Source organism: Cnephaeus nilssonii (genome assembly GCF_951640355.1).
Source record: "Cnephaeus nilssonii genome assembly, chromosome: 4".
Taxonomy (NCBI): Eukaryota; Metazoa; Chordata; class Mammalia; order Chiroptera; family Vespertilionidae; genus Cnephaeus; species Cnephaeus nilssonii.
The window spans coordinates 54,829,579-55,983,011 of record NC_137075.1 but is presented as its reverse complement, the minus strand read 5'-3'; the positions used below and the strand labels follow the sequence as shown (position 1 = coordinate 55,983,011).

At 38.8% G+C, this 1,153,433-nt stretch overlaps 2 protein-coding genes across 3 annotated transcripts; one reads left to right on the top strand and one right to left on the bottom strand.

Annotated features, from left to right (window-relative positions):
* Positions 1-239,158: 239,158 nt before the first annotated feature.
* On the bottom strand, positions 239,159-757,486 carry UNC13C (unc-13 homolog C; the record flags this gene model as incomplete). The annotated part of the gene is made up of 31 exons (XM_079768690.1): positions 239,159-239,444; positions 241,904-242,063; positions 243,403-243,495; positions 290,741-290,888; positions 303,294-303,374; positions 309,693-309,749; positions 312,462-312,585; positions 318,790-318,939; positions 323,322-323,410; positions 336,433-336,510; positions 339,613-339,690; positions 353,548-353,691; positions 354,379-354,475; positions 356,619-356,745; positions 413,309-413,394; positions 435,151-435,284; positions 468,313-468,441; positions 472,342-472,431; positions 473,773-473,841; positions 484,332-484,488; positions 493,486-493,649; positions 495,682-495,797; positions 498,535-498,704; positions 527,059-527,200; positions 528,830-529,057; positions 542,097-542,316; positions 564,423-564,494; positions 568,431-568,509; positions 647,347-647,411; positions 648,008-648,030; positions 754,510-757,486. The coding sequence occupies 31 exons, from the start codon at positions 757,484-757,486 to the stop codon at positions 239,159-239,161; spliced, it is 6,633 nt and encodes a 2,210-aa protein (XP_079624816.1).
* A 183,415-nt stretch (positions 757,487-940,901) lies between these two features.
* Positions 940,902-1,153,108, top strand: WDR72 (WD repeat domain 72). Of its 2 annotated transcripts, none has more exons than XM_079769751.1 (20): positions 940,902-941,037; positions 963,917-964,081; positions 969,848-969,954; positions 975,993-976,071; positions 977,176-977,350; positions 978,027-978,100; positions 979,031-979,150; positions 980,392-980,537; positions 980,926-981,022; positions 985,650-985,791; positions 987,387-987,632; positions 990,164-990,384; positions 992,717-992,912; positions 1,017,597-1,017,796; positions 1,053,622-1,054,439; positions 1,057,246-1,057,337; positions 1,061,538-1,061,617; positions 1,068,463-1,068,658; positions 1,145,969-1,146,073; positions 1,151,587-1,153,108. In XM_079769751.1, exons 2-20 carry the CDS (start codon positions 963,929-963,931, stop codon positions 1,151,640-1,151,642), a joined length of 3,303 nt encoding a protein of 1,100 aa, XP_079625877.1. In that variant the 5' UTR covers positions 940,902-941,037; positions 963,917-963,928; the 3' UTR covers positions 1,151,643-1,153,108. The 2 variants fall into 2 exon arrangements, with proteins under 2 accessions (XP_079625877.1, XP_079625876.1); XM_079769750.1 differs by having other exon boundaries at positions 978,024-978,100.
* Positions 1,153,109-1,153,433: the final 325 nt, after the last annotated feature.

The window sequence follows — 1,153,433 nt, the reverse complement described above, 5'->3', positions numbered from 1 at the left end:
TTTGTCTCCCCTTTTGGCTACCTCTTTTTGTTTGCTTCTATGTATTAGATAAACCTGCTATGATTGACAGTGGTGGTTGGGTGGCTTTGTGCAGTGACCTTTGGGGTCCATTGGTTCAGTCTCGATCAACTGAGCTGAGTGCTCCAGAAATGTCCCTTGTAGAATCAATCTTGCCTTTCTTTTAATATCTTGGAATCTGGTTTTCCCCAAATTGTATATTCTTGAATTGGCCAATTCCCACTTTTACCAGCTATTGCAAAGCCCAAAGTTATATGGTTACTTTTCATCAAGGTTTTGACATTTTTATTTAACTGACTCTTTAGTCCCTATTAGAGAAGCAGTTTCCACAAGTTACTTTATACACTTTCAGAGAGAAACACATTTTGGAAGCAAAGTCCTGAATTTCTCAAATAGGATTTGACCAAATGAGATGTCTTGATTGTTGATCTCTTACTACATTTAGCTTATATATCATGCCCATATAGCTTATAATTTATATCAAGTTTAATTCATCATATATTTTCTCAGTCTGGTATGTACTCTGTTGTATAATTTTGCAATAATTCACTCCTCCCTTCAGCCCTGTTTTTCCTAAAACCAAATGCTCTGAAGGTTCTTTCCACTCATGTTCCTTGTAGGTACTATTATATATTTTCTTTTTTTTTAAAAAAAATATATATATTATTGATTTTTTTACAGAGAGGAAGAGAGAGGGATAGAGAGTTAGAAACATCGATCAGCTGCCTCTTGCACACCCCCTACTGGGGATGTGCCCGCAACCAAGGTACATGCCCTTGACCGGAATCGAACCTGGGACCCTTGAGTCTGCAGGCCGACGCTCTATCCACTGAGCCAAACCGGTTTCGGCATATATTTTCTTGATGAAACTACATCATCTTTCCTAATGAACTATTTATCTTTGTTCTTGTATCTATTTCCTCTGTTGGTTTCTAGCTATGGCCCCCAACCAAATCTTAGTAAAATCTATGGTCTAGATTTATCACTTTCTACCTCATATAACACTTGTTTTAATAAATTTTCTATCATGCTGCAACTGACATAATGAGTAAAATCTTCATTTAAGTTTTTCTTTATGGTGCCTAACATAAGGTTTGACACATGGGTAGTTGATAACTATAAGTAAACAAGTGAAGGCACAGCTTGTTAGTTTTAATTACAAATTAACATAAGACTAATATTTGAAAATATTTTTTCTCTCATTAAACCTTAATAGAGTAATCAGGCAGATAAGGAAACAGAATAATTAATCTAGTAGCAAAAACATGGCAGGCAGCCCAAAATCATTTGACAAGTCAGAGACAAAGACCAAATAGGACTAATGTAGGTATATTTATAGGAATGAGGAGCAAATGAAAAATGGAAGTCAGTTCAGAGGAGAGTCATTTATAAACCAAACTTTTTATAATTGGTTATTTTGTCTATGAATCCATGCTTGAGTAATATATACAGCGAGTAGAGTTTTTACCTTCCACACTCATAATTCTGAACAGAATAATGTCTGATAGCCTGATGCTCTGGACTCTCTAGCTTAGTGGTTGGCAAACTCATTAGTCAACAGAGCCAAATATCAACAGTACAATGATTGAAATTTCTTTTGAGAGCCAAATTTTTTAAACTTAAACTTCTTCTAACGCCACTTCTTCAAAATAGACTCGCCCAGGCCGTGGTATTTTGTGGAAGAGCCACACTCAAGGGGCCAAAGAGCTGCATGTGGCTCGTGAGCCGCAATTTGCTGACCACTGCTCTAGCTTATCATACTTCAAATACATACTGTGGCCTATTTGGATGGTACCTGGGAAAAAATAAAAGGTGCTTTTTTTTCCATCCTAGAGAAGGAGAAAGGTAAGATATTCCCTGGACATAAAAAGTAATTTTTAGGAACAATACCACTAAACAAAATTCTTTCTCTGGCCCAGCTGGCATGGGTCAGTGGTTGAGCATCAATGTATGAACTATGAGGTCATGGTTTGATTCTGGTCAGGGTACATGCCTGGGTTGCGGGCTTCTCTCTCTCTCTCTCTCTCTCTCTCTCTCTCTCTCTCTCTCTCTCTCCCTCCCTCCCTCCCTCCCTCCCTCCCTCCCTCCCTCCCTTCCTTCCTCTTTGAAATCAATAAGAGTATATTTAAAACAAAATTCTCTGAATATTTATTTAGTTTAAGACCTTAGATAGTAGACCATGTTTAGTTTAGTTTAAACTTCTTGTGAGCATGTAAGATTACTTGAATAGCAAAGACCTGATATTGTATCTTCCAGTAATGGATATGTTCCTCCAGGAACTTATAGAGAGCTATAGTACATACCATGGAAAATAATAATTGGTCACTTTTAAAAAATTTTATCCCTGTTACGTGAAGTCAATCATGGGCAGTGACTGAGGAAGTATTTTGGGAGTAGAAGGAATTATCTCTCAACTATAAATCCTACCTCCTTAGTAGCTGCTGATTCTGCTCACAATCAGGCCATCCTGGCCATGATAAAGACACTTTTCCAATTGAAAAGGTAGGATAAAGCAGAATATGCAGAGAATCAACTTGTTTGTCCTGTATGATGATGTCCCAGAGGGAGGCAGGGATGGCACTTCCTATAAATTGGTTCAGAGTAGACAATTAATCCAGAGAACAGGGAACTTGCTGGTGTTGATGAAGAAATGAATTATCCCACTACCCTGCTGCAGATGCTCCTGAGGGTGCCTTTTGGAAGCAGCTTCTTTCTGAAGAATAGCAAGAAACAAGCTTTTCAATTCAACTGGCCCATGTTCTTTTTGTTTATCTCTGATCTCCTTTTCCCAGAAACTGACCTGACTTGCTGGGCTAGGTTAAGTGAGTGCTAGTAATTCCACCGCTCCTCACAGTGAAACATACACCACTATTAAAAAAAATACAAACATGAAATAATTCCTTTTCTTGTTAATTGCAGGAAGCTCTTTGGGTTAGACATGGGGTTATTTTCTCTGCCCTTGGTGAAAAATTTCCACCCTTTCTTTTGTTGGCATTGCTGAAGTCTGTTGTATGAATTTATTGACATCTGCATATACCAATAGCTTTGGTAACAATGACACTGAACTATTATTGAGAAGCTAGGTGCACTATGTGTAGATACAATACATGGTTCTCTTCATAGAGTTCTTTTCCTTTTTTTTTAAAAAAAAGTACAGTTGATGTTCAATATTATATTAGTTTTAGTTGTACAGCCCCATGATTAGACACTTATATAACTTATGAAGTGATCACTCTGATAAATCTAGTACCCATCTGACACCATACATGGTTATTGTAATATTGAATATATCCCCTAAGCTATACTTTACATCCGTGTGTCTATTCTGTAACTACCAATTTGTACTTCTAAATCCCTTCACATTATTCGCCCATCACCCAGCCCTTCTCCCATCTGGTAACTATCAAAATGTTCTCAGTATCCATGAGTCTATTTCTATTCTGATTGTTTGTTTGCTTTAGATTCTACAAATAAGTGAAATCATTTGACATTTGTCTTTCTCTGTCTGACTTATTTCACTTAACATAATACTCTCTAGGTCCACCCATGTCTCTGTGGGTGGCAAGATTGCATTATTTTTATGATTGTGTCATATTACATTATGTATATGCACCACTTCTTTATGCATTCATCTATTGATGGAAAATTACCATATCTTGGCTAATGTAAATAATGCTTCCATAAACATGGATGTATACATCTTTTCAATTTAGTGTTTTCAGTTTCTTTGGATATATACCCAGACATAAAATTGCTGGGTCCTTCTTTGCCTCTTGTTACAGCCTTTGTCTTAAAGTCCATTTTGTCTGGTATAGTATTGCTACCCCAGCTTTTTGTTTTGTTTCATCCCATTTTCATGAAATACTTTTTCCATCCTTTTGCTTTTAGTCTGTGTGCATTTCTTATAGAAATGAAGTGAGTTTCTTGTAGACAATTTATGTAAGTAAACATCTTATTTTGTTATCCATCTGGTCATCATATATCTTTTGATTGTAGCATTTAATCCATTTGCATTTAAAGTAATTGTTGCTTGACATGTATTTATTGCCATTTTATTACTCATGTTTTTTATCTTTAAAAAAATTTTTATTTTATTTTTTCCTTTATTGATAAAGGTATTACATATGTGTCCTTATCCCCCCATTGCCCCACCCCCACTCATGCCCTCACTCCCCTGGTGTCTGTGTCCATTGGTTAGGCTTATATGCATGATCTCTGCCCTTACCCCCAACCTCCCCTACCTTCCCTCTGAGGTTTGATGGTCTGATCAATGCTCCTCTGTCTCTGGATCTATTTTTGTTAATCAGTTTATGTTCATTATATTCCATAAATGAGTGAGATCATGTGATATTTATCTTTCTCTGACTGGCTTATTTCACTTAGCATAATGCTCTCTAGTTCCATCCATGCTGTTGCAAATGGTAAGAACTCCTTTTTTACCGCAGTGTAGTATTCCATTGTGTAGATGTACCACAGTTTTCTAATTCAGTCATCTGCTGATGGGCACTTAGGCTGTTTCCAAATCTTAGCTATTGTAAATTGTGCTGCTATGAACATAGGGGTGCATATGTCCTTTCTAATTGGTGTTTCTAGTTTCTTGGGATATATTCCTAGAAGTGGGATTGCTAGGTCAAATGGGAGTTCCATTTTTAGTTTTTTTGAGGAAACTCCATTCTCTTGTTATTTTTAAGATTCTCCCTTTGTCTTCAACCTTTGGCATTTTAATTATGATGTGTCTTGGTGTGGGCCTCTTTGGGATTATCTTGTTTGGGACTCTCTGTGCTTCCTGAATTTGTAGGTCTTTTTCTTTCCACCAGGTTATGGGAGTTTTCTGGCATTAGTTTTTCAAATAAGTTTTCAATTTCTTGCGCTCTCTCTTCTCCTTCTGGCACTCTCATGATGGGACTGTTGGTACACTTCAAGTTTGCCCAGAGACTCCTTACACTATCTTTATTTTTAAAAAATTCTTTTTTTGTTTTAGCTGTTCTGATTGGGTGTTTTCTGCTTCCTTATATTCCAAATTGATGATTTGATTCTCTACTTCAAATACTCTACTGCTGATTCCTGTAATTTATTCTTCATTTCAGTTAGTGTAGCCTTATTTCTGACTGGTTCTTTTTCATAGTTTCCATGTACTTTTTAATGCTAAGTTCCTTGAGCATTCATATAACTATTATTTTGAACTCTGTATATGGTAGCTTGCCTCCATTTTATTTAGTTCTTTTTCTGTAGATGTCTACTGTTCTTTCATTTGGGACATGTTTATTTCTCTACTCATTTTTTTTCTTCCCTGTGTTTATTTCTATATATTAGGTAGAGCTGCTATGTCTCCTGGACTTGGTAGAGTGGGCTTATATATTATGTGTCCTATAGTAGGGCCCAGTGGTGCAGCATCCCTTGTCATCCAACCTGGATGCTCTATGTGTGCCCCCTGTGTGGGCTGTAATTTAGTTATAATTTTGATGTGATTGTGGGAGTACTATTTCAAGTAATGTTTTTACCTACACTACCATCTTGACCAGAACCCTGGAGTAATTTCTATTTGAAGGAAATCTTCAAAACCCTTTTTTTAAGTTAATCCAGTCATTAAACAAATATTTGTTAATTACCTGCTGCATTCCTAGGCATTCTTACAGACTCTGGAGATATGGAGATGAACAAGACAGAGATGGTCACAGTTCTCATGGATCTTACACTGTAGAAAGAAATGGGGGTAGAGGAGGCCAAAAATGAACAAAGAAGTAAGCGCATGTACATACCTATGATATGATTTAGGATGGTATAACTGGTCTGAAGAAAGTAAAATGGGATAATAGGAGAAAGAATATTGGGGGTGGGGTGGAAAACACCACTTCTTATTTTATGGTCTAGACAGATATCTTTGAAAAAGTGATAATTGAGCTAAGACTCCAATGATAAGAAAGAGCCAGCCATGGGCAGCTCTGAAGGCAGAGTGTCCAGGTAGAGGAACTATCATTGGCAGATCCTGATGTAGAGTCAAGAAACTGTGGGTCAGTGTGCCTGGAGCTGGTAAATGAAGAGGAAATTGGGGAAGGATGGGATCTGAGAAGTAGTGTCTCAGGATGACCTTAACTATATGAAACTGATAACCATGACTCAAATTTGCTTAGACAATAAAGAAATAATTTATTTCACATGGGATATTTGCAGATAGGGTGGGCTCCAGGGTTAGTTGATTCAAATAGGTCAATGACATCATCGAAGATTTAGGTGGTGTCTTTTAAAACATCTCTTTGCTATGCCATCTTTTGGCATCTTCCCTCGTGATCTCAAGCTGATTGCAATTGACTTAGTCAGAGGTAGAGCCCAAAGTATTAGTCATTATATTCAAGTACAATACATGTGGGAGAAGAAAAGGGCCTTCTATTTAGAATGAGGAAGGCTTTCCCTGAAGCAACACACCTAAGTTCCGTTCATGTAATATTTGGCTGCGTTTGAATCTATTGCTCATTTATAAGATAACAATGGTCAGAATGGAGTTACTATGTTTGGTGTTGTTAAGTGGCTCTCAAAGTGTAATACCTGGATTAGCAGCATCAGTATTATCTGCAAACTCATTAAGAAATGCAGGACTTAAGGATTCAGAAACTCTGGAACTGGCATCTAGTCACAGCCATCAATGTTTTTACAAGACCTCCAGGTAATTCTAAAGATTGTTTTGTTTTTTAGCTTTTAAGTATATATTCAAACTAGAACAAGGTATAAACTTGTGAGATCTTTTGGCAACTGTGACATAGCCTTATGTTTGATAAAGTCAAAGAGAAGTGATTATCAGGACATCTTCAGATTAAGGAACCTCAGACCTATTTTATTATACCTTTGTGGGGAAGGAGAGAGGAAAAGTAGATTTTTATTTACATTTGGAGCATTAATGCAGTGCCTCGTTTTAGTAATTTTGTGGTGTAAGTCAGAAGTCAGCTGGGATTTGAATATGGGGGACATCTGTAATAGTGTCAACAATAAAAAGAAAGATTTATTCAGATCACCATTTGAAAATCTGGAGCGATCCACTCTCTTCTCAGAAAGTTTGTAATATCCCCATAATGTTTGTCTTAAAAAAACAGACATTTCTTAGAACAGTTTTAAATTTACAGAAAAATTGAAGAGATAGGACAGATAGTTCCCATATGCACTCACTCTCTTGGATGTGAGAGTTCCTCAAATTTTCTTGTTTTTGTTTACCGACAGTTTTGAGGAGTATTTTATTTTCTTCAGACCAGTTATACAATCCTTAATCATACCATAGTTTTGTATATGTGCTTACTTCTTTGCTTATTTTTGGCCTCCTTTACCCTCATTTCTTTCTAGAGTGTAAGATCCATGAGAACTGTGACCATCTCTGTCTTGTTCATCTTCATATCTCCAATGCCTGGAAGAGTTCCCAGGAATTTAGCAGGTAGTTAACAAATATTTGTTTAATGACTGGATTAACTTAAAAAGGATTTTTGAAGATTTCCTTCAAAAGGAAGTTACTCCAGGGTTCCAGTCAAGATGGCAGTGTAAGTAAACATAGTACTTGGAACCTCCCACAATCACATCAAAATTATAACTAAATTACAGCCCACACAGGGGTGCACATAGAGTGCCCAGGTTGGGTGACCAGGGATGCTGCACCACTGGGCCCTACAGGACATGTACTGCACAAACCCACGCTACCAAGTCCAGGAGACATAGCAGCTCTATCTAATATATAGAAACAAACACAGGGAAGAAAACAGAAATGAGTAGACAAATAAACATGTTCCAAATGAAAGAACAGTAGACATCTATAGAAAAAGAACTAAATGAAATGGAGGTAAGCTATCATATACAAAGTTCAAAACAATGGTTATGCAAATGCTCAAGGAATTTAGAAAGCAGAATAAAGGACATGGAAACTATGAAAAAGAACTAGTCAGAAATGAAGGCTATACTAACTGAAATGAAGAATAAAAAATAGTAAGCAATAAAGCTGAGATTCAAACACAGGTTATCTAATCCCAAAGCCCAAATTATCAGCCACCCCACTCTACCCCTCTCTAAAATAGCTACCTTCTTAATTGTCATGAAAAACAAATATTGGTGTGCATACAGAGGGGAACTGCGGTATTGGAAAGGGGGAGTGCAATATCTTCAGAAATTGTCCTGCTCTTTTTCTTCCTTCAGTCCAAGTTGTCGATCATAGACCTCTCAGTCCTGTCCTAGAAGGTCACAGTGCAATTCTTCAAAGGTGGTCCTGTTGGTGTATTTCTGAAAAAACACAAGAATGTGTTTATTTTGTTCATACGCAATTCTTGCCTAATAAGCATAACATAGTTTTTATTTTCATAGACTAAGGAATGTTAGAGATACAAACCTATAAATAAGCATTTTCAATTAACCTTCTACTCTCTATGTCTTTCAATTTGATCCAAGTGATCTCTATTTCAGAAGCCATTTACAACTGTCACTTGATTTTTTCGAATATATCTCTTTTCTTGTTCTGCTATTTTCTCTTTTCATTGCTTCTGCTATCCTGTCTTTTATGACCTATTGAAGTCATACGCCATCACTTCCACTTTATGATATCTGTTAGAAGTTAAGTCTAAGTCAGGGGAAGGGGGCTTAGATCCACCTTTTGAAAGAAGTGTCAGAGAATGTGTGGACCTATTTGAATGACCACGGGTACTTACCCGTTCCCATAGCCATGTGTTTTAGAGAAGACAGCTTACATTCTCAGCAGGTTGTTCTCAAAGTGTTTCAAAATCATCATCACTTGGCAACAGAGTATACAAATACTTAGGCCCTACCTTAGAAGTACTGAACAAGAAACAGGGGTTAGGGCTCAGTGATCTGTGGTTTAACAAACACTGCAGGTGATTCTAATGCACAGTCAAGTTAAGAACCATCAGCCTCTTCTGGGCCTGGTAATTCAATGACCATTGACAGCTTGGAACCCAGCTCTGGCCAATTAGCTGTGAGTGATTCTATCCTGGGGCTTCTGGGAAAGCTTTCATTTCTCGGAGAAGCAGCTATGGGTGTATTTGGATCTTGTGGTGTTGAAGCGGTTGCAAACCACCTTGTTACCAGCCTAAGGTGGAAGGCCTCGGTTAGAGCAGAAGTGGCAGAGCTTTGCAGATGCTGGGCTGCGACCCGGGTGCACCTTTGCAGAAGTCTGACTGCGTTATGGACTTGGGACTGGGTGAGCAGATAAGTTCCCTTATTGTCTTTGCCAATTTGAGACAATGTTTTCTGTTACTTGCCTTTAATATCCTGATTGACATTCCAGGTGAGTACTTGTAACTTAAAGTGGCCAGCTGAGAGAATTCTCTCAATACTCTCTGCACAATTGGATTATATGAGAATTTTTTAAAAAATACCACCCCTGGGCTCACTTCTAGAGAATCTGAGTCAAGTAGCCTGGCATGGAGACCTGACACTGGAGTTTTTTGATAGGTGATTCCGAAATGCAGGCAGCTTTGAGCACCATTGGTGACAACAGCTACTGAGGGCTGTTTGTCTGGGTTTTGAAAACAAGTCCTCTAACATTCCCAAACTGTCCTAGAATGAGAACTATATAAACTCAGAAGCAGGTGCACAGTTCTTTTAAAAGTGGGATACAGCTTCCTTTTTCTTACACAGTTGCTACTAAAATAACATTTACTAGGTTAACATGACCACTTTTCTAAACGTACAAAGTAATTCCTTCTAATTGAGTGGCTTGTCCTGAACTCTGATGCTTCTAGTTTCTTTCAGCCCACGGTGCTGGGTGGCTATAGGAGCACACCTGTCATTGTTGTTGCTTTTATTTTGCTCACCATAAAAAGGCGACTCCAGCAATACTTCCTCTAACGTTATTGAGAAATTATTTTCTGTGTGAGTTTTGAATTTTTCTGTTTTATCTACCTACTTCCTGTTCTCGCTTTAAAAATATATATATATATATTATTTCAGAGAGGGAGAGAGAGATAGAAACATCAATGATAAGAGAGAATCATTGATCAGCTGCCCCCTGCACATTGACCTCAAAATAGCACGAATACATTACCTTTACAGGACTATATGTGTATATTTTGTATATTTCTATAACATGCACACATTTGAAAAAAATATATGGTTAGCACTTAAAACAGTATGCTTCCTATAAGGAAGGGGAAAGGAGAAAAATTAGTAGTGAAGAGGGGAAAATAAGCATCTTGCCGTGAACAACAGTGAGAGTATCAACCGCCAGAGGAATATGATTATTCAATCTTTGTATCTGAGATTTCCCACTGAACCGTGTAGAGGCCTCTAAAACCTCGAAATACACTGTGGGAGTTGAAAATCCGTAATTGAGCTTGACAATTGCTTATTAATTGGAATTATAGGAATAAACAAGACAAAGTTTAAGCCTAAGGGCTTTGTTTAAACAAGAGGCTCAGAGTGAGGGGCTGCTTGTGCGGATTGTGCACTGTACAGGGGCCAGCCCGGGGTAAAGGAGGGCTACAACGTAGCCAGGCTCCACTTGCAGTCCAGGGACTTTCCCTAGTCACAGGAAGAGCTACACGGACTAGTGGAGCCCTGGTGCGACTTTTATTTTGGGAGTTTACTGCAAATTCCAGGAAAGTAAAGGCCATCTGTTCCCTTCGTATTGTATGCCAGTGCTTAGCATAGTGCTGGGTCACATGGTTAGTCCCTGATTAAATATTTGTTGAAAGAATGAACTATATTAGTAAGTGCTGGCACAATATTGGGGCAGGCTGAAGTTTCTAGAAGTCCAGCTTCTCTCTCTCTCTCTCTCTTTCTTTCTTTCTTTCTTTCTTTCTTTCTTTCTTTCTTTCTTTCTTTCTTTCTTTCTTTCTAGTGAACATATCCTCAAGATTTTATGCTCACATAATAAAACAAAATATGAAGCTTAGAACGGGGTCACTTGGCCTGGCTTCTCTCCTCCTAATTCAACATTCTTGCATCTTATAATAGCCAGCGTCCTCTGAGATCTGCAGTTGGGCTCAATGCATTCAAGCTTCAGCACAATCTTTGTAATTTTAACCTTTTTTTTTTTGCAGAAAATTGGCTTAGTCGGCCCACCTTAGCTACTCTGCTTCCTGTCTTAATGCCGCTTTCCCTGTGATACAGAGAATCCTTGCCCTTCTTGTGCTGTGTTACTTTGTGGGGTTGATGCTTGCCACATTTACAGGAAGTCCGGCAGGTTTTAGGGACCTTCACCATGTTTGGGAGAGCGCGATTAGCATGGAAAGCTAGAAGTCCAGTGTCTTTAAGTGGAGTATTATCTTGATGAATCCCGTTTAAGAATTTCTCATAGATATGCATATACATTAAACACATTTTTGATAGTTAAGCAAAACAACTTCATTTTAGTATGGTAGAGGCAGCATGCTCTAGCAATCAAGGATTTGGACCCTGGACCAGGGCAGGGACAATTTGAGTCTTAGTCCTGGGCCGCCACCGTTATCACCAGCACCTGGGAACTTGCTAGAACAGCGTTTCTCGGGGTTGTACCCAGGCATATTGAATCAGAGCTCTGGAGGCAGGCCCCCAGCAACGATTTAACAGGCTCTCCAGGAGATTCTCATACAGGCTAACACCTGAGAGCCACTAGCTTGAACCATTTATTATACATTTTGTTCCCTCCACCTTTTTCACTCCTTTGGTCCCCCTGCTTTTATTTTAACATTTGCTTGGGGACTAAAAATAATTGCTGTATTCTGACTGCATCTATTTTTTCCATTTGCAGTTAATAGGTAAAAAAAGTCTCCCCCTGGCACACCATATTGAGGTTGGTTTTGGATTCAATGGGGCCTCTTTATATGCATTGTTCAATTTACTTCTCAGAGTAGCACATATATGGCCTCAAGACTAAGACATATTAGAAGAAAGCGAAATAAAAATATTCAACTTTTCATTGTAATGACTAGTTTTTCTACTCCTATATTCTAGTATTGCTCTTCAGGTTGTCTATGTGTGTTGTTTTAAAATATGTGAAAGCTGAGTTAGAAAGAGGGCAAATATTTAACATTAGGGTCTGAAAATCATGATGCGAGAAAAATAAATCAGTTACTAGGATATAAGTGAATATTAAATAGTAATAGTCAATCAATAGTGAAATGTGTGCCAAAGGAATCACTTGGAAAATAGTCTTGTTAAAGGAGGGTCATGGCATTGAATTGAATTTTGAGTTAAGAACATTGTTTTATCTGAGTTTGCTTTGACAAATGAAAGCAATGATTACCAATTAATAGGACACACAACAATTGTCATTTACTCACACAGACCTAGAAATTTCTCTGAAGTGAAAAATTAATGGTAACACACCAGTTAGCAAGAAATATCATATATGTATTATCATCATTGGCCCATATAAGGCCTCTCTTATTTTTTCCTTTTATTTTTTCCCTTACTCCTCCTTTTCACTTCTCAGGTAACCATTCTGGTGCATTTTATGTATATTCTCTATTTTTTGGATAAAATTTGTATTTTGTATACATGCATTTAAAATTATTATAGAAAAATTTAAGTACACAGAAGTAGAGAGAAATTATAATAAGCTTTCTGTACTCATTATCAACTTCAATAATTATAAACTCATGGCCTAGATTATTTTCTTTTCCCAACTCTCTACTCCACTCCTACCCTATCTGAATTATTTTGAAACAAATTTCAGATTTTTATTGTTTATATTATATATATACATGTATGTATATATGTATATATATATAGCAAACTTATGTAAATGATATTTTTACAGTATATTTATTTATTAACACTGTTTTTTTGGTGACCTAGCTTTGTTTTTGTGGGTACATCTAGTCTATTACTTCTAACCGTTCATGGTACCCTGTGGGGCTTCATATATTTTGTATCCCTTTCCCCAGGGTAGGAACGGGAGATTACTGGATTGCCTTCATCTTCATCCTATCACAAATAGAACTGCAGTGAGCAACTTCATACATGCCTCCTAATGGACCTGTGTGAGAATTTCTGTGTGATAAATGCTCACAGGTAGAATTTTGAGGTCAAAGAGTATATAATTACTTCATTGGATTAAGTACTGCTAGATTGATGTAGACATCCTGTACATGTACCAGGAACATTGGCATTATTTAGCACTCCAGTTTATTAGGTATAAAATTATATTACATTATTGTCTTACCTTGCATTTTTCTGATTACTAATAGTTTTGACTATTCTTTAATATTCTTTTAAAAAATAGATTTTATTGATTTTAGAGAGGAAGGGAGAGGGAGAGAGAGACAGAAACATCAATGATGAGAGAGAACCATTGATTGACTGCCTCCTGCACGCCCCCCACTGGGGATCGATCCCGCAACCCAGGATTGTGCCTTTGGCCGGAATCGAAACTGGGACCCTTCAGTCCGCAGGCCGACGCTCTATCCATTGAGCCAAACCAACTAGGGATCCTTTAATATTCTTATAAGCTTTTTGGGTTCCCTCTTCTATAAATTGATTTTGACCATTTTCCCACTGGAGTTTTTATCTTAGTGATTTATAGGAATTCCTTTGTTTTTAAAAAATATGTTGGACCTTTGTTAAGTTTGAACATTGGTAGTATCTTCTTCAAACCTGTCATATGTTTAACTCTCTACATGATGTCTTTGTATAGAAATTCTTCTGTCAAAATCAGTTTTTCTGCCTTGTGGTTTGTGTTTCTGTCATTCTAAGAAAATTTTTCCTTCCATGTTTTCTTTTACTGAATTTCTAGTTTAGCTTTCATGTTTAGGTCTTTATTCCATTTGGAGCCCACAAGCTTTCCCTCTGTTTTCTTCTAGGGTTTTTGTAGATTTAAGCATAATACCTGAATCTTAAATACATTTTGAGTTGGTTTTTGTATGTGGTGTAAGACAGAGGTTCAATTTTACTGTTTGCATGTAGAAATTTAGCTTTCCCAGCACCATTTGTGGGTTTGTTTTTGAAATCCCTATTCTGTTCCACAGGTTTATATGTCTGTCTTTTTGCTGGTACCATCCTGCTTTGTAATACTGTTTGATATTAGAAAGTATGATGCCTCCAGCTTTGTTCTTGTTTCTCAAGATTGCTTTAGCTATTCAGGGTCTTCTGTGGTTCTATGTGAATTTTGGGCTTGTTTTTTTTCTATTGCTGTACAAAAAATGCCACTGGGATTTCGATAAGAACTGCATTGGATCTGTAGAGACATCTCTTTGGGTAGTATAAATGTTTTAACAATCTTGCTTCATGCAATATATTTTCTTGTTACCATAAGCATATTTATAAGGCCTATTTTAAATAATCTATAAGATTCAATAATTCTGTTTCAGTTGGCATATATTGGTGTCTTAAAGCTGTTTTTTTCAAACTTGTTTAGTTGTATATATAGAGGGGTGGGTGAAAGTAGGTTTACAGTTGTGAATATGTGAAACAATTTATTCTTGTGTTATTTATTTGTTTATTGTATTATTTAGTTGTATTATTTGTCTTCTTTTTCTTCTTCTTCTTGTTATTATTTTGTATCCTTACTTATGATTTATCTTTTAGGTAATGATGGCTGGTAATTTAACCGACTTTTGCCTATCTCTGCCTATATATATTTATTCTTGTGTTATATATATACTAGAGGCCCAGTGCATGATTAAATCATGCACGTGTAGGGTCCCCTAGGCCTAACCTGCCATCCAGGCCATATCCACTGCCCCGCAAAGCCTAGCACACTCCACGGACACTGCTAGCAGCCTGCTCCCCGCTTTTGATGGCAGGGGGTCCACTGGTGCTGGAGCGGACACACAGCTCCCCGCTTTTGATCGCGAGGGAGCTGGCTGGCTGTCCGCTGGTGCACCAGGCCTTTCGAAAGCCTCCGGCGCAGCGGAGGCTTTCAAAAGGCCTGGTGCCAGAGCGGACAGACAGCCAGCTCCCCCGCTTTCGCTCCCTGCTTTTGATGGTCCGCAGCAGGATGTGGGCTCGCTGCCCCAGAGGCCCCTTCTGTGCCGCAGCACAGCCATGGCGCAGACGCTGAGCTCGCGCCGCATCTGGCGACGCGAGCTCAGCGTCCCGCCGGTCCAATTGGCCACCCCGGCCACCCCGAGTCCCGCCCCCTGCGCTTCCCGCTGGCCCAATCGTGGGCGTTGTGGAGTGATGGTAATTTACATATTACCCTTTTATTATGTAGGATGTATATTTAAGTTCTCATGCCCTCCTATGAGTATTAGCTATTGTGTGTAACCATGTATATATACTGGAGTAGAACCAAAGGCCAACTTCTAGTCTGTATCTCTCCCTGAGAATTTCAAGGAGAGAAGAAGGGAAAGGAAAGGGGTGAGAATCTAGACATGAGTCCCAAGCCTCACAAAACCACTGTTTGTTACCACTCCTCCAAGCACAGCTCTGGCCAGGATTTTGTCTTTGAACTCCAGAAATGTTGAAATTAGGATAAGAGTCATTGGGATGTGACATATCCCTCTTTAATTTTAGGAAAGTACTAAGTGATAAATGAATGCTCAGGGATGGCTGGCCTAGCTGCTCTTTTCATTAATTCCTCACCTCAGGAGGGCTTCCTGCTGCTCTAATTTTATTCCGTCCATGCTGGCAATGTAACCTAATGCCTTTTATGATGAAGAGGCTTACCTAATAATATTTGGGGAGAGAAATGAGAAGCATTTAATTCCAATCCATCCTTTCACTGTCACCTCACCCATGACACTCATTCTATAGAGAATTTGATACCCCAGTGCACAGTCATGGAGAGAAAGAAGGAAAAGATAAGTGCATGATAGTCCAAAGGTAGCAACCTTTCACTTGAGGCCAATAGTGAAAGTTCAATGTGGCTATAGGTTACCTTTAACCTTTTGCACTCGGATGTCGAGTGTGACTCGACACGGTTAGCATTAGAATAAAGGAATCGAGAAAAAAGCAAGCGAGTGCAAAGGGTTAAAGAGGAAAGTGTACTTGTTTTTCTCAGAAAATTGTATTTCTATAATTAATAAAGCTTGTGCATAATTATGGCTTATTTTGGGGGCTAAAAAGGCAGGAGTAATACATTCAGAAAACTCTACATAATCTGTCAATAATGTTGTGACTGCAAACAAATTTTAGGGTGACTTGAGATTTGGTGGAATTAATTTGAAGACTGTGATTATGGAGGAGAAAGAGAATTGGCAGGAAGTCTAAATCTTGGAATAAGGAGTTAGCCCAGGGAAACTGCTGGCTAGGAGGAGCCGTGTGTGGCCTATCTTCTAGGAAGCCACATGTAACCTAAGAAAAGAATGTAACTGGGTGAGACATAATATTGGAGAATGAAGCCAGGGTCAAATCAGAATAGATGTTGTATAACATGCTAAGGATCAGAGCTTTATTTTAAAGACAATAAAGAATTTTGGTAGTATTGGTTAAAAGTAAAATATACCACAATAGACAGGGGACATATATTTGGTTAAGTAATATATATGTGTAATGTACCTTGTAGGTAGTTTAGACTTACAAAAAGACACAATAATTTGTATTGTTTTTCCCCAAAGTGGGCTTTTTAAAAAGTAGGTAGGTATGTTTTAACTATTACATGAGATATACTTATATTGAAATATTATTCATTGTTTATCAGAAATGCATATTTAATCTGGCACTCTCTTTTTATTTGATCTGGAAACCTTATAAATAGGATATATTAAATCTATAGTATCAGCTGAATATGACTCAGTCAATAAGAAAACATCTTAATCAGGAAGATAAGAGAGAGCCTTGTTAAAGAAATGTGATCTTTTAGACCACAGCAGAGAGAGGGGCTGGCTTGGAGTTTGGGAATGAATTTGTGCAGAAGACAGTGACCAAGTACCTATGATGAGGGGCTTCAATGGTGGCTGAACTTTTGGCTGTGAGTAAATGGAATAACTGCTTTCCCTTTTCTTCCACTGGACATATGGCTTGACATTTATCCTGTGAGGGTCTCACATGATAAAGCAGCCAGTTCCTTGGTGGCAGCCAGTTCTACAGATCTTTGTCTTGGTTCTCCATTCTTCTATTTCTGCTTTTACTGTTTGTTCCCTGGGGTCATATTACTAAAATAAAGTACTCTTACATAAGGAAAATTGGAACAAGGAAAAAACTCCACCAAAATCAGGCGGAAAGTAATATGTTAGGAGTAAATTCAAATATTTAATCAATTGTTTTAATAAACAGAGTAAAATCATTAATAAAGAGACTTAGATTAGGTCAAAACAAATATCTATCTTGTACAGAAAGGATAATATATGTCATATGTATACTAAACAAAAATAAAGCTATGGTTGCTAAATATCAAGCAAGAAGAAGTTTTAAGACTATAGAAGATGCCTACAAATTTAAACTTAAGAGAACCCAATAGCCCTGTATACCTACTAAAACAAAGATGGATAAAACCAACAGTGACCACCATCAGAATTGAATTGGGATAATAGCAAAATGGACATCATTCATTGTTCTAAGTAAATCCCATTTCTTATTCCTTAAGGCCGGCAAGGAAGAGTGAGACCACCTGGAGTTGTAGGTTGAGAGGGTCATTTTTCATAGTCAAATGTTGAAAGGCTGTCAAATAGAATGAAACATTGAAAAATCTAGAGTTAAGGAAAAAGTCACTGCAGACTTTTGTAAAAATTATTTTAGAAAAGAGCCAAAGTCAGATTTCAGGTCTAAGACTAAATGTGAAGTGACAGTATCGCCCCAGAAAACTCTTGCATCTCTTTTCGTGCCATTGGCAGCCACAGAAATCTGGTCGTGGTAATGAGCCTTATTGGGCCTGGATGTACCATTTTGCTATTTCTGTTGCCCTTACGATGCTTAGATCGGGGCTTCTCTCTCAGGCAATAGCTCTTGAAAACTGAGCCATAAATGAGGCACAAGTCAACTCAATTCTGGTTTCCAAATTTAAAGGGGACTGTTTTATCTATATTTATCTATTTTCCTCCTTTAGTTAATCACTTGGCTAAGTGACAATAGTAGGGTAGGATGGTACCTGTCAGGGTCTATCAACAGAAACAATTTAATATGGGCAATTGATCACATAGGTGGTAAAAGAACTAAAGGAGGGATTAGGGGATTGTGCAGAAACTCAGGGCCATCTTGGGCTGGAGGGAAGCAGGGCGGAAGGTTGTGGTGCCACCAGGGCCAAGAAGTTGGAGTTATCTAAAACCATGGAGAGGGCTGCCTTATGGAAGTTAGGACTGCAGAGGGAAGCACTGTCCAGTGGTAGCTGGACCCATGGAGTAGGCAAAAATCATTGCAGAAGGCATGGCTTGAGTTAGAAGAAGAGGCAAAAATACTCTAGTTCTCCTTCCTCCCTTCCTCTAGTCTTTTATCAGTGCCTTCCATTAACTAACGGTACCTGGAAGGCAAATGGCAAGGGGGCGAGGCAGAAGAATGGGAAATAGATCTGAGAACAAACAGGCAAATGACCACCCCAGTTGGACATGAGTAGAGCATATGGCTCCTGCCCCTCTCTCTTATTTCTGCTCTAGGATAAGTCTCTATCTCCACAGCTAATCAGGACAGAAGACATTCCTGATCTCCTTATGTGTAAGTGGTGCCTATTGTTTCTATCTCCTACAGCCTTTCAAATCTTGGAGCTAAGAACATGTAATCTTTCTCTCTGCAGTCTATCCCACAGCACTAAACTGTTGCATTACCTATGTAGAATAAATGGAGGGCTACCTAGTAGGTTGTTTTGGTCCCAGAGTCTGGACAGGGCTTGAATTTCCAGGTAGGATTTAGATGATACAAACCTCAGCTCTAGCACACAAAACTGTACACAAGGCTCCAGATGTGGCTCACCTGCTTATGAATACATTATACCTTTATTAAAGTATTCATCAAGACAATATAGCTCCATTAGAAAATTATGCCATTGCTAAGTCCGGGTTTGTGTTAGCCTTTTTAAGCATTTCAGCACAGAGTTATTTGCCAACTACTATCAAGCTTGGCTTCACAAAACATTTCTGGGATATTTTATTCTTTTGGTCATAAAATCAAGGTTCTGTTATCTCTTAACCATCTTTGGGAGATTATTAGATCTTTTTTAAAATTTTATTTTTATTTTTATTGATTTAAGAGAGGAAGGGAGAGGGAGAGAAAGATAGAAACATCAATGATTGAGAGAATCATTGACCGGCTGCCTCCTGCATGCCCCACACTGGGGATTGAGCCTGCAACCCAGGAATGTGCCCTGACTGAGAATCGAACTGTGACCTCCTGATTCACAGGTCAATGCTCAACCCCTGAGCATCCCTGGCCGGCCGAGAGATTATTAGATCTTGATTCATTTCTATAACAAAGTAACTATTCCTTTACCTTAGCTATAGAGTTGTTAAGCATACCTTTCATCATACCTTTTATACCTTTTTCCAGAATGTTGATAAAATTCCAATGCTATTGAATTTCCTTACCATCTGTTCATTAATTGGCCCTCATTGGGCATAGTTGTTCAATCAGAAACCTGCTTAGCCTCATTTTCTGTCAATCCGCATTTCTCCATTGTACCCAGGGATGATGTCTGTAACATATCCACTATTGGTCAATGTCACTAACCTATTTTTAAAGTAAAGTTGTTAATTTGACAGGGTTTGTTCTCAATGAATTCATACTGCTTTATCATGATGACTGCTTTCTGTAAGTACTCACAAATCATTAGTTTGATAACCTATTAATAGAATTTCATGGAAAAATGTAGTAATCATACTGACCTATTACTCTAAGAAAACATACTAAGCATTTTTCTTTAACCTTTTAAAACTCTTCTCATTTTCTATGATTCACAAAGAACAAAATTAGTACTGGGAACCCATAGACAAGGTCTTGTAATATTATGAATTAATAATAAAGATTTTCTGGGGTTGGACACAAATGAGATATTCTTTTCATGTACAGCTTTTTTTAAGTTTGGAACAATATAAGGCTTATATAAAGAACAAATAAAATCACGTATAACTCTATTGTATTAGATAAGAATTACTGTCAGTGGGGATTAACAGTAACCTGAAAACCTACGGCTGAAATTTGGAGTTTTATATACTTGGTAAAACCTTAAGATGTAGGCAGTCCAGAGCTGGCATGACAGGCCATGATGCTGTCAGACTTCTATTTTTCTGCTTATTTCATAGGGCAAGATGGCTGCTCCACATTCAGCCTTGTGTGATATGGTGGGAATAAATATACATGATCTCAGCTTGCCCCGGGACTGTATACAGTAGCACCTGTGGTTTACAAATGAGAAGAGGGAGGCACAATTTCTCAAGGTGCACAACTAGATAAGCAGGAAGTCTTGGGTACCCACTTCTCTATCTGTCAAGCTCATACTCCTTCTCATATACGTATTTTATTACTATTTTAGTAGCAATGGTTTGACTTGTTTTTTTACTTTTAAAAGATACCAAAGTTCTTCTTTGTCTTATTTTATCGAAAAACCAATGTAACCCCAACTCATAACTAGAATTGTCTTATGTAATCCCCTTCCCCCCCCCCCCCCATTCATAACTAGAACTGTCTCCTACTGGGACATAGTGTGGTCTGGGAGCCTTCTCCATTGGGTTTCCCTGGGGCTGGTGGTGAAGGTTTTTAACAGCACAGATTACTGGACTCGATCCCAGATCCAGTGAGTCAGACTCTGGGAGCTAGTTCCTCTGAAAATGCATTTTTAATAAGCTGGACAAGTGAATGTCATGACCATTAAACTTTCGGAACCACTGTACTAGAGGATAATTTTTGCTGAGAACAATTTTATTCTCTGGGTTGCCGCTGCTTCCAGGTCATATAGTACTTTGGAGTGAAATTAAGCAAGAGTATAATCCTGTTTTAACAACAACAATCCTGTTTTATAGTAAAGGGTTTCTTACCTTTGTTCTCGGAAGTGGTCCTTACCTGCTGGTGTTTATGAGAAAATGATTTGTGCTAGAAAAATATAGTTGGTGAGACTGTGTGTGTGTGTGTGTGTGTGTGTGTGTGTGTGTGTGTGTTGTAGGTGACACAGGTGACACAGCATCCTGGCTAATATGGTAGACTTTGGAGTCAGAATGACTAGGTTCAAATCCTGACTCTCTTACTGACCTAGCTATAAAACATTGGGCAAATTATTTACCTCTGTGTGTCTGTCTTTTCTTACCTGTAAGGTGGCAATAATAGTCAGACCTACCTCATGATTGTTGCAAGGCTTATGAGAATCAATATATGCAAAGCACTTAGAGCAGCATCTTATAGAAATTCTCAGTAGGTGTTAGTTGTTAATGGTGCTTTTAGGTCATGGTCAGAGTTTCAATACCTGTGTGGATGGCATGTCTTTGTCTTATTGTAAGGTGTTTTTAATCATCCTTTACCTGATAATTTATTTTTTTCTGAAAAGTGTGTGTGCACAGATGCACGTGCTGTTAGAAGAGATAGGGTGGGTCTACATGACTACATTTATTACCGGCAAACAGCTTATGGCATAGAAACTGTTAATGGTGAAGAAAGAGCTCACGGAGCTGTTCATGCAGAGCTTCTTTGCAGCACAGTTCCCTTGAGATCAGTTGGCTGATTTTTTAGCCACCTCCTCAGAGCAAGCAGGGTTTTGGGAGGTAGGTCACGATTTATCTGAACCTCAACAATTAATTGAGGAATAGTTATAGCAGCCCTCAGACCTCAGAAGAAAGCTAAGACTAATTAAGCTATTTCTGTGCTCAGCATTTTAGGAGACTAAACTATGGTAAGACATTACCATTGCAGTCTGTGATTTATGTAACGCTGATCTTTGAAACTCCTACTCTTCCAGTTTGGAACGTGTACAGTTTTCCAAAATACATGAAAATGGGTTAATCATTAGAGAGTATGTCACTTTTGTGCACAGGCAGAAACATGCACTCTAAAATTATGGTCCAGTGAATTGTTTGAGCAGAGGACAGAATCAGAGGGCTTAGCTCAAATATTTATTGAGATTTGTTAAAAGGAGAAATTTTGTTCTTGGTGTGATTTATTTTTATTTTAAAAATTATTTTATTTTTTCCATCACCATTTATCCTCTCTAGATCCTCTTCCACTTCCATCCCCCATCCCCCCATACTGCTCACAATCGCCACACTGTTGTCTATGTCCATGAGTTCTCTCTCTTTTTTCTTCTTATTTTTGCTCAATCTTTCCATCCCCCGCCCCCCAATCAGAATCTGTCTCTATTTAGCTTGTTAGTTCAGTTTGTTCAATAGATTCCACATATGAGTGAAATCCTATGGTACTTGTCTTTCTCTGACTGGCTTATTTCATTTAGCATAATGTTCTAAAGACAGATGAAGACAAAATGAATCTGTCATGGTCATGAATAGGAATTATAGTATAGTCAGTCACCTTGTGTGAGGTGGAAAGCAGCTTTTCAGGTATTTCTCCCACCTACCTATCTATTCTGTGCATTAATTCTGTAACACCTTCATTCAGCATATAATAGCTGAATAATCCTTCTTGGAATGCCCCTTAATGATTGGTTATATATAAACCTCTGTGCTGCTAGGAAGGTTGGTTGCAGAAGCATCATATGATGATGACTTCTGCATTGCCCTCAGTAGTGGCTTTCTTTTTATTTTCTATCACACCTCTCATATTCCTGGACTTGGAGGTAGAATCAGTATTTTGCTTGTTCATCATTGTTGTTTTCTATCCACAGTTCATCTATCTCCTTACCGCCCTTCTCAGGGCTTTTGAAGCATACTATTACCTACCACTCCTTGTAGTAATTTATGACTGTAGTTTTCCCTTATATTTTAATGACTTCTGCACCTGATTTGCTGTCTTTTATTTGCCACTACTTCTGTCATCACTTAATATTAATATCCAGGGATGATCCTCTTACTCCTGACCTCTCAGTTCTTTGAAGTCCTCACCTTGATTGCTTTTGTCTTCCACCCCATCTCAACCACTGCTCTCATTGTCATTCAGTTTACAGCATCCCACTCTAACATCACTCCCTTTCTTCCCAACATACTCTATAGGTGATCCTTCCAATAACTTCACTACCCAGAATATCTGACAATTGACCTTGCTGCTTTTTAAGTCTTTATCAACTCCCTCAAAGGGACTTGCTTTCCTTGTTTTCTGTTTAGATTCCACCCTCTATTATTACTATCATTCCTTTGAATCTGTACTCAACTTCCTTGAAAGCTTCTTTACCTTTGCCTCATTTCACCCAAACACCTAAACAAGGCTAAAAGAACAATCCACAATCATGCTGATTGGTCTCACATTAAATCCATTTGTATCAGATATGCAAGTTGGCTTTCAGTGTGCCCAACTATCCTATTGCATTTTCTTTGTGAATTTACCTTTCTGCTCTTATCCTCAGACTCAGACCTCTTCTTTCTCAGTCTCTAAACTTCTTTTCTTTCTTTACTTTCAGTTGATGACCTGTTCCACTGTGAAAATAGAAATACCAGAAGAAAAAAACACATATTCCCAAGCACAAAATCTATCAACATGTATACATTGTGCCCTTATAATCTGTTTTCAACCAGTGTTGATAGCTAAGGCTAACCCCTCAACTTGTGCACTGGATCTCATTTCATCTTACCTGCTTAAGGACTTCATTTGTCCATGTACTATTCTTTCTCTCTTGCATCACTTCTCTCTAATGTACCATTTCCACCAGCATACACACCTATTATAATATTAGAGGCCCGGTGCATGAAATTTGTGCACGGGGGAGTGGGGGTCCCCTCAGCCTGGCCTGCACCCTCTCCAATCCAGGACATCCCTCTCGCAATCTGGGACCACTGACTCATAACTGCTCACCTGCCTGCCTGCCTGATCCCCCCTAACCACTCTGCCTGCCTGCCTGATCACCCCTAACTGCTCTCCCCTGCCAGCCTGATCGCCCCTAACCACTCTGCCTGCCTGCCTGATCACCCCTAACTGCTCTCCCCTGCTGGCCTGATCACCCCTAACCACCTCTGCCTTGGCCCCCGCCACTGTGGCTTTGTCCGGAAAGATGTCCAGAAGGATGACTAGAAGACATCCAGTCTAATTAGCATATTACCCTTTTATTAGTATAGATTTCTCATCTTAAAAATCTTTTCTATTTGACCTATACACACTATTCCAGTAACCACCCCATTTTTTTCTGCTCCCTTTATTATGAACATTCCAAAGAGTTGTTTATAAAAGTAATTTTACCTCCTATCCTCTTTTGAATACATCTATTGGATCTTTACTAAAACTGTTCTTTTAAAGTTATTGTTTCTTCAAATCAAATAATTAATTCCAAATTCTTATTTTTAATCTTTCTGTATTATTTCACACTGCTTATCCTGCCTCCCACCCCAATTTTTTTCTCCTATTGGCTTCAGGTATCCTACCCTCTCTTGGAAGTCTACCCTCATATTGGCCACTTCTCAGGGTCCTTGGCTGAATCCTCCTCATTTTCCCAACCTCTAAATTGTGGAGTGTCCTCAGATCTTTTCTCTTCTCTATTTACATATCCTGAGTGACCTCATATAGTCTTAAAGATTCACATATCATCTGTAAGCTGATAACTTCAAAATTTTTATCTTAGTCTCAACCATGCCCCTAAACTCTAAATTTGCATATACAACTTCCTACCAGACATAGTTGGATGGCTAAAGGCACCTCACCATGGCTAAAACTGATTCCCATTACCCATAACCCATTCTTCCTTCTGTTGTCCTGCCTGCATGAATGAAAACTCCATTTACCCTATTGTTCAGGTAAAATAAACATTGAAGTTATTTGGGGGCCTTTTATTCTTTCATATACCACTTCCAATTCATCAGCAAGTCCTATAGCTTAACATTCAAAATATGTCAAAGACATACTAGTAAAGGGTAAAGGTGGTGAAATATATGGTGATGGAAGGATATTTGACTTTGGGTGGTAAATGCATTATTGAATACTCAGATGATATATTATAGAACTAGAGGCCCAATGCATGGGTTCGTGCACCGGTGGGGTCCCTCGGCCTGGCTTGCGCCCTCTCACAATCTGGGACCCCTCAGGGGATGTCGGAGAGCCAGTTTTGACCCAATCCCTGCAGGCCAGGCCAAGGGACCCCATTGGTGCATGAATCTGTGCACCCAGCCTCTAGTATGCATACAAGATATTTTGTTAATCTCTTCCTGCCCTCACCCCTCACCCTTCCCTCTGAGATTCATCAGTCTGTTCCATGTTTCCATGCCTGTGCATTGAGTGTCTGCCCCCTGGTTGTCAGTGCATGTCATGGCTACTGGTTGAATGGTCTAATGGTCAAACGGTAGCTTAGGCTTTTCTATATATTGATTGTATACTTGAAATCTGTATAATTTTATTAATCAGTGTCACCCTAATAAATTTAAATTAAGTCAAATGAAAAAAAAATAAAACTTAGAAAAATACCTGTCAAAGACAACCACTTCTACCATTTCTCTTGATACTACCCTAGTAACAAGTCACTTACATCCCTGTGTGGATGATGGTAAAAACTTTTTAACTGTTTTTTTTTTAATCATTCTTGCTCCTATGATATATTTCCCCCATAGAAACCAGCGTGAACTTTTAAAAATTATTTTGAAATAATTATAGATTCACAGAAAGTTGCAAAGTTAGTAGCGAGAAGTCCCATGTACACTTCTATATCCATTCCTCTGTTGATAAAATAACTTAGGTTATTTTTATATTTTGGCTATTGTGAATAGTGCTGCAGTTGACATGGTAATGCAGATGTCTTTTAATATCCTATTCTAATTTCCTTTGGATATATACCCAGGTATGGGATTGCTAAATCATATGGTAGTTCTATTTAGAATTTCTTGAGGAACCTCCATACTGTTTTCCATAGAGGCTGCACCAATTTACATTCCCACCAACAGTACCACAAGAGCGCCCTTTTCTCCACATTCTTGTCAGTATTTGTTATCTCTTTGTGATATTAACCATTCTAACAGGTATGAGGTGAGTTCATCCTGGAGCTTTCCTTATTAAGTGCCCTGCCAAGCTTGGCAGTTTTTCTTTCAGGTCACCCCATTTGACATTTGCTGTTAGAGAAGTTATAAAAGGGCTCTCAGATCTGCAGGAGTGTCTTTGTGTTAGTGATAGCTGAGACACCAATTTAGAACTTGCTCTGTCCATGTGAAATTATCGTACAGTGCCGTCTCATTCTTTCTGGGCTAGTATATGGGGAATAGCTTGATATGTAATTTTTGTTCCTAACTGCTGCTGTCATGTGGTTTTCCACTGGCTTGTAGTGTTGTAGACAATAGATGAAATGAGGGAATAAAAATCCATCTCATCCAGTCCATGAGTATATCTGTAATCCTGACTGTCTTGTCCTAGGGAGAAGCACTATGGGTAGAGACTTTATTTCTACATCTGACACAAGGACTTGACTGGGAGGTCCCATACATATCCTTGGTGGCTGTGGGCATTAACTATCCATGGTGACTGTGGGAGTAAAGTACACATGCAAAACTAGAGAAGGCTTCTGGAGGAGGAAAGCATTGGGCACCAAAGACTCTGTGTAGCAAGATGATAGCAATGTGGTCCAGTTGTCTTTGGCAATAGAGCCTGGAATAAATACTTTCAGAATGTGCAGAGATATCTGTTTAGTCTACATAACAGCTCAGTGCTGGCCTTGAGATTTTTGACTTTTAGAGATGTGCTGGGCTCTACAATACATGAAAAATGGGCATCAGTATGGCTATGCATGCTCTTTTACAAAGAACATGTCTGCCTTTTCCTTTCAACTCCTTGTTATTACTTGCCATTTATTTATGAAATCGAGGCCTTAGTACTATTAGCACTTTTTTCCTTTCCTGCCAGTAGAATATCTCGTATGGTCCTGGTTTTGAGAGCACCTGTTCTAGGTCCCTTCCTCTTCCTTTCTCTATTCATCTTCATTCCATTTGAAAACGTGGCCCTCACAGGTTTTTAAACTAGTCTGACATATTTATTCTTCAGGGTAAGGGATGTATTTTTTACTGGTGGTGTAGAATTGAGATTGAGATCCCCTACATGGGTTACACAATGTCAGAAAAAAAGGGGCAGAAAAGGGAACCTAGAAAAAGAATGAGAAATGTGGCCAATTTTACAGCTTTGCCAAGAGCTGGTTATATTGCCTGCTTTGTAGATTCTGCCTACTTTGTAGATTCTGACTCCAAGCCCCTGAAGGCTCATTTTATTTTATTTATTTTAGAAAGTTAGGCCATTTGGAGACATAAAGGAAGTGGGAACGGAGGATATAGGTAGGACAGGGAAGGAAGTTTTCCATCATGACAAATTTGGCCTTTTTTCTTGGGAGTCAATTAGGGAAGAAAACTAGCATTGGGCTAATAATAACAAATAACATGAATAGTAATTACTGTAACTTATGAGTATTTCTGTGCCAGGCACTGTGCTTCCTGCCACAACAGTAAATTTCAGTTGTTTAAAATTAATGTGTTTCTCTGAAGTGTTTCTCTGGAGAATCTGAGTTAAAGCAGTATGCCCCCTACTTTTACATTTCCTCTGCCTGACTGTTTTTTTCTCTTAAAAGTTTACTTAAACTGCTATATTGTATGAGTCTCTGTAAACTGCTTTAAACCCTTTCTTTTTGGGGAATAAGACAAGAGGTAAAGAAATAACCTGTATATACACTAGTAAAGCTACAGTTGCATGGATATTTCAGCCACTTGCTATTTTTTCTAGTTCTTTTTACTGGGTCTGACCAGAGCCTGCCATTAGAGTTCTTCTGGCCGCTTAGGAAGTGGTCCTTTGGTGTGGCCTCCAGGCTGCAATGCTCACTTTCACCCGTATCCTGAATCACCAACCGCTGTCTTCCTGTGAAGTGTTCCTTTGGTTATTATTCACAATTTCTTAGTCTCTAAGCCCTCTTTGACTTAAACATCCTATATTTGATCCTCTGAGGCTTTGGTACTATAACTGTTGATCCTTGGTAGGTATCTTCTAAATACTCTTAGGTATTCACTGACCCTAGGATACCTAGGAAGATGGGGATCAAGGGTCAAATAAAAACAGAGTCAGGAATATCTTCTTTTAAATTCTCTATTCTTTCTTTTGCAAGAATTCTTCTAAATAGTGTCATCTCCCTGGCTTCATCTTCATCTTCATCAGTTTTTATAAATTTCCATTTGCTTGCCTTTTCAAAATTAGTCAGTGGAAGAAGGCAGTGAGTTACCAGGGAGCAAGAAAATCCCCCATGGGACATGAGATGTTAGATATAGTGTAAAATATAGAAGCATAGAAGTGAGCAAGCTAAATATCTGTGATTTTTAGATCAGTAAACTGGTCCCTTTGACAGGTGATGGGTCTCAAAGTTGAGTGAAGGGTGGGAAATCTGGGATGGGCCTTTACTCTGAGTCTTTGCCTATGTGCCGAGTCCTCACAGTGTGTGGTCTTAGGTGAGCCATCTCCCCTGATAGTGAGATCACCAAAGGTAGCCTTTTGGAGTGGTTCAGGAGTCATAAAATTGGTGAGAAAGTTTATAATATGTTTGCTAGTGACGATAACTTCTGTACAAGTACAATGCATTATTATTGTGTCTTGAGGTACTTGATAGCACATATGACTGCTCACGAATGAAACCTAAAAATACCCCAGTATGTGGGATGTAATTTTGTAGGTGTCTGTGACAATAAATGCAGAACCAGAAATAAAACTGGGGGGTATAGGGTGTTGCTTAGCAATACAAATGAAAATGGGATGAAAATAGAGTACTTCAGCGGAGAAAGAGTTGTTTACTAGAAATAAAGACACAATGGGGGCTGATTTCTGAACTTTATCTGCAGTGAGGTGTATGATCTTGGTTTTCTGATGTCTTGGGTTTATCATTGGCACTAGCAAAACCAGAAGAAATCTTTCAACCTTTAATTTACCTTTAGTTTTTTTCTGAGACGTGTGTGTGTGTGTGTGTGTGTGTGTGTGTGTGTGTGTAGATTTTAAGAGATTGTTTCCTTTTTTTTTTTAATGGATGCAGTATCTAGTGAAGAACAGAACCAAAATAAGTAGCACAAATACTAAGATGCAGACTCTCCAGTGATGTGAGTGAACACATAAAGAAAACTGAATAGTTATAAAAATCTTTGTGCTGGTTATATGAAAATGTTAGTTTATTTGTCTCATCATAATTTCACATGGTAAACATTATCCTGCCAGTTTTACGGATGAGGAAGTTAGGGCTGAGAAAAATTGACTTATCAAAGTTACAGACTTAGTGGGGGCAGAACTAGGATTCTGATTTGTTTGTACAAAGCTTTGGCTCTTTTCACTCAACTAAATCACCTCCAGGGGAGTGCATTCTGGGGTGTGGTGACAGATGAGTCTGTGCACTGGGAAAGATTCCTGTAGAAAGTTGTTCTCAAATTAGTTTAAAGGATTTCAGGGAAGAGGGGAGGAGACAAAGTTTTTAGATGAAAATTATATTTAATATTCAATTAAAATTTCTATTGTCATTTAGGTTTTCAAATCAGAATGGCTATTATTAACAAATCAACAAATGACAAGTGCTGGTGAGGATGCAGAGAAAAAGGAACCCTCATGCACTGCTGGTGGGAATGCAGACTGGTGCAGCCACTGTGGAGAACAGTATGGAGTTTCCTCAAAAAACTAAAAATGGAACTCCCATTTGACCCAGTGATCCCATTTCTAGGAATATATCCCAAGAAACTAGAAACACGAATCAGAAAGAATATATGCACCCCTATGTTCATAGTGGCACAATTCACCATAGCTAAGATTTGGAAATAGCCTAAGTGCCCATCAGCAGATGAGTGGATTAAAAAACTGTGGTACATCTACACAATGGAATTCTACGCTGCTGTAAAAAAGAAAGAATTCTTTCCATTTGCAACAGCATGGATTGAACTGGAGAGCATTATGCTAAGAGAAATAAGCCAGTCAGAGAAAGATAAATATCACACAATCTCACTCATTTTTGGAATATAATGAACAACATAAACTGATGAACAAAAACAGATCCAGAGACAGAGAAGCATCGAGCAGACCATCTAACCTCAGAGGGAAGGTAGGGGAGGGTGGGGGGAAGGGGGAGAGATCAACCAAAGGACTTGTATGCATGCATATAAGCCTAACCAATGGACACAGACACCAGGGGGGTGAAGGCATGAGTGGGGGGGGGGTTGGGGGGCAATGGGGCGATAAGGACACATATGTAATACCTTAATCAATAAAGAAAAAAGATTAAAAAAGAAGAAAATGACCAGAAATAGGTAAACCAGTAAAAAAAAAAAAGTTGGCTAAATTATAAGCACCTTAGATGCAATGATCTCATCTTAAAGTTTTCACGGTGTTTATAAAGTGTTCTCCTAGTGGATGCTTGATTTATATTTGTTGCTGTAACTTGAGCTGCCATCCAGGATTTTAGGGAAAGGCTGAATATGAGAGTTTGCAGTGATCAATCTTATAGTCAAGCAATGAGTTTGACATCAAGTGAAAGTGACAGGGATGGCCTTCCATGACCTAGTTTGATTTGATGTGTCAGTGGTAAAAAGGCCCAGTTCAAAAGAGAGAACAAGAGATTCCACTGTGAAAGAGCATCCATTTGACACTGAAGTCAATACCATCCACAGGTCATGAATAAAGTTGGTATCCACTGGAAACTTGCTCAGGACTATAACTCTATGTGATTTAAAGATGGGTTTGTTAGAAAATTTGTTCCGTCATTCAATTTATAAGTGACACCTGAGTGTCAGCCACTACAGCTATAGAAAAAAGACACACACCTCCCTCAACATACATGTTTTATAAACAAGCAGATATTAACAGTGTCAGGTGTTCAGTGCAGTATTGGAAGTTTATAGGACATAAAGTCCGTTCAGATATTTCCAGAAGATCCTTAGTCTTGTTGTTGGGCTGAGAGTCTTTGGGGTTTTGCCATAGATAATTTTTCCTTCTCTTTGGAAAACTGAAACTACTGTTCCTGAAGTGTGGATGACAATGTTCTAAATATTCATGTCAAGAGAAAATGTATATTTGTTACTCTAAGTGAAAGGAGTTAAAGGATGTTGTGTTCTGACATATGTTTAAATGATTATCTCTCTGCTTAGAAATTATGCATACTTGCTATATTAATGCTTCTTAGTACAAAATAGAGGGAAAATACTTCTTAATGCATTGTATGTGAAAATAAATCTTACAATTAGATGTCATCTCTGTAGATAATTTCTACTCAGATAAATAATGAATGCCTATTCCCTTTGCAATAGACTTTAAGTTGAATCCTTAAATGTTGGCCTCATGGAAATTTTTCTTCTTTCTGTTCTTATCAGGTATCCAAAACAGCTTGGACTTTTGAAAAAGGAAGTAAATATTACCAGTACAGAGCTGAGGAATAATTTGGTTAATTGTCACACATTATTTTGGATAGAGAATAAAGGGACTTTGTTTTTATTATTTTAAATATGTTTTTATTGATTTTAGAGAGAGCAGAAGGAGGGAGAGTGAGAGAGAGCAAGAGCGACAGCGAGGGAGAGAGGGAGAGAGGGAGAGAAGGAGAGAGGGAGAGGGGGAAAGAGAGAGAGAAAGAAAAAAAGATCAATGTGAGAGAGAAACATATTGGCTGCCTCCCACATGCACCCCAACCGGGATGGAGCCTGTAACCTAGACATGTGCCCTTACTGGGAATCAGACCAGTGACCTTTCAGTGCATAGGACAATGTTCAACCAACTGAGCCATACTGGCTAGGGTAAGAGAAAAGGGACTTTAGAAAAACTCCTTTGACTCATCTGTCTCATATATATTGGCCAGATTATTGTGACCAACCCATCAGTACTTCATTGGACCACCTTTAGCCTTCAATACTGTGGCGATTCTTCTTGACATTGACTCCACCAGATGTTGAAAGGTGATGCGAGGAATCTGACACCAGGCCTGATGAATAGCACTGTCCAGTTCTGTGAGACTTGATGGTTGTGGAACCAGCTGCCTGGTGGCTCTTTTAACTTCGTCCCACAAATGCTCAATTGGATTGAGATCTGGTGATTGTGGGGGCCACCTAAGCAAGGTAAAGTTTCCCTCATGTTCTTGAAACCACTCCTGCACAATACGAGCACCGTGGCATGGCACATTGTCTTGTTGGAAGAAGCCATGTCCATTGGGATATGGCATCAACATGATAGGATGAACTTGATCAGCAAAGATACTTAGGTATGTTGTGCTATTCTGACGTTGTTCCACACGAATTAAAGGGCCCAAATCGTGCTAGGAAAACATGCCCCAAACCATAACATTGCCCCCACCAGCTTGAAGGGTTGTACTCATGCATGTGGAGTGCATGCTTTCATGCTATTTCCGCAAAATTATCATTCTGCCATCTGCATGATATAACTGGAAACGTGAGTCATCGGATCACATGACTTTTTTCCAATGCTCGATTGTCCAATCCTTGTGTTCCTGTGCGAATTGGAGACATTTTATCTTGGTAACTGTAGACAGCAAAGGTGTTCGAACAGGCCTTCAGCTTCCATATCCCATACAATACAGTATATGGCTAATTTGCCTATAAACCTCAGGTGGTCATAATAATCTGGCCCCCCCCCTCTCTCTTTCTACACACACACACACACACACACACACACACACATATATAAAATCTTACCTAATAATAGAGAAACATGTAAATTGACCGTACCTTTGCTACACCCACCGCCAATCAGAGTGAGTATGCAAATTAACCCAACAAATTAACCCGACCAAATGCAGACCATCCAGAAGTCAGAGCTGGATTGCCCAGCTGCAGCCTGGTGACCCAGCACTGACTGCCCAGGTGGCTGAGACCCAGAAAGTGAGTCAGGGTCTGATCTGCAGCCTCAGTGGAAGCTGTTGATCAGTGTACTTACCTCTCTCTTTCTCTCCCTCTTTCTGTCTGATCTTCGCCAGCAGCCAGGCTTTTCTTTCTCTCCTGGCCTCTGAAGGAGCTGCTGTTAAGCCCCGCCTCTTTGATCAGGCCCAGAGATAGGCCTGGAGATGCTGACTGGCATAAGAACCGACCAATCAGAACCAAAGGTGGGTGCTGTGGGGAACCAATGGCTGCCTAGGAGACAGAGCTTTTGACACTGACTGGCATAGGAACTGAACAATGAGAACCAAATCTGGGTGATGTGGGGAGTGAATGGTTGCCTAGGAGGCGGAGCTTTGAATGCTGACTAGCATAGGAATTGACCAATGAGAACCAAATGTGGGTGCTGTGGGGAGCCAATGGCTGCCTAGGAGGCGGAGCTTTTGATGCTGACTGGCATAGGAACCGAACAATGAGAACCAAATCTGGTGCTGTGGGGAGCCAATGGCTGCTTAGGAGGTGAAGCTTTTGACATTGGCATAGGAACTGACCAATCAGAACCAAATTGTCCAGCAGAGGAGGGCAGTTGGGGGAGACATCAGGCCTGCAGGAGAGTGCAGTTAGGGCTGAACACGCTGGCAGGCAGAGGCAGTTAGGGGCAATCAGGCAGGCAGGCAGGCAGGTGAGCAGATAGGAGCCAGTGGTCCCAGATTGTGAGAGGGATGTATGACTGCCAGTTTAGGCTCGATCCCTGGGATCGGGCCTAAAATGGTAGTCGGACTTCCTGCAAGGGGTCCCCAATTGGAGAGGGTGCAGGCTGAGTTGAGGGAATCCCCCTCCATGCACAAATTTCATGCACTGGGCCTCTAGAGTGTGTGTGTGTGTGTATGTGTGTGTGTGTGTGTGTGTGTGTGTGTGTGTGTGTGTGTATAATTTTTATTTTGTGCCAAATAATAGTCATAAGAAAGTAGAAAGTCACCTATACTCTTACCAAGAGCCCAAAATAACAGAGAAAGAATGGTTTAAAGAATTAGGATAAGGAATGTAGCTTTGAGAGAATCTCTTTGGAAGGAGGTATATTAAAGATCAGTTAACTATTCCTTCCAAGCATCATTAGAAAGGAACCCGTTTATATATATAATAACTAAGTGACAAAATAAATAATCATTTTCTATAATGAATGTATAGTAAAACAAGGAAGGGTATGTAGTGTTAAGTACAGATATTTTAGATTCCTAGGACTGCCTTCACAAAGTACCAAAAACTGGGAGGCTTAAAACAAAGGAAATTTATTCTCTCACAGTTCTGAAAGCTACAAGTTTTAAACCAAGGTGACTTCAGGACCATGTTCCCTCTGAAGACTCTAGGGGAGAATTTTCCTTGGCTTCTTCCAGCTGCTGATGCTTGTCAGCCACCCTTGATAGTCCTTGGCTCATAGATGCATCACTCCCGTCACCTGTTTATTTTCTTGTACCTTAATATCTTCTTACCTCTCTGTGTGTTCGGTTTTTGTGTTCAAATTTCTCCTTTATATAAGGGCACCAATTGTGCTCAATTAGGGTCCAAGCCAGTCATCTCATTTAACTCAGTTATTTATGTAAAGACCCTATTTCTAAATAAGGTCACATTCCGAGGTACTGGAGCCTAAGACTTCGTCATATTTTGGGGAGGACACAACCAACCCATAATTGCAGGGAAAATTGAGTTGTTAAATAAGGTTTTACTGGTGTCTCTCACAGTATCTCAAAGAGAAAGTCCTTCCTTAGAGAATGAGAATATTCCAGCAGTTTGACAAGAATATCTCTACAAAGAGGAAGAGTGCCTCCCCAGCCTCCCCCTGCTTGATGGAAGGAAGAGCCTTTTAATTGTAGCCAATGCCTTTACCCTGTTGCTGTAGTTTCCAAGAAAATAAGGAATGACCTATTAGTTTTTTGTTGTGTTTCAAACCCAGGGAGAATATGTCCTGCCTAATGATCAAATCCTGCCAATTGCTGTGACAGGCCACACAAAGCCTTTTCTTAAATTGTGGTAAGAACCCTTAACATAAGATCTATGCTCTTAACTGATTTTTAAGTGTACAATATCATATTGTTAACTATAAGCACAATGTTGTATAGTAGATCTTTAAAATTTATTCATCTTGTATAACTGAGGCTTTATAGCCATTGAAGAGCAACTCTTCATTTCTCTCCAATCTTGGCAACCGTTATTCCTCTGTTTTTATGTGTTTGGTTATTTTAGATATATAAGTGGAGTCATATAATATTTATCTTCTGTGGCTAGCTAGTTGGACTTAGTGTAATGTCCCTAGGTTTATCCATGTTATCACATATGTCAGGATTTCATTTTTTAAGGCTGAATAATATTCCATTGTATTAATATACCACATTTTCTTTATCTATTCATCCATTGATTGATGGACATTTAGGTTGTTTCCACATCTTGATTATTGTAAATACTGCTGCAATGTATATGGGAGTGCTAATCTCAGAGATCCTGATTTTAATTATTTTGGATATATATCCAGCAGTGGCATTGCTGAATCACATGGTAGTTCTATTTTTAATTTGAGGAAACTTCATATTTTTTTCTATAGTAGATGCACAATTTTTTTTTAATATTCACACCAGCATTGTGTAACGATCCCAAATTTTCTACATCCTTTTCCACATGTGCGTGTGCGTGTGTGCGCACGTACGTGTGTACACACACACACACACACACACACACACACACACACACTGATAATAGCCATCCTACAAAGTATGAAGTGATGCCTCTTTTTGGTTTTGGTTTGCATCCCCTGGATGAGTGATGTTGACCATCTTTTTGTATACCTGTTTAGACCACACAGACTTTGAACATAGCAGTATTGTAAATGTATTGTAAAAATTGGTTTATATATTTTCCTTGAAAAATTGGAAGGTGGGACCAGATTGAATGGCCACTGAACTGGTAAACACTGGAAGATGTTTAGTTTGGAAAACAAAATAGTCCAAAGAAAATGGGCCTCATTTCTGGCAGCGGGTGAGAACATATGCTCCAAATTCATGTTTTCCTCAAAACCTTTCAATTGGTGAGATTTCACATTGCTCCCAGGAAAGTACTTTTCTCATTAGTTCATCATCTCTCTCCAGTATGCTCTGTCTCTAAATGTTTATTTCCATGTCTGTGAATTACAACAGAGTTTAAAATTTCAGTCACCTCTGTGTCTTCTAGATTTTGGACCAAGCTCTTTAGCTAGAACTCCATAGCCTCCTCTGCAGCTCACATGGGTCAGTGTGTCCTGATGGTTTTGGTGATGCGTGAATTCTGGCAACTCTAAGAATTGGTGTGAGAGAAATGTCAGTTTTCTTTTTAGTTCATTATTAGTGTGTGAGCTATTCCAACGAGTTAATTTCCTTTGGATAACCTTTTACTTTCTTAGAATCAGCATGTGCCTTATTAATGGAACTTGGAAAAAGATTAATCTGTTTTCTTGCCTGAGTCGAGATGCAGCCTGAGGAAGACTACAAGGGAAGTGCCAGGCTTCAGAGATGAACTTGATCCCTCACTATCCTGGGAGGTCTGAACCAGCAGCAGGGAATGTCTCTTCCAGGAGTGCTTTCATCTCTTCTCCGTTGCTGAGATCCGTTGACCCTTTGATATCTTGTTTCTGGAATCCCTTGCATCTCTCACAGTCCATTTTCCATCATCACTAGGTGTTATCCTGACAGCCACCTCACCCACAGTGAGAGAAGCAAAGGTCAAGGATTCGTCCAATTTCTCTATTTTGTTCGGGCTTTTCTCCTCGTGTTGCCGTGACAGATATGGAGCTAATGAAACTCTGAAACTTCATCATTTTTTGTTTGCTTTTTAAATTTTTAAAAATGTTCTCCAGTGATGGGTTAAGAGTGGCAGTAACAAATGATTCCCAGAGTTTCTGTGTAGAATCCAGACTCTCCTCGTCATTTGGCTTTTGATCGTTCCATAAGGCTACCAAAGATGCATCCTGTTATTTATATTTTCTTCCAGGGCATCAACAGAAATCTTTGTGGAAATTCAGACTTTAGAAATATACTGTAGTTTTGTGTTTTTTTTTTTTTTTTTTTAACTTGGAAGCATTGTGTTTATTTTCTAGCTCATGAGAAACAGGTGTTTCATTGTTTAGTCCTGATATAAGTGGCCACTCTTTGAGTCACCCCCTTTTATCAAGGAAGATGTTGGTACCCGCCCTGCTCATTGTAATGACAGCAGTGCCGACCATGTCCTTCTTGTTCGAGTGGCTTCTCAGAGTGGCAGGTTTCTCCAAGGGGTCAATAGCCGGGGGTTTATCCTGGATGGAAATGATTAATCTGTACCTAATTTGTGTCTTGTAACACTCTGATGACTAGTGTTCAGGGTAATTTACTCATTTTTCAAGTCAATCTTTACTAAAACCTTTGAAACAATGGAATTCAGTTTGGAGACACTGTTTGAAGTATTACTTTTGGAGGCTACAAAGGCAAACTTTTTCTTAAGGAAGGCTTTTCTGTGTCCTTGAGCACAGTGTTGCTTTTGTGAATTTTGCCTGCTTTGGCCTTAATCTTTGCCAATCCATGGTGATATTCCTTCAAAAATTAAAACACTTGTCTTTTTTTCATAAAGCCCACACTTCAGGGTGGCTATTTCACAAATATAGCAAACCAGGTCCCACATGTCAGACTTACGATTATAGACGATATTTGGGGGAGCTTCTAACATGATTTCTGCATAGATTTTCCATTTTGGAAGTTAACTTGGCACTGCAGCAGCCTCCTAGGCTGTTGAAGGGCCTCCAGGTCAGCCTGATGTCAACCTAAAACCCCCAGAACTGCAGGCCTGTCTGGGGATCCCGCACAAATTGGGGTCCTGGTCTGGCATCCACTCTTGTCAAGCTTCAGGCTGCGTAGGGACAATTGGCCTGAAGATGAGCAGGTCTTCCTAAGTAGCAACCTTTTAAAAAATTTATATTTATTATTGCAAGTATTACAAGTATTCTCTTCCCCCACCTCATTGACTCCCTTCACTCTCTCCCACCCCCTCCCCAGGCCTTCACTACACTATTGTCTGTGTCCATGGGCTATGCATATAGGCATATAAGTTTTTTGGTTAATCTCTTCTTCTCCCCCCGCCCCCTTTTGAGATTCATCAGTCTGTTTCTCTGGATCTATTTTGTTCGTCAGTTTATTTTGTTCACTAGATTTCACATATAAGTGAGATCATGTGATACTTGTCTTTCTCTGTCAGGCTTATTTCACTTAGCATAATACGCTCCAGGTTCCTCTATACTATCTCAAAGGGTAAGAGATTCTTCTTTTTTACGCTGAGTAGTATTCCATTATGTACGACATATTTTTTATGCACTCATCAACTAATGGGCATTTGGGCTGTAGCAACTTTTTACAAAAATCTTTCTTCTTGCTCATTAATACAGAATAGCAGGTAGGATAGTAGTTTGGATGTCAGCATTGTAGTCAAATGCTATGTGATCTGAGAGCTTCAATAAATTGTATAACCCTTTTGGGTCTTAACATATTTTCCTTTTCATGAAGGAGTTGTGCTCTATTATTGTTTCTGGCTGTGAAATTCTGTGAATCCAACATGCCTTTGAGATAACATGTAGCTGTAAGAATTTCAAGCTGCTTCTGCTCCTTTACTTGAATTTTGGAAAACATGTTCTCTCTATTAGCAAGTTACTGAAGGTGCATTATAGGTTTTCACACTGACTAGTTAGTTAAAACTGACCTAGAGAGAGCTTGCCTTCACCAAAGCATTTAAGGAGAGTCTGATGAGAAAGGCACATATAATATGCCATTTTAAAGTGTCAAGAGATAAGCGAGGTGAGTGATTAGTGAGAAAGAGAATGCATAAAACATAAGACAGAACAAAGGATTAGGCACCGGCTCTACTGAAATGGTCTTTTCAGAAATAATGTAAGAAACGATTTTAAAAGGAACTGAATCTTGCCTTTTGGGAACTAGAGGAATAGCTCTCTGGCATAAGTTGTCAAAATTTCAATTGTTTTATGAGACAATGATACCGAGGTTGCCAATTTCTAATGAAGGCAGAATCTTTACAGTCCCTGATCTATGCTCCAAAGGTGTCAAAACAATGCTGATTGTGGTCTCTGTCTCAAGGTGGGTTTTAGGTGCAGAGCACAGGCCTGTGAGAACACATGTTGACATAACCAGCAGAGGATTACCTGTGTGTGGAGAAGGGCTGATGTAGGGAGGAAGAGAATCATCTGTCAGTCCGGTTCCTCCTTCCATCATTCTACAACAAGACATCTGGTCTAATAGGACACTGAGCATGAAGCCAGAAAGCCTGGTTTATGAGTACTGGGTAGTGGCTCAAACAAATAAGGCCAGTTTTGTAGGGCCAGTCATCACGCTTAGGGATGAAAGATCTTGGCCATCTACTGAGGAGTGTGGTGTGTTGAGAAGGGCATAGTTTTGGAGCCAGATTCCTACTTCCGCCACTTCTGAGATGTGTGTCATTGAAGAAGCTTCTTCATCTGAAACTCTGGTTCTTCCTGTGTAAAATGGGCCAACAGTTGCTCTCTTACAGATTATTTGGAAGCTTAAATTAATGTAAGTGGAAGTACTTGCCACAAACAGACAGTTAAATGGTATTAGTTCCCTGATCTGGTACCCCTGCCACCTCTTTCCGTTGGATGACTTTGTGGTCTCCTTGGGAGGAGTGTTGCTGACAGTGAGGGTCTGGTCTTCCAGAGAGGATGTCAGAGTATTTTAGCAAAGTGTTTTCCTCGGTGTCCCAGGTTTCTTTTATGTCTGAGGGAGAGTTTCTAAAGCAGATCCATGGGAACTAAATATAATGGTCATGCTAGATTATTATTTATAGTACCTTCCATTTTGCTTCTAGAAACTGTAACAAAATACTCTTAGTTTCTCTTTAGTAAGTTGCCTGTCAGACACAGGAGTTATTTCCTACTTGCAGCTAATTTTTCTGTCCATTGGCATGCCTTTATCACTTAATAAGTTCATTTATAATCGGTTCACTTTTACGTGTTGTTTTGTTGGGGCTCAATTTTCTCAAGCTTTATGTGTGTTTCCTTTGTTATCACAAACAGAATTTTAATGCTGTTGAGGAAACAGAAGGTACCTTGTGTATTTTATTAGAAACCAGAGGCCCATTGCACGAAGATTCGTGCAATAGGCCTTCCTTCCCCTGGCTGCCGGCACTGGTTTTCCTCTGGCACCCACGACCCAGGCCTTCTCTCCGGCTGCAGTGGAGAAGCCAAGCCTCTTCAGTCTTCAGTCTTCAGTCATCTTCAGTATTCAGTCTTTAGTTTTCACTCAGGCAGAGACTTCAGTCTTTGCTCCATGCCTTCTTATGCAAATTAACCCGCCATCTTTGTTGAGTTAATTTGCCTACTGACTCCTGATTGGCTGGTGGGTGTTGTGGAGGTATGGTCAATTTGCATATTTCTCTTTTATTAGTGTAGATAGTCTCTACATAGCACCTCGTAGATACTGTGAGTGACTAAGATGCCAAGACAGTTCCTAGCAGTGCAGTTAAAGTCACCTTTGAACTTTGCTCTGAGCTAGGTTTTTCTAAGCACCGATACACACAGCGGAACTTTTCCTCATAGAAAATGGAAAGATGTTTGTTGTTCAATGATCAAGTCTACTTAGTTTCTGTGGCCACAGTGTGAAATCATATGCCCAATATGAGAAATAGCCATTCCCCCCCGATTCTTTCATTAATTCATTTTTTTTCTAGTTTGATGACTATTTAGTGTTTCAATATGAAAAACTCCATTGAGGAAGTATTGGAAAACAGATGAGTCAATTGTGATATCAAATGTGCTTACATAATGCCAACAGTCTGGTGAGCTCTACATTTTTGTTGTGTCAAAACTAACACAACAGCATATATAATTTCTCCAGAGTACTATTTCCATATAGTTGGGCTCATATGGGAAAAATAAGTTGACTTGCCAACATGTAGTCTTAGCCCACTAAGAAGTGAAACATTGTATATATGTAGGGTGTCCCCCTGAAATGTAATACACTTTAACAGCTGATAGTTCAATTTTGAAAATGAAAAGTATTTTAATAAACACTGCCTTTCTAATTATTCAAAGTGTATATATGCATTTCTTTGAGACGTGTGTGTGTATGTGTGTGTGTGTTCTCATACTAGTTATAGTTCTGTTGTTTAAAACGCAGGGAGATAACAGGCAGAGAGAAGGAAAGGGAGAGTATTTCTTACAATAGGAGTTTCAGCATCTCAGTTTTTGACAATAGCAATTTAATATTTATATTTTATAAAATATAATATAGTACACAAGACTATTTGGAAAAATTAAAAATAGACAAAATCTAAAATTAAACAAGATCACTTAGCTCCATAGCCCAGACATAAACAAACCTAGTATTGGTGTATTTTTTATACATTTGTTCATAAATATGCAGCATCATTTAAAAGGATTATAAAGACAATCTAAAATGAATACTAAAAAAGAACAGTATTGAATGGTATGAAATAAAAAATTAGTTTTGTGTCCAATTCTATTCTCTCATCTTTCTTTGTACATTACAGTAGATTTAGACCATTTCTACTTTTATTCTTTTTTAAAAAAATATATTTTATTGATTTTTTACAGAGAGGAAGAGAGGGATAGAGAGTTAGAAACATCGATGAGAGAGAAACATCGATCAGCTGCCTCTTGCACACCCCCTACTGGGGATGTGCCTGCAACCAAGGTACATGCCCTTGACTGGAATCAAACCTGGGACCCTAGAGTCCGCAGGCCGACGCTCTATCCACTGAGCCAAACCGATTTTGGCTACTTTTATTCTTTTGATACCTACTTTCATGACTTCAATAATAATTTCATAACTCGATTAGGGATTTATCAGAGGATACACACTATGAAAGAAACTTAGCTCACATATACTAATACCCACCTCTCCTCTAATTTACAAATTTTAGTAAAAAATATATTGGCTTTCATTTGCTTAATATTATAGTTTTTAGTAATAAATATGTTTTATTGATCCAATAACCTTAAATATGTATATTTTGACTCCCTATTAGGTAATACATATAAATGTGCATCTCTAGGAATCCTGCCTTTTTTTCCTCTACAAGTTGTGTTAATTTATCCAGGGCCACAGTTGATGGTTTTGCAGACAACTCCGGGAGGTTCCATGATTCATAGTCATCATACATTTGTATAGTTATTGCAGTAAAGTCTCTTGCAGATGGGGCTGCTATTTCATAATTCACACAAATATTCCATTTGGCTAAAAATAGATAAAACTGATAAATTATGTGCAGTGTATTCTGCAATTGTAATGAAGTGTTTTGTTCATATGTTTATTCTGGAATCTGAAAACCAATAAATATGATAACTTTGTATATTTATTGCCTAGAATTGGAAATGTGGACTCCTATGTGACTAAAGCTCTGTTGCTTCATGCTCTAAGCATGAAGATTTAATAATTTTTGTCTTATGTGCCTTCACTTGGTTCAAAATCATGTTACGTTTCCGTTTGCTTCAGATTTTGACCATAATTTTTTGTTTGGCTCTTTTTTCCCCTTGAGGCTTTAAGTTCAATTATTGTGGTTGTTAAAAGCTCATCACTAAATCTTAAATGAGATATTTGTTAAAGCTACTTTCTTACAGACTTCCTTCTAGGAATGCTTTGAATATATATATTTTTAAATCCTCACCTGAGGATATGTGTTGTTTAAATTGACTTTTTTAGAGAGAGGGCAGGGAGAGAGAGAAACATCAATGGGAAAGAGAAATATCAGTTGGTTGCCTTCCATACGTGCCCTGACCTGGGGTCGAACCTGAAACCTTTTGGGTGTACGGGACAATGCTCCAACCACCTGAGCCACCTGGTCAGGGCTAGGAATGCTTTAATTTTTTTGTTCTATTTTAGATCAACTAGATCTAAATTTCTAGGTCTACAGCTCAGTTTTTCCAAGCATTTGTGGTGTTTCCAACCTTTCCCTCTTGATAGTTATCTTTACTATTTTTTGGATCCCATGTTTTTCTTTAGTCTAAAAGTCTTACTGTGTTTGCTGAAAGACATCTTGAAACAATTTTATTAGAAGATGTGCCTGGGAGATAATTTGAATCTTTAAATGTCTGAATTTCTTCCACTTCTATTCCAATGCCCAAACAAGGAAAATTATGCTCTGTTAGTGTGACCACTCATGCTGAAAGTCTAACCTTTTCCAAATGGTCAGTATACTTTATTTTAAAAAGCACATCTTCCTTTTTAGCCTGGGTATGAACATCATGATGCCTTCCTTCCTTAAAGTGATATAGTTTAACATCATCATTTTTAAATGGCTTCTTAGTAGTTCCCCATTTATTTAACTAAGTGATAATCAATAGATGGCTAGGTTTTTGTTTTTTGTTTTTTTAAAAAATATATTTTATTGATTTTTTTACAGAGAGGAAGGGAGAGGGATAGAGAGTTAGAAACATCCATGAGAGAGAAACATCGATCAGCTGCCTCCGGCACACCCCCTACTGGGGATGCGCCTGCAACCAAGGTACATGCCCCTGACTGGAATTGAACCCGGGACCCTTCAGTCCGCAGGCTGACGCTCTATCCACTGAGCCAAACCGGTTTCAGCGGCTAGGTTGTTTTTAAAGAACTTTTGCTACCAGAAACATTTTGGTGATTATTTAATAACTAGGGGCCCAGTGCATGAAATTCGGCCCAGCCTGCCCCCTCTCATATACTGGGAGCCCTGAGGGGATGATCTACTGATGGCTTAGGCCCGGTCCCCATTGGGAGTGGACCTAAGCTGCAGTCTGGCCTCCCTTTGCGGGAGGCGACTGGGCTGATCAGGGAAAGGCGCCAGCCCCATCACCCCACTGCTGCAGCCACTGCCAGTCACCGCAGCTGCCAAGGTATTTTCATCAACACAGACTCCAGTCCCTTCTCCATGAAAAAATGGCAACTTTCTTTAAGCATTTTCAAGATGTGTCTTTCATAGGATATGACATTTCTTTCTTTTTCTTTTTATCCTCACCTGAGGATATGTTTCCATTGATTTTTTCCCTTCCCTCTGATCCCAGGCTCAGCCCCTGCCCAAGCCTAAAGACTCTGCCCCAGGTTTTAGGCTTGGGAAGGGGTGCCCCCCCTCCCTCTGCCACCTCTGATCACTGACTCGGCCCCTTCCCAAGCCTAAAGCCTCTTCCCCAGGTTTTAGGCTTGGGAAGGGGTTCCCCCCCCACCCCCCAGATTGCAGGCTCGGCCCCTTCCCAAGCCTAAAGCCTCCACCTCAGGCTTTAGGCTTGGGAAGGGAACTCCCCCGCCCCTCCGATTTCAGGCTCAGCCCCTTCCCAAGCCTAAAGCCTCCACCCTAGGCTTTAGGCTTGGGAAGGGGTTCCCTCTCGCCAACCTGACTGGCACCTCTGATCACAGGCTCGGCCCCTTCCCAAGCCTAAAGCCTCTCCCCAGGCTTTAGGCTTGGGAAGGGGACCTCTGCCCTTCCAATTGCAGGCTTGGCCCCTTCCCAAGCCTAAAACCTCCGCCCTATGCATGGCTAGGAGTGACCTGGGTGCCGAAGAGGTTCTTGGGACCCAGGTATGTATGCAAATTAACCACCATCTTTGTTGGGTTAATTTGCATACTAACTCTGATTGGCTGTGGGCTTAGCAGAGGTATGGTCAATTTACATGCTTCTCTATTATTAGGTAAGATGGCAAACTATGCTAGAATCAATATTAGTTAATTCCTACAATAATCCCTAGGAGGTTCTTCCTGTTATTATCCCCATTTTACAGATGAGGAAACTGATGCATAAAGAGGTTAAGTGACTTACACAAAGTCAAACAAACTTGTAAGTGTACAAGTTAGGATTTGAACTCCAGCAGTTTGGTTCCAGAGTCCCTGCTCTTAACCCCACTGTTGTAATTTCCTCAACGTAAGTCCCTGTGGGTGACATTGAGAGGTCACAAAGAGGGCCTCTTGTTTTATTAAAGAAGAAAGCACTCCTGATAACTATTTACTAGGCACATAAGCAGTGGAGTGTTAATGGTGATGTCATCGGAGGATTTGAGTTTCATAATGAGAATTTCAAAGACTGGCTCAAGCGTGGCTCAGAGGGATTCTTGGGGTAAAGAACCAAGTTGTTGAGAGTGGAAGGAATCCTACCCATTTACAATTCCGATGTGGAAAACTGCATGCTCAGCTAGTAAAAGTTGATTTTATCATCCCTGTCCTGTGGGGAGCTTTCCTGGTCCTGTTTGTTTCCTAGAGAGGGAGGGAGAAGATAAGCAGAATAGAAAACGAGGTTAGCCATTTGCAATTGCACCATGCTGAAGTGGCATTTGGAGCACTCATCCGAGCTCTTGCTTGTACACGCCACTTTAAAAGTATAATCTACAGTTTTTACGGCTTTATTTAAAAAGAGCTAATGTGTTTAGGGAAGTAGAATTCAAGGAAGGGGAAAGGATATTAATGTAAAAAAGCCAAAGAGCTGTTGAAAATAACCTCATAGCGACCTGATATTTGTACTGAGATTATATGGCTATTCAAAGAAAGTTTATTGCTGAGCAGCTGAATTTGCCTTTTCTAATTTTTTCCCCCAAAGAGAATGAAGGAGGGGTTTCAAATAGCTGTTATTTATTCATTAGTTCCTGCCGCCAGCCTTCTGCATGCCAAGAGATGAAACTTTCAGAGGCTACAGAGAATGTGGCAATTATTGAAATTTTTTTGCTGCATCTCTTTATTTGATATCATCCCATTGGTAGCAGTAAGAGATTACTAAGGCTGAAGGGTACAGGAGTAATCATTATATTTTAGATAATGAAATAGCCATTTGAAAGGGTTAGTGTTTAAAAAAATGATGCCAAAGAAAGTGAATTTCCACAGAGGCAATTATGACCTAGAATACCATTATCAACCCCAATCTTTTTTTTTTTTTAATTTCTTTATTGATTAAGGTGTCACATATTTGTCCTCATCCCCCCATTCCCATCCCACGGGTGCCCCAACCCCCTGTTGAACTTAACCATTGGTTAGGCTCATATGCATGCACACAAGACCTTTGGTTGATCTCTCCCCCCTCCCCCCACCCTCCCCTATCCTCCCTCTGAGGCCCGATAGTCCGATCGATGCCTCCTTGTTTTTGGTTCTGTTGTTGTTCATCAGTCTATGTTGTTCATCATTTCCCCTAGATGAGCGAAATCATGTGTCACTAGAGATATACTTATAAGAAGTGAATGTGAGACGAGCAATAATAGTTATGCTGACAGGCAAATGAATCAGTCTGTAGTGAGTTTCTTTCTGGACCAACAGTTCTTTTGAGACCCAATATCAATGTCCACCAGTTCCTTATGAGTACATGTCGGCACTGACCCCTCAGCTCTGGATGGTGGACAAATGGTGGTAATGCAGGTCTGACTCCCGCTGGTTTGGTCTCAGCCGGACCCAGGGGCACGGCTTCACCCGGACCCAGGGGCACGTGGCCTCACCCGGACCCAGGGGGTGCATGGCCTCACCCGGACCCAGGGGCGCGTGGCTTTACCTGGACCCAGGAATCAACCCCAATCTTTTCCTTAGTTGCTGAGTTTTGTGAGGGCAGAAAAATGGTTTTCTTCCCACCATTCTAAATTCTTCCAACTGGACTAATCAAATTAACATGAGACAAGTTAACAGGAGAAAATGATCAAATTCATTACATATTAGAGGCCTGGTGCACGAAATTCGTGCACGGGGTGGGGGGTGTCCCTCAGCCCAGCCTGCACCCTCTCCAATCTGGGACCTCTCGAGGGATGTCTGACTGCCCATTTAGACCCGATCCAAGTGAAATCGGGCCTAAACGGGCAGTCAGACATCCCTCTCACAATCCAGGACTGCTGGCTCCCAACTGACTGCCTGCCTACCTTCCTGATTGCCCCTAACCACTTCTGCCTGCCAGCCTGATCACCCCCTAACCACTCCCCTGCCAGCCTGATTGTTGCCTAACTGTTCCCCTGCCAGCCTGTTTGCCCCTAACTGCCATCACCTGTAGGCCTGGTTACCCCCAACTGCTCTCCACTGCAGGCCTGGTCCCCCCAACTGCCCTTCCCTGCAGGCCCCATCACCCCCAACTTCCCTCCTCTGCCAGCCTGGTCACCCCTAACTGCCCTCTCCTGCAGGCTTGATCACCCCCAACTGCCATCCCTTGCAGGTCTGGTCCCTCCTAACTGCCCTCCCCTTCTGGCCATCTTGTGGTGGCCATCTGTGTCCACATGGGGGCAGGATCTTTGACCACATGGGGGCAGCCATCTTGTGTGTTGGAGTGATGGTCAATCTGCATATTACTCTTTTATTAGATAGGATAGAGGCCTGGTGCATGGGTGGGGGCTGGCTGGTTTTCCCTGAAGGGTGTCCCAGATCAGGGTGGGGGTTCCCTTGGGGCATGGGGCAGCCTGAGCGAGGGGCCTGTGGTGGTTTACAGGCCAGCCACGCCCCCTGGCAACCCAAGCGGAGGGCCTGGTATCTGGGATTTATTTATCTTCTACAATTGAAACTTTGTAGCCTGGAGTGGAGCCAACCCTCCTGCTTGCTCCGTGGTGGCAGCCATTTCTGTTGGGATTTATGTATCTTCTATAATTGAAACTTTGTAGCCTGGAGTGGAGGCCTAGGCCTGTCAGGGCTTCAGAAACTTGGCTTCCTCCATCGCTGGGGGCAACCCTAGCCTCTTGCTCTCTCCAGCTCTGTGGCTGCCGCCATTTCTGTTTGGATTTATTTATCTTCTATCATTGAAACTTTGTAGCCTTGAGTGGAGGCCTAGGCCGGCAAGGGCAGGTGGAAAGCTTGGCTTCCTCCATTGCCAGGGAAACCCAAGCCTCCCTCCTGCTCTCTGTGGCTGCAGCCATCTTGGTTGGGTTTATTTGCATATTTGCTCCTGATTGGCTGGTGGGTGTAGCTTGTGGGTGCAGCGGAGGAACGGTCAATTTGCATATTACTCTTTTATTAGATAGGATACAGGGGTTCCATAGGCAGGGCATGTAAGACTCCAGGACATACTGGTATTGGGCAGTTGAGGTTATATGCCATTTTGGATAAAAGAATGGGAAGCAGGAGTCTAGGATTAAAGGGAAAGCAGGCATTTCACAAGCAGATGAGAAAGAGAAGGGAGTCCAACAAATAGTTTTGCTAGATTTAAATCTCCCTGTCTGCTACACTTAATTCATAGATGCTAAAGTAAGTATGCTAAGGTTTTGTTTTTAATCTGAATTCCTATAGACTGGTGGGGGGTGGGATTAAAAAGCTGTTCTTGAGTTTTTTGGGTTTTAATTGTTTTCATCTAGAAATGTCTGCATACCAGGGTGGCACATTCTGGGGAGACTCATTCTGGACCTCCACAGTTTCTTCTCAGGTGCAGTTACATACATTGAGCAATTTTTTTTTATGATAAAAATATTCCCAGAGATGTACATAGGGATAGGAGAAGAAAGAGTTAGGTGTTCCTAGAGAAAGGTAAAATAGGGATATGCTTAATTCTTCAGGGCCAGACTTATCCAAGTAATGATAAGGGGACATGGACCATGGACATTCTCAGTATTATTTTCCTTTTAGTGAACTCCTATCTCCATTTCCACTTGTACACATAGTTTATTGTTCTCTACCAAAATACTTTCTGATAGAAGCATGTTTCCCTAAGTGGTGACACAAACCTCAATGCATTCTTTCCTTGGGATACTTTAAACACAGTAACAAAGTATTAACCATAAAACAGTTGAAGGCAAGAACATTTGGGGCGGGGGGGGGGGGGGGGTGGAAATGGGAGATTTGGCCTACTAGATGTCAAGATTTTAAAGTCCATGTGTATTGGTATAGATATAGAAAAATAGATACATGGGATTGAATAAATCAATGAACAGACCTGCATACATGGAAATTTGATATATAACAAATGGTTTTCCAAAGGCATATATGCCAAACACAAGAATCAATAGATAATTTAAATTTTGAAAGCAGAATTTAGAATAAAATAGACCATATTTATGGCTTTAGGATAGGGAAGGGTTTCTTAACAAAAAAATTCCATTCAGAGAGAAAAACACTGGATAATTTTAGCTACATTAAAATGAAAAATTGCTTTTTATCAGATGATACTATAAAGAAAATCTAAAGACAGCCAGTAACTGAGACATATGTAATGCAAAGAACTAATAAAAGAATAGTATGCAGAGTATATAAAGAACTTTTACAAAGCATTAAGACTGGCAACTCAGTAGAAAAGTGGGCAAATGATATGAACAGGCAGTTCTTAGAATCAGAAAACTGAATGACCAATAACCTCTGATCAAGGGGGCTTTGACCTTCTCTTCAGCTTCACTAAACTTAAAGTAGGCCAGATCTCCCTTTTCTTACAGTGTTTACTTAAGAGAACTTCAAATCATAAATTCTTCCTCTGCTTTTTTTGTTTTATGATAAAATATTCCCAGAGACGTAAACCTTTTAAAAAGCCTCCGGCCAGTTGTATAAACTAACATGCTTTCTCCAGAACCGGGCAGCTATCTCCCAGGCTCGGTGGGAGGGAAAGCACAGGTTGTCTAGTCACAGGGGAGAAAAGGGCCAACGTGAGAGTAACTGAATGGGCCCGGCACATTCCTCTGATTGACTTCCCTCCTGACCTCCTGCAGTCTGCTTCCAGCAGCTCACCCAGCATCAAAAACTCCTCCTGACCTTTGTTTCAGCCTATTTTAAATCAGGCTGAAGTTTGGTCTCTCTCTCCCATCACATGACCTTGAGTGAAGTCTCCTTACCTGCTTAAGTTTGTTCATGAAACTTTTGCTTGAATACCTCTCATCAGGAAAATACAAGATTAACACCACACATACATACCGTTTACAGTCACCAGAATGGCAAATATTAGTGAGAATGGAAAGCAATCTGATGCAACTATAAATTGGCACAATCCTATTGAGCTACAGTCTGTAATCTCAAGAAAAGGTGAAGCTGTACCTATCCTCGGACCCAGCAATACCATGTCTAGAGATATACCCTAGAGAAACTCTCCCTCAGGTGTACAGGATGGCATACAGAACAGTACTCACAGCAGCTATGTCTGTAATAAAAACAAGCCTGGAAACAGCCTAATTATCTGTCAGTGAGAAAATGGATTAAAATTATGGTATAAACAAAAACAGAATACTGTATAGCAGTGCATAAAAGTAAAAAAATATAAAGTTGACCAAAGAAGTAAGTTGTAGGACATCATGTCTTGAATATAAGATTTAAAACCACATCTTACATTGCCCAGCAATCCAAACATATTACCATGCATTTTTCTTTTTCTTTTTTTCTATATATTAAACTTCAAATTCTGAGAGTGGTTACTTCTAAAGACAGGGGTGAGACCTGGCTGGTGTGGCTCAGTTGGCTGAGCATTGTTCCATGCACCCAAGGGTCACTGGTTTAATTTCTAGTCAGGGCACATGCCAAGGTTGTGGGCTTGATCTCCAGTAGGGGGAGGTTATAGGAGGCAGCCAATCAATGTTTCTCACTCTGCCTTCCTCTCCCTTCCTCCTCTGAAATCAATAAAATCATTTAAAAAATAGACAGGAGAGAGAAGGGAGAAGGTAAAGAATCATGAGGATTTCACATGGGTTGACAATGGTTTATTTATTTATTTTTAGCTGAGTGGTAGAAACACGCAAGATAAAATATTTGTATATTTAATATCTAACATTTTATAATAAATTACAAAAAATGATTTTGAGGAAAAGAGTTGGATGCTTCTACTTCATTATGTCAATATTCATATGTCACTTTTTTTCCCTTTGTCTTTGAGATAGAGCACTCTTTAACTTGTAAATGGGATTCAGCCTAGTTTGAGGTGGTGATTGGATGTAATTCCGATCCCAGCTCTGCCTCGTAACATGGTGTGATCTCTGAGTCATCAAAGTGCTTTCTGGACAAGCAAACTTTCTTCAGGAAGAGTTAGAAATGCTAATACTTGGCATGTATTGGGAATAATATTTGACTCTGTGAGCCCAGTAGGCTTATTGTACCTCCAAGGCAGGATAATCACACTGAAAGTCACTATGACTGAATAAGAAGGTAGACAGAGCCTGGAGTTGGAGATGGGGTCCTTCTAAGATTTCTTAACCTCCTGTTCCTCCTCCCCCAGTTCAGTTTTCATGATGAGGAACCACTTTTCATAGAAGTTGGGAAGTTCCTGGGATCATAGATGGGCTTTGGCAGCATTTCTATTGAAGTCTATGACTAGGAGAAAGGGATCAGGAGGAGGGGTAACTGTGTTAATGCCCCTGAGTGAAGGCAGGGGAAAATGCCACTGCTGTTTGTTTTATACTAATAGCTACAAAATGCAGGCAAACCGTGCAGAAGGATTTGGGATGGAGAGTGAAGCAAAGCATCATTACCTAGTTGGGAGACCTATCAGAAAATGCTTTCAGATATGTAAGGTGAACCTAATATAAGGATCCTCATTTCAGGTCAGCCATATAAGTTCCCAGGAAAAAGAAGCATTGTCTTCTGAGTGCTCTGTAGTTGGTGTTACCTTTTGTTTTCTTTTAAATTTGTGTTCAGAATGACTTTGGGTTATCACGAGAAATTCAGGAATGACTTTTCCACATCTTCCCTAGCTCACTCTTAACCTGAAACTGAATTGAGCAAAACAGCAAGCACTAAATGAGAGAAAAGAAGCTCATTAGGGAGTTTGGTGGATGCAGTAGGCAAATGTACAAGTGGCACTTTTACATTACCTGTCTTCCTTTAATTGGAGTCATGGTCCCAAGGCAGAAGATGGTTGTGTGTGGGAGTAATGGGTCTTCTTGCACTATACCTTGGATGATTTTTAGGGGATAAATTAAGGAAATAGGCTTGTTTTCAAAGGTCATCTGAGCAAGTTAAGATGTACCCTCCAGGAAACCCATCCTCTGGTTGGCTCACTAATAGAAGATAAAAATAAATTAAAAAAGAGTGACACCCAGGTTTTTCCCCCCATTTCCATTTGCATGAAATATTTTTTTCCATCTCTTTACTTTCAGTCTATGTGTGTCTTCAGATCTGATGTGGGTCTCTTGTAGACAGCATATATATGGGTTTTGTTTTTGTATCCATTTAGCTACTCAGTGTCTTTGGATTGGAGCATTTAATCCATTTACATTTAAAGTGATTATTGATAGGTATATATTTATTGCCATTTTGTAATTTATAACTATGTTCTTCTTTTTTTCCTTCTTCTTCCTAAAGAAGTCCCTTTAATAGTGGTTGGTGGTAATAAACTCCTTTAGCTTTTTGTCATCTGGGAAGCTCTTTATTTCTCCTTTAATTTTACATGATGGTCTTGCTGGGTAGAGTAGTCTTGGCTGTAGCTCCTTTACTTTTCATCATTTTGAATATTTCATGCCAATTCCTTCTGACCTATAAAGTTTCTGTTGAGAAATCAGTTGACAGTCTTATGGGAGCTCCCTTGTTGGTAACAAACTGTCTTTCTGTTGCTGCTTTTAAGATTCTCTCTTTGTTGTTAACCTTTGTCATTTTAATTATAACGTATTTTGATATGGGTTCTTTTTTGTTCATTTTGTTTGGGACTCTCTGTGCTTCTGGGACTTGTGTGTCCTTTTTCTTCACCAGGTTAGGGAAGTTTTCAGGAGAGAGAGAGAGAGAGAGAGGAAAAAATGTGACACAATGGTAACTTTTGAATCTAAGTAGTAGGTATTTGGGCATTCATCATATTATTACTTTTATTTGTATGTAAGTTTATAATTTTTCATATTAAAATAATAAAAATATTGAAAAAGAAAAAAGTGACAACACGGTGTTAGCAAGGATGTGGAACAATAGAAACTCTCATAGATTGGTTATGGGAGGGCAAAGTTGGTACAACCACTTTAGAAAAATTTGTGTAGTTTCTTATAAAATTAAATGTACTTTTACCAAATGGCCAACCAATTCCATCCCCAAAGGAATTGAAAACTTATGTGCATACAAAGAATTGTATGAAAATGTTCTTAGTAGCTTTATTTACAATTACTATTCTTCTCTATTTATCCAAGAGAAATGAAAATGAATATCCATACTAATGTGTAAGCAAATATTAATGGCAACTTTATTGAGGCTATTACCCCAAACTGGAAACAACAAAGTGACCATCAATTAATGAGTAATTATGTTGTAATGGATGGGGTAAAAATAGGTTTACAGTTGTACATATGGAAAATAATACAATAATTAATAAATAATAACACAAGCATAAATTCTGTGTTTCACATACAACTGTAAACCTACTTTTTTCACCACTCTGTATATTTATACCATGAAACATACTATCCTGCCTAATAATAGACAAATATGCAAATTGACCGCACCTTCGCTATGCCCAAGCCACGCCCACCAGCCAAGCCACGCCCACCAACCAATCAGGACGAGTATGAAAATTACCCCAACAAAGATGGTGGCTAATTTGCATATCAAGACAGCATAGAAAGAAGCCAAGAGCTGCAGAAGGGAGCAAAGCTGTGGAGAAGCAAGCAAGCCGGGGGGAGGAGAAGGCGGGGCGGGGGAGAAGGGAGGAGCGGAGGTGGGGCCGGGGGAGAAGGAAGGAGAGTGGGCGGGCTGGTGGAGAAGGGAGAAAAGCAGGGGGGCTGGCGGAGAAGGCAGGGTGGGGGACAAGGGAGGAGAGCAGGCGGGGCGGGGTAGAGTGCACAGGAAACCCTATTGCAGGATTTTTCCTGCAACGGGAACGCTAGTTCAGAAATAAAAAAATATATGGACATAAATGACTATTAGGGCATTATGCTAAGAATCAGTGAACATGTGAAGATTTGGGGAGAATAGTTTGTTTTCAGAGGGCATGGCAGCTCTGCCCATTCCTGCCTACCTTGTCCTATGCATCTCTTTAACTGGCTCTTTCTGAGTTATGTCCTATTATAATAAATTGGTGATCTAATAAAATCTCTGAGTTCTGTGAGCTGATCTAGCAAATCAATTAAACCAAAAAAGGGGTTCTGGGAGCCTCTGATTTATAACCAGTTGGTCTGAGTTCAGGTAACAACCTGGAGTATCAAGTATCTGAAGTCCAACAAGTGATTGTGCAAACCCCCCAATTTGTTGCTTGTAGAGCTTATTTATCTTGCATAACTGAAAATTTATATTCATTGATTAGTAACTTCCTGTTTCCCCACTCCTTCCAGCCCCCGGTAACCACCGTTCTACTCTATTTCTGTAAGTTTGATAGTTTAGATAACTCATGTCAGTGGGGTCATATAAAATATGCCTTTCAGTAACTGGCTTATTTCACTTAGTATAATGTCCTTTAGGGTCTTAACTGCTGAATTCCTAAAAAAAAATTGGGTGTTTTTCTATTATATGAGTATAGCCATAAATAAATTAATTAGAAAATGACAATACTCATGAAAAACTCTTAAAGAGGAAAAGATAAGTTACTGAACAATGTGGGAAGTCTGATTCTATTTTGATTATAAAAAGCAAAGAAGTATAATAAATTTTACAAATATGTAAATATTTGAGCAAGAAGAAAGTGTGCAGGGACACACTAGATTGTTACTGTTGGTTACCTCAGAATGTGGGATAGAATTGGGGGACAATAGGATTAGAATTTCCTTTACATGTTTTTCTGATGTTTCCCAGGTTAAAATACTGATCAGCTGAAAATTAAAGTGAAAAGCTTTAAAAATGTTAAATGATACTAATGAATGTAAAGTCATTGACACCCTGTTTCAAATATTATTTGCTTTCATTCTCTATTCTGTCTTCTGGTGAAATTTCCAACTCCTTTCTTGTACCTTTTTACTCAGTACCACCAGGACTCTGCAGACTGTGGAGGGATGTAAAGTACCTCTTTGCTCTAGGGGGATTAGGGATCCTTAACCCCAGCCTGAAGTTTGAGGTTTCATCCTTGTTTATAGTGTGTGTGTACACATTTTCCATTCCAGAATTTATTCCACAAATATCTGTGTGACTAATATGTCCTAGATACTCTGCTGGGCCCAGGTGATATAATAGGGGAATAAGCAAGGCCCAGTTTCTGCCCTTTAGGAGCTTACTTTCTGGTGGATATACCCAGGAGGGACAGGAATAGTTTCAAGCAGAGACGTTCAAGTTATTGTCTAACACCTTTGAAGTTCTGACAACATAACAAAATCAGTCATTTAACAGATGCCTTTATGCTAAGAAAGAGCAAGATTCAGTCTTATCAAGGAGCTTAGTGCTTGGGTTTAATTTGGTGAGAAAGGTTAATATGCTATCATTGGCAATAAATGGCAATCGTCATTAGTTAACTTGAGCGCTTAATTGCAGTTTGAAACACCCTGAGCTATGCATATGGGGTTTCTGCTCCAGCTGAGCAGTAGGCAATATAACATATGCAGTCTCTCTGGGACGCTGGGAACCTGCAAAGGAAGAGACACTTGCTGAAGGAAATCTCTCCCTTCTTGGCAAAAACTTCATCCGGCTTCATGTTAGACCTTCTGCTTCAGCAGAAGTAGTCCTAAAATTACTTCCCTGTTTAATTCTATTAAAAGTCCCTTGTGACCAAACACAGTAGTAATCTCCGGATTACTAGAAACACTTCAGGGGCATCTGGTACCATATGCAAATTTGGAACCTGTTGAGATGTAAATCTCAAATATCTGAAATCACCCTGCTATTTCAGAGGACTTGAGCAAATAGTCATTTGGGGAGAAAAGCAAAACTGTAGCTGAGAGAAAAAGAGACCTGAGGGTGAGTTGGTAGGTACTATGTGGTATTTTTAAGAAGGCAGGATGAGAGTCCCATCTGCTTTATCTAAGTAAGCTGTTCAGCAAGGATGGAAGCTGTCTGCTCAGACTGAACAATTCGAAGATGTTTAGGGCCCTCTGTTTAATCTTCCCTGCTGCCTATTTGTGATTTCTTCCCCCCCCTCCCCCCCCTAATTTCTGGAATTTCTGGATTGAAGAGAAAAACTGTGAAAGACATTGAACTGGGCAAAGAAAGATTAGTGGGTGTCCTGCCTAGTTCATCCATCTGGATTATTGCTGTCTTTCACTGTTTTGAGTTATTTTACAACTCTGAAAATTGTAGCAAACTGATAATATAAATGATTCTTGTTTATAGAATTGCAAATTGTGTTCAGTGAAATGCAGTTATTTTTTGCTTCATGAATTGCCCGCTTTGCATTATCTGTAAATTCATTTCAGAGTTCCTTATTCTCTGCCTGTGTGTCTGCTGTTCACAGTGCCCTTTAGAGTTGTTGTAATACCTTACTGGTTCCCTCATAATTAATGAGTTAAATGTAATCTATGATACATGTTTATTTGATATTTATATGGAAGTCATAATTTAATCTTAAAATTACCATTTAATATACTTCTGGGAAAGATAAGTCATTATGTGCAGAAACATGACCCAAAGAATGTTCCACAAAGTGCTAGTTTTACTAGATGCTGAGGGATTATGTGTGAGGATATATGGTGACTAGTTCTATAATCAACTATATTTGGGAAATGTAGGATTAGACAAATTCTTCATTGCAGCATTTCTCAGTCTTAAAGATGTCAGAGTTCATTTCCAGGAAGAGGATTGTAATTTTTTTGAGTTTTACCAAATTACTTGTTCAAGGAATGTTCTGGGAAAGGCACTTTGAGAACTCCTGCCTCAGGGTGCATTATTGGTAAGGGAGTGCTGAACCCAGCGTGGCTATGGTTGGAGACGGTAGAGAAAGTACACAATTGAAGAAGGTGGAAATGAGCCAAAATAAACCTTACAGTTGTAGAATTTTGTGTAGGTTTGGCTTCATCGATGATTAGCCCCAAATGATGTGCCCAACTCTCTGACACTTTTGTGTTGAGAGAAATGTGTGTGCCCTTTAGCACATATCTTAGTACAGGGACTATAGCCAGCTCAGTATCATGATAGGTTTTTCTACAGCTTTAACACCACTGAAATTATGCCCAAAGTTTGGATTGATTTAGGACAGACTTACAAAGCTTACAACCAACCAATTTGGGCAATTGTGGGTATTTGGAGGTCTGAGGAAGTCTTGGGGGGGCGGGGGGAGGTGGAGAGGAATATCTTTGTCTTTAGCTCTCCTGTGCTTGCCTGAATACCTGGAAGGTTTCCAGGTTCATCAGGTCATCATGCATCTTTGACTGGACTGGTATCTAGAATTGCTGGGGTGGTGGTTGGGGCTAGGGATAGGGGGCATGAGCTCAATGAGTGCTGTTTTTAAGAGCACCTGAAGGGGTTTCTCTAGGCTGTGCTTTCATGGGCATACCACGATTCTTTAGCATTGGTCTAGGCCTAGTGCAGATATTTTGGCCTGATACAGATTTGTACTCCTAAACACCTCTTAGTTTCCTGATACTGGCCTCTGGTCCTGCATTGGGCCAAGAACACATAAATCTAATTGGAGAGTTGTAGGGTAGTTTTTACTGGCAACTTTGGAGCCAGAAGTGTATCTTGTGATACTGGATGAATACTTATCTTCTCTACACTTCTTTTGACTATAGAAATGGAAGGTTTATGCATCACCACTGAATTTTGTTGCTATGTACAAATTTTGGATTATTCTACAAAAGATAATTGCATAGGGGTGCTTAATGCTGTGACCTTAGCAGAAGTCTCCTGGAGAATTCATGAATTCCATTAAGCTCTGGGTGCCCAGAGTAGAGAACTAATGCATTGAGGCTGGGGGTGGGAGGCCCCCGCTGGGAGGGGCTGGTGATATAAGCAGCAGCAGGACAGAGTTGGTGAAGCCTTGCTTGGGTAGTCCTTGAAGAACTACCTTCCCTTTGCCCCAGCTCTGGGTTTCCCCTTCTAAGTCAGGAGGCTATGCTATCTAGGCTCTCAATATACAAATCTTGCAGAGAAAGCATGCCATTCTGGACTCTGATTTTTTTAAGAGTAATTTTTTTTCCTGATTTTTATAATTATTTTCCTACTGAACAAATAATGAATATATATTGAAGATAAAAAAATTTTGTAACCAATATAAACATTTTTGTGTATGTTCTTCTAGCCTTTTCCTTATGCACACATGCATTTTATATACATATTTCTTAAAGAATTATAACTATACCATATATTGAATCTTTGCATGCTGATTTTTTTCACTTGAATTATCATGCATATTTTCCCCTGATATTAACTGTTGTTCAGAAGTATATTTTTGTGTGCTTAGTAATACTTAGTTTTGTTGATGTAGTACAATTTATTTAATCAAATCACTATTTTGTTTCCAAGTTTTTGCTCTCATAAATAATAATCCAATTATTACTCTTTTGCACAGGGCTTAGATCAAATCTCTGACGATTGCCTTAGGATACATTCCTTAATGTAGAATTACCAAGTTAAAGCTCATGCGTCTCTTTTATCCTCTTCAAAGACTGGGCCAAATTACACTCGCACCAGCACAGTATGAAAAAGGCTTATTCACTGTTACTAACATTTTTATGGCCTGTGTAAGAATATGAGACCTCAGAGGTGGGAAAACTGAGCAAGAAGGCAGAGAGGGCCTTGATGCGTTGACTGTCCTTTTTCTCCCAGGTGGGTCTCCAGCCTCTGAGAACCTGAGAAAGCCCCACTGTACCCTACTGTTCTCTATAGCCTGTCCCCTGGCTAACAGATAACTGATTCCAGAAGGCATCTGGCTAATGGAAGGCTGGGAGCTGAGGGACACTCTGCCTGTGGATACCTAAAGCTGGTTGCTTTCGGGCCAAACCTTGGGGATTCAGACCAGCACCAGTCTGTCCCTGCACCACTGCTGAAAGGGCTAAGGCCAGATTCCCATTGGTCTCGGGTATTCAGACTGCCTTCACATCACCACTGTGTTACTCCTTGAGGTGTGCTGAGCCTTCAGGAGGCAGGAAACAGTAAAATTAGCCAGTGGAGTGAAGAGGGCCCAGGGCCGATGGAACACGTGGCTTTCTGTGTCTGCTTGGTTTTAGTTTAGCTGTGCATTTGTCACATCTTCTTTGATTCTGATGTTTTTGAGAGCGAAATGTTGTAACTTTCCTCTGTGTATTTAAGTATTGGCATTGGTATTACTTCTACGTTATATTTATTTGGTGCAGATGCCTAAGTCAACATTAAACCTGGTACAGTATTAAGCAGTTAGTCAGCAGAAACCCATGAGATTCTTGTTTGGCAGATTTGATATAATATTTTTCTGCATTCGTTTATTAGGATTTTTTTTTTATAGGACACTGTTTTGACAAGCTACTGGTGCAACGGTAATTTGCCAGCAAAGTTCACCTCATAATTAAAATGTTCTACATGGGATATTTTTGTGTGCTGCTTTTAAATATAAACTTTTAGGCTCAATTTCTTAAAAATATTTTCTGAATCACAAGATTAATTTGATGTTAATTTAGGAAAATTACCTGATTATCATGTGCAAATACAGGTATAACTTACTAATTCAGTAATTTACCAAAGGGATCCACTAAAAATATGCTGTATGTTTTGTAAATTTGTCAAAATCAAATACATCTATTTCAAAATACAACAAGAGCTCTTATTTCTCTTTTTCCTCCTCTTCTACTTCCCTTCCCCATCTGCCTTCAAGTCATGATTCTGGGTCTGTTTGATATAAATAAACCAAAGAGAACAAAACTCATATCACTGTCACTTTTTTCTTTTTCAATAGACTTCAAAGGCATTTTCTAATAAAATTAGAAACAAAAAAACCCCTTGAATATTTAAGCATTATATTTTTTTTGTCTCTAACCATAATTGAATTTATTTCTAGTTTTAAATAACTTAAAAAAGTTAGAGATAAAGAGCAGTGTATAGAACCAAAAAATATTTGAGGGGCCTCAGAATGTGTCTAGTTTAAATGTTCTTGTTTTATAGATGTGGAAACCAAGTCCTATTTTTGGAACATTTCACATATAAGATCAAAGATTCTTTTTTTATTGCACAAAAAATATATCACAGATTTGATTGACTCTCATAAATTCTCTACAAAGCTCTTTCAGAATGTGTGTGATGAACTTCAAATGCTTTGTTTTTTCCATTAAGTGTCTTTGGGCTGTCATTAGCCAGCTCAGTTTTATGCACTTAAAACACTGGATATTTGTTCTGGTACTGAAATACAGTACACACAATCAAAGTGACTTTTTAAAAAAATCTATAATTTTATATATAAAAAAATCTATAGTTATAAAAATCTAGTTATATAATATATTATATTAAGTATAGTCATTTAGAGAAAGGTTTTAAAAGACACTTATTCCTCCCTTAACACACAGATCATACCAATTCCTCAAATTCTTGCAGCAGATTGTAGAGATTTGGCACTAATATCCCAAAGGACTCCTCTGAAAAAGAAGCTTTATAGGTGGACTTGCTGTGATAGATGTTAGAAATTGATTCTTTTCCTTTTTATTCCAGGCCTAGCAGAGAGAAAATCATGGGTCAATTTAGAAGTACTTTTACAGAATAGTTGGAGCTTTTATCAAAGAATTACTTGTACCTAAATCCCCTTTAGAGTCTCTTTTTCTGATAGAAACGTAAGTTTTGTACAGTAGGGAGTTGCATTTTTAAGAAACAGAGTAATGTATTTTATTCTCTACAATAGTGGTTTTAGAAAAATAATTATCACAGTTCATTATGTAGCTATTTTTTAAAGTTATGTTTTGTAAAAGGGGATTATAAGACTTTTCAATACATTACATATATACTTGTTGATGAATTAGGAATAGTGGCTAATGGAAGTCTGTGTTTTCAGATAACTGATCATTAAATAACCATGGAGAAGCAGTTCATTAAACATTAGAATTTGAGAGTGTGAAGTATTGGGAGCCACATTCTAATGCCGAGGGAGGTAGATGTTGGATTTATAAGTTCTCAAGGTGAATCTAATGCTTACCAAAATTTAAGAACTTCTGCCTTCCGTACCTGCCCCATCATATTCCTCTTTTCTGGCCAGGCAATGGAAGGAAAGATGCAGAACTTCTTAGGACTCAGGAAACTAAGAAACTGCCTCCCCCCCCCCCAAAAAAAAAAAAAACAACCCAAAAAAACAAATCCTCAAAATGTTTAGAATGTCAAACCCTGGCTTCCTCTAACAAAATCCAGAAAAAGCAGAGAAAAGCTACATGAGTCTAAATGCAAGATATCCATTAAAGAAGAACTAGGAAGAAATTCAATTTATAGTTGGACAAAGAACTAAGAAAACAGTGTTAAGTATGCAGTGATTGATGTGCTCATTAAGAAGAAGACAGGTATAAAATACATTCAGGTTTTCATATTTTAATTTTTTTCTACATATATATCAGCTTTGGCAGGATTGCAGCAAAATTCATGCTGATTGTTCAATTAATCACACCTGTTTTTTCAGACACAAGGCCATATCTGAGGTAATTGTGATGGCATTTTCCTTTGCCCAGCAAACTTTCTTCATCTTATCACCACCCCTCTGATAGCACCACCTCCCTTCCTTTGAGGAACTGGTCAGACCTGTTTCAATGGTTCCAATCACACTAAACCTGTGACACCCTCCTCCTCAGACTGTCAGCTCTTAGTATGTTTTCTGCTTGAGACCAGCACACAGCAAGAAGCTGAGTGGGAGAGAGGGAGCCCCAATGCTCTTTGAGTCCTTGGACACAACTGATCTTAAAGCCAATGTTACCCCAATGTTACTGTGTCCTTAGGAGTTGGTTGTGAGAACTATGGTGCTGAAGTTACTTTTATAACTTTTTGTCCACTGCAGAAAAAGAGTTCTAAAAAGAATTCTGATTAATACCCAGTGAAAGCTTACTCCATTAGCACAATTGACACTTTAGAAGAAATACCAACCTTTGGTTAGTAGAATAAGCTGATGGCAAAGTAGAGAGAAAATAGAATAAACCCTGCATAAAACTCCCAGTGTTGGGAGGTGGAACTGGTACTCAGGCCAACTCAGTTGCTTCTATATACACTTTGTTGTACACAGATGGGTTTTTGGAAATGTGATTTAACAAACTTACATTTGAATCAATGCAATAAAGGGGTCATATTTTAAGTAAGTTGCTGGACTAGCCAGGGAACAGAAGGTCAACAAGAGACAAACGTGCTTTCAAGTGTCGGAAGAACTATTTACTTGAGAAAATAGACCAGTTATTTCCAGTCTCTTGTTTTTCATTTGTTTTATTTGTCAGTGGCTTAAACAACTGGCTGGGCCAGCTCTGCCTCACCTCATGATATTATTTGTTTTTTGTCCTTAGAACAAAGAACTGTTTGTTTGTGTGACTAATATTGTTTAGGTAAAATTTTCGCCAAAGGAAAGGGGTACATTAGACCAATGTTAGAAATGAAGTCTGCGAAGATATTAATATCCAAGAGCTACTTTCTCTTAGATAATATATCATAAAATCAGTATGTTTGGCTGGAAAAAAAACCCTCTAGAACATGAGGGGAGATAGTAAAAGGGATTTGGTGGAAAGTTAAAAAATTATAACCAAATGACCTTCAATGATACATTCTTTCTCATTAAGCTGACTTAATAAAAGCCAGGAAATTTTCAGGCATTGGGAATAAAGGATGGCAGATAGAGAAAGAGACAGGGGAGAGATAATCTGGAAGGAACTTTTCCCTGTGAGGATGCTTTTTGTTAAATAAATATGGAAAGAAAATATGTAAAGTTTTTGAAAAAAGAAGAGTGTTTTTCTTGGCCCAAAGCATGCTTTCTCAATACTGATTTTCATAGGGTTAATGAAGTAGATTAAGGAGAAAAATAAAACATTTTATTAGTTAAATTTATCTTTGCATTTAAAACCACTCACCCATGCTTGCCCACTGATGGACTTCTGTTTGCACCTATGGGTTAATGATGGACAGAATTGTATTTGCTGACCCAGAATTACCAATTGTCCTGTATTCATTCTCCTCACACCAGCTTGGAGACTCCCCAGCCCCTTACACACACACCTGCTGCTCTGTACTTACATCCATTTAATAAACATTCTTTCTGCTTTCATGAGAAGGCCAACTTGATGTGTTCTTCCCCGAGGGTCTCTTATAAGGCTGATAGTCTGAGGATGCCAGTCTATGTGGATAGTAATGGCAGAAATGGGTTGGAGGGAATTGAATTTTCCACATGAGCAGAGAAATAGAGTAGGATTTAGAAATGCTGAGTAGACTTGGGAGCATGATAGGTTGGTTGGTAGGCATGGACTTGAGCAGCAAGAAAACTGTGGGTAGAGGGTGGGGATCTTAACTCACAGGGAAACTGATTTGGATGGTGAAGTTTGGTAAATGCAGAACAAGTTAGAGGGCCATTGAGCAGCTGGTTCAGAGAATGAAGGAAGACGAGCTAGTAGAGACAGGGAAAGTTAGGCAGAAGTAGGTTGTTTGTGTGGTTGGTGAGGGTCATTTATTAACTAACCTTATGAATATTTAAAGCAGTAGCTTGAGGTCGTGAGTGAAGACTTTTGCATTTTTTGGTAGTACATGAATGATTTGTTTGCTAGCCTCCCTTTGACATGATAGTGTTTGATTTTATGTTTGGATCATACATCTAGTAGGACCGATATTATTAAGCAAACCTTATAAGACTTTTAATTCTCAAATGAATTATTTTCAATTCCCATGGTCAATTACTGTTTTATTTGCTTCTCTAGTACAAGTTGTGACATTTTCTGGCCAATATGTGTTAGCAAGACACAACATTTTGGGAGCTGTAACAACTTTAATGGTGCTATGTAGAAGAAGCTGGTAGACCAGTTCCACTCAGGGATGTCAACGTGGCACAGGGAATACATAAAATGCAATGTTTTCAAAGTGGCCCTCCAACTGCCTGCATAAGAATCACCTGTATATGTTTCTAAAAGTGTATGTTTCTGGGCTTAAACCCACGTAAGGCCATATTTAGAGATATGAATTTTTTAACAGTATCTACAGATAAATCTGATTCATGCTATTGTTTGAAAATCTCCAATCTAAAAAATTAATGTATTCTCAATAAAAGAGAATTTTTTATTAAAATAATATATGTTACCATTCATATTGACTCTTTCTACTGTTAAAACCTTGAATAAGAATTGTGTAATAACCCCTATGTTCATTGCAGCATTATTTCCAATAGCAAGATATGGAAGTAACCTTGGTGTCCATTGATAGATGAATGAAAAAAGAATATGTGTGTACACACACACACCACACGTACACACAATGGCATATTACTGAGCCATAACAAAGAATGGAATTTTTCTTTTGTAACAACATGAATGGACCTAGAGGATATCATAAAAAGTGAAATAAGTCAGAGAAAGACAAATACTGTATGACATCACTTATATGTGGAATCTACGAAAACAAAACTAATGCAAAAGCAAAACATAAACAAACTTATAGATAACAGAAGACAAACTTGATAGTTGCCAGATGGGAGGAGTGTGAAGGGATGGGTGAAAAAGATGAAGGGGATTAAGAAGTACAAACTGCCAGTTATGAAATTAGTCCTAACTGGGGATGTAATTTATAGCATAGGGAATATAATCAATAATATTGAAATAACTATGTATGGTATCAGATGGTTACTAGATTTATCATACTGATCACTTTGTCAGTTATATAATGTCTAATCACTTTGTTGTACACCTGAAACTAATATAACATTGTATGTTAACAATACTTAAAAAAAAAAGAGAGAATGTTTATTGGCTAACTTTGGCATATGTAAAGCTGGAATGATTTTTACACTAAGTTGTGCTTACAATGCATCATTTATTTCATGATTTCTAGGCATAGGATTTTATTAGAATTCTAATTAGCTTGAAGCAATAATTCAAAGGCTGATATGTAAAGCTAGCTGATCCTATTTCTCTGTTGCTTAATTTTTGAGCTTTTAAGCATTCCTCATGGCATAGCTTGTGATACCATTAGTCTTTGCATTTGGGTTCTGTCTCTTGCAAAGAATATTCTTTTGACACAAATTCAAATGGTGGAGAGGGTGGAGAGGGTGGTGAGTACGTGACGATAAGGTCAGTATCTACAGGCAGCTGTATATTTATTTCCTCTCCTGAAATTGGTCACAAACTAATGGGTTAATCTTATCGCTAGACCAGTGGTCAGCAAACTCATTAGTCAACAGAGCCAAATATCAACAGTACAACGATTGAAATTTCTTTTGAGAGCCAAATTTTTTAAACTTAAACTTCTTCTAATGCCACTTCTTCAAAATAGACTCGCCCAGGCCGTGGTGTTTTGTGGAAGAGCCATACTCAAGGGGCCAAAGAGCCGCATATGGCTCGCGAGCCGCAGTTTGCTGACCATGGCGCTGGACCATTTTTATTTTGACATAAAGCCCATAGAATACAGAAAGTTCATGTATTGACTTTGCTTTTATCATATTCCCTCATTTGACTAAAGGATGTTCTTTCTTGAGTTGTCCCAGGAAGAAGGTCACTCTGCTGGCATATTTTATGGACCTTAATTTAGTAATCCAGAGAGGTGTCTCCAATGCAAAACCTCTCAGCACCTTTTCCTTTGACTTTCTGAGTCATGTTTCTTTACAGTACTTATCCTTACGTTATAAACACAATTTCAATATTTACATATTAATCCCAAGGGGAAATCCTTGGCCAGAATTGCAGGAACCGCCTGTCTGGTACCTGCCCTGGGTTTGCCTCAGATTGCCTGTTAGAGCAACTGAGCCTGGTGTGGTCTGACTACAGGCCATTCTCCATCTCAGATGTGTGTGAACATCTGGTCTGTGTTAGAAAGTTCTGGCTCCATTAAAAAGAAATAAACCGTAAGACTCACTTTCCCCAAGAGCCTAAGAAAGCTCTGTGCTCGACTTGTGATTTGGATGCTTTGATGTCCTTTCTTGTGAAGACTCAGCCTAACAGCCCCTCAGTTTCTCTGATATATTAGTCAGTAGCTCTTATATGCTTTGGTGTTTTTTGTTGTTTTTTCCCCCAAGGACTTTGCTTAACTTTAGTCACAACGTTAGTTTTAAAGGATTTTTCTTCTTTTGCACTGTGTTGTTCAATTTAACTTTGCAAAATTTATTTTTCTTCTGTTTTTATAGATAGAAGCTATGCTAGGGGCAAGCCATTGGAACAGAGCCGATGTAGACCTTGTTCTCTTTTCCATGAGGAATAATCTCATATGTTCTCACCTTAAAAAGGTTATTTTGTGAGGAAGGAGGATGCCCCATGCCTGCCCTTAAAAGCTCCAGGGACCTTCCCAGTAGTACATGCTAAAATCTCTCACACAGAGAGCCAGAAGGACAGCCTTAAATATAGTTCATTAAAGCGATAAAACAGATTTTTTTTTTTACATTATATGAATATATCATCAATTGCCTGGGGAAGAAGTAAGGAGGAAGTCATTGCAATAGAAGGCTCTCAGTGCACTTCTTTCACAAGTTCAATTTTAGAAAAGAATCAACTTGTGCTGAACCTTTCCATGAGACTTTGGGAAAGAGATGCAATAGAGAATCGTTAAAGAAGTAATTAGAACAGGTTGTACACTGGTCTGTCTCTAAAACAAACCTGACTTCTTGATCTGCTCTCTTATTACAGGACTTAAAGTGGATTATGTTATATTTGTTTGCTCAATTCTTTTCTCTCATCATAAAATGCAAGGAGATATTGAATAAGGTCATGTTCCCTGCCTATTTCCTCCTGCTCAAGAGCAGAGGCAGACATGGGTCTATGGAATTATGCCACATTCTAAACAAAGAGCCCTAAACATTATCTGATATGTCAAGAGCTGATTGACAAGGTAGGGTTTGTTTTTTCTTTTCTTTTTTCTTTTCCAAACAGATAACTATAGCAATTAAACTTCAATCCTTTAAAAAAATTGTTTGGGAAGAATTATCTTAATCATGATATATCTCCCCATTTATTTAGTCTTCATTAGCTTCCTTTAACAATATTTTGTAGTTTTCATTGTAGATGTCTTGCACATATTTTGCTTTTTTTGATAGGGTTATAACATTTTAAAAAATTGGTTCTTGACTCTTTATTGCTACCATACAGAAATACAATAGGTTTTTATTATTAATCTTGAATCCTGCCCTCTTACTAAATCCTTATGTCCTAGTTATTTTTTGCATAGATTTTTATTTATTTATAAAATTCTGCAAATTTTATTGAAATATTTTGGTGGTGAGGAAACACATTTACACAAGTTACCATGTTAACAGAGCAGCCTGACAGGGTTAAAAAAAAAAGTAAAAAATTATTAATGCGATCATAGCATCACCCTTGCATAGATTCTTTAGAATTTTCTATGTGTATGATTGTCATCTGTAAAATTTATACTTTTTTCTTCCTTTTCAATGTCCGTCTATCTATCTATCATTATCTGCATTATTATACTGTCTAGATCTCCAATACAATGTTAAAAGAAGTAGTGAGAGTGGATATCATTATTTCAATCTTAGAAGAAAGCATTCAATGTTTGGCAATTAAGTATGATGTTAGCTGTAAAATTTATTTTTAGATGCCCTTTATTAGAATGACAATTTATTCTTTGTTGTACTTTTTCTATCATAAATGAATATTAAATTTTGTCAGACTTTCTAATAATTGACATAAACCTTTTTCCACTTAAGCTATTGAAATGGTAAATTACATGAATAGATTTTCAAATGTTAAACTAATCTTACATTTTTTATATAAACTGTACTTGGCCATAAAGTACTATGTTGTAACATATTGTTTGATTTTATTTGCCAATTTGTTGAGGAATTTTGCATCTATATTCATAAGAGATATCCTATCTAATAAAGAGGGAATATGCTAATTGATCATCACACCCTCACAAAGATGGAGATGCCCACAGCCAATAAGAAGGGAATATGCTAATTGACCGCCACACCCTCAAAGATGGCGTCACCTTCCCCTGATCATCAGGTCGCCTCCTGCCCCTGAGGGCTTCCGGACAGTGAGAGGGGGCAGGCTGGGCTGAGGGACGCCCCCTCCCGTGCATGAATTTTCATGCACTGGGCCTCTAGTCCTATATAATAAAAGCCTAATATGCTAAGTGTCTGGTTGACCAGTCGGCCATTTAACCAACCAAAGTGTAATATGCCAATGACATGCTAAGGCTGCTCAACTGCTCGCTATGATGTGCACTGACCACCAGGAGGCAGACATTCAACACAGGAGCTGCTCCCTGGTGGTCAGTGCAGTCCCACAGTGGGAGCGCTGCTCAGCCAGATAGATGCTGGGCTCACAGCTGACAAGCACAGTGGCCGTGGTGGGAGCCTCTCCTGCCTCTGCTGCTGCAGGTGGGTGGTAAGGAGTGAGCAGTCCTGGACTGTGAGAGCCCCGGACTGTGAGAGGGATGTCTGACATCCCCTGAGTGGTCCAGAACTGCGAGAGGGCGCTCGCCTGGCTGAGGGACCCCACCTGTGCACGAATTTGTGCACTGGGCCTCTAGTTATATATATTTTTTCTTGATACTGTCTTTGACTAGTATTGTATTAATGTAATGCTGGCCTCATAAAATGAGTTGGCAGGTATTCCCTCATTCTCTGCCTCTTGTAAGATTTTATGGTTGGCAGAATTTACCAGGAAGCCACCTGGCCTGGTGTTAGACACTTTTTTTTTTTCCTGGAAGGGAAGACAGTTTTAAATTATGAACTCTATTTTTTCAGTAGATATAGAGCAATTCAAGGTTTCAATGTGTGTTTGAGTCAGTATTGGTAACTTGTGCCTTTCAAAATATTGCTCCATTTTATCTAAGTTAATGAATTTACTTGCATAAAATTTTTAATGATATACTCTTACTATCTTTTTAATATCTCAATAATCTGCAATAATGTTCTTTTTAATCCTGATATTGGTAATTTGTTCTCATTTGTTTTCTCAGTTTAGCTAAAGATTTATCATATTGTTTAATCTTTCTTAAAACTCAGTGAATACTCAGCATAATTTCATTCCCTTTAATTTTCTCAAGACTTATTTCATGTCCCAGAATATTTGATTTTATGGTGCTGTTTTATACATATTCCATTCTTGTTGGGTGGTGTATTCTATAACTGTCATTTAAGTCATGGCCCATATTATTGTCCATGTTTTATTTTTCTGTACTTCCTGTACATTTGTTCTATCAATTGCTAAGGGAAAATTGTTGAATCTAAAACTCTAATTATAGGTTGTCTATTAAGTTCTGTCCATTTATTTTGAAGTTCTCTTATTGAGTGCATGTGTTTTAGGGTTATTATATCTTTTTTGATGAAATGTCTCACTTTATCCCTTACAATTTTTCTTTATTTGAAGTTTTTTTTTTTTTGCTTTTTTTTTTTTTCTGATATAGCCATTCCAGCTTTCTTAGGGTTAATTCTTTCATAAACACATTTTCCCATTCTTTTATTTTTAAACTTTTTGTGTCATATTTAAAGTGGGTTTCTTATAGACAGTTAGTAATTGGATCTTGCTTTATCAACCAGTCTGGCAATCCCTGCTTTTCAAACAATATTCAGAATATTTCTATTTTATATATATTTATCTATATGGTTAGATTTCAATCTACTGTATTACAGTATTTGTTTTCTGCTTATTTACTTGTGTTTTTTTTTATCTTTCTTTCTCTCTTTTACTGTCAACTTTTGTATTAACTGAGTAGGTTTTAAAATTTTACTTTATTTCTACTATTGGGTTACTAGCCACATCTCTTTGTTTTAAATTATTTTTAGTGGTTGCTGTAGGTTTAGCATATTTAACTGTAACTTTCCACAGTCTACCCTAAAAATATTAAAATAATATTTTATCACTTCATGAATAAAAACCTTTAAGACTATACTTTCATTTTTCCTCTCTCATTTTTATCCTATTGCTGTCATAAATTTTACTTCTACATATTTTATAAACTCTCTGATACACTGTAATTTTTGCTTTAAACATGCAATTTTATCTTAAAGAAATTTAAAAATGAGAAATGGGTTATATTAAGTCAATCAACATAATTTTCACTCATCAGTTTTGTTTTGTTTTTAATATATTTTTATTGATTTCAGAGAGGAAGGGTGAGAGATAGAAACATCAATGATGAGAGAGAATCATTGGATCACCTGCCTCCTGCATGCCCCCTACTGGGAATCGAGCCCCCAACTCAGGCACGTGCCCTTGACTAGAATCGAACCCAGAACTTTTCAGTCTGCAGGCCGATGCTCTATCCACTGAGCCAAACTGGCAATGGTGGTTATCTTTTTTGTAGATCTAATTATCCATTTGTAATTTTGTTTTTCATGAAAAAATTCCTTTGCTATTTCTTGTACTATGTGTATGTTAATGAAAAAGTTTCTCAGGTTTTATTTGTCTAAAAAAGTCTTTCATTTAAGAAGAATATTTTTTGTTGTTGAATATAAAGGTATAGGTATTTAACTGTACTTTTTTCTTTTAGCACCTTAATGATGTTTCATTAACTTTTTGCTTGAATGTTTTTTGTTTTGAAATATGTAATACTTCTTTTACTTATCAAAATGGTTCCATCTCCATATGCTTTTATGTTTTTCTCTTTATCACTGGTTGTCATCAATTTGATTATGATATTCTTTGGTATTGTGTGTGTGTGTGTGTGTGTGCATGTGTGCATGTATGTATGTATGTGTTTGTCCTGCCTGAGTTTCAGTGAGCTTCTTGAATGTGTTGGTGTATCTACACTAATAAAAGAGAAACATGCAAATTGACCATCACTCTGCTACACCAATCAGGAGCGAGTATGCAAATTAACCCAACAAAGATGGCAGGGGCCATGGAGCTGGAGCAAGCAGGAGGCTTGGGTTGCCCCCGATGATGGAGGAAGCCAAGCTTCCTGCCCGCCCAAGCCGGCCCTGGCCTCCGCTGAAGTCTACAAAGTTTCAATTATAGAAGATAAATAAATCCCAGATACCTGCTTCCAGTCAGCCCTGGCCTCCACTCAAGGAGGCGCTGAAAAAAAAGAATAAAGAAAAAAGGAGGGGCTGGGAGCCTGGATTGCTGTGGTGTGTGGCCAGCCTGCAAACAGCCATCAGCCCCTCACCCAGGCTGGCCAGGCACGCCAGTGGGGACCCCCACCCTAAAGGGGGTGTGGCCAGCCTGAAAACAGCCCTCAGCCCCTTACCCAGGCTGACCATGCCCCCATGGAGTAAGAGTCCTTGCTGGGAGGCTTGGCCAGCCTGCACATAGCCATCAGCCCCTCACCCAGGTTGACCAGGCACCCCAGCGGGGATCCCCACCCTGAAGGGGCTGTGACCAGCTTGAAAACATCCCTCAGCCCCTCACCCAGGTTGGCCACACCCCCACAGCAGGGACCCTCACCCCATGGGGGTGTGGCCAGCCTGCAAACCACCACAGGCCCCTCTCCCAGGCTGCCCCATGCCCCAAGGAAACCCTCACCCTGATCCGGGACACCCTTCAGGGAAAACCAGCTGGCCCCCACCTGTGTACCAGGCCTCTATCTATACTAATAAAAGGGTAATATGCTAATTAGACTTGGAGACCTTCCAGGAGGTTAGAGGCCAAGAGGGGAGGGCAGTTGTGGGTGATCAGGCCAGGATGGGATGGCAGTTGTGGGTGATCAGGCTGGTGGGGGGCAGGGCTGTTGGGGTTAAGCAGACCAGCAGGGGGACCAGTTGGGGGTGAGCAGGCCATCAGTGGGCGTCAGTTGGAGGTGATCAGGACAGTGAGGGGGTGGGCAGTTTGGAGTGAGCAGGCCAGCAGGGGGGCAGTTGGGGATGAGCAGGTCAGTGGGGAGGGAAGGTGGAGGCAAGCAGGCCAGCAGGGGGGGCAGTTGGGGGCGAGCATACTGGCATGGGGGGCAGTTGGGGGTGATCAGTCTGGCGGGGGGTGCATTTTGGGGTGACCAGGCCAGCGGTGGGGGGCAGTTGGGGGCGAGCAGGCCGGCAGGCAGAGTGGTTAGGGGTAATCAGGTAGGCAGGCAGGCAGGTGAGTGGTTAGGAGCCAGCAGTCCCGGATTGCGAGAGGGATGTCTGACTGCCGGTTTAGGCCCAATCCCTGTAAACCGGCAGTAGAACATCCTCTGCGGGGTCCCCAGATTGGAGAGGGTGCAAGCCAGGCTGAGGGACACCCCCCCACCCCTGTCCCCATGCACGAATTTCATGCACTGGGCCTCTAGTAGTTTTTATAAAATTTGGGGGAAAATAGGCTATTGTAAACTTTTTGTTTCCCTTTCTTTCCTTCTGGGGATCCAATTATGTGTTGTATATTAGATTGCTTGAGATGACTCTATAGATCACTGAGGCTCCATTATTTTTTTCAGTCTTATTTTTCTCTGTGCCTCCTTTTTGGATAATTTCTATTGGTATAGTTTCAAGTTTACTAATATTTTCTCCTACAATTTTAATATGTTATTTCAATCTAACAAAAGTTCATTTCAAAATTGTAATTTTCCTCTCTAGAAATTCATTTCAGGTCTTTAATATATCTTCCATTTCTTTTCTTACCATGTTAATGTTTTCCTCTAAGTTCTTGATTATCTTTCTTTCACATAGACCCTTGGCACTTTATATTTCCCTTTCTATAAGGTACTGGATATTATAGAAAGGGAAGTATAGTTATTTAATTCAAACCTTATATTTATTGATTTTTCATCATGAGGACAGTGACCAAGTCTGTCTTGTTCCTCAAGATACCCTCAGAGTTTAGCACTGTCTGGCACAGAGTAAATTCAGAAAATATGAAGTCAAGGAAGTCTTATTTTCTATTTCTCAAATTCTAACCTCTCTCAATGGAAACTTTATGGCATAGGGCTGCCAGAAAGTCTGAGAAAAAAGGCCAAGGAAGGATAAATGATTCATCCTAATGATTAGAACGCAAAATTAATTTCTTAGCAGTTGGGGAGTGAATTGATAGTTTTGGGAAACAGGTTAGCAGGAAATAGGGCTACAGAGGAAAGACAGCTTTTCTCATGTAGAAATGAACTTCACCCAGTGAGAGCATAGGAGAAAGGAGAGAGATGGAACACCACCAAGCAACACTTCCGTAGTCTGGAGCTTGAACTGCAACACAGGCCAAGGGACTTTTTCACAACTTAAGATGTCTAGTACAGATTTTTAAGTTGTTCACTTTGCCACAATATAAATACTGTCTGTTACACAGAAAGGACTTGTCTAAGTGATGCATGCATACAGGCTATGTGTATATATGTGTGTGTGTGTGTGTGTGTGTGTGAGAGAGAGAGAGAGAGAGAGAGAGAGAGAGAGAGAGAGAGAGAGAGAGAGAGAATGAATGTAAATGAAAATACAACAAAGCAATTGAAGGAACTGAGTTCCATGTCTAGTAGGTACATTTGGGAGTAGGAATAGCATACTTGGGAGAGCAAGACAATTCATAAACTAAACCAGCTGAGTGATAACTTGGGGCCAAAGATAACAATAATAGAAGCTCTCCCTGGCTTCCTAGGAGTTCTCAGAAATATTGGGAAGTCATACGACTTTCTACTAATATAAAAGTGGGAGTTTGTGCCAATCTTACCTAGATCTTAAGAGACCTGGTAACTCCAGGGAACATCTGAGTCATACATAATAACAGCTATTAATTTGGAACTTACTACATGTTAGGTTAAATGCTTTATAAATGTTATTTTATCCTTTTTTAAACCCTGCCCCCAAGGAAAATGCTGTTAAAATCCAGTTTTAGTGATGAAGAGATACAACTTAGGGAGGCTGTCACTTATTTGAGATCACACAACTTGATAAAAGGATACTAGTAGGAAATATTCTGGCAGGTGAGTCAAGGTCAGGTGGTTGAAGCAGTAGGAAAAAGAGATTAAAATGAAAAATGATAATTCTTTCCTCAGGGGCAAGACCCACTAAAGGGGAATATTTGACCAGTCAATTTTTAAGCTTTTAAAATATATTCAGAGAAGAGTCCCAAGGTTGCCATTATTTCATTGCACGTGCCTTGCCCCAGATGCAGATATCTCAGTGAGGCAGATGGTATGGGGACTGATAGAACAGGTACTGGAGTTAGAGACTTACATTTGAATCTGGGCTCTGACACTTATGGGTGTGTAACCTTGTCCTGGCTACTTAACTTCTGAGCCTCAGTTTCATCATCTGCAAAGTAGAGGACACTAATACTAGCATTGACTCTTGTGAAGATTAAACAAAATAATGAGTATAGAGAGCTTAGCATTATGCTTAGAACATAGTAATATCTTAAAGTTATTATTTCCCCTGCTACATTCCTATTCGATTGAGGGATAAAAGGATTGGTAAGAGAATAATATTGAGGACCTGTATGAGTCAGGCAATCTTTTAGATAGTTTGTTACATTATTTTATTTGACTAGAGGCCTGGTGTACAAAATCACTCTTACATGCCAGTTACCCTAGGCTGTGTTCATATTTGAGTGCAGGTAAGTCTGAGCACTTTTGGAACATTAGTGGGAAGCTGGAAAATAGTCTGTTTGCATGGGATATTTTACATGAAGGCTTTGTGTCTGAAGGAGGGAGTTCAAACATGACTTCTTGGGAGACATACTTAAGGGGATAGTATGTTCTCTGTTCCCAAGTCTAGCCAAGGTTGAATCCCCAGGGAAAGACCACCTATAGGAATGAAGGTACTTCAGTTCCCAGTTGACAAAGCACAAGCCAGGGCTGAGGAGATGGACCTACTTGCTATAACTATGTATTGAGTACAGGGAAATTTAGATGTGAAGTTGACTAAAGAGAATACAGGCTTTATACTCACTTGAACAGAATTCTCATTCTTCTGCAGGATATTGGCAGCTGTGGCATTGGTGCTGTATTACCATCAGGGCTTTTGTGGGCAATAAGCTTTAAGAGGAGAGGAGCAAGAACCTGGTGAGATTGGAGGAAATCTTGTTTACTAGCTCCAGACCGAATGCCCAAGTGTGTGAGAGGTAGTTTGATTGGTGTAATGGCATTGTGGTTGAAGCCCTGATAGTATTTCTACCTCTTCCTAATGTGATTTGGAGATTTGTCCTCAGCTCTCATGGTGGGCTTGAGTGACCTAAAAGTATTTTCATCTGTCTTATCATTGATTGCTTCAGAAAAGGACATGCAAGTTAATGAGATGCAAGGACAAGTATACTGAGACTTCTCAGAAAGTTTTTTCTTCAGGGAGCTTCATGGGAAACTGCTCTTTCTTCCCCCAACATATAAATGAGAAACCTATAGCCCCAACTAGTTACTGACTTTTAACTGCAAGGAAAACAGAATTAAGATGAAGCTGTGTACAGAGTAGGGGTAATGTGGTTGAAATGCCAGGTCAACCAGTCTTGAATCTGTTCTACTTTTCCTTTTGTGAAAAAAAATTTTTTTATTGGGTAAACTGATTTGAGTTGACTCTTTATTTCAGCTGAAAGTATCCTGATTTGGATAATGACATCTGACAAAGATTTTTCCAGTTTTTTTTTTTTTTTTTGCAATTTAGGTATGAACAAGCTTATGGTTAACACATGGACATAAAAGTGGAATCGCTATAATATTTCTACTAAATCAGTAGAAGAGTTGAACTTGGAACAGATTAAAGGGACCTCATTTTGAGATGGAAGTAAAAGGGAAAATTATGCTTGGAATTAAAACTGGAAGCCAAGGGGATGACAAGATAATGTCTTGGTAAATATTGAGACTTGGTTATTCACTGAGAATGAGAGATGAGGTCTGGAGGAATTTAGGAGGATTATAAATGTTTTAATTGCATCTGTTTGGAATGAGAAAGGAATATATGAAAGATCAATCCTGAGAAGCACGAAGGGCCCAGCTGAGGTTGGAGATCATAAATTTATAATGGAGCTAATCAGTTTCTTTATGAAGTTCTCTCCAGCATGGCTATACAAGTGAGAAACAGAAGCTGAAGGAGACTAAAAGGACAGTGGGAGTACTTCATAGTTGGGGATTGGGAGAGCAGGTGCAGTGGAAGGATGGGGCCAGGAGAATTGAAGGTTGTAAAATAAAGCATTATCTTTTAAAAAATAACTTACATTCTTTGGAACTTACCTTTCAACAAAGTTTTGAAAAAAATGTAATCTTATTTGGTTGTTACAATGATATTGTGAAGCAGATTATTATTTTAATTAACTGATGAGAAATTGGAGACTTGGACATCAAATTCATTCATTCACCTTACTAAGTTTTTAAAACTCTTCTTAAAAGTATGCTTTATGCCAGGTTCTGCTATAGGCACTAAAAATTCAGAAATGCATGGTATGGAACATGCCCTCAAAGTGCTCACTTTTTTTGCTGGGAATGCAGACAATGTAGAAAAAAATAAAGTACAGAAGAAGCCATGACTAGATCTATGAAAACACAAAGAATGTTCCCTCACCCAGGTTATGGAGTGAGAAAAGTTTTACTGGATGGTAACATGTGAGTGAGTTTTGAATGAAGAGTGTGAGTTGGCTAAGAGAAGAATGGGGTGAAGAAAGAAGATTTAGTGAGAGGAAGTAGCAGGTATGAAGATATGGACTTATAAGAGAGAAGGATGCATTCCAGGAACCATAGCAGTTCTTTGTAACTGGAGAGTACACTGCAGAAGAGAAGGCATTGGGAGTTAAGTCAGGAAATGTAGGTAGAAACTAGATCACAGTCATATGTAGGGTTTGGATTTTATCTTAAAGAAACCTGGCATCTTCTGAAGGATTTTCAAAAGAATGTGCAATCATATTTGACAGCAGTGTAAAAGATGAAATGTAGGTATTATATATGAGTTAAATCAATTATGAGATCATTGTATCTGGTGAAAAATGGGGTTTAGAAGACTGGAAGACTTTGAGAGCCGTTAACTATGGTTAGATGTAGATAGTAAGAGAGTGAGGAGTCTAGTATGACTCTGGAGTTATTAGCTGAATTATTGTGCTTACAAGTCGGGCGGAATTTGGAGGCTGATAATTATTTTCATGCTCTCTTCATGATACCACACTTGAGACCTTAAAGGCATCCTTATAGTGTGGTTCTCCCCAAAGGAGCTACATCGATGTAATTTAAAATGAAGGAAAGAACCAACTTTTGTAAAGTCTGATATTATAAATGAATATACATTAGTGTCAACCCTAATGTAGAGTTAATGTCATTAACCCTCATGTAGGACCTCCAGTCCCTGAAAAGTCACCTTGAGATTTCTGGTAATTCCTCTCTGAGCAATAATACCGGAGACTTGTGTTCTTACCTCAGCATCCTTGTGCCTCCTACTCTCTCTAATCCATTTGAAGGACCTTCAGTATTGTTTGAGCTGGAACATAAGGATACCATTGTCCATCTTCAGGGTGCCTTCTCTTGGTGTCCTCAGAGCCACTGTCTTCTGTAGGTGGTGGGAGGCTGGGTCTCCATGAAGATAGCTATGATCTCTGCTCTGCCTCACGTTGTCATCTGGCTCCTGCGCACCAACACAACTAGAGCCAGTGGACTCACATAGGCCTTCAGCCTCAACCCCCAAGTCCTCCTTCTCTTCATGTTTAAAACCATCCCCAAGGGCTCAATGGGGGAGCATCTCCCTTTCCTAGTCTACCCTCATTTTCCAAAGTAGACAACAACCCCAAAGCATATCATCTATTTCACGCAAGGAGATCCCAGAGGAGTCTTCAGGTCTCCACTCGTTTTTAAAAAGCTATACAGGGGGTCTTTGGCTCTACTGAGACATCCTGGTATCTTTTGTTTTCCTTTTTAAATCTCCAACCATCACCCCTTCATGTTTCTACCCATTCACACTCTTCCACTTGTGTTTTCTCCTTTAAAATATACTTTTGTACTGACAGCTTTGTTCCCTGAGGGGACCTGCCTTCTCCACTGCAGATTTTAAGAGAGGGGAAGAGTGTCCTTTGTAGCAGTCTCTTCCAAAGCTTCTCACATTCTTCCCTAAAGATGTCTTTGCTATCTTTTGCCTCTTGGGCATCTGATAAGAAGCTGTAGCTATTTTTGGCATGCCCCTGTTTCTTCATTCTTCATTCTCCATAGCTTTGCTGTGTTATTATCAGTATGTCCAGCTCACTTGTAGTCTATAGACTATCCATGCTGTAAGGAACCCCAGCAAGAGCACCCTGTTCACCCCTCCTCTTTATCCTCTCTGTTTATAGGTAACAGAATCCCAGAGTGGGCTCCTTGGGATCAGAACCATGGTTGGTTTGGGCTCTTCTGACCCCCATACCCGTGTACTTTCAGTACATGGGACTAGGGTGATGTGAATCAAGTTGGATCCTTATAATAGCACTGTAAGTAAGGAACTTGTGAATTAATTTTGTAAGTGAGAAAATCATAACTCAGAAACTTTCCAAGTACATGAGCCATTTCAGATCCATCTTCTTTACAGTGGTTCCCTCTGATTTTATGAAAAATTGAGAAACTGTGATTTTAAATTAAATTTGTAACCCAAGGTTCATATTATCTAAGCGTGTTGTGACAGATACACACATATATAAAACCACACTTTTTTTTTGACTAATGTGCTTCCTGAAATCTGGAGCTTTTTTCTATGAATTTGCTGAAAAAGAAATGAACTGTTAATTTATCTTCAAATCTCAAAAATGCCATTGGAGAAAAACCTTAATAAAAATTCCATCAACTTGGCAGGAGGGTATTTTATTTCTGAAAGCTCACCTGTCAGTGCTGGATGAACTTTGAGGCTAGAGACAGAGAAAATATTTAAAGTTTATCATTTCCATCTTCTTTCCAAAGATGGCAAGTTTTGTCTGATTCGGTCTGGTTACATCTTTATGACAGGCTGATTGACATGCCTACCTATAAGTAAGGATTTTTATAGTTTCCATTTCTGAGGGAAATTAGGTCTGTTCCTCAGAGTGTGGGAATGTGCAAACATTTCCTTCCATCAGCCTCCCATACAGTTAGGAAATACAACCAGGAAAAGGATCCTGCAAAATTAATCCTCTCTAATGGGATGGAGAATCTTTGACCTTATGCAAGCACTAGTTTGCAGTAGAACTGACCTCTTCCCTACACCACTAGCTAGGTTTGTGACCTTGGGTAAACTTGAGACTCTTAGGGCATCCGTTTTCTGTTCTCAGAAACTAGATAATCTCTGAGGTCCCTTCCAGCTGTAGGGTATTAAGTTCCTTGCCTTTCTGTGGTGTTAGCAGACTCCAAACTCAGAGTAGAAGGTCTATCTTGCCCAGTTAAGGGCTGCATAGTTGTTATCAAGAATAAATAATATAGTGGATATGAAAGATCTTTGAAAAGCAAAAATCATGAAGCAAATGATAGGCATACTTATTATTTTAAGTAACCAGACTATTTCTCATTTTGTTTGTAAGTAGCTAGCTGCTTAAGTAACAGAATCTTCTAAGAAAACTTGATATGAGATGTAATTTTCTTCTCTTTTTGAAGAAAAGGATTTCAGGGGTTGTGTTCTAATTGGTGTATAAGACTCTGAATTTTTTTAAATGATTCCTTTTATATAATGAACATAAATGAATCCCACCTATAGGGGAAGTGTGTTTTGTGTGGCAGGACTCAGCTGCTGGGAGTATAGTCACACAGAACCAGGTATATTCTGGGCTTCTGGAAGGAACAACAACAGAAAATATTGCTTAGGGAGAGGCCCAGGGTGTGAGAAGACAAGGGTTAAAAAAAATTTACAGTAGAAGGAGCCATAGAGATAATCTGATCAAAAGTTCATAAAATCAAATGTCGTGGGTCCAGTGTGTTATGTCAGTGTGTGAAGTGGGACAGTGAGGAACTGTGTTGTACTAATGGCGACAGCTGCAACTTACCTCCAGTTAATTGATGCCATGCTGGGGATGTGGAACCAATGTTGATGATACTTGAAGAAAAGCTGAAAATCTGGATTTTTGGGGTGAACTCTTCTGATTTCCAAATGTTGGGGAATGTGCTTCAAATAAGGGCAAGATCTAGTCTATCAACTACTAATTTTAGGTCTTGATCTAAACCAGACTTTATTGCTTAAAATATTTTTTTTTCACTCTCTTATCCATCAAATATATAGTATATTGAGTGCTTAATATGTGTTTAGAAATTTTTCTAGCTCTAGGGTACAAAGAGGAGTAGAGTCCTGCTCTGGGGAAATCAGCCATACAAGAAAGGATAATCAGCCTGACTGGTGTGGCTCAGTGGTTGAGCATCAGCCTATGAACCAGGAGGTCACAGTTTGATTCCAGGTCAGAGCACATGCCCAGGTTGTGGGCTTGATCCCCATTGTGGGGTGTGTAGGAGGCAGCCAATCAATGATTCTCTCTCACCATTGATGTTCCTCTCACTCTCCTTTCCTCTTTGAAATCAATAAAAATATATTTATAAAAAGAGGGTAATCATATAATATAGGAGATGCAATAATAGGGTATGTCCAAAGTAAAAACATGAATATAGTCCACTGTATCAGGTGTGCTGTATCTCTCACCACAATTTGGGTTAATGTTGTTGTTTTTAAAATGTTATCTTTGCTAACTTCTGCCAGTGGTATGAAAATTTAACAACGCAACTTCAGAGACAAAAATTCCTATTTCATGAGGTATGACTATTATTAAAGATAACTTTCCTTCTGCTGGGAAAAAATATTTTACCTATTAAAAAATAATATAGGAGAGGAATACCAGGGCACCAATAATTATAAACTTTGGGAAAGAAATGATCAAATAATTAAATGCAGTTAATACTTGTGAAATGCTTCACATTTTAAAAGGTGCTCTTTTTTAAAAAAAAATAATAATGACAAATAGTTTGTAACTAGTCACAGTTGAAAAGTTTCTGAAAACCCGGTAGCTGAACTGGTGGGTGATCCCAGCTGAATTATGTAGGGATGAATATGTCTGATATTTCAAGGTACATGCAGGAAATATTTTTTTCTCTTTAGATTGGATGAGAAAGGGGAAACTATATATTTCAACTTCTGGGTAGGATGAGAATAGAGGGACTAAAATGATCAACCTCATATACTTTTTATTTCTTATATCTTTAGTTCATAAGGTAGAGCTATTCCAAGCAAATCCAGAGGGAGCGAAGCTATTTTATTTTTATTGAAAAATATTTCACATATAACATTGTGCATATTTAATTTGTACAACATGTAGATTTGATATATTTTTATATTTTAATATGATTGCCATTATAAAAATAATTAACACCTTTTTCATATTGCATAATTATTTCTTTTTAGTGGTTGGAATAATTAAGATCTAGTCTCTTATCAAGCTTGATGATTATAATACAACTGGAGGCCCGGTGCACAAAATTCCCTCAGCCTGGCCTGCGCCCTCTTGCAGTCTGGGAGCCCATAGGGGATGTCTGCCTGACAGCTTAGGCCCACTACCCATCAGTTGGACATCCTTAGCACTGCTGCGGAGGCGGGAGAAGCTCCCACCACTGCCACTGTTCTCGCCAGCTGTGAGCCCAGCTTCTGGCTGAGCAGTGCTCCCCCTGTGGGAGCGCACTGACCACCAGGGGGCAGCTCCTGCATTGAGTGTCTGCCCCCTGATGGTCAGTGCATGTCATAGCGACCAGTCCGCCATTTGGTCAATTTTCATATTAGCCTTTTAATATATAGGATATTGTCTATAATCATTATATGGTGCATTAGATCTTCGTGCTGTTTTCTTGAGTAGACATTAGCTTGCGGGGCCTGGGTAGACTGTATAGGTCTATCAGAAAACAAAGCGTGACAGTAAAGTAAAGCAGGGAACATTTTCCCTGTCTCTTCTAGGAACATAGCATTTTGTATTTGAGGAGTAATGGCTTCAGGGATGTGGAGTGCACAGCACCTTTGCAGTCAGTGGCACTATCTGGGGATAGGGACCACCAGACAGTGGAAGCCTGAGGTACTGTCATAAAGCTGACTGAGTGAAAGGCATCTGCTGTGGGAGAGTAGGAAAGAAATGTCATGGTAGCTGCTTGAGGGTAACTGCAGAATGTCAACACCCCTCGCCACTTCCAGAAATACTGGGAGTCAACAAGGGGGAAATATTTAGATCACACATCTATAATAATAAAAGCATAATATGCAAATTGACTGAATGGCTGAACAGCAGATCGACCTTCCAGATGAAGCCGGGGCTGCGAGGGCTGAGGCAGCTGGGGCTGCGAGGGCCTACTCTTGCACAAATTTCATTCATTGGGCCTCTAGTATCTTCATAAATGGATGAGGGCCAGGGTCAGAATTGGGCTTGTACTTAAATTAAATGTGAGGCATTTGGACTGCTAAATTTCCAGAGTATATTCACTTTTGCTCACAGCATTGGTATATCAACCAGAGTGCATGAAGCTTTTGTATATAAATGAAAGACTAGATAATTCCCTGGTATTATACTTCCCCTCCCTCTTGGTGCAGAGAGCAGAAAGTCCCTACTCCATATGGTTGTAAGACTCATCATTTGGAAAGTCAGTCTACCTGAATTGCATGGATGCACTAGGGTGCTACCTTCTTAGGTAAGATTTTGGTGTGCTCTTCAAAATCACTTGGGAAAGTGTCTCAGGGCTGTGGGCATCTGATAATGCCAAGTTTGCACAATCCTGACATCAAAAGATGCTGTGGGGTCAGTCCAGGATTTTGTAGTCCTGGTTGACATAGAAACTGTTGACAGGTGGTTGCTTGACAAAGATTTATGAAAGCTATTAAATGCTGGAACATTTACCTGGTAGGAATAGAAGTTATTTGGGGCTGATGTGAGTTTGTTTTCCCCATGGGATAATGGAGAAGTAAGCAATATATAGATACCCAGTCTATCCTCAAATGTGTTCCTGACTCAGAGGCATTGCATTTGGCCTTTCCCTTGACTACATTGCTACCTGTTGTTCCTATCATATTTTTCTTACTTACATACTTATTTGTTCCTTTTCTCTCTCTGATCCCCATAAGAACATGTGTCATAAAAGTGGACCTGAACCTTCCCTGACTTGCTCACTACTCTATCCCTGTCATAAGGTGATACTTGGCAAATAGTAGACACTCAAAAATAATTTTAATACCATTTGGAAGTATTTTAATAGAAAACTTGGTAAAACAAAGTTTCATGTTAGGTTGTGTGTTTTTTTTTTCCTTTTAAAAAACTATTTTGAACTAATTTTGGAAAGTTGCAAAATCCTTCTGTAGAGGATTTCCATAAAATTTTAGCCCATCTTTCTCTATTTTAACATCTTACATAAACATAGTATAATTATTGAAATCAGTAATATCAATTTAATACTTATACCAGTAGTAACAATGTAATACTATTAACTAATCTACATATCTTATTCTAATTTCATTAGTTTTCTTATAATGACCTAGATTGGTCTAGGACCCAATATCAAATTCCACATTGCTTTTAGTTATCGGGTTTCCTTAGTTTGCAATCTGTGACAGTTCCTCAGGCTTTTTTTTTTTTTTTTTTGTCTTTTCTCACCTCAATCCATTTAAGGAGATTGGTCAGTTTTTTGGAGAATGATCCCCAAATCAGGTTTCCTGATGTCTTTTCATATTAAATTTAGGTTATATATTTTGGCAAAAATAGCACAAAAGTGCTGTTGTAACCTTCTTATGCATCATTTCAAGGGTACAGGATATTGATTGCATCATCACATCATCTTGTTACTGTGATGTCAATTTTGACCACTTGATTAAGGAAGTGTCTACCAGGTTTCTTCACTGTAAAGTTAGTTTCTTTTCCTGTAGTGTTTGCTTAATGGTAATCTTCTGTTTCTATCATTGCTTACACTTATTGATCAGAACTCTTCTCTAAGTAATTGCTACATCTCTCCCCTACTTATCTTTTCAGTTATCTATCTATATATATAAAAGCCTAATATGCAAAATGTCCCCTCAGGAGTTCAACTGACTGGGAGTTTGATCACTGGCTATGACGTGCGCTGACCACCAGGGGGTAGTGCAGAATGAAGGAAGGCCCTAGCGGCAGCCAGCAGGCGGCAGCAAACTAGGGACCTTACCTGTGCATGAATGTCATGCACTGGGCCTCTAGTTATTTATATGTATAGCTGTGGATTCATGGATATTTATTTTATTCTATGGGATATAATCCAATATTCTCATCATTTATTTTATTGTTCTAGTTTATTGGTCTATTTCTCTTTTCTGTTATTTTGAGTATCAGCAATGTCTCTCTTTAAATTAATCTGAGTGTGTGGTCTTTGCAAGATATATTTTCCCCTTTTTGTTTTGTATTGTTTTAGGAGGAAATAATGAGAAACAGGTAGCTAGGTGGTTGCCATTGTCTTCAGCTACCTGGAAATCCTAGGATGAATTTTTGACTTTTGAAAAGTTTGAGTCTTACGCTTAGCAAAATTGTGGTTTATTGTAAGTTATGCTTGTACTTTTTCTAAGTTTTTTTTCTATCTTGATTTCTTTTCCTCCTGGATGTAGGCAGAATAAAATATAAATAAAATTTAGGTTGGGAATTAAGATTGAAAGTTTAGAGGCTGACAGGGGTAGAAAACAAGAAAAGGGACTGAATAGTTGTGGAAGAATAAGTTTGGAGAAAATTAAGGAGAGTCTGGAAAAAAGTTAAGGGCAGGAGAAGAAGGCTGAAGTAAGGCTGATAGGAAAGAGGGGTGAGCAAGGAGGAAAGAGAGCAAGCTGACTCACTGTGCCCCTTACCTGTCCTGATTGGTTCTCAGCATCCAGGGCTGTGACCCCATCTAGTCTGGAGTTGCCTGACTCATACTATCTTCACTCATATCCAGGCTCTACCTTCAAGCAGATGAAGTTCTTCTGGAGATTTGCCAAGACCATTTATCAATCTCCATGGAGAGAAAACCCTTTCCCTAACTGATCCTCTGAAAATCTCAAGAATCCACCTGTCTACAACTTTCCATGTGCCTGGGGCACCTTTCACATGGGAAGGGCCACCATCTTTATCCCTAGAGTCTCATCTTCCCCTTTGCTAATGAAGCTTTGCTTCAAAACCTATAGGTACTTTGACTACCCATTCTTATGCTGTGCACTTTCACTTTAGCATTAGTTCATTTGTATTAATTTGTTAATAAATAATGGGTTCTTGTAAGTAAGCCTATTAAATGTCAGGCTCTGTGCTAGCAGTCATAAAGAATATAGAAAAGCTTTATGTACAGTGTATACCCTCATATTTTGCATGAGGCATATAGTATAATCATAAAAAAAATATAGTACAAGGCAGAAAGCACAGAAAAAAGGCCTTGACATTCTCTCCTTTTCTATATTTGTTTTATGTTAAACTTGAGAAAAAAGAGAGTGGAGATGGTTTTGGGGAGGAGATGTCATCATTTCCACCTCCCCTCCCTCCACCTCCACTTAGTATTCTTGCTCTGGAGTCTTCTCTCCCCTGTCTCTAATTTGACCATTGCCTGGCTGTGTCTTTGTTCTTTAAGTAGCCCAGGTTTCCCTGATCACAGAAACATTGAGCTGGCCCATCGCCATTATTCAGGGCCCTCAATTCTCCATTGAACTCTTTTTTTTTCATCCGGCTGTCTGTAACTATTATTATTTTGTTTATGCTGGGGGAGGGGAGGATGTAAAGCTCTCAACCTTGAGTAGGATATTTAACAAACTCTTGGCTGAATTGTGAACCCATGGATTAGAGACTGAGTGAAGGAACCTCATGAGACAAAGGATATTATCCTTTGTGTCATTTCAAAATGACAGAATTTTTGGTAGATTCTCCTGGAGGCTGTGATTTGGGCCTGAGGTAAGGGGAGATTTTGTTCTACCTTTTTGACCCCTAACTTTAGACCTTGGGGGAAGTCTAAAAAACGTAAAAAGTATGCTCTAAACCTCATCTCCTTGCCATGTAAATAGAGGTTTGAAGTCTGCCTCATTAGACTTGAAGGATAAGGGAGAAAGTAGATGGACTATTATTTTTTTTCAAGGCAGTGGTACTTACTACCAAGATACTGAGGCCCAAAGCATCTAGTTACCATCCCCTCAGCCTGCATTGTTCTTTTCAATGCTGTCCTTTTTTTGGGGAGTGCGATATAGGAAGGGAGACCTACCCAGAAACACGAGGACAGTGGAATATGGCTCATAGCCCAGTGCAGCACGTCTAACCTATCTTCCATGCCTCTGCACAGAGCTGCTTCTGTGTGTATCTCCCAAACAAAAATGTGGCTGAAGCCATAACTGTTAACCTTTCAACCTGTGCCAATACACAGCTTTATTTTTACTTTTATTTCTTACTAGGGGCCCAGTGCACAAATTTGTGAACCTTGAAAGGAAATGTGGGCCATGAGGCTGTGGTGGGCACAGGGGTGGGTCTCGGCCCATCCTCTGCGCCCCTGCTCAGCCCCCCCTGCTGCTGCCCCCAGTCCCCTGTCTGCTGGCAGCCCCACTCCCACCACTGCCGCTCCCATGTGCTGATGGCACCGGCCCCGCTCACACCCACTAATGGCATGAAGTGATTGGGGCCAGTGCGAGTGGTGGGTGTGAACGGCGGCTGCTGCCCTGATTACCCCTCAGGAGCAGGGGGAGGTGGAAAAGCCCTCAGAGGTGATCAGGCTGACAGCTGCCACTCACACCCACTGACGGTGCCGAGCAATCGAAGCTGGTGGTGCCAGCAGCAGGTGTGAGCACTGGGCAGGACCACAGTGTGCAGGAGCAAAGAATTTTCAGTAACCACCAGAGGCTTGGCCTAATGACAGCGACCGGCACCCCACCTTGGTCTGGCGGCCCTGCTCACCTGCTCCACCATCCTGCTGCGGCCGCCACCCACCATGTTCTGTGCACACCCCTTGGTGGTCAGCACACATCATAGCGACAGGTTGTTTGGTTGTTCCATTGTTTGATCTATTTGCATATTAGCCTTTTATTATGTAGGACTAGAGGCCTAGTGCACAAAATTCGTGCACGGTGGGGGGGTTCCCTCAGCTCTGCCTTCACCCTCTGTAATTCGGGACCCCTACACCTTTTTCTTATTTAGCTAACCTCTTCACATTTTAAAAAATTAACTGAAATATCACCTACTCTAGGAAATCCTCTTTGAACAAATGTCTTTACAATCTGTATTAAGTATTTTCATAGTATACCATTCTTTTTCTTTAACAACTACTTAGAGTGGATGCAATGTGGTTTTCATTCTTGCATCTGAATTTTTTCTTCTTGCTCTTGTAATAGCAAAGCTTATCCAATTTACATTTGCCCTTCAAGGGCTTATATTTGGTTCAGTTTCTAGTTGGCTCCCTGCTTTTTTTTTAAGCAATAAATTTGGGTTGTGATAGTAAGCCTCACTTGTAATCAAGCCTGTAGGTCTCTCTATCTGAATATTTCTATAATACCTATCACTTTAGCATACCAGAGATTGTGTTCATTAATAGAAAATAATAATAAATGTCACCTGATCATTTGATCTTCTAGTAATATTTTATAGCAAGATATATTATTCTAGTAATTTAACTATTACAAAACTGAGGCGTACAGAAATAAATTACATTGAACAATAAAGAATGAGTCAAATATCAAAACATAGTACACTTAGGGCCTCCCTTGTCATAACATAGTTCACAGTTCACATGGAACTCAGCTTCCTTTAAAATAGGAAGGGATGCCATATTCATGAAGCAGCTACTTCCACACATATATTTTTTTATTTAATTCATAGCACATACTCTTTGTACTAATTATTGGAAAATCATCCTAGCAATTGCCTCTGTTCCTCTCTTATTGTTGCCTTACATTCTGATGTTATTACTACACTTTTATCATACACTCGCTCTAATAAGATTGTGAATTTTTTAAGGGCTTGAACTTGTATTTCTCTGTCATGGTGTCTAGATAAATACTCAAATGCCATCCAGTCCAAATGACTGTGATGAGAGAGGCCCACCATTGCTGGAGACCTCTGATTTTTATTTAAGGGCCTCACTTGTTCTGTGCCTTTACAGAGGGGTGAGTAGGGGCTGAGGGAATTTGAGGAAACCCAGACAGAATGCTCCTCCTAAAAGATTTTGCTAAGCTGGCGACTGGGACTACCAGGCATTTGTCCAATTAAAACCCAGACACACAGCAATAACAAAGGCACTGGTCTCCTACTGCTAATGCATAAGAATCAAACCCCAGCCTGCAGGAACTCACCCTGGCAGTCAGGACCAGGCCGCTGGGTAGACCTGGGCTGGTGCTCCTAACTCTGGGGAGAGGGAGACTTCCCACGGCTGCAGCCTAGAGGCCCCGGACTCCACACCACCCGCCCCAACAGGTCCCTAGTGCAGGTTGGTCAGCGGAGTGGCTTCTTTGCCTGGGATTGCAGGGCAGCTTGGCCAGGCTCTGCTGGCCTGTTCACCCCATGATCATGGGTCAGCTTGGCCTGGCCTGTTCTTCCCGTGATTGTGGCTCCGCCTGGCCTGTTCGCCCGGTGATCACGGGGCAGCTTGGACCCGGGCTCTTCGCCCTGTGATCGCAGGGCGGCTCAGCCTGGCCTGTTCTCCCCGTGATCTTAGGGCGGCTCGGCCTGGCCTGTACTCCCCGATTGCGGGGCGGCTCGGCCTGGCCTTTTTGCCCCATGATCGTAGGGCGGCTTGGACCCCGGGCAGGTGGCGGGGCGGCTTGGACCTGGGCAGGCGGCATTGGGCGCCACCTGCCCGGGTCCAAGCCGCCTGACACTGCCTGCTTGGGTCCCCATCTCATCTTGGATCTGCCGGCGGCTTCCAGTGCTGCCCCCGCTGCCTGCCCAGGTCCCTGACTGCAGCTTGGATCCCATCGGTCGCATAGGGCTTCTGCCTGCGCCACCTGCATATGCAAATTTACCCGCCATCTTTGCTGGGTTAATTTGCATATAACTCCTGATTGGCTGTGGGCGTAGCAGAGGTACAGTCAATTAGCATTTTTCTCTTTTATTAGTGTAGATAACTCAGATAATAATTCTTTCCAATGATTTACCTGGCAAATAATTATGGACTAGACCATTTCTAGCTCAATTAGGAAACTAACTTGTCTGTATGAATTTTTTCTCCAAACACTGGTTTGGAATGTTATGGAATTTGGGGGGGGGGGAAGCAGTAGGCACCATATCCACTTTTAAGATAGCATCATCTCTGAAGGTATTTCATGGAACTTGCTGACACTGTGTAAAGCCCCACCCACCTGGTTTTATTCTTTCATATCCTCTGGAGTCAGGGAAAGTGGTCTTAAGTTCTCATATTTATAGAGTAATTTCTAGACCATAGTCCTCTTTTTTTTTTTTTTTTTAGTCCCCAAGAGCCGAGGCTTTTAGGTGTCCCATATGGATGTTTACTTATTTTTTCTAACATTGTCTCAATTCTTTTCTACATTTAAATTATCGATATCCTTTTGATTCTCTGTTGTCTCTATCACCCCTTCAATGACATTAGTTTTCACTTTCTGACTTTATTTCCCCTCTTTTTTGTCCTGTAATCTTTTCTTCTCTACACATGAGGATGGAGTTCCAGTCTTCTGCACCTTCAGCTAAGTGTGAAAAGAGGGTTTCCTTCTTCCTTTCTTTTTTTCTTTACCTAATGTCTGTACACTTCGCTGTAATGAGCATTAATGTTTTCCAAAGGCCAGTTCATAAGAGCAATGAATGTTTCTTCAATTAACACACTCCCTACAAAATATTCACTCTGGTGTTAATATGCTAATGACAGTCACCTCCTTACCATACAGGCTTTTATTATTAAGTGTCCCTGTTTTAATGGAGAGTGCCTTTGTCCAACATTTTATATCTTCTAAGACAATTGGCACAACCTCCCAATAGATTTTAGTTCCTTAAATTTATTCCTTGTTCGAAGATATATGTGTGCTTAGACTTAGATAGTCATCCTATGCTGTAAACTACCATTACCAAGAATATATTACAAACTCGGTTTTAATTAAGAAGAAAAAGAGAGATTTTTCTCAATCTTATGGAAAATCCCTATAGTTTTGATAGGATGGATATAATCAACAAGCATCCAGGGAACTCCACTTGAATAATAATGAATCAAAAGAATTGAATTATTAATGCAAAATAAAGTAACTACAAACCATTTTATTTAAATTATCTAGGAAAGCAGTGTTGCTAGGCACTGAGTCTCATATCTGTATATCATTTTCCTGGAAAACCTATTATAATCTGTTGTTCAGAGGTATTTGTGCAGTGTGCAATTCTTTCACTGGAAATTTTGAAATATCTAAAACATGAAGTAATTGAAATTAATGAATTGACTGCCTAGCCTGGAAGAGCACAAATTTCTGGCTCATTTAGGAACAGGTTGAGTGATGGTAAAGCATTAAACAACTTTCAGTGTATGATTAATTCTATCCCACTATGCAAATAAAGATAATAGAAATGTTTCATAAGATAAATGTGAGGCAAAAGGAACTTGTTCTTACTTCTCATAGAAAAACTCATCAATGTTCCATGAATAGTAATGAAAATAGGAATCTTGAGTTCTAACTCTTAGTGCAAGAACTCTTCATATATTTCATACCAAACACAGTTTTATAATGTGTTGTGAAAGCTTAAAATGGCAGGATGTATTTTTCCCATTGAAAGTTTGAAAGGTTTATGGTTCCAACTCATTAGTCAAAATTAAGAAGGAAAAAAGTGTTCTGATGGTATTTTTCAGTAAGATTGGCAGTAAAACAATAGTGTGCACGAACAAGCAAACAAAAGCTTGTCAATATAAACTTACCATTTAGGTGAAGAACCAAAAACAAATAGAAGAACAAACAAAAAACATTCAGCCTTCATGAAAGGTCTTTAAAAAAAAAGTATCTTTATTGTTGAAAGTATTACAGATGTTACCCTCCCCCTGTCCCCTACCACTGACCCCTTCTAGCCCTTACCCCCTCCTCCCCAACCCCAGGCCTTCACCATACTATTGTCTATGTCCATGGATTATGCATATCCTACATAATAAAAGCGTAGTATGCAAATTGTCCCCTCTACCGGGAGTTCTTCCGGGAGTTTGACCAGGGGGCGGGGCCAGCCAGAAGGAAGGGAGTACCTGGCCGGCTGCTGCCAGTTGCTAGGGACCCTACCAGTGCACAATTTTCGTGCACTGGGCCTCTAGTATGTGTATAAGTTCTTTGGTCAATCACTTCCCACCCACCCACATGAAAGGTATTCACTGTCATAATTACAATATATAAATATCAGCACAATATAACAGAAAAAAAAAACTGGATTGCTCAAACTCTTATTTTTTTTAAATATATTTTTATTGACTTCAGAGAGGAAGGGAGAGGGAGATAGAAACATCTATGATGAGAGGAATCATTGATCAACTGCCTCTTGCATGACTACAACTGGGGATCAAGCCCGCAACCCCGGGCATGTGCCCTTGACCAAAATTAGACCTGGGATCCTTCAGTCTGCAGGGCGACACTCTATCCACTGAGCCAAACCAGCCAGGGCTGGACTGGTCAAGCTTTTAAATGAATTTGGATGAGTCACCTAAACCTTCTGGGTCACAGCTACCTCACTGAAGATAAGTCTGAAGTAATTCCAAGTGGTTCCAAAATGTAGTCCACAAGTAAGTGCTAATTGATGATACAATCTTCAAGGATAGAAGGTGAAAAATGAAGGGCAGTAGGAAAAAAAATAATTCTAAAGACTGTTCTCTAATTTGATATTTTATTCTTGATTTTTCAGGATTAATAATGCCAAAGGTTGTTCTTTTAAAAAAACCTCGTATTGCTTCAATAAATGAAAAAAAAATTGTAAAACTTTGGATTATGGGATTTCTGCAGGCTTTTCTTTGTACGTACTGTGAAATCCTATAAAGGCACTTGCTATGAGTAATATGTCTACAATTCAAGCAAAATTTTTGGTAATACATTGAAAGTTGAGGTATTGGTAGCTGTTGAAATACGAATCTCTCCAAACCTACCCTGCTTTTACTCTCCAAAATTATACAGATCAAGAAAGTAAAGTAAAACCACACAAAACTTATGCCTTTAAAATACGTAGAATGCAGAAGACACTAAAACTTCAAGCTAACCTACAAATAGAAAAATAAATACTAATTTTCAGTAGAACTGGGAGATCAGAGCCCCGATACAGAGAAGGGGTTTAACAAGTTTGTAGGGATTTAGGAAGAAGTCTTAGGGAAATACTTTAAGAGAAGAAGAGAATAGAAATGAAGGAGAAGTAATTATCTGCAAACTGAGTGACAAAGGGGAATAAAAGCATGAGATGAAAAATTAAAATCTTTCCAGACAAAACTGAAAAAGATAAGGACAAAAAATTACTTCTCATTGACCCCTCAAAAAAAATCGCACATTAAGGAAAGTGCTATACTGGTGGAGGAGAACATTCTCAAACCTATGTTATCTTGTAAACCACCCTAAATGTTAGCTCTGTTCATGCAATGTAAGGATGTCCACAATTTTATCTGTATAAAGCTATCTAAGACAAAACAGAACAAAACAAAAAAGTCAGAAAATGGGAATAAAAACTTTTGAGCTGATGATAAATTTCTCACAAAAGCAACCATGAAATATAAAGAAAAGCATCATAATATCCCAAACTGAATTAAATATCTTCAAATACACACATGTGAAGTAACACATCAAATCAGAAATTCCAAGATTAATAACATAAATAGATAATAAATAAAAAGAAATAAAATAATTGATTGGACTCACTGAAAAAGGTAATAAAGAACAAATATCATAAATGACTAAATTTGCCTAAGAGAGAATTGGTATAAGTGAAAATTGAGTAAGGGGTATTGAATGAAGCCAGCAAAACTAGCCAACAGAATAAAAATGAGAAAGATGTAAAAAGTATCAGAAAGAAAGTGATTGAATTAGAGTCAGACAAAAGAGATAAAACATATGTATAATTGGAATCCATAAAGCAGAAAGAAAAGCAAAACAATCAAACAATGAAAGTACAAATCAAAGAATCTTTCCAGAAATAATAGACCTGCATATACATACTGAAAGGATCTATAGGAAACCTTAGAAAAATCATTATGAACAACCAACTCTAAGGCATATCCTAGTAAAACCATTAGACTTTAAAGACTCAGAAAAATTTTCAGGACCTCCAAAAATATATTAAGTAACTTATAAGGCCAAGAGAATTATACTTGCATTAGACTTTCTAGAAATAGCAAATAAAACAAGGGAATATTGGAGCAGCATTTTTAAGAAATGACAAAACTATGAACAGATTTGTACATTTAGTCTGTCAAGTATCAAGACTATAGAAAAGATTTGAGAAAACAAGCACTCTGATACATTGCTAGGAACTACTGCTGTTACAACATTTCCAGAAAGCAATTTGGCAATCTGGATTAAGATCCGTTTGCCCAGAAATTTCACTTCTGGAAAAGCAAAGCTTAATGAAACAAAAACTCTTTAAAGCTTTGGCCCCAGAATGTTCATCTTCCCTTTGTGAAAAGTGGAAAGAACCTAAATACCCAATGACAGGAAAAGTTTAAGTTATGACAAAACAGAACTACAAGAAGGAAGTACCCCAATAATTGTGGAATAAGGATTGCTGCTTTTTTTTCCCTTTGTTTATTTCACCCCTAAATGTCTATCATGAGCAATGTTACTGCTATATAATCATATAAGAAATAAAAATTGATACTACTCTGGTAAGGGACAATTTGACAACAGTATGTATGTGTCATTTGATATAGCAATTCTGCTTATAGAAAACATTCCAAAGATATTTCTGTAGCAATATACATAAAATGCATATGCACAAGTACATTCATTACATCATTATGTGTAACTGAAAAATGTTAGGAACAACCTAAATACCCAACATAGAGTAGTTACATAATCTATGGTACATTAACAAGGGAGTGTCACAGGAGTTTAAAAAAATGAGGAAGATTGCTATGAACTCATATAGAGCATTTCCAAGATGTGCTGTTAGGTGAAAAAAGGTGAAAAAGAGTATTTCTATTATGCTAACTGTTGTGTAAGAGATAAGGGGAAATGGAAAATATATATGTATCTACTTATTTTTGCAAAAAGTGTCAAAGGAAGGAAAAATAAAAATGGGCAGATTAGATTCTTAGGAAATGCATTATGCTGCACTTATGGACAAGGACTTCATGTCTGTAATTTATTCTCATAGTTCAGGAAAAAATGTGGAGAGAGAGAGAGGTAAAAGAAGTAAACTGTCAACAATGGAGACTTTTGGTGAAGGTAAATGGAAATTCTTTGAAGTCTTGAAGCTTTTCTTCAAGCTTGAAATTATCCTATATAATAAAAGGGTAATATGCAAATTGACCGAACAGTGGGACGACTGGTTGCTATGATGTGCACTGACCACCAGGGGGCAGACGCTCAATGCAGGAGCTGCTCTCTGGTGGTCAGTGCACTCCCACAGGGGGAGAGCCACTCAGCCACAAGCCGGGCTGACGGGTGGCAAAGTGGCGGTGGCAGGAGCCTCTCCTGCCTCCGCAACAGCGTTAAGGATTTCCGACTGTGGCTTAGGCCCACTCCCCGCGGACCTAAGCTACAGTCGGACATTCACTGAGGGCTCCTGGACTGCTAAAGGGCACAGGCCGGGCTGAGGGACCCCACAACCCCCCCCCCCTCCAGTGCACAAATGTCGTGCACCGGGCCTCTAGTTTCAATATAAAAAAGTGAAAACCTAATGCAAAAAGTCAATGCATATATCTTTAGTATTTGTGCTTACAAATAGTGTCTGTTTACCATATTCAGTTATAATAGCCTTAAATAATTTAAATTCAGATGGTGTTTTCTATAGATATAATCTTATAAGCCTAGAATGTGCCAATGAATTAGATAAATATATAGCAGTATCTGCATTACGTATCTAGTTATAAATTATCAGTTGAATAACCTCTGTGTTATTCTTCTGCCTTATTTGATTATTGATCAATATTCAACAGTTAAAGTAAAAAAAAAAGCCAGCATTTCATCTATTTGCATATGTGCTTATCTAGGGAAAAACGATAACCCTGAAGTTTATACTTTTAAATGAGAGAAAGAAGGTTGGTGTGAATGCTATTTTGGCCAGTATTTGAATTGAGCTTGTTTTTCTTTATTCTTCAGATTTGTTTTTACTATGATTATTGTATACAGTCCATGTTTTTATTTACTGATATGTTTATGATATTTTTGCTCACCATTTCTTTTTCTATTTCAGTTCTTCTTTTGAAATTTAATAATTTTATTTTTTTCTAAAATCTATATGTAGTAATTTTTTTAAAGTAACAATCCATTGTTAAACTTTTCTTTAGCTTTTGTTTGTCTGAAAAATCTTAATTTTGTTACCATTTATTACCTGTCAAGTTAGTTATAGAATTTGTGCTTAATAATAATTTTCTGTCAACATTTTGAAAGTACCATTTTAAAAATCATTTTGAATATATTATCTAGCATCCTCCTATACTTTATTGCTATCAGTATAATTATGGCTTTCCTATAGGTCAACTGTCTTTACTCTGCCTGCTTTAATGCTATTCTCTGTATTTGGTGTTCTGTGTTTTCATTGTGATGTAACCAGACATAGATTTCTTGTTATTTACTTTGTTTTAGATTTGTAGCTTATATCAGAAGATTCACATGTTTCAACAAATATTGAAGATTTCTCAGAAAGCATCTCTTCAAATATTCTGTGTGACAGAATTCAGGATCTAACTGGTGGAAGTCTTTCGCATTCTGTCCATCACTGTCTCTGATGTTTTCTGTATCTTTCTGTGCCGCATTCTAGGCAATTTCTTCAGCTATGTGTAAACCAGATAATCAAAGTGTGGTCTGTGTTTGTTCATGAGATAAATACAGAAAACAGGAGTAAACAGAAAGTTTTGTACCCATTTGACATTGTGGGACTTTATTGTTGTTATCTATATATATAAAAAGCCAGTGACCAGAATGCCATAACCACCAGAACAACAGTTCGCTATGACACCCACTGAGGCCAGTGGACCGGCCCGATTGGGGGGCAGGGCCAGCGGCCAAACCCCCCGCAGCCCTTCCCTCTGGCCAGCCCCACCCCTGATCAGCCCACCCCACCCCGATTGGCCCGCAGCCCCCCCCCCCCCCCAGTCAGCTCTGCCCCAATCAGCTCCCCCACCCCATTTGGGGGTGGCGCCAGCTGGCCCACCACCCACAGCCCCTCCCCATTACCCCCCCACCCCAATCAGGGACGGGCCCGCCAGCCAATCACCCTTGGCCCCTCTCCCCAGCCAGCCTGGCCCTGATCTGGTCTGATCAGGGAGGGCCAGGCAGCCAACCTCCCACCATCTTCTCCTTCTGACAGGCCCGGCCCCGATCCGCCCCGATTGGGGCCGGGCTGGCTGGACCCCACCTGTGCACAAATTCGTGCACTGGGCCTCTAGGTTTAAATAAAAGTGTCAACCTGAAGTAGTTCGCTTTACCACATTTTGAAGTGCATAGCTGCTTACACATTTACACTTTTCCTGGACTATCATTGCAATTATCTTCTTTGGGGAAAATATTTAGGAATTGGATCTTCTTTGTGTTTATATCTGCTATATTCTCTGTTTTTAACTCTCCCTTGTCATTTATTTTGCTTATTTTTTTTCTCATTTCTCTTATCCTACTTTTAATAATGTCTGCTGGACCTTATATTGTTTGCATTGTGATATTCATCTCAAAAATGGTTTTTAGTTTTTCCTCCCACATTATTTCTGACCCCTCTCTTGTTGTTGCTGTGCTCACTTATTTCCATAGCTGTTAGGCATCTTTTGAGCTATTTTTAAGGAGGCAATTATTTTGATACTTCTAATTCAGTTGCTGTCTTTTACTTTCATTTTCTCTATGGATGTATTCTTTATCATAATTTTTCTTCTACTATTTACTACTTATTCTTTACCTCCAACATTAAAAAAAAATTGTGACCAGCTTCTACAACTCCAGTGCTGGTTCTTTTCACTCACTACTCATCTTTGAATGAGGTGAATTTTTTTCTATACTACCCATTTGAAGAAGGTTCAAGTTGGGAAAGAATCAAAGTTATGTTTTGGCTGGCCACCAGAAATATTCCTTGTTTACAAAGAAGTCAGTTCCTTTTTAATTAAAAAAAAAAATAGTTTATTGATTTTTCTTTTTTTTTTTGAGAGAGAGCAAGAAGGGAAGGGAGAAGAGAGAAACATCAATGTGAGACTGTAACATTGCCGCCTACATGCCCCTACTGGGGATTGAGCCCACAACCTGTATGATCCTTGACTGGGAATCAAACCAGCAACCTCTAGGTGAATAAGATGACACCCAACCACTGAGCACACTGGCCAGGGCTAGAAGTCAGTTCTTTTGGCCTTCTCCCTGGACATCAAGAATCAGAAGCTGTGGAACCTGGCAGACATAGTACAGATCAGATTCCTATGATTACACTCTAGATAGTTTTGCCTTTTGGGTGTGCCACCTATTTGGAGACTTCATTCCTGACTTCTGTTTCTGAGATTGCAGCCTTTGATGTCCTCACAGCATCTTTTTGCTTGCTTGTTTGACCATGGGACTTTTGGAAGCTCTTTCATATATTTTGTTGTTTGAGGTTGACTTATCTAGTTAGATTAAAGATTGTCTCCATTTGTGTTTCTTGTTATACTTATTTTGGGATGATTTTTAAAAGGAAATTGACACTATTTTATAATTAGAATCTGATAGTTTATTCTTTTCTAAATGTAATTTTTATGGTACCTCAGAAAAGTAACTGGAAAAAGATTCATTTTGTAAAAATTTAAAATACACCACATTTGTTAACATCTCAGTTAATACAACACACCTATTGATTTTTAAAATTTTTTATAACCACCTCTAGGTAGAAGTGATATCTTTATTACCTTTTCAGAGATGCTTCACTCCATAGCTATCCAGAAAAGTGTGCCATTTACATAACAACAAGAATTGCATTTGCCAGAGTGTTCATAACTAAGAAGCAAACAATTTGATTGGTTTGAATATCTCACCACTAAGATTGTTAGTTCAGTGTATTGAGTAGCAAAGTTCTGTCAGTTTCCCTTAAATACTTTTATATTTCTTTTCTGCAAGTATCTTAATCCTACTTGTGCTCCAGGCATTATGCTAATGCAGGCCTATAAAAAGTACAAAGGAATGAATACTCTGGTTATCAGCTAGTTGGCAACTGGTATAATTATGGCAAGACTGGTGAGATTTGTCAGGTTAGAAAATGTGAGTTGTATAAAGATTCTCTAGGAGGAATGACACTTTCTTGTGAAAATATTCTGGCACCAGAGTGGGATGACCAGGTATTTGACCCTTATACTAGTATGAATACTGGATCTCACCAAAAGGCTAGATTCAGATTCCCAGACAGTTATTGGGAATTTGTTACATACTTAGAGATGTCACATCAATAACCTCATTTAATTGACATAGTAACTCTCAAGGTAAATTCTGTTACTCTACACTTTTTAAATTACTGCACATGAAAGTCAGAGAAGTCATATGATCTTCACAAAGTCACACAGGCCAATTCTTGGCAGGACTGGGCCTGAACCTACATCCTGAGTCTGGGGGCCTGGTTTCCTGCTACATGATTCGTACACTAAATGTACTCTCTTGACTTAGTTCGGTTTCCATTATTTTCCATTAAACTTTAACTTTCTGACTCTCAGCTTTTGTCTGATCCCCAGTGATGGCAGAAACCTCAACACCACACTAAAGTTAAGTGACTGAATCTGTCCCCAAGAAGCTAGAGGGAGCTGGGAAATGACACTTTTTTTCTTTTCTGTTCAATCTTGATGTGCCTGAGGCTGCTTAGATTATTGTTCTTTTCTTAGATCCCTTAATATCTTGAAAACTGTGTGCATGAACAAAAAATCCTTTGAGGCACTGAGGGCATTTCAAAGAAATAAGTGTGAAGCTGTCACATTTTGAACAGGTAACACACAGGACCCAAAGAATGACAATTCAAGAGAGGTAGATGGGATGAGTGTATGATTCTCAATAGTAAAGCCCAGGGAAGAAGATCTTGTTGAAGAAAAAAAAAACACAAGTGATAGAGCTTTTGCTCTTTTCCCTTCTAGTTTTAGACTCTCGGGGGTGACTTTTAATTTTAATTGTGCGTACAAGGAAGATAATCTTTTATTACTTTCTATTTGTTTATTAGCCTATGTGACTTTTGATATAAAGGTTGGAAGAACAGTGTAGGGATGCTAAATGTATAGTGACAGAGCTCTGCTTTTCCTCCAAGTTTCTCTAGAGGGGTCACTGCCTCACCGTGTTTATCTTCTGTGAGTCATCAGTGTTTGAAGAGTATGTTTGTGAGTATGTGTGGCAGGTGTGGGAACAGAGAGGAAAAGCACATTGCTTTGGTGATTATATAGTAGTACACTCCCTTTATCCCAGATGCATCTTTCTGTGCAGAGGAAACCAAATTCTTCTCCCACTTCACTTTGAGTAAGCGCTCTAAGAGATTGGAGGTCTCTCATAAACTTTTTTTTTTTTTTTAGATTTAAGAGTTACCAATAAGGAGACATGTTTATAAACATAAGGCCATGACCTTCACGTAACTTCTCTAGGGCAAGGAGATGAAGATATGGGAGAAGACAGAGGGGACTTCAGAAGATGACCTGACTACAACAAAGTTTTCTAGGCACCATTGAAGCATGGGCCATCTTGTTCCAGTAACCTCTATGTTGTAAAAACTGCTGTTTAAAATTTTCCACTAAAAACAGATGGTCCCTTGTTCTGTTAATTAACTTTGCTATTTTAGCTTCTGCAAACATGCTTGCTCGAATCTCTGCTAACATAAGGGTCTGGTTCCTCCTATGCCAGGTATCTTCTGGTTATATCTGAGTTGTGCTGTGCTCAAGGCCATAAGCTGCCTGCAAGATAGTTACTGGGCGCACTGCCCCCCACCCCCACCCCAGCACACAGGGCTTCTTTTATTTTTTTAAAAGCCTATAAAAGGTCTAGAAGTCTCATTCCATATTTGGGAGACAAAGAGACCTAGAAAATATAAAAAGGGAAAGCTTCCTCCCTGTTTTTGCTCAGACTCTGGAAACAATATTCCTGTGAGCCCACCGGCGTAATAAAGACTCCTAATTAATTTGGCTTACTAAGGCATCTTATGTTTAGCTCACTGATTTACAATATAACACCATGAATGGCATTTATCACGTTCAGTTGTTGCATTTAACCAGACGCACTACATGTTTTGTTCTTTGCTTTCCTTCTTTCACAGTAAGCCCTTAACTGGATTTTTAAGGCCACTAAACTGCTTTTAGGATACTCCTTCTATGGGATGAGGATCACCTACAATTTTTAAAAATTAAACTTTGAGTTATTTGTTTATTTTCCACATCACCAATCATGGGTGATTATGAATGAATCGTCTTGATTATGAAGGGCTATGTCTCCTTAGGAACACACAGCACTATTGAGTGATTATGGCATCCTATGGAGAACTTTGGTCTTCGGCCATAGAGTTAAGAGCTCCTGGTTTTACAGTCCTGCAAGCCCTCTTAGAAATGACCTTCATTTATATTTAATTGACGTCTGTTTGTATAAGGCTATTGGTAAAAACCTTGAATTCTTGTGCCAGATGCTAATAAGGCACAGGTGACAAAGTGTCCATTTCCTGGCACCTTCAGACTATTGGGATCACTCTTTCCTGACATATTTGAGAAGAACAGCCCACGCCCCTATTCCACACTTTGTAGGCTATCCAGTTTCTTCCCCAATATCCCTAAAGCGCTTCAGGGTGTTTGTGTCTTCTGACCACATTTTGTTCCATCCAGGGAAATCTTGATCTTTATGTTTCTTGTTTTCTGTGACTGCTGTTCTCTTTCTGCACTATCTTGGTCATGTTGAGCACTGTGTCTATACCTCCATTTCTTTACAATACCACCTCTCCTAAGGCTAACCTTTAATGAAACTTTGGGGACTGAGATCACTGATTAATGCCAACACCAATTAATGCATAATCAGATAGTATGCTTATTGTTGGATTGATAGACAAGTTAAAATTGAGTATTAGAAAATGTCCTAAAATTTCATCCATCACTCCTCTGTCAGGAAGGGAGCCTTGCCCTTCTTAGCTCCTGGGGGGAGGGTACCCATTATCTTTTAGGTGCTTCTCTTTTTCTCTTGAGACCTTCTTCCTCACTTTGTAAGCTGCCAGCCCACCCCCCTGAAATGTTGTTCTCTTGTTTAGAGACATTTAGGTCTTTAACTGTTTCTTTCCAGACCATGTCCACAGTTTGCTTTTGTGACTCAAATATTACTTACATTGCTCTGTTTACCAAATGGAATTTTCTACTTTTACTAATATAAAACTTGGATATGAAAAGTTTTCTTTAATATATCCCAGAAAAATTCTCAGAGCTCACACACTCTCAATCAGGCAGAGTACATCTGAGGTCTTGGTATACATAACTGTCATTTATTGAATATCGATCGTGGCATTGTACATCTATTCCATTTAATCCTTTTAAGCCTTTCATTGTGAAGTAATACATATACTTAAAAGTGCATAAAACTTAAGTGCACAGTCTAATGAATTATGATAAAGTAAACACCTATATGATTACTTCTCTGGCCAAGAGAGAAAAGTATCAGCTCTCCTAGTCCTGAATCCTGCCATTTAACCATTTCTGATCACTTTCTAATTCACTTCTTCATGATACTGACAGATATGTACAACTTGAAATATTACATATTCATTTCAACTGTTTTTGAACTTTTAGAAATGGAATCATACAGTATGCATTCCCTTTGTGTAGTCTTATTTCCCTTAGCATTAATTTTTGTGAGATTTATCCATGTTGTTGCATGGAGGTCCATCTTATACCTTTCTGACTGTGGAATTACAATGTGTAAATATCCCACAATTTTTTATTCGATTATTAATGTGTGTGTCATAATTAATAAGGCTGAGGGAATTCTTAACATGTTTTCTGAAATACATATGCATTAAATTTTATTTTTGTGTATATTTAAGAGTAAAATTTCTGTTCATCCAATTTAGTCTTCTCAATATCTGTCAGGTGGGTGGGAAATAGGAAGATATTGTTAAAATATAGACTCTGACTCAGTAGGTCTGGGCTGGACCTGAGATTCTGCATTTGTATAGAGATCACAGGTGATGCTGATGCTGCCTGTTAACAGACTGCTCTTTGAGCAGGAAGGATGAACATTGTATCATTTACATAAATTAAAAAACACAAGACAACAGTGATGAATATTTTGGAACTCATATGTTCCAGTTAACTTCGTGTCAAATTGGCCATGGTACCAAGTTGTTTTTTCAAAAACTAGTCTAGATGTTTCTGTGAAGATATTTGTGGATGTAATAAACATAATTGGTTAACTGGAGGTAAAGCAGTTTATCCTCTATATATGGGTGGGCCTCACCCAATCAGTTGGACACCCAAGACTGAAGTTTTCTGAAGCAGCAGCAATTCCTCCTTAAGGCTGAAATATAAAAATCCTGCCTGAGTTCCACTATGTAGATTTTGGATTCAAGACTACATCCACTCTTACCTGAATTCCCAGCCTGCTGGCCTGCCTGATTTCAGTCTTGCCAGCTTCCATAATTGCTTGAGTCAATCCATACAATCAATCTTTATTTATTCTATCTATCTATCTATCTATCTATCTATCTATCTATCTATCTATCTATTGTTAACGAAAAAACCATTGAAACCTGTAAAGAATTTTAGTGAGTTTATTTGAGCCAAACTGTCGACATATGCCGGGAAGCAGAACCTCAACGAATTGAGATTATGCTCCGAAGAATGGTGGGTTACATCTGTATTTAAGCATTGCCATCAAAGGAGGGACATAGGTGGGCTACATGAAATTCATTGGATAAAGTCAAATGGTGGGAAACCCCTGGGATTGGACAAAAGTAAAATGATGGATACATACTTAGGTGGGTACAGGAACAATTAACAGGATAATGAAGGAATTTGAGGCATCTGTCCTGGCGCCTACCACATTTGGTTGTGCCCCAGGGGCTCCAGCAAAAGAAGGAAGTTACAAGTTACCCAGACATCTCACAGATATGTTATCTTAGAGGCAAAAAGGCAAATGGGCTCAGGAAAGAAGATCTAAGTTGATCTTTGTCAGGGAAGGTATCAGCTTAGGAATGACTGCCCACTATAACCTGTTTGTAGTTAAATATTTAATTTTCAAACCATCCTTTGTGGTTATTCCAGGTCTCCGAGTTTGCAAGTCTGCCACGCAGGCCTCCCCTGAGCTTGTCAGGTTAGCATGTGGCTCCTTTCTCCCACACATTCCCCTTTTGGTCATAAATCAATCCAAAGGATGCATTGATGACCAACCTTTTGGTTGGATAATGGAGTCCCACGGTGCTAGGAAGGCTCATTCCTAGGATGTCTCAGTGTCAGCATGTCTTGCTGAACAGGTGGACCACTGGGGATGGGGCAAGACCATAACCTTAGATGGCATTTAAGGTCGAATTATATATTTTAAAAAGGCAGGTAAATGGGAGGCAGTCAAATCCTATATGTCCTTGTTAAAAAGTATTCTGGATCATTTCTAATTTTGAGCCACCATGATCCGAGTCTTTTTGCTCTTTGTCTTACGCTTTGCTTTTCTGCATCTAATATAACATTTACATATCAAGAACAAAAGTAACAATAGTAAACCAATAACACTGATTAGGAACAGAAAATGTCTAATACTAGACAAGGAAAATTCTAAGGGGAACAAGCATCACAGCTAACCAAAAAACCCTTTACATGTATTATCATAATCTTTTATTAAGCTAATTATGCTTTCCTCCTTCATCCACTGTCATTTGTACCTTATGATATGTTTGGCCAAATGAATTAAGACTCTACTATTTCATTATCTAGAAGCTCTAATTTTCTTCTGGCCAATTAGTTCCCATAAAAATGGCTTCATGGGGAGGAGTTCAATTTCCCAATACATTGGTTTTTCAGTATCAATATTATCACAGATTTTATGAACATCAGGCAAAGTCATTCTGCCTATAATTTCAGTATTACACCATATTCTAGTATTATTTAATGTAAACTTGGTGATATTACAGTAAAGATTGCTTTTAACCCTTCCCAGCAAAAACGCCCCTTTCCTATATACTATATTGTTATTTGTTGGGGTAGATACAATAAGCCAGGACTGGGTGAATTCAGTATTCCATATGGATTGAGGGCATAACCATTCACTTTTCCAATTTTCACAGACAGTGAGATGGGTTCACATTGTTTATTATTTTTAAATATGGCCCATCTACTTCCCATTGGAAGTATTCTAGTATTATTGAGGATGGTCCCTATGCCGGCCAGTTGAACTACTGGGAATTTAAGCCTAGGATTTAACTCGCACCTGGGCTTTTAAAAACACAATATTGTAGATCACATTTCCCATTTAAAATATTCCAAATGCCTGGGGAACCATATGAGTCCCATAAGTGTCAGGCCTGGGCTTCTGCAGCCATCATAGTTGGCCATTGTTTCATAGCCACTTCAGATTCCTTGCATTAGCATAGACAACAGGCCCAGTTGAATTAGGGCACAAGCATGTTCTCATTGTTGGGTTTGGGCATGAGTTTTTAGTCTGTCGAGCCTGTTCTATCCATTAAACTAAGGCTTTATTATCTTTCCATGCTGCTTCCCACTGTTTTTCCTTCTTCCAGAAACAGCATTCCCTCTATGTGACCTATTTGAGATAAATCTTTTTCTAATGAATGACATTCTTCATTAGCTACATACAACTTCAGCTTGTCCCGGATACCAAGGCCAGCCCCTACTGCTCCAAGTATTCCCCTTTTGCTTCTTTTAGGGGGACCAATGTTGTTGGATCCACCAGGAATGTTGTTGCCATTGGGTAGCTATGGCTTGGGAGCAGTTAGGGTATACTGAGTGGAGCCCAAAATGTTGAGTTTCCCATGCCATAGTTAAATGGGTGAAGGTGACCCCCAAATGAGCTAGAGTTTGAGTATTCCATAGGGCTTCCCACAAGCATCCAGGATGCAAGGATGGAGGGGTAATTATAAACATCTCTACCCACCAAATGATGTCAATAATTTCTGAAATGGGATCCATTGATTTCTTTCTTGTTTCACAGACATCCAGCCACAAGAGCATGGCTGGTGAGTCCGAGGACATGGTATGCTATGACAGATAGGACAGGCTGCTGCAAGCCTTTGGCCATCATATCCAGGTGTTTTTCTTAGCTATTCATCACCCATATCTATAGCCATACAATATTCATCCAGATTACATCCATATACAATTCTACCAGTGGAATTATCAGGGAAATATTCTTGGAGGTATTTGCCTAAGGTGGGTCCTTTATAATAGATAGAGCCAGAAAACAACAACAACAACCAAAGCTTATATTGATAGGAGAAGACCAATGTGTGGCTAACAAGGCATTAATTTCACTATCATACCTGATAACCAGAACATCATTGTGTAGTAGGTAGGAAAGGTTAGCAAGTATCTAAGTTAAATTTTTCATATCTAATAAAGAAAGAGGTCTGGGGGGGTAGACATTGTTTCCACTAGGGAACCATAAGGATAATAATAATATGAAAATCATTTTATGTACATTCAATCAGTATCAATCAGATGATATAAAAACAAGCTATCAGTTTGTGAGTATACAGGCCTTGTTGACGTCATCTTGGGATAGCTGTCTGCCTCCGTGGTCAGCGACTTCTCGTCCTTGAAAAGTCTGTGATCTCCGCTGCAGACGGAGATGGTGTCAGAGATGGGAGTAGATGTCCATTCACAGTCAGATGCCTTTTTTAAATGAGAAATGTGAATCCATGAGCTAACTCCTTTAAGCTTAGCTGCACATGGGTTAGTTAGTAATACCTGGTAAGGTCCCCTCCAATGAGGTTGGAGAGTTTTTTATTTGGTGTCTTTTCCAAGACAGCAAATCTCCTGGTTGTAAGCCATGATCTTTGAACGCTTCGTCTCCCGGGAGCGCACTGTGAAATGAATCTGTTACCAATTTGTTAGTTCCTATAATGCAGAATGTCTGCTCTTTACTTTTCCCTATATTCAGGAAACAAGAGATTTAAGAGTCAACAATATTTTAAATAGAATCATAAGAATAATTATCTTCAATTCATTTAGTCCCATAGTTGTTTTGTTTATTTATTCCTTGAAGTTCTATAAATCTTCATCCAGTTCAAAATATGACCTGCTTAGAAGCCTGCAAGTTAGAGTAAATCTGAGTCCTTTTCATGGATTTTTCTAGACATATATACCTACAAATGCATCAGAATAAAGCTGTCCACAAATGACAAAAATTTAAAAGTGGCATGGTTATAGATTTGATAAAAACTTTGCTTTTCTATAAAATACAACATTCCAAGACAACAACTTCTTGGTAAGTAATAATCCCTGTAAAATGACATAGAGAATAATATAAAATTTGTATACCTTTAGATTCAATTATAATTTCAACATATAAAGAATAATATGTAAGAGTTTAAAATGAGGCACATGGCTTATTGCAAGCAGTGTATTGAGCATTGAAAATAATACATAAACTCCCAATATGTGAAACGCAAATACCCAGAGTATCACTGGCAGATGCCCCCACAGGGAATCATGACGCTTGGCTTGCCAGTGTCCCTGACTGGACACATGCTACCCTCCTAAAGTTTCCTGTTTGAACTTGGCTCTGAGAATCCTTGCAAGTTTCTTTCTGAAGCAGAGTGCCTTAACAATGCACGTGACCTGTCCTTGCTCTTGATTGGAGCTCAGGCACATGGTCTTTCCCGATTGGCTAATTCAAAGGGAGGGGTTGGCCCTTGCTCTTTCAAGGGGAGCAGCAAGCCATGTGGCCAACATGGCGGCTGCCAAGTCACAGTCCAAAATGGAGGCTGTCTAAACTATTCAGTCCAAAATGGAGGCTGTCTAAACTATTCTTTGACAGAGAAGATGACTTGTTTATTCTCACAACAAATAAGGAAAGAGCAAACCAAATCCCTAAAAGATAGACTGCCACAATTATATTTCAGACAAACAGACAGAAATCTCACTAGCTGTTTCTGGAGGCTGAACCCTGAGAGGGAGAGCAAGAAGAGCCCCCAAGATTAATAAGAATTCTTGGCAGCTGCTGGGACGTTCTTGCAATCTCTCTCACGCCTTCAACCCCACCACACACAACTAGGCTTCCCCAAAGCGGGACTTGCCTCTTCTTTCAACAAATTAAACAACAACAAAGAGACACAAAAACATCAACACTCTTATACAGGCGTGCAGAAAACACACTAAGAATTTACACCAGAGAATGTCTAGCATTAAAATTACCAAAGCAGTGTCTTTTGTCCCCGGTTCGGGAACTGCCTCTCTCTAGAATTTCAGTACATTCCCAAAGGACTATTCAAAAATGGCTGTAGACATTTGTTAACTTCAAAATAGTTCTGAAACAGTCTCTGAAAATCTTTTTTATTAATTTCCATCTTATTGGAAGAAAATTTTTTCTTAGAAGCTTCTAGTTTCCAAATCAAGATACGCTTCCCATATACTCATTCACTTTAATTTCAGAGCTGGCATTTTTTTTTCTGCATGCAAAATATTGACATAGGTACCCCAAACAAACTGCATTTTTTTTTCTTTTTTCTGGCCATTCCTCAGTTAATATTTTCTAGTTAAATTTTCTCATTTCTGTTAAGTACTTGCAAGTAAAGGCTTCTTATCAGGAGTGTTAAATGAGGGCTGGGGTCTTGGGAGCTTCTAGCCTTGGAGGCACAATTTCCCATGTTAAATTTTTTTATTTTTGGATATCTGTAGTCTGAGCAAACTTTAGATATGTTATGTAGTAGGTCAAACGTGGCCTTAGTTTCTCTCCCGGCTGTCTAAAACCACAAAAAGTTTTGGGGCCCGGGCAGACCAAGTCTTTATGGTGGCCCCCTAGAAAAGCCATTTAATTAATTACAGTTGTGTCGGAACTTCCAGATGGGGCTCCTGCATTTCTGACACCTCCACAAAATTCTTAGTCACCTAAGAACACCTCAGAATCGGACTATTCTTTAAAAATAAAGAAAATGTTGCCCCTTTATCTTCGGAGCTGAATGAGTTCAGCTCATTTATACGGCGAAAGTTACTTTTGCTCAGACTCTCAGCAATTCCAATTGAAAAGCCAAAATCAAAACCAGCCACCCATTTTTTTTTTCTCCAGTCCCGCCTTAGCCTGGGTTCTGCCAACCCTTAACCTGGGGTTCTGTCAACCCTGGTTCCACCTCGAGGATTTTAAAACAGCTCAAATAAAGTCAGACCCTCTACCAAAGCAAGGGAAGGTCCTGGATCCAAGAGACGACTCACCCACGTTCACCCAATGGGCGGAGAACCGGTGGGCTCAAGGGGCCCTTTGCTGGATCCTAGCTCCAAGTCCAAGTCCAACGGATGATCCCGGGTGAGTTTTCTTTGGAATCCTGCCACGACTACGCCAAGTAATGTTAACGAAAAAACCATTGAAACCTGTAAAGAATTTTAGTGAGTTTATTTGAGCCAAACTGTCGACATATGCCGGGAAGCAGAACCTCAACGAATTGAGATTATGCTCCGAAGAATGGTGGGTTACATCTGTATTTAAGCATTGCCATCAAAGGAGGGACATAGGTGGGCTACATGAAATTCATTGGATAAAGTCAAATGGTGGGAAACCCCTGGGATTGGACAAAAGTAAAATGATGGATACATACTTAGGTGGGTACAGGAACAATTAACAGGATAATGAAGGAATTTGAGGCATCTGTCCTGGCGCCTACCACATTTGGTTGTGCCCCAGGGGCTCCAGCAAAAGAAGGAAGTTACAAGTTACCCAGACATCTCACAGATATGTTATCTTAGAGGCAAAAAGGCAAATGGGCTCAGGAAAGAAGATCTAAGTTGATCTTTGTCAGGGAAGGTATCAGCTTAGGAATGACTGCCCACTATAACCTGTTTGTAGTTAAATATTTAATTTTCAAACCATCCTTTGTGGTTATTCCAGGTCTCCGAGTTTGCAAGTCTGCCACGCAGGCCTCCCCTGAGCTTGTCAGGTTAGCATGTGGCTCCTTTCTCCCACACTATCTATCTATCATCTATCTTCTATCTACCTACCTTCCTATCTATCATCACCTCCTATTTGTTCTGTTTTCCTGAAGAACCTTGACTAATACAGCATACAAACTCAAAGAAGAACATTGAAACAAAATGCAATGGTTGGCTTTGGGGTGAGGGGTGGGAAATTAAATGTGATAAGGAGACAGAAAAATAAGGATTTTTCATGGGTCAGTGATGAAAGTGTGCCATGAACTGGGAATCATTAAGACAACCACTAAACCTGGAGCTTTATAAAAAAAGAGAATCAACAGTAAACATGTCCTCAGAAGCCAAAGGAGATCGAACCTAAAGCATAGGCAGAAGATTGGCTTTAGGTAAAAGGGGCCATTCATCTGCTTTAATGGAAGGGAGAACAGGATGGATGATGTCCCACTTTACTCCCATGGATCCCATTGCTCCCATTTTCATAGTTTCTACGAGATGAAAGTTGGAAGCCCATTATTGTCTGGAGACCTGAATTGCATAAAGAGGGTGAAGCAAGCCTTTACTTGCTGCTGTGCAGTTCTAGATGGCATTAAAAGCAGGAAATAGGTAACAGAAGGAAAGGAGGCTGGATATAGAAGGCGGCTGTTGTTCTTTTATGCGCTGAGACAAAACACTTGTAAGGAAAATACAAGGTGATGGCAGGAGAAGAGGTTACACACCAGGTATTGAAGGAGGGGGGCGCTCAGGATGAATCCTTATTTACACAACTGGTATTTATGTGATGGTTCTAGAACCAAAATCAACAACCTTTCTTATTAGGACAAAGGGCATATGTCAAGTGTTTTCATCCAAAGGTCTAAGCAAAATGTCAGCGTTTCCCTAATTTAGCCAGACAGTTTTATCCAAATTTTATAGATGAAAAGATTTCCCAGTCTTAAATAATCAGTGACAAAATTAATATTTGACATTTAGTTTAGCTCATGCCAACACTTGTTCTTTTAAGAGTGTGAATGATGAAGTGAAGCAGGCCCAGGTTTAAACTCTTGGCTTTTCCACTTATTAGGAATGATATTGAACAAACTTTCTATGCTTTAGTCTCTTTATAGCATGGGCATAGAAATAGTTCCTCATAAAATTGTTGTTTAAGAAATAAATTAACCCATGCAAACTGCCTAGTTTTGCTTACAGAATGTCTAGTACACAGTAACTGCTTAATGCATACTACTTCTTAGTGTTAGCTGTTAGAAACAGTGATCCCAACATTAAGAAACATGGAAATTAGTTTTTTCAAGTGGGACCCTGTGTGTTCTTGTCTAGTCTGCTAGTGACCAATGGCAAGCTTTAGTTTACTGAGACAAGTAACCCACAGTAACAGTTAAATTAGGAAAAAGCTCTTGTCGTTCATAGACTAAATTTCAAAATCCTGAAATACTAGACCTCTTATCAAATAAAGAAGAAGATAAGAATCTGTTCCATGTTTTCTTTCCCTAAAGGTCTCAGTTAAAAGTACTTCCATCAAGCAAATCATTAGTACATTACGATGAATGCATTAAGCCTTTTCAGAGACAAAGATGCAAAGGACCAGGAAGTATACTTTTTGCTCCTCAAAATAGTTATTATTTATGCTGAAGGAATATCTACTTTTGAGCTCAATCTATATTTTTTCCTATGTTAAGTTAATGGATGTTTTTATGTGAACCAGGCTTTTAACGTTAATTCTCTATCAATTGGATAAATAGAAAGATGTCACCATTCTACCTTTTGTTTGTGCTCAGTATATATGTATTTAATCACTGAATTCTTGGTCTCCATTTAAAGTGGTTTTCACTTGTGTTGTGGGTTGAATTGTGTTTCTCCCATCCCCTGCCTTATTCTAACATCTAGCACCCCAGAATGAGGCCTTATTTGGAGATGCTTTCTTTTTTCAGAAGTGATGAGTATGTTCATTACTTTGACTGCAGTGATGGTATCACACGTGTATGCATATGTTAACTCATCACATTGTATACATTAAACACATATAGTTTTTATTACATATTAATTATATCTCAAAGCTGTTAAAATCAGTGTAAATATAAAATCATAACAAAAACATCAGGGCAGAACTTAAGCATCCTCTGGGAATTACAATGAAGTCTTCTATAGCTCAGTTGTTAACACGAAGGACTGGGGAGTGGGGGGGGTGTTTTAGTCATACTAATTCCATGGTTTGAATTTCATTTGAACAACTTTACCTTTGGAAAGACATTAAGTAGTGGCCAATGACAGATTTTGAAATTCCTCAACGATTTATGAACCAGATAAGATGTTAATAATCTTTTATGGTATAAAGAGCAGTGGGAAAGTTTAAATGCATTATCAACCTCCAGAATGATATATAGGCACCTGGTAACAACAGTTCCTCAGGGAATGGTGACCGGGGTGACTGAAAGTTATTTCATTTGTGACATTTACAGATGTTGGACGCAGGATATGGGGTTTTATAGAGACAATCAAGTTAAAGACTACATAATTGGGATGGACTTGCATCCAATATGACTGATGTCCTTGTATAAAGGGGAAATTTAGAGACAGACACACAAGTAGGGAGAGCACCATGCGAAGATGAAGCCAGAGCTAAGGGTGCTGTGTCTACGAGTCAAGGAATGCCAATGATTTCTAGCCAACCCCAGGAGCTAGGGGAGAAGCATGGAACAGATTTTTCCTCACAGCTCTCAGGAGGAGAAAACTCTACAGACACATTGACCTTGGACTTCTAGCATCTAAAACTATGAGACTATAAATTTCTGTGGCTTAAGCCCACCCCGTGTGTGGTAGTTGTTACAGTAGCACTAGCAAACAAGCTGTGTACAGTGATCTGGGAGGTGGCATCTTTAGCTGAAGGCCCAGACTTGTGTTCACGTTCCAGCTCTGCTGACTACTAGCTGTGCTACCTCAAGCAACTTAACTTTGAAAAGCATATTCCTTGCATTGTTAGTGGCCTGACCAGCAGTCATTCTTTACATCCTTCTGCTTTAAAAAAAAAAATTATATATATATATATATATATATATATATATATATATATATATATATATATATTATTGATTTCAGAGAGGAAGGGAAAGGGAGAGAGAGATAGAAATAACAATGATGAGAGAGAATCCTTTCATCAGCTGCCTCCTGAGGACTGAGCTCGCAACCTGGGCATGTGCCCTGACCAGGAATCGAACCATGACCTCCTGTTCCATAGGTTGACGCTCAACCACTGAGCCACACCAGCCAGGCCCTTCTGCTTCTTATTTGTTGGCAGAAATTATACCAGCATCTGAGGATCCTAATTCTTCCTTTCCCAGCTTCCCTTATGGTTTGAGGGACATGAGGACTAATTTGCTAGGGAAGACTTTCTTTCCTCTTAAAATGAGAAGCATGGAGAAAACAGTTTTCTTCTTCCTTTGTAAATTGTTTTGGGGATCAGATGTTATCGATACCTGTGATGCCTGACACTGTGGCTACCATATTGTCACAAGAGAGTAACAGTCAACACACTGAAGATGGCAGGACAGGAAGACGGGAAGCTGATGTCACAGAAACAGTGAGCCAGCCCTGGGCGTGCCTCCTGGCTTCCTGGACTTGCCAGGCTCTGTTCTAATTGCTTTGCATGCATTAACCTTCATCCTCCCAGAAATTCTAGTGTGGAGGTACCATTATTTTCCCGTTTTAAAACCGAGGACACCAAAGCGAAAAGTGCTTTTAGTAAATTGCCCAAAGTTCTGCACATAAGTACTTGACAGAGAACAAGGATTTGAAACCCATCGGTCTGTCTTCAGATCCTGTGCTCTTAATCACCACACCAAAAATGTATGAACACTCTCAGGTGGGAATTCTTTTATGCAGAGCGGAAGGCATCCTAATGGACAGCCTCCCCTCTAATATGAAAACAAGAGCCCCACTCACATTTGCTGTGAGGACTTAACGAGATAGTATTAAAACTGGCCCAATACCTGTGCGCAGTCAGTGCTCAATGAATATTCAATTTGTCTTCCATCCAGGAAGCAAGTTGCATAGATTGGAGGAACTCTCTTTGCTCCTGCCCTCCTCGAGAACACAGGGCCCAGCACGAGAGCCTGGCCCTGGGTGGGACTTCCACTTTCCGAATGCCTGCTGGAGGGTGGAACTGGGGCAGCGACCGCTGCTGCTCCTTTTCGGTGTGGCCTGTCAGAAAGCCTCAGGATACTTCATCCCCAGGAAAGTGTCTGGGCCACTGGAGTCTCACTGTCACTAATGGATGGTGGCATCCTGACTGCTGGGGGTAGAGATGCTCTGCCCATGATGACTCAGGAAATTGCCCTTTGATTTTCCCCGGCTGTGTGAGCCCCAGAGCAGGCTGGAAACAAAGTGGCCTGAAATGGCTCGCGAAGTTTGTTTATGGAGAGAAGGTATTAGAGGAGCCTGGAGGGGCAGAGGAACCCTGTCCTCATATCCTGGAATTCGTCACACATACTGTGAGACTCCACCTTCAGTACGAAAGAGAAAGCACAGAGAGGTTTTGCCCTTCACATAGCTCGGGAAACGTGAAACCTTCCCAGGTGCACAGCTCTGGTCCCGGTGTGATCAGGGATGTGGAACAAAGCCAGGGCTTTGAAGACTGGAAGGGACATTACATCCAGTGGCTGTCACTCCCCCACTGTGGGAACCTTGCTCAGAGGAAGGAATTAGTATCTTATTTATCATGTACTGGCACCATGGGGATTATTCCAATAAGCATAACTAGCTCTTATGTGCCAACGCTTCCTGAAAGGGATTTGGATTTTTTTAATAGAGATCTTTCACAACTGTATTACCCAGGGTATCTCGGATTACGTATTTGGGGAGTGATTTCTAATTGCTTGTGTTCTAGTGGAAATTTTAGTCCCCTTTCAAGTTGTATGGCTGGAAATGCTCTGGTCATGATTTTTGCAAATTCTAGTTCTTGCATCTTCCAGTTTCAGAACCTAAAGCTTTTATCGGTTTCCAGAAGACACTCCGCTAAACAACATGATTGGTTTTGGTTGACTTTACTAAATATTGGGAGACTCTCAGGAGGAGTTCTTCTCTGGTCCACCTTCTTGTTCACTTTTCTGTTTTCTCACTTCCTTCACTGCCTGTCATCCCACTTGCATCACTTCTTGGCCAGGAGCCACTTTCTCTTCATGTCACAGAGAATACGTTTTGTTTTGATTTTACTATTACTCCATATCCAAGGAACAAGCTGAAGCCCATGCCCTATCACAACTACTGTATTTTCCGGCGTATAAGACGACTGGGCATATAGAAGATTTTCCTGGGTTAAAACGTTGTCTTATACGCCGGAAAATACGGTAACTTACCCTTATTAGAATGGTTTAAACATTTCCTCAACAAACTTAAGTCTCTTCCTAATGGATATTATTACAATAGTCACTCAAATACATATCTAAAAATTGACTTTCACAATATGTTCCTGCTTTTTCAAATAGTATATGCAAAACCCTAGTTGTTTTGTCTTGGTCATTAACGTGGACAGCAGTACTATCCTGGTGGTAATTCTCTCAGCACTTCAGGGACTATTGATGTGTGTGGATTATACAAAAGGACCACAGATAAATAGGCTTTATGAACTCTAGCAAGTTTTCTACCCTTATAGTCCTTGATTTATCCTACATATTTAGTCTCCTTTTCTTCTAATGTTTGGCTTTTGTTCTGCTCTGAGGCAGAAAACCAGGAAACAATCCTATCTAATAAAGAGGGAATATGCTAATTGACCATCATACCCTCACAAAGATGGTGGCGCCCACAGCCAATAAGGAGGGAATATGCTAATTGACTGCCACACCCTCAAAGATGGCGGTACCCACAGCCACAAGATGGCGGCACCCAGTCCCCTCAGCCCCCAGCCACCCAGGGCCAGCCCGAGGTGCAGGCAAGCCCAGGGCCACCTGAGGCTCAGGTAACCAGGGCCGGCCAAGGCTTGTGCTGCTGGCAGTGGCAGCAGCAGAGGTGTGATGGGGGCGTTGCCTTCCCCTGATCGCTGGGTCGCCTCCCGCCCCTGAGGGCTCCCGGACTGTGAGAGGGGGCAGGCCGGGCTGAGGGACCCCCCCTCCAGTGCATGAATTTTCATGCACTGGGCCTCTAGTAAGAACAATAATAGCTGGTCTCAATCAAATAGGTGCCAGGTGTGCTAAGCGCTCTGTCTGCACTATTGCACAACAGCCTTGAGACAGATGTTCTCATTCTCATTCCCCACTCCCCCAACAGATGATCAAAAGAAGACATAGGGAGTAGCTCTTTCCAAACAAGCTGCCACAATTTGTAAATGGAGAAGCCAGGATTCAGACCCAGGTGCCTGACTCTGGAATTCATCATTTTAACTACCATACTGTGCTGTTTAAATTGTACATAAAGTGAAAGTAACTGTTTTTTCAGAGAAGGTCTAGGAGGTTTTCCTACAAAATAGATTTAGTTTAGTCCATGAAATTTGCAACATTTACATTATCCATTCAGAACAATTGTTAGCTCATTTATAGGATCTAAGGTTTGGGGTGTTGAGATGGTTGAAAATCAGGGAGGACTTTCTTGAGAATGTGGTATCTGTGGTGATTTTGGTGCTATGATTACTTGAGTTTTACAATGTCATTTATCATTTACTCATTCATTCATTCACTCACTAAGCACTTACTATGTAATAGAAACTATAATAGATGTGGGAGATTAAAAAATTCTTGATGACTTAGTTGTTGTCTTTCAAGACTTCCTCACTCTCCCTCTACCCTGTCATACAACATTATGTTTTCAGCAAGTAGGAAAGTGAAGATAGGATATGATGAAGAAGAGGTATAAGAATGGGAAATAGGGTCTACTCAAGACTATGGGTATAAAGAGAGTTTAGAAAGTTGAGTGAGTTTGACAAATAAGAGAAGTAAAACTTGAGTTGTCTTACTAAGTATACCTATTTTCTGCATTTAGCTTTTTAAAAACTCAATTTATGTCCTAAATCTAATTTCTTTTTAATAGCACATACTATGAGTACATATAATGTATGTATGATACTTTATGTAACCATTCCACTATTGATGATTTTTTTTAATTTAGTCATTGCAAAGAATACTGAAATGAAGTCTCTGTAAACATGTGTAGGTGTGTAGGTAACAAAGAGTTGACTTTCTGGGTCAAAATAATTATATATTAAAAATACAATAAATACTGGCAAATTGCTTTTCAAAATGTTACCTAAAAAAACTGAGAATATTTATTTCTCTACATCTTTTCAGGACTCCATATTATCAATCTGTATTATTAATTAACTAGAGGCCCGGTGCACGAAATTCGTGCACAGAGGGGGTTGTCCCTCAGCTCAGCCTGTACCCTCTCCAATCTGGGACCCCTTGAGCGATGTCCGACTGCCCGTTTAGGCCCGATCCCACCGGGATCGGGCCTAAACGGGCAGTCGGACATCCCTCTCACAATCCAGGACTGCTGGCTCCCAACTGCTTGCCTGCCTGACTTCCTGATTGCCCCTAACCGCTTCTGCCTGCCAGCCTGATCACCCCCTAACCACTCTGCTGCCAGCCTGTTTGCCCCCAACTTCCCTCCTCTGCCGGCCTGGTTACCCCTAACTGCCCTCTACTGCAGGGTTGATCACCTCCAACTGCCCTCCCTTGCAGGCCTGGTCCTTCTCAACTGCCCTCTCTTGCAGGCCGGGTGCCTCCCAACTGCCCTCTCATGCTGGCCATCTTGTGATGGCCATCTTGTGTCCACATGGGGGCAGGATCTTTGACCACATGGGGGCAGCTATATTGTGTGTTGCAGTGATGGTCAATCTGCATAGTACTCTTTTTTATTAGATAGAATAGATGCCTGGTACAGGGGTGGGGGCCAGCTGGTTTTCCCTGAAGGGTGTCCCAGATCAGGGTGGGGGTTCCCTTGGGGTGTGGGGCGGCCTGAGCGAGGGGCCTGTGGTGGTTTGCAGGCGGGCCACGCCCCCTGGCACCCAAGCGGAAGCCCTGGTATCTGGAATTTATTTTCCTTCTACAATTGAAACTTTGTAGCCTGGAGCGGAGCCAAGCCTGGGGCTCCCTCGGAGGCTGGCAGCCATTTGTGTTGGGGTTATAATTGAAACTTTGTTGCCTTAAGCGGGTGGGCCCGGCCAGGGTGTGCGGAAAGCTTTGCTTCCCCTGTTGCTGCTGGCAACCCTGGCCTGCTCTCTCAAGCTCCCTTCTGCCGCCCTTTGTTTGAATTTGTTTACCTTCTATAATTGAAACTTTGTAGCTTGAGTGGAGGCTTAGGCCTGGCAAGGGCAGGCAGAAAGCTTGGCTTCCTCTGTTACCTAGGAAACCTTGCTCTCTGTGGCTGTAGCCATCTTGGTCTGGGTTAATTTGCATACTCGCTCTGATTGGATGGTGGGCGTGGCTTGTGGGCGTGTTGGAGGTATGGTCAATTTGCATATTTGTCTATTATTACATAGGATTTTTGATAAAGTGATGAACAAAATAAATTTTTGTTAAGTTTGCCTACATATTATGATATTGAGCATATTTTCACATGTTTATTGGTCACTTGGGCTGTTCTGAGTTTCCTGTTCTCATTTTGTATACATTTTTAATATTTTGTTGTTACTAGTATCTTTTTAATTTGTAGTGTTTTAAATAATATTTAAACTCTTGGACAGAAATAGTTTATTTATGGTGAAAACATATTCTTTGACTCTATCACTTCTTTTTTTAACTTGCTTATAGTATATTTTGAAATTTTCTATTTTTAATTTTTATGTAGTATGGTGTATTGATATCTTCCATTTGGCTCTTATGTTCTGGTATGTGTTTGAGAAACCTTTCTCTTTTCTCACATGTGTTTATTGATGTGACCATATTCCTTATTCCAACAGTGAATTGGAAACTAATATGGATAGTTTAACCCATTTTCAAAGCTGTAGAATTCTGATGAACTCCTATTAGCAATTTTAAAAATAAAATAGAACATGAAGAAAGAGGACATAAGGAGATTTAACAACTATATACTATCCATCTGATTCTATGGACTAATTAAATGTTTTTATATTAGTGAGTTGAATTGATGAATTTCAATGTTGAGTTGACCTAGTTTTAAACAACTGTTGAATAAAAAAAAAATTCCAGAGAGTGGAACAAGAATTTCCTATTATTTTCAATATTAGTGACTGTCAACTCCCTTCTTTTTAATACTGATCTTTAACTGCTTGGCTTTCTGTTTGTATATTGATCAGTAAAGAGGATAAATCATTTCTAGATTTTTGAGGAGAGGTTTGGCTTCCAACTTCAGGTGTCAATGCTGAATTGACTCTCAGCCTTTCCTGAAAGCTACTTAACCACAGGATATATAGTAAATGACATTTTCCACCCCATTATCTTACTATGAATGGAAACAAAGCCTAATTAGACTCTAGCTAAAATATTTTAAACATGAATTCAAAGACTGGAGCAGGTAGGAAAAAGTTCTCATATAAAAAGTATATATATAAAATAAAAGCCTAAGCGACCGTTATGGCTGAACGACCAGTTGCTATGATGCACACTGACCACCAGGTGCAGACACTCAATGCAGGAGCTGCCCCTTGGTGGTCAGTGCATTCCCATAGGGGGAGCGGCCGCTGAGCCAGAAGCTGGGCTCATGGCTGGCTAGCGCAGCAACCATGGTGGGAGCCTCTCCCGCGTCCGTGGCAGCGCTAAGGAGCAGAGAGCTGAGCCGTAAGGAGTGAGGGATCCCGGATTGCAAGAGGGATGTCCAACTGCTGGCTTAGGCCTGATTCCTGTGAACATCCCCTGAGGGTTCCTGGACTGCGAGAGGGATGTCCAACTATCAGCAGGTGGCCATCCCCCAAGGGGTCCTGGACTGTGAGAGGGTGCAGGCCAGACTGAGGGAACCCCTTTCCCATCTCCCAGTGCACGAATTTCATGTACTGGGCCTCTAATATATATAGCTGAGAATGGGGACAGAGAATCAAGGTGCCAGCATTGCCAATTTAAGTAGAGTGTCTGGAGAGAGTCTTTCTGAGAAAGTAACACCTGAGGAAATACCTGAAGGAAGTGAGGGGGGAGTCATGAATTCAACTAGGGAAGAGGGTTTCAGACAGAGGAAAGTGTACTTCTAAGATGAGAGAGTGCTTGGTGTGTGTGTGTAAATGATGGTTCAACCAGAGAAACAGAACATGCAATAAACACACACATACACCTGCGTGTGTGTGCACATGCACACAATTTCTTATGACAAGGAATTGGCTTATGTGATTATGGGAGCTGGCTAAACAAGTTAGGAAGGAATGAATACAAACTTGATGGAAATCCATAGATGTTGGGCCAAAACTATTGTCTACAGGTAGAATTCCTTCTCACTCAGGAAAGCTACAGCCCTACTCTAAAGTCCAACTGATTAAATCAGGCCCACCAGACTATCCAGAATAATCTTCTTTACCTAAGGGCAAACAATTAAAAATTTAAATTGCATCTGCAAAAATCCCTTCACACGGCAGCACCTAAATTAGTGTTTAATTGAATAACTGGACACTATAGTCTCATCAAGTTGATACATCAAGAAAGCCATCACAGCATGTTCAAGGAAGAATGATTGGAGGGATGTGAGCATCTGGAAAGATAGAAAATGAGTCGGAGGTAATAAAGAAGCCATTGTAAGGACTTTGAAACTTGTTCTGAGAAGGCTGGGAACTGTTGGCGAGTTGTTAGCAGAGAGAGGATCTGACTAATATTTTATTTATTTATTTATTTATTTATTTATTTATTTATTTCCTTTTTATTGAATTTATTGGGGTGACACTGATTAACAAAAGTATACAGATTTCAGGTGCACAATTCTACAACATATCATCTGAAGACTATTGAATGTTTACCACCCCAAGTCAAGTCTCCCTCCATCACCCTTTAGCCCCTCCTATACCCTCATTTACCTCCTTCCACCCCCTCTTCCCCTGGCAATCAGCACACTGTTGTTCAGATTCATGAGTTCTGACTAATATTTTAAAAGGATTACTCTGACACTATGTAGGGGAATAGATATAGGTGGGCAACATAGTGTTGTAACTTGGAGGTTATGAGGTGCTGGGCATCTATAATAATAAAAGCATAATATGCTAATTAGGCCAGACGTCCTTATGGACGACCTTCCGGATGAAGCCAGGGCTGTGAGGGAAGCCTGTGTCCCGGGTGCCTGCAGGTGGTGAAAGGGAAGCTGGTGCCAGCAGCCAGGGGAAGGGAGGCCTACTCTTGCACCAATTTCGTGCATTGAGCCTCTAGTCTTTAATAAATGTTAGGCACTATATTCAATGACTTATTTCCAAAGTCCTACTGGACCACAGTTCAAGGCTTAATCAGGAAACTGTGCATTTACTAGGTTATAAGAACTGTGATAGGCTTTAGGGATCCAAAACTGACCAAGACAAAGCAGTATGTACCCTTTTGTTTTCTCACGAATGGTCCCATTTATAACAAGTTTTTTTATTAGCCAGGAACCAATGGACAAAACTGTTATATGATATTAAATTCTTAACCATGATGTGCGGCAGGGTCAAGGCCTTCCTGTCCACCAAGAGCAGGATCCTGAGATACATGGTACAGGGGTTACTCCAGCCAAGGCATAGATTTTGTTACTTACCTCAATTGCCTGACTTCTTTATTATCCTTTTGGGTTGAACTTAAAAAACAAAAACAAAAAACAAGCAACAACAAGAACAACAACAACAGAAACCGAATTAACTAGAATGACATAATGAAATGTGGGGATATGCCAGCTGTTGTTTCTCGGCCCTTAGCACCATGCCTGCTGCTTTCATTCTCTGCTCTCTAGGTGTTGCAAGCCTGAGAACTACCTTTGCCAGCATGGTGAAGAGAGTTACTTGTGTGATGTTTGGCAGACAGGAGGGAGGTGAGCATTCTTCCTTGGGCTGTGTTGGATGCAGCCAGCGAGGGTACCAGCCATGGCTTCCTTAGGCTCTGTGGCTCACTGTCCATCTCCAGTTTGGGGGCAGCAGACAATTGTGTTTTATTGAAGCTCTTTACAGTTTTCCTGATTTCTGGGTAGAATGACATTGACTCCTTAACTTATGTTCCTCCAGCACTACTAGAAACTTACCAATGATATATTTCATTGAGTTAGTTCCTATTCTGTTTGAAATATGACTGAGCCTTCTCTCGGTGTCTCAGAGTCTTCCCTGAGGCCTGGGAAAGGCTCCAATCTGAAGGATCCTTCCTCCCCTTTTCCCTTCCTCTGCTCCTAACCCTGAATCTTTTCTCCAAAGATAAATGGCCCCATCTGTCCAAAATGAAAGGAAGGATGGGATGCTAGGAAGCCTAGGTGGAGGCAGAGGATCATGGGAGAAAGGGGCAAGATCAAGAGTGGGAGGGGAGGGGAAAAACCCAACCCTTCTGAGCTGTCTACATTTCTTAAACCCCTTAAACACTTGCTATCCTAAAGCTCGTGATTTACAAGTGAATGGAAAGTAGGAGAGAGCGGTCTCCTTTATCATCGGCTACACTTTATTTCCTCCTGAATTCTCCCAGACTTGGTGTGTTTTTCATCGTGTATGGGGGAACAAACACTATTTCATTTATCCAACATCCTCAGTCATACTTATATACATCAATTCAAATAATTATCACATGTGCTAGGTTTAATGTTTTATATTTAATTGAAAGAAAATTCTATTACAGAAAAATAGAGTTGGGGAAACTTGAGAATTTGCACAGGTTCACACAGCTAACAAAGTAAATCTAAAGCCCAGCCAGTGTGGCTCAGTGGTTGAGCACTGACCCATGAACTATGATGTCATGGTTTGATTCCCAGTCAGGCCACATGCCTGAGTTGTGGGCTCGATCCCCAGTAGAGGGAATGCAGGAGGCATCTGATCTATGTTTCTCTCTCATGATTGATCACTATTTCTATCTCTATCCCCCATCTTTCCCCCTCTGACTTTCTAAAAAATAAAAAAAAGTAGATCTGAGTTTTGGGCCCAGATATCAGACCCCTAAACCCAGGCTTCTTTCCATTAAGACAGGGTTGCTTTTCTGGTGCAAAGAGCCCTGGATTTGGAATCCGGGCCAAGAATAAATTGGAAGGAGTTCTGGTATATTTTCTTACACTTTTGCCTCAAGAAGAGTAGCATAAATAGTGTTCCTGGGTTGCCCTGGTGAAAGTCCTTTGAATATAGAATTAAAAAAATTAAACTAAAAAATACAAGATTAAAAACTATCTTGCATTAGTTGTAATTCAGAAACTTTGGCTTCGAAATCTAAGTTTAGTCATGCCCTATCCTTGAGGGTTGTTTTAGAACTCTTTTTTGGTAGGACAAAATGTGGCTAGAAAAGCAGTAAGATATATGAGAAAAATAGGTTCAGACCGAAGTAAAAAATAAGCTCACAAAAACCCTTATCAATATGGTTTTATGTATTTACTAAATGAAATAGTTAGAACAGCAGAATAAAATTAATATTGCTTCACATGTCTTAATTAAGTGATAATGGTTAATGTGCAATTAAATTCCTCCTACTCTTCCTTGCCTGCTAGAATTCTTTTTGTATTTCAGTAAGTTGTTTTATAAATTAATTGGGCATTGCTGCAGATCATATGCAACTCAGGTGTTTACAGAATGGAGTGTATTTTGTCAACTGTGCAAAGACTTGTTTTTTTTTTTTTTATGGTAATTGTTGATCTGTATCCTAGGTCCCACCTGATCACAGAAACAAAAGCATTTTTGATGCCTGAGGTGAAAAAAATTTGAGAGACTCTTAGTTTACTTGTGACAGTTATTTCTCAATTTTATTTTTCTTTAAAATAAACCTAACATGCTTTGAGCATTTATTTTTACTGCACAGTGGGCACTATCCTAAGGATTTTACCTGGATAAACTTATTCTGTCATCTCAGCACCCCTTTGAGGTAGGTGTAGTCATTATCCCCCTTTTGCAGATGAGGAAAGAGGCGGAAAGAGGCCGAAAGAGATGAACTAACTTACCCAAGGTCACACACACAGTGAAGAGCAGACCCGGGATTCCCCATTTCGGCACTTAGACGTGAGAGCCTGTGCTTCTAACCATTGCTCACAGAGCCTCTGTGTGTTTAGCGCTGTGCTGTCCCAGCTCTGCCCAGGAGGACTTCATGCCCGGAGCCAGGCCTCCCACTTCTTACTTTTCTGACAGAAGAGGAGGGTCATCTAGATTGGACTTGATGGTTTCTGAGCTCTCTGTCCTTCTCTTAAAGTTTCCTTGCAAAAATTCTACTTCTGTCTTCTTTTCCATTCCTAAATCCTAGTTTATTCTCCCTGCCTTTCTTTCTAACAATCTCTTACAGAACTGATTCTTGGGTCCTATACACTATGAGTGAAATTGTATTTCATGAAAAGTCTTAGAGGTAAAACATCTGTATTGAAGAACTTAATATAAGAGATATTCAAAATTAGAGAGCTCTACTTTTTCTCTCACTGAGAACTAATGTCCAGAGAGCGCTTACTCATAATACTTAAATTTAAAAATCAATATAAACAGCTTTTTATCTAGTTGTGTGGTTGTGTGTTATTTTAAAATATCATAGGACTATGTTGTGGAAATTAAGGCAATGCATAAAAGTATAAGGAAGATTGTAAAAATCAGCCCACATTACTACCTCCCAAAGGTAACCACTGTTAGCATCTGCTGATGGATTCACAGGAAGTACTGACCCAGCAGCCTCCCTTGAATGCACACTTCCAGTGACAGGGAAACTTCATCCCAGGGTAACCCTTGCTCTATTTGAATAGCTTTAGTAGTTAGAACTTTCCCTTTGGAAGACAGATGGAAATACTTGATGGGCTTTCATCATTTTTATTCCCATACCTTGGCAGACATCACTAATTGATCATGATACTTTATCATGGGTCCTCTAGAGTGTCACTACCAAACCTTGGAGATGGCATTCAAGAAGAGCCCACATTGGCATTCTCGCTCTATGCTGACACTGGGCCACTAATCTGTTTTGAAGACTTTTATTGAATTTTCTGCTGGTATCTAAGAGTTCTGGGAAAGTACTCCAAAGTGAATGATGTGCTTTGTATCTTTTTATAGGAGCAGAGTGGTAACTTTAAGGTCTTTTTTTAATAGCAAGATCCATTACCTAGGTTTTTATCTTTCTTTGTCATTTGATAATATTGAAAGCCAACAAATAACACCTTTGTAAGATAAAGGGCTGCCTCACCCTAGCTATGACTTCTCCGATGCTTGCAGAGTTTGTGCCTCTGTTAGATGTACTTCCGATCTGTACAGTGGGGGGGGGGGGGGGGGGGGGGGGAAAGCTGGGTTCTGCTCTCAAAGCTGACAGTCAAGCCTTGTGAATACAGAGGTCTGCAATGATAGGTACCCGTGGCAATGAAACGGAGCCACTTGCTAAGGTGGGCAGCTGGACTGCTCTTTGCTACATGGCTAGTTTACTTGGAGAAGTTCTCACTTTTGTTCACAAAGAAAAGGTTAAAGAACTGACATCTCTAACATGGTAGATGTATGTCCTTGGGTCCTATCACCCCAAGATAGTATTCACAGAAGTAAGACCAGGATGGAGGGAGGAGTTGAAGTCACCTCTTGATCCTCTTTTTCTCACTCCCACATCCAACCCAATAGCAAGTTCTACCTGCAAATTTTACCCCGATTCTGAGCATTTCTCACCATCCTCACACCACCCCTGTTGATATCTTGGCTCTTTTACTGACCAGCTGTGTAACCTTGGGCAAGTTCCTTGACTCCGCTCTGCCTTGCTCATTTATAAAATGGAGGTAATAAAGTATCAACCTCATAGGGTTGTATGAGTATTACATGAGTTAAGACAAGTACTAAATAACATGTAGTGTTATTTCTATAACCATAGTTCAAACTATTGTTTCTTGTTTTTACCTGTAGCCTCCTAACTCATCAATTCCTTTCATTTTCCACCCCTTCCCCCTTATCTTCTCTGTGGCCCAGTCGCACCAGTCTCAAAAATTCCAAGTATTCTCTCAACTTCATGATCTTTGCTCATGTCATTCTCTCTTCTCAGAATTACCTTCCCCAGATCTTTTAAATAGCGTACTTCTTCATTTTATTCTCTCATCTGTTGAAATGTTATCTTTTCAAAATGGTCATCTCTGGTCATTGAAACTAACCACTGCCTTTTCCTGTTTTATTTTTCTTCATGGCATCTGTCACTATCTGGTGTTACATGGACCATGTACTTATTTGTTTTCTGCTTTTCCCATTGGAATAAGAGCTCCATGAGAACAAGGCCTTTGCCTTCTTTCCATGGCTGAATCCTCTGTGCCTCCATTCCCGGAGCAGACCCTTCAGGTGCATGACTGACATGACTTTTCATGCTCTTACAAATCAGGTATGGATCATAAAGCATCAATGTTAGAAAGGACCTCAGGGATGAACTAGCCTAATACCCTGGTTTTCAGAAAAGCAACCCAAGGTCCAGAGAGGTGAAATGTCTTTGAGTTAACAGAGTGACTTGGGGGAGTTTGGATTAGAATGAAGGTCTCCATGATGTATTGAGAAGGACACTGACTAAGGATCACAAATTGCCTGTCTGTCTAAAGGGCTCTGCTTCTGTAATCACCAGTCCAGGGTTTTGACTTGTCTAGTGAGTTTCCGGACCTTCAGTCATCAGTGAGGTATTTTGAGTATGGCGCAGCCCTGCACAACTTTGTAAGAGCCTGCTCCTGTCACCTTTCCTGTGAGATGCCTTGGGGCTCATTGCTACACATTTTCTGTTTACAGATAAACTCCTGATTAGATGGACCTGATTCATACTTTCCACCTCAGTTTCTCTATTGCTTTGGTGACAGAGCATATTCCCACTCCCCTATTATTCTGATTCCTGATGAGGCCCAGCACTTGGAGCCTCCACACAACTTCAGTCACCCAGGACTCTGTCCCTTAGTGTGGTGTTTCTAGCCAACTTATCCCCAAAATACAGGTGGAACTCAGGCAATCTCCTAAGTGTGCCTAGCACTGTGCTAGAAGCTGGTAGAGACAAAAGACTGAGTAAACTTTATCACAGCTTTTGATGAGTTGCCTCAGAAAAAAAAAAAAAGGCTAAGTTTTTAGCATGGCTTAGAAGACCCCCTTTCATGATCTGGGTCTGACATTGATAGGAACAAGTCACGGTGTTCCCCTAACAAATTATAGTCCCTCCCGTTCTAATACCACAGATTACATTCTAGTCTTTCCCCTTTCCATGCTTGTAACTTCCTCTTCCAACAATAAGAAACTTAACTCCCCTTAATAAATTTTTAAAAAGTTTTTATTTCAAAATAGTTTTCGATATTTTAGAAGTAATTTTTTAAAAAGTTGAAGATTGTATGGAGAGTTCCTATATACTTCTCACCCAGTTTCCCTTAACATTATCATCTTGAATAATCCTGATACATTTGTCATAATAATAAAAAAAATAACATTGGTATGCTACTTGTAGTTTAAGTCCAGATTTCTTTTATATTTTACTATTTTTCCACCGATGTCCTTTTTTCTGTTCCAAGATCTAATCCAGGATGCTGCCTGGCATTTAGCCCTCAATATTTTAAAGGTACTGTCCAAATAGTGCTGGTTCTGCAGCATATAAGTGAGGTATGGGACTATTTTGTGTGCCCTTTGACATAAAAAATTCAAATCTATGGCTTTTTTTTGAATAAAACTGAATTTTTATCTCAACTTGAAGTAGATATGTTTAGAGATGTCAAGGCATGGTAAAAGGAAAAGTAGGCACTTATTTTTCACCAGTAATAGGACATTAAGATCACAATATTATTTTCATTACTAGAACATGACCAATGTGAATGGTGGCTTTATTATCACTGAGTGTTTTCTGGGGCACACTTCTGAGTCAATTCATGTTTTAAAATTCTAGACACAGACAAAGTGGGGTTGTCTAAGATTGGCAAAGAGAACTCAGCTCCCAGTAGATTGTTACTGGCCCTTTTCCCTGAAGTGAGCCAGAAATGGTGCTGGAAAATTCTTTTTAAAGTTTATTTTTCAGTTACAGTTTACATTCAATATTATTCTGTATTGGAAAATTTTGTATGTAGCATTTTAATTGTGTAAAATATGGTATACTAGTAGTTAAAATACTTTCTTCATTTGTGGGATGAGAAATTTTAGCCATGAAGTATTTTAAGATTCTCCACATCAGGTAGCAGGCTGGCATCAGAGAGGAGAGACATCAAACCCAGATTTCCCTGATTCCTAAGCTGTGTCCTTCCCACTGTGTCACTTAGTCACTTCCCACCATGGGATCCATGAGAGCAGCATGTGTGTATGTGGAAGTACTTGGAACTTAAAAATTAGGGTTACAGTTATTGCAAGTGTTAATAATTTTTTAATCTATTCAAGAACCTTCTTAGATTCTTGCATTTGTGAACTTAGGCATCAGTAAACCATACTTAGATATCACACTTTGAAGAAGTTTTGAGCAAATACTTTGTCCTAAAATGTAAACTTCATTGTCTCATGTGTAAACACAACAGAGAGCCTCCATTTTTATGTGTTATAAAATTGTAGAAACTTCTGCTAAAAATTAAATAACAAACTTAATATAAGACAATTTCTGTTCCCAGAATGCTAAGAATATTAAAATCTCTATTAGTATCTTGACTTTTAGACACCATGTTAGAGAATGTGTTACCATAATGTTGTTTAATAGCTTTAATTTTGTTCTTTCCCTTACCAGTGGGTACATAGTTAATTGCTTAAATTTGATGAGGCTCCAGGTGAGGATAAAGACACTTGGCTTCCAGAATATCTAGAGACCTAGTTCTGTATTAAATTTATATACCACCTGTTACCTTCAGGAAGGTACCTAACCTCTCTGGTCCCATTCACTCATTAGAAAAATGGGATATAATAATCATACCTACTTGATCAGGTTGCTATGATGATTCAGTATGATAATATTTGTAAAGCTTCTTGAATAGTGCTTGGCAAATAGTGAGCACTACATAAATCACTTGTTAACTAATTCAGTGAGACTAAAGCTCCATTATAGTAACACCATTGGTGATAAACCATTGATTTTTCACTATATGCCATATTTTACCTGAGTACAGTAGAGGAAAGTAACTTATCTCAGTTGTGCAAATAGCGAAGGCTGGGATTCTCATCAAGACACTGAGTGTTAAACTTCCTCTCCCTCACTATACACCTTACACTTTCCTGAGATGATAAGACAATTGGACACGCTTCTTCAGCTTTTTCTTCTCTCTACCTCAAATGTTTCTGTCCTGACACTTTCCTTTCCACCTCTGCATTCCTTCTCTCTTATCTCAGAGGTGCTGTATCCCCTTTCCTTTCTAAAGGGAACTACTTTTCTTTGTGGGTGGTTCCCTTCTCTGAGACTCTGCCTGCCAATCTCTCCTTTGATCTCTGTCTGTCATTTCACCTGCATCTTCACCTCTTCCTTCCTGGTAGGCTCCCCATCTTCAACTTTCTGAGCTCATCATGGCATAGGAGTCGTGTTCTGAATCCAGGTCTGTCCTGGCTATGTTCGTTTAGACACAGAAGGTCAAAGGTTCTCAATACCTCACTTAAACAGAAAAAGATGACTCCAACTTTGTAATTCATTTATTGTTCAGAACAATTTAACTTATGGAAAACCTCTCACATCTGAGCTATGCCTGAAGGTGGTGGCCTCACCATTCGTAACCAAGCAGCTCTCTTACTGTAGTTACCTAGGAAAAGGACAGATTCTCTCCCTAAGAGTAGTGTGCCCTCCTTCTTTCCTTCCTAGCTGATTCAAACTGCAATCATCTGATCATTCATGACTTTTTCTTCCTATACAGTTTGGGGGCACGAAATTGCATGACTTGGTGCTTTAGAGTACACATCAGAATATTATTAGATTTAGAAGACAATGAAGAAATGTGCTCTTTCTTATTCAAACTAGCATTTCCTGAATGCATTTGTCCACTGAATCTTTTTTTTTGTGTGGCATTAAACTAATACAGGGGTGGATAAAAGTAGGTTTACAGTGGTGAGTATGTGAAACACAGAGTTTATACTTATAATATTATTTATTATTATTTTATTTATTTGCATTACAACTGTAAACCTACTTTTGCCCACTCCTGTATATTAATTAGGGTTCTCAAGAGAAAACACACACACACATACACAATTGGATATGGGAGAAAGTCAGAGAGCCAGAGAGAGAGCTTTTAAGGCATTGACTCTTACAATTAATTATAAATGCTGGCAAGTCCAAAATCTACAGGTTAGGGTGGGAGGGAAAGAGCTGGTGTGTAGTTTAAATCCAAAGGCAGTCTGCTGGAAAACTTCCTTGTTACTCAGAAGAGTTGGTGTTTTTTGTTTTTTCAGTAAGGCCTTCAATTGATCTGATGAGACCCACCCACATTATGGAGGATAATCTGCTTTACAAAGTCTACTGATTTAAATGTTAATCTCATCTTAAAAATACCTTTACAGAAACATCTGGAATAGTGTTTGACCAAATATCTGGCTACTGTGACCTAGCCAAATTGACACAAAAAATTAACCCCAAACTAATTAACTCAAAAATTGACCCAAAGTCAATGAACCCAAATTAGTATTTTAGGGATAACATATTTTAGAAATACCGAGCTAGGCTAAGGGGATTTGGACTTTATTCTGTAGGTAAAAAATAATTCTAAGTTTTCAGTAGAGCTGTGACATGTACTTTGGATGATTATTTCAAAGGTAGCTATATTTAGGATTGTTTGGAGAAAGAAGAGACTAAGCAGGGAAGAAAAATAGTCTGTTTTAATGAGGCAAGATGGTATTGTTGAGTAAGTAGGGGACAGATGCAGAAGTGGGGAAGGCAGAGTGACTTTCTAAAATGTTTTGGAGGTGCAGCTAAGAGATTGGGTCAACTAACTAACTAAATTTGGATGCTAGAGAAGGGAAAATTCAGCAATAATGCTAAGACTTGAAGCCTTGGTAATTGAGAGGATGCCAGTGATATTGGAAGAAGCAGGAACATTAGAGGAGGAGCAGACTTTGTAAATGTTGGTGGTACTGCATATCTGGATAGATAAAAAACATTCTCACTTCTTTAATAATTGAACATATATTTGGTAGTTTATAAAAGAGTTGAGAGCTGGGATTAGTAACTTCATGGGAACTCCATGAGATGAGTACAGCTATGCATATCACTTGATTATTGTGTCACGCCAAACCTTTTTTATTTATTCCTAGAGATAAGGAATAGAATAGAAATTGTCAAGAAAACCAAATGGTCCACTGCTATCAGATTTTTGTTCACAAGTTGAGAATACTGATGACCCAGGTCCTCAATTATCAGGTAGGGCTGTCTAATTCATCACAGTAAAAATTTTTGAGGTGGAGAACTGGGGTCAAGAGGCTTATCATCACTTGATAAGGAAAGCCACTGGCCCATGGTAATAACAGTCTGACTTTTCAATTCGTTTCACCTCCATTTGTTTTCATTCTTTGTTGCAATGAGCAATTCCCCAGTATTGACTTAATCCACTGGCAGCAACAAAGATACTCATTTTCTACACTGTTTTCAGTTATTTTACTTTTGTAAGGTAGATCTTTGACCAACTGAAAATCATACTAGCAGATTTGCACAAAGAAACGCTATCAACCCACATTCTAAGACGAGGCTTAGAATGTAATTTGCATAAGCCTATTACATCAATGAGCATGGGTTGAAGGAATTCAGGAGAGCACAAATTAGAATTGGGAGGGGGCATCTAGAACATTCCCTTCATGCCATAGATGAGCAAGCAGAGGCTAAGAGAAGTTAAAGGACGTCTTAAGGGTAAATGCAAACTTGGAGCAAGAAGTATGTTGTCTGACTCTAGTCTGAGAGTCTTTCGCTGTGCCATGATCTTAGCACCCAGAATTGTGCTAGACCCTATGGAGGATGAAATAGAAGTACAAGCATGTTCTGCCCTCTTGGAATTACATATCTGAACCCAAATTAACAACAAAATGTTCCTCTAATATAATAGAAGGCACTGGCTCTTGGTAATCCTTCAGAAGTTGGGAAAGCTTTAGGCTCATTTTTGCCAGATCATCTCAGTCTGAATTTTTCCACCATACTTACAAAACATTGTGACTATTTAAAAATCTTTTTCTTGTTAAATTCCTAGGTTAGGGCCAGGGATAGTGACTCCTATTACTTGTCTAGCAAAGAATGAATTGCTACATTGCCATGTGCTTTCCCCAGTTTACTACTTAAGATGCTAGCAGATCTTTTGACCTCTGTGCTGCCTGGGATGTATTAAATCAAAAATTATATTAATTAGGCAAAGTATATTGACCTCCCCTATGAATTGTGGCATAATTTTGACTCTAGAGGGTGTTTACAGTTATTGACTTCTATTGACACCTGCTATTGAGCTGGGAACTTCTCTATAAAATACAGGTGGTGAATGTGTTTTTGTGGGCTGTAGGGAGTCACTGTGACTGATTATATCTGTGTGATCTAGAAACAAGCAAAGTAACCCCATTTAGGTGTGGAGAATATATACCAAAAACATTTATTACTTTTAGTTGGCATTGAAAATGTGAATTATTTTCATAGGAAACTGTGTTGAAGGATTAAAATGTATGATAGAGGAGTTGTTTTATGTAAGAGCCCACTATGCACATATATGAATGAAAAGGTTGTATGGAATGTGAAAGTGAAAAGATGCTGAATTCTTTGCAAAGGATAGTGTTTGGGGCTTTAGGCCACCTGGGAAGCCACAGCCAGGAGTGAGAGCAGGAGTTAGAGGAGGGGGATCAGTTTTTATGTCTTCTAAGGAGGATGAAAAATGAGGGCCCTGGAACCAAGGAGAGCTTCTAAGATGTCAAAGCATGGATTGGATGAGCAGTGAAGGCTATGCAATTGGTGTTATCAAGACCAAAAGGAGCAAGTGCAGGCTGATGGACCAGCAGAAAGCATAGCTGGAGAGATTGATATGATACCTGTGGCTTTATCTGTGGTGGAGGAGGGTATAAGATGGAGTATAAAGGGTCCCAACCTGACTGTAATAGTGGGAGACAGGGTTTTGGGGTTGAGTTGAAGCTCTAGTATGTATAATTGTGTGACTCAAATTTATGATAAATACAATTCATAGAAAAAATTTCAATTTCTCTGAAACTCAGTATTCTCATTTTAAAAAATGTGCATGATGATGTTATTCTAAGTTGTTAATAGAATTAATGAGATTATGTATGTAAAAGCCCTTTGTGGCTAGTAACAGACTATATGAATGAAAGATATATTTTATTTATTATACAGTAAAGGTGAATGATATTCATAGGGTATATGTAGCTATTCCATTTCAATAGGACTATTAGAAAATAATTGTAAATTTGATGTATTTCCATTACATGATGATAAAGTGGAATGTGAGGTTGGTTACTTGTCCAAAGTCTTCTTACCTAATCAGAAAATAGCTTCTAAATTTTGAAGAGCTGCACCTCTCTTGTAATATATTCATTTTACTTCCTAAAGTAATAAGACATAGGTATACAATGGCAATTCAAGAGGCAGAATTTACGGATTTCTTTAGTGCAGAAATCATCATACCCCCAAAGCACCAGTAATATCTATCATCTATGTATTTTTTTATAGACTCATTGGGGAAATGTCATGATTTATCAGAGCCACATAAATCAAAGTTTGCTGGATTTAATTTAATCTTTAAATGTCACCTAGAGATGAGAGAATAATATTGAGTCAAATTTTTTGTGTGAGATTAAATAAAAGCAATAAAATCAAGTAAAGAAATCAACCAAATTTGAAGAAAGAAATTACTTGAGCTAGGAATAGATATCACTGGGTATAAGAACTTGCAATTTTTTTTTAAAAGTAGGCTTCACTTTCTTTTTATTCATCTTGAGCTAGCGATTTTCAACTGGTGTGCTGCAAGATTTTTAAAAACATGAAGTACCTGACTATTTAGTCAGGGAAACTGACCTCTTTTCCCTTAAATTGTCAAATTAAAAAAAATGACAACAACAAACACAATGATAGCCATCCTGTGCAAATGAAATTAAAAAATAAAATAAGGTCCCCGGAACCAAGGAGAGCTTCTAAGAGTGTGTTTGGTCAAATTGGCAAAAAATATATTTTGTGTATGTTTGGTCAGATTGGCAAAAAATATATTTTGTGTATGTTTGGTCAGATTGGCAAGAAATATTTTTTTTGGTGTGCTGCAGAATTTTAGTAATTAGTTTATGTATGCCATGAGATGAAAAAGGTTGAAAATCGCTGCCTTAAGCAATAACAGTTTTGAATGATTGCTCCTTTTCATAAATATTTCCGGAGTTCCAGAATTCTCTCCATTTATCTGCAGTGTCTCTTTTGCCACATATTGAAATCCTGCTGAATCAGGCAGGGTAAACTATGCTGCAGTCATCAACTGTCTCCAAGTCTCCAGCTGTGGTTCATAACAACAAAGATTTACTTCTCCACTGCTCTCACAGGTTCATCCATTGTTGTCCAGTGAGCAGGAGCCCCCTTGGCTGTAGATTAGGTTTGGGGTCTGCATAAGGCCTGAACTTGGCACACCCAGTCCTGACAGGAGAAGAATGTTGGCAAGTGAGGTTAGCAAACATGGGCTGCTAGTGAGGGCAGTGAAAACGAGGAGGAAAAATTGCTGTATGTGGCCTTGGGAAATACTCTCTTGGGCTGTGGGTAACGGGAGAAGCCAGAGGGGAAGAGGAGAGGCCTCAGTGGACATCACTGGTATGTGGTCGCTGATAGAGCAGCCTCCATTTGGACGTCTGGAGGTGTCCCGAGCACAATGGGGAAAGAGCCAAGACAAACAACACACACACTTCCATTAGCGGCAAAGCAAGCCACGTAGATATTTCTGAATTCCAAAGGGCAGGGATGTGCTAGTATAGTTCTCCTCCTGTGAGGGAAATTGAGAACAATTATAATAGTGAACAATACCCTGTTCCATCTTGCATGTATTTTTCTCAAGTGGCATTGAATCCATGAAGTAGTCCCTGGACCTCAACCAAAGTTTACCCTCCCTTCTCTAGACACCTGTACTATTTTCTCCCCCCTTTCATGGTAAATGTCATTTTCCATCTTGTGTTATGGTTATTTGTGAATGTCTTATGTTTCCCCTGATAGGTGCTGGATGAGCTATCAAGAGATTATAGATTATACCTTATTCATTGACCTATGGTTAGTAATAGACACTGTACTTAGGACAGAGCAGTGTTTAATCTTATTGATGAGTGAATGGGTCAAGATAAAAAATACTCTTTTGTGTCTCTATACATGTATAATTAAGGCATCTTAGGTTCATTGCACCCAGATATTTTGAATTGGGTAAGAGGGCCAGTGTTTTAAGAAAGATGGAACAAAATTGCCCCATTACCCCAAAAGCTTTATATCCTGATATATATATATATTTAAAATATGTCATATATTATAGCTATATAATCTCTCTATATAAAAGCCCAGCGACCCTTATGGCAGAATGACTGGAACGACCAGAACAACCAGTTGCTATGACATGCACTGACCACCAGGGGGCAGATGCTCAATGCAGGAGCTGCCCCCTGGTGGTCAGTGTGCTCCCACAGCGGGAGTGCCACTCAGCCAGAAGCCGGGCTCATGGCTGGTGAGCACAGCGGCGGTGGCAGGAGCCTCTCCCGCCTCTGCGGCAGTGCTAAGGAGCCGCAAGTCAAGTGGTAAGGAGCGAGCAGGCGGGTGGTTAGGAGCAAAGGGTTCCGGATTGTGAGATGGATGCCCGAATTGCAAGAGGGATGTCAGACATCACCTGAGGGGTCCCGGATTGCGAGAGGGTGCAGGCCGGGCTGAGGCACCCCCCACCCCCATGCATGAATTTTGTGCATCGGGCCTCTAATTGACAAATAAAATTATAATATGTTTAAGGTGTACAACACAACAATTTGATATATGTATACACTGTGAGGATTCCTACCATTCAGTTTATGAACACAAACATCATTTCATAAAGTTACTTTCTTTGTGTGAAAATGCTTAAGCTCTATTCTTTTATAAAATTATAATTATGCAGTTTTATCATCTGTAGTCACCATGCTATATATTACATCCTTAGAACTTATTCATTTATAACTGAGAGTTTGTACCCTTATAAACCTCTCCCATTTCTCCCACCTCCTACTCTCTAGCAACCACCATTCTATTCTGTTTCTGAGTTCAACTTTTTTTAAAGATTTCACATAAAAGTGATAACATGCAGTATTGGTCTTTTTCTGTCTTGTTTTATCATTCAGCATAATGCCCACCAAATTCATCTATGTTATTGCAAATGGCGGGCTCTCCTTTTCAAAGGCTGAATATTTCATTGTATATATGTACTACATTTTCTTTATCCATCTATCTATAGATACTTAGGTTGTTTATGTATCTTGGCTATTGTGAATAATACTGAAAAGAATATAGGAGAATGGAAATATCTTCGAGCTAGTGAATTTGTTTCCTTTGGCTGTATTTCTCAAGGTGGAATTACTGAATCATATTGTCCTTCCATTTTTAATTTCTTGAAGAAATTTTATACTTTTTTTTCATAGTGGCTGTACCTGTTTACATTCCAACCAATAGTGTAGAAGGGTTTCCTTTTCTCCGCATCATTGCCAGCATATATTATTTCTTGTCTTTTTTATAATAGACATCCAACAGATATGAGGTAAAATCTCATTGTGATTTTGATTAACATTTCCCTGAGTGATATCGTGCATCTTTTCCTATACCTAGTGATCATTTCTGTGTTTTCTTTTGAGAAATGTCTGTTCAGGACCTATGCCATTTTTAAATTGGACTTTTCTTTTCTTTTTTTTTGCCATTGCATTGTATGAGGTCTTTGTTTATTTTGATACTAACCCCCTTTTGGATATGTGGCTTAAAAATATTGTCTCCCATTTCATAGGTTGCAAGTTCACCCCCATTCCTAAAATCTCTCCCATCCTTTGCTTCAACAGAGTTGAATTCGGGCAACATTCTGATCTGTGTACCCAATTGCAATAATCTTGAATAAAGTCTTCTTTCTTTAACTTTGTGCAGTACATTTTTTGCTCTTGTGAGGTTTGCAGTTAATCTAATTGCAATTCCTGTAGGAATCTGACTTTTCTCTCCAACAGCTTCTAAGACCTTCTCAGGACCACTTTATGTTTTGACCAGACATTCCCTTCTATGCAGATAATGTAAATTTGGGTTGTATGTTCATTTGAGAGAAGGCGTATGTTTACAGTTCTCAGGGGAGACTATTATTATTGCTGTGACTTTCCATGCACAGAGATAAACAGGTTTCTTATTACTATAGGCAGGTGGACTTTTTCTACCCTCACATAGTGATGTGGCCCCTTTCAGGGCCTTGACTATAGGTGCTGATCTCATATTAAGTACCTTTCCCCCCACGTATGCAAACACTTTGGCAAACTCATATCTAGCTTTCTGTTACCTTATAAGCGACAAATCCCCACAGCTCTAGTTTCCAGCATCAGTGTTGTTCCAAGAGATCCCTAGTGTCTGAGACCACTTATTGTACTTATTTCAGCTTCCCGTTTTTTTGGTCTTTGCTATTTTTGCCTTTTGGAAAATTTTGTTTTCAGGACTTGCAATGCATTTAAAGTACCATTGATATAATCTATTTACAGGCATAACTCAGAGATATTGCAGGTTCGGTTCCAGACCACTGCAATAAAGCAAATATTGCAATAAAGTGAAATCGTAATCTTTTTGTTGGTGGAGGGTATTGCCTTCAATTTGTAAAAAAAAAAACACAAAAAACAACAACAACATCTGTGGAGCACAATAAAGCAAAGTGAGGTATGCTTGTATTACCTATATACTGAACACACATTTCCCAAGGTACAGAAATGGACATAATGAATTAAAGGTGTTGATTTGATCCAAAATATTTTAGGAATCTTGAGAATGATTTTCTATGGGGAATGCAGTATTTTGGATAAAACTGTGGTCTGGAAAGGGGTGTATGAGAATTTTGGGGTAATAAAAGTTGTAGTGACTAAACTTTCTCTGACTAGAAAAGAAAGCATACTGGGTGAAGGTGGCCTGAGGTACAGGTTCCTGTTTGCCAGGAGAAAGCATTGGTGACACGCTCCCAGGGACAACTGGGACAATTGGTTCCATTATAATTTGACATTTAGTAAGCAAGTATAATTTTTCTATTTACTTTTCATTATATTAGCATTAGAATCAAATGCAAAACTTCACCCTTCCCCCGCCCCCCCCCCCTCTTTTTTTTGGTGGTGGTTTAGATCCTGTCAAAACACAAAAGAGAACACTGGGCCCTCGGGGTGTTTTACCCCAATACAGGCACAAACTATTGCCCTGGCATGAAGTGGGTCACTTTATAACCACTCTTCTCCCGTGGGGGCATGTTAATGATCATGGTCTTGCAGTTCCCATGAACCATGACACTGAGACTCAGTTAATTGGTGACTGACTGTACTGAAGGGATGTGTCTTCTTCCATCTGAGTGCTGCCCCAGAAAATGGTTTATCAGTGAATAGAATTTTTATATATTTTTTTACAACCAGTCAAAGGTGAATGATAAAAAAATGAAACAGTCTAGAGTCTCAAGAATTACAAGGACAGAGGAATGAGGCATATTAATTATGAAAGTAGTTCAAAATTTTCTGATGTGTGTTCATGTGACAGGACCTTAGACATTTCGAGATTTGATTGGGTTGCTGTAGAGTGAAGATAACTGGTGAGTAGATAAAACAAGACTAAAATAAGTCCCATATGGGTTCACTTTTTGCAGGAGATTGGCAGCAGCATATAGAAAATATTAGCTCAAAGAGGCACTGCCTTATTCTTTTGGCTGATTGCTTTCTGTGGCTTCATAGAGATGCCCATATTGATGATTTTGACCAGTGTTTATATTTGGAGATAGTAAGAGTCCTCTCAATGTTGGATTGGCAACAGCTTGGAAGTGTCTATGAAAGGAATTTTAGGGATATAATAGGCAGGTTTACATAGTTTTAGGAATAAAGAGGGTCCATGGGGGAGGAATGCATAGGCGAGGGCTTGGAGCCACCAGAAGGCATACATTCACAGAGAATAAAAAAGTGCCCCAGGATAAGGGGAGAGGAAGGCATACAGTCACAGAAGATAAGGAAAAGTCACAGAGTATGGCAGAAAGAGGAAACACACTTTCGCAGAGGACAGAGAAATGTCCACAAGTGGCAGAAAGAGGCAAACAGATTTTCACAGGAGATAGAGAAATGTTACCAGATAAGGGGGAGATGAATAGGGGGGCACCATATGGGTTTTGGGCTTTGAAGCTGATATTCTGCAAAAAGAGTGACCAATTAGAAGAGCATAGGATAGTAAAGTGGGGAAGGGGTCCAATTAGAAGAGAGATGAAGAGACAAAGAACTACAGCATTTATAAGCCTTAGAAAAAGGGGCCTTGTGGGTTACCCCCTTGGGACCCCATCCCTGCGTGGGAGTTTGCATTAGCTTCCAATAAATTTCCACCCTTTTCATCTACCACCGTTGGTCTGTGGCTTCATCCTTTTAATCCATCTGGACAAGGACCTGGGAAAGAAATCATCCTTGCATCCTGCTCAGGAAAACACCCCGAATCAGTTATAGGTGACTATGATGAAAGCATTACTAAGAGCCTTAAATACATGACAGCTAAAAAAGTCTTTGTTGTGTAATGAATTAATGTGGGTAAAGCCTAGGAGTTTCTCACCCCTCAAGTCTATACCAGTGGTGTTTCCAGGATGTCTATGGGGAGAGGGCTTTTGGCCATCAAGAGTAGGGCAGTAGCAGTGGTGGGGTGGCAGGAACTCTGAGAGGCTTGTTCTAAAGCTACATTTGTTTCTTTAACAAGCAGACTATTTTAATGTGTTACAGATCAATAAACATAATAAATATCTAAAGTTATTTTTATTCATGTTTAGTACAGGATTGAGGAAACCTCCACAGTCTATATCAATAATATGTTATTTTAATTTGGGAGTCTTGGAGAAATAATGAGGATGTTTACCGGCAAAATATTCATTGCTATTAACACTGGCTTAGATATATCTTTAACATTACAAAATTGTCTTTAAAGGATTTTTAAAATATATGTACCGTATATTTTTCTAAAATACTGGTTTACCCTCAGTCATTTCCATATTTTCTTATTCCTTTGATGGTGTAATCCTTTGAAATATATTTTTTTGGCATTTAAATAATTACAAAGTGATAAGCTAAATATATTAAACTTTGGTTTTTAACCACCCAAAACTCTATTTATTTTCATGATAATAATTAAATAGGGAAGAATTGCAAGGGTACTTAGAGAACTCCTGGTCCTTGATGCTTCAATAAACTAAAAAGCAGAGAAGTGATCGAGTTGGTATCTGATTAGTTTTGGAGTTAGATTGCCAAATGTTCCTAATATGAATTCACTGATTTATCTTTGGTGACAGAACCCAGAGTGATAAACACCTTAGGATATGTGCTCATCTGACTAAGTTCTAAATAAGCTAAAGTGATATGTAGTATTTCCAAGATGTCATCTTCAGGGAGGTTCACTTTTCCTTCTCCTCATCCATTCTATTTCTGAAATATGCTAAAACATCAAAGTGATGGTTGGAGCATTAATTCCGTTTTAAACCATAAAGACAAGAGTCACATCGTAGGGATGATATAGCTGAGAGTCTGAAGAAGTTGAGAGCTTGAAGAAGCTGTAGTCCTAATGACAATGATGGTAGAACGGCTATATTGAGACTTGACTGCCTAACTCGGGACTTCTATTGTAAGAGAGAGAAACACTCCTAACTTGTTTAAACGACTGTTATTTAGTGGCGTGTTTTTTTTTCATATCCCGTAAAATTGAACCTATTCTTAAATGGTATATCTGCCTAATGATTTTTATCATAGTGCCATACAGCTTCCCAAAAATAGATTTAATCTGTGAAATGATGAGTCATTTTATAATGTACTATATTTTGCTCAGACATTAATTCAATATTTCCTTATTTCTTATTTGATGTCGGACTCTATGCTATGTATCAGCAGTGCAGAGATAAATAAGAATTAGTATCTACCTTCAAAAAGCTTGTGGCTTAACCAAGGAGAGTGACATGTGAACAAATAACTGTGAAATAGAGTTATAGTAATTCAAGTGTTTTGGTGGAATAAAAAAGTGAGCAGTTCTGCTTTTTAGGTGACAAGAGGGGGTTCACCGAGGAGGAAGTACCAGGGTTGGCTCTTGAAAGACTTGTAGGAGTTCTATAGGCAAGACAGGATGGGAGGTGAAGTTTTTATCAAAGAAATATTTTCTAAAGACTTGAAGGTATGACACATTAGGTTCTCTAAGTACTTTGGGATTGGTACAATTAGAACTACTGGGAAGTGACAGTAGATTACGTTGTAGTAGCCCAGACCATTTTATATCTGGTAAAAAAATTTGTCATATCTTACAGCACTTTACTTCAGTGGTCCATGGAAGAAAAGAGTATCATCTGTGTTCTAAGCAGCATACACTCTCATAAAGATTTGCATTTTGGAACATTTGATTAAATTAAGGAGTTAACATTTACTAAGCACTTACTATATGCCAGAATTATGTAGTTAATATAAGGAATTCAAGTATTTTAGAAGTAGATGATCATATGTATGTTGGTCATTGAGATAGTTTAAGAAATATTATTAAACCAAATTTGGTGATTTATGAAGACATATCTGTGTGTGTGTGTGTGTGTGTGTGTGTGTGTGTGTGTGTGTGTGTGTGTGTTTAATCACACAAACGTAGATCTGGAAGGAATCTTAGAAACCAATACAGTGAATCTCTCAAAGCTTTAGAAAAACAAGTGTTCCAAGATTACCTGAATTTTTGGCTCTTTGGCATATGGCTTACCATTAATAAACACCTGCAGAGAATTTCTGGGTACAGGCATGATTTATTGATGAAGGTAACTCAAAGCCATTTGGAATAGCAGGAAGCATTTATAAAGTCATAAATAATGCAATTTAATAAAGATGTCGACTGGATGATAATGATTATTCCAAGGAATGAAGAGTCACTGCCCATAAAATGACATTTTGGTTTCTTTAGGAGACTTAACTCTTAAACATTTTTTTTTTGGGGGGGGAAATTGCAATTGGACAAACCGATTCTGGAAAATGTTAGAACCATTTTGTAAAGGAGATGGGTCTATTATAAAGAGGCAGACAACTGAGACTCTGAATATTACAGAATCCTAGAGCTGACTGACCCCTGTACTTTTGCATTTATATTGTTTAAAAATATGTAACTTTTCATTAAATACTATTTTCTAGTCTTCTCCAGTTAGTATATTGTGACCCTTATGACTCCTAAAGAATCATAACTTCCTTGAGGGCATTGATTGTAATTTTGTTTGTTCTGTTTTATATATTTATTATTATTTTTTATATTCTCATGTTAGAACCAAGCTAAATATTTTTTAATTTAACTCCAAAAAACTTGAGACAGTTAAGCCTTTACACACCACAGAAAAAATATTTACATAACAAGGAGATTAAGAAAAATGATACTATTTGACTCCCTACTACTGTTTTCATTTATTCATTTCACAAATATGTATTGAGAATCTCATATATAAAAGGCACTGCATTAGATCCTGAAGGAGATGCGGATAGTCTCTTCTTAGGTAGACATAAACATAAAGAACTCTAGTACCAGGCAAAGAGAGAGGAAAGTGCCATGACAGCCCATGTAGAGTGCCTAGATTGGGTTGTAACAGTTTCAGAATAGTGGAATAAAGTAGCTTCTGTTTCTCTTTTCTTAGAAATCATCGCAAACAACAAGCAGATAAGAAACAGAGCAAAAAATCAATAAAAAAGGCTGATATCTACAGCCTTGCACTATAATATTTGAGGACATAGATGAGGAAAGTTAAGTGTAAGTTTCTGATCTCAATGAACATTCTGACCAGAAGTAAGACAGTTTACCCTCAGGAATATGGAGATATGAAAATATGTATGAGGAATCCTCCAACCCACAGAGTTATCTATCCCTCCTCCCACTGCCACAGTAATGCTGAGGTGATATCCAGCATCTAGAAGCGTTCAGGAATCTGGAGAAGGCACTGCATGTAAATTAATAAAGGACTAGAAATATAATATAAATTTTTAATCCATGGGGGAGCCAGAGGAAGCTTAGCTGTAGTAGCTAAATTCTCCTATCTCTGGACTCAGGGCTTTTTTTTTTTTTTTTATTCCCACATTTTGCCCTATAGCAAAGTAGATATCAAAGGTAAGGTTTAGTATACAGTAGGCATTGTCAGATTGGGGGAACTGCCTTCGGCTGTTCGGGTGTTTGGCCAGCAGGAGGCAATAACATGTAGATTAAAATGCCCTTAGCTGTCTGGCAGCAAGCAATCATTTATGTAAAATTCAGGTTTGGGGAAATGCCTTCGGCCATTCCAGTAGGCAATAATATGAATCTTCAGCCCTTGCTGAAGGCTCTAAGTCCACCAACCTTTTGATGAACTTCTTGCATTTATGACCTGCTGGAATTAGCCTCCAGCACCACAAGAGACCAGACATTTATTTCCTGAGGAACAGAGCTAGAAAGACTCCACATATTGGGGACAGAGGAGAGGCAGGTAGATGCCATGCTGAAAAAAGGGGGATTAGGTCTGTATACTGAATGGAAACTGTGGGGCATTTCTTGGACCCATCTCTAGAATTACAACAGTCATGTTTGTCAGAGTCTCTCCCCTGGTTATTCAGCTAATGTACACTGATAAGGCCTTACTTCTCCCACCTTGCTGACATGGCTCCTTTCCAGCCCAGACGACTGAAGTCTTAGTAGCTGGCATAGCAGGGGACTCTGCTCCAGCCCTCCTGCCTCGTGGCTGTTTTGATGGGTAGGTTCCTGGGCTACACCAGTTGTTACATGTTTTGAGTATCTCCCTTCCCTCTTTACCCCAACCTTGAACAGGATATATAACGCCGGTGGTCTTGATCCGGAATCTAGAAGGGTCCAGCAATCTTGAGAAGGGGCTGTGTGTAAATTAAATAAGAGTCCAGAGACGAAACATAATTTTGGAAGGCATTTAGGGAGTCAGAGAAGACTTAGCTAAAAGGAACTAAGTTCTCCTTGTCTCAGGATGCCTTGCTTTTTATTAACACAATTTGTCCTAAGGCAAGGTGGAGATATACACATCAAAGGGTAGGGTTAGGTACAGAATCCATTGTCAGGTTGGTGGGGTTACCTCCAGACTGTTCAGGTGTTTGGCCAGGAGGAGGCAATAACATGTAGATTACGATGCCCTCAGCTGTCTGGCAGCAAGCAATCATCCTTTTCAGGTTTGGGGAAATGCCTTTCAGCCCAGATGATTCACCCCTGCTGACATGCTGGAATTGGCTTCCAGCAGATACAGATGGGTTTCTTCTCTGGAGATGAATTTCTATAGAAAATATAATAATAGAAATTATTTGTGTGTGTATACCAGTATATATATATCCCATGTAACAAGATCAAATGGTTACACTGTCACCCTGTAATTAAGACTACTTTAAAAGCTCCACCCACCCCAACACAGAACTAAAACAGTTCAATTGGCTTTTTAGTTCATGGCATATTAGACAAGACTCTATTCTGAAAGCAAGACATCACATCAAATAAATGATAGAAGATAACAATGGGGGAAAAAGAAGAGCAAAAAAATTGTCATATAGTTAATAATAGAATTTATTTCTTTAATGAATTATTAAAAGTATTCTATATAAAAGCAATAATTAGAAAACCAGAAAGGGCCACTGAAAATTAAAAATATAAGCTCTAAATCATAAAAATTTGGAGAACATGTTAGAAAACATTTAGTATTTCTAGTAGCTAGCTGGACACAAAAAGATGTGGCTGATAGATTAAAACAATAAGAATTTTCTGTGTATGAATTTAGGCAGTCTAACATCCACCAAATGAGAGTTTCCGAAAGGGAGATCAGAGAAAATGTTGGGAAGGAAGTTATCAAAGAAATAATGGTAGACCTAACTGGTTTGGCTCAGTGGATAGAGCATTGGCCTGAGGACTGAAAGGTACCGGGTTAGATTCTGGCCAAGGACACATGCCCAGGTTGTGGGCTCAATCCCCCGTAGGGGGTGTGCAGGAGGCAGCCAATCAATGATTCTTTCTCATCATTGATGTTTCTCTCTCACCCCCCCCCCTCTCTTTCTCTCTCCTTCCCTTCTTCTCTAAAATCAATAAAAATACATTTAAGAAAACATTAAAAAGAAAGAAATAATGGTAGCAATTTTCCAGAACCAAGAGTCCATGAGTTTTCAGATTGCAAAGGCCAGCAAATTCCCAACCCACTGTCTGCTCTTATTTGTGAAATTTGAAATATCAGGGATAAAGAAACATTTTCCCAGCTTTATTGAGATATAATTGACAGATAGCGCTAAGTTTAGGTTGTAAAACATAATGATTTGTCTTATACATATTATGAAATAATGACCACAATAAGTTAACATCCTTCATCTCATGTAGATGCAAAATTTTTTTATGTATATGTATTTTTCCCTTGTGATTATAACTCTTAAGATTTACTTTTAAAAACTTTCATATATATCACACAGCAGTGTTAATTATAGATGATATGTTTTATATTATCAGGTATCTCCTTAATATAGTGTTTTGTTTCTTTGGATATATTCCCAGAAATGGAATTATTGGGCCCTATTGTATTTTTATTTTTAAGTTTTTGAGGAAACTTCATACTGATTTTCAGTAGTACTTATTTGTCTTATACCTGGAGATTTGTGCATTTTTGACCCCTTTCCTCCACTTCTCTGCCAGGAACCAAGATCAAGAGTAATTAATATAAATGTGAGAAGTCCGGTCAGAAGGCTGAATGGGGCTTTTTGATATTTTCAGGGCTGAATATCTGCATTTTATTACCTACTGTTGATGACTCAATGGCCTAAAGCAAATTCCCCCAACCAGATAATCTTACTGTTTACCAAACATCACCTTTGATATGTCTGTTTGCATTCTTAAAAGGCAATTGTATATTCTAGTAAATAAAAGCAGATGGGAAAGGAGACTCAGTGGAACTTAGTCCCTTGTACCAAGCTCACAACTGGCTTCCCCTATAATTTCCAAATTTATATTTCTTGTCTTGTGTATTAATTTGCGCATCAGCCCTTTCTCCAAGTCTTTGAACCCGAGGCCACGCAGGCCGTGGCTTCACACTCCACCCCCCCCCCCCCCCCCCGCGCACACCCCCCCCCCCCCCACTGGTAAGCACAAATCTAATCCTTTTCTATGCACTAGGTTGTTGACTTTCTTTTAAATTCCACATATAAATGCTTTGAATTTCCTGGCCAGGTGATGCTAGTTTGCTCTGCGGACACAGAAAACCACCTACTGTGCTTTCTGTTCAAGTCATTGAAGGCAGGACTGTTGTGCTGTGGACAGGCTCCCTGGTCAAATGGGCTGAAGTCTCTGTTCAGCAATGAATGGGGCTGTACATTAGTTTTCCTGTGTGGACACAGCGGGAGAACCAACTCCAAGGCCAGTGAAGCTCTTTGTGTGACTCAAACTGACCCATGTCCAAAGTTCCTTGCATGACCAGGGCTACTGGCTTTGCCCCACAGACCATCAGCTGTGCCTGCCAGCATCTGTGCTCAAGTGTTGTGGGGCTATCCAGCTAGCCACCCTTTCTGGTCAGAAGGGACCTGGAGCTTCACTCAGTAATGGGTGGGAGGTGAGAGCTTGCTTCAAGCACCTCCTCAATTTTTCTGCTTCTGCTTTCAGGTTGGGATGGGCCTGGAAGGACCCTCAGCAGTGGGTGTATAGACTCCCCACCTGAGGGCAGCAGGGGAGCCCTCTACACAGTACTGGCTTTGTTCTGTGTGTGATCTTCTTATTGGGCTATGTAGCTTCCAGGTGCTCTTGCCACCCTTTCTGATCAGATGGGACCAGGAGCTACAATCAGTAGTGGGCTGGACTTTAGTCCCCTGGTCAGAAACACTGACTTGGTTCTACAGATTAGCAAAACCTCTGGTTGGGACCAATACTTGGGCCCTGCATATAGGATCTTAGTCTGTCAAATCCAAGTGCTGGTTGTTGCAAGTCCTTCCCTCATATTCCTAATGTGTGAGCTCTGTAGATTTCCCTACAATCCCTCTGGGGCAAGTCCAGGGTAGGGGCTTCCAAAAGTGACCTACAATGCTGGGGGACCTCCATGTCTGCCTAGCCTCTCTTCCCCCCTGAAGGAATTATATGCTGCGGGAGACCTCTCTGTGCAGTGCTGTGCAGGTCTGGGGAAGAGGCAATGCAGTCCGCGTGTGGCCACTCCTCTTACCTTCTAATGAGGTCTGTCTTGGTCTCTGTAGTTAAGGTGGGTGCTTCAGCCTCATCCCATGTTCTAGAATTTTCTCAATGGTATCTTTTCCATGAATAGTTGTTGTTCTTCTTGTAAGGGGGAGTAAAATCAGAAATAACCTAGGTTGCCATCTTGGTGATGTCATTCCCTAGAGACAATTCTTAAAAATTTCAGAGGGATAACACTATGTTGACGGGATATCTGTACTTCCATGTTTATAGCAGCATTACGTGAAAATAAGAGTGGCATCAAATTTGGCTATAGCAACACTGGAATTAATGTCTTCAAAATTCTGAATGAAAACATTTCTAACATGTAATTTTTATCCAACTATCTTTCAAGTATGAGGATAGAATAAAGTTATTTTCAAACATGCAAATACTCACAAATATACTTCTTAAACACCTTTTTCAAGAAACTACTGGAAATGTGCCTTAGCATGTAGTTAAGCATTCAATAATTGTTGGTTACTAATTATCATTATTAATATTATTATTATCTAATAATTTGGATTAGGTGGAAAGTTATACCATGAGACATGTTTATAGAACTGTTGGTAGGCATGGAGAGACTCAGTCATGCATTTAATGAAAAAAATAATAAATGAAAAAGGAAAACAATTATTAATGTCAGGAAAAAATTATACAAAAATAGAAAATTTTTCATAGTATACTAATTGGGTCAGCAGTAAACAATATTTACATATTCATGGCAATAAATAATAAATTAAAAATGATACATGATTATAGTAGGAAGGTGAAAGGAAGAGATTTAAGTGAGATAAAATCTTTATATACTATAATAGGTAACCAACAATAATTCAAAGAGTAATTTATGAAATACAGAAGTACTATAGGAGTTTTATTTAAATATTAGAGGCCTGGTGCATGAAATTTGTGAAAGGGGGTGTGTGTCCCTCAGCCCAGCCTTCACCCTCTCCAATCTGGAACCCCTCGAGGGATGTCCAACTGCCAGTAGGATCGGGCCTAAATGGGCAGTTGGACATCCCTCTCACAATCCAGGACTGCTGGCTCCCAACTGCTCGCCTGCCTGCCTTCCTGATTGCCCCTAACTGCTTCTGCCTGCCAGCCTGATCACTCCCTAACCACTCCCCTGCCAGCCTGATTGATGCCTAACTGCTCCTCTGCCAGCCTGTTTGCCCCAAACTACCCTCCCCTGCAGGCCTGGGTCCCCCCCAACTGCCCTTCCCTGCAGGCCCGGTTGCTCCCAACTTCCCTCCTCTGCTGGCCTGGTCACCCCTAACTGCCCTCCCCTACAGGCTTGATCACCCACAACTGCCCTCCCTTGCAGACCTGGTCCCTCCCAACTGCCCTCCCCTGCTGACCATCTTGTGGAGGCCATCTTGTGTCCACATGGAGGCAGTCATCTTTGACCACATGGGGGCAGCCATCTTGTGTGTTGGAGTGATGGTCAATTTGCATATTATTCTTTTATTAGATAGGATTAGATAGGATAGAGACCTGGTGCACGGGTGGGGGCTGGCTGGTTTGCCCTGAAGGGTGTCCTGGATCAGGGTGGGGGTTCCCTTGGGGCATGGGGCAGCCTGGGCAAGGGGCCTGTGGTGGTTTGCAGGCTGGCCATGCCCCCTGGTGACCCAAGTGGAGACCCTGGTATCTGGGATTTATTTATCTTCTATAATTGAAACTTTGTAGCCTTGAGCAGAGCCAAACCTCCTGCTCGCTCCATGGCCACAGTCATTTTTGTTGGGATTTATTTATCTTCTATAGTTGAAACTTTGTAGCCTTAAGCGGAGGCCAAGACAGGCCAGGGCTGCTGAAACTTGGCTTCCTCCATTGCTGGGGGCAACTCAAGCCTCCTGCTCTCTGCAGCTCCATGGCTGCCGCCATTTTTGTTGGGATTTATTTATCTTCTATAATTGAAACTTTGTAGCTTTGAGTGGAGGACTGGGCTGGCCAGGGCAGGCGGAAAGCTTGGCTTCCTCCATTGCCGGGGAAACCAAAGCCTCCTGCTCTCTCTGTGGCTGCAGCCATCTTGGCTGGGTTAATTTGCATACTTGCTCCTGATTGGCTGGTGGGCGTGGCTTGTGGGTGTAGTGGAGGTACGGTCAATTTGCATGTTGCTCTTTTATTAGATAGGATTGGAAGAATAGTTGAAGGTGTTGCTCTGTTAGACAAGTTTGGTGGATTATTAATAAATGAAAAACAAAATTCTTCTCAAATTCTGTAAAATAATTTATTTTTAAAAGAAAAAGTCAGATTATTTAATTTTAAAACTCTTTAGAGCTACCTATCCAATACATAGTGATTTAAGTAGTATGGTCTCTCAGCTCATATTTAGAAAAAGATCCAAGATTACAAAAGGAGAGCACAGATTCTCTGCATGTATAGAGGAGATAAAAAGAGTTTGTTGGAAGAGCTCAGTTGCTATGGCTTTTTAAATTTTATTTTATTTTGTGTGGCAAATTCTTAGTGCCCTTCTGTGTGGTGGAGGAACAAATCTATTAAACAGCCAAAAGCTATGGACTTATTCTTCTCAGGTGTCAGACATAAATCTGGCTTAAGGGTGTAGATCAAGGTAAGTTGTAGCCTAGTGAAGAGGTGGCTTGAGAGTGTTGTATGTTTTATAAAACATGTTGAATATTTTTGTTGCTAAATATTACAGAAATGTGGTATCAGTTTTGAATAGAGTGCTCCTGTTTTCTTCACTTCCTTTTTATCCTATATAATAAAGACGTAATATGCAAATTGACCATCATTCCAACACATAAGATGGCCACCCCCATGTGGTCAAAGATGGCTGCCCCCATGTGGACACAAGATGGCCACCACAAGATGGCCAGCAGCAGAGGGCAGTTGGGAACAATCAGGCCAGCAGGGGAGGGCAGTTAGGAGGAACCAGGCCTGAAAGGGAGGGCAGTTGGGGGAACCATGCCTGCAGATGAGGAAAGTTGAGGGGGGGACCAGGCCTGCAGGGGAGGGCAGTTAGGGGCAATCGTGCTGGCAGGGGAGCAGTTAGGCATCAATCAGGCTGGCAGGGGAGTGGTTAGAGTGTGATCAGGCTGGCAGGCAGAAGTGGTTAGGGGCAATCAGGTAGGCAGGCAGGCGAGTGGTTGGGAAAATTTCATGCACCAGGCCTCTAGTTATATATATATATATGAATGCACTCACATTTTATGTAGAGTCAAGAGATAACCACCAGTATTAGAATACTTTTAACACACTATAATTTGAACTATGAAAGAGAAATTAAATTTGGAGTATAAGTTGGTATGCCTCAGTTGGTTGGGCATCATGTTGTGCACTGAAAGATTGCCCTGGGTTGTGTCTCGAACCCTGGTAGGGGGTGTGCAGGAGGCAGCTGATAAATGTTTTGCTCTCACATCAATGTTTCTCTCTCTCCCTCTCCATCTTTATCTCTAAATCAATTTAAAAAGTCTTTGAAAAAAACTGGAGTATAAGGGTTATGGCTGATCTTTCTCACCTGAAAGCAATTATAAAAATACCTCTATTCCCTCTCATCTCAGAAAGTTAGAATTCCACTATAAATACTGCTGATTTTCTTTCTAAAAATTAGAATTAATTCATGACAAAAAGTATTTATAGTATTCATGATATATCAAAAATTTAGCCATTATCACCCCTTGGTATAATGATTTTCATCATTACTACCTGTTGTGAACAATGGTAGTGGTGGCAGGCACTCTTGGTCAACCTACCATGTCATCTTTCAAGTTTCTTGAAATCACTAAAGCAAAGTATTTTAAGTTTTTGGTATTTACTTAATAGCCCTATGTTTACAGTATATATATTATGGTTTTATTTCTTTTTGTCACATTGTAGATTACAACCCTGTAGATTCAGGGGATCCAAGCACCTTCCCTTTGGTTGTCTAACAGGAAAGATTCAGTTGATTGATTTAAATCAACTCTTTTCCCCAATGAGCAACAGTAGCCTCTAAAAAGGGACTTGTTACACTGTGTGATGATTTCCTGTTCTTAGGGTTTCCCAAGACTGTCTGTCTTCTAAGAGCAAGACCATGCCATTATCTTCTTTGTGTTTCTAGTACAAATGAATTGTTGAGCATCTGAGAAACTATTGGTAGATTTCTGTTGATAGGATAAAAATTTGAATGAATAAATACATTTGTACACTTTAATTCACCCACAGAGCACTTGACCTATATTTGTGTTGATTAAGTATATATACCATGACTCCAGGGAGTCCAGATTCCAGGGATTCACAAATGACTAATTCTTGGTCCCTGGCTTCTAGATGCTCATAGCCCATGGTGGAAACATATAAACAGACTAGAGGCCTGGTGCACAAAATTCATGCATGGGTAGGGTCCCTAGGCCTGGCAGGCGATCAGGGCTGAGCAGGGCTTTCTGGTTGCTGGCTGAGGCCTTCCTTCCCTGGCTGCTGGCCAGGACCTTCCTTCATTCCGTGCCACCCCCTGGTGGTCAGCGCACATCATAGCAAGTGATCAGTCTCCTGATCAAACTCCTGCAGGGACAATTTGCATATTAGGCTTTCATATATATAGATAATTGTGGTAAGTGCCTGGACATCTTCACACAAACATGATCATTCATGTTTGATCAAAAACACTGAACAATAATTTGTCAAGTAGAGAAAAAGGGGGCAGTCAGGTTAGGCAAAGGAAATACAGAGAAAATGATAGGTGTGAAAAAGGAGAGTAGTTGACTGGAAGAGAGAATATTGGCAGAAAATATTTTAGGTGAAACACCCTTTGTTGATAGTTAATGTTGGCAACTCTAAATGTAGTGGGCAGATTTTTAGCCTGGTTATCTGTGTTTATGCATCTAGAAATGATCTGTCTCAAATTTTTGATGAAAGTTACTCCAAATTCATCAATAGTATTTTAGAAATACCAAAGTCAAATATCAGCAATATGAGAGTATTAAAAATAACTTATACAATTTGGTATAGTTTTAAATGCATAACAACAAAATTATGTATTCAATTCCTATTTTACTTATTTTCCATTGTAATATCTAAGTCCAAAGTAATAAAAATATTTTGCCTGAAAGAATTCTTGGCTATGCCAATTAGCACCTTAAATTGTGATTAAACGTTTACAAATTAAATATCTCTCCAGGGTGTCTTACATCTGGGGGACATTTCTTCCATAGGCATCTGTTGTCATTGAAACAAATTTTATTATTCAAATATACAATGTGGTTTTTTAAACCATAATCCTCAAAAAGAAAAACAGGATATGAAAAAGTTTATTAACTTTTTATTATGCATTTTAAGTCACTGAGTTGAGAAATATAATAACAATATAAATATTTGATAATTCTCCTGCCATAATTAATAACTTTGAAGGTTTAGCTTAACATACCTATATAAATCTAAAAAAAACCCTCAATCTTTCTTAAGCAACAAATAATAATGAGAAATTAATTGGAGTAATTGCCATCATATTGACATCTGGGCTAAATGAATTAACACAAATAATACATTTAGAATAGTATTAGTAACATAGTATATGTTTCATTAATTTTAGTTATTGTTACTTAAGCTATTTTTATCTTGCATCACTTATTATTTTTATAGAATACATTTTCCTTCATATTGCAAAGCTGAAAGATTTTAGATTTCCCGGAAGATGCATGAAGGAGATAATGTAGGTACAAAACAATTTGTAGCCCTAACTGGTTTGGCTCAGTGGATAGAGCATCAGCCTGCGGACTGAAAGGTCTCAGGTTCGATTCCAGTCAAGGACATGTACCTTGGTTGCGAGCACAGCCCCAGTAGGAGGTGTGCAGGAGGCAGCTGATCGATGTTTCTCTTTCATCGATGTTTCTAACTCTATTCCTCTCTGTAAAAAATCAATAAAATATATTTTAAAAAATGATTTGTAAATACAAGTTGTATATAAATAAAATTAGTACCTTTGGTTAATAGAGATACAGCGTGGTAGAGGACAAGTTCAGCTATGGAGTCAGATAAGTCAGGAAAAAATCTTGGCGACCTTTAACAAATTACTTTCAACCTTAGTTACCTATTCTCAAAAATGGAAAAATTAACATCAAATTCACACATTATCTGTGATAATTGGATGAAATAACATAAAATACTTTAAGTTTCCAGTATTCTAGCACAAGTAAGAATTGTTTCTTTTTCTTTGATTATCGAGTATCAATAATATGCCTATGTATTCGTTTCTATTGTTGTTTTAACAAATCACCACAGACTTGGTGGCTTCAGACAACAGAAACATGATCATGCAGTTCTGAAGGTCAGAAGACTGGAATGGTCTCTTGGGCTAAAATCAAGATGTCAGCAGGTTGCTTTCCTTCCTGGAGGTCCTAGGAGGGACTCCATTTCCTGTTCCTTTGGGTTGTTGGTGGAATCCTTGCCATCATAGGACTAAGATCCCATTTCCTTGCTGGGTACCATCTGGAGGCTGTCCCCACCTGCATTCCTTGGGTCATGGTCCCCTTCCTCCATCTTCAAAGCCAGAAATGGCAGATTGAGTCCCTTTTATGCTTTGAATCTCTCTCTTTCTTCCGTATGATTTCCTCCTCTGCTTTTAATGACTTGTGGTTAGGTTGGGCCCACCTATAATGCAACATAATCTCGCTAACTGAAAGTTCGCAACCTTGATCACATCTGCAAAGCCACTTCAGCCATGTAAAGTAACATATTCACAAGTTCCTGGGATGAGGGGCCACTATTCTGTCAAGCACTATGAGGTATGATGCTAAGCAATGTGAAAGATAGTAACAATGTAACAATACTGTTAATATTTAACAAGCCCTCTGCTAAACATTCCACCTATAAATTTAATAAACCAACCCAGTGAGGAAGGTACTAGCATGGGCCTTATTTAGCAACCAGGAAACTGAGGAATGGAAGGACAAAGCACTTGCCCAAAGTCACCAAACCAGTAAATTAGGGTTTGAACCCAGGCAATCTGGTCTTGAAAAGAGAAACTAATGTCCCCACTCCATTCATTGTCAGATGAGTGTTGGGGAGATGGGGAAACAGTAATGAAGTTTCACACGTAAATGCAATGTTGCAATTGTGGTAAGTTCTAGAAAGATGTGCAGGGTTCTAAAGAAAGCCTGAAGTTGAGAAATTTGGCCTAATTAGAGAAATGCTAGAATGTGGCAGTTGCCTGAATTCCTGTGAAGAAAGCATAGGAATTACCTAAATACAGTCAGCGTAGAGGAGCATTCCAGTTAGAGGATTTCACATCTGTAAATGGCCCGTGGCAGGAGAACCCTTACCTAGCATGGAAAGACTGAGAGGGCTGTTATGGGCAGATGAGAGGGAACAAAGAGGGGAGAGAGTGCAAGCATAACATAAGGCTGGGAGGGTGGGAACCAGACCACAAAGGGTGTGAGGCTGTGATAAATGTTTGTGTTTATTGTAAAAGCTCTGGGAAATATTTTAAGTTTTGAGTGACATGATCAGACTGATGTTCCAAATGGCTTTCATGCAGTGTTAGCCAAAAACCCCATGGAGCATATTGCAATAGTGCTGAGGCTTGATGTTAAGAGCTTAGACTAGATTGGCGATGAGGGGCCATGAGATTAGTAGAAGTATTTCAAAGAAATTTCAAAAAGTGTGTGATGTCATTAATGTATGTGGTCAGATGATGAGATGGGAGATTCAAAGACCCCAATGTGTGTTTATTTCCTTTTTCCTTTCTCATACACTTTGGGATTCATTGTAATGTTCTTGGAGTCCTGTGAGGCAGTTTCTCATTCCTCTTGATCCCTCTTTCTTTCCTGGAGCTCCTGACTCAGGAGGTCTGGCTTGAGACTCTGGAATTTGGGAATTGAATTTTTTTGTTTGTTTGTTTGTTTTTAAATAGACTATTTTTTTAGGGTAGTTTTAGATTTACAGCAAACTGTGTAGAGGGTACAAATTTCCCATATTCTCCCTGCCCTAACAAACACACAGCCTCCCCCATTGTCAACATCCCCTACTGGAATGCCAAATTTGTTACAACTGATGAACTTAACATTAATATTTCATAACTACCCAAAGTCCATAGTTTACATTAGAGTTTACTCTGGGTGTTGTACATCCTATGGGTTTTGACAAATGTATAATGACATGTATCTATTACTATAATTACTATAGTATCATACAGACTAGTTTCACTGCACTAAAATTCCTCTGTACTTCACCTATTTATCTGTCTCCATAGTTTTGCTTTTTCCAGAATGTTATATAGTTGTAATCAAATGATATGTAGCCCTTCAGATTGGTATCTTTAACTTAGCAATATGATTTTAAAGTTCCTCCATGTCTTTACATGGCTTGATAGCTAATTATTTTTTAGCCCTGAATAATATTGCATTGTACCACTGGCTGTACCACTGTTTATTTATCCATTCACCTACTGAAGGATATCTTGGTTGCTTCCAATTTTTGGCAATTATGGACAAAGCTGCTATAAACATTTGTGTGCAAGTTTTTATTGGATATAAGTTTCAGCTCCTTTGGGTAAAATACCACAGAGTGTAACTCCTGGATCATATGGTAAGAGTATATTTAGCTTTATAATAAACTTCCAAATGATCCTACAAAGTGGCTGTACCATTTTGCATTCCCACCAACAATGAATGAAAGTTCCTGTTGTTCCGCATTCTTACCAGCATTTGTTTTTTACAGAGTTCTGAATTTTGACCATTCTACGAGGTGTGTGGTGGTATCTTCTTGTTTTCGTTTGTATTGCCCCAATGACATATTACGGGGGACATCTTTTCATATGCTAACTTGCTATCTGTATATCTGCTTTGGTGAGGTGTCTGTTAAGGTCTTTGGCCCATTTAAATAGGGTTGTTTGTTTTCTTATTGTTCAGTTTTAAAGAGGCTTTTTTTGGGTATATTTTGGATAATAGTTGTTTATCAGATACTAGAGGCACATTGCACGAAGACTCGTGCAATAGGCCTTCCTTTCCCTGGCTGCTGGCACCGGTTTTCTTCCAGCACCCTGGACCCAGGCCTTTGCTCTGGCCACAGTGGAGAAGCCAAGCCTCTTTAGTCTTCAGTCTTCAGTTGTCTTCAGTCTTCAGTCTTTGCTCTGCACCTGTGTATGCAAATTAACCTGCCAGCTTTGTTGGGTTAATTTGCATACTCACTCCTGATTGGCTGCTGGGTGTTGTGGAGGTATGGTCAATTTGCATATTTCTCTTTTATTAGTATAGATGCCTTTTGCAAATTTTTCTCCCAGTTTGTGGCCTGTTTTTTATTTTCTTGACAGTGTCTTTTGTAGTGTTGTTTTTTAAAATAAATATCTTATTTATATCAAACAAGTTTGAGAGACACTGATATAGAAAGTGTCTTAACTCTGTAGTTGTTAGCATTTAACTGTATATTAGAATCACTTGAGGGTGTCTGTAAAAAATATTTATACCATGGCCTTGCCTGGATAATTAAATCAGAATCTATGTGAGTTGGGTCTGTTTCTATTTTGTTTTGTTTATTCGTTTTATTTTTTTTATTTTTTAGATTCCATATATAAGTGTAATCATACAGTATTTGTCATTCTCTGTCTGGCTTATTTCACTTAGCATAGTATCCGATAGATCCATCCAGGTTGTCACAAAGGGCAAGATTTTATTCCTTTTTTGTTACTGAATAATATTCTATTGTGTGTGTATTTTTATATACAGGGTGGCAAAAGTAGGTTTACAGTTGTGAGTTTGCGAAACACAGTTTCTTCCTGTATTATTATTTATTAATTGCATTATTTTCCATATAAACAACTGTAAACCTACTTTTGCCCAACCCTATATATCTATGCATATATTTATCTCTCTCTCTCTCTCTCTCTCACCTATATATCAATATTTATCTATCTCACATCTTCTTTATTAGCTAAAGTTTCTCAGAGCTCTAGACATAGTGCCACTGCAAAAGCATTCAGTGCCTGCCAAAGAGTATGGAGTCCACCAGTTACCCAGGCACTTGGCCATCTCTCCAATCACTTATTCACCAAACATACATCAAATTGCAGAGTATTTGCCACGGTTCTATGCCCCTGTGATGCAAATGTAAACAGAGCATGTTCTCTTCATTTTAACTGCATCAAAGATGTGATGTTATCAAAGCTGAAGATGGTGCTGCAAGTGCTCCAGCACGAAAGCTGTGTGACCTTGAGAAGTCCAAACCTCTCCAATATTAGTTTCTTCAACTATTAAATAGAGATAATAATACCTATCATAACTATTTTGTCTTCAAATGATCAGATAAGCTAATGCATGTGGAAATACTTTGCAATGGCAGTACAAATATAAGAGTAAAAGAAAAGTCACACAGCAGCCTAGTGGTCCATAAGACTTACAAGTGTTCCTCCTCAAATATCCAACTTGCTGAAGAACCAAGATAAATTTAATTATGTCATTGGATTGAATGTTTTGTGTCTTTTTTTCTCTCATATTATTATTATTTTTATTGTTGATACTATTACTGATATCACCCATTTTCTCACCCCACCCTGCACATATGGCCTGTGTCCATAGGCTATGCATATATGCATATATGTACTTTGTCTAATCTCTTTCCATTTCCTCCACCCCCTCCCTTCGGAGATCTGTCAGTTTGTTCCATGTATTCATACCTCTGCTCCTATTTTGTGGGTCAGTTTATTTTGTTCATTAGATTCCACATATAAGTGAGATCAGAGGGTGTTTGTCTTTCTCTGACTGGCTTATTACACTTAGCACAACACTCTCCAGGTCCCTTCATGCTGTCTCAAAGGTTAAGAGTTCCTTCTTCTTTACAGCTGCATAGTATTCCATGGTATAAATGTGCCAGAGTTTTTGTTATGTTTGATGGGCACTTGACTATTTCCAGTTCTTGACTATTGTAAATAATGCTGCTATGAAAATAGGGGTGCAAATATTCTTTCTGATTGGTGTTTCAGGATTCTTAAGATATATTCTCAGAATTTGGATTGCTGCGTCAAATGGCAGTTCCATTTTTAATTTTTTGAAGAAACTCCATACTGTTTTCCACAGTGAGTGCATGAGTCTGCATTTGCACCAGCAGTGTATGAGGGTTCCCTTTTCTCCACATCCTTGCTAACACTGTTGTTTGTTGATTTATTGATGGTAGCCATTCTGGCATGTGTGAGGTGATAACTCATTGTTGTTTTAATTTGCATCTCTCTGATGATTAGTTACACTGAGCATTTTTTTCATGTGTTTGCTGGCCACTTGTATGTACTCTTTGGTGAAGTGTCTATTCAGGTCCTTTGTCCATATTTTAATTGGATTGTTTATCTTCCTGGTGTTGAGTTGCATAAGTTCTTTATATATTTTGGAAATTAACCCCTTATCTGATCTATCATTGGAGAATATGTTCTCCCATACCGTGGGTTCCCTTTTCGTTTTGTTGATGGTTTCTTTTGCTGTGCAGAAGCTTTTTAGTTCGATGTAGTCCCATTTGTTTATTTCTTCCTTTGTTTTCCTTGCCCCAGGAGATATATTGGCAAAAATATTGCTACGCGAGATATCTGAGATTTTACTGCCTATGTTTTCATCTATGATTCTTATGGTTTTATAGCTTACGTTTAAGTCTTTGATTCATTTTGAATTTATTCTTTTGCTTAATGTCAGTTGGTGGTCTGGTTTTATTTTTATATTTTTGCATGTCTTGTGTCTTTTAAGCTAGATTTATCACTAGAACTGTTGTAAACAGAAGCACATGGACAACAGGGAATTTAGGCCTGTCAGAAAAAATAATGGAAAAATACTTCCTTTCAAATCTTTAATAGTATTAGGGACTTTAGTTTTATTTTATTTTTCACAAATGTAACATGTTTTTGCCTCTTAAGAACTGTATAACTACTAAAATCATCCAATATGCTTCTGAATTTTCAATCACATGCTTTGAATTTTCAAGCTATTTTCTGTCTCTCTATTTATCGCACTTTGGAGCAAACATGAAATTCATGAATTCAGAGTAATGCTTTCAGATATCCACTCATTTATTGAGTAACTTGTTCTCGCATTGGTAACATATTGAACTAATGTGACTTAAATACACTTACACAGCTTGGTAAATTTGAAGGTCATGAATAGATCTGACCCCCGGGATATTTTTACAAATGTCCAAGAAAATAGGAAAAATATATTACTGAGAGGAAAGGATGCTACTATCATGTATGTGATTACAATTTATTAAAATAATCTTGCCCAGATTAATTACTGAGTGGATGAATTTTAAAATATCACACAAGTAATATGTTAGAATGAACCCATATAATTAAAATGTGGTTTACCAATTCCATTCCTCACAACATAAATTATTGACATTGTGATTGCATTAGTGCAGCTGTGTTAATCTCTCTCATGTTTAAAGTCTGCCCACAGGGATAGATTTGCTTATACCATTAATGAACCAAGAGATGGATTTTGACACTTCACCGACAGGGCTGATCTGATTTATAAAAAGCTAATGTGTTTATGTAAATTCAGTGTTTATTTTTCTCTTCTGTATAACAATCCAATAGCTAAATGAATGAGCCCCTTTGGGGGTTGATACTCATACAGAATAGCAAATTTGATATTCTGGTCACAGGCAGAGATTAAATTGGAATGGGTAAAATTATGTACCATGGGTAAAAATTAGTGGGTGGGAATATGTAAATGGAAAGAATTTGGAAGAGTTGAATATGTAAATTGAAATCTGAAACAGGTAAAACGAGTTTGGGGACTGGGTGTCAGCAAGATGCTGCATTTACACAGGTGAGATCCTGACAGAGGCGAGGGTTATCTTTTGCATGTCCAATCCATTGGGTCACAGTGCATGAGTGCACTTAATTTACAAGCAATCAAATATTTATAATGATCAAAACAAATGAACCAACAAAGTAAAAACAAAAGGAAAAATAGTCATTTACCTCGTGCAGGTGAGCACACATACATTTTCCTTACGGCAGGAGTGGCCTTTCCCTCAGAGGGTGTGAAGTCTTATCCTTGTTGTAGTGTAAGCATCTTGCCAAGCTTAGCAGGGCTTTAGTATTTAAACACAGTACTGTTTATGTGTCCTCTTAAGTGAAAGCCAACCGTGTCAGAGATTTCAGAGAGATTGTGCAAATGCTGGAATTAAAGACAGCAGTGATGCATTTCTTAAGATATCTGTCTCTGTGTGTGTTCTGTTCTTATTGGGTTTTCAAGGGTACCATTGATGATATTTTTTTGCCGCATGGTTTTATGTCAGCACCTAATCTGGGAGTAAGCTGTGACTCCTCTGTATTATAATTAAGAAGAAATATAGTTGACCAGGAGTAGGTGTCTAGTTAAGGCAGATACTAGACACTGCTGGATATTGCAGGTCTAGGCAGTGGGCGCTTCAAGGCAGCAGATAGCTGTTGGAAGGAGAAGTTTGGCCTGTCAAGAGGGTTAAACAGGTTTCAGAGGTAAACAATGACAAGTTCCTGGGATTCAGGTTTGAAACAGATTCCAGAGATTGAAAGATGAGCTAACACCAGGAGGAGAAAACAAGAAAGAAGAGCTAGCAAGTGGTATTACAATCTGATACTGGTATAAAAGTACCCGATTTCTGATCAATTGGATCAATTTAAGTTTATGCGCCAATTATGTATATCAAATATATCAGCAATTTGTTTTGGCCACAAAGACCCAAATCTTTTATTCCATAGTTAGATTCTTTTATACTTAGATTCTTTGTCTTGATTCTTTATATTCCTTAACTATGTGACTATATTGGTAGAACCAAAAATTACTTTAAAAATCATCTTATGTAGTACAGCTCTTTGAAAGACCTTAAGAGGAGAAAGAAAAATTACTCAGGGATAAAGAAAAAATACAGCCTAAGCAAAATAGCGAGATTAAGTTTTTCTTCTCTTAATCTGGCAGAGGTACATAAGAGTTTCCTTAAAGGAAATTTATTGTTGCAGATTGTTTACCCAAGGAAGTAGACTCTAAGATGAAAAGGAGCATGCAGGATGTTTTTTAGGACATGGCTTTGGGATTAAACCCAAGGGAAGGTGGAGGGAAGGAAAGGAAGCAGGGTTAGGCATCGGAAGAATTTGGGCCGTAATGCTGTCACAAGAACTCAGCTCTGAAGTTGGGACAGCCTCTTCAGAGTAATTTCCTTTTAATTTTTAAAAAATATTTTTTAATTGATTTCAGAGAGGAAGGGAGAGGGAGCGAGAGATAGAAACATCAATGATGAGAGAGAATCATTGATTGGCTGCCTCCTGCACACCCTACACTGGGGATGGAGCTCGCAACCTGGGCATGTGCCCTGACCCAGAATGGTATAGTGACCTCCTGATTCATAGGTCGATGCTCAACCACTGAGCCACTCAGCTGGGCCAGAGTCATTTCTTTGGGGGATAGGGGGTCAGTGTTGGGCTTTAGTGTCTCTATGTCAACCAGTTTTTGGGTAGAGGCTAACTGAAAGAAGGGGAATCTCCTTCACTGGGGCCATACACATAAGGGGAAGTAAGTCCTGTGGTCCTGAAGGGGGTGGGGAAGGAGATCTGGGCAGTGCAGCTTCACACCTGCTTCTCTTGCCCTTGGGTCCACTTGTCTCATATAAATTCTGGGAGCATCTTCTTCAGGACTCTGGTGGGCCTCTTTTGGTGGTGGCTGCGGGAGACTTGTCAGAGAAAGGTTAATGGGGGAAATGAACCTCTGTTGCTATAGTTGGGCTAGAGGCAAAATTCCTTTATAACTCATTTTAGACCCATTACCCTTGGTTAGTTCCTCTGCTGGTTGATGAGCCTTTGTATTGTGGGTGACTCAGACCTTCATCCCTGAGGGGAGCCAGACCCTGTTTACCTTACCTTTCTCTGGCTGTGACTGTGGCAGTTGTAGATTTATCATCAAAACTAGGTGAGGGAGTACTAAGAGATGCCAATCAGCTTAATGCCAAACATGTTCCTCCCTACCCTAATATATAACAGCTCCTTTACCTCTTCCTGACCACTAGAACCATTAATTACCCTTGCCAACATGGCCTTCTTCCCTCCCTTCCTCCCTTCCTCCCTCCCTCCCTCCCTCCCATTCAACTCCAACAAGTCTGGTTCTGCATCTTGAGTTTCCTAAGGCCATTTAGTTTGGTCCTCCCTCCCTCCCTCCCTCCCTCCCTCCCTCCCTCCCTCCCTCCCTCCCTCCCTCCCTCCCTTCCTTCCTTCCTTCCTTCCTTCCTTCCTTCCTTCCTTCCTTCCTTCCTTCCTTCCTTCCTTCCTTCCTTTTTTCCTTCCTTCCTTCCTTTTTTCCTTCCTTCCTTCTTTTTTTCCTTCCTGTGGACACAAAGTACCCAAAGTGCCCATGGGCTAGTCCTAGCTTATGTCCAGTGAGACATTTGATATATATGCTGGTGGAAGGGTTCTCTTTAAATCTGCAGAGCCCAGAGTTTTGGTAATGGGAAGGACACATTCCCCATGTGAGTCCTGGTGGTGATGGTAAAGGGGGCCATTATTAATTTCATGCCTTGATTCTGAAACACATCCATTCTTTATTTGGGGAATAGTGCAGCATATAAGGGTCACTGATTTGGCACGCTGTAAGACGGTGTCCCATGCTGGTAGGATGTTGTCTCCCATCTGAGGCCTCAGCAGCACCTTTAACAATTCATTCTGGTATGCAGTTAGACCAGCAGCTTCTAGGTAGTGAAGTAAGAAAGGACCATTGGATTTCATGGCCTTGGCTTTATTTTCTTTGGTTTAAGGTGAGTTTCTTGGTCTGGTGTGAGAATGTGTTGGGTGTCCTGTCAGTGGATCAAATGCTCTGTAAACCTTTGGGTAGTGGTGCTTATTGAAGACCTATCTGGAATGTGTGGCAAATTTTTTTCAAAATTACTTGCTGTGCCTTTTGGGGTAAAAAGATTCCTGTGTGGCCAACTGACCACCAAGTGGAATTGGTCTCCATGAGACAGTGTGGTATCAGGGCTCATCATTGATCTTTGTCGCCTTTAACACTGGCAGTAGCTGGATGATCCTTGTTGAGTGATGTTTTATGCTTTTTGGTTCCTGTATACCCCCATTCCTGCCATCATACCAGAGTGCTTATCTTGAGCATATGGAAATTTTTTTAAAAAAGAGTTAATGGATTAAAATTCTATAAATTACATCAGGACATAACATTGACCTTTTTGAAACACTCTCCTGCTTTGAGAACTTCCTGCTAAATCACTATAGACAGTGCTTCTGTGAACCATCCCAGGGACACTAGTCTGTTCTGATCATATTGCCTGTGCATATACCATTTCCATTTTTTAAACAAAGAATTTGAATGTGTATGCATCTTACTTTGAAGAAAAGAGTAAAAATCAGATACTAATTTAGAGTCAAATTTATCCTCAGCCTGATAATGTTCAATTGTTTAGAGATTATTTTTTTACATTACTAGAAATAGATGTCAGTGTCATACAAAGTTTGTGGACACTGCTCTGTGTACACATAAACCAGTGGAGGAATGCTAGGAAGAGCTCCCAGGAGCAAACAATTTAAATAGAATTTGCCCTTGTTTATTAAAAACTATTGATGGATACCATTTCCCAGTGCAAATAATATACCGTACTTGTCTTAAAAATTTCAATCTATGCTTGCTCCACAATAGAATTAGAATTTAAAACACAGTGCCTGCCAATTCAAGGAAGTCAAATTGTGAGTGGAATTTCTGCTCCCAACCTCTTATAGTACTTCAAAAAAATGATTTGTCAGTTATAAGCTTCAGAAACGCCCTTGAAAATGTCTGGGCCAAGAAATATTGCTCTAATTGCTCTGTTGAAAGAGTGCAGACATTACAGGTGATATAGATGGATATTGAATCACTTTGATTTAAAGCAAAATACAGTAGAAGTTTGATGAAATAAACTCATGAACCCAAACTAATAAAAATTCTCAATAAGTTTTTTTTTGCCACATTCAAATTTCATGAGGAGGCAAAGAGTAAGAAATAGTTCATATTCAAGATTTATCTCCCTCCTAAACAGCTTCTTTCAGGGATGCAGGAACTCTGTATAGATTCAGTCCAATATTAGTTAGCACATCCCATCTCTTCAATCCCTGTGCAAAGGTATTGACATTTCAAATAACGACTTGGAGGTACCGCAGGACCTAAAATGATCAAAGGAAGATTCAATAATGTTCAGGAAACTGTTCTTATTTAGAAAAGAAAAGTTGTCTGTGTGTTTTTATTTTATTTTAAAATACACTTTGAATAGTGAAGAGCTGAGAGACGAAGTTTTCCAATCCATTTCTCAAGCATTCTACTTATGGTTTTACTGTGTTTGAATAAATCCATACTCACTTGGGGGCATTCACATCCTCAGAAGTTTAGGCAAATTGTTCTGAAAACTAAAATTTCACAGTATTTGGGCCATTCTGACTTGACTTCTTCAGGGTTTACTCTTCTCCCCTTTGTTGGGGGGTGGGGGTGGGGATCTTTTAAAATTCTGTTGCTACCTGGTTGCAAAATATTTTCAGAATGCATAATTAAAAAAAACCCAAAGATATGAGGATTTCTGTGGCTCTAGGTGAAGAGGTCATATCAGACAGCAGACAGTCAGTGGCCATCTTTCTGGGCCAGTCTAATTTCCACTCTTTCTCTTGGGCTCTCTCTCACCCTGAACTTTCATAGGCTGGCTCTTTGGCCAGGTGATCCTGGCCACAGAGCACAGTCCCTAGTCTAGAAGTGAGTGACTCCCTCAGGCTAATCCATTTTATGTACATCCTGGTCGCCTCCCCTCTCTGCGCCATTGGATTTTAATTAATAATATGTACATCAAGTTGAATTTTTATTTCTAGTAAAATAATTATTTTAGATTGCCTCCTCCTCTCCCATTACTTGAAAAAACAAACAAACAAACAAACAAACAAAAAAACAGCCATTGATTCTACAGTTCTAACAATCTTAAACCAAAGATCAGAGAAAAGTAAGTGATTTACCAAAAAATATTGAGCTATTTTAGAAGCAGAGCTAAAGCCAAAACCTGGGTCTTCTGCCTTTTAGGCTAGTGCCTCTTTCTACATGTGTCATTTTTTGCTCCATCTGGGATTGGGATGATTGTAATGAAGAGGGATTGTAGGATTGCTTATACACCTTGCATACCTGTCTATTAGAACTATAAACCTGAATGTATCTTTCCTGCAATACTTAACCATATAATGAAAGGAGATAATGTGATTTCCTGTCCTGTAAATCATAAAAAATATTCCTCCTGTATCTTCTTTTATTAATGTTCGACATATTGTTATTCTCAGAGTATAAAAATTTTGCCATGTGTAATTTGACACAAATTCTGCCTATTTCTCTCTTCCTGTTAGTAGATGCTGTCATAAAGCAATAATTGGCTACATTGCACTGGGAAAGTAACAATTTATAAGAACATCATTTGGACCCTGGCTGGTGTGGGTTAGTTGGTTGTGCACCAAGAGGTTGCCGGTTTGTTTCCTGGTCAGGGCACATACACAGGTTGTGGGTTTAGTGCCAGGTTGGGGTGCAGTCAGGGTATGTACAGGAGGCAATCCGTCAATGTTTCTCTCTCACATCAATGTTTTTCTTTCTCTTTATTCCTCTCCATTTATCTCTAAAAATCAATAAAAATATTTGTGAAAAACATTACTTGCCAATAAATTTAATGGTGTTTTTTTCTTTTCAGTGGAAAAAGTTGTTTGACATTTGTGTTGACACTGGTAGCTTGGTTTTCCTTTTGTGGCTGGGTTTATTTTAGTCATCAGGTAATGGCTAGACCAAAATAGCAGATAGCCAAAACCTAGCAGATAAATTGGAAACCAAAACCTAGCAGATAAATTGAACACCATGTTCACTCTGAATAAACAAATACCTTTAAAAATTTCCCAGCTTTTAGTAAAATTTTGGAGCCACAGAAAAGTTGAAATAGTACAATAAGGATGCATATACCCTTTACCTATGTTCACTAATTGCTAAATTATTCTGCCATTTATTTCTTCTCTCTCTCTCTACACACACACACACACACACACACACACACACACACACACACGTGCACATGCACACACCTGTGTATTAGGGGTCTGTACTACTTGAAAGTAACTTGCAGACATCAAGACATTTCACCCCGGGTATGTGAGCTATTTTTTTTAAAAGAACAAGACATTCTCCTATTTAACTACAAAATAATAACAGAAAAGACATTTGTCACTGATAATTAATATTGTGTAGTATACAGTTTAAATTTAAATGTCTCCATTTGTTCCCAAATATTATTTATGTTAGGAATCACACATTGAAGTTTCTTGTCATGTTTTTAATCCATTTGATCTAAAATGTAGCTCACCCCCTTCCTTTTTTTCCTTTTGTCTTCTAAACATTAACAGTTTGTGAGTCTGGACCAATTGCCTTGTGGGACTTTCCTCAAACTGGATTTGTCATTGTTTCCCCTGGATTAGATTATGGTTAAAATGTCTTGGCAAAATATTATGTATTTCCCATTGCATCACTTCAGGAAGTTTATAATGTCAGTTTGTTTCAATATTATTAAAGGTATGTGTGGTTTCTTAATTTTATTTTATTATCTTTTAAAACTGTGAAACCATGAAAATACATTTTTTAAACCAGTTTTCAGGTATAGTACAGAAAAGCAAACAAGTCTATCTTTAAAAATATCAAGTATCACATCCATACACTCTTCCTAATTATAATTACTTCTTAAAGCAACACTTGTCTTTGTTTACAAATATAGCAGCAGGTGTTAAAAACCCAATGTTTCAACAGTTTGCTTATTTATAAATATAGCTTTGCATCTTTGTAATTAATAAAAACTTCGATGAGTAGAAGTTGGAAGTATATGAATATCCTTTCTTTTTTCTTTTTTTTTAAGCAATCTTTTAGAATATGGCTTTAGGATTAATTTCTTGCCTGCATCTTGTATTGCATTGGTGGTTGCAAAATGGTGATTATTTAATACAGTCATTCTAGATCACAGGTCTGCAAATTTTTAAAGTAAAGAGCCAGATAATAAATGTTTTAGGCTTTGTGGCACATGCATGGTCTCTGTTGAATATTACTTTTAAAATTTTCTTTAAAAATTTTAAAAGTAATATTTTCCTTAGCCTCATCAGTAGAATGTTTACTAGACATATACATTTTTATTTTGCCAATCTGATGGATAAAATTTTATTTTGATGAAATTTTAATTTTTTCTTTTGTTAAGAGCAAAGTTGAACATTTTTCCGTTTTAAGAGGTGTTAATACATTTTTTCTGTGACTTGTCTATTTATAGCTCTTGTCCACTTTCTTTTTTGCTCAATTTTTAACCGGTCTTTACATATTCAAGAATTAGCCTTTTCTTGGATGCATAGTACAAATGCTTTCTCATAGTTTTTTATTTGTCTTTTTGTGGTCATGATTAAGATGGTCATATTTACAAATTGAAGTATAATTGACATAAACATTATATTATTTCAGGTGTGCAACATTCTATATTTGTATATTTTGTGAATTGATCACTATAATAAGTCTAGTCAATTACTGTCGTAGTTACAACATTTTTTTCTTGTTATGAGGACTTTTATGATCTACTCTCTTAACAACTTTCAAATATACAATACAGTATCATTATCTATAGTCACCATGTTATATCTTCCATCCCCATGACTTATTTTATGGCTGAAAGCTTGTACCTTTTATCTCCCTCAACTCCTTTTCCCACCCCAGTACCCACCTTAGGCAACCATTAATCTGTTCTCTGTATCTATTGCTTTAATTTTTTTTTCAAATTCCACATATAAGTGAGATAATATGATATTTTTATTTCTTTATCTATCTTAGTTCACTTAGCATAATGCCCTCAAGGCATTATGTTGTCACAAATGGGAAGATTTCATTATTTTCATGGCTGAATAGTATTTCATCATGCCATGATTTCTTCATCCATTCATTCCTCACGGACATTTAGGTTATTTCCATATCTTGGCTATTGTAACTAATGCTGCAATGAACATGGGTGCACATATCTTTTTGAATTTGTGTTTTCATTTTCTTTGCATAAATATCCAGAAGTGGAATTGCTGGATCATATGATAGTTCTATTTTTAATCTCTTGAGGAACATCCATACTGTTTTCCATAGTGGCTGCACAAAATTTATATTCTCATCAAGAGTGTATGAGGGTTCCCTTTTCTTCACATCTTCACCAACACTTACTTCTTGTCTTTCTGATGATAGCCATCCTAACAGGTGTGAGCTGATATCTCATTGTAGTTTAGATTTGCATTTCCCTGATTATTAGTGATATTGAGCATTTTTTCATGTACTTGTTGTCCATTTGTATGTCTTCTTTGGACAAATGTCTATTCAGATCTTCCATCTATCTTAAAATTATTTTTATTTATTTTCAATTTTTTTCTTTATTGATTAAGGTATTACATATGTGTCCTTATTGCCCCATTGCCTGCTTACCCCCCCCCCCCCCCCACTCATGGCATCACCCCCCTGTTGTCTGTATCCATTGGTTAGGCTTAATGCATGCATACAAGTCCTTTGGTTGATCTCTAGATTTTTTTGTTTGTTTTTGCTATTGAGTTTTATGAATTCTTTGTAATATTTGTATATTAATTGTTTATCAGATATATAATTTACAAATAGTTGCTCACATTTGGTAGGTTGGTTTTATTTATCAGTATCTATTTTTTTATTGCACCTTGATTCTTTATAACTCAAGATTTAAGGAACCTACCCACATTTTCTCCTAGTACTTGCATAATTTCAATTTTTTACATTTCGATCTCTGATCCATTTGAATTTACTATTATTTATGGTATGGAGTGACCTTAGTTTCTTTCTCTGTGAAATAGAGATGATTGTATGTCTCTAAATTCCTCTGTGCTAATGATACATGTGACATGGGAGATGTAAAGTGGCTGAAATAAAAGTTAGCGGAGACAGACAATGCAAGAGGTTGCTTGCTTCTCACCACCATCCCCTTTCACCAGCTGATCCTCACCACATGCACAATGGAGGCAGCACTTCCTCTTCATGTGACTCCTTCCCTGCTGCATTTAGTTTTTCAATGTGCCCTTGGGGCCTGAGGGAAAGTATTGGACTGAATAACGGTTTGTAAGTAATGGTCTCTGTTTTGATTGGGAAGTGGGGATATAAGTGAGAGAAATCCTATGATTTTTTGAAAATCTATTTTCCATGAAATTCAGTTATTTATGTAATGCAAAAACAGTCAGTTGCACTCTATTTCATATTGATTCTCTGTTCACTGAAGAAAAAAAAAAGATTAAGTGGCTGGTTCAGCAATTTAGCTGCCCCTAGCAACAGCGCTTGCCATCAGGAACGTCTTTTCTAACAAGGTGTTCCCTGTACAGAATCAGAAATGAATATCATGACAGTGTTCTTGTCTTACAGCCCCACAATGTGGCTATTCTGTTTTGCATAGTCTTGCTTCTGGTAAAATTGAGAGGCTTAAATATGCAACACATCTCCTATAAGTCGCTAGACTTTGTAGTACGAATGAGAACTTCAGCGTTTAAAAAGGTTAAGTGCCATTGCTTCTTTGCGTATTTAATAGACTAGAAAACAGGACAACAGTTGTGCTAATGTCCCAATGTTTACAACAGCCAGATTGTTAACTGGATTTGTTTCTGAATGTTGGACTCACAGCAGTTATCAATGAATTGTGAAGTTAATAATAATCCTGGAGGTATTTATGATGAGGGAAGGAGATTAGCTAGTCCTATACTTCTACACTAAGCATGTCAAACTCATGGCCTGTGGGCTGCTTGCGGCCCACAATGAATATTTTTGCAGCCCAGCCAATATAACGGTATGTAAGAAATGTTTTAATAAAAATTTTATAACTTAATTTTTACAATATCCTGTTACACATGATTATCAATAACAAACTAAAAAGTTTGCTAATTACTGATTACTATAATCATGTTGCATTCATTTCCCTTAAACACCTTACGCATGCATAGACACACCATTTCTCTCCACTAATACTAGCAGCGAATATTTTAGCAGCCGATTGCCATGTCATTAGTCTTGGACTGACTTGTTTGGTGTGTGCAACAGGAAATATTTTGCTTTTGGAGAACAAGAAAAATAGGTTTACTTGCGTTATGCTTATTAATTTATACAGTTATTCAGTGTCTGGTAAGTTAATGTTCAAGAAAAAAATATTAATTTTTATTAAAATGTTCTATTATTTTAACAGTTACTCATTTATTTCAGCCCTTTGTATTCAGCATGTCTCTATCGAAATAAACCTACATTTCTATGATAATTGAAGCTTTTGTTTTTTGCAGCCCACATAAACTTAAACCTTGTCTATTTGGTTGGCCCGTGTTAGCCTTTGAGTTTGACATGCTTGTTCTACACCCACATAATCATACCCACCTAGGAAACGCCCCCTCCCCCCGCCCCCGCAAACACACACACTCACACAACCATGTGAGAGAGAATTTAAAGAACCTAGATAAGAGGTATTTATCCTGCCCTTTCTCATGCTCTCAGTAATCGGATACTTCATCCTTACTTACTTTTAAATATGGGTTTTCAAATTTGAGTGTGCACCAGAATCACCTGCAGGGCTTGTTAAAACACAGATTGCTGGACATCACCCCAGCATTTCTGATTCAGTTGGTTAGGTGTGGGGTCCTAGAATTTGCATTCTTACAAATTCTCAGGCCCAGGACTGCACTTTGAGAAATGCTCACGACAGGAGCCTGATTGAGCTCATGCTTTCAGAGAGTGCTGTCCGCTCAGACACACTATACTTTACATACTCGCTATCTGACCTAAGGCAGCTTCATTTCTCTATGCCTCATTATTTTTCCCTCTGAAAAAGTGGGAACAACACATCACAAGGCTGTTGCAAGTGTCACATGGGATAAGGGTTTAAGCCTGGTGCCTGGACTGGTGAGTGTTCTATAGTTCTTATTGTTTTTAAGAATTCTCTTCAATTCAGAGTTGAATTCTCTGTGTGTTTGCAGTATGGACTTTTTATGTTGATGATGGAAAAAACATATAAGATTTGGATACACAACCAACAGGTGGAGAGACTGACAATGCAGTGATAATTGAGACTGGTTTATTTTTTCAGTGCCAGGGAGGGCAAACAACCTATTGCATCTTTGTATTTTTTTTCAACCTGAATTATAATGTTAGCTTTTCCACACACCCTACAATATTTTGGCTCAAAGTGAGCTGCCTAAGTGCCTTAGCAATTATTAGATAGATCAATTATTTTCTGTATATCTGTTTTAGATTATCGCATCAAATGTGGGCTCTTCTCTAGCCTCATGCATCATCAGGAGTGAAGAGGGAATCCAGGGTTTTAAATTCTTGCTAAAAACCTCTCGCCTCCCTTCTCATCAACATTCCCTGCCTCCCCACTGCATCCTGCTTAAAGATATGGGATTAATCAGATTGTGCCCTTCATTCTTGTTTCTATCAATACGCTGTCAGAACTCCAACATTTCCAATCCCCCCATCATCCATATTCATCCCTCATTCCAATAAATCTGTTTACTTTTTTGTAAAATCTTTCTTCCTTCTTAATTCCCCAAACTTTCCAATGAGTACTCTGGGACTGTGTCTATAATCAGCAAAACCCTCTGAATTCTTAACCTAAGTGCCCCAATTTTGTTATCTCCTTGCTCTCTGAAACTTGACTCTCTACACAGAAACAACTTCCCATGAGGCTTCTTAAGGAGGGATTTTTTTCCCTTCTGCATTCTTTTGCCACTCAGCCTGGAAATAGGTAAATATTCCCTGGGTACCTTTTGGACCATTCTCCTTACCCTCCTAAAAATACCCAGATATGAAGTTCAATCTATCAGATTATGCCATTCATTACTCTACCTTTTTGCAAGCATCTGTAGACCTTTGATCTCTCTCTCTCCCACATTTCTTCAAATTTTTAGTATCTAGCAAATTCATATTCATTCTCATTCTCTCTCTCTCTCTCTCTCTCTCTCTCTCTCTCTCTCTCTCTCTCTCTCATGCTTTCTCTGGATTGTAAACTGGGTGTGTGTAGAGATAGAGAATAAATTTGCTATGTGTATATAATATATATACATATAATTTTATACATGTAATTTATATTTATATGTATATGTCAAGAGATAATGAATTTGCAATATATATATAACTTGTAATATATATATGTATATATATATATATATATATATATATATATATATATATATATACATATATATATTTATTTAAAATTTTTTAGCAATTTCATTGTCTACACACCTGCCATCTCAGATCCTTGACCTCCTCTCCAGTGATCATGTCCTTTACACTGTTCCAGGCCTTCACATCTATGATTATAACCTAGACTTTGACATTACCAGTAATTGCACTCCTTCATAATTTTCATTTTAAGCATTATGCTCTTCAAACACCACTCCTCTTTTTCCAGCTCACTTCCTCTAATGCCCTGAGCCCAAGAATTTAAGCCCTTCTAAGATCTACAATTCATTAATTTTATTATTTTTACAATATTCCGACACACATGTTCTTCCACTTTCACACAGAGTTTACGGTCTATCATTATAATTACCCCTTTGCACATGACTTCACAGCCTCTTTGTAACTGCATTGTGTGTTTCCAGAAAATTCTCAAACCTGCCTAAACCCAATTCTCTTGCTGCTTGACAGAGCTAAAACAATGCTGACTGCTTTTGTGTCTATATTCACTGCTCTTGTTCTTGTTATTGGTGAGATGTCTGTGCCTTTAGTGAAGGCCAACCTCTTTTACCCTGGATCTCATTTCTCAAGGGCATGGCTTCCATAATTGTCCTGCCTCTCTCTCTTGCAGCATCCATTTCCCACTTTATTAGTTTATTCAAATGAGCAAAAATATTCTCAATTAAAAATAAAACTTGCTCAACCTTACATTCCTTCTCAGTTCTTATTATATTTATCTGAGCTTCTTTTAGCAAAACTTCTAAATAGAGTTGCCTCAATATGTATAGTCATCTTTTTCTCATTCTTTCTTGCTTAAATTCACATTAATTTTGCCTTATCTCTTCCACTCAATAGAAGTCTTAAGTTACTACGTATGTTGGTAAACCCACTGGTCAATTCCTAGTCTTTGTCTGACCTAATTTACCAGCATTATTAGATCATGTTGTTTTCCTTTAAAATATATTTTTAAGTAGGGTTTCTGGAGACCCACTTTTGTTTTTTCTACTTTACTGGCAGTTAATTTCCAGGTTTCTTTTTCATTTTTTTGGGTAACTTCCTAGACCTCTGAATATTGAAATATTCCCAGGTTCTATCATCACACCTCTACTATTCTGTTTCCATACTAGCTAACGAGGCAATCTTATCCAGTGTAAAGACTTTACATACTATCAAAAAGCTGATGACTTCCAAATTTATACTTCTACTTTTTGCAGAATATAGAATTACACATTTTATGATGTGCTCAACATCTCCTTGTAGATATCTAAAGCTATTAAAATTTATCATGTCTGTGAACCCAACCACATCATACCAAGTTTTATTCTGCCATCTTTCATATATTAGTTGATAACAATTTCATCCTTCCTAAGCCAAAACTATGAAGTCATCCATCATCCTCATGTTCCATTGCTCAGCAAAAGCTGTCAAAATATTTTCAGTTCAAAAAATATTTAGAATCTGACCACACCTTACCATTATTATGCTAACACTCCAATACAAGCACCATAATCTCTTAGCTGGGCTGTTGCAATAACTTCATACCTAGTCACCTGGTTTCTTTTCACACCACACCCTGCTATTTACTTTCAATGTGTAAATTTGAGTGGTCCTTTAACAACATATGTCAAATCACATCACTTCTCTGCTTAAAATATTTTTCAGTGTCTTCTTATATTTCAGGGTAAAATTCCAAGGCTTTATAATAACTCTCAAGGTCCTAAACAGTGTAGTTGCTTTCTTTCCTCTCTAACTCATTTAGAGCACATGTGTTATGGCTTCTCTGATGTTCTCTGAACATACAAGAATGCTTCTACCTCAGGACCTTTGCACTTACTTTTTCTCTGCTACCCAGATATCTGCATAGCTCACTTTTTCAACTCTTTCAGGTATTTTTAAAATGTCACTCTACCATCCTGACAATAAGATAGCATCTCTCCTTGCCCACTTCTATGAATTATTTTTACCTTATTTTTTTCTATAACCCTTGTCACCTTATGATAAAATGTGTTTTGTATTTACTTTTGTGTTTATTCACTGTCTGCCTCTTTTAATAAGAATGCAAAATCCATGAGGGCTGAAAATTTGAACTCACCACACTATCCTCAGTACATTGAGCTGTCCTTGGCACATACTAGTTGAGCCTAATATCTGTTGAGTTAATTGAATGAAATTGGCAGACATGAATAGACAATTCACAAAAGAGGAAAGTTGGCTCTTAAGCATATAAAAAGATGGTCAATTTTACTCCTAAGAGAAATGCTAATTTTAGGGAGAACTTTTGATGACAAGCATCGTATTTGTTTACTTTTAAAGTGTTTCCTCCAAAGAATGGTTATTGGTTCCAGGGGAAAAGGTGATTATTCAGTGATCAATTGGGCCAACACATTAACTAGGTGATAAAAAGTTAATATCACTAACATTAAAGGAAAATTGCATAGTGTGAGGCAAGCATTAAATGAATAATAATAGTAAGAACTGTATAGTACATCAAATGGGATAATGCTATAAAGAGCCAGTACAGGATGTTAGAAGGGATGCTTGAGTCACTCTTTAAGTGATTTAACCAATTGGCTGTAACTGATAAGGGGGATCCAAGGCAGGTAGGTCACTTAGAGTGCATGCTGGTCCTTTTTCTTTGGTCTCTCCTCCATTTCCTATCCCACCACCCTTCTTCATTCTCTGCCCTGTTCTGTGCCCATAGGGATGGCCCTTATAGACTGGATTGTGGGGGGTCCCTGGCCCTCTGGCTTTTAGTTCAGAATGGAGGACAGAGGTCTGGATATTTCATCCTTTCAGCCTCATCATTATTGTTCTTACAGTGGTTGTATCTGTCTTTAGTTATAGCTTTGTTGAGAAACCCCATATTCCTTTGTTGAGAAACCCCAAACCCTATATTTTGGGTGCTTCAATATCCCTGATGGGTTCTTTTCTTTTGTCCCCTATCACTGTGAATATACCCTTAATTAAATTCTTCTGGAAAATAACGGCTAACTCTTGGTTTTCTGTTGGTAACTTGATTGATACAGAGTGCTTCTCCATTGATTTGGAATTAGGAATAAGATTTAAGCAAATTTGCAGAGACAAGAGACAGAAGGTGAAGATCATCTGAGTTCTTATTACTTTCCAGGTGCTGATCCAGTCCTGAGAACCAGCTACATTCCTACACGGTGTCCAACGAGACATGCCAGTATTACTGTCATAAGTTACCCTCTTTGTTTCCCTAGGATAGCTCAAACTGGTTTTGTTTTTAGAGTTATGAAATTTTTCTTTTGTGCTTGAACTTTTGCTTTTTCTTCAAAAATTCTCAAAACTGTGATATAGTTCTCAACATCCTTCTATTAATAGTTTAATTTAGAATAAGAAAGTAAAATAACATAAAGCAATTTAAAAATAGTCTGGGAGGATATATAACAACTTTTAACAGTATTCTATCTCTGTAGATAGGACTAGAACAGAATTTTTATCCATATTGTCTTAATTTATTGATAAGAATCCATAATTTCAAAAATTAATATATTTTCATTTTAAAATTTATTCAGATGATAAGTCTATATTTATTTGTAAACATACTTTAAATTTTGTTCATGGATGATTATTATAAAAATAACATTAGACACAGCTTTATTTGATCTGTTCAATTTACAGGTGAGAAAAAGTAAGCAGATATGAGCAAAAATAAATAAAACATATATTATGTTACAAAATGGTATGTAAAATACATATATTTTCCACGTACTTGAAAATTTCCCTTAGCTTCAGTACTGATGGGAATTTATTATTGCTAATGATGTGTTTTAAAGCATTTTCTCCTTAAATGGTCAGCTCGCGACAAGCCTCATGAATCATAACTTAAACGAGCCTGGGAAGAAGTTTCATCTATTGTAATTATGGAAAAAGAAGCAAATGTGTTTTTAAACCTATGCACACTTATGGGTTATTATAAATCTGCAGATAACCTACTATAAACCATTGTGGATATTAATGTGCTGGTGGGAGCTATTGTATTAGGCAGAGAACTGGCTTCGTTGTGTGTCTGCCATCAGCTAATGGCTTCAGCTTCTCCACCAGTACATTTGGGAGGAGTAACTGCCTTACCTATCCCATCCAGTAATTTTAAAACTGTAGTTACTGGATGTGTAAGTAAATTATCATGTGTAAACTTCATTGTAACCAACTTATCTACACTAACAAAAGTGAAACATGCAAATTGACCATACCTCTGCTATGCCCACAAGCCACGCCCACCATCCAATCAGGAGCAAGTATGCAAATTAACCCAACCAAGATGGCAGCGGCTACGGAGCTGGAGCAAGCAGGAGGCTTGGGTTGCCCCGGCGATGGAGGAAGCCAAGCTTCCCGCCCACCCTGGCCGGCCCTGGCCTCCGCTCAAGGCTACAAAGTTTCAATTATAGAAGATAAATAAATCCCAGATACTTGCTTCCAGCCGACCCTGGCCTCTGCTCAAGGAGGCGCTGAAAAAAAATAAAAGAAAAAAAGGAGGGGCTGGGAGCTTGGGTTGCCGGGGGGTGGGGGGGGGTGGTGGTGATCAGTCCAGGATTGGACGTCAGTTGTGCGTGATCAGGCTGGTGGGGGGCGGGGCCGATGGGGGTAAGCAGACCAGACCAGCAGGGGTCCAGTTGGGGATGAGCAGGACAGCGGGGGGGGGGGGCAGTTTGGAGTGAGCAGGCCAGCAGGGGGGGCAGTTGGGGGCGAGCAGGCCAGTGAGGAGGGACAATCAACTAGGGACATTTAGTTTTATATAGTCTAGTAATATCTCATATTTATACTAGAGGCCCGGTGCATGAAAATTCATGCACTGGAAGGGGTGTCCCTCAGCCCAGCCTGCCCCCTCTCATAGTCCAGGAGCCCTCAGGGGCAGGAGGCGACCCAGTGATCAGGGGAAGGCGATGCCCCATCACACCTCTGCTGCTGCCACTGCTGGCAGTGCAAGCCTTGGCCGGCTCTGGTTACCTGAGCCTCAGGTGGGCCTGGGTGGCTGGGAGCCACCATCTGAGGCTTGCCTGCACCTCAGGCTGGCCCTGGGTGGCTGCGGGGCTGAGGGGACTGGGGGACTCTGGAGGTGGGCTAAGGGGACTGGACGCCGCCATCTTGTGGCTGTGGGTGCTGACATCTTTGAGGGAGTGGCAGTTAATTAGCATATTCCCTCCTTATTGGCTGTGGGCGCTGCCATCTTTGAGGGCGGGGCAGTCAATTAGCATATTTCCTCCTTATTGGCTGTGGGCATCACCATATGTGGGCAAGCAATTAGCATATTCTCTCCTTATTGGGTGTGGGCGCTGCATTCTTTGCGATGGTGTGAGGGTCAATTAGCATATTCCCTCTTTATTAGATAGGATAAGCTTAATCATGTTTAAAGTGCTTTCATATGCACAATTTTATTTGATCCTTGCAAAAGTTCTCAGAAGTGAGTGCAGCAAAAAATGTTCCCCCTCTTGTTTTCTACTATGATGAAACTGAGGTTCAGAATTTTTAATTACTATGGCAGTAATGCTGCTAAAAGGTAGTATATTTTGAGTATTTGCCAAGGTCTGGGCATTGTTGTATGGTTACATAATTTGATCACAATCATGCAGTCATCCAGTGGTGATACCTGGATCTGTAACAGGTTCTTATGACATATCTCCTGTGCTTTCCACTAAGCCATTGTGGATTTGGGGTTTATACTCTATATTTGATTATTTATTACATCTATTCATCCAAGTACATTTGGATTCATATTTAATGCAACAGGAGTTTTCTTTTTAAATCCCATTGGAGAAGCAAGAGTCACTTGTGTTAGATTGGTGAAGCACATGAAGGGAGAGCTGGAGTGCCGGGCCTGCCTGGCAGCCCCTGAGCGACAGATCAATGATGCTCTAACACACGTTTCTGTAAAAGAGAGGGCTAAGGCACTACTTGGCTATCGCCGCCAAGTAGCCCTGTTCGCCTGCCTCCTTTGGCTTTTATTGTCATGACAGCTGGAACTAAAATTAACCTTTAGATACAATCAGCAAGGTAAGCATCCTTGAGAAAGTATATGCTTCTACAAAGTTGGGTCTTTACTATGTGCATAGTCATTCATATTTATATTACTATTTGAGTCTTGCAAGAGTTTGAGATGTAAATATAGTGGAAATAATTCTGTGAATGGTGAAAATGAGGTGCAGATGTTGTCATTGCTCTATCAGTAGTAATACTAATAACTAATATAAATACTAATAACATTTAATGAAATGGAAGGACAAAGCAGGCAGGCAAAGTAAATGCAATGATGGTGACCCATCTTAAGGAAGGAAAATGTACGAAGAGATAATTTTCCATTTGTTCCTCTAGTTCAGCAGTCTTCAAAATTCTCATTGCACGCACAGATAGGAAAAACATTTTGAACGTGGACCTCCATATTTCAGTGCTAAGTACCAAGTATACTTTTTTTTTTTTCAATTTATATTATAAGTTTTCTTCTCCTATGTCAGTTACTTTTTCCTCACAAAGTAACCAGAAGGTGCTGGCTTTTTATATTTTTTCAACAAGTGAGCCCAGAATCCACTGAAGCATTTGAAAGATGTTGAAATCACAGTATTCTGTTTCTAAAAATTTAAAAAGTGAGTAGCTATGACACTTTAAAATACTCAGCACACTTACTAGTAGATTATGCTAGGCGTCAAAATGATATGAACCTAGAAAAATTTTCAAACATCAGTACTCAAAATATTTTTGCTGAAGTATGATTTAAAAAAACAGCAACACACTACTTTTTCTTACTTATTGTTAAAGCATTACCTTTATCTTGTCATAAAAAAAAGTGAAGGACTATTCTCTCTGATGAAGAATGTATAACTCATCTCCAAGTTTTATAGCTCTCTTCAGTGCTTTGCTAAGAGCAAAATTTCCTCTGTATAAAACTTTAATGCTATATCCCCGCATCATTATCAGATATTTTAAATATTTCACTGTATTTTAAAATTCTAATTTTTTTTTTTAATCCTCACCTGGAGATATTTTCCCATTGATTTTTAGACAGAGTGAAAGAGAGAGGGAAAGATAGAGAGAAATATTGATGTGAGAGAAACACATTGATTGGTTGCCTCCTGCATGAGCCCCTGACCAGGGCCAAGGCCAGGGAGGAGCCCTTGACTAGAATCGAACTTGGGATACTTTGGTCTGCAGGGTGATGCTCTATCCACTGAACAAAGCTGGCTAGGGCTAAAATTATATTTTTTTACACAATTAGCCACTGCATGACAGCCTTTAGTATTTAGTACTTTGTTCATTATTTGATTCTAACCTTTTTGCTGAAATTGCTCTCCTATGCAGTAAAATTAATATATTATTACCTTGGAATAAATGATTAGATGTATAATTGAATGGACCTTAGTTATCTGATGTTCTATTTCTATATTATTTAAAGATTCTAGTTAAAGTAGAATACTATCAGTGGTTTGACTTGTGGGGGTTTTCAAAAAGTTCTGTATCTTTTAAAATTATAGACTACTAGAAGTCCGGTGCACGAAATTCGTGCACGGAGGGGGGTTGTCCCTCAGCCTAGCCTGTACCCTCTCCAATCTGGGACCCCTGGAGGGATGTCCGACTGCCCGCTTAGGCCCGATCCCACCTGTGGGATCGGGCCTAAGCGGGCAGTCGGACATCCCTCTCACAATCCAGGACTGCTGGCTCCCAACTGCTTGCCTGCCTGCCTTCCTGATTGCCCCTAACCGCTTCTGCCTGCCAGCCTGATCACCCCCTAACCACTCTGCTGCCAGCCTGGTTGATGCTTAACTGCTCCCCTGCCAGTTTGTTTGCCCCCAACTTCTCTCCTCTGATGGCCTGGTCACCCCTAACTGCCCTCTCTTGCAGGGTTGATCACCTCCAACTGCCCTCCCTTGCAGGCCTGGTCCCTCTCAACTGCCCTCCCTTGCAGGCCCGGCGCCTCCCAACTGCCCTCTCCATCTTGTAGTTGCCATCTTGTGTCCACATGGGGGCAGGATCTTTGACCACATGGGGGCAGACATATTGTGTGTTGGTGTGATGGTCAATCTGCATATTACTCTTTTATTAGATAGGATAGAGGCCTGGTGCACGGGTGGGGGCCAGCTGGTTTGCCCTGAAGGGTGTCGTGGATCAGTTGGGGATTCCCTTGGGGCGTGGGGCGGCCTGAGCGAGGGGCCTGTGGTGGTTTGCAGGCTGGTCACGCCCCCTGGCAACCCAAGCGGAGGCCCTGGTATCTGGAATTTATTTTCCTTCTACAATTGAAACTTTGTAGCCTGGAGTGGAGCCAAGCCTGCTGCTCCCTCTGGCCGGCAGCCATTTCTGTGGCAGTTAATTCACCTTCTATAATTGAAACTTTGTAGCCTTAAGCAGATACCTTGGCCCGGCCAGGGTGTGCGGAAATCTTTGCTTCCCCTGTTGCCGCTGGCAACCCTGGCCTGCTCTCTCAAGCTCCGTTCTGCTGCCATTTCTGTTTGAATTTGTTTACCTTCTATAATTGAAACTTTGTAGCTTGAGTGGAGGCTTAGGCCTGCAACGGCTCACGGAAAGGTTGGCTTGCTCTGTTAGCTGGGAAACCTTGCTCTCTGTGGCTGTAGCCATCTTGGTTGGGTTAATTTGCATACTTGCTCTTATTGGCTGGTGGGCGTGGCTTATGGGCGTGTTGATGGTAGGTCAATTTGCATATTACCTTTTTATTAGGTAGGATATTTACTATTGAGAATGTGTGTGTGTGTGTGTGTGTGTGTGTGTGTGTGTGTACTCTTTCATTTGGTGTTTCACAAGAAACTTATTCATGTGTTCTTTTATCCAACTGCATAACAAGCCTTCCATACTTACATAATTTACTCCAGTGCTTGTTTCTTCAGAATTTCAGCAATGGATCTATGCGTTCTCTGAAAGCCTTATCAGCTAGAAATGCATTTTAGTCACTATATTGTGTTCAGTGTGTTGTTTCAGCCTTTTTTTTTTCTGCTTTATTCAGATAGACCAAGTGCTGCCCCCCAAAGCTATGCGCCCTTTTGGCTTGCACTGTGGAAATGAGAAATCTTGAAAAAGGCCTTTTATCTTTTTTATTACATTTTATAAAATATTGCTGTATCTTGGATTAAGTATCACATGTCTTGCTGTAACATTATAGAGATTTGTCTTCAGACTCTGTATAATTAAGTTTTCAGTGTGGTGATGGCTTCGTACATCATTAGCTGCTATCTCAAAGCACAACGGATACTTAGGACAAGGTTTGCTTGTAACAATAGTGGATGTAGATGTAAATCTATATTTAAAATAATCTTGATAAATTTAAGCTTTTGGAGCCTAGTTTTTGTCAGATGTGATTAGATTTGTCATATTTTTTTTACCTTTAAGCTTACAAAGAACTTGTACTTAGAGAAGGAAAAGTGTTGGCTCTGATTTTGTTGCTCATTTGTATTTTCATTACTTTTATATCCAAACTGTTTTTTATTTTTGCAGAAATTTTAAAAAAGTTGTTTTTCTCTTTGTAAGGGTTCATTTGGCCAAATCTATACAACAAACTAAAAATTCATTTACTGAGTACATAAAATGTAATATAGTGCAATATTCGTAAAGCAAGCATGTGAGTGGGGGTGCTACGCTCATCTACTCTGTGTGATCGAACTTCCCCTTCTACTTTAGGGAGGACAGTGCTGGCAATGTGGTATCTGACACACAGATGTGGTGTTGATTCACATCAAATGGAATTTAGTTGTGTCCATTTTATACAAAATAAAATAAATATGTATATATAAATAAAAATTATGATGTTTTATTATGTCCAATGAATCTTTTTGTTCATCCTGTAGGATATGAGATAACCCAATTTTGGACATGGCTGGTCAAGACAACTTCATATGGGAAAGACCAGCAGCAAATGCATTCAACTCCAACAAGTCTGGTTCTGAATCTTGAGTTTCCTAAGGCCATTTAGTTTGGTCCTTCCTTCCTTCTTTCCTTCCTTCCTTCCTTCCTTCCTTCCTTCCTTCCTTCCTTCCTTCCTTCCTTCCTTCCTTATAGGTAATAAACTTTTTTTTTCTAGTTTTATTGAGATATAATTGACATACACATAGTATGCAAGTTTAAGATGTACAATATAATGATTTGATATATGTATATATTGTGAAATTATTACCACAATAAGTTTAGTTAACATCCATCACCTTACATATTTATAATTTTTTTCTTGTTATGAGAACTTTTAAGATCTACTCTCTTATCAACCTTCAAATATATACAATACAGCATTGTTGTCTATACTAATAAAAGGTTAATATGCTAATTAGACTGGGCATCTTCTGGATGACCTTCCACATGTCCTTCCTGACAAAGCCAGGCTCGGGCGAAGCCACCTGCCCGTGGTCCCAGGCACCAGTGGCTGCAGCTGTGGCTGTGGCCCAGGAGAAGGAGAAGCCGCCTACCTGTTGTCCTGGGCACCAGTGGCTACAGCTGGCCTCAGCAAAGCCTGCCCAGGTCCTGGGTGCCTGCAGCCAGCCAGAGGGAGGGAAGTTGGGGTCCTGGGGTCCTGCAGCTGGCCAGAGGAGGGAATCTTGGGTCCTTGGTACAGGGCCAAGGCAAAGGTTGTTAGGGGTGATCAGGCCAGCAGGGAAGCAGTTAGGGGAGATCAGGCTGGCAGGGGAGCAGTTAGGGGCAATCAGTCAGGCAGGCAGAGGTGGTTAGGGGTGATCAGTCAGGCAGGCAGAGGTGGTTAGGGGCGATCAGGCAGGCAGGCGGGTGAGTGGTTAGGAGCCAGTGGTCCTGGATTGTGATAGGCATGTCGGACTGCCAATTTAGGCTCGATCCCACAGGCAGTCGGACATCCCCTCAGGGTCCCAGATTGGAGAGGGTGCAGGCCAGGCTGAGCCCCCGCCCCCCCATGCATGAATTTTGTGCACTGGGCCTCTAGTCTACTAAAATGCTGTATATTATATCCTCAGAACTTATTCATCTTATAACTAGAAATTTGTACCTTTTGACCACCTTCACTCATTACTACACCCCTTACCCTCTGCCTCTGGCAACTACAAATCTGTTCCCTGTATGAGTTTGGTGTTTTTTAAATTCCACATATGAGTGAAAGCATACAGTCTTTTAATGCACTATGTATTCCTCAAGCACTGAGTCCTCAGAAGACAAATAACTACACATTTGTTCTAGTTATGAGTATTCTTTGAAAGGAGGATGTGTGCTTGCAATTTGTAGGAAATCCTTGCCCCTAAACCTGTCATTCTGGTTTCAATTTTATAATAGATTCACTTCATTGCCACAGCAGGAGGCACGTGCCCCTTAGGAATCATCCCCTACACAAAACCAAACTTATTTTTAACTCTATTCTTTTATTGATTTTCATGCATAGGTATTTTTCTTTATCTTATGTTGTCTCTGTTAGACCAGGCAGAGTATAAAAATGAAGCTACCTATAACTAATATAAAACCACATATTTCCTGCCTGCATCTACCTACTCATCATGAGATTGAGTCTTCTCTCAAAAAATTCTGGCAGCCTCTAGAAATTGAAGCACCATAGCTACTTTGTAACCATAGCTCTTTTCATTATTTCCTGATTTCTTAGCTTTAATGATAACCACTCCTGCATAACGCTGATGCCCTCCAAAGGCACTGCCATCAAGGCCTGACATTGTTGCTTCCACTATCTGCCAACAAAGATGGTCTGGGCCCCATGTCCAGAGAGCTGGTATCTAAAAAGAGGGCACTAAAGCTGCATATTCTCACTGCAGAGCACTGCTTCTGTGGCTGTTTCCACTTACTGGTGTCTTTATTGAGGCTCTAGAAGACACGAGGAGAGGGTGGCGCCCTGTCCATGGGAAGAAGCTTTGTATTTCACTCTCCTGAGGACTGTAGCATCACAGTGCCTGAACCCAAGTAGGCAATCACAAAATATTTATTGAGGAAATGAATGAATCTGTGACAAAAATCCCATCATAGATTTTAACTGAACCCATGCTTCTATTTGTTGAATTTATCAGAATTATAAGTAATTGGATTTGTATGTAATTGTTTACCCCCCCCCCCCCCCCCCAGTTCTAAAACTACCCCCCTGCATCCCAAGTAAGCTTCATGAGCCTGGAGACCAAAGCCTATGGCACCAGTATAACCTTATTTCCTTTCACACAGGCATTTCCTTTAATAAAACCCTTACATGTTTAATCCCATCGCTGTATTTTCTTCTTGGGAGATCATGATTAAAACAGGAGAGTTATCAGAATCTTTCCTATTGGGCTGGTCCACTGAACTTGATCAAATGCGTGTGTCTCAGCTTTTGTTTCTCAGGATGGATTCCCCCCTCCCCGACCCCATGAGGCTGCTTGGTCCTTATGTACATAAACTCCAGAAGTGCTTGCTTCCAAATTTCTTCATACTTGCTTAGGCACCCACATCCATGGCCTGAACATGCACTAGGACTATGAATGTGAAAGCACAAACTTCTGTGATTACTAATGAGACAGTGAAAGAAGACAATTTGTCTTGTAGGGCTCTGAATATAGAGGTGCGAGTTATCAGAAGTCTTATGCTAAGTACTAGATAACATATTAGAACTGGAAGGTTGGAGAAATCACAGATATACACTTTTCCATAAATTATGACTAGTGAGGATGATGTGCTTTTTCTAATCATTTGTATTTTCACATTTATTGCTTTGAATAGACATAGGCAGTTTTGTAAGAAGAGAAGGGCAAGACAAAGGTGCTATGTGAGCAGCAAAGTGACAAAACATTAGTGTCCAAAATGAGAATATATGGGAGAGCCAAGGGCAAAGTTAATATGATGGAAAAATCCCAAGTTTTCAGTATTTGTGCTGATCATTTTGTTCTGAGAATTAGAACAGTGTGGGGTAGCTTTCTAATATATATTGATTACTGGATTGTACTGGTCTATTAGTAGTATCTGCTGATGTCATGTAAACTGAACTTTACCATTGGGAACTTATTTCAAGATAAAACTGTAGTCTAATAAATTCCAGTTGGATTGGGTGAGCGAGGAAGTTAGTCAAGGATCAACACAGAAAAACATGATCAACCGAAATTGGGAATTTTGACAAGGTGAACAACTAGCTTGCAAAAATGGCTATCACTGACTGCCTGGAAATTATGTTATCCTCCTTTAATGAGACTGAATGATCCAAGGTATAGTGCATTTCCAAAATGCCTCAGAATTGCCCAAGATAGGGCCGGTGGCTTTCAATGTAATTGTTATTTTGCATGGTTTGAATGAATATTCAACAGATGGAATATTGAACTTGGACTGTTTGGGAGAGATGGTTAATCTCAGTAGAGATATTGCGAGGGTATCCTCTTTAGGCCCAGGAGAAAAGGACTGAGCTATTTTCTGAGCAGGCATAAACCTATTTGGGAGTGATCTGAAGGAAGAGATATGTGTTGCCACAATATCACTAATCACTTCCCAGAGCTAGAAGGGAGCTCTAACTGGCAAATACTATGTAGTATCTTTGGGAAACCATAGCATCATGCCATGGTTGGTGCATTTTAATAAGTTCTAAGTAAAGTGAAATGTGGGCATATAATAGGGCATGTGGTGATGCCCACGACTTGATCTCAAAGAACCATGGTCAGGACCAGAAGCTAAGAATTGTGAGTTATGAAAGTATGTAATAATTTAGGGATACTAGTGTTTTGTTTTGTTTTTAATCCTCCCCTGAGGATATTTTTCCCCCCATTGATTTCTAAAGAGAGTGAAAGGGAGTGAGAGAGAGGGAGAGGGAGAGGGAAAGAGAGAGAGAAAAAGAAACATTGACATGAAAGAGACACATCAATTGGTTGCCTCCTGCATGCACCCCTGCTAGGCTGGGGAACCTGCAACTGAGCTACTTGCCCTTGGCTGGGAATCAAACCCATGACCCTTCGGTCTGCAGGCCGATGCTATAACCACTTAGCAAACCAGTCAGTGCAAGTTTTAATTTTTTTATTTTGTTTGTTTGTTTCTTTGTTTTCTGTTAGCCTCTTGAGTTATTCTATTTTTTATTTATTTATTTATTTTTTTTACGTAAGTCTAGGCCTTCATTCTTGCAAAGTCCAAGTGAATGATTTTCACTCAGGCTACCAGGCTGTCTAGAAAGTGGATCAAGCCAATAGATACATGACCTTTTTGAAAGACCTACTTGTTTCTTAAGGCCATAAAATCTCTAACAACAAGATTAACTTGTGAATGAAAGCACTTTTTCCCCCCTGCGTTGCATCTGATGTATCACTGTGGGCTGTAAGAAACAGAGCAATTGAATATTGGTACTAATACTTGGAGATTCAAGGGGATTGTTTTCATTCAGGGTCTGCCAGTAATCCAAAGGATGGTTGAGTTTTTAAGATAGTAAAAGTTAGAGAAAAAAAGAAATAGAGGAAAGAAGAAAGAAAAAAGGAAAAGAAAGGAAAGAAAAGAGAACACAGAGAAAATGAAAATTAAAAAGAAAGAGCGGGGAAGAAAAAAATAATGTATTCCCTTTGGCTCTCATTTTATTGCCTAAATATATTTCAGATTCTCAAAAAAATTTAATTTGTTTTTTACTACTAAGGATAATTTTTAGTCTTTCTCATTTAGGAATCTATCCTAAGAAGGTTTTTGTCTACTGAATACACATAATTTATGATATACTATTTCCATTGGATTTTTGATGCATCTATCATAATAAAAGCATAATATGTTAATTAGACCAGACGTCCTTCCAGACCACCTTTTGGACGAAGCTGTGGCAGTGGGGGCCCAAGCCCCTTGCACAAATTTTATGCATCAAGTCTCTAGTTGACTATAAACAGGGGACTATTATTTCCACTCTCAGAAATTTGATAGTCTAGCTTCTATCTTAATTTTGGGAAGTTAAACCTGTTAAGCCTGGTAGCAGTGTAGGATATAGCACTGCTAAGAGTTCTCTGGATTTGACAGAGTAGGTTGTTAGCCAATGGGCACTGCCTCATCCTATTGCTCATATGAATTTGCTGATTTGTCTTGTGCCAGGACCCTTCTGGTCCCCTTAAACAAGGAGGTCTGAGGCAGCAATTCTTTCATCTTCTCCCTCTTTGATTCCCTGAGAGGCTAATTATATATACTCTTACTCTTAGACATTTTCTCCTTAGCACTCAACATTGTGAAAGTAGGATTTGAAAATAGCTATACTATTGTATTATATTTTAAGTAATTATTTTTTTGTAAGCATGAAAGGAAAATGGATATTTGACTCTTAAAAACACATTTTAAAGTTATATGGCTTCTAAAAAACTTGATATATTCTAATTTATGTATTCTATCATGTGTCTGCATTAAATTATTCAGCATATTGATCAAAGGTCCTCTGTGAGGTGTAAATGGATGCTACTGCATTGTATCATAGTTATCTAACTAAGAGGAAAATGGCCTGAAATCACTTTCTCCCAGAAAATCATGAACCCTCTTCTCACTTTAAACTTATTTGATTTTGAAATGAATATTTCTTGACCTTTTTTCCCACAGTACAAAATATTTTTTTTGTATTTAAAAAATAATTAGTGCTTACAACTTTCTTAGAATAAGAGGGATTTTTACTAGCTTATTTTAATATCAATTTTTTTGGGTGAAATTGGGCTTATGTGACATTTAAATAAAATAGTAAAAGTTTTGGCTAAAATCCAGGTATTTCCAAATATTTTGATGTTTATATTTTAGGAAAAAGACTGATAAATATAATTTTAACCTTTTTTATAATGTTACTTTTCCTATAATTATCTTGAAATTCAAAGGAATGCTAGTCCAGAGTTTTTTTGAAGCTGTAATGATGAAGTTGCAAAAAAACACACACAAAAACAAAAACAAAAAAACACACACAAAAATAACAAAAATAAAACCTAAGTGGCCTTACATCAACTCTCTGGAATATTTTGCTTACAGTAATTTCCAGCTCAGTAAGCCTTCTTGATGGCAACACTAAATGTTTCATGTTAATTCAATGTGTAATTAATTTCATTTTCATTAATCTTGCCACATGTGGTTCAAGAATAAAGCCAGATGCTGCAAAAATATTGTTTAAAGTACAAAGAAATTTTTACAAATGAAAAAGATCAGTGGAGATTCAGGAGTATATTAGGTGGTGATTGGTTAATGCCATAGTTCTGCATACAATTTTAAAAAAAACAAAGTGGTGATTCACATCACAAAAATAACAGGAAATAAACAGAAATTGAACTTTGAACAGGAAAGATAGAAGAAAGAAAATATAGTTGCCTGCTATTAGACAAAATGAGTATACCTGAACTCCAGATCCTTGCGTATATTTATCATTACATGCCAGATATTATCCTATCTCCTGATTATACTATATGTTAATTCATGAAAGAAATAGCAAACATTTTATTTTATTTACAAATAAAAATAAATTTCCTTAATCTTATGCAAAGTCAAAATTTAAGGACTCCTGTTGGCTTAGAATTATAAAATTTTAGGATTTCAAAAGATCTTACAGTGAGCTGGCTTGGCCATTTTACATTTGAGGAAACCAGGGCCAGAACCTGATGTGACTCTTCTGATGATATTGGCTTGGATCAGGAACAATTTGGTTCTGACTGTCATGACAAGCCTTCTTTTTTAGTTGCAGATGTCAAAGTGCTCTATAGATCCTAGATCAAACATTCCCTTTCCGCCCCTTTAAGCGTATGAGAACTGTGAACACAAGCACTAAATTATAGATCAAAGCCACCATTTATTGGGTGTCTCATATATACTACCCACCTGAGGATATTATTTATAATTCTAACAACTTGTGAGCTGGTAACTATTGTTTCTCATTTTACTAATGAAAACATTAAAGATCAGAAAGGCAAATTACCTTGTTCAAGTTCACATGCACAGTACTAGTAAATAACAGTAAGTAGCTATGCTAAAGCTTGGTCTGACTATTCTCAACAGTCTCAGGAGGAAGAGTTTAGAGGAAGAGGAGATATGAGTCTTCTCACAAATGTATAAAATATCACCAGGGTGAGAATTCACCTAATGGAAGACTTCCTGTCACTGAGAAAAACACGAATATCAGACAAAATATATTGGTTTTTAAAAGTTGATTATGTTTAAATTTAGGACATGACACTTATTCTATATAATTAAATATATGTAAAAATCAATGTATACATATATAGTATTAGAATTTTCTGTTTGCCAAAGAACATTTAAAAGTGATATGCACTATAGATATGGAATCTATTCATATATATTTCCAGCATTTTATTTGACTATTTTTTAGGTTTTTATCTCTTTAATAAGTTTCTCATTTATTTATGCATACAGAGATCATTTAACTTATTAATCATAGATATTTTTAAGTCCTTGTCTGTAAGTTCCAACATCTAAGACATCTCTGGGTCTAGTTCGGTTGTTTGCTTTTCCCTTGACAATGTGTAGTTTGCATTTTAGCCTTTTTGTGTGTCTCATACTCTTTAGTTAAATGACAAACATTGTGTAAAAGAATGGTAGAGACTGAGATAAATATTTATGCCTGGATATTGGCCCACCTCTTCTTCTATCAAGTCATTAGTGTGGGAGTTGAGTGAAAACAGTGAGCTGCATTTGAGTTTTATTGTTACACTAGTAGTTATTTCAAATGCTGTGGGTTGCTGCTACCCTGAGCTTGGGCTTGGAGTGCCACATTTTCCTCATTGTGTTCATACTTCCCTTTCATGACCCACTTTGCATATCTGGGCCACAGTGGGGATTTCTCTCCACAGTCTGACCCCTCCACCAGCAGCAGACAACTTTTGTTACTATCTTTCTCCCAGGCTGCTAAAGACAGATAGTATGATTTCCTAGATCTTCTCCAGAGCTCAAGACTTTTGTTTCATGGAATGGTTCAGAAAATAGACATATTTTGTGCTTGTTTACCACCAAGGGGGCTCTTTTGAACCTCCTGCTCTGATCCCAATATCTTTTGTGAGTACCTTGTGGAGGCCTATGAAAAAGTTTATGAGATACCCCTTGCGTCCAGGGTTTATAAACTGTCTCACTAACCCACAGCCAACCTAAGTGTTAATTATTTCACTGATTTTTTTCTTATTCTCTTTCATGGTAGGTGCCCCTCTCTCCTGTGTTTTCTCGAAGGTGAAACAGTTCTGGTGCCCATTTCTCCTTAGGAACTCAGGTCACCAAATTGTTCTGAAGCCTCAGCTCTCTGACAGGCTCAAGAAAATTTACGATTTTGTAGATTTTCTAATTTTTTTCTTGTTGTTAGAGTGAGTTACATCTTTCCCAACTTTCTATTATTGGCAGTAGAATCCCCTGCCCCATTCATATTAAAAGAAGTATCTACCAATTTTGCTTATTCTTGGTTCTAGATATTTATGCAACAATAGCTGAATGAACAATCTAAATTTGAGTACTTTTTAGTCCTTAAGGATAGTCCCTTGTGATTTAAAAATATAAGTCTGGGAATGCAATGAAGTTGGGTGTTACAGTGAATCTACACACTTGTTTTTGTAGCAAGACAATACTAGCTGGAAATCACGGTTTTGCCACTGACTATCAGGGAGCATTGACAAACTTAACCATTTTGAGCAATAGTTTATTACTTTGTAATGTAATTTTTAAAATTGCATCATTTTCATACTGTTGTGAAGATTAGAATATACTTATTCATTCATACCTGAGAATCTACAGTGTGAATCAGACACCATTGAAGGTACTGGGGACTCAGGGGTTACATAATAGAAGTGATCCCTTGGCCTTACAAAGCTTGCATTCTATTGGGAAGAGAAAGACTCTAAACACATAAAATAAAATATGTCCAGATAGTAATAAGTGCCTTGAAGAAAAGTAAAGTAGGGATCAGCATCTCTGAGTAGGTGACTTTTGACTAGAAACTGAATGACAGAAAAGACAAAAACTCCTTCATACTGTCAGTATTTGATTGACCAAGTTTTTTTTTCTTTCTTTTTTTTTTTTTTTTTTTATAAAAGAAGTATTTGGCCCTTCTTTTCTTTTGAAATCTAGTATCTTTCTTTACCGAACAATCTTCATCTTCCTAGTGAAAATATGTCTTCCTTCTTATCCCAATCCCATAAACTCATCATCATTTTTAATTTCTCCCACTACTTTCTGAATTCCCCTCTTGAGATTTTCCTTTAGCATAGGAGACTATCTTGCATTTATTAGGAAAAAATTTACCTATTGGTTTTTTGTTTTTCTCCTCCTGAGTTCAGAGCCCTGAGCAAATATCTGTATCATTCCATAGTCTTTACAACATGAACAGTTTAGTACTTTCCTAAAACATAGGTTATACAAAATTTTGCCCCATATTTTCCAGCAGTAAGAACATTGGCAAAGTTGTTTTAAGAAGAGCTGGATGTTTTTATTTACTACATATTATGTTCATCGTATTTCTAGATCCATAAAACGTGGTGTTTTAAATCCTTACCTCAACCTAAGTGAAAAGTACCTGGCATTGGTTAATCTCTCTTGCCACATTTTTACTCTGTCTTTGTTTTCCTTATCCAAACCTGGCCATTTTTACAGCAATCATTTTATTCCAAAGAGAATGAAAAAAAACATCTCTTTGGCCCCTTTCTTCCTATTGCTATAGTTTCCAAAATTATGTATGTATTTACCAAATGCTGTGTCAAATGGTTTCATTCCTAAGCATTTTTTGGTGCTGTGGTAAGACATTAGACTTTAGAGGCAAATAGAATGCAATTCAAATAACTCATGGGTTCTGATCGATGGGGCCTGGATATCTAGCTTCCTCGGGCTTCAATTTCTTCTTTTGTAAAATACAAACAATACCATTCCAAACACTGAAATAATAAAAATTAGACACAGTATATATAAAGGGTGATTATAAACACATATACATTTTAGGGCAAATGTATGTAAAGCATCTAATACAACATCTGGCCCATAGAAAGTGTTCATTAAGTGATCAGTGTTATTTATTATTTCAGTAAATGAGAGCTCTAGATACATTCCAATTAAGAAGTGACAAAGATTACATAATGTCTTGTACCTGGTATCACAGCTTATTTTTATCCTGTCCCAGAAGTGTTATTGATTTTCTTCATCCTGTTTCTTGTTTTACCCTTTTCACTGGAAATTCTAGGATTCTAAAAAACAAAACAGGCAAACCAGATCTTTGCTTCAGATTTTTTCTTCTTTGACTCCCTTGACTTTTATTTTTCCTTTGTCATATTTCAGGTTTCTAGAGTTGAACTGTCTTTTCTCGTAGTCAGTTTCCATTTTTAAGTGACTCTGATCCTTTGCCTTTCATTAACTGGGGTCTGAGAGGATGCAAGGAAGGAACAGATAATATGAGGTCTCAGCACAAACCAAGCCTCACCAATTTATGTGCTTGTTTGTTTTCGTACTATTTTTCTGTCTCTTTTAGAAAGAAAATCCATAAGGCTCCCTTCCCGCACTGTGGCCTCCCAATCTTCCCTCTACCAGTGATCACATTGGCTTTTTTTTTTTTTTTTTTGCAGGTAAAACTTCTTAGTTTGGAAAACTTACACCCTATAAGTGTCAATGTTATTGTCTTAAATATAAGTATTTGCAACTGGCAAACATATCTGAGTCTCAAATGATTCCTATTATAGGACATTTCTACCTGACCAACAGATCTCTCTGAGTCAATGTTTCTGAAACCTGGCTAAACATGAGAATACCTGGAGAGGTTGTAAACATACTAAATGCCTAAGACTCACCACGATTAATTCCGAATCTCTGAGGATAGGACTCAGGCCTCTGTATTTTTTAAAACCTCCCACTTGATTCTGATGGACAGACAGTTGAGAAACATTGCTATAATTCATTTTCTAGTTTCCAAGCTCACTTTTATTTTTAATTCCCATTTCAAAGGTTCTAGAGACAAATAAATAATTTTCCAAATACTTTTTGGTGTTTTTTTTTTTTTTTTTTTTGTAGTGGAATTTTTTTCTTTAATAAAACAAGAAAAAGTGGAGCTGCTCTGGGATGAGTGTGTGGAGGTCTATCTAACCAGGATCCCTCAGTTCTATGTCAGAACCCAGGAGGCCACTCATAGAACTTTTTGAAACCCTTCAGCCTAGGATAGTGAGGAGTAGCACCAGGTGTATAGTGAATATATTATGAGGCATCTGGACAACAACACTTTCTGGCCAATTGGTGTAGAGCTGTATAAACACTTCTATTTTCTATTCTATTTATGTCATGGTGTGAAAAATATTGGTAAGCACTAGTCTACAAAATTGATTTTAAGTTAGTTTTGTCATCATAGATGTGACTACAGATTTACTGCACAAGCACCACAACAATTTATAGCTTAATGACAATTTGTAGTATCTTTAACAACTTTTACAAGTTTACATGTTTGCCGCTTCTGCATTCTTTTCTGTTGCTTTCTTTCCAGTGTTTATTGGTAGTAATTTCAGGAAAAGTATGTACTGTAATTAAAAATTAATCCACACCTAGTTATAATAGGTGACACTAAATCGAGGAATCATTTTCCATCACTGTTTCTCAGGATTTCTCAGTGGATACTAGCCTGTTTATGTGTGTGTGTGTGTGATTTCAATAGAAATCTTTCTACCCAGAGTGGAATAGATTTTTGCTTCTGGCTTGTTGCCTGATTTTTGCATGAGATTCCCAGCAGGCACGCACATGCTGGGCCATTGATTCTCATCTCATTTCATGCATATAATAAATTGCTGTTGGGTGTAGTTTGAGGGTCTGAGTGAATTTCAGCTGTCATCTCTAAGGCAGGCTACCTAGAATTAGATACTGACATTTCAAATGCTATTTGTCTTCATTAATCTTCACTCTTCTTCCATTTGTCCTATACAGGTAATGTGACTTGAATAGCTTAATGGTGTCTCTATGTTGGCAGGCTGGCTGGGACTGAAATACAGACATACCCTCCAGACACTGTTACCTGTAAATCGAAGTAATATGAAATCTATTCTTTTCGTGGACTTATTGTTAATTTAGCTTGGCTTTTGTTATTATCTTTTTGGCAATTTGATACCGAGATTGCTGCTGTCCTCCTATTTCATTTTTATAGCACAAGAAGCATGACAGGCTCTTGAAATCTAAACCAATCTAAAAATTTCCGTTTAATTCAACAAGTATTTAATAAGTCTCAACTATCTCCTGGGTAGTGGTTTTTCTAGATTAAAAGTGCTTTGAGGTCAGGGAGCAATGTCTTAATCTCCTTCATATTTCAACTCTAATAGTGAATGACACATAGTAGGCCCTGGAATAAAATTTAATGATACGCTAATGAAATGGGGAACACAAAAGAAGTGCATGTTAATTGTACTTGAGTATAGAAATCCCTTTGCAGAGGAGACAACCCCCTGATCTGGAAGCCTTACACATTGGTCTGTTTTCATGCTCTTAACATCAATATGTGGTAGGCATCATTATCGTCATTTAAGATGACTAGCAAGACTCAGAGAGGAAGAAACTTATGCAGGTCACATAATGTATTACTTGATATACTTGTTTAATTTGAAATATAATTAATACAGAAAGGCAGGATCAGTGTTTAGATTCTTTAGCTTTTCAGCTTTCAGATGAATATGTTGACATCCTGGCAACCTCCAAAGGGAACTAATAGTTTTAGTTTTAAAAACATTACTATTAATTAATAAGTTTTAACTAATACATTTGTTGCTTCAATCAATTGTAGCCATTATTCTTTTGATGCTTAATTTTTCTACTTTGAGCCATGGTGTTTCTTTGAAATTACTTTGGTGTCCTTTTGATACTAGCCCAGTAAGTACTCTGATATTTTTCTTTGTTTCTTGTACAAAAATATGCAGCAGGTTCATTTTGTATATTTCCTGACTGAGATCTGGCATTATATATTTCTCCAAGGAGTCCTGATTGTTTTTTGGTTTTTAGAGACCATAATTTGAATAGTTGTGATGTTTATCTGGGTTTTAATTACTTCTGGGTTATTTCAATGGGAAGAACTAGAAAATACTTTTTTTTTAAAAAAAGAAAGAAGGAAATTATGGGTTAATAATGATATTTATAATTCAGGATTTAAAATGCAGGTTTTTACTTAATAATATGTTTATTTTTTCTCTTTCAACTGAATGTCTTAGTTCTGAATAATATTAGTATAATTATTTTCATTAAATAAATTGTATGTATAATAATTGCAAAATAACAATATTACTAACAATAGGCACACCATCCCTACATTTTGTTTTCACTTAAATATATCCTGAAGATTACTCCATATCTGTGTATAGAGATATTCCTCATTACTTTTTTCATAATTTATTTTGAAATCTTTTCAAACTACATTAAATTAGCAATAATAGTAAAAAAAAAAATCCCACAAAACAAAACAACCTCTTATACTCCATTATTCCCTTCACATAAATGCCTTGATTATTGATATTTGACCAAATATGGTTTATCACTCAGATTCCATTTTTGTTTCCATATATTTGTACATGTATATACTATATATTTTATACTTATTATCATCATTATTTATTGAACCACTTGAGTGGAAATTGCAGACATAGTGCCTTATCACCCCAAAATATTCCACTCTCTATTCCCCCTACTTTCTCATAAGTATAATATAATTATCCAAAGAGGAAGTCAATATCCAACTCACAGACCCCATTTACATCATACCAACTATCCCAACAATGTATCTTTTTTTTTTGGTCTGTCCTTGCTCCAATCCAGTATTACATACAGATTTCAGTTGTGGTGTTTCTCAAATCTCTTTTGAATAGTTCCTTGGTCTTTATCACTTTCTCATGATTCATGAATTTTATTGATTATAGGCCTCTCAATCTGTAAGATGTTATTCAACCTAGATTTCTTCATTGTGTCCTCATTACCATTTTCAGGTCATACAGTCTTGGCAGGAATGTGATAAAGGTTATGCTGTGTTCTTCTCAAGTACATCAGGTACAAATAGCTACTCTCATCTCAACACTGGTGATGTTAACCTTGAACACCTAGCTATGGTGGTGTCTGTCAACTAGCTCCACAATGATGTCACTATTTTCCTTTTCTAATTAATAGGTATTCAGTGGAGAAGAACTCTATGTCAATATCTGGTTCCTTATCAAACATCCAACCACCAGCCTAGCCTTTGTTGATGATTCTGGACTCAATTAACTACCCTTATCTTGGTTTTAAATAGTGATTTTCTATTTCTATTATTCCTTTTTAAATTCTTTAATTGATATCCTGTAAGAAAAAGATCCTCCTTATTCCATTTATTAATTTATTCATTTATATAGTATGGACTTACAGATTCCTATCTTGTCAACCCATTATTATTAATAATTTTGGTGCTCAAATTATTGCAGATTTGGCCAGTGGGCATCCATTCAAGCTGATTCCAATATCCTTTTTATTTTTAAAATTATTATAATAGTGTGTATTTTGAGTATACATTAAAAAATATTGACAAATGTATACATCTATGTAACCATTGCTACCAACAAGATATGGAACAAATTCCATCACCCTCATGATGTACCCCTGTGCCCCATTCCTCTATCCCCAGCCTCAGGCAGCAATTTGAAATCTGAAGATATGTTTTAGAAGAAAAATGGCTTTCATTGAAACATGTATTCCATTTCCATTTACTATACTAATGGACATACAAAATTTTCTCTGCATTCTTGCCTCCTTTACAATTCATTTTGAAAAATGTATTTCCCCTTTTTCTCTTCTATTAGCTAGATAGTTACACTCTTTTTTTATTTTCTTTATTGATTAAGGTATTACATATGTGTCATTATCCCCCCCCACCCCCCTGCTCATGTCCTCACCCTCCTGGTGTCTGTGTCCATTGGTTATGCTTATATGTGTGCATGCAAGTCCTTTGGTTAATCTCTTCCCCTTACCCCCCCACCCTCCCCTACCTCCCTCTAAGGTTTGATGGTCTGATCGATGCTTCTCTGTCTCTGGATCTGTTTTTGTTCATCAGTTTATGTTGTTCATTATATTCCACAAATACACTCTTTTTAAATTTTTTTCAGTGATTACCATGCATCATTGTTTCATTAAAGTCTAATATAGATTAAAATGTAATTATTTTTGGACAATGAAAAGAATTGAGAATTCTTGACTCCATTTACATCTCTCAAGTTACATATTGAGAATGTTCATTTAATTCTCATTAACTATAATCCCCACAAGAAATCTTTATCATTATGATTGTTATTTCCTACAATCAATATTTATCCTTTTCATTATTTTTCCATCCTTCATCTCTGACCTTCCATTTGGCATGATATTTTAATACTCGGTATAATTTGGGTGTATTGGTAAGATTTCACTTAGTTCTATTTATCAGAAAATATCTTTAATTATCTTTTCATTCTCTTTTAAAATATATATTTTTATTGATTTCAGATAGGAAAGGGGAGGGAGAGAGATACAGAAACATCAGTGATGAGAGAGAACCAACGATTGTAGGGGATCCAGGCAGCAACCCAGGCATGTGCCCTGTCATAGGTTGACACTCAACCACTGAGCCATGCCGTTCAGGCTATCTTTCATTCTGGAATATTTTTACTGCATACAGAAATCTAGTTTGGTAGTTACTGTTTCTCAATACTAAATAAAATAAAATAAAATAAAATTACTGGATTGTTTTCCATTATCCATTGTTTCTGTTGAAAAAAAATCAATGTTACTTTTGTTGTTGTTTTGAAGATTATCTCTCATTTTATCTTGCTTCCTACAAATATTTGTCCTTGATTTTCTGAAGCTTACTATAATGTGGGTTTATTTCTATTTAACCTTATTGAGGTTCATAGTGCCTCTTGGATCTGTGGCTTGGTGCCATTCATCAATTTTGGAAAATTCTTAGCAAATTTCCCTCCACATATATACTTTCTTTATTTTCTCTCTTGTGATTCCAAGTTAAAATGCTGGAGTTTTTTGTTTTATCATATTTAATATGTATCATATTTTTTATATTCTTATTTTATTATATTTTTAATTTTAAATATTTTTCTAATAATTCAACATTTATCTCTTTAGCAATGTCCAATTAATTCAGTTTTTTATTTTTATTAGTTGTATAATTTACTCCAGAATTTCTATTTGACTCCTTTTTATACTTTCATTTCTATGAGAAATTGTTGTTTGACATATAATTTCTAAAACATATTATTCTTCATTATTTTAAAATTTGAATCTTAATAAAACCATTGCCTTGATCACCCTTTAGTCTGTTTATATTTTTCTATTTGTTTTACATTACCTCATACATTTCATAGGCCTAGTTATTTTCTATTGTGTACCGAACATTGTTTAGAAAAAATTATGAAACTAATTTGAAGCTCTGAATGATCTTGTAATATGGAGTCATTTTTATTTGTCTTGGAGGCAGCTAGGCATAGAGTATCATAATCCAATCAGGAAATGAGATGATTCTGTACTATGAGGCAGATATATTTCTACTTTACCCTTATTACACTAAGGTGAAGCACTGGATGGCTTACTCTTTTTATTGGACCCTGAACTCCAAAATTTTTCCAACAGTATAATGATTCCACATGCTCTGTCCTTAGCCTTTAAACTGGTGTTTCGAATCAACACAAAACTTGAGAATAAACATTGGTGCACATGCAGGGCTTACCTCTCTGTGATTACCTACTCTTCCATGTCTTGGCTCCACAATTCCTCAATGCCTTGGTAGCTTTCTTATGCCACTAAAAATGACTTTTAGAATACATAACTCCAGGTTTCTAATTATACTTTCAGCAGGATGTTTGGTCCAATAATACACTGCCATTTCCAGAATTAAAACTCAGAATCTTTCCTTAAAAATAATATTTTTTAAAAGATGCCCCTTGCTGGTATTTAGAAATACATTTTCTATGTTGATCTTATATCAATAAACTTGTTAAGCTTTCTTAATATTTTGAATTTTTATACATTCTGTTATCTTCCCTTTGTTGGTGATTATTGCTACCTGACTGGTATTCTGTAGAGCCAATGTAGTATATCTATTCCACACACACACACAGTACATAGATATTTAAAAAATAAAATTGATCATGTTACTCCTTTTCAATAATTTATCATCATAACAAAAATAAGACCTAATTTATTTATTTCCTATGTAGCCCTTTGATATCAGGCTCCTGTATTTTCTTGCAAACTAGGCTCCTTCTTCTACAAACTCCAACAAAACAGACTTTTCCCCAATACTGTCTTGAGTGCTTCCCATTAGGAAAAAAATAACCCAAACAGCTGTGCAAAGGAGACTATGTATTCTTTGTATTTCAGCTTAAATGCCATACCTATAAAGTTTTCTTCTCTGACCATCTTATCTAAATTATATCTAGGTCTCTCACACTGGTCTTACTGTTTATTCTTTTTCATTAAATCTTGTTTGTTTTCTTTGTAGCACTTACATTTTTAAAGTTATATGTTGCTTGGGGAGGTTTTTTTTGAATTTAAAAAATTATTTTAAGTGGTCTTCTTATTAGAGTGTTAAAACCATGAGGGCAAGGATTACTGTGTTTTGCTCATTCTTGTGTCCCCAGTATCTAGGAATGTGCCTTGCTCATAGTAGATACTCAATAAATATTCCTTAAATCCATTATTGTGGCTTCAGATTTCTCTAAATATTACTAGACCTCTTTTTAGAAAGATACAGCTTGTTCATTTAATTCAGGGTTCAAAGTTATGGATGAGTTCTCTTTCTGTCACTAGCAGCATATCACATTCTCAACTTAATCTGTAAATAACACGCTTGGTTTCTCCATGTATTGGGATCATTCTCCCATTAACCAACTGCCCTTATGGTTGTGGGGAACCATAAAGAGGGAGAAAAGTTCAAATATCTTTTTTTTTTCCTACCATGTAGTGGGAATCAGACTATGTTTTTCTTTTTTTAATCTTTGTTGTTGAGAATATTATAGATATTCCCTCTTATTTCCCCCCATTTTCCCCTTCCACCTGGTTCCTGCCCCACCCCAGGTCTTCACCACCCTATTGTCAATGTCCATGGGCAATGCATATTAACATATAAGTTCTTTGGTTAATCTCTCCTAGCCCCTGCCCCCGCCCCCATTCCCTCTGAGATTTGTTAGTCTGTTCCATGTTTCCATGTTTCTGGTTCTATTTTACTCATCAGTTTATTTTGTTCATTAGGTTCCATATATAAGTGAGATCACATGATATTTGTCTTTCTCTGACTGTCTTATTTAGCTTGGCATAATAATCTCCAGGTCCGTCCATACTGTCTCAAAGGGTAATAGATCCTTCTTTTTTTACAACTGCATAGTATTCCATGGTGTAAATGTACCACAGCTTTTTTACCCACTCATCTACTCTTTGTCCATCAGACTAAGTCTTGATCAATCTAATCCTGTCTTAGAAAGAAGAAATTCCATGACTGTTTTATAAGTTTAGTAATATGATGTTTTTTGTTTCCCTACTAGGTCCTTTTTCCATTTAAACCCATATAACAAAGGGTAGAGAAGAGGATCCTGATTTCTATTTTTCTCTAGAGCCTTGTCTTCTTTGATTTTCTGTGATTTATGACTAAATTAAACAGGTCATGAAGAGAGTATTCTATATTTATGCCAGGCATCAAAACTTACAACTTACTTATATTTTACATGTCATAGAGGACATTGCTCCATCGGTACCTCTGTTCACAGAGCACTGCAATTGGCTCCAGGAAACGCTGGTCACCATAATATTCTGTAGAATTAACAGGCACTACTGAAAACCTTTCAACAAATATATGCCCTTTCAACTCTATAATGCTCTGAAGATATAAAATCAAATACCAAGTAGAGAATGGGCCAAGGGTCAGTTTCTAAGTTTTTTTGTTTGAGTGCACTTCCGTTTTATTTTAATACTTGAATTCATAATTAATTTGTGAATTTTTCAGTAAGAAGCTTTTGAAATTTCTAATTGTTGCTACATCTCTAACTTTGAAAGATATTGCTTTTAGATCTAATATTCTTTTATCCTACTCTGAGATATACAGATCAATTTTTGCTAAAATGGATTTAGAATATAAGTTAGGTAATAAACAATTTGTGTATATGCTAACCTGCCAGTTAAACTTTTCAGAAACAAGTCAAATTAATGACTTATTAAAAATTAAAGTGCAGTGTAGGGTACTGTGTTCTAGATTAGAGTGTAGCAATACATGTTTATATTGTTGTGGTAACAAAACAGATTGAAATAAGAAAAACCTACACTTGAATTTCATTTCTAATACTTCATAGCTAAGTGACTTTTAGATCCCTATGTGATTCCCTGTTTCTCCTACCAGATTCTTAGAGACCTTCCTATTTCATTTTCTACTGAAAATGTTAGGTACTGCTTTTAGCCCAGGACCAACAACCATTATAGTCATACTAGAGGGCCGCTGCACGAATTCATGCACAAATGGGATTCCTTGGCTTGGCCGGCGATCGAGGCCTATGGGGATGTGTGTGTGTGGGGGGGAGGGGCTGCAGGAGGTTGGCCAGCCATGGGAAGTTGGCTGTGGGAGCACACTGACCACCCAGGCAGCTCCTGTGTTGAGCGTCTGCCCCCTGGTGGTCAGTGCACATCATAGCAGCTGGTCAACCGGTCGTTCCGCCATAATGGTCGCTTAGGCTTTTATATATATAGATGCATAGGGGTTAATGAACAGGCTTACGTCACTCCTTTCATTGTTTAAATGACTTCTGTTAAATACTGTTTAAATACTTCTGTTAATTTGAGGAATGGCTCCCAAATGTACATTGAATCTATTAGATTTCCATTCATTTCCATAAATTAACCTTTCTTAGGGGCATTATGAATGGAAATGGGTAGAACACTCCAATTTATACCAAACTCGTGCATTTTTAGTAAACTCAATAACTTGTTTTTACTTAGTGGAAGCAGCGGAGCATGCCGCTTGATAGCTAGGACTGTGGTGTGAATTCTAGCTCTGCCATTTGTTGTTTTACTTATTTGTTTAGGTGAGCGACTTGATCAAATGTGGGGGACGTGGACTGAGAGAGGTGAAGTTCTTGTCTGAAATAACAAAGTTGTTACTGACAGTGGGAAAGAGCATAAGCATTCTGCCCACTCCACTCCATGCTTTAGAGAAAAGTAACATATTTACCCGTAAGGAATCTCATATGTTGATCACAGACTCTCACTGAAGGCATTTCAGGCATTATAATAGTCTAACCCTGGTGACCCCCACACGGGTGCTGTGAGCCCTAGGTCCTGGGCCCTTCCTGGTCTCTGTGTTTTTTGGTTATCAGACACACAAACAGCACTGCAGGGTGTCAAGGCATGTATGAGGTGTATTTTGCTCAAATGTTTGCCTTGAAAGAGACTTTTACTATGATTGGCACCTCTTGTGGCATCTGAGAGCTGGCTGTGGGACATACTGTTTTGTGGGGAAGGGGACTTCTAACCTATTTAAGAAGTTTGTCAAAGGCGGGAAAACTATGCATGATATGAAGGATGTTTTCCTAATGCAGTTTCTGAGGCAATGAGTGAACTTTTGTCCATTTTTGCTGAAATGAGAGGTTTGTCCTTTTCTTCTCCATGCTCCTTCTTCATCTGGTCAGCACTGGGTCCGACCTGAACTCTAGAGCTTTCTTAACTCAGAGATTTCTGGAAAGCTATTTGTTGTGATGTACCCCGAATCTCATAAAGGACGCCTCAAAAAAAGGTCGAATTATGGCGTCATTTATTAAAGGCCAGCGGCATACGAGGGGCTAAAGCTCCAAATCTCGCAGCCCCAAACAGCTTGCCACATCTGGCTTATATTGGCAGAATATCACAAAGGTATCGATTACATCTTTGGGTCTGGAATGAGGAACCTGTTTTGTGCAAAGCTTTTACAGAAGCAAAACTGAGCAAGTTAGTTATCTAAAGTATCTACGAATCACTGAATCAACAGAAACACATTATCTGGGACCACCTGGGCAATTTAGAATAATTGTGCTGTCCAGATTCTGGGACCACTGAGTCAACCAGAATGCATTATCTGTAGCTACTGAGAAGAATGTGCTTCGATGACCAGTGAACATTCAAACCATCATCAATGGGACATTCAAACCATCATCAATGGACTATTGGGATAGCATACATAAGTTCAGAAAATCAAAATAACTTTCTATTGTTTTAGCAAACAAATAAGTACAGAACCCAAACAGCAGTTTCTACCTGAGATGATTGCTATCATACTTCATATTGACCTCTAGGAGATTTTCTTAACATTCAGATGTCACACAAAATGGCTTTTATTATTTGTAAAATATTCATAAATGTCCAATCATACATTCTTTTAGATATGTAGGATCATACCAGTATAGTCTATAAATTTATGAGACAATGGTGGTCAGTGACTGTTTTATTATTTTGCTCACACATTAGGTCCTGAGATCCCTGAGGGTCCCAGTGCTATTTAACAGCGTCTGAAACCAGCAGTTTCTTATTATCATTGTAAATAGCCCTTTTCTTAAATTATCATTTCAATTGAACTCCATTTGGAACTCTATGCTTGTTCTGCAAAGGTTTGGTCAAATACCCAGGAGCTGACTATTCTTGTACTTAACACATTGCTAGCTTTACCCAGTGGCCAGATAAGTTTCTATTGAACGAGTACAAAAAATGTTTTACATAAATGTTAAAGGCACGCTTTAAAGTTAAATACCCATTGCAGTTTGAAGTTATTTATTACATGTTCTTACAAGCTAATATAGTTTTAAAGTATGATACTTTGTAAAACACTGTATAATATGAAGTGGAACTAAACAAAGCTGGCAAATTCTCGTGATCCATCTGCAATGTGTCAAGTTTTTTTTAATTATTATATATATTTTTATTGTTTATAGTATTACAGATATCTCCCATCCCCCCTCTTCTTTACTATCCTTTTCCCAGCCTCTATTCTCTCCAGGTTTTCACTACCCTATTGCCCATGTCCATGGACTATGCATGTAAGTATACTAGAGGCCCAGTGCATGAATTCATGCACGGGTGGGGTCCCTCCAGCCTGGCTGGTGATTGAAGCCTATTGGGGGGCCAGCTGGCAGGAGGGAGGGACTGCGAGAGGTTGGCTGGCTGGGAGGGGGGGAGGGGCTGCGGGAGGTTGGCTGTGGGAGCACACTGACCACTGGGGGCAACTCCTGCATTGAGCAGCTGCCCCCTGGTGGTCATTGTGCATCATAGCAACTGGTCTATTGGTCATTCTGGTTGTTCGGTTGTAATGGTCACTTAGGCATATATATATATATATATATATATATATATATATATATATATATATATATATTCATTCTTTGGTTTATCTCTTCTCGTCCCCCCATCCCCACATTTATGTATGTCAGTCTGTTCCATGTTTGCATGCTTCAGGTCTTATTTTGTTGGTCAATTCATTTTGCTCATTAGATTCCACGAATAAGTGAGATCATGTAATATTTGTCTTTCTCAGATTGGCTTATTTCACTTAGCATAATATTTTCCATGTCTGTCTACTAAAAGGAAATGTATTGAGAGAAACATGCTTTGGCATCATCTCTCTGTACATTAACAACCTCTTGGCTGTCCTTTCTAGTTAAGTGGCTGCCAACTGTTTGGGACATCCCTGGTGAGAAAGCATTATATCCAAACTAGCCAAAGAAAACCCAGAAATTCCCGAAAGGAGACATGAAAAATTCAAATCTCACGTGTGAGCTCATGACTCTTATGGTGTCAGGAATCATGCGAAGTTAATTAAGGCTTTGACATAAATAGAGAATAACAATGCCTAATGTTTGGCTGACGTGTTACCACTTGTGTACATAGTTACATCCTCTATGCATGGCTAATCCAGTCCTGTGAGGTTAAGAGATTGGTGCTTTATCAGATGGTTTGTTGAGCAGACAAATACATACAGGGTGTCTAGGAATATGGGCATCAGAATCAGACTAACCTGCATTCTAATCCAGTAGAGCTTGACCACTTACTGGATGCTTGATTTTGGGCAAGTTATATCACCTTTCTAAATGTCAGAGTCTCAGCTGAGGAAGGATGATAATGCTGTTTGTTTCATGCATCTGTCATGAGAATTAACATAAAGCACTGAAAAGCTTAGCACAGTTTCTGGCATGCAGTAGGTGCTCTTTTAAAGAGGAATAATTATTATTAAGGAAAGAAAATAGCTCAGTCTTCCAAAATACTAGAATTTCTCAGGCTCTATGTTTATTGTAGTTTGCAAAGTGATCAGAGACAATCTTTCATCCCAACAAATTGTCAAACAACCTCAAAAAGAGTCTGGAAGTTTCCCTAGGAATAAATGAAAGATTTATTCAAGGGTTTTAGAGTTTGCAAACTGAAAACACTGCTATGCAAAAACTCAGAAGTGTTCTAAACATAAAAGAGAAGTTGGTAAAAAGTGCATTCCTGAGAATAGTCAGTTCTGCATTCTTAGCCCTTGGGTTGGTCCAGGGTGGTTATCAGCCAGATGTCAGGCAGGGATGATGATGGATATCAGTGGGTCTGGAAGGTGGGCTCTAGGAGATCTGGTCACTTCCAGGGGTTTGGATAATGGATGTCAGGTGAATGTATATCTGAATCCTTCAGGGACAATGAGTTGGCCTGGATACATGAATCTTTCATGGGGTAGAGGGTTACCTGGAGGTCCAGATATACATCCAGGCATTGATGCAGGAGTGAAAAGTTTTAAAAAATTTACATTCTGGGGCGAATTAAAATAAAAATGGAGTCTTTCCTCATGCCTCAAACTGTTATTGGAGAAATTGGGGTAAGTGACTTTTATTTAAGTAGAATTACATTCCAAAGTCCCATTTCCCTTAGTCCAGGCATAGAACAAGTGTAGCTAGGGTTTCAGTAAAGCTAGAAGCAAAGCCAATGTCCAGAGTTTCCATTCCAGGTTGCAGCGGGTTCAGTTCAGCATCAGGATAATAGCAGTCCATTAGTCATAGCTGTGAAGAAACTGTTTTCCAAATCCCAAATATTTTCCAAAATTGCGAAGGTCAATGGGAGCAGTAAAATATTTGAAAAGGGACTGCCCCAAGAGGTAGCTGGAGTTGATTCCTGGTGGCCAGTTACTACCCTCTCTTCTTAAAGAAAGAGAAGACAGGGTTGATTAACACCCATCACTGGAAAAAACTTAATTTACAGCAGCTACAAATAGACCTCTTCTAATTGCAATGTTGCCCAGTGGTTCCTATAAAGGAATGGACTTATCAGTAGTCGGAACAAATTAGACATAATACTAGACCAGTCCCTGGTTGAATGATCCTAAAGTAAGTGCTGAGACAGACCACAGTGCTGGATGTGTGTTGGCAGCTGCCTGAGAATTCTCCTCCATTTGAAACACACCTAGAGCTACAGTGAAGGCCAAATGCCCAGACATATTCAATCATAGTTTCCTGATGTCCCAAAAAGTACTTGGATAGAGTTATCCAACTATTTTTAGGAGTTCGGATTATCATTTCCTGGCATTTTTTTCTATAGTGAGTCAAGAGTGAACTAATAGCCCTACAAACTGGAGCTAAGCAGCTTTTAAAGGAAGAGTAAATGTCACTTAGGATTACATTTCAGATCCATGTGTCAATCAGCCTGGCTTAATAGGACCCTAGTAACAAAGTCAAGGAGGAAAAATAGATGTTGTTAGTGCTCATGGGAACAGAATATCTATTTTTTCAAGTATAGTTAACTTTCAATATTATTTTGTATTGGTTTCAAGTATACAGCATAGTGGTTAGACAATCATATGCTTTAGAAACAGAATACCTTTTATTTGTGGCTTGCATCTTAATGAAAAGGATGTATCCGTGGACAGGATCTCATTCTGTTCTTTCAAAGCTGGCGATTTCAATGATAAGGTTTGGAACTTGCATAGAAATTGATAATGTACTGTCTTTGCTGAACATTCTCAATCTGCCCTTTGGGCTTCCCTCTCCAGCTTTATTTTGCTATGTGTTTCAGGAGGTTGACCTCTATGCATTGTGTAAACCAAGCTCCATTGCCTTTCAACTTTGTTTTGGAATGGCCAACGGAAGGAACCAAAAGGAGCTTGAGAAGAAAAAGAGTTTGGAGTGTTTATTTCTTTGGTCCTTTCTCTCTGTGTCTCTCTGAGGCCACAGCTCCTGTTGAAGGACCCTTTCTTGTGACTTTCAGTTGTTTCCAGTAACCATTCTTTCTACTTGCTTCCTGTTGTTGCTTGCCCCAGGATGCCTCACCATCCTTTGTGATTTCCCTTAACTCTGCCTACCTTTTGTGAACAGTCCTTTATCCAACAATCTTCAATCATCCCTTTTGATTGAGATGCTCCCTGCGGTGCCATTGTTTCTGAAGGAGCTGAAGATGGAAGAAAGGAGGGCTCAGTGTAATCATGGATTTCTAGCAGCTTTCACTCAACTTCTGTTAGAAATAAGAGAGTTTACTAACCTCAGCCTCTATTTATTCCTGACTGTTGGCTCACAGCCTGAGAGGAATCAAGCACTAGAGTATTTGGCAGTGTGGTGCTGGGAGCAAAATGCAGATGAGGAAAACAACACATATTTGGAATTTAATACATTTCTAAATAAACCATGGGACAAAAAATTCATGAGGGAAAACTCAAAATGGAAACAACGCATAAACTTTATGAGGCTAATATTTTTTCAGAATGCAGATTTATTATATAAAAGATCAATTAAATAGTGTAGCAAAAAAACAAAAAACAACAAATGGAAAATAAAATTCCAAAAATTACCATTTAAAGTGGCATCAAAAATAAGAAGTAGGGAATTTTTAACAATATATATGCTTGACCTGTACACTGAAAACTACAAAACATTGTTGAGAGAAATGAAAGAGTTATATAAATGTTCATGGATCAGAAGATTCAATACTGTTAAGATGCCAGTTCTCCTGAAAATCCTCTACAGATTCATCAGAATGCCAGTTAGAACACTTGTAGTCTTTTCCTTCTTTTTTAAAATACAAATTTAGCTGCTTCTAAAATTTATATTGAAAATATAAGGAAAAATGAAAATATAAGAGAATTAGAATATCCTAAATCATTTCTAAAAGTAAAAACAATGTTGGAAAACATTTACTATCAAGGATTCCAATAATTTCTATAATCATACTAATCAAGACAGTGTATTATTGTATATGAGAATAAACATAAATCAAGGAAACAGAATACAAAGTCCAGAAAGACATTCATGGTGTGTGTATATAAGTTAATATATATATTCTAAATTTATTTTTTTAAAAATTTATCTTTATTGTTGAAAGTATTACAGATGTCCCCTTTGTTTTTGTTTTTATTTTCCCCCATTGACCACCCTTCTAAAAAAAATCAAACCTCCTTCCAGCCATAGTGGAATTTGCTAATTAAGTTTATCTTAAAATTTTGTTTTAGTGTAGTGTGATTATTTTTTTTTTTTTTTTTTTTGGAGTGGAGGGGGAAAGACAGCGACTGAATAGTAAAAAAAAAAAAAAAAAAAAAAAAGGCATATTTTCATGATGTGAAGATATACCAATAAGTTTAAATAACTTGTTTTCTCATGGCTTTCAAAAATCTCTGTGCATAAGGAAATAGAGGTTCTTTTTAAAAATGCAAATTTTTGGAATTTACCCACCTTCCATAATTATAAGTTGGAACCCAGTACTTTCTACTTTTAAACAAGCATCCTTAGTGGCTTTAAAACATATATTCCTGGAATCACACTTTAAGAAACACTATTCTTAATTATACTGGGCAAGTTGCATAGCATTTTTGAGCTTCAGTTTCCTCATTTTCCCACACAAGAATGCAAAATCCACCAGAGTGAATAATTTTTATCTATTTAGATTACTAATGTAGAACCTAGAACCATGACTGGCACATTACAATACACACATATTTAATAAGTAAATAATGGATAAATGAATGATTAACTCTGTGTAATGGAATTATACCTACTGGATAGGATTGCTTGTAGGTTTCCATGAAGCAATTCATCTAATGTTATTGTATGCTATAGCACATAGTAAATACGAGCTCTCTTTTTCCCCTTGAATTTTCAGTCATCACAATACCCAAAATGCCAGCTACAACTCAATGGATGGTGTTATTTAAAACAATAATAATTATAATAAAACAAGGAAAATGAGCTTGCCAGTTCAATGGCACAAGCATGATATGTTTTATTTTTTTTAATGCAAGGGTTATAAAGATCAATCCATACTGTGCCCTTTCTTTACCAAAGAATCTATCAAGATGGGAACATTAACTTACTTCAGTAGCTGTATGAAAATGTAAAAAATGAGTCACAGAGCACTACACTAATGTTGCTAGCTACTATAAATCATACTCTGAGTGTGTGCTTATAGAAGGCAAAGGGATGTTACTGAGGATGATGGAAGACCTATTTAGTTCTAGAAATTATTTTAACTAGTCAAAATTTAAGGACAAAACATATTCCATATAAACTAACATAAATTATTTATGCAGATCTTAATTACATTACTTTTTTCTAGGCTGTCAAGACTTCCCTTACCATTGTTTACTTTGAAAATGCTTTGGTATAAGAAGTAGACAATACTTTGCAAAATTTTAGGTCTCCTAGGTTATGACCCAGAACTTCTATTTCCCATTAATATCAACTTACTATTTAACTGGGCATTTAGCTTCACACTCTGGGAGCTTCTGTGAAATAGTCTCCTCATTCAAGAGGTTGCTGGAAAATTACTGGAATGCTAAGTTCCACAGAGAGAAAGTTAAGCTGTAGCCTTAAGAGCTTTGGAGGTAAACATAGAATTTCAGTGCACCAAATAGGTATTGTATTGAAAAGAGTAAAAGAAACTCATAAGGCTCTTTTGTGTGTGTGGGATTGGGGGAAGGTCATGGTAGTATGTTTTATCACAAAAATAAAAGATAGTACTTTCAACATGTCAACTATTTCTCATCAAATATTAGACACAGGTGACTTATTTTATACATATAAAGGTAATATGCAAATTAGCTGGGACACCTTAAGGCATCACGAGCGGCTCAGCAGGAGGCTGCATCACAACCAGCTCAGGAGGAGCTGAGGGCAGATGGGCCGGAGGGGACTGCATGCTGTCGCCAGCCCTGGCGGATGCGGGAAGGCTGGGGCTGAGGGCGGGCCAGAGTGGAGACTCAACACACAGGGGCACTTGCTCCGAGCCTCCGCAGCATGGCTCAGAGCACGTCCCCACCCCAGCAGACACACAACAGGGGTGGGGCATGCTCTGAGAAGCCAGCGGGTCTCTGCGTGTGAGCTGCAGAGGAAACACCTTTTCTGACCGCTCATTGGCTAAGCTCCCTGTATGCCTCCACTCATAGTGTTCTTGGTAACTTGGGTAATAAGAATACAAGAAGGTGATCTAGGGTTTTTCCACCTCACTCCTGAAGGGAAAAACGAAGGTCCGCTGCTGGAGGGGCTAAGAAATGTCATATTCTGCCCTAGCTGGTTTTGCTCAGTGGATAGAGCCTCGGCCTGCGGACTGCAGGGTCTGGGTTCGATTCTGATCAAGGGCATGTACCTAGGTTGCAGACTCCTCCCTGGCTGGGGCCCAGGTCAGGGCTCATGCAGGAGGCAACCGATCGAAGTGTCCCTCTCACATTGATGTTTCTCTCTGTCTTTCCCTCTCTCTTCCATGCTCTCTAAAAATCAATGGAAACATATCCTCAGGTGAGGTTAAGAAAGAAAGAAAGAAAGAAAGAAATGTCATATCCTATGAAAGATACATCTTGAAAATGCCTGAAGAAAGTTGTCATTTTTTCATGGTGAAGGGACTGGAGTTTGTGTTGATGAAAACACCTTGGTGGCTGCAGCTGCTGGGAGTGGCAGCAGCAGCAGGGTGATGGGGGTGGCGCCTTTCCCTCATCAGCCCAGTCACCTCCTGCAGAGGGAGGCCAGACTGCAGCTTAGCGGTCAGTAGGACATTCCCTGAGGGCTCCCAGACAGTGAGAGGGGGCAGGCTGCTCTGAGGGACACCCACCCCAATGCATGAATTTTGTGCACCAGGCCTCTACTATTATATAATATCTTGCCAGGCAGACTAGTTAACTTAGTCCAGGTAATTGAGGTAGTCTTTTGGGAAGATGAGATATAGGGAGCTTACATCATGACTTTTGAAGGATGTGATTTCATAGAGCTGATATTGGTTAATGTAACAATACACAAAAAGAAGGAATGAGCAGCATTTTTGCCCTCAACAGGACTGTACTCCATCACCACATTTTATTTCAGAGGTGAAAGTAAAATTAATGCAGAAAGAAGGTAAGCAACTTGTCCAAAGTATATAGCTCTTAAGAATCACAGCCAAGGGTTTAGAAGATGGTGACCGGCAGGAAGGTAGGGAGGGAGAGAGTGTGAGAGAGTGAGGGAACCATAGAGGAGAGTGTAGATGTGTGTGGTGTGTGTGTGTATGAGCTAGGGATAGTTAGATTATGCATGTCCTCCAAGGGGCTGCCAAACCGGGCGTTCTTAGACGGTGGGGCCCCGTGCACAAAGCAGACACTTCTGGGCAGCCAGTGCGGGCACAGAGACCACACCATCTTGAGAAACAGAGCTGCTTGAGACTAGGATACTGGCCTCAGCACCACCCAGTCGCGTCTCAGATGCAAACCAGGACCCTGCAGCCACTGGGGACAGAGAACTGCGACCACAGCTTCAGACCAACAGACAACAAGAATCCAGACTTCCCGGCCTCAGATTTCTGTCAGTCAAACAGCCTATACCCCTCCCTGCAGGATCGCCTAGAGCACCATAGTAACTGATAGACCCGCCCCTTGCTCGGCCGCGCCCCTACAGGAATTTGAGCTTGGGAGCTTGCACAGGGACCACAGCGCCCCTACGGGAATTTGAGTTTGGGAGTGCATGCACGGACCGCAGTGCTGCTATGGGAATTTGAGCCTGCGCATGCACAGAGACTGGAATCTGCTTCCTGCAACAAAATCGGGCGACCAAACCCGAAGCCCACGCAGGGCGGCAGTGCCACCTGACTTCGATTCTGGGCAAGCGCACATGGAAGTCTGTTTTCCGCAGCGCAGGCATGCCACAGTGCTACTGTGCAACCCAGTCCCCCATGGAGACCGGGACCCAGATTCTCCCGGCAAGAGGCAGCACTGAGCACCACTGACTTGACTCTGTTTCTTACCATGTGCGCCTGGGATCCCTGACTCACAGCGCATTCACACTAAGAGCCAGTGACTCCAATTCTTGGTGCATGCGCACACGGGGACCCTGATTCCCAGCAAGAAGCCGCACGAGGCAACAGAGACTCTGATTCTTGGTGCAGACACAGGGAAACTCTGACTCCTGGCACACGCTAGGGGACTCATTTTCGGCACACGCCAACAGTGCAGTGCAGGCGGGGTCCATGATTCTAGGTGCGCACATGAGACCACACTGAACGCTGGTAACACTGACCCTGGGCGAGCCTGGTTCCCACCAACCCATGGCAGCCACATGTCCTAGTGTCTGAGCACTTCAGTGAAACTCGGGTGGTGTGAAGTTCCCACGACACATGGCCCAGGTCCACGCAACTCGAAGTTTGAACCTTCTGGTGATAGTCAGAATGGGGAGACAACACAATCCCCAGAGGAAAGAATATGAGGAGTCGCCAAGAAAGGAAATTAGTGAAATTGAAGCATGCAACATGACCAAAAAGGAATTCAGAGTAATGGTCGTGGGATTCATACATCGGATGGATGAGAAAATCAACAACCTATGCAAGAATCAGGAAGAAATGAAAAGTGATATAGCTACAATAAAAAACAACATGGAGTTTCTAGCAGACTAGAAGAAGCAGAGGACTGAATTAGTGAGTTAGAAGATCAGGTACAGAAACAAGCCCAATCTGAACAGCAACTGGAGAAAAAAATTAAAAAGCAGGAGGAAAGCATAAGGGAGCTTTGGGACAACATGAAACGAAGTAACATAGGTATAATAGGGCTGCCAGAAGGACAAGAAGAACAGCAAGGATTAGAAAATCTATTTGAAGAAATAATGACAGAAAACTTCCCAGATATGGGGAAGAAAAAAGTTACACAAGTAAAGAGAGTCCCAAGCAGGATCAATCCCAAAAGACCCACACCAAAACACATCATAATTTCAATGGCAAATATTAACGACAAAGAGAGAATCTTAAAGGTGGCAAGAGAGAGACTGAGGGTTACCTACAAAGGATCCCCCATCAAATTATCAAATGATTTCTCAACAGAAACACATCAAGCTAGAAGGGAATGGAAGGAGGTATACAAAGTGTTGCAAAGCAAAGGAATGAATCCAAGAATACTCTATCCAGCAAGACTATCAATCAAAATTTAAGGGGAAATTAGGAGCTTCGCAGAAAATAAAAGGCTAAGGGAGTTTATCACCACCAAACCAGCAATGCAAGAAATGCTAAAGAGAATACTGTAAAAAGAAGAAATAAAAAGGTAAGAAGGAACACAGACACAAAAATAGATATGACTACAAACAAGTACCTTTCAGTAATAAGTTTAAACATAAACAGACTAAATGCTCCAATCAAAAGACATCTAGTGGCTGAATGGATAAAAAAAACACGACCCATATATATGCTGTCTACAAGACACCCACCTCAAAACAAGGGACTCACACAGATTGAAAGTGAAGGGATGGAAAAATATCTTTCAGGCAAATGTAAATGAAAAAAAAGCTGGGGTAGCAATACTTATATCTGACAAAATAGACCTCAAAGTGAAGGCCATAACAAGAGATAAGGAAGACCACTTCATAATACTAAAGGGATTGATACAACAACAGGATATAACCCTGATAAACATATATGCACCCAATGCAGGAGCACCCAAATACATAACAAAACTCCTGGAAGATATCAAGGGAGTGATCAACAGCAATACAATCATAGTAGGGGACTTTAATACACCACTGACATCACTGGATAAATCCTCTAGAGAAAAATCAGCAAAGACAAAGCAATCCTAAATGACTCACTAGATCAGATGGACTTAACTGACATCTTCAGAATATTGCATCCCAAAGCCACGGAATATACGTTCTTCTCAAGTGCACATGGGACATTTTCAAAAATAGACCACATATTTTGTCACAAGCAAAGTCTCCCCAAATTCAAGAAGATTGAAATCATACCAAGCATCTTCTCAGACCACAATGCCATAAAATTAGAAATAAACTACAATAAAAACAATCCAAAAATCTCAAACACTTGGAAGCTAAATAGTATGCTATTAAATAATGACTGGGTTACCAATGAGATCAAAGAAGAAATTAAAAGCATCCTGGAAACTAATGACAACAAAAACACAACAATCTAAAATCTATGGGACACAATGAAAGCAGTCCCGAGAGGGAAGTTCATAGCTCTATAGGCCTACCTCAAAAAGCAAGAAAAAAATGGTAGTAAATCATCTAACTCTACAACTCAAAGAATTAGAAAGAGAGCAACAAGAAAAGCCCAGAGTGAGCAGAAGGAAGGAGATAATAAAGATCAGAGCAGAAATAAATGACATAGAGACCAAAAAAACAATACAAATGATCAATGAAACCAAGAGCTGGTTCTTTGAAAGGATAAACAAGATTGATGAACCTCTAGCCAGGCTCACCAAGAAGCAAAGAGAGAGGACTCAAACAAAATCAGAAATGAGAGAGGCGAAATAACAACAGACCCCACAGAAATACAAAGGACCGTTAAAAAATACTATGAACAACTCTACTCCAACAAACTAGACAACCTGGAGGAAATGGACATATTCCTAGAAAAATACAACCTTCCAAAACTCAATCAGGAAGATTCTAAAAATCTCAATAGGCTGATAACTATGGATGAAATTGAAGCAGTCATCAAAAAGCTCCCAGCAAACAAAAGCCTGGGGCCCAATGGCTTCACAGGGGAGATTTACCAAACATTCAAGGAAGAACTAAAACCTATTCTCCTCAGACTATGCCAGATAATTCAAGAGGAAGGAACACTTCCAAACTCATTCTATGAAGCCAGCATCACCCTAATACCAAAACCAGATAAAGACAACACAATGAAAGAGAATTACAGGCCAATATCCCTTGTGAACATAGATGCCAAAATCCTCAACAAAATTCTAGCAAATTGGATCCAGAAATACATCAGAAAGATCATACACCATGACCAAATAGGATTTATCCTGGAGATGCAAGGATGGTACAATATCCGCAAATCAATAAACGTGATACATCACATAAACAAATTGAGAGATAAAAATCACATAATCATCTCAATTGACACAGAAAAAGCATTTGACAAAATCCAACACCCCTTCTTGATAAAAACTCTCAGCAAGGTGGGAATAGAAGGATCATACCTCAACATAATAAAAGTCATATATGAAAAACCCATAGCCAACATCATACTCAATGGACAAAAACTAAAACCATTTCCCCTAAGGAACAAGACAGGGATGCCCACTCTCACCACTCCTGTTCAACATAGTACTGGAAGTACTAGCCATTGCAATCAGACAAGAAGAAGAAATAAAAGGCATTCAAATTGGAAAAGAAGAAGTAAAACTGTCCTTATTCGCAGATGACATGATATTGTACATAGAAAACCCTAAAGACTCCATCAAAATATTATTAGATTTAATAAATGAATTTGGCAATGTAGCAGGATACAAAATTAATGCCAAGAAATCTATGGCATTTCTTTACACCAATAGTGAACTTATAGAAAGAATGACTAAAAAAGCAATCCCATTTACCATTGCACCATAAAAATTAAGATACCTAGGAATAAACTTAACTAAGGAGGTAAAAGACCTATATGCGAAAAACTACAGGACACTGAAAAAATAGATAGAGGAAGACATAAACAGATGGAAGAACATACTGTGTTCATGGATTGGTAGAATCAACATCATTAAAATGTCCATACTACCCAAATCAACCTACAGATTAAATGTAATCTCCATTAAAATACCAACGACATATTTCACAGACCTACAACAAACTTTCCAAAATTCATCTGGAATAAAAAAAGACCCCGAATAGCTGCAGCAATCCTGAGAAAGAAGAACAAAGTAGGTGCGATCTCAATACCAGATATTAAGCTGTATTACAAAGCCACTGTTCTTAAAACAGCCTGGTACTGGCACAAGAACAGACATATAGATCAATGGAATAGAATAGAGAACCCAGAAATCGACCCAAACCACTATGCCCAATTAATATTTGACAAAGGAGGCATGAACATAAAATGGAGTCAAGACAGTCTCTTCAACAAATGATGTTGGGAAAATTGGACAGATATATGCAAAAAAAAAAAAAAAAAGAAAAAAAAAAAAGAAACTAGACCACCAACTTACACCATACACAAAAATAAACTCAAAATGAATAAAGGACTTAAACATAAGATGGGAAACCATAAAAATACTAGAGGAATCCACAGGCAGAGAAATCTCAGACATATGCCAAAGAACTTCTTCACCGATACTGCTCCTAGGTCAATGGAAGCTAAAGAGAAAATAAACAAATGGGACTACATCAAAATAAAAAGCTTTTGCACAGCAAAAGAAACAATCAACAAAACAACAAGAAAGCCCACTGCATGGGAGAACATATTTGCCAATGTCATCACCGATAAGGGTTTAATCTCCAACATTTACAGGGAACTCATACAACTTAACAAAAGGAAGGTAAACAATCCAATCAAAAAATGGGCATAGGACCTAAATAGACACTTTTTGAAGAAGGACAGAAGGAAGGCCAAAAGACATATGAAAACATGCTCAAAGTCACTAATTATCTGAGAACAACAATGCAGTATCATCTCACACCTGCCAGAATGGCTATCATCAACAAATCAACAAATAACAAGTGTTGGCAAGGATGCGGAGAAAAAGGAACCCTCGGCAACTGCTGGTGGGAATGCAGACTGGTGTAGCCACTGTGGAGAACAGTATGGAGTTTCCTCAAAAAACTAAAAATGGAACTCCCATTTGACCCAGTGATCCCACTTCTAGGAATATATCCCAAGAAACTAGTAACACCTATCAGAAAAGATATATGCACCCCTATGTTCATAGCCGCACAATTTACAATAGGTAAGATTTGGAAACAGCCTAAATTCCCATCAGCAGATGAATGGATTAAAAAACTGTGGTATATCTATACAATGGAATACTACGCTGCAGTAAAAAAAGAAGGAGTTCTTACCATTTGCAACAGCATGGATGGAACTGGAGAGCATTATGCTGAGTGAAATAAGCCAGTCAGAGAAAGATAAATACCACATGATCTCACTCATTTGTGGAATATAATGAACAACATAAACTAATGAACAGGGATAGATCCAGAGACAGAGAAGCATCGATCAGACTGCCAAACCTCAGAGGGAAGATAGGGGAGGGTGGGGGAAAGGAGGCGAGATCAACCAAAGGACTTGTATGCATGAATATAAGCCTAACCAATGGACATGAACACCAGGGGGGTGAGGGCGTGAGTGGGATGGGGTTAGGGGTTAATGGAGGAATGAGGACACATATGTAATACCTTAATCAATAAAGAAATTAAAAAAAAATCACAGGCAGCACCAAAAAAATCCTTGAAACGTTTGACTCCTATTAGCTTTATAAATAAAAATGGCTGCCAAACAATCTTATATCATTTCTTGGGTAGAGAACGTTACTTCAGTCAGCTGGATATGTTCTCCTAGATACCTTTCCAGGGGAAAGGTAGGCTAATCTGGACTTGATCTGATTCCACAGATGGTGATTGCCAGTTCACACAAGTAGGGCTGCCTGGTACATTTGTGGGACCCAGCTGCCCTAATCACATCGCCTCATCTAAAACCCCTTTTTTTTTTTTAAATTTTTTTTTGTTTGTTTAGGCTAACTGTCTCAGTTTGCAAACTCTCTTCTGCATTTGTTTTAGACATTGAACATTTTGATGTTTGGAAGGAATTGTGAGTGTTAGATAAGAATGAAATGTATACTTTGAAACTTCTATGTGAGAAAGTAAGTTTGGTTTCTTCCTTTGAATACTGAAGTGAATTCCCATACTCATGACAGGCAAACCTATCAATGCTCTGTGCAGACAGAATGTCCAGTGGTCCCTGATACATATTGTCAGAATGTTCTCTCTCCTAGTTACCACCACTATGGAATCTGTACACTCATTTTAAACACAGCTGTAAAAGGTTGAGCCAAGAGAATGGGAACTTGATCCAGATAGACAGGATTATATGATGCTACCAGCTGAGATAGCACTTTGAACAGAGGCTCTGAGTTGGGACTAAGCATCATATGAGTTACAGGTAGTGAAGAGGAAGTGGGGAGTACAAGGAGACCAGCTTCGTTAAAACAAAAAATAAATGTATGGAAAGTGGGCTTATGACTAAGGTGGTGGCAAAATTCTGCCAGTATTAAATTTTAGGCAACGACTTTCAATATGGAGTTGTAAGTAATCCTTCAGAATGATCTATACTAATAAAAGAGTAATATGCTAATTATACCAGAAGACCTTCCGGGAGACCTTCCAGATATCCTTCTGGACAAAGCCATGGTGGCAGGGCCAAGGCAGAGGCAGTTAGGGGTGATCAGGCCAGCAGGGGAGGGCAGTTGGAGGTGAGCAGGCCAGGAGGGGGGCAGTTGGGGGCGAGCAGGCCGGCAGGGAGGGGAAGTTGGGGGTGAGCAGGCCAGCAGTGGGGGGCAGTTGGGGGTGATCAGGCTGGTGGGGGCAGGGGCAGTTAGAGATGATCAGGCCGGAAGGGAGGGCAGTTGGGGGCGATCAGACAGGCAGGCAGAGTGGTTAGGGGTGATCAGGCAGGCAGGCAGGTGAGTGGTTAGGAGCCAGAGGTCCCGGATTGCAAGAGGGATGTCCCAGATTGGAGGGGGTGCAGGCCAGGCTGAGGGACACCTCCCCCCCACCCCCCATGCACGAATTTTGTGCACTTGGCCACTAGTTTGTAAATAAAACAGAATATATGGAGACCAATGTAGTAGTAGTATCATATTCTAGGCTGGAAGCAATGGGAAGAAAAAGCAAATCTCAAAGCCTTTATTGATAAATAGAATAAGAATTAGTAGTTTATATATTATCAAACTCATAGTCAATATGTACCATGTACCTCATTGTATTCATTGGGTCAGATTTGTTCATCAGTAAGATAGTTATTATTGTGACTTGGAGATTAAAAACAATATGATAAATAAGCTGTTACTCGAGAAATGGCTAGCCCTAATGCAGACCACAGACAGGACTGCCTACAGGAACTTTGAAAAAAAAGGGGATCTCCCAATTCACTCCTTCCCCCCAGCTGGACTTCAGATGCCAGAAGCCTATTTAGCCATCAAGCCTCTCATCCTGATGAGAGAGAATCATCCTGAAGGTCACACACTTGGAATGAAATGTTACTACATTGGCAAATGAGGATTTAAAAGAACTTGACTTGGCTAAAGAACTATGAAAATAATAAGGAGATAGAACTCTTGAAACATATGACTCATATTAGAGCTTTATATAACTGGCTGCCAAATAGTGAGTCTTAGGATGTTTCTTGGGGAAAGGACATTTGTAGGTCACCTCTGGGTACTGTAACTTAGATAATGGAAAGTGCAAATATTTGGGGCTTCTTAGTCCTGTCCTCTGTGCAGATGTGCCTAAGGGGAGCTTCTCATTTGTTCATTTGATACTTATTTGCTGAAAAGAAGCTTTGAGGATGCAGAAGTGAAGTTTTAATGGTTGAAATGGATAAGTAAACAGGAACATAGGACAAGAAAGAGGTGTGTGTGTGTGTGTGTGTGTGTGTGTGTGTGTGTGTGTGTATACTAAGGTTTCCTACAAAAATGTGAGTTCTGGACTGAAGTTAAAGGAAGGTAAGTAGGAGCTGGCCAGGTCAGAAAGGATGAAGGCAAAGACATTCTAGACTGAGGACAGACCTGGAAGTCAATTCCTACTTGGACATTTTGTTTTATCAGTTCAGAGAGATGTTTGCAATATCATCAGTGCATTTGAAAGGCATTTTGTTCCCTGAAAGCTTTCTTTTCCTCCCATTCAAAAATAAGTGAGTTGTGGCTCCATATGGAGGCTGATGGTGGCAGAAACTGTCTGAAGGAGAAGAGCTCCTTGAAACACTAATGTAACAGGTCATAAGGTTATGCTCTCTAGGACATTTGAGGAGTTGGTGGATCTGAAGTTACAATGGGTTCCCTGATAAGGATTGAATACTTTTTTGAAGGGGGATGAAGGGCTTAACAAGTGCCTTCTTCATTAGAGTTCTTAAACCTACCTGTTTGTATCTGTTTCAAAGGAGACACTGTTTATTTGGTGAGAATATGTGGGATTTCTTACTCAGCAGGGAGGAACAAACACTGATTGGGAATTGGCTATCCAGTGGGAAATATATGCATGAGAATTTATCTTCTAAAGTGCCTTCACTGAACCTTTATAGAGTCCAGGAAAAATAATCTTTAATAAAGAAAGTTATCTGTCTCTTACACACTGTCAGGACTTTGGATTCTTTCCTTCCATAGTAACAGAATTCTGTGTTTCTTCTCCTCTAATCCTATATAATAAAAGACTAATATGCAAACTGTCCCCTCAGGAGTTCAACCGGGAGACCAGGAGTTCGATCTTTCACTATTACATGCACTGACAACCAGGGGGCGGCACAGAACATGGCAGGTGACCAGCGGTGGTGGGGTGCTGAGGGAGCGAGGGAAAGAGAAGGTGGGGAGGCAGGGAACCTGATTGGCCTTGATCACCGGCCAGACTTAGGGACCCTACCCATGCACAAATTTTGTGCACCAGGCCTCTAGTTAATAATAACTACATATGAAAGATTTTTTTTCAGACTCACACAAACTGGCTTTGGAGCCATTAAAAAAAAAGGACTTAATATTTACAATATGAGAAAACAGGTATGTTGTATTTGTTCAATAAATAATGTAATTAATTAGCTCATCAGATAATTAAGCTGTTAATAACTTGATTAGCTGTTAAAGTTTTGTTAGATTTGTTCATATTTGTTCAACAGTAAAAGGCAATAAAACTTTGATGGCAATTGTCTATATGATATTATACAAAAGGCCATCTTCAAAATGTTGTGTGATATTTTTTTCTGAGGTGACCTTTAGCAAGTATCATGCTCTGTTCTCTAGAAGTCGTAGCTCTCATTAAATACTTCACACATCCTCAACATCAAGCTTCCTATGTAATGTTATTTGTGACATGTTTCCAATCACAGAATGTTCTTTTAAAAATGCTCCTATTCTAACATTTCTATCTTGACATCTCCTATTACAGTTTAACCCAAACAAATATTTTTTTTTCATACAAAAACAACTAGAAACTTATATTTAAATCTCTATTTTGAGCACCTCATAAAATCCTTTACTTAAATGCTACTCAAAATTTAATGAATTTTCTGAAAAAGGAGGAAGGGAGCTAACATTTATTGAGTGCCTAGATGATTTATATGTTTCTAATCAATTTTCAAAACAAATTTATGAGGTGGGTATTATTATGCTGTCTTTTTATAAAAGTGGAATTTGAAACTCAGAGGTAAGACAGTTGGTCAAGGTCACACAGTTAGTTAATTCTGAGCAAGGATCTGAGCTGGAGTGTACATGATGCCGGAGAGGTCATCCTCATTCTCTTACACACTATCCACCAATAGGAAAAAATCCCAAAACTTCAGGGTGCCATGAGCTCTCAACTGCAAAGAAAAGTGTTAATGTATGTTACTGTTTCAGGAAACAACTTAGTACCTAGCATCTCAAAAGCCTAAAATCAAATAACACAAAGCAAACAACAATAACCCCCACCTAACATAAATCTTCATTCCTCCTGACAAAGTATGAAATTTGAGATGTTTTGTCTGTACAAAACTTTTGGTTGGTTTTAAAATCCTTAAATTGATCTATTTTCATTAACAACCAAAAATAAAATTATTAAAACAAATAAATAATACTTCCACACAATACCCAAAGAATGGAGAGATTTGTTTGAATTAATTAATTTTTTCCCCCACCAGGATTCATATAATTATTTGGCAATTTGATAACATTTTAGTAACTTATATTATGTTTAATAATAAGAATTGTAAATGTTAAAAATCCTCAATGTATGGGTACATAAGAAACCTAGGCACTCTTGTGGATGCTTTTTTTTTTTTTTAATGGATGATAATGAAATATTGTTCTATTCAGCACTTACAGAACATTTACTGAGTATCTAAGATAGATACTTTTTATGGCAAGACTGCACTGAAGTTAGAAAGAGGGAGAAGGATCAGAATACAAAAGCAAAGGTCAGAACCATCAACAAAATCTTAGCACAACAGCTGCTTCTATGGAAAAAAACCACAAGCTATTTGACTTTAATGGAAGCTCCTGGGGAAGGGTTAAGTAAAGGGGCATTTAAACTGTGTACATTCAGGCAGGATCTCGAAATCTCACTAAGCACTATGTTGAAGATTTACATGGTTCTTTTATTCCTGAGGAAGTCCTTTTATTCCCTTTTACAATGATGTTGGATAAAGAAGCACTTAGGCGACTTGTGTGGATACTGAAGGTCTTGTTTGAGAATAATTAAAGTTCTCTTATTTCTAGCTTAAGACTAAGCTAACACATGTTTATTATCTGTGGGAAAACATCTTTCTGTGGACTTTTTGGGTCATTCAGTTTTTCTGTGAATTCCTTAACCTTTGCAAAGGCTACTGCTATCAAGGAATAAGAGATAATATTGTTAGTTCAATTATGACTCCTTACCTACCTGATAGAATTCAATTGTCTGTGTCTTTCACAATTTAGAAAAGTAAACTATCTTTAAAAATTACTATTAATACTAATTGTGGGGGATGCAAAACACAGAAGAGTAAAAAATATAATTCATAACCTTATCACTCATTAATATTTTAGAATATTTATTCATTCATTTATTATATTTATTTAACTAATCTATATCTCCACATTTACTACATCTATATCAGTAACCTACTTTGTGCAAAAGAGTGCCATAATAAGGCAAAACATATTTAATCCATTCTCTCAGAACACCCACTGTGTGTTTTGGGAGAGAGCACAGATACATACTAACCAAATAATCACATATGTAGATAACTGCCACAGTGACTTAGTGCTATGGAGAAAAACATATGACATGAGATATCATAAGAGAAAATGATTTTAGTAGAATTAAGGTAAGATCTTAATGCTGAGTAGAAAAGAAGAAATAGAAAGTATGGAGTAAATAGAGAAAGGAGGAAAAGAAAATTCAGGGAATGGGGACATCCTATGCCAAGACTTTGAAGGGGAGTGCAGAAGGTACATTTGATGACTATAAAAAGGATTAGAGAATGTGGAGCATAGAATATGATGTTGAAGAGGTACCAGGGGCCAGATCATAGCTTTTTATTTTAGGTTGTGTTATTTATTTTGAACTTTATTGTAAAGCCAATGTGAAAACATTATGCTATTTTAATCAAAGGCCTTACATGAGGAGATTGATTTTTTAAAAAGTCACGCTGGTTGCTAAGCTGCAGAGGAGACAGGAGGAGAGGCCAAAATAGATTTAGGTAGAAAGGTTTGGAGTTTTTGATATCCTATATAATAAAAGTGTAGTATGCAAATTGTCTCCTTGACTGGGAGTTCTTCGGGGAGTTTGACCAGGGGCAGAGCCAGGTGGGGAAAGGGAGAGAGGCCCCAGCCAGCAGCCAACAGCTGCTAGGGCCCTACCAGTGCACGAATTTCATGCACTGGGCCTCTAGTCTCTCTCTCTCTCTCTATAAAAGTGTAATATGCAAATTGACCAGATGGCAGAATGACCGGTCAGCTATGACTCGCACTGACCACCAGGGGGCAGACGCTCAATGCAGGAGCTATCCCCAGGAGCAGGCCCCGATTGCCTGATGGGGAACAGAGAACTGGGGGTGAGTTGCGGTGGATGCGGGCGCAGGGGCCCCGCCAGTTGCCCCCACACAGAAGGCAACCGGTGGTGGTGGAGGAGGGTGGGACTAGCGAGCGGGCGGGAACGGCCAACCTCTTGGTCCCTCCCCCAGCCAGCAGGTTCCCAATCCCTGATGGGGAACCGGGAATCAGGGGTGGGTAGCGATGGATGCATGCAGTTCCAGGGCTACAATTGCCCCGCCAGTAGCCCTGCTGGTTGCCCCCCACACAGAGGGCAACTGGTGGCGGTGGGGCGGGGGGGGGCGGTTGCTAGCAGCTGGGGAAGATCGGCCCTGATCGCAGGCCGGGTCTAGGGACCCCACCTGTTCACAGATTTTGTGTGCTGGGCCTCTAGTTAGTACATAAGAGTCATGACAGTCATGTAGACCTGGGTGGTGGTGGGGAGAGAGAGAGAGAAAAAAAAAAAAGGTGGGCAGATTTAAGAGCTATCTGGGAGCTTGAAAGGGTAGTACTTAGTCATGGATTGGGTGTGGGAAGTTCCTTAAATTGACCTTTAAGTTACTGGTGGCTTAATTCAACAAAAGATAATTACTGTGATAGGAAAGAGTTAAGGTAGCCAGGTTTGAAGAGAAGTCTAGTGTTTCAGACTTTCATGCTGAAATGTCAGTAAGCAGTTGGGTATTGATGTTTAGGGTCCACAGAAGTCGTCTAAGATAGTAAAATATATTTCGGGGTCCTGGGGCCAGATGGTAATTGAAGTTATAGGTATGGTTGAATGTGCACTACTGGGATTTTTCTTTCTTTCTTACTCTTCTCCTTCACTCCTCCTCCTCCTCCTCTAAGTCAATTCCTCACTTAAAGTAATGGTGCTAAAAGAAGAATGTCTAATATGCTTCTGATCATATGCAATTTGTTTTAAATATTTTAAAATATTTTTGTCCTATGCTTACAATAAAATTTGATTACTTCACCTATGGTATAGAAGAAATAGCACATATCAGTTGGAATTTGATTCTGTTCTATATAACGGTGACTTTAACAAACAAGGGATTATTTTTCTTCATGTAAATGGAGTCTAGAGATTGTTTTTTGGGGCCAGTATACTGACTCCACAGTTATCAGGATTATAGACTTAGAACATAACCTAGGATCTTTAGGTTGCCTCATGATTTAAGATGACTGCTACACCTCCAGCCATTACAGCCAGACTCCTGGATGCAAATATAAAGCAGAAGAAAAGGACACTGTCCACCCACAGCTACAAGGGAAGCTGAGAAACACCATCTTTTAACAGGGCCCTTTGCTACCTGATACATGTCTATTCTCCTCTTCTCATAGTAAGAAAGAAAAGGAGAAGGAATAGGAGTAGGCAAATAGATCATTAGATCTCTTTGTCACAGAACACATTTAATTGTAAAACCTGCTTTAAATAGGCTTTGTTACCTTAAAAAAAAACCCTCTGAGAAGAATACATGGCATATTACCTGTGAAAATTGTGTTTTGTAAATGCTATACAATGTTAGCTTTTGGGGTTATTTTCAAAGTGATAGGCTGTGTGGATACTTGAAAAGTACCAAAGTTTTTATTATAAATACTAGTGGCCTGGTGCATGAAATTTGTCCACATTAAAAGGGAATTAATTAGAGGAAATATTTTAATATTGCTATTTTGTTTCCATCTCTCCATGCCAGTCTCTCCTAGTTTCTGTCTCTCTTTGTTTTTCTCAGCAGTCCTCCAGGCCTCCTGGCCTCCTCTCCCTCTTCCTCTTTCCCAGCTTAGAGGGGTTGGGGCCAGTGGGGGAAGCTCCACCCTCTGCCTGCCCTGGGGCCTCATTCTGAGAGAGGCTCCAAGAACAAGTTGGAAGGGAGGGAAAGAAAGGGAGAAAATGCTGTGAGCTTGTGGGAGCTGTGTGTGTCTATTCATGTGTGCAGTTGTGAGTGAATGTGAGTGCTGGCCCTGCCACCCTGTTCCTATCCTCGCTGCCACAAGTCCCCACCCACCAAAGCCTGCTGTGGGTGCAGCCTGGGCGTTAGGTCGAGCCTTCAGTCATTGTGGATGTTACAGACCCTGGCTCTTTACATATATAGACTAGGGGCCAGTGCACGAATTTGTGCACCTTGAAAGTAACAGTGGGCCACAAGGCTGCGGTGGCACAGGGGCAGGTCTTGGCCCATCCGCCATGCCCCACCTGGCCCCTCCCACTGCAGCCCCCAGTCCCCTGTCTGCCTGCAGCCCCGCTCCCGCCACTGCTCCCACATGCTGATGGTGCTGGCCCCACTGGCACCCACTGATGGCGTGGAGCAATTGGGGCCAGTGCCAGCACTGGGTGTGAGCGGTGACTGCTGCCCTGATTGCCCCTCAGGAACAGGGGGAGGTGGAGAAGCCTTCTGGGGCAATTGGGGCTGGCAGCCGCTCTTTGCACCTGCTGATGGCACTGAGTGATCAGGACCGGTGTTGGGCACTGGCAGCAGGTGCGAGTGGTGGCTCTGGCACTGGCTGCGGGTGTGAGTGCCTGGCGGGACCGTGGCATGCGGGAGCAAAGAATTTTCAGTAACCACCAGAGGCTTGCCCCAATAACAGTGACCGGCACCCCACCTTGGTCTGGTGCCCCCACTCACCTGCTCCACCATCTCGACGCTGCCAACGCCCACCATGTTCCGCACACGCCCCTTGGTGGTCAGCGCATGTCATAGTGACTGGTTGTTTGGTTGCTGTTGGTCCAGTTGTTCCGCTGTTCGGTCTACTTGCATATTAGCCTTCTATTATACAGGATTGAAAGTCCACTTGGATTTCAAAATTATTGCTCTAGAAATAAATTATTCTATTAAATATATGAGTATTACTTTTTCATAGCTATACTGAAATGTAATTTTGTATCTTGCTTTCCTATTTAAGATTACAGGCAGTCCTCGGGTTATGTCGGACTCGATGTACGTCGTTTCATGGTTACATCGCCATCTCCCGTCTATACTAATAATAGAGGTATATGCAAATTATCCAGGACGCCATCACAGTAATGACTGAACAGTAGGCTGTGTGGGGCAACCAGGCTGGCAGGGGGGTTAGTGAGGGATGACCAAATGACTGAACAGGAGGTTGCATGGGGTGACAAGGCAGCAGGGGGGTTAGTGAGGGGCGACCAAATGACTGAACAGCAGGCTTCGTGGGGCGACCAGTTCAGCAGGGGGGTTAGTGAGGGATGACCAAACGACTGAACAGCAGGCTGTGTGAGGTAACCAGGCTGGCAGGGGGAGGGTTAGTGAGGGATGATCAAACAACTGAGCAGCAGGCAGTTAGGGGCTACCAGGCTGGCAGAGGGGGGCAGTGAGGGGCAACCAGACCGGCAGGGGGGGCAGTTGGGGGCAACCAGGCTGGTGGGGGGGGCATCTGGCAGTGACCAGGCCAGTAGGGGGGGCAATTGGGAGTGACCCGGCCAGCAGGGGGACAGTTGGGAGTGACCAGGCCAGCAGGTGGGGCAGTTGGGGAAGACCAGGCTGGCGGGGGGGCAGTTGGGGGCAACCAGGCCAGTGGGGGGGGGGCAGTTAGGGGCGATCAGGCCAGCAAGCAGAGGCGGTTAGGGGTGATCAGGCTGACGGGGGGGGGGGGGGGCAGTTAGGAGTCAGTGGTCCTGGATTGTGAGAGGGATGTCCAACTGCTGGTTTAGGCCCTATCCCCGGGATCGGGCCTAAACTGGCAGTTGAACATCCCCTGAGGGGTCCCGAATTGGATAGTGTGCAGGTTGGGCTGAGGGGACCTTCCATACATGAATTTCAAGCACCAGGCCTCTAGTTTATTTATAAAAAAAAAGTTTCATCATTTTGACATATGTACATATGTGCTTTATGTTTTTTATTATTTATTTACCACAAATAAAGGTCAGGAATTGTTATCTTTCTTTTATTTTTTATTTTTTTTACTGTTTCACTTCATTACTGCTGTGTATGTGCTCCATGTGAGTGACGTAGGTGCCTATGTAGGTAGGTTATGACTTACGGTGAAAATCACGTTACATCGCGTGGTAGGAACGGATCTCCAACGTAACCCAAGGACCTACTGTACATTCTAGGCATGGTCCCATGCTTTCACATAATACTCATAGCCATCAATTTTATCAGTGGCTGTATAAAACAACAAAATAATTATTTTGTAAATCTGCTGCTATTTCAGTAATTTTTATGAGTTAAGCAGGGGGCATACTTTTTTACTTTGATTCATGCATTATTGCATTCTCTTAAAATAACAGAAAAGCCCAGGTGGCATGGTTCAGTGGTTGAGCCTCTACCTATGAACCAGGAGGTTACTGCACATTCCTGGGTTGTGGGCTTGATCCCCATTGGGGTTGGGGGAGGTGTTTGCAGGAGGCAGACAATCAATGATTATCTCTCATCATTGATGTTTCTATCTCTCTCTCCCTCTCCCTTTCTATCTGAAATAAATAAAATATATTAAAAAATAACAGAAAGGTATTAAATATTGCTAAAAGTAGGAAAATTTGTCTTTTTCCTCATTTAAAAGGAGAACTTTCTTATGATGGGATATGTTAATTTACTTACTTTCTGTAAACTTTTAACTAGTATTTGTTAAATCTCATAATTTGTAGCATTGAAAGAGATGATCCTTTTGTTTATCAATGTGATACATTTTATTAATGGGTTTTCTAATGTTTGATCTTTGTATTCCTAAAAGAAATTACTCTGCTAGATAATTTTCTTACAATGCTATTGAATACAGTTTGAAATAATTTTACTTACAATTAAAATTTATTTAAAATTGTGATTAGTCTATTATTTACTTATGGCATGATGATAATTTTAGAAATATATATATTACTTATCATGTTGCATTTATTATTTAAGCACTTTACAAAATTTATTTAATCCTCTCAGTAACTCCAACATTGGGAATATTGTTATCGCTACTTTAACAAGATAGTTGAAATAGTAGAGACACTATTTCTATAACAGTAGAAATAAGTGTTAAAGTAGCTTCATACAATAAATTGAGTATTTTTTTTTATATTGTGTAACTCTTCATAGGGTATGAAGATGAAATGCTTCTTGAATATTTGAATGAACTTAATAAATTAAACCAGTGATTTTCAACTGGTGTGCCATAAGAATTTTTAAAACATGCAATACCTGACTGTTTAGTCAGAGGCACTGACTTCTTTTCCCATAGAGTGACAATTTAAAAATGATAATAGCCAACAAACAATAGCTGTCCAGTGTGTATGCATCAAAATTATATATTTTTTTGGTGTGACTCAGAATTTTAGTATTTAGTTTACTTAGTTATTTTTCTGCAGTTGACATCTTTTAATCTTTGAATTTGTGTTTTTAACTTTATTTTTATTGTTTACACTATTACAGATGTCCCTGTTTCCACCCCCTTTGCCCACCTTCACCCAGCTTTCACCTCCTCTTTTTTCGGCCAATTCCACACTGTTAGTAACTAGTTTATGTGTGCCATTAGATGAAAAAGTTTGAAAATCACTGAATTAAATTGTATTCCCCCAGAACTTTTGGTGACAAGATTCTTTTATAAGAATTTCAATGTCATTCATAGTTATAGCTCAGCCATCTTTTCTGCTTTATCCAGTCAATGTTGATATGGCAGAAATTGGCTACATGCTCAGTGATGCTGGGTTCCTTTCAAGGAACACAGCATACCGACTTTGTCAGCCTTCTTTACAGTTAATTGGTCTTGCAATTAGACCAGATGAAAGTGGATGATAATGATATATGCTACTCTCATGACTACCTTGAAATGGTCCATATAACTTCCATTGCTGTCCTTTAACTTGTCTAGGTGGTTGTAAGTGGAGGAAGAACACTGAAGTTGTTGCTTCTAGGAAAACTGTCCAGGTGTCAACCAACCCACATTGGATTTCTGTGAGTAAGAAGTAAACCTTTAATAATTTTGAGCCACTGAGACTTTGCATTGCTTGCTACAGAAGTTACCATTATACTGAGTAATATATTTAGAAAATAAAAGTTTGCCAGAAAAGTAGATTTTTTTATCACCACTTTCTTATTACTTTTTAAAAACATTAAGTCTTTGTATTATTATAAAATCACAACTTTATCATTCCCAATTTTTCTTATTATTTTGCCTATATTTTCATCTTTTCACTTTGCTTAAGGTAAGTTAATTGTATTGTTTATTTCATTACCTTTAGTGTGGGTCCAGTATGGCCTGTATTCTTTCTCCTTTCCCCTCCCCTACCTCCCTTTCTTCCTACCTATTTAATGATATTTCCTTTGTGGCAAAATATTTGATTACTATTGCAAATGTTCTATATGGCCTAAGAAAATATGTGCACTATTTATAAAATTTGCAACACTTAAGTGCATTATTCAAATATCTTGTATTTTTCATTCTATTTTGGTGTGTCAATATCTTTGTAAATTGCAACCAGTGTTTGCTTTTAATCCTTACTTCTATGGCCTAGATTTGTTCTATTTATTTTTTAATTGAAATTTATTTGATTCATAACATTATATAATTTTAAGGGGTACAAATGTTGAATTGATATATTTTTATGTTGCAGTATGATTGTCATTGAAGGATTAGCTAGTACCTCTATCACATAATTATTTCTTTTTTTGTGGTGGGATTAATGAAGGTCTAGTCTCTTAACAAGTTTGATATTTATAACATAATATTGTTATCTATACTCACTATTCTGTGCATTGGGACTCCAGGACTTACTTACTAGTTGCAACTTTGTACCCTTAAACAATATCTCTCCAATCCCCCTTCCCCCCATCCCTAGTAATCACACCATTTTATTCTCTGTTTTTATGCGTTTATATATTCAATCTAAAAAAAAAGTAAATAATATTATACAGTATATTTGTCTTTCATTGTCTGGCGTATCTCATTTACCATATCCTGAAAGTCCATTCATATTGTCACAAGTGGCAGGATTTTCTTCTTTCTCATGGCTAAATAAATTTCCTGTGTGTGTGTGTGTAGCTTTCTCATGTATTTTTCTTTATTATTATCCACAGTTATTGACAGAAACTTAAGTTTCCTTCTGTATCTTAGGTGTTGTGAATAATGCTATAATAAATGTGGCAGTACATATCTCCCTTCAGTATTTCATTTTTGGGATATGTACTCAGAAGAGGAATTGTGGGATCATATAATTCTCTTTGTAATTTTTTGAGAAACCTCCATACTGTTTTCCATAGTGGCTGTACCAATTTACATTCCCACTGGTACCAATTTTTCACCAGTGAGTGTGACATTAGATGAAGGTTTGTCATATATGGCCTTCATTATGTTGAGGCACTTTCCTTCTATACACACTTTATTAAGTGTTTTAATCATAAATGGATGTTGTATTTTATCCAATGCTTTTCCTGTACCTATTGATATGATAGGATTTTTATCCTTTATTTTGTTAATGTCACACTGATCCATTTGTGCACGATGAACCTTGTGTCCCTGGGATGAACCCCACTTGATCATGACGTGTTGTTGATTTTGATTTGTAGTGTTTTGTTTAGGATTTTTGCCTTTATGTTCATCAGGGAAATTAGCCTGTAATTTCTTTTTTGTGTTGTCCCTGTCAGTTTTTGGTATCAGGGTAATGTTTACCTCACAAAATGGGATAAGACGTATTGCCTCTTCTTCAATTTTTTGGAGGTTTTGAGGATAGGTATTAAATCTTTGAAAGGTAGAATTCACTGATGAAGCCATCTGGTCCTGGACTTTTCTTTGTTGGGAGGTTTTTGATAACTGTTTCAATTTTCTTACTGTTGATCGGTCTATCTAGGTTTTCCAGCTCTTCATGGTTCAGTCTAGGAAGGTTATATATTTTTAATAATTTACCCATTTCTTCTAGGTTATTGAATTTAGTGGCATATGGCCTTTTATACTATTCTTGTATTATCCTTTGTATTTCTGTGGGGTGTGTTCCAACTTCTCTTTCATTTCTAATTTTGAGTATTTCTGGTGTGCTTTTTCCCGAGTCTACCCAGAGGTTTGCCAATTTTATTTATCTCTTCAACGGCCCAGCTCTTTGTTGTATTAATATTCCCTATTGTGTTTTGGTTCTCTATTTTGTTTAATTCTGCTCTAATTTCTATTATTTTATTTCTTCTACTGGCTCTGGGCTTCATTTGTTCTGTTTCTGGTGCTAAAGTAAAATGTTAAATTGTTTGAGATTTTTCTTGTTTCTTGAGGGTAGGCCTGTAATACTATAAACTTTTACTACCACTTTTGCTGAATCCTCAAAGTTTTGATATGTTGTATTGTCATTCACATTTGTCTCTGTATATTTTGAGCTCTTCTTTTATTTCTTTTTGACCCAATAGTTGTTCAGTAGCATGTTGTTTGAACTCCATATATTTGTGATTTTTCCAGCTTTTATTGCAGTTGATATCCAAACTATTGTGGTCTGAGAGTATGCTTCCTACGATTGCAACCTTCTTAAGTTTGCTAAGACTGGTTTTGTGGCCCAACATATCGTTTATTCTCCAGAATGTTTCATGTGCACTAGAAAACAATGTATATTCTGGTGTTCTGGGATAAAAACTCTGTAAATATCTATTATGCAATTTGGCTTAATGTGTCATTTAAGGCCAATATGTTCTTACTGATTTTCTGTTTGGATGAACTATTTATTTGCTGTCAATGAGGTATTTAGATCCCTTATATAATTGTATTTTTGTCAGTTTCTCTTTTTTGTTTTGTTAGTAATTGCTTTATATATTTTGGTGCTCCTAGATTGGGTGCATACGTATTGATAAATATTGTCTTATTAATGTATTGTCCCCTTTATCATTATAAAATGTCCATCTTTGTCTCTTGTTACCTTCTTTATCTTGAAATCTTTTTTTTTTCAGATATAAGTTCAGTTACACCACTTTCTCTGGATGCCATTAGCTTAGAGCAGTGGTCGGCAAACTCATTAGTCAACAGAGCCAAATATCAACAGTACAATGATTGAAATTTCTTTTGAGAGCTAAATTTTTTAAACTTAAACTTCTTCTAACGCCACTTCTTCAAAATAGACTCGCCCAGGCCGTGGTATTTTGTGGAAGAGCCACACTCAAGGGGCCAAAGAGCCACATGTGGCTCGCGAGCCGCGGTTTGCCGTAGCGTATCATCTTCCACTGGTTCACTTTGAGTGTACGTTTGTCTGTAGATGAGATGGGTGCCCTGAAGGCAGCATATAGTTTGGTCTTGTTTCCTAATTCATCCAGCTACTCTGTGCATTTTAATTGGTGAATTCAGTTTGTATACATTTAGGGTAATTATTGATCTATGAGGACTTTCTACAGACATTTTATCCTTTGTTTTCTTGCTCTTCTGTGTCTCCATTGCTTCTTTTCCTTTGTGTTTCTGTCTGCTATTTTAATTTGGTGGTATTCTATGAACTTTTATTTTCTTTTTTTTAATATTATAGATTTTTGTTTTGTGGTTACCATTATATTTATGAAAAATGTTTCATAAGTACAATAGACCTTTTTCTTCTCATTGCATCTTATCTCCATTCACCTGTTTACATTTAGTCCTTTTACCCCTCCCCTTTTATGCCTTTACTAGGGGGCCCAGTGCACGAATTTGTGCACCTTGAAAGGAACTGTGGGCTGCGAGGCTGCAGTGGGCACTGGGGCAGGTCTGGGCCCATCCTCTGTGCCTAGGCCCGGCCCCTCCCATAGCAGCCCCGGTCCCCTGTCTGCAGCAGTCCCGGTCCCGCTGCTGCCGCTCCCATGCGCTGATCGTGCCAGCCCCACTTGCACCCACTGACTGCGCAGAGCACTTGGGGTTGGCGCTGGGTGCCGGCAGCAGGTGTGAGCACCCGGTGGGACCACAGCATGCGGGAGCAAAGAATTTTCAGTAACCACCAGAGGCTTGCCCTATTGACAGCAACTGGTGCCCCGCCTTGGTCTGGTGTCCCCGCTCACCTGCTCCACCATCCCGCCATGGCCGATGCCTGCCATGTTCTGTGCTCTGCCACCTGCTGCTGATGCCCACCATGTTCCGTGCATGCCCTTTCATGGTCAGCGCACATCATAGCGACCAGTTTTTCGATTGTTCGGCCATTTGGTCTATTTGCATATTAGGGTTTTATATATATAGAAGATTGTCACAAATGATCTCTTTTTATGCTGTGAATTCATTTTACAAATTGCAGTAGCTATTATGTTTAAAAAAAGATGTTTACCTTCTTTAATCTTTATGCTATATTTAATACCCTATTCTGAACAAGAGTTGCAATTTCCTGCTTCTATCTGTCTGTCATCTTACAGTTTTGTGTCTTTTTTTTGTTTTGTTTTGTTTCAGGTACAAGAGCTCCTTTCAACATTTCTTGTAATGCTGGTCTTGTGGTAATTCACCTCAACTTTTATTTGTCTGGAAAAGCCTTTATTTTCCCTTCAAATCTATAGTATAACTTTGCTGGTTATATCATTCTTAGTTGGTAATTACCCTCTTTCAATATTTTAAATTTTTGCTCCCACTCTTTCCTAGCTTGTAAGGTTTCTGCTGAAAATGTTGATGCTAATCTAATGGAATTTTCTTTATAGGCTGCAGTTTTCTTTTCCGTTTGCCTTGAGAATTCTCTCTTTGTAAAACATTTGATAGTTTTAATATAATGTGCCTTGGAGAGGTTCTTTTTGCATTGAGGTAATTAGATGTTCTCTTAGCTTCTTGGTTTCCAAGGTCCTGATCTTTCCATATGTTTAGGACGTTCTCACCTATTATTTGTTTGAATAGCCTCTCTGTTTCCTTTCCTCTCTCTCCTTCTGGTATACCCATTATTATTTTTATATTGTTCTTTGTAATGGAGTTAGATCTCATAGAGTTCTTTCATCCCCCTCCCAATTCTCTCCTTCCACTTGAGCCATTTCTAGGTTTCTATCTTCAATATCACTAAATCTTTCTTTCATCTAGTCTGCTCTATTTCCTAAGGTCTTTCATTCATTTCATTTTATTTACTGTGTTCTTCAGCTCCAGCACTTCTATTTGTTTTTGATAGTTTCAATCTATTTAGTCAAGTACTTTTTTTGTTAATTGATTTTATTCCTGAGCTCACTGACGACTTTCTGAGTTTTCTTGTATCTCATTGAATTTTTTCAGAACTGCTTTCTTGAATTCGCTGTCATTGAAATCCCAATCTCCCATGTCTTTGAGTTTACTTTCTTGAAATTTTCATATACTTTCTGAACTGCCTTGGTACCTTGGTTGTTGGTAGTACTTTATATATATGTCTTTGTTTCGGCATTTGAGGGATGGGAATTTTCTTAAGTACCCGTTGCCTTTAACCATTTAGGGGGTTGATCTGTAGAGACCTTCTTTTGTTTTGCAGTAGATGGTGCTATAGTGCAAAATTTTTGTTTTCTCTTACATTGCTGGGACTTCTGGAATCTTGGTGGGGTGGTGTTGTCTTTAAAATGGAAAATACCTCATATTCCCCAAGGAAGTTGGTGTCCCCTATAAGACCTGGTCACCTAGGTCTTAGGGCACCACCTCCATGATGGGTGTGGTGGGCAAGAGTGATCATGGCATATGAGTTCCTGGCATTGTTTTTCTGGAGCCAGAATCCACTAGCTCGGCCATGCTATCTAGATGTCGCAGCTACCACTACTAGGCTCTTCTTTGATGGTGAAAAAGAGGTGGTTGGATGGAAGGAGGCTGGTTCACATGCCTGTCTTTGTTTTTTTCCACTGGGTTTAGCTGCAATGAGCACAGGCCACTTAGGCTGAAATGTTGCTTCTGCCCTTTGTGACCTCCCTCTGTTACTGCCACATCTGCTGAAGCCCAGCGGGCCATGGGAGGGTGAGGGGGGATGGATTCATGTGTCTGCAGGTTTCCCCCCCCCCCACCCCCTCCCTAACCCTTTCCCCTGGTGATGGCAGTTGCTTGATTACAGCCTCCACCCTTTGCATGGTTTCTCTGTCCTGGTCCCTGGGCTCAGCCTCAATGTGTACCAGTCACTCAGGCCAGAATGCCCCCTCTTCCCCTCTGGCCTTCCAGTGGGGATTGTAACCTGACCCTCCACTACTACCATGTCCACTGGGGCATGTCAAGTGCCAGACTGTGTCTGTGGCCCCTGCCTCTGTCCTTCCCCCATCCTGCCTGCCCTGTTACTCTGATATACCCATTTTCATATGTCCCAGTGCACCAGCCTTTCAGACTTGTTTGCGTGTTACACAGGGAATCCTTTGTTGAATTATAGTTGTCCAACTTGTAACTATAAGGGGAGAGAGCAAAAGGTTTTCTCATGCTACCATGATACTGATGTCCTGTTTCATCAGAGGTTTATTTCTAAACTCTTAGAAAGAATCAACACTAGAGGGACACAGACTCCTTGGGTTGTAATTTTTTTAGCCCTGAGTATTTAGAAGGGTGGGAGACATAGGAGGATTGTTATGCAGCCAACCTGTTTGCTCCTGGTTTACCAGTTCTTTGACTGTGCTGGGTGGTTTCTGCCAACTTCCAAGGTGAAGGCCATGGTTATTAGGACTCAGGGAAGAGACCAATGATGCTGCTAAACATCCTACGATCCACAGGTCAGATCCCTACAACACAGGAATATCCTGATACAAAGGTAATACTTTCATTATTTACTTCTCTTTGCTGTAACCATCATTACAATGTGTGCTACTTATTGCTTCTAAAATATATTTGCTTTAGCTCTTGTCTCTTATAGTTCATAGATGCAGTGTATACTTAGATCTTGTTAACAACATTGACGAGGCATTGTTCAAAATATTATGCTGATTCTTGAATCAACTTTTTAACATTTTTGCCAACTTGATGAGAGAAAACTTTTGAATTTTTATTATTTCCATGGAGAATATCTCTACAATATCTCTACATGTATTTACTGTCATTAGCTTTTCTCTTCTGTGAATTGCTTTTTCTGGTGTGTCCAATAATTCTGCCTAGTAGTAATGGGGAAATCAGATATCAACCAAGGGTATTTCTTGAATTCTGTATAAATACAATTATTTTTAATTATTTGGGTGCAAAAATTAAAGCTACTTACTATATTAGTCCATTAAAAAACCAGTATAGTCATATCTTTATATAATTTAGAGAAAAGAAGAAACTAACCCTCGCTTCAAACATTCTTTTAGAAGACTGTTGTAGTAAAATATAGAAATGTTTAAAAATGCTTAAAGAATGTGAGAAAAGTTGAAAATGTTTGAGTTAACTTCCCTTAAAACTTAAAGTCTGATATTAAAGATACATTCCCCACTGCCCTGAGGCGTGTGTACCCCAGAGATAAGGATTTTAATTGACGCATAGTGACTTGTGTCAAGATAAACACTTGCCTGAGTGACGTACTCTCCTTAGCCCCCTCGCCTTGTTTAAGATTAACATATGTGCATTGACGTAAATCAATGATAGCCACCTGGGCTGCTACGGGTACGAACAAGCTTTAAATATGGACCCCTGCCAGCCAACGATGCTCGTCTTGTCCAGACATTACAAAGGCCCATCCCTTTGTCAGTCTGACAAGCGATGCCGCTCCACGCTCCTCTTCCTGCCAGATGACAGAAGAACCAATTGAGACACGACCTAGCTCTTGGGAGAAGAATGCCAGCTCCCCCTGCACTCGGACCAGACCAGCCTAGTTGTTGGACCACAGAGGACAACACCACAGGGATCCCTAACTAAGTTTGTACTCGCAGCCGCTCAGGAATTTGTGTGAGTATGATTTGCAACTGCATATGTTTCATGTGGTGTAATTCCTCCCGCAGTTAATTGGATTATTTTGTGTAGGCTTAAAATTTAAATTAAAGCCTCTGGTCTTTTTTGGTCCTAAGCCTGCCACTCTGGTCCTGCTGATGCAGAGCAGTCTCTCCATCAGCAACTACTTGAATGTCTCACACCTGCACATTTAAAGTTTGTCTCAAGGGACGCCTTAGATGAATGCCCCACATCCTTTCCCGGGATCTCCTTGGGACAAAGACTAAATAAAAAACATTAAACTAGAATTGTCATTTATAAATGTGTCTCATTTAAGGGAAACTAAATATATAAGTTACCTTAGAATAGAGCAGATGTGATGGGACATCTGATTACTTATATTAAATAATCATTTATTAGAGTGCCTTCAAATAATAAATGCTCCACTATGGCTTTAAGGACTTTATTTTGGCCAAATTTGATTTTCACTTATTTCTTTAAGAGCTTCTAATGAGAGAGGTTCATCTGTATATGAATAACAGAGTGTTGTCTTTGTGCATTTTATCTAGAATAAGATAAATTGCCCAACACTTTAATGGAGCCCATCGTTGATGGAGATTGCTCTGAGCCTCAGAGTGTTTACTAATTTGAGTATGTAAACACAACAGCCTTTTTTCTGGAGACAAGAGAAATACTTGTTTTGGGAGAAACAACGAGGACTGTAGAATTTATAATTTTTTAAATATTAGTATCTGTACTTTAGGATATTATTAAACTTAGTTCATGCTGTCATTACATATATATTTTATACAAAAAAGAGAATGAATAGATATAATTAAACGATTGCTTGGATTATTTAAAATGTTAAGCTAAAAAATACTTAGCTTAACATTTTAAATAATCAATCATTGCAAACCCAAAATATAATTTATTCAAGTGTATCATGCCTTATGGCACTAATTTGCTCTTAAAGAGCTCAAGTCAATGTTCTGTAAAATCATTATAAGATAAATCTAGAGTGAATCCTTCACTAAAATAGTGAAACATTTTTTCATGTTGCTTGTTTATATGATGAATATTGACTTTCTTTTAGTGCTTAACAGTATTTAGATACATCAGTTCTATCTTGTTTTTAGGATCATTATTTTATAGTATGTAGCTGCTTCCATGAATACAAGTCCTGGAAAGTATTTTTCAAATTCTAATGCGATATTAGAACCAAACAATGTGAAGATTGTTCTAACTAGTAAAAAAACAAACAAAAAACCCTGGAGTTTTTATTCCTAAATAATGAAATGATGCTTCATAAATTAAATAAGAAGGCAGCAAATACAATAAAATGTTGCATGGTCTCAATATATATCCATTTATTAATGCATATGCCACAGGATCACATTGCACTATGCATTTGGAGAAGTCATTAACAAAGCAATTGCCTAACAATTTAACATGAATTAGTGGATTTCACTGGTCTGTGTTCTCACATCCAGTAGCAGAATGGTTCTGAGATTCATGATAATATTAATTTTGTTCTTAACATACCAGACCAGCTTGTTCACAAAACACAATCATTGTAATTGGTTCTTGTTTCTGCAGGTATATGTTGTCCACTAACAGTTATGAGCATGTTTCAAAGTACTGTTCTACAGCCAACTATTTAGATAGACTCTAAAAAAGTCAAACCATAAAAATACAGAAAATGCAAATATTCATGAAGTATTTCATATTCAAAATCCAGCCTAGTTATTGTTTTCCTATGTCATCTGATACATCTTGGTCTTATAAATAACATAAATTACAAGATGGTAAGCAATTTCTTTAGATTCTGTTTTACATTTTTCATTAAGTAGATGAAGACAAGGCTTTTTGTTCCAGTGCAATGTATAGTAATGCTGTATTTAGTACAAATCGTTGAATATTTTTAAAAGAAAAAAGCATTTAACTGATTACAGTGCTAAGTAATTAAGGAGTTAGTAATATCTGTCAGAGGGAAAACACTAATAGCAGTTATTTATCATAGATAATTTTTTAAAAAAAACCTTCCATCACATGATTTTGTAAAGAATGAAATTTGATAAAGCCAAGACATAATGCTAGGTGGCAAGTGCATCAACTTACCTTTTTAACAAATGTGATGTGACTGTGGCAGTTTTGAAGAACAAAGTTTTGTCAATGTATCAAACATTGTTAACAAACTATTTAGCATTGCTTTGTGTAAGTTTGCTTTAATAGCATTTCTTCACAGTGATATTTCAGAAAGGTTGGAAACTGGTCAGCATAAAATATTTCCCACCTTTTCTATTTTAATTTGTATGCAAAAATCATCACAATATATCTTCAACTATAAAATTACAAATGCTTTCTAGTGGTGACTGCATTTCTAGTTATAATAGAAAAGGGTATTTCTAAGACATCTACAATGAGGTAAGTCTAAATAAAACAGAATTTGAGTAACAAATCTTTCTGATCTATGGGCAGTTGAAACTAATTTAACAAAAACAACTAGTAGATGAACTGAAAAGACTTAATTGTTTTTCAGTATGCTTAATGGGTGGAGAATTGTTAATGAGATGAAATAAACATTTAAAAAGATCTGGATATTTCACTTTACATCATAGTTTTGGCACTTCATGGAACATTTATTTCCCAAAGACCAGTGATGGTATGTATACAAGTTCAGCAGGTTTTCCACATACCTTGTAGACATTGCACGTGATTACTGGCAAACACTGAAATGTAGTGAAATAAACATTCCCATGTATTTGCACATGCATGCAGTAGTCAAACAATTATAGTTTATGCATTCTCGAAGATGGTATCTTCAGTATTCCTTTCAAGCACTCTCTTCAACAGATCTTGTTTCAGATTTAAGTCTTACAAATTCTTTAGCCACATCATCGCTGGTCCTCTGAGAGAGTATTCTAAGAATAGTCAAACCGGTGTCATCCATAGAAACATTTTTCAAAAGGGGGTACCATGCCCCATAGCTTCCCTTTTCTGCTATGCTCTGTAGCTGAATTACTGTCATTCCGATAATCCGATCTTCTCGGGCAAAGCAGTAATCCTTAACTGAGAGATGAAGTTCATAGGCTCCTGGGTGGTTTTCATTACCCAGAATGCTGTATGGGTTAAAATTATGAATTTTATTTCAAAAATCTTATTTCACCTAGGGATCAACACAGTTCTAAAAATGTTATACATTTTTTATATTGGGAAATAGAGCATCACTGTATTTTAATTCTGATATATATATATATATATATTTAAAATTTTACTTAGACTGTCTTTACATAAATATTACTTGTAATATAACTTAAAAACTCCTGCTTTCCCTAGATATAAAAAAGGAAATCCATCTAAATATGCATTAGTGCCTTGCTGTTAAATATATCAATAGGAACTGGAATTAAAGCATTATGCTGTACTTAATCATTGAAGTCAGGGTCTCCCCTCTGATATAGGGGTAGGATAGGGTTGCTGGGGATCATGGGAGCTAGGCTTCGGTAAGGGGTATGTTGGAAGAATTCCGGTGTCATTTCAACATCATTTATTAAAGCCTCTTTTATTTACCTCAAGCTCCTGAATACGTTGCATCTAGGAGCCTTTTCTCAGGGGAATTCACTGCACAGGCTATCAAGCACTATTTACAAGATGCTAAATTGGATACAAATCTCCAGAGTACATTAGTTCCAGCAAAGGCTGATTCTTTAATGCCACTTCTTTCATATGGCAACAGTTAGGCTTGCCAAGTGTGGGGCTGAGGGTGGCCTCTACTGATAACAACTCAAGACAGCTTGTCGGTGCACAAGTGAGTATAATGTAGAGGGTTAGATCCTGATATGCTGAGAACAATTCTCTCCTGCACTTAACATCAATTCATTCTCAGATATTCTTGATTTTCTCATAAATGCACATCTATTGCTCAGCAGAACAAGCATCCACATTCCTTCCCTTTAAAGTGACTTTTTCTAATCAAGCATGTTGTAGACACAAACTTGCGTGAGCTTGATCCGATGTCTACCTCTCTTCTTTATCTGTCCCTAGTTCAGATTACCCAGATGTGTGGAATGAATTTCATCTGTATGCAGATCATTTTCAAGTCATATTCAACTATATACTTGGTATTTCCTCTTGGGTGTCCAATAGGCATTTCCAAATCCAACAAAAATCTCTGATCTCTATCTCTTGCCCCTATGCCCCCATCTCAGTAAACAACTACCCCAAAATCTAGGGGGTGCCTTTTGTTTTATTCAGTGTCAGGTAACTTCCATTTGCCCTAATTGGATGCACTCCCCATCTATCTTTTTGCACTTTGTAATAAATGGAATGCTGGCCTGTTAGGACTGAAATAGAGTTTCTCTGTGTTCTGGCTTCCAGTGGTTTTGGCTGAAAGGAAGCCCTATCATGAAATCAGAAGTAATGACGAGAGTAAGATCAGGGTCTTTGTTTCTGGCTCCTTGCCTGTGAGGCTGTTCCCCACAAGGAAGGCCACTGCTCTTTTAAGGTGGCCCACTGCACCGGAAGTTTTCACTTCCCCAATGTTAATAATATCTCATCCTCTCCTTCCTCAGGGGTCCTAGGGGCCACATCCTGGACACTACTTGCCCCAGGTTACATTTCTTGTAGTCCCTCTACTCTTACTTCTTTGTAAATTCCTCTGTACATAAGTCTGTCTTAAAATATTCTAAATTGAATGTTCTCAGGAACCTAATTATATTTTCTTTCTTTCTTGTTCTACCTCCAGTTCACTGCAAGTTCTATAGAACCTACTCCCAATACATATCCAGAATCTTTCTACTACTTACTTCCATTTCCCACTACCATCTCCCCAGTCACTGTTATCTCTTACCTGGACCATTGCAACAACCTTCTAACTTACCTTTACATATTTAGTCTTGAGTCCCTGTAACTTTTTCTCTATACAGCAAACAGAATCATCATTTAAAGATGTAAAGCAGATCGTTCCTCCCCTAATCTGATCATTTTTCAGGGTCTCCTGTTGAACTGAGAATGTAACCGAGTCCCCTTTACCCTGACCACAAAGCCTTGTACCCTGATACCCTCTTCAAATTCAGTTCACCTCACTCTCTTGTCCAGTATATACTGTTTCTTAAACTGGCCAGGCAGGCTTCTGCCTTAGGGTCCTTGCACTAACATTTTTTATTGGCCTGAAATGCTGTCAACACTCCTCTGCATGACTGATGTTTTACTTTTTTTAGGTTTCAATTTAAAACTCAGAGAGGCTCCCCTGAACACCCAATGTAAGGAACCAAGTAATCACTCTATTACACTGCCCTATTTTAATTCTTTGCATAATACTATCGTAATAGGTTTTTGTTTATCATGTGCTCCTCATCTCTAGAAAGTATATTCCATGAGAGTAGAGAAATCCTATTATGCATACTCAATGCTTATAGTATTGCCTGATACATGGTAGGCACTGAACAGATACTGACTCAATGAAGGAATGAAAAACATAGCCTTTTTCATCTGCCTGGGATCAGTGATGCTCAGTAAGTAAGGTTAGTTGCACAGTGACTATTGCCTGGTTGAATAAATGAGTTGGGTCATGACTTACAACTGAAATGTTTCATTGTACTTGGGTGACCAGGTGTTGCTTTTTGTCTTTGTGCCTTGTTTTCTCCTCTTGTCTCCAAGGTTGGGTCCCAGCATACAAACTTCCACAAAGGGGCGGAACATGGCGGTGGTCTGCCAGTTCAGGTTATTAATAGCCATCACTGTAAAACCAAAAAGGGGATGGGATGCAGAGTGTTAGCAAATGACTGTGTGGAATCTTTGCCTCTCCCTTTTGGTCCTTACAATGAATTTTTGTTTAAAAAATGATGTGTGAAGCCATAACTTTCATTTGATAGTGTCCTAACTCCAATGATAAGAAAATAGTCTTGAAGAAAAACATTTTACTCTCTGGAATGCACACTTGATGGGGCTTTCAGCTCTTAGCTGTGTGATACTGGAGTGGCAAAAAGTTATCATTCCTTTTGTGTAGGTAAAAACATGATGTTTTTCACATTAAAAATAGTGTTTATATCTGTCATTAAATATTTAGAAGATAGATTTAAAATCTATAATTTTTCAGAGGCAAACCCTTAATATTTTGTATATGGTTTCAATATTTGATTCATATATAGAATGGGATAATATATTGCAGTCTTATAAGTAGCTGTATTCTTTAAGTTAATCATGGATATCTTTCTAATTCAATGTATATTTTCCAACTGCAAATATTCCACTATATATATATTCCATCCTATATTTAACCAATCATCTATTGTTAAACACAGTTGTTTCTTAATTTCAAGCATCACACATAATTCTTGTGTACTTTCTTATATTTATACTTTAATGATGACATTCTTAAGGAAGTATCTTATAACTAAAATTGCTATTGCAAAAATTTCATAAAACGTTGAGCATTTGCTCTACAGTGACAAAATATTTTAGAATACTGGCATGTATAGTATGCACATTTATCTGTATGTTTCTCTACATTGCACATATTTGTTATAGACGATAGATAGCAGTGATATTTTTATTATACAAAGATACATTCAGTAATGCAATTTTGAATATATTAGAAGGGCATGGTTTTGATTGAAGTGGATATTATTTAGAAAATGGTTCTATTGAGCAAAATATTAACCACTTAATTTCATCTTTGAAATGACCCTTGCATTCAGGTGATATTTTTACAACATAAACCAATAGATTAAACCATCATTAAAAAATCAAATCAGTTGTTGAAAATAAATTAGAGAAATATGTGAATAGTAAGCCAACCATAACACTACTATATATATGTCATAGGATTAACCACAGAGAAAATATACAGTTTTGAAATGTAATCACCAATGTATTTAAATATTTCAAATTACATAGGTTAATTATCTGTGGTGTGTATTTGTTTTTAAATAAAAGTTCTGGTTCAGAAAGACATTCTAAACCCCTAAAATAATTTAATACACATATTCAAACACAGATAAAAATGACATTTTAACATTAATTTTGCAGAGATTAAAGTCTGATGAGCTGTTTGACCTATCTGGATCCAAAATGTACCTTTGACAGTGACTTTATGCTCTCCAGTGCCTGGGGTGGTGGTGATGTCCACATGGACAGATATCTGACCCACTGAATCTTTGGAGGAGCGACCTGCAAATAAGCAGAAGCTTAGGGCCTGACCTTTCAGACGACTTAATAACAGACATCTACATTATCTGCACAAGGGGCTTGAAAGTGTTCTTTCCTGGAAATGAATGGTTCTTTTTATTAATAGCATATAACGTTGATATATCTTCACTAAATTCAATTTACTGTGCAGGTTTGAGACTTGGATATAACCATATTTGCCCAAGGAGTTAAAATTTCATATGATCCTCAGATATTGTGTTACTATTACAGAAAGATGGCTCTAGAGCACCTGCCCTCATGAAGCCCACAGTACGCCAGGGGAGACCAACATACAGCTACAGTATAGTGTGATAAGGTCTACTGATGGCATAAAAGCTAGTCAAGTGTTAAGCATGTTGTATTGAAAAGTACCTGTGATTTGGGGTCAGAAAAACTTGAATTTAAATCATAGTTATGCTACTTCTGGTTCTGTGATAAAAATTTGCTGTATTCTCACATCTCAAATTGGCTCATTTGTAAAATAGGGATAATAACACCAACCTCTATATATATATATATATATATATATATATATATATATATATATATATATATATATATACACTTGTATATACCCTATCTTTTATCTTATATTTTTCAACCCCCCCCCCAAAAAAATACATATATGTAAATTTATCTCTCATTCTTTAATGTAGCCTGGAATATCACAGCGCTAACTACAAAGTAAAGGTTCCAAGAGTATTTGCTTAAAAATAAATTACTGAGCCCTGGTCAGTGTTGTTCAGTGGTTGGAGTGTCAGCCTGCACACTGAAGGTTCGTAGGGGTGCATTCATCAAGCGGCCAATCCAATTGATGTGTCTCTCTCATATCAATGTTGCTCTTACTCTTACTCTCTCTCTCTTTCTCCTCCTCCTTCCCTCCCACCCTCTCTAAAAATAAATGGGAAATAATATCCTCGGGTGGGGATTAAAAATAAATAAATTACTGAGCCATTGCTTATAATAATCAAAACAGTAAAATATTTAATGGTTGGCCATTGTTCCACTATATGAACATATCATAATTTAACCATATTGCAGTTGTTTCTAATCCTTTGTTATTACAAACTATAATAATTATTTTTATATTTACAAGTTTATCTATAGTGTAATTCTTAGAAATAAAATTTGTCAATTTTAATTTTGCCCCAGAGAGATTTTAACAATTTACACTTTTATATGTAATATAGAAGATCAACAAGAAACGTACTTTTCTAAAATAAATGGCTAATAATCGAATCTGAAAATAGACGATTCTAAGAAACCTTTGGTTTCTAATCTTAGATAATTGCTAGTTTGGGGCCTGTACCTCTCAATAGGACCTGCTGAGAAGAGTGAGTTCACCACAAGGACCCCTCTCCCTCGATAATAAAAGAATTAAAAGTGAACGTAATCACTCGGGCATTAGTAAAGGGACTATTCTTTGCTCCTGGGGAAAGGAAGAGGGGAAATGTTCCCTTTCCTGGAGGTGAGGAAAAGGAAATCCAAAAGAAATACTCCTAAACCCTGGAAGTGCCAGAAAGATGGGCATTCCACTTTTGAATTGGCTGCTTACTTAGCAGACAATATGACCCGAGCATGGCCAAGTGAGGGACAACTAGCCAGAGGCGGGCCAGGGACCACCTCCTTAAATTTATGGTTGCTAAGAAGTATGGGAGATGGTTCCTGGATGGGCTCGAAGTGCCAGAATTGGGGACAAGAGAGGGAAGATGCGATCATAGACTGTGGTCTTGTCATGGATTTCACAGATGGGGCAGAGGCAGGCACCTTGAGGCTTGTAGCATGCCAGTACCAGCTGAAGTGCAGTGGGAATGAGTAGCCCAGTCCTGAGTTTGGAAGAATCCATCAATGCTCCAGTTGCTATTTGGAAACGAGTCTCACACCACCGGCTTCACAAGCTTCTAGTTCCCCCAAAACAATAAACTGGAAGAGCTGTAACACTACTCAACGACCAGCAATGTTTACCACTGACATTGAAAGAAAGAGTCATTTGTCTTGTTCCTCTCTTTTCTTTCTTCCCAACATCAGGGAACCTACCACCAGGAGGGAGAGGACAGGTTCACAGGAGGGAAGCCCATGCCTTCCTTCTCCTCCTCCCATTTTTGTCTGCTTGCAGAGAGAGAAGGGACCGTGAATCCAGTAAGTGATTAAAGAAGTAATATGACCAGGATGAGGTCTTAAACACTGTAATGACTTTATAATAGTGCAAGTCACTGATATGGCATGGACCTGGACTGTAGTATCAGTAAGGGAGGTATCTGCAGTAGAAAATGGGTTCCTTGCTAAGAGACAGCCTCTTTCCTAGTTCTACTTCTTTTTCTTGCCTTGATGCTGTTGTTTAAGGGAGGTTAGTTTACTCTTCCTTCTGTCTTTTTTATATCCTATTCATACCTTCGTGTATATGTATTAAATCCTTATCAAAAATCTTAATTTGGATGTGCCATTTGTCTGCTGGGTCCTTAGTGTATAGAGTTGACATCTGTGATTTGTTCATAACTTGAATGAAAATGCTCCTAGTATTTTCTCAATACTCTTAGGTTTTGTGGAATAATGAGCCATTGTTTTGCAGGGAAGGGCAGCAACTTTTATCATTATAGGTTTCAGAAAGGAGAAAATGCTTAAGGAGGCTCTTTAAAATTGAGTTAGAATTCATCTTTGAAACAAAGGAAGCAGAAGAAATAGCACACGTGTGGATGCATAAAACAGAATGCTGTGTCCTGCAAACTGCAAGTAGTTCAGTGTGGATGGAGCATAATGGTGGTATCTTGAATACAATTTAAAAATCTTTAGACATTATTTTAGAGCTGCTGAGAAGTCTCTTAAATTTTTGGACATGGGTGGCATAGTCAGATTTATTTTTAGAAAAAAAATAATTTGTGTAAAGTATGGATTACTCTGATCATTCCATTCTCTCTGGAAAGCCTAATATTTGCACCTCATTATCCCATGAATCAAGTCCTGCAGTCCAGCCCTTCATTAGGAAGCTTTTGATTACTTTCTACTTCATCTGCACAGCTGGCCATGCTGCTATCTTCAGCCTGATTCTTCAAAACATACTTCATATTTTCATCAAGGCAAACCACAGGTTTGGAAAATCCTTTGTCCATTAGCCTAGGAAGCCCTGTCCAAATTCCTCTACTATAAAATAATTTTTAAAAATTCTGTAAATAATCTGAAGTATGTTCTTGATTTCCTCAATGCTATGACATAGTACAAAAACCCTGGGCAATGGAATTGACTGCTCTAATTATGAATATGGTCTCAGACACCTATTAAGGGGTAATTAAAACTCCAACAACCTTGATTTCCTTATTTTTGTAGCACCTACCTGGCAGCTTTGTAGTGAGAATAAAAATAGCTAATTTTGCCCAACTGGCGTGGCTCAGTGGCTGAGCATCAACCTATGAACCAGGAGGTCACTGTTTGATTCCCGGTCAGGGCACATGTCTGGGTGCAGGCTCGATCTCCTGTGTGGGGAGTGCAGGAGACAGCTGATCAATGATTCTCTCTCATCATTGATGTTTCTATCTCTCCTCCTCTCCCTTCTTCTCTGAAATCAATAAAAATATTTTAAAAAAATAAAAATAGCTAATTAAAAAAATGTACACTATTTCCTACCTTCCTATGTAACAGTTGTTATAAAGCCTATATAATAACTGCCCAGCAAATGAATCCAAATTTATTAGAGTTCAATAATTAATAACACAATGTTTCAAAGTTATGAAACCCCTTGAACATTCATGCATAATGCCCACATATAAAAATGGTTTAAAAATTCATGGATGTTGTGGTTACCCAGGTCAGAGTCTGCAAGAAGACCACTCTGGAGTGACTGGAGTTCTTCCTAACAAATTTAGAATTCCCAATACTTTTCTGGGTTCAGTAGAATAATGATGGCAGATTTTTAGATCCATCAAATATTTAAGAGGGAAAACTGCTCCCTTCTATTAAAAACGTTCATTAACCATGAATCTGATAAAAGGCCTCTCAGCATCTCTGAAAATGCATGCAGGTTGCATAATTGCCTCTGGTGTTATGCTAAGGTTCAGAGCCTGCTCAGTGCTTGGGTTTGTGGTTAAAATTTTTATGGGTGATCATCATGTATTACTACAAGCAGTAAGGTAGCAATGGCTGGTTTCTGCTAGTGTAGCCATAAAAAAAATGGTCAGGCCAGTTCTTGATATTATTTTTAAATGAGAAAGCCTTCCATCAAAGCACTCACCAGGTGTTATTTCTTCACCTGAGTTTCTAATCGCCAAGGTAATTTAAAGGCTTTAGTTGTGTTGTTATAGAATTGGAGAGATTTGTATGGTAGAAAATATAAAATTCTAATTAGGAAAATATGTGAGTTTCTGTTTGGTGTCTTTGGTTATGGATGAAAAATCTTGTGCTGTTTTAAAACAACTAACAGCTGAAGTAAAGTATCTAAAACCTTTTAAAAGGTTCTCTTTAAATGCACAGATGTAAGTGTTCCTCTTTCACAAATTGCTGTTCTGTAGTCTTCCACTTGTGCATCCTGTGTGTGTGCTTTCTAAAGAAATATGGACAGTTGCATTGGGAGGAAAAAAACATTAAAAATCCCACCTAGGCACTCAGCAGTGCCTGAACACCTTTGTGAAACCTCCTGGGTGGAAACATTTCCCAGACTCTCAACTGCAGTTTTCTTTCCTAACGAAAAATGTGAAACTTACTGCTCAATCAAGGCAAAGAGTCTTGAGAACTGACTGCTTAATGTGACACACCCTAAAATTGTGGAATTAGGAAAGTAATAGAGTAGAAACAACTGCTTTAAAAGAGTTTACTATTATTGAAATTATTGCCTAATAGTCATGCTATTCATAATTGTCACTTTAAAAAATGCCAGGTGTCTGCTTTCATGGCCTGGAGTTATACCACTCCGAGCACCATGGTATGCCTTATTTTGCAGTTAATTATGCAGATTTTTTTTCTTCATAACTACATTCTATAATCAGTAAACCTCTATTAATATTAATAATACATACTGCACACTGCTAATTAATGTAATAAACTTGTAATATTCTTTTGATATATATTAAATGACCAATTTGTATTTGTTTGTTGATTAGATATACAAGCCATCCTCACTTTGTCTGGTATGTGCAAAGTGATATGCCTGGATTCCAATTCCCACAGTTTAGTTCAATAATGCCTGCGTCCCAACCAGACATTCAAATTTCAGTCATCATGGTACATTAAATGTGTGCCATTGCATAAAATAAAAACTTTGCTACTAGTATGTTAGTCCACAAGTCACTATGTAAAGAACAGATATGTATCATCACTTACCAATCACATCACTTCTTTCAAGTCTGTTGGTGATTGGTCACTGCACATCTGTTCAGTTCACACACAACAGAGGATAAAAGGGCCACAGAGATGGGTAGGAAAGGCAGAGGCACATTTTTCCCAAAAATACCACCCCTGGCACAGCAACCCACAATGGGGAGGGATCCGAAAATCTCCACGAATACCACCAAACAGAAAAAAACCCACCACAGTTCCCTTCTTTCTGAGGAGCAAGGCGTCTCCCATATCGGGGGCCTGCACCGGAGAGACCAACTCCCAAAGCAAAACGCGTGACTCTGAAAGCCAACAGGCCAGCTGCGCTCACAACCTGGAGAACCACAGGGCTGCAGGGAACAGAGACCCTGCTCTCCAAGGGCTCACACACAGACTCACCCACCCTGGGACTCCCCACAAAAGCAGCAGTTGGAAGAGAGCCTAGATCATATGTGAAAGAGATTTATTTGCTAACTGTAAAGCTTCTTCCAGAGGGGCAGAAGTGTTTTGAGACTCTTTCTAGGGATGTAGGTGCTGGCAGGCGCCATTTCTGTGCTTTCCTTCTACATTGCTAGCACCAGCACCAGCGGGGGCCACTTTTGCAGTTTTCCTCTAATTTGCTAATGGGGGTGAGTAAGCAGCCCACTCCCATTCCTTTGCTCCCAGGAACAGCCCCTCCTGAGGCTGCAGGCAAGCAGCTGCAATCTGCCATGCTGCATTTGCCAGAGGCAGTGGGTGAGCAGCCGGCTCTACCCACCCTGACCCGCTCCTGCAGCCCCACCAAAACCAGCAGGTGTGGCCAGGCAGATTGCATTTCTAGGCCCTGTGCCTTCGAAACAGACTGTTCAAGAGACAACCAAGAACTAGGCCAAGATAAAGCATTGCGTTTTATCTCCTGTGCAGGGCTACTCCTTCAAAACTGAAAGGGAGAGCTAATACATAGAAACAACTATAGAAAGTTAAGCAAAATAAGGGAAAAAAGAAATATGTTCCAAATAAAAAAACGAGATACTAAAGCAATGATAAGTAATTTACACCCTCTTTCCCCCTGCAAAAAAGTTCAAAGTAATGGTGTTAAAGATGCTCACCAAGCTCAGGAGAAGAACAGATAGACACACTGAGAACTACAACTAAGTGAAGAGGAGGTCCAAGATGCTGGAGAAAAGGAAGATGGTGAACTTGCCTCCTCCCATGACTAAAATCAAATATACATGTATATAGGTAGCAATTACCCCCACACAACTGAGCATTGAATGAACAGCTTCTGACAACAAAAAAGAGATGGAATGGAAAGGCGGGGAAGCTCTCAGGGAGCTGTGCAAATTCCCCAGTGCCATTATGTCCCACTCCACTTTGAAAGGACAGGCAGGTCTAGCTGCTGATCACATTGCCTGGAGTCTTTGGCCACTGAAAAAGGGAGCAAGCAGGAACAATAGGGTGTCCCCACCCACCTGACCAAAGAAATACGAAGGCTCATAGACCACTATGAGCAATTATATGACAACAAGTTGGACAACTTAGAGGAAATGGATAAATTCATTGAAACATACAAACTTCCAAGACTGAATAATGAAGAAAAATAAAATCTGAAAAGACCAATTACTAGTAAAGATATTGCATCAGTAATCAACCCTCCCACCCTTGGGATCAAATGCCTTCACTGGTAAATTCTACCAGACATTTATAGAAGACTTAAAACCTATACTGCTCAAAGTCTTCCCAAAAAATTGAGGAGGAGGGAATGCTCTCAAACTTATTTTACAAGGCCAGCATTTTCCTGATACAAAAACCAGACCAAAAAAAAAAAGAATGTTACAGACCAATATCCCTAATAGACACAGATGCAAAAATATTCAACAAAATAGTAACAAATCAAATACAGCAATACAGTAAGAAGTTAATACACATACTTAAGTGGGATTTATTCTAGGAATGCAACAATGATTAAAGGATGCAAAGATGATTAAACATCTGCAAATCAATTAATGTGATATACCACATTAACATAATAAAAGATAAAAATTATATGATTATTTCAATAGATATAGAGACACCATTTGAAAAAATTCAATATCCATTTATGATAAAAACTCTCAAGAAAGTCCATATAGACAGAACATACCTCAACATAATAAAGGCTATATAAGGGACTAAGAAGCACAAATTGGTAGTTGCAAAATAGTTACAGGGAAGTAAGTAAATGATAGGGAATATGCTAACTGACTCTCATGCCATCGGAAAGATGGAGGCACCCACAGCCAATAAGGAGGGAATATGCTAACTGATTTCCCTGTCCTCAGAGATGGCGGTGTCCACAGCCAATAAGGAGGGAATATGCTAATTGACTGCCCCACCCACAGAGATGGTGGTGCCCACAGCCAATAGGAGGGAATATGCTAATTGACTGCCATGCCCTCAAAGATGGCAGCACCCACAGACACAAGATGGCGGTGCCCAGTGCCCTCAACCCCACCAGGGCAGCACCCGCACGCCTGCCTCCAGAGTCCCCCAGCGCCCAGCCCTCTCAGCCCCCCAGCCACCCAGGGCTGGCCCGAGGTGCAGGCAAGCCTCGACTGTCAGCTGCCCAGCCAACCAGGGCTGCCCAAGGCTCAGGTAACCAGGGCTGGCTGAGGCTTGTGCTGCCAGCAGTGGCAGCAGCAGAGGTGTGATGGGGGCATCGCCTTCCCCTGATCACTGGGTCGCCTCCTGCCCCTGAGGGCTCCCGGACTGTGAGAGGGGGCAGGCCGGGCTGAGGGACCCCCCTCCACTGCATGAATTTTCATGCACCGGGCCTCTAGTAGTCAATAATATTGTGATAACTATGTATGGTGCCAGTTGCGGTACTGGAAATATCAAGGGAAACACTATGTAAAATATATTACTGCCCAACCACTAAGCTGTATATCTGAAGCCAATACATAATTAAAAAAAATAATTTCTCTTAAATTTTTTAAAAAAGAGTCCTTATATTAAAAAAAAAGGGGCCATATATCATAAGCCCATTTCTAAGATCATACTCAATGGCGTAAAGCGCTAAGCTTGTTGCTTAAGATCAGGAATAGGATAAGGATGCCCACTTTTATTTAACACTAGAGGCCCAGTGCATGATTAAATCATGCACGTGTAGGGTCCCCTAGGCCTAACCTGCCATCCAGGCCATATCCACTGCCCCGCAAACCCTAGCACGCTCCGCGGACACTGCTGGCAGCCTGCTCCCCGCTTTTGATGGCAGGGGGTCCGCTGGTGCCGGAGTGGACACACAGCTCCCCGCTTTTGATCGTGGGGGAGCTGGGTGTCCGCTGGTGCACCAGGCCTTTCAAAAGCCTCCAGTGGAGGCTTTTGACCTGGTGCTGGAGCGGACAGACACCCAGCTCCCCCGCTTTCATTTCGATCGTGGGGGAGCTGGGTGTCTGTCTGCTGGTGCACCAGGCCTTTCAAAAGCGTCCGGTGGAGGCTTTTGGCCTGGTGCTGGAGCGGACAGACACCCAGCTCCCCTGCTTTCACTTTCGATCGTGGCGGAGCTGGGTGTCTGTCTGCTGGTGCCAGAGCGGACACCCAGTTCCCCGCTTTTGATGGTCGGTGGTGGGATGTGGGCTCGCTGCCCCAGAGGCCCCTCTGTGCTGCAGCACAGCCATGGCGCAGATGCTGAGCTCACGCTGCCGCTGGCAACGTGAGCTCAGTGTCCTGCCAGCCCAATCGGCCACCCCGGCCACCCCGAGTCCCGCCCCCCCTGCACCTCTTGGCCAATCGTGGGCATAGCGAAGGTATGGTCAATTTGCATATTACTCTATTATTAGGTAGGATAGCATTGGAAGTCCTAGTCACAGCAATTAAGCAGCAAAGAAGAAATAAAAGGCATACAAATTAGGAAGCAAGAAGTAAAACTGTTACTGTTTGTGGATGGTATCTATACAGAGAACTCCAAAGATTCTTTGTATAGATATCAAAAAACTATTTTAATTAATAAATGAACTCATCAAAGTAGGATACAAAATTAACATTTAGAAATTGATTGCATGTTTACATACCAATAACAAACTATCAGAAAGAGAAATTAAGAAAACATCCTACTCAATACTGAAAAGCTGAAATTTTTTTCCTTAAGATTAGGAATAAGACAAGGATGCCTACTCTTGCTACTTTTATTCAACATGATATTGGAAGTCATAGGAAGAACAATCAGGCAAGAAAAAGAAATAAAGGCTTACAAATTGGAAAGGACAAAGTAAAGCTGTCATGTTTGTGGATGGCATGATTTTACATATAGAAAAAAAAACTAAAAACGCCTTTAAAAAACTGTTAGAATGAATAGACAAAGTTAGTAAAGTTGTTGGGTACAAAGTCAATCTGTAAAAATTTGCTGTTTTTCTGCACTCTAACAACAAACTATTAGAAAGAGAAATTAAGAAACAATCCCATCTACAATAGCATCAAAGAGAATAAAATACTGCCGAGAAGGTGTGGCTCAGTAGCTTAGTGTTGACCCATGAACCAGAAGGTCTTGATTTGATTCCTGGCCAGGACACATGCCTGGGTTGCTGGCTCGATCCTGAGTGTGGAGCATGCAGGAGGCAGCCACCCAATAATCCTCTCTCATCATTGATGTTGCTATGTCTCTCTCCCTCTCCCTTCCTCTCTGAAATCAATAAAAATATATTTTAAAAAAGAAAAAATAGAGAATAAAATACTTAGCAATAAATTAACCAAGGAGGTTGAAGATGATACAATTAAATTGAAGAATACTAAGTGTTCATGAATTGGAAGAATTAACATTGTAAAAATGTTGATATTTACCCAATGCAATCCCTAAAAAAATGACAATGGCAATTTTCACAGAAATAGAACAATCAACTCTAAAATTTGTATGGAACAATAAAGATGCTGAATAGCCAAGCAAGCTGGCGGGGGCGGGGTGGGGGGGCAGAAGCTGAAGGCATCACTTTTCCTAATTTCAAACTGTATTACAAAGCTATATTAATCAAAGCATTTTGATTTGGCAAAACACACACACACACACACACACACACAGATCAATGGAAGAAATTAGCCATAAATAAACCCATGCATACATGTTCAATTAATTCATAACAAAGGAGACAAGACTATATAATGGGAAAGGACAGTCTCTACAATAAATTGTGTTGGAAAAACTGAACAGCCATATGGAAAAAAAATTTAATTAGTCACTGTACTATACCAAAACACAAAATTAACTCAAAGGACCTAAGTAGACACTTCTACAAAGAGGAAAAATAGATGGCCAAGAGACACATAAAAAAATGCTCAAAAGCCCTAACCGGTTTGGCTCAGTGGATAGAACATCGGCCTGCGGACTGAAAGGTCCCAGGTTTGATTCTGGTCAAGGGCATGTACCTTGGTTGCGGGCACATCCCCCGTAGGAGGTGTGCAGGAGGCAGCTGATCGATGTTTCTCTCTCATCAATGTTTCTAACTCTCTATCCCTCTCCCTTCCTCTCTGTAAAACATCAATAAAATATATTTTTAAAAAATGCTCCAAAGCACTGATCATCAGAGAAATGCAAATTAAAACGACAATGAGGTATCATCTCACACCTGCCAGAATGGCTACCATCAATCAACAAACAACAAATGCTGGTGAGGATGTGAAGAAAAGGGAACCCTCATACACTGCTGGTGGGAATGCAGACTGGTGCAGCCACTGTGGGAAACAGTATGGAGTTTCCTCAAAATGTTAAAAATTGAACATTTGACCCAGTAATCCTACTTCTAGGAATATATCCTAAGAATCTCAAAACACCAATCAGAAAGAATACATACAACCCTATGTTCATAGCAGCGCTATTTACAATAGATAAGATCTGGAAACAGCCCAAGGGCCCATCAGAAGATGAATGGATAAAAAAGCTATAGTACATTTATACCATGGAATACTATGCAGCTGTAAAAAAGTGGGACCTATTACCCTTTGAGACAGCTTGGAGGGATCTGGAGAATATTATGCTAAGGTAAATAAGACAGTCAGAGAAAGATAAATATCACATGATCTCACTTATCAGTGGAACCTAATGAAAAAAATCAATTGGTAAACAAAATAACTCCAGAGACATGGAAACATGGAACAGACTGTTGAATCTCAGAGGGAAGAGGGGAGGAGGCAAAAGAGTAACCAAAGAACTTATATGCATATATGCATAACCCATGGATACACACAATAGTGCAGTGAAGGCCTGGGGTAGGGTAGTATAATAGGGGGGAGTTAGGGGACATCTGTAATACTCTCAATAATAAAGATAAATTAAAAAAAACAAATTAAAAAACAACAACTCATGGACACAGACAACAATGTGGTCATTGCTGGGGTGGTGGTGGATGAAGGTATAGGGGTGATAAATGGTGATGGAGGGAGACTTGACTTGGGGTAGTGAACACACAATGCAGTGTACAGATGATGTGTTATAGAAATGTGCACCTGAAACCTGTATAATTTTGTTAACCAGTATCACTCCAATAAATTCAATAAAAAGGGAGAAATATCATATGCAAGTAATCAACAGAAAATGTTTGCAACAAATGTTAAAGAGGGCTACTGTCCTTAATGCATAAAGACATCAAACAAATTGATAAACTCTAAGCTGCTATACACAAATGAATAAAGGTAATAAACAGACAATTCACAAAAGGAGAAATATATATATATATATATATATATATATATATATATATATATATATATATGAATATATATATATATATATGCATGCCTAAGTGACTGGCCCTCTGTTTGACTGTCCGACTGGTAGCTATGACGTGCACTGACACTCAACGCAGAAGCTGCTGAGCTGCGGTGACATGGCAGCTGCAGTTCTCAGGTAATGCATCTGGAACCAGAGAGGAGGGAGCCTGATTCGGGGGGGGGGGGGGTGTCACCTGAGAACTGCCCTCTTGCAATCTGGGACCCCTCGGGGGATGTTGGAGAGCTAGTTTTGGCCTGATCCCTGCAGGCCAGGCTGAGGGACCCCACCGGTGCATGGGTCTGTGCACCGGGCCCCTAGCCCATTGGCTCCCCACTTTGGTTCTGACTCCTCACTGGGCCGCTAGCCCTTTGCAAAGGTCATGGGTCTGGCCCTTACATAAACTTTTTGACTCTATTAGCTAAATGATGAGACTTGCTGAGGCCCCTGACCTCTGGCACCTGCGCGGGCCCATCTGCTTAATATCGATTCCTGGTGGAGGCAGCGAATTTTCCTGCTACCACTCTTGGCTGGGAAACCGGCTACTGTCCTTCTGGGCAGACAGTAGCTCCAGTGGGCAACCTCCGGGGAGGAAAGGAGGCAAAGGAGCAGCTCAGGTGGGAAGAAGGAGGTTCCTGCCGCCACAGTACTCCACCTGGCCGGAATGGCCTGGGCCGAATGGCCTGGGCGGGAGCCTGATATTGAGCAGGGTACTGCCCTAAGCCAACTAGATTCTAGGCTAAGTAAATCCTGTTTGCTAACCAATTGCATTTTGCGCTAAATGCTTACAAGTCATCAGTTACCACCAAACTTAGGGTAAAGTGAGATGAAAGAAGTGAGACAGATACAGAGAGAAAGTGACATAATATTGGGGGAAGAGAGGAGGGATCTCGATTCCAGGGCGCATCACCCAAGAAACACCCTCTTGCAATCTGGGACCCATCAGGGTATGTCGAAGAGCCAGTTTCAGCCCGATTCCCACAGGTCAGGCTGAGAGACCCCATCAGTGCATGAATCCATGCACTGGGCCTCTAGTAGTTAATAAATATTGAAAATGTTTAAAGTTTTTATAATCAAATTAATGTATATTGAAATAAAATACCTAGCATTGTCTATTATATTAGCAAAAGTTTTAAATAAATGCAAACAACTCATGCTAGAGACTTTGTGGAAAATCTAATATTTAATCCACTTTTGATGAAAATGAAAATTAGAACTAAATTTCAGTGAGAAAACCACTTGAGTATTACATGCTTTCTAGAACTTGGGGTTTAGTAATTCCATTATGGACTTCTATTGAAAATTTAATTCTGAATACAGAAAGAGTTTACATGAAAAATGTTATTGAAAATATTGATTGAATATTATAAATAAAATTTAATGTTTTGCAATTGGGGAATCTATATATATAAAAGCCTAAGCGACCATTATGACAGGTTGACTGATTGACCGGTCGCTATGACAACTCACTGACCACTAGGGGGCAGACGTTCAATGCAGGAGCTGCCCCCTGGTGGTCAGTGCACTCCCACTGCCAATCTCCCACGGCCGGCCAACCTCCTTCAGTCTCACCCCCCGGCTGGCCAGCTTGATTGGCCCCTATTGGGACTGGGTGAGACAGCCCCAATTGCCCCAATGGCCAGCCAGGCCAAGGTACCTGACCTGTGCATGAATTTGTGCACCAGGCCTCTAGTAAATCAATAAAATATCTCTGTGATTGAATATAAGCATGACCTATTGACAAGAGTTGATATCAAATAAAGTACTTACATTGAAGTGCTATATGAAAGGAATACATAATTGCATATAAAGTTCTAAAGTATGAAAAACAAATAACAATGAATATCAAGTTTAATTTCTCTGAGTAATCTTTTTCTTTTTATATACTGTTCTGTATTTTCTATTGTTTTCCAATATGTATATGTTACACCTTTATTATAAAAATTAATAAACCTAGTTAAAACAATGTTGTAAAACTTGTATCAAGATTATTTGGTTTAATATTGGCCAACACAAAATTTAATAAATAAGAATTTAAAGCTTCTATTATAGAGGTTTGAAAAAATATATCTATATATATCTATATATATCTATATATATCAAGATTTTGATAAAGAGATTTTAAATAGCATAATCTTCCGGGATTCCTACAAGTTTCTCTAGAGATTAATTCAGAAATATTTTTTTAAAACTCAACTAGCCTTTGCATTGACCTTCTGATTTCTTTAGATGTTGTCTTATTTCTCATATTTAATCATTGGAATTCTTGAAAGTATTGTCCAAAATTACTCACTTATTTCTCATTTAGTTTTCTGTCATCTCATCTTGCAGCATAATTCTACTGAACATTTTGAGAGTCTCTAATGATATTTTTTTAACCAAATATATGTTTTTTCCAGTTCCATTGGCCTTGACATGGTTGGCTACTTCCTTGCATTCTTTTGACTCTTCACCTTTTCTCACTGTCTACTTTCTTGGTTCACTCTTTACTTCTTGGACTTGCTCTTCTTCTGTCTTCTTTGTAGCCTCCTCATTTCTTTCAGCTTTTTGTTATGTGACATCCCCCAATATTAATCCCTAGATTTCTCCTCAATACTCCTTTCCCAGGTTTTATAGTGACATCTCTCATCTCAATTCTATTAATTTTTAAATCTATGTTTCTAGTCCTTATTCTGATCTTTATATTGATTCCTATTTCTAATCGTCTAACAGATATTCTTGCTTAGTATTTTCATCTTAGCTTAACCACATCAAGTAAAAAAATTAACTTACGGTGTTCTCAAAACTCCAGTTTTCAACTTCCCCATTTCCAACCTTGTTCACACCATTCTGCTAGCCAAGCTCAAGTTGTTGAAAACCATACAGAGCTTGTCCTTTGCTTTATCTGTTAATCCCAACCAAAGAAAAAATCTTGTCCATTATTCTTTACATAGTTTGATTCACTCTCTACTTCAACATTCTACTCTTTTGTTTAAGACCTTCTCATTATGTGGATATCTGTTACATTCCAAGAGCTCACTTTGCTTTCATATACTTTCATTACCCTATCTAATAATAGACAAATATGCAAATTGACCATACCTCCGACACACCCACAAGCCACGCCCACCATCCAATCAGAGTGAGTATGCAAATTAACTCAAACCAAGATGGCTACAGCCACAGAGAGCAAGGTTTCCTAGGTAACAGAGGCAGCCAAGCTTTCCACCTGCCCTTGCCAGGCCTAAGCCTCCACTCAAGCTACAAAGTTTCAATTATAGAAGGTAAACAAATTCAAACAAATGGCGGCAGAATGGAGCTTGAGAGAGCAGGCCAGGGTTGCCGCCAGCAACAGGGGAAACAAAGCTTTCCGCACACCCTGGCCGGGCCCACCCGCTTAAGGCAACAAAGTTTCAATTATAACCCCAACACAAATGGCTGCAGGCCTCGGAGGGAGCCCCAGGCTTGGCTCTGCTCCAGGCTACAAAGTTTCAATTGTAGAAGGAAAATAAATCCCAGATACCAGGGCCTCGCTTGGGTTGCCAGGGGGCGTGGCCGGCCTGCTAACCACCACAGGCCCCTCACTCAGGCTACCCCACACCCCAAGGGAACCCCCACCTGATCCGGGATGCCCTTCAGGGCAAACCAGCTGGCCCCCACCCCTGTACCAGGCCTCTATCCTATCTAATAAAAGAGTAATATGCAGATTGATCATCACTGCAACACACAATATAGCTGCCCCCATGTGGTCAAAGATCCTGCGCCCATGTGGACACAAGATGGCCACCACAAGATGGCCAGCAGGAGAGGGCAGTTGGGAGGCACCCGGCCTGCAAGGGAGGGCAGTTGAGAGGGACCAAGCCTGCAAGGGAGGGCAGTTGGAGGTTATCAACCCTGCAGGAGAGGGCAGTTAGGGGTGACCAGGTTGGCAGAGGAGGGAAGTTGGGGGCAAACAGGCTGGCAGCAGAGTGGTTAGGGGGTGATAGGCTGGCAGGCAGAAGCGGTTAGGGGCAATCAGGAAGGCAGGCAGGCAAGCAGTTGGGAGCTAGCAGTCCTGGATTGTGAGAGGGATGTCCGACTGCCCGTTTAGGCCCGATCCCACCGGGATCGGGCCTAAACGGGCAGTCGGACATCCCTCAAGGGGTCCCATATTGGAGAGGGTACAGGCTGGGCTGAGGGATAACCCCCCTCCATGCACGAATTTCATGCACCGGGCCTCTAGTATTTTATATAACTTAGAAGGACTAAGCTTCCAAAGATAAAGATTCCATCCTGTTACTCTTCTCCTTTTAATGCCTGTTGCTATGAGGGGAAATTTCAAATTCCCTGAATAACTTTTGGCTTTAAAAATCTTCCTCCATTAAGGACAATCAAATGTCTCTCTCATGCACTCAACAATATCCCTTTCCACTAGCTTTCCTTTCATATACTGCCCTCTTCCAAGCTCTTGCATCTTTACATAGCTTTCTCAGGCACTCTAGTCCCCATTGTTCATAATCACTTGGAGCCACTTCTGTGTTCTTATTCGTAACACTCATTTTGGCATTTAATAATATTCTGCCTCATCATGTATTGCTGTGATTTTTTCATAGTGATCAAGCTTTATTGCATCACGAAGTTACACCAAGATTAAAACAGCTGCAATGTTAAATTTAAAAGACAATATCCACAACTGACAAAGCTGGTAGATAACTAATGTTAATTGGGAACTAAGTTTTGGAGATGCATCATAATCATGAGGCAGTGTGCACAGAAGGTAAGAGCTCAGTCTCTAAGCCATCTTGTCTAGATTTGAATTCAGGCTCCACCACATAGTAAGCCCAGTGACCTTGGGAAAGTTACTTAGTCTCTCTCTACTTAAATTGTAAAATAGGAATGATAGTAGTACTGGACTCATTCAAATATTATAAAGATTAAATTAGTTTTCACCTGCAAGGGACTTATTAAAAGTACCTGGCACAGAGACAAGCTTTCATATTATTGTTGTTGTTTATTAAAATATTAAACTCTTCATCTCCTAGCAATTTCCTTTTTATGAGTCTGCCATACAGAAATACTTGCAAAAATACACAAAGATGTATATAAAGAAAGATGTTAATGGCAATATTTTTAAAATAGTTAAACAATTACCTATAACCTATATATTTATAAGTAGTGAAATAGTGAGTATATCATCATGTTATTATGAAATATTATAAATCCCATACTAAAAAGGAAATCTGTATATAAGATATGAAATGGTGAGTGTGAAAGGTCAAATAGCCTAACAGTATGCATGTTATACAATTTTTTTTTTGGGGGGGAAGAATATAAGTTTTATATGTGTATAATTGAAGGTCTGGGAGAATAAACTTGAAAGTACACACAGTAGGGATGGAATCAGCTGAGTGTATTAGCTTTTTCATCATACACTTTCATGTTATCTGATTTGTTTTTAGTGAGCATCTACCACTTCTTAAATAAAATGTTTAAATATACAAAAAGAAACAGAAGATTAGAGTAGAAAAATATAGATGACACATTCCGTTCACTGATATAAAACCCTGTGCTTTCCCTCTCTGCCCTGATGTGGCTGTCATTTTGACCAGTATGTTATCTATCCTGCCAAGCAGATACCATGAAGAAATTGCTGAAAGCAGCATGTGATCAAGTAATTGAATGCATTGAGAGGAAATGTGTAATGTACACTGATGGGTAAATGGAGCAGTGTCCACGGTGATCCGGTAATAGATACCTGTCTGACAACAGAACTGACTTCCTTAAATAATCAGTCAAGAATGCTCACCCAGCAGAATATTCTCAAGGAGCAACATTCAAAGCCATTTAAAAAAATTAGCTGTGTTATGGACAACACAAACAGACCCGAGAGATAACTGCAGTTATCAACAGTTAGGTCCCAGGGTCAGAGCTTTGGCTAAGAGATCATTTAATACTAAAGATGTTATTGCAGGCCAAAAAATTGAAGAACCAGAGGCTAGTGTAGAAATAGTAAAATGTAATTCTCACCATCACTTTGAGGCAGCTACTCTGCAGGAGGCAGCGTACACAAATGAACTCCTCTGTAGAAAAGGCATCAGAGCTTGGTAATAATATATTGCTCTGACATTTTAATCAAGAACTGCTCTAATCTAATGTAATTTAGCAAGGACAATATATTGACATAGAAGGGACTGCTATGGACAGAATGGATAACATTTGTCAGAATAGAAATAGGGAACCAATAGCTTCCACTTCCCAGCAGATATGTGAACAGAGGAACTTATTGCAATAAACCCTCTGTGTTTCCTTTTCTTCTCTTTAGTCTCTTTTGCTTATTGATTATTAAACTGTACTGAACAACACTTTAAAATCTGTAATATGTAAATATTGAGTTACTGTACAGGCTTTAAAATAAATGAAATAAACATAAACATCGTCATTTGGTTAATATATTTAACTTGATATATTGCTAGCGAAGCACTGAAGCCATGGAGTTATATAGGTCTGACCAGTTCCTGCTCTGTTCTAGCTGAATCCTAGTTGACTGAAGCCATCTTGAGTCACTCATTCATTCATTCACTCAGGTATCCATCAACCACTTACTGGGCTCCTACTTCTCAGGCACTAAAGGTAGTTTAAGTCAATGATTTCCACTCTTCAGGTTGTACATTAGAAATACCTGAGAACTATTAAAAACATATAGATATGAGCTACATTCTGTGTCAATTAAATTAGAATCTCTGGGGTGGAGCGCCAGCGTGTGTACTTTTTTAAAAGTTCTGCAGGTGTTTGGATATGCTGCCAAGAACAGGAGCGACAGGTATAGTGGCTCCCAGGCAAGACACAAAATCCTTTGTAGACTCTCATAGGCTCATGGAGAGATAGAGAAGTAGACAGGTACTCACAGTCCAGTGGGATGTGTGCTATGATAGGAAGGGAGGGAGCTTGGGCAGCACACAAAGGAGAAAGGCATAACGGAGACTAGGCATGGACTTGCTCAGGGAAAGCTTCCTCTGGGAGCTGGGTCTGGAGCTGACCCTCAAAACCCAATTTGAGTGACCCCACTCTCAATCACTGAAACTGCCCTTTTTCTAACAGTGGTCCCTCTTGGCTCTCAGCCACCTGATCCAGACCAGTGCTGAGAATGCTGCCCTGCTTTCAGGCACTGGATGTAGATTATCTGACCCCTCCCTGGAGCCACTATTTACCTGTGTCTCCTTTCCCCTCTGATCACCTCTTCCTACCTAGTAGGTCCTGTGGCCCATGTCTAAGGCAGTGGCTCCTAACCCCCAGCTGGAAACAAATCCTGATAGGGTCCCCTGTTGATACAACATTCTTTGGAGATGAGATGAGAGAATTACTCATCTCAATATAGAGAACAAAGCTGTTTTAAGGTAGGCCTGGGTTCAGATCATTTATTAATGAAGCTTTAGCCTCTACTTTTTCTTAAAGCATAAGAAGGACTCCATTTTTTTTCTACTTTTCTCATGTCATCTATACTAATAAAAGGGTAATATTAAAATTGATCAGGACATCCTCACAGTAACAACTGAAGAGCAGGCTGAGTGGGGCGACCAGGCTGGCAGGGGGGTTAGTGAGGGATGACGAAACGACTAAACAGCAGGTTGCGTGGGATGACCAGGCCGGCAGGGGGGGCAGTGAGGGGTGACAAAATGACTGAACAGCAGGCTGCGTGGGGTGACCAGGCTGACAGGAGGGTTAGTGAGGGATGACCAAATGACTAAACAGCAGGCTGCATGGGGCAACCAGGCCAGCATGGGGGGACAGTGAGGGTAACCAGGCTGGCAGGGGGGGCCATTGGGATAACCAGGCTGGTTGGGAGGGGCATTGAGGGGTGACCAGACTGGCAGAGGGGGGCAGTGAGGGGTGACCAGACTGGTGGGGGGGAAGTTGGGGGTGACCAGGCCAGCAGTGGGGGCAGTTGGGGATGATCAGGGGGGCAGTTGGGGGTGACCAGGCCAGCATGTGGGGCAGTGAGAGGAGACCAGGCTGACAGGTGGGGGAAAGTTAGGGGCAACCAGGCCAGCAGGCAGAGGTGGTTAGGCCTGATCAGGCTGGCAGTGGGGGGGGGGGGGAGTTAGGGGTGATGAGGCAGGCAGGCAGGTGAGCAGTTAGGAGCCAGTGGTCCCAGATTGTGAGAGGAATGTCCGACTGCCGGTTTAGGCCCGATCTCGGATTGGGCCTAAACCGGCAGTCAGACATCCCCTGAGGGGTCCCAGATAGGAGAGGATGCAGACTGGGCTGAGGGGACCCCCCCCCCCATGCATGAATTTTATGCACTGGGCCTCTAATCTATTATAATGACATTTCTCTTCAATGACCTTTCAGAATACTAGCATCTGTGAGCAACTCAATGTCTTCCAGGACATTGCTGCCACAGGGTTGCCCTGTGCTGGCCCTGGAAGATGTTGAATGGAAATATTATCCCACCAGAAATAACATAGTCTTAAGAGGAATTGACTTTAGAAAGATGGGAGAGGAGTCTACCCTCACAGGAGTGGCTCTCTTAGTTTCTAGAACCAAGAATTAGAACTGGAGAATTAGAGAGTCAGAACCCCTTAAAGATAGAGATATCAGTGATCCAAAAAAACTTATACCATCCCAATCAAAATAAGGTGTTTACAAGAAAATATGTACCTGAACCTGGAGATGTTGCCACTGTGATTTTTTCTGGTTTAAGGATAAATGTATTTCTCTGACTGACTTATTTCACTTAGTATAATACTCTCCAGGTCACTCTATCACATGATCTCACTCATATGTGAAATCTAATGAACAAACTAAACTGATAAACAAAATAGATCCAGAGACATAGAAGCATGGAACAGACTGTCTAATCTCAGAGGGAAGGCGGGAGAGGGTGGGTGGGAATAGATCAACCAAAGAACTTGTATGCATATATGCATAACCCATGGTCACAGACAATAGGGTGGTGAAGGCTTGGGGTGGGGGTGGGGGTGGGGATGGGCTAGAAAGGGTCAATGTGGGGGAGGGGAAGGCCATATGTAATACTTACAAAAATGAAGATTAAAAAAAAAAGAATAAATGTAATTTCAAACTTTTAGTTTTGGTTTTTTAAAATTGAAAGTAACCTAGAAGTGTTAGACATATGGTTAAGTACAGTTTAGCCCATCTATATGACAGAAAAATTATACATTCTTTAAAACTCACACTTTCAGAGATTTTTAAATGACACATGAAGGTGTCATTTATATCATGTTATTGGAAAAAATCAGGCCACACGGGTTGTATGTATTTCTCTATATATCTATGATACACAGTATGGTATATACGATGCCAGGACATAGATGGCAATGGGTGCCAGCTGGTCCAGTGTAGGATGAAGAAAAGGCTGACTTTATAAAGAGATGGGCAGGGATCCAGGTCTTAGATCAATAAGCTAAGAGTGAAAGCATCAGAAGCAGATCAAAGGTCTGGACACCTGGGTATCAGGCATCTTTGGACAGAGGATATCTAAGACCTATGAGTAAAGTGGGCATTAACACTTAAAGATTTTGGTAATAAAGAGTGGAGGTGTTGTGTTCAGGAAGGCAGATAGAGAAAAGTCATGCTTAGGAGTGAGCTTTCCCCAAGGTCTATTTAAACAAAGACATTCTCTGTATCCTTTCCATCCATGTGTGAAGGGGGTTGGGGTGGAAATGGTAACAGATTTGAACTGGAATATTAGCAACTAAAATGATTTTTATATATGGCTAAGAATGACCCCTACAGACAGAATCCAAGCAGCAATTTATGGAATAATAAACAATCAGACAATCATCTCTCAATATACAGAATAAGCATATTCTCCCAGAGTTGCCAATAAAGTGATTTTTCTGAATATCACATAGTTTTCTCATTAAAAATTAAAGAATCTTGTGCTAGTACCAGGCAGTTTTGAGAACCGGGGCTTGGTAATATAGCTTGATATCTGGTATTGTGATCCCCCCAACCCCCCAACTTTGTTCTTCTTTCTCAGGATTGCTGTGGCTATTCGGGGTCCTTTCTTATTCCAGATGAATTTTTGGAGAGTTTGTTCTAGATCTTTGAAATATGCTGTTGGTATTTTAATGGGGATTGCATTGAATCTGTAGATTGCTTTGGGTAGTATGGACATTTTAATGATGTTGATTCTACCAATCCATGAACATGGTATGTTCTTCCATTTATTTATGTCTTCCTCTATCTCTTTTTTCAATGTCCTGAAGTTTTCTGAGTACAAGTCTTTTACCTCCTTAGTTAAGTTTATTCCTAGGTATCTTAATCTTTTTTTTTTTGTGCAATGGTAAATGGGATTGTTTTTTTGTTTGTTTGTTTGTCTTACTGTGAGTTCATTATTGGTGTATAAAAAGGCCATAGATTTCTGGGTGTTAATTTTGTATCCTGCTACATTGCCAAAATCATTTATTAGGTCTAGTGGTTTTTTGATGGAGCCTTTGGGGTTTTCTATGTATAGTATCATGTCATCTGTGAACAAGGAGAGTTTTACTTCTTCTTTTCCAATTTGGATGCCTTTTATATCTTCTTCTTGTCTGATTGCTATGGCTAGCACTTCCAGTACTATATCGAACAGGAGTGGTGAAAGTGGGCATCCTTATCTTGTTCCTGTTCTTAGGGGAAATGGGTTTAGTTTTTGCCCACTGAGTATGATGTTGACTGTAGGTTTGTCATATAAGGCTTTTATTATGTTGAGGTATGATCCCTCTATTCCCACTTTGCTGAGAGTTTTTATCAAGAAAGGGTGTTGGATTTTGTCAAATGCTTTTTCTGCATCAATTGATATGATTATGTGATTTTTGTCTCTCAGTTTGTTTATGTGATGTATCACATTTATTGATTTGTGGATATTGTATCATCCTTGCATCCCCAGAATAAATCCCACTTGGTCGTGGTGTATGATCTTTCTAATGTAATGCTGAATACAATTTTCTAGAATTTTGTTGCAGACATATAGACCAATGGAACAGAACAGAGAACCCAGAAATTGACTCAAGCCATTATGCTCAATTAATATTTGACAAAGGAGGCAAAATCATACAATGGAGTGAAAACAGTCTCTTTAATAAGTGGTGCTGGGAAATTTGGACAGATACATGCAAAAAAATGAAACTAGATCACCAACTTATACCATACACAAAAACAAACTCAAAATGGCTAAAGGACTTGAATGTAAAATGGGAAACCATAAAAATCCTACAAGACTCCATAGGCAGCAAAATAGCAGATGTATGTTGTAGCAATATCTTTACAGACACAGCTTCTAGGGCAATGGAGACTAAGGAAAAAATAAACAAATGGGACTACATCAAAATAAAAAGCTTCTGCACAGCAAAAGAAACCATCAACAAAACAGCAAGAAAGCCCACTGCATGGGAGAACATATTTGCCAATGATATTTCCGATAAGGGCTTACTCTCCAAAATTTACAGTGAACTCATACAACTCAACAAAACAAAGATAAATGATCCAATCAAAAAATGGGCAAAGGATCTAAATAGACACTTTTCGAAAGAGGACATACAGAAGGCTGAGAGACATATGAAAACATGCTCAAAGTCACTAATCACCTGAGAGATACAAATCAAAACAACAATGAGATACCATCTCACACCTGCCAGAATGGCTATCATCAACAAATCAACTAAGGACAAGTGCTGGAGAGGATGTGGAGAAAAAGGAACCCTCATGCACTGCTGGTGGGAATGCAGACTGGTGCAGCCACTGTGGAAGACAGTATGGAGTTTCCTCAAAAAATTAAAAATAGAACTCCCATTTTACCCAGTAATACCACTCCTAGGATTATATCCCAAGAAACCAGAAACACCAATCAGGAAGGATATATGCACCCCTATGTTCATAGCGGCACAAGTTACAATAGTTAAGATTTGAAAAGAGCCTAAGTGCCCATCAGCAGATGAGTGGATTAGAAAACTGTGGTACATCTACACGATGGAACACTATGCCGCTATAAAAAAGAAGGAACTTTTAACATTTGCAACAACATGGATGGAACTGGAGAACATTATGCTAAGCGAAATAAGCCAGTTGGAGAAAGATAAATATCACATGATCTCACTCACATGTGGGATATAATAATCAACATAATTTGATGAACAAGAATAGATTCATCTATAGACAAGTGTTAGGGGAGCGGGGGTTAGAGAGAAACTAAAGGACTAGTATACATACATATTAGCATAACCAATGGACACAGACACTGGGGCTGTGGGGGCTTGCCCGGGGTGGGAATGGCTGGGGTGGAGGGGTTAATTGGGGAAAAAGGAGACATATGTAAAACTTTAGATAAAAAAATAATAATAAAATACTAAAAAATAAAAATAAATCCGATACCTTTAACAACAACAACAAAAAAAAATTAGAGTCTATTTCTTCAACAATACATAAAGCATGATAAACTAAATCACACAGAATTCTCCAAAGATAGCTGAGATAGTGGCAGCCTAATTTTGGCTCTTTCTAAATTTACATCAAGACATGCAGAACAACTACTAAGTGAAATAAGAAAACTAGTTACAAGAAACAGGTGCCAAGATAGCCCCATAACCCCCTAAATATGAGACTACAAGAGGCACCACTAACAGCCACAAGGCTTCTGTGTAATTAGTGTCAGGGTGGAAGAAAGCATGGGGACATCTTACAGACTTGAGAACCAGAGAACCCTAGATTAGCCACTTGAAGTTACTGAGGACCAATCTGAGATAACAGCTGAGAATTGAGGGGATCTCCCCTACCAAGAATCGGTGAGTGTGCAGGGAACAGAGTAAGGACTGAAGGGGTAGGAGCAACCTAGCCCCTGTGAACTCTCCCTGCTAACCATACATATTGTTTTGCAAACGGATGGAACTTGAGTCCACTCAAACCGTGGGGCTGAGCAGCCAATTTGCAGAAACACAGAAGGACATGTTAAATCACACACACTCCCCATCTTCAATCAGAAAAATCTAGATTCTATAATAAGGCAACACTTGTTCTTCAAAAGATAAATTGTAAAGAAAAGAGATGGAGGAGGAACTTGTAAATAAAGAGACATTGAAAACATCAGATTGAAAAGAAAGAGCAAGATGAAACTCTACGGTATAACTCTAAGGTACAAGGGAGTGATTATTATCAAAGTCGGGACAGTGGTTATATTTGAAAGGAGAGTGGGGTATGACTGGGACAGGGCACATGGAGAAGCTTTTGAGGTGACTGACCAAGTTCTATTTGTTGACTTTTGTGGGCCTCATCTTTGTTGTATGTGTTTTTATATATCTATTTTCCTAAAGGAAAAAAATACTTCAAAAGATAAAATCTGTTGATATTATATTCTAAAAATAAAAAAATATTTAATATGTTCTACCTACATGATAATTAGGATGGTGGTAACCACTTAAAGGATATGCCTGTGTCTTATTTCTACAAAGTTGGCTGGGGATGGGAGGATTCTCTTCTTACTCTTAACTTGCTTTAACTCTGTCTCACTTTTAGCCCAGTGAAATTAATCTATTGTTCTCATTGAAAACTGGAAATAATTGTGTTTATTACTCCGGGTAGTGTGTTAAAGAGCTATTATGGTCATTAAGGTGTTTCAGAAATAAAGTTATCCCCTCTACCTCCAGTCTGCAGAGTTCCATCAAAACCACCTAGAACTTTGCCTCCTTTGGATGCTTTTTTGGTCCTCAGAGGCCAGGAACAAACGAATCCCTTCTCAATAGCTGTTAATTGATGGAGAAAGTGTTGCCTGTTGAGTGTAAGCCAGGCAGAAGCAGCCAAGTAAGGGGCTGGTGAGGAGGGCAGGAAGAGAAGACTGGAAGCCAGCTGGCTGTGGGATCACAGAAGGAGTGAAGCAGGAGAGAGTGCAAGTCAATCCTGTCATTCTTCCCAGGTGGGCAGTGGGTGGAGAAATCACTGCAACAAAACTGCAAAGACCAGGCAGTTCTCATCCTCACCATTGCCTTATCTTTGTCTGTGTCCACTTCTCTGTTTTGAGGGGGAGCAGGAGCTTAGATAAATGGTGGTAGCCCTAGGATTGCATCTGGATGATTTTACTTCTTTCTGCCAGTTGTTAAACTCAACAGTACTGGCAAAACTCCGTAAGGTTAAGGCAGTGGTCAGCAAACTCATTAGTGAACAGAGCCAAATATCAACAGTACAACAATTGAAATTTCTTTTGAGAGCCAAATTTTTTAAATTTAAACTTATTCTAACGCCACTTCTTCAAAATAGACTCGCCCAGGCTATGGTATTTTGTGGAAGAGCCACACGCAAGGGGCCAAAGAGCCACATGTGGCTCTTGAGTCGCAGTTTGCCGACCACGGGGTTAAGGTAAGGGGGAAGTGAGATAGACGTCTGGACTGTTCAACCATGCCCTAAAATGAAAGAGCATTCAGGTCATAGTCAGAGTAAGTCTTGTACTCTCTTGATCAGCAAAACTTTAATACATTTTTCTGCTGACAAAGTCAATGAAAGTCAAAGTTAATTTTTATTAGTTGCCTATAAAAGAAACTGATGCAAATAAGGCAACAGCTATACCACCTTTTATGTCTTTTCTACTCTTCTTATTGATGACTATTCAAATCCTACCCATCCTTCAACACCAAACTAGGTCTTGCCCCTCCTATTTCATCTCAGCCCATTCGCACCATCAAGTGCTCTCTCCCTCCTCTAAACCCTTAGCACTGCCCCATAATGCTCTTATAGGCCTGGCTTGGAATTTTGTTTATGGCCTATTGCCCCAGGAAGTTATCTTTTCCTTGATGTTACATACCCTATTATATAGCCCCCTAAATTCCGTGTTGTATCTAGCAGAGTTTCTGGCATGTAGATCATCAAAATATGTTTGTTCCTTGGTTTATTTTACTCATAGCCACTGCATGGCATGCCAAATACTCTTTGAAACTAAAGAATTAATTGCTAGGAATAATGAAGTAATTCACTCTAATATAACTTAATCCCTTAGATTGTAGATAACTTGAGAATAGGGGCTGAAGTACTCAATGCTTTGTCACCAACATCTAAAGTAGTGATCGGTTCACAATAAACATTCAGCTAACTTTAGTACCATGAATGAATAAATGATCAATCAATCTCTGTAGTTCTCCTAAAGTATAAAAGAACTGAGTTGTGTTTTTTTTTAGAGAAAATATATTCTTACATAAGAAAAAACCTGATATGATGAGAAGGATGTTCCGTAATTCAGAAATGTTGTTTATCAATAAACATTTGAAAAAATAGAACACCAAAAATGTAAATTGTAGTGAATATTCAGTTGTTATGATTATTATGCATTCAGCACACTGAAAGTACTAAATAGATAAAGAAATCTGATAGGTCTCCTATAATCTAATTTCATCTACCTGAGCTCATCTTGTTTCCAAAATAGACCTTCTGTTACAGCCAACCTGGCCTGCTATCCATGCCTTGAGCACAGCCTGCCTATTCCTACATCTTTGTCTTTGGTGATACCATTTGGTATCCATAGAAAATCCCTTCTTCTCTTAATTATAATTAAGATCCTTCCCTAGACTTCTCTTTTCCACCCAGTGTTCCTTGGATAACAATTTTATTCTTTGGGGATTTATGGAGGCTTCAATCTAATAAGATCAAAGAACAGTCCAGGATCTGCCATGTTCCCATACTAATGTGTGCCTTAAAATGACTCTCTTATGGTCCCATCCTTACCTATGCCCTGGTGAATTAGACCAAGACACACTAGAGTAGAAGTTCATTATTCTCTTTAGCCCAAAGCACAGTAGAATAAGGTGTTAATAAATATCATATGCCTGCTAAGTTACACCTATTAAATCTCTTCCTAAAAAACAAAACAAAGATAACCAAAACAACAAGTACTGTTTTGGTGAGAATGTGGAGAAAAGGGAACCCCCAGGAACCCTGTTGCTGGCAATATAAATTGGTGTAGCCACTGTGGAAAACAATATGGAGATGGTACCTCATTGTCATTTTGATTTGCATCTCTCCAATGACTAGTGACTTTGAGCATTTTTTTTTTTTATATGCTTCTTGGCCTTCTGTATGTCCACTTTCAAAAAGTGTCTATTTAGGTCCTTTTTGCATTTTTTGATAGGATTCTTTATCTTCCTTTTGTTAAGTTGTATGAGTTTCCTATAAATTTTGGAGATTAAACCCTTATCGAATGTAACACTGGCAAAGCTCTCCTTTTGCTTTGTTATTTCTTTTGCTGTGCAGGAGATTTTTATTTTGATGTAGTCCCATTTGTTTATTTTTTCTTTAATTTCCATTGTCCTAGGAAATGTATCAGTAAACATAATGCTATGAGATATGCCTGATATTTTGCTGCCTATAGATTCTTCTAAGATTTTTATGATTTCCCACCTTAAGTTTTTATCCATTTTGAGTTTGTTTTTGTGTATGGTGTAAGTTGGTGGTGTAGTTTCATTTTTTGCATGTATCTGTCCAATTTCCCCAACACCATTTATTGAAGAGGCTGTCTTGACTCCATTGTATGCTCTTGCCTCCTTTATCAAATATTAATTGAACATAATGGCTTGTACCATCTCACACCTGTCAGAATGGTTATCATCAACAAATAAGCAAACAACAAGTGCTGGTGAGGATGTGGAGAAAAAGGAACCCTCCTGCACTGCTGATGGGAATGCAGACTGGTGCAGCCACTGTAGAAAACAGTATGGAGTTTCCTCAAAAAAATTAAAAATGGAATTACCACTTGACCCAGTAATCCCATTTCTAGGAATATATCCCAAGAAATCAGAAACACCAATCAGAAAGGATATATGCACCTCTATGTTAATAGCAGCACAATTTACAATAGCTAAGATTTTGAAACAGCCTAAGTGCCCATCAACAGATGAGTGGATTAAAAAAGAGTGGTACATCTGCACAATGGAATACTATGCTGCTATAAAAAAGAAGGAACTATTACCATTTGCAACAGCATAGATGGGCCTGGAGAGCAATATGCTAAGCAAAACAAATCAGTTGGAGAGAGATAAATATTACATGATCTCACTCATTTGTGGAATATAATGAACAACATAAACTGATGAACAAAAATAGATCCAGAGACATAGAAGCATCGAACAGATCATCCAACCTCAGAGGGAAAGCGGGGTGGTGGGGTGGTGGGGGAGGTAAGAGATCTACCAAAGAACTTGTATGAATGTATATAAGCATAACCCATGGACTCAGACTGTAGGAGGGTGAGGGCATGTGCTGGGGAGTGAGAATGACCAGGGAGAGGTCAATGGGGGGAAAAAGAGACATATGTAATACTTGAAACAATCAAGAATTTAAATAAATAAATAAATAAATAAATAAATAAATAAATAAATAAAATACATCCTCTAAAAATAAATAAAACAAATATTATTGGGGAATCTTATTTTTCAAAACTAGGACAATCTTACCAGAGTTAGAGAAAAGGTTTTTACCTTTTATACAATTGTAGATTAAAATGGTAAGAATGATTGCAAGGAATTACTGAGGAAATATAAATTACATTGCAGGCTTATAAAAGATACAAAACCAAAGCAAAAGAAGGGAGAGTCAGATGTAGAGAAAATGGCTCAGGCTTTTAACATTTCCTGCTTGTACCTCTGAACCTGACATAAATATTCATGCTTAGTAGAGAATGTACTGGATGTGGAAACTTGAAACGGATTTGTGTCTATTGATAAGATAGGAATGACAATATTTCTCTACTTGTGTTTCCAAGAGGATCAAGTAAGATCATGAATACAGATATATGTGATAAACTCTAAAATGTACTACTCCTATAGGGTCTGATTATTATTTCAAGCAGGAAGAAGTCGGATGGTTTCTCTTTTTGCCGTAGCACATTGCTGATTTGCCATTCAATACGTATTTATTGAGTATCAGCCACCAGGAGTACAAAAAATGAACAAAACAGACAAATAACCCTGCTGGCAGTTTTTTTTTTTGAAGAAAAACAAACTCTTTGAAGTCATGAGCATGAGTATCTATGAGTGTGTTTTAGTTTAATCAATATTTATAAATGATATTATGAGTCACCTATAACAAATAGGATTTTAAATAAGAGATTTCCATAAACAAATATATATTTGAAAATATTGTACTATGTCCATTAACAAATTAAAAATTAGGGAAAATGTTTAACTTTTAATTTTAAGTCAGAGGTCCCAGAACAAATTTGACCACATAATCTATTTGTTGTTGTTGTTTCTCTATATTTTCCATTATATCCTCTAAAATCATTCTAAAGAACAAATGGGAAACACTGAGTTCCTCTTTATCTGGTAGCTCTTAAGTAGAGTAACTCAAGCATCCATTTGATTTAGCCTAACAGCCTAACAATCTGCATGTCCTCTCAGAGCCTGGCCTCAAAATACAGCAAACATCTTCTGAGCACCTGCTTGGTAACAAATGCTTTATGAATATTTTGACATAAACATTAGGAGCTGAATCTTTATGCTTAAAGTAGTGTCTGATATGGAAGCAGCTAAATTTTTCTGAAAATAGAAGGAAAGTTTAGGAAATTTAATAAAAATTATAATAACAAATCAACAGAAATGGACTTCATTTTTAGAACTTGAATTTTACAGTGCTTAAACTAAATCAGGATACATTCACTGAATTCACTTTTAGAAAATTTTTAATATGTTTTCCTTTTTAAACTGATTTTTATTTTTCAATTACAGTTGACATATATTAAGTGATTAGACATTACACACTGTACTAAGTGATTATCCCACTAAGTCTCGCACCCATCTGACACCATACATAGTTATTAGGATACTAGAGGCCTGGTACACAAAATTTGTGCACAGGGGTGTGTGTCCCTCAGCCCAGCCTGCACCTTCTCCAATCTGGGACCCCTCGAGGGACGTCCGACTGCCTGTTTAGGCCCAATCCAGGACTGCTGGCTCCCAACTGCTCAACTGCCTGCCTTCCTGATTGCCTCTAACTGCTTCTGCCTGCCAGCCTGATCACCCCCTAACCACTCCCCTGCCGGCCTGATTGATGCCTAACTGCTCCCCTGCCAGCCTGTTTGCCCCTAACTGCCTTCCCCTGCAGGCCTGGTCACCCCAAACTGCTCTCCTCTGCAGGCCCAGTCACCCCCAACTTCCCCCCTCTGCCAGCCTGGTCACCCCTAACTGCCCTCCCCTGGAGGCTTGATTGCCCCCAACTGCCCTCCCTAGCAGGCCTGGTCCCTCCCAACTGCCCTCCCCTGCTGGCCATCTTGTGGTGGCCATCTTGTGTCCACATGGGGGCAGCCATCTTGTGTGTTGGAGTGATGGTCAATTTGCATATCACTCTTTTATTAGATAGGATAGAGGCCTGGTGCACAGGTGGGGTCCGGCTGGATTGCCCTGAAGGGTGTCCCAGATCAGGGTGGGGGTTCCCTTGGGGCATGGGGCAGCCTGGGCGAGGGGCCTGTGGTGGTTTACAGGCTGGCCATGCCCCCCTGTGACCCAAGCAGAGGCCCTGGTATCTGGGATTTATTTATCTTCTATAATTGAAACTTTGTAACCTTGAGCAGAGCCAAGCCTCCTGCTTACTCTGTGGCTGCAGCCATTTTTGTTGGGATTTGTTTACCTTCTATAATTGAAACTTTGTAGCCTTGAGCGGAGGGTAGGGCAGGCCAGGGTGTGCAGGAAGCTTGGCTTCCTCCATCACCAGGGAAACCCAAGCCTCCTGCTCACTCTGTGGCCACAGCCATCTTGGTTGGGTTAATTTGCATACTCGCTGATTGGCTGGTGGGCTTGGCTTGTGAGTGTAGTGAAGTGATGGTTAATTTTCATATTACTCTTTTATAATATAGGATTATTGACTATGTTCCCTATGCTGCACTTTTCCTAGGGCTGCTTCCATCATCTTGACTCAATAGAATTTAAATCCACCTAAATCATACATCCTGTGTATGGGCATATCTCTGTAGAGGCTAAAACTGCAGGACTGTACTCAGGACCTGGACAGATATTTTACTCTGTAATTTTAAAATCCTAAAGCAATCTCATAGACTTAGGATTAAAAAGGACCTTAGAGGTTAAAATCTTCCACTCATTGCATGAGTCCTTTCTATAATATTCCTATAAAGTTGTGATCAGTTTTAGCTTAGCTATTTGCTGTAGATATCACTATCTAAAAAGGAATCTCATTTCTTGGATAGCTTCAATGGTTATATGATTTCACTCATATGTGGGATATAAAACTGAAACTCATAAGCACAGAAAACAGTATGGTGGTTACCAGAGTAAAGGCAGTGGGAGGCTAGTAAAGGGTAAAGAGGGTCAAATAGATGGTGATGGATGATTTGATTTTTGGGTGGTGAGCACACCAAGCAATAATAATAAAAGAAAATAAATGATAAAAAATTCTTCCTCAAACAAAACAAAACAAAATGACAAACAAAAAAAATAAATAACAGTAACACTTACTCGCTAACCTCCAAATTGGCTTACTCCAAAGGAAAAGAAACTTGATTTTCTTCCTTTCAATTTTCATTACATCTGTCTTTTCTTCCACTCTTTTGAATTTTTTCAGAGTGGCTTTGCTGCCTTTCATCACCATTTTCTTTCTTTTCTTTAATGATGCATGGCATGTTGCTATATCATAGTTTTACGCTGTTTAATTTGGTTCTACCTCGGGGATTATTATTGCTAAGGGGGATGCTCTATCAAGTTAACTTGCCTTTTCAGCTAAAGAGAATTCAAGGTGTTTATAAACCAAGAGAATTAAGTGACTTTAAGTAGAAAATAAAAAGAGGCATAACTGCATACTACAAGATAGCAATTCAATTTAGAGCTAGAAATGATCTAATGCATTCTAATCCCACCATAAAAATTTTACATTATAAGCACAGGTAAACAGCTAAGCTTTCCACAGAAACTGGATTTCAGGTCCTTCGCTGAACAAAATCTAAACGGAAAACAATTGAAAATAATTTCTTTTGTTTGAAATAACAGGTAAGGATCAAGTTTCTAGGTTCTTTTATTATATGTAAAAAGTAATGTCATTTTAATTGAAAGCTATAATATGAGGAAAATGTGTAAATCTGCATGTTAACTCTGGCAAGCATGAACGTGTTTTTGTTTTTCTTTCATAAAGGCCTTCCTTTCTTTTAGCTTTCAGATCCTTTTATTGTTTTGTTTTATTTTTGGTGTAGTGTACAGGAGGATCTTCCTTTGAGGCTGTAACACACAGGCTTTCATTTGGAAAAGGACATTTTTATTGACTCCATATGCTCTTTGAGTGCTCCTTTTATCTAGAGGTTTCAGCCTGGAAACACATTGCTAAAAAGAATTGCCTGCAGTTATAATTTGCAACCAATAAGTCAACCTGAAATAGCTACTAGAGTACCTCTGTGTGAGGGTTTACAATGGTCCTCAAAGTGTGGCCCCTGCCCCAGCAGCATCTGCAACTCCTGGGAACTTGTTATAAATGCAAATTTTGACTCCTCACCAGACCCAATAAATGTGAAACTAAGAGTGGGTTCCAGCAGTCTGTGTGTTAACAAACCCTCCAGGTGATTCTGGTGTACTAAAGTTTGAGAACCACAGGTTTACTGTTACAGAAACCCTACATGAGGTGACACTTTCCTTTAGTACGTATAAATGGCCAACATCCTTAGGTGCTTCAGATGGTGCTGAAGGTCATTATCCTGTTTAACAATGTGTCAGGCTAGTTGCAGTGATGGTCACATAACACCTCCCTCCCCTCCTCCCTAGTTGGCCCTATTCACAAGCACAATAATTTACTCAAGGACTCACAATGAGTTACAAACATGTCCCTTCTGAAAGTGCTCAGACACAAATTAGAGACCATTTGAGTTGCTAGCAGCAAAAGTGTTTAAATGGCGCTGATATTTACCCTGTGCTGATGTGATCTTCACCCTCTATTTCTGGCAACTCCTTCTGTGACTTTGTTTACCCTCCCTTCTCTGTGAGCCATTTCTCAGAGCTTGCACCCATTCACCTCCTGAATGTAGTTTAAGAACTAACTGCCTCTTAACTCCCTCTCCCATCTGCCCAGTGGGCAGATGTCTTGCTATTAACACTGACAGAAATAAGTTAAACTGAAATTATCATTTGCCTCAAAGACCTGGTAATTTGCATAGCTCTACGAGTTACCTAAGTTTATCACTCTTTCTCCTTTGCTTGCTTTCCTTGTAATGGCCTGGAGGTTTTTCCTTCATGATATTTCTCATATTCATCCTTTCTTGTCTATTCCTACTATTTCTGTATTTAGACTCTCAATAATTAAACTGAAAGTCTGTTTTCCAAAATGTTTTCCTCTTCTCTCCTTCCTATGCAAAAGTAGGTGGCATAGCATGAGTGTTTTGTATTAACCTGTTTGACCTCCTCTCCTTATGGGCCTCTAACTACAGATCAAGCTCCACACTCCTGGGCCTGACATTTAAAGCTCTCAAAGTTCTGATGACAGCCTACTTCTTTCCTCTTCCTTCCATTCACTCCTCCTTACAGGTTATTTACTCTCATGGTTCTCAAACTCAGAGTCACCATTAGGTCTGGTTAGAACACAGATTTTGGGGCCCTATTCCTGGAGTTTTAAACTCAGATGGTCCTGGGGTGAAACCAAAAATGTTGCATTCCTAACAAGTTCTCAGGTGTTAATGGACCAAATGCTTGTGTCCTCCTGAAAATCCCCTCCCCGCCCCCCAAATTCATATATTGAAGCTCTAACTTCCAATGTGACTGTATTTGGAGATGGGGCCTCTAAGGAAGTAATTGAGGTTAAATGAGGTCAAAAGAGTGGGGTTCTGACCCAATAGGAATAGTGTTCTTATAAGAAGAGATCTAGAGGGCTCACTGTCTCTCTCCACCATGTGAGGACACTGTGACATGGCAGCCATTTACAACCAGAAACAGGGCTCTCACTGGAAATCCAATCAGCCAGTATGTTCAGTCTCCAGAACCGTAATAAAATCAATGTCTGTAGTTTAAGCCACCCAGTCTGTGGTGTTCTGTCTAAATGACTGACACACCAGGAGACCCTGCTGCTGCTGCTCCCAGGACTACACTGAGCAGCACTTTTTTAGTTGTCCCTAATGGGTTTCTCTGTCAACTTGGCCTCCATGAATGCTGACATGCCTTTGTCTTCTCCCATTACTTGAATCTCATATATCCTTTTTAGCCCACCTTGAGCCACGCTTCTCCTCTGAAGCCTCCCAACTCTCCTGCTCACAGTAATTTCTCCCTCTTCTCAAAGCCCTAGTACCTGTCTTTAGATTCATCTGGTATTTAATGTAAGCTACCTTGTAAGATTCTTTTCCCTTCATACACTTGTTTTAGCTTCACTGTAAGCTCCTTGGGGGCAGGGGATTTTCTTGTGTTTCCTACCCAGCACAGTGCTTTGTGCATAGCAAGAGATCAATAAATATATGATTATTTGGCAACCATGGCATGCATGGAGAAGTTAATAATAATTGCAGGTGTGAGTTCTTCAGATGTCAGTGGTTTCCCAGTCAGTCTGAGAGCCTCTTGGTAGTGTGGCTTCCTTCCTTAGAGAGCTGCATACTGAAAGAGTTCCTCTTTTTTGTTATGTTTGGAGAAAAAAGAGGAAATTTTTAGATAGTACATCTAATAATGTTGATGATGATGATGATGTAATAAGAATTCATATTTATTGAGAGATTGCTGTGTGCTAGGTGTCTCACATCTATTATCACTTGTGATCTTCCAAGCAACCAGTGGGCTTAGGAATTATTATGCTACCCATTTTACAGATGAGAAAATTGAGGCTTAGAGAAGTGACTTATCTCAAGGTCATTATAGCCAGGCAAAGGTAGAGCAGGTGCTTGGGCCATGACTGCATGGTTTCCCACTCCCCTATCTTAATCAACACACTGATTTCTTGCCCCTTCTTCTCTTTAAATAAGCAGAGACCTTTAAGCCAGAGGTTTATACAAGCTTGGTTTCCAACTATTAAGATTTAGATTTACTATTCCCTTGCCACTTAATACAATACATTTTTCTTTTTAAAAGATAAATCAAACATTTAATAACAGGTCTTAACTTCCAGTGCTAAGGGATAATTAAAGGCGAAATCATCCCATATATTTTTTGGAAGTTTGTTATAAAGGGCATATGAAGGTTGTGTGGCAACAGTCTGCAATTTTCAATTAATGCCATTGACCCCATTGCTCACAAACCTGTTCTAACAGACGTTATGGCTCAGTGGGTCCAGCGAATTTGTATTGCATTTTGCTTGCTTGACTCAGTTATTTGCAGAATGTTTTTCTGACATCTCAGTTTGTCACCATTTCCATAAAATTCCCAAACAACTGATTTTAACCTGTTTTTACTTTCCAATCAAACCCAAGACAACAATAACCAAAACTTTGGAGAATATTACAGTTACCCATAATACGAAAATATTAGACAACTTTGGAAACACCTAGTTTATAATTGACTTAACTTTTGCTTAATTTCAATCAGTGCAGTATATAATCATTCTGTTGGCTGAATGTCTTCATAAAATATGATTTATAAATCATTACATTACATATATAATATATATGTGTGAAAATATAACATGTATGTAGATCCCACTCCAGATAATTCTCTTACCCACAGAGCAGTTTTGAGATCCTTTGAATCCTAAAGAGAGAATTTAATTGGGCTGTTTATTTAAATCCTCCAGATTTAAATCCAAGCCCTGGAAAGACTTCAAAATCTACCACTTTTAACTAGTTATACCTTTGTGTTCAATTAAACTAATTTACTTTGCATAGCAAAGTGTGCTATTCATATTTCTTTTTTAAACAAAAATTATGATTAAAAAAGAAATACCTGGACATTCTGAATAATTGGAAAGTGCAGCAAATTATGAGCAGGCAGAAAAAAACCACCCTAATATTAGCACACAGAAGTAAATGTTGCTTTATTTTGGAATCTAAAATAAATTTAGTATCCTAAATGTTGATTAAGTTAACAAGGTTTTTCACTAGTGCTCATCTATTCTACTGCTACATCTTGAATCTGCCCAATTTCTCCATCACTCTTCCCATCAGCCCAGCCTCTAATTTGTCTGCCCGCTTCTGTCTTGCCTCCCTTCAGACTTTTCCCACACTGCACCCTTGCTGAAATCACTTCAATGACATTTATTGCTTTTGGATGAAATGATCATCTCAAAAAAGCACCACGAAGCAGAGTGCAATATCAGTCCAATAATCCAAAGACCTCTGAATTACTTTGCAGGCTTGTTCTGAGACTCAGGTATTTGTGAGAAAAAGGTATTTGAAGAAGCCTATAAACTCGCAAGCTGCAAGTGTGAGTGGATATTGGTTAGGCCTTTGAATAGAATGCCAAATGTAAAGTGTTTTTCTTGTTTTGATTTCAATTTTAATTGTTTGGTTTTGTTAAATTTTAGAAAATTATATACATTATTTTCAGAATTATTTGAAACAATGTTAGCCTTTGAGTGGAAAGCAGCCAAGAACAGTGTAAGTCAGAAAACAGGGTTCTAATACCAGTGATATTCTGCATGGCCTTGGAATGAGATCTGGTTCTCAAACAACTGAGAAATGAAAAGATGCAAAACACATACACACACACACACACACACACACACACACACACACACACATGTGCACATTGATTTGACACGGGTAGTATTATAAAAAACTAACCTTTCAACTATTGATGGAAAAAGATAAAAATAAACAATAAAAGTACACCTGTTCTGACTTAGACACATACTGAGATTAGTGTACTAAGAATGACAATTTCCCCATTGCATGAGATACAGCAAACACCTGCTTATTCTGTGCTGTGAAGACTCTTAAATTCTGCAAATGATGTCACCAATGACTCCCAGTTGTCTCAACTTATTTGGTTTCCAGAGAAAATGAGATGCTGGGCAAGAAAACCTGCATCATGAGAAAGTGAGATCTGGTATTTTGATGACATGACCAGAGTATAATGGAAATATTCCTATCAGTGAATAGCTAACATACTCTTTTGTTCATTCTGGACAGCTTGGCCATCAAAATACAGTATTTTCCCTCACCCCAAATAGAATTATTCTGGAGCTTGACTTGATTATTTTAACATGTTAATCTTTGATGACCAAAATGAAAGAGTCATGGATGCAAAACAGAACAGAGCCATGAAGATTAGCCTTTGTATCAGTCAGGATATCAATAGCAAATAGATTGAAACTGAAGTAAGGGTAATTTGAGGAAGGCTTAAGAAAGAGACTATTTATGCAGGTTTAGGAAAATACAAGGAATAGTGGATCTAACACTCTCAGTCCATAAAACATAACGAGTGGAAGTACCACTGGGGTCTAGAAGGAGACAGTTTTCTAGGGAAGGTAACATTGAGAGAGTCAAAGTGCATAGCCAGCTTGAATAAACCATCCTAGAGGGAGCCTAGAGAATGAATACCTGAACTCACTCTTTCCTCCCACAGAGCTTTGGAGGGTCTCCCTACTGCTGAACCCGAATGGGAAACAGTAAGTAAGAGAGCCCATAGCTGTAATCAATACAACCCAGCAAGGTGAATTATAGGGGCAAATGGGAGGTATTCAGCTTAGCGATTCATTGCAGTTTATCTAGCATCTAGCACAAGGTTAGCCCATGGTAAATGCTCTTCAAAATTAGTCCAATGAAAGGCATATGGAATCTGTTAGTGATCTATACTGAACACAGTGATATACATTATTTTTTCCTAGTTCCCATTGAGTTTCATGTTTCAGATTGACTAAAATCCCATGATTTCAATAATTTTAAAAGAGTAATTTTATTCTCCCTAACTTTATATACCCCTTTGTATTTCTCCAATGGCACTTAAAGTTTTCTATCTTGTGTGAAAACTACTGAACAGAATCAGTGAGAAAGTGGTAAGTTTTTTCCTTAAGGGGTCTCTCTCTCTCTCTCTCTCTCTCTCTCTCTCTCTCGCTCACTCTCTCTCTGCTAAACATACACACACTTTGAGTGCTCTATAGTGTATAGCATAGGGCTGAAAGCATACTTTCAATAAAGGTTTGTAATCATATCAATTCAAATATGATGATTACATCAAATCACAATTTTCTGCATTTACTACTCTAGCATTTATTTGTTCTAAAATTTACTAAGTACCATCTTCCTATCTAGCATTGTACTAAGCACTTAGATTTCAAAGATGAGTAAGGTCCCTGTCCTTGTAGGGCTTACATTGGGAGAAGAGAGACATACAAACTAGCAATCCTGATATGACTCAATGTGCTAGGGGGGTGTTACAAAATGATCCTTTTGCTGGTAGGGAACAAGCAAGGAGAAGAGTGGGGTAGGGAGGGAAAACCAAAGCAGCAATGTTCTATACCCAAACACAGCAGGCTCTAGAAGAATGAAAGGCTATATCAGAAAGGGTTTTCTAAAAGTAGGATGCATTTTCTTACATTGCACTTGGATTCCTACAACTTAAATACTTCATTAATATTCAAAAGGTGCCCTGGCTACTGAGCATGTCCAATAACTGAGGCCAGAATAAGAAGAAACTACAAAGCAAAGGAAGGAGAAAGAAGTTGGGGATAGGATCAGAGTAGAAACTTCTCCAAAGAAGACATACAGATGGCCAGTAGACATAGGAAAATAAGCTCAGTGTCACTAATCGTCAGAGAAATGCAAATTAAAACCACAATGAGATATCGCCTCACACATGTCAGAATGGGTATCATCAATAAATCAACAAGCAACACGTGTTGGTGAGGATGTGGAGAAAAGGGAACCTTCGTACACTGCTGGTGGGAATGCAGACTGGTGCAGCCACTGTGGAAAGCGATATGGAGTTACCTCAGAAAATGAAAAATGGAACTGCCCAATGACCCAGAAATTCCACTTCTGGGAATATATCCAAAGAAACCAAAACACTAATTAGAAATAATATATGCACCCCTATGTTCATTGCAGAGTTATTACAATAGCCAAGATTTAGAAGCAGCCCAAATGTCCATCAGTGATTGAGAGGATAAAAAGGGTGTGGTACCTTTGCACAATGGAATACGACTTAGCCATAAAAAAATAAGGAAACCTTACCTTTTGCAATAGCATGGACAGACCTGAGATATTATGTTATGTGAAATAAAGCCAGTCAGAGAAAGACAAATATACAATTTTCACTCATATGTGGAATCTAATGAACAAAATAAACTAACAAACAAAATAGAAACACACTCATAGATGCAGAGAACAGACTGACAGCTGTCAGAGGGGAGGGGTGGTAGGGGAGGGTGAAAAAGGTGAAGGGATTAAGTAAAGAAAAACAACAACCTCATAGACATAGACAACAGTATGGATTACCAAGGGAAAGGGGGTTGGGGGAGGTATAAGTGAGTAAAGAAGGGATAAACAGTGATGGAAGGAGATTTGACTCGGGGTGGTGAACACACAATATAAAAATACAGAATTGTATTCCTGAAACCTATATGATTTTATTAACCAATGTCACCCCAACTAATTCAATTAAAAAGAAATAATTTGGGGGATAGAGTTTGTTGCAGACATAGAAAAAAAAGTATTAACTTAAAAGATGATCTCCTGAACAGAAGGGTTATTTAGTCACAGTAAAATGAAAAGTGAAGTAAAACCAATTATTCAGAATGAAGGAGAAGAAAATGTGGGCTGTAGAAAGTAATAATTTTACGTTCTGATTTCTTTGTTGATTAAAATAAGTGTGAGATTGTGGGAAGGGCACTGTCTCTGCCACTTATCTACACAACTCTAGCAAATCTCTCAATCTATTTGTGACTCAATTTCTTACCTTGAGAAATATGGATATGTTACTAGCCTCCCAGGATCATTTCGAAGAATAGCAAAGTGGTAGACAACATGCCTGGATCACAGTGTTGCTGAGCATTACTGTAACCTTATCTAATATTTGCCATTTTTACTTTGGGAAAGTATTCAGTGTACGCAGAACCATATCACATATCAAACAAATGCTCCGATTAAAGTTATTTGTGCACAGCTTTATGGCTGCACTGCAGAGCCTCATCACGCTTTGAACATCATCAGACTCACTGCAACAGTGCAAGAGCCAAACCTCATGAGTTCTCCTCTATTTTCCCACTTGTTACTCCGAGATGTGCTAACCTCTGGTCTTAGAAGGCAACACTAGCTAGTTGTATCCTATCGTCCCAGGGATACGACAGGGGTCGAGCGTTGCTGGATGGGATGCTAGATCTCTGGTTATTTCTGAAAGGCTTATCAGATAAAGTGAGAAACTACTTTAAACAATGCTTTCAAATCAGTATTAAATTGAAGTAGCTAAGTGGACTTTACTATTATTTCTCCACATAAGCTAAAGACATTCCTGAGCCTTTTCTTTCACAGGTGGCATCCAGCTGAAGTTTCAGTTGTAGACTTTGGCCCCAAAGCTCATTTCTTTATTTTGATGCCAGTTCTTCTACCACTTAATATTATTAATGTTAAGTTCTCCTACATTTCTGATAAGAAGAGACCACAGTGAACCACTTCCGAAAAGAGTTTCTTTTCTACTTGTGGACATATTTTTGATAAGTTTAAGGAACATGATTAGAATAATTAATACTTTATATATATAATTAGTGTATTGAAGCATATTCATAGATTCCAAAATGTGAATCTGTAGCTCTCTCATTTCCATTTCAAATTAAACTACATTATACTTCACTTTAGCAGAAAATGAGTTATTAAAATGACCAAAAGGATATAGTTTAAATTTTAAGAAACTTTAAATAAGCAGAGACTCAAAGTTGTTATAAAAAATTAAAAAGAGGACAGATCATAGAATTAAAAAATTAATCTCATATACTTTATTTTTTTAGTTGTTAAATATAAATTTTTTTTAAATTTGTGAGTCAGTTATAACTTAGAGATAAAATAACCCTTTTGTGTGTAAAGCTTTTGAGGCTTGGGATCCTCAAGCTGTAATAAAAGCTCAGATAAGGAAACAATATGACACAGATAGCTTAGCAATTAATCATTCTGAGCCTCATTCCAAATTGTGTTATCCATTGAGAAAAACTCTTCTTAACATGTTTTTGTTTTATACATTTTCACTGTCTACTACAGCACGAAATATTCAAGAAGCCCTTAGTATAATGAAATAAATGTTAGAAAAGCTTTTTTAAGATGAATATTATAATCAAGATGCAAGAAATGAGTTTTGTAACAGCTTCTAAAACTATAAGTAACACATTCTTGAGAAACAACAAGGAAGTATAACTTTTCAAGCTAACTATCCAATTTAAGCCATTGGGTCAACTTTAAGAGGAATAATATGTGATAATTACTATAAATATTAAAATAATTCCTACTCATGTTATACAAAGCTTACATATAGTATTCTGTATATTTCAATGGCATAGGGAAATCTAATGCACTTTTAACTAGTGATATGGTGAATTTTGTTCTAAAAGCAAAATAAAATTGTTTGTCTTAATAAATATATATTATGGATATGTTTGACATATAGGAATTTTAAAATTAAGAGTGCAAGCATATACTTTCCCGGAGTTTCTTCATTCAAAACACCTTTCTCTTTCTACTTCCTCATGACCCAGGTTACCCACTGACCTCTGTGTTCTCTTTCTTCTCAAATCTAATTTCCCCCTCTTCTAACATGACCTTCATTACATCTCTTCTCACTTGTTAGTCTATTTTTATAGAAGGATGTCCCAACCTCAGCACTATTGCCATTTGGAGCCACATACATTTCTGTCATAGGTAGCTGCCCTATACACTGTACAATGTTTAGGAGCTTCCCTGGTCTCCACCGGAGAGAAAACAGTGACACAGCTACCACTCCCTGATGTGACAACCAAAAAGCTCTTATGATATTGCCCAAAGCCCCTGGATGAACAAAATAACTCTGCTTGAGAACCACTGATTTAGAGCAACTTGTGCACATAACTTCATGTTCACCTTTGAATCTATACCTCATTGTATGGGACTTTGTTTAGAGGTGATGCTCAGTAAATACTTGTTAAAGAATGCAGAGTAAGATGGTGTTCTACTGCTGCAGTGCTTTTCGAGAATAATAAACATGCTACTCTTATAAAGTGAACTTCCAGTTTCATTTGAGGACTTAAGCTTCTACATCCATTTTGGATTTATTTTTCAATATTTGGAATAGAAAGAGGAGAGAAGACAGTGTTTGTCCATAATGATAGATCTCATTTGTCTCATAAATTTCTAATGTGACTTAATTCCTTGTAGTTTTTTTTTTACTTTCTTTTTTTAACTACTAGAAAAAGATGACATAGAAATCTATTTAAAAAGAGAAAAAAGCAAAAAGCAAGGTAAAGTGAAAAGGAGCTAAAAAATAAAGAGAGGAAGAAAAAATATTAACAAGATCAGTAGGTTTTTCTATGCTTATAAACCCATTTTAAAAAAGCTGAATTCAAATAAAAATATTTTTAAAGGAAAATATACCTTTTAATTTGAAGAGAAAACTTTTAATAGTAATTGGTTTTTAAAATTTTAATCTTATAGTTAATTTCCTAACACAGATATACAAGGAAAAAACATAACAGAGAAAAAAATGAGAAAGAAAATTTTAACAAAAAGTAGACAAGGAAGAAAATGAAATAAGGGAAGATTTTATGAGAAAAAAAAGTAAAATATGAATGTTTCAGAAAGCACACATATTTCTAATGGATCCCAAGTCCTTTCATATAACATGTAGATCTATTAAATAACACTTGAATAACTTAAAACAATTATTTCTTTGTAGAGTATGAGTTAGAGATTAAGGGAACAAAAATTACTTTGTTTTACTGATTATGAGGTAAATGAAAATGTACTTATCTATAGGTTGAATTTCATTTAGTTCTGTATTGTTGACTTGAAAAGTCATGAGAGGGAAAGTACAACTAATGTCATTCCGAGTATTTGGCCTTTACACTTATTATCAAGAAGATGAACACACAATGATTAAGAGCACCGAATCTTGAGTTTGAATCTGGCTCCCCGCTTTCTAGCTGTGTGACCTTGGATTTCTGTTCCCCCAGAAGCAGACTCTGACACAAGCACTCAAGGTAAATGGTCTACCTGGGAAGGAATCCCAGAAAACACTGATAGGGGAGTGAAGAGGTGAGAAAAGGAAAAAGCAATATGGTATCAAGCCAGCCTTCGGAGGGAGAATGGAGCTCTGTACTATAGGGGAACTCTGGAGTCTGTGCAAAACACAAGTGAGAATTGACCCAACTGAGGAAGCTGAATTTTGTATTTTTGTTTTTTTAATTTGCCAATTTCCTATCTTTCCTTGGTTGTGGGCTGGTTCCTGGGGCATTAACTCGTGGCACTGAGCATGCTCCTGTGGCTCCTCAGACAGAAAGTGGCAGGGTTTGCAATATGCAGTGCTAGCTTACACTTCAAATGGTGTATTTGAAAGTTATCATAATACCAGTGTGATCTTTCTAAATTGAATTAACAAAGTATAAGGTTTTGATTAACAAAACTTCAATATAATAAATATTAGGATAAATATTTAGATAACTGCAATCATATTTACATTGGAAACAGAGACTTCATTTGGTCATTTTGGACTCTTCATGCTACCAGGATATCCGGTGAATAAAGGGGATGATTGAACCTACCATTAACTGCAAATGCTCATCTGCTGAGCAAGTAGCAAAGTAATCCAAAGGATGGAACCCAAGTTCCTCTATCTCAGTGTCAAATGTTCACAGAATAGTATAGAAACCCATATAAATAAGACCCTCTAGAATTCAACTTTTTATGCTTCTCAGTTAACAACTCTAGAAGCTGAGTTTCCTTTGAAGCCAAGGGAACATAATATGAAAAGGGACATTTGGAAGTCATAAGTATAAACCATGACTTAAGGGCCAATTTTAGAAATGAAGATCGTATTCTCTACTATATTTTCTTTTAGGCTGTGCAATAAATAATTCAAATATTCAGCAAATTTTCATCTTATCTCCCCTTTACCTTATTATTTTATAAAGGATATGGTATTGTTGGCTAACTTGATTATTCAGTCTGTGCTAATGAATATTGAAAAGGGTCTGTGACAGAATTAGAAGAGAGGGCATGAATACTTTGAATACTCAGAAATACTTTGGCTTACCTCTGTTTTTGATTGAACAATGGTTATGTTATATTAGGCAGTAGTATTCCTCTCTCCAACCTCCCTCAGTTTGGAAATATACGTAAATCTCTATTTGAGCAGGTGGAGAAGAGACTGTAAAGAGATGGCAGGTGACAGTGGAGAATCCTCCAATATCACCAAAGATGTAGAAAGAATGTTTGCATTTCTTCTGGCTCAAGTGAACCCCACAGGAGGAAGCTGGGCTTCAGCCTTTTGCTGGAGCCCCATTCCAGAGGGCTGGCCACTAGGAGCAAATATTAAAGGAGCAAGAAGCTATGGCATATGCTGCAGGAGGCATCACCGAGGAGTCCCTGAAGGGAGCTGGAACAAGGTACACTCCTCAAGGAGCTGAAAATATACAATGGCCCCTAACACTGGGCACCTCAGAAAGCCAGCATTTAGATGCAACCATACAGAGAACGCTCAACACATTTCCCTCCTTCCCTTCCGTTTCCTCCCCCCAAACTGCTGTAGCAGAAAGGGATCTAGACGAGGGCAGAGAAGGGGAGCAAAGGGTACACACCAAGCTCCCTTTACCCCACAGGTTCTTGGATCTGATCATGCCTGTTTGGGGAAGATGAGGTTGGTAGGGATAGGTTTCCATAGAGCATGACTGAAGGTAGCTACTGGAGAAAATGCAAAGCTGTTTCATATCTATGTCTTGCGAATTTTAATTATGCCCCTCCCCACCAAAAGACATACTCAATAAAGCCAGAAAAGTAGAGTAAAAAAGAAAAAGGGAGACCAAGTCTGAAATAGTTATGTTAAATCTGGTGGTTACTGGGATTACAGATCCTCTTACCTACCACCATCCATTTTTAATGTTGCCATACAATACATGGTATAAAAATAAATACATGTGCCAAATTCCATATACCAAAATTGATATATTTGCAGGTTTTTTTTTTGGTGTGACTCTATGCTAAAACATAGGCTGTATACATGTGTGTGTGTTCTATAAATACATACCTATAAAAACAAAGCACAGTTTTATATTCTTAGATACTCTGGGAATAAAGCTATAACACTATTTGTATGATTTATTAGAATTGTATTGATATTTATAAAGTTCAGAAAACCTTGAAAGATCATGGATTCAGAGGTAATGTTCTGAATATTTCTGTATTTCTTGATAAGCTCTCATGAACTCAGCTTATTCTTCCTTTCTGGAACCATCCCAAGATGTAGGCTAGGTTTGCATGTCATATGAAAAAACAAAAGAGCATTTAAGTGGACACTATCAGAAAGCACCAAGTGTTAAAGACAGGCCAAACACCTACATGGCACTTACCTTGGCATTATCTTCGATGTAGTTAGATAAATTAAATATCTGTTGAAAAAATAAGCCTGGAGCATTTTCATCACAGGAAAAAAATCTATTCTTTCTTTTCTGAGGATCTCTCATGAATGAAAACCATATCCTTTTATTTATATTAATGATTTCTGTGGTGTGATCTATTATGTTCTAGAGTTTGAGTTTGCATTTGGGTCTTTTTGACTCATACTGACATTTTCAATAATCTCTCAGAAATGCCAGATCATAAATGCACATAATTACCAAAATATAATCAATCACAAAGCAACTTGAAATAAAGGTTAACAGTAATATCCTAGAAGCTATGAGGTGGGAACTTCGCCATGTGAAACAGATTTGAGTTTTAAATAAAATAATTACCTCTTGTCCCATTTCAAAGTAAAAGTTGAAAACTTTTCTCATATAAAATTAGGATAAGATTGGATTTCCCTTCTGGAAACGCTAAAGCAGGAGATTTTACATTTGAAATCAGGATTTGGGGAATTATCACTTTTGGGGAGTTGCCAAAACCAGCAAACACTGAATCTTCATACTAAATTGAAGAGACTATCACAGTTATGGATATTCAAAACTAGGCTTTGCTAAATTTTTTGAAGTTAAAATCACCAAGAAGAGTCAACCATTCAATACAGTTTTAGTATTAAGCATACACTACTAATATTAAAATTATTCATAAGATTGTAATTTATGAATGCTAAAAATTTGGTAATTTTCTGTTGACCATATCCTCCATTCTTATTGCTTTAATTTATCATAGTAAATTATTAATACTATTTATAATAATTCTTATGTTGAATTTTACCTAGGTGTTCAGTTTATTATCACATTCAATGTGTTACTTACTCTGTGAGGTTTGAGTGTCTATGAACTTCTTTATCAAGGCATCAGTTGTTTGGGTATAGAGACTTAGAGCATATCTCAGAGATTGAAGATCTGGGCTTTTCTCCAAGAAATTCTTTTTGAGACCATTTCCTCCCGCATGAAAGTATTGCTAAAAAGGAAAATAAGTAATGTAAGCAAAGGCATTTGGAAATAACACTGGAGGACAGGTTTTATTGCTATAATAATAAAGCTCAAATGGAATGATACAGTATGTCCAATGTAAGGTAGCTTCAAAGTGCTACCACATTCTCATTGCTAAGTCATCACCATCTAGTTCAGTTTCCCTCGATATCTCTGAAATGATGCTCTACATCATGGACCCCAGATCCTTGAGGCTTAAGGCTTTCCCTCTCACTCAAAACTTTAAGCATATGAGATCATGAAGATGCAGAGGTCAGCATCCTTTAGAATGACACATTTACATAATAATTGAGTTGGCTATAGGCTTCTGTTTCCAGAGGATGAGAAAACTATCCAGGGTTAGCGAAGTTTTACAAGGAAGGTAACTTAGTCACATAATTACAACACTAATTTGTGTTTCAAGGCCAGATACTTGCTAGTCCAACTTTCCCATCCTGTAATCATGCAATGGTGCAGATATAGGCCAATCTAAAGGGGCAGAGTGGACATCTCCTGAACCTTATACCTTATGTCTGATAAAATCAAATAGGGGTTTTTTTTTTTGTGTGTGTGTGTTTTTTTTTTTGTAATGCCATCCAACAAACTCAAAAACTATAACAGTATAGTTTAGGTAAGATAATATAGAAGCTGTAAGCTTTTTGACTATTAATATGGTCATTGAAGGATGTTAGCATTTGCCTGCTGCAAGTATTATGCATGACATCTTTTTGGAAAGCAGAATATGCAGAGATATGTAAAATAAATAAAAATGTTTTTCCCCAATCATTTACAGATGATAATACATACTATTTATAATATTCTGTAATTACTAGATAGTTTGCTTTCTCTCTCTGTACCAACAATGCTAAACTTCACACTCATTGCAACGTGGCTTACAATGGTCTGTGATCCCACAAAATGACATATTTTGAAGAAATTCAACAAATAATTTTGATACATGTTCTCAAATGAATGTGTGTCATCCCTCTATCCCATTCATAATTATCTCAATTTTATCCCCTATTCAAGGGGAGGTGTAGAAAAATATTCTGTGCATTTGTAGGCATCTGAGTGCACTTTTAAGTAGTATAATGTAGAGAAGATTCAGGGCATAGGTCAGAGAAAGTAGGAATTGGGGATATAATCTCAAGAAAGATTGCTCTAATTATAGATACCCTCCCCGAGGAGAAAAATTATGGTCACTTAAAATTCCAATAGAAAAATAGAAAAAGCCGTTTTCTTTTTTAAAAAGAACAAAAATATATTTAAAGTTGTTTTACACTTTGATCTTCTTATAAAAATGTTATTTTTTTTCACAAGTAGAAAATATTTATTGAGGAATATGAATCCAGAATTGTTTTAGGTTCCTTGGTGAATAAAAAACATATGATCATTCCTTTCTTCATGAAACATGATATGCTTTTGAGGTGAGAAAATATTAAATAGATGTATTGAAAAGGAAAGGTTGCCCTAGACCAGTGGTCAGCAAACTCATTAGTCAACAGAGCCAAATATCAACAGTACAACGATTGAAATTTCTTTTGAGAGCCAAATTTTTTAAACTTAAACTTCTTCTAACACCACTTCTTCAAAATAGATCGCCCAGGCAGTGGTATTTTGTGGAAGAGCCACACTCAAGGGGCCAAAGAGCCGCATGTGGCTCGCGAGCCGCAGTTTGCCGACCACTGCCCCAGACAGTTTGGCTCAGTGGATAGAGTGTCAGCCTGGAGACTGAAGGGTCCCAGGTTTGATTCAGATCAAGGGCACATGCCCAGGTTGTGGGCTCGATCCCCAGTAGGGGGCATGCAAGAGGCACCCAATCAATGATTCTAATCATTGATGTTTCTAGCCCTCTATCCCTCTCTCTTCCTCTTTGAAATCAACAAAAAAATATTTTTTTTTTTAAGGGAAAGGTTTAGTTTGGTTTTGACATTTCTGCTAGAGGAGTGATGGGGGTGGGGTGCTCTCTTGAGGTCTGTTTACATAACGAACCATGGAGCCATCAAATGCAATAACTCACCCTGACAGTAAAGAGCAGTGGGGTAAATTGAACCAAGAAAAGGCAGGATATTCTAAAGAAAACACATTCTCCCTCTCACCGTTTCTCAAATAAGCTCCGGTTTTATTAAACCTAAGCATAAATACTAGAAGATTATAATAAAAAGACATATAAGAAGAATAATAAGCAGCAGCTATAATGGTATTTTGACAACTCTCGGTACTAATGAGAGTTGTTAGGAAAGATTGTGAAAGATTTTGAAATAGAAAAAAAGGATTAGTGGGTGTTCTCCATAGTGTACCCATCTGGGTTATCTGCTTTTCGTTGTCTTTAAGCTATTTAAAACTCTGCAAGTTGTAGAAAATGGTTAATAATATAAATGGCTTTTGTTCATAGAAATGCAAATTAATTATTTCTGGTAGGGTGTAACTGATTATTGTTGTGTGGGTAGATCTGTTTTACCTCTATTTGTAAATTTCCTTCAGCTTTTCTTACTGCTTATCCTTATGTGTGGTTCTTGAAATTCTCCTTTGAGCCACTTGTAAGTGCTTACTGGCTTCCTCAATAATAGATGAGTTAAATAACATTTTTGCTTGTTTTATAATTCCCTGAATATAACAATTATGCCCCCTTTTAAAAACTGTTCTTTAATAGTGTATGTAAAGTAGTATGGGAGACAGCATTCATAAGGGTGACCATAATTTTTACTGTCTAATTTGTGAGAATAGGGCCATGGGCCCATGGCTCACCCTGATGACATCTGCCTTCCTGCCTGTTCTTTCTCCCTCTGTTCCTTAATAAATATTTATTAATCCTATACCATGAGCCACAACTTGGGCTGGTCATCAAGGATACGAAGCTAAAGAGGGCCAGAGGTTGCTCTCAAGGGGATTATAATCTAATAGAAAATATAACCAAAAGGCCAAAATGACTTCAATAACACATTGCAGGTGTAAGAGAAATGATTTGAAGTATAGATAATGGGGAGGCAAACAATTCTATGGGGAAGGAGTCAGTAGAGGTTTATAAAGTGGTGACATCTGTGATGTTTATAATTTTATCTGCACTGCCATTTTAAATTCCAGCAGTACCTTGGTAGGTCACTGAAGTGGACTAGAGAAAAAGGGCAATGCCCCTGGGTATCCAAGAGGAACCCTAGGAGTCCCAGAAACACTTAAGAAGGATTTAGGTACTTGTAGTTCTCAGAATAATGTGTTTTTTAAATTTTTTGTAAGAATTTATTTGGGCCAACTGATGGGAACAAGATAAGTACTCCCAGAATAATGTTTGTTTGGTATACTTGTTTGCTACTATTATTATATTCTCTACACTAAACTTGTGTTGTCTATAAGCTTCAAATTAAGAGATGACATTGTAGCCTTAAAGATTCACAATGCTCTACAGCAGCGGCTCTCAACTTGTGGGTTGCGACCCACAGGTTGAGAACCGCTAGCAGGGTCGCCTAAGACCATCGGAAAACACAGATATTTACATTATGATTCATAACAGTAGCAAAATTACAGTTATGAAGTAGCAACGAAAATAATTTTATGGTTGGGGGTCACCACAACATGAGGAACTGTATTAGAGGGTCGCGGCATTAGGAAGGTTGAGAACCACTGCTCTAGCAGGATAGTAAGTGAGCGGAAGATTTGTAAGGGCAGAAATGATGCCTTTGTATTTTGGGTGCATTATATAATAGGAGAAGTTGCAAGACACAACCAGGACAGAAGGTAGCAAAGTTAGGGGGGAAAACAAGAAAGTAAGGTGCTGTGAATGAAAGTCTCCATTCAGTGAACACAAACAAAGAACACATGCTGTAGGCTCCTTACTCAAAGAGCAAAGGTAGTAACTTCTAGGTTTACGCAAAAGAAACCTTGATGAAATGCCACTTTATGGGAAGCTTTTCACAGTGTTCAGAACCTGGGCCATGTCTCCTAAGAGCACAGGTCTTTTAATCTCACCAGCACAGATAATCAACAGAAAGGCGGATCAGGCACTGTGTACACCTTGTTATTCAGAGATTTCACATTCAGTTTTGACTCTTTGCAAGAGCCCTGAAGGAGCAGGAGAGTAGACCCTGTATTTTGCTGAGGCTTGGGTTTGAAGGATATAAATGTGAGGCTGATATGTGGGAGTGAATGTCTTAGCTCTTAAAATCCACTGTCCACAGCTCAGTGCAGCTGAGTTGCTCTCCATTCATTATAGTAAGTATTTTGGAGGGGAATTATGTCCTAGAGGGAATTTGTGAATGCAGGGTTTGGAAGCCTTCTCAATGTTTCCGTTATGCATATGGAAAGTGGATTATCTCCATTAGTTCTAAACAAGAAAACTATGACTCAGTTTCTTGTTGTTCCTCTGAAACCTGCAGAATCCCTGAACATTTCTGACGTGCTCAGCTGTTTTGCTTAGGCTGGTGCAAATAAGCAGAAAACAACTGGCAAAATAACACATTGGGACAACCAATTTCCTCCTCATTCAAGAAAGGAATTTTCAAGCAGTGAGAGGACCATGGAGAGGGTGGCTGTTCAGTGCTGTGAAGGAAAAGGATGTCAGCCGGGTGATCTTCTCCCTACCCTTGGCCCCGTCCTGGCTGGTATTTTCACCACAGACATAGACAGACAAAGACAGAAAGCATGTTTTTCAAGTGTGCACTTGAGCCAAAGCTCAAAGTTATTATGTTGGAGGACAGAATCTGGCTTTGGGAAGGTCTTGGCAGCCTGGAATGGTGGGTCAACATTTATAGGATCAGATGACAAAGAGGAATAAAAAAGGCCTTTATTTATGATACAATGTTTTCTGCAAAGTACAGGATAGGGATGACTTAGCTTAACATCAGTAAAATTTAAAAAGCCATAAAGCTTTATTTGCTTTCAACTTCAACATGATTTAGCAAGTGATAGGGCAGCTCTCAAAGCTTACGGAATCTTATGCATTCATATAGGTGATCAGGTCAAGACAAAGGGTGTGAGAGAGCAACAACATTCTCTTCTGGTTAGAACAAAACTGGGATATTAGAGTTATTCCTAATTCATTCCCAGGCTTCATTTTTTTAAATGAAAAATATAAAAACGTGAAGGGCACCCAAAGTAGATGAGCAGGGTTTTGTAAAGTGTAGGAACATGCTATTTAATATATGGCTGCAACAGCGTCAGGGAGCATGATAGTTTTCTTCTATGACTGAAGGGCTATCCTATACAAAAAGAAGTAGACTTTTTCAAAGGACTGGAGCAGGACCAATGCATAGCTACAAGTATCAGGGAAGCAGGTTTTTGGTTCAATATGACAACCTTTCTCACAATAAGTGCATCTTAAAATTGGAGCTATTGCTTAGGAGTTAGTGAGGTCCCGTGAGTTAGTGAGGCTTGTAAGTGGTGGCCAGTTGGCCACCGGGCCAACACTGCAGACGCATCTCTCTGTATGTTGGGTTATGAATCCAATTCTAAGAGTTTAGAATCCTCTTCATTTCTTTGACTCTCCGCCCTATATTTTAAGATGTAACTCTTCATCTTTCCTCTGCACAATGTGATTTTTGCATAATTATTTAACCTCACAGATTATCAGTCCATTTATTTTTAGACTGGGAATAAAAATAGCCTCCATTCCTGAGTGTAGTGTGGTAAAGAGGAAATTAATCACTGCAACCGCTTTGTGAACTGTAAAGATGTTTCTATTTGTAAGAAGATATACTTAATTGGTAGAACAACTCCCCAAACTGTAGCCCTGCTTTGTTTCCTGAGCACCAGTCCCTGCCTCTAGCAGGCCACTGGGCACTTATTTTAATGTTTCTGCCACCATATCTAACTCCAACGTGGGAAGAAGAAAACGACCCTCCTGCCTACGTTGCCATTTTCCTCAGTGGAGCCATGCTTCCCACTTGCCTGATACCTCGGAGTCACCCTGGGCTCCTCTCTTTCTCTTGCCCCAGTTTCAGATCCAAGTTCCAGGGACGTCCCTTTCTGGTGCCACTCGCGTTCATCTTTTGCTTTCCACCACCCTGGTGATAGCCCTTATCCCTCTTATGCACCAAATCAGTGTAACTGACCTCTGTGACCATAATCTTGAACCATTCAGTCCAGTTTGCACATTCCTGTAAAATTTCCATTGCTGAGATGGTCCTTCTGGCATGCCATATATTTTCAAAAACGCCAATGGCTCCTCATTTATAGAATCCACAGAGGCTGCAAAAGGACCTCTGTACTTTCAACCCAAACCTCATTTTACACTGTTTTTACTGTACAAACGTCCAGTTACATCCAGTCTGGTGAGTAGAATGGTCTGGTCACTGAATCCTAGCCCTCTGGCCCTGTGCTTGCTGTGGTGAAATCCTTTCTCCCTGATTATGTTCAAGTCATGAGTCTTTCTCCACCGTTCCCACTCTGATGTCTTTCCCATCTTGCCTGGGGCTCCCTTCCATCCATCAAGACCACTCCTTCAGCTTTTCCCAATCCCTTGAATTCATAGTAGTGGCTTATTCCTCTAAATCCTTACCACTTTTTCTTTTTAAACACACATATATTTTTATTGATTTCAGAGAGGAAGGGAGAAGAAGAGAGATAGAAACATCAATGATGAGAGAGAATCATGGATTGGTTGCCTCCTGCACGCCCCACACTGAGGATCAAGTCCGCAACCTGGCCATGTGCCCCGACCAGGAATCGAACGGTGACCTCCTGGCTCATAGATCGATGCTCAACCACTGCACCATGCCAGCTGGCCTCCTTACCACTTTTTAACCTGTGCCCCTCAGTTAGCATCTGTATCACCCTGTTCTACCTCTTATACTGTTGTCTCATAAATTAACACACATCATTATCTAATTCTTAATGTGCCTTTTCCATCTTTAAATCCAGAATAAAAACTCCTTGAGAGAAGGAACAGCCCTGCTTCCCAAAGGGAAGGCTCAGAAAATACTGAAGAATCTCGGGGCGGGGGGGGGGGGTGGGATGGGGGGGGAGTTGTGTTCTTTATAGTGAGAAGCTGCTGTGCACAGGAAGCCAAAGGCCAGAGCACAAGGCCTCGAGGACTTGAGCTATTGCTTGAGGCAAAGAATCAGATTTAATAGGCAGCTTCTCTGAGAGAGAATGAAAGGTTTATTAAGAAAGGGGGAAAAGTGGTACGTGGGCTCTATGAGGTTAGCAGCAGAGCGGGGCTCCTCCAAAATAACCCAGTTCCCAGGCAACATGGTAGTTACATTTAAAGAGCTTTCTATGACAGGAACTGTTTTTACTTACGTTATATGTGGTAACTCATTTAATTTTCTGACAATAACCTCTTCGATCCTCTTTCATTCCCATGGGTGAAAGAGGGCAGTAATTTGCACACTTGCGTTTCTCTCTCTTAATCACCCACATCCTGCTACTCTAATTGCCCACATAGTTTCAACTATTTTATTGACCTTTTTATTTATATTCATTTTCTGATAATTGTAAAGGCTTCCATCCTCCACAGTAATATGTTGACTTCACTGATGTAAGGGGGCCTGGTGAGGAGCACTGTTTGTTATTTATCCGAATGAAAAGAACTATGAATAAAGTATCATTTCCTTTTTCTTGATAAGTATCTAGAGATATTTTTCCTTTTTGTGTGTTCTGCATGAAACTGCAAAAACTAAAGCACTTCAGACCTGATTGTAATTTGTGAGGGTGAAAAATAGTACTGCTAAATAAAAAAAAAAATCGATAAATATTGCCTGCATGCTTAGCAAGACATTCCTTTTATAATCGCAATTAAAACCTTTCTAAATAATTCAACTCGTCATGTTTGTCACATATTTGAAGATCTCTCACAGTCTATTTTTACTGACTGAAGGGAACATGCTAATGTTTCTTCACGAATTTGCAGGAAGAATTTACTTTTTCGTTGCATATACTATTTTGGTAGTGATTTCCCATCATCATTTTTTTTTCTTTACAATATCTGAATCATGGTTTTGGTAAATTCTGGCAGACAGTTTATCTTGCAATCTTGTAAACTTAGATATAATAATAACCTGCCTTTAATAATTATTTCCTACTACAACTGGATTCCTTTTTTCCATATCAGATCAGAAGTTCAGATTCTTTACTTGGATGTTTAAGCCTTAGTATTTTGGCTCCAATCCAATGTTCTCCTTTCTTCTTCTTCTTCTTCTCCTCCTCCTCCTCCTCCTCCTCCTTCTTCTTTGGTGCGAAGCAAACCTGCAACCTAGGTATGTGCCCTTGACTTGGAGTCAAACCCACGACCCTTCAGTCCCCAGGCCAGTGCTCTAACCACTGAATAAAACCAGTCAGGGCCAATGTTCCTCTCTTATTCCCTATAATATGCAGCCAGTAATGACCTAGTCCTCTTCGCTAGACTAAGTGACGTTTTCAGGGTGTGGGTCAGCATTTCACTCATGCTTTTCTGCAACAACTTTCCCCTTGTTTTCCCCAGTTCATCTTCTAAACTCCAAATTTGTTTCTCTAGGAAGCTTTTCCTTAGGTACCCATGAAGAATTTATCATCCTTTCTGCATCCCCAACCACTTTTTCCACATCTCTTTTTATCAATTGTAGGTGTTTTTGTTCATAAGTCAAGAGCAAAGTCTTTTATCTTTTGCCACCTCTTCATTGCTCACCATACTTGCTATATGCAGTAAACTTTTAAATAATAATTTTTGAATTATAATGCTCCAAACTAGGTAAGACATGTATTCTTCCCATAAGCAGCTGGATTTTAAATAATGCAAAAACTATACTTATAATGATAAAAACGAAGATGCTGAGAAGTGGCCACCAAATTGCCATGTGAAAAACAGGTAACAGGATGGTGTAAGACATTAGTCAGGGTAACAGCTTCAGGCATAACATCGCATATCCCACGATTTGTCTGAAATCCTGAGTGGCAGAAATGGTGTTATCTAGTATTAAATGAGCAAGTAAGTTCCAAAGCTCTATTTGAATAGATATTCATAGTTAGTCTAAATTCTTTTCTTTATGCCAAGAAATGCAGATTTCTAGAGGGCCCTGATCCCCATGTTTATTAGTGTTAAACCCCCATATCGCCACTGCATGAAGTCAACCACACCTGCAACACACATTGCAGAGTCATGTCAGGTCCAAATGACAAGTATTCCAGGGGAATTGGAAGGGTAGGAAATACAAAAGCAGCCAGCTTTTATTTATTTTTTTTCTGAGTATTTAAAACTTCATAATACAATAACTTGAGGAATGTTCAAGATTTAAGAATTCCCTTAAGTCTGGAGATTCATGCTCAGGTCCAGTATCTGCTGTTGGAAAAATGTCTCCTGCTTATCTTTGAAAGAAACCCACATTTCAGGGAATCCTACAGCAGTCCTGAGTCTTCTGACATGTGGTCTGAGACACAAAAGCTCAACAAGGACCTTTTCAAACTAGGGTTTCCCAATTGGCCTATTAGCTTGCACATACTGATTAAGTTGTTGGCTGTCTGCCTCATAGCTGTCGTCTTGCTACTTTTATTTTCAAATGCTATTGATTTGGCTGTGTTGGCAGGTAATGGAATGTCTCAAAGCCCAACCATGCTACCTGCAGTATATCGTTATAACTTCTGTTACTTGTACCATATTCTAATCTTCTGGCTTATAATTAAAACTACATGGGACTGATATTAGAAAATTTCCAGCCCAGGCTCTGTGGCTTTGTGGTTGAGTGTCGACCCATGAACCAGATCGGGTTTCTCTGATTTCTGGTCAGAGCACATGCCTAGGTTATGGGCTCGATCCCCAGTAGGGGGTATGCAGGAGGCAGCCAATTGATGATTCTCACTTATCACTGATGTTTCTATCTCTCTCGCTCCTTCTCCCTTCCTCTCTGCAATCAATAAAAATATATTTAAAAAATAAAATTTTTATTACTTAAGAGAGTTAATATTTTGTATTAATACTTGCATAGAGTTTGAAATATTTTAAATTATTTTAGATAATTAGAAAATAATTTAATAATTGAAATATGATATTTTAATTTAGAAAGAATTAATCACTGAAAATATATCCATTTTGGCTTGCTACATTTTATCTATACTTCATTAACATTTAGGGAAATAGTATGACATAGAAGCAAAGACATTGACTATAGAGTTTGGAGATTTTTCTCTGCTCTGCCAATTATTAGCAGGTCAGTGTCCTTAGACAAATAATTTAAACCCTTTTAGTGTCTGTTTTCTCATCTATAAAATGCAAATCATTAATCTTGATCTATCTACCACCCAGGATGTTTATAAGGGCCAGGCAAGGTGAATCTAAAAGATATTTGAAAAAAACTAAAAACATGATTTCAATGTATATTCTACAAACTCCATAGCATTCTCCTCCTTCTTTTCTTATTCCCAGCTTATTTGCTTAAATTGAGCTAAAGAGAAATAAAGGTTCATTTCTTTGGCAGCCTTTGGGTGTTAGTCTGGTTAGCATCTGCTGCTTCTAAGAACATCTTCCTCCTGAGGTCCCTGCTTGCCTTACGGTATTCCTCTTGCTGGGCTCCAGGCAGACATTGGGGTTGCAATTATTTTAAGTAGTCTTCTTTTTTCTCCTGAGTTCCTTTGTAGTCAACATGAGAAGTAGTGCTTGCTATGGCAGCCGGCATGTGCAAATATCAGCTGCAGACAAGATAAAGGGAGTCCTAGCTTTGGCTAACAGCTGACAAGGCCATTGAAAGCAGGTATCAGGGGAATGACCTGGCAGATGGGCAGGCCACAGGGACAAGAGTCTAATAGCAAGCCTAGCATGGAGACCTCCGAGAAAGAGGTGGCATCAAAGAAGGGGAATAGGAGGACTGGAGATGTGACCTCAGACTCTGAGGCTCAGGAGTACCAGGGTCAGACTCCATCCAGTCCTAAAATAACAGATAATGACACAGACCTTTTATTCAATCTTGGATATCAGATAAGTCCAAAAGAGCAAGGCAAGTATTTGGTGGCTGAGGCTGTATTAAAGGATTATCACAGGTGACCCAGGCAGGAAAATGGGATAGTTGAGTTGTCAAGATGTAGATTTCTAGGGGTCAAAGTTGTCCCAGAGTTTGGGCAGAGTTTAGCCTACAGGTGTTGGTCAAGTGTCCTGACCACAAAGAATTAGAAAAATATTAGGGTTGTGGGCAGGAGCCAGGTCTGTTAATGAATGCCAATCTTTTTCACAGAACACATTTTCCTTTCTCTCTTAAAGTCATACATTGATCTAAAAAAATCCATAAAGGGCTGGATTTAGATTCTATAAATTTTACGTTTTTTTCCCTTCTTTATGGTGCACTGCAGAGTTCTTTTTTTTTTTTTTTTCTACTGGCATTTTCCTGTGTATAGCTCTTAGCACTGCTATCACTCTTATTCACAGTTTTCCATTTCTTACATTTCCAAAGGTTCTTATTCACATTTTTCCATTTCTTCTGAAAATTATTTTGTAATATTTCCATACTTCTAGACAATACTCTTGCTGTTTCTTTAGAAACTCTATTTCTGTAATATCACAGCTTAAATTCTACTCCCCAGCTTCCACTAGGTGTTACAAAGCTTTCACCTCACCAATTTCATTTTGCAGGTTTTGACATTAAAGAAGTAAAAGATGGCCTCTTATTGAATGCTGATCCTGCAAAACAAAAGCCATGAGGTGGTAGTTTTGTGAAGGTGTCCAATTGTTAGACAGCTAGAACTCTGTTCTAATGAATTATAAAGTCTGTTTGCATCCAGTGAGACTATTCTGTGCTCTGCAAACAGCTCCTGGTAGCTGACACTTTTTGCTGCACTGTTCACACATCCTGAATAATAGATGCTTCCTACAGTGAAGTGAGGGGACATTGGACACAGTTTAAATTTAGGAGATAAACTGATTTCTCACTTTAACAAACTTAAACATATATGTACAAAATTCATGTACATAAATATATAAGGGATCGATGAAAACAAAGAAATTCTAAGTTAAATTTTGAGATCTTCCCACATTTAGCCCACACTACCACTTTTGGTCAACCTTTGGCTATGAAAAATGGATGCACACAGCACAATGCCTTTGAGTTTTGAGCAGAAAATTAAATTATTGTGCTAAGAGAGAGGAGATTGATCTTTTAAAAACCATTTCAACAAGTATAGAACACATAAAAAGAAATTCTGTTAACATCAAATCCCACGAGGCATCTGTGTAACTGGGCTTTGGGGATAATCCATATCTTTCTTTGAAAACATGTTACAAGATAGGTTTCACACACATTTTTTAGGGATAGACAAAGGAGGCAAATTAAAGGACAATAATATGGATATAATAAGGTGATATGGGATAACCGGACACACTTCAGGAATGTATCTATACAACTGTCCATGGATGGCATAGCTCTACAGAGATGCATCTGGGGTACCTTTCACTGAGGGCACACGGGGGATTCTGGATGCATATCCAGAGGCACTCTAACCTTACCTTGATGGTAGCCAGGACCACCTCCATTATGGTGCACTGTCTTAGCGTCAGACCCTTGGCATCCTCTCGAATCATGTGCTCCTGTAAAACAGGTTAATAATTGCTTATAAAATAACCAGTTCATCAACTTAACAACTATTTTCAAACAAAATCTATATAATCCCCATATGAAAACATTTTTATTTGAAATATTTTCTTCTTATCAACACTTTTCAGATTATTATTTTGTCATATATTAAATACCCATTTTGCCAAAAGAAGAAATGCTAAGTATTTACTTAAAGAATAGTACTTTGATTCATTTGTGGTTTCCCCCCCCCCCCCCACTTACAAGTTAATGTTAAAACAAAAGAGAGAAACCTGAAAAATGTGATTCAAAGCTTTTTCACCTTAATTCCTTGCTTTATGTTCTTTAAGACTAAAGCAGGTCAATTATGGAAAAGACTTAGGAGTTGAATTTTAGACTCTCTCAATTACTACTGATAAAGACTACATATCACTCTTCCAATTTATTCTTGTTCTTAGAGCCCCTTATTGCTTAGTCATTACTAGGAAAAGGTTAACTGAATTTGGGGTTAGATATTTTCAATATTTCAAAATAATTTTTGAATACTTTAGAACTGATTTCCATATTTTACAATGGATTTTTCTCATTGTTCAATGTGGACTATCTCAACCAATTAGTCAAAGCTTCTGTAGGGAAATGATGGTAGAAAATTGAAGACAACAATAGAAATAGAAATTTGTCTAAGAGAAAAATGTTAAAACTACTGATTCCCAAATTAATACAATCTCCCTCAGGCTGCCACTATTCTAATCAATAAGATCCAACAAATATTTATTGAATGCTATGTGCCAGTACTGTTCCAGATGATTGAGACATACTGTTGAATAAAGAAAGACTTTTGCTCCCCTAGAACTTAAATTCTAGCTTCTACAGGTGCCTTTGTATGAATTAGAGGAAATGGCCTTATGGGTGTACACAGCTTCGGGAATGCATGGCTTGATTCATGGGTCAGTGCCTTTGGTCCGTAATAAAAGGTGTCTCTTTTTCTATGGGGCACAGCTCCACATCAGCACGTATTGCTTGGCAAATGGAGCCTGGGCTTTATTTAGACCATCATTTGCCACCTTAGCCAGGAATGGTTATAAAATAACCAGTTCATTAACTCTGTTCAATTCACAAATGTGCCATCACAACTAGTGGCTCATCACTCTGTTCTAGGCCTTATGCTGTTAGTAGATGCCATGACTTCCTGAAGGTGGTTTCTGTGTCTTACTTCTGCAGCCTTTCAGTCCTATCTTGGCAAACATCACCTGCTAGGCATTCGATATATTTTTGGAACTGAATTGCACTCCTCTCATCTTATCTTGTAAAGTTCAACATGCTTAAATAGAATCAAATTCCTTTGAATATTGAAGGTTGAATCCATGGTATAATGTTTCAAGGACCCATGGTATGCCTGTCTGCATCTCACTGCATCTTTCTGATGTAGGAATTTCAACTCAAACATGTGTGTCCATTTAATATTTTTAAGCATAAATATTAAATAACCATTGAGACTCAAAGAGTAATAAAAAATGTTTGCTGAATTATAGGGGGGAATTTTAGGATAAGCAAGTAAATACAAATGTTTTATATTAAATATCTGGCTTCATCAGTCATCACTAGCTTTACAATGTGTTCAAATTGTTTAATAGATGTTAATCAATAATATGTGTGGTGGTGTAGAAAACCATAATTCTTGCTAGAAAAGTTTTTCTGCGATTTAACAATACCTCATTCAAATAAGGGAGTATCTAAAAGAGGCTGGCAATGAGTTATTGTCCAATGAGTTATGCTTGCTTATGATAAACCCATAGTCTAAAATGCATTTTTCTTCATTGGTTTGATATTATATTACCACTTGTCTATATGATGTATTCATTCAAAAAATTATGGTAAATCTGATTCTGTTAAATAGTCAAAAGTTGGTTATACATAATATCCATACATGATGAAGTTCCAGAAACAGGAGGTAATAAATATATATCCAACTGCTGAATAAATATTTGTTTTATGAATCCATTCAAAATTTTAGTTCCCTCATTATTCTATTTTCTTTGATCCTGTGTTCTTTTAAGTAAACTTAATTTTTGTTAATATTTCTATACAGAATTTCTAAATTTATCCATCAGTACAATTATTTTAAACTAGAGGCCTGGTGCATGAAATTTGTGCACAGGGGTGGGGGGAGGGGGGAGCGAGTGTGTGTGTCCCTCAGCCCAGCCTGCACCCTCTCCAATCTGGGACCCCTCGAGGGATGTCCAACTGCCCGTTTAGGCCTGATGCTACCAGGATAGGGCCTAAATGGGCAGTCAGACATCCTTCTCACAATCCAGGACTGCTGGCTCCCAACTGCTCGCCTGCCTGCCTTCCTGATTGCCCCTAACTGCTTCTGCCTGCCAGCCTGATCACCCCCTAACCACTCCCCTGCCAGCCTGATTGATGCCTAACTGCTCCCTTGCCAGCCTGTTTGCCCCTAACTGCCCTCCCCTGCAGGCCTGGTCACCCCTAACGGCCCTCCCCTGCAGGCCTGGTCCCCCCCAACTGCTCTCCCCTGCAGGCCTGGGTCTCCCCAACTGCCCTTCCCTGTAGGCCCAGTTGCCCCCAACTTCCCTCCTCTGCCAGCCTGGTCCCCCCTAACTGCCCTCCCTTGCAGGCCTGGTCCCTCCCAACTGCCCTCCCCTGCTGGCCATCTTGTGGCAGCCATCTTGTGTCCACATGGGGGCAGGATCTTTGACCACATGGGGGCAGCCATCTTGTGTGTTGGAGTAATGGTCAATTTGCATATTACTCTTTTATTAGATAGGATAGAGGCCTGGTGCATGGGTGGGGGCTGGCTGGTTTGCCCTGAAGGGTGTCCCGGATCAGGGTGGGGGTTCCCTTGGGGCTTGGGGCAGCCTGGGCGAGGGGCCTGTGGTGGTTTGCAGGTCAGCCATGCCCCCCGGCGACCCAAGCAGAGGCCCTAGTATCTGGGGTTTATTTATCTTCTATAATTGAAACTTTGTAGCCTTGAGTGGAGCCAAGCCTCCTGCTTGCACCATAGCCACAGCCATTTTTGTTGGGATTTATTTATCTTCTATAATTGAAACTTTGTAGCCTTGAGTGGAGGCCTATGCCTGCCAGGGTGTGCGGAAAGCTTGGCTTCCTCCATTGCCCAGGAAACCCAAGCCTCCTACTCGCTCCATGGCTGCAGCCATCTTGGTTGGGTTAATTTGCATACTCGCTTCTGATTGGCTGGTGGGCGTGGATTGTGGGTGTAGAGAAGTGATGGTTAATTTGCACATTACTCTTTTATTAGATAGGATAGTACTTTTCCAGTAAATCAAATCTGCTCTCAAACTAATATATAAACAATGCAAAGGCCCAAAGGTTAAAAAAAAATTGGTAGTAATATTCAAGTGACATAAGGGAAAATAGCTTTGCAAATTTTCAAGTTCTTTTTTATGGCTAGCATTTTAAGTTTTTGCATGTGGTTATAGAGGATTTATTGCTTTGTAATTCAAGTAATAATTAAATGGACTAATCATTTAAAAATTAAAAAAAAGCAAGGATCAGCAAAAATATGATGCAGAACTAAGTTACTTTCCATCACCTATGTATACCAAGATTCTATTTTTCGTCCTTCAGATTATTACAATGTTGATTCACTAAACCTTTTTGGACATTTTATTCATAATTTGTTTTTAGTTTATTACATACAAAAGAGAATTAATTGAATTGATCAAATTTGGGGGCTCCAAAGGGACCTAACTTAGCATGGATTCTGATTTTTCTCACCTAGCATGCATGTACCCTCTGAGAGCCAGTCTCCATCTCACTCAGAGTTTATCTATACCCGAGGTCGGCAAACTGCGGCTTGCAAGCCACATGCGGCTCTTTGGCCCCTTGAGTGCGGCTCTTCCACAAAATACCACGGCCTGGGCAAGTCTATTTTGAAGAAGTGGCATTAGAAGAAGTTTAAGTTTAAAAAATTGGGCTCTCAAAAGAAATTTCAATTGTTGTATTGTTGATATTTGGCTCTGTTGACTAATGAGCTTGCCGACCACTGATCTATACTAATAAAAGGGTAATATGCTAATTAGACTGGACATCCTTCCAGACGTCCTTCCAGACAAAGCCACGGTGGTGGGGACAAAGGCAGAGGTAGTTAGGGGTGACCAGGCTGGCAGGGAAGGGCAGTTAGGGGCGACCAGGCCAGCAGGGGAGAGCCTGTGGGACCTTAATTGGCAGTCAGACATCCCCCGAGGGGTCCCGGAATGGAGAGGTTGAAGGCTGGGCTGAAGCCCCCCCTCCCATGCACAAATTTCGTACACCGGACCTCTAGTAAGATTTGAATAGGCCTGACTGCAGTCAGGGGTGCCTATGTGAGGTAAGGCAAATAGCATATGTCATTCCCCAGGCCAGACTTTTTGGCTTGGGAATGGTGATAACACTCCATCAGAGCTGATGATATGCCAGTGGACTTTGCTGGAATTCCTTGCATCAAGGTGGGTATTCTCTACAAGATTTCATGTTCAAAGACATTAGATACTGAGCAGAGATAGCTATTGTACAAACAGAAAGGGAGGTATGTTACAGCAACACATCACATAAGGAAAGAGCAGCTGAGAGGAAGTAACTGGGTTCTATAACATCATTTGAGTTCTTAATCAAGGAGTGATAGAAAACAGCCTTATCCCAGGACTATAAAGTTTCACGTAGAAATAAAATCCTTCTTTGCTTATGTTACTCTGGCTTTTCATCACCTGAAATTGAAACACTTCTAGCTGATATAATGATCCATTCAGGAAACTGAAACTTGAGGAGATGGAGTATGTTTCCTAATATCACACAGATGCTAGAAGCATGGCCAGGGCCATTTCTTTTGTAATGACACACTATGCTGTTTCACCTTCATGGTTTTATAGGAGCAACTTCAACACTGTAAAATTCATTTTTCAAAGTAGAAACTAGAAATCCCAGAAAGGTATATGAGGGATAAAGTAAGAGATCCAAGATACAATAGATGTCTGGCAGTGACATCTACCTTGCCTTTGAACTATGGACATCACTGAATACCTGTAAAAACAATTTTAGGTGATGGTTATGTCTTCTAAATGGATTATTGACTTTTTATTTTCCGAGGAAGGGGATAATGTAGGTAATAAAATAGAATTCTGAAATTACAGGGCAGCTATTTTTATCAGAATAAGTAATTACACAGTCAAATGGATTATCCGCCCCCCTGTGTTTTACACACAAAACAATTCTGTGATACCTAACTGGGAGCTACCAGCTGGGGGAGGAGACAAATAGCTGTTTCTAGGAGTAGGAGGTGGCATCCTCTTTGTAGTTACTATGCAAAGATAGTGTCGCCATTATCTCACTTAGCCTCACAACAGTCCTATGGAGCAAGTGTTAAACTGTTTTGCATTTTACAAATACCACATCTGAACATTAAAGAGGTTAAATACTTAGACTGGTGTCCCCATAGCTGGAAGCACCTGAGGTAGAACTGGAGCCAAGGTGATCTGTGTCTGTAACCCACCCCCCTGCTACACTATATTCTAATCCATAAAAATGAAACAAAATAGCATGTATTTTGACTATAGTCACAATGTTGGCCTATATGTGATCCACTGATGAATGAATGAATGGATGAAAGAAATGTGGCTTATACATACAATAAATATTATTTGGCCTTTAAAACGAAGTAAATCCTGCCATATGTGACAACATGGATGAAATTGGAGGATGTTATGATAAGTGAAATAAGCCAGTCACAGAACAATAATATGTATTTTAACCAGTCAAGTTCCTATCCTGACTAGTCAAGTTCCTATCACAGCTGCAAAGTGTTAGAGATCTCAAGCAATAATAAAGGGCAGGGTTATTTAGTCAGCAAATTCTCATTTATAATGGTGTTTAATATGTTGAAAATTTGATGTCCGCTTTGAGGAGTTTCAATTTCCCAATTAGGCCTTTTGCCTATAAGACCTCTAGACTTTATTGGATTTCTATGAAACATTGCAACTTGCCTTTATTCACATAAAGCCATTTTAATATATGAAAGGAAGTATGTTCTCTAATTTATTCCAAAAGCAGAAATGCTGCATGCTACAATACAAAGTCAATTAGTAGTTGCCCTACTAATTGGAAAATGTGAGCAACATGGCGGAAAGGGATAAAAAGCAAAATTCAGTCCCTAAATTTGACCTGATTCCTCCTTCAAGCAGACGGTGAGATCCCAGACACATATGTTCTTAGTCCTGCCATAGTAGGTACCATGACTAGTAGGAGGATGGTTTCTTGCAGAGCTGCAGTTAGCGCATAACTTTTCACAGACAACCAGTAATTTTATGAATTCTTATTACCTTCAGTTTTGATAATTGTCCAAGATCTTTAGCAGTGATGAAAATCATCTGTGGTCCCTAGAGATACACATTAAAAAAAGAGGGAGAGAGAGAAGATTTAGTCTTAAAAGCTTTAGTAATAGTTACATTAGAAATGTGGTCAATAGAGAATTTGCTTTATTTCCCTATAATATTGGTGACTTTTATGCAACATGCCCTTAGTAGGTCTATTTTACAGATTGGGTCAAAGATATCTAGTACTGCTAGCTTATAATTGTCCTCACAGGTACCCTACTTCTGCAGGCTTTAAGTCTCAGTGACTGAATGGATTGTTGCTTCCATAGTCAGCTTAGCATGTGGATTCAATCAGTGATCTTTATATTTCATTAATTTACTTTCAAATGAGGTGACTCCTTTACTCCATTCCTTCCCAAAATAAATCTGCAAAATTTTAAGATACAGAGCTGAAGAAGGTGAGCCTTATTCCTGAGATGCTGTGCCAATTCTCAGAGACTTGCCCTCCCAAACCCTCCCTCAGCTGTAGCCTCTTCCTAGAGCCCTAACATCCTGGAAATAAAACACTGGAATAAGCCATCCAACACACTACTACAATGACTAGCTAGAGGCATATCTGTGGGTAAATGTGACAAGAAAAGTAATAACTTTGACTAAGTTCATTGGTAGTCTGGAATATTTTCACAGTAAGAAAAACAATCATTCTGGAGTAACAAATCTCCATTGTTTTTTTAGTGGAACTTGTATATTCATTAGGAAATTAGTGACTACAAAGTTCATGAACACAGCAACCATGTATAATTTTGCTTTATTTTATCTCCAGCACCCATCACAGTACCTAGTACATAGTAGAACCTCAAAGAACATATATGGAATGAATCAATAAGTGATATAGCTTCATACTGAGAGATCTCAATGCTAGAGAAAACTGAGTTTATGGTCAGCTTTCATAGGAAAGGTCTATATCAAAACTAAAATGTCATCTATAGCATTTTTGCTATATCATGATTTATGTCTTCTCATACTCGACAAAATTGTGCACTAGAAACAGTAGGGCTCATGGGGGAAATAGCAGTGGGCAGCATCACTGAAGCTTATGTAATTTTGTAAACAAATAGCTGTCAAAAGCAATAAATGCTATTATAGCATGCAGTTTGCTCATTGAGGATAGTGCCTGCTTCAAGGAATATTAAAAATTCAAAAACATACCCCAAACAAAGAACAACAAAACAGTAGAGTACAGTTATGGGCTGAGAAAATACCCATACAAGCAGGGGGAGGGTAGCCTGCCGTGTGTGAGTCATGCAAAGTATGTCTTTCTGGATCGAAGGTTTATGGACAAGTGGATTCTCCCCCCACTTGAAATTAGAGAGGATGGGAGAGGGAGAAGGAGAGAGAGAGATAGAAACATCAATGATGAGAATCATTGATTGGCTGCCCACTGCATGCCATACACTGGGGATCGAGCCTGCAACCAAGGCATGTGCCCTGACTGGGAATCGAACCCTGATCTCCTGGTTCATAAGTCGATGCTGAACAACTGAGCCATGCCAGCCAGACAAAATCATTTTTAAAAAAATTGGGGATGAAAGGACTCTTGCCTATGTAATAACCAAGCTTAGTCCTTTTTCTTTTTCTTTTTTTCTGAAGTTTATAGTTCTTCTATTATATTCCAAAGTCTCTCACCTAGGAAAATTTTATATAAGTCAATTACATGATCACTAATTGATGTTTTAGAAATGCCTTACATATTGTAGCAGAGTAGGGTCTGTGTGGGGACGTGGTGTGTGTGTGTGTGTGTGTGTGTGTGTGTGTGTGTGTGTGTGTGTGTTGTGTGTGTGGGTGGGTGGGCGTTTACATGTGATTTGGCTACTCATATGTACAAATGATGATACCACACATTAATGGCATGAAGCAAGACGTAAATTAATTTATAGTTTATCACCCACTGTTGGCAGTAAATCAACAAAAACATATGTATCTTTGCATCTTGAAACACTTTACATGAAAATATTTTCTATATAATTTCATTGGATAAATATGGACTGAGTGTGCATAATTAAGGGCTCAACACAGATTTTAGTTTAAATTACTCATTATTTGCATCAACTTGTCTTCCTCACAGAAAAAAAGAAAAGAAAATTACTCTATAATGGGTGCTTGTTAGGATTATTTTTTTAACTTACTTGGCTCAGGATCTGGGAATTGAGAATCCTAGCACTGTGTATCCATTTGGCCATGGTCTAACTTTGCTGCCAATTGACCTTTCTGGTTCTTTTTCCATTTTACTGTGTATGATACAATTATGTGCTTCAAATCCTCTAAAAGATGTCTCCTCTATTAACCTCCACGGGGGAAGGTAATAGATGAAAGCAAAGTGTACAGATGAAAAAAAATCCCATATGGTAGTGCTGAATTTACCTCCTTAAAGAATGAGGTTTCAGAAAGAAACACAGTGGGGATGTTCTAGCCTAAATCAAATTCTTTGGAGGTTCACAGTGATATTTAAAAAATTATGTCTGTAGACCAGATAACCCTATAAGTTTAACTTTGCTACATTTTTTTCAAGAGATGAAGTGTGATTGCTACTCCCATGATGTAAAATTGATTTGTATAGAATAATGTTATTTGAATGATCATTATTAAGACCTTGTATACCAAACACTTTTTCTCAAAGTGGGTTTAATACTTCATTTGGATCAAATCCACTCACTAAAACAGAAATCAATTAGATGGGTTATTGAAAGTAAAACCAGACTTAGTTTAAACACTTACTGTTTGATCTGTCAGAGCAGGGAGAACGATCTGTTTCTCTATTTTGTTTAGAACTAGCTTCCACAGCTCTTTCAAAAGTCGCTTCAGAACTGTTTTCTCACAGATTTTTGCTGAGAGACTTAATCTGAAGTAAAATAAGACATATAATCACTTATGAACTTATTTTATTGATCAGAGATTTCCATTCCTCAATACTGTGGTTCAAATACCCGAATAGCCCTTTATAGTATTCAAGTGCTAAATTTCAAATAAGAAATACACATCAAAAATCTATTTCATCATATGATACATTAAGTAACTCACTAATTAGTAGAAAATGAATTCAGACTATGTATTTCCTTAAATTGTTTCCTAAATTGACACCAAGGCTTCCAAATACCAACCAAACACATCTGATCACTACCTGGCTCTGAGCCAACATAACAAGATGGCAAAGATGCATACAATTTCCCTCAAGAGCCGATATTTATCAACTTTATTAATTTTCCAGTTTTATTGCTATGCAATTGACATATAACATGGTGGTAAGTTTAAGGTGTACAACATAATGATTTGATATATGTATATATTTTGAAATGATCATACCACAATAAGTTTAGTTAGCATCCATTATCTCACATATTTATAATTTTTTCTTGTGATGAGAACTTTTAAGATCTACTCTCTTAGCAATGCTCACATATACAATACATTTTTGCTAACTGCAGTCAGCATGCTGTGTATTACACCCCCAGGACTTATTTCTCTTACAACTGGAAGTTTGTACTTTTTGACCACCTTCACTCTTTCCCCCACATCCCCATCCCCCACCTCTGGCAACCACCAAAGTTGTTCTGTTTCTCCGAGTTCAGTTTTGTTTTAAGATTCCAAATTTACCAACTTTAATAGGTTTAAGGCATCTGTTACAAATTGTTCCCGTGGTGAGATAATGATGGTGACATCGTCTAACATTTATATAACACCATTGTTTGGTAACCTCCGCTACAGATATTTCTCACCTATTACTGTATACATTTCAGAAGTCAGAAACAGACTCAGAGAGATTACGGAACTTGCCCAAAGAAGGGAAGCCGGTGAGGGCTAGATTCAAAGTCAGGCCCTTTCTCTAAATCCACATGTCCCACACTGTCCTTGATAAATGTGTTTGTGTATGAAGGACCAGCAGTACATGAAGACACACTGCTGCATAAATATTTACTCAATGTCCCAAAAGATGACAATGAACTCTGAGACTTTAAGAAGAGCTAATCAAACCCATTTCACAGAGTGCCAAAGGTGAGTCATTCATGTCATGAAAACTTCATTGTTGACAGTATTGCTAAATACTCTGTATACTTTTGGACTCAAGAATTATAGCCAAAACCGGTTTGGCTCAGTGGATAGAGCGTTGGCCTGCGGACTCAAGGGTCCCAGGTTCGATTCCGGTCAAGGGCATGTACCTTGGTTGCCGGCACATCCCCAGTAGGGGGTGTGCAAGAGGCAGCCGATCAATGTTTCTTTCTCATCGATGTTTCTAACTTTCTATCCCTCTCTCTTCCTCTCTGTAAAAAAATCAATAAAAAATATTTTTTTAAAAAAAGAATTATAACCTGGGCTCTGGTTCTGAGAGAGGTAGAATCGACTGCTTTAAGTATTTAAATATATAAGTAACATTTAGATAATCAAAGTAATAATTAATAATTACAGGCATGTGACATGTGAGAGGCAAAGAGAGAGATTTCCAAAATGCATTTTCATGTAGAAGTATTTCTCCTAACACTATAGAATGTGAATACTTAGTATATAAAAATGCATGAGCCCTAGTTGGATTCGCTCAGTGTTTATAGCATCGTCCCATGGACTGATGGGTCTTGGGTTCAATTCCGGTCAAGGGCATGTACCTCGGTTGCAGGCTCAATCCCTGCCCTGGTCAGGGCGCGTGCAGGAGGCAGCCAATCGATGTGTCTCTCTCAAAGAGATGTTTCTTTCTCTCTGTCTCTCTCCTTCCCTTCCACTATCTTCAAAAAATCAATGGAAAAAAGATCCTCAGATGGATTAACAACAACAAAAAAAAGCATGAAAACCTCCTCTGGATGAAGAGGAGAGTTGGGAACCCTGAGGCATATTCATGAAATCTGTAGCCCCAGTTATTTAGCAACAGTTGTTCAAGGGTAACGTTTCTAGCCTGCCAGTGGCTATTTATTATCTGGACATAGGGCAGAAGCCAGCAGATGTCTCACGGCAGAAGACCAGGATTTCTCTAGCCTCAGAGGAATCCCTAGGATAATGTAAGACACAAAAAATCTGCCACTTTTCCAGCAGATGTGTAATTTCCATTTTTAAAAGATCTGAGTTTAAGAATTGATCTTGTTTTTATGGGCAGCTTATGAACTTGGCGTGCTAACTACCTCTGCTTAGACTGGAACTGAATGAATGGGTATAGAATCATTGACATGTTTGCAGCTCTGCGTGAGATTTCTGCCAGCTGGAAGTTTACAGCTCGTTTTATAGAGTGTTGAGGTTGTGGTAGAGAAAATGAAACATAAACAAAATAAGATGTCTTATTTAGAGAGGCTGCACAAAGACAAAGAGAGCCTATGCAGTTTATAAGGAGACTTTCTCAGAGCTACCTGGAAGACTTTCAGCTCACTATTGCTAATCCTACCTAATAATAGAAAAATATGCAAATTGACCACACCTCTGCTACACCCAAGCCACGCCCACCAGCCCAAGCCATGCCCACCAGCCAATCAGGGCGAGTATGCAAATAAACCGAACCAAGATGGCTACAGCCACCGAGAGCAAGGTTTCCCAGGCAACAGAGGGAAACAAGCTTTCCGCCTGCCCTTGACAGGCCTAAGCCTCCACTCAAGCTACAAAGTTTCAATTATAGAAGGTAAACAAATTCAAACAGAATGGCGGCAGCCACGGAGCTGGAGAGACTAGGGGCCAGGGTTGCCCACGGTAACGGAGAAAGCAAAGCTTTCCGCACACCCTGGCCAGGCTCAGGCCTCTGCTTAAGGCTACAAAGTTTCAATTATAGAAGGTGAATTAACTCAAACAGAAATGGCTGCCGGTGGAGCATGCAGGAGGCTTGGCTCCACTCCAGGCTACAAAGTTTCAATTGTAGAAGGTAAATAAATTCCAGATACCAGTGCCTCTGCTTGGGTCGCCAGGGGGCGTGGCTGGCCTGCAAACCACCACAGGCCCCTTGCTCAGGCTGCCCCACACCCCAAGGGAACCCCCACCCTTATCTGGGAAACCCTTCAGGGCAAACCAGCTGGCTCCCACTCCTGTACCAGGCCTCTATCCTATCTAATAAAAGAGTAATATGCAGATTGACCACCACTCCAACACACAATATGTCTGCTCCCATATGGTCAAAGATCCTGCCCCCATGTGGACACAAGATGGCCACCACAAGATGGCCAGCAGGGGAGGGCAGTTGGGAGGCACCCAGCCTGCAAGGGAGGGAAGTTGGAGGCAATCAACCCTGCAGGGGAGGGCAGTTAGGGGTGACCGGGCCAGCAGAGGAGGGAAGTTGGGGGCAAACAGGCTGGCAGGGGAGCAATTAGGCATCAATCATCCTGGCAGCGGAGTGGTTAGGGGGTGATCAGGCTTGCAGGCAGAAGTGGTTAGGGGCAATCAGGAAGGCAGGCAGGCAAGATGGGCAGTCGGACATCACTCGAGGGGTCCCAGATTGGAGAGGGTACAGGCTGGGCTGAGGGACACCCCCCCCCCTCCGTGCACGAATTTCGTGCACCGGGCCTCTAGTTTTAAATAACAGGAAAGACAACAACATACCCTAAGATGGGGCATCTAGCAACTGCTTCCTTAATTTAGTCAGAGATAACCAACTTGATAACGCAAGCCGAAAAGTATGTATTTGGAACCAGAGCTGTCTAGATTCTCTGATCACAGAACCAATTAACCAGAAAATTGTCAAATGCCCTGTATATTAGTTGACCATAGAGATATCCTGTCATATTGTTGATAAGATTTTCATGATAACATATCCAACTTTCCTCCCAACCCCTGGAAATGTTCATCCCTCATTTCCATATATTCAAACCCAATCCATCTTTATAAACCCAACCCAAATCAGTTTTGGTTGGTGTGGCTCAGTTGGTTGGGCATTGTCCAGGGTACTATAGGGTTGCCGGTTTGAAGGCAGCTCTCTCTGACCTTCTCTCCTTTCCTTCTTTCTATAAAAATCATTAAAAAAAAAAAACAACAAAAAAACCCCAACCCAAATAAAATTTATACTGATTGTCTGACCAGGAGATTATTTTTTTTAGACCTTATTGTGTTTACTTGTATACCTTCCTTATTTTTTTGTCCTAACCTTGAGAATAGAATTAATATGATTTAAAAAAGAAAACTCCCCTAATAAGTGGCTTTAGGGTTATGCATTCTGAATTAGTCCCTAGAATTCTTTCAACTCTTTGACTCATATAATTCTTGCCAAAAATTTTAAATCTCTGACACAAATTTTTAAAGCTCATAGATGTTTTTCTCTCTTTAAACACTGTCTTTACTAATATTTATAATTATATGTATGATGGCATAATAAAGTATAATCACAAATAGAAAATTAAAACTGAGTAAAATAAGACTCTAAAATATACTAAAAAGAAGGGTTTACCCACTTTTATGTATTAGCCTCATTTTATAGACAGTAAAATGGATTGAAGGTCCCTCAGCTAGTAGCTAACAGTATCAGGATAACTTAAAACTTTCTGTATGTTCCACAACTTTTGGTTACAGTATATCCAAAAATACAAAGTTTTGCTAATGATAAATAACATATCTATAAACTGCTGTTAGAAATCTAAAAACATAAGGTATTCCAGTAGGAGTTTTCAGAGGATCAGAATTGCTTTGTTCTGCTTTTGATTCACCTTCACATGGGCATCCAAATGGTAGTGTGTTCATGTGGTTCAATCCTGTGTTGCCCATAGTAAAGATCCATACAATACAATAAACCTTTAGGGGTTATATAAGGTATTAAGTGATAAGCGTCAAAGTCTACATTAAGAAACAAAAGAAATGTGAAGTCTTTCTCCCTGCCTTTCTTTCTCTCTTTTCTTCCTGCCTTTATTTCCTTCTTTCCTTTCTTCTTTCTGCTACTTCTTTCTTCCACCCCACTTGTCTGACTTCCTCCTGCTAAGCTAATTACCTACTCACCTATCTTCTAGATATTTCCTCATAGAGGAAAGAAAAGAAGACGTAACATACCTACCAAATACTGAAATCAAAGTGATGAGAACATTAGTTTTCCTTCTGTGTAAGATTATAAGCAAAGGGAAATGAAATTAAAATAGAAGTTGTAAACATTACCCTAGGGTTTTCTTTGCTTTTCTTATCTTTAAAGAGAAGTATAGCATCCTTCTCATTTATCTTGGTGCCTTTGGCATTTATTAATTTGCCGCAACAATATTAAATGAAGTAACATATGTAACTACCAGGTATGACACTGGTCCCTTGGTCGGCATTCAAAATTATTTTTTGCCTTTCTCTTCTACCTTCAACTCTAGTTTGAAGTATCACTGTTTAAGAAGTCATGTCTCCGGTTGCTTTAGATGAAGAGTTCCCAATTTCGGACACATGTTAAAACATAGGAGCCTTGACTCTACTCCAGACTTATGAAATTAGAGCTTCTAAGACTAGGGACTGAGCAGAAACTTGAAGACAAAACAAATAAAACAAAACACACACACACAAGCCAGCAAACAAACAAAACTTTTTGGTTAAGACCTCTGTCTTAGTTGGTCATACAGGCCTCCATTTCTACCCGTTCCCACCAACTAACCTGTAATCTCCATGGAGTCAGGGACTCTGCTTCTCTTTTTCACTATCTAATACTTAGACTAAGGTTTGGTACAGATGGGCACTCCACAAATAGTTGCTGGAGGTTGAGTTGGGCAGCTATTTACTTGCCTCTGAGCTGAGTTAATTCTAGTACATTTGTGCAATTCTCTGCCTCAGTAGGTTTCTGACACAAAATCAGATATTCTGGACTTAACTCAGTCTTTTTTTTTAATGTCCAACAGGTTGTAAAACGATATGCTTTCTGAGGAGCATAATATCCTCAAGCTCTTCCCCCTCAGAATAGCAACCTCCTCAATTACCAATATTTGTTTCATTTCTATGATTCCTTTCCTGTTCAAAATCACTCCTGATTTTTGGTCACTAGTAATGGACTAAAAGTGTTTTGCTTTTTGATGAACTAATATTGTAGAAGCCTTTTTAAAACTGTCCTACACAGAGGAAAACAATTGTTCCCCTTAAAACCATATCAGTCAAATTTAGGGTAATTAATAAAGAGAATACTGGGTAGAAAACTTACGTTTTGTCCAAGAAGTCCATGAGAGGTCTTAATACAATCTCTGCATCCATTGCCGCACTGTTCTTATTAGATGCAGTATTTCCATTTGTTCTCATTTGATTTAGTTCAAATCCCATCTGTTTTATACACTCCTTAATGATAAGCTGAAAACTAAAAATAAGGAATATAAATACCTGAATAAAAGCATTTATGCCTTTCTTTGCTCATGTTTTTAAATTAAACCCACGGGAGTTTGATCTGTTTCAAGTAGTGTAAATTCCCTTGCTCATTAATTTTCAAATTTAATTGTTCAGCTGAAAAAAATTTTTGTTGTAATGAAAGCTTACTTGGAACTCACACATATAAAGCTCTTCACATTGAATGAATTTGAGTGGGGTTCATTTGGCCCTTATCTCTCACAGTAATAGCTGAGGTGTTCTTCTGAGAATTATTTGGGAAAATGACTATTCTTGAAAGATACTTGGTTTCTGGGTTCACGTTCTTCACTTGGCTTCTGAGATGCCACTCCTTCTAAGCTCTAACATCACTGGCTGCTCCTTCTCAATTATTACCTGACTGTTAGCCATTGGGGTAGGGTTGCCAAACTTAGCAAATAAAACACAGGATGCCCAGTAATGTGGATTTCAGATAGTGAATATTTTTTAGTATAAGTATGCCCCATATCCATACTAAAATTTATCCATTGTTTATCTGAAATTCAAATTTAGTTGGGCATAGTCTATATTTTATCTGGCAACCCTACACTGTAATCATCTAGGCTCAATCCTTGGATCACTCCATCTCGCCATAAAAATCACTTTCTTGGCAATCATATCTAATCCCAATGGCTTTCATGAAATCAATACACTGGTAATTCCCAAATATACATCTGGAGACATAATTTGTAATCTGAACTCCAGACTGTTTTATTAAACTGAGTAATGTGGGAAATCTATGATAAATTTTAAATGATCTCAACTTGGGTGTTTTTCTTGCTCCTGGACCTGTTATAGCAGGTTTATAAATATTGCTCCATAATTTTGAGTGCATAGTCAAGGCTTGATTCTACTTCTGCTGTCATGTTGGCCTGTTGCCATCTTTGCTTTGTGCCTTCTTTGTGACTTGCTTTACTGTTGACAACGTTCTTGCTCCTCTGGACTCGGCAGTTGTATCTGGTTCCTTGATCCTTGGATATCAGCATCTCCCTATGGATGTGGCCCATTTCTTGGCTCTCTGCATATTTATCTAATTCAATGGAACATGCTCTTTCAGGCTCAGGGCCAAGGGAATCCAAATGCATGACCATTCGCCTTTTCCTTGGCTAGACCTGCCTTTGGACTTTTGTTGGGGAGGGTGGATGGGCTGGTGAAGAAGGTGAGAAAGGGGGTGGTGGAGATGGTGCTATGCTTATTTAGTAAGAGTAGAGGTGGAGGATATTTGGGGCAATGGAAAAGGAAAGTAAATAATGTTGGGCATTTTGACCTGTTGATTTACCCCTGCGTCATCAGTGGTCCTGTTGAGTGTAGTGATAATCACTTTTGAGATAGCTACTTTCTTTTGCACAAATTTTCAAGTCAGTAGAGGACAGACTGAGCAGAAGGTATGATACTCACATTCCTAAAATGCATAAATAGATTTCTACAACAGACCCATATGGTAAAACCCCACCAGAAATGAGCTCTGTGTGTGGGAATAAGGAATATGAAGCAAGGGGATCAGTGCATGAGAGATAATGGCTTTCTATCTTGGCATCAGTCCAGGGTGAACTAACATATGCATTTCATCTAAAAATCTCATCTCTATCAATTTTTGGTAAATTCACCTAAGAAGATTTTTTTCTATCTATTTATTTGGTTGAAAAAAGTCTTTAGGAATCAGCTTGAGTTATTACCAGTTAAAAATGACAGACTCTGTGAGCATCTTAAAAGCCAAACACTCACTTTATAGAAGAATTCCTATAAAATGTTCCTGAATTATTTGTTTACTTAATCCAGCCAGCTGCTGGTACCAAATATTTCATTCAAATAAATATAGAAAATCCCAAAAATAAAACTGAAAAATATATGTGTAAGCAAAAACCCAAGTGGCACAAGCTGTGCCATTTTAAAAACATCTATATGATAGCATTGAAGTGGTATTGCTGAGTCTCATTTCCCAGGTGGGTGCTCTGTGACCATGTCAGGAACCCAGGAACCCAGGAACCCAGCCTTCGGATGTGTGGTTTGGCTTTCCTGCAAAATCATCCTACTAGGTACATATAGTAGAATTATTTTGTTGTGGGTTTTAATAACAACAGATAAAATGCAGTTTGGGCAATTAATTATGCACTTAATTTTGAAGCGCTAGACCACTAATTGAGACTCTTAAGATTCAGATAAAAGTATCCGGTTTAACTTCATAACATGATCTCACTGATCATTACGGGCTTCCCACCTACCCCATGTGTGTGATGTAGACCTGGTTAGTAGTGTGGGAAATCAAACCATAGCAACAAAGACGTAAGAATTATTCTTCTTATAAGGAAAGCACGACATGTGGGTTATTTATTCCAATAATTCTAGCCCTAAGTAAGCAAAGTATTAGATTTTTCCTATTTGCAACGACTACCGAAGAGATAGATATTGGGTAACCAGGAGTTTCACTATCTAGGTTAAAATAGCTGGCTTCGTATGAATAGAGTACTTCAAGAGCCCACCTAAGGACACCACTCCTTATTTCATAACTGAAGTTTGCTCCAATTTTTTCAAACAAAATAACACGGTCCAAAGTAAAAGGTACTTGCTCATAAAGATGACTTGGATATATTACAGAAAGTAATTTAAATATACTTTTTCTATTTATATTCTAGTTTCTATTCTGTTTAGTCATCTTATTTCAGAAAAAGTTCCAAACACCCCTAGCTATTCCTGACCACTTTTTTCTCCCCTTCACTTTGCTAAATAATCTCTATTTTTGTCTTCCTAGCTGAAGGTAACAGTCTTTCTGCTAACCACATATTAATTCACAACTGGAATAAAGAGGTAAGCCTAAAGTAGCTGACTGAAGGCACATTGCTAGGTGTCACCCCCAAGTCAGAGCCAATTAGTTTCCGAATGTCTGGGACAATGTCAGTCTCTCCAACTGCAGGTAAACAAAACCTTCAACTTCCTTATACACATCTAGGTCAAGTAAGCAGGATCACCCAGGTCAGCTAGCAACACAGACAGAAGGCAGAGTGACTGCCCTACGCTGGATACAGCAAGGCTTCATCCCTCTCAGCACCTGAACTGTGAGGATGGGCTCCACAAAGACAAAGAACACACCTCTAACCCTGAAGAGGAGGCCAATAGGGACTTTTCTTTACTTTGCCTCATTCCTGTATTTGAGTGAAAATATGATGCTTTCAAGTGTCATTTACTTTTTGGTCTCTGATTTCAACTGGCATAACTAATCCATAAAATGCCCATTAAAATGTACCTTTCCAAAACACAGTGAGTAATGAGTGGAGTTCAAAGAGTCCGTGCCATAAGAGTAATTTTTAAGCTTCATTTTATAACTGAATGCATAATTTGTAATTATAAGTCAATATTTATTGAGCTAACATTTAAACCAAGTTCTTGCCTTGGCCAGGTAGCTCGGTTGGTTAGAGCATTGTCCTGATAGGCCAAAGTTGTGGGCTTGATCCCTGGCCATGGAATCTATGAGAATCAATGAATGTATAAATAAATGGAACAACAAATTGATGTCTTTTTCTTTCTCTCTCTCTCTTCCTTACTCTCTCTCTTTCTCTTTCTCTAAATATCAATAATCAAAACTTTTAAAACAAATTATATATGAAATGAAAGAACCTCTTCAAAGATGTGTTTGCTTTCTTATCTATTTTAACATTTGAAGATGAGATGATAGTGTTTTTTTCTAGAGAACCAAGTGAATCTTATATAGAATAAACTTATCCCTCTTTAGAACAATGCCATGGGCAAGTAGGGCTAATTTTTTTAAAAAAAACATGGAGAAAATATGAATGTGTCAGTAATTTCCCACAGAGTAGTTTCATTAAGACTTCTAAGCCCTAAAACCTAGAATCTGGACTTAATTCAATTACGGGGAAGCAGTTCAGTTATTTGAAAGTACAACCACATTGATATGTATGACATGAATGCAACTCAGACTTATGTATGTAAAAGTTTTCTTTCTCCTTCCCTCCTTTCTTCCTTCCCTTTCTTCTTTCAATAACCAATTGGTAAGCTCTAAACAGAGTTGCAAATAGGAATGAGATATGGCTTCTGCCCTTATGAAGCATATAGTAAAGGGAGGGAATCAAGCAGTTAAGCCATAGCTTAGAGCACAGTGTTGTAAGTGCCACCCAACTGAAGGATGCACAGTGTCCTGAGGATCACATAGCGAGATAACACAGTCAGATTGCAGGGTCATGGAAACTTTCCAAAGGAGATGATGCTTAGATTAAGTCTTCAAGTTAAATGGATTTAGCCAGTCAGGGGAGAGAAACAGCACAGACAGCATAACTACTATGAACTGAAACTCAGTATAATAAAATAACTACTTAGGCCACTTACCTTTCCCCGTAAGTGATGCTGAGCTCATCTAGAACCCCACTGAGTTTAACTTGGAGTTCCTTCAGAATAGCACTAGCTTCAGGATCTAACTGCAGAGAGACCACAAACAATGTTACTTTGAAGTTCTGAGAAAACATGCTTTTCTCCGACAAGTATTCTGCTTGTTATAAAGTAATGTTAAACAATAAAACACTTGTGAATTCCCCCCACCCTGTTTTATCTTTGAAGCCAAATGCAAAATTTAGGAAATTCTACATAAATCAGAAGAGTTTTTATAAATGAAAAAATCGATCAAAATGCATCGCATGCATACAAATAACAGCTAGATAGCAAAGCCTTTGCTGCTTGCATCAATGGGATGCAAGGCATAACAACAACAGCATCAAGGGTATGATTGTCATAACTTTGAAACACTATCAATGCATTACTCAAATGTATGGGTTGCTTCAAAAGACATTTTCATCTTTATATCTCTGTAAATGAATAGGCCCATTAAAAAAAACTGGTGAAATTAATTTTTGAGTACTGCATTGCACCTCACTTAAAATATGTTTTCATATTTTTCTAAGTATGGAATTAAATGTAACAGGATATACAAATTATCCAAGCTCTTCAATGTTTCTCTGAAAATGACAGGCCTGATTTCTCTTTTTGGGTGTCAATTTGCAACTCAGAGTTCAAGATTCAAAGTTTTACACATTTATTTTTTAAAGTTTCTCTTTTAATATTTAAGTACTTATATCTTGGAACTAAGCTGTTCAGCAAATTTGGGGGCAAAATATACTAATTAAATCAAAATAGATTTTTTATGTTTGTTCTTACAGGACAAATTTTAAAAGCCAACTATTTTTTTAATTAGATTTTAGTTTAGTTTAGTTGTGTTTTGTTGTTGTTGTTTTTTGTTTTTATAAAGGAGTGATTTAAAAAGACAACTAGATAGTACCTGTGTTTTTTGTTGTTGTTTTTTTTTCAGAGAGAGGAAGGGGGAGGGAGAGATAGAAACATTAATGATGAGGTAGAATCATCCATCAGCCTCCTGCATGCCCCCCCCACTGGGGACTGAGTCTGCAACCCAGGCATGTGCCCTGACTGGGAATCAAACCATGATCTCCTGATTCATAGGTCAATGCTCAATTTCTGACCCACACTGGTCAGGCAGATTTAATATTACAAAATGTTACACTATAAAAATAAGCAAACAACAATCTACCATCTTGAAAGAATACTTTTGTAGTTTGTGTTTAAGATCAACACAAAATTTATCAGCGTTCAGAATATTTTATCCTGTTTTTAATTATGTTTTTGCAAATGAGTTGTAAATATGATGACTTTCCATAGATGTATTGTATCAAGCTGCTAGAAATTCATATAAAGGGAAATCTAGACTATTCTCTTTTAAGCCAATCTTCCTTTGAGTTTTGAGAAATATAGTTTCCTATTATTAGTACCTATAGTTCTTATAGAGGTGGGTCTACTATTGAAGACAAGAGAATGGGATAAAGCCAACTTTTGGGAACAGAACAAATTAAAGGAGGACTTACAGTAATAGAATCTAAGGATTATGATTCTACCAAATACATGCAGACCCAACATCAGTTTAAATACTTGGAGCCAGCCCAAGGACAAAACCAGTATACATTGATCCTGTAATCCTCCCAAGAGCATTTTTTATATTAAATAACTGTTAGGGAAAAGTATTATTTTTATACCTTAGCCACTGGGTAGTTTAGGTTGTATTGATGTGACTGAAAACATTGGAATAGAAATAAAAAATTGCATTTGACATCTAATGCTTTATTGGTTATTTCAAACTAATCCTAGATGTCAAATTTGACTCAAATCCAGGTGATTTCAGGATTGGTTAGTTTCTACTACTCTATTAGAGCCAATATGATTAGTTTCTACTTTTCTATTAGATTCTTTTGGACTCCATTTTTTTTTTCAGATTGGCTCACAGATCTTACCTACAGACACACAGGCCACCATAACAAATGCAGGCTTCTCTAGGCGTTGGAAAACCAGAATGTCCTTGAGAGTTGCACTCAGCTACAACTAGTTGCAAGGAGTGATTTATAAAAACAACTAGAGAGTACCTATGTAATAAGACCTCCACTAATATGCACTGAAGCATGATAAACCATAACTCCTCAACCTTTAAACAAAATAAGTATGTGGATTGTCCGACCCAGTCCTAGAGAACCATGCAAGCTGAATTTTTTGTTGTTATATTTTACTGATGATGTTGGCCTAAGACCAATTTTAATCTGATTTTATTTGGATAAAAATGTTGCAGAATAGGGAATATAAGAGAAGCCCTTCCACATGATTGTCTTCAGATTCCCCACACCTTGGAAAAAGTGGGTGTAGGTGATAGTTTCTTACATATCTGCCACCTTCAAGGAAATGGCTCAGATAGTAGGGTTCCCTTCAGGAAATGTGGTTGGTTCTTATTTAAAATCAGATTGTGTTTTCATACTAGTTTGATATCTACTCTGAGATAATTTGTTCATCTGTTAAGAAAATGATTTTTAAAATCATTTAGATAGATTAGTTGGGTAAAATTATGCTATTTCCCCATAAATTATTTTAGTCCACGTTAGGTATTTTGTGAATGGAGATTTCTTATCAAATAATTGGCTATTACTTGAACATCTGAAATAGTTGAACTATAGAAATTTAAATGTTGGTTGACAGTTTTCATTTCCTGAGAGAAGCATGGGTTTCTAAGTAGGTGCTGACAGAATGCTTATAACCAGGTCAAAGAGGAATAAAAGAAACCCAGAAAATGTTTAGTTTCAGTTAAGTATTCAATGTTTATCTGATCCAAATCATAGCATAAACCATTAAAATAGGAACAGTAATTTTGAGTCCAATATTCTAATTGTAGGTCTTTTGCAATAATAATGAGCATAAATACCATACTCTAATTATAAAACAATCTCTTCAGACTGCCTGAAGAGATTGTTTTATAATTAGAGTGTGTTATAATTATAATTAGTCTGGTAGGTTTCACACACTCCTCAAAATTTTTGCAGAAAGTCCTTTAATAAATGCTCACTATTTACCAATCCTTGAGTAATTTTCCATTTCTTTATATGGCCAAATTGAGGAAATTTTCCTTACTCCTATAAACTCCCTAGAGTTTGTAAGAAATAATAATCTGGGCTTTGAGAGCTTATTGCCTAAGTTAACAAAAGCATATATTATAAACTATTGGCTACTTTGGAAAGGTCAGAAGCTACCTAATTTTTTCACAAAGGTTTAAGTCTTAGCCTAGTTCATAAGTTATATGATGTCAAACATAAAAATGAACTTGCACCTTTTTTGTTTCATTATCAAATTATTAAAAGCCTAAAAAAAGAAAAAAATCAAGCATTCTCAAGTCACAGTTAATAAATTTATTTAAAATTAGAAACTGAAGTAGCACGTGTACCTGAAAAACTTAAATGGCTGACAAAAACTAAACAATAAATGGATCCATGTAAAGAGGAATATATTCAATGAAAATTTAAGAATACTAAATCAAATTCTGAGTTTATAATAAAGGTCACAAAACAGATTTTATAGACACTCTATGGAAAGTTTAAGAATTCCAAAATCTAGGCTAGTAAAGTATGGCTCTAGTGATCAGAATGAACTTTAGTCATATATAATGTCTGAATTTTACACCATTGAGATATTTTATACCATCCAGCCTTGGTAACATAAATAACTTGTTTGGAAAAGATAGCTAGCAGGAAAGGTATCTTTTAAATCTTTGTCCTTAAAGCTCTTCTACTTTTCCATTAAAAGAAAATTCACTTATCACCTCCTTTTGCAAATCTTCCTCCACATGTTCACCCTAGGCAGTTAGTAGCTTTAGCTTCTGCACTAGCTCTGCTTTTTCCTATTACTGCCCACACAACACTCTCTTCTCTCATAAATCTCTATCTTCCATGGTGGAACTCTATCTTATTTAGCTTTCTATCTAGGTGTCTGCCTCAGTGTCTTGCATGCCTAGGCATTTACCAAATATTTGAGGAGGGAGGCAAGGGCAGAAATAAGCATGCACAGACTCCCTCAAAGAAAATTCTGATGTCCAGAATGCTCCTTTTCCTTGAAACAATATTTTGCAGTGACTATTAATATAATCTTTCATTCCTTGGCAACCATATATTCTGGAGTTACAACTTAGTCAAATATTTTTCTGCTTGCCAGACCATGTCAGACTATGTCCTGATATTTCTTTGGCTCAAAAAATATGGTTACCATACCCACACTGCATGTTTGTTTTCCAGCACAAAATCCTTCCCTAAGAAATGTAAAGGGAGGCTATGTTATCTCAGCCTCTTACAACAGCAATTGTTAAACCAACCATTAAGGTCTTAGCTAGATTTATAACTCATTGGTTGGGAAGTGGCATTTAAACTCCTTTGAAAACTCAATACAAACTCTTGAAAAAATAAAGACTGTATGGAAGAAGTTAAGGATCTCTAGTGTGAATTTTATTCCTTTTCCAGTGTGCATTGCTATCTCATTTCTTTTCTCTGTTCTTCAGGCTACTGGACCACCTTTTAGCATGTTCATCTCTTCAGTGTTAGCTTTTCATTATTTGTTTATCTAAAGCAGTGCAGATTAGGGAGGCTGATTGCCCTCATCTTCACAGGGTCCAAAATTGAATCACTAGCCTGGTAGGTTTCACACACTTCTCAAGATTTTTGCAGAAAATCCTTTAATAAATGCTAACTGCTTCATTACTTCTATGAGAGAGTAAGCCTCATTTCCAAGAAAAAAATGTTGTTCAACTTGAGCTCTTGGTTCCTTCTTTTGGATTTTGTTTCATCAAATATCCCTTTTTCTATTTTCAATCTCTCAATCGTTATTTTTATTACCCTATTTTATAAATGTGCTCAAATAACATTTATGTTAGAATAAAAAGTAGAATAATAAAAGGGGGGAAAAAACAACCTATTTGAAACTATCTTCCTATTGACATCTTGCTAATATCTTTTCTACTCTTTGAATTGCTCACAACATAAGTGTAAATTCCACATCCTAATTTTAAATATGCATTAAGTCTTTGTAGTGTGGCTTCTGTTCTAGATACTCCACTGAAATGTTCACATATAGGTCACCAACAATCTCTTGGTTACTAAGTCCAATGACTATTTATCCTATCCAGCCTGCATTCATACTGTTGTTTCTCAAGTTCTTTATTTTCTTGCTTCTCTAGAGACTATCTTCTTCTACCACTTTTATTTTTCTGTCCATGATTTGTCTATCTCTTTTATTGACTTCTATTTTTCCTTAAATACAGATGTCCTTCAATTTTCTATTCACAGTCCTTTTATCACTATAGTTTCTCTTTTTGAAAAATCATACTCTTGCCTATGGCATTAATTATCACCTTTATGCTAATGACCCCCAAGTCTATTCTCTTATACTAGTAGCTTTAACATGATACCTACCTGCCACATCATGTTTATATTCCCTTGTATCTACTAGCCTTTTCTACTTTGATTACCGTATTTTCCGGCATATAAGACGACTTTTTAACCCAGGAAAATCTTCTATATGCCCAGTTGTCTTATACGCCGGAAAATACAGTACCTCAAGCTCAACATACTAAAGAGTCATCTTCTAACTTGCCCATTTTTAACGTTTATCTCTTATTATTGTCTCTAATTTGATTGATTAGCATATGATTGTTTAAGGCAAAATTGTGAAAGTCATCTTTGACCCTTTGTCTTCCTTTCACATTCACTTAGATACCCAATACAATTGATAGTATCTCTGAAGTGTTTTCTCCATCTTTCCTACCCTCTTTTTTTTCTGGTGCAAAATTTTTCTTATTCAGATTATATTGTAATCATCTCTGAGTTGTGTTCTTATCCTTGCTTTCCTTCTTCTACTTCATCTTCTTAACTGTTCCTGAAGTTGTTATGATAAAGCCCAAATCTGATCATAGTACCTACTGATCCTCCTAGTGGCTTTCAATCAGGGAATTACTTCAAGCAATTTCTTATAAACCGATCTTAGCTTTTGTTATTTCTTTGTTTTGAAAAGATTATCTCCAACCCTTCTATTTGACCAAAAATTTACTTATCCTAAAAATGCCTGGCTCAAATTAAAATATATGATTAAAAAGTAGTAAAAATTCCCTAGTGATTCCAGTAGGAAGTTACTTTCTTTGGAATGCCCTAACTCACTTTGTAGATCTACAGTGTTCAGCATGGATCACATGGTACATTATCCTACATAATAAAAGGCTAATATGCAAATCGATCGAATTGCAGAACAACTGGTCGCTATGATGCACAATGACCACCAGGGGGCAGACGCTCAATGCAGGAGCTGCCTCCTGGTGGTCAGCTGCCTCCTGGTGGTCAGTGAGAGACTCCCACCACCACCAGTGCGCTCCCACAGGGGGAGGGCCGCTCAACCAGAAGCTGTGCTGAGGGGTGGTGAGTGCAGTGGTGGTGGTGGGAGTCTCTCCCACCTCCGCGGAAGTGCTAAGGATGTCTGATTGGCAGGACTAAGCCATTAGTTGGACATCCCCCAAGGGCTCCCGGACTGCGAGAGGGTGCAGGCCAGGCTGAGGGATCTCCCGAGTGCACGGATTTTGTGCACTGGGCTTCTAGTCAGAAATAAAAGAATATATGTTCTTCTCTACTACAAACAAACATGCCCCAGATCTACCAAAGTTGCCCTGTGTGTTTTTTTTTTGTTTCTTTTTGTATTCTTCTGAGGAGATACTCTCCCAAAGAATTATAAGATCATTTGTAGATTTAGACTATGGCATTTTTCTTATGCTATTCATAATTGAATGAACTATTATAATAGAGGTATTTCTATAAATTTATGCTTCTAACTTCTTGGTTTCAAACCGTTGAAAACATCACTAGCTGTCTCTCATTCTAATTAAAGAGAGTATGCAGTGAATCCAACTGTCTCTGTGCTTCAAATCAACCAAATGCCTTGAGATGGTAAGTCCTATTTGTTAATCAATTGAAGAGATGGTTAGGAGAAATTAACCAGGCAGTATCTGCATACTGCTAAAATAAAAGGCCAGCAATGCAAAAATTTAGTTCTTGTTATCAGCTGCCATGAAACGAAAAATAACTGTCATTCAGCTAAAAGACATCTCACCTTTGAGCCTTATTTACATAATTAAAGGCTATGGGTTTTAAAGTGTTTTCTTTTGTTGTAGTATATCATATAACAACTACAACTTTCATTTGAAGTATATTTTCAAATTTAAAAAAATGTTGGGGGGGGTCCTTCCCCAATAAACCTTACCTCTTTAATAAACTTCGAGTTCTTTGAGGGTGAGGTCTATGTCTTAGTAATTATTGTATCTCTGGTGTCTAGTAAAACGTATAGTTCATAATAGGTGCTCAGGAAATAAATGTGTGTTGAATGAACTAATACATTCTGTCTTTATATTCAGTGTGCTATAACCTGTGTTTTTCATGAAGTGATCAACTCCAAGGGAAGAGATGTTTAAAGAGGTCCAGGAAGAACAGGGAGTCGGCTTTTAAATAACTCTTCCAATGGGTGCTAAAAGGAATATCTGCTCTAACTGTTATTTTACAAGGTCTTACTATTTGTAAGCTTCTTGAAGCCCAATGCATTTGGTTTGAAATCTTTTTATTTTTTATCTCAACTCTTACCCCTCTAGAGATAAAAGTAGGTAACAAGAGACCCTTCAGTTAAATAGGAAGAACTTTAGAAATAAAAGGAAGACATAATACAACTAGTTAAAATTGTTTATTCTATTATGTAGTGGCATCTAAGAAATACTTTTCTAATTTTATTTTGTAATTGCCATAAAAGAGATAAAAAAGCAGGTTGATTCTCCTTATGTATCAAGTAGATCTCTGTGTTAAGGAGTAAAGGTGAGACAGATCATTTAGACTAAACATTTAGCCTCTTTGACTACATCACCTCTTTCAATAAGATTAAATATAAAATGTAAGCTAAGTTCCAGATGCTTAAAAATATGCTGGCTATTTGTTTATGACTACAAATTGGCTACCTATATTTTGAGAATATTATATTCTTTAATCCAAATATTTGCCCGCACTATTGCACACTGTCTTAAGGTGCATCCAAACAGTTGAATCCCATATGTTCTCAAGATTCAAAATCCAGTAAGTAGGTCAGTTAGGATACGACAAAGGTATTTTGAGCCATTTCCTAAATACCTGATTGCTGCTCTAAAAGCAAAGAGCAGTAATTTTCAAGATGTGGTCTCCTGACCAGGACCATCAACATCATGGAAATTTATTACGAGTGCAGATCATCAGGCCCCTCTCCAGACCTACTGAATCAAATACTCTGAGGATGGAATTCCGCAATGTTTTCATAAGCTCTTCAAGTAGTTCTGATATATGCTAACGTTCAAGAGCTACTGGCATGGAGTAGTGTTCCCTACAAAGCAGTGATCTTCAATCGCCTATTGCCCAGCAAGTATAAAGTTGAGAGGATAGTGCTAAGTAAAATAGGACAGAAGATAATTTCTGTCCTCTCTGGTCTACGTAGCTGAAGACTGAGTCCATATGGCTAACATATTTTACAAGGGATTTCAATCAGCTACATGCATATGCTTTGGTACTCAGATGCAATTTCTAATTGATGCATCAAATTCATCATGAAAATGAAAAGTAAGCCCGGGCCTGTGTTGCTCAGTGGATTGAATTTTGTCCCATGCACCAAAGGTCACTGGTTTGATTCCCAGTCAGTGCACATGCCTGGGTTGCAGGCTTGATCCCCAGTAGGAGGCGAGAAAGAGGCAGCTTATTGATATTTCTCTCATTGATGTTTCTATCTCTCTCTCCCTCTGTCTCTCTAAAGTCAATAAAAACATATTTAAAAAGAAATAAAAATGAAAATTAATATAGATTTTCATCTCTGAAACAAAACAAGTATTAATTTGCTCAATAAAATATATACATTTTAAGGTAGATGGAGTTATGTTCCAGATTCCTTGGCCCTGTTCAGGAAAGATTACCACAATGAGATGAGTCAAAAAATTCAAATTTTTTGAAACACATTAATAAACATAACACTATTGTTGTACCTAATTGTTTTCCGCTGTGTTTAGCAGAATGAGAGAATTCAGGTAGGCAAACAAACTCCCTATTTCCTCTAAATGTCTTAATAATGGCTAACTTCCAGAATCTGAAGTGCTGTCAATAGGTTAATAGGCCTGGTGATAATTATGGATTCTACCATTCAAGAAGATTGCACCAGCACCGGTTTGTGAAGGAATGATGTGCCTTCTGCTTACACAATACAGTTATAATTCTTCTGAATCAATAAGTTCTGTAGAGTTTCATAATTACTATTATGACTTCCTGAAATTAAATTTTAGATTTTATTTTTCATGTACTTGTACAAATTATATTGCAGATCAAGAAAGTACAACTAAGTCCTGTCCATAGCATTATGCATTTATGAAAAATGAATACAGACTAGGTATTTATTTGCAATTGATATGTACTGAAGTTATACTCATGAAATAATGAAGCTATTAAAATAACATAAACCAAAACATATCTGTTTTGCTTTTGAGCTACTAGTGCTTTTGTCGGATAATAACACGATCATTCACCAATGAATGAAAATTATTACCTGGCATCCTGATAATCACTTTATTGTTATTGTGTGATAAAGGGACAGGTTATACAGTTTGGAGATCATGGTATAAAAAAATGAAAATTCTATCTTAAGTCAGCCCATATTATGGGTGGGCCATTTTATTTGTTTCAGTATAAGGATTCCCAAAACTATATGCACATAAAAAAAATCACCTGAGGTGCTTTTTAAGGAAAAGACTCTGGGCATCATTCCTAAAGGTTACTTTTGCTCCAGAGTTTGTGTGACATTAAAAACAAACAGACAAACAAACAAACAAACAAACAAACCCAAAAAACTTTTCCATAGTAATCAGAGAGTTGTTATGCCAAAGCATGCTCTTAAGTTGTATGCAGGGAAGCATGTTGGAAAATCACTTTATAGGAGAAGGAATTTCATGATTTTCTTTTTCCTTTAGATATTTTTTCTAAAGAGGGCATTGGAAAAGAATGTGCCAACATGGGGCACAGCACGCTGTGCAGGCAGACATTAACAGTGACTGCTCATGTGACTGCTTTGGGAGCCACTGTCAACACCAGCAGCACAAAATGGTCATTGTGTTAGGCAATGTTTTCATCTTGGACTCCGTACAGAGAGTGACCCTTTCCGCCCCCCAAAAGGTTTCAGGCCTTCTTCCCGTTTGCAGAGGGAAAAGACTCATCCTGCAAAGAAAGAACAGCTGCCCCCACCTTGGCTGGGTTAAAGCGGCTGAGAGCTGCAGCATCATGCAGCCAGGCCTGCAAGCGGCCAGCACTACGCAGACAGTAGGCGAGGCAAGCAACACTGCGGTTAGAAGCCAACTAATTAACACGTGGCATCAAAAGCTATTTTGAGCAAGTACACAAGCAATCATTTGCTAATTAGATTTTTGTGGCTAGAAGTGCACATCCTAGCACAGATGGTAGAGGATGAAAATAAGAAGAAACTCCTAAAAGAAGGGTAAGATCTTGGTTGGAAAGTTTCCCTTAGCAATGCCAGTCAAGATTTTATAACCAGTTCCACTGCGAGGAAAAACTGGAAATTGGCACTAGTGTAACTTTAAAGGCTTGGATAAGCCTTTTTTCAGTGCTACATATATTTTTCATATGAAAGGGTGAATTTTGTCATTCTTAATATAATCCTTTTCATCTTTGTAAAAGCCCCGAGTTAAGACACTGCCATTTATAGATAACTGCATTGGAAGGTCCCTGCCTGTTATTTGGAGATTCTGGTGCCTAGGGGAGGCCAAGTGTAGCAATGAGCAATCTTCACATACTTCTGTATTAATAATAAAGCTTATTTCTGTCTGGGGGGCTGCATGTTACACTCAGACTTGGGTTCAGGTTTTGTTTCCTCTCACATTTCATCAACCCATGTGCAATACTGAATGGGTCTGCCTAAAGCTCTTTCTTAGCAGCAAATTACAAGATATAAAAATGGAAAAGAATGAGAGAAAAGAAACTCTGCCCAGAAGGGGAGACGGGAGGATAGAAGAGGGCAAAGAAAAGGAGAGGACGAAGAAAAAATTTTTAAATGTTGGAAAGAAAGGAGCTAGGGTCCATGCTGTCCCTCTAACATATTATATTGTTAGAAGCTAGACATTCATTTACTTAATGGACTTTTCCCTTTAAATTATGTAAGAGGAATTTAGCAATTGACGTTGCGAATGTTATGAAGGGAGAAGGCCCCAAGCTCAGTATTTCCAGTTTCATTATCTTCTCTAGTAAAGAAGAGTCCTGCGAGGTAGCCATAAATTTGCAACTAAATTTATAATGTGAAACCTGCACAGTTCAAGCTGGGGAATTTATCTGAAATAAGGAACCCATTTTTGATTAGTGAACAAGCCACCTCACAACTTTTCTGGTTAGCAAGTGGTTTGGCCCACACAGTTTATTTAAGTATAGATATGATTCATCTGGTTAATATGCAGCTTAGCAATATATCCCTCACATTAGAGTTCAGCTACAAAGAGTAATAAAATAGTAGTAGGATTAGGAGAAATTTCTGGAAATGGGACATTTGGTATAACTTCATCCATAAATGGTTTGTGGTCTTTAACAGCCACTAAAAGGAGGTAGAATTTCCCACAAGAAATCAGTAATTTCTTCACTGCTTTTCAAAACAGCAAGTGAACTTAAAGTCCGAATATAATACGTAGCTAGAAATACCAAGGGAACCTTCACTTCTGATCCCTACTTGCTTGTGCTCTCCTAGTTCAGTGAAAGAATTCTAACAATGAGATTGATGCTCTCAAACCGTGCAAAACCAATAAATAGCATGCTTTGGGGAAGAGATTTTTATTTTAAACAAATTGGACCAAGTCTGCAGGGGCAGGAAGCACAGTGCATCCAAGTTCGTCCTTGAACTGTTGCACCTTCCCACATGTATCCCAGTGCTTCTTGCCTGTAGGATGCTAAATAGCAAGCTCGTTATTCAAAAGACAGGCTCACAGAGGACAAAAAGGACATGGGGGCGGGGGGAGGGGGACGTAGAAATGTCTCCTTGGAGTCAACCTCACATGTGAAGAGGCCCAATCTTTAAAGCAGCATTTGGGGCCTTATACATTTAGACATAAAAAGAGATCTTTGCTTTGAAATAAACCCACTTTTATGTATATCTCATACACTTACCTGAATAAGTGTATGAGATATACATAAGGAACCAATGTACATAAAATCTTGACCAGAAATATTCCCCCCTCTAGCTACCCTTGGGATATTTTTCTGGATGGTGAGAGGGGGTAGGGGATGGGGGGGTGGCGGGGAGAATGCCAGCTGCCTGCCTGCCCTCTTGGCACCGTCTCCGGTCCTCATTCCCCAGGTGCTCCTGTTGGTTTGTGGAAGGAACTGCAGCAGCAGGAAGAGGCAGGTACAGAGCTAGTACTTCACTGTCTGCCTGATCCAGACAAGCAGATGAGATTAAGGAGGAAGTGCACTGGGCGTTAGGTTTAGTGGGGGAATCAGCCAGGTAAAGGATACGATGCTTACTATCACAAACCTCATAAGAGAATCTTTCTCCTTCCTTCTTCTGCTCATGGGATTGCAAGTCATAAGATGTTGGACAAAGACACGACACATTACAGACACAGCACACAAGACGTTTTTCACAGATGTTTTTAGACGCGAATAAACCACCAATACCTCAAAACCACCAGCGCCACAAAACACATTTCAGAATGAACACTGATATCAAGTTGGCATTGCACAATATGGCAAAAAAAAATCTGCACTTGGTGAAACTTTAAAGATCATTAGCATATTTATTTAATTGTGCATATATATGACCATATATATACACTGCAAAAGGCTATTTACTGACCATCTTCCTCATCCCATTCACACTGCTAATATATTTACTATATTATATTTACATGATAATAACCTCAGCTATTATCATTTCCTGTTCTTAAGCTAAACCATGTAAAACTTGATTATGAACCTTTAAATGACAGAGATATGCTGCTAATGATCTCTAAGTAGGTATTTGGCAAATGTAGGCATGAAAACATACCCACCTCTTTTCCTCCCATGGATTCAAACATTTTTTCCAACTGGACCCGTAATTGCTGAATATTGTTCATCAGTATACAGGGCTTTAAGTAAAGCAAACACAAAACAAATAGTGTGAGAATCCTTTATACACTAAATTATGGAATGAGTTTACCTTAAATGTAAGAGTATACAACCTATCATTGAAGCCCTATTGTATTTGGCAAATGTAATAATTCTGTACTTTAAGATTAGCTTTTTAACAGTTAAATGGAAGGAGAAAATATAACAACCACTTTAAAGAAAGAAATTTAACAATATACTCAGACAATAAAGCATTGAAGAATTGCTACTAAGGTTTTTGTTTTTGTTTTAATTTCTTAACATCTTGGTATTTTATACTTAGAAATTAACCAAACTCTGTTTTTTAAAGATTTATTTCAAGGAAAACAGATTAGTTTAAAATTTCATTATTTCTCTCTTTTAAAAACCAAAACACTATCTGAAATTTAAAAATCAAAACAACAACAACAAAACAAAACAAACAAACAAACAAAAACACCAAGGAAACCTTAAGTGGATTCTCTTAGGCTAAAAACTCCACACGTTGGTATTCATGGCCCTTCATTATCTGGCTCCTAAGAGTGATTCCTTCTCATCTCCTTCTACTGCATTATGGTTATCTCCAACTCTCCGCAACTAATTCCCTCCAAAATACCTGCACTTTCCATTTGCTGTGACTTTGCTGAGTATGCGGCCTCTTCCCTTAGCCTCTTTGCCTACTTGAATCAAATCCATCATTCAGGTTTAAACCTTCTCTTTCCTACATTGTATCCTTTGGCCACTTACTTGACATTTGTTTTACTTTGCTATACATTTGAGTTGCTTTTCACTATCTCATGAGCTGGTCTTAAACCCACTGTATGTGCGGCTGTGCCTTTTAGCTTTTTTTTTTCCTCCCAGAGTATTGCATAGAGCCTTATATTTGCCTACAACATGTTTCTTTTCTTGTCCCCACCCCCTGCCCCCAAGAAGGCAGAAATATAACAATAAAAATTTAAAGCTTTGTGGCAGGACTAGACGTAACCTTTGAATAGTAAGAATTAATGTATAATTAGAAAAGAGAATTCAGGAACAGTTCTAGAGTAATTTACTATTTGCTGCATACTGATCCCAAAGAGCCACTACATCAAGGGAAAGAAAAACAGGAAAGAAAGGAGAATGGATGTATCTTCCAAGTTGCTGGGAAATAAGCCAATGAATCAGAGAGAGGCATGCAAAGGACTCATAGGACATCAGGAAGGCACTAGCTCTCATCAGTGGAAAGATTTTGTTTTTGCTTTAACTGCATTACTGACCTTTGAAAACGTTCTGCTTTACTCTTCAAGTGACCACATCCTAACTTGGATTTATGAAAACGGTTTTAAACTTCTTTTCTGTTCCCTTGATTACAGTCACATAAATATTTTATTGTTTAAACACAGATATCTATTTATCTCCTGTAGATGCTGTCCAGTAAGCTGAGCCACATATACCACAAATGAACCTGATTTCCTGCCATGATTGAGAGCCACTTGATCAGGTTTAGTCCTTTCCAAGGCACTCATGGTCACATTTTCAGGAACTCAGCATCAGATCCAAAGTCAGCAAACTGAGGTAATCCACTGTTTTTCCCCAAAAGGGAAGAAGGTTTTTGAGATTTTAATTTTCATTGCAGAGGGGGAAGATTGGCTGGGATTTGGGCAATCCCACCAGGGAGAAAATTAAGATCAAAGTAAAGTAAGACCATGGCTCTTGATGAGAAGCAAGATATCAGTAATTAGGGGGGAAAGCATTGAGGAAAAGAAAAAGTTAAGTTCCTGGGATATAATATTTGTAAGGTTGTTTTTTTTTTCTTTATAAAAATTTGATTTTGAAAATTATAAAATATACAGAAAAAGACAAAATAATACAATAAATACTGATTTATGATTTTTTTCTCAGTTTTTAAAAAATAAAATATACTCTGAAACATTAACATATAAAGTGGAAGGGGCCTTTAAAAAGAAATGTTCCTTTCTGAATGACAGGAATTAGCCTTGGTAATTCAGAGACCCCTTTCAAAATCTTCAATTTGACTATACTAATAAAATCAAAATCTTTTCTGAAATTTTCTGGTGCTGTTATGAATTTCAGTGTGCTACTTTTCAAATATATAAGCCTTTAATTAAAAATATGTGTTTTCAATAAATAAATGGTCTTTCTTGCCCATTAGGGTATTTATAATCTATGGCAATTAAAGATCTGCTGAGATATCAGAGTTTTAATAAAATTCCTAGGCAGCATATTAATTAAAAAGAAAGAAGAATCTTCTGGGACCTTCAAAAACAATTAGAACTGACCTAACTTAATGAGCTGTCAGAAGAGGTCAATGAGTTTTCAGGGGGAAGACTGGTGACTTTAGACTTGTCTGGTAATACTGATTTTTTAAAGGGGTGGGGGATGGTTTTCCTCTTTAAAACAATTGCACTGATTTTTAAATACTATTTTCGGTGCTTTTTAATAAATTCTATATTGTTACCAACATATTTCTTCTAAGAATACATATGGTGAATAAGAAAGATTTCATCTTCCACCATAAAAAACACATTATATTCCAAATCACTTTAGTTTATCTTGCTTCTCTTTATGCCTTTTATTGATTAAGTTGCAATACTGGCTCGGTTTTTACAAACATTCTCAATCATCCCCAAAATTAAAAGCTAAATTAATAATTTAGAGTGGAAATCAGCATCATGCCTTAAATTAACAATCCTCATTTTATTTGAAAACCAAAAGAATAAATTTTAGTTGAAAAAGACATGGGAAGTTTACTCATTTTAGTACTGGTACAAAACTAAACTAAACTACTTGGTGTCAACACTAAACAACTTTTTAATTCCCTAGTTCTCAGTTCCAATGCTTGACAATAATGTGAGTTTTCAATGAATTGTCTTGTTCGTTATCATCTTGGAACCTGGCATTGAGATGCTCTCAACCTTCCTCTGAATTCTGTGTTGTATCCAGTTCATGACTACTAGAGAAGTATTCAAACAACTTGTTGAAATACCTCTCAACTGTCATCCTGTATGAAAACAGAAAGAAAACAATGCCTCTTGCTTTTTTACTAGCTGGAAGAAGTGGATCTCAACTGAAGAATACTTGAAAGTAGAGACATTTTTACTTACCACATTTTCTTTATCACAGTAGGAACTAAAATCACTTGATACAATTGCAGCATACTGAAGCAGTACTTTATTGATAGTCTAGGAAAAACAACAACAAAAATACTGTCAAATGTATGCAGATAAGTACATAGTTTTATATATATACTATAGGGGTTAATGCTCATCAGGCAAACTTTCCATGTCTTTTTCAACTTTCATGAAGCAATGATTAAATTTATACTCTCACTAAAAATAAATAAGTAAATAAATAAAGGAACAACTAAACTGTTTAGGTAAAAATTTATTATATTTATGAGTATATTTAGAAGATATTCCATGTGGATTCATCCCATCCTATATAATAAAAGAGTAATATGCAAATTAACCATCACTTCAATACACCCACAAGCCACGCCCAGCAGCCAATCAGGAGCGAGTATGCAAATTAACCCAACCAAGATGGCTGCGGCCACAGCGAGAGCAGGAGGCTTGGGTTTCCCGGGCAATGGAGGAAGCTAAGCTTTCTGCACACCCTTGGGGGGCCCAGGCCTCCATGCAAGGCTACAAAGTTTCAATTATAAAAGATAAATAAATTCCAACAAAAATGGCAGCAGCCACAGAGCTGGAGAGAGCAGGAGGCTTGGGTTGCCCCGGCGATGGAGGAAGCCAAACTCCCGCAGACCTGGCCTGCCTTGGCCTCTGCTACAAAGTTTCAATTATAGAAGATAAATAAATCCCAAAAGAAATGGCTGCAGCCATGAAGCAAGCAGGAGGCTTGGCTCCGCTCAAGGCTACAAAGTTTCCATTATAGAAGATAAATAAATCCCAGATCCCAGGGCCTCCACTTGGGTCACCGGGGCGGGCATGGCCGGCCTGCAAACCAACACAGGCCCCTCGCCCAGGCCGCCCCATGCACCAAGGGAACCACCACCCTGATCCAAGACACCCTTCAGGGCAAACCACCTGGCCCCCACCCGTGCACCAGGCCTCTATCCTATCTAATAAAAGAGTAATATGCAAATTGACCATCACTCCAACACACAAGATGGCTGCCCCATGTGGGCACAAGATGGCCAGCAGGGGAGGGCAGTTGGGAGGGACCACGTCTGCAAGGGAGGGCAGTTGGGGGCGATCAAGCCTGCAGGGTAGGGCAGTTAGGGGTGACCAGGCCTGCAGAGGAGGGAAGTTGGGGGTGACTGGGCCTGCAGTGGAGGGCAGTTGGGGGTGACCAGGCCTGCAGGGGAGGGCAGTTAGGGGCAAACAGGCTGGCAGGGGAGCAGTTAGGCATCAATCTGGCTGGCAGGGGAATGGTTAGGGGGTGATGAGGCTGGCAGGCAGAAGCGGTTAGGGGCAATCAGGAAGGAAGGCAGGTGAGCAGTTGGGAGCCAGCAGTCCTGAATTGTGAGAGGGATGTCCGACTGCCCACTGCCCATTTAGGCCCTATCCTACCAGGATCGGGCCTAAACGGGCAGTTGGACATCCCTCGAGGGGTCCCAGATTGGAGAGGGTGCAGGCTGGGCTGAGGGCTACACCTCCCCGTGCACAAATTTCATGCACTGGGCCTCTAGTTTTAATATAATACGCAATATGCACAAGGTTCTTTATCTCTAACTTTAGTAAATATTCTGAAGATGCATCAACTATTCTTGTGGCAACCTCCTCCATGGTTGAATACTTATTAACTAACTAGTGTGCCAGTACAGGAAATTTGTGTATGGGGCGGGGGCTCCTTCAGCCTGGCCTGCACCCTCTCCAATCTGGAACCCCACAGTGATTGGGCCTAAACCAGCAGTCGGGACATCCCTCTCAAATCTGGGACCACTGGCTCCTAACCGCTCGCATGCCTGTCTGATTGCCCCTAACCACTCTGCATGCCGGCCTGCTCACCCCCAACTGCCTCCCTGCTGGCCTTCTCACCCCCACATGCCCTCCCTTGCCAGCCTGCTCGGCCCCAACTGCGCCCCCCTGCCAGCCTGCTTGCTCCCAACTGGCCCCCCCCCCCCCACCAGCCTGATCACCCCCAATTGGACTTCCCTCCTGGCCTGATTGCCCCTAACCACCTCTGCCTCAGCTCCACCACCATGGCTTTGTCTGGAAGGACATCCGGGAAGGTCTCCCAGTCTAATTAGCATATTACCCTTTTATTAGTATAGCTAGAGGCCTGGTGCATGGGTGGGGGCCAGCTGGTCTGCCCTGAAAGGGGTCCTGGATCAGGGAGGGGGTCCTCTTGGGGGGCGGGGCCAGCCTGGGTGAGGGGCCTGGGGTGGTTTTCAGGCTGGCCACGCCCCCATCAGGGTGGGGAGTCTCTGCTGTGGGGCATGGCCAGCCTGGGCAAGGGGCTAATGCCGTTTGCAGGCTGGCCACGCCCCCATCGGGGTGAGGGTCCCTGCTGGGGGGTGTTGCTGGCCTGAGTGAGGGGCTGAGGGCTGTTTGGGGGTGGTTTGCAGGCTGGCCAAGCCCCTGGCTTTGTCCAGAAGGATGTCCGGAAAGTCTCCGGAAGGTCTCCCGGTCTAATTAGCATATTACTCTTTTATTAGTATAGATGACCCACAATGCTCTCTCTCTTATTTTTTCTGAATAAATGACATCTTATGCATTGAACCATCTCTTATGGTTTCTAGTTACTACCCTTGCACACATACATATACTATGCAAAATTCTTTCTCATTTTCTCAACTTTCTCCTTGTTCCTAAATGCCCTGTTCTAAGTGGGGTCAGAATATTCTAATATATGTCATTTAGCAATAAATTTCCTATCTAATAAAGAGGTAATATGCAAATTGAATGTCACTCCAACACACAAGATGGCTGCTCCCATGTGATCAAAGATGGCCACCCCCATCTGGGCAAAGATGGCTGCCCCTATGTGGACACAAGATGGCTGCCACAAGATGGCCAGCAGGGGAGGGCAGTTGTGGGTGATCAGGCCAGCAGAGAAGGGCAGTTAGGGGTGACCAGGCTGGCAGGGGAGGGCAATTGGGGGAGACCAGACCAGCAGGGGAGGGCAGTTGGGGGAGACTAGACCAGCAGGGGAGGGCAGTTGGGGGCAAATGGGCTAGTTCCTGACTGGCAGGGGAGTGGTTAGGGGGTGATCAGGCTGGCAGGCAGGCAAGCGATTGGGAGCCAGCAGTTTTGGATTGTGAGAGGGCAGTCAGACATCCCTCAAGGAGTCCCAGATTGGAGAGGTTGCAGGCTGGGCTGAGGGACACCTCCCCCGTGCACAAATTTTGTGCACCGGGCCTCTAGTTTTCAATAATTTTCTATGATAAAGAGGCTTACTGATTATATCAAAGACTTCTTAAAATACAAAACTTCTGATTTTGTTCTATCAGAAAATCTCTATACATTTACCTTAATTTATTAAGTTATTTATTGATGCATTATTTGCTAAAATATTGCCTAATCTTTCCCCTCTTTCTGTCCTTTTTACCCTAATTTCAAACTTTCCTTCTCCATCTAATAACCATTTCTGAGCCTATAGATGTCTTCTGCTTCCATAATTATGCAAAACAAGAAAAAGAAACTTTGTTACATTTTATTTCAAGTACTTAAAAATGTATTTATGACTTTGAATCCTACTGCTTTTACTTAGATAGCTTGAGTGATCATAAGTCAAATATGGATATTATTTTCTTAGAAGAGAGGAAGCAATAATAACAGTATATATATGCCATTTCTTTTAATAGAAAAAACAAGAACACAAAAGCTCTTATCTTCTTTTTGTAAAGTATATCCATCTTAATTTTCTTTATGGCTTAAAATAAGCTCAGGGAGACACTCTAAGGAGTTAACTAAAGGAGACATGTTTAATCTACTAAATTGAATTTACCAACTGTGACTATGTACTTGTTTTATAGACTTTTAAGATCACAATGAAAACCTGAAATTAGGGACAACATGAAGATAATCAATATTCTGTGGAAGTACAAACTAAAATGACAATATGTGTCCACTTAAATAGAAAATCAGCAATGGAAAATATAAAATCTTATCAAGCAGCAGACCAATAAATCTAGGAAAACAGATGGCTGATCAGACTGCAGTATCTTGCAAGTGCAGCTGTTCAAATTTTGCTTTAGATATAATGCCGAAACTTGGGGACTTACCTATGGAGTACTAATTCACTCATACATATGAACACTACTCTCAATTTATAGGTTCTAATGACAATGTAAACTGTAGGAATCATTTCACTAAATTGCAAAAACAAAAACAAACATAAGCATGATTTTAGGAGCTTGTTGCAACACAAACATTATCACTTGTTCAAGATAAAGTTTGGGCATGGAACCCAGACATCTATTTCTGATCATCTTCAAGTACCCTCCAGGGTCTAACACTTGACTTTACTTCATAGGAAAACCTTAGGCCCTTGAATTTTTGCTGGGAGACAATTGAGCCTAGAATCTCACACCCACTTGCCTACAAATGCCAGTGGTTAGCAAGTCAGCATGGGTTGTAAGGAAAAGTGCTCAGCCATGTAGGATGTGCCATAAAAGTTGTGGGTGCACTGGCTGTAATAACATACATTTCTTTACTAAGATACAAAGTATACCTGAATGAAAAAAAAAAAAAATATATATATATATATATACACACACACACACACACACACACACACACACACTTTAGGAGCAACTTGATTTCACTGTAATTTATTCAACAAAATAAATCACTATATTGTTTCTTTAGTTAATACTAGTAGTAGTTACTTAAGACACATCTACCTAAGACATGTCTCTAGCATCAACAGGGTTACCTGGCAACTTGTTTGGAAATGCAAATTCTCTGATTTTGCCTCAGATTATAGAGTCAGCAATTCTGGGGTTTGGTCTCAGCAATTTGTTTTGAAAAGTCTGCAGGTGATACTGATGCAAGCTGAAGTTTAGGGACCATTGTGCTAACTAATCACAGCAGGGCAGAGGCAACTCTTCAGAGAGAAGACCTGATGGAAGGGGCACCTAGTAAAGCCTGGAAGGTAGGATTTCTGAGTGTGTCAACTTAGATCATTATTTTATCTTTGGGGGACTACTGGGGTTCAGAAGTGGTGACAGGATATATATAGAGGGAAAAGATAGCCTGGTAGGGGCTGTTTGCATCATCCTATATATAAAAAGCCAGGGGCCGTCATGACTGAAACAACTGGATAGATGACCGAACACAGGCTGTGTGGGGAGACAAGGCTTGCAGGGGGGGTTAGTGAGGGACAACCAAACTACTGAACAGCAGGCTGCGTGGGGTGACCAGGCTGGCAGGGGGAGCAGTTGGGGGTGACCAGGCTGGCGGGGGGGGGGGGGGTGGCAGTTAGGGGAAACCAGGCCAGAAGAGGGGGGCAGTAAGGGGTAACCAGGCTGGCAGGGGGGGCAGTTGGGGGTGACCAAGCCAGCAGAGGGGGGCAGTTGGGGGTGACAAGGCTGGCCAGAGGGGGCAATTGGGGGTGGCCAGGCTGGCAGGAGGCGCAATAAGGGGTGACCAGGCCAGCAGGGGGGGGCAGTTAGGGGCAACCAGGATGGCAGAGGGGGGCAGTTTGGGGCAACTAGGCTGGCAGGGGGAGCAGTTGGGGGCAACTAGGCTGGAGGAGGTTGGCAGTTGGGGGCGACCAGGCTGGAGGAGGTTGGCAGTTAGGGGCAACCAGGCCAGCAGGGGGGACAGTTGGGGGTGACCAGGCTGGTGGGAGGGGGCAGTTGGGGGCGACTAGGCTGGCAGGGGGGACAGACAGTAAGGGGTGACCAAGCCGGTGGGGTGGGGGCAGTTAGGGGCAACCAGGCTGGAAGAGGGGAGCAAGTTTGGGGTGACCAGGGTGGCAGGGGGGAAGTTGGGGGCGATCAGGCTGGTGCGGGGGCAGTTAGGGGTAATCAGGCAGGCAGGCAGGTGAGCAGTTAGGGAGCTAGCAATCCTGGATTGTGAGAGGGGTGTCCGACTGCCAGTTAGACATCCCCTGAGGGGTCCTGGATTGGAGAGGGTGCAGGCTGGGCTGGGCGGACCCCCCACCCCCACCACCGTGCACAAATTTTGTGCACTGGGCCACTTGTGTTCTATAATGAAACAGTATAAATGAAGAGATAGTCATGAGTTGGAGACAGTTCTTTTATGGATGCAGCAAAGAAACTTCCATTCAAAGAGCTTCAGATTCAATAAGATGAAATCCTAATAGGATTGTGGCAGTAAAGAGAGGGCTTCTGCTGTATTTAATGGATCAGAAAGAGTGACTCAAATATCCAAGCTTCAATATACTGTGATTTGACATGTAGCCTCTGGTACTATTGAGTGGGATGGCCATCAATTTCTCAAAGTCATTTATGGTCTCCTAAGCTAATGCCACACTAGTAGGAATAGGCTAAATAGCCTGTCAACACTACTGGCTGCTTCATCGAGAGATTTACTCTTATAATCAGTAAGATAAAAGCTTTGGTCCAAAATCCATTTCTGCAGTCACATTTTAGGCATGGAACATCACGGTATCAGAGCAACGCAGAGAAGACAGGAAGACTGTGTGGTATTGGTTAAGTGACATTAGAAATGTCACTTCAGGACCTCATAACAGTATATTTTAATGCATCCAACAAAGATAAAACCCCCCATAGCTGCCTAGGTTTGACCCAAAGGGTAAAAATAAATGGTGAGAATATGCTCTTCGACTTACCAATTGATTTCTGATGACACAGAATGGGAAGGTATAATAACTTAGTGGTCAAAAACATTTTAAAAGTGCATTTATAGATGGGTGCCTTGTTTGTGTTATTTAAACTTTCTGGGTTTTTGTCATTTACAAAAATAGGGAAAATAACAGTATCTATCCCATAGGGTTGTTGTAAAGAATAAGGGAAACAGAATAGGTAAAGTGATCAGTACATAGTGGTACTCAATTAATAATCATTATTATTTTTTTAAAATTAGAATTAGGTTACCAAAGAATAAGGAATATGTATGCATCATTCACCATAGCATCTCCAGCCCCTGGCAGCCAGCCAGACTTAGAGCAATGAGTCAACTAATAGTTGATTTGTTTTTAAGTAGTACTAAAGATATTATTTCCTCTCTCTCTCTCTCTCTCTCCCTCTCTCTCTCTCTCTCTCTCTCTCTCTCTCTCTCTCTCTCTCTCTCTCTCTCTCTCTCTCAACAATTAAACTACCCATACTTGTCCAGAGCAACAGTACTGCCATAGGAACATTCAGTACCCATATGTCATTTTACCACTTATCACAGCTTCTAGATGTAGCTGCTATAAAATTTAAAGCATTGGTTTGGCATCTTATTCAGTCTTATACACACTTTAGTAAGAACAAGCTATCCTTTTAAGTTCCAGTTTAGAGTGTGAAGTCTTCTATTAATATGTTTTCATTACAAGAGATGGTTTACATCAGTAACCTATATAAGTCCCAGAAAGAGAATATGATTTCAGTATATTTTGATACAAGGAACTCAATCCTTAGAAAGATAGGGTTGTTAAGACCAAAGATCACATCTGATAAAATAAACTCCAGTTGCCTGAAGTTATTGCAAAATAGCTAACTAGATTAATCACATCTCAATTTTATGATTTAAAAAAAATCATTCCAATAAAATAGAATCTATTTTTCAAAGAAAGTTGCCAATTTTTACTTTCCCAGAAAATGTTTACATGATTTCCTTGGATTAAAAATGTGTTATTTAATTGAAATTATTTTTTGTGCCAATAAAAGTTCACATTTCCTCAGTGACACATGCAGTCTATTTATTTTCTTTTTTCTTTGGAGAATGTGTTTACCTGAATGTAATTCTAATACATACAACCTTCTTTGTGACCTCCCACCCCTTTGTCTTACCTCCAGTCCATCTGATTATATCCCCAGTGGTGTCAACATGGTTAGGTTCAGCTTTACAGCTGGAGAAAGGTCAGAGCTACCAAGAGGTGGATGATGGGCTGGGGCCCAGGGCCTACCAGTCTCAGTTCAGCTTTCTTCTTTCTCTCTCTCACCTTACATAACCTGCTACCTCACTATTCTGAGGGTGAATTCTAGTTACTTTTCTAATATCATGTGCAATTATAATAGTATGTTACTAAATATATTAACTCTGAGGTTATTAAATTCTCGTATGATCCTGCTTCCACTACAAGCCCTGCAGTTCCAAGAATAGCACGTGACTACCTTTTTAAAGCAGTATCCCTGATGGCCCCATTTTATTCTTTTCTTGGCAGTCACCCAAAAGAAAAAAGTTACTTAGAGAATTTTTTGAGCATTCTCTTGCAGAATGACTGCAAATTTCAATATATTTGGAAATTGAAATCAGCTATTACCAAGAAAGTCCCCTCTTGGAATGATCCCAATCAATGCTTTTTAGCTATCATCTTTAAAAGTTAGAGGTTATTTTAGTCTTCATAATTAACAGTCATAAAAACTAGAAATATTTCATGGCAGATAAATAATGCAATACTGTTTGGACTGACAGATTATCTCCCAGAAAGCTTTCATTGGCTTTTCATTTTCTACTAAAGTTCAGCCACTTTGCCCATTCTTCAAGCCTCTTTACAAATATGGATCTAACTTTATAATCATAGTTCCACCTGCTCTCTCTGAATCCTATGCTCTGTCATCATTGGGACCTCTCAGGCTAGAACCCCTGAGTCACTGAATGGTGGGGGTGGGAGGTAATAAAGATTCTTTTCTTTGACAAAACTCTAGCCAGGTTTCTCCATGCCCCAACCTTGGCCTATACAGACTTGAACAAACACTAGAGCTCCTTAAAGTGCCTGCCTGCAAAAATACAAAGCTGCCAAAATAATTGACTGTTTGTTGCAGCCAAAATCTGAAGATGGGTCCTTGTCTCCGCACCTCTGTGGGAGGGTAGGAACCTAAATTAGATAACCACCAGGGAGCAAACCCAGATGGGTTTTATATGAACCAACACCCTGAGTCTAATGAGCACCCACTTGCCCCTACTCCCTGTTTCTCCCTTTAAAATACCCAGTGACCTCTGTATAAATCAAAATTGAGTCATCCATTCTGGACTCTTCTCTATTGTCATAGTATAGTATTGATTAAAATCTGTCCTTACCACTTTAGAGTCTGGCTTTGTTTATCTTTGATAAACACTCCTCTATAGGGTTATCCAATCCATATCTGATGCTGTATGAGCAGAAAGTAAATCTTTGTTTCAAATCTTAGAGGTTCTTAGTTTACTAGTTACTTCAGCATAAACTGTCCTACCATCTACACTAATAAAAGAAAAACATGCAAATTGACCATACCTCCTCTACACCCACCAGCCATGCCCACCAGCCAATCAGGAGCGAGTATGCAAATTAACCCAACCAAGATGGTGGTGGCCACAGAGCTGGAGCAAGCAGGAGGCTTGGGTTGCCCCCGGCAATGGAGGAAGCCAAGCTTCCCACCTGCTCTGGCTGGCCCTGGTCTCTGCTCAAGGCTACAAAGTTTCAATTATAGAAGATAAATAAATCCCAGATACCTGCTTCTAGCTGGCCCTGGCCTCCCCTCAAGGAGGGGCTGGGAGCCTGAGTTTCCAGGGGCAACCCAAGCTTTCAGCCGGCCCTAGCCTCTGCTCAAGGAGGCACTGAAAAAAAAGAAAAAGAAAAGAAAAAAAGGAGGGCTGGGATCCTGGATCGCTGGGGACCGTGGCCAGCCTGAAAACAGCCCTCAGCTCCTCACCCAGGCTGGCCACACTCCCATGGGGTGAGGGTCCCTGCTGGGGGGCTTGGCCAGCCTGCAAACAGCCATTAGCCCCTCACCCAGGCTGGCCAGGCACACTAGCAGGGACCCCCACCCTGAAGGGGGTGTGGCAAGCCTGAAAACAGCCCTCAGCCACTCACTCAGGCTGGCCAGGCACCCCAGCAGGGACCCCCACCCTGAAGGGGGTGTGGCAAGCCTGAAAACAGCCCTCAGCCCTTCACCCAGGCTGGCCACACCCTCCCAGCGGGGACCCTCACCCCATGGGGGCATGGCTGGCCTGCAAACCACCACAGGCCCCTTGCCCAGGCCGCCCCATGCCCCAGTGGAACACACACCCTGATCCAGGATACACTTCAGGGCAAACCAGCCGGCCCCCACCTGTGCACCAGGCCTCTATCTATACTAATAAAAGGGTAATATGCTAATTAGACTGGGAGACCTTCCAGGAGACCTTCTGGACAAAGCCATGATGGTGGGGCCTGGGTAGAGGTGGTTAGAGGCCAAGAGGGGAGGGCAGTTATAGGTGATCAGGCCAGGATGGGATGGCAGTTGTGGGTGGTCAGGCTGGTGGGGGGCGGGGCTGTTGGGGGTAAGCATACCAGCAGGGGGGCCAGTTGGGGGCAAGCAGGACATCAGTGGGGGTCAGTTGAAGGTGATCAGGACAGCGGGGGAGGCAGTTTGGAGTGAGCAGGCCAGCAGGGGTGCAGTTGGGGGCAAGCAGGCCAGTGGGGAGGTAGGTGGGGGCAAGCAGGCCAGCGGGGGGCAGTTGGGGGTGAACAGGCCAGCGGTGGGGGGGCAGTTGGGAGCGAGCACACTGGCACTGGGGGCAGTTGGGGGTGATCAGGCTGGCAGGAGGGCATTTGGGGGTGAGCAGGCTGGGGGTTGGGGGCAGTTGGAGGTGAGCAGGCTAGCAGGCAGAATGGTTAGGGGCAATCAGGCAGGTGAGCGGTTAGGAGCCAGCAGTCCCAGATTGCGAGAGGGATGTCCAACTGCTGGTTTAGGCCCGATCCCTGTATACAGGCAGTAGGACATCCTTTGAGGGGTCCCAGATTGGAGAGGGTGCAGGCTGGGCTGAGGGACACTCTACCCCCCCCTCCCATGCACAAATTTCATGCACCGGGCCACTAGTAATTAATAAACTGTTTCCTAAGAAAGCTTTCTTAATTCCTCTACTAGTGAACTAGGTTTATAGTTTTCTAAGAGCCTGGTTAGGATCAATTCTCCATTCATAAAGGATTTCAAAATTAGACTTTTTGTGATAATGCAAATGAAGTTATATACCCTTGTGTTTGTGTCTGTGGCATAAATATATGCATCTTTTATGGGTTGAATTGTGTCCCCTCCAAATTCATATGTCAAAATCCTAACCTCCAGAATCTCATAATGTGACTGTATTTGGAGATAGGGCCTTTTAAAGAGGTGGCTGTGAAAATAAAGTCATTAGTGTGGACTGCAATCCAATCTGACTGTTGTCTTTATAAGAAGAGAAAATTTGGACACACATAGAAAAGCCAGGGGTTCACATGCACAGAAAAAAGATCACGTGAAGACACAGTAAGAAGGCTGCATCTGTAAACCTAGAGAAGACTCAGAAGAAAAATATGACACATGAGATAAACATATAGATATTCTGGGCTCTTTTCAACCTCTCAGATACTCTGATTACATAGCATTTGACTTTGTCATAGTTGTTTACAGGTTTGGCATTCCATTATAAGTTTTCTGAGGTCAGAAATTATGTTTATTTCATGTATAATCTCTCAAAGGGGCTAGTCAAGTGTGCAGGTGAGGCAACAAATAAGCAAGCACTTGAATTAACAGCTGAGACCTCTGCTATCATCGGACCCACGTGGCCAGATTTATCCTTAGGGCAGTAAGACATAGGACTGCAGGTTGTTTCCCTAATATTCTACGAGAGGCCTAGCACACGAAATTCATGTGTGGGTATGGTCCCTAGGCTTGGCCTGTGATCAGGGCCATCTTCCCCGGCTGCTGGCAGCTGGCCTTGTCCCCTGCTGCCACACATCCCCTGGTTCTCCACTCGCCATCAGGCAATCAGAGCGTGCCGGCCATGGGGAGGGACCGAGAGGTGGTCAGTGTGCCTCATGGCGACTGGTTGAACGGTTTTTCTGGTTATTCCACTGTTCAGTCAACTTGCATATTACTCTTTTATATATATAGATTAGTCATATCACTACCCTACTTAAGTATCTATAACAATAAAAGCATAATATGCTAATTAGACTGGACAGCCGAACGACCTTCCGGACATCTTTCCAGATGTCCTTCCAGATGAAGCTGTGGTGGCAGGGGCTGAGGTAGAGGCATTTAAGGGTGATTGGGCAGGCAGGTGAGCAGTAAGGGGCAATCAGGCAGGCAGGCAGAGGGGTTAAGGGCGATCAGACAGGCAGGCAAGCGAGTGGTTAGGGCCAATCAGGCAGGCAGGCAAGTGGTTAGGGGAGATCAGGCAGGCAGATGAGCAATTAGGAGTGATCAGGCAAGCAGGCAGAGTGGTTAGGAGCCAGCGGTCCCGGATTGTGAGAGGGATGTCTGACTGCTGGTTTAGGCCCAATCCCAGAGGTCTAAGAGGGTGCAGGCCAGGCTGAAGTACCCCTCCTCCCTCTGTGCATGAATTTCATGCACCAGGCCTCTAATCTCCAAATGTTTAGTGTTTCTTTCTTTCTTTTTAAAAAAATATATATTTTATTGATTTTTTACAGAGAGGAAGGGAGAGGGATAAAGAGTTAAAAACATTGATGAGAGAGAAACATCAATCAGCTGCCTCCTGCACGCCTCCTACTGGGAATATGCCCGCAACCAAGGTACATGCCCTTGACTGGAATTGAACCTGGGACCTTTCAGTCTTCAGGCCGACGCTCTATCCACTGAGCCAAACCAGTTAGGACTAGTGTTTCTTAAATTGTTCAAAAGTCTAAATTTCTGAACCTGGAAAGAAAAACTCTTCAAGATCTGGACCCGTTTCACTCCCCCAACCTTTCCCACTGCTTTTCCCAGAACAGTTGTTTTTTCCTCTTTACATGGAAAGCTCAGCTTTACCTCTTCCTTCCTTCCTGCTATTTCCTTGGCTTAGAATACTTCTGTAACTTCTTATTTTTTTGGTTGAATAAGCCCCATTTTCCCATGAAACCTCTGGCTATTTCAGCTCTAATTATTTTTCATTACTCTCAACTTACTGTAGATCCCATTATACCAGTACTTGAAATCAAATTGTGTCCCTCTTCATGTAAACTTCCAATTAGTTCATGTCATGTGGTCTTCATTATCTACACTAATAAAAGAGAAAGATGATGCAAATTGACCATACCTTCGTGATGCCCACCAGCCAATCAGGAGTGAGTATGCAAATTAACCCAATAAAGATGGTGGGTTAATTTGCATATGCAGGCACCAAGCGGCTGAGGGCGTTCCACACTGCCCCAGCTGCCCCGGGCCTCTGGGCAGTGTGGGAAAGCAGAAGGGCTGCTCCAGGCCGGAGCAAAGGCAGAAATGCAGCTTCGGCCCGGAGTGAAGGCGGTGCCTGCAGCCAGGGAAAGGAAAGCCCATTCTTGCATGAATCTTCGTGCATCGGGCCTCTCTCTATATATATAAAATGTATGGGGGTCAATTCATATATGAAGATATATGATTGGAAAGATGGAGACCTCATATTTTATTCCTTATATTTCTACTGAAACTCTTGGCAAAGTAGTAAGCACTGTGTGAGCCTTCTTAAACTCTAGGAGGAAGAAGAGGTCTTAAGAGGAATCTGGTTGATCAAGATAAAATCTGTCAAGTAAGAAAACTAACTTCATAAAATTCAAAGGAACTGCTTAGACTCACACTACGGTTACTGGATGATATTAAATTAGAATGCAGTTGTCATGACTCCAAGTTCAATATACTTTTCAGTGTACTACAATGTCAGCTAAATAATAATTGCAGTTTGAATATGAAATGCCAAGGCTTATTTTCGGCCCTAAAAACATTTGAGATAGAAATAATTTGACCATCCATGGCAATGTCTTTAATTAAAAAGGACTGAGTCATTCATTTAAATAACACATAGATGTTTTTAAAGATGATAAATCCATATTCAAGAAACAAGAAGTGAAGGGAGATGGCAAACCTGAAACAACAGAATCTCTTAATACTTGAATTAGAAATTAAGTTGGGATAGTGGTGTCAGGGAAGAAAGACTACCAAACAACAGCATTATTCAGGTTCTGTGCAGGCAAGTAATGGCATGGCACAGTCCCAGCAAAGAAAGGATTCATTCCATTTAACCTACCTTTGCGAATCTTCTCATTAAGTGAGATAATGCTTCAGGGTTAGGGCATTCCAGTTTCTTAATAATCTCAAAGCTCTGATTAAGCTGAGCAAAGACATCAACCACGGAACAAGAGAAGAGGGCATGATCAGATGTCTGCTGAAACTGAGGGGAGAAGGTGAAACCACTCCATTAAACACATTAGCAGTACTGTGGAGACTGTCTTCATTGTTTCTCACAAACAATTGAATTTCCTGTATCATGGACCTTCATATCACGTACTTTCATTTTCTAGTAATAAAGTGCCTATCCATTTTAAAATTATTCATCTCCTTTTCTGGAAGATGTAGTGAAACTAATATCATGGGACAGGCTGCTATTAATTGGTCTATCCATTTCTAAATTGGGGAACTGCTTTTTGTTTGTTTGTTAGTTTGTTTGTTTCTCATTCCCCATAAGTATTAGGATGATTTAGCAAGCAGACTGTGGTTCAAGACTTTTGAATTGCTTCAGAGGCACAGGGAGTGTATCTGCTCATAATTTTGGCATCCTAGAAAAGGTTATAGGACCACAAGGGAGTTTTGTACACGTCTCTTAAACTTGTAGATTCTGACCAACTCAATAAGAATCTTGGGGCAAAAAGGTGATTGATTATTTTTAATTTAATTTTTATTTAAGCAATTTCCTAGGGTTCCAATCAGCCCTTTAAAATTGCTTTAAATTTATTTTGGTCACTAAAGGATTAAAATAAATGTTAATAAATAACAATAGCCTAACAATTCACATTAGCTTAAAGATGAATGATGTGACTGAATCTTGACAATAAATAATCTTAAAGTAATTGAAACTCACTCCATCTTTTTTGTCTCTTCCTAGTGCTCCATGAAGAAACTCCATTGACACATCTTCATTTTCATCTAGCCACTGCATGACAAAAGGTTCAAACCACCTAAAAAATTAAGAAAACAAACTATAAAAATGTCATTTACATTTAATCAGCAGTGAATGCTGCTCTTTTCTGACATGAGAGTAATTTAAGACCCCAAATCTCTTCTCATTTTCTTTTTCCACTTCAGCTTCCTTTAGCTTTACTTCATTAAATACATCCCCCTCTCTTTTACCTCCAATCTCTATCTCTTTCTATATCTCTTTTATTCTACAAAATAAATGCTTTTTATTCTTTGCTACATTGCTGTAATTTTATTTTGTGTCATTTTCCCTTCTATCTGAAGCATGGTTCCTAGTATACATTTTTAGTGAGAGCTGGTAATGGATTACTTCAGATTCTCAGTTAGGTCAGTGTCTTTATTTTGCTTTATTTTTGAAGGATATTTTTGATACGTATAGAATTCTAAGTTGACTTTCTCCCTCTGGCACTTAAAATATATCAGTGCATTATATTCTGGTTTTAGTCATTCTCACTGAACAGTCAGCCAAGAGTATAGTAGCTCTGATAAAGTGTTTTCCCTTTCTTGACCCCCAATACATTTAAAGATTTTCTTCTTGGTTTTATGCAGTTTTCTATGATGTACCTGTAGGTAGTTTCTTTTAATTTATCCTGCTTAGGATTTACAGGAATTTTTGAACTATGCTCTATGTTTTTAATTGGTTTTATAAATTTCATATCTAGTATCATTTAAAACATTGCTCTGGCATTATTTTTTCTCTCTTCTATTTTTTTTTTGGGGGGGTCCAATTTTTTGTGTGTTAGATCTCTATAATTTTACTCACATACGCCTTGTACTAAACCACTAACAGCAATCCATTTCTTTATTGACTTGTCCACTAAAATGACAAAGTTGGGCTAAATTCTTCCCCTCAAGGGACATATCAAATCATGTACATATCAAATCATGGCACATGCCATAGTGTTACATGTTACCCTTCCTCCTGAAGCTCTGCACACATTTTTATATCCCCAGTACCTCACACATGACCTCAAACATTTTTGGTATTCAATGGAACTAGGTTACCCTTCCCTTCAAGGTTCAGTTAATGTGCAAACACTCTTGGAAGAGTAACACATTAAATCAAGCTCACTCCTCACATTTGCAAAGGCAGTAGCACAAGTGGAGGCCCACATGCCATAGACCTAAATACTTATGATTTGTAAACTAAGCTCATAAACTGCTGTATAAATGTGTTGTGGCCCTGGCCTAGTGGCTCAGTTGGTCATAGCATTGTCCCTGTACACCAAAGGGTTGAGAGTTTGGCTCCCAGTCAGAGCACATAGCTAGGTTGTGGGTTCGACACCCCAGTCGGGGCACATATGGAACAGAACCAATCCATGTTTTTCTCCCACAATTATGTTTCTCACTCTCTCTCTCTCTCTTCCTCTCTCTCTAAAAATCAATAAAAAATGTATTCTTGGGTGAGGATTAAAAACAAAAATGTGTTCTATGTTCTAACTCAACAAATAAACTTACAGCACTTTGCACAGTGCCTGGCATATGGAAGACCTCCCTTGATGGAATAAAATAGAATTCTGATAAATATCAGTGCATAGTATTACAAGTCTGATTGTGTGATTACAAATGTATTTGATAGAGATATGTTTATGAAAATTTTACCTGTTTAATAATGACTTCAATTTTAACTTCTAACACATTTCTCAGGTTGAATTAAAGAAAAACATCTGATTGTATAGCTCAATATACAGGGTTGGGCAAAAGTAGTGAGGACAAGAAACACAGTTTATTCTTGTATTATTGTTTATTAATTATTGTATTATTTTTCAGATGAACAACTGTAAACCTACTTTTGCTCCACCCTGTACAAGCACCCTCATTTTCCCAAGAAAGTGAGTTCAAGCGCTTTCACAGAAATTAATCTCATCATGTGAGCCACATCCTGTCATGTATTTCTTTCTCTTTGAGTTTAATAGCCAAGTAAGATATTCTTTAAAAATTGCAACACAATTCAATTAAATATGGTTCCCAAAGACCTGCGAATCATTTAATGTTAATGTTATAATAGACATGTCTGTATTCAGAAGACAACTACATGAACAGATTTTAGGGCTGCATAATTCAGGTATAATTATGTGAGACTTTGAATTGAGAACAAACTTGGGGTTGAAAATCACTACTTACAAGGAATATTCAGGAATGGCATCCTTGAAGGCAGGAAGTTCTCGCACATATTCATTATAAAACCATTTCACTTTGAAATGCAAATTCATATAATCGGTGCTCTTACATAACCGCTGCTTTTCATGTTCTAGAACAGGTAAAATCAAACATTTAATAAAGTTTGGTTTGCCAACAATGCTGCTTTGTTCCAATTTACCTTTATTAATAGTATTTTCAAAAGGAAGAAAATCGAGTATTTGATATAAAGGCAAAGTGAATTGCTGAAGACAAACCTGAAATTTTACAAAATGTAAAAATCATTATAAATCCTATGCCAATAGGTCAAGAAGTAAAGAGAAATAATTCTAACCTGAAAAAGGTGAGAACTCTGACTTTTCTTTCTATTTATCTGCAAGCTCTCATATTTTTACTATTTTGGGCCTGATAAAAGTGCCAGAAAGCATTAAAACTCTAAGCATGAATAAAACATGAATTAAACTGGGAGACATAATCCCCGATTAATACTGGATATGTGAATGAGTAGCTCACATTTCTGGCCTGGATATTTCACACTTAAAACACTAAGATAGTTGAAAAGGAGAGGAAATATATCTAACTTTTAAGCCAGATTATTTCTTCTTCATCTTTTAAGTCCAGCTAACATTATTTTATACCCTGTGATCTTTTTGACATTTCTTGAGCAGATTTTCCTAATATGTGATGTTTTTTCTCTCTTGCTCAAAAAGTATGGCTTAAAACTGTATTTTGATCTGGACATACAGTACTGGGGAATAGAGACAAATAATATTACTGAACATGTTTATCTATTTTCCTCAGGCCCCCACTATTAATATCTTGGCCAATTGGGGCTTCAAGTGTAGATACAACCAAACCTAAAATATCCCTAACTATATTCAGGCTGAAAGTATCCTCTGAGAAGCTCTGGTCGAGGTCTGTAAATCTCTTTTAAGCTAAGGGCTTTGACTTACAGTAGAAACATCCTATACCAGTACTTTATATTCCAGGATAAAAATACTAATTGAAGAAATTATGTTGCTATAAACAAACTAGAGGCCTAGTGCACGAGATTCATGCACTTGAGGGAGGGGGGTCCCTCAGCCTGGCCTGCACCCTCTCACAGTCCAGGAGCCCTCAGGGGATGTGTGACTGATGGCTTAGGCCTGCTCCCTGTGTAGGCCCGCTCTCCACAGGGAGCGGGTCTAAGCCAGCACTCGGACATCCTTAGCGCTGCTGCAGAGGCTGGAGAGGCTCCCGCCATTGCTGTTGCACTTGTCAGCTGTCAGCCCGGCTTCTGGCTGAGCGGCACTCCTCCTGTGGGTGCACTCTGACCAGCAGGGGGCAGCTTCTGCATTAAGCGTCTGCCCCCTGCTGGTCAGTGTGTGCCATAGTGACCAGTTGTTCTGCCATGCAGTTGATTTGCACATTAGCCTTTTATTATATAAGATTGAGGACATTCTTGCCTCTCAAAACCTGACTATAGAGAGATTTAAATCCAAGTGATAAGCAAAAGAGGAAACAACCCCAAATAGAACATTTTCAAATTGTCTAAACAATAATTAAAGACAATCTGTAGAACTAAGAGAGAGAACACGCACAGAGAAATAAGAGTAATAAACTAATACTCTAGAACAAACTCTCCCAAAAAATTATGAACTGTTTGATATTTTGCTTCAACTCCCTTCAAATTAAATGCCACCTTTGCCCCTATCAGTGTTGGCTCGCCCCCATCTGATTTCTAGTGTCCTTTCACACCTTATGAGGAAACATTTATCTGATAAACTCATAGGTAAGAATTTAATGCAATACAACCCTGAAATCCAGGTGAGGGAAGTCTCTTGCCCTGGAGCCCACACATTAAGAGTGTTCTCTATTTATCACAAATACACACTCAAAAATTAAATAGTTTCTGGCATCCTCTGTCACTTGGGATCCCATACCTGGTGCTGGTACAGAGCAAGTCAGACTCTAAACTTCTGGCCTTCTAACTAACACCACCTGCTCTTATGATTAACGCCCTCTAAGCCCAAGAGAAACACTTTGGACTGTCTTTTGTTCTCTATCCTAAAAACAGAAAGTGACTGTGAACAAATGCAACCAGATCGCCATTGCTGACAACAGACACAGGTACTGCTTTGGAGCATGGGAAGGAATCGGAACCATGGGAGCATTTAAGTAAGAAAAGGCAAACTAACTCATCAGGCTCTTCCTCTGGATAGCATAAATACAATCAATTGTTGCATAACAAAGCATTATTTTCAAGTATTAACACCCATTTTCTTTGCTCTAATTCATGCATTCAAAGGCACTCATCCAGCAATGTGGCATGCTGCAAACAGGTATACATGCTGCCTGGAAACAGCTTTAAGTATTAAATGATTCATATTACTCTCAAAGTTTGTATGTATATGTATAGTTTCAGATATAACATACATGAAGCCTGGTATTAATTTTTGCCAACTAGATGACTATTGAAGTGTTTGCTTGTTTTTGAAATTAGGATTAAAGAAATTTAGCTCATTACATTTTAACTTTATTCAAATAATTTATATAAGCTTGTATATGAATAATTACTTGCATTTGTCCTCATTTTAATAACTAATTTTAATATTTTAGAGGGCAATAGCTCTCTAAAAACTATTTATGAACTATACCTAAAAACACATGGATGTAATTTAAATTTCTAATATTTGTATTTATAGTTTATTTTGAATTGCATCTTTTTATAAAATACATATTCAAATCATGTCCATTTTGAATACAATATCTTTTTTTTAATTCTTTAAATGTCAAGAATGTGCACAAATTGAGATTGGATGGAAAAAAATAAATGAACCTCAGGAAAAAGGCTGAAAATAGAAAAAAGTTCAATAATAGTGTTCTTACACTTTTTTTAAACAGAAAAAAAGAGAATAGAAAGGTTAAATTTCAACTGTTTTATTATAACAACATTAGTAATTTTGCTGAAATAAAGGTAAAATATATATTTTTTTGAATATCACATTGATATGAAAGTAAGTTTATGTGTTGAAGTAGAACATTGAACACACTTTATATAACAGTTTATTAGCTTGATTTAGAAATCATAAGCATTTAGGTCTACGGCATGTGGGCCTTCACTGTGCTACTGCCTTTGCAAATGTTAGGAGTGAGCCTGATTTAATGTGTTACTTCTTTCAAGACTGTTTGCACGTTAACTGAATCCTGAAGGGAAGGGAACCCAGTTCCATCGAATACCAAAAATGTTTACTGAGCATGTATCTTGTGCCAGGTAATGTGTGAGGTACAGGGGATATAAGAATGAAGGACTCATAGAGCTTCAGGAGAAAGGGTGACATGTGACAATATGGCATGTGCCATGTGCCACAATTTGATATGTACAGAAGACTAGTCTATTGAGGAGATGAATTGAGCCCAACTTTGTGCTTTTAATAAATGATTCAATAGAGAAATGATTTGATGTTAGTGGTTTAATGCACAAAGTAGAATTTGATTAAGAGGACAAATGTTACATAAAATAAGACTTCTAATTTATAAGAAATACTACTTAATATGTATGTGTTTCTTTGTGAAATGATATAACTGTGCTTTCAATTAAGACCTTGGGCTCTTTTCCCCTCTCTTCTTATGTTTTTACATGTTTTATTATTAGGTTTGATTGAAGCTTAAATTCACGCTGTGCCTTATAAGCAAAAGGTTCACCATCCTGGCCAGGTGGCTCAGTTGGTTGGAGCATTGCTCATACACCAAAAGCTTGCCGGTTTGATTCCCGGTCAGGGCACATCCCAGGTTTGGGCACATACAGGGGGCAACCAATCCATGTTTCTCTCTCTCTCTCTCTCTCTCTTTTTTTTCTCTTTCTCTCTCTCTCTTCCCCTTCTTCTCTCTCTAAAATCCTATATAATAAAAGGCTAATAGACCAACAGGCAGAACAACCAGTCTCTATGACGTGTACTGGCCACCAGAGGGCAGACGCTCAATGCAGGAGCTGCCCCCTGGTGGTCAGTGTGCTCCCACAGGGTCGAGTGCTGCTCAGCCAGAAGCCAGGCTGACGGCAGTGCTAAGGGTGTCCGACTGATGGCCTAGGCCCACTCCCTGTGGGAGGCCAGTGTCAGAAGGGGACAAATATTGCACATGTGCGAATCAACGTTTATTTTTAAATTGCCAGTGCATGTCATATGTATTGGCCAGTCTGTCATTCCATTGGTCACTTAGCCTTTTATATATATAGATCCTCAGGTGAGGGTAAAAAAAAAAAAAAAGAAGAAGAAAGAAAGAAAAGGCTCATCCATCTCTGCCCCTTGCAATGAAGTCACCTCTATACTTTAGAAAGCAGGTAAAAGGTAGCTCTGAGCAGTGTCCCAGTCAGTTTTACAGGCACAACCGTAAGTTTATTTGCTTAACCCACTTACAATTTACCTTTCCACGATTGCAGAATGTCTTTCCTTCCTCCTTATCTGGGCACTCTGCTTGGAACTTATAGACCTCCCCAAACCCATTCTCTAGGACTCTGCAAGCTCCCTACATTATCACAGTTCCAGAAAAGAAACACTGTATATGCCTAATGTTCTGTAGCCACACATTAGCCAGGCCACATCCCCTTTCCCCCCCAAATCCCGTCTATCCATTGTGGATTGATATGGGAAAGGAGAAAGGATACAGATTATTTTTTTTTTAAGAGAAAATATGGCCTGGCTGGCATGGCTCAGTGGTTGAATATTGACCTATGAACCAGGAGGTCACAGTTTGATTCCAGGTCAGGACACATGTCTGGGTTGTGGGCTTGATCCCCAGTGTGGGGCATGCAGGAGGCAGCTGATTAAGGATTCTCTCTCATCATTGATGTTTCTGTCTCTCCCTCTCCCTTCCTCTCTGATATCAATAAAAATATATTTAATAAAAAAGGAATTCTGGTTTTGCTATAATCTAGAGACCATCCATTCTAGTTATTAAGAATATACCTGATATAATTCAAACTAGCAGGGTTTTACCCAGTTCCTTTGCTGAAAGAATAACTTGGAAGGATTACTAGTAGTTTCCTCCTTACAGAATTGCTTTCACACCCATAGCAATTGTTTCCTACCCTTTAAGTCATGTATCTCTCCTGCATTGTCAACTGATATTTACTGCTCTCTGTAGGCAGAAACAGGAGACTAGTATCATCTGTTTTCATATTCTGTCAAGTAAACAGAAGAGTAATAGACATTTTTACATGCATTATGCACTTCAGCTGATACAGCCAGAGATGTTCAGTTTGTTTAGTTGGTGATGTAGGTTTGATCTTAGGGAAAATGAAAACAAAAATGGAAAGGGTATGCGATTATATAATAAGGCCTGCCTGTAACGCTTGTCCTTAAGTAGCAAATATTCACTATAATCTAAACATTTTTCAGTAGCGGTTTGTAATCATCATGAACCCCAGGATTTGCAGCAGGTTAAACTGATTACCAAATCATGTCCTTTTTCTCCTGGGCACACAACCAGACTGCATTTTCCAATCCTCCCTGCAATGGGTATATCCTATAACTGAATTTTGGGCCAAAGTAACATTGCCACTTCCAGTCATGCCCTAAAACAGCTCTTGTGAAATCCTCCCTATTTCCCCACATTTACTGGCCACATATAGAAGATCCAGCTGAGGATTGGAAGGAACAGAACTACAAAAGGGTACAAATCTGGGTCTTTGAGCCACTTCTCAGAGGAGCTCCCTAATCCGAAATGCAGTAACTCCCTTTTTCTCCACGATTTCACTTTGCATGATTTCACTTACCCGCGGTCTGAACATATTAAAAAGAAAATCTCAGACATAAACAATTCACAAATTTTAAATTGCATGCAGTTTTTCTTAGTGTGATGATGTCTCACACTGCCCTATCCCATTCACCCTGAACAGGAATCATCCCTTTTGTCTACCACATTCACATGGTCTATACTCCCTGCCCACTAGTCACTAGAAATCGTCTCTGTTATCAGATCACTATCAGCGCTATCACATGTTTGCATTCAAGTAACCATTATTTTCCATACTAATACCCCCAAAGTGCAAGAGTAGTGATACTGGCAATTCAAATATTCTAAAGAGAAACCATAAAATGCTTCATCTGAGTAAAAATATATGTATGCTTAAGAAAAAAAAGCATAGTATGTACAGGGTTTGGCATTATTTTTGGTTTCAGAAACCTATCCCTAGTGGATAAGGGGAGACCACTGTGCATACTTCACTTGTACAAGTAAGAAATAAACAAAATGGTACTGTGTTAAATTGTATGGAGTTAGGCTACATGGGGTTAATTGTCTATTGTATCACAAAGATATTTTCAATTTATTAATTAACCTCCAATTTCCTCTTTCTAATTTACATACACACACACACACACACACACACACACACACACAGGTATTCAGGCTGTCCTCTTGCTTTGTGGTACTATATTAGCATAAGAACCTCTAGCAGACCTCACTGTGAATTAATCCGTCATCACAAAGAAAATCAGTTAATCAAACCTGTTAAACTGATGTTAAGAAAATAGTATATAGGCTCTGAGAGAAGAAGAATCGTAAAAGTAAAATACGTAGACATTGTGGATAGAATAATATCACTATTTATCTTCCTGTCAGCCTCGTTTAATACTTGTGTGCTCCCAGCTATATTCTCAGTAGTTATTATTATCACTTAAATGATTCTATAAAAAGAGCTATTACTGTTCCAAATCCATGTCTGTTTTTTTCATGTCCTGCTATATTCCTCCCATAATGTATAATTATATATTATGAGATATTTTAAATAAACTAAAGTATACCCTAACTATTGCCTATCAAATATCAATGTAAGAGGTTGTAATACCACATTCAGAAACATACTTTAAATTATCTTTAATTCTACCTAAATTATGTTGTGCTTAGTGTTAGACCACATTGACAAAATTGTATCTACTGGTATCTCATATGATGAGAATGACTCCTAGAATTTATTTAGCCATCAATCCTCCTGAATTTTTAATATTGGCAACAAAGATTTAACTAGCTAATTACATTTACTAACTACAACATTTAACTAGTTTTCCAAACAGCAGTATGATAAATTTGTACAAAAATTAATTTTTGAATTTCAATGAGAATTATGAATATTTTACTATCAGAATAAAAATGCTTTATTAAAGTTGTACCAAAAAAAGCTTAGCAATTTAGAAATATTTGCCTCTTTTGCTATAGATGGTATTAACCAGTATTTATTGAAAAGAATATATTGTCTTCTGAAAGTTAGTGTTTATGCATGGAGTTTTGTGTAAAATACAGAAATGTACAATTATGTATCAGTAATGGAATAGGAGTGGTATACTCCTAATCCATTCTTGTATCAAAAGCAAATTGGCTCTGCATTAATGAGACTCTTTCTATTTTGTTCTTTAGTTTATTTTGTTCAGTAGATTCCATATATGAGTGAAATCATATGGTACTTGTCTTTCCCTGACTGGTTTATTTTACTTAGCATAGTACTCTCCAGGTCCATCCATGCTGTCTCTAAAGGTAAGATTTCCTTCATTTTATAGCTGAGTAGTATTCCATTGTGTAAATGTGCCACAGCTTTTTTATCTACTGATGGGCACTTGGATTTTAAACAGAGAACAGACTGACAGCTATCAGAGGGGAGGAGGTTTGGGTAGCTGGGTGAAAAAGGTGAAGGGATTAAGCAAAAAAAAAAAAAAAGCCCATTGACACAGACAATAGTATGGTGATTACCAGAGTAAAAGAAGGGTAGGGATAGGTACAAACGGGTAAAGGGGATATACATGGTAACGGGAGACTTGACTTGGGGTTTTGAACACACAATACAATGTACAGATGATGCATTATAGAGTTGTACTCTTGAAATCTATATAATTTTTTTAACCAATGTCACCCCATAAATTCAATAAATTTTTTTTTAAAAACAGTGCACATCTGGCAGGTAGTAAGTGCTCAGTAAATGTTGATGATTGGGATGTAGGTAATGATAATGTTGGTCTACTTAGTCAAAGACAGAGTGTGTCTTTGAGGGGACAGGAAACTTCAAAACACAGGACTTTCAGAAAACAGTTATTTAATTTCACTTTTAATTAATCAGTTCTATAAAATATATGGATTGTCTATTATATACAAGAGTCTTTCTAGGCACTATTCATGTCTCCAAGGTGTTTAGAAGGGGGATAAGACAACTTCATATATATTTCTAATACCATGTAGACATATTTTTTCTTTTCTTGACTAATTGCTCTGACTTGAACTTCTAATACTATGTTGATCCTGGAGAGCATTATGCTAACTGAAATAAGCCAGTTGGAGAAAGGTAAGTATCACATGATTTCACTCATTTGTGCAATATAATGAACAACATAAACTGATGAATAAAAATAGATACAGAGACATACTGGTAGAAGCATTAAACACACTATCAAACTTCAGAGGGAAGGCAAGGTGCGGGGGGGGGGAGGGTGGGCGGTAAGAGATCAACCAAAGGACTTGTATACATGCATATAAGCATAACCAATTGACACAGACAATATGGGGGTAAGGAACTGTGCTGAGAAGGGTGGGCTGGGAGAGATCAATGGAGAAAAATGGAGACATATGTAATACTTTCAACAATAAATAACTAAAAGAAAAAATACTATGCTGAATACAAATGGTGATAGTGAGCATCCTTATCTTGTTCCTGATCTTAAATGAAAATCTTTCAGCTTTTCAAAACTGAGTTTAACCTTTGCTACTGTATATGGATTTTATTATGTTTAGGTACATTCCTTTTATACCTAGTTTCTTGAGGGTTTTTATCATGAAAGAATGTTGATTTTTATCAAATGCTTTTTATGCATCTATTGAGATAATCATGTGACTTTTATTCTTTATTCTGTTAATTTTGGTGTATCTCATTAATTAATTTTTGTATGTTCAAACAATTTTGCATCCCTGGAATAAATCCCAGTTGATCATAGAAAAAAAGAAGCAAATTGGCTGCCAAAAATTATCAAAGTGTCCTTTTCTAGTTCTTAATTTGTGGCATCATTTTATTGCATAAACACTGTGCTGTCCTATAGTTAGTAGCATACAATTTTGTGTGACTATCTCAAACATCTGTCTAAATGTTTGACAGCTTGGAAGGTCTGGAAGAATCTATATATATAAAAGGCTAATATGCTAAGTGTCCTTCCCACTGTCCAACCAGTTGCTATGACACACACTGACCACCAAGGGGTAGACGCTCAACGCAGGAACTGCTGTGACTCACATTTGCCACTTACATAGAAACAGCAGCGTGGACCTGGCCGACAAAGCAACACTTGGCTTCCCCAAGTGAGACTCAGGCCTCACCACCACCCTGAAGCGACAGCCCACCAAGTCGCAGCAAATGCTGCCGTGACCCCATGGCCAGCCTGGAAATGGTCGCTGTGGGCTCTGGGTAATAACATCACGTAGCAACGCCCGGCTTCCTCTCCCTAGCCACTAGCCTCCTTGCAGTTTCTTCAGGCCAGGAACATGACTTGTTCCACAGCCAGGTAGAAACATTTATACTGTAACCAAATGTCTGTGAAGCATTTTCCTGTGCCTCATCTCATTTGATCCTCACAGAAGTCCTGGAGTAGGTAGATAGGAGACTCGGTGGAATCCCATTTTCTTTTCATTAGCTGGAAAACGGAGATTTAGAAAGCTTAGAAACTTGACCCAACTGAAAAGAAGTAAAATATGATGGACCTTGAAAATGACTTCATGTTTTCTCACTGTGCAGAATATAGTCAAACACTGCTGCAGTTAAATCTTTTACCCTTTGTTCTCCCTGTGTGATCTACAATAATAATCTGCTTTGTGTTGATATTTACTGCTGTGTTGCTGACAATTACCTGAAAGAGAAGTTGGGGTGCTTCACTGGGCTGGAAAAAGTTTAGCTAAATCAGAAAGCAGGTCTAATTAAGCAAGTTTATCTATAATAATTAAAGGGTGATATGCTAATTAGACCAGGAGACCTTCTGGGAGATCTTCCGAATGTCCTTCCGGACAAAGCCATGGCAGAGGTGGTTAGGGGTGATCAGGCCAGCGGGGAGGAGAGGGGCAGTTTGGTGAGATCAGGCTGGTGAGGGGACAGTTGGGGGTAATTAGGCTGGCAAGGGGGGGCAGTTGGGGGCGAGAAGGCTGGCAGGCAGAGTGGTTAGGAGCGATGAGGCAGGCAGGCAGGTGAGCGGTTAGGTGCCAGTGGTCACATATTGCGAGAGGGATGTCCAACTGCCAGTTTAGGCCCAATCCCAGATTGGAGAGGGTGCAGGCTGGGCTGAGGGACACCCCCTCCCCATGCAGGAATTTCATGCACCAGACCACTAGTTCTATATAAAAGGCTATGTTGACGCGTGCATGCACGATACATATAAAGCTCTTGCTGGCGCCAATCACACGTGTGTGTTTTGATCTGCCATTGTCGATCTTGAATTTGGTTGACACTTCTATTATAGAGAAAGGACAAATAGCAATATTAAAATATTTCTTCTAATTAATTTCCTTTCAATGTGTACAAATTTGTGCACTGGGCCACTAGTATAAAATAAAAAGCCAGTAGTAGGGGCCCAATTCATTGAGGCTTTGTGAGATATTATGTGCTCACAAACCTAAAACCTTATTACCCAGAAGTTTTGGTTCTAAAAACAAATATGGATCAGACTTTTACAGATAACATGCACATATAAACATCTATTAAAGATAATCATAAATTCATATTAATAGTATATTGATGAGATCATGGTCTCTTATACACTTAGAATGCTAAGCCATGTAACTAGAAGTAAAGAAAAAAGAATAACAGTTATCTTTTTCCATTTTAGAGTAGCTCTATAAAGGTCTTATAATATCAGCACATCTTTAGAGTGAGAAATTACCTAAACTTCTGGCTGCCAAAGTAAGCTATGGTATTAACAAGGTATGAAGCTTGGAGAAATAAACATCTACACTAATAAAAGAGGAACATGCAAATTACCATCACTCCACTACGCCCAACAGCCAATCAGATTAAGTATGCAAATTAACCAGAAAAGATGGAGGCAGCCCCGTCCCCAGCCTCTCCGGGCCTGTGGGAGTTGGAGAAGTCAGGCGCCAGCGCCTGAGGCTGGCTGCAGCCAGGGAGACCAAGAAACTGCCTGCCCCGTGATCCCAGGCCGCAGCCAGCCTCAGAAGCTGCCTGCCCAAGTCCGCCTGCCCCAAGTCCTGGGGGAGATGGAGAAACCAGGCCCCAGCGCCTGAGGCTGTCTGCAGCCGGGAGACGAAGAAGCCACCTGCCCTGTGATCCCAGGCCGCAGATAGCAGCAGAAGCCTCACGTCTGCCTGCCCCACATCCTGGAGGAGACAGAGGAACTGAGCCCCAGTGCCTGAGGCTGGCTACAGCCCTGGAGATGAAGAAGCCATCTGCCCCGTGATCCCAGGCTGCAGCCAACAGCAGAAGCCTCACGTCTGCCTGCCCCACATCCTGGGGAGACGGAGAAACTGGGCCCCAGCGCCTGAGGCTGGGTGCGGCCCGGGAGATGAAGAAGCCGCCTGCCCCATGATTCCAGGCCGCAGCCAGCTGGAGACGGAGAAGCTGCCCACTTTCAGTCCAGGCACCAGCATCTGCGGCTGGCTACAGCCTGGTAGACGGAGAAGCCGCCCACCCCATGGTACCAGGCGCCAGCACTTGCGGCTGCAGCCCTGGCGAAGCCACCTGCCCACCATCCCCTGCAGCTGCATCCAGCCTGGGCACCTATGGCTGACAAGAGGGAGGGAAGCCCGGATCCGGGTGCCTGTGGTTGGCTGGAGGAGGGAATCCTGGGTCCTGGATGTGGGGCCGAGGCAGAGGTGGTTAGGGGCAATCAAGCCAGCAGGGGAGCAGTGAGGGACAATCAGGCTGGCAGGCAGAAGCAGTTAGGGGCAATCAAGCAGGCAGGCGAGCAGTTAGGAGCCAGCAGTTCTGGATTGTAAGAGGGATGTCCGACTGCCAGTTATCCCCTGAGGGGTCCCAGATTGGAGAGGGTGCAGGCTGGGCTGAGGGACACCCTTCCTCCACCATCCCCTGTGCATGAATTTTGTGCACTGGGCCACTAGTTTTAAAAATAAATGACTATGCATAACATGTTTGCAAAAAGTAACTTAGACCAATGTGAAACTTCAAGAAAGAAAAATCAACAAACAAGAAAAAGCCACTATCCACAATAGTACATTATTGTACACATCTTAGGAATTAATGACTCTAAAGGAACAAATATCATTAATTTTTTATAGGGTAAGAAAGAAGATGCTGAAGTTTCTTTCATGACTCATTTCTGATAAGCAAGTCTTAGCAAATCACTATTAAAAAAGCCAAGCAAATTAATAAAATAATGCCTTATTCCATGACCACTGAAACTGATGCCAGAGAGTTTTACCCTGGAGAGGAGTAGCTGGGTAGTCCTACTCATTATTACAGCCAGTCTCTCAGCAGAATTCCAGGGTGAATTCAGGATCCCCGGATTCATTAAACCAGGGAGTATGGGGTCAGGCATACTTCATAGACACCATCTCTGATATATCTGCTTAGAATTCTGGTGGAGATCAATAACCCACAAATCTAGACACCAGTTTAGAGTAAGATCACTCTTTCTGTTGAAAACAAAACTTTTTGAACACTTTTCTATTTCTGAATAAAAATATTAATAAATGAGCTGTATAATGCAATCATGCTTTTTGACTTCAAACTTTTCTTTGCCAAAATTAAACAGTACAACATGAAAATTTTCCTATAATCTATGACACCAACTCCTACATCTGTGAAGTATTTTGCAGCCAAGCAAAAAACTGGATCTACTCTCCCATAACACAAGGAAGAAAGTATATACCATCTCATGGTATGACTTGGAAGAATGCTGCATGACTTGTCTGAGCCATAGACCTTGGAAAATCAGAAAGTAGTATGAAGGCAGACCCACATAATCTGGTGTTAGGAAACTAGAGATGGATAATTATAAGGTAAAAAATGGGATGAAATGGGAAAGAGTGTTCAAAAAGATAGAGACAGCCAACAGTGTGGAACACAATGGTAAAATAGAGGCATCCAAAGAAGCTATTGTCATTAACTGACAAGTATATAAAAAGGGTATAAAAAAAGCAACAAAAAACAAGCTTCTTACATTGTATTTTTACCTGAAGTCCGATAGATGTACTGTAGGGTATTTCTGTAAGAATTAGAACTAGGAACTAAAATGTGGATTTCCTTCATTTATACAACTTCTATTTATTGTTTATCTAACATGAACCAGCTACTATTCTATATACTAAGAGTACAGCAAAGATGAAAACAGTGTATCCATCATCTTGGAATTTTTTTTTTTTTACATATTTTTATTGATTTCAGAGAGGAAGGGAGAGGGAGAGAGAGATAGAAACATCAATGATGAGAGAGAACCATTGATTGGCTGCCTCCTGCACACCCCCTTCTGGGGATGAGTCCGCAACCCCGGCATTTCCCCTTGGCCGGAATCGAACCTGGGGCCCTTCAGTCCGGAGGCCCATGCTCTATCCACTGAGCCAAACCGGCTAGGGCAATCTTGGAATTTTTATTCAGTGAGAAGAGGCAAACAATACAAACAGTTTAATATAATGGGAGGCAGTGGTAAGTGTTAAAGTGGAAAGTAGGAAAATTACGCAGAATAAGGAAGTAAATTAGCTCAGAGTGCCTTTTACAATAATAGGGCATTCGGGAAAGATCTCTCATGAGGTGACACGGAAGCAGAACTGAGTGAGCATTCCAGGGAGAAAATGCAGCAAGTAAAGTGGCTCTCAAGCAACACAGTGTGCTTAAGTTCAAACAGATGCAAGGAGGCCAGTGGGGCTAAAGCAGAGTCAGGGAGTGAAAGTGGTGAGAACCAACTTCAGGTCACACAGGACTTTGTGGTCTCTGAGACAGACCACTCCCTGTAAGAGTTATAAATAACACTGGAGGATTTTGTAAAACATCACTTTGGTTGCTGTCTGGGAAAGCGATTATAAGGATGCAAAAGTGAAAGCAGGAGTTGTTTATAGGAGACTACTGAGAGGAACAAGCAATAGATGGAAGGGGCAGCTTGGACTTGAGCAGTAATAGTGATGACTGTGTTGGAAGTGAGGAGCCAGGGGGTCTAATCTTGGTTCTGTGTCTCAACATTACATAACCGTGCTTCTCATCTCTTCCCTTCCTTGGTAAACTCTCTAAGAACTGATATAACAATTTACTAAAATGTTTATTTCCCACACCACCTTGTCTGGTTAGAATCACAGATGGATAGAGGGAGGGATAGATAGACAGGCGAAAATGTAAACAGCTCTTTTGCCATATCTATTCCCTTATTTTCCTCACTCTTATTGAAAACAGAATGGTTCATCAATCATACTGGTAGATGACTTGTTCAACATTGGACTTGGTCTACACGTTTGCTGGTTTATAACTTCACGTGGGGAAAAGTCACTGCTGTGTCTTAAAAGATAAGTCTAATTTTCTGTATTAAAATAAAAGGTCCTATCTATGTCAATACAATTTTTATTAAGAATTGCCAATAAAATATAAACATAATTTTTCTTCCATATACACATAGCTCATATAAACTACTCTTAACCAGTTTCATGTATTTCTCAGAAGTACGTAGCTTTTATGGTAAAATCATTGTCTGTAACTTTTTCTTAAAAGACTCAGATCTTTATGGATTTCACATCTTATAGTTTCCTGTATATTTTCTCATTACTTATTTAAATGTAACCTGTAGTTTAGATTTCTTTTGTAAGATAAAATTGATTTCTATCAATTATTTACAGCATACAAAAATAAAAGGTAGGGATTTTTCTTTGTGGTGGATATTAATGAAGCTATTTTTTTCTTCAGCTTCCTGAGTTGGCATCATCTCTTTATTACTTACAGAGGAAATGGAAACAATTGATAAGTCATGAACAAAGGTGAAAAATGCTTTACTTAATTTATATTTTAGCTGGAAATGATTAAAAATCCTAAATACCTATTACTTTTAATTTTATTATTGGCAATATTTTTTTACTTTACTGATAATTTCTTTGGAATTATCCTTAAACATATGAAAAATGCATATTTTCATTCATATTTAAAGAAATAAAAATGTATTGAGATGGATTTTATCTATCAGATTAAAAAATAGAAACTATACCTTTTGCTTTTTAGGGAACAATTGGCAACATATGTCAAAATTTTAAATGCCAAAACTTTTGGCAATTTTACTTCTAAGAATTCCACTTCTAAATATATTTGCACATGCAAATAAAAAGTATATGTCCAAAGCTATTTATCTTAGTAAAATACTAAAAATAATCTATGTATTTATTGATATGGAAATAAATGTTTTATACATCCATTCTATTGAAAATAGAATTTACTCCAAAGAATGAGGTAGATTCTAAATGCGTTTATATAGTATGAGCTCCAAGTTATACTGTTAAGGATAATAGCAAGGTACATTGGAGTATAGATAATATATTACTATTTGTGTGAAAAAGACAAACACATGTACATACATACATGCATATGCTTGGAACATTTTTGAAAATACACAATAAACTTGAAATAGTGGTCATATTTGGGGACAATGACTGAACAGGTATCCAAGAAAAACTTTATACATAAACTAGAGGCCTGGTGCATGAAAATTTATGCACTGGAAGGGGCGGGGTCCCTTAGCCCGGCATGGCCCCTCTCACAGTCCAGGAGCCCTCAGGGGCAGGAGGCAACCTGGCGATCAGGGGAAGGCAATGCCTCCATCACACCTCTGCTGCTGCCACTGCTGGCAGTGCAAGCCTCAGCCGGCCCTGGTTACCTGAGCCTCGGGTGGCCCTGGGTGGCTGGGCAGCCGCCATACAAGGCTTGCCTGCACCTTGGGTTAGCCCTGGGTAGCTGCCCTCAGAGGCTTGCCTGTGCCTTGGGCCGGCCCTGGGCGGCTGAGGGGTTGAGGGGACTGGGGGACTCCGGAGGCAGGTGCCCTGGTGGGACTGAGGGGACTGGGCGCCACCATCTTGTGGCTGTGGTTGCTGCCATCTTTGAGGGCGTGGCATTCAATTAGCATACTCCCTCCTTATTGGCTGTGGGCCCACCATCTTTGTGTGGGTGTGACCATCAATTAGCATATCCCCTCTTTATTAGATAGGATTTCTGTCCTAATTGTACATCTATTACATTTTCAAAAATGAATACCTTGTTTTAAAATACCAGAAATAGTAAAGAAAAAATAGAAAATTTAAGAAAACAAACCAGTAATTTGAAGAATAGCTTAACATTTTTCAGAATGTAGGGATAATTCTTAGAAAATTAGACAATAAATGACTGACATGGAAATCAGAGAGACTTCTACTACTGGATAGTAGATCCAACATAAGAGAAAAGTTAAACAAATGGAGCAGAACAATAAAAGGCACAATTAAATTATTTTGCGGTAGGGGGAGAGCAAAATAAGTATGAAGTTAAGGAATTCTCCACTAGTAAAAATACTCACATCTAAATACTAATGAATAGACACATTTGGCAAACTGTTTGAAGGAATAAAATAAGCAATTCTTACAGGATTATAAACAGGAAAAAATCACAGATACAATTACAATAGGGTGGCCTATGACTCTTGTATTCACTAGAAGCTGTGGGATAATGAAACAACATATACAGAGTCATGAGAGGAAAATTTTCTGAACACTGAAGAATTGTATATTCAGTCATATTTTTGACAGGAAGACAAAGTACACACAGCTGAACTTGCTGGCTTCAATAATAAATATGCAAAGATATCGAGGTATTGGTTCATTATTTTGTAACAGCATGTAGATAAAGGTTAAAAGCCATACATTTCTATCATGAATCACTATTTTTCATTATAGGAATAAATCTGTTTTGGGACATAAGGAGTTCCTATGTTAAAGCCTCTTTCTCCTCAGATTCAGAAATCTAATTAAATAGGAATTACACTTATTATAAAAGAATGAAACAGCCACCTATCTTTACCAAGAAAAAGGGTGAAAAAGGTGAAGGGATTAAACAAACAAACAAAAACAAAACAAAACATAGACACAGACAACAGTATGGTGATTGCCAGAGGGTCTTGGGAGTGGTGAACACACGATCTATATATACATAAAAGCTTAAGCAACTGAATGACCAGAACAACTGGTTGCTATGATTCACACTGACTACCAGGGGACAGAAGCTCAATGCAGGAGCTACTCCCTGGTGGTCAGTGCACTCCCATAGCCAACCTCCCATGGCCAGCCAACCTTCCCCAGTTCCTCCCCGCAGTTGGCCAGCCCCGATTGGCCCCAATGGGGGGCCAGTTGCCAACCTCCCACGGTCCTCCCCCCCTGCTGGCCCGGCCCCGATGGGCCCCGATTGCTGGTCAGGCTGAGGGACCCCACCTGTGCATGAATTCATGCACTGGGCCTCCAGTACAATATACAGATGATGCAATATAGAGTTGTACATCAGAAACCTATATACTTTTATTAACCACTGTCATCCCAATAAGTTTAATTAAAAATAATATAATAAAACTAGAGGCCTGGTGCTCAAATTCGTGCATGGGTGGGGTCTGGACGGCCTTCCCAGAGCAGGGCCGATCAGGCCATGTTGGCCGGGAGGAGGGATTGCAGGCGATTGGCCGGTTGGCCCCGCCTCCTGGTGGAACTCCTGGTCGAGGGGACAATTTGCATATTAGCCTTTTATTATATAGGATAACATTTTAAAAGGATGAAAAGAAATAAACAAACAAAAATATTAAATGGAAAAATCCTAAAGGTTATGTGGTTATCCCTGGATAATTCTTTTCCTCTATTATATCTCTGAAATGGAAATTATAACTCTAAAATTGAAAAGTAAAACAATAAAGCTTTTGGAAGGAAACATGGGAGATTATTCCTCTATGTACTTGTATGTATTTTAGTAAGAGTGATTTTTAATTTTTATTTTGGAATATTCATTAAAAATATTAATTGAAAAAATCAAACAATAAAGTACAAAGAAGAAATAAAGATTATCAAAAATTCCATGATTCACAGATATGATGTTAAACTATGACTAAATACCCTTCAAATAATACTCTCTGAATTTATCTATTTATAAATATGTGTGAATACAATATGTGTAAATATTTTATGTTCTATAGCCCACTCTGTTTAATCAACATTTTTTATGTCAATAAATAAGAATTACCTCATCATTTTAAATTAGATTTAGATCATCATTGTTTCTAAGAAACAATATTTTTGGGCATGCAGTTTTACATATGTTATTTTTCCTTAGATCTGTCTGGCTTTAGGATCTAAGCTTTCTTTTTATATCATACAACTTCCTTAAACATGGTTTGGCACACAGAAAAATGAATTTTAGAGAAATTATATCTCTAAAATTGAAAAGTAAAGCAATAAATCTTTTTAAAAAAACAAGGGAGATTATTTTTATTGGGTATACAAGGATTATTTAAACAGGACAAAAACATCACTAATAATAAAGTAAGTTATTAATAAATTATACTGTTATAATTAAGAACTTCTATTTATAGAAAGACATAAAGAGTAAAAAGCAAGTGATAGACTGGAAAACTATTTGCAATACAAATATTCAACAAAATGCTACAATGCATATCTATGATATATAAAGAATTTTAAAATATTAAGAAGACATCAGACAACTCAATAAAAAAATGGGCAAAAGATAGAAAATGTAGTTCACAAAAGAAATCGAAATAGCCAGCAAGTGTATTTTAGTTAATTCATTACATAAGATGTGGAGTAATTGGAAATTTTATATACTGTTGGTGGGAAAGGAATTGTTGTAACTGCTTTGGAAAACTATTTTGCAATATGTTCTATACTGAATATATGCATCCCTAGTAAGTCCACTCATCGAGAATATCTATGACAGATATATCTATGTATATTGACTGCAAGATGTGTATAAGGACATTCACAGAAGCACTATTTATAATAGCCTAAAAGCAGAAACTACCCAAATAAACCTCAAAAGTAAAATGAATAAATGTGTCATATTTGTGCATTGGCATACAATACAATAATGAGAATGAGCAAACTATAATATGATGTAACAATATGCATCAAATATTTTTGTGTAAAATAACAAAAATAATGTTGAGTGCGCAAAATAGAATACATCTTATAATTTGATTTGTATGAAGTTTCAGAACAGGCAAAACTATTGCATGGTGTTAAAAGTCAAAGCAGTGAGTAACTTTATTAGAGGAATTTAGGTAATGACTGGAAAAAGAGCATGGTAGGGACTTCTACAATTCTGTTAACAGATAAGTTCAGCATGTGAAAATTTAGCCAGCTGGACACCTATGATATGTGTGCTTTATATATGCTATCCTATATAATAAAATCCCAGCAACCATAATGGCAGAATGACCAGAACAATCGCTTGACCAGTCACTATGAGGTGCACTGACCACCTCTGGGTCCCTTTCCCCAGCCGGCAGGCTCCCGTCGCCCAATGGTGAATGGGGACCCGGGGAGGGGGATGGAGGTGGCACTAGGCCAAGGCCCCCGCCCCACTGGTCACCCCACACACAAAGGGCGACCTGTGGTGGGGGTGGGGCCGGCAAGTGAGCAGAACAGCCAACCTCGGTCCCTCCCCCAGGCCTGCAGGCTCCAATCGCCCAATGGCAAACTGGGACCCTGGGTGGGTGGCCGCGAGGGGCAGGGCCAGCTGCCAACAGCTGGGGAAGATGGCCCTGATCACAGGCTAGGCCTAGGGACCATATCTGTGCACGAATTACGTGTGCCAGGCCTCTAGTTGTTCAATAAAATGTTGACTTAGTAAAAATTAACCTCGTCCCTTAAGCAATGGTCAGTGACTGACAGTCCTTCATGTACTTGAAGATTTATGACCATAAAATTACATGATGTTAACTACACTATGTCTAGACAAACACTTATCAAAACAGACTGTGTAAAAGACCTAACAAGCTCCTTGGCATATTTCCCCTATTTAGAATTTACTATCAATAGAAATCCCACGTGAAAGGTGAAAATACTAGTAAAATACTTTGCATCTTTTAATTACATTTTAAATACTACCTTTATATAATCAATCTTCTCATATTCATTTATCTAACTTTTTCTTTGTGTTAGCTAATAAATTTTTCTCTTTAGCCAAAAGTTCAGACAAATAAACACTACCTTTAAATAATCAATCTTCCACTCATATTCATTTATCTGACTTTTTCTTTGTATTAGCTAATAAATTTTACTCTTTAAGTGAAAGTTCAGATAAACAGAATCAATATATACAGAGAACTAATTCAGGGCAGACTTTTAATCTTTTCTTTTTCCCTTCCTATTTACTCACACTACATTGTAATATAATTCAATTGAACAGTATTATTTTTTTTTATATTTTATTGATTTTTCACAGAGAGGAAGAGAGAGGGATAGAGAGCTAGAAACATCGATGAGAGAGAAACATTGACCAGCTGCCTCCTGCACACCCCCTACTGGGGATGTGCCCGCAACCAAGGTACATGCCCTTGACCGGAATCAAACCTGGGACCTTTCAGTCTGCAGACCGACGCTCTATCCACTGAGCCAAACCGGTTTTGGCAACAGTATTATTGTTTATTATGTGCAAGCCATCATTCTATATACTATAGGGATGCAAAAGAAGCCTAGGGCATGGTCCCCACATTTAAATAAAAGTATATAGAAAGACTAATCTGTTATATGGGTTAAATGGTTACATTGGAGGAAAGACTGCAAAAAGCAAGGAAGCCAGAAGACATGGACTTCAGTCTAGGCTGTATCACTTACTGGCTTTGTCACTGTTGACAAGCCATTTTGTCCCTAGAAGGCTCAGTTTCCTCTTATATAAAACGAAACTGGAACTCCACCATCCTATCAGGTTTTTTTAGTATGTGTTTTTTTTTTTGTTTGTTTGTTTGTTTTTTTTTTGGGGGGGGGTGTAATCCAGTGATGTAACATTATATAAATGTCAACATTGAAATATAATTTATAAATGACAGTAATAGTGAGTGTGGGTGTAACAGGAACCATCAGCTGAGGAGACTATTATAATAACACTAGAGGCCCGATGCATGAAATTTGTGCATGGGTAGGATCCCGAGTCCTGGCCAGCAATCAGGTCCGATCTGTGGGGTGACTGGCGGGGTGATTGGGAGGCCCCTGCTGGCACCCACCTTGGCTGGCCAGAAGCCTGTGGGCTGGGGGCAGCTCCAGCATTGAGCAGCTGCACCCTAGTGGTCAGTGCACATCATAGCAACCAGTTGTTCCACTGGTCATTCTGCCTTTTGGTCCATTTGCATATAAGGGTTTTATTATATAGAATAGTTAAAAGGGTCAAAGGCAAGGACTAGATAATATCTCCAATATTCAGAAATAATGAATTTTGTAATATTTTACTGTGATGTAATATAAAAATTATAAAAACATTGTAAGAATAGTACAACAAATAGACAGACTTTACTCAGACTCAACAATGACTGAGATTTGCCAAATGTGTTATAAATCAAATTTAATATAAATAAAATTTCATATATATATACACTTATATATATAGACATATAATCATACATAGACATGTAAACATATATAATTCTTTTTATGAAATATGTTAAGGAAATATCTATCAATTTCTACTTTTCTTGAATATTTCTTCAGCAATGTGTATTGAATTTTGTCATGTGTTTTTTATACATCTATGGAGATTATCACATGCTTTTTCTTCTTATATCTACTAATATGTTATATGATATTACTGAATTTTCTAATATTAAACTAAACTAGCCATTTGTCTTAGTCTATTTGGCTTGCTATAACAAAATACCATAGACTGGTGGCTTGTAAACAACAACATTTATTTCTCTCAGTCTGGGAGCTAAAAAGTCCAAGATCCAGGCACCAACATGGTCATGTTCTGGTGAGGGCCCTTTCTTGTTTGCAGACTGCTGACTTCTTGTATCCTCGCAGGGTGGAAGGGGCAAAGGGTTTTCTAGGTTTTTTTTTTTATAAGGGCAATAACCCCATTCGTGTGGCTCTTCCCTTCTGACCTAATCACCTTCCAAAAGCCCCATTTCCCAACATCACATTGGACATTAGGTTTCAACATGTGAAATTTGAGGGGAAAAAATATTCTAACCATAGTACTTTTCAACCTTGAAGCAAATTCCATGTGAGCATGATGAATTATTTTTATAATATGTTTTGGAGTCTGTCTGCTAATATTTAATTTAATGCCTTTGCATCAATATGTCAAATTTGACAACTAAAGGGATGAAAAGTTTAAACACATAAATATCCACAAAAGAAATAGAGAAAGTTGACATACTGTATTTTCTAGGAAATTATCAATTTCATTTAGTTTTTTAAATTTATTTGCATATAGTTTTGCATAGTAGTCTCATAATTTTTTAAAAATTCTTTGTTTCAGTGATTATTTTTCACTTGACATTTCTTATTTAACATATTTTTGCTTTCTCCTTCTTTTGTTGATTAAATTAGTTGATGGCTTTTAATCTGTATTATCTTCTTCCTTTGCATGCTTTTGGTTTGCTTTGTTGTTTTTTTCTAGATATTTAATTTGATGATAAAATTTATTTATTTTCATTTATATACTTTTATTGATATAAATACTTAAAGCTATATACTTCCTTCTGGTCAGGACTTAATATATGACCTATAAATAATGTAGACATTTTTATTATATTTTTACAAAATTTTATATTTTGAGTTTTTATTTATTCTTTCATCCAAGAATACAGGTTTTTGTTTATGTATTTTAATTTTCATCAGGACATTTTTCATTGATTTCTATTTTAGTGCATTTTAATCAGAGTATTTTTTCACATTTTAACTCATGGAATTTACTAATGCTTTTTTTGTGATCTAATGAGTGATACATGTATAAGTTCTATATTTTTCTTTGTCAGAACGTTTTTCCTCTTGTTGCTATTTTTATTATCTTTCTTTTAGTCTTAGCTTTACAGTTACATTGATTAAGTGCACACCATAAATTATTTAGCTGGAGTTTCCTCACACATCTCTTAATGGATAAAGCTCTTTTACTAGTAGATTCCTCACAAAGGGCTCATGGACATAAAATCCTCGGTTCACACTTTCTTGAGTGTCTTTAAAATACTGCTTTACTGAGGGTGCCTTGATGTATTTCTTGAGACATCTCGGGCAACATCATTTGTGGTTTTTTTGTCCTTTGTTCTTTGTGACTAGAGACCCTTAAGATATGTTCTTTATCTTTAAAATCTAATAATTTTACTAGGATGTGTTTCAGAGTTAACAATTTCAGGTTGATTTTTTTACTATCAAGTGATCCTTGTCAATGTGTACCCTGAAGACTTTTTCTTTGTTTTTTTTATTAAGTTTTTCTTTATTACAGTTTTAAATATAAGTTTTATTTGTTTTATTTTCCTTCTTCAGTGACTCCAATAACACATTTTAGGTTTTCTCTCACTCCCTTCCATTTCAACAACTGCCTTTGACCCTCTGTACATCTTCAGAAACCCCAATTACACATACAGGGTGGATCAAAGGTAGGCTTACAGTTGTTCGTATGGAAAATAATACAATAATTCTATGTAATAAAAGCCTAATATGCTAAGTGTCTGGTTGCCTGGTCATCCGTTCAACCAATCAAAGTGTAATATACTAATGGTATGCTAAGGCCGCTCAACCGGTCTCTATGACGAGCACTGACTACCAGGGGGCAGACGCTCTGACCGGTAGGTTAGCTTGCTGTAAGGTCTGGCTGAGCAGGAAAAGCGAGATGGGCCAGACATGCCCTGGAGCCCTCCCATGGTCCCTCCCTGGCTGGCCAACCTCCCGTGTCCCTCCCCAGCTCTAATTGTGCCACCGGTGGGGTCCCTCAGCCTGGCCTGTACCCTCTCACAATCTGGGACCCCTTGGGGGATGTCGGAGAGCTGGTTTTGACCCAATCCCGCAGGCCAGGCCAAGGGACCCCACTGATGCATGAATCCTTGCCCCAGGCCTCTAGTTAATCTATACTAATAAAAGGGTAATATGATAATTAGACTGGATATATCGGGCATCTTCCTGATGTCATTTCGGATGTCCTTCCTGAAAAAGCTGGGGGCATGGCCAGCCTGCAAACTTCCTGTGGTCCCTCACCAAGGCCGGCCCCACCCCTCACCCCCCAGCAGGGTCCCCCAACCTGATCTGGGGCATGGCTGGCCTGCAAACTGCCCATAGCCCCTTGCCCAGGCTGGCCCTGCCCCCAGCAGGGACCCCCCCACCCTGATCTGGGGCCCCCTTCAGGGCAGGCCACCCAGCCCCCACCCATGCACCAGGCCTCTACCTATATAATAAAAGGGTAATATGCAAATTGACCGTAATGGTAAAACGACCAGAATGACTGCTGGACCAGTCAGTATGAGGCGCACTGACCACCTCTTTGTCTCTTTCCCTGGCTGGCAGGCTCTGATTGCCTGATGGCCACCTGTGGTGGGGGTGGGGCTGGTGAGTGGGCAGGAACAGCTGACCTCTTGGTCCCTTCCCTTGGCCATCAGGCACCAATCACCCGATGGCAAATGGGGAACTGGGGGTGGGTGGCAGTGGGGAGCAGGGCCAGCTGCAGGCAGCTGGGAAAGATGGCCCTGATTACAGGCCAGGCCTAGGAACCGTACCTGAGCACAAATTCCATGTGCCGGGCCTCTAGTAAATAATAATATAAGAATAAACAGTATTTCATGTACTCACAACTGTAAACCTACTTTGCCCCACTGTATTAGAAGTTTTATCACTTGCTAGTAGTATTTCATACTGACCTCTTACTCAGCTCGGAAGTCATGCTAATGAAGTCCTCCTGTTTCCTTATTAACTCTTATCCTAAACAAGCTATTATGCTGCGATCCCTATTTTTATTATGTCAATCTTAGTGTTTTCATCACTGTCAGAAACTTTGAATAAATGAGTTGGAATTCATCATTCAAAGGCCGAAATAGTTAGCTAAACAAACTATGAATACCACATTATATAATTAATTATCTTCTGATGTATTCTTGGTGATTGAATATAAACAGGTTAATTTTAAGATGAGTGGTGTCAGGAAATAGTTCATTTGAAAGCTGGCAATTTACCTTATTCTCTTCACTGAATCATTAGTTGTCTCCTTTTGGTTCATTTATGGCTTCTTTCAAGCTGAAGTACCAACAGACATTTTCCAAAAGCAGGTAACAATAGCATCAATACCCATTGAAAATGCATGATACTGAATGCTGGTTGGAGATATGTACTATCAATTTAATATTCAAAAATTATATTGTTTTATATAGAAAATAAGATTCCATTATCACTGGAGATGGGCAATAAATGAATATTTTAGTGAAGCATGCTATTATAGAAGTTGTAAGATTTAGAGAAAATCAATGTATGAATTCCTCTGAAATAATTCTTCCCTTAAGAGCATTTCATTTGTGAATCTAAATACCTTCTTGTCAGTCAAGGTAAAAGTCAATAAAGTTCCATTTCTCTTAGCCATTCATTAATTTACTCTCATTTTCTACTGAAAAAAAAAAATCTGAAGCAGTACTATCTATAATATGTAAATGGTTGCTATTGAGAACCTAAGCTATTCAAATGAAATTTTAATTAAAAGGCTTTCAGACTTAAAATACATTCTTATTCTTGAGCTAACTACAGCCACTATGGGATTTTAAAAAACATATTTAACTCATACAATAAGTTTGTATCCTTTAGAAAGAAAGATTTAATCTAAATAAACAAATACATCAATCTGATGCCTTATCTACAATTAGTTAATAAACTAGAGGCCCTGTGCATGAAATTTGTGGACTGGAGTGGGGGTCCTTCAGCCCAGCCTGCACCCTCTCGCAGTCCGGGACCCCTCGCCAGCAGTCGGACATCCCTCTCTCAATCTGGGACCCCTCACTTCTTACTGCCCACCTGCTCACTTCTTACCACTCGGCTCATTGCTCCTTAGCACTGCTGTGGAGGTGGGAGAGGATCCTGCTGCTGTGCTCACCAGCCTGGTTTCTGGCTGAGGGCACTGACCACCAGGGAGAAGCTCCTGCATAGAGCGTTCTGGTCATTCTGCCATAATGGTCACATAGGCTTTTATTATATAGACTAGAGCCCCGGTGCACAAAATTTGTGCATGGAGGGGGGGTGTCCCTCAGCCCAGCCTGCACCCTCTCCAATCTGGGACCCCTCGAAGGATGTCCAACTGCCCGTTTAAACAGGCAGTCGGACATCCCTCTCACAATCCAGGACTGCTGGCTCCCAACTGCTCGCCTGCCTGCCTTCCTGATTGCCCCTAACCGCTTCTGCCTGCCAGCCTGATCACCTCCTAACCACTCCCCTGCCAGCCTGATTAATGCCTAACTGCTCCCCTGCCAGCCTGTTTGCCCCTAACTGCTCTCCCCTGCAGGCCTGGTCCCCCCTAACTACTCTCCCCTGCAGGCCTGGGTCCCCCCCAACTGCCCTTCCCTGCAGGCCCGGTCACCCCCAACTTCCCTCCTCTGCCCGCCTGGTTACCCCTAATTGCCCTCCCCTGCAGGCTTGATTGCCCCCAACTGCCCTCCTTTGCAGGCCTGGTTCCTCCCAACTGCCCTCCCCTGCTGGCCTGATCGCCCACAACTGCCCTCCCCTGCTGGCCATCTTGTGGCAGCCATCTTGTATCCACATGTGGGCAGCCATCTTTGACCACATTGGGGCAGCCATCTTGTATGTTGGAGTGATGGTCAGTTTGCATATTACTTTTACTAGATAGGATAGAGGCCTGGTGCATGGGTGGGGGTCAGCTGGTTTGCCCTGAAGGGTGTCCCAGATCAGGGTGGGGGTTCCCTTAGGGCGTGGGGTGGCCTGGGCAAGGGGCCTGGGTGGTTTGCAGGCCGGCCACGCCCCCTGGCAACCCAAGCGGAGGCCCTGGTATCTGGGATTTATTTATCTTCTATAAATGAAACTTTGTAGCCTTGAGTGGAGGCCTGGGCCTGCCAGGGTGTGCGGAAAGCTTGGCTTCCTCCATTGCCAGGGGAAACCAAGCCTCCTGCTCTCTCCAGCTCAGTGGCTGCCACCATTTTTGTTGGGATTTATTTATCTTCTATAAATGAAACTATGTAGCCTTGAGTGGAGGCCTGGGCCCGCCAGAGTGTGCAGAAAGCTTGGCTTCCTCCATTGCCAGGGAAACCCAAGCCTCCTGCTCGCAGCCATCTTGGTTGGGGTTAATTTGCATACTCTCTCCTGTTTGGCTGGTGGGCGTGGCTTGTGGGTGTAGTGGAGTGATGGTTAATTGCATATTACTCTTTTATTAGATAGGATAACTACATTAATTGTAATGTTTATTTTCAAAAGTGGAAATATTTATTAATACTTTATTAAAATATCAATATAAAAATAATGGGAAAATACTTGTAAGATAGTTGATAGTTCAGAGGGAGTTTTTCTATTCTAGGAGGATTTCTTTCAAATGAAAGGTGAACACACCCACAGAAAAAAATGGGCAAAGGTACTGAACGGAAAAGGAAATACTATATGGGAAAAGATGATCAACTGTATTAATTCTTAGAAAAGGAAATTCAATTCCAAAATATTGTTTTTCACATAGGAGACTGATAAAAATTAAGCATATTGATAACACCTGCTATTGGCAAGATATGAAGAAGCAGGCACTTTTAAATACCCTCAATAGAAATCTTCAGTGAAACAAACTTACTGGAAATTACTATCAATATTGGATTCCATAGCACACTACTTCTTTTTCTGCTCCATCACTCCTGTCATCATGTTGTGTGTGTGTGATCTTAATAACTATGTAGAGGGCCAATTTAGTGTCCTGGGTCTCAGCCTCTGACCTGCACTTCTCATTTTGGCTTGTCCTCCATTCCATCACAGTAAAGACGCTAGATCATGTCTTTACCAACAAGGGCATTTCCTCCAAAAATCTCAGTTTCAAGAATTCTACTCTTTGAAAAGCATTCAGCTCTTTGACTATTACCTTATCTCACTCCCTCTTATATCCACTGAGACTCAAGATTTCTCTCTGAATGAAGTCCTTCATGGCTTTATTTACCCTTATCTTACTAAGAGTCTGTGCTCCATGATTGAAACCTGTCTTTTACACACAACTTCAACCACTTAGCCTCGCTTTGTCTTTGTCATACTCACCTGGGAAAGGCCAGATCAGGATAAATCCAATTCCTTATCTATTCTGTGCCTGTATCCCAGTGCCTCAGCATGACTGGGAAAAATACAAGCATGATGACTGTTATCTAAAGTGATGGTCACAGAGCTCAAAAAGGCTTCATTCAGTACTGACAGCAATGTCTACATTTAGCTAAGCACCTTGTCTCCTATGCCGAGTTATTATTTCATACTCATGTTATTTTTCTATAAATATTCAAGAACCCCTCTCCTCTTTTCAATCTCAGTTGATCACTTAGATTCCACATCTCTAACTACCACATTTGACAACCGGCCTTCTTATATAACCATATGCTTTGCCTCCTCTCCTGCTACTATGGCTGAAATATTCATACTACTTTCTAAAGCCACTTGTGTAATGAATGATACTGAATTTCTCCCACTCAAAGGCTTGGCTGTTGCAATGGTATACTGTCTCTTCTGACTCATCAATTTTCTTCTGCCCAACTGAATTATTTCCATTACTATAAAAACATATTAGTATGAGATTTTTCTATTACTAAATGAATTTTTAATCCTAAAATCTTACCCTAGGTCATGCAATCATGTTAAAAATTAAAAGCTATAATTTATAAAGAAAGCCATAGAGTTTAGAACAGTGTTTAGTACTCATTCATTTACTGTAGGAGTTTTTTTATTTCTGTTTTTAAGATCTCTTCTTATATACAAGACTTCATATTATTAGCCTACTCAATAATATTTATTGAATTGAAGAGCAATATTTAAAGGACAGGGGCATGGATGAAAAAATATAAGAGGAAATAAAATTAGTCAACAAACAAAAAAATTCAACTTTTTAGCTATGAAAGTCAAAATGTAAACAAACACTAGATACTACTTTATAACTATTACAGCAGCCAACTTAAAATCATTTCAGTATTCTATTCTGTCAAAGGTATGCTGAAACAGGAACACAGATCCATCTCTGGTGATATGCACAGTTGAACATTTCGGTGCATTAACAGCAATAGATTTGAAGAAATATACAGTGTTAATCATCTTTGACTCAGTAAATCTTGATAATTTGCCCCAAGGATACAAACAAAATGAAGAAAAAGCATACTATAAGAACATTTTCATTGTAGCATTATTCATATGTTAAAGAATCTTAACAGCCTGATTATCCAAAAATAGAGGATTGGTTAAAAATCTGAGGTTTATGGATTTGGTGGGACATTATGCAACCATTAAAATGATTCAATCTCTGTAGCAATATGCCAAAATCTGGAAAAAAAGGGGTGAAAAATGCAAAAGTGCATTTATGCTATTATTATAATTACTAGAGGCCCAGTGCATGAAATTTGTGCATGGGGAGGGGGGTTCCCCTCAGCCCAGCCTGCACCCTTTCCAATCTGGGACCCCTTGGGGGAAGTCCGACTGCCAGTTTAGGCCCAATCCCCGGCAGCCGGACATCCCTCTCATAATCCTGGACCGCTGGCTCCTAATTGCTCACCTGCCTGCCTGCCTGATCATCCCTAACTGTCCCCCCTGCTGGCCTGGTCACCCCCAACTGCCCCCCCTGCTGGCCTGGTTGCCCCCAGTTGCCCCCGTGCTGGCCTGGTCGCCCCTCACATCCTCCCCGCCAGCCTGGTTGCCCCACACAGCCTGCTGTTCAGTCATTTGGTCGTCCCTCACTAACCCCCCTGCCAGCCTGGTCATAGGCAGCCATCTTGTGAGGGTGTGAGGGTTAATTTGCATATTACCTCTTTATTATATAGGATATAAAATTTGCATGCATATGTAGCAGTAGAAAATGCAGTGGTATGATCATGGCTAATTTTTTGTTGTTGTTAATCCTCACCCGAGGATATTTATTTTTCCATTGATATTTTTTTAGAGAGAGTGGAAGGAATGGGGAGAGACAGAGAGAGAAAGAGAGACATCTATGTGAGAGAGAGACATCTATTGGTAGCCTCCTGCATATGCCCTGACCAGGGCTGGGGATTGAATCTATGTATATGCCCTTGACCAGAATGGAACCCGGGACCCCTCAGTCCATAGGCCAACACTCTATCCACTGAGCCAAATCAGCTAGGGTGATCATGGCTAATTTAAATTTTTATTTCTGTTATAATAATTAAATAAAAATAGGTTAAATAAATTAAAAATTATCAACAAAGGAACTAGTTTTCATGTACCCTGAAACAGAAATTCTGTTTCTATTTTATGTATTTTATTTTTTAAAGTTTACCTTTATTGTTCAAAGTAATACAGATGTACCTTTCCCCCCCCCCCCCATTGACTCCTTCCAGCCCGCCTCCCAACCCCTGCCCCAACCTTCTCCACAGTATTGTCTGTGTCTATGGGTTATGCATATATGCATTTAAATTCTTTTGTTGATCTCTTCCCAACCACCCACCCTTTCCTTCCCTCTGAGATTGATCAGTCTATTCCATATTTCTGTCTCTGGATCTTTTTGTTTATCAGTTTATTTTGTTCTTTAGATTCACATATGAGTGAAATCATACTTGTCTTTCTCTGACTGGTATTTTATGTATTTCAATTCAAACTTTAGATTACACAGGATAATGAAAAGTGGCAAAGGCACTTGGTTGTGACTGCTGTTTTAGGAGTAGTAATATACCTACTCATAAATGGCATTTTCATGAAGAGTTGGGTATCTATTAAATGCAAAATATAGACTTAATATGGTTATTAATGGAATCCCACCAAAGTGTTTTATATTTAGAACAACTGTTGGTAGGGGAGGCAGGGAGAGATGTTTGGAGTTTAGAGAGATTTCATGTAGTAGTAGAGAGGAATTTGAGAAGCCTGGCACCTAGGAAGGAATCCATGGGGAAATTATGGTGTCCTGAACTAGTGCAGTTGTGAGTGGGTGTGAGAAGAAGGGAAAAGAAGATACTCAAAAGTGAGAACTGATAGAGCTTTGACTTTGTAAGTGAAGAGTAAGGGAGAGGGGAGAAGTTATCTAATCCAAGGATATGACTGGGGTTGCTGGGCTCAGAGTGATTCTGTCAAGTACAATAAGAAATGTAGGAAGAATGAAGGGGACATATGTATTACTTTCAACAATAATAATTTTTTAAAAGTACAAATTAGCAAGTATAGAATAGTATGGGAATGTAAAGTACAGCATAGGAAACATAGTCAATAATATTATAATAACTATGTATGGTGTTAGATGGTACGAGATTTATCAGGATGATCACTTTATAAGTTATAGAAATGTCCAATCACTGGGTTATGCACCTAAAACTATACTGTACCTCAACTCTAATTGAAAAAAATATTATTAAAAAAAGAAATGTAGGAAGAAAAACAAGATAAATTCTTGATGTGCTTTTGGGATTCTAGAGATAACTCCCCACCATCAACCCTCAAGAGAGGCTAATTTCAACTCAGAGATATATAGATCAAAGCAGTTCAAAAGACTGAGAAATGATACCTAGATATCAAATCAGAGAACATGTGCTTGTATGGAAAGGGTATAAACATCAAGGTATATTCTATTTACCATTTTAGAGTTGAGAAGACAAATCTGATTATATGAACCCAGGAACTTAGAAAGAGGACTCCTCATGATGACCAGAGTAGAGGAGTCAACCACACTTATATCTACAATTAAAACAAAGAACTTGTATGCATATATGCATAACCCAGGAAAACAGACAATAGATAGGGTGCTGGAGGCCTGGGACAGGGGGCAGGGGCAGGCTATAAGGGGTCAATGGGAGAAAAAAGGGAAAGTATGTAATACTTTCACCAATAAAGATTTAAAAAATAAAATAAAAAATAAAACATGCTTACAATTGATGAGTTCAATGCCTTGGAAACAAGAGAACTGCATGTTTGAAATACAACTCTTTTGTAACATTCCATTTTATACTAGGAGAAAAGCAAAGAGATGGACATCTGTGTATCACTGATCCCCTTCTATCCCTTAATAGAAGAATCAGGGCCATCAGGAGACATACTTTGGGGAATTAATGGAGTTCATAAGGATTTAGTCACTAACTTTACATAGTTTAGAATTTACTGTGGGATCACAGCTGCTGGTTGGGTGACTGAAAAGCTGATCTGAGTTGGGTCAGTAATGTGGCCTTTTTTGGGGAGGGGGTGTCTATAGTCTTTAAGACTAAATTTTATTAAATGTTTTATTAAGGAACTAAACTGGTGATTACTTACAATTTTCTTTATCCTATTTCCATTTCTGAACTTACCCTGCTAACTAGAGAAATGTAAGGGTTTTCGACAGTCAAAGAATATAAGAGATCTAAGGGCATACTAGTAAGTGTAGTTACTTTCATCGTGTACCCACAATGTAGCAGGGCCTTGAGCTGCTTTGAACTATCTTAGTCAAAAACAGTTTTTAACTTCATGGGTTTTAAAGTTGATTTTAGCTTGGTCGAAGTGGCTCAGTGGTTGAGCATCAACCTATGAACCAGGAGGTCACAGTTAGATTCCTGGTAAGGGGACATGTCTGGGTTGTTGGCTCAATCCCTAGTGGGGGGGGGGGTTGTCCAGTAGGCAGCCAATCAATGATTCTCTCTCATTATTGATGTTTATATATCTCTCTCTCCCTCTTCCTTCCTCTCTGAAATCAATAACTATATATATGTGTGTGTGTGTGTGTGTGTGTGTGTGTGTGTGTGTGTGTGTGTGTGTTTATTTTCATCATTATCCTATGAAATATACAATATGATCTATACTAGACAGATTCTGGAAAAGGAGGTTCATATGCCACACTGTGTTCTGACCACCTGTGTGACCCTCAGAAGTCATTTAATGCTCCTTGTCACCAGTGTCCTTGTTTGCAATAAGACAGAGTTGGGCTAACTTGCTTCCCTCTGATGTGTCTTAAATTCAAACTGGCAATATTCTCCTCATAAAAGCTTCCCTATCACTAACTTCACCCATGGCCTGATTACTGGGAAAATGGCCCAACTCTCATGAAATAGAACATATGGGAACCTAGAAAATAAACAAACTATCCAGATCCAGGGAAGGGAAAGGAAGGGCTATAATGTGAACAATCAAATCAATCATAAATAGACTCAGATTTTATGATAAAAACACCAAATGTTTTGAGAATTACAAGTTTTATAAAATTTGGAGCATCTGTTGAGTGTGTTTCTTTGTAGCTTATGTAATAGATGCAACAACAATATTCAGATGCTGTTGAATATGTATGTCAAGCTGGAAATTAGTTCGTGACTAAAATATCATGAACATAACCAAACAGCTAAAGATGGACATGAATTTCCCCTTTTGGAATTTTCTGGAGACTTGCCAATACAAAAATATAGTTGAGGCTCAGTGGTAACCAATGAGAGCAATTATCCAGGGGAAGCTAATTTTGCAATGGGGGAAAAGCAGGTTTGCTACCAGACCTGCTAAATTGGTGGATGCATATGCACAACAACCAAATACTCTCATTGCAGGCAGCCAACAGACACATGTAAATTCTAAATTTCACAAGCTATTGACTTATAGTGTCTGTGTCTATATTTATAATTAGTAATTTTAAGGAAAATATTTTGCCATATATTTATTGGTTTTAAAGTTTTTCATTGAAACAGATTTTCCCATTCCTTTTCAATTGGTTAACTCCTGTTTGTTCTTGATAGCTCAGCTCAAAAATCACTTCCTTGGGGAACACTTTTCTAAATAGCCTGACAAAATCAAATGCCCCTCTCAAGTGTTCTTAAAATACAATATACTCATCTTTTATAGCAGATATCATAGTTACCTTTACCTAAATACATGTGAATATTTGATCTATACCTATCTCCTTGACAGGATTCTGAGCTCTACAAGGGCAGAGATTCCCTCTTTTTGGTCCCAAGTACCTACCACAATGCCTGACACAGAATAGACATCCTATATAATAAAAGGCTAATATGCAAATGGACCAAACCGTGGAATGACAGGTCACTATGACATGCACTGACCACCAGGGAGCAGATGCTCAACACAGGAGCTGCCCCCTGGTGGTCAGTACGCTCCCACAGGGCGAGTACTGCTCAGCCAGAAGCCAGGCTCACAGCTGGCGAGCTCAGCGGTGGTGGCGGGAGCCTCTCCCACCTCTGCTGCAGGCAGGCGGTAAGGAGAGAGGGGTACTGGACTGCAAGAGCCCTAGATTGCACGAGGGATGTCAGACTGCCGGCTTAGGCCTGATCCCCATGTGCCCTTGGCTGGAATAGAACCTGGGACTCTTTAGTCTGCATTCTGACGCTCTATCCACTGAGCCAAACTGGCTAGGGCTAGCATGTATTTTAAGTAGATGTTTTATGGAATGTGAATCTTATAAAAATGGTGAAACAACAAAAATTAATCAGCTTTAGAATTCAAAATAAATAAAACCAGATGGATGTATATTTTATAGTGCAATTATAACAAGATGAGATAGTGCATTAGACATTTTTCAATATTATAGACAGAGGAGATACATTCTGAGAATTACCATATAAAGACAAAGTATTGAATACCAGGTAGGAAAAAAATCTTGTGATTCAGAGAAGTAAAATTGGCAATGGTGGTCCATGGTAACACAGTTTTCAAGCAAATCAGAGTCTTAAAAAGTATAATTATTCCAGGAAATTTGCTCATGTTATAATGCTTTACGCATTACTTTTCTTAAGTATATAATTTAACAAAACCAAATATTCACCAAAATAAACCTCCAAATCTGGTACTCCATTTGCAATAATTTTGAATGTTCCTCCCTGAATAGTGAGTTAACAAATTACTTTCTTTGTAAGGATAGTGGAAAGCAAAAACATGCTAATGTTACTACTTGGGGTATTGTTATTTCCTGTGCCGGTTTTCTCTAAAGAGAATTTGCCACATGGTTCATGGTATCTGAAATTTCCCATGGGACGAATTGAATCACTAAGTAGGCAAAACCTGTCCCAACCCACGCTCCAAGTGTTCCCTTGGTTACATTAGCTATTGGACATAGTTGCCAAATTCCAAATCCTCTCGGTGGAATAAATGAATGAAAGACCTTCATTACCCAGCAGGCTCATTTCATTCTGTTTCTAAAGTTCCAGAGATAGTATTTAGTGTAGTTTATTAATCTCATGGACTTGCTCTTCCATGTAGTGGAAAGAAAATGTGATTTAAATTCCCATGCAAACAGTATTTATTCAGTTAGTGCAAACTTAAGCAAGATAACTCTTTTAAAAGCACTGACAGAGGAAATATGCTTTGACAAGTCATTTAACCTTTGTATATTTTAATCTCTATTAATTGTGGGGAAGCACGGGACTTGGTTGGAAAGTTTGTAAGGAGAAATCTCTGAAAGGTCAGGGCCCTCTGGGGGAGCTGGCTAAAGGCAGCCTTGACTTTTCCAAACAAGTCTGAGCCTCTGGGTGCTTTACTGGTATCTTTATGTTTAGTCTTTAGACATCCTTGGTTAAAGGACAGTGCAGACACATACGTCTTCTCAAGGATGCTTACCCTGCTGATAGTATCTAATAGTTAATTTTAGTTCAAGCTGTTGTTACAATAAAAGCCTAAGGAGGCAGGTTAATAGGGTTATTTGGTTTCTCAAGCCAAGCAGTCCCTTAGCCCTCTCTTTCACAGAAACATGTGTCAAGAGTAATCATCCATCTGTCGCTCAGGGTCTGCGGGTCAGCCCCAACAATTAATAACATTTAGTACTGATTTACTTCATAGTATATTGGAAAGCTTGATAGGCTAATGAGTATGAGCAAGTAGCACATTATAAAAAATGTCTAAACATCCATGAAAGGCAGAATTTAATAAGAAAGAAGCATGCAAAGACTATTAATAATATAATTTTAATATTTCTCTACATTTTATCACAAGTGATCTAAAAAATTTGGTAACTGATTCCAGTTGGGTTTGGTTATCAACTCCTAACCAAAATGTTGAAGAAATTATCATAACTTAAACAGTAACAAGTATGCCACTGTTATGGGGTTGATATGAGTCTGAGGTTTCACCACAAACCACTCACAGGTAGTTTCTTAATAGGGTAAAGCATATGTGCATGTTTTCTCACAGAGCTCTGGTCTAAAGCATAAAGCAGTGGTTCTCAACCTTTCTAATGCCACGACCCTTTAATACAGTTCCTCATGTTGTGGTGACCCCAACCATAAAATTATTTTCGTTGCTACTTCATAACTGTAATTTTGCTACTGTTATGAATTGTAATGTAAATATCTGTGTTTTCCAATGGTCTTAGGCGACCCTGCTAGCGGTACTCAACCTGTGGGCCACGATCCACAGGTTGAGAACGCTGCTGTAGAGCCTAAGACCATTGGAAAACACAGATATTTACATTACGATTCATTAACAGTAGCAAAATCACAGTTATGAAGTAGCAATGAAAATAATTTTATGGTTGGGGGTCACCACAACATGAGGAACTGTATTAAATGGTTGCGGCATTAAAAAGGTTGAGAACCACTGGTAAAAAGACTTTATGTAGTGTCTTTCACCTTCTCCTTAGGTCACATTTCTATATGTTAGTCATAGGCTATGTGATTGGCATTCATCCCAAAGGAACCAACAGGAGGTCATTCTTTCAATTCTTTCCTTGGAAGGTCTCAAACAAAACAAAACAAAACAAAATCCATGGCAAAAGTACGTTTTCCTAGACTTCTCATTAGAAAATTTTTTTTGAAATCTGATTTCACACCAATTGCATCTCCTTCCCAGAGTTCCTTTGTTGCCAAAACATTTTCACTGGTTGAGTATCAGCAATCTGATACTTAAAATATTCTTAACCAAAATAGTACAAAAAAAGTGATAGATAGTTCTATCTTTGGTTCCATCTATATATCTGCATGCATTGCTGCACTTGTGACTGATTTGATTCTATATAATAAAACTGAATTTACAAGTTCCACAAAGTAGTTTAGATAATGTTCATGTACTACATTAATTCATTTTGTCTTCTTTAATATCTACCAGGGGCAGTATAGCAATTAGCATCTAAGGCCATAATATATTAATATTTTAATTTCCTGTTTAAATTGAGTTTCTCTAAAGAGATTTTAGCACTTCCTTCCTTTTTTTAAATTAAATCTTATTGTTGAAAGCATTACATATGTCTCTCTTTTTCCCCCATTGACTCCTTCTAGCTCGCCCCCATCCCCTGCCCCACACCTTCACTGTGTCCATGGGTTATGCATATATGCATACAAGTTCTTTGGTTGATCTCTTCCCACCCACCCACGCCCCCCCCCAGCATTCCCTCTGAGATTCCAAAGTCTGTTCCAATTACTTTCAATTTGTTATTTCTCTAACTTTTTAAAAAGAAACTGCTGATAAGGAAGAAACATCTAAGCAAGTTTTTTTTTATCACTTCTTATTTATCTTTTAATTTCTTCCTTTATCTTTTCCCAGATGAGGCATGGCTGAAAAATTAATAGCAGTAAAACAAAAGAGGAAAAAATGAAGAGCTTTATACTTTTTATATAAGTGATAATTTACTGCTATAATATTGGTATATGCATACCCATTCCTTTGTTTGCAGAAAATGCCAACTTTATTTTTAATTGCATTCTTGCTACATTTTTCTCCTGGCAATTATGATATACTACAGATTTCCATTTAAAATTCTCTCTTTAAAAACCTTGCACAAGAGATGTGATAGTTGTCCAGGAATGTCTTAGTCTTAAGATAACAAATTTGAAGCTTAAATATAACATCCTATATAATAAAAGGGTAATATGCAAATTGGCCAGGAATGACTGGTCGCTATGATGCACACTGACCACCAGGGGGCAGATGCTCAATGCAGGAGCTGCCCCCTGGTGATCAGTGTGCTTCCATAGGGAGAGCACGGCTCAGTCAGAAGCTAGGCTCACAGATGGCCAGCACAGCTGCAGAGGCGGGAGCCTCTCCCACCTCCATGACAGTGTTAAGTATGTCCAACTAACAGCTTAGGCCTGCTCCCTGCAGGTGGACATCCCCCAAGGGCTCCCAGACTGTGAGAGGGATGTCTGACTGCCACCTTAAGCCCAATCCCCCAGGGAGCTGGCCTAAGCTGGCAGGTGGACATCCCCCGAGGGGTCCCAGACTGCGAGAGGGCGCAGGCCAGGCTGAGGGACTCCCTCCCCCCTAGTGTACAAATTTTCATGCACCAGGGCCTCTAGTTATCATTATAAATACTTTAAAATAAAGAGTTAGGTAACACAAACAGGCCCCAAATTGGCTCACAAGCCCAAATATTATTATAGAATGTATGTATATACTCTGTGAATATGCAATATGTCTAGATATTCTTTTGTGGTATTTAAGGCTTACTGCATAGTATATTTTTAAATTATTCAAAAATTATTGTTTGGATACCTACCATGTTTTTGGAGTGAGGATTCAATTGTAAATAGGATTAGAAGGCTCCAGAAGCCATTCAGTTTATTTTAAAATTTAAGAGTAGTGTTTTTAAACTGCTGGCCTCAACTCATCAGTAGATCATGAAATCAATTCAGTAGATTATAACCAGAATTTAAATATATAAATATAAAATTGAAAAAGTAAGATAAGAAATAAAGTTTCAGAATTTACCATCTCTATTCTTATAAAAAATCCACGTTTCATAAAAGTTTTGTTTTGGTTTTGTGTATACCTGTGTGTATGTGTATATTGCATTATCGTAACAATATACTTTTTACTTTGGATTGTGACCCAAACACTTTCACAAACAACATTATAAAAGAAAGAAAAAAACATTGGTAAACAAGTGAACAACTAACTAGCCTAAATAAAATGATTGTGATATAGCAAGAGTTTGTGGAGAAGGGGGTGTTGTGGAAGTGTAGTGAGGGAAGGGATGGTCAGGAGGGTTATGAAAAGAGGTGACATGTAACTGAGATCTGTAGGATGAGGAAGAAACTGCTACACAGCGTGTAGGATAGAACTTTATAGGTGGAAGGAAGAGCGAGCGTGAATGCCCTAGTGTGGAAACAAATTTGGTCCAGTTGAGAAACAAGGATGAGGGCAGTGTGCCTAGGGAGAAGGAAAGAGAAAGTGATGAAGTTGGAGGGAGGGGTAGAACCTATATATTGCAATATAAGCCATGGGTGAAAAATAAAAAGGATTTTGGTGTATGGAAAGGAAATGTTTTTTAAAACTTTTATAAGTCAAAGGATGTCTTGATCTAATTTATATTTGTACAGACAGTCTGGATGCTATGAGAACAGTGAATTATAGGAAAGCAAAGTAGAAATAGGCGAACTATTTGGGGCTATTACTGCTATCACAGAAAAGGATGTCTGTGGCTAGAACTAGTTGGAGGTAATAGAGCTGGAGAGAAAGATACAAAGCTAGACATGTTTTGGAGATGGAGCAGGTAGCATTTATTTATGAATTTGCATGTGTTGTATGACTGGAGATGGTGGTACAGTAAGAGAAATAAAGGATCAAAGATAATTTCTAAGCACTAAACAAATGGTAGCATCATTTTCTGGGATAGGAAAGGCCACGAGAGGAATAGGGTTTGGGTAAGGATGTTTTAATTCTAGAGGTTAATTTTCAACATGTTTTTCTAACATACACTTTTCACCCATAGCACTTATTAAATTTTATAATTACACACTTATTTGTGTAAGTATTTGCTTATTATACAGTAAAAGTAACCCTAAAGCAGAGTTCATGCCTGTTTTTGATAATTTTGTGTGTTGTATTGAGTCTTGCATGCCTGGCACATAGCAAGCATTCAGGGAGTAGCTATTGAATAGATGACATATATGTGCTGGTATTAATGAACTAGGGGCTCCATGCACAAAATTCGTGCAAGGGGTTTGGCCCCCACTGCCACGGCGGCTGCCTCTGCATTGGCCCCTGCCGCCACGGCAGCTGCCTCGGCCCTTGCAGCCCTGGCTTTGTCCAGAAGGTTGTCAGAAAGACGTCTGGAAGGTTGTTTGGCTGTCTGTTCTAATTAGCATATTACGCTTTTATTATTATAGATACTTAAATGAATACCAATAAATTACTTCCTTTTGGTCATCATCTTTTTTTCAAAGAAATCAAATTTTAGCAGAAGAAAATTTCTATTCACATGATGATGAGCCAAGAAAAATGAAATGTCTATACATAACCTATATGAAGCTAGGATTCACTCATTCACTTGCATCTACCCACCAGACCTTCTAGAGTAGTGGTTCTCAAACTTTAGCACATATGAGATTCATTTGGAGGTCTTGTTAATGCAGGGAGGGATTGTTGACCCTCATTCTCAGAGTTTCTGATTTCGTCTGGAGTGGGGCCTGAGAGTTTGCATTTCTAACATCTTCCCAGGTGATGCTGGTCCAGGAAAAACCAGTTCTCTAGCAAGCCAAGATTCGTAGTCTGGGATTCTTAGATCCCTGGGGAAAAAAAATCTACAACTGGGCTGCAGGGTGTTTATATGTGCATACCTAGATGGATATATGCAGATGTTTTATGTATATGCTTTGTGCATTTTTCTGGTAATAAAGCTTGCATATTTCAGCAGAATCTCAAAGAAGGCCTTCAAATTTTAATTAATGTTAAGATTAGTAGTTCTTAATTATCCTATATAATAAAAGGCCAGTGACTGTAATGGCATAATGACCAGAACGACTGATCGACCAGTCACTATGAGGTGCATTGACCACCCCTCGATCCCTCGCCCGGCCCACAGGCTCTGATCTCCTGGATGGCGAATGGGGAACTATGGGGAACTGGGGTGGGTGGTGGCAGGGTGGGAATGGGGACTGGCGAGAAGATGGAAGGCAGACCTCTTGATCCCTCCCCCCAGCTCGCAGGCTCCGATCGCCTGGATGGAGAACGGGGAAACACGGAGAACCGGGGTGGGTGGCGGCAGTGGGGCAGGACTGGGGACTGGCAAGCAGGCGGAAGATGGCCCTGATTGCAGGCTAGGCCTAGGGACCCTACCCATGCACGATTTCATGTGCTGGGCCTCTAGTGAATATATAATAGAACTCCCTGGGCATTTGCCTCTTCCATTTAATTGTTGTGTGACTTTGAGCAAAACACTTAACCTCTCTTTGCCTCTAGTTCATCTATAAAATGGGGATAATAGTGGTACCAGCCTCATACGCTTGTTTTGAGGTTCAAATAAGTTAATGTTTGCATATAATTTAGAGCAGTACTTAATAAGTGCTCATTAGGTGGTGGCTAAATAAGATTAAAAACCTGGGAGGTTTTTTTTCTTTTTTTTTTTTTCTTTTTTTAAGTCTAGGCTCTAACCCTGGTGATTCTAATGTACAGCCAGAACTGAACACCACTACACACAATAAAGAGAGGACAAGAAATAAATGCTCTTTGTGAGAGTGTGGGGCTACTTTCCTCTCAGGGAACCAGACTTTCTTTCCCAATGAATTTATCTTCATAAAATTTCAAGAGTTGGTTCATGCTGATCCCTTAGGGTTCAGCATCTGCAACCTCACAAGAGACCCCAACCCAGAACTTGCTGTCCATAGAAATATTATATATTTATGTTTTAATTCATGAAATTTTGGGATGATTTGTTACTCAGTGATAGATAACTAATGCGCTATAACCCTAAACCTTATATTTTTTAGACACATGAGCTGACAGTTTTACTTTTGGTATTTTGGTGCTACTACAAATGATCTGCTCATTTTATTCCTTTGTGACCCTTTAAGACTACCTAAGATATTATGAAATAATTAGCTGGTTAAGTGGGCATACCCTGTGAGGGAGAAAGAAAGAGAACCCAGTATCCTGCCTTATATTTTCCTGAGGCTTCAGTCAGAGAGAAAAAAAGTCACAAGACTCTTGAGCTGAACCAAGCTCAACAGTTAGAGGCCACCTATGCTCATGACAACAGGGACCCTGAATTGAGCCCACAAAGAATGTAAATTCTGATACCATCTTATAAAAATGGAGGAAAGCACGGTGTTTCTTTAGGGACACAGGTGGCCTGGTTGCTTATCTGAACCCTTGAATTGTCAGGGTCCATTGGTGTTCTTTATTTCAAAGACAAATAAACAACAGACTTCTGTGAGATAGAACTAGAATTTTTTGTTACAGCCTGAATTTGGGGAAAGAGAAAATGACCATGAAGACTTAATGTGCTACTTATATACTGGTCATGGCAACAATTTAAAATAATTGACTAGGTAATGCTCCATCTCTTGGTTCTAATTCATGTGGTCACTGGGCTTTTAAGAAAATCATTTCCATTTACCTGATATTTTGCTAAAGTTCATCACTGTGGGAAGGTAGCATTACAGACCATTGAACTTAATTTCAGGACACACATGAGGTGTGTTTGGCAAATAGATTCACTTATATTGCTAGCAAGACCACATCCATAGCCTAAGATAATTTAGGCCTGTTTTTGCCATGCGATAACTTTTGAATTGGAAATTTGGGAACCCACAGAAAGTGACTGACCAGTTAATGACATCCTAGTCAGATAACTCATTTCTATAAAAGAAACACAATATAACTCTGGTCAACGTATTTTAATTATATTTTACTGAAATAGATTACAAGGTGAGTTAGTAGATGGTAAAAGTTAAGATGAATAATAGCATTACAAACATTCCTGAATGCCTATTTTTCTTTTCTGTTATTTAGAAGCTGGATATTTAGTCAGCATGTTCTAGATTAATTACACACACAACGTACCCTCTCTGTCTACTCCAGAAATACAAAACAAGTAGTTTTGAGGACTAGGAGAGGGAACTGCCAGAGAGGAGGAAACTGAGAAATGCATTTATTGTTAAGTGTGAAAGGGCTCTAAGCCCCTCATTTAGGTCATTTGAATTAACACTGATGCTTTCCTTCAGAGTAAAGATGAAAGGAGGCAGGAATCCCTTAACATCTGAGAAACAGCATCTTTACAAGGTGAAAAGCAATGGGTAATAGCATTCATTTTTAGTTCCTTTTATGTTTGGCCGCTTTCAGCTCACCATTGTAAGCAGGATTTGTTTGCCATCCCCACTCCTCCAATTCTTAATTTTAATGCGTTTTCTTCCTTATTTTGATTTCATATATTTTGGAAGAGGATAACCAAGATGTCCCAAACATCTTAGTGTATTCAATCTGCTGGGAAGCCCTGAATGTACCAGGGGTTCAAGAGGAAGATAAAGAAGGGGGAAGGGCCTGGTTGGTGTTGCTCAATGGTTGAGTGTTGACCTATGAACCAGGAGGTCATGGTTTCATCCCCAGTCAGGGCACATGCATGGGTTGCGGGCTCTATTACCAGTTGGGGGTGTGCAGGAGGCAGCCAATCAATGATTCTCTCTTGTCATTGATGTTTCTCTCTCTCTCTCCCTCTCCCTTCCTCTCTGAAATCAATAAAATATATTTTTTTTTAAAAAGAAGAGGGGATGAAAGGCTAGAAAGTAGGAAGAAAAAAGCAAAACGAACAGAGGAAAGTGTGGCTGAAGCACTTCTGTAGACCTTGGTCTTGCCCTGGTTTTTGAGATTTAGTCTCACTGATCTCTATTTCCCCCATTAAATGCTGTGGGGATTTAACAGGATGTCTTTAGATGTCAGATTACACAGCTTGACAGCTGACTTTTATTAATCAGTTTTTGAAATTTATTTGATGGCTACAATTTAGCTCTATCTTTTAAAAGTAGAGTTTAACCATATGTTTTGTGTGCTATGCTTGCTATTGTAAAATAGATTATTAAATACTCAAAAGCTTTGGCTAAAGATTGAATCACAAAGGTTTATCTGAGGAAAGGTATCCTGATGAACTGAAGCTTTACTATGTTGTTGTCCACATATCAATGCAGACAATTAAATTGATGAATAATGTACTATAATACAGAATGTAGTGGAAAATCTAGAGGAAGTATTAACATTGTGCTATCCCTGTCTGTCATCAAGATAAAAATCATTCTGGATTATACTAGTACTAGGGGCCTGGTACACGAAATTCATGCACTGGGGGTCAGGGGTCCCTCTCACATACTGGGAGCCCTCAGGGGATGTCCTACTGATGGGGAGCGGGCCTAAGCTGTAGTCTGGCCTCCCTTTGTGGGAGGCAACCGGGCTGATCAGGGGAAGGCACCAGCCCCATCACCCCACTCCTGCATCCACTGCTAGTCACTGCAATCACCAAGGTGTTTTTATCAACATGGACTCCAGTCCCTTCACCAAGAAAAAAATGACAACTTTCTTTAGGCATTTTCAAGATGTGTCTTTCATAGGATATGCATTTCTTTATTTATTTTTTATCCTCACTGAGGATATGTTTCCGTTGACTTTTAGAGAATGTGGAAGAGAAAGGGAAAGACAGAGAGAAACATCAAAGTGAGAGGAACACTTTCATTGGTTGCCTCCTGCATGAGCCTTGATCTGGGCCCTGGCCAGGAAGGAGCCTGCAACCTAGGTACATGCCCTTGATCAGAATCGAACCCAGACCCTGCTGTCTGCAGGCTGAGGCATTATCCACTGAGTCAAACCGGCTAGGGCAGAATATGACATTTCTTAGCCCTCCAGCAACAGACCTTCATTTTTTTCTCCAGAAGTGTCGTGGAAAAACCCTAGATCACCTTTTTGGATTCTTATTACCCAAGTTACTAAGAATATTACCAGTGGCATACAGGAAGCTTAGCCAATGTGCAGTCAGAAAAGGTGTTTCCTCTATAGTTCACACCAATCATGGGCTGGGCCCTGGCCGAAGCTTTAGGCCTGGGCAGGGGCCCTCCAGCTCCCTCTGATCACCGGCTCAATCCTGCCCAGGCCTGCTTAGACTGAAAGCCTCTTGGGCAGGAGCGGAAACCCAGCTCCCTGTGATCAATCACAGGGGTTCCCCTCCTGCCCAGGCCGAAAGCAGACCCCCAGCTCCCTGCCCAAGCGATTGATCACAGGGCATCCACTGGTGCACCAGGCCGAAGCAACCCCCAGCTCCCTGCGATCAATTGCAGGGGGTCTGCTCCGGCACCAGGCTGGAGCAGACACCCAGCTCCCTGCGATTGATTGCAGGGGGCCTGGTGCCGCAGCGGACACCCAGCTCCCTACTATCGATTGCAGGGGGTCCACTCAGGGTGCCTATGTATGCAAATTAACCGCCATCATGGTTGGGTTTATTTGCATACTTGCTCTGATTGGCTGGTGGGCGTGGTTTGGTTTATGGGCATGGCTGGTGGGTGTGGCTTGTGTAGCGGAGTGATGGTTAATTTGCATATTACTCTTTTATTAGAGAGGATAGCTAACCTACACATGTGCATTTATATACACACTAGAGGCCCAGTGCACGAATTCGTGCACCAGTGGGGTCCCTTGGCCTGGCCTGTGGGATCAGGCCAAAACCAGCTCTCTGACATCCCCCAAGGGGTCCCGGATTGCGAGAGGGCACAGGCTAGGCCAAGGGACCCCACAGGTGCATAATCAGGGCTGGAGAGAAATGCAGGAGGTTGGCCAGCTGGAGAGGGACGGGGATAGGGCTCCAAGGCATGTCCGGCCTGTCTCTCTCAGTCCCAATCTGCTGGACCCCAGCAGCAAGCTAACCTACCTGTCCGAGTGTCTGCCTCTTTGTGGTCAGTGCACATCATAGAGAGTGGTTGAGTGGCCTTAGCATATCATTAGCATATTAAACTTTAATTGGTTGAATGACCGACAGGTCAACCAGACACTTAGTATATTAGGCTTTTATTATATAGGATTGTTTTTGTGCACCTTGGATTTTCATTCAATGATTCTTTATTAAGCAAGTACATGTGCCAGGCTTGTGTTAAGAAATGAACATGGTCAATGTGGTCCCTTTTGGCCAAAAAATTCATGTCATATAACTGGGAATGTCACTAGTATTACCACCCATCCCACTTAAAAACAATAAAAACATTTACTCTATAAAACACAGGGGTGGGAAAAAGTAGGTTTACAGTTGTTCCTATGGAAAATAATTCAACACAAAGCATGCTGAACGGTTAAATATGGAAAACATTGTTATGCAAAGTTTCCACAAAATCCTGTTAAAGTCTCACTGATAAGATCAGTAGAATATAAATAAATGGTAAAGCAAGTTATCCACATTGTATAATATTTGACTTTTGTAGTATTATGATACAAAAAAAAGCATTAACTGTTTTAAAATGCATTGAGTTTTGTTCTATTAAACAAATAATAAAGACAATAAAATATGTGGACATTAGCAGAAATTTATATGCTCTTGTTGGAATTTGACTTCGAGGCAAAAAATGAAAAATGACTTGACATAAATGCAATATGTGTTTCTATTTTTCTTTTAAATAGAAGATTAGGCAAAATAAACAATATTTCATACTTTTAAAATGGAGGTTCATTTTCCTCTACGTTACCGAGTACTCCATGGACTTTTCATAACATAAGACTTGTATGCCTGCTTGGCTGGGTCATCAGCACCTTTCCTGCCATTTTTCTCACATTGAGTTAATAAGCTTGGCCTAGTCTATTCCCCTTCTCCCTTTATCTCCTTGAGATTTTTTATTTATCTTCCTTTTCTTTATTACTATTTAATTCTTCTCTCTTTACTTAACTTTTTTAAAAACATTGATAGCCACAATTAATTTGCTCCTTTAACTGTTTTTCTTTTATGATTTTATTCTTTTCCTGGTTTGTTTTCACATGGTTAATGTATCCATAACAGCACCTCCATTTTTTACTTTCACTATAAGAGACATATTTCTGACAGTTAAATGTCTTAAAAAATCATTGCATGTTCCAAACAACAATGGAATATATGCGAATTATATATTCTCCAGATTAGTAGTACTCAAACTTGAGCATTCATCAGAATCATGTTAAAAAAAGATTGCTGGGCCCCAATCTGAACTGGCAGTTTTGGGGTGGGACCCAAGCATTTTCATTCTAACATCTTCCCAGGTGATGCTGCTGCTGCTGGTGGGAACCATATTCTGAGAACCACTGACCTGGTGAATCAGGAAAACTGAAGTACCAGTAAATACATTTTCTTCTTGCCTTTATTTGGGGTTGGGGAAGGCAACTATAAGTGATTTCTCAAATAAACAGTCTCATCTAAATTAATATATTAATCCATAAATCATATTTCAGTTCGTGGGTTGATTCATGTGATCTGCCACTGAAAATTTAAATGCATAGGACTGATCCTTTTTGCAGTAATGAGCATTGAGAATTACTAACCATTGGTATCTGTTTTGTTTTCTTTTTTTTTTAATCCATTAATCTAGACTTGGAATTCTGTATGAAGATATGTTAATAAAAATTAATGGGATGTTATATAAAAGAAGGTAGGGACTAATGAACAGAGTGTGACTGGAAGAGCTATCTCACAATTTCCCAAGGAAGCATAGCTTGTATACTTCATGTAAACTTGTCATCTTTTGTTATAACACCTGAGTAACACATACACATAGAGTCTTTGTGGGTAAATAAAAGGTATTTGGGGGTCCCCCTCTTCCCACATCTATGATTATTAAGCTCTTCTTAAAACTGCTACAACCACATGTGGTGAAAATAATTGTTGGGACTACATACTTAGAAATTTTTTCTCCTTTGCATGAATGATTGCTTCAGGTTTGTGTGATTCTGTTGAATTGCAACTGGAAATTAGAATTTGGGAATGGAACAGATTTGCCTTTTTGTAGACATGGGCTTATATTCATGCAGGCAATCACTGGTTTATAACATTTTCTCTTAAGTGTCAGAGAAAGGGGAAAGAGTAGGGACATTCATAAAAGATGAATAAGAGCTTAGGATATTGTGAGTGATGTATTTTATTTGTGAAGTATAATGCAAGGATAACTGTTATAATAGGATGAATTATGGGAAAATATGAAAGAAGTACTTATTTCTCTCTGAGAATCTCACAAAAAAATTAACACAATAAGTAACATTTGAATTGGACTTTTGAAGAATACATGTCTTTGCTAGGAATGGCAAGTAAGGAAAAGCTTAGGTGAGGTGAGGGGAATAATGCACAGTTTCTTAAGGCAGAAACTTATGTAAAGACTTCAGGGAAACTTTAAATAGTTGGATATAGCTAAAGCATATAGTATGTGTATGGGGAAAATATTAGCACTAGGTCTAAGATCAGGTACAGAAAGGAGAGTAGGTTACAAGTAAGTCCAGGCTATACTAAGAAATGGTCAGGGAGGCATCCACAAAGGAAGAACTTATCATTCAAGGTGGAAATAGGAAAGGTGATATGTCTGATGAAGGTCAGTTGTAAGAAGCTTAGGAAGAAAATTGTTGAGAAAAGTTTATATAGAGCTTATAGTATAGATTTGCTAAATGAATGCTGAAGAGAAAAATAAGTCAATGATGTCTTCCCAATTTTTAGCTCAGGCCATTGGATTAATTGTGATGCTCTATTATTATATCAGGAATGTGAATGTTTGCTAAAGTAGCATGTAACTATCTCTGTGGTATTCTGGTATTCAAAGTAGCTAAATCTTAGCAAATAACTTTAAGGACAGGAAAATGACTTGATTATTAATCATACAGTGTACTAGGGGCCCAGTGCACGAATTTGTGCACCTTGAAAGGAACTGTGGGCCACGAGGCTGAGGTAAGCCCATCCTCCATGCCCCCGCCCAGCCCCTCCTGCTACGGCCCCCGGTCCCCTGTCTGCCAGCAGCTCAGCTCCCTCTGCCACTGCTCCCACATGCTGACAGCGCAGGCCCCACTTGCACCCACTGATGGCATGAAGCCATGGGGCTGGTGACAGCAGGAGATGCGAGTGGTGGCAGCAGGAGCTGGGCTGCTGGCAGACAGGGGACCTAGCAGTGGCTGCTACCCCAATCGCCCCTTAGGAGCAGGGGGAGGTGGAGAAGCCCTCAGGGGTGATTGGGGCCAACAGCCACCACTCACACCCGCTGATGGTGCCGAGCAATCAGGACTGGTGCCGCATCGCAGCAGCAGATGCGAGAGGGGCCATCTCTGGTAGCGGCTGCTGGCCCAGATCACCTCTCAGGAGCAGGGGAAGGTGGAGAAACCCGGAGAGGTGATCAGGGCTGGCAACTGCTGCTCACACCTGCTGATGGCGCCAAGTGATAGGGGCCTGGAGGGACTGCCATGTGAGGGAGCAAAGAATTTTCAGTAACCACCAAAGGCTCGCCCCTATGACAGCGACCAGTGCCCTGCCTTGGACTGGAGTCCCCACTCATCTGCTCCACCATCCCGCCATGGCCGATGCCTGCCATGTTCCACGCACACCCTCTGGTGGTCAGCGCACATCATAGCAACCAGTTGTTTGGTTATTCTGCCATTCAGCCTATTTGCATATTAGCCTTTTATTATATAGTTTAGGATAGAATTTTCTCAGGTATAATACATTACGCCCATTAAAAGCTATTAATACATAAGTATTGTGTTATTTCTTTGAGTAATTCTCTGGATAAGAATAATACTGATTATTCTCAATAGGATGGGGGGGAAAGCCACCTTTCCTCTCTTCTTGGTTAAAAAACACCAGAATTCCTGTTACTCATGGAAGTTTCTGTACCTCTGAGGTATGTTGGAGTAGGGGAGAAAACACCACACAGGTTTAGAACTACTGCTGTAAGGAAAGAAGGCCATGTAGGTCCTTTACAAAGCACAATCAATCTCTGCTCCCTCCATCCACAGTCTTTGAAGTGAATAGACACGTAACTTTAATTAATGTCTGTCATTCTGGTCAAGTTAAGAAAAACTAAAAGTAGTAAACAGGAGAAGAAAGCAATTGGTTGTTTCCAGGGAGGTTTTATTCATTGTAGATATTAGTCAGAATCCAATCTTTTCCACCAAATAATGAGGCTCTACATAAATTGACAACCAGTGATTTATGAGGGTAGACTTGAAAGTCAGCAGAAAATTGCTGATAGGTAGACCAGAAAGATGAGAGGTGTGAGATAAACCAAGTATGAGGTAAACCAGAAAGATGCTAAGTATGAGAATACTCTAAGTGAGGTGAGATAAATTCATGACGCAACAGTCAATTATTTGAGCATAGCCAAGGTAGTCAGTAAGATCAGGAGAGATGTGACCATGCCTCTGTGTGCTCATTGTCTTTGTGGCTACAAGGTCAAGGGCAATGTTCTAAATGCACAGGGTGACCTGAGACCTGTATTTGGATAAAGGGTAATAAAATGAGAGCATCTTTCTTTGAGAGAAGAGCCAAAAAATAAATGTGAGGAGAGTAAAGAACTTTCTGAAAGTATTTAATATGCAAATATTCAAATTAGTAAACCAAAGGAGGATAGCTCATAAAAATTGTGAGGGCAAAGTTGTGCTTATTGGAATGATGAGACCAGAAAAACTTACAAAGGCAGTCTTAGAATCTTCACATACTAGTGAGATCCAACATAACTAAGCAGCGGACAACAGATTGGTGATAAAAAGATAGAATGCCCAGAACTAATACATTATTTTAATAACAGTGTTAAAGCCTCACTGCTACTTGGTGTGTGACACACCAACCAGATGTCTGGGCATCACCTCACATTTTGTTAGAAATGAAGAGAATCACCCCCTACACTCACACACACACACACACACACACACACAGATCTACTCATTCAGAATCTGCCTTCGAACACTAAAGTGCCATTAAAGTTTGAGGAGCACTGATCTGGGAGACTTTACTAATGCCAGTTTAAAGATGATTGTGTTTTACATATTATAATTAATTCTATCTCTGCCTAAGTTAATGAAATAAAACAATCATTTTCAATTAATTTATTTTCAGTGACGTTTGTTCATATATTTAAAATTCATCTGAGAATTTGGCAGATGCCTTTGACACCCCTTTTCCATCACACCTACCCCTAAATGTGGATGCAAATTCAGAATGCAATTTGAAGCTCAGCCACAAACCCCAACTTAAACACCAGTGTTTTAAGGCATCCCAAACACTCTTTTATGGAATTACTAGAGGCCTGGTGCACAACATTCATGCACTGGGGAAGGGGGTCCCTCAGCCCAGCCTGCACCCTCTTGCAGTCTGGGATCCCTCAGGGGATAGCCAGCAGTCGGACATCCCCCAAGGGGCCCTTAGTGCTGCTGTGGAGGCAGGAGAGTCTCCCACCACTACTGTTAGCCCAGCTCCTGGCTGAGCAGCACTCCCCCTGTGGGAGCGTACTGACCACCAGGGGGGCAGTTCCTGCATTGAGCGCCTGCCCCTTGGTGGTCAGTGCATGTCATAGTGACCTGTGGTTCCACTGTTCAGTCTATTTGCATATTAGCCTTTTATTATATAGGATTAATTGGAAACTACCTGAATCCTGTGGACCTAATCCATTGTCTAGTGGTTATCTTGAGGCCCTGCAATATTTGCTTTTAATAGAGACTTTGAAGACAATTATATGTTATACAATCAATGCCCTGGTCAGGAATGTCCTGATTTAAGAATTCCCAGGCAATGAAGTTCTGTGGATACCAAAATGATAAATGAAATACCTGCAGTCAATTGGAAGTGGCAAGTCAACATTTCAGTCACTTGGAGGCATCTAGACATTTTAATGGCATTATAAATTGCCTCCAAGTTCTTGTTTACTAAATTATAATCCTCAAAATTGTCATAATAAATATTCAATAAATACTAGGTTTTATATGAAAGGGAAGGAGGGAGAGGTAGTGAACAGATTCACAAGCATTTGTAAACACTCTCCTAGGAGTTTAAACCTTAAATGACCCCTAAAGGAGACTATTTTGGAACTCTGTCAGGACATTCTTCCCTTACTTAATAACTAGAGGCCCAATGCACAAAATTCGTGCAAGGGGCTCGGCCCTCGCAGCCGCAGCTGCTTGCCTCAGCCCTTGCAACCCTGGCTTCGTCCAGAAGGTCGTCCGGAAGGTCATTTGGCTGTTCAGTCTAATTAGCATATTACACTTTTATTATTATAGATAACAGCAATGGTCTCCTCCCACCAGCACAGTGCTTTAGAGTTTGCAAAGTACATTTAATGTGTCAGGTGATCCTCACATCAACCTGAAAACTCTTATCACCTTTTTATAGGAAAGAAAACTAAAGTTTGGAGAGATTATGCATTAACTGTCCAAGGTTGTGCAGCTCATACATGACGAAGCTTTCTGAAATTGGGTTTTCCAGACTCAGATCTCTGGCTGCCTTCCAACTTGCAATATTACAAATTGTAAGTTTGAACATGGCAAGTGTTCTGGCCTTGTTTCCAAGGTTCTTTGTGTAGAGTTGTCACATTTGCAATTCGAGTCAAATAAACAAGCGCCTATTGAATTTCTATTAAGATTCAATCAACACAAAGATGGCATATATAATCTTTGCACTCAAAAGCCCTCTCATCTGTGTGAGAAGATGCATAAACCATGAACTGCAATCCAAGTTACTCCCTTACATGCCTTCTTGAAAATGTATATAAATAAGCAAATGTAACAACTATTGACTGTATACTTTAAGTAGGTAAGTTATATGGTATATTATTTAAATATCAAATCTGCTATTAAAAAAGTCAAACTAATAATAAAATTGTCTCCAACAAGCTAAGATGATCACAAAATTATTAATTACCGCTGATCTTGGACCTGATTTTTGAAAATACAATCTCTGCATTTTGGGATACTGTTATTGCACAAAATTATTAACCTATAAGCCATAAGCATCTGTTCAAAGTTACAGATGCTTTACTTGTAGCATTTCTAATTTCATTGTTGTCTCAAATACTAAATTTTTGAGTTTTAAATTTCTTAACACAAATATTACACTTATATTTCTCAAATTAACACACAGTTTTATAAGTGAAGGGAACATAAAATACCCAATATTTGCACACTACTACTATATAAGCAAAGATATAAGCCTGCTCAAATGAAACGTGCCCTGGCAAACAGTGCCACCTTGGAATAGTTCCAAGCAATCAATTTTCTCATAAGTGTGGGCAGTAGCCTCCCTGCCCGTTGCCCAGCCCATTGATCCAATGTGAACCCTTCACTTTACAGGTGAGGACGATGAAACACAAAGGTGTTGATTTCTCAGAAGGTTCCCAAGATCACATAACAAAAGATCAAAGTGGAAGTCTCTACCACTGCCCTTTTCACTACTCCATTGAGTTGGAATTACCTGTGAACTTTTTATGCAACAAATAGTTACTGAGTAGCTTCTATTTTCTAGGCTTTGTTCTAGGCAATATAGCTATGTTGGTAAAAATCATAGACAAAATTATACATTGCAGTGAGGAATACTGTTAAGAAATATCAATTGAACAAGCATAAACACACAAACAAATAAATAAATGATAGTAATTCATTGCTATGCAAAGGACTCAACTAAGGTTCCTCCTGGGAATGACGTTTGATTCTGAGGAGGTGGCATGAAGCTGACCCCTACACAGCTGCTGTGAAGGTTGGTGGAAAGAGAAGTCCAGGCAGTAGATGACCTGGCATAAAGCCCAAAATTGGAATAAACTGAGTGTGCTGAGGAAAATAAAGGAAGCCATGGTAACCCTACATGTTTGACTTAAGTAACTGCATGAATGGTGGTGCCAATAATTGCAATAGGGAAGGGGGCCAGCCACAGGGAAGAAGCAGGTTTTGACAAGGGAGATTCAGACTTTTATATTGACCATATCCTATCAAATAAAGAGGGAATATGCAAATTGACCATCACAGTGTCACAAAGATGGCAGCGCCCATAGCCACAAGATGGCAGCACCCAGTGCCCTCAGCCCAGCTGCGGGGGACGGCAGGTGCACAGTGTGGCTGGACCAGCCCTCAGTCCCTCAGCCAGTCAGGGCCAGCCCGAGGCGCAGGCAAGCCTCGGATGTTGGCTGCCCAGCCACCCAGGAATGCCTGAGGCTCAGGTAACCAGGGCCGGCCGAGGCTTGCGCCGCCGGCAGTGGCAGCAGCAGAGGTGTGATGGGGGCGTCACCTTCCCCTGATCACTGGGTCACCTCCCGCCCCTGAGGGCTCCCGGACTGTGAGAGGGGGCAGGCCGGGCTGAGAGACCCCCCTCCAGTGCATGAATTTTCATGCACCAGGCCTCTAGCAAAGTGTAAGATGCCTGATAGACATTCAAGGATGGCAGAGGAGTGTAGGGGATAGGACTAGGGGAGAAAAATTGCTCTCTGAAGAAATTCACTGGCTAGTGGACTGGTGGTTCCCATTTGACTTAAGAGACTTGTTGGATTCCAAAGAGACAATAAGAGCAGAGAGGTATAAAAGGATGTGGTTGGCTGGAGGCAGAGAAAAAGCAGTACGGATAAAAACAACAGAGAAGGAACACTGCATTGCAGAATATAAACTTTGCCCCTCTGAGCAGTTCTGCTGTAATCTTAAGAATTAGATAAATCTCTGTATGTGTGAGGTGGTAGACCCAGACTTTACCAGAAAAGTTGATAAAATAATCTACTGTGTACCTTTTTTTTCCAAACATGGAAAAAATCTTTATGTTCATTCTGTGTCCCCTAGTAGCAAGCTTACATTTTAGCAATGCTAGGAAACGGCGGCATGAACTCTGAACCAGTCTTATCCTATTTATTAATCTATTTTCCACATTGCAGTCAAAATGTGGAAAAGACCTGTCCCTGATGAAGTCTCTTTATGGTCCCTTGATTCTCTAGGCAGAGAGTCACACACCTCACCATGGGCTACAAGGCCCTGCATGCTGGTCCCCATCAATTACCCCAGCCTCACTCCTTGCTCTTTCTGGCTCAGGGGCCTGCTGAGTTCTTGTGGCCAGGGACCATCGCTATCTTGTTCATTGTTGTATCCTCCACAGTGAGTGCAGTTATGTGAATTTAGCTTCTAGGGGCTCACTATATATTTGTTGAATACATGTAAAGACAATTACCTACTAGATGATAAGTTCCTAGAGGACAGAAACCATAGACTTGTTTGTGGTTCTATCTCTCACTCTAAACATGGGAGTGCTCAAATAATATTTACAGACTTTTTTAAACTCAAAGCTGCATTTCCTTGCTTTGCATTGTATGACTTAGATTTATTAAAAGTGAAGTTTCTGGTGAAGAGCCTTGCTATTGTCCTTGTGCAAGCTTCGACCAGATTTTAACCTGCCTAGCCTTGGCTACCATTTCCATGCCCATGCAGATGAATAGCCACACTCTCAACATGGCCTGCTTTAGTCAATAAACTACCATCAAGTAGTCCTGCATCTGAGCATTATCTTACAAGTAAGATATCACTATGATCCTGCACCTTAGACCATTTGATGAAAATGTATGCACTTCTTATTGCTTTTAAATACTTTGAGAAAATTATCTTCCTATTGTGGGAATACTTTTTAGAACTAAACTGTTCACAAGGTTTTGGGTTGTTTTTTTTGTTTTTTGTTTTTTTTTTGTAATGATATATTTGATAAGTGGTTAACACCCAAAATACCTAAGGAACTTACATATTTTATCACCAAGAAAACCAAACAATCAGATTAAATAAAATGGCCAGAGGACCTGAACAGACATCTTCAAAGAGGACATTCAAATGGTCAATAGACATGAAAAGATGCTCAACATCACTAATCATCAGGAAAACAAAAATTAAAACCATAATGAGATATTACCTCATACCTGTCAGAATGGCTATCATCAATAAAACAATAAACAACAAGTGTTGGAGAAGATGTGGAGAAAAGGGAACCCTCGTGCACTATTGCTGGGATTGTAAAAGGTGCAGCAACTATGGAAAACAGTATGGAGGTTTTTCACAAAATAAAAACTAGGAAAACATGCTCAAATTCACTAATCATCTGAGAGATGCAAATCAAAATGATAATGAGTTTCCATCTCACACCTGTCAGAATGGCTATCATCAACAAACAAAAAGTTCTGGCAAGGATGTGGAGAAAAAGGAACCCTCCTGCACTGCTGGTGGGAATGCAGACTGGTGCAGCCACTGTGGAAAACAGTATGGAGATTCCTCAAAAAATTAAACATGGAACTCCCATTCGATCCAGTAATCCCACTTCTGGAATATATCCCAAGAAACCAGAAACACCAACCAAAAAGGACATATGTGCCCCTATGTTCATAGCAGCACAATTTACAATAGCTAAGATTTGGAAACAGCCTAAGTGCCCGTTAGCAGACAAATAAATTAAAAAAACTGTGGTACATATACACAATGGAATACTACAGTGCTGAAAAAATAAAGAACTCTTACCATTCACAACAGTATGGATGAACCTAGAGAGCATTATGCTAAGTGAAATAAGCCAGTCAGAGAAAGATAAATATCACATGATCTCACTCATATATGGAATATAATGGACAACATAAACTGTTGAACAAAAATAGACCCAGAGACAGAGAAGCATCAAACAGACCATTAAACCTCAGAGGAAAAGCAGGGGGAGGAGTAAGAGATCAAACAAAGGACTTATATGCGTGCATATAAGCATAACCAATGGACACAGACACTAGGGGGGTGAGAGCATGTGCTGGGGGGAGGGGTGGCTGGGGAGAGGTCAATGGGGGAAAAAGGAGACATATGTAATACTCTAAACAATAAAGAATTTTTAAAAAATAGAACTGTCATATGAAGCAATCCATGTTTTAATTAATCAATTCTTGCATTTAAAAACAAGAACAAGAAATAATGATTTCACTAAAATGTGTGTTCTAATACAAATAGATATTTGGAATTACCTTCTAGTGCATATTTCATATCCAGAGCAAAAAGGGTCCACATAATTTCAGCACTTATTTTTCCCATGTTCAGTTCTTGAGGAAACCTAAAATCAAACACATATTAGTGTATAAAAAAGAAGAACGTGCCTAAAAAACCCACAAAAAGTACCTTATGTTACCTATATACCACATTAATTATTATATAGATCATAAATATTTTTATTTATGTGATATCTCTTTATGAACTTTCCTAGGTAGGAATAAAAGCTACACACTGGAATGTTTTGATAAAACAATGTTGGGTATCAGGGAAATAGACTCCATTTGATCAGTGACAATGTGATGGTGCTTGTAGCTCCTGATGGATGTCCTAGAATGTTTGTCTCTAAAGAGCCTCTTCAGTTGTATCATACACTCCATCTTCATATGTCTTAATTTTGAAGATACATCAGATGGATCGGAGTAGCAGATACCATGTAATACCAAAAACCACACCTCACATTCACCTGTTAGCAATTTTCTTGAAACAAGCTTAAATACTTTCATTTCCTGTTTGCTTACAATGAATTATAAAAGAAAGATTTCTCATTCCTCTGGTAAATGGCTCATGGTGGACCATTAGTCAGGACTACAGAGCTCCTTGGCAGGTCTGTGTTTTAGATTAAACAAGCTTAGGCTAAAGACAAGATTCCTACTGCTGCTGAACATGTACTCTGCATGTGTTTTCAATCTTGCAATAAGGCTCCTGGTAATACAAGCCCAAGCCCAGTGAATATACCAAGTCTTTTCATAACCTTGTAAACACTCACCCCAAGCCAATATGTAAGACTGATAGCATTTCTTTTTAACATATACATACTATATAAATATGTAATGCATGCATATATCAATATACTATATATAAATATATAATGTATGTATATATTTATATATATAAATATATACATATATACAAATGACAAATATTAAAAAACAAAAATAGGCTGGCTGGTGTGGCTCAGTGGTGGAGTGTTGACCTATGAATCTAGGAGGTCGAGGTTCAATGCCAATCAGGGTACCAGGTTGCAGGTTAAATCCCCAGTAGGGGCAATGCAGGAGACAGCCAATTAATGATTCTCTCATCATTGATTTTTTAAAATATATTTTTTATTGATTTCAGGAATGAAGAGGAAGAGAGAGATAGAAACATCAATGATGAGAGGGAATCATCAATTGGCTGCCTCCTACACAATAGACGGAGCCTGCAACCCAGGCATGTGACCAGAATTGAACCCGGGACTCTTGGGTCCGCAGGCTGATGCTCCATCCACTGAGCTAAATCAGCTAGGGCTCATCACTGATGTTTCTATCTCTCCCTTTCCCTTCCTCTCTGAAATCAATAAACAAATTTTTTTTTAAAAAAAGAAAAATAGCTCTCACATTAATTTATATTTTAGGGTCTAAATTAAAAAGAGTAATACAATTCTGAATGAGATAGAAAGTATTACCTGAGTAAATATGACCTCAAATAAGAAAAAAACACATTGATACTATATGAAATATTTTAGCCCAAATTTCCACCAAAAGCAAGGTATATTTCATCAAATATCCCTTACCAACCACCATCTCTCAATTTATCTAATGATGTTGATTGATATTTTAAAACTTAAATGCAGATGTACATTCATCAATTATTTACACTCAGGATTTCTTAAAAATCATAATCACAGTTACTATAACATCTGTCTCTAAATTCCACTATATTATTCTTTTATAATGCCTGCTTATTTTTTGATTGAATAAAGGACTTTTTGTGTGTGAAAAATGCTCATATAATTTGAGTGTTTGGATTAAGTTACTATTCTTTCAAAAAGAATTTATTTTCTTCTGGTAGTAGTGTTTTAAGGTTAAGAGAGATGACCTTCATCCAACTAGGGTCTAGGTTCATTCAACACAGGTCAATATTTATTCCTCCTCCTAGGATATACTTATGCTTGGGGTGTTCACCTAGATTCATTACTTTGTAGAGCCTGAATTTTAATTATTCTCCTATTCTTGTATTCAGCTCTCTCAATTTTTCAGCTGCTTTCTGTCTAGCTTCTCAAATTCTCAGACTTTGCCTCTAGGTAAATCAGTCAGTGCCTTTAGGGGATAGTTTGGCACATATCTGACATGTTTTTCTAATAAATACATGCACATATCATAAAGATATAAAGAAATTCAGGGGAATAAAAATATCAAATATATTATCATAGTAATGTTTGGGCAAGAAGTAAAGGGAATTGGACTCATAAGGCTTCAATCAAATTTATAATGCTTTATTTATTTTAGAAAAAAGTCTAAAAAACTATAAATTTGCGAGAAGTAAAATAAGAGGTAGTATAATACAAATGGCTGTAATGCATTTAGCATTTAATAAGTAACATCTATAATAATAAAAGCATAATATGCTAATTAGATGAGATGTCTTTCCAGACATCCTTCTGGATGACCGTCCAGACGAAGCCTGGGCTGCGAGGGAAGCACAGGTCCCGGGTGCCAGAGGGAAGCCAGTGCCAGTAGCTGGGGGAAGGAAGGCCTACTTTTACATGAATTTCATACATCAGGCCTCTAGTTCTCTAATAAGTAGCTATTAATTGAAGGCCTAAGATGTGTTGTGCACATACTACTAAACAAAACAGGCATGGTGCTTGCCTTTCTGAACTTTACAGTCTGGTATCTCACAAATATAAATATACATATATAAATTAAATATAAATAATATAGATATAGACATAAATATAGACATAGACATAGAAATAGACATAGACATAGACATAGACATAGATATAGATATAGATATAGATATAAATATCATGGTAAGTCTCATGAAGAAAACTACAAAGTGAAAAGGTAGAGATGGTTGTGTGGTTGTGGGAAACAGTGGTTTTGTTATATCAAGTGTTTGGAAAACAACAACTGCTCATCCTTGGTTCTCAGGAGCTGTGGCAGCTGCTTATTTACAATTGAGGATCACTCCTGTAATCTCTATGGATATGGGAAGCAGCAGCATTAAAAAGATTGGGGACTCAGAACTTTGCTATCACGCACCAGCAGTGATAGGAAACTGGGTGTATGCTGTAGGCAGTGATACCACAGGAGAACAGAAAAAGAGCAACATGGGTAACAGCTCCATGGAGAATACATAGGAAAGGAGAATGAAGAACATTAAACTATAGCTGAAAGGATAATGAGGAGCTAGATCAAAACAGGAGTGCAAAGAGCCAAAAATATTCTAAGGGGATGTTGTTTTTCTATTTGATTTTCTACCCTAAGGTTGATGTTACTTCAAGAAACATGGGTTATAATTTAAAAATATATATATTACAGCAATAAGTGCAAACTACTGAACAAAATGAGGCTAAGAGTATAAGGCACAGAAGAATATACTGGGGCAGTCATTCCCAGAAATTGCTTGAAAAAAGTAAGAGTTGCGTGTACTTTTTAAGGAGGATAAATATTAATTGGTGGAAGAGATGAGCTGTGCATCTCATATCTGAAAGTGACTTATAAAATATTTTTTATTTAATCTAGAAGCTGTAATTTAGATAACTTCAAAACAGGGATCTAAAAGTAAGCTGTTAGTCTCAAGATTTTCTCAGTTGCATAAGCAATGTCCAGTTTGATTTTCATTCTTGGAGAACTGTGGTTTAAGGGTTCTCATCAGTGCTATTAAACCCTCAACATGGCAAAACCATAACCAAAACCAAAATATCATTTAAAATAAAAATAACACACTAGAAAAAATAACAACATTCAATATAGAAGAGGCAATCCTAATATATAAAAACCCTGGGTCGTAATGACCGGTAAAGACCGAGGCTCGACCAACTGGAAGTCAGTCCTGCAGTCAGCTGGGTTGCTGTGGCAACCTGGCGCTGACTGCTTCTGCTGCAGGCGTGGTGCCTCAGCACTGACTGCTGAGGGGGCTGCAAATCAGGGCCAAAGAGAGGCCTGAAGAGAGAAGGAAGCAGGGACTGATCTGTTGCCTCTGTGGCAGCTTTTGATCAGCACTTGCCTCTCTCTTTCTCTCCCAGTCTGGCCAGCAGCCATGCCTCCATTTCTCTCCAGGCCTCCACCAGGGCTATTGATAGGCCAGAGACACTGACTGACATAGAAACTGACCAATCAGAACCAAATCTGGGTCAATTGTGAGGAGCCAATGGCTGCCTAGGAGGTGAAGTGTTTGACACTGACTGGCATAAAAACTGACCAATCAGAACCAAATTGGCCTGCAGAGGAGGGCAGTTGGGGGCGAGATCAGGCTTGAAGGGGAGGGCCATTGGGAGTGAGATCAGGCTGGCAGTGGAGGGCCATTAGGAGTGAGGTCAGGCTGGCAGGGGAGGGCCGTTGGGGGCAAGATCAGGCCTGCAGGGGAGGGCAGCCAGGGGCAATATCAGTCCAGCAGGGGAGGGCAGTTGAAGGCGAGATCAGGCCAGGAGGGAAGGGCAGTTGGGGGCGAGATCAGGCTGGCAGGGGAGGGCAGTTAGGGGCGATCAGGCAGGCAAGCAGAGGCAGTTAGGGGTGATCAGGAAGGCAGGCAGGTGAGCGGTTAGGAGCCAGCGGTCCCAGATTGTGAGAGGGATGTCCGACTGCCGGTTTAGGCCCGATCCCTGTGGGATGTGTAAGGAGTGAAGTGTAAGGAGCCAATGGCTGCCTAGGGATCGGGCCTAAACCGGCAGTCGGACATCCCCCAAGGGGCCCTTAATTGGAGAGGGTGCAGGCTGGGCTGAGGGACGCTCCCCTCCATGCCCAAATTTTGTGTACCAGGCCACTAGTAAGATAATAATATTCATAGGAAAAGAACTGTTACAAACCTATAGGAAAAATATGAAGTAGGAGAAATGGCTAATGAAATCAATGGGCAAGTTAGAAAGAAAAAAAAACATACAAAAGCAATAGGAGCGATATTCAATCTCTCTAATATTCAAAGAAATTTTGATTGCAATAACAGTGACTTTTTTTTTACTACAAAAATTTCAAACTAGTAAACATAAATTAAAAATTAGGGCTTGGTTGATCCTGATTCCCAAAAGTTATCTAATGACTATAGGCTTCCAGTTTTTATGCTATTCAAATACCTGTGATATCCCCACACCCTTCTCTCATGTACCCGAGAAGTCCCCTCTATGGTCTGTATCATCCCAATGTATGAATACACAGAATAACATACAACTATTAAAAAGAGCTAGGTATATCTGCTTGTATCGACATGAAATAATATCTATTAGACAGTGTTAAGTGAAAAAAGCAAATTACAGATTAATAGTGTGCATAATATATTCCAATATTTTGCAAAAAGAACAATATAAAATAAACATTATTGACTGCATATCTATGCTTGTATGCGTAGAAAATATTAGTTGAATTACTGAAAATTTATAAGGCTTGGGTGAGGGGAGTCTTAGTTTTATTTTTTACTTGTTTTCTTCACCAAAGTGATACATAAACACTGAAACTTTTACTTTTTACTTTATACAGTCCTATGAAACCGAATAAGATGAGTTTTGTGACCACAAGCTTTTTAAGCAATATCTCTTTTGATATAAAATCAATGGACTTTTACTATGCAAGTTTTTAAAAGATGAATTAACATTCATTTATTTCTCACAAAATTCCTATTTGTTGTTATTATTCTCATTTTACAAATGATAAATTGGTGGTCAAGATTTGAGACTTGAACTGCCTCTCCAAAGCTCATGATCTCTCCAATAAAGAATAAAATATTCAATTATATATCTGTCTATATCTATATATCTATATTGATATATCTATCTATATCTATATATTTGATACTTGGAGGAGAAATAAAGATAACTTTGTTTACATTCATTTTAGACTCAGGACATTAAATATTAAGAAATGCATCCTAAAACATGGAACAAATCAATGGCAGAATCTGAAATTGAGCTTATGTGTCTTGGCATTATTTCTTATTTATTCTTTTTTTAATGACAATAACAGTAATTCCCAAGCATTAAAAATATCTTCACAGCTTATATTTTCTTACTTTTTTTTGTATTTGCCTACTGATTTTGCCTTAAAATATTTAGAGTTCAAAATATTACCTTTATATTTATGCAAGAGTTCCTATTTAAATCTAAACCTCAATCTCTACCACTTGCTAAACTCTACTATGCAGAAGACAATCTTTGGGGTCTGAGATATTTTCTGATATCTGCTTTAGAAGAAGTGTTGCTTGTAGCTCATTATGATATGCTGATTTCAAATTGGGTTGTGCTTGCTGTTACCTATGAAGATAATGAATATTCTATGCTAGAAAAACAGAATTCAAAGCTAGTTTATTTACTTAATAGTTACACAGGTTCTTCTGAAGCCTATATGCTAGTTAAAAAAATCCCCCCACCCACACACACAAAACGTATTTAATCTGAAATCTAGGCAGCAAACCAAGTCATTAACTCTGCCACAATCCATAGCATCTTCCCTTTTCTACTCTCCTGTGGATTCCTCCTTTGACATACCTGTGGAATTGCCTGTCCCTTTCCTATTGCTACTGTCACATCCCTAATTCAAGTCTTCACTCTTACTTGCCTCAAGAATTGCATTAGCCTGTTAGTTTATGTGCCTCCATCCCTTCCTCTTCTATCACACCCTTGTATTACCACCTAATTTACCTCTTAAGAACACAGGCCATAATATTTGGAGCCACAGTTTAAAACCACCAATTGTTTGTGACACTTTCATTAACAGAGAAAAATTGCAACTCATCGTGACTTTCCTCGCCAGTGATGATTAGACCCTAGCTTAACTTCTGTCTCTACTCTCAAATACTGTCCATGCTCCAGCCACCCAGATTACTTATAATTTCTCAATATATCTGAGGCTGATGATCATTTTTCCCTGTCTGTTCTCTCTCCTCCTCAATTTTCATTTGATCATAAATACTCTCTTCCTTCAAAGTACAGATCAAGTATCATCTCCCTCTAAAGTCTTCTGTTGTACTTAAGGCAGAGTTAAAAGCGATTCATTATCTCTGAACCCCAAGAGCAAAAAATAATGTATACAATGGCTACAAACTGTACCATTGCTCACTTAATATTAAGAGCTAGTAATAGCATTGGAGAATAAATTTTATAATTTTACTGTTGACACAAGATTTAACTTACCTAGTATAATTTTATTGGCATTGGTTTTATAGTTGAAAAGTGAAGAAAATAATGGATTATTTTGCTTTAACCAATTTTGTACAACATTAGAAAACATTTTTTCTTCACTTAACATCTCTTCACTACCAAATAAGATGAATTATGCTTACACAGTCATTCCTATATCTATAAGATTTAAACAATTCCAGAATCCAGGCTATAATCTGGAGGCAACATCTGCAACGCTGACAATTTTTATAAAAATTTCTTTAGTCCTACCTACCTAGTGAAAAAGAGAGGAGAAAAAATTTACAACTATGAGCAAAATACTAGAGACGAAAGAAGCAAATCAGTACTTCGAGCAAGAGGAGAGACACCTAGTATTTTCCATAGCAGATTTTTACCAAGCTGGCTACATTTTGTTTCCAACTTTTAACAGGCCACAAATAACCATATTCCAGTAAGAGTGCTATTTGCACTGTGTCCAAATTCCCTCTGTAGATTGGAAATACACACTCTCACGTTGGCATCCAATTGTATAAGTTTTATCTGTACTATATACCCAGGACCAAATCATGATTCAAAGGCAGAGTTGTTTTGTTCCAACACACTCCACAGTTGGATATTTTTGCCTCTTCTTTGAATTGGCTAAGAAATCTACACCATCTGCATGTTTGCTAGAGGCTTATTTTCTGCAATTTAACACAGTTCTGGTGATTTCCCCTGCACAATCTACACTAGTATTATGTAGTGGTTAAACCTCCCATCCAATCCAAATGATATGGATTTGATTTCTCCTCTGCTATTTAGTTAATTTGCCCAGTGGAGCAGGGATTAGTCTCTTTAAAACTCAATTTCCTCATCTATCAACTGGAGGTGATAAAAATTGCATAATTTGGGATTATTTCTAGGGCTGTGGTGAGGATTAAATAGATTTTACATGTAAATACTTTGTACAGCCACTGGAACATAGTGAACACTCAGTAAATGTTTACTGAGAATAACATTTTAACTCTAAATGAGACATATAGGAAAATATTATTTAGATTCCATTGATTTCTAATGTGAAAATAATTATCACAGAAACTGAATGGAAATTTACATTTGTTAGTTTTAATTCCTAGGATAAAGAGGTTGCTAATAAAATTAATGGCAATAAATTGATTACAGAGGGAATTTTTATGTTCTCATAGGAGTAAACTGGTTTCACAAACTTCAGAAATCTCTAGCTACACACTAACAGTTTATATGCTAATTACAAATAAATTCCAAACTACCATACAGGCAGGACTGAAAGAAGTTTTAACTTCCCACAACTATTTACTAACCTTGTAGAAATTTATATATAAATTTGACACACACTTCAAAACAAGTACATATATACTATGTATACTAATTATTCACATTTAAAAAATAAAATTAACCCCTTCTCATGCTAGTCTGAATTTGTGAGGTTTTACTACACACAAGTTAAGTTTTCAAATGTATAGCTTCATGTGTTCATTTTCAATGCAGTTGTAACAATCTATCATTTATAAAAGGTTTAATGAAATAACCGACCCACACCAACATTATTTGAATGTCTCCTGGTTTTAATTTGCAGCAATTAATACAAAGCATAAACATTTTAAACCTTGAATCCTGTGAGACACAACAGTTTAATAACCCAATTAGTCTTGCAAATCTCTTAGTGAAATAAGGAAAACAATCTACCATTGTCAAAATTTGATAGTACTGATTCATTATTCACAACAGATAAAATCGGAATCCATTAAATGTGAAGTATTGTTTTGATATGCAAAGTCTGTCTTTGAAGAAAAGTGTGTTCATTGCCACAAATGAGTCACAGATGAGAAAGCAAAGGTGTTGTTATAGTGTTTTGAGTATGCAACTGAAGCTTCATTATCATAGCCAGAATTCAAGAGACATTTTTTTTGCTGTGCTTTTTTCATATTATTAAAATTTAAAAAATCAGCTTTTGTTACTATATTATTCTCCATTTAAGAATACTTGACATACAATTAACTACGAGTATCAGGAAGAGAACAGCCAAGGAGAATGAACTTGATTTAAGCAGGACTCTACTAGTAAATGATCAACTAGCCTTTCAAGTTAAAACCATAGCCAAGGGAAATTAAAACATATCATCACACTGCAGTTAAGGGTGAAAGCCAGCTTAAGCATTTGGAGTGTGAACTCATCTAATTGAACATTTCCCATGGTGATAATTTTTCCCTTTGTGTTTAAGTTCTCTTGTACCAAAAAACAAGTGGATCACAAATGCCATTTAAATACAATCACTCTTTCTTCCTTTTTTTTTCTTTAAATGTACATTTACAACCATGGCATTATTTTAATGAACTAGGATATTTAAAGACATATTTAATTTAAATGTGAAAAATAAAATTGTGGATGGATCCAGGTTAACTATTAAAATTAGCATTTGTAAGAAAATGAAAATGCCACCTGGCAGTGGCAAAGGAGGTGGAGAGGACCAGAAATAGACTATAAACCTTGGGTAATATGCCTATAGGGGGAATAAGTGGAATTTACTGGATTCAGATAATTATTTCTGAAGCTATCCCAGCACTTCCTGATTAAAGACCTGGGGAGAACAAGACTTCAGATGCACACTGCAAGGCAGGAAGCTTGAGGCAGTAAAAGAGAGATGAGAATTACCATCTGAGGAGCTTGGAGACAAAGCCAGGCACTGGGCTAGATGCTTAGCATGCATTATCTCTTCTAGTCCTGATAATGGTCCTACGGGTTACATTTTACCTCCCGATTTGATTTTGTATCGGTCTCACTCAAAAATGTTAGGTCACTAGCTAAGCCACTCAAGCTACCTTTATCTTTGCATAGTTAAAACACAGTCCTCTTTCTTTATTTTTACTTTTTCCTTATGTATAATAGTCTCCCATTATCCATGTGAGAAATGTTCCAAGACCCCCAGTGGATGCCTGAAACTGGATAGTACCTAGTCCTTTATACACTATATTTTTCCTATGCATATATACCTGTGATAAAGTTTACTATAAATTAAGCACAGTAAGAGCCTTACAACACTAACTAATAATAAAATAGAACAATTGTAACAATATACTATAATAAAAGTTATGTGAATGGTTTGGGGGCCATTATTAAGTAAAACAAGGGTTACTTGAACACAAGCACTGAGATACCACAACAGTTGAACTAATAACCCAGATGGTTACCAAGTAACTAATGGGCAGGTAGCTTATTCAGTGTGGATCCTCCGAACAAAGATAGGGTTCACGACTGGGGCAGAAGGGAGTGGGGCATGGTGAGATTTCATCATGCTACTCAAAATGGTGCACAGTTTAAAATTTATAAATTGTTTACTTCTGGACTTTTCTACTTATTTTAGTACCACAGCTTACTGAAAGTAACTGAAACTGTGAAAAGCAAAATTGCAGATAAGGGGGGACTACTGTATTAATCTCATACAAAAATATTAAGGTGTTTTTAAAAAATGACTATAATAAAATAAGATTTGTCTGAAAAGTAGAGAAATTAAAAAAATGAGGATATAAAATAAGTGAGGGTAGACATAGAAATGTATGCGGTTTGATTCCATAGAGTTACTAAATGGGGGCCTCAATTCTGACATCTCTGGCACCTAATCCACAAAGAAAAACTGGTAATTTTTATGTATCCCAATTTTTCAGCAAAGTACTTAAAAACAGTGAATTTTGAGAAAAAAATCTGTAAGGGTGCATACATATTTTTTTTCTATTGATTTATATGTCACTGCACATGGTACTGTATGGTATGTCTGGTATTTTTAACTTCTTGTGAGTAACCACTGTTAATTGTTTATCATGATCAAATCCAGATTAATCATCAAAGCATCAACAATGTTTCAGTTGGACTAAAGGGTTGATGGCCATCATCTTACATATGGGTTTTTTTTCTTACAATTAATCATTTTTGTTTATTCAAAGGGTTGCTTAGATTCTGATTTTGTCACTTACTAGATGTGTAATCTTGGGAAAGTTACTTAGCCCCACTGTGCTTCAGTTTCATCACCTGGTTTGGGGATAACAGTACTGGTGTTATTAGAATTGAATTTAGAATTAACTTAAACATTAAATTGTAAAAGTGCTTAGCACAGTGCCTGGTTCCAGTTAATTCCCTATAGTTCCCTATACAGTGATGATAATGATAACATATAGATGTCTAGTTTTGCCTAAATCATCTAGCTAGCATGATAAACATAAAAAATCCAAGATGAACCTTTTTTTCTTCCATGGTGTACAATTAGGGAGGTAGAACATTGAAATCTTCAGAAGTGGTTGAATTAGTACAATTCTTAGTAAGCATTCTTAGAACAGTGCTCTTGTGCTCTTAAAAATATTCTTATTATTTCCAGATAATGTATTGTTTGGGGCATTTGTAGAGAAAAATATGATCTATTTTAAAATTCAAAAATGGCTGTACTTAGCATGAAAAAAAAAAAACTTGATTTACAAAATGATTTACATTCTCTTTTTTTGTACCTTTATTCGAGTAGTTTTAGCCTAGATTTTAGATTTTAAAAGATTTTTTTTAAATTATCCATTCTCCCATTGTAAACCCTAGCTCTGCAGATTGCTTGTAAAAAATAGTTTGTTTATTCAAATTAAAGCATTCCTTTAAAATTCAATAGCAAACTGCTGCAACTGTAGTGGAAATACATATATTGTTCCATATATTATCATACTGGGTTAGTTATGCTACTTTGGTTATAAGGGACATAGACTAAAGTAACCTCAAATAATTAAAAGGTAATTTTTGTAAGCATGTTTAGCATAATAGAGAAACAAGACTACACTACATTTCCATATTGTTCTAGAACCTAAGGAAAGCTGAACTCAGTCTAGCAGATGGAGCAATGTCTAGTACAGTCAAGTCTCATGAAACCATGGACAAAAATCTCCTTCAGAGTTGAAGGCAGCCTGGTTAGTACAGTAATTGACCGCAGATGGGATCCTCACTCAAGATGTCTGGCCATACCAGGACTCAGCTCTTCTCATCATTTATCCTTTTCCTTTTATTCATCTTTTCTTTTTTTCCACTGACAACTGCCTTCTCTTTCAACACTGTTAATCTCCTGGCTTCTATTTATACATCATTTTGATTTACTGTTAATTTTGGATCACTTACTATAGCTGTTTTCAAACTGTAAACTTTCAATGTCTATTTGTCAACTATCTCATTCCCTAGATTTCTCAGTCTAGGTATAGAGAGCAAATCTAGCTTTTCTCACTAGGTTACCTCAACAAGGGACTGTGAGGGGAGGAATTAAATTCCAGAATGACTTGTGATTGTGGAAGGCACAATGACTAGCCAGCTTAAGACCCATATTTAATTTTGTACTTATCTCTTTCCCAATTAACTTTCGTGGCCACAACTTTGCATAGTGCCTGGCCTATATAGAATATTCAATATTATTTGTCAAATTTAAATGGTAATGTTGATGAAAAGTAACAAAAGTAAATAGAGCAGAAAAAGAACAGATGGAAAAATATGTAAGATAAAAGAAATAATTAAATATTTTCCCTATCTTTCCTGTACTTAATCTATTGTAGGGTAACCAACTAAGTATCCCGAATTAATGAAGGGAAGTTCTTTTCAGAAAAATTCTAATAAATGTGGAAGGAATAATATTACAGAACCACAATTTTGTAGTCCCTAATGGAATAACTGGTTCTGAAGTGATTATAAATAAATAAGTCCAATAGAAGAGAGATCAATAGAAAACTTGGGAATGGAGGGATCAAGCTGTCAGCACTGGTCATTCTTAGCCTCACAACAGGGGAATAGTCAGACTTAATGTGACCCCTGATGTGATAACATATGAAGTACAGAGCCACCTGTGATGTATTCTTGGAAAAAATAAAATAAAAGGAACCTGAAAGTTTAGCCTCTAGAGCTATTAATGCTAACTATGCAGATTAACAAATATAGAGGAACAACTTAATCATAAAGAGGCAAGCAGAATGATCTAGAATGTGGAACATTCTAAAGGACAATGAACATAGCTTCTTTAAGTCAGTAGCATTGATAAACAAAAAGGGATGGGAGCTGAAGCCCAATGAGAGAGACTTACGACACATAACAACCACATGTAGCATGTGGGCCTTATCTGAACCCTGATTAAAACAAACCAAATGTAAAAAGACAGTTTTAAAGAAAAGCAGTGGCATTTGATTATGGAACAGGGAGGACATGCTACCAAGGCATTACTATTAATGTTAATTGTAATTGTGACATTGTGATATGCAAGAGAATAGCCACCAATATTTTAGAGATGAATACTGAAGTACGTAGGGATGAAATGATATAATGTCCGAGATTTGCTTAAGATAACAGCAAAGCAAAGAAAAAGAAATCTCAAGAATATACATGAAAATATGACAAAATCTTGGTAATTGTTGAATTTGGGTAATGGATATATGACTTAATTGTATAGTCTATACTTTTTAGTATGATGAATACTTTTGCAACAATTTTTAAAATATAAAAATAATTTATGGAAGGCACAGTGCAAGCAAATAAATCAATATTTTGAATACATTGAATACCATTAGCTCCAAAACAGAAAGAATAAGATGTAAAATACTGGTCAAAGTAGCTTCAATCCACTCTCCTCACTGCAGAAAATGAAATATACTATCTTTTAAGATGTCGAATTGAAAAACTCATGTTCTGACTCATCCCATAGCCATGAGAAAATAAATGCATGATATATTATTTTGAAAATAAAATAGCATATTTTGGAAAATTGGAACCTTTTCTACTTAACATATTGGATCCTATAATATGTATTCTTACTGAAGAGAGAAACGAAATTGAGTCTTATTTGTATGTATAGCTTTAGAGGAAATGAAAAGAAATTACAGACAATAATAAAATACATGCAAACAAACAGGATCATAGAATTGATGAAACATATTTCTGCTAATATTTTTACCAGCATTAGAAAAACAAAGTAATGTAGAGTCACAATAATTTAAATGAACTGAGAGTAAAATTTTCTGAGTATTTAAAAAAATGAGATTTCATACTTCTAATCATATATAGTGAACCTCCTCTATATTATACATGTGGTTGATGTCAGTCCAAAGGACTTTTGAATATAAGTATAAAATTTCCTATTGCATAGAATTCATGGAAGTCACACAGGTAGTCAAATCTCTATATGTCAAAGTGTAACGCAATATGTACTTCCATTTTTTAAACTCTGTACTTTTCAATTGATATCTCCCCCTGAATTTACAATCTCAATTAATGATGCCTCCATAACTATAGCATCTTCATTGTGTCAACCTTCTCCCTAAACACTTCATTTAATGTAGTTAGCAAAAAAGTAAAATAAAATATAATTATAAATCTACATTTATCACCTTAATATTTCTCAAATGTGATCCTACTCCTCCATCATCGTATACAAAACCCTTAAATCTTTCACTGTATTACTGCTGTAGCCTTTTAATAGTTATTTCCACTTACATAATAATAATAATAATAATAATAATAATAATAAAGAAGAGAAAAGAGCATCTTCTCAGATCAAAATGGCATAAAATTAGAAATCAACTACAATAAAAATAATGGGGAAAAAAATCAAACACCTGGAGGCTAAATAGCATGCTATTAAACAATGACTGGGTTACCAAAGAGATCAAAGGAGAAATAAAAAGCATCATGGCAACAAATGGCAATGAAATCACAACAATCCAAAATCTATGGGACACAGTGAAAGCAGTCTTGAGAGGGAAGTTCATAGCTCTACAGGCCTATCTGTACTATATAAAAACAAGAAAAAATGGTAATAAATTATTTAACCCTGCAACTCAAAAGAGTTAAAAAGAGAGCAATAAGAAAAGCCCAGTGTAAGCAGAAGGAAAGAAATAATAAAGATCAGAGCATAAATAAACTACATAGAGACAAAAAAAAAAAAAAAAAAGATCAACAAAACCTAAAGCTGGTTCTTTGAAAGGATAAACAAGATTGATGAACCTCTAGCCAGGCTCACCAAGAAGCAAAGAGAGAGGAAACAAATAAACAAAATCAGAAATGAAAGAGGTGAGTAACAACCGATTCCACAGAAATACAAAGGATTATGAAAAAATACTATGAACAACAAAATGAACAACCTAGATGAAATGGACATATTCTTAGAAAAATACAAGCTCCAAAAACTCAATCAGGAATGCCAGAAGCCAAATCCAGCATGTCAGCAGGGCTGAATCATCTGGGAATGGCTAAAGGGCATTTCCCCAAACCTGAAAAGGATGCATAAAATGATTACTTGCTGCCAAACAGCTGAGGGCATCTTTTTTATTTATTTATTTTTAAATATATTTTACTGATTTTTTACAGAGAAGAAGGGAGAGGGATAGAGAGTTAGAAACATCGATGAGAGAGAAACATCGATCAGCTGCCTCCTGCACACCCCTCACTGGGGATGTGCCCGCAACCAAGGTACATGCCCTTGACCGGAATCGAACCTGGGACCCTTCAGTCTGCAGGCCGAGGCTCTATCCACTGAGCCAAACCTGTTAGGGAAGGGCATCTTACTCTACATGTTATTGTCTTCTACTGGCCAAACACCTGAACAGCCGAAGGCAATCCTCAATCTGACAATGGATTCTGTACCTAACCCTACCCTTTGATGTGTATATCTCCACCTTGCCTTAGGACAAATTGTGTTAATAAAAAGCAAGGGGTCCTGAGAGGAGAACTTAGTTCCTTTAGCTAAGCTCCTCTGGCTCCCATAATACGTTCCAAAATTATGTTTTGTCTCTGTACTCTTGATTAATTTACGCACAGCACCTTCTCCAGAACACTTCTAGATACTGGATCAAGACCACCGGCGTTAAAGAATAATAATAATAAAAAAAACCTGAATAGGCCAATAACTACCGAAGAAATTGAAGCAGTGATCAAAAATCTTCCAGCAAACAAAAGCCCTGGTCCGGATGGCTTTACAGGGGAGTTCTACCAAGCATTCAAAGAAAAATTGAAAGCTACCCTCTTTAGATTATTCAAAAAAAATTCAACAGGAAGGCACACTTCCAAGCTCTTTCTATGAAGCCAGCATTACCCTAATTCCAAAACCAGATAACGACACCACAGAAAAAGAGAACTATAGGCCAATATCCTTGATGAACATAGATGCTAAAATCCTCAACAAAATTCTATCAAATTGGGTCCAGCATTACATTAGAAAGATTATACACCATGACCAAGTGGGATTTATTCTGCAGATGCAAGGATGGTATAATAACTGCAAATCAATAAAAGTGATACATCACATAAACAAACTGAAAGACAAAAATCACATAATCATATCAATCACTGTAGAAAAAGCATTTGACAAAATCCAACACCCTTTCTTGATAAAAACTCTCAGCAAAGTGGGAATAGAGGGATCATACCTCAACATAATAAAAGCCCTATGTGAGAAAGCTACAGCCAAAATCATACTCAATGGGCAAAAACTAAACCCATTTCCCCTAAGAACAGGAACAAGACAAGGATGCCCACTTTCCCCACTCCTGTTCAATATAGTACTGGAACTGCTAGCCATAGTGATTAGACAAGAAGAAGAAATAAAAGGCATCCAAATTGGAAAAGAAGTAAGACTCTCATTCACAGATGACATGATACTCTACACGGAAAACCCCAAAGACTCCACCAAAAAACTATTAGACCTAATAACTGATTTTGACAATGTAGCAGGATACAAAATTAACACCCAGAAATCTATGGCCTTTTTATACACCAATAATGAACTCACAGAAAGAGAAACGAAAAAAACAATCCCACTTACCATTGCACCAAAAAAAAAAAAAAATTAAGATACCTAGGAATAAACTTAACTAAGGAGGTAAAAGACCTGTACTTGGAAAACTACAGGACATTTAATAAAGAGATAGAGGAAGACATAAACAAATGGAAGAACATACCATGTTCATAGATTGGTAGAATCAACATCATTAAAATGTCCATACTACCCAAAGCAATCTACAGATTCAATGCAATCCCTTAAAATACCAACAGCATATTTCAAAGATCTAGAACAAACTCTCCAAAAATTCATCTGGGATAAGAAAAGACCCTGAATAGCCACAGCAATCCCGAGAAAGAAGAACAAAGTTGGGGAGTAGGGGGGATCACAATACCAGATATCAAACTATATTACCAAGCTACAGTTCTCAAAACTGCCTGGTACTGGCACAAGAACAGACATATAGACCAATGGAACAGAACAGAGAACCCAGAAATCAACCCAAGACATTATGCTCAATTAATATTTGACAAAGGAGGCAAGAGCATACAATGGGGTCAAAACAGTCTCTTCAATAAATGGTGCTGGGAAATTTGGTCAGATACATGCAAAAAATGAAACTAGATCACCAACTTACACCATACACAAAAACAAACTCAAAATGTCTAAAGGACTTAAATGTAAGATGGGAAACCATAAAAATCCTATAAGACTGCATAGGCAGTAAAATAGCAGACATATGTTGTAGCAACATCTTTACCGACACAGCTCCTAGGGCAATGGAGACTAAGGAGAAAATAAACAAATGGGACTACATCAAAATAAAAAAGCTTTTGCACAGCAAAAGAAACCATCAACAAAACAACAAGAAAGCCCACTGCATGGGAGAACATATTTGCCAATGCTATTTCAGATAAGGGTACAGAGAACTCATACAACTTAACAAAAGGAAGATAAACGATCCAATAAAAAAATGGGCAAAGGACCTAAATAGACACTTTTCGAAAGAGGACATACAGAAGGCCAATAGATATATGAAAACATTCTCAAAGTCACTAATCATCTGAGAGATGCAAATCAAAACAACAATGAGATACCATCTCACACCTGTTAGAATGGCTATCATCAACAAATCAATAAACGACAAGTGCTGGTGAGGATGTGGAGAAAAAGGAACCCTCCTGCATGGCTGGTGGGAATGCAGACTGGTGCAGCCACTGTGGAAGACAGTATGAAGTTTCCTCAAAAAGTTAAAAATGGAACTCCCATTTGCGCCAGTAATTCCACTTCTAGGACTATATCCCAAGAAACTAGAAACACCAATCAGAAAGGATATATGCACCCCTATGTTCATAGCAGCACAATTTACAATAACTAAGATTTGGAAACAACCTAAGTGCCCATCAGCAGATGAGTGGATTAAAAAACTGTGGTACATCTATACAATGGAATACTACGTGCTATAAAAAAGAAGGAACTTTTACCATTTGCAACAGCATGGAGGGAACTGGAGAACATTATGCTAAGCGAAATAAGCCAATCAAAAGACAAATATTGCATGATCTCACTCCTATGTGGGATATAATGATCAACATAATTTGATGAACAAAAATAGAGCCAGAGACAAATGGCAGGAGTTGGGGGGTTAGAGAGCAACCAAAGAACTTGTATGCATGCATATTAGCATAACCAATGGACACAGACACTGGGGCTGTGGGGGCTTACCTGGGGTAGGAATGGCTGGGGGGTGAGTGTCAATGGGCGGGGGGAGGAAAGGAGATATATGTAAAACTTTAGACAATTAAAAAAAAAAGAAGAGAAAAGAAACCGGTTTACTTTAAAACAAACAAACAACAAAAAAAAACCAATAGTTTTAATTAACCAAAATGTTTCATTTTCAGAAGATTAATAAATGTCTAGCCAGTTGGACAGGAAAAAATGAGAGGCTATGTAAAATATCAATATTAAAGATGAGGAAGGAGAAATTATTCAGATTTATAGACGTTAAAAGAATAATACAAAATGTCCTGAGTAATCATATGATAACAAATTTGACCACTTAGATTAAATAAAATAAAATTTTTAAAAAGACACAAACTACAAAAACTCAAGAACAATAGGTTTGGGAAAACCAAAATGGTGACAAGGAAGCTCCTGAACTTCCCTCATCCAGGCATGTACTGAATGTATGACTACTAGAGTATACCTAGTATCTCAACTTTTAAGACTCCCATCTGAGGCATGGAATCCAGAAACAACTAGTTCTGAAAGCCAACAGTGCTTTTGTACATAAGACTCATAGGACCATAGCAAATAAAGAAGCTGTTACCAATGTGTGCATGAGCACTTCCTGCCGCTGTCCCCTGGAGGCTCAGTCCAGAAAGAAGAGGCAAAAATGTCCATCTCCTAGTCTTTCTCTGGAACGGGCTGGACTGCATACTTTGCAAGCTGATGCCCGGGGGCTTGGCTTCTAATTTAGCATGCATCTGGGGGATGGCTGAGACCCTCCCCAGAGCACAGGAACGCCAATGGGCACTTCTCCTGTGTTCTCCCCTTAGCTTGTTCCAACAACAAAATTACATTGCCAGTATCTCCTAAAAGGAGATTTCCACACCTTTTAGTGCCCCAACTTTTATGGCTATCACCAGAGAGACAGGTCATCAAATCACACAGCTCTGATACTAATAGGGCTTGCATTCACAAGTCCCACAGGGCTATGGCAAACAAATAAGCAGTGTTGCAATAGGTGCAGGTGTATCCTCTTCCCCACCTCCACCCCTGTGGCTCTATTCCTGGGCTCAGTGTAGAACAGAGCAGGAAAAAGTGCCCATCTTCCAGTTTCTCCCTGGAAGGAGCTTAATTACATTCTTTCCCCGCTGTTGCCCCAGGGTCTGGCTTCTAATTAGCCTGCATCCGGGCTGGCTGCATTCCTCCCCTTCGGGACACTGACAGGTCTTGGTACACCCTCAGCTGGGAGCCACTAAGAACAAAGACAGAAGCTTGGACTATCATAAAGGTTTGAGAGAAAACCCAGAGCTCGGGCTGCACTGAGTGAGAAGACCACTCTGTGAAGTCTGGGCAGTTTTATCTAAAGTACAGAAACGGACACAGAGTCAAGAAAAGTGAAGACGCAAGGGGATGTCTTAGACAAAAGAACAAGATAAATTACCAGAAACTGATCTTAATGAAATGGAGGTAAGTGATTTGCCTGATAGGAAGTTTGAAATAATGGGCATAAAAATGCCCACTGATGTCAGGAAATCAATGCATGAACACCGTGAGAATTTCAACAAAGAATATATAAAAGGCAAAGAGAGACTCTTACAAGCAGCAAGAGAAAAACAGCTTGTTACAAAAAAAGGAAATCCCTATAAGGCTATCAGTGGATTTTCAGCAAAAATTTTGCAGGCAAGAGGGGAGTGAGATGATATATTAAAAGTGCTGAAAGAAAAAACCTGTCAAACAAGAATATTCTATTTAGCAGAATTTTCTTTCATAATTGAGGGAGCGATAGTTTTCCAGACTAAAGCCGAAGACATTTATCACCGCTTTACCAATGTATGAATCAATAGATCAATGGAACAGAGTACAGAATTACGCACTTACACATATACTTAAATTGATTATTTTACAAAGTTGCCAAAGTAATTCAAAGGGGGAAGGATAATTTTTCTAACAAGCAGAGTTGAAAATATTAGATAAACATATGAAAAAATCCCAAAGAATCTTTAACTCTATATCATAGCATATACAAAAAACAAACAAATAAACAAAAACTTGAAATGAATCATAGACTTCAAAGTAAGATATCTAGAAGAAAACTGTGGTTGCAAGTTGACGGGGTGTTGCAAATATTTCTTAAATAGGGCACAAAAATCCAAAATTATAAAGGAAAACAAGTGATAAATTGGATTATTTTTTAAAAAGCTACTCAAAAGATACTAGTAAGAAAATGGAAAATAAAGTCACAAACTAAGAGAAATACTTTGAAATTTATATTTAACAACATACCTTTATTTAGAATATATAAAGAACTATTACAACTCAATAATTAGAAAATAAACATTCCAATTTGCAAATGGCAAAAAGATTTGAATAGACATTTCACCAAAAAGATATCTGGATGGCAAATAAGCACATAAAAAGATGGCTGATATTAGTATTTAGAAAAGCACAAATTAAAACCACAGTGAGCTACTAATGTACACTATTTGAATAACTACAATTAAAGTCCAATTATACCAAGGGTTGGCAATGTACAACCACTTTGTAAAGCATGTTGGCAGTTTAACGAAATATTAAAAATGTACCTACAACATGAAATGAAATAGTGTGTCTATGCAAAAACTTATAAACAAATATTCAAAGCAACCTAATCTGAAAAAAAAACCCAACACAAAACAATGGTGACACTAACACTAAACCTAACCCTATATTTGAATGGATACACATTTTTGTGGTATATCTACATAGTGGAATATTACTCAGAAATAAAACAAGATGAAGTATTGACAATATGATCTGGATGAATCTCAAAATATGGGTGAAAAAATCAGACCAAATAATATATGTCACTTATTATTCCTTTACTAAAAAGGATAAAATCTCTAAACTAGTTTACAGTATCAGAAAGCAGACCAGTGGTTATCTGGTATGGGTTACGCAAGACACATGGAAACTCAGTGGGTGATAGATATCTTCAGTATAAAACATAGATTCCAAATAGAGGAAAGACATTTGGTTTTTTAAGGACTAGGTTTCACAGAAAGAAATGTGACTTTAAACATGACATTAAAAACAATAATAGAAAATAAAACAAAGATTTTTCTTTCTGTGTACCACTATCATTGTCATGAGATTATAAACTGTACTTCAAATACTTATTTTAACTTCAGTTGAATAAAATCAATTCATTTGTAAAACAGTGTACTTACTGATTCAGGACAGGTGTGTAGGCAGTTTTATCCTCATCAATAATTGTGACCATCAGGGTAATAAGTTGCGGCCAAAAATCCAAATTTTTGGTGGTTGGTCCCTGTTCTTCCCGAGGAATGTCCTGTTTCTTATTCTGCTCACAGGTCATATAACATGCAAAAAACAAAACAAAATAAAACAAAAAACGGGTTAAATGGTGTGACTTTAGTTAGATGTCACTGTCAAACAAGAGGATCAGAGAAAAATGTGATGAAAAAATTCTTAGATCATGTGAGGCAAAACTACAAAATTCAGATTTCCTTTCTTCATTAAATAGGACCCCATAAGATAGTGGCCAGGCTTTATTTCTAAATGCTTTGGTTCTGGAGTAATTGTTTCTCTTCTTCTGACTATAGTCTTAAGAATTATTATTGCGGAAATTATCCTTTTTATGGGATTTCACCCAAGGAGAAAGGTTGAATTCTTTGTATACAAAGGTGTGTGTGTGTGTGTGTGTGTGTGTGTGTGTGTGTGTGTATGGCTGTGTGTGAAAATTTATCCAAATTTATCCTGCCAAAATATTTTGTTCCAGGTCAAGTTGGTAGCAAGTGGGCAGAATGCAAGGCTGCCTGGTAACAAAGTCAGTACTATTAGATTCTATAATATATACATATTACATGCATGGCCCATAACTCTCTTAATCCACTTGCAAATGTATCTAGTTAACTAAAACTTTGGAAGCCTATTTATGTGTGTGTGTGTGTGTGTGTGTGTGTGTGTGCACGCGATATTTGAATCCTTCTTGATTTATCATACTGAATGAATTCTCCAACTCTCACCTCTAGAAAGAAGAGTGTAACCAGGATGGTCTAAATTTACATTGAGATTAAGGAAGTACAATAATAATCCTGAAAGTTTCACATATAAACTTCATATTCTATGCGTATAATTCTTTCAGACATACTGATAAATTATGCTGGTTATTTTGTTTGGTGGATATTCTTCTTAGAGCACTTCTTTTACATTTACTTTTTTAAATTAGGCCAAAAAAATGATAAAGGCAAGATGGCTTCGTTTACTGTTTTTGCTAAATTATTTACAAGTTTCTAGGTCCAGAATATCTGAAAACTTCAATTTGTGGCTCAGAAACTTCATGGGATCCCTGATATAAAAGGTAGATTAGATTATATTTGGCCCAACCAATTGCCATATTTAACTACCAAGTCTTATCAGAAAATCAGCTACCCTCTGCTGAATGGTTGTATGCAGATCTTCTAATGCTGCCAAAGACATGTAACCAGATTTGGGTGAGTCATCACCCAATTATCATTCTCACTTAAGTTAAAATACAACCCTATGTGGAATCCACTAACTATTTCAGACCTCCACACACAGACTGTAATGTACCTTTAGGGACACATAATTTTCTAGGGTGCTTTCAAGTGCTGTTGATTAACCTTTATGCTCAAAATGCAACATATTAAAAGTTAGAAAACAGCCGAAACCGGTTTGGCTCAGTGGATAGAGCGTCGGCTTGCGGACTCAAGGGTCCCAGGTTCGATTCCGGTCAAGGGCATGTACCTTGGTTGCGGGCACATCCCCAGTAGGGGGTGTGCAAGAGGCAGCTGATTGATGATTCTCTCTCATCGATGTTTCTGACTCTCTATCCCTCTCTCTTCCTCTCTGTAAAAAATCAATAAAATATATTAAAAAAAAAAGTTGGAAAACAAAATTAAAATAGTCAAAAATTAGTGGCTGGCACAAATTACTTCAAATTTCCAGAGTGAACAATAAGCAGTGTTCAAAGGATCTTAAGAACCTTGTATGTCTGGTCCCTGAGAACCACTTGAAAGTCCTTGGCAGGCTTCCCTTTTCAATTCCTGAGGCACATCAAGGCACATCAGTAGATCTTTCAGAAGATAAAGGCAGCAATGCAGGCTTACAAATATTCAGCCTTGCCTACTTTAAATTTTTATGTTTCTTTTTTAATTGATTTCAGAGAGAAGAAGGGAGAAGGAGAGAGAGAAACATCAATGAGAGAGAATCATCAATCAGCTTCCTCTTGCACGCCCCCTACTGGGGATCAAGCCCATAACCCAGGCATGTGTCCTGACCTGGAATCAAACCTGGTGCACATGTCTACAGACAACCACTGAGCCACACCAGCTTGAGCAAGCCTTGTCTACTTTTAAATTACATTTTCTACTAAAATTTCTCTTTCTTTTGTGAACAGGGCTTTATTGTTGTCACAATAATGTAATTATTTACTCATTACATTAAGATCAATGGATTTCCCTCTCTATGATGTAGTTAGAAATCAGAGAGACTGGTGAGTTGTGAAGGTTATAAATAAAATTAGTTCTGATGGCCATGGTAGACTATATTAGAATACTATCATTCATCATCATGATGTGCACATAGCCAAACTGTATGTCTAACTTATGTCAAGTAATGTAATTAAATGAGAGGAAATGACTATAGATGATATATTTAACATCACAGTCACTTATCATCATTCTGCAAAGAGTGATATGGAAAGGAGGAGAGACTAAAGTACGTAGCTGAATATGCATTAATTCTAAAGTCACAAAATATACTTCCATTACTCTTTTTTTGTGACATTAGAAGATTATTGATAGTACAATGCTTTGCATCATATTCTGTATGTTGCACCAAAATAAACCAAATGGAATGCTGAGTCAGTAAGTTTTTACATATCACAGAGCAATATCATAAATCAGGTTTTCCCTATTTTATTAGTGCATTGTTTTTAAAGATCTTTAATTGAATTTTATATAGAGAGAGAGCAACATCTATGTGAGAGCAAAACATTGATTCGCTGCCTCCTGCATACCCCCTACCAGGAACCAAGCCCATAACCCCAGCATGTGCCCTGACTGAGAATTGAATAAGTAACATGTGGATGCATGGGGCGATACTCAACCAACTGAGCCCCACTGGTCAGAAGGACTAGTGCATCTTAATATAATATGTTTAAAATAATGGGGTACAGGCCTGGCCAGTGGGGCTTAGTTGGTTGAGCATCCTCCCATGCACTAAAAGGACTTTGGTTTGATTCCCAATCAGTGTACATACCTGAGTTGCTGTTCAATCACAGTCAGTGTGTGTAGGGGAGGCAAGTGATTAAAGTTTCTCTCTCACATTGATGTTGTTCTCTCTCTCTTCCTCTCTCTCTAAAATCAATAAAAACATATTTAAAAATAGTATTTAAAAAAGTAAATAAAAAATTAAATAATGGGATACAATGAGGTATATTAGAATATATACCTGATATATTAAGGATTACATTTTCTAAGTAAGACTTTATTTATCTCCTTGAGGTCTACTAGGGCATTTGACTTAGGGTTGGAAAATTAAAATAATGATAGTAAACATTTTGAAAAGCTAATAAGTACATTAATATTTATTGAAACTGCCAGGGTTCTTTTCCCAACCTTACAAAGGGTTCAGCATTCTAGAGAAAGGGGCTGCGTATAGATGATTAAAGAGTCCAGAGACGAAAGATAATTTTGAAAAGCATTGGGGGTCAGAGGAGCTTCAGCTGAAGGGAGCTAAAGACTCCTACCTTGACCAAGGACCTGTGCTTTAGTTCAACACAATTTGTCCTAAGGCAAGGTGGAAATAATATACTTCAAAGGGTAGGGTATCAAAGGATATTATCAGTTTGGGGAATAGCCCACAGCCGTTCAGGTGTTTGGCCAACAGGAGGCAATAAAATGCCCTGAGCTGTCTGGCAGTTAACAATCTTATTCAGGTTTGGGGGAAGTGCCCTTTAGCTGTTTCCAACAGGTAAATTACATATGTGGCTCACCCTTGTTGAGCCCACCAAGTCTCATCAACCTTTTGACAGAACTCTTGTAATTATTACATGCTGGAATTGGTTCCCGGCAGAAACTTTTAAAAATTAGTACTTATTATAATAATATAGTTTATAATATATTTGCATGATATTCAAGTATTATAATTATAAACTCAATAACAATGAACAAAGTACAATAAATATAAAACTATGAGTTAGTAGTTCAATTTTAATTTTGGTCATCATTATTACAACAACTAAAATATATTTTGCTAATAAGACTATTGAGGAAAGAAACTTGAAAGGAAATCTGTGACAGTAATGAGGAGAGGAATTTTTGAAAGTGCAAAGTTGCTAGGGTCAGCTGAATAAAGTATCCAAAAGTTATGTTTAAAAATGATAATTTAGTACCATAAAAAGCTGGTACAGACAAGCTGATAAGATTTATACTATACCTTCATAATTTCAAATAAGAAAATATGAAGATACTCCAAGAAAAGATCAACATATAGCAAGAACTGTTATGTGCAAAAAACAAAAGTGTTGAAATAATAGATGATATCTTCATGATAGTAAGACTTATGCAACACTTCTAAGATTGCTATATTTCTGTGGCATTCTATCTGTTTGTTCAATGGGCATATGTAATTTTTTAATCCTCACCCTAAGATATATTTTTATTGATTTCAGAGAGGAAGAGAGAAGGAGAAAGAGATAGAAACATCAATGATGAGAGAGCATCATTGGTTGCTGTTCCTGCACTCCCCACACTGGGGATTGAGACTGCAACCAGGGCATGTGCCCTGACTGGGAATCGAACAATGACCTCCTGGTTCACAGGTCCACGCTCAACCATTGAACCATGCAGCAGGGTTATTTTATCGATTTGAGAGAGAGAAAGGGGGGGGGGGAGAGAGAGAGAGAGAGAGAGAGAGAGAGAGAGAGAGAGAGAGAGAGAAAGAGAGAGAGAGAGAGAAATTGATCAGTTGCCTCCCAAATGTTTCCTGACCAGGGATCTAACTCAGAACCTTGGAATGTACCCTGACTGGGAATCAAACTCACAACCTTTTGGTGTATGGGATGACATTCCAACCAACTGATCCACCCTGTCATGGAGAGCATAGGTATCAGTATTGCTGAGAAGGATTGCTAAAATACAGATCGCTAGGCCCTTCCCACAGACTTCCTGATGCAGTAGGTCGAGGGTGATACTTGAGAATATGCATATATAATGGAGTCTCAAGTAATTCTGTTGCCGCTGATTCAGGGCCTAGATTGAGAACAACTGCTCTGAGAGCTAATACTAGAGCATAGTTTCTCAAATGTATTTAAACTTGATAAACCCTGCACTCCCTCCTATTTTCCACACCCCATGTTCCTCTGAAAATACTTAGGGGGAAAATGGCTCTAGCGATAGATGCCTTTAAATCCTGAAATACTTTGTGTGTCACATTAAGGAATCTGCATTTAAACCAAACTTCATTAAATGATTTTAAACATGGGAGTATTTAATTACATTTGTTTCTTTAAATGACTTGGAAGTAGCAGTAAATTTAATGAAATCAAATGTATAAAAGAGTCAAGTAAAATTGATACAACTCATTGCCTAGTTGGTGAGAAGGAAGAGAGAGAGAAACCAAGTGGAATATTCAGAAGGTAATTAGGTAGATTGGTCTGACATGAAAAAGTATTCTGGACTATTAAATATAGATAGAAGAATTCTAGGATACAAATGGTAGCTGAAATTATGGAGTAAATAAGATTACTCAAAGAGAGGGAAGAGAATTGATGGCTAGAAATAAAACCTTGGGGGGAAATTCTAAAAAACAGAAAGAATAAAAACTTTTTAAAGAGAAGCATAGATGGAGAAATGAGGCCCCTGTTGAAATGGAAGAGAATGGGATCTAGTGTGTATGTGGGAAGATTAGCCTCAAATATAAATGAAAAACATGCTATCCTTGGAGTCGATAAAGAGTCTTATAGATAAATCTTGTTGATGGAGAACAAGAAATGCTAGGAATTTCCATCCTGTGAGAAGAGGAGGAGTAGATAGTAAAGGTTTGAAATAGCTCCTTAAAGAATAGGAGAGAGCCTTGAGTTGAACCCAAGTGACACTGCCATGTAGCTTGGGGGCTCTGCTGAGAGTGGGTCGCTGAATGTAGGGTGACACGGCTCTACCTCATCATGAATTCTCTCCAGTACTAAATGTAGATGCCAAGGAAAGAGTGTTGGATTTGCTACTGGAGTGCAATGAAAGGAGGAAGGGAGAAACAAATTTGAGTGTTTGACAAGAATGGTTGAAATGCTGGAACAAACATTTATTTTGGTCCAGAGAAAGAAAGAAGGGAAATGGAAGGCAAGAGGGAAGGAGTAGGGAGTGTGAAAGGTAGAAAGACAGCAGATGGTGTTTAAGCATTTAGATGATGGGAATGGGAGGCAGGAATAGGGATTAGGTAAAGGGTCCTAGAGTTGAGGTCTAGAAGAGCCAAAGAAAATGAATCCTTAGGTAAGATAATGAAGCTGTGGTTATCCTATATAATAAAAGCCTAGGGGGTGTCACACCCTTGCACGATGCCCTCGCATGACATCATCACAAGATGGCTGCCCTCATGTTGTCACAAAATGGCTGCCACAAGATGGCCACCCTCATGTCATCACAAGATAGCCACCACAAGATGGCCACCATAAGATGGCTGGCAGGGGAGAGCAGTTGTGGGCAATCAGGCCAGCAGGGGAGGGCAGCTGTGGGCAATTGCACTGGCAGGGAAGGGCAGTTGGGGGCAACCAGGCCGGCAGGGGAGGGGAGTTGGTTGTGACCAAGCCTGCAGGGGAGGGCAGTTGGGGGCAACCAGGCCAGCAGAGGAGGGCATTTGGGGGGGGAACAGGTCTGCAGGAGAGGGCAGTTGGGGGCGATTGGACCAGCAGGGAGCAGTTAGGCATCAATCAGGCTGGCAGGGGAGCAGTTAGGGGGTGAACAGGCTGGCAGACAGAAGCAGTTAGGAACAATCAGGCAGGTAGGCAGGTGAGCAGTTAGGAGCCCACAGTCCCGGATTGTGAGAGGGATGTCCGACTGCCAGTTTAGGCCCGATCCCACAGGGACATCATCCCCTGAGGGGTCCCAGATTGGAGAGGGTGCAGGCTGGGCTGAGGGACACCCTCCCTCCCCATGCACGAATTTTGTGCACCAGGCCTCTCGTCTTTGATAAACAACTTACACAATTTATATGTATAAGTAGGTGATTGCTACAATGTGCACAGGGAGATAACTGGTTCAAGGCAGGTAAGTGGCAATTAAAGGTTTTGGCAATAAGGTTTACAGATGTTAGAAATTTGAAAAATCGGATAGTGTGGCTATAAAGACACACACACACACACACACACACACACACACACACACACACATTGAGGTGGCCTGAATATTTAAAAAGAAAGAAGCTTAAAATATGATTTTTAAAAAAAACAAAGGCTGGCAAGATGAATTCATATTAAACTGTTAATTAGATATCTCATATATGTTTGGAACTTGCTATGACTCTGAGTTGGCTGTATACCTCCTCTGAAACAAGGAAATCTTAGCCCTGGCAGTACACTGGTTAGGAAAATGGAAACTCTACCCATAGCTATTGAAGCAGATCAAAGTTTCAGGAGCTCAGAAGATCTGAGATTCTTGTGAAGAGCGAGGCGGACAGTTTATCAGCTAGGAGAAGGAAGGACATTTATACTGCCCTATATCTGGATAGGCTCGGACCAAATTTCTCTAGGTACCCTTCCTCTTGCCCAGGGTAACCAGTTGGAACTTTCTTTATGCCAGTGGAGTCACCCTCCTTGCTTCTTTCTCCCAGATACTTCTGCCTTCTCTTAACAATCTAATACTTCACCACCCCCAAAGCAGCAAAAGAGGCATCTTTTCAACTCATTTCTTATTCAATCCTCACAACAAAATCATTAGCCTTGAAGATATAATATTCAAATGAACAATGGCCAGACCATGATGACAGAAATCTGACCCACAATCTTTGTACCGACCCGCCTGGGAAGCCAAACCATAGCTTCTGCAGCAGTCGGCTGGGAATGGTCAGGACTTGGTGATGACCACTAGTTTCCTCATATTTTGACCCCCTTCCAACTTGATATCAACCAGAGGAAGCCAACTATGCTCCCAGAACCAAGCACACAGAATGCCCTTCTCATTAGCTGACTCCCAGTTTCCCCCCTCAAACAAGCTCCAATGCCTTCCCTACTCTTCACTATAAAGCTGTCCCACTTCCCTGTCTGCCTTTGAGTCTCTGCCAAATAAAAGTGATGTTGGCTGTCTTCCTTCTTATAGCAAGATCTGAATAAATAGCCTCTGTTTTTTCTCATTTGGATGGTCTTCATTCATGTCCAATATCAAAGGCAAATATTAAAACCCACATTTCAGAGATAAAGAAACAGAGTTAACTTAATTCCCAGCCATCTTCTTAACTGAAAACAAGCATATAGACCACACTCTAAAAACTTGTTGTTGTTTTTTGGTTCCTTTATAGCCTCAACTCAAAGACTTGTTATATAATTTATAGACACATGAGAATCATTACCTCCCACTAATAATATTGAGCTGATTGTTATTCTGAGTTATATCTTGAATGGGAAGGAAGCATTCAGAGAATAATGTTATTGTTGCTTATATGAAATCCCTACACACTTCCTAGGTTCCTGAGACTATCACAACTTCTCTGCACATATTTGCAGTTTGAGAGCTATAGGCACAAGCAGGGTATTCTCCCCCTGCCCCCACGCACACCCAGTTTTAGAGCTTTCTTAATTGACATTGTTTTACCATTAGCATCCTGTTGCCCCCAAAACTCCTATTAAAGTTATTAATTAATCCTTACTGTTCATATCATCATAGTCCCTTCATCTGCTTGTCCCAACTAGTATCTGTTAAATTTCATTCAATTTTAGGTAATATGGACAATAAAACATGGACATAATAGGAAGATCCAGAGAAAGCAGCTGTGAGCTCTTCACGGATTTGCTACTCTGCTTGCCCAAATAGAAAACTATCAGAATACGCTAGTGTCCATAATGACTTTACTGAAATTGCTTATCTTGGTAATTCTGGAAGGCTAACTTTGCACTTGACTAATTATACTTAAGCAAAATGACATGCATCTCTGATCAAAGTGTGAACATATACACTGGAAGTAAAAAAAAAAAGCAGGATGTGAAAATATTTCACAGAGGCTTACACATAGAAGAGGAAAAAATGACAAAGGAGAAATGTTGTTAAGATGTATTAACTTTATGTGAACAAACTGATCACTATACCAGAGAGTTCCACAGCTCAGACCAAGGCGGTCCTGAAGCAGGATAGAAAGAAGTTAGGGAAAACTCTCAATGGGTAGAATGTGGAAACAAGTAGATATCTCAGGCCAATAAGCCTCTAGGTCCTCTCACCAGAGCCCCCACCCCCAACAAGTAAACCCCATCTTCAGGATACCTGAAGATTGTATTTAAAAATGTTGGTTCAACATTGCTAATAAAATACATCTTTGTCTCCTAAAAATAAAATAAAATAAAATAAAATAAAATAAAATAAAATAAAATAAATACAATAAAATAAATATGCTAGAAATACATTGCGGCAGAAACTGAATAGCTCTTCACCAAATCTGTTTCCCTCTCCCTGGAGTACAGAGCTAGACTACTGTGGAGGACTAAATGTGACTGCAAATTCTGATAACCCTTCCAGTAAAAGGAATGCCTATATTTTCTTCCCTTGAATATGGGTGACTTTGACCAATAGAACATAGAAGTGACATGTGTCATTTTCTAGGCTAAGTTTTAAGAAACTGGTGACTCCCAATGTCTGTCTCTTGTACCATTTGCTCTTAAAATCCAGCCACTAAGCTGTGAGAACATCCAAGTGGCCCTGTGAAGAGGCCCATGTGGAGAAGGACAGACACATGTTCAGATTTCACTAACAATCAATCTCTTTGGAGGCCTTTCCTTCTGCCTGTCACCACTCAATCCCCGATCACTGTCACGTGTTTATCACACAGCAATGGATAACCAGGACAAGTATATTTCCTAGCATCCTTTGCAGTTGGAAACAGGACTGAGTTCTAGCCAATAGAATGCAATAAGTGCTATAGCCTAAAAACTTCCCATGCACAATCCTCTGTGTTCCTTTTCTTTCTCCCACTTTGCTACACACAAAAGCACAGCTATTTCAGTACCATGTTTAAGATGGTAGAGTCACAGGGTAGAAGAAATCCAGTTCTCTTAAATCACTGATTGGTGGAGTAAACAGTTGCTTGCTCATGGATAATCGTGCTGTATTGCATCAGCTCACCTGATTTCAATGTATCTATGGTGAGTGATTATATCTATGTTGCCAGGGTCCCACATTAAGCATCTGCGGCAACCTCTCTCTGCTTTGCTGCTTGGGGATTTTTATAAAGTCATAAAAGGCCATTCTGTCGCACTCCAATTGTGGCCGAGAGTATGGAGGAATCAAGGGCTCGGCCTCCCTGTATTAGATTCCGAGGGCTGTCATAACAAATTACCACACACTTGGTGGCTTAAAACAACAGAAATTTATTCTCTCAGTTTTAGAGCTGAGAAGTCAAAAATCAAGGTATTGGCTGGGTTTGTTCTTTCTGGAAACTCTGGGAGATTTTTCCTCCATGCCTCTTTCCCAGCATCCAATAACTAGGGGCAACCCTATGTCCTTTGCTTTGTGGATGCATAACTTCAATCCTTCTTTACTCTGTGTCTTTTCTTTTCTATTATAAGAATGCCTATCATTGGACTCATCTCTAGATACTTTAATTATATCTGCACAGGCCCTTATTTGATATGAAGTCACATTTTGAGGTTCTGGGTGAACCTATCTTTTGGAGAGGTACCTACTACACAGCTCATCTTCCTTTGGGACAATTCAGAGGTATATTCTGTATGTTTTCCCAGCAGGTTTCCCTAGGAACAGAATCTCAGATGGCCACAGAGACAACCAGCTCATTGTAGCACCCTGTATTATTTTTCTTTCTTATCTCATTTTCCCTATATATTCAACTTCTCTTTCCTGGGTTCATGTCTCAAATAAACTACCTATAAGCTCCTCTTTCGGGCTCTGCTTCCAGAGGACCAAATTATGACAGAAAGAGCCATTTAAATGTCAGGAACATCTAGTTGTATAGACTTGACATGGATGAGAGTAAAACTGATCACTACTATTTGAGCTGTTTGTTTTAGAAGCTGGTCTGAGCTGTAATAATATACACCTACTGCTCTTTATAAAATGTAAACTCTCCACAGGCTTTTTGTCTCTGTTTCAGGTGTCATCCACATTTTCTTTTCATTTCTGTTCCCATAGGTACATTCATCCATGGAAAACAAATATAATTTCTTTGAAAGGAAGCAGATATTAATGGATACGATGCTATAGTAATTTGAAGTATACTTAGTGTTTGTTTTCAATGGATTAAAAAATATTTTGTAAATAAAAATAATAAAGTTTTTCACTCTAATTAGAAAAAAACATGATAATGAAAGAGTTAGATGGAGGAAATAAAATGGTGTTATTTTTAAAAAGAGAAATTTGCGGCTAAGCAGGCGTATTTGTTTTCTATTGCTTTATAACAAACTAGAGACCCAGTGCATGAAATTCTGCATGGGTAGGGTCCCTAGTGGCTACCAGCCAGCCCCACCCCCTGGTCAAACTCCTGGTTGAGGGGACGATATGCATATTAGGCTTTTATTATACTAGAGGTCTGGTGCACGGCATTCATGCATGAAGTTGTGGGGGAGAAGGGGCTGTCCCTCAGCCCAGCCTTCACCCTCTAGCAGTCTGGGACCTTTTGGGGGATGCCACCACCGCTGAGCTCACCAGCTGTGAGCCCGGCTTCAGGCTGAGCTGTGCTCCCCCTGTGGGAGTGCACTGACCACCAGGGAGCAGCTCTGCGTTGAGCATCTGCCCCCTGTGGTCAGTGTGCATCATAGTGACTGGTCGATTTGCATATTTGGGTTTTATTATACAGGATAGGATAACCACAATTTTAGCAGCTTTAAACAGTTTCCATGGGTCTGGAGTCCAGGCATGGAATAACTGGGTAATCTGCTCAGTGTCTCTCCCGGCTGCAATCAGGTGTTGATCAGGGCTGCAATCTCACTTGAGGCTCAGGTTCTTCACACAAGCTCACGTGGTTGTTGGCCGAATTCATTTTCTTGTATCTGTATAACTCATGGAAGCTTGATTTTCAAGGCCAGCAGGACAATCTCTTTGACCTCAGAAAATTCCCAAGCTTCCTTTTAAAGTGCTCACTTGATTAGGTCTGGCCTACCCAGTTTAATCTCTTTTTGTTAATTCAAAGAAAAACTGATTAATGAATCTTAACTGCATCTGTAAAACCCCTTTGCCTTTAACATATACAAATCTATTAGAAGGTTTAGGTTTTGTTTTAGATTTATGGTATTTGCCATACTCTAATGGCTGGAAGCAAGTCACAGGTTTTGCCCTCACTTAAGGGGAAAAGATTATACTAGAACATGACTCATTGAGAGTCATGGTAGAATTCTGCTAATCACTGCAGGGTGAAAGTTATTTTAATACTTTCTTCAGGAGGGAAGTGATCACATATTTCTCACACAGCAATGGAAGTGCTATATAGCCTATAAACTTTCCATGTCTTCTGAATGGTAGAATAGATAATCTAAATAAACCTGTCAATTGACAGAACTGTGACACTGAATGAAAAGTTGTCATTTGTAAAATAGACTGTCATTTTGGAAAACATCTTGGCATTTTATAGTGAAGTCAAGTATGCACATATTTTAACTCTCTGTAATTATACTTATAGGCATGTGTCCTTGAGAAACTCTTACACTTAATCACCAGGACACATATACAGAAATGTTTAGAACAACATCTACACTAATAAAAGAGAAACATGCAAATTGACTGTACCTCTGCTATGCCCACAAGCCACGCCACCAGCCAATCAGGTGTGAGTATGCAAATTAACCCAACCAAGATGGCTGCGGCCACAGAGAGAGCAGGAGGCTTGAGTTGCCCCCAGCGATGGAGGAAGCCAAGCTTCCTGCAGCCCTGGCCTGCCCTGGCTTCCGCTCAAAGCTACAAAGTTTCAGTTATAGAAGATAAATAAATCCCAGATACCAGGGCCTCCGCTTGGGTTTCTGGGAGCATGGCCAGCCTGCAAACCACCACAGGCCCCTTACCCAGGCCTCCCCACACCCCAAGGGAACCCCCACCGTCATCCGGGACACCCTTCAGGGCAAACCAGCCGGCCCCTACCCATGCACCAGGCCTCTATCCTATCTAATAAAAGAGAAATATGCAATTTGACTATCACTCCAACACACAAGATGGCTGCCCCCATGTGGTCAAAGATCCTGCCCCCATGTGGACACAAGATGGCCACCACAAGATGGCCAGCAAGGGAGGGCAGTTGGGAGGGACCAGGCCTGCAAGGGAGGGCAGTTGTGGGTGATTAGGCTAGTAGGGGAGGGCAGTTGGGAGGGACCAGGCCTGCAAGGGAGGGCAGTTAGGGGAGACCAGGCTGGAGAGGAGGGAAGTTGGGGGCGACTGGGCCTGCAGGGAAAGGCAATTGCGGGGAGGACCCAGGCCTGCAGGGGAGGGCAGTTAGGGGTGACCAGGCCTGTAGGGGAGGGCAGTTAGGGGCAATCAGGCTGGCAGGGGAGCAGTTAGGCATCAATCAGGCTGGCAGGGGAGTCGTTAGGGGTGATCAGGCTGGCAGGCAGAAGCAGTTAGGGGCAATCAGGAAGGCAGACAGGTGAGCAGTTGGGAGCCAGCAGTCCTGGATTGTGAGAGGGATCCCAGATTGGAAAGGGTGCAGGCTGGGCTGAGGGACACCCCACCTCCTGTGCACGAATTTTGTGCACTGTGCCTCTAGTTGTTTATAATAGCCACACTTCCCTAAACTGGAAATAACCCAACTCTCTAGCATCTGTAGAATATACAAATAAATTGTGATTTATTTATGTAATGGAATTTTCATAGAGTACTGGAAACGAGTGGCCAACTGTGTAGTGTATACAGTGGTGCTCTGGTCACATTCCCTTCTTTAGGGCTTAGCGCCAATTCTCTTGCTTCTGGTGATATTGGCTGCTGAAGGCTGGTAGTTGTTGTGCTCTTCACTGGGAATTGCCTTAGAGGCAAGGATCTGACTCCCACAAGGTTACTCCTTCTTCCAGGAGGCAGCACCAGTGACTGGCTTATTCTGTGATACTAAAGCTCAGTTGTTTTGCCTCAATTGGGGACAGGTTTGAAGGTCCACCCAATCTCCAGACCTTTCCATAGGTGCCTGATTGTGCTTTTCTCACTTCCTTACAGGTATGTACATCTAGAGCTGTGCTGTTTAATACAGTACCCCACTAACTAGACATTAATATTTAAATTTATACTTAATTTAAGTCCTCAATACTCTTATGTATCTAGTGGCTATGACTATTATAGTAGGCAGTATAGGTATAGAATGCTTTCACCATTCCATAAAGTTCTATTGGACAGCACTGCTTTAGGATACTTAGGTGAAACTTCTGTGTGCAATTCACTTAGAATCCAGGGAAATCGAGCTAAAATTGAAGCAAAGTAACCTCCATCTTGTATAAAACTGCTGTTTGAATTCTCTGCTATTGTTAGACAGTCCCTTGTTCTGTAAACTCTGTCATTTTTAGACAGTCTCTTATTCTATAAAATAACTGTTTTAGTTTGAATAATAGAAAAAGATAAAAACTTTACTGTCTGACCTTGCAAGCTAGCCATCTAACATAATGGACTAATACTGATGATAATTCCCATATTCTCATGCCAAATGTTTGTTCTTTATGTATCCAAGATTACAAACTGTCTGTAACAATAACTCACACAGAGCTCTTTGTAATATCTGCAAACAAAGAAACTCAAAAAGTATAAATACAGGAAACTTCCTGTATGTGTTGCTCAGAGATTTGGAAGAAACACCTCCCTCTGGGCTGCGCGCAATAAATGACTCCTAATTAATTGGCTCATTAAGGCGTCTTGTATCTCATTCGCTGATTTACTACACAACAAAACCAACTGTTACATACAACATTACATATAATTCTCAAACGCATAATGCTGAGGAAAAAGATAATGACACTGAAGAATATATGCAGTATGCTTCCATTTGTCTCAATTTAAAAAGAAGTAAAATTATGTTAATTAATTTACAGACATACCTATAGGTGTACAATGAAAAGCAAAGGGATCATTAACATAAGCTTCATGAAAGTAGTTATTTCTGGGGTACAAGATGCTATCGGAGTAACCTCTTTCTAGATCTGGGTTGCAAGTACTTAGGTGTTTATCTTATTATTTTTTTAAAAACATAAATGTTAACTATTTTTTTATTTAGGACATTTTTCAAAATAAAAAGAATTTAAAAAATAATCTGGGCTCTTAAGGAAAAATAGGAAGTTGATTCTTTTTGTATTATTAATAGGGAACAGGTATAAATAAGAGAGAACTCACTGATATGACGTATTACCATTATTAAGGAGTTTTTCCACTTTCAATAAAGCTATAGTAAATCATAGACAAATCTTGAGAATCCAAAATTTACAAATGGAAATAATATTAAATATATCAAACAGAATTGTAAGACCTATAGTTTAATTATACCCCATTAAAATTTCTATAACATGTCTTCTTCAGAACAGAATAGTGAACTAAGAATTGCTGATAAGCCTCAGACCAGTCAAAAACCTTTTGAAATAACTTTGGTATGTTTATTTAACTTGGGAGCCTAATAGGGAGCCATGTTAATGGCAAGAATGGGAGATGAGTAGTGCATGTGTTTAATTGGACCTAAGAGCTTCTATTCTATGCATTTCTTTCACATGCTTGACATCCATTTCAAAAAAGAAAAATAATGATTGGTGAAATTTTGCATTTTTAATGAAGATTGATATTTTAATTTTTACGCTTATGTCAGTGTTGTTTTTTTTTCCTCCAAATTTTAGATTTCTTATAGCTATAAGACATTTAAATATTTATTTATTTTCAAATATATTTCTTTATTGATTTCAGAGAGGAAGGGAGAGGGGATAGAGAGATAGAAACATCAATGATGAGAGAGAATCATTGATCGAATGCCTCCTGCACTCCCCCTACTGGGGATCGAGCCCACAACCCAGGCATGTGCCCTTGGCCAGAATGGAACCTGGGACCCTTCAGTCTGTAGGCCGACGCTCTGTAGGCCGACGCTCTATCCACTGAGCCAAACTGGCTAGGGCAAGACATTTAGATGCTCATACCTTATCCAGATACTAAGTTGTGAGACTCTTACTATAAGCCAAAAGCCAGAAAGCTGTAAATAGTCTTTGGGATGCTGGCTTAGTTCTGAAATCTATAAATAAAAACATGATAAGATGTCAGCTTAGAAATCAGAATGATCAACTAGAAAACACCAAATTCCTATTTTGTCAAAAGTAGACTAAAAGTCAAGATGCAGTCAGGAGAAATTTGCAAAGAATTAGCATTGAGGTACATATAGATGCTGTCATGATGCCATATAACTGTCAGATAGTTCAGAGTCAAAGAGTTTAAAGTTGATAGAAGCCTTAAGGATTTCAGGTTCTACTTTTTCTCTAGGCTTAATAATAAGTAAGCAAACTTTATCTATATGCTTAAATGTCTATATTTCATTATAAGGAATTTATTGATTTCATGTAGTGAATTAAATTGCTTGAGAGACATTAAGGTTCCAAAATTTATGTCAGACTTAGCAAATATAGACAATCACTAGGGCCTTGCTTTTCTAAAATTAACTATTTCTCAGTGTTTAACAGCCATGCCAAATGTGGTCAGTAAACAGATTGGATCAGCTCACTTCCATCACTTACTGAATAGGTGCTGCAAGCTACCATACATTTTCTTTGTTTGTTTTGTTGTTTTAATCTGTGTTTAGAGAGAGATAGAACTAGTTAATGTGGCACTAAGCAAATACTAAGTGGCATAATACATCAGTGATAACAGCACAGAAAACCTCAACAACTGATAGTTTCTTATGAGCTCATATAAACAATGAGCTCATCAGAAACAAATGTTGCCTATTATTTCTGCTCACAAGGAAAAAACACTCTAACCCAAAAATTCCAATGGGAACTGAGACACTCTAACCCAAAAATTCCAATACAATCAACTTTCATTTCTCTTAAAAATGGTAGGAAATGGTAAGACACACAACTACAAGAGCACAAAACTGGTCCTCATATCCTTTTGTTCTCTTTAGCTCCTATTTGTTTATTTAATTGACTTCCGAGAGATTAAGGAAGAGGGAGTGAGTGATAGAAACATCAATGATCAGAGTGAAACATTGAATGGCTGCCTCCTACACATCTCTTACTGGGATTGAACCTGCAACCCTGGCATGTGCTCTGACTAGAATCAAACTTCGATCTTCTGTTACATGGGTCAATAACCACTGAGAAACACCAGCTGGGCCTTATCTCCTCTTTAGAATGAATTGTAAATGGACTAATCTAGTACCACTTCTTATCATTGTTTATATACCCATTAGTAAAATAACAAATCAGTAAAATTGTCATAAGCAAAGGGGAATCTAAGGATTTTTCAACTAGATAACTTATCTGCAAATAACCAAAAGTAGGCTGTGCTTTCTTCATATTCTATCTTAAATTTTACAGATGATAACACCCATCTAGAATTTCCTTCTGGATTTATCAATTCATTGGGTAAGCATAAAATTTGTGGTGCATTTAAAAATTGTATTGCTTCTTATTAATGTCTGAATCATTAGTTACGAGTTTAGTGTTGCTTAGGGAACAGTGATCTAAATAGTCAATTACCAATTTAGTTGTAAGTGTGTCTGTTACTGTAGATTGCAATTAGCAAGTAAAGAAAGAAAAAAGCTCTAGAAAAGGCAATATTTTGTTGAGGGAGGAAATTAATCCTACACCAAATAACTGCAGTCCAAAACTACCAACATTAAAATAAAAATGTAATACCCTACCATTTAAATGGTGGACACCAGTATTTAAAATTCAACCTTTTCCTGGTTTATTAACAATCCTTTAAAGCACAAAATCTATTTCTATAATTTACTTTTGGATATAAAAATACAATGATGTTCAATTGTATCAATTGTGGTGACTAGACAAAATTTATTATTTTTCTTCATTTTTAGTGCTGGGGTTTCTTATAAGGTATGTTTAAACAAATCATTCCTTCATGAAACATATGATTCTAATGGTTCTTCCTGTATTAACAAACAAACTGAAATAAACATATAGTTGTTTAACACAATAATGTTATACTGACTTATTCATTCTCTGGGTTTTATGAAATAGACTCTTCAGCTTTAATAATAATCAAAGGGATAATACTAAAACTCAATACTTAAAAGTGCCTGCTCTGCTTCAGTTACTGAAACAGAAGCTTTGCAGCATATCACAGACACATCACAATTGCTCATTAAATTATTGACCTAGATCTACTTTGTGCAACAAAAGGCCAAATATCCTTCGCTGAGTGAATTATTTGAATTTGGTGCAAATTCTAGGCCCATAGAAGGCACTCATTAAGTAGTTATTAAGAAAATAAACATGAATTGGGTATTATATCACCGTATTGTGGGGCAGGGAGAGAAACTGAAACTTAGAGAAGATAAATACTAACTGATTAGATCACCCTGCCTATTCACTTTCTAAATCCAATTTTGTCAGAAGTGCAAATACAAAGCACCAAGAGTCACTTTAGAAAGGTGAGATCATTAATTTGATTATAGAAAAGAGATGTGATATTTAAGAAGCCACCAAAAAAATGGATGGGGTAAGAAAACGTATTTTGATTCCCACAATAGCAGAAAGGCCATTTCTTAGATATGTGAGCAATCCATTCTATAGATGATGTTGTTCTTAACTGTAATGTAGTGGTGCCCCAGTGCCATCTGTGGCTTATGATGGGTCCACCATTATAAAGCAAAATGTCATGGTGAGAAGCTCTTGTTACTAGTCACTGAAATGCGGGGCTGGGACTAGGTTACGACAAGTGAGATGCCATGAGTGTAAAATTTAAGGGACAATTCTACACTTTTCACATTTGAAGGAGTCTTATCCTAGTGGATCCTGGTCCTTGCCCAGCTGTAGCATTGTAACACAGCATGGATTTCAACAGTTGCTTTGAGTTCCAGAGCTTTTTTTTTTCTTTTCTAATATATAGCCACCAGCTAAATGTGGCTAGTGAAATTTAAATAAAAATTGAATAAAATTGGTTCCTCAATCATTCTAGCCACAACAGCTATAATTTGTTGAATTGTTTGCATTTTTACTCTAGAAACTTTTAAATATTGTAGTTATTTTGAATTGATTTGCTGCATCAGTATTTGTTGAATAGATACCATATACAAGGCACTGTGTGTAGGTGAGGGGGAGGAAGAAAGAGATTCTCAGACATGTATGAGACTCAGTCTTTCTTTTAAAGGGCCTGTTGTGTAATAGGCTAGCTAAGACTTGCAAAAATAACAATAGGAAGTGGAAGAAATTAGGAGTTAAAAATAGAAGTTATTTACTATTAGATCTGTCAATAAATTTTTATTTAAAATATGGTATTTAAATTGAGCCATTAGGGATAGGTAGGGTTAGGAAATATGAATATAGTAGCTGGAGAGAAATATAAAAAAATCACAAGACAGAAGAAAAATGTGAGCCATATATGCGAGGAACTCTTTGGTTTGCTTGGAATATAAGGTGTGTGGGAATTGTTATACTTTTAATTTCTTGGTAACTTCTGTTCTGATAACTATTTTTAAAATATGTTTTTTATTGACTTTTAGAAAGAGGGGAAGGGAGAGGGATAGAGAGATAGAAACATTGATGAGAGAAGAACATCATTGATTGGCTGCCTCCTGCACACCCTCTACTGGGGATGGAGCCTGCAACCTGGGCATGTACCCTGACCATGAATCGAACCGATGACCTCTTGGTTCATGGGTCAACACTCAACCACTGAACAACAGTGGCCGGCTGTTCTGATAACTTTTAAGAAAAAGTTTTAATATAAATAGGCTTTTAATATAAATAGATTTAAATGAATAATTTTCATGTCATTAACAGCTGATCTTATGCATAATTAAATTCCATGAATTCTAAGGTCACTTTAAGCTCCTTGAGGGTTGATGGCATACAGCCAGTTTTCACATGAGAAGATAGCAGTGCTAGATCCCAATAATTCCTGATCTAACTGGGTTTTGAGAATAGCGACCTTTGTTTTACGGGGACATTAGTGCATTGCAGCCCTGAGATGACTGGATGTATCATACACATACAATCAAGAGCTGTCCAAATATGCTTTACAGAAAGATTAGACTTTTTTTTTTTTTTAAGAAAAATGAAGAACAACATCTTCTTTGGATTTTCTGTAAAGTATCTTTGAGAGCTCAAGCACATTGCCACAATGACACACCATCTGTTTTCAAGATGGTGTTTAATAGAACTATCACTGAGAGATTTCTTCTTCTCATCAATGTCAGACCTGTTCCTCCTAGCAAGCTGGAATTACAATTACTGCCAATATCTTGGCTCAGTTAGTCATTTTCAAAACAATCAAAAGATAATATTTGTAATGCTCGTACACACGCCTCTTAGAACCAAGAAATCAAAAACAACAAAAAGTACATTTACCAGTATGGATGTGTCTGTGTGCACATTAATAGAATATAATAAAATGTGTTCAGACAAGAATGCTTTTTATCCCACGGATCTGACTTTGGACTAGAAAATGAATCTCAGACAAAATACAAAGCAGGATTAAAACCCACACTGCAAAGCCATAGGGGAAATCTGGAAGAGCTACACATAAGTACTCTAAGCTGCCAGCTTCTTTATTATGTTTTGCCATGTTATAAAATAAAAACTGTTGTATAACATCTAGAAAACACATCAACAAAATTATATGTAGATGAAACATCAGTCATTAATTCTTACTAATAGATAATCATGGTCATAAGATGCTTTTAAAATAAAAGGTCTTTGCACCTGAACAAGAGATTCTTCATTTTAAAGAGAGCCGTTAATAAAATTAGAAAAATAAGTGAACACACGTAGGCATTGTCCCAAATTGCTTTTCCTCTATGGAACAACTAAACAAATTCTCCTAGAACACTTTTACTTAAAGTGCTGCAAAGATCAGAAATGTTAATATAATTCTAAATATCTTTTAAAATGTGGAATTGAAACAGATATATATTTTTATTTCCTTACTAGAGGCCCAGTGCACAAATTTGTGCGTGGGTGGGGTCCCTTGGGGTGGCCTGCGGGGATCGGGCTGAAACCCGGGGTCCATCACCACCTGGTACTTTTCGTGAGGAACAGGAATAATTTAGTTTAGTAATTTTTTTATGGGAACAAACTCATATGAATATAAATAAAAAGACAAAGAATTTTATGGCAAAGAGACTACCACTACCACTCATCCCAGTCCTGCTGCACCTGCCGCAGGCTCGAGCCCAGTCAGTTGATTGGGAGAGGCTGGCGCTGCCGCAGGAACACCAGCCAGCCTTGAGCCCTGTGTATGGCACCCATCCAGGGTGGGGGTGGGGGAGGATGCGATTGGCCATGGTGCCCGAGTCCGTGGTGCCCAAGGCCAACTTCCAGGAGGCCAGTGGAGCTGTCGGGATCATGCCAGCGGCACCTGTCCCTCAGTGCCCATTCTCCAGAGATTGGACCTGCAGGACTACTGAGGGAGGGAGTGGCTGCTGCCCGGCTGGTGGGCCACCAGAATGGGTCAGTCAGCTGAGCGGCGCTCCCACTGTGGGAGCGCACTGACCACCAGGGGGCAGCTCCTGCATTGAGAGTCTGCCCCCTGGTGGTCAATGCATGTCAATATGACTGGTCGTTTGGTCGCCTAGGCTTTTATATATATATAGATAAAAGCCTGTGAAATTTTTACAACTGAATAAGATGGGCAGATCAAGTACTGAACCTTCAGGAAGACAGAGTAACTGAAGAAGTTCTAAAGAATATTCCTACAATGTTCACAAAGACAGGGCTGCTTCTGGGAGTTCAAGGTGGTGGGGTACAGAACAGGTGGGGAACCTAAGAAATCTTTCACAAGAGAACTGACCAGAAAGACTCAGCCTCCTTTACTATTAAGCTTAAGTCTCCCAGGACACATAGATGATATGTGTAAAATTGTAAATCAACTGGACTTCCGTGCTATCCCAAATTCCTAAGGAGTCCAAAGGACATCTAGCAAATATAAATAAATAAAATTGCCAAGTTAAAAGAAAGACTACTTCAGTGTAGAGCCTGTGGACAGTAACAAGAGACTTGTTCTTCTCTAAGGAATTATGAAGATGATGGGAGACTTCCAGTAGATGTGGTGACTTGGCCCCTGTAGGTCAGCTGGCCAGAGGGGAAGGATGCGAAGGAAACAATCCCAGCGAAGTCACTGCATCCAGTGAAATCAAGATCAGTGTGGAGACAGGAAGGGACTGCGAGGACCATTAAAACAGCCCAGGTCCTGGCTGGCTCTGCAGCTCTGACAGGGACTAGTTTAACTCTCCAGATGAGGTCTCCTCTGCTGGGCAAGAGGAAAGGACTGCCACAATTAGGATGATTGTGGGGCTGCATCATCTCAGAAGCTAGAATTTTCTGTAATGCAATGAGAACTGTTCCAGACACAGTGCTAGAGTCAGCATCAAATATGGAAATGCAGTAGCCAGCCTAGAAGTTATGACCCACTTGGATTGTTCTTATGTCCCGCCCAAAGTCCTTCTAGCATGCTACAATTAGACTCCTTCGTGGTTTCCTAGTTCACACACTCATGATCAGTGAGAATCAATCACTAGATAAGTGTGTTGCCAGCCCTTTCTAGATGCAAATCACAGTGAATAAGGTCCATTAAGTCATTTAATGAGGAACACGATAAGTACAATTAGTGCCATATTACACTGCTGGTGCTCTGAGGTGAACCTGAGATAGGATACCTCTCTTTGCCATAAAGTTCTTTTTATTTATATTCATATGAGTTTGTTCCCATAAAAAAATTACTAAACTAAATTATTCCTGTTCCTCACGAAAAGTGCTGACTGTCATCAGCTCAATCAAACTGCAAAAGCATATGCCACTCAAAAAACAAACAAAAAACCCAAAAGGAATTGGATTTAAATATGAACAAAATGTCATTAAGCCCCAGCAGGCTTCCTACCTTTAAGAAAAATAAACATTGAACTGGGGCCCTGCTCAAATATCAAGAAGGCCAAGCTTTCATGGAAGCTGATGCTTTCCCATCTCACAGCAGCCCTGCGTGTAATTACTTACAAATACAATACCATTTTTTATCACAAAAACTGAACTGTTTTCATGCAATTTAATTTTTCTTTCTTTTTTTTTTTGCATTTCAAGTCAGAATTATGCATAATGCTTGAGTAGCCACCTAATTCACCTGGGTCCAAAGCATCACATAATAGAAACATGTCATGGTTTGTAATCTTTAAATATTAAGTACACGTATTTAGTTTTCTCTCATGGATCCCATTTCATTTTCTTTCATACTTCATCAGCTCAGCAAAAATACTGTTTTCTCATATTCTTGTTCTCCAGTGAGATGTAAAGGTCAAGCTGGAGTTCCTAATCAGCATTAAAGGACAAGGGTATCTATCTATACTGAATTGCCCTAACTTCAGCCCAAATGAAAGAAACATGAGTTTTTAATTTTGCTTTGACAGAGTGTATGCTTTTGTTGGACAATTGGATAAACTGAAAATATCGTGATTTTTCTTACTTTCTACACACACCTACAGTTGCCCAGAATCCCCCAAACTGAAAGCCATTATTGAAGAAATAAGACTTAAATCTTTCCATATGCATTTATTCTTACTCAACATACATTGATGACCCAGAGCACATTTTTGTAAATAAATTATTATAGCAAGAACATGTCAAGTCCTATTACAAAATATAGCTCAGCCAGATTACCCAAATAGCCTTTTAGAGGGTCTTCTTGCTTCTAGTCTTACCGCTCCAATTGATTCTCTGTTCTGCAGCCAGACCCATCTTTATAAAACACAAATCCGATCATGCCATGCTTTGACTTAAAATTCTCAGTGGATTTACGCTTCCTGCAGAATAAATTCAAACTCCTTAACTTGGTTTTCAAAGCATCTACTTTCCTCTTCAGCCTCATCTATCACCAGTGAAAGAAACTATCTGTGGTCCCTATAACTTTCACTATTACTAATATCACATAACTTGTGACATTCCTCACCCCTGATTAAGCCTCATGATCAGCTCAGCACTGTGGTTGGTCTGTCACAGTTGTTCCATCCTTCAGTTCTGAGAGGGATCAAACCCTCATTCACCTCTGAGGTTTTGCATATGTGGAACACTCCTTCATTTGTAAAACTCTTCTGCCTTTTGTCCCTCGCCATCCTTCTTTTTCCTAATATCCCCTGCGTGCTTAACTCTTACTTATCCTTTACATCGTCTTGGAAGTCACTTCTTCCTGAAAGCCTTCCCTGATTCCTCACCCCACAGGGCATTACATGGGCCTCCCAAGTGCTCATACAACACCCCATCTTTTCTCTCTCAGAGCACTTTCTACACTGTATTGTACTTGCCCCTTGTCTGAGTTATGCAGTAGATCAGTGATTTTCAGACATTGAGTGCACATCAGAATCTCCTGTAGGGCTTGCTAAAACATGGTTTGCTGGATCCTACCCTCAGAGTTTCTGATTCAGTAATCGAGGGGAGCCTCAGATGTGCATTTCTATCAAGTTCCCAGATGCTGCTGATGCTATAACCCATGACTACACATTGTGAACTCTTTAGTAGAAAATAATTTTTGAAAGCAAGGCTTTGAGTTATTTACTCTAGTTTACCTAGCATCCAGCTTAATGCCTTATCTGCAATAGGAAATACACAGAGAAAGACAATTCAGAGAAAGACAAATACCAACTTATTACACAGATTGGCAAATTTGGGGGGCTTAAAGTCACCCTACATGTAGAGATAATAGTGCAGCAAAGAAAATTTATCCTTGGTGCTTCCCCAGCTCAGTGTTGACTGTATTTTCTAGTCCACTACATTTTCACATGATTAAATGTTGAACATTTAAATTGATTAAGAAAAGAATCCAGATTGCATATTGATTAAATACAAAATCCTCTTAGGCCTTTTTAAACCACAAAAACAAATAGAGTCAGATATCTTTAGGAAACACTATAACTAGCATAGTAAGCCCTATATGGCTTTTGATAATAATCAAGGAAAGACAAACATTATTTTTTTTAAAAAAAGGAAGAATGAGTTTTGTAAGAAAATGCTATGCCAAGAACAAGGATAATTTATATGTTAACCACAGAATAGTCTACTAAAAGGATGAAAGCATTTGTATTCCTTTGTAGTCTGTTAGCTTGTATTCCCACCTCTACTTGTCATCTTAGTGATTATCTAAGTCACTCTCTCCTAAAAAGTTTACACCTGCAATTTATCTATTTTTATAGCTTGAGTATTTTTTAAATATAGGAGCTTGATAAAACCTCTTAATTTCTGCTTCATCTTTAAAAAAATTTATTAGTGTACAAAAGCTATGTGAAAATATATAGTAAAATATATAGTAATAAAAATTAACTTTTTTTTTTTTTTTTTTTTTTTTTAGGATTTCAGGTATGGAGGTTAAAATGGAAAAAATAATTTTATTTCTAAAGCTGACCTTGACAACTATTTTCAAATTTAACATTTCATCAAAACGATTTATAAACAGACCTGTTACATACTATAAGAAAACAAGAGTCTTTATACAGTTCTCCAGGCTGTATGTCAGAAAGGGAAAACAGCAAAAAAAATGTTATTGGTTGATTTAATTCTACACTATAATCCATCCTTAGCTTTTATTTCTAAACTTGCAGTAAAATATTCTTCAAGATAATACTTCCATCACATTTTACATCAAAATAAAAAATTACTTTTAGTGTATAAGTATTAATATTTATTTTCCTGGAGCTTTGGCCTGAGTGACAGGCTTTGAGTTTGTCACACTTGAAGAGACAACCAAGAGCTGTCTAGGTTTGAGAGACAACTTAGGTAGCAAAGTTGCACGATGAGGTTCATCTTGTAAATGAGGACACTCCTTCAAGACATTTGACCTGAACGGACATTTTCCAAAGAAGACATACGATGGCTAACAGGTACATGAAAATATGCTCAATATCATTAATCATCAGGAAAATGCAAATCAAAAGCACAATGCCATATCACTTCACACCTGTCAGGATGGCTATTGTAAAAGAGACAAGAATAAGTACTGGTGAGGATGTAGAGAAAGGGAAGTTTTGTGCACTATTGGTAGGAATGTAAATTGGTGCAGCCACTATTAAAAAAAAAACACATATGGAGGTTTCTAAAAAAAAGAAAAAATAGAACCACCATGTGATTTAGCAATTCTACTGGGTATTTATTTGAAAAAATCTAAAACACTAATTAGAAAAGATATATGCACCTCTATGTTCATTACAGCATTACTTACAATAGCCAAGATATGAAAGCAACCTAAGTATCTATCAAGAGATGAATAAAGAAGATGTGCTACATATATACAATGCAATGTTACTCAGTCATATAAAAGAATGAAATCTTGCTGCTTGAGATAAACTGGATCTGGAGGGTATTCTGTTAAGTGAAACAATTCAGAGAAAGACAAATACCATATGATTTCACTTATATTTAGAATAAGACAAAAACCTCACAAAATAAATGAACAAACAAAATAGAAACAAATTCATATATACAGAGAACAAACTGATGCTTGTTAGATGAGAGGGGCATTGGGGTGATGGGTATAAAAGGTGAAGGGACTAAGAAGTAAAAGTTGCCAGTTATAAAAATAGTCATGAAATATAAAGTATAGCATAGGGAATATAGTCAATAATCTTATATAATAAAAGGGTAATATGCAAATTTACCCTAACAGCAGAACGCCTGGGGACCAGTCGCTATGACATGCACTGACCACCAGGGGGCAGATGCTCAATGCAGGAGCTGCTCCCTGATGGTCAGTGCGCTTCCAAGGGGGAGCACCGCTCAGCCGGCTCATGGCTGGCCAGGGCAGCAGTGGTGGTGGGAGCCTCTCCCACCTCCATGGCAGTGCTAAGGTTGTCCAACTAATGGCTTAAGCCCACTGCCCTGAGGAATTGGGCCTACACCTTCAGTGGGACTCCCCCAAGGGGTCCTGGACTGCGAGAGAGCACAGGCCGGGCTGAGGGATCCCCCCAGTGCATGAAAATTCATGCACTGGGCCTCTAGTATTATAATAACTATGTATAGTGCCAGATGGACATTTACACTGATTGGGTGTTCACTTGATAAGGTCTATAAATATTTAATCACTATGTTGTACACCTGAAACTTACATAATGTTGTTTGTCAACTATAACTGAAAATAAATTTTAAAAAAGAGGTTTTTGTATCAAAGGTCCATTAAGTAAGCAAGCATTTATTGATCTCTGCTACTGTATAAGAAGCACACTGTTTTGTGCTATAAATTCAAGAGTAAGACAGATAGAGTTTCTGTTCTCATTAAACTCAGTGTTTATATAGGAATCACGCAAGTGAAAAGGCATTTAACACATGAAAAAATAGAGGGTGCTTTTGACCACATGACACAAGATGGCAAGTTTATACAATTTTAAACAGAAATGGGAGGGCAGGGAAAAGGAGGGCATGCTCCTGTTCTTTAAGGTTACAGACGGGAAGTTGCACACATCACTTCCACCACAAACCTATTCATTGCACTATTTTTAATAAAAATGAGACACTGGAGTTGATATGCAAATTGTGGTGTAATAATGTGATACAGAGCTGTAAAACTTCAGTAAAATGTACCAAACTGTATCAGCCTGTACAGTTGGTATAGTTTTGAGAACATTGGTTCTCAAAAAAGGAATATTGAGCTTTAAAAACTTCAGACCTACCAAATAACATTTAGGCAGTCTGGTTCTGGAGTTAGCACATGTACCCATACCACTGTACTACTTGTCTTTATGAGGTAGTATATGAGAAATTGATGAAGATACAGAAAGTACCACAAATGGATAATAGATATATAATAAATGTACATAGAGATGAACCAGAAAGCTAATATCAAATTCATAATAGAGATTGCCTCAGAGGTAAGAGACAGGGAAATTTGATTTGGGAGGGAAACAAAGAGACTTCAAGCAAAAATATGAATGTTTTCATGGATAGATGGATGGATAGGTAAGTAAAAAGATGGATGGATGATGGTCAGACAGACAGATAGATATTCAGTGCTATTAATGCTAGGTACTAGTGTAGGTTCTGAGGAGAGCTTAGGGAACAAATTAGTGGGTTGTTGTTTTTTTTTAAATAAAAAACAAACAAACAAATATACTTGAGACTTGTTTTGTTTTATTCTCCCCTGGAAGATTATCTATATAAAAAAGAAAATCTGTAGATTGCTTTAGGAACATGGAATAACACCCGGGAAATTAGCTGGGTGATCTTAATTAACAGTGATTATTACCAAGCTAGAACATATCCATTTTATTGTCTGTACAGAGACCTTCTATCTGTGGGATGGGTAGGAAAGACTTATTAAACTCCAAAAAACAACTTTTAAAAAGGAATATTGATCAATTTCATTATATAAATTTATGCTATGGCAGACAAAGATAAAGAAAAATACGGGTTGCGAGAAATCTCTGCCATGTCAAAAGTTGACAAAGAACTAACAAATGCCAAATGTCAACCAGAAAAAAACACACAGACAGAGATTCTAGTTTTTAAAAATTGGCATAAGATAAGAAAAGGCATTTTATAAAATGGTTACTCAAAAAGTTAATAAGCTTATGTGAAGATTCTTAGAACTCATTATTATTTAACAAAATATAATTGACAACATTGGTCTAATTTATAGTCTGATCTCTTAGGTATCTTTATGCAAGAGATCAGTCATGTATGTCCACATTTGAAGGTAAATGGTAAATGCTGCTCCATGAGTGAGCAGCCAGCCTCTAGAGACCACATTCCTATCCTGTTCTTCTAACTGTGATCATTTTGACTTTCTGTCAAAAAGTAATTTCAATTTTTATTCCAAACACTATTTTCATCTGGTTCTTCAAAACCCCTTTGGAGAAAGTATGCTTCTCCATTTAAATAATCAGAATTATACTGTGTCTAACAACCCTGAAATTCTTATTTTTGGGCTTCAGGCATTAAATCATCTAGAGAAAACTCAGATAAAACAGAAGTGGCATGAATATTAAAAATATGTCCTAATGAAGAAAGTGAGACGTGAAGAGGCTAAGTAGCTCATCCAATGCCCCAGAACTAATAAGGAGTAGAGTTGGAATTTGATATCAGAGATCAAGTTCTAAACCACAGGTTTGCAAGTGGAGTTGTTGAAGGAGACTAAATAACTAAGTAACATAAAGCTATTTTTATAAAATTTATTTTTATTAATTATTTTATCAACCCTATTCTGTGTCAGGCACAGAACTGAACATTGGGGCTACAAAGCTGAAACTCACAGCCTACTTGGAAAGATAGGCAAAACAGATATTACTTTATGCACCTAATAAATTCATCATGAGTGCATTGGTGTACTCATATCAGTGTATTATGGGCACTGAGAGCAGAAACACCTAATTCAGGTAGGAGAGGTCCTAAAGGCTTTCTGAAGAACAGTTCAGATGAGCTAGAGTTAGCTATGAGGAGGCTTGAGGAGGTGAAGCAACTTCAAAAGCATCCAAAGACAATGTAGACAAAGGCATCAGCAAGTTTAGTATGCTGAATCATAGAATATAAAGTGGAAATGAGGTTGAAATGAGGAAAGATAGTCAGAGCTCAGCTGTTGGAGGGCTTTTGGATATGGCAAAGAGTTTGGACTTAGTCCCATGAATGAATGGAGATTATAGAGTTATAGATAGGAGAGTCATATAAACATAAATGAACAGTAAATAGTTCATGTGGCAGGTTGGAAATGGATTTAAAGGTCTATTAGTCAAAATAAGCCAAGTTGTGCTGTGGTAATAAATCTCTATATTTCAGCGAGTTAATGTGATAATGGATTAGTTCTTAAATATCCGAAGACTAGAACTGGCTGGCTATCCCTCCTCCATCTGAGAGCTATACCATCTGGAATGTGTGTCCTTCCAGGTTACTGAAGCAGAAGAGACCTGAAGGATATTGCAGGATGTGTTTACAGGTTGGGACTAGATGAGGCTTTCATCCATTCCTCTCAGAGAGCACATTCTTGCTGCTCTGTTGAGAGTCTACCACAGAACAGAGTACTTCTTTCAGTCTTGTTTATAATAGGCCCAAGATACTTGTATATACTTATTGTTTGAGAAAAATTGTTTACTCCTTTATTCACTTCACTCAATAAATGCTTTTTAAAAAATATATGTTTTCATCAATTTTTAGAGAGAGAGAGGAGGGGAAGAAGGAGAGAGGGAGAAACATCAATGTGAGAAACATTGATGGGTTGCTTCTTGTACACACCTTGACTGGGGATTGAATCCACAACCTGGGCAGGTGCCCTGACCAGGGATCGATATGGTGACCTTTCGGTGCACTGGACGTCTCTCAATCAATTGATCAATTAAGCCACACTGGCCAGGGCTCAATAAATGCTTTTTTGAGCATCTGCTATAATCCAGGTACTGTCATAACACCAGGGGTACAGCATTATTCATGTTACTTTCTTGTGGGTAAACTCTTATTTGGCTGTCACTCACAGGATGATATGTGCAAAGGATAGAGTAATAGAGTAAGTGGGGTGGAAGGTGCAATATGGGCCAGATCCTGTGTCTCATAGGCCATTTTAAGGAATTTAAATTTGACTAAAATGAAGGGACTTTAGAATATTCTGTGCAAAAGTGTGGCATGGTCTGACTTAATTTTTTAAAAGGATCATTCTTGCTGCTCTGTTGAGAACAGACATAAGGTGGTAGGGTGGAAACATTGAGATCTATTGGGAAGTTATGTAGCAATCCAAGTGAGTGATGATGGTGGCTGAGACCAGGGTGGACACATGGAGCTTGTGAAAAGTGATCAGATTTTGGATGTATCATGAAGATGGTTAATTTTGTGAAGGTACTCAACTTTGAAGATACCATCATCAGAATTTGAGGGCAATTCCTGGTGTGACTTAAGATCCCAAGACAACAAAGCTACAGATCAACTGAGAAGAGATGAGCCTTAATTATTGAAATTGGCCTGAAATGGTTTCAGAAAGTATCTAGAAAGCATTCGTTTCTTAAACTACTCAGTCCTAATGGGCGTTCCTTTAGAATTTCAAATAATAACAAAGTTTACAAGAAAAGTCTTTTTATTAGAATTAAAGCTTAGCTGCAAACATTCCACACAACTGACAATACTTTATATAAAATCTATAGATCTTTCTACTTATAATGAAAACAAGTTGGCTGGTAAATTACGTATCTTTTTTGAAAATCAAGTCAGTAAATATTACGGTATATTAGATTCATTTTGATATAACAATTTATTGAATTTTTGTTAGGGGCATGTTTGCTTTATGGGATCTCCCCCATTTCTATATCTCTCCTATAAATAAAACTGTTTTTTATTATTAATTATTATTATATTAGAAAGACACTAAATAAGGTATGCCACTTTACCTTGATTTGATTCATTTGCTAGGTGCAGTTTAGCAGAATGAGGTCATATTTAAGTTTGATTATAATGAAGGCAGAGAACGGAAGAAGAACGTTTTAGGCATACAGAACAGGAAACATAAGTGCATGGATGTGAATTTATGGTCATAATAGAGGTTAGGGCCCATGAAAGGGATAAGTTTGGGTTTGAAGGTGTAAGGAGTGGGAAATTGGGACTAGTAAGGTTGCATATGGGTAACTTATAAGGTATAATAAAAGTTTCAATTTTATATTTTAGGTGAAATAAAGATAATGATGTGAAAATGTAAAAGAACAATTGAAAAATACTCCAATGGAAGATGGAGAGTAGAAAACAGATGAAGGAAAGACACTAGAAAGCCACCCCATGGGAGCGTATAAGTGAGAGACATTTAATCCCTATAAATCTCAGAGAACCAAGTTTCTAAACTAGAGCTCATCTAGCATGAATGACAAACTAAAGTTATAAGCAATTATGTGGTTATATATTGTTTTGCTTATACACTGACAAACATCAGCTTTATTTTTCTCTCCTATTAAGCTAAGGAATCAATGACCCCAGAAAGATTCAATGCCATGAGAAACTTACCACTTACCTTCATACAACATATGCTTTCTAGAATCTGCCCCATTCAATTAACCAGGAAGTTCACATATAATTGTACAACTATAAATACCTAGTGGAAAAACTGCTTTCTTCAGGGAAGTAGGCAATAGATATATGTTAAAAAGCCACTGCCTAACACTAGTTTTATAGAAACAATAGCAATGTATAAATCATAGCATGCATTAGAAAACTTCAATGCAATCAAAAGACATCACATCTAAAGAAGGAAATAATATATTAAATATCATAATCAACAAAAAATATTTAGAATATGTTTTAGAATTTTCTACAATAAGTAAAATATAAGCTAGCCAAAAGAAAAATAAGCAAAAGATTAATAGGTAATTCACAGAAAATAAAACTGAAGTGTTCATTGAGCATATATGGAAAGATGTTTAAAGACCAATATTAAAATAGTGTTCATCTCTTAAGGATGAGGAAGAGAGGGAAATGAAATTTGGAAGAACTGCAAAGTGAATTGCCATTTCATGTATAACATTTAATACCTTTAAACAATAAAAAGCAGAGTGAATACTGCTAAATATTAACATGTGGTTATCTAAGTGGTAAATATATGCATGTTTGACTTACTCTTTGTATTTCCTTTTATATTTTTAAAATATTTCTTAATAATAAATTTACATTATATGTATGACAATTTTACCATTGAATTCTATAAAACTTTCTCCATCCATCATTTTTATGAGAAAACGTAATAAGGGAGGCAGTATGAAATAAGGAAAAAACATAAGAGGAGGAGTTAGAATCCTAAATCTAGTCCCAAATCTGACACTTGTCCACTGTGTGACCCTGAGTAAATCACTTAATTCTTCTAAAACTGATTTCTCACCTGAAAACTTGAACAATAAATCCACTTTTACTATATACAGTTATTGTAAGAAGTGAATTATTTCATGTATATAAAAGTGATGTTCAAATATAAAGAAAAAATATATGAAAATTCTTAAAACATTTAGGTAATTGAAATTAAATGAACATAATTTCCCATTTATTGTCATTCTGAACTTATGGAAACAGATATTAAAACAGAAAGACACACATCTCTTCTTACCGGGTCTATTAGCTGGGAATAGAGTTCATGGCAATTATCAAAAATGTACTTGTACGTAGAATCCAGACAAGCTCTGACACAGTCCTTTACCACCATGCTGGCCTTTGGGGGGTTTTGCAGCTCCAGAACCTGACAGAAAAATTATTTTCTTAAATTGAAAAATGGAACATTGCAATCTAGTATAAACAACTCAAACCATTTTAATAAATGTTTTTAGTTGATTTTTCAAAGTTCAGGAAAAATGTGGTCATAGAATGTTATAAATGAGTAAATATTCATTTTAACTATCTAATGTGACAACTCATTGAAAATGTTCATAGTTGTAAATATTCAAATAGAAACACTAAACGTGAACAATCACATCAATTAATTAATTAATTAATTCAATCATTTGACAAATATTTATCAGTTATTATATGCCAGATAATGATTATATTGCAATGAACAACAGAAACAAAAATCCCTTTCAGCCCTAACCAGTTTTGCTCAGTGGATAGAGCATCGGCCTACAGACTACAGGGTCCCGGGTTCAATTCTGGTCAAGGGCACATGCCTGGGTTGCAGGCTCAATTCCCCCCAATCAGTGATTCTCTCTCATCATTGATATTTCGATCTCTCTTCCTTCCTCTCTTAAATCAATAAAAAATATTATTTTAACAAATCCCTTTCATTATGGAGCTAAATTTTAGTAGATTAAAAAAAATCAGTAAAATATATTACACTAGTGGCCTGGTGCATGAATTTGTGCACATTGAAAGAAAATTAATTAGAAGAAATATTTTAATATCACTATTCACCCTTTCTCTATAATACAAGTGTCAACCAAATTCACAATCAACAATGGCAGATAGAAACACACGTGTGCGATTGGCGCCAGCAAGGGCTTTATATGTATTGTGCATGCGAGAGCCAACTTAGCCTTTTATAGATATAGAATAAACCTGCTTAATTAGACCTGCTTTCTGATTTAGCTAAACTTTTTCCAGCCCAGTGAAGTACCCCAACTTCTCTTTCAGGTAATTGTCAACAACACAACAGTAAATATCAACACAAAGCAGATTATTATTGCGATCACGCAGGGAGAACAAAGGGTAAAATATTTAACTGCAGCAGTGTTTGAATATATTCTGTGCAGTGAGAAAACCTGAAGTCATTTTCAAGGTCCACCATTTCTTACTTATTTTCAGTCAGGTCAAGTTTCTAAGCTTTCTAAATCTCCGTTTTCTGGCTAATGGAAAGGAAATAGGATTCCACTGAGTCTCCTATCTACCTATTCTAGGACTTCTGTGAGGATCAAATGAGATAAGGCACAGAAAAATGCTTCACAGACATTTGGTTACAGTGTGAAATGTTTCCACCTGGCTATAAAGCAAGTCGTGTTCCTGGGCCGAAGAAACTGCAAGAAGGCTAGTAGCTAGGGAGAGGAAGCCAGGCGTTGCTATGTGAGGTCATTACCTGGATGGACACTTAGCATTTTAGTCTTTTATCTATATAGATGATGATGCATGTTGAAAAGAAAAAATAGAGAAGAGATGATAAGAGGTATCTCAATGGAGTAGAATAAATACAGCAATAGTATATGAACTCAGAGAAGTAAGAGGATGAGACTGGGAAAAAACCACATATATGCTATTGAAAGAACCTTAATTTTGCCGAAACCGGTTTGGCTCAGTGGATAGAGCGTCGGTCTGCGGACTGAAAGGTCCCAGGTTCGATTCCGGTCAAGGGCATGTACATTTGTTGCGGGCACATCCCCGGTAGGGGGTGTGCAGGAGGCAGCTGGTCGATGTTTCTCTCTCATCGATGTTTCTAGCTCTCTATTCCTCTCCCTTCCTCTCTGTAAAAAATCAATAATATATATATAGAACCTTAATTTTGATCAAGGTGGAAAGAAATTGGACTCTTTGAGTAGAAGAGCAAAATGACTTTATCCTTTAAGTGGTTCCCTTATGCTGTCTTAAGGTGGGCTATAGAATAAGAGAAAAGACCAGTGATGTGAATATTGTGGTAATCCAGTCAAGAGAAGACAGTGCTTGGACTATAGTGGTAAGCTAGGAGCTGGCTGTTATAAAAAAATCCTATTTGGGTTAATTTTGAAATGAAGAGCAGGATTTGCTGACATTGTATGATTGATGTGAGAGAAAGAGAGGAGTCAGGATCCCAAGGTTTTAGCCTGAGAAACTGGTACAATGGAGGTGGCCTCAACTTAGATGAGCAAGGCTTTGCTTGGGAGATCAGGAGCTCAGTTTCAGAGAGGTTAAGATTGAAAGCCTATCATGCATAAAAGTAGATTTCAAGTAGACATCTGGATAAATGAGTCTAGAGTTGTGGAGATTCCTTGGAGATATATATAATTATTAGCTTAGAAAAAAATTTAAAGAAATGACACTAATGGAACATGGTTAGAGAAGAGGTCCAAGAAATAAACTCTGGGAAATTCTATCCCTACGACATCAGGCAAATGAGGAAGAACAAAGCAGTGAATACTGGAAAACATGGTAAAGACTGGAAAAAAGCAGCCAAGGAGATAGGAGGAAAACTAAACAACAGAAAATAGAACTATCATGTGACCCACAAATACCACTTGTGAATATTTATATGAAGAAAAAAACTCACAATAATTTGATAAGTCATATGCACTTCTATGTTCATTACATCACTAGAGGCCCGGTGCATGAAATTCATGTACTCAGGGGGGTCTCTCAGCCTGGCCTGCACCCTCTCACAGTGTGGGAGCCTGACATCCTTAGCACTGTGGCAGAGGCAGGAGAGGCTCTTGCCACTGCAGCTGCACTTGCCAGTTGTGAGCCCAGCTTCTGGCTGAACTGCGCTCCCCCTGTGGGAGTACACTCACCACCAGGGGGCAGCTTCTGCGTTGATCGTCTTCCCCCTGGTGGTCAGTGCACGTCAATGCGACCAGTCATTTGTTCTGCCGTTTTGCATATTAGCCTTTTATTATATAGGATTTTTTACAATATCCAAGATATTGAAGCAACCTATGTGTTCACAGATAGATGAATGGATAAAGAAAATGTATCACACACACACATGCACACACACACACACATACACACACACACACACACACACACTAGAATATTAGCCATAAAAAGAATAAAATCCTGCCATTTTTAACAACATAGGTAAAACTGGAGGGTATTATGCTAAGCGAAATAAGACAGAAAAAGATAAATGCCATATGATTACACTTATGTGTGAAATCTTAAAAACAAAACAAATGAACAAACAAAACAAAACAGGAGCTGACTCATAGAATCAGAGAACCAACTAGTGGTAGACAGAGGGATGGCGTGGGGAAATGGGTAAAATGGGTATAGGGGATTAGGAGTACAAATGTCCAATTATAAAATAAATAAGTCACAGGGAAGTAATGAACAGTATAGAGAATCCTATATAATAAAGCGGTAATACGCAAACTGAACTTCAGGCCCTCTCACAAAATGGCTGCCCCATGTGGTCAAAGATGGCCGCCCCATGTAGTTAAAGGTGGCTGCCACAAGATGGCCGGCAAGGTAGGGCAGTTATGGGCGACCAGGCTGGCAGGGGAGAGCCGTTGGGGGTGACCGGGCTGGCAGGGGACCAGTTAGGTATTGGCTGGGGAGTGGTTAGGGGGTGATCAGGCTAGCAGGCAGGCGAGCGGTTGGGAGCCAGCAGTCCCGGATTGTAAGTGGGATGTCCGACTGCCAGTTTAGGCCCAATCCCTGTGGGGTCCCAGATTGGAGAGGGTGCAGGCTGGGCTGAAGGACACGTCCCCCCACGCCCCAGTGCATGGATTTCGTTCACCAGGCCTCTAGTATAATCAATAATACTGTAGTGACTGTATGGTGACGACATGGTGATCACTTTATATTGGATATAAATATCGAACCACTATGTTGTACACCAGAAACTATTATAAAATTGTATACAAATTATACTTCAATCAAAATGAAAGGTAAAACCAGACTTTAACCAGGAAATAAATGTGTTGTATCACACTAAGTCAGTGTCAGAAATAAAATAAGGTACCTTCATTCTAAAAAAGGTGATACTTGTGAGCAAGTCCACAGTTGATTTCAGGTCTTGCAGTCTTTCAGCATTGCCAGCAGGAAAGTTTTCCTGGTTAATTAGAAAACAGAAAATGGGTAAATTATCAGCATTAATGTAAAACATCACAGAAAGTATGGAAATATGCTCTTCTTAGTCTTACGAAGCTATATCCTTTTATTTATTCCCATAACCCAATAAAAACATACAAAACAATATTATGACCACAATATTATTCCTTGTTATTTAATAGTTTTGCTACTAAAAGAGAGGATGACAGCATATATTTGAAAATATTTATAATTTCCTCAATATAGGTAATTTTTTTCAAAAATACTTTGGGAATATTTACATGTGCTACATGACTTTTAATCACAAAGAAACTTTATTTAAAAAATAAGACTTTACTGCAAAGTCTCTCCCTGAAGTACTGTGGATTTTAACAAAAAGTTTCTATCACTGAGATTTGGTGAGATATGTCAACAAAAATGGAGATGTTTTCAGACTAGCTTCTTAAATTGCTATCTGGAAAAAGTCATAGGTAACTTTTAGCTATTTGTGAACTGGAGCAGAGTTGGGGTATCTAAATGATGGTGACTGAGTGAACTCAAGTCCCTGTTTATACCCAAATATCTTTTCATTGCCTGGCATGGCCGTTCTCTTCTCATAGTGCTGGCCCCATTTAAATATAAAGGGTGATTTTGACAAAATTTGGTATTATAATTTCTAGAAATGTGCAATTAAGATGTCCATCAACAAGAGGCTGAGAGTTGAATACAGGAGAAATACATGTGTGCAGATATAAAAAGATGTTTAGGGTAAACTGTTAAAGAATACAATTATTATTACTATAGTTTTTTTGTGAATAACAATTATAATTATTTTTTGTAACGAAAACTGTATGGGTGTATTTATATTCATGCATGAATATATATATTTGTGCTTGTGTGTGTTTCACCTAGAGAGGCAGTATAGAATTATTGACAATGAACTCTGCACAGCTTCAAAGATCTAGAAGGAATGCCTTAAGCAGCAAGTTCCCATAGGAATCTCAAAAGCTAGGGATACATCAGCAGGATATCTCAGTAACAAGGAATGAGTTTTAAAGATGAGGACTGGGCCATATATACACTCCATAAATTATCTGACGGCCACTCAATCTGATGGTTATTAAAGAATCATAAAATTAAGCCACACACACAGTATTGCTGTAGGCTTATGTGGGGCTAGGTACATGACCAAGGGACAAATGCTTGCTTATTTAGTAGACCCTTCTAGTGTGACAGGAAATGAGATCCCATAATCAGGATTTTTTGCTTTTCCATTACATAATGAATAGCTTTTTACAATATGACAAGAAATCATCTGAGCCAAGCACAATATTTACTTTTAGTCAAATCATTTTGTACATACCCTATACTTTGACAGGTCAATCCTTAAAGAGTTGTGCAACTGGTCTAGTAGTTTTATGAATCTTTCCCTCTGTCCAAAAAGAAACACAATATAGGAGAATGGAAATAAATGGTCACTATCAATTATTGTCCTCATTTTATAGAAATCAAGGTTCAAAAATATCAATGACTTGTCCAAGATTATAGAGCTGGTATGTGACATAGCAGTGTCTCAAAATAAGGTCTCTTTGATACCAAATTCACATTCCTTCAGTAAGTCACACTGGCTCTCTGTGATGAATGAGAAAGTATCCAGAGAATTATGTACTGTAGAAAGAGTGCAGGCAACTGAATTGTCACAGTACTGATTCATGACAATATGAGTCAGGAAGAGAAAATATAACCCATCTCTCTACCCACACACACCAGCCCACCTCCCCAGAAATAAATTATAGTGTTTTTTTTTTTTTAACACTTCTCCCACCTATGGAAGTGGGAACAGCTGCTGTTTTTTCAAAAACAATTTTAAAAAGCATTTTCCTTTTGGTAACATGTACAGACTTCACAATCTGAAAGGATCTATTGCTTTTAACTTATGTTTATGTTTTAGTGCTAAAAAAAAGTATAAAATATCAGGCAAAAACAACAACAACAATACACTAATGCTTCCCCTTGATTCTGTGTTGGTATTGGACCAACCTCTTCATAGAGGGATTTGAAGATGATAAGAATAAGAAGTTTTGCTAATAAACATAAGGATAAAGTTGTATGGATTAAAAACATTGAGTAAAAATATCAGTCTCATGCACGAACTTTATAGTTCCACCATTCTGAGTCTCAGATTTCTAACCAAAACTTGAAATAAAAAGTATATGGAGGTAAGAGTAAATGATAGTAAATGTGTCTGCCTACATTAATATCCTGTAAATACTAAAATGCATTTTGAAGATACTGGCAAAAGTGAAAACTTTTTCTAATATTTTCACATACAGGATGGATTCATGGGGTATAGAACTCTTATCCCTTGAAGTTACTGATCTTGATGAAGTGAGCTGAATATCAATTGAGTTGATGAATTGTTCCTAAGTTGAAATTTCAATTTTCTGAATAAAGTGAAAATTTATCAGGTTTATACATTCGTGAACATAATTTGAATATTGCCTCTGTGTTAACTCTTATGGAGGCAATAAAAGAATCTGATAAATGAACCTTGCTTTTCAGAAGTTTGCCACTTGTTCAGTGGATAAGACTCTCCTATAAAATTACTGAAAAATACTGTTGAGTTGACTGTATTAAATTTTTCTTTTCCATTTCCATCATACCTTCCCAGGAGAGGACCTGGCTTATACTGTTTTTTATTAACCTTTTATTCCCCCATACATGTGGATCAGTTGCTCTCAATCAAAATTAAAAAAAATAAGAAAGCTATTATAATCATCAGTTTAGTCCATAGTAAAGTTAATTATTCAATGACTAGAGGGGTGCACTGAGATCGGGCCTAAACGGGCAGTCAGACATCCCTTTCACAATCCAGGACTGCTGGCTCCCAACTGCTCACCTGCCTGCCTTCCTGCTTGCCCCTAAGTGCTTCTGCCTGCCAGCCTGATCAACCCCTAACCATTCCCCTGACAGCCTGATTGATGCCTAACTGCTCCCCTTCCAGCCTGTTTTCCCCTAACTGCCCTCCCCTGCAGGCCTGGTCACCCCGAACTGCCTTCCCCTGCAGGCCTGGGTCCCCCCGCAACTGCCCTTCCCTGCAGGCCCAGTCGCCCCCAACTTCCCTCCTCTGCTGACCTGGTCACCCCTAACTGCCCTCTTCTGCAGGCTTGATTGCCCCCAACTGCCCTCCCTTGCAGGCCTGGTCCCTCCCAATTGCCCTCCCCTGCTGGCCATCTTGTGGTGGCCATCTTGTGTCCACATGGGGGCAGCCATCTTTGACCACATCAGGGCAGCCATCTTGTATTGGAGTGATGGTCAATTTGCATATTACTCTTTTATTAAATAGGATTCTAAAAGAAAATATGTTCATGTCATATCTCTGACCTCTTCATCTGACCTCTGTGATTGATACAAATCATCAAGACATCTGACGTGACCCTAGTCAACCATGCTCTGGCCCAAATCATTGGCCCTATTATATACACTAGGACCAACCATTCTGGTTGTCTGCTCTATATCCATTCTTCCACTCTTCCTTACTAATGGAATTGCATGAGTCAAATGTGTCCATTATAAGATGCCCACTTTCCCAGACTTCTTTGCCTCTAGGAATGACCATGTAGTCTGGTTTAGGTCAGGGGGTGAACTTAGCCTATTATCAATGACTTACTATTTGGAAAGATTCAATAGAGTGCATGGCAGACAGTGTTTGCTGTATTACTATTTGACATGTAAGTCTTTGTTAGTTTTTTTCCCATTTGCTCTTTGTGTTTTCCTTTTTCCCACCTTAAACATAGACTAGATCCTAGAAGGTAAAGCAGTCATCCTGTGGCTATAAGATGAAAAGCTAAATAAATGGTAACAATAGTGTATGGAGCAAGAAGCTAGGAGTCCCCACACCTCACCCTTGCCATGTCTGCCCACCCTTTCAAAAAATTACAATTCTGACCAGTTACAGTAGCCCTGGGTTCCCATTACCTCTGTCGTTAGGTTACATGGGGACAAATCTTATTTAGTTAAGTTTGTTTGAGTTTCTGTTTCATGACACTGAACAAAACCCTGACTTTACAGATCACACATGCGGTTTCTACCTAGGTCTTCAGTAACCAGCTGGAAAGTTTACATTCAAGATAAATAGAAAACTGTGGAGAACACTGTGAGGCTTGTCACAAAACCTCAAACAATATCAGATAATGTGAAATTAAAAGTGCACTGCTGATTAAATTTCCATAGAGATCCTTTAAACAGCAGGACAGCTTAAAATTTAATTTTAACTTCCGCATTTCTATTCAACGTGAGTGCGATTGCCTTTGCAGGAGCAGCGGAGGCCTACTGTCTGTGTAGAGTGATTTGAAGAATAAAAGACTGGGTGATTAAAGACTGTTTCTACTAAGGCCATGGCCTGGGCGAGTCTATTTTGAAGAAGTGGCATTAGAAGAAGTTTAAGTTTAAAAAATTGGGCTCTCAAAAGAAATTTCAATCGCTGTACTGTTGATATTTGGCTCTGTTGACTAGTGAATTTGCCTACCACTGCCCTAAGGTGCATGCCACTGTGTCAGAAACTGCCGTATTATTCAGTTCTTTGCATTGGGTAAGGACTCCATGTCTGGCATTTGGTAGGAGCAAAATCAATAACAAGAATACTAAGTATTATCAGTTATCAAAAATGTAGATTTAACTAGTTGATAAGAAAAACTAGATACATATAGTAAATATTTTCAGCTTTGTAACCTTTGTCACAACTATCAAACTCTGTGTTGTAGCATAGTAGCTCCCATAGACAATATATAAACAAATGGGGCTGGGTTTTTCCCCTATAAAATTTTGTATATGGACACTGAAATTTGAATTTCATATCATTTTGATGTCCCACAAATAATAGTCTTCTTTTGCTTCTTTTAACAATTTAAAAAATCTAAAATCCAATCTTAGCTCATGAGGCATACAAAATCAGTAGTTTTGGCCCTTGGGCAGAGGGGAGCTTTTGAGTAGGGGGAAGCCATTGCTACCGCACAACTGCATTCTTAGTAAGTCTCATAGGATCCTGGAACTATGGAAGGAAAAGCTCTTATAAGAAAGGGGTATAAGAATCTCTGCAGCATCCTGTGCTTCTCTCTCTCTTCCATTCCTTTCTTCTCAGAGCCTTACCCCAATGGCAGGGATGATTAAACTTCAAGATAAGGATGCCTAAGCTTTGGGCACACTCACTGGCCTCAGCTTTCCTGGGAGGAGCCCTGGCCAACTGCCCCCCTGATCTTAGGTTTTTATAACATTTGCAAGAATAAAAGTAAAAATTATTATGACCTGGACTAACAAATTGTGAAAACTTTTTTTCTAGATCATACCAAAATTAATCATTGAATAAGAAGAACAGAAACATTTCAAATAGAAGTAATATAGAGGCTATTTCAATCATTTTTGATAATTTAATGAATGTTGAAATTAATTGATTTATAGAGAGCACCTGGGAAAGGCCCCTGAGCTGAATGCCCTTTGAATCCAGTGGAGCCTAGCAGAGCCATGCCCTGGAAACATACCTTGCCAGAGGCAGGTGTGTTGTCAATCTGACCTTTAGCTCAGGTGCCACGGGGTGGATTTCATTATCTAAATCCAGCCAGGCACCAGGAACAAGCATAATTATCCGGGCCCACCCAGAAGTGACAATTACAAAGAAGCCACAATAATGCACATAATCTTCTTTATCTTGGACTTTAGTAAAACTTCCTGGTATTTTGCTGTATAAAATAAATGTACTATATCAGCTCTGGGTCACTGTCTCTCCATCAGAGGACAGCTGTCCCACCAGCCCCAGCTTTTTCCTTCTATCTCTGTGTCTGTCTCTTTCATTTTCTCAATCCCCCGTTGCCCCTACTCAGGACTCTTGTCTGCTCTCTAGCCATGCTGGTCACGGAAAAGAGAGAAATATTTATATACCAACAGAGATTCTACAACATTATAAAATGCCACTACAATGATGCTATCAAGGATAAACATCTTAATACATTAATAAATGTCATCAATTCAAAGAGCATTTAAGAAGTCCCTCCACAGGTAAACTTGAAAAGCAGTGAGATATTATTATTCACTGACCAAGAGAGCTCAGATGCTTCCCTCAGTTTGACTAAGCTTTACACAGGCTTCTGTTCTTGACTCTAGGTCGTGACCTCCCTTTTTTATTTTTAGAGTATTTTCTTAGAAACTTTATAATTGCACATTTCTTCTCTACCCTTTTGAGATGTAAATCTTTTTAAATGATGCCTCTTACCAGTTTTATCAGCTTATAATGTCTTTCTCAAGTACTTGAGAGCCATCCCTTTGAAATGTAAGCATTAAAAAGATAGCACCCCTATCTCCCAGTCTTGGCAGGAGAGTAGGAGACTAATTTTGATGGATGTCAATTAGCAAACACAGATGGCCTAGCCACAGAAAGACTTTTACAAACTCAATATGCTGAACATGTCCTATTGATCAACCTTCCCCCTAATATCCTCATGTACTTTTTTTCTATCTTATTCTAGCCCTGTTTCAGGGGAGTTGAGCTTTGGCTTGTCTCTCTTCCCTATTGCAATAGCTTTAAATGAAGTCTTAACTATTTAACTTCACTGGGTGCAATTTTTGCTTTCACATCACACAAGAAAAAAAGTATAATAAATGTATTCTCAAGTTTGATAAATCATTGAAAGGTATGTGGCCATTATCAATGAATTATGAAAGTGAAAGAAACTTTACTAAAGTATTAATTTTTAAAGTTTGATCAACTGTGCTAGATAAGAGTGAATTATCTTTTTATCAATAAAAAGGATATTTCAGAATTTTTTTCATATGAAGAAGTGATCTAACATCTGCAGTCAAAAACTGTAAAAACAAACTTTTATAGACATGTGTCAGGAAGTTAATTAATAAAAATATTATGTTGTTTTTTTGGAATTTGTAATATTTGTGGAATTTGTCATAATAACTTCTACCTCATTGTGATTTATTTTTATTAGAAATAAATATTAATTGTATATCAAATTTTTTATTGACGATTTTATATTCTTCTTAATGAGAGTCTTACCAAATAGTCTAAGGTTTAGGCAGTACAAAAACTAGAACTAATAGCTTAAGCAAGTCATAAAGAAATAATTTCTTTCCAAATGTTTTCCACATTCATTCTCTCCTTTGCCACATCACTTCATTTTCTCTAAACCATTGTCTACATGCAGCATTACTTTGTCTTACCAGGGCTAGCGCATCAGCCTCCTCACTGATTTCCATTTAGTCCTTCTGTGTTCAATACCAGGAACTGGTTTACTCATTTCTCCTTTCTTCATTGTGATTCCCTGTAGTTTTGAGACTAGAAAACTAAATGCTGTACTTCTCAAACTCCTTTGCAGTTAGGTTTCTGCAATTGTCTTAGTTTCTGCCTATTAGATGCATGGAAGCTACTACCTTTGGGAAGCAGACATGAAGTGGAGGCCCACTTCCTGCTTCCTGGTTTACTTCTGCTGCTAAGTCAAGTCCTGGAGATATTTACTTCTCAGTCCCAGGTCTCTAGCTTTGTGGTTTTATAAAGACTGTTGCATTGTAAATAGAAGCAGCCTTCTGCTTTATCTTTCTGACTGGAGGAAAGCTCATAGCTTCTCTTGCAAATCAGTTTCACTGTGATATTTTAAGAATTATTACAGAAGGATCCTCCTCCAGTCCCTCAGATGATAATTGTAAGCATCTAATTCTCTGTGCCAAAACCCTTTCAATTTAAAGTTGCTTGGATGGTTTCTATTACTACAACTGAACTCTGTCTGTCTCATTTTATCTTCCCCCCCCCACGCCCCTGTAATATTTCCTCTAAAGAGTGATCTAAGTCAAAAATTCTATCAAAGTATACCCTTTGCCTCAAGATGAAGTCCAAACATTTCAGTGGGCAACTTAATATCAACCCAAGAACACGGCACTGTCTTATAGTTCCATCTTTTATTCTATCTGCTATACTCAGTAGGCAGGCTACCTTACACAAACTTCTTTCAACTTATTTTGCATCTTTACTTCTCCTTTCCTTTCCTCAAATGTCTCCCATGCCTGAGGTAGTTTTTCTACTACTTCTTGGACATCAAAAATATTACTCATCCCTAAAAGCCTTGCTCCATTTATACATTATTTTGTATAAATTTTATCATAAAAATGTGAAAACAAGGGTAAAAGTTGGTGAGGAAATAGAGGTTACTGTCTTATTTAGAGCTTTGTATCCTTTTCTTCATTTATCATTATAACATGGGCATTGCTCAATTATATGAACTTTTCTTTAAAACCTTGACTTTAATGATTACATTATATTTTAGTGAATAAATAAACCCTAGTTCACACAACTATTCATCTCCGTCCTTCACTGAGGAACGCTATGACATTAGACTTTAACCTCAACTGTTTCACTAAGCAATGATCTCCTAATTGCCAAATCCAGTAGGCTCATTTCTTTCCCTATATTATTTGAACTCTTTTTGCAACACCTGACAATGCTATATACTGAAGTCATAGTTTAGATGAACTTTTCTCAAAATAGTTACCTTGCCTTTCATAGTAAGCATAACATTTTTATTATCATATTTGTTCAATTTCTTTAACCATTTTCCTTAGCAAAATTTGCTTGCCCATCCTCTCCACCCCCAAAAGTTCTGTTTGTTTCACTTTATTCTTGAATATTTTCATCTAAACTATGACTTCAAATAATACCTGTACACAAAAATGGTTTTAAAATCCTCATCAGTAAAATAACTTTTCCCACTGGTTTAACTTTTGAAGACTCAAAATATCTGGGTTACACCTGTGTGAAGGATAAAGAAAGGCCAATATAATGGTGTTCCTAAGTTACAAGTGACAGTATCAGCTTCACAAGTCAGGTAAATAAGAATGCCAAGCTTTAAAGTGCACGTAGGAGACACTTTACTTACATATATTGTACAAATAACATTATTTTCAATAGGTAGAGAAAAATATGGTTACATTTGCATACCATCTCACGGATGTATCCAGACGTAGTTTGAGAAAGATTTTCTTTTTGAAACCTCCTCTACAATAAGTCATTTGGATTTACAAAATGACGTTTGTTATAACCATATTGCCACTAAAACACTGAAAAGAACTAAAATCAATTTGGTTTCTCTTCTTTGGGTCAGCGTGAAGTGAAAAAGCATGCTACTTATTTCCCTCCAGGTAGCATTTACGTTGGATAGTAATCATGTAAACACATCTTCTTTCTCAGTGGTAAAAGGTTCCATGTTCCACAAGGTTGGCTTATTCTGCACAATGTTCCCAGGCAGAATATTAAAAGCAAAACAATTTCATAACACTGAACGCTTTATGTTACAGGTAAAATCCTGGGACAATCAATGCTGTTACCAAGACGAGGTTTTTATAACAAAACTACTCTATGATCTGGTATGACTCATGATTGTATTTTCTTGGGCTGGTTAGGGAATGTTTTTTGGTCCCAGCTGTTGCAAGAGTCAAACTGTATAACAAAAGTACCTGGTGGTGTACTGTGTAGACCAAGCATATTAAATTTAAAGGCTAACACAGGCCAAATAAACCAGGTTTAAGTTTATGTGGGCTGCAAAAAAAAAACAAAAGCTTCAATTTTCATAGAAACGTAGGTTTATTTCAATAGAGACATGCTGAATATAAAGGGCTGAAATAAATGAGTAATCGTTAGCATAAAATAATATAACATTTTAATAAAAATTAATATTTTTTTCTTGAGCATTAACTTACCAGACACTGAATAACTGCACAAATTACTAAGTGTAGCCCAAATAAACTTATTTTTCTTTTCTCCAGAAGTGAAATATTTTCTGTTGTGCATACCAAATAAGTCAGTCCAAGAGTAATGACATGACCATCAGTTGCTAAAATATTCACTGCTAGTATTAGTGGAGAGAAATGGTACGCCTGCGCGCAAGGGGCATAAGGGAAATGAATGCAACACGATTATAGTAATGAGTCATTAGCGAACACTGTAGCTCGTTATAATTATGTATAACAGGATATTGTAAAAATTAAGTTATGAAATGTTTACTAAAATGTTTCTTACATACCGTTATATTGGCTGGGCCGCAAAAATATTTGTTGTGGGCCGCATGTGGCCTGCAGGCCGAGAGTTTGACATGCTTGGTTTAGACTATAGGTAAGGCAGGAGAAATGCAATCCTCATATCTTATTATATAGAGAACTTTCAATGTTTACAAACTGGCTTACCACCTCTTACCTCATTTTAATTTGAGAAACATGTTAAAGAAATAATTCTTGTCCACATAGAGCAGATTGAGAAATAGGTTTAAATGACTGAACTGACTAATTTTGAGTACAAACTCCAACCCCATGACTCCTCCATAGATAGAGTTTTCTTCTACTAGTGTTTATTTTGACTTGTCATTAAATAACAATCACTTTTTCCTTTGATTCATTCCACCTCATCTTATCTACCTCACATGCATTTTCTTTTAGATGAAAAAGATAAGAAACTAAACACAGCAGCACATTTTTTCCCCCCTACTGGCTTTACACCCTTTTATTTGCTGGGTTTCATTTTTTTACTCTATGACACATAATGTCCTCAATTTGATTTCTAACACCATGATCAATCACAAAATCTATTCAGTAAACCAATTTGGAGATTCAGTGGGAAATGTAACTGTAGTCTCATGGAAAAATACCTGTCTCTCAGGGATATTGAACAGAGCTACTGGACTACTCAGGTGCCCTGGCCAAAACCTTGGGAATCTTTCCAGGCATTTTTCCATTTCCCTCACTGTCCACATCCTTAAAGATACTTAGTGAAGTTGATTTTATACCCTGAAAAGCTCCGAAATTTGTTCTTACTTCTTGATCTCCACTAATTCTTAGTTTAGATCTTTCCCACTTTACTAAAATTACTGTTAATTTATATCCTATTTCCAGTTTTGTCAATTTCAATTTTTAAAAAATATGTTTTTATTGATTTGAGAGAGGGGGAGGGAGAAGTATAGGGAGCTAGAAACATCGATGACAGAGGGACATTGATTGGCTGCTGACCCGGAATCAAACGGGGGACCTCTTGGTTCTTGGGTCAATACTCAACCACTGAGCCACAATGGCCGGGCTCAATTTAATTTAATGCTTATAGAGAATGAGCTCCAGTGATAGGGGCAGTAGATAATGAGATTCCACAGGATCTCTGCATTTTTACTTTTCAATGTGTTTTTAATGCATTTGAATACTTCATGTGGACAATCTTAATTAGATACAGGTAGTTCTGTTAGACTCTTTATACATCTACTAGAGGGCCAGTGCATGAAATTCGTGCACTGATAGGGTCTCTAGCAGCTGCCAGCTGCCAGCCAGGGCCTCCCTCCCTTCCCCCAGCTAGCCTGCCCCCTTGTCAAACTCCCAGAACTCCAGTCGAGGGGACAATTTGCATACTATGCTTTTATTATATAGGATTATTTATTTATTTATTTATTTATTTATTTATTTTACTTAGAAGATATGCTGTTATCCATCAGTACCAGTAGAAACCAACAGAAAGTACAAATAAAGCCTAATAGAGAAGTCAACCAAGCTCATATTTACCAGGGAAAAGTGTCTGCAATGGTGAATCCCAAATTTGCATACATGGAGAATTTCTTACAAAATACCAATACTCTCACAAAATGTATGTTTTTCCCCCATTGAAAAAGCTCATTCCAGATATGGAGATTTCATCTAATGAAGATGCTTACTGACTGTCAAAATTATTTCACTGAATATGTTTCAAATGGACTTTAAGCTTTAGCCCAATTATAGTAATTAATATTCCCTAAGATATACCTTCTGCAATGAGATTCCAAGAATATCTGGAGTCCAGTGCCCCTTTAATATGTAACTCCCATAAGCTACTAGAAATTTTATAATTAACAAAACAATACTTACACCGAAGTTGGTAGCAGCAAATCGATCCGAGGCAGAAACCTGCACATTTGTTGAAACTGTCGTGTGAGCATAGAAAGCATTTATATTCGCCAGCAAGGTGCTCATGATGGCAGGGACGCCAGGGCACATGTATTTAGAAGACAGACATGAGAAGTGCCTGCAAGACAAGAACATCGAGCCCTTTAAACAGGAACCACATAATTCAAACAATAGCATAACCTCTAACACCAGCAATTAAATAATTCCTCAACTGCATCTGTGAAAAGGACCAAAAACTCCCATATCTCTAATTGAAATAGAAAGCAATTTCAGCCCTTTACAAAGTTCTCACTCACAGATGTGAAGTGGTTTAATTAGAATATGATTTGCCACAGGGATGGGTGCATAATCCCTTTCAACTGTGAGAGTGTTGTGTGTACACACAGAAAGTGCAATTTCCAGAGGACTCTAGCACCATGGGGAAGCAATAACACAGGCATCTCCTTTTCCCAGCAACTGTGTTCCCACTCATTTCACGGGTAAAGCAAGAGGCCCTCCTTATACTGCACAGTGACTGAACAAGTAAATGTAACATCTGCCTGGAGTCCAGCTTGTGAGCTTTTGTCATGAAGGATTATCTTTCATAAGCAGTTCTGTCTCCCATTTTGCTAAAGCCAGGATTTAATTAAGACAACAGATGAGTAGTGAGGGCAAGTTGGATTATGCCAGCTTTATACTTAAAGACCATTCCTTTTGAACCTTGAATGATAGTATCATATACACACATCAGAAGCAATAAGTGTTCAGTTCTGGTACTCCTCTCAAGAGAACCCGTTTCATCTGAACCATAATAAAATACCTGAGCATTGAAAGCACAGCTTAGGGATGAAAGTGAAAAGATAAGTTACGCATGGAGGAAGGAAATTTCAGTACATAATCTGAACCTATGTTGCCGTCCTACCTCAGTAATGTGTCCTCCTCCTAGACCTCAGTGGATTTTGTATTACTGAGTACAAGCGCAGAGTGCACATACATATGGAAATGGCCTGAGTTGCACCTCAAATGAAATGGCTGGTGGTCCTGCTAATGGTGGCTTCTCTTAGATCTCAGCCAGGCCACTCTCCTAGAGCTTGTTACAATACCAGCTAATAAAAGTAGGTTAAATTTTTAAACGTGGATCTCTGAGGATCATGAATAACAAACATAACTTGAGAGTTACATAACTTGTGCATTTTAACCCTGGAATTAGATTATCACTGATTGCTTCCTTTGGGTAAATAGTTTGACTTTATTATACACTAAATTAATTCTTATTAATATCTATTAAATACTACAAATTTACATAAATATATTAAAAAAAGAAATTTAAATTCTCTAGCACTATGATTTTGCATTTCTTTCTCCCCCCAACTCATAAGTAATCATGTTTGTTAGGCCCAAATTAGAGGTCAATCCATAATTGTGGATTATGCAATGCCTGAGGCATTTTGACTTTCTGAGTGTTCGGCTAACAGGCTTGTACATGGTCTTCACTTTGGCAATGTGTCTGCCTCAGAGCTTGTGCGCCCTTTCTTTATATGTGGTTACTGCCAAGGTCTGCTTTTTTGCTTCTAACCATCTCTTTGAAAATCATTTCCTTTTAAGGGCTGCAGTTCCAATACTACTTAAATTATCCTAAGGGGAAGAGATGAAACAGGATTAAAAGTACAATTAGCAATTTAAATGACAGAGTACATCCTTGCAGCAAACCACCCCTTCAAAAAGCATACCTTCAAATAAAATAGGTCAAACAATACTACTATAATTTCTGAAAATGTGTAACAATTCCCTACACAGACTTGATTAAAAACAATTAATTAATAATGTTAAAATCACTTGACTTCATTTTTGCAAGAAAGTAGGGTTAGTGTCAAATCAATTTAGCAAATGGAATTTCAGTTCCATGGGAAAAGTTGAAGTAACAAACTCCAAAAAGACAATGCTTGAATTGGCAATAATGAGATTGTTATTAGGCATCTTAGCTGAAGCAACTGCCAAAACATTGTCAACCATTAATTCTCAAAATATGACTGGGAAAATATTGGAAGTCATGTGTATGTACTTCAAATAACACATGTGGATTCAGCTTGCTATTGTTTTGCCGGTATCATAATGGAAAAAAAAAATTATCTAATTCCCCTGTCTTTTCATGGATAACTGTCCCTAATGACACCCATTTTGTGGTTTTCAAGGGATGAAAATGCCTTTGATTAAACATATTTTAAAATCTCTCAACTATTTTTAATGACCACAATAGCAGGGTGATTAGAAAGCAGCACCAAAAAGATAGTGATTCTTAAACCCTTATAAGGGTTTTCAGAGAAACAATACAAGATGAAAGGAAAGAATATCTGTATTCTTGATGTTAGAAATATACTGAAACAGTATTTATCACATTTGCTCCAGAGAATTCAGAGTAGCATGCATTTCAGTGATGAATAAATGTTTTATTCATCCTTGTCGCTAAAGAGGGGCTTGAACTTTTAAGGATCACGTCTCTTTTGGTCAAAAGCATCAGTGTTTCATAGGTGCTATTGATTGCTGGTGCTCAATTACAGAGGTTTTTGAGAAATAAAGTAATAAAATGCATAGGGTTTAGAGAAATGATCCAAGTTGGATAGTAAGTCAATGGGACATGCAAGTTGCCCATGAGCTCTGACACCTCTCTTCATATATGCCTTAATTTGCCCCCTGCCTATGTTCTTATAGCACACATGCATATCTCTATTATACTGTTTTGTTATTTTTTAATTTCTTCTTCCTGTTCCCCCTAGATTAGGAACTCAGTGGGAACAAGAGCCATCTTTTATTATTGAATCCCATTGCCCTGTATAAGTCCTCTTTCTTAGATACTTAGAAAGTGTCTATCAAATAAATACATTACTTCTTCTGAAATGTGGGCTCTATGAAGATCTGGACCTTGCCTTCTTGTTCCTGATGTATCCTCAGTGCCTAGAGAACTTCCTGGCACATGGTAGGCGCTCGATAAATATTTCTTAAAGGAATGAATGACTTAATTGAGCAGCAATCTCCTTAGAAAGCAGGATCCTGGCTCAAGCAGCTAAAATAGACTAGTGGCATTAAAGTAAACTATATCCCAACAGTTCTGGTTTAAATATGAATTAGAGTAAGATGATTAGTGCCAAAGTATAGGTTGTTAAGCTCATCAAAGAAAAAAAATTAACCTAATACTTTTCTCTTATTTGGTACTAGAGGCATGGCGCATGAATTTGTGCACAGGTGGGATCCAGCTTGTCCACCCCAATTGTGGCCAATTGGGCTGGGCCAGCCTGTGGGAGGGGATGCAGGTGGTTGGCTGGCAGGCCCCATTCCCCTGGTCAAACTCCTGGTTGAACTCCCTGTCAAGGGGACAATTTGCATATTAGCCTTTTATTATATAGGATTACAGAGGGATGACTATGTAGCCTAATGGAATCTCAGATTTTGTAAAAAACCTTGGGTTTATTTTACAATAAACGAAAGACTCATTAAGTACTCAGTTAAAATGTATTTGCTCAACAGAGATCATTTCCAGAGGACAATTTAAACCTTAATGCTTGACATGAAATTTCCTGCATGTGTTCCGGGGTGTACAGTTGGTCTGTCAGAATACTGTTAAAAACATACGTTTGCATAAATCAATAAAAAGCATCAAGGATTCCCTAATTCTCATCCTGGAAACAGGATCTATGCCCAACCTCATAGTGTGAGATACATGGAATAGCGTGCTCCTTTGAAAAATAGATCACATGCTCCTTATCACTGTCATAAACTGGAAAACTGCTCTCATTTTAGATGGATGGGTGCATTTACCATATGAAAACAAATCCTCCTGGTCTTGATCAAACACTTGACAAAGAGGAAAACTGCAATCCCTTTTCTCTTTCTTATGAATGCTCCAAAACAAAGGATGCATTGTTATGCAGCAAATAGGGCTAATAAATCGTGCCCTCATAGAAAATGTTCTGTGGTGAAAGGAGAGAGGATTTATAATAAGTAGGAGGAACCCTGAGGACTGGGCAGTTCCGAATTAACAGTCAGGTTACTTACTAGCAAAATCGACTCAGCCTCTTTCTTATGATAAGAAATACACAAGCGGAAAACTCAACAACCAGACGCTCTGAGTTAATACACACTTTCCTCTTATTTATTTGTGCTCCGAATTTATCTTAAAAAATATGGGAGAATGCCTAAAGAAACCAAGCAATCTTTAGTGTAAGAGGAAGGTTATGAAGTTACCTGGGGACTTGGCTAAGCATAAGACGACTTTAAATATTAAAAAAACAACACTAATTTGATTTATTTTTCTGATCGCATGGTGCATAGTAAAATCCAGAAGAATCAAGCAGTTTTGTTCCTTCCCAAACTTATAAGTATCTTTACTACACAGATAGGACACATGTTTCTTCCTTAAAGTTGAATTCCCCAATTTTTTGTGTTTAAAAATTAAGAGCAAATTCTTCTGAGATAAGCTGGCCATGTCTAGTTGAGTATTGTTATTGTTTGGTTTTCTGGTCCCCTGAAGCAAGGTTTTGAAAAACAGAAAAATATTGATTCAATAGGCACCCAGTTTAAATTCAAAGATATGGTTGGTTATTAATAAACTGTTGTTGTTGTTGAGTTATTCATTGGCCAACAATAGGTTAGGACTCAAGTTATACTTCAAATACAAGAGTATTATATGGAAAATATTGTCAAAAGCTGTTCTTCAAGTTATACTTTGCACCTAACAGAAAAATGTCAGTATTCTGAAACTTATCCAAATTATTAGGAATAATCAACATAATATTTTCTAAAACACTCAAATGCAACATAAATGGTTAAACAGATACCTAAATCAACATAAATATAATTTTCAGTTCCACTCTGCTTGCTTTTGACAACTGAAAATGTCTGACATGAAAAATAATGCCAGGAGAACGTGGGAATAAATACAATTCTTATAAACATGATTATACATAGAATTAACATCATCATAAAATGTGTATTTTTCTATAAAAATTAATTTTCAATTAATGATCATCAATGAATAATAAATGAAGACATCATATTTACATTGATAGTAATACTTTTTAAGTGTTATTAGATTGTCAAATTGCTCTTAGCAACATATTTTGGGATATGTGTCCTTGAGCAAGGCTAACAAAAGAAAAAATATATACAAGTTGGACTAAAACAAACTAAATTTTTTTTACACAGTAAGGAAAATCGTTAACAAGACCAAAAGATAACCTACTAAATGAGAAAAGATATTTGCCAATGATATATCTAATATCCAACATATATAAGGAACTAATGCAACTTAACACCAAACAACAACAACAACAACAACAAAAGCACCACAAAACAATTTGATTTAAAAATGGGCAGAGAACCTGAATAGACATTTCTCCAAAGAGGACATATAGATGGTCAATGGAAAACAAAAAGATACTCAAATCATCTAATCATCAGGGAAATAGAAATCAAAACCACAATGAGATATCACCTCACACCTGTCAGAATCGCTATCATCAAACAGACAACAAATAAGTGTTGGTGAGGATGTTGAGGGAAGGAAATCCTTGTGTACTGTGGGTGGGATAATAAATGTGTACAGCCATTATGAAAAGTAGTATGGAGGTTTCTTAAAAATTAAAAACAGAACTACCAAATGATCCAGCAATTCCACTTCTGGGTATTTATCTGAAGAAAGCCAAAACACTAATTTGACAACATATATGTATCCCTATGTTCATTGCAGCATTATTTACAATATCTAAGATATGGAAGCAATCTAACTGTCCATTGATAGATGAATGGATAAAGAAGATATGGTATAAATATACTATGGAATATTAGCCAGTCATAAAAATAATAAAATATCCATTTGCAACAAAATGAATGGACCTACAGAGTATTATGCTGAGTGAAATAAGTCAAACAGAGAAAGACAAATACCATCTGATTGCATTTATATGTGGAATCTAAAAAACAAAACAAACTAACAGAAACAAACTCATAGCTACGGAGAAAAAATTGATGGTTGCCAGATGGAGGTGGGTTAGGGTGATGGTTGAAAAAAGTGAGGGAATGAAGAAGTAAAAGTTTCTAGTTATAAAATTAATCATGGTGATGTACAGTAGAGCTAAGGGAATATAGCCAATGTTGTAATAAATATGTATGGTGTCAGATGGGTGCTGTCAAAGCAAAAATGACCGGGGGCAGAATTAGGAAAGTTTTCTTCCATGAAAGAAAATCCAGAATTCAGTCTGAACTCAACTTTACTGACATAAACGATGGAAAAGATTTCAAGACCTGAAGTGGGGAATGGAGGGTAGGGGTTCTGAGTTCGAGGAACCCTAGTCATCTGTATTTGCTAATTGGCCTTCCCCAAAGGAAAAATAAACTGTCTCTTATCCTCATGACAGGAGGAAGCATTACAACTTGGGGCAAGGCCCCAACCCAAGTTAGAAACCCTCCATGGAGACTGGGAAACAGGGGCCTATTTTCTTGGTGATTATATTCAAAAGCTCTGGCCCTCCCATATCCTTGAGAAAGCCAGCCCTGGGTTGTAAAACTGGCAAGTGTCTTTTTAACCCTTTGCACTCGCTTGCTTTTTTCTCGATTCCTTTATTCTACTCGGGGTTTAATTTTTTAAATACCCCAGATTTTACAAAGCATGGCAGTAGAATAAAAAATGAGTTTATTTTCATACAAACTTATTTATTTGGATTTTTTTATATTTCAAATTATTGATACATTCAATAACCGTCCGTCACACTCGACATCCGAGTGGAAAAGGTTAAAAGTTTCCATCTTAAAAGGTCAGAGAAAGAATTTACAATTCTAAGATTTCCAAAGTAAATGCTCTAAGAAAAGGGAGGTGAGAGCCTCTGGGGTTAGGTCTCTGGATTCTGCCAGGACAAAGGTGAGGGGGAGAGCAGGGACCGACAGGCAGAAGGAAGTATAGAGTTGTGCCCAGCTGAGGGAAATGTTAAGGCCATCTTGGTTCATATTTAACACTAAAAGAAACATTTAAAAAATAAAAATATCAATATCAAATCAAATGTATAACCACGAGTAGAGATAATCTACCACATTGTGTTATCCTCAAAGTGCAATGATCAATTTATCGCACAAAAACCAGGCGTTCTTTTTCCTCCTGCCTGTCTGCCTTGCTTTCCCTCTTTAGACCAGCAGTTGGCAATCAAGTGCCCACAGCCAAACCTAGTCCATGTTTTTGTTTTTAAAGTAAAGTTTTATCAGGATACAGCCATACCCATTTGTTTACTTAATGTCTTTGGCTGTTTTTGCACTAGGAGTGCTGAGTTGAGCAGTTATGACAGAGATTTCATGACTCACATAGCAGAAGATATTTATTATCTGGCCGTATATAGAAAAAAATTTGCCGACTCCTGCTTTAGACTAGTTCCTAGAGTGACAGGAGCTTTGTAAAAAGTGAGTTCTCAGATATATAATAGGTGACCCTAGTCACCTGCAGGTCACTTGATACCAATAAGTATCTAGAAATATCATCTGTTGTTGTTTACATATGTTAAAGGGTAAGAAAAATACAAGTGATAAAGGAGGAGTGATTCTCCTCTTTTAAACTATCATACATTCACCATTTTTTTCTGTATTAACATGATTGTGCTTCTCAGAATATAAGAAATATGAAACTAAAGAAATCTGAATCAGCTCAAAGAGATATTTTATAATAAATATAACTTTCTTTTACTCGGATTCTTTCCGAGTGTTTTTTTAAATTTATTTTTAATTATATTTTAAGCATAGCTCTCTTTTAGCAGACGACTTCACATACTTTAGAGTGCATTTTAATTGCACTCAAATTTTATAGAAGGTGTCCTGCTGAATTATTACAGCCACTGACATGGGACAGAGCAGATGGCAAATCACAGACTCCATTATGGCTACTCAGTTCCAAAGTAGGTTGCCTCCAAAGGAGTGAGAGCCCTGCCAGTGGACATGAGCAAGCAGAGGGACAATAACGACTAGTCAGGGATGCAGTAATAGAGATTTTGAGGGGGGTTCACCTGGGTAAATTCTAAGTTCTTTTTCATATTGCATCTAAGAATCTGTAAGTCATTATTATTTAACATTAGGACTTTCTGTAAACTGAAAAAGCACACATTTTATCAGAAATTTTAAAGAAATTTACATATGCTATTCTAGAATGACGACAGGTGATTGAAGGCTATGAATAGTAAACTTTGACGAAGAACACTGATTTTGGTTCAGTATACATCCATCAGTAAGGTGGTTGAAAATGACTGATTATCTGGGCCATCATCTACTCAGCTCATGTGAAATATAATCAGTTCATTAATATAAAAGAACAGCCCTCTAATATTTGTACATAAATAGTTTACATATTATATACAGTATATATCTGAACAAAATGCAGTTATGAACTTAGACCAGGTTTCAAAAGGTAAAGGATAGGCAAGTATTAACCCAATTCTAAATCCTTACTGAAATGCCTCAGTCAGGGTATGTGTCTGTATGGCTCACTTCGGTAGTGCCATATTTACTGTGGTGTTTGGGTTTCACGGGTGCTCAATAAATCTTGATTTTACTGAATTAGCATCAATGATATCAATGTCGGAAGGAATGATATAGTCTAATGTTAGGGTTAAGGCATTATAATGGCTCTAGATGTATCCCTGACATTAATAGGCTTTGTAACTTTGGATGATGCACTTCGATCATCATCAGGCTTTAACTTTCTCAGATATCAAACAAGGCACTGGTTCTCAAACTTCAGAGTGTATGAGAATTACTTGTAGGCTTGTTAAAGCAAAGATCATTGGGCCCCACGCTCAGGTTTCTGATTCACTAGGTCTTGGGTAGGGTGGTAAATTTGCATTTCTAAGTTCTGAGGTGCTGTGAATGCTGGTAGTTCAGGGGCCACACTTTGAGAACAAAATAACAGCCTGAGTAGATAGTGGTAGTGAATTACCACATCATTAATATTTTAAAGCTGTAAGAGAGAGGGTACACTAAAATGGCCCATGAAAATGTAATTGTCTTTTACATCAAAATTTCAATTAAATTAGAAGAAGAGATATGAATGTGTGTGTTTTTAAGATCTCAACAGAGATTTTTGAGAACATAAATGACCTATGGTACTTACGTCATAGCTTGATAAATGGATTCAATCCCATAGCGCATGGCAAACTCATCGACTATTTCTTGGGAAGCATCATCAAAGAAAACCTTCCAGGCTTCATCCCCTTTGACCTCTGGGATTTTCACTGCACCATTAGATTTCACTTCAGTCAAGTAATGGAACAGATTCTAAAAGTAAGTGGTTTTCAATTGTTCAGTAATTCATTAGAATAGGCCAAAAGTATTTAACTGTAACTTTCAGTAAATTATACTTGCATTGTGATTGCGTCTAATGTTTCATCAGTATCTGTACACAATAGGAATAGCTTGGGTCTTTATTCTAACATCAAATTTATGCAAATTCTGCTTATATTACTCCCTGGGTCTATACAGGATCAATAATTAAAATGTTTCATACGTACCCAATCATTTTAGGAGAAAGTAACAGTTTTTACATGCAAACATTTCTAAATGCTAGAACATATTTTGCATATGGGCTCTGAGTAAATTTTAGAGCCCTGATTGAATAATCTGATTTTGTCTGTGTTAATACAGAATCAAGGTATGTAAATGATACTAAAGGGCTTTTGCTGCAAAATGGTAAAGAATCAGGGCAAAGAACTGAGTTTGAAATGCATGTTTGAGAATTCTATAATAGAAAATCTCACTACATAGAATTCCTTCTATTTCTAACAAGTTTAGAAACTGCTGCATGGAGGTAGCCTGAAGGAGCCTTTCTTGAATTTCAGGCATTTGGTTTCGGTTTGTTTTGTTTTGTTCTTTGACCAGCAGGTAAATCTCCAAAAAGCAAAGCATAATGCTGTCCTGATCCAAATCTTCTCCGCCCACACCTTAAGGCTCCCATCTTGCCAGTTCCAGGATTTTTTTTTTATTGGTCTAAAAACTTAACCACTATGAATAGTAAACTTAAATATCATCTGTTGTTGTTTACATATGTTAAAGGGTAAGAAAAATACAAGTGATAAAAACGAAGGAGGGGTGATTCTCCTCTTTTAAACTATCATGCATTTACCATTTTTTTCTGTATTAACATGATTGTGCTTCTCAGAATTCCTTCTTGAAGGAACAATAACACTGGACAGATAGTAGTCAGAAAATTAAGCCTATGTCCTATATCTAATTACTATATAATATATATAAAAGATCTAAATACTGTTCCTCATTACTTCTTTAGTAAATGGAGGTGCAAATAATTAATTGCACATAAATATTTATAGATATTTAGAAAAAATAATATGTGAAGATTCTCTCAGCTTGTTTTTGGTCTTAGGGTACTTTCTCTTTACCTCTTTGGATACAGGGAAAGGTACATTCCTCAATTTCTCCTAGTGTATTTTTTTGATACATGGGACAAGTGTCATTTGTATCAGAGAACGGTTTTGGTAACACCTCTAACTAAGCTCTCCGATGCAAAGCATCCAATAGAAGCCCAAGATTATTTGTGTATCTACACCTAGACACAAAACGGAAATGGTGAGTCTGCCTGTTAGAATCACATAGGGTGGTCTTTACTTCTCTCTAACCCAGCCGGGCCCTACCTTTTGGGTGGTATATTGTCTACTACTATGAGTGAGTAACTACATTCTGACACTCTCATACCCAGATAGGCTTGTGGAAAGGGTAGATAAAATGCAGAGGGTCCAATATGTATGAAGCCCTTTGTTGTACTCAGAAAAAGGAAGAAAAAAATATTGCTTATTACACTGGCTCCCAACTCCTTTGGTACAACATCAGCATTTTATAGTTCTAGTTGTAAACAGTATTATTAATTAAACCTTCAATAAAACCTAAACACTAACAATGAGTTCTCAAAAAACATTCATTAGTTATATCCTCTTCTTCATTACTGGAGTACCACTATATCTTTTATGCTTCCAAAATATTCACCATGACTTATTTATGCAATAAATGCTTTTTAACATTCTTTGTTCTCCTTGCAAGAATGGTAATTTCATTTGGTCTATTAGTTTATTATCTCATTGCCTTGTTTATTCATACCCATCACATGTGCTTGTTCTAAACTCCCATTAGAGGACACCCACCTGTATCCTTACTGCTAGAGTGTAGAGTAAGAACTCCAGAAACAACTCCACAAAGCTAACTCAATTATATATTTTAGACCAAAAATTTTATTGTATGATTTACAATCCAGACCAATTTCTTTTCTAGGATTTTCAGTAATACAATTCCAGTGTCTTACCTCATGTAAACATGTATACTGTATATGATATGGAGCAACCTTCTCCTCTCCTTTTATTTCCACATTGATTTTCAATCTAATGGCCCCAGATACAGCTGACTTATCTGTCCGTTTCTCTGACAAAACAAAAAGGAATTGGTCAATCATTTGTGATAACCCCATATTTCGCATACAAGTTCTGAGAGGCTTACAAGGGGCTTGCATTGCTAAAAGCCATTCTTCTAGATCAGGCTTGATTATCCCACCATAATGATTCTGCTGAATACAACTTAAAATAATGTGCCTATTGTGTCACTGTGATTGTCAAACTACATTATAGATACTTCATATAGAAAAGCTTAATCAGAAGACCTTGCCATTCTGAGATAAATGTCTGGGTACTCGGTTAGAATATCCAATAAAATTAAATTATTTGGCCATTTAAAAGCAATATAACATAAACATAAAATTAACCAGGAAAGTAATTTATCTAAAAGCTTCTACTCTTTCTTCCTGTGCTTGAAAAGATGAGTCAAAGCTCTGGCTAACAAAAGAAGAATTATTGCTTTCTTTGTTAGTGATTCATCAAGACCTACAGTCTACTGCCTGTGCTTACTCATGAGTTTTGGATTAACTGTTTACTTGAATGGAATCAATATGTAGTTAATTCAGTCAAGTAATGTGTATGTACACACATGTACGTTCAATACTAATGAGTAGCTTTGAGAGACATAAAAGCAGTCACAAATTTCCTAGAGTGTGAATGTAGGTAGGGGACCTACGTTTGTCACCCACTTCACAGATGAAACATAGAGAGGCAAGCTGACCCATTTCATAAATGAAGTGTCAGGAGGGAGAGTGCCACAAAATAGTGGTATCTTTCTAAGTATAACTATTTTTAGCCATGAGATAAATTTAAATCATGAAATCTACTTCTTTTTCTTATGAAATATCTGCTGACTTTTTATTGTTAATATTTAATAGTCACTGTGTTGTGAAGATTCTTCCCTCAGGGGTGTCAGTATCATGAGAGTTTCTCTTGCTGGCTGAGAGATTGTTGATTCTCAACAAATATTAAAGTTCTCTGCTGGGGCCAAGAGAAATTCAACTCCCAGGGCTTTTTTTTTTCCCCCCACGGAGCTCTTTCCATAGTCCCAGGGGAACACTATTGGTTCCGTAACTGTCATCATCCCAATGCATTCAAGGGGCACAGGCTCTGCTTGGATGCCCAGAGTTTTTGGCCAGTTCTCCTCTGCCTGGTGGAATGAATGCTAAGTGATAAAGAAGGAAGAACGCTATACAAAGAATGGAAATATGGTGCTTATGTGGACTGAACCACTGAAGGATTTTACGCAAAGCTAAAACTTGTCCTCCATCCCTCCTCTTTTAGAAATTTATAAACCAGGAAAGAGGGCACAGAAGTGCAAACGGAGGATGAGCAGGCAAAGTCTTTCATGCTGTGTAATATCATGTTTTCCTCTCCATAGACGGAAGGGCCTTTTCCGCATGAGAGCTGGGTAGCTGACTTTACTAATAGCACATTCAAATTCCTTGGCAAATAATATACCCATGTGTCTTTTGTCAAAAGAACAATCTGAGAAATTTCTGTTCTGAATTCTAACTGCCTCAATTCAAGGATATGCTAACTTATTACAGGAAAATGTCCAAGTATAGGCAAACCTCTTTAATTGAAACACAATTTGTGAGTATTGCACAGAGTTAATGGCCTGAAGTTTACCCTGGCCTAACATCTCTATTTTCATATGTAAAGCTATTTTATAGTAAAAATAAGATGTGGGAAGATGATGATCATAACTGAGGTAAAATTTTATGCCAGTAATGTAGATGCACCAATTCTCTTTAAGGACAACTTCTTTGAAATAGTTTTTTTGATAATTAATTCTTAGTGTAGTTTGAATTTTGTGTGCAGATAAGTTACATATTGCTCCTTCTTTAAATTATTATATAATTTAGAGTTCTATTAATTCCATGACCTTATCTTTCTATTTGTCAAATATTATATTACTTGAAGTATGCACATCTTTAAAAACCCAGAAGCACTCTTTAATTTGCTAAAATATATTGCTATCCTAAAAGGAAACTCTTTGTAATCTTGGAACTGTGTAACCCCTTCTTTGATTCACCACCAGCCCTTAATAATTTAATTAAAACATTTCCGATGACATGATTAAGAAATTTTGGATCATATACTTTATAGAAACGGAGGTGATCCATATTTTTTACTACTATTAAATCAGCACTGAAGATTCTAGACTACTATTCAATTATAGTATAAGTCAAATTAAAAGTTATCTTTATTTAATTAGTGGTTGCATAATAAAATTTCATTTAACAGTCATGCCAATTAAACATATTCTCAATATTGTCATTATTAGAGTAAGCATAAGTTCACAGATGTACTTGGCTTTGCCAGCTAAAGATGACATTTATATCACCATTTGAAAAATATCTAAAATACACATTTCCCTTATTGCCAAAATTCATCAAGGGACCAAAAGGAAATAACTCAAACAGTATCAAGTCATAGGTTGATTATTAGTTTTTATTACATTTGGCAAAGGTTTCTGGAACTTCATTTTTCTGATTTAAAAATTAAGAATGGGCTAATATTTTTCTCCTGAAATACATCTAGTTGATTCTTTGACTTTCCTCTTTTCATCTCAAACTTACCAATGTCTTCCAATAATACTGAAGTTGAATAAAGAATTATCCAATTTTGTTTTTAATGAAACTAGACCACATAAAGTCCAACTGAATTTTCTAGAAAGGCATTGGTCATTTTTGTCTATATGGGAATAGAATATATGCCACAGATATTCTGGAAATTTATTTAACTTTTTATCAGATACTCACCTAAGTTGTACCAGACATCCATTTCTCCACTCAGGGTCCTCACTTCTACAATTGTTTGTCCCAGAAAATCATCTGATTCCTTTTTGAAATGTTGCTTAACTCTGGATTTGATATCATCATCTTCATCCCACACTCTGACTTTGATTCGATCTGTGGAGTTATGGCACTCACTAAAAATAAATGTGGGTAAGTTAACAACCACCGACAACTGCTCTAAATGGCATTTGATGTTAGCAACTTATTTTAAGCTGTATAATCCAGGAAGGCATAGTATACTACATAATAAATTATATTTCCCATTGACCCATTTAATACATGGTATGTTGTAGGTATCAGGGATATTGAAGAAAGTTGTATTAGTTAAATAATGTCAAGTAGAGAAAAATCCTATCCCATTCCATCTATTTCCTTTAACTAAACTAGATATAATTAAATTTGGGTCAGAAATATTTGTTTGGGGTATTTTGACTTATTTCTTATTCATAACAGTTGTCTATAACAACATATTTATGCTAAAAAATTCTGCATCATAAATATAAAACTAATTTTATTGCAATGGGTGTTGCAAAAGCAGACATCACACAATCCACTTGATAAACTAAAAATCCCAGTAGCATATAATATATTGTTAAATCAAGTAGACTTATAACATCCTTTTGTTTTTAACAATAAGCTGCACATTTTAGTCCATTCATCATTTCCAGGATTCTTCCTCTTTATCTTGCTGATGCAAACTACTTAATATTGGCCATACATAAAACAGTCTTTCTTAATACTACTAGAGGCCCGGTGCACGAAATTCATGCATGGGGGTGTGTCCCTCAGTCCAGCCTGTACCCTCTCCAATCTGGGACCCCTTGAGGGATGCCCAACTGCCCGTTTAGGCCCGATCCTGGTGGGATCGGGCCTAAACGGGCAGTTGGACATCCCTCTCACAATCCAGGACTGCTGACTCCCAACTGCTTGCCTTCCTGCCTTCCTGATTGCCCCTAACCACTTCTGCCTGCCAGCCTGATCACCCCCTAACCACTCCCCTGACAGCCTGATTGCCCCTAACTGCCCTCCTCTGCAGGCCTGGTCACCCCTAACTGCCTTCCCCTGAAGGCCTGGTCCCCCTAACTGCCCTTCCCTGCAGGTTTGATCGCCCCCAACTGCCCTCCCTTTCAGGCCTGGTCCCTTCCAACTGCCCTCTCCTGCTGGCCTGATTGCCCACAACTGCCCTACCTTGCAGGCCTGGTCCCTCCTAACAGCCCTCCCCTGCTGGCCATCTTGTGGCAGCCATCTTGTGTCCACATGGAAGCAGCCATCTTGTGTATTGGAGTGATGGTCAATTTGCATATTACTCTTTTATTAGATAGGATGGCTTTTATATATACTGTTCCTTAATGCTTTTCTGCCTGCTAACTAATCATTCTTTTAGTATCAACTGGTCACCTGCTCTTTATAACTTTTTCTATAGCTTTTGGAGCCAGTATGAATGATCAACCCTGAATCCCAATTTACTCTGTACATGCATTCACTTTAGCACAGGGGTCTTTAACTGGGGGTTATTGGCTGAGTTCTGAGCATCACTGAACTTGGATTTAAAAAAATTAATAAAACAACATCATCTTTCTTTTCCTTCAATTATTAATATAGGCACTAAACCACAGCAGTATTATCAGTATCTGTGAGATATTTCTCACCATTAAAGCCAGTTATTTACATATAACATTACATGTATTATGGAATTAAACTATTCTATTGTTTATAACCATTTTTACTATACTAAAGCTAAATCAACATAATTGGTTTGATTTTAATTCTATTTTATCCTATGCATCTAAAAATAAATTTTGAAAAACGTTTTTATAGTCTTCACCAGCTTGCCAATGGGCTCATGGTACATAAATTATTTAACAACTTCTGACATTATACTCTCTCTCCCATTAACCTATGAGGCAAAATAATATAGGATATACAATAATGAGACTTGAGGTATAACATGTCAATGTGCAAAACTGTAGCACCCTATTTTTGCTTAATGTAAGAGTTTCAACACAGAACATTCTGCTAATTTTTGGGACATTTTGGTCTCTTCAACAAACCTTGAAGGGCACTCTTGGCATTCAATGGACTAGATAAAGGATTAACATACTCTACCATCTAAAGAACAGTTCACATGATTTAAAATGACCCAAAGGCATTGATGAAGATGCAAAACCAAACCTCAGTTTGGAACTTAACTCTTTAAATAAAAACGCCAACTCTTTTGTATGTTTAACAAGATACTAAAATTTTCTGGCAAACAACTAGTACATAAAATCACTAGTAAATAATTGTTATTATTCAGAACTTTACCAAGAGTTGTTTTCTATTTTGAGAAATTACATTACCAATGTCAAAACCACAGATGAAAGTATGTTGTCTACTAACCTATGTATTATAGGTGAGTTGTGTCTACCTTTACATATTTAAATACATGTTAGGTCAATCGAACAGAATAGAGAGCCTGGAAATAAACACACATCTGTATAGTCAACTAATAGTTCATAAATGAGGCAAAAAACATACAATGGATAAAGATAGTCTATTCAATAAATGGTGTTGGGAATATTGAACAGATATATGCAAAAAATGAAATTAGACCTTCTTACACCAAATACAAGTATAAACTAAAAATAGATTAAAGACCTAAAAGTTAGACTTGAAACCCTAAAAATCCTTAAAGAAAACATATGCAGTGAAACCTCAAATATTTCTCGTAGCAATATTTTTTTCTGATATATCTCCTCAGGCAAGGGAAACTAAAAAAAATAAAATAAAATAAACCAATGGGACTACATCAAACTAAAAGGTTTTTGCACAGCAAAGAAAATCATCAACAAAATGAAAAGACAACCCACTGAATGGGAGAACTACTATTGCTATGACTTAACCTCTATGAATCTCATTTTCTTTATCTATAAGGGGTAATAATAAATATCTTACGTTTATGGAAAATAAGTGAAATAATGTCTTACAGCATTTAGCACATGATAGACACATAGTGTTTGATCTATACTGGTCATATTATTATGTAATTATTCCATAAGTTCTTTTTGAAGGTAGAGCCTATTTAATATCTCTATCCTTGACACAGTTTCTAATGTGCATCTTTCATTAAAAAAATTTGCAAAGATTTTCCAAAATAAAATCCCCTTTATTATATTTGAAGGAAAATAATTTTATAATTCTTAGAAATATAACAATTATCAAATTCTCCAAATTTGATAGCTATTTTATTGGTAAAATGTGGTGGAAATAGTGAGGAGGAAGAAAGAAAGAATTAATTCATGATACTATATCCCTAGAAGCTAACAAAGCCCACTTTCAACCAAGGAGAGCAGAGTAGATAACAGCACAGCTGTCTACCTTCTACTAAAAAGTCCAAGGATAACTATAAACAATACATGCCTGAAAATATGGTAGGAATCATATATAGACAGCAAAATATTTGGAAATTTACCCCAAATTAATATTATATGACTAAGGTTTTAATTCTTCTGCAATGAAAAGTATATGTAGAAACAAAAATTCCAACTACTATCTAATTTGCCTCATTGTTATTTTAGAAAAAATGAAATAAAATGTAGGGTATCAATAAAAATAGTCACCAATGCCATAAACTTAAAACTCAGAATTTGATAAAAGCAGAAAAAAGTCCCCTTTTGTTCCTTTGATAAATCACAGATAACTCATGTTGCTAGATTCCTTTGCAGCTATGGTCAACATATTTGACCTGCATTCAAGTAAGATCTGAACTCAAAATTTAGCAAAGTGAGGCAGTGTTCTGGGTTTTGCTCTTTTTGCAACAGCAGTAGTGGAGGGTTTAGTACTTTGATGTAGAGTGTCTGGTATTTAGTTGTCAGGGGCAAAAGTATTGATCAGTGGTGGCAATGGTGTTTTCTTCAAAGAAACCCTATGATATAATTGGACATTGTTTCTGCATAGTAGCTTCAGAGGCTGGTACTCTGACCTCTCCAAACATTCTCGAACAACCTAAAAGTCTATGAAATAATATTTTTCTACATAAGCTAACTAGAGTAAACTGTTATTTTCAACTAAGGATACAGACTAACAGTAATTTTAAAAGAATTAAGGGAGTTGCAATAACAGAACTTAAAATGAGGAACTGACTCTGTGAGAGGCTATGGGAATACAGTAAAGATTTAACTACCTCAGGCTGAAAAAAACAATGCACTTAAAAATTCAGTGGCAGAAAAGCTAGTCAAAATGTGCTCGTTATATCTTAGAATTCCAACAATATGCCAACTGAAGCTTTTTTTAGTATGAATGGTGGAAATAAAACTCAGAATTTTGGCGTATGCTTATTAAACCTCTCTGCTTTCAAAAATATACTACAGGAGTGGTGCACTCAAAGTACAGCTAGACAATCTGTACGTAGAGATACAAGGGAGCACAGCTATGCCAAGAGGGGATCACTCTACCTGTGTCCTGCCATGTAAATTGACTGAGAAGATCATAATTTGGAAGCCTGCAGGGTAGAGAAAAGCCAGTTGCTTCTGGATATAAAAATGCACCTATACAAGCAGAGGTTTCTAAGTGCAACTTCAAAAAGAGATACAATTATTGCCCCAGAGCTTTTCAAACATCTTCCTTTAGGAAGTCTCTCAGTGACAATGAAGGAGAAATTGGCGGCAAATATCCAATTAATGGTGTTGTAATTTCATGCTGACATACTATATTGTAGGGCCCGAGACAGAAGCCATTAGATTGAGAGGAATTAGTCAGAACAGAGGAGCCAGTAGCAAAGAGTTACAATTTCTCAGCTTATGTGATTACTCATAAAATTGGCTTGAAGCCCATCTCCTGGAAGCCTGGTAAATTTTTCAGGGAATAGTGTTCCCAAATGTGCCTCTAGTTTGACTGGCTATAACCATACTTAAAATAATGTCTAAGTTCTTGAGTCACAACAATAGAAAGTGGGGTCCAAGTACATTCTCTTCCCAATTAGGAAGACCATATGGCCCATATGCCTGGATTTCCTGGGATGGTGCCAATTTATAGTTATAGTTATTATATATATATATATATATATATATATATATACACATATATATATAGTTATGTGTATATATATAGTATATATAGTTATATGTGTATATATATAGTTATATGTGTGTGTATGTGTGTGTGTATGTGTATATATATATATATATATATATATATATATATATATATATGGCCTTTTAATCAATTTTAGAGCCCTCATTCATTTACTGTCACTTTACACAGTACCTGCTTAGAGTGTGTAAGCACTGACAAACTGCAAGGATGTTCTCCCAAGAGGTACAACCAGAGAATTGGAGGAAAATGGATAATAAAAAATTTACCCTCCCCAAAAGTACCTGGGCCTGCCATGTTGGCTAGCCAAGTAACTACTTCTACTGCTAGGATAGGAAGTCTTGAGTCCCGCAGGTATATCTATCCAGCAGGATAGATATACCAACAGTCATGAATTTCCCATTTTCCCTCTTACTGAATGAGACAATTTATAGGTCCAAGTATCACAAAGCGAAACCTGGAAGTGGTAGAGAGACTACCATAGATCCTGGACTTTAAAACTAAATGCAGTAACCGGATATAATTTTTGGATTACCTGCCATGAAAGGGAGGGGATGAATTAATTTGAATTAATTATAGAGATATAAAATTTGCATATACATTTAAGTTAGTCAAAGGTGGAATGTGGCAATACTGTATAAGTTTGTTCATGCAACAAACTTGCAACCCCTCTTTTCCCTTTCCTACTTTTATGCAATATCCCAGCCTTCCTTGCAACTACAGATGACCACTTGATATAGTTCTTCCAATGAGATCTAAGCAAAATTCTTCTGGTCCTATTTCTTCTATTTTATTTTCTATTACCCTGCAACATGGATATAGAGTAGCCTACATGGATGTTAAAACAGGAAGACAGAGTAAGCTTTGTTTTTTGATGAGATAATTGAGTTAATATATGGCCCTCAAATGCCTATACCTGGAATTCTTGTTGAATAAAATAAATCTCTTTTTGATTAAGCCACAATTGTGGCTTAATGGGAAACTGGGTGAAATTCTAATTCAATCACATGGGAAACTAATTTGAAGGATCTACTAAGTTAATTTCTAGTAGTACATAAAGTGATATAAAATGTGTTTAATTTATTAACTGTTACTATATTTTTCAGGTCTTAAAACCTTTTGCATATTAAAAATTGTACATTTCAATAATTAATATCATTGGCACAAGAACAACAAAAAAGGCACTCTGATCAGACTGTATTTTACAGCCTGCAGGACCCCTTGGACCAGCTTCTTTTTCACTCTAGATTTCACTGCCTCCCACCCAGCTTCTTCCTTCACCAGCACGCATGTTCTTTTCCTCCCCTGCCAGCCAGACGGGCAGATGGGAGAGGCAGGCGCGGCGGTCTTCATTGTCAGTTCTCTGATCTGAAAAAGGGCAGCAGCGTTATTTAAACTGATCCAACCTCCTTGCAACTTACAAAGTTAAATGGCTAAAAGAAAGAAAATGAGAAGGCAATGCTTGTGGGATGCAAGTGCACATTGCCAGTGTGTGCCTCATTACGATCCACCTCTTGCTTCTCTGATTCAATCTTTTCCTTTGAGGGCAGCGGATTTCTTTCTTGCATTCTGTCTTCTTCAGTTTTGACTTAGTGAATTTCCCATCTCAGTCATATCACGCTTGCAGACATGGTTGTACTATTTTTTATTCTTGCCATGTTTTGAATTATTCCTTAAATATTTAACATGAATTTCACAGATCTTGACTTTTATGAAAATATAAAGGTTTGCATTTCAATAGGCTCATGTACTAAACAAAATTTAACAAGAGAAATTTCTACACACACACGAGAAAAATCTATCACATACAATAGAGAGAAAAAGCACAGTCCCATTAAATTTTAATCTGCTAGACCATTTTCAAGCTGATTTATTAGCTAATCATGACTCCTGGTTTAATTTGCCAGTTAGTGAATTCACCCTTTTTATTATTAGAGAATGAGGTATTTTATTGTACAAACTCTTGATAAATAAAATAAGTACTGCTAGGACCATTTACTTTGTAGTTTTTCTTTAATTAAAAATAATTCCCTTTGAATAGAGTGGTTCATGACTAACTTTATGATTTTTCATTCTTAAAGAGAGGACTCATTTTATTTATTTATTTTATTGTTAAGGGAAAACATTTTGCCTTTGGGGACTCAGGATTATTGTGTGTATGTGTGTGTGTGTGTGTGTGTGTGTGCGCGCGCGCGTGCTGTTTTGTTTTTAATTCATAGGCACCATTATCTCTGTAGAGTCGATCACTATTTGTCCAATTTTCTTTGGGCAGCCATCCAAATAACTAATTTTTAAATATAATTATTCATTCCAACTTAACAAATGGTCTCACTGCAAATATTTTCATATTTAGAGTTTCCTGGATATGGCCCAAATGCATACCACTTCAATAAAAGGTGTTGGGAAAATTGCCCAGGTATGTGCAAAAAACTAGACCACCAATTTACACCATACACAAGATTAAACTCTAAATGCATAAAAGACTTAAATGTAAGTCACAAAACCATAAAAATCTTAGAAGAAAACAGGCAGTAAAATCTCAGACATCTCGAGTAGCAGTATTTTCACTGATATATCTCCTAGGGCAAGGACGAAAAAAGCAACTAGGACTACATCAAAATAAAAAGCTTCTGCACAGCAAAAGAGAACATCAACAAAATTAAAAGGGAACCTAGTGTATGGGAGAATATATTCGTCAATGATACATCTGATAAGGGGTTCATTTCCAAAATATACAAAGAACTCAAACAACTCAACGCCAGGAAGACAAACAATCCAATTGAAAAACAAGCAAAGGACCAGAATAGACACTTCTCCAAAGAGGACATAAAGATGACCAATAGAAAATGTAAAAATGTTCATGGTCCCTAATCATCAGAGAAATGCAAATTAAAGCTACAATAAGGTATCACCTCACATCTACCAGAATGGCTACCATCAATAAATCAACAAACCACAAGTGCTGGTTTGGAAAGTGAGGATATGGTAAAAAGAGAACCTTCCTTGCACTGTTGGTGGGAATGCAAACTGGTGCAACTGCTATGGAAAACAGTATGGAGGTTCCTCAAACAATAAAAAATAAAACTGCCTTTTGACCCAGTGATCCCACTTCTGGGAATATATCCTAAGAATCCCAAAATACTAATATACTAATATATTACAAAATACTAATACTCCTAGGTTCATAGTAGCATTATTATTAATAGCCAAGATCTGGAAACAGCTCTTGAGTAGAGGAGTGGATAAAAAAATCTGTGGTACATTTACACAATGGAATACTATGTGGCTATAAAAAGAAGGAGCTCTTAACCTTTGAGACAGCATGGATGAACTTGGAGAGTATTATGCTAAGCAAAATAAGCCAGTCAGAGAAATATAAATATTACATGATCTCACTTATATGTGGAATTTAATGAACAAATAAACTGATGAACAAAATAGGTCCAGAGGCATGGATACATAGAACAGAATAACAGATCTCAGTGGGGAGGGGTATGGAGGGGTGGGAAGAAATTAACTAAAGAACATATATGCATATATAAATAACCCATGGACACAGGCAATAGTGTGGGGAAGGCCTGAGGTGGGTAGGGGTTGAGTGGAAGGGGGCAAAAAGGGAAAAATGGGGGACATGTAACACTGTCAGCAATTTTAAAATTATATTTTTTGAGAATATGTAAAATTCTAGCTATATATTGTAAATATAGCAAATAAAATTCTGTAATATTTTAAATGACCAGGTTTTGTTAATAGGCAAATTAATAAGACAGATATTCAATATTTACATACACACACACACACATTGAAATAAGCTATGAGTGTATATATAAAAAAGTAGGTCGTATAATTAGTATAAATTTTGATTTTTAAATATTTTTCTTTTACAATCAATAAAGTTGTATTTTAAAATCCTACCTAATAAAAGGGTAATATGCTAATTGACCGTACCTTCGCTATGCCCACAGCCAATCAGGGCACTATGCAAATTATCCCATTAAAGATGGCGGCCCCCACGCACTGCCCCATCCCCCATCACTGAGCGGCTGACAGACCCGGGCCGGCGAGAGGAGCAGGGCCTCCCACCGCTCCGATCGCTGAGCGGCTGACCTGGGCCAGCCATGGGAGCCCAGATCGCTGCTGGCGGCACCACCCTGGGCCAAGCCCCGACCCTGAAAGAAGGCAGAAGGCGGTGGCCAGAGCCAAGGCTTGGGTCCCTGGTGCCGGCGGAAAACTGGTGCAGGCAGCCAGGTGAATGAAGGTCTATTGCACGAATCTTCGTGCAAACAGGCTTCTAGTATTTAATAATTGTAAATAATTCCATTTTAACTCAGGCTGGAAGGCAGGGCACTGATTAAGAGATCATCAGCCAGAAACCTGCAAGAGCCATCCTGAGGCAAAGCAGCAGCAGTCTTTCAAACAGTAATTTAATTCTCTAGTTACAGCTTAATTCCTTAAACTCTGACCCACCAAATGGAAATACTATTAGATACTCAACATTTACATTTCCTCTCAGTGATTTATTATAAATTATGTAAACCACTTCCATTGCAATAGTGGTGTCTGATTTGTTATTGAATCAAGATCCCCAACACTATTATCTTTGAATTCCACGACAGGAAATGGACAAACCCTAAGTTCGAAACCCAGTGACAATGCACAGCAACTTTCCCACCTGCATTTATCAAGGACCATTTAATTATGGAAGTTTGGATTTTTTTAAAAAGACAGTACCTAACATTTTACTTTTAAGTTTTCTTGAGATTTTTCTTTGTAGGATTTGGGCATTGTATATCCATTTTACCAATCAATGATATAAAAGACCATTAAAACAAGAACAAAAATAAACTTTATTAATAGCAGCACTTTTGAAAAAAGAAAGGAAGTGAAGGGGAATTTATGCATGAGCAGTTAGAGTTGGCTAAAGCAAGTTTTTGTAGTGTAATAGATCATAGAACCAAGGGGCAAGTATGATCTTATAAAGTACGATCCATTTCCCTGCCCCTGCCAGCTCCACAATTAGATCAGAATACCTGAAAGTTTTATATTCTGCTTTTATATCTAATATGTCCCCAGACATTAATGTTGCAAAATAAACTTATTTTAATAGCTGTTTTAGTTATTAAATATTAAAACAATTAGTATTAATAATTAATATTTATGAAATTAAGGTAAGAAACGTGTTTACAAAACACTTTAGTGTTTATTTTGATATGAAAGAAGAGAAAACTTAGGAAAAGGGAGATCAGAAAACAGGAATATCTATATGATATCACTCATATATAGAATTTAAAATTCAAACTCATAAAAATGAGTAAAATGGTTATCAGGGGCTGAGGGTGGGGGGATAAGAGATATGCTGTTTAAGGTACAAGCTTACAACTAGTAGATAAATAAGTACTGTTGTCTATTTTCACACAGTGTAGTGAAAATAGATAACAGCACTGCATTATAATGATCAAACCTACTAAGAGACTAGATATTACTTATTCCTACCACATAAAAATAAATAACTATGTGATGCAATAGAGGTGCTATCTATAGCTACAATGCCAATCATATTGCAATATATAAATGTAGCAAATCCATATGTTGTACACCTTAAATTTCCAGTGTTATATGTCAAATATGTTTCAATTATATTTATTTATTTATTTTTAATTTTTTTTATTGAGGTATTATATGTGTACATATCTTACCACTGCCCCGCCCACCCCACACCCATACATGCCTTCACCCCCCAGAGTTTTGCGTCCATTGTTTATGCTTATATGCATGCATACAAGTCCTTCGTTTGATTTCTTATCTCCCCCACCTCTCCCTAACTTTCCCCCTGTAATTTGAAAGTCTGTTTGTTGCTTTCAATTATATCTTCTCTAATAAAATGGTAATATGCAAATTAACCATCACTCCGCTACATAAAGCCACGCCCACCAGCCAAGTCACGCCCACCAGCCAATCAGGGTGAGTATGCAAATTAACCCAAACCAAGATGGCTACAGCCACAGAGAGCAAGGTTTCCCAGGTAACAGAGCAAGCCAAGCTTTCCATAGCCATTGCAGGCCTAAGCCTCCACTCAAGCTACAAAGTTTCAATTATAGAAGGTAAACAAATTCAAACAAATGGCAACAGAATGGAGCTTGAGAGAGCAGGCCAGGGTTGCCGGCGGCAACAGGGGAAGCAAAGCTTTAAAGCACACCCTGGCCGGGCTCACCCGCTTAAGGCAACAAAGTTTCAACTGTAGAAGGTGAATTAACTGCCACAGAGATGGCTGCCGCCCCACAGGGAGCAGCAGTCTTGGCTCTGCTCCAGGCTACAAAGTTTCAATTGTAGAAGGAAAATAAATCCCAGATACCAGGGCCTCCGCTTAGGTTGCCAGGGGGCGTGGCCCGCCTGCAAACCACCACAGGCCCCTTGCTCAGGCCACCCCACGCCCCAAGAGAACCCCACCCTGATCCGGGACACCCTTCAGGGCAAACCAGCTGGCCCCCACCCGTGCACCAGGCCTCTATCTTATCTAATAAAAGAGTAATATACAGATTGATCATCACTGCAACACACAATATAGCTGCCCCCATGTGGTCAAAGATCCTGGCCCCATGTGGACACAAGATGGCCACCACAAGATGGCCAGCAGGAGAGGGCAGTTGGGAGGGACCCGGCCTGCACGGGAGGGCAGTTGAGAGGGACCAGGCTTGCAAGGGAGGGCAATTGGAGGTGATCAACCCTGCAGGAGAGGGCAGTTAGGGGTGACCAGGCTGGCAGAGGAGGGAAGTTGGGGGCAAACAGGCTGGCAGGGGAGCAGTTAAGCATCAACCAGGCTGACAGCGGAGTGGTTAGGGGGTGATCAGGCTGGCAGGCAGAAGCGGTTAGGGGCAATCAGGAAGGCAGGCAGGCAAGCAGTTGGGAGCCAGCAGTCCTGGATTGTGAGAGGGATGTCCGACTGCCCGTTTAGGCCTGATCCCACCCAGGATCGGGCCTAAACGGGCAGTTGGACGTCCCTCCAGGAGTCCCAGATTGGAGAGGGTGCAGGCTGGGCTGAGGGACAACCCCCCCGCTGTGCACGAATTTCGTGCACTGGGCTTCTAGTGTGTATATATTTATGAACTTGTGAAAATATTTTAGTCTAGCTAATTATTAAAAGTGGGTTTTCTAGGCCAAAATAAATCTATATTGATTACATATACATCTGTATACAGATAGACATACATTCATATACATTACTAATGTATCCTGCAAAAAAATTGTTTATTCTTATACATATTTCTCTATACTCTCATTAATCCTGAGCATTATCACTTTTTAATCTTTGCTAATCAGGTAATGAAAACTACTTTTTCATATTATATTGATTTTTAGGGAGCATATATATTAAACAAAATATGTATATATACATTAAACAAAATATGTATATATAATATTTGTGCAATACTTCCTACTTTACCATACCAGTCCATTTTAAAAGGGAAAAAATGCACGAAAAGTATTCTTACCCCCTTCCTGCATATAGAAGAGACCTTTAAAGAACTTATGCCTATTTCATGGCAGAGAAAAGGGGTTAAACTAAATAGCCAGAATGTATCCCTGACAAGAAAACAGAATTGTCAGCATTCATTTCTATAGCCACCTAGATTGCCTTTCTCTTAGATTCTTCCCTCCACTCTCTGCTAGAAGAGCTGCTATTCTCCCAAGAACAATGAGCTGCTATTCTCCCAAGAAACTTTAAAGCAATGATGGAAATGTCAGCAGCAAGTGGCAGTTGCATCAGTTGTCTGACCAACTTCATCTGAACACCACGCTTGAATCAGAAGCAGCAATCATAGAGGCAAACACTACTTATCTAGCATTCCAAATATCAGCAACGCAGCCCGGGCTTATGGAAAACTGCACAAATCACCAAGGAATTGCTAAAGAACAGAAGAAATGTGAGGAAATCCTACATTTCAATGAATGTTTCCACTTAAATCAAGCTTCAACCAATTATCTGGAATGGAGCAACTGTACTTAAGAATTCACAAATAGAACACTGGTTATACTTCAGTCCTCTCTGGACTCTTTCGCTGGATGTTATAAAAATGCAAAGAGATGGAATTTAAAAGGGAAAAAATACCAAGCTGCTGCACAAACACAACAAACCACCTGACAGCACCTGTGGTATTTGAGTTCAATATTTGGTCACTCTGTATTGTTAAAATGCAAACTCAAGTGTCTTGAAAACTAAAGTTGAATCTATATCATTATAAATATTTATTAAAAAAATTTAGATGAAAAATATAGCCAAACATCTATTGCAATGTTTTCCAACTTCTAAAAGTTTGTGTAATGAAAATAGAGTAACCTAATCTGATCAATGAAAAACATGTTTTAAAAAGTACAAAAAACACTACACTCCAGAGGATGAAAAGTTAAGATTTTTTATTGTAATAGAAGACATTACTGTAAGAGGGTATAATTTTAAATAAGGGATGAAAAGAGTGTAGGGTGTCAGCATAAAGATAAAGGCACAGTAAAAGCTGGGCAAAATGGTCAGAGGTCTTAGGTCAGGGCCAGTTGGCCACAGATAGTCAGAAAGTTGGCCAGTTGAGTACATGGCATTCACAAAAGAGGTACTCTTAAGTTACATGCTGCACTGATCCCCTACCCAAAAACAGTCTCCTAAGGGGACTGACTCTAATTGTCAATTGGCTTCTACCTGTACTTAAAAGGCACCTCACTCTAGGGTAGGCCTCAACCTCTGAGAACTCCAGTGCACAAATATATCAGCAACTCAATTCTCTCCAACTTCCCATTATTGCCACAACTTTACTACTGCATGACAAAATAGTTTGGGTTTGGATCTTTTATTTTTCATTCCAATCAGTTGTATTTTTCACACAATTGAAAAATAAAACCGGATTGGTTGTTTTAATTCCTCCCTTGGAACAAAGAAAAGTATAAATAACAATTGACTGAAAATTAAATATTTAATTAAGGATGCTTTAAAACACTTTAAATGTGGCCCTTACGTTAGCAGTGTTAAAAACAACAGTGTTCCCCTTTTTGGATGGAATTTTCCCAACAAGTATACGTACTTACGTCTCTGTCAACAGTAAAGTTTCATAAACTAACAAACCTCTGATGCAGGAAAGAGCCCTATAGATCAGCTTGAGGTGCAAAGGCATGCTAAATGTCTCCTAGGTAGTTTTCCATCCTGTGTTTTCTTAACTTTCCCCTTAGTTCTGTGAGGACAGAGTGAGAGGATGGCAAGATCTAGTCATAATAATAGCTCAAGAGGTTGCTTCCTACAGCATATTTCAGTGCTTTACAACTAAGCCAAAATACATGTTGTTCCTTTTATTGTCCCTTCAAGTCCAATTCTAATCCAAAGCAGCACCCAAGTGTATTAGGTAGAAACATAACTGAAAGAAAACAACAAACAAATTGTGAAGTCTAAAGTCAAAATTTCATTAGGCAGAAAAAATTTCATTATACTAGAGATGCTAATTCAAAATTAAATATCTGAGTTCACCAAATAATGCTCAAGGAGCACACACAGAGAAGAAATATATACCTTTGGAATTTCTCTGAGAATTAAAAAGAATCTTTTTCAAGTACAAAGAAAGGAACATTAAGAAGGGAGAAATAAGGGTGAAGCAACAGTACAAAATAAAAAGAAAAAATAACAGTGAATGTTTATAAAAGGTAGTTTCATTGGTAAAAAATTGTCATTTGAAAAAAACTGACTAGATTTTTAGGTTTACTTTGTACCCAACAATATTTTAGGAGGTTCTCTTCCTGAGGGAGATCAAAATCATTAAGGAAAATGTATTTTTTTAAAAAGCTCTGAAATGTTGGATAACTAATGAAATGGCCAATGCACATACATGTGCCTAAGATAGCACATTCTTTTAATGTTGAGTAATGGTTTCCTACACACAAATCAATGAGTAAGCTGTGATAAATGTAGATTTTTACGTGCAAAGTAGCGCCTCCAGAAACCTTTAGGGAGAGTCTAGTGCTTAGGGGGAAAAGGCAGAGTCTGGGGCTCTGCTACCTATAATTTCAGGAAAGTCAGAGACTCGTTTTCCTCAGCCGTAAATGTGAGGATACAAATGCCGATGGCACTGCGTTTCTTCTAGGATTTAAATGATACTAGGTATGTAGGCCAACACTGTAAACTACAAACTGCCAGAACACAAGGGGCAGTGGTGATGGGGGCCACTGACACCATCATTGTGTGGTTGTCATCATCATTATGATCCCACCCAGAAGCAGCAGCTCTATATCATCTTGAATTTGTAGAGTATATATAGTTAATGAAGTACTGACTCTATTAACAGAGTGATAATTTTTAATTGAAGGTTGATTTAAGTTTATTGAGATATAATTGACATACAATAAACTGTACATATTTAAAATGCATAAGTTGATAGGTCTTGTCATATGTATTTACCCGTGTAACCACCACTATCACAGTCTGACCCATAACACAAAACTTGTACGGTCTGTCCTGTTACAATGAATTGGACTATTTGGCAAAAAAGGCAGACACTTCCTGGAAGCAAACTGTGAATACTAGACTTGAAAGACACATGGCCACAGGGCGTAGGCTATTATGAATCACACAGAAGCTCATGATACCAAAGCTATTGAATAGTGATTAGGAACGACACTGGAGTACAGAGGGAAAAGGGACGAAGGGAGAGAGGGGGGAGGAAGAAAGAGGGGCAGAGAGACAGATAAGAGAGATAGAGACAGAAAGAGAGAGAGAGAGAGAGAGAGAGAGAGAGAGAGAGAGAGAGAGAGAGAGAGAGAAAGGAAATATAATGGAAAGGCAGAGACAGAGCATAAGAAATGCATATGAACAAACAGAGAAAAATAAAAAGGTAAATAAAAGGGCATAATAATTGCTGCCCTTTGGAGTTCTTGTTGTTTGGATATTCCTGGCTTCCTACAAGAGTTTTCTGTGTCCACACAATAAAATGTGCTCCATGCTAATTCTTTTCCAAAGACCATTTTAAATGTGGGCCTTCTCTTTCTTCCCAGTAAGAAGGATTCCTACAGGATAGCCCTCATTGCCCTGCCCTCAGAGTTTGCTCCCTAACCATTTGGGGTTTTTTTTGGTTGAATTCTATTTGATCCTTTGTATAAAACTATGAGAATTACATGTCCCTTACATCTTGGCCAATAGACTCTCACAGTGCTGTTTCAAAGCATTTGTTCTGATCTAAAATTTGTTTGTTGACTGTGAATCAATTCTCTTTGGTAACCCTAAGTTCATACTTTACTGAATTCAGTCCAGGTCTCTTTTCACAGCCGCCTCCCTCTCATTATTACAAAGCCTTTAGGTTCTGGTATGAAGTAGTAATGAAGTAAATGATACCTGGCACTTCTATATGGATCAGTAATGACTCAATTCAATTTTCTAAGTGAACAGCAGTAATGGTTATGATATCTCCCTAGTACCTGGCATATTTACAACATAGACCATGATCAGTTAACAAATTTCTAATCCCATAAACTGTGACTAAACTTCGTCTTGCTTTAGACAATTGTGGTAACTTCTTGACAAATGACTTTCCAACGCTCAGACAACTAAGGAAATATTCCCTTCCCATGTAGCCCAGGAAAAGCCTGTGCTAGAGAGACAGGCAATAAATCAAACCCTTGATTACATTCAGGCTGTCATTTTAAAATATTAATCTGCTGTGCTATGAAGATATTTTAGTTCAATTGTAGTATTAAATAAGCTATCTCCTAGTAAGCTTATTTGAGGCTTTATAGCCAGCCTTGGGCCAAGCAGCACATGGCATGGTGGCGAGCCATGGGCCTGAGGCACTCTACATGCCACCACATCTGGGTAGCTGTGAATTGAACGCAGCTACCATATGCTCCAAAGGGCTGAGGCAATTAGAGCCCTCTGCACAACGGCGTTATGAATTCCTGAGCTTATGTGTTAAAAGAGCTTCCATGCACACTGCCTCTTCACAATGCCGTCGCTGAGTCAAATGGACAGTATTCTTTTTGCACATTGCCCACTGTAAAAATGAGATTCACATAACTAAGGGGTTTCCTGGAATCAAGAAACATGTTAGATCCTGAACAATCTGGAACTTGGGTTTATAAACTTGCAGGCCAGGTAGCTTTTTGGTGTAGCATGAAGTCACTCTTCAAGTCAATACTTTCCATGAACCTAGTACAGTGCTTTGCATATAATGGACACTCAGAAAGTGTGGGTGGAATTGAACTGATAGCCCACTAAGCAAGTGGAGCTGGCTGTCCAGTCAATTACATAAGTAGAATGTACATGTCTAAATAAATAAGGGCATGTTTGCACTCCTCCCGTAGGCACTGTATTAACTAGATTTTCTGTTTTTAAAATAATTCTTTACTTCAATGCGTAATACCAATTTTAAAAGAATAATAAACACGTCTGCTATTGCAGTTATGACCTACATCCCCTCTAGGTAAGAGTCAGCATGCACTTTTGTTTTTATTTCAGAAATTAGCAAAAATAAAGCACCAAGGATCAACTATCGAGTTCCCTACAAAACATACTATCAATCAATATATACATAAATCGTTAAGTCTCCTAACACAACATTTCTTATTAAAACGGGAAGACTACACTGCCATTTTCTCTCTAGAATCCACTGGGAGAAACTTACTTCCTTTCCTCCCAAGGGAATGAATGATATATGATAAGCATAAAATATTTCATTAACCGCAGCACAGAAACACAAAATCAAATGTTAAATTAATTATGGAATGATCAAATATACAACTTACCAAAGAGCAAGATAACAAACACCTTAGATTTATGTAATACTAAGCACCTTAATATACATTATCTTAATTAATCCTAGTGATACATTAAAAATTACATGAGTTTACAATGCCTCTTAACCCATATTTCTGCAAAGGCTTAGTTGGCCATGCCTCCATTCTCTGCAAATGCTCTGCAGAGTACCCCATTTTAGAATCACACAACATTCATAGTGTTTGAAGATTAAAATTTCAAGCTACTTTTTTTTAACCATTGCTGAGTGAGATCAAATTAAAATGGAAATTACTTAGCATTAACTCTTGAGGGCATCAAAGTCCAATTGTGTGTGTGTGGGGGGTGGGAGCGATTAAGCTTTCAAACAGAAAAAATTTTAAAAATTACTTCATTTTCATTACTAGCTTTGTGATTATGTGCCTTGTTCAAATCAAAGGCACTTTTTCTAATGGAAGAGTTTGGAAGCAGGAAAAAATATATACTTTTTTATTTCTACCTGTATCTTATTTGTGGCTTCACAACAGGCAGCTGCTTTCTATTCCTGAGTTTCTATTTCCTCATCATTAAAATGAGGGAGTTGGATAAAACAATCTCTCAGATCCTTTGCCTATGCTCAGTTATCTAAATCTTGTATCAGCAGCATTGTCATTTTACCGCATTTTGTTCACTGGTCTTCTCTCAGTCTCACTATTCAGGTTGGAACTTTTTTGAAATGAAAGTAATACTGCCAGGTTTGCTTTAAAGCATAGAATCTCACCATAAAGGATGGGATTGTGCCACTGATGCTAATAATGATAATAATACAACTACCACGTTTAATGCTTACCAAGTGCCATGAGATATATAGACATTATCTCAACAAACTCAACAATCTTGTATTATTGCCTCAATTTTTCATATTAGAAGAGCTAAAGTAAACTGCCCCAAAAGGAAACTAAAGCCATACTGTTAATAAGACACTCTATTTTCAGAATGTAGGGACATGCTTTTACACTCCAGTTCACAGGGCAGAACTGCCAAGGTAATGGGAGGCATGGATGAGTTCATCCAGGATATGTATGCATTTTTATAAATCTGCACATAAATTCACTATGAATTCACTTCCTCCTGCAAAAGAAAACTCTTTATAATGGAAGATGGGTTTGCAACTGTCATGCCATTTTCATTGTAAGATGAAAGCGTGCACAGGTAAACTCAAGATAGTATTACTAGAAGCACAGTGATATAAAAACTCAATACTAAAAATGGAATCTTATAGTTCAGAAAACTAGCAACAAAGAGAATTACTGTTGAAAATTTAGGCATTCATTTTAAAATTCTAAAAACAAACAGAAGATAATTGTGAGTGTAACTTCCCTTAAAGATAATAAATATTTTGTCAAGAAAGTGAAAAATATTGTAAAAATTATGCAAATCACATACATGTATATATATAACATTCACAGTACTGCAGTGGATTTATTTATTTATTTATTTAACTTATTGTTGACATTATTACAGATGTCCCCCATCCCCCCTCCTTTACCCACCTTCACCCATTTTTCATGTAATTTATTATACTGTATGCCTTCACCCCTCCCTCCCCGGCCATCACCACACTATTGTCTGTGTCCATGGGCTATATATATATGATATTTGGCTAAGAGAAATAAGCCAGAGAGAGATAAATACCATATAATCTAACTTATATATGGAATCTAATGAACAAAATTAATGACCAAAATAGAACCAGAGGCATGGATACATGGAACAGACTGACACCTGTCAGAGGAAAGGGGGATGGAGGGGGGACGGGATGAAAGAGTGCAATAGTTTAAAATTAGAATTATTTTTCTTTGGAAGTAATTCTGTTTAAAAATAGGTACATTGTTATTGACAATATAGATGATGCTTTCTAGCAAAAGGAAAACAGAGACATACAGTATAATAAATTATATGAAAACTGCCAATTAGAATATAGAATATAGAATATAGCCTGTCTAGTGGGAACAAACACTATTCTTGCCCTGAAATGAGCACTGGGTACTGTCATATCTAATTCTTTTGGGTAGTAGTTATCTTGGTCTTGCCTCACATGCACTTATTCAGCTGATTCCTCAAGAACCCTTTAAAGGATTAAAAAAAAATAGAATAGATATTTGTACTACTGCATTTTGGGGGGGTGGATGCTTTATTTCACAGTTTCAACCTTCAATCTATGGATCAAATATCTCCAGAAGTTGTATGTTGTTTTCATATACATGTTGGTTCTCATACTGTTTTGTTTTGCTTATCAATTAAATTCAGATTTCAATATTTTCTATTGTAGTTAAGATGGAATAATAGTGACTAGAGATTTCTCCCATATGAAAAAATCAAGAAGTGAACAGAATATATCAAACAATGGCTTTAAATATACCAGGGATCTGTCAATGAAGGGCAGTGATAATAAGGAGATAAAAACTAATAAGGTGAGTCTTACTATTCATTACTTCAGCTTACTGTCAAGAGAATTTCTAGGCACTGTGCGAGGAGAGGGAACCCAGATGGAACCCATTGAACTCTCTGAGTTAAAAAGACAGAGCTGAAAATCTGAGAAGACAAAGGCACCAGAGGTCATAGGGAATACTACCAAAAAAGAAGGGAGCTGAAGAGAAGAAAAACTCTAACAAGCTGCAGAAGGTTCATCTTTTTATTTAAGTTTTAATATGTTTGTATTTATTTTAGAGAGAGAAGAAGGGAGAGGGAGAGAGAGATAGAAACAGAGCCCAAAATTCGGGCACGTGTCCTGACCAAGAATTGAATCTCTTGGCGCATGAGATGATGTTCAACCAACTGAGGCACACCAGCCAGGCCAGAGGGTTCATCTTAAACAATCCTCTGAGCAATAATAAGTATATGTATGTGGTGAAACTGTCCAAGGCCAGGTTAAGAGTCATGGAAATTAATTGCATATAACAGTACTCAGCATTCCCAAAGGCCAGACACGGTGCTTGTTTCTATTTGGCAAACTAAAAAACCTTGTCATTCATGAGTTAGTAGACTCAGAAGAGTCTTGGTTCAGTACTGAGGTATAATTTTCCTTTTTTTAAAGCACTATTTCATTCCCACTTAACAAAATTCAAAAGCAAGTTTTAAAGAACCAAACTATTTCTATGTAGTCCCAGAACAAAGCTCAAAAATATGCATAGGATGCCAAAAATACCCAGAAACCATCAAGGTAATATTTGCAATGTCTGTCATTCAATATAAAATTACCAGGCATATAAAGTAGCTTAAGAATACAACACATAATGAGAAGAAAAAATATATCAATCAAAACTGACCAAGAATGGATAGAGACATTAGAATTGGCAGTCCAGGACAACAAAACAGTTATTAAAAGTTTTGCATGTTGAACCTCAGAGGGAAGGCAGGGGAGGGTGGGTGGGAAGAGATAAACCAATGAACTCGTATGCATATATGCATAGCCCATGGACACAGACAGTGGGGTGGTGAGGGTCTGCCAGGAGATAGGAGTGGGCTGGAGGAGGTTAATGGAGGGAAAAGGAAAATCTAAGTAATACTTTCAAAAATAAAGATTAAAAAACAAAGAGTTTTGCATGCATTCAAAGAATTAAGTAGAGAAAGAAAATGTCAAGGGAATGAGAAGATAAGCTACAGATGGGGAGTAAACAGTTTCAAAAGACACATGTAATAAAGGACTCTTATCCAAAACATTCAAAGAACTCGTAAAACTCAACAATGAGAAACAACCTGATTAAAAATGGGCCAAAATCCTTAAAAGACACTTCACCAAAGAAGATATACAGATAGCAAATAGCATATGAAAAGATGCTCCACAACATATGTCATCAGGAAAATGCAAATTAAAACAACAATGAGCTACCACTACACAGCTATTAGAATGCAAAATCCAGAACTGTCAACACTTAATGCTAGAGAAGATATGAAGCAACAGAAACTCTTATTCATTGCTGGTGACAAAGCAAAATGGTACAGCCACTCTGGAGGACAATTTGGCAGCTTCTATAAAACAAAACATACTCCAGTCATAAGATCCAACAATCATGCTTCTTGGTATTTATGCAAAGGAGTTGAAAACATGTCCACACAAAAACCTGCATGTGGATGCTTATAGAAGCTTTACTCATAATTGCCAAAACTTGGAAGCAACCAAGATACCCTTCAGTAGGAGAATGGACAAATAATCTACATAATGGAATATTAGCCTATATAATAAAAGGCTAATATGCAAATTGACCCAACAGCAGAACAACCCGTCTCTATGGTGTGCACTGACCACCAGGGGGCAAACGCTCAATGCAGGAGCTTCTCCCTGGTGGTCAGTGTGCTCCCACAGCCAACCTCCCGCGGTCCTTCCCCCAGCCTGCTGCCCTGAACTTCCCTGATCAGGATCCGGACTGGAAGAGATGGCTCTGATTGGCCCCCATTGCCGGCCAGGCTAGGGGCCCCACCTGTGCATGTATTCATTCACTGGGCCTCTAGTTTAGTGATAAAAAGAAATCAGATATCAAGCCACAAAAAGACATGGAGGAAGCTTAAATGTATATTACTGAGTGAAAGAAGCCAATCTGAAAAGGCTGTCTGAGTCCAACTGCAGTTGGACAACATAGGTTTGAAATACAAGCATTCACTTATATGCAGATATTTTTCCAATAAATACAATTGGCTCTTCTTATCAGTGGGTTTCACATCTGCTGATTGAACCAATCATGGATCAAAGCCAATATTTTTTCATTCCTAACTGTGGTTTCCCAATTGCAGATTCCTAACTGTGGACCCAAAATATTATTTTGGATCCTTAGTTGATTGAATCTGCTGATGCAGAGGGCTGATTGTAGAGTCAATAGTTATATTCAGATTTTCAATTGTGCAGGTTCAGTGCTCCTAAGCCCCCAGCTGCTTAAGGGTTAACTGCATATGACCTGGAAAAGGCAAAAATATGGGGACAGTAAAACAATCAATGGTTGCCATGGGATGGAGAAGGGGTGAATAGGTCAAGCACAGAGGACTTTTAAGGCAGTTAAAAAACCATAATGATGAATACATGTAATTATAAATTTGTCCAAACCCATAGAATGTACACCAAGAGTGAACCGTAATATAAACTATGGACGTTGAGCAATAATGATGTGCCAATGTAGGAGCATCAGTTGTAACAAATGCACCACTATGGTGGAGAAAGGCTATGCAGATGTGGGGTAGGAGATGTATTGGAAATAACTATACCTTCCCCCCAATTTATCTTTGAACTTAATACTTCTCTAAAAATAATAGTCTTAATAAAAAGAAGAATGCTATGTGGAGACACGGAAAATGCAAAAATCCAATTTGAATTACCCAAGATAGAAAATAAAATATATGAGGTGAAAGATACAGTGGCTTGAATCAATAGATTAGATATTACAAAATAAAAAAGTTACTAAATTTAAACACATAGCAATAAAAATAATCCAAAGTGAAGTACAGAGAGAGAGAAGGAAGGAGATGGAGAGAAAGGAAAACCAAAGCATCTTTGGGCTGTGGGGCAACCTTAAGAGATCTAATACATATATACATGTGGAATCTCCAAAAGGTAGGGGCAGAAAGAATATTTAAAGAAATAATGGCCAAAAGTTTTTCAAATTTGAAGAAAACAGCAGACCTACAGTTTCAAGTAGCTCAACAAAGCTTAAGCACAAAAACATAAAGAAAACTACACCATGGCACACCATAATTAAGTTGTACAAATGAATAAAGAAAACAAAATCATAAACTGAGGGTGGTAAAGGGCAAAGAAGGTCAAATATATGGTGATGGAAGAAGATTTGACTTTGGAGGATGGGCACACAATGCAATATACAGATGATATATTGTAGGATTATACACTTTAAATTTATATAATTTTATGAACTAATGTCACCCCAATAAATTTAATTTTTAAGAAGGCAAGTAGAGGAAAAAAAATGACATGTACAGAGGAACAAAAATGAGCACCACAGATTTTTTATCAAAAACAAGAAAACAATTCAAACATAAAAACATTGGAGCAATATCTTCAGAGTAAAGTTTTAAAATGGCATTCAGAATCATATGATCTTTTCAATATATGTAGTAAAAGCTTCAGATAAAATACAAAATCCATTTCTGAGCAAAACTCTTGGTGTATTTGGAATAGAAGATGGCTGTCTTGACTGGATAAATGGCATCTACAATAAACCTACAGCTAATATCAGAGTTAATCAATAATGTGTCCCATCTAAGGTTGGGAACAAGGCCAGGATGTCTGGTCTTATCACTTCCATTTAGCATCATGCTGAAAATCTTAGCCAGGGATATAGGGCAACAAAATTATATCAGGCTTTTTTGAATGCATGTGTGTGAAAAATGATAAAATTTATATGGAAAAAATTCAAAGGTTCTAAAATAGCTTAAATAACTTTGAAAAAGTTGGAGGAATAACACTACCTGATTTTGAGACATAAAGTAAAACTGTAGTAATCAAGACCTTGTGGTATTGGCATACAGATGGATAAATACATCAATGGATGAGAATAGGTAATTCACAAATAGATCCACACATATAGAGAGAGCTGAATTTCATTGAATGTACAAAAGCAATTTAGCAGAGAAAAAATAGTGCTGTTTAAATATCCATATATAAAATGATGAGATTGAGCCTACAACTTATAATATATTCATTAACTACATCAAAATGCATCATAGACCTAAATGTAAAACATGAAATTATAACATTTATACAAATGCAAAACCAAAAATTGGTATAATATTTGAACAGACACTTAACTAAAAAAGATAAAGGATAGCTCATAGAAAGGTGCTTAAAGTCATTAGCCATTAGAGTAATGTGAGATAAAATCACTGTAAGATACCGCTACACACGTATTAGAATGACAAAAATTTAAGACTGGTCTTATTAAGTGTTGGACATATTTTTATGAACTAGAATTCCCATATAGTGGTAGTGGAAATGTAAAATGGTGCAACCACTTGGGAAAGTGTCTTAAAAATTAAACATATTCCTATTATATATCCAGCTATTCTACTCTTAGGTATTTGTTCAAGAGAGGTGTAAACATGTGTCCATACACATATGTATGCACAAGTCTTTTTAACTGCTTTATTTTTAACTAGGGGCCCGGTGCACGAAATTCGTGCACTGGGGGTCAGGGGTCCCTCAGCCCAACCTGCCCCCTCTCACATACTGGGAGCCCTCAGGGGATGTCCTACTGACGACTTAGGCCCGCGCCCCACAGGGAGTGTACCTAAGCCGCAGTCTAGCCTCCCTTTGTGGGAGGCAACCAGGCTGGTCAGAGGAAGGCACCAGCCCCATCACCCCACTGCTGCAGCCACTGTCAGTTACCACAGCCACCAAGGTGTTTTCATCAACACGGACTCCAGTCCCCTCACCAAGAAAAAATGACAACTTTCTTTAGGCATTTTCAAGATGTGTCTTTCATAGGATATGCATTTCTTTATTTATTTTTTATCCTCACCTGAGGGTATGTTTCCATTGACTTTTAGAGAATGTGGGAGAGAAAGGGAAAGACAGAGAGAAACACTTTGATTGGTTGCCTCCTGCATGAGCCCTGATCTGGGCCCTGGCCAGGGAGGAGCCTGCAACCTAGGTACATGCCTTTGATCAGAATCAAACCCAGACCCTGCTGTCTGCAGGCTGAGGCATTATCCACTGATTAAAACTGGCTAGGGCAGGATATAACATTTCTTAGCTTTCCAGCAGTGGACCTTCATTTTATTCTCCAGAAGTGTGGTGGAAAAACCCTAGATCACCTTTTTGGATTCTTATTACCCAAGTTACTAAGAATATTACCAGTGGCATACAGGAAACTTAGCCAATGTGCAGTCAGAAAAGGTGTTTCCTCTATAGTTCACACCAATGGAGGGCTGGGCTCTGCCCAGGCCAAAAGCCACTGGCCGAAGCTTTAGGCCTAGGCAGGCCCCTCCAGCTCCCTCTGATCACCGGCTCAGCCCCTGCCCAGGCCTGCCCAGACCGAAAGCCTCTTGGGCAGGAGCGGACCCCCAGCTCCCTGCCCAGGTGATCAATCTCAGGGGGTCTGCTGGTGTACCAGGCTGAAGCAATGCCCAGCTCCCTGCATTCAATGGCAGGGGGTTCACTCGTGCACCAGGCCAAAAGCCTCCGGAGGCTTTTGGCCTGGTGCCTGAGCAGACACCCAGCTCCCCGCTTTCAATGGCAGGGGGTCCGCTTGTGCACCAGGCCAAAAGCCTCAAAAGCGGGGAGCTGGAGCGGACACCCAGCTCCCCGCTTTCGATGGCAGGGGAGCTGGGTGTCCGCTCGTGCACCAGGCCAAAAGCCTCCAGCTCCCCGCTTTCGATGGCAGGGGGTCTGCTTCCCATGCCCACCATCCAATCAGAATGAGGAGCTGGGTGTCCTCCATGCCCACCATCCATCTAAAGCGGGGAGATGGGTGTCTGCTCCGGCTCCAGGCCAAAAGCCTCTGGTGGAGGCTTTCGGTCTGGTGCCAGAGCGGACCCTAGCTCCCTGCAATTTGTCGCAGGGGGTAAGCTCAGGGCGCCTATGTATGCAAATTAACTGCCATCTTGGTCGGGTTTATTTGTATACCGATCTGATTGGCTGGTGGGCATGGCTTGGCTGGTGGGCGTGGCTTGGGCGTAGCGAAGGTGCGGTCAATTTGCATATTACTCTTTTATTAGGTAGGATAGCTAAAAATTAGAAGCAAACCAAATCTCCATCATAAGATGAATGCATAAACTCTGATATTTTGATATAATAATGCCTAGCAATAAAAAAACTGTTCCTAAACCCTACAACATGGATGGATCTCAAAATAACTGCTGAGTGGAACCACACCAAAGAAGTGTGCATACTGAATTACCTATTTGTATAAAATTCTAGAAAATGAAAAATTCCCGATAGCATGGGAAAGCAGCTCAGTGATTGCCTTGGCTTCGGGGGAGTTCAGTGATGGCTTGAGGGCATGAGAGGCTTTTTGAGGGGGTGGGTATGCTCACTATCTTGTCTGTGGTGATGACTTCATGGAGGTATACATATAACAAAATGTAAAATTGTACACTTTAAATATGTGGATTTTATGCTTTGTCAGTTATACCTTAATAAAGCTGTTTTTACACTTTAAAATTTCCAGCTTCTCCCGAGAAAGCTCTAGCTGCATTGCATCTGCACGACTGCATTGTGACGGAAGCTGTCCCTTTTCTATCAGTCACTTGCTGTCAGGCTTGCCACAGTCCCTGTCCCTCCCCTTTGTTGCTGGTATCTTGTTTTATTCATTTACTTGACTGCCTTAGGAATTTGAATTCATGTCTAGTGATTAATTTCTTGTCTTCTGTTAAAAAGCAAAGAAATACTATGCGAAGTGAAACAAGCCAGTCAGAGAAAGAGAAGTACCATATGATCTCACTTATATGTGGAATCTAATGAACAAAATAAACTAACAAACAAAATAGAAACAGACTCGAAGACAGAGAACAGACTGACAGCTGTCAGAGGGAGGTGGATTGCAAGGATGGGTGAAAAAGTTAAAGGGATTAAACAAAACAAACAAACCAACTAAAACCCCAAAAGTCTTTTAGACATAGACAACAAAATGGTGATTACCAGAGGGAAAGCGGGGTTGGGGGAGGTAGAAGAGAATAAAGGGGAGATCAATGGGTAAATGGTGATGAAAGGAGACTTGACTTGGGATGGTGAAAACACAATATGCAGAGGATGTACTATGGAATTGTACACATGAAACCAAAGTGATCCCAATAAATTCAATTAAAAAAATAGAATAGTTACTCCCATCAGTCTTTAAGGGAGAAACAATCCAATTCCCTTAAGTCAGTCTATGGTATCCTCTGTTTTGGTCTCAACTGATTTTCCAAACCCATTTCTTATCAGCCTCCATACACAAGACACTCCATATCTCTTACACACTATTGCCCATATTCCCAAACAAGCAGTTTGTGTTGGGATTGCTTACTTAGCATGCTAATGAGATCCATGTTGAAACTATTAGCAAAGAGAGTAGGGAAAAAAAAAAAAAGGACTGCCTTTATATTCATGGTTAGGGATTTTCGTTTCTACCAAATGATTATTGGAACTCATTTTATGTCTCTTCAAGAAGGAGTTGAAAAAAGAAAAGAATCCTTGAAAGAAAAAATGATTTCTTGCTGTTTGGTACAAGACATAAGAGATTTAAAAATAAATGACCTGGGAAAATGAGAGGTTGTAAAAGTTATGAGCAACCATTCCATCAGCACAGGCTGGTGATGGGCCAGGTGTTATCCAAAGTCTCTCATTGTCTTTAGCCATAAATCTTCAGATGTCAAAGTATTGTTGAATCAAGCCTGTAATTCCTAGCTATGTTAGGTCAACCTGTTACAGATAAGGTTGTAATCTTTTTTTTTGTCCTGCAAAGTCACCCAAATGCTGTCACATTTTATTTGAAATATTCTTATCACTTGCTTCCAAAGCTGAACAATAAATAATAAATATCATGAGAGTATTAAGCAAGTTCATAACATTAGTTTTATTCTTTTTGTAATTTGTATAAATACTATCAACATGAGATAACTGCTTGTATATCTTGCATGCCTATCGCAAATGTATACTCAAATATTGTATTATTTGTAATAGTCTCACATTATATACTCACAAATAAAACTTCTCATCCCATACTGGATTCAAATTTCCAAAAATGGTTTTAGTTCTTCTTTTGTTCTTCCCAACTTGAACTGTAACATATGGATCACTGGACCCCGTTTTGTCTTTTGCCTGCAACCCTTGTGCAGAAACCACTGAAATAACAAAAATAAACATTTGAATATAAAGGTTTCCCCAGAAACAAATAATAATGAAAGAAACTTTTCTATCACTTTGTCCCTGGTTTTGAAGATGTATCCCCATTGCTTTTATTTTCATGAGCAGCAGGACTTTTAAAAAAATGTTTAATAAAATTATGAATACCAGGGTACACTGTACATTAAAATCTTCCTTTGGACTAATATGCTTTTGCCTGTAGTGAATAGTGAATTGTATTTATTAGAGGCCCGGTGCACAGATTCATGCACTGGTGGGGTCCTTCAACCTGGCCTGCGCCCTCTCGCAATCCAGAACCCCTCACGGGGCAGGCCTGTGGGGATCAGGCCGAAACCAGCAGTCCGACATCCCCCGAGGGATGTAGTAGTGCACAAAGTGGCAGGCATCCAGGGAGGAGCCTGAGCCAGGGCCTGGTGCCACGCAGCTCCCGCTTATCTGGGCCCCACTGGGCCTGCCACTGCTGCCACTGGGTAGCACTGCCGCGGAGGCAGGAGAGGCTCGTGCCTGCAGCTGCACTCACAGCAGTGAGCCAGGCTTGTGGCTGAGTGGTGCTCCTGCTGTGGGATCACACTCACCACCAGGGGCAGCTCCTGCATTGAGCGTCTGCCCCCCGGTGGTCAGTGTGTATCATAGTGACCAGTTGAGCAGTCGCTTAGGCTTTTATATTCTATATAATAAAAGCCTAATATGCAAATCGACGACAGTGGACCAGAGGAAGGACTGGTCTCTATGGCACACACTAATCACCAGGGGGCAGACACTCAACGCAGGAGCTACTCCCAGCCCGCAGACCCCAGGCCAGCCAAGGTAGGTGCCAGTGGGGGTCCCCCAACCCCCGATCATCCCTCTGGTAGCCCTGCAGCTGGCAACCAGTGGCGGCAGTGGGGGTAGAGCCGGCTGGCAAGCAGGCAGGGCCAGGCCAGCCATGGTGGGTTCCAGCAGTGGCCCCCTCCCCCCCCGACTGCCCCACCAGTCGCCCCACAGGTTGGCCCTGATCACTGGCCAGGCCTAGGGACCCTACCCGTGCATGAATTTCATGCACCAGGACTCCAGTATGTGCATATATATAGAGCTTGGTAAATCTTAACATGATAAATAGCACACTTACTGTTAATGTTACAAGCAACCTCAGAAGTTCAAATTACTAGACATTACTAAACTAAAATTTTCTTGACTCAAAGATCAAATGGATGAGAGTTATTGATCCAGAAGTAAGTAAAATGTTATTTGTTTTCTTATTAAGAAAAACTGACTGAGGAGATTATTGGGTACTCTTGCAATTTATTTTTTGCAGGAAGCAACCAAGCTAATAATCTCTTGTAAAGTGCAGGATATTGATGGGTATATTGTAAAACAGAACCTTCTTCTGCTGGAAGAGCTTTCGATTAGATCAAGACATAGCTGTTGATTAAACAAAACAAAGATAGGACGAGACATTACTTCAGTTATCCATTATATATTTTAGAAATTTGAAGTACCAATTAGACTTCTTGTCAATATTGACAAGATTGAAAATTATATTTATTTTATCTGCAGTTATTTTAAGCAGTGATTTCTAAGACATAAAAACTCAATGCCGGATAAAAATTTTAAAGACTTATTTTTACCTGTAATGGTTATTTTTGCTGACCACTTAGATGTCCCATCCAATACACTCTGTTTGGCTGCCTTTGTGTACTGAACAAAATCCTCTTTAGAAATCTGAAACATTTCTTGAATTACTTCAAAAACCTCTGGCCTATTTTTTTCCCTGATCTTCATTCTTTCCTTCATAGCTGAAATAATAGTCTGAGTCTTGTCTTCCGCACCATGCTTAGAACTCTTCTCTGCTGCTCCTATAATGGAAAAATCAACAGTGGTGTAAATGTATGTCTGGCTACTTTTAGATGACCCAAGAAAGGGGGGCAAGGAGGAGGAACATGAGAATGAATGAATGCTTTTATTCTGAGGAGTCAGAGTAGCTTTTTTGGAAAATATGAGTACAAGTCACAATGCTGAGATTCAGGACAACTTGTGTTTTTGGCAAGTGAATGTACCTCATTGAGCCCTAGTTTTCTCACTTGTATTATTGGACTAAATCAGGGGTTGTGCAAATATTTGGTTTGAGTTTTCAAAAAAAAAATGTGAAACCCCCCCCCCCCCCAAAAAAGAATGAACACAATCAAATGTATTATATACTGCACACATCTACTAAATGGATAACCAAATCAAATCGGGAAATATATATGGCAAATATCACTCAAAATCAATATCTCAAATACTTGGGTCTATCCAAAGTGTCTAATATTTTTGTTGATGGAATTTATCATAATTAAGTGATTAATTTTTTTCTTATAAAATAAAAGCTACCACTATTTGCTGTATTTTGAAATACAGAGTAAGATTATACTTGAAATGAAAGTGATTCTGCTGTTTAAAAAAGATTTGAAAACCACTGAGCTAGAAAACCTCTAAAGTATCGAAGAAACCATAGACTTGACTCATTATTCTATAAGGCCATGGTTTTGAACAGACTGAATTCTCACTTTCCACTCAAAACTCTTTGTTTTTCTAGGACTTTTTTTTTTTTTTTTTATGATTGATCTCAAATTTCTGGGCTTTTTTTTGTTTTTAACACAAATCCTTCTGGCAGTGAAGTATTTCCAATAGTTCATTCTTGGATCCCTCACCTTTTCCAATTACCAGCCAGATATTCTCCGTGCTTTGTCTGGCCTCTGGGTTGCTCAGTATTACAGAACAAGTAACTAGTGAACCGTGATTTCAACTCTCATAGTTTTTTAGTGAGTTTGAAGTGAGAGAGCAAAAGCCCATCTATAGGAACTACCACTGCTGAAAGCAAATGTTTTTTTGGCACAGAAGCAATTAAGATGTGAAAAGATTAAGAAACTTGTGTTCATAATTAGAAATTGTTCCAATATTCCTCTACCTGTCTAAGGATTCCCAATGTGTATTAGATTTTTTGAAATATGATGTTTCTTAAAATAGGTATACTCATACAATATTTCATAAAACGTTAAGATTAAATGGGATAAATTATCTGCACAATTACTCCTAAAAGGATAGCCTCAGTAATGTTCTTTGAAATGAATTCAGTGAATCTTAAGCCAATTTAAGTATAGAAGCTAAAAGAGAAAAGGTCAACTACTAACTTTCCTTTTTATAAATTCATATACAATTTGACAGCAGTCATTTAGTGAAAATCTTTATTAATTTGAAAGTATAACATTTATTCACTAAAGTGGAAAAATTTATTAATAATAATCAAGGTATAATTAGAGACAGTTAAAAGAGAGGGCCATTCTGCTGGTAGAAAGAACAGATCCCCAGTCTTTATCTTACATAATAATAATATAAAAAACACACAAAGAACCTCTGAGGACAAGTCACATTTTTTTTTTAAAAAAAGTACTATAAATTAGTGCATTCCATTTTAAATAATTTGCCATTCTAAATGCCCTAGTCCTCTGTTAAAACATGCCCTAGAACAGCTACACATTCAAACATTATGTACCATTAAGCAATTAAGCATTTTTGTAATTTTTCAATAACTGTGCATTAAAAGGTGCCACATACTAAACCGGACAAGCCCAGGGAAGGCCTGCATGGCTGCTTTACAAACTCAGAGACCTAAAGTAACCACATAGGATGGTTTGAAGTTAACACTCCTTTAAAAGCAATTCATGGCAGTAGCATGACCTAGGGCAGTATTTTTCTCTAACAAAAGTCAATCTTAACTGATCCAGTCTGTCCTGTTATTGCATCTAGGATAACATACCTGATAAACATGTCTTTGTACCAACAAAGTAATTTCCCCTCAAAGCACAATCACTGCACCTGAGCAAAGAACACAAATCCCCTCATTGTTATTGTTATTGTGTTAATTGTTAACTGCTAACTTTCCTGTACTCTCCTGTGTAAAATAAATGTGTCTATCATTTTACTTTTTATCCAATCCCAGAGGTTTCCTCCTGTCCCTCACTTTACTTTCTCCTGCCTCCCCAATCTATCACCAATAGATTTCATGTCACCCTCTTATGCCTCCTCTTTTTATTTTAATGCATAAAATAAGATGCACAAGTGTCATTTTCTTAGTCCCTTGAGGCTTTGCTTCCTGGCAGTTGTCATGCGTTTGCCTCAAATAAACTCATAACATTTCTTACAGGTTTGGATGTTGCTTACGTTGGCATAACTTCACAGTATATAATTCTTACACAGCAGAATTAACTAAGGCCAGACTAGACACTGGTTGCAATGGTTACCACTGTAACTAGCTAGTTAATATTAATAATAGAAAGAGAGCAAAGGAAAGGGCAGACATTGTAAACATAGTCCTCTGGGCAGCTTCACCAGGAAGCTGTGGTTTTACACACCCCACGGAACCACAGGTCTATTCCCTGTAAACCACTGCGGCTAGGGGTCCAACAAAGGGGAAGATGGGCACATGTGCAGTGAAGCCAAGGTGACTTATGACAGGTGCATGTCAGTCAGTGAAACCTGGGAGAAGGACACCTGACTAGGGGAGTGGAGCCACTACAAGCACACAAAATCCTGAAGGGCTGTTTGGTTAGGCTCCCAGCTTTAATCCCAGACAGAGAATTGTGTTTCTCTTGTTTGTTTGCTCTTGCTCTTCTGCTTCTCACTTGCTCTGTAACCCGCACTTGCCCATGCACTCCCCAGCCATGTGGACCCCACATGCCATGGACTGCAGCTGGGAACAGGAGCTAAGCTAGCCGGATGCTGGCTGGACTGTGCTTTAACATGGAGCAGAAACTCTGGGCAGTGGCTTTAATCCTTGCCGAGCTGAAGACACCGCTGGACTTTTTCCACGGTGAGACAAAGGGAGATGGGACCTTGGAGGGGAACCCTCTTAATTTTACACCAATGAAGCTTTCCATGATACTTCCTTCTCCGATGGGGGCCTCAGGAAATTATTTTCCCGTGGCACCCCAAGAGCTCTACTTTCACCAGTAACAGGTGGGGACAGAGAGGGCACCCCACCAATAACAGAATTATTCAATGAGCAGATTTTACAAGTACTGGAATCGTTATTAAATAGAAAGAACAGTGATGGCTTGAAATGTTACCTACGAGATTAAAAGTGTCCCAAATGTTTGGTTTGCAAAGGCTAGTCTAAAAATGTTCAAAGAGTTAGAAGTATCATAAAAATGCTGGCTCCCTCCAATACTCTAAACAACTATTATCTTCGTGAAATTACTTTCCCAAATTCTCCAGGAAAGAGTATTAAAGTCCCCAAGAGTTAAATATATTTTGGATGATTTTTTTCTAAATTTAGGAAGAGCCAGCTGATCACCACCACATAATAAATGCTCATTCAAGTAAAAACTATTAAATTCAAGGTTGGAATGTCAAGAGATGTTTCATTTAAAGAAATCAAATCTCTGTACTTAACGATTGCTCCCTGAATTCTTTTAAAGAATTAATTAGGAAAGCATCACATTCACAAATACTCTTGATGTTGGAGTAGAAAATCTCTAACTTGTACAGACAACAGACCCACAACTTGTGAAATTGCCAGGCTAAGAGAATAAGTTAGCAGAGACCTATGTTTAAGCCTTTTAACTGTTATTTCTAGGAAATATACAAGGTGTCCCCCCAAAATGTATACACACTTTAACAGCCGATAGCTCCATTTTGAAAATAAAATGTATTTTAATAAAATCTCCCTTTATAATTACTCAAAGTGTATGTATACAGTTTTGGGGGACACTCCATATATATAACTTTTTAAAAGTTCTACTTTTATGTTTTTGATCTGAAAAAAGTAATTCAACTGTGATTTGTTTAGTTCAGAGATACAGCGACAATTCATAATTAGTTTTTGTCACTAATCTGTAAGTACTTTTTATTGCCCTATTGTGTAAACCCACATATATTGTCTTAAAAAACACACACACCATTTCTTAAATAGGTACAAATTGTCCTGAATATTCTGTTTATCTCAAAGTCATCAGAGATAAACTTACATTTGCATTTATATGAGTCTTCCTTCAAAGTGTCTAGTACCTAATTGAAATATAGTAATATGTCAACCAGAGATAAAAAAGAAATAAAATAAAAAGAGATAATTTATAGTAAAAGCACTTTGTAAAGTATAATACATTGTACAAATGAAATGCATCATTGTTATTTTTAAAAACAATTAATTGGCAGCTCAGTCAATACAATTATGCACAGCAAAACTACAAAAGAATTCAACCTTAAACAGAGACAAACTTATCCCACATGACTCTCTTCTACATGATTTAATGAGACAGCCAATTTTTATTTATTACCTAAAATATAAATCTCATGTGAAATTCACAATTTCAACACCTTTATATGGCAATTTACAATTTTAGTGCATCTTCCAAATAATTATCTATCTATACATACCAACTGCAATATTCTCCTTGGTCTCAGTCTCTTCTTGACTACTTTTCTCAACAGCTGTTCCAAACACTTCAACTCTCTTCACCTATCTCACCCCATTACCCTCAAATCCAGCAAATGATCTCTCTTAACAGATGAAGAGGTTTTCTAAACTCAGTGGTCATATCCATTCCTCCCGCACATACACACACACACACACACACAGAAAACACAAACAACAACAATAAAACAACAAACTTGATTTGTAGCATTAGCAGATTTTTATGGTGTAACTATGCTTAACATGGCGGATTTCAAGCAACTGCCTCACAAAATTATTGAATATTTATCAATCATCACTGTCACAGCTACCTGAATAATACATATATCCTATATGCTAGCCTGCAAGACCAACCTTAATTAACTTAAGTGTGCTTTCCAAGTATCTAGCACACTGCTTAGAAAATAGGATACACTCAATATACAAAGAAGACAAAATATTTCTTAGGGGAGCCTAAAATAAAATGATTACCATATTTAACTCATTTAGCTCTGGGTCTCATTTAATGTGTAGGCCATAATCCTGCAATAAACAAGAATAAATCTAGTGTAAAGTGATAAATGTGCCGTGGGAGCACCTTATGTAGATATAAACTATACCTCACCCCTGGCTTTGCATTTGGAATTTTCTGAAAACAAAAGCTGTGTGCCCATCGTTAGAAAGCAGAATTTGGTAGGCCTATATATCTCATGCACTTAGTCATCAGTGTAAAACAAGGGCATAAGTCCAAATATAAATGGAAGAAATATATCAAGAAACTCAATTTTAAATAAGGTAAAAGAACATAGTGGCTCATGACGCTTTTGTATAGAGCCGTGGTCGGCAAACTGCGGCTCGCGAGCCACATGCGGCTCTTTGACCCCTTGAGTGTGGCTTTTCCACAAAATACCACGGCCTGGGCGAGTCTATTTTGAAGAAGTGGCGTTGGAAGAAGTTTAAGTTTAAAAAAACTGGCTCTCAAAAGAAATTTCAATCGTTGTACTGTTGATATTTGGCTCTGTTGACTAATGAGTTTGCCAACCACTGGTCTAGAGGAAAGAGTCATGGGTGTGAATCCTGGTTTGTCATTTAATAACCATTTGAAATTGGGCTAGTTACTTTATCTTTGTAAGCTTTAATCTCTTCATCTGAAAAACAAAAGGAAAAAATAATAGTATCCTCCTTAATAGAGTCTTTGTAAAGATTAAATGAGAAAATGACTATAGTTTCAATACTAATAATTGGACATGTATAGGGATTTCAGAATGTCAAAAGGGTGAAGATACAAACGCTTACTAAGGAATTTCACATTGAGAAAGTTTATGGTTCTGTACTTGACCCATGAAGCAACTCCTTGAAAACTCTTCCAAGGACAGGGCCACACGCAATGTCTACCGAATGCTAAATGCTCCATAACTCTGCTCATTGGGAGCCAATGAAGTGCTTGAAGATAAAAGAAAATAGAGTTCAAGAATCTAGAACATATAATAATAAACAAATATTTATTATAATATTAAGTGTTATTTATATTATATATGGTATTTATGATATTTTAAATAAAATAATATATATATATATATATATATATATATATATATATATATATATATATAATGGCAATAATAAATATAACAATTATTATTTTACATTCATAAATCCTTACCTGCATTCGGGGCTGGTGAACCCAGAGGGGTTACCTGTTAGCACACATGAAAAGCTTGGAGGGCCCGGTACTGAGGCATTTCCCTCTCTAGGACCTTTATATGAAAAACTTGGTTGTTTTCCATTTCTTTGCCAGTAAAACCATGTAGGTGGGCTTGCTTCTGGTGCCTCTCTAGTTTTATTTCCCCTGAAATCATGTAGGTGGACATGTACTTAGTATTTCCTACCCTTTCTCTTTAGTTGCTTTGCACTCAAGATCATCTTAACCCTCCTCTTTTAACATGTCTTTATTCTTTTCAAGAACCAACCTGCAACTCCCCCAGTCTTCAAGTCAGCCACCTCCTTTTTCTTATATAATCAAAGCCACACACTCCACAGGATTTCTGGCAAACCAACAAAGGACTGATAGTTAGCAGAAAAATAATTGGAGGAACACAGATCTAGCATAGCATCATCCCCTACTCCCAAGGGTGGCCCCCTCACTGCCACCTTCTATGAAGTGACTTCACTGTCAATGAACTTGGGTCCAAAAACAAACAAAAATCAACATTTCTTCCCCCTCCACCTCACCATATTCAATTGTCCCATTAATTGTAAATACAAACATTTAGAACAAGTTTGGAAACATTTGCATATTAAAAGAAGACAAAATCAGGAATCCACTCACAGAATTGTGTGTCAAAGCTACTACATCTCCTAAGCATTATCTAGAATACTTTCTTTTTAAAAATTTCAGAATCATTTCAGAGTAAAAAAATATCTATATGAATTAGGGGAACAAATTAATTTTTTAAAAATGAACAATTTCCAAATTATTTTTACTATGTATGGAAAAAAGGAAGAAAGCAAGGGGGGAATGGAAGGAGAAAAGACCTTTTTTTCTCTTGCTATTTTTAGTTACATAGATTTCTTCATATTCTTTTCAAAAAAGAAGCGAAATAGGATAAAACAATGAGAAATTTAAGCACTAGGTTCTTTTTCCCCCATCTTTCCTTACGTAGACTCTGACAGCCAGGAACTTGACTGACACAAGTTCAGCGTCATTGGAAGCTGGCCTGGCACTCCCAGTTAGGCCATGCTGTTCTCCTGTCGGACATGAGCAAGCTCACAGGACAGCCACCTCACACACAGTCATTCTATGACAGTGCAAAGTGACACAAACAAGGGCACTTGATATTTTTTCTAAGTGTTATCATCATAACTGATTATTAATATTAATAATAGGAAGAGAGCAATGGGGAGGTTGGTCATCTGGGCAGCTTCACCAGGAACCTGTCTCATCACACTCCCCAGAATACCGCCAGTCCAACAAATCACGGGGGGGTGTGGGAGGAAATTGGAGTGGGGAAGAGATAGAACAAAGGGGAGATGGGTGCACACACAGTGAAGTTGGAGTGATGCAGGGAAGATGCTTGCCTGTCAGTGTAGCCTGGGCGACAATGGTTTGGTCAGGGGGTATACACTATCAGAAATGCAAAGTTAAAACGTCTCTCTCCCCCTCTCTCTCTTGCTTCTTGTTCCCTCTCCCAATTGCTCGCTTGCTCTGTGACCTGCACTCACCCATGCCATGTGGCCTTAAGCAGCCACATGGCCCATGGCAACGTAGACTCCACACTCAGGATGCTGGACTGGAGCTGGGAACACAAGCCAAGTTAACCAGATGCTGGACTGGACTGGACTATAATACGAAACAGAGATTCTAGGCAGTGGCCTTAATTCTGGCCCTTCTGAAGGTAAGATTAGACTTCTTCCATGGTGAGATGGACAAAGGTGGGACCTTGAAGGGGAACCTCCTTAATTTTACATCACCAATAGAGCTTTCCACAAAAACCCCATCCTCCCAGGGGGGCCTCAGGAACTTAATTTCCTTGCAGCACCCCAGCCCTCCACTTCTACCAATAACATAAAATCAAATAAATACAAGGTCACAAAATTCCCAATACCAAACATCCCCCGTTCTAACTAAGCAGCCACTGTTTCTTTACTAAGTACAGCTGTTAGCTTCACTCGAGTCCCCCCTCCTTGTAGGTAAGGTTTGTTAACCTGCAGACTCATAGAGCTGTTCTCACTTCCAGACAATACCCAATCCAGGCGAACATCTGCTGTCTAAAACCCTCTTACTGACACACTGTTCAGCTCACCCTGCTCTGCATGCTCCCTTCAGCAATGGGTAATAAACTAAACTTTTAAAGCTACAAGTGTGTTCCTGGTAGTCTTTAGCTGGAGGGCATTAACGGATATTACCACACATGTGGAACATGATGCTCAGAGAGGTTTAAAAAAAAATTCCAGTAGTAGCAGGATGAGAAACTAGATCTTTCTTATGTTTATGTTGATACCTGTATGACATAATATAAGGCATAGTTACCCTTCCATCCCCCTACAGAAGCCCCAGCAATTGAAAATACTCCATTATTAGTTTATTCTTTTGGGTTAAAGAATTGGTCATTGTATTAAAGTAACTTAACTCCTGATTCCACTTTTACCCAAATTAATGTATCAGATTATTTCCTCTTTAGTGTGGTTGAAGAGTCAATGCAATAGCATGTTGTGATAGCTTGGCGTGTTGGCCACCGACAGGCCTTGAGGCATCATCATGATGGGAAGTTCTGTGAAGCCAAGATTTATCTGGGCAGCACAGGATGTCTTACAGTCAGGGAAACTCTATGCGAGACTGGAAAAGCACTACAAATAAAATTCAACAACTTTCATTTTCTCTCCTTAGGGCCAACTTTGTATATTTCTTTACAAATTAGGAGAGAACACTGGGCTTGGAATGCACAGACCTGAGTTCTAACTCTAACTCTAATATTCACTTGATTCTTTTTTTGACAAGATACTAAACTGTGTGAACTCAGTGAAATCCAATCTACTGATCTTAAAGGCTCCTCTAAAAGTCTATGGTTCTATGAAAGAATGATCTTTAAATCATTACATGACATTTCTAACTATAGTTCTTAGGTTCTCATTAATAAACTGACACTTATTAAGCAGTTACCAGTGCTTAAATGTGTCTAAGTTCAGGGGAAATAAAGGCTATGGTCTCCCTGTATAGCAGTGAATACACAGAATCCTAGTTCTAAGCTTCCTGAGTACTCATTACATAAGCATATTTTGTACAATTGCTGTTGAAAGAGTAGATGTCAAAAGTTTCCAAGATATGTGTTCACATCTACTCATCTGAATTAAGTTTTAGAAAATAGGTTTGCATTGAGGGACAACATCAATTACTTCCTGTTGAGCTCTGAAAGCCCAGAATAGAGCTCTCCCCCACAGAAGCTGCTCCGTACAAATAACCATCTTAAGGTATCACCATTGCAAAATGTGGCAACACAAACACAAAGAAAGAGCATCAGTCTCTAGTTTGCAGACAGGGAGTACACTAGCCAGACTTCCTAATGTTATGAATTGGCAATGGGTAATAATTAGGACACATGAGCTTTATACAATGTCAGTGGGGAACACAGAGAACAACAAAAACAAACAAAATAACAAACAAACAAAAAACACACACGCCCATGAGATGCCGCTTTCTTTAACTTTTGGAGAAATACTTTCCATCCTTATTAGGCAGAATGTTTATTCAGTGGGACTCTGGGATTCCTTCCTTGGACATGTGTAAGGAAGTAAAGGCCCGTTGGGTTAGGTACCATGGTATTTGCATATTTTTCTAATTTTGAAGTTTCCTTTCCAATGTGAAAAGATAAAGAAAATATTTTACATATGATCTCTCCTCTACATATGCTTCATGCTGCACACATCCTTATCCCAGCCAACGTATGTTTTTTTTTTTTTTGCTTTTTTTCTAGATTAAAGTTGCTATCATAACTGTAATATCAAGTTCCTTATGGGTTATATTAACATCATTCAGGGTCACTAACATCTCAATACTTCAACCACCTAAGCTTTTACGAAAATTATAAAGAAAAAAAGATCTTAGATAGCAAGACCCAAATGAGTTAATTTAAAAAAAAAGGGGGGGGGGTGCGCAGTCAGACCCTGGCTACTGCCACTGGCCTGGAACTGAGACAGGAAGAAAAGCCAGTTCTCTTTCTCAGGGACTGATCTTTCTGTTTCCCGTTCGTCTCCTCTGTTCACAGCTATCACTATACAGCTAAGAGCCTTGGGCCAGGAAGACAGACAAGTATAAGAAGCACCTCCAAGTAAACTTAGTCAAAGAGGAGCTAAGATGAGACTGTTTGGGGAACTTATTTGAGGTATTTTCTATATCTCCGAACCTTCAAAGAAGTACTGAAGCAGTGAATGGGATTTTATAACAATCTGATTTAATCCCACTTGACTGCAAATGTGTAAGTCACAGACCCAACACTTGATGGAAATGAAATAACAAACTCAACTCAATTTGAAGTAAATTTAAATACTCTCTCTTTTGCATGGGTCATTGGTCAGACCATGTGTAAAGTATTTTTATTTTCTTTTGTGTATGTATGAGAGAGAATATGTGTGTAAATTGACAGACTGCAGAAAAAGGATTAGCAAAATAATGAGTCCTAGAAACCTGAAGAAAACTTATTTTCAAGTATGTGAAAACCATTATATGCAATGGAAATCAATGTATTAAATGTTTTCTCTAGAGGTAAGATTTGGCTTAAATAATAGAAGTTAGAGGAGGCAGGAAGGACTTAGTTCAAATTTTAATTCATAAACTAGATCTTTCCAATGATGAATTCAGCTGTCTATCAAGGTAATAAATTTTCCCCGGAGGTGTTCAGAGACTGAATGACCATTTTGAAAAGGAGGTTGCATTGCTACACCTTCCAATTCTGATTTCTCTTAACTTCTTAATTTTTTATTCTTTCCTTTTCAATGATGGCATACATGGAAATATCTCACGCAAGGGGTTCCCACGGTAAATATCTGGCTTAAAGCAATGATCAAGAGAAATTTCTTAAAAAAATGTCACTGATTCCATAGGAAGAATTTTAAATTTGATAGCTATTGTGGAAAGTGGTAAAGCTGGATTCATATACTTGAAAACCCATTTGTGTTCAATGTAGAAGTGAATTTTATTTTGCAAAAAAAGGAGGTGTTACTTAAAAAAAATACCCTCTTCCTGGAACATATATACCTACTCTCATTTTTCTGAACTATTGTTGATTCTTCCCATTTATAAGTACATTTTATGAATAACCTCACTGAAAAATTTGCCTAATTTATTGGCCAAAATCCAATAATATATGTTGTCTTAAGAAAAGGAAATGGATTATGAAAATGTTTCTAAAGCTTAATAAATGGGTGGCATTTCTGTTCTTTAAAAGATTGAAAGAAGGATAAGCTCATTTCTCAGCTATGATCTGTATCATTGTTTAAAGGGATTCAAGCCATTTGTTTCGAGATGGCAATACTTTTCCTATCTGTTTTTCAAACGTCCTTGACCTAATAAACTTATTTCTTAGATGCCTATTTTACAATTCATTTTCTAAACAAATGGATTGGATTTTAATTGAATTATGAGATTTTAAGTAAATTAACTGAGCAATATTGAGTTAATCCCCCTTCTTCTTCAGCAGTCAGTCATATGTATATGTGTGTGTGTGTGTGTGTGTGTGTGTATTACTTTTTTTTCCAGTAGTATCCCAGAGGAATACTACTACTTTATTTTTTGCTAAGAAAATACATTTATTACCATTAATAGACTCATTATGATCTGACTGTGTAGGAAGAATACTAATCAGGTAGAGAAAACTGTAGAATGTATGTTCCTGTTACTACAAATGCCAGCCATGAAAGCATTTCTTATTTAATCCTTACTTTGACATTTTCCTCTGTCCCTTCTCAATTTCAGCAACCCATGAACCTAACATTGACCACATTTATATAAACAATGAACAGAGGGGACAATGTTTAAATGTGAAAAAAAGCATTATTTGCAAATAAAAATCCATATTCAGATATATTTCTTGGGCAATGCTTTTTTAACTTGTTTAAGGTCAGCACACATGACCAAATAAATAAGGCAGTGAAAGACCGTAATATGTACTTTAGAGTGTGATATTTTGGCATTTCTGGACTGAATCTAAAGTATCAGTAAAAATAATTATTTTTTTGAAAATGGAAAATTTAAGGTAACACATGTCATAAAGGTTGACACAAGTACCTATTTGGAAGTGTGAAAGTGCGGAAGGGCCACTAAGATTCATTGAGCATCTACTGTGCCAGACAATTAGAAGAGACTATTTCCAATAACTCTCTGAGGTAAATTTGTGATTCCTATTCATTTGGTGGAGGAAAATAAAGCCCCGAAATTTAAAATTCTTGATTAAGGTCACGTATCTGGTAACGTAGGTTTGTCTTTGACATTCAAACACAAGATCTTCCAATCTAAGACCTGTGCATGGGACATAGAAGAAGATGGTTCCTTCAATCAGACACCAAATAGGCTTGGAAAAAATTCCAGTTGCTGGAATCACGGGGGATAGGGTGGGGGTGGGGTGGGGAGGGTGTTAGCTCCCATTTGAGGAACATGACTCTACATATTCCCACTTACCCCCCTGGAGCTATGATGAGGTAAAATGAGAAAATCAACTAGGAGTCCTGTAAAGTTTTCTACTGGATGTCAATGCAATTGTACTCTAGGTACTCACTCTGAGAAATCTAATTGCGCCGAGTGAGTTCAACACTGTAGGAATCGCACCAAGTTCAACTCCATGACCAAATGGGCAGTATGTGTTTCTTTGCATACATGGCAGGGAAACTAGCAAGAGCTGAGAGGACTGACCTGAGAATATATAGGATAAGGGAGGCTCTGCAAAACCACCTCTTCAGCCTAACCAAGTACTCACTCTGCAAACAGTCGGCATTCAGGAGGTCCTGGCACTTCTCATGGCACTTCACTCCGCACTCCAAGCACTTCATGCCTTGCCGGGCAATGCCCCACAGGAGCCCTTCGCACTCGTAGCAGTAGGTTGGTGTCGTAGCTGTCCAGACCTCAAAATTGTGGGGGGTGGTGGAAGACATGGGGTAGATCAATGCCTGCAAGGTCTTCTTGAAGACATGTATTTTCTGTCAAGAAGAGAGAAGTTCCCCAGGCAAGCCAAGTCAGTGGATATAGAGAATTTCAATATAAAACAAACAATTTGTATCACTTTTCCCTGAAAATGCTATTTTTGAGAGAGTCCCCTGATTACTGATTTAAATGAAGACAGTAAGCACAGTAATTCTACTCACTTACTCTTCTCTCAGTGTTCTAGGGCCCAATTCAATTTTATGAACTCAAAGAACTCCCTCATCTACGAGATTGGACTGGGCTCTACTATTGTACGTGCTTCTAGCATAGCACTAAAGAGCTCAAAGTACTTAACAATGTCTATGTCCCTGCTATACTCTAATCTCAATGAGGACAAGGATGAAACCAATCTGGTTCAAAGCTACATGGATCCTTAGAGCCTAACCTAGTCTCAGGCTTAAGTAGGTGCCCAGGAAATATTAGTTTAAAAAAAAAGAATTTCTATTACTATCCTTAGTCTAGGTTCATTCATGGTAATTTGTAAAGTGGATGAAATGAATTCTCAATGCTAACCCTAACCTTCTAGAATCATCCTCAGCACTCTTTTTGGATCCTACCTAAGCCTCTCTAAAATGACTTTGTACTCTCCCTGACACTTCACACCTCCCCATCCCTAAACTATGCTTCCATAGTTCTTTCTGCAAAGAACTGCTTTCATTGCCTATCCTGTAGGAAAGAGCAGAACAACTAATTCACAAGAAAGGAATTGCAGCAGATAAAGGTTAAATGTGGCACGCCCATGGTAATTTGTATTTTAAAAGGAGATAGATTTTAATAGCACATGAAATACTTTCTAATAACAAACCTTTGGTGGGTTGGGGAAATCTACGGGATGGGTAGCTAGGAGATGTGAGATCCCTAGCATAGGCCACATCACATGATATTTAAAATGGGCTGTGCTAGACCAAAACTGTCTTTCATATTTCTTTCCTTAGTGCCTAAATAGTGCCTGTCATTGTCCCTGGCACATAATAGGGGCACGGCATAGGTTTTTGTGAAATGAATGAATATTCTGCCAAGAGTCTTATAATCTACAGAACGATTTAAGGTCTCTAAGCTTCACTTTCCTCTCTACCCTGTCTATCTGGTATTATTTGGAGATCCAATTATATGATGATAACATCCACAGTCTTCAAAAACTGAGTAAATGCAAAGTAGTAGTATTGGTGATAGATTTTCAATCAACAAATGTCAATCAATAGAAAAAGAGGCTGTTTGGATGAGTCTTTCTCTAGACTTCTCATATCCCACTATGCAGGTGACTTCCTGAGAGAAAGACTAGCACTCCCTGAAGTTACATTTACAGGTAATTTCACACAACTGCCTGATGCATAACAAATGGATATTTACCTAAATCCTGTAAGAGCCTAGCTGATAAGTAATACTAGAAGGGAGGCATTTATATTTTACATTCATCATCCTAAAAACTCATTTTGGAATATCTTCTCACAGCATTAAAATGACCAACTTCCCATTATTTTCCAAATCCACAGTATGGTAACAGCATTTTCCCCTTTATTATTATACTAGAAGCCGATGCACAAAATTCGTGCAAGAGTAGGCCCTGCCTTCCCTCTGGCACCTGGGACCTGGGCTTTCCTCTGGCCGCTGGCAGGCACCCAGGACCCAGGCTTCCCTTGCAGCCCCGGCTTTGTTTGGAAGGTCATCCAGAAGGATGTCTGGAAGGACATCTGGTCTAATTAGCATATTACACCTTTATTATTATAGATTTTCCTCATTATGTGTTTTCCAAGAATATGTTTGGTAATGGCCCTGGGAGATTCTCTACTAGGGAGTTAAGCTTTACTAACAATTTTTCTAACTGTGAACAGCACAATCCAGGCTTGCTACCCATGAGGATCTAGTCAGAGCTTTTTATGCTTCTTGTCTACCGAGCAGCAGGATGGTCAATCAAGGGAATACCTCAAGTGGGAGACTCTGTATTAGGGTTTATATAGGCAGAACAACTAAATCTATCACTTTTCAAAGGTAGTTGTGCTAAGTAAATCTCTTAAGTTCATTTCATAATGAAGATGTATTACAAAGAACTGTTAAGAGTTCTTTCAGGTTCATGAAGATGGTGGCTAATGGCATGGCAGGCTGCAAGATAGTGTATGAATGAGAGAGCAAAAGGAGAGTGCGTGAATGTGTGGGGAGTGTGTGTATGTATGAGTGAGAGACAGCTATATTCCATAGGACTGTTGGGGACTGGCGGACCAGGCTACCCTAACTGGGCAGCCTCTACTGCTGCTGAAATCTCTCCCAGAGCAGCCGGCTCTGCCACAGAGACTGCACCATCTTGAAGGGGAGAGTAGCTATGATCGGAAGCCCAGTCTTACCTTCAATCGGGGAGACCTTGGATATCTCCCAGGACCCTACAACCACAATGCCCAGGGACCAGATGCCTCAGCTGTGAACCCACAAACACTGAAACTTCAGCTTCCCTGGCCATGGGTGCCTACAAAGTTTGTCCAAGGGGAGACAAAGCGGCGCTGGATATGGGGACGGGCCCGGCACCTTCTCACAGAGGAGCTAGAAGGAACAGCTGAATTGAATAACATCCACCCGGAATTGGCGAATTAAACATAACTGGTGAGGCAATCCATGAAGGAAAGTTCAGAGATCGCCTAGAGAGAGGTGAGATCTGGGATCCAGGCTGGAGGGAGAAACATGTGCATTGGGGACTAGAATCTCAGAGGGAGACTGAGCCCCACCAAATCCATGGCCTTTGGGGTCAGTGTAGCCCTTGAATGTGGAAGGGGGTCCACAGGGCTGCTGGCAGAAGGGGACTCTAGATATAAGCCCACGGCTGAGGGAAACTGTGCCCAGAAAGGCAGGCTGAAGTTCTATACTGACCACACAGTGCCAGGGGAAAAAGATGTGAGATGATGCTGTTCCTTTGTCTTTTTTTTTTTTTTTTTTTTTACCTCATTGCTTCTGCTTACTAAATCCTATACATAGGACCTTCCAATTAAAAACACTCACCAAGACTGCAGGGGAAAGTTGTTTTTGCGGAAACTGGGGGTCAGAATAAGAAGAGATGAGCAAAAAAACAGCTCTGGGTCAGTCCGTCCCACCAACCCAGTATTAAGTGCAGCAGGGAAAGAAGAATCTAAACACTGGGTAGAGGGGCCATTTGGTCCCGTAAATTAATACAGAAACACCGCCACCCAAAGATTGTATCAGAAATTGACTCTTGTGTAAATACAACTGAAGGCAGGCAGAGAAACAAAGTGAGCAGAGAAATCCAGCCTGCTTGAAAACAAGGTTGTGGCTTATGACACAGAGGAGTGGTGGATTGCAGGGAACTTTTACACTGTGCTGACTACCTAACAGGAGACAGAGGTGCCAGGCAGAACAGTAGAGGAAGTGAACAACCTTCACTACTTCACTTTTTTAATTTTTATCTTTTACTTGAGAAACTAAAATTTTTTTCTCACTTGATTTTACTTTTTTATTATTATATTTTTATTTTTAATTATTATTATTACTAATATTATTTTACCTTTTTACAAAAAGTTTTATTTTTTCTTTATTTAATTTTATTTTGGGATTAGTTTTCCACATTCTATTCTTATTTTTATTTTAGCATTATTTTACTCTATCTCAATTTTTCCTTTTTGCCAACACTCTCTTCCTCACTTTTCCCCTTTTTCATCCCATTTCTCCTACCCTATTCCTGCTTTAGTTTTTCTCTATCCTTTCTTTTCACTCCCTGTTAAAAATTGGTCTTACTCATATATCTAATTTCCTCTTCCCTGCTCCAAGTCCATGTATACTTCTCTCTTCTCTTTCTTCATTAGCAAAATTTTTAAATTTTTCTTTCTGTCTGTCTTCTTGTTGTTGTTAGCTAGTTTTTCATTTTTTTTCTTCTTTTTTGCTTCTGTTTTTCCTCTCATTGCCTGTTCTCTTCTTCTAATAATAGCTTAATTAATTCCAATCACCAACTCAGGCCTATATACTCTCTTTCCTCCTTTTCCAAAAATAGATAAATACATAGATAGGTTAAAGAAAGGGGAAAATATATATATATATATATATATATATATATATATATATATATATATGTATATTTTATATATTTCTTTACTATTTTTCTTTGTATTTTATTTTTTTACTTTTCTTCTTATAAACTCATTCTCTTTCTACCTCCTCTATACTGAATTGTGGCCATTTCCCCATTCATTCAATTCCTTGACCTTACCTTCTGGAAATAAGCTTTGCCTTCTCAGATTCAGCTTGGTGTTTGTTGATTGGGTGTTTGTTGTTTGCATTTTTTGGAATAGTTGTTTGTATTCATCTCTGGGTGTTTGTTGTTTGCATTTTTTGGATTAGTTGTTGGTTTTTTTGAGTTTTCTCCCCATATACATATACTTTTTCCCCTTCTATTTTCTTATCTTTCTTTTCTCTCTTACATTTTGTCCTTTTCTCAATATCATTTTCCACTCCTTTCTCTCCCAAATTCTCTTTTCTCTGGTGGTCATATTTGTTTGGGGTTATTGGTATCATGAATACATTTGTGTTTGGTGCCCTGTGTGTTGTGTCTTCTCATGTTGTGTTTTGTGCCTTTAAGACAATGCAGGAGAGACAGAGCTACATAAACAGATACCCTGAGAGGAGCGAACATGGGGAGACAAAGAAACAGCCCCCATTAAAAAGAAAAGGAAGAATCACCAGAAAAGGAAGTAAAAGAAATGGAGACAAGCCATATGTTAGAGAAAGAATTCAGTGCAATGGTCATAGGGACACCGAAAAGGTTGGAATACAAATTCCACAATATGTGTAAGAACCAAGAGGAAATGAAGAAGAACCAAGAAGAAATAAAAAATGACACCACTGCTATAAAGAACTCAATAGAAAGCATCAACAGTAGACTAGAAGAATCAGAGGACCGCTTTAGTGAGCTAGAAGACAAGGTTGGAAAAAATACCAAAGCGGAGTAGCAACTGGAAACAAAACTTAAAAAACAGGAGGAGAGCCTCAGGGAACTTTGGGACAACACGAAATGAAACAACATCCGCATAATAGGGGTCCAAGAAGGAGAGGAAACTGAGCAAGGAATAGAAAACCTATTTGAAGAAATAATGACAGAAAACTTCCCTGATATTGGGAAGAAGAAAAAACTCACACAAGTCCAAGAAGCTCACAGAGTCCCAAACAAAATGAAAACCAAAAGACCAACACCAAGACACATTATAATTAAATTGGCAAACACCAATGACAAAGTAAGAATCATAAAGGCTGCCAGAGAGAGACAGAAAGTTACCTACAAAGGATCTCCAATCAGACTATCGACTGATTTTTCAACCAGAACATATCAGGCCAGAAGGGAATGGAATGAAATAAACAAAGTCATGCAAAGGAAGGGTCTGAATCCAAGAATACTGTACTATCCAAGGCTATCAATCAAAGTTGAGGGTGAAATCAGGAGCTTCACAGACAAAAAAAGACTAAGGGAGTTTATTACCACCAAACCAGAAATGCAAGAAATGCTAAAGGGATTGCTGTATAAAGAAGAAATAGGAAGGGAAGAACACAGGCATAAAGAATAAAAATGGCAACAAACAAGTACTTATCAATAATAATCTTAAATGTAAATGGATTAAATACCCCAATCAAAAAACATAGGATAGCTGAGTGGATAAGAAAACATGACCCATATATCTGCTGTCTACTGGAGACTCACCTCAGAACAAAGGACTCACACAGACTGATTATGAAGGTATGGAAAAAGGTTTTTTAGGCAAATGGAAATGAAAATAAATCTGGACTAGCAATACTTATTTCTGACAATTTAGACCTCAAAGTGAAGGCCATAACAAGAGATAAGGAAGGCCACTTCATAATACTAAAGGGAGCAATTCAACAAGAAGATATAACTCTGGTAAACATATATGCACCCAAATACAGGAGCACCCGAATACATAAAAAATGTTCTGGAGGATATCAAGGGAGAGATTGACAGAAATACAGTCATAGTAGGGGACTTTAATACCCCACTAACACCACTGGATAAATCCTCTAAACAAAAAAATCAGCAAAATCAGCAAATTAACATCAATCCTAAATGACTCACTAGATCAGAGGGAATTAATTGACCTCTTCAAAACATTTCACCCCAAAGTCACAGAATATACATTCTCAAGTGCACATGGGTCATTTTCAAAGATAGACCACATATTGGGATACAGGAAAAGTCTCTTCAAATTCAAGAAGATAGAAATCAGAGTAAGCATCTGCTCAGATCACAATGGCATATTAGAAATCAACTACAATGAAAAAAATCAAACACCTAGAGACTAAATAGCATGCTATTAAACAATGATTGGGTTAACAAAGAGATCAAAGAAGAGATTAAAAGCATCATAGCAACAAACGACAATGAAAACACAACAATCCAAAATCTATGGGACACAGTGAAAGCAGTCTTGAGAGGGAAGTTCATAGTTCTACAGGCCTACCTCAAAAAACAAGAAAAAATGGTAATAAATTATCTAACCCTACAACTCAAAAGAGTTATAAAGAGAGCAACAAGAAAAGCCCAGTGTAAGCAGAAGGAAGGAAATAATAAAGATCAGAGCAGAAATAAATTACAAAGAGACCAAAAATTAATACAAAAGATCAACAAAACCAAGAGCTGGTTCTTTAAAAGGATAAATAAGATTGATGAACCTCTAGCCAGGCTCACCAAGAAGCAAACAGAGAGGACCCAAATAAACAAAATCAGAAATGTGAGAGGCAAAGTAACAACTGATCCCACAGAAATACAAAGGATTATGAAAAAATACTATGAACAACTCTACTCCAACAAAATAAACAGCCTAGACCAGTGGTCAGCAAACTCATTAGTCAACAGAGCCAAATATCAACAGTACAACGATTGAAATTTCTTTTGAGAGCCAAATTTTTTAAACTTAAACTTCTTCTAACGCCAATTCTTCAAAATAGACTTGCCCAGGCCATGGTATTTTGTGGAAGAGCCACACTCAAGGGGCCAAAGAGCCCCATGTGGCTTGTGAGCCGCAGTTTGCCAACCACAGGCCTAGACAAAATGGACATATTCTTAGAAAAATACAAGCTCTCAAAATTCAAATAGGATGAATAAAAAAACCTGAATAGGCTGATAACTACTGAAGAAATTGAAGCAGTGATCAAAAATCTTCCAGCAAACAAAAGCCCGGGTCCAGACAGCTTTACAGGGGCTTTCTACCAAGCAGTCAAAGAAGAACTAAAACCTATTCTCCTCAGACTATTCCAAAAAATTCAAGAGGAAGGCATGCTTCTAAGCTCTTTCTATGAAGCCAGAATTACCTTAATTCCAAAACCAGATAAATACACCACAAAAAGAGAACTAGAGGCCAATATCCTTGGTGAACATAGATGCTAAAATCCTCAACAAAATTCTAGCAAATTGGATTCAGCATTACATTAGAAAGCTCATACACCATGAACAAGTAGGGTTTATTCCAGGGATGCAAGGATGGTACAATATCCACAAATTAATAAATGTGATACCTCACATAAACAAATTGAGAGACAAAAATGACATAATCATATAAATTGATGCAGAAAAAGCATTTGACAAAATCCAACACCCTTTCTTGATAAAAACTCTCAGCAAAGTGGGAATAGAGGGATCATACCTAAACATAATAAAAGCCTTATATGACAAACCTACAGCCAAAATCATATTCAATGGGCAAAAAGTAAACTCATTTCCCCTGAGAATGGGAACAAGACAAGGATGCCCACTTTCACCACTCCTGTTCCATATAGTAGTACTGGAAGAGCTAGCCATAGCAATCAGACAAGAAGAAATAAAAGGCATCCAAATTGAAAAGAAGAAGTAAAACTGTCCTGGTTCTCAGATGACATGACACTATACATAGAAAACCCCAACGATTCCATCAAAAAACTATTAGACCTAATAAATGCATTTGGCAATGTAGCAGGATAAAAAATTAACACCCAGAAATCTATAGCCTTTTTATACAGCAATAATGAACTCACAGAAAGAAAAATGAAAAAAAATTTCCATTTAACATTGCACCAAAAAAATTAAGATACCTAGGAATAAACTTAACTAAGGAGGTAAAAGACCTGTACTTGGAAAAACTACAGGACATTGAAAGAAGAGATAAAGGAAGACATTAAAAAAATGGAAGAATATACCATGTTCATGGATTGGTAGAATCAACATCATTAAAATGTCCATACTACCCAAAGCAATCTACAGATTTAATGCAATCCCCATTAAAACACCAATGGCTTACTTCAAATATCTAGAACAAACTCTACAAAAATTTATCTGGAATAAAAAAAGACCCTGAATAGCCATAGCAATCCTGAGAAAGAAGAACTAAGTTGGAGGGATCACAATACCAGATATCAAGCTATATTACCAACCACGGTTCTCAAAACTGCCTAGTACTGCCACAAGAACAGACATATAGAACAATGGAACAGAACAGAGATCCCAGAAATCAACCCAAGCCATTATGCTCAATTAACATTTGACAAAGGAGGCAAGAGCATACAATGGAGTCAAGCCAGTCTCTTCAATAACTGGTGCTGGGAAATTTGGTCAGATACATGCAAAAATATGAAACTAGATCACCAACTTACACCATACACAAAAACAAACTCAAAATGTCTAAAGGACTTAAAGGTAAGATGGGAAACCATAAAAATCCTAAAAGACTCCATAGGCAGCAAAATAGCAGACATACATATGTCATAGCAATATCTTTACCGACCCAGATTCCAGGGCAATGGAGACTAAAGAGAAAATAAACAAATGGGACTACCTCAAAATAAAAAGTTTCTGCACAGCAAAAGAAACCATCAACAAAACAACAAGAAAGCCCACTGCAGGGGAGAACATATTTGCCAATGATATTTCAGATAAGGGTTTAATCTCCAAAATTTACAGATAACTAATATAACTTAACAAAAGGAAGATAAACAACCCAATCAAAAAAAAAATGGGCAAAAGACCTAAATAGACACTTTTCAAAAGAGGACATACAGAAGGCCACGAGACATATGAAAACATGCTCAAAGTCACTAATCATCCAAGAGGTGCAAATAAAAACGACAATGCTGTACCATCTCACACCTGTCAGTATGGTTATCATCAACAAATCAACAAACGACAAGTGCTGGTGAGGATGCAGAGAAAAAAGGAACTCTCATGCACTGCTGGTGGGAATGCAGATTGGTGCAGCTACTGTGGAAGACAGTATGGAGTTTCCTCAAAAAGTTAAAAATGGAACTCCCATTTGACCCAGTAATACCACTCCTAGGAATATATCCCAAGAAACTAGAAACACCAATCAGAAAGGATATATGCACCCCTATGTTTATAGCAGCACAATTTACAATAGCAAAGGTTTGGAAACAACCTAAGTGCCCATCAGCAGATAAGTGGATTAAAAAGCTGTGGTACACCTACACAATGGAATACTACGCTGCTATAAAAAAGAAGGGACTTTTATCATTTGCAACAGCATGGATGGAACTGGAGAGCATTATGCTAAGCGAAATAAGCCAGTCGGAAAAAGATAAATATCACATGATCTCACTCATATGTGGGATATAATGTTCAACACAATTTGATGAACAAGAATAGATCCAGAGACAAATGGCAGGGGAGGAGGGGTTAGAGATCAACCAAAGGACTTGTATGCATGCCTATTAGCATAACCAATGGACACAGACACTGGGGTGGTGGGGGCTTGCCCAAGGTGGGAATGGCTGGGTGCGGGGATCAAGCAGGGATAAAGTAGACATATGTAAAATGTTAGACAATAAAAAAAAGAGTTCTTTCAGAATTAGGAGAATGTATTATTTAGCTTTGCTCCCCCTTTACTACCTAGCAAGGTTGGTATCTTTAATATTATTAAACTGGATTGAATGATTCTTGACATTACAGATGCTCCATGAGCTATTCATACAGTTATAGTTTCCTGTTCTAGGTGAGTTGAGGGGCTGAAGAGAGGTGTGTGTGTGTGTGTGTGTGTGTGTGTGTGTGTGTGTGTGTGTGTGTGTGTGTGATGTAGCATTTTTGGTTTAGATAATAAAAGAAGGAAGGAATTTAGTTATATTTGCAATCATATCAGGTAATTTGTTGTTTCTTTTAGTAAAGGAAAAATAATTATAATTCTAACTCAAAGGAACACTGGGTGGAAATACAAGAGAGTGTGTTACTGGACATAGAAAAGTAAGAAATACATATGAACTTAGAATCCAGGGTTGAGCAAGAAGTTATTTTAAAAAATATATATTTTATTGATTTTTTACAGAGAGGAAGGGAGAGGGATAGAGAGTCAGAAACATCGATGAGAGAGAAACATCGACCAGCTGCCTCTTGCACACCCCCTACTGGGGATGTGCCCGCAACCAAGGTACATGCCCTTGACTGGAATCGAACCTGGGACCCTTGAGTCCGCAGGCTGACGCTCTATCCACTGAGCCAAACCAGTTTCGGCAAGAAGTTATTTTTGAAGAAGAATTTATATTTTAAGATTAAGTAAATGATTAATACATTTCATCTAATCCCCATGTCCATTTTCTTTTTATTGAATTCAAGTGATATATAGTCAGTGCTCTAAATCCATAGGCTATCATAAGAGTAATAAATATAAGAAACACTTGCTAAAAAATTACATAGGCTGACAGAAAACAGAGTTTTGGATAGACAGCTGAGATAATTTCATTGAAATGCTTTGTTTGGTTTGGTTTTGTTAAAGAGCCAGGATCCATTTTATGAAAAGAGAGTGAAGCTACTTTCAAAAAATAAAAACGTGAAACATTTATTAGACAGCACATTGAAAATCAATTGAATGGAGTATTAAAACAAATGCCAACATTTTAAAGCTGTAGATGTTGAAGGAAAACATTCAATAATTTACTAGAGCAGTGGTTGGCAAACTCATTAGTCAACAGAGCCAAATATCAACAGTACAATGATTGAAATTTCTTTTGAGAACCAAATTTTTTAAACTTAAACTTCTTCTAACGCCACTTCTTCAAAATAGACTCGCCCAGGCAGTGGTATTTTGTGGAAGAGCCACACTCAAGGGGCCAAAGGGCCGCATGTGGCTCGCGAGCCACAGTTTGCCGACCACAGTAATAGAGGGTATATCTCCATAGTCTCAGAAAATGATAACATGAATCTTTTTCATTCTTGATTTTTGGGATATTGACATATTGAAAATTACTCTGAAATAAATGACACATAAAACATTTCTTAATCAAAGCGTAAGATGTAATTATGGTCAGTTTAGAAACTCGTTCAGTGAATAGTCAAGGACAACATGTAAAAATACATCTCATAGGAGAGGATTCTTATATCTCAGAGGCATACCGCATCTTTGGGAAAAGAAGGTGCTTTCTTAGCAGCAAAATAAGACCAGATCAAGCAAGATTATAAGAACGGAGAGTGTGGGATTTTGTGGAATAAGGCAAAAAGATAGGTTAAGGGACACTGCATAAAAGCAAGTCAGAAGAAAACAAGGGGACACACTAAAACTAGCCCTGGGAAATGGAAGGCTGTAACTCACCATAGGAGCTCAATTAAAGAAAAGAGAAGATTATGTTTAATGCAGCAGTTTGAGCGGCAAAACAGTAGGTAGGTACAGCTAATAGGATCCTAGCTGAAGTGAAAGGATCGGACTGGCTATGTTATCAGGAGAGGGTCTCTGGCCCAGTGAACCAGGAACCAAACACATGGAGAGAGTGGCCCCAAGAACAAGCAGAGCTCTAGTTACTGGGACTAGGTCCTGAGGACAGAATGAATTCAGAAATTATGGAGACTCGATGCTAACCTATTTTAAAGGTTTCTAAAGTTTTCAAATCTTCTGCAGCAAGCATATGCATGTATTTTCTGATTATAATAAGATATATGCTCATTGTAAAAATTTATAAAGCACAAAAATTAAAAAAATAAAGTTTTCAATTTAATTTTTCAAAGTTAGGAATGGTCTGTATCTCTTTTTCCCCCTATTTATAGATAGGATGAGAGACTTGCAATTAGGAAAAAAGAACATTTTTACATTAATAAAGTGATTCAAGAAAAGGAGGCAATTTTTACTGTGTGCAGAAACTGTTTTAATCTGTAGAAATGACAGTAAGAGAAATGCTTTAATTCTGGTAAACCACTGTAGCCAAGTACAAACTATAGACTACAAAGTGGAGGATGTTCACATTCTAGACAAATATTTTGTTAAGGATTTCTGATCCAAGAAATTGGAATATAAGGTGAGTTGCCTTAATATGTCATTTTTTGAATAATTAGGACACTGGAAGGAAATGAATTGCCTTTTCTATACGAGGAAATTAAAATGAGTCTGAGCAATAAAGAAATCAGGCCTCCTGCCAAGAGCAGTGACTAGTGTTTTTAGACCATCAATATTCCAATCTACCAACTGTTAGTACTTAGGACAGGAATACTGCTTATCTACCTCTATCTGCCATGTGGCTTTTCTCTTTTCCTCCCTACGATGGCAACCAGTGACTTGGCTAATGAAGGCCTATTGTCCTCTTCATCCTGTGGGTTTCCCTCATGGAATTATGAAAACATCCCTAGCCTCAAAAAAATTTGCACTGTTTTGAAATAATTGATGGTGTGCTTGCTGCATGCTTTTTAGAAAAAAAATTATTTCTGTCCTACAGGTATCATGTTATTATTTCTGGACAAAGTCATCAGAAACATTTGCAGAGCAAAGATTAGGTGCATGCCCTTTAAAATTTCTTATAAGCATGAAGACAGAATAATGGTGGAATACAGGGTGGGGCAAAATACAGTGTAGGCTTACAGTTCTAAGTACACAAAACACATAATGTCTTCCTGTATTATTATTCATTAATTATTATATTACTTCCCAGATGAACAACTGTAAACCTACTTTTGCCCCACTCTGTAAGTTCCTGAGTGTAAAATCAGACATAATTTAGGGCTGATTTACTCATCAGAATCATCACACACAATTATAGAAGCTAAAATTACTCAGGTAAATTATTTTTTGTTGGATAAAATACAAATAGAGACTAAAAGTTACGTACTTATCCATGGAAAGACTGCTAAGTAATTTGTTTTTACTTAACAGATTATTTTATAACAGATGCTAATTATCACTGACCTAAGTAACTTGCAGGGTGAGTCCAAATAAAAAAGGCATATCAATGATAAAGTGGGTAATTAAATAGTTCAAGGAGAGTAGAAGATGGGATGTGCCCTGTATTATGACAGAACATGGTCTGAAAAGAAATTAGGGTAGATTTGTCATGTACTATAAGTATCAGTTTTTCTCCAATTTAAACTTTCAATAAAAATGTATATATATATATATATATATATATATATATATATATATATATATATATATATAATGGAGGTGATAAATGATGAGTAATTTATTAAAAATAAAGCCAAATATAATGTGAATTCCTCCACTGGGGACAACTTTAGTCATTTTAACATGGAAAGAAATTTGATTACTTGGGGTAGAGACTGAGTTCTTACAAATATTCTTTTTTTTTTTTTTTAAGCTTTAGGGCATATGACTTAGGGAGGTTTTTTTTTTCTTTTTCTTTATTGATTGAGGTATTACATATGTGTCCTTAGCCCCCCCATTGTCCCCTAACTCCCCCACTCATGCCCTTGCCCCCCTGTTGTCTGTGTCCATTGGTTAGGCTTATATGCATGCATACAAGTCCTTTGGTTGATCTCTCCCCCTTACCTGCACCCTCCCCTACCTTCCCTCCGAGGTTTGAATGTCTGATTGATGCTTCTCTTTCTCCGGATCTGTTTTTGTTCATCTGTTTATGTTGTTCATTATATTCCATCAATGAGTGAGATCATGTGATATTTATCTTTCTCTGACTTGTTTATTTCGCTTAGCATAATGCTCTCCAGTTCCATCCATGCTGCTGCAAATGGTAAGAATTCCTTCTTTTTTACTGCAGCATAGTATTCCATTGTGTAGATGTACCACATTTTTTTAATCCACTCATCTGCTGATGGGCACTTAGGCTGTTTCCAAATCTTAGCTATTGTAAATTGTGCTGCTATGAACATAGGGGTGCATATAACCTTTCTGATTGGTGTTTCTAATTTCTTGGGATATATTCCTAGAAGTGGGATCACTGGGTCAAATGGGAGTTCCATTTTTAGTTTTTTGAGGAAACTCCATACTGTTCTCCACAGTGGCTGCATCAGTCTGCATTCCTACCAGCAGTGCATGAGAGTTCCTTTTTCTCAGCATCCTCGCCAGCACGTTTCTTGATTTGTTGATGATAGCCATTCTGACTGGTGTGAGATGGTACTGCATTGTTGTTTTGATTTGCATCTCTTGGATAATTAGTGACTTTGAGCATGTTTTCATGTCTCTTGGCCTTCCTTCTGTCCTCTTCAAAAAGTATCTGTTTAGGTCCTTTTTCCATTTTTTGATTTGGTTGTTTATTTTCCTTTTGTTAAGTTGTATTAGTTCCCTGTAAATGTTGGAGTTTAAACCCTTATCGGTGATAACATTGGCAAATATGTTCTCCCATGCAGTGGGCTTTCTTTTTGTTTTGTTGATGGTTTCTTTTTTCTGTCAGAATATTTGTAAGAAGAGAGTTCTTACAATATTCTGACAGAGGCCATGGAAGAGCAGGAATAGGGGTTAGGATATTGTACAAGAAAGAGAGGGAAGGGGATAACTATCTGCTTTAGAGAGAACTCATTCTACTGTTCTTTTGTGTGACCAAGCAAAACCAGTCAGTTAGCCATGGAAATTTGTGTGGTGCAAACAGTTAATAATAACTAATATTTACTACATGTTTATGTATTAAAAATTGTTGAAGGGCATTCTATTTGTTATCTTATTTTATCCCCCCCCCAACAATGGCTCTAGAAATATAAGTACATTCATTTTACATATTGGAAAACTTATCTGGCAACATGGCAGACTAAGTTAATATAGCCTACTTGAGAAGTATTGGTAAAAAGATTTAATATGTAAAAGAGTCAAAAAGAAATAGATTCCCCAGATACCTGGAATAAAAAATAAAAAAAAAGGAACTTAATGTCAGAATTACAAAAGTTGTTTCTGTGGAAACCCAAGAGATGTGTTTGCAACTCAGTTAAAACACATGAGCTGGGAACTTGGGGTTTCCAGACCAATTCCAGACATGATATTTAGACTTGCCTTCCTCCTCATGTGGACAGAGAGGGTAGAAATGGGAGCCTAATCATTTTCAGGTCTTTATTTATGGTGTGTGTTTTTCAGAACAGAATTATTAACTATTTTATTTCTAAATCTTAATTGTTGAAAGTATTACAGATTTCCCCTTTTTCTCCCATTGACTCCTTATAGCCCACCCCCGCCCCCTTCCCCAGGCCTTCACCACCCTATTATCTGTGTCCATGGCTTATGCATGCAAGTTCTTTGGTTAATCTCTTCCCATCTACCCAACCACCCCGGCCTACCCTCTGAGATTCAACAGTCTTTTCCATGCTTCTATGTCTCTGGACCTATTTTGTTCAACAGTTTATTTTTTTCATTAGATTTTAAATTTTGAGAAGTAAAGTATGCTTATTAAACATTTAAGAAATATATTCACTATATTAAAAATAGTATAGATAATCCATTTGATGGAGAAGTGGGAAAATAAAGAAAACTCAATCTATACAAAGGAAGATTGGAAAAGAGATAAAGAAAAAAGAGACAGTAAATTTTTTAAAAGAAATAGCACAAAGCACAAATATAAGTATAAACTAACTGAATTTATCTGTAAAAAGATAACTTCTCAAATTGAATTTTAAAATTAAGCTGTGTGTTTATGAGATACACATATAGCATTAAGATATTTAAAAAGGGGCTAGAAAATGTATCAAGAAAATACTGACCTAATCAATCTAGTGTAGCTGTATTAATATCATATAGACTATAATTAAAGGAAAAAGCATCTAAAAGATAAGCTTGTTAGCAAAACTGAATGAAACAGTTTATTAGTAGTATAGAACTCCCAAAATTAATGTACCCAACAAGAAAGGCTCATATGGGATATCTACAAAATTGATTATGTAATAAGCCATAAAACAATTCTCAATTAAATACTAAAGACTGAGTATACAGTCCATGTCCTCTGAACACAATCCAGTAATGAAAATTAAACCCATATGACTTATCTTTGAAGGATAAAAAAATTTTCTACATAATTGATGAGCCAAAATACTAATCAGTGGATCATTTATGAAAATAATCATGTGACAATAGTAGAAGCATTATATATACAACTTGTATGATGTAACTAAAATGAACTGAAAGGAAAATGAATAACTTTAAATGCATATGTTCGTAAAGAAAAAAAGGAAATTATGTTAAAATAGACAAGTGTGGTAAGAAATAGACATAAAAGCCAAAATCAGTTTGGCTCAGTGGATAGAGCGTCGGTCTGCGGACTCAAGGGTCCCAGGTTCGATTCCGGTCAAGGGCATGTACCTTGGTTGCGGGCACATCCCCAGTGGGGGGTGTGCAGGAGGCAGCTGATCGATGTTTCTCTCTCATCGATGTTTCTAACTCTCTATCCCTCTATCTTCCTCTCTGTAAAAAATCAATAAAATATATTTTTTTTAAAAAAGAAATAGACATAAAATATTTAAGGCAGGAATAAGAAAGAAAATGAAGAAGAAACACACAGGATGAAAATATTCTCTTTCCAAAACTGAGCCATGGATGCCTAAGTGTATGTATTATTGTTACTTATTTCCTTCACTTAATTTGTGAATATTCTCTGTACGTATGCAATAGTTGATAATGAAAATTAATAAACTACATATCCAAGTTAATAAGTTACAAAAGTAGCATCAGAATGAATACAAAGAATATAGAGGATGATTCTAAACATTACAAGAACAGAAATAAACAAAATAGATAGCAAAGAAACACTTTGGAGTCAATAAAACAAATGCCAGATACATCTCTTACAGTACTGATTTTATAAAAGATAGAAAGTATAAAAATGAGAAGATAAAAACAGCACTAGCGTTTCTATATCATAATATGATTATTTGGATAATTTGGTGGTATTAAATTAGAACATTTAGGGAAAAAAGGACAACTTTCTGGGAAAAATTGACTCAAGAAGAAATGTTTTTTAAAAATGGATAGGATTATTATATTAAATAAATTGATTCGGTTGTCAAATAGCTATCCTAAGAAAATAAAGATGGTTTAAGTAGCAAGTTTTGCCAGTCTTTCAAGTTATAGCAGCATTTATTTCATGCAAACCATCGCAGAGAAGTGACAAAAAGGAAATTTCCCAACTTGCTTTATGAAGCTGATTTATTATTGATGCCCAAATACACAGTAATCAAAGGCCATTGGAACATAGATGCAAAAATCTTATATAATTCACAAACATATGAGAAAATCAAGGTCAAGAGAGTTTCTGTGACTTGCTCAAGTTTCCATAGCTAATGGTGTAGTGGCCCAACATCTATCTCAAGCCAATGCCTGCGCTCTTTGGAAGAAGGACAAAAGCAGAACCAATAGCAACACTTGCAGATGAGATGGTGTTTAAATTTGGTGTCATTACTGCTGGTTTCCAACTCAGTACTCCTTGGAATCGGACCCTCAGCTGCCAAGTGACAGGGAAACATTGAACTTAGCATATATCCTGGATACCTCAACACAAGTCCCTGCCCTGCTTCCCTGACTGCCACCTGCTCTGCCTGGCAAGGCATTTTTTAATTCTCATAAATTGTGAGATAAGTATTATCACCTTCATTTTAAGGATGAGGTGAACAAGTCTCAGGGAGACAAGGAGCACTGATAAGAAACAAGCTTTCAGAGGTATTAAGAGGTGGAGCTGAGGTTGTAATTCAGGCCCATTTCACTTCAACACTTGTCCATGTGGCTTGAAAGGGCCCCTGTTCCAGAGCACCCGTGTTTATGTGAGCCTACAACATCTGGATTGACCCCAGAGCAGACAGGTGTTCTCACCGGTTTCAACCCTCCATGTTATCTCTCTAGTATCATGCTAGGAATATGGCCCAGGTCTGATCTCCTGATTAGTCCCATACCTAGCTCTTCTAAGTCCTTTTACTGGCCCTGAATCCCGTTACTGGAAGAAGGACCCACAGTCTCCTAGACCAGTGGTCGGCAAACTGCGGCTCATGAGCCACATGCGGCTCTTTGGCCCCTTGAGTGTGGCTCTTCCACAAAATACCACGTGCGGGTGCACACGTACAGTGCGATTGAAACTTCGTGGCCCATGCGCAGAAGTCGGTTTTCGGATCTCAAAAGAAATTTCAGTCGTTGTACTGTTGATATTTGGCTCTGTTGACTAATGAATTTGCTGACCACTGTCCTAGACAAACCAACCCTTACTTAGAATGGAAAACCCTGGAAGCATGCCAATAGACCAGACTCCTAAACAGGGTCCTAAACCCAGATAGAAAAAACAGGGTTCTAGAATTCTTTTTAGGCTTGGTAAATTGTATTCCTCACTCTGCTTGAGTTTCTATAACTCCGGCCTGCTAGAAGCTTCCATCATGACTTGCAACAACAGTCTAAAACATAGTATCTCACCTCCCTTACCCCTATCCTATCTAATAAAGAGGGAATATGCTAATTGACCATCAAGCCCTCATAAAGATAGCGGTGCCAATAAGGAGGGAATATGCTAATTGACTGCCACACATCAAAGATGGTGGTGCCCACAGCCACAAGATGGCAGTGCCCAGTCCCCTCAGCCCCACCGGAGTCTCCTAGTCCTTTCAACCCCACCAGGGGGGGGTGGCAGGCGTGTGGTTCGGCCAGATCCGCTCCTCAGTCCCCCAGCCGCCAGGGCCGGCCCAAGGTGCAGGAAAGCCTCAGATGGCGGCTGCCCAACCACCCAGGGCCACCCGAGGGTCAGGTAACCAGGGCCGGCCGAGGCTTGCACTGCTGGCAGTGGCAGCAGCAGAGGTGTGATGGGGGTGTCGCCTTCCCCTGATCACCTGGTCAACTCCCGCCCCTGAGGACTCCTGGACTAAAGAGGGGGCAGGCTTGGCTTGGCTGAGGGATCCCCCCTCCAGTGCATGAATTTCCAAGCACTGGGCCTCTAGTGTGTGTGTGTGTGTGTGTGTGTGTGTGTGTATATATATATATATATATATATATATATATATATACACACAATTTTATTGTTCAATTACAGTTTGCATTGACTATTATTTTGTATTAGTTTCAAGTGTACAGCATAGTGGTTAGAAAATCATATACTTCACAAAGTGATTCCCCCAATAGTTCCAATACCCACTTGCACCACACATAGTTATTACAATATTATTGACGATATTCCCTAGCTGTACTTTACATCCCTGTGACTATTTTGTAACCACCAATCTGTACTTGTCAATCACATCACCTTTTTCATCCATTCCCCCAACCCCTGTCCCCTCTGGCAACCACCAGTCTGTTCTCTGCCAGCTCTCCTCCTCCTATATTAAAGCCTCATGATAGCAGGGATTTTAGCTGAGTTGTTCACTGCCTTATTTCCAGTATCTGAAACAATGCTTGACACATAGTAGTCAATTAGTATTTCTTTAATTTTGAATGGATCTACTTTGATTGTCCCACTGTTGAGCCCACACTGAGGAAACACGCTGAGAGCAAGGACAAAGCTAGGTAGCCTAGTACCAGGCAGATTACTGTTGCTGTATATGGATACTAGATTGCTATCCATTTTTGCATTATTAAGCCAGATGGACATGTTTAGAGACCTTACTCCATGTGCCCTGATCAGGAATCAAACTGTGACCTCCACTCTACCACTGTACCACACTGGCTGGGCTCTTCTTATGTTCTTATAGCAATGAGTATTTGTACTTCACACCAATTACCATATTTTAAAATATAAAAAAGGAATAGTGTAGGAATCTACACTAATAAAAGAGTAAGGTGCACATTGACCGTACCTTCACGATGCCCACCAGCCAATCAGGAGTAAGTATGAAAATTGACCCAACAAAGATGGAGGGCTAATTTGTATACTCAGGCACTCAGTGACCAGGAGTGGGGCATGACTCTTGCATCGTCGCCATGGTGACGATGCAGGCATTCCGCACCGCCCCAGCCACTCCGGGCCTCTGGCCAGCGTGGGAAGGCAGAAAGGCAGCTCCAGGCAGGAGCAAAAACGCAGCTCTGGCTGGAGCGAAGGCGGTGCCAGCAGCCAGGGGAAGGAAGGTCCATTCTTGCACAAATCTTCGTGCATCGGACCTCTAGTATATCAATAAAAATCCTTGACCTTGATTATTTCCTCAAAAGCAAAAAACTAGACACTCAGCAAGCAATATGGGGCTTTATCATACAGAGGATGTATACATTCTCTTAAATCCAAATTATATTCAAAATATTAGATGGTGTCCCAGGATCCTGGGAAAGCAGCCATCGTATTTCAATTCCCTGGCACATTAGAAAATGTTTGAACTTGCCATTACACTCAGATATTCAAATAAACATGTATTGTTTTGCTGATGTAATTGAGATTGGGGAGTTTGCTGATAAGACCTAGGAAATTTGGGCTTTTGAAAGATGACAATGACAAGAAGAGAATGAAAAACAAATAATAATGTTTACAGTAAATATCAAGGGTATAGAAATTTATAACAAGTAATGTTTTTGCCAACAAAATTCTATAAGAATGACAAAATCACTAACATTGAGAGAGGTAGAGTATATTAATTTCCATACGAAAGGGGCACAGATACATTGTCTTGAGTGAAAGCCTCAGCGGTGTCTGTGCAGGATGGAGCTACATTTCACAACATCCACTGCACGTGAGAATCACCTGAGAGTTTTCAAAACTATGCAGGCTACACCTGAAGCCAATTAAATCAGAATCACTGGGAATGAGACCCAGACAGTGGTAGGTGTGTTTTAAAGCTCCCCCCAGTGAATCTGAGGAGCCAAATTAAGAATCCCTGACCTAGATATTTGCAGCTTACTTGTATCTTCTTTCATTCAGCAAGAATTACAAAGCTTCTACCTCATGCCAGACTGTGTACTAAGCAACACAAATGAAAATATTTAACAACAAACAAAATATTATGTTACCCTCAGGGATATCAGTCTAAAAGTAAGGATTATGCAAGTTGATTATACAAATAATAAAATTAAGTGTAATAAGAAAAATAATAAAGAGAGCCACCTGTATTTATTGTTTACTATATCTTAGGCTACGCTGGGTGTTAAACGTAGATCCACTCGATTAATCCTCTTATTGTCACCTCACTATACAGATGAAAGAACTCAGGTTTACAGCAGTTACATAACTTGCCAGATACAAAAATGATCTCATTTTTGGTTCTTATAAGTGTATTTCTAATAGCACATGATCTCACTCATCTAGGGGAAATAATGAACAACATAGACTGATGAACAAGAACAGACCAAGAAACAAGGAGGCATGGATCAGACTGTCGGGCCTCAGAAGGAGGGTAGGGAAGGGTGGGGGTAAAGGGGAGAGATCAACCAAAGGACTTGTGTGCAAGCATATGAGCCTAACCAGCGGTTAAGGACAACAGGGGGGTGGGGGCATGTGTGGGGAGGAGTGTGGGATGGAAATGGGGGGATGAGGACAAATATGTGATAGCTTAATCAATAAAGAAATTTAAAAAAAATGATAATTTAATGGAAGATCTGGGAGTCACCCCAAATAGCCCCCACTCTTAAGTATACTACCTTATGGAGGTAGTAATTAAATGCTTTTTAGAAAAAAGGAAACTAATAGCTCATCCAGAAGGTGTTTTGAAAAGCCTCATAAATTGGGCAAAATTTGAACTATGTAAAATTTTAACAGGATTTTTTTCAGAAGGAGAATAAACACTAAATTGTGTTAGGATGGAATCACATATCTAAAGATGGGACATTTTATGCATAGTTGAGCAATAAAGGATAATTTGTAGGATAGTGAAGCTGAGGCCCAGGGGAAATTTGTTTTAGGGTCAGACTCTTCCCATACTACCAGTTATTCCTATTGTACTGGAACAAACACTACAAATGACTGCATCAAACAGGATGGTTTTCCCACCAGACTACGATGGATACATAGCAATGGACTTTGCACCTACCAGTTCCTCATTGTTTAGTGATGTCCTAATCACCATAGCCAGGGAGAGTCCAGATTTCCGGGCAGCCAATGTCTAAAACAGACACAATTATGAATTATTGGTACATGAGGTGACTGTTCAGCAGAATGTAAAAATGTAAGAATATAAACTACTAGAAGCCCGGTGCACGAAATTCGTGCACGGCGGGGGCTTGTCCCTCAGCCCAGCCTGTACCCTCTCCAATCTGGGACTCCTGGAGGGATGTCGGACTGCCCGTTTAGGCCCGATCCCGTTCGACTGCCCGTTTAGGCCCGATCCCAACAGGATCGGGCCTAAACGGGCAGTCGGACATCCCTCTCACAATCCAGGACTGCTGGCTCCCAACTGCTTGCCAGCCTGCCTTCCTGATTGCCCTTAACCGCTTCTGCCTGCCAGCCTGATCACCCCCTAACCACTCCGCTGCCAGCCTGGTTGATGCTTAACTGCTCCCCTGCCAGCCTGTTTGCCCCCAGCTTCTCTCCTCTGCTGGCCTGGTCACCCCTAACTGCCCTCCCCTGCAGGGTTGATCACCTCCAACTGCCCTCCCTTGCAGGCCGGGTGCCTCCTAACTGCCCTCTCCTGCTGGCCATCTTGTATCCACATGAGGGCAGGATCTTTTACCACATGGGAGCAGCTATATTGTGTGTTGCAGTGATGATCAATCTGCATAGTACTCTTTTATTAGATAGGATAGAGGCCTGGTGCACGGGTGGGGGCCAGCTGGTTTGCCCTGAAGGGTGTCCAGGATCAGGGTGGGGGTTCCCTTGTGGTGTGGGGCGGCCTGAGCGAGGGGCCTGTGGTGGTTTGCAGGCCGGCCATGCCCCCTGGCAACGCAAGCGGAGGCCCTGGTATCTGGAATTTATTTTCCTTCTACAATTGAAACTTTGTAGCCTGGAGCGGAGCCAAGCCTGCTGCTCCCTCCGGGGCGGCAGCCATTTTCTGTGGCAGTTAATTCACCTTCTACAATTGAAACTTTGTAGCCTTAAGCGGGTGAGCCCGGCCAGGGTGTGCGGAAAGCTTTGCTTCCCCTGTTGCCGCTGGCAACCCTGGCCTGCTCTCTCAAGCTCCATTCTGCCGCCATTTGTTTCAATTTGTTTACCTTCTATAACTGAAACTTTGTAGCTTGAGTGGAGGCTTAGGCCTGCAACGGCTATGGAAAGCTTGGCTTCCTCTGTTACCTGGGAAACCTTGCTCTCTGTGGCTGTAGCCATCTTGGATTGGGGTTAATTTGCATACTCGCCCTGATTGGCTGGTGGGCATGGCTTGGCTGGTGGGCGTGGCTTATGTAGCAGAGTGATGGTTAATTTGCATATTACCATTTTATTAGAGAGGATTGTTCATGTTTTGGTCAATAAGGACCTGCCATTTTCAGTAGCCAGCCAATTCATCTAGAATGAGGAATCATACAATATTAAAGCTGAAAGAGTCCCCTTAGATCATCAAACCCAACTCCTACATTTTATAGATGAGAACATTGAGGTCCAGTAAGGCAGGGTAATCAGCTATGGTTTCCAGGCTAGAAGAGACTTTTAGAATTTTTCTTCCCAAGGTGGTCATGAGCACATCCTATCTAATAAAAAGGGAATATGCTAATTGACTGCCACACCCTCACAAAGATGGCAGTGCCCACAGCCAATAAGGAGGGAATATGCTAATTGACTACCACACCCTCAAAGATGGTGGTACCCACAGCCACAAGATGGTGGCACCCAGTCCCCTCAGCCCTGCTGGGGCGGCAGGCGCGCGGCATAGCTGGGCCTGCCCCCAGGCAGGTCTGGCCACTCCATATGCCTTCCTCCGGAGTCCCCCAGTCCCCTCAGCCTCCCAGCAGACCAGGGCCAGCCCGAGGCACAGGCAAACCTCGGATTGTGGCTGCCCAGCCACCCAGGGCCACTCAAGGCTCAGATAACCAGGGCCGGCTGAGGCTTGCACTGCTGGCAGTGGCGGCAGCAGAGGTGTGATGGGGGTGTTGCCTTCCCCTGATAGGTCGGGTCACGTCCTGCAGAGGGAGGCCAGAAGCAGCAGCAGCAAGGGGGTGATTGGGGTGGTGCCTTCCCCTGATCGGCCGGTCGCCTCCCACAGAGGGAGGCCAGACTGCAGCTTCTTAAGCCATCAGTAGGACGTTTCCTGAGGGCTCCTGGACTGTGAGAGGAGGCAGGCCAGGCTGAGGGAGCCCTCCCCGCAGTGCACAAATTTTCATGCACCGGGCCTCTAGTATATAGATAATAAACTCAACAGTACTATAAGAAACTTTGGAAATCAGAAGTTCTATATGGGAATATTAGATCTGGTCTCCCATTAGAAGCTACAGGAAATCATAGTAGAATAATGCATCTGGTCATAAATACATCTCTTTGTAGCTACAAAGACAGACACCCAGATCAAGTTCAACACAACCCTAAGTGAGGGAAGAGTCACTCTCCTCCCATCTCCACTGCTACTGTGTAAACCTATTAGAGCCTACATCCAAGGGTTTATCCAAGATTATCATCCATTACTGACACCTACTGTCCCTAAAATAATGCTTTACCCTATTTTAGTCAGTACCTGTTTACATAAGTTGGTCTGTCTTTCACAATTGAACTAGATGTTAAATTCTTGGAGAACCCAAACATATTATTTTTGTATGTCTCTATTTTCCTAACTTGTCCACTTTTATTCCATGAATAAGTGTATTGTACATTTGAGAAAATTGGCAATTAGTAATTAAATAAATAAATAATCACTTACCATGGCCTAAAGATTCCACGTGTCAGAGAAAACAAAATATAAATAATTAGACATAAGAAAGGTGAGAAAAGAGTATAATGATGTTAAATAAACCTAAAACTTTAAAATAACATCCCCACTACAATGGCAGGATTCTGAGCTAATAGGACAGACATAGATAGCATGCTTTTCAGAAAAAGATCTTTCCAGTCATGATTGTATCTTTCTACTTTAAAACTAAAGTGATGGCTTTCAGATGAAGGTTTTCATAGTAAAATTAAAAATTACTGATATCACCATGGCTGGTGTGGCTCAGTTGGTTGAACATCATCCTGTACACTGAAAGGTCATTGGTTCATACCCAGGTTGTGGGTTTGATCCCCTGTTGGAGCACATGTGGGGAGGCAATGGATTGATGTTTTGCTCTCATATTGATCTTTCTCTTTCTCTCTCTTCCTTTACTTTCCTCTCTCTCTCTCAAATCAATAAAGCATGTCCTTGGGTGAAGATTAAAAATAAGTTACTGATACAAGGAAATTTTGGTTTCTCTGAGATAAAATATATTTTTATGTCAAAAACTATTAAGAACATGCCTCCAGAAAAAAATGTGAAGACATTGTGGATATCAGAAAACATTCTTTGTTATGCTGATGGGCTATTTGTTTTCATAATCTAATACAGAACATTATTAATTCTTTGCATCTCTAGATGTTCCCCAGTATATCTCATTATAGGAGAGCTTGAGTTACTCAGAGTTATATTCAGGGCTAATGAATGTTATAATGACTTGGGAGCCATGGTTTTCTTTAGGCAGTGGAATAGTTTATTAATTTGGATAGACTTGATATTAACAGAATATAATAAAAATGATTAATATTATCTGCTTGCTTTGTAAGTGTTAAAGTCTACTGAGTTAAGGTGAATAAATTCAAATCAAGCCTTGAACAGCAAATTAAACTTGTGGTCATTCATAACATGGAACACATCCAAGCCAGTTTCAGCAGCTTGCTTGACATGTTGTGTGACTTCTTTTTGCTCAGTTATAAGGTCATTTTAACTCCATTTGTAATTTCAACTAATATCTAGAGCTGTCAAAAGGTTAGAGTTATTTTCTTCACCTAATAGATTTTAAAGAAATAATAAATATAACACTTGCTAGAATTCAGCTTCTATTCTATGAAATATTCATAGGTCAGTTATTTAATGAGAAGGACAATGTGACATCTAATAAAGACAAAGAGAATACATGCAATCAAAGAGAATTCAACAGGAGTGACTTACCACATCTCGTACAATAGGCAAAGTTTTTTTCCTTCGGAGATCTGGCATACTGTCAATACCATAAAGTCCCCACCCAGCCCTGATGGAGGGAAAAAGAAATTATTTCAATGAGCAATTGACTTCCTAGAAGAAATATTTCAGTGTTCATAATAAAAAAACTGTGAAAAAGATTAATTAGAGCCCTGGTCGGTTAGTTGGAACATTGCTGTCTACACTGAAAGGTGGTGGATTCTATTTACGGTCAGGACACATACCAGGATGTGGGTTTGATCTCCAGTTGGGGCACATATAGGAGGCAACAGATTGATGTTTCTCTCTCTCCCTTCTTCTCTCTAAAATGAATAAACTACAACCTTTCCAAAGAGAGGAGAGACTCTAGCTACCACACATAGTGATTATTTCTCTTTTTGGATAGTTTCATACATTGAAACTTCAAAATATATACAGCCTGTTTTGATGCACTGTTTTATTTTCAGTATCACAGGTAGGATAATAAAAATTGTTAGGTGTATGGATCTTTGTACCAAACCATTTGGTGCAAGTTTGGTCTGCTTGCAATGGTAAACACACACACACACACACACACACACACACAAAATAAAATATATATTATATATATAATAAAAATACCATGGTATATATGTGTGTGCTTAATTTTCACAGATTAAACTGAAAAGTGGCACCTCAAGGATATACATTGAAAAAATTAGTGATTACGCTAATACAAGAATTTCTACTTATCATAATTTATCCACAGATAAAATGCACAGATTAAAATAATTTGTTATACAAGAATGTTCACTGCAATTTTTTGTAATAGCAACCATAGCTATACAACCTACATATTCAGCAATGGTATATTGATTAAATGAGTTATTGTATGTTATACAATGGGACGAGCCCAATAATTAAGGTGAATGAAATAAATCTTTGTGTTTATATAAAAAAATACTCATAGTATATTATGTAAAAAAAAAACACACTACAATTCTGCATGTTAGTAAACTTAGTATGATCCCATGCGTGTGTTTATATAGACATAGAAAATATGTAGAGCAATATTCATCAAATTGATAACTACAGTTACCTCTGTAGAGTGAAATCAATGAGAGAAAATGAGAAGACTCTTACTATGTTATAAATTTGGTTATGGTCAGTGTTTTTATAATAAGCATATGCAACTTTTGCAATTTAAAATATATTAATAGTTATGCTTATTAAAATGAGTTTAATACATTGAATTTAATTTTTATTCTATTAAAACTAGTTTTTTTATGCAACCAAAATGGTGCTAAAATACAGATGATAGCTTCTCTTTATGCTCACCTAACATATAAAATTTTGCTAACCTCCACTTTAGAGTCAGCCTTTTTTAAAATTGATTTCAGAGAAAGGAAGAAAGGAGAGAGAAATAGAAACATCAATGATGAGAGAGACTCATTTAGCTACTCCTGCACACACCCATTGGGGATTGAGCCCACAACCCGGGCATGTGCCCTGACCAGGAATCTAATGGTGACTTACTGGTTCATGGGTCGACATTCAACCAGAGAGCAACACTGGCCAGGCTAGAGTCAGCCTTTTCACTAGGAAAAACACAATTCATAACTCTGGTTGTTAGCTGGGCAGCTCTGCCATTGGAACAGGCTACCACAACATTTTACAGTCCAGTTTTCCACTGACACAGAGATGGCCTCTTTGCTCGTGCTGCTTGGCTTAATGAAGGGAGACCTTTGTCTCATTGGATTTTTCTTAGTAGCCATGGTCTTAACTTCAATATTCGAGTTGTATCAATCATTAGCTTGTTGATCTTAGACAATTTATTAAATCCATCATACAACCCTTGTAAAATATTAATAAAAGAAAAATATCAATAAAGATAAAAGGGTAATAAGTAGTAATAATGCCATAACATAAATGCTTGAAAACAAGGATCAAATGTGGTGATAAATATAAAATATTAAAACCACTTTCCATGAGTAAGATGGATGTCAATGATGAACAAATTATGCTTAAGGTCAGACACTCCAACTAAGAGTTCCCTTTAATTTAGATCATGGAGTACAGGAAAAGAATATTGTGTGGCAGAGATTATGGAAAAGGAAAGAAAAAAGAGAATGAAAGGAGAAAATGTAGACTGGAAAACAGTGTGCGTGGTTGGAGGAGGTGACATTTAAGATACTGCCCAACATGGATCCTATGAGAAAGGACTTAATATAGTTTCCATCATTGCCAGAATAATGCCAATTAACATTCTCTAGCACACATGCTATAATGGTCACGTGACAGCCAAAGGTCAAGAATTGGCGTAACAAAAGAGAATCATTGGCAGCATGCTCTTATGAACTGCAAGAAACTGCAGAGTGGAGCAGAGAAATAGTAGTGAATTTTTATTTTGTCTTCTCAACACCCATCCTCAGAAAATGAGCCAATCTCTCTATGAGCGTAACTTCTTGCTTCCCTCCTAACCTCTCTCCACATTCTTCCCCTCTCCTTGCCAGTTCAAGTTTGACCCTCCCACATTCCAAATATTAAATAAAAGGGGAAAGGATTATTGAGGGGGTTTTTGTTCACAGAAAGAAAGGATTTTTCCAGTATTATTTGCTCTAATTTAAGGCTCCGGTTCCAGTTTCTACTTTTTCCCCTCTGTGAACAGAAATAATAATGGCATAAAGTAGGCATTAATAAATGTATTTCTACAACATTACTTGGAAATCATACTAACTGCCCTCAAGTGTTTTGAAATGTTTTGACTCCTAAATAATGTGAATTTAATAACTATGTAAAGAAACAATGAATTGTGATAATGGTTGAGAAAGTGATTTATACACTGCAGAGTGTTATAAGGGTTGTGCATTTTCTTTCCATCAATAATGATTTATTTTCTTTATGTTTTCTTCTCATGGAACTTCATTCAAATTCACAAGTACACTAAGAATCTTGAGCAACTCTGTAGACTCACAAATTCAGGGATCAGTTGAACCTATACTTTGTAATTTGTAAAATTGCAATGCAGTAAAAGGAGTTCTCTTAACTTTCCAGTAACTATAAAAGTGTTCTCTATCAGGTTGTGTTTTCCTATAATTTTACATTTTCATCATTCCTATGAGAACTTAATATAAACATATACTTTCATGGGCTTATCCATCAAGTAATAAGCTTTTATTTCAACCTTGAGTCCTAAAAAAAAAAAAATAGCCTGCCCTTCTCATGAGTAGAGAGGAGCTTGGTAAATACTGCAAAGTTCCACAAAACGTAAAATATATGTGTAATATTTATCAAGAGACTCCATAACCAGGAGAGGTCTGGGACAGATTAAATAACAAAACATGGTGAAGACTGAAAATGTCAGTAGATAAATAAACCATTGACTTTCCAGGCAAGAGTTAAAGTTCAGGGATATATATCCCGGAACTTAAATCTAGAAGAAATTAGACAAACTGGTGAGAAGGTGAGGAATCATTCACACAGGCAATAGCAGACAAGTAACTCTGATGGTAAGATCTGATTCTCTGAAAGCTGTTTGATTTCATCCCTTTGTGGTAGAGCTGATTGGATTAGGCTGTTCCTAACTGTAGCCAGCAAACTAGCCAAGCCTAGCTAATATTTATGTGATGCTTACCAGGAACCACATATAATGTTAGCAATTATATAATCTTTACATGTATTACCTCATTTAATTCTCAAAAATCCAGTGAGATATAAATACAATTATTTCTCTCAAATTTTAAATGAGGAAATGGAAGCATAGAATAGTTTAGAATCATCCCCAAGGTAATTATATAACTGAGAGACCAGTGGCAGGATTTGAACCTAAGCTCTTTGGCTTACCATACCCTACTATTGACAGGATTGGATTAGTCCATATCTATAACAATAAAATGAGTTGAAGCTTGCAATTAATCCCATTTTACTTTTAATGAAAATAGAGTTAAGCAATTTACCCAGGCTTAAAACTACATGGCAAAGTTTAATTTCCATTGAACCCAGAGCTGGTTGCTCAAGAGTTAGATTCCAGCCAAACGCATGTACCTCTCTCTGTTGCAGGCTCAATCCCCGGCCCTGGTCAGTGTGTGTGGGAGGCAACCAATCGATGTGTCTCTCTCACATCCATGTTTATCTTTCCCTCTCTCCCTCCCTCCCTCCCTCCCTCCCTCCCTCCCTCCCTCCCTCCCTCTCTCTAAAAATCAATAGAAAAATATCCTCCAGTGAGGATTAATAAAAAGAAAAAGAAATTAATTTCCATTGCAAGACTGTCTTAACTCAAAACTCATGTGCTTTTTAAAAAAGTGATCTCATAGTGGTTTATCTTATTTATTTTTAAACTTTATCTGTATTGTTGAACATATTACAGATGTCCCTTCCTTCCCCTCCCATATCTTAATAACTATAACAAAACTGTTAGGAGGAAATAAGAAGACTGTTCCAATTCATCTATAAGTAATTATTTGAAAAATTTGCAACTTATTTCCAAAATAGTATTATCATTGGAAAATAGTCCCAATCCTTCCCAAATAGTTCTTCTCCAGCCATTAAGAGGTACTCCTTAAGAAAAAAAGAGTCTTTTAGACTACAGGGGTGCACATGGGATAAAAGAGACAAGAGATCTACATATCTAGAAAGTCAATGATCACATAAAATTGGTACTATGGCTAAATTAAGTGAGATGTATTCTAATTCAACATTTGTCCTATTACACAGTCTTAATATTTTTTATTGCTTATTTCTCAGTTCTTTGCATATTTATATTAAAAGATGTTTACTACTTTAATGAAATCTGAGATAAAAGTACATTGCTATATGTCTTGACTCAGGTTCGGTTATAGAACATACATAATACAAATGATCTAAAGGACATATATTCTGTACTTTTCAAGATATCTGCTATCTAGATAGAGGAGGTACAAGTTGATTTTACTAAGTATATTAATTATTATTTTCATCTAAAATTGATCTGGCAATATACTGAATGTACATAGATTGGAAGAGAATTCTCAGAAGGCAGCAGGAGAGTATTGTATGAAAGCTATCAAGCAGATTTTCCAAAGGTAGATCTTTCTGATTATGGGACAAAGGTGGGCTATTTCCACAAGTGGATGGTTGATGGTTAGTCATATTCTTAGACCAGCTAATTTTCATTAGAAATCAGAATTGGCAGACACTGTTTATATCCAAGGGAGTTTTTAAATTAATTGAAGACTATAGGCCTAAAAGAAAACAAATCACCAGTGCTTCTGTTTATTTCAGTGTCTCCAAGACAATTATTGGGCAGGACTATGTAACTAACCTTTTTTTTAAGCATTGTGGAACATTAAGGCAAAGAAAAAGATTAATAATAAATCCCTCTAAATCCCTCTCCTATAATCCTTCAGCTGTGTTCTCTTTCAGACTTTTAAAAATAACTCTGTATTTATTTAGTTACTTAACGGTAAACATAAAATACTCTATTTTGCTTTTTTTTTTTTTGCTTATCATTATATAATTTACATACATTTTTAAAACATTTTCATTGTTGAAAGTATTACTTATGTTCCTTTTTTACCCCCATTGAACTGCCCCTGCCCATCGCCCTGCCCCAGGCCTTCATCAACCTATTGTCCCTGTCCATGGTTATACATACAAGTCCTTTGATTGATCTCTGCCCACTCACCCATCTTCCCCTGCCTTCCCTCTGAGAACATTTTAATTTTCCTGATGCAAAACAGTAATAAAATTCAAAGCATAAAGCTCCTCCCCAGTACTAATCACTCCAAACTTCTCCATCTTTTATATACTTTACTTAATCGTTTTACTGCTGAACATTAAGTTATATTATTTAGGATATTTTCTTTTCCTCTTTTTTCACCTTTTTAATTTATATTATTGTCAACAATGAATACCTACATACCTAAATATTATTTAATTCCATATTTCATCACAATGAAGACATCATCTGTTGTAGCCTATAGCTATACCATTATGAAAAAACTCAAATTAAACTCTTGATACCATGCTTTCTTAGTACTTAGAATTTAATTCTTATGATTAAGTTCCCTCTTAAATTGACTTCATCTATGACACAAATTTCCGTTATATATCAATCATACTTTCTATATATAAAAAGGAAATATAAACAAAATAGTTATTTCTTAAACTTCTCATCCTGAGTCCAACTTTTTAGAATTTGCTCTTCAACCCAGAATGGTCAATGCTCAAAAGGAGAGGGTAGAATCATGGCTCCTACCTCAAAGGTGGACTTTTCAGCACTGCATGGGTTAAAAAGTAAATGTTTCTGGCAAGAGGATATCCTACTTTTTGGTTGAACTGGGGCAGAAAAGTCAGAGCAGCTCTTCTAAGTCTTTTGCCATCATCCCTGTGAAAGCGCATTCTGTTTGTTTACATGTTTGTCTCCACTAGAATATGTTTCAAAAAAAAGAAGAAATCTTACTTATCTCTACTTTCCTAGAGCCAACTCTAGCATGAAGCAGTGAAGAATGAAAAGTAGAGGTAAGATTAGACATTTAAAGAAGTCATGGTCTTGTTGTGTTTTTTTGTTTTGTTTTGTTTTTTGAAGATTGTAATCTTTAAAATAATAACGGGAAAGAGAAAGACAGAAGCCTGAAGACCAGGGAGAAAGTCAAGGACCTCCCACTAAAGTGGTTTTAATAGGCAAAGACTTAGTCACTGGAAGAAGATGAGTCCTAGTTACTAGTCAAAGTCAGTGTTTTATAACCCTTTTTAATCTCAGTTATCTCATACTAGGAGCCCGTTGCATGAAGTTTCGTGCAATAGACTTTTCCTTCACCTGGCTGCCGGCACCAGTTATCCGCCAGCAGCAGTTTTCCTCTGGCCACCCGCTGATCAGAGCGCTTCCTGCCAGCACGATCGGCCACCCTGAGAGGAACTCCGATCGGGAGGCGCTCCGATCGGGCGGGTGGCCAGAGGAAAACTGCTGCTGGCGGAAAACTGGTGCCAGCAGCCACGCAATCGGCCACCCCGAGTTCCGCCACCAGCGTCTTCCGCAGCGCCGGCCTAAGCAGCGCCGGCCGTTTAAGCCGGCGGGAGGAGCGGGGGTCAGGGACTCATGAGTCCCCGCTCCCCGCTCCTACTGCCAGCCAATCGGCCACCCTGAGTCCCGCCCCCCGCGCCTCCAGCCGGCCCAATCGTGGGCGTAGCGGAGTGATGGTAATTTGCATATTACCATTTTATTAGGTATGATGATAGAAATAGAAAAATTACCTTCCTTGCAGTATTGTTGGGAGCATTGAATGGGATAATATATGTAAGTAGATTATAAACGATTGGTAGCAATTATTTTGTAATAAACTTGTTTAGACAGGAACATTTTTGAAATTGACCCACTGCTGTCCCAGGGTTACTCACATTTCTCAATATAAAGAAAAGATTAGTAACAGAGTCACTGGCAGACATGAATATGTAGATAACTATCTACTTAAAGAATTAAAGAAAGAGAAGGGAAGAAAGCCAAAGTTGAGATTGCATCCTCTGTTGTATTCTGAGTTCTATTAACTGTTCTGACTCAGCTCTGGTCTAGACTCCTCTCTTCTGATCCCATTTGGTTAGCACTTCAGCCCTGATACTGTATCTTGGCTAAGCTTGTTATTACTTGCCTAATTCTTATCTACAGTCCTGGTCCCAGTTATTTCACTTAATGTCCAACAAGGGTCTCATAGATGCCCAATCCAGTTTATTTTTTTCTGTTAACTCTAATCTCTGAAAACCAGTACTTTTATACTCTCAAATAATTTCCAAGCCCTGTTGCAAAGAGTAATAAAATTCAAAGCATAAAATTCCTCCCAAGTACTAATCATTCCAGAATCTTCCATCTTTGCTTTATTACCTCCTGGATTCTCTTAACTGTGGCCATTAACTGGTAAGCTTGTTTTTATAAGAGACGGCATATAGTCCTCTAAACTACCCGTGGTAACCTCATTAGATGGACCTACATTAGAGATCAACACGCCACCCCCTGATAAAACCACTACAGCCATATTTTCTCTTGCCTTGGAGTGATCACTAGTTCCTTCATTGAACATGAGATGAAATAATTTGCTTGAGTTAGAGTACATGGTTGTATGAAAAATATGTAAAATTATGGAGAATGGGACAATACCATTCATGTCTGAGAGGCAAGAAGAAAATAACTCTTAAATAGAGTACAGCATATTCATATGTTCTGATTCTTGTGCATTCTGGGCATCTATACTAATAATAGACGAGGGCCGTCATGACCAGACGGATGACCGGTCCAGGCGGGAGCTCCATGCAGGCGCACTGGGCCCACTGCCAGGCATGGGAAAGTGGAGTCTGGGCTGGAGCTCCGTGCCGGCAAACTGGGCCTACTGCCACACGTGGGAAAGCAGAGTCTGAGCGGGCGCAGCCCGAGTGCATGTGGCCGGGCAGTCTCAGGTGCCATGAAGATGGACGGACCGCGCTGGAAGGCACTGGAGGGCTGCGTGGAGGGCCGCAGAGGTACAGAATTGTTAGGGCAGTGGCCCATGGGGTCAGCGAGGTTGAGGGTGCCAGGTAGGCCCCAGGTCCTCAGGTGCCACCAGGGCAGCATGGCCATCCAGAGTGGGAGAAAAAGCCCTTCTTTCCGTAAGAATGCGGATGGTTTAAACGTGCATAGAGAAACTGCAGTGGTACTGACATGGCTATGTCAGTTCCCTGAGCTGCCTGTCGGTGCCTGACTGCAGGCTTCACTGTGGGGTGTAGGCCTGGACATGGGCTAGGACGTGGCCTTGGCATCCAGACTCACCCCCGGCATCGTCTCAGTGTCACAAAGTCACAACTAAACCGGCAGTCGGACATCCCCTGAGGGGTCCCAGATTGGAGAGGGTGCAGGCTGGGCTGAGGGACACACACACACCCCGTGCACGAATTTCATGCACTGGGCCACTAGTGTATTAATAAAATAGTGAGCTGGCATATTGAATTGCCCATTATTTTGATATAATTTCCTTTCTCTTTCTCTGTCTTGCTTTCACTCTCTTACTCTTTCTCTAGTCCATGCAGTAAACCTGTACCTGAAGTGACTCCACTGAGGTAGGCAAAGAGCATGTTTGTTCTGCTGAGTGCCTGGAACACACTGGGGATCAAGAATAGTTTTGGTCCCCACTGTGTTTCAGGCAGAATCTAATGAACGAAAGAAACAAAAAAAAAATTGATCCAGAGACATGGAAGCATGCAACAGACTGAAGATTCTCAGAGGGAGAGGCGGGGAGGGGAGATATTAACCAAAGAATTTCTATGCATGTACATATAACCCAAGAATACAGACAATAGTGCAGTGAAGGCCCTAGAGGGCAAGGGAGGAGAGGAAGGAGTCAATGGAGGAAAAGGGAGCCATATGTAATACTTTCAACCATGAAGACAAATTTTTAAAAAATAATAGTTTTTAAATGTTCTTGACTATTTCCACAAACCTATTAGCACTTTTAAGACAAGAGATCCATTTTAGAACCAATTTTTAGAACTAAAATTTTGCCTGCAATTTTTTTGGCTGTTTCCTTTTAATTTATCTGTTTTTTATACTATCACCACTTTCCCAGTTGTAGGGGACTTAAAATCCTTAATAAGAATGAATCCTGGTTGTAAAACTCAAGCAACCTGAGAAATTACATATTCCAACATTCTTATATTTTAGGAATGTGGAAACTGAGCAGCAAATGCTTGTCCAAGATTATTGGCGGCAACCTAGAAATACTCAAGGCTCACTGCAGTCTTTTTCTTCTTTGCTTCTAATATCCAAGAGGTAACAGGCCTTTTCACATCCTAACTCATTTGCATATTTCTTTATATTTGGATCATCACAATTTTGTTGTGGGTTTTATTGTGTTATGCCTGAAATGCTTTTCATTGATTTTCTAATTACCAATTTCCCTCTCTCCAGTGTATGTCACCTTCCGTTAGCCTGAACAACACCGCTGCGTCCTTCTTTCTATAGGTATGTAGCCACGACACCAACATGATGAACGCGATGTTTTAAGAATACCAGTCTGGCAGTGCTACTCATGATGGATCAGAGGACAAATAAATGAGAAAAAGAGATGGTCTAAAAATTTGTTGAAATCATCCTGATTCTGTAATGGATTCCTTAATTCGGGTCTTGACTGAGGTGGTTTCACCACTTTCTTTTTCGACCCCTTCATTCTACTTTATGAACTCTGGTAGAATTCCCAATTCAAACCGCTATAATATTTTACAGAGTAAATGACCTCGTGTCAGAGAGAGCCTTTGTAGTCTACTAAATTACTTTCTCCTTTCCTAGGCATTTGACCTCCTAACACTCCACAACACTCCTGAACACTTTAAGCAGCTTTTTCTTTCAAACACTGGCTCCTTTGAAATGTGGTTTTGGAAATGCTGACTACTTCATTATCCATCTGTACATTATTATTATTTTAAAGCTAGTGCTATTTTTAAGTTCTTAAAGAGATAAAAGAGATGTGAAAGATTTACTGTGCTGGTGGTAAGGGGGATTTCAAGTTATATTTCCTGTGATTAAAAATAATTTTCAGTGAAGACTGTGATATTCTTTTCCTTTGTACTTCCCCAAGCATCTACCACTCTGTGCTGCATTTATCACAAGATCAAATAGTGCTCAAAATTATGGATGCAGAGTTATAACAACAAAAGAACTTAAGGACTAAAAAAATAATAATAATAATTTTCATAGGAAAAGAACCAAATGGTCCGAGGTGTTATTACAATGAGCTGCTCCAGTGAAAACCTAAGATGCAGCTGTTGAACACTCCCCTGAAGGTCTCCTCAATGTTAGGCTCGAAGGACAATGTCAGGTGTCAGGGACTGACTTCTAACCACTCAGTTACAGTATGTACTTTCTAGGGTTCATTCCCTTAGTAGATTGCTTATCAAAGAGGCAAAATAGCCTTTTCTAGGGCTTGCAATTCCCTATACCAAAAACCTTTCTTACCCCTTCCGGAACATTATCTATACTAAGTTAACCTCAGAGATGTTCACTTGCTACAGAACAGAAAGCAAATTAAAAATGCAGCCCCAAAACTTGCTCATAATTGAGCATCCAATATTGTTTGGAAAAAAGTGTCCCTTTAATTAAAATTCATGCTACATAGGATCGCAATTTAGAGTGTAGCTTAAAACTCCTAAACCATGCTTCTGTGGCCCAAAGCTGTAGTAAAGACGAAATTGTGCCTATTAATGTTCCTTGGTTTGAAGCTAATTTTCTTAGTAAACCCTCTCTGGAAAATCTCAACATCCACTTATACATAGTTTATAAAGTACAATTATTCGTAAGTTAATGAAAGGCCAGCTTCTTAATATGCTTTACTTAAATGCCATTAAACACAATCAAATATTCAATAGCAAAGAAACTACATTTCTCAAAGCTAAACCTCAGGTTCTTTTTAATTATACTGTTCTTTAAATGTATGCTGCATATTTAATCCCCTGAAATATTTTAACAATCCCTCTCCAATCATTAATGAACATTAGTAATAACTGGCGGCAAGGACTAAAGCCATTAGGTGGTCACCAGACTTTGACAGCCCAAGTCCCTCTTATTCTTAGACAATGTTTCTTGAATCCTTTTTACAGTTTGCCGGCTCCATGCTAACAGAAACACAAAGCAATATCGAGCATTCAGCTCAGAATAAAGGCACATCTCAGAACACCGGGGGTTCGAGTTTTGATAGGCAGTACCAAGAAACGCCTTGAGGTCCTGCTCACCACAAAGGAAAAGGATGAAGAGCAAACAAAACTCACACTTATGTGTATCTCAGGAAGCACCTCATTCATGGATAAGGAAACCTAGTCAAGCCCATGGTTGTCTCATTATTTTAAGGCTATTCCAGAATTCTTAGAGTAGAATTACAATCTAATTTTAGAAAAACAATGAATATATACCAAGTACTGTTTTAATAAATTGGTTACCAGGGGCTGGATGGTGGAAGGATTCCAACTGAAGCAAACATACTAGGATAGAAAATAATAATATTGTATCATCAATTATATTATTTAAAAAATGTTTTACTCACTACTGATTCCAAGTCTGTTACTTCTCTGCCTTATTAGCTATCTCTGAGTTCTGAGTCCCTGGATATATTATCTCAAGTCCTATGGCTAGCAGCCCCTTGGCAAAATCAAACTAGAGAACATCCTCATGCCTCAGAAAGTTTCAAGCATAGCTACCCATCATGCTTGGCAAGTTAAAAAGTGGCTTCTATAACCTATCCAGCTGCTGCAAAATCATTCCTCTGCAACCTATGAATGTATCCAAAGGAGTATTGCAAGAGTTATGCAGTTAATAAAAAACTTTGAAAATTGTACATTTACACAATGAAATACTACTCAGTATTACCCTTTATGACAGCATGGTTGGACCTGGAGAGTATGCTAAGTGAAATAAGCCAGTCAGAGAAAGACGAATACCATGTGACTTCACGTGTTTGTGGAATTTAATGAACACAATGAACTAATAACAATGTATATGTTAATTTGCCTTAGAACTGAGTGCCTAAAAAATAACTAAAAGGATTTTGGTATCTAAGAGTGTTAAAGAATAGACTGACAGCTTTCAGAGGTAGGGGTGTTGCGTGGCTGGGTGAAAAAGGTGAAGGAATTAAGGAAAAAAACCCTCATATACCCAGACAACAGTATGGTGGTTACTAGAGAGAAAAGAGTGTGTGGGAGGTAGAGGAGGGTAAAGGGGAGATAAATGGTGATGAAAGACTTGACCTGGGGTAGTGAACACACAATACAATATACAGATGATGTGTTATAGAATTGTACACATGAAAACTATATAATTTTGTTAACCAATGTCACTGCAATAAATTCAATAAAAGAAAAATATCAAAATAAAAAATATGGAAAGCTTATGAAATAAACAAAACTCAACTACATGCTCTTTAAATTAATGACCTAGACCAATTTGACCATGCTACCATTGCACTCAAATGATTCCTTTTATAATGCATTGTGCTACAATTATTTACAAAAATCTGACTTTCCCCAGATTTTGTACTCCTTGAAAAGAGAAAACATGTACAATTTGTCTTTTTATTTTTAGTGTTTATTATAGGATTTTACATGTATTGTTACTAGTTTGCATATTACTTAGTTAATAAGTAACTGTAAAAGCAATGATTGGAAGAATTCCTTTTAGTTATTTTTTAGGCACTCATTTCTAAGGCAAATTAACATATACATTTAGAATCTTGAGTAATTAAAATTTAAAAAATTGTCCCAGTTTTCGTACCCACCTCAGGATTTAGAACAAATATTATTGTTCTAACAGGTATGCTTCTCTGAAAATTGAAAAATAAATCTATTAGCATTTTTTAAAATCCAAAATGTTGTTCCTACTGTTCTTAGCATTGAAGCACTTTATCTACTCAATGCAATCAGGGGTTAAATAGAGAATTAGTGTTTTCTGTTCTTAATGGCTATGCCTTGCACTTTTAGGTACAGTTATTGGAACTGAAATGGAGCTTTAAAAACACACATCCTACCAAAAGTCAATTACAGTTATTTAAACAAAGGCATATTCATCTATGTTTAGCATAATGTGTAATCAACTCTGCTAGCAGACTGTCAAACTAGTATTCTAGAAACACTCTTTAATCCCAGTATTTGAGACAGAGAAACCAACAAACATAGATCTAATTAGAATGGAAAGAAGTGGGAGGGACCAAACTATATAGATGAAGGGCATTTGGCTGTGCTGACTGAAGAAGCAGAAAGCAGGAGGACCTTGCTTATTCTGCTCAGCCCCTATGAGGAGCTGCTTATCCTGTGCATGATGGGAAGTCTCCTTTCAATGTGCATTGCTATTGGAGCTGTTATTTTTTAAGAACTTATGAGTCTTTGGATTTGGGCAAGAACCATCTGGCTAGAAGTTTATAAGTAAAGTTACTTGAAAAATGGGCAAGTTTCTGAATATTGTAATTAATGCAAAAATGATACAAACATCTACCTGGCATTTGTCCATCACATGCATCTCTCTCAGCAGTTGGGCACAATGATAGCTTAGTTACTTATGTTTTTGTGATTTCTTTTTTTCTCCACGGGAGATGAGGAAAAGAGAATATGTGTCAAATTTGTTTATAAATTCCAAGCAATATGATAATGAAACAAAAGTGGCAAGTGTTGTTTTCTGTTCTCAATGTCAGAGAATACATTGGCTCCTGGAATCATAATGTATTCATTAGCCTCCCTATGCAAGCTAACACATCAGAGCCAATGACAATTGGGACACCTTATAAAATAAGTAAGTCCTAAGAGCAAATAAGCATTGAGAAGTAATCTACTGGCTCTTATCTTATGAACCTGGGGCAATACATCAGGGCAGGGCAGACATTTGCCACTGATCATAAGTGTTGTGGGGGAGCTAAGTTTGCATCTGACCTGAGTTCTACTCATAGGCAAGGGAGATGTCATGGAAGCACATTCTCTTTGATCTTTCTCAAAAACAACTAAGACTAGATCTGTCAAATACAGTATACTAGAGGCCCGTTGCACGATATTCGTGCAAGCATAGGCCTTCCTTCCCCTGGCTTCACTCCCAGCCACCCAGGAGCCGGCAAGTCCTTGCTTCTGTCTGGAGCACCACTCCTGTAGCTCCCTCTGCCACCCTCCCTCCCCCTCATAGCAGGCGTCCTGCCCCTCCCAACTGCTCTGCACCTGCATATGCAAATTAACCTGCCATCGTTGTTGGGTTAATTTGCATACCCACTCTGATTGGCTGTGGGCATAGCGGAGGTACAGTCAATTTACATGTTTGTCTATTATTAGGTAAGATTCCCCCAAATCCTACTGCCATTGCACTCATTACCCTTATAACATAGAGGGAGAATATTGGGATAACGAGTGAGAGTTGGGAAATGAGTATTGGGTACTATTACTTTCATTTTGTCCAATGCAATAAGTGGTACACTGAATCTGGACTCATACCTCTGGAGAACAAATTGTGAACATCATTCCCCAACTCCACATTCAGAGACATCACACTGATAGCTTAAAATTGTCCATGATAGAGTAAATTAGACCAGGAAAATAGGCAAACAGTAAAAATTAGGGTCTTTTCAACTGCAGGGCCAGCATACACTAATCACAAGTCTTGCTAATATTCTCAATAAGGAATTCTTATAATTTGTCATTTCTCTAACTGAACTAGCTTTGTTGTTCCTATTCATCTCTATCTTTGATTGATGTCAGCATTCAGTGTTTTCCTACATCATCTTTTGTACAAATATTTGAGTTCTTAATCAGTATCTTCCTCAGCAACTCAATTCAGTACACATAAATAGTCATGTAATTTACAGCAATGATTTTATTATTTTTTTGGTCAAATTAATTCACTTCAACTGAGTTCCTGCTACATGCTCTTGGGAGACAATTCTTCAGTTATGAAGTAGCAACGAAAATAATTTTATGGCTGGGGATCACCACAACATGAGGAACTGTATTAAAGGGTTGTGGCATTAGAAAGGTTGAGAACCACTGTTTTAAAAGATTAAGGATTCCTAAGCTTGAAAACTGACACAAATGCACTATGTACCTTGCATCCATCTAGGTTTACTTCCATGTTGCCCCAGTTGGGCTTAGGAGAGCAGAGAAGCTGATGCAAACATCAAGCTCATGCTAGCCTCCTGTTGTACCATGAGAAATAAGGGCCTTTGTCTCTGACCCAGAATTCTCATGTCTTCTTTTAGCATCTATGGAACTGTGGTAGGCTGGGTAATATCAGACCCTTCATAGTTCCTGACATGGAGGACATAAAATAAGCTTATTCTTGGCCTTAAAGAGACATATAAAATTGTTGAGAAGATGTGTGGTGATGTATGAATGTATATAATTACAAATCATAGAATTGCATGTAACCAAAATATATACTGTAAAGCAATATCAAATATTTCAAAAGGGGAAGATTTGTATCATAAATGATTGGAACTCTCATCATGAAGAAATGTATGGTACTGAATTGCATTTCATTACAAAAATAAATGTTTTATGCCACACAACGTTCTTCATGATAATGTTTGTAAGATAGGAGCATTGATTATCTAATTAGTGACAAAGCAACTTATTTAAAGAACCAAAATAGAAATGACTTTCAAAAAAATTACTGACTAGGAAAGTTAACACTTGTTTTGCCAGACCAAAAAAAAAATGTGTTTAGTAAGGTTTTCTTTCTTAATAAGTGATATTAAACATTTCTTTAATTTTTTGAATTTCAATATATGCGTGGTAATTTCATGAGGCTTTTTAAAAGTAAATTTGTAATACTCACAATAACATTTTCAAGTAACAATTATTATTTCTATTTTATAAAAGAGGAAACTGGTTTAGAGAACCTAAAGAATTTGTTCAAAATTAGTTCAGTTACTAAATAGCAGGAAATTGATTCAAGTAATATTATACAAGTAATTATAAAACAGTATCTTATATATATATTTTTAAATATATTTTTATTGATTTCAGAGAGGAAGGGAGAGGAAAAGAGCAATAGAAACATTAATGATGAGAGAGAATCATTGATTGGCTGCCTCCTGCACACCTCCTATTGGGAATCAAGCCCACAACCCAGCATGTGCCCTGACCAGGAATCAAACCCGTGACCTCTTAGTTCATAGGTCGACGCTCAACCACTGAGCCACACCGGCTGGGCTTATATAAACTTTTAATAAAATAAGCATATATTGAATAACATGTGCCGCTCTATCTCTGGATTATTTAGGATAGTTTATAATTGGAACATAAAATTGAGGCTCCAGGTTGCCCATAATCTCCACTCAGATATCAAATAAAGTTAAAAGGAACTTCATATGGGATAGCTAGCATGACCTTTTGTCCCTTCTTAAGGTTTTTAGGACATTTCCCCCACTATGCTTCTTCTTCTACCCTGAACCTCTTCCTCAGGCACTTAAATCTCCATACAGCTAAACATTCAGAGTGGAGTGAGACAGAGGCAAAGAGGGGTGAGAACAAGGGTTAAATACTGGCGTGCAATATCTCACTGACACCTGCTTTCAGTACAGGAGCCTGAGCCATGAGGAGGGCAAGGACAAGGTGCTCAAGGTCCAGGGACTTGCCTTGTTAATGGTCTTGGCAGACCTAATACCACAAAGTAAAAGCCATTGTTCCATTTTGGTTTGACTATGTAGATAAATGCTGACAAGCATGAATACAGGATATTCCCGCCGACCCCAAAAAAATGTATACACACTTTAACAGCTGAGAGCTCAATTTTGAAAATGAAATGTATTTTAATAACGATGCCTTTATAATTATTCAAAGTGTGTATACAATTTTTGAGAACACCCTATATATTTGGGCCAAAATAATATACTAGTATAACCCAAAAACAATTTTACTTTTTCCTTACAAATCAAACACAAGGACTCAAAAATACTATAGTTTAGGGCTATTTATTATACATAATATATATAATGTATATGCAAATTAACCATCACTCCGTGACAAAAATGGCAGCACCCATGGCCACAAGATGGTGGCACCCAGTCCTCTTAGCCCTGAGTCCCGGCGAAGTCCCCAAGTCTGCCCAGCAGTGGCAGTCCAGGGTGTCTAGCTGGGAGACGCCCGCCCCACACACAGCAATCCCAGCCCAGTGGCGGCAGTCCGGGGTGTCCGGCTGGTCGCCCCTGAGCCGCACGCGATCCGGGGCGAAGCGGGCCACAGGGCTTGCGGATGAGGTTTCAGGCCGGCAGCACCCTGCCCCCGAGCTGTGCACGATCAGGGGTGAAGTGGGCCATGGGGCATGGGGCCGACAGCGCAATGCACCCCCAATGCGCGATCTTCAGGCCAGGGAAGGCACCCACCGGGCTATCCGCAGCCAGGCTGAGATGGTAGCCTGGGCAGGGGTCTCAGCCTGGGTGGGCTGAGGCAGCAGCCTTGGGCTGGGGTCTCAGACTGGCCAGGGCCCGAACCCCTCCAGCGGTGGCAGCCTGGGGTCTCAACCATTGAGTCACACCAGCCAGGCAGATATGGAGGAATCTTAAATGTTTCTTTTTTATAATATATATTTTATTGATTTTTTACAGAGAGGAAGGGAAAGGGATAGAGATCTAGAAACATCTATGAGAAAGAAACATTGATCAACTGCCTCCTGCAAACTCCCAACTGGGTACGTGCCCCCAACCAAGGTACATGCCCTTGACCAGAATTGTACCTAGGACCCTTGATTCTGCAGGCCAATGCTCCATCCACTGAGCCAAACCAGTTAGGACTGTCCAATATGCTTAAGAAAAAACCCTATCTAATAAAGAGGGAATATGCAAGGGAGGGCATTTGGAGGTGAACAGGGTGTCAGGGGAGGGCAGTTAGGCATCGATCGGGCTGGCAGGGGAGTGGTTAGGGGGTAATCAGGCTGGCAGGCAGAGCAGTTAGGAGCACTCAGGAAGGCAGGCAGGTGAATAGTTGGGAACCAGCAGTCCTAGATTGTGAAAGGGATGTCTGACTGCCTGTTTAGGCCCGATCCCACGGGATCTGGCCTAAACAGGCAGTCAGACATCCCCCAAGGGGTCCCAGATTGGAGAGGGTGCAGGTTGGGCTGAGAGACACACACACCCCCACCCCCGTGCACGAATTTCGTGCACTGGACCTCTAGTGTGTGTGTGTGTGTGTGTGTGTGTGTGTGTGTGTGTGTGTGTGTGTGTATATTTGTTTAAATCTCATCTTTTCAATAAACTTACTTAACCTTGACACTTTATTTAATATTGCAACCTATGGACTGCTCCTTTTCCCTGTCCAAAATTCAATTCCATCTCCCCACTCCCAATTGCCTTTATCCTGATTTACTTTTTTTATTCCCACAGTTGTTTTGACCCTCTTACACATTCATTACATTACCTTATTTATTTATTTGTTTGTTTGTTTGTTTGTTTGTTTGTTTGTTTTGGTATGTTTTTACTGAGGAGAGAGGAAGGAAAGGGAGAGAGAGATTGAAACATCAATGATGAGAAAGAATCATCAACGCTACCTCCTGCACGCCCCCTATTGGGGATGGATCCTGCAACATGTGCCCTGACTGGAAATCAATAATGACTTTCTGGTTCATCAGTTGGTGCTCAACCACTGAGCCACACTGGTGTGGCTACTTGTTTATTTTTTGTCTGTTACCCCTACTAGAACTCAAGTTTGACACTTGTTTCCAAATGCCTTGAATAATGCCTGGCACAAAGTTGCTCAGTAAATATTATGGAATTGAATGAGTCAGTAAACAACCTTTATTGGTCAATAATAATAATTATTTATTAGCTCTTATTATGTGCCAGATACTGTCATAGCTGCTTTATAAGCATATTAATTTACTCACTATAATAAATCTATGAGATGGAACTACTATTACCCTCATTTTATAGGTTAGCATATTGAAGTGCAGAGATGTTAAGTATCTTACTCCAAAATTACACAACTAGCAAGTACAGAGCTGAGTTTTAAACCCAGGGATATATATGGCTGATTCTGAACTTATCCTTGTAACTACTACATCAGGGAGTTATCACAATGGTGACCTGATCCATTTCAAGAAAAGACAAATATAATGTTCTGAATATTTTAAGAAGTCAGAGATGTATATTTTACTTGTTAGAAAGATAGTTAATCAGTTATTATAATGAAATAGTAATTATTTAGGTATCTTTAATAGGTGCTTTAGTTACCTGGATACTTATACAGATTATCCCATTTTCTCAAATACTTGGTTAACTGCAGAATTATAGTAGGAATATTTCTGTTTCTATAATTTCTTCTCCTTCTTTTCCTCTTCTAATCATTCTTTATTGCTTCACACTTATCCTTTCTCTTCTCTAATTCTTTTTTAAAAATCTTTATTGTTAAGGGTTGAGAGTATTACAGATATCCCTCTTTCCCTCCTCTATTTCTCCCCTCCACTGATTCCCGCCCTGCCCCACATCTTCACCACCCTATTGTCTGTGTCCATAGGTAATGCATGTACACATATAAGTTGTTTTTTTTTATTATTAATTTCTTCCTTTCCTTGTCTCCCCTCCCCTCCCCCAAGTTCCCTCTGAGATTCATCAGTCTGTTCCAAAATTCCATGCCTCTGATTCTATTTTATTCATCAGTTTATTTTATTCATTAGATTCCTTGTTTGTTTACTTTGATTTTTAGATTCAATTATTGATATGTATTTAATGTCATTTTCTTGTTGGTTATTTTGATCTTTTTTTCTTCTTCTTTTTCTTCCTCTTCTTAAAGAATATTTCATGTAATACTTCTTTACTTTTTTCTTGTCTGTGAAGCTCTTTATCTGACCTTCAATTCTTAATTATAGCTTTGCTGGGTAGAGTAATCTTGGTTGTAGATCCTTGCTATTCATCACTTTGAGTATATCTTGCCACTCCATTCTGGCCTGTAAAGTTTCTGTTGATAAATCAGCTGACAGTCATATGGGCACTCTCTTGTAGGTAACTAACTGATTTTCTCTTGCTGCTTTTAAGATTCTCTCTTTATTTTTAGCCCATGGCATTTTAATTATGATGTATCTCGGTGTGGGCCTCTTTGGATTCCTCTGGTTTGGGACTCTCTGTACTTCATGGACTTGTAAATCTATTTCTTTCACCAGGTAAAGCTTTCTGTCATTACTTCTTCAAATAGGTTTTCAATATCTTGCTATCTCTCTTCTCCTTCTGGTATCCCCATAATGTGATTATTGGTTCTCTTAAATTTATACCAGATAATCCTTACTCTATCTTCATATTTTTTGGATTATTTTTTCTTTTTGTTCTTCTAATTGAGTGTGTTTTTCTTCCTTATATTCTAAATCATTATTTGATTCTCAGAATTCTCTACTCTACTGTTGAATTCCTGTAAATTATTCTTTATATCAATTAGTTTATGCTTAATTTCTGACTGGTCTTTTTTCATATCTTTGAAATTTTCACTAAGATCCTTGAAAGTTTCACTAAGTCCCTTGAAGCTCTTATTAAGAACCTTTATCAACCTTATAATCATTGTTTTTGAACTCTTTATCCAGTAGTTTGCTTGCTTCCATTTTATTTACTTATTTTTCTTGAGATTTTTTTTTCCTGTTCACTCATTTGTGACATGTTTCTTTGTCTCTGCATTTTGGCTGCTTTCCTGTATTTCTTTCTATGGATGGTAGAGATGCTATATCTCCTAGAATTGGTAGAGTGGTCTTGTGTAGTAGGTATCCTGGAAGGCCCAGTGGCTTAGCCTCCCAAGTCACCTGAGTTGAGCACTCTAGGTACACCGCTACGTGGGATGTGTGCACAGTCTTGGTGTAGTTGAGCTTTGATTGCTGTTGGCATTACTGAGAGGAATTGACCTCCAGGCCAACTGGCTGTGAGGACCAGCTGTGTCTACAATGGAAGAGCTTCTGTTCAGGAGACATCCCTATGGAGCAGAACTTGCTTCAGTGGTTCTTTGATGCTCACTGAGTCTACTCCCTGAGTGTGTCACTTGTGGATGTGTACAGTTGAAATCTGGTATAGTCTGAAGCTATCTACCATATGCACTAGCTCTGGGGCCTCCTTGGAGGTAAAGAGTCAGCCACTGCCTGGTGCCACCCAGCAGGAGCTAAAAAGAGATCTGCAGATGGCTGCTACTTGTATTGGGCTTGGAAGTGCCCAGGTGAGGTCAAGTTGTAAAGAAATGCAGGCTGGTGCTAGTGCTGGGTCTTGGAACTCTTATTGATAGGTATAGGGCATATCGACACCAGGAGCTGCTTGTTTGAGAGATTTTAGGAAAGTCTGAAGCCTGAGCCAGAATAGACCATTATATGGAAAAGCCACTATATACAGCTTTGGTAAGGCTGTAAATTGGATGGGGCAGGGTGTCAGGGAGTCACCAGGGTGGATCAAGCAGTATGAGCCATGCTGATGGAAACTCAGATATGGCTGTGAGCTCTGTGACAGGAACAATGACCCCTGCAAGCACCCCCATCTGAGAGAAAGCCAACCTGGAGTTCCTGCCCTGATGCCAAACAATCCAGTTTCTCCCTGTATGTCCCTGAATACCTCAATGCTGTCACCCAGCACTAGAGCTCAGAGGGAATGGGACGTGTAAGTTTGTGTGCTGGCCTTTTAAAAGGAACTGCCTGGGTCTCCAGTAGCCTCTATGTCACTCAGCCACAATCTATTCCCAGCTCTGGAACCCTGGGCTGGGACCCCTTGCTTCTGATGGGAGACTTCCACAGCAGAGATATTCTCCTAATTAAAAAAAAACCACCCCATGTGTGTGCTGGATCATCCTGTTCTGTGCCTCCACCCCTCCTAACAGTCTCAATGTACTTCTTTATTTCTCTAAGGGTAGGACTTATAGTTAGGCAATTCTGAATGATAGTTGTTCTGTATTTTAGTTGTAATTTTGATGTGGTTGCGAGTGGCGGTGAGTACCAGTGTTTACCAATGTCACCAAGTTGGTTCCTCCCTCTCTTCTCTAATTCTAAGTGGTCATCATCATCACTATACTAGTAACTATCATCAATATTAATAATGTGTCACTGCTATTTAAATTGGCTCATTGCATTGGATAAGAATGTTTCCTCTTTGTTATTGTGAGATTCAAAATTTTAGTTATAACTTTTACTTAGGGCCCCAATTATTCTTGCTACTTCAGATACCTCGGCTTTTACTAGAAGTAGGTTATATTTTAACAAACCCAGTACAAATAAACATAACCTAGGTCATCACATTATAGACTTATGATATTCATGAATTACATTCTTGCCAGAGCAATTTCATAAGCCAAGAGCCTTTTCCTTGTAGTTTCACTTTGTTGTAATTTTCCAGATCTTATTGTTTGACCATACCAAGGTCTGAGTCCTTAGAATCACTCTATTAGAAAGAAACACAATAAAACTCCCATTTTTACCTTACACTTGCTGCAAATACCTTTTTAACACAATTTACTGTCTGGTCTAAACAGAATCATATCTGACAGGCATTTCATTTACCTGATCCTGCTTTATTGCTGAACTGTGAGGATGACCTGCTTTGCTTTAGGAAGTAAAAACAAGGTGATAGAGCCCTTAAATACCATGAACACTGATTTATGGACCTGCTTTCATAACTAATCATCAACCATTTGAATGTCTGAAGAGACAATATAAAATTTCAATCACTATTTTCTTTTAGGGATGGTATGCTACATCAAACTGCTTCAAGAAGGTAGAACTGAGTTCAGAATAATTCCAATGGGAAAAAAAAATAACCAAGCCCTTGCTATTATAGACGATAACTTCTATTCCTGTAAATGGACACTTAATTTGATTGGAGAGTGAGGGAATAGAATTCTTAGGAAGATCAATTTAGGCTGAAGAAGTGAATGAGTAACACAAAGAGAAGAAGAAATACTATTAGAGGACTCCCCAAAAACACAGAAAAATAATATGTAAGTATTTTTATTATGGTAATTTTTTAGTTTTTGTAAAGAGCATAATAACATCATGAATATTGGTACCTTTAAGTTTTGACTTTACTATAAATCCAATCTCTAATGCGTTAATACTATGTCATTATTTCATTATATTCTGTCACCTCAGATGATAGTCAATGCAGTATACTGCACTATAGGGAATATAGTCAATAATATTGTAAAAACTGTGAATGGTGCCACCAGGTGGTTTTTTGAAATATCGGAGGGGGGCACTTTGTAAAGAATTATGATTATCTAACTACTATGCTGTACACCTGAAACTAATACAAAATAGTACTGAATCTCAATTGTAATTAAAAAATAAAAAGAATAATTAAATTATGCCCTGATCCCTCAAAGTAAGAACTTAATAGTTCAGCTAGAGAAATTTGACTTTAGATATGCCTAGTTTAATCCTATGTCAGTCATAAATTCTCAGAAGCACAGCTGTAATTTCAGCTGATTTAATTATTGCCTTGTCACCCACTGTTGCCCCAATTTTGGAGTGTTACTACAATACACTCCTTTCCTGTGCTATTGTGCCCTATAATACAGAGTGCTCAGAAAGGCGAGGGGCATGCATGCCAAATCATACTCTACATGGTTGTAAGTGAGGAGTCTGGCTCCTGGTTAAAAACCTATGAATGCTTTTCAGACCTGACCACAGGCATTCTGAAGGCTTTACATGGCAGTTCTCATGGGAGAAAGCTGCCCTCCCCGACCAGACTTGGTGCATAGCCACTGCATTGTACTCTCTGGAGGGAATGCAGTCCAGGACTCAGATCCCTGGTGGAACATGCTCTTTCACAAATTCACATTCCCAGCCCTGGTGCCTCCGTCCTAGGTCTCTCTATCTGAAGTGCCTTCAGGGTCTCCTTATACAGGGAGGAGCAGAAGACATTAAAGACACTTTGCCCCACTCTGACTCCGTACTTTTCCACTCCTGAGCCTCCCCACTTGCCTTCTCCCCACTCACTCACCGCAGGGTCAGTGCTGCTGAGGCCCTTTGGTCTGGACTCCCTCAATGTGAGGATGCCATGTTTACATCAAAACAGAGGCAGTCAGCACCTCCTCTGGTTTTAGACTCCTGCTTATATCATCACAGTAAGTGATGAAACTCTTAACGCTTTCATTTTTGGCTTGCTTCTTTAATCAGCTATTCTTAATACTTGGCAGTTGAGCTTCTCTCTTTCCCCCAGCTCAGCTGAGCTCCAGACAGTAAGAACTACTGATATTTTGCAACAAATAGAGGAAATTCAGAGATGACATGATAAGACTCTAAATGTTTAAAGAAAAGTCCCATAGCAGAGAAAAGGGACCTGTTCTCTGTTGCTCCAGAAAGTAGAACTAGGACCAATTGGTAAACAACAGGGAATTATAAACAAAATCATCACCAATAACTACAATTATAATAAACATAGAAATAGTAATATTTCTAGTCTTTACTGCATGCCAGGCATGAGGCACAATGCTAAGAACTATACAAAAAGTACCTCCCTTTTTCCTCATTGCTAACACTTTTGAAAAATGTGAACATAGTGTTAGTAGCATTGCTTAATGAGCTTCTTACCAATGAAATATACAGGCTGAGACAGATTGACTGCCTATTATGATAGTACAGAAAAAAAGTCTTATATTGCAGGAGAGGAAGAATTAGAAAACTGATTATCAGAATCAGAGATCATCAGATTTCAGAGAGGAAGGCAGAGGGAAAGAGAGAAACATTCAACATTGATTAGTTACCTCTTACATACCCCTACTTGGGATCTATCCAGCAACCTGACCCAGAATCAAACTGGCGACCTTTTGGCACATGGGACAAGGCTCAACCAACTGAGCCACACCAGCCAGCGCTGCATGTTTGTTTTTTAAAACAGAGTACTACGCTATCAATCATCACTCCCTTTATCCCTAGTCCCCTGACCCAAGATCTGGTTTAGCAGAATGCTGATTAAAAAGATCTCGAGAGCCATGCCATCTATACTTTTAAAAACCCCTTTGGTACTCTGGTTATGATTCATGATTAGGAAAAATTACCTCTAATATCTCTCCTAATTCTAAGATTCAAGGGTTCTGAGAGTCAATATTAAAATAATGTTATTAAAAGAATAAAGCATAATTTAATATTAATATTATTTTAACATGAAATTTAAGCAGTGTTATTATTAAATAATTCATGTTACATATTTAACATAAATAAAAATAAACACTCTTGTATTTACTATTCAGTTCAAATATTATTTCATTAATGACTGTCCTCCATCTTATTCCTCTTTCTCTTCTGCAAAATTATTATCATCCTAAATTTTATAAGTACTTTGATCTCCCACCATTACTCTATTTTAATTACTATAGTTTTAAAATAATTTAATTATCTGGTAGGGTAAATACCTCTATCTTGTTTGTTTTATTAAAGATTACTTAGCTATTTTCTCCTTTGTCTTCCATAAAAATTCTATAATGATAACCCTGGCCAGTGCGGCTCGGTTGATTGTACTTCCATGAACCAAGAGGTCACTGGTTGGATTCCCAGGCAGGACCCATGCCTGGGTTGTGGATTTGATCCCCAGTAGGGGCTATGCAGGAGGCATCTGATTGATGTTTCTCCTCATTGATGTTTCTCTCTCTCCCTTCCTCTCTCTCTAAAATCAATAAATAACTTATTTTAAAAATTCTATAATTATATTGAACCTAGAAATAAATTTAGAGAAAATTGATATATTTACATTTGGTCATCCTATCCATCAACATGGTACATAATTTCATTTATTTTTTCCTTAAATACTTTCAATTAATTTCTGTAATTTTAAAATAAATGACACAAATATAACCTAACAGATTATTCTTATACTCTAACTAACATTTTGGGTTCTTCATTTTTATTGAATTACATGTATAAATCATGTTGCTAACATATTGAAATGCAATAGAGTTTACATATTAAACTTAAACAGTATTTTTTCTAGATATACTTATTAAAATTAATAATTTGTTTGAAAATATTTTTGAGTTTTCTATGTAGACCTGTGTGTCATCTTCAAGCAATGAAAGTTTTATTTACTACTTTCCAAACATTAATTGCTTTTACTTTTATTTTCTTATCTTGTGGTGATGTTCAGAATCTTCAAAACAATGCTATATGTAACAGAGATATTTTATCATTCATGGCCTTAATGTGAAAGTTTTACCATTAAACATGACATTTTCTCTAGGTTTTTGTTATATAAATTTATGAAGTTAAGACATTTGTCTTTCTGATAAACTAGGATTTTTTCAAAAATGACTAATGAGTTTAAATCTTATTAATTGAATTTTATTGAAATGTTCATATAATTTTTCTTCTTTATTCAGCTACTATAATTAGATAATTTGCTATTAAACAAAACTTGAATTCCTGGGATAAACCTTACTTGGTCATAATATATTGTCTTCTTATGCATTGCTGTATACCATTTTATATTGTTTAGTAATTTTCTATCTACACACGAGTGAGCATGGCTGTAACTTTTCTTATTATATTCCTGGTCTGATTTGAATACCAAGGTTGTACCAGTTCCATAAAATGACTTGGAGAATATTCCCTCTTTTTTGTTACCTACAAAAATAAATGTAGCTTGCGTCTTTCTGGGGTTCTACTTTTTGCAAGAATCTCCACTACGAAGTCTTATTTTTGGAGGTGCCTGAGTCTTTTCTCCTGTGACCTGCCTACTGCTAAAGCTAAAAGTCTAGGCTTCTGAGATCAGCAGACGGCCCCCAGGCAGTGATTCTTGATGCTTGCTTCACTCTGTATTTGCAATCCCACATCCTGTGGAACATGAGGATTTTCCTTACTTTCTTGACAGCTCAGCTGTACATTTAAGATGATGATTTTTATATTTTACTTAGGAAATGAGAGCATGTCATAGTTTTAGTAAAGAGAAAAGTAAACCATATTCCTATTCATAAAAAAAGCTTTTCTACCATGGTGAAATATAATCTTGAATGAGTACAGGGAAATATTCTTAGAGTTGGTGAGTTGGGAATGAAACAAAGAAGATGGCCATGACTGTACAGTTTAATGAGAAAGGGGGAGAGCATGTGCATTTGCAAGATAGCAGTAATGACAAAATAAGATGCAGCTCTGATACTGCAAGCTGTGTAGCTCATGTTAAATTAACCCAACTGTAATGTATTATAAAACAAGTTAATTTGAACTGCAACAAGATGCTCCCTCTGCAGTCATCAGCACTATTTCCTTCGGTTTCACTTCCCTGAAACCTCATACTCTGCCACTTAAAACAAAACAATATTAGTAAGCATCCCTGAAAAGAAAGTACCAATAGGATGGTAATGAGGCTGAACCACTAAGATTATGGAGACTGAAGAGCAAGTTGCTCAGGATTTTGAATATTGAGAGAGGGAGTTTGGATTATACGACCTTTGACCAGCTTTGTACCTGTGGACCTTTATGATAATGCATGCCTGTATCTATTGATCCATCTGTGCTACACAAGAGGCTACTTCTCTCCTCCTCTCACAACTCTCCCTCTGTGCTCAAAAAGTGTAGAGTTGGCTACTTAACAATATTTACTGAATGAGTAAAGGAAAGATTGGCACATCCAGGACTCTCTTCAAAACCATTGTCAGTTATTTTATGTTGGCTCCATATCAAAGCTACAATGGAATGGTGTCTTGGAAAAGTTGTGATGTTATTTTAAAATTATCAAATAACTATTCTCCCACCTACATTTTTTTTTCTCCTAGCCAGGATTCTACTGATAAGGCGATATAGAACATAATCCTACCTCTTGGTGAGGGCATAGAATTTTTTTCTCTTCTAGCAGAATCACTTATGGAGCGGTTACCTACTGGAGACATCAGGATTGAAATATCACATTGCTTATATGTGTAATGAGAGATATTTTGAGGAAGAACAAAAAAATCATAAACACGTACACACAAAACTCTCTCTATGCTAAAAGGCTAACTAAACTCAATATTCTACTCATGAAACAATAAAGAAATATAATTTTTCATCAGTGATGACAAATGACATGAAGAGGAACTTAATGGATTCTATCATTTCCTATTTGTGTTTATTAAAGATTTTGAGTGGTTTCTTCTTTGATCCTTTTTTCTCAATAAACCTGCTTACTGTTTAATGTTATTTTAAAAAATATACTTATTTTTTATATTTTTGCACCTAATCTCAAGAGCAGAGCCCCACTCAGCTGTGCCTGTGGGGACAAGCAGGCAGCATGGCTGATTTAGGGCTCACTAAGCAGGAAAGGTTTCCTCTCTAGCATGTGGGAATGTATGAATGTCTTCTGTTCCTGGACAGTACTCCGCTCCATTTCACCTCTGCACCCCACACTGGACTCCCAAAGCAGTGGTAAGTGCACCCTGTGGCATTTACCCAGACTTCACATTTAAATTTCACAGACAAGTTCTGAAGCAGTTTGGATTAAAAAACGTCCTGCATCATTTTATTTTGATCCAAAGAATCAAGCAACATTATCAAATTCTTATATGTCAATGTAGAAAAGTACATTAAAGCATCAATCTTCATTACAAATGTTCATCTAAAAGCTTCGATTTTTAAATTTCTGTCTTTTATTTAACACTAAGAACACGGTTTAAGTAAATTATAGATTAATATTGTTCTTGGCACAAAATATGTCAAAGAACTTTGAAAAAAAATTTTCAGTTAGACAAATAGAAGATTTTATCATTATCATAAGCAAGAAATCATCCCTCCACATATGATGCTAATGAAGAATATGTGCCACAGAAAACAAGAAGTGAGTTTGATAAAATAGGATATGGCTAAAGACCTTAAAGAATTTAAAAATGTGATCAACTATATCCATCACTGCTCTAGTCTAAATGGTGCTTCTCTCTAGTCTGGATTTTTGCATAGTCTCCTAACTGGTTCAACAGAACTGCCAGAGTGATCTCTCCACATGTATGTCAGATTCCCTAATTAAAATTCCTAATTGCTTTCCACTAAATGAAGACTAAAGTCCATACCCTGTATGAAGGCTCCCCTGGCCCTCAGTGTTCTAGCCTTTGCCTTACGCCAAACTCATATTCAGCCACTCCTCTTGGTTCACTAAATTTGAACTATACTAGACTTCTTTCTGTTTCCCTGCTTGGCTAGGGTCATTCCACCCTTTGACCCTTTGCTAAATAAAGCCTTTTTGGCTCCAGATCTAATAATCAAGGTATCAATTCAAATATGTTATCTTGAAAAACTTTCCCAAAAGCTACCCTGGAACTCTCTAACACATTATCTTGTTTTATTTCCTTATGTTGCTTAATATTATCTGTTAATTCCTAGTTTGTTTGTTTATATTTATACTAGCTTTCCCATTGCAGGAAAAATCCTGCAATAGAGTTTCCTGCTGCACTCTACCCCACCCCTCCTGCTCTCCTCCCTTCTCCCCTGCCCCGCCTTCTCCACCAGCCTGCCTGCTCTCCTTCCTTCTCCCCCGCCCCGCCTCCACTCCTCCCTTCTCCTCTACCCACTCCCTCCCCGCTTGCTTGCTTCTCTGCAGATGTGCTCCCTTCTGCAGCTCTTGGCTTCTTTCTACGCTATCTTGATATGCAAATCAGCAGCCATCTTGGTTGGATAATTTGCATACTCATCCTGATTGGCTGGTGGGCGTGGCTTAGGCGTAGCAAAGGTGCGGTCAAATTGCATATTTGTCTATTATTAGGTAGGGTGTTAGAATTTAAGTTCCATAAAATATCTTGTTTATGACAGTTTCATGAGAGCCAAAAACATGGCAGGAAGTTAATAACCACTTGTTGAACAGGTGAATTAAAGAATATTCTCTATTAACCAACAGAGAACTACTGTAGCTTCCGAGCAAGGAGTTATTTGATAAATTGTTCAGAAACACATAGCAGTTGTGTGAAAATATGATTAGATTTGGAAGAGATTAAAAATAGAATGGCTAGCAGAAATCCATGATTAATTGCCTTATTAAACTAATTTAAATGAAGAGAGGCTGCTCAAAGAATTTATACTGTCAGGGAGAAAAGATGGAAGAGCTTAGTAGTACTAGCAGGGTTTTAACCCTTAGGATGCAGGCAGGTGGGGTTGCAACGGTTAGAGAAAAAGTATAATTGTAAAATACATTTTCTGAAGAAGATTTGACTTTTGGTGGTGGGCACACAATGCAATATACAGATGATGTATCATAGAATTGTACACTAGAAACCTATATAATTTTATTAACCAATGTCACCCTTAATTAAAAATAAAAATAAAAATAAAACATTATTTTCTGTGTATGAAAATAAAGTGGATAAAACATTTTAGTTAAATATTTAATTTTTGTTTGTAGAATAACTCAATTTTAATTAATTATAAACAAAGGAGACCTAAGTAGAAATGAGAAATCAAATCCAGAGATGTACATTAAGAAGCAGTGTATAGAGGTAACAGAGAAATCTTCACAGGAAAATGAATTTCCCTGAGGAGAAGGCCTTATATTAAAGTAAGGCCAGGTCATTTTACCTCTTACTGACTCAGTTCCCTTATCCGTAAAAGGAAGTTAATGATAGACACCAGTAGACTGCCTACATCAGCTGGTTAATTTGTAAAGGGTAAAATAGAAATGGCAGGGTAGATTGAAGAACCAGAGGATGTGAGTGTGAGGTTTTTGGTATTTAGGACAAGAGGAAATACTGAAAAGGAGTAAGGCTGATGGTGACAACACAGATAGAAGCTTCTAGAATAGAAGTGAAGAAGTGGGAGAGAGGAAAAGAACGTGGTGGGAAGTGATGGGCTTTGGGAAAAAGTAAAAAGTATTAGCTTTTGAAAGAAAGAAGTTATTTTTTTCAATGAGGACTTGTCAACATGTACTAGGTAATGACATGATACTGTGCTGTATACAGTCAGGATTCTTAGAGAAGGGATTCATGTGGTCATTAGTGACCAGTGGTTATTAAAAAAAAATTCCTGATTCTTAGGAGATATGTGATAACTCTGATCAGACCTTCAAAAACAACAATTGTTCTTAAAAAGTTCAAATCTTTAATTTCTTTCTTACTTGATACATATTAAATACCACCTCACTTAGTACTTTATAAAGCAAAAGAAAATAACAACTTTGTAAATACCTGGAGCCCCAGTTGGAATGACCATGAATCTAACATGATAGGTTATTTAGAAAAACAATAGAGGGGCTTTAATAATGTAGTGTAGTAGTGTAGCAGAGTAACTGAGAATATAAACTTTGAGTTACTTAGGTTGCTATGGTGAAAATGGAAAAAAATAGCACTTCCTACTTTCTCCTTTCATCTGAAATTAATGAAAGAAAAAGAGAGAATCAAATTTGATCTTAGATAAAACCTGGAGATACTGTAATTCAAATCACAGTATATGAGAAAAGGCTACCAAATATAGTGAAGGTGGAATAGGGTACAGGGAAAAGCTCAGAAAGTAGTCTATAGCTACATCTCTGAGTTGAAACCAACAGGACACAATGATCAGAATTAGATATCCCACTCTGAGCAATAAAATCAATAATCCTTTACAGTGGTGAAAAAAGATATGTCCCCAACACTGTATAATGATCAAGTAAATCAAGGAAGAACCAACAAAAAAGAAATTATCTAGACATAATAGCAAAATGTGATCAGTCTGGCAATTGTTAATCTCAGTTGTCTGGAGAGAGGTAAAAGCTAAAAGAATTTATGAATGCACAGCCCTGTGTCATCAGGTATGTTTGTGAATCATGGATAAGCTATTCTTGGCACAAAATATGTGCCAATAAATTTAATTTATTTTTAAAATTACTGAACAATAATCATAATAATAAAAATAGAAAACTAAGACAAGATCAACAGTAAAAAAAAAAAAGGTAGATAATGGAAGTCCAACAAAAAGAGATCCTATCTATGCATATTCAATGTTCCAAAGGTAAAGGACTAGAATAATAATGATAGCAATAATATCCTCTCTAATAAAATGGTAATATGCAAATTAACCATCACTCCGCTACATAAGCCACGCCCACCAGCCAATCAGGGCGAGTATGCAAATGAACCCAAACCAAGATGGCTACAGCCACAGAGAGCAAGGTTTCCCAGGTAACAGAGCAAGCCAAGCTTTCCATAGCCATTGCAGGCCTAAGCCTCCACTCAAGCTACAAAGTTTCAATTATAGAAGGTAAACAAATTCAAACAAATGGCGGCAGAATGGATCTTGAGAGAGCAGGCCAGGGTTGCCGGCGGCAACAGGGGAAGTAAAGCTTTCCGCACACCCTGGCCGGGCACACCTGCTTAAGGCTACAAAGTTTCAATTGTAGAAGGTGAATTAACTGCCACAGAAATGGCTGGGGCCCTCAGAGGGAGCAGCAGGCTTGGCTCCACTCCAGGCTACAAAGTTTCAATTGTAGAAGGAAAATAAATTCCAGATACCAGGGCCTCTGCTTGAGTTGCCAGGGGGTGTGGCCGGCCTGCAAACCACCACAGGCCCCTCACTCAGGCCGCCCCACACCCCAAGGGAACCCCACCCTGATCCGGGACACCCTTCAGGGCAAACCAGCTGGCCCCCACCCGTGCACCAGGCCTCTATCCTATCTAATAAGAGTAATATGCAGATTGATTATCACTGCAACACACAATATAGCTGCCCCCATGTGGTCAAAGATCCTGCCCCCATGTGGACACAAGATGGCCACTACAAGATGGCCAGCAAGGGAGGGCAGTTGGGAGGCACCCGGCCTGCAAGGGAGGGCAGTTGAGAGGGACCAGGCTTGCAAGGGAGGGCAGTTAGAGGTGATCAACCCTGCAGGAGAGGGCAGTTAGGGGTGACCAGGCTGGCAGAGGAGGGAAGTTGGGGGCAATCAGGCTGGCAGGGGAGCAGTTAAGCATCAACCAGGCTGGCAGTGGAGTGGTTAGGGGGTGATCAGGCTGGCAGGCAGAAGCAGTTAGGGGCAATCAGGAAGGCAGGCAGGCAAGCAGTTGGGAGCCAGCAGTCCTGGATTATGAGAGGGATGTCCCAGATTGGAGAGGGTACAGGCTGGGCTGAGGGACAACCCCCCGCCGTGCACGAATTTCGTGCACTGGGCTTCTAGTATTTAAGATAAATTATAATATCTCAGAAATAAAGTTTTAAAAACATGTTCCAGAATGAAAAAGGACTCAGAACAATCAATATCAAGGTCTATCTTATTGAAATTACTGAACTAGGAGTAAGTAGGCGAAGACATTAAATTACCAATAAAAGGGAAAAGGAGTTTCCTGCATTGAATTCTGATGAATAAACCAGTTAATATTCAATTATAAACATAATAAGCAAACATGTTTTTAAATGTTGAGAATTCAGAGAATACAGCTACATAAACCCTTCATGGAAATAGTAGTAAAGATAAATTTCAATTAACCAAGAAGTGAATGAAGAAATTATGGTAAAATGCATAGGATGAAACATTGACTAACTTTAACTGTCATACAAACACAGCAATGGGTATAAACATTAAAATTACAAAAAAAAAAAAAGAATGTAAATATAAGCTTTGATGAAACAAAATGATGCAATTGACAAAAATTGGGAGGGGAGCCTAGCTGGTGTGGCCCAGGGTTGAAACAGATCACGGTTGGATTCTTGGTCAGGGCACATGCCTGTGTTGTGGGCTCAATCCCCAGTAGGCAGCATGCAGGAGGCAGCTGATTGATGATTCTCTCTCATCATTGATGTTTCTATCTCATCTCCATCTCCCTTCTTTTCTCTGAATCAATAAAAAATATTTTTAAAAAATCAGGAGGGGAAGGAAAACAGAAGCTGAAAAGTGGTTTGTTTGCTGAACTCATCCTATATAATAAAAGGCTAATATGCAAATCGACCGAACGGCTGAACGACCAGTCGCTATGACATGCACTGACCACCAGGGGGCAGACGCTCAATGCAGGAGCTGCTTCCTGGTGATCAGTGCACTCCTATAGGGGGAGCACCACTCAGCCAGAAGCTGGGCTCACGGCTGGCGAGTGCAGCAGCGGTGGTGGGATCCTCTCTGCCTCTGTGGCAGTGCTAAGGGTGTCCGGCTGATGGCTTAGGCCTGCTTCCCATCAGTTGGACATCCCTCAAGGGCTCCAGGACTGCAAGAGGGCATAAGCCGGGCTAAGGGATCCCCCTCCCCAGTGCATGAATTTCGTGCACCGGGCCTCTAGTCTATAATAATAAAAGGGTAATATGCTAATTAGACTGGACATCATTCTGGACGTCCTTTCTGATGAAGCCGGGGCTGGAGGGAAGCCAGCCAGATCCTGGGTGCCTGCAGGCAGCCCAGGGGAAGCCAGCCCAGGTCCCAGGTGCCTGCTGGTGCCCGGAGGAGGGGAGGCCAGGTCCTGGGTGCCAGAGGGAAGCTGGTGCCAGCAGCCAGGGGAAGGAAGGACAATTCTTACACGGATTTTCATGCATCAGGCCTCTAGTTATTTTTATAATCATGGATAAGGCTGGTATTCAAAGCTATGTACAACTTCAGAAATATATTTAAAATAAATAAATGATAAATTTATATTTGGGTGGTAAAGTAGAGAAAATTGAAGGAATAAAATAATCTGGACTAAACTAATTATATATGATTTATTAGGGATGAATTTCAACTAAGAAGTGAATGAAGAAACTATGACAAATGAATTGGAAGAACATTAAATCATTTAAACTGTCATACAAACACAACAATACATACATACCACCCAAATACACATACTAAGAATGAAAGAAATTATAAGTTATAAAGAAAAATCATAAAATGTAAAAATGATAGACCTAAGCCTGTAATATCAATAGTGTAAATGTTTTAAATATTACAACATTAGGTCATAAAGCAAAATTCAACTTTATTATATGTAGAAAGATACATCTAGAATAAAAATTACTAAATGATATATATAAAAACTAGAGGCCCAGTGCACAAAATTCGTGCATGGTGGGCTGGGGGATCCCTCAGCCTGGCCTGCACTCTCTCTAATCCGGGACCCCTTGGGGGATGTCCAACTGCAGGTTTAGGCCCGATCTCGCGGTCGGACATCCCTCTCGCAATCCGGGACCACTGGCTCCTAACTACTCACTTGCCTACCTGATCACCCCTAACCACCTCTGCCTGCTGACCTGATCGCCCCCAACTGTCCCCTACTGCTGGCCTGATTGCCCCCAACTGCCCCCCCCACTGCCAACCTGATCGCCCCCAACTGCCCTCCCCCCTCCTGGCCTGATCACCCCCAACTGCCCTCACCTGCCGGCCTGATACCCCTAACTGCTCTCCCCTCTAGCCTGATTGCACCCAACTGCTCTCCCCTGCCAGCTTGATCACCCCTAACCACCTCTTCCTCGGCCCAACCACCATGGCTTTGTCTGGAAGGATATCTGGAAGGTCTCCTTGTCTAATTAACATATTTCTCTTCTATTAGTATAGATCATAGTCCTTGCAACATTGTTAGTAATAAAACAACACTGGAAGCAATGTTCCTCCTGGATACTATAATACATTATACTACGAAATACTGTATAGCTCCTAGAGATTGAAGCAGCTCTATACCTGTTAGCATGGAAGAACCTCTATGAAACATAAAGTTAAAAAAACATGCAGAATAGCATATATGGCATTCTACCATATACTTTTTCACACACATAAAAATGCTTACATAAAAGCATTTTTAAAATGCTTATAATATCACTACAAGGATACATAATTAAATTGGTAGCAGTGGTTGTCTGGAATATCACTACAAGGATACATAATTAAATTGGTAGCAGTGGTTGTTTCTAAGAAAAATGAACTAAAAGTAGAGGATTGTGAGAATTAGTTATCACTATGTTCTTGTGCTGCCTTTTAAGTTTTTGCATATGGATGGTAGGGCAAAAGTAGGTTTATAGTTGTTTGTATGGAAAATAATACAATAATTAATAAATAATACAAGAATAAACTTTGTTTTGCATACTCACAACTGTAAACATACTTTTGCTCCACCATGTATGTATTGCCCATTTTTAACATAAACAATCTTTTAAAGAAATAACTTTCAAGTTAGTAGTTCTTGGGTTAAACTCTTGATCCTGCCACTTACTCATGCAGCAGTTTACCATAAAAGAATGGAGGTGTCTTACTGAGATTGGGCTGCTATCACAAAATACCATAGACTAGGTGGCTTACAAAACAACAGAAATTTATTCTTCATAGTTCTGAAGGTTGGGAAGTCTAAAATCAAGGCACCAGCAGGTATTGGATTTGCAGACAATTATCATTTTCAATAACCTCACATGATGAATGTTCTCTTTGGGGTCTCTTTTATAATGACACTAATCCCATTCATAAGTGCCCATAGTAGAGAAATGTATCATATGGTTAAGTATCTCTCTGTCTTTCTTTATAGATACAGATTCATGTACAATTGTTTTAACCCTCACAAGTAAGGCATTGCCACACTGGACAAGTTCATAGAATTTTTCAGAATCAGTTCTGGCCTCAAAGCCTTCTTAGACATGCAAAACATTAACTAAAAAGTAGACCATTTACCTGAGTGTTACATCACATTTAGATAAATTTTTATTCTAAATTATCTAAGTCAATTCTATCTTTATAATATTACTAGAGGCTCAGTGCATGGATTTGTGCACTGGTGGGGGGGGTGTGGCCTGCGGGAATCGGCCCGCTGGGGGAGTGCTCCTCATCCCGGTCAGCTGAGTGGCTCGCCCACTGTGAGCGCACACTGACCACCAGGGGGCAGCTCCTGCATTGAGCGTCTGCCCCCTGGTGGTCAGTGCATGTCATAACGACTGGTCGACTGATCGTTCTGGTCATTCCGCTTTTCGGTCACTGGGCTTTTATATACATAGATTCCTTCCAACACGGGATTTTTTTTAACTGAAATGGGTATGTGGTGGCATCAAATGTCATAACAAAACAGCTGTGGATAGCATTGAAAACCTGACCTGCACAGGGTCTTATAAATGTTGATGTAACTAATATTGACTCATAATCAGAAAACTTCTTGAGTTACATAATTCAATTTTTCTCTTAATGATCTTGCTTCTATTTGCCCCAAATATCTAGAAAATTGCCTCTAATGCTCCTTCATTCTGTCTATGTTGACATATCTCCACAGCCTAATATACTCTTCAAATTTCCTAATAATTTCAATTGAAGTAGGTACTACTTAGGGAGCATATTTTCCTAATAGGCATCAAAGATTCAGTAGGCAACTGGTGCTAAGAAGGTATTGTTTTTCTTGAAAGTGCTATTAAAATAAATTGAAATTTAAAAAATGGTAACATCAAAGAGTTCACTTTTTAAGAAAAGAAATTATAAATAAAATATGAACAGCAAGCTGAACACCCACATCCTTCAACTCATTTTTCCCTTGCATACTGAGGGAATGTTGATTTTCTGGATGAGGAGAAGAGATCATCTCCTGCGTCATTTTTATACATTTTACCCTGATTCCAGACACTTACTTGTAGGATGAAGAAAATGAGTTTCTCATATCTAAAGAGCAGATGACCATATTATATCTCTATTTTGTTAATGCAGAAATCTCTAACTTCTAATAATTGATTTTTTTGGAATATCATTTAACCAAAAGCAACCCACAAATCACTAACAGTCCTGGTCATTAATGTAGTTTAATCAAAATAGTATTATATAAACATTTGTATTGCTGTTAGAGAATTTGTAAACTATAACAATGGAAGAATGAACTTGCATCGCTTCCTCAGAAAAGCCCCTATTTAGAAAAGATAATAAACATTTAAGCATTGCTCATTTCCACTATCTGTTATAACAACAATTTTAAATTTCTAATACATGCAAATACACAAAGATGATATCTAATAAAGAGGGATAACTTAGCAATAAGGTTCAAGTGAGATCAATTACATAAACCCTTAGCAGAGCGCCCAGCATATAACAGATGCTTAACAAATGATAGTTAATATTATATACATATAGTTATCATAGCAAAGCAGTCATATAATTAACAGCTTATCCCTCCAGAGTCAGGCAACCTGGTTTGAATCCAATTCACAGTTGCACATATGAGTATTAAACTAATATTTGCAAATTGCTTGGCAAATACCAATCACATAATGAATTAAAATATAGTTTGCTGTATTCTATCATCATTCTCATAAAATCTTTTTATCAAATTATCCTATTAAAATTACATATCTGATCAAATAATAAAAATCCCTTCTTATATAATTACAATTTGCCTGTTTCCAGTACATGAGTAAGATAAAAGCTCAACAAATATTTTACTTTCATATACATCAAAAATGGAAAATTAACAAATTTTTGTTTTATCTAAAACAAGGTCATTTTATGCCTTTTTATTCTATTGGAATTCACTTCAATTGCAATGCTTTTCTACTTAGTTTAAGTAATATAAGAAGATTAAATATTGTTTACTGAGTGCTATATAATGACTTCCTATTGAGTTGTAAGAAGATTAAACATATTTGTTAAGTGCTACTATGTACCAGGCACACTCAGATATTGGGGAGCTAATGGTAAGTAAAAACACAGTCTGCATCATTATGGCTTAGTGACATAAAAGACACACAGTGACATGAGGACATATAAAAGTTAATTATATTGTCACATATATCAAGAAAGGCTTTTATTGAGAACACACTGAGATTTGATGGATAAATAGGAGTTAACTATGCAAAGAAAATAGTAGGCAGACTCCTCTGGGCAGAAGGGTACTGGGGAAATGAGCACAGGTAGAGAGAGCTAGCCACATTTTAGAAACTGGAAATTCAGTGTAACTGAAATGCAAAGACAGGCCATTTTATGGATGGTTGTGATATTTATTTTAAGAGCCAGGAAAAGCCATTAAGAAATTTTAAACAGTAGGATAAGGTGCTCACAACTGCATTTTGAAATATCCCACTCTGGCTAAGGTAGGAAGAACAACTTGGTATGGGGCAAGAATGGACGTAGGCATGCCACTTAGGAGGTGGTGGAAATCCAGGTCAGAGCAGGGGAATAGTGATGGAGATACACAGAGAGATTTAGGAGATAGTTAGAATTTTGCTTTAATTTGAAAAATAACTCTCAGAAATAGATAGGTACCCATTTTCATAGATACTTTATATGTATAAATATATAAATACCAGATCAACTTTATATGTGTAAAAATGATACCAACTCTGTTTCTTGTGTATCGTAGAGCATAATATTTTGGTGATTAAGGGCAATGTATTTTTAAATCAAAGATCTCTTTTTTTTCTCAACCACCTAATAGAGATTTTCTCCAAAAGCCTAAAGGTATTTTTTTTAAATATGGAGATGGTATTGACTCATTCTTATTACTAATCTACAGTGGTGTGGATGTATTTTGTTATAAAATTATAACAAACTATTCACCTTGAGAAAAGTTACATTATGTGATATGAAGTTGAGACAAATTTGTTTTTAGAATCCCCAAATACGTTGTATAATTGAGGGGGAAATATTTTAATACAGTCACGTACCACTTAAGGACAGGGGTATGTTCTGAGAAATGCATTGTTAAATGATTCATCATTGTGGGAACATCACAGACTGCACTTACGCAAACCTAGATAGAACTGTCTTCTCCACACCTAGGTTATGCGGCATAACTATGGTTCCTAGGCTATAAGCCTGTATAGCATGTTGCTGTACAGAACAACATGAGATTAAATCAAACACAAAATAGAATATGCAATCGAAAGACATAAACATATATGAGGCTGCTGCTGGTATAACAGGGCATGCTGTTTTTAAAGTAAAAATTTTTTGTATGTAGAAAGAATGTACTCTAAAATAACAACTAAAGGTATACAAATACATAAAGTAGTAACAGTCATTATTTATCATTATCAATTATTATGTACTGAACACAACTGTATGTGCTGTGCTTTATATGCCTGGCAGTGCAGTAGGTTGTTTGCACCAACATCAACACACACACATGAGGAATGGATGCATTGCTCTACAGTGTTATGATGGTTATGACATCCATCACTAGGCAATAGCAATTTTTCAGCCCCATTATAATCTAATGGGACCACCATTATATATGTGGTCTGTCATTGGCCAAAACATTATTGCTGTAATTGATTGATTCCACACATTTTGTCTATAGCTTAAGATGTAACTTTTCAAGTGTCAATTATATACCAAAATTTATTTTCTCCATCCACTTTCAGCAAAATAAATTTAATCACAGAGCAAATGGATAACAAGTCAAATAGAGAAACATTAAAATATTCAACATAAGGAAACACCTTGACTTTGCTTTCTTGTTAACTTTCTTGTTAGCATCTAATACTTCAGAAACAAAACAAGACTAAGGAAACTAAATCTGTTTCTACTGTTAACACTTCTTGCAATGGCTGAAAATTTGTCATACATTTTAATATTATCTTTACACATTTTATTCAGAACTTTTTAAAGGTTATAAATCTATTTGCAATTTTTTTTCAAAACTGTTAAGTATTCCTTCTCCAACAAATTCATCTACTCAATATTTAAGACCCAGCTAAGGTGTCTAGTCCTTTGTAAAGACTTCCATGTCTCACTTTAACAAAATCAAATTTTCTTTTCTTTGTGCCCTGCTCAATCTGGGACGTACCTCTCCTGTACTACTTTCACAGTCTGCAATGATGCATCTCCAGGAATAAATTGAAATACTTTTATTGCCTCATTATGCCTGGTGCCTATCACAAAGACTGGTGTGTATGCATCAGGTGCTCAATAAATACTCATTGCACGAAGGCTGAATTTTATAACATGGTTCATTACTCTCCTTCTCCAGAATGTGATTTCAATAACTCATGTCAGTCAATTTTATAAATTCTGTATGTGGGTAAATTTCTTTTTTATTTTTAACACAAAAAAGCAATATATTGATCCTTAATAACCTCATCATTACATGTGTAAATATTTAGGCAAGGCAAATAATAGTACTCATTTTCTCAGAAAAACAATGGAAGAATTATATATGCATTAAAGAAAAACTTTAAAAATTACCTTTTGTTTTGTCAAGACAAGTTGCTATCCCTGGTTATACAGATAGTTGATAGCACAATGAGTATTGGATCCAGTTTGCCTAAATGCAGAAAGTATTTTCTCTACTCCCCTGGAATATTTAGTGCTAGTGTTTTCCAAATGTGTATGATATATGTACAATCAGTATCACTTTGTATTTAATATTTTTCTTTAAGTCAACTTACTTTGCATATTTAAGTAAGACATTTATAAATAAACTTTATTACTATAATAGATGAAAAACCAGTATATTTATAATAAGTATTAATATTTTATATTCATTGCCACATATTTTAGTTGCTTTGCTTTTTTTCCCACCGTTCTTACCTTCTTTTAATGAGGCAAATGTTTTTGTTATTCCCTCTTTCTCCATTTTCTCTTTTGCATTATGTTATTTTATTATAGTGGTTATTCTAGATATTAAAACTGCATCCTTGCTTATTAAAGTCCACCTCAAATTAGCACTTTTAACATTCCCTGAACAATGAATGGAACATAATATTTTAACTCCACTTACACCATATTGTGGGCCTTTATTTTATTGCTATATATGTTATAGATCACACATGACATTTTATTTATTTTATATAGCCAAAATTACTTTATAACAACATACATATTTCCTTTCTGGTGGTCTTCAGACTTTCCTAAAGTTTCGTGCTACTCTTGGAATTATTTCCTTCAATATAAAAAACATTTAGTATATCTTGCAGTAAGATTATGTTACTAAATTCAATTTTGTTAAAGAATATTTTCTCTGTCTATACTGTTATACAGAATAAAATTCTAGGTCAACTTTTTTTTAAAAATTTAGCAATTAAAGATGTCATTTTATTTTGTAACTTCCATAATTTGTTGAAAAACTGTAAATCTTATTGCTTCTCCTTTTAAGATAGTATATATAAAATATATATTTATTTTTAAAATATATAAAATCTGCATTTAAGATTTTATCTTTTCTTTTGAATTCAACAATTGGACTATAATGTACATTGGTGAAATTTTCTTTTTATTTATACTGCTTGGGATTTGTTGGGTTTTTAAATCTGTGATTTGATGCTGTTAATCACTTTTGAAAATTTTGTGGTTATTTTATTTTTAGATATTAATTTTTCATCTATTCAATGTCTCTCTCCTGAGATTGCAATTGCACATATATTTGAATTTCTCACTATAGCTCATATGTTTTATGGTTTTCCTTGTTTCTTTAATTATTCATATCTCCAAGAGTTTCATGTAGAAATTTTTATTTTTAGAAAGAGGGTGAGATAGAGAGTATAAGCATGATAGAGAACAATAGAGAACAATCTACTTATTGTTCCACTTATTTATGCATTCATTGGTTGATTCAATTTATTTGACAGTCTATAAATTTTTATTCATGACTAGTAGCCCATTTGCAGGAAAATCCTGCAAGCGGCTGTTGCGGCCGCATGTGCTGCCGCTGCCGCCGCCTTTGCTGCCGCCACACCTGCACCTGCTCGCCACTGCCGCTCCGCCCTGTTCCACCCCGCCCCGTCCCGCCCGGGCTTTCCCTCTGGCAGCCACCTTGCTTTCCGCTTTTCCTCCCTCTTCCTTCTAAGTTGTCTTCAGTCTTCCCTCCTCCCTCTCTCAGCATATGCAAATTAACCACCATCTTTGTTGGGTAATTTGCATACTCGCCCTGATTGACTGGTGGGTGTGGCTTGGGCTGGTGGGCGTGGCTTGGACGTAGGGAAGGTGCGGTCAATTTGCATATTACTATTTTATTAGGTAGGATACTAACCTGACTTTTACATTTTTTAACTTTACTTTTTATTGTTGACACTATTACAGATGTCCCCATCTCACCCCTTTTGCCTACCTCCACCCAGTCCCTGCGCCCCCTTCTCTCTGGCCATCCCTTGCACTGTTGTCTGTATCTGTGGGATATGTATATATGTTATTTGGCTAATTCTTTCAACTTCTTTCATTCAGTACCTCCCTTCCCCTTTAATAGCTGTCAATCTGTTTCTATTTTATTTGTCATTTTATTTTGTGAATTACATTGCTACATAAGTGAGATCATGTTGTATTTATCTTTCTCTGACTAGCTTATTTCACTTGGCATAAAATTTCCAGGTGCATCCATGCTGTCACAAAAGGTCAGGTTTTCTTCTTTTTGTTATTGTTTAAAGTATCACATGTCTCCTTTCCCCCCAATTAACAGCCCCTGGCCACTCCCACCCCTGAGGGCAAGCCCCCACTGCCCCAGTGTCTGTGTCCATTGGTCATGCTAATAAGCATGCATACAAGACCTTTGGCTGATCTCTAACAACCCCCCTCCCCTGCCTTCTCCCTGAGGTTAGACCGTCTGCTCAGTGCCATCTTGTCTCTGGATCCATTTTTGTTCATCAGTTTATGTTGATCATTATATCCCACAAATGAGTGAGATCATGTGATATTTATCTTTCTCTGACTGGCTTATTTCGCTTAGCATAATGCTCTCCAGTTCCGTCCATGCTGTTGCAAATAGTAAAAGTTCCTTCTTCTTTATTGCAGCATAGTATTCCATTGTGTATATGTACCACAGTTTTCTAATCCACTCATCTGCTGATGGGCACTTAGGCTGTTTCCAAATCTTTGATATTGTAAATTGTGCTGCTATGAACATAGAGGTGCATATATCCTTAGTGATTGATGTTTCTGGTTTCTTGGGATATATTTCTAGAAGTGGGATTACTGGGTCAAATGGGAGTTCCATTTTTAACTTTTTGAGGAAACTCCATACTGTCTTCCACAGTGGCTGCATCAGTCTGCATTCCCACCAGCAGTGCACGAGGGTTCCTTTTTCTCCACATCCTCACCAGTACTTGTCGTTTGTTGATTTGTTGATGATAGCCATTCTGGCAGGTGTGAGATAGTACCAGATTTCCTTCCTTTTTAGGGCCACATAGTATTCCATTATGTAAATATAGCACAGCTTTTTTACCCACTCATTTTCTGATGGGCACTTGGGCTGTTTACAGATCTTATCTACTGTAAATAACACTGCTATGAACATAGGGGGTGCATATGTTCTTTCGAATGGGTGTTTCGGGATTCTTAGAATATATTCCCAGAAGTGAGATCACTGGCTCAAAATGCAGTTCCATTTTTAATTTTTTGAGCAAACTCCATACTGTTTTCCACAGTGGCTTCATCAGTCTGCATTCCCACCAACAGTGTACTAGGGTTCCCTTTCCTCCACATCCCTGACAGCATTTGTTTGTTGATTTATTGATGGAAGCCATTTTGGCAGGTGTGAGGTGATATCTCATTGTGGTTTTAATTTGCATCTCTCTGATGCTTAGTGATGCTGAGCATTTTTTCACATGCCTATTGGCTATCTGTATGTCCTCTTTGGAGAAGTATTTGTTGAGGTTCTTTGCCTATTTTTTTAAAAATATATTTTATTGATTTTTTACAGAGAGGAAGGGAGAGGGATAGAGAGCTAGAAACATCGATGAGAGAGAAACATCGACAAGCTGCCTCTTGCACACCCCCTACCGGGGATGTGCCCGCAACCAATGTACATGCCCTTGACCGGAATCGAACCTGGGACCTTTCAGTCCGCAGACCGACGCTCTATCCACTGAGCCAAACCGGTTTCGGCTCTTTGCCTATTTTTTATTGGACTGTTTGTCTTCCTGGTGTTGAGTTGCATAAGTCCATTATGTATTTTGGAAATTAACCCTCATCAGATGTATCATTGGAAAATATGTTCTTCCAGACACTGGACTCCTTTTTCATTTGATTGGTTTCTTTTGCTGTACAGAAGCTTTTTATTTTGATGTAGTCCCATTTGTTCATTTTTTCCTGCTTCCCTTGCCCTAGAAGACATGTCAGCAAAAATATTGCTACATGAGGTGTTGGATATTTTACCGCCTATGATTTCTTCTAGGATTTTTATGGTTTTGTGACTTACATTTAAGTCTTTTGTCCATTTTTTTTATTCCTTTATATAATGTAAGTTGGTGGTCTACTTTCATTTTTTTTGCATGCACCTGCCCAATTTTCCCAGCACCATTTATTGAAGAGACTGTCTTTACTCCATTGCATGCTCTTGCCTCCTTTGTCAAATGTTAATTGACCATAAAGACATGGGTTAATTTCTGAGCTCTCTGTTCTGTTCCACTGATTTATATGCTTGTTCTTGTTTTGATTATAATGGCTTTGTAGTAGAGTTTGATATCTGGTATTGTTATATTTCCAACTTTATTCTTCTTTCTCAAGATTGCTGTGGCTATTAGGGGTCTTTTTTGGTCCTCTATATATTTTTGGAATGTTTGTTCTAGATCTGTGAACTATGCCACTGGTATTTTAATAGGAATTGCATTGGATTTATGGATTGCTTTGGGTAGTGCTGATATTTTAATAATGTTAATTCTTCTAATCCATGAACACGGTATATGCTTCCACTTGTTTGTGTCTTCCTCTATGTCTTTCTTCAATGCCCTATCGTTTTCCAAGTACAAGTCTTCTACCTCCTTGGTAGCTTTATTTTTTTTGTTGCAATAGTAAATGGGATTCTTTTCCTAGTTTCTCTTTCTGATAATGTATTATTGTTGAATAAAAATGCCATTGGCTTTTAAATATTAACTTTGCTAAATTCATTTATTAAATAGAGTAGGTTTTACTGTGTGAAGTCTTTAGGGTTTTCTATGTACAATATCATGTCATTGGTTGATTCTTGTATGTGCCCTGACTGGGGATTGAACCTGCAACTCTGGCATATTGGGATGACAACCTAACCATCTGAGCTACTCATCCATGGCTCATTTAGACATTTGGAATGTGCTTATCTTTTAAGTAAATTTATATATATTCCTCATGTCCCTCCACTTAAATCCATCCAATGAATTTTTAATATTATATGTTATGTTATTTAGCTCTAGATGTCAACTTATATGTTTCAATTCTCTGGTGAAATTTTGTATCTACTCACATACTTACTCTACCTTATATATTTTAATATATTAATATTAGTTATTTTAAAGTATGTCACTACTAAATCAAATATTAGATTGTTTGTCTGCTTATTTTGTTTGTTTCTTGTAATCATTGGTCATATTTTTCTGCCTATTCATGAGTCTAGTAATTTTTTATTACATGTACACATTGTGTACAAAGAAAACCTAAAAGTTCTAATTGATATTTTTTCCTAGATACAGTCTCCATTTTCTTCTATAAGGGATCTAGAGTGGGGGTGGTTAATCACTTCCACACAATAGTGGATTGAGATGGGTCATTGGTTGGGTAAATGTAAAAATTTATTTCTGATTTTTGTCCCTCAGGCTTTTGCCTCTAACCACCTTACCTTATGTCTAAATGAGTATGAAAGACTCAGTCAGCCTTTGTAGATTTGAGTTTTGCTATTCGACTTTCCCTTCCATGCTACTTCAAAATTTGGTGTATGTCTTGAGAAGACTAACTGTGTGTTTGAGGCAGACCTGTTCCTCAAATGGAATTTTATTTTGTTAATTCTGTAAAACTATAAAAAAAATGTCAGTCTTACCTATACAGTTTTGTAGCTTTCATCATGATGCCAAAATTCAGCCAATGAACCAGAGAAAAACAGGTAGACTTTTGGAGTTCCTAGTGTTTCTTAAATGCTGCATTTACAACCTGCACAGAATATTTGTTCATTTCACTTTGCCATTTGTGTAAGCAAAGTCTGATCCTTAACTCAAACAGAGAATTGGTAATTACTGCCAGGGAGGAAAATAACAGGTGCCCAACTTTGTACCTTGGAAAGGCTTGTCCCTCTAGGCATTTTTGTTCACTCTATCCTCTATGTCCCACACTCTCTTTTTAAAATAAACTATGTATTAAACACAGGTTATTTAAGGCTTCAAGTGTTACTCTTCTATGTATTAGTAGATGCCTTTTGTTTTGAAATCAGGGGATACCTCACATCTAACAATTTTTAAGCTGATATTCTTGAGAAAACCAAGACTGATTTAAAGGCTTATTAAGGCTATCCTGACTTACGTAGGGAAGAGAATGGGGAGAAAGGACCCCCTATTTCTTTAGAATTGATTTCTAAATTCCACTTCAAACAAAATATATCTACTTTAAGTGGTTTTACATATTCAACTTATATCCAATGACCCATTTAATACAGGATTTTATAGCTTGAAATACATGGTTTACTGTAGGTAAAAAACATACTATAATTTTCCTGCTTAAAAGTAAAATATGGCAGAAGCTAATGGGAAAGATGGAGGAAAGTACAACATTTTTATTTTATTTTAATCAAAACTGTGTTAAAAAATTGCATAGTCAGAAAAGGTTAGAGTAATAAATTCCTGTAGGACTACAGCCACAAACTATTAAAAGAGTCGAGGAGCAAAAAACAAAAGGAAGATAAAAGATGTTTAACAATACTACCTACACATGATGAATGAAACAGAATTTTACCTGTGATAAAAGAAAATAATTTTCTTGGGAATAAAATAACAGTTATACTTAACTAAGTCAAGAAGAAGACAAACACATAGGAATTGAATTTCCGAAGATGGACATTGTTTGCATAATCTTTCATGACAATACAATCAACTCTATAATATAAAGTTTAAAATATTAATTTATCTTAAATATAAAAAAATTTTCTGTATGTCTGAACTTTGGAAGCAGCAAAGGGAAGTTTTTTCAAGGAAATACTGCATTTTTAGCTGCATGGGCTCATGACTTGTGTTAATTATCTTTAGGATTTCCTACCTCTGCTGTTGCCACTTCCATGTTATCAAGAAACCTAAAAAACACAGGTATAAGACCCTCTAGGTTAACTCTCCCCAGGGTCTCTAATAGAATATTCAGAAACACCAGGTGGCTCTGGGGGTGGACGCACTATTTCCAAGATTTATATAACAATTTACTATGTCTGATTGTATATATGTGATGCTTTAACAGAAACTTACTTTTTAGTTATTAGAAAAAAGAACCACAGAAGCAAGTATACATTGGAACAAAAGTGAAGAAATAAGGTTCATTCCGCTTTTCCTCTGAATTGGTTTATGGCCTCTCTTTAACCAACTACACCATAGTTATATTTATTTGATTCTTTCATATATGTTTATATTAATATAGGTAGCTGCAGGTAGTCCTTTCCCAGAGTATGAGAAATTGCCTTAGCCCATTTGTGTGTGTGGGTGTTTATGAAATCCTGATTTGTAAAAGACCTCTTCTGGTATGGGAGAATCCAAAGGATTAATGTAGTCATCATCCCAGTCTATACACACAGTACTGGTACTTCTGGTGACTATTAGAATCACCATTATTTTTATTACTATTGGTGGTAGGGCCATTAGTAGTTGCATTTTATAGAATAGTACCTGTATAGAATAATTTTTCTTTAACTGTGTTAACCCTTACCCATTTGCTTGGTGTGATCCTAAAATGTATTATATTGTTAAGTGTAGATGATTTTTAAAGATCATTCTTCAGACTATCTTTGAAACATTTTGTTTTCAGATTTTTAGGTTATAACCAGAGAAATGTATTCACTTGGAAGGTCAGAGCTAGGCAACTCAATCACATATCCAGCCAGTCAATTTAAAGGTAGTTTAGTAATGTCAGTCTCAATGTTTTTCATTTGATAAAGAATATTACACGTTCTTCAGCTTAACTTGATAATTTCTTCCAACCATAGCATTTATGCTTCTTTTATAGCACTGTAAGGCTTGTTTAAAATAAGCCATTCTTTTTCTTTTTCTTTCTTTTGCTGCATAGAGCAAGGTGGAAATAATGCTTGCATGGTGAATCAAAAATTTAATTCTAGATCTAGTATCTTAGTTCAAGTATTAAACCCACATCATATTTGTGCTTTTAAAGTACTATTTGATAATATTAAATCTATTCTTCAATGTCAAACTTTTATGAAACATAGCTTTATAGGCTTTAATATTTTATTTTCACTCTCTTGATCTTACTGTGGATATAAATTATTAGAATTATCATTTTCTCCTTAAAAACTTTTTCATAAAGGGCTTAAGTCTTTCAACAATTGGTCCAACCTTAATATATATATATATATATATATATATATATATATATATATATATTTGTAGAAACATTATAATAAAAAGTAAATAGGGGTTAAAGGAGATATTAAAAAGGTGATGGTAGGTTATAGGGTCAAGGTAAGCCAGATCTCAAAACTCAAAAATACTCAGGCAGGAAGACAGAATAGATAACCAAAGTCAAAAGACATCGTTTTTTTTAATCAAAGATGATAATCCCAGAACTTTCACTGTACTTGGCTCTTATCTTCTCAAAGTCCCTGATTCATAGTGTGACTTAGTGATGCTACTATAAAGTGGGAAACACTTTCTTATACATTGTTGAGGATGTCCATTAAAAAATGTAATAGAACATTTTAAAATCTACAACTTTGAAGATTATGGGTAAAAAAGAATATTAGACTGCCTATCCCTTCTAAGATTTTTTTCAGGATGATTCAATCTATGATCTCACAAAGTTGAAATAAAGAAAGATAATATAAAAACACTAGAGGCCTGGTGCACGAAAATTCATGCACTTGGGGGGGTCCCTCAGCGAGGCCTGCACCCTCTTGCAGTCTGGGAGCCCTTGGGGGATGTCCACTTGCTGACTTAGGCCTGGTCCCCGGGGGATTGGGCCTAAACTGTCAGTCAGACATCCCTCTCGCAGTCTGAGAGCTCTCGTGGGATATCCACCTGCCGGCTTAGGCCTGGTCCCCGGGGGATTGGACCTAAGCTGTCAGTCAGACATCCCTCTGGCAGCCTTGGAGCCCTTGGAGATGTCCAACTAACAGGTTAGGCTCGCTCCCCAGGGACATCTGTTAGTCAGACATCCTTAGTGCTGCCACGGAGGCTGGAGAGGCTCCCGCCACCACCGCTGCGTTGGCCAGCGATGAGCTGGCTTCTGGCTGAGTGGTGCTCCCCTTGTGGAAGTGCACTGACCCCCAGGGGGCAGCTCCTGTGTTGAGTGTCTGCCCCCTGGTGGTCAGTGCTCGTCATAGAGACCGGTCGTTCCGCCATTAGGGTCAATTTGCATATTACCCTTTTATTATATAGGATAAGCAAAGAAAACAGTGGACATCTACATTGAGTCTATCGGGCAGTCTGTCTAAAGGGTGGGGTAAAAGAAACGCTGACAAGACATTCTTTTAGGCACTAACAATATATTTTATAGTAGTGCTTCTCAAACAAACTATGGTGATAGTCAAAATTTAGTTAATTTTTCATTTTTCTATTCATGATAGATCACACTGTGGTCTTACTGCTCATAACTAGTTTAGAGCTTACACCATATGATTCATACCCCTATTTAATAACATCAATCCACTGATCATGAATTTGAATGTTGGAACAATGTCAAATCACTGTAACATTGTCTAAACCCTTACTCTCAACTTCTGCATATATCCTTGTGAAATGGTAAGGATTCTTAGACCACAATAAGGTTTTTGAAGACCAAGTGCCTCTTTTCCTCTGGCCTCTTCTGTTTAACTGCATCCTCATTTCTTCACAAAAGTAAAGAATCTTATTTCATTTTGGTCAACTTCACAATGTTAGGTTGTATATATTTATAACAGTATAGGATCATTTTGCATTAAAATATGGCTTCCATGTAGTGGTTGTAAACTCAGGGAATTATTTTCTTCTCCCTTCCCTTCTCCTTCTCCACTTCTCTTCCATCCCCTTCCCAGTTTATACTCCATAAGTTGGTGATTTGGTGGATGCATGTCCAGGCCAGCTGGTGCTATTATCCTCTGTTCACTTAAAGGTCCAAGTTGACTGTCTGCTGAAGCCAACACATAATGGTATGATTCCAATATTTATATCCAGACTTTACAAAGAGGTTGAGATACACTTAGGTCTTCAGTTTAAGCTATGTGCTTTATATGAGTTTTGCAGAGAATCCCACTGGTCGATGTATTAAGAAAGTAATACTTGTTTATATTGGCAACTCGGAATTTCACATAAAGAAAAGCTGATGAAGTCTGACCGGTGTGGCGCAGGGGATTGAGTGTAATCCCATGCACCACGAGGTCACTTGGTTCAATTCTCTACTGAGGCACATGCCCGGGATATAGGCTCAGTCCCTGGTAGGGGGTGTGTAGGAGGCAGCTGATCGATGTTTCTCTCTCTCTCCCTTTCCCTTCCTCTCTATTTCTAAAATCAATAAAAGCATATTTTTTAAAAAAAGAAATAAAAGCTGATGGAGAGAAAGGGGGTTTAAGAATTTTAAAGATTACTAGCTATCATGCCATCAATATAATTTAAAATTAAATAACATAAAGGTGTCTGGACAGCTTAGTTGATGAACTAGCATTTGAGAGCAAATTGTCTCATTGAGAAACAAGTTAAGCAACTTACGACTACAGCTGATATTAGATACACATGAAGGAGAATTCTTTTGGCACCAGAGAAAACTCACTTTAAAATTACAGCTCTTTGGTCTACTTTTTTTTTTTTTTGGCGGCGGGGGGGGGGGGGTACTGCCATTGATGCTAATGTAGCCATCATGAATTCTGCTCCTCTTGCGTTTGTTTTGAACATCCCCTCCACCCACTTTAGTCTGTTTCTCAGCCAGGGCTGATGAATTGTTCGCTTTTCCATGGAAAGTTAGTTTCTGTTGCAACAAAAAAATAAGTGGTAGAAAAGAAATATTTTGGCTCCATTGAAGTAATGAAGGTTAGTTAGCCAGGGCCTGAGGAACTGAAGAGCTGAGCAAAGACAGACCACTTGGCTTCTCACTACCACTGCGAATCACAATATTGGGAAATTTAAGTAGAAGCAAGTGAGTAAGGTTAATAGACCTGAGGTTGGCAAAATGATTTAGCAGCAATTAGCAAAATCAAATTTAATCTTATGTGTGCTTTTCTCTAAATAAATTTAAATACAGAGTTTGTGAACTTTGGACAATTGCCATCTTTGTGAAATTGACACCAAGGATACTATCACTATTCTCACCTGCTCTATCTGTCTATACAGCCAAATTATTCATGACTAGAAAGGCGACATGAGAATATTATTTTGTTCATGGAATGCTGCACAATTTCTAATCTAACATCCTAAAATCTTAAGGTACAGGATGCATAACGGATAAAATCCTATAACTGTTCAAATGAAATGGCTGTCTCTTAGAAAAATAAACATACTTAGGAAGAGATTAGGTTCTGAAAAGATGTTCATAGCTCCATTAGCACACGATTTCAAAATGACTAGGAGACATTTAAGCTTATTAGATGCATTTCCACCAAATAGTCTTGTGAATTAATCCATCAAAGATGTTTAACCAGATATAGTCTGCTAAACATTTCCTCCGTCTTCCTTAAAAGGACCATTTTCATCTACATTGAAAAAAAAAAGTTAAGCAAATGCCTACTCCCTCTGATAATCTCTGACACTTTTACTTCTTCAATAGCTGGGTAACCCACAAAAGTTTCCTTGCCATTTGTTTTGATGTTATACCTGTTTGGATAGCCTTTAGCCTGTAATAGTTTCATCAGCAGGACTCAATCATGCTTACCCTTCTTCTGAATTAACATTGTTAACATGTGACCAAACTGATACAGATGTTCCAGCCACACCTTTAATATTTTTCCATTTCAATAATCCCTGTTACTGATGCTGATTCTTGCTGATCATTGTTGATTGCACAAACACATGCCTTGTGTGTTGCAAGATTCATTCATGTCTTTCCAAATGTTTAGCTTCTCAAAAAATGTATTCCATATGCATGCATAATAATTATATTTTTATTTTTTAAAATAAACTTATTGGGGTGACATTGGTCAGGATGATCATCCGTATTTCAGGTGTGGATTTCTATGTTACAAATCTGTGATATTACACCGTGTGCCCACCACCCAAAGTAAAATCTTCTCTTGTTATATTAGGACCCAGCTCTCTCCTCACCCCCTTCCCTCTGGCAACAACCACATTGTTGTTTATTTTTATGAGTTTCAGTTTTATATACCACAAATGAGTGAAGTCATATGATTCTTAGCTTTTTGTGACTGACTTATTTCACTTAGCATAATATTCTCAAGGTCCATCCATGTTGTGATCAATTTTTCTTTTGTTTTCTCTTTTCTTTCCAATTTAATGCTATAACTCTGCTTTCAAAAGCAATAAAAGTGCCAAAAAGTGCATTCCATTGATATACTTCCATTTTATGACAATTCCCACTGCTTGATTATTGCAGCTTTAGTTTTATATTATATCTTGAAGTCAGTGCATGTCCTCAAACTTGTTCTTTGTCTAAATTGCTTTGAATATTCAAGTCCTTTTCATTTGCACATAAATTTTAGAATCAATTTGTCACTTTCTAGTTAAAAAAAAAAAAGTGGGTAGTATTATGACTAAGTTTGTCTAGAAATCTGATTTGAGAAAATTGCCATTTAAAAATTTTGGCATTTTCCAAACCAGAAACATGACATAATCATATTTTAGGTCTTCTTTAACTTCATTCACCCATATATATATTTATTAGGATACAAATCTAGCACATCATTAAAAATTTTTCCTATTTATCATATGTGTTTTGATGCAATTTGATGAAATTTTAAACATTTCACTTTATAATTGTTTACCGATAGTGTATAAAAATAAATTTGAATTTGGTTATATTGACCTTCAATCCCTATTAACTTGCTAACTTTACTATTAGTTCTAGTAATTGTTTTGTAGATTCCTTAGACTTCTCTATAATCATTCAATTTACAAAGAAATAGCTCTCTTTCCAAAATTTATGACATTTCATTTTTACCTACATGTAATTTTTAAATAGCTCTGGAATTGATTTTAAAACTGATAGAAAAAGGAAAGTCCAGAAATAACCAAATATGATTTGGTTACAAATACATTATGATAAATACTCAAATTTAAAATATCTGGAGAATATATTCTTCATTAAATGTTATTAATTACACGAATAGTTGGAAAAGTAGTTTTTTCCATCTCTCATACCATAAATTTAAATAAGTTGATAGACTAAAGATACAAATGTTTGCCTTAAGAGGGCTGGAAGAAAATCATTTTATAATCTTGGTATGGAGAATAGTTTTATAATTATTATCCAAAGAAACTAAGGGAATATTGGTAGATTAAAATTTCTCCAAGGAGAATAAGACCATAAATAATATTAAAAATATGATAAACTGTAAATTATTATGATATGTAAGCCTTAAATCTATAAATGATTTTTACACAGAAAAAAAACTTGAATAAAAATTATAATTTACCAGAGATAAATAGGAAAAGCAATCACAAAATAAAAATTTTAAAAAATGCAAGTCACAATGATGATAAGAAATGTGACTTCACTAGTAATACAAATTCAAATGAAAGAAATTAGATGCATTTTTGACCTTTCAGATTGCCAAGAGATAAAATTATGATATAATATAAATAATCTATATATATAAAAGCCCAAGCAACCGAACAACCGGATGACCAGCCAGTAGTTATGATGCACACTGACCACCATGGGGCAGACACTCAATGCAGGAGCTGCCCCCTGGTGGTCAGTGTGCTCCCACAGCGGGAGCACAGTTCAGCTGACAGACGGGTGCCAGAGACAGAGCTGACTGCTGGTGAGCGCAGCTGTGGAGGTGTGAGCCTCTCCCACGGACACCCCCCATGCACGCCCCAGAGGTGAAGGCAGGTTCAGTGGGGCTGGGATGAGTGGGAGCTGTGGGCGGCACCCAGCCAGCGCTCCGGCTCCTCCCTGGCTGCCTGCAGCTTCGTGCACTACTTTGTGTTGTGCGGATTGACAGGGACAGCGGGCTGGAGCTGGATGAGCTGGCTGGTAACGCCAGGCCTGGAAGGTGCGGAAGTCCACTGATCCCCGCAGGCCAGGCCTCTAGTAATATATCTGTGCACTGGGCCTCTAGTAATATATAATAGTACAAGTAAATAAATGATAATAATAATTGTAAACATTTATTGGCATGAGAAGAAGTCTACAATACCTGAGTTCTGAAATAAGCCAGGGCTGGAATCAGAACACACTTCTTTTACTGGCTGTGTGACCTTGGACTTAATGTCTAACTCTGAATTTCCTCATTTGTAAAGTGGCAATAATGGGAACCACCTAATACAGTTGTGAGAATTAAGTGGCATAAGGTGAAATAAATACAAGTACCTGAACAGTTTTGTTTTGTTTTTGCATTCTTCCAGAAATTTTCTAAATATATGTTTATAATAACTATATATTATTAGTAGTAACACCTTTAAATGAAAATAGATTTTTAAATATAATACTAAATATAATTCCAATTTTGTTAAAAATTATATATATATATATATATATATATCCTATCTAATAATAGAGTAACATGTAAATTACCATCACTCCGCTACGCCCACAATTGGGCGGCAGGAGGCTGGGGGGCGGGACTCGGGGTGGCCTATCTGGCCATTGAGAGGCGCGGATCCGCTGCCACTGAGGGGGCTACCCTGCTGTTGAGAGGTGCAGGGGGCGGGACTTCCGCCTCCTGTGCCTCTCAAAGGCCAGATCCGTGGCTGCTGAGGGGACCTGCCGCGGACACCCAGCTGCGCCTCTCAACAGCAGGGTAGCCAGGTGTCCCTGGCAGCCCCACTCAGCGGCCGTTGAGAGGCGCAGGGGGCGGGAGTCCCGCCCCCTGCGCCCATGGACCATCAAAAGTGAGGGAGCTGGGTGCCTGTCTGCTCCGGCACCAGGCCTTTCAGAAGCCTCCGGCTCGGCGGAGGCTTCTGAAAGGCCTGGTGCACCAGCGGACAGGCACCCAGCTCCACCGCGAAAAGCGAAAGCATGTAGGGGACCCTACACATGCATGATTCAATCATGCACTGGGCCTCTAGTATATACATATATATATGTATACACACACAGAGTGAGAAAGAAAGGGGATTTCTGGAAGACTATGCAAGAAAATGTAAACACTGGTCAATTATGGGAAGTGGGAAAGAGAAATTGACTTGGGCTTTTTATTTATTTCACCTTTGGGCTCTTTGAAATTTTGAACTGAGAATGGATTATTTTAAAATACATACACACACATCCCAAAATGTCCACTCTAGTTATCTCTGGATGGTAGGATTCTGCAATTAATTTTGATTTATTCTTTTATATATTTTCCATTGTTTAATAAAAACATATTTAGTAATCATATGAGATGTACAAAAACCTAAAGGTAAACAAAGTATTATCTTATTGGTTAAAACATCAAATTATAAATTATCATGGTAAAACCATCCCAAACTAGAGCTATTGGTTATTTTTTTCTGCTTGAAAATCATAAAATTCTCATTGTGTTTAGTCCTTCAATGCCTACCAGATTGGTTGCTAAGAAAATCCGAAAGTTTGTAGCAATCTAGAGCACTTGCCACTGAACTTCAGATTTGGTAACACACATGCACAACACAGTCATTAGTGACAGGGGCCCCTCAAGAAGGCCCTTGATTCTGGAAACCCTGCTGAGTTGACAAAATAAAAGCTGCTTCCACTTGTCATACCTGTTCTCATTTAGCAGATGTGAGCCTCACGCTTCCTTCCTTTTCAGTTTAGCACTGTCCTCCTGACATTGCAGAGAAGCAAATAACTTTATGAGTAACAACTTCCAGAATGAAGTGGTCTTAGAATTTACAGTTGAGAACATAATTCTCCAGATAGGAAAAGAAATGTTTTTCTATGCCAGCTAATGGAAAAGATAACTGCTTTTTCAGGTTGCAAGTAATTTCACTCTCCAAGTTTATTTCTCAACTCATGATTGCAAAAGACATTATAACCTCTTAGAGAAGAAACATTAAAACAACACACAGCACAGCACTGAGTACCTAGCAGACACTGGATACATAGTTGGTTAGATTGCTGATAGATGCAATCCCAATTCTGATGAAGTGAAAGTAGTGAATTTGCACAAGAGGCTCTGCTATAACACAGATACACACACACACACACACACACACACACACACACACACACACACACATCCCAAAATGAGATAAAAGAGAGGAAACTAAAAGAACAGGTGTTCCAGATGTTGCACAGTGCTTTGGTGGCAAAGTTTAGAGATTGTTTTGTCCCACTGGAAAAAAAAATAGAGGGATAGTATACCAGTTTCCTATTGCTGCTATAAGAAAGTCCAAAAAGTGGCTTAAAATAATATAAATTTATTATCTTACAGTCTGATCAGATGTCCTAAAATCTTTTTTTTTTTTTTTGCCTTTTCCAGCTTCTAGAGGCAGAAGCTGCCTATAGTCCTGATAATTTCTCCATTTCAAGATCTAGAATTTAACCAAATCTGCAAAGTTCATTCTACCATGTAAGGTAAAATATTTACTGATTTCAAGGATTAGGATGTGGACATTTTTGCCAGGTTATTAGTCTGTTGAACATAGTGTAAAAAAGAGAAAAAGAATAAAATGCTAAAATATGGCATAGCTTTATCTAAAGATTTCTGACCTGTTCAAAGAACAAAGTTGAAAAGTTAAAACTGAACAGTGACCTTGGATCATTCAACATATATTTTCTCTAGATCTTTTCATCATGCTTACCCTAGCTGAGTTTGAATAAGGGATTATTTAGGTATTTAAACTAAGAGTAGAATTTTTAAACATACCGCTCTGTAAGAGATGAGAGAGCTAATGAATTAAATGAAAACCAAAGAGTATGTTAACCAGAATGTAAGTTAGTTTGCATTGGATGCAGAGAAGGGAGGTGAGGGAAGATTCCTGAGGGCAAAGACCCCAGAAGAACTTTCTCACTAAGAGCCAGAGAACTTTCTGTTTTCTGGAACTGGTATAAAAGGAGCGAAGATATAATAAGATAAATGGAATTAAAAGCATGACTCTGGTTTTGACATACAGAACCTTCATCAGATAGTGAAGGTGATAAAATATGAGAATTTATTTTAAAGGACGAGAGGCTTTGAAATCTCCTTTCCAGGGGACCTTCTGGCATGAGACCACAAGAGTCCATTGTTCTCCCTCTAATTGCAAGGCTGACCCATCCGGGTGCTCTGTCCTGAATGCCTTTTGGTTTGTCCATGATTTCATGAAGGCGCAAGCCAAGAGAGTTGGGTCTGTAGATTCTGTAATCACAGGAATGAACCCTACAGCGAACCAAACAGGGAAACAGATGAGTCCCTAACCTTTTAATGAAATTACCAAGGACTAGACTCTAGTCACTTGCCTGAACTCATCTTAGCCATTTTGAAATTACAGGTTGTTATTTGCCAAAAGGAGAAAAAAAAAAGTATTGAACGGTAGGCACTTGTCATATATACACGAGACTTACAAACAACAAGATAACTCTATCTTATGTAATTTCCAAGTGACTAGAGAGCAAGGCAGCATGAAAATGGGGATTTGGGAACACCAGCATAAAATTTGTGCCTCAGCGAAATCACACATCCCTCTATGACACAGACATGGAGTTGCTTGGAAGAAGCCAAACTTCAAATAACTGACCTACTATACACAATATAAAATAAAACACCAAATAAAAAAGAATAAAACTCTGAACTTATAAAATAATATTAATATGTTTATTCAAATCAAAAGAGAAATTGTGGCAGTGTTATTAATTCTCCCAATTCATTGAAATATTATTAAGTTAAATAATAGAATTGGCCAGCTCACTGGACAAGTGGTCTCAGGAAGTCTTACACCAATGTCAGGAAGTCTTACACCAATGTCAGGAAGTCTTACACCAATGTCAGGAAGTCTTACACCAATGTCAAACTAAGCACATATGCCTGGCAGCAAGTCATGGCTTTATAACTAATGCTACCCTAAGATGTCCATTCTCTATGCCCAAGTTGTTCAATTTTACTTTTTCTGTTTATTGTTCAGTTTATACAAAATAACTTTGAAATTGAATATGGATCAAAGAGTTATTTTTTAGAAACCCGTTGGGTGCAGACTAGCTGAACTCTTTGGTTTAATTGTGGGGCTGTTCTGTTACATTGGTTTCTTTTAGACCATTCAGAATGATATATCATAATCCAATTTGAATATGCAGATATAGGGATTTTTTTACATTGCAAAGGGTATTCTCTGATGTGAACACTTAAGTTCTCATTAAAATATAGTTTGATCTTTAAAATCTAAACTTATTATCAGATATATACATGTTGAAGCATATTTGAAAACATGGAACAATTATTAATGTCCAGCTTGTAAAGGACATTTGCTTTCTATGTGCTATAAATATTCTGTGAAATGTTTACATATGCAGACTCATTTAAAACTCATAGCAATGGAATGAGGTAGAAATTGTAATTATTTCCTTATACAGATGAAAAAAATAATTTTTGAGAAATCAGGTAACTCGTCTATGGTTATACTACTGAATAGCTATTTAGCTGGAATTCAAATCCATGCATCAGAATCTTATACCAGATTTAAAGCTCATGAATCCCATTTCTATATCAAAAAAGAAGATGAAAGACTAGAGCTTTTTAAGGTAGTATTGTAACATAAGTAAGTCAAAGAGATCCTGGATCAACAATGTATTACAGTCCCTACATCACAGCATGTGTCCTAACTTTCTGTTACCTGACATAGGGAAAATAGTAGTATGCATTTTTATGAGAATTTAGCAACATCCTTTTTTCATCGTCATTCAACCTAGGTTTCTATACTCAATCTGTGCCACTCCCATCTAGCCATCACTTCTGCAGAGTTGAATCTCAAATTTCTATACTAGTCCTAAACTTTCACCAATGATCTAGTCATTCACTTTTAGAGGTTTCCTTAAGATTTCTGTTGGACTATCCAGTTCACATTTTTTCCCAAGCTGAAGATGCTGAAAGCTTAAATCATCATTTATTATGATAAAAGAATCCCTTTGCTCTCTTTTTATAAATAATATTCCAAGTCTCCAAATTGTCTCATTCCAGTATATATTATATACAACTTCCAATCTTCATAGAACAGAGATTTAATTTTTTAACTGACTGTTCAAAAGTCTTCCCTGCCACCTGATTGCCTAAAAATGGTGTTTCATCAAGGAAGAACAGGTGCCATAACATGCAGGTGATATAGTAATATCTAAAAGAAGAGGAAGGTAACACGACTCTTCCCTGCCTTCAGAAGATTCTGGTACTTTCTCTAGTACACTGCTGCCATAATAGTAAACCAACAGATTATTGGGGTATTTGCCGTTAGAAAAGTGGGTTAGGAAACAAACAAAAATCCCATAGTTCTTAGCTGTTATTGAAGGCTCTTCCTGGTCTAGCACTGGCCTATCTTTAAAATCCTCATGTCCCAGAAATACACCTTGTGAATTGTATTCATCTTCCAAAATCAAACACTAATCCCCATGTCCAAGCATTGTTCATGTCAGAAGTAGTACCTATCTTAAATATGACTTAAGATACAGATCATTAATTAACATTTTGGGCATAAGCCACCTGGTTTTTCTTTTCTGTTTCCTATGATCCATTATAATTCACATGACTGTCTTATCCCCTCAACTATGCTCTCTGCTAAATGCAGCATTCACAGGAGATAGATGACCTCCTGCTTCTGCATCCTATAATAAAAATGGCCCACAGGATGAAAAGTGCCTCTGCTTTGGTGTACCCTCAATGAATGTGCTGACTTGACTTTGAATGAATTTATACAGTCTCCCCGCTAGGTTTTTCCTCTCAACTCAAACCCACTGATATTTACACTGTGTTGGATTTTTACTATGTTTATTCTGCTTGTCCCTGTGGTCTCAATAGAATTTGGATACCAGAGAAACTTGGAAAGTATTGTATCAGCATCTTTACTAGACAGTTCAACTGTAGCCTGCACAATAGTGAGCATGAAATAAAGTATAATAAAACATGTTTTCTTTAGAGAGATGTTTAACAGTGTGATGCAGAAAAGTATCAAGTTTCTAAGCAGTGGTAAGATCTGTTTTCAGCTTTGACTCCAAGAAGTTGGCCTTCGTGCCAAAGATCCTACCTAATAATAGACAAATATGCAAATTGACCATACCTTCGCTATGCCCGCGATTGGCCAGGAGGCGCGGCGGGGCGGGACTCGGGGTGGCTGATTGGGCCAGCGGGACGCTGAGCTCACATCGCCAGCGGCAGCTCGAGCTCAGCGTCTGCGCCATGGCTGTGCTGCGGCACAGAAGGGGCCTCTGGGGCAGCGAGCTCACGTCCCACCTAGGACCATCAAAAGCGGAGGAGCTGGGTGCCTGTCCTCTCAGGCACCAGGCCTTTCAAAAGCCTCCGGCGGGGCGGAGGCTTCTGAAAGGCCTAGTGCACCAGTGGACAGGCACCCAGCTCCCCCGCGATCGAAAGCAAAAGCGTGGGAGCTGGGTGCCTGTCCACTCAGGCACCAGGCCTTGCAGAAGCTTCTGAGGCGCTGGAGGCTTCTGGAAGGCCTGGTGCACCAGCGATCAAAAGCAAAAGCTTGGGAGCTGGGTGCCTGTCCGCTCAGGCACCAGGCCTTTCAGAAGCCTTTGCCGCGCCAGAGGCTTCTGAAAGGCCTGGTGCACCAGCGGACAGACACCCAGCCCCCCCGTGATCGAAAGCGAAAACGTGTAGGGGACCCTACACGTGCATGATTCAATCATGCACTGGGCCTCTAGTAATGAAATAAAACCTTCTTATGCTCCAGCTTGCAGTAATTGTAAGGAAAAAGCTCATCTCAGTTGAGATGATAAAGCTAATATCTAGCAATTAAAAACAGAAAACTGAATTGTAGTACACACCAGAAGGAGAGAAGTTTGTCAATATCTGCCATAGCTTCACTCAAACATCAATGATTTTAGAAACTAGAGGGAGCCCTGCTAAATTCTACTTACTATGGCTTCTTCAATGGGGAAAGAAAACAGATTTCTGTTCTACCCAAGATCCTCCTCCTCACTATCAATTCAGTTCAGAAAAGGACTCTCCATTTTACCTTTTATGGCTCATTTCTTCCCTTTTTCTTTCTTGAGATATGACCCTTGTATTTTTCAGGGCAAACAGCCATGCCTAATGAAATATACCGAATTCAATTTGTAGGCAATTACCTTCCAAGCTTGAATCATACATTTTCTCAGGCAGAAGCCCAGAGATACCTGCATAGACAGAAATATAACACCTAATTTCATTCTCTCAGAGCTTCTAGTGAGCTACACATGTGTTATAGGTATGCTAATCTTTTCGGAGAAACCTTCTTAGTGGCCAATTAGGGCAGCAAGAATGTCTCAGATCTTGTAAGATAGCCAACTAATCTTGGTTTGCTCAGGACTTTGCCATTTTTAGAACTGAAGTTCTGTGCTGTAAAAAACCCCTTAGTTCCAGAAAACCCTATTTCTGGCTACCATGACCAAAGCTTTTAATTTTTCTGTAATGTATCACAAATCTATTATTTGTGTATATGTAGGTGGAAAAGTTTAGATGAACTAAGTGACCTTATGAGCTAATTGTTATAATAATCTGCATTTTTCAAGAGAGGCAGTATGACTCACAAGTTAAATGACTTGTCCAGCTAATAAATGGTGGAGTAAAGACTGAAAACTAGGCCTTTTAATTCCAAATTCTCTGTGATTACTATTTTATCACTTTATTGCCTGTCTTTTGCCCAGAAATTATGTAGCATTTCCCCTCCTCGGGCTCCAATGAGCAAATGGAAAAAGGGAAGATATTATTTACCTTCACTTAGTATTTTATATCTAATTTGTATTTTTTGAGATGCTCACATCCATTTGGCAAGGGCACTCAGAAGTCTTGCTCAGTTCCTAAAGAAATAGCACATAGCCACATATACCCTTTTCTTCCTCTCCTTAAAAGTTACTTATGCAATCAGAGTAGCTGAGTTAAGGATAGCTTTAAAACATATTCACAGTAACCAAAATTCAGGTCTTACCACTGAGACTCAATTGCCATATCAGGCTTTGTTCCCTTATGATAAAACTTCTTACAGGAACCCCACTCTCCTTCTCTCAATTCTGTTGCCCATCAATTTCATTACTCTAACCCAGTATATATATGTCTAAGCTTGGACCCTAATTGGGAGAGCTGTCCAAGTACTCTCCTCAGACTGTATAAACTGATGGAGGCAAATATACACTGGAAAGAGTTTTCACAGATTTCATCATGTTGGTCAAAACTGAGTCTCAGCTCTGCCCAGATAGAATGCTCTGTTGCATGCAATCCATTGCTTCATTCACTCCTATTTTGTAGCTTTGGCATTTCCACACTTGATCAAAATAAATGCAAATTAAAATGAATCTGGGGAAATCTCCTGAAACATGAGATTCTGTAGTTGTCACTACAGAACAATCATTTCAAGTATTGCTTCCTGAAGCCATCATTGTATGTAAAGATTATGTGGCAGATGGTGTCTCCTTGTGTGAGAAGATTTATACTCAGAGCGTTCTGAGCAGTGATGGCTTCCACCAATCTCATCCTTTGGCCTCTCCTACTTAGAGTCTAACCATCAAGACAATGAGCAGGAATTACAGTGATGTTTATCATTGTTGATAGAGTTACATAAAAGTACTCAAAGCAAAATAGATGTCTGCTATGCCTGAGTACACTTGCTTCTGCAGACTAATGTCTTTCTGAAAATTAAGGTTCTTGTACTTTTGGCAGGTGAATCTGCTCTGGTTAATGAAAACTATATACAATATTGTGGATATAAATTTATAGTTTCTTTCCTCTCATTGTCATTATCCAGTAGCTATTGTTCAGCCACTATGTTCTCAGAACACCTGAGTCATTTTCACAAGACACAGGTATTCAAATTTATAGATATATTACTCAAAAGATTAATATACTTAATATCTTTAGTCAGGAATTCAGAGTTTCAACTTACCTTTCCAAATGCATTTTCCACTGCTCCATCATATACTCTGACACATTATTGTCTAGTACATGCTCTTGCCCATGAGGCTATGGCATTACTGAAGTTTTTGTACTTCTTCCTGCTCTGCCTTTTCTTTTCTATATCTACATCTCAAAATTCAAACCAAACTTCAAATCCCGATTCAATGCCATCTTCTCTATAAAGTCTGCCCTGATAACTCCAAGTCAGAAATACCTTCCTTAATTTCAGAGCATTTTATCCACTGGAAAGTAAGTCAGCCTGTACCTTGTATTGTAGCTGAGGTAATTGGAAAATGCCAAGTGAGATTCTGATATTTTCATGTAATTGCTATTTTTTATCATTCCAAGTACTGAAAATGTATTTTAATTGAAGGTGAATATATGCAATAACATTCTATTTTCTTTAAGTTATGAAAAATATGTAATTTTGAAGAACATCTAATTGTAGGTATACACGATTATGGTAGATCATAGAAATGGCCTTAGTGCATTCCTCCCATAAATAAGCAGGGTCTATTTCTATGTTTTTGAACCTGAGCAGAATTTATAACTTGTTTTGGACAAGAAAATGTATCCAAAGTGATGACTGTCAGTTCCATCCTTGTCTTCAAGTGTCCTTGTATGCTTCCTCTTGTTCCTTCATAGTCCTGTCACTGCCATAGGAACAAGCTTGATCTGGCCAGCAGGAAGATGAGTTGTTCGTGGTCCAATCCCTTTTGTTGCCCAGACAATAGCCAGACACCCACAGCCATGTGAGAAGTAGGCCCTGTCCAGAGGACCATACATGTGAAAGTGAATGCAGACAAGATCAGTGGATTCATAGTTTTAAACCACTGAGTGTTAGGGTGGTTTGTTACAGAACAACATCTCTCTGATACAGTGATTATATTAGGATAGGATATAATATTAGTATATGATATAATAAAATCTTAAGATTGGGAGAGGCTTTAAGGAATCCAGCATCTAATGTTTACATTTCCTTTGCAACATTTCTAACAAGCTATTTAAATATCCCTAAAAATGGGCAACTTCATTTTTATAAAGGCAGCTCTTATTGGAAATGTTTCCTCATACTGAGAAGTCTGCTTACACATAATTTCTCTAATGATCCATATTTTGCTCTCTGGGAAGATCAGGACAATTTAATTTCTTTCTCATACCTAATCTTTTTAACTATTTGAAGACCTTGAACATACTCTCACCTAAATCTTCTCTTTTCCAGATTCACCATCCTGGTGCTTTGGTGGTTTTTCAGATGGCGTGATTTGGGACCCCTTTTCAGTCAGCTTGTTTGGTGGGCGAGCCTTCTCTGTTGTCTAAACCCTGTCCAAGTGCTGTGGCCTGATCCGAACGCAGCAGCCCTGAGAGCAGCAGAGCTTGGTACGCAGCGAGCTTCTCTCCGGTCTTCCCACACTGCCCTCCTCTCTAAGCCCTCTCAGGTCTACTGCCCTCCACCACAATTTTACTTAATTTGCCGCTAGATTCAATGCATACTTTAGATATTTTTTCATTCCATGACATTGAACTGCACTTTCTCTCTTCTGCAGAGTCTGAGTTTAAGATCTCCACTTATCCCTAATTGTGATAATTAGGGCTGTTCAGAAACATTCCAGTTCTATTTTCCTTTTAGAACATATGACAGGGTAGTACTTCAACCCTCCCCTTAAGCCTGGTTATTGCTGTGTAATTTGCTGTGTCCAATGCAATATGAACAAAGGTATGCCCTGAGCAACTACAAAGAAAAAGGTTCATCCACCTCCCCTGCATCTATATGTGCTTAAGATATAGTATGGGTGACAAAAAAATGTTTGATTTATACACTAAGATTTGATAGTTGTTTGTTACTGTACTATAACCTAGCTCCATGGTCGGCAAACTGCAGCTTGTGAGCCACATGTGGCTCTTTGGCCCCTTGAGTGTGGCTCTTCCACAAAATACCATGGCCTGGGCGAGTCTATTTTGAAGAAGTGGCGTTAGAAGAAGTTTAAGTTGAGAAAATTTGGCTCTCAAAAGAAATTTCAATCGTTGTACTGTTGATATTTGTCTCTGTTGACTAATGAGTTTGCCGACCACTGGCCTAACTTATCTTGACTGATACACTATGTATACTTCATCCTGTTTGATTCAGCTTCTTGTTGTATGCTAAGATCTTTCAGAAAGTAATCCCATCACCTGATACACTAGTGATGTTGCCCAGCCTTATATCATGCACAAAGCCTACAATTGCAACTTCTATGTTTTCATCAGGTTTAATTAAAAATAATCTGTCTGAAGGCAACTCCTGAAGCACTCCACTAGGAGCCCCCCCTGATACAAACCATTCAGGAACTATCACACTTTGGATTCAGTCATTCAACCCATATTTGACCCATTTAGGTAATGTTTTTCTAGGAGGTATTCTGAAATTTCTTACTAAATGTCTCTCCTGAACCTACACACACACACACACACACACACACACACACACACACACACACTAGTGGCCCGGTGCATGAATTCATGCACCAGTGGAGGTCCCTCGGACTGACCTGTGGGATCGGGCTGAAACTGGCTCTCCAACATCCCGAGGGGTCCTGGATTGCGAGAGGGTGCAGGCCTGACCAAGGGACTCCACCAGTGCACAGTTGGGGCCAAGGAGGGATGTGGGAGGTTGACTAGGCAGGGAGGGACTGTGGAAGGACTCCAGCCCATCTTGCTCAGTCCCGATTGACTGGACCCCAGCAGCAAGCTAATTTACCAGTTGGAGCGTCTGCCCCCAGGTGGTCAGTGCACGTCATAGCGACTGGTTGACCAGTCAACTATCTGCCCCCCTGGTGGTCAGTGCATGTCATAGCAAGCAGTTGAGCGGCCTTAGTATATTATTAGCATATTACACTTTGATTCGTTGACCAGATGACTGGACGACCAGACAACTGGACACTTAGCATATTAGGCTATTATTATATAGGATGTATATGTATATGTGTGTGTGTGTATAATCTCACATTTTTTATATATCTTTGTAGAAACCTTGTCAAACCAATACATGATGAAACATTAAGTTTAAAATATAATATGTAATTACAAAGAACTGGTGCATAATAAAGCAAAGGTAAAAAAATAAGGTATCTCACCTAATAATAGACAAACATGTAAATTGACCGTACCTCCGCTATGCCACCAGCCAATCAGGAGTAATACACAAATTAACCCAACAAATATGGTGGTTAATTTGCATACACAGGCACCAAGTGACGGGGTGGGATGCAGGCGTTCTGCCCCAACCCCGGTCTCTCAGGGCCTCGGGGCAGCATGGGAAGGCGGGGCCGGAGCGGAAAGAGGTGGCTCCCAGAGCAGAAAGAGATGGCTCCAGGGCCTGAGCGGAAAGGCGCTGGGCTGGAGTGGAAAGGCAGTGCTGGCAGCCAGGGAAAGGAAACCCCATTCTAGCACGAATCTGCGTGCATCGGGCTTCTAGTGCCTATAATAACAATGTTACAGAAGCATGGTATTTTGTTAGTGGTGATTATTTTATTGTTCTACTAGAGACCCAGGGCACAAATTTGTGCACAGATGGAGTCTCTCACCCCAGCTGGTCGGGTGGTCAGTGCGCTCCCACAGCCAACCTCCCATAGCTGGCCAACCTCCACCCCTGGCCAGCCCTGTTTGGCCCTGATTGGGGCTGGCAAGCCAGGGGGAGGGATTATGGGAGGTTGGCTGTGGGAGCTCACTGATCACCAGGGGCAGCTCCTGCATTGAGCATCTGCCCCTGGTGGTCAGCGTGCATCATAGCAACTGGTCGTTTGGTCACTTGGGCTTTTATATATATACTAGAGGCCCAGTGCATGATTGAATCATGCACATGTAGGTTGTCTGTCCGCTGGTAGGGACCTGGTGTGGCCGGCAGCTCCGAAGTCCCTGGGCCCCTAGAGCGAGGCGGGGCGGGGGCGTGGTCCTCCGGCGGCCGGAGCCCAGGCCGGGGTCTTGCCTTCGCCTCCCGCGCAGGAAGGCTGGGGCCACTGCTGCCTCCTCTGCCTTCCGGCTCCCTCATGAGCCCTCCCTCGGCCGGCCCGGGGTGCGTGGAAATCCGTGTCCTCTGCGGACACCGCTGCGCGCTCCTGCGGCCCAACTGCCGCCAGACTCCTCCCCCAGGAGCCGCGCCGCCCACCCACACCGCCTCGTCAACCGGGGCCTCCAAAGGCCCCTTCTGTGCCGCAGCACAGCCATGGCGCAGATGCGAGCTCAGCGTCCTGCTGGCCCAATCACCATCCCGGCCACCCCGAGTCCCACCCCCTGCGCCTCCCGCTGGCCCAATCGTGGGCGTAGCGGAGTGATGGTAATTTACATATTACCTTTTTATTATGTAGGATATATATATATAGATTGCACTACTCTTGTCTGCCTATAAGAGGAAAGCTATATTATATACCTTCATGAAATATGACGTTCATTTATTGAAAGATACTAAAAAGCACTTAATATAGGCTTTATTGGGAAATAAAATGATCAAGCTCCTTGATTTTTTCTCCCTACGATATTTTAAATATGCTAGATGTACTCAATAGCCCAATCAATTACATCTTGGAAGTAACCATCAGGCTTAGAAACCATGTTATTCATTATAATTGCCACCTTATCTAGTAGAGTTATTTTCAATGTTTTTGTCTAATAACTGGTAATTTTCTAACAAGTGATCATTCTGCTCAATGTGACAGATGACATTTTCCATGGTTATTGAACTGGCACTGTTTTAAGACTGACTACTCAAATACTGTCTTCATAAAGGATGTAGCAGTGATGTTAATTTGCTTCTCCTCAAACACGTAACATATCTGGGAGGCATTGGAAGATTAAAATTGATTCTGTGTGATGTATCCATAAAGATTTACAATTTTCTAATAAATGTAAGTCAAACCAGAGACTGAGAGGTCATGATTAAAAATCCATTTTAAAGAACTGAAAATGTATAGTAACCTATAAGTGTTCAATAAGCAATTTGAACACAGAAAGTCTTTAGAAAAACATAGCATTATTTTCTCCAGCATATATGCTCTCCTTAGGTTTCTTACCTCAGAATTTTATTTTTTTTGAGACTGTATGTCTACTGTAGCTGCTACATTAATTAGGTGGGTCTTCCTGAGATGCTCAGAGAAGAAAGTATGACAAGCACTGGTGTCAGAGTATTTGTTGTTATTGTGGAGGTGAAGCCAAGAGAAAGAAAAATGATTTTGAATGGGAGTCATGAGGGTAGGGAGGTAGAATTAGCATCATGCTTAAGTTTATGATGGTAGCCTTTCCTAATAAGGAAAAGATTTAGCCTCAGCGGCTGGGTATAAAATACAATTTCTATTGCTAAAACACTAGTCTTTGGAAATGCACAATTTGGGATTCCTTTTTTTAAAATTTCTTTATTGATTAAGGTATTCCATATGTGTCCTTATTACCCCCCCAAACTCCCCTACTCATGCCCTCACCCCCCTGTTGTCTGTGTCCATTGGTTAGGCTTATATGCATGCATGGGATTCCTTTAAAGTGTGTCTCAAGTGCTATGGTGTAGAGTTAGTGCTCTTAGAAGCTAGGGAAAGGTAGCCTTCTTGCTGGGTTTGGTTTTAGTTGGCAGTCACCTACAGATAAAAGGGAAAGCGGTCCCTTCCTAAGAAGCCAATCATTATGTGCAATAATTATGGATGGATCTGGTGCCAGGAAATGGCTAAAGGAAAGCTGTGGAGAGTTGATGGTGGCTGTGGTTTCCTTCCCTGAAATGAAGACATTATCTGCATCCTGGGTTGACATGGATCATATGCATCTTCTGGATCTATAATGTAAATCCATCATCATAAGGATAAAAAGTAGCCTTTATGTGTTGAGTAAAATTTGGGGTTTCCATTGCCTGCCACCCAGGATGATCCTGAGGTTTCATAATCTTAACTAATACTAAATAACAGAAAAATTTGATTTGGGAGAATTTCTATGATGAGCCTTCTAAGCATAGAAAATGACCTCTATTTGAATAAACATCAGGGTTCTTATGGATGTGTGAGAATGGAGGAATCTGTTTACTAATAGAATTATTAGAGGATGGGGAATTGTACAATATCTCTGGATTGACTGTGGGCAATACTCAATTGTCCCTTCTGCATTTGTAGTGTATTACGCAGTAAGAAAGAATGTTAAAGTTACAAATTCAGACCAGATTATGAGATACTGAAAGAGGTGTGAGTCTCTAACTTTGTGAACAATAAGTTATTAGTAGCTTGAGCATAACAGCTCTATTTCTTAATCCATGAGCAAGTACTATAAATTCTTTGCTACTATCTATGTAGGAAAACAATTAAAAGAAATGATTAGTAATCCACACCACACAATGTATGGCATTTATAAGGCTGGTTTACATATTGTAGTTAGTAACTGCAACCTTACTTCCATAGATACTATGCCAAACTGTAATTCCTATGGAGTCCAACTTGTGGTCCTTATGTCTTATGGGTCCACATAATAAAGGAGTCAGTCAAGTGGCTGGTCTCTCTGGCTAATGTCAAACTTTACTCAAATGACCCCATGACATTCTAAATAGAAAAGAGATCATGTGCTTCCTAAGTAATTTCCAAGAAAGCCTAGTGAAACATTCAGCTGCCCCTGACCTAGAGAAGTGATTGCTACTGCTAGGCCAACTTTAGATAGGCAGGGAATTTTTTCTGGCATCAGGAAGCTATGTTTCTTGAAACATGGGTTTTAGAAAGCTAGTGGCCTTGTTGGTAATCAGTAGGCTGTCTGTTTCTGCCACCCCTGATATGTAGTTTAAATACTAATATGTCGGCTTGCGGGGAGGACTGCAGGCAGAGTGCTAAAGAGTAGCCGGCCTCCTTTAATCGAGAGTATATGATAGGGTTAGGCCTCCCCTGGACTCCCATGGATTCTTTTCTAATATAACTGCCAGGTGGCATGATTGTGTCTGACATTAGATAAGGGGAAAAGCAAGGTAAAAACAGGTGATTCAGTTATTACAAAGGTCTCCTTCCTAAAGAAGAAATAAGGCCCCTGATAAGAGGCAATCTTTAATATAGTATGAGTTTATATTGAGAATGTTCTAAAGTGCTGAGGTTTTCAGAGAGGAGAATGAAAGGATAAAATTTGTGTCAGCATAATTAGAGTGATATTTTTAATAGATTTGCTCAATACACCCGTCAAAAAGTGTCTCCAACGAAGAAAAAAGAGGATTCATAATCAAAAGCGAAGTGGCCTCCTTATCAATTAGAGTTAGAGCTAATATGAAAAAAATTGCCTGAATAATCCCTCCCCCAACACAGTAAGGACTTAGTAACACTAACTTTGGGTGTGAGTTAAGCTGCTTTCATTTACTTACTTACTTATTTTTATTTTATTTTATTTTATTTTATTTTATTTTATTAGTTTAGTTTAGTTTAGTTTATTGGAGAACCATTGGTTCACAAAATCATATAAGTTTTGCCCTAGCCGGTTTGGCTCATGGATAGAGCATCGGCCCTTGGGACTGAAGGGTCCCGGGTTCGATTCCAGCAAAGGGCACATGCCCAGGTTTCGGGCTCAATTCCCAGTAGGGGGTATGCAGGAGGTAGCCGATCACTGATTCTCTCTCCCTCTCTGAAATCAATAAATTAAAAAAATGTTTTTTAAAAAAAATCATACAGGTTTCAAGTGTACAACTCAACCAAACATCATCTACAGTACACACTGTATTACCCACCCACTGCCCAAAGCAAAGTCTCTTTCTGTCCCTATTTATCTCTCCTTTGCCTACCTCCACCTCCTCCCACCCCCCTTTCCCTCTGGCTACCACCACACTGTTGTCTGAGTCTATGCAATATCTCTCTATATATATCTATCTCTATCTCTATCTCTATCTCTATCTCTGTCTCTGTCTCTGTCTTTATCTCTATTTCTCTAGATATGTGTATGTTTTTTGGGTTAATCCCTTTACCTTCTTGTATCCAACTCCCCAGCCTCTCCCCCTCTGACAGCTGTCATCTGTTCCATGTATCTATGCCTCTGTTTTTATTTTGTCTACTAAATTCTACATATAAGTGAGATCATATGGTATTTATTTTAAAACTCACAGTGCTCCTCATGTGTATCTCATATTGAATCCATGATTGTTTGGGAAATATTATTTTCTTAAAATGCAGTGGATCGAAATCTCTTAAAATGTGATTCAAACCAACTGATCTAAGAGACAGCCATTCTAAAGCAAGATTAATTCATGAATGAGGTCCTCATATGGACAAGGTATTGGCATAGCTCTGTAGAAAGAAACCACAAAGACCAACTCTGAGCTTAAAATCAAGTTGGATAGAAATCTCATAATATTATACAATTTAAACTCATAGGTACCATAGGAATGACAAACATGTAGGACCGTAACAATTGTGTTAATACTTCTCCATTGTAAAGAGAGATAAATAGAAATCAAGAAGGACATTTAAAGCCATGTAGAAGAATTTATATTTCACATTGCATAAATGAGGAGCCATTAAAAGCACTTAAATGGAAAAGTACTGTACTTTAAGGAGATTAATCTTTAACAGTATATAGCTTGGACTTAATGGGGAGGAAGGAATGAAAGAGGAAAGATCAGTTTGCAATTGTCTAGGTAAAAGGTATTGAGGACTAAAACTAGACTGATGGCAATATGAGTAAAAGTAAGTTAAAATATTATTAATGTAAGATTGAATTGCTGCATGATAATGGATTGTGAAACGAGACCCTGTTTGCATCTGATAGCCATAACACTAGTGAACTCCTATACTAAATTCGCTGGAAGGGAAAGATCTCTTCCATAAAAACAACTGACTGAAAAGTCAAAGAAAAAGAAAGAGTTCCCTTTTTCTTCAAAGAGTAACCTCTTACTGAGATTGACACAAACTGTTATGTCATTTTCTTAATATTTGGCACACTTATTCAAGCATGAAAGGATGTTTGTGCAGGATAAACCACTGACCCAGGGAAGGTATTACAGCCGTAGAAACACCCATTTTTTAGGCTTAGGATAATCTCTGGCCCTTTCTTTAAGAAATAATGAAGTTACTTGAGGGTATAGAGAAGAATCTTTTTTTTTTCTTTATAGTTCATAAATCAAAGAGAAAGTTCTAAACTTCCATAGAAAAAAACTGTTGCTATGATAAAAGATGGGTTAGCCCCTGGAGAATAAGAACAACATTAGCTCCCACATTAAATGGCTGATTTTAGGCCCTGGATAACATGAAAGCCAAGACTAAGAGCAGGGAAGAAGGCAAGGCATAAAACCTCCTAAATTTTATAGAGAAATATAAAAGCAATTCCAGTACTGTGAAAGAAATATCAAGAGTATTTTAAATGATCTATATCCAAATATTGTACAACCTAACCCGTGTCAGATTTTAACAGAGAAAAAAAATACCATTTTAATCAAGGTAAATTTAAAAACAAAGAAATTGTTCAGAACTTTGGCTGATAATTGGCTTGTTTTACATTTATAAAATTACTAGAGGCCCAGTGCACGAAAATCATGCACTTGGGCGTGTGCGTGTTGGGGGGGTCCCTTAGTCCTAGCTGCACCATCTCACAGTCCTGGAGCTCTTGGGAGATGTCCAGTGGGAGCGGGCCTAAGCTATCAGTCGGACATCCTTAGCGTTGCTGGACATCTTTAGTGCTGCTGGACATCCTTAGCACTGCCACAGAGGCGGGAGAGGCTCCCGCCAGCCATGAGCCCGGCTCAGAGCTTCTGGATGAGTGGCAGTCCCCTGTGGATGTCATAGTGACCTGTTGTTGTTCTACCGTTCAGTCGATTTGTATATTAGCCTTTTATTATATAGGATTTGTTCAACACAATAATCGAACAATCTTGTAAATCTCAGAAAATATTAAATATGTGTGTGTGTGTGTGTGTGTGTGTGTGTGTGTGTGTATATATATATATATATATATATATATATATATATATATATATCTTCTATATAAGAGCCTAATATGCTAAGTGTCCAGTTGTACGTTCAACCAATCAAAGCGTAATATGCTAACGATGTGCTAAATCCGCTCAACCACTCACTATGATGTGCACTGACCACCAGGGGGCAGATGCTCCAACCAGTAGGTTAGCTTGTTGCTGGGGTCTGGCTGAACGGGACTGAGTGAGATGGGCCAGACACGCCCTGGAGCCCTCCTACAGTCCCTCCCCAGCTGGCCAACATCCCTTGTCCCTCCCCAGCCCCGATTGTGCACCAGTGAGGTCCCTTGTCCTGGCCTGTGCCCTCTCGCAGTCCGGGATCCCTCAGTGGATGTCAGAGAGCTGGTTTCAGCCTGATCCCACAGGCCAGGCCAAGGGACTCCACTGGTGCACAAATTCATGCACTGGGCCTCTAATATACTAGAGAGTCTCTACTATATTAGAGGCAGGGTTCAAGAATTCGTGCAAGGGTGGGGTCTGGCCAGCCCAGCCACAATTGGGGCGGATTGGGGCCAGGCCTGTTGGGAGGAGAAGACGGTGGGAGGTTGGCCAGCCGGCCCACCCCGATTGGGGCCTGATCAGGGTCGGGTCGGCTCGGGGGAGGGGCTGCAGGCGATTGGCCAGCAGGCTCCGCCCCCAATTGAGATGGGGAGGGGCTGTGGGCAGTGAGCTGGCCAGCCCTGGCCCCAAATGGGGTGGGAGGAGCCGATTGGGTGCCAGCGGCCTGGGGGAGGAGGAGCCATGGGTGGTTGGCTGGCTGGCCCTGCCCCTGATCAGAGTGGGGGGGCTGATCTGGGATGGGGCCAGGTGGGGAGAGGGGCCACAGGAGGTTGGCCAGCAGGTCCTTCCCCCCTCCCCGATTGGGCCATTTTGCTGGCCTCAGTGGGCATCATAGTAAGCAGTCATTCCAGTCTTCACAGTGTTCTGGTTGCTGGCTTTTTCTATATATATAGATATTTCAGTTGTATTAATCTGAAATTGAGGTCAAAACAGAACCTTCTCTTTTTCTATTTAGCACTCTCAGTGTCCTGCCCTTAATCAGTATCTCTTGATTTTTCTCTATCTCTGATTTTTGTTACTACTCTCAACATCACTTCTTTCTTAATAAGGTTAAATAATCCTGGCAATGCATTGGAAAACAATCACCAGATTCCTGGGATTAAGGAAAGCAGCTATAGCCTAGTTCAGAACCATGGACAGAAGCCAAATCTTCCTTTATATAGGCTCAAGGAACTTAGTTCTATGAGAACTATCCTGCAGAGACCTTAGGTGACTAGAGAAGAAAGGGAAGAAAGATCAATATCTCTTCTTTCACACTTTCTTTCTTTCCCCTTATTCCACCACTGTTTTATAGACTCTTCTCAATTCTGGTGCAGACAAAGCTAGTACCTTGAGACTACAAAGAAAAAAAAATACATAAAATGGCCTTGAAATGCTATTCATCATACAACCAATAAAACTATTATTACAAATGACCAGGGAAGGGTTAACTTATGTCATATGCATAAGGTGTATTATTTTTATTAATAAAGTGGTTCATATTGGAGAAGGCACTTGTGTGAATTCATTTACTATTAGTTATTAAAGTAATTTCATCCAATTGACTTATCAAATTCTGGGTAGCCATGGGCATGCATAACTCAGACATCCCTCAGAGAAAATCTCAGAGAAGTGTAGCCAGATTATAGCCTTCACCTACAGAATACACTGCAGCATTAACCCAAGGCCACATTCCTAGAGCTGCTCCCAACCAATGACTGAGCATGTGGAAGTAATAGAAATGGCCACTTATGCTCAATGTGGGACTCCTCTAACATACAATCTTCTTCTGGGACTCCTCATAGGTTTGACTGACACTTTCTTGTAACCTAATTTAAGACTTTTCATACCCAATCCCTTCTTCCTCTCTTCCATTTTTCCTCTCCCAGATGTCAGACCCATGTCATGGTCCAAAGGCCCTTCTTGCCTGCTCTTGCTGTCTCTCTACTTCATCTCTGGGATGTTTCTTCCAAGAAAGCTCTTGTACTTCTCTAACACCATCATGGTGTGTGCTTCTAGTATTACCTGTAGCTTACATATTTAACAAAAGTTACCAAGCTTCTGTACAACTACTAGAGGATGTAAAATGTTAAATTTAATAATTTCACTGAAACATGCATCCATCCAGTCTTCTCTCTCGTTCATTTTCCTGTTTATCTTTTCTATCTACATCTCCCAATTCCTTTTCTAGAACTTGTCTAAATTTATTGTGATAGATGGGAAAATTTTGGCAGAATAAAGTTTGGCATGAATTTTTCCAGCAACATTTACAAGAAATGTACGAAGAGATCAGCAGAAACCAGAGAACAGCGTGGTTAGCTCCATTATCCTGTTTCAATGAAGATAGACTATTCTTTCATTGACACTTGAGAAAGGGGAGGGAATGATGAATGTGGAATGGGTCTGAACTGATCAGGAATGTTGAAGATAAAAGAATGAATTATAAAAGAGTATTGTCAAGAAGAAGCAATGACTCCTTATTTTGAAAGTTTGCTCCAGTCTTAGTTTCCCAGGACTAGTGACGTTATAATATTTAGAAGAATTGTAATAATATTTCATTTTATTAAAAATAATTTTAAAATATGTATGGGGAAGTAAAACAAGAAGCAAATCTTTCTGAAAGAGGTTATGACTGAAGGCTTTACTTAAGGGAAGGGTATCTTCAAGATTCTTTAAGGGGAAATACAGATTCAGATAATGGCAAATTGTCATGATGACCCCTCTCCCATAGCATCAGAATTTTAAAATCCCTTAGGAAGTCCTTGAAATGGGCAGTCTCTGAAGAAAACCATGTGGAAAGGATCTATTCAAAATGCAAAGATGACCTGTTTTAGCTAGGCATTTACACAGCTTGCACTTAAAAACATGAATCTAGACTAACTCTGTTGCTCTGACAATAATAAAGTCCATATTCAGACAGAAGTTAGGAAAGCAAGTTGTTATGAAATGAAGGATGCCATTGGCAATGAGGAGTTGCAGGAACTATAAGACCAGAAACTCTATTAGCCTCCAAGATCTTGACATACAACATTTCTTTCATAAGTAAATTGAAATTCAACTTAATTATTTTCTATGGTAACCTGTCATTCATTTTGTCAAGTTATTATTTCTAGTAAACTTGGAGAGACAGTTTGTGTGGGATAGGGACAAAAGAGTAATCCTTTTTTTCCTTGAATTTTCTATAGATAATTTATGATAAGCTTTTATGCAAGCTGGTTTTCTTAAATTTAAATCATTGTGATATCACAATAAGACTGTGAGTAAATTCTTCACATATATAAAGACATAGAAAGTTTTAAGACATAATAACATATTAATTACTTTTATTTGGGAAAAAAAAAGGTATATGTTATTTTCCAGGAGCTTTAAACTTGAAACTTTATATGTTCATTTAAGTGGATGTACTTAACAGAATATTCATTTTTGAAGAATAAAAGTATTATAAATATAACTGTAAGTATTTATTTGCCTAAAAACTCCCTGAAACATGCATCTAAATCTTGTTTCTATTTATATTGAATACAAATGTGTTCAAATGTCAACTCTAATAAAACAACTAATCTGTCTGCCTATACTATGAATAAGCCTTGGTCCACCCATAACAAATTAACAATTTGTTATATGTTTGCTGCAGTATAATTTACAATAATAACACCTATAAATATTCTTTAAAAATCAATTAATAGAAAAAATGAACAAATAAATATTACATAAATATTTTAAAATATTTGCATCACTTAGAAATAAGGAAATGGAAAGTTTCCCAAGACAAGCTGTTAGATGGAAAATGGAAAAGGAAACCATGAGTAGCAGATACAATAAAGGACAGTGAGTAAGCGCTGGAACTAGACTAACGGGGTTTGAATATTGATTTTGTCACTTACTGGCTGTATGAAGGGGAAGTTTGTTTTTTAAAACTATTTTATACATAGGTTCTCTCATTTGTAAAATGCAAGTCAAAATAACACTTACCTCATAGGGCCATTGTAAGTATCAAAAAAGTCATTATACATAAAACAATTGTAAAAGTACCTGCTACAAAGTCAACACTAAACTAGTGCTTGTTTATTTATACACCAAATGGCCTAATTTATGATAAATATACAGCAATACACAATATAAAACAATTTTCTTTGAACTTAGATATGTATGAAGGCACACAGCAAAGGTCTAAGAACATAAATGTCAAACTGATACCAATATATAATTATGAGCATTAAAGCCAATCTTTTTTTGTTTGCATATCTTATAGAATATAATTCATACATTATTTTGTGATTAAATTTTAAATAATTTTTATCCATCCATTAAATGCCACTATAAAAATGATAGTGAAGATTACATTCATTAACTCATTTACATAGAAAACTGTTTACACACATATCATTAAGTACAAACAAGCAGATCAAAGTTAGTATTAACTGTATTAATATGAACACATTTAGCAAAATTATGTGTTTGTATTTGTGTATGGAATGTGAATGTTAATATCTAATCTGGCTAGGTGGTTTTGATATAGAGTCTTCGTATATAGATACATACATACATAATTATACGTATATATATTTTTAAAAAAACCACTCTAGGAGCTACTTTATTGTGAAAAAAAGAAAGCAACAGCGAGGCTATCTAATTATACCATCATGCAACATCCTGCATTCAAAATACATATGTTGAGAACACAGCCAAGTACTACTGATGAAAGGAATACTTTAGAAAGGTTACGAATGTACTTACCCACCAAATGCCTGGAGCGCAGAGAATTTGGAAGCATCCAAATCATTGCCACTTACTATTCGAGCCTTAAATAAAACATGAGGGGAGGGGAAAAAAAAAACAAAAGAAAAGAAAACAGACTTTTAGCATACAGTAACTGCATAGAGGGGAATTTGGGACATGGGTCAACTGCACTAGACACATAACACCTGGTATGACAAATGCTAAGCAGGGTCAGCTCCAAGTCAAAGCTACATGTTTTTGTGAGTGCAGGTTTTGAAATGAGCTGTCAGCATTTAAACAAAGGCACTGGCAGAGTCCAGGAAAGTATATCATATTACAAATACTGTTTGCCCTTAAAACTCAGGATATGCAGGGAAGATCATGGGTCAGTCCAGGAGATCATGATTAGCCAGACTTAAGAACAGATGCTGAGTTTGACCGTAGCAGACCCCTAGGTTGGCAAGTGTAAGCTAAAGAAGCGCAGCTGGCAAGGTGTAACCTCTTCATAAATGCAACATATCGGGGGCACACTTAAAGGACAACCAAATGATGGAAAGCTGCGATAACATGCACATTTCACAACTAAAACAGAGGAACCAAAACAGGTCTAATATGTCACAAACAAACATGTACAAAAGACAAGATCCCTCAGCAGGGGAGAAAATGCATGATTTAAAACCTTTTCATCCACAGAACTGCTATCTGAAAGAGAATCAGGAAAAGAAGGGATAAATGTTAGATGGAGTACTTTTCAAGAAATCATTTAAACATGCACATGAACAAAGTGTTACTATGTTACATTATTTAAAATCATAAATGAACAGAATTTCAAGGTTGAACTCCAAGGGAAGATGGCTAGCAGATCCTCATAATTTAAAAGAGTTGAAAAATGTGCCAGAATGCTTGAAAAGTATCACAGGGTGATCACGGGATTTAATGAAAGACAATGTGTTATACAAAGAAAAGAACAGTTGAAGAATCAGAAGTCCTAGGCTCCAGCTGAGGTTCTGCCACTTACTAAGCACACTGGGCAAACCACCAAATTCTCTAGAGTCTATACCTAGCTTTAAAAAGGCCCCTGATACTATTCCTATTTGCTTCCAAACTTTGTTGAGAGGGTCAACTGAGATCAATATATTCAAAAGTAAACCTCACATGACCAGATTAATTGAGGATATTTTACTAAGGGGTTATTTATGTATGGATTCTCATATCAGAGAACCTAAGAGCTACAAGAGTAATTAAATACATTCCATTTTGTAAATAAGAAAACTGATGCCAGAAGGGGGTAAGTGATTTGATTAAGATTACAAGGCTCGTTAAGGGCAGAAGTGGGACACAAATCCAAGGCTTCTGATCTCCCATATGCTGCCCTTTCGGGCCAATGTTTCAGTGTGTTGACTAGAACAGAGAGGGTTGGCTGGTCCACACTTCTCCAGTGAAATTTTAGATAAACCACAAGGTCAACATTTTTCAATTTCAACCATTCAAGGGCCCAAGTAGAGAACTATACACTAATAAGTATTTTTTAGAACTCAAGTCTAAATCTTCCAGGCTCATCATGGCATGATCCAATTCCACCTTACAGAGTATTATTGTTCTTAAACTTATTAATTCAGCTTTGCTTATTATCATAAAGCTGAAGCTATTTCTCTGTGAATACAAGTTGACAGGAAGCTGGAGCTAGAGTGACCTTGGGTACATGTAGTCCAAACCCCTCTTTTTTCTAGATGAACTACAGAGAGAAAAAGGTTTATCCAAGGTCACATAGCTCAGTGATGACTTTTATTGGTGAAACTATGAAATCAATTTGTTTTCTTGAATCATTAAATTACTGTAACTAAATATTTTTGTTCAATTTTTAGAGATTTTACAATATCTCAGGGTTATACCTTTGAAGATAAAACAAGGTAAGCACAGTATAAAGTAATAATAGACTACTCTTATTTATGGCCATAAATATTTTAAAATACTAAATAAAATATCAAAAATAAAATTAATCATTATTTCTGAAAAAGAATTATCATACCATATATATTTTATTCTGAGCATGATTTAAAATCATGGAATAACTAATGTAATAGGACATATCAATTGGTCAGAAAATATATATTTGCATTTGAGTAGACCCCAAAAATTCATTTGATAAAATTTCACAACCTTGTGATTTTTTAAAAAATATAATTGAAATGAGTTTTCCTTAAGTTTAATACATTTAAAAAAAATAAAAGTCATTAGAGTTATCAACTTAAGTGTGAAATATTAGGGCATTCCCTTTATTATTAAAAACAAAACAAAAACACCTACTACCATTAATTTAACTGATTTATATTAAAACATGAAATAGAAAAAAAATGTAAGTATTAAAAGACAGGATACAATGTTGTTGTTATTTTCAGGAATTACAATTTTAAACCCAGAAAATAAACAAACAAAACCCTGGTCAGCTATTAGGGTTAGTAAAATACTTATGAAAGTGAACATATATAACCAATACATAAACAAAATAAAACAATAATAGTATGTTATTTCCCACATACTATCAGCAATTAGCTTGAAAAAACAATGACATGAGATATGATTTCAAACATTCAATACTTGACATCTCCCACTGAAAACTGATTTCTATTCCCCAAAACTGGTTTCTATATCAACTATCTCACTAAAATAAGGATAACTCAAACAAAGTCATCAATTATTTTTCAGCATCTAACTCTAATCATGCATTCCAGTTCTTTCATTCAATGATTAATTAAATGTTTTATTCATTCACTGAACACATTTTTATTATCAACCAACCCTTTTTGTTCATTTCCACTATTTTCTTGTCTACCTGTGATATTTTCCCCCTTGAAACCTTTCTAAAATACAGGCACGATCACATATCTTCCCTTTTTAAAACCCACCAATGTTATCCAATGTCCACATGAGAGAAAATCAGATTTGTGTATACTGCTGGCTGATGGCTCGTCAGACTTCATTCACAACCTGCCTATACTTTTGTCCTAGTTAAATTCTTGCCCTTTCATCTTTATGCCATGCTCTTTGATACCTGTGTGCCTTTGCAATTTCAGTTTTCTTTCCTAAAACAAATGTCCCCCTTTTCAGCTAGCTAATTGCCAGTCAGCCTCTAAAACATAGTTGAAGCATAACTCCTCTGTACACTATGCACTCTTCCTCTTGGTTAATTCTTACCCTTTGCTGATTTTCTTATCTGCAATCCTCCTAGATATAAGCTCCTCGGTTATATTAATCACCTTTTCTTAATTTCTACTACATTTCTGAAATATAGACGACCAATAAATGTTTGCTGAACACTGAATGAACTTTAAATAAAGCACATGACTTCATGGAAGTATCTAAAATATCTGAATCAAGGAAACATTACATCTTTCTGTATAGGGAGGAAGAATTGTCTTCAAACAGATTTATAGATTTAAGAATTAAAAGCATAATGATAAGTTGTTGCAACCTGAAATATCCTAATTTCAAGTGTAACTGAATTAATAAGTAAAAACATCTAAGACTTTTTAAAATTAGAATTGTGAGGAGAGAAGATACAAATATTAAAAATTCATAAAAGCTAAAACTTTATGGACCCAGCAAATAATAGATTAAAAGCTCAGTGAAACACAAAAGATAGCTTTGTAATAAACCCTTATACTTAAGAATTCAATGAATAAGAAAAGACATATATTACAGAGAAAGAGAAGCACTAGTCAATAAATGATGCTTAGACCATAGATTAATTATCTGTAGTATTCATTTGTATCTTTATCTCACACATATTCCACAAAGTTCGAGATGTATTAAAAAATTAAATATAAAATACAGTAAGAAAATCAAGTAAAACTAGAAAAGAATATTAACCCTATGGAATGAGAAGGTATGTTTTAAACTTAGAGGTAAAAAAGTGATACCAAAAAAAGTTTGATAAATTTGTTATGTTCCTTCATTACTTTTGTATATAAAAACAAAAAACAAAAAATAAAAAACATGTATTTGCTAATATGTTCAGCATATAAAAAGAACATACATGTCTATAAAAATGACAACACTCCAATAAATAGATGCTCAGGAATGTAACTAGATAATTCACAAATTAGAATGCAATAAGAGTAAATAAGCATGAAAAATTACCCAATTTATAAAATATCTAATTATGATTATAAAATTAACAGACTTGAATGATACTTTCATGATATTACAAATAATTCCCAAGTCTGTTAATAGTGTCATGAACCAGACATTGTAATGCATGGTTGATGACAAAGAAAATGATAATAAAATAGTCATGAACTTTTGGTGATGTCTAGTGATTGTTTTGATGAGGAATTCTTAGTTTGGAAGTTGATGCTAAAGAAATTATTTTTGTTATGGATTGAATTGTATCCCCCAAAATTTATATGTTGAAGGCCTAACCCCTTGTACCTCGGAATGTGGCTTAGCAAAGATGAGATCTTACTGGGTTAGCCTGGTCCCAATCCAATATGACAGGTGTCCTTATAAAAGGGAGAAATTTGGAGACAAATGTACACACAGGAAAATATTAGGTAAAGATTGGAATTATGCTGCTGCAAGCCAAAGAACTATCTACCAGAAGCTCTGAGAAAGAAATTATCCTTTCTTTAGGATCCTTCCCTAAAATGTTCAGAGGGAACATTTCTCTATTGATATGTCTTGATCTCAGACTTCTAGGCTCCAGAACTGTGAGACAATACATTCCTGTTATTCTATGTCACTCAATTTATGCTACCTTGTTACATCATCCCTAGAAAACTAATATAATTTTAAATACTGAAAATAAATGTATATATAAAGATCTGCATTGGTTCATAATTTACAATAAAACATTGGAAAAAGGTATACGTGAACAAGTATAGACATATGGGTTGAAAATTATGCTCTGTGGTCTTGATGTAATAATTTGCAACTATTAAAATAAATAGATTTAAAAGACTATCAAAAATGTTCAAAAATATTTATGGTGTATATACATCTATACATGATATATTTATGTACCCAATACACACACATGATGGCTTTATTCCCTAATGAATTGACTTTTATTCTACATTAGTTGTTTTGCCTAGTCAAATTCTGGCTAAACCTCTGAAATGGCATATAGGATACTTCCTATCATGCTGCTCCCAATGCTGCTTGTCTTAGAAGTCATATCATCTCACAAGGTCATTTTGTAGTTCAATTACTTAATATCATTAATATAGGACCATAGTATCTCTATTTACTTTATAGTGAAACCTCCTCTATCTACTTTATTGTGAAACCACCTCTTAAATTTTTTTAAACTTAGAAAATATTTAGGAGGTGAACATCACTATTCAACCATGCTGCACGAGAACCTACAAAACTAAAACTCTAACTTTATAGAATCGCACACCATATACATGCATCTCCTGAGTATTAAACCTATCAGAGGTTCTTGTGTTTATATCCCTAAGAAATAAATTTAAATGTGACTTAAGATAACATATGACATCCTTAGCTCTCAATTTACCTCCATATATGAGCGAAATAAGAAAGTTTGAGCAGATTATATCTAAAGCTCATAGCTCTAAATACTATGATTTTGTATATATAATGAATTTCAGTATAACAAGAAATATTTGCTAACTACCACCAAAAGTAAATGTCTTAAAGTAATACCTAATGCCTAAATTTGAGATATTTCACAATTTTCTAAGATAAAAGTAAAAATGGTGTTCCTTCTCTTGGTGTTTTTCCATTATATAACATACTTTTTGAAGGAAATTTGGATGGAAGAGATCTTGATGTTTGTAAAGATTGATTTCTATACTCAAGTATTTTAGCAATTTTTCTTAAACTTCTTTGCTCTAAAGTCCTTCGATGATAATATAAATCTTATACTGGGGATAATAGTGTTCACTAGCTGCTTTGGAGATGGGTTTGGTTTATTTACCACTATATCAGAATACATGTGACTTTTAAAGTATATACAGTATGCCTGAAAGTCATGAGATGGGGACTGCAAACAGTTCAGAGGAAAGCCTATAATGTAATCAGAGGGTTGTTGAGTTGTAATTAACCTTTGTTTATTTATTTGTTAATGTTCTTTTGTTTTCTTTATTGATTAAGGTATTACATATGTGTCCTTATTCCCCCATTGCCCCCCGTACCTCTCCCTGCTCATGCCCTCACACCCCTAGTGTGTGTGTCCATTGGTTATGATTATATGCATGCATACAAGTCCTTTGGTTGATCTCTCCCCCTTACCCCCACCCTCCCCTGCCTTCCCTCTGAGGTTTGATGGTCTGATTGATGCTTCTCTGTCTCTGGATCTGTTTCTGTTCATCAATTTATGTTGTTCATTATATTCCACAAATGAGTGAGATCATGTGATATTTTTCTTTCTCTGACTGGCTTATTTCGCTTAGCATAATACTCTCCAGGTCATTAAAATGTCCATACTACCCAAAGCAATCTACAGATTCAATGCAATCCCATTAAAATACCAGTGGCATATTTCACAGACCTAGAACAAACTCTCCAAAATTTATCTGGAATAAAAAAAAGACCCTGAATAGCTGCAGCAATCCTGAGAAAGAAGAACAAAGTGGGAGGGATCTCAATATCAGATATCAAGCTGTATTACAAAGCCACTGTTCTCAAAACTGCCTGGTACTGGCACAAGAACAGACATATAGACCAATGGAACAAAACAGAGAACCCAGAAATCAACCCAAACCACTATGCTCAATTAATATTTGACAAAGGAGGCAAGAGAATACAATGGAGTCAAGACCATCTCTTCAATAAATGGTGTTGGGAAAATTGAACAGATACATGCAAAAAAATGAAACTAGAATACCAACTTAAACCATACATAAAAATAAACTCAAAATGGATAAAGGTAAGATGGGAAACCATAAAAATCTTAGAGGAATCCACAGGTAGCAAAATCTCAGACATATGCTGAAGCAATATCTCCACCGATACAGCTCCTAGGGCAATGGAAACTAAAGAGAAAATAAACAAATGGGACTACATCAATCAAAATAAAAAGCTTCTGCACAGCAAAAGAAACCATCAACAAAACAGCAAGAAAGCCCACTGCATGGGAGAACATATTTGCCAATGTTATCTCTGATAAGGGTTTAATCTCCAAAATTTACAGGGAACTCATACAACTTAACAAAAGGAAGATAAACAATCCAATGAAAAAATGGGCAATGGACCTAAATAGATACTTTTCGAAAGAGGATATACAGAAGGCTAAGAAACATATGAAAACATGCTCAAAGTCACTAATCATCCGAGAGATGCAAATAAAAATGACAATGAGGTACCATCTCACACCTGTCAAAATGGCTATCATCAACAAATGACAAGTGCTGAGAGGATGTGGAGAAAAAGGAACTCTCGTGCACTGCTGGTGGGAATGCAGACTGGTGCAGCCACTGTGGAGAACAGTATGGTGTTTCCCCAAAACACTAAAAATGGAACTCCCATTTGACCCAGTGATCTCACTTCTAGGATATATCCCAAGAAACTAGAAACACCAATCAGAAAGGTTATATACACCCCTATGTTCATAGCAGCACAATTTATAATAGCTAAGATTTGGAAATAGCCTAAGTGCCCATTAGCAGACAAATTTAAAAAACTGTGGTACATCTACACACTGGAATACTATGCTGCTGTAAAAAGGAAGGAACACCATTAACCATTTGAGTATACCTACTAAGTGCTAAATATTGTGCAAAGCACTTTACTGGTTCTTTTATTGAATCATCTCATCTGTCTTGAGAGGTATCAATATTTGTTACATGCTGCCAGTCAAAGAAAGCACTTCAGCATTTCTTACATTTCAGTCAGTTCTGGATGCAACGGGTGGGTGCTGAGTGAGAGACTAATGCTAGTGTAATGCATTTTTCACTCACTTTTTTGTTCATTTCTATGCTAGGGTAACCTGAAAAATTGAGTCACAATGACAGTACTATATGATATAAATATATGAAAGATATGAACAGGTGATATGAGAGCACAGATCTCCTAATTCTACAGCCAGAAAGGATGTTGGTTTTGAAAAAAATCATGCAGAAGATGATTTATGAGTGGGTGTTTGCCAGATGAATGAAAGAATTTTTGGTAGAGGGAAAAGAACTTGTCTAGGCATTGAAGCCTGACAGAGTATAGAGAATTAGGAACTGAAACATGGAAGTGTGATAGTAAAGAATTTTAAGAAATGAAAGGTGAATAGAGTTCATAACATTAAAGTCTTTATATAATATATTAAGGAATTTAAATACACCATAATTGCAATGTGGAATCACAGACTGTTTTCAAGCAATACAGTGGCATGAAACATAATCAGAATTTTATTTTCTGTTTTTAAAAATTCAAGCCAGTCTTCTGGATAATAAAGCAGAATAAGATGATATGAAAGTATTCTGAGTTCTGGTTCACCTAGACCACAATTCCATACACATACACAAATTCTAGGTAATAATTTTTAAACTTTAAAACATATCCAAGCTCATTAAAAAAGCAAATATAACCCCCCAATCACTACAAATGAAGTGGCATCTCAAAACTAATAGAGAATTAAATAAATGCCAAAAATACATTTGAAAGGGTTATTGGAAAAATTCATTCATTCAGCAAACATTAGGCAAGTGCCCCTGAGTGCTAAGGGTTAAGAATATAACATTTGAAAATAAAGATAAATATCACTATTTTTCATGGAACTTTAATAGTAAGTCCACATCACAAAATCTGTGCACAGGAAAAGATAAAACTATTATTGGAGCTATCTGGATAGAGCATGAGTCAATACAGTGTAAATAAAATCACAATATAAATTCATGAGATAAAAATTATCTATGAGAATAAAGAAAAACAAGAAAATTTTCCATACATCTAGAGACATAAATGGAAAACATTTACCCATGAAAAATGGATAAATAGTCAGGGTGCCACAGGAGCCATATTTCTTAGGCCAGCACCACCCTCCCCCTCCCTCCATATGCACTCCAGATCTAGCAACCCCTAAACCATGTAGCCTGAGAAACCCTGGTGGGTGCCTGCCCCAACTTTAGCCAGGATACCATGGGTGCTTCATGTGACTGCTTTGGCACTAGCCAGCTTGCCAAAGCCAACCAGCCCATATAGCCTACAGAGAGGTCGGTCTTATACAAGGCCACTCCTTCAAGATTGGGAGAGGTAGCTATTTGTCTAATTCATAGAAACAAAATGAGGAGACAAAAGAATATTTTCCAAATGAAAGACAAGAAAATACCCGGGGAAAAAAACCACATAATGAAATGGAGGTAAGTAATTTGCCTGATAAAGAATACAAAGTAATGGTCATAAGATGATCAAGAAGCTTGGGAGCAGAATAAAGGAACACAGTGAGAATAATAAAGACTTAGAAAATTTTTTAAAAAAGAACCAATTAGAGCTGAAGTATACAATAACTGGTTGGGGGGGGGGGGAGAAAAAAACAAAACAAAACACTACAGGGAATCAACAACAGCTTAAATAATATAGAAAAAAATAGACAGAATAGTGAAAATCACCCAATCAGAACAACAAGAAATAAAAAAAGAATTTTTAAAATAGTTTAAGGAGCCAAAACTGGTTTGGCTCAATGGATAGAGCGTCAGCCGGCAGACTGTGGGGTCCCAGGTTCGATTCCGGTCAAGGGCACGTACCTTGGTTGCGGGCACATTCCCAGTGGGGGGTGTGCAGGAGGCAGCTGATCAATGTTTCTCTCTCATCGATGTTTCTAAGTCTCTATCCCTCTCCCTTCCTTTCTGTAAAAAAATCAATAAAATATATTTAAAAAGAAAAAAAGACAATGAAGATGTGAGCTATTTAAAAAAAAAAAAAGTTTAAGGAACCTCCAGGACAATAGCAGGCATACTAACATTTGTATTATAAAGGTCACAGAAAGAGAGAGAGAGAGAAAGGGGCAGAAAACATATTTGAAGAAATAATTATTGAAAACTTGGAGAAGAGCACAGACATCCAGGTCCAGAAAGCACAGAGTCACAAATAATATGAACCCAAAGAGATCCAGACCAAGACATATAATTAAAATGCCGAAAGTTAAAGATGAAGAGAGAATCTTGAAGGCTTCAAGAGGAAAACAGCTAGTCACTTACAAAGGCTCTATATCTATAATAACAAAAGCATAATATGCTAATTAGACCGGACAGTGAAGGACCTTCCGGATGTTCTTCCGGACAACCTTCTAGATGAAGCCAGGGCTGTGAGGGCTGAGGCAAGCCACCACAGCTGCGAGGGCCAAGCTTCTTGCACGAATTTCTTGCATCAGGCCTTTAGTATATATATATATATATATATATGTAAAAGCCTAAGCGACCTTTACGACCGGTCGCTATGTCCCTTCCCAGGGACTGGGCTAGAAGATCCCGATTGCCAGCCAGGCCGAGGGACCCCACCCATGCACGAATTTGTGCACCAGGCCTCTAGTATTCTATAAGGCTCTCAGCAGATTTGTTAGCAGAAATTTGTAGACCAGCATGGGTGGCAGGTTCTATTTAAAGTGTTTAAATAAAGAAATCTACAATCTAAAATACTCTTCCCAGCATGGTTATTATTCAGATTCGAAAAGGAGATAAGTGCTTCTCAGACAAACAAAAACTAAAGAGTTCATCACCACAAAAACAGCTTTACAAAATCTATTAACATTTCTTTTTTTTAATTGGAAAAGAAAAGTCATAACCAGTAATAAGAAAATATATTTTAAAAATCTCTTATAAAGGAAAAAATGAACTGGAGAAGACATTTACAACACATATAACAAATAGAAGATTAGCTTAGCATCCATAATAAAAGAACTTGAAGAAAAATAACTCAGAAAAAGAAGAAATGCATTTTAACATGCAATTCACTAAGAGGAATTCTGAACTAACACTGGTACATTGAAAAAGATGCTAGAATTCTTCAGCTGTGAGAATTGTGCAAATACAACAGTGATATATTATTTCCCAGACACTGAAATGGAAGCAAAATTAAATATCTGAGACTGCCATGTTTCTATGGATAGAAACTTCATGAAGAGTTTTTGGTAGTAAAATTTATAAGACCACTTTGAAGAACAAGATTGCAATTTCTAGTAAGGTTAAAAGTTGCTACTTTTCCCCCCAGCAATTCTGCTTGTTGGTATTTGACATGAAGCAACTCTTGCAATATATCAGATTACATGTAGAAGATGTTTACTATAACATTATTTGTAATAGCAAAAATTAGTGCCTACTCATAGAAAATGGATAATTTTTGATATATTCATATTGTGAAATACATTAAAATAAATAAATTAGACCAGTAAGCATCACTGTGAAGTGTTTTCAAGAACATTACAGTGAGTTTAAAATTTAGAATTATCTAGTATGACATCATTTACATACATTCTTTAAATCACAAATCTCCACTTCTGTAGTACTTATGGAGAGTAAAATTATGACAACACAGCCTGGAAGGACACTCTTGAAAGGTTTTCTAGTCGTGTCCCTGGGAAAGGAAGGTCATGGGACCAGCGAGCCAAAGAATCTTTATGAAAGAGCATTATATCTGTTCATGCCTTATTAACACCAAACACAACTCTCCTCTCTGCCTCCCATACTGGCCCCCACACACCCTCAAGTGTTCTTCGACTTTCCATTTTCCCATCAAAGGCTGGTTCCATTGATGAAAGGGACCTCTTCTGTCCATTTTCCATGTGGTGTAGCAGCGTATAGATTGAATAACACGGGCACATTCAGTAATTACTTCTTGGAATTACAGTATATTGGAACCAAAGGGCTTTTAGAGATCCTATTGCCTAGTGGTTTTCAAAATGTGTTCTGAGAAGTCCTAGGCTTCCCGGAGAGGCTTCTTGGAGAAAGGGGTGTGGCAGCTAGGACTCCATACCCATCACCTCTCATTCCGGTGCGAAAGTTCTGTTTTTATCTGCTTTCTAATTGGGGTACCAAATAAGACTATGTTTACTAAAACACTTTCTCTCTTAGAAAGGAAAATAAAAACCACTGGGTTTAGTTTATTTTCTGTTTGAAAAGTAATATAAAGGTTAGTTAAAGTCATTTTCTAACAAGTCTTCATGCTTCCTCCATGTTTAATTGAGTTGATGTTTACAGGATTCTGGGCACAATGAGAAGCCGTTAAGAAAGACAGGTGGGCCAAAACCGGTTTGGCTCAGTGGATAGAGCGTCGGTCTGGGGACTGAAAGGTCCCAGGTTCGATTCCGGTCAAGGGCATGTACATTGGTTGCGGGCACATCCCTGGTAGGGGGTGTGCAGGAGGCAGCTGGTTGACGTTTCTCTCTCATCGATGTTTCTAGCTCTCTATCCCTCTTCCTTCCTCTCTGTAAAAAATCAATAAAATATAAAACAAACAAACAAAAAAAAGAAAGACAGGTGGGACCCTTTGGTTTCCATATCAATCCTGCCATATCATATAAACAGGAGGATGTTCCTCTAAGTATCAAGTCAGAAATGAAAAGATAAATATGTTTAATTTGCCAACCCAGTAATTCTGGTATAAATTCAGGTAGGAAGGAGGAGGAGAATTTCTCAATTTTTTGTTTTGTTTTTTTTCTTTTTTATTGGGGTGACACTGGTTAACAAAATTATACAGGTTTCAAGTGCACAATTCCACAACACATCATCTGTACACTATTCTGTGTGTTCACCACCCCAAGTCTTCATCCATCACCATTTATCCCCACTATACCCTCCTCCACCCCCACCCCCAGCAATCACCACAGTGTTGTCTATGTCCCTGAGTTTCTTTCTCTTTAAAAAATTAAAAATGGAACTGCCTTATGACCCAACAATTGCACTTCTGGGAATTTATCTGAAGAAACCTGAAATACTAATTTGGAAGAATATATGCATCCCTACATTCATTGCAGCGTTACTTGCAATAGCCATGATTTGGAAGCAGCCCAATTGCCCCATCAGTAGATGAGTAGATAAAATAGCTATTGTACATTTATACTACTTGGCCATAGAAAAGGAAATCTTACCCATTGTGACAGCATAGATGGACCTGGAGAGCACTATGCTAAATGAAAAAAGCCAGTCAGAGGAAGACAAATACCAAGTCTTTCCACCTATATGTGGAATCTATTGAACAAAATTAACTAACAACCAAACAGAGAGAGAGAGAGAGAGAGAGAGAGAGAGAGAGAGAGAGAGAGAGAGAGAACGAACAGGTGAAGGGGTGGAGGGGTTGAGCTCTCTCAGATTTTGCAGTGTGCATCACTCCTTGCTCTAACAATTGGAAGAATTAGAGTCATCATCCATTGCTATGAACATAACTTTTGGGTTCATTTAACCTAGGAATAACCCTGTAAGTAAGCATTATGCATTAAAGACAGTGCAATGGTTGTATGAGCTTTTGGAAAGCAATTGTTTACTATTGTCTCAAGTTTCAGGAGGAAGGACTACGCCATCAAGATTCATTCCTGCCTCTATTAGCTTGGTAATCTCTAATGAAGTCATTCATGAGGCTAATTTTCTCCTCAAGGAAATCACTAAAAATTGCGATAATTATATTAGGCACCAAAACTTGTGAGGAAGAAAATTCACAAAACCAACTTTGATCTTTACTCCAGGCTCTGCTTAATGGTCTAGAAAACTAATAATCATTAATTTTCACAAGAGATGTCATATGGCTAGAGCTATAGTGTTCAGATAACATTCAATTATACTTTTTTCTAATGCATGGAAGCCTCTTTTAATAATTTTGAAACCAACTACCTCAAAATGAGTTGTTTATTCCTGTAATCCCTTCACCACAAGTCTTCAAAACACAGAAAGCAATCCCACTTCCCAGGTTACACTGAAAACCCAGAGTTCACCTGCCTTCAGACTCATTTGACTCCACACATAGAATAATGACAACATTTCTTTCTACTCTTCCTGGAATAGAATATTTGAAAGTTAATGTGTGTCTTTTATAGAATTCACCAGGTTAGGGATTATTTATTAATGTTTCTAGTTTAAACAAAAGGACCTGCAACCATACTTGGAGATAATGTTTAGAATAGCCCTTTCCTTCCCTGCTAGAGTCCAAAGAAGATGGTATAGCCACCAAACAGAGTGACATTGATGGGGACAGGGTTGTTACAGTCTGTCTGAATGGATTTTATAGGGGAGGAATAATAGATCTCATAATATTTATCCCAATAATGTAGCCAATAATATTCCAAATACACCCATATCCCCATCATAGCAACTCATAATGTTTCATAAAATTCTACCTCATATCCAGGAGTACTGTACACACAGAATTTATAATGTCTGGATTATTCTGAATGAAAATGAAGAACTACAAAAATTATTTGTATTAGTCAGAAAATATAGTTTATAAAAAGTTTGCCTCTGCTGGAAGAAAAGTACTTTTCTTGGTACTTTTAGCTTTCAGTTTTGTAAAACGTTAGTTGGAAACGGAGACAGCTATAGATGAAAACATTTTTTTCAGCCTAAGTAGGAACCATCTCTCAATGCAGGCAGTACAGAAAACAGCAGGTGGGTGGAGTATCCCCATGGGTGGACAGGTGGAGAAGGGACTCCACTCCAGGTCAAGGAACTAAAAGCTTGCACCATATTCCAGTTTTGACTCTCACTCCATATATCAGAATTCCTCCCAGATGAATGTGTAAGAGCAAACCACCCCAAGATGAAATGGCTACATGGAAGGCTTCTTACTCTGAGTTTGCTGAGGAGTGCCTTTGTCTGATGAGTTGCTTGTATGTATAGTATCCCCACAGCAGACCCCTTCCCTTATAATCAATCACTAACTCAACCAATGGAGATAAATTAAACTGGCTCTATACCTTTACTTCTTTTAAATATACTACCCCTATATTTTAGACAAAATAAAAATGGAGAGAAAATGTCAAGGTACAGCATAGAGAAGGGCAAGTCCCTTACTATAATCATCAATAATTCATATCTGCCTTTGCAGGTAAATCTATATGCTATGGGGGGAATTTAAAGTAACTTAGTATAATTTGAAAATTGAAATCAAATCTACTATAATACTATGATTATAGCAGATTCTTTTTTTATCTAAATTGTTTGATATTTTAAATAAAAGCATTATTTAATAAAATACATTTTTGTTGAAATAACAGAAAAACTATCACCAAGCCATTATCTCCAAAAATATGCTACAGATTCTGAAAGCAAACAGTCATTCCTACAAAACAGAATAAAAACCAAATAATTCTTGTATTTTGTTAGACACTTGAATTTTTCTCTGAAGTATGCATTTTCCTGTTTTACAGTGTGTGGTATCAAAGTCACAGAAACCATCATTCTCTTCTTTGTTCCTACCAGTTTTTGGTAACTTTTAGTGAAAAAAGATTAAAATTTTAATCCTCTCAATACCCAAATCTTCTAATGGAGAGTTTCATTTTAAAGGATGCTTCTCTCCTTTTTATGTAACCTTAGAATGAAAATAGAGAGACCTTTATAGATGATCTAATCTATTCTCATGTTTTCTTAAAAGTGGAGGGCAGAACCATCCCAAAGTAACAGAAATAATGCTATCCTATATAATAAAAGCCTAATATGCAAATTATTCCTCGACCAGGAGTTTGACCGCTCGCTATGACGTGCACTAACCACCAGGGGGTGGCGTGTAACATGGCAAGCGTTGGCACTGGAAGCAGGCGGCAGTGGGGGCGCTGCCGGGACCATGGTGGGATGGTGGAGTAGGTGAGTGGGCGGTGCCAGGTGAAGGCAGGTGCAAGCTTGCCCGATTGCCCTGCTGATCACCCTGCAGATGGCAACCAACGGCAGTGGTGGGGGGTGGGGCTGCCGTCTGGTTCCCAAGCACTGAGGGAGCTGGGAGGGGGCCCGATGTCTCAGGCAGAGGGGGGCACGCAGGGACCCGGGGGCCCAGGTGCTTCCCAGGGCCCAGAGGTCAGCTGGGACTTGCCCTTCCACACCCGATTCTTGTGCTTTGATTGCGGGCCAGGCCTAGGGACTGCACCTGTACACGAATTTCATGCACCAGGTCTCTAGTTTAATATAAAAGCTTGAGCAAAGACTCTACTTCCTTTAAGTGTTACACATCACATTAATTCCCTTTAAACTAATAGCTCAGTTCTCATTCCATAGAAAAAAGGTAGTGCTATTGAAGCCAATTCTGCTCCTGTTTTCAAAGTTCAATTAAAAGCATAGATTGTAAGGACTGCCTTATTTCAATGCCTCTCCTACATAGTGCAGCTCCTTCAAAAATAGAAACCAGGTAGTCACCTTTATAGCAGACTCTACATTCTAACTCAGTGCCTGACACACACTTGTGTATATCAAACAATACATTAAAATACTGCATGTGTGAAGAAACTACATTAAGCTACCATTTTGGAATTATTTAAATTGACATTTAAATCACTGTTTAACATATAAATATGCCTGTTTTTGTTATAGCCCTTTTACCCCCTTGTTTCCTAGGTAGCTCTTATCCTCAGCTTTATTCTATTCAATTATTTGTGTAAAAATTCAGACAATGGATCAGGCATCTAATTGCAATATGGAATTGAGGTTTGAAGTTTAAAAAACTGTCAAGTATATCAGTCAAAACTTTTTCACATCAATTAAAACAGATGTTGTAATAATGTGCTTTCTAATTTTTTGATATTGCTCTGCACAAATATATATTTAATTTCTACATGGTCAGATGATGCCTATTGCATACTAAATTATATAACAAACTAATTTGGAGAATTTATGTTCCTAGGAATGCAACTTCACTCAAAAAGCAGCTTTCATTACACACACACACACACAACACACACAGTAGGGAAACATACATGAGCAAGAGTACTTCCTGAGCCAGTATTCTGCAATGTGAAGTTTAGTCTAAAAACTCAAAAAAAGGAAAAATTTCTTTCTGTCTTGTCAGACTACCGACTAGCAGTATCACACTTCATTCAACTTTCACTATTGTCCAGTTACCATTAAACATAGGCTGATTTAATATCTTGGCCAGTTTAAGCCTGAGTCATATGGTAGGTATTGATTAAAATACTTTTCAGAGGAAGAATGGAAGAGAATAATGACTGGAGAAAGACATTTGGTGGGTAAAATGATATGAAGAGATAGTACATGGAACAGAAAGTAAAGAATTAATTTTTTTTGAAGAAAGAAGGGTTGATTTTATTTTCTGCTGAATCTAAAGAAAATAAGAACAAGTATGCATGTGAAATAATGATTACATGCTACTTTTTATTCTGAGCAAGTCTACCTCAAGTCATTCTGTGTAAACTCCCAAATCTGAATTGGTTTTTCACAGCAAACCTGAAAATATTTTCATTTAGTGTGCTTTCTTAAGGTTAAGAGGAGTTTGGACTGAAATATTTCAAGTCCTTGTTTTAATATTTATTCTTTTCAAGATGACTTGAGATTCAGTAATGCTTAATTTTATGAGAATGGAAATCACCCACTCTGACAAACCTAAACTCTAGGCTTCAGATCCTGGTCCATATATATCATCCCTTATTTCTATGAACATGAGTCTCAGAGGTCTTATAATTCTTTCTCATTTCAAATAAAGGCAGATGTTTCTGAAATGGAATTACTGTATTTCTTAAATATGTGGCTGAATGAGTCAAGAGATCTAGAAATATTGCTATACTAACAAAATATAATTATCTGAGCTCATCACAACCATGACATTGGGGAAGACTAGCAAACATTACAGTCACTGCCCTTCAAACTTCAAGAGCAAAGTATCTATCTAGAGCCCCTCTACTTGGGTGAGCCTCAGGCATCTCGAATTTAGTAAGTTTAAAATAGAACTGATCTATTCCTCTGCCAATCTTCCTCCTGCGTTCTCTTTAAAAGATGGTGGCGGCTTCCACCCAGTCATGAAGTCAAAAGCCTTAGAATCATCTTTGAATTTTTATTGCATTCATACTCATGTTCAACCCGTCACTAAGTCTGGTTGAAACCACCTCCTAAATCCCTCTCCCATTAACACTCTTCTATTCAGTTCTGTCACTGTCTTAGTTCATATTTTCATAATTTCTGCAATAGTCAGTATGATTTCCCTGCTTCTGGATTTTCATCAAAAGCTGGTAAGTAAAGTGGAGGTTTTTGGTCATTTGTGGTAGAAGGTGTTGTTTTGTTTTAATCTCTCTACTCCTTACTCACCCAAGGACTTTAAAATGCAACACAGAATTCATATTTAAACTTGATGCAATTGGCCAAAAACATGTATTTCTTCTCCATTTTGTGACTCTACCAAAGTTATAATAAAATATCTATACTAATAAAAGCCTAGGTAGTGTCTCACTCTCACATCATCACAAGATAGTCTCCCCCATGTTGTCACAAGATGGCCACCCCCATGTTGTCACAAGATGGCCACCACAAGATGGCCACCCCACATCATCACAAGATAGCCGCCACAAGATGGCCGCCACAAGATAGCCGGCAGGGGAAGGCAGTTGGGAGTGATCTGGCCAGCAGGGGAGGGTAGTTTGGGGAGATCAGGCCAGCAGGGGAGGGCAGTTGGGGCAATCAGGCTGGCAGGGGAGGGCAGTTGGGGGTGATCGGACCAGCAGGGGAGGGCAGTTGCAGGCAATCAGGCCAGCAGGGGAGCAGTTAGGCGTCAATCGGGCTGGCAGAGGAGCAGTTAGGGGGTGATCAGGCTGGCAGGCAGAAGTGGTTAGGGGCAATCAGGCAGGCAGGCAGGTGAATGGTTAGGAGCCAGTGGTCCCAGATTATGAGAGGGATGTCCGAATGCTGGTTTAGGCCCAATCCCTATGAGGATTGGACAGTTGGACATCCCCTGAGGGGTCCTAGATTAGAGAGGGTGCAGGCTGGGCTGAGGGATAACCCCCCCCCCCCCAGTGTACGAATTTTGTGCACCAGGCCTCTAGTTAAAATACAAAAACTCTCCAGAATGAAAGAAGCAATAGGAAAGAGCCCAAAGTGAGTAGTACTATCAGAAGTAACTTATTCGTGTCACGAGAACCCCTGACAGTATCCAAACTGCAAGTCACCAGGTGGCAAGGGCCACAAATAATCATAGATATGCATATACAGTGTTTGGCCCCCCAGGTCCTGTTCACCATCAAGTTGTCACTGCCTCAGGAAGGAGACCCAAGGTTTATTCTCATGAGAAATTGAATCTGAGAGGCTATGAACCTAAATATCAGGCAAGTGATGCGAATGAGATAAAACCATGAAAGGTAAATAAAACTCTAGATATTAAGTGCTGAACTATCAGACCCTATGCTGCTCTGCTCCCAAAACCACATGAGCAGGATATGCCCCTCAGTTAGAACTGGAGGCTTCTCCCCAGGGCACAGTGAAGAGCCTCAGAGAAGTGATTTCCAGAAAGTGATATTTGTGCCCCTTTTAGACACACACACACACCCCAGTGAAAATTCAGTCTTATCACCATATCACCCTACAATAAAACCCACCAGTTATCAAAACCCATCCAAGTGCAAAGAGCTTTCAGCCATCTGCCCAGCGCCTCATTCTTTCACATGCACCTACAGAAAAACAAATAGCTAATATGAAAGACAGACACAAATAACCCAAATGATAAACCCAAATGAACCATAATCAATATATGGAAAAGTCAGGAAGCACAACTTAAATGAAAACTATAAATATAACTTCTTTAGAGAGATAAGAAGCACTATTACATAAAAAAATAAAAATAAAATGTGACTATGAGAGAATAAGTAAGAACTGTTGTATATTAAAAATCCGATAGCTGTAATAAAATAATTCAATTAAAGTATTGAGGAACATAGTTCAAAAAAGCTCTCAGAAGTCAGAACAGACAGGAAAAAATAAAAAAGAACAGATGAAAATTAGACATCAACTTTGGAAATTCAACTTCAAGTTAAAAGAATTCCAGAGAGAAGAACAAAGAAATCTGTGAAAAAATGAACACTTGAAAACTTTTTCAAAAAGTTACTATGGACAAAGACATTTCCGAACATAGTGTGTGTTGGTGGTATGAATATGCTGCCCCACCCAAAAAATAGATTAAAATGTGTCCAATGAAGTCTTTCTCAGGAAGCTACTGATCTCCATGAAAACAGAGTCAAACCCCAAAGAGATAGGATCCAGGCCGTATATGAAGACAATGAAAGGAACTCCCAGAATGGTTGCCAACACAAGTCCCAGGAAGAACAATAAAGCCGGGATCCAGAGAAAGCAGCCCTGGCCCAAGCCTGAGGAGATAATAGTGGGAAATAATATTGATGGCTGTCAGCTAGGTAACACAGTGCATGTGGGGAAAAGTAGGGTAATATAAAATTAAGGAAATGAAGAAACAGGCAATCAATAATTTTAGGAAAAACACAAGATGTTCAAGTAAATAAACTTAGGAGAAGGATTCTACTGGGTTTGCAATAAAAATATGCATAGTGAACATAAAAAAGAACTATTTCAATAAAAAAATGAGAAACAGAGAAGGGTGAGTAAAGAAAAAAGATGTTGAAGATTTTAATACATCTATGCTATATAAATCAAATAGATGACAATTAATAATGAGAACCGAGGAATGGCAGTATATGCACATTATTTTGACATAGGAAAGTAAACCCCAGCATCTAAAAGACTTTTGAGAGATTGTTGTAAAGTCCTGAGAAGAAAGAGAAGTAAAGCATATTCTAATTTCACTAAAGATCTTTTAGATCACTGATTAAGATAAAAATGCATTATTTTAATATATTAATTTAATGATAATTTAATTTGGCTGACTATGCTGAATAATACATTGTTCCACCCAGCTTTTTACTTCCTAATGAGTTTGAATCCCTTATGAGCAGAGACACTCTTACCCATTTCCCATAAAACTGACATTTTATTCTTTTGTGTGGATTTACATTTCTATCTGGTATAATTTTTCCACTTCCTGAAAGTGTGAAAGAGTGTGGTTCTGTTGGTGTCTTTTACTCATGGCTGTTTTTAAGGTTTGTTCTTTCACAGAAGTAAAACAAAATTCCTAAAGTTTATAAGAAGCCACAAAATACCCCCAAATGGTCAAAGCAATTCTGAGAAAGAACAATGTGGGTGGCATTACACTCCCTGATTTCAAGCTATATCATAAAGCTACAATAATCAAAATAATATGGTACTGCATAAAGACAGACACATAGAGCGACAAAACAGAATCAAGACCCCAGAAATAAATTCATGCATATATAGGCAACTAGTATTTGGCAAGGGAGCCAAGACTACTTACTGGACAGCCTCTTCAGTAAATGGTGTTGGGATCATTGGAGCTTCATATATAAAAAATGAAACTAGACTCCTACTTTATAACATTCACTAAAATGTACTCAAAATGAATTGAAGACTTAAATTCAGGATTAGGGTTAGAGTTAAGGTTAGGGTTAGGGGTCCTAGAAGAAAACATAGGAAAAAAGGCTCCTTGACATGGGTCTTGGCAATAACTTTTTGGATGACACCTAAAATACAAGCCTCAAAATAAAAAATAAGCAGGTGGGACTCCATAAAACTAAAATGGAGTTCTGCACAGCAAAGGACACCATAAACAGAGTGAAAAAACAACCACTGGAATGGGAAAAAATATTTGCAAAGCATATATCTGTTAAGGGGTTAATCCCCAAAATTTATAAAGAACTCGTATAACTCAATAGCAAACTCCCCCCAACACACAAAAACAAACAAGCAAAAAACAAGAACTAATAAGCCTACTGAAAAATAGGCAAAGGACCTGAGTAGACATTTTTCCAAGGAAGCTACACAAATGACTATCTGGCACATGAAAAGGTGCTTAAAGCTCTGATTATTAGGCAAATACAAAGCAAATTCACAATAGGTATCACTTTACACCTGTTTGAATGGCTATCTTCAAAAAACAAGAAATAGCAAATGCTGGCTGAGATGTGGAGGAAAGGGAACCCTTGTGCATTGTTGGCAGGATTGTGAACTGGCACAGCCACTATAGAAAACAGCATGACGTTTTCTCAAAAAATTAAAAAGTAGGACTGTCATATGATCCAGAAATTCCACTTCTGGAAATATACCTGAAATAAAAATTCTATGTCCAAGAGCTTTCTGCACCCCTATATTCATGGCAGCATTATTTACATTAGCCAAGACATGGAAACAACTTAAGTATCTACTGATGAATGGATAAAGAAAATATGATATATGTACACAATGATATTATTCAGCCATAAAAAAAGGGAAATCCTACCTCTTGCAACAACATGGATAAATCTTAATGGGAATTATACTAAGGGAAATAAGTCAGAGAAAAACAAAAACAGTATTTCACTTATATGTGGAATCTAAATAAAATCAACTACAACAAAACCACTCATAGAAGAAGAAATCAGGTTTACAATGATCAGAGGTGGGAGAACTGGATTAAGGTAATAAAAAGGTACAAACATCTAGTAAATAAGTACTAGGGGTGTAACATTCAACATGATGACTATATTTAACCATGCAGTATATTTGAAAGTTGTACAGTATTTATGAAAGATGTTAAGAGAGTAATTATCACAAGACAGAAAAACATTGTTTTTCTTTTTCTTTTTGTATCTGTATTAGGTGATAGATGTCAACTAAACTTATTTGGTAATCATTTTACCATATATGTAGGTCAAATCATTATGTCAAACACTTGAACTTATGCAGTGCTATATGTTAATTTTATTTCAATAAAAATGAAAAAAAGAAAATGAAAAAATAACGTAGGGAAAATGAAATCTATAATGCTGAGTCATTGTACGAAAGAATGGGACGTGTCCTTCCATTGTTTAAGAATGCTTCCTTACCTGTCATACTACATTTTAAATTTGCTTTCCATATACTTTAGGAGTTATATTTAGTGTTCAGGAATGCGCTAACACAAAAAATAGAGATAATATATGCCATGTTCTATGCAGAAAAAAAAAGACCAGTATCTTAAATGCTAATGTAACTCCCACAGTAAATGGTGTTTTAATATCCAGTAGGGCTGATGGACCAACGCCTTTTATCAATGTCAGTTGCAGAGAAATGCTTGGGCAGCCCGGAAATGCCACAAATGCAGGTTTATTTTCTTTCTGGGATCTTCCTCTCAGGGCCCTGCAGGGAGCCAGATCTTTCCCACCTAAACCATAAAATTCCTCAAGAAAGGTAAACAGCTTCTCCCTTCTTGAAGATGGGGAGAGGGAGGCTGACATAACCAATGGAGTCAATGAACTGAACAAAAACCTTCAGGACAGAGTGAGGAAAAAGAGAAAGTTTGTAGCCAGGACAGCAATGCCCATGTAATAGAATAATCAGGCGCTGGTGTGCTGCACAGATTTACACACACCCACCCTTCCTACCCTCACACACCAAGAGGACAGAGAATGACCAAGGATTAGATCAAGACACACAGGTCTGCGAACACAGACCCCGACTCGGCCACCCCCGCAGAGAAGTCAGAGCAAGCCCCTCCGTGAGGGAGGTGTGGTGTCCTAGCCAAAGCACCTTGATCCGTGAGATTTCCCATCAGCTGTAAAGTTTAACTATTTAGAACATCTCAGCCACTGCTGACACTTGTTACTTTGAGAATGTTGTTTACCACAAGTCCCAGTTTAAGAACCTAAGTTTCTGTGAAAGATGCAAACCTCCTTGGCTCCTACTGCGCATTAGCCCCTGGCTGGGGATGGCCGGCCTGACTCAGCTTGCCCACACCCTTTCTGCCTGGAGCGAGGGGGGCCCTGGCTGGATGGCTGATCCTCCCCGTGGAGGGGCGGCCTCCAGGCCTCACCTGCAGGTCAGGGTAGTGAGGGTCAGGTGAGTTCAGGAGGCCTGATAGGCAGCCCTGAGGCTCTGATGCCTGGGTCAGGGACCACCCACAGGCGACCTCCCTTCTAGATCCAGGTCTGCTCCTGATTTACCCTGTGACCACAGCAAAACCTGGCGGGGCTTGTTTCTCCTCTCTGAGCTGTCAGATGAGGGGAAGGCCATGTGCCCTGCCTCCTTTACCGGCCTTGAATGAAAAGAGACAACACATGTGAAGACACTTTAGAGAGAACTTAAGTCTAAGTGAGGGGTGTTCTGGGTGGTTCGGTGAACTCCGTGTCCCAGTACTTTTGGGTCCTGATTAGGAAGAGGGGGCGTTAGAGAGCTTGCAAACACATTTGTTTTGGGTTAAAAACTGTCCACTCAGGGGCTGAGCCACCACTGTAACCGCAGGTGTACGCAGGTTAGGCCATTTAAAAAGGCTGAGAAATCGGGCTTCCACCAGCTGAAATGACTTGCAAGCCCCCATCCCCTGGCGGGCAGACGGGAAGGAAGCCACCCCACACTGCGGCAGGGGAGGCCGAGGAGACGGAGGAGGAGCTGAGCCAAAGGGGAAGTCCCTGTCCCTCTGGAAAAGATGCTGTGGACTCGGGGAGGGGCGTCTGTTATATTAAGTAGGGAATCAACACAGGGAAGGAAGCCTCCCGTGTCCATCTGTCCCTTTCCGTGCGGCGTATCTGTTCCCTGGGTCCGCGCCCACCAATAGCAGCTCCTTCTGGAGCTCAGCCCTTGGAAGCGTTTGCGGCTCAGAGATCTGTGAATCGCTTCTACACACAGTCTGGTGGCCTCACAGCTGCGATAACTCAAGCAGGGACCCTGCCCAGGGCCGCCCTGCCCACACCAGGAGCTCTGCTCGGCCAGGCCTCCTGCCCTGAGACTGGTCTCGGTGAACCGGGCCCAGGAGACAAGGGCGAGGCTGGGAAGCCCGTCTTCCAGGCTCAGCCTCCCGTTCCAGGGCCCTTTCCAGGGGGAGGCGTCCTCCGCGCCTCTCTCAGGGCTGGGCCAGGTCCCACCTCCGTCCCCGGCGCTTCACTATGAACACATTCGGGGCCAGGAACCTCTCCCCCTTTGTCTTATCACTTCAGCCTTTTACATATGGATGTGAAAGGTCGTATTTGCTTTTAAGATGCTAGTAAGTTCAGTCAACAACAAGGTGTGTGTGGGGGGAGGTATATACCCAGGTGCCCTTGGATCTCACCCCTTCTGCTGGGAGGCCAGCCCCCAGAGGGACCTAAGTTTAGTCATTTGGGGCGTCGGGGTCATTGGGGTCAGAGGTAGAGAGGAGGGGCTTCCTCATCCCCCCGGGCGTGGCCGCTTACCTGCTCTCCGTCCTGGAGCTGCCAGGCTCCTCCAGTGGCTGCTTGTGACACAGGCCTTGGTCCCATCCCTGCGGTGCAGCCTCCCCTGCTCCCTGCTCGCTAACGCACCCCCAGTCTCTACCTCCTCTTCCCAGGATTCCCCAAGGTCCCAGGGCCCCTGCTCCTGGCGCTTCTCCCTCCTCCGCCTCCGGTCCTGTTTCCGTGTCCCCGCCCACCCGCTCCCTCCGGCAGCAGCAGCTGTTTCCCGCCCGTGAAGTGACCCGCAGGTGGGGCTGGAGTGCCCAGGGCTCCCAGCCTGCTGGCACCTGGATGCTAAAGTGCAGAGGAGGGGGCCCAATTCTTGATGGTGGACAAAGGCAGGGTCTGGGATGGGATGGAGCAAAGTGAAATGAGGCCTGGCTCAGGGGAAATGGGCGTGGGAGACCAGGTCACCCACAGGCATCTGGCTCAGGAGGGGTGGGGGGTCAGCACCCAGTGGAGAAAACTGGTGGCAATACCAGGTTTTATTGACCTTGGTTTTATTGCACTTCACAGGTGTTACCTTTTTTAAACCTGAAGGTAAACCCTCAGCTGGCAAAAAGATTAGGACTGGCTTTATTGTGGTAGTTGTTTTATTACAATGGTCTGAAGCTAAACCTGCAATATCTCTAAGGTATGTCTGTAATTACAGGTCCTGGATTATAACCATAGGGAAGAAAAACCTAAAAGCTACAGTTTGTCTAGAAAAACATTACCAATTATATCATTTAGATTCTTCACCCAATCACCACATCTATATATATAAAAGCCTAATATGCAAAGTGCCCCCTCAGGAGTTTGACTGGGAGACCAGGAGTTTGATTGCTCTCGCTAGGACATGCGCTGACCACCAGGGGGCAGCGCAGGCCGAAGGGAAGCCCTGGTTCACAGTTGAAAGGAAGGCCCTGGCCAGCAGCCTGAAGGCCCCAATCAACCCTGATCACCGGCCAGGCCTAGGGACCCTACCCGTGCATGAATTTCATGCACTGGGCCTCTAGTATTCTATTAAATACAAAGTATAATTAAATTTATTTTTAAAAAATTGGTTCTTTATTACCTGTGTTGACCAATTTGCTTATGATGTGCCTTGATGTAGTTTTCCTCATGTTTTTTATGCTTTGTTAAAAAGGGAAAACCCATGGCAGATTTTAAAATATCTTTGCATATTTACTGAAAAAATATAAAAGTGTGTTCATGTCTTTGGACAGTGCCTTGTCAATCACAATTCTCCAATTTAACACTCAGGAGGTCCAAAATCTCTTCTCTTTCCTTCTATGTCATTGCAATACTAGACTTGAAAATATTTGATCCCTGATTTCTTTACTAATCTTTGAGTGCATCCTGATGGGATTATGATTTGCATACACACCTGGCTATAATAATTGGGATAAATAAACATCAATCTTCCTTTATCCCACTTACCTATGTACACACATTGAATGATGATTGTGAAAGTTACTATGAAAATTCCAGGTATTAAGGCTCACATTATTAAAGAGAGGAAAATGATTTATTGTTTATTGACAAATCTCAATGACATTGTTCTCAAGTAGGGAGAGGGAGATTTAGAGGTTCCTTCTCTAATTATGCCAAGGCATTTGAAAGTTCAGTCCTATTAAGTGCTAAAATTAGCAGCTACTAATGATTAAGCACTTACTCCGTAGCAGGCAGTGCAGTGCGAAGTTTGAATCTACTATCTCTAACTTTTATAAAGACCTTAAAGGCATTGTCTCCATATCACCAATACAAAAACTAACTTCTCCAGATCACATAGCTAGCAAATAGTAAAGCTAAGATTCTAAGAAAGGAATCTTGTTCCAATCCTGACATAAGTCACTTAGAATTTTTACAGAATATGAAATAAATCATACTCCTTTAGCCATTAAAATTTAATCAAGCCATTACTGTCATTACTTTAACAATTAGTTAAATCACCTGCAAGCAATGTTTCTTTTTTGCTACTTAGCAAAGATTTGGGTAAGATATCCTGAAATTTGTTCCTCTGAAGCGGAAGGAAATTAATTGTTAAACATCTATAACATAGAAGATAGTATGCTAGGTCATTTCACACTTATTATCTCATTTATTTTTACTAAAATAAATGGCAAGCTGTATATTATTATTTTCATTTACAGATGAGAAAACCCAAGCTCAAGTAAATGATTCCCCATCAATCATAAATTGGAAAGTCTGAGCCTGAAGTAGAGGCCAGAGATTGCAAGGTCAGAGTTCTTTCAACTGTGTCTTCTACGTGTTATTGTAGCAACAAAAGAGCCTAAATGTTGTAAAAGGATAATAATCCTTAAGGTGTAACTCACCAGCAAAGTCTCCTGACATCATAGAAGTAAAATAATGTCCTTGGTTTTTCAGTAATTCTAAACTGCTGATGGGAGTGGTTGCTTTTATTTTTAAATATATTTTTATTGATTTCAGAGGGGAAGGGAGAAGGAGAGAGATAGAAACATCAATGATGAAAGGAAATAATTGATTGCCTACTTCCTGCGCGCCCCCTACTGGGGATCTGATCCTGCAACCCGGACATGTGCCCTTGACCAAAATAGAACCTGGGACCCTTCAGTCCGCAGGCTGACTCTCTCTCTCTCTCTCTCTTTCTGTCTCTCTCTCTCTCTCTCTCTCTCTCCCTCTCTCTCCCCCCCCTTTTTTTTTTAAATCCTCACCCAATGATATTTTTTCCCATTGATTTTTAGGAGAGTGGAAGAGAGGAAAAAAGACAGAGAGAAACATTGATGTGAGAGAAACACATTGATTGGTTGCCTCCTGCATGAGCCCTGACCAGGTTTCGGGCCTGAGGGGGAGCCTGCAACCAAGGTACATGCCCTTGACCAGAATTGAACCCGGGACCCTTTGCTCCACAGGCCAATGCTCTATCCACTGAGCCAAAGGGGCTAGGGCCACAGGCTGACTCTATCCACTGAGCCAAATCATCTAGGTCAGGAGTGGTCATTTTTAGTTACATGAATTCTAAAAGCTATACCATGTGCTTTAGGGTAGTTATCAGCCTTACCACTTATGAATACATTAAGAACACACACATACTAGTAAATCCAGATCTAAAATGTACCTCCTTGATGAGACCAAAATCATATACTCATAAATCAGAGAAAAAAATAGATAAGTAAAGAGTTTTACTTTACAGGAAGGGCAGTATAGAGTGATGAAAATAGTATGACAATCAAAATGTTCATAGACTTTTTCACCAAATTTGAGAAGATCCTTAAATTTTTATGAAAGAACACAGGGCTGAAAATATAAAAAGAAAAACTATAATAAATATTACTTTATGTGATACTTAATACATAGATAAAGCAAGTAAGACTGTGGATTTGGTTTAGAGACAAATGTAGCAATGGAACAGAAGAGAAAAACTCTAGTTGATGCTGAATTTATCTTATATATCTATCTATCTACTTACCTACCTATCTACTAGATACAAGACAGAAGTGGCAGTAAGGAAAGGAAGATTGAATAAATTATACTGAGATAATTATATACACACTAGGGGCCCAGTGCATGAATTCATGCACCTTGAAAGGAACTGCGGGCAGCGAGACTGTGGTGGGCACAGGGGCGGGTCTCGGCTCATCCTCTGTGCCCCCACCTGGCCCCTCCTGCTACAGCCCCCGGTCCCTTGTCTGCTGGCCCCACTCACACCCATTGCTGGTGCCGTCAGTGGGTGCAAGCGGCGGCTGCTGCCCTGATCTCCCCTCAGGAGCAGGGGGAGGTGGAGAAGCCCTCAGGGATGATTGGGGCTGGCAGCCACTGCTCGCACCTGCTGACAGTGCCTAGCCATCGAGACCAGTGCTGGGCACCAGCAGTAGGTTCGAGCGGCAGCTCTGGCACTGGCTATGGGTGAGAGTGGGCCAGTGCTGGAAGCGGGTATGAGCAGGGCTGTCGCTGGCAGCGGGTGCAAGAGGCAGCTGCCAGCCCTGATCGTCCCTCGGGAGCAGCGGGAGGTGGAGAAGCCCTGAGGGGTGATTGGGGCCAGCAGCCACCACTCACACCTGCTGACAGCGCTGAGTGATTGAGGCTGACTCCAGGCGCTGGCAGTGGGTGCGAGTGGGGCCGGCGCCAGCAGCAGGTGTGAGTGCCTGGAGGGACCAGGGCACGTGGGAGCAAAGAATTTTCAGTAACCACCAGAGGCTCACCCCAATGACAGCGACTGGCATCCTGCCTTGTCTGGAACCTCTGCTCATCTGCTCCACCATCCTGCTATGGCTGATGCCTGCCATATTCCATGCTCTGCCACCTGCTGCCAACGCCTGCCATTTCCCGCTCACGCCCCCTGGTGGTCAGCGCACGTCATAGCAACCAGTTGTTTGGTTGTTCCGCCATTTGGTCTATTTGTATATTAGGGTTTTATATATGTAGATATGAAAAAATAAAACTGGATTTCTATCTCATTATTCCTTAAAAAACAAATAAATTAGAGATCTATAAAAATTAAAATTAAAAAAAAATTAGAAGAATATTTAAGAAACTATATGACCTCAGGATAGGACAAAATGTCTTCACTTAAACCCCCCCCAAAAAAAAAATCTCATAAAGGCAGAAAATGTTAAATATTACTACATTAAATATAAAACTTATAAAAAGTAACCATAAGAGGGTGAAAAAATGATGTAAGAAGATACAATTAGCCAATCTATAATAATAAAAGCATAATATGCTAATTAGACCGGACATCCTTCTGGAAACCTTCCAAATGAAGCCGGAGTTGCAAGGGAAGCCCGGGTCCTGGGTGCCTGCTGGGGGCTGGAGGGAAGCCGGTGCTGGCAGCTGGGGAAAGGAAGGCCTACTCTTGCAAGAATTTCATGCATTAGGCCTCTAGTTTAAATATAAAGGAATTATAATCAAAGCATATGAAGAATTTCTACAACTGAGGTTCAAAATGTACATTTCCTTGACTGGGAAATTAAATCCTTCTATACATTTCTTAGAGGCTCTCTTCCATGGTGACATGTATAAGAATGTTTTAGCAGCATTATTTTAAAAGAGAAAAAGTATAAAAAACCTAATGTAATTATAATAAAAAGTGGCCTACTAGAAAGTGGAGGAAATGAATTAACTAGGGCTACTTGTATCAAGATGGGTGAATCTCATAAACCTATAGTCTAGTGAAAAAAATCAGTAGTAGAAAAATGAGTACTTTAAAACATTTTAAACAAAATCTCACTGTAAGTCAAACACTTTTTATCACTTATGCTCTTGACAACCTAATAAAGTAGATATAATTATTTCCATTTTATAAATGACAAACTGAGACAAAAAACTATGGAACTTGTCAGAAGACACACTAGACATTGTTCAGAAATCCATACATATGTAATAAAATTTAAAAAATGAGAAAATAATAAACACCAGATACAGAATAGTGATTACTTACCAGGAAGAGAAAAATGAAAAAATGGATAATGAGAGATATACACAGGGTTCAATTCTATTCACAATATTCTATTTCTTAAACTGAGTGATGTGTGCATGAATGCTAGTTACATTATTTTTTTTACATTTTCATATCTGACTAATTCTTATGTTACAATAATTTGTAATATTTTAAAATAAAGCACCCTAAATTGGGGTATATGTAAGAAACAGAGAGAGAGAGAGAAGTTTGTCATATAAAATGGTATGTCCTTGCCCAGGTTGGCATGGCTCAATGATTGAGCATCAACCTATGAACCAGGAGGTTATGGTTCGATTCCAGGTCAGGGCACATGCCCGGGTTGCAGGCTCACTCCCCAGTGTGTGGCATCCCCAGTGTGGGGTAATCCACAGTGTGGGGCATGCAGCCAATCAATGATTTCCCCTCATCATTGATGTTTTTACTTCTCTCTCCATCTCCCTTCCTCTTTGAAATCAATAAAAAATATGTATTTTTTAAAAATGGTGTGTCCTTGGGCTTTGTTTTCATTTTAATCTATAAAAATGAAACAACACTCTTGTGTGTTCAAATAAAATAATTAGGTTGAATATATTTTATAAACTATAAAATCCTAATATATATAAAGAACTAGGTGGTGTCACAACCGAACAGACGACCGAACGGGCAACTGGTCACCATGAAGTGCATGGAGCACCTCTCGGTCCCCCCTCTCCCCCAGCCCCTGAGCCGCTCACCATGAGGGGGGGCTGGCGGTGGGGTGGGACTGGGGACTGCTGAGCGGAGGTGGCAGACTGCTTCCCGGGGCGGCCTTGAGCTTAGCGGAGCAGTCACCCAGGTGGCAGCGAGTTTCACAAAGCAGTCGCGGGGCAGGGGAGCCTCAGGGAGCAGTTGCGGGGTGGGGGGGAGCATGGGGGAGGAGGGAGTTTCGGGGAGGGTCCAGCGGGCGAGCTTCGCGGGGTGGCAGCAAGCTTCGCAGAGCAGTCGAGGGGCCAGGAGCATCGTGGAGCGTCCCAGGGTGGGGAGCTTCACATAGCGTCCCAGGGCAGCAGAGGCCATGTGATGGAGGCCAGGCTAGGCTGGGCCTCTACTATTCTATAAACACTACCAGTTAGGGCTTTTACTTGGAGTAATATTATTCATCTGTGTGAGGACACAGAGCAGGCGTTGTGTCTAAGAAGGTAAAATTTCAACTCTCAAAAGGCCTGAATATTAAGGTGATGAAGACAGGCTGTGCTCAGTCACCCTGGTGCACCCCTAAGGACAAGTGTAAGTGTAGGTGTGTGTGTATGTGTGTGTGAGAGTGTGTCCCTGTGTGTGTGTGAGCACAAGTCATCAAACAGCCATAATGGACAGTGTCTAATGGCCATTAAACACCACTGCTGAGCAAACTCTGTAGAAAGGTCTTGCTCTCTCAGGTTTACACCCTGAGAAAATGCCAGACTATGATCGTCAGTCACAGAAGGCAGAATCTGCCTTCCTTCCCGGCCACCAGAAGCATCCATCTGCTAAAGCCATCAACACACTTCCAACAGGGGAATCCGTGCATCTGGCCACGATTCTTATTTTCCATGGGACACAGGTACTGTGGCAGCCGCGGAGCAGAGAAGGCTGCTCTGCAGGAGGACTAATCACATTGCCTTTTCGTTTTTCTCCCAGGAAGCAAGAGGCACCAGGACTGAGTGAACACCCTGGAGCTCTTGTTCTTGGCATACAAGGAGAGTACAGGTGGAAGAGATGAAGAGGAGGAAAGACAGACATTTCCTCAACAGTACAATGGGCACTGAGAATCATGTAATTTAACCATTTAACAGGATATGGCTTTTAAAAAATACTCCAAGCTAAGAGAGTAGAAATATTAGATGTATCCAGAAAAAGTATTTACTAAAATTTCAAAATATTTGTTTTGCTCTTGCACTCACCCAAAAGAAGAGTAGTAAAATCTCTTAATGTATTCAAAGGAGAAAGTCAGTTTGTCTTTATATAACCCCAAACCCAAAGCCACTCTTTTACTTATTTTATAATTTATTCAAATAAGAATCTCCAGAAATTAGCATAGAATTCTACACATCCTCTCTAATAAAATGGTAATATGCAAATTAACCATCACTCCACTACATAAGCCACACCAACCAGCCAATCAGGGCGAGTATGCAAATTAACCCCAATCCAAGATGGCTACAGCCACAGAGAGCAAGGTTTCCCAGGTAACAGAGGAAGCCAAGCTTTCCATAGCCGTTGCAGGCCTAAGCCTCTACTCAAGCTACAAAGTTTCAATTATAGAAGGTAAACAAATGGCGGCAGAATGGAGCTTGAGAGAGCAGGCCAGGGTTGCTGGCGGCAACAGGGGAAGCAAAGCTTTCCGCACACCCTGGCCGGGCTCACCCGCTTAAGGCAACAAAGTTTCAATTATAGAAGGTGAATTAACTGCAACAGAAATGGCTGCCGGAGCCCCAGGCTTGGCTCCACTCCAGGCTACAAAGTTTCAATTGTAGAAGGAAAATAAATTCCAGATACCAGGGCTTCTGCTTGGGTTGCCAGGGGGCATGGCCCACCTGCAAACCACCACAGGCCCCTCGCTCAGGCCGCCCCACACCCCAAGGGAACCCCCACCCTTATCTGTGACACCCTTCAGGGCAAACCAGCTGGCCCCCACCTGTGCACCAGGCCTCTATCCTATCTAATAAAAGAGTAATATACAGATTGATCATCACTGCAACACACAATATAGCTGCCCCCATGTGGACACAAGATGGCCACCACAAGATGGCCAGCAGGAGAGGACAGTTGGGAGGCACCCGGCCTGCAAGGGAGGGCAGTTGTGAGGGACCAGGCTTGCAAGGGAGGGCATTTGGAGGTGATCAACCCTGCAGGAGAGGGCAGTTAGGGGTGACCAGGCTGGCAGAGGAGGGAAGTTGGGGGCAAACAGGCTGGCAGGGGAGCAGTTAAGCATCAACCAGGCTGGCAGCGGAGTGGTTAGGGGGTGATCAGGCTGGCAGGCAGAAGCGGTTAGGGGCAATCAGTAAGGCAGGCAGGCAAGCAGTTGGGAGCCAGCAGTCCTGGATTGTGAGAGGGATGTCCGACTGCCCGTTTAGGCCCGATCCTGGTGGGATCGGGCCTAAACGGGCAGTCGGACATCCCTCCAGGAGTCCCAGATTGGAGAGGGTACAGGCTGGGCTGAGGGACAACCCCCCGCCGTGCACGCATTTCGTGCACCGGGCTTCTAGTAGTTAAATAAAGCAGGTTGCCTTTTCACCAAGTTAGGGTGCAGATAAATTATTTTGCAGCCTGGGGATATTTCTTTATTTTTGTGATTTACAGAAATTTGCTTAACCTGAGTCTTAGTTTTCTATTTTATAATATGGGCATGTGACACTCCCATGCCTCAGATACCTCATACAGGCTGCAGCAAGCATCAAATGAGACAATATAAGGTGTCCCCCCAAAATGTATACACACTTTAACAGCTGGTAGCTCAATGGATGTTTCTCTCTTTTCAGATTTAACCCACTGGAATTAATAATTATTCAAAGTGTGCATACATTTTGGGGGGACACCCTGTATATGTCCCAAAACTCTGTAATGCAAAAGCACTGAACAAAGATAGGTGGTTTAATATTTTAACTGATTCAGCCTACCAGTGTTATTTAATTCTGTTCTTTGGTTCTATCTGCTACTAAGGAGGAGTGGAACAGTGAGGCGGAGAATGAGGGTCAGTCAATGATGAGGACTCCATGACCCACCTGCACTTGATCTGAAGTTAGCTCCACTTTTTCTTGTCCATACATTAGAATTATGCATAAGACTTTATGTAGTAAAAAATACAGGTTGTTCTGTTTTAAAAATATAAAATACAATCATAAACAGGGGAAGGGGTAGGGGACTCTCCCTAGTGAACAGACCAAAGGGAAAAATCTCTAATCTAATACAATTCAACACAGCAAAGAGAAGTGATAAAAATAATAGTAGGTTGTGAATCAGGAAACTTGTATTAAATTCCATACCAGCCAGGTATATGATCTTAGATATGTCATTTAATTTGTGCAAACCTCTGTTTCCAGACATGTAATATGCAGGTAGTGTTCTCTAGTTAATAAAGTATACAACTCAGTTCTGGAAAAATTTTGATTTAAGTAATTCCAGTATACCTATAAATTTCTCTTTGACTAATCATTAACTGCTGATGAAAAGTGCTAGGAGGAAAGGGGAGATGGTAAGAAAAAAGAGGGAACTGGTGTATATGTACGAGAGAGAGAGAGAGAGAGAGAGAGAGAGAGAGAGAGAGAAAGCGAGCATGAGGTTGAGATTTAAATCACTACTAAATGTAGAGCTAAATTCAGATAGTATGAAGTCTTGTGAATAATTTGGCAGTGACACTAACTTTGAAGAGATCATGGAGAATTCTTCTACAAAGCAGGCACCTTGGTAGTTACTAGGAACACAAATATTACATGGTTAAGCCCTATATGTTCCATGTGTAGTGATTCTTCTCACAAGTTTCATAATTTGTCTCAGTTCCATAATTTATAAACTGGGAATGGTAATAATACCTACTTTATTAGTTTGTTGAGAACATAAATAATTTAGTATCTATAAAAATTATAATGCTTGACAAAAAGTGAGATTTTTGTTAAATAAAAGTTTAAAAATATTAACTCTGTAATCTAATTATAAATCAGGAAGTGAGATGCCCCCAGTTTTATACTTCTTGCTCAAGATTACTTTGGCTATTCAAAATCTTTTGTGGTTCTATATGCATTTTATAATTTTTTCCTATTCCTGTGAAAAATGCCATTGCAATTTTAATATGGATTGCACTGAATCAGTAGATCACTTTGGGTAGTATAAACATTTTACCAATATGAATTCTTCTAGTCCATCAACATGGGATATCTTTACATATATTTATGTCCTTTTCAATTTCTTTCATCAGAGTTTTATAGTTTTCAGTGTACAAATATTTCACTTCTTTCATTAAGTATATTTCTAAGTATTTTATTTATTTATTTTTGATGTTACTGTAAAATGGATTGTTTTCTTAATTTATTTTTCACATAGTTTATTGTTGGTATATAGAAATGCAACTGATTTTGTATATTGATTTTCTTTCCTACAATTTAATGAATTAATTTACTAATTCCAGTAGGTTTTCTTTTTAATTTTTAAAAATATATATATATATCTTTATTGATTTCAGAGAGGAAGGGAGAGAGAAAGAGAGATAGAAACATCAATGATGAGAGAATCATTGATTGGCTGCCTCCTGCAAGTCCTCCACTGGGGTCAAGCCCACAACCCAGGCATGTGCCCTTGACTGGAATCAAACCTGGGACCCTTCAGTCCATAGGCTGATGCTCTATCCACTGAGCCAAACCAGTTAGGACAGTTCTAGTAGGTTTTGATGGAGTCTTTAGAGTTTTCTACATAAAGATCATGCCATCTGCAAACAGACACAATTTTACTTCTTTTTTTTCTGATTTGCATGTTTTTTATTTCTAATTGCTCTGGCTGGGACTTCCAGTACTATAGTGAAGAAAAGTGGCAGGAGTGGACAGCCTTGTCATGTTCTGAATCTTAGATAAACTCAGCTTTCCAGTGTCGAGTTTATTAGTTGTGCACTTGTCATATAAGACCTTGATTGTGTTGAGGCACTTTTCTCAATTAAAAAATGGAACTATCATATGATACAGCAATTCTACTTCTGGGTATTTATCAAAAGGAATTAAAACCAGGATCTCAAAACAGATAACTGCACTATGTTCATCGCAGCATTATTCACAATAGCCAAGAGGTGGAAGTAACCTGAATGTCCATTGACAGATGAATGGATAAAGAAATGTGGCATAGACATACAAAGGAATGTTATTCAGCCATTTGAAAGAAGGAAATCCTGCCACTTGCAACACCATGGATGGACTAGGGGGGCATTGTGTGCAGTGGAGTAAGCCAAACACAGAAATACAAATACTCAATGCTATCATTTAAATGTAGCATATAAAATAGTCAAGCCCATAGTAGCAGAGATTAGAATGGTGGTTGCCAGGGGTTGGGGGAGAGGGGGATGATGATCAAAGGGCACGAAGTTTCTGTTATGCAAGATACATTAGTTCTGGAGGTCTGCTATAAAGCATAGTGCCTATCACTCACAATACTGTATTGCCTACTTACAATTTGCTAAGAGGGTAGATCTTATGTTGTGTGCTTACCACACACAAAAAATAATAAAGAGAGTGGAAGGAAACATTAACTGATGGATACATTTACTCATTGAATTGTATTTGTTAAACATGTACAGCTTTTTCCATGTCAATAATACCTCAATAAAGTAGCTTATTTTTTTAAATTAATTTAAAAAGACAACATTGAAAAGGAGAGAGGTTACAAGGCAGAAGGAAAGTCAGGTAAATGTTGTGTCAAAGAAGGCAAGAGTGCACAATATGTAAATAAGGAAATAGTGGTCGATAATATTGAATTATAATGTGACATTGAGTAAGATACAGTTTGATATTTTAATGAATGGAGGTTCATTATTGATGAGACTATTTCAGTGGGTGGTGATAACAAAAACCTAAAAAAAAAAAAAAGTTAGCTAAATGAAAATAAAAGGTGAAGTAGACACAACCAATAGAGATAATCCTAAAGGATACATATGTAATACCTTAGTCAATAAAGAAAAAAAATAAAAATAAAAATAAAAAAATAAAAAATAGAGATAATCCTTCCATAATGTGAAAGGGAGAAAGGAAATTAGGTGGTAGCTGAAGAAGTATAAGAAGAACACTTTGTTTTTTTGTGTGTGTTTTTTAAATATTTTCATTGATTTTTATAGAGAGAGGAAGGGAGAGGGAGAGATCAAACGAGAGAGAGAAATATCGAGGTGAGAAAGAAACATCAATCAGCTGCCTACAGCAGGCCCCCCATTGGGGATCAAGCAGGAGACCCCGGCATGTGCCCTGACTGGGAATCAAACCAGCAAACGATACCCAACCAACGGAGCCACACCAGCCAGGACTTTTTGTTGTTTTTAATATGAGTTGTATTAAAGTTTTTTTTCCACTTTATAGAAACAAAATGTTTGGAAAAAATCAGTGAATGGGTGAAGACTGCAAGTGGAGGGGAGAGATGGGCTTTTCTTTCATCTTAATCAGAAGGGAAATTCTGTGACAGCTATATGATGGGTTTCTTATTTGAATGCTTCTACTTTCTCATTAAAGTTTTAAAAAGAAATTATCATTGTGGGGGCATGAATATTCAAAGAAAAAAGATATGAAATGGTCATCTTAGGGAATTAGGAAGGAAATTTATTAAGAAATAAACAGAGATGCTGGAAAGGTCTCCTTTGAGATGCATAGGTAATATATTTAGTGATACCACACATTGAATTTTGCTCTCTTCTCAAAGTTCAATAGTGCAGGTGTGGAACACAGTATGGGAGTCAGGGGATGTTAGATCGAGCCATGGCTTTGATTTTTCTATAGGAGGCATGTGAAAGAAAAGTGGGCATTTTATTCTTTTAGATGCTACAGCTTCTTACACAGATATACTGCAGAAAGCTCTGTCACACAATGCACAGAAAAGCCAGGAATGGAGAATCTGGATTTGCTGTCACTTAGCATGTTACTACTCTGACAGAATTGCCTTTTTCCAAGTAAAGAGCTGTACAAGTTTATCAAGTGGTATCAAATTCTTTGAACATCTTTGGTTAATGCAAAGAGACTGCTGAGCTTTGATAAGAGTATTTAGGTCAATAAAATACACAAGGCAGTCACATATTACAAAGTTACAGAAATGACAATCCATTTTCTAACTCTGAGGTACAGAGGCAATTGTGGTCATACCTCAATCTTCAGTGATTTCATACTCTGCTGACCCACTTTTGCAGGTTATTGCAGGATAAAAATGCCCTTTAGGAACTCACTGACATTTGATAAAGATGGAAATCTCTATTAGGAAGATCATTATTTACAAGTTATAATAAATAAAATATTTAACTTTTGGTTGAAACGTATTTTCTGGTAAGATGTTTTAACAATGTGCCCATGAAAAGGTTCAACAGAGTATATCACTTGCCTGTGTGATATGACTCGGAAAAGTGTAATTCCTTGTGACCTCTATATCTATCTTAGGCTGGTGTGGCATTTCTTTTTCTTTCCTTTAAAAATCCATTGGAAAACAACAACAACACACATATAAAATAAAAACATAATATCCTTACTCTTGGAAAGAACATGGGGCATGTGTATAAATAAAGATTGGGGATCTGGTGCTTGTTGCAGTTCCAGGAATTTGGGAGGAAAGAAAGGAATCTGTAAGGGAGTTGCCACCCCCAACCATCCCTCCAGGACCTCCCTAGGCCACTCTGTCTGGTGGAGACCATCCACCTTGACTTGGTGTTGACCTCTGTGCTGGTAAAAAGTGTATTCTTCTAGAACAGTTAGTGCAAATTGAAACCAATATGGCAGAGACACTTTCCTAGTTCTTTAGCACCTGTGAAATATGGCTCTACTGGAGGGAGACTTACTTTTTTATTAAAACTCCAGTGTCTACACATGCAAATAAACGTTATTGTCTTCAGAATACTCATTTTGCATGCAAGTTAGTCCAACAATGATCTCATTGTTATTTTGATGACTACCTCTTAGAGATGGTGTATCAGTCATCTAAGGATATTAGTCTCATTAGGAGACCCAATTAATCATTTTAAATCCTCTGTGGACCCAGAGGGAAGGACAAGTGAACAGATAGATGAACCACTAGATGAATTACCGATAGACTTAAGGCCACAGCTCCCTCTGGGTCTATTCCTAGAATTTGCTACAAAGATGAGTGGGTTATTCGAATTTCTGAGTCTCTGAGATTTTCTTCCTAGAATATAATCCATTATTCTGGGCCCCAGATTCCTTTATTAGTAAGTTAATTAATTAATGAAAAAAGTCTGAATATCATCAAAATAGCAGGCATAGTGACTTATTCTAACCAACTCTTTTAAAAATCTAACTTAAAAATTTTCTAAAGGATACAAAAGTTTATTTTAAGATGGTATGAAATAATAGAAACTATATATATATATATATATATATATATATATATATATATATATATATGTCTCTTCCTGGTTCCTTGCACAGAACTCCTAAAACCCTTATACTTTCCTAATTAGAAAGAGCTCTAAGAACATCTTTTGTTCTAATAAAACATCATCTTTGACCCCAGTTCCTGAAAAAGAGTTCCCAAATCCCTTGGAATTTCCTGGGTGATAGAAGTGTCTTTGTTCTAATGAGGTGACCCTTGGTGGGCTCCTGGATGGCTTCAGGATCATGGCTGGTTACAAGAAATACAAAGACATGAATAGAAGCTTGAAACTTTCAGCTCGAGGAAGGGGAAAGGAGCTAGAGATTGAGTTAACAATCATGCCTAAATGATGAAGCCTCCATAAAAATCCTAATAGCACAGGGGTCAGAGGCTGGACCACGTTTATATGTCAGAAGAACGGTGCATCCCAACATCACCAGGATAGAAGCTCCTGTGCTCAGGACCCTCCTGGACCTGGCCCCATATAATCCCTCATCTAGCTGTTCATTCATATCCTTTATAACCAACTGCTAATTGTGTTTCCCTGAGTTCTGTTAGCCATTATAGCAAATTACTGAACCCAAGGAAGGGGTTGTGAGCACCCATACTTATAGCTGTTTTGTCAGGAGTCCAGGTGACAACCTAGCACTTGTGACTGGTGTCTGAAGTGAAGTCAGCCTTGCAGGACTGAACCTCTAACTTGTGGAATCGATGCTAACTCCAGGTGGTGTCAGCATTGAATTGGATTAGAGGACACCCAGCTGGTGTTGCAGAGAATTACTTGACGTGTGAAAAAACACTCCACACATTTTGGTGATCAGATGTGACATGTAGTAGTATAATAGTACAGGAGAAACCCAGGAGTGTGTTTTTCCTGTACAGGTAATGGATTAGATTCAAATACAATAGGTAAAGCATTACAGATAGAAAAGAACAAAAATGTCCCCCTCTCCATCTCAATCTCTCCCCCACCTCCAAAATAGCCACAATTATCAATGTATCATATATCATTCTCAATAGTAAAATAATGTATTTACATACATACATGTACATAGAGAAACATATAGAATTTTCCTTTTCTTTTAGATTACATCTCTCCTACTGTGCTGTGTGTTGTTGTGTTTTTTTGTGTGTGTGTTTTTTGCTTCTGGCCTGGGAGACCAGAGCCGAGTGAATGAGAAGTGGAAAAATCCAAGATAAGCTTGGAGAGGAAGGCAGGAACCAGAGCATGTTAAATTTTAGGCAATGGTAAGAAACTAGTGTTTATTCTACACTGTTTTTAAATCCTTGAAGCAGAAAATTGTCATAATCAGGCTATGTCTAAAGAACACTCTGGCAGCTGAGTGGAGACTATCAGAATGGGGCTTGATCCATACTGAAGAGGTACTGAGAGCTGAAGGATTAGAGATAGTAAATATAGACAATTAGCGAAGTTTTGTTGTGAAGGGAAGCAGAAAATTGGCATTGCTCCAAAGCAGGCTCCCAAACACTTTATTCAGCATGTTCTTCCTCTTCAAATTCCCCTGGGTGCCCTTGAGACCATAGTTCTCAGTTTATCATGGATTTTTTTTTTTTCAAATAGAGAAATGAGCAGCATCAAAGATGGTGGGGTCAATGCTGGGATCACTGACCTAGCACAATCCAACCCTCATCTCCAGATTAATAGTTTCTGCTCCAGCTAGATTTTAACTCAGAACTTAAAGTCTCGAACTACTTTTCCAAAACACTAGTATTTGCTGAAGAATACATCACCAGAATAACCCCTTCTCTTCTTCTCTAAATGAAATATAAATTCCAACTGAACATTCAAAACTCTGCTGTATTTTCCTTAGTGTTGCCCTCAGTATCACCTTCACATACCCTCTCTTCCAGTCAACTATAGTTACTCTCTGTATATGTGCCTATGGTTTGCCTCCCTGTACCTTTATTACTCGAATCTCTTTACATAAAATGACCAGTTCCTCAACTCTTCATGGCCCAGTGATATGTGTTTTTAAGGCTTAATTCAAATGATTTCCCTTCTGAATTTCCAGCCAAAAAGAGCATCTTTCCTCCTCCCAAATCCTATAGAATTGTATTATCTCTTAGCATTTTAATTTTATTCTTTGCATTTTGTTTATGTATGAGGTTGTTCAAGCTCCCCTTCAAGTTTCTAATTAAGCCTTTTGAATATGTCATGTACCTAACAGTAGCCAATAAATATTTATTGGATAAATATTAAGTACAGTGGTAACGGAATGTTAAAATAAGGTATTTCTTAACCCTGTCTCAGTGTGTTCTCTAAGCTGGTGCTTTTCAGAAGTTTCTATGAATATAAATCACCTGGGGACCAGGTTAAAACAGATTCAGATTCAGCAGGTCTGGGATGGGGTCTGAGATTTAGCATCTGTACAAGCTCTCTCATGAGGATGTGGCTGGTACTTGGACTACATTTTGAATATCAATGTCTTGAATAGGTGCCAACAAGTGCACATAACAAAGTGGGACCACAAAAGTAGGTTACTTAACACTACAAAGGAGGATGCTTAATGTTAGTGACATGGAACATAAAATGAACCTCTAACTTGCAAGAAAGGTTCAAGTAGCCAAAAGGGGGACTTGAAGTTTAGGGTAATTTTGGTAAAAAATGTTGCATACTGAGGGTTCTGCCCACTCCCGCCCCGCCCCCCCCCCCCCCAACTTATGAGAAATAAAGAAAAGATGCTCTTTCATCCCTCAAGTCTTAAGAAAGGTATAGAATGGGACTAAAATAGAACTTGATTTGGATCCTCTTGAGTGTAAGAAACACAATGCCTGAGAAAGCCAAAGAAAAGGAGACTGTGTTTGCTGAAGTGGACAGTGTTCTTCAGGGAGACTGATGTTCAGGCAGCTTGCATGCCCAGAGTTTGCCAAAGGATCTGTGTTTCCTATGGAGCAGATGTAGACACAACCATGACAGTCAGTGTAGGCTTGTCTTAGGTGTTGCTCAGGAGGGCCATCAGAATGTGTCTAGGGACCTCACCAGAAAGGTACTGCAGCTACTTGGATAGATCCTCCAGAGATGAAAGAGAATTTGAACAAATAACCAGACATCTTGCATTTGGCTCTATCAAGGAAACAGGAGTGAGAGGCCCCTGGTAATGACAGGGGTGCCCCAACAATCATAGAGAAAAAGACCCAGCTTTAAATACTTTCTAAAACTCAGAGATGGCTCCATAGACCTAAACTGAAGGGGAGGAAGAACATTATTAAAACTCTAATAGACCTTTGACTATTACATGGGAGTGGGCACTTCAATTGATGCCTTGAGACAATTTGGTAAACTAAAATGTCCAAAGAACTTTTTGGTTATCTGAGGATAACATAAAGGTCAATGACACCTGCCCAACCTTACTCTAAGAGGGTGGGAAGGAAAAGCCCCCAAAATAAGTTTGAAAGGATAGCCTGAGACAAAAATAAAGTTACTTGAAAGTTTCAAATAGATGAGTCTAGCTTGTTTAAAGACATAATTGCACAGTGACTTTAAAACATGATATAAAATTCACAAATGTATGAGTTCCAGTTGGCCTTAAAACTAAGCCAGTAAATATCTTAGCTTGAAAGGTGATGGTGTTAGACCAGGTCTTCCAAGAAGCAAATGTCAAGATGGGATTTATTAGCTGCATAAAGATTTGTTAGGGAAAATATAGAGGGAGACAGGAGCGGCTGAGAGAACTGTCAGAGATGCACAACTGCTCCTGGGTGGAGGGGGCTTAGATGGCAGTATAGTTCTACGTGAATTTGGCAAAGCCTTTGGAGAGTCCTTACATCAAAGTCATTTGTCAGAGGAGTCTCCTGTCACCAGGTCTGCCTTTGCATCTCTGCCCTGCTCAGTCATTGACTGGCAGAGCCCACAAGAAGCATGGCCTCAGTGGAAACACAGTAATGGACTGCAGAGCACAGCAGCAGTAGGTCAATCATGCTCCTAGTAGTCAGAGACCTGAGAGGTGCATTTCATAACTTCTATAGTGGTTATACTAATTTTCAATTTACTTACCTACTTATTTTTGCCCTGGGACCTTGAACTAATAAAATAGCATTTCCAGGATGAAATATGGCTCATGCTGTCATATTTTGAGAAGGTATTATTGGATTACTCTGGGGAAATGTATTTATAAAGCTGAATGTGACTATTTCTCTTCATCAGAATTGAAAGGGTATTATTAATATGGGCATACATTCAACAGTATCAAGAGGCAGTCACATCGAGTCCAGACTATATCTCCACGACAGCAAGAATCTGAATATGGCTTTCCAAGGACTTCCAGATCACTCTAAGTCAGACCACTGAAGCACCCTATATAGCATTTGGTTATTATCCACTGATATGAACATAATCTTAAAATACAAACTCATTTTAAAATAAAAGATATTCTCATAAACTATATATTTCAAGAGAGTATAATTAATATCCAGCTTGCCAAACATTGTAATATTTAATTTGTATTAGTTGCTAATCATCAAATGACTCCTTTACTAAAAGTAAAGAACAATTTAAGAAGTAAGACGGATGCAAAGCAAACACAACTAGTTTAACTCTTCAGCCATCTCTAGAAAAATGTTTATAAAACTTAAGGGCCTGGGGAAAGTAAGAAATTAATTCAGTAATTTTATCTATGCAATAAGAAATAAATATGTTAAACATATTTGACCAACTCAACTATTTGTTTGGAAACTGCCTTTGATTGTATTGTAAAAATAGTCAGATTGACATATTTTTAAACAAAACATTTTACCCATAATTTTAGCATCCTGTAAACATAGCCTTAGGGGTGAATAATATCAGCATAAATATAAGTTGGAGTAGGACTGGAATAGATGCCAAATAAGGACAGGATCCTAAGGAACCTAGCATAATGGGGCATGAATAAGTGAAGACTAAAGGGAACTGAAATAAATACTCTAATCTTGAAAGCTAGGGGATTCTTTAAGATCATTGCATCTCTCTCTAAAAGGAAGATATCATCAGATCCTTAATCTGTAAGCAAGGAAAAAAATATTCCCTATATTTGTCATAGAATAACTGGAAATTCAAAAACCATTTTTCATTGAGGCCTCCAATGAGGTACAGTTGACCCTTGAACAGCAGAAGTTTGAACTGCATGGGTCCACTTACATGCAGATTTTTAAAATTTGCGGTATTGATAACTACAGTACACTATTATAAGTGTATTTTATCTCCCTCATAATTTTCATAATATTTTCTTCTCGCTAGCCTACTTCATTGTAAAATACAGTATATAATACATGTAACATACAAAATATATGTTAATCCAATGTTTATGTTACCGGTAAGGTTTCTAGTCAACAATAGGCCATTAGTTGTTGAGTTTGGGGAGCGGCCAAAGTATATATGAATTTTTGACTGCACAGAGGGTTAGCGCCCCTAACTCACATGTTGTCCAAGGGTCAACTGTAATGTCAAAATTCATACTAAAAACCAAATGTTATAATATCATAGATAACTAGGCCCCCTCTAAGTCTATTATACCTGTATAATTTACAGCATAATTATTTTGACATATAACATGTTAATTATAAAATGTCTATATCCTCAAAAGACTTCTAAATGTATTGAAGATATTGAGTACTCCTTTACACTATCAGCAACTAGCAGTGTTCTTGGTAATTAATAAGGATTTTTCCAAGTTTGAATCTTGGCTCCACACTAAATGTGTTTTCTTGAACAACTTAGAAACTTCTTCAAGGCACAGTTAAAATTGGGGTTATAACACTACCTCACTGTTGGTGTGAGCATAAATGAAATAATGTATGTAAAGACTTAGATAGTACCATATGTAGTTATTATAAAATGATGATAAATTAACACTGTCATCATGACTTTATACCAGGCAGTCTATAAATATTGATTGAGTTCATGGGTTTTGTGACCCTATCAGCCCAATAATAGTCCCTAATTTTAAAGATTGTGGAAGTTCATAATGAAAATAAATCATGTTAAATACCTGACTCTGTAATACCGTACCCTATCATTCTTGAATTATTTGTGCAGGTAGCATCCTAAATCATGAAAATCATAGCCAAGACCTTGAACAGTGGCAATGTGGGAGGGTAAAATTAAAAAGACATAACAGTTCCTAAGAGAGAAGCTGCATGTCCAATTCTTAAGTCTAAGCGGTATATTAAATTTGAATTCCATACAAGCCAGTACTGATATCAAGCAACTGATATCTAAGGAAAGAAACATGATTTGATGCATAATAAGCAAAGCTTGTCAATGATGAGAACACTAAAACTTAGGGACTAAATCTCAACAGGAAAATGCTGGTAGCAGGAACCATGCCAAATAAAAAAGTTTAAGTCCTGTAAAACACAAATTCAATAAGGTGATGCCTCCTGAAAAGTCTAACAACTGAAAAACTTCAAGATCTAATAAAATTTTCAGGAGAGAACAAGTTACAAAATAAATATTCAGACATTGATAGTTTTTCTATATACTAGCAATATGCAGTTAGAAATGATAATGAAACAATACCTCATTCAAATGAGTAACAAAAATATAAAACCTATAGAAATAAATATATCAATAAATATACAGGAACTACATTTCAAATCTATAAAAATTTAGAGAGACAGAAAATAAACCTTGAGTAAATGTAAAATCCAGAATAGTAGGGATGAGAGGATTCACCATTATAAATATATCAACTCTTCCCAAATTAATTCACAGATTTAAAGCAGCTCCAATATTAATTTCAATGAATGGTTTAGAACCTATGAAAATACTCTAAAACCCATCCAGAAGAATAAATGGGAAAAATAGTCAAGACAAAAATAGATTGAGGCTCTACACAAGTTCAGGAGGAAGAAGTACAAATTCTAAGTGAAAAATCAGAGGCAGGATCAAACCAGCATCACGAAGTGAGTTCAGTGAGCAGAGGAAGTCAATGAGAAGGGCCATGGGAGGCTGCTGGGGCAACCCGCACTGGCCTTTGTGGAAGGTATGTAATCCTTGGGCATTTGGAGATGATCTTTAGAAGTTAGAAACAAAGCAAACAGGGCACCAACAGCATTCTCACCTCTCTGAACAAAGGCTCCAAATTCTAGTGCTTCTTGGTCTTTATCATCATGTACCTTCCAACATGTATTTGTCCCATCATGCACTGTCCATCATGGAGGGGCAGAACCAGGTTGATGCTTCCCAGAGTTGAAGTACCTGCCTAAATCTCAGGCAGCTTAGCCCAGCCATAGGATTCCAGCCAACAACCTGTCCACAAGGAGCCACCATCCTCCACCATCTCCACATAGAGATGGGAAAAGGGGGTGGATAAGTCCTGCCCTTCCTATTTTTTCAAACACTTCAATTTTCATGTTTGGCAGTGTGCACAATCAACTTCTTAATGACTGGATGCATCCTATATAATAAAGAGGTAATATGCAAATTGACCATCACTCCAACACACAAGATGGCTACCCCTATGTGGTCAAAGATGGCCGCCCCCATGTGGAGACAAGATGGCTGCCACAAGATGGCTGGCAGAAAGGGCAGTTGTGGGCGACCAGGCCAGCAGGGGAGGGCAGTTTGGGGTGACCAGGCCAGCAGGGGAGGGCAGTTGGGGGTGACCAGGCTGGCAGGGGAGGGCAGTTAGGGGCAATCAGGCCGGCAGGGGAGCAGTTAGGCATTAATCAGGCTGGCAGGGGAGTAGTTAGGGGGTGACGAAGCTGACAGGCAGAAGAGGTTAGGGGCAATCAGGCAGGCAGGCAGGCGATCGGTTGGGAGCCAGCAGTCCTGGATTGTGAGAGGGATCCCAGTGGGATTGGGCCTAAATGGGCAGTCAGACATCCCTCGAGGGGTCCCAGATTGAAGAGGGTGCAGGCTGGGCTGAGGGACACACCCCCTCATGCACGAATTCTGTGCACCGGGCCTCTAGTATAACATAAATAGTTAACAGCATGGACTTGAGCCAGAGAGTGTGAGTTTGAATCCTGATTCTGTCACTTACTTTCTAAATGTGGATAATTACTTAATTTTTCTAGGCCTATCTTGGGTTAACTGGGGTTACTATCCTATAAGACTGTTGTGAGCCCCAGTTACTATCCTATAAGACTGTTGTGAGGATTATAAGCAAATATAAAAAGCATTTAGAAGTATGTTTATTACATAGTGTTATAAAAGCACTTGCTCTTATTTTAAATAGAACACTTAATCCTGGGTAGACAGATTTTTTTTGTCCCATCATCCTTAAGCCTTTTTGTCAAACATTTATTTTTCTACAGAAATGGCAGACTCCTAACTGACAAATCTTTTTTTTTTAAACAGTATCAGAAGAAATAATTCAAAATGTCCTACAAGGACCCAGGAGAAGTCCCATACAAAATGTATCCTCCCCATGTAGTCCTAAAGTGGTTCCATTTTCACTGACCGGATACCCTTTGTCCAGCACAAAATTATCACTTGACATTTGCAGGTGATACACATCCTCAGAAAAAGAACTTTAACCAATACCAGAGTTCTTTGGTACAACAGCAAAGAAACCACCGATGAGCCCCTGGCTGTTTGTGTCAGGGCCAAAGTGCTTCCCAAGAATAGGAGTTAGAGCTCAGCTGTGATCTGCACTCTCTCTCTCATACACGCCATTCAGGATCGAAACATCAAATTTGGAAGTCCTACTCCCTGCCTTGACCCCACGCCCACAGGAGCAGGAAGGAGGTGGAAAGGGAGGCATTTTAATGAGGCAGAGGAGAAAGGTGGGACAAGATTGCTGAGATGTCCCAGAGCAGGGAGCTGTGGTAAAAGATGGAGCCATGACAGTATTGCCAACTCCAGCATCAACTTTCTGGAACTTCCAAGGCTGTTTTTCTCCCCAGCTCCAAAGCTAGGTGGATCAATCCCCCAAATTTTTGCTTCATTAGTTTGGAACTAGTTTTTTCTTGTCCTCCCCTGCCCCAACACTGTTAGAAAGAATAGTAAATTAATCATGAAAAAAACAAACGAAAATGTTTAAGTCCTCATTTATTGCTTGCAATATGAGTGCTGAGTCAATTTATACATGGCATTTTCTCTGTTCTCTATATGCTTAGCAATTAAAGATTTAAAAATAACATGAGGGTATTCATTCTCTTCCTAACCCACGATCCTAACTCCTGTATTGAATTTAACCTTAAGAGAGTCTTTTGGAGAAATGAAGTAGCATGCCCTGGTAAGAGCTACGATCCAGGAATGGGCAAACCTGTTTGCAGCTGAGCTCTGATCTAAACAAGGACAATATCAACAACAAGAAGTTACATTCTTTCCATTTGGTCTACATTTTAACTAGTTTTGTCCCAATAATAACAACAGTGGTTTGTGAGAAAAATCAAAATATCGGTACCTATAAATTAGCACTGCCTCCCATCCACTTAAAAGCATTTATTGTTTGAAATGATATCTACAATCAGTTTGACTGATGCTGCTGAAAGAATGCTACCCTCCCTTCACAGTCAGAACAACATGTCCTCCTACTGCCCAACTTTTCTTGAGAGAGAGGGACCGCCGTGCCTCACACTGAAGGTCAGTGGCATAGGCAAGAATAGGGACAGAGAGGTGGAGAGGAATGATCCCAGGGGATTGGATCCTAAGAATTAGGGCTATGAAAAGAGATGATCTGGTAAAAAAAAAAAAAGATAAAAAGTAAAAGATGGAGCTTATATCTGCTTCTATGTCTATGCCTAATGCATTTAAAATAAAGGACAATTCAGTTGATACAGATGTATGTAATATTCTCAATTCCTAGAATATAATCATTTGTTTATATTTCAATAATGTCTTAAAAATAGATGGATGTGTTTTTCAATATTGGGTGTAATTTTAAGTAAATGAAATTACATTCTTTCCATTTGGCCTACATTTTTACTAGTTTTGTTCTAAACAATATTGGAAATTATCTCTAAGCTTCTTGCTTCTCAGTATCCATGTTCACCAGAATTGATTATCATAGTTGAAAATTATTTGATTATTTTCTCAGACAGGGCAGTCCCTGGTAGAGATGAAAACTTTGGTCACTAGAGAAAACGAGTTGGAAGAATATGAAACAGAAAGTTGTTTTCATTATAGAAAGCTAATCTATAATAATTCTCCTCTATGCCTAGACAAGGCTCTACCTAAAGCAACTGCTGTGCAGGCATCTGGCAGTGATAACCGAAGTAGTTTCAGCACAGGAAATCCACCTGCAGTGTAACATCCATCAAACTAATTTAAGTCTGTAACCGGCACAGGTGTGGACTTTAGAGAATCTTTGTCAATCCCTATACACCAGTTGCCAAATGCTCATTACTGAAAAAAAAAAGAAGAAATAAACATGATCACAAATATTACAATAAGGATTTAACAAAGGGGGTAAGAATAAGGGTAAAATCAGAGTTGAATATTTTTGTTAACTACAGAAGATAATTTTTTCATAAATAGAGCTTTGCAAAAATGCAGAGAGGAAGGGAGTGTATGTTTGTGTTTTATAAGTTAATGAGCTTCCCATATCAACTGTTTTCAAGTTTAGGTTAGAAATACACCTGTCATATTTGATGAACTAGAGGATTTCCATGGACTCTCTAAACTTCAAGATTTCATAAAAAATTAAATTGATTTATTGTTTCCTCCCAAAAGCACAGCACATGCAAAGACAAATAATACACCTCCAGAAGTTAGAATTAACATCATAATATTTAACATAGAGAAAACCAGACTTTAAATCTGTTCCACTGTCCAAAGTAACATTTATATAACTAGTGCTTAAAATGGAAACAATAAGAAAAATGCATCAGAAGTGGTGAATGACACTTGTCTGAATCAGGTAAGTTCAATTTATGTTGCTAGGAGACAAGTAAATAGTGCTTGCAGCAATGGAAAAGCACTGAGGTAGAAAATGAGTAACTCCTATGGTGCGTTATGAAGTCAATGGTCATGTATCAAATCTACAACAAATAAGACAATTTCCATGGCAACATACTGCTGAATTTTAACAAATTTATTATTCCTTTTTCACCACCATGCTCTCCCTCTTAAGAACTCTGAATTTAGGGAGATTACAAAACAAATACAACAGCTGAGAAGAGAAGTACATTATTCCTTTGTTAGAGGAGTATCACACTCATCTATCTAACCAGGCCCTTTGACTAACATTTTATTTTGAGGCAGTTAGCAGCCTTAATTTTATCATTTTGCTGTTAAAGTTTTGGCTATGCCATGAAACCCTTAACAAGATAGGAAGCATCGTTTCTGAGAATATTAGGAATGGATCTTTTAAAAAATATTTTGGGATGCTTCGTACAATCTACACACATTTCTCCAAGAATGTCATCTCATTTGGGATAAAAAAAAAAGGAAAGGCTAAGCAACTCCAGAGCTCTCCAATAATAGTTTCACTTTTTCAAATTTACTTTGTTTTTAAGCATTTTTAATTGTGCAGACAGAAAAGTGCATTGCACAAAATAGAATTAAAAATTTATCATAGTGTTAATGCCTGTGTAACCCCCATCCCCATACACACAGGTGAGAAAATAAAATATTGCTAGTACCCTTCAAACTCATCTTGTGCCACATTCAAATTACTATCTCCTCCAACTCCCCGAAAGGTAACTACAATTCAGACTTCTATGCTTATCACTACCTTGCTTTCCTTTCTAGTTTTACTTCATGAGCTATAGTAAAGACCTGTGGTTTATATTGTTTTTTGAACTTACGTAAATTGAATCATACAGTTACGCATTCTTTTGAGATTGGCTTTATATCCATCAAAATTATGTTTGTAAGATTCATTCAAATTGTCTATGCAGATGCTCTTCATTGATTTTTATTACCAAAGAACAAGCTTTCTCAAACTTGGTACTATTGACCTTTTAAGCCAGATAATTCTTTGTTAAGAAAGGTTGTTCTTTGCATTGGAGGGTATTTAGCAGCATCTCTGGCCTCTACCCATTAGATACCAGTAATCTCATCCCTAGTCTGTTATAACAACCAAAAAATGTCTTCATGAACAGTATGGAGTTTCCATTTGACCCAGTGATCCCACTTCTAGGACTATATCCCAAGAAACTAGAAACACTGATCAGAAAGGATATATGCACCCCTATGTTTATAGCAGCACAATTTACCATAGCTAAGATTTGGAAACAGTCTAAGTGCCCACAAGCAGATGAGTGGATTAAAAAACTGTGGTACAGCTACACAATGGAATACTACGCTGTGGTAAAAAAGAAGTCATTCTTACCATTTGCAACAGCATGGATGGAACTGGAGAGCATTATGCTAAGTGAAATAAGCCAGTCAGAGAAAGATAAAGATCACATGATCTCACTCATTTGTGGAATATAATGAACAACATAAACTGATGAACAAAAACAGATCCAGAGACAAAGAAGCATCAATCAGACCGTCAAACCTCAGAGGGAAGGTTGGGGAAGGCAGGGATAAGGTGGAGAGATCAACCAAAGGAGTTGTATGCATGCATATAAGCCTAACCAATGGACACAGACAACAGCGTGGTGAAGGCATGAGTGGGGAGAGTGGGGGGGCAATGAGGGGATAAGGACACATATGTAATACCTTAATCAATAAAGGGGAAAAAAACACACAAACAACAACAAAAATGTCTTCAGACATTGCCAAATATCCTCTAGAATTCCAAATCACCCCCTATTGAAAATCAGTGCTGTAGAGTATTTCACTATATGACTATACCATAATTTCACTATTAGAGAACATTAGATTGTTTGCAGACTTGAGGTTATTACAAATAATACTGCTCTGAATATTCTTATTCATGCCTGTGTCTTAATAATGATCTTAAGCATATCTAGGACCAGAATCACAAGGTCATAGTGTATTGGTCTCTTTAACCTTGGTAGAGAAAGCCAAACTTTTTCTAAAGTGGCTGAACCTATTGATACTCTTATCAACAGTCCATGAATATTCCCACTCCTCTATACCATCACATTTGCCATTGGTGATCATTTCATTTTAACTTTCCTGGTGGTGTGGAAATGTATTTAATTTGCAGTTTTAACTAGTACATCACGATTACTAATGGAAATGAGTGCTTTTATTTATATGTTTATTGGCGAATTGACTGTCATTTTTGTGCAATGCCTATTCATAGCTCTTGCCCATTTTTCTATTGAGTTGCTTGATTTGTAGAATTCATTATGTATTATAGAATACAAGCTCTTTTTCAATTACATGTCATTTAGTCTTTGAGGATTGCCATACAGAATACCACAGACTGGATGGATTAAATAGAAATATATTTTCTTATCATTCTGGAAGCTGTAAGTTCAAAATTAAAGTGTTGGCAGGGTTGCTGTCTGGTGAGACCTCTCTTCCTGATTTGCAGACAAATGTCTTACATGGTCTTTATGTCTGGGTACTCCTAGTGTCTCCTTTCTTCCTGTAAGGACACCAGACCTATTGAATGAGGGTCCACCTTTATGACCTTTTTAACCTTTAAATCCTACTTAAAGGCTCTATCTTTGAATATAGTCACATTGGGGATTAGGGCTTCAACATATGGAATGGGGGTGGGGGTTGGGGGCACAATTCATTCCATAATGTATGAGTAGCAAACATTTCCTGTAATTTTGTGGCTTCTTTTTTCATCCTCCTAATGCTATTTTGATTAATAGAATGTCTTCATTTTAATGGCATTCATCTATCAGTCTTTTCTTTATAATTAGTGTTTCATTGTATTTTAAAAAATATTTTCATAACCAAAAGATGTAAAGATAATTTTCTGTATTATCTTTCAGAACTTTACTATTTTGTCTTTTACAAATAATAAAATAGATTTTTATGTGTAATATGAGGATGAAACTGAGCTTTACTTTTTTCATATAGATATCCAATTAACCAGCAGCATTTTTTTTTAATATCATCCTTTCCCCAGTGCTCTGTAGGTCCTACTCTGTTGTTAATGAAGTGTCCATAATATATTGGTCAATTTCTGGATTTTCACACACACATACATTGTTCTATATTATTTATCCTAGGATCAATAGCACTCTGACTTTATTACTATAACTTTATCATATGTCTTAATATTCAAAAAGCAAACCGCACTTTGCTCTTCTTCATCAAGGATGTCTTGGAATTCTTAATTAGAGGTACAAACTAGTGTTTGAAGGTGAAATTATCTGATGCCTGGTAATTACTTTAAAATATATAAGCAAAATGGTAGGGGGGTAAATAAAATAAACTTGGTAAGCTTTTAAAAATGTTTGAATCTAGGAAATAGGTACCTGGGGGGTGTCATTATATAATTTTCTACTTTTATGAATCTTTGAAAGCTTTCATAATAAAAAATTACAATAAAAATCTATCTTATAGATCTCCAAAATAATATATTAAATGTTTAACGTTGCATTTCAAAAGAGCTTGTTAACTAAAAACCATTTCCTTGTACACTTTAAGTAGGTAAATTATGCATTGTGTTTTATATTTTTTATATATACAACTATATCTCTTGTGAAAGGTAACATAATTATATTTTTATATATTTTTAATTTTGTTTCTTGCCTTACTTCATTGTCCAGGATCTTCAAAACAATGTTGAATTGAAGCAGTGATAACAGGCATCCTTGTCTTGTTCTTGTTCTAGGAAAATTTTCAACATTTCACCCCTACATATGACACTCGTTGTACCATTTTATAGATACCCTTGAGATTGAGAAAGTTCATTTTGTATGAGTTTGCTGGAGGTTAATAAAAATGGATGTTGATATTTACATAATACTTTTAAAATGTGATCTAATGGGAGGATTATGTAATTTTTCTCCTTTTTTCTGGCAATTTTGAACTTGCTATTAAAGTCTTATCAAATGTGTATTCTTAGAAGAAATTCAACTTATTTATGAGAGCTTGTTTGGAGGTTCTAGCAGGGGAGCGCAGCTACTCTTATACCCTTGACCTAAGACCGGTCCTCTCCTCCGGGGGGAAGTTCGTCCTCTTTGACCTAGCACGAAGCTTCTGGAGGGACTCACATGGATCGGTCAGGGAGGAGGGAACGAATCAACCTGGCGATCAATGGGGTGACAGATGTCGCAGCCAGATCGCCCTCACAATCCTGTCCTTATTAGATATTATTAGGTTTGGTTTGTTAAAATGTATTTAGAATATTTGTGTTTATATTCATGAATGATATTATTTTGTAATTTTTTTCTCATAATGCCCTTGTTGGGTTTTCATATCAAAGGTGTACTTTTCTTATAAAACTAGTTGGATTGTATCCTCTTTTCAGACTCCAAGGATTGTAAAAATTGGCATAATTTGTTCTTTGAAAATTAGGTATAATTTTTCAGTGTGCCATCTGGGTTTGCAGTTATCCATGTAAAAACATTTTAAATTAAAGATTCAATTGGATGGACCTAGAGAGCATTATGCTAAGCGAAATAAGCCAGTCAGAGAAAGATAAATATCACATGATCTCACTCATTTGTGGAATATAATGAACAACATAAACTGATGAACAAAAATAGATCCAGAGACATAGAAGCATGTAACAGACTGTCAAACCTCAGAGGGAAGGCATTATGGAAGAGGCGTAAGAGATCAACCAAAGGACTTATATGCATGCATATAGGCATAACCAATGGACACAGATAGTAGTGGGGTGAGGACATGTGCTGGGGGGCGAGCAGCTGGGTAAAGGTCAATGAGGGGGAAAAGAGACATGTAATTTCTTAAACAATAAATAATTTAAATTAAAAACAATATTTAATTGCTTTCATTGTTACTAGATTATTCAGACTTCTTATTTCTTATGTGTCAGTTATAGCAATTGTATTTTTCTAAATATTTTGTCTATTTTATTTAAATTTTCCAGTTTATTGTTATAAGATAAATAATATCCTATTATAATATTTTAAAGGTCTTGAAAAGCTGTGGTAATTCCTTTTTAATTCATCAACAATTGTTTTATTCTCTCTTTTGTTTTTGATTAATTTCACCAAGTGTTGAGCAGTTTTATTAGTCTTTTCAAAGAACCAATGCTCAATTCTGTTAATTCTACTGTTATATTTGTGTGGTTTTTTTGTCATTAATTTCTACTCTTACCTTCATTTACTTCTTTGTATTTTCTTTGTGTGTTTTTTTCCTAATACCGTAAAGAGAAGGCTTATGTTTGTGATTTCAACAATTCTACTTTTCTAATATAGCCATTAAAACTACAAACTTTTCTCAAAACCTGGCTTTACTACATTCCACAGTTTTATATATCATTTTAAATTATCATTTAGTTTAAATTTTTTTAATTGGCATTGAAATTTCTTCTTTGATTCAGGGGTTATTTCTAAATAGCTTTTTTATTACGGAAAATTTCAAATATATATAGAAGTTGAGATAATAGTTTCAGGAATCCACCTTGGGGCTCAAAATCCAGATTCAACAATTTTTAACTCATTTTTTTTTTACCTTTATCTCCCATCTATTAGTCCACTTCACTCTCAGGACTATTTTGAAACAAATCAGTGGTAAATATTACATTTGTAAATAACTTAAAATATAAGAACTCTTTTAAAAAATATGAACACTATAATTCTTTAATGTAACCCACCATTGAGTTGGTTGAAATTTTCCCAATTTTCATAAATTTTAGTGTAATAACCAAATAAGCCACAATATCCATATTTCACCATTGAATGATATATTAGAAGTATATTTCTTAATTTTTAAACACATGAGAATTTTTAATGGGTCTTTATTTCTTGCTGAATTTCATGTTCACTGAGAACACTATAATTTTTTCTTTTGGAATTTGATGAGATTTGTCCTATATTTGGTCAAATTTGAAAAAAACCCATGCGTACTTAAACTGAATTTGTATTATGTGTGCAGCCTGGGTTTGCAATGCTCTATGTATATCCAGTATATCTAGTGTTTTTCCAATCTTTAATGTTGTTACTAATTTTTCTTCTGCTAGTTCTACTAGGTTTTGAGAAAGATGTATTCAATATCAACCATTTTGATTATAGCTTTATTCATTTATTATATCCCTATTAATATTTGAGTTGTATATTTTATTAAGTTATTATGTACATATAAATTTAAAATTATTTACCTGTAAATGAAAATTTTATCATTATGAAGTTCTTTCATTATCTTTAATAATCCCTTTTGACTGAATGTTTTCTTTTTCTTAATATTAATATAACCACTATAACTTTATTTCCATTAGTATTGGTATAATACTTTTTTCCCAACCCTTTACTTCCAAATTTTATGAATCATCATGCTTTAGATGTATCTCTTTACATGCCTAAAAAATGGCAGTAGAGAGGACAGGTTCAGAACCAGAACCCCTGAATTTTGAAAACTAGGTGGAAAATAATCCAAGCATGAGGCCTGAAATTTGTAAAGCCAGAAATCATTATTTAAATAAAACTTATTTAAGAAGAAAATAAGATGGATGTGCCTTCACATTAACTTCTCCTGAGTTATAAAGACAACTGATTAACCCATAACGTGAGATTGCAAAAAGAGGACTTTGAGAGAATTACATCCCAACCATTCTGTTACACATGAGGAACTTAGACCCAACTGACTAAATAAACAGAATAATAGAATAGAAAGAGTACAGAAACCAAGAAAAGGTGATGGGAAAAGAAAATCACACAGACTTATTTGTTTAGGTAGCAATTTCTTATTTAGCAAGTTAGCTTATAATTGTTGTTATTAAATTTAATTAGATATTATGGGAATAATAAAGTAGCAACTATTTGTTCCAGTTACTGAATTAGATGTTTTAAGAATTAGTCTAATTGGAGAAATGCAATCTGCAAATAAGAAGATGCATTGAAAATGTAACATAAAAAGTAAAATGTTTAATAATATGTATTAAGAAGGCATATTTAACATTGTCTAAGAAAGATTCAGTGAGCAATAGCATAGTCATGCTGGGCAGTCTTCCCTCTTTTTCCTTTATTCTAACCTCCAAGGCTATTTGAAACCCTCATAGAGTGAGGAAAGAAACCTCATGGTCTTCTCAGAACCGTGGACTTGTTGCCTAAAGATGGAAATCTTAAACCCAGTTTAACCACTGACTAAACAAGTGAACCTGATAAATCACTCATCTCTCAGATGCTGTTTTCTTATCATAAATACTAGAGGCCCAGTGCATGAAATTTGTGCAGTGTTGGGGGGGGGGGGTCCTCAGCCCAGCCTGTGCCCTCTCACAGACTGGGAGCCCTCAGGGGATGTCCAACTGATGGCTTAGGCCCGTTCCCATGGGGAGTGCACTGACCACCAGGGGAGTGTCTGCCCCCTAGTGGTCAGTGTGCATCATAGTGACTGGTCCTTAAGCTCTTTGTTCAATTTGCATATAAGCCTTCCTCTCTAATAAAAGAGTAATATGCAAATTAACCATCACTCCGCTACACAAGCCATGCCCATTAGTCAAGCTACACCCACCAGCCAATCAGGGTGATTATGCAAATTAACCCCAACCAAGATGGCTACCTGAAGGGAGGCTTGGGTTTCCCCGGCAACAGAGGAAGCCAAGCTTTCCACACACTCTGGCGGGCCCAGGCCTCCACTCAAGGATACAAAGTTTCAAATATAGAAGGTAAACAAATCCAAACAGAAATGGCGGCAGCCTCGGATCAAGCAGGAGGCTTGGCTCCGCTCCAAGCTACAAAGTTTCAATTGTAGAAGGTAAATAAATTCCAGATACCAGGCCCTCCACTTGGGTCGCCAGGGGGCGTGGCCGGCCTGCAAACCACTATAGGCCCCTCACTCAGGCCTCCCCAAGCCCCAAGGGAACCCCACCCTGATCGAGGACACCCTTCAGGGCAAACCAGCTGGTCCCCACCCGTGCAGCAGGCCTCTATCCTATCTAATAAAAGAGTAATATGCAGATTGACCATCACTCCAACACACAATATGGCTGCCCCCATGTGGTCAAAGATCCTGCCCCATGTGGACACAAGATGGCCACCACAAGATGGCCATCAGGGGAGGGCAGTTGGGAGGGACCAGGCCTGCAAGGGAAGGCAGTTGAGAGGGACCAGGCCTGCAAGGGAGGGCAGTTGGAGGCGATCAACCCTGCAGAGGAGGGCAGTTAGGGGTGACCAGGCCGGCAGAGGAGGGAAGTTGGGGGCAAACAGGCTGGCAGTATAGCAGTTAGACATCAATCAGGCTGGCATGGGAGTGGTTGGGGGGTGATCAGGCTGGCAGGCCGAAGTGGTTAGGGGAAATGAGGAAGGCAGGCAGGCAAGCAGTTGGGAGCCAGCAGTTCTAGATTGTCAGAGGGATGTCTGGTGGGTTTGGGCCTAAACGGGCAGTCGGACACCCCTTGAGGGGTCCCAGATTGGAGAGGGTGCAAACTGGGCTGAGGGACACCCTCCCCCCGCCCCCATGCATGAATTTCATGCACTGGGCCTCTAGTTTATTATATAGGAGGATGGAGGTAAAATGTCCAATGTACAGAGTAGACAAATATATTAAAATAATTTGTACAGATCTATTCAAAGTGAGTGTTTATAATCATTTATTTAAATCACTCTAATAATGTTAAGTGCAACTTTCATGGAGAAAAAACAACAACAGGTAGAAATATTTATTCAGTTACATCCATCTCTTTTCCCTTCACTTATCCTTTATAGCAAAGAATATTCTCACAAGAAATTGACCTAAAACAGTGAATGGAAGTGAAGTGAATGGTGTGTGTTCATTTGTGTATATGTTGGGGTGAGAGGTAATGATTATAATTCCAGTCCTCTTTTCTTTATATTGAAGCCAAATCATAATGAATTAAAAGTAGAGTCTTTCTTTCCATTGCTGACAGCCTCCTGGCACTTTGTAGAGAACTGAGCTACTTATATTTAAACTATTCAGTAAATGTGGGATTTTCTAGGAAATTGTAAGCATTTGTAAGATTCTGTCATAGCTGTGTGACTGTGAGAAAATTACAAAGCAGCCTCATCTATAATATGAAGCCAATTAATGAGATGTTCTCTAAGACCCTCTTCAGCTTTTAGTTTTAAAATAATTATTATTTGCATGTTTATTCATCTAATATTTGAAAACTATTCTGTGGCAATATTATATCTAGAGATAGTAGTTACACAGAGAATGATTTTAAATATATGTACACATGAAGCCATAAATGAAATGCACACTGATGTGTCTTTCAATTGATCTAGATTACGCAGGAGTTATTTGAAATAATAAATTGAAGTATAGTTGGCCAGACTTATATTACACAATGGCTGTTCACTATGTACTTCTAATAGTATAGACGACTATCATTTAAAGAAAGTTCACTAAGTCTGAGATGCTGGGTGAAGCAGTTTATTTATACCCTCTTCCTTAACCCTCTCGTTACTATGTGAGAAGACATTCACAGAAGAGGAAACTGAGTCAGGCTACTAGTAAATGTTGGAGCACAGGGTCTGCCTGATTGGAACTGCACAATATTGATGACCCTGAAAACCTGCATAACCGATAAGACAGTTCTTTAAGGCAATCAATTCTTTAAAAAAATGTGAATCGAAAGAGGCTGTGGATCTGCTAAAGTTTAAATTGTTGGCAAGCACCTAAGGTTTGGTTAGCAAGTTCATTATTCAATTATATAATTACACCTACAAGTAGTAAAATGTTCCTGTACACAGATCAGCCTGGAAGACTCAAAAGTGCACATCACCCAAGAGAAATGAGGACAGAGCTCTCTTGTTATGAGTTTCTAGATAATTCAAATCCCTTTCTCAATTTACCTCTGCCTACCCCAAGCTGAACTTCCCATGACTGTCACTGCTGTATGAAAGAAGTAAATGCAGTGGCTTGATAGAAAGAGGGGATGAAAAGGCCTGTGCTGTGTGCACATCAGGGCCCAGGTAACAGTGCCATGGCCAACTCCCACGCAGTTCAGGTGATGTGCACAGTTTTCCCTTTCTCCTGCCATATTGGCTCCAGGTAGTAACAATTGGGTATAAAGTACAGCCTCAACAGTTAGCGCTTTTTCTATTCACTCTGAGGGAGAATTCAGGTTGCCCTAGATTTATGTTTATCATCAATTTTATCTGCAGATAAACTAGGCTGCAAAATACCTATAATGTAGAAAGTAAAGATTTTCAAAACGGGGCCTAGCAGGCTTATTTTGGGCTGCAGTTTTGACTTTCTTGATAGAACAACAGAAATTGCAGACTGGATTATCCCAGAGTAAATTCACCTCTGCTCCCCACCCTCTGCCTCCAGAGGTCAATCACAGATGAGCCATAGATCAGGCCCCTGGTTTCCTGGAACTGGGAACACGGGGGGATATAAAGTCCGGGGTCAAAGTGATAAGGAAAGAAAGGGGAAGGCTGAATTCTGCAATGGAGACGGAGGATCCCCCTCATTATAATAGACGCAAACCCAAGGTCATATTAGAAAACTGGGTAGAGTGAAATGGGTTTACTCAGCAAAGCAAGACAAGGGCAACCAAGTCAGGAGCCAGAGAAACTTGGAGCAGCAGGGCAGGTGTGGCCTGAAGTAGGCCAGAGCAGGGACTGGCTAACTTCTGTAACAGGGACAATTATAGACATTCTAAGATTTGCAGGACATATGATCTCTGCTGCAACTGTGTAACTGCCAGAACAGCCATTGAAATCATGAAAAGAGGTAAGTACAGCTGTGTTCATTAAACTTTACATACAGGCACTGAAATGTGAATTTAATATAATTTTCACATGTTACAAAATATTATTTTTTTGTTGTTGTTTTTATCCACTTTGGGTCCCTGGGTCATTGTTTCCTGTCGGGGTAAGCCATTCAGAATTGATTGTATAGAGTGCCTCTGTGAACTTAAAAGTAGATACGTATGGGGTGGTTACAGAAAAATAAATCAAGAATCTGATTTATGAAATAAACTTTTCAAACAAAAATACCAATAATAGAAAACAACTATTAGTTATGTAGATCTTACTATGTTCTATAGGTTCTAGACAGTGTTCTTCGTATATATTACATCTTCGGTAAAGTAAAATCTATCATTATTTCCATTTTATAGATTGGAAAACTGAGCCAATAAAAGAGTATTAAGATAGCTATAGTGCCCTGGTCAGTGCTGCTCAGTGGTTAGAGCATTGGCCTATGCACTGAAGGGTTGGTTGAGGGTTTGATTTCCAGTCAAGGGCATGTACCTGGATTGCAGGTTTACTCCCCAACCCCTGGCAGGGTGTGTCCAGGAAGCAGCCAATCAATGTGTCTCTCTCATTTTCTCATATCTATCTCTCTCTCTCTCTCTCTCTCTCTCTCTCTCTCTCATGTCTCCCTTCCACTCTTTCTAAAAAAAAAAAAGAAGAAAGAAAGAAAGAAAGAAAGAAAGAAAGAAAGAAAGAAAGAGAAAGAAAGAATCAATGGAAAAAATATCCCTGGGTGAGGATAAGCACAAAACAAACAAACAAACAAACAAAACAACAGAAGATAGCTATAGCTATTCATAAGACATTTTCTGTTATTCTGAAATCTTAAAAGTTTAGAAATAGAAAAATTTATTGTAAAACCTGGCCTACCCTGAACTGATTTGGTAACAAAAACTGACTTGAATAGACATGTAGTTTGGCATAGTCATTATTTCTCACACTTAGGGTTCACATTCATACTTTGAGAGCATAAATATTAATTTGTTTTATTTGAGATGCTGTCCCACACCCTGTTGGACTTTTCCCACAATAGTTGACATATGAATAGCATTACCTTCCTGAGGTTTAAAAATTCTGACTCTCCAAAGGTACCTGGTTCTATGAATGTTAGTTAGGTAATGCATTGCACACCTGCTTTAAGTCCATAGAATGATTCTGATGAATGATGGTATGTCTTGTAAAAAAGAAAACTAGACTAATAGTCAGGAGTCTTTGCGTCTAATCCATCCTGTTTCTAATTAGTTGAGATATTAGAAAACTTACTTCACCCTCTCTGGGTCTCCTTTTCCTCATCTTATCAGAGGTTCTAAACTCAATACCCCTCAGGCAGGCAAAACATAAATGGGAGAAGCAGAGCAGCTGTGGCTCCTGGGAGGGCAAAGGCCTTCGCAAACTGGAAAGCACAAGATTTAACATGCATGGCTCCATCTAAAAATTTATTAGGGCAAAAACAAAAACCAGATTTTTATGTGAATTGATCTAAAGTTAAAATAACGCAAAATTATGCAGATCAACAACAGGCCTTTAGGCTAAATGTGATGTTCATGAGCAACCCTCCACTGGCCCTGGGATGGAATAATGGGATATACTTCATCCAGACTCTAATTCTGCTCCTTTCTGATATCACCTGCCGCTGAAAGCGACTTGCCCTTCCCTCACCTCCGTATCACTTACATATTCCACTTAGTCAGCTCTTGGCATGGGTCGCCTTCAATTCTCAGTTATTTTTTCATATTGTCATGTCTTTTATCCTTAATTAGATTATAAGATCCTTGAGGGTCCTTGAGGGTGGCAATGTATCTGAATTCCATAATAACTGGCACGGTGCCTTGAGCACAGCAAGAGCTTAATGAAAACACTTGGATTGATGTGAAAACAGACTATAAATAGCTCAAGCTAAATCAGAACAGCCCCAAGTCTGAGTTACTGTGATTCCTCATCGCAAGTGGGAGACATTGTGGTAAAATCACCTAATAGGGGCTTCGGAATCCAGCAGACCTCCTTCAGAAAACCAGCTCCTTTGCTTTAAGTTCTCTGACCTTGAGTTTATCACACAATTTCCCCGAGAATCAGTTTCCTCATTTGTTCATTGAAAGGTTAACAGTACTTAACTCAGTCTGTGGATTAAATAAAATAATGTATAAATTATGCAGCATGAAACAGATGTCAGTATCTGCTGATTCTCCTTCTTGCCTATGTGGCCTAAGAAAGAAACAATTTTACAGAAGATTGAAAACTACCCCTCTTACAGCTCTTCATCACCTACAGAAAATCAGGTCAAACAAGTCCTGTGAAATGCCCGAGGGTTACCTATATCTTACAAACAGGTTGAAACATGATCTAACTTTCCAGTGTATCTTGTGTGATTTTAAATCAGCTATGATTTTCTGAATTGCCTTGAAAATTATTATTTTCATTCAAAGCAACCAAAATACTCTAAGTGCACGGCCTGTGGCTAGAAGATAGTTGTAGCTTCAAAGAAAAAAAAAAGTTTGAGGCAAACTTGGCAAAGCATAAAGCCATGTGAAATTTTCAAAATATGCATCAAAGTATTGAGTCAAGGATGTGGATCGCAGGATTATTTTATGCAGGAAGTAATAAATTTGTAAAATAAAGTCTCATTAGGAAAACATGTGCAGCGGTTCAGTATTCATAGACATATGTGGGATGTTATTAATGTCTATCCACATGGGCTGCATAAACAGAAGATTGCCAATGACTGTGATAAAAAGGAGACAGTAAATAGGAGTTGTAACATGTCACAGGCTGTTAATCATAGAATCTCAGCATAGAAAGGGCCTTTAATAGCCACCTCATTCAGCTCTTATGGCTACAACTCCCTAATGGTGGTCCTGGAGCTGCTTGAACACTTCCAAGCTGAAAAGGAACTTCCTCCTGCCTGTGATAACCTTTACCATATTGACAGAAATAAAACTGAGACAAGACCAAGCTACCTTGGAGCTGCTTCCTATTGTCCATTAGCTGGTGACTGCTTTAATGTGTAAGCATCCATATTTATATGCATATAAAATATATTTCCTATTGTGTTCCTGGAATAATTTAAGATGTGATAGATAATACAGAATAAATCTAGTGAATTTTTTTTTTTTTAGATGTCATCTTGATGGCAAAACCCATGCAGTGTGCCTTGGTATAGCTTGCCTAAAACAGGCATAATGTTCTGTGCACAATGATCTCTCCATAAGTCTTCCTCACTAATCATGTAGTTTGCCCTCATTATGGGATCAAAAATATAAAGGAAAAAAAATCAGTCCTGACAATTCCAGTGTATCTTACTGAAATTAAATGTCTCCTACAGTTACAGTAATTCCTGTACTCATTCATGATTGTATGCAGCTTATTATGTTTTATCACTTTTGAAAATGAAATTCTACATTTAGTATGGTCTGCAATAATAATTGAAGTGCAAACCCAATTATAACCTTGCAAAAATGGCATGAAGAAAATTCTCCTTTGACAGCAATCAACAGGCTGTTTTTGTATAAAGTCAGCTAAATAAATATTATAGATTTTACTGGCCATACAGTCTCTATTGCAATGACTCAGCTCTGCCATTGTAGAGTGAAAGCAGCCATTGATAATATGTAAATGAGTAGTTGTGGTTGTGTTCTAAATGAAACAATATTTATAAAAGCAAGTGACTGTCTGGAGTTAGGCACAGCGTGGTGAAATGCAAAGAGCACTGGTCTGGGAGTGAAGAGAATGTAGTTCTAGCTGTGGTCCTTTCTCTAGTTACCTGTATGATGGCAAGCAATTACTTCACAACTTTGGGCTTGAGTATTCATCTCCAAATGGAGCAAATTTATATGGGCAAACAATTTTCAACAAAGGAGTCAAAACCATACAATGGAGAAAAGAAAGCCTCTTAATAAATGGTGATGGGAAAGTGAAAGGCCACATGTAAAAGAATGAATCCAGGAACTAGACTGTTGTTTGTCATGTATTTAAAAATTAATTCAAAATGACCTTGGTCTTAGGATTTTATAAATTTAACCTCAAAGGTAAGGGAAGTAAAAGCAAATATAAATAATGCAACTATAACAAACTAAAAAGCTTCTGCACAGCAAAAGAAACTGTCAAGGAAACAAAAATGCAACCAACTGAATGGGAGAAGATTACCAAGGTATTGCAAACAATACCTCTAATAAGGGGTCAATATTAAAAATATATATATTTAAAAAAAACTCATACAACTAACAACAACAACAAAATAAAAAATCCAATGAAAATGAGCAGAGGAAATGAACAGTCATTTCTCCCAAGAAGACATACAAATGACCAACAAATACATGAAAACATGCTCAACTTCATTATCTGTCAGGGAAATGCAAATCAAAACTACAATGAGATACCACCTCACACCTGTTAGAATAACTATTATCAACAAGACTAGTAATAACAAGTGTTGGAAAGGTGGTAGAGTAAAAGGAACTCTCATTCACTGCTGGTGGGAATGTAAACTGGTACAGCCTCAAAAAATTAATAATAGAGTTACCATATGATGGAGCAGTCCCTTTTCTGGGTATCTACCTGAAAAATTTGAAAACATTCACAAAGATATATACACCTTTATGTTCAGTACAGCATTATTTACATTGGCCAAGACATGGAAACAACCAAAGTGTCCTTTGATAGATACTTGAATAAAGATACATATACAAGGGTGAGTAAAGTAATTTTATAGCTGTAATATAAATAAATAATACAAGAATAAATGATAATACAAGAATAAACTCTGTGTTTTGTGTTCTCACAACTGTAAACATGCTTTTGCTCACCAAAACACAGAGTTTATTCTTGTAATATCATTTATTGTTGTACTAGAGCCCCGGTGCATGAAATTCATGCATGGGTAGGGTGCCTAGGCCTGGCCAGTGATCAGGGCTGATCGGGACATTCTGGTTGCTAGCCGGGGCCTTCCTTCATTCTGCACCGCCCTCTGGTGGTCAGTGCACATCATAGTGAGCGATCCAACTCCTGGTCTCCCGGTTGAACTCCTGAGGGGATAATTTGCATATTAGGCTTTTATATATAGAGACTAGAAGCCCAGTGCATGAAATTTGTTCACTCAGGGGGATGGGGTGTCCCTCAGCCCAGCCCACACCCTCTCCAACCTGGGAACCCTCGAGGGATGTCCAACTGCCCATTTAGGCCCAATTGGTGGTTATGTTTCACAAAACTACACCTGCTTGTAGTTTAGGCCCCACTGATCGGGCCTAAACGGGCAGTTGGACATCCCTCTCACAATCCAGGACTGCTGGCTCCCAACCGCTCACCTGCCTACCTGCCTGATTGCCCCTAACTGCTTCTGCCTGCCAGCCTGATCACCCCCTAATCACTTCCCTGCCAGCCTGATTGACACCTAACTGCTTGCCTGCCAGCCTAATTACCCCTAACTGCCCTCCCCTGCCAGCCCAGTCACCCCCAACTGCCCTCCCCTGCAGGCCTGGTCCCCCCCAACTACCCTCCTCTTCCAGCCTGGTTACCCCTAACTGCCCTCCCCTGCAGGCCTGCTTGCCCCTAACTGCCCTTCTCTGCAGGCCTGGTCCCCCCAACTGCCCTCCCCTGCAGGCCTGGTCACCCCTAACTGTCCTCCTCTGCAGGCCTAGTTCCCCCCAACTCCCCTTCCCTGCTAGTCATCTTGTGGTGGCCATCTTGTGTGTTGGGGTGATGGTCAATTTGCATATTACCTCTTTATTATATAGGATTGTTTATTTTTATTACAGCTGTAACCTACTTTGCCCACCCCTGTACATATAGAATACTACTCAGCCATAAGAAAAGATGAAACACTGTCATTTTCAATAGCATGTATGAATCTTGAGAACATCTTGCTAAGTAAAATAAGTCAGACAGAAAAAGTCAAGAACCATATGATTTCACTCATATGTGGGAGATAAAACTGAAAGCAACAAATGAACAAGCAAGACAAACAAACAAAAATTCATAGACATGGACAACAATATGGTGGCTTCCAGAGGAAAAGGGAGATGGGGAGGAAGTAATAAAGGGTAAAGGTGGTTAAATATATGGTGATAGAAGGAGATTTGACTTTGGGTGGTAAACACGCAATAGATATACAGATGATGCATTATTGAATTGTACACTCAAAACCTGTATAATTTTATTAACCAATGTCACCCCAATAAATTTAATTTTTAAAATATAATAAATTAGATAATTTTAATTGGACTTCAATTTCAAAATATATATGATCCATTTCTCACAATCTCTTGAACAGTTGTGGCTACTAAATTATTCAGGTTGCACAGCAGCTACATTCAGAATGGTTTATCAATGTTGTCCTTAAGACTGACTAAGGGATAACTGAAGGGCCTCTCAGAGTTATCAGAGATCAATATAGGTGACAGAGAGGATAGGAAATTTATCTTTTCTTTGACAAGTGATAGAGACTGGCCTGTACAGCTTCTCAATAACCCCATTCTAGAGTTTCCAGATTTACCAAGTAGAAATTATTTGTTGTTTATGTAAAATTTACATTTAACTGGGCATCCTGTATTTCATCTGGCAACATTACTCCAATTCTTTAGTTTGAGAAAGGAGTCAGACCGTAGGCACCTTTACAGATATATTTTTACATGGATTGATCTTGTTATGTTTCACAAAACTACACCTGCTTGTCATAGGGAGCATTGTCTTTATTCTAATCAGAGAAAAGCTGAGGTACAAAGACATGAATTACTAAAGTTCAGAGAGTTAGTGACAAATAAGTCTGAATAACCAAATCAACTCCAGATACATACATTTAATTCACAATGGAATCGGCATCTACTTTGTAAAATAGGGCACTCATAAAGATATACCTACTTAAAGTATAAAACCTTAGTTTCCTTCTATTTTATTTTATCTACACAGTGCCATCATTTATAGTTATTTCTTAAAGTAATATTCATATGGGTTATCATTGGGACAACCTTTACCTGTCACAGCATGGCTTGCTGACTGAAACAATGAATTCTCCTTCTCTGGGAGAAAGGGCAATTTTTTTAACCAATTGAAGAAAGTTCAATATTTAACAATTTTATAACACATTAATTAAATCTAAGAATAGAGAATCCAAAATTAGGTGTGGAGTGTATTACCCTAAAAGACAATCTAATAGATATACTTGATCTCTCAAAAGATTAAGCAAAAGATTAAAAGTCATTTTAAATATGGCATTGATCTAAATATTCAATAATGTTTATATAAAGACAACCTTGAGGTAAAAGTAATTACCTGGGAGAACATCACTTTCAGGAACACTCAATTACAATTAAGAAAATAGTCATCAACTTTAACTAAATAGGAATATGGAGAAAAATTAGTCTTAATAATCTTAGAAATTCATTTACCTGGAGAAATAGCAGCAGCATCCAGGACTATAAACTAAAACATTGTCAAAACAAACAAGTGTCAGATGGAGTATGGTAACACCTTGAACTAGCATGGCAAAATCTATTCTGCCTAGATTTAAAACAACCAAAGGCAATTCTGTGTATTTCCCTTCAACATTAATGTATATATTTCAGTGATCAAAGTTAGATATTTCTGTGGGAGGAGTTCTGCCTTCTGGAATATTATGCTGAACAAAACCTGGTGGATGTGCTGACACTAATATGTGTAGGTCTTCTTTTTCTCCCCTTTTTCAATTGTGGGTGCTCAACACCCGCATTTCTGGTTTCCACTTCTCACAAGAAAAAAAAGAATCTGTCCATTTGGTCATTATTTCCTGGAAATGATTATCAGAAGGGATAGAGTGTGACCTCCTCTGAGCATCACAAATGTCACTGCAGTGAGCCTGCTTCCTCAAGTGGGGAATTCTCTGGGTGAGAGGTCCTTGCAGCCACCTTAGGGCGGGGCTAAAGGCTGAATAAAACCCTTGGCTCAAGGCACCTCTCTCTGTGCCTATTTAACATAACAACTGTGAAGGTAACATTGAATTTGAACATGAACTTCTAAACCTAGCAATCTTTTTTTAAACAGTGGGGACAAGATAAGCTGGCTCTCAACAAACCTACCAGGAAAGGATTTCAAAAGACTACCCCAGATTCATTGGAAAAATTAGTCATCAGAGAAGGAGAAAATAAATTCAGTTTTTTCCAGTACTGTTCTGTACCAAGCTATTGACCATCGTGATAGGAAACAGGAAAAGCCTTAGGTAAAACCTTAATAAATCTACAATTACTTACTTATTAGACCATCCATGAACATCTTTTATTGACACTAACTGTAACAGTGACATCTACTATTCCCAGAAGCTGTTCTGGGTGTACTTTGCTGGGTTAATGGGTTTTGGGAACTTTTTTCCCATTTGCTTAAGTCTAGCTCAAATTGCATTAAAGTCATAAACAGAGATAAGGTCATTCAGATCTCCAGAACTTTACATGGAACACCCATACAAATATTGAGTAAAATTTGTGAGGATGGTTAATTCCTTATTCAAGAGAAAATAATCGAAATCAAATTGCTTGCTTTCCCCCTAGTTGGTATTATAATCACTAAATATTATTCCCTTTATGGGCAGCTATTAAGTCATTCAGTGGCAGGTGTAGTTGAGAGTGGCTACATGTTCACCAATAGCATTTCCTCTTCCCAGACATGTAGGAATAGTACATTTCCCCATCTCACTTGCTATTAGATTGAGGTCCTGGACTTTGTCCCACTAAACTGGGAGTAAAAGCCACCCTAAAGAAACTGCCCAGATGCCTATGCCCCATCTGGATGATAGCCTCCCAATCTGCGTTGAACTGCATGTGAACTAGAAAGAAATTCTTGTTGTGTTAAGCCACTGAGATTTTGTCATTGTTTACTACAGTTTACCACCAGCATCACCCCGACCTCAAGGAAGGGGCTCACTTAGACCCAGTATTCTGAGTGATGGTAGCACAGCTCATTGTCATGGAAAAATAGTCACAGATCCAAAAGGGTGTAGTGAGAGAATTGTAAACAGTAAAGGTTGCAAGCAGAGATCATGTCATTCGGAAAAGCAAAGCAAAGAGTGAAGTTGGGAGCCTAGGGACTCTCAGACTGTTGGCAAATCAAAGGCAGAAGTAGCAGAGGTTGAGACAAGCTGGAGAATACATCCTGAAGCCAACTCCCTTGTTAGGCATGGGAAGGTAGGCTACCAACAGAGAGGAAAGACCCTGAGGATTGTCTTGACTGTATTTGGTATTTACATCTCTGATCCAGGTTAGAAGGTGAGTTTCTGTATAGCCAAACCAATTGGCATGCATATTGTAGTCCAGAGCTTGGAGAAAGACGCTGTGGTTTGCAAATATAATTTGGAGGCCCAGATATTAGCTGAGAATTCCAAGGGTGCCATGAAATTGGAATGAATGAATCTTAAACCCAGGCAGTGTTCTAAAATAAAACTAATGCTAGTCAGTTAGCAGTCCTTGTAGAATTATTTTATTTATTTACATATTTTACTTCTCAAATATTCTCAACCCTCACCAGTGAAGAAAGCTCTCAACACTGGTGCACAACAGCAAATTCAGACCTCTAAGGTTTTAACAAGCACATCCAAAAATATGGGAACTCTTCAATTAAAGCCTGTTTCCTGGAGGTAAATTAAACAGTACCTCTAGTTGCTCCCATTTAACTGCTCTTAACAAGATTTTAGGTGGTGGTTCCTGCTGATAGATTGAGTGCCCAGGAGTGAGAAGCACGGGAAACAGGAGAGGGAAGAGTCTCTGTATTTGGAAGATTTCCATTTAACTCTTCTGAATAAGCTTATAGTTCACGTTAGCATCATCTCTTGGGAAATCAGTCACATTGCATTTGTTTCACTGCTCCCATCTGCATATTGAATGAAGCAGTTCAGGCTCAATACAAATTCCTTCTCAGTTGATCCTAAGGGAAGCACCGTGTGAATTTTAGGCCTTGATCTGCCAGCCTCCTCTTCTCCTCTTAAGTAAATTATTTGTTCAAACTTCAAGGATGTGATCATTTTTAATAATTTTTTTTTAGCAACAAACTGACCACGTTTATGTATTACCAGTAGATCTACTTATAGGCAGAAATGATAACAGGAATAAAATCATGGCTAGCTCATGGAACACTGGATCTCTGTGTCACACAATACAGCCCTATGACTTTAAGGGAGTATCTCTAAATGATTCCCTTAGTCTTACCTTTATAGACTATGCATCTTTTGTGAGAGCAATTGCAACAAAAATTAGACACTAAAATGTGTATACCTTAAGAATCTAAAGGAAGGAGATGAAACTGAGGCAGGGAGATGATAAGAAGTTGGATACAGATAAAGGCAAACAAGCTTTCTCCATCTGGCTCCTTTTGTACCTGGTGAAGGATAAGTTTTCAGAAATTCATGGGTAGCAACAAATGGTCATTGTTCTCTCCGTGAAACTCCTATTGCCCTTTACTTCCAGGTTGCAATAGAGTTATTTATCTACTGTCCTTTTCCCTCATCCTCAGTGACAGCTGCTCCAGGGCAGCTCTTGTGTCTCCCATTTGGTATCCCCTGAATTATCTGTGGTGGATACCATTAGTATTTTTCTGCGCACACACACACAAGTGCATACACACACACACACACATTTGTGGAGCTCAATGGAAACCTAAAATTTCTTTCACACACTGAATCCAAAGAGTGGTCATTTTTTAAAGGGAAAGTTCTTCTCCTAGTATTTACCGAGTACCTTGAATTTATTTATGAGAGAATTCTCTTTAAAAATTTTCCTCCATGCCACTGCCAGAAAAAATTCTTCTTTGTTTTCATACATTTCTATCTTTTGAATCCAGGAAAATGAAAACTAAGTGACAGGGATGTAAGTAGGGATGCTAAAAGCAACAACAAGACAGACATATACCTGACAGAACTGATGGCTTTTAAGAAGAATATAAAATAAAAGTGAGGACCAGTACAGCAGGCCATTTGCTACTCATTTTGTTTGTCGTTTCCTTATAACACTGATGAGAAAATATAAAAATCAATTCCTGGCTTGGGGCCACTGTCTGCCTGGACTTTGCCTGTTCTCCCCACATCTCTGTGGGTTTTCTCCCACTTCCCAGAGATGTGCACTTTAGTTAACTGCTAAGTCTGAATTGTCTCAGTCTGGGTGAGTGTGGGTGTGAGCGAGTGTGCCCTTGGGTAGAAGGGGATGTCCTTTCAAGGGTTGGGTCCCACCTCATGCCCTAAGTTGCCAAGAGAGTCTCTGGCATCTATGACCCTTGCCGGAAGCCAATTCCAGCATGTCAGCAAGGGCTGAATCATCTGGGAATGGCTAAAGGGCTTTTCCCCAAACCTGAAAAGGATGCAAAAATTATTGCTTGCTGCCAGACAGCTCAGAGCATCTTAATCTACATGTTATTGCCTCCTACTGGCCAAACACCTGAACAGCCATAGGCAAATTCTTCCAATCTGACAATGGATGCTGCACCTAACCCTACCCTTTGATGTGTACATCTCCACCTTGCCTTAGGACAATTTGTGTTAATAAAAGGCAAGGGGTCCTGAGACTAGGAAAACTTAGTTCCTTTAGCTAGGTCTTGTCTGACTCCCTATAATGCCTTTCAAAATTATGTTTCATCTCTGAACTCTTGATTAATTTATGCACAGCCCCTTCTCCAGATTGCTGAATCCTTCTAGGTGCCGGATCAAGACCCCGGCGTTAGACCCTAAACTGAAATAAGTGGATTGGAAAATAAGGATCTTACTTATTTTTATTTATCTTTTAAAAATGTAGGTATGACTCACTTTTCCCCAAAAAAATTAGAGATGTCTGAGGTCTTTATTTAGAAGTTTGGTGATGTTCTTGTGACCAGAAATATGCCATAGGAATTTTACCCTTGCTTATATCAATTAGCCTGTGGTAAAACTAGTTTCATTATATGTCATTATATGTCAGTCATTTTGCTTAAAGTCACAGTTTCCAAGAACCTATTGACAATGCTAAGTGAGACTTTGCTTCAGCATATACCTTCAGTACCTGCCTCATACCTTGGTGCCCTGTGCAAGCTCACTAAGGCCTCTAATGCCTGTCTTCTTCCCCGTTACCCTCTTGCCATTCCCCCTGAAAGCCCTGCTCTCCTCATGTATGTCTTGCTTTGGAATTTCCCTTTCCCTAAATCAAAACTCTCATTTTCTTTTAGACATCTCTGCCAGGTTAGAATGAGAGCTAATTAAAGTAATTCACCTTAAGTTTATGACTAATCATCTCCCCATATACTCTTTAACCTACTCAGGAATGTTTTATTAACTCTAATTGATGACATTTTAGTCTGTGTGCAGGAGATGTTTTGGAATAGAAAGGAGAAAATCCAAAACTCCAAACCCAGGATTTTTCTTAATCCATCCCCACATCAATTCCCAGCCTACCCCCGATAGGAATGAGAGAGCCCTTTTCTTCCCTCTCACCAACTTCCTGATTCAAGACCAATGAGCTCCCTAATGACAATCTTGTCTCTCAGTGAAAGGGTGGGGGTAGAAAATCTGGGATGTCTAGCTTTACACAACACTACAGCAGGGACTACTTATCTTAGTTCCCAATATTTGCAGCTGCCTATCATTATACAAGAAGTTCTCAAAATGTATGGTAGATCAAAGTCACCTGAAGGGCTTACCTCCAAAGTTTCTAATTCAGTATGTTTAGGTGGAGCCAAATTATACATTTCCAATGAGATCTCTGGTGATGCTGATGTTGCTGGTCCCAGGACAACATATTAAGAACCATTGCCTTTTAAATGAAACTTCCCTTTCATATGGAAGAAAAAGAACATTCCAAAAGGAGGGAGAGTATACTCAACAACATCGAGATTTAAAAGAGCATGATATGTTTGGTAACAGTGGCATTTTGTTTTCCCTGGAGAGTGAATAAATTCGAGGTACCCAGTAAATGCTATGGAATAGCTTGCCCTCTAAAAAGTGACCACTCTTTGTATTCAGTGTGTGAAAGAAATGCTACGTTTCCAATGAGCTGCACAAACCTGTGTGCGTGTGCAGAAAAATGATAATGGTATTCACCACAGATAACTCAGGGGAAGGACAATGAAGTTGAGGAAGTTTGGAGCAAGTACTGAATAACACATCAATTTAGAACATGGTGCTGGGATCATCGTCTTAGGAAGTGGTGACCTCTAAGTTGTTAGGAGAGTAACAGAGAATGGGAACTGTTAAAAAACATGTGTAGTAATCTTGATTCATTGCCCATCTTGACATCAACTACGAATCAAGTTACTGGTGTATAATACCAACAGCCTAAATTCTGAGATGTAATTTTAAATTTATAAACATCCATGACCCTGATTGAACTGACATACCGTGGTAAGAGCAAAGGATGAGAAGGTATTCCCACTCCTTTCCCCTTCCTTTCTTCGTGGTTCTTCTGGCATCTAAGGCATTCTAGAACCTTATTCATGCTGTATTTACACTAAGCAAGGCCATCATGCATGAAAAGCTTTTGTGGAATGAGATTCTTCTCCCGTACATTCTCTTGTCTCCATGTTGGGGCACTCACGCACTCTTTTCTTCACTCTCTTGCTCTTTATTCTTTCCCACTTATGCCTGCCTAAGAAACTTATTGTACCACTTTTGCTAAAAAGAGAGGCTGAACTCCAAGATCTGGACTTGCACATTGTGTGTGTGGAGGGGTGTGTGTGTGTGTGTGTGTGTGTGTGTGTGTACTTCCTTTTTGCTCCAACCCAACTTTACCAGAGAGAGATCTGGTATTAAGGGAAATTAGGCAGTGGTCCAATTAGTTTTTTTTTTAAAGTATCTAGACCAGAGCAAAAGGTAGGAATGCTTCCTAGAGCAAAAATAAAGTGTTCCTCTGTTTGTACAACCAAAGTCTGCTTAGTAGAATACTATTTTTCTTCCAGCAAACTGGATTCTGAGAGAGCACAGTCGTTGGTCACCATCTCAGATTGGATGCTCCCAGAATCAGACCCTGAAGTAGTTTAGTTGGGAGGCAATTCTAGAAAGCAATGACAGAGGAGTAGGAAAGTGAGAAAAGAAAGAAGGGAAGAAGCTACTACAGAAAAGTTAGCCCCATGGGGTACTAGGTTTAATTCCTGTTGTGAAATCTAGAAAATAGTATAGAACACAACTCAGAGTTGCCTCACGTAAGTGCAAGGAAGTTGGGAGGTGTATCTATCAACTTTCTCTAATCCAGGGTTGGGGAACCTTTTTTCTGCCAAGGGCCATTTGGATATTTATAACATCATTCCCAGGTCATAAAAATTAGCAACTTAAAAATTACGTTGCTGTGAAAAAAGCTCCTAGATTTATTAAATTTCAAGTCCCACCTGCAGTTGCCTTGGCAGAGCCAGAACCAATGCTATGGCGCATGGGCTGGATGTCCCCCACCCCTGCTCCAGGCACTAGTTGAAGAATGCTCCCAAGATGTAAACTCACTGACATTTCTGGCTTGTCCTTAGCTGGGCCATGCATGCTCCTATAGCCAGAGAAATGATTGAGGTTCACAGAAGTGAATGAGTGGTGTCCAATGAAGGTGGAGAGAGTACCACAGTTCTCCTACAGTCATTTTGGAATCGCCTCCTCTATCATTTGGTTGTCCTAAAGTTTCTTGGTATGAGTTATAAATTGTACCAATTGGAAGCAAAACATTTATTTCAGTTTCATGACCTTTTAGTTTATATTAGTTATCACTTTAATTCTGTTTTATCCTGTTATTTGATTGACTCTATCAACATTTTCTTAGAAAACGTATGTAGGAATAAATTTATCCTGAAAAATAAAACATCACCTATGCCAAGATGTCTCAAAAGCTTTGAAAATGAGTTCTATAAAACAATCAACTCAGAGAAGTATGCTCAATATTTTCCAAATGCATACTGACAGTAAAAAAAAAAATCAAAAACCCACATTTGCATTTCGTCTAGACATGGTTACGGACTAAAATCCCTCAGTTGATCAGCCTGAAGTACCAAATAAAATCTTTGTCAATACAAGAGTACTTACTTGTGTGTTTTGTAGCAGTACAGATCAAAACAAGAACATGAAAATGAATCTCAAAGAAATATATTTCCCCCAAGGTAAATACTTTCCAAAGAATAATTGAGTGGTTAAATTGGTATAATTTTACTAGAAAAATTCCAGAAAAGAAGACAGAACAAAGTTGGCAAAGACCAATTCCTAAGCAGCTAATTTGGTGTCCAAAAAAAAAAAATCCAAATACATAGAAACATAATTTTTCCATGTGTATCTTGTTCATATACCACCAATATGTTGTTTAAACCAATTTAAGATGAAGTGTGAGTATCTATATATATAAAAGCCTAAGTGACCATTACGACAGAACGACCTGAATGACCAGTCACTATGACACCCACTGACTACCAGGGAGAAGACACTCAACACAGGAGCTGCCCCCTGGTGGTCAGTGTGCTCCCACAGCCAACCTCCGATGGGCCCTCCCCCAAGCTGGCCAACCTTCCATTGTCCCTCCTCCCCCCCGCCCAGCTAGCCCCCTCCCCATCAGCCCCAATGGGGGTCCAGTTAGCCAACCTCCAGTAGCCCCTCCCTCCAGACAGCCAACCTCCCATGGCCCCTCCCCTCGGCTGGCTGGCCCCCACACTGGCCAACCAACCTCCTGCAGTCCCTCCACCCCATTGGCCAGCCCTCCCGATAGGCCCTGATCAGGGGGCCAGCTGGCCAACCTCCCAGGGTTTCTCCCCCCAGCTGGCCAGTCCCCCGATAGGCCTCGATCACCAGCCAGGCGGAGGGACCCTACCCATGCATGAATTCATGCACTGGGCCTCTAGTTTTGTTATAACAAATTAATTATATGGCATTGCATTTTAATGAATTTAATCAAATCAATTTGCCTTTGTAGACAGAGTGATTCCTGTAATGGGACATGTAGTATAACCAAGGTCAATGCCTACAGTAATGTCTGTTTATCTGTGGACTATAACTATGAAACAAGGAAGTACATAAATCAATCTAGCAACCTTGATTGAACAATGAAGACCACAGTGGGTTTAGATATTGCAGTAGTTGATCCAACTCATTGGGCAACACACATCATGATCATTAAAGAAAAAGAAAAATTAACTATGCAAAAGCCAAATGAGTTTATGCCTAGCTTTCATCAAAAGCCAATGAGATAAAATAAAATAAAACCAAAAAAATCTTGGTGAAAATGTTATTTGGACTCTAATATAGATAGCAGGGTGTAGAAGAAAACTACATATTTGAAACAAATAATTGATATTGTGATATGATTTTATGATAGAAAATATTTGACTTAGTATATTTTAGAACTGGCAGGGAAAATGGAAAGTTATTAAGGAGTGAAGAAAGTCTATCAAATTTGGATCACACATCCATATTTAGATTATATAATACTAGAGACCCGGTGCACGAAATTCGTGCATGGGGGGGATTGTGTCCCTCAGTCCAGCCTGCACCCTCTCCAATCTGGGACCCCTCGAGGGATGTCTGACTGCCCGTTTAGGCCCGATCCCAATAGGATCGGGCCTAAACGGGCAGTCAGACATCCCTCTCACAATCCAAGACTGCTGGTTCCCAACTGCTTGCCTGCCTGCTTCCTGATTGCCCCTAACCACTTCTGCCTGCAAGCCTGATAACACCCTAAAGCACTTCCCTGCCAGCCTAATTGATGCCTAACTGCTCCCCTGCCAGCCTGTTTGCCCCTAACTGCCCTCTCCTGCAGGCCTGGTCACCCCTAACTGCCCTCCCCTACAGGCCTGGTCACCTCTAACTGCCCTCTCTTGCAGGCCTGGTTCCTCCCAACTGCCCTCCCCTACTGGCCATCTTGTGGTGGCCATCTTTGACCACATGGAGGCAGCCATCTTGTGTGTTGGAGTGATGGTCAATTTGCATATTACTCTTTTATTAGATAGGATAAGTGGATGCTAAACATCCAGTTTAAGAAGCCTAGTTTCTGGATTCTGCAAAAGTATCAGAACTCTTAAAGTACAACGTCCTTGATTTGTAACATTTAACTCTGTTCACAAAATTCTGTTTGCACCAAATCATACAATGAATATTTAGGGTCCAACCCTAAGACAGGCGTTGTGATGGGAAAATGCAAAGCCCCATAAGGCATGGCCATTGCCTTCCAGGAGCTTACAGTCTAAGAGGGAGAGAGTGACAAAAGCAAAGGAATGCATGTGTACTTGATGGCAGTGTCTAAAGGGTAAGTGGAGACCCTGAGAAGGGAGCTGTAAAATCACAGGTGGGTAGGGAAGCATGTGTCCCAGAAAAATTTATTAAAATTATTATGCTCGCTCTGGCTGAGTGGCTTATTTGGTTGGAGTGTTATTATGTACACCAAAAGGTTTCGGATTCTATTCCCAGTCAGGGCACATGCCTAGGTCGTGGTTCAACTGCAGGTCAGGGAGTTTATGGGAGGCAACTGTTGGCTGTTTTTCTCTCACATCAATGTTTCTCTTTCTCTCTCTCTCTCTCAAATAAACACACACACACACACACACACACACACACACACACACACACACACACGGGTGAAGATTTAAAAAATACATGATGCTTGAACTTGTGGGATTTGTATTTGTATTTACATACTAATCAATTCAAAATTCCTAGGACACAGTTCAGGTTAAAGATGAGAGAGGAGAGAGTTTGAGTCACTTGGATTTCTAAATTTGCTCTTTATACCCTTTTATTTAGACAGTAACTATTTCACTGAGAATTCTATTTCTATCATTGTATAACTATAAAATCAAATAAACCATTATAGGAGACATTATCCTAGATGGTAGGTGAAATCGAACCAGAAAGAAAAATGGGCCTGAGGTGTGATGGATGGTAAATTACAACCCCTAAAGTTCAAGAAGGAAAATAACTCATAAAATAAACTTTAGCATACAAAGAGTTAAATATGAAAATGTGAGATAAAGCTCAACAAATAAAAAGGCATCCCTTCTTCTTGGATACTACTTCTCAATACCATAAACATGTCATTTATCATATATATATATATATATATATATATATATATATATATATATGGCAATCTCTATGAAAATACCAACAAAAACTTTTGAGGTTAACAAACTGAATTTAAAGTTCATATAGACAAACAACTTAGAAATAGATAGAAAGCCAGAAAAAGAAAACCACCTCTCAGGTCAGCAGCAGGCCTTTCCAGATTCTGAAATAGATTATAAAACCTCTATAACAGAAATATTATGCTATAGCACATGAACAGAGAGATGAAGCAGTGATAAAAAATAGGAAGTCCAGAGATAAAAGCCCAAGTACATATAAAAATTTAGTATAGTGTGTTATAAAGATGTCAACTTAATCTACTAGGTAAAAAAATACATACTTTAAATAATCAATGCTGGGACACTGAATAGTGATTTGAAAAATGATGAGTCAAATTCATTTCTTATACCATACAACCAGAATAAACTCCAAATGGATCAAGGATATATATGAAATCATAAAACTACTAAAAGAAAATATGGGTCCATTTCTTTAAAACCTTGGTATAGAAAAAAACTAAACACCTTTCCAACTATGACTAAAATACAGATACAATAAAAATTTGGTAAGTGTGATTATATAGTGTGAAATTTTGACATGGTAAAAGTCATAATAGGAAAAATAAAGAAAAATTAAAACTAGGAAAAATATATGCAATATATATCACAAGTAAAGGAATAACACTCTTGAATAATAAAAGCCTAATATGCAAATCAACCGAATGGCAGAACAACCGGTCGCTATGATGTGCACAGACCACCAGAGGGCAGATGCCCAATGCAGGAGCTGCTCCCTGGTGGTCAGTGCACTCCCACAGGGGGAGCGCTGCTAAGCCAAAAGCCGGGCTCATAGCTGGAGAGTGCAGCAGAGGTGGCGGGAACCTCTCCTGCTTCTGAGGCAGTGCTAAGGACCCCTCGGGGGATATCTGACTGCTGGCTTAGGCCTGCTCCCATTCTCCTGGACTGCAAGAGAATGCAGGCAGGGTTGAGGGAAAACACCCTCTTCCCACCCCGCCCCTCACCCCCTGCAGTGCACGAATGTAGAAATTAAACTTACATTAAAATGTCTTAATCCTATTGATTGGCAAAAATATAAACTTGACAACACATTGTTGGTAAGGCTCTGGCCTCTAGTCTATATATAGAGAGGCTAATATGCAAAGTGTCCCTTCGGGAGTTTGACCAACCGGGAGTTTGATTGCTCGCTATGACATGCGCTGACCACCAGGGGTGGGCGCAGAACAAAGGGAGACCCCAGCCAGCAGCTGGCAGCCAGCAGCCTGCAGCTGCTAGGGACCTACCTGTGCATGAATTTTGTGCACTGCGCCTCTAGTATAAAAAATACTATTAAAGTGAAAGTGCCCTAGCGAAGTTTGGCTCAGGGGATAGAGGAAAGGCCTGCAGACCTAAGGGTCCCAGGTTTGATTCTGGTCACATTTCTCCATTGCAGGCTCCTCCCCAGCTTGGGCTCTAGCCAGTGTATGTGCAAGAGGCCACCAATCGATGTGTTCCTCTCACATCAATATTTCTTTCTGTCTTTCCCTCTCTCTTCCATTCTCTCTAAAAGTCAACTGAAAAATATCCTCAGGTGAGGATTAAAAAATACTATTAAAGTTAAAAAAAACTATTATAAAAATGGACCAAAAAAGTATGACTAGCCAGTTTACAAAAACATATTCACAAGTAATTTTTAAATATGTAAAAATATGCTTAATTTCATTCAAAATAAGAGAAATGCAAATTAAACTTACATTACAATGTCATATTTATTGATTGGCAAAAATATAAATTTGACAACACATTGTTGGTAAGGCTCTGACAAAACAGGCATACTCAGATATTACTGGTAGCAAAATCACAGTTAAGGTTACATCTGCACACTTGCATTTTCAATAAGTTCACTTGCATTTTCAATGGTAAGTTCCAATGTTCCAATGTGTTTTTGTTTGACTATGTCAAACATAATTTAAAAAAAAAATAAAAAATTTCTAACAATTATTTGTATCTAGAGCTCTAACACCTGACTCTGCAGTGTTGTGATTTCTTATAATGCCAATTTCTTATAATGCCAACTCTATAACACTAAATTGAAAAGTATAAAACCAGGTTTTGAAACATTATAGTCTCCATAAATCTTACCAAATACTCCTTTCACCACTGACAGCACTATACTCCAGGACAGACAAGATTCAATAAGGATGAATGACAGAAATGTTCCATTACCCGGAGTGGTGCCCAGTGACAGCTTTTCAACAGATGACATCAAATGATTCATATGAAGCCAGACCTTTTGTGTGCATATGAGAATTCTTATTCCATAGCCTCTACCCTCAAGTTAAATCTCTCAGCTATGAAAGAGTTAATCCCTCTGCCAGTTAAAAATTTCATGGGTATGTCACACTGAAGCTCTGAGGAGCACCCTGGAGTACTTGCAAAATGTTGAAAAAGAGATTTCTTATGTGAGTTCAAGTCACCATAGCTTGAATTAGAGAATTCGTCCCCCTCTTCTGTTATTTAAATATCCTCAGAAACAGTAGGCTAACTTGAAAAATAAAAGCCAAATTAGAACTTAGCTTCTAAAATACACTAAAATGCATGTTAGGGAGATAAAATAAGCAAAAAATAACCCCATAACAATAAAAATAAATCTAAAATACAGGTAAATATTTCTCTGATTTCTGAATGAAAAAGAATCTTCTAAACTTAAAAAAATAAAGATTTTATAAAGGAAGATATTAATATGTTATCATATAACACATACAACTTAAATATCAGCAATTAATAGCAAATATTTATAAAAAATGTTTGCCCCAAATATAAAAGATTAATATCCTTGCTATACAAATAAATTAAAAAATCAATGGAAGAACATAAAATTCTCAAAAGAGAAAATGTAAGTGCCAAATATAAAGAGAAGAGCTCAACTTTAAGATGAAACTTCAAAATGCAAATAAGGCAAAAGCAAAGTACTACTTTTCACTTATCAATTTAAAAAGGACTCAATATAATAATAGCTTTTAGCTATGTAGTGTTTAGAATGTATTAGTTATTCATCTAAGTGCTTTAAGTATATTAAATAATTTAATCTACACAACAATTCCATTAGGTAAGCAGTATTATTTTCATCATTCCCATTTAACAGATGAAGAAAGTGAGGCACAAGTAAGAGAAATAACTTGTCCAAAGTCACACAACTCCTTAGTTAGAGAACTGATATTCAATCCAAGCCAGTTTACCAGACACGCTCCTAACCACTATGCTATGCTGCCTCAGGTCAATAAAAAGGGTATGGTGAGTCAGGCATATTTATTCATTGCTGGCTAGAAGTATTTGGGAACAAAATTTCTGGAAAACAGTATCATATGTATCTATCAAGAGTCTTGACAGTAATTTTTAGCCTTTATCTCAATATTTTGACTTCCAGAAATCCATTCTAAAGAAAAAACATTGAAAAGGAAACAGATTTAAACACAAAGAAGCTCATGACAGCATTATTTATAATCACACACACATACACACACAAATAGAAAGAATCTAAATGCCAAAACTTTCAAGAATGTTTACAATAATTATAATTTGTAAAGACAATGGAATATTTGAGAGTCAATAGGAATGACACTGATTAAGAGTTTTCATGGTATGGAAAATATTGATTAGCAAAATGCAGGATACAAAATTTTATGTATACTACTACCTTATTTATATTAAAAATATAGAAATTTATTCAGATAAGTACACAAAACAGACAGTTTCCTTTTCTGATGGAGCAAACTTTTTAGAGGAACAGGAAAACAATTAGTATAGTAAGTAAATACAGTGAATGAAAAGGGTAAGTACAACTGGAAAAAGAAAGGGAAGAGCAGGATGATGAAAATTTGGAAATCTGCAAAGTTAAATATAGGAAAGCCTCATTGAGCAGATTTAGAGGAGGGGAGCATGCAGCCATGTGAACACCTGGGGGGAAGAGCATTTCAGGCTGAAAGAATAGCTAGAGAGGGAGTGTAGTAGCAGATGCTGTTGGTACCCTACTCATAACCTCTACACACCTGGAGACAGTTTACTGCAAACATCTGTGACTCAGTTCCTGCAGGCTCCTATTTTCAGGCCATGGAGCATGCTCAGTCAGTATGTCAGGCAACCTGGAAATTAATGACTCTGAAATCAGAACTCTACCAATAACAGGCAAGGAGTTGATGGATAAATACCTTCAGAGTCCCTGCCCTTGGGTAGGATAACTCCTAGAGCAGTGTTTCTCGAACATCAATCAGATCATAAGAATCACTTGGAGTCCTTGTTAAAATGCAGATTCTAATTCAGTAGGTCTCAGGTGAGGCCTTAGCTTCTCATTTTAACAAACTCCCAGTAATATCAATGCCAGCAGCATTCACAGACTATACCTTAGGGAGTGAGGTCCTAAAGTTATTTAGTGGTTTTGGGCCTACTTGACCCCAGTAATAACACACCCTTTATCAGCTTCCTTCCTACCCCTGACATTTCTGCTCTCCTACACAGTGTTAACCCGGCATCACCTTTAAAATAAACTAGTTGCACTCACCTATCGTACGTGAGGCAGGTGAACTAGAGGAACGCTTTAACCTTAGGAATACTGGAAGTCAGTATGCTCAAAGTCAACAGAATCCTCGTCTGTGTGGAGGGGTTTTGGGTGGTGGTGATTTTTCTCACTGTCATTAGCTAGACTTCAGTGTTATGTCTGTGGAGCCAAAGACCAGAGGGACACACAATATCCAATTCCATGCCATTTGATCTCATTGTGGCTCTGCCAGTTGCGAACAATATGAAAAGAATACAGAATTTCAACAACACAAATCAAGCAATAAAGTTAAATGAGATTTCAAACGTATCCCATATGTGTGTGAAATATCAGAGAGCATAGAAAGAAAGTGTGTTTTCAACCAGATGGGAAAACATTAAAATGTATTAAGAGAATCAAATAAGTGTGAAACCCAAGCAAGCCATGAAGAGAATTACAATCAATCTCAATGGGAGCGGACAGAAACGTCACGTAACAATGACAATGTCTTCCATAGGACACAGAGTCCCTGTTGTTATAGCAACTATAAAAAGCAGGTCAATTTGTAGGTAAGTGACCCAGGGGGAATCAAATACTGCATCTCGGCCCAGAATTGCTCATTGATTTGTAGCCACAACTGGCTTTAAACAGGAATGTTTAGGTTTTAGTACAGAGATGATAAGTCAAACCCATAATTAAAATATTGGGTTAAGTTTAGAAAACTGGTTTCTGTAGATATAGAGTCAATCTGTCTACCTTTAGTAGTTAATGTATTAGAAATATTTAAGATTGTGGAGCTAACTTATAAGCCTCAGGATTCTAAATTTAAATATAATTGATTTTGGAATGGTGATCTTAGTTATTCAAAGAGAATTAATAGTTAAGTTTCTAAAGTGTGTTGAGATGTTTATGAGAAATTGATATAAGTTTAAGTTTTTATATTTTAAAGAATTATTCACTTGGGAAGGTTTTGTATTACAGTGCTCAAAAAGAAAATCAATTATTTTAATCTTTAAGTGCAGTTTGTAAAGTTTAAAATTGTTTAGCTAACCTAACTTATAAATGACAAATAACATTAATTAAAGCCTCCTTGATTTTAACAAGTGATTACTAAAATTTACTACATCTATAAATACAATAAGATATACAAGCTGAGCCCTAACCAGTTTGGCTCAGTAGATAGAGCGTTGGCCTGCAGACTGAAAGGTCCCAGGTTCAATTTCGGTCAAGGGCATGTACCTTGGTTTCCAGCACATCACCAGTAGGAGGTGTGCAGGAGGCAGCTGATCAATGTTTCTCTCTCATCGATGTTTCTGACTCTCTATCCCTCTCCCTTCCTCTCTGTGTAAAATCAATAAAATATATATTTTAAAAAAAAAAGATATACAAGCTGAACTTAAAAGCATAAGGAAAGCTATGTCTCTTAAAAATTTGTAATGATAGCCCTGGCCAGTGTTTCTAAGTGGTTAGAGCTGTGGGTTCGATTCCTGGACAAGGGCATGTACCTGAGTTGCAGATGCAATACCCACCCCAGTCAGGATGCATGGAGGAGGTAACTAATCAGACATATCAATGTTTCTCTCTCTCCTCCCCTCCCTCCTTCCCTCCCTCTCTCCTTCTCCCTCCCATTCTCTCTAAAAATCAATGGAAAAAATATCCTCGGATGAGGATTAACAAAACAAAAACAATTTGTAAGGATAATATTGAATATAAATTTTAAAACACTATATGTATGTGTAAATATTTTTTTTTGCTCAAAATATTTCCTCAAAGACACCAAAAAAGGGGGGGGGGGGTTAATTTTATACTTCCCCCTTTTTTGGTAAAATGATACATATTCACTTGTACTTACAAAATTTCATATAATAAGCACATATGAGTTTGATTTAGAAAATACAAGCAATAGGACAGAAAAATAAGTTAACCAAAATGCTGAATGTACACTCTCAAAATACTGTTACAAGTAATAATAAACCTAACCATTTTGTCTCTAACTGCTAAGTAAATAGCATTAGAATAGTTATAAAAGAATTCAAGAGAAAATCTGATATGAACTGGACAATTTTTTAAATGAACCCTACATCCAAGCATAGGTTAATTTAATCTCTACTATTAGAAGTCAGGTTAGTAAATACACTGTCAAATAGGTATCTGCTACTATTTTTGAAATGTATAAAGATGCTCGTGTAATTAATGAATTATAAACTCATTTCAACGTATAAATGAATGCAAAGTTGCTCTTTGCCATAATCCATAGATGCTAAAATAGCAAACAGATTATTGACATTCTCTGATTAGTTACCCAATGGCAAGCATTATGCTAAGCATAATAGGTATAGTTTTATTTCTGCACAATGACCCAATGAGGAAATGATCATTACTACCCCATTTTTTAGCTGAAGAAGGCAGTGGTGACTCGGGAGTTTAAACAATCTCTCCAGGGCACATTCTGAACAAACTCCAAGCGGAACACCTAGGTCTTTCTGACTAAAAGGCACTTACTTTGAACCACTACACCGCGGTGGCGAAAAGAACAACTACTGTTGAAGGGGAAGCCTGCAATATTATGTGAAGGCTTAAAAGGATAGCTAGTTCTCAAAATACCACAGCTGGAAGCAGTGATGTTACACTGGAGGCAGCCATTTCTCTTCCAGGAGCCTTCCAGGCGTAGGCACACTCTTTTCATTGGAACGCACAGAGAGTACACAGAATAGGTCTCCTCTTAATGCTAAATCCTTCGGTAGCCCAAACAATACAAAATAAATCAAATTCAGTCTTCCACCGGGCTCCGTTTCTGGGCAGTTCTGCCCTTCGTGTGGACAGAGCGACCTGCTTCTGGTAATTAAGTCAAGTAAGGGCAGATAGTTTATTAGCTCAGTGATTCTCCTTGCTGTATCCAGGAGCCTCTCAGCCGAGACATTGGCGGATTTCCAAGTTCAGTCAGAGAAATTCAGAGATAAAAGAAGTTGGTAAATTATCCATTCAGTTCTGATCCTTTACCACCTCAGACTAGGTTACAAGGAAGCAAACTGCCACAACTCCCTCAGAGGAATGCCAGATTCGGGAGATGGGGAGAAGAGAGGGAAGAGAATTTCATTGCGTCTTGGCTGCGAAGGAGGGATGTAGCGCAGGGATTCAGAAGCCTGGCGACAGTTGCCTGGACAGGCGCAGACCAAAGCAGAAATTACTTGGGCCCCATCCTGCTCCTCTCTTTATTTATGGGGAACTGCAGCGAAGAGTGGATTTATTATGACTACACAGGTCATTACTGGCACACTGAAATGTGATCCCAAAGAAGCATCTAAAAAAAAAAGCTAAAAAATAAGTTTTTTTGAATGTGCTAGATAGGAGATATTTCTTAGTGTCTTTAGGAAATTCATAACCTCCCCTCTCTCTGGTAAGTTGAAGGACTTGGATCAGATCAAGATTCCTCCACCTGAGCTGGAGCGTTCTTTGTCGGGGGCTGTCCTGTGCGCTGTGGGATGATGGGCAGCAAGCCTGGCCTCTGCCCACCAGCACCTGCAGCGAGCAGCCCCACTTCATCACAGTGAGGCCTCTTCAGCTCTAACCTAGTGGGGTTCTGGGAATACTTTCAAGCTTTCATCAGTAATAACCTTTGACTAGCTTATCAAATCCTGGAATTCCAAGTTTCTATAAAAATGAATAGAAGGCTGAAGGTATGTAGAGTGTCCCTGCAAAGGAAAGGGGTTGTGCTATGGTGGCAAAGCTCTCTCCCCTTGGCTTGCAAGCCCCTGGCAGTATCCTCATTCTTTGTAACCTCAAGTCCCAGCAGGCCAGCCTACAAAATTGCTGAAGTGTTACTACCGGAACTGCTTTTTAAGACAGTGGGATTTATGACTACATCTGCATCTTTTCTGTCTCTTTTCTGGCAGCTAATGACTTTGTCTGAATATGTAAACCCTCCTCTTTGGTTTCACATATTCCCTCCGTGTGACATTTCTGTGAGTCCTCGGGCTTTTGGAGTCTTGTTCTGGATTCTCTCTCTGTTTCCTGGCATCGTGCTCTCTCATTCATTCTCATTTATGTCACTAACATCTTGGATGATGAAAACCTTCTCATCACCTGCAGAAAACAGCTTCCACGTTCCCCTCTGAGTGATGGTGCACACAGGCATTTCCCAGTAAATAAAGTCAGAGCTGGAGTCGCCTCCCTAGTGACAGAGGTGCATGCATCCAGCAATAAAATAGGCTTCAGGTTTAACGCAGTTGCAATGAGGGCAGGGAAACTGGAAGGGAGATTCCATACAGATGTGTCTCTCAACTGGAGACAACGAGTTCCTATGAGGTCAGTTGATTTATCGGCAGTAAGTGTTTGCTGGGGGCTTCTAAGCCCTCACTACCATCACTGGGCATTACGGTTTTTAAATTTCACAAATACTATGTGCTTATGATTTTTAAAAAAGGAATGGAAAACATAGGGATCTGTCTCACAAATAGGGTCACCTATCATATGCTGTTCTGCATCTTGGATTTTTTCAACTTATATTTTAAGCATTTATATATCTCTAATTTTTTTTAATAACAGCAGAGCAATCCATTGGAAACATTACATTTTTTATGGCTGTTGAAGTGTACACTGTGTTTCATCTGATAGTGCTGAGATGAACAGACTTACATGTATAGCTGTAGCATCATTCATAAGAGAAAAAATAATGGGAGAAAGAATATGCCTATTTAAAACTTTGGTAGGTATTGCCAAATTGTTTTTGAAAGTGGTTGCAACAATTTATACTCTTCTGGGGGATGTTTTGAAGAGTTTTGTTTCCAAACTTCTGGGACAAAGTAAATTGCAGGTTATGGGAAAGACATAAATTTTACTCTGATACTTTCATTCTATATTCTCCCTCCAGCTTTAATATATCTTACTAGAGGCCCGGTGCATGAAATTCGTGCACGGAGGGGGGTTGTCTCTCAGCCCAGCCTGTACCCTCTCCAATATGGGACATCCCTCTCACAATCCAGGACTGTTGGCTCCCAACTGCTTGCCTGCCTGCCTTCCTGATTGCCCCTAACCACTTCTGCCTGCCAGCCTGATCACCCCCCAACCACTCTGCTGCCAGCCTGTTTGCCCCCAACTTCCCTCCTCTGCTGGCCTGGTCACCCCTAACTGCCCTCTCCTGCAGGGTTGATCACCTCCAACTGCCCTCCCTTGCAGGCCTGGTCCTTCTCAACTGCCCTCCCTTGCAGGCCGGATGCCTCCCAACTGCCCTCTCCTGCTAGCCATCTTGTGGTGGCCATCTTGTGTCCACATGGGGGCAGGATCTTTACCACATGGGGGCAGCTATATTGTGTGTTGGAGTGATGATCAATCTGCATATTACTCTTTTATTAGATAGGATAGAGGCCTGGTACAGGGGTGGGGGCCATCTGGTTTTCCCTGAAGCGTGTCCCGGATCAGGTGGGGGTTCCCTTGGGGCGTGGGGTGGCCTGAGAGAGGGGCCTGTGGTGGTTTGCAGGCCGGCCATGCCCCCTGGCAACCCAAGCAGAGGCCCTGGTATCTGGAATTTATTTTCCTTCTACAATTGAAACTTTGTAGCCTGGAGTGGAGCCACGCCTGGGGCTCCCTCCACTGCCAGCAGCCATTTCTGTTGGGATTATAATTGAAACTTTGTTGCCTTAAGCGGGTGGGCCCGGCCAGGGTGTGCGGAAAGCTTTGCTTCCCCTGTTGCCGGCGGCAACCCTGGCCTGCTCTCTCAAGCTCCATCCTGCTGCCATTTGTATGAATTTGTTTACTTTCTATAATTGAAACTTTGTAGCTTGAGTGGAGGCTTAGACCTGGCAAGGGCAGGCGGAAAGCTTGGCTTCCTCTGTTACCTAGGAAACCTTGCTCTCTGTGGCTGTAGCCATCTTGGTTTGGGTTAATTTGCATACTCGCTCTGATTGGATGGTGGGCATGGCTTGTGGGCGTGGCTTGTGGGTGTGTCGGAGGTATGGTCAATTTGCATATTTGTCTATTATTAGGTAGGATGATACACAGAGAGAAATTGCACTTAACCATGAAATGAAGTTCTGAAGTTGTGTCTAAGGAGGAAAACCTATGCAGTCAAAATTACCTTTGAAAACATCTTAAACAGCTCATAGAGTACATAGTGTGTAATGTCAACCAATTTGCCCATTAATTATATATTTAAAATGATAAATGTACAGTAATGTCCACTGCAAATCAAGTAAATACATGCAAAGTAGAATTTCACATATATTCTTAAAAATAAATCTCTTTTAGTTCAAGGAGATGCTGGCACTATAAAGAAACTCAAGAATTTAGAATTACTGAGGTAAACAAATAATCTAATTGCCTGCAGAAAACAAAATCAATGCCAGTGATTCAAATGGGTGTCTTGAAGAAAGGAACACATTATAGAGTTAAATTGGGTAAAGAAAACAAAATAGAAATAGTAATGTCCCCAGAGACTGGATATAGTGGAAAATGGTTACTGTGCCCGGGGTTTAAGGACAGAGGGGAGGAAATACAGTGCATAGTGGCTGGTGAGAGCTGCTCTGGAGGTTGAAAAAAGCTGTGAACCAGAGAGACAGCTATAAGCACTGAGGTAAGGAGTGAGAAGAGATACCCTGCCTGACCTCCTTTCCCTTCTGCCAGCTGACCTCCTGCAAACTGGACCAGAAGCCAAAGGAAGCAAAAGAGAGTGGATGCAGGAGCAAAGGCCAGCCCCTGCGGCAGAGAGCAAGCCAGGGAAGTCCATTCAGGGGCAAAAGCTCACGGAACGAATTGGCAAGAGGTCACTGGCACTATTTCAATCTCTCTCTCTCTCTCCTTCCCTCCCTCCCCAACAACCCACCAATGGAGTTGTACTAATTCAATGACCCTATAAGGAGACTCCACTGTATACAATAGGGTTTTACTAGAGAGCTCATTCCTGTTGGATACTTTTCCTAGCCCACAAAAATAAACAGTAAAAGGACATACAGGCAACAAGGTCAGTAGAGGAATGTTCATGAAATTGTGCTAAAAATGACCCAGGCATGTAATACCTGGATTTTAACTTCTTTTATTTGCAAAACAAGGGGATTGGATTACCTTGGGAGTTCTCCAACCCAGCTTGTCTTCAGAAACTTAGAGAATCCTGTTGATAATACACAGTCCCAGGTCCTTCTCCAGACCCATTCAATTAGAACCCTCAGCAGTGAGATCCCAGAGCCTCTGTATGTAACATTCACCCAGCGATGCTGGCATGCATCCAGGCTTGGGAATAACTCTACTCAACGATCTGTAAGATCCATTCCCACGCCCAAATTCCAAGATGAGAATATATAGTTAGAAGGTGACCTAAAGAACCATACAGATCATGTATAATAGAAATATATAATTTAAACCTATATGGTCTTATTAACCAATGTCACACCAATAAATTTTAATTTTTAAAATAATCACTTTTCTTATCACTCAATGGAGAAAATTAGGAATTAAGATACAGCCAAGGTAATGCTGTTTCTCTAACTAACATAATGCAAAAATGTTTTAACAGTAACTTGTTTTTATTTTTGCATTTTCAGATTTTCATTCTAATATTGGTAAGTAGAAGTGCATTAAGTATTTTGCATGTGTGTTTCTTTCTGTAAATTAAGTGATAAGCTCTGAGGTAATTAGTCATATTATTAATTGTATCTATGGCATTATTAAAGAACAGCTATTTTGTCAGCACCATCCTTTTAATACAACTCAGCATGTAGTTTACAAATGACTACATGAGGGGAACCAGTTTCTAGTAAGATCTTTAGCGCAACTACTGTGTGATCCTGGACAAACATTTCACCAGTAAGACCTCACTTTCCTCAACTCTTAAATGACAGAATTGGTCTAAATAATTTAGAAAGGAATTTTTAGCCTAAAATACCATGAGTCTAAAAAATGCAACATTAAATCTACATGTTTTCCGCTATTGCACTTTGAAAGAGTGGGTCTCTATTTTCATACTATCCCTTGTGCAAAGAGGAGCATGACAAATAAACAACTCTCCAATAGTTTGTTGCACTTCAAACCTGAGGAATCATTCCCCAATGCAATGCGGAAGCCCAAGAGGGTGGGCAAAGTTTCTTTGAAGAGTCAGCTTCTGGGCCTGTCCAAGCATCCCTCATATCTATGGTCTTGTAATCAAAGGAGCATTTTCTTTTCAATCTGATTTTATTTACCTTGACATGGAACTGACTTCCTTTCCCACAGACAGCTTCCCTTTCTAAATCATTTATACTCACACTGAACAATGCCAGAGAAATCAAAGCTACCAACAGAATCAAATTACAATAATAAATGAATACTCATAACTTAATACTACTCAGCACAAAACAATCATCTGATTCTGAACTGTAAATTAGATCTATTTCCTCCTTCTATAGTCTTTCTCAGCCTTTAATACATGTAGAGTCTTTTCATAAGAAAAGGAAATCCTTCTAATTAATAATCCACTGTTTAAGTTGTGGGCAGAACAAAATTACCTAAGCAGAAGACCATAAAAATCAAGCAACCGTGTAATAATAATTCAGTGTTGTAACAAACAGAATTTATGACAAAGTTCATCAGTGATATGCAAAAACTGGTTTTGCTTAATAATTGGTTTTAATAATGTGATCATGTTAACATACTTAATAATGTACTTGATTGTGATTATGGTTAACTTTATGCAGCCAGATCAAAGGCTTACTATATTTGATCCTTATTTCTATAGTGTCTGTAAAAGGAATCAGTGAAATCCATTTGCCCAGTGGCCTGAACTGTTAGGCCATCATGCCTGCATGCGCATCCACACAGGCAAGCACATGCTCCCGTGTCCCTTCTCAACTATTTGGACATAAATAATTATCTGATTCTTTCCAACTCGATCAGCACTTTCAATTCCACCTGAGAATGTAGACATTTCACACTGTTAAAAATGATTTTATTCAAGCCTCGCCTTATGTGTGCTTTTAGGATAAATTGAACAATTTCCGCCATCCAAAAACTATACCCCACCTGCTTGCCAAAGCTTAATATGCCTTTATCAGCAGGAAAATCTGTCATTGTATAATGGAAAAAGAATAAAAATGCAAACATCCCGAGGAGATGCAGCTCATTAACCGAGAATCAATTACAATAAATATCGGAGTCCTTCTACAAAACAATGTGGGAAAGGGCAGGAAGGATGAAGCGGAGAACAGGTGGCTACAGGACACTTAATAACCAGCAGACACAGCACTGCCAGGCCAGGAGGCTGGGGCTGGGGTGGAGACTGGGGGACATGAGAGGGTGATGGAAGCCCCATTACTGCTATACAAGTTTGCCTTCATGCTTTTCCACATATACGGAAGTGGTTTTGCTCGCTCACTACGTCACTAAGAAGAATTTCTAACCCAATTCACCTCACTGTGAGACCATTTCCACGGCCTCTTAAAACCTAAGCATTCTGATTGCAATAAGTTAGACCTTTTTCACTAGTACCTTTATAGTGTTTACAGGAGATTGGATAGTAATTAAGAACAGGGGCAGGTATTCAAACCCTGCTTCTGCTTAAGGTGAGACAGGTAGGTAAGTGACCTTCAGCTTAATGGCCTCTGGGTCTGTTATTCATCTCCTCTGTAAAATGACTATCCTACTTAATAATAAACAAATGTGCAAATTGACCGTACCTTCACTATGCCCACAATTGGCCAGGATGCACGGGGGGGGGCGGGACTCGGGGTGGCCGATTGGGCCAGCGGGACGCTGAGCTCGCATCGCCAGCGGCGGCGCGAGCTCAGTGTCTGCGCCATGGCTGTGCTGCGACACAGAATGGGCCTCTGGGGCAGCGAGCTCACGTCCGGCACCAGCGGACAGGCACCCAGCTCCCCCGTGATTGAAAGCGAAAGCGTGTAGGGGACCCTACACATGCATGATTTAATCATGCACTGGGCCTCTATTTAATAATAATCATGACCTCAGGTCTTATTTGGAGCTCCCCCCAAAAGTAGGGGATGGGCAAGGACATGAGGGCAAGTAGGTTTTTGGGGAGGTAGTCCCTGGAAATGGGAATGAGGAGCAGGGAGACTAAGACAGAGGAGAAAAAGCCAATTGAGTGGCTCATTGCTGAGGCTGCCAAGCAGACAATAGGGGTTAACTCAGCTAGAACCTCCAGCAAGTGGAAGCTGCAGCTTTGAGCTAACAGCTCAAAGAGAGGATTAGGAGGTAGAAATCTCAAAGAATGAAGGTGCCCAATTGATGGGGGAGGCTGTCGGTGAAAGGGGAGGCTGAGCTCCCACGCTGGGGCCCACCACCCTGCAGCTGCAGCAGGAGGAAAGCTCAGGAGGGTGACCTGGAGCTCCAGAGACAAGCGCTGCACCTCTTGAGGGCACGTGGAGGCTTCCGTTGAAAATGGCTTGCAAAGCACTCACCTCTGTCATGTCCTTGGGGTTGACTAAATGTTAGTTATTATTACTAATGTTATGCACCATTTTATCTTCTAAGCTTATTAAGAGCAATAATTATTCCTATGAATGAAATAATAATCAATTAATAATTAAATAGAAATTGGTGTTAGCCATCTAGTTATAAATTATCTTTTCTGTGTCTTCTAATTATAACTGTGATGTCCTTAACAGAACTATATATCTAGGTAAGTGCTAATAAATGTTGTTAAGTGAATAACTGAATAATGATAATCTTTGGTTATAAGCCACAATGTCTCTCACAATACTTAGCTCAAGAAATAACTTTGAATTGAACCAGACTGTCACCCTCTCAGTGAAAGGATTCATGTCTTTGCATCTTTTGTTTTCTCCCTTTCACGGCCCTAATCTTGAGCTCACCACACTGCTAGCAATCAATGAATGCTGATGGACTTACTTGGGTCTCCATGTTGAAAATGCCCCAAGGCAACGCAGTTAACAAGCCAGAGAGTTCAGGCAGGTGCATGTTTTTTGCGTTTCATGAAAACATCAATAACTGTAGCTATTAATGCATACAATGTAGAACAGCTTGTGCCAAGCTGCCTCTGCCCAAATTCTTTCAAGGATTCAAACCACAAAAATAATCACACAATTGGTCATTTCCCCAAATGCATTCTGGATGGTTATTTTAGTTCAGTTAAGAAATATAGAGCTATGTAATTGTAGGGTTTGCCATCTGGCTCACATTTTTCAGAAATAGGTTAAGATCAAAGGAAGAAGTCTTAATGCTTTTTAGGAAGGTTGGCTCCCCATGTACTTGTTTGACTGAAAAGCTATCTTATTTTTATTTATTTTATTTTATCATATAGAGATACTATTATTATTCGTATTTTGCTGGTGAGGAAACTGAGCCACAGAGAAATTAACTCGCTAAAGATCTTACAACTTGTAGGCCAACTCCAGAGCCCAATGCTCTTAAGCACTATGCTCAGCTGCCCCATTGCTGGTCACTGGTGGCACTAGGAGAGATGCCAGGGTACAGGGCATCCTGGGTACTGACTCCCAGGAGCTTGCAGCCTAGTGAGGGTGGCGGCAAGGAAATAAGCATTTCCAACACAAGACTCTGCTTGGTTGGAGCTCTTCCTGAAAGTACTACAAATATATATATATATTTTCAGTTTTGCACATTTGTATGGATCTCTAGATACAGAGAGATGACAGATTGGTAGGAAGATCAGTGTGGGAGCAGGGCAAAGAAAAGGAAGACTAGTTAGGAATTTCTAGCAATAGTCCAGGCAAGAAATGGTTGTTACTAGAATTATGGTAGAGACAATGGAGAGTGAGAAAATTTGCTATATTTGAGAGAGAAGTGGGAATTAACATTGTCAGGGCTTGTTAAATGATTGATACAAATTCAAAGTCCTGGGCAGAAGCTTTCAATCAGCTAAGTCTAGGATAATCACTGGGGAGTAATTATTAAATTACTCAAGCCACGACTGCCAGGGGTGGGGAGAAGGAACTCCCAGCTCCCTCGGGCTTCTGTGGCCAGCACGCCATCCCTCCAAGGGCTCACAAACTCAGGATCACCAATAAGAAAGGAATTCAGATGCTGAGCAACCAACAAAAAGGGAGGGAGGGACAAATGTCCACTACAGTGTGACCAGAAAGGAGCCAAGAAGGGTGACTGTGACCTGGGCAAACAGGCGGATGGCATGGATAGTGATGCCACTTATGGAGACAGAAAACCCAGGAGGAGAAGCAGGATTAGGATATAGAGGAAGAACAGAGGTCAGTGTTAGGCGTGATGAGTTTGAGACCTGAGGGATATCCTACTTGGCACATGACTTTCCATGGTTACTTGGAGGGGGAAACAATCTCGAAGTGATCCACAAGATTCAGAAAAATCTGGCCTCGGAAAATTGCACCAGATTTGTCTCACAGCGTTGTCTATCGTGTTTGATGTACTCCAGCCACTCCAGGCTTTAAGTTTCTCAAATGTGTCATGTCTCTTTCTGCCTTAGGACTCTGGTCCATGCCTAGAACGCTCCTTTTCCTTCCTCTTAGCTAAATTCACTATATTCATCCTTCAAAACTCAGGTCAAATGTCATTCATTCCCTCAGGGAAGTCATCTCACCTCCAAAATATAATATGCTTTCTTAACACTTAGTATTTACTTTTCCATAGCAGTTATCAAAGTTCAAATTTATATCTGTGTAATTTTTAGAATTTAAATTAATCTCACCCACTTAACAAAGACATAGAGCAAATAATATTTGGCACTTCTATATCCCAGATGCTGAGCCCAGGCAATTAGATATTTATTGAAGAACCAGTGAACAAGTGAGTGAATTAATGACTGAAAGAAAAAAATGTATATAATAGACTATGTTTGCAGAAGAAACAGTTAACCCAAAGACCCTGATTTGGGATAATCAGTACACAGATGGTAACTCAAGCCAATTGAGCAAATAAAATCACTCCAGAAACAGTGAAAGAAAAACAGCAATTAGGATCTATTAGTAACTATTAAGCTTTCCTTAATGTGATATCCATGGATCATCCTGCATTGGAATCAACTGGAAATTGAATTCTGGAATTCATATTTTTAATAATTACTCCCTGGTGATTACCATACATTCTAACATCTGAGAACCACTAACTTTAGAAATCTGTAGAAATATCCTCTTGACACAACCACAGAAGTTTGTATTACAGCCCAGGTGTTTGAATGTCCAGGAGAAAAGTATAAATGTGAGCAAGTTGCTAAGACATGTAGTTGTGCAAAGACTACCAAAGTAGGATTTACAAGTCCTTGGGCTGATAGCTGGCTCCATCACTTGCTAGTTTTACAACCTATGTAACTACTATTAATTACTTTGAGGGAACAGAAACTTGCAAAGGTTGGTATCTCATTGATGTTTTATGAGGATTAAGTATATGTAATAGTTACCTTTTAAAAATATTAAAATTGCTTTATGTGTTATGAAATGTAAATGGAGTATTAACATGGAAATTTCCTATTAGTTTCCCTCATGTAGTAAAATACCACTCTGTTAATCAAGTGAATTCACATTTTCTGTGTATGTGAACATCCATAAGATTGTGTGTGCCTTTAACTAAAATCATTGGAAAACAGAAATAGAAAACTAAAACCAAGAGCTTTCCACAAGACATCACTAAGCATCAGAAGAGGCGTTAGAAAAAGAGGAAGCTTAACCTACATCTTTGGGAAATAAGATCATATTCAATCTGTCACTTCTTGTCACCACTATTATATACAGTCAACAATTTATTTTATCACGTTACACAATGATGATACCTGGGTAATCATATTGCCTGTAGAAAGATCATGTAAAATGAGAGAATGGTCTGGTAGCTTGAGTGCTGGTTTATAATTTTGGATAATTATATACAGCTTAAAATTGTAGCTCTGCTTTCAAATTGGTACTGTCAGGTAAATAAGCATTTTGCCAACTCAGGTCTCCATCTTATAAGTTAAATGTCAACATTTAATTTCTGAAATCTTTTAAAGTAGGCTGCAGTGAGTAAGCACATGGAATCTAGGAATAAAATGCCTATTTCTGAATCCTGGTTCTGCCACTTCCTGGCATGTTGTTGTTTTTTCCTCCCATGGGTAAGTTACTGTGTCTCTGTTTCTCATCTAGAAAATGGAGATAATAGAATTATTGTGAGAATTATATGACTTAATATAGTGTTAAATATTTAAAATCGTTTCTGGCACTTAATGAAGGACTCACTAAATGTTGCTCATTATTCAGCTACCTACCTTACAATGTTCTTAAGAAACTGTGTGTGTTGTGTCAATGCTACATAAACAAAATGCCCACACAAACATTAAATTTTGTACTTCAAAATAAGGACTATCCTTTTTAAAGAAGTAATCATGGTTGAATTGGGAAAAAAGTGAGAAATAAGTTGAAGGCAGTGAAGATGGTTGAAAGGAATGGGGAGAGATACATTTACTCAAATAAAATGACATTGCGCAAAGTATCTTTGGGAGCCTTTAGGATTGCCTACAGAGTCACATCACAGTTGTTTGAATCTGACGAATGTTAGCCATTTTTATTCTCTGAGGGTTTTTTATTTTTATTTTAGAAAGTACCTAAGAGCCAGGATGAACCAAGTTTGATGAATGAGATAGTTGACAAAATTTCATAGCACACTTTCCCTAAATGAAAGGAGAAGGAGGAGAAAAAGTGTACCATAGGTTGAAATAAGCCACAGGATGCCCTGGTTGGGGAGCTCAGTTGGTTGGAGCATCCTCCCATGCACCAGAGGGTTTCAGATTTGATTCCCAGTCAGGGCGCATGATTAGGTTGTGGGTTCAGTCCCCAGTTGGGGCATGTGCAGGAGGTAGCCGATCCATATTTCTCTCTCACATCAATGTTTCTCTCTCTCTTCTCTCCCTTTCTCTCTCTCTAAAATCAATAAAAACATAACCTTAGGTGAGGAGAAAGAAAGAAAGAAAGAAAGAAAGAAAGAAAGAAAGAAAGGAAGGAAGGAAGGAAGGAAGGAAGGAAGGAAGGAAGGAAGGAAGGAAGGAAGGAAGGAAGGAAGGAGCCACGGGGAAGAAGTCTATTCAGGCATTTAGTTCTCTCTGGTCTTATAATCTATAGAGACAGCCTAAGTCAGTGATTTTCAACTGGTGTGCCATAAGAATTTTTAAAACATGAAATATCTAACTATTTAGTGAGGGGCACTGACCTCTTTTCCTTTAGATTATCAAATGAAAAAAAAAAAAAGACAACAGGCAACACAACAATAGCCATCCTTTGTGAAGTAATCAAAATTATACCTTTTTTTGTCAAATTGGTAAAATATATATATTTTTTGGTGTGCAGCAGAATTTTAGTGATAGTTTATATGTACCACGAGATGAAACAGGTTAAAAACCTCTGGCCTCGGTTAATAACAGTATGGGGAATAGTTCTACTTATGGTTAGGCAATCCCAGCGAACTGGAACTCAATATCACGTCATCCTGCCTGCACATTGGGCTCAGTCCTTGGACGCCAGTGGAACAATCAGGCTTTTTTTTTTTTTAATATATCTTATTGATTTTTTACAGAGAGGAAGGGAGAGGGATAGAGAGCTAGAAACATCGATGAGAGAGAAACATCGACCAGCTGCCTCCTGCACACCACCTACCGGGGATGTGCCTGCAACCAATGTACATGTCCTTGACCGGAATCGAACCTGGGACCCTTAAGTCCGCAGGCCGATGCTCTATCCACTAAGCCAAACCGGTTTTGGCCAGTCAGGCTTTTTTACCTGAACTAGAGATTCATTCCTTACCTTGAACCCCAGTTCAGGTAACTAGGACACTCTCTTGATGACCTGTCCAGTACCTCAATCCCTCTGGGATTTGCTTTCCTCCTAACAATTCTTTCCTCCTAACAATTCTTATTCTGGGATGTTTAGAGCCTTCCCTAGTCCCTAGCCATGTAACCAAGTCCCCTATCAGCAAAAGGCCTTCCTGGAAGCAACTTACTGCTCATCTGTAGTCTGAGGTATACTCTCAGTATAGCCCAAACTATGATTACTCACTTTGTGTTATAAGAGACTAGGGGCTCGGTACACAAAATTCGTGCAGGGGGTGGGGGGTGTCCCTCAGCCCAGCCAGCACTGTCTCCAATCTGGGACCCCTCGAGGGATGTCCAACTGCCTGTTTAGGCCCGATCCCACCTACATGGGCAGTTGGGCATCCCTCTCAGTATCCAAGACTGCTGGGTCACAACTGCTCGCCTGCCTGCCTGATTGCCCCTAACTGCTTCTGCCTGCCAGCCTGATAACCCCCTAACCACTCCCCTGCCAGCCTGATCAATGCCTAATTGCTCCCCTGCTGGCCCGATTGCCCCTAACTGCCCTCCCCTGCTGGCCTGGTCATCCCCCACTGCCCTCCCCTGCTGGCCTGGTTGCCCCAACTGCCCTCCCCCACAGACCTGGTCCCCCCCAATTGCCTTCCCCTGCAGGCCTTGTCCCTCCCAACTGCCCTCCCCTGCTGGCCATTTTGTGGCAGCCATCTGTGTCCACTTGGGGACTGCCATCTTTGACTAAATGGGGGAGGCCATCTTGTGTATTGGAGTGATGGTCAATTTGCATATTACCCTTTTATTAGATAGGATTAATACTTACTACAGCTGCTAACACAAAACTGGCTGACCTTGAAAGCACAACTTACTCATATGCTTAAATGCATGAGCCATGTCCTTTCATGACAAGACTTGATGTCATGGAGACAGCAGCAAACTTTGGATTGTGTCAGATGTATATCAGAGTCCATCAGTACTCTTATTAGCTGCGTGAACTTAGATCTGCTTTGGCTTCTGGGACTCAGCTGCCTCATTTGTAAAGTGGAGCTAATATTACCTTCTTCCCAAGATGATAGTGAGGCTTAAATATGTACTTAATTTTCTAGATCTGGATCTGATAGGAAATCCTTAAATATGTTGATTTCTCATCCTTTCTCTTAGTTGAATTTCAAACCAGAGTATACTTTAAGACCTTTGGCTCTACTTGCAACTAACCTCGTATACACACCCCCATTATCTATATCTCCCCTCTCAATTGATTAATAGACACACATGTTCTTTGAATCTCAACCCTATCCCCTAGAAGAATTATGCCCTTGGGCCATTTGGGCTTTATGCTTATCAAGAAGTAAGACACCAGCTGTTTCTGCTGCTTCAAGGGGCCCTCGGCTACTTCAGCCCTCACAGGTCTCCTTTCTAGTCACAGATTTTTTCAAAAACCAAGACAGTCCTTTCATATTGTAGACAATTCTAGAGTACATAGAAACAAACAAGACTAAGCCAAAAGTTTATGGCTACATGCTTCATTTGCATGGAAAATTTTACAAATGGGCTGCCTTCTACCATTATTAGTACTGCTATGTTTGTTTTGAAAAAAGATATAAATAATAATCCTATCTAATAAAGAGAGAATAGGCTAATTGACCCTCACACCATTGCAAAGATGGCAGCACCCATAGCCAATAAGGAGGGAATATGCTAATTGACTGCCCCGCCTTCAAAGATGGCAGCGCCCAGTCCCCTCAGCCCCCCAGCCTTCCAGGGCCGCCCGAGGCGCAGGCAAGCCTTGGATGGCAGCTGCCAAGCTGCCCAGGGCCACCCGAGGCTCAGGTAACCAGGGCCGGCCGAGGCTTGTGCTGCCGGCAGTGGCAGTAGTGGAGGTGTGATGGGGGCATTGCCTTCCCCTGATCGCAGGGTCTCCTCCTGCCCCTGATGGCTCCCGGACTGTGAGAGGGGGCAGGCTGGGCTGAGGGACCTCCCCTCCAGTGCATGAATTTTCATGCACCAGACCTCCAATAATAATAATAATAATAATAATAATAATACAAACTTCAAACTGGCAAAAACAGATAAAATTTGGAATATGTTGGATGATGAGGATTTATTTATAGGCAAAGTAATGCATTCAGTGGTTCCTACAGCAGAATCTCTGAGAACTTCTAAAATAGGTGATTTCTAAAATTTTCAATTTATACACATCTTTCAAAGATGGTACAAACCCCATCACTCCTGAACTGAACTCTCTGAAGGTGAGACCCAAATATACTCTAGAGTTTGATAGATTTGGGCCACCAAGGCCTAAACATTTAGTTAAAATATGTATTCTTCTTAATAAATTCGACTAGGTTTTTGGAGATATGTAGGTTATACCATCATGGAAAGAATAGCTGGCCTTCTCATAGATGTGATTAACTGAGCCAAAGGGGGGGTGTCATGTTTTCATTTTCAATTATGTTGTACTTATGTACTGTATTACAATATATAATCAAAAATGTTCTTTTAATTGAAAGAAATAAAACTAAAGTTATTTGGATTCTAAACATTCTCTGCCTTATATGGAACCAGATAGTCCTGTAGAGAGGAGGCTAGCATTTTTTATCTATTCAACAACACTTTAGCCGAAACCGGTTTGGCTCAGTGGATAGAGCGTCGGCCTGCGGACTGGAAGGTCCCAGGTTCGGTTCCGGTCAGGGGCATGTGCCTTGGTTGCGGGCACATCCCCAGTGGGGGGTGTGCGGGAGGCAGCTGGTCGATGTTTCTCTCTCATTGACGTTTCTGGCTCTCTATCCCTCTCCCTTCCTCCCTGTAAAAATCAATAAAATATATTTTAAAAAAAAACAAAAAACAAAAAAACAAAAAAAAAACAACACTTTAAGAAATATTTACTCTATAACAGATACCTGGGAAGGCTCTGGCATTATAATAGCAATAGAATGAAAAATTCACTCATTGACTTTGCAATCTAGTATAGTAGCAGAGATCTACAATAATCAAAGGATCATTTACCTAAATGTAAATTTGCATTCATGAAAGGTGCTATGATATAAAGTACTTGGAATTGACCTAGAATTCATGAGTTCCTAACTCTCCTAAATTGGATTAAATCCATTGACCAAGTAATTCTACACCTAGGAATATATCTTACATATATGCTATCTCATTTTCTTAAAGATTGTATTGTGTATGAGTTTGTAAGAAATTTAACTGTTCAATGATAGGAGACTATGCTATTAAATTATGCAATAACTATATAGTAGAAATATGTGTCATTAAAAATATAATGGGCAATAAAATGAGACCTTTTAAATATATATTACATGAGAAACATTTCAAAACAACATGAATACATGACAGGTTAATACCACTTATATTAAAAGGAGTGTATACGTATTTATACATATAGTCTGGAACAAATTATCTTTCTCTGAAGAATGGGATGAGCTATTTTATTTTCACTTTTAATTTTTAGCATTTTGTATTATGTTTTTTTAAATTTGTATATATGTGATGGTGGTGGCTATTTTATTTACAATTTATTAATTATATAAAAGTTTGGATACATAATGGTCATTTAATGGGCTCCATTGCATGACCATTGCAGAATCAAAATGTTCAGTGACAGAACCCTAATCATTTGTAATTTTACACCATCACTATGGGGACAAAAATTACTGTACTACCTAGAGCTCCTTAGATGAATCTAGCAACCAGATTGAGAACCACTAGTCTAAATATTAACTTCAGGAAAAATGTTTACATTGAAACTCATGTCCTTATTAGGAACCAAGATAGTTCCACAAGTTTTATAACTATTTAGAAAACAAAATGTACACCATGATAAAAATATTAGTAGTTACCGTATTTTCCGGCGTATAAGACAACTGGGCGTATAAGATTTTCCTGGGTTAAAAAGTTGTCTTATACGCCGGAAAATACGGTAATTGTAACAGGAACGATGGAACAGAGGGTGGGGATTATTTCAGAAAAGGTACCGTATTTTCTGGCGGATAAGATGACTTTTTAACCCAGGAAAATCTTATACGCCCAATCGTCTTATACGCCGGAAAATACAGTATGCCAATTGCTGATGTCATAGTTCTTTTCAGAATCTACAGAAGCCCCCAAGTGACATTTAAGACAAAACAAAGTTTTTGTTCTTCTGCTAGAAACGTTTACTTCAAATACATCATCCTTCAAGCAGCTAACTGTACAACTCTACCAGTCTTAATTTATAAGATGAACCAAGGATTTGAAGTAGAAAAACTGAGAATGAACTATTTCATATCAAAACCTCAGTGCTTTTCATATTACTAGTATTACTAATTTCTCATGAAAATCCTTTAGTTGAAATAAACCTCAGGGTTCATGGTACCCTCCATCTTTAATCATGTTTCCCCACCTTAGAACGTGAATAAAACAGCATTTGAAGTGAGTAAGCATATGGCTGCTTGAAATAACCAAAAAAATTATCCATTTAATTCTAGATCCACCCATTACTAGCTGTATGACATTAAGTTACATAAGTTTGTAGCATCTCAGCTTACTCATGTGCAAAATGAAAATAATGGGATCAAATTCACAGTGGTGTTGTAAGAAGTAAAATAATAAAACAGATAAACTGCTTGGAAAACCCCTGGTCTATAGTAGTAATCAGTAATAAGCTTTTCTCTCTAATCATACTTCTGAACTCTCAAAAAGACATAAAGTCATAGTCTTAACAATTAAGGCCACAGCTTGGATTTGCCTTTGACTTCGAAGCTTGTATCTTTTACTTAGTATCCTGCGTCCCTTGACTATCACAGTGCCATCTCGGGATAAAGCATTGGTCTAGGCACAGGGCATATGAAAGGATGAAGAAGATAAGACTCTTTCCTCTTGATTAGAGTCAAGTAAAAAAACAAGAAATGTGCATAAATTATCATTGCACAGGTAGAAAGCCATGCCATCAGGGGCAGGTATATGGGAATTCAGTGAGCACAAGAGTTCATTCCAGTTGATAAGTGGTGCAGGGCTGGAGGTGGGAATCAAATAGTAACCATCATGGTATGGAGAGCAGGCCAGCTACACAAAAGGTACCACTCAGCAGGGTCTGGCCATAAGGGAAGAATATGACCTCATAGAGTCTCTGGCTACACACACTCTAAGTCTCTTTCCCCACAGCAGCATGCTGTTCAGGGTGAAGTTCCTCAGAAACACCAGTGCCAAATATCTCTGTATATAAACATGGAGGTCTTTAAAATTCCTCTATACCAGGACCCTGCAGATAAAAGTTGAAATAAATAACTCAAATCTATGAGCTTAATCCCTTTAAGCTATCAGCATCCCATGCTGTTTACAGTGAGAGCTCCATGGTCCATCTCGCCAGGTCAGTAGTGGAGAAAAGCAGCTCTGCTACCAAATGGTGGCTGGATGGTCATGGAGAGAAAAATACGTTGACATTGATCCAAAATCCAGTAAGCAGATGGCAGTGGGCACAAAATCTATCATGACAATTGGCACCTCATTGGGGTGCTCTGAGCAAGGAAGGGGACTGAAAAATGCCCTTTTTTGGCTGCCCTTCCATGAGGCATATTGGTGGCACAGGAGGGGGACGACTGCCTGACTGGTGTCAAGGGGAGAAGAGATGGCCTTTAAAATCTAGGCTACGGCAGCCTCCTGGGTAGTCAATCTGGTGCCTTTCAAGCATCCAGAGAGTGACTTAAAGATGTGTATCAGATTTCCTCTAGGATAGATGATATCCAACAGATTCCATTCAAAGGTGGCTCACAGGATAACAAACGAAGCCCCGAGATGGAGGGGGTCTGCATTTTCTGTAGCCAGGCCAGTATGTCAAGTAAATGGCACAATATTTTTTACCTACTTTTGGATTCTTAAGCTGCTGGTATGTGGATAACCAGTGCATTTGTGTTTTCTAAGCATGAGTGCCAGTGGATGACTAGGGTTGTTAGCTAGTTGAATGAGAAGGGTCATTACCAGCAATACTCTACTTTGCAGAGGTTTGATAATTTGAAATTTTTTTTTAATTTGTTGAAGATCCATTTTTTTCTGAATCATAGTCTTGTGTTTATACTATTGCCTAACATTTCAGATACCTTAACCAATTGGTATTAACACATGTATAGATTGCATCACAATAGACACACACACACACACACAAACATTGCTTAGTCTTAAGCCTTTGATTAGACTTCTCTGAATCTACTGAAGATAAAATACAATGTTAGACTGCTGGTCTATCTCCCAAGAAACTGTCAACTAAGTTTTAGTAATAAGAATACTTAACTTTTTAAGTCACTCTGAAATAAAATAGACATTATTCCAATAAGAACTTTATTTACAAAAAAAATTGACTACTTTGAATTTTCAAATCAGTTTTTAATATAGAACTTTACCCTCAAAAAAAAAAAACACAAAAAACCCCGTCAATGCACTCAAGATCCCCTTGAATTATGGTGTTCTTTAAATAAATTACATGGAATGTGCAGTTTTATATAGACAGATTTTAGAAAGGAAAACTCAAGTCGTTATTTCAATTGTCTTAGCACCTACGACAGTTTAACCATAAAGGTATCTGATTATTCAACAACCCACCCATATCAAACAGAAAATGGCTAATTTTGAATAGTTTCGGATCCCAACTTTGGTCAAGACAAAGAAACCATAATCAGTTACTGGCTGCAGAAATTATTATTTCATAATAGCAAGTAACATAAATATAAATATTACATAAATATATGCCTTTATGAAATATTATGCTGAGTAACTATTTTAATTAAAGATAATGCTATGATCAAGGAAAATATTAACAATATATAATTCATTAAAATTGAGATAGACTGTATAAAACTACCCCGAATATATAAAATGATAAGCATGCAAATAAAATAAATGGTAAGAGATTAAGGTAAGTGAAGATGAATTTTGGTTGAGAAATTAAAAGTCAACGTATTATTTATTTATATGCAGCTACTTTTCCAAAGAGTATGATCTGAAATTGTTCCCCCCAAAAAATCAAGTAAAATTTTAGGTAAGGAACTCCTTTCATTTCCATAATGGGCAAGAGACTTTTGCTCTGCTCTTTAGGAGAAAACCTCTTGACTGCCACCTTACTGAGTAGTGGAATGAACTGTGAGTACTCAGGCATGGCCTAGGGTTTTGGCCCAATTGCACTCCCTCAGCTGCATCCGTGCATAGTAAGGGAGGCTGTGGTCTTCCATGGGACTGGGTAAGGTTGGCTGTGCAGACCCAGCTCTTCCTACTGGCAGCCCCCACAGTGTAGAGTGGATGGGACAAGGAATGGTAGATAAGGTAGTCCCTCTTTCCTAATTATTTAGGATTACCTATACCTTTCTCCCCAACACTGTAAACCTAATAGCACCAAGGAACAGACCCCAGGCTGCTCTTTTATTTAAATCATCCTTTTCTTGATAACTGATGCCACACAGCTGTTTAATATGACATGGGGTTTATATATAATCCTGGAAGAGAAATATTGATCTGCAGAGTGCAGGGTTCATTTCAGTATGACCTGTTTTGAAACATTTTTATTTTAAATCATTAATCCCAACCTGTTGGGAGAGCTGTCTGAGTAAAATAAAATTCTTGCCAGAATAAACATGCATGTTCCTTGCAATAAATTTTTCTCCCACAAATAAACATGCTCTAAAAATGCACCACCCAATGTTAAAACACAATTAGCTCATAATGTATCATTTAAACATGAGTACCTCCAGCCAGGATCTTCTCTTCCAATTCTGCCATTTGCTTCTTATAGGCTTTTAAAGCTGCTTCTTTGAAAGAGGGACGGATTCTCTTTGGCTTTGTGATTTCCACAGGCTGTTCAGGAATGTTTTGGTTTTCATCTTCTTTTATTTCCATTTCAGGTAATGTTTCATTTAAGGGTTCCAACCCTCCTTCACTAACCACATCATCTGCCTGCCCATCATATCCCTCATCTTGTGGGGTTTCATAAGGTGTTTCATAAGAAGAGTGATCATATTCCTGCATTGGCTCATCTGTTTCAGTAATACTAGTCCTGTTTTCTAGCTTAGCAAGAACTTGTTCTATCACCTCAACATAATCCGTTTCATTATCTGCCACTGATTCACTATAGTCCTCCTCATCTTCCGCTTTGTAGTAATAAGGTTCTGTGTAAACATCAGAGTCCAGGGTGGTACTTGATTCATTTGCAGTTGATTGTGATAATGTCCGAAATCTCCCCATTAAGGAAGAGCCACTGTCCTCATACCCACTGAGACTCTGTGTGCTTTTGTTCCATACCACCTCCAAGGCTGATTTAGCCCGCTGCAGTGTAGATCCAAATTTTGGGAAGCTGAAAGCCTTATCAGAAAGGTCAATGCTTAATCGACTATGCCAAGATTTGGGTGGGGCATCCTCTGAATCATCACTTTGCAATTCACTTTGACTTCGATACATTATGGACAACTGGCTTTGATTTTGGTACAAATCATTAGAATTGGCTTCCTGATAAGAATCATATTGGCCAACCCATTGGCCTTGTGGTTCATTATCCAGTCCAGGGCATGGAGATGAGTTGTCATCTTGGGTTAAATCATAGCTCTCAGAGTCATCCTGGAGGTCACTATGGCACTTCCCCGAGTCTTCTTGGTCTTTATTGTAAACATCTAGTTGTTGATCAGATAGACTGTTTGTGTCATAGTCAAAAGCTTCCTGAGTGGATGAATCCAAACCTAAATCAGCTCCTTGTTCCACTTGATTCCATTCCTTCCATGGAGAAAGATCCTCATGTAAAGAAAGCTGAGAATCACTGTAATGACTTCGGTCTCCAGATGCACATACCATGCCATTACTCATTCCGCTATCCACAGTTTCTGTGTTCCCTTGGACACCCTGAACAGTCCCATCCGAAAGTAAGTCCTGAGGACTGTCATACAAGGTAGGCGTGCCCTCCTGTTTCCTTTGCCAAAGTTCCCGGTCTGAAGATGACAAGAGGGAGCTTCCATTCGTTCTAGTGAAAAACTGATTGTCTGAAAAATCCTCAGAGTAAGATTGACACAGTTTGGAAAAGTCTGACTCAGAACGACTAAGCTTTGCAGTAAAAAAATCACTCTGTGAATGCCAGAGGGGTGTTGCATCTCCATAATGGGTTGTAGTTTGTTTTTCCAAGGTACCTGATTCTGGCAATTGTGAGGAAACTTTATCGTAATCTGATTTATTTGAAATTTTGCTGCTACTAGCAGTTTTATTTTTGGCTCTAGCATTGTGTGATTTTGAACTTGACTTGGAAATACTTCCCTTTGTTGGAAACTCTGACTTGGAAAGCACAGCATAACTGTTTCGATTGAGGTCAGATTCCAGCTCTCCATCACTGTCATCTGGTAGCTGCCAATTATTCTTCTTGACTTGGGGCTCTGGAGTAGACAACTTTATATCCATGCTCTCATAGGTCTGGGAAGATGGTATCCCTTTCTCTTTTCTTTCTCTGATGTCATGAGTAAGAATATCTGTTGAGATTCCAATACCTGTTCCTTTGAGTTTATAGGATTTTTTTAAGACGGAATCCCTTTGCTTAGGGGTTTCAAAGTACACCAGTATGGGCCGAGGCTTTGCATTTGGGCAGTCCCTTTGGTGTCCTATTCTCTGAGCAAATTCAATTTTAATAGCATTTGGTGCATCTGAAAAACCCATTTTATCTATTAGAATTTGGTACACCACAACTTCAACGTATTCAAATCTTTCTTCAGGCACATTTAAAAATCTCAGGCTTGCCTTGCCACCCATATGACCTAAGTGCTTAATGTAATCATGGATGTCTCTGGTTTCCCTCCGAGACTGGACGAACCCTGTACGTAGCTGTTCAATTTCACTTTGTACAACCTCCACACTGCTGGAGATCTCATCGATGGAATGCTTGAGAGCATTGACATGCCCTCGTAGCTCAGAAAGTTCTGTCTCAATCTGACTTATTCCCTGAAGTTCCTTAAAGATCATTTCCATGACCTCATGTGTTTGACTAATACATCCAGAGGAACTGAATCCTGGCTCCAGGGCATTTGTCTTTGGGTTTCGGGCAGTTCTGTCCAAAGATTTGCTTCTTATTCCCCAGGTTTTCTTCATTGTGCTCAACTCTGAGTCTGAGGAGACACAGTCTTGACTCTTTTTCCATTTCCTCAGTTTACGTAAAGCTCCTAGTTTTAAGCTATGCAGAGTGCGTTCCCCATCAGAGCTGCCCTCCGAAGGAGCCAGGCTGCTTGAACTCTTTCTATTGCGTTTAACTGGCATCATGAGTGTTGACTGTGGCTGGTTTTCTGCACTACTCCTTAGTTCATTGAGTGATTCTGAGTAGGAACTCTCAATGGAAGATAACTCTTGAAGCAGATCTTCATTATCACTGTTGGTTACATTAATATTTTTTTGTAGGCCATTGGCAATAGCTACTCGGTAACTGAATGTTGGTGAGAGAGAAAATTCTCTGTTAGCTTCGTCTTCTTCAGTGGATAAGTTGCGAGTGGATGAACACTTGGCAATCTTCTTTACGGTACTTTTCAAGGTATTAGAAAGTTTGGGGGGTTTGGTGTGGCCAGCAGTAGGAAAGTCTTGATCCCTTTTCTGCTCACGATTTTCTTTTTTTTTGTTTGTATTTCCCACTTTCTTTGTAAACATTCCTTTGCAAAGCTTATGTATGTAAGGTAAAATCAGGCTCTTGAAAAGATTAGCCACCATGGAGAGCAATTAGCGCAAGCTTCTCTACTCCAAAAACATAAACAAGGTGTCAGGATGAAAAACTGTAAACCCAAGGCAAGCATCACTGTTCAGATGTTCTCTGAATCATTGAAAATAGCAGGAAGGGCAGCGTGGCTCTGCCACAAGGTCAATGTCCTGTGAAAACCGAAGCCAAGTTCCATTTATGGAAGACATTCTCTCTTGGAGAAGGGGTTTCTTGAGTTGCTCTCATTTCCACATGACTTCAAGTATTGTCTAAAAGAAAGCAATGTAAAAGTGAGTATCAGAATTTAATTCTAGACTTATCCCATTTCTAACATTTTTCAAAAGTATTCAAGATACATATTGTGTAAAAAAATTGCAGAGGGAGCAGGGTAATATATTAATTTTAATATACAGTTGCTTTTAAAACAACTATAAAGCAAATCAGTAGCCATTATCTATGTTTAAATTATATTTTTTCTAAATTATCAAATGGGCAGACACAATCAAAATGGTAATAAAAGATAATGATAATTTATAAAGGTTTGTATAAGATGACAAATGTAAAAGCTATATTAACTGCATGATATTATCATTTCCCCATTATTTTATTTCCTAAATTGCATTTACTTAGAAACACATAAGCATTTAAATTTAAATGTATACCCCCGACCCCAGACATTTAAAATTAATCAAATTAATATTATCCATATATGTAAGACTTTTTCTTATTCAAGTAATCTTTTACTTTTCTATGCATTTAATGATTTGGAATTACTTAAATAATGATTAAAGTAATCCAAGTAAGACATATGTCATATTCTGAAGTAAATACTAAGAGAAAATACATCTTTTACACCCATCAAATTTGTCAATGACATACAATGGTTGTAAAGAAATAGAAGGTTATATCAAATGAGGTATTATAACAACAATAAATCCAATTAGGAAAATATATTTGAAATGCAGAGAGTACCTCCAAGTTTTGAAAGGATGTGACTTGAGAGAGCAGAGCCATGCTAATCACCCAGTGCAGCCCTGTGGCAGATGGCGGGAGACTCATCCCCAGGGTTAGCACCATGAATAGCCATTAGTTATCAAATCACAAAAAGAAACTGTGCCACAAATAAAATGTTCCTACAGAGATCAAGAATTGGTTGGATAAAGAAGGAGGAGGAGGAAGAAGATTAAGAGAAGGAGGAGGAGGAGGAGAAGGAAGTTTATATGAATTTTGCCGGTTCACTAGCAGTGTGATTTGTATGTGATTTCATTCAAATAAAATGTTGTTAAATTTAACTTACTGTTTTATTGTTGAAATAGATCGCAGAATAATGGTAGCAGCCAAAAGCCTGTACTGACAATGGACTACATTTGTGGGTAGGTAAATAATCTATTTAATTCTTTAAAGTTACATCACGAACTGCATATTGTTTTAGAAGTCAACTGACTCGTTACCAGCTCCCTTCACTTGGAAACCTGCCATTTCTCTTCCCTCAGGCTCTGCAGGGACTTAGAGAAAACATGCTCTGGCAGGATCCAAGCTTCAGGAGAGGCGGGGCTATGGAATGAGAAAGGGAAGTGAAAAGATGAAGGAGAGAAACAGAGCGACTCTAAAGAAGTCCAGGTCTTCTGGGTTTCATAAGTTGTCAGAGACCAGCTCCTCAGCTCCCCTTGTCGGAAACAATTTGCTGTTCATTATAAGCATAAGCCTGAATCTGCTTTCTACTAATAAAAACGTCAAGTAATTGAGTCCTGAATTAAATTTAAAATAGTATTTATTGTACCCCATGTGACCTCTCTGTGTGGAGAAAAGACTTTGGAAAGTTAAGTAGTAGGATGGTAAATAAATTACTTTAAAATCAATTGGTAGAATAAATTGTTCTATTTACTAATCACTCAGTCCAAGATCCTGGGTCTCCCAAACCTAAAAACAAACACCTACTTTTTGTTTAAATGAAAGCAGTAATTTTGTCAATGCTTCTGATATTTTCATGATATTATGTCTAGACTTCCTGACTTTTATTATTAGTTCAGAACTATTACTTTACAAAATAATTGTTGAAAAAATTTTGAGCAGAAAAATTCAACCTGAAATGAAATCCTGGTTCAGAAAACATGAACCCAAGGGCATGTATCCATGTTTACACATACTAATTCACTTGTTCTATATTCCAATCACATACAGTGACCTGTAATTCACTAAGGGCTCCATGCTCTTTCACACCTCAGTAACTTTTCTGTTCCCTCTACCTAGAATATCACTCATGCCAGCAATCCTGTCTGTAAAAATTGTGTTTAAACTCCAAAATCATTTGTCCTGTGAAGACTTCACCAACCACCCAAACTGAGCGTTTGTCTCTCTTTGCCACACTGTCCCACAACCTAGCTCATAAGCTATTAGAATTCTGTAGTATAATCTCATTTCTGTCTCCACCTGCTGGACTATGTCCTCTTTAAGAGTAAAAATTATGACTTGTCCTATTTTAAACATCCTGAACCCAGCATGCATAACAAGCACTCAAGAATTATCTGCTGAAGAATTGGCCCAAAGGGTACAAAGTTTCAGTTATGCAAGATGCATAAATCCTAGAGCTCTACTGTACAGCATAAAACCTATAGTTAATGAGACTGTATTGTATACTTAAAGGTTTTGCTAGGAGGGCAGATTTCATGTTAAGTATTTATGTCAAAAAGTAATAATAAAGCAAGAAGGAAAGGCAGGAAGAAACTTTTGGGGATAATAGATATGTTTATGGCATAGACTATACTGATGGTTTCACAGATGTATACTTATATCCAAACTCATTTTTAAAAGTTAAAACAATTGTCACTTAATAATATCTTCACCTGGTTGCCCCTAATTAAACTCCATTCAAACCTAGTCATTTTTCTTAATTATTCATCTCAATTAATATCATAATAAGTATCTGCTTACTCAAGACTTATACCCAGGACTCATTCCTGGGTATATTCTAGATTGATATCATTCTAGATTCATACAATCTATTCCATAGCCATATCCAATGGATGTTATCTCATCCCACTAGTAATGCCTTATTTATGAACTCCATCATTTCTTATCTAGACTATTACAAATGTATCTTATGTGGTATTCTTAACTCTAATTAGGCCCTTCACTCAAATCCTCCTCTCTAAAATTAATATATTTTCCTTTTAATTGAATTTATTGGGGTGATATTGGTAAATAAAATTATATAGCCCTGGCCGAGTAGCTCAATTGGTTAGAGATTGACATGGTGTGCAGCTGAAGTTGCAGGTTCAATCCCTGGTCAAGAAGCAATCAATGGATGCATAAATAAGTGAAGCAACAAAACTCTCTCTAAAAAAAGAATTAAAAATATATTATTAAAAGAAAAAAATAATTAAATTACTTAGGTTTCAGGTGTACAAAAAATGAGTATATTCTTAAAAGATAAAAAGTGTCCCACTTAAAATACTACCTGTCTTAGAAGACTCATTTCCTATCACTCCCACAAGCACATCTGCCCCAGCCACATTGAGGAAGTAACAGTTTCCTGATTACCACAGAGTTGCCTCACAAATGTGCCTTTTTTCAAGCTGTTCTCTCTGCCTCCATTCCTTTCGTGAATATCTCTAGAATTAAGATAGATCTTCATTCAACTATAGCCCATCTGTATTTGTTACTCACTTCCATTGCTGCTCTTTGATTTAGTAGTAAACAATGACACCTAGTACTAATACTTCTACTAGTACTTTGGAATCTACAAAGTATTTTTTGTGTGTAAAGTTGTATGATCTTCATGGTAACCTTGAAAATGTATTATCTCCAGTTATGGTTATAGACGGTGAGTCCCTTAGATGCTCACATAGTTGCTGGTGTCTCCTGACTTTAAAGCTTGGTTTCTTCACAATAATGATTTTTAAAAATATATGTATATATTTTATTGATTTCAGAGAGGAAGGGAGAGGAAGAGAGAAATAGAAATATCAATGATGAGAGACAATCATTGATTGGCTGCCTTCTACACTCCCCCTACTGGGGATCAAGCCCACAACCCCGGCAAGTGCCCTTGATAGGAATTGAACCCAGGACCCTTCAGTCCTCAGTCTGATGCTCTATCCACTGAGCCGAACCAGGTAGGGCCACTTGAATAATTTACATTCTCCTGTTTAGACCTTTAATATTACAATAGCTTTCTGGTCTCCTAAAGTAATATTTTCCACCATTCCAAACCATCCCAGGGACTGATTTCCATCTAACCTTCCTTAAATGTCATTTTCCTTTTTTTATTTTATTTTATCTCCTACTGAACAGTATTGCATACCCTGTACTCTGGACCATTCATGGATCCACTAAGCTTATTTTTGTGGTTTCTTTTATACTTGTTCTTCACTCAGCTTAGAATGTCCCCTGTTAATCTGGTTTCAACCATTGAGGACAGATCAAAACTAAACCTTTCCATGAAAATTTAACTACTGAAGTCATCTTCTTTTTTTCCTGTCCTTATTGTCTGAACCATGAAATTTATTCCTTAATTATTCTTCTAAACTATTAATCAAATAGTCTTTGCACATGTTTTTCTATTTTTTGTCTATTATATGCCAGACACTTTCTTGGATGCTCTGTATAGACGATTACATTAATGTCTGACAGTAATCTCTGCAGTAGGTACTGTTATTAATCCCCACTTTACAGATGAAGAAACAGAACCTAAGTAACTAGCCCCAAGCCACATAGGTGGGAAGTGATGTAGCAAGAACTGCAACCCAAACTAACTGGCTTCAGGGTCCATTACACTAAATAAATCTATAACAAGAAATTATGAATATTGTTGGCAAATTGGTACATTGATTAGATGTCCACACATCTAATTAATGAAATCTAAAGAGCTCTGCACTTTCAGTGTCTCAATAAAAATGTGTTCACAAAGTATGCTTCATAGATGATTAGGTGCTGCTAGCTCATTTTGCCCAGTTTTATTATTTCTACCTGCCCCAAAATTAACTCTAATGCCAAGAGCCCATCCTTAAAAGCAACACAATGGGTTAATAATTAGTGGTAACTTCAGACTAACTTCTAACTGACCAATAAGCACATGGAAATGTGTTCTACAGTATTATTTTAATTACAAAAAAAACCATTCAAATTAAAAAACAAAGTGAGATACCATTTCATATAGACAAAAGTAACTAAAATGTAAAAATACTGGCTACACCAAATGCTGGAGAGGCTGTGGAGCAACTAAAACTTTATACAGTACAAAGGACAATGTAAATGATTATATTCACTTTAGAAGTTTTGGCAATTTCTTATAAAGTTAAACCTTTATTTACACTATGACCCAGCAATTGCATTCCTAAGTATTTACCCAAGAAAAAACAAGGCATATTTTTTTCAAACAAACTTGTATGAGAATTTCCATGGATACTTTATTAATAATATCTCAAAGTAGGAAAATGTCCATCAGTAAAAGAATGGATACACAAATTACAGTATATTAAAATAATGGAACACTAATAAGCATAAAGAAGAATGAGCCACTATTACTTGTGAATCTTGAAAGTATTATATAGAGCAAAAGAAGTCAGATACAAAGGAGTAAATATTCTATGATCCTGTTTATATTAAGTTCAAATCAAGACTAAGCTATGATAATAGAAATCTGAAAAGTTGTTGCATATGAAGGGTGGGGACTGATTTGAAGGAAACATGAGAAAACATTTTGGGGTGATAGAAATGCTCTATATCTTAATTGGGGTAGTAGGTATATTTTCATTTATAAATTATTCTAATTATAAATTTGAGATATCTCCATTTTACTATTTACAAATCTTATTCCAGTGAAATAATATAAAAAGAAAAATGAAAAATGGAACATGTACTTTGATAATGGAAGTAGCACATGAGAAGCAATTTCCTGGAATCGTGGAAACTGGTTTACTTGATTGTTGTATAAAAATTAGGTATTCTTTTAGTTGCTGAATTTAGTGCAATTTCAGAACATGCAGAACACATAAGAAGTATTGAACAATGCACTCAAAGGTCTAAGCAGAAAGACAATATAATTAGGGAACACAGCTTCTTTAGACATTCAGCTTCATCAAAAAGGCCAAACCGCAATTCTCATATCTGTTTGGAAATCCTCTAACTGACGCAGAAAAGCCTCCTTGACTGGGGACAGACTGAAGTTGTCCAGAGGTTCCCTGTCATGCAACTGGAATAATTATTCAGAAAGATATTCATGTTAATGCTCTTTGTTTTAGAATCTCTTCTTTGCAAGGGTCAGATACCCTCCTGTGATCTTAGCTGAATCCCCTATAAGATAATGCTCCAGATATTATATCTTCTCTTGATCACATCTTAAGTTCCTTTCTCTCTAAAGGGTCCATCCAACTTAAGCAATAAGCATGTTCACATCTTACCTTATTGTAAATGAAAAACAAACCAACAACACAGCCTTCAACCTTCCTTCAATGTTGTCACCTTCTCAGGCTACTGCACCTTCCAACTGACTCTTCCAAAGCATAGTGGAGACCCGCTGTCTGCACTTTCTCATGAGTCTATTCATCTTCAATCTCTTGATGTCTGGCTCCAACCCCAGCAGTCTGCTAAAACTTCTCTTTTCTGAGATATGGATAATACTTGTATAATGTCTTAATCTTCCCCACTCTGCCTACTGCATCTGAAACCATTTACCATGTTGTCTGTCTTTACATATTTCTATATAGCTCTGTGACAACAGGGCCTACTTGAGTCTCTCTCTGGACACAGTTATTTTGACTAGAGTGGTCATATAATAAAAACTGGGCCAATTACGTTTTTTTCTCTTGGGAATTGTAAGTTGAAACAGGCATTTTGACAACAGAGCAACATAAAGTTCTGACTTGAACAGCCAACTTTTAAACTTCGTAAAAATTTAGCAGTGAAAAAACATTAAAAAAAGATTGCAGACAAATGGTGAAAAGCAGGAAGGAGAGAAAATATGGGCACAGAGGAAAGCGGACCCCTTTGTTTCTGATTGCTGTTAGGCCTCGGTGTGGGGCCAGTATTAGTTTTGTCTAATTAGGTGAGATATCAGTCTAAGTAAGTGGGGCTTTTTAGAAAGAAGTCCTAGCAACACCCTCCACTGGCCTCTCTCCCTCTTTTCAGCCTTCTTTTACTCCCCTTTCTTTTAACTACAAAATCAATATATTTCCATCTAGCTTCTCTTTTTTGTATTAATTCCTATTCATGTTTTGACCAGCTTTGTCTGAAAAATCATTATCATCTCAAATTCAGTATTTCAAATTCATCTTCATTACATGACAATCTTCTCTAACTTTCTCATATAGTACTTATTAACAAAACCAACATGTTCTTATTTATACAAATGGAAACTCCAGTTTCACCACTAATTCCTCTATTGTTTTGTCCCAAACTTATCTTACAGGCCTTAACTTTATAGTTTCTCCCATCCCTATACCTCCTTTCCATTCCCAGAGCTACCATTTTAGTTTGGACCCTCATCAATGTTCAGCTCAGGTCATTATCTTCTTTTAGAAAAGAAAATTCACAAAAAAATTAAACATTTTATGTAGGTCCTAAAATATTCCAATCATTATATTATATTCATTAAAAAACAATATCACTTAATCCTCACCACAGACATTTACACTTGATTATGAAAATGACTTCCTAGCTATTCTCACCTCACTGATTATGCACAACTCTAGATGTGTCTTTGTTCTGTAGTAAAAGCAAGAATTTAAAATTTCAATAAATTTTGTCTAGCGTGGCAATGGACCCAAACTCAGATGCTTACATAATTAGTATCCCCCCTCCCTTTCCATTAGAGTATCCAGTGCACTTCTCCTCACACAATGGAACTTCCCTTGATTCTAACTCTTGGGTGAAAACCAATTACTCATGCTTCAAAGCTTGCAAGCAAAATGGATGTGATACTTATAGCTAAAAATTAAAATTAATGTCTCACTAAATAGAGCTGCAAGTTCATCCTTTTCCTAAATCACAGGGTGCTTTTAAAGAAATTCCATAAAGAAATCATTTGAAATGCCTAATAGCAGTACATATTTTAACTTGTTCAGCAAAGATATAGCCCATTCTATATCATGATAGGTAATATATGTCCCCTGTGCAAATTCAATGATCAGAGTTAGTTCTTTAAAAATTCTTGTATTTTATTATGGAATACTAAATTATATGTGTAAAGTCTCTTCAACTTAAAACTGAACATGCTTAGCATCAGCCAGCTCTTACCTCAAAGAGCATCTGGAAATAAATAATCACAACAAATGCATTTGGTAACCTGATCAATGGAAAGTCTAGGTGCTGTTATAATTGAAATAAAATAGGAAGAAATTAAGAAGGATACACAAAAATGTATATATCTCTAAGTAACCACAGAGGTAAACATATGAAATGTCTATGTATCTAAATTCAAGTTTCCCAAAGCCCCTTGTCACAAAAGAAGGTAAGCTCTAAGATTCAAGCTCTGGTTGTACCTGTGTTTGTCTCTCTTGACCTAACTCAGCCCAGACCCTTTACTTAGGTTTCGATGACAGTTAGAAAACAAAGATGCAGAAGAATGCTGTGGGAAATGAGATAGACTATTTTTGACACCAGCTGCTAATTTTTAAAAACATTTAAAATATCTTTAAAAAGTAATCAGTGAATAAGCCCTCTAAATATACTTCTGTGCCTTAGGAGGAAGAACAACATAAACGGGCACCCCAGAAGCATACACATCCTGTATACCCTTAATTAAGACCAATGTAATTTCAACACCAACCTCCCATCCAAATCTACCCTCAGCCTCCACTCCAAATGTTTACACTTCAGCCTCCCATCCAAGTCTACCCTCAGAATCAATGGAAATATCTTGTGTGGCATAGCTGTAAGTACCACACAGATACCCCCTTCAGGAATAAAAGTCACTCATCTCTCCATCTGTATTTATTGCCTAAGACACATAGCTGAGTCACTCTGAGAATGGTTCATGGCCAAAGGGTTATCCCCCTCCTCTGCAGCAGCCCAAATTGAATGAGTAATCGATAAGTGCTCAAATGCCTAGCACTAATTGATAGGTGTTCAAATGCTCTGTTGATTTAATACAGGGCCATCCCCGCATCAGAGTTTTCTGTAAGATTGGCTGAGGCTTCTGTGGCAAATATTGCATTTCAGCTCCCCCCTCTACCCAATCCAAGAGAAATTCTATGCATATATCTCTGTTTCATAGTCTGTTTCCCAGGGAAAATGACTTAAGAAAGTTGGTGTCAAGGGAGCACTGAGGAAGTGACTCTAAATTGAGATATTTTATCTGGGTCCTCCCTCTTGGACTAGCAATGAGAACCTAATCACTGACGCTATGTGGAAAATTGGATAGCCTGTATGTACTGTAGCAGTCCAACTGCTAAAATATGCACTACTGATAGACTGGGAGGGATACCAGTGTAAGGGAATGAATTCATGCATACAATGTCCCATGTTATTTGATAGGTTGAGGAGAGGAAGTGATTAGCATTTTGGAATAGAATAGCTGTTTCTGGAATCTTTTGATGTAATAAACAAAGACAACAAAAGACTAAGAACAAAAGGCTAAGAGTGATGAATCACCAATTTATGGCTTAGTGTAAAGACAATTGGAAAGCCATGTCATCAGTTAAATAAGTTCTCACCTTTTGCAACAAATGCAAGAAAAGCTGAGCACCAGCCCCAGGAATCCTATATAATAAAGAGGTAATATGCAAATTGACCATCACTCCAACACACAAGATGGCCACCCTCATGTGGACACAAGATGGCCAGCAGGGGAGGGCAGTTGTGGGCGATCAGGCCAGCAGTGGAGGGCAGTTGGGGACGATCAGGCCTGCAGGGAAGGGGCAGTTGGGAGCAACCAGGCCTGCAGGGGAGGGGCAGTTGGGAGCAACCAGGCCTGCAGGGGAGGGCAGTTGAGGGGACCAGACCTGCAGGGAAAGGCAGTTGGGGGCGACCAGGCCAGAAGGGGAGACAGTTAGGGGTGACCAGGCTGGCTGGGGAGGGCAGTTAGGGGCAATTGGGCCTGCAGGGGAGCAGTTAGGTGTCGATCAAGCAGGCAGGGGAGTGGTTAGGGGGTGACCAGGCTGGCAGGTAGAAGCATTTAGGGGCAATCAGGCAGGCAGGCAGGCAGGCGAGCAGTTGGGAGCCAGCAGTCCTGGATTGTGAGAGGGGTCCCAGATTGGAGAGGGTGCAGGCTGGGCTGAGGGACACACATGTCCCACCCCGTGCACAAATTTTGTGCACTGGGCCTCTAGTTAATTATAAGAGAGTCAAAGCTCCAGAGAAGATTCCTCAATGTAGGTAGGATGGCTATGCCAAGTTCAGGCCTTAAGAGGGAAAAAATAGGACTGTGAGTTATGGGATGAGGACATGTGGGTTAATTCACTTAGAACTTTTTTTAAAAAATATTTTTATTGATTTAAGAGAGGAAGGGAGAAGGAGAGAGAAATAGAAACATCAATGATGAGAGAGAATCATTGATTGGCTGCCTTCTGCATGCCCCACATTAGGGATCGAGCCCACAACCCTGGCATGTGCCTTGACTAAAATCAAACTGTGACCTCCTGGTTCATAAGTCGATGCCCTGCCACTGAGCCATGCTGGCCAGAATCATTTAGAACTCTTGAATCATCAGCTTCTCTGAATCCCAGACTGCAAAAGTGACTTGCTTTTCCCTTTTAGTGATTAGTACGCTACCCTCATTTGAAGACAATACAGAAGTCTCTGACTTGCAAGAAAAGCTGTGCATCCTCCATAAAGATCTACCACAAACATCCCCATGGGCCTCCAGAACAATAATAAGAGCAAAGTCACAACATAATGTAGCTGAGTAAATGTACGGTCTGTTAAGGGAGGAAAGAGACTATATGTTGAAGAAACTATAGGATCCCACCAACTTATATGCACCAACAGGAACTAAGAAAGTACTTATGAACTGAATTCTGTGGATGCTAGATCAATGGGGAGGTATGTAAACTTAATTAGGGTAGAATTTATTGCTATGGAAGCACTCTCCTATGATATTGAATTTAATGCCTGACAAGGACCATGGAAGACACTATTAACACAAAGCTATGTTGTTTCTCTGAAGCTTGTAAAAAACAATGGCCTGCACTTAGTAGAAATAGTTTGGCAAATAACAGAGAAAGATATCATAAGCCTCAGAGAAGTATAGTTGTGATAGAGTGGATATACTACATAAAACCATAAAACTCACCAGCTGAAAATGTTCCATGAAATGACATACCATTTACCAATGTGATAAGTAATGGTAAGTTTCTCAGTGACATCACTGAGCATCTCAGTGGTGACTATCCTCTCTAAGTCAGAGATGCTATAGCGCCAGGCTCTAATAACAATGGAAATAATAGGATACCAAAACAACTGAGGTTAGGTAGTATTTAACTATCAGAAAAAAAAAACTGGGTACAATTACCATGATGTGGCAACAATGCGGCAACTTAAAGCCAGCTTTTTAGGGTTACATAGTCTAGAGAATACCTCAATATCACCTCCAAAGTAAAAAGTAAATCATTGCCTCTCACATCCAAAGTGTGCTGTCCTTTTCAAGTTCGGAAATCATATCCTCCATACGTGAGAACGCTATTCTGACCCATATGCTGGTGATCCAAAAGGCTGATATAATTCACACTCTGTGAACAGAGATATCTGTGGTAAGAAAGTCACCTTGTGGAATTTATGGTGAGCTACAATAGGGGTATCAAATGTTGACCCCTGTTTTTTGGATAGAGTTTATTCCATCTGAAGTAGAAACCTAGTATCGATTCAAAAAAATATTTCTCAGACTGCAATTGGATTTGAATACATACAGAGAACTTGAATATGTGGCAGCCACTAACCATGCGGCCAGAACTACCTATCATGAATTGAGTTCTGTCCAACCCATCAAATAGTGACATTGGGTAAACCCAATAGCAATCCACTGTACAATGGAAATAGTATATAGCTGGGACTATCAGGCATGAACAGGGTCACAGGGCACAGGTAAGCTGCATGAGGACGTGGCCTAGACCTTTGTCATCCATTACAATTGCAGCAGTGTCTCTCCCTCAGTGTATGTGTGTGTGTGTGTGTGTGTGTGTGTGTGTGTGTGTGTCTGAGAGAGAGAGACATACACACACAGAGGTAGATTTGAGAGAGAGAGAGAGAGAGAGAGAGAGAGAGAGAGAGAGAGAGAATGAGAATATAGAGTTGATCTTTGAACAACTGAACAACTCAGGTTTGAACTGTGTGGGTCCACCTATATGAGGATATTTTTCAATAAATACTTGTACTGTTTTTGGATTCATGGTTGGGATGTTATGAATGTGCAAGGCTGATGGCATGCATTATGCCATTTTACTTAGAGGACTTGAGTATGCGCAGACTTTGATATCTGCAGGGAGTCCTGGAGAACAACTGCAGAACAACTAGGTTTTGGGGGAGTCAAATATATCCCTTATAAACAGCTAAGGGAAGAAGGAAGAAGTCTAAACTTAGTGATTTAGAGTCTGGACAACTTATCTCAGTATGTGGGTGTCTCAATATGTGAGAGTACATGAAAATGGACTATGATACACAGTCCCACTCAACATGTCACTGAAACACAGCAGTGAAGTAAAATCCTCCCAATGCACAGGATTTGAGACAGGTTATCTGGCCATGCACTTGTGTGGACAGAGAAGTGGCCCATGGTAAGAATGCATGTGGACTCATGAACAATGGCGAATTGCTTGTCTAACCTATCAGGAGCCCATAAAAAGGAAAATTGGAAAATCATGGTCAAAGAGAGCTAGAGAAGCAGCAGGTGGATGGCTTTTAAGGGAAAGGGCGCAAAATGTGATATTTTCTGTTTGCCTATTGAGGCTCACCAGAAAGTATCCTCAAGGAAGTAGCAATAAATAACCAAGTAAACAGAATAGTTTGACCAATTGTGGTTGAGATGGAGAGTATGCATGGGCTCCTGTTCACCACAGCTGATCGAGGCACAGCTACTGCTGAATGGCCAACCTGACAGCAGCAGAGACCAACGCTGAACACGTAATACAACAACATCTTTCAAGAAAATCTACAAGCCACTTGATTACATGTAGCAATTGATTACATTGAACTTTTACTCTGGAAAGGGCAGTACTTCATTTTAACTGGACCAACACAATTCCAGATATAAATTTGCCTTCCCTACCCACATAATTTCATCTTAGACCAAGGGGACTATTTCACAGTAGTGGATGTGCAGCAGTGAGCTCCTGGTTTCCATGGGGGAACGGCTTCTATGAAGACACATAATGAAAGTATCATGAAACCTTAAGACAGACTTGTCATCTGGTCACTTCAGACTTTCAGCAGGAGAAACTGACTCTGATTATTAGGAGAAGGTAGGACTGAACTTACACTATAGGGACAAGGAGAAATATGTTTAGCACCCAGAGAAGCCACTGAGAAAATTCTTCATAAACCTTTTCCTGATTTGATGGTAAATGGATAAAAATAGCAAACTGACTAGGGGCTCATTCAGGAATGATAATCTTGGTCACCCCAGGGATACCTGAAATGGGAGGTCTAGCAGGGAGATGATGTGTTGTGGTCTGGAAAGCAGCTACAATTACAAGGGGTCTAGTTCCTGCCAATAACCTTCTTCATGTCAGAGACCAGCCAGCTATTCCAGATGGCCTTAACTTGCCACATAAAACAAGTGGGTTTGAGTGGCATACAGGGCAGACTTGTGGATGTCAAGGTGTGATACCTTTAGGACCAAGGTGCTCAATCCAGAGTTCACCTCTGGGAAGGGCCCTCAACTGAAGGCGGTCTTGGTTTCTGGATTGCCACAAATACCAGCTCACAGCTTTCCCACACTGTCTTTGACTATGCTCTAGTTTTGACTTTCAGACTATGTAACTCCAGATCTACACAATATATAACCTTTATTTTCACAATATATCACAAGTAGCAGAGACAGCTAATGGTTAACAAAGAAAAATAATTATAGTTGCCATTCATACTTGCTTGCTTTGTTCCTCTAAAAATTTACCATAATATTCCTGTCAGAGAGGAAAATATTGTGGCCTGGCACAAGTAAGCACCTCGCCTAACACCACAGTTCTAGGAAGTGGTAATATCTACATCTGAATGCAGGATATGAAACTCCAAAGACTTCACCCTGCATCACTAATTATACAGGTAACCTGCAAAATGGGGGAAAAATGCATACATATGTCAGAGAGAACATACTTTGAATTTAAACTGCCTGATTATCCACTTAAGTATACTATTGAATATGGTAAATAAAATGTAGTAAATCTTCTACTGAAAAGACCCTCTTTTGTACAGAACTTGAGAAATCATTCTTGCTGAATCTTTATTAGAAATTTCATTTCCAAGGCAGATTCTCCATCTGCCAGCTGTATTCAAATACGGAATTTAGAATAATCAAACATTTTTCTAGCCGTCCAATGGAGTTAGTCGGTTGGTCTGAGCCTAGGAGCTGAGAAGTACAGAAATGCCTTGCCCTAAAATACAAAGTTTGTGAAGTAAATAAATGTGGTTCCCAACAACCTGGTCTGCTCTTTGGTCACTTTTTCTGTCTCACTTATGATTTTTGGTATGTTTGGGAATTGTTTAGACTAAATAATATTTGTTTCCATTTTTATCCCTGAATTCTATTATTTTAGGAAGAAACCAAGATAGACTGCTAGTTTTCTCAACAATTACGTAGTACTTATTAATCAGAATTTGTTGACAGTTTTCCAAGATTGTAATTGAGGTTGCATAACCCTGCCTTCATTGATAAATGCAAATTGAGCCATAATGTTCAGATGAGAAACATATAATCACAATTTGAAGGGGGGCTATTTATCTAACAAATTCCAAAATATTAAACAATATGCTGACATTAGGGAAAGAGCTCAATTTGCTCTATGTTTTATTCATACCAAGCATGGCATCTGTGTCTGGCTTCTCTCCCTCATAAAGTTATGAGAGCCGCTCCTTTGAAAAACAATTCTTTCTAATCCTCATATATTCATGGTGTTCTACACAGAATAGGTTACTAATAAAGAAGTGAAAAATATATTCAAGAAAAATCAAGCGAATTAAAAATTTAGATTTAAATTCAAAGTTTTTTTAAAATAATTATATTATGGAGACATCAGCACTTTACTCATTCCCCCAACAAATATTTATTGATCACCAGCTAAGTGTTGTTACCTGCACTAGGTTTGGGAGAATACAATGGGGAGCAAAACATCAATAGTCTCAAAAACAAATAAACGAACAAAAAATAGCAATATTCTCTTCCATCTGTAAGATCAGAATGAACAGGGAGAGTTTTTTAAACAAGATATTTCAATAAATAAGAGTATTTTCTTTCTAATCATTTCCACCAAAAAGTGACTCTTTGGTGCCTATTCCATGCATTTCAGACCTACCAACAGCCCTAATCCTCACCACATAGTCTCTGCTCTAACCCAAGACATCTCTTTACCTCTTTGCATGAATAAAATATACTTTTATTGCATCCTCACCAGACTACCACTGTTGCAATCTGAATCTTATAATTCCTTCCTTCCATTTGTAGTTCATATTTAGTCCACAAACCCCCCTCCTTTAATTCACTCTTTGTATAATAATTTGTGTTCATGTTTTTCTCCCCCAATAAATATAAAAGCTTTTGATGGCAGGTCCTCTTTTTAGTCATTTTCACTTTTCTTTTGTTGAGCCTAGCAAAGTACCCAAAGTCATCTTAAACATCTGCAAAAACAGTTTGTTGTTCTCCACTCACAAAAACTGGTTATTTCCTTTTACCCACAAGCATTTCTTCTGCCTGAAATATTCTCTCTGGCCAATCATCATAATCTATGTCACTCTTTTCCTTTAAAATATGAAGAAAAACTCTTTTAAGCACTATCTTTTGTTACTAATAATGTCAAACACAGGAAACTGTTTTGTGTCTCCCATCAGAATCATTTTAATTCTCCAGAGGTTTTGCTTTTTGTTTTTGTTGTTATTTCTCACTCTGCAAGTAATAAACTACCAGTTTTGCAGTACAGAGAACAATGGCACAGCCTTGCCCTCAAGAAGCTCACAATCTAGTGAAGAGAAGACAGGTACAGGCACGGGACATTCAGAGCAGACTGGACGGTGGAAGAGAGAGGCAGCAGAAAAGCCCAGCCTTTTGGCCCCTGCACACGTCATCACACATTAAAGCACACAGACACATCTTGTCTGAGATTGAACTTGCTTTGCTTCTCCTGCAAAGCTGCACACAGTCCTGTAATTAACCCAGAAGGAATCCCTTGGACTCCAAGTGTTTTCTAGCTGGTCTAATTAGGACAAAGGCAGCAGCTCAAGAGGCAGGATATACACCTCTCCATCAGAAAGGAGGAGCGAGAGATGTCCCTCAGGTAGCCTAAGGCGTACAGCGAAGTAGAAAATGTAAACACAGTCACCTTGGTGTGCTGGGATTTCTGAAATGTAAATTTTGTGGACATGTTTCAAGCCCAAGCTTGGCTTTCTTCCGTTGTCTATGACACTCCTGCCCCACCCTCTTCTATAGCCACCTGCTGAGTCCTCCGGACCCTCAGACTAATGTCAGTAGTAATCTAAGCAAAATGTAATTCAGATAAACGTGCTAGTACTCAGAAACATAAAAAGTGTACTTTCTTTCAAGCATAGACTTGATGCTCTAGTTCTTTTCATTAGATGCTGTCTTTGAATTTCTTTTCTGGAAAAAGAGATGGATTTTGCAAAACAGTACTTGCTATTCTATTTCTCTTTATGACCAATTGTTTTCCTCTTGCAAAATTATGTGTTGGGATCCAGGGCTGTGATCTTGGGTCAGAATATTTCAGGGCTAATAATCAATCGATATAGAAGTTAACTTACTTTCAAAAGGTCATTTATACTAACTCCCATACCAAATCAATAGAATTCTAATTACCCAGGCAGCCATCCCTCATCACTAACATGGTTATTTTACTAAATAAAAAACACCCATTTATCTAAAATACCTACTTATCAATTTCAAATAATTAGAAAGTAGTGAATAATGACCAATTATACTAAACATAATTTAATAGTTTATAATGTAGAAAGCTCTAAATGGAAACCTTGATAATCTGCCATGCCATCATAATGAATATAATGATAGTATACAACAGTACAGATAGAAAATGGCATCTTAACTTAATCTGTAAGTAGTATCATCACCCATAAATATCTATTGTGAAAGTTATTGCCACAAATTAGTTAATTGAGAATTTTTGAATTCCTGGTAAATAGGAATTCACAGTATCTCTCCAATTTCACATTGCTTGGTTTTACCACTCATTAATATTCACAGACATATAGTAAGAAATGTTTTGCATTAAAATATGAACAGGCCTTACTTTGTGGTATATTTTTATCTGGTATTAAGCAGTGAATAAATCATCTGTCCGATAGGAGTTTTAGATAACTGGACTAAGAGATTGGGTTCACAATAAAACATGCATTAACTGAGAAATAATTGAAAAACAGACATTCAGAAACTGTAAGTACTTTGACAATTACTTTTTTGGTGCTTCTATAATTTTCACAATTGTAATTAAATTTGAGACTTGAAACTTGTGTCACATCTGATGGACTTTTTTAATTTTCTGCATTCTAAGAAACATCTTCTCCATTCTCATGGAAGGAAGCTTCATATTCCATACACAACAATCAGCAAATAGTGTATTGTGGGTAGGGCCTAAAGGGCAGACAACTGGAGCCAACTATGAGAGAAATTAATGAAGTCTTATAGTTTAAAGTGTCTTAAGAGGAAGGTAATATAAAATCTAGACACTCACAAGAAAAACTTAAAGGCCAAGCTCAAGTTTTCTCTCAATAGATTCTAGAGTTGATCTATATTGTCCCAACTAATGGACATTCACTCCTCTTAACATTATTATTCAAGAATTTAGACACTTCAAGCTTAACCAAGAAACTTAGGCAAGATTTTGCTTAGACTCCTCATTCCCCTTTTTGGGAAATTTTCCTCCAATTGGAAAAATTGCAGGTGAAAGCACCTATATAATCAGCCACACTGCCTCTTATCTGAGAACTAGAGGCCCGGTGCATGAAATTTTGTGCACTGGGGGAGGTCCCTCAGCCTGGCCTGCACCCTTTCACAGTCTGGGACCCGTAAGGGGATGTCCGCTTGCCGGCTTAGGCCCACAGCCTGTGGGGAGTGGGCCTAAGCTGGCAGGCGGACATTACTCTCGCAGTCCGGGACTCCTCGCTCTTTATCGCCCACCTGCAGCATAGGCAGGAGAGGCTCCCCCCACCGCCGCTGTGCTCGCCAGCCATGAGCCCGGCTTCTGGCTGAGTTGTGCTCCCCCTATGGGAGTGCACTGACCACCAGGGGGCAGTTCCTGTTTTGAGTGTCTGCCCCCTAGTGGTCAGTGGGCATCATATCAACCAGTCGTTCCACCATTAGGTTGCATTGCATATTAGGGTTTTATTATCCTATCTAATAAAAGAGTGATATGCAAATTAACCACCACTCCACTACACCACAAGCCACACCCACCAGCCAATCAGGAGCAAGTATGCAAATTAACCCAACCAAGATGGCTGTGGTCATGGAGAGAGCAGGAGGCTTGGGTTTCCCCAGCAATGGAGGAAGCCAAGCTTTCCACACACCCTGGCTGGCCCAGGCCTCCACTCAAGGTTACAAAGTTTCAATTATAGAAGATAAATAAATCCCAACAAAAATGGCTATGGCCACGGAGCAAGCAGGAGGCTTGGCTCCGCTCAAGGCTACAAAGTTTCAATTATAGAAGATAAATAAATCCCAGATACCAGCGTATCCACTTGGGTCACCAGGGGGCATGGCTGGCCTGCAAACCACCACAGGCCCCTCACCCAGGGAACCCCATACACCAAGGGAACCCCCACCCTGATCTGGGACACCCTTCAGGGCAAACCAGCTGGCCCCCACCTGTGCACCAGGTCTCTATCCTATCTAATAAAAGAGTAATATGCAAATTGACCATCACTCCAACACACAAGATGGCTGCCCCCATGTGGTCAAAGATGGTTTCCCCCATGTGGACACAAGATGACTGCCACAAGATGGCCATCAGGGGAGGGCAGTTGGGAGGGACCAGGCCTGCAAGGGAGGGCAGTTGGGGGCGATCAAGCCTGCAGAGGAGGGAAGTTGGGGGTGACCGGGCCTGCAGGGAAGGGCAGTTGCCGGGGGGGACCCAGGCCTACAGGGGAGAGCAGTTAGGAGTGACCAGGCCTGTAGGGGAGGGCAGTTAGGGGTGACCAGGCCTGCAGGAGAGGGCAGTTAGGGGCAAACAGGCTGGTAGGGGAGCAGTTAGGCATCAATCAGGCTGTCAGGGGAGTGGTTAGGGGGTGATCAGGCTGGCAGGCAGAAGCAGTTAGGGGCAATCAGGAAGGCAGGCAGGCGAGCAGTTGGAAGCCAGAAGTCCTGGATTGTGAGAGGGATGTCCGACTGCCCTGGTAGGATTGGGCCTAAACAGGCAGTCGGACATCCCTCGAGGGGTCCCAGATTGGAGAGGGTGCAGGCTGGGCTGAGGGATACACACCCCCATGCACGAATTTCATGCACCGGGCCTCTAGTATAGGATAAGCAGTAACACTAAGAATTACTTCTAGGAAACTACAAAAGACCATGGGGGATGCTCTGGATTTCTTTCCACAACTGTGGCTATTGCTGACTTTATTGGGTGCTAGATGCAATAAAGCAGGAGCCAGGATGATGAAAACCAATAATGTGGACACAAGTTGGATATGCTTCAGGATTAAATAGAAGAGAGGTAAACCACATTCTGGACTACCAGCTAAAGTTAAAAGGGGAAGATTTAGATCAAAGAAAGTGAGGAAGGCTGTGGACACAGAGCTAGTGAAGGAAGTATTTTTTCTAGAAACACCAAATTGATAAGGTAGTACATAGTCTCAAAACCCCTGATCAAGAATAGGAAGACAACGCCACTGCAAATTGACATAGATCTATACATGATATGGTTCTGTTCTAAAGGCAAGCAGGCTGTTCCCCTCTATTGTTCATCTTTCACCCATCTTGAAACTACACTTCTTTTGCCTTTCAGTAGATGTTTGACTTTTCCTCTCTTGTTTTTCTTTTTATTATTTTCTATTCTGTATACCAGTCTCTCTCCTTCCTTTACTAGTCTTTTCCTCTAATAACTGATATTATAGAATTCAAATTATATATAGAAGTAAACAAATTTATTGAGTACCCACCTTCTATAATTAGTAATAGGCAGCATTCTTTGGGCACTTAATCTATATTATTTAATTTAATGCTCATGAAAACTGTGAAGCAATGCTATTTTATAGTTGAGAAGATAAAGAAATTTTAAGTAACTTGACAAAGTTTACACAGATACTGTACTTAATGGGTTTATAATCTTGCTAGGAATTTTTTTAATTACAACAGTAAAGGTTTAAACTATAGGTCAAGACAAAAGGAGAAATCTCACACGAGAGTATATAATATATCAGTAAATGAATAATTTGTGCAAATAATTTGATATTATAGAATTACATAAAATTTCAGGATTTGGAAATTGTAAAGAATTGTTTGATTGGAGCAGAGAGTGGATAAAGAACTAGAGTAAGAGAAAGCTAAAAAGGCAGTCTGGGGTCTGGCTATAACAGGTTTTTGCCACACAAAGTAGATTTGGATTTATTTCATATACAATGTGGTATCCTTGAAAGTTTTTGAGCAGGGAGTGACATGTGCCATGATTAAAGCATTTTAGGACAATGGATCGGGCAGTAGTATGCAGAACAGATGCTTAGAGGAGAAGCTCATAACAGATAACAATTGGAAGGTTAGAGCAGTATTCCAGTCATAAAGTGATAAGAACATGAAACAAGGTGGTGCCAGTAGGAGTAGGGAAGAAGGCATGGCTGGAAAAGATATATAAAAGAGGAAACAAGATTTGGTAGATAATTGAGTAGGGGTCATGAGGAAAAATAAGACAGTAAGGATGACTACAGAGACTAAGGGACGGAGGAAATCAGAAAAAAAGGGGCTGTTTGGGGGAAACTAGAGAGGTAGTATCTCTTGACCCTGGTGTGGCATGTAATATAAATCCCCTCAATGAGACTAGACAGAGAGTATCAAGAGAATGCTCCAATTCAAGGCTAAATGGAGAAAGACAGCAATTGATGTATGTAGTTATTGTAATTGGTTGTGTTTATTTATCAAGAGCTATGTCTTATCATTTGCTATTTTTTTAAAAAAGCTGTTCTTGCCCAGCCAGTGTGGCTCAGTAGTTGAGCATCAACCCATGTACCAGGAGGTAATGGTTCGATTCCAGGTCAAGGCACATGCCCTGGTTGTGGGTTTAATCCGCAGGAGGGGGCATTCAGGAGGCAGCTGATAGAGGCTTTGCTCTCACATCAATGTTTCTCCCTCTCTCTCTAAAAATGAATTAAAATATTTCTTAAAACTATTCTATTGAATGACTAATAAAATGAGTGGCTAAGTACCTAAACACCATTTGTTTCTTGTAACTAAATGGCAGCATTTCAACATCTATCAAAGTGCAGCAAATGTTTTATGACCCACAAATGCAGGGCCTTATACAAAATATGCAGTTAAAATGAAATATTATTCAGCCAATACTTATCGTTGCCTACTTGTACAAAGGAAAACAAGTTGACAAATTTATGAAAATTTACAAAATGATTAATATTGTTTCTCCAGCATCTCAGGCAGCTCAATGATATTTACAAACCACTAGCCTTGGGAGAAGCAAATCAGAGCCAGGTAATTCTGTAGTGACATTTCAAATGGAGTCAACCCTATAGAGTCTACATCCTGTAGATTTTATAGAATTTCTGAGTCTAACAACTACAAGGGCTTTTCATGATCATCAAACAAATAGTATTCCTTTACAGATGAGAAAACCAATGCTTAGAAAGTGACAACCCACGTTCACGCAGCCAGTTGGAGACAGAGCCAGTATTGGACTAATTCCAGTGGTTTTCTACTAGATAGCAAAAAACACTGGACTCCTTTTGGAGTGTGTGCATTCATTCTCTACATTATTTCATTGGCAATTTTGACTAAATAGTTCTCATTGATAGACAAAGGAATTGCTTAGGTTTTTCTCAGCTATGTGGCACTTAACAATGATATAATTCAAATCACATCCATTCTTTCTCCAGATTTCCTATGATCAGATCAACAGTGTCCCTCTCTCAGAAACATGCCTCAGTGATCCTGCCTACTACACCATCGGTTCTTCCAACTGGTAAGACAGAAACAGTCATCCTGTCTGATAGTTGTTTTTTTTTTCTTTTTCTTTCTTTTCCCTCAGGTTCAATATGCCTGAAAAAGTAACTTCTAGAATAAATCATTTCAACTTATAAAATACATGAAGCAAAGTATTTTCACTCAAAACAGTTTTTGTCTATAAAAATCACACAAACACATTGCACCCAGATTCTCAAGATCCAGAATGCTCAGAAACAAAGTATGTTTCACCTGCAACATAGGAGTTGAGCCACTGGAGAATGGCTGTTGGGAATAGAGATAGGCTAAAGGCGAGGTTGTAAAAGTCTAAGAAAGATAAGAAAACATTTGATTACTTCTCTGATTGCTTTTTTTTTCATACTGGAAAACTCTGAGTACGATTTATAATGTTGAATTTCTATCTTGCTAACCAGGATTTATTTTCACATAATATTTTTAATATCCTATGTAAGAAGAAGAAAATGTTTTCCTGTATTGAGGTTATAATAATTTCTATATGCTGAGTTCAAACTGTACAATATAACTAGGATATGCAAGAGATAGGAACGGTTTATGTCCCTTGGATCACAACCATTTTCACAAGAGAAAAGGAAATGATTTTGTGTCTTCATTTCTACTTCTCCTCTGGAGGACTTTTGGTCTAGAGGTCACAATAACATCTGTCCTCCTAACTTTGCCTTAAAAGACTACAAGTGGAACACCCATTATCCCCATAGAGACTATGGAACTGAGTGCTTAGTCTTCTGCATGCTCAAAACCTACAGACTGAGAGCTCTTAATAACCCTCCACGTTTTTGTTAATCTGGAAGGGGATGGGAACCTAACCATTCAAGCAGAGACAACTTAATATCCAGATATTATTTGTAACAACAAGCACCAACAAATTTAATTCCTTAAATTTGCCATTAGTGCTTGAGTGATATTAAATTAAATGTATATTTTCAAATAAGGTAGCATTAGGTATAAACCATAATAGAGTCAGAAGGTGGCTTCTTTCTTTAAAAGTGCATTTTGGAAACAAATTTGGCATGTATTTAAAATTTCCAAAATTTCTAGCTGGAAAGCAGAAATATTTTTCCACAGGTGAGAAGGTGATTGCCATTTTTCAAACATTATAGAGAAAGTCTTTATGTAGTAAAAACTATAGGATAAAATAATGAATAAGAAGCAGATAGTATTGAAATTGGAACATAATGTACAGGTGGCATAATGCTTCAGAGAATTCAAGAAAGGGTATGTGCATTGGGTCAATAGAAATGAAAATGCCTGGAGGATTGGGAAAAATACATAATGCCAAAAGTGTACTGATATTCAAAATCACAGATTTGCCCTAAATCAACAAAGATATGCAGAACATTCCCTTCTAATCTGGCCCTTACACACACATCACACACACACACACAGACACGCACACACACACACACATACACAGATAGACAAATTTGTCTTTGCAAGAGGAATCACCACAGTTGTCATCTGTTTTTAATGATTAATGGGTTCTGAAGCAAGTAGTTCTATGTATCACAAATAGGGTGAGGCAAAAGTAGGTTTACAGTTGTTCATATGGAAAATAATACAATAATTAATAAATAATAATACAAGAATAGCATGTTTTGCACACTCTATAAATGTAACGCTATTTCTGCCCCACCCGGCATTTCATTGCTTCATGTTTAAAGACTAGCAACCATAGAAAGGTGTTAGATGGCCTAGAAAAAAAAGTTTACTTTGTTAATAATAAGCACATGGAAAGTGAATTATTTTAGCTATATAACACGTTTACTTCATAGTTCATCTAGGCATAGTTTTGTCTAAACACATGGTGATAACGATTTCTGGAAGAAAATTCCAAATTTTGATGATGGAAGTCTAACAACAAATAATCAAATGCTAGAAAAGAAACCCATACCTGCTTATTGACCTTCAAATCCAAGTCCACAATTCTATTGAAATTACTCTCAACAGAATTCCACTGTGGTTTGAAAAGGCAACTTTGTGTATGAGTGTAGCCCAGTTTATTTATTAGTTTGAAAATAATCATTTAATGGATTCAGTAAAAGTACTGTTGTATTATTGCTATAGTCTTTCATCTACAGATATTAAAGCTCTCCTCATACAAGATGTCAACAGAGAAAAAAAATATATAGTGTTTTCCACACCCTACTAATGAATGTAAACTCGACTCTGTTCATCTTTCAAACCACTCTTCTGGCCCCAAAACTGCTTGCAGTTACTTACAACAATTGTGATATTGTTGTTGTTATAGTAATGTATAGTAAACCACTGATTTCCTGATATTGTTGTATGGCCCAATTCAGTGCTCCAGACAGCTACCATTTGGCAAAAATAAGGTTTTCCTTTTAAAAGAGCAAGGTGGTGATTTACTTTACAGTGTGCACAAATTATAATTACATCTTATTTGCCTCTATTGCATCTTGGGCTTTTAAATCATAAGCAAGTAGGTCCAACAATATTTAAAAGTCGGGGTCCTAGAGTTTTGGCATCAACTCTTGGTATTAGTGAAACACTTAACATATCTATAAAATATTTTGACATATATAAAAATGTAGCAAACTTTCCCTCCTCTTGTTTCTCCCCTCCTGTAAAGCTCATTTAATTTCAATACATATATGTTTATTACCAATTTTACCTACTTTGTGAAAATAATGTTTTGAAGTGTAAAAGATAGCATTAGTTTAAAAATACTACATTTAGTATTAATTCAAAAATGAGACAAACTTATCTTCTTGGCTTTTTAAAGAAATGCAGAGTATTTCTAAAAATTCATTTCTATGTGTTATCCACCCACCTCTTTCCTTTTTCTCTTTAAGAGCCTCAGAAGGAAAATTGACTTTAAGCTTTGTCATCTCAGCCTAGGTCCTAAAGGCAGCCAACATCACTATTGTTGCCATATCGTTCTCTTTATTATACAAGTATATCGATGATGTAATTGCAGAAGTTAGGGTTCATTCAAGCTGTTGGAGCAAAGGGATTTTTTTTTTTTTAGACTGCCTCCTTCGGCACCATGGAACAACTGTACAACAGAGCCAAGTTCACAATTTAAGCAATTCATCTCTTGAAAGCAAATCTTCAGGATCTTCATCTTAAAGGACTGATGGAGGGGTCAAAATGCAGAACCTCTGGAAAAGCTCAATTTGCTCCAGACTCAATGCTGAGCTGGAAAAAACACTTGGGTGATACACAGCTAGTCTATGACATCTTGGCTTTTAACCCCTTCTGAAAAGCCCTGAACTTTTCTTTTTCTGTTTGGCTCTGATCCCACCCACCCACCCCCGCCCCCAAATCCCTAGAGATTAGGAAATATCCCAGCCTTTTACCCCATCCCTGTTTTCCCCTGAACAGATATTCCCCCCGAAAGTTGAGCGGAAACTAAGCAATCATTTATTACTCTGCATTTAAAACAAAGCCATGACTGAGAAGTCCGTGATCCTTAATAGAACCATCCTTATTATAAACACAGGACAACTAAGCATCTACGAATGCATCAGCTACATTAGTAGAACCCCACGGTTGTGATTCAAAGTGCTAACAAAAAAAAGAAATAAATCAGCAAGAAAAGGCAAACACAAAAAAAAAATCACATGCAGATAAGGCAGCGCATTCCGGGGAAAGAGAACATACCTGAGGGATTCGCCTTTAAAAAAAAGTGTGCACACCAGCTGGGCTGTTCCTCCCCTCCTTTTGGAGTATATGTGTTTTCCTTTCAGGAATACCACTTGCGATTCGTGTTTCTAGTCTCCTTCCCTTTATTCGGCCCCAAGGAGTTAGAGCAGGAGCAGAGGCTGCGACCCAGCGATCGGACTCAAGTGCAACCAGGCATGCCTTTGGTCTGCAACGGTGTCTGTTCTTTCCAATGCTATCCTGCTCCCCGGGCAGCCTCCGAAGCAATTTCACAACTTAGCTGCTGGCACGAAACTGCCTTTCCCTCTCCCCATTGCCAAATGCCTCCGGCAGCTCATTTCTCATCCCTTTCTCTAAGAAAGCAAAGATTAGCTGCTTTGTTGCCCAGCGCCCAGGCTCAGCAACAATTGAGGGTGCGGAGCAGCGCGGCTGAGTGCGTGCGGGGAAGTTCCCAGAGCGCCGGCCGCGGCCAATGCTTTGGGGAATGCAGCACCGGCGCTGCGATCGCCGGCCTCCTCTGCCCAGCGCTCCGAGGCTCCCTCTGCTGCCGCCGCCGCCGCTGCACAGAGCAGCTCTCCGGGCTGAGACACAGCCCTTGCTCACGGAGGAGGCACTGTGGCCGCTGCCAGGTGTGGCCGTCACCACCGCACTGGCAACTAACTGTTCAGGGCGTAACCTCATCACTGGGGGAAAAGCCCGGAGGCGGGAGCTTTCTCAGCCTAATTTTCCCTGTATCACTGAGTGATGACCTAAGGAGACACACTGAGGGCCCATTCCGCTGGCCGCGTTTGCAGCCTCTTTGATAACATGGATAATGGAATAATGACTTGTCTAGGTGTAGTTGGTTGTGCTTCCGATCATGAAAAGCACGCTGCACACGGTATAATTCCCAATTAGCCACGGAGAGGCAGCTAACAGGACCCGGTGTTTCCATAGAGGAGAGGCTGGTATTTCATCCCAGGTGGCTTTCTTTTTTTCTTTCTAATGTGTGGAAAGCCATTTGAAGGTGATTCCTCAAATATCTGAATTAAAGACACACACACACACACACACACACACACACACACAAAATCAAAGTGGGAAATAGTGGAAAACTTAGAGTGATGCAAAGCTTTTGCTTCTCACTTGGAAATAATGTCTACCCGTTTGATGTTAGCACGTTAAAGAGCTGGCTAGGAATTGAATGGGCTTGCTTTCTTTTTTAGTTTTGCTGAGTAGAGGAGGTGAGGGGAGTAACAGCCCCCACTTTCCATCAATAAAACATTTTTTTATCCTCTTACCCTCCTGTTGAAACAAACAAAACAAGTACTGGGTCTTAAAATAGAGCCTTTGCGAAGCTCAAGTCCTGAAATACTGTGTAGGTTGTTAGATGCATCTGGTCTGCCGGCTTACTTCAATGCACTTGTCTTTGCTTTTAATAGGAGGGTCCTTTTAGGACTGAGGAGCAGTCAACTATCAGCTGAGACCAAACAGGACAAGAAGCATACACATAGATTTGTATGGCATTTTCCTGTACATTAAAGGATGAGCAAGAATTTAGAATTGACTCTACTTTACCTAAATACTTAATACATAACAGCTGCCAGCAAAATGAAGAGTTAAGCCTGATAGAACATTTTTGGCAAAACACATTCCACCGACCATCTATGTGGCAGGTGCTGGTACTGAGCCTTCTTGTTCCCAGCCCCACCTTTAGCTCCTAACAGCACAGCTTCCTCAACCTGCTGCTTAAGTGACTGTTAATGGACTTGAGCAGCTGCTCAAGGTCTAATGAGCTTCATCAGCAGGCAAACACGGAGCAGAGTGATCACCACATTCAGCAGCCACCAGAGTGGCAGGTAGGACAAAGCGCGGCTGCCCCTGGCTGTAAGCACTCAACAGTAGCAAAGGAAAACTGGTTAGACCTCAGAGTAGATGATGATCTGGCAAAATCTGGCTAGCTGACACACTGTTTTGAATTCTCTTCAACACACAGAGGAAAAAACATCCAGAGTTTTTCTTCTTTCTTTATTTTTATTTTATTTTATTTTATTTTGTTTTATTTTATTGGTGAGCAATACCCAGAAAAAAAGATATGCTCAGCTAAGAACCCCCAGCACCCCAAATAGTGTAATGTATACAAGTTCCCAGGGAATTGAAATATAATGTTATTGGTTTAAATGTTTAAACATATAGCAGGAAATACAAGTAAGATAATCCTAACCTTGAGCAGTCTCCAGGATGTGTATATGATGTAATGAAAAGAGATGTGAAAATATTGCTCAAAATCAAATACTCTCACAGGAAAAGTAACAACAGGGATGGTGATTACCAGTCTTTGCTTTTTAAGAAGAAATGTCTCATGAATGCATCAGCTACATTAGTAGAAGCAGTGTGTACTGGTAGATTCACTGCTTAGTTCTAATTATCAGTATTCTGGTTATATATTTCAAAATGGAAATAGTTGACACCTCTGAAAGGGGCAGGACTCATGTATCTGAGGGACACCGGCTGCTAATAAGTTATGTCACTGCTGGAGAGAATGACAGAAATGTATGACTTTACTGATGTGCAGGGACACCAAAATCCCTAGCAGAACTTTCTTGTCTCTAGATGGGTGGTTTTCAGCTGCTGAGCACCTGATATGATATGATATAGCATTCAGAGTACTACACATTCTAGTCAATAAGTCACATTCTATTTCTGCAAAGAGCTTTTCAAATGATTGGATTAATAACATTAACAATACAGGATAGGAATGCAATACACGGATATGCTCACAGCACACAGGTGCATGCCCCAAACTTACAGAATGATTGATTAAGAAAATATGATCATTTCTCCTCTACATCTTTCAGCAGTGGTTTTAGGAGGAATAAAACCTCTAGGGTACCATTCACCTCCCATACCCCAAGACATAAGTTGGGGCAGATCATTTGTTTCATTTATGGTTCAGGTGGGAGAAAACCAAAGTGTCTGGGTCATTGGTCATTTTTTATTGGTAGGAAAGCTTGACTAAAGCAAACGGATCAAGTAAAAGGATCATTCGTAAATAATTCTATTACTGCCTGTGCACTTGGCTTTAAGCAATAGAGGAATTCTTGAAAAAGCATAAATCAACCTCGTGTACACTAAATTGTATTTTCAGCATTCTAGAAGACCTCATTCTTTATTTCAGGGAATGGGTAACCAATCATTGGACCTCACTATTTTTCAAAAATTGTGACCAGCATTGGCTCTCTGCATTAATTCAAATGAATTGGTGAAATGGATTTATTTTCAAGATAATTGAGGACAACAACACGATTACATCCAAAATAGGAAGTTGGTGTGTCTAACTCCGTGTAATTGTATAAGAGAAGAAATATTTGGGAATAAAGCATCCAATGTAATTTGGAAAGATTCGCAAAAGGTTGATTTCATGATAGCAAAGAATGCACTGACTTCTGTTCTTAAATTAAAGCTTTCCATTAAATTATGGTTACTTAAAAAGTGTTAACTGTGAAGACTAGATTATACAAGGCACTGCAGCTTTCTCTTTGCCCACTCGCCCTTGGTTTGCTTACTCTGGGGAAAGTTAGCTGCCATGACCTGAGAACATTCAAACAGTCTAAGAGGAAGCCCGCAGGGCAACGAACTAAAGTCTCCTGCCAACAGCCAGATAGGAACTGAGACGCTATGCCAACAGTCATGTGCATGAGCGATTTTGGAAGTGGAACTTCTATCCACATTCAAGTTTTGAGTTGACTGCAGCCCCTGCTGACATGCTGTATGAACCCCCCTGAGCTGTTCCCAAATTTATAACCCACAGAAACTGTGAGGTAATAAATGTTCATTGTTTAAGTAAAAAATAAATAAATAAATATCCAAAGAAGAGTTCTGGCCTGTGTGGCTTATTTGGTTGCGGGGCGGTCCCGCACGCACACCAAAAGATCATGGGTTCAATTCCCAGTCAGGGCACATACCCAAGTTGCAGGTTTAACCCCTGGTTGGGGTGCATATGGGAGGCAATGGATGTATGTTTCTCTCTCACATGTTTCTCTCTGTCTTCCTCCCTTTCTCTTCCATTCTCTTTAAAATCAATAAAAACATATCCTCGGGTGAAGATTAAAAATAAATAAATAAATAAATAAATAAATAAAAGAAATATATCTTTGGAACTTTCAACTGTTGAATTAGATGAACTATTATTTAATATGTAGATTAAATCAGAAATCAGGCATTCAATGTCTACTTCAAAACTGATTCCACCTAAATGTTTTAAAATGTAAAAAAATTTTGGTTCAACAAATTCAGTAACAAGAGGAGAGTACTATCTTTCCCTATGCAATATTGATAGTTCTCCGAGTCCTCTTACCACTTTTATAAACCTCTATTGTAGCATTAGTTTATTATAAAGTACAATAGAGGCCTGGTGCATGAAAATTCATGCACTGGAGTGGGGGTCCTTCAGCCCAGCCTATCCCCTCTCACAGTCCAGGAGCCCTTAGGGGCGGGAGGCAACCTGCAATCAGGGGAAGGCGTTGCCCCCATCACACCTCTGCTGCTGCCACTGCCGGCAGCGCAAGCCTCGGCCGTCCCTGGTTACCTGAGCTTCGGGCGGCCCTGGGCGGCTGGGGGACTGGGGGACTGGGGGACTCTGGAGGCAGGTGCGCAGCAAGGCTGAGGGGACTGGGTGCTGCCATCTTGTGGCTGTGGGCGCCGCCATCTTTGAGGGCATGTCAGTCAATTAGCATATTCCCTCCTAATTGGCTATGGGCACCACCATCTTTGCAATGGCATGAGGGTTAATTAGCATATTCCCTCTTTATTAGATAGGATTTATTCATCTGCCTGCCTTCCCTGCTAGACTCTGACCTCTTTGAGGACAAAGATGATGGTTCATTCAGCTTTGCATCACCAATGCCTAGCTGAAGGCCAGACTCATGAAAGGTAAGTTGAGTGAGTGAATAACAATGTGCTTAGTTAGTAGAGCACAGAGTTAATGAGGCTAAGGACATGGGTTGCATCCCTGTGTAGCCAATTAGCTTTGTTCTATTTCTTGGTCCAAATGGCACCCTTAGTTCTCACCAGCTGTCTCATAAATATAAGCCAGAACAATCCTTCTAACTATATATCCCAACAGTGGTGAGTCAATAACACAATAATAGTGGCTAAAGTTTGTTTAACACCCTTACAAACTGTTTTTGCATATGTATATTCTCATTAAAAACTTATCTTTAAAAAACAGCAAGACAGACCTAGCTGGTTTGGCTCAGTGGATAGAGTGTTGGCCTGCGGACTGAAGGGTCCTGGATTTGATTCCAGTCAAGGGCACATACCCAGTTCTGGGTTAGATCCCCAGTAGGGGGCGTGCAGGAGGCAGCCAATCAATGATTTCCTCTCATCATTGATGTTTCTATCTCTCTCTCCCTCTCCCTTACTCTCTGAAATCAATGAAAATATACTTTTAAAAAAAAACCACACCAGCAAGACATTATAGTAGTCTTGCTGTTGTCCCCATACTGAATGTTAAAACAGAGACTCAGAAAGGCTACATGACTTATCTGGTTGGATAGTACTAGTAAGTGGTGGATTCTAAATCAGAAATCACGCATTCAATGTCTACTTCAAAACTGATTCCACCATAAACTTAGCCAGTAATAATTACTATATCAAACTTCTTACCAGGTAACATTATCATTATTTTCTACTATTACTAACCAACCCTCCATTCATTGTGGTAAAGTTTTCAGGAGTATTTTTAAAATTTCAATAATAAATTTTTAGTCAAAGTTTTAGAATGCCAAAGGACATGCCTCTGGTTCTCAGCTCCGCTGCTTTGTCCCTCCGTGGCCTTATACCAGATCTGAAACCTTCCGGAGCCTGTTTCCGGTGTTTGCGTGTGCTGCGTGCTCTCTATGGCTCTAGGTCAACTGTGAACTAAGCAAAGCTGGCCTATTCCTTTTCTCCTTTTCCATGCTTTACGGATCTCCAAGTGCAAATTTCAATTTGGTTTGACAAAACTAAAAATGATCATTTTAATGGTTTATATTTGCTTGCTAAATGTTTTATATTCACTAGACATTTTTACTAGTACATAGTTAACGTGCATATATAAATTGAGATTTCTTGTTCAATTTTTGAAGGAATAAATGTCTCAGATAAAATATTGATGTATACAGTGATAAATTATTTTGGGTTTTTCTTTCTTCAAAGAAAACCCAGCAATGATGTCTTTTCTCTTGAGAAGATTAATTTTGAGTCATATTACTTGCTAGTATTTTAGGAGTTAATCAATTTGTGCTGATCACTCCAAGAGAAGTGAAAATGACCTGAACAGAAACTCCATGCTAATGAGGAGAGAATCATTCTTGACAAGAAACTGCATAGATTTGAACTTTGTGAAGATACATACCTTGTCTAACAGATTTTTAAAAATTGTATTTGCTCCTAAAGAGATGTTAATTGCCCAGTGTCTGATTATAAGCAATGGTTCATGTCTCATACTTAAAGTCCTTTTCACCCAACTTCAATAACTATCTAGGACATATACAAACCACGAAGCTAGTCAAGAATATATTCCTTTAAATTTGTCTAAAATACTTGTATCAAAAATAGAGCCACTTAGAACATTTTATTTAATACAACCAGACATCAAATCTTTCCTCTTCACGGTATTTCATATTCTGCTCAGGTTCTTGGTTGTTTTTTCCAGAGAGCACACCCACACCCCGCAGAGCCTGGAAGTGAGAAAGCAAAGCGACAAACCCTTCCTGGTTCCCATCAGAGGGCTGGCTCTAAGTCAACTGGGAATGAAGCAAAGCTTGTCTTCAGAGCCCTTCACTTTCCAGGTCTTTGCCTCTTTTTGTTTCTCCTTCATCCGCTTTTGCTTACTTTGGCTATCCTACGGAAAAAGGGCTCTATTAGAAAAAATGCTATGGTGTAAATTAATAAAGTGTATCACATGGGAGAAAGAGGAAGTTAGGCCAATGAACCATAGTCTTTTAAAAATAATTCTGACTTAAGTTTAATCAGTAATTTTTATTTAAGGAGCATGTATAAAAGGACGGACAGTAAAGAGAAGCTACCCATTCCTGTGTATGTATTGAGAATTAAATGTGTGAAAAATATAAAGAGGTTGATAGAGTGTCAGCCGTTATTGTTATCATCATTGTCATCATTATCATTTTTAATGGGTGCTGGAGGAGATGCTGTACTGTAGGAAGTGGTGGAAGGAAGTATCCAATAGCATCATATCCTATCTAATAAAAGAGTAATATGCAAATTGACCATCACTCCAACACATAAGATGGCTGCTCTCATGTGGTCAAAGATGGTTGCCCCCATGTGGACACTAGATGGCTGCCACAAGCTGGCCAGCAGGGAAGGGCAGTTGGGAGGGACTAGGCCTGCAAGGAAGGACAATTGGGGGAGATCAAGCCTGCAGGGGAGGGCAGTTAGGGGTGACCAGGCCGGCAGAGGAGGGAAGTTGGGGGCAAACAGGCTGGTAGGGGAGCAGTTAGGCATCAATCAGGCTGGAAGGGGAGTGGTTAGGGGGTGGTCAGGCTGGCAGGCAGAAGCGGTTAGGGGCAATCAGGAAGGCAGGCAGGTGAGCAGTTGGGAGCCAGCAGTCCTGGATTGTGAGAGGGATGTCCGACTGCCCGTTTAGGCCCAATCCTACCTGAATCGGGCCTAAACGGGCAGTCGGACATCCCTCCAGGAGTCCCAGATTGGAGAGGGTACAGGCTGGGCAGAGGGACACAACCCCCAAGGACAAATTTCATACACCGGGCCTCTAGTATGAAATAAAAGGAAAAGAATACAAGTCTTCCTCATGTAGGTGAATTTTTAAATATATTTTTATTAATTTCAGAGAAGAAGGGAGAGGGAGAGAGAGATAGAAATATCAATGATGAGAGAGAATCATTGACCAGCTGCCCCCTGCATGCCCCCTACTGGTGATCGAGCCTGCAACCCGGGCATGTGCCCTGCCCAGGAATCAAACCATGACCTTCTGGTTCATAGATCAATACTCAACCATTGAGCCATGCTAGCTGGGCTGTGGATGAATTTTTAAACAGTTTCCAAATATATACCTAAAAACATAAGTATTTTACATAAGATCATAAGTATTTTTTAAAGAATTCCAGAAAGATCTTCTGCTTAAAAATATTACTCTCTTATAATACCTGAAACTCCAACAGCTAGTGGAGATTTTTTTAGATTAATAAATCACCCTATATTAAAATACTGCTACCTGAAAATACTTTCTCCCATTCTGTATGTTGCCTTTTTACTCCATTTTTTTTGATACTGAGAAGTTTTTAAGTTTTATGTAGCCTCGTTTGTCTACTTTTTGTTTTACTACCTATGCTCTTAATGTCATATCCAAGAAATCATTGCCAAATTCAACATCTTGAAGCTTTTCTTCTATTGTTTCTCTTAGGAGTTTTAGAGATTTAGGCCTCACATTTAGGTCTTTTATTCATTTTGAGTTAATTTAATCCATTTTGGTAAGGTAAAGTTCCAGCTTCATTCTTTTGTATGTAGAGATCTAGTTTCCCCAATACGATCTGTTGAAGATATGTTGTTCCTTTATTATTGTGTGGTCTTTGGCACTCTTGTCAAAGATCATTTGACTACATATGTGAGACATTATTTCTGGAATCTCTATTTTATTTTATTTCATTGGTCTATATGTCTTTATCTGATAAAGAGTTAATATCCAGAATACATAAAGAACTCCTATAATTCAGCAGCAACAAGAATAGCAACAACAAAAATAATCCAGTCTAGAAATGGGCAAAGGACTTAAATAGACATTTTACAAATAATAATAATAAATTAATAAATACAAATGGCCAACATATGAAAATGGCAAAAATATGAAACATATACAAATGGCAAACGTATGAAAATATACTCAATATCATTAGATAAATGCAAAGCCAACTATGGTGAGATATCACCTCACATCCATTAGGATGGCCATCATCAAAACAAAACACACAGAAAACAGGTGTTGACAAGGATATGGAGAAATTATAGCTCTTGTGCACCGTTATTGGGAATGTAGAAAGGTGTGGCCTCAATGGAAAATCGTATGAAGTTTCCTTTAAAAAGTTTTCACTCAAGGTAGAAAATAAAATACTGAAACTGCCTTCATCCTGAGATAGTTAAGAGGAAGGGTCATCCTGAGGTGCCTCATATTTCTCATAATTTGCAAACACAGACCCTTCTAAAGGTCAGAAGGCCATGGGGATGGTTTAGGTAAGTTTAGTGTGATAAAATTCAGAGCTAAGACTGTAGGACACTGCAGAGTACAGCGCTATGTAAAAGGGAAAGCTGCTTAGTGACAGAAGTACCAGACAATGAAATCTGCTTCTTTTTCAAAATAGGCCAGAAATCTGGAAATTTGTGTAAAAACATGCAATTTTAAGAAATCTTCATGCAAACAACACACACTCAACAACAACAACAACTCTGTAGGTTCTTCAAAATTTCCTGGCCACCAGCTTTTAATTCTTGCTATTAAAGCTCAAAGAGATAAGGGATTCTGATCCTCTCCTAATTCCAAACTATATACAAAAAGAGGACTGACTCCTTTTCTCATGACCCAAATATGAGACCTTATGGGATCCTTCCCTAACCCAAAATCCTTTCTGATGTTTCATCTCATTATCAGTGACTTCCATGGGCTATTGTTCGTTGATAGGCTCCAATTCCAAAAGCTCCTCCCATTGACTTTCTCTTGTTATACTGAGGCCATCTTTCCTTTGTCAGCCAATGTCCTGGTTGTATCTGCTTCCCTCGCTTTGTTCCCTGGGTCCTTTCTCATCCTGATAAATGATTGATATCTTCTGTTTTTCCACTATTTCTATTGATGTCTTGGATCAAGAGAAGGCTTCCAATAACAAGGGCCACTGCATTATTCACTAGGATTACCTAAAGAAATTAGCTTCTGTAATATGACATAATGCAATCTCTTTTCTCCTCTGTGAATTACTGTCTGATTTGCAATAAGTTGGGTCACATCCCCCTTTGGTCCAGAGCACAATTTTAGTTTTTCATCTTTGTATCCAGACTCAAGTCTCCAGAGACATGAGAACAATCTCATTTTACCATAAGAGACATCCCTCATTATGCACATTTGCATCTACAAATCCAAATCCAGATATGGATTTCCGGTTAGTTTTTCCAAGTTAAGTATGCAGAATATTTTGAGATATATAAGTCAGAGGGGAAAAATGAAGCTACTTATTGTAGAACAAAAACTTTATAGGAGCCACAGATATATATTTTTCCTAAACAACCCATCACGGTTGATATTATTCCATAGTATTACTGTCTACACAAAACCACCAAACTAATTTTAACAAACTGGCTTGTACCAAATATAGTTATTTAATTTCAATAAAGGCAAATATTTCATTAAAGCAAAAGAACTTAATATAATTTATGCTTATTTCCCTCCTGCTTCTATCTATATGATAAAAGCTGTTCTTTGAGACTAGTTCAAGAGAACACCACTTAAAACTAGACAGAGTAATAACAATAGTAATAATTAATTAATAATAAAAATAAAAACACACAGAAAACCAATATGCAAAATAATTGACAAAATATTCTCATTCTAAAATATAAATGGCTATAAGACCCTTCTGGTACAGGCTTTTGTATGAGAGGAAATAGAAGGAAGCAACAGGAATATAAAAGACCTACAATTAAACAAAGGTACTCACTTGAAAGCACATTGAATCATTTGAGAACAGTAGCTGAATACTTCAATTCAGGATGTTGAAAAAAATCTATGTTCTTGAGAATTAATTTTGTGAAAAAGTGAAGAATAGAAAAGAAATATATCAAATCCCATACAGAATTATTACAAGGGGAAAAAAGTATATATGAAGCAGAATAAATCCCTCTAGAAAATAAAAGCATGACAAGCCCACAAAACAGATCTAAAATAGAAAAAAATAATATTTCAAAAAAGTTTTTAAAATGTTAAGACAATGATATAAGATATAAAAGAATACAAAATTAAAATTATAAATAAGGTTATAGAACTAAAAATGATTAGAAATAGAAGTAAAATTATTTCAGAAATAAAAGAACACAAAGTTTATTAACACAACTTATATCTTAACAGAAGAAGATGAAGATGAAGAAGAAGAAGAAAGGAGGAAGAGGAAGAGGAAGGTGAGAGAAAATCTTTGTGAGATAATTGGAAATTTAAGCATTCAAATGCATATCCTATATAATTAAAGGGTAATATGCAAATTGACCCTAATGGAGGAATGATCAGAAACGACCAGTCGCTATGACAAGCACTGAACACCAGGGGGCAGACATTCAATGCAGAAGCTGCCCCTCACCCAATGATGACTGCACTCCCACAGGGGGAGCTCTGCTTAGCCTCAAGCCAGGCTGACGGCTGCGTGAGCAGCAGTGGTGGCAGGAGCCTCTCCCACTTCTTCGGCAGTGCTAAGGACATCGGGTCCTAAAGCTGCAGTCAGACATCCCCTGAGGGCTCCCGGGCTGCCAGAGAGATGTCTGCCTGCAAGCTTAGGCCCAATCCCCCAGAGAGCAGACCTAAGCCGGCAGGTGGACATCCCCTGAGGAATCCCGGACTGCAAGAGGGCGCAGGCCAGGCAGAGGACCCCCCCAACCCCGAGTGCACAAATTTTTGTGCACTGGGCCTCTAGTCCTATCTAATAAAAAAGAGTAATATGCAAATTGATCGTCACTCCAACGCATAAGATGGCCACCCCCATGTGGTCAAAGATGGCTGCCCCCATGTGGACACAAGATGGCCACCACAAGATGGCCAGCAGGGGAGGGCAGTTGTGGGTGATCAGGCCAGCAGGGGAGGGCAGTTGGGAGGGACAAGCCCTGCAGGGGATGGCAGTTAGGGATGACCAGGCTGGCAAGGGAGGGAATTTAGGGGTGACCAAGTTGGCAGGGGAGGGCAGTTTGGGGTGACCAGGCCTGTAGGGGAGGGCAGTTGGGAGGAACAAGGCCTGCAGGGGAGGGCAGTTGGGAGGGGCCAGACCTGCAGGGTAGGGTAGTTGGGTGCGACTAGGTCTGCAGGGGAGGACAGTTAGGGTGACCAGGCTGGCAGGGGAGGGCAGTTAGGGGCAATCAGGCTGGCAAGGGATGGCACTTAGGGGCAACCAGGCTGGCAAGGGAGGGAAGTTAGGGGTGACTGGGCCAGCAGGGGAGCAGTTAGGCATCAATCAGGCTGGCAGGGTAGTGCTTAGGAGGTGATCAGGCTGGCAGGCAGAAGCAGTTAGGGGCAATCAGGCAGGCAGGCAGGCGAGCAGTTGGAAGTCAGTAGTCCTGGATTGTGAGAGGGGTCCCAGATTGGAGAGGGTGCAGGCTGGGCTGAGGGACACGCCCCCCCGCCCCCGCCCCCCCCCCCCCGTGCACGAATTTTGTGCACCGGGCCTCTAGTTCAATTATATTAGAGAATAAATGCTAACTTATGAAGCAATGGTATAGAAGGTTGTATTAAAAAGAGGTCAAATGTTTTAAAAATGTATATTAAAATACTTAAGGGTAAAATGATGTAATATCTGAGATTTGCTTCAAATTAGGCTGAAGAAGCCTGGATATGGGTATAGATTAAAGATTGGTCATGGATTCATAACCACTGAAGCCAGTTGATAGGCACATAGGAGTGCATTATCATAATCTGTCTAGTCTTTATGTTTAAAATGTTAGCCCTAGCCAGTTTGGCTCAGTGGATAGAATGTCAGCCTGTGAACTGAAGTGTCCTGGGTTTGATTCTGGTCAAGGGCACATACCCATTGTGGCTTGATCCCCGGCCCTGGTGGGAGTACAGGAGGGTTACAGAATCAATGTTTCTCTCTATCTCTTTCCCTCCTTTCCAATCTCTCTAAAAATCAACGGAAAAAATATCACTGGATGAGGATTAACACACACAAAAGAAGTTTTTACATAATAAAGCACAGTTCAAATCATCTTATGCCTAATGATTACATTGTAACTAAACCAGCTTATTTTGGGCTATTGCCCTTTAAGTAAATATACCAAATATTTATATATCTTTAAAAATAAAAATTATTTGGGGTTTATTAGCATAACCAGAGAGATAACATATAACATGTTTAGTATTACTTTCCTGTACTATTGCATTTTTGTTGTTGTTGTTTATCTGGTATATCTGGGGACAAAACATAGGCCAAATGATCTCAACCTTGAAAGGATCAGGAAATATTTCTAAACACCATGACACATGACTTTGGAGAGTCCTGATGCAAAATTTAACAAGCTTCACAAAGAAAAATCTTAATGCCAACTATATCAGGACAACAGTACTGTAAATGTCAAGTGCCCCTCCATCACTGGAGGGAAAAGTCTTTTCCAAGATGCTGCCTCCCATAAAGCGTGGAAATTCAGAAATCATGTTAGCATGCAATACATGTGGATGACTGTGGCTGACAACATGGCTTTAAGCTGTGCTACATCTCCCTCCAGCAACAGTGGCTGCTGTCAGAGCCTCTGAGGAGGCACAGGGCTTGTCAGATCTTCATCTGGTGCTGACTCTAGCTGAGATGTTATTCTAAAACACTACCTGGAGTTTCAGAAAAGTATGGCATTTCCTATTTCATCTTTAGTAATAAAAGTAAAGTCTGGATTTAATGTGGTAGATTTGTGGCTCACGTAAGAGTGTAGGCCTCTTTTATTTAGATGTGTATTTAAATACCTCTGAAGAATACCTGAACATCACTGCAGAATTTATTTTGCCTGATTAAGTTGCATTACATGCCCTCAGAGTGCATAGAAATATAGACGACTCCGTTATTATTTGAAGAAAGACCATTTTTATCTACTTTTCACAGGTGCCCATAGGGATAGCTCTGGACAAATAACTGTAAAAATATAGTGCTTGTACTAAATGTAATTCTTAGACTTAAAATACTACTTCTACGGAGTGTTCAGGATTTAGGGAGACAGATCAACTGTATTGACTCTTTCCAACAAGTAGGCGAACATCCCCACAAAATTGTTAATTTGCTCCCAAACCCTTTTTATTGAGCGCTGTGATTTAGTGGTCCTCGGAGTACACCGTTCAGGAGGAAGAGGTAGATACGGTCTTTCCCGTGAGATGTCTCAGAGCTCATTCTACTCCACAAACATGTTGGTCCTTTCTGATGTTATTTCTTGCCATTGTAGCCCATCTTCGCTCCCCAGAGCTGACAGCTTTCATCTGTCAAGCTTCCAATCGGTAAAAGAGCAATGGGGAAAGACTATTTCCTTCCAGAACAGATGGGCCTATTTGGGATTTGCCAAACTCCAAAAGATACGTTCTTGCCCAAATCCTGCCAGAAAGAACTTGGGTGCTAAACTAGATGCAGGAAATCCCTGTCCTGACACAATTGCTGGACTGTAAATTATGTTTCTGGATATAAAACCATCCAGCCTGTTTTATTTCCATTTGCATGTGCAGCACTCAATTCCCCTGACTATTCTTGAGTCGTTTTAGGTTTGTGAACCGTGAACTTGAGTCACTGGCTCCATCCTCCTGCAGATTTACTTTTAACTGAAATGTGCCTCCGATTTCCTTGAGCACCTCATTTGTCTTTCATGGCTGCAGACTCATCTTCCCAAAATTCAGTCTTAGCAGGGCTTCTCTACCAGGTATTGTTTATATTTTTGTGTGTCTATTCTTTCCCAGGATCTGTACTCATTGCTAGTGATCTATAACACCAGGATTTTACCACGTGGCTGATAGAGCTAAATCCTTTGCATGTGATATCTGATTCAAGCATCTCAGCAACACAATGAGGTAAGATGCCCTCAGCATCCCAATTTTACCAGTGAGGAAACTAAAGCTCAGAGAAGTCACAAAATTCACTTCAGGTCACACAGCTCCCAGGATTTTAAACCCAGGCAGGCTTGATGTAATAAAGCTTTGTGCCTTCAGTTATAACAGCCTATTTCCCCCCAAAATGAAAGAATTTTTACAACAAAAGTTTGGGTATAATTTGGTGAATTAGGAAGACACCTGTGAAGGTCTTCATTAATAGAGAACATATAATGCATTAAAATTTGATATCTTTTAAAATAAGGTCAACAAAATAACTTAGTATAAGTGTGTGGGTACACCTAGGAGCAGCAGTTTTCAACCTTTTCATCTTGTGGCACACATAAACTAATTATTAAAATTCTGTGGCACACCAAAAAATGTATTTTTTTGCCAATCTGACAAAAAAAAAATAGGTATACTTTTTGATTCATTCACACCAGACGGCTATTGTTGTGTTGGCTGTTGTCATCTTTTTTACTGGGCAATCTAAGGAAAAGACAACATAGTCAGGTGTTGCATGTTTTAAAAATTCTGGAGGCACACTAGTTGAAAACCTGCTGCCTAGGCGAGAGTGTAAGTTTGTTGGCCTCTATAAAAGGGAATGTCAGCCAGAGCCTTTCTTGTGGCTAGGGCACTGGGGCGCCCCCTGCTGGCGAATCTAAATTGTGTTTCAAATTAAACATAACTTACCTTCTCTGCTTAGAATTAGGACAGCAAAATCAGCTTTCTGACCTCCATGAGCCAATATGACTAATTATGAAATTCAGAGAACTGCACAAATATGCACTATGATGATTTCTTTGCAGGTGGGGACATTTGCTGTCTTTGATTTCTAGGCAATCTGAGTTTTGTCATATACAAAAGATGGCAGATGAACTCTTATTAGTTCTTCCCTTCAGGTGATTCTGATGAGGGCAGCAGAGAAGGATAATGCCCTAAGATAAGAATTAATTAGAGCAGAAGCTCACCTTTGTGATTCCATTTTATGTCTGAGGGGAAAAAAGACACTAAAAAACTTGGCATTTGTTCCCATCTATCTCTCTATCCTCTTTAATAATGCAGTATTCTTTTTTAGCAGCCAGTTACCTGATTAGTGCTGCAACACTGAAATGAAATAGTCAGCGTGTTGTAGTGTTGTCTGCTTCTTGAGACAGAACTGTCACTAAATTTGCTAAAGTCTTCAATGGAGCTAAGGGAATCAATCAAACATGTGCTCTCCAAGAAATGGGAGTGGGCCCAAAGTGGAACAAACTATCTCTCTCTCTCTCTCTCTCTCTCTCTCTCTCTCTCTCATACACACACACACACACACACTCTTGAAAAAATATTAAATCACATACTCAAAAGAAATATATATATTTATAATGAGATAGTGAATATAACAAAATATTAATTTACTTAAATATCATCAGTATTTTTAAAGGACAATATCCAAAAATAATTAGCAAATTAGTAGCTTTCAATCTGTGCTTCCTGTTCTATGTTTCATCTAATAACCTATACATTTATTCATCTGATCTGCTCACACTACATTTGTTAGTGTATAAAATTATATTCCTTAATCCAGCAAAATGCTTAGCATTGTGAGATATTATGTCATTCCTAGAATTTAGACAAAATACAAGCAAGGATCTAAGATTACTCCTAAAGTCTGATAATATAAACATTAGTGAAGAAATAAGGAAAAACATTAACAATAAGAAAGAGGAATAAATAAAGAGGAGGAAGATAGGTTTGTCTTCCTCCCAAATTCTTGACACTGTGAGGTTGGTTTATATATTCCTCATGCTGATGCATCCTATAAAATACAATTTATCCTGCTACAGCACATATTTGTATAATGAGCATTATCTCCATGTTTGTGGTAACTAATTACCGCATAACTCAACGATCAAACCTATATGCTAGGCACTTGCATGCATGAACCTTGTTTCATTGTCCCGGGTGCTCTGAGAGCTCCAGGGAATTGTTCACCGACTGAGCTGTAGCAGAGGAAAGGCTGAGGCCAGGAGAGTTGGAGGCCACCAGAAAGTAGTCCCTCAAAGGGTGGTTGTTTTGCCCATCTATACATTTTAGATAAAGGACACACACACACACACACACACACACACACACAGAAACTTTTACAAATAATTTTGTAATTTATCCATTTAAACTATCCCACTAAGTATAGTTTAAAATACCTGCATCATGTTCTTTGCCTGTTATGTATTATATAAAATGAGGGAATCTCACTTCTAGTGGAATCTAAACAGCTGAACTCATAGAAATAGAGAGTAGAATGGTGGTTGCCAGAGGCCATGGGGTGGGGGAAATGGGGAGATGTCACTCAAAGGGTACAAACTTCCAGCTATAAGATGAGTAAGTTTTGGGGATTGATATACAGCATGGTTACTTTAATTAAAATACCGTATTATATACTTAATGTTGTTAAGAGAGCAGATTTTAAATGTTATCAAAATGTACAAGAAACTTGAAATTTTGTGAGGAGATGGAAGTGTTACTAATCTTATTGTGGTAATCTTTTTGCAATAAACATGTGTATCAAATCATCACATTGTACACCTTAATCTTATCTTAATATCTCAATAAAACTGGAGGAGGGTAAATGAAAAAAAAAAAAAAACTAGGGAAAATCTGAGGGTAAGAAGTTGGCTGCAGAAAAGGTGAGGATACCTGTGGCATGAAACTTAATGCACACACTTAAGTTAACATTAGGATTAGTTAAAATGGATATGAAATTATTCACTATCTATACTAATAAAAGGGTAATATGCTAATTAGACCAGGAGACCTTCTGGACGTCCTTCTGGACAAAGCCATGGTGGCGGGGCTGAGGCAGAGGCAGTTAGGGGCAATCAGGACAGGAGGGGAGGGCAGTTGGGGGTGATCAGGCCTGCAGGAGGGGCAGTTGGGGGCGAGCAGGTCGGCAGGGGTGCCAGTTGGGAGCGAGAAGGCTGGCAAGGGGGGGGGGCAGTTGGGGGCGAGAAGGCCAGCAGGAGGGGGCAGTTAGGGGCAAACAGGCTGTCAGGCAGAGTGGTTAAGGGCAATCAGGCAGGCAGGCAGGTGAGCGGTTAGGAGACAGCGGTCCCGGATTGCGAGAGGGATGTCCGGTGGGATCAGGCCTAAACTCGCAGTCAGACATCCCCCAAGGGGTCCCAGACTGGAGAGGGTGCAGGCTGGGCTGAGGGACACCCCCTCCCATGCATGAATTTCATGCACTGGGCCACTAGTTAAAATAATAAAACTGGGCAAATATGCCACACCTTCTAAAATAATCTACTTTGAGATCTAATTGTATGGGTGGTTAGTTACTGTTGAACTAGTAATCTGAATAATTTCCAGACCACATTGTACCAATACATGTTCATAGTAATCTTGAATAAGAAGTATTTTTGTCAGTTTCCATGTACATTCCAGTGTATAGCTTTTGGGCCTCTTATTTACAAAGATTTTCTTTAAATGGTACACTAATGGTCTAAGAAGTTTAATCAAACTTTGAACAAGACAGAGTATGAAACAATCTTTCAAAAAATTGCTACTGTGATTCTACAAAACCCAGGCCAGCAATTAGAGGAAAGAGATACAGTGTGGTGGGCTCCATACTCAGAAGTCTACTGTAGAATTCTATACAGTGTTCACAAACCCTCTAAAGCAGTTGATAGCCCATCATACAGATAAAGAAAAAAAAGACTTAGCTTATTACTTGATTGAAATGACATGGCAGCATGGAGATCTCAACCCAGACCTGATTCTACTCAGATGCGAATGGTCCTTAAGGAACCGCATGAAATGGGTGAAAATGGCACAACTACTTAGCCATAGTACATCGTCTTAGCAATTGCGATTAGGCTAAGAAGGTGATTTCCACGTTCTCAATAAGTATAAACTATTTTAAAATGGGAAGAGCAATGCTTATCTAAGAAGTCCTAAATGTCACCTTCTGGCCACTTCATTACATTTACTAAAATGTCATAATATTTTCTCTTCTAAAAGTAATCTGTAAAGATTTGGGTTTTTTTATTTTTCAATTACGGTTTACATTAAATATTTTTCTGTATTCGTTTAAGATGCACAGCATAGTGACTAGACAATCATGTACTTTACAGAGTAGCCCCTTAATATTTCCTGTACCTACCTGACTCCATACATAGTTATTATGATATTATTGACTATATTCCCTATGCTGTAATTTATATCTCTGTGACTATTCTGTAAGGATTTGCTTCTTCTGTTTCATTTTATTACAGTGATACCCAGCTCAGATTTTGTAAGTCTATAGAAAGATGTGAATGGAAATGTATTTGGCTGTAAGATTTATTCTGATTAACATGTACTATTGAGACCATATTGAGTTTCTATTTTAATACTAAAGCTTGGATCTGTTTTCTGTTGTGAGACTTAATACACAAAATATTGCCAGGAAATCTCTCTTAAGTAACACTGCATACAATAATTTATCAAACTGGGTTAGAAAGCCTTTGTTTGAGTTCTGAAACCAAAAGAAAGCCTTACAAAACTCTGGGGAAGCTACTAGGTGTGGGTGAGAAATCAACAGTGAGGGTTAAACAAAGATCCCCACCCCCTGCCCCCACTCTCACATGAACACTAACAAGGGTAGGAGAGGCGACAGGAGGCAGGGGTGGCAGGAGGAGCCTCTGATGGGTATCAGAGAACTAAAGTCGTATCACAACTCATCAAAAGATTGGATAACTTCAGGCAAATTAAGAACTCCGTTTCCTCATCAATAAGTTGAAGCATCTGCATTAGATGCATTTTAACTTCCTTTGGAGTATGATCTCTGTCTCTGAAAGAAAGACAGCACAAAGGACTCAAGACCAGGTGCAAAGGCAACAAGGGTGAGCACAGGCATTCAGATCACCCCGATCTTGGCAGTGAAGGAAACAAGAAGAATCGGAATCCTCCTAATGAATCAGTCATTGTGGAACCCTGAGGCTGAGCTTATTTGAAGTTTAGATTGAACTTTTGGAGAGAAAAGAGGACATTGTGATGCGTCTCTAGAGCTGTCCAAGTTTGAGGTGGTTCAGATTCTGGAAGCCTAACCCCAATCCTTTAAGCATTGGTATAGCTAGTGAAAAGAAATGGGCCTGAATGACAAACCCTGTCTAAAATTCTCTATAGCTCATCAGTGCTCCGTAAGCATTGGCTCTATAGATTTTCATGCTCCTACTAATTTATATGGCAAGCATAGAACTGTTTCACTACCTCTTTAAAAATTCTCTGAAAATAAGGAACAAGGTCATCCTCAGTCTTCGCCTTACCCACTGTTTAAGCCCATGTAGGAATCTTTAACCCTAGTTTGCTTCCTAAGAGATCTGTATATTGATGCCTCTTTCTTTCCCAATAAACTGCGAGCTTCTAAGGGGCAGGTACTCTGGTATTTCCTACTGCCTTCTGCCGCAACCTTTTGCAGCAAGGATTCAGAATCCGGATTGCAGCAAGGATTCCGAATCTGGAGAAGGGGCCACACACCAATGGATATACTAGGTAAGAAATATAAATTTGGAAGGCATTGAGGGAACCAGGCAGAGGCCCTTCTCTAGTGGAATGGCTCCCTGAATCTCCAGACCCATAGCTTTTTATTTACTAGAATATACATTTGCCCTTTAGCAAAGCAAACAGACATCAATGGTAAGGTTTGGTAAACAATAAAGGATTATCAGGTTAGGGCAGTAGTTGGCAAACTACAGCTCGTGAGCCACATGTGGCTCTTTAGCTTTTTGAGTGTGGCTCTTCCACAAAATACCACGGCCTGGGTGAGTCTATTTTGAAGAAGTGGTGTTAGAAGAAGTTTAAGTTTAAAAAATTTGGCTCTCAAAAGAAATTTCAATCGCTGTACTGTTGATATTTGGCTCTGTTGACCAATGAGTTTGCCGACCACTGGGTTAGGTGATTGCCTTCAGCCATTCAGCCAGCAGCAGGGTAATACAATGCTGATTCTCAGCCCTTGCTGAATATCAAAGTCCATCAGTCTTCTGACAGACTTCTCACATTTATATGTTAACTACTTGTTGGTCTTTGCCTTCAGTAGCCTTCTACACAAGGCTTAGCACTGTTCCTGGTATCTCCTGGGAAGTTCCCTACATGTGTATTGACTTGAACCAAATTTAAAATAAAGCCAAATTCCTCTCTTTCACTTATTCATGTAATGTGCTATAATTGAATGTTGAACAATAACCACAGAAAGAAAGTGGTGTTTATACCAAGCTAGTTAGAATCTCTGGGATATCAAAGATATCTTAAGGAACTGAGCACAGGCATTCAGATCACCCCGATATATATATTACAATACACATAACAAAACTTACTATTAACTTTGTTTAGTACATTTACAGTGTTGTGAGGATTTTTAAGATTAAACTTAAAGTCTATTAAACAAAAAAGTATCTACAAAGAAACACACCACCACCTTTAAAAACACAACTTTGAGAACATTGCCATTTCTTTAAATTCTCACTTTGCATATGCTAGAATTTCAGAGTAAGGACTGGTATAATTAATATACAAGTAGTAATTATATATGCTCTTTGACATTTGTTTTAGTGGTAAAATATTTTTGTGAAGGCAATATCAGAGTGTTTTGAGCCTTATGGGTAATACTCTGAGTTTCTAAATTACTTATAAACCTGGAGATGCAGAGTGCCCATGTCTTACACACCCAAGTATGCACATACACACACTCTGCACCGTAACTTTACCAGCCCCCCATGAAAAGCCCAGCCAAAATGCTGCCCCACAGTTCCATGACCTCCATCCTCCATGCTCTGTCCACCATGCATTCCCTGGGGCACACCATGACATACTCATCATCCACAATTCTTCCAGTTACACCAAGGCCACAAGTTTGACATGCTTGAGTTACACAATCATTGTCTGCTCACAGTTTCCTTGGTTCATCTGCTCCCAGTATAACCAATTTGCAAACTCAATGAGCTAGCCATTTCTTTGAACCCCTAATTTTATCCCAATCCACAACTTTTCCCTTCCTTTTTCCCTAGCCAACTTATGCAGTTTATTTTTTTTAACTTAGGCGGTTTATATTCTAAAATGCATCATACCTTGCCAATACCCTAAATTTCTTTTTCCCTACATTTTGTTTTATATACAAATATTACCTAAGACACATAATAGTTCAGGTGTCTGGACCAGGATGGTGTATGTGTGTTTTTAAGCAATGAACATTCTGTACAGCAGAGTGCCTACATGTGATAGGCAGTAAATACGTATTTGCTGTGTGAACACCTCAACCCTTAATCTTCATAAATGGGACAAATCTTTTTATTTATTTTTTAAATATTCTTAATTGATTTCATAGAGGAAGGGAGAGGGAGAGAGAGATAGAAACATCAATGATGAGAGAATCATTGATCAGCTGCCTCCTGCACGCCCCCTAGTAGGGATCAAGCCTGCCACCCAGGCATATGCCCTTGACCAGAATCGAACTGAGGACCCTTCAGTCCGCAGGCTGACGTTGTATCCACTGAGCCAAACCAGCTAGGGCTGGGTGAAATCTTTTTAAAATAACTAGCATGAGGATGTATCAGGTTGGGGTAGGTAGGTGGTTGTGGGAATGCCAGACCACACAGCGGATGGTGTGTGTGTAAAGCACTGGGATTTTTAGTTCCCACTGCTTCTCTCTCTGTGTGTGTGCACTCTGCCTTCCATGTATTTCTTGAGCTGCTGCCACCATCCACTTATACCTCATCACATTATGACTACACCAAATTTCTGCAGAGAATACTCTCTAACTGTATTTAAATGTTTGGGAGGTGAAATTTCAACAGTCCTGTCACTTTGATTGTGTTTCCACCAAATGCAGATTTCCCTAGTTACCCACATCATGTTGGCCGGAGCAGCTTCAATTTTTCTCATTTCCTAGTTCCTTTCATTCTTAATAGAAATAACAAGAATACAGCCACTGAAAAATTAGATCTCTTACTGACCCTGTCTCTTATAATTTTGAATCCCTTGATTCAACATGTTCAATATTAAAGATTATTTCTAAGTTGCTTTTTTCTCATTATGACTTCTTTCCTAATTAGATTGGACATATATGACTCTTTGAAAAAAATCATGAACTTTGATTTCATTGTATTAAAAGAAGTAGAAATCTTCACAGAGCAGCCAGCATCTATATCTACACAGGAGAAATACTGTAGACAACTGAAGATATTGTCTAGATAATTCACACTATATATATATGCCGGAAATTGCCTTATGCTTAATGGTACTGATATTTTGGTGTTTCTGTGATTAAACATATATGCTCCAATTCTCTTATATTGGCCAAAATATCAGAAGTAGAACCAAAAAGTTAAATTTCAGATGTTCTAATCAGCTCACCTTAACATTATAACTGAACTGTGAAAATATAATGATTTCTTAATCACTTTGACCTTTAGCATTGACCTTTCATCTTGACTTCGGTATCACCATAAATTATAATAAAAACCTTGAAGTCCTAAAATAGCAGTACAATGACATTCCATGTAAGACTAGAAACATATTATTTATTTATTATAATGTTTGAAATATAGTCTTACCCATAGCATTTTATCATTTATATAAAGTTTCTCCCTTGAGTTTCCTTAAACATAAAGCAAACCATCTAGGAGAAATCTTACTATTACTTCCTAAGCGTGCCTTGGGAGCCATCTACATTTATATTTTTGTAACTGATGAATCTAACTCATAACTTCCTTTGAAGCCTACAGATGGAAAGCTCACGCTATAGCATGTTGTGAAAATGTACGGTAACATCTACATTTGGATTTCCCCTTCATCCAAAGAGACTGTATGGTCCTGGAAAAGCCCTGAGACCTGAACCTGGAGCTTTGGAGTCTGAATCCAGGTTGATCAACTTATAAATGTGTGTTACCTTGTGCAAACTACTTCAAAAGTTCTTACTTCAGTTTTCCTTACTCATTCAATTAATACTTTCTTTGTAGATATCAGTCACTGAAATGTAAAATAAATTTTAATTATACTAAATATCTATTATGTGAATTTTCAATGCTAAACAATGACAGTTCAATGGGAAGCATTGTCTCTACCCTCAAGAAGCACACAGCCCACGGAGACACTGTGCCAATAGAGATTTAGACATGGAGTAAGCTGTGAGGATGCAGCAGGAACACCTGGCCAGACAGCGGCTGAGGAGGTGATGATGATAATATCTCCTGACAGGTTTATTTGAGCTAAATGACATGGCATATGTAAAACTGACAGGCATGTAGTAGTCATTCTTCTTACAACCCATCACTACAAGAAATCCAGGCTCTTTAAACAGCGAGTAGGAAATGGCGAATGAGAAAGCCAGAAGGCAAGGTAGAGAGAGGACAAGGAAAGCTATGCTGCCCTGATGCTCCTTCCACTGGAAGCTCCAAGCCATGCATCCTTTCCTGTCTGCCCTGTGTCCCTCCACAGTCACAGCGCCTGTTCACACCCAATTGGCACCTGCCCGCTAGTTAACAGGAAGCTCTGGATTCTGCTGACATTGCTTCCAGAGATGTAAGAGCAAGGAGAGATTTGTGATAAGAAAACCTATCATTCCTGAATGACTAAGAGGCAATTAGCAGGAAACCAGAATGTTCTAAGGTCTTCTCATATCCCTTTCAATCCTATGATTTCACAAGCAAAATTAATACCTAATGTGTTGACAAGTATAATCACAAATGCTATGGGACATGTAGATTATATCTAAATATCTGTTCGGCCTCTGAGTCACTGCCTCCAGTCCCTGCCACAGAGCAACTGCCCCAATTTGTAATCCATCCATTTTTAGAGCAAACGTGATTAAGCTTCAGCCAAGTCCGAAAAGGAGAATGTTTATTTTGCTTGTCTTGTCATACTCTTGGATGATGTCAAAATATTGCTGTTTCAGAAACATCTCTGGGTCTGAAGATTCCCTAGGGTTGAGTTGGACAGAAGCTGGAGATTTGTGGAAATGTGCCTTGACTTTGGGGCCATCCTAAGGGGAAGACCCTGGAGCACCAGACAGTGGCCACTTATAGGCACAGCCTAGGTCCCTGCCTTAGAAGGAAAGCCATCAATTTCTCATTCCCTGGGGATTCAAAAGTGCCTGCTTTGCATCAAATTAATGGAGGTTTTCCATGTCAAAATAAAATGTGATCTCTGATCATTTAGCCATATGAATCTGAGGAAAAGAATTCTCAAAGGGCATTTCAAAATTCTCTCAGCACCTCAAAGTGTGAAGCATGATATAAAAAGAAGCCTAAATTACCCCTCTGAGAGCAGCTGTTGGGAGGTGCTAATTCTGCTCTATTCACTCTACTATTTTACTTAATATTTTGAATGTAGAAATGACACGTATTTCACATTTTACACTTCACATAAATGCAAGACACTCCAGCAAACTTATTTTCATTTTCTATGTTCTTCACCAAACCTCTCTCAAAGAAAAAAATCAGAGATTCTAAGAGATTGTAAAATGTTACAATTTTTATTATATATGCCCTGAATGTTTTGAATATTTTGTCCCTGTGCTGTACTAGTAATGGTCTCTCTGAATACGTGGGGTAAGAAGGATGGGGTTTGAATTCCTATTTCACTGCAATTTTTAAGTGTATAAATTTGCCTACATTATCTTTTTTATTCCTAGCTTCTAACTAAGTTCCTAGCACAGTGGACTCCTAATTTGGTTATACTGTAGAATCACCTGGGAAGCTTTTAACACTCCTCATGCCCAGAACACAGCCCACCAATTATATCAGAAAATCTAGGTTGGCAGCCAGGCAAGAATCAACATTTTTAACAGATTCACCATGTTTCAAATAGGCATCTACAGTTGGAACCACTGGCCTAGCTACAAAGTCAGTAGTCAATAAATGTTTGATATAATGATGATATAGATTAATCTATAACTGGGCAGGTGGATTGATAAGGAAAGAGAGAATGAATGGCAGGGTGATTTAGAGTTAGAAGTCATGGATTCGAGATCTAGCTAATTTACTTCTAGCATTGGGCACACAGGTCATGAGTTGTATGAACCTATTTCCTTTTCTATATAATTGAAATAATAATATTGTCCTAAAAATAACACTGTAATTATATTAACCACCATTACCCCATTTACTTCTTCACCACCTTATGAAGCTCCCACTTTCATTCAAATATGCACAACTTTAGGGCAATGACCATGCTTCCCCAGGCCATGTGTTAAGATCTTTAGAATCCTTAATCTTTAGAAAAGATTCCTTTTTTCTTCTCAGAACAGTGACTGCTCAAGGAATAGCTTACTGCATCATTTACCTTCAGAATATCACCTTAGCCCACCACTACAAGCCTCAACATTGCTTAAGCTCCCAAGATGTCCTGGGGCAGATATGTAAACCGAAGGGGCATATTATCCTATGCAACCTCTACCCTTTGTTCTTTGCAGCCAAAGTCTTCCATTTACTGAGACTTAAGAGGCAAAAACACCTTGAACAAAGATGAAATCCTCCAGACCAGCTGGTCTCTAGCTCTGCTGGTCAGAGCCATGGAATCACTTGAATTTGCAACAAGGTAGATTTGAGTTTAACATGGGGCGGCGGGGGGGGGGGGGGGGGGGGGCCGTGGCGTGGCGGGGCGGGGGGAGGATATCCTAAGAGTGAAGGTTATTTGTACCTAACAAATAATAAAAACAAAGGATGAAATACCCCTTTAGTGTTACCTTTTAAGTAACTTTTTTTTCCAGTAGTTGGTAAGGAAAGGAATCCTTGAAAGGCAATGGTGAAGAAGATTGGTCTTAGCATCAGACAGAACTAATATTCATCTTGGCTTCACTACTTGCTAGCTTAAGCAAGCTGCGTAACTTTTCAATGCCAGGTACATTTTGTGATCTGTGGAATTAGGAGACCAAGACATACTTTACAAAGGTGGTGTAAGAAAGAGGGTGATCATGTAATTTATCACTGAAACCCGAATGCTTTTTGGGAGTGAAAAAGGGGTCATAAATAATTAATGGGTTTTAATTAACCCGTCATAAAGTTATAAACAGGTCCTGTCCCTGGCAAACTGGGATAGAGAGTCAACCTGTCCACCCCACATAGTGAACATCCCAAAAATGTTTTGGTAATTCACATTACTGTGTTAAACACCATGAAAAGGTCTTCATAGATAGACAGATGTGAAATCAGGATAAAAATGTTGAAATAAGTCAAGTTAGAATTCAGTCCTCTTGATTCAACTTGTATGTTGACTTTTTAACAAGGCATTTCTTATGCCAAGTCACCTATCAACGTAGTTTCACTGAGTTAAATTGAGGTAAATCAGGATTAAGAGAAAAGAATGATTTTCACGTTTGTTATAGACATATATAAATAGTCATTAAATAAGTATTGACAAAAGGGACCTTAGAAATTATTCAGTCCATTGCTCATACCTTATAGTATAGGAAACAGATTCAGAGAGAAGGTATAATCTTCCCATATTCTGCTCACAGTGATTATCAGAAAATGGAGAATACTCCAGGGTTTTATTTATTTGTTTGTTTAATTGATTTTAGAAAGGGAGTAATAGGGGGAGAGAGAGAGACAGACATTGATTCTGCCTCCAGTATGTGCCCCGACCAGGACTAAACTCACAACCTAGGCATGTGCCCATACTGAGAATCAAACCCACAACCTTCTGGTGCACAGGACAATGCTCCAACCAACTGAGCCACACCAGCTAGGGCTCTAGCATTGTTGTTGTTTTTTAATCCAATTATTGTATTAAATGTGTCTTTATAATATATTTTTAAAATGTTGTTACATAAAATCCTAAAACTTTTGGAAATATGTTTATGAAGAAAATGCATTTGCCTTTTCTTCATAAAAGCCTCTTTGAACACAAATGTGTCTTATATACTAGTACATGAATGTTGTGCCCGGTGCACAACATTCATGTACTGGAGGGGGGGGTCCCTCAGCCCGGCCTGCGCCCTCTCGCAGTCCAGGACCTCTCGAGGGATGTCCGACTGCTGCCTTAGGCCCGCAGAGGCAGAAGAGGCTCCTGCTACCACTGCTGTGCTCACCAGCTGTAAACCCAGCTTCTGGCTGAGGGGCTTTCCCACTGTGGGGGCACACTGACCACCAGGGGGCAGCTCCTGCATTGAGTGTCTGTCCCCTGGTGGTCAGTGTGCGTCATAGCAACCGGTCATTCTACTATTAGGTCGATTCGCATGTTAGTGTTTTATTATATAGGACTAGGGGCCCGGTGCACAAAATTCATGCACAGTGTGGGGGGTGTCCCTCAGCCCAGCCTGCACCCTCTCCAATCTGGGAACCCTCAAGGGATGTCCGACTGCCCGTTTAGGCCCGATCCTACCAGGATCGGGCCTAAACGGGCAGTCGGACATCCCTCTCACAATCCTGGCTCCCAACTCCTTGCCTGCCTGCCTTCCTGATTGCCCCTAACAACTTCTGCCTGTCAGCCTGATCATCCCCTAACCACTCCCCTGCCAGCCTGATTGCCCCTAACTGCCCTCTCCTGCAGGCCTGATCACCCCTAACTGCCCCCCCTTCAGGCCTGGTCACCCTCAACTGCTCTCCCCTGCAGGCCTGGGTTCCCCCAACTGCCCTTCCCTGCAGGCCCGGTCGCCCCCAACTTCCCTCTTCTGCTGGCCTGGTCACCTCTAACTGCCCTCCCCAGCAGGCTTGATTGCCCCCGACTGCCCTCCCTTGCAGGCCTGGTCCCTCCCAACTGCCCTCCCCTGCTGGCCATCTTGTGGCGGCCAGCTTGTGTCCACATGGGGGCAGGATCTTATGTGTTGGAGTGGTCAATTTGCATAATACTCTTTTATTAGATAGGATAGAGTCCTGCTGCACAGGTGGGGGCCGGCTGGTTTGCCCTGAAGGTTGTCCCGGATCAGGGTGGGGGTTCCCTTGGGGCATGGGGAGGCCTGGGCAAGGGGCCTGTGGTGGTTTGCAGGCTGGCCACAGCCCCCAGAGACCCAAGCAGAGGCTCTGGGATCTGTGATTTATTTATCTTCTATAGTTGAAACTTTGTAGCATTCAGTGGAGGCCTTTCCTCCATTTCCTGGGAAACCCAAGCCTCCTGCTCACTCTGTGGCCACAGCCATCTTGGTTGGGTTAATTTGTATACTCGCTCCTGATTGGCTGGTGGGCGTGGCTTGTGGGTATAGCGGAGGTATGATCAATTTGAATATTACTCTTTTATTAGATAGGATAACAAAGTGTTGTAGTCTGATGCTAACCCCCAGCTTGCTCTCTCAGCTAAGAGAAAAATACACAATCTCTGGCTGCTACTTACTCTTTCTGTATCCCCAATCCAGAATCAGACATGGCTTTCTTCAATCAGTTTCCTGTCTTATAGAAGCATTCCATGTTTTGCAGTATGGATGCATACTAGAAGTAGACCTACTGTGTGTCATCCAAAATTAAATATAAAACCTTGGTGTGTCAGTTGAAACCTTTGATTTCCCAACAGTTGTCTTTTGTTGTCAAAGATGAGACATTACTACAAACATACTGCAGAATGATAACAGAAAAGTTAGCATCAAATTAGCTACTGAACACAAATCCTACAGAGGCGAAAGTCTTTGTTAGCATCTGTTTTTGTTGTTGCTGATAACTTTTTTAGATAGACAAAGAAAAAGGGATAAAAAGACTATTTATTTTTATAAAAAAAGAAAAAACAAAGAGACCTTCTTGGGGCAAATGACTTGACCTCTCCAAGTTTAAGTTTTCTTTTTAAAAAATGAAAAGAAAATTGTCTATCTTATATGACTATTGCAAAAATAAATTTATAAACATAAGGTGTGTGCCACATGGTGGTCTCTCATTACCTGACCATCTGTACCCAGCCCCTTCTTTATATTTTAAGTTTAGAAGTTGCCTTAAAGATGACTTTCAGTTGCCTGAGTAGGATTAATGTGAATATTTCCCTTCCAATGTGTACTGATATAATATACTGAGGTAAGAGTGTCACAGATGTTTTTCTAGATACATTTCTGCATACTGACGTTTATATCTTCTTCCTGTGAGTGTTTCTGACATTGATGATAGTGGTGCCAAAAATATGAATAGAACAAAAATAGGTAGTGGGGATTTTTAAGGTCAAATATAATTTTAGATAAACCTGAATTCATTATAACATACCTTGTCCAGTCAAAAAGAATATGTTCTTGAATATCAGTTCAACGACCAACATTTTACTGACTCTTTATTCAATGCTTCTCAAACATTAGTATACATCACAATATTGTGAGCATTATATTTAAAGTGCAAATTCCCAAGGCCTTCTAATAAAATCTAATTCAGTACTCTGGAGCAGGGCTTCAAGAATCTGCATTTTTGCAAACCCCTCAGGTAGTCTTGGTATGATGCTTAGAGAATGATATCCCTTTGACATCCCAGGTCCTCTGCTGAGGATTCACCTTTGAGTTCTGAAGTGCTCACAGTAGTCCAACCCTGGGATGTGTAATCAGAGATTGTGGTACTGTAGCAACTACTAATGGACATCTGCACAGGATGCTATGGGAAAATAGAAGAAAAAATGACTAAGCACTCCAGATTTGAATTAAAGAGATTTTTGATAAATTATTCTACACAAATTACTTTAGTTTTCTTTCTTTTTCTCTCTTAACACAACAGACATATACCAGATAAGCACAGTATGAAACGAAAAGAAACCTGTATGGATTTTCTGGGTTATCTCCATGAATAATTCCTAGTCCAGTTAATTTTTTTAAACACCTGCCAATCTCCCTTCCAACAATTAGGAGGTGGTCTAGGATTTGGGGCATTAACTAAGTATCTGCTATGTAGTAGCAGATTCTTTACTTAAATAACATTAGCATCTTATGCATCTCATGTTTGCCAGCCTGCAGCCATCTCCAAGCTGTACCAAGAGTGAGCAATCTAAAGTACCCATAGCTCCTACAATGTGCCAAGTCTCTTCACTGCGGACAACAGTAACACATTTATTATATTTTAATTGCCTATTCATTTCTCCATACCCCTCATTAGAATATAGTCCTGTGAGGAAAGGCACTGTGTCCAGCCCTCTGCCATATCCCCAACACCTAGAAAAATACCTAGCACAAAAAATAGTTATGAATGGATAAATGAAAATTACCTTAACTGGTTTAATAAAACATAACTCCAAACTCTTTAAGCACCTCTAAGGCTCTGAATTTATCTCTCTAGTTTTATTTCATATCATTCCCCTACCTTTCACGTCAGTCTAAGGTCTCTTTGTACATAATACCTTGTACCTGCTACATAATTTTATTCTCCCCATTTCCTCTGGTTAAAAAACTACTTCCTCACCTGGATAGTTACTACACAACCTTCTAAAGTCATTTCAGTGCCCCCAACACACACACTTTTTAAAAATCTAAGACCTCAGAAAATAAAAGGACCCTGGTCCTAGGTTGCAAGAATATAATAAATACATTGCTGTTTATCTACTATAACTCTTTCTTAGGTAAAGTTTTCTGAACAGAGTACATTCTTCTGAAAGCAGTATCATTTTTGTCTGTCCTTAAAATTTCCATGAGAACCTACTTCAAAAAATAATATTTAGTAAACTGGCACTTTAGACAATTAAAAATAAAAAAAGAGTAAACAAGAAGTATGTTAAAAAGTCTAAGTAGTTTTTGCCTGGTTAGTTTTTGAGATGGAAAGTTTTTTTTTAATCAAGATTTTGGATTTAGTCCATAACTCAGTCTTTTTAAAATATATATTTTTACTTATTTCAAAGAGGAAGGAAGAGGGAGAGAAACATCAATGATGAGAAAGAATCATTTATCAGCTGCCTCCTGCACACCCCCCAGTGGGAATCAAGCCAGCAACCCGGGCATGTGCCCTGACCAAAATCTAAAGGACAACCTCCTGGTTCATGAGTTGATATTCAACCACTGAGCCATGCTGGCCAAGCCATACTTGGTCTTTTTGTTACTTTCAGTTCTTGCTTATTTATCTTTATGATATAGCTATCAAGTTTCACTACTGAATGACATAGCAAACCAATTCTGCTGACAAAGTCAAAACTGCAGCTGACTTTTTACTCAAGAGATACTGTCACTTTCCAAAATTTATGTCATAATATAGTTCTGAAGACAAAGTCATTGCAATACATTGACAAGTTCTACTTTTAGATGTTGTTCTGACCATCTGTTTCTTTGCAGATGAAACCTGAAGGGTCATCTTCTAACCTTGTCAATCCTTCACCATCATCATGGAACAATTCCAAGACAATAGCAGCATCCACCTCATGCAGTCACAATTTTCAGCCAGAGACATTCAACAACAGCCTCTGAGGGACACAAAGACAGTACCAAGTGCTGTGGTGATAACAGAGATGGATGCTTATTTCAGGGACTAAAGAGACCTGCAGGGTCATAACAAGACATGTGCATAAATATCTCCAACAAGAGGTAGAAAGTGATGTAAGATTTCAGAAAGAGTAGAGACTCCTTCCAGTTGGGAGAAGATTCAGAAAACATTGTGAAGGAATTGAACTTTGAATTGTGCCCTGAAGGATGGGGAATTGGGATGGACAGGAGAAGATGCAAGGTTATTCTAGCAATGGAGGACTGTTCTTGAGCTGAAGGCTAATGAATCAATTCTCTGCTTCATTTGTTCATTGAGTCACTAAACAAATATTAATCAAATGTTTTCTATAGCCCACACTATACTATATTTTCAGTATAAAATGGTAAATGCAAGTGACAAAGCTCTTGCCCTAATGGAGCTCAGAGTCTAAAATCCTCTATCTCCTCTCCGCATTTTTACTTTGAAGGGTTGGGATGGTGTACAGCCCTGGGAATCAGAGCATAGATTAAAGAATCCAGAGCAGCCACATAGATTGCTGTTGATCAACTGCACATCAGTCATCATTGTAGGTTTGAGACGAACTTTTTTATACTTACATTTGGAAAGATATAAAACAAAAGAAAAAATTGCATATTTTATGTTTGTCCCCATAAAAAGAATAAAAATCTAGAGACTTTATTACAACCTACTAAAGCTTTGTGCTGATGACATTTTTAAAAATTAATCCAAACAAATTAAATTATAAAAATAATAAAATAACTAATTTCTTTTTTTTTTTTAAGCTTTAAGAGACAACAGTTAGGAAGGCTGGAGCCATCTTAGTATGGCAGACATAAGCCATTTTATATTAAATACTAGAGGCCTGGTGCATGAAATTTGTGCACTGGGGGGGGGGGTGTCCCTCAGCCCAGCCTGCACCCTCTCCAATCTGGGACCCCTTGCGGGATGTCTGACTGTTGGTTTAGGCCAGATCCCTTTGGGCCTAAACCAGCAGTCGGACATCCCTCTCACAATCCAGGACTGCTGGCTTCTAACCACTCGGATGCCTGCCTGCCTGATTGCCCCTAACCGCTTCTGCCTGCCAGCCTGATCGCCCCTTAACCGCTCCCCTGCTGGCCCAATTGAAGCCTAACTGCTCCCCTGCTGGCCCAATTGCCCCCAACTGCCCTCCCCAGGGAGCATCTGGGATGCAGGTGAATGGGATTCCTGGCTGGCAGGCCACTGACAGCAAGCTGACCAATGGCCAATTCTGCAAGGAATGGGACTCCCTCCTCCCTCCTGTCAAGGTCCAGTTTAAAGGTCAACTATGCCTCCGATCATGTGAGACCCAGAGTGCCGCCGTGCCCTGGGTGGCCAGGGCCCACAGCTCCCGCTCACCACTGCACCCGAGGCAGCGGGGCCCATAGCTCCCTCCCGCAGCTGTGCTGCGGGCAGCCAGGGCCCACAGCTCCCTAGCCTGCTGTTCTATCATCCATCTGGTCATGACGGCACCTGGCTTTTTATATATTAGGATAACTATAGTAAATGTAAGTCATCTAAATATACCAATAAGAGACAGATATTTACAGAGTAGATTAAAAAACATGACCCTGATTAGAAACAAACACACAAAAATCAACCTGGCTTGGTAGCTCTCTTGGTTGGAGCAATGTCCCACACACTAAAAGGCTGTGGTTTTCATTCCTAGTCAGAGCACATACCTAGGTTATATGTTTGGTCCTAGGTTGGGGCAGGAATAAGAGACAACTAGTTGATGTTTCTCTCTCTCTCTCTCTCTCTCCCTTCCTCTCTAAAATCAATGAACATATCCTCCAGCAAGGATTTAAAACAAACAAAAAAAGAAACAAACAAAAAAAAAATCGAAGACAATTTACACACAGACACATATACATATACGAGAGGCCTGGTGCATGACATGGGTAGGGTCTAGAGGCCTGGCCGGCAATTTGGGCCAATCAGAGCCTTCCGGCCACTGGCCAGGACTTTCATTCCACGCTGCCCCCTGGTGATCAGCGCACATCATAGCAAGCAGTCAAACTCCCGGTCGGTTGAACTCCCGAGGGGATAATTTGCATATTAGCCTTTTAATAGATAGAATACTTTTTAATACAAAGTTCATGATTAATAATCAAAAGAAGAAAACACACACACACACACACACCTTTCTGCCTGAGATGGCAAGCTCATCTCGCTTAAGCACAAGTCACTGTCATTAAATGGCATTAGACAGTTGTCATGCTCTGGTTCTTTCCTGGGGAAACCTCTTGATTAAACACCAGTTAGGCACATTCAATTTAGGAAAAATCCATTAGACAATGACTAGATAGTATTTTTCATTTGACATGATAAAGTGCTCTCTGAAGAGGTTGATGATAACTTTATTTGGGTTTAAATCTTGCCAGAGAAATTTTAACAGATCTCAGAACTAAAATGTGTGAGGGCAGCAACTATGTCTGCATTGTTCATGGATGTTTCCCCAGCATCGACCTAACATTTAATAGGCCCTCGGTAATTGCCAAGTGAAGGAATTAGAGTGCAACCTTAAATCTGTAAATTGTATTGATTCTGTCAAGTAATGAGTATAACACATGAGTACAGAGGGCAAAGATACAAAAAAAAATCAGCAAAGATTACTAAGAAGCAATTCTCCCCAGTACATATGGGCCAATATGATTCTTTTTAATACCAGTATTCTATTTATTCAGTGTACGATTGCCCTAAAAAAAAGTCTTAGCAGCCTCTTCCCAGAAAATCTATTTTCTATGATGTGGCTGATTGTCTCCACAACTGGCCGCCAACAATTCTGCCCATCCTTCTAGACACAGGCTACTCCTTCCACCAAGAGACAGAGATTATTTTCTCTTCCTTTGAGTCTGGTCTTATGATTTGCTTTAATAGATCGAATCCAATGGCAGGGAATGTGTGAGTCAGGACCTAGTCATTGAGATGACTGGTAGCACCCACTTTTGCTCAAGTGCCATGCTATAAACAAGTCCATGCTCCCCTACTGGAGAAAGTGGTCACGTGGAGAAACCCTGGAAGATAAGATGCCAGTGAAAGAGGCCATATGAAACCCTGAATGAGAACTGAGGAACTGAGGTGGCCCAGCTGATAGTCACCTTTAAGGCCCAAGCATGAGGGAGACTTTCTTAGATGTTAAAGCCCAGCCCAGATTATAGATGAACACAGGCAACTGAGTGACTCTACCTAGAGCAGAAGGAACCCCAGTCAACCATAGACTGGTGAGAAATAATAAAACCATTATTGTTTTAATCCCCTATGTTTTAAGTGGCTTGTTACATAGTAATAGATAACTAATACAAATGATATCATCGTCCTCTCCTTCTATGTCACCATTGCTTCTCTCTCTCTCTCTTTTATACTTTTCTTGTAGAAATTCTACCCTGTTTTCTTTAGCTGTAGTATTGAAACTAGTTTCTAGAATGAAGAGCTATACTCCAAAAATGATGATTTCTAAAACTTCCTAATGGGTACAACGCCAGACAACATGACTTTTAATATAATGGAGACTGTCTCTGAATAGTTTATAATCAAATTCATTGTACTTGAAATATTAAAATGGATAGAAGTTTTATTCTTAATGTTTGGTTGATATGTAAATAGTCAGTTCAAGAAGAACAAGGCCCAAATCTAATGTAGCCTGCCCCTACTGCATGCACCTATAAAAATCATTCAGTTTTAAGATGATCCATTATATAGTTAACTACATATTTAAATACAATTTTTTTTAATCACAAATATTTTTTCTCCTGTTATTCTAAATTTCAGTATGAGATGCTTTAAAATTACTTAGGGTAGATTCACTCAGCAAAAAAGTCTCTAATCCAGCTGGAGTCCTATGCTATCCCCAGTTCTATTCTATCCCCAGTCAAGGCACATATCTGGGTTGCAGGTTCGATACTCAGTTGGGGTAAGGCAACTAATCAGTGTTTGTCTTTCATATCTATGTTCCTCCTTCTCTCTCTCTCCCTTCCTTTCTCTCTAAAAAAAAAAAATCAATAAAACATATCCTCTGGTAAGGATTAAAAAAATCTCTAGCAACTTCATCTTACTTAGTGGTATTTCAAAATAATATGGTATGTTGAGGTAAACTCTCTATCAAACCTCCTAGTGAACACTAAGTAGGGTCTGTTTTTTTATGACTTGTGTCATGATGTAGTAGTCCTCATCCCTTTTTTTCCAGGCTGAATTTCAATATGAAGTCTTCCCAAACAGAATATAAAAGCCATGAGCCACTCCTGGAATAGCTTGGTCTCCCACACTCATAAAGAATCTTTTGTACATTAAGATTACTTACACAATAGGTGAAATACTAAGTTACACTTCCCTGTACTGTGAGAAAGCAGTGGTGCCTTAGGAAAGCATCCTAGCCTGCCCCTAGAAAGCTATTCACTGTAAACCTCACTATATTACAAATCCCAACTGCAAAAGCCTACAGTGACACTTTCTTATAACAAAGCTAAAAGCAGATGAACCAAGTGTCCTCCCAGGGGAGTTTAAATAGAACTTCCCTTTTGACTAGTCAGATATTCTATCTCAGTGCTGAAATGCTCAACATATAAGCATGTTTTATTCCTTCTTTTTATAAACTATTATTTCTGCAGTTTTCAAGCTCTAATTGAGCACTTGCATCTACCTATTCAACTAATTACTGGCAGAATACACTGATCATGATTTTGCTCATTATATCATTCTTGAAGACACCAAAATAGCTGGCTCTCCCTAGACTTCTATCCCAAATTCTCTGTTCTTCGGTGTATTCCAACAGGGGCAAACTCAAATATCTACCTCTCCAATCCAGGTGACCTCAGTAAGGATTTTTTCTAGCTTTCCTGGGCAATCACATAGATACCCACAGCTTCCTGTGATGACTCCCAAATCTAAATTTCAGACTTGGACCTTTCCTTTGAATTCCAGCTCCACATAACCATCTGCCTTTGTGCATAACACCTGCATATTCCACAGCTGCTTCAAATTCCACATGACTAATTACCTTTCCCGTCCTATTCTTTGCCCAATACTTTGGTTAATAAAATCACCACCTACCCCTACTTTGGAGTATAAGGGAGGAGATCTTTAACTCCTCCCCTATACTCCAAAGTCAGCCCACATTAATGACTATCAATTCTGCCTGAAACACATCCTTTGAACCCACCCATTCCCTCTCTCTTTCCTCATTAATGCATCATTTCTTACCTATTCTCTGCACCTGTATCCCAATTGGTCTCCCTGACTATAGCCTTGCCTCCTCCCCAGACCATTCCCTGCACAGTAGCCAGGGTGATATTTCTAAAACATGGAACTAATACCATGTGGCAGCATCAAGGAGTGGTTCAGAATATAGTAGACTCCAGAGCCTGTGTTGAAACCTAGTTCCATCCCTTACTACTTGTGTTATCTTGGCAATGTTACTTAACGTATCTATGCTTCACTATGCTCCGAAGTTAACTAGGGGTAAAAATAATATCTACTTTACCTGATTGTTATGAAGATAAAATGAATTAACATCTATAAAGCTCATAGAACACCGCCTGGCATATAGAAAGTTCAATGTTAGCAATTGTTAAATAAATGGATGCCATTTATCTGCTTAAAAACTTTCTCTAAAGGATAGTGCTTACTTGGGGAAAGTGACCCTCCATAATCAAATCTGCCACCTGCTCACCAGTCCATCCTCAGTTTACTTTTCTTATTCCACATAAGAGCAGGGTTTCAGGCACAGGGCACTACTGGCAGATCCGTAACCTGCCCTGCCATCTCGTTCCTCCGTGCCCTTCTCTCTGGAATGCCCTCTTCCCCACGGAAGCCGAGTGAAATCCTACCAATCCTTCAAGCTTCAAAGGATTAGGTGTCTTCTTCCTTTGAAAGCCCTTCCACACTCACTCAAACCAAACAATTCACTTCCTTTTGTCCTGTTCTGGAATCTAGTAGACATCTCCATTATTCCATTTACTACATCGTCTTTCAATTATATTTTTGACAAGCCTGCTTCCCCTACCAGGCGTGCTCTCTGAGGTCAGGGATTGTGTCATGTGTCCTTATATCTTTAATGGACAACATAGTACCTAGTATGGAACATAGGATACAAAAAATACTTGTATTTATTTTCTATGTTCTCTTCTATCCCAATGGTATCATTAGTAAGAATTAATAATAATATCTTGCTGCTTTAATATTCATAAAACACTTTGAAACCATATTATATTATTTTGAGCCATAGAATAAAATACAAAAAAGTTATCCCCACTTTACTAGTGAGAAAACCAAGGTCTCAGGAGTTATGTGGTTTCCCTGGGATTATGCAGCCATTATTCAAATCCAGGGCCTTCAATTCCAACTCGTATGGTTTTTGTTTGTTTGTTTATCGTTTTCACAATCATCCCTTCAAGATGACCAGTTTGTACTAGTTACATCCTAGGAAATTAATGATACTGCCCCTCCACCTCTTTCAAAAGAATACCTCTGCCTTTGAGAAGGCTAAAAAGGGCTAATTCCAATGTAAGCCTGATATTTGCGGGGAGGGGCTAGCAATTGGAATCCATGCCAGCAAGCTCAGTGTACGTTCTTGATAACCTATAATTAAGTCACTACCTCCTTCCCAGATACTGGTCTTGTAGAACCTGTTACTGTGAACAGTGCACTGCCCCAGAGGGTGGGTTATTAATGCTGGAGCCAGGCCAGACCATCAGATACGGTCTGGAGATCCCCAACACCTGGGGGCCTTCTTGCAAGGCCCGCGAAAAGGACCGGAAGCATAATCCATATTTTTGGGACAAAGACCACAGGGAGATATAAAGAGAAGCCCCCTGCAAGTTTCTTCACTCAGATTTGGAAAGTTATTCCCTGAGACCGCTGGTGTATTCAACAGTGTCTCTCCTTTTCTTTAAAGCGTCACTTAGTTTTTCTTTGGTTTTCTGCAACACCTTAATGTCTGTAAGATACATACTTCACCATAAAAAAAAAAAAAAAGACTATCTTGTTTTAATCAGGAGGAATAGTATTGTTCCTTGTCAAATGCATTCATTTCTTATAAGTGTGTCTTGTAAATTCCCAGATGGATGTCATTTTAAAATATATTGTGTCCCCCTGGAGCTGATATCAAAATCCGTGGGTACTATCCAAGGGCACCAAGTCCTTGGAGCCAGATAAGGATGCCTGGTCTGTAGAGTCATTTCATATTTTATATTCCAAGCAGAGATGTTCACAAAAGAGAAGAATCTGACCAGGCATGGAGGTTTCTTATAAGATCTAAAAAAGGAAGATCTTTCTTTAAAAAACAGTTTTTGGAGACACCTGAAGATTAGGCTCAGAGCCAGTGTCACTGGTAAATAATAGTCTGGTGTTTACGGTTTCACTGGGGATTGTTTCTCCTGACACCACAAATTAAATGAGGCAGCTAGAGACTCTCAGAGCATGCTATTTTACCTGGAGAGTTGTATGTTTGAAATATAAACAAAAGGGCCTTTCTGTGGGGGAGGGCTTAAGAAAAGCCATAAATGCATAAATGCTTATAGTAGTATTCTGCTTCTATCCTTATACCAAAGCCCTAAAATGAGTTGTTCTTTTTCCCCCCTCACAACAAAAGTCCTTCCAAATTCAGGTGTATGGCAGATGCTCATCGCCACAGAGAAACCAGCCTTTCCCTGGGGGAGGGCAGGCTGTATGGCCAAACACAGAGCCTTGGGGTTTGAAACAATAACAGGCCCCAAACAAGTGTCTTGTTTTTGTCTCTCTTTATGTATATTTCAGTGTTTAACTTTTTGTAACATTAAAGGCATGCTTTATTTTAAGAGAGACTACCTGAAATAAGAATCTAATGTGATTGCTATAAAAGTGCATGAGTATGCAATAACCACGGGGTGACATTTACCCCTTCCACTGAAAAAGCAGGATTATGCAAATGGATTTCTTTTGTTCTGGGACATTCCCCATGAGACAAAGTGCTACTTTTTCTTTATAAAAACCATTGACTGAAACAATAGTCTGATTCAATATCTGGCCCCCTGAACTGCTGTGAAAGCACAATTTTCAATTGATAGCTTAATTTCCATCTCACCCTGTGATTCTTAGTTATAAGCAGGCTTGTAAACACCCGTAGCCATATGTGTTTATAAATAACACTAGAGGCCCGATGCATGAAGATTCATGCAAGAATGGGCTTTCCTTCCCCTGGCTGCCAGCACTGCCTTCACTCTGGCTGGAGCCACCTTTCCGCTCCAGCCAGGAGCCACCTTTCCACCTTCCCATGCTGCCCAGAGGCCCAGAGCTGCTGGAGTGGTGTGAAACGCCAGCATCGTTGCCATGGCGCCAATGCAAGCGTCCTGCCCCACCCCCAGCTGCTTGGCGCCTGTGTATGCAAATTAACCTGCCATTTTGTTGGGTTAATTTGCATACACACTCCTGATTGGCTGGTAGGTATCATGAAGGTACAGTCAATTAGCATGTTACTCTTTAATTAGTGTAGATTCCATCTTAAAGGGAAAACATTATTTTTAAATCAACAGAGTTTACTTGTGCTTAAAGAAGTCAAATTTTGACTGCAATAATACTCAGATGATTTGTGTTCAAAAGTCTATGATTTAGTCAAGTGAAACACAGGATGTTTTTGGAATTAGGAACGGACCTCTCTTGTTTTTGACATTTCTGATTAAAAGCCAGTATATGTGGCACATCAAGTCTCTAAATCAGGGGTCCTCAAACTACGGCCCGCGGGCCACATGCGGCCCGCCGAGGACATTTATCTGGCCCGCCAGGTGTTTTTGCCACCGCTGCCTGTCCTGCTTAGCAGCCGACTTACCAGTGAGCATAGGAATTTGTTCATAGTTGTTTTTTTTTAAACTATAGTCCGGCCCTCCAACGGTCTGAGGGACAGTGAACTGGCCCCCTGTTTAAAAAGTTGGAGGACCCCTGCTCTAAATTCACAGTGAGAAGTGAATAACTATTTAGAGTAAACTGAGCACAAGATTATAAGCCAGTGTTACTGTCTAAATTATCCCAAACTAAAATCACCCTTAACCACAAGCAAAAAATATAGTACAGACTGTCACTCTTTTCTTAATTCATGAAAGTAAAAGATAAACAGGAGAGGTAAATAATATCTTACATTTTTCAAACACTTACCTGTTTGTTTTTTTTAAATAGAGCCTCACAGCAATTCTTTGAAAGAGAAGAGAAGGAATCATTACTCTCTTTTGAGGAGCTGGGTGTCAGAAAGATGACAGGGCTCCTGTGTGGTCACCCAGCTGGTAAAAGGCAGAGCTGGAAACGAAGGTAGTCTATTGGCACTGAACTGCACCATGCAGCCTCTCTTGAATAAACTTCACGGTTATCCAACTAATCCACTTAGCACTCAAACTGCTATTGGTGCCAAAATTGCTATTGGTGCCAATCTGCTCTAAATGAACTCCATCAATAGTTCTACAAATTCAGTGAGCATGAAAGAAAAGTTTCTGAGAACAGCCTTGGGAGACTTGTAAACCAAAGAGAAGATGCTTAAGGGGATAGTTCCATTCCAAGGAAGAACCCCGCCCTCCCTCCATATGCCCCTGAGTTGCTCTTTGTATATCAACCAAGGGTCACAGGGGCAGTTTCCTGCAAATCATCAGGGTTGTCCTTGACTCCAGTTGTCACACCCTCTTCATTTTTGTTTTTACCACAAACATCACATAGTATCAAATATGCAATGAAGACAATCCTAGAATAATCTGAAATTTCTTCTGTTGAGTACATTCAGTGACACATAGAGAGTTACCAGTTTTTCCAGAGTCTTCATTCAAGCAGTAAATGGTTATTGAGAATCTATGTGCCATGCTCTAAACTAGATCCTGAGGATACATGCTGAGTCTTGTATGGGAGAGAGACATAAACAACCACACTGCCACATGCTTCTTGGTGGATGGTATAACTAAATGCTTTGGGTGTGATTGCTTCTACTTGGTGAATGGGAAGGCTTCACAGAAATTGTGTCATTTTATCTAGTTCTTATAGATTAAGTAGTAAATCAGTAAACAAGAAGTAGAAATGGTAGTATTTTATCCCTGCTGCAGTTCACAAACATCTGTAATAATAAAAGCATAATATGCTAATCAGACTGGCCCTCCTTCCGGATGTCCTTCCGCATGACCTTCCAGATGAAACTGGGGCTGCGAGGGCCAAGGCAAGCCTCCAAGGCTGCGAGAGCTGAGCCCCTTGCACTAATTTCGTGCATCGGGCCTCTAGTACAAATATAAATGAATACATGAATTCCCATGGGAAGTCTCTATTAACCTAATGCTGAAATATTTTACTAGAAAGAAAAACCTCCAGAACAGTATACTGAACATCTTAGTAACTAATAACTACAGATACACACCTCATACATTTCACTGTATTACTACATCTATGCACAGATTCTCAAAATATTAAGGGTAGAAAAGTTCTTAGTAACAGGCCAGCAGAGGACATTGGGCTCAAGCAGAATAGAAAGTCCTGAATGAGAAAGTTGCCCCAGCCTCATTTCGTGGAACAGTCAGCGTACACCCTATCCAGCCCATGAGGCAGCCGCACCCAGGGCGAGACAGCAGGCCAATGATAATGAAACAGGAATTTTAGGGGAGCATATGCAGGTTTAGGGAATTTTTAGAATTGGGGTCCATGGAAAAAAGATAGGGCTACAGATTGGGAGAAGGTACATTACCATAACACAAGGAAGCCTGGTGCAGTCACATTTCCATAAGACAAGGAGGCAGCAACAGGTATATTTCCATAAGACAAAGGCACTGGAAGTAGCCAAGAAAGGTCTATATTTACAAGATAAAGAAGAAGGAAGAAAGCCCAGAAGGAATTGGAGGACAATGAGAGAGGAGGGCCTCAGGAGTCACTATAGTAACCAATTCGAAAGGGAATATTGACCAATCAGAGGGAATATCAGGACACAGGAACTGCAGCCTTTATAAACCATGGAAACAGGAAGTTGGTGGGACTCTTTCCCTCTCCCCATGTGGGAGCCTGTACTTGTTCTTCAATAAATCTCCACCTTTGCTGTACTACCCTCTGTCTGTGGATTCATTCTTCGACTCCAGTGGGCAAAGAATCTGGGTTCCAGTCCAAAAATTCCGTATCAATAACAAGGGCCACTTACAGCCCACAGCCTCAACAGCCAGCACTAATCAGTCTGAAGGACAACAAACTCCATCTAATCAGACTAGGACTTACAGCGCCCCCGCCTTCTCCTCTTGCGGGTTTTGCACATAATATGCAACCCCAAGAACAGTGGAAACTGAGTCCTAGCCGCCCAAGTTGGGGCTCCATCTCTATTCCCTCTTATAAACTCCCCTCTTGCTCACTGTGTCTGCCTATATCCTTGAGCGACTCCAACCTTCCACTTAGCTATAGCTCAGTCTTGTTTTTTGATAAGTTAAATAAAGGTTAAGTGTCTTATTTAAAAGCACACAGTTAATCACTGAAATTTTAAAAAACAAAACACTAAAACATAGGTTTCCTGTTGTCTACTTTAGATTCTTTCTGCAACATTGCATGCCCTATTGTAAGTCAATAGTTTATAGTTAGAGGCGGTTTTTGTAAAATGTAAGAGTTGTAGTTTGAGGCAAGAGGGTCATGAAAATAAAACTCATAGATGTTATTTATTACATTCTTAATATAAAAGAAATAAATCCCTGAATAAGAGAACATGGGGGAGAAAAAGAAATTCCGAAGGTGAAGGACAAAAATGGAGGTAACTGTGAATGACCAAGAGCCAGGAAACCTGGATGTTACTGTGATTCATGTTAAGTGGTTTGATTGAACAGCAGTTTGCCCCTGTCCTTTTCTATTTGTCACCTATAAAATTGAGCCCTTTCCTGGCTGTGAACCATTTACTTGTATATTTCCTGTCTTTGTGTATGAACATGTGTTGCATTTTTAAACCTATTTATGTAGATTAAACATCTCCTGAGAACCTTTTTTCATATAGCCCCAGTGTAGAAATCAGCAGACTGTGCTGCAGGGACTTGATGTGACTTACCAAAGCCACTTACCTAGGAAGTTACAGAGCTTCAATTTGAACACAGCTTTAAAACTCATTGCTTTCTGTTAAAACCATCTTTAGACTGAAACAAAATCCTGAAATCTGTTCTGGTTCTACAACTGGACTTTTAACACAATAAGAAAAATAAAAATAATTTAGAAAATTTAGACTCAAGAAAATATGAGGCAGCCATAACACCCCCATAATGTTGTGATGTACCCCGAATCTCACAAAGGGACACCTCAAAAAAAGTCGAATTATGGAGTCATTTATTAAAGGCCGGCGGCATACGAGGGGCTAAAGCTCCAAATCTCGCAGCCCCGAACAGCTTGCCACATCTGGCTTATATTGGCAGACTATCACAAAAGTATTGATTACATCTTTGGGTCTGGAATGAGGAACCTGTTTCATGATTTTACAGAAGTGAAACTGAGCAAGTTAGTTATCTAAAGTATCTATGAATCACTGAATCAACAGAAACACATTATATGGGACCACCTGGGCAATTTAGAATAATTGAGCTGTCCAGATTCTGGGATCACTGAGTCAACAGGAATGCACTATCTGTAGCAATTTAGGATAATTTGTGCTCTTCTGATTCTGGGACCACTGAGTCAACCGAATCTCAGTTTCTGTAGTTACTGAGACAATTTAGGATAATTGAGCTGTCTTGGGTCCCAGAGGAATGTGCTTCGATGACCAGTGAGATCACAATCAATGGGATATTCAAACTGCCATCAAGGGAGTATTCAATCATACATAAGTTCAGAAAATCAAAATAACTCTTAAATGAGTACAGAACCCAAAACAGCAAGGTTAAAATATTAAACAGCAATTTTTTCCCAAGTATGGTTGCTACCATACTTCAATAAATCTTATGGCATATACACATTTTATAGTTGCAGCTTTTGTGAGAAGTTGTGACTTATTATTTATTTGTGTAATTATTGATTACAAATGACTTTTTCACTAGATTCAACTCTAACAGGCCAGGGACTACATATATATATATATATATATATATATATATATATATTTTTTTTTTTTTCACCATCATATCCTCAGGGCCTAGCAGAGTGCCTGAGACATGCAAAATACTCAGTTAATATTTTTCTCTTTTGAGAAAATAAAGGGTTTTCTCTTGGAAAAGACTCCACCCACCCACCCTCAGATGCCATGCTTGATATCCTCCTACAAACTGGGATCTATTTCTAAAGGGCCCAATACACTGAGGAGCTAATGCTTTATAAGAATAAGACAATCTAGTTAATAATTATGAATATAATATTACTTTTTAAGTTGATGTCTATAGAATGAATCCAAGAGAAGGGAGAAAAGGTTATGCACAAATATGCTGTAGTGTTATCATGACAATAATATAAAAATTACCTCAGTATCTAATAAGAAAAAATGGTTAAACATAATACATGTATTCAGTAGACTGTCTATACATTAAAATAAATATTATGAAGATTATGTTATAAAAAGAAAAATTTTCAAGTAAATAAGTCTAAGCAAATAAGAACAAAATATAAAATTACATATTATCTTCTAATATACAAAGTTATGTTTTTATAAAGATTGGAAAAGAACATGGAAAAGAAAGGCCACCTGATACAGAAGTGTCATATAACCTTATAATAAGATTATGTGTGGTAAGATTATAATGATTTTATTTTGTCGTAATGTTATTTAAATCAAGTTAATCATTTAAACATTTATATAAATTAATACTCAGAGGCTGACTGCAGTATGTTTTCACCAAAATTTTAGATACTTATTTTGAGATCGTATATGATGTTATATGTGGCATATTTTCCAGTGTAAAGAACAACTTGATTATGTCTTTGAATGAAGACTAAGTACAATACATGCCTAGTCTGATTCTCGGAAACTCTGTGATTTACAACTACTGAGCATGCTTGGCTAGAATCTAAAATTAACATTGTTTCGATTAAAGACTGTGCCAGCTTCTCAAGCTATCACAGTGTGCCTCCAATCACATGTAGATATGATTGTAGATAAGCTCAGTTGCTTTCTCTTTAGAAATCAGCAGCCACCAGGATCCGTCTGCTGGGAACCCCTCTCTGGTTCCAACCAGAGAGCTAATTTATATCCAACCAAGGAAGCTCTCCCCTAAGAGCACTGACAAACTGCGGGGTGCACAGTCTCCTGGGAAAACAAGCAGCCCCTTCTAATATTCATACTAAGGTCTACTATGTTTGTTTATTATGTGCCACACACATCTCTCAGCACGCCAACCGTGCTACTCCATTTCTCCCTCCACAGGTTAGGTGTTACTATCAGCCCCCACTTTTTAAACAAAAGGAATCCAGAGACCATAACGGTTACATAACCTGCCAAGAGCACAGCGCCTATAGGTGTCCTGGTCAGGAACGGAACGCAGAGCCCTGTAACCATTACACTGTGTTATATTGAAACTGTGCGATTTCCAACATTTAGAAAACAATGGCAAAGTAGAAAATACCTGCTTCAACTCTATATTATTAAATTTACATAATTATAGAGCTTCTTATATCTCTACATATGAAAAAAATAAAACAGACAGGAAAAGAAAAGAAATGCCCCTGCTCACTTCTCCCTCCTACCCAGTCAGGGAAGCACATGGGCTGTGTCTGTAGAAAGGTCCCTTGTGTTCCTGTCTTTCTAAATACTCTAAAGCACCCTGCAATCCCCACACACAGATTCTCAAGCCTCTGACATATACTAAAGATAATGCTTAGTGTGTGGGTTAGAAGCGCTCCGATGCCAGGCACTTGCAGACAAGCATCAGGCTTCAATAGCCTTACTTTACCACTAGTCTTTGTCTTGGGAAACAGCCAGTTGCCAAGTCCCTGTGGGCCCCCGCCGTCACCAGGCAAGGGGTGTGTGTAGTTTCCAGTGGCTCCAGACAGTGTGTACTCTCAGCTACACGGGCTGGGACAGTCCCTCAGCTCAGCATGGACTTGGGTGTCATAGCAGGGAACAGACATGAACAAGACTCACTAGCCAGGGACAAAATCATCAATGTCACAGACTGATGCTCCTCCAGGGGGAGGGAGGATCATTTTATGAACTGTGAAAGGTTGAAGGTTATGATATGATTTTCACCTCTGCCTTAACGAAAAAATATAATAAAATTGTTAACAACCAGTTATTAAGTGTGACTTGTGACAAGAGGGTGAGAAAAAGAATCTTAGCAGGAAAATAAAATAAACAGTTATTGACCATGGGAGGAAGGCAACTGGGCCTGAGGCCAGATACCTGCTCATCTCCCTGGAGCCCAGCTTGGCCTGTGAGAGCAGCTCAGACAGGACAAACAGGGCTGCGCACACCACTGATTCATTGATTCTGTGGCTTCCGCTGGCGAATGGCTTTCCTAAGCCAAACAAAACAAGCAACAACAACAACAAGTCAGAGTAGAAAGTAAATAATCAATCATCCTTATTAAAACAGAATTTAAAAACCACTCACGTTTTAAGCGAATACCATTCCGGCGGGAGCCTTGCTGGGGGCAAAGGGAGAATTTGTTGTGTGAGTACAGTACTCAGTTTCTTTCTCCTAGTCTTACTTCCCCTCTGGATTCTCCTCTTTTGACCCTACTGATACCACCACGCTCAGCACCAGGAATGTCTTACCCTCCTCAAAACATGCTAAATGAAGGAATATGGAGCAAAACCCTTTCATTCTCTTCTCTCAGCCAAGACAGGTGACCATGTTTTAAGTTACAAAAAACTTAGGAACAGCAAAAAATGAAATAGTAACCGAATAATAAAAATCAAACGCCATTTCTCAAAAACAAAATCAATGAAAGTAGCCAAGCACTTTATACAGCCTCTAATCCTATTGTCCTAAGCCTAAAGAGCTAGCTCCACTTTGTACATGCCTTGTCTGTTCTACTTTCCTATGTTCTAGAGAAAAATAACAGTGTGACTAAAATGTGTGAGTGAGTGTGGGGGGTGGGATGGAGGTGGAGGCGAGGAAGGGAAGTGGGAAGGAGGTGGACAAGAGTCCCTTCCTCTGTGTCACATTCTGTCTATAGTCAGAATTACCATTGAGTTAGAACTGGTATACTCACTCATATAAGTTCCCTCCTGGGGCTACTAAGAGAACTAAATTTTCTTTTACTCTTCTCTTTAGTATTTTCTTTATTAAAATCTCTGAAAGCATTGTACCTCCATCCTCCCCGCCCCGCCCCCAATCTTAATGGTATAGCCATTAAGCAGGGTGTTCAACACCACGGGACTAGCCACCTTCTGATTCAGGCATTCACTGCAGCCACCTGTTAAAGAATTCTGGGAGGCTCCCCTGGATGAAATCACTTCTCACATTTCAGAAGTGAGCTCATACAAATAACTGCTTTGCAGCCTACGTGATAACCAGTAATGAGGGTGTGGGAATGAGAAAGGACAAGATTCTCTTACAAAGTTATCATATTATGTTTATTTAAATAATAATTAACAAATTCACCAGGACTAGACCATCAGATAGATAGGTAAGTAGGTAGATAGATAGATCATAGATAGATAAGGAATTCAGATGCCATTCTTTATTTGTTTGTTGCCAACTTTTACTTTATTCCAAAACCCTATAACATTGTTTCCCTAAGTGTAATTCGTGAACCACCTGCCTCAAAGCCCCAAGGTGCTCGCTTAAAAAGCTGCAGTGCATCAGAATCTGCAGTGATAGAATTCAGAGATGCGTAGGTTTTATAAGCTTCCTGACAATTCTTAAGCATGCAGCCATTTGATAGTTCTCACAATTTAAAGTACATGAAGCCCAGCTGGCATGGCTCAGTGGTTGAACGTCGACCTATGAACCAGAAGGTCAGGGCACGTGCCCGGGTTTTGGGCTCAATCCCGGAGTGTGGAGTGTACAGGAAACAGCCGATCAATGATTCTCTCTCATTATTGATGTTTCTATATCTCTCTCCCTCTCCTTCCTCTTTTAAATCAATAAAATATGTTAAAAATAAATAACGTGCATGAGAATCACTTTGAGACGATGTATGAAATGGATATAATCAGGACTGGGATTCGGTTTAACAACCTGCAATTTTAGGAAACCTGGTCCTCCGGAAAGAGGAGCCCGCTTTTCCCTATGCTGCACAGAGTTCCTAAGAACTGGACAAGGCAGCAGTTCTACTTCCCAACCCTTTGAGGACTGGCAGGTCTCAGTTTCCTTTTGTCTTGCAAGCTCTGGCCTTTACCATTCTTCTTCTGGTTCCTTCCCCAGCACTACTTTCCCCCATCCTTTCTGTTCCAGGACAGCCAACTCTTTGATGCAAATGCAAAAGGAAACTTCTTTAGAGAATGGGGATATTTCAGGGAATATGCAACTATAGTAGAGACAAAAGAGGATTCTCATTGCTCAGAATGTCCTCCCAGGAATCACGTTGTACCACCCTCACTGAACCTGAATGCCTTGTACAGGCCCTAATTTGGGACAGATTCCTAAGGCTAGCTCCCCCAGGCAGCCTTCCTGGCTCAGGTACAGCTAATGACAGGTTGTACTGGAGGTCTCTGCCTTGGGCTGCCAACTCTTCTATTACCATTCCCTGAAATGTGAGGAGCCCTGATCTTAGATAACCCTGCTCTACTGCCCCCTGTTACAACAATCTACGTCTAATTTAGATAGAGATAGAGATAGAGATAGAGATAGAGATAGAGATAGAGATAGAGATAGAGATAGAGATAGAGATAGATAGAGATAGAGAGAGATAGAGATAGAGATAGAGATAGAGATGGATGTGGATATGGACATACATATACACATATATTTAGTTCCGAAGCCCTTATTTTTATTTAAAAAATATAAGAAATATAATACTATGACAAAATTTGGGAAAACAAATTAAAGGAAAAAATATTAAAAGTAAAACACATTACTTTTCCTTTATTTTACAGATAAGGAGATTGAAATAAAGAGCAATGAACATCGCTCCACAAATATTTATTTTTTTATAAATATATATTTTATTTATATGCATAGATTTCTATCTTAGTATAAAATAATTTGTATCTTCTACTTCCCCTATATTCACCAATCCATCTCTTCATTTATTTATTCATTCAACAAATATTTATTTGATACAATAAAGTGTAACATTATTGACTTATATTTTTATAATTTTTTTCTGATGTAATAAGCAAAATATGATACAAACTTGCTTAGTTTGCATTACTTTGCTGGTTAGTAAAGTTGAATATAGTTTTCAAATACTTGTTTATTAATTGTATTCCATAAATGGATATTTATGAAATATCCATTTAAATCCTTGGTCCATTTGTCTTTTGAAGCTTTTCTGACTATTTATAATTTTATATGACACTTTAGTATAAAAAATATAATTCTTTCTTGGTCATGGTTGCTACAATATTATTCCACTCTATAGTCTATATTCTTATTTTTGTTTGAAATTTTTCATATAAGTAAAGACTTTTTTAAATCATAGAAAGTAGTTCCACTTATAAATGTTTTCATTTATGATCTGCTTTTTTTACATGATATAAAAATGTACTTTCTCTCCAAATGTTTGATAAATATACAGGATTTTTCCACCTCTAATTTTCATTTTATCTACTAGAATTTGGGGTAAGGTTCACTTTTGTCTCACAATTTCTATTTCTGTCTCTACCTGAGACCCTGTCTTCTCTATAGCATGGTTATTTTATTCCTCTTTTAAAACCCAGCAGGCATAAACTAGCATTAAGTGTCCTCTCTATATGACACCTAATTATTCATGGCTTGGACTCCTTGCTTGAATGTGAGCTTTGTGGAGCAGAAACTATGTTATGTTAATTATTCACCCTGCCCACCAAGAAACTTATGCCAAGTTATGTGCTCAAAATTATATAGAAGTTAAAAATAATGATATTAATGGACAGATATTGAGTAGCTCATATACTTGAAGAAAAAGTTCAGAAACAGGCTTTGAATAAAGCAGAAAGCAGAACAGCTCTGAGGTTCTCAGGTGGGAAAAAAAAGAAGCACACAAACACACAAACACCACCTCTTCTGGGTTCCAGGCACTGCCATCTGGAAGAATCGGTGATAACCGTTTTAGTCCCTGAATCAGGCCACTCAAGATTCAGTATCCTGGAGTAAAAGTTTAATTGCTCTTGGCCAATCCCTCAGCTAGAGAAATATGGGTCATCTTTTTTTTTTTTTAAATATATTTTATTGATTTTTAACAGAGAGGAAGGGAGAAGGGATAGAGAGCCAGAAACATCGATGAGAGAGAAACATCGACCAGCTGCCTCCTGCACACCCCCCACCGGGGATGTGCCCGCAACCAATGTACATGCCCTTGACCGGAATCGAACCCGGGACCCCCCAGTCCGCAGACCGACGCTCTATCCACTGAGCCAAACCGGTTTCGGCATGGGTCATCTTGATTGACTATTCTATCTACAGGCCATGCATAAGGGAGGAGGAGGCCATTACTAGAAGCCTGGAGAACAGTTGCCAGACAGAATCTACAGATGCAGCCTAAGCAGATGTTGCTAACATGGACATTGAACACCAGAATTATGTTGAAATGCAACGCATCAATTAAAATAGCCCATGTTGCATTGATAGACCTGGAGCAGGAGTAGGGCTATTTATATAACTCGATTACAGAGACTTTTGGTTTCTCATGGTTCCCTCAGCCTGTAGCAGGACTTTGGGACAGTGGATATTTATATGTTCTCTAAGTCTGTATTATAATGTTTGCCATTTCAATCTGCTTAATGTGTCTAGGGTAGGACATGCCCTATATTTTTAATGCCTCTACCCCGAAGCAGGGAGTTCCATGTTAACCAATGAATATGAATCATGAACCATTTCTGCTTGTGATTTCCTCTAGAGGCACACCTCTGTTCCAAGGCTGTTGGAATACATATTTCACTTAGAGATATTTTTTAATAAGAAATATCTACTATTTATTATATAAAGTTACTGTTTTATTATAGTTCTTATTTCATTAAACCTCACAACAACACTTACATGTTGTAAGGACCATTATAACCACTCTTCAGATGAACATGAGGCATCATAAGTGGAGAGAGGGTATAAAGCCAGGAAGCTGATTCCAAAATTTATGCTCATGAACATGAAAATGTAGTCTTCTCTCAAAGATCTGATTTGATTTGAAGTAGGTGAAAAGGACATTTGATTTAAGAATAAGAATCTGATGCCAGAGGGGAGGGAGCATGGAGACTGGGTGAAAAAGGGAAGGGATTGAGAAGTACATATTGGTAATAAAAAATGTTCGGGGGACAGAAAGTACAGCACAGGGAATGTAGTCAATAATATTGTAATATGTATGGTGCCAGGTGGGTACTGGAAATATGGAAGGGAACACTTTATAAAGTATATGATTGTCTAGCCATTGTGCTGTACACCATAAAGTAGTACAAAATAATATTTAATATAAGCTATAACTTAAAATATATTTTATTGATTTCAGAGAGAAAGGGAGACAGAGCGAGAGATAGAAACATCATTGATGAGAGAGAATCATTGATCAGCTGCCTCCTGTACACCCCCTACTGGGGATCGAGCCTGCAACCCCGGCATGTGCCCTTCTGACCAAGAAACTAACCATGACTTCCTGGTTCATAGGTCGATGCTCAACCTCTGAGTCACAACAACCAGGCTGAAAAAATATTTGTAAAAATTTTAAAAAAGAATAAGTAAAGTTTAGTTTCCCCCAACCAATGGCTTCTTTATTGAAGTGTCAACATTTAAAACCATAATTATAAGGCTTGCATTTGGTCAAGTAAACCAAACAGCCAACCAATCAATTTCTATTTATTAGGTATGAGGATATTCATGTGAAAGACCCACTGAGGATCTCTACTTCACATTATCTTGCCTTTCTTATGTACTTTCAAGGTCTAAAAACTACTCTCTCTCTCTCTCTCTCTCTCTCTCTCAGAGAGAAACTGCATTATCTCCCTTTTCTTTCACTATCCCACAACCACCAAAGCCGTTCTCAGCGAGGTCTTCAGTCACTAAATCCTTTCATTCTCTGCCAATTTGCTTATACATATGATTTCCTGCCTGATCTAAACTTGAATACAGCCCTTCAATTTCCAGTTTCCCAGTGTCAGATTATTCCTCCTGCCTGCTTTCCTCTGCCTGCTCTCAGGCTAGAGAAAGTCTCTGGACAGCAGTGAACTTGGTCTGACCACTATGAATAGCTTGGAGACTGATAGGATCCAGTCACTATTGATTTGACTGAAGGCAACGGGATTGAAGATGGGCTAATTATCTGGTCAGCCTCGTGGCCATTCAGTTCCACATGGAGATATCATCACAACCTTAAATTAGTGAAGAGGACTCTGATTAGATTTGTCTTGCTCTGGGTGGATTTCAACTTCAGGAAACTTAATTAGAATGGAAATTATTTTCTCTTGAGAGATTATGCTCTGAAATATTTCAAATGACATTTGATGAATGTGCTTCTCATTTATTTTGATAGGTGCCATCAAGAAATCTTGTGATGTAGAACAATATGTCTAGGCCTTTTTATTTACACTAGGAAATTCTAATGTGTCACATCTGTTTGGGTCAAGGCAATCTTGAAATCTGAGTTGATTTGCTGTCATGCAGTTTGCGTTAGCTTAACAGTTCCAAATGGAGACTAATATCTACATATCATCATAACTTATTTGAATTTTTTTATAAAACCATGTACTATATTTTTTTATTTTAAAAACATTTTTTGAGTTATAGTTCACATTTTCAATTATTCTCTATTAGTTTCAGGTGTACAGCATAGTGGTTAGACAATCACATACTTTACAAAGTGTCCCCTCTGACATTTCCAGTACCCACTGGCACCATAGATAGTTATTATATACTAGAGGCCCGGTGCACAAATTCATGCACTAGTGGGGTCCCTAGGCCTGGTCTGCGGGATCAGGCTAAAACAGGCTCTCCGACATCCCTGAGGGGTCCCAGATTGAGAGAGGGCACAGGCCAGGCCCAGGGACCCCACCAATGCATGATCGGGGCCTGGAAGGGACACGGGAGTTGGCCAGCTGGGGAGGGATTGTGGGAGGGCTCCAGAGTGTGTCCAGCCCATCTCCCTCATTCCTGACTGGCCAGACCCCAGCAGGAATCTAACCTACCAGTCAGAGCATCTGCCCCCTGGTGGTCAGTGCATGTCATAGAAAGCAGTTGAGCAGCCTTAGCATATCATTAGCACATTACGGATGACCAGATGACCGGACACTTAGCATATTAGGCTTTTATTATATAAGACTAGAGGCCCGGTGCACAAAATTTGTGCACTGGGAGGGGGTGTCCCTCAGCCCAGCCTGAACCCTCTCCAATCTGGGATCCCTCTCACAATCCAGGACTGCTGGCTTCCAACTGCTCGCCTGCCTGCCTGCCTGATTGCCCCCTAACTACTCCCCTGCCAGCCTGATCGATGCCTAACTGCTCCCCTGCTGGCCCGATTGCCCACAACTGCCCTCTCCTGCCAGCCCAGTCGCCCCCAACTACCCTCCTTGCTGGCCTGATCGTCTACAACTACCCTCCCCTGCTGGCCATCTTTGACCACATGGGGGCAGCCATCTTGTGTGAGGGTGTGAGGGTGTGAGGGTCAATTTGCATATTACCTCTTTATTATATAGGATTATTGACTATATTTTCTATGCTGTACTTTACATCCCCATGACTTTTTGTAAGTACTAATATGTTTTTCTCTTTGATTTTCATTGGATACAATGTCTATATTCTTTTTTAAATCATTTTTTTATTTTTCAATTTACAGTTGACATACAATAGTATTTGAATTTTTATGAAGACTTTATCCCCTGTGTTAGAGAATACATTGTAAGCAAACAAATTATTGCATCAGCATTATCTTGTCTTTATTTCAAACAGAATAAAACTTCACACTGACTATGTGATTTCCATTGGCATCTGCCAAAGGTACTTTTATTAGGACCCATGTCCCAGCATTCCAGCCTTATCACTGACACCTTTAAAGCTTCTACTGTTTCTGCGTTTTTTTCCCTCTATCTCTCCTATAATCTCTTCTTAAAGTGTTATTCCCGTCCTTTATACCTTATATTATTATACTAAAAAGAGTTTTTCTTGCCTTCTCTGCTGCTGTTGATACCAGGATCCATTTATGCTACAATCACTATGTATCTTTGTCCTCCTAAATTCTATAACTGCAAATTTCTTGATTGTGCTGATATTGGCAATGATTTATCTGTCCCTAGAAACACGGTATCTCCTGTGCTTGGCATATAGAAAGTGTTTAAAGAGTTAATTAAGTAAATGAATCCTATATAATAAGGAGATAATATGCAAATTGACCATCATGCCCTCACAAGATGGCTGCCTATGACCAGGCCAGCAGGGGGGTTAGTGAGGGATGATCAAACAACTGAACAAGCAGGCTGCATGGGGCGACGAGGTCGGCAGGGGGGTTAGTGAGGGATGACCAAATGTGAACAAGCAGGATGTGTGGGGCAACCAGGCTGGCAGGGGGGTTAGTGAGGGATGACCAAATGACTGAATAGCAGGCTGCATGGGGCGACCAGGCTGGCGGGGGGGGGGGATTGGGGGGATGGGGGGGCGCGTGAGGGGCGACCAGGCCGTGGCAGTTGGGGGTTACCAGGCCAGCGGGGGGTAGGGGGGGGCAGTTAGGGGTGACCAGGCCAGCAGAAGGGGGCAGTTGGGAGCGACCTGGCCAGCAGTGGGAGCCAGTTAGGGGTGACCATGCTGGCAGGGGGGTGGCAGTTAGGGGCAATCAGGCAGGCAGGCAGGTGAGCAATTAGGAGCCAGCGGTCCAGGATTGTGAGAGGGATGTCTGACTGCCGGTTTAGGCCTGATCCCCAGGATCGGACCTAAACCAGCAGTCGGACATCCATTAAGGGGTCCTGGATTGGAGAGGGTGCAGGCTGGACTGAAGGGACCCTCCCCCATGCACAAATTTAATGCACCAGGCCTCTAGTAAGTAAATAAGTCAGATTTATTAGTCTCAACTATTTTCTGGTGTCCCATTTGTCATTACTAGTAGGTCTCTTTTCTTCCTAATAATTCTCCTGGTACTATGTTGGATTCCTGCTACCCCATTGGATTCCTGCTACCCCAAACTACTCATTAGGTCCTCATGTTCCACAATCACTAGCTGATAGCACGATTCCTTTCTCAGTGCACTTTCTAAATACATCAGTCTTCTTTCTCTTTCATTACTGCCAGTCCTTGGTCACACCTGGCAACCTTGTTGAGGTAAAAAATTGGCTGCAACTTCCCTCAACTGTCTGTCTGCCTTTGATAGACAAATACATTTAGAAAGGACTAGGGTCAGGGGGTATTAAAGAAACATAGCAGACAAGTAAGATGAGTTCCAAACAGAGCCCACTTGGATTTACACATAACTTGGTGCCCAAGAGAAGGTTGGAGGTGGAAAAAGTAAAGGTAGGGAGTTAAGACCACTCTTTCAAATAAACTTGGCCATAAAAGGAAAAAGAGAAATAAGAATGCAACTAGAAAGAGAAACTGGGATGAAGAAAGGATTTATTAATAAAATAAGTTCTAGTATGGTTATAACCTATGAGGAAAGAATCATAAGAGAGGAAGATACTGAAAATACTGAAGACAGAGGTATAACTAAGAAAGTATGATGTTGGAGGATATTAAAGGGTGTCCCAAAAAGTGTATACACACATTTTGAATAAGTATAAAATAAATTTCATTTTCAAAATTGAGCTATCAGCTGTTAAAATGTGTATACATTTTGAGGGTACACCCTGTAGAAAAAGAAGAGAGCTAAAGCACACGTGGAAGGTATTAGCCTAAAACAAAAAGAGAATTTCTTTTATTGAGACAAGTGGAAAGGAACAAGAGTGAGTGTGACTATGGGAAACTTTGTAGATGAAAGGATAGGAATTCTCAATTTTCACTTTAAATAGGAATAAAGGTCATCTGCTAAGTCAGTGGCAAGAGACAAAAGTTGAGACGAGGATAGAGACATGGAATCATCAATTACCTTTAAAATTTTTTAACAAAATTATCCAAATGTTTGGGGTACAAGAAAACATACACCTAAACTGCTGGCAGCACTGTAAATTGGCAAAATGTTTTTAGAAATCAATTTGGCCTCAAAAATATTAATATATTTGAGTCTACTGACATCATTTCTGAGAAAATAATTCAAAATGTAGATGAAAGTTTATGTATAAAAATGTTCACTACAACATTATTTATCATGGGAGAAAACCTGGAAACAACCTAATTGTCCAGAGAAGTGGCTAAATAAATTATGGTAAATCCAAGCAATAGAAATCTATGCAAACATTAAAATAATGCTTACCGAGAATTTTAATTCTATGGAGAATTTCTTTTATGAAAAAATAAACCCAGTGATTTCATTATGTTAAATAAATAGGCCATATTACTTTTGTTATCAGAAAAATGCATATACATGTTTTAAAAATAGTTGGTGAATTATTAAGACTACTGTTGGAGAATAGAAAAAAAGGAATATTTTCTAAGCACACATGAAAATGAAGATCAAGTGGGGGGAATAAAGTGCTGATTCCTGGAACTTAGTTAATTAATACTACATTGCCTGAGTCAGCATTGCAAAAGTACAAAATAAAAGTTGCAGATTTTGGTCTCAGATATGTTGAACATTTAAAAATTGGGTGATTTAACACAAAATATATGAATTTCTGATCCCCTTGAAATAAACCCAAAGCTCAGTGAGCACTGGGCTCTGTTTCTCTACAGTTATAATCCCCTGGGCATGCCCTGTGCTGCCCTCCTTAGATGAGTTACATGATTGCAGTTGTCCATAACCCTCACCTCCATACCCTATCATTTTCCTGACAATACATCAAACGTCAGTTGCCTTTTGTCATCACCCTTGCTCTATCCAGTAAAACTGAGATTAAATAAATGTACTTTTTGTGGAACATTGTGCTAGGAGGCTGAGGTGGCATTTTAATAATTGGATTCAGTCTTCACTTTCAGGGGGTTACCTACACATAAATAAAATAGGCTAAGAATATATTAGACTAACCTGATGACAATATAAAAAAATAAGATACATGTAACAGAAAAGGAGGAGCTTTGCACAGGCTTGGGTAGTACTTGGAGGGGAAGGGGATGCTGAACCACGTGAGACTGGGTAATAATTTCTAGTAGGAGAGAAATAGTAACGATAAGAGACTGGCAAGGGACATTTCCCAGGACAGGGCAAATCAGTCTTCCAGCCCAGGGTTCATGTAGGGGAAAAGTAACTAAAATGTGTGTATGAGAAGAGTTGGTTAAGAAAATTAGTATATTGGAACTTTAATGTTTGAGGAAGCCATTGTGTGCTTTGAACACAAAAAAATTAATGTTTCAAGAAATTTAATTGGGAGAAAAATGATTTGAAGAAAGAGATTAGAGACAAAGATGACAATGAAGTGCCCATAAGAATCCAATTCATTCAGACAGAGAATAAGCTCTTAGAAAGTACTTATTATGGGAAGCTGTCTACCAAGCACTGGGGATGTTAAATAATCAGATTCTTTGACCTTAAAGATAGAGTCCAGTGGACATAGACAGATAACAAGTATGTTCATAAATAAGTAAAGGAGTGCAACAAAATAGAGGGACTTATGTGCACAGGACCTACTGGAGGTAATGAGCTCAGAGGAGACCTCTCTGAGAAGTAACCTTGATCCTGAGTCTTCAGTGGTGAAAATGAGACTGCTGCATGAAAACACATCAGAAGACTATTCCAGGCAGTGTAAATAACAAGCCCAAAGGCCCCAAGAGGAAATGGAGGAGGAGGAGGAGGAGGAGGAGGAGAGGGAGAGGAGGAAGAGGAAGAGGAGGAGGAGGAGGAGGAGGAGGAGGAGGAGGAGGAGGAGGAGAAGGGGGAAGGGGAGGAGGAGGGAGAAGGATGGGGGGAGGAAGAGGAGGAGGGGGAGGGGTGGAGGAGAGGGAAAAGGAGGGAGGGGAAGAGGAGATGGGAGTAGGGAAAAGTCTAGAATTTTTTATATATTGAACTGACCAACACAAATCTCACAGCTGGAAGAGTTAGACCAATAAGAGAACACTTACATAGAACAGGGTTTTTATTATCAGACACCAATGTTCATTAACGCTTTTATCATACAAAATTGATAACTAGAACTACATGGTCAAGACCCACAGTTTTTCAAAATATAACATTAATTCCTTGGTATTTTTAGGAGGGGTTAGCCATAAAATGAAGATAAGGCAGGGCTTTCTTAGATAAAATCAATTTGGAAAGTGTTAAGCTAGTTAAATGGACTATTTTTTTATTATACTACATATCAGAATATTTAATATGTACGTGCTTTGTGATTTTTCCAAGAAATGTGGCAAAACTGTCGTTATATGATTCTGAAGAGATGGAGCTACAAGAGTGTAATGACATAGTGAGTGGATTCAATTGAACTGTAATGTGTTGTTGTTTAAGTGTGTATAGAATTTTCATTGCTATCCAAGGATTAGAAAGAGCTCACAGAGCACCAAGTAGTATAATGAAGGATTACTGAGCTAGTTATCAGGATATTGGATTTTCATGCCTATTTTACCATTTTGTTGATCTAGTCACTGGAACCAGGGCTCACTGATTCATTAATTTATTGAATGAACATTGCGCGTCTCTGCTATGTGAGACTGTACACTGCTCAAGGTGCCAGGGATATAGCAATGAACAAGAAAAGTCTAGTCCTTAACCTCATAGAATTTATAGTAAATGAAGAAGATAGACAGTAAATAAATCAGTATATAATTTCAGTTGATTTTAGGCACCTTGAAAATATAATTGGATAAGATGTTGCAAAGGGCAAGAGGAGAGTCAGGCTCAGTTTCTCTGAGGGCTGGACTCCATCACAGCCTTTAAATAATTACATGTACTGAAACCCAAACAAATGAACTATTTGGCTTTCCCAAATAAATTTATCTTTTCTCATTTTACAGGAAGGTAAACGGTATGTAGCCTAGGACTTGTACAAAGTTTCACGATGTCACTAGTGTCCTGGGTGCCTTCAGTGTTTCTGTTCACTGTCCTCAGGTTATGGTTTATATACTCATGACCATCATGCAAGACAGCTATCTGACATTCATGCCCCAGGCATGGCAGGAAAAGGTGTGCTAAGGATTTCAGAAGAGTGGCTGCATTAGGAAAGCCAGACTTTCCTCAAAATCCCACACAGCCACCCCTTGCATCTTCAGGAAGGCTGGGAAATATAAAGAATTTTCAGCTGCCTGAGTGTCTCTGCTGAAAAAGATTCGGTTGCCCTAAACCAGGTGCACTTAAGGAAGAGGGGTAAAGGGATAATGGGAAAAGCAATTAGCCTGCCATAATTCTTAGGCATACAAATGTATCTACTTCAGCACCCAAACTATTAATGTAATAATATTAGATATTATAATAATGCTAGAGGCCCGGTACACGAAGTTCTGCACTCAGGGGGTCCTGCAGCCCGGCCTGCGCCCTCTCTCAGTTGGGGAGCTCTTGGGGGATGTCTGATTGACGGCTTAGGCCCACTCCCCACAGGGAGAAAGCCTAAGCTGGCAGTCAGACATCCTTAGCGCTGCCGTGAGGTGGGAGAGGCTCCTGCCACCTCTGCTAGCTCACCAGCCTGTGAGCCCGGCTTCTGGCTGAGTGGTGCTCCTCCTGTGGGAGCGCACTGACCACCAGGGGGCAGCTCCTGTGTAAGCGTCTGCCCCCTTGTGGTCAGTGCGTGTCATAGCCACCAGTCGTTCTGCTGTTTGGTTGATTTGCATATTAGCCTTTTATTATATAGGATCATTATACTGGTATCTAGCATGAAAAAGGAAATACTGATTTATATACAAGTATGTACAAGTGATACCTTTGAAAACAAACAATCCATGAAAGCTCAGAGAAATCTTCCACTAACCTGAACCAGAAGTGCAAAGTAGCACTTGAAAGAGTCAGTGCAAAAATTAGGATGAAAGGTTAAGACACAATTTACTATTAAATTTAGACTTGCTGTCACTTAACTGGGTTTGGCACATATGGCCCCTAGTAGTATATTGCTCAAGTTTATCACAAATAATTTAAAAATAAAACAAACACCAAATGAAACAATGATAATTACATGCTCTTCAACCAAGAACATGTTTATAAAATACTCAAATGTATGTCTGTATATGACTAGAGAAGTGTTGTTTTTGGGACTTCACAAAAGTATATTACACTAGAGGCCCGGTGCACGAAATTCGTGCACGGGGGGGGGGGGGCAGCGGGGAGTGTGTCCCTCAGCCTGGCCTGCACCCTCTCCAATCTGGGACCCCTCATGGGATAACCAGCAGTTGGACATCCCTCTCACAATTCAGAACTGCTGGCTCCTAACCGCTCACCTGCCTGCCTGATTGCCCCTAACTGCTTCTGCCTACCAGCCTGATTGTCCCTAACTGCTCCCCTGCTGGCTTGATTGCCCCTAACTACCTCTGCCTCGGCCCACACCTGGTACCCAGGATTCCCTCCTCCAGCTGACCACAGGCACCCAGGATCTGGGCTTCTCTCCCTCTGGTCAGCCATAGGCGCCCAGGCTGGCTGCAGCCTTAGGGGATGGTGGACAGGGGGCTTCGCCTGTGCTGCAGCTGCAAGTGCTGGCGCCCAGGACTGCAGGGTGGGCGGCTTCTTTGTCTCCCAGGCCACAGCCAGCCACAGGTACTGGTGCCTGGGACTGCAGGGTGGGCGGATTCTCCATCTACGATGCTGTAGCCAGCTGCAGGTGCTGGCACCTGGACCACAGGGTGAGCGGCTTCTCTGTCTCCCAGGCCACAGCCAGCCGCAGGTGCTGGTGCCCAGGACCGCAGGGTGGGTGGCTTCTCTGTCTCCCAGGCCACAGCCAGCCACAGGTACTGGTGCCCAGGACCGCAGGGTGGGCGGCTTCTCCATCTCCCGGGCTGCAGCCAGCCACAGGTACTGGTGCCCAGGACCGCAGGGTGGGCGGCTTCTCCATATCCCGGGCTGCAGCCAGCCTCAGGTACTGGTGCCCGGTTTCTCCATCTCTCCCAGGACGTGGGGCGGGTGGACATGGGGTGGGCAGCTTCTCCAGCTGGCTGTAGCCTGGGATCATAGGGCAAGTGGCTTCTTCATCTCCCAGATCGCATCCACCCTCAGGTACTGGCACCCGGTTTCTTGTCTCCCCCAGGACGTGGGGAGGGCAGCTTCTCCAGCTGGCTGCGGCTTGGGATCACGGGGCAGGTGGCTTCTTCATCTCCCAGGTCGCAGCCAGCCTCAGGTGCTGGAGCCCAGTTTCTCCGTCTCCCCAGGACGTTGGGCAGGCGGACCTGAGGCTTCTGAGGCTGGCTGCAGCCTGGGATCATGGGACGGGCAGCTTCTTGGTCTCCCGGCCGCACCCAGCCTCAGGCGCAGGGCCCGGTTTCTCCGTCTTCCCAGGACGTGGGGCAGGTGGATGTGAGGCAGGCGGACCTAAGGCTTCTGAGGCTGGCTGAGGCCTGGGATCACGGGGCAGGTGGCTGCTTGGTCTCCGTGGCTGCAGCCAGCCTCAGGCACTGGAGCCCAGTTTCTCCGTCTCCCCAGGACATGGGGCGGGCGGACCTGAGGCTTCTGAGGCTGGCTGCAGCCTGGGATCATGGGACGGGCAGCTTCTTGGTCTCTGTGGCTGCCGCCAGCCTCAGGCGCTGGAGCCCAGTTTCTCCGTCTCCCCAGGACGTTGGGCAGGCGGACCTGAGGCTTCTGAGGCTGGCTGCAGCCTGGGATCATGGGACGGGCGGCTTCTTGGTCTCTGTGGCTGCAGCCAGCCTCATGCGCTGGCGCCTGACTTCTCCAACTCCCAGAGACCTGGAGAGGCTGGGGGGCGGGGCTGCCGCCATGTTTTCAGTTTAACTGCATACTCATTCAGATTGAATGGTGGGCGTGGCTGGGGCGTGGCTGGTGGGCGTGGCTTGTGAGTGTAGCGGAGTGATGATTTGCATACTACTCTATTATTAGATAGATTGGCAACTCAGATTAACCTGCTGATGGTCATAATGGGCCATAGTTGACAATAGCATCCTTAGATCCATATGTGTGTTTTTTTAATTTACTTACTATAATTTTAATTTGTTTCAGATGTATTTTCAAGTAAAAATCAAATAAAATGGTTGCAGAACTCTGAAAAACCTCAAAGAAATGCTAAAAGGAAAAACACTGGACTGAATGGCCTCAACCTCACCTTCAGACTCAGACATTCTTAAATTTTACAACTTACAAGAGCCCTATCTTTATTAAAGACATCAAGATTAAACCATGGGTTAAATTTGTTCATGCTTTCAATGCTCATCAAAGAGCAGTGATTTCTCAAATCTTTGAAGAAATTGAAGTAGATGTTATAAAGCTGGTGGAAAATATTAATGATACTAGAGGCCTGGTGCATGAAATTCATGCACGGGGTGGGGGTGTCCTTCAGCCCAGCCTGCGCCCTCTCGCAATGTGGGACCCCTTGGGTAGGGTCCCTAGGCCTGGCCGGAGATCAGGGTCTATTGGGGCTTTCCTTCCCCCGGCTGCAGGCAACTGGCCCTGCCCCCGCCACTGCCACTGCTTGCTATCTGTGTGGTGCTGCCCCCCTCCCCCACCACCATTTGCCTCCCTCTGCAGGAGACAGGTGTGGGGTGCAATCACTTGGCTGGCCTTGGCTTCCCTCTGCCAGGTGATCACTGGCCGGCCCCGCACACCCGCCACAGCAATGCTGGCTGGTGGCCTGGGCCTCCCTCTGTGGGGCGATCGATCATGGGGCCCCCAAATCAATCACCGCACAGAAAGATGCCCTGCCCATCCACTGCAGTGCTGCCTGCTGAGTAGCCTGGGCCTCCCTCTGCAGGGCAATTGTGGGGCAATGGTGGGGCCCCCTGACCAATCGCATCACACCTGCCTTGGCTGGCCTGGCGCCAGTGCATGTCATAGCATGGTCGTCCAGAAGGTCATCTGGATGGTCGTTCTGCTGTTCGGTTGTTTGAGTGATTTGCATATTATGTTTTTATTATTATAGATAATGAATTCAGATATAGATAAATCCTTCTCATCTATAATTCCTAAGAAACACAGAAAGCAGTGTTCCTTCTTCAGCTATCTGCACACATTCTAATCTCACAGACAGCTGGAGAATACAAAATTTATCTACAGGGGATTATATGTATTATTAGTTAGATATATAGCTTGCTTAGGCTACAATAAATTTTAATTAGGTTATAGAAGCATTCTGAAATTTGTTTTACAGAAAATGCTTTTATTGTCAATTTATGAACATTTAATTACATCATCTAAAATTTAAACAGTATCATATCATGCCTAAATCTTCAACAGACAAAAACCATTATCCATTGACCTAATAATTTCATTTCTAAGGAAACACCTTTAAGAAATAATCCTAACAACATAAAAAATCTTTATTCATGAAAATTTTCACTGAAGAATGATACATAATATTTAAATTTGGAAACATTATCATTATCAATATAATTACTCATACTCTACTGCATAGAACAGAGTAAATTACATAGAACATTATATAATAAAGTATTAGGAGGATGCAGATGATAATGGACATTTTTATAACATACTTTGTTAGATTTATATCTAAGTATATCTTTTTGGTGCTATAACAATATAAGTGGTATTATGTTATTAACTTAAAATTGCAATTATGGCCCTACCTGGTTTTTCTCAGTGGATACAGCATAGGCCTGCAGACTGGAGGGTCCCGGGTTCAATTCTGGTCAAGGGCACGTGGGTTGCAGGCTCGATCCCCAGTAGGGGGCGTGCAGGGGGCAGCCAATCAATGATTCTCCTCATCATTGATGTTTCTATCTCTCTCCCTCTCCCTTCCTCTCTGAAATCAATAAAAATATTTTTAATTGCAATTATGCATTGCTGGCATATAGAAGAGCATTTCACTTTTATGTATCAACTTGTGACATTATAACACTTACCCTTTAATTCAAGGAGGTTTTGTTTCATTTTTGTCTATTGTATCATTTTCTTCATAGACAATCTTGTAATCTGCAAACAAAGACAATTTTATTTCTTTTTCCCCAATCTGTATGTACTTTAATAATATTTCATTTATATGTTTGGTCTTTGTCCACATTTCCTGGGCTTACAGCTCCCCAAACTCTTGCAATTTCCTCAGCCATAAGAGTAATGAGAGCATCTTTTGTTGTAATATTTGGTCTTTTGTCCTCAGTTCTTAAAAACACTGTTCTAGGTTTTTGTTTTCTCTTTACATTTTAGTTGTGTACATTTCTACAGACATATCTTCAAGCTCGCCAATTCTTTCCTTGACCCTGTCCAGTCTACTGATAAGCCCATCAAAGGCAATCTTGAACTCCAAGATTTTCCTTTCGATTCTTTCTTACAATTTCCATTTATCTGCTTAAATTATCCATCTACTTTTCCATATTTATTTTCTCTTTAGAATATATAGCATATTTATTATAGTTATTTTTAATTTCCTATTTCATAATTGTAAAATCTATACCATATCTGAGTCTGGTTTTGGTACTTGCTTTGTCTCTTCAGTCTGTGGGGTTACTTGCCTATTAACATGCCTAGTAATTTTTTTTGCTGAATATTGTACATAATGCATTGGGTAATAGCACTAATAGGAACATGCCTTTATCATTGTTGCTATCGACTGAATTGTGCCTCCACCCAAAAACATTCATATATTAAAACTGTAACCTCCAATGTTACGATATTTTGGAATAAGTCCGTAGGGAGGTAATTAAGGTTAAGTAAGGTCTTATGGGTGGGATCCTAATTCAATAAGAATGAGGATTGTGTTCCTTATAAGAAGAGGAATATATATATATATATATATATATATTTTTTTTTTTTCACTTGCTCTCTTTATCTACCCCCCCCCCTCTCTACACCTTCCATCCTACCCCCTCATGCACACACAGAGTTAAGGCCATATGAAAGTAGAGAAAAAAGGCAGCCATCTGCAGACCAGGAAGAGAACTCTCACCATAAACTGACCAGGAACCTTGTTGGCACTCTGATCTTGAACTTCCCAACCTCCAGAATTGTGAGGAAGTTAATTTCTGTTAGGTAAGCCATTCATCCTAAGGTATTTGTTATGGCCATCCAGACAAAGAATATTTTCTCTGGTGATTTTATTTTTGTCTCTACTGTTGATATTTTTGTTTCCCTGAGGACTCCTTCTTAAATAGTGTCTGTATCTTGCAGATCTCAGGTATAATCCACTGCCATTATTCTGGAGCCCTGTTGATATAGTAGTAAGGTGTGGGTGAGAGAAAGTTTTCTATAGTTTTATGATTAAATCGGTCTTTTAATGGGCCTAGGTCCTTAAGCTGTGACCTTCACAAATGTTTCAAAGTGGTTACTTTTACCCTCATTCTGCCAGAAATATGAAAGGGTTTTTCTTGGATCTTCACCATGAGAACCTGGTAGGAATCAAGTTTATGGCTTCAGTGGACAGTGCTCTAAATAAGCTGATTGCATCTGTAATTTTCTCTACTCACCTTTACCTACAGATTTCAGGGTGTGGTTTGCCTTGTGAGCTAAATTATCTGCTGAGTCCAAGAATAATCATTTATTTTTAGTTTGTTCAGCTTTTTCATTGTTGGGAGCATGGAAGTGATGACTTCAAATTATAATATGTCAAAGCTAAAACCAGAAGCTGATCATTCATTTTTTATATAAGGCATTGTAGTATCTGAGTTTTAACAAAAAATTTATATTTTTTTGACTACAACTCCTGAATGGGGCTCTTAAATCTTATTTAGGGTGTATTTAAATCAATACACCTTTTTTGTTGTTGTTGTAATATTAAAATCTTGGCATGTATGAAATACACTTTAAATAAGATCAATGTTTATATTTTTGTTCTCAAAACAAAACGGCAAAAACACCCGCATGTGGCCTGTGGGCAGATCCTCACAGTTTCCTGAAGCCTACAGATACAAGCTATTCTAAATGTAACAAAATATAGAATTAAATGTATTTATTGTTGAGCTTTATTAATAAATTCAACATTATTTATCAAACTAGAGGCCCGGTGCACAAAATTTGGGCATGGGTGGGGTCCCTAGGCCTAGCTGACAATCAGGGCTGATCAGGTTCCCACCTCCCTGCCTCCCCACCTCCTCCTTCCCTCACTGCCAGCATCCACCACCACCCACTCCCGGTTCCCTGACCCAGCCCAGGGCCAAGCCCTGACTGGACTATCGGGACCTGCTGGCCAGGGGAAGGGACCAGGAGGTTCGCTCCCTTCTCTGCTTCACTCAGGCCACAGGAAGCCCTATTCTTACAGGAATAGGCCCAAGAAAGCCCTATTCTTGCAGGAATCTTCCTACAATGGGTCTCTAGTCTATATATAAAAGCCTAAGCCAGGCGTCCTCAAACTACTGCCCACAGGCCACATGCGGGTGTTTTTGCCGTTTTGTTTTTTTACTTCAAAATAAGATGTGCAGTGTGCATAGGAATTTGTTCATAGTTTTTTTAAAACTATAGTCCAGCCCTCCAACGGTCTGAGGGACAGTGAACTGGCCCCTGTTTAAAAAGTTTGAGGACCCCTGGCCTAAGTGATCAGCTAACCAGCTGGTAGCTATGACACTCAATGACCACCTGAGGCAGGCACTCAACGCAGGAGCTGCCCAGTGATAGCAACTTTGCAGAATGCCCTCCTGCACTCAGGGACCCCACGGGGGATGTTGGACTGCCAGTTTCGGCCCGATCCCCGCAGACCAGGCTGAGGGACCCCACCTGCCAGAGAGACCCTGCTCACTCCACAGGTGCCCTTTGAGCCCTGGCGCCACCCCAGTTGCGGCCTGCCAGGGAGGGACTGCGGGAAGTTGTCTCCAGGGCATATTTGGGCCAACTTGCCCAGTCCCTCCATGCTAGCCACCTTCTAATTTATTTCTTTTCAATGTGCATGAATCTGTGCACCAGGCCTCTAGTAGTTATTATAAACAAATTATTGGCCAATAATAAAAAAAATTTAAATTAAGTGCATTTCTGGCCCTGGCCAGCTAGCTCAGTTGGTTTGAATGTTGTCCCAATACACCATGGTTGCAGATTTGATCCCTGATCAGGGCACATTCAAGAATCAACCAATGAGTGTATAAATAAGTAGAATAACAAATCCATCTCTCTTTCTCTCCCTTTTCTCTCTCTCTAAATTCAATAAAAAAATTAAATGCAATGCATTTCTGTATTTTATTCACATTGTCCTAGAAAACACTAACATCATAAATTATAAAACTTGATGCTGTATATAAAGTACTTCAAGCATAGGCAAACATAAACATAGTTTCTTACACTGGTCATCACAGAAGGCAAGATGATATTGTGCTTTATAATTCCTTTTGAAAAAAAATTTACTTGTTATTTCTATGAAATGTCATCTAAAAAACTTAGTAAACCTTTCACAAATTTTTGTAGATGGTGTTATAATTTATTTATTAGTTCAAAAAAAATTCTTAACATTTAGGCTACTTACGAACATTATCATGTTTATGAATGAATTATTTAAAAACAACACTTGTAGCTATGCATTTATCTAACAATCTATTTCACTCTCTACTACTGGTATATTTAAATTAGGCAGGTGGTATCCTTGAGACAATTGTAAGAAAATCCATCCTTATAAATCTCTAATTCTATCACAGATAATTATTTTAAATCATTTCATAAAATTAGAAAAGCCCTCCTACTTTGGTCAGTTCTCTAAACAACATGCTTATTTGTAATTCTAACAATTAAGATAATTATGCTTTTCCAAATCTTATTTGTCTTTCAGACTATACCATCCAACTTTACCCAAGCCCACATTACCACTAGGGAGGGGGGAAGGAGAATATATGAAAGAGTAAAAAAACTTGTGTATTAGATTTATGCTGCAAAATACTATTCAAACAAAAGAAGAATGGTAATCCCAAATCCTAAATCTTATAATAGCTACTAATTGGCAACTAACTTCAATTTAATTCTACAAATATTTATTGAGCACCTACTTATATGCAAAGCAAATGTTTGGATTTTTGCCCTCAGAGTACCTGGCATGTTCAAGTGATAGCAATAAGATTGGCTGGCTGAAACAAAATGAGTGAAGGGAAGAAGTCAGAGAGGTGACAAGGCAGGTCTGGAGTGGTAGTAAGGGAAGGAGATCATAGAGCCTTGTTAATCATTGTAAGGACCGTGCCTTTCATGATGAGTGAAATGGAGAGCCATTGAAAGTTTGGAGCAAAAAAAGTAGCATTATTCGATTCATGTTTTAAAAGTATTACTTTGACTGCTTTTTGAGAATCCTATCTAATAATAGACAATTATGCAAATTGACCATACCTCCGACATGCCCACAAGCCACGCCCACCATCCAATCAGAGCGAGCATGCAAATTAACCCAAACCAAGATGGCTACAGCCACAGAGAGCAAGGTTTCCCAGGTAACAGAGGAAGCCAAGCTTTCCGCCTGCCCTTGCCAGGCCTAAGCCTCCACTCAAGCTACAAAGTTTCAATTATAGAAGGTAAACAAATTCAAACAAATGGCGACAGAATGGAGCTTGAGAGAGCAGGCCAGGGTTGCCACCAGCAACAAGGGAAGCAAAGCTTTCCGCACACCCTGGCCAGGCCCAACCGCTTAAGGCAACAAAGTTTCAATTATAACCCCAACACAAATGGCTACCGGCCTTGGAGGGAGCCCCAGGCTTGGCTCTGCTCCAGGCTACAAAGTTTGAATTGTAGAAGGAAAATAAATTCCAGATACCAGGGCCTCTGCTTGCGTTGCCAGGGGGCATGGCCCGCCTGCAAAACACCACAGGCCCCTCACTCAGGCTGCCCCACACCCCAAGGGAACCCCCACCTGATCCGGGACGCCCTTCAGGGCAAACCAGCTGGCCCCCACCCCTGTACCAGGCCTCTATCCTATCTAATAAAAGAGTAATATACAGATTGATCATCACTGCAACACACAATATAGCTGTCCCCATGTGGTCAAAGATCCTGCCCCCATGTGGACACAAGATGGCCACCACAAGATGGCCAGCAGGGGAGGGCAGTTGGGAGGCACCCGGCCTGCAAGGGTGGGCAGTTGAGAGGGACCAGGACTGCAAGGGAGGGCAGTTGGAGGTGATCAATCCTGCAGGAGAGGGCAGTTAGGGGTGACCAGGCCGGCAGAGGAGGGAAGTTGGGGGCAAACAGGCTGGCAGCAGAGTGGTTAGGCGGTGATCAGGCTGGCAGGCAGAAGCGGTTAGGGGCAATTAGGAAGGCGGGAAGGCAAGCAGTTGGGAGCCAGCAGTCCTGGATTGTGAGAGGGATGTCCGACTGCCCGTTTAGGCCCGATCCCACCGATCGGGCCTAAACGGGCAGTCGGACATCCCTTGAGGGGTCCCAGATTGGAGAGGGTACAGGCTGAGCTGAGGGACAACCCCCCTCCGTGCACGAATTTCGTGCACTGGGCCTCTAGTAGGAAATAAATGAACAAGAATAGAAGGAATGCGATTTTTGTTTGTCTGTTTGTTTTGTTGGTGGTGTGTTTTTTTGGAGGCTATTATAGTAATACATGTAAGAAATAATGGAGGACCCAGGAATGACTCTATGCTTTTTGGCCTGGTCAGATGGAAAGATGAAGTTGCCATTAGTAGAGATGAGGAGGTTTTGTGGAGGAGTAGACCAGTAGTTTACTTTTTTGATATGCGAAGCTTAAGATTGCTAAAACAGATTGAATAACATACTGGATAGGGACAAAAATCCCATATCCATATAATTTTTCCCAGATAAATCTCTATTGTAGGTAAAAAGGGAAAACACATAATGCCAATGAATCCATGTATTCTATATACACTAATTAATTAAAAATAAATAAAAACATAAACAAAATAAGGATCACTGATTTTGAAACTCTTAAATGCTTCTAAAGACATAAAATCACATATGGTTTTGAAATTTTGAGGGCCATTTAACTTTACCACTGTAATGAGATAGAGCTTGTTTCTGAAAAACTAAAGGGAAAAATTGTAGACTGTTCAGATAAAATGGCTTGAATTATCACAAATTAGATTCTATATTATAAAAACCGCATTAGGATCTGAAAGATTAATAGTTGGTCTGATTGTCTAAAAAGTATACAAATGCCTATAAAATACTGAAATGAAGAAAATTTTTAAAAGACAATTTTAAATGTATAGATTGTCAATACTTTCAACCTTTGTTAATTTTTGAATTATAAAAATAGCAATCTAATATATTATAAAATTAAAAAGAAATAATCATGCGAGTAGACAAAGGGCATGCATTGGCCATTCTTTTCTGAACAATACATATTGATTTCCCATTGCTAGCACACTGGTACCAAATAGTAACTCAATTATTCATTTTAGCAAATCTTTGTTGAGTAGCCACTGTCTGCAAGGTCCATGATAGATGCTGCTGGGCAAACTAAGATGAGGGAATGTAGTGCTTGAGAAGCTTACAATATAATGAAGATAAATAGTGTAGCTATCAAAGTAACTGCACCAGAAGTTTGAATAAAAGGAGTGGGATTTCAAAAACAGAACTGTCCAATTCAATGGATAGTTCAAGAATGTTTTCATATAAGAAGTGATATTCCACTGGAAGGGGAGGGTGCTGCCAACAAGACATTAAATAAATCTGAGGGACAGAAACCCTGAGCTTTAAAACTGTATTTAAGGATATTTCAGGAAAGAAGAAAGAGGGGTCTTATGAAAGAGAAACTTCTAGGATGTGTTTTGGCCTAGGATGTATTTTGTGGTCATGAACAAAACTAAGAGTGAATATCAGGGCTGAGAATTGCTTTTTTACATATGCTAAAGAATTTCCAATGCTTTATTTACTTGTTTCATCTTAGTCATTAATTATTCTGTGTTTCTGGATTCACTGTGGTACCTAGAAGGCAAGAGTCAACAACTCAATTGCATTGCTTTTAGAACAAATATCAATTTAGTAGAATAATCCTACATAATACCTTACAAGCTGATTAAATTAATAAGCATCTCATTAAAACTTGGAGAACTAAAATGGCTAAAATGGGCTTCTTTGAGCAAAGAATGATATATTCCCCTTTACTCTAATTTAAGATGTGTAAACTATTACTGACTTTCTCTTTATTTAATTGGCTGGCTTTACTATATTATCTTAATGAGTATAAAATATATTAATAAATACTTTCCTAACTCATAAGCAACCTCAACTATTTAAGCCTAATTTCCCCTATAACATGAAATTTCTTAAACACAGAATAAAGGCTTTTAGAGTACTAAACCTCGTTACTGGACATGGATACTTTTGAAAACAATATAAAACTCAGTAGGTAACTATAGGAAGTTCCAGATTATTTCTTCCTTTTGGGTGCCTAAACTGGATAAGTAACATGTCATATATATGTTTTCTTATTAAAATTCTTATTAATATATAACAAAGATTATTGTCAAAATAATATTTTATTTGCACATAAAAAAACACCGTAAAGATCCTTTAAAAGGGAAGAAGGATTAATAAAATTGCCTCAGGCTTCTCTTTCTACAAAACTTTCTACTTGATGAGGTTGTATCACTCAAATGGAAATAGCAACCATCACAGGCCTTCACATGGTTGACACTAAACAGGCATTAGTTGAATTGAACATGATCTGATGAAATTTATAACAAGTTTGATCAGGACCAGGCTTAGTAGGGAAATCAGGAGAAATTTGGGGCCATAAGCCCCTGAGGGCAGAGGCAGAGAGAACTGGTGTGTGACGAGAAAAGAATAAAGGAACGATAGAGAGAATGGATGGCTGTGAAGAGGACGTGGAAAGGAGGCTCTGTAAATAGAACCTGAGAGAGATGGCAACAAACCCCACAGCAGTGGACAGAGGCTCACCCTGTGGCTGGTGAGACCACTGCTAACGTTTTATGCTGGGTAAAGAATACAAATGGCTCCTTAAGGTTCGTGTATCTTAACCTGTTTTAGAAATATATTGAATCCTGAAATGCTTTCAACCTAAACCCTCTTATTTTAAAAGAAAGAAATTCAGGTTTAGAAAGGTTACCTGAATTATAAAAAATAAAATAAAATAAATAATCTATGTCCCACTTCTTAGAAAGGAATGTCTTTTTAAAAGAAGGCTCGATGCACACTGGCCCTGTGCAGGGGCTCAGGTGTTGCGGAGATGGATGGAGCCTGTCATAGAGGAGGAAACCAGGAGGGGATCTCAGGGGAAGAGGAAGATCACAATGGTTAGGAAGAGAGTTCTCTTTCTTTTCAAGTTCAAGCGTGGAGCTATCAATCCAGAGTAAGAAAAATTCGTCAGCCACTCTAGTCAGATGAGTTTCTTCCCTTGGGACTCAACACATAGACAAAATAGGTATTACCTTGGTTTTTCATCAAATCACCAGATAGAAGAATCCGCTGGGTCTTCGCCTACCAGGGTATCATTCTTCACCATAAGTCTATGCAGTCACTGAGTGGAGTGTGGAAAATAGAAACTATAGGAAGTTACATGTTTCTAATTTAGTTTGTCTATGACAGTGGTCGGCAAACTCATTAGTCAACAGAGCCAAATATCAACAGTACAACGATTGAAATTTCTTTTGAGAGCCAAATTTTTTAAACTTAAACTTAAACTTCTTCTAACGCCCAGGCCGTGGTATTTTTTCAAGAGCCACACTCTAGGGGCCAAAGAGCCGCATGTGGCTCGCGAGCCGCAGTTTGCCAACCACGGGTCTATGACAACGGAAATCACCATTCTTTATTAAACAGCGATAAATATTTCAAAGATTAGTGAAGATCCTTTTTAGGATTTGTGAAGCCAGGGTCCCTGTGTAACCCTCATAGGGTGAGAATAATGATGGACAGGATGACAGACGCCTGGGCCCCAGCCCCTGGGAGTATTCAGGGGTAGCCTAGTCATATACATAGAGTCAGTCTCAGCCAGATTCAAATGCCAACTGTGCTCATTTCTAATTGTGTGATCTCGAATAAGCCATTTAATGTCGCTTTAAAATGAGAATAAAATTCCATATTTCATACAATTACTGGGAAAATGAATTGAGATAATATATGTGAAGATTTCTAGCATATCTATATGCACATAATAGGTAGTCAAGGAATATATTTTTCCTCCTTTTCCACTCATGCAGTGAAGTATTCTACCAGGAGTAACTTAATGAAAGGCTGTCACATGAGAGCCTTCTAAGGACCTTTAACTCTCAGGTAGGGAAAGGTAGGTGGATGTAACCTGCTTTAGCCACAGGGCAGCAGGTATGCTTTGGTGGCTGCTGGAACAAGGGCTGCCAAGCGCCCTTGCTGCCTTCAGGATAGTGAAAGTGAAATGATGAAAAAGAATCTGTCCCCTGAGCTGCAGAAGTGGCAAGTAGGAAAGAACATGAAACCAGTTGTGTTACCTCAAATATATCACAGCATTCTATAATCTGTCCATTGGAGGGTCTGTTTTCAGCTGGGGTTTCAATCAGGAAGTGACTGTTTCAGCAAAAAGGAGTTACTGTTTTTGTTCAGCCAATGGAATGACGTGGGATAGGAAACAGAGCCCTGAGAGCAGAAAGCTGGGAAAGACCAGCACCAGACAAGCCCCAAGAGGGAAGCCTCATACAACTTGCCATGGTTTGTTAGTCAAAATCTGAGCTGTGAGCAGTTCAGATGGGATGAAGGGTGTCCTGGAGAGGCAAATGGGATTTGGACATTCCTGGGTTTTGATCACAGCTCACATTTACCACTCTAAGTTATGGGAACATGATCTAACCTCTCTGAGTTTTTATTTCCTCAACTGCAAGGTGGTAAAATACCCACCTAAAGAGCTGTTGTGTGGGAGTTCAGAGCTTGTTTTTACAAAGTGTCAAGCACAATCCCTGACAGAAGGTAGTAACTGAACAAAGCATGGTGATGGTGGGAGCAGACACAGCAGCAGCATGGTTAGTAAAAGCCCACAGATGAAGAAGGAGTCTTTCTCCAGGTCATCAGGAGCTAAAACCGCCAAAGGTGTTAAGTCCAAGACAAAAACAGCTCAGAAAATGTCATGGAAATCCCTCTGAGTAAGCGTATCCAAAGGGCAGGACTGAGGCCCAAGCCATATCCTGTCAGAATCAGGGACCAGTGGAATGGAATGGGATGGAAGCAAATCAAGAGGGAATTAAAAAGGACACTGGGGAGTCACTGAGAAGATCACTACATGGAGAGTCAGTTTGCCTGGATCACAACTCTGATACTAGCGAATAACAGGACCTTGCCAGGTCCCCCCATCTCCCTGTATCCCAGTTTCCCATTTGAAAAGTGACAGAGTTCTACGTTTGATTTGGACAATCCCTTCCAGCCTTCGGCGCTCAGTGAATCTCTTTTATTAAACACGGTAACAACAGCAATGGTCTCCACTAGCCTCGTGCGCTCCTGGACTTGGGTGTACACAGGACCTGAAGCCCTTCGCCCAGACTGCATCAAGGCCACTCAGGGAAACTGGGGAAAGTAGAGAGAAAACGGAAGAGATCTATCCTCAGACTTTCCCTAGGAATATTTGAAAAAAAAAACATTGACACCAACACCCTGAAATATAGTATGTGCCTATTCCAAATATTATAATGCTTAGAGGAAGTCTGAACTTGCAAAGTCAAAACAAAATCTATTCTGAAAGCAAAGCCTTATCATTCAGGTTTATGTACTTCTTAAAAGTATCAATGGAGCCTGGGAATTTTTCCTCTGAGATTTCTGCTACAGCCCAAAACAAATATAACCTCTTTGACAAATAACAGCTCTGTATTATGACTTAAAAATATCTTGTCATAAAATTTTAATCTTGAGAAAACACATACTCTGTCTGCATAAAATGGCAATAATGGAACCAGTATCTACCATGGCTGTCATTTACGAAGTTAATTGCTTTACCAGCAGCTCTATGAAAGGACATGTGATAAACTGGAATTGGCATTTGGCTTTCTCCTTTTAGGTTAAGAAAAGCAAAATAGCTCAAATCTGATGCAAAAAGACAGTTGTCTTTTAAGAGTTATCTTTTGCTTGTGACTTCACCCAAAAACCAAAGTTTGTTCCATTTGTCAGTCCTTGCAGGGCTGTGACTGATAGCAAGAGGAAATATGTCAAAGCAAAAATATTTAAGGTCAGAGTGAAAAGAAACAAATTCTCCATTTTTGAGAGCCCCAACGTTACAGCCTGCAGACCTTATTCACCACTGGCTGCCTTGCCCTTTTCTAAGGCTTGTGTTCATCAGTGGTCGGCAAACTCATTAGTCAACAGAGCCAAATATCAACAGTACAATGATTGAAATTTCTTTTGAGAGCCAAATTTTTTAAACTTAAACTTCTTCTAACGCCACTTCTTCAAAATAGACTCGCCCAGGCCGTGGTATTTTGTGGAAGAGCCACACTCAAGGGGCCAAAGAGCTGCATGTGGCTCGCGAGTCACAGTTTGCCGACCACTGACTATGGTAAGATAATAAATTTGTGTTATTGTAGTTTTAAAAAGTCAGTTGCTGTTTCTCCATTATATCTTTTCCTACAAGACTGGTTTTCTTAGATGCTATAACTATATAGCTCTTCCCAGATTCTGTGAGCACTAGAAAATGATGACCAGAAGCTATCCACTAAAAAAATAGTAATATCATTGTTAGTGGAGAATAGCAATTTATCTAAAGGCTGTCCAACTAATGCTTAATAATCTCTGTAGAGATTATGCCAATCCATAAATGAGAACCTCAGGAATATTACCTCCCCACAAAACTATTTCTTGGATGTATTGGTTGAAGAAAGTGAGCTAAAATCAGTAAAGGTATATTCCATAAATGTAAATTATGTCTCAATTAGCTCTGTTATCCAATCAAATGGTAGAAAAGTGTTGAAATGTGAAAAAATGTCAAAATGTCTTTTTTCTGGAGGGCCATGGATGCCATCAAGGCTTGCCAATATAAATGATTTTGGTTTCCTGTCACGAGACAAATGTCAGATGCATTTAAAATTAATTGTACCCACCACTGCCCTCCCCTGCCAGCCATCTTGTGGTGTCCATCTTGTAACCACATGGGGGCGGCCATGTTGTGACCACATGGAGGTGGCCATCTTGTGTGAGGGTGTGATGTCAATTTGAATATTACCTCTTTATTATATAGGATTTCACTATCCTATGTAATAAAAGGCTAATATGAAAATTGACCAAACAGCGGAACGACCAGTTGCTATGACACACACTGACCACCAGAGGGCAAATGCTCAATGCAGGAGCTGCCCCCTGGTGGTCAGTGTGCTCCCACAGGGGGAGCACTCCTCAGTCAGAAGCCCTGAGCCAGGCTCATGGCTGGCAAGCGCAGTGGTGGTGGTGGGAGCCTCTCCGGCCTCCGTGGCAATCGGACATCCTTCGAGGGCTCCCGGACTGTGAGAGGGCGCAGGTCAGGCTGAGGGAGCCACCCCCCCTCGAGTGGACGAATTTCATGCACTGAGCCTCTAGTTTTTATTATAATAGCAATAGCTGACATTTGCTGAAATGAAATAAGAGGTAGGCACCATATTCAATACCTTAATATGTATTATCCCAATTAATCGTCAGATAGTCCTCAGAGCTAAGTGTTATTTATGCCCATTTTGTGGAAGTTAACTTCCCATAATCATACACCTGGGCATCTTCAAACCAAAAATTTATTGCTTCAAGAGTGATCCTTGTTTCAGGCCTTTTTTTTTTCCTTTGCAACTAACCTATGCTGATTTTTCTAGCAAGACTCAAAGATGTTGATAACAGACAGATAGTTACTGTTAAAGTGATCACAGAGGTTAAAGACCAGATGTGCAGTCCTTTTCCATACTATTTGTATTTTAACAGTGTCCTTTTTTGTTTGATGCAACTGTTATAGAAATAGTTCTTATTGAAATCCATTGAGATTTTTGAGAACATAACTTTTATAAATATCCCCCAAATGAATAAATATATTGCCCACGACTCTGATTACAAGGGACAAAATCAACATTTAAACCTCACAATTTCCATGAAGAGAGAAAACTGACTAAAGAATTTTCTAAACAGATATTTGAAAGCTCTGGCTGGCAGGTTATCATCCAGAAGCCCACAGCTGGATAACAGAACTGTGTGACCAGGAAGAGGATTGAGACCAAGCTGACAGCCCCTCTTCATCCTCCAAAGCAAGCATGTCAAACTCAAAGGCTAACACGGGCCAAATAAACAAGGTTTAAGTTTATGTGGGCCACAAAAAAACAAAAGCTCAAATGTTCATAGAAACGTAGGTTTATTTCAATGGAGACATGCTGAATACAAAGGGCTAAAACAAATGAGTAATTGTTAACATAAAGTAATAGAACATTTTAATAAAAATTAATATTTTTTCTTGAACATTAACTTACCAGACATTGAATAACTGCTCAAATTAATAAGCATAACGCAGATAAACCTATTTTTCTTGTTCTCCAAAAGTGAAATATTTATTGTTGCGCACACCAAACAAATAAGACCAAGACTAATGACATGGTAATCGGCTGTTAAAGTATCTGCTGCTACTATTAGTGATGAGAAACGGTGCACCTGTGCGTAAGGCTCGTAAGGGAAATGAATGCAACACGATAATAGTAATCAGTCATTAATGAACGTTGTAGTTCGTTATTAATAATTATGTATAACAGGATATTGTAAAAATTAAGTTACAAAATTTTTGTTAAAACGTTTCTTACATACCGTTATAGTGGCTGGGCCGCAAAAATATTCATTGTGGGCCGCATGCAGCCTGTGGGCTGCGAGTTTGACATGCTTGCTCTAAAGGATGCTCTTTACACTGTTTCTCACTCACATTCACATGACTTAAGGTGGCTGAAATGTTTGTATGTGTGGGTGAGCAACACTTCTTAAAAATTTGCATAAATTTGATTTCAAATGTCTTCAAGTCATACGTTATGATCCCAATACAAGATGAAGCTTTTTAACTTTAAGATATTTAAAATGACCATTCTGACATTGGGATAGGGTTAGAGTACAGTTCCTCAGACATGGATGCAATTTTCAATTCTACCGTCCCCTATAACCATGAACAGTTGGGTAAGCAGCAATGTCTCCAACCAGCGAGGCTATTTTGAGGTTCAGAAGAACTTAGGCATTTATTAAGTTCCATTTCTCCTTCCTTCACAGAGCAATACAAACAAAACCAATTAGATTGAAATTTACACACACACACACACACACACACACACACAGACACACACACACACACACACACACACACACACACACACACCTTCTCCAACTAGCTTAGAGGAGTTAATGCAGCCCTTTAAGGATGGGCTTATTCCTTGCTGTAGCTGAGATATTGCTGAAAACTGTGATGCATTTGACAAGGCCAAGGTCACTTGGGGTGATAAAGAAAAAAGATTGCTTCTTTCCTGTTCTATTTCTTCAAATTCAGCCCCAAGTTCCTTTTCCCTCTTGATACTTTCTCTATTGCCTTCCAAATTCACTCTTATTCACAGGCTCCTTCTTTTATTCATGAACATTAAAACCAAGCCATTGTTATCCTACAATCCATGTTTACCCTAAAACCCATTTGAGTATTCTCTACGGGCATTCTCTAAGAGTATTCTCTGAGCAATGATGCAGGGAGGGGCAGTGAGCAATTGCCTACAACTTGTTTTGTCTATTATCTGCGGCACCTTCTTCAGCAGAACAACTCTCTCAGACTCTTCTTTTGTGGCAGTTTCAGTAAAGGAAGGATGACAAAGCAGCTTGCTTTTTAAAGAGAAGAAAAAGAGGTCGTGGTTAATTCCTGTTAGAAATCTCATTTCAAGAGCAGACTGGCTTATCCTGGTTAGAGATCAGGATTCGATCACTGGAGAGCCAGCCCCCAACTAACCTCACAGAAGCTTCTTGGCATTAAAGGCCTTTTGTGCTGTCACCAAAATGCTGACCCCTGGTTTTACTCTAAAGCACAGCACAAAGTGCTTTCTGCAAACCAAACAGGATCAGGCTATGTCTTCAGCCCTTTGGAAAACATCTGCAAAGCTGCTGCAACACAAATTAACTTCTTTGAAATTTAAGTAATTGGTCAATAAAGTTTATTCTGGATAAATATTGATTTGCCATCCAGTTTCCTCAATCTTTACACTACAGTTTTTCAGCCAGCTTTCGAGTTCTCAGATCTGAGTAAAATTACTGTTTATCCAGAGCTTTCATAATGACATTTGCAGACTCTTTCTGTTCTTGGCTTTGCTCCTGATCCTCTCCTTGGGTGGCTATATCCAAAACTGAAAGGATAAGCAGAAAAAAGTGTAGCCGGGAAAACACTGGAAATCTCTTAGAGGGGTTAAATTTTAATTCCAGCCTCACCTATTTCTAGCCATTTTATACAGGGTGGGGCAAACATAGGTTTACAGTTGTTCCTATGGAAAGTAATACAAGAATATACTCTGTGTTTTACATACTCACAACTGTAAGCCTACTTTTGTCAACCCTGAAATGCAGGGTCGTCTTTCTGTCTCTGTTAAATGGTCTGAGTACTTGTCTTGTCTACTTCACAGTTTTATAGAGAAAATGCATGGTTTAAACAAAACTGCCAGTCATCCTTGATAAAATGTGTTCCCTGAAAACAAACAATAAAAATCACACACACACACACACACACACACACACACACACACACACCACGTGTGCAGCATAAGAAATGTATTTAAATGTATCATACAATGTGCATTATATTATATGGCCTATATATAATTTTTTATTTAAAAAAAGAATCAGGATTTATTTTTTAAAAAGCCATAGGTATATAACTAGACCACTTTCTTACACCATACACAAGAATAAACTCAAAGTGAATTAAAGACTGAAATGTTAGACTCAAAGCCATAAAAGTCCTAGAAAATAACATAGGCAGTAAAATCACAGACATTTCTCATAGCAGTATTTTTTATGATATATTTCCTCAGGCAAGGGAAACAAAAGAAGAAATAAACAAATGGGACTACATCAAACTAAAAAGTTTTTTGCACAGCAAAGAAAGCCATCAAAAAACAAACAAACAAACACTAAATGGAAGACCATATTCACCAATGATACATCCAAAATTTATAAGAACCTATACAACTCAACACCACCACCCAAACAATCCAATTTAAAAATGGGCTAATGATCTGAATAGACACTTCTCAAAAGAGGACATACAAATGGCCAATAGACATATGAAAAGATGCTCAACATCACAAATCATCAGAGAAATGCAAATAAAAACTACAATGAGGTATCCCCTCACACTTGTCAGAGTGGCTATTATCAATAAATCAACAAACAAGTACCGGTAAGGATGTGGAGAAAAGGGCACCTTGTGTGCTGTTGGTGAGAATGCATATTAGAGCAGCCACTGTGGAAAACATTATAGAATTACCTCAAAAAATTAAAAAAGGAACTGCCTTATGAGCCAACTATTCCACTTCTGAGAATATATACAAAAAGTCCTGAAACACTGATTCAAAAGAATATATGCACTCCCCTGTTCCTTGCAGCATTACTTATAGTAGCCAGTATTTGGAAGCAGCCCAAGTGCCCATCAGTGGATGAGTGTATAAAAAAATCTATAGTACATTTATGGACCTGGAGAGCATTATGCTAAGTGAAATAAGTCAGTCAGAGAAAGACAAGCAACATATGGTTTCACTTATATGTGCACTTTAATCTATATGTATAAAACCCTAATGTGCAAATAGACCAGGTGGCAGAACAACCTAATAACCGACAACCGGTTGTTATGATGTGCGCTGACCACCAGGGGGCGCGTGCGGAACATGGCAGCGTCAGCAGCAAAGCGTGGAACATGGCGGGTGTCGGCCTCAGCGGGATGGTGGAGCAGATGAGTGGGGGCGCCAGACCAAGGCAGAGTGCCGATCGTTCTCATCGGGGCGAGCCTTTGGTGGTTACTGAAAATTCTTTGCTACCGTGTGCTGCAGTCCCACCCGGTGCAGGCCCCACTTGCACCCGCTGCCGACACCAGAGCCACCATTTGCACCCACAGCTAGCGACGGCCCTGCTTGCACCCACAGCCGGCGCCAGAGCCACTGTTTGCACCCACTGCTGACACCTCCACTTGTACCCTCTGCCAGTGCCTGGCACTGGTCCCGATCTCTTGGTGCCATCAGTGGGTGCAAGCAGCCACTGCTGCCCTGATCACCCCTCAGGAGCAGGGGGAGGTGGAGAATCCCTCAGGGGCGATTGGGGCCGGCAGCCACCACTTGCACCCAGTGACGGTGCCAGCCCCGCTCGCAACTGCTGCTGGCACCAGTCCCAATCACTCCGCTCAGTCAGCGGGTGATTTTTACAGAGAGGAAGAGAGAGGGATAGCCAGAAACATCGATGAGAGAGAAACATCAATCAGCTGCCTCTTGCACACCCCCTACTGGGGATGTGCCCGCAACCAAGGTACATGCCCTTGACCAGAATCGAACCTGGGACCCTTCAGTCCGCAGGCCGACACTCTATCCACTGAGCCAAACCAGTTTCAGCGAAACCTATATAATTTTATTAAACATTGTAATCCCAATAAATTCAATAAAAAACTCACAGGTATATTTAATAGAACTTAATGTACAAAGCTCATTACTTATTTATGGGGTCTATAAATGTTATTTCCACACATACATTTGACAAAAATTGAACCTATTTAAAATTATGAGGAATATTTTCTATGCTACAAAAATGTTTTTGCTTTCCAGCATGCTACTTTTATAAGATAATCAAGAGTACAAGGCATCTCTTCTTTATGAAGAGAGGCTGGTGGTGACTCTTGCTTCCAGTGGAACCATGACCAGATTTGACTTCATTGCTCACATCAAAAATAATTTTACAGGAAAAGTCAAAGAGCTCATTATATAATGTAGCACATTTTCTAAAGGTCATCACTCCTCCAGACATCAAGTGATTTGTATAGGCAACAGGCACATTCATTGCTCCAGAGGTTCCTTTATTGGCTGGTCCCATGAACAAAGCAGCAGTCGTCTTTCAGTAATGCAGTAGGATACTTAAAGGTTATTTTTTTCCTTAAGTAATTATAGAACCAAATTGGATTGAAAATACCTTGATTTCAGGGAACCAGCTCTCCCATCTATGTATATAAAACCCTAATTTGCAAATAAACCAAATGGTGGAACAACTGAACTACTGGTCGCTATGACGTGTGCTGACCACCAGGGGGTGCCTGAGGAACATGGTGGGCATTGGTGGTGGAGAGATGGTGGAGCAGGTGAGCAGGGTTGCCAGACCAAGATGGGGTGCTGGTTGCTGTCATCAGGGACAGCCTCTGGTGGTTACTGAAAATTCTTTGCTCCTGCATGCTGTGGTCCCGCCTAGCACTTGCACCTGCTGCTGGTGCTGGAGCCGCCGCTTGCACCTGCTGCCGGTGCCCGGTGCTGGCCCTGATCGCTTGGCACCATCAGCGGGTATGAGCGGTGGCTGCAGGTCTCAGTCACCCCTTATTCATCTCCCCCTGCTCCTGAGGGGCAATGGGGGCAGCAGCCACCGCTCGTATCTGCTGACAGCATCGGACCCACTCACACTTGCTGCTGGTACCGGCCCCAATCACTTTGTGCCATCAGTGGATATGAGCAGGGCCAGCACTGTCAGTGCGTGGGAGCAGCAGCAGCGGGAGTGGGGCTGCCAGCAGACAGGGGATTAGGGGCCACTCCTGGAGGGGCTGGGCAGGGGCACAGAGGATGGGCTGAGACCTGCCCCTGTGCCTACCGCAGCCTCGCAGCCCACAGTTCCTTTCAAGGTGCATGAATTCGTGCACTGGGCCCCTAGTTGTTGTTTTTTTAGAAAAGTGTCCAAATATTCCTCCATTTTATTTTATCATTTATTGGTTTCAGAGAGGAAGGGGAAGGGAGAAAGAGATAGAAACATCAATGATGAGAGAGAATCATGGATTGGCTGCCTCCTGCACGCCCCACACTGGGGATTGAGCCAGAAACCTGGGCATATTCCCTGACCGGGAATTGAACCATGTCCTCCTGGTTCATAGTTTGACACTCAGTCAATGAACCACGCTGGCCGGGCAAATATTCCTCATGTTTAAAAAGCAATGTGTAAAAGAACAAAGGGCAGCACAGACAAGAGGCATGTGGCCATAAACATGCCCCTCAGCAAGCAGTAGAGTTGGCTGCACTGAAACCTTAGCCAGGCCCTTATGGCCACACAGAGAATTAGCAATTCCTTTTATGGGTCCCAAAGAAACCTGACTGAGGATCATATCCCAAAATTTGAATATGGGGGGAAAGGAACAGAAAGTCCCTGTACCTGACTCGCCTTTTCAAAGTCTGGTTCCTAGAAATGCTCAAGGCTGACCAAGGTAAAAGAAAATGCTGGGTATGAAAATGCTTTATAAACTGTAGAGCTGGGCATAAATGTGACATATTATTCCCAAGTAGAGCCAGACACTTCAGAGAACACCAGCCTTGGTTTAAAGTTTGGGAGTGAGGAGGTGATAATAATGGGAAGTTCACCAGTTTCTAAATTGACTGCAGATTTTAATTATTATTAAATAGAGTCCTGGTGCATGAATTTGTGCACCACTGGGGTCCCTTGGCCTGGCCTGCAGGATTGGGCTGAAACCGAATCTCCGACATCCCCTAAGGATCCCGGATTGCGAGAGGGTGCAATCTGGGCCAGGGAGAGATGCAGGAGGTTGGCTAGCCAGGGAGAGATCATGGGAGGGCTCCAGGACATGTCCAGCCTGTCTCACTCAGTTCTAAATCCCCCAGCAGCAAGCTAACCTACTGGTCAGAGCGTCTGCCCCCTGGTGGTCAGTGCACATCATAGCGACTGGTTGACTGTCTGCCCCCTGGTGATCAGTGCATGTCATAGTGAGTGGTTGAGTGGCCTTAGCATATCATTAGCATATTATGCTTTGATTGGTTGAATGGACAACTGGATGACTGGACACTTAGCATATTAGGCTTTTATTATATAGGATTTCCAAATGATCTGGTCCCTCTTTGTGTTCAGTGTGAATAATGAAATTGCAGCAACCAGAACACAATACAAAAAAACTCAAATAAAATGAAACAGAAAGACAAGTTTCATGGGTAAATGTGGTAATTTATAAAGTGGAATCAAACTCAGCACTGAAAAAGAAAGAATTATGCTGCAAACATCATGGATGAATCTTTAAAACATTATAAGAAACTGAAAACGCCAGTCACAAAAGAGAACATACTGTATGATTCCATTTATATGAAGATCAAGAACACTCACACCTAATCTATAGTGATAGAAGTTATCAGAGTGGTAGGGAGGGGGAAGACAGATCAGACTGGAGGTAGAGTGAAGAAACTTGTCAGAAGTGAAGGTAATATCTCTATCTTTACTGGATATTGTTTAAACATGTGTATACACATGTTAAACCTCATCCATTTCTACAGTTGAGATTTGTCTTCCCTAAGCCTGAGATTGTCAGAGGCTTGCCCTCAGGGAGGGGTTGATGGGGCAGGAGACCTTGGAGAGGGTCAGGTGAAGGAGAACAGGACTCTTTTCCAGCTCTGCTACACACTACTCAGGGAACACTGAAACATTTTTTTTTTCTTGATTCATCTAATCAAATTGAATAATTATCTTGAAATGCATTTTTTAACCTGACTTTATTATCCCAGAGGAAACTTACCTTGGCAACTTCCTAAACTATCCAGGGAACCCACTTCCAGAATATTCATGACCAGATAAGTTATCCACAAAGTTAACTCACCGCTAATGTAAATTACTGCACAGAAGTGCTTAACAGCCTGAAATCTAAACTCTAGTCAGTGGGCAGTCCTTCAATAGCCACAGTGTTACGTAACATCCCCCAGTGAAGATGTTGGATCTTAGACCAACATACTAGTAAAAGCCAAAGATGAAACAAATTGAATGGTTCCTGAACAATGTACCATAACTGGACTTACAGAAACACTATTTCCTTTTCTTTTGGTCAAAGCACCAAGATTCCCATTTATCTACCCATCTCTTCCACTAGACAGAAACAGTGCAATAGGTGACAGTGGTTATCTCCGGGGAGAGGAACACAGGCAGCCATCTCTTTCTTACCCACCTCCGTGTTTGTTTGTGTTTTAAAATTAGTACATTGTTTGTATAAACACAATAAAAGGACTAAAGATATAATGAATACTTCTAGGATGAGACAGAGATGAATAGATAATTATAACAGTCAACACCCACTTTGTTGTCTATATTTTGTAAAAACCATAAACCGGACAGATTTGTCCAAAGATAATGTTATAAAAACAATTTAGAACAACAACAACAAACAACATTGACAGCAGTTTCTTTTCTTCTCATTTAATTTCTGAGACAAGTTATGTGAGTACTATGAGACTTAAGGTTATGTGAGTACTATGAGACTTATAGAAAAAAAAATCAACAGATGTCCATAGGATTTTCTTGCTATTTTGACATTCTAGTTATATAATGTAGCAGATAGCATCAGGCAGTTGAATTGCCAGGCTTGTTCACTATGCCCACAAAGATCAACAACATAACAATGAGTGAATCCTTCAAGCCTTTACTTTAAAATATAATATTGAAATAAAAATATTTAATTTTGAGTAGGACTCAGTTGAGAAGGTGCCTCCCTGAAAGCCAACAGAAGTATTGATACTTGGGCTTTTACTAATATAGCTTTGAACTTTCCAAATAATTAGGAACACAGACTCCAATGTATTAATGAGTAAATTTAGCACCACAGAATGCCAAGATCTCTGTACATATTGAACTTCAAAATGCAAAAGCTAAGAACAATCACAAATAACTCAGATCACATCATATATGTCAGATGAGAAAGAAAGATATTTTATCTTGAATGAGAAAGAATACTTAACACAAAAGGTTGTTATATGGGATCAAGCCAAACAAAAGCATTTTAGAACACATGCCCTATACTCAGGCCTCTGAGATAACTTCTTTAATAATGTCAAATTATAAAATACTAGAGGCCCGGTGCATGAAATTTGTGCACTTGGGGGAGAGGGTCCCTCAGCCCAGCCTGTGCCCTCTTATAGTCCAGGATCCCTTGGGGCATGTGCAACTGATGGGGAGCGGGCCTAAGCCGGCAGTCGGACATCCTTAGCGCACCAGGGAGCAGCTCCTGCATTGAGCATCTGCCCCCTGGTGATCAGTGCACATCATAGCAACCAATTGTTCTGCCATTCAGTCGATTTGCATATTAGCCTTTTATTATATAGGATTAATGAATGTTCCTTCCTCACCACCACTTGTTACTTCCAGAGAAGTAACATTGAGTATGCGGGCAAACAACTCTCCTTGGACTGCCTGCCATGGGTCAGCACTCTGTGATACACAGAAGATACAAGGCACAACTACAGATCTCTAGTGCTTGAGTAAAGAATGCTACAACGGAAAAAAAAAAATTAGAGCCAGGACAGTGCGGAATTATGTAACGCAGAGCACAAGAACTACTGGAGATATATAACAACCAGTGACATAGGTTTCCAGGGAACAAAGAGAGCACTCATTTCTTCATTCCCACTTTTTTCTGCTCAATCTAGAGACTGGGGGAAGGGGTTGGCAGGGGAAGTGGAACAGGAATAAGGAGGTCCTAAAGACATTCTAGGGCCATATCATAAATAAAGGGGTTTGTAAATGAATGCTTTTGTGAAGGTACTTGACAAGGAATTCAAGGGCAACACACAGCAGTCACATTTACTTTGGGAGCAGGTAACTTTGGAGGTTAAATGAGAATGAATTAGAATTAGAGGAGACTGTGACTGGCAGCTGTGAACCCAACTGGGAGAAAGACCATGGCTGATGGTAGTAGAGCTGGGGAGAAAGGAATCGATTCCAAGAGTGATTTGCAGGCCTTGGCCTTCCTTATGTGTGAGGAATGAGGGGAGGGCTGGAGTCATCCGTGAGTAAAGAATGGCCTGGAGCTTCAGAGCACAGGCTCTGGTTTTCCCATTTGTTAGTGTGTGGCCCTCGCCAAACTTCTCAAACCTCTGTCCCTTGGTTTATTCATTTGTAAAGTGTAAATAATGACAAGACCCGCCTTATAGAGTGCTTATGAAGATTCAAGTGATAATGCACGTAAACAACTCAACTATTACCTGGTGTATAGTAGACGCTTGTACTCCTTAGGACATAGGCTCACTTGCTGCAACAGAAGCCTTAAACTAAGGTGGCTTTAATAAGATAGAGTGCATGTTTCTGATACCCAGGTGTAAGCAGTCCTTGCAAGGCAAGCTAGATGGACGAGGACCCTTTGATCTTGTTGCTCTGCCATCGTTGAGATGAAACACTTATCCTAATGGCCCAAGACATCTCCATTCCAGCCAGTGGGAACAAGGAAAAGAAAGGTAAGAAGGAATGGCATGTACAGCTAACATGCAGGAGTTGTGTCATTATACTAGTAGGAAAGGGGAGAATGCATACCAGGAGGAGAGTTGGCAGCTAGCGATATTCAATGTATGTCAATGTTATATAAAGACATAAAACAACTGCTTGACGGAGAAAAGTAGGAAAAAGGCAACACTGTATTACATAAGAATAATGAGGAACCCAAAGGGTTTGATCTTCATGTAATTGGAGATTGCAAAAATTAAAGTAGTTAAAACAAAGCTACAGGAACCCCCAAATACTATTAATGAATCATTTTCAAAGAGAGGGGGGAATATATCCTAATACTGGAAAAAAAAAATAAAAGTAAGGGAGTTTCTATAGATACACCTCTTATGATACAATGCATGACATCAGGGAAATATTAATGATTTTCTTCTTCTCATGAAATGTTTTCCGAAGAAAACAAAGTCATGAATATTTATGCCGGTCTATGAACGCTTGACTTGTTTTTAGGTAGCTCATGACATAGGTGATATCTCATCTGAGTCACAGATTCCAAGCAAGTGGTGCCGGCCGTGGTTACAAAGGTTTGCTGCCCCCCTGTGGCTGTCACGTATGACTGCAGGGACCATTGGTCACCCACTACCCTATACTGTATATGCCTTCAAACCCCAAACTTTGATCCAGAATCTCTATGGCTCATCCAATATAGCAGACTAACAGTTAGCTTTCTGTGTTTATGATTATTATTGCTTGTAAACCTGGCCCTAATTTAAGTCTATAGAAAGTTTTTTCACATCCTTGAGTAATGGAATCAAGTTTCTATCTTAAAATGTAACTTACTTTCATCCCTGCAGACTCTACGGGTTATTTTTAGCTCCTTATGGTTTAGCCAAAAGCAAAATCAACATTCCTACCTGCCTGCTGTTTCACAAGAGGAGAGAGATGGTTTTTCTGGACAGGGCACTTTCCCAAGCAAGAATAACCAGTAGGTAAGCCCAGATAAGGACCCTGCAACAGCAGGCCGCACAGGCCCTGAGGTAGGTCTCCCAGGTACACCTCCCCCAACCCCTGCAGCACAGTTGACACAAGCTCAGCATCCAGCCTCCTGATGCAGGACAGATAACCCAGGGCTGATCCTCAGGTGGGTCATTATACCTACTTTCTAACTTCAAATCAGTCCTTTTGTTACAAAGAACCACAGACTACAAGTCCAAATGGCCCCTGACTGCTTTTTTTTGTTATCAGTCCAAGCGGGTAATACAATTGCTTTTCCAATTTCCAGTGAGGTGGGAGTGCATTGAAAAGTCCTCCACCCCTCCCTGCCTACTGCAAATCCATCCAGTCAGGTGGTCAGTGAAGATTTCTGGGGATCAGAGAGCAGCAACTTGGCCATTTCCTATTCATAGATAGATTAATGTGATAAAGGTTTTAGTATAAACTTGAACAAGGGAGCAAAGATATTATTAGCAAAATAATGTAAGGGTTATTATTCTATAGGAAATAGAATCCAAATCACATTAATGGGCAGAAAGGAAATCAATCTCATGGTGGCAAGGTGTGTTTATTCCTCAATACTTTAGGAAAAAACAACCACCGCCCACAGGATCAGAGCTCTTCCCGCACCCAACTCCCCTCTCCCTCTCAATTACTCAGACCTGCAGAGTTTTTCCCCCAGAAGACAAAGGCACTGACTTTTAGTGGTGCCTTGAGGCTTTGGAATTAAAAAAACACACAAGCCCAGCTGGTGTGGCTCAGCAGTTGAGCATGGACCCAGCAACCAAGAGGGCACTGGTTTGATTCCTGGTCGGGGCACATGCCTGAGTTGTGGGCTCGATCCCCAGTGGGGGGTGTGCAGGAGGCAGCCTGCTGATGATGTTCTTCTTTCATCTCATGGCTGTTTCTATCTATCCATTTCCCTTCCTCTTTCTCTAAAAATCAGTAAAAACATATAAAAATAAATAAAAATTAAAACACACACACAAACTAGTAAAGTTTTTTCATTAATCCATAAAGAAGTGGGGGCATTAGGAGAGAGAAGCACATAAAAAGGGCTTAAGTAATGGGAGCAATTGGGTCAAGATCACGCATTGTTAATGTTTTAACTGATGGATAAAAGTTGTATTTTATTGTAGATTTTTGTTTTTGTTCCTATTATTACTGCAGATGACCATGTTCTCTCATGTTTATTGTTTATTGTTCACTTGCATTTCTCCTTTAACTGCCCATTTATATTCTTTGACCTCCAGTCTGACATTAAATAATAGTAATGAGAGTAGGCATCCTTATCTTTTTTCTAAATTTATTGGAAAGTCCTCTGGTGTCTCTCCATAAGTATGATTTCTGCTGTTAATTCCTGATTAAAACAAAAAACAAACCCAAAACTTTAAATTCAGCATGTTTCCTTTAGTTTCCAAGTTACTGAAGATAATCCTCAAAAATAGATGTTAAACTCCATCTAATGGCCTTTCTAACATCTATCACATCCTTCTCTCCTTAATTATTGATATAGTAAGTTACATCAGCACACTCCCTAACATTGAGCCATCTTTGAATTTCTGAAATATGGCATAGTGTTGTTTTAATATTTTGCTAGCTGGCTTTTAAAAATATTTTTTGTTTCTGTGTTCATAAAGGATGTCTGCAAATTTCTTTTTTGGAACTAGTGACAAACCACTTTCATTATATGAATTGCTAATTTGTATATGTTAATCTATGTTTGTAATAGCTAATAGCTTTAATATCTTAAATATTTTGTGACTTGAAAGTTGAATTGGATTTATTGCCAAATAATTGCATCTGGTACCTATAGGTCAGGGGTGAGGTGGGAGAGAGAACTCTTTGATTATATTTCCTTTTTTATTTTTAAGTTATATTTCTTTAGAGTTTCTACCAATTCTTGAATCAAAATTTTGAGTTTTTATTTTGTTTTGTTTTGTTTTGGTGTATGTGTGTGTGTGTGTGTGTGTGTGTGTGTGTGTTTTCAGAAAAGTTAATTCATCATAGCTATCTTTTCAAACGTGTTGGTATAAATACAGGATGTCCCCAAAAAATGTATACATATTTTAACAACTGATTTCTATTACATTTTGAAAATTTCAAAGTACTAAAGAGTAACAAGTGAAAAGTTTTTTGTTTTTTTTTACTATCTCTCCTACATAGTTTTTATTTGCCTTTCTAACTTAAGTTTTTATGTTTCTTTTTAAAAATGACTTCTTTGTGGTTATTTTACTGTCTTCCTTTGTCCTCTGTTTTTACCACCTTTTAGTGATTGATTCCTTGCTCTGTGCTTTGTAGGTTCAGGATGTCTACTTCGGGGGCATATTGATATTTTTCTTTTGGCCTAATATGTAATCAATCTTTCTGTGTTAATCCTTCATAGTCAACTTACTTTTAACTGGAGCCAATTTTTAGCAAATTTATATATTTACAATTCAAAAGAAAGTAGAAAATAGAAATATAGATCCATATATTCAAAGCAATATCAAGAAACTTCAAAATAGATTTTGATGGATCATTAAACTACGGAGTTCAGTGGGTTCAAAACCTGAGCCTTCATCATTCTTCCACCTTCATTTCTAAGTCACTTGTATGGGCTGAATTGTATCCTCCAAAAATTTCTCAATTGAAGTTTCAACACCCAGTACGTTAGAATGTAACCCTATTTGGACATAAGGTCCTTGAAGTGGTGATTAAGTTAAAGTGAGTCCATTACAGTGTGGGTTCCAAATCCATTAGAACAGTGGCTCTCAACCTTCCTAATGCCGCGACCCTTTAATACAGTTCCTCATGCTGTGGTGACCCCCAACCATAACATTATTTTCGTTGCTACTTCATAACTGTAATTTTGCTACTGTTAATGAATCGTAACGTAAATATCTGTGTTTTCTGATGGTCTTAGGCTCTACAGCAGCGGTTCGCCTAAGACCATGTAGCAGGGTCGCCTAAGACCATCGGAAAACACAGATATTTACGTTACGATTCAGTAACAGTAGCAAAATTACAGTTATGAAGTAGCAACGAAAATAATGTTATGGTTGGGGGTCACCACAGCATGAGGAATGGTATTAAAGGGCCGCGGCGTTAGGAAGGTTGAGAACCACTGCAACAGAATGAATGTCCTTTTAAGGAGCGGAAGAGGCAGCATCCTGTGTGCCCAGGGAAACAGGCCAGGAGAGGACACAATGAGAAGGTGGTCATCTGCAAGACCAGGAGAGGGTCCTCAGGAGAAACCACACATGCTGAAGCCTTGATCGTAGACTTCCAGCCTGCAGAACTGGGCGAAAATGGTTTCTGTTATGCCACCCAGTTGAAATATGGCAGCTCTAGCTAACTAACTCAATCACTCATAGACCGCAGTTCCCACCACGCCCTTCACTGAGGCCAACTGCGTTTACTATTTATCAGTCACACTTGTACTGCTGCTTTCCTTAGGGTAAAGAAATACTTCTCAGTAGCCATGCTTTAATCATATGTGAAAAAAAATGCCCCAATTAGATCTCTTCACTCATTATGGAACTTGTCTGTTCCCAAAGACATTAACTCATTCCTTTAATTTGATCATTCTCTTCTCTCTGCTTGAAGTTTACCACACCCACAGCTGAACAAACAGGTCAATAGCTCTTCCAAAGCCATGCATTCAGCTCTCCTGACTCTTGTTTCAATGTCCTTTTTCACTCACTAACTACTCATTTCACAAATTCAAAGATTTGTATAGAGAACTTAGTTTTCTCTTCGTCCGTACAAATAGAATTGGATGATAGTCAAAGGACTACTTTGTGAAAATAAACATTCCTGAAGCCCATCATAAGGTTTGATACCTTTTCATCTAGATTCTAGAAGGATTCAGTGTTACTTTTTAATAAATAATACAATTTAGGAAGAGGATACAATTCTGAAAATACAATGGTGTCTACAGGTCATTCCTTTTCTGGTAAAAAAAAAAGAAAGAATTTTTTAGTTCTGGCATATTTAAAGATGTTGCCAAGACAGAGAGAATATTGAAAGTTTAAAATTGAAATTCACTTGCTATGGAAATTGCTTGAGGCTTGCACTATCTTTAAATTTCTTTGACTGAAAGTCATTATATAATTATGTAATAAGTCATTGCATTATAAATCAATGGAACTCATATTAAGTAGCTTTCCTTTGAAGGGACTGAAATAAGAATGGGATTGATAGTGAACAGGAGAAAGTATTTGATTTTTTCTGTTTAAAAAAAAACTTTTATTTTTTCCATCTTCCAGGTTCATTAAAGATAATGTAAATAAGTTTTTAAAAAAGAAAGAAAATACCCATCTATAATGTCACCACACCCAGTAATAACCAATATTGCTAATTTGGTGTATATGCTTTTTATCAGTTTTGTATAGATGTAAATATTATTTTTAATGAGAATTATTTTTAAATTAGTGTTTTAGGTTGTTTTTTTTTTAGAAGAAAGCCTTAAGTCAAGGATTTGAGGGTACATAATTCATGTGAGTGATGATGCCAGGAAACACAGGTAGGAGAGGAGAGATGTGAGAGAGGGAAGGAAAGCTGCCAATAAGAGGGTACAACCCCTGGGGCGTTACTCCTGTGAGTAACTGAAGCTGATCTCAATGAGGAACTCTGGGAGTCAGTATGGAATATGGGTTTCAACCTTATCTCAACCAAGGAGTGAATGACCTGGGCCCTTTGTACACGAGCTACATCAATTACTGGGTGAGGGGCATAATTCTTCATCACTTCTGGCCTGGTAAGCACATGGACAAAGCTCAGGCAAACAGAAGTAGATGCTAGTAATTGAAAGTACAGCAAGCATACGCTGAAATAGTGAGGGTGAGGGCATTTGGCTGTGGCACACATAGCATCCACCACAATTGGAATGCTGTTTGATAACCTGCTTCATTCGTTTATGTACTTTGAATTTTTTTCAGGATCTGAAGTGGTCTCAGTATAATATTAATTGTCACTTCTTTTGGCTGCAAACTAATCTATTGGATGACTACATCAATCTCTACTTATGGGCACTTAGGGTTTCTGCTTTCTTCCTTATAATATAACAATTGTGATAAACATTATTGTATTGAAATATTTTGTGCAACTATAGCAATGTCATTATTATCAATAATTCAAATGTGAATTACTGCATCAAAGGATATGCAGAATTTTATGGCTTTTGATTTGCATTGCAAAGCTGCTCTCTGGAAAGATTGTGCTAATTTACACAATTAACTGTGTATGTTATTTCTGTTGTTTCCTGCCCAATATTGAGCCAAAGGAACATGCTTGCCCCAAAAAGCCATGAGGGTGATGCTGCCTTTCAGGGAGCTTGGGTGTCAAAACATCAAACCAAAGGGGATTATTCTCGAGACTTATGATCTAACGGAATTTGCCTTGCCTGGTTTAGACTTACTTGGACCTGTTACCCCCTTTTTCCTTCCTCTTTCTCCCTTTTTGAATGGGAATATTTATCTCATGCCTGTCCACCATTGTATTTTGAAAGCACATAACTTGTCTGGTTTCACATGTGTAGAGTTGGAGAAGAATTTTGCCTCAAGATGAATCATATCTTGAATCTCATTCATATCTGATTTAGATGACATTTAGGTGAAACTTTGGGCTTTACATTTGGAGTTGATACTAGAATGAGTTAAAACGTTGGGGCCTATTAGAATGGAATGGATGTATTTTGCATGAGAGAAGAACATGAACTTGGGGAAAGAGTGGCATTGGTCAATGCTATAGACTGAATTGTGTCCCTCCAAAATTTATATGATGAAGTTTTAACCACCAATGTGATGATAATTAGAGATGGAGTTTGGGGAGGTAATTAGGTTTAGATGAGGTTATGAGTTGGAAGAGACAAAAGAGGTGCCGGAAGCTAATTACAGCAGGTCATAAATGCAAGAAGTTCATCAAAAGGTTGGTGTACCTTGAGCCTTTAGCAAGGGCTGGAAAATTACATGTTATTGGCTGTTGGAAACAGCTAAGGGCATTTCCCCAAACCTGAAAAAAATGCATAAATTGTTGCTTGCTGAGGGCATTTCAATCTACATGTTATTGCCTCCTCCTGGCCAAACACCTGAACAGCATTAGGCAGTTCCCCCAATCTGACAATGGATTCTGTATACTAAACCTGGCCTTTGATATCTATGTCTACCTTGCTTTAGGACAATTTGTGCTAATAAAAAGCAAGGGGTCCAGAGATACAGGAGGACTTGGTTTCTTTAGTTAAGTCTCCTCTGGCTCCCCAAAATGCCTTCCAAAATTATGTTTCATCTCTGGACTCTTTATTTATTTACCACAGCCCCTTCTCCAGATTCCTGAACCCTTCTAGATGCTGGATAAGACCCCTGGCAAAGAGGTAACTTCTCTGCTCTCTTCTCACTTCTCTTCTCTTTCTCTCTCTCTCTCTCTCCATATCCTTCAATGTAAGGACACAGGAAGAAGGCAATCATCTGCAATCCAGGAAGAGAGTCTCACCAGGTCTCTAATATGCTGGCACCCTGACCTTGGACTTCCCAGCCTACAGAACAATGAGAAAAAAACTTTGTTGTTTAAGCCACCCAGTCTACAGACTGTGGTGTTCTACTATGGCAGCCCGAGCAGACTATACACCTGGTTTAATTCCAGGCTTGAGATCTGATGCCTCCTAACCATGTACTGGCTAGTGCAGATAGACCAGATGAGAACTAAATTATAGAAACAGGATAGCTGAACTGGTGGTAATACAGGGAGTTAGTTTAGGTGAACCTTGACTAATGCAAAGCAGGAGACAGCACAGAGCTAGGAAAATATATTTCTCCCTTTTAATTCTCTTCCATAGACTAAGGTGTGATTTCCCCTGAATACCAAGCAAACATGCCCTTTGAATAACCTAATAGGTCTGCTTCCAGCTCACTGTGTTTCATATCTGTTTTGCCTCACTTCTCTTTTATCCTGTATCTTACCACAATGTGTTTGTACCTCTTTAGGCAGCAACACCTAATTGTTGCCTCAGGTGCTATTTTCTAAGGGAACCAGAATAAGAAACATATATTTATAAAGACACTATATTTTATTATAAGAATAAAGTCAAACAAACTTCTAGAAAACAAAAATAATATGTGTAAAAAATATTGAATTGGGTTACTTTCTGTTTGAGATGGCTATTCAGATACCTTCAAACTACAAGCACTTAAGTTTCCAATTATACCCTTGTATAAAAGCATGGTCTGACTAATAACATATGCTCAATTAGATTCATGACTTTGAGAGAAGTATACCCAAATAATATGAATTAATAACAAACTATAAATTTAGTGGGAGACCTCAAATATAGAGTCCTTAAACAGATTTATTTTAATATTTGTTACTGACATAGGCTTATTTAAAAAACTAAATTGAATGTGCAAATAATAGAAATTAAGAGAAATTATCATATTGTAAACAATAAATTGAAATTCCAAAAGTTCTCATTCTCTAATGTAAAGTATCTCTGTTACAGAAGACCAGAGAAGAACCAAGCAACGCTTAGAGAGATGGAGTTACACTTTATTATTACGCGCGGGCCGAGAGAAACTGTATTTCAAATTCTGCCCCCCAACATGGAGGAACTTTCCCTATTTATATGTTTTTACCTCCTTTGTCTCCCAAAGATGGGATGTTTCCAGTCCCTTTGCAAGTTCCAGTCCCTTTGCAAGTTCTATGTGCATGGGCTTTGAGATTGCAACCAAAGGCTTGGCCTGGCGCCAGCACTAATAAATTCGTCTGGGGGAGGTTTATGGCCTCTCTGGAGTAATCTTATTTTCCTTATTTTTAAGCAAGCAAGCATTTACAGAAGCCAAGATAGCAGGGTTAAGATTTCAAACAGCAGTTTTGATATAAGATGGATGCTTCATCTCCATCTTACAGTGAATACTGAAATATGTTGCTAACATTAATTTTAACAAAGATAAATCTGAAGCCCTGAATTTTGGTTCAGAAATTTACATGTATAAGAACTGTGTAGAAGGAACCTGTTTTGACCAAAGATTAATACTACGGATTTTAGTTGATGACAAAATTCATGTGAACACCTTTAAAAATACAACCCAATCTCAGGCTGTATTAAGGAGTACTTCATTCTGATGACCCAAAAGGAATGATTCATTATTTTCTATCTTGTAAGACTTTTTAGGAATATTATATGCAGCTTTGGGAGTCAATGTGAATTGGAGCACTGTTAAAATAGTCAACATATTTAGGGAAATAAAGTCTGAATGATTAAGAATCTGAGAAACGTCACAAAAAGTAAATCATTGAAGGGAGTAGAATTACTTAATCTAAATAACCAAAGACTCCTGGGTTATTTTACAGGAGTATTTATCTTCCAATAGTTGAAGGACTATTATTCATCTTCAAATAGTTGAAGGACTATTTATCTTGAAATTTAAATTCAAATAGCTGAAGGACTATTATTAGAAAAAAAATATATATATAGGCTTACAGATATCAAATGATTCTAAGAGAGAAATTTCCAATGGTGCCCAGACTTCGGTAGTGATGACCTCTCCATAATTAGAAGTTTCCAAACAGAGGCTGGATGACCATTTGATGAGATGTTGCTGCTATGCATTGTGGGTGGAATGGTGGCACAATGCCTCTACGGTCCTCTTCCACCCTAAGTTACCTGCTGGAAGATCCTCAAACATTCTTCCTTAATGGTGTAATTTTGAACATTTTAGGTCATAGAAACAACCTGTAAAATATCATTTAAAACACATTACCATTGAAATGCACCTCAGAAAATTAGTTTTTAAGTAATAAAAAGCTGCACTCATCTTCAAAGCCTGACAACTAGACACCTATATTACACTATGAACAAAATGTATTCTTGTTTTAAATGTAATGGGCAACAAAGAAGCTTTAATATCCAGGAAGAGAAGATGCAGGGTGCTGATATAGCTAGGAGAACTGAAATATGATTCAGGGGGAAAGATATGGCTGGGGGTTTTATTGTTGTTATTTGTTTGTTTGCTTTTTATCAAAGCTGGGGCTGTCACAGTGAGGGTGGGGATTCCTAGGGGCACAAGGGTAGCACAGGATCTCTCACCCCAAACAGCTGAGAATGACAAAGCAAAGGAGTGCCCAAAGCCTTTAAAGCAGTGGTTCTCAACCTTCCTAATGCCGCGGCCCTTTAATACAGTTCCTCATGTTGTGGTGACCCCCAACCATAAAATTATTTTCGTTGCTACTTCATAACTGTAATTTTGCTACTGTTAATGAATCGTAATGTAAATATCTGTGTTTTCCGATGGTCTTAGGCTCTACAGTAGGGTCGCCTAAGACCATTGGAAAATACAGATATTTACGATTCATTAACAGTAGCAAAATTACAGTTATGAAGTAGCAACGAAAATAATTTTATGGCCGAAACCGATTTGTTTCATTGGATAGAGTGTCGGCCTGCGGACTCAAGGGTCCCAGGTTCGATTCCGGTCAAGGGCATGTACCTTGGTTGCGGGCACATCCCCAGTAGGGGGTGTGCAAGAGGCAGCTGATGGATGTTTCTCTCTCATCGATGTTTCTAACTCTCTATCCCTCTCTCTTCCTCTCTGTGAAAAATCAATAAAATATATTTTTAAAAAATAATTTTATGGTTGGGGGTCACTACAACATGAGAAACGGTATTAAAGGGCCGCGGCAATGGAAAGGTTGAGAACCACTGCTTTAAAGAAAACCTGTCAGCAAAGCCAGGAGTTGACTCAGAAGAATTATGCAATAGAAAGACAGGTATGAGAAATGAGATGTGGAGCCAAGAATCTGGCCAGGGAGATAAAAACAGGGTCTGGGTAACAGCCGAGAATTGTGTTCCCTTGATACCCATTTAGATGAAGTTTTCTGAACATGAGGATGAAAATTCATAGCATGAAAAACAAACAAAAAATAAATATAAAAAAAAAGAATTTGTTTTAAAACCTGTTAACAAAGACTTCTTCTGAATGAGATTATAATATTTCTTTTTCTTTCTTTCTTTCTTCCTTTCTTCCTTTTTTTTTTTTTTTGGAGGTGAGGTGGGTAGGCAATGATGTTTATATATCCTTTATTTTATAGGAAATTATAATGGAAAATAATTTTGTTTTGTTTAATGCTCTCACTGGTAATAGGAAGTACTAAAATCTGGGCCAACATCTTCAATTGTCTTCCTTCTAATTAAACCAGTCTGTGAAATTTTAAAACCTGGAAACAACTGGCTCAGAAAATCCATTTATGTTTGCAATTTAATTTTGTGAGGTAGTCAGGGTACTATGTTAAGTTTGGACTAAAAAAAGGTTTAAGAATCAATTCATCTGGCAAATGCAGCCAATAATGGTACAAATTATTTTCTTCATACCTTACAATTTTATTAATGTTCAAATATTCAAAAATTTAAAATAACATAAAAATATTATAAAGACTATTTAGGATTTTTTAAAATTTTGTTTTATTGTGTTTATTAACTGCTTTGATAAATGCTAGGTAACTAGCTATTTTTTTCTGTGAGTAGTACATATTCATTTATAAAATGCAAGTAAGGAAGAAGAAAAAAACAAATTAATAATTTTGAATATTTAAATTTAGCAGATTTCAAATATTAAGCATCATTACTCAGAAATATTTCTAAGTGCATATAAGAACTTCTTAATACTTCAACCTCAAATAAAATGTCTTAGAATAAAATTATAGTTGAATTATGCAACTATGAATGAGTCCTGCCGGGTACTTATTCCAACCATTATATCAGTTCTTCTGAGAATTAAAATAAATCATAAATATGAACTCTATGGATATTTACACTTGTAAAATTTAAGAGGCAATGTGTTAGCCATTAGGCCACAGACAAACATTATTTTTCTGAGCCTATTTCCAAATATCATTATGAGAAAAATGATACAATTTATGATAACTGTGAGTTATTTTTATCATTTAAATTATATCAGTCATGCCACAATACTAAAATGAAATCAAGCATAATTTAATTTAATAATATGCCTAAGCAAATGATTCAAAATGTCTATCAAAATCTTCTAGTGTTTTACATCATCCTCAATTTTCACTGTGTGTAAATATGGTATAAAACATTGCCAGTTGATAAAATACTATTTAATATATTGCCTACTCACCTTCTATCTACCCACCAATATCATAGATGTACATATCAAACATGAAGAAATCAACATGACATATAACATTCACATAGAACATAGAAATGCCATTTCTGAAAGAACTCAATTAGAAGCTCCAAAATAATTTGTCATTTTCTTACACTAACATGTTCCAAATTGAGAAAGCAGCATATTAACTGTAACTCTTAATTTGTGAACTGCCTTTGGGAATTAAATAAATTCTGGGTGACATAAGGTGTTTTAAAAATAACTTTGCGTTTATTATTTTAGGTAATATTGAAGAAAATCTTCACACCCACTCACCACTGTACTTTCAGCCTAATAAGGCAAGTGCCACCCAATAAGTGCTAGTTTATTATATAACACTAGCGTTCCCGTTGCAGGAAAAATCCTGCAATAGGGTTTCCTGCTGCACTCTACCCCACCCTGCCTGCTCTCCTCCCTTGTCCCCTGCCCCACGATCTCCGCCAGCCCCCCTGCTTTTCTAACTTCTCCGCCAGCCCGCTCTCCTTCCTTCTTCCCTGGCTCCGCCTCGGCTCCTCCCTTCTCCCCAGGCCCGCCTTCTCCGCCAGCCCGCTCGCCTTCCTTCTCCCCCGGCCCCGCCTCCGCTCCTCCCTTCTCCCCCAGCCCACCTTCTCTGCCAGCCCACCTGTTTTTCCCTTCTCCCCCGGCCCCGCCTCGGCTCCTCCCTTCTCCCCCGCCCCGCCTTCTCCGCCAGCCCGCTCTCCTTCCTTCTCCCCCGGCCCCGCCTCCGCTCCTCCCTTCTCCCCTGGCCCCGCCTCCGCTCCTCCCTTCTCCCCCGGCCCCGCCTCCGCTCCTCCCTTCTCCCCGGCCCCGCCTCCGCTCCTCCCTTCTCCCCCGGCCCCGCCTCCGCTCCTCCCTTCTCCCCCGCCCCCGCCTCCGCTCCTCCCTTCTCCCCCGGCCCCGCCTCCGCTCCTCCCTTCTCCCCCGGCCCCGCCTCCGCTCCTCCCTTCTCCCCCGGCCCCGCCTCCGCTCCTCCCTTCTCCCCCGGCCCCGCCTCCGCTCCACCCTTCTCCCCCGCCCCCGCCTCCGCTCCTCCCTTCTCCCCCGGCCCCGCCTCCGCTCCTCCCTTCTCCCCTGGCCCCGCCTCCGCTCCTCCCTTCTCACCCGGCCCCGCCCCTTCTCCCCGGCCCCGCCCCTTCTCCCCAGCCCCGCCTGCTCAACTTCCTTCTCCCCCGGCCCCGCCTCCGCTCCTCCCTTCTCCTCCCCCCGGCTTGCTTGCTTCTCTGCAGCTTTGCTCCCTTCTGCAGCTCTTGGCTTCTTTCTACGCTGTCGCGATATGCAAATTAGCCGCCATCTTTGTTTTGATAATTTGCATATTTGTCCTGATTGGTTGGTGGGCGTGGCTTGGCTGGTGGGCGTGGCTTGGGCGTAGCGAAGGTGCGGTCAATTTGCATATTTGTCTATTATTAGATTAGATTTACATGAAATCATTATGTTTTTCACATAATTATTTTCCCCAGTCTGCTGCCTAAATCTGAGGAAAAAATGGAACTTTCTCCTTGCGTTATTTCCCTTAGCAGACAGCCATTGCCAGCAGCAGTGGGTTAAAAACATGGTCTGTGACTCTTAGAGCATTACTGGTGTTAGGCAGCCCAAATAGAATAAACATAAAGAAAATCACCTGAAGGCTCATTATAATCAAACTAGAGGCCTGGTGCATGAAATTTGTGCACGGAGAGGGGGGGGTGGCGTCCCTCAGCCTGGCCTGCATCCTCTGGCAATCCAGGACCCTCGGGGGATGTCCGACTACCAGCAGTTGGACATCACTCTCGCAATCTGGGACACTGCATGCACCAGTGACCATACTTTTCATACAGGTGAAAGGCATCTTGCTGTTGTATGGGCAGCTACATTTTTTTGCCCTGATTATAAAAAGTAGTACATAACATGATTCTTCTGAGGCAGTAGTACCATTTTCCCCATCTTATGGGTGGAAAAACTGAAGCAGAGAGAAGTTAAGTAATTGGCTTTGTCACGCAGTTGTAAGTATCAGAATCAGGGCTGACTGCAAAATGTGCAAGCCAGAGTCCATGAATGTCATTGCTGCATCATCCTGTTTTTTCAGTGTTCGAGTAGTCTTGCAGGTTTTAATTTTTAAATTTAAGAGACTGTTTGCAATATATAAGAATGCATGTTCATCCCCATGTAGAATAGACAGAATGTGTACAATTTGGAGATTCTTCTGATGAATTAGGATTAAGCAGCCACAGATCTCTTTTTTAAACTGCAGAGGCTACTTCCTTGTTTAACTGTGTGTGGGATGTAGCAGTTTATAAGCTATGACATAGTCACTCACAATTTGGGACCCCTTGGGGGATGTCCGGCAGCTAGTTCAGGCTGGATCCCCATAGGGTCTGCCCCCTAGTGGTCAGTGCACATCATAGTGACTGGTCGACCAGTCATTCCATTGTAACAGTCACTTAGTCTTTTATATATATATAGACTAGTGGCCTGGTGCACAAAATTCATGCACATTAAAAGGGAATTAATTAGAGGAAATATTTTAATATTGCTATTTACCCTTTCTCTATAATAGAAGTGTCAGATATGAAAGAAAAGTAGTAAAATGTATATGAAAAATCTCCCTCCTGTCAGAGTCTGGGGTGCGCCATGGGACCCAGAGTCAAGTCCCTGCACATCCCCATGTACCTCAAAATTGCGGGAGACCCAACCCAGCCAGCTCCACCCCCATTGGGTGAGGCGCCACCCCCATCAAGCCCCGTCGGGCTGGAGATGCAGCCTTGGGTCTCCCGTCAAGCCCTGCCTCCTGCTGATCAGTTGTTATGCATGAGGGCATGACACCATTTGCATATTAGCGTTTTATTATTATGATTGCTAACATTAGTGATAAAGAGAAAAAAACTTTAAAGGAGCCAGAAAAAGAAATAAATTATTTCAGTGTAACAAAGAATAACTGCTGGTTTGTATCAGACACTGTGTAAAATAAAAGAAAATCAAATGGCAATCTTTAAAGAGATTAAGGGGTGATAGAAGTACTCAAACTATAATTCTATATCCAGCAAAACATCTTTCAAAAATGAAGGTAAACAGAAAACTATAACAGACCTGCACTAAAAGCAATGTTGAAGGAAGATCCTCATGCAAAAGAAGAATGACATGAAGGAAAAAAACACAAAAACCTATCTACAAAAGAGACAGCATTGCACTATAAGTGATGTTGAAGGTGGTAAATATTTGGGAAAATATAAAAATATATAGATTTTATTCATTATTAAACTCTTTAAAACATGCAGCGTACCTTTTTTATTGTTCCCACATGGCTACACTATGTACTTTACACATGTTCACTTGTGTGTATGTGTAGCATAATGCTTATTCTGTGTGGTCTCTTTCAGTGACCTCCATGGCTCCCAGTGTTCCTTGTTGCCAATGTCTCAGAAGTACCTGTCATGGCATCTTTTAGAAGTTCAAGGGATGCCCTGTAGAGAGAATTGTGGTTGCTGCTGATCAGGGTTCACTTTGTGTAAAAGAATGTGAAGCTTGTGACTGATCATCCAATGACTTATCTGAATTAGGTAATAGGGAATACATGCAATGAGAAATATATATATGCTTGTTCAAAGTAAAAACAGTAGCAATAGCAATGCATTGTAGAGTTTATAATCTATGTAAATTTAAATATATGGCAACATTGTTAAAAAATTGGATGGATATTAAAGTACAATGCTGTAAGATTCATAGTTAGCATATGAAGTTATATAATATTATTTGAAGGTAGACTAGGAAAGTTAAAAGTTTCATATTATAAACCCTAGAGTTATCACTAAAAAAAATAAAACAAGGAAATTAGGTAATACACCTATCTACACTAGTAGTGGAGATAAATGTAAGCATAAAAAACACCCATTTCAAAAGAAGGTAGGAAATAAAGGAAAAGAGACAAAAACAAATGGGGCAAATAGAAACTAAACAGTAACGTGAGAGATTCAATTCTACCTTATAGGTAATCACCTTAATTTTAAATGTTCAGAATACACTAACTAAAAGGCAGAGGGTATCAGTCTGGATGAAAAGGCCAGATTCAAGTATATGCTATCTACCAGAAATTCACCTTCAATGTAAGACATTGGTTGAAAACAATGGGAAATGTTATGTAATGCAAACATTAATTATAAGGAAGTTGGAGCTGCTGTTAATATGATAAAAGGTAGATTTCATAGCAAGAAATACTACAAGGAATAGAGAAAGAAATCTCATAATGTTAGAGGGGTCAAATCATAAAGAATGGATAAAAATGCTAAATATGTGCATGACTTAGTTCCAAAACAAATAAAGTAAGAAATGAAAGAATTATAGAAGAAATACACAAAACCGTAAAATTATGTTAAAGCCATAAATATGTTTGGAAATGTCAATATGTTGGTGAAACAAGAAGGCAGAGAAATCCATGGAAATATGTGAGACCTGAAAAACAGCAAGAACCAAATTGGCCTAATTGACATGAACACTCTGTCCAATAACTGCAGAATACTCTTTTTCCCCAAATTTGCCAATATACATCATATATTGATCCGTAAAACAAATCCCAATACATTTAAAAGGAACAAAATCATACCAAGTATGTTCTATGACCATGTGTAATTAAATTGAGCAATAAAATGGAACATTATCTGGAAATTCCCCACACATTTGGAATTAAACAATACTTTTCTAAATAAGAAATCACAAGTATACAAAAAATTTTAAATGAGTGAAAATAAAACTCAGCACAATTTAATTGGAAGTTATAGCTATGGACTAAAAGCAATAATCTAAGCTTGACATGAAGAAGCTGCTAAAAGAAGAGCAAATTAAACCCAAGATAATCAGAAGGGGGAAAAATAAGAAAATAAACCAGTAAAATATTTGTCAGAAAAATGATAGATAAAATCAATCCAAATGATGGTTAAAACCTTTAGCTAGGCTAATCAAGAAAAAGGAATGAGAGAAAGAGAGAGAGAGAGAGAGAGAGAGAGAGAGAGAGAGAGAGAGAGAGAGAATAGATAGATAGATAGATAGATAGATAGATAGATAGATGATAGATTGATATAGATAGAGACAGAAAGAAAGAACACAAATTACCAATATCAGGGATGAAACAAGAGGACATGAGAACATCACTATATTTCCTACAGACATTAAAAGGTTTTCAAGTGAATGCTATAAACAAATTTATGACCATTAATATAATAACGTAGATGGAATGGCATGTGCCCATCCTTCACCAATCACCTTAATATTATGGATGTCTTCATTGGCCCAAGTTTTCTTATATGTCTATTTCTGTCATTGGAGGTTTAGTTCCACTCAAACCCTATGGAGTATTAATACAAAGGCGATACTATGTAGGAAAAGAAAATATATGTCTACTCTACTACATGGTCCATGTTTAAGCTACTATTTCATATTTGACATTTGTATTATTGGTTAGTCCCTGTCTACAAATCAATTTCTCTATATTTAAAGGCTATATTCTTCCTACCTAGGGAGAATGTAGAAAATTAGCCAATGAAATGCCTTGCCTAGGTCAAGTTCCATGATCTTTCCAGTGTCCTTTAAAATTTTCCAGTTCTTGACACAAACTCGTAAGTGATGAAAGTTAAAAAACTGCAAATCTAGCTCCATCAAATTCTAGAGTCAATTTTGGATTTGGTCACTGGAAAGTTAAGAAATTTAAAACTTTTAGCATGAAGTCTCCACACCTGATTTTTGCTTTTGGATCTTGGGTCCAGGTACATCTTTCCTGGGTATTTTCTTTGTCCCTAACATCATGGCCTGACACTGCACTCAGGTCGTTGTAAGGCAAGGATAATGGCTCTGCCCAGTATTTCCAGTATAACTATTCTCAACCCTGGGCTCTATCGTTGAGCCCTATCAGCAGAGACTTGATTCCTTTGAAGTGGCTCATTTGCTCATTTACTGAGCCTTATTCTCCAGAGATAGTCTGGGATGTTTTGACTTTTCCTCAAAGTACAGTTATTATATATCACCAAGATATAGCTGAAGGCTCTTCCTAAAAGAGCTTAGATTATTAAATGACCTACCTTCCTGAAAACATTATTTTTGAAAATAAGTTGGGTTAGGATATAAGAAATAGGAAGTGTCTTTTCTACACAGTAAAATCCGTATTTTTAATGCCATTTTTTAAAACCACCTAAAAATGTCTTACAGCAGATAATTATCACCATATTAATACATGAATATGCCTGGCTTTGGCTGTGTGAGCAATTGAAAGCACTATTTCATTTAATCTTTATACAACACTGCAAAGTAAATACTAAAACTCTCTTTTCATAAATGTGGAAATTAAGTAACTTGCCCAAATACATAGCTTGCTGAAATCCAAACTCTGTGGCATCACTAAACTTGTGGATTCATTAGTTATTTTTAAAACTATTACATAAATATAAGCAAAAAAACAAACAAACAAGAAAGAGTCCACCATAAATTTGAATTCTATTTATCAAATGAAGAGCATTACTAAATGCTGTGGACTGAATGTACCCCCAAAATTTCTATGTTGAAATCCTAATCCCCAAGTTGGTGGTATTAAGCGATGGAGCCTTTGGTAGGTGTTTAAGCTGTGAGGGCAGAACCCTCATGAGTATCAGTACCCTTATAAAAGGGACCCCACAGAGATCACCTGCTCTTGTGGCATGTGAGGACAGAGTGAAAGACAGCAACGTATGGACCAGAAAGGCAGTCCTCGTCAGATACTAAACTTTGAACTTCCCAGCCACCAGAACTGTGAGAAATAAATTCCTGTTGTTTATAAGCCACCCAGAGTATGGCATTTTGTTATAGCAGTCTGAATGGTCTAAGTCTTAAGACTCTAAGACATCCAATCTCATGGATTCATTAGCTAAGTGTCAAACCTTACCACATTACATAATGCTATGTGAATGTGAAGATCTGATGGAGTCACCTCAGTATATAGATTCTGCCCAATAAGGTGCAGATGGTGCTGCTTGCAAATGTTAATTGGGTCTGTTCCAATTCAAACACATCTCATAGATGATACCTAAAAATCTCTATGAATTCAGGACATTACAGGAAATAAAAAGATCCATTAATATAACTTCAACACTTTAGGGACTATAACATACAATGTACTCACAAATTAAGCATAAATTGATACAGTACCCAATAAATAGGGACAATTATATTGAGCTTTTCATTTTAGACCAGTACTTGGCATAGAATAGGCATTCGATAAATCTCATGAATGATGAAAACATTGAATGTATGGTGAGGTAATGTACTGTGGAATTAAAAACCAGCTCCATATTACAAGTTTGTAGGCAAAAGTGGAGGGTTGTGCCTGTATTCAGGCTCTGCCCCATAGACCTTTCTACTTTTTCTAGTTGTGGGGTTGTGTACTTTAACCTATTTGTCTGTTTCAATTTTCCACATTGCACTTAATCAGGGTGGGAAACATCCAGCCCGTGGGACATAGGAGACCCATAAAATCATTTGGTCTGGCCCTGCCAGGGCATTAGGGGGGAGTTAATTAAATGTTTGATCAAATAGAGCAGGCTAACTTTTAAGTTGATAATTTTGTATGACCTGCCAATCCTATATAATAAAAGGCTAATATGCAAATCAACTGAACGGCGGAACAACTGGTCACTAGAATGCACGCTGACCACCAGGGGGCAGACGCTCAATGCAGGAGCTGCTCCCTGGTGGTCAGTGCACTCCCATGTGGGAGCACCACTCAGCCAGAAGCTGGGCTCACAGCTGGTGAGCACTGCGGCGGTGTCAGGAGCCTCTCTCGCCTCCTTCTGATCTCTTTTTTCTCCACAGCAGCACTAAGGACCTCTTGGGGGATGTCCGACTGCCAGCTTAGGCCCACTCCCAGCTGGTGGGTGGACATTCCCCGAGGGGGTCCCAGATTGCGAGAGTGTGCAGGCTGGGCTGAGGGGCCCTCCCACCCCCTCAGTGCACGAATGTCATGCACTGGGCCTCTAGTGATGTTATAAATATCCAGATGGCCCTTGGCAGAGAAAAGGTTCCCCACCCCTGCTCTAAATGGAACAATGTGTCATCAGTTTTTTGTTTTGTTTTGTTTTGTTGTTTTTTTAAAATATATGTTATTGATTTTTCACAGAGAGGAAGAGAGAGGGATAGAGAGTTAGAAACATCGATGAGAGAGAAACATCGATCAGCTGCCTCCTGCACACCCCCCACTGGGGATGTGCCTGCAACCAAGGTACATGCCCTTGACCGGAATCGAACCCGGGACCCTTCAGTCCGCAGGCCGACGCTCTATCCACTGAGCCAAACCGGTTTCGGCAATATATTTTATTGATTTTTTTTACAGAGAGGAAGGGAGAGGGATAGAGAGCTAGAAACATCGATGAGAGAGAAACATCGACCAGCTGCCTCCTGCACACCCCCCACTGGGGATGTGCCCGCAACCAAGGTACATGCCCTTGACCAGAATCGAACCTGGGACCCTTCAGTCCGCAGACCGACGCTCTATCCACTGAGCCAAACCGGTTTCGGCTTGTGTCATCAGTTTTTATGTGATCAGTTTGGAGAGCTTTCTCTGGTATTGCTTAAACGTCAGTTTATACACCAGGCTCCCTACTCCATCACCTGGATTCAAAACTGAATCATCCACATCAGAGTGATTTTGAAAGTTGAACATCAATGTGGTGACAAACACTCTCTTCTTAGCCGATCTCTAGCAAGTCTTCTATCAGCTGAGGGCTATGCCCCCAGGATGTCAAGACCAGCCCCGTTAAAATGCCTACTTGAGGAAGCTCAATGCTACCAAAAGAATTTGTGGTCTGTTCAAGCTAAAACCTGACTATGGACTTCTGATCTCTTTTTTCTCCATTTACTTTAGAAAATTTGCAATTGTAAATCTTTTCTATATCCTTTTAAGATATATCTCCTACAACTCAGGAATGTGTTTCTCTAAGACCTAGGAGCCATCCGTTTGAAAGGTAATCATAAAGATCAAGATGGATAGGGCCCCTGTCTCTCAATCTTTGTGCCAGCGTTGGAGCTTAACTTTGGTGAGTACCAGTTAGCAAACACAGCTGCCCTCACCACAAATGTCTTCAGGACTTTTACTTTAGCACATCCCGACATTTACAAAGCTCCCCATCTTTTGACTCAGTAGAAATGAGCTCAGTTTGTACTGAAGTCTCTCCTCTATTTCAGTAGCCCAAATAGAATCTGTGTTGTCACCTTTAATAAACATCTCGCTTCACTCTTACAGTGGCCAGATTTCTTTCTTGCTCATATATAACCTTGCTGTGTTGCCAGAACATTCATCTATGATGATACTTTTTACCTGAAAAGTGCTTTTTAAAATCTTCTCAACAATAGACACTATTCACACTATGAATGAGCAAAACCAAATTCCAGAGAATAAATTCAAAGTCACATAGTAAAAAACAGTATGATTTTAATTTCTATTTCCCAATCTAAGGTCATTATTCTTCCCACTATGCAATGATTTCAGTTCTCCTACTCAATAGAAATAATAGACTACATTTTTTTTAGAGTGGAAAAGAAAAAACACTTTACTAAAAGCTAAGATTTATGAAAATATATAGTTTGGTGTCCTCACTCATGTTCAGAATATAACAACGGACATCAAAATTGAAAGAGCTATTAGGACAGTCACAGAGTCAACGTTTTAATGACCAACCCTCTACATTTACCTAGGTTTAACATATTAAAAAAAATCTTTCCCAAATAGTCCAGTAATTTTCACTATCCAGCTCATGCCAAAGTCTACAGGTAAGAAGCAGCAATCCTCTGCATAAAGCTTGGTGTCATAACATCACCATGGCAACAATATCCCTGCAGAAAGGAGATGCAAATTTTGTCCTGAAAATTAATCAGCTACAGAGACAACTCATTTACTATCTCTGGCAGGTAGCGCAAATCCACATAAGATCCCTGACAATTTTCCAGCATTCATTTCCACTAAATAAGAGCACAGATCTTATTAAGAAAATAATTTTTTCCTAACCCAAATCACAAACCTTCTATTTTTAGGGCATTTCATGGGAAGCACTAGTTTATCACATATACTATAAACTTTTTAAAATTGCATACAGGAGTCAAAGTAAAACATGAAGTGTGAGCAATAAGGGATGAAAGCTAGTGAAGCTATATTTTATTAGACAACAGAATCTTTAAAACAAAAGGATTCTTAGTGATAAAAAAATTGTCACTAGATAATGTAGTGAGTGACCCAGTTCTAAAATTAATTGAGATGTTTCATAGAACTAAACAAATAAATCAATGTGATGATTTGGGGAGCCAGGTTTCTCACAATGGAAGGACACACACACACCAAACAAAAATATACATATACACATTTACACTTGCCCATATAGACATGCATAGACACACTTTATGTATAATATAGAAATTATTAGGGAAAGAGAAGCACAAATATAAAGTACTTGGGGTCAAAAAGGGTTACAGCAAAGATACAATCGCATTTAGAAGATAATAAGAGAATATAATATTTGAATTACTATGCAAATGACTTTGTAAACCTGGACAAATTTTAAGTTTTCTGAAAAATTACTTAACAAACATAACTTAATAAATTAAAAACTGGGATTTACTTGAAACTAGAAATGTAATTAATAATTAAGTTTAGGGCCTACTTGCAATTTATTCCAAATGTTCAAATGTTTCTACAAACTTTTCCAGAGAACAGAAAATGAGCAAATTGTTTTATGAGAATAGCAAATTTTGACCTAAAATCAGTCAAGAGCAGTATGAGAATTAAAATTTTCAGTAATCCCTCTCATAAAACAATGCATATATCCTAAATAAAATGTCAAGACAAACTTAAATATATAAAAACATAGTTCATCATAATCAATCAAATGTATATTAAAAATGTTAGAATGGTTTAATGTTAGAAAATCAATTAGTATAATTTTCTTCATTAAGTTAGAAGAAGAAAACCATATAGATATCTCAACAAATGAGTTAAAGCAGTCAATAAAATTTAACATCTATTCATAGTAAAAAGTAAATCTAGAAGGAAACTTAACCTGATAAAAACAAATCTATAAAAACTTATAGTAAACATTGCAATCTACACTAATAAAAGAGAAACATGCAAATTGACCATCCCTTCACTACGCCCACCAGCCAATCAGGAGTGAGTATGCAAATTAACCCAACAAAGATGGTGGCAGCCATGGAGCTGGAGTGAGCAGGAGGCTTGGGTTGCCCCTGGCGATGGAGGAAGCCAAGCTTCCAGCCCGCCGTGGCCTCCACACAAGAAGGGGCTGGAATCCTGGGTCACCGGGGGCGTGGCCAGCCTGAAAATGGCTCTCAGCCCCTAACCCAGGCAGGCCACATCCCCATGGGGTGAGGGTCCCCGCTGGGGGGCTTGGCCATCCTGCAAACAGCCATAAACCCCTCACCCAGGCTGGCCAGGCACCCCAGGGGGACCCCCCACCCTTAAGGGGCTGTGGCCAGCCTGAAAATGGCCCTCAGCCCCTTACCCAGGCTGGCCACGCCCCCATGAAGTAAGAGTCCTCTCTGGGGGGCGTGGCCAGCCTGAAAACAGCCATCAGCCCCTCACCCAGGCTGGCCACGCCCCCCCAGCGGGGACCCTCACCACATGGGGGCGTGGTCAGCCTGCAAACCACCACAGGCCCCTCACCCAGGCTGCCCCATGCCCCAAGGGAACCCCTACCCTGATCCAGGCCACCCTTCATGGCAAACCAGCTGGCCCCCACCCATGCACCAGGCCTCTATCTACACTAATAAAAGGGTAATATGCTAATTAGATTGGGAGACCTTCCAGGAGACTTTCTGGATGTTCTTCGGAACAAAGCCATGGTGGTGGGGCCGAGGTAGAGGCGGTTAGAGGCCAAGAGGGGAGGGAAGTTGTGGGTGAACAGGCCAGGATGGGAGGGCAGTTGTGGGTGATCAGGCCAGTGGGGGGGGACATTGGGCGTGAGCAGGCTAGCAAGGGGGGTCAGTTGGGGGTGAGCAGACCAGCAGGGGGGCCAGTTGGGGGTGAGCATGCCATCAGTGGGGGTCAGTTGGGGGTGATCAGGACAGTGGGGGGGCAGTTGGGGGTGAGCAGGCCAGTGGGGAGGGCAGGTGGGGGCGAGCAGGCCAGCAGGGAGGGCAGTTGGGGGCGAGCACGCTGGCACGGTGGGCAGTTGGGGATGATCAGGCTGGCAGGGGGGGCATTTGGGGGCAAGCAGGCTGGTGGTGGGGGGCAGTTGGGGGTGAGCAAGCCAGCAGGCAGAGTAGTTAGGGGCCATCAGGCAGGCAGGCAGGTGAGCGGTTAAAAGCCAGCAGTCCTAGACTGCGAGAGGGATGTCCAACTGCCAGTTTAAGCCCGATCCCTGTAAACTGGCAGTAGGACATCCTTCGAGGGGTCCCAGATTGAAGAGGGTGCAGGCTGGGCTGAGGGACACCGCTCCCCCCCTCCCCGTGCACAAATTTTATGCACTGGGCCACTAGTCTATATATATAAAAGACTAATATACTAATTATACAACTGGTTATATATATAACCAGTTGCAATTACATGCACTGACCACTAGGGGGAAAAGGCTCCAACTGGTAGGTTAGGTTGCTGCTGGGGTCTGGCCAATCAGGACTGGGCGAGAGAGGTCAGACATGCCCTGGAGCCCATGGTCCCTCCCCAGCCCCAATCATGCACCCCATGGTGGGGTCCCTTAGCCTGGCCTGTGCCCTCTCACAATCCGGGACCCCTCGGGGGATGTCAGAGAGCCAGTTTTGGCCCCATCCCCTCAGGCCAGGCCAAGGGACCCTACCGGTGCACAAATCCATGCACCAGGCCTCTAGTCAATGATAAAAGCAAAAACGCATAGTTTTTTAAAATCGAGGATGATATAAGTATGCTGGCAAATTTGCTGCTTTCAAAAATAGGAGAACTGATACCATGCTGGGGAGAGGCCCCTAAAGGGGAACCCTTGGGAGGGGTCCCCAAGTTGGGAAAAACCTACTCTCTCCTCCAAAATTCAAAAGAAGCTTAGTCTAGTGAATCTCTTTGTGTACAGGTTTATAAATGCTGGCTGCTTCCTTGTCTGTTCATCCCACTTTCTAATTGGACCCTTCTGCATATTACTTCCCCAATGCTTTTCCTAATTGGCCTCTTTCCCCCTTTTCCCCGCTTGGTATCAGTTTCAAAGCTCAGCTGGTACCCCTTCTTCTTGTTCTTACCCTTATCTTGTAACATTCGTGTAAACAATCTGGCGGCTTGGAGCCGTCTCTGCCCATCATATGGCATTCCTCTCCCATGGACCCCCCTTTTCTTACCTGCCTCTCCTGTCTCTAAAATCCTTTCAGAATGAACAAATAATGGAATGGCATAACATACATGTGATATTTTTATGGAGAAAATGATAAAACTTTTTGAAACTATTAAAGAAGACAAATAATGGATAATTATATCATGCTTATAGATAGAAAGATAATAGTTAAAGATACTGATCCTTCTCAAATTGATTTATAAATGTCTGTAATTCCAATCGAAATTCTAACAGGGTTTTTTCATGGAAAATTATAAACTAATTTAAAAATGTATTCAGAACAGCAAAAAATATTCCCCCCCAAAAATGATCTCTAACAAAGTGGCATTGAAAATCAGTGCAGAAAGGGTGGGCTGCTCAATGAATGGTGCTGGGGAGGAATCCATATTTAAAAAGTGAAATTGGATCCCTACCTCATACTATACACAAAAGCCAATTCCTATTATATTAATACAGAAATACAAAATTAAACTTTCAGAAAAGACTATTACCTCCCACTCCTGCTGTCCCCTAATGCTGTCTGCATGCTGCTTTGGGTGCTGCCTGACACCTCTTTTCTAACAAGGCAGCTGAAACCCGTCAGCCTTCACCTTGGCCAGTGATAAACCCATGAACAGAATCAGGACTGAGAAGGCAGATCAAGTTAATTCAAGGCGACAGGGCAGGTGCTATAGTGCTGTTTAAGATTAAGATGTTTACACCACTTAGCAAACTAAGGAAAACACTGTGATTCAGGGCTTCTCAAAAAGGCAGATCAGCTCCTGATTTGGTGGGCAGCCAGGCAATAAAACAGACACCCCAGCCGCGCTGGAAATGGAGAAGGCAGATGCTGCCCGCGTGCTCCAGCAGCCGGCTGGGGTGCTACTTTTCTCTAGAACTGTGCTCCAGAGTAGGGCAATGTATTCTACATCACAAAACTGTGATTTGGTTTCAACACTCCCGGACAGCTATGACAGGTTTTCTTTAGTCTGCGATTTTCCTCTCCTTCATTCATTTTAATTGTACATAAAATTACTGATGTATATACACAGATGCACTGCATTTTATTTTCCAAAGAAATGATGATATGCAAAGTTGGGCATGAAAGGAGTGGCTCAGCTCTTAGAGAAATTCTGATATAACCATTTGTTAATTAGTTCCTCACATATAAACCCTCTTCAGATTACCCTAATTTGAGTGTGACACCTGTTTTCTTGAATTCTGATTCATACATCTATTTTTCCCAGGCGTGGGCACCAAATCACAATGTTTGGTGGCAAAATCAGTGATTGTCCACTGCTCAGTGTAATTTGTCCTGGCTGAGGTCCGGAATTCTGAACCATCGGAGAAAAGACCAGAATTAGGTAGTTGGCCACCTCATAGCCCAGGCAATATAAGTAAGCCCTTAAGGGTATTACCTCTTTTGGTAGAAATTAGGATGAGAGGTAATGAAGATGCTTATACCACTTAGCAAACTAAGGAAAACACTGTGATTCAGATCTTCTCAAAAAGTCAGATCAGCTCCTGATTTGGTTCTACACATAGGAATATGTTCACATAAAACTTACCTATGATTCACATATAGCAGAATAGAAGCAAGCAAATTAAGCACCTATTTATTCCAGACAGTCAGATTTATTATTGTCTTGCATAAACTTGAAAGATTATACAAATAAACTTTCTAATCTGTTGATGTATACAGTTTCAATAATGAGAAATTTATTCATGATGTAAAATTACAAAATATTTATATATTCTAAAATAAATATGTGAAAACTAGCCAAAACTTTAAAGAATAAGAAGCTATATTTCTCTGGTCTAAAGGTCCCTTTACCTTCAGACATTAAGATCTGAGTAGCCCTGTGATTATAAGGTCAGGAGCAAGGACACCAGACCGTGGAGGTTTTAATTCCCTAGGTCCTTCAGCTTTTCCAAGTTTAATATCCTTGAGCAGTTCAAGATCCTTAAGCATGCTAATCACAGCTGAGAAGATTTGTTTTGCTCTGTGTTGCTTTTCTGTGCTGTCAGATAATTAGCGGTATTTAAATTCTATTTTTTTTAAAGCTCTCAGCTCTAATCCAGCCTGTGTTTATTTAAATTTGTTTATAATATTAATGACAGAAAACATTTCACAACTCAGCTCCAACCACCTTCCCAATGTTATCTCCTATTTTTCCCACCTAACAGCCTTTGCCCCGCATCTCTGTTTCTGGTATAGCCATACGTTGATACATCTGTGGCAGGCGATATTTTTGCTCACCTTTCTTAAATATGCAGCTCATGTCTCCTTGTCTGGAATCTCCTCCTTTTTCACTGAACCCTTTTGAGCAGCCGCCCCTTGATATTTTCTTTGCCCTCTTTTCCACACTGAATTGCCTTATGGTATATTCAGGAACCAGAAGTCTTTCCCTTCTTCCCCACATTTTCCTGGGCAGGTGTCTGTCCTTCCCTGAAATATTATATTAGCTTTTAAGCCAACTTGCTTGGTATGTTGTGAAAAACTGTGGTGGGCAGATACCCGGCTAAGCTCCAGCAATACAAAGATTGACAGGGTGACAGGGTAAAGAGGGTGGGAGACAACAGACATTTGGGCAAAGAGGCCCAGTCCCAAGGTCCATCCTGGAGGCATGTGTAACAGGCACAGTGGGTAGAGGAGAGTTAAGGATATTTCCTGCTGGTCCCAGTCTGCATTGTTTCACTGCAAAGCCCCTAAATAGTTTCTGTTTATTTGGGAAAAAACGATTTAAAAAAGGACCTCAGGGCAAATAGTGTGTTTTCTGGGGCAATCTTCATGCAGCCCTCTCGTCTTGAGCAGAGTCATAAGATCCATAGCCCCTTTGAGAACACAAGAGCCCCTCTGCACTGCATCACATCCCCTAGGACAGGCCTCATTGAACCAGGCCTCTCTCCTTCCTGGCACTTGGCATAGCTACAATTGTGAATGTTTTAAGACATGACTGCTTGATGGTTTTCTATAATGCTGGACTGTAAAAGCCCAAGGCCAGGGCTGTGCTTATTTTTCCTATCTTTGGCACTTAACAGGATGCTTGCCACATTAAAATGCTCAGAAAATATGTCTCAAACATAAGCCAATAAATAACAACACTATTACCAGCTAAATAACTACATACACTTGGATACACTGGCTCGTTTAATCCTTACCGAATACTCTGTTTTACAGATGACATAATGGAGCCTTTGGGAGCTGAGAAATGGCAGTTTTAAGATTAGAATCCTGTTCTGTCTGGCCTGGCTACAGGCATACCCTCACCTATACCATCCTATATATTAAAAGGGTGATATGAAAATTGACCCTAACGGTGGAACGACCTGGAATGACTGGTTAGGAACGACCTGGAATGACTGGTTGCTATGATGCGCACTGACCACCAGGGGCAGATGCTCAATGCAGGAGCTGCCCCCTGGTGGTCAGTGCGCTCCCTCATGGGGAGCTCTGCTCAGCCACAAGCTGGGCTAACAGCTGCGAGAGCAGTGGTGGTGGTGGGAGCCTCGGCAGCGCTAGGGATGTCCAACTGACTGCTTAGGTCCCAATCGCCAGGGGATCAGGCCTAAGCAGTCAGTTGGACATCCCCCAAGGGCTCCTGGGCTGCCAGAGGGATGTCTGACTGCCAGCTTAGGCCCGATCCCCCAGGAAGTGGGCCTACGCCAGCAGGTGGACATCCCCCAAGGGTTCCCAGACTGCGAGAGGGTGCAGGCCGGGCTGAGGGACCCCCTCCCCCAAGTGCACAAATTTTCGTGCACTGGGCCTCTAGTCTATATATATAAAAGCCTAAGTGACCGAACGACTGGATGACCGAACGACCAGTCACTATGATGCGCACTGACCACCAGCGGGCAGACACTCAACACAGGAGCTGCCCCCTGGTGGTCAGTGTGCTCCCACAGCCAACCTCCCACAGCCGGCCAACCTCCCACGGTCCCTCCCCCCGGCCAGCTGAACCTCCCAGTCCCTCCCCTCAGCCGGCCAGTCCCATTGGCCCTGATTGGGGCAGCCAACCAACCTCCTGTGACCCCTTCCCCTGGCTGGCTGGCCCCAATGGCCCTGATCGAGGTGGCCAGCCAACCTCCTACGGCCCCTCCCCCTGGCCAACCTCCCATGGCCCCAATGGGTCCCAATCGCCAGCCAGGCTGAGGGACCCCATCCATGCACAAATTCATGCCTCTAGTCTTATAATCATAACCATGCTCTTCACAGAAAACCAGGAGATGGTTCATGCTTTCCAAAAACAGCAGGGGATAGAAGCAGGAGAATCATTTTTAGCAAGTCCCTCTGACACCCAATGCTGAATTCTTGCCACTTTCTTTTTTTCTATCATGACATATTGGAAACCACTCAAATATAAAAATGAGAATAGTCTTAAGTCAATTATGGCATATCTGTGGATATAATACTATTTATCTATCATAAACATCATGTTTTATAAGAATATGGAAAAATGTTCAAGACACATCATTAAGTAGAAAAGACAAATTATAAAATAGGCCATATATATAACTCAACTTTATTAAAGTATATATTGCAATATGTTTTAACAAATGGTACACACAGGCACACATACACATTTTAGAAGGATATACACCAAAATGTTAATAGTGGTGCTATGAGTAGTAAAATTAAGGTTGATTTTAATTTTATTTCTATTTTTTATTTTATTACTTCATATAATTATCACTTGTAAATTCTTGCAAATATAATTTATGGTAAATATATGGATAAAAAAACTAAATCAAAATATTAATAGTCATTTTTCTCTGTATGGTAAATTAGTGGTTTTATTTATTAATGATCTTTCTGGGTTTTTTAAATTAAAGAAACAACAAAGATTTATGAAACTGAAATCAATTAAATTTCTCCTGCAATATGACTTGACTGCACTCAAGTTACAAGACGAATTCTCTTCTGTTAGCTCCCACTCCTCCCTGTAACTCTGCTACCCAAATTGATGTTCTTAGCAGCTACTTACAACATATGCTCTCAGTTGCATTAATTTTAGGGTTCCAGTCATTTGTCTAACACATGGACCAAAAAATGAACCCTAAAATAAGCAAAGGTTTGCCTCCATAACGCTGCTAACATCCCAGAGTCCCTGAGGAAGTACTGGGTTTATTTTCACAGCCAATTTTTGCCTTTTGGCTGCCCTGGGTCCTGGCTTCAGTCCCAGATTAGGTTTTGGCTCCTGCTAGGAGTCAATCAACTGCTGGAAATGCAGATACTTAGAAGCCAAAAGACTGGAAAAGAAGAGCTTGAAGAATGAGCTGGTCGCTCAGCTAGCCAACAAGCTGCCTCTGGTGAAGGGAAGCAGACCAGAGGCGCCTGCCAGCCATCAAAAGGATTTCAGGGTGGACTACAGAACATCTGTGACAAGCTTTATTGAGTTCAGGGGTGGACCTGTTTCAACCTAAACCCTGATGATAACCTAGCTACAATTTTTCTCATTTGATTACGTTCCATGAGGGTCTTACTTTTATCCCCTATCTCATAGTGCTTTCTCCCTTTTCACCCCTTTCCATAATAATTCTCAGTATCAGCAGGGGAAAAAACTTCTCTCTGCCTTTTCTACTGCCCCAGTAGAACATAAGCTAACCTAGTTACCCTAAAAGTCTATACCCAGGGTAGAGTATAAATCTGAGAAGTTTATACATCCTAAAAAGATAAGCAGGCTGGTCCACAACCCTCCTACAAGCTCTATGGGAATCAAAGTTCCTAGGAAGCCTAAGAGCTTTGCTAAAATATGAGGGTTATCTCAGGTCAGCTTTCCTAGCAAAGTATTGAGCAATAAGGAACAAAAGGAGTGTTGAGTAAACAATATATAAATGTGGAGTGCTGAGCAGTAAAGAGCAGAGACACAGTGTGTCCCAGGAATCAGAGGAAATAGAAACCCTCTCACAATCCCCATGTATAAATAAAATATATTTTATCCCCTATTTTTTAAAATATGCTCCATAACTATGTAGAATTCCTAGTTCAAATTTCATAGTCTCTCACTTCTTAGAGTATCGCACAGGAGTGTGGCTACTCTAGGGTATCCATTCCAGGTGCACCCCATTTTTCCCACCCACCAGGCTTCACCTATGCCGCACAAAGTGACTGAACTTGTTATAGAACAGAAAGAGTTCATCCACCTGGTACCCGCAGAGCCAAACACTAGACACCAAGAATTGCAGTGGGGAAGTTTGGTTATTTTCTTATAGATGGCACCATTTAAGAGAATGAGAAGCTAATACTCAAAAGCTTGAACTCTCTCAATGAACCGTAAGTTACAGCTTATACTAGTATAGGGCAAAAATTACAAGAAACTGTGGGTTAGGGGTTCGGGTCATCCTGGGAGCTGAACTGGTCAGAGGTGAGGTAAGGGTAATGAATGGTTTCTCCAGGTCTTGAGGACAGTTCTGAGGTCTTTTCTGGTGTTCCTGTCTGGCCTCATGAGAAAGTAGTTAGTGGGTTGCTCCACCTGAGGGCTCAGGAACTAAAACATAACTTAGGTCAAGACTTTGTCATTAGCCTGCCAGAGGTCCAGACTGTGGGGGTCTAATTATCAGGGGTAAAGGCTAGGTATCAAAAGAGAGGGATATGATTTCTAGAGCTAGAATTTAAACCTGAATTTAATCAAAGTCATAAGGACCCCCCGTTTCAAAATGCATAGAATGGATCCCCAATGGAATATACAAGCTCCGCCCACCCCCTCCCTGGCCATCTTGGGCAGGTTGGGTCCCACCAACTTAGCCCTAGATCCTCAGAAGTGGCCTGTTGGGGGATCCAGGGTACTGTAGCCTCTAGGTGGGCACATTCTCCTGGCCCTGCTAACTCTTCGCTCCTTGCAGAGGGGCACAGTCAGAAAAGGGCTGGAGTGGGGCCCAGAGCAGGCGCCTCTCTTGTCAAAGTCCAAGAGCAGTGTCAATCATTATGACCATCCTATAGCTAAGAAAAGTGAGACAGAGAAAGCATGCCTCTCTCAACTGAAACTGTTAGTAGCAAACTTCAAGGCAGATCTGTTGGGATGAGGCCTATAAGAAACCTGAGTAAAATGTCCAATTTATTGTATTTAAGGAGCCTAACAAGAGCCTTCCTGTCTCCGCACAGCTGTCCTAATTATGAGCCGGATATACTAGTTGCCTTTCTCAGGATTTATATCATTCATTTAAATGGGGCAGATTAGTATTGAAATGGAATCCCATTCAACAAGCATTCACTGAGAACCCAAGCCACAGTCATTTAGACACTGATCATTATCTGCAGGGCCAGCTCGTTAATCTTGATTCATTTAGGTGCCAGCTCTGCAACATAAAAAAAATAGATGCTAAACTTAAATAAAGGCAGTATGCAGTCGCCATTATAAAGAGTAATGCCTTAACGGGCACCTATACACATTTTACTCTATTTTTTCACGATTTCCAGAAATTCCTCTCCAGTTCTTAAAGAATGAATCGATTACCTAGAATGATATACAAAACCCACCTTTCCTTCCCCCAAAGATGAAAAAAAGAGATACACAAAGTGGAAGAGGGACAAAGAAACGAACTTGGAGGAGAAAAACAGAAAGCATAAGAGTGAAAAACGCTTTCTACTTTGTCAACGGCAGCCCTTTCAGGACCTGTCATTTCTAAACTACAAAAATGCCAGCTATCTCTTCGCTCCTTCTGCTTGGAATGCCTTGTCTGTTCCTTCAGGTGTCCCCAACATTTTCTTACTGATGGGGTGGTTTAGGCATGTGGGAGGGACTGACTTCACCCTCCAGCATGCTGACTGAGCTTAATGGTCCACCCCGTGGGCTGGGGAAAACAAATTCTTCTTCACACTCAGTTGGATAATAACTGGGATCCCCAGAAACAAGAAGGGCGGGAAACTTCCTGCCACAGTGCCCCACGGACATTTATCACCTCAATGGCCACTTGTGGAGATGAGGCTATAGGAGGAGAACGTGGGCTTCAGGGCACGGGTTTGCAGCATATTTTCTGGCAGCGCAGAGGCATATTTTTCTAGATTCTCTTCTATATTTGATTCCGATAAGACGTTGGAGTCAGAAATCTTCAGGTAAGATAAGTGTTACTTTAGTAAGAGAGACTCATACAGAATGAGGAAGTCATTCTTAAAATAACAAATTTAGTCTGCAGAATCCAGGGATGTTAAGCTACTTAAAAGATGCGAAGAGAAGTCACCTGCCATATTTTTTCCAGGATAAAATATGCTGGAAGTGAATGATGTCAGTCCATGACATGGGCTGGACCACGAAGGATTAAATAAGTGAAAAGAGAAGTGGGATGGCGCTGAACAAGGGGGCCAGGGCAAAGGTGAGGAAGCAGGCATCCGGGTGATGCATAAGGGACTGAGATGGCTCTTCCACACTGGCTGACGGCTGTCTGCACGAGGGCCCCCCACCTCCTGATCTCCACACAGCCACCAAACCCACTGCGGGCTTCCTCTCTGCCCGAAACTCAAAGACTTACCATGCCCTCCAGTCTCATGGGATCTGGCCTCCGACTGTGTCTTCAATTACATTTCCTACCAGTCTTTCCCTGAGTTCATGCCCCTCATCCACTTTGGCCAGCTTTCTATTCAGCAAATACCTCAGGTTTATTCCCACTTCAACAACTTTTCACTTATTCTCCCCTCTGCCTGCAATGTTCTTTCCCTAAAGAGTCAAACAACTCCCTCCCTCAATTATGCAAGTCGCTGTTCAAATGCCCCATAATCCAAGAAAACTCCCTTAACTAACCTGTCTGAAATAGCCCACGTATTCATCTAAATTGTGCTCTCTTCTACTATCCCTCTTATTGTTTCTTTACCATAAGGATTACGAACTGACACCATGTTAGTTTATTGTCTGAATGCCCTACTGGCTTTAAAATCCATGAGAGCAGGGCCTTTGTTTAGATGGCCTCTTTATCCCCAGAGCCTACAACAACCCAGCATGAGGTAAGCACTCAGAATTGTGTATAGAACGGAGGAAGGAAGTGGGTTGAGTGGTTCATACTGGAGTATTATGTGAGAGATTAAGTGTGTCCAAAAGATGAGATAAAGTCATCAAAAGTCTTGAAACAGGATGCGTTTAGATATGGAGGCAACACATTTTCTGTAGAACAGAGTTCAAGCCTCAGGACTCAGCACAGTTCCTAGCTCACAGTAAGATGTTCACAACACGTTATCATGGTGACATGTTGGATGTTAAACCAAACAGAAATCCCTTTTCTGACTGTGGAGGAGAGATTGTTTCAACACAGGAGTGCTACCTGATCCACGAGCTAGATTCAGGCTAGCAGAGGGAGACTGCTTTCCGAAAACCCCCCTTGGAGATTCTCATCGTAATTGATGCTTGACATAAACTCTGTGCTGGCTCCTGGGACAGGCCATTGCTCTGACCTGGTCAAGCATATAAAGTAATTCCCTGTATCTGGTGGCCTTTCTTTACTAGTCCCACGACTATCCCCCACTTTACCCTATATAATTTTTTTGCTTCTGCCATTACAGCCCCCCTGAGATATGCCTTGTATATAAGTTTCTCTTAATACACTATGAATTACAAGACTGGAGTGACTAGCTTCTTTCTTAGATCTTCCCCTGCCCTCCTCTTACAGAGGTAGCTTTTCAGTGCCACAACCTCTCCCTTGGTCTGTGTGTACTAATAGGGCAAGGAGAATGCAATCACCCAAATAATAGGATTAACAGTCCCTGAATTCCTCCTCATCTGTACAGGACATGGGAGCTGCTATGGACTGAATTGTTGCCCCATAAAAATTCATATGTTGAAGCCCCAATCCTATATAATAAGAGAGGAATATGCTAATTATCCATTACACCTTGAGGCGTAACGACCAACCCCGTAAAGACCAGATCACAGATCTGCAGGAGGGTGGGGCAGTGAACTACAAGCAAGCAGCAAAAAGCTACAGGAGGGGGCAGGGCAGCAAGCTATGAGGGGGGAGAGGGGGGCGGGGGGGGAGCTACAGGGCGGGTCAGGGGCGGAGAGCTGCAGGAGGGCAGCAGAGAGCTACTGGCACACGGATTCGTGCACAGGGCTACTAGTATAATTATATCTGGAGATAAGATCTTTGGGAGGAATTAAGATTAAATGAGCTCATAAGGGTGGAGCCTTAATTTGATAGGCATGTGGCCTTATAAGAAGGTGAAGAGTCAGCAAGAAGGTGGTCATCTGCCAGCCAGAAAAGGAGCCCCCACCAGAAATCAAGTGACCCAGCACCTTGATCTTGGACGTCCCAGCCTCCTGAACTGTGAGAAATTTTTATTGAAGTTACTCAACCTGTGTTATTTTGTTACAGCAACATAAGCTGACTAAGACAGGAGTCTTCTGATATTTCTGTTCCACAAACTGTTAGAGCTTATTTCCTGCTGAAGGGACTCATCTGAGAACTGTATCCTGAGTGAAACAAACTATCCTGGCGAGGGGTGGTAAATGGAACTGTTTCTCTTCAAGATACTGACACTAAGTCACACAGCCATCGCTGAGGCAGCCAGCATTAGGGCCCCTTTACAAGTTCCTTCTGAAGATGTGTTATGGGGAATGAGGTCTAATTTCCCTTAGGACAAGCATCCAATCTTCAGAGCAGTATTGTGCTTTCTCACAGAGAAAGAAGGATGTCTTCAGCTGTTTATACGAGTTTTCTCAGACACTCCAGAACAAGCATTTTACTAGTAAATAGCTTCCATGATCAAAACAGTATTTCTGAGCCAATGTGGTATCTGCATTTTTTACTACAAAGAGTAACAATTTTGTAGTTATAAAAAATTTTAAATTTAACATTAAAAGAAAAGCAGGTTGCACATATATACAAAAATACATTATTATTATTATTACAAATTTTAAAAACACATGAGAAAAAAAGCATAACATCAAATCATGAACAGTTGTCATATTAGATGATGTGAGTTCATGCTTACTGAATAATTTCTGGAGCCAGATGTTTTTGTTTGTTTATTTGTTTATGTATTGATTTTAGAGAGAGAGAAGAAAGGGAAGAGAGAGATGGAGAGAGAGAGAGAGAGAGAGAGAGAGAGAGAGAGAGAGAGAGAGAGACTTGTTGTTCCATTTATTTATGCAGTCATTGGTTGCTTATTATATGTGCCCTGACAGGGGATAGAACCCAAAATCTTGTTGTATCAGGACAATACTCTAATCATCTGAGCTACAGGAGCCAGATAGTTCATGACTCATTTTATCTCACAGCAACCATACAGTCTAGTTACTATTAATATCATCTACATTTTATGAATGAAAAAATTGAGGCACTGACAAGAAAATAACACTTCCAAGGTCATACAGTTAGTTGGTGGCACAGGTGGGATTTGAACCTAATTTATTACACCCTAAGAATCTACATATTGCCAAAGATATGGTATTTTATTCCTTCTAATTTCTCTACTTTTTATATGATAAGCATGCTTTACTTTTACCAAAAAAAATGTTTAAGATTCTCCATATTTTTGTCATGTAGAAAAGTAAAATAATATTAAAGGATTAATATACCAAATTTGAGGTGACTACAAAACCTATCATAAAATTACAACCTGTTTTCTTAAAATAGATATTTATTGATTTTAGAGAGAGAAAGGGAGGGGGATAGATAGAAACATTGATTGGCTGCCTCCTGCATGCCCCCTACTGAGGATCGAGCCTGCAACCCGGGTCTGTGCCCTGACAGGGAATCAAACCCATGACCTCCTGGTTCATGGGCTGACACTCAATCACTGGGCCACCCTGGCTGGGCACAAGCTGTTTTATAGAATTCTGTCTTGCATGAATAAATTTTCATTGCCCACTTCTTGCTGAGACTGTTTTTATAGAACAAGCAACTGCATAATTCCTGATGGAATGACCCAAACCTTGGAAAGATAGCCTGCTTGATTGCATCTGTAATCAGAATCACAGTTTTTAAAAGAATTAAACTAGAAGACGAAGACTGCAGTGGCATGAAGTATGTGATTTGAAAAAGAAATTAACAGTGAACCCATTTTATCTTTTTAAAATCATTATTCAGTTCTAATTCTTAAAATTCTTTTAAGAATTTAAATACATTATTTAAAACGTGGTTTTTTAAATATTCTAATTTTCTGAAAGATATATTAACCCTTTAAGTAGGAAAAAATTAAACAAGATATCATGGCATTCATTAAAACTCAATAACTATAAGCATTTTTAGAAAGAAATCTAAAGAGTATACTGAAATCTGTATGTGATATATATACTCCTAGAATCAGTTGCTATAAGTTCTGTTTTACACAAGACCAGTTAGATACAGATCTAAGGAAAGCCATAATTTTGAGTGAGTTCAGGTAATCCAGTCAAAACAATTTTATACACTGTTACTGTCTGTCTCAGTTGCATATTTTGCATAATCTTTTTAAAGAGGTCAACTTTTATATATATAGAGAGAAGCATCAATGAGAGAGAAACATCAATTGGCGGCTCCTGCACACTCCCTAGTGGGGATCATGCCCCGGCATGTGCTCCGACTGGCGGGAACAGAATCAGTGTCTGCTCCTTGCATGGAACGGCGCTCAGCCAACTGAGCCACACTGGTCAGGGCGAAGAGATCTGATTTTTAAAGTTACTTTTGATCAACATTAGATCATTAGAAAAATACATAGATTGGAAATAAGATGGAAGTTTTAAATTTTTTTCTTAAGTATTTATTCAGAGTTGAAAAATATACATTTCATTTAATTTTTGCTAAAAGATCACTTATTATTTTAGTTGAATGAAAGCCTTCTGCTTATTGTCACTCAGCCGCTTATCCCCTATTTTATGTATTCTCATGATTCATTTATTAGATTTAAATTAACATAAATATGCTATAGATTCTCCTCTAAATTGTACATCTTTTATAAGCACACTAGAGGCCCGGTGCATGACATTCATGCACTGTGGGGTGGGGGGCCCCCTCAGCTCGGCCTGTGCCCGCTCTCAACTAGCAGGCCTAAGCCAGCAGGCAGACATCCCCCGAGGGGTCCTTAGTGCTGCTGCAGAGGTGGGAGAGGCTCCTGCCACCACTGCTGCGCTCGCCAGCTGTGAGCCTGGCTTTTGGCTGAGCAGCGCTCCTCCTGTGGGAGCGCACTGACCGGTCATTCCGCCATTAGGTCGATTTGCATATTAGGGTTTTCTTATAAAGAATGCTTAATGACTAATATTTTAGCTTCTTTTTTGCTGTTAATTTCTACAAAGTTGATTAAATTGCACACTATCCACTTTTAAGTATGGGTATAGAACAAAACGTTCCCAAATTACCTGTTCTGAAGTATAGAATACCAACTTGGGTCAATTAGGATGGATTCCTCCCTCTCAGATGTTGACAGGATGTGCTTGTTCCATCAAATTAATTATAAATTAATAGTTTCAACCATGAAATGAAATTACAAATGTGACCATGTATAATCAGCATTCATCTTTCTATCACATTTATTAAAGCATATTGAAACAACCTATACAACTGAAATTTGGCTTTGCAAAAAAACCCCTAAAGTTCACAATAGAAATGGAACTAATGCTGAATCCTGAACCCTTCTTATTCTAGTATATAAATATTAATGTACAGAAATATAATCTATTTGAAAAAAAGTGTTATGCAGCACTCAGGGATTATTTTATTAAATGATTGTTCTTATTATATTTAATTATTAGTTGAATATATTTAGGAGAATTGTGTAACCTTTTTATTTTAAAATGTTGCATTTTTTAAATGCAAGGGATTTTTCTCAAATTTTACTCTTAGTTGTCCATGTTTAAATATCTAGGGGCATTTAAACAGAAACGTATAAAAAACATTCCAATAAAGATTTTTAATTTAGTTCTAAGAGCAATGGAAAGTTCTTAAAGGTTTATCATGAGATTACCGAGTGATAAGATTCATATTCTTAAGAGACCATGGTGGTTATACGTGGGGAAAGAGGTTAAAGAGTAAAAGAGAGACTGGTAGAAAGGCAGTTTCCCATCCTTTTATGAGAAAGGATGGTGGTATGGACTGGGGTGGTGGCTATAAGAACTGAGAGAGAGAGGGCTATCAAATATATTTGGAAGTAGAACCAACAGGATTTGCTGATGGGTTTGATGTGGGCCATAAAAGTCAGTGCAATGACTCTCAGGTTTTTGTTTTGCTTTGAGTTTTGATTGAGCATCTGAATGGATAATGGTGTCATTTGTTGAATTCAGAAACCTGGAGGAAGGGCATAACTGGGAGACATCAATAATTCTATTTCTACATATTAACCTTTTGCACTCGGATGTCGAGTGTGACTCGACACGGTTAGCATTAGAATAAAGGAATCGAGAAAAAAGCAAGCAAGTGCAAAGGGTTAAGTGTGAGTTGCTTATCAGGTCAAGCTATGGGATATAAAGGTTTGCAATGGATAGGAAAGATCTGAGCTGTAGATATAAATGTGGTCTTATCAATATCAGATGGTACTAAATCCATCGGACGAGAAGAACCCACGTTTGAAGTGATGGTGAATAAAGAACTTTTGACTCCATCCAGATGCTCTCCTTCATTTGGGGTCAAGCAGAGCAGGAGGAGCCTATAAGAAAACCAAATAGTGGGAGCCAGTGAAGTAGGAGGAAAAACTGGAGCATGAAGCATGGTGGGAGGCAAGAGATAAAAGATTTTCCAAACCTCTGAACCATACCTTCTATTGGCCAATAGTTGAAATTTGCTATGTGGAGTAAAAAAAGTTTTAAATCAGAAAGTATAACAAATAATAATTTTGTAAAGGAAAAAAAGAGAAATAATTTGGATATTTATTAAAAGGACATTTAATCTCTTTACTTATTAACCTGGTATTTTTATTTCCCAGAGGTTGGTTTGGGGGCTTGTGAACCTGAGACCAAGGAGAAGGAAGCCGAGAAAGCTGTGTCCAGATCTCTCAGCATGCCAGGATCTTGAAGAACAAACCTAGTTCTTCAAGAACTAAGTGCAATAGTCATTTCAGGTCATGGCTTGGCCAACAAATGCCAAGTTTATTATTCAGAAACATGAGAAAGAGACAAACTAAAATTCAAAACAAAAAACAGGCAAGAGTGAGATGAGAGTAGTGTTCCCTCTCTGTCTTCACCACTCCCACTCAATTACCACAGATATTTGCCTAAAGCAGCCAGATAGTAGATACTGTAATGATAGTTACAAATTAAAAGTCAGAGGCTTAATTTTCTTTTTTGAAAATAAAGAGATTCTTCTATCCTTTTCTTTCCTTTGAGCATTTACTTTAGAAAACATAAATATAAATACTATGTACTTTGAAATGTATGTAAATCCCTTTGAAGACTAGATTGGCATTTTGTCAGCTTTAGGACCTAGGAATGTCTTTCCCAAGGGCCTGGAGCCATGTGTTTGACAGGTATACATCCATCAGGGAGATAGCACTCCTGTCAGTTTCCATGGGAGGGTAGGAGCCTAATCTCCTGTGCATCTTGCAAAACTACCTCCTGTCATAGAAATATGACATTTGGTTTTCCTCTCGAGGAAGATAATTCAACAACATAGATGGTCACCCCAATAGCCAAATACGGTTTGGATAAACTCTGTATGACAAAAGGTGCTGCCAAGACCCCTTACTTGAGGACCAGTTATTATTTTGAGAACATGTACATAATGGGTTGTATCTGCTTGGCTATGTAAAAGGGGAAGATTTCTTTCTGTCTTTGAGAACTTAGTTGAACGCCTGTGATGCACATCACATCTCACCTAACTTTGTGGAGATGGTTTCTGGGTTGTGGGAAAATTTTGTTTTTAAGTATATTTCTCCAATAATACCCATTTGCCATTTAAATTAACCATCTGCCTTAATAAAAATAAAAAAGTATTTTATTTGTGAAAAGTGTTTTCTACCAAGTGATAAAGAAAAAAATAATTTTAAAAAATCTCTTAGAATAGCTACATTATGTACAAGGAAACTTTGTGGTTCTTCAATGCATTGATTCTGACCAGATAGCTTTTCTTATTTTTTTCCCAAAATAATACATTATGTGACATGGAAAATATATAATGAGATGAATAAAGGCTTTTAAATTTAAAAAACTTAAATTAAAAAAAATGTCAATGGTATTCAGCTATTGGTCGGAAGGTACTCAGAGTCGAGCTGGGAAAATACTATTGCATCTTTAATTAGTTTTCCCTAAATAGTGATAACCAAGAATGTCTTAATTCTTGGATGAATAATTTGCAATTCTATCTACAGATTGCCCCATCATTTTTTTCTTTCACTTGATATTTTAAGTGTTTATCTAATTATCTCATGAAAGGAGGCCAAAACACTAAGTTGTGAGTAGTAATTTAAAATGTGTAATTTTCTATGTGTCTACATTATGGAGGAGAATATTTTTTAATAAAGTGACAATCTTGGACAAGAGTCAGCAAGAAATGAAAAGAAATTTTAATTCCAAATCATGTCAAATTCAAACCTTTGCCCATAAGTTATGGTGAAAAATTGGAGGAAATACAACAAAAGAATTATCTGGGTCTTCCATTTGTCCTCCTGGTCCCAAAATGTATCAAGTCAACTTGAATTCGTATTCCAAGCAGGCATTTGTTTTTTAAATCAAGGATGGAACCATATTTGAAATATGTGTGTGTCCTGAGCTAGAGCCATATTGCTATATATTGGTCACTTAGATTGTTTCATTCTCTGGAACTACAAAAAGCAGTCTCTGAACACATCTATCAATATTTACTAATTAGGAAATAAACTGAGAATTTTAAAAATATTTATTATTTAATTAAAAATAATAAACCATGACATTTTAACATTAAAAAACTTAGTTTTTGAAAGTTACCTATATTTTCAAAGCTAGTGAAAATTTTGTGACATTGTTTCACAATTTTGGGAACCCCTTGATGTCGAAGAAAACTACATTCTCATATCTGCTTCTACATTCAACCTGTTTTAATATACTCTTTGGGTTGAAGTATATAAAGAAACTCTGGCCTCACACAGATATGTAGTTAGGAAAAAATACTATTTTAATGGCCATTCATACAATTACAGATATTCTTTAATATTATACCAAAATCCACAGATGGTAGTGTTTTAGACTACTTCCAACATGAAATATAAAGCCATACTCTATTGTGTTAATATCCATTGGTCTATCTTATACTTATAACAAACTGTTTACTCATATATATGATTTTATAATATCATACATTGGTCATTTGTAGAATATGGATTTATGAAGTTATGAAGATGATTCAAATTGATGCATTTTATTTTACAATTAAAAAAGTCATATTTGTTATCATGGCCAAAGACCTCATCAGAAAATTATCTAGGTTTTAGGAAGCTGTCAAGTTCATGTGATACGTACCACAAGGTAAAGTCTGATAAACTAAAGAACTATAAAAATGCAATGTATCATTTTATTATGCTGAGGTTTACTAATGCTAATCCTAGATGTCAACCTTTTATATTAATAGGAAAAAAATAAAAAGATCCTAATATATAACCTAATCTTGAAATAATATATTGTTTCCTACAACTTGATACCTCTTCTGTTATCAATTTAACTATCTTTTTTTTATTTCATTTGGCTCTTTTAACTGTAGAAAATAATTTATAATTATAAAGTTATACAGGAGTTTCTCTTAGAAATAAAGTTTAAAGGAATCCACCAGTTTGCTTCTAATTTCTATGATTTTTTTTACACGGATACCTTTGATCCATTTGGAGTTTATTATTATGCATGATAGATTATGGATCTAATGACCACCAAGATGTCACAATAGCATTTATTTAAAAGCACATCTTCCCCCAGAGATTTGAGTGGCTACACATAGAATATATATATAATTCACGCAAAAGTAGGCCCTCGCAGCCCCAGCTTCATTAGAAGGTCGTCCAGACGGTTGTCCTGCTGTTCAGTCTAATTAGCATGTTAGCTCTTTATTATATAGGATATATATATATATATATATATATATATATATATATACACACATATATATATATACTAGAGGATATATATATAGGATATATATATATATATATATATATATATATATATATATATATATATATACTAGAGGCCCAGTGCACGAAATTCGTGCATGGAGGGGGGTTGTCCCTCAGCCCAGCCTGTACCCTCTCCAATCTGGGACCCCTCAAGGGATGTCCGACTGCCCGTTTAGGCCCGATCCCTGGGATCGGGCCTAAACGGGCAGTCGGACATCCCTCTCACAATCCAGGACTGCTGGCTCCCAACTGCTTACCTGCCTGCCTTCCTGATTGCCCCTAACCGCTTCTGCCGGCCAGCCTGATCACCCCCTAACCACTCTGCTGCCAGCCTGTTTGCCCCCAACTTCCCTCCTCTGCCGGCCTGGTTACCCCTAACTGCCCTCTCTTGCAGGGTTGATCACCTCCAATTGCCCTCCCTTGCAGGCCTGGTCCCTCACAACTGCCCTCCCTTGCAGGCCGGGTGCCTCTCAACTGCCCTCTCCTGCTGGCCATCTTGTGGTGGCCATCTTGTGTCCACATGGGGGCAGGATCTTTGACCACATGGGGGCAGCTATATTGTGTGTTGCAGTGATGATCAATCTGCATATTACTCTTTTATTAGATAGGATAGAGGCCTGGTGCATGGGTGGGGGCCAGCTGGTTTGCCCTGAAGGGTGTCCCGGATCAGGGTGGGGTTCCCTTGGGGCGTGGGGCGGCCTGAGCGAGGGGCCTGTGGTGGTTTGCAGGCGGGCCACGCCCCCTGGCAATGCAAGCGGAGGCCCTGGTATCTGGAATTTATTTTCCTTCTACAATTGAAACTTTGTAGCCTGGAGCAGAGCCAAGCCTGGGGCTCCCTCTGAGGCCCGCAGCCATTTGTGGTTGGGGTTATAATTGAAACTTTGTTGCCTTAAGTGGGTGGGCCCGGCCAGGGTGTGCGGAAAGATTTGCTTCCCCTGTTGCTGCCGGCAACCCTGGCCTGCTCTCTCAAGCTCCATTCTGCCGCCATTTGTTTGAATTTGTTTACCTTCTATAATTGAAATTTTGTAGCTTGAGTGGAGGCTTAGGCCTGCAACGACTGGCGGAAAGCTTGGCTTGCTCTGTTACCTAGGAAACCTTGCTCTCTGTGGCTGTAGCCATCTTGGTCTGGGTTAATTTGCATACTCGCTCTGATTGGGTGGTGGGCATGGCTGGTGGGCGTGGCTTGTGGGTGTGTCAGAGTTATGGTCAATTTGCATATTTGTCTATTATTAGATAAGATATATATATATATATATATATATATATATATATATATATACACACACATATATATATATATATGCACCTGAACAGCCGGAGGTAGTTTCACCAATCTGACAATGGATTCTGTGAAGTAAATCCTGCCCTTTGATGTGTATATCTATCTACCTTGCCTTAGGACAATTTGTGTTAATAAAAAGCAAGGGGTTCTGAGACGAGAGAGAACTTGGTTTTCTTTAGCCAAGCTCCTCTGGCCCCCCAAATGCCTTTCAAAATTATGTTTCGTCTCTGGACTCTTGATTAATGTACACACAGCACCTTCTCCAGATTCCTGAACCCTTCTAGATGCTGGATCAAGAACCCCGCCATTCCACACACACATACTTTGGTCTGTTTCTGGATTTGATGTTTTCTTCATTAGTCTGTTATTCCCCAGAACCATGATATTTTGATCATAGAGGCTTTATAGTATGTTTTAATCCTTGGTAGGGTTAAGCCCCCTCATTGTTTCGTTTTATTTAAAACAGGACTTTCATAGATATTTTTGCAATTTTATTTTTTAATACAAAGCTTAGAATTAATTTGTCTTGCTCCAGAAATACTTGTGTTATTTCAATTGGGATAGCAGTAAATACACTGTTACCTTGGGGGAACTGACATCTACATGTCATTGACACATCCTGTCCATAAAGAAGGGATGTCTTTAATTTGCTCATGTCCATTGTGTGTCTTTCAAGACTGCTGTAAAGTTTTCCCCATGTGGGTTTGGCATATTCTTGTTAGGTTTATTCCTAGGTATATTGTCATCTTTGTTGCTATTCTAAAATAATTTTAAAATTATATCCATTAGGACCGTGGTTGGCAAACTGCGGCTCGCGAGCCACATGCGGCTCTTTGGCCCCTTGAGTGTGGCTCTTCCACAAAATACCACGGCCTGGGCGAGTCTATTTTGAAGAAGTGGTGTTAGAAGAAGTTTAAGTTTAAAAAATTTGGCTCTCAAAAGAAATTTCAATCGTTGTACTGTTGGTATTTGGTTCTGTTGACTAATGAGTTTGCTGACCACTGCGTTAGGACTATAATTTTGAATATCAAAAGTCATCTATTCCTTTCTCTTGGTAGTAAAATAGGTTTATTTCAGTAAAATAATTTTAATCTTCCCCCAGGGCAGATAGATATCCAGGACTGAGTTGACACAAAAGTCTTATATTGTACTTGACAAGGCAAAATAGACCCTCTTTCTACCTTCTAAGTGAGCTCAGCTTGAGACTTTTTAGATAATTTCTGTGTTAGAGCGACATCTGGTGGCCCACTGTGGTATAATACATGGAGAAGGGTGAGAATTAGGGACTAACTACACAGTTGCTTTGTACATATTTGAATGTTATATGATTTTACATATAATTAACATTTACACAATCTATGGTAATAATATCTCTAATTAATGGATCTTGATATAAGAATCGTTTCTCTAAACAATGAAAATTTCCCTTTGAAATAAGAATTTATAAATTCTCACCATTTTAGATATCCTACTATCTCACAATAAATACATTTTCTTTATTAACTCCAAACCCACTGTATATAGTTTACAAATATTCTGGAAATAAAGGTAAACAGGAATAGTTCTGGTATTGGAGGCAAACTTGAAGTTATGTTCCTGTTCCATCACTGTTCTCTTAAGGAAATTACTAAAATTTTCTGAATCTTTTTAAGAGCAGGGTTTGGAGGAAAATTAAGGGGAACGTTTTCTGTTTCATATTGAGTCTTTAGAGAGTATAGGAAAATGCAATTATCAAAAATAAGATACAAGTGGGATCAAGAATTCAGGACAATGGAGCCAGAGGTGATGAACAGAAATGCCAGCCATCCAGGACTCTCTCCCCCATCAAAAATAATCAGGCAGGTGGTATTGCTTACTATGCATAGAATGGGATTTCTATCAGTCAAAAGCAAATCTTAAAAAGGACAAAAAGAATTTAAGCAATATCTAAATCACACATCCAAAGTACCTGTCATATAGTAGATGTTACAGAAATGTTGGCTCTTTGTTCATATTAACTTCATTTTTCCTAATAAATAAAATTTAATTTTGGGAATCATTTGACTTAAGTAGAAAATTCATGTAAAAATTAAAATATCAAAGAACAAATTTTGGAAGATGGTGGAAGGTCTCTGATGAAGAATGCAAATTCTGACTTATCATTGTAGAGTGTGCACACACATACACACACATACACATCAATTAAAGTTTACACTGGAGTAAAGTGAAAGGATATTAATTTTTGACAGTAGAAATACTGTCAATAATAACAGAGACTAAATAATGCAAAACACATATTATTTTATTTTTGAGATGGTCTAGTATTCTGATTTGATTGCAAAATTATGTCTATAATTGTTAAGTTACAGTTTATATATGCACTAGCAAAAATAACCTAATTATAAAAGGAAGTCTGGCTATTTTATTTTCTATGGATCCTAAGATGCCAGGGTGACACCTGGTGGACAAACAGTGGTAACATGTCTAGCAAGACAACATTTCTACCTGACTCCCACTTCTTTAAAAGTTGTGAAAATATTACAAATTTCAAAAGGAGGCAGTGCCTCAACTGGGCATAAAACACACGCTTGATCCTAAATATAAACTTTTCAGGGTGGATTCTCATAATTTAATGATTGGTCTAGAGATCCCACAAATACTGCCTATTTCTAGGAAGAGGTATGGCTGTGAAGGAAAAATGTTTGCATTTATCAAAGGGTAGTTTTTCAAAGAGAGTATAACCCTATAAATGATCCTGTATCAAATGTTTTACTTAACTCACTAATTAATGAGGGAACCAGTAAGTTTTTACAACCTGTTCAAAGAAGAATTCAAGGAACACATGAATATAGACACATAAGAAATTCTGAAATGAAATGGATCAATAATCAATTGCATTTCACCAGATATAGCTAATTTGCATTTTACGGACAAAATAATTTGCATTATTTTAAATTTTCTACAACTTATTGAATTGTAAAATAATAAAAGATATTGAAAGCAGAAAGGGTGCCCATTTCAAATACTTTCATTAATTTTTCTGATACTCTTCAACCAATCAATGATTACTTATTAAACACCTGTTATACTCAGAGTCAGACTAACTAAAGGGTAAGGAAAGGAAAGTTGCATATGCTGAAGGAATTTAAAATATGCTTGGTAAAATGAGGCCAATGCCTAAAACAGATCTTTTGTAATTTCAACACATTCTTTGTAATTCCTTTCCTACTTCCTTCCATTCATAAGTATTTATGGATTACCTACTTGATACGTGCTAAACATTTTCTAGGCACTTGGTGTTCAATGTGAAAAAGAGACAAGTTGCCTTCCCCTATGGTGTTTTCCTGCTAGTGAGGAACGTAGATAATTAATGGGTAATAAAAAATACAGGTCAATATTCTTCTTTATACTTTGACACTACAATTCATCAAATTTTTCAAAACCAACAACCTTTGGTTTCATGCCACAGAAGTTCTTCAACTACAGTGTACTTCAAAACAGTGTAATATGCAGGTTCTAGTGGTATTTGATGGTATTCAAATCTTTTTACTCCACCTTTTGCTGGCCAGATTAATGTAAGCAATTTACTTAACCAAACTATGCCTCAGTTTACTTTTCTGCTTGATGGGGATAGTAGTATCCACCTTCTAAAATTAAAGGGATATTTTAATGTGTCTTATGACAGAGGTGCCTGATACATAGTTAGTGTTTAATAAATGCTAGCTATTGTTACTAATAATATTAGTAATGATATTACAATATTACTATTGTTATCCTATATAATAAAAGTGCAATATGCAAATCGACCGAATGGTGGAATGACGATGGGGGGGGATAGGGGGCGTGGTTGGTGAGCAGGCAGCGCCAGGCCAGCCAAGGCTTATGCCAGCGGTGGAGGGGCAATCTGGGGGGCAAGGCCGGTTGCTTGCTGGCTGGCGCAGTCCCCTGATCAGCCCGCCTGGTCACCTCCCACAGAGGGAGGCCAGACTGCGGCTTACCCCCATGGGGAGTGGGCCTAAGACATCAGTCAGTCATCCCCTGAGGGCTCCAGGACTGCGAGAGGGCACAGGCCAGGCTGAGGGACCCCCTCCCCAGGAGTGCACAAATTTTCATGCACTGGGCCTCTAGTTATTATAACCTGGATTTTCACTGCCTTTTGGAAATGCTTGAGTCTTGCAATTTCTCTCCCTGAATTCAACCTCAGAGAACATGTGAACATGTTCTGTTTATTCAGATAATATTTGTTTAGGTACTTATTATATGTATAACCATTTACTAAGTACTTTGGATCTAAACATAAAGAGGATATTGAAACGAACAAAAATAAAAGGCATAACTGTTCATGAAATTGCCAACAGTTAGATGTGACTGGAGCAAGGTTGGAAGGATGGATGAAAGGACTAAGCAGGATGACTGAAGTCACAGCATGAAAAAAAATCTTCCAAATTAACATAGATAATGGGATGCTTTTCCAAAGAGAATGGGGAGCCATTTAGAATTTTAAGCAGAAGAATGACATAATTATATTGTTCCACAGAAAATCAATCTGCCACGCATGTGGAGAATGGATTGGAACTTGGAGAAAACCAGAAGGCAGATCCAGGTTAAAAAGCTGGCACAGTAGTCCAGGTAAGAGCGGACAGTGATACTAAATTCACATCCAGATTACCTATGATACTATTAGCAGAGTAGTTACTTTTTGTTTAAACTAACACACATAAATAAAAGGAAACTATTCAAAGAGTGCTCCTCTTGGCTGCAACAGTTTTTCAGACTTTCCTTGTTTTTGATAACCGTGCCAATTTTGAGGAGTACTGGTCAAATATGTTATAGGATGCCTCGCTGTTAGAATTTGTCTGATGTTTTTATCACGATTAGACAGAACTTGTGGGTTGTTGTTGTTTTAAGTATAGTTGACAAACAATATATTAGTTTCAGGTGTACAACATAGTGATTTGACATTTATATACCTTACAATATTATCACCACAATAAGTCTAGTAACCATCTGTCACTGTGCTAAGTGATCACAATATTATTAACTAGATTCCCCTTCAACTTTTTCAACCATCCCCACCCCTCTCTGGCAACCATTAGATTGTTCTCTGTTTCTATGGGCCTGTTTTTGTTTTGTTTGCTCATTTGTTTTGTTTTATTTTTAGATTCCACATGTAAGTGGAATCATATGGTATTTGTCTTCCTCTGTCTTATTTCACTTACCCTTTAGTGCATGTATGCTGTCACAAAGAGCAAGATTTTGCTATTTTATATGGCAAATTTTCCATTATATGTATACATCTTCTTTATATATTCATCTATCGATTGCTTTCATATCTTGGCTATTGTAAATAATGCTGCAATAAACATTGGGTTGCATATTTTTTCAAATTTGTGCTTTTGTTTTCTTTGAATAAATACCAAGAAGTGGAATTACTGGGTCATACGGTAGTTCTATTTTTAGTTTTTTGAGGACTCTTCATACTGTTTTCCATTGTGGCTACTGAAATTTACACTCCCACCAACAGTGCATGAGGCTTTCTTTTCTTCATATCCTAGCCAACACTTGTTGACTTCTTGATAATAGCCATTCTGACAGTTGTGAAGCGATATCTCATTGTGGTTTTTAGTTGCATTTCCTTGATGATTAGTGATATTGAACATCTTTTTATATATCTGTTGGCCATCTGTATGTCTTCTTTGGAGAAATGTCTACTCATGCCCTTTGCCCATTTTTTTTTTAGCAGATTGGTGTTTCTTACTTTTTTTATTCAGTTGTATTTTGGATATTATTGAGTTATATTTTGGATATTAACCCCTTATGAACATATCAATTGCAAATATATCCTCCCATTCAGTAAATTGCCTTTTTATTTGTTGATGGTTTCCTTTTCTGTACAGAAGCTTTTTATTTTTATGTCCCATTTGTTTATTTTTAGTTTTGTTTCCCTTGCCCAAGGGGACATATCCAAAAATATATTACTAAGACTAATTTCAAAAAGTTTACTACCTATTTTTTCTTCTAGGAGTTTTATGTCTTCAGGTCTTACATTTAAGTATTTAATCCATTTTGAGTTTATTTTTTTTTATAAACCCTCCCTTATATGGTCAGTTAATCTATGACAAAGGAAGCAAGAATATTCAATAGAGAAATGCCAGTCTCTTCAATAAGTGATCTTGGGAAAACTGGACAGATAGATGCCAAAAAGTGAACTAGGAGCTTTCGGTTTTGAGGTGAAAGATAACAGAGGTAAAGTGCCATACTCATTATATCATAACGTGATTGATGACTGTTGGTGCTGACTTTGATAACCTGGCTGACGTAGTGTTTGTGAAGTTATTCCTTTCTTCCTCCTTTCCATGTGTTACTTCACACTTACGGAGTAAGGGGCTACATTCTACTTCACTGAGTTGGGGAGTATCCACATAATTTATTTGGAATTCTTCTGTATGAGAGACTTGTCTCTTCTTCTCCCCCATTTATAAATTTATTTAATAATTTATTTATATCAGTATGCACTCATTGATATGTATTTTATACTTTGGGTTATAACCCAATACCACTTGTTTTATCTTGTTACTTAAATTGTTCTAGCTTCTTCCATTGAGAGTTTTATCCATTGACAGTTAACCATATTTTGTCATCCTAAACATATCCTGTTCTTCACCTCGTTTTCCAGGACTGCTATGCAAATTACCATAAAGTTGATAGCTTAGATAGAACAACAGAAATTTATCCTCTCACAGTTCTGGAGGCCAGAAGTCCAAAATCGGTTTCATTGAGCCAAAAGCACAGAGTTGGCCACGCAGCGCTCCCACTGAAGGCAGAGAGCCCAGGCCTCGCCTCTTCCAGCTTCTGGTGGATGCCAGCAACCCTTAGTTGTGGCCAGCTGCCTCCCTCCCATCTCTGCCCACCTGATCACAATGCCTCCTCTTCTCTGTGTCAGTGCCAAAGTTCTCCCTGCCTCCCTCTTGTAAGGTTACATGTGAATGTATTTGGGAGTCAACTGGGTTATCTAAGATAGTCTTCCTTACCGTATAACTCAGCAAAGGCCATTTTCTTTACAGGGTAACATTTCCAGGTTCCAGGACTTGGAAATGGGTATCTTTGGGGGCCATTAGTCAGCTTAATACAGCTCCTGTGCCCCTTTGTCACACCCTTATTAACGTAGCGTTTGTTTATTTTTTTAAGCACTTTGATACACTCTGGCACTCTAAGATGCTCCAGGCTCATCTTATATAATCCTGTGCAGTGCTAGAATCAGGTATTTCTCTGAAAAGCCCTGGTCCCTCTTTCAGAAAATGGTATTAGTAACAATGATCTTGATGGTAGATAGGCTTGTTGTGACTGGGGTGTTGTTTCTTTTAGGCACTCAAAATTTATGGGGCGCAGAAGTATATATGTGTATACTAACCCGTGCATACACACATCCAAAAATATTTCTATATTTAGCCATGTGTATCTATATTAGTTTATACATGAGTTCTTACTGATGTAATCCATTACCAAATGTATCATTCTAGCCTTCTCCCCTTGATTCCCTCTAAATTTCCACAATAGTGAGAAACCTGGTTCTCTCTATCCACCATCTATTTGTTAAGTTGTTTAATGCCAAAAACCATGTATGGCAGTATAAGAATTATCAACCTATACCCCCATGGGAAACAAAATTTATCCACTGGAGTACAGTGCTATGTGCAGCTCCCTTTTCCTTCAGTCTCAATACTCCATTCCCAAAGTTATTTAGTTCAGCATTCTTCCCCTTACCCCTCAGTGAGGTTGTTTCGTACATGTGTAATACAGGTAGATTCTTTTTTCTTTTTTTTTTTTACAGTTATATTCTTTTGTCTTAATCTGAATTTTTTCCTATGACTCCAAGACATCCTAAAAAATTCTATATAAACTGTATGCAATGTAACACCTTTTATTGTAAAGTTTTATGAGTCTTTACAAATGTATAATGTCCCATATCTACCATTACAACATTATTAAAAAACTAGAGGCCCAATGCACGAAATTTGTGCAAGGGGCTCGGCCCCCGCCCGCCGCAGCCACCTCGGCCCTCACAGCCCTGGCTTTGTCAGGAAGGATGTCCGGTCTAGCATATTACACTTTTATTATTATAGTTTTGTCATCCTAAGTATATCCTGTTCTTCACCTATTTATCTCTTACCCCACCCAAACTCCTTTCTACTGCTGATCTTTTTCTGTCTCTATAGTTTTGCCTTTTCCAGAATGTCACCTAGTTATAATTATATGGTATGTAGCCTTTTCAGATGAGTTTATTTCAGTTACAACATGCATTTAAAGTTCCTCCATGTCTTTTCCTGGCATGGTATTTCATTTCTTCTTATTGCTGAATGATAGTCTAGTGCATGGATGTATCAGTGTTTGTTTATCCATTTACCTATTGAAGGACATCTCAGTTGCTTTCAGTTTTTGGTGATTATTACTACAGCTGCCAAAAACATCGGCATGCAGATTTTTGCATAAATACACATTTTAAAGTCAACTGAGTAAATAACTAAGATCAAAATTACTGGATTATATGGTAAGACCATGTTTTAGTTTTATAGCAAACTGCCAACTATGAACGAGAGTTCTTTTTTAAAAAATGCTTACTTAAGGGAGAGGGGGAGACAGAGAGAGAGAAAGAGAGAGACCTCAACTGGTTTCCTCCCCTACATGCCTGCCTGACCAGGATAGATCCCACAACCTGGGTATGTGCGCTGATTGGAATCTAACATGCCACCAGTCAGTGTACAGGATGATGCTCCACCCAACTGAGCCACACTGGCCAGGACTGAATGAGAGTTCTTAATCTATATCGTCATCAACATTTGGTGTTGACAGCATGGTGGCTTTTAGTTGTTCTAACAGGTATGTAGTGGTATCTCATTGTTGCTTTATGTTGCAATTCCCTAATGACATGGATGGTGAACATCTTTTCATATACTTATTGCTATTGTATATCTTTAGTGAGATGCCTGCTCAAATCCTTTTTAAAAATGTAGAGAACTTTTACCAAGTACGAAGCTAACTACATTGACATATCATAATCACCCAAAGTCCATAGTTTACCATAGTTTCAATCATAGTTTAGACATTCTTGGTGTTGAACATATGTGGTTTTAGACAAATGTTTAATGACTTACATTCATAATTATGATATCATACAGAGTATATAATTTCACTGCCCTAAAAATCCTTTGTGCTCTTCTTACTCACCTCTCCATTTACTTATGGCAAATACTGATATTTTTATTGTTTTGCCTTTTATAGAAAATCATACAGTTGGAATCATATAGCACATAGCCTTTTCAGATAGGTTTTGTTCACTTAGTATTAAGCACTTAAAGTTCCTACATGTCTTTCATGGCTTGGTAGCTCATTTCTTTTTAGCACTGAATAATATGGCTGTTTGACAAGAATTATTTTGAGATGAAGGCAATTACGAAGCAGTAAATACAAGAAAAGCTCTCTTTATGCTTCCTTTTTCTGCCTAGAGGCAGGATATAAATTTTTCTTTACTGAAGATAATCTAGACCAATGATTTTCAACGTTTTTCATCTCATGGCACACATAAATTACTAAAATTCTGCAGCACACCAAAAACTATATGTTTTGCTGATATGACATAAAATATGTGTAATTTTTATTGATTTATGAAAAAAAATAATAAGAGCAATTACTTACCTTTTTGGCTCCAAGGTGACATTTTAAAAAATCAGCTACCTATACTTGTATATAAGAATTTCTGGTACCACCCTTGCTGCTTTGGCTTGGTGAATAGAGCATCAACCTACTGGGTGAAGGGTCCCCTATTCATTTCCAGTTAAGGGTTAAGGGCACATGCCTGGGTTGTGGGCTCAATCCCCAGTTGGGGGGCTAGCAGGAGGAAGCCAATCAATGATTCTCTCTCATCATTGATGTTTCTATCTCTCTTTCCCTCTCCCTTCCTCTCTGAAATAAATTATATATATATATATATATATATATATATATATATATATATATATATATATAGTCAGTGCCTCTGACTAAAAGTCATGTATTGCATGTTTTAAAAATTCTTGTGACAAATAGGTTAAAAGTTGTTGATCTGGACACGTAGCCCAGAGATGTCACCAGAGGAGTCAGTAGAAAACCATTAATCTATTAATTTCACCCCATATACTTACTTTATCACAGGTTGCCACTCCTGAAACCACTAAAACTTCTTTTCTTTGTCTTGTCACTCCTCTAAAAATCATTGTTCTTTAGTTAAGATGCTATACAAGCCAGAGTTCCACACCACCTCTTTGAGTTATTCACCTCTGAGTTTCTCCCATGTAAATATGAGATATCTATATCATAAAAGGCCTGTGGTCGTGATGCCGTCATGGCATCACAACCAACTACTAGACTCACCAGGAGATGCATTGATGGGTCCCTCTCAGGCGGGACTTCTGGGTCCCATGGAGGCCACAGTGGGCGGGACTTCTGGAGCATCACAGGGTGCCGGCAGCGACCGAAGAGTGTGTGAGGCTTCACAGGGTGGCAGACATGGCTCTGATGGCAGGTTAGGCCTCGGGGACCCTACACACGCACAATTTAATCATGTGCTGGGCCTCTAGTATGTTAATAAACTTGTTTGCTTTGCTCTTGTCAACTTTGTTTTTTGTTGCAGAATCCCAGTGGATAATCTAAGATGAGTAGAAGAAAAGTTCTTACTCCCTTATTTTATTTAAGTCATCAGAATATTGGTGATAGAGTTGTTCATATATTCTTTTATTTTCTATTCAATATCCATATCAGTAGATACCTCCTCTTTCATTATCGATATTAATAATTTGCATCTTTTCTCATTTTTGTTATTGATCTTTTCAAAGTATAAGCTTTTGGTTTGGTTAATGTTCTCTATTAAGTTACTGTTTTCAATTTATTTGATTGCTGCTTTAACTTTTATTATTTTTTTCTTCTACTTGGATAGGTTTATATTACTCTTTTTTTCTATACTTACTTAATGTGGAAGCTTAACTTGATTTTATACCTATCTTATTTTCAAATACATGCATATTCAGTGCTATAAATTTTCCTCTAAGCACTGCTTTCACTGAACCCCATAGTTTTTTCCAAGTTGTATTTGCATTTAGTTTAAAATATTCTAATATCTCTAAAAACTTCTTTGATGCATGTTTTATTTATTTAAATATGTGTTGCTTAATCTATATCTGTATTTTTCTAATTGACTTGAGTTTGATTCCATTGTGGTCTGAGAACATAATTTGGATGATTCTTATTATTTAAAAATTTTCAGTGTTATATGTCCTAGAACATAGCTTATTTTTGTAAATTTTCCATGTGAGTTTGAGAATAACATGTATAATGCTGTTGTTAGAGGAAGTATTTTATAAATGTCAATTAGCTGATGTCACTGTTTTGTTCAGCTATATCCGTACTGATTTTTTTCTACTTGTATTTATCAATCACTGAAAAAAGGGGTTTTGAAGTTTACAATCATAGTTATGGATTTGGCTATATTTCCTTGCAGTTCTATAAGGTTTTGCCTTATATATTTTGATGCTTTGTTATTAGATGCAAACATTTAAAGTATTGTTATGTCTTCTTAGAGAACTGACCAATTTATCTTTATATAACACCCTCTTTACCCCTGATAATTTTCCTTGTTCTTCAGTCTGCTTTGTCTGAAATTAACATAAGTTCTCTTTCTTTTACTAGTGTTACTGTGGTATGTCCTTTCACATCCCTTATTTTTAACGGATCTGTGTATTTCTTTATATTTAAAGTTACCATCTTGCAGAAAACATAGAGTTAGGTCTTGTATTTTATCTACTACCACAATCTGTCACTTAATCAGTATATTTAGAACATTCACATTGTAAGTGATTTTTTATATAATTGAATTAATATATGCTATGTTTTAAAGTGTTTTCTATTCATCACATTTGTTCTTTGTTTCATTTTTTTAAATCTTCTCTTTTTCTCCCTTCTCTGGTTTTAACTGAACATTTCACATGATTCCATTTTCTCTCCTCTTTCAGCAAATCCATTATATTTGATTTCCCCCCTGTTTAGTGGTTTCCCTAGAGTTTGAAATACACATTGACAGCTAATCTAAATTTACTTTTTAAATAACACTGTGCTATTTCATAGGTAGTGCAGGTACCTTTTATGTATCTGAGCTGTGACCTTCACAAAAGTTCTTTCTTTCTTTTTTTCACAAAAGTTTCTTAGTCTTTTTAAAAAAATTTTTTTTCCTCCCTTTAGGTGAGACAGGAAAGTTAAGTTTCTGAAGGGAAAACTCCAAAAAGTATGGAGACCCTAAACCTGATGCTCTGGTAGTTTCTCACTCTCAAGTTATTCAACACTCAGATTCCAAACATTCAAATTTCCATTTAAATACTCTTACCTGTTTATGGACCCAGTGGTTTCTGCTCCATATAAGCTGATCTCAGTTAGGATTCTCTGTCTTCACCTGTCTCTCCAGATTTGGGGTGGCAGTTGTCCTGGGACTCCAGTATCTCCACAAGAAAATAGCTGATTTTTGAGTTTTATCAGCATTTTTTTTTCCTATTGCAAGAATAGAAGTGATCATTTCCCAGCTCTTTATGTGTCAGAACTGAAACCCAAAGTCTTACATATCATTTAATCTATAAATTTCCCCTCACTGTTTCTCTTCCCTCATGATTTCTTTGTTGAAGAAAGTAGATTCTGATATTCTAAACTTTGCTGATTGCCTCTTTTATGGGGACTTTTCACATATTCTTCTGTTTCCTATATTCTCTGGAAAGCTAAAAGCTTGATCAAATGCAGCTGAGATTTATGACATGACTATTTTATAAGGGTGTTGTATAGTTCCATTAGGAAACACATAATGTCTAGTTCTTTCTCATATTGTGTGGGTGACATTAATACTGGGCAATGGGCTTGCTGTTGTCAGCCTGATCCACCATTATAAAGCTCCCCATCAGCAATTCACCTAATGGCTTTAATAGCCATTGATGATCATGGCCTAAATCCATTATTTCATTAGGAGTTCAATGGTGATATTCTAATTCTACTATTGCTTCAATATTTATTCACTCTTAAAGGATCTTTCCAAAATTAACCATTTGGCACCCTTAAATACTATTTCTACAAGAAATGTGATGTAAATGCTTAATTGCATCCCTGCACTTACTAGTTTTCAGAATAAAGTGTTGATTCCATAGTATCTTCAAAAGGTGACCAAATGAGAGTTTTTGTATATAGTATTAAGAACTAGTGGATTTTAACATATTTGATTTGTCTCAATCCATTATCATTATTCCCCCTCCCTCTTTTTGCTAATATTATCCCTTCTTTGGCAAGTGCACTCAACTTCAAATTGGCTCTGGTGTCCATTTGACATGAATCCAGCTGTCTCTAATAGCTTTCTTGTTTTTCAGTATAAGATATTTCAGAGACATTTTATGCCTTTCCTGGTCCAGAATTGGTATTAGCCATTTCTCCAAGGATCCCTACACTCTTAATACAAGCCACACATGCAAAACAGTTTGAAATATCAGTGATGATAAACTGCAATTTGCTAATATTTTACACCATTCTGTTGGTTCTTGGCCCTTAACTATATGTAGAATGTTTTTCAGGATAACACATATCATTACTACAGATAATTCAGTAAAACAAAGTTAATGTCTCAATTACCTACTTGCTTTATTTTATTTTTTATTACTTTATTGATTAAGGTATCACATATTTGTCCTCAAATCCCCCTCCCCCATTCCCATCACAAACCCCTCCACACGCATGCCCCCACCCCGCTGTTGTCCGTGATCACTGGTTAGGCTCATATGCAAGCACACAAGTCCTTTGGTTGATCTTTCTCCCTTATCCCCATACCTACTTGCTTTAAATAACATTTCATACAACAGTATTCTAGTGCACCACAATAATATTTATTAATCTCTGAACACTAACTTGGTATTCTTCCTTTCTGGCTACATTTATTTGGATGCTATTGTTTGTACTTCTGCATTATCGGCTCTCCAGCCTATTTCAACTATCATCCTCTGCAACTGTACCTCCTCTCTCCTGACACATTTAGATCTTATTCCCAACTCAATTTCACCCAAATACCCAACACTCATCCTAGACATCCTGGTCAATGGATGCATGGAACTTTTACTATTTAGTAATTTTCTTATCCCACTTATCTTCTATTACTGTTCCATAAAGGAGGGCACATGGTCTGCTCTAAGTGTGTACACGGCAATAATTTTTCCTCCCTTTACCCTACAATTTTATTCGACCTCTTCAGCAGTGCTTTTCAAACTATATTCCACATAGAAATCCCCTGTGGTCTTATTAAGATGCAATTCTGATTCAGTAGGTATGAGATAGGGGCCAAGGTTCCACATTTCTAACAAGCTCTCACTGTTCAAATGCTACTGGTCCTAGTCCACACTCTGAGAAGGAAGGCTCTACTATGCTGGGGTTATATGCCCCTGTGAGGAGATATTTTAAACACACGCCTTTCTCTGTTCCTCTCTACTCTTATGCTTGATGCTCTTCCCCCTCACTTCATCTAAAACAAAAGATTACAAAACACCAGCTTGGATGACTGATACACTACCACCTTGTTGACAGTGAGAAATCTATTACATCGTGTAGTAGTTTTAAAAGATGTTTCAGATTATTTGGCATTTTCTCTTTTCAAAAAGGGGAGTCTAAGTCCCCTTACCTTGAAAACAGATCAGCCTTAGGAATTTGCCTCTAAAGAACCGCAGAGGAAATGATTCTGAGTGACTTCCATGTCTAAAGTCATAAAAACAAGTTCTGCTTGCTGCTCTTTAGACCGTGTACCAGTTCTGTTTATTAATATTTTTATTCCTGTGTCTTTTCTTGTAAGCTGCCTAAAATTCTTTTAGAAAATAGAGAAGGTATAAATAAGCAATGATTTTCTTGTTTCTTAATCATTTGCCTCTACATTCTCATGTCTCCTTTTATTTTGTTTCATTCTTTTGTGTTGTCTAAAAAAAATTTAATGTCCTATTTCTTTTTCCTTCTCCAGTATTTTTATTCTCTTGTCACCTGACTTTTGTTGTGCCATCTGTTTTAAATAAGTACCAAGTTCTATCTTGAGAAAACCTTTACTCTTTTACTACTGCCATGATTATTACTTTTTTCAAAGTCGATTTTCTGAAGAATGTTTCACTTCTATTTTATTGAGGCTGAAACTGAGCTTTCACTTGCATATCACTATGCAAAATTGAACAGCTCCTCCAAATTAAACCTGTGAGTATGGTTGGTGCTTTAATTTAATGTGGAAGACTATCAATAGAATTCTACTACTATTTCACAAAAAATATTCCTTGATCAGACTGGAAAATCACTCTTTAATTATTGCATGAATTGTCTCTAGTGAACATTTTTTGCCAATCTATTCTTTAGCAATTTGTGAAATCACGTTGTTTTTCAAAACACTGTAATCACATCTCTAACATTCACTCAGACAGAAAACACTATTATATGTATTGTTCACCATTTGGTCCAGTAGATTATCTTTGCAAAAGAAAGTCTTGGTAATGATAGGAAAAGTGATATTTTTCATTAATATTTGCGCTCTGTGTACAATTATGTGATAAAACTTTCCTCTTTGACACTGTCCTCAAGTACTCTAATGTCTCCTCTTTATTTACCTTGATACTATCTCTCCCCAAAACTGATGAGCACTGATTAGGAGTATTTTGTGGGGGGACAGAGGCCTGCCACTGGATGTAGAAGGGAGGACAGGATTCATGTCAGAGATACTCCAGGGTCAGAAACATGTCTACCACATCGATGGGAGTGGATGTGATAAATTTCAACAGGAATGTTAGGTTATATGTTCTGCATCTAATGAGAGTTATCCAATGAAGCCCTAATTTTTAGAAGCTGATTATTTATTCAAAACTCTATTTTTTGAATTACCAGCTCTCTTCTTAAAATTATTCAATGGTTACTTATTTTCCTCAAAATAAACCTAAGCTCTATGCCCCGGATGAATAAGACCTGTCCTATCCAATCTCATCCTTGCCTCTTTATTCCTTCCGTCCCCATTTCTCAACTGACAGACAAGCTTATCGATGTTTCTGCCAAACTAAACTATTTGCTTTTCCACAATTGTGACACATTTACTAGTGTAACCCCAGCTTTGCAGACACTGTTCTTTTTATCCAGATTTCCATCTTCTATTCTTCTCACCCAACCATCTTCTTACTACCAGTTGTCTGACTATCACCTGCTACCCTTCAATTCTCAACTGGGATATCAAACCTCCTGAAGGCCTTTCTGACTACCCATGTTGGAGTTAAGTGCCCTTTTTCTACAGTCATATAGCATCCTATCATATCATTGTGACTACTATACTGGACTCCCCTTCTCACATGTCTGAGGGAGGGATTATGCTTTTTACTGTTAACGTTATGTCTCCTGCACCTAAAGAACCTAACACAACGCCTGGCACATGATATACTTGGAATGTATGTTATATGTTGAATGAGAACTGCACACTCATTCCTTTCAATACTTTAAAAGAGTAGGTTTTGTTTTCTAAAGTAGTCAAAAGTAGGAAGACAAAGCAAATGATCAAGGTTAATAAGTATTTTTGTATGATAATGTAACACCTTTCCTCCCTTAAACATCACAACTACAGAATGAGACATTTTCTTGTATCACTAAAATCACACCCAGAGAAGAATTTAGAGTGTGAAAAAACATCTTAGAAGAAGGAGAATATCAGACCTTAAAGAAACTTTTGAATGGGACAATTTCCCTTTGGCTGTGTAAGGAGAAGTTATGTAGAAAGTGGTTCCAATTTTAGAAATTCTGGAACAAAATTCTAAGTTCTATCTCCAGCTCTGGTACTGGCCAGGCATACAACTTTGGGGAGAAGAGTCCGCCTTGTGTTTCCTTTCCCTTGGCAAGAGAATGGCCTGACAGTGCTGCTTATCAGGGCACTGCTACACTGTGGGCATGTGGGACGCCGGCATTAAATGCCAGGAGCAAACCCAGGCATTGTCACCACCAAAAATGCCCGCAGTAGAGAACCTCTGCCTGATGATCGTTCCTGTCTTTACTGTTCTGTCATCGTACCAAAGAAGAAGAGGCCTCTTAACATGACTAGATTGTTACAACCATCACTTTTATTTGTTTCCATGAGGGATCTTGGGAGGTTCATTCAATTGGGTTCCTTTTCTGAATGTGAATTTTTCTCATTATTTAGTCCCTGCTAGGATATCTGAAATTTCATCGATAGATTTTTAATCTGGATTAAAACACTGATTTTTTAGCCCTGGCTGGTATGGCTCAGTTGGTTGGGTGTTGTCCCATGCACCAAAAGGTTGCTGTTTCAATTCCAAGTCAGGGATTAGGGCACATACCTGGGTTGCAGGCTTGATCCCTGGTAGTGGGTAAGAGGCAGCCATTTGATGTTTCACCCCCACATTGATATTTCTCTCTCTAAAACTCAGTAAAATACTTTTTAAAAAATAAAACGTTGATATTTTAGGACTCTTGCACAAGACTTAGATCTCTGAGAGACTCAAATTAATGTCTTTAGTTGTTATCTGGAAATGAGTAGGAAAGAAAGGGCTAATCAATGAGGAAAAAAATAGCCTAAAATTATGAAGATCATGATAAGGTTTTTGGAATTAGAATATCTGCCTCTAAGGAAGAGAGATAAACGTAGTAAGCACAGTGATCAATTAGTGCACCAGCTACCGATACCTTGATCCACTGTTAAGGGATAAAGAAAATTTCAATACCTCTGGCTTTTCCTATGATACTAAATGGGGAATCTACTAGTATATATATAAAAGCCAAGCTACCAGAACAACTGGAAGGACCGGAACGACCGGTCACAGCCTGATGGAGGTGGGGCCGGCTGGCCAACCTCCCTTGGCCCCTCCCCCCAGCCATCCTCACCCCTAATCAGCCCCCCCCCCACTCCTGATCGGGGGTGGGGCTAGTGGCTCACTTTCTGCATCCCCTCCCCCCAGCCCCCATCAGCTCTGATTGGGGTGGGTCAGCTGGACCCCACCCATGCATAAATTCATGCACTGGGCCTCTAGTAAATAATAATGATGAAAGTGAAGAGAGAGAGCATTAGTAGGAGAGTACAAAAGAAGCACTGCAACCAAGAGGTTGATTGGAGAGAAATTTTTCTTAGACTTTCAGACTATCAGTTTGAAAGGATGTGTCTTCATTTATAAGACAGAAGTAAGGTCTTATAGACTGTCCATTGCTTTTTCACCAGCACCTAAAATGTAATAGACGTTTACTAAATATTTGTTGAGTCAATAATAAGAGCCAACACATTTATTAATTACTAGTAGCCCTGCGCACAAATCCGTGCATGAGTAGCTTGCTGCCGCTTGCCTCAGCTGGCCACCCCCCAGCTGCCCAACTGCTGCAGGTAGCTCTCTACTGCTCATAGCTCACTGTCACACCCTCCTGGAGATCTCCGCCCATTGGTCCGCCCTCCTGTACTCCCCACCACTTGTAGATTGGTCATGACATTACGGTGTAATGGATAATTAGCATATTTCTCTCTTATTATATAGGATTGCATTTAGATGTACAACAAAATGGGATAACCCATCAATACCATTGGCCTATCAGCATGGGTTAATGAGATACATTGGGTCCCAGTGCCCTCTCTGATGAAATGGGAGTTAGAGGGGGTAAATTAGAAACAGTGTTTTCTCAAGGAGATAACATTGAAGTGACAGCCATAATAACTAAACTGTCTGAAAGATCTCAATAAGACTACACCAACTTCTCTCATTTGACAAGATTGTCAACAGCCAGACCTGTAAATAAATCATTACTGGCAGTGTCACTGTGGTAACCAAGGAGATTTGAGCTTCCCATTATTGTTATCTCAGGAGCCCTAAATTGACCCCAGTGACATATTTTAATAGAAGTGAAAGCCTTTAAATGGACTAAGAATAAACTTTAGAGTTAGGCAGCCACAGGTTAAATCCCAGAGGAGAGTAATTTGAGGAACCAGAGAACATGAAAAGAGTGAACAAATGGGAACTGATATGGATTATTTCTGAGAATGGAAGTTGAGAATTGAAGGAAGTTTATAGTATCCATGGAATGAGCTGGATTCAGTTAAATGGACCAATATATAGATGATAACCCCAAAAAATAAAAACTCCTTAAGATGACAATTAGAGTTCACCTCAAAATGGCATCAGGCAGAATTGTCAAGAGCAATGCAAAGTCACAAGCAAATAATTTATATGTAACGTTCTTGGTTACTTGTGCAACTTCTCCTTTCATTGTATCATTTAAAATAATATGTATGAAAGTTTGTTGAAGAAGCACTATCTAAATGCCAGGCATTGTTGCTGTTATAATTTGAAGTTCAGTCCTAGTTTGTGAATTGATTTTCTCAGGATAACATATATAGTACTAGGATGCTTACTATAGACTACTCTGTTCCTTGACCCTTTCTGGGATATTAATATAATTAAGTTCTGGGATTAACCTTCCTTTCATGTCAGAGAGTGCTGAAATCTATGGGACCGTTTTTCTTCTAGAAACTTCCATTTGCTGATGATTAAGTACACAATGTCACAATCATTTATATAGACAGCTGAGCAGAATTCACCAGGAGACTGCAAAATCCAAACTGTATCTGGGTCATTCTATAACACTGTCTCAGATAATTACTCTTCTTCTTGCATGAAGCAGTTAGAGCATGAAAAATAACTTGGTTTGGTCACTGTTGTAGTAATAACTTCAAATTGCTTCAATAGCTACCTTTTCTAAGATGCAGAATTCTACCATAAAAATATGTTTACTTGTCTTTTATAATTTTGTCTTTACTGTAGGCATTTCAAAAAAAAACACATGAAGAAGTATATTTGACCTTGAAATCAAGTGCTAGAAAAATAACCTGTCTAACTGTTACTTTTCATCTAAAATATTATATTTTAGGGACTGCTCAATGGTACTGCTATAATCAAGAATCTGCCATCATTTTTTAAGCTCCTAGTTTCACAGACATAACTTCTTTAAAAGTCACCCAAGGATCTTCAATCTCACTGTCACTTCAGGAAAGAACACACACAAACACACACACACTTGGTTATTCAATTTTAAGTTTTCAGCCTGTTTTCCCAAATATGTGTTTATAAAACCATTAAATTATTGATTTAAGTAATAAGCAAGAAGTTACTAGCATGATCTAAATATTCACAAAGATGGTGGGGGGGTAGTGGGAAGACCACTGGGCTGAAAGGTTAATATTTGAGCCCACCTCTGTAATAAAAAAATGCACAACCTTTAGTGAATCCCTTAACTGCTTTATTTCCCCCCAGAAGCATAAGATAATGGAGGTTTTTTTTCACTCAAACTGCGTGTACTCTTTAGGTCAACTGAAAGCCCATTTTACCTTGAAATATACATAAACACATAACTACCATAATTTTCAGTATATGTCAACATAAGCAATTTCATATATTATAGTGCACAAAACAATAGAAGAAAAGAAACTCTGTTAAGAGTGACCTAAAGGAATTTTGCAAAAGATCTCAATTTCTTAAGGCTTCCATTTTCATAGCTAAAATGTTATGTTGACTTGATAATGTTTAAAATCCTATAATTGTAATAGTTAGAGCTTTAGCTGAAGAGCATAAAAATAGAAAGTCCTGTACTTCTCTCCCCAATAACCAATCAGAAGGACAATTTTTCAGTCTCTATAGGTCTTTGTCACTGTCCAGTATTTTCATAGTTTTTATATTACACAGTATTAGTTTAAAAGATTATAATCTATAATAATAAAAGCATAATATGCTAATTAGACTGGATGTCCTTCCAGATGTCCTTCCAGGATGAAGCTGGGGCAGCAGTCTTGGGATTGAGGCAGCCGACTGTGGCTGCGAGGGAGGAATCCAGGCAGCTGTGGCTGTGAAGGCCTACTCTTGTACGAATTTTGTGCATCGGGCCTCTAATCTAGTAATAAAAATGCATATGAAGTGTCAACAGTAAATGCTAAATTCTTACTATGCACTTCTGGTTTAAGTTGTAAATGATAGAAACCTACTCTAGAAGTTTCAGCAGAAAATTGACTTATTAAAGGTTTTGTGAGCACCGCTAAGGGCAGCTAACAGTTTAGAACTGTCCTGTGGAGATCTGAATGCCGTCACTATTGGGCATAGCCAGCAGAACTTTCATTGGTGCTGCAGGAACTGGATCCTTTTACCAGAACCACCTCCATTCTCCCTTTTCATTGCTGATTAATATTTCTACCCCTACCATGTAGAGATTAATAGACATCATTGTATCACTGCCTAGCTATCTCTGTTGATGTGGAGGGAAAAAAAGGAAGGAGGCATTTTTGTAATTTTCTGAGAGCACAAAAGTATTCTAGAAACACAAACTAAGTGTCTTCAGTGGCCAAAGAGATAATATAAATGGTGAAGACTATAAAGAGAGGTGAGGCCTTTAATATTCAAATCCAATTAAAAAAAATAATGGCCACAACAATACCAGGCTAGTCAAATAAAATACCTGTAAGTGCCCAGTTTGGCTCTCAGCTGCAACCTTGCTCTTCTGTTGAAGTCTAAAAGGTCTGACTTGCTTCTTCTTTTTTTTTGAAATTTTTCTTCAGAATTCATTATTTTGGGAGCCAAAAAAGTTCTTGGCCTATCTAATACAACTTCTCCATTTTACAGATAGGAATCTATATATATAAAAAGCTAATATGCAAGGTGTCGACCGGGAGACCAGGAGTTCGATCGCTCGATATGATGTGTGCTGAACAGCAGGGGGCAGCGTGGAATGAAGGAAGGCCCCGGCTGGCAACCCAAAGGCCCAGATTGGCCCTGATCACTGGCCAGGCCTAGAGACCCTACTCATGCACAAATTTCGTGCACCTGGCCTCTAGTGAGGGAATAAAAAAGGGGGGATTTGAAGGGTCTGTGAATAGCTTATCATAGATAAACAAAGTAAGTTTTATCAGTAAGTATTATGAAAGTCATTTCATTTGCAGTAAACCATTTTCTGAACACAAAGGGGTGGGAAGACTTCTTGAACTTATTGCTTTCCAGGATTACAGGTTTTGAGTAAAGTTGAACATTGTTAAGAACCACACTCCAATACAGACCAAATAATCAATATTATATAACTTTTCTTCACCCTAATAGTTTTTAAAAATATTTTTTACAATTTGGTAGGCCCTAAAAGTATCTAGGACTTTGCCCTAAGACTCAGAGAGATTGAAGACCTTTAAGATCACAGAGCTAGTTATTGCAGAGTTCAGACAAGAGGAACCAAGTCCCAGGTTTTTACTACACCAGCACCTCTAAGACTCTGCTCAGAGGTAGGATGAAGAGGAGATGGAAAAACCAATTGTGAGATAAGATCCTGCAGACTTAGGTGAGGGAATTTCTTTAAAGAACTGGGCCTGGGGTGCTTTAATAGTCCGTTACATGCATGTCATCATTCAACATTTATTATGCATTTGTGGTAGGCAGTTAGATAGGCATAAGCAGAGCAAGGAAGATGGGCTATATTCTCCAGGGTGGAAAGCCCCAGGTGCCTAGCAAAGGACAATTGTAGGGTGGGACCTAGCCCCCAGGGTGATTTTTCCTTCCCTAGCATAAGGCCAATTTTGAGGTTTGGATCCCCTGGCCTTTCCTCCCTAGAGATAACATCTGGTCTCAGTTGTATTTCAGCTCCAGGCCCAGAAGAGCAACAAAACCAGCCAAAGCTGACCTCAGGACCAGCTCATTGAATAATGATCCCCTGCCCTGGTTCCTGCCAATCAATTAGTGGAGACCACACCCTGAAAGGACACACCTGGAAAACTTCAAGTATTCTATGGAGATCTTTTCCTGGAACCTCCCCTAAAATCTCCACCTTTAAAACCCTTAGGACATCATAAACCTCAGAGGAAAGGCAAGGGAGGGTGGATGGGAAGAGATCAACCAATGAACTTGTATGCATTTATGCATAACCTCTGGACGCAGAAAATAGGGTGATGAGGGCCTGGGAGGAGCTGGAGGTGATTGGAGCAGATGGAAGAGGTTAATGTAACACTTTCAGCAATAAAGATTAAATAAATAAATAAGTAAAATAAACCCCTGGGACAAGGACCCAGCCCAGCTCCCCCTCCCAGAGTGCACTGGCCAGGTGCCGTTCCCTCCCCCCACCCCATTCCAGGTGCATTCCCATTACCTTCCTCACCCCCATGCTCCTAAAGCTCTTCCTTTGCCTCCATAACTCCTTTCCTCAGCCCATTTCTTCTAGGAATTACTTCTTCTACTCTGTGATTTATCAAATAAATGTTCTCTTACAGTTGGGTCTCGGCTCTGAATTCTCTCCTAGCCAGAACCCAAGTAGCCAGGTTGCTGAACCCACGTTTGATCTGACCCCACCTGTCAGACACCTGGTGCCATTCCTGCTGCCTACAACACCTTTACTATGTGACTCAGCTCACAGGCAGGGAAGCCAAGCAACAAGCAATTTCAATTAGTTGTGACTAGTGTTACCTATGGGCAGAGGAAGTGAGGAAATCTTGAGGGTGAACCACAGGAACACCTAACTCAGGGGAAAGTGAAATTCCAGTGAAATGGACCAATGATAGGAACTTCGGGAAGGTGCCAGGAGTGTCCTAGTCTGAGGGATTTCACACAGGAAGATCCACTATATGTGAACTTTGACCTCAGAGCCGACCTAAAACTTGTACCTGACCAAATACCCTTAGTATTGGGAAAGCCAGATTTTAGTGAACAGGGAGTGGTTAAAATCTCTCCCCACCTGCTTCAGGAACCCAAGACTAAATTGCCCAGAGGGCTTGAAGGGTCAAGTAAAATAACTGAGAAACCTGCAGAAAAACAAACTGTCTCTCCCATTTTTCTACACCACCCAGTCAGTTCTGGTCCTTGGGCCACTCCTAGGTTAGGATGCCGGTTTCCCTGTTGACTCTTCCACCCATTCCAGATAGATTCCAGGTATCTTCCCTGCAGGAGGATGCAGTTTTGAGGGGGCGTTCCTCTCCTGCCTTATGAAAAATCTTGGGGGTCCCAGTCCCTGCTAATGCCCTGGGCGAGTCCCTGCCACCTCACCGGGCCTACCTTGAATTTCCAATTAGCGCCAGTTCTCTCCAGCCCTGGAAGGACAGGCACCTCCAAGCTGTGGGTGGGCCAGTTCCAGCCGCCAAAGCCCTGGGAGAGAGAGGGAGGGAGGGAGCGGCGGGACCACAGGGCGGGGCACGGGGAGCCGGGGCCAGGCCGGAGGGGGCGGGGAGTGGGGGGTATTGGAGGTGAGGGTGGGGCAGAGCTGGGGAGGGGAGGGCCCCTGGGGGAAGGGGCGTGGCCGGGCCGTGGCCTCGCCGTCCAGAAGGGCGGTCCCGCTGTCCGGTTGTCCAGCCCTCGGACCGCCAGGCTGCCGGGCCGGCTGCTCCGTCGCAGGGAGCCTCAGGTGAGGCGGCAGCCCCTGGCTCGGCTTCGGATCCCAGGCGGGGCGTCTCCGGCTGCCCACGAGGTGCCGCCACTCGGCTCCCGCTCCCAGAGCCCTCGGGCGGGGAAGGAAGGTGAGCGCACGCAGCAGGGGGTCCATCCTCTTCTGCTCCAAGTTTCTGCACGTGGAAAACGTCCAGATGTGGCAGCAGTAGTGACCCGGGCCGCGCATCTGTCAGATCGTCCTTTGGTGTGTGTGTGTGTGTGTGTGTGTGTGTGTGTGTGTGTGTGTGTCGAGATGGGGGGCGGGGAGTTGTCAAGGGGCTCAGTATTCCTACCTGTCGTCCTGGGAGGAGCTGCTTCCAGAGACTTTTAGAGACCCGCCTGTTCCTTAGGACGGTTCCTTGAGACTCGGAAGTCGGGCTGCTAGGGAATCTGCGCCCTTTACTTTCATTCCAAATTGATTTCCGTAGCCAGAAACACCACCCGGCGGGCCTGAGCCAGAGCGGGGGTGACAGCCTCGGGCTGTTGGGAGCGGGCCTGGCGAAAACCTCCCCCTGCGCACCTGAGGCTGAGCCAGCAATAACCAATGCAGACAAGGGACTTCCGTCACCTGTAAAGTTGGACAAAGAGCGGGGAAATAAAGTGTGTGTGTGTGTGTGTGTGTGTGTGTGTGTGTGTGTGTGTGTGATGTCTGCACTGACGAAAATCTGGAAAAGGTGAAATACTAGGAATACTGCCTTCGCGATGGGCGCTTTCTTATTCCTCCCTCACTCATTAGAGCATGTTTTGTTTGGTACTTACCTAAACATTGAACTAAGGTGTAAAGAGAACGTTGCAGTTCAGCGACCTCAACTTTTTCTTCCTCCCTCTTCCAGTTGTATACTAAATGACTTCAAGGTCACCCACGGGAGACTAGGTCACCTGTTGGGAATGTTTTTACCCAAAGAAAGGGTCCCTCCCCCTTCCCCCTTCCTCCAGCCCCACTGTGCACTGGGCAGCTCCTCCCCACCTGGGGAGAGGAATGCAACCACTATTGCCACGCAAATACTTGTGGTTAATTTGGCCTCGTGATTTGTTCTTTAGCCTTCCTTTATTTAGTTCCTTCATTATTAAAATGCACTAGTTGTGTTTTCTGTAAAGAAAGCCAAGGGATGGAGGAGAAAAGGAAACTGCCCATGAAGTGGTCTAGTAAAGTGATTATTTTTTAAAACTGCACAAGTTGGAACTCCATTGAATTCCAATATTTTTACCTCTTTGGAGGAAAGATGTTTTAAAATTAATTATAATATTAACAAAATATTAACAAAACATCGATTGTTGCCCAGCTGGTATGGCTCAGTGGTTGAGTGTCAACTTATGAACCAGGAGGTCAGGGTTCTATTCTGGTCAGGGCACATGCCTGGGTTGCCTGCTGGATCCCCAGTGGGGGCATGCAGGAGGCAGCCAATCAGTGATTCTCTCTCATCATTGATGTTTCTATCTCTCTCTCCCTCTCCCTTCCTCTCTGAGATCAATAAAACAATATATTAGAAAAACAAAACAAAAACATTCACTGTTAAGCCTCTCCCTGTGTGTGAAATCTACCCAATGGAGTGAATGCCTTAGAAACATGAGGTTCTGGTTAACATGGGATCAACTATAATAGAAGTGTATTTAAGTTATAAAGGACTTTATGGAACCTTGATAATAATGATATTAGGAATATTTTAAAGTTTCAAGATTTCTACATTCAGTTAGATGTCTTTGTGGCTTGAAAAATTCACCTATTCTTTCTGGTATTTAATAATGTTATAACATGTGACATCTCTTATTAATAATTCTGTCAGTGTATTATAAAGGGCATCTCTCTGGAGCCCTATTTTGAATGAATAGTTATTTTTTTTTCAAGTGAGTTGGTAATATTTTTAGGTTTAGTTCTGCTCTAGACTGAATTAGAGACAGGGAGAGGAGGTGAGGATCAAGAGAACCTGTGCACTGAGTTCTAGTTCCAGATCAGCTTTGAAGTCTTGGCAAGTTCCCAAGTTAATTCTGGGAAACTTATATATGCCATTTTTTTTTTCTTCAAAATAAGGAGGTTCTCATTGTTCTTACTAAAAGGACATTCAGATCTCTTTGAACTCTTGTATAAAAGTCAAATCCTTATTTCTAGAGGTAGGTATCACTGCTCTCGAGAAGTCTCTTCTAGAGTTTCCAGAAGGTGTCCTAACTTGCTGGGCACTGCCCCGACCCCACCTAAGTGAGCAGTGTGGTGCCATGGTTAAGAGCATGAGTTCTGAGATTGATGGATCTCTCCATTTTCCAGCTCTGATCTTGGGCAAGCTACATATAATCTCCAATCTCATTTTCCAGTTTAGAATACAGATAATAATACTTACTCGGGTCCTGAAGGTCAAGTGAAGTGAGGCACATAATGTAAGTAGTACAGTGTCTATAAGTTAATACACGGTAGTGTTAAAAAACAAAATTCAAATGAGTGTATTTGAAGATCTGATTGGTTTTATCAGGAGATTCATGAATGGGTCAGCATCCCATCTAGCAACTCGGAGTGCTCTTAAAGGTTCTCAAAATGAAAGGTCTTTATGGGAAGAAGGGTAGGGGGAGTTATTAACAAAAGAAAAAAGGGAGTACTCTTGGGCAAGGGCAAGGTTTCATGGGGAAGGTTTTTTACCATGCAAATTGACTGTCCATGCAGTAGGCGTGTGGGGTGGATGGACAGGGCCCATATAACAGATTACCTCATTGGTGTTGACCAGAAAATTCCAGACTGATTAATATTATGTGTCTGGGAGTGTTGAAACTTCAATTAGATTAAGTATTAAATCTAGGTTTGGTATTTGGGCTTTTCAGCAAGAGCGACACCATTTTGGGCCTGTGGTTTTCTCTTTACAGTAAGAATTGTTTGTATTCAACACTGACCTCTCCCCTCTTTTACTTTAACAAGATAACAGTTAACCTGAAAAAAAATGTCAAGTTCTATGTATGAGTTTTTAAAAAATAAGCAAGTACAGGATGAGGAAGTTATAATTAATCAACCTCAGGGTTAATTGACTGTATGTTTCCCCTGAGTCAGCAGAGGGTTGTGAGGGCCCAGCAAGATTTTTGGCTGCTTTAGTAGAAATTGGAATGCACTTCTATAACCAAGGATATTTTTTTCTACATTTGTCTTTTGCTTTTTGTGCAGACCTTAGAGCTACACTCAAGGTGGTCATTTACACACTGACTTTTCTCAGGGAAGAAAGGAGAGGCAACTCTTGGAGCCCTATCATATTTATTCATAACTAAAACACTTTGACTTGCCCCTCAGCATTTTTTCACCTTTTGATATATGTTAAACTACCTGACGGTAGAATGCATAGGAAAAAGGGACATGTTCCTGCCCTCTAAGCATTTATAGTATGTAGTTCAGGTAACAGACAGGAAGAGTTACAGCAGTGATAAAAGCTCTGATAAAGGGAGTAAAAGGAAAGGTGAGAGTTGAGAAGTTCTAAATATCAACCAGGGGAGGCTCAAAGTGTCACCTGAAAGGGACCGGACTGAGGCAGATCTGCCCTTGCATGGTCTGGAATAAACCACTTCCTTTTTTAAAGTTTTTATTTATTGATTTTTATAGAGAGAGAGGAAAGAAAAGAGAAAGAGAGACCAATTTGTTGTTCCACTTATTTGTTCATTCATTTGTTAATTTTTGTAGGTGCCCTGACTGGGTATCAAACCCGAAACCTTGGCATATCTAGAGGATGCTCTAATCAACTGAGTGACTTGGCCAGGGCCAAACCACTTGCTTCTAAGTGTCGGTGGTTAGGGAAGATAAGACCTTTCAATTTATTAGCTGGCTGTAAAATTCCTCAGCCTTGATTAGCCATCTGTCTCAGTTTCCCCATTTCACTTGCTAAGGAATTTTTCTAGCTTACTGTCCTGCCTCAAAAGGAGTTAAAGTTTAGTTCCAGTTTTAAAGATTCTTTTACCAGACTGAACCTGGTGCAATTACTTGGTAGTTGCAAAAAGACCACTCTGAGAAGATTTCATGAGAATGAAGGTACTGTACTGCAAGCCTGCAGACAATGATGTGTGTGTATATGTGTGTGTGTATGTGTGTGTATGTGTGTGTATGTGTGTATGTATGTGTATGTATGTGTGTGTATATGTGTGTGTGTGTGTGTGTGTGTGTGTGTGTGTTTGAGCAAGAGGGAGAGCAAGAGCCTTTCCCAAATTGGTTTGTCCCTGAACAAAGGATGGGACTTATTTTGATTCAGGGAAATTCATGCATAAACATTGAGCTTTCTCATCACGTGTACAGGTGTGGACATTCCCACACATGCTCAGTTAGAAAGCATGCCTATACATACATCACATGTTTAGCTATAGCCAAGAAATAATTTCCTTATTTTGCTTCTGCCTTTTCCCTATAAAATCTCTCCCTGAGCTCATCCTATTGGTGCTGCTCTCCTATCCTCTTACAATTTGGTGCTGCCTGATTCAAATCTATTTTTGCTCAAATAAAATCTTTTAACAGTTCATTACCACCCTCTCACTTTAAGATATAATGGATGGGTGATTTCAAGCCTATGAAAATGAAAAGATTCCATCTGTAGAGACCTGGTTAGAGACTAAGCTTACCTTAAGCATTTTTATTTTTATTTTTAAATATTTTTTTATTGATTTTAGAGAGGAAGGAGAGAGAAAGAAACATCAATGACGAGAGAGAATCATTGATCAGCTGCCTCCTGCACGCGCCCTACTGGGGATCGAGCCTGCAACCCAGATATATACCCTGGGCCGGAATCCAACCTGGGACCCTTCAGTCCCCAAGGCGGACGCTTTATCCACTCAGCTAAACCAGCTAGGGCCCTTAAGCATTTTTAAATGTGAATGTAAATTACCAGCTGAATATTACAGTAATTAAAGTCCTCCCTGAGAAGCCCTCTTTGATCCTCTCCCTAGCTGGGGTTAAGTGCAGCCTCCCATGAGTGCTCCATATACCTTGTAGGAATCAGGCCTCAGCCCTTCCCACTGTGTGGTGATGGGGACTGGAGCCTTCCTCTCAGTCTCAGGGGTGACCAGAGTTAGGCACATAGTAGGTGCTTTGTAAATACTTGTTAAGCAAATTAACCACTATGTTTGGAATCACTATTGAAACAAAATTTACTTATTTTTTGTAACACATTTTATAATTTTCTCTTTACAAAATGTTTTTATTGATTTTTAGAGATAGAAGAAAGGAGAGGGATAGAGAGCTAGAAACATCAAGGTAGGGGGAGGGATAGAGAGTTAGAAACATCAATGAGAAACATCATTGATTGGCTGCCTCCTCCTACTGGGGATTGAGCCTGGGCGTATTCCCTGCCTGAGAATGAAACCTGGGACCTCTTGGTTCATGGGTCAACACTCAACCTCTGAGCCATACCAGCTGGGCTTCTTTTCTCTTGTAAATGTGAAAAACTCTGCTAATTCTAGATGCTTGCTTTGAAAAATACAGTGTATTCAACCACAATCACTATTTAGAAACTGAAAGTAAAAATAAATTTTAGTAGCATTATATATACTTTTATTTTAGTTAAGAGAAACAGTGACTGTGATTTTTGATACCCCATCAGGTCACATGAGCACAAGGATACTTATTTCTCCTCTTCTGAGGCACTGGTAGGTAAGCATTTGAAGCATCCTTTTATGTGCATTTTGATTTCCTATTGAACAATAAATAGAGAAAGAGTGATTTTTTGTTGTTGTTTTTCTTTGTTTTGTCTTATTATTGTTGTTGTTTTTTAAGTTAGATCACAGATATAAACCAAGTCCGAGAAACTCTCTTGAATAGCTAATGTCTGTCTACTGAAGGAGAAAATTATTTTCTGCCCTCCGTGTTCATGTGTATAGAACATATGTTCTGAGTAGCTGCTATTTTCGCTGCCTCTTTTTCCAGTTGAAGTGCAACATAAACTATTTTAATTAATATTGTGTCACCAAAAGGGATTGAAATAGCCAATTGAATTCTACCAAGATAGAGTCTTTTGATGAAAACATATCTTTATTGATTGTGGATGAAGAAAATCATTCTTAAAATGAAATCCAGAGAAAAATCATATCCCTCAGAGAAAATTTCTGAGTGGCAGGCTGAGATTAACATCATAAAATTGAATTTGTGCTGCAAGCCCTTGATGTAATCAGCAGCTGGGAGATGGTGTTGCCCTCGCTGTGCTCCCTCTGATTGTGGTGAATTATTGTGTGGAATGAAATAAGTGTTTCTGGTGCCCCTCCTCCAAGAAATACAAACCAGGCATTACTAGCTAGTTTCTTGCTAGTTAAAATGGCTTGGATCTTTTCCAGACCTTTCAGTCTCACACATACCCGTAAACTATGGGCGTTGGATATTTATTTATGTCCCAGGGAATTTCTTTATATCACTGGATAGTGATTTCTTTGGCCAGTAGAAACTGAGAAGAGCAGAGCAGAGACGACAGAGGTCCCCCTTGCCAGGAACTTTTTTTCCCCTTTAGAATAAGCAGAGGCCGGGAATATTAGAAAGTGCTACATTTGCCTGGTTTCTGTTGACCTATAGGTCCAGTCAAGCTCTTCCCCGTCCCCCTTAGCTACCTCTGTAACATTCACTGTATTAAATCATTGCAGTGTGGAAATCCAAATTTGTACTGTGAGTCTTGTTCCATGGCACCGGTGTTACTGTGGGCTTTGTTGTTGTTTTATGCCCTGATGCTTTGAAAACACTCTTGCCCATGCATGCACTTCTACACATGTAATGAATAGGTCTTGCAGATTAAGTAGACAAAATCTACTTATACATTTACCCTCAGAGTAAAGAGTGATTTGGCATCTTAACCACCACTGTGGTTGAAACTGTGTTGTGTTTGTTTTGTTTTGATTTTAAAAAATAGGTGGGCTGGCCTGTCTGTAAACAGGAACTCTAAGCTATGACAGGTACTAGGGTCATTATTGAGTGAATTCACTCACTCTCAATCCCTTTGAGAACGAGGATGGTCCCTGAAGTCAGACAGATCTAGGATGTTATCAAAGCCAAAGGATTTAAATTTACCAAGCATATTTTCATTTAGATTTACCAAGCATATTTTCAGTGTTATTTTCCCTATAACACTGATGGTGGGTGCACTGGTTAATTGATGTAATGCATGGAAAATCTCCCGGCACATCTGGAATACCCATGATTCTAGTTACCATTCAGAAAAAAACACTTGATGAATTGAATTTATAACACTATGTCTTAAGACTAAAGAAAAAGGGGAAAGGACAATTAAGGCAGAAAGTGGGGATGTGTTCTGGAATAGGGAAAGTGGGAGGACCCAGGACTAGGAAATCAATTATACAACAGTGAGGTAGGGGAGTATCAAAAGGAGATAGGATTTGCCTTTGATCATAACAGAAATTCACAAAGATGAGAAGAATGGTTGCAAACAGCCCACCTCCCGTGCCTTAAATTAATGTTAGAATGGGCTGGAAGTCCCAGAATACATCTTTTTAAAAATTGAATATTCCAGTAAGGCTAAAGTTCCATTGGATTCTGACCTTCAAGTCCTATTCCTCCCTCTACTACTTTTTCTAAACTACCATGAAATTCTGCATTCATAGCCTTCTCAATGTAAATCTATTTTAATCAAGCTTCTGCTAGGATCCTGGAGTGCGAGAGGGTGGGATTGTTGGCAGAGGATCCCTGTTTTCTGTCCAGTCAGAAAGCACCAGCATCAGGGGCGTTAGGGAGGCTTCTCCAAATAGGACTGTCTAAATAAATCCATATTCCTGCCTGTGGGTGTGCCTTCCATGTTTATTCTGGGAGGAAAGGAGAATTGTCATGATGGCTGTGGACTGACTTCCACTGTCAGCTTGTGTTGAAGTTGGGAGAAGGGATGTAGATGTCAGAGCCAAGGAAGGAGACAGTGGCCCATGGAAAAACACAGAATATTTCTAAGAGAGAAGCCTCGTTGTAAGGGATACGCCATCAGCAACATTGGGAATGAAGTGAGCTCTGCCCTTGTGCTTTGATAATATTCATCTCAGCCCACTCTGTATCAGTTATTTATGTATTTATGACTTGACTTATAGGTTCTGAATTCCTAGAGGTTAGAAACCGTGTTTTAAAAAATTATTTCACCTTTCATTTACTAGGGCTTTTAATAATAACCCGATGAACGATTAAATGAATATATTCTTTCCACAGGGAACCTATAATGTGGATAGAAAGGAGATTTATTCCTTGAAGCCAGGGTGTCAGTATGGTTGGGTCCTTGTGAGGGCTCTGAGGAGGAATCTGTTCCCTGCCTGCCCCATAGTTTCTGGTGTTTTGCTGGCAATATGTGGCATTCCGTGGCTTGTAGAAGTATCATCTCATCTCAGCCTTCATCTTCACGTGGCTCTCTCCCTATGTGTGTCTTTCTTCAAATATCCCTACATTATATGGATGCCAGTCATATTGGATGAAAGGCCACCCTAATCCAGTATGACCTCATCTTTATTTAATTAGTTATATTTACAATGACCTAATTTCAAAATAAAGTCACATTTGGAAGTTCTGGGGCTTAGGACTTCAACATATGAATTTTGGCGTGGGCTCAATCCAACCGTAACAGATGGGAAAGTGGTAGACTTTGCTCTACTTTACCAACTTGATACCTATATAAGTCTATCTTCATCTCCCCTGCTTAATTTGCTAGTAAACAGAATCTTCTATAAATTATGAATAATGAAATGAAGCATTACAAATGACAAGATTCCATTTGTTGTACTGCTGTTTACTTAGCAGGATTTATACACAGATTTTGAGATTAAAAATACCTGCCAATAACAGCAGCTAACTTTATTGAATTCTCACTCTCTAAAAATTTATCTAGATTGTCCCACTTTCATATCAACCCTATTAGATTGATATTGTTATTTACTTATATTTTATTGAGGAGAAACCAGTATGCAGTTGTAAAGTAAGCTACCTACCCAAGGACATAGAGTAGTAGAGTTGGCATTACAATCCAGGTTGATGACCTCTAGGGCCTCACCACTGAATACATACTTTCTTCTTTGTCTTATTATAGCCGGATAAGATTGATATCATTCTATTTGATGGGTGAGTAAAATAAAGTTTAAATTAACTAGGAACTTTCTGGGTCACAAAACCAGCAAGTATATAACATTTAATTTTATCTCTCTGGGGGAATTTTTCCTTGTTTGATTTCAAACTCCACCTGTGTTTTCTCCCCAAACACTCTTGTATTTAGTTTACTGATCACACGTGTGGTGACTCAGGACATGCCTGTCTCCTTAGATGCCAGTGAGCTCCTTGAGGTTTGTGATGGTCTTTAACTTTCAGGTCCACATCCCTAGAATTTTGCATAGTCTCTGGCACATAGTCAATACTCAATAAATATTTGTTAACTAATTGTCTAGAAGTGAAGGCAAAGAAGCCAAGGAAAAGGGAGACCAGTTGAAGATACAAGAAAGGGTTAATACATGGAGTAACTGAAGTGACAGAAGATGAAATTTGGAGTAAAGAGAAAAATGTTATTATGGAAGATGAGTATGTCTATCAGAAAACTAGGCTTAAAATAAGGAACAGATACAGAATATTGAAATGATGAAAGGAAGTTCATTAATTTCTAAGTGCTGGATTTTCTTGGTTAATTGGAAGGAAGAATCGTCAACTAAGAGTGCTTTGGGGCAAGGAATTGTTTGTTTAAAAATTAGAGGAAAAGAATTCACTATGGGAATCGATTAGAGATATGTTTCCCAATATGATTTTAGGTAGTGCACAGCAAACTTTTATCACAAGATAAGTACTTACACAGTAGTTATTTTATTTATATTTTGAGAAAATCTAGCCAGCACATCAAATTCCTTGGTTTTGTGGATATTAATGATTGAAATAATTTTAAAGAGACTCTTAGATATCTTAATTTATTCTTAAGTAAGTTAATACTTAAAATAAAGTGAGTTAATTTGAAGTAATGTTAGGCAAATAGTTTTACAGATTATACTTAAATACAGCAAAAAAAATCACTCAAGATTGGAAATAGCTTTACAGAATTCACACAAAAATGTTTTTTATCTAATAGTATGAATACTTAGTTAAAATGAATCATAAGATGACTCAATTTAAATACTTTGAGGTCAGGGACTGTGTTTTTCTGTTCCTTGTGCTCTCTGTAGCCCAACCCACCTCCTTCAATACATTTGGTTTTCAATAAATATTTGTTGGATTTATTTAAGAATGGACTAGAATAGTGGTATTTTGGGTCATAGTAAATGCCTTTAAGTTAAAAAAAGAGATTTTTGTAAAATTCAGCATGTTTCATGTAGAATAAACTAAAAGAAAACATATTCACTTCTTAAAGCCTACAACTAAGATTTTAGAAATAGATTGGAAATCCATGAAGTTGTTCAGTGACAAATAAAGGAGCCACCCAGAAAGAAATGAACTGTCCTCGTTTTTCTTTAACTACCCTAATGCTATCTCTTTAACAATGACTGTCAATGAAACACACTTGGTATTAGTTTAGTTGAGTGACCTCTGTTGAACTACAGCTTAATGAGCAAGGAGGTGAAATTTGAAGGTAATTCAGTACTTTGTGAAAATCTCTCACAAGCCTGGGTGTTGCTGAGAACTGTGATGGAAATTTCACCTGTATAGTGAAAGGGATTGTGATTTCTTTTGCTTTATACACGTTCCAGATCATGGGTGTTTTGAGTTCAGGATTAATTTGCATATCTGTTTAATTCTTCCCTTGCTCTCTGGGTTATTTTACCTACCAAGGTATTCCTTACCTAAAATACATTACTTTCTAGAGATTCTTAAGTACCAGTTAATCAAATCACTCAATAACATTTTTGGAGGTGTGTGGCGTTGGTAGTGGTTAAGGGTTAATTATGAAATAGTCATGCTCCACTGAGCAGACCAGGTGGAATTTTATGTGTTGTTCAAATATGCCTTGGGCAGCCTTTGACTTTGTAGAAACCATAGAGTGTTTATTTATTTGTTTATTTTTTTGTTTGTTTTTACTTTTTCTAAGGAGTGATCTGAATTACAACCTGTCTTTTGCTTCCAGAGTATCTGCAGACAACTTTTGGGGGATAGGGCTTCCTTCTTCTGAGACCCCACCCAGCTGTGCTTGGAACCCTGAGGCTGCTCGATTCATATTCCCCTGTAGTTAAAGTAGCCCTCACTCTGCCTTATCTTATACCCAGATACTTTCTCTCCAGCTTACTTCTACTCCTTGTTCCTTCAGAAAGCCCTCTTTGCCCTCCCAATTTATTAACACTTAGACTAGCTAGCTCTGTGACATTATCCAAACTTTGGTCTCCAGTCTCTCTTATGTTTTCAACTTTATTAAGGTGTAATTTCAACTTTATTAAGGTGTAATAATAAACTATACTCATTTAAAGTGTACATTTTGATGAATTTTAACACTCCAAACTCTTTTAACCTAAACTCCACATTTAGAAACAAAACTCTCTCTGGCCTCTAGATGACCAAGTTATATTTTATGAAGCCAGGAACACGAAGTAATTTGTTTCCCTTACAACATCCAGGTCTGAGTTTTGAAGAAGTAGTTGGGATTTCTCTCTAATTTCAGAGAGGTCACACAATTCATAAGTAGCAGATCTGAGAATTTAACACAGATCTTATTTCAAAGCTTATATTATTAACTGCTAGGCTATTTGTACTTTCCTCACAAGGTGTTACCTTGTTCAGGAAGTTATTGTTATGCCTGGTAACTGAGGTCTTCATCCATTGTATTTTTTGTTTGGCAGTCTGCAGTCTAGGGGGTTGAAATTTGTCTGTGTCTTTGAGGCTGGTGAGGCAGAGACTCAATGTCTGGGTGTGTCCCTGAAGAAAGCTATTTGTAACCAGGCAAACAATTCCAATGTCCAGTAGACACCAGCCACAAAACCACATTTGCATCATACTCAGCATTCTGTTAGCCTCACCTAAGTCAGAGAGATGAAAACAAATTGTTACAGGGAAGAAGATGAAGGTGAGAAGGAGGATAAGACTGTAATTAATGCTGCACTGCCTTTTCTTGCACTTGCCAGTTATTGTACTTATGGAAAATGGGCTAGAAAGTGTTAGCCCAGGTTTCTGAAAGGTAATGGTGGCTATATTGGAGCCTGAATGCATAAGAAGTTTTATTGTTACTGTTTTGCTTGACTTTTTGTTTTTTGTTTATTATATTTAAAATTTTGTTTTAAGTAAGCACCAAAATAACAAAGAGTTTTGCTTAGCAGATCACTAAGACTGTCTGGTGGGGAAGTCTGGTTTGACTTTGTCATAGTGTATTGGGGAGAGTTCTGGATGGGCTATTAGCAAACAGCCTAGTTCTGGTTCTTGCTCAGCCACTCTCTTCCTGGGTTACTTTGGCCAAGTAACCAACTGTCCCGGCCTTCATTCCCTCATTTGTAGGAGGGGAGGGGATGATAGTGATCTCCAAGTCTGGATTTTGGCTGTAGTTTAAGGCAGTGGTCGGCAAACTGCGGCTCGCAAGCCACATGCAGCTCGCAGGCCACGGTTTGCCGCTCTGTTGACTAATGAGTTTGCCGACCACTGGGATAGGGGCTTAATCACAAGGAACAACAACAGCCTGTAATTATTGGAATCGAGAGTCTAGGTCAGTGGTCGGCAAACTCATTAGTCAACAGAGCTGCAGTTTGCTGACCACTGGTTTAAGGTATCCAGTGGCCCTAGGATGTCTACAGGATACCCAGCTCAATTTGGATTTCAGATAAACAATAAATAATTTTTTGTCAGCATGTCCCATACAATAGGCAATAGTTTTGCATGTGTGTGCATACATGTCCCAAATATTTCTTAGGACAGACCTATTCTAAACATTATTTACTAAATCTGGAAGCAGTTAATGGCTATTTTTAGTTGCCAGTATGTTTTTTCCAACCATGTTATAGTTTGGACTCTCTATAGCTTTAAATCATTTATGTTCCTAGACAAGTTTTACTTAATTCAGTGTTTCCCATTCTTTTCCACATCAAAGCATAAACATAGAAAAAGACTGTCTTTGTACACCCCTGGATTGAGGGTGTCTATTTCTCTCACCCTTTGTATCAACTATTTATGATCCAGTATGTGCCATGGCATATGTTGGGAGGCTCTGATTTATTTAATTTACATGATAGGTTATAGGAAGGAAGGACAAAGACTTCTATTGTTGAAATCCTATTTCAGTGAAAATGAAAGCAGTAAGTATTGAAGGTGTTCCTTCAATCTATAAGGTACATTCATTTGATAAAAATCCTTATATAAAACATCAAGCTGTAACTAGTACTTTAAAAATCAATACTAAAATGAGGAAAATCATAATGATTTCATTGAATATGGCTTTTTCTAGAAGGAAAAAAAATCACACATTTATGTATTTTGAATGACTAAAAATCATTCAAATAACGATTGGCAAGTAACAGTATGAAACCTCTTATTTAGAAAAAAAAAATGTGGAGATTATAAAATGAATGTTTGACTTTATTAGCCATAATAGGGAATCTAAGCATTATGGCACAAATGCAGTACTGGTCTTATTTGATATGTACCTTAATTTCTATCTATATTTAAATAAGTAATATTAAAATAATGTTTAAATTTAATATTATGCTTTTATTTTATAGTTAGACTAGAGGCCCAGTGCATGATTGAATCATGCACGTGTAGGGTCCCCTACACGCTTTCGCTTTCGATCGCGGGGGAGCTGGGTGCCTGTCTGCTGGTGCACCAGGCCTTTTGGAAGCCTCTGGCATGGTGGAGGCTTCTGAAAGGCCTGGTGCCGGAGCAGACAGGCACCCAGCTCCCCCGCTTTTGATGGTCCGAGGTGGGATGTGAGCTCGCTGCCCCAGAGGCCCCTTCTGTGCCGCAGCACAGCCATGGTGCAGACGCTGAGCTCGCGCGGCCGCTGGCGACGCGAGCTCAGCGTCCCGCTGGCCCAATCGGCTACCCTGGCCACCCTGAGTCCCGCCCCCTGCGCCTCCCACTGGCCCAAATGTGGGCGTAGCGGAGTGATGGTAATTTACATATTACCATTTTATTAGGTAGGATATAAATTAAATTTGTCTTTATATAAAATTAAACTATCAAAATCAACTTTATCATACACACTTTATTAATTATTAAATATAAAATATTGTTTTCTCTTAAAATTATTTTTATTGCACTATTAAGAAATAACAAAATAATAGGTATATATATGAAAAGGGTTTTGAGAGATTACATATTATTGAAAAACAGGACAAAAGTCACATGGATGGGAAAGTTGAAACACCAGATATTCTTTACAGGTCACAACACACTCTTATCTGTGTTCCCATAGTGCTAACATGTGTCCAGAGCACTGAACTATGCTGTTACATAGTATTAAAGCCACTGCGGGAAAATTGGTGGAACACACACACACACACACACTCACACACACACACACACGAGTACAGTTTGTGCATCTATATATATAAAAAGCCAGCAACCAGAATGCCGGAACAACCAGAACCACTGGCCACTATGTCGCCCACTGGCCACTATGACGAACCACTGGCCACTATGACGCCCAGTGAACCAGCCTGATCTAGGGGTAGGGTCAGCCATCCAACCTCCCGTGGAACCTCCCCCCAGCCGGCCCTGCCCCATATCGGCCTCTCCCATCCCAATTGAGGGCGGGGCAGCTGGACAACCCCCCCGTGGCCCCTTCCCCCAGCTGGCCCCACTCCCTGGCCGGCCAGGCCCCTGATTGCCACCCCTTAACCCAATAGGTGGTGGGGCCAGCTGGCCAACCTCCTGCAGCCCCTCCCCCCAGCCTGCCCCACCCCCGATGGGCCCCCACCACCCTGATTGGTCTGCAGCCCCTCCCCCCAGCCTGCCCCACCCCCGATGGGCCCCCACCACCCTGATCAGTCTGCAGCCCCTCCCCCCAGCCAGCCCCGCCCCTGATGGGCTGCCACAACCCTGATTGACCCCTGGCCTCTCTCCCCAGCCAACTTCACCCCCTATTGGCCCCCTCACTCCAATCAAGGGTGGGGCTGGCTGGCCAAACTCCTACGGCCCCTGCCCCAGAATGGCACACCTCCACAGCCCCACCCCACAGCCGGCCTCACCCCCAATCGGGGGCAGGGCCCACTGGCCAATTTGGCTGTGGCCCCTCCCCCTGGCCAGCCCGGCCCTAGTCAGGCCCCGATAGTGGCAGGCCGACCAGTTAACCTCCCACCGTCTCCTCCTTCTGACAGGCCCCTGCCCTGATCCACCGATTAGGACCAGGCTGGCTGAACCCCACCCATGCACAAATTCGTGCAATGGGCCTCTAGTATTTAAATAAACTCCTTTCATTATGATTTTAAGCTCTATATTCCAAAAGGGAGGGATTTAAGAATATGGACTTCATTGGGTTAGAATTAATGTGAGTTACTTAAGCCCTTTGAGCTTCAGTTTTCTCATTTATAACTTGAGAATAATAACAATTCCTATCTCAGGGTATCATGAGGGAAAATGAGAACTTCTGTATAATGAGAATACAGAGTGGTATTCAGTAAATTGCTAATATTTTAATTTTAGCTCCTATATATATATGGAAGTTTATAACCAGTGAGTAACATATTTACATTGGTATTCTACTTGTAGACTGTAAGCTTCTTGAAGGTCATCTGTCTTCTCACCCTGAAAATCCACTGTGATATCTGGGTAGGCTGCAGTAAAAATTTGTGCAGAAATTATTTGAGAGTCACTTAAGAGTACAGTGTGTTCATGTGTGTGTTTATATAACTACTAGGGGCCCAGTGCACGGATTCATACACTTTGAAAGCAACTGTGGGCCGAAAGGCTGCTGTGGGCACAGGGGAGGGTCTTGGCCCATCCTCCGCATTCCCGCCTGGCCCCTCCCACCATGGCCCCCAGTCCCCTGTCTGCCGGCAGCCCCGCTCTCACCACCGCTGCTCCCACACACTGACAGTGCCAGCCCCACTCACACCCACTGATTGTATAGAGGAATTGGGGCCAATGCCAGCAGCAGGTGTGAGTGGGGCCGACGCTATCAGTGGGTTCGAGCAGCGGCTGCTGCCCCAATCACCCCTCAGGAGCAGGGGGAAGTAGAGAAGCCCTGAGGGGTGATCAGGGCCGGCAGCCGCCTCTGGCACCCACTGATGGTGTCCAGCGATCAGGGCCAGCGCCAGGAGCCGGCAGCAGGTGCAAGTGGTGGCTCTGGTGACGGCAGCGGGTGCAAGCGGGGCTGGCGCTGGCAGCATATGCAGGCATTGGCAGCAGGTGTGAGTGCCTGGCAGGACCACGGCCCACAGGAGCAAATAATTTTCAGTAACCACCAGAGGCTCGCCCTGATGACGACTGGTGCCCTGCCTTGGTCTAGTGCCCCTGCTCACCTGCTTCACCATCTTGCCATGGCCGATGCCCTCTATGTTCCATGCTCTGCTGCCTGCTGCTAACATCCTCCATGTTCCACTCATGCCCCTTGGTGGTCAGCGCACATCATAGCAACCAGTTGTTCAGTTGTTCCGCTGTTTGGTCTATTTGCATATTAGGGTTTTATATATACATACATATATATATATATATATATATATATATATATATATATATATATATATTTTTTTTTTTTTCCTAATAGCTATACTGATTATATGATAAAATATTGATTATATAAGATACAAAATACAATTTATCAAAATTTAAAGTGTTCTACTTGGTTCTGTGACTTGCTACTATGACTAGACCCAAATGAGGAAAATTTATTTGACTTTTATAATATACTCTGTGACTTTACCCCATCTGTAGGAGATATCCTATATAATAAAGATGTAATATGCAAATGGTTGTTATGCTGTGAAGCGTAACGACCGACCACGTAATGACCAGATCATGGATCAGCAGGAGGGTGGGGCAGTGAGCTACAAGCGGGCGGCGGAGAGCTACAGGAGGGGGCAGGACAACAAGCTATGGTGGGGGCAGGGGGTGAAGGGAGCTACAGGAGGGTGGGGCAGTGGGCAGAGAGCTACAGGAGGGTGGTAGCGAGCTACTGGCTACAGCGGGCAGCGGAGAGCTACGGGAGGGGGCAGGGCAGCAAACTATATGGGGGGCGCGGAGGGAGCTACAGGAGCAAGGCAGCAGGCAGAGAGCTACTGAAGGGCGGCAGTGAGCTACTGGTGAGCTACTGGCACACGGATTCATGTACAGGGCTACTAGTGTATATATCTATTCTAACAAAAGGGAAATATGCTAATTAGAGTGGTTGTTTTCTGGACGTCTTTCCAGACAAAGCTGCAGTGGCTGAGAGGGTCTAGGCTCAGGCAGCTGTGGGCAGCTGCGAAGGGCTGAGGCTCAGGCTGGCAGTGGCAGCAACAGTGAGGTAATGGGGGCAGTCCCTTCCCCTGATCCACCAGGTCGCCTCCACAGGGGGCGACCAGACTGGGGGCCAAGGCACAGGCAGTTAGGGGTGATCAGGCCTGCAGGGGAGGGCAGGGGAGGGGCGATCAAGCCGGCAGGGGGGCAAGGTAGGAGTGAATGTGCCAGCAGGGGGGCAAGGTAGGGGCGATCAGAGAGGCAGGCAGAGGGGTTAAGGGTGATCAGGCAGGCAGGCAGGCAGGCAGGCGAGTGGTTAGGAGCCAGCGGTCCCAGAACGTGAGAGGGCATCCGACTGCGGGAAGTTGGACATACCCTGAGGGGTCCCAGATTGGAGAGGGTGCAGGCTGGGCTGAGGGACACCCCCCTCCCACCCCCGCCATGCACCGGGCCTCTAGAGTGTGTGTGTGTGTGTGTGTGTGTGTGTGAGTGTGTATTTATATATATATATATGTATATATGTGTATATGTGTACATATATATATATATGTATATATGTCCGCAGGCTAACACTCTATCCATTGAGCCAAACCAGCTAGGTCGAGTTTCTTTGTTTGTTTAATGCCAATTTCCCCCTCCAGTGTGTGTTTATTTTAAATTGCCATTAAATGGACCAGATTTAAAAATTATTTAAGGACCTATAAACACATCCAGAGCATTGCACTATATATTACTATAAACATACTATTCATAATCTTCTTTTAGACATTGCAAAGTATTATTCAGGTGCTCATTTTAGGATACAATAATTATAAATTTAGGGCTGTGATAGAGGTTTGTAATCTTTTTCCAAAGATTTAACAACTTAGCTGAATGCATAATTATTTGAAATGGGACAGAATGCTTCTGTCAGGGGAACAACTTAACTGCTGTATGTCAGAGTTTCCCCCTAACTTAGAGACTCCATAGTAGACTGCCTTTCCCTTTGAGATTTATTTTTGACTAGAGGCCTGGTGCATGAAATTCGTGCATGGGGAGGGGTGTCCCTCAGCCCAGCCTGCACCCTCTTCAATCTTGGACCTCTTGGGGGATGTCCGACTGCTGGACTGGCAGTTGGACATCCCTCTCACAATATGGGACCACTGGCTCCTAACCGCTCACCTGCCTGCCAGCCTGATTGCCCCCTAACCACTCCCCTGTCAGCCTGATGGCCCCCAACTGTCCTCCCATGCCAGCCTGATGGCCCCCAACTGCCCTCCCCTGCCGTCCTGATTGCCCACAACTGCCCTCCCTTGCCTGGGCCTGATCATCCCCAACTGCCCTCTCCTGGCACGACTTGCCTCTTCCTCGTGAGATGGCGGAGACGCTAGGACCGGCCTATTCTGTGCCATGTAGAGCCATGGGACCCCCAGGCCTCACCTTGCAGAGTGGCCACTGGACCCTGCCTCTGCTGTATGAGCAGCCATCTTGTGACAGCCGTCTTGTGACAGCCATCTTGTGATGACGTGAGGGCGTGACGCCACCTATGCTATTATTAGTATAGATTAGAGATTTCTGAGGAATTGTCCAGGGTCTCAGAACACATGGATTTACTCTCTCTCCTATTGTTAGCAAGGCACTAAATTTCTGGGGTGATTTTTGAAATTTTGCAGGCAAAAAAATAAGAGAGAGAAAGCGAGCCTTTTAAAAAGTGACTTCAAAGATGTGCATCATTTTACTCAATTACTCATTCTCACTGCACAATTTGTTTAGTGTCTCAGAGTCTCAAATGATCTTAATAGTTATCTAGACCACATTTCTCATTGTCAGCTTTCTTATAAATTATGGGGATTAGATTAATGATCTCCAAGGCCACTTCTTGCCCTGAGTTCTAGATTATACATGCAAGGTATAATGATAGCATACTATGTATATTATACCCATGTGCTTTTATTTACATTATGAATATATTCCTCATAAGAATGCTGAGATGTAGGCAACACAGGTGATGGTAACCTCATTTTACTACATATTACCTGTGTAATCTACATATAAAGGTCACAAGGGTAATAGCCACCCTAGGACAGGTATCTGAATTCCATGTCTGTTTCCACTACATTTAGAAATCCAGATTGTTCAGGATCAATTCTGGTTAAGATCTGATTTCTTGTGGCTTTGGTCTTGGTGTTTTTGTTTTCTGATCTGTATATTAAGAACCCTATGACTATCAATGGTTTTAATCTATGAAATGTTTTGAATTGTTTGATTTTCTAAACTCCAAATGTCTTGTATTTTGTTAGGTATTTAAACATTTGTCCATATTTGCATGGGTAGATGCTTTATCAGATGGGGGTCTTCATATTATAATGTATATTTTCATTCATTTGTTCAGCAAATAGTTACCGAATGCCTGCCTGTCCTAAACCCTCTCTATGCCCCCAGAATATATTAGTGGGCAAGTCAAAAAGAAGTCCCTGTCTTTGGAAGAGAATTTAAAATCTAGTGAATTTGAAATGAATTTCATATGAATCAGAATAAAGCAAAAGTATAATGGCATGAAGTTTGCTTTGAGTAACTGTTGTTATTATTCCAAGGTATGGAAGCTAGAATTAAAACAGTAGTAATTTACTGAGTACATTCTGTGTTCTATATTGTATGCATGTTCTCATTTCATCCTCACAGTACCCTGCGCTTATATAGTTATTATTCTCATGTTACAGATGAGAACAATGAAGCTCAAATGCTTAATTTTAAAAACATTTAAAACTCACAGACAAGTAGTAAGGATAACACACAAATCTATTTTCATGAAAACTATTTGATAGGAAGTTGCCGAAGTATTACCTCCCCCCACCATCTTTTCAGAATACTGTAGTATATAGAACAAGGTTATTATCCCTTGCAATCACAATAAATCCTTCAAAATTAGGAAGTTAATATTGATATACTAGAGGCCCAGTGCACGAATTTGTGCACCAGTGGGGGGTCCCACAGCCTGGCCTGTGGGATTGGGCCAAAACTAGCTCTCCAACATCCCTTTAGGGGTCCCAGATTGCGAGAGGGCACAGGCCAGGCCAAGGGACCCCACTGGTGCATGATCAGGACCAGGGAGAGACGTGGGAGGTTGGCCAGCTGGGGAGGGGCTGTGGAAGGGCTCTAGGGTGTGTCCGGCCCATCTCACTCAGTCCTGATCTTCAGGACCCCAGCAGCAAGCTAACCTACCAGTTGAAGCATCTGCCCCTGGTGGTCAGTGCACATCATAGTGAGCGGTTGAGCGGCCTTTGCATATCAGCATATTATGCTTTGATTGGTTGAACAGCCTACCGGTCGACCAGACACTTAGCATATTAGGCTTTTATTATATAGGATTACTATCATTCAATCCTTAGACCTCATTCAAGTTTGCCAGTTATTCCAGTGAGTCTCTTAGAGCAAATGAATCCAGTCTAGAACAAGGTGTTTGCAGTTAGTTCATGTCTCTTTGGTCTCCTTTGTTTGGAACAGTTTCTTATTCTTTCTTTGATTTTCATGATCTTGACATGTTTGAAGATTACAGACCTGTTATTTTGTAGAGATTCCTTCAATTTGTATTTGTCGTGATAAGATTCAGGTTGTGCATCTTTGGTAGGAATATCACAGAATTGATATGTGTTCTTCTCATTGCATTTTTCCTTCTCATTGCGTGTTGTCAAGTGACATATGAATTTGTTTTTGTCCCATCACTGAAGTTGTTTACTTTCATTATGTGATTAAGGTGGTGTCTGATGGGTTTTTCCTGTATATAGTATTACTTCTCTGTGTTTGAAGCAGAAGAGGTTCAAGTTGGGATTATAGTGTTATTGAAACCAGAACTCAGAACTCCTGGTTTAGTTTAGTACTAGGATTAATGTGTGATCCTGATATACTGAATTGCAACGCTGAGAATATTTCCTATAAATAAATCTTGTTTGCATGGTGCTTAGGTACTATAGTAAGATTAGTACAGATCTATTATAGGTTACATACTCTTGTATGCTGGCCTAAGAAGTGAGCCATGAGAAATTAGTTACTAAATTCCAAATAAATGAACTACAAATAAAATTTTGAAGGCAACTGATTTGTGAGCTAAGCACTGCCTATATTGATTTTATGTTCATGGTATCAATGAGTACTCAAGGTTATGTGCCTGTGTGTTTATCTGTATAACTGAACATTCTAAATAACATATGCTACAGGTTTTTAACTTTTATATTGGTTCTTACCCTTGTAATGCTTTAGTACCAGAGGTCTTGCAGGACAGGTCTTCATTTTTTTAATTTCTCAGGCCAAATGTGGAAAGTAAGGTTGGTACCTTCCTCCTCTCTTATCTTTGATATTTTTGTTGAGAGGAAATATACACTGAATGGCCAGATTATTATGATCTCTGAACGCACAATAATCTGGCCACTCAGTGTGTGTGTATATATAGAGGCCCAGTGCATGAATTCATGCATGGGTGGAGTCCAGCCAGCCTGGCCAGGGGGAGGGGACATGGGCAGTTGGCCAGCCTGCCTGCTGGTCGAACTCCTGGTGGAGAGGACAATTTGCATATTAGCCTTTTATTATATAGGATTTATTATATAGGATATACACTGAGTGGCCAGATTATTATGTGTTCAGAGATCATAATAATCTGGCCACTCAGTGTATATTACTAAGTCACAGGAGAAAACTTACTAATTTATTCTGACAACTTAAAGCATTATTCACTCCCAAATTATTTGTATTTCTGAAAAGAATGCCTATTTGAGGAGAAACTTTTAACTCAATGTTTCACAAAATGTAATGTGCGTATCACTAGATGATTTTTCAGATCATTTTGGGTGGTACACAGGTTAAAATGATAATTATGTATTCATTTTAACATTTGTCACTAACACATGAAAGTATAAATTTTATGAAAATTACTGTTTAAAAAGATTACCAAATACAAAATTTAGTCAAATAAAAATTATTATTAAAGTAGTATAGATGGAACATGAATATGATGGAAATCATGACAGTCATATATCAATCTTTGATGACCAGGAAACACTGGTTTTATGGAAAAGATTTACTTTTTAATAGCAAAATTCAAATAATTGTTAATTAGTTGAGGTGACATTTCTGGGGAGAGAGAGTCTGCAAAGCTGTCTTCAAGTTTATAGTATATAGTCAACTCTATTCTTTTTAGTTTATTTTTAATTTTTCATTACTTTTAACATATTTTTATTGATTTCAGAGAGGAAGGGAGAGGGAGAGAGAGATAGAAACATCAATGATGAGAGAGAACCATTGATCAGTTGCCTCCTGCACGCCCCACAATGGGGATCGAGCCCGCAACCTGGCATACGCCCTGACTGGGAATTGCACCAGGACCTTCTGGTCCATAGATTGGTGCTCAACCACTGAGCCTTGCTGGCCGGGCTGACAGCTCTATTCTAGAGAGGCCTAGCTGGGTTTTGGAGAGGTCAGGATCGCCTAGCATCAGAGCTGGGTGTGGAGTGGGCAGACTGTTTCTATCCTTCTCTTCATCACCATCAGTTAACAAGAATTGGAATAAAAGTCATTCATCTTGGACAGATTAACACTAAGCATGGTCATTTAAGTGTCTCATGACTACCTTCCCCTGTAATGGATGGCTCTGGTAGAACATACTCAAATTTGTGGCATTATAAATCCACTTTGCGATGTGATCAGTTTCCTGAATCTAAGACTGCTTACTGTGTATGCTTCTTTCATTTCTGTGTTTCCAGGATTCTCTCAACATGAGGTCCTCCCTGCAGGCAGTCGCGCTCTGGGGGGAGAAGGCCCCTTCCCACAGCATCACCACCATCATGATCACCGATGACCAGCAAACAATTGTGACTGGAAGTCAGGAGGGTCAGCTGTGTCTCTGGAGTCTCTCACCTGAACTAAAGGTTAGTGAAAATGTTATATAGAAATAGACAACACTCACAAAATAAGCACAGCTTGCATCTGTCTGCAATGACAGTGGAAGATTTGCATGATTGTTAGGGAGATGCTTCTTAAAATCATAAATTTGTTTTACTTCTGGATTTGGAGAGAATGAAGTGTTACATGGTGGATCAAGATCATATTGGAAATTATATTATGACTATTGCTAATTTTAGTTACCAGATATTATCACCCTTTAAGCTATGCTGAGTTTTACTATTTTATACCCTGAATTATATGTTTAAGTAACTGAACTACAGACGTGTAAGTGTAATTCTAAAAATTATGGCTCATTAATCTAAACAAAGGGCACCCTTGAAAACCACTATTAACTAAATGAGTAATATCTTAATTATCTGGGTGTTTCTGTCAGTTGGCCTTCCTGCTATTCTTTTAGTCTCCACTTGCCTGTGATTTTCACAGATCGTATCACAAAGCCCTAAATCCAATTTACTATTGTCGTCCTCCTGTTTCAGAACCTGACCTCACCTAAGATTTGGCCCATTGATTAGCAATTAATTGTCTATGTCCCAAGTCATAAACATTTAACATATTGGAAGAGATATTTGCTTAGTGCTAGCAGCCAGTGGACCCAATTTGAACATTTAAACTAATGATGTACTTAAAGTATACTGCCCTCATTAAGAAGCCTTTTAAAGATCAAAGACTATTTTTAGCCTTTAAAGTTTGTCACTTTAAAACCTAAATTAACAATTAATTGTAATTCTATTTTATAGTGTGATTAGTTAACATCTCCCATCACTGAGCAGTTTCACTACAGGACTGCCAAGAACTGCATAGCAGAGCAGCTCAGCTCAACGTTAATGAATATTCCTGAGAGAACGAACTGGTGTTATTTTAGCAGTTGAGCTTTGAAAATGGTGGCCCTCACACTTATTATCTCATAATTTAAATTCAGACCCCTAAATGGCTAAAAATGTCTTGATATTCTTTTTAATATTGAAGTGTTGTGTTTTCTGGCTGGAATAGTTGTCTTATAATATGTAGGTTGCTATAGCTTAAGAAATTTCGAATCCTCACTTCTGTATTTTTTTAGGTATGTTCCTGGTATTTATTTAACATTTATTCAATATGCATTTATTGAGTGGATATTATAAGTTAGGCAGTATGCTAGGTACCTGAGTTCAAACATGAATGAGAAGACCTGGTGCTGGCTGCCCAGGGGTTGCAGTAGAGGAAGGATGCAGGCGAATGCAATGCAGTTATGTTATAATACAAGGTATTCTAAGTAGGGAGCGGTCTGCACTGCATCATCAGTGGTAAACTAAGCCATGCTTTTCTTAGAAGCAAGTCTTTTGCTTGGGGTTAGAGCAATGGTTCTTGCCCTCCCCGCACCCCAAGAGACATTTGGTAATGATGGCAGAAACTTGTTGGTTGTTAACAACTAGAGGAAGGGGGGTGCTGCTGGCATGGAGTGGACAGAGGCCAGGGATGCTGTAAACATCCTCTAGGGCACATGACAGCCCCTCACAACAAAGAATTATCCCATCCAAAATGCCAATCCTGTAGTAATGATATTGAGAAATCCACAGTCACAGATATGATGTAGGAATTGGAATCCGATCAGCAGGGATGGAAGAAACAAGGAGAACCATTAGGGAGTTTTAAATAGGAGGTTGTATCAGCTTTATGTTTTGGAAATTTACTGTGAGGATAGGTTGAGAAAGTTAATAACACCAATAAGATACCGATTAGTATCAATGTGAGATTTTCCACATGAGAGTTCTCCTTATCATTTTCTATGCTAACCATAGGGCCAGAAAGAATGAACATCTCTTATTTTTCTCATAAATCTCATCCAACAATGTATCAACTATTAGCAGGAAAAAAATATAGGCTTTTCAAAAATCAAGGACATTTTTTAATCCTTTTGGGATCGGAAAGGCAGTCAAGTGAGTGGTCCATCATTGATATTAATACTTAGTGGTTTAATTTTATTTTTCTTTGAAAAAATGAATATAAAAAGGCATAATTTGGGCAAGGGAGGTAGAAGGGAGGCCTTGAGGACATGGGAGATTGTAAGAGAGAGAGGATATAAATATGTGGATGACTGAGTGGCTGTTGGGCAGTTTGAAGCTTAAGGGCATAGCATATCAAGGTGAGGACAGCAGGTAGCGGAGAAGGAAGTTGCAGGGAGTGGAGTGTAAAATAATCTGGGAGCATTTATTTTCTCTTTATACTAAACTTGGAAAGTGCCTTCCCCTCTCCAAAAGGATTTAGGTAAGAAAATACATCAGGTTCTAGGGTCTTAAACACTCACTTGCCACCACATGTAGTTGTAAAACTAACTTAAGGACACTTACTCACGCAGTCATTAGACAGGTTACACAGATGTGGTGTTTTGTTGTTGTTGTTGTTCTAGGCATAGATCCCTCCTTCAAGTTTCTCAGTCTAATGTAGGAGACAGACTTTAAGTTGTAAAGCAGTGGGATCCCTTCTGTTTCTATAAATATGACTATGTATATCATATAAGTGAACACATACAGTATTTATCCTTTTGTGACTTGCATTTTTCACTTAGCATAATGTCCTTAAGATCCATCCATGCTGTAGCATGTATCAGAATGTCCTTCCCATTTAAGGCTGAAAAGTATTCCATTGTTTGTCTAGACCACATTTTGTTTAGTCATTCACCTATCAATAGACACTGGGGTTGCTTCTACCTTTTAATTAATGTGAATAATGCTGCTGTGAATCTGAGTGTACAACTACCTGTTTGAACTAATGCTTTTACTTCTTTGTGGTATATATCCAGAAGTAGGATTTCTGGATCATATGGTAGTTCTATTTTATATTTTTTGAGGAATTGCCAAACTGGTTTACATTGCAGTTTACATTTTATATTCCTCACCAGCAGCATGCAATGGTTCCAATTTCTCAACATTCTCACCAACACTTATTATGTTCTGTTTTGTTTATTTTATTATAGCCACCCTAATCAGTATGACGTGCTATCATTGTGGTTTTGAAGGGAAAAGCTTCCCGAGGGTGATGGTTGAACTGAACTCTGGAGTATGCACAGGATTTGAAGAGGAAAAGAAGGTCAGAGGAGAATGCAGACAGAATAAGAGTGTATAAAAAGCATAAATATTTTGCTTTCAGGGAACTGGTAAAAGTAGTTGAGTAGGCCTGGAACACAGTTGAGTAGGTGACTTAGAGGTGATAGGTAGGTTAAAGGGATGGAGCAGACTCAATTTGGCGTTTGACATGCTGAGGGGTTTAGGTGTGTGTTTTTTTTAACTATCAAAAGCTAACACTACATGTTAATTAAACATGGTGCTATTGAGAGAATTGAAGATGTTTTTTTTGCAAAGAGATAATATAATACTGTATTATTACACTTGTGATTTAGAATATCACTGGGTATTAATGTGAAGGGCATTTTGAAGGGAGGGGGAGAGGAGATAAGGGCCAGGGATTATGGATAGCCGACTTCTACAGTACTTTAGTCAGGTGAATTTTTGAGCATGAACCAAATCAGTGGCCCTGGGAAAGAAAAGGAAGTGAAGCCTGGACAGTTGTAAAGAAGAGAGAACTGGGGTTAGATGTGGGGTGGAGGAGCAGGAACAGTTAAAGAATCCTTTCAGATTTGGAGTTTGAGTGATGGGTGGGATGGGTGGGATAGGTGGGATCATGGCATTGTGTACTTGTATAAGGAATAGAGGTGATCAGAGAGTAGGAATAGGGAGGGAAAGAAGGTTGTTTAAGTTCTGGACATTTTGGAGTATCCAAATATTCATCAGAGGATTGGGTACATATCTCAGTCTGTCCCTGTCTATGGGTGTAGGATGGCAGGGTACAGCTTATGCATGCTGCTTCCAGGCTCAGGGTCTACCCAAAGACCTCTGGAACTTTTGTCTCCTAATGAGGAGCTCTCCAAGTCCCATGCTAGGAACTTTCTCACTTGGGTTTGCTGGTATTGATTGCTGGTATTCATCATACCTTTGAGCATAAAAAAGGTGAGTTGAACATATATTTCCTTAGTTTTGGAATGCTCTATTTTCTTTCTGTTTAATACTCACAAGGAAACATAACAATGACAAAATGAAGAAAGAATGGAGATATCTGGGTAAAGTTCTAGTTCATATTTACCAACTCTTGAATTATTGGGCAAATGACTTACATTCTTTGAACCTTGATTTCCTCACCTTTGAAATGAAGATTAAGCACTGTTCATAGTTGTACCAGTGCCAGTGAATTTGGTAGATGCTTCTCAACTTGTGTGTTCTTTGCTTTTTATCATCTGTGCCATTGGAGGTACCTGGGGTGGGGGTTGGGGTGGGGAGACACTGCTTCATAGAGGGAGAGCCAGTGGATAGAAGTAAAGGTCTCCTGGCTCTCATCATGATAATGACTGGGTGTGATTGCATAATTTTTAAATTATTCTTCACAGCAGATCTAAAGTATGATAAAGTTAGGCGACTAGTGAATTGACAAGCTTATTCAACTGCATGTGGGGATTTAGTAGCAGAATGAGAACTTCATATGAAAAGCAATGGTGTTCCATTCTGATATCTTATCCATAGTGGATTTTTTCTGGAGGAGGGAATGTCCTGATGTGCCCCAACTCATTGTTTAATTTGGTCTGCAATATGTTGGACATGGGGTTAAATTCATAGGGGTAAGCATTTCCAAGTACGATGATGGGGAAACTTATTAATGTTGTTCTGAGATGGAACCTTCTGAATTTCCCAGGAATAAGGTAGAGTCAGAACTTGGATTGTAAGTGATTCTAATCAACCACAAAACCCTCCTTGTAGCACTTGAAATGTAGTCTGATAATAGACTTTTTAAAGAAATATTTCTGGTTATGATAGAAATAAGATGAAGGCAGAGAACTATTATGCTATGAAATAATTTGTTCTCATTGATATGGTTGGGTTATCATCCACAACCATCTATGTCTGCAGAGTTCAGAAAAAAAACAACATCATGAATATTAATTCATTAGGAAATTAGATTTTTATTACTCATGAGACAAGTTTTATTAACCACATACTTTCTAGTTATTCAAATTAAATTTTAGTTCCTTAATAACAATGCCTCCATTTCAGGGGATCTTGCATGTTTTCCATTTTGTAGTTTGATTTTTATAATCAAGTTTTACAAAATAATGAGGAATAGACTTCTTTCACAAATGAAATAATGGGAGGATTAGTCCGTAGTGCCATAGTTTTAAATTCACAGATTAGAGAAAAAACTGGCATTTTAAATAATAGCTTAGTTGCAATTTTATTTTTAATATAGAAAAGTTTATTTCAAAGGCAGGAAGTCAAATAAGGAATTATAATGGTTAGAAAAGGCAAATATTTTGTTTGTGTTTTGTAAACTCATTTCAGAATTCTGAAACTAGCATATTAATATCCTACTATTATATGAGGCATGTTTTGTGCATAATAAACATCAACACTGACTTATTTGTATTCAAAAGCCAGATGTTGCAAAACTGGTCTGGCCACCTTCTAGGTTTCATGGTGGATACAAAACCAAAAACAAACCAAAAAATTTATACAACACAGTTCCTTTACTTAGTAATTTATTGTTCTGTGGATTTGGATATGTCATGTATCAGTTTTCCTGATGTATGTAACATAACACAACAGGATTTTCTTAGCAGAATTTTAAATATAAACGTGTCATGCATATTTTTATATGTTTTTAAATAAAACGTTTACAGCTCTTTAAACGCTTACCCTCATCATTTTCAGATTTCAGCCAAAGAACTTCTGTTTGGTCATTCAGCTTCAGTAATATGTGTGGCGAAAGCCAGAGACTTCTCTAAACAGCGCTATGTCGTTAGTGCTGCTGAAAATGGGTAGGTATAATGTGTGAAACTTTGTATGCGTCTCCATTTCCTCTCTATTTTTTTAAAAACATGGGGTACAGAATTCTAGGGTCAAAGGAAACCTTAGTGATGAACATGTTCCTTTTGTACATAGAAAAGTTTAGATTTTGAGGGGTTGATTAATTTGTGTGATGGTCCCAAGGAATGCAATCAGTACTCGGACTCCCAATATTGAAACATCCCAGTGTGTGTGTGTACCCTGCTTTCGGGCAGCCCACTGTGTCAAGGACACTGGCGAATGCCAGCTATTACAGAATGGAAAGTGGGAAAGTCTGGGCGCTTGTCTTCTTTCATGTAGCAACTCACTTTGAGCTCTTAAGCAAACCCATCCAAGCCTTTGCAGTTCTGTGAAACAATTCAGTTGTTACAATCCTCGTGTTGTACACTTGTCTGAAATCATTATAAAATGAACAGAGGAGAGGATTCAATTGTAAGTTGAATGGTGGGAGAGAGAAAGGAAAGGAACGTAGACAGTGATTTGGGTTCTGTTTTGTGGAAGTGAGATGTGTTTCAATGAATCAGGGCTTGTAGGAAAAAGCCCCACTGATGAAAGAGCTAGGAGAAAGCAGACCCAGCTGATGAGTTATTTGCCCAAGTATACTCAAGAACACAAAATTGAATGAGCATGCATTTGTGAATGAGGGATTGGGTTACTGGTTGAAACAAGATAACCCGTCCTTTTTTGGTTTTAATCCGAAGAGAAATTACATGGCTCTAATTTCTGAGAACCAAAATAATGAGGACTCAAGTGTCCAACCTGGAGAAACTAAATAGTTTATAACAAAACAGCTAGAGGAACTGATATCTAAAAAGTACTTATTTCCATAGCTTATACCACAGAAGTACCTATTCCCATAATTGTTATACTTAGAGAGATTGGGTTTTGGATAAGGCTAAATAAAGTGAAATGTCTTAGTATCTTCTTTTTTAATAGTTGCCAGTAATTCTCATACAATAGGGCTGCCACAAAACCTGCTACACATACTGAAATATGTATTCCCACTCTAGAGAATTTGCGTGTGTGTGTGAATTTTTTCTGAGTCTACTGGGAGAATTGAGAAAAATAATAGCTATGTGAGAAATAGATCTGAAATGTAACTGAGTTCCAGATTGAGGTTTTTGCCCACAGTGGTCTAGCTCCAAAAAAGAGTCTATTCTTGATGATTGATGAATTCAGCTGTATAAATCCTGTGAATATGATTATTAAACAGCCAAGGAGTCTGGTTTGGTTTTCCTTTTCCAATAGAATTTGAATTTTCTAGAACTCTGTTCCTTTGGTGTCCAAAATTTATCCTGCATCTATAACATATTTCTTAGAGCTATTGCATACTCAACATATGCTAATTTAATCTGTTAGAAGTTATGAAAATTACTAGACTTGGCCTATTATTTCCCAAACAACAATGATTTTGTATAGTTTTCAGAAGTCTCAGGATATGACTGGGTGCTTAGCCTTTTTGCCTCCAAGATGATCAGAGGGGACATAAAATTGCCTCATAACCCAGTTTTTCATGTGTTTTTCTCCCCTAAGTTTTACATGTGTAAGCATAAATTCTAAGATTCAGGAATCCCAGTAAATTCTGGGGTAAATGAAAGGAAATAAACAATTGGAGACCTGATTATGAAACAATAGAGTGCCAGAGAGAGAGAGAGAGAGAGAGAGAGAGAGAGAGAGAATAAGAAGAAGAGAGAGAAGATCCCGAAAGTGGTCAGTGAGAAAAAGCATTATTTACTAAGGAATGCTAATTAAACTGAGAGCTGACTTCTCAATACTAAGTGAAACTATCAATTTAGAAGTGTATCTCTAACAAATATACCTTCAAAACATGAGGGCAAAATAGTAACATTTAAGTCAAATACTAGTAAAACTTTCCATCACTGCCAACAGATGCTCTATAAGTAACAAAATTCTAAATTATGTTCTTGCATAAGGACAATGATTTCAGAAGGGAAATCTGAGATGGGAGAAGGAATATTGAACAAAACAGAGCAAATATTTTAAAAATGCAAATAAACATAAACTGTAAGACACAATAATATTTATATACACTCCCCACCCCATCTCCTCACAATCCTAATTGACAGTTTCATATCCTCTCTAATAAAATGGTAATATGCAAATTAACCATCACTCCGCTACATAAGCCACGCCCACCAGCCAAGCCACACCCACCAGCCAATCAGGGCGAGTATGCAAATTAACCCCAATCCAAGATGGCTACAGCCACAGTGAGCAAGGTTTCCCAGGTAACAGAGGAAGCCAAGCTTTCCATAGCCGTTGCAGGCCTAAGCCTCCACTCAAGCTACAAAGTTTCAATTATAGAAGGTAAACAAATTCAAACAAATGGCGGCAGAATGGAGCTTAAGAGAGCAGGCCACGGTTGCCGGCGGCAACAGGGGAAGCAAAGCTTTCCGCACACTCTGGCCGGGCTCACCCACTTAAGGCTACAAAGTTTCAATTGTAGAAGGTGAATTAACTGCCACAGAAATGGCTGCCGGAGCCCCAGGCTTGGCTCTGCTCCAGGCTACAAAGTTTCAATTGTAGAAGGAAAATAAATTCCAAATACCAGGGCCTCCCCTTGGGTTGCCAGGGGGCGTGGCCGGCCTGCAAACCACCACAAGCCCCTCGCTCAGGCCGCCCCACACCCCAAGGGAACCCCCACCCTTATCTGTGACCCCCTTCAGGGCAAACCAGCTGGCCCCAACCTGTGCACCAGGCCTCTATCCTATCTCATAAAAGAGTAATATACAGATTGATCATCACTGCAACACACAATATAGCTGCCCCCATGTGGACACAAGATGGCCACCACAAGATGGCCAGCAGGAGAGGGCAGTTGGGAGGCACCCGGCCTGCAAGGGAGGGCAGTTGAGAGGGACCAGGCCTGCAAGGGAGGGCAGTTGAGAGGGACCAGGCTTGCAATGGAGAGCAGTTGGAGGTGATCAACCCTGCAGGACAGGGCAGTTAGGGGTGACCGGGCTGGCAGAGGAGGGAAGTTGGGGGCAAACAGGCTGGCAGGGGAGCAGTTAAGCATCAACCAGGATGGCAGCAGAGTGGTTAGGGGGTGATCAGGCTGGCAGGCAGAAGCGGTTAGGGGCAATCAGGAAGGCAGGCAGGCAAGCAGTTGGGAGCCAGCAGTCCTGGATTGTGAGAGGGATGTCCAACTGCCCGTTTAGGCCCGATCCCACCAGGATCGGGCCTAAACGGGCAGTTGGACATCCCTCCAGCAGTCCCAGATTGGAGAGGGTACAGGCTGGGCTGAGGGACAACCCCCTGCCGTGCACAAATTTCGTGCACCGGGCTTCTAGTAATAGTATAATGATCAGATTCCAAATGTTCTGCTGTTTTAGCAGTATGTGAAGATGTTGATTAACTTTAGACTTTAAGCTAGATGTACATGGTGACATTTCCAGGGTACCTGCTAAAAGAACAGTAAAAAAAAACACAAAAAAAAACAAATAGAATATATAACTTCCAACTTAAAAAAAGAAAAAACAACATGTTGTTTAATCCAAAGAAGACACAAATAATGGGACAAATAGAAAGCACAAAATAAGATAGTTGAAATAACTTGGAATAAAACAGCAATCTAAATTATGCAAAGGTTCTAAGCCCTTCAATTAAATTACAAAGATTGGCAGATAATTAAAAAGAAAACAAAACACAAACCAGCATAAGGACATGGAAAAGTTAAAAGTAAGTGGACGGAAAAAAAGATTTATCAGATGAATAACAACCAAAATAAGGTTGATAGAGTAGTATTAATATTTTATATTAATAAATATTTTATATTAACAGATATTCTTTAAGGCAAAAAGTCTTGGCATTGATAAAAAGGGCTTTTGCGTGTTAGTAAAACTTTCAAGCACCAGCAAGAGATGAGACTTAAGAGATGGGCAAACATCCTCACCGGAGCTTGCATCAGATTACCTGCACAGCTTGTTTAACTAAAATGTGTGGGCCCCACCTTGGAGGAATGGGTTCAGTAGGTCTGGGTTGAGGTTCAAGAATTTGCATTTTCTAACACCTTCCTGGACATTGCTGGAATATTCCAGAACAATGCTCATGCTGCTGGTTCAGAGAACATATTTGGAGTAGAGAGTGTAGAAACATCAGTATCACTGGGGGAGCTTTGCCTGATGCCCAGGTTTCAAGCCTGAACAATATGATTTAATTAGTCTGGCTTGATGTCTGTGTTGGGTCCCAGATATCAGTAATTTAAAAAAATATATATTTTTTTATTGTATTCAGAGAGAGGAAGGGAGAGGGAGAGAGAGAAACATCAGTGATGAGAGAGAAATCCTTAATCACCTGGCTCCCAAAAGCCCCTCCCTCACTTGGGATCAAACCCACAACCTGAGCATGTGCCCTGACTGAAAATTGAACTGAACTCTGACCTCCTGGTTCATGGACCAATGCTTAATCCCAGAGCCACTCTGGCCAGGCCAGATATTAGTACTTTTGAAAACTTCCCGATAATTCTAATGGATAGCCAGAGTTTAGAACCACTAGGTTAGAGATAGACTTACCTAGGAACAGGTTAACTGACCAGGAGATTTTCAAAATTCCACATGCTAGGACCCAAACACTGAATCATAAATTTAGAATTTATGAGGGTATTTTTTGAACTATTCCCAGAAGAATTGAGCACCATGCTAATAAACTCAAATTCCTTATAGAGATAAAAAATTTATATTGATGACTGCTTAAGATTCTATTTTATTTTTACTTTTGACATACATTTTTTTTTGTCGTTGTTTGTTTGTCTGTTTTTACCTTTAAGATACATTATTTCACTTTCTACCATTCTTCCGGTCTTATTTTCAGACCCACACAGATACCCTCACCCATAACTCAAGTTATTTTTGGAATAAGGTTGGATATTAACAGAGATGAAAAAAACATGAAAATTTTCTTTCTAGAACATGGTTTCTCAACCTTAGTACTAATGGCATTTGAACCACTAGAAAATTCTTTGTTGTGGGGGTCATCTTATGCATTAAAGATGTTTAGCAGCATTCTAGTCTTTCTCCACTAGATGCCAGCCGTGTGTTCCTAAACTGGGACAACCCGACTATCTCTAAACATTGCTAAATATCCTTTGTGGGGCAAAGTCACCCAGGTTGAAAATCACTGATTTAAAAATTGAGTCCTGGTGTTTGACTAAAAAAGCAAAAAAGAGCCTGCCAATCACAAAGTACCATGAACAATATTAGTCCATATCTTGTTTCTTAATAGCTTCTCCCTTAATTCCAATAGCACTTTCATTTCTTCCATGAAAAATTGTGCTTATGTTTTGAAACTGTCAAAATAGAAGAATATTACAGAACAATTCTGAAACAGCCATTTTGGTTTTTGTGAACAGAAACTATAGAGATTTAAAGTGCCTTACACTAGATGTATTTTAAAGCTGTATTTCCTAACTGTGTCTATCTGTCACATATATGTAATCAAGTCAGTTTTCTAAACAACGAAAATTTTTTTAAACATTAAGTTGCAAGGACGACTTCAGGATTTCAGAAGCAAAGAAATAAACCCCATCAATGATAGACCAAATGTGGCCTCTTGGTGGCACTGTTCATTTTTACAAAACTGCTACCTGGGCTCCACAAGACGATGCATTATGCTTTTCAGAATATGTAGTTTAAGTTCAGTGAAATCAACCATTTTCAAGAGGAGGCAGTTTCCAAGGAAAGCTTGTTGTACTGTCACTCCAAAAGGCTGTGATGGCTGTATCCTCACAATCTGTTGTAGGTCAGGTTGGCACTAAGGGAAGGTGTGCAGGCTGGCGGCAGGGTGTAATTACCCAGACAAAAAGACACAGATACAGTATGTCATCCCTGCTAATGACCACGACATTTTCTTGCCCAGTAATCTGTAACAAAAAGCCCCATAAACGATCAGGCCGCATTTAAGTGCAGCGCTAAAGAAAAACTTAGTGGCACAAAAATTATTCCAGCCAATTGAGTGGAAATGACAGAGAATAATACGAGGTTATCTCTGCTAGGGAGATGTGTGTGTGGAATGTCACCAACGGGCAGTGCGTGGAGAAGGCCACCCTTCCCTACAGGCACATCGCAATCTGCGTAAGTACGGGCACCTCCTGCAGCACATTTCTGGGTTCTGCAACTCCTTCAGGGCATCGCCGGGCACACATTCGAAGAAATGTCTTTGGAGGATATTTTTTTTCTTGAATGTTTTATTTTTGTCATTGGACTGTAAAGTGGCCAGTTATCATCTTTTACTTTGGCATTTTTCTCCCCCCAAAGTTATTATTCAGCCAATTTTTTTTTCTGTTCTTAGCATAGATAAATTTGAAAGACAATTTTCTTATTTTTTCCTTAGGTACACTCACAACACACACACACACACACACACAGATTCCATTTTAATGATGTGCTGTTTTATAAAGCAAAAAGAGTTTTTTTGTGTGTATTTTCTTCCTGGTTTCCAATTTTAACCTTTTTTGGATGGATAGATTCTGATTTTGTTATCCATGAAGAGAGCAAGAGGCATACTCATAACCTTTGTAATCACTTCCCAATATTTAATATGGGTCTTGGCTTTTGGTAGACAGACTCCAGCATAGATGTAAGGTAGTTGCATGATCCCAGTGGTGCTGACAGATTTTCATATTTCAATTATTGCTTTTAGCATCCATGACCTGCACTGCAACACAAACCAACTCTCTTCAGTGCCCATAACCAGTGCAGTGAGAGAGCCTCAAGGGTAGACCATACTACGCAATCTTTAATGAAAGCCATTCTCAAAACTTATTCAGCACCAGAATTCCTCCAATGCTCTTCAAACACTTTTATCTCTTCTTAACATGTAGCAATGTTGCTAGAATAAGGAATCTGGTTGGGTTTTTTTGTTGTTGTTGTTGTTGTTGTTGTTGTTGTTTAGTTCTACACAGCACTCCAAAAATAATAGACTTGCGAGCTTTCCATGATTTGGAATAATGTTCCCTCTTCACAAAAGATCCCCCTTTCAATAAAGAAATTATGAAATACAAATGAGACTAAAGTGCAAAATCAACACTTTAGAAGTAGGGAATAACTTAAGTCAAAGAAATTTTAGTTGCTCTTCAGTCTGATACCTTAATTGAATAGATGATAAAATTCAAATCCAGAGAATTTATGTTAATTGCTAGTGATAATTGCATTTTTGCTTGAATTCCATTTGCACAGTATTACCACTGCTCATTCCGGATGACAGGAGAAGGCTGGCTTCTATGCTGTGGAGAATATCAAGACATTCTGATAATTGACGCCAAAACCTTGGTTCTAGTTCACACTTTCACATCGTCCCAATCTCCTGATTGGATCAATTGCATGTGCATCGTTCACTCCATGAGAATTCAAGGTAATGGTTGGGTAATACATAACACTAGGAGACTGTCTATGAAAATATCACTTTGGAACTATTTGTTAAGTTATTGGGCAAGCATCTAGAATGCTTCTTTATGTTTACTTGGTAGTGGGGATAGCTCCCTAAGCCAGGTTAAGAAAAACTGGGAACACCCAGGCAAGTGGTTCAGGGTGTTGTTGGAAAGTCAGCACAAGGTTAAAATGTGGAAAGAGGAGAACCTGTGTGTCCACCACCCAACTCTGCTTGGTACATTTTTAAACGTGACAAGAGCGGGTTTCTTGTGGCTTAGCAGGACTCTTGGAACTCTCATCCTGCTGTATCTTCTAGATGTGCTAGTGAAGAGAATTTCATTTCTATAATGAGCGACTGCCCAGGGAAAGGAAGGCTGCCTCCGTACTGACGTCTGGGATAGGAAGGTGTGATATTGCCAACAGGATGGTGTTTATGTGGTTCTGCTTTTAGCGCGGCTCTCCTTTTATATGGGGCCACTTTGGAATGTTAAAATCAATGTAAAACCTAATCTAAAATGTTTATTTAAGAAAACAACAAAGCTGAATATTTCCCACTGGCATAGCCCTGCACAATCCCTAAATGACTATGCAATGATCTTTACATCAGCCAGTTACTGCAGTGGTCCGCTTATATGCAACCATTGTTGTCTTTGCAGAAGATTCTCTCTTGGTGGTATCAGTGACGGGTGAACTCAAAGTGTGGGATCTCTCTTCATCTATCAACAGCATTCAGGTTGGCTTGTGAAACCTTTTCCCCCTTCCTATTTACGGACATTTTTAAAATTACAGGGATAGTACATGCTTATTTTTAGAAGTTCAAAGAATATAGAAGAGTCTACATTTTATCTCTGTGTATCTCTGTGTGCTTCCCCTATTCCTCTTCCTGCTTCCAGTGCCAGGGGTGGGCATTGGAAACAGTTGCATTGTGTCCTTCCATCCTTTTCTCCATGCACATGCAAATGTTTTTACACACACACACACACACACACACACACACACACACACACACAGACTATGTTTTAATTAAAAATACAAATTGTAGAAGAATCTCCTTCTGTCCCTTACAGCAGGAGACCCTCTTTCTTCAGGGTGTGTGTGTGTGAGCAGTGGCAGGGAGATGACTATGCGCAGCCGGGGGTCACATACCCTGGGAGTCCAGTATATTCCCCTGCTCCCTGGCTTTAGGCTGCAAGTTGAGGTGATGGACAAAAGAACAGTCATAGTATTTGTTGTGCTTGCTGGTGAGGGAATTGTTTTGGCTGACCCCTGGGGCTCTGGGCTCTCCTCAGGAGTGTCTAGAATGAGGAAGTCTCGGGACTGTATTGGCATCCCGAGCCCAAGAAACACACACCCAGCATTTTCAGATTGAGAAGATAGTGTCAGTAACTCAATCTTAACATTCTCAGCATCCAGCCTAGTCCCCCACAGAATATTTGTTGAATGCGTTTACATGATGAATCCTTGAGTCCAAGTGGGTTTCCTGCTCATGCTATTTTTTGCAAAGTAACTTCGTAGTTCAGAAGACTAAAAAGGAAACTGGGGTACTTTTCATTTTTTAATAATGGTGTGATCTACTTCAGGTGTTCAGACAAGCAAATCTTCTGATACAGCTGCATGTAAATGACCTAGAACTAGTACTAAAATGTTTTCATTCCTTTTGAAGGAAAAGCAAGATGTCTATGAAAAGGAATCCAAATTTCTTGACTCCCTGAACTGCTGGACAATACGATTTTGCACATATACAGAGAGACTTCTATTGGTGGTATTTTCTAGATGTTGGAAGGTATTATAAAACAACATAATAAATACCATGGTATACAAATATAATTTTTAATTTTTTTTCTTGTTCAGTGCAACAGTTATAAGGATATGATTTAAAATATAATACAAACTTTTTATTATATTATGACCACAGTATGGATGACCTATCTTTTTTGACTGACTTTTATTAGTTCTGCTGTTTTGCCTCTCAGGAGATTGTACATGTAATAGTAAGTGCTCATGTTATTAATAACAAACCATATTAGTAAAGAGCATTTATCTCTAGATTATTTTCAAAAGTTGATGCTTGATTTTTAGAATTAAAAATAAAACTAATACTTTCACCTACATAAATCAGTCTTATTTATATCCTAGAGGCCCGGTGCACGACATTTGACATTTGTGCTCTCAGGCGGCGAGGGGAGTCCCTCAGTCCAGCCTGCGCCCTTTTGCAGTTCGGGTGCCCTTGCTCCCACCACCGCTGCTGCACTCACCAGCCATAGCCCGGCTTCTGGCTGAGCGGTGCTCCCCCTGTGGGAGCTCACTGACCACCAGGGGGCAGCTCCTGCGTTGAGCATTTGCTCCCTGGTGGTCAGTGCATGTCGTAGTGACCAGTCGTTCCGCCGTTCAGTCAATTTGCATATTATCCTTTTATTATATAGGAAGTATTTCTTTGTTTGCTTTGTCACTACATTTGTTTTTTAGGGGATGTATATTTATTTTTTTGTAAATATATTCACTGATGTCTCCAAGAAGATTTAAAAAAAAAAGCAAAGTTACCATCACTTGATAGCACTCTCTTTTCCTTTGATGTTTCATATACTGGGTTCAGTTAATGACTCTATATTGTCTTATGTATATGCTGATACAATTTAAAACAAAAATACTAAGTGTTTGATCTAACAAATGATTTCTACTATTTAGACTTTTTGTGTAATAAATTTTCAAATGTTAAAGTGGATTACCCATATGGGAAGAATAAAATCATATAGAGATTTTGAGATTTCTAGTCTCTGAGCTTAATGGACACATTAGCCAAATAAAGTTTACCTACTGAAACCTACCTTAGGACAATAAGAAAAACTAAGTACTAGTAGAATATCTTAATACATGAGTACAGTGTGGGCTATCATCAATACTTAGTATGTTGTTGCATTAATACTGTCATCTAAATAGTCTTGATGAGCACAATTTATCTTTCACCTCATTGTCAGATTAGATTGGAAGCTTTTGCTAATGTGCATCATTCATTTTGGGCTTTAGGTTTATGATTATTGCGATTTTTCCCTTCTGCGGACTGAAGTCAGTAGAAGTGGGCAGGTCTTTGCTGGTGGAGAGGTGCTTGCTGCTCACAGAATCATCATCTGGACAGAAGATGGTCACAGTTACATCTATCAGCTGCTGAACAGGTGGGCTCAGATGGGAGCGGCATACAAAACACTCAGGTTGGAAATGAACTTTGGGAGGTTTATTATGGAAAAATCCCCGCATGCTGCCCATGATCAAAAACCAGAACAAAACAACTTTGGCACTGGAAGATTTACTCTGGGCTTGGTGGGCTTCGGCCTTTGTGTAAAACAGCAGGGGATGAAGGAATGAGATTAGCCATGTATAACTTGTACAGCTGGTGCTGGGCTTTCAAAAAGTCACTTGTAATTATTAACCCAACAATTTCTAACTAGAGTTTAGAAACTTGAATGGTGCCATCCGGCTTTTGAAATTGGGGAGGGAAAAAACACACACACGAATAAAGAGCCCCAAAGTTCTAAACTTTGCTTTTTATTTTTTGCCACGCAGTGGGCTTTCAAAAAGCATATACCCTGCTGATGGAAGAGTGCTTAGAGAGACCATTTATCCTCATTTACTGTGCTCTGCGTCTGTGCAGGAAAATAAGGTAATGCAAGAAAAGGGGCTGCTCAGTGCTGTTTCGCTCCGGTTCTCAGATAAGTGCTGCTTTGTCTGTAACAGAGTCAGGCTTGAAAAATTGAATTGAAGAATCACATCAATTTGTTAATGAGAAAATCAAATCTAACAGTTAGTGGCTACTAAAGAGAAAACTTTGCATTTAAAAAATATCTGTTTTCAAGTCTGATTAAACAATACATATCTATTATAGAAAAATGATAAATGTTTTTAAAAAGGAGGAATTAAAATTCCAACTCTGCCACCATAAATATTCATTGTAAGTATGTTTTATTATGTGTATTTACTCACTGTAATTGGAAAACTTTTTAAATATTTGAAAAGTTGCAAAATTATTTCAATCATCAGTCATTTACCTCTTGCCTAGATCCACCAGTTGCCAACATTTTACTTTATTTAGTCCCTCTCTCTCTCTACACACACACACACACACACACACACACACACACACACACACTTTTCACTGATCCTTTTAATATATGGTTTGATACAAGATTAACCTTTTAATGTATCTTTCCAATTTTTAAACTTTATCAAAATGTTTATATCCCGCTTTTTAAAAAAATATTGAAATCATTTTCACATGTATTTAGCTCTTTTTATGAATAATTGTTCTAATTAAAACAAATTTATTTATGATTCCTGATTAATTTGAGGATATAATTGTGAGCTTTGACTTGGCAGAATTATATCTTTGACACTCTATGAAGCCTAAAAATTTAAGCAGTTACTTTGTGATAGTAGTGTTAACCAAAGTGGTGTTTTTTGTTTGTTTTTTTTACCTATTGGACTTAGTCATCAGTTAATTATCGAAAAGGTATTTCATGGGGAATGGAGGAGTTTTGAATTACTGATGTGTCAACCAAGGAAGCATGTTAATTGTTACAGAGTGATGGTTTGCATAATCAGACAGCATAGCTGTCGGAAATCCTACAGTTCAGTGATTGTTCCGCTGACATATCTGTGAGGTTTTGTTGCAAAAAGTTGATTAAGAAGCTGTCAGCCCAAAATTAGAACTACTGGTACCGCTGGGGCGTAGGCAGACCTCAGAATTATGGCATTCAGCGCTATTTCTGCAGTCGTCTGTGGGCAGCAATGCATCTGTGTCCCGTTGATCACAAAAGCAGCATTGTGGCTGACTCAAGAGGCGTTTTTAGTTCTTTTGAAAGGACCTGCCCTTTTTTTCCTTTTTACCTCTAGATTGCAATTTTACAAAGCACAGTTTTCCCTAAAAGCTGCATATACGTAGTGTCCTTTAGGAGCTTCTAGTCTACTGCAAGTATGAACACTGTACACATAATTACAAGGAAAAAATACAGCAATTACAAAGCAACTTTAAAAAATACTAATCTTGTGGGAAGCTACCTTGTTTTGTTTCTCAAAATGTGAAGATAAATATTGATGGGCCCTCTATCAGTGATTGTTATTTAGACAACCGCAGTTGTGTCTGTATTTGAAAGGTGGGAAGTGCTTGTAAACCAGTGCAATATACCCGAATGGTCTAAAACTGAAAGATGATGTTCTACCCTACACCCTTGCTCACCCTTTATCCAGCCAAGAAAAGGAAGTCAGATATTATTCACCTTATTCAAAACATCATCACTACTCACTAATTATAAGACTTCTTAGTCGCCCTTGCAATTAGGTAGTGAAAGCATTTTGGTGGAGTGGGGAGATGAGTTTGTTAGACCTGGTGAGCTTAGGAAAGAGTGCTGTGTAAATATTTAGTATTAACTGGGTTTTTTGGGGGAGGAGAGGGTAGATATCATAGAATTCAATCTCAGGAATTGATAGTAATATGCTCTCAGGGTCACCCTTTGTGGTGCAGGGGACATATCTGCTGATGGAGTTGTAGCAGCAAGAATGGGGCCTCCCCTTCCTTTCAGCAGCTTTCTTAGAGTCTTCCAAGCTTTCAGTCATATCTGATGAGGCCTGTGGCCGGGCTCCTGGCTGTTACAATGAGGAGCCGGGCTTCCCAGGGTCTTAGTTGAGGAGTAAGGCTGCAGTCTGAGGGGGGCGTAACTGGGATAGAAGCAACCTCAGGGTTGCAGGTAAGACATTTGAGTGCATGAACTGAGTAATGACAACGATGGTGATGACAGTTCTTATTAGGGTCAAACATACACACAGCTTCATTTACATGAGTACCCACCATGTTCCCATTTTAAAACGGATGTTCAGAGAGATTAATTCCCAGGATTTGAACCCATGCAGTTTGGCCCAAGAGTCTGGTAATGGGTCTTTGGAGTGAGTTTCTCAGTTGTTCTGAAAGTGGATAATAAGACTGGTTAATATTTGTTGAGTATGTACCAAGTGCCTGGCACCATTCTAAGCACCTTACCTTATCAACTCAGTCCTGACAGTAGTCCCACATACTAGGTGCCTTTATTTTTTAAATATGTTTTTGTTGATTTCAGAGAGGAAGGGGAAGGAGAGAGAGAATGAAACAGCAATGATGAGAGAGAATCACTGATTGGCTTCCTCCTGCACGCCCCATACTGTGGACCGAGCCTGCAACCAGGCCTGTGCCCTGACTGGGAATCGAACCGTGACCTCCTGGTTCATTGGTCGACACTCTACCACTGAGTCACGCAGGCTGGGTCATAGTAGGTGTTTTTATTAGCTTTCATTGCATAGCTAGGGACCATAAGACATAAAGAAGTTAAGTAAATTGTCTAAATCAAGTAATTAGCTCCTTTAATAGAGTTAGTATGTGCTAAAACCAGTATTTGAATCCAAGCAGTTAGCCCCCAAGAATTCACTCTCAATGACTATTTTATGACATCTTGGGGGATGGATATTCCTTGTGATGGGTACTGCATTCTGAGATGAACAATCAGAATTCATATGGTAAGAGACTCTGAGCAGGCTTTCAGGTGAATTGCCGAACTAGTGAGGGAACAATAGCACATGGAGCTGGGAGGGAAGAGATGCACTGACCCAACTTGAGTAACCCACCAGCCTCTCTAGAGCTTCATTCTCATCAACGTATCGCGGGAAGCTGGACTGGTCAATTCTAAGGTCCCTAAAGGCTGAGAGTATTTGAGAAGTTAATTTAACCAAGTTTTATCAACACCATTCTAACACTTACAATGATGATGGCTATGAGAATTCTAAGACTCCACATTGCCTCCTGAATCTTAAAAACAAGACAAAACAAGGTTTATTCAGAGAACTGACTTCATAGGAACTGTTTTTCTTTTCATTTCTTAGGATTATAGAGTATTACATATCTTCTTTGAACTGTCTTGGATTAGTTTCTTATTTTCTTTCTATTTTAGTTTCCTTATCTCCATAACAAGTAGAATAACAATATTTACTTACTTTTTAGCTTTGTTGTGAGGATTGAATGTAGCAGTATTTTGGCCCCTAATATTTTCTAAAGATAAATTATAGAATTTTCCCACTAATTTATTTAAGTTTGGACCTTCAAACATGTATTTTCTGATGAGGAAATTGACTTTCTTAGTCTTCTTTTTTTTAATTAAACATTTTTTAATTACAGCTGACTTTCAGTATTATATTACCTTCAGGTGTATAACATACTGGTTAGACATTTATATAACTTACGAAGTGATCCAATCAATAAGACTTTCTTAGGCATCTTTCATTCTAGCACCAGCAGTTGGCTTTCTTTTCAGTGCTCCTTTTATTTATAAATCAAAAGTAATTTTTGTTTTTCTAATCACCTGATCATTTTGGTCCCTTGTGCATAATGCCAATCTATCCAAAGCACATCTACACTGCACTGAGGTCCTGGGGAGATGCTAGCCTCATTCACTAATGGAAACCTATCTTTCAGAGCATTGGTGCCCAATATTCATACTCTGCCTCAGCAAAATTGTAACTCTGTCTAAACATATAACATCAATATACACTATACTAATACAATATAATGCTTATGTATATTAAAGTTATATAGTATACATATTTTAACAATTTATGGACTCATTCTTATTTTTCTTTGTGGCCACTTAGGAAATTTGATATCAAGTATGTTGAATTTGAAAAAAAAATGGTCAACAGAAAGTGGAACGTATATTAATTACACAAAATTAGCATACAAACATTAGTTGTTACTATTTTAATGGACAGATGGAACATAAAAAATGAAGCCTTCTTAGTGGACAGTAGAGTATTGTTATCAAGATATGGGCTCTTGAGTCAGAATTGCTGGACTCAAGTTCACTACTGTCTATATCACCTTCGATAAATCAAATCTTCATTCTCAGTTTATTCATCTGTAGAGTGAAGACAATAATAGTACTAACTTCACAGGATTATTGAGAGGATTATTTAACTGAATACATGCAAAGCTCCTAGTAGTATATGTAATGCACATACAGAACATGTTCAATAAATGTTAGATATTCTTATTAACTCTGAAGTCTAGCTGATGGTATTTCTTTTTATATTATAAAAATGTTTTTGTCTTGAATAAGAGATTATAAATACTTGAAAATTTAGAAACAGTGGGAAATAAAATGGAAGCAATTTAGTTCATCTATGAAGTTTTGTTCCTTCATTTAAAAACAGTGGCTATCATTTTATGCTTAGATATTTTCCTACATAAAAGCTAACTTCTTGTTTTGGACCAGAGCCTGCCCTGTGTTATGGGCTACATGAATGAAAGGAAAGAGCCTTTCTATAAGGTACTTTTCTCTGGAGAAGTCTCAGGAAGAATTACTTTGTGGCACATCCCCGATGTTCCTGTATCCAAGTTTGATGGCTCTCCTGGAGGTAAGATGACTTTCCCATGTCTCCTGAGAACTAGTTTATAATTAATTCTGTGTTTTTCTAAGTTGAGTAATATGAATTACAAATAGGAAAAAATTTCTCATGTACTAGATGACAACATAAATCCCTTATAGATCTTACGCAGCTATACAGCCAATATAATACAAAATAACATTAATTTAACATGAGTGATATCTTATTGAAGTAAAATGAATGCTGGCAATAACAATATAGAGCAGCCTGCTACATCATATTCATATTTTTTATTTTGTCATGTCCATATGCTATACCCCCTTTTCAACCAATTCCTCTATTGGGATTATTACAGCTGCTTGGGAGAGGAAGCACATATGTAAACATGGGCACTAAAACATCTGACAATTTGAATGATTAGATGATTTCACATTTGCTTATTTTATTTTTTCTTAGAATAAAACACTGAAATCATCAACGTAAATGTTATTGTGGAGAACTTTCAAACTCCTGAGACAGTGTGTTCCAAATTGAGGAACCCCATTTTACTCTTTCCCATTTATTCCTAATCAGTTTGTCACCTCTGTGAATCTTTGTCTGGGGCACAGCTGAATCATGGTTCTTTATACTTGCATTTCCAAACACAAATTTCCGTTAGTAAATTATTTCATTGGTATCACTTTTAGTGTCCCTGTCCCAAATGTTTTCAAAATGGTTTATTTAGACCGAGATTAATAAGAAATGGGTCGAGAAATAGACTAAGAGCTTGGTGTAGTGTGTGGAAAAGTTTCTTACAAGCCAATTTTAAGAGTTAAAAAAGTATGCCATGCCCACTGCTGAGGCCACTTGATGGTGGCTCTAGGAATTTTCATGTCTGTTCTACTTACCGCAGCAGCATTAAATGTCCAGTCAACCTCCTTTGTAATGAGAGTCATAGACATTTATGACAACTCTTGGTGCTAGTCTAAGTTTTGGGGTCGAGGTTTTCACAGTCACTGTAGCATGGGGCCCATAAGGCCAAGGAGGCCAGTTCATAGCGAGATAGGTTGGCTTTAACTTGCCTTCTGCTGTCCTGGATGCCAAGCCTCTCTCACTTCCTGAGCCTATCCGAAGCCCAGTTCTCATGCTTGGGTTGTCAGCTACATAAAATGGTAACCAGCACTTTTGGTAGCCATAGATAGTTGCCTAGGGTTATGGTACAATTTTGAGATGTTCCTATCCTTGACATTAAAAGAATAAATTTCTTCCCTTTATCTCACACAACTAAAAAAAAACACACCAATTTTCTTTCTTAACATTGCTAAGGCAAGTGGAGAACTCATGAGATTGGTCTTACAGTTTACATCACTGCAGTAGTTCCTCAGTTCTGTTCAGTAGACCTAAGACTAAAATGAATGCATTCATACACATTTATTCTTCAAGGCTCCTCGAAGGACAGAAGACCAATAAAATTGCATTTTGAATGAAGACAGTGGATTCAGGAGAACTTTTATGCCTATAGCCCACTATTAGGATAGCAAAGGAGCCTCTACGTAACCCCCAAGGGATGGTGTCTTGATAATATTTTCCCAATCTATGCTGGCTATATAAACCACAATTTCCCTTCTTGTATGTTTTTCTTTTAGAGATACCAATAACTACCACCTGGACCCTTCAAGATAATTTTGATAAGCATCATATCATGTCACAAAGCATTATCGACTACTTCTCCGGGTTTAAAGACGGAGCTGGAACTGTGGTGGTCACTTCATCAGAGTATGTCCCAAGTCTTGATAAACTAGTATGTGGCTGTGAAGATGGAAACATTTTCATTACACAGGCTTTGAGTGCTGCCAAAGCAGGACTTCTGGAAGGAGGTTCTCTATTAAAAGGTCATTGAATTTTACTTAACCCTATTTATTTAATTTATCTAAGTTTCAACTTTAACAAATTGTACTAAGAAGATTGCTGAAGCTTAAAAAGTTTGCTGGCATTTGTTAATAAATTTGTTAACTTTAAAACATGTTTTAAAGTTAAAGTAATGTTTTTTTAAAAATTCAAACAGAAGATTATACATTGAGAAGTGTTTCTGTCCTTCCTTGATTTTCCTGTTTCCTTCACCAAAGGCAATAGCTAATGCATTTCTTTATACCTTTCTCAAAAAATTCTATGCATATATAAGCATATACAGCATAGCAATATGCATTTATTTAATTATTTTATACAAATGGAAACATATTATGCACACTTTACTGAAATGTTCTTAAACAAATCTCAATAAAATATTTTGGAGCACATTATTTATGAGCTCATTTTAAATGATTAATAATGATCAAATTTTAATTTTTAAAAATACCTTGTTCATGGATGTTTAAGTTTTTCTAAGCTTTGGCTACTGAAACAATGCAGAATTAACTGTCTTTGCACATATATGTGAGTATATCTATAGTATTAATTCCCAGAATTACTGAATCAACATTTGTGTGAATTTTTAATTTTGAAAATTTATCTAAAAATGTTGTCCAAAGAACATGCACCAATGTCGATGTGCATCCACTAACAGCTTATGCAAATGCCTTATTCCTCAAGTCTTAGCCAACTTTGTATGTTAGTAAATTTTTTAATATTTGCCAGTCAGTAGAAAAAGGTATCTTCCTGCTTTAATTTTTATTTCTTTATTAATGAAATCTAAATATGCTGTTCTACATCTTTGAGCATTGCATCAGGAAATACTTATTAAATAAAGATTTCTGTAGTAAGTTGTCTTAAGTAAAGGCAGGAAATGTAGGAGGTGATTGAGATTTGGAGATGTGTAGAAGAATTTGTATTCTATGTTTTATTCCACAGATCCTACTTGATTGCAAGGTCCTTAATGGTAAAGACCAAATCTCATTAAAAAAAAAAAGAAAGAAAAGAAAAACTTTTTACCTTGTCTACTAATGTTCTCAGCTTACTTTGGCTTCTTACTAACTTGTGACTCAGTAATTGACTGAAATAGAGCTGTGAATAGCAATGAACCGAACCGAGGAGAAGTAATGTCCTCTTATACAGCTCAATGGCTGCTGTTAAAGTTAGTGAAAAAGCTTAAGACCTTAGCAGTTTTTACCAGGGCTATTTTGTCTTACCCAGAAAATAAGCAGAAACCTGCATTTGACTAGTAGGTTTTATTTTCACTAACTCTCATTTTTTTTAAATCCTCATCCAAGGATTTTTTTTTTTAATTGATTTGGGGGAGGGGAGGAAGGGCGTGAAGAGAGAGAGAGAGAAACATCAAAGTGAGAAAGACACATGGATTGGTTGCCTCCCACTCATGCCCCAACTTGGGGCCTGGGGTAAAACCTGCAACCAAGTATATGCCCTTGACTGGAAATCGAACCCAGGACCCTTTTGTCTGTGGGCTAAGGCTCTAACCACTGAGAAAACCAGCCTAAGCACTAACTCTTAAAATGAATTAATATTTATCTTGGTTTGCACAGGGCAAACCTGTGAGGGCATACCTGATAGAATAGAAATAAACAGTGATTCTTTAAAGAAGTAATAATGACTCCTTGACACTCATTTTTAATTTGAATAAAGAGAGTTTGTGGTCTGTGGTCCTTTCCAAATTTTTTAGTTAGCTAATAAAAGAAGAAACAGTGTGGAGACTAGGTGTCAGTAGCCCCAAGTTCTAGTATAATTATGGTATAAAATACCATTTTCTACCAAGTGCCAGTATTAAGAAATTATGGCCTCTATCTTATTTATTTCACAACACAACAGTCTTGTGTGAAGATGTGCTGTTATTACCTCAGTTTTTTTTTTTTTTTTTTTTTTTTGGCACAAAATAACTTGTCCATGGAGACACATCTATTGAGTGATAGATCCAGAAAAGCAAAGTCATATTTGTTTAACAGAAAGCTATGCTATTAAACATTATGCTGTGCTTTTTCATTTGGATTCAAGTCACTTAACCTCTCTGAGCCTCAAATACTTTATCTGTAAAACTAAGATTTGGAAGTAGGTAATCTCTAATATCTTGGAAAGCAAAAATGCTCTGTGAAACTTTCTCTTTTATGCATTTGGTCATGCTAATTAAAAGTACAGCAGTAATGTTCTAAATTTTTTTTGTAGAGGCAAAACTTTCAAAATTGTTCACTCTTTTCGTACAGCATTTGCTATTTCTTGGCACTGGTGTTGGTAACTTGCTAATGTCCTTAAAGAATTAGTAGACTTTGAACAAGCAGCGTTAGTGCTTCACCAGTAATGATCTAGCTCAGGAGGAGGCACTTGCCTTTGAGATGGTCCAAGGATTGTTTAATAATTTTGTTAGCCAATTGCCTCACTTTTGTAGTTTTCTTACATTAAAAATTTATAAAAGACAATCTCAGGACTATTTCTTGAACAAAAATAACTTTTGTATTATTTGGTATTGGTTGTTTTTCAGACTCCCTTCCTTACAAAGTTCTCAAAGGCCATCACCAAAGTGTTATTTCATTACTTTACCCACATGGTCTCTCTTCAAAATTGGACCAAAGTTGGCTGGTGTCTGGGGACCAGGACTCTTGTGTTATCATGTGGGATATCTTTACTGAAGAAATTTTGCATAAATTCTTTTTGGAAGCTGGTCCAGTAACAAGTCTTTTGATGCCACCAGAGAACTTCAGAGTAAGTTCAGACAAATAGTAAAATATATCACATAAATTTAAAAGTTATTTAACATTAAAACTAGATGATTTTATGCGTTCCTTTCTAATCTTTTTATATGCATTTTATTATTACAGCTTAAACAAATAATTTGATTTTAAAGCAAAGGTTTTGTCAACTCTTACCTTCAGAAAAGCCAATTAATTCTAAAGTACTTACATTCTTGTCTGTTTTCTCCTAGTTTTTAATTTTTGATGGAGTAAAATTATAAAAGTGATGACAATGTAAAAAAATTCAAATATATAGGAATTTACAAATTAGAAATTTTTGCCTTCAACAATTTACTTTTATAATACTATTGATAGGTACATTTTCTTTTTCTTAAATAAATTTTTGTTTGTTCTTCCATCTTTTTAACAAATAATAAATGTTAACAAATTTATGAGCATCTACCTTGTGTGGGGCAAATGGAAATACTTTCAGGTATAATTTTATTATGCAATGAGATTTAAATTCCACAGATCTTATATATTTGTTAAACTCACACTTTGAGTTTCCTGAATTTTTAAGTTAGTTAATTGGCTTGTAAAAATTATTTCTTCATAGTAAGATTATAAAAAATCAGCTTTAAGCAAACTTGGACAAAACTTACACTGTGTTTTTGTAGTAGACATAAATAAAGCAATATTTCAGCAATACAAATAATTTAATAAAACAGTGAAATAAAGCTAACTGACTTAAAATAATAAACTTGCATGTGCTGATTTGGGATATCTGGCTATATCTTCTATTTCTGAGGTTCCCCTCCTTTATCTTTTTTTAAACTATTTTTTTTTCTCAGCTCCAGCATGGTAGTCCAAGTCAGTTCCACTCCTGACCCCTTTTACCTCTGCTTCCCTCAGAGATAAGTTAACTCTAAGGATCAGACCCATTCAAACCAAGTCAGATTAACAAGGGAGGTTACTGAAAGGACATAAGAGGCAATCGTTATACATACAATATGAAACACTACAGCAAGTCCCTAGTGGAACTTGAATTGAAATACAGAAACCAAGGTTACTCCTCAAGTCTCTGTACCTCAGAAGTCTAATTTTCTGTGATTGCTCATTCCTCTTGCTTCTCCCTATGCCTTCTTTTAACTTTACAATTCAAATGCCTGGAGAAAAGGTTCTTATTGGCCTAATGTTCACATCTGTATGTTTTTATCTGAAGTACATTGGGCTGTGCATTCTAGAGGCTGTGGGTTGTGCACATTCTCCAGGAGGTAATATTGGGGAGGCAATGCCATCTTCCCCATTCTCAATCCCAGGCTCTCCCCATCTATTCACCTGCCACTTTGTGATTTTTTCCCCTCAGGATTTCTGTAGTCTCCTCAAAAAGAACATGCTCCCCAATGCCCCATTGAATGTGGTCAATGATGGGCACTGGGAGATTTTCAAGGGATCCCAACTGATGCTTTAAACATAGCAGCTGAGACTCTGGCTAGTTGCCTTTGTGAAAGTGGGAACATCCATATAGCAAGGTGATTAGAAAAGAAACAGAAGGTAGAAAAGCCACTACCTGCTTTCCTCCTGCCCCACCCTAACTCACCCCACCCCACCCTACCCCACCTGCATTCATGATCTATTGTGTGAGTGGTGGGGAGGCACACACAGAGCTGCTATAAACTCCTCCCCGACTACCTTCAGCAGCACCAGCATGGACAGTGTTGGCCCTAAACTGTGCTGACTTTTTCCAAAGTATCTTAAGAATCTTTATCCTATGAGCCTATTTTTGGTCCTTGTGTCTTTGAGTCGGAACATTAATTGGGAACTATCTAATGTTGACTTCTTTTAAATTGTGTCTACACCGAGTTTCCTGTTTGGATTAGAATCTGTATAGTTCTGGGAACAGCACCAAATCACATTTTGAGGCTTTAAGTGGAAAATACCAGCTCATGATACCCTTGGGCCTAAGCTTGTATCTACAAATAGCTTCTTTTTGTGGCAACAAATTAGCTCTGGGGTTTATTTTACTCTGCATTATTTCCGATGTCTTGCCTCACACTGCCTGAATTTGCTGAGTGATGGTCAAGTCCTTCATTTATCTTACAAGTGGATCTGGCCTGGAATTCTCCTTTTTACTTGCATCTCTTGACCTTCCCGAGAGGGTATTGGGTTTAAAATCTACGTGGTGTCTGAAGCTCTCCTCTAGCGTGTTAGTTGAAGGGGTGCTGTAGAATGTCATTTTACAAATGGGGCTTTAATAAACATTTTACATTAGCAGGGGGAGGGCCTGAATCAATTTTAAAGGAAGCATTTGGCTGTTTACTTACAAAGGATGTTGCTTGTTTGCCCCCCCCCCCCCCTCACAGCTGAGGAGTAATCAGGTGGTTTTCTGTGTGTGCGGTGACCACTCCGTGGCCCTCCTCCACCTGGAGGAGAAGCGGTTCCTCTTCTGTGCCCGGAAGCACCTTTTCCCGGTGAAGGTGATAAAGTGGCACCCGGTGGAGAATTTTTTGATTGTTGGATGTGCAGATGACTCCGTTTACATCTGGGAGATTGAAACAGGTAAACTGACATTTTACCCCTTTTCATCCTTTACATTTTTATGCATCAAAACATTTGGCTAGGTGGAGAATTCCAGAGAATATGCTGTGGTCGCCTCTTTAACTTTTGGGTGGGCTGCGTTTGATGGCTTCAGGGGAAGGTGGGTGTGGAAAATAAAACACAATGTCCCACATCAGGTCCTGACCAATGATAATTAGCTGACAGGGCAGTGCACAGGAACAAGCCGGATATTTCTGGAAGCTATAAATAAAGGCATACGTTATCTACTTTAATTATTAACAAGAGAGAAATTTAGTGTCCTACCAGTCTCAGATTATCATTCAATTCTGCCTCCTTCAGCATACTCACCATCTCAGAAACGTTTTGAGTGAATTGATGACCAGTAACAATGGAATATTATTAATTACAAAATCTCCAAAAAGTTGAGTCAGGGAAACTGAAAATTGAGTGGCTCACCTGAACTTTTGATGTCTTAGCGAATGTATAGTTTGAACCTTCAATTTTTAAAAGAAAGTTTGGATATATAACTCGAGAGTAACACATCTCAGGCAAATGTTGGGAGCATATCAAATAAGGCAAGGTAATTAATAAATGAATCAGGGAGTACCCTGGAGAGTACATTTTACTGAAACCATTGCATGATATTTATTGATTAATCAGTGGTGGTTTTATGTCAGGTATTACTAACAGACTGGATAGTTTGTAATATTCTAGTTTAGAGCTGTACTTCACCAAAATAATTGCTACTTTCTTTACATTTGACTCTCGTGTGTTAATAATGATGGCTAATGTACTGGTTTACAATGGGTGCAACATAATCCACCTTATACTGTATGTGTACCTTGCTTCCTAGTTTGGACAGGATTTCATGCTTGTTTTCACATTAGATTGTCACAATTCTAGGAAAGAAAGGAAAGGTCTTATTCTCCATTTTATTGATGTGGGATTTGTAGCTCTGATGTATAAATGTGCAACCAATATAAGGGCCCTTGTTGTTTGCACAATATATACAAAATTAGGAGAGTTTTAGAGTTCTTACATAACCTATCAACTTGAGAGACAGTTAAGTATAATGGATAAAATAGATTATAAAGTCCAGGCCTGCCAACAGGGCCTGATAGCAAAGATCTATAAGACCTTGGCAAATGACTTGGCTTCTTCACATGTCGATTTTCTCATCTGTGCAGTGGGAGTCATAGTTCTGCCCTCCTGTTAGGATTAAGTGCAATGCTTGTAACAGTGCCTATAGGTGCTAAGCCCTTAGCAATAGTTAAATATTATTACTACTAGAGGCCCGGTGCACGAAATTCATGTGGGGAACAGGGGGGGTCCCTCAGCCTGGCCTGTGCCTCGTAGTCCAGGATGCCCTGGAGATCGGGCCTAAGCTGGGACTCATACATCCCTCTTGCAGTCCGGGGCTCTCGCAATCTAGGACCCCTTGTTCCTTACTGCCCGCCTGCTGCAGAGGCGGGAGAGGCTCATGCCACCTCTGCTGTGCTCACCAGCCCTGAGCCAGGCTTCTGGCTAGTGGGGGGGGGGGGGGGCGAGTGCCCCTCAACCAGAAGTTGGCTTACTGCTCCTTAGCACTGGCCCCATCCCCTGCCCACTGGTGTGGAGGAGGTGATCTGGAGCTGGGCTGGCCGGGGAGGGGCCGTGGGAGGTTGAGGCACCGGGGTTGCGCCCTGTCCTGCCTCTGCAGAGGCTCTGGGCCCATGCTGCGCCCATAACCCCCCCCCCGCCCCCGCCTCTGTGGAAGGCTTGGCACCTGGACCTGGACTGCACAGCCCCTTCTCCTGCTGCCTTTGCGGAAGGGGCAGCGCTGGGACCAGGCCTTGCCTTGGCCTCTCCAGCTGCACCAGGATAGGCGGCGGCATGGGCTGATCCCAGTGTCGCCTCTCCTGCCACCTCTGTGGAAGGGGCAGCGCCGGGACCAGGCCTGGGACCAGGCCTGTGCTGCAGCCTCTCCCACTGCCTCTGCGGAAAGGGGGTGCTGGGACCACCATGGCTGGCCTGGCAGTGCAGGCTCGCTGGCCCCACCCCCACCCACTGGTCATTCCGGAAGGATGTCCGGAAGGTCCTTCAGCTGTCCAGTCTAATTAGCATATTATGCTTTTATTATTATAGATTATTATTGTCATTAACATCATGAAAGAATGCGGCAAAATCTTGACTTCTGCTTGTGAAGTCTGAGTCTGTAGAACACATGCACTTATAAATATGTGCAGTTGCATTGTTTTCTGTTGTGAATTCTGCTAATAAAATATTTTTCCTAGAAAATGGAATCAAGCTACAATACAGAGACCTCTGGCCACTTACAAGTGTTTATGGTTCTGTTGCCCCATCATGATACCTTTTAGGCTATGCAACTTTTTTCTTAATTTATTTTTTGATGGGGTAGGCAGTAAAGGAGGGAAACCAAACCGCTAGTACTTCATATATCTATAGTAATAAAAACGTAATATGCTAATTAGACTGGACGTCCTTCTGGATGACCTTCCAGACGAAGCCAGGGCTGCAAGAGAAGCCCGGGCCCCAGGTGCCAGAGGGAAGCAGGTGCAGGCAGCCGGGGGAAGGAAGGCCTTGCACAAATTTCATGCATCAGGCCTCTAATGTATGTATGTGTGTGTGTGTATATATATATATATATATATATATATATATATATATATATGTATATATATATATATACATATATATATATATCCACATATACAAATATATTATTGTTGATAGTATTACAGATGTCTCCCATACCTCCCTTTAGCCCCCTCCTCCCAGCTCCTACCCACCCCTCCAGGTCTTCACTACCCTATTGCCCCTGTCCATGGGCTATGCATATAAGAATATAAGTTCTTTGGTTTATCTCTTCTCATGTCCCCACTAGTACTTCTTGAGACCATATTTATTCCCACATTGCATCTTACAAGTAATTTCATTATTTCTTTTTATACTCCAAAAATATAAACATTTGAAAATACAGAGAAACATAAAAAATAACCACCAAATAATCCTATCTCACTGCCTAAAGGTAGCTGCTATTAATATTTTGATATACTTTCTGTCAGACATCTTTCTATGTCAATAAAAAGATACCTGTATTGTGTTTAAGTCATGGTCCTGGCAGGAAACTGAATTCAACCCAGGTGGGTCAAATAAAGAGACTTTAATGAAAGGATTATTTTAGGGGTGTGGATAGGGATTAGGGAACAGACAAGTGAGGTCCCCAATACCCAGATACTGGCAGGATCAGGGAGTGCTTACTACCTCTAGGGCTAAAGTGAGAAGAGGAGAAAATGGTGTTGCTGGAGCCCAGGTTTGGCTGAAGCAAAGGAGGAGTGGTCACTTCCTGAAATGATGGAAGAGAAACAGCTCCCACCAGAGATGCAGGACTGAGATGAAGGGTTGGAAAAAATTCTCTTCTCTCTCCTTCTGAAATAACATCCATTAGCTGAATTCAACTGGAAGACAGAAGAGAAGGATGTTCAGTTCTAGGCATCAGCCAGCGGACAGAGAAGGGGAGGGAAAGATGGAGTGGATTGTCAAATGGACAATAATCATCAGAGTGGCCATTATGAATACATCATACTTTAACTAAGGAATCTCCTACAGTTTGTTATTTATATTGCTTTCTATAGAACTGTGTTAGCCTGGCCAGTGTGGCTCAGAGGTTGAGTGTTGACGAATGAACCAGGAGGTCCCGGTTCAATTCCTGCTCAGGGCACATGCCTGGGTTGCAGGCTCGATCCCCAGGAGGGGACATGTATTAGTAGGAGGCAGCTGATCAATTATTCTCTCTCATCACTGATGTTTCTATATCTCTCTCCCTCTCCCTTCCTCTATGAAATCAATAAAAAATATATTTTATTAAAAAAACTTTTAGAATTGTTATATCAAATAATATGCACACGTTTAGTGTGCATTGTCTAATATTAATAGTTAATTAATGTGCCATATTAACTTACAAAATATTTGTTTCAAATGAGACAGTGAAGCTGTTTATCTCTAGGTTATCTACATTAAGTTTATAAACAACTGTAACTCAACCTAAGATGGATCTTATTATAGGTGAAAATATTATTAATCATTGTATCAATGCCTTCCCATCTGAGATGTGCCTCTTCACTTTTTCAAAGCATCCTCTCATTGATGATCTCATCGTAGTCCCACAACACTCTGTGGAGGTGGCTGGCAGCCTAAATTTTCTTACCACACTCATTCCTTTTAAATAAGTTTACGTTATTCCTTTAATCTTGTGCCTGGTATTAATTTTGCTTTGGCTTCCCTTTAAACTCTGCAATTCCAATTTTGCTTAAAGTTTAATGATCTTTTTTTTCTTTCCCAAGCTGGATTTCAGGTAGCTATGATGCTTTCATCACGTTTATTGTACTTGATTTCTATTTCATCTTTTTCCTTAAAGGTGGACAAATCTAGGATCAGGAAACGTTTCCATTTATAGTGTCATAAACTGAGGGTGGAAATATCAGCTAAAGACCAAATACAGTTAGTCTGAAAAGAGTTTTGTCAGGGCATAGGATGCATTTGCTCATTGGTGTGCCTGGCACATAAATTAATTAAGTAAGTAAGTAATGAACATATGAACTAACTAACCCAAATATTCTTTGGTGTCAGTAGATTGAGTACAAATGAGTTCATCTTAACCTTGGCCAGTTGTGGTGGCTCATAGATCGTGGCTGCTCAAATGTAGGTATGTTCTTAGCTTTCTCCTCCACGTCTCCCCTGGAGTTCCTGGAGTTTGCAGAGCATATCTCACCTCAGGTGTAAGTCTGTGTGTTTTCTACTCTTGCCAGTGTTTCCTGCGCCTTTGCCTTTCAGTTTTGCTAAAAGGTCAATCTTAATTCTAATGGTATGTATGAACAGATCTGTTCTTTGCTCCTCTTTTCCAGCACTCTGCCTCCTCTATATACACGAGAGGAATACATTGACACTTAGGCATTTATCAGATCTTTCAGCACTAGAGCAACTTCAGAGCCCACAGAGAGGAAAACAGGAGGTGTCAGTGGATAAGGACTGGGGGAAACGGGCCTAGAAAGAAAAGGCGGGGGGCAGGGGGAGGGAGCGGCTTGAAGCCAAAGTAAGGAAGTCAGTAATTCTCAACTGTGCCAACAGTCTGCTTTGGTGAAAAGTTGAGAGAGACTGAGTATAGGTCATTCCCTGTGCCACCTTCTCCTAGGTGTTGAGAATGGGCTATAAAACGTCTTCAGTTTTTCACAAACACTATACAATAGTCTATTCCTGCTTTATTCATGAAACTCTTTGGTAGAATATACAAGCATATTCTAGAGCCACTTACCCTCCTGTCCATTTTATATTGAATCACAAGAGGTGTTTCTTTCTGTGACAGGTGGCATGGTCAGGTGCATGCCGGGGTGAGGTTCAGGATCGTAGACTGGCATGTCATCTCAGGGAAGAAGTAAGCAACCGAATAGAGGACTCTTTATGTCACAGTGAAGGCCCTCATCTTTTGGCTCTAAAAATGCAGTGCTGCCAGGTTGGGAGTGACGATAACATCCAGTTTTGCTTATTGATTTGCCGGATGTCCCATGATGGTTAGGCCTGATTAGGAAGGGGAAAAATTGGAGATGTCATTTAGACTCATCTTTCAGCTCCCACAGTGTGTTTGGCACCGACAACTCTGGGCAGCTTTGTGGCCCTCATTGCTGTGAGGCACAATAGGGATAATGTAATACTGATCCTCCCCTGCCCCCTCTAAAATGCACACCAGAAATAAGTCTCAGCTCTGTGCTTATTGTTCCTTTAAAATTAGATAATTCCAAGGACTTTTCTGTTCACAGTAATGGATTCACAAGCAGAAAACTTGTGTAATGAATTTCTTGTATGTTACTAATATAACATTAATATGATGGAAGGTCTCCTGTTAAGCTTATGGTTTACATTGTAAAGTATGCCATATTAAGCAACTGGATTTTTTTGTGTGGGAAAATGAAACCTGACTTGCTTGAAAATAAAACAACTCCTAAGAAGATAGATCAGAAAAACTTGTTGTAAAGGGCTGGATAATTTCAACTCTGTGGGCCATATGATGATCTCTGATGCAACTGCTGAACACTGCCCTTGTAGCACAAGAAAAGCCATAGACAATCCATGAAGAAGTGGGCAAGGCTGTGTTCCATTAAATCTTTATTTACAAAAGCAGGCAGCAGGCTGGATTTGGCCTGCAGATGTAGTTTGTAGACCTTTAAGACTGATGATAGTTCTTTTTAAAGATCATTATTTTTATAATAGCTTATTCTAAAGCAGTATATAGTTTTTAATTTATTATACTTCACTGACTATATGCTTATACCCATTTTGTTAGTGAGAAAGTGGAACAGAGAGAGATTGAGCCTGAAGGTTCCCAGGTTAGGTGCTGGGCACCTGTCCTAGAAGGTTCATCTCTCTCTTTCATTCTCGTGTGTTCTCCACTGTACCATACAACAGAAACACTTTGCAAGTGGAGGTCAGCTTTGTGAGACTGTTAAGCACGGAATTGGGTAAGAAAAGCTCTGAGAAGAAATGGCTGCCAGGAAGCCTGCTGCCTGCTCTCCTGTAGGAGATGATCTCTGTCTATCTCTCAGCACTCGGCTCTCCATTGACACACAGTTCTAACAGCTCTGGTCATCTGATTTCCCAGGTCACAGACTGGAAACAGCAAATCACAAGCGGGGAGGCTGTTAGTGGCAGGCACTCTGATAGCAGAAGCGACAGCTGACGGGAAGGGAGGAGAGGCAACACTGTCTCACTGCTCAGGGCCGTCTTTCCTGTTCTCACGGGAGGACAGTCACCAAACCAAAGCTGGAATTGTTTCCGCTGCTCAGGAAGCTCTTAGCGATGCCTGCACAGGTTCTAGGCAGCCTCCAGTCCAGGTCCCATGACGCCTGCTGGAAATCTGGGCTTTCTCCTTATTGGGCATTTCTGGCTTCAGTAGGCACATTTAAATGTATTCATCATATCCATGGTGGATTGCAGACCTAAGGCGATATCAGAAGCAGCCTGGGACCTGGAGGTCAGGGACACTGAAGTCTTTGGCCAGTGAGAACGTAGAACTTAGGGTGAATGTGAACCTATTTTTGTTCATTTTTTTCCTGTTCTTGCTCAGGTAATGGGAACCATGTGATTCGAGCAGGAAGCTTTACTCCTGTAGCATGACTTGGGGACCCAGCCTCTGCCTATGATGTGGTTCTGTGGGAGAACACATTCTGTGTTTTAGAACAACCATCTTATGAACAGGCCACTGGAATAAAACCTATGTATATGCAGCTGAGGAAGTAATAAAGCAGATAATACATTTTAGAGTTATTTTCACCACAAAGGTTAAATTTTCTTTCTTAATTTATTTTTCTTAGTAAAATTATTAGCAGTTAGCTAGAAAATTAGTCAATCCACTATGACTCATTGAAATGAAACATTTGTTCTTCTGTGGTTTCAAAGTACACAGTCTTCAAAAGACAATTAAAAAATAAAACCACATACATATATATGTATATGACATATGGTTACTCTAATAAAAAAGAAACCAGAGCAACAACAAAAAATAGATAAATGGGCCTTCATAAAAATTAAAAACTTTGTGCATCAAAGGACATTATCAAGAATATGAAAAGACAGCCTATAGAATGGGGGAATTTACTTGCAAATCACATATCTGATAAAGGTTTAATATTCAGAATATATAAAGAACACTTAAAACACAACAAAAAAAACAAATAGCCCAATTTTAAAAAGGACAAAGGACTCGAATAGATATTTGTTCAAAAAAGATTTGCAAATGGCCAAGGAGCACACAAAAAGATTATCAATATTATTGGCCAGGAGAGAAATGTAAATCAAAATCACATTGTGATACCACTCCACATTCACTAAGATGCTTATAATAAAAAAAAAGGAACATAAGTTTTGCCAAGGATGTGGAGAAATAGGAACCCTTTTATATTACTGATGAGAATATAAAATTGTGTATTGTACAAAACAGTTCTGCAGTTCCTCAAACTTAAACAAAGAATTACTGCATGAATGAGCAAGTTCACTTCTAGCATAGGTCCAGAGAAAAGAAAATATGTCAACACAGAGTATGTATAGTCACAGTAGCATTATTTATAATAGTCCAAAGGTGAAAACAATCCAAATGTCCACCAATGAATGAATGGATAAACAAATTGTGGTATTTACTTATAATGCAGTATTATTCCAGCCTAAAAAGGAATGAAGTACTGATACATGCTACAACTTGGATGAACCTTGAATGTAGTATGTTAAGCAAAAGAAGCCAGACATACAAGATCGCATACTGTATGATTTTTTTAAAATATAAAATATCCAGAATAAGCAAATTCATAGAGATAGAAAGCAGATTAGTGGTCGCCTGGAAATGAGGGGAGGAGAGAATAGGGAGTGATTACTTAATGGGTATAGACGGATCTTTAGGGGAGATAAAAAAAAGTTTTGAAACTAGAGTTGTTGGTTGCACAATTGTGAATGCACTAAATGCTAATGAATTGTATACCTTGAAATAGTTCACTGTACATTATGTCAATTTCACCTCAATACAGATAATATAAAGTATTTTTAAAAGCAATTTCTATTGCTGTCAATATTTGTTGGTTATCCTTATTAACAGTGAGTATATAACAGTTAGTAAAAATACTTTCAGTGTTTTTTCCTTTTACATATTAATCTATACAGAAGCATGCTTATATTTCTTTTTATATTACACGTCTTTTGTAAGGGTTATCCAATTATCAGTTCATTATTTTCATTATTAATGTAACACCCTGGGAGGTGTAATGAGAGGTTTTAGAAAGCCATTTCCTTCCACTGGCTCCACAATCTGCAAGGCCCTATTTACGGGTTTGAGAAGCCTAAGAGAAATTACGTATTGCTGTCCCTTTTGAATGTAGGGAACACTTTACAGCAGCATTAGCAACCCCTGTGACATCACCAATAGACATCACAGATATTTTCATATCACTTTACAGTTGTCAACAATATCTCCAAGTTTTATATTGTTTACTGCCATAAACTTTTAGGCACACCTCTAGCTCTTGTTACTTAATACATTAATAAAAAAAGTTTGTTTTTTTAAAGTATTTTGATGATTGTATTTCAATATAATTGCTATCCTTCATTAGCATATGTGTTTTATTAGCAACATTTTAATCCAATATTGTAAAAAAGGGTTCATTGGTTTCCCAAACTGCTGAAGGGGTAGGTTCATGGCATGGGAGAGGTTAGGAATTCCATTAGTCTAAAAATTTTTTTAAAAAGTATGCATCAAAATTACTCAATGGTAGTACAGTTAGGGAATATAAGTAGATATCTGCCTTTTTTAATACCAGAGAAAAAATCTATAATAATAAAAGCATAATATGCTAATTAGATTGGACAGCCAAACGACCTTCCAGACATCATTCCGGACGTCCTTTTGGACGAAGCCACCACAGAGGGGGCTGAGGCAGAGGTAGTTAGAGGTGATCAGGCAGGCAGGTGAGCAGATGGGGTGACCAGGCAGGCAGGCGAGCAGTTAGGGGCATCTGTAGGCAGTTGAGCAGTTAGGGGCGATCAGCAGGCAGGCAAGCAGTTATGGGCAATCAGGCAGGCAGGCAGAGTGGTTAGGGGCAATCAGGCAGGCAGACAGAGTGGTTAGGGGCGATGAGGCAGGCAGGCAGAGTGGTTAGGAGCCAGCAGTCCTGGATTGCGAGAGGGATGTCTGACTGCCAGTTTAAGCCCGATCCCACAGGTCCTAAACCTGCAATTGGACATCCCCTGAGGGGTTCCCAATTGTGAGAGGGTGCAGGCCGGGCTGAGGAACACCCCCACCTCATGCACCGGGTCTCTAGTACAATAATAAAGAGTTTAACCTTATTTTCAACCAAATTAAATAAATTCAACAATTAACACTGGATCACTGAAGAAAGGCATATAAGTCTTACTGTATAACTTTAAAAATTTCAATATAAAGTTTTGGTAGACAACTTTACATGCATGTGTGTTCACCCATGTGTGTGCGTGCACACAGAACAGGACCACATTATCCCCCAAATCCCCTCCTGCCCCCAACACAGTAGTCTTCCATAACTCCACCTAATGAACATGGACCTCCTCTTTGGAGAAACTATATAAATGTTAATTTGATCTTATAATTTTACAAACTTTTCAAAGTGAGGAAATTCCAAGGATGTAGAAAAATCCAAGAGAATAAAAGATCTGCATGGGGTAGTTTCTGCTGTGCTCTTTAAAATCCAGATGTCACACTGAAAGGCCATTAACAAAAGAAGCACAAGTAATTTTCTTTTCCCAAACGTGAATTTGCTTCTTTCTCAGTTCTTATTAGTCTAAACATCTGAACAATTATCGGCATTATATTATAGAACTATACTTTCATTGTTTTTAGATACCCCAGACTCATTTTCAAAATTCTACATTATGTGATTTATTTTTATCTGTTAAAACACATATAGTGTGTGTGTGTGTGTGTGTGTGTGTGTGTGTGTGTGTGTGTGTGTGTGTGTGTATTTTAATTAAGGAATTAATCTCTGGCATCTTAATATATATTAGGCATATTATTGGGGTATTTCTAGGGTGTCTTTGGAACATTTTGTATGCTCAGAAACAAATATCAGTATAATCTCATTCTGATGATACAATAATCATTTTCTGCTCTTAAAATTACTTTTGACAATTAAGTTGCATCCTTTGCTGCTGCCTTTGTTCTTTCCTGTTCAGTTGCTATCTTCCTGGGTTTTACTTTAGTAAAGAAAACATTTTCGCTGATTCCTGCAGCTGATGACACTTTTGGATCCAGTGTTGGCTGGATTTGCTTGTTACATATCTGCATTTAGTGATCTCTGGGGCTTACATTACAGCAGAAGAAAGAGAAACAGGTCAGGATGGCTGCTCTGTGGCTCCTCCTTACTTTGCCGCCCCCCTCCCCCCGCCACACACAAACATTTTATAGGGACATTTGGAACGTTAGTGGGTTTCACAGCTGCCATGTTTGGCAAAATAAACCCAAAGGAGCCATCTGCCCCTCCCCATGCTGCCTCCTTTTAATTCCCTAGCAACTTCCCAGTAGCCAGCTGCCACAGAAATTATTGGAAAAGCAAGACTCAGTGGACTGTAATGATTGTTATTCTCTGGGAAAGCAGATTCTTTGATTTGGCTGCGAGATAAAGGATATTGGATGCCCATGATTCATTCAAGTGTATCAATAATATCCAACTTGTACCTTTAACTTACTTGTTAGGATTCAATGGGAACGATCTTTTGTGTTTCTAGGGACGAATCAGGTGAAAACAAACCCAAAGGTCAAGTTCTAGGCTTGGGAGTGGTGAGCAGAGAATTTGACTGTGGGAATGGTATCAGATTTTATCTTGAGTGCTACCAGGAATGTCAGTTGCTAATCTCAGCCTTGTCAAAAAGTCCTCAGCATGGACTGACCTGCTATCTTCCCCATCTTTTTCACATTCAGTGTAAGTAGATTCCATTCCACTCTAGACTCATACACTGGGAAGACAAGGGCTTGTTTCGGCCACCAGGAAGCATCAGAGTGCCAGAAGCTCCCCTGAGGGACACAGGGTATCACCTGAGAGTCAGTTCAGTAGTTGAACAGACACCAAGTTGTCTTTGTAAATTTAGTTAAATGAATAGTAATTTATCCCAATAGATCAAAATTAAGAACATTTATGTCTTGAGATGCCAAGAAAAAAACTGGAATAAGATTTGACAAGACAATTTACTTTGAATTCATGATTTACACTAGATTCACACTTCCTAAGTGTTCACAGTTTCTCTTTCTTCCAGAAGCATCAACTGTAAGTCTAGTTTTAAAATCCTATTGTTATATATTTCTAATACTGTTGTCTTTATTTCTTATAACCATGTTGTTTTCCCAAGACTGGTAGGCTGGCAAAGCTATCCCTCATCAATGATTTTATAAGTTGTGCTTTTGTTAAAGCATTGGAAATAAAAGAATATTTAGTACATTATAGTCTACTCATAAGTGACATAGACAAAGCCATCAGAAAAATTAGGGGTATGGAATTAGATGATTTAGTTTACCTAAGTCATCTAATAGCTATAAGGGGAGGTCAAATGCAAGAGCGGATATCCTGTATTCTGCAAAACCAAACATTCTACCAACTTATCTCAGAGAATATCTTTTTCATTAGCTGTGGCCTCATGGCTACCAATTATTTTTAATACATGTCTACATTTTTAGCCCTAATTTAAAACCTAAAAAGCTTTTTTTTTCTTTTTTCCCCTCTTTATTTTAGTTTGTAGTAAAGCAACAAAACTGAACCTCACACGAATCCATTTACTTCACCATGTCTAATTATTCTTTTCGTTTGTTGCTGCAGATATATGACATGTTTGATTAGTGTCAGCTCTCCTAGGCCCTGCTATAGCTGTTAAAAATATGTGCATTGTCTTATATCTCCAAAATCTGAAAAATCATGAATTCTAAAACCCTATGGTCTGAGATGTTTTGGGTATGGGATTGTGGGCTTTGATTATCTTTCTTTGTTATCCTCCCCAAAGTAATTGATAGTTTTCTACAAAATACCATCTCTACTCCATGTCTTTATTTTCTTGCCTCCCATTTATTTCACACATTGTAATCTGGCATCTCCCTACACTATTCCAATGAAACTGTTCTTTTTTTGATGTTTTCTCACTTCCAAGTTCAGTAGTCATTCTCTGGGTTCCAAGTACTTGACTTGTCTGAATTTACCTCTCTTTTCTGTCTCCATCCTCACCCTTACATGAGACTGCCTTCTCCTGATGGCCAATGGCTCCTCTTTCTCAGGTGGTTTTACTTCTGCATGTGCTCTCTATATTATTCCCTGGATTTATTCGTAGTGTACTTCTCTTTATTTTACTTGCTTGATTTGAGAGAGAGAAACATCAAGTTATTGTTCCACTTATTGATGCATTCATTGGTTGATTCTTGCATGTGTCCTGACTGGGTATCAAACCTGCAACCTTGGCATATTGAGATGCTCTAACCTAGCTACCTTCTCTTTTTACTTGTGTTTTCCTTGGGCTGCTTTATCAACAGAGATATTGTGTGTATGTGTGTGTAATTGTGTTAAAATAGATATAACATTAAATATACAATTTTAACTATTATTACATTCCTTTGTGCCTTGCTGCATTGTTTTAAGAATTAAATGAGCGCCTTCTATGACATAAGGTATATGCAACTATATACAAACTGCCTGCAGGAAGTTGCAGCAGATGATAAACTACAGGAACAGTGATGGTGGTGAGAGGAGTAGGATAAATGAACTGGCTAAAGAAGAAGAAGAAGGGAATGGTTCTATAGTGTTAAGATCCTGCCAAAAACCACTGGAACCTACACAGCCATTCCATGAATGTCCTGATCATTAATTCCAGAAGGCATTACTGTTTCTTAGCCCCAATACTATCAATAATATCTAGTGAGGTACTTGGATCAACTGAAAGATAAACTGCTACATTTTTTGTAAGCCTCCAGTAAAACATGGGAATATGTAATATAGTTCAGAGCTATCAAAAACATTTAAAGTTAAAATGCTACAGGGCCAGTAGGATTGAGATCTTCATCATCTTTTGCATGAACTATTGAAAATTTTCCTAACTGATTACCTTACTAGTCAAACCCTTCCATTCTCTTCTCTGTTTTTCCAGACAAACATTCTCTACATTAAACTCAGCCCTGAACGTGGATTCCCTATGGCATAAGGTGGAAATGTAACTCCCTTCAGGGAATCGCCACCCTTTCCTAGCTTTTTAGTTAAAACACCTCCCCTAACCATCCTCCCAACCACGGTATACACAAGTACCCCGCAACTTACCATTCCTTTGTGCCTTGCTGCATTGTTTTAAGAATTAAATGAGCTATGTGAAATACTTAGCAAAGCACTTTGCATGTAAAAGTACTCAAGTAATGGCCCAGCCAGCATGGCTCAGTCGGTTGAGCATCAACCTATGAACCAGGAGGTCGCGGTTCAATTACTGGTCAGGGCATATGTCCAGGTTGTGGGCTCAATCCCTGGTGTGGGGTGTGTAGGAGGCAACTGATCAATGATTCTCTCTTATCACTGATGTTTCAATCTCTCTCTCCCTCTCCCTCCCTCTCTGAAGTAAATATAAATAAATAAATAAATAAATAAATAAATAAATAAATAACTCAAGTAATGGCAGCTAATGACAATTTTGATGATGATAAAAGGATGAGAAGATAATATATCTTACCGATTATTTCATTTGAAGTAATCCAATGCTTAAAAAGGCATTTTTTTGAATGTGGTATATGATTGTTCAATCACCAGTTATTTAGTGAATATCTTTATGATTCCTTCTATTCAGAAAACGAGGGTAAAAAAAAGTATGAAATGTTTAACCAGGCTTCACACTTATTTGTTTTTATGATTGTTTTTGCATTTATGTATTTAGTTACTTTGTTTAAGAGGCAGGGCTTGCACATATAAACCACTAGGAGAAAAGAATAAAAGAAGAGCCCTGGCTGGGTGGCTCAGTTGGTTGGAGCATCATCCCATATACTAAAAGGTTGCAGTCTGGTTCCTGGTCAGGGAGTGTATGGGAGGCAACCTATCAGTGTTTCTCTCACATCAATGCTTTCTTTTCTCTCTGTGTGTCTCTCTCAAAATCAGTTAGCCAAAACTTATCTTCAGGTGAGGATTAAAACATAAAACAAATAAGAATAAAAAAAGAGATCTAAATCCATGGGCCAGAGTAAAAGTACTGCTGCCAAGTCCTAGTTGTATTACTTCCCTATCGTTGTATAAAAAGTTACGATAAGTATAGCAGCTTAAAACAACACCTGTTTATTATCTCATAGCTTTGTAAGTTAGAAATCCAGGCTAGCTCAATTAAGTTCTTACAGATCAAAATCAAGGTGTCAGCCAACTGGGCTCTTAACTGGAGGCTCAGGGGAAGAATCTACTTGAAGCTCATGCAGAATTTAGCCTAGTACTTGTAGGTCTGAGGTCTTTGCTGGCTGTTGGCCAGCTGTCACTCTGATCCTTGTACATGGCCTCCTCCATCCTCAAAGCTAGCAATGGCACTTTTAATTCTTCTTATGCTTTAACTCTTTCTGACTTTCTTCTATCAGTTGGAGAAAACTCTGCTTTTAAAGAGCTCACCTATTTAGGCCTAGCCCACCTGAATAATGTCCAATATGATCAACTGTTTAGAAACCTTAATTATATCTGCAATGTCTTTTTTTTTTTTTTTGCCATGAAGCAATATAATCGTGCTATTCCATTATATGCACAGGGGAAGGAATCACATAAGGATGAGGATTATTAGGGGTTTTTTAGAATCTGCTTATCACATCAGTACTCAGGTAGGATAGTTTCTGGGTAAGTGAGTCTATGGAACAGAAGAGTGAAGAGATGTGTGCGAGAAGCCTTTTGGGTCATTGGAAAGAAACATGATATGAAATTTCACACGTGGCCAGGGGAGCCAGGACTGTAGTGAGGGGACCAAGAGTTGGTGCTTTCAAAGCAGCACCCTGACATTCCTGCAGAAGCGTTGGTTGTCCATTATTTCTCTAAAGAAAACCACTCCCATGTCCCTGGGACTAAGTGAAATTAAAATATTTTCATCCTTCCATCTTCACCATGTCCCCCCAACCTCCCGCAAATAAAGTTAATTTATATGACTTCAATCCTCATCCAGCACCTTATTCAGGAGACTGCACCCCAATTTTTTCTTTTCCAATTCTCTCCCTTTTTTCCAGGCAAAATGCCAGGTCAACTCAGCAAAATATTTAAATTAATTGACACCAGAGTGAATAAACAATGAAGTCAAATCTCTCCTAAGGTACATAAAGTTCAACTAAGAGCATGAAGAAAGAAAAGATCTGTGTTTGAAATATTTTAAAATTTAAATATGAGCATGCCTGGTATCAAAAATTCAAACAACAAAGTGAATTATATTTTCAATACTTTTTCATGTTTTGTATGTAATAGGTATTTATAAAGTTTTTATATGATTTTAATGTTTTGTATATAAGTAATTATAAACTTAATTAAATATATACTTTATATCACAATACAGAAACACCTTTCATTATACATGCACCTCTTAAATTGGTTACAAATTGTATTAAGTTTTAGAGTAAGGTTAAAAATTAAAATTTAGTCATAGTTGGTTCTACGGTATTAGCATGTTTAAGAAGAAGGATTATTTAATAAGTAAATGCCTCATCCAGAAAATTATGCTTTAAAATCAATGCATTATTTGTATTCCTTCTATATCTCAACAACTTTAAACCTCTATGTGTTTTGATTCTTATTTTTTCTCCCCCCCGCCAACCCTATATGCTGTCTTTCTGGAGGTCAATAGTCAGAGTTAGACGTGAGGGTGGGGTGGCCCAGCTGATAAATCCCAGTGTCTCTGTGATTGTGCTGGAGGCAGTGGCAGTGCTGGGGTTAAGGTCAAAGTGGTCAGGGACTTTGTAAAATGTATTCTATATACCCTTAAGGAATAGAAGGTTGATATAAAGCCAATCCTGAGTTTGTTATCATATTAGGATCTTTTTATAGAACAAAATGAGCCACATCCTTGACAATCTATATAACAGCTGACTTTATTGTATTCATATATATTTAGGAATGATGGTATGTGCTTTTATGCCTAATTTAATATTTTCAGATTTATTCCTTCCCCCCATTATTTTCTACTTAGTTAAGTTTGATACCTCTAGGACCCCCTGCCCCTGGGGAGAACTCCCATCAGTGATACATTTTCTGGAGTAAGATGCAGTAACTGTGAAATGGCTTTATTAGAAAGAGGGCATCAGGTCGATCTCCATACACTTATGTGAGCAAGACAATGAACTTCATGTGTAACTGAAGATAAATGATAAATCTTACAAAGGACCCAGTGGTCAAATTCCTTGATAAGTAGAATTTGATTATAGCTGTCTATCAGCTGATTGGTTGAAATCTGATTTTTCAAACTTGACTACTAAATTTGGTAGATGAGGCCATTTTTTTAGCCTATTCTGTTTTAGAGAGAACCGTTTTGAAATATAACTGTCCTCTTAATCATTGCCCAATATTGTGGTGAATTCAGTTAGGAAATGTCGGCCTCATGTAGAAAAAGACCTAACTCTTTAATGTATCCACTCACATGTTCTTGCTGTTATTTTATGTAAGTGCAATTTACATTTATTCATTCCTATCACATATTAGAAATTGTTTATATATTTCTTTACACAATCCTATAATAAGTAGAATACTTAATTGGAAATGTTTTATTTTTTTGTGAAACAAATGGTTTAAAATTTATTGGTTTACAATATATGTGATTTTAGGGAGCGAGGAAGATTTTACATTCCTGTAGCAATGCAATTTCTATAATGTTCTACTGAGGAGAAGCAACTGGGGTACAGTAAGTTAATTACTGTCTCAAATTTATTTATGTATAATTTTTACGTTAAAAAAGTTATAAAATGTTTTCTGTACAATGTGATAAAATATTAATCCACTTGGGATTTTTTTAAAATTTTGGTTTGTCTTATGTATTCACATGGCACTGCTTTCTTTCTTTTTTTGAATTGTTTTTATTGATTTCAGAGAGGAATGGAGAGGGAGAGAGAGATAGAAACATCAATGATGAGAGAGAATCATTGATAGGCTGCCTCCTGCATGGCCCCTATTGGGGATCGAGCCCACAATCTGGGCATGTGCCCTGGCCAGGAATTGAACAGTGACCTCCTGGTTCATAGGTCGACACTCAATTGCTGAACCATGCCCGGCTAGCCTGGGAATTGTTTTTGAATCTTAATTTACTCCAGATCATTTGTAGATGAATTCGTCAAGTGGCTATGATTTTTTAAACCATTTCTGTACCTTTGGGGATATTAGCAATTGCTTTTTCTACATTAGTGACCTCGTTGTTAAGTTGTGAGATGGAATTTGTCTAGGTAGGGCTTTTAAATATGTAATTGAAAACTATTCATTAATTGATAGTAGGATGTGATAATGTTATTGATTGTGAAAAAAATGTTTAGGTAGAAGTTTAGTGATCATTTGCCCTCTTTAAAAACAATACAAAATACTGTAGGTGCCCTATGAATATTGACAATCCCGATGCATTTACAGTACAGCTATATTTTAGCAACATACTGGTTTTCAACAGCTTCTGAATCTTCCTCCTTTCCTTTCCTTTTTATGAACAAAAACTGGTGAAGGTTTTGTTCTGGTCTCTTGATGCAGCTCACTCCAAACTCTCTTGGAGATGGCATTCTTTCCTAGGGATGTAATCCTCACCCATCTGCCAACAATGCTTAAGCCTTTGCCCCTGATCTCTATCTAGAACTCTGCATATTAACATTGCATGTCTGTTTGGGTGTCTTCAAACTTGGCCTTTACAACAGTAGGAACATCTCTTTCCTTCTTTTTCAGGGCCCTTTAGGTAGCTAGCAAGCTGCAGAAGCCAAACGAAGTTGGTTTTATCAGAAAGAGGTATTTGTATCAGAAAGGACTCTGTTGCAGAGATCTCAGAGGGGCAGGAGTCTTTAGGGAAGAATTAAAAAGAGAACTAGAAGTTGAAAATCTCTCTCTCTCTCTCTCTCTCTCTCTCTCTCTCTCTCTCTCTCTCTCTGTCCCTCCCTTCTTCCTGCCTCTCTCCTTCCTCTCTTCCTTTTTCTCCTTTTCTGCATCCTTCCCTCTCTCTCCCTCCCCATCTCTGCCCGTGATTCTGCATTTTCTTATTCTTTTCTCTCTGCTCCTCAGTCCGCAGGTCAAGAAATGGCTACTCTTCGCCAGGCTAACATGTCACATTCAGAGACTGACTTACTGTTTCCAATTCCAAATTCTTGGGGCCTCAGAACCCACCTGGCAGCAGACCTGAGAGCTGGAACTGGCAGGGGCATGTGAATTCTGCTTTTCCCTGTGTGGGCCCCCCTTGGGCTCTAGGGGGCAAGTTTATAAAGGGTGCCGTTTGGTGGTAACATCTGTCACACCAAGACCTTGGTAGGCTCTGATGCTTTCTTAGCTGCCTCCCTGCTCTAGTACAGGTAAAGGGTACAATTTAATTTATTCTCATTCTGTGAACATGGATTAAGCCCTACTTTATATCAAGCTTATAGACTACATATTTATCAAAAAGAATTTAGCACCCTGACCAGTTTGGCTCAGTGGATAGAGTGTCGGCCTGCGGACTGAATGGTCCCGGGTTCGATTCCAGTCAAGGGCATGTACCTTGGTTGCGGGCACATCCCCAGTGGGGGGTGTGCAGGAGGCAGCTGATCGATGTTTCCAACTCTCTATCCCTCTCCCTTCCCTCTTTGTAAAAATCAATAAAATATATTTAAAAAAAAGAATTTAGCATCTAGTAGGGAGGCAGCTCTGAATTTAAGCAAGCAAATAAAAATATACCAATTACACGTGTTAAGTTATTCAAAGTAAAGAAACTGAGGAAGAAAACAATGCAAGATTGGAGAAGGATTTATTTTAAAAAGGTGAAAAAGGTGAAGGGGTTAAGAAAACAAAACAAAACTCATAGACACAGACAACAGTATGGTGATTACCAGAGGGAAATGGGAGGGGAGGTAGAAGAGGGTACACCGGAAATAAATGGTGATGAAGGAGACTTGACTTGGACTGGTGAACACACCATACAATATACAGATGAGGTATTCTAGAATTGTACACCAGAAACCTGTATAGCAGTGATGGGCAACCTTTTGAGCTTGGTGTGTCAAACTTCGCCAAAAAACTGAGCATAACTCGGGTAGTGTGTCACTTTGAGGAAAAAACATTATTTCGCAAATGTTTCATCCTCAGGAGAAGCAAATGTTTCATCCTCGGCATGCGGCCACCTCAGCGGCCGCGTGTCATCAGAAATGGCTACGCGTGTCAGTGCTGACACGCGTGTCATAGGTTCGCCATCACTGCTATATATTTTTATTAACAAATATCACCCCAATAAGTTTAATTTTAAAAAAAAGAATGAGATGGAGTTAGCAGTAGAGGATATATTTTCAGGGAACTTTTAAAGAAAAAAGATGTAGCTTGTGAGCAAGGAGAGAATGACATGGGAGGAAGTAGAGGCAAGAATATGATTTGTAGGTCAAGGATTTTGGATTTAATCCCAAGTATAGCCACAGTACAGACTCATTAGCCAGGGTGCTGATGTCATATAATCCATTAAGAAGTATTTATCTAGCCTTTAATTTATGGCAAACTTCAGTCTGGTTCACTGAGGAGAATTAAAAAATAAGTCAAATATATAATCCTACCCAGATTTTTATTGAGGAGGTTAGAGTCTCAGGTAGGAGGCGGGGGTGTGGGGGGCACACTGGGCCTGGGTATCAGACGTCTCAAAGCCACAGAGCCAAAGAGGTTTGTTAAACTGCTCACGGGGGCTGAGTAAGAACCTGCCCTGTGTCAGAGGGCTGCTGTATAGCACAGCACTCATTGTGTGTCAAACCTCAGGAACCTTTTAAAATATCTGCTCAATTTCATCCTCATAGTAACCCTATGAGGTAAGAATTCTTATCCCCACTGCCCAGATGAGGAAAGTGAGGCACAGAAGTATAAACTGGTTGGCCTGAGGACAGGTAAGGGTAAAACCAGGATTGGAGTGCACGGCGGGCTGGTGCCGAGTCTGCTCTTACCCACACACAGTGATGTCTTGGCTGTCAGCCTTGACAGGTGGGCAGGGCATCTGCTTGGTACAGGCTGGCAAAGGGGGTCGTAGAGAAAGTGCTGGTTAAAAATTGAGATTACGTATTCTCTGGGCTGTGTTGAGTTGGTGATAAAAGCAGGGTATACCGGGGGAACTATCGTCCATAGGGGCCTGCAACCAGGATCTTGGCTGCTTATTATGTTTCTGTGTCTGACTTTGGAGGGACAGGCGACGTTGCCTCAATGAAAGCTGCTTTGGATGCTTGCGAGTGCCCTCCTTCCTTCACTTCCTATTAGGATGCGATGGTTCTAAACTCCCTTTTCTTCTGAATTTATAACATCCTCTAATGTACTATTATATAGTTTAGGACAAAACAGATTATATCAAAACACATATTAATAAAATAATAGAAAATGCAAGATATTTACTGGAATACATGTCATACAATGAAGAGTTTACTTGGGATAGATTTTGTGGTATTTCTTTTTTTGTACAACATTTACTTTGAGGGTGGAAATGCAATTGTCACTTTCAATAATATTTAACTCAAATATGTCTCTACATCTTTGCTTACCATGTTCCGATCGATCCAAATGGAGAGTGTGAGTTAACTCATCATCTTGACATAGCACAGTACAAAAGGGAAAATAAAAAGATCTAATTATCATTCATGCACTTTGGAAAGCAAAGGGCCTCCTTAAATTAGAAATTGAACCAAGTAGTTTTGTTACCCTTCAGGTTTTGTTATTTCTGTAATATCAGGAACAGGGGCTCTTCTGTCTCTTTGGACTAGAGTTGCACAGGCACTCCTTGGACCTCCTTGGGGTCATGCCCTCCCTCCTAGGTTACTGTTTTTACTATTTACTCTCTATTTAACTGTATCTCTGAAGCTGTGTAATTCCATAGTTTTAGGGATATATTTAATGGAACATTCTGCATCAGAAATGATTTATTATGGTATATAGTATTAATCAGGGTCTAATCAGGAAAGAGGAATGATGCAGTATTTTGAACAGAGAAAATTTAACATAAAGAATTATTAACAGTCACAAAGAATATCAGGGACTGGTTCATAAGAACTAAAGGTATAGGAATAACAGATTAAGGAGCAGCCACTATCCCTAGAGCTGAGGTAAGCTGCCCGAGGCACAGGTTCCCCCAGCACTAAGATCCTGACCTTCTAGGAGAGCACATAGCTGTGGTCAGGATGTAAAGAAGCCGCTGTGACGTGGGGTGGTATGGTGTTGCCGGAAATGTCTCCCTGGAGGCACTCTGTGACAAAACCATCCCGAGTGTCCCCGAGGAAGCTGCTGTCTGCTGGGTGCTGCTGTCTGCCGTGCCCTACAGGAGGCAGGTGCTGCGAAGCCCCCCACACTGCTGCAGTAGAGCATGGAAACAAGAAGAAATAGTCCTTTCTTCTACAGGCCTTTCCAGCACCCTTTATCCACACAGGTTAACATTGCAACAGCTGGTAAAAGAAAAATATTTAAAGAGGCCATATCTATTTTCCAGAGCAGGCAATAAAGGGTGGATTTGGAACTAAAAGACAATAAATTAATAAATTAATAAACCAATAACTGGCACACATGGGACTCTCTGCCTATTTGCTGTCAGGGTTTGGCCAAGGGCTTTCAAGCTGTTGGCCTGAAATTATTAGAAAATCAACTTATTTTTAATATGTAACTTATATATTTGTCTGATAAATAACTTTTAAATAAATTGACTCACTCTAAGCACTCCTTAGTCACATTTGTGTCACAACCAGTAATTTGAAACAAAATAATCTAATTATTTTTCTAGTATTGTACAATGAATCATGATGAAAACTATGGTTCACAAAGCCATTGGAATAAATTAGTTTGTAGTGAAAATAGCTTTTGTCTTACTTTAAATATAGCAAATCCGTTTTCAGGTGCTTTCAAACTACCATTAGCTTTTTTTAAATCCTCACATGAAGATATGTTTTTATTGATTTTTTTAGAGAGAGTGAGAAAAACATCGATCAACTGCCTCCCCTACTTGCCCCGATGGGGATCAAACCAATAACCTAAGTATATGCCCTAACTGGAACCTGCAACCTTTATTTATTTATTTATTTATTTATTTTGGTGTATGGAATGATGCTTCAACCGATTGAGCCACTGGGCCAGGGCTGAACTACCATTAAATTTTAAGTAAGGTCCGGGGGGAGCGGGATTGATCATTCTTATTTGCTGTATGTTGCCAGCATCTGGCAGTGAGTGAGTGGCACATAGTAGATGCTCAGCTGGTTATGTATAAATGAAAATGTATTACTACTGCCCAAGTTTGTAGGCAAAATACCTATTTTTGCCACTAAAAATATAAGAAATACAAGAAATAGTTGTGTTTATGTAATAATTATGTATAGAATAATATATAAGATTATAGAAAATTATATAAGGCACATTTCCTATCTATTACAGTATAATAAATTATTTCCCAAGAATTCTTAAAATCTTTTTAAAAATATGATAGTTTGAAAAACCACAGAAAACCTGTGAGAAGAAAATATCCATGGTGATACCATTATTCAAAGGGTTATTTCTCATAAAGACAGTGAATTTTACCAGATGTTGCAGTTACAAGTTCATTTTCAGGGAATAGTAATAACTATTATCTTTAGTTGGTAAAACTCTTCTTATTGTCATCCTTGAGAGAGGATTTTCTTGATGTTGCTGCCAAATTCATCTGTTGAAGACATATCAATCTTGATGGAAAAGGAAACCTTAGAGAAAGAGCATGCTGATTATGTTTTATGTTAAAGATGGTAATTTATGACTGTAGGAAAGTTAAAATGAAACAAATACAATTGCTAAGAGACTAGGGACTACATTTTTGCCCAATATTTTAGCATAATAATTGTTACTGATTTAGAATCCAGAGCACCAGTAATAGTAGTTTAGTTGCTGTAAAGGAAGATACAGAAGACAGGCGGAGAAATGAGGAGTGGGTAGTCATAATCTTCAAATCTATCTATCTGTCTAAAGATATAGTGGTATAGAATAATTGTTTCTATTGTCTGATGGCAATTACTTAAAGTTGATATTTTCTTAATACCATCAGTAAGAATGATCTGTTTTCTTCTTAGCAAATAGTACAACTACTTCTTTCTCATTGGTGGGAAAATAATAATATGAAATAAAATCTGAATGTACATTGTATGTCAAGTTAATTTTCTTTATTTTGTAGTTATATAGGTTGTATATTTAATAAGGTCTGAATAGTGCAACTGAACTCAACTGATATGAGACAATGATCATAATTAGTTCATATATATTGAGATTTCACTGAGCATATGGCACTGTATTTCATAAAAACACTCTATAAGTTGTTTTCTGATACTGTTGCTCTGTTTTATATTTGTTCCTTTTAACTTTAAATTGAACTTGCCAACACCTTGAAATTCTGAAACTGCAAGAATGGCAGAGAAAAGGGCGAAGGATTTTTTTCCTCTTCTAATAACATAAGAAATAAAGGTCAAATGTTATAACAGCTACAATACCAACAATACCAACAACAACACCCTAGAGTGGCCTGCATTCCTGAAGCTGTTAGAACACTTGGGTGAGGGAGGTAGTAATAAAGCATGTGAGTTCTTACTTGCCCTATTCACTTGAACTATATCACCAACACAAATCTTTTAAGCTTAGGAACCCAAGCAAAGCACTGTGGGCTCTCTGTTGTTTGTGAGTTAGTACACTAAGAAACGGCCCTAAAATATTCTATCGTTTTTTGTTATTGATCACTTACTTATTCTATAATAAGTAAGAGATTTTACTGTTAAAGATTATTGAATGCCATGTTGATTTCAGTGGATGAAAAAGCACAAAGAGGAAGCTTTTCAAATCCATAATTTCAGCCTTTGTAAGACCATTATTTGAATAATTTAGAGAAAGCTAAAGAATTGTGATTTTTCTGTTCAAAGTGTTGTTGTTTTTATTTTCATTCTTTTGGGACATATATTTTTCATACATTTTTATCTCTAATCTTGTTTTCCAGGCACTTTGGAAAGACATGAAACAGGAGAAAGAGCAAGAATTATTCTTAATTGTGATGATTCACAGTTTCTAAAGCCTGAGTCAGTACTTTCAGTTGCCTCAGAGACACATAAGCACAAAAGTGTAGAGCAGAGACCCTCCAGCTCCTACCAGTTTGGGCCAATACCTTGCCCTGGTCTGCAGGTGGAGTCTTCATGTAAGGTAAGTTCAAATCAAGCTGCTGCTTAACAGACATCATCAACCCTGACTAAGAACTAATATGCCTTATAAATATGTGGTGAGTAAATATCAGCACAAAAACAAGAACTCATATGATCTGCATCTACCAGAGTGATCTTCTGTTAATCAGGATATGATCTGCATCTACCAAGTGATCTTCTGTTAATCAGGATATCTTTTTGAATGATTATTTCTCTTGGTGTAGCATTCTTTTTTATAAAATAGGTTGTAGCTTATAAAAATTGAGCCAATTTTATATTAACTCTTGAACTCTAGATGAATGGTTTTCCATTGATAAGAGGAAAGAAACATACATTCTCTGCTCTAGGTTTTTTGTTGGTTTGTTTGTTTATTTGGTTGGTTGGTTTTTTTTAGTTGAGAGTATTTTAACTTTTTTATAATGCTAATTACAAAATGTATCATAAAAACTGGATCATTGTGGGGACAATTATTTAGATACACTCAGCATCACTAGGATCACCAGCTTTTTAGGTTTCCAATGTCTAGGGTCTGCAGAAGCAAATCTCATTCATTAAGTGCCCATTTTACTAGTTTAATGTCCAGAAGGTAAACTCGTTACTATTTCTTTCAGTTTCTTAAAGGACCTCAGAGCTACCCTTTAGATAGTGATAATAGTATATATAGATTTTATTTTCTTTATACAATTTTGTTTCTTTCTTGACTCCAGGAAGCAATAAAATGCCAGGGTCTTGTTTTCTTACTCTTAGGCTGATTCCCACTTTACTTTTTTAGTGCTTTACCTTAGATGATTACAGTTTCCAACCTTCACTGTCTACAGAGTAAGAGAGTTGAATTAGACAGGGCTATCCCCTCCTTGGTTCTATAGCCTATGCTTCTAATGTGCTTACTGTTAACTAGAGCTTTTTTCGTTTGTTCTTCTCCACTTATGAACTGCATCTCTTCATTTCATTCTCTTAGATTTGAGCCATTGAGATTTTTTTATCTTAATCCTATTTATAAATTTGATAAATGTGAAATTTCAAGAGTGCTTATAAATTCTCCATTTTCCTTATTATTAATATAGTAAAATGCTTGATAAGTTTTTACCAGAAAAAAATCCCTTTTGAAAAAGAAGATATAAAGAACCCTCATTTTAGAAGTGGGAAAAATGAGGTACAATAAGCCTGTGAAATTTAGAACTGTTTAAGAGTACTCTGTGTTTCAGGATTTTTTTAGTGTGAATTTTAGTAAAACACAAATGAAACATTTTAGAATGGTAAACTGTCTAAGTGGACACATAGCTTGTAAGAATTATCGAGTGAGCTCTTTGTGTTTGGCAATATTTGGAACTTATTAGCGTGGTCTATTCATATTTTCTTCTTGCATTTGAAGAGTGCACATAGATTTGGGGAAAGGTTTTAAATAGAACAACAACTACAATAAAACATTTTTAAAATGAGTCCAATTTGAAATGCTGGAGGAGTTGAATTTGTGCAGTTACCCAAAGAAAAGTCTTCGGGGAAGGAGAGGGCCAAGGTCTCAAAGGATTTAAAGAAACACAATATATTAGTGATGGGGAACTGATTTTTCTCAAATTCTGCTGAGGATAAAACAAGATAGAAACTGTTTAAATTGCAGTGGGAGGAAATTAGCTTCAAAGTAAGAAATAAACAATCTTACTAAAATCATCTATACAAGGCAGAAATCTTGATAGCTTCATTATATTTTAAAGAAAAACGGCCTGCTTTGTCTGTTGGCTTGTTGATTTTAAATTCTTTATCTGTATTGCTTCTCTGAAAAATGAGTAAGAGGAGAAACTGGATTATTTCAACTGCTACAATGTAAACTCATTGTACTGTCTGTCCTGGGCATGTTTGTTTAAAAAACTGATTTTCTAGAGAACAGGTCCCCAATGGCTCCCCCTATTGCTTATTTAGAGCTTCACTGTTTAATATGGTAGCTGTTAACCACGCATGGCTGTTGAGCACTTGAAATTTGCCTAGCACCACATGTTAAAATGAGAGTTGGATATACAGGATTCACCTACACAATAACACCCTTCCTAGTGATAGAATAGAGAAATATACAATACAAAGGTGAAGAAATATACAAGGCAATTTGCTTTTGGAACACATGTGAAGTGATACATGTTTTTGACAGAGGATACCCATTTCTCACAAGTATGTATTTTACATTTATATTTTAACTATCATGGAGTTAAATAAAAATTTTTTTAATAATACTTTTTTTTTTTTTACATCTGCTTAATGAAGAATGTCCCTCTTCTCACTTTGTGGTATGGGTTTAAATATTTTTTGGAACAAAGTTGCCTCAATGTTGAGGAACACTATGAAAAGCCTATCACAGCTTTGTTTCCAAACTAATTTAGGAGGCCTCAGCATCACTAGGAAGAGCAGGAAACGCACCATTCAGTGACTCCAGCTGTCCTCCTGCACACAGAAGCAACCTCGGATTTCCTCACAGGACTTCAAAGGCTGGCTTGTGTCTAAACATTCATTGGACGTAAATCAGAGGCACAAAAGGAGAATGCTCGTATTTCATGGTGCGTGGCCGGCTGAAGCCCTGCATTGTGCCGCACGTGCCGGTGGGAAGTGCCAGCAACAGAAGGGCACGGTTCTGACTCCTGTGACAAATGTAGTTAACACCAGATCCATATTAATGTTGTCAAGTTAGTTCCCTGGATGTATTTAAATAGATTTTAATTATTTTCATCGTCCAAAGGCCCCCAATATATAGCCGAATAGTTCTCCGAAGCAAGCTCACTTAATGTGGGAATGTAAAAACCTCTCATAAAAATGAAACTTTTATATTGGCCTTAGTCATTGACATAGGTTATTCATCAAGTCAGCAATTTGTGTGGCAAAGTGCCATTTGAATAGTGTATTGTTAGGATACTTATGGTCCACTTGACAAGGGCTCTTGCTGTAAATAGTGCAATTTGACTCCAGCTGTTAAAGAGTGGCTTTGACAGCAGCCAAATAGAATGGAGATGCCTTACTGCACTGCCGAAAATCAATATTGGGTTCTTGTTCCTAGTAACCTGTTCTTTTCTCTTCTGCGCATTTATAAACGACAATCAAGGGTTTAGAAGTGGAAGTTTAAATATTATTTTAAATATAATTGACTTTGAGTTTCAAATGAAGGCTTGTGATAAGATGGTACAAGTGCAGAGTTTTAGGATATTATTTCCACCCCCTGGTTCATGTTTAGTCACAATTACAGGCCAGTTGAATTTGGATTCTCCAGCTTCAGTAGAAAAGAATTAGCGTAAAGCATGGACTCAAAATCGTGTACCTATTCTATACTGCCAGCGTACGTGTTCTTTTTGATTCCTTTATTAATTTACCTTCTGCGACCCTCCCATCTTCTCTGTGTGTATTCCTTTTTGTAGAGATGGCGGGGTTCTTTGTGGCTGTGCCCATAGCAACACCCACAGATGTTGACTACCAGTAATGTCCTCGGTGTTGTCCAAGATTTCCCTAAAGCCGACTCTTGCTGGTTTTGAAGACCTTCCTAGCAGTTTTCATCAATGCAAGGTTGTTATGGTACATGACTGTCAGTAATAGATTTTGAATCTGTTAGTTATAATAACTACATGCAAGGGATCTTTTTTCATTGGGTTTCTCCACTGTGTTAGCTATTACATTTAAGAGAGTGCAGGAAGTGAAATTATATACTCAAGATGATTAAAAAAAATGTTTTAAGAGTTGCATTGAATAAAAAATATTCCAGGTATAAAATCCTTTTAGTTCACTGTTGATTTCCCAAGATTGCAGATATGATTTACTTAAATCATTTCTAGTTTTGACTGAATTTGATTTTAAATTTTATTGTTGTTTGCCTGAGATATCATAAATCTTCATCTAAGGTGTGCTGAGCAGGATTTGAAAGAGCTGTCATTTGTAACATGGAAAATGCTGGTAAAATGTGTACTTTCTCAAAAGCCTTTTCCAGTGAAAGCTGTTAAAGAGCCATCTTCCTATTAGTCGCCAACTCTGAATTTATTGAATTTGTAGCTGAGATTGCAACTGAAAATTCATAAAGCTGATAATAATAATTGTGTACAGAGACCTTTAAGGTTGATTCAAGGTCAGTGTTATTGTTTTTATAATTGCTGATAGGCAGTTGTGGACTTCTACCAGACAAAGGATTTGTTCTGCTTGGGTTTTAGCTGGTTTCAAAAAATGTTAGTTCTTCTGTTAACTCCAAAGTAAACCTTTTTAATAAATGAATGCTTATGTCATTATTTAGTATTAGATTTAAACTAGGTTTATCTCAGTTTCTCCCTCTAACCCTACAATATTCACTAATTCTTAAGAAACATGAGAATCTTAAGATTATAACCTTCTTTTGAATTAAACATTCTGATTATAGTCATCAATTGACTTGTGGGCTGGGGATTCTAGTGTAGAAATATGAATAAAAGGCATTATAATTTTGTAGTTAGTTTAACATAGGGACAATGTTGCATAATTTATCAACCATATCTTTAAACTTGCATTAATAATTTTTATGTAGATATTTTAAAACTATGAATTCTGTAATCATCTCAATCCTATATTATCTACCCATAACCATTTACAGACATTTTCCTCCCTCACTTCTTTTTTCCCTACTTTTTATTCTTCTCAGTTGTAAATTGTTTTTGCTTTTTAAAAACCTTTGATGGTTCCAAATTGGTTAAGAACCAGCTATTTGTAGGACAAAAAGATGAACTTATTCATCCTACTGAAATAAGTTCGTATCGGCTGGGATAGAAATTCACTTCAATGGCCTTCAATATTCCATTATTGAGCAACTTTGTGGTTCTGATTAAAAGGTGATGTTAAATGTTACCCCTTTACAGAGACTTGGCATTTCCTTGGTAACCAAGTTGTTGTCCTGCATCAGTAATATCTTGAGTTTATATCCTATTTTTGATGACTACCACAGTGGATGATATTGTCAGGTCTAAAAAAATGAATTTTGTAGAAATTCGGATGTTGAGTTACCTAAAAGGGTTAGTGGCTTATACCAGAAAAGAAAAGAAGGAAAATAAAATCTTTCTTCTTGAAAGCTGGTAATCTCACTTATTGACTGAGAATACCATCTGGACCCATTTAAAGGAACCCCAACAGGCACTCCTTCTGTTCCAATGACTTATGTTGAAGCTGGTCCTAAGAGAGCAGCAAATGCAAAAATGTAACAGGAAACTATTCTCCGGAATTAAAGAAGGCATTTATTCTAATGAAATATTTTCCCTATGCTGGTAAAAACAAAATGTATTAAGACTTCTGCTTTATTCATTGATACTAGGAGCATGAACTTACTGAAAAAGATATCCAACTAATATTCCCATCTATTTTTCTGAATTGCATTTACTAGTGACATCCTGGTGGCACAGCCAGTTCTCTGCATCCCCAAATGGCATTCATGACATTAAATACAATTAATGACTAAGTGACATTATTTGTAATTTTCTACATACTATTAAGCTTATGAAAATGGCTGCTTTAATCCTAAATTAAAATGTCCTGCATAAGCTTGTAGTCTAAGTATGCTCATTCATACCAGGTATAAAAAATGCTCATAAGAGGCTGTTAGGAGCAGCTGGGGCTTCTTATACCCACGTTAAACTCCAGGCACATCCACATAGCACTGATCATTTTAGTTGTTTTTCTGCTTGTTTTTTGTCTTTACATGTTGTCCAAAACCTGATGGTTTTTCAAAGGCCATTTGAAATGGAATACAGCCGTGCTCACCTTTAGTCTTTTCTTCCCAGCTCCCACTAGAGGTCTCTGCTCATTATACAAAACTTGGCCTCCATTTACTCTTAACATTTTGTTTTTCTTTTTGCTCCTTGAACTAAAATATTAATCTGGGTGCATAATAAGTAGTAATGGAGGGGTACAGGGTTTGCCAGAACCTTTATTTTTAGCCATAGCATGTTAGAATGCCAGGTGGTCAAGATACCTGTTCTCTCCTTTTCTTTCTTTCCTTAGATTTTGGAGCCCAGTCTTGACTGAATCGTATGTAAATTGGTTCCTGTCTCCGCTGTCTTAGCCCCAGTGTAGCTGAATCCACTGATGGATGGCCCCTGCAGCCAGGCTCCGACCTGCCCAATTTCTCTCACTGCTGGGTTCCCATGTTGTCCCATCTTCACCTCCCCACCTTATTTTCTTGAACATTCATTGCCAGCTAAGCTTGGATCTGATACACTACAAGTTAGTTTGGGTTATTTCTGTAGTCCCAGAACTTCAGAATTCCTTGTGTTTGATGTGATTAGTTGATGAGACTTAACTTTTGCTGGATCTCTGGTTTTTAGTTTCTCTGTCTGATTACCTGGCTTAGTATACTTCTTCCTTCCAGGTTGCCTCTCTAGGAACCAGAATCCTCAATCTCCATCCTCTCTGTATTCTGCCTGCACCCTTCGAGGTGGTGGTAGTGTAGTGTTATTTTGCTATATAACAAATTGTCACAAAGGTAGGTGTGAGTTTAGAACAATACACATTTATTCTATCGCCATTTCCCATGTTCTGGGAGTCTGGCATAGCCTGGCTGAGTTCTCTGTTCAGGGTCTCACATGGCTGATATCCAGGTGTGGGCTGGGCTGCTATGTCATCCAAGGTTGAGGGTCCTCTTCCAAGCTTATTCAGGTTAAGGGTGGAATTCAGTTCCTTGTGGTGGCAGGACTGGAGTCCTATTTATTGGTGGCTGTTGACTAGGGGTCACACACTCCTTGCCACATAGTCCCCTTTATCTTTAAACAAGCAGTGGAGAACTTCTTGTGTATAAAGTCCCCTCACACTTTGAATCTCTAATGTCTCCATCTGCCACCAGCTGTAAAGAACTCTCTGCTTTCAAAAACTCCACGTGATTAAGTCTGGATGACTCAATCTCTCTATTTTAAAGTCAACTGGTTTGGAAACTTAATTACATCAGCACAATCCCTTCAGCACAGTATCGAGTGCTTGGATGACTAATTGGAAGAAGATATATTTCACCAGGGTTGGGGAATCTTGGGGGCAACTTTATGATTCTGCCTACAGACGGGAACTGCTATTTGAGGACCATTGCTCTCTTCTGATTCTGGAACATTTAACCTCTGCCTCAATGCCCTGATTAGCTGTCATGAATCAAGACTCCTGTTTCTCCTTGGGACCTCTTCCCCCTGTCTGTTCCTTTGAGGAGTTGACCTGTGGTATAGCAGATCTGTCTCTCTTGACTCTCAGGCCAAACCCTGTTATGCAAAAAATCATAGTGTGGTATTCATCATGTGATTCTATGGCAGAGTATGAAGTGAATAATAGGAGTCCTGTCTCTGCCTACATGATTATCATGAGGTTTAAGAAAATAATTTTATAGTTGATAGGGCTCTCCAAATCTAAGAAGTTACCTGAATCCAGAACTTTCGCAAACTTTGTTATTGTATGATTGGCAGTCCAACATTTTTTATTATATTTTATTCAACTCTGCCATTTATAGTTAAAGTCAAGTTCATAGATAGTAAAAATCTGTTTGTCTTTAAGCCCTCTTAAGCATATTTTTCTTTATGCTTTAATATTCAATTATGCTAATGATCAGCTTAGCCAATCTTTAGAACATTCTTTGATCTTAGGCATGAAATTTCTGGTGTTATTCAGAATGTCTAGAATTAGTAATAATAGCAGAAAACTACCAGTGTTGAGGATATTTTATACAAATTTTTATGATAATTCCATTAATCATAAGTTATGCCATTGAAATATACATCTGACTTAAATGATCTACTCTTCTATCATACTCAAAAGAGCAGTAGAATCAGGTACAGAAGTTTCAATGGGTGTCCCAAGGAGAGAGTGCCCAGATAACACATAGCACCCCAGATGATGGTTTGGTTCACTAGTATTGAGGCCCAGTAAAGGGGCTACAGCTTTAAATTTTTGCCTTACACTAGTATTCTATGTTCATTGATTCTAGAACTAAGCTCTTGCATTCTAAAACATTATGTTATTATTCTTTATTAAAATTCAGTTTTATAATAGGAATTAATTATCAAAAATATAAGGATTAAACCTAAGGATTTGGGCCCTTATTTTATCTATCTGCAATAAATAAATAAATAAATAAATAAATAAATAAATAAATAAAGCATTGTAAGTGGTGCTTAATTCATAGGCAAATCATTAAGTACAATAGAATTAAGCAGTATAATCTACAAGATACTCAAGATACCTATAAATGATACAGCATATCCCATAAAGCTTTTGCCTGATGACTTCTTGATAAATCATTTAATATGGTTGTTTCTAATTCTCATTCTCAGGAGATGCTGAATTTCATTCAGAGAAAACATGCAACACCATATTATAATTAAAAGTTTCCTCACTTGAGAATTAAAGCAGGTATAGCCAGTAGTCAAAGATTGGTACCTGCAGAAAAATTTTAATTGATTTTCACTATTATCTGGTGACATTTTGTTTGTTTCCAAATTCTGGACACCTTAATGCATAATCAAAACCTGGAAAATTTCCCCTTTAATATTTCAAAATGTAAAATTCAAATGCTAACTATTATTATTACTGTGTGATTTTTATTTTATCTCCTAAACTGGAAAACGATTCTACTCTTTTCTTAGCAAGAATGCCTTCTAAGTTTTATATTTGATTTTGATACTATCTTGGGGGTAGGGTAAATGTCCTGTAAAGGTTACACACACTCTTCAGCCACATGACTTTCCAATCTGTTGAACTCACATCATAGTTTATGAATTTGGCTTTTCATCTTCCACTAGCATGACCTGGATGAGAAGAAAAGAGGCTTGGAAATGGACATCCAGTTATATTAACCTGTGTTATATTCATCCTTGGAATACAATTTAAAATTATGAAGCATACATGAAAAATATATTGAAAAATGTCAACTGTATATTTGGCACTATAACGCAGATATTTAATTCCCAGCTACCTGGCCTCATTAAAGAAACTCATATTCCCCCTGCTGCTGGTCTTCTGCCAGACTCTTTTACCTCTGATTCTTTACTGTGAAGTTTAAGCTTCAATGGCACTTCCCTATTAAGTGAGTAGCAGCCCACCTTCCATTCTCTTTCTTGGCATTCTTTTTATTTTACTTTTTTATCCTCCCCACCATCTTACTTGGAGGCAAGTGGACAAGGAAGAGCAAACCCTCAGTTCAAAGGGGTCAGTGATCTGCTTTACTAGTTTATCACAATGAAATCATCATCTAGCATATGTAGGACACAAGGCAGGCATTCAGAAATATTTGTTGAATAAACACATGGACTAAATACTACTAAAGTCTAGACATGAAAAATAGGTGGTAAGAAAGTGGAGGATCCTTCCTTTTTTGAATTGTAAAGGAAAAATGAAAAAATAACTGCCCAAAAATACGTATTTAGTCAGTCATTTGCTTTCAATCAAAATTGGGTTGCATGTGACTTGATCTTACAGAGGAGAGCGACCTAGTAACAATAGTCAATACCAGCAAAGAGGCTGTTAAAACACAATAGCTACCCCACTGATATTTAGACACCAATCCAAATCAGTTCAAAAGTTTATAAGGCATATCGATATGCAAACCAGTCCAAATCAATTCAAAAGCTTATAAGAAAAAAATATATTAAACACTGGTGATGAAATTTGGCCTGTTTAGTACATTGGGGAGAAATGATTCACTATAGGTAAGATGGGCAACAGTGAGCTGATATAGATTTATAAAGAAAGATTAAAAGACAGTGTGGTTATATGGTTCCTTATACCAACTACCTTTATATTATTGCCCCATTCACTTGTCCTTAAATCTCAGACTCCTTTTTCTAGTAACAAAATTACCTAAAATAAGCACTCAAAATAGCCTGAGGATTATAGTGTATATCGTGGGCCCTCCGCTTCCCTTAAATAATTACTTTACTAAGACCTCTCCTCAATGCAAAAACCCTGAAGCCAGCTACAATCTAATCAATGGGTTTGTAATAACTTTTAGAAATGTAAGTGTAATAAATATGAAGAGGCCTGATTTATGTTTTATTTCCCAGATGCAGAGTCTTTGGCACAATTCTGCATCCCTCCAGTGGCAAGCATTGCTTCCTACTTTCCTAGGTTATTTGAAAGTTGCAGAAATCTCCCTCTCATCACAGGTTGGTGAAGAGAGGACTGATTCTATTCTGTGATGTGTATAATGGCAAATGCTTGTATGTAACTCCTTATTGCAGGGATATAGGGTAGCATGCTGGATTAGCAGTCCCAGGAGGTATCAAGCCTCATGGGGATTCTCTTCCTTGTCTGCTTGCCTCCAGGGAGGAGGTGACTCAGTGACAGTGAACAAGCCAATGCTCCTCCTTGTGGCTGCCCTGATGACTCTGCTCTCTATGCATCTCTTTCTGCCCAAACTCATGTACAGGAAATGGTCTACTCTCCACCTGTTTAAATCCCACCCACACTACAGCATCTGTCTGCACTATTTAACATGCGACTGCTAATTAACTATGAATTACCTGCTTATTTTTCAAGTATTTATCTGTCTTATCTTCTCAATTAGGCCTTAAGCTCATTGGAAATAAGGAACTACTGTGCCTGTATGCTATGTAAATTTTGTAGCATGGAATAAAGAACAGAATACTTCATTTATTCAGCAAATATTCAATGAATACCTAGTACGTGCCAGACACTTTTCTTTAAAAAATATTTTTTTGTTGATTTCAGAGAGGAAGGGAGAAGGAGAGAGAGGTAGAAACATCCATGATGAGATAATTATTGATCGGTTGCCTCCTATGCACCCCCCACTGGGGATCAAGCCAGCAACCTGGGCATATGCTCTGACCAGGAATCAAACTGTGACCTCCTGGTTCATAGGTCAATGCTCAACCACTGGGCCAGGCCTAGATACTTTTCTTGATACTAGTACTTTCAACAAAGTCCTGGAGCTCATGCCACTTAACATTTCTGGGGAGAGGAGAGAGACCATAATCTAAACAAAACCAAACCACAACAATGTCAGATAGTGATCAAGGCTCTACAGGGAATTAACAACAGGTGGGGTGATAGACATGCCTAGAAATTTAGTCTAGACTGAGTGGTCAGAGGATAAGATAGCATTATACTGTCTGAATGAGAAGAAGAAGGCAGCTAATCATGTGACTAGCAGAGGGGAGAATATTCTAGGCAAAGAAAAAAGCCTAAAGTAGCAATGAAGCCAAGGCCAGTGTGACTGGAGAGAAGCGCATGGGGAGAGAATTAGAAGTCCATATTCAAGAGTGAGGTGGTGTAGACCATGCTGGGTGTGGTAATCCAGAGTATGGAGCTTGACTTTTATTGTAAGTAATAAGGGGAGTCTTCATTTTACTCAAAAGAAGTGATGGGATCTGATTTATTGTTTTGAAAATATCACTTTGGTTGCTATGTGAAAAATTATATTAGCAGAGAGGAGTGTCAGAAAGAGGAAGCTATTGCATAGTTGCATCAAGAGGAGGAAATTATTGGGTGAGGTAGAAGAGAGTAAAGGGGGGATAGCTAAATGGTGACGGAAGGAGATGACTTTGGGTGGTGAACACACAATACAATATACACTGAGTGGCCAAATTATTATGATCTCTGAATGCATAATAACCTGGCCATTCAGTGTATATCCTATATAATAAAAGGCTAATATGCAAATTATCCCCTCGACCAGGAGTTCGACCAGCAGGCAAGCTGGCCAACCGCCCATGGCCCTGTCCCCTCCCCCTGGCCAGGCTGGTGGGACCACACCCATGCACGAATTCATGCACCAGGCCTCTAGTATATATATACACAAACACACACACACACTGACTGGCCAGATTATTATACATTCAGAGATCATAATAATCTGGCCACTCAGTGTACAGATGATGTATTCTAGATTGTACACTTGAAACCTACATAATGTTATTAACTAATATCATCCCAATAAATTCAATAAAAATTAAAAGAGAGAGAGAGAGAAATTGTTAGTTGGTATTGAGATTTTGAACACCAGATTGGTAAAGACTATAATAGGATAGAATATATGTGCTCTGGTAGACCTACATCCCAAAGTGCCAGGAGAACCCCTGTAGATGGTGAGCTGATGCTGCCCACGGAATGCTAGAAATAATGTTAGGTCTAAAACTTGATGGATATGCTTTTGCTATGGGGAAACGTTGGATCCAAAAGCCCACACTACAGTAGGGGATTGATGAGAAGCTGATATGACTGGAGGTAGTATTTACAGTGGTAATGGTAGAGGATGACTGTGTCTTATACTCCAGCAGGAAAAGAAAGTCTTTGAACCCAGCTTTGGACATCTGAGAGCAACTTACATTTGTAATGAAAACTAAAATAGGTGACATACAAACAACCAATATAACCTTATAATAGAGTCTCTGTTAAAACTTTCCTAATCAAGGGGATTTAACACCTTAAATTACATGATTTACATTTATATTGTGGTTTTTGAAATAAAAATGTTTCTGTATACATTTAAAATTTCTGTTAATTTAGAACAGGCCAAGGGTTGGCAAATTTCCCTCTAAAGGGCCAGTTGTTAATATCATTGGCTTTGTGGGCTATATGGTCTCTGTCACAGCTACTCAACTCTTTATAATATCCAAATAGCCGAAGATGATACATTTTTCTGTATTAAAATAATATTTTATTTTTTTTTAAAAAGGTGGAGTCAATATTTAGCCTGTTGGCCATGGTTTTCTAAACTCTACAGTAGGGAGGACTATGATTAGATTCCATTATAATTCAGTGTAATAGGTCATGAAAAGAGGAATAGAAGCTTTTCACTGGAAAAATTATATTTGGTTTTTGTCGTTAACAGATAATATTGTAATGCTCCCTCTTTGCTAAATTTTATAAATGTTTTCACTCAATTTTTGAGCCCTGATTTATAAAATCTATATTGGCTTTGGACATTTTTATTTTCCCCACTCTTAGTTCTTTAAGGTAGTCTTCAAACATGATCTTATTGAGCAATTACTGGATATGGACAATCTATAGTTCTATGGTCCTTTGAAAGAACCCATGTCCTCAGGCATTTCATTAACTTTAGTTTAAATTATACGTTTTGGTTTTTTTACATGAGGGTATTCTCTAGGTATTGATTTAAATTTAATACATATGTGTTAAATTCAATTGACTAAGATATCTGGTGACTACATAGAGACATATACCCCAAATCTATATTTGGCTGGTTATTCTTTATGTAAATACACATAAAAATCACTCCAAAGAGAAGTAGCACTGTTTTATTGTTAGTGGTGGTAGTGTTTCTTGTTTGTTTGTTTGTTTGTTGTTGTTGTTTTGTACTTTGGTCTATTTTGTGGTAAACCAATTCTAAGTTATTTTTTCTTCAACCTACATCCTTTCTGACCTCTTGGCCAATTATAAGCTTATTAGTATGATGTTTGGAAAGCATCAGCGTGATGCCTCTGACATGTCATACTTGGGAAGCAAAGGTGTTAGCCATAAGTCAAATTAGCATATCTACAGCACATGTCTTTTAATTAGTTTTCATCTCTAGGGGGTGAGTACAGAGTAATTTAGCAACCTTACTTGTTATCTTAATTGACAATTATATACAGAGAGTAGTACAAAAATTGATGAAAACAGTTGCAATTTAAGGAGAGTATATGAAATAGCATCTTTTTGCCACTTATAATTTAGCTGCTTAATGAAATTGCTTTTGAATTTGATATTGGATACTTTTTTCTTAGTGTCATTGAAGTTTTATATAGGATGAAAAGCAAACCAAAGTTTAATTATGATGTGTTTGCTCAGCTATGACCATCTTTCTGAAAAGTGGTGGGAGGGAGGGTGGTTTCAGTGTCTTCTAGTAATTTCTAAGAGAAACAAGGCACATAAGCATGAGAGACCCCATTTTATATGGTGGAAAGAGCATTGCAGTGTTCTAATTTAAACTGTGGCCCTTAAGTGGTTGGGTTAATTAAATCAATGGCTGTATGAGTTTGAATCAGTCACCAAGCCTCTCTTTGCTATTGTGATAGTGTGATATAATAAGAAGTATACACTGAGTGGCTAGATTATTATGATCTCTGAACGCATAATAATCTGGCCACTCAGTGTATATCCTATATAATAAAAGGCTAATATGCAAATTGTCCCCTCAACCAGGAGTTCAACCAGCAGGCAGGCCAGCCAACCGCCCATGTCCCCTCCCCCTGGCCAGGTTGGCCGGACCCCTCCCCCACGCACGAATTCATGCACCGCGCCTCTAATACACACACACACACACACACACTCACACACTGAGTGGCTAGATTATTATGCATTCAGAGATCATAATAATCTGGCCACTAAGTGTATATTTTGGACTTCATCTATGGTTCCTGACACACGGCTCCTAAAACCCTTGGAATTCCCTAAGCTATAAGAGCCATAAGGGTGTCTTCTGTTACTCATATCAAGCCTTTTCAACCACGTGGGAGTTTATGTTAATAAGATGATTTTTGGAAAGGCCCTGGATAGCTTCTGGATGGGGGCCGGTTGCCAGCTGAACCAACCATGTCCATTGAGGGGTAGAACTTCTAGCCTTACACACTGACCTCCAGGGCAGGGAGAGGAGCTGGAGGTTAAATTAATCACCAGTGGTCAATGGTTTAATCAATCATGCCTATGTAGTGAAGCTTAATAAATACTGAAAAGGAGAGGGTTCAGAGAGCTTCCGAGTTGTTGAACACATAGAGGTCCTGGGAGGGCGATACACCTGTGATTTCGGAGACTGATGGGGAGGCCGAAAGAGGCCTCAACCCTGTGGCAGTGTCCAGGTCCTTAACTGAAACAGAAAGACTCAGTAAAACACAGAGATTTGATTAAAGTGAAAGTACACACAGATAAGGGAGTGCAAGCACACTCCAGAAGTGAGTTGCCTCTCAGAGTCTGGGGCCTAGGTTTAAGTTTTGGGCTAGTGAGGAAGAACTCAGGAAAGGGCAGATTTTGGGTGGTCCTGGGTGGGGTTGAGGAGGGGTAAGTGAAGCACCTCCTTCCCGACAAGAGGAGGGATTTTTGTCTTCATTTGGTCCTCTTGGGAAGTGTCATGACATTGGTGCTTGTTGGGTACTGGTCTATCTGCAATGCTAATAGTATTATAATAGCCTTGCAATTAGCTATAGGTCATTCTTCAGTCAGGGTTGCTGGCCTGGCTGGACAGAGCTGGTTTTTGTTTGTCTCTGCAGTTTCTTACAAGACTGTTACCTCTTGCAGGTCTGTTTCCACGTAGAGGAGAGGGAGGAGGGCCCGGAACCCTAATCTAGCTATCCTGACTCCCCTGGAGTGGGCATGGAAGCACCACGCCCCTTCCCATATACTCTGCCCTTTGTACAGGGATACCTCAGGGATACTGCAGTTCTTTTCCAGACCAATGCAATAAAGCAATATGGTAATACAGCCAGTCACACAATTTTTTTGGTTTTCCAATGCATATAAAATTTATGTTTATACTATACTGTAGTCTATTAACTATGCAAAAGCATTATGTCCAAAAAGAACAATGTACATACCTTAATTAAAAAATAGTTTACTGCTAAAAAAACAAGTGCTGACCATCATCTGAGCCTTCAGTGAGTCATACATAATCTTTTTGCTGGTAGAGGGTCTTGCCTTGATGTTGATGGCTGTTGACTGATCAGGGTGGGGTTGCTACAGGTTGGAGTGTCTCTGGCAATTTTTTAAAAAAAAAGACAACAATGAAGATTGCAACATTGATTGACTGTTCCTTTCATGAATGATTTCTCTGTAGCATGAGATGCTGTTTGACAGCATTTTACTCAGAACTTCTTTCAAAATTGGAGTCATTCCTCTCAAATCCTGCTGCTGTTTGTAAACTAAATTTATGTAATATTCTAAATCCTTTGCTGACATTTCAACAATTTTCAGAGAATCTTCACAAGGAGTAGATTTCATCTAAAAAACCACTTTCTTTGTTCATACATAAGAAGCAACTCCTCATCTGTTAAATATTTTTGTCATGAGATTGCAGCAATTCAGTCCCGTCTTCAGGCTTCACACCTAATTCCAGTTCTCTTGCCATTTCTACCACATCTGCAGTTACTTCTTTCACTGAAGTCTTGACCTCTTCAGTCATCCAGGAGTGTTGAATCAACTTCTTTCAATGTTGATATTTTTTTTCCCCTGCCCATGAATTGCATATGTTCTTAATAGTATCTAGAATGGTGAGTCTGGAAGGCTTTCAAATTACTTTGCTCAGGTTCATCAGAGGAATCACTATGGCAGCTTTAGTCCTACAACATGCATTTCTTAAATAATAAGAGTTGGAAGTAAAAGTGGTTCCTTGATCCCGGGGCTGCAGAATGGATGTTGTGTTAGCAGGCATGAAAACAACATTAATCTTTTTGTCAGTCTCCATCAGAGCTCTTGGGTGACCAGGTGCACTGCCAATGAGCAGTAATATTTTGAAAAAAATCTTTTCTAAGCACTAGGTCTCACAGGGGGCTTAAAATATTTAGTAAACCAATGTTTAAACAGTTGTGCTATCATCCAGGCTTTGTGGTTTCAATTATAGAGACCAGGCAGAGTAGATTTAGCAAAATTCTCAATGGCCTTAGGATTTTCAGAATGGTAAATGAGCATTGGCTTCACATTAGTCTCTAACAAGAGAGCCAGCCTGTCCTTTGAGGCTTTGAAGCCTTGAAGTCAGGCATTGACTTTTTCTCTCTAGCTGTGAAAGTTCTAGATGGCTTCCTCTTCCAATATAAGGTTGTTTTGTCTACATGAAAAACCTTTTTTACCCTGTCTATTATGGCTAAATGGTTAGAGCCCTGCACACTGAAGAGTCAAGGGTTGGATTCCTGGTCAAGGGCATGTATCTGGGTTGTGGGTTCGCTCCCCACCCCCAGTCAAGGCTGGGGTGCATGCAGGAGGCAACCAGTGAAACCATTGAACGTATCTCTCTCATATCCATGTTTCTCTCTCCTCCCTACCTCCCTCTATTCCACTCTCTCTAAAAAAAAGTAATGGAAAAAAATATCCTCAGGTATGAATTAACAAAAACAAAACAAAACAAAACATAGCCACCTCTGTTTATTATCTTAGCTAGATCTGGATAACTGGCTGCAGCTTCTACGTCAGCACTTGCTGCTTCACCTTGCACTTTTATGTTATGGAAACAGCTTCTTTTCTTAAATTTAATGATTCACACTTTTCTTTTTCAGCTTTGTCACCTCTCTCAGTATTCATAGAATTGAAGAGAGTAGGAGCTTTGTTCTGGATTAGGCTTTGGCTTAAGGAAATGCTGTGGCTGGATTAGTCTTCTATACAGCCCAATATAACTTATTAGATCAGCAATGAGGCTGTTTTGCTGTATTATCATTTGTGTGTTCACTAGAGTGGCACTTTTAATTTCCTTCAAAACTTTTTCTTTGCATTCACAATTTGGCTAACTGTTTGGCACAAGAGGCCTAGTTTTCAGGCTGTATTGGCTTTTGACATGCCTTCTTCATTAAGTTTACTAGTAATCATTTTCAGCTTTTTATTTAAAGTCAGACATACGACTTTTCCTTTCACTTGGACAGTCAGAGGCCTTTGTGGGGCTATTAATTGGCTTAATTTCAATATTGCTATGTGTCAGGGAATAGGGAGGCCTGAAAAGACAGAGACAGATAGAATGGCCAATCAGTGGAGCAGTCAGAACACACACAGCATTTATTGATTAAGTTCACCTTCCTATATGGGCTCAATCATATAGAAAGGTCACAGACCTTCAATTTGTAAAAAAAAAAAATGCAGTATCTGTGAAACTCAGTAAAATGAGGTATACCTCTATCTCTTTATCAGGCACCTCATTCATATCCTTTATTACTCTTTGTAATAAACTGGCAATCTAGTAAGTAAAGTGTTTTCCTGAATTCTCTGAGCCATTCTAGCAAATACTGGAACCAGAGGAGAGGGTGGTAGGAACCTATGATTTATAGTCAGTTGGTCAAAAGCATAGGTAACAACCTGGACACCAATGGATGTCTGAAGTGGGGCAGTCTTGTGGGGTTAAGCTCGTCACTTGTGGCATCTGATATTTACTCCAGGTAGATAGTGTGAATTCAGTTTAATTGTAGGACATATACCTAGGTTTCTGAGAATTGCTGGGGTAAAACTCCCACCCATGTGCTGTCAGGGTACTGAGAGGACAAACACTTGAGTGATGATGATAGAGAGAAGAGTTAAGAAGTGCTTTCCTTTGCAATGAATCTGTCTGTTTTATCTATTCATCCATCTACTGAGATCAAGTTGCATAAAGTCTAGATTAGGATAGGTAGCAACAAAGAATGCCTCAAAAGTAAAAACAGTCAAAAGTTTATTTTTTGCTCTCTCCATGCACCTATCTGAGGCCAAAAGAGGGTCTCTGCTCTTGACAGTCACAGAGATCAAGCTAATAAAGTCAAAGCCGTGTGCTGGGGAAGATGGAGAACTAGAAACATTTAGTAAATATGCTAAGGACTACACAGTTATTAATTTCTAAGATCCAGATATCTATAAAAGTCTATGAACTTTTGTGGGAATGACTGTTGTGTTTTGTTTTTTGTTCAGATTTCTACTTTAAAAAGTTAAGACTCTCCTAGATGCTGTGATTATGGGTGACTTTAATTTTCTTTTTGTTTATCTATATTTTTAATATTATATAAGTAGTATTAGTATTGTTTACTAAAGGCAAAGCAATATAGCAAAAGTTATTTTTCTATATTTAAGTATATCATTCAAATGTCCCTTGTTTACTTTACTAATTTTAAAAAAATCTATGAGTGTATATAAATATCTTTACCCTCTTTAATAATTCAAAAATTGATGCCTGAGTTAACATTTCACGTTCTGTATTATTATTATTTCATAACAATGAAATATTCCTTTTCAACTTTCCAGACTGAGTCATGTTATTTTTCAGTCTTTCTGTCTGCAGAAGTAATCCCACCCCTGCGCATTTTGATTTTGAGATCTGGCCAGATGTATCCAGCATTCTGATGGAGTCCTCACCATAGCTTCGCACCAACAATAGAATAATTCTTTCCATATTGTCTACAGTTCTGGTGGTGCCCTACAATTGGAAGACTTTGGGCTTCAGTAGAACATTAAATAAGTTTATTAGCAAAGACCCTTAATTATTCCTAGATTTTTAAAAAATCTTACATTGGGATACTATAACAAAATACTATAGACTGGGTGACTTATATAAGAGAAATGTATTTCTCAATTCTGGAGTTTTGGAAGTCCAAGATCAAGAGGCTAACTGATTTGGTGTTTGGTGAGGGCCCTCTTCGTGGTTGCAGGGGATTTTATTGTAGCCTTACATGACAGAAAGAGTCATCTGGCTTTCTGTTCTCTTCTCCGAGGGGCACTAATCCCATTCTTGAGGACTCCATCCTCATAACTACCTCTCCAAGTTCCCACCTCCAAATACCATCACATTGAGATCAGGGTTTTAACATGGATTTGGGGGCAGCACAAACATTCCGTCCATAGCATTAGGTTATGTGAATTATTTTCCATAATTCCTATTTGGCCACACCTCCACTTGCCATTTCTTTTTCTGAACTCTCTCAGAGCCTTTCCCTGAAGTTGATTTCTGTCACTTTATTATTTCATTTCATGGAAAGAAGACTATGTTGTGTATTTGCTTTTCAGAATTACTTATAAAACCCTGAAACTTTAAAGCTGGTATATGGTCTTTATCCCTTTACTAAATGTGGGGACACACTTCTGGTTATGGTTCTTCTTTGTTCAGGAGGCTGCACTGGTCCCTGATGATTAGGGGACATTTGGTCCTGTCCAAAATGCCACAAAAATTTGTAGCAGGTCTACTGAGACAAGAATGGATATTATTGGCAATACAACCACAACACAATTATTGGGACAATACAACATGGTATTTTTATGTATTAATCCTGTAAACCAAAAGTATAAATAAAAGTGGGCTATTTGAACCCAAGGATGTTTTCTAAATGTGGATGTTTCTGGCAGACCAAATATCAAGGACCATCTGTCATGGACCCATATGCTCCTGGATGTTCTTGATAGGACCACATTTGAAGGACCTTTTGGCATGGGTCAAATATCTCCATGGAATTTTGGAGAGGACCAGATGTCATGAAAGGGTCCCTAAACTTTGTTTCTAGTTTGTTAGTCAGTTCCCAATCCAGGCTGCCCTGAAACATTCCTTCTGACCTGTTAGTAATTTTGTTTTACTCTTTCTCTTCCTCTATCCCTCCCTCTCTCCCTGAACTTGTAAGTTTTTCACAAAGTAGTGAGTGGTTTGTTTATCTCTAAAGCAATTACATCCATTGTTTCTCACTTGCCTGCAACCAAATCTTTTTACATTACAGAAGTCTAGTTGATTGCTGAGAGAATATTTTAGATATACCATAGCAGAATACTAACTGCATTGACTTCATAAGCAAAAATTATAGAAATAAAAAGTTTTGAATGATGTAGTAATATTCTGATTGGGGCTTTGTTTATTTTTTTTTTACTTAGCACTATTAAACGTTTTTAAGAATTGGAACTAAATATATTGAATCTGAAAGTTTAAAAATAAACTTCCTTTAGTCACATAAGAAATAGAATTATCTACACTAATAAAATAGTAAGATGCAAATTGACCATGCCTTCGTGACACCCACCAGCCAATCAGGAGTGAGTATGCAAATTAACCTGCCAACAAAGATGGCGGGTTAATTTGCATACACAGGCACTGAGTGGCTGGGGGCAGGGTGGGAAGGTGGAAAGACAGCTCCAGGCTGGAGTGGAAAGGCAGCTCCAGCTGGAGCGAAGGCGGTGCCAGCAGCCAGGGGAAGAAAGGCCCATTCTTGCACGAATCTTCGTGCATCGGGCCTCTAGTAGAGTTATAATTGTGATTTACAGAAAAATAGTCACATTTCAAGAGTGATACAGAAAGATAGATTTAAAAAAAAAATAAGCATACTCAATTGCCATATTCCTTTAAGATAGGGTTACTTACTATACATCCAGTTTCACAGGGACAATTTTAGTACATGCCTATTGTTCCAATGTAATTATTAATAGTGCACTATTCCACCCTCAAAATTGGCCTGGTTTGAACAATAAATTATACAGTTATTTTATTTAAAGGAGAGTTCAGTTTTAGTGAAGAAAATTATACGTATCTTCTACTTTAAGTTAAACCAAATATCTCAAAATATTAAATAACCATGATAATATACTAACACAAAGAGATTAATAAAGTATACAGTTGATGGTTAAACATTTCCCTTTCACATTCAGATATGAAAAAAATTCTAGACTCTTTTTCTAGTAGGTGAATGGCATAATTTAACCTACAATTAATTATAAAAGAAGCATGTCATTTTGTTCATTAGCCAGAGTCAGAGTGTGAACTCTAAAACTGAGATTCTGTAGGATACACAAACAATATTTTATACCCATAAACCAATTTGAAGCCTGAAACACAATTTCATTTATCTTTATATTCTAAGCTTTATAGTGTCGCAGAGAGTGTCCATCTGTTCAGCTGAGATTGCTTTAAATAGTGAGAGGTCAGAAAGACTTAGATGATCAAGGTCAAAGGAGCCTCTTGACCCTGTGATACTTGCCAATGCAATTGGAACATCGGGACCGATATACCGTTAGATGCAGTTCGCTAAAGCAGGCTCCACTTTAATTGGTAATGATGGCAAGAATACCCAGTAAAGTTATTGCTGAAAGAAAACAAAAAGTATCCAATACAGTAATTTATTACCAGTCAGTGGGCTTCCCCCACTAGGTTGTTTTACTCCTGCAGTGGTGAGAGAAAGCAAAAAGGTCCTCTAACACTTAGCTGAAAATAGATGCCCTGCTGGTACCAGGGATGAGTGGTGGCCCCATGATTGCCTGTGCCATTAGCTTGGTAATGTCGCCTCTATTGTAAACTCAGCTCCCCAGGTCCTTCCTGCGCATCAGCTGCAGATTGAAGGCTTTCTCTTTTGTCTTCTATTTGTGCTGCCAGTCACACTGCTTTCCCCTGGCCCTTTGGAGGGTGACAGTTTTTACTACCAACAACCATCTCCAGCAACCCTTGGGCTCAATGGGTCTAAAAATGAATGGCTGGCACTTTCACTTACCCCTTGTTCTTTGATTTATGCACTGTTGGGATATCTGCCCATTCCTGTCGTTCCACCAATGGTTTTTCATATCTTTGTAAGATGTATGCTTTTCGTAACCAGTATATCCCTACCTGTTCATGGTTTCTATGAAATTAAGTCATTTGTTATAAATGTTGAAATGTATTTGGTACAATATGAGCAAAGCCCTTTGTAGATCTTTTTCATTTAGTCAATCAATAAAAAAAAAGTCCTTTTAAAAATAGTTACTGGTTTCTGTCAATGAAGATAAAATTCCCATGGAGAAATATAAATGAGCTCTTTTGAACATCCAGACATTTTTCCATAAAAATATCTTAAGATAAAGTATATAGCACTGAAGAAAGATAGATTAAAGGAGAAAATTTCCTAATTGCCAGCACAGACATGGTAAAATAAATCTTATTTCACATTTCCAATTTTATATGGAAGGTGCGGTTTTTGTTTTTGGTTTGTGTCTGTGTCTGCTTTATAACAGCCCCACCCTTATAGAAAGAGTGAAAGGCAGTAAGCAGATGGGTACTCCTACCTTCCTCAAACATTTGTGTTCACTTCCAGGTCTGCTTCATCTCATGACTTAAATTTATTTCTGAAATAATTATACGTAGAAAGCAATATTAACTTAGCATTTATAGTTAAGCATAACAATCTTGACTTTGTTTTCATTAATGAGGGTCCAGATAGTGTACAAAAGGTTTATTACTGTATGCATATTTAATGGCTAAAGTACTCTTTCATACATTTGGGTTGCATATTTAAAATTAAATGATGTGCTATTATAATGCTTCGTAGAAATGTCACTTTAATTAAAGTTTAGACATTTTGGTTTAAATCATGAAAATTAATAAAATCGTTGAAAATGTTATTTTATCTACACACACACACACACACACACATGCACACACACACGCATTTCAGCTTTTAAGCTATGCAAACATTATCTACAACTAGATCTGTGATGAGTAGAAAGCTACAGACCAGAGTCGGCCTCTCCTCCACCAGCTGCTTTTATTGTGAAAGGTTGTCAGGACTGTGTCTGAGTATCCCAAAGGCAATTTGATGGGAAGCATTTCCCGAGCTACCTCGAATCAATTTTAGAAACCACAGTGCTTTGCACTTCTAAACAACTACGAACTTCAGCTCTGAAGGCCAGAGTGGAACTGCATCACCTTTTCAAGGATTGGTAGAGAAAGGCATTTCAGAAAGAAAAAAATAAATCCTAATAACCTGTTTCTGCACTTTGAGGAATTGCTTGACTTGCTGAATTAAAATTTTGAACTCAATAAACATGGAATTATTATTTTTTTAATTTTGTAATATGTTTTTATTAATTTCAGAGAGTGGAAGGGAGAGGGAGAGATAGAAACATCAATGATGAAAGATAATCATTGGTTGGCTGACTTCTGCACGCCCCCTACTGGTCATTGAGCCTGCAACCCAGGCATGTGCCCTGACCTGGAATCAAACTGGTGACCCTCAGATTCATAGGGCAACACTCAACCACTGAGCCACACTGGCTGGGCGACATGGAATTAATTAATTAACTAATTAATTAATTGCTGACATGGAGGTCAGGCATTCATTATCCCCCATATCACTAATATTCATAAACCAAAGAATCCTTAAGTCAATATCTGCTTTAGCTCAGAGTTCGAATTTTTAGAACTAAAATTTTAAAGTGAAATTGTGTGAAAGATTTTAGCACTGGATAAATGTTAGCTTATCATTACATTAATTATCAATACTTTCTAACCTGCATTTTCTACCCTGGAATCAGCCAAAGGGCAAAGTGCAGACAAAGCAGGAGCTTGTTCATCAGGAGTGTGTGTCTGGTTAGAAAAATGACTATTGTCTCAGGAAAGAGGGTGAACCAATGTGGGATTCTCCATCAGCTAATGGAAATGTGTCTTCTAAGGGAGGTAGCAGAGTTCCCAGAATAAGTTGAATCCCTATGGTAAACAGCCTTTGGAGACAAGAAGGTAGATAGGTAAAATAGCATTTAAGTTGTACTTTCCATGAAATTTTTATGTGGTTCTGTGTATTAAATCAGTTAAAGTAGATGGCATGTCTTGATATATTTGAGGAGGGAAAATATAAAAGCATTTTCTTTTCCGGGACATCATGTCAGTAATATATACAGTAATTTGACTTTTCAGGTATGGTTTATGTTGTAACTTAAGACTTTCCAAAATACGATGTAGCAGTATTGGTTTTCATGTATCACTAATGGATCAAGGCTGAATTTTAGGAAATGAGTGCTTAATAGTACAGGGAGGACCCTGACGTTTATGGGTAGTAAACAAACCTCTCTCACTCTTCAAACCACTGCCTTTGTGTTAGTCTCATTATTATGATGCTGTTGATGTGTTCCTTTCTAGACCATAGAATAAAGGCATGTGTATAGGTCTGTGTGCATATGTATAAATTTGTTTTCATATAGAAATGAGATTATATTATAGATGCTGTCTTATTTGACAGGTTGCTTTGACCAATGGGAAATATTTGGAGTACATCCTTCTATATCAGTACCCTGGTTAGATTTTTAACCAAGCCTCCAATAACTACTATTTTATTTTTCTCTTTCAGAAATCTTTGATGGGGGAGATATTTAGAACTGTATGTTAATATATGATTATTGCTAGTTTATGCTGTTGAATTAGTATTTTCATTTACCTGATATTACTGTATAAATCTAATTTAAATGTCCAGGGATTAAAGAGGAGTAGCTATTCACATACATGGATTTAGGAAACCATTCCAACTTATCCAGTATTAGGAAAATGTATGAATCAAATTATTTAAATTTTTTTAAAAAAACACCCAGCAATAATCATACTGATTTAATTTATAATAATATGCCATTCCTACTATTATTGAACATATTTTTAACATTTTAGCAAATGCCAGGGGTTAAGAAGAGTAAATATGCTCTAACTAGTTTGGCTCAGTGGCTAGAGCATCGGCCCATGCACTAAAGGGTTTTGGGTTCGATTCTGGATGAGGGCACATACCTCAGTTACAGACTCAATTCCCGGCCCCAGTTGGGTTACGTGTGGGATGCAACTAATTGGTGTGCCTCTCTCACATCAATATTTCTCTCCTATCTCACTCTCTCTGAAAATCAAAATATCCTCAGGTGAGGATTAACTAAAAAAAAAGAAAAAGAAAGAGAAGTATAAAGAATAAGGATGGAAAGAATGGAACAAATTGCCTTTATTTAAATATAGTAATGGTGGATACTCTACATAAAAATATAAATAAAACAGAAAACCTAATAGCACAAAAAATAAAGATAAGCATGGGAGTACTCAAACCAAAATTAACATAATAATACAAAAAATACTTTTTTGAAAATACAATAAATATAAAAATTCTCTTCATAATTGCAACAAAAATAGAAAATAAATAGGGATAAATTTAAAAATATATGTAATACCCATATGAATACATGTTTTTAAAATTACTAAAAGACATGAAAAATATATTGATTTAATAATATAATGCAACTCCAGAGAGAAAGCACAGCACTTTTTAAATTAACATAGTAACAAATTTATACATTTAATAACAATAACTTTCAAAATCTCCTGGGTGGGTTTTTGGAAACTTGATGAGTTGATTACAAACTTCCTCTGGAAAAATAAATATATAAAATGACCTAAGAAAAATTAAGAAAAAGAGGAATCTTGGGCATGTGTAACAAAATACCATATAGATTCACTCTTGGTTGAAGTGTGTTTTGAAACAATCTTGGTGGAGCACATTCTAACCATTTCACCTTGAAATTCTTTTTCAAAGAATTTTTAAGAGAACCAGGAAAGTGGTCTATGATTTTAGGCACAGGTATGTTCAGAGAAGGGATAGAAAATAGTGGTTTTATTTGTGTCTGTGGAGAAATGGCTTAGTTATAGAACATTTTTGTTCTTTTCCAAATTACCCCAGCCTCTGCATCAATAAGATTTTGAAGAGACATAGTTCAAAGTCAAGGCAATGATATCTGAATATACCAGGAGCCAAGAGTGGGGGCACCCTGAGTGAAGCTCTGGGCAGATCGGATCCCCCTGACAAAGGCAATCTGTTACGGAGCAGGTTGACTCTTGACTGACCCTGTAATTAGGTGCTTAAATGGGCTAGTGTTGTGAGACACTTATTTTTCACTTAGGCGACAGTTTTTTAAGTGAATTTCTCTGGTCACACAGAGGTTAGAGTTGGGTTTACAGAAATGTGCAGAACTAACACCTAAAGGCTGAATCCCAAGTTACTGCAAACAAAAGTGAACTTAATAATGATTTTTAAAATGTTCCCAATTTTATTTGTTATTTTTCAAGAAGACCTGGAATAACAGCTTCAATCACTATGTTTCAGCACTTAATAGTTACCGTATTTTCCAGCATATAAAACGACTGAGCGTATAGAAGATTTTCCTGGGTTAAAAAATTTGTCTTATACGCCAGAAAATACGGTACTAGAGAAAGCCATGAACTCAGTAAGTTTACTCTCAATGGTTATGTGACTCAGCTTATCCAGCACTTTTAGGCTCAATAAAGTATTTTGTAAAAATCCTCATATTCTATGAAGTCTTACCAGAACAAATTTTGCTGATGTCATGCACTGAGATTGAGGCAGGCTCAGATTTTTAGAGATTGCAGGCAATGAAAATAAGGATACTTATACATATGATGATGACAAAAGGTAAAATGTTGGGGAAAAAACATGTCATGAGACATCCAAGGAAAAAGCAAGATTACAGTTAGAAAGGGACATTAGAAAAGGTTTATGAGGTTAAGTCAATTGGGGGAAATGAGCTTTCTTTCTTTCTTTTTTTAAAATAGATTTTTATTGATTTCAGAGAGGTATAGGAGAAGGAGGGAGAGAGAAACATAAATGTTGAGAGAGAATCAATGATCAGCTGTCTCCTGCACATCCCCCACTGGGGATGGAGCCTGCAACCCAGGCATGTGCCCTTGACCAGAATCAAACCTGGGACTCTTCAGTCCGCAAGCCGATGCTCTATCCACTGAGTCAAACCGGCTAGGGCGAAATGAGCTTTTTTTAAGGGTAGAATTTCTGTTGATGGTGTTAGGGCATTCTCAGTGTGAGAAGATACACAGAGGCAGAGACATCAGAAAAGGCTGAGAGGCCAAGACAAACAGCAGAGAAATCAGGCAGCAGTGCCACGTACAGATTGCAGTTAGGAGAGGAGGCTGGGAAAGTGTTTGAGTGAGAGGAACTAAACTGTCAAGCTGCATGCTGCAAGGACTGTGTCTTGCTCACCATTGAGTCTTTCACACATGGCACAGCAGGTAGCACATAGATGCTTAGTAAACATTTAATGGATGGATGGATGGATGGATGGATGGATGGATGGATGGATGGATGGATGATTGATAAAATGTTAAGGCGAGGACTTGGTGTGAGAGGCATTGAAGAAAGAGAGAACTTAAGAAGAGAGGAGGAAAGAATAATATCCAGATTTAAGCCTGGTTCCCTGGGAGAATGTTGCCAGGCATGTCAGGAGATGGAGTAGATGTTCTTAGCTATGAGGCTGGTGTTGCAGTAACCATCTATAGTAATAAAAGGGTAATATGCAAATTGGTCACAATGCCCTCACAGTAACAACCAAACAGCAGGCTGCATGGGGCGACCAGGATGGCAGGGGGGTTAGCGAGGGACGACCAAATGACTGACCAGCATGCTTCATGGGGCAACCAGGCCAGCAGGGGAGTTAGTGAGGGACAACCAAATGACTGACCAGCAGGCTGCGTGGGAGGACCAGGCCGGCGGGGGGGGGGGGGGGGGGGGGGCAGTGAGGGGCAACCAGGCTGGCAGAGGGGGGCAGTAAGGGGCAACTAGGCTGGCAGGGGGGCAGTTGGGGGCGACCAGGCTGGCGGGGGGGGGCAGTTGGGGGTGACCAGGCTGGCATGGGGGGCAGTTAGGGGTGACCAGGCTGGCAGGGGGGTTAGCGAGGGATGACCAAACGACTGACCAGCAGACTGCATGGGGGGACCTGGCCAGCAGGGGGGGGGCAGTGAGGGGCGACCAGGCTGGCAGAGGGGACAGTGAGGGGTGACCAGGCTGGCAGAGGGAGGCAGAAAGGGGCAACCAGGCCAGCAGGGGGAGCAGTTGGGGGAGACCAGGCTTGCAGGGGGGGGGCAGTTAGGGGCGACCAAGCCAGCAGAGGAGGGCAGAGAGGGGAGACCAGGCCAGTGGGGGGGCAGTTGGGGGTGACTAGGCCGGCGGGGGGGCATTTGGGGGCGATCAGCCTGGCAGGCAGAGGCAGTTAGGGGTGATCTGGCTTGCAGGGGGGGCAGCAGTTAGGGGTGATCAGGCAGGCAGGCAGGTGAGCAGTTAGGAGCCAGCGGTCTTGGATTGTGAGAGGAATGTCCAACATCCCCCAAGGGGTCCCGGATTGGAGAGGGTCTAGGCTGGGCTGAGGGGACGCCCCCCCACCCCCATGCACAAATTTCGTGCACCGGGTCTCTAATAGTTTAATAAGCATGTTTTAGAGCACAAATAATGTCTTCTTGGTAGTTACAAAAATTTTCTGACTTTTCAATATGTTTCCCTGTAATTTGATGAAAAGCATTGACAAGCAGTAAAATGTGATGAGGAGACAATATAAAATCCTGATCACAAATCTAGAAGGGTATCTGTTGTACCAGTGACTGTCACTTTCCCTGACTTCCAGGGCCATGCTTAAATAAGCCTTTACCATGATGCAATGGACTAGAATGGTCCTGGTTCCTGATGTCACTTTTCTGGTTTAGGGGAATCCTCTGTTGTCTGACTTGCAGGACAGGAAAGCCCTGCTGATCTGGAGATTAGACCTGGGCATCTCTCTCTAACTCCATATAGCACAGAGGATATCAGGCAGTGATGGATCTGCCTTTAGAGAGCCCCCACGGTGGTGCTGAACTTTTCTCATCTCACCCCTAAAAAAAGACCCTATCTAATGTTACAGTAAGAGATTGGACAAACAGATCTTCAGAATTATTCCCAGCTCTTTGTTGGTGTGAGAGTGAGGTTGACATTTACACTTACTCCTTTTAGTGTACAAGGGAAACAAACTGCTTTCATTAGTCAGTATTATTTGTTTTCCTGGTTGTGTAGGAGATATAAGCTCTTATGTGTTTTCTTAAATACTATTATTTGTAAAATAGTTGATTTCAGAAGTAGCCAAAAAAATCAGATGTGAATCCTGCTCTCAAATAAGTCATACCATAAGATATGGGCTATCATTCCTGGATTGAAGTTGCCTCCCTCCTCAGGGAAGATTAAATTTCACACATGAAAATGTTCATGACTAAGGCTACAAGTGAATTGCTGAAGAGTTGAGAGAGGAGAGAGAGAATATGGGACTGCAGTAGGTGAAAATGTAAACCATAGGAGGTTGGATTAGGGCTAGAGCTTGAGACTATGAGGATGCTATTAAGGTAACAAGTAGAGGCAAAGACTCACATGTGGGAATGACAAACATGTAGGGAGGGTCAGTTAGAGAAATCCGATCAAATCCCGGAGGAGGGTAGTAAACTTAGCCGGGAAAGGGAGAAAGGACTTGACTGGACATCAGAATGGGGACGGCCCTTTATGATACAAAGGGAGGAGGGCTTGGCTCTAATTTTATATGTAATCAGTTCATTAGTGAACATGTTCATGTAAGGATGACTCTTCCTTATGCATCGCAGTGAATATGCTCATTAAATAAAAGCTTAGCTAATGAGGACTTCTAATCTATCTTAGACATGACAAATAAGAAATATTATTCTTTGAAAACTTTGAGTGGATACTGTCATCTGAAGAATCAGAAAACATAGACTTGGAACCCTGACTTGGTTATTTACCAAATAGGTAATTGTGAATAAGTTAGTTCTCTGTTCCTTATGTTCCCTTCATTAAAGGGGAGAGGATCAGATTAGGTAATTTTTAAACTCTTCTTGGTCTAACATAACTAAATATGTAAAATGTTTTTACAGCTATTATTTATGTTTTCTCACTTAGTATTTAAATATTTGTACTAGGTATTGTACAAAGTCACAAAAGTGAGAAGATGAAGGTAGTTTTAAGCAACAGCTTTACCACATGTGTTTTGTGGTTGTGGTAGGTTGGGCAGGTGAAATCCTTTACAACAAACTCAGTGGGGGAATCCACTGTGTTTTCAAAAAGAACTTTTATCAGAACACGTTGTGAGTGCATTTCTACCTCCAAAAGCAGGGGGTAAAAACAGCCAAGTTTAACGACTTTGTCTGAATCTGTCAGAACAGGAAGAGGTGCAAGCTAAACACAGTAGAATGAAAGAAAAAAAAATGAATAGTGTCTCTCTCTCTCTCTCTCTCTCTCTCTCTCTCTCTCTCTATATATATATATATATATATATATATATATATATATATATATATATATGTGTGTGTGTGTGTGTGTGTGTGTGTGTGTGTGTGTATGTTAGACTTATGTCTTCAGACCTATTACATTTTTTTTCTATAAACTTTTGAGCCTTTTGTTGTTCCTTGTTATATGTATATTGCCTTGTTAAGAGTTTGGATTTTGTGTTGTTAACTTCAGTTTTACTGGTCATTTATTCTTGAATCTTGTGGGGAGAAGTATGTCTGCCCACTGGCCATCTGGGATTCTACTTGCTGACTTTCTGATTCAGAAGCTTTTCCCAAAAGTCTGTATACTCCACAGCTCAGCTCTGTGTGCCTCTTCCTCCTGGCCACCTGCTGTTCATAGCATTCACATGTAGCTATGTCAGTACCACTTTCCTCCCCAGCCTCACCAACGTTCAGAGATTAGAGTGGAAGATTGTCCTTCCCTGCTCCCCGCGAGCTCTCCAGATTGTAAAGGCCTCCTCTCCTGCCTCAACCTGGAACTTCAGAGAGTAGGACTCTAAGTGATGTGATACCAGGCAAAATACCAGCACCTTCGCTAAGAGCCTGAATAGCACATTTTGGGTAACTATAAGGCAATCAGAGAGCATTCTGTATATAACATATGAACTAATAAAATTTATATTTAACCGTTACATTAAAAATTTTCTGAATTAAATTTATTGGAGTGACATTGGTTAATAAGAGTATATGTCTCAGGTATTTGCAGTGACATACATTAAATGGAATACTTATCATATTTAATAATTTGTTCTAGACTTTTTTATTATAATTATATTGATGATTGTCTCTAAAATACTTCTGTTATAATGATGGTTTAGATATACTTTATCATTCTAGAGGTAATATAATCATATTTGTATTTTTGCAGAACATACTTCAGTCATGACAGCAGCAGGATACTTTTAATAGAATTCTTGTCTGAGAAATATATTGTACTAGTATATGGGTAACATAAATATAAATAAGCATAAGATTTACTATACCCTTTGCTAAATATTAATAAATATTGTATATGCCCAATCTATAATAACAAAAGCATAATATGCTAATTAGACTGGACATCCTTCCAGATGACCTTCCGGACGAAGCCAGGGCTGCGAGGGAAGCACGGGTCCCAGGTGCCTGCTGGCAGCCAGAGGGAAGCCTGGGTCCCGGGTGCCAGAGGGAAGCTGGTGCTGGCAGCCAGGGGAAGGAAGGCCTATTCTTGCATGAATTTTGTCCATCAAGCCTCTAGTCTATTCTATATAATAAAAGGTTAATATACAAATCGACCAAACGGCGGAACGACCAGTCACTATGACACACACTGACCACCAGGGGACAGACAGTTAACACAGGAGCTGCCCCCTGGTGGTCAGTGTGCTCCCACATGGGGGAGTGCCACTCAGTCAGAAGCCCTGAGCAGGGCTCATGGCTGGTGTGCGCAGCGGTGGTTGGCGGGAGCCTCTCCCGCCTCCACGGCAGCATTAAGGATGTCTGACTGATGGCTTAGGCCCACTCAGGAGTGGGCCTAAGTCATCAACTGGATATCCCCCGAGGGTTCCCAGACTGCAAGAGGGTGCAGACCGGGCTGCAGGACCCCCCCTCCCCCGAGTGCACGAATTTCATGCACCGGGCCTCTAGTAATATATAAAAATTTAAGAATTAATATTATAGGCATTTATTTTTTTATTTTTTTAATATATTTTATTGATTTTTTACAGAGAGGAAGAGAGAGGGATAGAGAGTTAGAAACATCGATGAGAGAGAAACATCGATCAGCTGCCTCCTGCACACCCCCTACTGGGGATGTGCCCGCAACCAAGGTACATGCCCTTGACCGGAATCGAACCTGGGACCTTTCAGTCCACAGTCCGACGCTCTATCCACTGAGCCAAACTGGTTTTGGCACAGGCATTTATTGTTATTCTTTGTTACTTATCCGATCTAATAAAAGAGTGATATGCAAATTAACCATCACTCCGCTACACCCACAAGCCATGCCCACAAGCCAATCAAGAGCGAGTATGCAAATTAACCCAACCAAGATGGCTGCAGCCACAGAGAGAGCAGGAGGGAGGCTTGGGTTTCCCCGGCGATGGACGAAGCCAAGCTTTCCGCACACCCTGGCCGGCCCAGGCCTCCGCTTAAGGCAAAAAAATTTCAATTATAGAAGATATATAAATCCCAACAGAAATGGCATCAGCCGTGGAGCTGGAGAGAGCAGGAGGCTAGGGTTGCCCCCGGCGTTGGAGGAAGCCAAGCTTCTGCAGCCCTGGCCTGCGTTGACCTCCGCTTAAGGCTACAAAGTTTCAATTATAGAAGATAAATAAATTCCAACAGAAATGGCTGCCGCCACGGAGCAAGCAGAAGGCTTGGCTCCGCTCCAGGCTACAAAGTTTCAATTGTTGAAGATAAATAAGTCCCAGATACCAGGGCCTTCGCTTGGGTCGCTGGGGGCCGTGACCAGCCTGCAAACCACCATAGGCCCCTTGCCCAGGCTACCCCACACCCCAAGGGAACTCCCACCCTGATCTGGGACACCCTTCAGGGCAAACCAGCTGGCCCCCACCCATGCACCAGGCCTCTATCCTATCTAATAAAAGAGTAATATGCAGATTGATCATCACTCCAACACACAAGATGGCTGCCCCCATGTGGTCAAAGATCCTGCCCCCAGGTGGACACAAGATGGCCACCACAAGATGGCCAGCAGGGGAGGGCATTTGGGAGGGACCAGGCCTTCAAGGGAGGGCTGTTGTGGGCGATCTGGCAAGCAGGGGTGGGCAGATTGGTGGGACCAGGCTGGCAGAGGAGGGAAGTTGGGGGCAAATAGGCTGGCAGGGGAGCAGTTAGACCTCAGTCAGGCTGGCAGGGGAGTGGTTAGGGGGTGATCAGGCTGGCAGGCAGAAGCTGTTAGGGGCAATCAGGAAGGCAGGCAGGCAAGCAGTTGGGAGTCAACAGTCCTGGATTGTGAGAGGGATGTCCGACATCCCTCAAGGGGTCCCAGATTGGAGAGGGTGCAGGCTGGACTGAGGGACACTGCCCCCCCCCACGTGCACAAATTTCATGCACCAGGCCTCTAGTGTCAAAATAATGGTAAATACCCTTTTTAAAGTTGCTTTATGACTTGACTTTAACAATATACTCACTGCTTTTTTAAAATAAATTCAGTGATGACAGGCTAGAATTATAATATTTAATCATTTTAGTATAATAAAATATAATAATGTTTTATACTTATAATCTAATAGAATTGTTTCCAAATGGGAAACAATGCTGCAGTGTGCTAAATAAATTTGGAGTACCATTTGTGATTCGAAAAGAATGTAAAATGTCCAGTTGCTCCTGAGGCTTATGGGACCATATTTCAGGACAGATGTGTTTACAGCAGTGCCATGGGCCTATTGTGGCTGTGGGAAGCACCAAATAAGAAGATGAAACCCAATCAGGCAATGTGGGGTGTTTCTAGAGTCATTGCTATGATTTTCATTGGCTCAGTAATTGAGGAGGTCCAGACACTATAGCCAGAGAAGATGATAGCTTTAGGAAAGTAGAAGTTCATGGGACGGCTAAATGCATGGCTTATGTATTTTTTATATGCATTAGACATTGCATAATAAGATAATGTAAGAAACTCTTTTTACTAAATGAATAGGTAATGAATGGTATTACTATCTTAATTTCACTTGTTGATTACTACTGGTTATAAACGTTTTTTCATATTTTAATTGTAATGTTATTCTTTGTGAATTGCTATTAATGCCATTTGTCCATTTTTAGTCTGTATAGTTTTTATTTTTGGTTTTCAGAAATTATTTATTAATAATTATACAAATCCTTACACTATCTTATTCATAGAAAAAATGCGTTTTTGTCTGAGTAATAGAATTGTATAAAACCAAAACCCATTCTGGATTTTTATCTTTAAAAAATTGTATGGTTTGTTTTTTAAAATTTTCTTTTTTATGATTATAAACTAAATGTCATCAGTGCAAAAAAAAAAAAAATCCAAAACCTAAATTTAAAAAACCCTAACATTATTTTAGAGATTATTTTAACTTCTCTTTCTAATTAAGTTATTAACATTTTAGTGCCTGTCCTTCATGAATATAAATGTACATATTATATGTATAAATTTATATATGTCAATGTGTAAAAATATCTATACATTCATACACACATGGTTTTATTAGAAGGGTATTATTTCTCTGCCTTGTAGAACACATTTTCCCAGGAAATATAGTTTTACACCATTATTTCAAAATATTTTAATGGTATGCCATTATATACATATGCTAATTATTTATTCAACAAATACTTATTAACACCCTAATAGTGGCCCAGCTGGCATGGCAAAGTGGTTGAGTGTTGACATATGAACCAGTAGGTCATGTTTGATTCCCAGTCAGGGCACATGCCCGGGTTGTTGCCTTGATCCCCACTGTGGGCCATGCAGGGGGCAGCTGATCAATGATTCTCTTTCATCATTGATGTTTCTATTTCCCTCTCCCTCTACCTTTCTCTCTGAAATCAATTTTAAAAAAGACCCTAATAATGCTGTAGAGCAGCACTGGGAATAAAGCAACATACATAACTCCTATGAGGTGAAGTTTGAATGCTATTGGAGAAAATATACAGTAAACAAATAAATATTGTATATAACATAAGTACTAGGAAGAAAGAAAAAAAGGGAAGATATAGAAAGTACTAGGTTGGCATGAGGGGATGAGGTACTTTAGGAAGGCCTTTTCAAGGGCAGGAACCTCACTGAAGTATGGGATCCCCCATGCCAAAATTTAGGGCAAAATCATTTTAGGCAGAGAAAGAACAAAGTGTACCTTAAAAAAAACACACAAAAAACAATTTGACATTGGTTAACATTTAGATTACCTTCAATTATTTAAAAATTTAAATAAAATGTTAAACAAGTTTGGAGAGACCATTCTTCTTAAAGGTTTTCTAAATTTTTGCAAGTATTGTAACTGTTCTCCTTAATTTTCAAACTTATTTTTCCCCTGTTGTATGTCTTCATGGCCATACTGATAGAAAGATATGAAAATATATATGAAAGGATGTCAATCTAATGCCATAATATTCCATGGGTTCTAATTTATATTTTTAATAATAAAAACAAAAGTTTAAGAAAAAATGATTTAAGTATATTAGAATATAGAATGTTTAATTTAGAGGAGAATTTTTATAATTAATACAAAAAATTAAAATGACTTGCCATTGCTTGTACTGCTACTTAATACTTTCTGTTTATGCCATTTTAACCCCATGGGACCTTTAGTAAAATCACTTAAAAATAAGGACTTTAACACATAAAGTTTTGTGTTTCTTTCAATCTCCTTCAGGTTGCTGATGCCAAGTCTTTCTCAGGTCCTTTTAATGTCTTGCCTGTGAAGACCAAATGGAGTAACATTGGCTTTCATATCCTTCTCTTTGACTTGGAAAACCTTGTTGAACTTCTGCTGTCAACGCCAGTCTGCGACAGTGACCCTTCCAATTCATTCTATGGCAGTGAGATCCTGAGAAGAGCCAAAAGTACAGTTGAGAAGAAAACACTGACGCTGAAAAGAAATAAAACTGCCTGTGGTTCTCTCTCAGCAGAGGCACAAGCCAAGCCTGTGAGTGAAGCCCCAGCCCAAGGAGATAATCCCATCATGGTCTTAGAAGAATATGATGGAATTAAAAGGCAGAAGAAACTGAAGAGCTCCAAAAAGACACACCCTAAGCCATTAAGAAAATTTGATGCCAACCTCATAATAGATGCAGCCAAATTGCTGCTATCTTGCCTTTTGCCATGGGGAGTGGATAAAGAATTAGATAACCTCTGCATTAAGCATCTCAATATTTTGAAGCTTCAGGGTCCCGTCTCTTTAGGACTTGCTTCAAATGAAGATCACTTCTCACTGATGCTGCCAGGTTGGGATTTATGCAATGCCGAAATGAAGAAAGACTACTCAAAAGTCAATTTGTTTTCCAGAAAGGTGTTGGACTTGTCAAACAAATACACATCCACTCTTCCAAATCAAGCTGGGATGCCAAGAGGACTGGAAAATAATTGTGATGCTTTGCATGAGTCAAACACTATCATTTATTTATTGAGAAGATTATTTTTAGTTAACAAATTAGTTAACATGCCTGTAGACTTGGCATATGGAATGGACAGGTAAGGCATGCCAAGAGATTTTGACTATTCTTATTTGGGATATTTAAAAAATTACCATTATTTGTTGTATTCAGTTCTCTAGCCCTTCTCCTTCATTTCTTCATTGACATGAAGAATGAATATGCAACAACTCCTTTAGGTCCAAAGACATTTAAAAAAAACTTTCTTTTAATTTTCGGGATTGGAGGATAATTTGAACAATAAATTTGTTTTAAAATATATTTGTTCAACAAATAACCCTTGTTCTCATAATATGTGCCAGGAAAATCAGAGTCCTGGATGCTGAATGATTCAATAAATAGACAGATGATACATACATACATACATACATACAACCTTGAAATACATTGCAGTTGCTATGAATTAAATATGAACAAAGAACATTTAAGTAATTGCCTATAATGATATGTTTTATATATCATAGGGAAAGGAAAAGTTTGAAAATCTCATTCCTCAAATCCCACCATTTAATGTATACTTTGGCATTTTAAAAGTAGAAGAGACCATCAGTAATTAATTTGTAGAAAGTACAGTTTAGTAATAATAACTGCTGGGTTTTTTTTAGTGCTTAGTATCTGCTGGTCACCATGGAAGCCCTTTACATACATGATTTTATTTAGTATGCACAGCAAAGCCGTGCTATAGGCCCTATTATTTTGCTCATTGTATGGGTGACGATATTAAGGCTTATGGAGAGAAGACACCAACCCCAAGATTAATTCAGCTTTTTGGAGTCTGATTCAAGGCTGAGTACCAGTTTCTTTCCAAAGCCTGATTAATCACTAACCTTGACTCTGAGTGTTTACCCTCTCCCACTGCTAAAATGCAATGCAGTTTTTCAGTTTGCTATTAGAAGATTTAATGCAATTCACCAGCCTATAGGGGAAATATACAAAAATTTCTCATTTGGGTATGAACTCATTTAAATGATTAAAATAATGCACATAAAATACATAGAAAACATTGAAGTAAGATAAAGAAAAACTAGGAAAACCATTTGTAATACAGGTATTTTAGGTGGTTTTGTAAAGAGAATAATTAGTGTGAGATAAAAACATCTAGAAGTCTTTACAGAAGAGATACTGTTTGAACTACCCAATACATGGTGGTAAATGATTCTTGACATTTATGTTCTTTGATAAGAGCTCAATTCAACAGATATCTGTGCCAGGCACTGTGTAATGGACAGAGTTCCTGCCCTCAGTGGACTTACAGTCTGGTAGCAAAGCTGTCCCTATGGATTATGCAGGATTCAGTATTATACTTCCTTCCATTATAATGCTTTTGTGCTACTGGGTTTTCCATTTTCTGTTCATAGCCCTAACAATGAGAAAACGGACTGGTACATTTTGGTTCTTTACTATCCTCTATTTTCTCCTATTCATTTATTTAAAAAAATCAGATAGGCTTCATTTACTTTTCTTTCTATTACTAAGAAAATTACATCGTATTTAAAATCTGGTTAAAAATAAAATGCAGGCAGCCAGGAGCCTGAAAACCCAGGAATGCATCCTGATTTTATTGTTAACTAGCCATGTGCCTTTGTACTAGTCACTTAACCCTCTGGGCCTTGCTTTCCTCATTTTTAAAATGAGGTGGATGGGATAGGTGATCATTAAGATTTCTTCAAATTATTAAAAACTTGGGCTGCTACAAAAGTATATGTATTTCCCTAATTGTGATCCCACAGAGCAGGTGAGGGACTTAGTTATTGTTTGTCAGAGGTGTTTGTTCTGAGTTTGTTCCTGATTACCAAGTACAAAGTACAGGATGTGTCTCAAGCCCACTAGGGGAGATGATAGACTTTCACCATGCCTTCCCTTACCATCAGTAGCACAGCCCTGGCCGAGTGGCTAAAGTTGGAGCATCATCCCATACACTGAAAGGTTGTGAGTTTGATCCCCGGTCAGCACATGTACAGGAGGCAACTGATCCATGTTTCTCTCTCTCTCTCTCTCTCTCTCTCTCTCTCTCTCTCTCTCTCTCTCTCTCAAATCAATTTAAAAAGCTATATCCTCAGGTGAGGATTAAAAAAACTTGTTAGCACACATTAGCAAATTCCTTACAGAATTCTTTTTTTTTTCCTTACAGAATTCTTAATTAAAACATTATCCAATGGAGGTGTCAGGATTAGAGACTGCTACCTTCAGTCAGTTGCTTCAGATTTGATATTCTGTTAGAGACTGCATGTCCTTTTGTAGGAAATCAAAATAATGTGCATTAAATGTCTCACCAGATCCTTCCAACAAGTTTGACCATCTCACTAACATTTCACTGTGGTTGTGAAGGTTGGGAAGTCCTTGTCTGCTTAACAATCAGGTGCATGATGTAGCTGAATTTTAAGGAAACAGTAAAGCCTCTGAGCACATCCTTGGCAGTCTCTGAAAGCTGCTGCTGAGTCACTGCATTAGAGCATAGCCTGCCTTCCTCACGTCCCCACGGCACCTGGGGAGAAATCTTTGGCAGATGTCAACATATTAGGATTAAAAATAAATGTTTATTTTGCATTAGCCACATATTGCATGACCTAAATAGCAAGACCCCTTCTGTAAAAGTAGATCACAAGACAATACTGATAAACTAAGATTCAGAATTCAATTGGAATTAAGGTGTTAGGTAGGAGAAATGTGAGGGAATAAGATTCATCAAAGAGATTAATGTGGAAGACATTGCTAAAAATAATCTGTGTTCACCTCCCAAATCTAAATTGGTCATACGCTCATATATTTCATTTATTTAATCTATTTTTCAAAATATTTTCATACATTTTCAATAATATACTTTAAATCTTTTTTTTTTTCAATAGCTCTTTCAGAATGGATTCTGTGCATAACAAAGTGAAAAATCCTGGGAATGATATTTTGCATATTTCAAGCTTCTACAGTTACTTGAGAAATGGTAAAGTTACAAATATAGTCTGTTTTGTTTTTATTTCTATGACATAAAATAACTAGTTTCTATAACTGAATAGCACTCTACAATTTAGAATAAGCAAGTGTTTTTTATTATATTATTTAGTCTACATTTCACATGGTTATATTTTTGTATTCTGCCAATATTGAAATATATATGAAAAAATTTTAAAGTACACCTTTTTTTTAAATTAGCCTTATGCATGTCTTCTTTTTTAAATATATTTTTTATTTATTTCAGAAAGGAAGGGAGAGGGAAAGAGAGATAGAAACATCAATGAAGAGAGAGCGTCATTGATCGGCTGCCTCCTGCACGCCCCGCACTGGGGATGGAGCCTGCAACCCAGGCATGTACCATTGACCAGAATCAAATCCAGGATCCTTCAGTCCATAGGCGGACACTCTAACTACTCAGCCAAACCAGCTAGGGCTATATGTGAACATTTTAATTAAAATAAATAATATACAATATGTTGGTTTTATCAAATGATATTTGAAATGCATAGTAGTCTGAAACTTTCTGAAAGTCTGAAATATTTGTATATTAAGATCTTACATGATGTTTGAAGTTTATTGCATCAGAATTTTTTAAAATATATTTTTATTGATTTCAGAGAGGAAGGCAGAGGGAGAGAGAGATAGAAACATCAATGATGAGAGAGAATCATTGATCGGCTGCCTCCTGCATGCTCCCTACTGGGGATCAAGCCTGCAACCAGGGAATGTGCCCTTGACTGGAATCAAACCCGGGTCCCTTCAGTCCACAGGCTGATGCTCTATCCACTAAGCAAACCAGCTAGGGCGCATCAGTATCTTTATTACCAAATAAGTGATTATTACACTAGAGAATGTTAGAGCTATTTCAGAAGTCATATAATGGTCCTTGAAATCTGTGACAATCTTGCTTTTTAGATTCATCCCCAAACCAGCTTCTTCAAATATTTGACATCTCACTAAGTTGCAATTCTATCCTTGCAGTTGTTAAGGCTAAAAACTTTGAGGCCATTTTGACGTGTCCCTTTCTCTCACACTCCAAATCTAACCTTTTAGTAATCACCTTGGTTCTACCTTCAGAATATACCCCAGATTTTGACTGCTTCTCTCCACTACAGAACCACCGTTCATGATCCTTAATCACCTCTTGCCTTGATGACTACAGAGGCCTCCTATTTTTCATTCCTACATTCTATTCCCAACCAGGCAACCAGAGTGACCTATTAGAAACAATGTCAGAACCTTATGCTTCTGCTTCAAAACCTTTCAGTGGCTTCTGCATCACTCTGAATAAAAGCCACAGTGTGTAGGATAACTCACAAGGCTTTCCTGCCTACATCATTGTTCACATTCCCAGCTGACCTCATCTCTTTCTACTCATTCCCTGCTTCCCATACTCCAGCTACACTGGTCTTTTTACTCATACCCAAACATGACAGGCAGGTCTAAGGGCCTTTGTATTGGCTGTTTCCTCTGCCTGGAATTCTTTCCCCAGATTTCAGAGGTCAGCCTGCTGCCCCTCACCTCCACCATACATCCTTCAATGCTTGCTCACATGCCATTTCATCCCTTCTCCCAGCAACCCTACCCCTTTCCCTGTTTTACTGTTTTCCACAATCCTTTTCACTACCTGACATACTATATATGTTTTTTAAATTTGTCATCCACGTCCTGCTAGTAAAATGTAAGTTCTATAGGTGGAGGCCAGGGCTGGCCAAGGTGTGCGGGAAGCTTGGCTTCCTCCATTGCCAGAGAAACCCAAGCCTCCTGCTTGCTCCGTGGCCAAAGCCATCTTGGTTGGGTTAATTTGCATACTCACTCCTGATTGGCTGGTAGGAGTGGCTTGCGGGTGTAGTGGAGGTACGGTCAATTTGCATGTTTCTCTTTTATTAGTGTAGATTATTGCTACATTGGAATGGCCTGAACAGCAACACATGCAGACCCTCATAGGACTATTGAAAAGAATAGTTGGAATATTTTAGAGTGGGAGTTTAGTAATAGCTTCCAGTTACTGAGTATTTTCAAAGAATTATGCTAATAATTTTGCATATATTATCTCAATTGATATATAAAGGACACTATGTAGTAGGAGGAACTATCTCTGGTTTACCCTTAGAAAAGCTGGATGTCAGGGAACTTCGATGAGTTACTTATAGTCATAAGCAGAGGGCCCAGATTATAGTCCAACTCTGTCTGATTCCAAATCCCTTGCTCTTTCCAGTATGTCAGGCCACTTCTGACATCTAAGATTGCTTGTAATGTTCTCCCTATATAGCCCCATTCTGGGTCACCTGTCTTTTCCTTAGATAGTGGTTCTTGTTAGGGTACTTATTCTTGTTTTCATTTTTTTATTAGACTAGGAAATGTATTAGAATTTGAGACATAATATAGGTGGTTTCTGCAGAGACCAAGAGACTTGCTAACCAGAGCCAGGGAGCCCCAGATTTTCCTATGGCTGCCGAAACCAAAGCAGCCTGAGCAACTAGTGTTATTACTGATGCACCCCTGATGTTTAAAGTTGGCCTTTATAGCATTTAAAACTCAGTTAGGTAATAAGGAAATGTTGTGTGTTTTAATAATTGAAAGATGAGAGGTAAAGGGAAAGGAGGGATTTACTTTGTGCTATTAATTCTATAACCAACGCCTGAAGAATAAAATTACACTGTGGCACTCATTCTAAAGGGTTGACAGGAACCAATGCCCACTTCTGTCAGCAAGAATGGTGACTAGGTAATAGTGATAAACCTGGGATATTTTCTTTTTATCTCTCCCCCTTAAGTTGCAATTAATTCTTTAACTCCCTGACATTGCCAAGAAAAATTGGCTCTCATTTCCACCTCATATTAAAATTTAATATCACATTAAAGTGCACTGTGAAGTACCCCCTGATGCCAGTAAGCAGTTACAGTTGAGACCAATACTTCGCTTTGATGGTAGAGTCACAAGGTCAACAAAAGGAGAGAGATCAAAAAAGTGTCCTCTTACCTGCTGTGCTCATGAAGAAATGGAAAATATGACTTCAAAATCATAGTGCTCTATCATGTTTTATGCCCTGATCTTGGTCATTTCAAATTCATATTATATGTTTCATCAGGAAAATAATGATATTATTGAGTTATAAGTTTCTTATGTATTGTATACATTTCTTTCATGTTCTCAATTTATAGTATATTTAATACCTTCTAGCACATTTCCCTTGACCACTAATATAATGCACGCACACATATATCTATTAATATTTAAAATGGTGATTTAATGAAATACATATTAGACTAGTACTAATTTTAAAAGTTGATAGCAGGATTTCAGACCTATATAATACATTAATTTAAATAGACAATCATAGTCATTTTTCTCTCCAGCGCAAGCCCTCATTGTTTTTATCTCATTCAGGGATCTGGTACCTAGATAATATATTTTACCCATCAGAAAGCCTTAATTCATCGATTTTTCACTTAGATGATAATATGTACATTTTCAATTAATGAAAAGGTACTTATTAAGTGCTTTTTGTGTAGGAAACTGCTGGACACTCTATAGATCAATTTAAATAAACCAAGCCCTCGCTCACTCTTAAAATTTCACACTGAACATTAAGGCAAATGGATAGAAAGGAGATTCAAGAGGGCAGACTTAAAAGAAACAATACATAACAAAATGAGGCAAATTAAAACCGAAGTGCTGTACCTATTGATCAGAGTAGCAGAGCTGGGTGAGGACAAATCAAGGGAAGTCTTTTATATGATTTCTGCATGATAGGTGCAATGTACAATTTCAGGAACTATTTGCATTAAGAAGGAATTATAAAATTTGGTGATCTGTTTGAGTGGGAATATTAGTCATTACATTTTGTTTTCAAAAAAAAGTACAAAGATGGGTTTATGGTGTAAAGATGAATTTGATTTAACATAGATATGTATTAGTATAATTATTATAAATACATACATTAATGAATGGTTTTTGACTCTCATTGTACATGAAAATCATCTGAGGTACTTTTACAGAGTATTCATGCCTGACCCACTATCATCCTGAGATTTATTAAATCAGAATCTCTGAAAGACTGACCCTGGGCTTTGGTTTATGAAAAAAGTCTCCCCAAGTGATTCTTCTGTGCAGCTGGAGTTGAGGACCATTGGGTGCATCCATTTCTAATACTTTCAAGATATAAATGTGTTTTGTATGTTTCTAGGTAAGAATGAACCCCATCTACCTGAAGCTGATGTTTCTCTTTTGAAGCTAATTTCCTGTTGGAGAGACCAATCTGTGCAGGTATGACACAGTGCATATTCTTGATTATGGAAGAGCTTATTGCTGCTGTGGTTCATTCATCCTCCCGTTTGCTTAAAAGTATGAGTGAGTAGGTGTGCTTGTCCTCACACAATGTCCTCCCAGGGCATTTCACTTAACGGGGTTAATGCAGAGACTAATAATGAGGGGGAAAGTGGGAAATAATATATACAAGAGTGCACCAAGTTAGGGGGTCTGAATGGAGGGAGCTAAGGAAGAGATGTTCATGGGATCAGTAACTTACTACTCATTGAAATTTCAGTTTGTGGCACAATTGTCTATTATTTTATTTCAAAATGTCCCTAGGCTTAGGAATTTGGTAGGTGTAATTAGAAATTCTTTTACTACCCTGAGAGTACTTCATTTATGAGCTAACTTAGAGGGCTGGTTTCAATGCCCAATTGAAGTATTTTCTTTTTTCAGTCCTAAAAGTAAGTGGATAGCTTTATACATACAAAAAAAAATATCTGTGCATTGATTAGATGGGTACTTATTGGAACTTTGTTCTTCTTCATTAGCTTAATGCATATCAAATTTATAAGACAAGAATAGCAGTAATGACAATTAAAAATGGCTATTTTGGGTACAGGAAAACAAAAGAAAATTAACTCAGAATGAACTGTGGGGGTTGACACTATAAAACCAAGTAAACACAACTGGAATGGTTATTGAAACTGGCCATGGGGGTTTATCATGGCCAACAAGTTTCTATATCATTTGCCCTTAGCCTAACCTCTTTGCTCATCCTTCTCCCTCCTATTTTTGCCATACTGAGCATCTTTATATTTCCAGAACATACAAAGCTTGTTTCCACCTTAGATCATTACTGTTCTCTTGAGCTGGAATTTTCATTTTTCCATTTATCATTTGCTCAAAAGTCAACTTCTTAAAGAGGTCTACTCTGATCACTCCATCTAATAGTGCCACCTCCCCCCTCACCAACCCTATGCCTCTAGCCACCATGACATTACCCAATTTTATTTTATTTTTTGTGTGCTATTTTTAATGGAGAGTATACCTTTATTTTTTAATATATTTTTATTATTTCAGATAGGAAGGGAGAGGGAGAGAGAGATAGAAACATCAATGATGAGAGAGAATCATTGATCAGCTGCCTCCTACACACTGCACACTGGGGATGGAGCCTGCAACCTGGGCATGTGCACTGACTGGGAATGGAACCGTGACCTCATGGTTCATAGGTCAATGCTCTATCACTGAGTCATGCTGGCCAGGCTACACCTTTATTGTTTTGCTTGCTTATCTTCTGTTCCCTCACTGTTATATTCAGCTTGCTGAGAGCAGGGGCTTGGTCTCACTCACCCCTCTTTGACCAGTGCCCAGAAAAGCAGTAGTGACAGTAGCCAGTCAATAAATACTGAATGAATGAATAGCTATGCAAAAGCCTCTGTGATAATCAAATGGCCATAAATACATGTTGACTTTACCAGCATATTATCAATAAAGGAGTCTATCTATTAAAGGTGCGATTTTTTTTTTCCTACTAGCCAACGAATTCCACAATTGGGAAAAATCCTTAAGAAAATAAATTCAACAGAACATTTATCCTGAATTGCTTTAACTAAAGATATTTTGTAGTTGTTAATTTGACGTTCAGATAAGTTTTAATGTGGTTTGGACATGCTTGGACTAGTGGATCTTTAAGGTTCTATGATACTATGACCTTGTGCAAAATGCTGGGAGCAGGTAAAAATATTACCAGAGTATTTATGACTCACACTATAGGAAGTCCAAGCTTCACAGTTTGCCTTTCATCTCTGTCACTAGCCTGATGAATGACTCTGGAAGATAGGGTTAAGTTGACTATTTTCCTCATGTATAAAGTGGGAATGAGAATTTTTGCAAGTATCCATTTAAATGCTTCATTAAGCAGTCCGCAAATCCTACCTAATAAAAGGGTAATATGCAAATTGACCGCACCTTCGCTACGACTAAGCCACGCCCACCAGCCACACCCACCAGCCAATCCGGGAGAGTATGCAAATAAACCCAACCAAGATGGCTACAGCCACAGAGAGCAAGGTTTCCCAGGCAACGGAGGAAGCCAAGCTTTCCGCCTGCCCTTGCTAGGCCTAAGCCTCCACTCAAGCTACAAAGTTTCAATTATAGAAGGTAAACAAATCTTAACAGAAATGGCGGCAGCCACGGAGCTGGAGAGAGCAGGCCAGGGTTTCCCCCGGCAATGGGGAAAGCAAAGCTTTCCACACACCCTGGCCAGGCCCAGGCCTCCACTTACGGCTACAAAGTTTCAATTATAGAAGGTGAATTAACCCCAACAGAAATGGCTGCCAGCCCTGGAGGGAGCAGGAGGCTTGTCTCCGATCCAGGCTACAAAGTTTCAATTGTAGAAGGTAAATAAATTCCAGATACCAGGGCCTCTGCTTGGGTTGCCAGGGGGCGTGGCTGGCCTGCAAACCACCACAGGCCCCTTGCTCAGGCCTCCCCACGCCCCAAGGGAACCCCCATCCTGATCCGGGACACCCTTCAGGGCAAACCATCTGGCCCCCACCCCTGCACCAGGCCTCTATCCTATCTAATAAAAGAGTAATATGCAGATTGACCATCACTTCAACACACAATATGGATGCCCCCATGTGGTCAAAGATCCTGCACCCATGTGGACACAAGATGGCCACCACAAGATGGCCAGCAGGGGAGGGAAGTTGGGAGGCACCAGGCCTGCAAGGGAGGGCAGTTGAGAGGGACCAGGCCTGCAAGGGAGGGCAGTTGGAGGTGATCAACCCTGCAGGGGAGGGCAGTTAGGGGTGACCAGGCCAGCAGAGGAGGGAAGTTGGGGGCAAACAGGCTGGCAGGGGAGCAGTTAGGCATCAATCAGGCTGGCAGCGTAGTGGTTAGGGGGTGATCAGGCTGGCAGGCAGAAGCGGTTAGGGGCAATCAGGAAGGCAGGCAGGCGAGCAGTTGGGAGCCAGCAGTCCTGGAGAGGGTACAGGCTTGGCTGAGGGACACCCCCCCCCCCCCGTTCCGTGCACGAATTTCGTGCAATGGGCCTCTAGTTACTAATAAAGCTGTTCATTTAAGTAGTTTGTGAAATCATGTTAACTTGAATCTACTTTTCAATGTATTTTAGAATCACTAGGTGGGAATGGAATGCTTTTGTAAAATAGAGCAAAATCCTACTTCAGAAGTTGAATGGGGGTGGGGGGTACCTTTAAGGGAGCAAGTAAGAAGGAATATATTTTTCAGATGAATAAGTTTGTCTGGAAATTGTCTCTTTTGCTTCTCATACAAGAAACATACCCATATTTTATCCCTACTATCTATCAATTTATCTTATTGGAATAAGGGCTGAAAAAGCAGCAGCAAGGTTTTGGGGTTGCTAATTTGCATGTTTCTGAAGCTGCACTGACATACTTGGGATTTTCTAATCGAACTCCAGTGAGTGAAATATGACATGAACACCTCTAAGGCAGAGGTGTTGTGGCTTTTCTCAGGAGATGCTACAAAGACCAGTGTGAGCCAGGTTTTGGAAAAATGCTTTTACACCAGAAAATCCGGACATTGGAACTATAAGCAGGCCTTAGGGGCTCTTATGAGTCTTTATAACATTCTGTGCTATTTCACTTTGCTGTTTCAAGGTCTTAGTAAAAAAAACATTAAAAATTTTAGCTTGCCTGTGGCACTGTAATACTTCTAGTAATAAGTATATGGCCCAGATTTGTGGCTATCTCTTTCCAGCTAATGGATTAGTAAACCTTATTTTAAATCACTGCATAGTCCCTCATAAGAGTTTAATACTTTGCATATCTATTTGCAGAGAAACTTGCATTCAGAAGACAGCTTGATATCCATAGTGCTTTCAATTCTAGCTCTTTATTAAAATCACAAATACTATAGAAATTTTACATTTTGGGGCATAAATTTTATCCCTACTATCTATAAAATTTATCTACTATATTTATATAGTAGAGAAGCTGAAGTATTGATAGTTAAAAAGAACCAATAAATTCTACTTTCCTCAGTTTATGTTTTTAAAGTGTTCATGATCTATTTCAATTCCATTAGTATTTATTTAGTGCCCACTGTATACCAGATACAGTGATAATGTTATTTTAACCTGCTTATAAGCTGTATAGTTTCTCTGAATTGGAACCATGCTTTATTGATTTCACACTGAGCATCAAGTGTATATTTTGAGTTTGTCTCCAGCTAGGTGTATGCCATTCAGTATTCACTTTTAAGTTTTGTGGCTCTGAGTATCCTATTCATTATGATTAATATGTTTCATTTTGTTATTTTTACTTCATCTTGTTTTCAATGATACTATTATTAATTATTCTCTTAATATGTATTTGTAGTGACAAATATGTCAAAAACCCCAAAATTCAACAGTTAAAAAATGTCGTCATGATATATAAATCCAATAATTAGAAATGTTAGATGAAATTACATACACCCTTATAGGTTTTTAAGAAAGAATATTGATCCTGGTTGTTATAGACTGTTGTATCCAGTGGGATAGACTTTCTAAGTTGCAGTGATGGGCGTTCCTAGAGATGATAATGATCACAGTGAGAGGCAGCCATACTTCCATGGGGCATATGGCCAAACTGCTCATTCGGAGAGGTAGGCCAAAATCTGGAGGAACCATGGGTCTGAGGGTGTCCTCCAATAGCCTTCTGAATCACAATTATGCGCAGAAGAAAGTTCCACACAGGATTCTGTGATTGGAAGCTCTCATTCTAGCTGCTCTCGGTATCACAGACTTTGTTTCATAAGTGAGGACATGAAGTCCCAGAGTAGCACCCGCACTTGTCAAAGGTTGTAGTTACTGTCATAGTTGGATCAGAAGCCCAGGCTTCCTCATTTCTTATTTAGATTTCTTTTTACCACATCATCCACATCTTGTAATCAGTGCTGTCAAATAAAATGTGTGACAAAATTAAAGTAAAATTCATTGATGTGAAATTGTTCATGAATAATTAATATAGTTTGGTCCACTATATGACACACATAAATAAGCATGGATCACCTATATTGTGGTATAGAGTGTATGCTAGCAAACATTATTTCTAATAGTTAATATAATATCACATATTATAACATGTAGATATTAATATCATGATTCACTATTATATTGATTTGTAGAACTGTTAGATTCATGGTATGCAATAACAGACACAGTGTTGAGAATCTCATCGCGTGATATGCATGAGTGAGCATTATGTACCTGTACTGTGACAGGCAGTACTACAGTGTTGGTAGACATGGTATAGTACAGTGGTCGGCAAACCGCGGCTCACGAGCCACATGTGGCTCTTTGGCCCCTTGAGTGTGGTTCTTCCACAAAATACCACGGCCTGGGCAAATCGATTTTGAAGAAGTGGCGTTAGAAGAAGTTTAAAAAGTTTAAAAAATTTGGCTCTCAAAAGAAATTTCAATCATTGTACTGTTGATATTTGGTTCTGTTGACTAATAAGTTTGCCGACCACTGGTATAGTAAAATCACTTCACTCATTATCTATTTTTTTCACAAGCTAACCAAGCATTTGAGTGTGAGCATTTGGATGGTTAAGAACAGAGGAATGATCAGTAATCAGGAAATCTCTGATACTTTTAGAAAGCTTCCCATATTGGAAAGTCAAGGGCCCAGGTCCTTCTGCCACAGTCGCTTAGTAAGCATCTGCCATCAGCAACAGCTCTCTGAGTGTCCCTGGAGCCTAAAAGTCTCATTCGTGGTCATGCCACATAAAAGAGACTATTTAGATGAATACATGTTCTGTTTTTGGCATCAGCCTCTCTCCATCACCCTAGTGTTGCCCCAAAGCCCACGCCCCAGGCATTGTAAGAGCAGACTGGGGATAATGCGGAGGGGGCAGTGGCAATTGTGGAACCTGAGTCATTGGAGGGCAGGTTTTAGAGGAGAAAGGAGCAGGCATTGGGTGGTGGCTATATGAAAGATTTAACTGTCAGCCAGCGAAGGATAATAGGAAGGTGTCCCAAGTTCACCTAGATCAGCAGTGTCCTTAATTTTCCCTCACTTGGCTTTCCTTGAACTTGACCTAACACCTAGATTGTATCTCATTTCTTTCCAGAAAGAGGCTAAGGTACACCAGCTTTTTACTCAGGGATAAAGGGGAAGAAACTTGGCACAAGATATGCAAAAAGGACAGAGGAACAAAGCTCAGAAGACCTGTCTATCAAGTCTGTGTAGAACTTGGGATGTCATATACCATATTATTTATTTTGAAAATGAACATAGTGGATTAGGTGCCCTGTGACAAGTATTCCCCCATCCCCTCCAGTCAACCACAGGTCCTTGAGTGGGCATGTACAATAATGGGAAATTGCACCTTGCAGTATTTTGATCTATATAAAGCCACGTGCATATACACAGAGTTTAGTAAGATTTACTATTAAAGTATTGTCTTTAACTTTCTGTATTAAACCTAGTTTAAATCACGTGTTTTTAGCTAAACAGTGCTTTAGAGCTAGACATTGTTTGAGGAACTACACTTGTCTTTAAGAGTATTATGACATATTCAAATTAATTTCCTTTATTTCCTTTATTTTCCAGTGAAAATATCTAAAGAGAAGGAATTCAAAACTCCTTTCAACTTTCCTGTATTGTATTTTGCATTTACAAAAGATCAGTGTGAAGGTTTGGGTGCCAGTTCTCAGTATCTGCATTTTAATTATTTCATATGCTAATCCTAGTGGAATGGAACATTGCAATTTATGTGAAACCTTCCTAATCGAAATTTCAGGCTTTGGGTTTTGTGCAAAACAAATTATTATTATTTGTAATAATACTAAATATAATTTGTATGGAAACACAAACTTAACAGGTAATTGAAGCAATACAAGCTGTTCTCTTGGCGGAAGTTCAACAGCACATGAAGACCTTGAGAAAGACACCAGTCAACAGTGAACCAGGGTCCATGAATGAGAATGGTAACTACCAGATGATGCAGATCCAGCCAAAGATGGAAGGCACGGAGGAACTAGAGTTACAGTGTATTACAGACAGTTTGTCTCTGCAAAGTAAGTGCAAAATTTATTGGCATGCTCTTTCATCAGGATTTTTTCTACTACTTAGAACTTCTTGAGAATATGAGTTCATAATATATCATTTCTGCAAAAACCATGCCAAGTGCCCTGTATCTGACCTGTTCTGCCATCAATTTCCTCTTATAATTGTCAGATTTTTAAAGAACTTCTAAATTCTATTATAATCAGTAAATATTTTCCAAAACAAAATCTATATTATTTATTAAAAATGTTTTGAAATTAAGTGATTAAAAATGAAAACAGGATTAACAGTAATAGCTTAATGGGATATACAGTATAAGAATACCTCATCATAATGGGTCCTAAGTTTGTTTTCATTTGCTACCATGATAGTACCCATGTGCCAGATTTTTTTCTTTTCTGGGAATAAGAGACATAATAGAAACTAAAATTAAACTGGTTTATAATTGGTCCACTTGATTTTATAACACATTTTATTATAACTTTATAATGATAATGTTTATGGCTTATGGCAAGCAAATGAATCTAAATTTCTGCTGTAAAACATTAACTCATTTTTCAGTCATTAGCTGTGACTTAAAAAAAAGAAGTAAAAAACAGTTAAAAATAAGTGCAATTTGATTTTCAAATTTATTAGTATGTTTTTGATGAAAAAATTGATTTATAATATGACCAAATGTATATTTTTGTCAGGAAAACATGTTACAAATTTACATGTTGCAGGTTGTTTAAAATTGTTAGGTACTCAAAAAGAGATTTTCTTTTTTTTTTGAGATTTTCTTTTTATTTATTTGGGACTCTGAAAAATGTTGCTATAGTTAAAATGTTTAAATCTTAGAAGAAATGCCATTTTTTGGGGTAAGGGAGATCGATCAACCAAAGGACTTGTATGCATGCATATAAGCCTAACCAATGGACACAGACAACAGGGGCTGAGGGCATGCGTGAGGGAGTGGGGGGCTATACGGGGATAAGGACACATATGTAATACTTTAATCAATAAAGAAAAAATGCATTACATTTTTTTCTTCTTACTATTTTTATAAGATACTGATTGGAGAGCACTATGTAGTGAAAGAAGATACATAGCAGAAAAAAAGCTTCTTCAGTTAAGGCCAAAAATCAAAATAGAATATTTCCTGATACCAACACAGTTACTGAACATGGAAAATCCAATAAGTAATTTGATAAATCTCAGTGGTGATCTCAAGTCATTTGTTTGTTAGTTGACCAGAAATTAGCTTCAATTAACTGATGAATTCACCCACTTGAAGGAGCTCCTTTTTTATTACATCACATAATTGTAGTTGTGTGACACATTTCAAGCAAGAAGCATAAAAATCCCTTTTAAATTAATTTTCTATTACTATGTTTGAGTTTTCAATTCATTTGGAGAGGCACCCATATGCCATTAATAGGTTTCTTCCAACTGTCCAAACACAGCTAATGTCATTCATCATGTGTAAATGCTCCTTAGGTGGCATTTCTGTGCCTTATTCCTAATCATGAGTGTCTAACTTATCCATTGGCCCAAAGACCTTTTTCTTGGTGAGAAATTCATGGCAGGAAATCAAGGTGAAACTTCTGATGAGTTTTGTTGTCACATGAATTACCCATTATTTGAAGTTTCACTGAGGCCCTGTTCTGTCCCCAGTTAATTATTGGGTATAAGAACTATCCTATCTAATAATGAGGTAATATGCAATTTGACCATCACTCCAACACACAAGATGGCCGCCTCCATGTGGTCAAAGATGGCCGCCCCCATGTGGACACCAGATGGCCAGCAGGGGAAGGCAATTGTGGGCGATCAGGCCAGCAGGGAAGGGCAGTTAGGGGGGACCCAGCCTGCAGGGGAGAGCAGTTGGGGGCGATCAGGCCTGCAGGGGAGGGCAGTTAAGGGCAACCAGGCCTGAAAGGGAGGGCAGTTGGGAGGGACCAGGCCAGCAGGGGAGGGCAGTTGGGAGGGACCAGGCCAGCAGGGGAGGGCAGATGGGAGGGACCAGGCCTGAAAGAAGGGCAGTTGGGGAGGACCAGGCCAGCAGGGGAGGACAGTTAGGGGTGACCAGGCCAGCAGGGGAGGGCTGTTGGGGGGGTGTACCAGGCCAGCAGGGGAGGGCAGTTGGGGGGGACCAGACCTGCAGGGGAAGACAGTTAGGGGTGACCAGGCCAGCAGGGGAGGGCAGATGTGGGGGGGACCAGGCCTGAAAGGGAGGGCAGTTGGGAGGGACCAGGCCAGCAGGGGAGGACAGTTAGGGTTGACCAGGCCTGCAGGGGAGAGCAGTTAGGGTTGACCAGGCCAGCAGGGGAGGGCAGTTAGGGTTGACCAGGCCTGCAGGGGAGAGCAGTTAGGGTTGACCAGGCAGGTAGGGAAGGGCAGTTAGGGGCAATTGGGCTGGCAGGGGAGCAGTTAGGCATAAATCAGGCTGGCAGGGGAGTGGTTAGGGGGTGAACAGGCTGGCAGGCAGAAGCAGTTAGGGGCAATAAGGCAGGCAGGCGAGCTGTTGGGTGCCAGAAGTCCCGGATTGTGAGAGGGATGTCCGACTGCCCATTTAGGCCCGATCCTGGGCAGTTGGACATCCCTCAAGAGGTCCCAGATTGGAGAGGGTCCCACATTGGGGGGCTGAGGGACACTCCCCCCTCCGTGCATGAATTTCGTGCACTGGGCCTCTAGGTAATACTATAAAATGTCATCTTACTGTGACTAGAGACACCCAGAATTCATGTTAGATATTAACTATCTTTAAATAATTATGGAATGAGCTTTGCTAATGTTAAAAGAAAATTTAGGGTTTGTTTGTGATAAGAATTGGAACACAAAAATATTACAATTTATATGTTGTATTATATGTTGGTAGATGAAAGTTAGAATATTTTAACTAAAAAAAATATATTCAAAAATGCTGAGAATATTTTTTTGGGGGGGAAATGCTGCCTGTAGGAAAATATTAACTGCAATTATAAGTAAATCAGAAACATATAACATGCATTGAAGAGGAAAATTTCCAAGTAATATATATTTACATTAACACTGCCTATTCAGAGAAACTTAGAAAAATGACAGGAAAACTTTTAGACTTTTATTACAGTAGTATGTATTGCATTACTTGATGAAATTTTAAAATATATATAAGTAAAAACACTATTTTACTTATTTCAAATGTCTGGATTCAAAGGTTATGGAGATGGTGTGGTACTCTTCATCAGTGCGATTATTCCTCAAATTTTGTAGGCAGTTACTTAGGCAGAATGTCCTTGAAACATCTATTATTTTACCAAATATTATTATAATAAATGGTTTATGTCATTTAATTTTATCAAGTTCTTGTTCACTTGTCGTCTGTGAGCTTCCCTCCACACCCTTTTAAAATTATTTTTTCTTTTTAATTGAATTTTTTATTATTATTTTTTTTTGGTTACTTGATGCATCCTCTTTGTTAATCATTTGGAAAGTAAGAGATGATGGTTTTATGATGCACAGATACTCAAAAACTCCTTTTATGCCAGGGCATAGTATAATTGGTTTATTGGTATAATAGTAATATAGCAATAATAGATATGGGAAAAATAATAATAACAACAATTATCGTATTCTTAGTACATTCCAACACAATTTTAAGTGTTCTCTCACTTTTTCCTTTGATTCAGACATAATTCATATGAACTTTAAATCTGTCTTCAACATTTGAGTCATCTGTGTAATCAATTTTACAGTTTTTAAATGTCCATGTTCATGGAAATGAAGTTTTTAAAGTACAGCTGAAAGAAACTACTCTCTGAGAAAGACAGAGCCTGAGAAATTGCCCCTGTAATTTTGTTATTTGACACACTAATTATATATCTCCCTCATGTACATGAAATAAATAATATTTGAAAATAACTCCATCACCATACCAGTTATCTTGAATGCCACCAGTGGTGTATATCTTGTACCTTGAGATATGCTTTCTTTTATTATCCTATTTTTTTTTTCAATGAATAAAACTGGGATTTAAAAAAGGGTGAGTACCTTGTCTACAGTAAAAAATTACTGAAAACATGGATGCATATTCTCTTAAACACTGTGTTCTTGTCCAGTAAACTGCATTTTCCACACTGGCAGCTTGAAGGAAATTTGCTCTAAATCAGCTCAATCTGAAAATTGAATAATTTATTGAGTGGTTTTCTTAGATTTTTATTCCTCTCCCATAAATCATACTTTCTATTACCAAAGAAAATGCAGAGTGTTCAATCGCTGCCCTCTCAGCCCTTATAATAAAGAAAATCACCAGATTTTTTTAAACTATTTGTACGTGAGATGCATCTAGAAAGCAGTGGAAATGAGTGAAATGAAAATTGAAGCATAATGCGTTTGAACTTTATAATTCCGTATCTTGTTTATTTTCAGTGTTTTCATTTCTTACATTTCACAGCACGTATTTTATTTGAGGTTTTAATATTTGTCTATTGGTATTTTATGGGAGAGTGGTGGATTTTATCTGAGTTTACTTTTTTATAATGATTACTTCGCTATCTTCCTTAAATCTCTTTATTAAGAAATTATATAACTAACACTCACATTTGAGGCTAAGATTCATTGATTTAAAAATAGTAGTGTTTCCTATTATTAAAATACATTTGAAAGTTATTTTCCTTTATTTTTTGAATGTTATTTGGATCAGTTTAAACAAGTGCTCTAAATTGTTCCATTAAATAAATTGGTTTAAATAGAAATGGAGGCTTTGCAGATAAAGCTGTCACCTGAAATTATTGGCTGAATTTAAATTCACATTAAACTGTAGTTGTGAAGATCATGCATCAAATATTGGTATTGCAAATAATCTTTATTAGATGCACCATTTTCAAAGACTTATCTACAGAATTAAATAATGAAAATGTGCTCTTTGTTTATAGTAAATCAAGGAAATAAACATTGATTCAACAGAAAAGTTTTGTGATCCTGGTGGCCGATAGCAGAGGGACTGGCTTGGGATGATCTTCTTTGCCTGCTGAGTTTCTCAGAAGGAAATCTGTCCAGTTGTTAAAAGGCTTTGAAATAGAGTTGACTACTTCACAGGGACCACACTTTTTAAACTGTCTTTATTTATAGTAAATGCACCTTCTACCGCACTCTATGAGGTCTTCAGGCTAAGTGAGAATACCAAGACTTTCTTCTTTCTGGCCACAGAAGTCATTTAGGAAAGGTCTGTGTGATAGGAGTGAGCAAGCAGCAGAAAAGTAATGGTGGGGGGCACATCATAGAAGGCCTTGGTTGTCATAGTGAGATCCTAGGTTTTTCTCTCTGAGATGGGAAACCATTTGAGCAGACAAATGGCACACATTTCAATGGAATCACATTGTCTGAGGTTGAGGGCCCAAGGACAGAAGCAGGGAGACCAGTTGGGAGCCATTATACTAATCTTGAAGATGGCAGCCTGGCTCAAATATGGCAACCTGGATGAAGAAGATGAAAAGTGATCAGACTCCAAATGTATTTTGAAGGTAGAACTGACAGTATTTGCTGATGGGGTGAGTAGGGAGGAGTGAGATGAAAATCTATACTTAGATTATTTCAAACAAAAAGTATTTGATACAAGATCGACCCTGTTGTTCTGGCTTGATTTGGTAGTGCAGTGTTGCATCTGGTATTCTAGGTATGCTGAAGGAAGAGTGGAAAACCCACTCCACACTGCCACCTGCCCCTGCTGTGTTCAGTTTCAAGTGTCTCTGCTTAGATGATTTCTAGTATTAACTAACCCTCAGAAAATGGACAAGAGTTTCCTGCCAAGAAACTATGGATAGAAGACAATACTAATAATGCAAGCTTAAGCAAATAAGTTGTAAATTACATTGGCAAAGTTATCTTAAGCTATGTCATATGTGTGTGTGTGTGTCTGCTGTATATATTGATGGTGCATGCCTCAGAGCTCCTCCTTGTCATTTTCTGCAAGGAAGTGTCCCAACCGCAGCCTTTGGATGGATTGAGCTAAGTAGGCAGATGTGATAAGCTTTTGGTTATGTGGGGTTGGTAACTTCATAGTCTATATTGCACACTGTTCTATCCCTAAAACTTTTTAAAAAGTCTTTATGCATAACTCCTCTGTATCACTTGTCTCTGCCTCTCTGCACTGACCCAAGAGTCGGGGATACCACGGAGAATGAATTGGAAATCTTCAGTGGAAGACACAAACTAGTATCAGGTAACCATAGAAGCGTGTCAGACAGCCCAGAAGAGGCTGCAGGAGCACTCCAAAGAGGCACCTAACTCAGTCTTTGGAATCAAGGAGGCTTCTTGGGAAAAAGAGATGCCCAATCAAAATCCTGAAATATGAATATGATTCAGCCAATGAGTAAGTTGGAGAGGGAGAAGGTAGCTAGCTATTTGCGAAGACCAGAGAAGCCATCGATGCTCTTTTCTTCCTCCCAAGAATTACCTGGTTAACACCTGCCTGAAAGGGAAACTTGGACATTAGAGAGAAACCTATGACTTGAATTTCCTCTCTGGGACACACCTATGTCCTCCTTGAACCTGGCTGTGCCTGAGCCGCTCTTTTCCTAACGCTCAGCCTTCCAGAATAATGATAATGATAACGGGAATGACAGTAAGAGCTTACACCGATAGGGCTTAGTATGTTCTAAGTGCCTTACTTAACGTAAAGCATTTGATCCAAGCAACAATTCTGTGGAGAGAGGTAATATTGTCATGCCCATTTTGTTGATGAGAAAATAGATAAAAGAAGTGAAGAAACCTGCACAGAGACTTACTACCAACAGAGCCAGGAGTTAACTCCAGGCATACTGGTTTCAGTATCTGGATTCTTTGTAACTATCAGGCACTGCATCCCAATTAACCATTTAACCTTCACTACTTCTTAATTCAGCAAATATTTGCCAGCGTGTCCTCTATGATAGTTACAGAGATAAGTATTACCCATGTTTAGATTAAAAGGCAGCACAAACTGAGATATTTGGCATAACCACACAGGAAAGATTGTCTTAAAGAAGTTAGTCAGCAAATATCAAATACCTAATTTCTACAAAAATATAAGCTATTCCACTAAAAATGTACTTAATACTAAAGATTTTTATTTGGAACATAAATTTAGATAATTACAAGTTTCAGTGGTTAAAAGATAGAATGTTTTACAACTGGGAGCTGGAAATGCCAACTGGTAGAAGGTAGAAATGAAAAAGACCTGGCATATATATTAGTTAAAGGGGTTAATGGTTAGCAGTGTGCAAGGAAGAGATGAGGAAATTTAAATTTTTATTTTTTGCATTAATTTGAATCATGTTCTAGACAATCTTACTCAAATATCAAGGTATTCATATTAGGTGAAGACAAATTTATGTATGGTAAGCAAATAAATTATTGAGCACCTAGAATATATTGCATACACTTCAAAAAAACACTGTTTGTCATTTGAGTTTAATATACGTCCTATTTTATTTTTAGCTCCTCATAAAATTGATGGAGAAATCTCATCATTTCCCTTATCCTCCATATAAATTCCTCTCAACTTCTCCACTGCCTCTGCCCTCTCTGTATCATCTGAAAGATCACATTGCCTTAGAGAGACTGATAGAGTTCACTGCTCTTTTTCCAAAAGTAGTTTCACCTTTCACAGAGATTGAGATTGATGATTTTCATCTTGGCATATGAAGAACTCGAGTATTTCATCGTCTTTTTTCCTCCTGAGCAATCAGCATGCCAACCTGGCCCGACTGCACAGAGACCGCAGCATCAAGGGATTGAGTTAAATATTTCCTTGGTAACAGTTGTGCAGGCACCACGTATTGATTATCGTCTGCATACCCATTTAAATTTATTGACAAAGAAAAAGTGATCTAGATTCTGTCGCTGAAATCGATGTGTTTTGCGCTATTGTTCTCCCACGCTGAGACTGGCCTCCCAATACTGACCCCTCAAGGACAAGGGTCGGGTCTATTTATCTTTTTTCCTCCCATCACCTAGGATGGTCCTTCACCCTGTAGCTGGTAATAAGTGTTTATTGAGTGGATGGATGAATGGAAGGACCGGGGGAAGGCTTGTACTAAAGATTCAGTTAACTCCTAATTAGTAAGAGAAAGAGGAGACAAGGAAAATGAGCTGATTGCTTTTCTTTAGCAGCCAGATATCGTCTGGAATACAAACTAAAATTGTGCTTCCTAAGCATCCTCACCCTAGGCTCATGTGGAACATACACAGCAGGCTCACACAAAAAAAATTAAACATAGACACATGAATGAATCTCATTTGTAACCATCCAGAACACGGCTCTTTGCTGATGGCTGATTACTAGTATTTGGCTTTTCCCTCCTCATTTTGTCATGATCTGGTTTCAGTCTGTGTTTAGAGAGCCCAAGCCTTGCCTTAAACTTGTCTTTGCATTCTTATTCAGTTACAGCTTCTCAAGGAAATATTTAAGGAGCTGCTACGTCAAACACTATCTCCTCAGCATCTGGACTTCTGGCTCATTCCTGATCTCTTGCAGCCAAGACCCCTTAGGCTGCAAACCTGGGGCCCTCTTTACAACCCAGCTCACTGGGTCAACCTCCTCCCCATGGACTCCTTTCCTACTTCTGAGCCTGGGACTTTGTGTGATATTGGTTCCTCCCTAAAATGAAATTCCATTAGATGGTATGGATATGCATTCCTCATTCTGGAAACAATTTTGGTATGACAATATTCCTTGAGAGGAAAAGCAGGGATTTACTCAGCTTTATATTCTCTGCAGATAGCACTGTGTCTGGCACATGGAAAGGCAATTGCTGGAGAAATGGTGGCTAAAGGAAAAATTATCCAGTTGCCCCCATGGCATTGAAATGTCTCGTTCCATCAGAATGCCATTCACCTTGCTGGCAGGAGCCTTATTTTTCCATTTTAACACATCAAAATATTGACCCAATTTTTAGTCTTAGAACAATTTGAATAACTTCAAAACAGCTATTATTAAGGGCTTACTATGTATAAGGATCAATGCAATCTGGGGAAATTTTTTATTATATCATGTTCTACACTTCTTACGTATCCTTCTAAAATAGTACTTATCATCAGGCATGCTAATTGTTTGTTTATTTGCCTTTTCTCACCACGTCTCTGAACTCCTTCAGGGCAAAATGGGAACATATTAATCTTATGCTCCTAGCAGCTAATGAACCACGTGGCTCATGATGGGTGCTCATTTAATGTTTGCTGCCTGGTAAGCGAATGGATGATAAATGATGGTGACAGACATGCATCAAAGAATTCTGAGCTTAGGCAGAAGGAAAGAAATCCTAAGTAACATGTTAATGGTCTGTAGGTAGGAAGAGAATGAAAAAAAGATTATTATAGGGATGTTGGTTTTCTTCTAAAGTGTTAACCCACAGGCAGTACTTCAAATTTATCTGTTTAGTTCAGGAGCAATTTATCTGTATAGAGAGCCACCAGGAGAAAAAAACAATGCTGATGTTTTAAGGCAAAAAAAAAAAAAAAAGGCAAAGACTTGATTTTCAATCCCTGTGAATAAGTTATAAGAAATGAAGACTGTTCAAAGAAGAGTTGTTAGTTGTTGTTTTTTTCTTTTACCTGTTACAGGTGAACATGGGCCCTTTATTTATATCTGTGCAGGAGCACCCAGCCAGGCAGTCCTACTAAGGTGGGACAATGTCAGAGCACACCTTACTAGCTGACTAAACATAAGTATGGTCATTGTGAACACTCTACCAGCTTCCTAGGTTTCTTGTCATACAAATGAGGTCGGTCTTGACATTTCAGAAAAATTAAGTGTTGTGTTTCTCAATTCTTCTCAATCTCAGCACTGACTTTATAGTCACTATTTATCATCCTAAAATAAAATTCTGGAATAATACAACTTATCTACACACATAATTTACATAAAATTGAAAGGGAAAACAAAGAGTAAGTAATTTATAATAATATGTGTCTCAGTAGATAACAGCTTGGACATGACTGTACCAAAGGATTTAATAAAATGCTAACAGGGACACATCCCATTGTGAGAGGACAACAGTTACCACTGCATATCCCTGCGCATGTGTGGGGGTGCTGTTTGTGACACAGGTGTCCAGATGGATTTTCACGGTAAAATTCTAGACAACAGCAGCAGCAAACTATGGCCATTCCTTAATATACAGGGTGAGTGGTCTTCCTAGAAAATTCAGGGTATGTTAAACACCTTGAACTATTCTTACGTGTAAAATAAAGTCAGATTCTGGGCTCAGGGAATTACAAACAGAGCTTGCACTTCCACAGTTGGCCAGTGGACTATTTGGAAACCATGTGAAATATCAGGAAAATTATTCATTGTCAAAGACTGTGCTGAGCATTACAGGACATCTGGCAATTCTGTTCTAAATGCCAATAAGTGTCTCCAGTATCATTGGGGAAACCAAATGTCCCTTGCCTCAGCAGTTTCCAACGCCTTCCCCTAGGGGGCAGTACCAACCCTGCTGAGTAGCACTTTTTTCAGGAAAGGATTGTGTATGTTCTGAGGCCTTTATTTGTTTCTGTCTCTCTTCCCTTTTAGTAGTGCACGCGTGGAAATGAAACCAAATTAGTAACCTACAGCTAACTCAGGAAGGTCCTTCCCTAACGTCCTGTGTTTGTTCCATCTGTGTGGATTATTCTTTGATTGCAGTATTTCCCAGGCTATGCAGTAAATCATCAAATCGCAGTTCAGTCTCCTCCATTAAAAGAAAGAAAGAAAGAAAGAAAGAAAGAAAGAAAGAAAGAAAGAAAGAAAGAAAGAAAGAAAGAAAGAAAGAAAGGAAGGAAGGAAGGAAGGAAGGAAGGAAGGAAGGAAGGAAGGAAGGAAGGAAGGAAGGAAGGAAGGAAGGAAGGAAGGAAAGAAAGAAAGAAAGAAAGAAAGAAAGAAAGAAAGAAAGAAAGAAAGAAAGAAAGAAAGAAAGAAAGAAAAGCTTCTTGTCTTGTTTTCTCCCTTTCACCTTTGGTCTGGGCCTAACATAGAGTCAATTTTGTTGGCTGATTAAATAAACAGTGCATGAACTACCAAGTCTTCTCCAAGGAAGCCATCAAGGAAAACTCCAAAATTTACAATTGAAATGAAATTATTTTACAAAGCAGAACAAATACAGCACATCTTATAATTTAAAAATTAAATGATGACCTATTTTCTAATCTGTGAAATGAGGAAACTGGGAATGAGAAAAAGGGGTGGAAAGTGTTACACAAGTAGGTTCATTAAATAATTGGGAACAGAACAAAACCTTTGGCTTAGCACATACTAATTCTGATACATTTTATCCTTAATGTTCAGTAGTCTATTAGTACTTAAAGTATATTAAATTTATTTTGGAGAAGTTCATAATACCCTTTGACATAATAAGGTACACCCCTCAGTGTGTCTGCACCAGAGCAGAGAATAACGAACCTGACAGATCATCTGGCTGGTGGGGCCACCCAACAATCTTCTTTTGAATCTGTTATATGTTAGAATTCTTTTCTCGTGCTCTCTATTGCGAATCTGAGAAGGATATGATATTGTTGCTACTTTCTAAAAGTAGAGTCCTGTAAACATAATGAGGCCACAGGGCAGTATGAGATGTTAAAGTTCACTTTGCTGTGGAAGCCCGGAGAGCCACTAGTTGCCAGGGATGGTTTCTGGAGGCTTCATGCAGGTGCAGACATTCACGTGGGTGTGGAGAAGATTGTGGCAGACGTGGGGGGAGATGCACTGCTGAGATCACTCTACAAGAAAGAACTACTGGCCCAGCTGTGAGGAGTGTGCTGGCTGACAGCTTCCGGCTGTTGGCACCTCCGGGATCCACCCCCGCATTGGAGCAGAGGTCAGACTCTGCTTGGGATAATGACTGAGCAAGGTGGTGGTGCAGGGCCTGCCTCACTATTTCTGGTGTATACAAACCCCCAATAACTGATTTTGTACCCCCAATAGCTGATTTTATTCTGGAGTTTTCATTGGGCTGATAGAGACTTTATCAGGTCTGCATAGTGAATCGAAAGCTCCTTACTCGATGTTGCTTTTGCCCTTTTTCTTTCTCAGGTGTTACTCCCAGTACACCCTTTGCATTGCTAACTCCATCTTAACACCTGTATCTGGTGTTACAGCTGACACCCAGCTGACACCAATGGGAAAGAGCTTGTTGTGAGGAGCATATTTCAGGCAAAAGGAATGGATAAGGACAGACATGGGGACATGCAGTGTCTTCTGGTCAGGAAATGGGGTAAGTTTGGTGTGGGCAGCGTTTAGGAAGAGAGGATGCCCCTCTAGTCTGGATCCAGAAGGGGAGACATCTAGAAGGTAAAGGCTTTGGTGGGGTTTTATTCCTGAAAGATAGTGGGAATCATTATCAATTCCTTTAAAAAGAAAAATGAGTCCTTCCCAGTGCAAAGTAGGGAGTTAGTAAAGCAGCAGATACAAAGAACCCTTTGTGTCCAAATTTTGTCAGAGTATTTCTCTGTTTAGTATTTTACTTGCAAAGCAATACTTTTATTTCTTAATTTTTATTGCTAGGTTATTTAAATAGACTATCAATGCTTCTTGTCCCTCATGGAGAAAATACCTTCGCATTACATAGAGGAGGGGGGTTTTGCTTTCTTGCTTTTAGGCCAGACAACACTGAATGTTCTTCCGAATCATCGGTGTTGCTGTGGTTCTGGGTGCTAATTTGAAATATATGTGGCCATTATCTCAATCTCCCGAATCAGTTCTTAAACTTTTCCCAGCTTGTATGCACTAATATTTGGTCTGACTTCTTATTTCCTTTGGATACTTTTCTATCACTTACCATTTATTGACAAGGTTGGGTGTTACCATCCTGTGTGTTGTATGTGTGTGTTGTTTGTTTGTTTTTATTGAAACTGAAACATTAAGCTCAGGCTTATTAAGTATTTGCTATTAGCTATTTTCCAGGAATATAATATATTATTTCTCTTTAACACTTAAGAAAAATCTTAACCTTATGAATTGAGTTTTAGCATAGCAAGGTAACTTTGAAATGTGCTTTTCTCTGTGTTTATATTAATATCAATGAATGATTTCAAAGGTTAAACTTTTGATCCATCTCTTCGAGTCATCTACTTCAGTCTAGAGTCATTACATCACCTGCTTCCCTTATGCCATTGATTTATGCTTCCTTCAAGCTACTGAGTTTGAGCAGTATCATTTATTTTTTTAATATAACACCCCCTGCACTATGAAACAGTATTTCATAAGGTAATGGCAAAATACCTGTAACACAGGGTAGAATTGCCTGCTCACCTGTGTGAATCAGTAACCTAGCCATTAACATTGGTCTGGGATTCTCATTAGACTGAAAGGGAATGAAAGGTTTTAATCAGTCATTTTTTTTTTCTGTAGTAAAGATGGTCAGGGGAATCTCTGTATAATAGTACTCAGATACCATAATCTATATACTTAAAATTGTGGGATGCAAAGGAGTTTTTCGAATTATCTTAGAGATTTCATATTCCAAGCTCTCCCAAATAGCTAAAGTCTACTCAAAATGTACTCTGAAGAAATAAATGGCTATTTCGGGACCCTGGAAATATCTACTTGAACATTATTTTCAGAAACTATAAAAAAAAATATTAGGGGGATTATTTTTAAACTAGAGGCCCGATGCACAAATTTCGTGCAAGGGGCTTGCCCCCCGTGCCCCGCCCCCACACACACACTGCAGCGGCTTTATTTGCAAGGTCGTCCAGTCTAATTAGCATATTATGCTTTTATTATTATAGATGATCCTTTTCTAGTAGTTACATAACACATTTTTTTAAAACAGATTTCTTCTTTTGGCATGTCTTTGTATTTCTCTTTGCAAATATTAAATGAAGTGAGCCTTTGCCAGTTTCTTTGAGAGAAAAACTAGGACACGATAGACTTAAGTACCTTTACTATATTGATATGACTTGTTGGAAAATGGCCTTAGACTAGATTGCATGCTCCTAGTTGCTACTCTCAGATTCTTTTATGTAAATCACACTATTTCATCGGCATTATGTAGAGGACAGAATCTAGAAGAGAATAAATTCATGATGCATTTCTCTCTAACTAAATGCAGGCCTTTCCCTCGGAGGATATTGCCATTTTTATATTTTCAATGGCTCATTTTAAAGAAAATATATTACACATTTAAAAAATTAGTTAAACTATGTCTACTGTTAATGGCAATCCACTATTATGACATTCATAATATAAAAGCCAACTATTAGTAAAAAATATAGTTTGATGAATGTAGTATGTTTATAAATTAAAGATCGTCATTTCATTTTTTCCATAGTAAATTTGCTTTAAATATTAGTTTTTATATATGTTTGCTTGTATTACAAATATTTCCAGTAAGCAAACACAAATCATTTTTATATTTAGCATTTAAAATGCATCTCAACTTGACCATTAAATCATCTATTAAATATTCAATTAAAGTGGGTTTTGATCCATTTTTTAAAATTAGTGGTCAGGTATTCGGGGAAACAAGCTTGCAAGATATTTCCAAAACGCAATTCACTTCATTTCTTGTTCTGTATATTTTGCCAGAGAATGCCTTAATGTAACAGAAATCAGATTTGGTGTGTATTTTTACACCAAATCAAATTGTGCAGGCGCCACCCTCAGCTTTCTCCAAAACAATATAAAGGATAAGATTCCACGGTGGTATAGCTTAAGAGAGCAGTTCAGCCCTGAAAGAAGTTCATGTGTGGAAAGTGGGGCTACAGGGGTATGTTTTACTGGAAAACTATGTGTCTTAGAACACCAGTGCAGAACTGGATTTAAAAAAATAAGTTTACTAATCTGAGTTCTGTCTCCTTCTGGAATCTGTATGGAAGGCATAGATGGTTTTTCCTAGTTATTCTGTAGGTATAAATCATAAGTATAAAAGGTACTGAAAAATGTAAGAATGAAACTGCAATATAGTAGTGACTAATGGTTGAAAGCACTTAGATTGCTCCAGTTATAACAACTATATGAAGAGGGTGAAGGCATCATAAGTCATTTTATTTATTACAATTGGCAGATTTCCCTTCCTACTTGTATTGAATATAGTCTTACTTTCCCTGTCCATTCTTGCCCAATCCTCATTTGCCTAAATTCACAAGGCATAATTATAAATTTTAATATATTCTTTTAATGTGTAGCAGTAATCCAAGATTATTCTTCTATCAGATCAACCATGGAATATGCCCAGTATCCTTCATAGGCCTTTTCTAGGTTGAAGTACTTTTTAGAGCACAAGTTCTAACATTTTCCATTTCTGATCCTCGAGGAAGGAGCTGTGTGCTGACCCCGTATACATAGATGCTTAAATATCAGTAAGTTACTATAAAATAATTCCTACACTATGAAGTGAATTAGGTTGTTTTCCCCTTTGCGTGGCTTCTTCTACACAGCAGTAATTTAGAATTTGCAAAATATTAGAATAATAAAGCCATGCTTCACTGATAATGTCTATGTCCTATGTAAAGCATCAACGTTTCTAAAGATTTTTACCAATGACTAGCTTTCTTTTGTTATTTGAAAAATGATCTAAACTGGTGTTTTAAAAGTTTTGTAAGCATCTAAATCTTTTGTGAAAATGAAGTAACCAGTCACATAAAACTATCCTATTATTTTAATGATAATAATTTACATATTACAAAGTTAAACACTGAAATCAAGTATATTTCAATGAATTATGAGCATTGAAATTAGATGGATAACAGTCATGTAAACTGTTGGTCTCAACATCTAATTCATTTTGGTAAATTGCTTTGGATAAATTGTCATGAAAAAAATATCACTCATCCTGGTAGGTACAATAGCACTTGTTTGTATAACATTACATGAGGGGGATATCTACCACTAACACAACCTCTTTAATCAGTGATATCTTTATAACATAAATATAGGCATAGAGGTTAATTTTGAATCTGTACGGAAACAGTTATATGCCAGCATAAATCATCATGTTTATGGTTTCCAAGTTTATTAAAACTTAGTATAAAGATCACAGTTCTTTAACAATTTCTACACCATATACATTTAAAAAATTCTGAATCAGACAATTATGTAATTCTCTCTGATACATGATGAGATTCCCTGACCTGAAGTTTGGAAACCACTGGACAGGTTATGAGGAGAGAATCTATATCATTTCTTCTGTACAAAACAGTGGCAGTGCAACAAATACATGCATAATTATTACACCAATTACTTTAATGACCACTTTTAGTTGTATGTTTGATTTTTTTAAAGAAGGCTGATCTCGTAATAGGAATAGTGTGAGCTGTTGCCTGACTGCCATGCTTTAAGACTCTAGTTATAAATCACATACTGCATCACCCCAGAATGTGTCCTTACATTTCTCAGTGCCTCAGCTTCGTGCCCAGCTGGTGCCAGGCAAGCTGCTGATTGGCACAGAGACGAATTCCAGGAAGTCGGCAGCGCGGGCCATTTTCCAATACTGCTCCCCGGCATGGACTCAGTCCAGGGCTCTGTTACAAATGGCTATTACTCTGAGATCATGATGAGATTTCCTAGAAGTACCCTCAATGCTTTCACTAAAATTTCCTAATTCAAAACTTTTTGTCAAAAGGGAGGTTTTCCTCTGCATTCTTACTGTCACACAACCACATGTCAGTACATTTTTGTGTCCCCTTAAGATATGAAAGTGCTCAGATCTCTTGGAGATATCCTTTTAAAAATTAAGTTATTATTATTTTCACTTCACATCATTTTGTTTCAGATGTTAGGCTTAAATTATACCCGAGTTTTATGTCTTACTTCAAGATGGTTGAAGAACACAGGAGTATTAAATTATTACTAATTTCTATTACTTCTGTCAATCATCAGCAGTCACGGAGAGTTTATGGTGGGCAGATGTTGGAGTAAGTACTCTAGACATGTGGGCAGCTATCTTGGGTGATCTCAGATTAGACTGGCCGATCAGAGCCCACTGTAGCACCTGCCCCTTGAGAAATCTAAAGCACATAAAGTCCTTCAGTGATTGATGTGATCACCATGTTTCCCAGGGTGAAATTCGGGTGTAGAGACAGAATGGAGTAATCACCTTGGACTAAGGACTGACTCCAGCTATTGGTCCCCATTCCTTGATCTTTCTATTATCGGCATCTGGTGTTTACTTGATTTTCAATGCCTTTGAGGGGGTATGAAGGGGTGATAGAGATTACTCTAGCACTTGGAATATGAGTGGTACTCTGATAAAGGACTCATTTGACCTTTGAGTCAAGATCATGTGGAGGTCATTGAGTCTAAGCCCTTTGTTTTCCTGCCTACGAACCTGATGCTCAGAGAGGCTCAGTAGTGACTTGCTTAAGGTCATACAGCAAGATAAGGAGGGAGACAGTATCCAAACCTACCCCTTTTTAATATTTGTGATTTTTTTTTAAATGGCCTGGTAGTCCCATTTAGTTTTTCATTCATATCCTCTGGCTGTGCTTCTTTGCCAGTCAAGCTTATTGTTTTCTCTGGTAAGTGGCAAATGAACTGCATACACAAAAAGATATGGAGGCAGGTTGCATTCCTGTAAGTCCCACTTGTTGTTGTTAGTATCTCTAGATCTAGATGAAACTTATTAGTAGAGGGTGCTTTCCTCTCTTTTCTCCCTCTTTGTAGGCTTTCCTCTTGTTTCAGCAACACTAATTTTGGTTAATGTATTATTAGAGTAACCTGCCCTAGAGGCAATTGTTTTCAGTAGCTAAAGTGATTCTATAAAAAAACAAGTCTGTTCATATGAACTATCCTACTTAAAGCCCTGCAGTGGTGCAATGCCCACCAAGCATTCTTCTTTAGGTTCAACTAAACATTCATACTCACGAGGTGACCATGCACCACACCTGACACCTCTCCACTCTGAAGGACAGATTAGGAACCACAGTTTGCCTGCAGGGCAGCAGCGGGCCTTCCTCATTGAGCATCTTTGCAGCAGTCCAGAGTCATCTGGGGAAGCCACTCTGCTTACTGTCATATATGTTGCAACAACTCATAGGCATAGCTTGCTGGGAGGATACAATGAAGAAAATCAGCTCTATGGAATCCATAGACCTTTCCTGAAAGCCTTTCCCCTCTCCTACCGTTGCCTGAAACCTTCTTGTCTCTAACTGAATGTTAACATCCTCTGAAGTGCCCTCTCTGTTCAAGCAAAATAGGTGAGGTGGCTCACCCTGTGCTTCTGTCACAACACTGACTGCCCTGGATTGTCATTGCCTGATTTCTTATCTACTCCCCATGAGATTGTGAGCTCCATGATGGGAAAAGAATATGTCTAACTTGCTCACCATTATATCTCCAATGCCTATGTCAGGGCCAGGTTCTCTGCAGATAGATACTTGAGAAATACATGATAAAGAAATAGGTAGGTGACAAGCCCAGCCCCCGTGGCTGAGTGTTTGAGTGTTGGCCCATGAAGTAGGAGGTCCCAGTTCAATTCCTGCTCAGGGCACATGCCTAGGTTTTAGACTCAATCCTCAGTAGGGGATGTGCAAAAGACAGCAGGTAGATGATTCTCTCTCATCATTAGTGTTTCTATCTCTCTCTCCTTCTCCCTTCCTCTCTCTGAAGTAAATAAAAACCTATAAAATATTTTTTTTAATACGTAGGTGACAATTCTAGGAATTCTAGAATTGCCAACCTCCTCTCCTTTCATATAACACAGGAATTTTAGAATTTCAATATGCATTTGAAACCACAATATATTTCTGAAGTTAAAATATTAGGCCCTGTTATAAGTAATGAAGAAGTTATTTTGGGATCAGATGCCCACCAAAACCCATGATATTAGTGAAATGCTCCTTTTTTTAAAATATATATATATATATATATATATATATATATATATATATATATATATATAGCAAAATATTAATATTATAGAAAATAGAGTAAATAAACTTTAAAATGTTGATTATCCACAATCAAATCACTTGAATAAAAGCAAACTACTATGCCTGGGTTAAAATCCAAAGCCAGTGTTAACATTAGTAGACAAATAATGAGGAGAGTCAGTAAGAGCCTTAAAACTCAGAAATAAACCTAGGATTTTTATTCTCAGGTAAGGCTACTTTTCCTGAACTTTATCACATGAGTTCCAATATAAAGTAGTAACAAGCTACACAGTAGAATATACCTCCAACCAGCTTTCTAAAAGGTACAAAAAATACACTTAAATATGATACTTTTAAAAATCTCTATTGTTGAGAGTATTATAGATGCCCCCCATTTTCTCCCATTGCCCTCCTCCACCTGGTTTCAGGCCCACTCCTGACCTTCAGCACACCATTGTCTGTGATCGGCCATCTATAAACTCCAAGAGCATGACATTAAGCCATAGCTCAGAAGCCATGTCTTTGATTGACTAAGATAATGTGGTTCAAGACATTATTTTCTGATGGTCTGAGAGTGCAGGGATAGAATTTGGAATTGTGTAGGTAAATGGATAGTTAACATGCCCATTTAGGCCTTTTCTCTCAAATATCAAATATCTTAAATGAGCTTTGGAGAGGTGCTGGACCACATTCAATTTGAAATCAAATTCCCTTAATAAGATTTTACAGTGCAGAAATTTCTTCCTTGCTGATTAAAATGAGAACCATAATTTTATGAGTCAGGTACTGACCAAATTTCTTACATAAGGAAAGACAGCATGCTGGAATCCAGCCATGAACAGCCTGGGTGCTTACAAGTAGCATCCTAATCTTTTGGAAGGAGGAGTGGATCTTTTCAGGCTCTGATGCATACTAGCAATTTCTAAAGCCTGCCAGGTCTTAGAGCTCAATAGCACAGGTTCAACTGGTTCTCTGTATATGGATTCTGCCTGAACTATACAGTACCTCATGGCAAAAAAAAACCACACACCCCAAAACACTTCATTGTCAACATTTTAAAAATCAGGAGATCTCACAAAATGATCTGGCTCTTTGGCTTCACATAAAAATTAGCAAGAGAGGACACACTTAGTTCTCATTCAATGTGATAACATGAGACTGGAGCTGAGACGTAGATGGTTATGAGTGACAACCTTTCCATAGTGAGTGTGCTCTCCAGGTCATCTCGGTATCAACCAAACCTGCTTTATTCACTAGGTTCTGACAGGATTCTGAGTTTTTCATTTGCTCAGTTCCATAAAGTGTAGCTTGGAAAATTCTGTATGTGTCCGTTTGTAGGGATGGGAGAGGAAGAGAAGAGGAAAGGAATTAACATTTGAAGGGCATCTACATTTCACCTAATAAGTAATAGGCACTGTACAAGTTTTCATATGTATACAAAAAGGAATAAGACACAGGATTACTTTAAGGTGTATCCTTTGCTTAGGACAGTGATGGTGAACCTATGACACGCATGTCAGCACCGACACGCGTAGCCATTTCTGATGACACGCGGCCGCATGCCGAGGATGAAACATTTGCTGCTCCTGAGGATGAAACATTTGCGACTAGAGTCTTGGAGTTAGTTTTTTCCTCAAAGTGACACACTACCCGAGTTATGCTCAGTTTTTGACCAAGTTTGACACACCAAGCTCAAAAGGTTGCCCTTCACTGGCTTAGGACAAAGGAAGTGGCTGCCCTCAACCCACCTGCTTATGGAGAGCTTCAGAGGGGTGGGAGGCATTATATTTTACTCCTCTTTTCTGAATATCCTTAAAATTTAATTTCAAAATGTTCATCTACTGATAGCTCAAGGGGTCTGAAAAGATGCTAACCACTGGGAATCCTTTCAAGTGTGATTATCTTGGGAGATATGGAAGGCATACCCTGGTTGACTTTTCCCCAGCCAACTCTTGTGCTTTGCGGTATAGCCCCTGATACACTATCTAGAGAAGGTTAGGTTCCTGATGAACTCACGATAACACAGTGCCAAGTGGGCTATTTTAGGAGTGTAATTAGAGTAAATCTTTTGGGTGTGTAGAGCAGGTTTAGAATGGAGAGGGAGCACTTTATGAAAGGTTTTGTATGCTATCCTGTAGGTACTAGGAAGTTTTGGGGTTTGTAATTTAGACATTTCTCAGTATGGTAGATGGATCAAAGGGACTAATGCAGGGAGATCAGTTGTTAAATATCTGTTTTTTGGGTATTGATAGCAGCTATTGAAATGCACAGATTAAAACTAATCTAAATATGAATATCAATACTCAAATTCAGGTTTTTATCATTCTGCAATTTTAGTGGCAGCCCCCAAATTCTATGTGCTTTGCACATGCCTAATTTAATTTTGGTAACAACTTTGTGAGCTGGCAACTATTACATCTATTCTGCAGATGAGGAAACTGAGTTCAGTCTCACTCCTAAGACGCATGACCTTTTGCATAAAAAATCAAAAGCAATACACAGGCTCAGGGTGTACCTTTCAAGTATCAACATTTTAAGACTTTTAATCCTTAGGTTGATTTTTAATGCCTAGTAATAAGGTTGTGTTAGAGGATACACAGATTTACTACATTTCAAAACAGGGATGTTTGTGTTAGTAATTAAAACTTTATTCGCAGAGCAATCACACTTTCATTTCAGTGACAGAGCATGTAGCCAATAGTATTGATTATAGCCTAATACATAAAGTGTCAGTACCGAGATATAAAGCATTTCCTTGGCATATTGTGGAAACTGGCCATGAATCACTTCCCTTGAACATCAAAGATTAAATCCACATTTACACATGAAAGTACATGCTCACTGGGCAGTTTTCAAATATAGTTAGTAGTGGTTCTGTTGTGTAAGGTACATATGATATGTTAGTACTGACATGAAAAAAAATTTACTACTAGTTTCCCTATATTGCTTTTTAAAATATGTATCAAAACATACCCACATATATAAATTATAATGCACATATATGTACGTATAAATTTAAATATATGTATTGTTTTTAATTTTTACAAGCCTGTTTAAATGCATTCTGGGACAGCATCTGTTAGAATTTTTCCTTGCTTTGAAGTGAATGTTTGATGTGTGAGTTGTTTTAATTTTACCCCACACCACCACCACGAATACCTATGTATCTCCTTGTCCACTTCTCATATGCACTTTTTCATATCTGAATTCAGAGAAAATATATGGACTATATCCTATGAAATTTTATGTTAATTTGTTTTATAAAAGTAGAAACAGCAGGAGGAGGAGAAGGTCTCAGTTTTATGTGACTTGTTATATACTTGTAGTATTTTGCATTAGAAATTATATAGTGAAAGAAACATCTTTTCAAGGAAAATATTTTAATACTAAAGCAGTCTCTTTAGGAAAATTTTTTGTTTGTTTGTTTGTTTTTAATATATTTTATTGATTTTTTACGGAGAGGAAGGGAGAGGGATAGGGAGTTAGAAACATTCATGAGAGAGAAACATCTATCAGCTGCCTCCGGCACACCCCCTACTGGGTATGTGCCCGCAACCAAGGTACATGCCCTTGACCGGAATCAAACTTGGGACCCTTCAGTCTGCAGGCTGCTGCTCTATCCACTGAGCCAAACAGGTTAGGGCAGGAAAAGTTTTTGATTAAGTTGAATTAGAATATCTGGAAGACCATAAAGCTACATGATTTCCCCCCCTTTATTCTGAGATGCATATTTGGAATTTAAGAACATAAGCTTAATGAGAGTAAAGATTTTATCTATATTATTCATCCTCTTTCCCTTGTACCTAGGTCAGTACTTGTCAATATTAGGCTATAATATAAATATTTGTTGTATGAATGCATGAATCTAAGTTAAAAACAGTTGCCAGTCATCCAAAGAATTAGTCATTGCCTATACATGAACTTATGCACGTGTTGAATGCATCTATCTCGTCATTCACATTTTACTTCGTTTGAATTATTTGCATTCGTAGCACTGTTTGTGGCTAAATTTTAAATTAAATTTGGATTTTTAGTTATCTATAATATATTCAGAAGAATGACACTGTGATATAGCACTGAAACAAATACTGCTTTGTATACAGAAGACTGCCTGTCACACATGAAGAGAGATGATTGAAGACAGTAGAAACAAGTAATCCTTTCATAAGAAATCATCAGATTTTCAATCTGGAGATATTCTTGTAACTGACTCATGCACCATAAAGGACTAACAAGTTTCCAGCAGAATTTGAAAAGGATCTGTTTAATATTCTAGATATATCATTCAATTCAAGAAATATAAGCAAATACAAAACTATAACATTAACAAATAGAAAATCGCATGAAACAGTAACATTAAAATTGATAAAGGAGTTAAAATTATAAGCAAGAATTAGAAAAAGCACTTTATCAAATGACATTGTACAAAAAGGCATCAGCCAAAAAGAATCAGAAAAATCCATGTCTTTGAACACACACAGGATTATAGCTCAACATTATTAGGATATTGGAAAAGAAAAGGGTATGTATTCTATGAATACTGTATTGTGAATTGATACAAAATGTGGACAATTAATGTGGAATCTCATTCAGCCTAACAACACATTTAGAATTTATGGTAATTTGGAATGAAGGAAACACACACACACACACACACACTCACATACACATTTTTTGGGGGGTGTCATTTGAACAAAATGAGGTACTTAGTAAAAATGAATAAAGTTCACTTAGTTGACATTTGAATGTTATAGAAAAAAAAGATAAACAGTTTTGACAACATTTGCCATCAGCACTATTCGGAGTCTGTGACCATGGGAGAAAGTATCCTGAGTGAAAATTTGCCACCTCTCTTCTTTCAATTCCAACTCTAAGGTCACTGGTTTGCAATATAGCAACATAATGGTGCTTTTCTTTGGTTGTATTTCCAATTAATAAAAACCCAGTGACTGTGGACAATTTGTATTTGTGGTGAAGTAAGGGAAAATGTGGTTCTCTGAAAAAGAGAGTCTTAATTGCTGCTGGTGAAGGTCGGAAATGTTTCCAGAAGAGCAATTCCTGGAGCACAGCAAGGACAGTGACAAAAGACATGGGCTTTTTTTAAATCCCAATATCAGTTCATCATTGACTGCAGTGGGGTATGCAATGTCCCAGCATCTCTAGTCAAGTTGATGCCCATCTACTAAGGTCAATTTTCAGAGATAGGCCAAGAGTTTCTAGTAGCAGTACCCCCATTATCTCCCACAGGAAAAAATAATAATTTTGATGAAGTCCAACTTATCAATTTTTTACTTTTATGGGTTGCATTTCTGGAGTCAATTTTAACCAACAACTCTTTGCCTAGCCCCAGATCCTAAAAATTCTTCTCCTATTTTTTGTATTAATAAGCTTTTTAAAAATTTAAGTTTTCAGTGTGAGAGAAAGATATCATAAGGAGAAAGAGAAAAAGAGAGAGAATGCATTCCTACAAAAGCATATTGTCCTGGGTGGAAGATCAACTCATTTCTACTGAATTGTTGAGTGTGAATCACCTTTATACACCTTTCACTAAAGACCACAAAGACCACCTACTTTAAAGGTTAATTGATCTCATACCTTATTTTTTCCTAATTCACTATTAATGCAAAGATAAATAAATCCAAAATAAAAAACATAGAAAACAATACAAATTATATTTACTCACGCATAATGGCATCCTGGGGAGGGGAGCATGATGAATGAGATCCTTCCTCCTGTGAGAGCATGAGCACTCAGAGAGGAGGGGCTAAATGAAAGCTATAGCAACTATACCTCTTTAAAGATGTCCAGGTGGCTCATATTTTGTGATACCCACATTGTATATTTGGTCTTGTGCATGCAAATAAATAACTGATAAGAGTATGCCAAGATATTAGATGGAATTCCTGATATATGAAATTATCATGACTTGCATGATTCAGAGTGACTGTTCTATGAGGCTAAGTATCCTGGCTCTATATTTAATACTGTGGTTTAGCCAAATAGGCACATGCTTTGATAGTATTACAGTAGACAACTCTCAGGGTGCCTGTCTGATTGATGGTTTTCCCCAAACCTTGTCCATAACCTTTCAGATAACCTGGACCTACAATGCAAATACATGAGTTACAGGGCATGTGTCCTTGAGACCCTCATCTTTAATTGGACCAATAGTGGGTAGAGACCTGGGATAGATGAGATTTTCTGACCCAGGAATTGAAAGGTGGAAATATAGAGGAAATGCAGTTTCTATTTTATGTAGATCAGAATGACCCCATAAAGACAAGGATGGGTTGGCTATAGTAATTCAAATCATTGCAGGCCCATCTGCAGAGAGGGAAAGAAGAATGTTCACATGTGCAGAAAGGAATAGACCATAGCACTGTAAAGAGTAAAGAACACCTTGGACTTGTGTGTATGTTTCAATAAACTCCCCATTAAGCTTAAATAAATTTCTTCCAATTCTCCTAGTTCCTCTTAAGACATATTGGTAAATTAAATATTATTTTGCAATTTAAATATAATTAAACATTTCCCTTGTTTTTTGTGCTAAACTCCAAAAGACAATGGAAATTTATATGTGCCAAGAGTATGTTCGAGTTATATCTATATGTATAAAAGGCTAAGCAACCATCGCATCCTAAACAACCGGATGACTGAACAGGCTGTGTGGGGTGACCAGGCTGGCAGGGGGGTTAGTGAGGGGCAACCAAACGACCAAGCAGAAGGCTGCATGGGGTGACCAGGCCCGCAGAGGGGGCAGCTGGATGCGACCAGGCCGGCGGGGGGAAGGGGGGGCAGTGAGGGGCGACCAGGCTGGCAGAGGGGGCTAGTCGGGGGTTACCAGGCCAGCATGGGGGGCAGTAAGGGCCAACCAGGCTGGTGGGGGGCAGTTAGGGGTGACCAGGCCAGCGGGGGAGGGGCAGTTGGGGGCGACTAGACCAGCGGTGGGGGGCAGTTAGGGGCGACCCGGCCAGCAGGGGGGTTAGTGAGGGGTGACCAAATGACTGAGCAGCAGGCTGCATGGGGTGACCAGGCCGGCAGGGAGGTTAGTGAGGGGCAACCAGGCAAGCAGAGGGGGGCAGTGGGGGCGACCAGGTTGGTAGGGGGGGAAGTTGGGGGGTACCAGGCCAATGGGGGGGCAGTTGGGGATGACCAGGCCAGCAGCGGGGCAGTTAGTTGCAATCAGGCAGGCAGGCAGGTGAGCAGTTAGGAGCCAGTGGTCCCAGATTGTGAGAGGGATTTCTGACTGCCGGATTTCTGACCCCTCGAACATCTCCTGAGGGATCCCGGATTGGAGAGGGTGCAGGCTGGGCTGAGTGGACCCCCACCCCATTTACGAATTTTGTGCACCGGGCTTCTAGTATGCTTATACTATCAGTTCCATTGATAGAAGCTAAGTGCCCAACACCTGGGAAATATAACCCTCCAGATGGAGTTGTGTGATATTGGAGTTAGATCGTCTATATAGTCCTACTAGAGATGACCAGAAGCTTTTAGAGCAGGAATTGATGAGTGACTTTTAAAACCATAAGGTAGAAGAATGACTAGAGAAAATAGGAGTGCTTTGCCTCAAAAAATAAAACCTTAGCCTGAGAGACATGATTAGGTGCCATCCTCGTGAAAAGGTGGAAGACTGGTTTGTTCTAAATGCCAGAATGAGGGCCACTGCTAGACATACAGGGAAATTTGTATACAGTATTTAAGCAAAAAGATTCGAACTCTGGGATCTGTTGAATGATGAACAAACAGGCTGACTCATTAGGTGGTGAACTCCCTGTTACTGTTCTAATAGTGGGGATCAGGAAGCCAGAATCACTATTTTGGGTATGAGATTGGTTAGAAAAATCCCTACTTTCCACTCCAGAGAAATTAATTTCACTATTCTGAGCATCTCAAGGATCTGTAAAAACAAAGCTTACGTGCTTAACAGGAACTGCTTTTTAAAACTGCTGCTGTTTGTTCAAGGATTTTAGTATCTAAATAATAATAATAATCTAGATAGTACTAATAAGAGGGTAATATGCTAATTAGACTGGACATCTTCCAGACAAAGCCACAGTGGTGGGGGGGGCAAGGCAGAGGCAGTTAGGGGGGATCAGGCAGGCATGGGGAGCAGTTAGGGGGCAATCAGGCAGGTGGGGGAGCAGTTAGGGGCATCAGACCAGCAGGCAGAGGCAGTTAGGGGTGATCAGGCAGACAGGCGAGCGGTTAGGAGCCAGCGGTCCTGAATTGTGAGAGGGATGTCCTACTGCTGGTCCTATGGGATTGGGCCTAAACCAGCAGTAGGACATCCCCCAAGGGGTCCCGATTAGAGAGGGTGCAGGTCAGGTTGAGGGACACACACCCCCACACACACACCCCTGTGCATGAATTTCATGCACCAGGCCTCTAATAATAATAATAATAATAATAATAATAATAATAATGCTACTACTTCCACATACATATAATCCACACACCTATGATTCACATGTTAAATGGTGAGGAATTCTTTTGTATTTAATATACGTAAGCCCACCTGCTTAAAAATCAGATATTTGTTGACTAGTAATTAGGTAGAGTTTACTTAAAAAAAATAAACTTAGGAAAAAACATGCCTAAAATAAAAACTTGCTTTGAAGCATCCTAAATAATCAATAATTTTGTTTGTTTGTTTCTTTGTTTATGATGACTGTGCTCATTATTTTCAGGATAAAGAGTAATTGATGTTGAAGATAAAACTTGATAGAATGAAAGAATATTGAAATTTAGATATTTCTAATAAATTTTAGAAATAATCATTCCAGTACTGCATTTTTATCTATAAAATATAAAATCTGGGCTAATGATTTAAAAGTATTTATTAAAAAATTAGCTATTATTTTGACTTAAATATTAATAGTATCTACTAGGTATTTAATGGTTTTTCCCCAGAATATTTTAATAATATTATAATTTTATTTATATGCTTCTCAAGGCTTCTGTTCCTATAAAGACCAGTTTAAACACATAAAATGTTTATATTCTACACTTTAATCTAATAATAAATTTTTAGGTGAGGTTTATTCAGAAGTGGAATGAAATTTGCTAACTTAGAAGATATTATTTGTAAAATTTACAAGATGGGTTCTATAAACTGTTAAACACGAAAATAAGTCCCATCTCTCCAGGTCATGCCACACACTAGATATGCCACAGAAATTGTACTGCCACTTTCAGAGAATGTACCTCCTTTTGAAAAAGAGGTCTTTTCTTTTTCTTGGGAGGGAATTGGGGAGAGTGGGCAGGTTGGAACTTCTTGAGACTGAATCCATCAATTGACTGACAGCGCCTACATATTCTTCCCCTCAAATATATTGTATGAACTGCATATTACACAATCTAGGCAGCCTCAGAAAATCTATACTCATTTCTTGATTCCAAATGTGAAGGTACCCCTTAAACCTAGAAGACTCCTGGAAGGATTTACAGGGAAAATATAAAGAGACTGATTTTCTAACACATGTTAGACACACAGCTCACATAAACCTTCGGGTAGCCCTCATAGATTTATGCGAGGTGGTGCAGGAGAATTCTAGCCATTGAGTGTGACTCTCCTGCTTCTGAGTTATGTCAGGTACATAGGAATCACTCCCAGACATTCTCTGGAGACTATAGCCATTGCCTTTAAATCCTCAATTTGACACTTTTCTGCATGGTTATTAGAGCTTTAAAGAAATGTATCAGAACTCTCAGCCAGCTTAGGGAAAGCGATTTTCCCCTGGACTATCACCTCCATAAGACAGTACTGGTGGGGATGTGTTAGTAACCTTTTTTTTTATTGTGTTCAGGAACATTTCATGAACATTACTTTCATAATATATGAGAGATCTTAGAAATAAGGGGAAAAAACAACAATAACTTATTTGTAAAGTAATTCAAAATGTTTTTTGTTTAGTTTGGTTTTAGTTGGCTCTGGAAATAACATTGTCTTCTGGTTTTCTTTCCTCTCTTCTTATCTCTTGGTTTATTCTTAGTCTCATTCATGTTCTTCCCATCTTTGGCCTGTTCCTGAAACATTGCTCCCCAGGTGAGCTCATCCATCCTGGTGACTTCCCAGCTATGTGCTGATGATGCCCCATTGACATCTCCAGACCAGACTGCTCTCCTGATTCTCAGTGGACGTCCTCTACTTTACCTCCCACCTCAAACCCAAAATCGATGAACCCCCCACCCTCTTCCTTGTTTCCAATTTTAAGTCTTCATGGGTTCCCAGTCTCATAAGCAATACTGATATGTCCCATTTTCTTTATACTCTGCATCCAGTCAGTTGCCAAATTCTGTCAGTTCTACTTCTTTGATAAATCTCAAATGCATCAGCTTTCCTCCATCCCAAATAGGATAGTTCAGTGGTTAAAAAAACTTGCCGGGAACTAATACTTCCATGGATTTCAACCCCAGCTTTTCCATGAACACCCTGCATAAAAATGCACAACTAATTAACTTGAGTTTCAGCTTTGTAGGTTTTTTTCTCTGAAATAAAAAATAACAACCGCTATGCGTCAATGTTGTCATAAGTAATAACTGAGATAATACAGTGTGCATGCTCAGCACAGATGTTGGCATATAATAGTTGCTTAATAAATATTCTTGTCCTTCCAAATCATCCGTATTAGGTTTTCTCTTTTTGGCTAACTACCTCACAGCTTTCTCACTGCCCTTCTTGCTTCCTGTTTTACCTACTCCCATCCATCTATTCTCCACATGGCAGTGAGAGCATATCTTTCTAAAATATAAGCCTAATGAGGTCATTCCTCCTCTAAAGACCCTTGGTTTACTCCCCAGTGTTCTCTAAGTAAAAGCCAAACTCCTCAGAGAGTAAGGAAACAGTTTTCTCATACCTTGCAAATGGGATTGCACATTAGTACAGCCTCATGGAGAACAATTTGCCAAAATCTACTAACATGTTAAATGCTAATGCCTGTGACTCCAACATTCTATTTCTTGAATTTAACATATGTCTGTGTTTGAAATGACTTAGGTATAAGTTTAGTCTTTACAGCATTGCTTATAAAGCAAAAGATTAGAAATAAGTTAATTGTCCATCAGCAAGTGAATGGTAAAATGTAGGTATATAATAGATACTATGTGGATATTTACAAAGAATGAGATGTGGTTCAGTCTCTAAAATATATTATGTCAAAAAAGAAAGATGCAGAACTGTGCATAGTATACCTTATTCTTTAGTTTATTGAGACAGGGCATCAGGAATATACAGGGTGTCCCAATAAACTGTATGCACAGTTTGAATGATTGTAAGTCAGTAGTTATTAACATCCAGTTCATTTTTAAAATTTTAAGAAATCTACAGAAATTAATAACTTTTTTGTCAATGCCTGTTTTTAAATTGGTGACTATTCTGGTCCAGGCATTGCTGATAACACCAAGCAATGGAATCACAAACTTCAAGAATCCTTTTGTGCAGTATTTGTGTGCCCTCAATTCATAGACTGTTGCTGGTTTTGTACCATAAACTTTATCTTTATGTATCCCCATAAAAAAAAAAAGTCTAGTGGCACTTTAGGATAAATTTTCTTTGTTCAAAGCTTAGTCTGGCTTCACCAATTATTTCAATCAGTTAAACCTGAAAAGGAGTGAAAATTAAGTGAGTTATCAGCTGTTAAAATGTGTATGCATTTTTGGATACCCTATATATCAATACATTTAATATTTATGGAAAGACATACAAGAAATGGTTAATGGCCTTTTCCTTCCAGAAGGAGAAATGGGTCACTGGGGAGAGGATGGAAGGGAAACTTTTTATTGTGTAGCCTTTTACACATTTCGTTCCATCCACACATGTTCAAAAACAAATTATTACCCAAAGAAGCAGATGTCTTTCATAATAGGCTCCTTGCAATTCCTTGAAATGCAGCTCCTGTCTTGGCCTCTGGAGTTTTGTAAACTCAGCTGCTAGAGTCCCCACGCTCTCTGATGCAGGTCCCTCGCTAGCAACACTTCACTATCTTCCCAGATTATGCTCATGAAGTTTCTATTTTTCTACCACCTTTTCCCAAAAACTTTTCTGGGCTTTTAAGATTAAGTGAAATGTTTTGCCTGTATCCCAAAGCACCCAGCACTTATTCCAGGCACTTAGGGAACTCTCTTGTAGTCCATGGACTGTCTGTATTAGAATCATATAGAGTACACGTTAAAATGGCAGGTATCTAGATCTGTTGACTCCGAATCTGAGCTTTTGGACCCCTAGAATTTTCATTTGATGTAAGCACCTGGCTGGTTTGTCTGCATTCTGAGCTCTCTATCACGTGTCTTGTTTTCCTGTCTGCCTCTTTCCCCTGGGCTGTCGGCAGTACTTGTGTCTTCATCATTTTATTCACTGTGCAGTGTGACTGAAAATAGGGGTGAAAATAGGGTAAAATTATTTCTTTTTCTCCTGAATAAGACTTTGGCTAAACCAACAAACATCATTCTTATGTTCCAAATGTGGATACTAGTGGTAAGAGCAGCCACGTGCTTGTCTAGGGCTGTATGGGAAATTCAGACACAGACACTGGATCAAAGCCTGGCCACCTCCTTCCTGTGCCAATCTTCTTGTAGGCCTGTTTAGTTGACCTGGAGATAATGTCTTTAAAGTTGAATTTCAAATTCCAGCTTCTTTAATCTTGGGAAGGGGAGCAAACAAGTAATATATAGCATGTCTACAGGTGATTTACATGATATCTTTAGACAGTTCTGAGATATGAGAGCATAGCACAGCACACAACTAGAAATTTTAGATAGGCATTTAGAGAGATTTAAAACTTTTGAAATGTAAAAATTTTAAATTATGGGGAACAGTTGACATTTTAGGTTTATATTCCTAATAGGATATAACTCCTCCCATGTGAATTTGACGCCAAAATATTAATTATCGTATTGAGCAATTCTGGCCATGCTGAATGATAGCCATTAGACACCTTGTTTATTAAATTCTGCTGCAGATAAAGGTGCCAAAAATAAATTAATGACTGTTACAACAGCTGGGCTTTCTTGGTTACAAGAAAAATACCTTGACATATTTTTTGACTCTGTGATTGGTCTACATTTCAAGGGTATAAATTAATCTTCAGAAGACCCTAAAGAATATCTTCCCTAGACACTTCACTTATACATCAAGTTGGCCATGTTAGCAATCTAATCACAAACCTGTAATTCAGTGGACAACAATTTCTTATTGTGAACAGCACAGTGGCTTTTACTATCATTTAGGTCAGCCCAAGATTGCTGATGCACCGTATGTTTCAGGCCAGGGATGATGGATGGCAAGCTCTGATGCCCATCCCTAAGTGATTGGAAAGATTGAAGACACACAGTTCACTTAAGCTTGCTTACTATTACATCAAGTAATCAGTGTGATAGGCAAGCCTGTGCTCTTCATGTCATCCAACCAACTTTCTGCAGGAACAGTATTTCACATTTAAAAAAACCCTTAAGAATTGTGTTCTAGCTGACAGTCCTATTACTGGATCAAACAGCTTCACCTCAAACCTGGCTGTTAATGGACATTTTAAAAATACCTTTGTTTTAACAAGTGGATCTTGCTTTTCTTTAACAGCTCAAGTAATAAAGTACATGTGTCATTGAAGTGATAGGGGAAAGATGCAAATTTGTTTCTTTTAAACTTTACTCAGGCCAGGAAGAGAAAGAAGCCATTAAAATAATTGCATATTTTCAATCCCAAATTTTCAATTTAATAAATTAGTCTGCTTGTTAACTTTAAGTCATAGAGAACTGTCTTTGCTAAAAATGATTTATGTAAATAGCATTCTCTGAATCTCATCTGACCACTATTCAACACAGTAATTAAGGGTATCATCCTAGCTACTATTCAGTTGTGTGGGAGATTTCTTTCTAAAAGTGCTGAAGAAAAACCAAGTGTATATCTTAAATTGTCAATTTTGCTCTGAGAGCATAAATCACTGAGATAAACTCAACAATATTCCCTTGCTTTTATTGTTTCAGACACTATAATTTATAACTTGAAGCAAAACATTTCATGGAATAATTAAATGTATCTTGATATGATTTAAGTAACTTAGGGAACACAAAGCAGAGAAATCCTTAAAATTGTTCATAATTGCTCATTTATTTTCTAAACAATGTCAAGATGTAAGTTTCTTTCACTTTTAGAATACTTGCATTGCCTGTCATCACACCAAGTCTAATTTTAGCTTTGTAAAGAAAATAATGTTGAAGTCTATTTATCTCTTGGGAAGGGCTCACAGTAGGGGATAGGAAATCACTTCTTACTTAAAGTCTTATTATCAATTCTAACTGACATAATTTATATATCACCAGCCCTCTGTCCCTTCTTTTCTATTTTTATTTGTATGTACTTTTTCTATTTACATAAATGATTTTATGATGTTCATAGTTAAGACAGGTAACATAATAAGATCCATTACAATTAAACCAGCCCAATGATTCTTAGAGCATAGACCAGGAATTGCTTAGAAATACAAATTCTTGGTGCCCCACCCAAGACATACTGAATCAGCAATCTATGTTTTAACAAACTTCCCAGTTTATTGTAAGTCACACCACAGTGTGAGACCCACTTTCATTTCGAGAGTCTAAACTAACGCTAAGAACTAAGTAGGGTGTGTGTGTGTGTGTGTGTGTGTGTGTGTGTGTGTGTGTGTGTGTGTGAGAGAGAGAGAGAGAGAGAGAGAGAGAGAGAGAGAGAGAGAGAGCGTGAGCGAGCGCCTTGGGAAGAGAGGTGGCAACTAAAAGAAAGCCATTTTACAGATTCTAAAAGCTACAAGAACTGAATACTCAAAGAGATTTTAGGGTGTAAGCTCTGTATTTAGACACAGGGGATTTTGATTCCTAGAGGTTCTGCTACTGATGAGCTATCTGATCTTTTATTCAATTTATTCAACCCCACCTAGTCTTAGTTTGATTAAATATAAAATGGGAAAAATAACTTTGCTTTGAGAGCTAAATGAAAAAAAAAATGTGTAAGAAAGCATACTGTGGTGACTAGCATGAGATATATGCATATTGCTTTTTAACATATTGTCTGTTGCTCTTAATATAAAATGATAATTAATATTTTAATTTACCCCATTTATGACAGTATGGATGAACCTTAAGAGCATTATGCTAAGTGAAGTAAGTCAGACAGAAAAAGACAATTACTGCATGGTATCACTTATATGTAGAGTCTTTAAAAAAATACTCAGAAGTCAAACTCATAGAAACAAAGTAGAAAATTGGTTGCCAGGGTTGGGTAGTGGGGGAAATAGGGAGAGGTTGGTAAAAGGGTACAAACTTTCAACTATAAAAGAGAAGGTCTGAGGATCTAGTGTAAGATATGGTGACTATAATTGATAATAATGCTATATTGTGTAATTGAAATTTGCTAAGAGAATAGAACTTAAATGTTCACACACATACACACACACACACACACACACACGTAAATATGTGAGTTGATGGATGTGTTAATTAACTAGATGGGGGAAAACCCTTTGTATGTATATCCAATCACCAGGTGTGCAGTAAATATCTTACAGTTTTATATGTCAATTATCCTATATAATAAAAGGGTATATGCAAATCGACCGAACAGCACAATGACCAATCCCTATGACACGCACTGATCACCAGGGGGCAGAAGACGCTCAATGCAGGAGCTGCCCCCTGGTGGTCAGTGTGTTCCCACAGGGAAGCACTGCTCAGCTACAAGCGGGGATCCTGGACTGTGAAAGGGCGCAGGCCTGGCTGAGGGACCCTCAACATCAGTGCACGAATGGAATGTTGTGCACTGGGCCTCTAGTATCAAAATAAAGCTGAAACTTTAAAGTATATTCTAATTTATGTAAAAAAGACTCATGTTAACTACTTGAGGTTCCTAGCAGCTGCTCTAAAAAGTTAAACACAACAGATTACAAAGCTTTGATTGGAATGGTGGTCCCTATCTCTGAATGCACATTTGAATCACCTAGGGAGCTTTAAAAAATGCCAGTGCTGGAGTCCTACTGTCAGACATGCTGATTTAATTGGTCTATAGTGGAATGCGGGCATCTCTATTTTTAAAGAGGTCCTCAGGTTAACATAAAATGCAGGCAGGATTGAAAACTACTGCATTAAAGCAGGGCTTTCCAAACTTGAAGTGCATATGAATCACCCAGGGATCTTGTTAAAATTCAGAGTTCTTGCTTTTGTGGGGTGAGGTCTTAGATAGTCTAAGAATTCCCCAGGTGAGAGGTACTTTGAATAACAAGGAATTCAGGTTCTGAGAAATATGTGAGGTTCTAGGGAGAAACAAACTTTTGTTTTAGCTGTGAGAGAAAATAGAGCCAGAATGTGCTAAAGCACTTACCTGTTTAATATAGAGGAATACTCTCATTGCCCTCAGTTTTAACCAAAGTCAATCTGTTATACTTTGGCTATATTTTAATAATGACTTTGCTTAGTATTTATATTTTTATATTTGGGATACAAATTTGGGCTCTGAATAGATTAATAGCTTCATTATCATTGTTTTGTTTCTCGAGAAATTTTACAATATAGTACAATAGCTAATTTTCTTTAGGGGGAAGAGTTCTAATATTAGGTTTTGGTCACATATTTAGGTTATAGAAATATATTCTGATCTGAATTAATTTTATATGAAGTCCTTTTTGTTGAGTGTGCTATATCAGTTTAGTCATTTATTAAAGATAAAATTTCAAGTGTTCAGAACAATGCAGTATTTGGTACTCAAAATCAAATAATACAACTAAAAAATGCCAATAAAGAATTAAAACTTGAATATTTATGATGCTCTAATCTCAAACAAAGGACTATGGTAATAATACCTTTAGAGAGTGAACTCTGGGAATGATGTATAGAGAGATAGTTGAATGAATATAATCTTTAAAAAATTATTCCAGAGCAAGTTTCTTCTTTCTCCTTTCTCTCTCTCTCTCTCTCTCTCTCTCTCTCTCTCTCTCTCTCTCTCTCTCTCTCTCTCTCACACACACACATACACAAATAAGAAAATTTTAGAAGAATACAGAATGGTTATTTTGAAATTAATAAATTTAGTTGGCAAAATCAAGCTAGAAACTAAGATCAAAGCATTTTATTATTTCCTATTAAACGCCCTAGCAAAATTTCAGCTACTAAAACTTACTAAAAGCAACTGAAAAGTTGATGGCCTTCTCTTAAACAATCCTCCCAATACTGCCCTTGCCCTATTTAAAACTCAATCCCTACTTTAAAACATAAAATGAAAATAAGAATAAATACAGCATCCTCAAAAATAAATAAGGGCAGCACCTTGATTCTTCAGGGGAAAAAATCACCTGGCACATTGGGCCAGTAGTACTTCCTTGCTGTGTCTCTTTTGAATTACAACATGCAAATGAAGAAAAAAGTGGATGAACTCAGGAAACCCACCATAACACTCTTCCTTTACACCATGGCCATTAGAAGAGCTGTTGGTAAGGACATGAAGAATCACAGCTTTTAGCCAGTGCAGTCTTCTGCCCTTTATAATAAACCTTTAAAAAAACTGAAGATGGGAGACCCCCTTATGTTAAACACAATGGCTGGTTAGTCAAGTCAACAGTGTGCATCAGAAAGTGGCAGACTATGGAGCAAGGTGTAACCTCAATCTGGGCCATAATAAAGTAGCTGTTCATCTGTGGTCAGAGAGCACCATGAAAGACCTTGAGTTCTTTCATTTTATTTTGCAGAAAGCCATTGGACAGCTTTGCATCATCTAGCTCTATCAATCAAGGACCTCAACCGCTGCTCGCTGTTGAAAGCTTTCCTGTTTGGCTCTGTTTTTTCACAGACAGCTCAATAACTTGTCTGTGGAGCTGTGATAAATGTGCCACGCACTTCTAAACTGTCTCTTTAACACTGGACTGCATTTCCACTTGTAATGCTCGTGACTAATTGCTTGTATCAAAGGCTTTTTATTTATTCGTAATGATTATCCAATAGGCTTACCATTTATGTTTATCACTTCTCTTCGTGAAGTGGTTTTATTTTAAAGTTGCACACAGAAGACTGTCGGGGAACTATTAATGTAGCAGCTCTTGCTCAATGAATAAGCTGTCAAGTTAAGAGAACATAATTGGCAAACCCTGGCATATAAGCAGAGCAAGTGCAAACTCCTAATGATTTCTCTTTCTCTTTTTGTGATCGCTGCACATCAGCCATAGTTTTAAACACCAACTTTATGGCCACCTACTGTGGCTATGGGAACGGAAATTTCCTAGTGGTTTTGTCCTCTTGTGTAAGGACAGTAGTCAGGATCACAAAACCTTCTTATTTGGGCACAACTGCCAGTTCCTGCTAAAGAGGCTCAGAATTGAGCTATTATGGTAAATGAATAACTTCTCACTTTGAAAGAAGGTGGTTCTTTCAGATCAGGTTGGAGGTCAATGACAGGGCAAGGAACGGAAGCTCATACTGCAGCTGTCTGCAAATGAGCTTTTCCTGCAGATACTGTAAGGAAAAATAGGAGTCTACTGGGGAGGCCGATCTTCACCTAATCTTTAAGACACGTATTTTAAAAAGAGAGGAAAATCTGCATGCTTTTTCTTACTCTTTCATTGTACTTAAAAAAAAAATCCATACAATTACCCTCATGAAAGGTTGTTCATATTGGGAATGAGAACTTTTGTTTTCTAGCCCATGTTTAAAAGGAAAAGAAAATGCTCTACAAGGAGCAGAGTCCATGTCTTTCAATCCTAAAAAAAAAAAAAATAGTGCTGATAACCAAGGAGAAAATATACTAGCAAGTTATAAGTAAATACCCACTTAAGGTTGCTATTGCTTTTAAATTATATTTCTTTGGACTAATTCTGGGTTTGGTTCATACATTGATAAACCAAACGAATAACTGCTTGTCTGCATACGAGAGATTCTAACTCACCAAGAAAGTGAATTTAAGTAAATATATATATATAAAGTATGCAAATAGAGTAAGTTAAAAAGCATAATGCCCCATTTTATTTGAAAGGCAAAAGATTTTATTGAGACTTTAATTCTGAAACTGATTTCTTGCTTCACTGTAAAAAAAACCTATCACACAAATGAAATCAAAAGGCAAGTAACATTTACTGCTGTGAATCAGAATAAGCCAGCCTCACTCATTGGCTGGACTAGAAGAAAGCAGTTGCATATAAAATCAAAAAGTCATCTGCATAAGGTTTTGGAATGCATTACAGGGTCCTCTTTTACACAGCAACCTAGTTTGTGGTCTTTAACTTTTTTGAATTTATAAATTAAGAAATCAATCGACATTGCATTAAACATACTTTAATGGATGTTGAATTGCTAAATCATCATTTTGAGGGGTAATCAAATAATCCTTGTTCCTCCTTCACTCCATCCCTAAGCCATTTCCCTAAAGATCAAAGACAAAGGGTAGTATATATGAAATAATATTCAATGAAGTTTCAGTTGTCTAATGAAATTTGATATGTGGAATTTATAATCAGGTTTTTTTAATATTATTCTTTTTTCTTCTCTTTTTTTGACATCAAGACTACTTTATGTTATACTTCCAGTTTGGTTTGCTTGAACAATTAGTGTCTGCTAGAACAATCCCAAAAACCTGCTAGGTGATAGGAAGAGGTAATCTGGAATTAAATGTTTAAAATGTGGACAATTAAGGATATACTAGTACAGGATAATAGTTTGCTATCAAGATGAATTCAAATAATATTAGAGTTTATGAATTCCTATTATGGAAGGAGCAATAGATTCCAGGTCACATTTATGGTAGAAGTGGAGCCATGTCAATCAGTGTCCTTGTGAAGACAATGGATTGGGCTCTTGCCCTGAGCTCTACCCACTGTGCCATGGTTCTACCATCACCACTATTTTATCATCAACAGGGAAGAAGCTATTCCTACCCACTATTTCATACTAGTGACTCAGTGCACGAAATTCGTGCACATTAAAATGGGATTAATTAGAGGAAATAATTTAATATTGCTATTTGCCCTTTCTCTATAATAGAAGTGTCAGAAATGAAAGAAAATTAGTAAAATGTATATGAAAACCTTCCTCCTGTCAGAGTCTGGGGTTCACCACGGAACCCAGAGTCAAGTCCCCGCCCACTCACATGCACCTCAAAATTGCGTGAGACCCAGACCCGGCCGGCCCACCCCCCCATTGGGCTAGATCCAGACCCCGCCAATCCCATCCTTGTCAAGCCCTACCAGGCAGGGGGGCATAGCCTCAGGTCTCCTGGCCCAGCGCCAGGATGGGGGGCGTGGCCTGAGGTCCCCCAGCCCAGACCAGGGTGAAAGGCGTGCCTTGAGGTCCTCAGTCAAGCCCGCCAGGTGGGAGACATGGCCTGAGATCCCCTGTCAAACCCTGCTATGTGGGGGACACAGCCTGAGTTCCCCTGTCAAGCCCCATGGGGGCAGGGGAGGGTGTAGCCTCAGGACCCTGCTGATTGCTCATTAAGGCTCCTTATGGGAACTTGGCCTCAGCTGTGGATGCAGCCATCTTTGTGATGGAGTGATGGTCAATTTGCATATTCCCTCTTTATTATATAGGACTAGAGGCCCAGTGCACAAAATTCATGTGCAGGGGGGGTGAAAGCTCAATTAACAGGACCCAGAAGATCTGTTTTTTAATTCCACCTGTACTCATAACAGTACGACCTTGAATATGTCATTTCACTTTCCTGGAATTTTATTAATAAAACTAGAGCCCCGGTGCATGAAATTCATGCATGGGGGAGTGTGTCCCTCAGCCCAGCCTGCACCCTCTCCAATCTGGGACCCCTCGAGGGATCGGGCCTAAACGGGCAGTCGGACATCCCTCTCACAATCCAGGACTGCTGGCTCCCAACTGCTCACCTGCCTGCCTTCCTGATTGCCCCTATCTGCTTCTGCCTGCCAGCCTGATCACCCACTAACCACTCCTCTAACAGTCTGATTGATGCCTAACTGCTCCCCTGCCAGCCTATTTGCCCCTAACTGCCCTCCCCTGCAGTCCTGGTCACCCCTAACTGCCCTCCCCTGCAGGCCTGGGTCCCCACCCAACTTCCCTTCTCTGCAGGCCTGGTCACCCCCAACTTCCCTCCTCTGCCAGCCTGGTCACCCCCAACTGCCCTCCCTTGCAGGCCTGGTCCCTCCCAACTCCCCTCCCCTGCTGGACATCTTGTGGCGGCCATATTGTGTCCACATGGGGGCATCCATCTTGTGTGTTGGAGTGATGGTCAATTTGCATATTACTCTTTTATTAGATAGGATAGAGACCTGGTGCACGGGTGGGAGCCAGCTGGTTCACCCTGAAGGGTGTCCCAGATCAGGGTGGGGGTTCCTTTGGGTATGGGGCGGCCTGGGCGAGGGGCCTGTGGTGGTTTGCAGGCCGGCCATACACCCTGGCGACCCAAGTGGAGGCCCTGTTATCTAGGGTTTATTTCTCTTCTATAATTGAAACTTTGTAGCCTTCAGCGGAGCCAAGCTTCCTGCTCACCCCATGGTGGCAGCCATTTCTGTTGGGATTTATTTATCTTCTATAATTGAAACTTTGTAGCGGAGGCCAAGACAGACCAGGGCAGCAGGGAAGCTTGACTTCCTCCATTGCCAGGGAAACACAAGCCTCCTGCTTGCTGCACCTTTGTGGCCGGAGCCATCTTGGTTGGGTTAATTTGCATACTCGCTCCTGATTGGCTGGTGGGTGTGGCTTGTGGGTGCAGTGGCGGTATGGTCAATTTGCATATTACTCTTTTATTAGATTAGATAATCCAAATACAGCAGTGAAGGTACTGGAAGCATTTTCTTTTTCAGGTTCCTATACAACCATTGTCTATTTTGTTCAAGCTAATCTCAGCAAACATAAACTGCTTCCTTTAATGCTTCCCAATGACAACCTTATGTCTCAGCTCATTTGTTTTTATGACCCACAAAGCAGACAGCAGGATCTTGAGGGGAAAAAAGCATCTGCTGCTTCCCTCTCTCCTGGAGTTCCAGGCTGGGCTCTGGCTAGAGATCGTTAGCATTGCAGGGAAGTCTATGGGTCTGGTCCCTTCTGAGGTGGAAGCCCATCAACAAGCAGTGGCTCCAGTAGTAATGTATTGAAGTCTGGGCTAAGCAAGAAAGGCTGCCATGATAGATTAGGGATCTCTCCCCTGCAGCCCCATGAGGGAGAAGCCAGGAGAGGCACTTGATAATTTGGTAGGTGCTGGAATAGAAAATACAATTGACATGTCCATAGAAATGTACACTTGAATATGTATGAGGCAATGTGTTCATTGGATGAAAACTAAGTTTGAATCCCAGAACCATTGATATGTATCTCATTTTGAGTAGCCTCCTTGAGCTTTAGTTTCTTTATCTATATACTAGAGACCCAGTGCACCAATTTGTTCATGGGTGGGGCCCAGCCATCCTGGCCCCAATCGGGGTGGATCGGGGCCAGGCCTGTTGGGAGGAGGAGACTGCAGGAGGTTGGCCACTGGCTTGCCCCTGATCAGGTCTGATCAGGGCCTGAGCAGGGCCAGGCCAGCTGGAGTTAGGGGCTGCAGGCAATTGGCCAGTGGCCCCTGCCCCCAATTGGGGTAGGGGGAGCCTATAGGGGCTCATTGGCCAGGGGAGGGGTTGTGGAAGGTTGGCTGGCCAACCCCACCCCCAATTGGTGTAGGGGGAGCAATTGGAGGCAGAGCTGGCTGAGGGGAGGGGCCACGGGCTGATCAGGGTGGAGGGGGCTGATCAGGGGTGGGGCTGGCCATGGGAAGGGACTGTGGGTGGTAGGCCTCCTGGCCCCACTCCCGAATGGGGTGGGGAAGCTGAGCAGGGGCCAGTAGCCTAGGGGAGGGGCCATGAGTGGTTGGCTGGCCGGCCCTGCCCCTGATCGGGGTGGAGGGGCCATCAGGGGTGGGGCAGGGTGGGGGGAGGGGCTGCAGGAGGTTTGCTGGCTGACCCCGCCCCCTATTGGGATAGGGGGGTATGATCAGGGACAGGGCTGGCCAGGGGGAGGGGCTGCAAAATGTTGGCTGGCTGGCCCTACCCTCTATTGGTGTGGGGCGGGTTGATCAAGGGCAGACCAGCCAGGGGGAAGGGCCGTGGGGGGCGGGGGAGGTTGGCTGCCTGCCCGCCTTTGATGGGGTGGTTTGCTGGCCACAGTGGGTGTCATAGCAACTGGTCATTCCGGTAGTTAAGTCATTCCAGTCACTGGTTTTTTATATATATAGATGAATAATAAGAATATAAGAAATTAATATATGTAAAATGTTTTTTGAATTGTAATATCACTGTACAAATATTAGGTACTAGTAAATTATCTTAGGGCTAATGAGAACCTTGAAAATTATTTAGTAGCGCCCCCTTTACTAAAAGTTAAAGAAATTAGCTTCATGATGGTTGATGGCCACTTTCCCAAGCTCACGGGGCTGGATATCTCTTGACCTCAGCCCAGATCTCATTACACATGATCACAACAGGTGCCCTATGAGCTTTCTTTTCATTCCTAGCTTACAGCACCCATTGCTCACTGATCAAGGCACTGTTTTTGTTAGGTCCACATACAACATTAGAAATCTTCTGGACATATCCTTCCAAGCAGTCACTGCACTTTTCTTGGATGTGGCATGTGAGGTGAAACTCTTTGTCATCTCAATGTCTAAGCAACCCTGAAGCTCACCCAAAATAAGTTTCCATATAGTGCTCCTTACTTTCGGGGACCTTTATCTCATATCAAAGGCACAGTCAACTTGTTTCCCCAAGACTGCCTGACATTTCAAGAAAATTTAATAAATGCTGAACACAGCATGGCTCTCTTCATTTAGAAAAGAGGAAAGGACTCCCTAACCTTAGAAAATTAAGTGTAATGACATTATAATTGTTCATTTTGCTCTGATTGCTGTGCCCCTGCCTCTTGGCATCCATGCTCTCTGGATAGCCTGATATACTAAGAGCTAATAAAGTAAATTACCTTTCAGAGTGCAGCTTCTTATTCTGCCTGAGACAACCTTGGCAATACCCATTGTTTAGTTGTTGAAGTCAGACGTCTACTCTTTTACCTACACAGAGTGAAACTCTTGTGATTGCCCTATTAATCTGAATTCTTCGTTCAGGTTATTGTGAATGCATGTGCAATATGAGTGTATGTATGCATTGTGTTGTACGTGTAATGTATATTTTGTGACATTGGCGAGTAACTTTTATACATGTACTCACCATGACTTATACCAGTAATTTACATTTTTATAAAGATAAGATTTATGCTATGTTTTAAAGTAGTTATTAAAGTACCTGTAATGGCATTCTATATTTTTGTCTGATTTTAGATGGCTTGATTGGCCTGCTGTTGTAAATTGAATCCAGTCAAGATATTGCATTTTGAACCATTAGAAAGGATTCTCCACAGCTTCCCAATGCAATTATGTTTATTCTTTGAACTTTTATCAGGCTAGGCAGTTTACTGGCTGGGTTCACCAGATAATTGCCAGCTCGGTGCCCAGTCAGCCTGCTTCACATGGATGATTTGGGTGACATAGGTGACAGTTGATGAGTCAGTTCCATCCATCCATGCACAGGAGCACTGCGAGCGTCACCCTGCTGATTCCCAGACCCTGCGAGGAGCAGTGCTTCTGTAAACACTTACGTGAATTCTGTGAACTCACAGATGAGAGGAAAAGCAACTTCTTTGCCACATAATGAAAACTAAAATGAATGAGGAAATGTGAATCTTTAGTTCTATAAAGAATACTCTACATCTTTTTAATGCTGTAAAGTTTCATCATCATGATCCATATCCTCTTTGCCACATAATGAAAACTAAAATGAATGAGGAAATGTGAATCTTTAGTTCTATAAAGAATACTCTACATATTTTTAATGCTGTAAAGTTTCATCATCATGATCCATATCCTCATACTAATGTTAAACTATTCAATCTTATTATTTTACTGCTTGTAAAATGTTTTCTCCAAGAGATGGGTCCCATTTACCCATTTGCCTCTTTATTATACCTCTGTTAAACATTTACATTGGCAAGTAAAGGGTAGCATTATTATGTGTTTTCTCTATAGAGAAATGGTGGAATATATTTTTACCCAAACATTTATGTTCAAAGAAAAGGTGTTTAAATTTTTAGTGTATATTTCAATTTTGAAATAGTATATCATAGTGAAAAATAACCTAATAATTTATAAATATGGATTCAATCCTGAGTTCATTTTGATATTTTTAAAAGAAAATTACCTATTTCCTTTGTCTTCTGTATTTTGTAAAATGAAAATACGTAATAGCCCATTTTTCTGAAGGGGTGCTATAAGAATTTTTAGGTAGTAGATGTAAACCCCCCATCTTCTTTGCAAAGTAATGCTATCATGAAGAGTCGGGAAACATTTTGTTGTTAGTTGCAAAGCAGGTATCCAGCAAAATAATCAAATAAGTGGTCTGATTATAAAACAAATAAACCAAACCTCATTTTAATTTACTTACATTGCGGGTGATAGGGTGGAAGAGTGAGGGAATGAAACATAAGGTGGTTAGTCATTATATTAATAGGGACTCGAAAACTGGAAAGAATACCACAAATAAGAAATATATTTATTACAGCATGAAGGAGAAGAGAAATAAAAATGGGAAAGAGGGAAATGAGCCAAAAGGGAAAAATTAATATACATCCAAAAAAAGAGAGAAAGATGAAATGTTATGGAATGATAGCCCTATACTTGTGACATTTTAATATATTATAGATGATGACCTTCAACTGCACTTTGCCTTTTACTAATTATAAGAATAAATCAGGATATTATATTTAATCTGTCTTATTGCCTAGATGAAATTAAGTCAAAGGCCAGGGGTGTCTCTCCCCGGCATAAGACTTTTTTTTTAAATTATCATGAAAAACATATAGCATACAATTTTCCATCTTTTTTTCCATTATAATTCACACTCAATACCATTCTGTATTAGTTTCAGATACACAACACAGTGGTTAGACAATCATATACTTTACAGAGTGGTCCTCCTGATATTTCAAGTACCCCTCCCCCCGCCGCCTGCCCCATACATAGCTATTACAATAGTTTTTTTTTCCTCCCTTGACCTCTCTCCAGCCACTCCCACCCCCTTTTAAAGTGAAATTCTTTTCACTGATTTTCAAAATCTAGTGAATGAAAACCTACTAAACAAAGCCACTTGGAACATTTTTTTTTTTTGCAGTTTTCATTTTGCTTTGTTTTTCAGGAAGTGGATTGGACTATTTGCCTCCCCCTCCCCAGCATCCTCACACAGAATAGTTCATGTGAAGTGCAACCTCAGATGAGCTTTATAAGAGAAAGAAGGAATTCCAGAAAAAAATAGACTCTATTCAAGGATGAACTCCGTGGTTTACCACTGGATGGCCAGAGATATAAAAGTACTTTATAAATTGGAAAAAGAGATCAATACATCCTCAGCATATATGTTTCTATGAGTACCTGCTTAAATAGGGGCAAACAAATCCTTATTTAGGGAAAGAAGGCAAATCCAGTAGAAGGGGTTTGAGACCAGAGGTGCCTGAGGTAGGCTTTGTTCCTGTAAGACATGCTGGTTCACCCTGGTGCTCTTTCTCTCTGGTTCTTGTTTTCTCCCCCTCTCTCGCTCACGAGTGTGTGTGTGTGTGTACGTACTAGAGGCCTGGTGCACGAAATTCGTGCACTGGGGGTGGGGGGTGTCCCTCAGCCCAGCCTACATCCTCTCCAATCTGGGACCCCTCAGGGGATGTCCAACTGCCTGTGGGATCAGGCCTAAATCAGCCGTCGGACATCCCTTTCATAATCTGGGACTGCTGGATCCCAACCACTCACCTGCCTGCCTGCCTGATTGCCCCTAACCGCTTCTGCCTTCCAGCCTGATCACCCCCTAACCACTCCCCTGCCAGCCTGATCGACACCTAACTGCTCCCTGCTGGCCTGGTCGCCCCCAACTGCTCTCCCCTGATGGCTTCTTGTGGTGGCCATCTTGTGACCACATGGGGGCAGTCATCTTGTGCAAGGGCATGACAATCAATTTGCATATTATCTCTTTATTTCTCTGTGTTTCTCCCCCTACCTTTCTATCCTTGTCCAGCTCTCTCTACCATTCTTTCCTCTGTGTATGAGTCTTTATCTCCTAATTTCCTGTCCTTTGCATCTGAGATCTCCATGTGGCTGCCTTGCCTCTCTTGTCTCTATGGAGAGTATGTGCTTCCCGGCATCAGTGTACAGTATTCTTACTCTTCTGTCACTTAATGCTTCTTCCTTCTTTTTCCCCCTAAACGTACAGAAATGGAGAAAAGCTCAGAAACTGGTAGTAAAAACATCTAGTGTTAACCCTGCTATTCTTTACCTCTTCATCTCTGATCAGTTCCTTAATCTCTCCACATCAGTTTTCTCAATTTTAAAAGGAGGATACTAATATCTGCCCTATATCCAGTGGTGTGATGGAGCCAGCCAGCACCAGGTCAGGGGGCCCATTGTACACATCTCTTCCAGGCATCACTGGTAGGTTGAATTGGTTATGGTGGGAGTATTTGCACCATGAAAATCAGCATATGGTACAAATTAAGTTTTTTTGTGTTTTTCTATATTTTTAGAGCAGGTTGTTAAAAATCCACCATTACATAACTGCATATGTTCCACATCAGATTATAGTGAGGCCAAATGAAAAGAAATGTGAAGTGCTTTGGTGGGACAAAGCAATGCCCACACTACCCATTATGAGTCACTTTATTCTCCTCAAGCCTGTGGATTCACTTCATTTCTTCTCCTGTGTCACAGCTCAGCAGGTGCAGGACTATTTCATAAATTAATTAGAAGGTGACCTCACCATAAATCCAGGTCAAGTGCTTTTACTTGGAAAGTTTGTGACTTGGTAGAAAAGCTCAGTATTCAAAAGACAAAATGTTTTCACATGCCGCAATGATGCTTATCAAGACTCTGCACACCAAAAATATTCAATATGCATTTATTCAGTTGAGTCAATTTGAGTAAACTTGAAACAAATTGAATAGCTTTGGCTGCCATTTTGCCTTCTGTTTTTTGAAGATATAGGGAATTTTAATGAATATGTGATGGGCTTTTCTCCAAATCCTCCATTGTTCAGGTGTGTTTGTTTTTAATTTATAATAAACAATAAACTATTGGTTTAAAAATTCCCTGCACTCCTGTATTATGTTACTGCAAGGGGAAATAATGATATTTTACTAAGTGATCCTTCTGCAATTCACACATTGGCAGTAGTTTAATATGAAGAGTGGAAAAGAATATCATTTTCAGTTGAAAGCTGAAAGGGGGCTTAGCAAGAAAAATGTAATTAGTTAAACTAGAATTTGGCCAGACTCCTGACATTTTTTTTATTTAAAAGAATACCAAGTAAACACAAATTAAATGTACTGTGCATTGTCTTAATCAAAGATGTCAAAATGACATTCATTAAAATATTATAAACCTTTACTAAGTTGACTTTATAACATCTGTTTTTCCCAAAAGCAATAACAAAATTTTAAAAGATTAAAATTATAAGAATGGATTGCTTAGTTTGAAGCCATATTTCTGTTTTTATTTTTGTTGAAATTTTTAATATTTCTATATTAGACCACTTTGTCATATAAATAAACTTTAAAAATTCAACTACTATATCAGAAATATTCATATAGCTTAATTGCACATCTAAATATCTAAACATGAGGACTATTTGCTATAAAACAAAGGGCAAGTCACATCTTTAAAGATAAGTAGAATCATTCTGACCTTCAGAAAATCCTCATGCAATCACCTTAATGATAACATAACGGAAATAAATATAATAAAGGAAGCTCTTTTTTTCCATAGCTAAAATAAGAAAAGAAATTAGAAGATAAACCTTGACCAATGCTTAGGTTTCTGCTAAATTTAACAGCTAAGTAGAAGCATGAGGAGGCAGGAAAGGATCCTCTTTGAGAGAACAATAGAACTATTTCTGTGATATCTTTTTATATGACACAACAGCTTTAAAAACCTATTCTCTCTTGTGCTACATAACCCTGAAATACTGCAGCACCTACAGCCTGGGCTGAGATGGCTCATTAGCTGAGCTGTCTGTGAGTATGTGTCTGCCATCAGCATCTGGTGAAAGGGGAAACACTGACCCTGCCAGATTTGGGTCACTAGGTCAACAGGTCTCATTTATTATTCAAAATTGCTTTCTGACCTTTTATCTGCTAGGTCAAAGGACGTTGTATTCTCGTTGGCTGAATTTTTTAATGATGAAGCCACTATTTTGCCAGATAATAAAATTACTTCTACCTTCTACTGGGCAATAGGATTTTCTCCTCCCCTATCTAATCCTGTAATATTCTGTGGGAAGGCCTCAAAAGAATGCCATTGGTTTTAGCTTTTCTTTTTAAGTAAGATTTCTAGAGATTTAAATGATATTGACTGTTGACAGTGGTCGAAGTCATTTTCTTGGCTGTGATTTGAACCTTTCAACCCACATTTGGAATTCCATCACTTTGTGTAGGGCTTCTGTACTCCAGAGAAACAAGGACTAACCCTGCTGACTCTCCCTGAATTTGGGTGGTCATAGGTTTCCAAAGCAAAAGTGGGTGAATCAAATGGCATTAGGTATTTACTGGTTAATGTTTGTGATGGAAAGAAAAATAAGTGAGAAACAAATGTCTTAACATGTCTTCCAATGCAGAATATATTTGTGAGCATTCTTCTATATTACACAGGGTTTTCAGCCAACAAAGAGTTTTCTAAACCACCTTGTTATTTCCGATGTTTCATTTCATAAAACATAAGGGAAGAGAAACAATTAAGAGATTAGAAAATATTCAGACATCTAGTCTAGCCTATAAAATTAGCTATAAACATTTAACAAGCAATATTGCAGAAAATTGAGACTCCCTTTAATAGCTGTGCAAATAGACAATGTTTCTAAGGAATGATTTTATCTTTTGTAGAACAAAAGGTCAAAGGTCATATTGGTCCTGCCCTTGAAACAGACAAATGAGATATGACCATGTGCTTTGTGACACTGTATATGATGAATAACTCTGACAAGCCAGTAAACAAATAGTGGAGAATATGTGGCATTCATGAACCCAGTGAGGCACTGATATACTATACAGCTGAAGCCAGAACTCTAATCTTAGATGTATAGCTTTATCACCAAAATGAAATTCCCTGATATTGACTCTGTGTTTTGGAATATTTATACATAATAGTACACACACAAATACACACAAAGGCAGAGATACATGTAGAAAAATTCATTTGAGGATCGTGTAAAAATGTCAGGTGACAGTTATGGGGCATTCCAATCAGCCACACTCCTTCCATTCTCTGAATCTGCTCAGCAGCAGATGGCCGAATGGCCACTTCCTTTCCTTCCTCACCCTCATCTCACAGGACCATGAACTAAATGGAGACCAACTGCCAGACAGGGTTAGGGGCTTCCTGCCCAGCAAATAGTGTTTGGATGTCTGTGAGTGTGTGTGTGTGTATCTGTCTATTCTAAAATGTCTCCTTCCGTATCAGAATTATCACCCTACGGCTATTGTTACCACCCCCAATTAATGCCTTTCTTTAGCAGAGTCCTCCACAAAGGAGTTTCCACCTCTGATCCCCTGCTCTCTTCGTCCAGACCATCTAATGGTTGAATATTAATTATTTTATATGGTGACTCTAGGATTTATAAATGGAATTCGTATATAGCAATATGATTGTGTGTTTGCACAGGGAAGCAAATTTATGGTAATAATTGTTTCCAGTTATACCTGGAGACGAGAGGTATGAGTTCTTTTACCCATTTCCTTACTGTGTACTAGTTGTTTCAAAGCAATTTCTCCAGAGAAGGTGCTAGAAGGAGGAAGGTACAGAGTGAGTTTGATCAAATTTTCTTTTTAAGCCATTTTTTAAAAATATATTTTTATTGATTTTTTACAGAGAGGAAGGGAGAGGGATAGAGAGTCAGAAACATCGATGAGAGAGAAACATCGATCAGCTGCCTTCTGCACACCCCCCACTGGGGATGTGCCTGCAACCAAGGTACATGCCCTTGACCGGAATCGAACCTGGAACCCTTCAGTCCGCAGGCCAACGCTCCATCCACTGAGCCAAACCGGTGAGGGCTCTAAGCCATTTTTTACACAACAGTCAGAATGATCTTTTAAAAATGTAAGTCTATTCATGCCATTCCCTGCATCAATTATTTCAGTGCCTTCTCATTGGAAGTAGGATATAATATAAAACCCTCAACAAATTATATTAGGCTATGGTTTGATCTACCTCTCCAGCTTCAGTCTCTTGCCAGGTGCTTCCTTACTCTAGTCCTTACTCCTGTCCTTCGGCCTCAGTTTCCTTACTCCAGTCCTTCTGGCCTCGCCCCAATCCCCAGACTGGGCCAAGCTCCTTCCTGCCTCAGGAAGGCACCCATTCATCCTGTGACCTTTCCCATCTTCACGCCATTTCCACCCATCTTTCAGGCCTTACTATAAAGGTTGCTTCCTTGGAGAAGCCTGAGGTCCAGATTTCATTATGTTCCCTCCATTATTCATTCTCACACCCTGCGACTTCCTTTCAGATCACTTCTTTTCATGTGTAATTAGTAATTATTTCTACTTTTAATGTTTATGTATGTATTGTATATCTCCTAGTAAGTTTCTAATCTTTATGGGATGGAGATCATGTGTGTTTTGTTTGCTATTCCATCTTCAAGACCTGTATTCCAGGACTTATCTCATAGTAGGTGCCCAATAAATATTCCTTAAATTAATGGTGATTTAATTCTTTCTACTTGTTGATTTATAGCACTTCTAGAATGGAGTCCTATTTATCTGATAAGACAGTGTGTGTATAGAAAGTCTATCCATTTTCCTAACCATTCCTTATGGAGGAGGTCAAAATATCTTTTTCTCTGCTGGACTAGGGTGGTGTTTGGATTGGGGTTTTAAATGAAAAAGGCAGCAAGTTTAATTTAATGCTTAATAAGTAGAGGTATAAGGAGCTCTCCATTAATATTAACACCATCATTGTGCTGTGGAAACTTGGGCTCAGCTGGTGGTTTGATGAGTCAACCAGAAATGATCAAGACCAGGAGTTTGCAAACTATAGCCTGTGGGCCAAATCCAACCTGCTGTCTGTTTTTGAAAATAAAATTTATTGGAATACAACCACCACCAATTAGCTCATGAATTTTTTTCAGCTTTTCTTTTTCAGAATTATTAAATTTATTGGGGTGATATTGGTTAATAGTATTATATAGGTTTTAAGTGTACATTTTTATGATACATAATCTGTATTTTGCATTGTTTGCCCCCCCCCCCTCAGTCAAACCATCTCCATCACTATATATGTGGCCCCATTTACCCCTCAGTACCCTTCCACTCCTTCCCTCTGGTAACCACCATACTGTTGTCTGTGTCTACGAATTTTAGTTTTATATTCCGTGTATGAGTGAAATCATATGGTTCCTAGCATTTTCTGACTGACTTATTTCTCTTACTATAATATTCTCAAGGTCTATTCATGTTATCACAAATGGTAATATTTCATCTTTTCTTATGTCTAAGTAGTATTCCATTGTGTATATGTACCACATGTTCTTTATCCAAGCTTCTATCAAAGGACACTTTGATTGTCTCCATGTCTTGGCCACCATGAATAATGCTACAATGGACACAGGGGTGTAGTATATATCTTTGCAAATATATGTTTTCAAGTTTTTTGGGTAGATGCTCAGGAGACAGTTTGCTGGGTCATATAGTAACTCATTCTTAATTTTTTGAGGAACCGCCAAACTGTTTTCCATAGTGTCTATATGAGTCTATATTCTCACCAGCAGCCAGTGAGGATTCCCTTTTCTTCATGTATTTTTTTGTGGCTGCTTTCATGCTACAACTGCAGAGTTGTGTAGTTACAATAGGAACTGTATAGCCCACAAATCTAAAATATTTAATATCTGGCCTTTTAAGAAAAAATTTGCTAATCCTGATCAAGACCCTTGAGAGGGGGCAGCAACTGTGGAACATAAATTATGTCTCATCATGCCTACTTCCTCAACACTCATCACAGTACTTGCCACCAAACAGTATTCAATGAACAATCATTGCATTTAATTAAACTTGGATTTTTCTGGTTTAATTGAAACTGATTTGTGGAGCTTGTGTTACTAAGGAGAACACCAGCAGTCAGAAGGTAATTTGGTATCTTCTTGAATGAAAAGTATCTGCATGAATGAAATGAAAAGCAAATTATGACAGATGAAACAGATAACTCTGGGAAACCCTAGGACCTAAGTCTAGGGCCAGGGTTTAAGTACTTGACTTTGGGAATATATTATGGAATTGAGTACAAGAATAAGGCAGAAATCTTCTATATATATAAAAGGCTAATATGCAAAGTGTCCCCTCAGGAGATCAACCGCGAGACCCGGAGTTTGATCGCTCTCTATGATGTGCGCTGACCACCAGGGGGCGGCGTGGAGTGAAGGAAGGCCCCAGCTGGCAGCAGGAAGGCCCTGGTTGCCAGCCAGGCCTAGGGACCCTACCCATGCACAAATTTCATGCACCAGGCCTCTAGTAGGTAATAAATCATGATTCAGGATAGAGTATATTCAGTAGGAACAAGCTGGTTCTGGGGTCAGGAGCTCTGTGCTTACCTGTTGTAGGCACTGGAAAGAGGGGGGAGAGAACAGAATAATAATGAACTGCAGGTCCTAAAAAGAGGGGATTTTGAAATCTATTATAATAATAGATTCTTTTCCTTCAAGGAGTTTACATCTAGGTTGAGTAAACAACATATAGGTAGGAGAATATGAAATGTAATAGTTATGGAAACTTTTGGGAAAGGCAAGGTGTTATGTGAGGTCAGGAAATGGAGAGAGAGAGAGAGATATGGACTCTAGCTGCTTAGAAAAGGTGTAAATTAGTACCTTTTATTTCCACAACTTTTTGTTGAGCATGGAAAAGATTTAGGAGGGAACATTTACTAAGCACCTGCTCTATATGCCCTGTACTATGGCAGGTACTTTATTATTTTATTATTTTTTAAAATATATATTTTTATTGATTTCAGAGAGGAAGGGAAAGGGAGAGAGAAACAGAAACATCAATGATGAGAGAGAATCATTTATTGGCTGCCTCCTGTGGGATAGAGCCCACAACCCAGGCATGTGCCCTTGACCAGAATTGAACCGGGGACCCTTCAGTCTGCAGGTGGACGCTCTATCCACTAAGCCAAACCAACTAGGGCAGGCACTTTAAATAGATCATCTAATTTAATCACATGGAATTGCCCAGTTCAACAGTTCCCAATGCTGGCTGCTAACTGGAATCACCTGAGCTTTACAACCCCACCCCTCCCCCCTTCTGATTTAATTATTGTCAGTTGAACCAGTCATAGTTATGTTCATAAATTGTGTCAAGTGATTCTAATGTATAGTAGGTTTGAAGCCTCTGGTGTTTATGACAATCTTCTCACCATTGCTTCTGTGGAAGTACCAACATTTGCTGTGGCGGAGAGGGTGACACTGGGAGATGAAGAGTATGTCAAACCTCAAATCAGAATTCAAGTAGCCTTCTCAGGGTGGTTAGAACTCTGTCATTCAATTATTACATTACCAAAAATGATCTTCCCATGATCTCTCTTAACCTCCTACTTCATTCACTTGGATCAGAGTCACTAACTTCTCCTAACTCAGTGATTTTTATGCTAAAACAGATATGCAGATCACTTGATTCTTCAAGTATTGCTAATGTAGAAACAAAACACAAACCAGTCTTTTAAGTAAATCTCCGCCTTCATATCTTTTGACACTCATGTATACAAAGCCAGAGGAGCACTTAAAAATAATGAAACCTCCAGTGGAGAGTTACTCTGGGGTTGTCAGATTCAGAAAGGCTTCCTAAAATAGGTTCCTAGGCCCACACCCAGAGTTGTTGATTCAGTAGGTCTGAGGTCAGGTGCAAGATGTGCGTGTCTCTCAAGTTCCCAGGTGATGCTGCTGCTGCTGTGAGGGGTGACCAGGCTGGTTGGGCGGGGTGGGGGGGAGGGAGTTAGAGGCGACCAGGCCAGCAAAGGGGGGCAGTTGGGGGCAACTAGGCCAGCGTGGGGGGGGGCAGTTGGGGGCAACCAGGCCAGCAGTAAGGGGTGACCAGGCAGGCAGAGGGGGGCAAATGGGGGCAACCAGGCTGGCAGGGGGGCAGTAAGGGGCGACCAGGCTGGTGGGGGTCAGTTGGGTGTGACTAGGCCGGCAGGGGGAGAAGTTGGGGGCAACCAGGCTGGCAGTAGGGGGCAGTTGGGGTGACTAGGCTGGCAGGGGGGGCAGTTAGGGGTGATCAGGCTGGCAGGCAGAGGCGGTTCGGGGTGATCAGGGAGGCAGGCAGGTGAGCAGTTAGGAGCCAGAGGTCCCGGATTGTGAGAGGGATGTCTGACTGCCGGTTTAGGCTCAATCCCAGGGATCAGGCCTAACCCAGTAGTCGGATATCCCCTGAGGGGTCCTGGGTTGGAGAGGGTGCAGGTTGGGCTGAGGTGTCCCCACCCCCATGCACCAATTTTGTGCACTGGGCCTCTAGTCTATAATAATAAAAGTGTAATATGCTAATTAAACCAGACACCCTTCTGGACGATATTCCAGATGAAGCCAGGGCTGTGAGGGAAGCCCAGGTCCTGGGTGCCAGAGGGAAGCCAGTGCTGGCAGCAGGGGGAAGGAAGACCTACTCTTGCATGAATTTCATGCATCGGGCCTTTACTTATGTATATAAAGAATGAGTGTGTGTGTGTTTGTGTGTGTGTGTGTGTGTGTGCAATCAAATCTTCTGGAAATTGACTTAACAATGTTTAAACAGAGTCTATCTGCTATATTCTACTTCTGTCAAGAAACGAAATGCTCTAACATCCTCTTGCTGAATGTTCCAAAAGCACTCTAGTCCCCCAACATGGCCTTCATCACATGTGCACGATTGCAATTCCTTGTTCAGTGTCTCTTCCCTGGGAAACTGTAAGATCTGTAAGGGGACCAACCATGTCCATCTAAATGGTGAATAAAATTAAAATCCCTAAGAATAAAGAATGCACTCTCATTCATACTTACTGCCACAAACTGTGCTTAGCTGTTTATGTTTGTGTTCTTCATGCTCGGGGCACAGCTGTGGGTTCTCATTCTTCTCTAAGTTGCCCCAGATTCTTTCAAGAGCTTCTTGCCTGTCCTTTCCAGCCTTCTTTGCATTCGTTAAGATGATGAACACAAACATGTAAGCACTATTTGCACTGCTGACTATGCTAATCTCTCCTGTGGACTTGGAATTCCACAAATGTCTTCTGTAACAACTTTGAGTAAGTCCCTTCTAGCAAATGGCTCTTCCATTTTCAGTGGCCAGAACTGTTTTGTTTTTATCTGATAATCACTTATAAACAACCAAATAATATGTAATGTTTTACAGTCAAGCTGTGCATCTTGTCCCCTTTCCCCAAAAGAAGCACAGTTCGTGACATGGTTGGAGAAATCATTAGCATTCACTACAAATATTTCCCTCAGAGCTTACTTTTTCACCTCACTCCAATTCCCATTGCCTTTATAAATTAGTAAATGGGGCTTATCAAAGATTAATACCCTGCTTTCTCCTTTTGATAACTAACTCACTCTTCTCAAAATCGCTTTCTTTGAAGTCAGCTGAAATTCTGCACATGGTCTGGAGGCACGACAGGAATTCCAAGCCCAGTGTGTAATGGAAACTAACCATGTTGCATCTTAGAGTTCAAGTTCTCACACCAGGTTTGCTCTGCTTAATCCACAGGAGCAAGGTGGCACTGGCCATTTCTCTTTTATTTGGGAAGTCTTACCTATTAAATATACTATATCATAGGTAAATTTAGAAGGAAGGTCAGGAATATGGTACTTTAAAGAAAGGAACATTTAGGTAGGAGATGGTCAGCATGTAGTTCTAAATTACGATAGGGAGTGAGCTAAGTTGATGAGTGCCCTATGACCAATATTATATTTGTCATTCATTGGAAAAGATTAATTCACATTCAGTATAGACTTATACAGCAAACAAACCCAAGTGGTCAATTACAAAAAAGGCATGCAGCTTATCATGTCAACCTTGGGAAATCAGTGGCATCTGTTCTTTTTAGCTGCCTAACACTCATTGCTGCCCCAAGAGCACCTCATTTTCTTTTGTGCATTTCTGCAGGGACAATAAATTCATTTGTCCTTCCACTTCAGACGCCATAGGCATGCCTGAAGCATCTACTGCCAGATTAATTCTTCTATCTTTTCCCCCAATATGGCCAATGGGTAGCAGGTGCCTGTAGCTCAACCAATCAATTAATTTGCCGAGGCTCAAAACTTTACACGGAACAAGGCAAGGGCAGAACCAGTGGATGAAGTTCATTTATTCCAGGCGTGGCATCTAATAGAGGCTAAGGCATTCTTTCTACAAAGAAATTTTGGATGCTCCCTGTTCCTGTCTGCTCTGGGCCTGGCTTTTCAGCCTGCCCCTTTACCCTTTGTTGAACATTATTCTTGTTAATGGTTGATTTTTAGTGCCTAGAACCACCAAAACCTGAAATACAGATATTACCACTGGAAAACAAAGATTTTCAGTGAATTATAGAAATTGATTACCACTGTTTACCTGACACCTCACATAGCTGATACTCAGCCACCACTAATTGTTTTTGGAGTTAGTAATATAATAGTAATGCTTCAGTTATTCTGCAATATCAGAGCATGAACGATTCATGCAACTCATTTCTAACAAATAATTTCTAGATGTTTTAATGAAAATAACCACGCCATTGTTGAAATTTTATGTTTGAAAACTTTACACTGAAAATATTTTTTGTATGTCTTCTCATGTGATAATTATAATTCTTAGGAGACCAGGTGTAGTCTATTGAACACCAAATCATGAGTTCAGATAAAGCCATCCTCTTCCTTATTTTTTTAACATCTCTGAACTTGTTTTTTATTTTTTGTTTGTTTTCTAATGATATTAAGCTATAGGACTAAATTCAGAGAGTTAAATAATTTAGTTAGTTACTCAAAGTTTTTTCTTACAAGAATAAGGTATATCTTGCCATTTGTTCAAATCTATTTTTGTGTATTTTAAGAGTACTTTAGAGTTTTCTGCATATAAATATTGGATATTTCTTATTATTTATTAAGATTACTGTAAATACAGCCTTAGTTTTCATTATATCTTCTAACTGGTTTTGTTTGAATTTTTGAAGACTATTGATTTATATGCCATGCTACTTTACTAAATTCTCCTTTTGCTTGATATGTGTTTTTCATAGATTCTTTGGGTTTTTAAGATACATAACTGTATCTTATAATAAAAAACTAGAGGCCCGGTACATGAAATTTGTGCAGGGGGGTGGGTGTCCCTCAGCTTAGCCTGCACCCTCTCCAATCTGGGACCGTTTGAGGACTGCTGGCTCCCAATGGCTCGCCTGCCTGCCTGCCTGATTGCCCCTAACCGCTTCTGCCTGCCAGCCTGATCACCTCCTAACCACTCCCCTGCCAGCCTGATTGACACCTAACTTTTCCCCTGCTGGCCCGATTACCCCTTACTGCCCTCCCCTGCTGACCTGGTCACCCCCAACTGCCCTCCCCTGCAGGCCTGGTTTCCCCCAACTGCCCTCCCCTGCAGGCTTGGTCGCCCCCAACTGCCCTCCCCTGCAGGCCTGGTCCCCCCCCGAACTGTCCTCCCTGTAGGCCTGGTCACCCCCAACTGCTCTCCCTTGTAGGCCTGGTCCCTCCCAACTGCCCTCCCCTGCTTCCCTGATTGCCCACAACTACCCTCCCCTGCTGGCCATCTTGTGGTGGCCATCTTGTGTGTTGTAGTGATGTTCAATTTGCATATTACCTCTTTATTATATAGGATTGCTTTATTACTTCCTTTTCAGTTACCATGGCTCTCATTATTTTTGTTAGGCTAATTGCATTAATGAATACTTCAAACACAATGTTACATAGTAGTTGGAAATAGTAGACATCCTGCTGTTTTTCTTACTTTGGTGAGAAAGTCAAAATTTCTATATTAGGTAGGATGCTGGCTTTGGGGCTGAGGCATATATATATTTTATCATAGCAGAGTGTTAAATTTTGTCAAGTTAGTTTTCTTTCCCATTTCTGCTATGGTAATTGTCCATTTCCCCAGTTTCCATAAAATTGCTTAATCTAGCTTTTCAGATTAATTTGTACAGATTTAAACACTGTCATCTCATGACTTTTTAAAACTTTCTTCCTATTGATAGCTATTCCCCTCTTTTGTTTTTGATTTTGTGTATGGATGAATTTTCCTTTACTTCTTAGTTAGATTTGCTAGTGGCTTGTTAGTTTTATTGATTATTTTTTATTTTAGAAATATTTTATTAATTTTTAGAGAAGAAGGGAGAGAGAGAAACAGAGAGAGAGAGAGAGAGAGAGAGAGAGAGAGAGAGAGAGATGTGAAAGCAAAACATCAATCGGCTGCCTTCTGCACACCCTCCACCAGGGGATTGAGTCCACAACCTGGGCATGTGCCCTGACCAGGAATCAAACCAGCAACCTTTCAGTGCACAGGAGGATGCCCAACCAGCTAAGCTACACCTTCCAGGGCTATTGTGTGTGTGTATGTGTGTGTGTGTGTGTGTGTGTGTGTGTGTGTGTGTGTTTAATAACTTTTGAATCTCTGTTTTTGTTCTTCTGTTTTCTAACCCATATATTTTTTTCCTCTTATTTTCTTTTGGTTTACTTTATTCTTTACCTTTTTGAGTTGGGTATTTAATTCATTTTCATTTTTATTAATTAGGTTTTTAATCTTATAAAATGTTCTTTCCTAGCTGGATTAATTTCACTGATTCTGTTATGTTAGACTTTCATTATTGTAATTTTGTAAAAGTTCTTCAATTTTGTATTGAATTTCCATTTAGATCCCAGAGTTACTCAGTATAGTATTTTGAAAGTTTTGAAATTTCTAGGTGAAAAGATCATTTTGGTTTTTGATATTAATTTCTACTATTGCATTGTGATCAGAGAATATTGTCTATGCTAATTCTCTTTCTTGGCCTATTGGTGGGTTTTCTTTGGAGTTTAAGATATGGCCAATTTTCCTGAGTGTTCTACGTGCACTTAAAAACAATGTGTTCTGTCTATTATTGGCATTCAGAATTTGATTATTAGATCTACCTTCTTGATTTAGTTGTGTGAGTTTTCTATATATTTGTCAATATGTTGTTTCTGTCAACTATCTCAGATTGAGAGAGATGTGTTAAATTATCTATTATTAATTTTTTTTCTCTCTGGACTTCCTAGTCTTTTTTATTAAGTGACTGTATTATATTAATATGACTCATATCAGTAGTTGAAATAACTTCATTGTGAATTGTAGCCTTGAGCATCATAAAATGCCCTTCATCGTGTCCTTACTTAATGCTTAATTAATGGAAAGATTTCCATTCCACCATGTTCGATAATATTGTGACCACTGCTTTCTTTTTATTTATATTCTGCCCATTTTTCATTTTTAATATTTCTTAATCTCTGTTTTTAGTGGGTCTTTTCTATACAACATAGTATTAGATTTTACTTTTTTAGCTAATATCATTTTTTCTTCTAATAGGTTAATAAAGTTTACAGTATTGACATTTATTGATAATGTTTCATACAAATAAATATATTAAAATGTATGTCTTCTTTCACTATATGGTCAGTTTCTGAAAATATCTTTCTTCTTTCTGCCTTTTTTAGGGGGAAGAATGGGAAACTATTGGGAAAGTTTATTTTTGTTCTAATACTTACCTCTAAGCTAATACCTTTATAAATATATATATTTGCCATTGCCAATTGGTTCTCAACTATGAGCAATATTGAAATTACTTTGCTAGTAACACATCAGCTCCCTCTCTCCCAGCATCTAATTTGAAATAATATTTAATCCCAGGTAATACTTGTAATCAGTGAGTTTATCTTGCTTTCTGTACTTTCTCTGTATCCTTCTAATCCCTCCCAGTTTTTCCACAGTTCTGTCCCTGCATTGTCAGAGCAGGTAGTCATGTTTCTATGGACATCACTTAGACTTAGTCCTACAGGTAAATGTATACAGGGGTGGGCAAAAGTAGGTGTACAGTTATGAGTATGTGAAACACAGAATTTATTTTTGTATCATTATTTATTAATTATTATATTATTTATTTGTATTATGTAAACATGCTTTTACTCACTCTTGTAATTAACACCACTTGTTCTTACGCAAGTGTCTCTTTAAGTATGCTGGTTGTCTAAAGCTCATTCTCTAGTAGGCTCTTAAGAAAGGTTTATTAAAATCATATTCCTTAAGTTATTGCGTGCTCATATTAGCTTGCAGCCTTTATATCTAAAGGTCAGTCTCGCTGGTTAGAAAATCTTAGCTCAAATTTTTCTTTTCCTGAATTTTTAAAGCACGTTACTCCTTCATTTTCTGTGGTAAACTGTTGTCATCAAAATCTTATAACAATCTGATTTTCTTTACCTTATGAGTAACTTGACCCACTTCTTATTCTATTTTGAAACTTTGTTCGAATTTGTAATAGTGCTATAATCAGTAAGTTCATGTTAGTGAGATTTCATGATGTGTTGTCAAAGACCAAAAGCAAGGCACTGCTTAATATCTTATGTACTTGCTAAGATCTTGCCAAACACCAAGTCTGATACAGTTATTTCAGCTGCTGTTTCAAAAGCATCAGTCATATAGTGTTCTGATCATTTTTTTTTTTTTATCCTGAAGATACAGGGGCGAGAGAAGCAGCAGTAAATAATCTGGTCAAAGTAGATGAGTTTTTAGTTATGGCCAAAGGTGGATATAAAACAATCTTAACTTAGGATTTATGTTTATGAAACATAATATTGAGCTGAAATAAATAGGTTTTTCAACTTTGTGCTTAATTAAGGTGTATGTAAGCATGCTTTTTATCTTGTATAACTTGATGTCCAGGAAAAGGTTTCATTGTTATTATTTGATATGGTGCTCTGTATCCTAGAAACCAGAGAGAAGGGAAATGTCAGTGAGAAGCCTCTATGTCTGTGTTTTAGTTTTGGAATCCATCCAATGACTACCCTCCATTAATGTTTTTGCCTTTGACGGGGCTGAGCTAGATTAGACTTTCAGTTTCAATACTAGCTCATAATACATGAATGGAAACCAGTAAAATGACTGGCAATCAAAGATCACACATAAGTTATGGTAAAAGATATGTACTTAGTTTGTTTGCACTATCAGAAACCAGTAGGTATTACTTCTTTCTATATTTAGCATGCTTGATAGGAAAAAGGGAGGATTACAAATGACCTTGTGCAGGATTTTATCAAATGGATACAAACCCACATGCCTCCTTAAACTATTTTTTAATGGATCTCTACAATTATCTTCTAGATTTCTACAATTTAAAGTGAAATTCAAAATTACATAATTATTTGAACTTTTTATTCTTAGGTCAGAGAAATTTTAAGTACAGTAAAAACAAAGTGCCTTAATCTGAAGGCTGGACATTTTGCCATTTACACACATTTCTAGGCAAAGTCATATAAACAAAAGTAATAATATTTTTATTTAATCCTCACTCAAGGATATTTTTCCATTGACTTTTAGAGAGTGGAAGAGAGAGGGAAAGACAGAGAGAAATATTGACGGGACACAAAGATTGGTTGCCTCCTGCACACACCCCTACTAAGGCCAGGGTCTGGGAGGAGCCTGCAACCAAGGTAAGTGCCCCTGACCAGAATTGAACCCAGGATCCTTTGGTCTGCAGTCCAACACTATCCACTGAGCCAAACCTGCTAGGGCTAAATAAAAGTAATAATATTAAATTTATTCAGGCCTTCTGCTTCTGGCCACTAGTCTAAGCACTTTTTGTGTTTTAACTCATTTAATTGTACAATTCTATGCATCTGGTAGAATTATTACTATCAATCATTATTACTATTACTAGAGGCCCAGTGCACGAAATTCATGCACGGGGGGTGGGGTGGAGGGGGTACCCCTCAGCCCAGTCTGCACCTTCTTCAATCTGGGATCCCTCTCACAATCCAGGACTGCTGGCTCCCAACTGCTCACCTGCTTGCCTTCCAGATTGCCCCTAACCGCTTCTGCCTGCCAGCCTGATCCCCCCTAACCACTCCCCTGCCAGCCTGATTGCCCTTAACAGCCCTCCCCTGCAGGCCTGATCACCCCTAACTGCCCTCCCCTGCAGGCCTGGTCACCCCTAACTGCCCTCCCCTGCAGGCCTGGTTCCCCCCAACTGCTCTCCCCTGCAGGCCTGGGTCCCCCCCCAACTGCCCTTCCCTGCAGGCCTGGTCGCCCCCAACTTCCCTCCTCTGCCGGCCTGGTCACCCCTAACTGCCCTCCCCTGCAGGCTTGATCGCCCCCAACTGCCCTCCCTTGCAGGCCTGGTCCCTCCCAACTGCCCTCCCTGCTGGCCATCTTGTGGTGGCCATCTTATGTCCACATGGGGGCATCCATCTTTGACCACATGGAGGCAGCCATCTTGTGTGTTGGAGTGATGGTCAATTTGCATATTACTCTTTTATTAGATAGGATAGAGGCCTGGTGCACGGGTGGGGGCCAGCTGGTTTGCCCTGAAGGGTGTCCTGGATCAGGGTGGGTGTTCCCTTGGGGCATGGGGTGGCCTGGGCCAGGAGCCTGTGGTGGTTTGCAGGCCGGCCACGCCCCCCAGTGACCCAAGCGGAGGCCCTGGTATCTGGGATTTATTTATCTTCTATAATTGAAACTTTGTAGCCTTGAGTGGAGGCCTGGGTGTGCAGAAAGCTTTGCTTCCTCCATTGCTGGGGAAACCCAAGCCTCCTGCTCGCTCTGTGGCCACAGCCATCTTGGTTGGGTTAATTTGCATACTCGCTCCTGATTGGCTGGTGGGCGTGGCTTGTGGTGTAGTGGAGTGATGGTTAATTTGCATACTACTCTTTTATTAGATAGGATTATTATGTTGATGTGAAAACTGAGACACAAAAATAACAAGTAACTGGACTAAAGCTACCCTGTTTGTGGATGAGCCAGGATTTTATTTGAATTGTCTATTCAATAGGGATAAATTTCCATAACAATAAGCTATTTGCCTTTAAGTTATGAAAGCTGTCTCCTCTCCCCACCTCCCACCCCCTTCTTAAAAATGAATAGTGATCTTAAACCGTGTTTGTTGAAGGAAATACTTACAAGAAACTAGCTAATTACAAAAGAAAGGCAATGTATGTAATTCAACATCTAATCATACTATATCTTTCAATTAAATCATCACTCTTAGAAGCAGAAGCCGTGTATTGCCAAGTACAATCCTTCCCAAATACCCAGACACAATCATGGGCTTTAAGGATTACAAGTCACATAATAAAGGATAATGACCTAAAATTAAGCACACCGATATAGAAAGCAGGACTGCCACTCTCTGTATAAATCAGCAATCTATGAGATTTAATGGGAGATTAAGGCGCTGTCTAACCTGCAATTATGCTGTTTTGCATTAAGAAAAAAATGTGATGATTGTGCTCAGTAAAATTCTTCCTCCTATTTACCCCTGTTTAATTGGATTTGGGGCTGCTTAAACATCTTTGAGTTGGAGCTTATAAGAAGGTGATCTCAGCTGTTTTTCAAAGCTTATGACAGCAGGCAGACAACACGATCATGTCAAGGCTCATGCAAAAGCCTTAATCCTACTTTTTTTCCATCAACCGGCTATGGCAGCCCAGTGTTTAACCTTCTAAATACTAAATGTGCTTTGTTACTGCTCTGGTAGATTTGCCACGAATGGTTATTGTTTAATTCTGTTAGCCTCGCTGCCATTAGATCTTCTCAATTCCTTCTGCCGTTGGATACTGACCATTAGGATACCAGTATTTTACACCTTAATTTGAAAACAGTGAGTGGTTCGCCACACTTGTAAAATGTCAGAGAATAGTGACTTGGTTGTGCACTCATCCACCCATTTATTCATTTGACACCAATATGGAGCCCTTTTGTGTGTTTCCCAAGCCTGATGGTAGGTAGACATGGGAGAGCAGGCATCAAGGTGGTAACCACCTACCCCCACCATCATGGCATCTTAGCCAGCTCTTTGGACCTCACTGAGGAAAGTAAATAAAATAATTTGGAGTTCACTTTTACTTATTTTTTCTAGCTCCATTTGCCTAGTCCAATTATCCAGCATGTTAACCTTAGAACTATCAGCTGCAGTTTTACCTAGATCAGCAATATCATTGAATTTGAAGAGTAAAGGTTAAATGGTCAAATTAGCTTTCCCTACAGCTGCACATGCTACTTGGAGGGTGATGCACTTTCTCATTTCCTTGGGAGGGTGAGTAGTAAGGGAAAATGGGAGTGGCTCTCTGATTTGTCCCAATGGCAGTGAGCAGTCCACACAAAAGCAGACAGTTAATGCTCAGCTGCTCAGACCAGTCAAGCAAGCTACCAAGTCCCAGCTGTGCCTCTTGATGTTTTCTGATTGCACCTACTCCTCAATCTGTGAACTGTTTTCTGAACTCAGATTCATCAAGCACTGCTGCTTTAAAAACGCATGCAGGCAGGCATCCTAGGATATGCCATTATAAGCTGCTGCCAGGGGATCTTCTAGGAGATAAATGGAATCTGTGTGAAGTAAATTAGTGTGAACCAGTTAATCTGAGTGTCAGCCTTGAGCCACTTCCGTGGATAACTAGCTGGCTGACTGGCGGCCAGGGCCTTCTGCCGCATGTGAGCTGGAATCTCTGAGATTCTATTCCACAGAATGGGGACAATGTCGGGGCTGCTTATTCTTGGAGGAAGGCCAATTTGAACTGTTGTCAATGAAATGGAAAGCATTTTTGTTTACCTCCCTACTCTGACTATTCTGAATGGCTCTAAGTTGGACTTCTTTCAGGGGAAAAAATAGAAGAGAAATGCCCTGGGAAGAATGGCTTCCTCCTGGCTCAAGCTGCCATTTTGTGTACTCCAACTGTGCTGTGTTGGGCTGAGCCTCCTAACACCTGGAAGATTTTAAAACAAAAAAAATTACCATCATTAGTCAAAACAAGTTCAATCCAAATCTCTCCGGTTTTTTTGTTTGTTGTTTGTTTGATTTTGAGGAATAAATTTGTATAATCTTTAATTCATGACCAGATGGAGGTTCTATGCAAAGCCTATGATCGTGGTTCCCTGTAGATGCCCAGCATGGGAAATCATATTTTGACTATTGGAGAACATTGGCAAAGCCCCTCAATAGCAATAGGATGAGAGAACCTTTTAAAATCATGTAACTGATCCATAGAAAGAATGTAGAGACAAAAAAGCATATGAACCACTAGCCCCATAAGAATTATTATTTAATATGATTAAATGGTAAGTTTAAATGATATTATATAAAAATCATGTTTCTATAATTCAATATTTCTTTAGAGAACATAATCTATTCTTACATTATGACCACAAGAATTCATTTTATCTAATTAAATTACAACAAATTTATCATTATTCCTTTGTTCCTTTATTACATTAATAAAACTTTTTTATCACCAGTGAGATGGTTAGGCATGAATAAAAATATAGAAAAAAGAATAAATGTAAGCCTCATATTTGGGGGAAATGTATAAGAGCATTTTCACCTCCATCTCCATGGAAGCATTTTGCCTTTCATCAAAAGAGAAAAAAATCTATCTTAGAATAAGAACTTGGGCAAAACAAAAATTGTTTATTCAACAAATAAGTGTGCTTTCTGTTTCGGGTCCCCTCTCCCAGACTCCTGTGTCTGTGAGGTGGCGTGTGCGTACTTTATGTGAAGGTACAACCATTACCAGGTCCATGGAGACACATTTTATATATAAGATACATTTCAGTGTATAGTAAGTCTATGGATGTTAGATGGCATGAATCATAGCAAAGATCAAATCAAAAGCTTTAAAAATTGAGTGACCCTTTCCTTGAACTAATGAAACAAAAATGGGATGTCCTGTGAGAACAAAATTTGCTTTATGCCTGTACATTGAGTTCAGAGAAATGAAATCCCTAGGGTAAATTTAACTTTAAGATTTATGAGGGAAAAGAAAAGAGAGTGAAAATCAGTGAATTTTCTCTTCTGTTGTAGGGCACAGGTATAATATTTTACAATGTAGGACTCTTAGTTTACAAAATTCTTTGAAGGGAGGGAAGGTAGTGTTGTAATGATGCTTTGACCTAGCTAGAAATCTTGCTCAACATGGTTCACCCAATGTCTACATAATCTCATTCAATACAGAGGAAGACTTCCCTAGCAATTGCTGTCCTTGCCTTAAGGAAGCTGTCCCCTGAGCATGAGACTCGTCATGTTTGTTTGCATACTGTCTATGAATTTCCAACTATCTGAGGCAAGCTACAGATGACAGAAATTGAAACAATGGGTCGGGCCTATGATTCTTCCAGTTCAGTCTTCTGATTGCAGCACTAAAGGTTTGATTGTAGTGAAGTAAAGTTGTCCTCACATCAGCTTCAAAATTCCAAGATGTGCCTAAAATATCTTTCTTCTTTATTAATGTAGCTCATTGAAAAAAATCAGACACAATAATCAAAGAATGGGATAAGAATAATAACACAGGCCAAATAAACTGCTAAGAAACACAGAATAGGGAAGAAAAAATAATGTTAACTTGTAGGTTGATGAAAACTTTAGGAAAAGGTAGCATTTGAGTTGAGTCTTGAATAAGGAGGAGTATTTTGGCAAGCAGAGATTTGGAGATTGGAATGAGAGAGGATATATCAAGCTGGTGAGGCTCTCAAAAGCACCGAGGTGGAATGTAAATAGCATACCTAGGGGACATCCAGCTACAGGATATGATATCAGAATTTAAAAGGGGGTGGGGGGTGGGGGCCGTATCCATCAAGAAACCTCTAGATGTGAGTTGAGAAAATATCATGAAAGGCCCTCAATTCCATGGCTCCAGAATCCCTCATTGCTGACAAGAGAAGTGATTGTAGGTTTTTCTAAATAGAAGCTACATGTGATTAAACCTTGGTTTTAGGGATATGACTTGTCTGTTTAAAGAATTACTGGAGAGAAAGATATGTCTTATCAAGCTATTAAACTAGAGGAGTGACTCTGGTAATGGAAAATAGGGTGAGAGGGGTTGGAGGAACTAAAGGTTAGAAAATAGCAGTCATAGCATAGGTATGTATAACTTCTTGGTAATTTTACAATGATCAGTTACATTTTATTTTGTAATGGAGTCTTGGTCTTCCTAATTTCTTCCAGAGATATTCTGATACTTTATTAAATCTCCTCCCAACCCCTACTTCCTCCCAGACCTGTAGTTGGCCTTAAATGCCATTGTATCCTATATTGACTACCATCACTGGCGACACACATAGGATCCCAGGTGACACACACAGGATCCCAGGTGACACACACAGGATCCCAGGTGTGGAGGCCTCCTGGGCTCACTTGTTGGTTTTCTTGTGGTTGGTTTATTGTGTTGATCATCCCCTTCCTAAAGTGCCAGCCTTCTCTTAACCACTTGCCTACATTTTTACATTGGCTAAGGTCCTTGAGTCATAGCAAATGGTAGCTAAGAGACATGTTCTTTATTACACATACGTTGGATCATGTTTTCTTTTAATGTTCCCTAAGATTTTCTATACTGAAATGTGTATATAGCAGGTGTTCTCACTGATTTGGATTTAGAAATTGCTTCTGTAGTTAAGCTGATCAGTCTAACATTCCACAATTCAGGAACCCTTTGTGTCCTCATAAATCCTGGAGATTTCACCATGTATTCTTGCAAAAGATTGGTAAAAATTTATTAAGAGGCATATTTTACACTAATCTAGGAGACTATTTTATACTGTCTTATCTGAAAATATTGGCCCTGGCCATGTGGCTCAATTGGTTGGAGCATCATCCTATACACCAGAAGGCTGCAGGTTCCATCCCGCCAGGACACTTATGGAGGCAACCGATTGATGTTTCTCTCTCACATGGATGTTTTTCTCTCTCCCTTCCATTCTCTCTCTAAAATAAATAAACATACCCTTAGGCAAGGATTAAAAAATAAATAGTAAAAATATCTGTTTATCTCTTAGCTTTTGTTTTCTATTCCTTATTTCTCTATGATTCTCTTTTGTATGGAATTTAGTTTTGTGCAAGTCTCATTATAGTTGCTCATTTCCCTTTATTCATATCATACTTGTTCTTTAAAAGTTTACTTTCTTTAGGTGTGTTTCTCTTATCCTTTATTTATAGATGCACTGGCTTGTCTAGTATCCAAATGAAACTCTACTACTTATCAAGGTCAAGGTCATTTCTATATTTTGGGAAACCATCTCTTTTTAAAATTTATTTATTGTTGACACCATTACAGATGTCCGTCACTCCCCCCCCCCCCCACTTTTCATCTCTTAGAGATATTAGTACAATTACTGACTATAATACAGTGACACAGCTTAAGGATTTGAGAAGGCATCTTTTAATTATTTATCCCCCAGCAAAATTAGTATTTTGAAATGAATGGCTGCACTTTAAATGTGTGACCATAAGAAGCAATCAATTCCAACAGACCACCTATGCTTTCTGTGTTTGGCACCAGTGCATGTGTTGGGTGTGGTGTGCAAGAGAGTGATGCTTGCTGCAGAGTACATTATAATACAGTGGTAGGTCACAGTATTACCATCCAAACATGTCTTCCATTCAATTTCAGCAAGTGCTCAAGTATGCTAACATACCCTTTTGATGTTATTCAAATAAAAATAAATCAATTCAGAGTAGTAACCAAGCCTAATGATACACAATATGGTAACTTAGACCTATTCTTCCTTGCATCCTTCTTAATGTTGACAAAGCACTAGAAGATGAAGGTATAATCTAGATAATTTGATTTTCTTATTTTCCATTTTCTATCTAGGAGATAAAAGTGCTCTGATACTGGACTAACCATCTGAGACAAAGGCTTTCCCTTGAGATAGAGACAGCTATCAGCTAGGAATTTGAGACTACCTACCAACCATTCTCCCCATGCTGATATTGTCATCTTAGGTTCAGCCTCTGGAAAAGTTGCTGCTCTTAAGAATTCCAATGGTAGTGCCACATGACAGTTTCTTCTCCCTCCGATTCAAGAGGAAAACGTTTGGTATTTTTTCTTGTGGGAAACCATAAACTTTGCTGTGGTTTAAATTGCCCTATGCTGTGAATCCTTATCTTAAGTTTCTATATAAATCATCTTTATCTCTAATCTCAATGCTAGCTTGACACTCTTTTGATTGAAGGATCTCTTTTGTTTTCCCAACTTTTTTCTAAATTTTTAAATGCAAGCTGGGAAGTTTGCTATAAATTCTTCTTAGGATTCTCCCTTTACTTACCATTCTTCAATTTGTCAATACATGGGGATCTACTTGTTTTCTTCTTTGGAATACATTCCTGCTTTCAACTTCTTGAACTTCTGAACAGTAATGCATTTCTGTATTTACCACAGGATTTGGCCCTTATGAGAAATGTCAAATGACTTTTGCAGAAAACCTCAACTACATGAAGAGTGTGGAAGTTGATTTCCGTACATTCTTAGAACTCATTCATCACCTATACTTCCTTATAGTAATGAAGAGATCCTTTCAGATAAGATGTTCTTGAGTCCCTTTGTCTTGAATAATTATCTCTATGGCTTAAATGAAAAAGCCATTTAAGCTTGCTGATTTGACCAGTTTATTTCTTACACCTAGAAATTATAGGTAAGTATAAAAATGATGCAAGTAATGTTTTCCTGGGTTATATCCACTCTTAATTTACTCAGAAGAAAATTAAGGACTAATGTAGAAGATGCAAGGTTATTCTCCCTTCCTACTTCTCAATTTACATGTTTCCAATGTCATACTCTCTCCATCCTCCATCCAATATGTCTCAACAGTCTGTTTCAGTTTGAGAGTTTAAATAACTTGATTAGAGTTGGTTTTCATGCCAGGCTTGACTAAGACAAATGACGTCATGGGTCCCATCCTTACACATAAAAGACATTCGTGCACTGGGGAGGGGTGGCTCCCTCACCCAGGCCTGTGCCCTCTCACAGTCCAGGACCCCTCTGGGAATGTCTGCCTGCCCAGGGGGAGCGGGCCTAAGCCGGCAGGCAGACATCCCCCAAGGGGTCCTTAGCACTGCTGCGGAGGCAGGAGAGGCTCCCACCACCGCCACTGTGCTTGCCACCCATGAACCCGGCTTCTGGCTAAGCGGCGCTCCCCCTGTGGGAGTGCACTGACCACGGGGGGTGGGGTGGGGGGGTCAGCTCTTGTGTTGAGCATCTGCCCCTGGTGGTCAGTGTGCATCATAGCTACTGGTCGTTCCACCCTTAGGTCAATTTGCATTTTAGGGTTTTATTATATAGGATGGAATGGAAAAAGTTGGAACTCCACTGATTCTCCTTTAAGAGATTTGACTGAGGAAAATACAGCTCCACAGGAACACCACACCTCTCCATGAACCTGTACATTTACTCAACAAACAATAATTGAGAACTTTTTTTAAAAAAATATATACCTTTATTGATTTCAGAGAGGAAGGGAGAGAGAGAGAGAGAGAGAGAGAGAGAGAGAGAGAGAGAGAGAAACATCAATGATGAGAGAGAATCATTGATCGGCTGCCTCCTGCCCTGCATGCTCCCCCCTGGGGATTGAGACCGCAACCCAGGCATATGCCCTTTGCAGACTTCAAATGAGTCTAGTGCACATACAGCCTAACCTAACCCAGACCACCTCACATCCAAGCCAGAGCTTGTCCACAGCAATTGTGTTTCTTGTAATTATTACATATACCCAATTAATTTAGTTTAGGATGATTTATCTTGTACTGAAGGACATATTTACCTAATTGATGGATGAAGAGAGGGGTTGTTTAAAGGAATTAATTGCATAAACATGATTCTAAGAAAAGTAAGATTTGCTTTTAAAGATTGTTTTTGCACCATCGGCAAACATCTAGTGGATGATTTTCTGTGCTAAAGATTCACCTTGTTTTTTCTCAGGAGTAGTCATTCTGTAACCTCAGTCCTTTTTTGGTCATCTTTTCTTAGGGCTGCTTCACATTGGCATTACAACTACCCAAGTATCTCTCTGAAGCTGCCCTGATTTCTTCTGTCCCTCAGTGAGATTGGATATTGCCACATGTAGTAAAATAACAATCTCACTTAATTCAGAAAGTGCCTCAGAAGTTCTCATTATTTACTATAAGGGTAGTATAGTAGCCACTTATGCTCCTAGTATCCTGCTCAGTGATATATTGAATGGTTGGTTGGTATTGGACTCTGAGCTCGCAGAATATTTATCTCAGAGCCAGAAAATGTCAAGAAGGTTGTCCTGTCCAACTGTCTAATCCTATCTAATAAAAGAGTAATATGCAAATTGACCATCACTCCAACACACAAGATGGCTGCCCCCATGTGGTCAAAGATGGCTTCCCCCATGTGGACACAAGATGGCCACCACAAGATGGCCAGCAGGGGAGGGCAGTTGGGAGGGACCAGGCCTGCAAGGGAGGGCAGTTGAGGGCGATCAAGCCTGCAGTGGAGGGCAGTTGGGGGGAACCAGGCCAGCAGAGGAGGGAAGTTGGGGGCGACTGGGCCTGCAGGGAAGGGCAGTTGGGGGAGACCCAGGCCTGCAGGGGAGAGCAGTTAGGGGTGACCAAGCAGGCAGGGGAGGGCAGTTAGGGGTGACCAGGCCTGCAGGGGAGGGCAGTTAGGGGCAAACAGGCTGGCAGGAGAGCAGTTAGGCATCAATCAGGCTGGCAGCAGAGTGGTTAGGGGGTGATCAGGCTGGCAGGCAGAAGCGGTTAGGGGCAATCAGGAAGGCAGGAAGGCGAGCAGTTGGAAGCCAGCAGTCCTGGATTGTGAGAGGGGTCCCAGTTGGAGAGGGTGCAGGCTGGGCTGAGGGACACACACCCCCATGCACGAATTTCATGCACCGGGCCTCTAGTTTTATTAATAAAATTCCAGGAAAGCGAAATGACATATTCAAGGACATAATGTTATGAGTACAGGTGGAATTAAAAAACAGATCTTATAGGTCCTGTTACTTGAGCTTTCTTCCAATAAAACCAACCACTCCCCCACACACGCATATACCCAGGAACTCAGAAGTTACTCTTTATAGTAAAATTATTGATACTCACTTTTGTTTAGCCCCCAAATATATGTATTAATTTAAACAATGAGAAATTATATTTTCCATTCAGAAATAAGGCAGACAGGGTCTTCCTCATTATGTAGACTGTTGAAATTAATAATAGATTTGGGGGGATGTTTGGATATGTTTGAACTATAATCTAGGCCTGACCTTAAGAATTCTCCCTTAAATTACAAGTGAAATTAATCATTGCTTTTTAAATTCTTAGGAATCCTTGTTAGTAGTTTCACTCAGCTATTTCATAAGTACTCCGAGTACCTGCCTTAGGCTAGAGATGCACTTGCTTGTTTAGAGGCCTTACCAAAGCAGTCCATTGTTCAAACACCCTGGAGAACAGAGGAAATTTCTGTACCTGAGAGGCAAAGCTGTGTTTTAAAAGATTCAGTAAATAATTAATACCTCAACTTAAAATTTATTGCAGTCTTTTGTGATATGTGAGTATTGCATTAGTATTAACTTCTACTTGAATTTAATGTAATTTTTTTTCTTTTTTCTTGTAAGCCTCTGGAAATATTTTTTGTTTTAGGTTGATTTCATACTAACTCCTTAAGATTAGGAAGAGACCGAAATTATCAAAGAGGAAGTGACCCTCTTGGCCACCATATTGAGCTAGTAGACTTGAACTCAGGACTTTGACTTCTTTCTTTTCCCTGCTCATTCCATACATCTGAGCAGTCTTTTAGTCTTTCCTGACCTCTGCAAACTCTACATTCTTTTTAAAGTGTGATTAAGATTTTTGTCTGAGTTTTATCTGCTACTACAGTGATTTATTTTGTTCCGTTGACCAATATTTCAAACTGTTATATGTTTTTATTAATGATTTTCCTATCAATATCTAAAATACTTCCAAAAAGTCCATACATATGATGAATGGGATCTATTTTTAAATCATATATAAGTCATTGTATTGAAAACATTATTTGGACTGCAGATTTTATTCACACTGTAAATGATATGGATTTTTAACAAGGGCTCTACATATACTACATGCTGGCCTAGCTTGGAAAGACAAGTTACTATTTGTGAAGGAGACAGAGATTTTTGTCAGTGCTCATCCTCTTGTGGGGGCGAGGGCATATTTCTTGGAGTTGTTTGCTGCCTAGGTCTATCCACCTTTAAGAGTTAATACCATCTATTTGCAAATGAGTTGAAAAGGAAAGGGAATTTTTAGCGGTTAACCAAAATCAAAATAGAGACTAGAGGGAAGTGAAGGAGCATAAACACTGATGACCCTGTCATCACATTTTGTATAGTAAATTCTTCTATAGAGCCTTTGTCATGCAATCTTCTGGGTTTCCATATATATGCTATTGATTTTTAAAGAGTGGAAGTGAGGAGAGAAAGGGAGAGAGAAATAGAGAGAGAAACATCACTGTGTGAGTGAGAGAGACACATCAGTTGGCTGTCTCCTACATGTACTTGACCTGAGTTTGGACAGAACCCAGGTATGTGCCATTGACTGAGAATAGAACCCTCAACCCTTAGGTCCACAGGCAGATGCTCTAACCTCTGAGCAAACTGACCAGGGTTTGTTCGATATTCTTAAATTTGGTTTAATAATTACTGATTTCAGCCCAGTCAGTATGGCTCGGGAGCATAGTCCATGCCCCAAGAGTTCAAATCCTAGGGCACATGCCCAGGTTGCTGACTGGTATTCAAGCTCCATCCCCAGTAGGGGGCCTGCAGGAGGCAGTTGATCAATGTTTCTATCTCTCCCTCTCCCTACCCCTTCCTCTCTCTAAAATCACTTTTAAAATTTGCTGATCTGATATTGTCTACAGTTGAACCATTCATTTGTTTAGGATCTAGAATTACACTCATTAAGCACACACCCTAGTCAAACACATCCATACAAAGTGCATGGACTTCACCCTCTATATAGCTACCAAAGATATCACAAGGATATTTAGAACACTTCCCTTTCAGTTGTCAATATTTTGAGGTGTGTGATGAGTAAATGGAAGAGCCTAACATCTTTAGTGGTAGAACTGTCAAGAAGAGTTCATTTTTTTGACCCTTGCCCCCCAAATGCAGACTATTTCAGAATCCATTACAGAGGAAATAAACAGTTGATTTTAAGTTAAGGATGAGCCTAGCAACCATTTGCACTATATTGATGTCAAAAGTATCTCTTTGCCAAGCCCTAAAATGCATCTTCAAAAACTACTGAAAATATCCAAGAACTTTAGTGATGAGCTACAAATGGACTTTGGTATTGATAAATAAAAGTCAATATGTATAGTGAAAGGACAACTTACTGTGATAAATGGGCCCACCATCAGTAAAGATCAAATTATTGACTATCTAGGGCTAGGAAAAACCTGTCTATAACTAACTTATACAGGTGAGAAAAATTAGCCACAACAGCAGTTCAGAAAAAGCTCGAAGAGAATTCATTAAAAATACATACAAAAGTAGGCAGCAACATTTTGTTAACAAATATATTTGTGGCACTAGGCTAATATATTTCTTTGGTCATACCCAGCCAGGTTCACAACTTTTTCTTTTACCTGAATGAACTCCCATTCAGCTAACCGTTTTTCCTATCAAGAAGATCTAATTCAAATTTTACTTCCAGACTACTCTCTTGCAGGGAAATTACCTCTGCATTCCTTAAAACCATATCACTCTTGAAATATTCTAATGATCCTACTAGTTACCAGTTACTTATATGCCCTCATACAACTTGTGATCTACCTCAACTAGATCACAAGTTGTATGAGGGCATATAAAAAGTGCTTTCATTTTTTACCCCTCACATTGTCTAGCAAGGCGCTCTATCCATAATAAGCACTAAATCAATAGTTGTTGATTTCATCATTTTGGAAATGATTCATTAGAGAAGCCTTGGTCACACATCATGTCAGACTTTAATGATGAAATATCACAGGAAACACCCAGAAGAACAATTGCAAAGATTAGCCTCTCAAAAAAAAAAAAAGTAGAATGGCGGTAATTAACCTTTCCAATGCTTGTTGTTCCCCATTGACAGAATGTAGGTATTTCTTTTGCAGTAAATTTAATTGGAACCCCAATAAACTATCCAGTAAAAATGGCAAATCTCGTACCATCTCAGATTTGAAAGCTAAAGTGTAATGAAGCAAAATATCTGAAGAATAGCTTTCACCATTCTCCTACCCCCACACAAACCACACCCTTCAACATCAGTGGTGAAGAAAAAAATAGCTGCATGGCTCCCACCCCTGTGAGTTTACTGGAGATCACGTAGCTAAAAACTACATCAAACTTTCTGACTTTCTTGAGATGTCAATTCATCCTGGGCCACTTTATTGCCACTAAAAGTGTTTGCAGGTATTTACTTTGCTGTTCTAATACCATGCTGTCTTCCTCTAGAAGAGAACAGAGTTTTATTGGAGGAATGAATGAATGAATAGGTGCACATTTTAAATTATGGAAGAACAGTGTATGAGGTGATAAGGGCTATGCATTTGCCCAAATAGACACAGGTTCTACCTCATTAGCCATTCGTAATAGATTTCTCTATATGATTAATTCCCTGTTATAAATACTAACATCAGTATTTCAGAAATTAGCAAGATACATAGAGATAAAAATGATTAAAACAGGCTAAGAAATCTTGACCAATGTCATATTGTCCTGCCATTTTGATGCATTTAATTATCCCACTGAAACAGTTCACAAAAACCTTTGGATTCAAAAATAATCTGTAAGTGTGATCTAACCTGGGGGAAATTAAAGGCAGCTACACCAATAACAACTTAGGGCATGTGTGTCGTGTTGCTCCTTTCAAATCACAGACTAACCCAGACCACCATTTTGCAAATAAGCATCCTTCATACCAAGTGGGCCTAAACAGGAGACAGTAGTTTAAAGCACATATCCTCTTGGATCAGGAGGACATCTAACAGGGTACCTCTGCTTCATTCATTCATTTTGCAAATCCTTCAAGAATACCTTCTATGGCCCATGATATACAGAAGTGAATAAAACAGGCTACCTACTTTCATTTATTCTTTTCAAAAAATTCTAATGTACAACATGAAAAGTTGGTTTTATTCATTTAAAATCAGAATTTCATATATTTTCCTCATAATGTGTTCTCAAACAAAAGGTTTTAGAGATGCAGTGAATCCAAACTCTGCTGGCACTTCCACAGAAGAGAGTACTGTCCATTCTGAGGGGTGCTGAAACTGTGGGACCGGATTCTGTGAATCAGAAGTATGTTACTAGTCTCCTTTAAAGTGTGCATATATGAGCCTCAGGCTGTGATCGCCAACACAATGCACACTCCACAAAAAACAAACAAACAAACAAGAGCCCTACTAAAGCTGCTTTGGACCTGGCCGGTCCCCTGTGTCACTCGTGGAATGTGTGAAGTGGCCTGGCCTCAGCCTCTGCACTTGCTCTCATCTCCTAACGAAGGTTTGGGAACAGTGTCCCTGTACGTTCCCCTGTGCCAACAAATGTGTTATTTCATGCGTGAGTTATAAATACATATTATTGCTTATAAATGTCTTGTGTGTTATCAAGACCTGAGGAGACAGCAATTTGTAAGAGATAAAATTCCAATGTAGTAAATAATATACATATTTATGTTGTTTGACTTCAGAGAAGTATGACAATTTATATTATTTTAGGCTTGCTTTGTTTCATTATTCACGGGGTTTTTCTCGTGAAGACATGTCCACTTTTCCTGAGATATGATTCAGTGAACAAATGTAATATGGAAATATGTTTCTTATGGAGATAATTTAGACCAAGAATTACAACCTGTGGGAAAATGTGGAAACTTGAGTCTATGTTTTCTCTAGTGGAACTAGTGGTTGTAATGTGCTTAGGTTCCTGTGATAGCTTCTGTTTCTGTTCATAATTCCTACTCAGAAAATAGTATCTCATGACAAGTTTCCTGGAGACCTTGCATGAAAAATACCAGCCCTCTTTATTATCGTGTGCAGTGTATTCATTCTATATTTTAAAAATTATTTTATAGGGCCTTTTTTTTAGATAATTGGTATCATAGTTTTTTTAATTTGATGGAGAACCACAATGTATGAGAAGTGTTCATCAGTGATGATTTGTGTGACAAAAGGAACCATTGCACCAGCCAAGCACTGGTCTTTCTAATTGACTAGCCTCATGTCCTTCTCTCTGTGTCCTATTGCCATTAATTGACTATATTGTTTTAGATTTATGCATTAAAAATACGATTTCTACTTTGAAGGGATCACTTTGTTACTTTGTAGCTTTTAAGCTGATGCCATGAACTTATTTTTCTTCTAAGATAAAGTCTCATCTATAGATTTTTCAACTAATTACATGTCTGCCAATACATACTTAGAGGATACATTTTATTTCAATTTATTGTTTGTGTTTACATCATGTGTCCCTGGAAATCACTGTGGAACTGAAAGGAAATGTTTTAATGGTGTTTATTACTACTTTTCATCACTCTTTCTTTTCTCTCTCGCTCTCTCTCTTTTTAATAGCTTCAGCCAGTCTGGTCAAGCATGACAGCGACTCAAACTCGGCAAACTTCCAAGACACTGAGGACATGCCTGACAGATGTGTCGTGAAAGAGTCTGAGAGTCCAGGTGAAAGCCATTTAAAAATAGTCAAGTATAAAATGATAAATTTGACACAGCTTTGGGGTCCTTGGAAGGGGGTGGGGAGACAGGACATTGTAATGCTGTTTGCTCTTAGCAGCTGCACTGTCAAATTAATGGTCACCTCCAGGGGTCACGGCGTGGAGCTGTTATCTTTTCCTCTTTCATCAAGAATTCAGTTGGAGGAAGTACAAAGGCTTTATGAGTGAAAAGGAAGCTGACACTATTAGTTCATTATCATCAATTTTAGGCTAAACTGGTTAATAGAGGCAGAGATTGGAAACTGAAGAAATGGCAATATTTTAAATATTTCAAATAATAGGATCAAGCGGAAAGGGAGAATTAGGGACAAAAGAGACGCAAATTGTCATCATTACAATCTATTTACCTTTCTAAATACAAACAGGACTCTACCTGGCAGGAGAGGATTTTAGCATAACAGTAATGTACTAAAGGATGTTGTCAACTGTTTAGAAAGAAAGAAAAAGAAAATAATAATCCTTCCCCATGCAATAAAATTTACCCAATGTCAAGTTATTTATGTTTGTATTTTCTTTATAGAAAGAATAGGCAGAAATGTATTGGAAAAATAAGACCAGAACGCTTTAGCATAGATTTTTGTTTCCGTTTTTTTATCTCTTTGAAGCATGCCTAATTTTAACAACTAATTAGCTAAAGAGAAAAAAATCTTTGTGAAAGTTGAAGGGCATTCCTGGATCACTACAAAGCCATAAGGTGCTAAAAAGTACCTTATTATTATGAATGAAAGACTTAACTATCTTCCTCCACTAAACATTTTTCTTTCCTATTTTCTCTGGCTGCTGGGTACCATCTCCCCTCTCCCATCTTTGTGTGCTGATCCATGTATCAGATTTTTGATTCATCCTCTCTGTGGCCTGTCAGCTTAGTTAAGAGATTTCCAAATCTTGTAGCCTTCGCTGACAGGGGGCAGCTGCAAACAGTCCCCTGATCCTTCCCCGAGGAGAGCTACTGAGATTTAATTTTCAGTGAAAGGTGCAGCCTGCAATCTATGTCAGGTCCCCTAAGTCATCTCGGAACCCCAATAGGCCCAGTGGCGATGGCATTGTATTTCAGTCCCTCCACTGCAGGAAGATTCCTCAAAAGATGGACTGCCGCCCTGTGTCTGCTCTCAGCCGCACTTCTGCTCTCCCGCAAACAGAGAAACGGCATCCTTGGCAATGACAGAAATTTCTCATCAGTACAGTAAACCCATCCCCTGCCATATCTAAAAGACAAGTGTAGATCTACCCTACTCTAAAAGGGAGAGGATAGGGGTAGCATTACATTTCCAAAATAAAATTAATTTAAAATAAACTTTTTGTTTTGACTCAAATCGCCTAATTTTGACTAGGTTTTTAAACTGTCTTAATAATTGGTTTTCTATCAACCATTTGTCAGGCAGTTAAGTCCATGAAGCATGTCTTTACCTAAGTGTTCATTGCTTTGGCAAGAATAGATTCACTTTATACCATTTCAAAAGTGGCATAAATTTCCATCATCCCTCTGTATGGAATTGTAGTGAGATTCAAATATAACATAGTCAAATCTGATTGACATCCACAAAAGGAGGTATCAAAAAACAGAAAGATTAATTAGAAAATATAGGTGGCTGATAAAGATTCTTAACTTAAAAAGTGAGTACTGTCTATACATCGGACATCATTAAACTGGTAATAAAGAATGAATTACTCTGGCTTTTCCCTCTGTCCACTCCTGCATTTTAAGACATCTTGCCTTATAGGACTGGAAACCTCTGGAGAGTTCACTACTGGTCTCACTGCCTTCCACTGAGAATTTGTGGCTTGGTTGTCATGGAGACATCGTATTTCTCCAAGAATTTCTCATATTGATCCGTGGCCAGGCGTAAATGGCCAAGCAAGTGTGAGGAATAAAGGGGGCTGGGCAGTCCTATAAAATGACCAGGGCTTGTGGGTTGGAAATAAGCTCATTGCAAACACTTAGGTAAAAAGAAAGAAGCAGTTTTATTTTGTTTCAGGATTTCTTTCTGCACTTTGGGCCATTGTCTTCCTTCACCGTGAACTGAAAGAAACTTGTTAGTCACTTGTCATGTCAGATCTTGGGCGCTTGTCCTGACACAGCTGTCAGCCTTCCAGCTCCGTGCAGTTCAGGGACACACAACAAAGAGGCAGTGGCATGAATTATTTATTGCTCCTTGTGTGGATAAAATTCTGTGATAAGAAATTAAGACACTTCTGACAGAGGTGCTTGTTTAGTAAGAAAAAATTTTGATGAAAGAGTGCATCATTTTTTTTGAAGTATGAGCATTGGAGAAGCAAAATTCTTAAAACCGAACATGAAGGGAGATATGTGAAATTTGTGGCAGAGAGGGACTTTCTTGACCTGTGAAAATATGACTGTCTACTTCTCAATGTCCAAAAATTAACTTCAAACTATTAAGTCATTCAAATATTCAAACTATTAAGTCATTCAAATATAAAGACTCCAAAACTAGAAATATTACTTTAGTGATCTAGTTAGCTCTATTTACCATGTAAGAGGGTGTTTAACCACCTTTGTTAGGAAAAAAAAGAAATTGGGGGTTTTAAGTGATAAGCTTTAGTAAGGTGTCTTCAAACCAATACATGTGCTTCAGTAGCTAAGCTTATAATTGTATTTGTATATTTGTTATTCCTTGTATGGAAGGAAGTGAATTTAAATCATGAATGCATCATTCTTACCATTTTCACCTGGGATATTATCAATAATTTAAAATTCCTTTTAACATTTTCATGTATGTGCAAAATCCCCCAGTTACAAAATTGAATGTGGTCAGTCTTCAAGCTTTAATGGATATTGACCTTATATAGTTTTATCTATGCAATTCTAAGTGACTAACATATTTATTACGTCATTTTTTAATGAATAGACCCGTTGTTGGGACAGCATATAGAAAATGAAAACAAAAAAATCATTTTCCCATTCAAGCACAGTTGAAGAATATTGTCTCATATATTGTTCTTTTCACATAAAGCCTTTCTTTGTAAATCCTCTAAACATTTCACTTTAGTTCTTCTAGCTTCATATTGCTGCTACCAACTCATTTGCACATGCAGAGTGCAAAGGGGCATTGAAGATAGAAAAACTAAAATAGCTTTTTTAAAAGGTGAAGTCGAAGTTTTTTAAACATTGATAGAACATTTAAAATGTTACTACTAAAACCAAATTTTTAGAATTTATATAAGACAGTAAGATTGACTTCGTGAACTGACTATATTTGAATCCAGTGGGTTTTGAACTTCATCTGTAGAGTGTTCTTTTTCCATCGACATCACTGCTGTCTGGCACTGGAGAGACTGGGATGACCGTTTGTAAATGGGCTGGAGTGTGCATGTAGGTCACGATTTAGAGGTCTGGTGCTGTGGTTGTTCAGCTGGTCTCCAGAGCGCTCTACCTGGTTCATCATGCCATTGTGATCTCTTTATTGGTTCAAGCTGTATACCCAGGTGAGTGACTGCAGTCCATTAAGGTTGGCAAAGCAACTTTAGACCAGAGCGTTCTTGCTACTCTGACTCTGCTAGTGAACCTGGGGGTCTTGTCTGATAGGTTAAGGTCTCCCTCAGCTGTGTCTTTCCTTTGGAATAATTCATTAGCAAAGAGTTTTGCCTCACAGGTGAATCCCAGATTGAAGTTTCTGCCTTAGAGTCTGTGAAGTCTACTTTCTCCTTCAATGGCGTTTATACATCCCTGAAACCTGTGGGAATAACTTGGATGTCTAGTAATAGAAGCATTGAGACCACATTGTGAACTTGCAGCTCCCTTTTATTTTGAGATTTTAGGGCCGTTAGGCTTTCTTTCTTTGGCTCTTTAAGGCCTGGTCGCTTCTGAATCTGAAAGATGCTATCCCCAAAATAGTTCAGTTTAGTCCTTTGCTGGTTAACTTCTTGTTTTCTGTTTCATGCAGTGATTAAAGCTCAGTTCCCATTCTGTAAGTTATAAAAGTCTTCTTGCCTCTCATCTTTGCACTCATGATAAAAAATTTAGTGTGACATTCACAATGTTTATCCTAGTGTTAATGAGAGACCTTGAGCTTTTATCACCTTATTGGCTTGGAAAATGAAGAATTTTACTTCCTGGTGCACTTAGGGATAGTACACATAAACATAGCTTCAGCTGAAAATAGTAGTGACAATAGAGAAAGTACCAAAAAAGCACTCAGACAAGCATTTTCACGTCATTCTGAAGTAATTTATAATCAGTATGCATTCTGCCATTAATAGAACATTTTAGTGATTTTTATATAGCACGTTATGTGTGTAGATTTATATACATCATTGTCAATCAATATAGCATTTGCATGAATCTGATGAACAAAACTAGATTCCTCACAGTTTCCAGGGGATACTACATTGTGAAGAGCTAAGGTGGATTTTTTTTCCTTTTACTATTCTGGCTCATGAATCACCAGCAAAAATCAGGTAACAGAAAGTAGGACAGATTCAGGTCTGGAGTGTTGGAGATGGCTGATGATGATGCATGAAGCAGAAAAAATGTGGAATGTGTGAGCAGCCCATCAATCATAGCCATCGAGAACACACTTCTTATGGTCGCTGCTAAAAAAAAAATGTTCTAGAAGGAGTAAAAACAATTTCAGTAGTAAAAAAAACAAACATTTAAACGCTTTCTAGTTGTGTTTAAAGTATCAATTTTTTTTATTTACCCAAAGGGAAACATTTAAAGCATTAACTAATAACTTTTAAATAATGTAAAATTTCTTGGCTAATATATTATTTTATGTAGCATATATTATACAATATAGACTAGGGTTTAACTAAACCAAATAATCAGGTTTTTTTGAGTTTTTGCCAACTAGGAGTGGTAGTTAGTATGTATGGTCACATCACTGATATAAATGTTTAGAAGTAGTTAACTAAGGCATAGTGCTCCAATTATTCTGATAATCAAATTAATTGAAAGCAAGGTGATATATTTTAGACTACAATAACAATCATCTAAGTAGTGTGGGAAATAAATGTTTTTCTTTTATTCTATAATTCAAATCATATTTCAACTAACATTTAAACATTTGACCCTAAAACTGCAATTGTGGGCTTTTCTAAAAATAATTCAGCTCCTTGAAATTTAAGAAAAATTGGTAATTTCTAATGTGTTTCATCTTGTTGAAAACTTTCAGCTTTTTGGCAATAAAAAACAACCTATATTAATAATTTGTTTAATTAAAATATACCTGGACCCTGGTTTACAAGATAACATTATTTTATTGTACTAATATATTTAATATAATTTTATTCTTACACTAATATGATTTAATATAAATTTTAAAATGCAGAAATTATAGGTAATTCCTTTTTTTCCTCCTTCCTTTCTTCTTATCTTCCTTTATTTCTTTTTTCATTCCTTCTTTCCTTTCATCCTTCCCTCTCTTCCTCCCTTCCACCCCGCCTTTCTTCCTCCTTTCTTTATTTCATCATATAATGCAAGATAATCTGTTTTCTTTTCAGGTGAGCCAAGGCATCGGTCATGGATAGCAAAGATGTGCTTCTGCAAGCTGTGCTAAATGAAATATCATCTATGGGAATTGCATTTGGACATATTAAGAGACCCAAAACATGCCATTTGTTTATCGTCGTATATATGCTATGTTGTTGTTGATCGAGATATTAGGTTGTAGTAGATTTGCTAATACTTTAGCCAGAGTATATTGAAAGTATAATTACTGATAGAAAATATCCAAATTTATCTAATTTTAGAAAACCGTTGTCCAATTCATTCTATACTCCTGTTTCTTACTTTTATTTTAATATTTTCAACAAGGAATGTCAGCCCACAGACATAAATTTAACACCATTTTAGATTTTCTTCCATATTTTAAGTTCCTGAATTATATAACAAGCAACACTAAAACCACATTGCTTTTAAACAGTGTAACACACGATGCTTTTAAATGTAATGTTGCTTCAATGTATTTAATCAAAACTTTACCAAATTTGTTTGATTTGTTAGGTTAGGACATTTTGTTTTAATAGAAGCTTTAATTCAGATCAATCACCCTGCAGTAAATCTAATCCCTAAGGATGAAATGTTGTCAACAAATAGCCAGTTCCATTTAGTCATCAATTAGCCCAAATAAGTGATACAGAGTATAATAGGAACCTAGCTTGTGCAGTTAAGTTGGATTTCTAATAACATAGGAGCTGATGTCTCTAGCTAAAGGTTGATCTTGTTTACATATAGATGTGAATTTGGGAAGGGCACCATACTTATAGCACATCACAACTGGTCCTTATGGAGGATAAACTCTTGCAGGTCTTTTCCCAGAAAGAAGCTTGACTAGCAAGCATTCTTAAACCAAAATATGCAAAGCAATATAAGTAGGAACAGACCTAAACTGCTCATCTATGAAGGTCCTTGGTGATCTGCTTTATTTGCTGTATTGTGTATTATTCTCTTTTCAAAGAAGAATAAAAATAATTTTAAACCACTGCCCAATTTAGCATTTTTTTAGGTCTAAGGAAACCAATACTGAAACCTTGATGCATATTTTATGATGTCCCTAGCCATAGAAAATTAGAACTGACATAATCCTGACATTACTAAATGAGATTTTTAAGGTTTTTTGGCATCATTTTGTAGGTGCTAAAATTAATAATTCATATTACATGGCTAATTAAAATACTTTATCAATATGAATTCTGGAGGCCAACATCAACAACTCTCAAACATTTCAATTCCTAAACATGTGGCTTTATATAATACTCCCTAATATCCATGTGTAACTTACTAACCAAATCTAGTCTCTTTAAAAATTATTTTTAATATTGAGTTACATTCAACATTTCAGTAATTTCCGTTGTAAGGAGAACTTAAACTAGCAAGTTGTCAGACAATTATTTGGATCAACCACGTGGCAACCCTAACCACAGCTAACAGCTCAAAAGATGATTACGTGACTGTCCTTTCTGATGGCCTCGCCTTAAGTAACCAGTGGATGAATTGTATTAGTGAGCAAACATGTTTGTATCCAGAGTCTTCCTTGTCATTGTAATAATTCATTAAAAATTACCTTGTGCTTTTTTTCTGACAATAATCTTGGTGATATTTATGATTATATATTTCCCTCCAAGGAATATCATATGTCTAATTTGCAGGTAAGAATTCTGTTCTTCATTGTTGAGTTACACCCCGGCTATACTACGGAGGACAGAATCTGGAAGGCACGTAGGTTTCACTGCCACGTGTCCAGGCAGCATGTCCCTGCTGTGCTTCTCAGAGCCTCGCTTCTCTGTCCACGTAGAGAGCTCCTCACAGGGTCTGTGCGAAGGCACTCCACAGGATGGGCTATGGAAGG

What these genes read in the sequence shown, in the direction of transcription:
- WDR72 (XM_079769750.1), top strand. Translation starts at nt 963,929, where the DNA reads ATGAGGTCCTCCCTGCAGGCAGTCGCGCTCTGGGGGGAGAAGGCCCCT. An exon ending in TATTTTCTAGATGTTGGAAG is followed by an intron (nt 979,151 to 980,391) that starts GTATTATAAAAC and finishes TTTGGGCTTTAG; the next exon opens with GTTTATGATTATTGCGATTT. An exon ending in AGGTGGAGTCTTCATGTAAG is followed by an intron (nt 1,017,797 to 1,053,621) that starts GTAAGTTCAAAT and finishes AATCTCCTTCAG; the next exon opens with GTTGCTGATGCCAAGTCTTT.